Source organism: Accipiter gentilis, chromosome 21 (assembly GCF_929443795.1).
Source record: "Accipiter gentilis chromosome 21, bAccGen1.1, whole genome shotgun sequence".
Taxonomy (NCBI): domain Eukaryota; kingdom Metazoa; phylum Chordata; class Aves; order Accipitriformes; family Accipitridae; genus Astur; species Astur gentilis.
Window position 1 is genome coordinate 20,204,992 of NC_064900.1, and position 1,153,433 is coordinate 21,358,424.

The 1,153,433-nt window shown below is 38.1% G+C and overlaps 1 protein-coding gene across 4 annotated transcripts; it reads left to right on the forward strand.

Moving 5' to 3' along the window:
* The first annotated feature begins 167,403 nt into the window (after nucleotides 1-167,403).
* Nucleotides 167,404-916,357, forward strand: ROBO1 (roundabout guidance receptor 1). Of its 4 annotated transcripts, none has more exons than XM_049824860.1 (30): nucleotides 167,404-167,501; nucleotides 261,489-261,629; nucleotides 641,866-642,192; nucleotides 803,361-803,518; nucleotides 830,095-830,215; nucleotides 833,917-834,055; nucleotides 835,334-835,461; nucleotides 853,452-853,576; nucleotides 855,504-855,675; nucleotides 858,240-858,445; nucleotides 859,862-859,943; nucleotides 860,109-860,277; nucleotides 860,378-860,544; nucleotides 864,812-864,933; nucleotides 867,394-867,625; nucleotides 868,878-868,999; nucleotides 872,142-872,313; nucleotides 879,632-879,829; nucleotides 882,952-882,978; nucleotides 885,618-885,660; nucleotides 889,351-889,505; nucleotides 892,134-892,469; nucleotides 894,922-895,029; nucleotides 897,711-897,855; nucleotides 898,163-898,414; nucleotides 902,209-902,618; nucleotides 904,388-904,540; nucleotides 912,259-912,567; nucleotides 913,841-914,040; nucleotides 914,650-916,357. In XM_049824860.1, exons 2-30 carry the CDS (start codon nucleotides 261,542-261,544, stop codon nucleotides 914,662-914,664), a joined length of 4,881 nt encoding a protein of 1,626 aa, XP_049680817.1. In that variant the 5' UTR covers nucleotides 167,404-167,501; nucleotides 261,489-261,541; the 3' UTR covers nucleotides 914,665-916,357. The 4 variants fall into 4 exon arrangements, with proteins under 4 accessions (XP_049680817.1, XP_049680818.1, XP_049680819.1 ...); XM_049824861.1 differs by having other exon boundaries at nucleotides 879,632-879,817; XM_049824862.1 differs by lacking the exon at nucleotides 882,952-882,978.
* The last annotated feature ends 237,076 nt before the right edge of the window (nucleotides 916,358-1,153,433 follow it).

Genomic DNA, 1,153,433 nt, shown 5'->3' on the forward strand with positions numbered 1-1,153,433 from the left:
GCAATACTGGTGTTAATGATGAAAATATACTATAAGCACTACATAGTATTTCTTGTGACTTATATGCATCTATTTATCAATTCATCTTTAGAAACAAATAAAGTGTTACTCCTTCAGAAAATAGTATCTTGATTGAACATATTCTTTGCACTACATGGAAAATATCTGTCAAACATACCATTTTTAATTATTAAAATTAGAGTAAGTTTAGTGACTGTGGTTGTGTCACTATGTGGTTATCCATCTACTTTCTGACCTATCCAGTTGCTTCTAATATTATAATTTTAACCCTGAAAGTGTACCCTCAAGTCCCACTTTCTCATCAGACAGATGTGGATGTTTGTTTTGGCATGACTGTACGTAACCTAGCTAGTTGTGAGATAAAATGGGTTATCTAAATTACTTTTGTTAGGTTTAAATAATCACATTGACAATTGGGGCAGGTGTATCTAAAGCTACAGCTCAGCAACTTTTAAAGTGGCTGCCACTTGTGAAGTAGAGCATGGCAGAGTTATCAGGCTACCATAAGGACGTCTTCTCTTGTTAACCTAGTAAAATCTATGAAACTGATTTGAGAAATCAAACAAATATTACCATTTGAGGTAGAGTTCGTGTATATACTCTATTACAGTTCTATTTCACTGAAATCAAATAATTGAATTCCTAAAAAGTTTAACTCCAGTGGTATTTTATATATGATATTGCAATTAAAATTGACTTATGGGCAGTTCTTGGTGGAAAAGCTTGGCTATTACCAAAAATCAGAAGACACCCCCATGTCAGTTTCATTTCTCTAAGCAAATAGCCTGACGTCCTGAAAAACTCTATGGTCTTTCTCATCACCTAAACGTGCTATAATACATCTTGTAGGGGTACGTGAAACAGCTTGCATGTCACAGTCCACTTTTTTTTGATAAAAAGAGGCTTTAGCCTCTAAATCTACCCAAACCTGAATTCATGTGTATAATAATGCATACAAAAGATTATGCCAAATGAAATGTGCTTACTGGACTGCAAGCACTAGTCAGTAAATAGTGAGGATTGAATTCATTACCTTGCTACTATGACAGCTATGAGTTAAATATGAAAGTTAGAAATAAAAAGAAACAGAAAAAGAAAAAGAGATAGAAAATAGAAGATGGTAAATGAGAGTAGCTGTTTTAGTCTTTTCTAGTTTCTGTACATTATTGGATAAAATAGGCAGTTAAGCCAAATTCATCACAGTGAGATGTTGTCCCTGAAATAAAGCCCTTTTGCTATTAAGAAAAAACCTCACTGCTGTTGCTGTAACTAGAAAAGATGAGGAAGCTAGAACTGCCTCAGCCAATAGGGATTATTCCACATTATTTTGATTGCTCTAATCAACAATCTGGTAGCTTCTGATTGCACTTATCAGCTCTAAAGAAGCAGTGGATGAAGGAATGGCAGAAAGAAAACAAAAAGACCATCATCACAACGATAAGTTCTCAAGCACAATCATTTCTCCCTGTCAGAACAATCTCCAGTTGAATGTCTATTCCTAGCATTTTTCTCATGCAAAGGATGCAGAAATTACTTTTAAAATAATTTTTAAAACTCGGTAAAAAGGAAAACTCAGTAAGTTGAACATACCTTTTTCTTTAATGTTTTGGCTCACCCATGAACTTCTTAAAGTTAAAAAGGGGGTGCTTCTCTCAGAATTTTATACCAAGAAAGCTAGCTTGAGTTAGCTTGTGTTGTAGAACTCTTGGCTTGAGTTAGAGATACAGCCTAGTATAACATAAATACAATTTTAAAGTATTTTTCAAATATTTTTTGCATCATGGACTGAAAAGGCCAAAAGCCACCAAGGAAAGGTTCTGATGTTCTTTCAACTTCCATGAGACTTTTTTTTTTTTTTTTAAGGTGCTCTCAACAGTGGATATTACATGCAATTGAGAGGTTAAGCAGGATAGACAATACTCAGAACACTATTGTCAGAAATTTGATTTACCAAATCTTTATAATGTCCTAAATCTGTATCAAGCAAAATGAGATACCATCCTGAAGATATAAATGTAAACCTATATTTCTTCATACAAGTTGTTAAATAACTCTCTAAGACTCTAATCATAATGAAAAGAAAATATATTAACAGTGTGCCATTTTACCCACAGGCGAATCATAATGATACCCTCGCTAATTAAACCAAGACTTCATTAAAGTGTTTCTCATTATCATTTGCAATATTTTATGATAATTATCTGCCTTTCATATAACAAATTAAATTAATGTTTTTAATAACACCTTTAACCTTAGCTTAGGTAATTTTGAATGACAATGTAATGAGTACACTTAAATGCATACTTTAATTGCCCATCACATTGATTATTTTATAATGAAATAATTTGGGTAACTTATTCTCATTATTTGTTCTTTTTGCATTGCAATTAAACACTCGATATGCTTCATGAGCAATGTTAACACAGGCTTAAATTAGTTCAGCTGCATTAGTGTATTTATAAAACATCAACATTGAAGGATTTTGCAAGTGGCATTTAAAATTTCTATTCCTTTTATGCTGTTCTGATTGAATTAGATTGTGCTATTGAAGCAAAAGAAAGGTTGAGTCCCGATTTTCCATCAGATAATAAACTATGACATCATCTCAGCAAAACAGCATCACCACCAAAGATGAATAACAACACTGAAAAGCATAAGACCTGAGCAAAAGAGAATGAGCCTTCTATGACTAAGATCTAAACCATCTACTTTGCAGACACCTGGTACCACCTCTTTGGGTCACCTATAGCTGAATCATTTGAAATCCAAACCTCAAAAGCTCCTGTGGCAAACTGAGGTTTGCCCAGCCAGACCTGATTTTAAGATTAAGTCTCACATGCCAGAAACTGACAAAGTCAGATCACACAGTTTGCTTTCAGGCTCATTGGAGTAACTTCCCCAGTACCCCCTCATCCAAGCACAGCAGCTTATCGAAACTGATACAGTATGGAGCTTAACACCGTATTAATCAGCTGATAACATAAAGTTCCTTTATTTCACCTAATCAGAAATCCACTGGGTAGCAAACAAATAAATGAGAAATAATGCCTTTTATATAATCACGTTTACATCTTCATGTTTGAAAAAGAACAGTTTAGGAAGGTAAATGAAAGAGAGACTAAAAGTAATCTTTTTCTTCCTGACAGATAACACAATAGCTGTCACGTTGGCAGAACTCGAATAAGGCTAACAGGATGGCAGCTAGAAGCTAATTCAGGGAGGGTTGGGGAACGAGATAGCACAAGCAAGATCCAAGTAGTTTCCTTAGAATTTGCATGCAACATAATACTAATTTAAAAAAACCTACTTATCAGAGGTAAATTTCAGGTTTTATTTCATGACCCCAGCTGTGTTGCTTAGCACAGCAGAACTGACGTTAAACTAATATACACATTTTCAGAGTGCAATTCTACATATTCCTCACTTAAACTGGCATACAAATAAACCAAATTTTTACAAATTGCTTTCGGTTAGATATGCCACTCACTAATTTTAGAAGTCAAATGCAGTCATTTTCCATAGGTATAATATACATAGTAAATTTAAAAAGGATTTGGCAACCCAGATAACATTAATTCTCATCAGAGCTAGCTGTTTCACTTTACACTACACTGAAAGGCTTTCCCTTGTTGGGCCACACTTTTTTATCAAATGGCTATTTCACTAATATAGAAGCAGTGTAGATTAAGTTTGCCTTGACTTTACATCCTCAATATGGGTAGGTGACAAATGGTTTCTGCTTGACAGCATTCTTAATGTTACTGCTGCAGCAGGTGTCACCAAGCCATTTGCCATTTTCTTAGCAGTTCCAAATCCCAAAATATTTGCTGTAGAATTTTCTCAAAACCGATTTACGATACACACAATACATAACTTCACATAACAAGAAATTTCAGAGGAGAAGCAGGTGTGCTTGCAACTCTCTGTGAATATTACTCCTGTGATCAAAAGACTGTATTTGCTAGAGGTACAACTGCTTCTCAATCACTGTAAAATGCATTTTAGAGCATTTCCAGGAGTCTTACACCTCAGTCAAACATTTAACTGATCCTGGTATCTAAATATGTCTAGACATAAGCTATAAGTATCTGGGATACACTTGACCATAACATATACTGATCTCCATTTAACATAAAACTGTCAGTTTTATGGAAAAACATCCCCATTTTCATAACAAAGAACAGAGATATAAATAGGAGAGGTCTTTACAGAGAGCCTGGTTATATATATGATCAGTGTACAGAAAAGCAAAACACACACACCCCCCCCCCCCCCTCCCAATTAGACAGAATGATACATTGATTCAGCGTTTCTTGAGTGAAGGACTGTTTCACTGTATATCTAGACTGAAATAGGATCTTATTTTATAAATACCAAATGGAGTTGTGTATATACCCCAATTCAGGGATGTCCTGCCACCTGAAAGGGAATGCAGTAGAGGTAGCTAAAATAGACTTAAAAGCACTGAAGTAAGATTTCTGCCTGTAGTCAGAGACAATCCCACACTGGATGGACTAGGAAATTACTTGGACAGGAGCCTGTACAATTTGTTAATGCCTGATGAATGAGATTTATCCCGCCCATCTTCAGGCATCTTTGTAGAGACATCTCCATCTGGGCTGAGGAACTGGTTCCCTTTTAAAGCCAGTAGAGAAAAGCAGACACTTTCAAGACATGGTACTTTTGGTCTACTTAAGATATTTACTGTAGGATGTAAGCAGAAGTGGGTAGCAGTGCCAGCTCCTTTTCATTGACGAAAACCAGTAGGTGACTAGTCAGCTGTAGATCTAAGTGTTAGATGCACAAAGTTAGATAATTCCCACACATATCTGTTCTTGGATTTATGAAGATGTGCCTGAAACCTCTTCATGTCTCCTCACATGCGTCAGCACACAACCTCATACGTACAATCTTAACATACCAATTAGAAGGTTGGGTGTTTAAGCTCATGAAAGGTATCCCTGATGAACAGCAAGCAAAACTCTGAAGTGTGGGAGAAGGAAAGGAAGAAAATAGAGCATTGTTACAAAGAATTCAGTTACGGAACACAAAGTAAGCTTACAAAGGATCCTCCCTCCCCCTCACGTGACCATCCATAGAGGTCTTATCCTTCTCAGAATTATAAGAGTGTTAAAGATCAAGACTTCTATGATACCACCATTTCTTCTCACCTCTAATCTTACATTCCACTCTTTCTAGCATTAAAAACTGCCAGATTTGAGAGCTTTTGTATTCCTTATTCTTTGACATAGAAAACAGGATAAATTGCTCTCCAAAAATACAAGCAGCAGGTAAAACTATCACCATAATTTTTTTCCCCTCACTTTTTGTAAATGAACAGTGAAGCAAGGTTTTGAAAAGGACATATAAATACATTCAATGTTGTTTAAGCCCTTAAAAACAATCTGTAAAAAAATCAGTAAAAACAAATAAACTACTTGAAATCTTACTAGTCTTTTGAAAATCTTGGTCTTGACCTGTTTCTTGAAAGAAACAATGCTAAAATCAGCTTCAGAACTATATGTTTCCTTTAGGTTAGAGGTAACTATGGTTAGGTATTGTTATAAATCAGTGTGATATGAAGCATGTGGTTTATGATTCTAAGCATTGCCGTATTATACATAGTTGATTTCCACAAAGAATACACAAGCTTCTGTTTTAAATTGACATTTTCAGCATCAAAGCTAAGCAACCAGAAAAGGATAAGACACATAAGGACCCTTCAGAAACCTTCAATATGCTATCACCTGATGAAGACACTCATAACTCCATTTGAAATACAGTATTTTGCTCCACAGAGAAACAAAAGTGAGTGTAAGTATGTGCATCTATATATGTGTGTGTATATAGATATACACATATATGGATGTTTTCAGAACTCTCAACATTGTCATATTTCATTCAAATCAGTAATAAAATCCATTTACTTCACTGAGAGAAAATTAGAACATCATTTTGAAGCATGACTTAAAACATAACTTTCTGATGCTGGCTCTACATTGATCAGTAAATAAATCTAATAGCTAAATGTGTATACACACTTTCTATCAAATGTAAGCGAACCTTCCAAGAAAATACAGAAGAGAAAACTAAAAGCACTTTATATATGTTTGCATATGTGTGTGTGTATATATATGTGTGTGTGTATATATATTTAAAAAAGCATCTTGCAAAAGGGACCTTTCCAGTAACCTGAAAACTAATGTAATATTACATAGAACCTTTATCCTGGAATCACTTTTTATTGCTTGTGTTCAGATTGCAGCAGTTGTCAAATGACATGTCATAGATACCTATGCTGCAGATTGAATAACGTACAGAATATGTTACCTCTTGTTTTCAGGGTGCCTTTGATCCAAGATTGCATATTACCATCAGATGATAATGTATTCGTATGCAACATGTATTGCTCATAAGTACTAACTGTCTTGTAAACTATTCAGTGAAATCATTAAATACATACCTGTGCCAAAAGTGTTAATCCATGTGTCTAAATCCTGATTCTTATACTTCAGGAATTGTCCACCACTAGAGGCAAAATATTGGGCTTGAAGGACCTTTGATACAATCCGGAAGAGTTCACCTATTCTTAGGCACAGCCACCTCATAGGACCATTCACCATGCACTCCGAGGGGTGGTAAATATAGACAATTTAAAGGAATAAGCCTTTCATAAGCCACAGTTACAAAAAGAGCTGAAGAAACATTGACTACATTTTGTTCAGTTTCCTATCACCTTTTTTTACCCACTTAAGAAAATCCTTCCTTTGAGAGAATTCAAAGCTAGATTATTTATGAAAAATTATGAAAAAAAAATTAAAAAAAAAATAAAAGAAGCTGCAGCAAAAGCCATTTAAAGCTGACTGATGATACACTTCCACCAAAACCACAAGCATCATGGTGCCAAAAGGGCAGTGACAGTATGAAACCCTGATCAATTGGATCTGAGAATTCATGTGTTTTCCACAAGTCAATTTTAAATCCAATATCGATGTTTCCAGCACTCTACCACCAGGTGCCATCATAACCTGATATATGACAATCACTTACAGAATGGGCCAAATTTATAACAAATTGTAACACCTTGTAACATGTGCTGATAGTCAGCAACTGGTACTCACTCACATGCATTGAACAATTTATTTCTAAATTCTTTCCATATACTCTGTCAGCAGAACTTGAAAAAAACCCACAAAAAAACCAAAAAAACCCAAACAACAAAACCCCAAACTCTATTTTGAAAATCTAAGTAGATTTAGTTACTTCTGAGGCACAATTTTTATGCCGTTTTTGTAGTAGTATTTGTAATAGACTATTGCTAAACATGATGATTTAAAGAAAGGTCCTGTATAAAACAACTTTCAAACTACTTTACCTTTTATCTGAAATTCTTGGAAAATTATGGTGTCCTATAAGATTAACCTTTTGTCTCTATGTTCCATCCAAAGTTGTCACCAGAAGAACTGAGACAGTCTTGCTTGAAAAGAAGTTCCATTCTTTAGATGACAAAAACAAAAACACAAAACAAAACCACCAAAACAAAAACTCAATATAAAGACCAAGATCTCCTGTGAAAATATTTATCATTCTGAAAATATATTCTTAACTTACTAGCCTCTCTCTTGTTGCCACGATAATGACCAATTTTGTTGGTATTCATCAACACTGAGTAAACCCAGAAGTTTTTTCTTCCTCCAGGAGTTATATATATGCTTTAAGTGTTTTGCAAGAGGGTTATAAGACTACGAACAGAAAGTTGTGCTGCTTATGAGAATTAATGTAAAATATTATATATAGTATATAATTAGAGAAAGGTACCTTCCAAAGCAAATGAGCAAACATATAAAGACATAGTCAGGCACATAGTAGATGTAATACTTGTTTCATTTTAGGACTTTTTATTTATTTATTCAGCTTGTTTTCTATGTCTTGTACTTCAACCGAAATTGTCTCAAAACATTTTACCCAGAGGTTGCAAGAATTTCTACAATTAAATTATTGCTTTTTCCCCCCCCCCCTCTTAATCCCTCCAGTTGCTGCAGTTACATTTTACTCTAGCTATAATTTTACAGTATCTTCGTAAAATTACACAGGTGCATCAATGACCTACTATTTACCTTTGCAATAAGTCATACTTTTGTTAATATTTAGCCTGCCCTGCTGAATTACAGCAACTGGCAACTCGGTACCTTTTTAAAATTCACAGCTAAGTTGACTTTTCCAAATAGTTCTGCAAGTACTATAACAAACAAAACCTGATTTCATTGATTTGTGTCTTGTTTGACATGACCATCAGAAATGACACAGACTCTGATCGGAACTTTTCCTATTTTGGTTAAGTAATTGTTAAATAAAATCCCCAGTATATGGCATTACACTGGACTTCATGCAAGAATATTTACAAATCAGGACTTGTTCCATGTTTCAGTATGGAGCCTGGGTCCTTTTTCAGACATAGAAAGTAACTGATGTGGCCAGATTTAACAAAAAAAAAAAAAAAGTTGTAAAATTAATTTACTATGTGTATAAATATAACTTCAAAACTTTAGTCTGTAATGAGCTTTCAATTATTTGTCTTATTTTTATTGTTATTTGATTGTCTAATGGATATGTTCCTTTTAAATCTGAATATAAATATATGAGCATGCACACATTTGCATGCATGCACTGGCATATCTTCTTGTTGGGTTATTTTTTTCTTTTATCTTTTAAAATCCTACATGTACAGTAGGCCTTACTGTCTTTTCAATTGATCATCTCTAATCTGCTGTGACATCTAATAGAAAAGCCTAATGAAGATATGCAACTTGGTAGGTGTGTTCATATTCACAGTGTGGAAAAAGGGCAAAACCAATACTGGACTGCAGTGGTGGAAGGATAAAGAAGACTTTGACACAGAAACTAATCAAAGGAGGAAAAGCTTATTGGTGAAAATTATATATTATTAGCAAGAATCATAAGAAGACAGTAGTAATTTTCTATGCAATGCAATCCTTATCTACATAACAAACTTATTTTATGCTGCCCTGTGAGTCTCACTTTCTGAAAAGTCAGTGGCAAGTTTCCTATTTAACACAATTTGAAGTAAGGTATTAGAAATGTCCTAAAAGCTCTAAGTTGCACTGCTTCTTGAGTTCTGTTCCACAAAAACCTCCTCCACCTTGATTTTTTCCCCTCAGGTTATGACTTCAAAGAACATGAACCAGGTTTCTTTTTTTGCATATACAAGATCTCCCAGTGAAGTGGTGAAACTTCACTGTAAAATGAAACACTATGAAACCCTAACAAAACTTTTGTAGGGAAGCGGCATCTGGAGTGAAAGACCTCAAGGGTTGGTTTGTTTTTCTCCTTTTGTGAGAGTCATAACATCCACAATCATACTTATCACTCACATACAAGTTTAGGAATAAAAATATTTATACAACCTCAGTCAGTAACTTCTTAGATAATTTGCACAGTTGACCCAGATAGAATGTTCTTTTACATCAGTTTTAGAGGAAGATTGATTACACTCATGAACCACATCAGGATGAAAAGATTTAATCTAATTAACAATTTCCTTTAATTCTAAATTTCCTTTCTCATGGAGATTTTATCAAGAGCTATTTTTAACTACTTAGAATAGATTAATTGCTTTTACTCTAGTAACAACATTTTCTTTTCAACTTTGTATGTTTGAATCATAAACTAAAAAGCACAGAGGAACTTTTTCCCTGTCTTTCAAGAACTGGTATGCCATTTGAGAGGTTTCAGTATACAGAGCCCCATTTTCCTAGCCTAAGTTTTGCTCCAATATATGCAATACCTACTTCAGCTATAAGTATCCCAAGCTCAAATTGCATTGTTTTGTGGCACCTCTGTTAAAAAAAACCAAAACAACAAAAAAACAAAAAACCAAACAAACAAACAAAAAAAAAAAAAAAACAAAAAGAAAACCAAAAAAAACCCACAAAAAAACCAAATCATACACAGTCCTTTATGTATCATTACTTTAAAAACATGAACAAATCCTCATTTCCAAAAAATTCTGAATGTGGATAGTTTTTCATACTTTTGGAGCATGTTCTCTAATAAAATGGCAGCATTTTTAAACACTTTCACATTGCTTATGGGGCTTCTTTAGTGGGCCTGTTCTCCAGTGTCTAGCTCTCATTCTAGTCTGAATTGCTGCTCTGGTTTCAAACATTTTGTTGTTCAATCTTGTTCAAACTTAGACACACTCCCAGTAGCTATATTTGATTATCTGTATGCAAACAGGGTCCATAGAACTATGGCTGCTTAGTTCTATGTGTGGGAATAAGGCACAAGCTTTCTTTCTTGTGTTGCTTACTTAAGACAAATTTATTTCCTATAGGAAAAAAAGGATTTTACATCAAATACAGAAAAAAACCCACCTATTTAAATGTGAAAGCACCATCATTGGTTTGAAATCTCTTTACATTTAAGAGCTAGGTGCTCTTACTTTAAAGACAGTCATATTTTACTGTCACTTTTTATTGGCTACATATTTTCTTCTCTTGCCTTCCTGACCACGCCTCCATGCAAAAGTCCATCAATTACACAAACCGGGGGAACTGCAAAATGCATTATTGGCAGATTTTGGCCTCATGGATAGAGGACCCAACAGCCTCCTGGGCTTCATTAGAAGGAGTGTTGACAGCAGATCAATGGAGGTGACGCTTGTCCTCTCCTCAGCCCTGGTGAAACAAAACTGGAGTGCTGGGTCCAGTGCTGGGCTCCCCAGCACAAAAGAGACAGGGACATACTGGTGAGAGTCCAGGGAAGGGCCACAAAGATGATTAAGGGACTGGAGCATCTGTCTTACAAGGAGAAGCTGAGAGAGATGAGACTCCAGCCTGGAGCAGAGAAGGCTCAGGGGATCTGATCCATGTGTGCAAATACGTGATGGGGAGAATAAAAAAGAGGGAGCCGGGCTTATTTCAGTGGTGCCCAGCGACAGGATGACAAGGCAATGGGCACAAACTGAAATACAAGGAACCCAACTTAAACGTAAGAAAACATTTTTCTGTTGTGAGGGTTGTTGAACTCTGGAACAGGTTGCCCAGGAAGGTTGTGGGATCTATGGAGATCCCTGTGGAGGTATTCAAAACCCAACTGGACACAACCTGAGCAATCTGCCCTGGCTGACCCTGCTCGAGCAGAGGGTTGGACCAGATGATCTCCAGAGGTACCTTCCGAATTCAGCTATTCCGTGATTTTGTAATTACTGCAAAATGAGGGAGGAAAACCAAAAACATCTTCTCTATTTCATTTTACAGAAGAAAACAGGAGCAGTCACAGATAGGGTAACATTTACAAGTCTCTGATGAGCTAATATATATGCTTGAAACCACTGCATTTTGATCTCAAAATTGTCTACCATTACAATAGTTTCTGCAGGATATTTTCATTTACTTTTAAAGTGAGTTTTTACAGCAGATGCATATGTTGAAGTCAGCTAACATCAAAATAAATTCTACTTCATCTTTAAAAATGAAGAATATTCTCCGATGCTATTACCCCAGAGTTCACCATTGTGAACACGTTCTACTGAGATGCCCTGGTCAGGCTGAAAAGTATATTCTACTTCTATTTTATGTATTATTCACAGCTGTTCATTTCTTAAAATGTCCATGTAAGGCATGAAATGGTTATATGAGGAGGTTTCATTAGATGTTATGAATTTCCAAAACTCATTTCTGTACGCAATATCATTCTACATTCTATTCACAATAGGAAAAAATTCAAGTTGAGTAGGAAAAGCAGATGCACTATCACCTTTGCTAGTTTTATACTTTAAAAATTCCTTAGGCATACTACATTTTTCACAAAGCAAATAGTTTTATTAATAACAGTAATCTTCTATTACCAGTTCAAGAGACCCAATTTAACATACTTGTTATTTCTGACAGCAAGACTTTTGAGCAGCAACCCTATCCACTGCAAATGACTAGCCATGCCACACATAAGAAAGAACTGTCATTAGAAGTGTCCTTTGGAAAAAAAAATTAAAAATAAAAAAAATCCTGCCTTTCATTCCCAATAACTAAGTTAAATATAGCAATTAACTTGTTATCTGGCAGATCTGCAATCATCATCATCTTTTCCAATAGGTAAACTCATCACTGTGCATTTTAAGCTTCAAGATTAATGTATTCCAAGAACACACTGAAGAATAAAGGTACTTCATGGCTGTCTGATTTTAGGCATCCTCCCATCATCCTAAAGTGTTATCCCCTGGAGTGATTATGTGTGAATAATTTAGAAAAGTGCACAATGCCTGAGGTTTATAGGCATAATGTAATCCAATATTTGTTCTGTGGCATGTCCATAGCACTCCAGATAGACTGTAATGATCTTGCTGAGGGCACAGTAGATAGTTCACATGTATATGGACCAATTTTTCACCCAAGAGCCTTGTCTTCATAAAAAGGAGGACTACCCTGAAATGACTATCAAATTTCTTTCCTGGCATGCATTAAAAAAAAAAAAAAAAAAAAATCTCCAAAACATAGCATAATAAAAAAAAAAATCCTGAAATATAAAAGAGAAACTGAAAAAAAGCAAATAACAAAACAGATTAAATCCAATTTTCAACATCTGTGGCATGTCATTGACTTTTAGCAGTAAGTTTCAAGTGCTCAAGTCTTTTTTGAAAGTGATGTGACTTCCTATGTCACATAGGTGTCATATTATGTGTTATTGTTCATTCCAACCAAACTTTGCACAATGATGTTGTATTATCACTGTACCACTAGAAATAACTCATTTCTTTTCCTTTCTCGCCTAGATACCTCTCTTTGTGGAACAGTGTCTTTCTTTTATATAAAATATAATATTTCCTTCAGAAACATCACTGAGCATTTCCTCTCTGCAGATGCCTGAAATACTAAATTAAATCTCTGTTATTTATGGATCTGTGGGAAATTAACATAAGAGGGGGACAGCACAGTCAAAATGGAAATTTATAGTTGTGAGGAATATTTGTGAAGATTGATATTTTTCCAGCTCTAATGTCTACATCAAATTTTGTGTAAAATATTTTAGGTTTTGTTACAAGAAATCTGTTACCAAGACTTCTCTTAAGAGTAACAGCCTATACCAAAGAGCTTTACAGATATTTGGTTGGTTTGGGTTTGTTTCTCCCCTCCCCGTTGATTCACTCTGCTGGCTTCTTTTGCCAGACTTTCTTCTCCTTTAGGTGTGCTGGAATGGCTAATTTTGTCCATAATTATAAAGAAAAAGACTTCAAGTATAATTTTGGAATCTAGAGGTTAATGCTGAGGAAGGAGGGAAAAAATAAGTCTCTTAAATACAAGTATCTGCAAGAGTTAACTTCCAAATTCCAAGGTACAGAGATATTAAAATGTAAGAAATTAAGTTAGTTTCTTCCATAAAAGACTGGACATAAAATCTAGATTCAGGTTAAGATTTTAATATCTGCTCCAAATTTTGCACATGATGACCTAGCATTTGCCTGGAGAATCATTTTTAGCTTTTCATACCATTTAGCATTTCTGTTGGAAGTAGGACATGGGTTTCCCCCATCATCATCTTCTGAATTATGATAGGTGTTAATTATTTATCTTTGGTTTTCCTACTATAATTTTTTTTGAAAGAAGACAAGATATTAACAGGTTGGTTGGTGTTACCTTTTCATAATTATTTTGGATTTTGATTTATTACTGAAGCTCCATTATGACAATACGCTTAAATTGATTTGTTCGGTATTGCTGTACACTTTCTGCATTCATCTTTATAAAACTTTAGAAATGTTAATAAAGGCCAATACATTTATAGATGTTGCCAAGGTGCTACTTACATGTTAACAATGAGATATTGACTGTGCTGGTTTATTCCTACATATGGAGCACCTATTTGTCACAGTAAAATACTTACACTATATCAAAATAATTGTTTATATCAGAACAGAATCAACTGAAAGACATATCTGGTCTTCCTTTTTCACACTGTAGTGCCTTCTGAAGTTGCTTTTAACTCAGGACTTGGTAAAGAATCAGCCCCATGGAAAGGATATATACCATTTTTGATACCTTCTTAGGCTACCTGTTATCTAAATAGAATCTAAATAGAACAAAGATACCATCCGACTTAAAATACTTTACGTTAGCATGACTGTAGTGACTTGCTTTGCACTCTGCAATGGGACACATTGTCTACCGTTCTACTTGCCTTCTCTGAATTAGAAAGGGTTTACTTCTCATGATACTACAGAAGTAATTTATCAAGCCACTGTAACTATTATTGCATTTTCTGAATTTTCACCCAGTGAAAAAGGATAGCAGTATCACAAAAAGGGGGGGGGGGGGGGGGGGGGGGAAGGAAAACCATTACATTTATGGGAATACACCATCATATTTCAAGTACTTATTTCAAAAATAACATAGCTCTTAGGTGTAAAATTTTGTATTTTACTTATGTATTTGCATTGTTGCCATTTTTCTTATTTTTTATTTCTTCAATCTCTGTAAAAGACATGAGTGACTAAAAGAAATGGACAAAGAAGTTCCTTCTGGAAAACAAAAATTTAAACTCTAAGAAATGTATCTTTGAGTTTTCCAGTTCCGTATCCCTAATTTTCAAATGTATTATTTGTAGTATTTCAAACGTATTAGTAAAGTTTATTTCAAACAATTTTTTTTTTTTCCTTTTTTTGCCTTATCTCTTTATTCAAACAGATGACAACATATTCCCTTTTCTCCTTCACATCAATTTAGTTTTTTCTTCTCCCCTTGGATAGCCTTAAGCCATACTCTATTGCAAAAGATAATTTTTGAACTGTCATCAGCTCATTTCCCTTCTCTTCTATTAAGAGATTTTAATCAACACATGCAATTCCTTGTGTAACAATGGCACTTGCACTTATAAAGGGAATCTCATGCTGGATCATCTCTTTTTGCTTTAGAATCTGACTAGGGAGAAATAATTCCAGCCAACAATGTTTATTGCTGAACGCTTTATTAACTTCACTTACTATCACTCTGCTCAGTAAAGCCACAAAGTTCAATCCACCACACAGCTGAACCTTGTGCAGCACAAAGACAGAGAAACACCCTATTGCCCCACCTTGGAGCAACCTCCCAAGCCCCACTTTAGCTCCTAACAGCTTCCAAGAGCCCAGAGGGGCAGAGCCACAAGGCAGGGGGCTTTCATCTACATCTCCTCTATAGCAACTAGGGTGACGGAGTATGCTTAATGCTAGCCCTTCACCATGAAGGGACCCGCAGGTCAAAAGGGCAATTTTCCCTGGCTTTGACAGGCCAGATGAAAGACTGGTGGGTTTGGGGTGTGGGTTTTTTCAGCCAAGAACAAAGCACATGTGGAAGAGGACAGAGCTCCAGAGGTTCACCCCACCCCAGCCCAGCATTTGTCAGTGGCACTGAATTCAAAGTTCAGATCCAAAGTTGACATTCTTGTTACGGAGATTAGGGAGTTGCAGGTTAATGCCAATGTGCAGCATTGGTTGGATTTCTAGGGGCTCTTTTAGCATCCTGCTGTCTTCAAAAGGAAACTGTGACCCCCCAAATGAGACCCACTAAAATGTCACTACTTTATGAAGAAAGCAGATACAAAAATATAAAAAAATGTCTTAGAGAATACTTTCAACCCTTCTGATAAAGGCCACCCACGTACAGCTGTAGGTGGACTGAAGAGAATATAAAAAGACAGAAGCTGTGTATGCCAGTCCATTCAGGTACAGTTCCTTGAAATGTTCAACAATCACTCATGTTTCAAAGGTATGACTAATGCCAGTTTTGAGCACGGATTTATGAAAACATGGCTTGATCCTTCCCTTGAGGAATGTATGCCCATGAAAGCTTATTTAAAGATCATGTGGCAACACTTCAATCACCCTCTGATGCAAAATAAATTAGAGTTCAGAAAGCTAATTCCCCCATTGTTTGGGTTACTTTTCAAAGCATCTGTTATGTTCTAAACACAAAAACTTGGATCCAAACCAGTTTACACCTTTTTGGCCTTGAATTACAAAGCAGTCAAACTCTAGCTTGCCTCAAAGGTCAGCTTATAACTCTGATTTTCAAACAATGCAAAGGAGCACAGTACACTTCAGAAAGACATAATTTAAAAACAAACAAACAAAAAACCCCAAACTCACCACACAACCCTTTGATTGATATCAGGCAGAAACAACTTTTGAACGTTTTGCCATGCTACATAACATTTAGAGAACCAGCAATTTATTTTGAATTTGGACACATTTTTCTCTTGCCTCTTTTTTTAAAGCTTCCTTATTTATCTGTTACAGTAGCAGACAGATAGCTCTTACAAGTGTTATCCCATCACTCGTAGGGAAGAAAAACCCTGGGAAATATTTCTTGAAGTTTTGTTATCTCAAACATAGAAAATACAAATCCATTAACTATAACATGATTTGAGTAGCACACAGTAGGATAATACTTTGCACATTTCTGGTAAGAGCTACAGATGACTGCAACACATTACTATGGCAGCTTATATGTATACACGGACACACTACCTCGTAAATGTACAGAAATGTAATGGGAAAGCTATACATGACACCACTTTTTTTTTCCTAGAATGTTTTCAGCAATACCTCAAATCTGTTTATCCAAAGTAATTAATTAATGACATGTTTAAACTTCTAAGTAAGATTGAAATTTAAATTAATTTCAATAGACATGCAGTAATTATCATTACAACCACATGAGGAGTGCTAAAGTGAGCATTTATTATTCTGTGCACCTACACAACTTTTCTTTGTACAACACATTTTATTAAATCCTTGATTCAACCTTCTGATCTTCAGTGTTATAAATCTTTGAGCTAGCTACAGAAGAAACTCGACCAGAAATTTAATTAGCCAAGATGTTTAAACACAAAATACAGTAACATAGTTCAGAATTTGTAACAGCTTCAAATTTAAAACATGGAGTTCAGCAAAGATTGATTCTTTGTTTTCATTGCTTTTGACAGAAAACTAGCTGGGGTTTTGTTGTTTATTTTATTCAATAGTAACATAATATAATTGCAATATTAAAAAAAAAGGCATTTCAAAGTCAACAAAATACAAAGCTGTAACAAAGGAGAATTAAACATAGATCAGTCTGAAGAGTACCAGGGCCAATTTATAATTTATGTAAAGAGTAAATGAGCTGTAAACACACACACTAACTACTCCCAGGTCTAACGAATGAAGTCAGTGATTTCTTGCTGTACTGCCTCTTCTGAAACTTTCCATGTTTTCATTCTCACAGCATGGGTATCATTTCTCACAGTCCAACAAATTTACTAAAATCTGAGCTCAAGTCTTGACTGACATTGCAGCCCCTGACTCACGCAGGTGTTGTCCCCTGGTCCGTCCTGTGCAGGGACGGAGGGGTCTGTCCGTCCCATCCGGGGCTCAGCAGCCCCTGGAGCCCCACAAGGTCACGTGCAGGCAAACACCCTGCCTTCCCCGGGGACCCCAAAACCAGGCTGCGGCACAGCACTGGCTTGGCAAGGAAAAAGAGTTTGTGTCACCTAACAGAGCAACAGACACGGGATGGACTTTGTTACCTTTCCCGTCTGCTTCACATATTGTAAAAAGCAGCACCCCTTGCCCCATGTGCTCTTGCTGAAACCTGCCCTAAATCCCATAACACGGTTTTTATTTTTTGAAAAGATGAAGGAAATAGCTACTGGTGAGCATCATATTTACTATCCCTCCCCCACCAAGAAGAAACCAGACTTTATGGTATGCTGCCTTATCAAATGCTTGAGGGGAAGGGGGGGGGGGGGGGGGGGGGGAGGTGGAGAATAAAAGAAATAAAGGAGGGGGGGGGGGAAGGAAAGAAAAAAAAAAAGAGTTCATGACAATAGAAACAGAGGCAGATATAAAAACAGAATCTTTGACACACATATACTAGACCCCATGCAGCTCTGTAATAGCAATTGTCTCTATTTCTGATTATTCCCCTTTCCCTTGGTACTCAATCTGAAAGTCCAATTTGCCAGAATAACGTATCTGGTGTGAGAGACAATTTCTACGACTGAAGTAACTGTTTCTTAGCAACCAGAAATGCTCTAGGAACAGGTTTCATTTTCCCACGTACCTACCGAGATATAATTATCTTGACAATTATTCTGTAACACATTTGTGATGATTTACATGGTTTTTATATAATTATTTATAGAACTACTCAATAAAAAGAAAGGGTTAATTGATGACAGCAACCAAGATCCATGCTCGATTTATAGACAGCCACTAGAAATCAGAATGAATTATAGTTACTGTTGGCCAGGGTTACAGATTTCAATCCCAGTAAACACACTGCTATTTTTTATTTGTATCCCTGTAATAGAGAGAGATCCTTGACTTCTTCTTCTCCCCTCCTCCCCTGGGGTCGTGGTGCTGTTGTACCAGGCACTGCACACAGACGTGCAGAAGGACAGCACATCACCTGACAACCTGGCTATGGAAAAATAGAAGCCATACAAAGCCCAGGAAAAGGAGAGTGTTGTCCTCCCCAGCTCACAAAGGGGGAAGCCAAGCAAAGAGAGCTGAGGGACCAGGAATCGGGTGGTCTTGGACACAGATTTAACAGGTGGATTACGAAGCTTCGTAGCTCCAGTTCTCACTGTTAGAGGCAATCCATAATATGTTCCTGGGTCACGAGCTACAGCCAGGGTCATGCAGATCAGCAACCTCTCTACATCGGCTGTGGCTCCAGGACACTGGAAGATGGTTTTAGCCCAGGCTGCTCCCCCCTCCTTTGCTCTGGTGGAAGGCATGTTCCCTTCCCCACACCCATTGGAATCAGGTGGCTGTGTGGTAAGCTGCTTCAAGGAACTGATCTCGTAGGCAACTACAGCAAGAGAAGGCAAATACATTGTCAGGTTGGCAAGGTGATCTAATTCGCTGCATAATTAATACCGACACAGAGGTGAGGCGGGAATGCCTCATAGGAAGGGAAGGAGAAGGCAGGCAGGTCCACCCCTTTCCATACCAGCCCAGTTTCATAGCTTAAGCAGGTTATGAAGTTGTAGCTCTACAGAGGAGACCTTGTACCCCGAGTGCTGCCATGCCTAGCTCTTAGGTGCTTGCTATTACAGATCTGCCATATCAGCAGTTGGGACCCCTTTTAAATAAAATCATTTCAGGTGTCAGGGTGGCCAGCACTTCTACATTCCCTCTTGTTATACAGTTTTTCAACGCTAAAGCCAGTATAAAAGGAATGTGTTACCATTGAAACGTATTTCCCCAGTTCCTTCCAATAATAATAATAATAAAAAAACCCAAACAAAAAACCACAAAACAGAATAGAAAAGGAGACAAGATGCAAACATGGAAAATCTCATGAGCAAAGTCACAAAATTTACAAGACACACCAACAGCCATTAATAATAGCCACAGTGAAGCTGATGTTAACAGATGAGAAAAAAATACACTTCCTACTATCAAAACAATGAAGATATGTATTGCATTACTAACCCACAGTTGTGAAGAGTTGTTAAAATCCAGGACATTTATCTACACAAAGGTGTTTTATTATCAGAGCCCACAGAGCAGGACCTCCTTACTGTGACAGGAATTGTTCATGATGCCAATGTTTGCTTTTTTTCAGCCAGTGCAAACTAACATAAAGAATGCCCACCCTCGGTCTGCAAGATATTTGCATTTTTGGGTGGATATGGCAGTCCTCACACTGTCTGAGGAAGACAAAAACCTCCAACAGTGTCATTGCGTCAATATTATTTACTGAAAGAAAATTAGTCAACTTTCACTTTTCAACCATTTTTGCCACCTTCTGCCTTCCAAACTTGTCTATCATGATTGGATCCCAAAACAGCGTATTACTGCATTAGAGTTTCTCTCTGGTTCATGTGCCAAAACGGCCCTGGGCTCTGGTCTCCCAGGTAGCTGTAATATCCTTTTGTAAACCTTCCATGAATGATTATGGTAAATCTTGCTTGCAGCAGTTTCTGTTCCCTCTAGCATTTTTTCCACCCACCTGTCTGTGCTTTTCTTTGGTTTTGGGAGGGGGGTTTTTTTCTGATTTTCAATTCCCTATTTTACCCCTTACCCTACAGCCAAGGAGGCTGTCATAATACACTTCTTTTCCCCTGCTGTCTATTTCTCTGTGTCAGTGAAACAGTATGATTTTCAAACCTTGCAAGATAAGTAACTTTTGTGCTAAAGACATCAGTACTAAGCATCTACAAAAATCAAAGTTGCATAAGTAAAATAATTTTAGAAATGGCTTAGGTGCTGCTATTCATCTGAATTGCTCTTTAAGAATGTAACCGTTGTTCCTCCTTTCATTGAACTCCTATAACAAAAGCCAGCATCTCAAATGCTGAAGTAAAATTGGTCCCCAAATTAAGACCAGGCTTTAAAGACATTGTAAGTATAAGGTTAATAGTGTTTATCTTTTAATTGCTTATTTTAAAAAGAAAATTCTAAATTATTTAACTCAGCACAAATAGATACAAACCTAATACAACTGTGCCAGCTGAAAACTGGCATGCAATATCAGTGGTAAAAGCAAATATTCCAGGCTTTGTGGGAATATGGAGAAGAGAAAGTGGACTTGCATATCTTGACTAATTGTTAATGAAGTATAGGATCTTTCTGAGCTGAGTTGGGTTTGTAGTAACAGTAGACACAGTAGGGCCCCAGCTCTATACCATAGCTCAGGAGGGCTGATCTTAAGAGAACTGCTACTAAAATTGGCCCAAAATCCTGAAATAGCTCAAACATCTAATGTTCAGATTCAGTAAAGAAATAAAGGACACTGCCTGTTTGTTCCATCACTGCCTGAATATTGTCTTACGTACCTTCAAAGCATTTTACATAATTTTAAGTGATGCATGTACAGGAATCACTTCATGTGTGAAAGCAATCACTTCTAGAATGGAATACAGCAACCGCTTAACACCAGACATCATTGGTCCAAAACACTTTTAATTGCAAAAGTGAAAATTATCTTCCACACTCAAAAAATTACATGGATTATTTTGGTGGGTAGTGACTGGATTTTAGCTGGGAGTCCCAGATTAAATATTAAATCTTCTGAAACCAGACATGGGAAAACAAGAATGATGCTCAAACAGAAATTGAGAACTTCAGTAGGAAATAAATAAGGGATTTGCTTATTAGCTACATACCTCAGAAATCCGGCATAAAACTGACAGTGGATTTTTTGGTTTTAAAATTAGACTTAATCGAATTTTCCCTCCATTTCAAAAACTACCTCCATAATACATATATGAAATTGTAATTTAAGTAGCTAGAATAGTTGCTTTTCGGGCTTCTATGAGAGACCCATTTTAGTTAGCCAAATTGACTGCTGACTTCTCTTAATTTATTCTGTGCATGCAAGGGCACCAGCCTTGAAGATCTCATGTAAGCAAAACTCCCCTTAAGTTAATCGTATTTTTGCTTTCTAAAATAATCATTTTTTCCTATGGAACCAGTTCTGCCAACTTGTCAATTCTTCCAAAAATTGAATTGTTTAAGATTTTTAGTGGTCTTTTAAAATGTGAGTGATATAGTAAGCAGTTAAGGAAGTTTACTGCACTGGAAATCTCACTTACAGATAGACTCCAGAATTGGGTTTTGTTTTCCGCTATTGGGCAAATATCCATTTGTCTTTCAGAAAAAGCAGTCTGAATGCTGGATTGTCAGTAGAAAACTCCACATTTCTCTTTCATAGGCTTTCTAAGAAAGCAAGAAAAGGCCCATTTTAACTACTGTACCTTCAAGGAATAAGGTTTGTAAAACCTAATCTTGAACTCCTTGCACCTATGCAATTTGTATAATACATTTACTATCCTACCCACTGGATTAGGAGGAGACTGGTGAAATATCATCAGGTGAAAGTTTTTCCATCAAGTTTTTACTCCAGAGGCTCGATCACATGAATAAAAAGTGGTCTTCCTCTCCTGAATATTACTAGGAAAGTGGTTTGTTTGGTTTGGGGTTTTATGGGGGTTTGGGGTTTGTTTGTTTGTTTTCTTTCCCTAAAAAGAATAGCTTTTGTATGATTTCTCCCTAGCTGCTCTTTTGCTTTTTCATTCCTCTTTCTCAGGTTTTTAATCACAATCAATTCTAATTCTTTTTCTTCCTTAAAGGTGCTGTATCTTGCGGTTTTCTTTTTTGGTTGGTGTTAGAGGTTTTTCTCCCCACAGGAAAAAGCTTTTCTCCTGGTTAAAAGTCTATTCCTGCCTCTGCATCCCTATATCAACACAATTGCACTGAAAAGACTTGTTTGCTTGTTTCAGTGTTTATTAGCAGATCACTGAAAAGGTTCTATCATCTCATGAATCTAGATATTATTAAAACGTTAGACAGTAGTAGGTTCAGTGTAGTATGAAACATGTCATTCAGTGCTGCTAACTCACAGGCATTAACAAGACAGTATAAAACTATGGGCTTTAGTAAAAGAAGAAAAAAACAACCCACAAGCTTAAAAATATATAGTCAAATGCCTACAAAATTAGTTCATAAAAGTTCTTACAGTTCAGCTGGAGAATGTAAATCTTAACAACAGGTTACTTTCCCTTCTGCAGTCTTCTTTGTAAGCATCATGTTTTCTCTTAGCCTGTACTTCCTTGTATTTCACTAGACTTATGGTTAGAGCTGGAAGCAGATGGAAAGTAAATAGGGAAAGAGAACAGGTCCCAGCTGTTTCCCACTACATGATTAGGAACACTAGCTACAACAGGTATTCCTAATGAAGTGTTAGTGGGACTTGACTTGATGAGATGATGTTTGGTGGTGTTCTTGTCATATTTCAAGTGCACAGTTTCAAGAAATCGACATGAAATTAAAATAACAATATTCCTAAAGTTGTAGTAACATTTTCTTTATATACAGTTCATTTTCCCAGTCTTAATGAAAAGGTTCTTGATCTTCTAAGGTAGTCATTTTGCCTTACGATTTTACAGTTCTATATAAACTGCCATTTCCTTCTGTAAGTGGCTCATGGTGAAAAGGTTCATTACAGAGATCCAAATCTGTAAAGCTTAAACTGAGATAATCCTCTGTGTAGTTTAGTTCCTTGTGCATCTCCAAGAAAAAAATAAAGCTGCAAAATATCCACGGGTGTGAAAAAGATGAGCAGAGGACTGTTACAGAAAGCTGTCATAAGGCTCATCTTGACAAAAAATTAATCCTAGCATCGAGAAAAGACATATTTTTTCCCAACATAATTCCAAACAGATAATTCATCTTCCAGAACAATATGAACAGAAAAATGAGGTTATAAAAGGGTCAGATCTGGTTACTCCAAAGCAGCTGAAAACTTTTCCCTGCCCCTAAAGGTCAAATGCTACTTGTGAATATCAGTGACATGAAAAAGAATATGAACCCATGTTTCCAAATATATATTTTTTTTCCTAATAAAGACATTGTACTTTCCTACCTGCTGGAGCAGGTGGATGTGCCCTGAATGAACTGTGGTCTGTGGAGAGCCCACACAGGAGCAGGTTTATCCTGAAGGAGTGCAGCCCGTGGGAAGCCCAGCCCATGCTAGAGCACGGGAAAAGTGTGAGGAGGAAGGACCAGCAGAGAGATACACTTATGGACTGACCACTATCCCATTGCCTGTCCCCCTGCCCTGTGCCGCTTGGGTTGGGGCAGGAAGAAGAGGAATTTGGAATGAAGGAGTGAAGCTGACCTTGAGAAAAAAAGGGGAGCGGGGGAAGGTGTTGTTTTAATTTTCCTTTGTTTCTCACTATCCAGTTCTATTTTAATTGACAATAAATTAAATTCATTTTCCCAAGTTAAGTCTGTTTTGCCCATGATGATAATTGGTTAAGTGATCTCCTTGTCTTTATCTCAACTTGAGCTTTTTCTTCTTACTTTCTCCCCCTGCCCTGTTGAGTAAGAGTGAGAGAGCAGCTAGGCGGGCATCTGGCAGCCAGCCACGGTCACCATAGCTGTTTGGATAGTAGTATCATGGGCCAACTTTCATTGCATGACTATTTTCTAAAATAGGCTATTTCTGCAAGCTTTGAATATGTCTTTCACTAGGTTAAATCACTGCCCTGGCTGTATACAAGTTGGCGCTTTATAAGCCTGACTTTCTTCCTCATTTCCTCATTCTGGGACTCCGTATGCTTCTTAAAAGACATCTGGAAGATTGATATCTAAATGAGAATAGCAGTTCAACAGAATTATTGAATCATAAGCTAGATTTAATAAAATGACAATTTCATTTAGTTGCAGTATTCATTTCAAATTTTTCGTGTATAAGGGCAGAAGGAAAGCCACCAATTTATGTGATGAAGACTTAACACTTCTATAAAATGGCGTTTTGTAAAGTTAGCTACATAAATCATTAGTGCTGGAAATCTGCTGAAATATCACATTGAAAATTGTCAGTACCTTAAAAGGTCTGCGTCGTGTACTCCAATCCATGGTAATACCAAATTGGACGGGATATAAATTTTTCTTCTGTGCAGTCAGAATGAAGACTGACATCAACCATATATTCTACAGGTGCAGGCTGTTCACAACAGTGTGCATTAAGGAAGTAATTAAGGAAATGTCTCATTTTGCTGGGTTGCCAAAGCCAGGGAAGCAGGGTACAAAGCCAATAGCTCTTGAAATATGGTTGTTGTACTATTGAAACAGAACAAAGCCAAATCCCACAAAGTGCTCATACTTCTTCATCCCAAGCAATGGAAATCGGAGTGGAAGAAAGAAGGAAGAAAAAAGAAATCAGGAAATTCTCAGCAAATAGCAGAATAAAGCTTTAAGTTCTCAGATTCCTGAGGCTCCAGCTACAATGCGCAGCAGCAATACTTACACAGATATGTTGAGCTCCCAAGGAGGAGAATACATTACCAGATTCCTCCCAGGCAAAACTGCAGGTAGTTCTAAGCAGAATATGGAATATGTCCATTCAATTTCTTTTCTTGCTTCCTTTCAGCTGTGATATTCATTCCTTTCTTTTCTTTCTCCAAATATACTCTATTTAAGTGTTAATAGTATTCTGCAATGCAGGAAATATATGATGAAATGTACAAAATTAAGTCAAGAACAATCCCAAGGTTACACAATTTGACAGAGCAAATGTGTAGGAACTCCTACATTACCATAAAAGCAGTGAAATTTAACTCACCGAAAGTCTTCAAGAGATAATTTACGCAATGAAGACTTAGATAACTCAGTAAAGACAAAAAGTAACATCTTTGAGAATCTTTTCCAAGTGACCAAAGCTTGGCTACTCAGACTATTCCTCATCATTGGCACTTTGTAGCTATATGATATGTCTACATTAATTGGTCTGAGTACATTCTCCCCAGCCAAAGATAAGCCACTTTTTCACACAGCTTTGATTTTCCTCTTCAGCCACTCTGCCAACAGCTATGCATTCTCTATAAACACTGAGGTAGTCATGAGTAAGCTGTGGCAATTTTTAGTTTTCACTCAATAATTTCCAGTCACATAAATGTTCACTTGGGCTTTCTCTGATTCAGCTCAGTGTTTGTAATGAAGTTTCTATTTTTCTTTCAACCACTAATTAATCTAAAAAAAAAGAACTCACTTCTTATCCATGATAGAATATTTTTTTAAAATATAAAAGGCATAATTTAATTTCATTTTAATTTAATTAAATTCAGGGCACTGTGTTGACTACTGACATGCTATCCTAGCACTGGCTGACTCCTTCAAAGAACTCAAATTTGTGAGTCATGGCTTCCTTTTACAGAAGATATGTTAACTCTTAAGCAATATAAGTCACCCCTAGTGTCCTCTTCTCAAGGTCTCAGCTGGCACTGTTAAGAGCTCTGGCTCCTTTCGAACAAGCACCTCCACGGTGTCTCACTCTCAGACTGGCTACTTCCTTTTACTTTAGATGTTTCAGTTCACTGGTACACTCATTCTAAAAATGGGTTTCCTTCCTGTTTTTCTGGTGAGGCTGCTATAAGCAGAGTGCCCTCGGGGATCAGCTCTCAGATGTTTGTCTTCCCAACACCTACGAAAGGGGCCTTCCAGTTTTACTATTTGGTTCTGCAACATTCACCCTGGAGATGTTCTCTTCACCTTTATAATTTATCACAAAAGAATTCAAGAAGCCGTGTTTATATTTGAAGCAATAATAGCAGTAATATTTTATATCAAAAAATCTTGTTATCTTACTTTAGATAACACTTGCTACTGTTTTAGAGATGCTGCATGTGAGTGACATGATGAAGTCTTCTCATGTCCAAGAGCTGCAAGGACCTTCATGCAAGCTTAGAGCTAGAAGCATGGGAACCCCGTGGGCAGCTGTAGATATAAGGTGATACAGCGACGGCTGTTACCTGGCACCAGGACTTGATTGCCCTGTGAAACAGTTCTGACACGGGAGCTGTCCCTGTTACTACTTTGCATACGTACAAGATCTGGAGAGCTTGGACTGCAGGTTTGGTGGCCACCGCCTCCGACACGGACACCAGGGCAGCTATGGCTGGGTACCGCCTCCTCCCAGCAGGCTCCATGACTGCCACTCACCAGACCCATCCCACGGCGAGACCAACAGCAGGCTGCTCCACCAGCGCAGCAGCCTCCCCCTCGCCCCCCTGGAGGCAAGAGAGAGCGGTGGGCTGGTATTTCATCTCAGGAGAGGAGACAGAGCTGCAGATCCCAGAGCAAGAGCTGGAGAAAACACTGAAGGTAGGGGTCTTGTGCTCAGTATGCTTCCCGAGGCAGGAAAGGGCAGTGAGGAGGAGGAAGAAGGTAGACTCACAAAGTTAGGGGAGGAAAGGCAACGGAAAAGAAACCCCAATGAGCTGACAAAAAAGCAGCTATGGGAAGGAGGGAGAGGAAATAGAAGAAGGGGAAATGATTAGATATTTAAATTAAAATAACTGTTTCTAAGGGAATTTTCCAAGCGAAATTCGCCACCTTCGACATTCAGAAAATATTAATTATTTCTAAAATCTTTCAAATCATGTTTGGATATCATTGGATTTCTCCCTTTTATAAAGACCTGCCTGCTACATGAAACAAGGAGTTCATGCAATTGAAGATGTTGAAATAAATAATTTCATATTGTCTTTCTCTTTCATAATATTCAAAGTAAAATAAGACAATATGTGGTTTAGACCCATTAAAAGAAAGCATTTGCATTATTACAAAAATCCGTTCTCAAAATTGAGACCATTTTTTTTCACCTACAGCTTTCTGTGGTGTTCTTTTCTTGTTTCCTTTATAAACTAACTTCTCTTTTTCTTATGGCTTTAGCTAGGAAATGTCCTACTAAGAGCTGTGTTTCTTTTTATTCTGAGGTGGTCTGGCTATCTTGTATTCATAAATATGCGTAAGGATATGTGCAATTAGCAGAACTATTAGCATTGAATCTATTTTATGCCTCTCTGAAGATCAGTAGAAATTAACATTGATTTTGTTTCATTATAAGTACAGTTGCATATAATTATCTCTATATTCCTCTTAGAAAACTCATCAATACATATTGCATATTCTACAATTATACTAGTATATGCTTCTGACAACTGTAGCCTTTGAACTTATGTCAGAACAGAAGATATTAATTGATTTACACCACACCCTAGAAGCAATTTGGAACTGATGCTCACCAGATTTCTAAGGCACTACAGTTTCCAACTGTCATTAGTGTAAGGGGAGCACTCGTGTGATAAATGCTCACAGAAAATTCTACATGAAACATAAAGATAGAGTTCTATGTGCTGCATTCTGCAGCAAGCTTCTGCCTAACCATACAGCACATATTGCACTGAAGTTTTCAGATTATTCTTCTAATTTTCTTACTACTTGCACACCAGTTTTGCATCAGCCTAGCTGTAGCTAAATCAGTGGTGATACATCAAATTTGTTCTTAGTTCAGAAGCAAACTAAGCTTATTTTCTAATTTCAGTTCAAAATCATTGCCTTTGCAAAAAGCGATATAAAGACCCAAATTTAGTAATTTGCTCAATGGCTCTTATGAGTACACTGCAGTTCCCAAAACTCTGTTGGACAATATGGTAGAAAAAAGAATCAAATTCCCATGCCTGGATTTTTTTTTCATCTTTCTGATCAACACTTAGATCTATTCCAGGTAAGTTTGCTAAGTCAATTGTATCTAGAGTGAAAAAGGCTACAGTTGGACTGGACTGAGAGAGACTGACAAGGAGGTTCAGATATCCTCCAGTAATCCTTAGCCTTAAAAGAAATATATGGGCTTGTCAACTGCTACGTTAGTTTAGGGAAGACAACTAATTCCAGGTAGAAATAATTGAAAAAAAATAGGTTAGAAAATGGTTAAGGCTTTGGGGTTGGTTGGTTGGTTTGTTTGTCTTAATGTAGTTCAGAAGAGGGGAGGATTCCTTCCTTTCCCTGTGCATGTATTCTTAAGCACATTAACTCAGATAAACCAGGCTTTCGCATCTCTGAATGTTCCCAAGGCCTAGAATATTCATTATAATTTATTAACAGCTATGCAACTCCGGTATCAGTACTTTGGTGGATTAGTATTTTTCTTTCTCCATTATTAGAAGCAGTGTTGTTATTCCTCTTCGCTTTGTTGCATCTTTATGCAGATATTCACAGATCCCAAGGTCACAAGGTGTCATATAATATGTTGCAATTCAATTATTCTAAAGTTGCTATTGTTGTGTCGCTGGAGTGCATTGCCCTTTATTCTTTATATTTCAAATGATGTGTCACGCAGCAGATTTCTGACTAGACCCAAAACAGTAACAAGATTTGACAGTTTTTATGATTTTTTTTCTGCTCAGCAACTGCATTCACATTGGAAAACTGGGGCAACTTAAATAAATGACATAATAACAGTCCTTTCCCCCATCATAGCCAAAATTCCAACTATGCTGATTAAATTAAGCCCATTGTTAAAAATAGAACACTTTGTCTGTATTAAAAGAGATGGCAGACACTCGACACATTTCTGGAGTTAACCGTATAGAATTTAGATTAAGCCTGCTATGGAGCTGGAATGTCCCAGTACCATTATCTTGAGGTTTAAGATATCAACCATTTCCAATACTAGTATTTTCTGGTAATTGCTTGTAGGGAACAGCAACGTTCTGAAGTTGACCTTTGTCAGAACTGTGAAGGACAACATATCTGCTTAATAAATCCCAAAGGTGGGAACCATCATTTTATGAAGTCCATCTAGGATAAAATAAAGGCCTGAGGTTATAACAAAGACACCTTAATAGCTGTAGGTGTGAATCACACAGTCCACTTGCTATGGTCATAAAGGCATAATTGAAAGGTGGATCACTACCATCATCTTTCAGATCATAAAATGTTGCTAATTTATAATTATTTTAAATGAGGAGGTTTAAGTGTAGAAAAAGCCTAACAATCATTTAGCTGAAGAGCTTTTCAGTTTTGTTGTGCACCAGAGATCTGATGGTGACTGTAGACCTGTGTAGGAATCGGAATAGTTTGTTGCATTTAAGGTTTGTGAAATTGTGGCTAATTCAGTAATAAGTTTTTAAATCACATGGTAGTATATTGCTTCAATAAATGTAAGACTGGGTTTAATACTTCTGCTCATTTTTGTGAAGAAGTTGGAGTTAGCCAATAGCCTGTTGAAAAAGGACAGATTTTTATACTATTTAACACTGACATCATAACGCATCTGCAGTTATGATTTATATAAGTAATCGGGTGTGGGATCATGCTGACCCAAGAAAGACAAGATGCACTTCCTTCCACTGATGAAGTGACAGCAGAACTAACCTTTTGTGCCACAGGGTATTTTAAACTCTATCTGTTGACACTGGAGGTATTAGTCAGTCATGCATGAGTAACTCTGCTGCTACTGATGGGATTTTTATTATATAGTTGACCATAGCATAGTGTTATTAGTAGCAAATAAAAGAGATATTTAGGTGATACGAGACGGCGTGATGCTTCCCCAGGAACATTCTGCAATGTCTGCTCTTGTCCTCTGAGCTCCCGTGTCAGTGTCTGGAAGAACAGCTGCCATCAACCTTCATTTCCCTCCCCTCGTCTCTTTAAGGCAGTTACTGTATTTTTTCCCCTTTTTCATCTTTGGGAGCATACCAAGAATTCTGTGCTAGTGAAGATGCTAAAGAGTGAAGCATGAATGATAAATCTCACCTTTTGTGTTGCCATCAGCACATTCCCTTACATTTTATCAATATGTTCACAGAATGAAGAATGAGAAGGAAAATTTTGAATAGTAAATTAAACCTAAAGAAGGGTCCTCACGGAAAAAAGCTTATACCTGAAAAATTAGTTCTTTAATACAGGCAGGGTAGGCAAGGTAGTGGGAGAGTCAGGAGACAACCAACCTCATTCTGCTTCTGCCTTGTCTTGTGACTAAATTCCCAGCCAAACTCCAAAGCCTGAAGTTTCAGGAGAAGCAATGACAATTTAATGAGTAGCAGATCAGATACAGAAGATAAGTACAAATCAAACACTACCTAAATGGGGGGGGGGGGGGAGCTTGTATTTAAAAATCTTTTGGAAATTTCCAATTCACTGTTTAAGACATTTTCCATTAAGTTTTGGTCATTTCCCTCATACTTTCTGATAGCACAAGCAGTAGAGGAGAAAAAAAAAAAAAAAAAAAAAAAAAAGAGACGTGTTTCAACAAGTGCTCTGGTCACTATTTCACTTTTGTTTCTGCTACTTTCACATTCATTACGTGTCGACTATATTGCACAGACAATAGAAGATCTAGAAGTAGCTTGCTGCATTTGGGCCTTTGATATATTTGTTTTATTATTTTGGTTGGTTTCTTCTTTTGTACAGTGAAAATTTCAGGAGCTAGGATGGGATCCATCAAAACAAAGGGATTAGGATTCCCTAATGTAGCCATGTATACCTGAGTTAGTCACTTCAGTTTTCCTCACCAGATAAAAACTGCTACTTTAAGGTGTGATTCTTTGCACCTCTAAGTAGATAAAAATCTTAGGAAAAGAAGTATGCTCTAAAATTGTTTGTTTCTCCTTTGAATATGAGGAAAGTCTGACATGACTGGCTCAGGTGTAGGTGCTGCATTGTAAATATCTAAACTATCTTTTTAAAGGAAATAACAAATTTCTCTAGGATCAGGTCCTTCATCCTGAAAATTAGTTCATTTTGTTTCCAATAGGTCTTATTTTATATGAAATAGGCCAATATATTCCTCGTGATTCTCTTGGCTTCATTGGAGCTGCAATAATTTATGCGATCCATTAAGCACATTCTTTATCCATAAGTAGTCCTACAAGCTTTGGAAGAATTAGTCTAGAAATACATGACTTTACAGCACAAGCAAGAATAGCAAGACTGGGTCATAGTTAAGGAAATACCTTGTTTACATACTTAATTCAGGTGAACTAAGTACTACAGGTATGTATTACTTTTGCAACTGTTGCCATCAATATCCAACCTAATTAAAAATCAGATAAGGAAAGGTATAAAATTTTAAAAAGCTTATTGTTTCCTTCCCACCTCCACAGGGTTAAGCAACCGTTGTACACTGTGATCACCTTCTGACTTCTAAATAAAGACACTTAAGCTTCTTTTTAAATACTGGGGAGATATTTTTTGACATGGTGTTTTACCACTGTATAATTACTTCCATTAGGAAAAGAACATTTAGAACAGCAAAGAGCACAAAAACTGGAAGCCAGAATTTAACTACTAAATAATGAATGCCAACTCTTAATTTATAGTTAACAAACTAAACTCTCCCAATCCACATATTAATATTTCATATAAATTTTGAAGAAATTAAGGAAACATTAAGCATGCATAAAATGTACAGCTAGCTAGTAATATCAAAGCTGAGTATTTCATGTATACATAAATCAATCTAGAATTCTGTGTATGAGGCACAGGGAACATTTTTGGAATTTTGAACATATAATGTTTTTAGTTACTGCTCTGGGATTAATTTAATCTAAAATTATAAAGAGCTTTTCCACAGTGCCACAAAAGCAACAGAACAATTAATTTTTCCAGCCTTTCAGTATTACACATAAGGTTGGGAAGTAGAGAGTATGTTCTTCTGTTGAGGTACATGACTAATTTTGAAATGTCCTTTTCTAGCTAATCCACCAACATACTGCACACTTACACTTTCTAAAGACTTGGATAATAGATGTTTGCTTGCTCTAGCTGGATATTAGTGTATTCTTGGAATACAAACAGATTTCCAAAGTAGTGCAGTTCAAGGTGAATGACAGGAACAGAGATACGTTTCTGGATGGAGATGCAAGGAACAACAGAAAACCAGCATAAGACCTGGCTGTGTCCAAATACCATGTGTTGAGACAAACTGGGTGACAAAAAAAAGAAAAATGAGACTACGGTGATCAAGTCACATAGTAGACTTTCCTTCCCGGGGGCTGTGTAAGTGGATGGTAATTTGCTGTTACAATGGCTTATGTAGACCGGGGAACCACAGAGAACACCAAACTTTGTAGTTTTTTCTGTAGTATTGTTCCAACACTGGTTTTCCATGTTTAATTCTCCCCATTCAGGCAAGCTGGGTTCAACCTGGGGATCACTGGCTAATTACCAGTGGGCGTAACCTGCTGATGTAATGTCTAGTGACCAAACAGACATTGGAGTTTTTTTCTGCTTCTGTTCTAGAGCTGAGGGTGTGCAGTGTGGAAGGGATAGGAAGAAGGAAGACGTGGTGAAGAGACATGCATGCAGAAGGAGTCACAACCCATTACGTATTCTGGCAGCTGTCCTGGTGGCCTGAGTATGCAGCTATAATCAAGAATCCAGACGGTGTGAGTATCCAAAGCAAAAGCTAAATTTTCAAAACTCTTGCACTGCCCACACACAGCTTTGAATATTGACCTAGAATTAGGAGCAAAGGAAAAGATTACGCTGATTTTTCCACCCTTAACAACTGAACCCAAAGCCAAAGAGAAAACCAGCTTTGCTTATCCATCTGTCTCCTTAATAGCTTCCACATTTAATAGGTTGGATTTTCGCTTTTGTTTCTGCTCATTAAATCTTTCCAAATTGTTTGCTACCCTCCCTGAAAACATGAGCAACCTTTGCCCTACTCAAATAAACTAATACACCTTGAAACTGAGCAATCTTATTACCCTGCCAGGTTACATGGAAGATGTAATTTGGAGGGTTTTCTCAAAATTACCGTTGAAGTTATGTTACACTTCTGCATTTTGTTTTTACTGCATATCACTAACTATTCTGAAATGCAAAAACTGAATTTAGTGACTTTAAAAAGCATAAATGACAACAATAGGCCAATATCAGCTAGGCTGCCAAATCATCTACACAAAGGATGAATGGCTGATATTAGAAAAGGAAATAACTTTTGATTCCATTGGTGCATATGGAAGCAGAAAAACCTGAGCTTGGATTTTTAGGTGCCTTATAAAGAAAAGTATGAACATGAAATAATCAGACAGCAACTACAGTTATGTTATTGCAACAGGAAGATCAAACATGTAAACAGTGATATTAGCAAGTTAGAAGGAAAGAGTAGTCATTACCACATAGAAAATACAGGCAAGTGGTGAAGAGATCAGCTGTTCACCGCTTCTGACTGCAGATTTGTCTTTCCTGCAAACACAGAAGATAGATGCAAAACCAGCCAAGAATCCAATGAACTTTCAGACAGTTCTTAAACCCACTCTGAAGTTTCACTAGATAACGGGTATATCTCTCTGTCAAAGTGATCTATACTAGAGCCAGGCAAAGTCTCAGTTTTTCTAGTGCTATTTATAGGTGGACTATGTCGTGGCATGATCAACACAGTCTTCCTGTTGATGTTTCTGGCTTCCTCAAATGGGGAGGCCAATGGGGAGAGAACACAAGGACCAGGTCTCGATATTTCTACGCATGGAGCATTAATCAGATGCCTCTGTATTCCTGCATCCTATGGAAGTTTTTTCTTGTCCAAATTCAGAGTTACAAGAGTCTATCTTTCCCAAGCTCTTTACAGAATGCCCAATAACTACTGACGGGCTGGTTCTTTTTAGTAAGCATTCAAGGGGATTTCTGCCTGCTTAAGGTCATAAACATGCTAGAGCAAATGAGGGAAGGAGAGCTCAATGGCCTACAGGCTTTCAATGAGGAATGACCAAAGGCACTGAAAAAAACATCTGAAAAATCAAGGACAAGGTTTATTATAATTTCACTGAAACTTTTTTCTAGGGTAGCTTAACATCTTCAATGTCTTCAAAAAAATCATGTAAGTACAATACGCAGAAAGTAACCCAAGAGGCTGTGATCAATCCTAGTCATCAGAAACATTCCCTAGTAGTAGGAAAACACTACCCACCCCATAGACTAGTTAAAGTCAGCTATCTTTTGGCATAATGTCTTACTGACATAAATATATATGTGTGTTTATATTTTTTTAAAAAAATTGTTTAGCTTCTGCAAATCTCATAAAACCTCACATAAACACAAATCGCACTGGTGTTTTTATGTGGACTAGGGGCTCCAGCCATACTAAAAAAATGCTAGATACATACATCTGTTTGGGAAAACTTCACTTTTAAATACATCCTCAAGTCATGTGCCTTTCTTTTGAGCTCCAGCTTCCTTTTCATTCACTTAATTTTAATTGCTTTCACTTAACTTTTAATCCTTCACAACAGTAATAGTCTGCAAATCTGCTACAGTCTCAGTATTATAGCTCTCACATGCCCTTATACTTAGCCCTCCCTAGCTGAGTCACCAGGACAAAATGCATTTTACCCCAGTTGGTGCAATTATCTCTACCACTAGTTCTCAACATTGCAAAGAAACGCTTGGATCCAAATAGAAGCCATTTTAGCCAACCCCATCATCCACTTAAAACTCTCCCTCTCGGTTGAACTGGAGTTTCTATTTCCAGTGTAAGAATGCCATACATGCTGCAGATCCCTTTCTCCTGTAGTCATTCAGCCTTCACTTTTCCAGCCCTTTTCAGTCCCTTCTTTACTTATCACCAGCAGAAGTCATTTGGCTCTCCTAAAAGGCTCTGTAGTCTAATTTAAGTTCGGCGTCAAAAGTGTTTCTGTTCATTGCCCAAAATAATTTAGCAACGGTTGTTATTACCCACACACACCCCCAAATACATTACAGGTGACTAGGCTAATAACAGTCTTTGAAATATTTCACATTTAATCATTTAAGTACTTTGCTTAACAAGTAGCTCCATTAATTACCGTGCAGATAAAAGACCATTTCAAAAAAAGGTAGGAGGCAGAATACAACCCGCAAAATAATTGTGGTTGTTAATTTGAAATTCTGAATGTGACATTTCAAATGATAGTTATGGCTGCAGTGGCTGTGAATTGTGAGATACTTGTGTTAATGACATTATAAAGTTAAATTGTCTTGCATATATTTGTTTGTGTGCTCAAAATGAGAATTCTAGCAAATCGCTTCAGCTTATATACAAAAAGAAGTCTCTGTTTTGTGTTTCATAAAGGGCAGCACTTACACAAAAGAGAACTTTTCTATATTATTGCTCAAACAATCATAAATAAAAAGAATTCAGTAACAAATATGAATGTCATTATGTGTGAGCTTTTTCATCTTTATTTGTTCTCAAGCTTAAAGTAAGACAATGATTGATGGATGTGTGAAAACAATATTCCCACTACCAGTCTTGCCCTTTAGCAATCTCTCTGTACTTTTGTGCTATTTCAAATAATCATGGACTCTGGTGAGATACTAATGAAGATCTTTATGGTTGCCTTAAACCAAATGCAATATTTTAATTTAAAACCGATCCCGATTCTCATTGCAATGGATGCAACCACAATAATTTATAGACAATGCAGCTTTCAAGCCTCAGTTAATCCACAGACACCGTTATATTGGACTAGTGAACTTACTTCTAATGTCTCATGTGATCTTTTTTTCCCCCCTTTTGCACTAAGCAGAGACCTTGATGAGTTTGGAAAAACATGAAAGAAAAGGTGGACCTTTCTCTTTTCCAAGAAAAACAGTCTGGTGTGAATTATGGCTTTTTAGACTCTTCATGTGGCCATGTGCAAAATGTTTTTAAAAATTTCTCTTTATTCCCTCCATCTAGAAACGATGCTATACATGGGGAATTCTAATCCTAACAGTGAGACTACTTGTATCAGTGAGATGACTTGCCCTCATAAGACAGGATCAGGTTTTGATCACTGTAGTTGGATGGCTGTTACATTACAAGATATATTATCAGCATCTACTGCAAAGGAAAATGTCCTTTGCTGGAAATTTAATTTTTTTGGTATTACCTGAAGTGACATTTTGAAACCAAACCTTGTGTTTCTGATTCAGCTTTGCATCAAACTGACAGGAAAAAAAAAATAAAATAATTGTTAGTTCAAAGAAAATAACATTTTCAGCAGAAAAATTAAAATGTTTCAAAAATATACATTTTCTTGTTACTGACATCTTGAATTTTCATAGTGATTTGTGAAAAAATAGTCAACGTGGAAATCACCTTTGCCTGAAAAGTGTTTCTTTTTGGCCAACTTTACATTTAAATAATGTAACAAAAAAGATTGTCCAAAGGTGATATTCATGGCTTAATCCCTCAGCCCACAAACATTTTCAATGCTCAGAGATTAAAACGACCTCTGTGTTCACTTAGAGTCTGGATTCCCAGTCTGATCCAACACAGTAGATCTACAAAATCTTGTAGGACACTGTCTAAAATATCTATTGAAATAGTTCCAGATGGCAATTGTAATCTGTTTTCACGTACTGATTAGTTTTCAGTGTCTTGGAAGTGCATCTGTTTTTTAACAGTCTTTTGTCTACCATTTTACCAGTGGAAAATGGGGTTATGAGACATCATATTCTATTTTTTTTGATAGACCTTGCACAAGATTTGAACCAATGCAGAACTAGACATTATTTCACCTATTCCTCCTTCCGTTTTCAAGAAAAGTAGGGTTCAGTCTTCAGTTTTGTGTTCACATGTTTCAAATGATATATGTAAAAAAAACACCCACATTTTAGATTTCCATATATACCACTATGTAACACAATGCATCATATATTTTGTTTATACAAACACAAATATATGAAAGTAATCTGCAGTGTATGAAACATTCAGGAAAGACAATGTCTGAACAGCTGTGGATTACACAAATCTGCAGATCTATTAACTTTGAAATTACCTGTCCAATACTTATGAAATGCAGCCAAAAAGTAAGAAGGGCTGCATGTAAGTGCTGCTGATTTAAAGGCTATTTTTTCCCCATAATGTACTAGATGACAAAGGTCTTTCATGCCTTGTAAGTTTTTTCTGCCTGCAGCGCAGGCAGCAGTTAACGGCCCTTCCGTGTTACAAACCATGCTGGATTATAAAATATTCAATGGGACAAGAAAATAAACTAGATTAAGAACAGAAGAAAGAAAATTCAATATTAGCTGGTCAACATTCATTTACATTTCTTGGATAGCATCAAATAATTGCAGAGGCTAATCAGAGTCTGCTTGTAAGAAATATGTAAGAGTTTAAAGGGCAAAAGATTGAAGGATCCAATATGTGACGAAGACATGAAGAAATAGTAAAATGAACCTCCTGAAGTGATATTCTTGGTTCTTCAAACATTCTGCTTTTGTCATTTGTTCTACTTTCTGTGAGCTTTTTCTCACTTATTAGCAACTTACATTTATAGGGAAAGGACACACTGAAAAAAATACAAACAGAACTAATAAAAATAGCCTGAAGGGTGAAATACACAAACACATGGAAAGAGGCCAAGCAGATCTGCAATAATGAGTGCTTTATACATTGCACCTTGGTTAAGTTAATGGTTTCCAAGTAAATTGATCCAAAGTTGTCTGCCTTAATAGTATTAGGAAAAAAATGTAAAACACATGTAGTAAATAACAGTATTGGTCTAAAATAACTTGCACTATTGCAAACAAAGGATGCTATGCTGTATGTATTACACCTTTGTTATTTTAGATTCTCTTACTAAATATAGCACCCTATCTATTTATGAGAGGAACAGTTCACATTTTCAAGGACAGCACTGTGGAAATCTGAAGGGCCTTCTTTCTTTTCTGTTACTCTGCTGCCAGGCAATTAGTTGTAGGAGGAGAAAGAGAGAATGTATTTCTCCTTGAAGCATACCGAGATTCACACTCTGAAGAAGCAATTTTGCAATCCTGAATTATGAACCGATCACATGACCTTGAAGCTGCCTGAGTTAGGAGGCAGTTCCCATTAACAGGTTGACAAAATGTCATCTTTGTGTCTGAGCAGCAGTGGAAGGGCGAGATGTAAATGTTCCTCAGCAGCAACCAGCCAAGCCATCAGACCTGAGCAGGTCTGATTCTGCCCAGGACTGCAGAAGCTAGCAGATGCCTGCAGAGGTGCTGCTCACCCAAAAGGGCATCCCCTGCACCTGTGGGAAGGCTTGGGCACACCACCTTCTCCCAGCAAACGAGGCAAAGCCCGAGTTCCCAGTGTTATTGTCCCAGCATATCAAAATGTAGGGTTCCAGCTAATCACAACAAAATCAGTAACTTCAGAAGATCCAGTCCCAGTGGTGGACATGCTTGCATAGGTTTTCAAGATCAAGCTTTGTATTTGCAAATCAGATTTCAACAGAGAAAAGTACTCTGGTAATAATATGAGGTTTATTAAAAATAAAGGGCCTAATTCCTCAGTTCATCACGCCAGGATTACATTAATGAATTTCTATGGAGTTATAGCCAGTGAAAAACTCCAGATTTGCACCATCATAAACCTAGAGTAATGTACTGTGGAGTTTTTGCCCATTACGTGTAGGGAGCATGTGCATGGCAAAACACTTTCAGTGACGAAAGGCAAGGTTTGGGTGGGAGTAGGCCTTTCTTTCTTTCCTTTTCCACCTTCCTCTTTTTTGTATATTATGAACACCACCTTCGTCTTTTTTATATGTTATGAAAATTGTGTGAAATTAATTTGCTGATCAAGTGTCTGATGCAAATATCATTTTAGTTAGTCTATGGGTTAAGTTACTTGAATGAATCCTTTTTCACGAAATGAAAGGAAGCAGGAACAGATGGAGAGTGTATTAATATCTACACATCATTATCTCTGATAAGGTTGACATTCATTGAAATTTTAGACTTTATGACTCAACTGTTTTAACAAGCAAATGTTAATGCAAGGCAGTTGACGGTTTATTTTGAGGACTTAGAAGAAAAAAAAAAGGCTTGCAAATCAGTTGTTAATGTTTGGCTTTGTAACAGAATATAAATTCTTTAGCTACAACAGCTTCACTTACTGTACCAGAACACTTTGTTCATCATCTACTATATGGAAAGAAATACCATGTATTTAACATATTCAATGGCTTTATTCATAGCACTAAATTCAACACTCAGAAGAAGGGATTTATGAGATTGAGCTATAATATACAATCCTACCACAAAGTCAGAAACAGCAGGGGACAGAGAGGAAAGGTTGCTTTACCGCACCAAATCCCTAGAAGTAACCTCTCCGAGTGGTGGAATTAGTGTCCAAATGTACTTGTGAATAGCTTTACAGATACATTCCTTTTGTTTTTCATTATAGCACACACCAAATAAAATTAAACTACTCCTGGAGTTGGTCAGACCAGGAAATAAAAAACATTTCTACTAGATGCAAAAGAAGGCAAGATTAAGATGAAAAGTTTCTTCCATTTTTGGTAGATGAAAGTGTATAAGTGAAAGTATAACTTTTCGTTTGCCCTCATATATGGAGACTTCTAAGGGCTGAACCTGAAAGCTGTTATTGCATGTTGCCCACAAGACATATGAATGGCATGAGATTAAGGATAAAGGAAATCCTCAGAAATGCTAAAAGTGAACTCAGGGAATTTCTCAAAAGCATATAGTGCTTAGTGTAAATCTACCGCAGAAGTCTTTCTCTCACCTCTTTTCCATCTTTATGCAGCAAGACTATTGGAAACAGGAGCAGTTTAGGAACAGTTAATGCCAACATGTGTCTAGGCCAGCTGGTTCTCCTGGAAGCAGCCCATAAGATGCTGAGAATTGGTTTGGCTCCTAATTGTCCTAGAGTTAGCAAAATGGTGTTCAGTCACATTTTCTTCCACATGTACGATGATATGAACAAGTAATCCCGCACGTGGATACTAAGTAGACAAAGGATCTGGGAAAGGTAAGGAGGCTTCTGATCTCAGCACAATTTTGCAGTAGTGATATTTCTCTAACTGGCAGGGACCTGATCTTCATTTATCCTGCTGTAATCAGAAGTGGATACAAACCCAAAGAACTCATCACAGGTCTTATCACTTGGGTCACCAGTTCTAAAAGCCTAAAAAAATATTTTTTGAAGATTGCTTATGTACTTTAGGCACAAAAACTTGAAGCACCTGGTTTCTCTGACTCCATATGGATAAGAAGAGTGATAGAAATGACAGACAGACACAGACACATAGAAAAAAGATACATTTGAGAGGTTTTAATAGATTTTAGTATTGCCCAATTTAAATGATCTAACATAGCCAGATTACTTCCAGTGATATTTTGGCACAGCTCAACACTCAAATTTACTAGGAATTGTAGAATAAAGAAAAGTAATGTGAAGAAAAACTTATTTAAAAATAAAAATTCAATAAAGAAAGGAAAGGCATTCCAACCACAAAATGGCCATAGAAAAGCAATATATTTACCATGGTTTAACCTGGAAATTAATACTGCAGGGTACTATATATTTCTATCAAGTTCCAAATGCTCTGAACTTTTTAGGTTTACACCACTGACAGGATGGATATCAACACCTTGTAGAAGCAAACCATCAGGGAAAATGTACAGATGGATCATAAATAAAGATTTAGTGACTTGACAAAGAAAATTGGAACATGGTTTGATTGGTACAGATAACAAATATCACCAACAAAAAGTAGAGTCCAGATTCTCTAGTAGTTGTGGGCAGGAGTAGATGTTAAATGAGTAATCCATTGAAGGTTTAAAAAGCATTAAAAACAATTAGCACACATGACATCAAGCCTGAAACTTAGCAATGAGGAGCATAAATACTTCTTTCATATTAATAGAAAGAGCCAGAGGCTAAATTTACTATTAAAAGGAAAAAAAAAAAAAAAAGTTTCCAGTGAAATGGGGGAGGTGGCAGTTGTTGCTAAAAAAACCCAACACCACAAACAAACAAAAACCCAACCCTTTTTCTTTGTTAAAAACATAGGCAGTTAAAAAAAAGCCAACAAACCAGGACATGGATTAATTCTGCCTGTTGAAAAGGTAATTCCTAGTGTTTTCCTATTGAGGCAATAATGGCCCAGAGGAACTTCTTGCTGAAATACTGTAGGCAATAGAATAAAGGTCAGTAAACCATGGAAAAAAACTTCAGTAGAGTTACAATCACTTTAAAACAGTTGAGATTCTGGCTGTACCTGGAAATACACAGAGTACATTAGTCTATATATTCAAAGGAGCCCCGAGAACCATGTGCAGCAGCACATCTATAACATTCACAGAACGTTTTGTGGCATGCTTTGAAAAATAGGCTTCTTCAGGACTAATGGATGACAAAAGCAATCTAGTTCATATAAATGAAGAGTTCTGACGACTTTGATGAGCCTTTATCACAGGTCTTCACACATCATGCAATATGAGAAATGAGAAGGAAAAGAGCAAACTGAAGCAAGGGGGTGTGTGTGTGAGTCTCTCATCAACCAGCACGAGGCTGGAAACTTAAATCAGCAGTGGGTGATTCCTAACGGAAATATCTCAGCTTCGCAAGACAACTTTGACAAGTCTTTAACAGACAGGACTCAGCCAAAAGTAATATGTAGTGAATAAAAATGAATAAAATGATGTGAAAGCATCATAAACTGAGAAAACTAGAGCTTCCAGAATAAACAGAGAGGTGAACCATGGAGAACGCACAGAGTAAGATTATGACAAAGTAGAAAGCTAACATTACTCTAGAAGACACTAGCAAGGGGACAAATATCAGGCCAATGTGAATTCCAATGGAAGCATATAAACTGTACTTTGACTAAAGCTGAGGGACGCAGCCTTACTGTCTATAGCTTGGAGTAGCATTACCACCCTCATATGAATGAGATACAGAAACGTTTCCCATTAGAGGAGAAGCATTAAAGGGAAATATTTTATGTATTGTAGGTTACAAGACGAGAATTTACTCGTAACATAAAAATCTTTTACATTTACAGCACAACTTACCAACAGGTGCAGACAAACCTATTTCATGTTGTATCTCCAGACAGGCACCACCACCTCCCTCAAGGGACAATGAGGAAGTCTCAGCTCGGTTCTCCCTCCCTGTTCAGTGCCCTTCAAGTATCATGTGAATAAACCTATAAATGGGTGATTTTCTTTAGATTTTCTGTGGAATTTAGAACTCTCTTTGGTCAAAGTTCAAAAATCTAACACAAGTCCGGTTTAAGGTAATGACAATTAATTTGCTTATTTTTACAGTAAACTAAAAATATGATGTATGATCAAAGGCAGCAGTAAAGACAGTGCCTTTCAGATGTGAATGATTCACCTACTACGCCAGTAAAGAATGAGATGTAAAGGTTTCTTTTCCTGCTACTGTTATTACTAAATTATTGCTAAGGGTTTTTTACTATTTATGATTAAGTAAGTATCAAAATGATCACTTGAAAAATGATTCCTCTGCGATGCAAAGAACTCTGTGTTCCTACAGAATAATACAAATAACTGATGCCACAGCCTTCAGAGAAACCATTCCTAAAGTCCTATTCCACTGCAGTAGAAGTGTGCATGTCTGGCCTTCCTTAAAGACCATGAAGTAAAACTGTAACTGTTCCAATACAAAAAAATGTTTATTATCATGCTGATTTCATACCTCCATTAAATTAAGTTAAAAAAAAAACAAAACAAGGAAAGATGGAAACAGGTGTTAAATGTTGCAAGAACAGTGGAATTTTTGGAGATTTCTCTAGGGTGAAAAAAGAATAATCCAAGAATGAGTTTTCCTGTTCATCCATGTGTCAGCAAAACCAGAACATTTGAATGTCACAAGACAACAGTTTAATTAGGTATGGTACATAATTTTTAAGGAGTTGTTGCCAGTTAAGCTACGTGTGACTTTTTTTTTTTTCCAAAAAACCTAATTAAGAATAACCTTTTAAGTGCTTTTGTAATCTCTGATAACTGAAAAATTATTTATCTGAACATTATTATGCTATTGTTTAATGCGATTTTAGTACAGTCTCACAGCTTTTGATATTTCACCATTTTTTTAGATGGTTGTATATTAAATCAGTACCTTCTGTGAGCGCAATGTATGTTTATTCATAAACCCTGCATAAACAGCAAGACTACTAAAAAAAGATTCACCTGCTCTGAAGCAAGTAGAAGAAACAGCATCAACCAGCAGCTCCACTGGGGTCTACTTCTTTCATGGTTGTTAGATAAAATAAATAGTGAGGAATCAAAGATGTGAAAGACAACCAGTTTCTCTATTTCAAGCTTCCCATGCAATTGCTCTAATCTCTAGACAACGAGCAACTTTGTTTCAGTCTGGCCCAATAAGCATTCAAATAATCATTGGAAAGAGGACCCAAAGACTTGCCTCAAAGTGCCACAGCGTATTCTGTGGGCTGGGAAAACCATGGATTTAAATCTTTGCTCTCGTTAAGCATGAGGAGAACCTGAACCTCCGTTCCCCAAGTGACTGAGGACATTCTAGTCACTGTGGTTTTGCCATGAGAGTAAACTGATGCTATTTCCCCTCCCTACCCCGTGTTAGAGTGGTCCACAGAAGAAGGAAGGTGCACCAACTCCCTGGGGCACGATTCCAGCTCTGCCCCTGAGTGGACCACATGCCTTAGCAACTCGGCACTTTCAGGAGTCTGATGACTGAGTGAATTTGGGGGGTGTGTGTGAGTTGAAGCATCGTTAGCTCAGTGCCTCACCAACCAGCTCTTTTAAGAATCTGCACTTCGGACTTGATATCAAAAGTAAAAAACACTCAAATGGATTTGTGAATCCAGAATAATGTTTTAAAGACTATCTAGGTGTCTGCATTCTAGTGAAACACATGAGACTTCGCTGCCTCAGAGGCTTCAAAAATCCAACAACTATGAACTGATTAAGCAAAATGCCCAAGCCAACATAAAATTAAAGTGCACATGTTAGTCTTTGGATCAAGAGCAGGGCCTGGATACTATATTTAGAAGTACTGACAAGTCCTCCCCATTCTTTTCCTCCACTCTAGAACTCAGAGGATTTCATGACTATGAATAAATATTATCTGTCCAGTTTTAGTGTTGACATAACAGCATACAAATGTGTCTGTGACAAAGCCTGAAGATTTGTAGATGAGATGTGGATGCAAATTCAAAGTTTTTTCATCAGATTTCCTATGTAACCCCTGGAAAGGCACTTCAAGGCTCTCCTGTTCAGTCCGGAATACGAATCTGCACAACATTCTGCTGGGAGCAAGTAGAAATTTGTTTAAAAAAACCCCAAAACCAAAGTAAAACAAAACATGCAAAAGGAATAACTGTATTAAGAATTGCCCCAAATCCCCCTCCTTTATAAACAACCAACCAAAACAAAATAAAGAGGAAAAATAAGCAACAGAATTCCACTAGACCTTATCTTTAATATTCTTTTCTTTCCCCCCCCATACAAGGAGACAATAATGAGATAAAGCAGAAACACAGGACATTGAAAGATGAGGGAAACAAAAGCATATATGAAAAAAGCCCTTCAATATAAAATGAAATAAAATTGTTTGGTGTAAGAAGGGTTAAATAAGAAATGATACCAGAAGTACTCCTACAAGTATGTCTAAGTACAAAGAGACTATTTACCTCTTCTGCTAATATCCACAGAAGGAACAGTAAATTAAATTAAACCAAAAGGAAGAATTTAAAACAGTTAACAATTGTCCTTTTATACAATACATAATTAGCTTTCATTCATTATATCTGATTTTATCTTTTTCCACAAAAAATAATAAATAATGTCAAACCACACCATACAAAGAGGCTGAGGGATTACTATGTCTTTTATGAATGAACGTAAGTCTCCTCTATTAGAGAAAAAAAAAGATTACAGTGACTGAAAGGAGTTCCCATGGGGAAGAATCATCGTTGTCCACTATGAGTTTTTCTCTAGTAACCTTGGAAACCAGTGATGCTGTTCTCTACCCATGAACATATAGGCCTGAACTGGTGTGAATTGGCTGAAAAAAAATGTCTCCATCCTAAATGCAACATCGTGAAAAAAAATCTAAAATCTTCTAGTTCTTCCCTCCCAAAACCAATGGAAACATTACCATTGAGTTTGTTTAGAGCTGAATAGTTTAAATATGGATTTTCTTAATGACCATGACTGTTCACTCTTGAGCTACATGAGTTTCATAAGTAGTATGTTGTAAAGTTGAGTCAGTAGGTTTACTTGTTTTAAAGGCTTAAGTTATGATTATCTGGAAATACAACTTTGAAATAAGATTAATTTGAACATCAATTTTAGTGAAGCTAAAGGTCAATCTAACAAACGAACAATTTTTTAAAAATTAAGCTGTCTAGAGACTTAAAATAATATTTTTAATTATAATAAAAACTTAACTTCCTGACAAAATGTGGAGGAGGCAGGGTGCTTGTTATTTAAATCTTCTACAGAAAAGTTCAAAGTTATAAAATGCCTGCAAGGGTCCATATGCCTTAGGTTCTGGGGGAGCTGATCCCTGTGTACATTTTGTTGAAGCTGCCCTGTGCACTGCAGTCTAGTGCTTGCTTTTGATACCTGTTAAATACTGAAGTGGGGTTTTTTTAATACTTTACGAATTTTAAAATCCTGTGCAGCAGGGAGGAAAAAAAGAGAATGCCTTACCACAGCAAGGAGAAAATTCCTTCTTTATAGTAATTGAAAAGAGAATTTGAAGCACTGAGAAGAAGGGGGGGAAAATACCCTCATGTTTCTTACTTTTCACTGTTTATTACCAAGCAACTTACAAAGATGGGAAGACTTTATTTTAATTTTTTTTTTTTAAGACTTGATACCCTGAAATACAATTATTCTATGAGACAAGAGCATGGATCTAACTTAGCAGCTATCTTTTTAATACTAAGACATGTAAATTTGTGTCTACAGAACCACTTTACACTATGGTTATGAACTGAGTTAAAGCTCACTGCAGTAAATGGCTGTCTTCACCTTGCTTACACATACACATAGGACAAACACATACAGAATTTGACTTGCTGGACAGAGCACAGAATTAAAAAAACTTGAGTAGGGGTGTTGTAGTTCAAATTCCTGAACTGCTACTGGCACCAGACAGGAATCAGGTCAATCCTATTTTCAATGAGATACTGAAGTGCCATGTCATAATCTGATAGGCACATCCTCTCCAAATTCTACCCCTTAATTTCATAGTCCTTCCTTCTTTTTGTCTTGATTTGACCTATTCCTGGGTCCAAAATACACTCTCCACCACATTTTCCAGCTGTGATTTTACATTTTACTATTCTGCACTTCCTTTGGGGCTCTTTCTTTTCTAATTATCACACTAAGTAGATCTAGCTTTCTTGCTCACAGCTTGATCACTTTTTTCATGTGTGATACCATCTGCCTAATAGGCTTTCTTAGCTGGCTTAGGGGGTGTGTGTGTGTGTGTGTGTGTGTGTGCGCTATTGTAGATTCTGCTGTATATCCCGAGAGATTTTAATCTATGTTTTCTTATAATTAAAAAAATTCCTTCTCATTTTATAGCTGATTTCAGCAACAAGTTTTTTAGCCTGATGTAACAGAATATACCTTTTCTGAAGCATGTTCATACAAAGCTCATAGCAAGACTATAGCCAGTTATAATCTTTTCTATTCAAATGTGTACCTCCAGGTAGAAGTAGTCATCATATGAATGCCCTGAAAGAAAAGTATTTCCTTTATTCTGCCTACTGGCAGGGCAAAATTCTCACCTAACACAAATCAGTGTCGATCTGATTGATTTTGTAGATTTTAATAATGCAACGCTGATTATGAGAGCAGAGCTAATAATTCTATGATGATTGTTTCTGTTAGAAAAAAATTAATAATAGAAATGCTCCAAGAAATTAAATACTCAGCTGCCAGTGGGGAACATGAATGCCTGGGGCTGAACTGAGATGAGCTCATACAGTTCCATATACCTTCCGGAAGAAGGATCCTGCTATTTGTGTGCAACAATGCTTGTGGCGTGAAAGCCAGAATATTGCCATCTAATTTATTTACTGTATGATTCATTGATTAATCATTTCTTTGCATTCAGTGATACAGAATACTCTACAGAAATATTTGCTAATGCACTCAGAAACACCTCCTCTTCTGTATGACTGTTTTTGTATAGCAGGGGAACTGTGTGAAAACTAGGCAGACAATAATAGCAAAACAGATTTGTTCTGCAAATTTTACTTTCATAAGGGATTGTCTTAGTGTTTGGCCTTGTGAAGGAAGTTATAATTGATGCTTGGAGGTCAAACACAATATAATTCAGTCTGCAACAGAAAACAGGAAAATAAAGAAGGATCATCTGTATTTTCTGACGCTCACATCACAGGTTAACACTTAGAAACTGTTATTGTACTTTTCCTCACACTCATGAAATCCTGTCCCTCTCAGATTTCATGGCAAAGCCCCCTTGATTTCTAGAGGACCAAAATTTTATGCATATTAAGCCATTATTTGATAGGTTAAAACCTTTGTTATAAATGGCATTATGCTTGTATAAAAACTGGCCTAAAAGTATGGCTGCGACCATCTAGTTTCAAACTGATGAGCCCTCATCTTTTTCTCTTGAATCTTCTATTTGTTGTTATGCCATAAAACCTACTAGGCATAACAGCAGATTAACATGTAATTTAATGAAATGCCAGTGACTTCACTGAGTTTACCTCAGCAAGACACTAGGCCTGAATTTTTGGGGCATATCAAAACACACATGCAAGGAAACAGCACTTAGAAAAACGACAATTTATCACATTAATGGACAAGCAGCAAAAGATTTATGGAAGCCTTCCAAGCAGGTCTGATAGATGAGATAAGGCATCTATAATTGTTCAAATTTTGGTTGTGTGGCATATGTCTCACAGGCACTTGCTTTGATTAAGGTCATAACACAGGTTAAGATTAATTCCTTACCTTTGACTAGTAAGTATGCCTAGAAACATCATTTTCTGTTTCGATTGATGCCTTCATGTTGGAAGAAATCCACTTACCACAGAGTTTAAGCCAAGCTTATCTTGTCCTCATTGCTATTTTAACCCAAATCAGCCAACCTGAATAGACACATACCTAATGACAGGCCAGATGATATGTCAGTTCAGAACGCACAGGGCTGGTGTAGGTACTGCACAAGAATTTGATGAAGCTAACTATTTCTTCACCTTAAGTGGAAATGCAGTTGCATTCCAGTCACCTGAGTGCACTGCTGTTTCAGCTGAAATATGCTTCAGTGCACTACACAATTATTCTGCCATCTGCACAATGCCAGTACAACTAATACACAGGGAATTTGGATATAGCCACAAATACATTAATTGTGGTGGTAAACCTTTTTCACAATCAATACTGTTTCAGTAGTTCCTCTATACTAACCTGAATGCAATGCAACAGAAGCCAGTAAGTCTCAGTTATTCATTAATTCTGTCATCAAAGGTTCCACACATAGCTCCATTTTCATTACTGTTGCTTTATTTGATATCTCTGTGGATATTGAATAGACTCTCACGAGTATTCTGGTAGACTCTACTGAATTGTTTGACTTTTCACCCATGTTTCTTAAGAGACTACAGTCTGACACAATTCAATATCTATTACCTGTAGGTTAGCTTGAGTCCCTGTGAAAGACATTCTTTAATTTAGCTTTGACTTAGAAGAACCTGTTAATTTTAGAACTGCACTGTGAGTAGGACATCTAGAAGGATATAGCACAGGTGTTCAAAGACCGGCTACCCAGATGTATATTACATTACGTTTAGGTCCACACCATTCTTGAATTTATCCACCATCATGCAAAAATATTCCACTCTGAAAAAAAAAAACCAACCCAACACTTTTCTGCCTCATCAGGAAGATTGGCCTAAACTTCTAGATGGGGAGATTATAGTAGGCAGAGAAAAAATAAAGTTATAAAGGAAGCCTAAGAGAGAGAAAAGTCTCCAAAAAAAGAACAAGAGTACCTTAATAATTAAAAAAAGGAGTATGGGACAATGGAGAAAAGAAATACAAGAACCATGTTATCGGCATCTATAAAAATAGTATGGCTCAAATAACATTGACATTTTCAACAGAATAAAAAAAAAACAAACAGAGGGAGGGAAGGAAAGAGGGTAAAAAAAAAAAGACAGTACAGGGTGATTCTGCTCATTCTACTACCCTACATGGAAATTCTATGCTCTCTCAAACTATTTAGTATCAGTACTGCTTCGTAAGGTAGAAGGAATGCTTTTCTAGAAATGTCTTAATTTTAAAAGCTTTTATGTTTTCCAGAATGATAGTAGTAAGTATGGTAGTAGCAATAACCAGTAAAATGAAAAGTAAAAGATAACATTGGTTCTTTCTTCTACATTTTTCTGCCTGGTTCAGTTGCAAAATATTCTGTAGTAGTTCCTCTCCTCTTTTTGGGGGACACAAATAAATATTGAAAATAATGACAGGTACAAATCGTGTGTCTGGTTTTTTTAATGATTACTTTTTAAATACAGGATTTATTCCCCTGATTGCCTTCCTGAACTGCCTGATAGGTTTTACATATAGAAGCAACCAGCCCCTAGTCCAGACAGGGAGAAGGCCAGATAAAAATGTATCTTCTGAACTTGAAGAAAGCTATTTATTGCAAGAACCTGCAGGCATTTTACCCCCAATGCAGAGTGGTTACATCAGGTTCTGAGGTCTGGGAGGATTATCAGCTGAAAAGCTAAAATTAGTAGCCTTTGAACCTACATTTTAGAATATTTTTCTTAGGTTCTTTCTTAGCCCAGAGAAAGATGGTCAACTTCGATTTGGACTTAGGGAGGTGAAGTACCTGAGACAGTGTTATTAAACCCCCATCATCAGTTTAAATATTTCCAATGATCTTAATGAAGATGAATGTGAAAGGAAAAAATAGTAAAAGACATTATAACTTTATGACATCTATTCATAACATTCAAAACTAAACCAAATGTTTGCTTTTTAACACTATTGGTTTAGGTAGAAGAAATTAAGTGCTGACCTTTTTTTTTTATTTTATTTTATTGTGATTTTAACATTTATTCATGTAAGTTAATGAGCTGTCCAATCTAAGAGAGCCCTAGAATCAGATGTCAAACAGCACTAGCAACCAAAAAACATGTGGGACAGACTGCAGGCATCAAGTTAGTGACTTAGAGCCCAAAGTCAGTGTTTGGCAAGCATGGAAACTACCTGAAACTGAGCAGGCACTCACGGTGTGGGCTGACATTCCCTGGACCACCTCAACCTGAACAGTCCAGTGTCTGTTGTTCCCAACCCAGATCCAGAAGTGCGGCAGGTCCTCAGAAGCTGAGTCTTCTCAGAAAGCCACCTCTGAGTGAATCAGAGCACTTCACACACACACACACACACACTTAAAGTGTTAAGCAAGGATGTATGCATCTTTGGTATCAAAGATATCAATGTATCATAATAACCAAGCCTAACAATCCAGCCACTAGATGCAGAAGTTCAAGGAATAGGTGGGGTGGTTTGGTGGGGGGGGTTGTTTGTTTGGTGTCATGGTTTAACCCCATCTGGCAACTAAGCACCAAACAGCTGCTCGCTTACTCCTCCGCCCATCCCTGGTGGGATGGGGAGGAGAATCAGAAAGAAAAAGAAATAAACCCCAAGAAAAATAAGTGATGCACAATGCAATTGCTCACCCCCCGCTGACCGATGCCCAAGCAGTGATCTGTCCCCCCCAGCCAATTCCCCCCAGTTTCTATACTGATCATGACATTCTATGGTATGGAATATCCCTTTGGCTAGTTCGGGTCAGCTGTCCTGGCCATGCTCCCTCCCAGCTTCTTGTGGCCCTGCTTGCTGGCAGAGCATGGGAAACTGGAAAATCCTTAACTTAGGATAAGCGCTACTTAACAACTAAAACATCAGTGTGTCATCAACATTATTCTCACACTAAATCCAAAATACAGCACTGTACCAGATACTAGGAAGAAAATTAACTCTGTCCCAGCTGAAACCAGGACACCCAGGAAATGAAAAACCTGGACTTGCTACACTCCTCAGACCATAGGAACTCGTTAGTTCCCACAGGCAGCACCTCATCCCAAATTTAAAGGGCAGTCTAGAAAGTAGAAGTTTCCTTCTTTTCCATTAAAGCTCTTTTTTGAGATGAAGTGAGGGAGGCTAATTGGGCCAAATACAGGCGTTATGCTTTTGTGTGACCTAGGAGACACTGGTCCCCTGGGCTGCCCTATGCATTTAACATCAGAGTGTCTTTTGATACTACATAGCTTATCATTAAAAGAGAGCGAAGTGGGGGGAGAAAGGCAGGACTTCTCCCCCTGTGTAAGCCTCTTCAGCACTGCACTTGAGAGTCATATACCTACATTCTTCCTAAATCCCAAAAGGGATATCTAAATCTTACATCTAACTTGAGATTCCTCTATACCAAGACTAATTTGCTGTCTTAACATATGTTGGGAAAAAAAAGCACTTATAAAATGTAAGAGCCAAAATAAACATTGTTAGCCTAATGGATTTTGCTCCTGCAGAGTGAAATAGCACACATACAGCTATGTGGTACACACTCGAGCATTTTCCTAGTAAAATTATAATAATCATCATATCTGTACCAGGAAAAGCTTGTCACACAAACCTACTCGTATTCTATTCCTAATAATTTTTTAAAGGAAGACTAGTTTTCTAAGAGTCCTCAATTTTACTGTGTACCTTGGACAAAATTTTAGCATTGCTACTGGCCCAAGATCTTCCTAACACAGATGAGCTTTCACTCGTTAGCCAACCAGGTCATTCATGATCTTCTTTTGATAGTTTTTGCAGCAAGTTGCATTCAGCCACTACAGTTCCAAATAACTAATTTTTTTATGCTGTGCACCACTGAAAGAGTTTGCTACAATCCAAGAATTTTCCAGAGGAAAAAATTATTTAAAATAGAAAGAAAGAATATAAAATTTGTTTATTGTGTTGATCATATTCAAGCAGATTGTTTTTTTTTTTAAAAAAAGGGCAACCAAAAAAAAGGGGGGGGGGGGGCAACAAAAAAAGGCAACAAAAATGTTGTTTTAATTCCATTTAGTTTATGGACTAAATAGAGGACTTACTGCTGTTAAGTTTCTTCAAAACATTCTATATATTATAGGTACCTTGATCTGCTAAAAGGGCCCACTTCCCAGAATCTCCATCACACACAAATGGCAGATATGCAGTGTTACCATAGAAATGAGACAGCACCACAGAAAGAGACATATAATCATGTGTGTATCTTGAATGAGGACACACATAACTATGCATGGGAAACTGCCATGCTGGGATTACTTCCTAAAACAATGATGGGATTGCCTCTAACATTGCTGTTCATGATATCTGTAGTGTTCGCAGTGACTGACTCCAAAGCAGAGTACAAAGGGAAAACAAAAGAAACCCTTCACTGAGACTCCATACAGACAATATATATGGATAAAGTAGGAAAGCACAGTATATGTAAATGTAGCTCTCACATCCCCATTTCTCAGGATGATGACTCAGGTTTGCAGACTCCCAGGTCAGGATTAAGGTGAAACTACACCAGGGATCCTTTAACTCACAAAACTCAACTTTTGCTCGCTCGCGACAAGAATTGGCACGCTCACCACCAAAACTGGTACGCTCACAACAAAAATTGGCATGAAACTATGTCCAGTAAACTGTGTAACGTGTGCTAACCATGCATTACCAAACATATACTACAGGCCTTGCTTATCTGGGAATCAGTTCAGGGCAGACAATAAGGAGAGCCCTCCCGTTGGGTCAGGAGGTCCAGAGCAGACCCCCTTGCTTTCCAGACTCCTTCTCAGCAAGGAGCCCGGGGGCAGCCGGGCCCGCTCCTAGTCCCAGGCTTGGTCAACGGTTTATGTCTAAAGGGATGAGGTGTAGGGATTATGGAAGAGGAAAAGGGAAAGAGAGAGAGAGAGAAGAGAAAGATGTCGCGGGTCCTGGGTCCAGCGTTGGTCCAGTCAGCCGAGGGGTCCGGTTCCGGTGGGCTTGCGCACCCGGGGCTTCAGTTTGTGTCCTTTTATCATCCTTGCCCGTCCTTCGGGCGGTGTCACGAGCGGTTTGTGAGCCTTTGGGCTTGGGGGTCGCTTGGGGAGTAACTTCCCCTTCCCTGCACGGTGAGCTGCCCTGCTCAGCACATCAGAGCAGGGAGCTGTGCACCCTCCTGCACACCCTCCCCCTCCTGGTGCTGATGGGCTTCTCCTCACCTGGGGTTCCTTGCTAGGCAGGGTTCCTCGTTATGCAGAATTAGTCATTAAGCAGAACTTGCCCCACCACAATGTTCGAGGCATTAACTCTTTCAGTCTCTCGCAGTGGCAAATGACAAGAATAGAAGAAGAAAAAAGAGACTAATTTAAAGAATGAGAAAGTGAAGGCACTGTAAGAGTGAAGTGAAAGGGAATACAAGCAAGAACTGAAGGGAGAGTAGAGGATGAGAAACTTAACAGCAACAGAAAATGTAGAGAAAACAGCCTTGAACGGGAAACAGAAAAATGAGAGGCAGTGCAGGAAAGTGAACAGAAAGAGGAAAAGCAGAGATGAGAATAACAAGGAGAAAATCCCTAGGAGAAAATGATGGAAAAAGAGGTATTGAGAAGAAAAACAGAGGAGGAAATGCCAAGATTTAAGAGAAACTAGCTCCATCTGACTTGCTGAAGAAGCTACATATCCCATACTTTGAAGACATAAACCCCAGATATACTTACCTTTTTAAAAATATTAATAACAAAGAAATATTTTATCTCACAGTATAATTGTTTTCAAAGATCACTAATATTAAAAACACAAAAAGCCAAGTTTACAAAATTTAACCATACTTTTTATTTCTGGAAAATGATCATCCATGTTTTATATAATAATTACTCACATCCCTCAATTCTATTAAATCTGCCTATGGATGTCCCATCATTTGAAAAACAAACAAATGAAACAGAAGCCTGAGATTAAAACTCTAAACCCATATTCAGATCCTAGGTACTTGGCCAGCTTTTCAGACATTTGAAGGACCCTAATAGGAACTGACAGCAAGAACAGCATTTCTGAAATTCTGTTTGTATATTTGCATGTCTAAATAAAGGATACAGGCTGTCTGGGGTTTTCTGTTTCCTTTTTTCTTAAGTTCAGGTCTAAATCTTGCATGGCCAGTTCTTAGGATAAAAGAGCACAGACAATTTTTACATAAGTAAATAAATATCCTAGCTTAGCCTTTTGTTGTTATTAAAGTTTAACATCTTTAGAATTTTTATCTTAACATCATCTACTCTTACACTTTGGGAAATGATGTGATAATGGGAAGATTTTTTAGTTTTTCTTTTAGAAGTTGCCTATAGTTTTTTGGGGAAAAGAAAACATTACAGTTATAAATTGGGGCAATCCCGAGCACAAATACAGGCCACATCCAAAGAAGCATAACCAGCAGGTCGAGGGAGGGGATTCTCCCCCGCTACTCCCCTCTCGTGAGACCCCACCTGGAGCAATGTGTTCAGTTCTGGGGCCCCCAACATAAGAAGGACATGGAGCTGTTGGAGCAAGTCTGGGGAAGGGCCATGAAGATGATCAGGGGGGCTGGAGCTCCTCTCCTATGAAGACAGGCTGAGACAGTTGGGGTTGTTCAGCCTGGAGAAGAAAAGGCTCCAGGGAGACCTTATAGCAGCCTTCCAGTACCTAAAGGGGGCCTGCAAGAAAGCCAGAGAGGGAGTTTTTACACGGGCAGGTAGCGATAGGACAAAGTGTAACGGCTCTAAACTGAAAGAGGGCAGATGTAAGGAAGAAGTTCTTCATTGTGAGGGTGGTGAGGCACTGGAACAGGTTGTGGATGCCCCGTCCCTGGCAGTGTTCAAGGCCAGGTTGGACGGGGCTTTGTGCAACCTGGTCCAGTGGAAGGTGTCCCTGCCCATGGCAGGGGGGTTGGAACTAGGTGATCTTTAAGGCCTCTTCCAACCCAAACCATTCCATGATTCTATGATTATTTTACTTTTTAGTTTGACAAGACTCTCAGGGTTTTTTGCCAGATTGGAGATTTTTTCAGTCCTTTTCAGGACTTTTGTACCTTTTAAATGAGTGTTATGATGAAATACAGTGTCATAAGACAACTTTTTAAAAGAATTAAAATAATCTGAAATTGTAGGCTGCATAAATTTACAAACATTTTAAAAAACAGTAGCAAAAACATAATTAGCAATTGATTTATGTGGTTTTACTTAATCCAGTTTATTTACTTAGAAAACTGAAAAATGCCTGAAATTAAATAGCTGTAGCTGCCCGAATTAAAAAAACAACAACAAACAAACCCACACTCTCTTATGTTATTCCTACAAAAAGATATTTCTGTTCCCTTATAATGATTTATTCTTGTTTTGACATAACACAGTGTGGAAATTAACTCCAGAATATCAGACAATGAAAAATTCAGGATTAACATATACATACCTGAAGGCCTGACAAATGATAAATTAGAAAGGGAATCAGTCTGTTAACTTTTCCCATGTTACACTTGGAGACAAATCTCTGAAGGCACTTCCGCTGTTGTCAAAGTTTCATTAAGACACAGAATCCTTCCCAGGGTTCTTCAGGTGCCAGTTTGATGGATGTGCACTACACGATGTGTTCCTGGGTACTGAAGGGGGCTGCAATACCTACTGTACAGCTGTCAGGTGTTTGTTAACTTGAACACTTAAACAACATAGGCCATCTAAATACAGGCTAAAAATGCAGAGTAAACAGAGACATAAAGCTGTGCAAGAAAAACAACACCTGGAGAAGTCCGTAAGTCTGGAGCATTAAGGTTGCTGTAGGGAGAAATAGATTTTCTGTTTCCACTGTGCTCCTGAGACTTTCAAAAACAGAGTTGCAGCAATGACTAAAGTTTTTATACAGTTTTCAGAAAACTGAATTCATTTGCAGTCCAGTCTTAATACTCAAAAGCATGAATTGATTATTTTTCCATTTTTATCTTGTTATAGTCTCGTTATGAAAACAAAAATATATATAATAAAATTTTTTAAAAACATTAAACATAAGTGACAATTCATTTTCCATAGTGTCAGGTATGAAAATAAATTGTCAGAAGAAAAATTAGTCTAAAAATACATGCAGCTCTTTGTAATGTTAATTATCTTACTAGTAATATAGCCTTTCTCAAATTCCCAAAGAGAATATAGTGATAATGAAGGTCTGACCTTCTGCTTGTATAACCAAATATGCAATGGCAATATTGCTTTTCTCCCATACTTATCACTTTAATGTTTATAATTCAAAATACATTTGTTTATTTAAAGAATGTGGTTACACTGTTAAAGGTTGAATGAAATGCCTTATAGAAAGACAGTGCATCAGTAATATAGTTGTCACTGCGATTCCCTGTGAATGAAATTCATTGCAATTATAAATTAATTTGTAACCATTGTAATCAACAACATCCCAATGAAATCATAAATATACGAGGCAAAATTAACAACTTTGGAAGACATAGAAGTTATGTTAGTAGCCTTGTTATTCAATTAACATGTCAGTAGAAAGAAATGATATGAATATTGAAAAAACCCTTAATGACCTCAAGTTTTATTACTAGCAACCTATAAGAATAGGATTTACTCAAAGTTTACATTTGAATAACAGGTTATTTTAGAGAATGCAAATTCTACTGAAAATAGCTTTTAAAATTCTAAACACCCATTGAATGTTTCAAAAATCTGTTTATAGAACATGCTTGTAATCCATGCAAAGAAAATATGTTTATTAGTGTCACATAAACTATGTTTAGGCCACCGATCTATTTACATGAAAGTAGTTAAAGCCTACACACTTATAAATGTATACATTTCTGCTTTGGGGAAGGCAAACACAGACACTTTTACTGAGAGACGAAACACTGACTTCAGAGGTATTTAGCTGAAATATTCTGCCGCAAGTTCAGACTCTCAAGAAAATGGGAAACACGCTGAAAAGGACCTGCTCCTCTTTTAGGTGAGCACATCAAACAGTGCCTTCTGCAGTCCTGCAGCAGAATTAATATTGCAGCCAGGTAAATTCCCAGGACCTATTTTTTTCCTGTCTCATTGCTCTGAGGGTTTGAAAGCTGCTTTTAATTTTCTGCATGAATTCATATACGTTGAGGTTATCTCTGTTTGTCCTTTGACAAATGTTATCTTTTACCTAAGAAGAACTTCACCCTGCTCCGTGCTTGTCTTTTATACATTTAAACATCGCTTTTATTTTGCTAGGTCCTTTCATTGCCTCTATAAGCAAGGTTCCCACTTCCTTAATCATTGCATTACACTTTCACTTAATCTTTGCGAACACAGACAAGAACTGCACCCAGTGCTGCAAGGGATATCTCTCCTGTCTCCTGTATGAAAGAGCAAGAATGCTGTATTTATACTGGAAATAGCTCACTCAGTACAACTTCCATAATGTCAATCGTATCAGGGGAAAGAACGTCCCCTTACTGCAAGTGGCTTCAATTCAGAGATAGGGATCTCTGATTAAGATCTCAAAATGCTGGGCAAAACAATACCAGTAACCTCAGAAGGGTTTTGGGACAGACCTCTGGATCCTGTGCTGTTTTCTTCCTCTCTGGTTGTTTTCTGTCTTCTGAAACTATTGTGAGAAGCATTCATCTCATTCTCTTATGTACAGGGTTTTTTTCCTATCACCTAGTACTTTGCTGATGGTGCAGCTCCCCTGAGCCTGAAAAATGTCTATGCTTCATTCATTCTATAAGTCTCATATCAGGCTGATTCCTATGTTTATATGACTTCCTATCTATTCGGCTCTCGAGATTCAAATTAAAATTAGTTTTCCAGAAGTTCTCTAAATATTGTTTTTGCCTTATTTCTCATCTATTTCTGCACTCTGATGCCACTGAAAGTCTTCCTACTTTAGTACAAAAACAACAAATCTGATGGGACATTAGTGTGTATTTTATCATCTTCTAGTCTGGAGTAATTTTTGCAACATCTGTTCATCTTGCAAGCTTTCTATTTTTACATGAGGGAAGATGATGTTACCCACAAGAACTCTGTTTGTAAAGAATTACATTGAAGAACTGTTGTTTCTCCAAACACTTCTCCTGCCTTGTGGACGCAGACATTTAAGAACTCTGAGCTCAACACCTTGCACCACAAAATTCATATGAGGTAATATAAAATGTTATGAGCAAAAGAATCCATATTTTCCTCCATATATATACTTATGAGTACACATCTGTACTTATACATATAAATACTTGGAACATTTGACCCTTCAATTTTCATTCAGTGAAATAACAGTGGTCTCATTTTAAAGGGAAATGTGATACGTGTTTATAGCTGTGGATATCACATGGAGATGGCTAGGATCAGTCTTGACTCAGGTGCCCAGGAGAGAGGGTAAAGTATACTTCTTTTTTTTTTTTCTTTTTTTTTTTTTTCTGTCTTTTTCAGCTGATGGGGATGGCAGGGCTAGGCCACATGAGCAAAATAACAGCTCTGACCATGAACAGTGATTCTGGCCAAGGATTTACTTTCTCTAGGATCCTGCAAACAGCAGTGAGCAGCAGATGTTACTGAAGGTGCCATCTGACTGTGGTGCCCAAAACCTGCAGATAGCCCTACCCATCATGAATCTGTGCGGGCTACATGGCTTAGTTGCTTAATCCTCAACTTCAGGTACCATTAAGGCCAAGTACCTAAAACATAGATGTTGCAGTACTCAGCCAGCAGATGCCTGAATCTTTAATTGCTTAGCCTTGGGATATAAGTGTTGGGGGATATTTTACCTTTAAAAAGTATTCACATACAAAAATGATCTGTGCTTCATCAAATGGTCTCTTCCTCATGAAAGAAAAAAGCTGCAGGGCAAAAAATGTTCTACTTCTTTGAGAACTTACAAAATATGATTTTCTGCAGGTGGTAATTTTTGGCAGAGCTGTAGCCACTGCATACCCTGCAGAAATACCTCCCTAGCCAAAGTTCATGCTTTTTAAAGTGTGAATCAACCTCTGTTTTGCCTTCTTTATCCTTTACTGTAAATATATGCTTAAACGTACTTTATCCATACCTCTAATATTCCTCAACATTATGATCTTTGGAGAGCCTCATCAGGTGGTAGAAAAAAGAATGCCATACACCCCATCTTACTTTAAAGAAGACATACGTTTCCTTTGTCATTTTCCCTGAGAGAAGGATGGTTAACAGCACTGGTGTGAAAATTATGCCTATCTATTTTTTTTAAATGATTAGTCACCGCAAAAAATTGTTTACAGGCCGAATTGTAACTGGCCTTTCCGTTCTCTATTCCCATTTCAGCATAAGTGTAAGCATAATGGTTCTGATTCATAAAACATCTGTGGCTTTTGTCCATGCCTCTCCTGCTGTTTATTTTTGAGCCTTTATGCGTTTACTGTAAAATAATAAAATTAAATATACTAAACCCTGCTTTGAAACACCATTCTCACAGCATTCTGAATAAATAATCTGAATCACATGCAGCATTTTGCAATTCAGTAAGAGATGAAAAGCAATAAAACTGATAAGAAAGCTTGGAACTCTAGGAACATTTTGTTCTATTACAGTCCATCATGGTAGTATTTTGCACATTGATGTTACTGGGTTTTAAAGGAGTGACATTTTTATCTGGGCAGTAAGGTTCAGTCAATTTCTGCCAGACGATTTTTCTGCCTTCTTAAACAGTGGCGGAAGTTTGAATTTAAGGTCTGACTCAAGTGTGTCAAACATAACACACTGCAGACTGAGTCTGCTGTGGGGAATTTGATCTAAATTTTGATAAAATGCGATCAATTTCACCGGTTATAAAGACGAAAAGTTACTTTCTGAAACAAAAATGGGAAGGGGAAAAAAGGGAGAGAGAGTGAGAAGAAATCACCCTGAGAACTACTTTCTTTCCAAAATCATCGTTGGAGTCTTGGATAAAGGCTAGCAGCTCTATCCAAAGGATAGTCCATGACAGTTTTCAGTTTCACAGACACTTTTTCTTCATGTTCTACAATGCTATGTATGGAAATTAAAGAAAAGAAAAAGAATGAGATAAAAATATTGTATAGCTGCATATATCCTATTTAGTAAAACATGGTAAATTGCTCTGAAATTTTAGCATCACTTCTTTCTTCAGGATAAGGACAATTGCATTTTGGAGGACATTTTAATAAGACATTAGCTAGTAAGAATGGATTTGAGAGAGAATGGCAACATGACGCTCCTTACATTTTCCTGTAGGTGACCCCTTCCCCAAGACTGATTCTCAGCATCTGTAAACCACAGTCAATTTGCTTAAAATGTGTTACAAATGGTAACATAAGGAACCCTGTATAGGGGAACAAATAAGAAGTGAATGCAATTGAAATGTTATATTATTTTTACTTTTAGAATCTTTTTATGCAATACAAGGAGGTCAGGAAATTAGTGATAAAAAGCCTAATATTTTGCTTTGTTATTAGGTTTTGCCTCAATTTTTATCTGAGGCCAAATACCCCTTTAAATTTATATTTACTCAGTTACAGATTTAACTTTGCAAAGTATTAAATAAAACATTCACTGGAATAATATGTGTATTTTGGAAATAGCAATAGAAAGCTAAATGAACTTACTCTGTGTTAACACTGTTGCTGTTGATGACAACTGCACACAAAGATTAAAGGAAGAAGAGAATTTATTTTACATATAATACATAAATAAATTTGTAAATCCATAAATAAATAGGCAATAGATTTATAACCAAATATATGTGCAAATATATAGAAATTTCTTATTGTAAGTCTTAGGCCTATTCGCGCATGTCTGTAATATCATCATTACCATAAAGTTTGCTCACAAACTATTGAGCATTTGAGGGCAAACATACAGTAGCATTCACAGTGAAAATAGATAGACTTCTAGGTCCTTTTACATACATCTGTATATACACAAGCATATACAAATGTGTCTATCGGTAGACACACATATTCCTATGGCATTCAACATCCTGTTAACAAGGCTGGTTTAAGTATTATCTCTAGAATAGCTTCTTAACAGGCCTGATCCTACTGTCTCAGGTGTGCAACCTGACAACCTGCACTGAGACCAGAGAAAGCATCAGCCACTCTCTATACTGGAAGGCTAGTCCAAGTCTCGCTTTGCAAGGGCCTGCTGTAGCCCATAAAAACCTGTTCCTGATGTTTTCCCTTTATTATTAGTCATAAAGCTCTGGCATGTGTCAGAGCAAGATGGTAAATATTAACACTAAAATGCCTGATAATTATATAAACCTGTTCACAAACTAGTAATAATAAATAAAATATAAATAACTAAAATAAAATTGATAACAAAATAAAAATACTAATAGTATTCATAACTATTTTAAAAACCTGATCTGGAAAAGATTTTTTAAAACTGTGTTTTAGAGCTAGAAGACAAAATCTAATGACTGTATAATAAAAAAGCATAATCTAAGAAATTGTAAGCAAATTCTTGTTTACAGAGAAAGTATGATGACTTCTTGCAATTAAATAAAGCACAACATTAAAAAATGTTCTAAAAACATCTAAAATTAGAGCATAAATGTTCAACAGATAAGAGAAGCGACCATTAAAAGAATGCTAGTATATGAACCGCAGGAAGCTACAGTAGGTGTCTGAAGCAGTTGATGATTTTCAAAAGAACAAAGAGAATGTGAGGGGCTGTTAATAAGTCTTTCAAGAGAGCTGGACTTGAGCCACATAGTGCTTGGTCTGCAAATACTATGTTTAAAAATCAATCCTTTGCTTCACAGGAAGCCAATGTACTTTTGTCAAAATTAGAGCAACATGAACATCTGTCTTGGAGCCAGTTAACCATCTCACTGCTTGTACTTTTCTGGTTTTCCCTTTCCTCCCATAAGAGGAGAGTAAAATTATAAACATCCACAGAAACCCAAAGGTTAATACATTTGCAGTGGTATGTCTGGATGAGAACGCTTTAGGATCAGTGATAGAAAATTCAGGCAGTCATCAGTGCAAGATAGAATTTGAGGATACAGGGTCTCAAAGCAGAAACTGAAGCCTGAAAAAAGTTAGAAGCAATCAAAAATGCTTAGGATAAATGAGAAAAGAGCAACATATATCAAATTTATGTTTTAAAATATTTCAAATATTCTTTCAGGAAGTACTAACTACAAGATGTTGATGATAGAACTTAACCTGCAATCTCTGCCTTCAGTTAGGTTTTCTTCCAAATAGAGTTTTTGAGAGAAAACATTTTGTTGTTCTTTTTTTTTTCTAGACATAGAGACATTAATATTGTAGGAGAAAAAAAAGAAAAAAGAAAAAAAAAAGAAAAGGTCTTCTTACCAGGAATATTTTTTACTTACAATATATTTCTATACAGAGTCATTATTATCTAAAGGCTTAAATGCCCACTGCTACAACCATTGTTCAATGGATGACTCTCCTCTCTTTCTGGAGGAACCCATGTGTGGATGCAGGTGACTTGTATAAGGGAGCATGATCAGGTTCAGCTCTGCCTTCTGAATTCTGCCTTGGAGAGCACCTGCCCAAATACTTGCATTCAACTGTCATTCCCTCCAACAGCATTCAACAGCATTGCCACTTCCTTCCCTGGGGCAGGATTTTGCCCTAGCTATTTACAGAACCATTTTGATGCCATGTAAGAAAATCTGATTACAGTGTCATTTAAGAGAGAAAGAGACATGCAAGTGAAATATTCCTACAGCAAAGCTGTCACACTTGGGACTGAAGTAGGCTGAAAGGCTGCTCCCTGAACCTCACCCTGTTAACAGGTCTCAAAATGCTGCAGCAAGCTGTAGATTAAATACCTCAGCCTCAGTGGAGCAGACCCATGGTGAATATTGCATAACACACTGGACATCCAAAGGGAAGAGACGAGATGCTTCATCTCAGAAACACATCCAATTCTTATGCAGCACAGCTTGGCACAAACTAAAGTTTGCAATAGGCACTTCCATGTCTACCAAAGGCATGCTTAGTTCCCTTTTCCTCGGCCTTTGTAAACCACAACCACTTACACAGGTGGAACTGCATCTGCTAGGAACCTTTCAATGCAGTACTACGTGGCAGGTTTCATATTAGGTTAGAAAAAATAATATTTCAAGCTTTTAAGAGAAAAAACCCATACCTTAAGAATAAAATCCTTATGCGAAAAAAAAAAACCCAAACAACAACCTGGAAAAAAAAGAGCCCTAACACAGAAGAAATATAGCTACTGGCTCACTTGGCTGCCCCTTGAAGCTAAGAATAGCCAGATGGAAGAACTTCACGGACACGCAAGCTCCGGATTAATCTAATGATCATTTTCAATTTCATTTCCTGTTTACTGCTAATAAGCAGTTGGATTCTTGTTCTTTTTCAAGAATGTGAAGAGAATAGTGAAAGTGAAGGAGAATTTTGGTAGTTTGCATGACCCCTCCCCCTTACTGGAGGGACCGAATTGGAAACAGTGCACTAAAAACCATCAAGCTCCATTTCCTCCCATACGCACCTGGTAAAGAAACCTTTATGGTACACTGATCATAGGTCTTTCTCGTGTGGAAATCAGCTTCTGCTCTCTTTCCTACATACCAACTCTTCTCGAGTAATAAAGCAAGCCAATGAAACAAGGAAAGTGAAAATACAGATCCCTTGACTGCTTTAACACAATTATGCTGTCTTATGGTAAGGCACAGCATTTCCATTTCTTCCCTGGGTGGTAGCTCATTAATCATTTTAGAGTAATCTTTGTAAGTTAAAATTCATCGTTGTATCACACCTTGTGGGAGAGTCCCACAACTCTATAACTTGGTGTATTAAAGGTCAGTAATAAATGATATTAATTTTTCCCCTACACACAAATAAAAGGCACTTTAATAAGTAGAGAAGGCAATAAACAAGACTGAAAGGAATGTGATTATGACAACTTGTCATGACATATTAAATAATGTAGCTTTGATATAATTAAGGAAGGGAGACAGGGATACATCAAAATAACTTATGCTAATTATTTCATTTGAGAGTTAAGAAATATTGCATATGTATCTAGACCCATATTTGTGTCCTTATTTACATATTTATAGCATTTTAACTGTACTAGGACAACGGCTATTTCCATTTTGCTCCTTACAGAGCCTCCCTGCAGTGCCAATCAAATCCTGGCATCTGACTCTAACACTAAGAGTTTTAAGATAATTAAGCACTTTAACCTAATGAACTTGCATTTTAATCCACTGTATTTGTTTACGGAAAACCCAGGAGGCTAGTAATGAGATATGGAGTTTTACACACATTTATACTGAATGTTCATCTTAAGCCCAGGTCAGGAGCAAGACAGATCTGAAACTTCATCTTGCAGTCATAGCACAGCTAAGTGATGGCAGAGTACATTACACGAGATTAGATTTTTCTTACTCTAATAAAATGCATTAGTTGTTTCAATACATTTCTTGCATATAGCTCCCCAAGCTAAAAACTCCACTGCAATGGACTTCAGTTGATGCTCTCAGCAGGCCAAATACTGAATGGAAATAGAGCCTGCGTAAGAATTTTATGACTGTGGCTGTGCCAGAAAAAGGGTAAGGCATGCAGTTGAAACAGTAAAGGGAAGCTTGCAACTGCCATTGCTGTGTCTCTGGATATCAGTCGCAATGCCTGTTTCATCAGCACTGCAATTCCTTTACACAAAACGAAATTGCCAAGAGCTAGAGGCAGGCCTCTGGCGTGCTCAAATCCATGTTAGGGGGCAGAGTTATCAGGTAAAGAGCTCCACAGGGAAATGCGTTATCCGACTATTCGCAGCAAGCCTCACCAACGAAAGGGGATATAAGCTGGCTGTGTTTGCTCAGCCTCATAAAGCTTTACCTCTCCAAGAAGAAAAACAGTTCCAGGAAAGAGATTGCTTTGCCTTCCACGCCTAGTTCATTTTTTTATTTTTCCCTGCATCCCACAAAAAGTTTCAAGAATTCATATATTCTTTGTTCCACTGGAGCAAACCAAGACTATCGAAAAGGAAGATAAGAGGCTATCTGCTCTCCAAAACAATTACTGCTCTGTTTATGATCCAGAGAGACGAGTTAAACTTTAATCTTATACCTCATGGAGGCATCTCCTAGCCAACTGGGTTTGTTTATTCCAGCATGACCACTTTGGAGATTTCCTCTTTGAAGCTCTTTTTATTTTTTTTTCAACAATAAAACATTTTTCATCATCACGGCTCTGTAGCCCTGTAACACCACAATGCATAAGAGACTAAGGCTGAAGTCATCGCGGCTGCGAGGTGGGATTATTCCTGTGGGACAGGCTGAGACATCTACACTGCTGAACACCCAAGAGCCTGACAGCTGGAGCACTCCCCTGGGCTACAGGAGACTGGTTTAAGTTACTGTGCTCCTTCAGCATGTGCTTTTTGGCAGCTGATGTACACTGATAATATGGAAACACCACCAAGTTACGATGCATAGTAATACAGCTCCTAAGCATTCAAATATAACAAGCTGTTCCTCTCCCCCTAAGCATCTTAGCAGTTCTCACGTTACCTCTCCTGGTTTTCTGGTTTCTTCTTTTAAGGTTACATTTTCAAAACTTTCACCACGCCCACGAAGAGTGGAAGATTTGGGAATTTCTGCGTTCGTCAGCTAAACCTGTCAATTTCTTGACTTTCCTTGATAGATTTTTCAAAAAAATCCCAAATGTCATAGAGCCTGTAAAGGAAATAATGACACAAATGTGAACTGGCAACACTGAATGCAGAGTTTCTCCTCCAGTAGCACACTACATGGTCAGAGTTTGGAGGCAGCAGGAAGTAGAAACGATCTTACCAAGAGGCAGACATGCAATAAACACTAGGGAGCACCAAAATCATCAGGGATATGGCTCTGCTTGCATTCAAATCCAAGATGCCGATAATACAATACAATTTTCTTATTCATTCACTGCAATACATTTTTCTCTGTTAATTTTGGAGGAAAAAATTATGATACTAGAAATGGCTTCAGTTGAATAACAGCCAAAAGAATATTCTTCATTCTGTTTTGGTAGACCATAGAAAATAAATAAAATATAATGAGTCTTTAAGGTAGTTCATTGTATCAGTGTTAAGTTTTGTTACAGTTCTGAGATGAGACTCTCATATTTTACTCTTCATTTTCCAATGTTCTTTATTCTTCTAAAAGATTAATCTACACTATATCACTTTCATATATTCGTGCCCAATACTTTATATGAGAACAGTTTGGTTTGTTTCTTTAAGTCTTCCTTCCACAGCTAAGACTGGGTATAAGTCTCCTGTTAAACAGTCCCTTAGGTTTTGAAAATAACAAACAGAAGGATCCAGAAAACTATTCACAAAAGTAACCGTAACACTGGCAAACTGACCACAGAAAATTAAATATTTGTACATATAACTTAACAAGCCAATGTTAACTGGTTTTCTTATTGTTAATGTGATCACTGAGTTTTTGATAGATGAATTGGTAGCCTACTGAGATCACTACAAAGAGCTAAAGGCTTCTGATAAGAGCACTTATGTGGATTATCCATTTATACTGTAGCTCAAATAGGTTATCTAGTAGAAATATAATCAAAGAGCCCTGCAGCCTGAGCTTCTTGCAGATTTAGCTAAGCTGATTTTTCCCCCCCCACTTTTAACTCCTATTTTTTCTGATGTAATCTTAGCATTCTGGTCTTCCTCTGGATTGCCACCCACCATCACCACAGTCACTAGCTTGCAAGGCTAACCCAAGCATGCAATCTGATGTGCATGTGAAAAACTGATTTTAAGAATCACACACCAATACACACACCCATAAAGCATGCATTAATTAAAAAAAAAAAAAATTACAATAAAAAATTCCATCCAATCTAATTTATGAAAACAAATATAAATTATAAATGAAGTGGTTGTGTTACTGGCATCTGGTATTTATATATGTATGTTTGTGTACTCACATACATATATATACTTTTTTATTTAGGAGTTTTAAAATTGTAAAAATTTTAAGTTTTAAAATGCATTGCATTATGTCATCTCTAGTCAAAATACACAAATGAAAGGTTTTTTCATAAAATTTTGTAACACTTCCATTTTTGCAACAAATCATTTTACTAATGAAACTATGCTATTGTATATTGAATTTTACATTAAACATTGAATTAAGACAAGTCAGTAGTATACAAGATCAGAATAGTACTCGCTAACTTCTGACATACTGTAGAGAAGATAACATATTTAAAATGTAGAGGAAAGTATTTAATTAACTTCTTATAGATTAATGATGTGGCAAACAGTTGTTTCTATTTGATGGTGATCCCACAAAACCATTAGAGGTCCAGCTCCAGCTATTAGTCACAATTCAGTGGCAACAGAGCTCCAGAAAAGCCAAATGCAACACATCCTTGTGTCGTGCTGCACTGAAGAACTGATGAAATATTAATCACTCAGGCTCCACATGCAAAATGTAACAAAAAACAAAGTCAGAATAAGAAAAAAAAGCACAGCAGGGGTGCTGTATATTAACATCAACAAGCCACTTTGAAAGGCTAAAGCAAAATGCAGCAACCCTAGCCCCACATGTTTGTAATTTTAAAACTCTTGTCATAGCTAAGTAATAGCATGGCCACAGCAGGGTACACCAAAATTAAAGGTAAAAGCTCTCCTAAGGGGTGAAGAGAAGATGTAATAGTGCCCAAACAGTCACTGAAAAAGCCATTTAGCTTCTTTTTGAGAAGCAGAGCGCACGCTCAAAGCAGAAGAACTAGATTCACTACAAAGATACATTACTGTTATTATTTTTTCCTTTGTGACTCCCGAAAGCCTTTGACTGTTATATGTTGCAGAAATTTGCTATGGTGTAGACATTTGGTCACTCATACATATGCTGACTCTTACTGACACGGAAATGAGCAGTGTTCTACACGTGACACTGGTCTCCCTAGCTCAAGGGCTGTTTTGAATGAAATACCTCAGGAATGTATGATGACTCACTTTAAAACAAAACAAAACAAAACAACAACAACAACAAAAAAAAAAAACCAAAAAAAAAAAAAAAAAAAAGAAAAGAAAAGAAAAAAAGGAACACAGTTGTGAAAATGTTTGTATACAACAGAAATATTGCAAGTCTTTAAGTTTTGTAATGCTTCAAAAATTTTCACTTGTAGCAAACAAAACTGAGGGATAAAATAATAATTTACACCTCAGCTCTCTTCTCCAAATGTTCTTCTGACACGAAATATTTCAAGATCAAGTTAACACCAATCTCACTTTTATTTCACCGATTATGTAGTCCAGCGATTACACTGTCTTGGATTTTCTGGAGCCTTGAATGTCAGGAAAAGCTTTCAAAATGTCTTCAGAAGATACCCTTTGTTTCGTTAGCTTCATTAGAAGTTTTGTGAAATACTACACAATTATTGCATTACATAATGGGTTTATATCACATTATAATTTTTTCCAAATATCGGCTTTCCTGACTCCTCAGTAGTAAGTATACCGTAAGTATTGCCCCACTAAGGCCATCACCTTACTCCTTGTGACTGTCACAGTTTAGTCCATGGGCCTGTTTCTCATACTGTCTGAGTAGCATATTTAAATTAGATGCATGTCCTTGTTCTCAAACTGTACTTAGATCTTAAAATAACTTATGCACTTAAAAGATTTCAGCCTTTCAACATCATCAGGTTTTCCAGCAAGCAATATTACCCATTATCTGTGAATCTGCCCTCTAACAACAAGCTGCAGCTGATTTTTCTGGATGTGATCATCAGCTGGTGAATTAGATGAGCCAGTGTGTTTTTCCAGCTACAATGTTATACACGAGAATACTTGGACATTACTCCCTCCCTTAAATACTGATCTCAGTTATGCAAAACTCTTTTGAGAGTTTCATAACCACACATTGTTATAACAGGGTCACCAGTTCTCATCTTTATATCTTTACATAAAGAACCAATAAATAGAAACAATTTCAGTCTAGGATTATTGCTGGTGCCCATTGCTGCTCAGAAGATCTGCGCTTACTGTGAAATTCCAGCTACAGTAGTCAAACTATCAGCACCACAAACAGTGACACACAACCACCATTTCACACCAAACACAGACTTTGAATTCACTTTGCGGTATCTAAAAATTTTTACCAGGTTACAGATCAAACCTACTCACTGCTAATGAAATTTAAAGTGTACATAGGTTACCATTAATGTAAGGGAGGAAAAAAGCAAGCATGGTTAGCACCTGTGTCTGTTAAATTATGCATTGGTTTAACCAAAGTCTGGAAGGAAAAAAAAAGTCAGCCTGAGTTAAGTTTCAGTTTCACATAAGATTTATTCAAACAGACGGATGTTGACTTCACTAAGGTATAAACCAGGCACTTATGCCTACAACAAAATTCATTATAGGTAGAGGAAAGAGGATAGCTTCATTAAATTTTTAAATATTTTTTTACTATCAACCTAAACTGCAGAATTTCACCGATTTGTAGTATTTTCCTGCTTGTTATTGTGATTTTTTTTATCAAAAAGGACTTTCAAGTGTACAAAAAGCAGAGAGAAGCAAGACAGTTAAATAATGGAGGTTCATATTTTTTCCATCGCGTGCCTTCATATTGGCTGCTAGAGTGTAACACAGGAAGGGTGGTAGTAAAGGGGCATCACAGCCAGATGAGTAATATTTGAAGAGCATCTTGGAGTATCCAGTTAAAATGCAGACAACAATGAAATTCCACTTTTTCTCTGAAACCGGGCTCAATCTTCTTGTTTTGCAATAGCTCATTATGAAGCCTTGCTGCATCTCGTACTATATTGATTTTTGTGCCAAATACATGAATGAAACAGGAGCTTTCAATAGAAGGAAAGGATATCAGCTAGAGATCAGCAAAAAATCATTATAATCCCCTTTTTCTCTAAATTGAAACTCTTCTACAAACAGCACACCGAAGGCCCCTGCCATTTGACCTCCACCCTATCTGTCAATACTAAAACATTTAGATATTAAGCCAAAGTCTGGAGATTTTGCAGGCTTCCTGTAGCCCAGTAGATGCAAATTTTTGCACTTCCTAATGAAAGGTCCCAGACTTTTTACTCTCCTGACAGCACGGGGCCACAGGACTCGCGTGGGCTCACCTTGGTGTGCGTGAGGCACAGTGGCAGGCTGCCGTGGCATTTGCTCCTGGCAGTAAAGGACTCCGGAGGCTGGTGACTTGCTGAAACCCCTGGTCCCCCGTCCTGCCGAACCTTTGGGGCCAGGAGGGGAGTTCAAGGGTGATCATAGCACCAGAAGAAAAGGATCGGGTATTCGAAAGTTTTTGCATAAAGACTGAAATTGTCTTATCAAAGAGGTTTTTCTTCATTAATTAAATAATTTGACTGCAGGCATTAGTACCATTGTAACTGGCCTGAAAGTGACTGGATTTTTTTGATCAAGCTGTTAAGATTTTAATTACACTTATAATAAATTCTTACCTCTACTTATAAAGTGTGTTCTCTTGTGCCATAGCAAGGTTCTCAATATAACATCCTTTCCCACTTTTCAGTTTTACAGGGCAGGGCTATTCACCATCCTTTACTATCGTACCGCTCTGCCCCCGCTTTCCTTTTGCAAATGTCAATTGCCATTTCTGCTTAGAAGACTAAGAAAGCAATTCTCCTCTATCATCTCATACAAGACAAATGTCTTATTAGTGCTTATGAAAATAGGAGTGACTGGAGGTAAGTTTAAAAAAATCGTAAAAGGTAGCATTATTACATGCTTTTACAATGATGTAACTGTTTCCAAGGTCTTTGGTTTTGATTTTACATTTTTAAAAGGCAAAAAGTGGGCCCATACTGTGAACCCCATGTCATAGGGAAAGGAATAAAGATTTAAGAGAAATTTACTGAAAGATTCACTGTAGTGACACCTATTTTATAATCAAAGAAAAGGATATCAAATGTGCTAATCCTGAAAGCTAAAGGTTGCAGGAAGGAAAGAGCTGGTTTTCAACTTATTTGCAATGCTTAAGATGCTCACCAGCAAAAAAACCCACCGCCACAAATCAAAGATAAGTAACCCAGTTCTACAATCAAACCAGAATTTGACTCATTACTTTACATCTGATTGGTGGTAAAAATTAGCAGGCAGAATAATAAGCCACTTATAAATTTATCACAGCACAAGTCTAGGTGGTGAATGAGATTTTTGTGATGTTTTACTCCTACAGGTAGTGCGCTGAGCACTCTGAAATGAAACGGATTCAGTGAAATCAAAGATTGGCTGTTTTCCTTTGGCAAAGATTTTAGATTTTTTTTTTTTCCCAACTGTGTCATAAAATTACAAAAGCAGCTTACAAAGTAAAATACATGTTTATAACTAAATATTATCCATACTCTTTTTCTTAAAATACACTAAATTAATCCATTGTGCTCCTTATATTAAAATTACATACATATCTAAGAACACCTGCAAAGAAATTATCCATTTTATAAAGAACTCCATGAACTGAAAATAGTACATAAATTCTTACAGGTGCTTCTTTATGAACTGATTGACACCTGCATTTAAGAGTAAGTTTATTACGTTTGCTGTACATACAATATTGTATTTAATAATGGTTATGAACCTAATTAGTTGTTTACCAGTTTAATAACCACCATATATGACTGGTTTCTAAGTACCGATCTTCTGACAGAGACTGCAAAATAAAAAACGCAACGCCTAAAAATCTCTCAATTTTTAGGGCATGCAGCTCTCTCCATCAGGAATATGGGAAATTTCACAAACAATAGTTTTAGATTAATCAAGGTTATACAGCTGATAGTGCTGGGCAATGGTGCAATTAACCAGTAAGACAGATAAGAGATATGTTACTATGAGATAACAGATGCTTCACAGGTACTGGCAAATTCTGAAGCGTGGAATAGATAAAAGAACGTATCATCATTGCTACATTTCATAAATTCAAAGTTATGTTAAGAAAAACAGTAATGTAGCACAGAACTTCTTAATTAAGGCAAATACTTAGTGTTTTCCATTGGAGGAGTACTGCAGTAATACTTTTGTTGTAATGCAAGTAATATTTTTACTAACACAACCAAAATGAGAAATCGAATGAAAAGTACACAAGGTGTTTTCATCATTTTTAACTCATGAAAACTATCATACCTTTGAATTTGTTTAACAGCTATTTGTTAAAATATACATTTAAATAGTCGGCCTGGAGTAGGTCACTGTGCTTAAGAGTAACCAAGACATCATCTTTTAGTGGAGAATTGTCCCAATGGGGAATCATAATATTTTTGAAGTCAACAGAAGTTTGTTTTCATTTGATTTCTCCCCAAACCAAGAATGAAATATTTCCTCAGTTTCACTTACCATCTAGGATAGGACATTTTAGTAGATTAAGTTCATTTTATTGTATCACCAAATAGGCTCATCTTGAAAAATACTAATTATTTTGTAACATCTAAAAGTTTTTAGTACAGAAGACATATGTGGTAACTGCATCTCGAAACAAGCATACACAAGTTGCAGGTCAGGTTCTGTGGTCTTACCTGGGAGTCTCAGGAAACTTTCACGGCAGTACATAGGATTATATACCAATGGAAACACAGCAAAAATGATTACCCTATTGCCTGTTCACTCATCCCAACTCCACACACAGAGAATACCTTCACTAGTCAGTACTGTCTCTTTGCACAAGGACGAGTGAATAAATCTAAAGAAGGAACTAGTTAGGAAATGGTAGTCTGGACAGCCCCAGTTACTAATCACGTGAAAATCCATATACAGTTGACAGGTATCCCACTGATACAGCTTGCTTTCTTTAAACTGGGCCCCCACGTGCATTTTCCACCGCCTTACTTTGTTATTGTGGCACTTCACACACTAAAAGGACCATGCTTGATGCTGCCCTATATTGATTTTATGTACATATTTATTAAAATTTGTAAATGAAATTTAACTGCTAATAACTCATAATTTATGTAAGAAGTGCCTAGTGATGCCTGCTTTCTAGGTGCTGAGGTAGTGACCTACCTTCAAAAGGTTCCAGCAAGGGAGCTCCTTAGAAGACTTGGTATGATAAGCTACAGCTCATCTCACATTGTATTTGGGTTAACTGGAACCATAAATACAATCCCAAGATTACATTAAATGAAAAAAAAAGCTGCCTCTAAAATGAGTGCTTCAGTTTTTCCTTGTGTTCTCCTTTTCACCTCAGCTATGCATCCCCAACTTCTTTAATAGTCTTGGCACTTAAATGGGAGACTGGCCTGGATGAAAGCTTTTTTTAATTTATTTTAAGGAGTCATTAGTTCTTTGCCCCAGTTCATTATGCATAAACAAAACCAGAAGAAATGTGCATTCACCTTCAATTATACCACACACTTTGGCTACTAAACAGTAGGGATGGGATTGCAGTCTCAGGCACCCATGGGAACAAACATCTCAGTCAGGCTCCGTGCTGGAAGGAGCGATGGCAAAACAATCTATTAGCCACATCAAGGTTGCATGAGTAGAAAACAGATTAATTTGTCTCTTTGAACTCCTGTCTACACAACAAAGAGAGTGCTGGCTTGTTCTTTTTTTTTTTTTTTTTTACGTAATTTGCATTTTCTTCAGAATCAAAGCACCTTTTTCCTCTCATGTCACAATACAAAAAGGCTGATCATCTTGAGACAATATATGTGTGAGACAGAATATATAGTTCACAAAGTGTTATTTTAATAATTCATTCTTGGGTGCTCAAAGGGAAGCCATGCTTTAAAAATTCCTTTTCCTGCACTGTTGTCAGTATAAAACAGGTAACATTACAAAGGAAGAGCAACAACTGTTGGGTGGGCTCTCCTGAGTACCAAAACCAGGCCTTTTTCTTGTTTATATCAGAAATATACCTGGAGGCCAGCAAGGCAGAAGCAGATGAACAACAGCATACCTGCAAACGGACCTAAGCGGCTGGTGTGTCACATCACAGGTTGGAGATCGCACCCGTAGCCATGAACTGCTGGTATGGTCTGCACCATCAGATGCCCAACGAGAGCCATCACCCCTTTCTCTTTCTGGGGGCAATGCACCAGGGCAGCTTGGGGGCACCTCAGGACCTCTTGGCCCAACAGTGAGCGACTCCCTAATAAAAGTGGAAAAAGGGCAGACACCAGCCTACATGGATGCTGGGCCAGCTGGCGCTGCTGGCGCTGGAGTCTGGAGCCACTGCAGAGAGTTTCTGGTTAGAAGCGTTAATGGGAGATTACAACCCACAGTCTTTCAAGACTGCTGCTGCTCCCGATGTGCTTGCTGTAAGTGCTATAAAACCCACTCCTTTCAGGGCAGCAAAGGAGGAATGCAACAAAACAAGAGAGACTTTTGATGCTTGTTTCCTAGGTAGAGAGACCATTGTTTACCATATTTGGGGCATATTCAGCAGAAGGCAAAAGGAGAAAAAAAGGAGAAACAGCTGTAGCTTTTATTGCAGCAGTTCACAGTCCTGCTGAATGTGGTAAATAAGGAATTTTAAAAGAAAGACTAATAAGCAGAAAGGCTGGTGACATAAAAAAGAACAGTTTATCAGCACAGCTTCCTCTTTTTAACCATGGCTCTATCTTGACAATAACATGAAACTGTAAAATAAAACAAGAATTGTAGTCTAGAATGTGTGAGATCACACCCTAAAACATTTATAGATACATTTTAATTTTTAAACATATAGGTCTTAGGTTACTGAAAAAAAATATGGCAACATACAAAATTAACAGATAAGGTATAAAAACGACTTACAGTGAATGGCTCTCTAGAAAATAGCATAGTGGTGACTAAGAAGTAGCTTTCCATACCAGTACTTTACAGCTCATCAGAGAGCTTTATTATTATCAGTTATAAAAAAAAAACCAAAACCAACCCAACAAACCAAACCTGATTTTTTTATGTAATGATACATTCACATAAACTTACCAGTGAAATTTTTATTCTCTATAAAAGTCATGCCTTTTCGTATTAGTACCTCAGATTCCTGGGACCATTTAAAGGGCAATCAGAAATAGAAATGCTAGAGATGCAAGGAAATGAATCTAAATGGCAGTATATTAAAAAAAAATAAACAACCAACAAAACCAAACCACAACAAAAAACTGTGACATCAGATTAGTGTGTGCAAAAAGCAGAGAAACAAACAGCGGACAAAAAGTTAATCTGGGACAGAGGCTAAAGCACACTGCAGTCTGTAGAAAGACTTCCTTTGACTTCAATGGTCACTTACTCACATACCTAATATTGAGAAAAGTGGGAATCTTATTCTGGATGTATTATTCAAAACTATTTCACTAAATTGATATTGAGCAAAATCACAAGGCATTATCCAAAAGAAAATTCTATTGTATTTAAGATAGACAAAACTTTTCTTAAACTCACAAATACTTTAGCTATTAAAAAATATACACTGAAAAGTATTTAATAGTAGAGAGACCAGTTAAGCTGCCTGGCTTCTTATAGAAAACAGATTGTTTCCAAATTCTGCAAGTACAGTCTATTCCATGGATTTTTGCCAGTAGTGAATGAGAGGAAAAATTCCAACTTGGACCAAGTGAAGTCATTTAAGTCATCTACTTTTACTAGTTTTACATATTTGTTCCTGATTTATTACAAAACCTATGTCCACAGTTGGAGGGGGTTTTGCCTGTTTCAGGAGTTGCAAGCCACAAAAAAACACAGCTTTGAAGTGCCTACAGGTTAAATTTGAAACTTATCTGTTATCTTCAAAATCTGTATTAGCCAGACAAAGAGCTGGCCACACAAGTTTGACTTATTTACAAGTCACTGAGACTTGATAAATTTTCCTGCTGAACAGGGGGAGCAAAACCAGCATGAGCAATCATCAGGAGGCAAAATCTCCAACCAAGAGCAAGGATCCAAGGTCTGGCGTTCCTCAAGGAATGTTAATTTGGTCTGTCCAGTTCCAGTAACTGAAGTAGAAAAGTTGTCCTATTTAGTTGTAATGACACATCAAACTAGAAAAGATAGAAGTCTGTTGTTAATTTTTACTGTTGGAAATTTATTTATTTGCACACCTAAAAGATTCCTATTCTAAATTCACAGTTTGAATTCGGGTCTAAAGACCCACAAAACATAAGCTCCTGAAGAGCCAGCAAGCTGGGGAATAAGTGCTTTGAAAGTCACTGTGTTGCATCTGAGTTTCTAAGGATAGCATGATACAAGACTTCAGCTCTAAAGTAGATATAATACTTCAAAGAGTGCACCAAGTGAGATCAGATTTATGGCCCATACTTAGGGGCTCCTGCTTTAGGTAAAAATCAATTGTGCTTAAAACAAATGTCCTTATGTCTTGCATAAATTAAATAAATACATAAATAAGTACATTTATTTTTTGGTAATGAAAAGTACTCTAAAATTAATGATTCTGTTTTCCACTGAAATATGGGAACCAACAGGGAATTAAACACAAGAGTAGAGGGCAGAATTATGTCAGCGGAGTGTTTAAGTTATTTCCTCCTACTAGTACCAATTTGTAAGGCAATAATTTCATCATCAGTGCTCACGAGACCAAGAACTTCCAGGGGAAGCAGCTGAAACAGTATGAAATTATTTGGACTTCCATTCTCTGGGCATCTTACAAGTTTCTAATATTTAAAAGAATTACTAATCCATGCAAAATGTCATATTGTCAAATTCATCAGGCAACTGATACAGATCCCTGCCCTTGCTCTACTCCCCTCATAAGTGCCTGTAAAGTCTGTTCTTACTCCAACAGTGACATTTCTGGTAACAAGGCAGTGCCCCAAGTGCCTTTGATATTATGAAGTTTGTACTTTAAGGAGGCATAAGTAAACCGTCCCATGCATACTTCAATCTTTTAGAAGTGATGACCAGTCCAGGTAATATTTCAACATATAACCACCATAGCAATATTGTTGAAAAGACCTCAATACGTTCATTTTTAACACATTTTAATCTGTGTTCATTTTAACACAGATTAAAATAGTGAAACTGCAGCCTTCGTTCTGCAGTTTTCACTCAGAGCAGAGCTCCTCTACACTCAACATCCCCACCAACTGCTACAGGGGCTGCGGCAGGGACAGCAAGGCCAGACTCCTTCTCTCCAGGTTAAGATTTCTACCTCATGCAATGAGACTGTGTTGCCTGGAATTGCTAAACTCTATGTTGCAGAATGTGACTCACTGATTATAAAGTGTTAGAACACTCTGGTTTATCTAGGATATTTATTCTGGCCTTAAAATTGTGGTATGTTAAGAATTGGTATACACAGTCTTAGTGTCTTTTTTTTTTTTTTTAATGCAAAAAGCTTTTAAAAAATACATAGGCTCCAATCTTCAATAAGTAGGTAAAAAAAATTCATTCATAACAATTCCTAATTAACAATAATGGGATATTTAAAGATAGGTTTTCCAAGTTATGTGTTATGGCTTTGAGAAATACCTGATACACTTTTGTTGTGGTTTAACCCTGGCCAGCATCTCAGCCCCACCCAGCTGCTTGCTCACTCCTCCTTCGGTGGGATGGGGAGAGAATTGGGAGGGTAAAAGTGAGGAAACTCATGAGTTGCGATAAAGACAGTTTAAAATGTAAAGCAAAAGCTACACACTCAAGTGAAGCCAAACAAGGCATTCATTCACTGCTTCCCACCAGCAGGCAGGTATTCAGCCATTCCCAGGAAAGCAGGGCTCCATCATGTGTCATAGTAACTCGGGAAGACAAAAGCCAGCACTCCCATTGTCCCCTCTCCCAACTACTTCCCCAGCTTTCTATGCTGAGCACAATGTCGTATGGTCTGGAATATCCCTTTGGCCAGTTGGGGTCAGCTGTCCCAGCTGTGTCCCCTCCCAACTCCTTGTGCCCCCCCAGCCTGCTCGCTGGTGGGGTGGGGGGAGAAGCAGAAAAGGCCTTGGCTCTGTGTAAGCACCGCTCAGCAGTAACAAAAACATCCCTGTGTTATCAACACTGTTTTCAGCACAAATCCAGAACATAGCCCCATACAAGCTACTATGAAGAAATTTAACTCTATCCCAGCCAAAACCAGTACAACTTTAAAAAAAAAAATAAAATTCTATTAAATAACACGTACCTTCTTAACTGTAATGAAATTTATTTTCCTTGTAACAACAGCAGCAACAACAAGAATTTACAGGAACATAGACAAGGAAATTAAATCCAAGTTATGTTAAACATAATTAATGTTGTGACATAAACTGACAAAAGCCAGGAAATTGAAAGCTAAGGCTGACGCTCTATCTATAATGCGCTCTGTTTTTTCCATGACTTGACTTAAAGCCAGAGTTACAGCCTTAACTTTAAATTTCCTGTCTTTTGTCAGTTAGTGTCACAACCCTCATGTTATTTAAACACAGGTTTTGTGCATTTAATTGTATATTACCCTTTTTACTGCTGATTCACATTTCAATAAATCAGAACCTTTTAAAAATAGTTTTGAAAAAAACCCAAACCTGTATGAGTTTGAAGTTGTCCGAGTCTTGCATTTGACCGTCACTACATGTTTTCAAGTGAAAAGTGAATGTTAGCAGCAAATCTTAATTTTCCACTAAATTGTGAAAACAAACATTTTCTATTCTCAAAAACAGCTATTTCATTTAAAAACTACATGTGATCAAAATAAATCTCTAGGAGAAAATAGCAAAATCTATTTTCAGTGGAGAAACCATTTTTCTTTATCATAATTGTTATTTATTGCATCCGTAGATCCATCTCATATTAATAATTTTATTTTCTAGAGTATGGCAAAAAGGTGATAGTAACTGTCTCCACAGAGTTTGACATATGACTGTAAATGCTCTGCATGGGCCTCAGAATTCTTGTATAAATAAAATACTAACTTTCAAGCAAAAAATATTACCATTGCATCATTCCAAAGTTGCAAAAATAGAGGAAATGTGCTTCTAAATAATGTCAGCATTTTCAAAGGACTACAAAGACTCAAAAATATTTACAATATATTCTACTCTGTTTAAATAATAGAAAAAGCAAGACCAAATTAATTCCTAACGTATATCTTGCTGCTCATAACTTACCATTTTATTCCAAAAATTTACAGGTTTCCCATCTCTTTGTAGATATTAGGTTAACACACAGAGGTGATAATTTAAAAGATAAAGAATATAGCTTTTTTGAGCTACACTACAGACTGCATTTAAAATTGTTTGGTACGCATATATATATTTTCTAATAAAAACTCATAAAGATTTTAAGTCTACTGAGACAACCTAATCTTTATTTACTGGCAAAATATTTCACCCTTTTAAAAGTAAAGTAACAAAGTAATAATATTGGCTGCGTAAGAGAAGAAAACCAGCTGAAGGCATCTTATTAGTTTTAGTTCAGCCAGTGAGTAAATAGGAAACAGTGTATTAGGAATGTCCTCCTGCAAGCCAGTAACATCGCACATGAGGAAGCTAGATTATTTCATATGTGATTAAAGGGACACATTTATTCAGTGAATTCATTGGAATTACACCAAGAATCTTCCTTTGGGAATAATTTTACCTGGTGGTGCAGATCTTTCTCTGGTATAAATCCCCCAGGTTACTTTGACTTGATTTATGACCACTAAGAATGAGGCCCATTGTTCCTAAAGAGCAAATTTTTTTTTTTTTTCCTCAAGAACTGCCAAGATGAAAAGTAAAGGAATGCTAATTGTAGCACTTGATAAATAGAAATTTTCTCTAAATTTATTTATATAGTCAATCCTTTTTAAATAAACATTCTCTGAAGGCCTAAAGAATATTATACATATTTTAAAATACAGCTTACTAGATACAATATAGTGTAATAAATTAATATATTTCCCGAGCAAAAAAATCTCTGTGACCTTAAAGCAAACTCATTCACATCAAATCTCTTCATAGTCCAAGGGACCCATCCACACAAGGCGTGCCTAGTAAGCAAGCAAGTCTAATAAGATGGTCCAAGAGCATACCTAGACCCAAAGATGAGTGTCTCTGCATGTCATCCCATTCCTCAAATGAACATACATGCTCTTTGGCCTAGGCTTGACTCCTGTCTGCTGAACTCCAGGACAATTTACACTCTCTGAAGAGGATCATGTGTATAGTAAATGAAGAAATAAATTAAGAAAAAATCTAAGCTGCACTGTCTCTCAGCTCATTTGTGTTCACAGCACAAACTCAGCAGTGTGACGTACCAGTGGCCATAGGGGAAGGATTCACCTGACCAACATAAACACCAAAATCTGAGCTTCCCTCTCTAGGCTGCCTGTAGCATCAATGGAAAAATATAAACATTAACAGTCCTCCTCATGCACAACAATCATCAAAAACAAGTTAGCTGGCTTACTAAAAGTGGCAGCTCATCCCTTGACTTAAACGCAGGTCAAGGTGCTAAGCTCAGATGCAGGTGATGCAAATCCCACTGTAGGGAACCGAAACTATACTTTTTTTTCTAAATGTAAGTAATTTAAAATCAAATATGTGGACTTTTTTGACCATTTATCTCATTCCTGTGTTTTATCTTCCGAAGTCCTAGTCTTTGATACATACCATAGGAAGACTCTGACTCCTTACCTGTCGCTCCATGGCGGTTTAAGTACTACCATTGCAGAAACAGATATGGAATGGATTAAGCAAATGGTTCATTTCAAATAGAAGCTGCAGTGTATGTGAAACATGCTTTCTCCAGTCTGAAGCAGAATTACCTTTGAATTTACATTAAGGACATAACTGATTTATATGTAAAATCTATGCTTTTTCTCCCTATAGGCCACCCCTGGATAACCTGTTCTTTCATCATTTTTTCAAATTTTGCATGTGCAGTGAAGATTTTTTGGCAATAGTTTAGAGGCTTCCTCCCCCACAGATTCTTATGAACTCCATCTGGCCAGAACGAAAGAATCTAAGTCGAACAGTACATCAAATTCCCAAGTGATATACTCCTAAAACCATTGTTTCTCATAATGTTTTAAAGAATTATGTTTGAGTAAGGAAATTGAGGTTTTACTAATACATTGATAATTAACACAGCAGACGTTGTGTAAGTCTTGGCTGTAATAGCATTTCTTTCTGAAAAGAAAATAAGTATATTAAGCAACAATAAAGACATTTTAGTGGCATTATTTTAGGGTTCTTTTAAACAGTTTAGCCTTATAAATGGCTTATTTCATGCCTGAAATGAAAATATTCAGCAGTCCTCACAATCTGCTCTTTGGTGTGTTTTTTTTTAATTTTTGTCTTATTTCATTTAAGTTCAAAATGAATCCATATTTTCTGTGATTTATTGGGTAACATTGTAAGAAAGGCAAGACAGTAACCTCAGGCAAACCATATGTAGTGAACAGGTTCCAGAGACACTTTATTGCTTTCTACCAGTGGTAGGTTAGCACTGGCAGTCTTCCTTCTGAATAGGTTACAACTGCTATCAGATACATCTGTTCAGCATTTTACTGCAAAGAGAATGTAATGCCAAAACAATGCTAAACTTGGATTGCCCATTTCCTGAGATTACTGCTCTCAAAAAGTTCATATAAAGTTTTTCTCTCTGTAGTTTTAACAACTGACAAACAAAATCCGAAGCAGTATTTTAATTTCATACATTATCCATAAACTTCTGCAGAAAATATAACTATAATTAGTATAATCACTGTCATCTGCCAGCAGAGAAAATAGATTTCAGAAATAATTTATGCTGAGTGTTTTATTTTGGGTTTGTTGTTGTTGTTTTATTTTAATGTAGAAAGCCTGCATGGATACGGTCTTACCTTGCCTGTTAGACCGTTCTAGGCAACTGTTTATCCTTTTCTAATGGAGAAATAGTTTAGCTTTTATATCATACAGTTTAGCTATTTTCAATAACATTTTTAGAGGGATTTTATTTTACAACTGGCAATCTTAAGAGTCTTTCTACTCTCTGTTTCTGCAGCATAAACCCATACAGCGCAGACAGTCCTCAGGCGCTGAGACAAAAAAACCCCAAAACATTAACAATACAGACAATCATAACATTAAAGTCAATCTCATTACATTTATCTTCCCGAATGTCAATGTCTTCCCATCTATATAGATGATCATGACAAGAAGGGAATACTCTGAGGTGAGATGGGGGTGAAGCCGGTAACTTAGCAGCATGGTAAAGGTCAGCTCTGGAATATCTCCTCCCACTGACTTTTGTTCGCTGTCCTACAGATTCAGCGGTGCAACAGGAAAGTCCTGTGTCCTGTAGTTATGGCCCAAATAATCTATGTGCTAACACCTAGCGCCCCCGTTAATTTTGCCAAAATTAACTCTGTGAAGCACAGGCAAATGTTTTTTTAAATTATGTGAGTACTCATTGTTGTGGTACACCACCTCCAATCCAGATGGTCAGCTGCAGTTTATACTAAACATGTACGCAGCAATACACGCTCAGCCTCGCCACTGGCCACGGCCAGGGACATGGAGCTGTGGCAGCTTTGCATCCGTCAGGGCTGAGCTGCTGGTTAACACCCTGCAGAAGGCAAATCATGAAATCCTGTTTCAGCACCTGACTTCTCCAGTCTGCACAGTTCACTTGCAGGCAACAAGTCTCAGTGTTATTTTTAACCCATCTCTAGGCAGTGCTCCATCACTGTGCCCAAAATGAGAGATAATGAACAAAAAATAGCTGAAGAATTATCAGAGCAACAATTTTACTGTTATATTCCTGCTTTAATCCTATGTCCAAACACAAGTGAACTGGTGAATGAAGTAGATGGAAACTTACTTGAAGCGAAGTAAGGCTGAGTCATTTTTCAAGGCATGATGCACTAATTTTAGCAGTGTTTCCAATGTTAAATTTAACACTGGAGGACAAGTAGCTCCACTCATTTTTATAAAGATGACAGAAGATTTTTTTATTCCTATCTCCACCGGAGACTGAACATGGCACTTTCCATTTTTTTGTATGTCTTGTTATTCCTCTGTACCAGGTTTTCCTGGAAGGGTGGAAAATATATGACCTGGCATGAAATACCCGATTTATATGTTATTATACATACTTCTTATTACTACCACTTTTATTAGTCAAGAGTGTGACGTTTCATGAAGGCAGTCTTTGTGGGCTTTCAGAGATACAAGAAGAATGACTATAGCTATCGCTCTTGTAAGAGCAACATCTTTTCTTCTTATGAAAAATTCCTGCTCTGTTTTAGAGGAAATATTTTTTGGTGATCCAAAGATTCAACAGTTGCATAACATCTCCACTTAAAAACAAACTCTTCTCAAAAATATCCTGCCAGCCCAGATGTGTGTGTGATGGTGTATATGTGCTGGAGCAGCTGACAGAGTTTCCATAATGCTTAGGAATGAAGCTTGTAGTCTACAACCCCTCAGATTCAGAAAAGCCAGGGGACAAGCAATTTTATTTATAACCTGAAATGGAAAAAGAAATAGAGCAAAGCTTTCTCTTTTCCCATTTCATCTGTGTAATGTACATAGGAAGCCAAACCAGTTTAGTCTGAATTATATTGCCTTCTCAATGTCTAACTTGCCCACTTTCTTCTTCGTACTACACAAAATTTCTCCAAAGTATACCCAGAACACATGTAAAGAGAAGACTCATTTTTAAATACATTATTCTTTGTTCTTTTCAGAAATAGTGACATTTTTGTGCTAGATCATTTTGAAGTTTTAATTTCCATAACATCATTGAAAAGCAAAATAGAAAAATACTACATGGTGCATTTAGCATGATGTTCTAATAATAGCAGCCAGTCAACTAAGAAAAGGACAGTGGTCTAGAAAGTTACTAAGGTTACGTGACAGAAGCATCCAATTGTTTTCTTTATGGAAATAAATATGTTTAAAATCAGTATGTATTATCCTAGTTTGATAAAGTAGCTGAGATTAACATTTGCTTTAAGTCATTCTCTGTTACGTGTTTAAAATGTATTTTGCTTGACAATTAGAATTCTTAAAACTGACTTAATTCACACAGCATTCAGCAGTAGCACTGCATCTGACCCATGTGAAATAAGGGTACAGGACACATTTCTTAGAGCAGATTCCTAATGAATTACCATGCATTGACTAATACCTGAGCAAACTTTGAGAGTTACTTGCATTTCTTTATCACTGTGACTATATCTCACCTCTGACTCCACTACCCATCCAGTCAAAGCCGTAAATATCTTTTTTCATCAGATATATAAATACCAGTCTCTGAATCAGAGAAGTCAATAGCAATTTTACCACTGCCCCTGAAATGCTCAAATTCAGTCTATTACTATTGCAGCTGAATAAACATCCAGGAAGGATTTTTTTGCTTTTCTGACAAAAATCTCCATAAATTCTCCAACACTATAATTACTAAACCACTGGCAAAATCATACAAGGCAATTAACACCCTCAGCTTCTTTCTATCTCAGTGCAACTCAAAGCCAATACTGAGAGAGGCACATTAAGCATACTCTTAATTTAAATCATAAAGAAATCAGTTGCACTTAAGCATATGCTTTCAAGGCTTTTCTGAAGGCTTGATTTCTGAATATCTTAGCCTCAGATATTAGTTGGGTCAGGACCTGCAAGAATTTCATAGGCAGTTTTGCACTACTCAGCAAGGCTCCTAATTGGTGGCACTCACCTATATCCTAGTCCAGTGACTTACACTTGTAAAAGTGGGATAAAAAGCAGGCCATGCTCCACTCTGAGTTAACATAATTGATCATAAGTGAATGGACAGTGACACTGTCCTGCAGCCCCACATTAGACGGTAGCAGTAAAGCAGAGAGAGGGTATCCAGAATCCTAACCACTGAAGACCCAAACAGCCTTTCTGGTGCACCCCGCCTATGCAAAAATGTCTTGTTACCATTGATTTTTAAAGGGAATGCCACAAGTACTGACTAAAGCCTAAACCAAACCAGCCCAAACAGCTTCACAATGCAACACAAGATGGTACTACTGTGGTTGAAATTACATTAGTAACTCCTGTGTTACTGTACATTGATTCACACTGAAAAATAAATGGGTGACCTTCTTTGGTTGAAAAATCTGAAATATTTACCTTTTTATATTTTTGGTGGGAAATTCAGAAGAGGTTAATATTTTATAGTATGGACTGAAATACTTTCTACAGCAGCAAAAGACTCTTTGGCATTTGTTTTCCTATAAGAAAAATGCAGACAAATTACAGATTTATGTTAAAAAAACCCACATTGAGAAGCCTAGAACAAAAGCACACTCTAAATTTTAAGTTTAAATGCCAGAACTGTTGAAAGTTTATCCTGTGTGTTGATGTTACAAAGAAGGAAATAATAAATTCTATCTATGATCAAGCATGGACCTAGTATGCTATAGGTCAGTCTGATTGATTGTAGATACTTATGATTTTCTTTTTTTTTCATAAACAGTGGTTAACTTAATGTTAAGCAGAACACTTTGTGAGTGAAACATATCAAGTGACGTGAGACTACTCTAATCTCAGCCACTGGACAAGATGTTAATAGATATTCAGATCTCAGTACAGCTACATTTACTTTCCCCTGCTAAGTATAAATGTGTTTGGTATTCACTGCAGCTGGTGTTACTAGAATGATGCTAATGATAGTTTATCTGCTTCCCACTCTTGCATAGCTCAATCCCTATATTTAAATCAGTGATGCCAAAAAGAAAATTATACAATACATCCCAGATCTAAAGTTAATCTTCAGTTCTGGCATTACCCACCTGAATGTAGAAAAATATCCCACCCTTTGGCAGATGAAATTGCTGTCATAAACACTCATATAGGTGCCTTCGTTATCTCCTCAGTCATTAACTTTTACTCTTCAACAAAAAAATGCTTCTGTTTGTGCAAATAAGTGGTTGGTTTTGTTGCTTTTCTTTGCCCTCTTCTTTAATGGTAAAACTAGCTTGTTGCCTTACATAATATATTACTTACAGTAATGTGACTTTCATTAGTAATTCAAATAACTCTGAACCTTCTCATGAACTCTGGGACCACTAGCTATTTGTTGAAACTTGCCCCTCTGTTGCTTCCAGCTCAGTTTTCTTACTGTCAGTCTTCTCTCTCCTAAAAACTAGTTTCTTACCTATTTTAATGCCACATCACTGACAGGGATCTTCCTGCAATAGAATTCCTCTCCAGCACCTCAACCAGCTCTACACCGTTAAATGACAAATTCATCAAAAATTTTTGTTTGGCATCAAAACAGATTTTTCATGTTAATTTTGGTGATACACAGAACACTTTCAATAATGTGGTTGAAACTGATTATCTTCAGTGCCAAAGTAGCTGTTTACTAGCATATAGATAGCTATTACATCTAGCTGAAGAAAATGTAGATTTTTTTCTTTTACCTTTAAAATTGTCTTTTTTTTCTATATAGCTACAGTCTTGACAGAGCACAGTTTGACTTGGGAAAAGTTTTTCCAGATGCAAGGAAGGTTCAAATGGAACACTGGATCATGCTGAAACCTGTTTGGTTTTGTCAAAGCTAATACTACCATTACAGAATAAAGACAAAGAGGATATGAACAGAGACCTAATTTTCTAGGCTTCTGATTCTTTACAGTGTAAAAAAGAGTCTTGAAATTTTAGGACAACTTGGAATTTCTCAGTCTTTCCAGCCACGTGCCTCCCCAGGTCCAGGACACCACTGAGTTGAACCATCCAAGTGAACAGAAGTATATGATGGAGGACTGGGCTTCATAACCAGAAATTTGCTCCATTTCAAATTGTGCTAAACTCAGTATTGAAACCAAAACCTTCCAAAAACACCACTGCTTCTATACTCAGCTTGAATCATTAGGCCTATATCCAAATAAATAAAAAAATAGGTTAATGTTCTTAATTCAAATTAATTTTAGGGTTTTACAGTATCTTAAGAAATCTCTAGATGTGATTTGGTTCCAAAAATTCCAGCAAGGTTTTGGGATCATTTCCATTAAATATCAACATATATAGATTGTATGGAAGTTATGATGCAAGTCTGCAACAGAAACATAAGAATCCCAGAGATGAGTTGGATTTAGAGATACCTGGTCTGTTCCTGGGACCCAAAGTAATATGGGGAGCTATGGAGGTGCTTCAGCCTTCTCAGAGCCAGCTCACTATGGCTGCTGGAATATGATATGTTCGTTGTATTGCTCTATGCTCTGCACTCCAGGTATATTGTTAGACAACTGAAATCATCATCAGTCATCTTGTCTATGAAATCCATCCAGACCTATCTATTAGTCCCATACCTCCTGTGCAAGCATACATACAGAGAGATGTAGCAAATCATTAGCACTGCACCACTGATATAACATAACCTGCAGCTTAAATATGGTAATTCTGATTTATGAGAAAAATACTACAAATCTGTTATTAAAGCTCTAAAGATATTTCTTTATGATCTAAAACCTAGAAATCAGGCCTATTATGTAGCTAACATTACTATTATTCATGCCTGTAACATTCCTAAAATTAAAAAATAAACAAAAAGTGCGCAATTTACAATTGTCATTTTTATGTAATCCTCATGCCCTCTATTTCAGTTTCAGTGTTGATTATATCCCCAACACGTGAGCAAGCTACAGAGCTACAACATATTATTTATTTACAAAAGACAAGTATATAGAAATATGTATTTATAGTATAGCAGTTTGGCAAATTTTTGCTCATTCAACTTGCTGAAATGAATAATATTTTGCAATGCAGTGAATAAAAATTATTAATTCACCATGATGATTGATCACTGTGAAAAAAGGCAGACAAATAGACATTTGCATCTGCGCTGGTAAATTTTCATGACAATTTTGCAAGGCTGTATTATGCAGTAATATTAAAACAATTTGCAGTAAATCAATTTCCTACTCTTCCCATTAAATTAAAGTTGGTTGCAGCCAAATATTTTTTTGACTTGCACTTACTGAAATACTGGATCATAAGGATTTTCTATTTTTTTATACATCTGCCACCATGTATATTCACTATTTATCCACAGTATGTGTTTCACTATTGCCAAAGGAATTTGCCTTCAACTGTAAGCCATATTTTAAAAAACAGAGAATTAGACACTGACAATAAGCCACAAAGAGAAAAGAAAATTAAAATCTATGTGTTGGTTAGGTAGCTCTACTCAAGTAAACTTGAGCAAGACAGTTTTTCTAATACTAATTCCTAACAGTTCTTGCTGCCAGTCTCAAATATCCAACTCTCTTCTTGATTATAGTATGATACCAGTCTGTTTAGAATAAAATTCTTTGGTTTCATCTAACAATGGAGAAAGATTACTTTTGCTCTACTTTAAAGTTCTGCTTCTGCAAGTTCTGATATTTCTATGCTGAAAGACTTCTTTAAAATGCTATTTTAAATGTCCAAACTTTTATACCCCCAATGAAGTGGTTGAATATGAAAGAACACATGGGAAGCACCAATGCATAACAAACAAAATGCAAAAAATACAAACTTATACAGGAATGTAGAGTGTCAAACAGTGTATCATGAAAATGTGTCCTTTGAATGACATTTGGAGTCTGGGATTCCAGCCAAAAATGAAAAGCTTTTAGGTTGTTTCAAGATCAAAAGTTTTTTATAATCTATCTAGTAAGAGCCAACAGATTTACAGTATGTTTTCTCTTGTCCTTTCAGCCTTCAAGAAAATATTAGGTAGGAAGACAATAAGAACAGTCTGAAAAAAAATGTATAACATAGTAAGTATATTAGAGATAACCAAATATTTTCTAATGTTGATTTTACTGAATGATTTTGTAGCTTATTAGATAGATAAATAGGTAGAGCAAACACACAGTGATGCCTTGGTAAGTTATTATATTTCTATTCAGACAGACATCTTTTAAGAGCATTATTGCAGCTAAGTATAAGAGGGATAATTAATTTTATGTTGTACAACTTTGTTCCATCTTGAAAATAGCAACATGAAAGATAAAATAAGTACAGATGGGTAAAGCTCAGGTCTACTTCTGCAGCTTTACTGAGATTGACTTATGTATCTTTTGTACTTTAATACATTAGTTCCTGTGGTGACACCCAATGCAAACACAACCGAAATTTAAGACCCTTATTCTGTCTTATGCTTTCAAGTTAACTCAGCAATCCATGCTAGCATAAGTGAATGAGGACTTTATGATTTTTGTGGTCCTGTTTGCACACAGCATTTGTTCCTTAGTGGCCTGAGGAATACTCTGTTCAAGGTTATATTCCCTCACCCAACCTTGATATATATACATCTGGGCTAAGTTTAACCTACTCACTTCCAAGTCAGACTTTCTTGACATTGGAGGAATCATCAGCTAGCAAGCTCCAACTTCTTTTAAGACATAATAGCAAGGTCAAGAGAAGTTCTAGTCTTAAAACTTAAAAAATAGTATACTGTTAGTGGAGTAGTACCATTTTTAATAATTACAACAGTTTTCAAAACAATAATAATAAGGCTAGAAAGGGAAAACTGAAATCTGTAAAGCAAGTAACTTTTTTATATCAGCATACATGCTACTGTAGCATTAAATCTCATCTTTTGCTGGTTACTGTCATTTTACTCTCAGACACAGCTGAATTTGTCAGCCAAGAAATGTGCTGGTTGGTTATGTGCTTGATGACAAGGCTTAAGGCTGAAGCTGAGAATTAGCAATGGGAAGAGATACAAGGGCTGGACTTTGAATAAAGGGGAATCTGCTGTGGCCAGCTTACCATTGCTTGTCAGCCTGAGTAATCATTTATACACAGAGCAGGTATATACCATTTTCATTCCAGGATTTGAATGTTTCACATGGACTGCTCAGGAACAAGTGCGAGCTGATCCTTACTGTCTTGCAGTTTGTGCAAATTTTACAGTTGTGGTAAAGCAGCATGACACACAGCTTTTCTTGCTTAATAAGTCTTTAAGCTCTCGGGTTTGAAGTGTAAATGATAGTACATGGCAGCGGTCTAGGAGATGCTGACTCTTTCACAGACTACTCTGTTTTTACATCACTTCTCTCTCTTCCCTGCCCAAACTCCCCTAGGAGTTCAAGAGCAGGATGACGGCATCTTCTGTGCTTGGATGTGCATCGAGCACTAATGAGCCATAATAATACACATTTTGCATGCTTTAATTGGATTTCTTTCTTATGCATGCCTGTATATTTTAAAATAAGATGTTGATATGAAAAACAAGTTCACATTGAAAGTAATTATGAAAGGTTTTTAAACTTTAATCCTATACAGAGAGATTTGAAGAACATTTCTCTCCACAGTATTGTCTTTACCTAGACAGCAGGCCCTAAGTTGTCATGTGCTGTTGTCATTTATGTTAATGAAATCTATTCCTGCACTTTTCTGCCTTAAATATATACATGCTGAAGAAACCACCAACATACATGCAATTTTAATTTAGTGATACAGATTAGCTCATTTGTGCCACATGATGACATCAAGCCAGCCTACCAAAAGCACAAGCTTTATTTATCCTAAGTCTAGAATGCCAGAAAACATATCTTGGACTTTACGGTATATTCCTTAAAGTCCTAGCTCCTTCAGTCATTTTAAAATGGCATAGTCAGTATTAGGACTTCATAATGCCTTAAGCTGGCAAAACCAAGGTTTGCAAAACTCACCCCCATGTTAAAAGATGAGCTGGAATTATCAGACCTTTGGCCACGGTTCTCTTAATGCTGCTGGAGCAAAAGCAGTCTTTGCGAAAACAATATGGCATTGGTTGTACATTCCCAGGCTGGGAATCTGAGAGTGAAAGGAAATGAGCTGCAGTGCTGGAGAGCAACTCAGGAATATTAAAATGTTTGGATAATGCTCAAACCCCCTCTATATTCTTTTATACACTATATGCACATAGGAGACCCCATGTCATGCTAGAATTTAGTGAATAAACATCTGTTTGCAAACCATATTAATAGAATATCAGCCGATTTATTTAGCCAAGGAGGGGAAATCTGAATAAGAAAACTTCATTAAAAAAATCACATCCTGCCATTTCATATTTCATTTAAACTTTGTTATCTGACACTTCTATTCTCTACTTGGAAAAAAAAGAAACATAATTACTAAAGCCCTTTCAGATCTTGTTAGGATTTTTAAAATGTCATTCTAAAGGGTAAAAGGCTAGCAATGCTGTTGACTAGTGAATGTAGTGCTCTGTGTCTTTGTTGCATAGTCTGTAGCCTTTTAGTTACAGTTCCTCTGGTATCTGCATTCAGTATAAACTCATTGTATGTTATATATACACTCACTGTAGCTAAAAATAGCTACAGCCTGAATCACAGAACCATTCTGCTTACTTTTTTTGTGTATGAATGAATAAATCCAAACCTAGTAGTAAAATAGACTGGTAGCAGATATTTTCTTTGTTGCCTATTCTACCTGTAAATGTAGAAAATACCTGCTCACACTAAAAAAAAACAGTGGCCATTTTAAAGAATAGTTTAGTTTCATAATGCAAAAAATAAATCACTGTTCTTTCATGGGAAATTCTGTTTGTTATTTTTCAGATTTGTTTTCTAATACTGGAATGTGTATTTTTTAGTACTATAGACTAAAATTTTTAAAAAATAGGACCAGTAAGAATTCTTTGGAATTTCTTTTCCATCTACAAGACATTAACACACACACAAAATGCTTCATTGTTGGTCTGGGAATTCTGTGAAAGTAGTGACTAACTCAGTAAGTCTTCTCACTTTCTCTCTTATGAAGGTAACGTTCTGCTTTTTACTCCTTTGTTTTGTTTCTTTTTTTTCTCCAAGGTTCAATACATCGAAAGCACTGGTAGTGCCTCTGTGTATCTAAACTTTTCAGAAGTTATCAGAGATGCAAGACGCCTTCTTGGCCATATCTGTGATATGCTAATGTCTAGATCCAAAGCCCCATCAAATAAATTGTATTAGTCAGGTGTCTAAAATTCCAACATAACTATATATATGAAGCAGCTGTGCAGTGTTTGAAGTTAGCTGTAGACCAAATCTAATTAGAAATTTCTTTTTTTAGAGCAAAATTGATACAGACTAAACAATTGGGAAGGATCCTTCATGAAGTTAGAGTCTGGCTCCATTTCTCAGCTACTTATCTTTGTGGACAAAGCAAGAAAAGCATCCATAAAGGGGCTCTGAAAAATAGGATCTAGCCAAAGAACAGTAGCTGGAGAGCTGGAAATCACATCATGTATTACAGAGGAAGCACCTGAAGACTTTAAGTCTCAAAATATAGGACCAACTTTAGAAAGTGAAGGTCTGGACAAAAAGCACATGAAAGCTGGTTTTATTTGTACTGATTCTGGACTTAATTCTGCTGAGGTGCCAGTTTAATGTATGGCATCCTCCTTCCCAAAACAACTGCTAATTTTCTTTGCTCTTCCCCTTCCTGATGAACAAGATAAACTTCTTTCACAAAAATCATTATGGAGACTGATCTGGATTATCTCTGACAATTCAGCTAGGATTTTCTCAATTACAGGAATAAAGGTAGGTCCTTAACATTCTACCCTGATTTTCAAATCTATTGGACAACCTGTAGTTTCTTGTGTCAGTTAATATTACATTTCATTGGCTTCAACAACTGGGCAAGAGTTTTCCTATCTATGCATAAAGGTTCCTTTTTTGTTTGGTTGGTTTTGTTTTGTACAGTTGCTAAGGCCTTGCCCTAAAATAATTATCAAAGGTGACAAAGAGTGGAAAGAGAAAATCTTAAAATATACTTAAAATCAGAGAAGACACTTACCTTGGAACATGAACATATCAACTCAACCATTTACTAAGATTCTTTGGGTATTTTTAATTTCTGCAATCTAACAGAATTAAACTCTCCATTTCTGTTGGCACAAGACCCGGTGGTAAAAATAACACTACACATTGAAGTGACCTTCCTCTTTTTTACAGATTATAAAGGGGGAAGGGAGAGAACCCTACTTCTTTAAGGGAATATCAGAGTTTAAAAACCAAACCCAAACAAACCAGATCTCCAGAGCAGCAACTTCCTCTGGCTGTTTGTTAAAAAGCCTGAACAGCTACACAAGGTCAAAATAGTGTGGTAGGAGGGGATTTACTTTTTCTGTATATAGGATTGGATGTTTAAGTTCAAGGTCTAGACCTTTTCATTAACATCTGCAGTACCTCTGGCAAAGAAAACAACCTGTTATTTTTCACAGTTTATATGCCCATGTACATACTATTACATTTCAATAAACTAGTGTTTACAAGCAGGCAGTAAAATACTAAGAAAACAATGTTAATAACTGTCCAGATATCAGGTTCTGTATTAAATCTTCAGTTATTACAGCTTGCTGTGGAAACACAGCAGTTTAAGTGCTGAGTATTAAACAGTTCGTGGTGCGCTATAAATTTCAGATGCATTTATATTATATAGTACTGTGCAAATCATAATCTGGAAGTCAGTTTCATGTGTGCAATGTGTGCTTTAGTAGAAGAAAAACAGTTCAAGCGTGTGTGTCTTCCATTTTTATAAGGATTTTAAAGGATTATTTAAGTTGAAGGAAAAGCAGCTTCTAATGAAATTTGAGCTATAGCACGAAGAAAAGATCACAAGCAATAGCTGAGCTGGCTAAGCACTTAGTAAAACTCTAACTTTCTCAGTTTTATGACCAATTTAAATATTTTCTTTAACATTCCATTGGGGGGGACACAACCAAATTGCTTTATGAGGTTACTTAAAGCAATGCTATCACATAAATCACTTAACCTGCTTCTGTGTTAAGGGATTTGATTCTAGTCAGTTCTCAACTACTGATTGTTTCAATTCACAATTACTTTAGCAAGCAATATAGCCTTGTTTCCTTTGGCCACAGAAAAGGGGAGCCTTCCTTGGTTTTGCCTGCAAATAAAAAACAGTGGGTAATCTGGAAAGAGAAGAGAAGGTGCAAAGAGAGGAAAACATTTGCTTCACTGCTTGCCTTTTGCTTCTAAGAAATCCCTCAGTCAAGACAAAAGAGAGTGGATCCAGCAAAAAGCTAGTTTCCACAGGAAACACACAGAGGACCAAGCACTGTGCTGATATAGCTGGATGTTAAGGGAGCTCCAAAAAGCAATTCAGGAATTGCTCTGCCTGTTGCAGAGGCAGACAGTGTAAAAAAGTACTTTCCTCTGGCAAGTCTAGAGCATTCCATGTTTTGCTTTGACAAAATCTAACATCCTTCAAGTTCTAGAGCAGAAATAATAATAATAATAATAATAATTAATAATAATAATGAAAAAAATAATGAGAGGAAAAAAGGGGGAGGGGGAATGGGGGGGGGAAGAAAAAAAGACAAAAAAACAACCAACCTGAAACCCCAGAAGAACTGGGTGAAAAAAGGGGAAAAAAGAAAAAAAAAATACCCACACAATGTTTTTTTCTCCTCAGTGCATCAGAAGATCATGAACCAGTGGTAGGAGAAATGGAAATGTTGCACCAAGATAAGTTAGCAACCAAATTTCCAGCCCCACACAAACATATTTAACACTTCCTGTGCCAAGGCAGAAACTAAACAAATTGCTGACTGAAGTAATCAGGCAATAACCAAACAGTTGGCTTAGTTTAAACGTATTTAGCAAAACACTGATCTACCATTTATCAAGACATAAGGTAAATAGAACAACAGTGCTGGAGCTGGAGCTGTTCTGGAGCAAAATCCCCAAAGGCAACAAACAATCGGGCTGTGAGAAATGAGGGAGTACAGAAGACTCCCAATCATGCAGATCTGAGGGGACAAGAAGGTAACTCTGTGACTAAGAGGTGGGACCAGCCAGAGGTAAGCAGCGCTGGCGACCCCAGCAACTGAGAACTGATTTCTAGGCGGGTGCCCCCCCTTCTCCTCCAGGCTACCCCAACACCCCAGATGGGGCAGCCTGGGAGCCTCCCCAGTGGGATCGTGGGCTTGCAGGGCCAACAGAGGGGTCCTGCAAGACCTTAGCAAGCTGGGAGAATTTAGCAATTTGAGGGTGCCTGTCATCGTTTATGTTACTGTGATGCTAAAGTTTACCAGAGCTATATGCTGGCAAACATATCCATCGTACTGTATGTGACATTATTGCGCTTGAGCAATTACAGTTGTACCCCTGCAACGCTTATGCCATTAAAGGATCACTGCCATATGTACTTTACCTAATCATGGTCTCTTTCCTCCCTGGATAATGCCATTGTTGTGCACATTTTTGCCAACAGCCATCTGTACAATTTGAAGGAAAAAGAAATTGGTTTATATTTTGTATCTTCATTCACTATTTTGAAAAAGGATTTGTTTTCCCATGGAAAAAGATCCTGAATGTTGCCTCAGTTACAGGATCTGGCCAAAAGAAGAGGATTCTAAATAAACTATAGGTTGGCAAACTTTAGAGGGAAGCTGGTTTGCTTATTTTTAAATAGTATCCAGGGCTCTTAACAAGAAAGAATAACGCAGCACTCTTAATCGAGAGACCAGCCTGACTGTTAGATCTGAAACAGACCACAGAAATATTTCTTTTATCCTGTACAAGACTTCTGATGTTTTGGGATTAACAGATAAATTCTAGCAAACTGTGCTGTAGAAATTAACACCCTCCCACTCTTCTTTGCCAGAGCTTACCATTATCACAAGGGAGTCAGGAGAAACTATCAGTGACAGAGTATTTGAGCAAAGACAATATACACATTTTCTCCTGCTAACATTTCTGAGAGGCAGTAAACTCTTGGGACAGAATGCAAATCTGGGGTTAAAAACCCTAAACTACAATAGCAAGGTTTGCCAGTGCTTGTAAATAACAGCTGGTAAACACGTTGGTTCAAGAGTCATTTTGCAATAATGCAAAAGTATTATATATATTAAACATTAGTCCAAAGATACAGCATTAACTTAACAAAGGGCTAGTTCCCACGAGTAGAAAAGAATGCAACACCTTCAGATAACTACCCATCTAGCAACACTGGAGAGGCAACACAAGGGCTGACCCCTTGTTGAACTCACCCGACCAGGTTGTCAAAGAGGAAAGGCACAGAGAAAATGAGAAGGCAAAGGATTTCAAACTGGTTTGAAAAGTCGACCCTTCTTCAGCGAACAAAAGCAGTTACTCTCAAGAAACTGCCCCCAGATAAAGACCGCTCCTACAGTTCATAAAGAAAACCAAATTCCTAGGACCCAAGACAGGGTGGGGACAGACTCAAGTAAAATAATAAAGAATGTAGGTATTTTGGTGGTTGCAAACTACCCTTTGTTAGTATATTGTAGTCCCACCATTAAACAATACTTTGAGACACCTGTCCGGTCACCATTTTCATCACTGGTCATGAACTCCAAAAGCAGCAGTGGGAGTTTAAACTGATCCAGGGATTTCACATGCCAAATGGCCATAGGAATTACAAGTGGAATTGCATTGTCTGCCAGGATCACTGACAGCCCAGACCTGGTCCCCACTGAGGTACAAGCACATAAGGAACAAAATTAAAATAGACCTGTAGCCAGAAATGCAATGCGATAAATATTGTTTCGATAGTACCTTTCTTCCTGGAGGACCACCTTTAACGATACTACAGATCCTATTCTTAAATTAGCCCTGCTTAAAGCCTTGCTTTTTTACCTTATGCAATTTAATCTAGAAAAAATTACTTGTCAGAACAGCCTACCCTACTCACAGTAAAATTCCTTATCAACACCACTAACCTTCTTTTGTCATCCTAGTAAGACATGTTCTCAAGCAAGTCTGCTTTATCCTTAAAAGTAGGGCTGGTGATAGTCCTCATACTGGAATTATCATAATTTTGTAAACTTTGGGGGATACACAGAGTATCACGTATTTCCATTTTGCACTTGGCACATAACTTGATAGCATATGTCCATACATTCTGTATGGTATGTCTAAATATTTTGATGGTTTTAATATTTTGTACCAGCCATGGAAACTTGTTTGCTGCTAGATGACTGTAAAAGTGAGATTTGGTAAATTGTTAGAAATCTTATACTAACACTATGATTGAAACAATAGACAAAAGTATAGCCAAGGAATTAACTAGTAGAGGTAGTTACTCATAAGTTTTGCAGTTCTTTGCTCTTATGACTAGATGTTTCTGTACGCTAGATGAGAACAATGTTGAAACTGACCACATGTGATTGAAAGTGCGTTAAGCTTCAAGATCAAAGAACAAGGACAACAAGGACAGCCAGCAGAATCTCAAATGGGTCAGTGGTCATAAAAGCAGCGCTTCGACTCAAATGAATTCTTCATTGCACGTGATCGGATGTAGGCAGTACTATGATAATCAGTTACAATAATTTTTATGTATATTAATCTGATTAATATGTAATTGTTACTCCATATAACCTGTTTCTGTTGAAGCTGTGGTATGCACGCTAGGTGGAATTATCCCCCGTACACCCAGCACTGCAATAAAGAATGCCTGCTTTCTAAAACTCCAAAACGAGTCTTAGAGAGTTTCTTCAACTGGCTTTTCAGTATCAAACCCTTTGAAAAATCATCTAAAAAGTGTAAAATTATTCCTGTGTTCTCAAGCAGATTTATTCAGCAATGGTAGATAACACAAATAGTTGTTAAGGAGTCCAATTTTACTTAGATTCAACCTTCCAATCTGACTTGCTTTGTTTTCTTAACAGGCAGCTCCAGCAGAGGTAGTCAGGAACCCTCAAAACCTTTGTAGTAAATTCCACGGTTGCAGGCCTTCTGTGGTGGTTTCTAGTGTTCCTCTGCAGGGAAAAAAAAATAAAAAAATAAAAATACCATGACAGTCAAACTAAGGTATTGGATTCAGCAATATATTTGACAAAATCCCAAGCGCTATTGTCACTATTGACCAATAAGAAATCCTACTCTCATCTCCTTTAGAGTCTCAATTTAGCAGTTATCTATTTTAGCTTGTTTTGATATAGGGAACACAGATTGGAAAGCAGCCACTCCCTTGCAACATATTTGTTTCCAACTAAATCATGCTTTCCCTTGCCTGTAATAAAAGATCTACACACATTTATGGTGCCAAGCAAAGAGTGTCTAAGTTGAACATTTGATACAATAGATTTTCAGATCATGTAATTAAAAATATACTGGCTCCATTCTTGGAGAAATTTCTCTGCTACATGCTGCTTACTTTCTGGATCCCCAGTACCCAGATCCCCTACCTGCTGAGGCTGAGCAAAAGGACCAATGGCACTGAAGAAACTCCCCAGTGAAATTGAGATTGTGTTGCAAAGCAAGGAAGTAGAAAGGTTAGGTACATGTTGGCAACAGGGCACATGAAGTCCTATAGCACTTTTGCCATTCATTGTAACAGGATGTTGATCCAATCTTGAACTTATTAATAAAAGAGTGACTCACTTTTAATTAATAGCAGCTAATTGTAGATATTGACTCAGCACTATATTGATGGCTATACAGCTATTATCAAATAAGCAAACACTGAAACACTACAGATTCTGTAGGCTTAGGCTTGGACCTAAGCCATATTACTGAAGTCCCACCTATAGCAGAGCCGATTAGTGTATTTTTCCAGAAAATTTAAAAGATAAAATAGAGTTTCAGTCATAAATCAAATCTCATCCTTGGCAATGGACCTATAGGGTAAGTTTACAGTTCAAATTCTTAAAACCTCAAAAACTCTTAAAATCCCTTCTGTAAAATTATTATCAATTGTTAACTACTTCATAAATAAATCTCCTGTGTTCAGTACCTGGGTCATATTTTTGCTATCACTTGGGACTGAAGATGCCTGTGAAACAGTACAGAGCTCTGAATGAAAACAGCCCTACACCTGGGCAAGAGGACTGAACCTCCAGCTCACGACAGGCAATGTTCAAGTACTGCAGTGCTGATGTACATGTCGCTGATTCATCCCATTTAAAAATAATACCAAGGGTTCTGGCAGATCTTTTGTAGCAACTTCCAGTGGTTATTACAATATAAAAGCGAGCAACTGACTAAACACAGAACCCAATTGCTGACAGATGATAGGAATAATTTTTCAAGCAAATCTTTGAGTAGTAAGTCTTGGAATATAAACTGTCGAGCCTGATTTCGTTGACTGACAGTTTTTAGTATTTGAATAGGTAAAGAGCGTGAAAATTCTTCACTTCATAAGCATTTTGAAAGTGATTTCTGACATACAAACTTTTGGCAGCAATTTTCAAGGGGGTCATCTAAAATGACTGATATAGTAGTTAGTGTGATGCAGGCGTAGCACATTTAACAGTCACTGAGCTTCGAATATGACACAGTATGATCCTAATTGCAGCACTGCAAGCAAGGCATAAAGGAGTTGCTCATAGTGCTTGACATATATTTTATGACTATGAAAAAAGAAAGAGGCTTCAACTGGTAGCATCAGGACATGGTGCAATACCTCCATTATATTTTACAGATAAGAAAATGCCATTTACTAGCATGACCAAGACCATTAAAAAAGAAAAATAAGATAAATCCCAACTTAGTTTAGGTTTTTTTAGATCCTAGGTCACATATATTCTATTCTATTGTACTTTAGGTTTTCCCACACACTAAGAAATATGGAAGCTGAAGCAGTAAGATTTGGATTCCGTGGCCAGCTCCCATGCCAAAAACTCAGTGGTGTGAAGAATTGCTTCTGTTACATGTTGTTTTATTATAGCAATGCACATGATTTATACCAGGAGAGACCTTGGCTCTATGGTTTTAATTCAGTTACACTGATGGCTTTTCACTTGAACTGCTCAATGCACATGAACTCAGTGAGCTATTTTTATGAAGAGTTTTGAAGCAACAAAAAGGCTAATTGGATTGCACCACAAAATTCTTCTTGAAAATATTCTTTCTGAAAGGAATCTTGTGAGCCTTCCTATCATGTTCTGTATAGGTATGCAAAGTCTGAGATCCAGAAAAATTACCTTTAGCATTAAACCAATAGATGGAAAATATTTCAAATCTGACCTTTTTATCTTTGACAAAGGTATTGCCAATGAGGCTTCCACGCCATTTCTATAGTTTTGAAAACTGACTGTGTATTTTCTGATACATAATTTTAAAAAAAAAAAAAAAAATTAAAAAATCAAGTATTTGTCCTGAGCAGGTTTTCAGGTTTATTTTTTTCCTATCTGCCTCCTAATGAATTTATGGTTTAAGTGTCTGACTTCTATTCTGATTTCATTTTTTCTTAAGCTTTTAGAGAAAGCAGCACTTTAAATCCTAGATTCATTAATCCTTTTGAGGCCTGATGTTGGTTTAAAGTCAAGCTGGTAGACCTGGAGGAAGTCATGGTAAGAGACAAAGTACAGACTTTATATCTGCCTACTTTATGTTTTATCTTCATTCTTCATGATTATGTTTACATTTATTTGTTGGAGGCATAACAAGACTGTGAGCAATCATCTTTTCTCTTTGTCTTTTTATATTTTTTTTTAACTGTTCTTTCTTTCTGTGCTAAAATTCCTCTCCATTACTGGGTTGGCCCAATCATTTAATGCACACAGGATATGTGTTTATCTTTAAACCAGAAGTACTAATGCCAGACCCTGTGAAGCAGCAGTTCCAGTCCTTGTCCCTTCACATGGACACTTGTGTTTGCTCCGCTAGTAATCTCAAGGGTAGTGTCTAGAGCTTGCTATTCTCAATGAACTGTGTGTAGGCAGTACATGTACATCCATGTAGTACATCTTCACCGGCTGGCCTAAGGGTCAGGGGGCAAGACATGGTTCACATTGATGAGGTAGCAACAGATCACAGCAGCATTTGAGTGCTGATATGACTTCAGTTTGCTATTAGGGGATTAAAGTCTTGACCAGTAATCAACCAAACACAGCAACAGAGCAAGGTCAACAAACATGAGCTGCACCAAATGGCAAATGGCAGTAGAACAGGAAATTGAATTGGTTTTCACCCTACTGGAAACTAGTACCTCAATTAAGAAATACGTAGTGCTGGTGTTAATTTATAAAGAATCTTCAAGGCTTTTGGAAGGGTTCATTCATTTTGTGCTTGAAATGGACATTTAGCAGTGTCCTAATCCTCCACGATGGCATTTTTTCCTAGAATTGCAATGTAATATCTCTGATGTGGTGAAGAATTAGCAGAACACTTTCCTACCTCTGTCTTTCCAGTCAGCCCTCCTCAGATCGAGTCTCCCTTCCATTTAATTTAGCCTGTAAGAACTTAATTCACAAGTTTGGAGACCTACCCCTGCTGCATCCCAGTGTCCTGCCAGGGCAAGAGCCAGTCTGGTACCAGTCACCCCAACTCCTACAAAATAAAGAGATAAACCAATAAAACATGCACAGGCTGAATGGGAGACTAGGCCCTGGTCCAGATAGTGAGGAATCAGGACCCTAAAACATGCCCCTGTGAGCTCTGGCATCCAAGTTCAGACTCAGACATGCCCTTGGCAGCCAGGAGCGAGCCTTCCCCGCTGCACCACACAGGGAGGGAGCAGCCTGCCCTGCTGGGGTAAGGCAGGTAAACAGCAGCCCCTCTTTCCAGCAGAAATTAGGAAAGTGTGCATTGCCTTTGTTCTGGAAAAGAGATACCTACGTCCTCTCTGGCTGGCAGGGGAGCTCACCAGCCACACAAGCAAGCCGCTTTTAACAGAAAGCTTCCCACAAGGCACGGGAGGTGCTGGGCGGCTCTGGACCTGGGGCCAGTGTGATTCTGCAGTGCCCCTGGCCCAGAGAGATGCTTTAGCATTACAGTCTAGGCTCAAATGAATTACGAGATGATTTCATTTGTCAGACAGAGTAAATATAGTCAAATGTGCTTTACCAAAACCACAAATTTCTGTTTCATTCTTTAGTACATTTAGATCCATGACCAAAGTCTTAGCATATATAAACCTGATTAGACTGGAATACTGCATAATAAATAAATTCTTAATGATGTTTCTGATTACAAACCAAGCTTATTCATGCAACAATAGCAACAAGGGCCTGCAACCATGCATCAGGACACTGTGGAAACAAAATACAAAAAGATGGCCCCTCTGAAATGAAATCCCAAATGAAGAAGCAGACAGAGGAGTCAAAACTGTGAGCTTTAGGGAATAGTAAGTCAAACAGTGTTTCATACTGTTTTTCCACATACACTTTAATGATTATTCTCCAGTGCAGTGGAAGAAGTTGTGGAAGAAAACAGTTTTGTTTATTTTATTATGGAGAAGGATTTTTTTTTTCACTCCAGGGCGATCTACTAGGTGAAGCTGTATTTTAATGAACTGATTTACTCAGAGTATCTGAAACACCACGAAGACTTGCCATGCATCCTATTAAGCCCAGGATCCAACATGAGCATGCAGAAACACATGGATAAGCAAATCAAATGAAAGCTGTGAAGAAAGTCGCACAGAAGCTGCATAAATGAGATCTGTGTATCTGAAAGGCTCATGGGAAGGATAAATTATTTCAAGATCGATTTAATGCAAGACACAAGCTGAACAAGCTGAATGATTTTTCTCATTTTCGGTTCTCTAAAATGAGGGACAATGTTGATTCATGAATTTTCCTGGAGTGATAGACACATGGAGGAAAGTGAAAAAAATCAGCTAAGATTAATTAAAAAAACCCTAAAAAATCTATTAATTCAATATAGAGGAACTGTAGATGGATGATGTAACTCTTGCCAGTAGTAACTAAAGTTAACAGCTGAGTCATAATATTTAAACTTAAATAATAAGAGTGCTTTAGTCATTTGGGTTTATTTTCATTTTACAAAAAAGCAAGATATACATTTTATGGAAGGTGAGGGAGAGAAAATTAACTGAAGTAGTTCCAGTGCTGAAAACAATGAAAAAATGATACCATGGGACACATCCAACAAATATTTCTATCAGCAAGTTTATCTCACAGACCTAAGTGAGATTTGCAGTGTAGAGGGCCTGCAGGGTTTTTCAGAAGGCAGACTGAGAAACTGTCATCGACATAAGGGAAAGATGACAACTATGCTGTGGCAAACAATTAAAGCTTTGGGTTTACTCAGAAACAAAGCCTGAGCCTACATGAACGATTGTGTACCTGTTTCCACCTTCACATACATCACAGAAAAGCCTCAAGCCTCATATTTTGTAGCACAATTCAATAATAAAGCCATTAACATTTTCAACTATTTTTTAATATATCTTTTGGTTCATAACATAGGGCTGGAAAAACGAGAAAAATCAGCCTCTTGCAGATTCTGGGAGAAGCAACAGAACTTGGTGGAAAGAATAGGTGTAAATAAAATGAAAAACGTTTCCAATGCAGATTGACTTAGTTATGTTCAATCCTTACTTCAGATACTCATCGCTACACAGAGATGTCTAACTTTTTTAAATACTTGAGATCAAAAAGAATTTGAGCATTAGCATCTACTTCAAACATCTAGGAAATAATCCATAAATCTCAATATATGCATTTCATACGTATTTCTGTATGCTTTTACAATATAATTGCTGTTTATTTCTTCACGAGTTCTTCTATGTTCTCTTCTTGCCCTTTGTTTAAGACACAGTTTTCCCTGACCTTAATTTATCTCACTCTGGGAAAGCATTTGCAAACAACCACCAAGCAATTTCTTCTGTGAAAACACTTTTTTTCTGTCTGTATTTATGGTTGTTTCCACTGATAGACACATAATTTTACTAACCCAGAGCTATGCATTTACCCAACCGAAGATAAGTTATCGATACAAATTTACAGTGTTAATTTCCAGAATGCACTGGCATCAGCAAAGTATTTGAAAACAATGGTTTGCAATTTCTACCTAGTCTTTTTCTTAATGAAATATAGCCTGTTGGAATTTTACGCGTATCAAGCAAAGCAAATTCAATTTAAAAAATTACTACGTCTACCATTTTTAAGAAATGGAACGGTTTAAAATATTTTCCTTAAAAAGAAGCCCATTGTTTTCAGTAGCTGGAGAGATCGCCATAATTGCAAACCCCCTTTGGAAATGAGGATCAACAGAACCAAACCACCACACCAAGCCAAAACCTAGAGACGAACCTTTCCAAACCCGGTGGCAGAATTCGAGGCCCCCCCCCCAGGATTCCTCGTCCACCACCAGAGTTTTGAAAATGTTCGGGTGCCCGCCCCACCCCGAAAGCTTTCCGGATTAAGTTTAGCAACTTCGAGCAAGCTGCTTTCTGCTGCCGCCTTTGCCCCGAGGCGGAGAAGAGCCGGTCCCGCAGCGCACGGCTCTGCCGGGCCGGGCGCAAGGCCGCGTCGGTCCCGGGCTGCTGCTGCTGCTGCTGCCGCCAAGTGCCACCCAAGCTGCGGGCTGACCTGCCGCAGCCCCGGCCGGCCCGGCTGCCTCCCCCCCCCCCCCGCCCCGGTAGCCCCGTGCCCCTGCCGGCAGAGCTCCGCCGCACCGGGGCAGCCGCCACCAGCGGTAAGGGGCGGTCAGTCCCCTGCCAACAACGACGCCGCCGCCGCCCCCCCCCCCCTCTTGTCACGTCTCCCCCCCCCCCCCCCGCTGCTCTTGCTTGAGAATTTCAGGGGCCGGGCTTCCAAGTCGCCACAGGGCGTACTGGGCAAAAGATGAGCGCCTGAAGCCACCCCCCAAAGTACGTTCTAGTCTATTAATTATGGATTGATGGGAGACGCGGTCTTTGTAGCGAGAGCTCACTCAAAGGTCCTAACCTGGAACTATGGCCTGAGAGCCATAGCTCTTCATGCACCACCAAGTTCCAAAAAGGATTAAATCATATATAAAAATTAACACCTCCTCCCCCACCCCCAGCGCCTTTAGAAATAACAGCCTTGATTCTCGTTTTCAACAGAAGTACCTGACAAACTATTTAGCTTCATTGACCACCTAAACCCGATGCAGTAAAACCTTCCGGGAAACAGAAAAGAGAGAACTGTATGCAAAAGTTCCCTGGTAATGGAGGGAACTATTTACATTAACCAAATCACTTATTTCCAGTACTGAATATAAAGAGCTGGTCCTCAGCTAGGTAATGCATCAATAAAACAAAATCTATTTTCTCAGTAGCTTCATTATTTTCAATTAAAATAAAGTTAATGACAAAAAGCATAGCTTTAAGCTCACTTCAGTTGATACACAATGAGAAAGAGAATTTCATCAATGCAGTCATCCTTTTCTGCAGCCAGTCAGCCAGTTCCCTATTTGATTATTTTTCTCATTTACCTGGCAAAAGATCAGTCTAAGGACTGGCAGAACTAACTTTCTGTATTACTGACTAACCTGCCAAAAAGGAAACAATGTCATACCACATCAGTAGGTCAGTAACAATTTCTTTATGGAAAAGCAGATTTGCAATCCCACAATATTACCCCAGGAGAGTTCACCAATCAGATGTCGCTTTTCTTCAAGCATTGCCACAAACATCATGGTGAGTCCTTAATCCAAAGTATTTCATCAATTTCAAAATCACTATTGATTTATGAGATTTCTCTTTTCATAATAAAGAAATTTGTCACAAAAACTTTTATACTGCCTAGGTAACTAGCTTATTGGTATATTAGGATCCATATTTTTGGTGACCCCAGGAGTTTGTTTGTGAGGGTTTGCGGGGAGAGGGGTTTTGAGTTTTTTTGTTGTTGGTGGTGATTTTATTTTTTTTTTTGCATTGTGAATGCATGCAAGTAGATACAGGCACAGACATGCAATAATTATGTAGCATTTCATCCTGCTATTGATCTGTGTTCAAAACTCCCATTGATATGCAGGATCAGGCACATCTTTGCCAGATGGGAATTTTTGCAGACTAACCCCTTGAAATTTCACAGTGCTACGTAACGGCAACACTTACAACCTTAATTGAAAAAGTAACAGTGAAATTTCATTGTAAGCTCGGATTTGTTGATCAAATCTTCAACAGGACAGTCCAGAAGAGAACGATGTAAGATTCCTGTGTACTGTTATACACAATACCCTCTCCCCATCCTAACACAGCTAGAAGGATTACAGAGCAGCATCTATCCACATGACACTGGCCTGACTCACCAAAACAAAGGAATATTTTATTTTCATGCTTATTTACTTTGTCTGCCTGTCAGCCTGTCAAACAGCAACCATCTGTGACTATAAGGAAAACCAATCCCCTGATCAAAGCACTGAAATACAGTGAGCAGAGAAGTAGTAACATCAAACATGATGATTATGAAGGTCCCCATAATCTAACATGAACCACCTGTGAATTTTCTGGACTGAAATGAGAGTAGGAATAGTTCAGCGGGTGCCTTTAGGCTGAAAGACCAGCACAGCTGAAAAAAATAATTGGTCCCCTTGAGTTCACATGACTCCAATCTTCTTTTTAAGCAGTGCTGCCTTTTGTAGCAGGCTCCACTACAGGTACCAAGCTTAGCCTTTTTCTAGGTTGTTAAGGTATTGGTCTGTTGTGGTGACTATGCTCCTGTGTGCCCTCGACGCTATTTTTCTATGAGATTCCTAAAGCTGCCAGGAAATAAGAGATTTTTCACCTTCCCATATGTTTCTGTTGTGTCCAGAACACACTTTGTGCTGAAACAAAAGATATTGCTTCCGATACCAGTGTACCAAATTACTGCTCCTGGTGTATTGATACTTCTTGGTAGTAACACCAAGTATTCTGCAACTCAAATTATCGCAGTCCTGTTTACATTTCCTTCTGTAGCCTTCCTCCTGTCCTTTCAAAGTGATATCCCCTCCAGATTCCCTCTTAGAGTCCTTTGCTTCCTCACCACCCATGATAGCAATGAAAAACCCAATAACTTATTTCAGTACATTATAAGTAGTTCAAGTATAAACAATATACTGTCAATAACAAAGGAAAACATACATCCCACTGAAGTTCTCTAACCTCATAAAGAAAGAAAGAGGCACTCCAGGGTGAGTTTCCCTACCTTATGATCCCTTTCGACTGCAATGCAGTTGTTTACATCATCTGGGCAGTACCTGACACAACAACTGCAGACTCTGAACTCCTCCCACACAGTGTTCCACCCCAGGCCACGGGAAAACCAAACAAGTGACGACAGTCCCAAGGCCAGGATCACCTTCTGCTTAAGCAGGACTAATGACTTGCACTTCTAAGACTCTTGTCTCCAGCGACTTGAGTGAATCAATTCCTCCTTCCCATCACTTACTAAGGCCCCAGCATGACAACAGCTTTTGATCCACCAATGGCCTGTATAGCACCACTGCATTAATGCAATGTGTTTATCAGAGAGTGATTTCTGTGTCCATCTATTTAATAATAATTAAAATAAAATACCAACTATTTAATAATAATTCTTCAGCAGAGGACCCGAGACTTCCTCTGTTTGACTATATTCATACCCCTTTTGGCATGCCTAAAGGTATATAGGGACTGTGCAATGGGGGAGCACAAATAAAGCAGGTACTCAGATTGGAGGAGACACGAGTATATTAAAACCACACAGTTCACTGAAGACTCAGAAGCATGAATTTGGAAATAGCACATCATATGCTACCACAGAATTAGCTACGCAACTCCCAGACTCAACCTATCTCATACAGAAACAGTCCTGCACATTCAGTTTTGAGGATGGTTGAGGTTTTGTCTGCCATGACTGCTTGGACACAAAGTCCCCCTCTCCAGAGTAAAACAAATTTCAGTACCTGAGCCTTGGCAATTGTGGAACAGTGTTTCTAATACTATCATTTAGCATTTTTCTCAGCCATAACCAACGGCTCTCAAACTCACAGGACTAAACATGACATCATTGACACCAGCAGAATGAGATCCATTCACAGCCACTAATGATGCTTGGTTCAGCAAATAGTCTGGAATTGGCTGATAGATGCTATTATAACACTTTATACCTTACTTACTCCTTATTGTTCTATTTAATACTGCAAGCAATAAACAATTCTTAACTGATTTCTTTTTCTAATTGCATGTGTAAGCCCAACAATAACATTTCTTGTGTAAAGTACAAGCTGACTAATGCTTTTTTCCCCAGACAAAATAAACAAAGCAAACTCCTGCACACATTTGTGACTAACAGTAAATGTCACTCTGAAAAGCATAATATATAGAGAATAAACAAACAGTGAGGGATTTTTTTTCTGAGCCAAAGAGCCTGGAAAAGTAACATTGGCCTCTTTTTCTTGAATTCTCTAAACTGCAATCTTAGACTCTTCTGTTATCACCCTACCTCTTCTCTAATTTTCAGCTGCACACAGACAGAAGTGTTTTCCTGGTTTTTCCTCTTTCCTTCAGAACTGAAGGAAACTGCCTGTGTGACAGAAAGCCCTAGGATCACAATTTTTCAGAGACTGAATTGTCTTCGGTATTTTAAAAAGTGTTCATTTCAAAGCCAAGATTAAGGTCTCAGGCAGGATTCAGTGGCTGCGTATCACTGGGCTGGTTTTGTGCTGCTGCTAAGATTTTTGTTGCCATGAAGACAGCAGGTTTTTCTAGTCAGAACACACAACTGGAAAAAGAGAAAAGACAATGGGGGAAATTGAACTTCTTAAATGGGATTACTAGGTTAAAAAGAAAATTTACTTGGTTACACCCATATGATATTATGCATAGTGTATTTATAATGTAAATACATTTATTATTAATAATGCTCTCAAGGTTCATTTTTAGAAGTCTTAAAAGTCTTCAACGAGTTTTCTTTCAAAAAAAAGATAATCCTTGTATAAAGTCTTGAAGTCAAAAACGTACTCATGGATACAAGTAAGCAAGATACTATTTCACCCTTGTCTAAAAGCTATTTCCATTCATCTTCCTGAATACCTTTTTAACCAGCACAGATTATGTCTGTACTCAGCAGTGACATGGAAACAGAGGCTAAAAGCTCTGGAATAAGAAATAGCCTGGGTTAGCAAATGGCGCTGAAACTCATATGACTGGAGAGTGCTCCCAAACTCAAACTATGACATCAAAATTGTGTGCTGCACTATTAACAGCCCAGGTCGTTGCCAATTGTGGCTCTGCTCTGAGGTGTAAACCTCAGGTGGCAAGGCAAACAACACCCTGAAGACTTTGTAACACTAAGAGGTCAACTGGTCAGCACAGCGATAAAGGACATCCAGTAACTTAGAAATGCACTGCAGTATTTTAGAAACAGGATTGTGCATCTTTTCTTCAGTGCTGTATTTTACTGGTCCACTGCTGGTAATGGAAAGGCAACTGAAGGCCAAAATAATCAAGGGATCACCCTAATATTCTTGAGGTAATATTACTGTTTCCAGTTACTCTCCTCTGAACAAATATGGGGGCAGAGGGAGGGGGGGTTCTTGCCCAGGCTTTCTTTGCCACACTTGCTGTCCCGATAGGGGAGTAACTGCTTGCAAAGCACATGATGGCCCTCCTGGCCAAGTACAGTTGTGCCGGAGGAATAGATCAGCACATACAAAACTGCAGACAGAAAAAGGGCCAAGCTGACTTCCCTGATGAGCTGTCCTTTATGCTCCTCAGCCGCAAGTTGCAATTGCAGCCCTGTATTCTAAATTCCAGTATGTACCAACATTATCTTTGTTGTGAACCACTAACTTTCTATCTTTTTTTTATGCATACTTTTTGTCGTTCCACTTTCAAGTTACACTCAGCATATTTCACTTTACTGAGTTTCTGGATGGCTGTGAGACACAGGCCTATGTGACACCAAGCACTGGAAAAGTTTAGAGCAGCTACGGGAGAGCTCAGTCAAGGAGCAGTACCAGAATACAGCATCTGTCTACACAAGCCTCAAGGCCACTGCTCCCTCATTTTTGAACATCAAAAAGTCCTTGTTTCTGCCATCCCAGCATCTTTTTATAGAAGAGCGTTAACTGTAACGCCACCTAAATCCAAGCTGCTTCAGGAAAAAGTACCAACAGCAACAAAAGGCATAGGAAAGGACTTTGCACTGGAGGCAGAGGCAGGCTGATGAATGGCTTCTCAGAAAGCAGATAATTGAAGGTAATGTGCTATGGTTATCAATACACTTAAGGATAAGTATAGCAAACAGAAACAGAAGAAATAATTTTAAATCAACAGAATACAATAAAAAAGGGGGGAAAAAGGGGGAAAAAAAGAAAGAGGTCTAGTAAGGCATTTTTATATCTCAGTATCACTCTAATAAATTCTACTGCAACACAGAAAAAAATACTAAGATTGGAATGTAAACATATAGTTGTATGAAATATTAGTTGTACTAAAATTAATAGGAAACACCAAGAACTGCATTTCATACAGTAGGCACAAAATAGGTTTAACATTACACATGCAATGACCAAATGTGCTTGTGAATGTTGCAGCATTCATGGCAGATTCTTGCTTCATTATGGTATTAACCTTAAGTTTTTATCCTACATTTGTAAAACACCATACAGTTTGTCATTACCACTTCAAGTACTCTTACAAATTTGATTAAAATCTAGAAGAAGATGGTAAACACAAAAGAAATAAAAAGGAGTGAGCAGGTAGCACGTGAGGGATGCTGAAGGGGTATAGAAACCAGGCTACCAGTAAACTGGGCTTCACATTATTTCTCCTGCTTTATATGTTGATAAGGTGACTGACTGACCCAAAAGCTGGAAAACTGTAATTGGTTGACAAAGAGGCAATAATTAAGGAGTATCTACCTCCTCTTTCCTCAGGAAGGGAACAAAGAATGTGTTTGTTTCCTTGTCATATGCAAGAGGTTGCATCTTTCTGAATAATATTGATTACAACTTTTTCATCAGTATTTCTACCTTTTTTGTTGGCTCCAGCCTTTACTTCTCTAGGAACCTACCTTCTATTACTATCCCACTGCAGCTTCTAAAGTCTTACAAATCCTCATATGATCTGGTCCTTTAATATTATTATACTTCTGTTGCCACATTCCTTCTACCCAGTACATGCAGATGCGGTGTTGTTCATCCTCATGTATCATTGCAGCACATCTGAAAACCATTAATGAAATGTTAGGAAAAAAAAAATCAATTAAGAAATTTTCGGGGTTTCAGCCCAGCTAGTAACAAAGCACCATGCAGCCGCTCGCTCACTTGCTCCACCCCAGCCACGGTGGGATGAGGAGAAAATAGAAAGGCAGGCTTGTGGCATGTTGAATGTTATTCCAGTAAAATTCTGTGGGAAACTTTGGAAAGTCCCCAGAAACCCTCTAAGTGAGAGCTGGTAATTTTGCTACAAGCACATATGTCATGGTTTAAGCCCAGACTGCTCTCTCACTCCTCCCTGGCCCCGGTAGGATGAGGAGGAGAAAATATAAAGAAACGTTCATGGGTCGAGACAAGGACAGGGAGGGATCACTCACCACTTATGGTCACGGGCAAAGGACAGGCTTGACTTGAGGAAGAAACTAAATCGATTTAATTTACTACCAATCGAATCAAAACAAGGATATGGGGAAGTAAACCCAAACCTCAGAACACCTTCCCCCCAGCCCTCCCTCCTTCCCGCCTCAAGCCCACTCCCGGCTCTCTCGGCCTCCTCCCCCCGGCGGCGCAGGGGAACAGGGGATGGCGTTTGGGGTCAGCTCCCCACACCTTGTCTCTGCCGCTCCTTCCTCCTCGGGGGAGGAGGACTCCTCACCCGTCCCCTGCTCCAGTGTGGGGTGCCTCCCACGGGAGACAGTCCTTCACCAACTTCTCCAGCATGAGTCCTTTCCGTGGGCAGCAGTTCCTCACAGACTTCCCTGGCATGGGTCCTTTCCGCGGGCTTCAGCTCTTCCCAAACTTCCCTGGTGCGGGCCCTTTCCACGGGCTTAAGCTCTTCCTGAACTTCCCTGGCGCGGGTCCTTTCTGTGGACTCCAGTTCCTCACAAACTTCCCTGGCACGGGTCCTTTCTGCGGGCCGATCTCCAGTCACGCACTGCTCCAGCGGGGGCTTTCCCATGGAGTCGCGGCCATCTTGTGGGGCCTCCGCTCCCCCGCTCCCCTCCATGGGCTGGGGGGGGACAGCCTGCCGTCCCGTCCTGTCCCACCACGGGCTGCAGGGGCATCCCCTCCTCCCCTCCTTCCTCACTGACCTCGGTATCTGCAGAGGGCTTCCTCTCACATTCCAATCCCCCACTCGCTACTGGTTCCCCTTCTTAAATCTGTTCTCCCAGGGGCACAACCACCGTCGCCGATGGGCTCGGCCTGGGCCAGAGGTGGGAAGCCGGGGAAGCTTCTGGCAGCTTCTCATGGAAGCCAGTCCTGTGGCCCCTCCCCTGCAACCAAAAAAACCCGCACCACACAAATCCATAACGGAAATATAGAAAATTTGCTTTTTATCAAACATAGTTTAGCTAGTGGGTAATTAAAGTATGTAAGATACTATTAACTGCGTGAGAAAATGTTTATCATACTATCCAATATGTGTGTTCTCATCCTACTCTAATTTCCAAATTACAAAGCAGAAGACTTTTGCTGCTGGTTGCTAATGATTTACCTGTTATTAAATGAAACACCAATGCCCCATTCATTAGGTAACATAGGTGCAACTTCTGTGGCCAGTTTTTCTGTATAAAGGAATTATGTGTTTTGACAGTGTTGCATATTTAGCCTTCGTTCCCACAGCTGAATGAAAGGCAGGAAAGGGCCCCAATGTATCCCTGCTCTGGAGCGTAGAAACAGATTGAGAAGTGCATCATCTGCACATGTTACTGCAGCAGCCTTCCCTTTGTTGTCAAACCCGACTCGGATTCATTCCAAAATATCCAAGTCCAAACCTAATTTCTGGCAGGACCTGCAGGATCAAATATGTCTCCTTGGCATTCATTTGCTGCAAGAAAGCCTCAAAAGGACAATGAATGACAGCCAAACTGATTATCAGTTTCAGTGAGTGAAGGTCAGGAAGTGTAACATCTGCCTTGCTGGTGCTTGCCTACATATTCATGCACAACTATTCTGCTCACCCAGAGGTCACAAAAATTCACAGAATGAACAAGATCCCACTGGAACCCTCTACTTCCATAGACATGCAGACTTTTTTTTTTTTTTTTTTTTGACTGACTGACTGAAGGAGATACATGGGTCAAAATGACTCTGGATTTTGTTGTGTTTTTTTAATTTGATGATGCAAAGATAAGGAGGAGAAGGATGGCAAGCATGGCATAGGAATATTTCTTCTACCTTTTACAGCATATGGTGATTCACTGAGACAAGAAAAAATATCATGTTCATAGTGCCTTTCTTATGAAAAAAAATTAAAAAGCAAAAAAAAAAAGCTGCCTCAAGCATTTTAGATCATCACGTCATATAAATTAACACAGCTCTGTCACAGGCTAACATTGAATACCTGTCCCTCTGTGCTTATAAAAGACAAAATTTCAAAATGCCAGTTATAAGCCATACAATTGAGTAAGTAATTTCTACAACAAATTTCAAATGCTGTTGAAAGTGCACTGCTTCCTCTGCCATGATCTAGGCAAATGATCTAGTCCCACCATGAAGGACTTGAAAAAAAATATGCTTTTGGAATGCAATATTTAAAGTTTACCACATATTTTACTACTTGAATGAGTCCACACCCAAATTTTACAACTTGAAAAGATAATTTTGAGTTCAGAGAGAGCAAATACAAATGAGTTTCAGAACATATTTTACAGAGGTCAGACTCTTCATTCTGTAAATTTGGGAACAGGGGACACAGTAGGCATGAAATAATTTATAACAAAAAGAAACAGAAACAAAACTGGGTATTTCTCCATCTGACACCCATTAGATTTATGTTTTGATTATTTTGATTTTAAAAAATGCTTTTATAGTTTGGAACAATATTCCTGAAGTTTGCTAAAGAATATTGCCTTTAATAAACTATACAGAAGTTACTCAGTGTATCAGTACATTCAACACACCTCAAGTAAATTAGTTTTCATGATTCAACAGCCCAGACATGGATTCCCACATCATGGACAGTGGAGCCAAAGTGGCCAACTTAATACTGCTCTGTACTGGGTACATTTTCCACCACATTGCTGGAAAGTGGCTGTGTGTTTGCACAGCCACCTCAGCACCCCAAGAGTAACAAGCAGCCCTTCAGCACCATGATGGATAGTCATTGTTAAAAACAGGAAAGACTACAGGCTTCTTACTATATGCAGTTTTTTGAATAACCTTTCTATTTCTTGAGTTATCACCACATGCACACATTCCATTTTATGTTTTTCCAGTATTACTATTAAACAGCAAAATTAGGGGAAAAGTTTGCTCATCAACACAGGAAATAAAATACTTTAGGCTTTTGATGAAGACTCTAAAAGAGGCAAGACAAAATCATGTTTGTTAACCAAAACTGAGCACTTAACAGCTAGAAAATATACTCAAATTTGACAGAGTGAAAAACCAGGAGTACATCTAAGTATAGTTAAAATATTATAAAAATAGACTGTGAAAGGCATAAGCAAAAGAAGACAGTTGTGTAAGGTAACTCCAGTAGATAGGTTGGAAAAAATCAGTTTCATAGAGATGGGTGTAACTTAATTTGAGATGTGCCTGAGGCAACAACAAAAAAAGTTAAATTTCCTTTCTCAGTCAGATTTTATATTCTTGCAAGACATTGATATTTCCTACTTTTGTAATATATTATCCAAACACAACAGAACTAAGAAACATCAACATGAGACACCGGCATAAGGTCACATCTCCATTTGCTGTAGACAGAGCACAAAAAGGCATAGCAAGACATATTCTTTCATTTAGAGTGTGCAAAAAAGAATTACTTTTTCTTACTTACCTAATGTAATTTCACACATACACTATACAGCTTGTGAGTGCTCTGACTGAGAATTAAACGATGAACTTTATTCATTAAACAGGTGTAGCTTTCCACTCACAAGGTCCTTAATGCACTTCACAAAGTTTCATGAAAGTTTTAATTCCAAGGGAAGATATTTTCGTTCGTCATTTACTGTAAATTACATGAATGGCATGTTCCTTTAATCTTTATCCTTCAAATAAATTAATGAGCAGCTTCAATTAATTAGTAAATACTAAGTGTCTGTTATTAATGATCATTCTCTTGTCATTGCCCTGGATTATATCAAGTGTTTAGTATAGCAAAAAATAATGAAAGTCATGATTAATAGTTGTGTTTATTATGGTAAATTCTAATTAGTCTATAGATAGCGTGCTCCACTGTTGTAACTGCTTATATAAACACAGAATAAGAGAAAGATGTATAATGTAAATAAACTGAAGCATGTAATTGCAGGAGCCATCGCGGCTCCACAATATTTCAGGAATGCTCTGGTTAGCAAGGATTACCCAGCTGGAAAAGCAACAAAAGAAGAAAGGTTGACTGCCTCAGAGGAAGAGAGAGGAGGGAGGAGAGCAAAATGTTTTAAAGTAGAGCTGAAAAACAAAGTCAGGTGAAAGACAAGAAAGAGAAACAGTTGCAAGAAGCAGAAAAAAAAAAACCCAGAAGAAAGTGCCCCAAACCTGTTGATTACTCAATCTTCTAGCTGACACCTACATCGCTATAGCTGATTAACTACGCTTCTGTCTGATGAATTCTGCTTGTTCCTATCCAAAATATTGTGGGATGTGGGAGCTGGAAGTGAGTTTTCATAGCAAGTCCACATGAGACTTAAGCGTGCTGGAGGGAAGATCTTACACGTGGCCCGTTTCATTAGCCATTTCCGAGATAGGAAAAACACAGCTTTAGCTTGATTCCCCTCATCCACTTTGTTGTGGGCAAAAGCACATTCTAGTTTAGGTTGACAACTGTCCTGCTAGAGCCCAGAGACAGTCTTCAGCTTAATCACAGGTACAGATAACACGGCTGGTCAGACAGCTGGCTGAACATTTTTTACTGAAAAATTAATTGTACAGAAAATGGCTTCTCCACCAATTTTTACAGAGAGAAAATTGCTTTCAACAAGCCTCCTAAAAGATAATAGTTTTATATCAGTGATAATCCATTGGAAAAAAGGCATTTTATCTATTTTCATATAAATCTTCATTTTTCAATATTGCTGAAAAAGTGTAACTTCTGAGTAACATGAGTAAAGGCATGGAAGATGTGCTCTTGAGCAATGGTCCATTGAAAAATGAAAGAGTAGATGAGCTCACTACTCTGTTAAATAAGAAAGCACTCTCCCTCACTGCCTGAGAGAAACTGAACAGTCACAGTCATTTGTCAACTTTTAAAAAACAGTTCACTTCCATTATTTGAAATTAGATTAAGTGTTTCTTTCCAGAATCATAACTTCGGGTACCAATCTCTATATACATCAGCTTTAAGACTTTGTGTAACAGCTACTTTTCCTTTAAAACAAGCAAACTAAAAATATTTATTTGGTCACATGTTTCTAGGACTGGAAACTTTATCTCAAAATCCGTGTATAAAATTTTTTATATACTTCTTTTTATACTCCAGCCATTATTTTTTTCACTGAAATGCAGGGGGAGGGAACGTAGCCCCCTGCCTGGATTTTTGGGCCAGGTATGCCTGTCTGCATGATGCTTGCCAAGCAAAACATCGAGTTTTATTTGAGCACAGCTTTTATTCTTATCCACAAGACGCTCGCTCACATGCTTAACCTCAAACATTTCAGAGGAGCTGGGGAGGTTACTGGAAGTATATGCGTACCTACTAACTCATGACCAGCATAGGAGATGGTGTGGGAATGAGGCCACATATCAGATAACCAAACCCATTTCCTAAGAGTATACAGCATATGTTTTTCTGGTTCATTTCAGTGAGTAACATTTTCAGAAATACAGTCCGATTTTGCTCTTAAGTTAACGTGTGGCAAAAAATACACCTTTACTTTCAGCTAAATAATATATAAGGAAAAATCACTCTAAGCTAAGCATGCTATTAAAGCTAAAAATCTTTAGTTGACTCATTTATATGCAGTGCATGAGGTCAAACAATTTACTTTTTTTATGGTTAATTACAACTTTTGAAGGAAACTAAAAGGCCTTCATATTGTGTGTCTGCTAATAATTACCAGTAATGTGATTAAATTCATGTTTAATGCTTATCTAAATTAGCTCATTAGCTTGTATGGATGTTTGAAAACCTCCAAAGACTGAAAAATATTCAGCTTTCATTATAGTCCTGATACTGATCTCACAGACTGTGGCTACCATATTCATTACTCTCTGTATACATAGTACTGTATGGAATATCACTTGTTTCAAACCAATTATTATGCAAATGCCAAGATCTTCTTGCTTGCCACTCCCCAGTGACAATGAAATCTTGTTTGGCTTAAATAATCACTTGGGAGCCATTTACACTGTGAATGAATATTACAGGTTTTGTATAGTAAGGAACTGTATTTTCTTTCATTACAGAGTAACAGGAAATAGCAAACATCAATCAGAAGAATAATTTCCGTTTCCCTGCAACTAAATTCTGGTGCCTCGATACTTTTTTCTGGAGTATACGTTACTAGATGAAAATAACAGACTGGTCTAGCATAGTCTTGTTTATGCTGCCTATTTTTCTTATACTGAGAAGATTCTTATCATGGAGTGATTTCAGTGACATTAATCAGAGAGGTAAGTGCATCTGATAAGAACTACAAAACCTTGCTGCTATTCCTTCCCCCTAAAGAGAGTGTAAGAAAACAGTAAAAGAGAAATATTTGCTGAATAAATAGGTATAAAAAAAGAATTGATAAAACAACTTATGTCTTATAAAACCATATCAGATGCATAATTACATATCTATATAAACCCCTTTTTTACAAAGATGTGCAGTTATATACCTACATGCCTTTAAAATTATTAGAGATATACAAAATGTATTGATTTTCTTTATTTCTTTTAATGTACTATTTATTTTAATGTAACTTTTTTTTTTTTTTAATTCTGCATGACTCTCTGAAGAAAATCTGAATTTTATTCTCAACTTCCATGGGACCAAAATTTAATCTGTATAGGGAATCTAGTCTTTAGACCAAAAGCTCTTTAAAGTTTCTTAGAGCAGTTGTTTAAAGCATAGCTTTGGGATCCTACACCATTTGTCAATATAATAGTCTTTTGTAAAAAAATATAAATTTAATATCATGCATATTATAACTCCATTTCTTGGAATACTGAGTACTGTATTTAAAAAAAAAAAAAAAAAAAGGCAACTTCATGGCATTCATTAAAACCACAAATTAAGATATAATTAAGTAGATTCCTGCTGGCAAAGCACTGTGACAAATTAATAGAGGAGAGCTTTTTGCTCTAGCTTCTCCATAGTCAGGAGAACATTAACTGTATCAATAGTGCTATACTAAAATATCTAGCTGTAAAAAATTTTTCATCATTCAGAACTGCTGACATGAGTTTGCTACTAGATAAGACTCCAAACTTTTAGATGCATGTTGTATTTGCTCATTCTCCTCTCTAGCTCTGTCTAAGAAATAATCATTTCATGAACAAATTTAGTAACCAGTTGTCAAATTCTTACCGAAGTAAAAAAGAATAGTTAAATCTCTTCCTCTTTACTATCACTGGTTCTCACATTTCAATAATTTTTCTTCAGAATAGATGTTGCAGGTTGCATTTTATTTAATAGTCTGAATCATTTCAGAGCCAAAATACAAAACCAAAAAAATCCTACAGTTAAGCAAAACAGATTCTGCTATTAACCATTATCCTTCCAGCCATTATAATTCAAACATGATGCATATAACCATAAAAAAACCCCCACAACCAATATTACTCCTGCATCTGATGGAGGCAATTTGTCTTCAATATCTGTAAATTTCACAAGGCAGGATCATTCACCATCTACGATAAACCTCTTTCCCAAGTAGTCATCAAAACCAAGGCTTCCTATCCTTGCTGTGTAGGTCACTAGCACTTGAGGTAATTGAGAATGCTTCACCTCTGGCAATCAGGAGCAGTCTTTCAGGCTTCTTTGAAACACTTCAATTTAGATGCAGTGGTTATTTCAAGAATTAGTGGAATTCACATCAACATCTTCTTGTTCCCTCCCTTCAATATAGAATTTTATAAAATGGAAAGAATGGAATCTTGTGGTCTTCCCTGGAAAGGATAATTTCTGTTTTTCTCAGTAAAACATTGTCAAGCATTATAGTATTCATGGGACCCAAAGCTTTCCCTGAGGAGAAAAGTCTATCTGTATTTTATTTCCAGGTTCAATTTTCATTGCAAGCAGCTAGGTTATGCCCTCTTTTTGCTATCTGTACAGTGTAATCATTTATAAATTAGAAATAGTGTATATATGTTATCCTTCAAATAAAATATTCCAAGCCATTTTATTTGTATGGTTATGCAGCCAGGAAAATGCATAAATAGAAATAATGTATTCTGCACAGGATGTAAAGTATATTGCTCTGACTCAAGCCTGCATTTGTATTTGGATGGAAGCATAGAAAAGTCTGGGTTAGAAGGAACCTTTAAAGGTCACCTCATCCAACCCCCCTGCAATGAGCAGGGACATCTCCAACTATATCAGATTGCTCAGAGCCCCATCCAACCTGACCTTGAATGTTTCCAGGGATGGGGCCTCTATCACCTCTCCGGGCAATCTGTTCCAGTGTTTCACCATCCTCATAAAAAAATTTCTTCCTTATATCTAGTCTAAATCTACCCTCTGTTAGTTTAAAACCATTACCCCTTGTCCTATTGCAAAAGGCCCTGCCAAAAAGTTTGTCCTCTTCTTTCTTGTAAGCCCCTTTTAGTATTGAAAAGCCACAATAAGGTCTCCCTGGAGCCTCCTCTTCTCCAGGCTGAACAACCCCGAGTCTCTCAGCCTTTCTTCATAGGAGAGGTGCTCCATCCCTCTGATTATTTTAGTGGCCCTCCTCTGGACCCGCTCCAACAGGTCTATGTCTTTCCTGTGCTGAGGACTCCAGAGCTGGACACAGTGCTCCAGGTGGGGTCTTACCAGGGTAGAGGGGCAGAATCACCTCCTTCAAACTGCTGGCCACGGTTCTTTTGATGCAGCCCAGGATACAGTTGGAGACCGAGAGCTGTCTTTCACCCCTACATTAGTCAACTTGCATAATGGCAAACAACAGCATTACAATCCCACAAGCCCGTCTCCACCTGGGAGCTTCTCATCTGTCCTGGCCTCCTGCCATCAGGGATGCTTCCCCCAGAGAACCCTCACACTGCAGGGATCCGGCAGCTCCCCAGTGCTGTTACCTTCTCTGGCTCAGCAGGCAACAGACCGGAGGCTCCCGCTATCTCCCTCCTTCCACCCTGTCTTTGGGATAAGAAGCCCAGCTCGTGCCGCTGCTTGCCCAGGCCCTGCTTGTGCATGCACAGCTAAACACGCCATGAGAGTGAGGCTCTGCAGGGATCCAGATTACCAGTTTATCCATGCACCGCAGTTGAGATCTCTGGAAACCAGGCACTCGCCTCCCTCCTTGCCCTGCTTTCAACCCAGACCCAAATTGCATTTGTCAGCCTGAGTCATCCCATCAGCTTTTGGGGCCAGGGAATCGGGTAGCAAACTAAGCATGATCACACATGTAGCTTTTCTGTTAGAAAAGACTAACAAAATATTTTGTAGGTTGAAGAAAAATTTCAGCTACAGCCAGGTACCTAGTTTTTCATTAATCTACCATAGCACTTTTTAGAAAGTATTGTTTGGCTTCTCCTTGGCTGAAGTACATATATCATGGTGTCTGGGAGACTTTTCCTTGCTCTACATGAGGGGAGGAAGCTGACCATCACATATATTGGGAAGCCTACTTGGATTGAGCATGGCATACAGAGAGTGACATGCACAAGAGATGCTCAGTATGTGTTGTGAAATACCAGGGAAGACACAGGTTAACATTATAATAGAGAAAACCAAAATCTTTCAATTCATTTTAGAAAGTTGACACACACAAAAAAAAGGGCTTGTGTTTATTTGAAATTTTTTTTCTTAAGAACTATATAAATAAAATATTATGAACACTACTTTAATACATCTTTAGATTTTGTGAGAAATGTGAATCTTAATTTCTTGTCCCCTCTGAAAACAAAACACCATTTGAAAAACTAGTTTCTATATAGATTATAATTTTGCTATTCAAAAGCCTTAATGATTTTTACCATTAAACATAAACACTTCTTCCAAAAAGATCTTAATAATATTTTCTGAAAAAGTATTCATTTTATACACTAGTAATATAAAATTGGCTGGTTTGGCTTATTTCTTGATTTATAAAATCCTATACTTCAATTGCCAAAACAGAATTGTAAGGAGATATGTTTTAGAGGCTGACTCCTCTAGTTAGTTTTCAATTCTATCAGCATTCATGTAAGGAGCATTTGTACTGAACTGGCAAAGAACACATCAAAGAATGTTTCCTGCTGTTACCAGCAAGAATATCTATCTTACCACCGTACTGGAGCCCAGAGTTTACCTATTAAATGGAATATCTTGTTTCACATTTAAAGCTTAATCACCTACTATACACTTTCACTGCAAAATGAAACCTTAGGCTCTTCTTTCACTAATGAATATGCAGTGCTTCATAGAAAAATTTTTTTCTAACCATGTGCAGTAAGTACTTACTTGTTAGTAGCAGAGAAAGGTTTAAATAATTTTTAAATATGACCAAAAGTAACATTTTCACCTGGAGGGCTTTTTAAAAAATCTGTCAGAACACCAATATGTTAAACATTAAGTAGCTACTTATTTTATCCCAGGAGATACAATATATATTTTATGAAAATAAGCGGGGGAGGGGGGGGGGGGACATGAATTTTTTTATCTAAATCTCAGGCAAGTAAATGCTAAGTAAAGGGTTGAATCATATATGAAAGAATATATAGAACACATAAACATATAAGAAAAACTTAATTTTGGATCATTAAACAGGTGTAATGTATACATTTTTCTAAACATCAATTGAAAGTTAAGGAAAATATTTATGCCATTATGTAAAAAGGGTTTCTGTACACCTGACAAAATCATTAAGAAAAATGTTTGCTGTTTTCACTGCTTCTACTTCTGCAAATATTATTCTAGAAGAAAACAAGAGAATTCAGAAATGTCACACTATATCTGTGTAGCTAGTGGCTATTTGGCTCTGACCTGGCATGCATTAACAGATCTGAAAGATGTGCAGCTATTCATTTGCAATTCAAAATGTCTGCATAACAGTATCACACTATAAGAAATACAATATATTACAATAAACTATGATTCAGTATTGACTTTGATAGTTTAGGAGTGTTGATTAATGAAGGCTTCAGTCTAGAAAAAAAAATCAAAGTGTGATAATTAATCATTTATAGAAACTGGAAGAGAGACTGTGTGTGTGAGCACATCTTCTAGCCCTTCTTTAGCAGTAACAGGAATCAATGTTTCCATTTACTTATCATCAGGGGTAGGACATGTACCAGCAATCCAGGTACCTTAGTACAATTCATTCATGTATCTATATGAATAACATCCTGCACAACAAGCATATCAATGATAGATATGCTAAACAAAAAAAGAAGCCAGTCTGCTATAGTAACTTTAAGAGTAATCACTTAGTCTGCTTTGACTCTTAGGATCTCAATACTTTTCCAGCATGTGCACAGGTTTTCTTTCTGATTTTCAAAATAATGGGATCTTCAGCTAAGAAAGAGCACCTGCTTCACTGCACTGTATACTCCAGAATATTCAAAACACATATATATATAAAAGACTACAGGCAAGCTCTGTCTAGCTACATATCTGAAATGCAGACAGAAGTATTTCCTCCTACAGATGGAAAAGAAAAAGTGCCACAATCTTATAGTGCACTTTATATGTGATCCTGCCACAAAGAGACAACCTGCTGGGATTAATTGGAAATGCATAGGAAAGCTGCCTCAGCCTCCTAGCACTGCTAAGCCTGTAGTCCTAATGCCAGCAAATCTGGAGCTGCTACCATCAATCCTCCACACTTAGAAAGAAAAAAAGGATACACTTTGGGTGCTCACATACCACAATATGAAACAGAAATAGTAGAAACAAGCAATACACTTATACCAGTTGCTTCAAACTTGTGAAGTTGTTACTTTCTTCACATGTAATACCATGCATAAAATTATGTTCATGCATGAAGGACATTCAAATACTTGCTCAAGGACCTAGGCCAGGATAGAAGGAGGAAAAAAAGGGTCTATCAAGACAAGACGAGGTGCAAAAATCTTGAATAAAGGACTGAGATAATCTTAGAAGGAAGAGTGCAAGCTGAAGAGCACAAAAAGGGGTCTTTTGAATTGCAACTTGTGAACATTGGGCTGCAGAAGAATTTGTAGTGGAGGGGAGAGTTGGCTGTCCTGTGAAGCCAGCAGAAAAGTGGTGGAAACAGAAGGTGGCTGAAATAGGCAGAGACATAATAAGCCTCATTTAGCGAGGACAACAGAAACAGGTGATCACAACAGCATAGTCCATTCAAGTGCTTGGAATGAAATCCTGAACTTCCCACATACATCTTAACTGCTGTACCCAGGACCTGTTTCTAGTTTCTAGGTTCATGGGTGTAATCCAGATGCATCCCAGCCAGCCACTGGACAAAACTGGCATGCAGAAGAAAACTGGCGTGTATGGATATGGCGGAAGCCCTAGCAAGCACAACGCAGTCAGTAGCGGGCAGCACAGGGACCACTACCGTAGGGTGCACCAAGGAAAGTAGCAGTCCTACCTCAGCTCCTTGGCATGGAGAGCCTAAGTGAATACAGGATCCTGTGCAAAAATCAGTGTAGAGCATTCATGAAAGAAGAGTTACATAAAAGGGAAGAGGAGTGTAAAAATTATGACTGCACATAACCATGCAATTACCTATGCAATACATTTTAGCTTTATTACAAGATTTGAAATGTGCTACCACCAGAACATCTGCTTAAAGTGCTTCAGTGATGCTTACTGTAGCATTTGCCTAAAGCTATCAGCAAATACTTATGAAATGTACCAGCTGAGTATGTCCAAGTGTACCAGTAACAGTTTATACACAAAATGGTGAACTGCTACTGTTATTAGTTACTCTGTTAGGTCCGGTAGCAAACATCCGTATAATGGCGTTAGTATGTTCCAGCCATGCAGGTAACCTGTGAGATGTCATTTCTTGTTTTTCATTTGCTTTTTGAATAGACCCATGATATTGAAACCTCTCCATAAAGTTTAGTTTTTTATATATATATATATAAAAAAGAAGTAGGAAATCCTACATCCACAGCTAACCACATGCCTAATAAAAACACTATACCTCTAAGTGATATAAAGTCAATATAAAAATTTTTTGAAGTACCAGAGAAATCTGCATGAAGTTCTCCATTATTCTGCATTTAAAGGACTGAATGGTGTACACTAAATGCTAAATGTACTTAATGGTTAATATATTAAGTGGCCACTCATCATCATGATCCACCAATTAGGAACTGACAATGAATGAAAACAGAGGGTTTAAAGGGAGAGGAAAGTCATAACAAACTAAAGAAAAAAAATATTACAAAACATAGGGTGCTTAATCATGAAAGTGCTTAACTAATCAGAGCATGTTTTTACAAATACATTTAATGCAAATGCTATATATAGTTTAGATACAGTCTGTCATTATCTTTCTGTCTTGCTATCAAAAATGGGAATATTTGAACCAAGAGGTCTAGAGAAGCAGCAGCAAAAATAGAAGACTTGGAACAACTTTCTTAGGATTGGAACATTTATGGTTGGAGGGTGTATCTACATATGCACCCAAAGGGAAATGGAAGGATTTTTACCTCATCCAGATTGATGGGCTTTCATCTTGGAATTACAGGAAAATAATACCTCCTTTCTACTCACAAATTCTTGTTCACAAGAACAATTCTAGGCATGTAATTAATTTCAAGCATACTACTCCAGTGGGATAGGTCTCATGCAGAGAGTTACTTGTGTTCATATTTTCAGGATCAGACACTAAAAAAGCCTGTGATTCTGACTAAATTCTCGCTCTAATAACAGAAGAGTTAGAAGCTAGCAAACAGACCTGTTGCATGAGAAGTCTAACAAAGTCTCCCTGCAGCTTGGAGAGGACAACAGCATAGATGAGAACAGTACCATCCCTGTCAGCCACTCACTCCCAATCTGCTTTCATACATGTAACTGGTCAGAGACCAGATACCTCAGTTTCTGTACATGAAAAGTCCAGAAACCAGAATCTCTGACTTTTATGGTAAGTTTCTTTCACCATTACTTGTTCTTCAAGTCAAGACCATGTGTCTTTATCAAGGGATAAAGACTTGCCCCCTTGTTCTTTCTCTCACCAGCTTGTTTTATTTTATTCTTCAGCTGAGAAACTTCTACTTGAACGAACTTCCCTCCTCTTTCCTCACTATTTCTGATAACTGAACTGTTCCAGCCCTGATAATTTCCCCAATGCACCTTCCTTCTTCTGCAATTATTTATAATATCAATTGCCTCTTTTTTTTATTGTTGTCCAGTTTGGTTTTTTTGCTCAGAAGGTTATTCTGATTAGTTATGTTGTGTGATAGGCAGAGCACTTGCTATCATGTATGACTCGTTAAGAAACACACATGAACCCCACAGACTCTATCAGAATTATTCAGTTGTGGAGACCTATAGTCTGAATTATCACAAAGTCTAATTTAAGCACAGCAAAAACCCTCAGTATAAAGAAGCAATAACTATAATAACATAATATCAGAAAGGGTGATCTTCCGTACTGCTACCAGTAGTTATAGTCAGATATAAAAAATACCAAAATTAACATGGAATGAAAGACAGCTGGTTTGTTTTTTTTTTTCCTTTTTGATAATGCTGAAAGTATTACATTTTGATTGTTGGTTCATTTTGTTTAATTTTAAAACCAGGATTTAGATACGATTTACATTAGATTTGCCACAAAATTTTTATAGCATTAGTAATCCAAACAAACATTTTGTTTCTCATAATGATGTAGTATCAAACATTTTCACATTATTGACACATGGTATCTTTAAAAAAAAATAAAAAATATTTTTTCCACTTCTACCAAGTTCCTAATTTTTTCATCACATTTTACCTGCTTCTAATCAGAATTTGAACATTCTTCCCTTTCCTTGTTATTGCAAGTCAGGGACCTCCCAGGGGTAGAAACAAGTGCCCACACTTCTCTCTGATTTCAGTTATTATAAAAAATAGGATTTCACAGGGAAAAACTCAATTAGCTATTTTTGGTCAATTAAAATCTCCTTTCAGCATTCTAGCCACTGCAAATGGCATGCATCAAACCAAAGATTGTATTTAACGTAAGAATGGTGACAGTCATTATCCATGACATTAAAAGATGCGCAGAATTGAAAAGCCACTGCCTAAAAATTACTTTTATTTCAGTTTTATGGTTGAAAAAAAGAGTTAAAAGTTAAAGGTGTTTACAAAGAAAATGTATATAACATGTACTGCCCACTCTGAGTGAGACCAAGTGCAGTCACGACGCCAGGTTCCCCAACACAAGAATATGGTCAAAGTCAGCTCAGTAAGTGAGGTCAGATTTTTATACTCTTGTCCTGGTTTCAGCTGGGATAGAGTTAATTGTCTTCCTAGTAGCTGGTACAGTGCTATGTTTTGAGTTCAGTATGCGAAGAATGTTGATAACACACTGATGTTTTCAGTTGTTGCTCAGTAGCGTTTAGACTAAAGTCAAGGATTTTTCAGCTTCTCATGCCCAGCCAGCGAGAAAGCTGGAGGGGCACAAGAAGTTGGCACAGGACACAGCCAGGGCACCTGACCCAAACTGGCCAACGGTGTATTCCATACCATGGGATGACCCATCTAGTTTAGGAACAGGGAAGTGGGGGCGGGGAATCGCGGCTCAGGGACTAACTGGGTGTTGGCCGGCAGGTGGTGAGCAATTGTATTGTGCATCACTTGTATATTCTAATCCTTTTATTATTACTATTGTCATTTTATTAGTGTTATCATGATTAGTTTCTTCTTTTCTGTTCTATTAAACCGTTCTTATCTCAACCCATGAGTTTTGCTTCTTTTCCCGATTTTCTCCCCCATCCCACTGGGTGGCGGGGAGTGAGTGAGCAGCTGTGTGGTGCTTAGTTGCTGGCTGGGGTTAAACCAAGACAACTCTCCAGCCTTTACAAGCCACAGGAAACTTGGGCCTTCCACTTATATGACATAATATACCTATGCTTCAGAGCACTTGGACACAAGTCTTTTATTATGCTTTTCTGCCTAACTCTGAATACAATGCTGTACCAATCATGTCAAAATACTCCTTTAGACTATAACCTTTTAAAGTATTTTCCCTAGGTTTCTATCCAACCAGCTTCATGCAAAATGGTTTTGAAATTTTCAACCTCATCTTTCGATTTTCATGTGCTTAGTATTAATGTTTTTCAGAGTATAGATTTCAGGGAACTGAGATTCAAGAAAATGCTAGGTGAATTAATTTCTGTCCTAGGGTGTAGAATTAAAAACCAAACTGTTTTCCTTTACTAATCAATCCTCCTGCAAGTGAGAAAGTTTTGGAGGAGGAAAAACGAAACATTACCTATGTAATGAAACCATTTTCCACAGAGGTGCATTCCAATTCCTTTACTCCCTATACGATAATTTTAAATCCTTAGTAGTACAGTCATTCAGATCAGCAACAATTGTTTGTGTACACAGAAACTTTCATGACATAAAGGGAACTATGTTGTATAATATAATACTATTACAAGAAATAGGAAATATTTCACCATAATTATAATCAATAAGATTAACTATATTAGCCTACTATGTACACTTGTGATTGAAAGTATTCAAAACTGTTCATCTGAAAAAGAAAGGTTAATACATTTGAGGCAGAAATTGCCTAATACAAGACAGTATCAGAAGTCGATAGAAGCATCTCTGTCCCCAAAAATACAAGATTTTTTTTAAAAAAAACAACCAAAAAAACCCCAGTCTCTCTCAATAACGTGGCTTAATGATTCAGGTTATCTACCACACTTTTCTCTGGGTATTCACTATTTCAAAACAGTTCTTCTTCTGTTCAGTAAGTGTTGAAGCATGACATAACTTCTTGCCTTTCCCTATCATTTCATTTTGTTATAAGAAGTCGGAGTGGATACTTATTAAAGAGTCTCATCATCATTCTATTCGCAAAGATACTGACTTCATCAAGTTGTTAATGAAGAAAAGAATGAGCAATAAGATCTTAGATTTTGCTGATCACTGAATTTTGTTCTTACTTTACATTTTCTCCATCTATGTTTATGAAATGCATTTTTAAAATATATTTTTCATTAAAAACTTCTAATTAGTTAATTTGTTATTATTATGTTCATTTCTTTACAATTATTAATAAGATTTCCAAATTTACTTTGCTCCAGACACCATAAATATATATTAACTATTTTCAGGAGAATATAAAACATTTCATCAAGTGTCATCTTCAAGAAAGTTACTTGACCAGAATGAAAAAAAGAAAACAATCTAATTCTGACAGATTTTTTTTTTATACTACATTTGAAAAAAAATGCAATCAAAACCAGCCTTATTTTTTACCAGTGACTGACTTTGCTGCTGAATAGGCATCTGATTTCATTGCATCATTAAAGCACAATATTCACTGGTGTAGAAAGCATTTGTTTCTGTGAATAATCTTGTTTAATTCCTTATACAAGTTCTATCTTGTACATTAACAACAAGATAAACTTTAGTCCATGATGTTCATAGGTATCCAAATTAATGAATCAAAGACTTGACTTTATCATTGATCTGGAAAGAAGAAAGTCAATGCAGGTATAGGATTTGCACACAAAAAAAAGAAAATAGGTGATATGTTGGTGGTGATCACAGCTGGTAGAGAGCACTGTATTGGAAAGAAAATAGACATTTGAAAATTTCAAAAATTATGAGCACAAATTTCAGAGAGATGCAGAAGTATTATCAGAATACATTATTGATCAAGGAGAGAATATGGCAGATTCTGTTTTTTATGATACATAAGCTTTTTTAAAAAATCATTTTAATGACAGCTGCAGGTACATTGGAAGGCAACTATTTTCTTACAAAGATGTTCTGTAATAGTCATACTCATTGTACTGGTCATAAAGGTTGGTCAGTGTACTTACAAACAGGAAACCCTATCAGTGGTCCAAGACATTTGCTTCCCATGTGTTTACAACAATATCTTCGCTTTATTGTGAGCAAAATGTGCATGCATAAAGATTGAGATACCCAGCATAACAAGAAAGTACAACTCAGGAAATGACACACCACCAACCATTATTGCATTATGGCCTAAATACATTATCTTTAAAACAATATCCTTATGAACATGAGTAGAGTAATTTAAAAGCAGTTAGACAAACATTTCATTTCAAAATGCCTCTCAACAGCAAAGGTTTCATTCTCTATTATAATTCTCAGTCTGCTTTATTATCCCAAGACAGAGAGACCATATAATTAAATTAACTGTGACTTTGCAACTAATTTTCAGATTTTAAAAAACCATATGGTACCTTTCATGGGACATTTAATCCGTTAATTTATTAAAAACTTTGACCTTACAAGTATTTTCCTCAGTCCAATTAAAAATCTATTATAATATTACTCCATGCATCAGTGTCATGTAATCATCACTACTCAACACAAGCCAAACATAATGGATGAAAACTGAGTAAACCTTAGCTTTAATGTTAATAACACAGTATGAAGTCTTTGTAGTGAACACGCTTTCCTCTTTCTTTCATTTTTTCCAAGCAGATTTCAAATGTTTATCATTATTTTCATCTTTCTGAGCACATACCTGTTCCATACCCTCATTGGTGAGCACCAAAGCTTCACAAGCCTGTAACAAAAAACAGGTTAAATGTTTGGAGCTAGACATTATGTTGGCCTACAGAGGGAATGTGGGTGAATACTCCCATATGTGTTTACATCACCAATTTGATTTGGTCCCTGTTTTGGTCTAACCTGCCACTTTCAAACTGTCCAGAGGCTGACTATATCAAGTTTGATACTCTCTCTCTGTGCCTATCTTGCATGTCATGGCTCCATGCCACCACACAAGAACACTACATTTTCAGTGTCATATTATAAGGAAGTAATTGTGGGTTTGTGAAGCAGCCCTCTCCTTATTCAAGATATATGGCAGTATCAAAAACAAAACTACTGCAAAACGCTGTCCTGGGCAACTAAGACATCTCCATGAAGTCAGCCACAGCTCAAAGAATTTGTCTTGGATCAAGTTTTCAAATATTGTGGTAGCATGATACTGCATAGCCATTTCATTTTGAAAAGATTAAATCATCCTGTTCAGACACCAGGGATGTCAGCCCAACAAATGGTGTAAATTTTGCCAGTTAGGTGCATATTATGCCTCACGGTGCCAGACCTCTGCAAATGTGGGGCAAAGAAGGATGTGTACATGAAGAGAGGACAGAAAGGAGCTCCAGGTGAAGCCTCCAGACCAGGACAAATGCATAGCTCTGATAAAGGCTGCACTTCCCAATGTACTCGAAGAGGAGAGAAAAGAAGCCAAGGCTTATGGGACATGCACTGTGGGAGGGTAGGAAGCCTTGAACATCCCTGGCTCAGTTGCCAGACAATGCAGTGAGTGCTGAGCTTGTGGTGCATGTTCATGGGTCACAGTACAGAGGTCTTCATCTGAGTGAGCACAGATAAAGGTCAAGCTGATCAACTTACTCAGCAAGGATTTCTCATACTTGTTTCTTAAGAGGTTTAATGGCGAATCACATTGATTAGAGCTCACTGTTGGCAGTCCAAGCGCACTGCAAACATACTCCTGGGCAAAAGCTGTCAGATGTTTAAAGACAGGTAAAATTAATTCTGTGCAAAATTTGGAAATACCCACATTATTTGTCCAAATTCTCAGTTGTAGCCTGGGATTGGTTAGGTTTCCATTAATGAAGAAGTTGTCCCAGCCTTTTCTTTCTTTCCTCCTTCACCATCATACTTGGAATTGTTTTCTCTCTATTGTTGTTGCATGTCATTATCAATCTTCACTGCTCATTTATGATTAGCTTTGTAATAACCCTTCTTCTTCCTCACTTGTCATTACTGCTTTTTTATACTTCTTTATTCATGCAGAAAGCAAATTTGTAAGATCATTACCACCCTGCTTCCCTTCAAAAGAAATTCCATTGCCCTGCTGCACACAAGTTTCAGATTCAATATTCCATTTTTTGCCTCTATTTTATTCTCACTTCAGGGGTCAAAAAAGAGCTAACAGCCTTGTAGCTTCTCTGTATGTGCAACATCTCAAAATTCATCCAGAGAACCATGGATAAGTTTTTGTATGTATTATGACAGGCTCTAAAACTTGCAGCTTTAATGTCTCAGACTTAATCCTATGCAAGCAAAAAAACCTTTTAAATTTCTATTTTTAATGCAAAACTACTATGCAGATTTATATTTAGACAGTGAATGTTACTCAAGGTAAGCCACACCATACCTGATATCTTTAATAATAATTTAGATAACATTTGATGTGTGTAAAGGATTAGACCACATGGAAAGGGATTTGAATGCTCTGTGCACTCAGGACAAAACCCTGTTTAAAAAATAATAAACAGTGATCAGCTATGGCAATTTCCTGACCTACTACTGCATTGATTTTATGATTATTTCTATGGAATTAATATGTAACTGAAAACATTTTTTAGACTACAGTTTCCCTACTGCTACTTTCCATAAGACAGTTCTTTACAGGCATTTTCTGTTTGGTTTTCTGCAACAAATTTCAGTAGATTAATCTGAAATAAGGTATTTCTACTGATTTGAAAAGTAACAAGAAACATGATTCAAAGACAAGGTTTGGCACACCGCAGTATTTGCTAGTTCTTCATAATACCTATAGACAGTTGCCATTTTTAAAAGCACTATTATGCAAGAAAGCAGAGCAGGGAAAGGGCAGGTTCTAGATTCATTAATTTTATTTTTAAGAACTCCATGAAGGACAGTAGAAATATACCTATTTCAACATTGAATTGAATGTTAACAGAAAACCAATCAGAAATAACTCCTGACAATTTAATATCAGGTGTGCTGTAGAGTGGATACTTTCCTTGTGCTGCCCATGATGCAGTGCAGCTGCACCATTTTGTAGCCATGGGAAGAGGCACTATAGAAAATACGGTGAGATTTTTAATAAAAGCAGTTTTCTAATTTTCTGTTATTTTCAGCCAAATACATTTGAGAGTGCATAGGAAAAGTAAAGTCTAGCCAAGAAAAAAAAACCAAAACAAGCGGGTACAAGGAGTACCTGTTAGAATCCAGAACTCTATACAAAGCAAATAGATGATAACCATTTTTTAGATGCTCTTCATAAGGTTTTTTTGATTCCTACTGTATATAAACATTTACAAGTGACTGTTATGATAACTGGGCATCGGACTGAAAAGACAAATTTTAATAAATTAATAAAATTGTCATCAAGTGAAATAATATCCAACATATGGAAAAATTTCACTCAAATTTTCTTCAGTTAGCACACTGCAAAAACAAAAGCTGTAATTTACCTAAATAATTTGCATAAACACATAATTAAAAAAAATACATATGTATTAAGTACAACTGCAATTTTTTGCATTACATGGAATTTATATTTAGTACAGCAGTGATATTTAGTGTTTTTACATTAAAATAATGAGGAAAAAAACCCCAACACTTACAGTTATTCCAATGTCAGCATACATTGACTCTTACTTCCCTACAAAAGCTGTAAAATTGTAGTTTCTATCAGCAGCCAGACTCCTGGTTTTTTTTAAGGCAGGGGGGGTGTGTGGAATCTGGTTTTAATTGTCTACTAAACTCTTTCATGCTTCTTGCTCTAATTAATGCTAATGGCAATGTCCAGCATCCTGAAAGATACCACATTTTCTGTAAGTTATATACATATTATGCCCCAAAGCATTGGTAGTAAATAAATAATATATTCTAAACAATATTATTGAAATAAATAGGATATTATTTAGGGAAACAGTTGATAAACATTTCAATAGAAGCTTCTTCATGAAGTGTGCCTGAATTGAATATACACAAAGTGCAACATGAAGCATGAAATTTTGATTTTGTGTGTTCCAATCTAGCTGAAGAATACTTGTTTGGCCCCAATAATACATCTTAAAGGAAAGAGTGGGGTGACCTCACAGCTGCCTTACAAATGGTCACTCAATAAAGACATCATGTCTTTGAAAGGGTAACTCAAATGCAGATGCAGAAGAAATTCTCTAGTATGAAAATTCTTATCACCGGTCACTGGTAAATATTGAAAAGAAAAAAAAGTTAAGGGAAAATAATTTGAGGCCACAAGGTAGATGATTTTGAAATATAAGAAACAAAGAAAATATTAAAATAGATAGAGCAAAACTGGAAGGTAGGTAGAACAAAACTACATTTAGTTCCAGCAAGTATCTGCAGTCAGTAAGGAGACATTGCCAGCTGGCTATCAGCTGTAGATGGAAATATGTTCTACAACAGTTCTGGGTTGTTTCATAGTGAAACAGTTTCTTCTCTCTTATAAATACTTGCCTATCGTAGGAAGAACCATATGTACAAACCCATAAAAATCTATCCATTTTAGGGAAACTTACATTTTAGGAAGACTGCGTAAAATGGAAAAAGCATCATGAATTCAGGAAATTTCAGGCAGCCAGTGAAAACTATGTCATTTTGGGGTTGTGTGGTGGGGTTTTGGTAGCAGGGGAGGGTCCGCAGGGACGGCTTCCATGAGAAGCTGCCAGAAGCTTCTCTGGCTCCAAGCTGGACCCGCCTCTGGCCCAGGCCAAGCCCGTCAGTGATGATGGTCACGCCTCTGGGAGAACAGATTTAAGAAGGGGAACCGGTAGCGAGTGGGGGATTGGAATGTGAGAGGAACCCCTCTGCAGATACCGAGGTCAGTGAGGAAGGAGGGGAGGAGGGGATGCCCCTGCAGCCCGTGGTGGGACAGGACAGAACGGCAGGCTGTCCCCCCCCAGCCCATGGAGGGGGGCGGGGGAGCGGAGGCCCCACAAGATGGCCGCGACTCCATGGGAAAGCACCCGCTGGAGCAGTGCGTGACTGGAGATCGGCCCGCGGAAAGGGCCCGCGCCAGGGAAGTTCAGGAAGAGCTGAAGCCTGTGGAAAGGACCCGCACCAGGGAAATTTGTGAGGAACTGCTGCCCGAGGAAAGGACTCATGCTGGAGAAGTTGGTGAAGGACTGTCTCCCGTGGGAGGCACCCCACGCTAGAGCAGGGGACGGGTGAGGAGTCCTCCTCCCCTGAGGAGGAAGGAGCGGCAGAGACAAGGTGTGGGGAGCTGACCCCAAGCCCCATCCCCTGTTCCCCTGCGCCGCCGGGGGGAGGAGGCCGAGAGAGCCGGGAGTGGGCTTGAGGCGGGAAGGAGGGAGGGCTGGGGGGAAGGTGTTCTGAGGTTTGGGTTTACTTCCCCATATCCTTGTTTTGATTCGATTGGTAGTAAATTAAATCGATTTAGTTTCTTCCTCAAGTCGAGCCTGTCCTTTGCCCGTGACCATAAGTGGTGAGTGATCCCTCCCTGTCCTTGTCTCGACCCATGAACGTTTCTTTATATTTTCTCCTCCTCATCCTACCGGGGCCAGGGAGGAGTGAGAGAGCAGTCTGGGCTTAAACCATGACATATGTGCTTGTAGCAAAATTACCAGCTCTCAGAGGGTTTCTGGGGACTTTCCAAAGTTTCCCACAGAATTTTACTGGAATAATATTCAACATGACGAGCCAATTTTTAAACCTAAGCAAAGAGGAATGATTCCACATATGATATGAACAAGGATAACTATACTGTGTTCAATGTGGCTTCCAGCTAGGATTGTGTTCAAGAATAAAGAAGATTATGTACCATTTTCAAATATGGTACATTCCTGGAAAAGCATGGGAATAAAAGTTTGTAACTACTGAAGAGTACTCAATAAAAAGAAAGATATACAGCAATAATTATTTGATTATTTATAATTCTGTACCTAGATAACACTCAAGAACTGTTCATGGACTTTACATTAAAATTGCATGTGGTACACTGCATATAATTTATTTCTTTAGGTGTTTTATACATCACTAAACAGTGGTATTCAGGAACAGATTTTCAAAAGCATAGAAATACCTATAAACATCCCATTTTCTGGAGTCCATTGGACGGGTGTTATTTAAATCCTTTAGTGATTTTGAATATTTGTCCTTTACTGCAGAATTCAAATATCAAAAGTGTCTGACTCATTGATAAAGCGTCTTTGAACAATCATTATTTGAAGTTACTAATGAGTGTGTATTCATTCTTAGATCTAAGAGACTGCTAAAAATATATAATAACCCAAACTGAAGATTTTCAAAGCAATAATATAATTATTCCCACTTCTCAAATACTGTCAGACCTATTCATGAGCAAACAAAGGACTTAAATACCTTCCCATGTAGACCTAAGATTTCTAGCAACCTCCCTACTATTGTTCTCTATTTTCTTCAAGACACACTGGAAATCACCAGGCTGAAGACCACCAAGCTCCACTTGTTTGTAGGATTTGAAGTCATTGTGCTGCTAGTGCATATAAGCTAAAATTGTCTTTACTTTTTGAAAGCATCTGGGCTTGACTTTCAAGACAGCTCAGCTATTTTGGCTTCGGGAAAAGCAGCTACTTGTAAACAGACTTGGCACGTTGAATGCTGAGCACTTAGGAAATTCTGGCCAATTTGCAAACATTGAACACTTGCAGACCTGCATGTGCAGATTTAAAAGAAAATCTGATTTTCTGGTATAGATGAAAAAGTCCACCACAGCTCAAGTTAAGGAAACCAGTTTTTGTGTGACCATGAACTGATAACATGTTCCCTGGGTCACCACTCTCCAACCGTAGCCTCTGAAGAACTTCTATTTCTGTCTCCCCCTCAAATCTCCCTTCTTGTCATGTAGTTTCAGAAGCACCTTTGATATAAGCCACAGGACAATCTTAAGCAATTGTTGTTTCTTTTCCATAGCACCTGCTCAAGGCTGCCCCTGCTTACTAAACTGAAAGGGGAAAGCATAAAAAAAGGGAGAATATTGCCTGCTTCTTTGTCCACTTATGGGATTCCCAGAAGAGCAGAGTAAAGGTTCAGTGAAATCTCCCTCTGCATACAGAAGTGCGTACTGCCCCCCATAAAAAATGAGATTCTTCAACCAAAGAAAGGAAGGAGGAAGGGGGGGGGGTGGGGTGGGGGGGGTGGCGGTGGGGAAAGAGTTGCAAATGAATGACCCACTTACAACTTTCTGATCATTTGCCCCAGCCCTTGATTACCCAAAGGGCTGGAGTTGTGTGTTTTACTTTGCAACCATCCCTGGAAAGCACAAAGGGGAAACAAATGTTATATTGTATTTTTCTTCCATTTTTCAACATCAACTTTTTCCAGAAGTTACACAAAATGGAGGTATAAAGTCTTGGGTTTAACAGCTGACCAGTGTCATTGCAAGAAGCTGCAAGTGTTCTTTGTTCACTTTGTAACACCCAGCTTTCAGAAAAGGTGGGGAGCAGAATGTGATGAAGATAGATAGTAAAGTTTGATCTACTGTGAAACAATATAAAAGGCTTTTGATATTTGTAGGATAGCATGCTCCTCTCGCAGTGAGAGACTGAAGCAGTTTGGAGGCTGAGCTTCCATCACAGCACAGATTTCAGAGCTTTTGAAAGTAATAGAGACAAAGCTAGCAGAAATGTCTTTCTTCTGAATTTATACTTTTAATAAGTGTGTACATGCTTGCAAAGTCTACGAGACACACTCCATTGCTAGAAATGCCTCTTCAGGACTAATGCTTTCTGCATGACCTGTAGTTCTGACACACCTCTGCATTGGAATAGTCTTTCTTTTAATTTCATTTCCCCCCGCCCCCTGACTGCTGACTCAGGAAGACATCACTACTTCAATTACATGCTGGAGATGTTTTCAAGCCTCATCCCCTTCCTTCCACAGTGGTGAGAATAAGAAAAAAAACTATTAAAAGTAGAAGCTAAGGTTATCATTTTTTACTGTAAGTCCAGGATCTTGGCCCTGGATATATTTATGTTTTAAGCCTTAGTCCGGATGTGCCCTCCCCTACCCCCTCCCATGATATATGTATTAGTTTGTTATATGTTTCGCTTGTGAGCAGGAAAGAAAATACCAGTTCTGCTAATGTGATATTATTCAAGCCATGCAAGATATTTATTTTTTTATATAGCATTCATCCAACTTATCTCCACTTCCCAGCCAGTCCATGATGCTATCAGCAACCTTCATGTCTCCCATCTTAAAACAAAAATATCTTTTTCCTCCAGTTTGTCTGGTTTTTTTATACTTCTTTCTTGGACCTTTTCCCAGGCTCATGTATTCTCTCTACATTGCTTCAGTTAATTACTTATATTTGATGGCCACCTCTGCGAGCTTTATTACTTATTGCCACTTGTGAACTGCTATAATGTAAGGTGTTTGTCACGTACACCAAGGTCATAGCTAGCCCTGTTATCATTTGGTTGCATTCCCTATCTAGTAATATTGATGATGGTATAGTATGAAGCACTTTCAGCTCACACTGACCCCACATGAACAAGCACCATGTATTCACCTTACATTACTTCTGCTGAGTAAGCCTTTAGTTCTCAGCAGCACAGTGCTGCAAATGTTAACTGTAAGTCATCATGGTGAGCTGGGAAGCAACATAAAAATTCAGTTGCTGCAGCTTTTGTGGCTTGAAAGGTGACATTGGTCTTCCCCCCCAGCATTTGCTGTTTACTGCTAATCTCTTCTATCCACTGGGCCTTGCAAGTGGGAGTGAAAATAATGTGTGTCATTCTTTAATGACAAATATCACACAAAATCTTTTTTTTTTTTTTTTTTTTTTTTTAATTTAGAAGGACATTGCTCACTTTTACATTCTGGTGATTTATCTTCTCACATTTTCAGGATCCTGATTACCAGTATTCTACTTTGATTTATCAATAGTATTAACAGCTATCTTAACAGTTCATAGTTAACAGTTTTGGAGATTTGACTCCAGGTGAACGTAGTACTCCCACCTGCTTTCATCCTATCCTGCTGCTGTGTTTCAGCAAGCCCTTATTAACCCTTTACATGTATTTTTCCTACATCCATCCGAATTGCACACTGTCCCCAGTTCCCAAAGTTGGCATACTCCAGCTGTCTGCAAACCTTCTTGCTTTTACCACACATAGACTCTTTCTCAAGAAGGATGATGAGTGTATAAGGTTACATATTTTTACTGTTCATTGATATCAGCAAGACAGTAGGCTGGATAAGATCATTAAGAATTTGTGGGATTGAACAAAGAAAAAAAATGAGTCAGCCTTCATTCAAGCAGCAAACGTCATTCAGCTCAATGGCATTCTGGCCAAGCAGATACCTTGTCTGGCTCTCAAGTACAACACCTCTGTCAATGTTGTTATACCAGTGACTGACATGGCTGGTGGCAGTGGGCCAGTCACCAGGCTTCCTTATGCCTCAGTTTTCCCATCTGCAAATGGGAAAGATAATGACTCTGAATTCCTGCTTTGCATTTTTTCAGTCACTACTTAGAAAAAAAAACAGAACACCAAACTAACCCACCCCACCCCCACCCCCAACAGCTTCCATACAAAGTTCTGGCAGACGACCTGTGTCCTTAGACAACTTCCCTTTTCTTTAAGCTGTGAGATCTTTTAACCAGGAATCCATTTTAATTTATTTAGACAACAGTTAGTTAAATCAGTGCAGCTAGTCAAATAGAAATACATATAAATACAAAGTCCAAGAAGAAAAGTTTCAGCATATATAAGCAGAAAATTGGTACTTTATGTTTAAGCGAGGCTACAGAAAAAATGTCAAAACCAAAGACAAACATGAAGTCAGGATTTTCCAAACTTCAATCTTATGCACAGGCCAATAGGTTTTAAGTTTTATCTAAAAATTCATGGCTTCTGTTATCCATATTCCAGCAGAGATTATGGCACAAAAACTACAAAGTAAATGCAAATCAAGGGCACACAGTTTACTTAAGAAGCGATATTGAAGTTCACTGGTCTAAATAACCTAAAATGATATTTCATGTGTCTATGGTGATTCAGAAAATCCCAACATGCCTGAAGAACGTTAGACAGACTTTAGAAAGCACTATTAGAAATACATTATTAAAAGCCAGTTTAAAATTTAGCTGGTACAATGCTTCCCCCAAAATTCAATGATTGTTTAATTTAATTCTCTACTTAAAAATTCAAAAGCAGTTATCTGTATTAAAAATAACATTTGCTCATTATTTTGATCACTACAGCCAGGTATTATTGGATATTTTCATCTGTAGTGGTAAAAAGTATCCATTTAAGGGAGAAAAAAAAAGACTATGAAAGAGACATACTAGTGAGCAAAGTAGGTCCAGGAAGGAATAAATGCACCTGTTGTTTAGACTAGAGCAGTAGCAGGTAGAGAGGATTTGGGCTCCACCTCAGGAGGGCACTGCCTTGGGCAGTGTGCCCCCCTTTATCTATTCAGATAAAAAGATGAGTCATTGCAGCTGAAATATAAGTTAACTTTATAATTAGCAAACAGATACTTTGTGACAGATACACAGATCTGTACTTTGTGACAGATACAGAACATAGGCACATACGTGCTACAAGAAAAATGGTCTTCAAAATCTTAGCCATTTTATTAGGCCAAATCTCACACTCTTAAATGACAAGGAAATGTACAGAATTCTCTACTATGTTGTTTCCTGCACATATAATCAAGTAGACAAAAGGCAAAGTTTAGAATATTACAGGCTAATTTAGAGCAGACCTGTCAACCCAAACAAAGCGCCATCTATGGCAGCACAGTAAGCAGTGTACTGAAGAAATAGCATTGTATGTAATGTCATGTTGGCAAACTTTATAATGGGGAAGACATTATAATTTACACCTAACAAGGGAGAATACGAGCCATAAAATAGCTAGATTCTAAGAATTAATTTGTTTTTTTCCAATAACTACTTCTAATTAAAACTTTTTTCTTTTAAAGTAACAATAACATACTAAAATGTTTTCAGACATTAGGCAGAGAACAGAAATAGAACAATAAAACTCAATCAAAAAAATGAGGCCCAAGGATATAGAACTATATCTTTCCACAAAGTACAGGAAAAAATTGTATCAGTTATATATTTGTCTAGTTCTAGACAACAGTTCAGTAAAGTCTGATAATATACTTGATTTTAAACCCTCAACTAATCCTAGTCTTATCCACAAAAGCATTTAAATTTAGCATCTCAAACACCCAAAATAATCACAAGTACATGTTGGTGCCTCTTCCATAAAATATTACTTTCTCATCATCTGTGGTTAAAAAAAGGCACATTCTAGTAAAAAAGTTCCTTTTATCAGATATTAAGCAGTCTATCAATACGGAAATATTGAGTGCCAAGTGGAACCACATTAGCAAACATTTATAGAAGTTGTTGTACATGGTTATTTAAAGGTCCATTTGTCAATATGAGAACTTTTGTATTGGCTTAGTTATCTTAGTGTATTCTTCATTTCCTCAAACTATATTCATTTCTGAGATAAAAATTAAGGCATTCCCCCAAAACTCCCAACAGTGAGTTTGAATGAATTTTAACACATACTTGAGGTTATGCTGATCTTGCCCTTTTTGTAATTTGTTTTCCTATCTTGTCAATTATGCATGCATTCTATCTGTATCTTCAACCACAGCCAAGCTTGCGTAGTGATATAGAATTATTATTTAATGAACTTTTTTTGTTTGATGGTGTACTTAATGGACTTGAGGTTATGAATTTACTCCTTGTTATTTTCTTCTTACAAGATGCCATAAGTAGAATATAATTGACCAGACCCTTAACCAATATCAATTAGCTCCATTGAATCAAAACCAGTTTACATCAACTACCTCAAAAGTCTAACATGAAACAAATGTACCTAAAGCAAGATGACATATTTAATTAGACATAGTACAATTGTACGTGTATTATCACATACAATTAAGACTATTTCACTTGAGTAAAAGAAAAAAATTCTAGAAACAGTGTTTATCAAGAGTAGGATGAAACCTAATCCTGCAAAAGTAGGAACTCGTGTCAGCTAACATGATGTATGGACTGCTTCCCAAAGACATGCATGAGTCACTGTCTGGAACTCATCCTTTTGAAGAAAATCATTGACACTTGTAGAGAAAACCATCTCTATCAGTGTTTCCTTCCTGAAATTAAAGATAGCCAGCTTGGCAAATGCTGAGAGTTGGCTGTCAAAAGGTTTGACAGACTTAATAGAGCTACAAACTGAGTGCCAAAACAAAAATGGATTGGAAGTTTACAGCAATTCCACTAACAAGAGTGGGACCACATTAGTCATATATCCTAGAGATACATTACATAAACTAAAATTAATTTAAAACAGGTACTTAGAGGTAAAGCTAGAAACAATATCAATCCCATTTTTTTTAATTACTTTCTAGCTCTTAATCTATCATTCCAGAGAAAAAGGAACACATCTTACAGTTTTGAACTTAATCATCAAGAAGAAGAATCTAAAGTGTCACCCAAGGAGGTTCTGTTGTGAGTTCTCCTGCTTTGAGTGGGAAGGGAAGGTTGAAGGCAAATAAAACACCACACAAACAGAAGAGGTTATTGTAAGCGGCCTAAAGTTCCTGAAAAATAAGAGAACTCTTTCCTGGTAGGTACCTGTCCATAACTGCTGGCTCTGCACATTAATGCTTTTCTGACCACATGAAAGCAAAATGTTGTCAAACTCTTCTATTCTCACCTGTTTAGCAACCGTAGTAAATCAATTTTCTTTCATTTGTTTTTGTTGATACTGTTGGGTTTTTCCCCACTGCCAATAACAGAGAGGGACATGCTACTTCTGTTGCAAAATACTATGATCAGTAATAACTGTAACCATCTCCAGGAAAGCAAGTGTTGATATCTATCTTGGTTTTCTTCAAATGTTTGCTGTTCCTCCAGATGGTCTGAGGTGTTTTGTTTGCGTATTTGCACTTACTATGTAAAACTTGTTAATTTAGCACAGGAAAAGAAATTATTAAAACACAGAGCTATAGACTTTGTGGCCCTTACTCTCTTACTCTGTATCTCCTGGACTTCTGCTCCATTACAGTGATCATGCCCCAGTGGCAATGTAAAGCCCTGATCTTACTGTAGAGGAAACAGCCCATAACCATTTGTTTCCATTATTAGGATATTCATCTTATTGAGGGAGGAAGACTGTAATTGCAAACCTACTCCAAGGACTGGTGTCTTGGTTTAACCCCAGCCAGCAACTAAGCACCACGCAGCTGCTCACTCACTCCCACACACCCACCCAGTGGAATGGGGGAGAAAATCGGGAAAGGAAGTAAAACTCGTGGGTTGAGATAAGAACAGTTTAATAAAACAGAAAAGAAGAAACTAATCATGATAATTATAACACTAATAAAATGACAACAGTAATAATAAAAGGATTGGAATGTACAAATGATGCGCAGGGCAATTGCTCACCACCTGCCTACCAACACCCAGCTAGTCCCTGAGCGGCGATTCCCTGCCCCCCAGTCCCCCCAGTTCCTATACTAGATGGGACGTCCCATGGTATGGAATACCCCTTTGGCCAGTTTGGGTCAGGTGCCCTGGCTGTGTCCTGTGCCAACTTCTTGTGCCCCTCCAGCTTTCTCGCTGGCTGGGCATGAGAAGCTGAAGAATCCTTGACTTTAGTCTAAACACTACTGAGCAACAACTGAAAACATCAGTGTTATCAACGTTCTTCTCATACCCAACTCAAAAACATAGCACTGTACCAGCTCCTAGGAAGACAATTAATTCTTTCCCAGCTGAAACCAGGACAACTGGATTACATACTTTAGCTAATATGTAATCACACAGAAGGTATACCACCAGCAGCTCCATCTCCATCCAGCTGCTGCCCGAAAGGTGTATTTTGGGCTGAGCTGGGAGTTTTGCATAGAGGAAAAATGTGTCCTGGCCTCTAGCAGAAAGCTTCTCTGGGTTCAAGCATACTGGCCCTGGCCCGCAGCCTGCTCTCGCTGCTCCCAAGCCCTGGTTAGCCCCAGAGCCTTGGGATGTGCTGTAGGAACCCTGCAGCCACTGCAACCTTCACCCTCCTTGTCAGCAGGTCCACAGGAACAGCAGGCCAGCACAGTCCACACTCATGCTTTCCCCCTCAATTTTCCCTTCTTACACAGAGCTGTTCTGTCTCTTGCCCCTTATTCATAAAACAAAAAATAAATAAAAACCCCCAACAACTGAATATAACGTACACTGCTAAGAGCATTGCTCTGGTGCTACTCATGCAGCTAAGCTCAGCGCCCATGAAACATGCTGAACTATTCAGTTCTGCCAAAGCAGCATTGGTTTAAAGAAACACATAAAGAAAAATATTAGATTCTTAGGGATATTCACTTAATAAATTTTATGTTCTTCAAGATTTCAGGAGCTAGAGGACTGGGAATTCTAAAAATCACAATACCAAGATTAAGTCCTAAATTTTGCCTCTGTACAATTTCAGCCAACTGTGTCCTTCTTTAGGATTGTTTAGGAAATTTGAATTTCCTAAATGTGGATAGGCATTTTGGGTTTCACTGCCTTTATCTGACTAAGGTTACTAAATGATGATGATAAGATTTTAGCTACCTATGCACAGTTGCAAGTTTTAAGAAAATTTTATATTCTATAACATGCTAATAAAACAGTGTCCTAAATTAACTGTTTTTAAAGCAAAGCTGTCTTAGTTGTACTGAATTTTTGTTATCTTATTTTGAATGGGGTGGGCCTAAAGGTATGCCCAAAAATATAGGAGACTCATGATGATCAGCTGTACCTGGAATCTATTTCAGTCACACTTTAATATCTTATTTAGGATAATGATCCATGTTAAAAACAGATTCCCACCCAAGCTAAGACAAGATTTACAGAAAAAGACCCTTTAGCAGGAAAAGAAAACAGACTTTCAGGGACACAAGCTCTTCAGGTTTGAAACAGAGGAAATTTCAAAGCTGCATCCAAGTTGCAAACAATTAAGTTTAACTGCATATATTAGTCAGACCATCTGAAAGAAAGATGTTTTCTGACTACAGAGCAGAAAGCGTTGCAGAAAAGAAAAAGGTTGTTATCTTTCAGAGACAATCCATACTGTCCATAACCATCAAATAGTAATTAAAGTAGCAGACAATAGAAAGGAGATAGTAATCCTGAAATGGCAAGACTACATCAATGAGGCTGACAAGAAGCTCTGAGACTACGCTCTATAACAAACTTAAAAAAGATGTTATCTCTCTCTCTCTCCTATGGTACTAGTGGTCTATACTCAAACTGTCATTCTAAAGACGGAAAAAAAAACCAGTTCAGGCTGAGAAGCCCTGAACCTCCTATAGGACTCTCTTGTCTCTCTAAATGACAAGCTTTAGCAGAAAACATTCAAGAGTTTTCCCAGACTAATTTCTACCTCCAAAAACCCAGCAATCTTTCCAACCAGATGAAGAGTTCAATATATGTCTTATGAACCAAGAATTAATACTTATTGATACTATTACTATAAAAGTAGTAGTTATACTAATTAGTGATTATAAATTCATTTTTCTATACACAACAATATAAATGAGACATCCCTTTAAATACCACCATGTTTTCTAAGGACAACTGCTGTGATACCACTCAGCTACATAAAAAGGATTTTTACCTGACTAGAAGAGTGTTCTGGGAATATACCTCCTATGGACAAATTTTTTACAAAAACAAAACTCTTGAAAAGTTACAACCTGTGCTAGAAGTTTCAATCTTAAAAGATATTTCCCAGTAACTCCTACTTTTCAAACAGCCCGTTTATCATGAAACTCCCCAATACATGGCATATATCAAATGTGACCTGCCCACACCTAGGAAAAAAGCACAGATCTGGACAACCCCAGGAGACGCCTCCCACAGCAGAAAAAAAACATCCCATACCCAGTCCACACCCTTTCCAAAATGCAGGGTACGTCATCCAAAGCACCAAAGGGTGCTCCCCAAATTGCTTGGGTGAAACAACGGCCTCACAGTGACCTTGCAGAGACAGTCAACAATGGGCACAGGCATTTATCATGAGTCAGCTCTGACCCCCATCTCCTCCCCTCCCAGGGAGGCTCCCAAAAAGACTGTAAAAGATGAACTAATTCCCATATGAACTGGAAACTGGAATTCATAACACTAGAGGATACTCACAATTATGTACTCAATAGGGGCATTGCTTTTATGGAACATTGCGATTTCCCTCCATTAACCAACAACATCCCACAGATGATAAATTCACTCTCTCCCTTTCTTTTAAGTCAGGGAAAAAAGGTAAAGACATGGTTAACACCTCCATACAGACACAGATGCCAATTATCTATTATCCCATGGTCTAAGTAACACAGCTAATTAAGTTAGAATAATTGTTTTCAACTGGTAGTTAGTGTTAAAGATTGCTGTTTCTCTTTCAGACAGGAAGAGCATATATCCCTACAAGCTGCAGGTTTTCTTCCAGACTACATTGGTTGGTCTGAGATGCTACTTTCAGCCAAAAAATATTGTAGACTATAACAGCTACAGTAGTACTGCTACTGTAACAAAGTGCTACATAAATTTAAGAGATCTGATTGACCTGAAGACGTTAAACTTCAAAACACACAGCAGTAAGACAGACATCTGTGCAAGCAATTTTCAACCAAAGTAAATATAAAATGTGAGACTTGTAGTTACTATGCTAGTCTGCTAACACATGAGAAGGAAACAGGGAAGAAGGAAAAAGGGAGAGCAAAAAAATGTCTTAAACTAGAAAAGATACATCAGCTAAAAGTAAACTCTTCAAGTGAGGAGCTCTTACTATCAGAAGGAAGAAAAAAAAAATAAATCATAGGAAGAAATAAGAGTGAATTAAAAGATAAAACTAGAGAACACAAACAAACAAAAGCTTGTGCAACTAAGATTTTTTTCACTACGGTCCTATGTTATGTTACCTGTCTCTGGTAGGAAATGAAAGCTATGTGCCCTAACAGCTGGAAATAATTTATGAAATTTGTCTTTTGGACCACAGAGATTTAAAGTCTTGGGGTTTAATAAAATAAAATTCTAGCTGGTTCCTGAAAACATGCTGGTCCCCTCAAAACACTCATCAGCAATGCTCACATTTGCCAAGATTACGTTCTCTGTTGCTGTCATTGCCCTTTCCAAACCATTACATATACTGGTAATGTTGTCAGTGCCAGTTCTGCAGTATTAAAAGAAAAATTCTCAGGACAGTAAATTTCTAAGCAGGACAGATTTAGACTAAATGAAGACAGTTATACTCCCCTCACTCAGACCACTACTCCCATTAAGATCTCATTAGTCAGCCAATTGCCTCATCCTACTTAAGATATTAAAGAAATGAGTGGGTCATAAAATCCTCATAACCGTTCATTTGTGTATCTTTGCAGTAGTATACTTCATACCCTCTGATGAATAACAGCTCAAACTTCACTGTACACATGGAGAACTCCATTTAAAATGAGGTCATTTTGGTTTAAAATTGTAACTTTGGTGTCCATCAAATTGAATTATATAATATTTCAGGTCCTTTTGGGTAGCTATCTGTATCCAAGGAAACAGAAGCATTTAAAAGAAAGACAAGAGCAAAATGTCTCTTCAAACCCCAGCAACCTATCCTTATGCATAAATAAAGCATAGAGCAGGCTCAGTCCAGATCCCTCCATACCACTGACCATGACTAGTCTTAAAGAACTGACCTAAGCCCCCAAAACCTCACAAATCACAAACAAATCTAGCATGTTTTTTTACTTCTCCTTTCCTTCTTCCCTATTCTAAGTTTTATAGCAAAAAAGTTCAGCCTCAAGCAAAGACCACACTATATCTTACACCTTGAGTGCTGTTCTTTTTTTATAGGGTGTATATACCTAATGACTTGCACACTAGTAAAGCAATGACATGTTGAAAAGGGCTGAGTTTTATCTATTTCAAATAGAATCACTGATGAACATTAGTCCTCTGCCTGTAATTTTGGCAGAGCAAATTCACCCACTCTAACAGCCTGACCTTAGTGCTAATCTACTCCAGATGCTTCAGAGGAAGCAACAAGGGAGTCGTAACATATACGTACAGTGGATTAGTGGCTCAAGAGAAAAGGTAAAGTAGAGGTGGGATGAAAAAATAAACAGTAAGGTGAAACATGCTGAGAAAAATTTAAAGTGAAAAAACAAAAATGGAGAGGTGTTTTTTAAAAATGAAGATAAGTACACCGAAATCCCTACCCTTCCTAGAACTAAAAGGTCACTTCTGGGAGCTACTTCATACCTTTCTGCAAGTACTTCAGAAAGACAACCTAGCACAGAAATATATGCTACAACCAAAACAATGAAATTTTAAGATTCCTTTTTATACACGCTAGAACTAAAAGAGCATTATTATTGAAGTTTTAAAATTATTGAAAGGTATTCAGATCCTATCTAAATAAATCACATAGATTAAAATGAGAAAACCGTAGTTACCGTGAGGAAAACATTCTAGACATCAAAAAACAGGGGATGGGTTTTTTTGAATCAAAATTGATGCTAAGCAAACATCAGACCTTTCAGATCACTTCTAAAAGAGAGAGATTTTTTGTTTGTTTGTTAGCCTTGATTTTTTTACATGCAGCAAGGTCAACATCACAGTAAGTCTCCAGGATAAAAATATTTTAAGAACTACTCTTTAACCACCTGAAAGTGTCACTAACATGTCATGTCTCAGCAGCAAAGGACATTAACACCTTCCAAAGATGCTAGCAGTTGCTTCAGAGCATTCTGATCACCTGCTCTCCAGCAGGGCAAGAGACTCCAGAACAGAAATAAACCCAGCTATCCCACAGAATAGGGAGGAACATTCACCTTCCAGGAAGATCATGCATATCACAAAGTTCTTCAGGTTTTAGCCTTTGAAAAAAAAACAAAAAAACAAACCAACAAAATAAAACAAAAATGCAAACAAACAAACAAAAACCACAAGGAAAAAAAAATCCCTAATCCCAAAAAACCATCACAGAACAACCACCAAAAAGCCACCATCCAGCTGAATATTCCTAACTTTAGAAATAAGTATTTTGAAATTTAACTTTAAGGCCTTAGTTCTCTCTTCTGTGTTTTTAACTTTTAATTAAGTTGGATTCAAAATTATTCTTTAACAATAGACATCTAAAATGTTAGGAGCATTAGAGAGTTAACAAAACCTGATGACTTTCAGCAAAAATAGATTTTTCTGTTAAGAGTCTGTTATATATCTGAATCATTTGCAAAGCCTCAGCAAATAAGTTTGAGTTTATCCTTATTCTTTTGCTCAAACTGAACTTTTTTTTCTGATCAATAGCAATTTAAATGCCATCTTTCCAAGAATAAAAATGTCAAGCATGGTTGTCTATTTATTTCATGAGATAACCGCTTTTCAGTTTTAATCTGCAAAGCAATCACATTTGTTCTTTCAGATTTAAGAATCACACAAAGAGAGAGCAAAAATGTGCACGAGAGAAAGGAGAAAAAGCATCCCTGAATTTAAGCTGTGAATCGACTCAGAGCAAGTCAAGCCTGAAAGTTTGATGCTAACCTGTTTAAGACATTATTTATAACTTAAAGCCATTACAAAATTAAATCTTAAAAAAAGATTATACCAACAGATAGATAAATCTCACTGTGTTAAGCATTCCCTATAACAATTGTTTTAACTGATGGTAAAACTATTTTAAGACAAAAGAAGGACTAAAGCAGCTGTAGGACACATTTGTTCCAGAATACCATACAAACCTTACTAATATCCTTTTCCTAGCACACCTGTAAAGGAGAGAGTTCACAGGGGTGTTATAATTAACATTGTAATGGGAACTGTATTTCAGAATTTTATCATATTTCTGATAGTGCTGTGAGCTAGTGAGTAGAGGTCAGGGTCTCATAAACGCAAGCTTTATCCCTGGCTCTACCTTTGATGAATTCAGAAAAATCATTTAATCACCCTTCAATTCAGTTTCCCAGTGGAAGAAAATAACATCCTTTCTAAAGTTTTTTGAGACCTCTGATAAAAGCTAGTGTTATTAATTAGTGCTGCACTCACAGAAATTACAATAGTTGCATTAAATGAATTTGACAAATATAACTTTTCATGTTTTCACCTTCTTTACACTTGCAATTGCTTATTTCCAGCTCAACATACAGGGTGACTTCTATTCCTGAGCTCCTTGAAGTACCTAGGCCCTAGCCAGAAGCCAACGCAGACATGAGTCTCAGAAACGCTCTAAAACGCTGATGATCCCAAAGCAAGGAGATGACATCAAAGCTTCATCGAAGCATGGGCTCACCACTCCTTTATCCTGGACTCCCAGGCCCGAAGGTCACCCAGGCCCAGCCTCCATGTCCCCCGAGCTCCGGGTGCCGGCCTTGCCCCGAGCGCGCGGAGCGAGCGACCAGAGGTCACCCATCACGGCTGTCAGAGCACTCTGGTCGCTGTGCTGCTCGTTCAGGGAGACCTTGTTTGCCTCGTCAGCCACCAGCCATTTTTACACCTAATCCACGCCGTTTTCATATCACGGCCATGCATTTCTCCAGCCCTCTGCCTTGGCGCAACAAGAAGAGGCGATCTGGACCTCACTTTGCTCTTCTTCCTACCCACACCTTCACCTTTCACCTCTTTGCAGTGTCCGATTAAGAAAGACAGAGAAACCAAACACCAGCCACAGCACCCTCGCATGGGTGGGTGCTGGGACACACGCACACTCCTACCACAAAAATGACACTTGGCAGTTCTGCTTTGTATTTAGATAGCATCTTCCTCTCACACACTTCACAGTGTCACACAAATGTGAGAGAACCGTTACCACAGGCATGGATGGGGGTATTACAGGAGTAACGCAGATTCACATCGACAATTAAGCCAACGTAACGGGCAGGCAGAACGCTTTCTTAAAAGCATAATTTCCTCTATTTTACAAATAGGGAAGCAGAACCACCAAGAGATAATTATCCTTACCCAAATCTCACAGGGTAAAAAAATGCAATTTTTTTTTTTAGATCCAATCTCCTGGTTTTGCAGGTGTTTTACAGACAGTTTTGTCACACAGTGCTGTATCTCGTTCTGTTTCAATCTTACGGGCTACATTAAAATAATTTATACACATTAGTTAGAAAACCTTAAGTCATTAGTGCAGTCAACAAAAAGAAAATATACAGATACATTTGGCAGTCCATTAGATAATCCATTAAAAATTAAAAGTCCTAAATTCTAAAGCAGCCTAAGTACTTTTACATTGAAATCTTCTTTCCTCCTTCCTTCACAAATCCTTTCATGTTTGTATCTATCTCGCCTTAATAAATGCAAAAAAAGTCTTGCATGCTAGGCTTTAGGGCTTCCCCCCCCCCCCCCCGAGCATGGATTATCGTTTTTCTCTGTGTGCTTATCATAATTTAATAATAATTAAAAAATGCAAAATTAGTGTAAAATATATAATAATGATAGTCTAAGTACAAGGAAAAAATAATAATCAATACTCAGCTACAACAAAATGTATCTTGAAATTCTCACGTTACATATATTTTATATCAACATACTATTTTTACTAAAGTTTCCAAACAACTTTTGTTGCAAAAAGCAATTGTATCTGACTGAAATCTGCAATTTTCTTTTGTGTATTTACAACATATATATATAAAAAAGTATTACAGTAAAATAACACAGTGAAAGCATTTCAAATTAATAATTGCAAACAGTGCCTTATTGATTTGCCGGTTGTCCAAAGAAGGAAACCAAGTACTTAGGTACATTTTGGCTCCTACTGAACCTGCATGTTTTAATGTATATTGAAAACAACATTTCTGAAAAAACTTCTAACAGTTTTCACCAAGAATGGTAGAACTTACAAACTTGCAGAGAGAATCTAGATATCAAGAACTGATGTTATCAATAGGTTCTCAATTCAACCAGTTCCAAACTTATATGCAACAGAAAAAAATTTTTTATAAGAGCTGATAAAACATTTTTCTCCAGAAAAAAGTCACCATGTCCATGTTTAAATATCACCTTTAAAAGAAGAGTTTATATCAAACTCCAAAATAGTGCAGTGATTTATTGATCACTTTTAGATTGAAATTTTATTTTAAAAGTAGAGGAGTTTAAGCAATGTTAAAAATATTTGCACATAGGTCAAAAGCTTATGCAAAGACTCCTGATAATTTTCTAAAATAATTGAATGTTCTAATGTCCCTTTATAACAACTGCCTAATGTGTCATGCACATTCCAAACCCTGGCTCACAAAAGATTTAGTAAGAATGATTTCTGGTGGGAGTTCATGGAGATAACATGATTCAACTGCTGCCTGGGACAGAAGCTGACAGGGTGTCCACCACAGATTACCTGATGCTTTGGAGCCGCACTGGCCAGAAGCTCCATTCTCTGGGGCTAATTTGTCTGTCCCAAGGCAGTTTAGCTCAAGGAAAATTGCTTAGCTGAAAGATTTTGTACCATGGTTACGTGTTATTTGAGTGCAAGCCCAGGATGTTTTGTTTCTCCGTTTCATTGCTCATTTCTCCTAAGTCCCCCATGCTGGCAGTGACACTGGCGTTCCAGACCAAGGAAGGTGTATGGCTGAAAACTAACAGTTGTAAAAGCAGAAAAAGAAGAAATAACCTTCCTACTTTGCTTAATGCTAGAGAGAACTGGAGAGGTGGAGCCAAAAAATAAGCATTGCTGAGGAAGAATGTTAGTTCAATCCCCCTGAATTTAAACACTAGGACATGCAGTTGTATGGCTTTTTGCAATTTCTCCACAAATATAAGAGACAAAAGATACACCAAATTACCAACAAGGAGGGTCCCAAAACTCAATTTTAAACCTATCTTGTTCAGAAACTGAAAGCCTTTACTAGAATTGGTCAGAAGGTTATCACAAAATGAAAGCATGCAGCTTATTTTGGACCTACAAAATAGTATGGTCTCTACTAAGGCTTTTCTTTGAGAATATTTTTTTTCTTCATATGAAAAAAATCATGGCCAGGATGAGAGTAGACCAAATCCTGAGCACATTATTACTTTCATATATAACCTTACACATTATATCTGATGAAACACTGAAACAGATTGCCCAGAGAGGTGGTAGATGCCCCATTCCTGCAAAAAATCAAGGTCAGGTTAGACAGGGCTCTGAACAACCTCATCTAATTGGAGATGTCCCTGCTCATCGCGGGGGCAGTGGACCAGGTGACCTTTAAAGGTCCCTTCCAACCCAAATCATTCTGTGATTCTATGTTCAGTTTTCCTGACAGTACAATTTTAAGGGGGGGGGGGGGGGGGGGGAAAGGAGGTGATATGTAAAATGGAATTGATAGCAACTGTGAAGTTTCTAGAGTTAAGAAATAGGAGGTGCTAAAACTACCTTTCAATCACTTTTCAACTTTCTTCAGGCTAAACAGTACCTATTAATGAAGCAAGTCACAAGCAAACATTGATTTCCAGAATATATAGAAACAAAACAGAGATTTTCTTAAAAAGATAGAGAACCTAATGACAACAACCAACACACTCTGTACACTTCTACTTCCATTTACTTCTTCAGAATTAATACTCCTGGATGATTTGTTATCTCATTTGTTTTCCTCTCTCCAATGAACACAATTGATATTCCTAGTGCAAGCACTGAAGTTACAGATACACAGAAAAATGAGGGGTCCCTGTTGAGCGTGTTACACACTTCTCCAAAAACTTGGAGACACAGGATATGATATACTTAAAAATAAAGTTAGCACGAAAGACTTGTGATTTCTTCCAGCTCACTAAGCACAAGATTCACTTATCGATCCACTAGAATGATAATTTATTTTCTATGAGCTCATTGATACTACATCATCTGCTGCCACAACACCTGGAATTTGTTCTACTTTGCAAACAGAAAACTGATGCAGCACAGCCAATACCATGGCAGCTTTCAAAAGAATTAATGGTAGAATAAGACAGGAGCTCCATACATTTGACAGAAGTTACTAGTTCTTTCTAACCATGTGATTAGCGGCTAGTGAAAACATACTTCTGCACAAAAAAACTTTGATAATTGTAATGAAACACTGTACTCTGACAAACTGCTGCAAAATATTTTACTTTGATAAATTAAAAAGTCATCCATTATTTCTTGTGAATAGCTTGTTTTAGTCTTCCCACTCTCCAAGTTTTCATAGCCACATTATAATGAGTGAAAAATATTTCATAATGTTGGAATGGATGTAGCTTTATTTTTTTCTTATTTTTCTTTCTTTGTTATTTCTTTGAAACTGACATGGTTTTCCTTAACAATTTAACCTCTAAGATTGAAACAAACCCTCTCTAATATATCTAGTAGGGTTTTTGAAGTATTATTTTAATATTTGTCTCAAAGTAGACAGCATGCTATTCATTCCTTTAAATAAGCTTATGTTGGCAATAAAAATCAAGAAAGAGAAATGTAAATGGTGGTGTAATGCCTGAGGGAATATTGAGTTCAGTTGTGAAACAGTGAAATTTCTTTCCTTTGCAAGTCAGAGATTAAAGCCTTGTGGGTTTTGTACAATAGTCATGAGTAATGCATACAAGTGACATTTTTTTATTGCACGAGATTCTTTTCATGCACATCTCTTATTTCTTCAAGATAATTCAGGTGATCAGCAAGACAAACACAACAGATCACATTGTTCTTAGTTTTAAACAGATAATCAATAGTCCAAGGCAATAAAATTAAATGTTTTGAGCTTTATTAAACTTTGGAGACTGCTGGAGTAGCTGGAAAATAAAACATTAGAAGTCAATTAGCATAACAATTATAGCAAAATATTTGCTTTTCATTCCACTACAATACTGAATTATAAAACAAAATAAATCAGCCTGTAAGTTCATTGTTACAGCCACGTATTACGTATCTATTTAACACCAATAAGAACAAAAATTTGTAATGCAAATGCTGACTGAGGCAATTTACATGAAAACCCAATAGAAGTTTGGTCCTATCAATGAACTGAAGAAAACAAAGCCCAACTCGTTATGTTGCTTTGTTTCAGTTGTTCTTTCATGTTCCAGAAATTCCTAGGTGATTAGAGGTTAGTATGTGCTGTGGATTCATGACCCACACAAGTTACTAAGGTATGCAGGTAGTCCATTAACGTCTATTAATTAAAACTACTCAGTGTTCACAAGTAAACTATGCGATTAAGCATTTTAATGGATTTAACCAAAATGTTTAACACTGCAGGCTTGAGTCCCAAAGCCTGCAGATCGTGGATAACTACCAGATACCTCAGTTACATTTCTTTTTATAGTTGTTTATTGAAAATTGTTAAAATCGCTGAAGCGAGCAAGTCCTGCTATGTTTAAGATTGAAATTCAGTTTAAATTGAATCACGTGGTATAAACTTTTACCAAAAAAAACCACCACCACCACCCCCCCCCCAAACAACAAAAAACACAGCCAAAAAGGGTTCCACTCTATTTACTTAAAGGATACACAACTACCTATCAAAGCTTTCATAGCTTCCAGTCTTCACAAGTTTATTTCTAGTGTCTGTAAACTCAACAACTGAAGCTTGTGAGTGACAAAGATTAATCTGTTTGAAGCAAGATTAAATGTAAAGTCGTTGTACCGAATATGCTTCTGTATCTTGTGAATCTAGCTTTTCAAAATGTCGGGCTCTTCAAGAGATACTTTTATCCATACCCAGATATTGTGCAATGCTACGTAAATAATAATACCTACAATCCACATCAAAAATAGCTGTAGAGCTCTCCAGGGAGCTCTCATGAAATGGCGGGTATAGAGGATGATATACTTTAGCTGTGATTCAACTCACTTTACAGCAGCTCTGTTACAGCATGTTCAGCACGAAGACGCCACTTTCTCATTCTAGAGCAAATGCCATTGCTGAGAAGTGATGCACAATATTAACCCCCTCACTCAAAACTGAGGCCATTTTTTTTTCCTTAGATCCATTAAATATTTCCTTTTACAGAATAAAATAAAGTTTCAGATTGCCAATAGCATGAAGAAAATGTACCATCCGAGGATTTGAGAACTGACTTAAAGACAGCCAAATAGGTTTCAGTGCTGTTCCACCAAGGAATGGAAATATCAGCAGTGGTTAACAGTGGTCTCCAGTTATGCATCAAAAGGGGACACCTGCCCTTATGCAATTTGCTTAAAAACTGTGAACACTTGACTTTCCATAAGGGTTTTCACTCTTCTGCCTAAATTTCTATTCACATGGAGATTTCAAATCCTTTGAGATAGTTTCAACACATATTGAGACTCAAAGTTCTACTGAGGGTCTTCATTTAGCAGTTAATTCAGGGATTTCCCAATTGCTTTATTCATCAGTCATTTCATCACGTCCAGCAACACAGACAGATTAGGTAAAGTCAATCTGAAGCTTGTAAAATAGGCAGTTATGGTTTTCATAAAAAGACATTTACCTCAATGCTGAAAGCACTGTTAAAATTCAAATTTGAGAAGTTCTGAAAAACCTTAGGTATTCTTACTGTTCTTTTGTAATAGTGGATATGTCAATCGTTTAATGTCAGATTTCTTTCTTCTTAATTTTTTTTTAAAGTGTTTTAGTTTACCTGCCAATTCTTGCATACAGGTTTAACTTCAAGCATAAGTGCTACTGTATCAGGAGCAGTATCAGTTACATATACTTGTTTTAGCTGACCTGACTTCCCTGTTTCCATGCAGAAGAGCTCAAGTGAGCTAAAAGCAACTTTTTCCAGACTATTCAATGAGTAAATAGTAAAATCTTCTTTTGACATTTTTATATGGACAGAAGCTTTAAATTCAGCAAGTGTGCAGGACTATATTTGCATTACTTAAAAAAATATAAACCTTATTGATCAAAATATTGCTACCGACATTTTTTCTCTGAGGAGACTCCGCTAATTCAAGTCTTAAGTCATGGTCCTCCTATAGCACAACACAGTTCTTGAAAATAACCTACTCCTCAGGCATTGCAGTGCTGTGCTTATTCCCCATTTACAAACTTGAAGCTCTGTCTCAAGACACAGAAAATTATTACTTTTCCCCTCACATACATAATATTCACTGCAGAAGCCATCATTAGGATTAGCATTTTCATCATTTGTTGTGTCTGTGGTTTTAAAAAGGAACCTTATATGTATTTCAGATATTACCATGGGCTTCACATCACGCTCTATTTTCTTCCTTGGTCTGGACATTATCATTTCTTACAATCTCAGCCTCTGGGATTCAGCTTGTCAGTGTTCCTCACTGTTCAGTTTTTCCTGCTGAGGCCCAGAGAGATCATGTTTGACTCTCACTAGTCATTATTCATCTCTTCAGTCTGTGCTCTTTCTCTACTTTAGTTTGACCTCTGAGAGCAGTCAGTCCAACGGCCTGCCTGGCTGCCACAGCTCTCTAGCTCCCTTAGACTGACATTTGCCTTTTTTTCTTTTTTTAATCTCTCTCTCTTTTTTTTTAAACCTCTTCTCTATTACTCACTGCTTAGGACACCTCCAATTCTTTCCCAAAAACCATGCGCTGTGTTTAGTTACTTTTAAAAACGCTGTTAAAATCTCCTCATACGCAAGCTGGAGTTTCATTTCTTGACTGCCAAAGAGCTTCCTTCATCTTCCCAAGTTGTCAAGTCTCTCTCCTAACACAGAGTAGCTATCGTCAGTATTAGCTGCCAGTGGGAAAAGCAGGCATCAGTTTTCTATAGTCTTGAGGCTCAGATAGTTTTCTTGTAAGTCTTCACTGCAGAAAGAGTTGTGTATTTATGTGGCTCATGAACAGATGGGCCAGACTGCATCCTTACTACTGAAAGGTCTACATGGGTGATATGCACTTTACAGAAACAGAGAACGGAAGGTATTTTCACAGTTACAAAATCTGCGTGGCTGTCATTTTCATACAAGCTTAGCTTATACCGTCTTCCAGAAGCCTTCTAGGCAATACATCCCTCTGCCTCTGGATCTCCTTACTACACTAGGCGACTGGTTTTAAATTTCAAAAAGACTAAGAGTGGCAAGTAAATGAAAGAGAACAGAAAAATAATCACTGATTATTCACTCGGATTCAGTTGTATCTCATTTTCATGCTATTTGTCTTCTATTCCCACTAGAAGCAAAAAATGTCAGGTTCAAACTGAGCAAAATGCAGCAATGAGAAATTTTACTCATTTTCTAGAGACTACCACAAGACGAAGGAAGAAAAGACAGTGACTATCTAGTGGTATCATTTGGTGAAGTGCACTTCTTTTTTTTCTCTTTTATAAAATCACTAAGGCTTGTTATTCATGTTCTGCCCATCCTCAAAACCAACCAAACAACCAACTCTAATTATGAAGAATAATTAGCAAAACCAATCATCATTCTTCTAGCAAAAATTGACTGGTAGCAATAGCTTCAAATTTTAGCAAGCTGATAAAATACATCTCCTGAAGTCGACGGGCTAATATCTTCACATAACTGGAAAATGCGGAAGCTTAACAAGTAGCATTTAATTCAAGAAAGAAGAGAAAACAGTGGTAGGAGAACAAACAGAGTAATGTAGAATAATTGAACACTTCTTTCCTGAAAGCTGGCTCTATTTCAAAAATCAGTTGCCTCACTAAGGCACATGAAAAGAAAAAAGTGGCAAGCTGCTCCCCTCCTCCCACACTAACACAATCCTCAGAGCAGGCAACGGAAGACACTCTCCTGCCTTGGCGAGTCCATTCCCACCAAACCGCTGCTGACCTGTTGGGAGACCTGAGCTGCCTTTCATGCCACTCCAGGTGAAGTTCCTCTTCCCTTAGCCCTCTCTGCTTCACCCGCCTGCTACAATTGGATGCTCTTTTTACGCCGTTTGCTCTGGTTAATGGCTGCAGCTCTGCCAGAGCTTGTGTTCCCTGTCAAGAGCGCATATATGAGTCTCCTGACTCCAAAGATATCTCCGACAGTCTTTTTGGTACTCTTCCATGGCCTGTGCATGGCACAGATCTGCGTGCCACTGCCTCTGATTATTTACAACTAACTATACCACTTAGATACAGCTAGGTGGCCCAGGCATGATCATACTTACATGGTTTTCTCCATACAAAGAACTTTTTTTTAAAAGAATAATTTATTAGAGCACATATATGAAAAAGACATGAAATGGAAATTAAATATTTCAACCCTGCCATTCATACGTCTTTCTTTCCAGATGTCGAAGTAATGCTTCCCCCCCCCCCCGTAGTTTTCATCTTGTAAATACCTATTAGGAAATAATGATCAAATACACAACAAATACAGATTTTATTTTTTTCAAGTAATCTTAAATCATGTTTGCATGCATAAGTTTGGGGGTTTATTTCTGTTTGGTATATCACTGAAATAAATGCCTTTTGTTCCATGTTTCCAGCCCCAAAAATTTTGCAGAAAAGGTAAAATAAGAAGTCTTTCTTCTTCTTTTACATTTCTTCCTAAAACTGGAGGATCCTTTGGGAACACACTCTACAACCCCCGTACAAATATGTACTTCTCCTTGTAGCCCAAATGAAGTCTGGGCTGGCTTTCCAGAAGTATTCATCAATATCCAATACACCAAATACAACACCAAATAATAATATTTAATATTTCAGCAGCAGTTGTGCACCAAGCACAGTCCAAACATTCATTCACATTTGTAATTATCAGGATCAAAAGAGGAGTGAAACAGATGTGGAAATTCTTCTAATGCAATCAGCTGAAATAGATATAGAGCCTGTTTACTGATTTCAGGTTCTGATAACCTTAACTGAAAAAAAATGTATGTTCTTGAGACTCCTTTAATAAGAAGCTGATATGGAGTTAAGCTGCCAGATGAAATTTTAAAATCATTTGGCTAATGTAGAAAACATTGCAAAAACCACAATACTGAGCTTTGAATAAACATCATGTGAGTTTGTGATACTCCCTGGAGGACTTTGTAACCTCAGCACGGCAAATGTATTTGGGAGGGGCAGGGAGGGAAGAAAGGGGAAAAAAAAAAGGAAAAAAATGCATTTCAGTGTTTCAGTATAAGACTCTTTGGATTAAATTTAAGGTTATGGTTTAGGAATTGTTTGGTTGATGCCCAAACCATGCCAGTTTGCTTTAAAAGTGTTTCAGGGAGACATTTTGAGAGGGAGGTTTTTTCCCCCAGCACCACACTTCAGAACCTTCAGAAAAATTCCAACTCACAATTTTTTTTAGAAGTAAAACAATGTAATTCTTGGCTTTGATATTCCCTCATCAGTATAGTGTAAAGTGGATTTAATGCTTTCTAGAAAGCACCACCTTCTCCAAGGTTCTTCATGCGTACAAGTCAGGGATGAAAATCCAGGAAGCATTACAAAATAAATTGGGAGGTCCCCACCAATTTCTTCACAAAAAAAGTTAAATCTAAAAATCTAAGTGATCAGTGTAACAATCAGACAATGTTATAGAAAAAACACATATATCAAAAGCAAAGGGAAGAATTCTTAGATTCACATGTGGTATAACTTACAAGTAGTCATTTTATAAAAACACTGTACAAATGTAGAATTGCTCCCTGCAAAACATTTGTTAAAGGATTTTTGCAGAATAGTCATAAATACTTCAAATTAAGAAACCTCTTTCAGATCTTTTTTCAGTTCCTATTTTATCACCTAACAAGCCTAGCTCCTGGGAAATCCTTCCAGATATTATATTGTTCATGTTGATCCTTTAAAACATATTCATAGTCCAGCTGAACATTTTAATTTCTTTCCTCATTATTTTTGTTTCCAGTTTATATCCTTGTCTCCCACTATTTATGCAGGGCTGATATTCCTCAGAAACACCTTAGATAACGATACCCACTTACCAGCTTAATGGAACTCTTAACATAAACTAAATTGAACTAGTTTAGCTAAGTTAACTTTACCTTCTAACCAGAAAGAGCTTCTCCTTTCCTGCAGAAAGTAGCAAAGGATTGTCTTTTCAAGGTTTCCAGATTCAGCAAACTCTCTTGTACCAGAGTAACAGTAAAGAATAAAAGGCTTGTAAACAGCCTCTATTATTCATGTACTTACCTGTACATATTCTCAGCTACAGCAATCCTTCCACAAGAACTCCCCTACCTTCCTCAGTCCATCCTTCCTCTCTCTTCCCTCTCATGGGTCTCTCTCAAGCTTTCCCAAACAAAAAGGAAACACCTGCACACATGGGCAGTGACCAAATCAGCATTTTCTATCAGTGACTCAGGAGTTTGGCTAAGAAAGGCAGATGCTTTACTATCTTCTAGTTATGGTGTTATTCTTCTTATATACCACATTGTGCAGCTAAAAATAAATTCCAGATTTTGAAAGAAAGATAGTGTCCCTTAAAGCTAGCTCCCCACAAACAACCTCCCATCCACACCTGTCTTCCTATTGCCTATGATAATTTCCTCCTACCAGTTAAAGCATAAGGGAGTATTTTCCTCTTAAAAACCCCCACCTTTCTCCTCTCTGATGTGTACAGATCCTGGAGCTAATAAATTACTTTCCATTCAAAAAATGTTTTCTGTACATAAGAAACGTGCAAGCCATGATGAAGCACGGCTGAGAAATGAAGACCAAAATGATGCAGAAGCATTACAGCTGCGCTAGGGAGATACAAAGGTCTTATTTACAAATTTAAGTGTTCAGTTAAATCTTTTGCTTTTCTAGAGCTCAACTGCTCAATAAGAAGTCAGAATTTCCCTAAAAAAGATCTATTTTTTTTTTTTTTAGTTAAATACTCAATTCCCTCCCCAAAATATTGCCTTAACAAAACGTTATTGACCAACAGCTAAATACATACATTGATGGAAAAAGAACTGGCTTCTAAATTTATCGTTGTTTTAATGAAAAACTTCCTGTTCTTTTTCTACTTCTGAACAACAGAGGTACAAAATGAGATAGGACTTTATTTTATATCCTGCAGTAAACTTCCTGACATAATTACTTTGTATTCTAGCCCCTTGGTTCATCCACACAATACTGACTTCACCAACTTTTTGAAGCATTGTATTGAGTTCCTGACAAAATCTCTTCTGCCATACACACTTAGAGGCCTTTCAAATACGATCAAGTGTGGCTGAGATGAGTCATCCTTTACAAATCATTGATTAACAGGTGTACAAGTGCAAACAATGCAGCCTGCTCACTCTGTGTTAACCGTGTCTCACGTAGGCAACCACATCTTAGTAAGTATACAAATAAGAGAGAGAATAGCTAGAGTTGCAACCCTTTTTGTATCCCTTACTGCTCCAGCAAGAGCACAAGTTTTGCTGATGGACCACGTTCGCTTGATAGCAGTGGCAGCAGGAGATCCACATACTCCTGTAGAGGATTGAGTGACTAGAAATTAAGTATCAGCTGCTCCATGCCTAGCTGCAGTACGCACTCCCTGCCCTCAGCAGAACCTACTGCTGAGGTTCAGAGGTCTGCAGCAGTTCAAAATCTTATGTACACCTGAAGCCCCGTACCATTACAGTGAATATTGTATGTGCTTTCTGTGCTGTTGTTTCAGCTTATATTGAAACCAGCATTACCTATATCCCGTAAAAAAGAATTGCACCATTCGAGTCCATATTTCAACTTGCCTTAGTATATTTTAAATTGGAGAACAATTGTCAGGGTTTCCTCTAATATTGGAAGCTGGACTTGATGACCAAGGAAGCAGTTTTTCCAAGTTCACGTTTCTAACAAAAACGCAAGTTGTCAAGTTGGTGTAGCTGTTATGGTCCAAGGACGTGAGACAAACTGCCTTGAAGAGCTTGTATGGTCACCAGGCTCAGCTTCCCGCTCCCCAGCTGCATCAGTGGGTCTAGTTCAAGATACTGTTTCTTCCTATGTTGACTCACTTAAGACCAAATGTGATATAATCTAGAACTGATATCTTCCTTAGACTTAATTTTTTTACGCATGCTTTTTTACTTTTTGGTAGAAGCTCCATCAGAAATATTTTCAGAATGACCTTTTAGTTGTCTTTAACAGGAGGAAAAAGAATACAGAAAATTAAAGACTTCAGTGTCTGAATCAATTTTCTTCAATCTTCATTTTCTTCTTCATTTGCTAATAGGAAAAGTTTCTCTCTGGCACTTCACTTTCCCCGATAAACACTTCTGAAGTTCTTATTCTCTTCTACACTCTTTGGATAGCACTAACTCATTTAGCTTTTTCCTGACATTATCTTTTTCCTGCAGCCCTCACTAAGTGGATACACATTGCTTTCCCATTTTTCACGATTTCTTCAAGCTCACTTTAACCTTCAGTCTTTGTGCATGCATCACTATAGCACCTGGGTTAGTCTTTGGGTTTTATATATTTATTTTTATGTTTGCTTGTTTATTATTAAGCTCCGAAAAAACCCTAAGCATACAGCATATAGAATGACCGTTCAGTGGTCAGGTCTCTAATTGCACAATACATTTCACAAGATAATACTACAGAACTACAGTAGAAAACATCCAAATAGTGAATTTCTTCTCCACATTCAAAAAGCAGGAACAGAGAGCCCTCACTCTCCCAAAATGTAGGAATCCCATTTTCCTGTGCTTCAAGTCTGCATGTCTTCACATAAAACAAAATGACAGTGCACTCTTCGAGCCTCCTGCAATTTGTTAATCAAGGAGCAAAAAGTAGAACACAGATCCTGAAATTGTGGACTTTGGTCCAGGGCCATCTCAAAGCACGAACACACAAGTCCCACGGACAGATGCATCAGACCTGCGGCACAGGCACAGCGGGTTTGCAGTCACACTGCTAATGCATATACAAAGCGACTTCGTGTTACCTGTGCAGTGAGGCCAGGCATACATTCCACACAGGGGCCCAAATCTCCTTCAGCTACCACTGCTGTGGTTACAGAGGATGTTTACGGAGCTAAAGGTTCCCCTCCAGTTAACTGCATTTCCTCAGCCTTCTCACAACCGAGTTTCAGCCAAAATGCTTTCCTCTGTCTCTCATCTCAGATATTCTTAGCCATGACTGTGACTATATGGATGGGCAAAGCAACGTTAACAGCCTACTGAAAGTACCCCATCTCTGTACTAACTGCAAGCCCAGTAGCTGTATCTGAAAAAAATGGTAACAGCTGAGAGCCTGAGTTGTGATCTGCGTGCAACCGTTCCTACCTGTTGACAACAGCTGTCAATCAGACTGAATGTATCTTGGGCTTTGGAATAACACGATTGCATGGAGGACTAGGTACATGACTGCATAAGGGAATGGGTCCTGAATGACTGTTCCTCTTCAATTATACTCCTTCATGTAGTGCAACAAAGATAACTGCCAGCTTGAGTTGCATGAAATCAGTACTTAATCCTACCTTTGTCTTATACTTCTATTATAAGAAAGCTTGATATTCTTTACTATTGTCTACTCCTAGTTACAGAGCAGCGTTTCTGTTCAATATAGCATAACTTTTGTATGTATGTAGTTTTGCACTGTTTCTCTTCAAGTCCTTTTTGAAGTCTCATGTTAGTCTTTCTTAATTTTCCTTTGTCCATTCCCTTTATTTCCTTGCTGTATTTTCTGACAACTCATCACTAGGTGTACTAGATGTTGGGTAGTACAGGGTACTTGAGAAAGGTCCAGCCCATTATTCTGTCAGAACTTTAAAATCCAGTTTCACACTCAGATGTTGTTCTTCAGAGACCATACTGCTGTTTTCCTTCCAAAAGTTCCCTACATTGAATTTCTGCCTTCATCAGTACGTTCTTTCTGATAGTCAGCAGGCACCTCTTGCTTTTATAAATGGGAAAGGTGGAAAGGGAGGAGTCCCCATTTTTTAAATCTTTCCATCCAGAAGTGATGAAGTGGCAGTAGTGTCTCAGGCTTTTCTTCAAAAAGACTACCAAACACAGATAAGCAAGGATGAAAATTAACTGCAAGTACCTAAGTGAAGGGATTTAATCTGGATGCTACCTGCGTTTGGGGGAATACCAGCACACAAGAGACCTGGCGCGGCTTCATACTACTTTTGTGAGAGCACAAAATCTGCTGTTTCATCAGTACAATCCAGCAGCGCCCACATATTTACAACATATACATTGCTCACTTTAAATATGTTCAAACTTTTATATACATTTTCTAATTACTCTTGCCCTGGGAAAGGCAAAACAAGTTTGCCAAATGCATGTAATGTTTTTGCATAAGACGAGGCATTAAAATGTTAAAAAGAAATTCTAGACATACCTCTCTACAACTGGGTGAATGCACTACTTGCCCTTTATTTGCACTGTGGTACCTGAGAAGCTCACTGAAGCTCACCACGAGCCTGTTTCTTCTCAAAGGTTACTCAACTTTTAACAGAATCTGTGTTGCTCTTAGGGAACAAAAATACATGTAATTTTTTCCAGACTGATTAATCATTACAAAGTGTTTGTTCCCTACATATTCAAACTATCCTATGTGAATATTTCCATAGGTGAAATAAGTATTACATTTGACCAGGACTTTGGATCAAGGGGACAAGTCTGCTCATTGCCATTGACTTTGGATCAGGTTATCACAGGGTGCTCGTGCAATAGAGAACAAGTTATTTGCCATTATACACTAGATTTTCTTTCATACAAACATACATGTTACCACTCACCTTCCTTATATAGGAATGCACACTTTGCTGATTACTAGGTATACAAATGTAATGCTGATATACAACAGTCGCAGTTTGCTTTACTACTGCCCGAAAATGCCCCATGTCCACATGAACTCCAGTAAGTGGCCGTCGTTTTCCATGGGCAAGTTGGAAACAGACACGTGTCTTCACATGTACTGACCTTGGAAACTATTCCAAGGGGAAACAATTCCAGAACACCTTTGACTGCTAAGTATGTAAAACAAGGAGGTTCTCAGAGATCTAGAAAACATTGAAATGTATTATACCAGTAATCTAAACATGTGTTAGCCATTCACCCACTGCACGCGTTATCGTGATTATGTATCGATATTTGCTTGTATACTACAAATAAATAGCTAAACACATCATATACAGCCTTGCTTATGTTACGCAATGCATTATATATGTATTAGGCATAAATGCATACAAATAAGGAATATATATGTATACAGATATTATTATACTTCAAAGAACTTTGGTTAACGTAATGTTTTATTTATTTGCTTGTCCTCCATCAAGCTATTAGCTAGAGTGATAATTGATCAAGCAATTGCATTTTAATTGTGGTAATAGAGCAGCTTTGTGATTTATTCCTCTGTTTTGTTTCACTACAAAGTAATCATCTTCACTCAGATGTTTAACCACCCACCCAATTTATCTATTAAAACAGTTTCACAGCCATATTTCATTAATCTCTGTAGGCTCTACAATGGGCATGGCAATTTCACTCCTTCACAGGGTAATTTCTTAATTGCAATGGTGTTGGTTATTGCCTCCTTAATTTGGACTTATACTAATCTACTATTTTTGTTAAATTTGCAAATGATGCCAATGATTTTGCATTACTTTGTTCAATACAATAGGCCTGAGCCTGTTCTCTTTTAAACTGATGTTTGTCAGGAATCTCCTTAAGGTTATGATAACAAGTGTAAGGTCCATGGAAGTAACAAGCTATAAGAGGTGAGAGGTGTATCCTGAACTCTCAGGTAAGCATATATTGTCCTAAGTAGACCTAAAGAAAACCAAAAACAAAACAGTGAAACAAAATTTGGTCTAAAATGCGAACAACTACAGTACCTTCCTTTACAACTTGTATTTACTAGCGCAATAGTCACCTGTTTTGAAAGTAACGTAACCGAAACTTAAATTTCTTCTATTTAAAAAGAAAAAAAGTGTATGTGTAACTACAGTGATAGCTGAAGAGTGTGTTCATAGAAGAATTGTATTAGTTGTTCTAGTATACCTCCTCTGACAACAGAAATGCTACTGGTTTGGGATATACTTGTTGTTATCTAAGGGATAAGATACCCAAACCAAAGCAGCAGCAGAATTCAAGGAAGAAAGAGTTAGAATCTTCTTCCAACAAGATGCAAAGTCTTAAAGATGCAAGCTGTAAGGTAGGTCTGAAATGCAGCGCTGAGGACCCAATTTTGAACTCATACTGTAGGATGTCTCTCGTCAGGGGCTACTGATGCACAAAAATGCTGATTCCCTTCTCTCTGTTGCTCTCCTCCAAGGTGGGCAGAGTACTTCATTCAAAGACTGATTCAGCTGCTAGTTGGTTCTGAGAGTGCAAGAGTTGTTTAAACACTATTTTCCTTCATGTTTTGTTTTGAACTTACTTTCTCTCCTTCTACCTATATACCTGGTGAAATAATGGGGTAGTGGCAAATAACCTCATGCTGTACGCATGACTTTTCAACAATATTTGTAAAATTTGTAATAACGTTTGTATTTACGTTGGTAGCTCCCAACAAGAGTGGTAAGGACCTTGCCACGCTAACACAGGACCTTATGAACAACGTCCCCTCGCCACTGATTTCCATTCTCCTATGTAGTACAAGTGGGCACGTTTAGACCTTTAGCTGCATCATGCATCGCAGTATATTGCAGGCTTTATTTCTAGATAATCTTCATACACTATTTAAAAGACTTCATTAAATACTTACAGTTTCAAGCCTATTAATGTTTATTATCTAGATGTATGCTTAGTATGTAACATATATTATCTACAAGACAGTAATGGAAGTTTAGCTCCATGTGATATTCTTGCATAGAGATGCAAGCGCTTACGCTGTTTTCAGTTCTCAGTTACGCTGACCTATGTCGTCATTATCTCAGGCTTACTCTCCATTTAGCAGTCAATACATAAATGTTGCATCTGTGTTTTGCTCTTTTCACTGCCTGAATTTTCAAGTGGGATATTTTCTTTCAGCCCAATGATTTCTTAAATCCAATACCGACCATAATTTAAATATTGCAAACCGGCCGCCTTTGTAGTCCGTAATGGAGAAACCTTACCCTGATACTTGTCCTGTACTTTTCCTCTTTTAATTAGGAATAAGTTGCTTATTTTTTAAGCATGTTTGTTTACCCTCTTCGCACAGAGGAGCAGATGTGCCCTTGGAAAGCCATAAGTTGAGAAAGAAAAAGCATAGGTAAGTGAAATTCAATGAATAATTGATCACCGCAGCGACTACGTAATTGTTAGGGAACGTGACGGATAATTTTGACGGCGCAGGAAAAGAAGAAGAAGCCGAAGAGAAAGCTGCAGACAAATAAAGCCCTGTTTTTAAAAACCAGACACATTTCTCATACCAGACTGCACAATAGCCCTGCAAAGAGCAGCTATGAAGGGGGAGATTGCACCACATCCGTTCATAATGTGGCTTTCTCCCGCTTAAACGTTGCAACACGTATGACAATACCCGAGGTAACGAATCAATTAAGCGGGAGCGGGCCCCCGCAGCCGCCCTCGCCCCCCCCCCCCCCCCAGACCGTGCCCTCTCCGGAGCCGCTCGCCGCTGCTCGGCTTTGTAGTTTCCCGGCGCCGGAGCAGTAGGACCCAGGGGCCCTCCGCCGCCACCAATAGCCGCTGCTACTCGGATCTATTTGTATGCGATGCCTCCTGCGCTGCGCATTAACAGTAATACCGATAACGGCTCTGAAAGAATTCTCTTCTGAAGAAGGATTTGATTTTTCCAGGGTCCTGATACCGGGAAGACATCCCGTTTCATCCCCCTTCTATTCAAAACTCTCCGGAACGGCTTGTCGTCTTAAGCGCGCCCCCCCCCCCCCCCCCCCTCCAAATACGTCTAGATACCTTCTCGCTCCATGCACGGAAAGTTGCGAAGGACCGCCCGGAGGATGGAAGCGCTAGTTTGCTGAGAGCCTTCTGATCTCGGAGGGTAAGCGAGGCCCCCGGCTACCGAAGCAGCGGCCGGTGCGAGCGGCTGGCCGGCAGCCGCGGGGAGGGGGGGGGGGGGGGGCCGCTCCCCGCTCCGCCGCGCTCGGGCACCGGCGCCGGGCGAGGCAACAGTTTCCCGGCGGCGCCGGGAGAGGTCACGGCGGCAGAGGGGGACGCGAAAGCAGCTGGGGCGGAGGGCGGGCGGGGGGAGCGGGCCGACAAGTTTCTCGGCGGCTCCCGGCGGCGCGCTCATTGTCCCCGAAGTTGCCGGGGTTTCCGCGGGACGCCGTCCCCCCCGCTTCGTTGTCACCCCTCGGCTGGCTCGTTATTAACAAAGAAGTTTCACCGCCGCCTTTACCGGCCCGATCGCGGGGAGCCCGTCGGGCGGGCCTGCGACGGCGGCGGCGGGGGGCGGAATCCGCGCCGCAACTTCTGGCGGGCCGGTCCTCGCCGCCCGCCGGCCCCGGCCGGGGCGCGAAGCGCCGGCTTTGTTTTCGCCGCGCTTGCAATAACCTTGTCCCTTCTCGCGGGGGGCAAGGCGGGGAAGAAGGGGGGGGGGGGGCGGGATGCCGCCGCCGGGGAGCTGCTCTGCCGGGGGAAGAGCCCCCTCTCCCCCGCCGGCGCAGACCGAAATTCGGCGGCAGGGGGGCAGTGCGTGTATATATGTGTGCGTATATATGCCTATAGGTGTAGAAATAGCTTTAGAAATGGAAAGCGGCAGCACGGGCGGGGGGCTGTGATAGCGCACCCGCCAGCACTTGGCCGGGGGGGGGGGGGGAGGGGGAAGCGGCCCCTCAAGGCAGGGGCGCTGCGGCGCCGGGGGGGGGGGGGGGGGAACGACCGCAGTCCGCGGGTGTGCGGCCGCCTCCCCGCACAATGGAGGGACCGGTCCCCTGCGCGGCGGAGGAGGGAGGAGGAGGAGGAAGGGAGGAGGAGGAGGAAGGGAGGTCTCCGGCTGCGCTGCAGCAGCTGCTCCCGCTGCTGCAGTGCCGCAAACCCGCACCGCCGGGCAGCGCCCCCGCGGACGATGCTCGGCGCTGCGCGGCCGGCGCTGGCCGGGCCGGGCCGGACCGGCCCGGCCCGGCCAGCGCCGGCCGCGCAGCCCCGCGCTGTGGGCACGGCCCCGCCGCGGGGGGTCGCTGGGGGCGCTGGGAGACTCCGCTCGGCCCCCTCGCTAATTCCCCGCGCGTTTCGGCTGCGGCGGAGGGTCAGCCGCAAGCGGGTCTTTCTGTGTGTGTGCGGGGCCGGCAACAGAAGTGTTGCCGCACCTGTGCGTGAAGCTATTCAAGGCAGGGGAAGAAAAAAAAAAAAAACCAAAAAAAAACAAACAAAAAACCCCAAACCGGGGGGAGAAATGCAAAGCACTTATGCGAAAATGAGGCTGCAATGAAGTTTTACCTTTAACACGATCAGTACCCGTGTTTTTTGTGAAGTGGTGTAGGTCATTTTTTTTTTTTTCCCTCGTGTTCTCTGGGATGTGTTAAGGTTAATTAATGACTGATGACTCAAAAATGGATTTAAATGGGCTTAAGGTGGTTTTCAGTTTCATTTCCCTTGCTCGTATTTCACATTTTAGTTACAGAAAGGAAATCTTTAAAGTTGCTGATTATTCTGAGTACGCTGAAGAACCCTAGAGGCGTTTTTTTGCGGGGGGGAAACATGTTTTGTGACATACCTGTGTTTCTCAGATGTGCGGGTAGAAGGGACAGTTCTCTAATCCTAGACCATTGTGCCTAAGATACGCGTTGAGGTCCAACTGATAGGCAATAACTGGCATTCATTTGTGAAGGCTTCTTATTAAACTGAAGTTCGTACTCTTCTTCATTAAAGGAAAAAGAAGCCTTTATTGGATGCAGCTTGTAGACAAAACAGGTTAAGAATGTCCTGTTGTATTATGGAGTAATAAGGCTAGTCTCCAAACACGTCTGACTTTTTTTCTGTGTGCTTCTTCATTTGTTTTTCATTTGTCTGCATGCGTATTTTCTACTTACGTCTTACACTGCTGTAAATTCCAGGGGCATTATACTGGTGTAAACAGGCTATAAGAGTGTGGAAAGATATCTACCTTTTGGTGATTAGGGACGAGGAAGGAAGGCAGAAAGCTAATAAAATGATTCTAGTGCTTCTCAGAGTAGTTCGTTGCTTTTCAGTCTTTCAGCAAACACAGCCAAACTTCTGCAAATTGTGTAGCGGTTGTGTCCCACGCCCCTACAATAACAGGTTCCTGCAAGCAGTTTTGGTACCATGACAGACACTTGTCCAGAAGCTGCACTGATTTCCATAAGAATCCTCATAAAAACAAAGGATGCCGTTGTGCCAATGTGAAACAGCTTGGTGGTTGTTGACTGATTTCTTAGTGAGAGAAAATTTCAATCCTTACCTTTTGCTTTCCTTGGTAATATTGAACCCTCAATATTGAATATTGACCAGCTGAATGTTGGAGAAATGAGGCAGACTCTACCAATTCTGCTACAAGGTATCTGCAAGTGTCTTCACCAAGGTGTAAACAAAAGGCTTGTTAGACATAGTGTCCCGATAGGTTTTTAAAGAGAACTAAATTCTTAACAAGAGGGAAGGATATTTGACTTCTATAGCCTTCCTTTGTTAATGTTATTTCATCTGTTCCTGTGTTTTACCTTTTTTCTTTTTTCTTTTCACTTTATGGACTTTTTTCATATTGTCTTTTGCTGTAACTGGCTTTGGACCACAAAAAGCAACATAATGCACATGGACATTATATATACAAAGTATTTCCTTCAAGTAACTTTTCAAGGCCTGTGTGGGCATCTAAACTTCCGCCTAAGCAATAGAAGAAAGTGTATTAGCCACAGGAGACTCAGATTTTTTTTATTTATTTTTTTTTTAAGGACACCATAGGAAATGTCAATGTATACAGATGAGCAAATGCAATATACTTTCCTCATGTGCAAAGTAGAGTAGAGAGGTCCTTCTTCTTCCATCTGGATTTCACTGACTTGTTTGTTGTGGCATATGGCTAGGTATAAATTTAGCAAACTTGTGTAGTTCAACAAGGTAGGCTCACCTATAGGTAGGTGTGTTTAGAAAAATAAAAAAGGGGTGAGTGGGGGGTAGGGAGGAAGGTGGAGGGAAGGAAGGGATTTATAGACCTTTTATGTGAGAAGAATTCCATGGGCTGTGATCTTCCTGGGGTGGAATCACCTGTCAAGCAAAGGAGTCCTTAGGCCAAAACAGGAAAATGATTGGGAAACTGATTTTGTTTGCCCAGATTTTGCAGTTGCCCCTTTAAGTATGTTCTGTGCCCTCAGAAACATCTAGCAATGTTGCTTTGCTTAGAGCCAACCTGGACTCCCAGGTAACAGGTGACAGAAGTTATATGTGTAACGTGTTAATCCATCGGGGGTTACAAACATGCGTTTGTGAAAGAAAGAGATGAAGAATGAAATAAAGTGGGATTGAATTTTACTTTGTCCACATGTATATCTTCTCCAGGTAGCCTGTTCTGTGGCTTAAAATGCAAATTATCATGTTTTTTAACATATATAGTATATGGCCTTGTACTAATATGTTTCTGTATGTCCTTGTTACTTTCCTAGCTACATCTTTGTTAACATACAAGATCAGGAACTTTAAATATGTTGAACTCTTCTGTTGAGGAAAATACTAGAATAATTGCAGCTCAAGACTAAAGTTTCTTGGTAACATTATTTGTGAACACTTTATTTTTACATGTATTAGTCAAGCCCTATGGAATTACAGGTTCAGCACTTGGTTCTAGGTTCAGGAGGACTTCGGTCTCATGGTTTTTCCATCTCTTTCTGTGTTCCATAGTACTATAACTCAACCAATTTGACTGGATTTGCACACATATTTGCCTGTATTATAGGGAAAATGGCCTCTTCAAGAAAAGCTTAGACAATTTCAAATTTCTAGGCTCATCAAAGTGATACATCACATAATAGAAATATGAAGAGAAACCTTGTGTGTCTTCCTCTGCAATTATAATATGATTCTCTTTTAAAAAAAACCACAAAACAAACTCTAGAAATGACAGAGGAAATGAAAACCCCTATAACCCATGAAAGAATTGTAAGGCAAGTATACATACCTTCAGTGTGTAAGTTAAACATGCAGCAGCACCATAAGGTTTCAGAAGACTCGGGTAATCCTTACCCACCACACAGGGGGGCATAATGAAATATTTCCTCCAATGTACAAGAGATTTAACAGATATCCTGTGTTTCACCTGTAATATTGTCGTGGTTTAACCCCAGCCAGCAACTAAGCACCACGCAGCCACTCACTCACTCCCTCCCATCCAGTGGGATGGGGGAGAAAATCGGGGAAAAAAAGTAAAACTCCTGGGTTGAGATAAGAATGGTTTAATAGAACAGAAAAGAAGAAACTAATAATGATAATGATAACACTAATAAAATGACAACAGCAATAATGAAAGGATTGGAATGTACAAATGATGCGCAGGGCAATTGCTCACCACCCGCCGACCAACACCCCGCCAGTCCCCGAGTGGCAATTCCCCGCCCCCCACTTCCCAGTTCCTATCCTAGATGGGACGTCCCATGGTATGGAATACACCGTTGGCCAGTTTGGGTCAGGTGCCCTGGCTGTGTCCTGTGCCAACTTCTTGTGCCCCTCCAGCTTTCTCGCTGGCTGGGCATGAGAAGCTGAAAAATCCTTGACTTTAGTCTAAACACTACTGAGCAACAACTGAAAACATCAGTGTTATCAACATTCTTCTCATCCTGAACTCAAAACACAGCACTGTACCAGCTACTAGGAAGACAGTTAACTCTATCCCAGCTGAAACCAGGACAAATATTCTGTCTAAACTGCTCAGTCCATAAATCTTTCATTCCCTATCCATCTTCTCATCATCAGTCCCATCAGTTCTCTCTTACCGCCATCAATTTATAGTCTGCCAAACACATCAATCCTTTGCCTCAATTAACTCTCTCTGACCTCCAAACTTCTCCAGTCATTAATCTGTCCTTGTCCATCTTGAGGTCCAAGTGTGTACCGTCCTCCTGCCTTCCCTGGTCATCTCTGTGTAACTTCCATAAGGGCATTTTTGTTTGTTTGTTTGTTTCCAGTCCTGTATCATCCATCTTTCCTTAGCCATTTCTAGGCCCGTGCTCCAGGTCTGCCAAGTCATGAGAATTTCTCACGTTTTCATATGGTAAATTGATTTTGCCAAGTGTCCTTTATCTTTGTCCTCTGTCAGTAGCAAACACTTTGAGTGTATTTGTCCTCTTTCCATACTTAACTCTTCTCTTGCTGCTCAGAGTTCACATAAGTTGATCCTTATACCAACACAATGAGTGTGGCAGGAGAGAGAAAATGAGTTGGCAGGAAACAGCAGTGTGACTTGGTAGCCTACTGGTTGTCCCCAACCTAGGGGAGATACTGCTAATTCTGGTCTGACTTCTCTATAATACAACTGGCTTCAGACAAATACCATGTGGTTATAATATTCAAAGTTGGTCTAAGGAGTAGCATCCAGAGCCCAGAGGGTCTTATATTCAGCGAAGTGCTCGAGTTTCTGGGCCAGACTTTTCTTACATGCTGTTTTGGCTCCAAGTGTCATCCCTTTCTCCTTGCAGCCTGGCACAGTAAGGATGGAAGATGCCACTTGCCCATCTACCTTGAAGCTTCCTTGAACCACAACATAGAATTGTTTAACCTGGGGCTGAGGAGGTGTCTATTCTGGGAAGACAAGAGCAGTGAGACCTGAATTTCTGGCAAGAGTGTGGCTGGAATTGAGGTGTCTTACTGCTGCATGAAGCAGTTCCTGCACAGTATATCATACCTTCTCTTTCTCCTCAGTCTTTTGAAGTAAAGTAGCTGCCATGGTTTGCATTGCAGTTCATGCTGCCTGGATCTTCACCTTGCTCAAGGCACAGGGTTTCCTTCCAACCAAGGAGTGGCACTGACTTCAAAAGTCCTTTCATGTTGTTCTTGTATTGCTGTGGGGTTAATCTAAGTTCCCTAGTTGAGGAAGTTCTGCATCATCCCCATCTCTCCAGAGGAATTTTCAGGCTGAATAGAGAAACACCTTAAGTAGCTATTAGAATGTCGCTTTTTCTATGTCATTTTCTTCAACCTGGGGGAAACGGTTCTGCATAAATTCTGTTGCATGGTCTGGATCTCCCTCTCAGATTCCCTGCTTGGGAGAAGAAACAGTTGCATGGGAGGCACAAAGAATGAACTTCAGCGTGTATCTTTGTTACTTCCCATGACAATAAGTCTGTTCCACTCCTAAAAATAGCACAAGAAAGAATTTGACTCATCCAGCAAACTAGGATTCAGTTGCCAACAATGGTGACTTTTCACACTAACAATTTTTCTCTAGTGGTGAATATATATTCAAAACCGACTGTATTTGAATACGCAATCTAATATATCATGCTTTGATGCTTCTAGTATTTTATGTCCCTGTTTGTCCTCAGACACAATAATCAATTAAATTCTCAGTTTATTTTATTTTTTTTGTTCTTCTAGCTCTTTTCTTTCTAAAAGGAAACTGTAGAAAGGAAACAGAAAAAACTTTGTTAATGTAAGGCACTGGCTGTGAGCATACATGCGCTAAGTTGCTGTAATCACAGCAACTTTTTAGTGTCCTGCAGTACATTCTAGAAAACAAGACTTGAGGAACTTCATTACAGTCTTCATTAAGACTTCCACACTCAAAAGAATTTAGTGTTAGAAAGCACCACAAAACTAAACATGACAGGCAAAGTGATCCTCCAAAACAATACACATCTAAGAACAGCTCACCTAACTACAGGAGGAGATCCACTGCTTATGGTGCTGCCCTTGGCTAATATGGAAATCTAAATAAATGGCAGTAGTGTTTGTAACTTGACCTTTTTCCAAGAATACAAAGATTTTAGAGTAGCATTCTACTAAGAAAAGCTGGACAAAAGAGTTGTAAACTCATTTTGATTTCCTTATAAAACTTTCCAAATTTACTGAACTTTTTCTAACTGCAAGTCCTGCCACACCCAACTCAATATCTGAAAGTCAAATGCTTTTCTTTCACTCTCATTTATCACCAGTGGTAGTTGTAACTCAGATAAATTATTCTGCAAGTTTATGCCTCAAATCCACCCCAGTTGTGTCAAGAATTTTATTAGTGATAAATGTATTTAGGGATATGACTTGACTCTTTGAACCCATGTTTGAGTTTCCATAATTGACAACTGAAAAAAAATATCCTTTCTGTGTTAAAAGCTAAACAGGAAGATTAAGCAAATTGTCTACAGGCAGACAGGACTGCAGACAATTCTAACTGAAGTATTTGAATAAAATAAAGCCAACTTCAGTCCCCAGATAAGCCCCTGATGCAGCTAAGTATTTTTGGCTAATAGCATTTCTGAATGTTTTTAAAATTAAGAAAAAAAGCTGCTGTTGAAAATATTGCACACATAAGGTCTAAAGAAAGTTAAAATGTATCGCTGTTTCTTATATCGTGGTATTGTAATCAAGTCTGACTGCCTATGGTATTGAAATGAAGCACTGAAAAAACTGTTTCCAATAATTTCTTTTAGATTGGGTGTGCTGTATATGGATGAAAGCAAGGCACACTTTTGAACTATCTACACTCTGTTATGGAAAGATAGGAACACTTCCTCTGAGTGAAACAGGAGAGGAATGAGAGAATGGAAAGTATGGTAGAAGGAATTACAGGGTCCAAATATGCTTCATCTTGCATGTAGATTTGACACTGCAAGTTAATTTTATCTTTGTTTGTTGAAATATATTTTGGAGTAACCCACAGCTTACTGCCTCTGTGCATTAGTAAATCTCAGTACAGAAAACAATCGTAGTAAGGAGAGGATCAACAGATGAAAAATATATATTTAAATAATGATAATGACTAGATGGCAAGCAAAACCAAGAAGCATTCCTCTTCTGTTCTGAGGGGAAAAAAAGTACAATTTCCAAAATTTTATGGTCATGGTCTGTTGTGGTGGAATGAAGATTATTACATCATTTGAGTTGTCTTTGACACATTACCCAAACGAGGATTTTACTTTCCTAGCTCCTGAACAATGTGTGGAATAAGTGGTATTTCTATACCTTGAAGCATTCTCTCAGTTGAAAAAGTTAAAAAAAAAAAATACTTTAATCAAATGAACAAAGCTCTGTCCATAACATTTTAACTTGAGAAATACAAAACTTTCAATCCTGAAATGTGTGTGTAAGGTATAAGGTACAAGATTAGCTCCGAGTGTTTTGATATAGCAGTTTTTTTCATCTTAAAAGTTCTGGTAACAAATACGAAAATGTAGTAAGCATAAAAGGCTAAGAGAAGGACGGGCATTTTCATGCCTTGCCATACCTACACATCATCTACCTTCAGCCTTACTTTATTAGAGGGTAGTATTGTGTTTCTGTCAGTAACTTATGTAATTAAAATATTTTTGCTTGTGTTTGCATGTAAGTTGCCAATCTGTGATTTCTTTTTTTTATTATTATTATTTTTATTATTATTATCACCTTATGTCCGTAAGATGAGCAACCATCCTGATTGTGAGCTTTTCCCAGTAAGTAATTATTCTCTCAAAATCTTTGGTAGGAGAAGTTTGAAGTAGGTGGTCTGAATGACTTTCTCTGGGGCCCATAACTCCTTTCTCAATATCATTCCTGAATGTCATGTGTGAAAGAGACAATGTGCAACTGTGCAACTGTCCATTCACATTGACAACACAGTTGGCAATTAATGTATTTCTGTAAAAAAATTATTTTAAATATTGTTACTTTAAATACTGCAACCTGTTTTTCAAGAATGGTTATCCTAAATCTGCTAGACTAGATTTCTACTGTCATTACAGTAAATGCCTTGTTTATTACCTGAGGTCACAGACATATATTTGTATGGGAAAAGTGCCTAATTTGCCTGTGGGCTCAAAGCAGGTCCCTGATTTTTCCCTGATGGAAAACCTTAGCAGCCCCTCCTTTGTTATTTTAGGACAATAATGCGTATGTATTTGTTTCACTCAATAAATAGCTTTAAGTACAAATACAATAATTCTTTTGTACCTGTTCCCATTGATTTCATGGCAATGAAATGATTTCACTTTATGCAACTTGCTGCAGTAAGCAGTACTGTAAAGATGAAACCAGGTGAAACTGATCTTGATCTATGCCAAGGTATGCAGAATACTGTAAAGCAAAATACATCAGTTTCAGTGTGTGATACTTTTGGGAAGGCTACATAGTTCATAATCTACTGTTGCTAAAGTACCCTATATGCCTAGCATCACCCGGCTTTGACTAATGAGACCGCAAGTGCTGTGCTAATCAGCAGAGATCAAAAGAGGCAGTGGCCTTAACCTTGCATTGATCCAGAGACAGACCAGCCGTAGGTGGATGATATTATTCAGAATGGTTTTTTTCTGACAACAGGAACCAAGTGTGAATCCTACAGCTTTTCTGCTCATCTGCTTATCATCGCAGATCAAGACATTCCAAAGGGGAATTGGTATACTTTAGGAATAGCAGAATAATTCAGATTTCTTCTCACACACCTCTATATGAATGTATGGTGCATTTCTAATCTCAGACTACACGTGTCTTCTTATCCTGATGTCAGGAATAACCTGTAATGAAGGTGACCACTAAATATTTCTTGCAGTTTGTTACAAGATGGTACTGCCCTGTTCTGCTAAGATGATCATGGATGACAGTAAAACTCTTTCTGGTCTTATTCTGACTAAAATATAACGTGTTGCTTGGGAGAATGGTTCAAACCCTCACACACCTCTGGGAAGGCAGGAAAATTTCAGCTGACCGCAGGTACTCAGCTTTTCATTGATTCTTGGCTGAGCTACAGTAATGAGAAACATGAAAGCCTAAATATTTAGAAAACACTAGGCAATATAAAATCATGCAGCACATTTCCTGCTGGGGCTACAATAACCATATTGACCCTACTCCCTGCATCCCATCAAGTTCAAGGCTTCTCTCTTAATATCCAGGGAGCTTAATATCTTTGGCCCAGGACGGCCAGAAGTTTTTCAAGCTCTTTCTATAATGTCTCAGCCTTTCTGGCCTGATGGAATGTGCTACAGTAAAAATTAAAGAGCAGCCTCTGTAAAAAACAGGACTTTCTTGGGGTATATGCTAAAGCATTATGAAACCAATTGCTGAAGGAGTTAGGAACTACCATTTAACTGCACCTTCCTCTCCAAATACAGCACTCCACTTTGAGGGAGTCTAGACTGATTACAACACAGAGGGAGTTTGTTTGTTTTAAGACTGTCTCAGTCATCAGGGAGAAGATTCAAATGTGATAGCTGCTAGTCAAACCCAACCAGAAGGCAGTCATGTGCTACTGTGCTTAGCACGGTATAGGACTCACTTGCACGGACGCCATCACAGAGTGTCCTGAAGGGGAGATCGTACATCAATCTGCCCACTGTTTCAGAGGGTGAAGAGAAGAGGAATGCGTGCCAGGCTCCAGCTCTTCCATAAAAGTCCTCCTTTTCTGGTACAGCTTTTCTCTGGCAGGTGGGATGGATAGGCTAGACTAAAGCCATGTCTCCTTGTAGCCTTGCTTGTCTGCATAAGGTAACAGCTGTTCTAATGAGCCTGTTTCCTTTGCGCTGCACTAACTAATCATGGGACTTGTTCCAGCCAAGTCACTGAAAATAGTTTCAGCGGTGAATGGCCTTAATCTTTGCATTATAGAGAGTTGCCATATAGTTATATGCAGGTGCACATAGAGAAACTCTGACGTGGGGGCTTTGTAGTTCGTGAGTTTTCCTAGGGAAAAATTGAACCTTTGCAATCTCTAGGTCTGTTCTATCTCAAATATATTTCAGGGAAAAATACTGGAATTAGAAATACGAATATCTTCGTACTTTACAAGGTATTCATAATCTGTGAGTTCTTAAATATACCTGTTTTCAGATGAAGGTAGTATCATGTTACCAAATCTTGGCAATAAGAAGCATTAAGATAGAGTACATGAAAAAACACATCTATGTGAAGCCCTTTACAAGAGAGGAAATAAGCTACAAATTGCTGCTCTGTTCCAGGTAGTTTTATCCCAAAGTCAAAGGAATGCATGATCTAGGAATCTAAATATAATATGAAAGACATGATTTGTAACTAAAACCACATCCCATCTTCAGGAAAAACAGAAACAAACCCAGAAATTTAAAGGTGCCTCAGGTGAGATTCTTCCTTTTCTTTTTTGATTTTTTTGTTGTTGTTGTTATAAAATTTTTCTGCATAAGTGGACCTTCATGTTCCAGTTTTGCCCTTTCAGCTCTTTGTGACAACAGACCATCCATCCTTCATGTAGGAATAAGGCTGTTATTGCAGATGGCACTGGAACACTAGTTGTAAATTCAGTTCCTGAGTCTGCTCCTCCCTCTAGTGGAAAAGATACTCTTCTCATGAGTAATTCCCGACAAAAGTAATGGAAAAATGGAAGCTTGGCAATGTACGTTTCTTCTTCTCCATAACTTCTTAAAACGGCTCAGAAAACGGAATGGATAAAGACTGCTTCTACAGGCAGCTAAAACCACTTGAATGCTGCTCCATCTGGACCACCCACTGGCTGGAGCCGTTGCTGGAGCGCAGGACTAAGGTGCCTGTTTCGCCCCGCTTTGCTTTTGAGAGTCCTTGGTGCTAGGGAGTGTTCTGGGGGTGTGACAGCTAATTATGTGTCTGTAGCAGAGATGTGGCGCCCTTCTCCAAAACTTTGCTTCAAACAGTAGTAGTTTTTTAATTGGTTTGTACTAATCATCTAAGGTGCAATGACTGTAGTTCAGAAGTGAAATGCCCATACCAATCCTCTTCAGTGTGCTCTGTTCCAGACTAAAAAAAAAAAAAAAAAAAAGCAAATAAAAATTTCGTGCTTTTGAAGTGAAGCTAAAAACTTTGTGCTACTGAAATGTGAAATGAAGCTAGAGAAGAACTCTTAGGGAGAAAATGCTGTGTAATTAAAAAAACCCAAAACAACAAAAACAAGCCAAACCACAAATTAAAAAATAGTCCAGGAAATGCAATATCAAACATTACATAATCCATCTTTCTATTAATGTAATTTTTGTTCAAACATAGCATTTCTGTTTGTATAGCAATAGGCTACTGATGAAGAATAGAGGACGTTTGCTATGAGAATGGAGATTATACACCTGTCTTGGGTTCAGTTATAGAATGTGATATGCGTTTAAAGAAAAAAAACAAAGCTGGGTGTACGGTTGCATTATTACCCAGCAACAATTTTCAATGGTTTCCATGAAAAATGTTTGAATAATACATAAACAATTTGAAAAGGCAAAGCTGAAGGCCTATTACTTGCATGGCTCAGTGATGGCTGCCAAGTGCTCGTTTGTGACACTGAAGTCTACTCCCACCACCTTCATGGGAAACTAAAGGTTATCACAGCACTGAAGGCTCAAAAATGTCTGTTAATGCAGTTCAATGATACACTGTATTTTACTAATACCATATGGTTTTGAAGTGGTTTAGTGTCTTTTTCAGCTAGTTACATATCAAGTTACAATTTTATATTACCTTACACAGCAGTAACAGAGTAAATAAACACCATCATCATGGTTTCAACCTGTAGCTAAAGAACCTAATTTTGTTTTCTCTAGGTCAATAGGAATATATTCACTAGAAATAGATCATCAAAGAAGACCAAGGACCTAGATTCTCTAGATCAGCAGAAAAAGTACAAAGGGGAAGAAAAACTTTGAATTTTCATGAATTTTGCCCATGTCTTTTATTGTGAGCTTTTGAATTACAAAATGTTAAGGCATGAATACACTAAGGAAGTAAGGGTAATAAATGAAAAGATATTGCACAGTACTTTCTAAATGTTTTCTTAAGTATATTTTTCTTTAAGTGGTATGAGATTTATGGAGTATGCCTGTGTGAATTGTACCTCCCACCAGTAGCTTCTCCACATAAAGAAAGAACAGTTTATTGCAGCTGTCACCTAATGAAATGACTCCTGCAGTTCAAGCACTTGCAGCTTTGGGATGAAAACTGTGCTTCTGACATTTTTGGCAACATATACCAATGTCCTGTGGCAGAGGGGTTTGGTTTTGTCGTGATGTACAACAACTGCAGTGAGCAAAGACCATGAAGACTTGAATATCAGAAATCATTTTATCTTTAATCTGCTGTTAATTTTTTTGCTGAGAAGCAGAAAGTCTGCCAAATTTTGTGTAGAACATAATCTCAGAGGTCAATGCAGTTTCAGTATGTATGATTGCTTTCTTAAAATGTCAAGCTTAAAAAAAATAGTGAGAGGGAGCTGAGATTGCCTTTACAGAGGATAATCACATACTCACATTGGAGCCACACTCTGGCTGTCTGGGCACAGGAGGAAATATATTCCATGTGATATTAGCACTTTGATTTGTAAGGCCTTTGGGTCAAGAATTGTGTCATCTTGAAGGTATGCCGCACCTAGATTTTTTTTGAAAATTAGCAAATCCAAATATCATGCAAATGAATGGATAAAGTAGCTGGAAATAGTCTGATTCATTACTGCACTGTTTATGGCTGTGCATGTAACTGAAAAAAAGATGACTGCAATGCTAGCATTTATACCTTATTTCTCTGAGTGTAAATGCACCTACAGACCTTTTATTACAGTCTAACTGGAGGGCTGGTGAATAATCTCAGCATGGTTGAGCAGCAAATGTTGGAGGATAATTGGATCTGCAGGCTAAGATAGTATGAACATGGAAGGTCTGGTAGGGAAGATTGATAGGCAGTTATTTTATGTTGTGTTTGAAATCTACTTTTTGTTTGTAATTTTATGTGGAAGATAACTTACCTTTAAAAGTTAAAAATTGTAAGTTTTGATTCAAATGAAAGATTAAGGTTAGTATTCCCTAAATAATGTCTTTGTAGTCGTAAGCTGGTAAACAGAACATGCTGAAGAGTCCATTCAATAAAGCTTATAAGCCTTTAATTAAATTGTGAAGTCATTTATACAATGCTTTAAAAGTGAATCTTTGAATGTAAACTTCAAACATTAAGCTGAGGATATTCAAGTACTATTATGTCCTACAGAGACAGCATACTTTCTTATAGGTGGGGTTTTTTTCCTCCCAGGTGAGATTTCAATCAATATTGTGTATTAAAAGACAAATTAATAATACAGTTGAAGTACTCTGGATAAATTCTGGCCGCCTTAATTTCTTTACAAAGCTACTAGTGGATTTTTTTTTTTTAGCAGGGGTAGCTTGGACAAGTGCTGCTGCAATAAGCCTTTAATAATATTATTATTCCTTAGTCCCTTGCCTGTCCATTCTGTCTCTTATTTGATAAGAAATCTGTTCTTTCATTGTTGTTTATCTTAGGACACTTAACAGCTCAGGGGAAGATAGATTTTTTCTTGCTTCTTTGCAAAGTTATTTTATTGAATGCGTATTTCATAAAGCCATAGTCTTTAAGATAAAACTTGTTTGAGAGGCGGGCAACACAATACAGATGACTCTCAGTCACGCTGTTACTCATGCTAGATTTCACAGTGGTGTTGGCCAACGTACAGGGGGTCTAGTACCCGTAATTGGAATATTTTTACATTGTCCTCTTTTCACATGCTTCAAACAAGTAAAGAAGAAAAGCTTGATCAAGTACAATGACAGTCATTCTGTTTATAGATAATCTTGGAATCTGCTATCCAACTATTCAGTTAAATTTGCTAGAGAGATTGAGGTCTCAAAGATGTCCAAGTTCCTACAAGCAGAAGAGGAGGAGAGACCCAAATTAATGTCCACATTACTACAGTATTTATCTATTCTGTTAGTCTTGCCGAATGATTGATCAGTGTGTACTTGGCTGGCTAATGAGAAACGAGCTGCTCCAGATCAGTCCCAGATCCTTTCCCAGTTTGTCCCTCTGGGTGACTTTGGCATGTGCTTGGTGGGAAATTGGGAAATGTGGAGCTGATGTGATGATGTGCACTGTTTTCCACTGTGACTGGAAGGAAGAGGAATGAATTGTAACGGATTATTGAAATAGAACTGGAGAAGGGATAACACTTTCCAGAAGAAGCTGAGCTGTGTAATTTTCAAAGGAGAGGGAGAAAAAAAATAATAGGGTGTAGTCACTATCAATAGTAGTTCATGAAAATGTGAGAGCATTCCCTAGATTTACTGTCATGAAACAAATCCTTAAGTTGGCTCTTGCTCTGTTCCTGACAAATGCAACTACTAAAGCCCTCTATTCCAAGAAAAGAAATTATATGAAACAATTTTACTTTGGAAGTTGATCAGCTATGTGGGACTGAATAAAATGTGAAGTATTTAGCCTTTATCACTGCAAAAAAAGGAGAATTAGAATGTCTTTAGCTGTTATCACTCATTGTTAGTATCTTAAATGAGTAGTGCAAAATGCATAAAGGTGATTTTTCATTTTAATAGATGTATTTAATAGCTGGCTCTGAATTCTGCTTTGTAAATGCAAAATAACAGCAGAAAGTTGTAGCAGTCTGATATAGAATATTACATTTCTTTTGCCTGCCATAGAGCCTTTTCTTTTACCAGTGTTTAAAACAACAACAACAAAAAGATTGGTAAACTTTGTGTTGGAAGTATACACTTCCACTTCTATAATTATGGTCTGTATATTCATATATTTCAATTCTAACTATCTTATGACTGAAGATTTCAGTGTTGTTCCTTCCAGGCTTCAAACTGAAAGGCTCAAACTGCTTCAAACAATTGAAATTGTTAATTGTGAGTAAGATTTAGAGAATATGAGAGATGGTAAATGAGCTTCAACCTAACTCTTTGGTTTAATTCCTGTAGCAGCCACCTGGAATTCAGTCCTTGGATTCAGTCTCACACATTACATAGTAATTGGTACCCAGGACTTTCTCCTTTCTGGGAATTGCATTAATCTTTGGCTGGAGAACTCCTGTTGAAAAATGTATCATCCATAATACCATATTGTTGTACAGCATTGTCAAGAAAGAGGGCCTAAGCGAGTTTGATAGTGTTGCTCAGTGTTTCACAACTCTTCTCTGCCACATTAGCAATTGAGAGGTAATTCAAAAGGCCTAGCATTAAACTTACTTGAGTTCACAGAAAATTGGCTTTCCCGTTAGTTGTAAATTACTATTTCGCTTTCAGGCTTGCCAAGTAACAGCACCACCATTAGCAAACCCTCACTGTATACACTTCTACTACTCACCTATACTACCAATCTTTGGTAAAAGTAACATCTCCATGGTTATGGTAACTTAAACAAAAAGATAATAGTTGGTTTAATTTTTAATTTTTTTTCTCTAAGAATCAAAAGTAGTTAGACTGCAGTAGAAAATAATCCTCTAGAACTGATGTTTTAGAACCAGAGCCTGGAGAGGAGTATACGTACACTGAAATTGTAACTGGGTGGTTCAGTTTACTCACAAGCAAAACACATCATCAGTGTGGGAAAAATCTGCCAGGTGTGGACAACTTCCTAATGAGCATCCTGCCCAGTAATCAGTATCTGCAAGTTTGTCCTTTTTTTAAATATTGCATCTTTTGTCTCACCCCCACCTCCCCAAAACCAGGAAAACAATGTTACAGTCAGCTTGCCAGCATCACACCTGATACAACTCTGTGGAAGTACATAGTTTTAAGGAAGCTGCACCAAAGGACAGCGGTTGCAGATCCAGTTCTTTGTCGGGAGGTTGAATTTAGCACTATTACATGGAGTTTAACAGACCACGAAAAAATAAGACATACTAGTGGGAAAAAATATGCCTTTGAGCATGAAAGTAATACTGCTACACATGTAGAAGAAAGTGTTCCTTATTTGACAGAGGCTAAATTTTTAGATTTCATTCATTTCTGGATGAATTTTGAGAAAACTCAATGCCACGAAAGACATAATGATAGTGTGTATGGCACCCGGTTTACCCTGATGTAAATGCCCATTCCTTGTGCAAAGCAGTTATGAATAACAGTGCACTGATTTTGATTGATCTCTCTGGCAACAGAAGATCAATAAGGACGAACAGTTTTCATGAAATGGTGGTGATAATTGTGAGTGCATTTCTCCACATGTGAAGAAGTGGATCTTCCCCCCCCCCCCCCCCCCCAGTAGTGTGGTCTTGAGAACTGACTGGTGGAGCTCACAGAAACAGTTGTAATAAATAAGACAACAGCTAATGAAGATGCAAAAGCTCTCTGGTAGATGTTTTCAAAAAAGGCCAAAAAAAAAAGAGAAAAACCCCAACAACCTAGACTAAAAATTAAAAGCCGTACCAGTCAACACTGGACATACAGAATGAACGTATTAAGCAAATTTAATGCGAAAAAATTCAAAAGAACAGTATCAGCTCTTTATGTGCTTCTTAGACAATTACTTTGAAGTGTTTCCCTTCGAGAATGAAAAATTTTAAAAGCTACTATACCATAAATGGAAAAAAAAAATTGACCGCAAATTTATGATTATTAAAATATGTAATCGATTTCAGTGAGACAAAATGATTAGCACTATTTGTAGTAGCAAACCGCTATATTTTCTAACTTCTCAGTTGAAAGAAGTCACTCCCATTATATGCAAGTTAACAGCTGCTAATCAGAATACTGGGGTCTACAATGAGGGCTGTTGAAAGACATCATAGTTATTATAATTAGTGCTGAAAGAATAGAAAATAAGTAAATAATCCCATTATCTGTATTGACAGAAATGAAAAATCTTAGGCTAAATTATTCCTGTTTTCCAAGTTTAAAATGAGTAAGTGTGGCAATCGATTACTTCTTTTGCATTCCCTCTGTTGTACCACCAGCTTTATTGATTGGTTTCAATTAATGTATGCCAACAAGTAAATTAACGTAGCACCCGAGGCATAATTTTCTGGTGGTTCGCATACACCGACTTCTTACCATTCTTGCTGTTTTAACTCCTACTGAGCATATTGCTGGGAGCTACAATATTTTTCAGTCTGGACACGGACATTACCCATGGCTCTAATGACAGGTCATTTACAGCAAACCCATGTTTCACTGCAGAGATGTCTCTTTAAGTGACATCTTATCAATGGCAATTCAATTAGTCAACCTTAAGACTTTGAGATATATCTCACACGGTGTCACACAACACTAGCTGTTTTGCATTTTAAATGTTAGCTTTTGTCATTGTTATACTTCTTTGATATACATAAAAAATGCATTTTCAGTGCAATTCTTCATTCAGAACTCCATGGAAAACATTTTCCATGTTAAAACCAACTGCCTTCATTCCCAACAGTGCTGTCAGCTGAAAAGACTTGTGAACTTGTACTGTGGACAGGAGCTTTTTGAAGCTGGTGATTACCCTATCACCATATCCCACATGTCATTAATTACTGTAAACATCAGATGATTCTGAGCATCTGAAATATCAGAGCATCTAAGTGTCTAAAATATTCAGCTACTGCAATGTAAATGGGATACATATATAAGTACTACTGTGGTAGACACAATCTATACATACAGATAGAAAGAGGAGGGTTTTTTTAAAGTAGCAGTGTAGCAGAGAATTTAAAGCCAGGTCCTGATTTTTCTGGGATACTTACACAATGAAGACATCCTAACATGACATGATCTTACTCTGTAATGGCCAACTGAACTCCTTAGGGACAAACCACGTTGCTTTCTATAAAAAGTGGTTACATGCTGCAGGTTTTGGGAAGAAGGTATTTTCTGGAGTACCTACTGTGCAATTACATTATTCTTCAGTGTACAGTCCTGTATGTACTGAGCATACACTGTTCAGTGTGCATAAATGTAAAGCAAAGGAGATGTGTTCACAGGTTGTGCTATGTAAAACCCTAAGTGCACACTTACAAATATAATACTTTTTAGTTAGTAAGTGTTATAGGTGCATATTGAAACTGTCTTTTGGGAAATGAGCAACAAACCAGAGTTTAAAAAAAAGGATCCAAATATCTGCTGCTTGTAATTGAGCATAGGGTCTTCTAAACTAACATAGAAATCTTGAATACTGAGCATTAAATCTCTCTAAATTCTGTCTTTTAACTTTGCTGTAGTGAGCATGAGTGACTGAATAAACAAGGCCTTTCTTTTCCCCTTATCCTTGTACATGAAAAATTATGTTTCTCAGTCTTTTCAGTCATACTAAAATGTTTTGTGGGTCACTACTTTCTTGTTTCTAAACCAGTATTTTCACATGTTCATCTTTGAGTTTGTTCTTGTAGCATCAAATAATCATGAGTTAAAGTTAATTTTGCTGAGAAATAAAACACACTTGTTATTTACATGGAGAAAGTTTTGTCAAGGCAAATCAACTGGTGTATTTGGCAAGACTGTAAGCTAAATGTACAAAGTTTCCCTGATAAGCTATGTGGTATTACAGAACACCAACTTGTTTAATATGCAACATTCATTTTACAAGTATGTGCAACATCTAATTCAGTATTCAGAATTTCATGCTAATGAACAATTTTAACTAGTTTTAAATTATTGAATCACTATTCTGAGATCAAATTTCTATGGAGGAAAAAATTGTATGTTAAGGCTCATTAAAAGATTTTAAAATTTAATTAGACTGAAGTTTAAAAAAGAAATAGAGGGCAAATGAATCCTGATAGAGCTATCCTGGTTTGTAGTAAGCAAAGAAAATGAACTCATGAAGAAAACAGATAAATTATATCCACCAGGTTGTGCTAGAAACACTTTTTTATTTATGTTAGTAATACGTATATGTTATTTTATGTGCGTATACGTGTGGGCTGAGATATGTATGCGTATTTTCAGGGTGCATCTTTGTTAGGGTGTTAGTTTGAATCAAGACCATGCTTTTGAAGTGCATATTTTTCTTTCTTTCTTATTGTGCTTTGGTTCACACCATGTGGAGCTTTTGCAGTGCCTCAACTTGATTCTTTTCAGATGAAACTAAGATTCAGATTTGGAAGATTTAGCACACCCCAGGAGTGTAACTAATGTACTCCAGCTGCAAATGGGCATTCAGTCCATAGGGCCAGACTCTAGCTAATCTGAAATGAAAAGCCTTGAAAGGTGTATATTACAGACACGTGTTGTAAGCATCGACTGTTTCTCTCTACAGGGTTGCCACTATCCATCCATAAACCATCTGCTAACCTAGACATAGTCTTTGAATTCTTGTATGTTAATTCTTTTCTCTTTTCCCTTCCCTTCCCTTCCCTTCCCTTCCCTTCCCTTCCCTTCCCTTCCCTTCCCTTCCCTTCCTTTCCCTTTCCCTTTCCCTTTCCCTTTCCTTTTTCTCTATAAAGGAAGATACTATTCCTACACAACTGTCGCAGGCACTTCTATAGTACAGCACAAAATAAGTATATACATGTGGTCAGTGAGATAGCTGGTTATAACATCTTCATTACTGTATAATATTAATATATTGCAAAACCTTCAGGATCTGGATCCCTCAGCAGAAGCTTACATCTGTGGCTTGTGCCATCTCTTGCCACTGTCACTGACTTTTAAAAGCTTGTCCTGAAATTTGTATAGGTTATTAGTCTAGTTACTGTACAGTTCTGCTCAGATAGTTGGACACTGTTGGAGTATGTATGAGATAACAGCCCTAAATTTTACTCATACTGAACTGAATCCCTTTCTCCAAAGTATAAATTCCAATATGAAGAATATTTCCTATCATTACAACGAGAAATGTTACAGATTTGAAGTTAGTTATGAGTGTGAATTACTGTCTGCAGTAACTGCTTTGCAGAGCCTTTCTGAGGTGTGGCAGGGTTTTGACATTTGCGTGTGCACAAGTTTTAAAACCCAAACATACTTCTTTCATATCTCTCTAAAGCAGTTGTTTTTGTTACTGCGCTGCTCAACAATGCTTTGCTTTTATGCATTCGATTAAAACTGAATCACTGGGGAATATTAGCCCACATGACAAAATCATCACGTAATTTGGCAGAAGCATAGCACAGTTGACAGAGCCTGCCTAAGGAAAGCCCCAGGACAGAGCTAGCAGAGGGAATAAATTCACCTTTGACCAGGAGCAAAAGTAATGCTTTTTGGATTGAGAATTAAAGCCTTGACGTAAAATGTTCCATCTGCTCCAACACCAAACATTCAAATGCCTGCCACAAGAGCATTGAAATCTGAGCTTTTCAGAAATGTATAATAAATTATACTATTGCTTATATCCTTAAAATGGAATTATTCAGCTACTCCCATATTGTGAAAAACCCAATTGCATGCTTAACTTAATCTATGTAAAGGGTAACTTAGTGGGCCTCAGCAGTGGGAAAAAATGATTTCTTCTGACTTTGTCTGATTCTCTAGTTAAAATTGTAGGAGCACATACTTCTCTAGTCTTGGATGTCCAGTTCAGGATAAGGTAACCATTTAAAATGAAAATATCACTATGTTTTCAAAAAATAAGAATTTCCAAAAGGCACTGCTGTTGTACAACTTTGCTTTCCCAGGGATGATAAATATATTTAAGTTCAGTGACTACTGTTTGTCATGTTGTCTCATTTTGTAAGCAGTATTTTGGGGTTTTAATGTTATGACTTTCTATATGGGTTTTATTTTGTTTATTTTATTTTCTGAGCCAATTTATATGTATACTTCTTCAGGGTTTGGTTTTTGCTTGGTTTTGCTTCTTCTGTTCCTGCTAATAGGGAAGGTGAAAACCAGACAAGAAGGACGAAACTGCTGTTAAAAAAGAATATGGGATAAACCAGCAATGTATTGGCAGGCAGAATTGGTAGCCTGAGGCAGCCTAAGGAGAAAAAACTGCTCTGAAACAATAGGAGGAAAGAAATTTTTCCTGCTGTGTTTTTTTCCCTCTCTCTCTCTCTCTTGTCCAAATCATAGATCTCTGAATGATGTGAATTCACTTTCCTTCATTGCAGCTTTCTAGCTGTATTCTGCTTACAGACTTCATTTTGTGATTTTGAATTGTTTAAGTGGAGACATGATAAATTCTGGCTCTCAGCCTTTCATAAGACCACTTAGAAAGGAAAACTTTGGCTACAAAGCATGCCAGAATCATGAAGCTGAATATCTGGGAGTTTCTACTGAATGAATTAACCTCAGAAAAATCTCCAGTTAATCTCTATCTATTCATGACCTAAATGGATACATCTCAGGAGAAAGCTGGTTTATGAAATAGAGCCTCAGAACCAGACTATATATATTAAGGACACGTGTGTTGTATTTCATGTTTAATTTAATCAAGATGTTAAATAGTTGTAATATAAGACAAAAATACACTAGTTTTTGTCAGAGACATTTCTAGAATTGATAGTGCATATATGTCATTATATGCACTCCCAATAACTTGTCATTTAGTTGGTTGCTTAATGTTTATTGAGAAAAATAATAGTTTTCCTAAAAAAATAGTACATGAAATCTGATCATGATTTGTGAGACTCTTTTAACATCCATCCATCCATCCATCCATCCACCAAATCTTGGATGATTAAGTTGCTAGAACTACAGGATCACTATAAGATTAAGAAAACGCAACGACAAAACAAACAAAAAAAAACCGGGTGAGGTAGAAAAGATAATTTGGCAAAATGGTTATTTTTGAAGTCCACTTGATGGCCACATATATGACAGGAACTATTCCATAGTATACTCTGTTTTCTAAGTGTTTAGCATTTCTAACCTGCATCCATAACTTAAGTATATTTATGTGTCTTTTTGACATTCACAAGGATTAAAAAACCCTGTACTTTTATGAAAATAAACTAAACAAATAAGTAGCTGAGTAGCTGTAATAAGTATTCACTGCAGTTAGTGCAATACATATTCTCACTGAATTTTTGAAACAAACCAGGAAATATTTTTGGTTTAGAGAGTAACTTCTATCAGAAAATCAGTTAAACATTGGATAATACTCACTTTGGAAAAGAAAAAAATCACAAACTACAGCAAAATATATTAAGAACTGACCTATTTTTACTAGACCATGAAAATGAAGACCAGTGTTTGGATTCCTGACAAAGAGAATTTTTCATCTAGATAGGGAAACTTACTAGCAAGTATGCAACTAAGGTGAAGCTGGGGAAAAATTCCTTCAACTTTGACTATCTTGCAGGGGTTTTTAACTAAATAGAAAATGACTACCTTACCTATAGGATCTAGCCTTTTGTTTTGTTTTGTTTTGAAAAGTGATAACATATGAATTTTTTTTACTCTTTTTTCCTTATTTTTCTTATTCAGCTAAATTGCTAATTTGCCTAATAGATGATACCATTTGGGGCCATGTAGTATTCAGATTCTTCTGCTAACTTGCATATTTCATAAATCATCCTTACTAGGATGTTGTTCTATGAACCCCTGTGTCTAGACAAAAACTTACATAATGGAAAAAACATATCCCAGATAGGGAGGCTAATCTATTGAAGATAGAAGAGGCATGAGTCACAGAAACTAAAAAAATTATTGTTCTAAGTTGAATTCTTCTTTTATTATTAAAGAATAATAATAAAAGTTATGAAGAGGACTTGCATTTCTTGCACTTTCCCCTGAGTTTTGGCAGGGAGGATGTATTGCAATCATATCCTGTAACACCGCATTGCAGTGTTACACCTATACATCAAATAGTGCAGATACTGTTTCTGGCTTGCATAAGCCAGAAGTAATTTAAGAGTAAATCCATTCTCTCTTAATTTGAGCTTCAGCTGACTGCAAAAACCTAAACATTGTCAAAGACAATTTGATAGAAACACATTGACAGCTTCACAAATGTCTTAAAGAGGGAAGAAGGGGGAGAGAGGAAGCAATAAGGGAATGAGGGAAAGGGAGAAAATTAATTTTTTAATTAACGTCCTTCTGTATGTAGAACTTGTGTATTTGTATAACAGTTATACAAAATAATAATGTTTCTCCAGAAAGGAAAGCTTTGATCTTTAGTGGCTGTAATTTATAGAAAAATAACTAAACATTCTTTTTGTCTTTTTTTTAAACTGTTTTAAGATGAGCTTGATGCTTCCAGAGGAGTTATCTGTGTAAGAAGAAAAAGAAGCCTTAATTTTGAGAGTACACAAATATAAAATACTGTTGACTGAGACAATAAGCATTAGGAAACTTTCAAAGTAGATACGTAATTTGTCCATGAAATTGATTTCTTTTACATTCAGCATGTAACTGATCTGAAGAGTGAGTAGCAAGACTGTGATATTGCTCTTCCTGATCATGAATTAGCTATGAGCAAAGTAAAAGAGATCATTTTATAACTACATTAGGTGTTATATACTATTTGAAAACACAAGGCAGCACCTGACAGTGATCTCTGATCCTGATCTAAATGTTTGGTAGATAGACCTAATTTTTCTTGAGCATGTTCATGGAACTGAAAATTGCTGCAGGTTAAATGAGGACAGAAGAGGGTCCTACAAACATAGATGGTGATTAGAGTTCAGTTAAAATATTGTAATTTCTACTGGTTTCCATCATAAATCTGTAGAGTCAGTGTCTAATTCTTTACAGAAAAAAGTATATAACAAAAATGGTTAAGTCTTTTAAAAATTATTTTAACATTCAGAACTTGAAGTTATTTTCGTTTGCATTAGCAAGATGAAGTTTCAACCACCTTGTCTCATGGAGGTTGTAAGTCCTCAAGGGTTTTATAAGCAATATGCTTGTTGATGTCATCTTTTGCTCTTCACATTAAATAATATTTCTTATCCAACAACTAAAATCATAAGATTGCTGTGACAGACCATAACTTGTATGTGTGTCATGGGAATCATAGTGTCTTCATAACCTCAAACCATTTGAAAAAATATTCAATACCAAGAGTTCCCTTGGGATTCTTTATAGTAAGACCTGCGTTGCAGCAACTTTTCAGGTTTTTACTAAATGTAGGGGAAGACTTTGTTTACTACTATATTTGAAACATTGTTAGAGGCTATGGTCATAACAGGCACATGAAATATACTGGATTTCAACTTGTGTGAACAAATTGGATCGGTCTTGCCTTTATTCAGGTGCTGTCATGTCAGATGATAGAAATTTTTTTAAAACGTGGAGTCTCTTCAGGTTGCAAAGGTTCTGCAAAGACTTCAGTATGATATTTCATTTACCTTTCTCAATACCAACAAACAAAAAGCCCAAACAACTCCCCTACCCCCTACCAAAATCTGCTACTAGTGTGGATAATAGTATCCCTTAAATCAGTTGGGCCCATCTCTGAATCCTCACTGAAGTCAGTTGAAAGCCTTTCTCTTCTCAGCAGAGCATTTGTTGTTCTGTGACTCCCCCCAGGATGAAAGGTTACCATTATTATGGGGCTCTGATTAAGGAATAAACCTGCTGTGTCTTAGTTCAGCTGGTCAAAAATCCATCACAGAATATTTATGTGGAGATGTTATTTTATGTCCTCATTGTCATTCATTAAAAAAATAAGTAATGTGGAAAAGCTACTAGCCGAGATGTCCTTTTTGACTATGAAACTGTGGAATAGTTTTTGGGGAAGAGTCCTGAGATTTTTCCTCCAGTACAGAATATTTACAGCGCTAACAGAAATGTCTGAGGCACAGTTAAAGTCAGGAATAGTCCCTCCTGGGTGCCTAGACTAAACCAGCAGAACTTGTGGAGGTATGCCAAAGATTTGAACACCCTGTGGCAGTATTTTTTTCTTTGTGAGCCATATAGCACTTAGATCTGGAGAATATAAAATAAAGATACAGTGAAACCAGTTCGAATGGCAATTTACCAACTATAGCCATCCGAGCCAACTAGTGCTGAAATTTCTTTCCCTAAGAGAGTTTATTTATGTTAAGCATACAGTGTTACTGTAATTTTAAAGCAACCTTGTCAAATACATGCAACTCATATGCTTCTTAGACATTGCCAAAAGGTTGGTCTCCTGGCTTCCCATACTGCTGTGGCTGATGGGATGTCTCTGCCTTCAGGCATGCTGGAAGCAAGAAGTAGTGCGGTGGGTTGCTTAATTATGACTTGAAAGATGAAGGTAAAAAATGTAAGTCTATTTGTATTTCTAATTTAGCTTTCCTGCTGGAAGCATTCAACATGTATATTCAAAGTCAATGTATTGGCTGAATTCTGGACTGAGAGGATGGTTGTTGTTCACAATTGGAGCAAATGCTTCTACTTTTTTGTTTTGTTGTGGCTGTATTTGATAGCATAATAACTGGCATAACTGCTTTCAAAATAAGTTTGTGAAACAGTCTTTCTCAAGTTTGTGAAACAGTCTGTCTGCCGATGATACTAATGAAATGTTCCTTCTGTAAGGCTGATGTGAACTTTTATTTTTGTTCTGTCACTTATTTTAGGATGGAGTACTTACAGATTGTAGCATATTATATTCTACATGTTAGACACACCATAAGTTTCATAGCTTCCTAGAGATCTGTTGCTCTTTTAAACAAATTTATTTATATATTTTGCCTTTCTTTCCATCCAAACATTTGAACTCCAACAACTACACCAATGTAGGGGTAAACTCCTACATCTGTGCAGCTAGAAATTTCAGTGAAGCCTGGGTGTCAGGCTTGGAGAGAAAATGATGAAGGTATGTTGTTCTGTGCTGCAAAGTGACTGTCCGTAACTTCAGCTCTCTTAGTTTTATCTGGCACTTCCTACGGCAAAGGGCCATCTCCAGGTTGCTTTGAGATACTTCACAAAATCCACTGCAGCAACAGATGTGGTGTCAATACAAGATGCCTGGATGAATTTGTGGATGCTAACGATACTTCAGATTAGAGTCCTTTCTGCTTTGTTCTTGAATTTCCTTTATTCTCTACTGCCACTGATCTGCATGCTGGTGAGTTCCCATTATGACTAATCCATTTGTCTCCATAACAAATTAAGGTTTCTGGCCCATGCTAGATAAAAAAAAAATCACTTTGAATTTAAAATAAATCCCTGACCTTGTTAGGCTCATTGTGTTTGTGGATTTAGGCTTTGACTCAGAAGTAGTTAACAAGTGAAAAAATTAAAGCATGTATTGTGTCCAGTGAAGCCATCAAAGCCACAGCTATGTTGAGTCCTGGCCTTAACATGAAAATGGGGAACATCATCAACATAGGCCTTCTGCTGTTTATTTTGGTGGGAATTTGCTCACAAGATCACTTATTGATTTCAGTGAAATAAAATGCTAATTTTATGAGTAAAGGGCTCACATTCTTGCCAGAGTGATTTAGGAATGCATGTCTACTCATCTCTATACTTCAGACATCATGGGTTTGAAGTATGATATTTCTTTTTCTTGGCATCATAAATAACTTAGATTGACAAAATCCAGATGGTTTAGCACTCTCAGTAGCTACGAGTTCAAGAAATTATTTATCCTTTGAAAGGAAGACTCCATACCTTTTCAGTTCTTGCATTTTATTCAGAGCTTAACAGTTTAGGGTTTTTGTTTAGTTCTTAAAAAAGTCAGTTTTCTTTAAGACATCAGTGAGAGGACATACCTGGAAGTAAAGAGAATGTGCTTAATGGATGTCTGATAGAATTCACAATATGAAGATGCAATTTTCAGTCCTTTCAGGAAGGAAATTCATTACAAGATTTCCTGAAGAAGCTTAATTTTCTGAATATTAATTTCAGTACTTAAAAGTTATTTAAAGTATACATGTTATCCTTTGAACAAAAAAGGGACGATGTTTGAACTATAACATGGTGGGTTTATGTATAGATTTCTGTAAGGCACGTAGCAAACATTCTAGTTTTGCCCCAAAATTCAGGCAGTTATCTTTCATATTTTTTGCTGAAAAATAATCTTTAGTAAGAAGTTAAACATTCTTGTTGATTTCTGCAATATTATATATACAAAAAAGCATCACATTTTCTTGTGAGTTACTCCTCTCTGCTTAGTTGGTGGATGTTACATAATAGTGAAGGAACTGCTAGATGCATTTTTATCAAAATCTATGTGAAGAAGCCATTTTCTGTCTTTTCCACAAGCTATATTGTTCTTCTCAATTTTCTTAGTAAAAAAAAAAATAATTGTGGCTTTACCACTGGTAAGTATTCTGTTTTGTTAATTTTTTTTGTTACATTAAGTTTATTTTAGGATTCCTTCAATGCTACTATGATTAGTATTTTGCTTGGAAAAATATAATCTGCTTAAAGCTCAAACCCTTTGACAGATCAGGTGTACTAAGTTCTCATAAGTTTTCTCAAAGTGCCAGGAAGCAGTAGCAGGGTTAGATTAATGGAAGCTGATTGTAACATCTGGGTTTTAAATCAAAGCTGAAACTTGTTTTTTTGGCGTGGTTATTAATTATTCAGGCTTTTTTGCTAGTTCCTTCTAATGTGCTCAATGAATGTTCCTCTTATAGAATTTTAAAACTTACATGTGAAGCTATTAAAATATTCTTTCCATAAATTGCAAAAGTGTTTTGGTAGCCAATCAGTCAGAATTATATGTGTGGCCATCTCTGGACTGCTGTGGACAGTATCTTCTCTCTGTGGCTTTAGTTCTTAGGTCTCATTTTAGGCAGCAATCAGGATGGAGCAACACTGCTTGCCACGGTGACTGATGAATGATTGCATAGCTCTAATGGGACAAATAGAAAGAAGAAATGACAGGGTAGAAAGACATCCCATCATGCCTAGTTAGAACAGTACCCTGTACACTAATGTTATATTTTATGGTTATTTATCCCCTGGCACTATTTAACACCACCAATTTTGAAGATAAATGTAGTAAAAGCATTTTTATCCTGCTGCTATGAAAATGTGCTTTTAATAGATTTAGGTTTTCTCGGGTCATAAGAAAGAAATAGAAAGATTTTGTAGCTTTCTAAAGGACTGTGTTATATACAGAGTTTAAAATGTCATAAAGCAGCTTGAAACACTATAGGGAGTCTGTGCAGTAATTGGAAAAATGTTTCATACTAATGTTTGGATTGCATTAGTGTGAGCCGTTGGCATACATTTCGTGACAATAAACATGTCTTTGCTTAATTGTAATTATAGCTTACAAAAAAGCTTGAAGAAAGGAAGTGAGAAAGGTACTTTGGTGAGCATGGGTAATGATGTTTTAATACACTTAAAGCACGAGACAGCACTCCTGAAGAGCTTGCATGCACTATTGATAGACCAGCTTTCCGTTTTTATTTAATAATAGTTATCAAGGTTGGGGAGTTTGTTAGGATTCCTCTGTTCCACCCCATCTCCTTGCAGATTAACAACTGGCATGGTTGCCAGCCTGTCTCTCTTCCTCAGATTAAATTCCTGTTAACAACACACGAGCAGATTCTAATCATTATTCAGAACTGAGCTGTACCAGATTTTCACTGGTGCTGTTGTCTACCTGTCATCCCTCCTACAGTACCTTTTAATCAGCATAGCAAAAGATGGAAGAACCAGAAGTGCCTACCTTTGAAATGTCACTTGAGGAAAAAAAGGACAAGTTTAGAACTTGTAACGCCATCTCATACCTCCAAATAGCTCGTTGTGAATGCAAAGTTGGGCTTTTGTGTGCAGGTTTGGACATTGTGTATTGGGTCTTTGTGGCAAGGTTTTGGGGGAAGAGAGAGGGGCTTCAGGGGTGGCTTCTGTGAGAAGCTGCTGGAAGCTTCCCCTGCGTCTGACAGTGCCAATGCCAGCCGGCCCCAAGACAGCCCGCTGCTGGCCATGGCTGAGCCAGTCAGCGATGGTGGTAGCACCTCTGGGAGAACAGATTTAGGAAGGGAAAAAAAATTGCTGTGGCACAGAAACTTCAGGCAGAGGGAGTAGCGAGAACACGTAAGATAACCAACCCTGCAGAAAAAGGAGGGGGAGGAGGTGCTCCAGGCGCCGGAGCAGAGATTCCCCTGCAGCCCGTGGGGAAGACCACGGTGAGGCAGGTTGTCCCCCTGCAGCCCAGGGAGGTCCACGGTGGAGCAGGTGGGTGCTTGAAGGAGGCTGTGACCCCGTGGGAAGCCCACGCTGGAGCAGGCTCTTGGCAGGACCTGTGGCCCTGTGGAGAGAGGAGCCCACGCTGGAGCAGGTTTTCTGTCAGGACTTGTGACCCCGCAGGGGACCCACGCTGGAGCAGTGTGCTCCTGAAGGACTGCACACCGTGGAAGGGACCCACGCTGGAGCAGTTTGTGAAGAACTGCAGCCCGTGGGAAGGACCCATGTTGGAGAAGTTCGTGGAGGACTGTCTCCTGTGGGAGAGACCCCACGCCGGAGCAGGGGACAAGTGAGGAGTCCTGTCCCTGTGGAGGAAGGAGCAGCAGAGACGAGCTGTGATGAACTGACTTCAACCCCCATTCCCCGTCCCCCTGCACCGCTGGTGAGGAGGAGGTAGAGAATTCGGGAGCGGAGTTAAGTCTGGGAAGAAGGGAGGGGTGGGAGGACAGTGTTTTTAAGCTTTGGTTTTATTTCTCCTTACCCTACTCTGATTTGATCGGTAATAAATTAAATTGTTTTCCCCAAGCTGAGTCTGGTTTGCCCGTGAAGGTAATTGGAGAGTGATCTGTGCCTGTCCTTATCTCGACCCACGAGCCTTTTGTTATATTTTCTGTCCTCTGTCCACCTTAGGAGGGGAGTGAGAGCGGCTTTGGTGGACACCTGGCATCCAGCCACAGTCAACCCACCACACCCCAACATGTTCATATATTCAGAGTTTCAGTTTCAGGCAACTTTAGATCCACTGAAATCACTAAGCTTAAATTCTAAATCGTAAGCAAACGGGAAATCTTCTCAAATTTTGGGTATTTATTTTTCTGTTGTCACTTGCTTCCTGAAGGAGTAAAACAAATTTAGAACTGACATTGTTTCTTGCTTGGGTCAGAATAACTTGTAGCTGATTATTATGCAATCAAATGCATATATAGTTTATATTTTTCCTCAGAGTTGAAGCCCTTCAAGATTTTAGGAGTTCTTTAATTAATATGGTAGTATAATGTGGGATCATTAGGAAATAAAAAATATTATTTTCATCCTTTTTCTACATAATTTTATGTATGTAATTTTTATATCCATTGCTGATCCATCTGAATGCAGTATCAAGCCCTCAGACCTATCAGCTTTTGGTAATTTTAATCATAGCTGATACTCTTGATAAAAATTTATAGATGAGAATCTACAAATGTAGAAATATATTTTTAAGCTGTGTTGTACCACAAATGCCATAGCATAAGTAATTGAAAATGATTTAGTGGCTAATGTTAACGGATTACCAAATAGAATGATGTTGTAAAATGCATTATCAGTATGAGTAACAGGTAACTCAGTCAAGCAGAGAGCGCAGGCAGATTTGTTCATCACAAATATGATATGAATGTATATAACTCTATATGAAATATGGTGCATAGTTTTACAGATAAGGCGAGCTAACTCTGTCAAGCAGCTTTAGAAGAGCAGATTTGCTTTGAAGCATTAGAATTGTTAAAATCATGAAACTCTAGTGAAGACTTTTTGTGCTGTTTTCTCTTGAGCAATTCTGAGAAAATTGTTTTCATAAATTATTACTTTTCCAAAGCTAAAAATAAAAATGTAGGAAGTTTAACAAAGCACAGGCTACAACAGGTGAGAAAATTGACCAAGCTCCACTAGGTGAACAACTAAAAGCTTCTGCATTCTTGGTAAGAATTTATAGTAGTAATGTTAAGCTCTTTAAAATAGTCTGGTATTAATTCATCTTTTATGTACATGGCATAAATACAGTTTTTTTAAAAAAGATCTGGCCCTCAGTGAAATGTAATCGGTCTGACTGGATGTTTACGGATCTTTGGTTTACCTGCCCTCTGTCAAACCTCTGGAGGTGGTAATAGAGAAGAGTCTTTGCCAATGACGTTAAGGTATTTTCAGGGAAAAGCAGCAAAACTGGAGAAAGGAATTGTGTACCTCTCGATGAACAGTCTTCCGTCGGTTTCTTTGGTGTTCATGACACTGCATTTTCTTTTACTATATTAAGATATTTTGCTTGAAGAGGAACATTTTCATAATACGAAGTGCTTCTAGTTACAGCTTTCGGTGGTATAGCACTTACCATATTAAATCATTTTGGGAGCTACGTTCTTCAGAAGATAGCCTGTGGGGGACCAGGGAGTTGCAGGGAGTGGTCGAACGCACCATGAATCCTCATCTGCAACAGGAAGAGACTTGGAGAACAGATCAATAAAAGGTAGGGCTCTGGATGGGAAGTATGTCTAGCAGAGGGCAGGTGTGGATGCCAGGAGCCAATCCACTATGTCAGGACAGACTGAGGGACAAGCATTCTGGTAAGAAGCTGAGAAACTGGCATAGCTCCTTCTCATCCCGCTTGCTGCACCAGGAAGCTTTTTGACGTAGCTCCATGGTGGTATTGGTACCCCTGCACTAGTGGCAATCTCTTACTCCCCTTCCAGCAGCTCTTCAGCACCGTGCTGTCTGACCCCATCTGAAAGATCCCCCACTAAGAGACGAGGGGCTGAGCCCTTGGCTTTGGTAACCAATGCCATGTACCAAAGGTGGAAATAACACCCTACAGGCGTGGTTCTCCTGTACACACCCGAACCTCATTGTTAGTGACTTTACAGCATTCAAGACACTAGGAAATAAATGTGAGACAGAATACAGTTAAGTGGTGTGTTGTAAAACACATCAGGAACCGTTATACTGTGTCTTGTACTACACTCCTGTGTGTATTTTATGCCGATGTCCTGAAGCAGATTTTGACCAAAAAAAAAAGTCAGAGACTAGTTCTAGCTTCAGAATCAGCATTTAATCCATCTGTGTGGACTTTTACTCTGTAGAAGGTGTCACCTTGGAATTACCAATGCCACCTTCAGAGCTCTTGTGCAAGATGGTTGTTTATGGTTGGAGGGAATCGTTTACTACCCAGTAGTAAAAAATCTTCATTTTTTCTCATTGAACATGTTAGTCCTGCTCAAGATGAGTATGTTTTACTTTTTGTGTCTCTAATATTTTTATAGATTATATTAGTGCTTAGACACTGAATTTTCTAGTAAGAAGTCAGATAATTCCACTTTGTAAACTGTTCTTCCTCCAACTTCTTTCATGAACGTGCTGTCAGAAGCTTGAAAGAAAAGCTGAACTGCATTTATTTATCCTCTACAGGCCAAAGCATGTGGGCTCTACAGCAAATGATCACTGCCTGGCTGACTTTATTGAGCATCCATGTCAATTCATCCTACAAAATATGCTTTTCATGTACTACAAAGTCTTTTTAAGGCACCTGGGACCCAAGTATGGGTGTTCTAACACCAGTACTTGAGATAAACCATTAAGAGATCATCCTCCTGGCATCAGAAAACTGCTTGATGTATTCCATATAAAAGCCTCTTGAATCATTGGGAAGTGAGTTCCCAAAATGGAGAAAAGAATCAAGAAGTAAGATCCTACAGTGGAATCTAGAAAATACTGCCCCCCCGCCCCCACAATAAAATCCTTTGCAATAGTCACATTTATTTGAAAATTAATCACTTATATGTACCAACATAATAAACTCTAATAAACCCAACTCCCATATTTAAAGGGAAATGTTTTACATCTTACATGCCCACTTCGGTTATTATAAGGAAGTTTCTAGAAAACACTGCCTTGCTAGATTAATCATACAGGAGTCATAGCTTGGATCTTTTTGCTAATATTCGTTAGAATCAGACACCGTTGGGTTATACAGGTAACGCTTGAATACAAACTTGCTATCCTTCCATACCCCAGGACATCAGTTTGGTGTAATCTTTTCATGTACCATACTTCTGTTGCAGGGCAAAATGGCTAAATGTATTATGTGTATTAAAGGATGAATGCAACTCTTCCTTCCAGAAATATGCAGTAAGAACTCTGTACTGACATTTGCCAGTGCTTCCAGAACATGATTTCTATGGGTTTCAGCTACATGTTCTTTTCCTTACCCCTGCTTATGTGAAGCTGAACGGTGTGCACTTGAATACTTAGGCCTCACCTTTTCTGAGAACTTATTTCATAATGATTATATGTTCTGCTTGACTGACAGTTTGTGGTAGGGCAATTCATTAAGGTTAATTGAATTCTGAAAGGAGTCAAAAATATATCTTTGGACATGAGTGTGAATTATTGAGAAATAGCGTAATGTACATGCTTATAATTTTCAGAATGTATAATAACATAGTGATTTTTAAAGCAACAAAGGTAATTTCACGTTTGAAATAACAGTTAAAAGTCAGTGTGGAATTAAAAATAGCACGTTTTGCTTCCTCATTAGCAATCATGATTGTTTAATTGATAGCAGGCAGAAGAAGTGACACAAAAACCTGCATCGCTGCTGAAGCAGACATGATATTGACATTTAAACAAATGCTTTAAACATACTATGCTTACTCTTCTAGTTTTAATATTAAAAGCTGGTGGGGGAGCTTGTCTTATTTTATCATTCATATTACTCTTGCACACACAGCAAACTTAGGGTGGTTCTGTTTTGTTATTTTCTACATAAAAGAGAATCACAAACCTATCAAATCCTCCTTTTCTTTGACTGAAACCTTTGTAACATTTGGGGCTTGGGAGACATTTCCATTGATCTCAGTTGCTACGAGCATGGGTAATAGCCAGAATAACCCAAAACAAGTAACCTGCCAGCCGTTCTTCTTCCTAATGATTTGTTTCTGAAACTTTCCAGCATCACTGTGGATAGAATTTGTGTCTGCACTGATTTTGGGGGGAGGGGGAGAGTTAACATTGTACGAAAAGATGAAAATGTAGCTAGTTGAGATACGCTACCTAGCTTTCAGCTGCGTGGTTTGGGCTCTGTTATCGCTGCAGCTCTGGCAGCGTGGAGGTCACCATGGGCTAGTTGCCAGACACTACCTGGCTTTACTGGTGGCTTTCTGCTGTGGCTGGGAGCTCAGCTATAGCACCGTCCATGGAAGGTGTTCTGTTTAGCTGAGGAGGCTTCTCCAGCTGACGAGGAGCAGCAGGAGGTCGAGTTTCTCTCTAGTGGTTCAGGTATTTAGTGGTACGGGCAGCTGTGGGAAGCGGCCCTTACTTGTAGAGGTGTTTCACAGTCCTCTCTCTATTCCAGAATGAGCACCTGTATAGCAAGGTATAGGGGCCTGTCCCATCTCTCTCCTTCCCTTTCTGCTTGTCTTTCTGCTGCTCCTGTGGAAGCGTACACTGAATTCTTTCAACTGATTAGACTGTGAGTGTCCTTATGGCAAACCATCCTGTTGCAAACCAGGCTCATGAGAGGTGTGATAGCTCCTTCAAAAAGTGAAGAAGAAACTTTTGTCAGTGGTCCTATCTGTCCCCAACAAGGAGCTATTAGCTGCAAAACTAGGAGCACCACTGCCGCCACCTCTGCTAGAACCTCAACAGTAGACAGTGGCAACTTTTGTTTGTATGTGAACACCTGACCTGTAAACTTGCTTTCGGGTGAGCTCCCTGGGGCGAGCACCTTGGGCAACTTGTGTGCTGGAACATCTCCTCTGTGAGTCCTGGGTTACTGCAGGTGGGATAGGTAGTAAGCAGCCACGTTTCGGTGCTGCTGAGCGTTCTCACATACCAACCTTGAGTACCTAAAACTCAAAAAACTCAAGTGTCAATGGACAAGAGATGTCAAGATTTAGTTGTGCTGGTGTTTCAGCAATCTGCTTTTTGATGGAGTACCTAAAGTCTTTTCATGGATTAACCACGCTCAGTTTTATCACACACTGGTGTGATTTTTCTTTTGGCCCTAACTTCCTATTCCTGCTTTTTGACAAAGTTGTGCAAGACCCTGACTTGAAAGCACAGGAGTTATCCTGTTGATCTCAGTAGGGCTAATGAGAAATGAAAATTATATAATGTGTGGTTAAGAACATAAAATATTTGCAGGATAGTCAACTTTCAATGGGATTTGGGAACTACCACTTGTATTTTGTGATCATCTATGACTCAATGAAATACTAAGGATGTGTGTTTGTGGTGAGGTTAACATGTTAGTTCTTTGTCCTTTCTTATGATTCTTTGACTCATTTTTATGCCACGTTAGGATCCTTGAAAGTTCAGGTGGCCTCAGTGAAGGATGTACTGACAAAAAATTATGTTCTGGCTATATAATCTCTGCTAAAGGTATTTGAAGAGGTATCATTCATTATAGAGAGCTTTTTGGTTTTGGTGCTTTGGAACCGTACGATTCATTGAACATTTTCGCTATTTTGTGAAGATGTTGTGGGTATTTTGGTCTTTGCTTTTAACATCAATTGCACTAAATGAGACTTTAACCAACCTGACAGAGCCATCTGGAATTGGAAAAGCACTTCTTGTTAATTTATGTGAGTAAACAGAACAGAAATACTTTTGAATCCCTGCTTGTAAAATTGCCACATTCAACAGAACCCAGATTTTAGCTGAGCACTGGAAAAATAATCAAACAGAAGGAAAACAAAATGAAAGACTTCTAGAATCAGTTTTGGCTTTTTCTTTTAGCCATTTGCCTTTTAAAGTTTTACTACATTACCACTTTCATCACTCTTAATTCTTCAGCTGGCGTGAGGGCAAATTCCACACTCCATTCCCCGGGAGAAGAGCTGAGGGAGGGGGTCTGACTGGTATGTTTCGTGTGAACATGTACAGTTATTCGTGTTTGTCTCTGTATGTTTTTGTTGCAAAATTTGCAGAAAGGTATCAATCCTCAGACTATAATTCACTCATCCTTTTAGGTTATTGGCTATGAACAGGGCCAACGATAACAAGCTGAAGTCTAGAAAGAAGGAGTCTCTTGCGACACGGTTCCCTCCTTCACTGCTTACTTCCAAACTAGCTATAGAAGTATCTATCCAACATATTGGCGAGGGCAAAGTGGTCTCAGCCCGGGGATATTTTACTTAATTTGTTGCCAATTAACACAAACTTCTAATGACCGATTTGGGTATTGAGGGGTAAAAAGCGAGCATAAGCAATTAAGCGTGGAAGCGAGCGCCTCTCCCCTGCCTCACCCAGCCGCGGCTGAAGCCGGACCCCTCTCCCCTCTCTCCCCTCTCCCCCCTCTCCCCTCTCCCCCCTCTCCCCCCTCTCCCCTCTCTCCCCTCTCTCCCCTCTCGCTGGCTGGCGAGCGTGGGCAGCTTTCCTTCTCCACCTCTTCAGCTGCGAGTTGAGGTGAGCGTGGCCGAGTACGTGCAAACCGGTTTTGCCAGGGAGAAGCGTTCCTGGCAGGTGTTAGCGGCGCAGGGAGCGCCGTGCGAGCCCACCACCCCTCATCCGAGCAAGCAAGGAGGAGTTGCAGCTTCAGAGCACGCCCGAAGCCTTGCCGTCAGGGGCTGAGGGCACCCAGCCCGCCGAGCCCACCCAGCTTTCCAGCCTGCCAAGGCACCCAGGGCCAAGTAGGCACAGCGGGCAGTGGGTCACGGACACCTCTGTGCTTGCCGGCTAGTAAGTGTTTATAGGCAAGCGCTTCTGCCATCACTGCGTTTATTTTAAAGCAAAGAACTCTGCGTGAGACCGGAACTTAAATGTTTCGTCCAACTTGTTTGCAGTGCAGGGGGAAAAAAATGGGATTTTGACCTATTAAAGTGATGGATTGCATCTACTCAAAGCGTGACCATAATTAGTTGAATAAACATCTAGAAAGTAATGAGCTGTAAAGATACTACTAACCAACTTTCACATGCAGTAATGAAAGTAACGGAAATTATTGGTGTGCTGATTTACCAACCAAACTGATGGCTGTACAGGATATCCTTAGTGATGTAAAATGTGATAAAACACTTGTGGTTTGAAGATGCTTCTTTGCAAGTTTGTGATAAGTTAGGCCTGCCAATTATGAATTAAAAGGTTCTTTGTAAGTGTTGTCCATCTTTCACTATGAGTAGTTTGAATATGCTTTTCTGACTGCATCAATCATCAAAGTAATCAAATTGAAATTTTCAAAATTTCAAATTTTCTCACCACAGCATAATTGAGAAGCAATGCTTATCTTCAATAGAAATAACTTTAGTTTGTCTGCAAGAGTGCTGTTCTTGGATTTAAGGTCAACACTGAGAGATAAAGATTTAGACTTGTTTTCTGTAAGTCTGTGGGGTTTGTTTTTTGTGGCCTAGCTCTTGGTGCAGTACTCAGTTCTGCATCCCTCTACAAATGTATATACCATGATGACTATGACACTATATTAAATATAAATGTAAAAACTTATTTACACATGACTATGACTGAATAGGTGTATTTCTTATAAGATCTGGGTGTAGGTAAATAAGGCGAGTTTTATACTGTTACTTATTCCTCTAATTCTTACCTTGTGGAGAACTTTTTCTTGAGTGTTTGATAGATGGTTTGTTCAGTAGAGTTATTCAGACATTAGAAATGATACCGTTCAGAATTTACTATCCTTGTATCTCAAAAGAGTTTACAAGCTCACACATGGCATATATTATTGTTTATATTCCTTCGGGAGGAATACATAAAACAGTATTGTATAAAAAATGAAAAGATAGAAAGGGAATCAAGGACAGACAAAGGGGTTTCAAGAAAATATATGATTCTGGCATAAATATAGCAATTCCTTTTGTTTCAAATTAGGAATCTGGTTTGTCTAACACCATAACTTTCACCAATTGACCTAAAATGGATTGAAATACCAGTTTAGTTGAATGAATAAAGTGTCAGGTTTTGAACAGTTACAGTTTATGACTGTCAATTTACCAATACAAGGTAAATCGATATGACCTTCCTCTGAATGAAATTAAGGGTAACATCTAGAGGCTTGGATTGGTTTAACTATGTGATTGTAGATGAGCTGGTGACATTTGTATAGATTAGATCCTTTCTGGTTTGGATCTGTGCAGGACTAACAACGGGTGGTAAGGAAGAAAAGTATAGTCATTTATTTGGAGTTTACTTTTAAACTATCTGAAAGGCAACGCTTGTACTTGATTGTGTTAGTGTTTATGTGGTATCAGGAGTGACTACCCAAGCTGTGGTTGGATGAGAGGCAACTCTCAGTGGCAATACAAGCTAAAGAGTTCCCACCTACCTGCCCACTCTCTGTCCTGCCAACACAACCAATTCTCCAGTCACTGTGTTCCAGGCTATGAAGATAATTAAAACTTTTAGAAGTGCCTTTCCAAAGTCGTTTTGAAAAATGGAAAATTTTTCATTTTCTTAACCGCCTCTAGCTTTACAGGTAATCAATATGAGTAAGTGATCCCAACTTCGGCCATTCTTAAAACCTAATGTTTTTTGATCCTCTGCCTATCTATGCCTCTCTCTAGTAGTCCACTTCTTATCTCCTCTGGGCCAAGAGGCCATCCAGCTCTGGGATAAATCAGGGTCTTCCCTGAATCACATCTGTATGTCTCCAGAATGGCACAGGAAGGTCCATGGGCTGTACTCTAAAGGGGGAGTTGTCTAGCCCCTGGTTAACCCACTTCCCCTTCAGCATATGAGTGGACCCTGCCCTTGCAACGCGGCTTCCTTTTGAACTATCTGTTTAAATTTTAAACTGGTTTCTGTAGTGTTCCCCCGGGTGTTGTAGAGAAAACTTTAATCTCATGGCTGTGCTGAGAGGCATGAAGGAGGTCCCGTGGTAGTTCCTTCTGACAGGGAAATAGATGCTGCCTCACAAAACAAGTTTGAATTTTACTCCCAAAGTCTCCAGGCAGTTCCTTCGTAGCTTAGCTAACAGGCACAGACAAGACATTAAAAAAACAACTTAAAACAAACAAATATAAAAAGAACTTAGTAGGAACGGGATTTCTGTTGCTGGCAAAAAACTTTTCAGAATTTTAACTTTAAATCTGCCTAATGATTTCAGACACTGATTTTTGATTTCCAGCTTGAAATACAGCCACAAAGTGATTTAAAGTCTTCTCAATAAAAATTTACTGGGATGCCCAGGTTTTTGTGGCTGTCAATCAATAACCACTCCTTTAATAACATAGTAACCTGTTGACAGGAAACATAGTGGAAATGTCTTTCTCTGAATCACTCGAAGGGGATAAACCCAGAGAAGGAATGGAACCTAAATCCCCCAGGTCAATAGCTACTGTAGTGTATCCGTCACCTCCACTGTGTGGCAGGAAGTGTGGTTGAAACAGAAATAGTTATTGATACATTTTCAAATTTCACATGTTCATTTACTTGAACATACTTAATGAGAGTTTTCAGAGCACCAGATTAGTGGCTCTGGCTTTAATGATGCACTTTGAAAGTCACAATAGGTCTTGGATTTTGTTTTTTTCCCCCTGTGTGTATGTCCACGGACTGATGTCTCCAAAGGAACCAAATTGACCTACAAGAGGCAGCACAGGAAGGTCATGGGTGCGGTTGTTTCTAGAGCCGCAAGCAAGTGCCCTGAGCACCAGTTTACCCTTCCTCTCTTCCAAGGGAAGACCCCCATCCATATGAAGCAGCTGAGTGCAGGCAGTGTTGTGCTGACTCTGAAATATGACAGGGAAGGGGTAGAAACCAGGGGAGAGGATGAAAGAATCTCTCATTATTGAAGTTACTGTGGTTTAACTAAAGGGGCTGGATTCTTTTTTTAACCATATCTGTGATTTGTGCTGCTCTTGCACATCACTGTATGCCCATCTAACAGCTTTTGACTGGTAGAATACTTAAACCAATGAAAAGCCATTGTGGGAGAAAAGAAGGACAATAACAAGTAAAATTGGAAGGTCTGGAAAACTGTAGGTCTTTTCTGTAGAGTAAGAACTCATTTCTCATCTGAAGTAAACAGATACCATTCACTGCTTTTGTGGAGCTACATGATTAACATGAACTGAGGATGTCTGATATTCGCTGCCTCTTCCCTCTCAATGGGAGTCTTTGGAAGAGGAAGTTCAGTAGGAAAGGTAGGAGGCCAGTGAGAGTATATTGGTTACTTACAGGTGACCTGCAAATCCATTTGATGTTATTTGATGATACATGCTTAGTGCCCTCAGTAATAACCATACTTTCAGCACGCTACTATCCAGCCTTGCCTGGACCACTGCACTCTAGTCGCATATTGACATCACATCAACTCTGCTGGACCATGAGGCAAGCTAATAGGTAAATGTCTTTCATTGAACTGCATAGTTTGGTAAAGCATTCACTTTTAACTGTGTTAAATATTTCTAAAAAGCTTTTTGGACAGAATTGTGCTTCATGGGAAAGAAACTCATACTTCCCCCCCATCTTGAAAAGCTAAATACATACCTTCTCATGTTTATGGCCTGTGTGATAAGGAGAAGGTTAATAGAAACTTTAATACAGTTGTGCAGGTGGCAGCCAGAAAGTTATCTTCTCTGGGACTTGACTGGTATTCGATTGCCTTAGACGGGATAGGGGAGAGGGGTTTGTAGGAGGAGGTTAAGGCTTTTCAGCACATTAGGATGAAATTAAACTGTTCATAATGAGCCTGAGAATCTGCTGGGCCAGATGCATATGAAAATACATTTCCAAGGAAGAGGAATTGTGCAGAGGAAAGCAATAAGATGATCTCAGAAACAGGATTTTGAAGTAAAGAGGAAGGTAACTAGACTGTTAACTCCTGCGGTGAGAAAACTCAGTCATGCCATCAGTCTTTGCATATGCAGACAGATGCGAATGAACTCTTCTCCATGACAACATGGAAGCCTTCTGTACATGTCTGGCAAGTCTTTCCAATGATAGAGATGGCAAAGCAGTGAAATAGATTAGTTGGGGAAACTGTGGGATATCCAGGGTACGATAGCCTCAAGAATAGCTTGGGAGCACATCTGTCAGGAATGCCATGAGGTATATTTGATGCAGCCTTTGATCAGAGGGCTATACAGAATCATTTCCCAGTGTCTTATCCACTGCTTCTTTTGTGTGTGACTGTGAAGGCTAAAGGAAGGTCAGAGTGGAGGGGGTGCAGAAAAGATTTGGAAAGAAGTGCATCAGAGTCAAAAGATAGCATTTTAATTGAAAATACCAATTTAGATAAAGGTTCCATGGAAAACAGAAAGGATATGTTCACAAATATATCTGCAGTGACTGTAAAGTGTCTATACCTAACTGTAAGAACAGTCAATTCAAGGTGTAGATAAATCCATTCACATGAAAGAATAATTGACTCTATACGATAAAGTACATAATACATTAACTCATACTAGGATATACAGATTTAACTTTGAGAAACAAGAATTCTGAGGTGTGACTCATGATTTTTTTTTCTTAAATATGTAGAGTCTTCATGTTTATTTTTGCTGTTGCAAGATCAAAGTGTTGTATTGTTGTAGAGATTTCTACAACAGTATATCCAAAAAGCATAATTTTTTTTTTTGAAGGATGGAGTTCAAAAATTTTACTTACAATTTTGCTGTAATTTTTCCATAAGTAAAAATAGTGGTCTTATGGTTACATCATAGAGCTGTCATAGAAATGAAATTCAATATCAAAGCATGACCAAATGAGCCTGATCCTATTCCTCTTTCTCCGTGTCCATCTCAAATTCACACTCTATGAACTGCAAGCAGGTGCAATACAACAGAATCCATTTGATTATAAAATAGCAGTATTTGGAAGTCTAAAACAAAGAATTACTTAAATTTCCAACTTCCCATCTCAGGGATAGGTCCATTAAATCATTACAACTGAAAATATTTGACATACTGAAATATTAAATTTAGGTAACCCATGAGCTACCTATGGGTAGATCTGTATAAACAAGCAAATGGAGACATTCTGCTTAAGATTTCTGAGACAACCTAGTACAGGAATCCATATAGCCTTATTATTAATCCTTATCATATATCTGCTTATGTATTAATAGAGAAAGTGAACTGTATTGGAATTTGCTGTGCCTCAAGCAAAGATTACTTCCACCTTCTTTGAAGGTGAATTGTCTATCTCTCTAATCCATCAGAATAGGATGCTCTCTGCATCTGAATTATTAGCAAATGCACTGTCAAAATTGAAGTCTTTATTTGCAAAAGTAATGTTTACAATCCTAATGCTGGTAAGAACTATAATTTCATACTTGTATCAGGGTTTTTCATCTACACACACTCCCAGAAGAAATAGTAGTCACGCTTTTTAAAAATATACACTAGTCCAATAAACACTGATGAGGTGGGCACAGGCAATAGGATCAGGCCTTTATGGAGAAGCAATGCATTATTCGGTATAGAAAAATGTTAATATTAATTTGGGTTTTTCAATTTGGTTGTAAAGCTATTTTCAAACCCTCTGTATGGGTATCAAGGTCGAGAAATGCCCATGATGTGTCCTTAAATAGCAGATTGTTACATTTACATCTGCTGGGAATGATGCTTTTGTACAAATTCTGAGTTCCATACATAAAATGTGAAACTATTACGAAGATATAGTGGCCAGCTTTATGGAGTTGAATTGCCTTATAATTTTGAAATACAACAAAATGACCCAGGGCATGCTATAAAAATCTTAATTTAGGAAAATGTGTATGTGAAAGTGATTTGATAGCAAATGGTAATTATTTTCTTCTGTATTGCTATAGCCAAATTGGTAGGAGATGGATTTTGGTTTTATTCTTAGTAGAAAGTGGGGGGTTTTTTGTTGTTGTTGGTTGTTGGTTTTTTTTTTTTAAATCTCTTGTCAGCTGAAACCTTGTCTGCAGAGTCCCAGCCTAAAGCAAGATTTTTACAGTCAAGTTTTAAATCCCTTGATGTATCTGTGTTTGTAATGGAAATGCTAACATAACCTTAGCTGTTACAGGGCAAACAATATTGCAATAATAAATAATGAACAAAGTGGTTTAATAATTTGAAGCAAATCATGTCATGGGCCTGGCAAGATTTTATGACTAAATTATATGGGCAGGAACCTATCAACAGACATGCTGCATAAATACCATAAATAGATGGACTAAGAATGCGTGTTCATGAAGCTGAAACTACAGTTTTCATGATCTAGGGGATAAAATGCTGTAGGAGACTGTAAGAAATTGGGTGGAAGCCTCAGGCAAATCAAAAGCCAGAACAAATGATCAATGTGTCAGTTTTTAATCAATGGCTATTATCTCTAGTGCTAATGATCTGTACGGTGCCTCACTAAATCTGCTGGGCTTCTGAATATGGATGTTTTGGTTAATGATCCATTATGCGGCCTGTTGGTAAAACTTCTTTCCTTCTAATTGCAAAACATTATATGTATTCTCTTTCCCCCTTTTTTTTCTTTTCAGTACCATGCATAACCTGACTGAATGTTTTCCTTTTTATAGCCTAAGGAACAATAGGAATTTCCCTGGCACGGTTTGGATCTGGTTCAGTCAGGCTAGTGCCTTCTTTTTGACAGTTGCTCATACTCACTGTGTGCTTCTAAAATGATGCAACGACTCACAAAGTAGGAAACGGCTGATTAATTTACTCCTTCCTGATCTGTGATACCAAGAACAAGTTTCTGGAGTTACAGCTTGAAGGACTTCTGTTTTCCTTCAAAAGGTGAAGTGCTTGATCCTTAGTTAACTCTTTTCTTTGGCGTAGATCCGCAACAACGTAGGATGAGGTCACTGACCACAGGCATGCCTAGAGTCATTTGGTTTTTAGAGCCGTGAAGGAGCGTGTCTGTGGTTAGGAACTGAAGAGCGGGCAGGATGCTGGAAATAGCCCCAGCTGGGTGCACTGCTGGTGTGGCTCCTTCTGCCCAGAGCAGGGGAGGGAAGCCAAAGGACTGTGAACCCATTGCGCCAGCCCCGTCTTAGTCAGGAAGGGTCTCTGCTTAGGCAGTTTTCTCTAAGTGATGTCAAACGGGCAGAAAAAAGACTCTTTAGGTGGTAGTTCAATACTAGGGAGAGTTTATGTAAATAAAAGTCCTGTCTTCGTACTACAGTACTGGGCTGCGTAGCAGGGGCCACAAGCAGTGGTGAAAAGGCTGAGATTTTGGAAAGATTGTACTTCTTTTAGGTTTCTCTGAGCAAATGCCGTAGCTGGAGGTTTAAGCAGTCAAAAACTATGTTTATTTTTGTCTGTGCAGGACTTTGTTTTAAGGGCTTGCATCGCAGCTGGCATTCGGAAATGCCCTGGTAGTGCACAGCAGCTCCTTCCAAATTCCTAGTGATTTGCTTCTTTTTGTGACATACGGGCACAAGCAAGTCATTAGGCTAGTCTTAATGCATTAATTTTGTAGCTATCTGACACTTCTGCAGACCATTCCGATGGCGAGAGGATTGTCAAGCTCCTGTGCAGTCAGAAATGAGGATGGCAAGAGAATGATCCAGTGTAGTCTGTAAAGCTAGGGGTAAGGCTATGGGGTTAGACCACCTGAAGTCAATTTGTGAAACACCCTTCATCTAAGAGTCTTAACATCCAGAGAGATCATGAAATTTGTCTTACAATCCATGGATTTGTCTATTGCTTCAATAACATCTTTCTCTGATTGCAGACCTTCAAGGTAACAAGGTTCCATTTTAGTTCAAACACCAAGATAGGAAACTCTGGTTGGTGATCATCTCAGTACATGTAGTTTTCTGGCCAAATTAGTTTTTAGAGATCCTAGTTTACTCATTTGTGACAAAGAGAGGCTGTATTACCTTAATACATAAAAAGAATATTATTATTATTAACCAATATTATTATTATTAGTAATCTGTCTCCAAGCTTTAGGTGTTCTTTGAGAGATCACCCATTGTCTGTTTTCAAGGCAGCCAAATTAGGGCACTCTGATTTGATACAGTTTAATATTCCCCTCTTAACTCATCTACTTACAGAAAAGCATGGCAGATGTTCTTTAAACTCTAGGGAAGGCTCTGTGAGCCTTTACCAGGAAATTCACACTCACACCCTGTCACACAGCAGGAAAGGGGTCTTTTTGCTGGAGCTCTCCTGAAGACAGCATATACAATGCCAAGGGTTCTTGACATAAGAAAATAGACTTTCCCACAATTTCAGGTCTTGATTTTGGTGAGAAAAAAAAAGGAGGGGGGGGGGGGATTTATAAACATGGGAATGCTAAAATTTATGTATATTCTCCAAATTTGTTACTTGCATTTAGGCAAGGTGAAGACAGATACTTATCCGTTAATAAGATTCTGTACTCTTCACTGTGTATTAACACTGTGGATTCAACTAAAATTTTATTTCATTATAGTTCAACTAGCTTTAATGATTTAGGATCCTATTAAATTGGAACATAGTTTTCCTCCCGTCTCAGGTCATGGCAGTTTAGATCTATTAAGTCATGTCTGTTATATATTACAAGGAATGCAAGGATAGCCCCACCTGCAAGGTAATTTCAATAGTGGGCCGTTGGTTTTACAATTCACTGACAAATTTGAAGACGTACACTCTTCAGGCCAAGCTGAAGGACTGCATTGTATCTTTCTAGTTCTTTGTTACTAACTGGTTGCTGTTTCTGGTACCCATCATTGGTTTGTACTCCAGTGTTTGACACCTTCTCTTCTTGTTTCTCTTTTGTGAAGCTCTTGTGTGGTCTACAGCATGATTAATTTTATTATGTGCTCAAAATTACTTGGAATATTACCCTAGGTTCTGTATTGTTGTTAGAGAAATCTTGTTCTGTGCTTTTCAGTGATTAATTCAGCTAAAGTGACTTTACCAAGGTCTTTTGCAGGAATTGGCAGTCAGCTTGCAATTCTTCCACCCCTAAACCTTTCAGAAGCTCCTCTCCCTCAAACTATTTTCCATAAATGAGATTGTGTTATAGAAACACATAGAAAGTGTGCCACAGTAAACATTTTTCAGAGTGGGAAGGAGGATGATAAGGTTGTTCTAGGAGAGAAAGAAAATGGAAAACAAATGCAGAGTTACTGAATGGTCCTTTTTTTAGTTTTCTCCCCCCCCCCCCCCCCAATATGAAATTTATGCTTCAAGGCTTCTCTAAGAGAAGTTTTGAATAGAAAAAGCACCCTAATCCAAGCTTGCACCTACAGATACTACGTATTACAAGTACTTGATGCCAAGGTTTCTGGAAAAATCCATGTGTCTTTCTAATGCAGGGCAGAGGCTTACACTCACTTGTAAAGTTCAGTTCCTTGTACCACAGACACCAGCTGCATTTCCAGCATGAATTAATGAAAATTAGCGTTGAGTATTTTATCAAATGTGCTGTGACGACAGTGTATATATTATTTTTATTTTGATTGGGGTTTTTAAAATTTATTTTCTGCCTCTGAACAATAACAGCTCTATTTGAGCCTCCTTATTTAAAAAAAAAAAAAAAAAAAAGGAAAAGAAGAAAATATTCTGTTGTAGTGGCAGAAATCTGCCTGATAGCTGAATTTGACCCTTTGAAACACTGTAATTTCGAAAGAAGAGCCAAGACAGGCCTTGGAAATGAGGTGTTATTTCCCTATTCAGACACAGCTTTAAGTAAAGCTTGGGAAGGGGAAGGTTGGTTGTGTGGCATACCTCACAGGAACAAATGATAAGAACTATATTAATACCAAGATGTTCGACTCCCATACTGTAACAGTGTGCCTGTGCAACATATTTCCATTTAAAGTGGCAGGATCTGTTTATGTGCTGCATAAAACACAGTAGTATGTCTTGCAAAGTTTCAGAATAGCTTATCTGTACGTTTGGCAGCATTTGTAAACATCTGAGGATGACAGACATGGATCAGGTACACCGCGCATTATCTATGAAGTTGTAAGGGGGAGAAAAGAAAAAGTAAGACTGAGGAAGAGCTGGTTGCATTTGGAGGGGTTGTTGTGTCTCTGAAAGCCTGGTGTGATGTTGTCCACGTTCTCGGGAAGGAGAAACCCTGTTTGCATGCTCCATCTGCTTCTCTTCCACCTCTGGCTCTGCAGAGCTCCGAAACCTAGGCTGAAGGCGGGCCCTGTACAGCATGGCAGTCTGTAACTGACAATCTGTAATTCCTCTGGTTTTGACCTATCTGCCCCCTTGCCATCACCGTTCTTCCCACATTTGGCAGTTTCCAATAGTATTTAATTTGGATTTCACACCTATGAGGTGTGACCTCTGTGATATCAGCTGGTCCTCTGCTGCTGCCCGTCTTTCTCCTGCCTTTGCAGCTCTTCCCTTCTCACCTCTTGCAGTTCACAGAAATCATTGTGGTTTATGTTGTGCTGTTTTCCATCTTGCTTTATCTTGGGGAAATATGTTCTGTAAGAGGGAAAGTATTCTTGAAGGCTGGAGTAGCAGAGGTTGGAAGGCAGGTAGTGGAACGAAGGAGGGAAATGCGAAGGAAATTTGACAGTCCTTTTTGTCAATAAACAGCCTTAACAATTTTTTTTTTAAATTCCTTGAGCGCTATTCTCTGAAGAATAAATGCCAATTTCCAGATTTTGTTTACTTTGGTAGTACATTTATTTCAGAAATAATTTTGGAGGTAGCTGGAATGAATATTATTTAATTAACAACCTATTTGCCATGGGGGAGGAGGAAGACAGAGTTATGACTAGCCAAGCTTTTTTTGTGTGTGTTTTGTGTTGGGTTTTTTTGATGTTTTTTTTTTTTTTTTTTTTTCCTAAGGGTAAGCACTGTAGTCTTTTTTTACCTTGTCAATCACACGTAATTAGTACTTACTGTGCACAGAGAGTTTTCACTGTCATGTAGATTGATTGGAAAAAGGCATGTTCTCTAAGGCCTCAGTTCTGATGAATTAAATAGTCTTGCTATTCAAGTTAGTAAGACCAGGCTTTGACACATATTACATATGTATAGTTTCCACAGTGTTTGGAAGGCTACTTTGACTTTCATGGGATTTAGATCTGACTCATAATGCCTGCTATCATAAACATAAATGATCCCTTATAATAAAACATTTGGCAGTATTTACCATCAGAAATGCCTCTTTGCAGAATATATGCTATTTTCTGCCTTCTGCAGGCTATCACTCTAAATTTGTATTTAATTGGCACCTACGCCCTATTGAAACTGGCATTCCACCTTGTGCGTGGGCTAAGTGCCATGCTGACAGATGGACATCAGTGCTGGTATGCTAGAGAGCCAGTTTTTGCATTGCACCTAAGTCTACAGTGTGGCTACACTTTCTTTTGCAGATAGTGAGTATGAAAATCTTTACAGGGCTTTCATGTTTAAGGTGAAAAGGACGCACCAGTGCTTTCCAACTCCATAGCTGGAGAGTAGGAAAAAACACTGCGGTAGTATGAAACATGTTTAGCTATGGTTAGCCAGGGCTGCTGTTCAGAGGGAGGATTATCTTTATCTCCACCCTCGATTAGCTCTCCGCAGGGCACACACTGACTTTTTACTGACATTATTTCCGTGGCCAAGCCAAGTTTCTTGCAGAATACCTCTGCTGAATACAGAAATCTGATCTGTCCTGCGTCTCATGTAGGAGTCTGCCTATTACTTCTGCTCAACAGAAGCTTTATAAAGACAGCTTTGGCGAAAGAGTGTCATTCAAATGGCTATTTAACTCCTCAGTGAAGAAGCTAAGATGTTAAGAAAAAGAAAAGAAATCAGTAAATATGCTGTCTTATTGTTCTGCAGCATTTAATACACATTTCAATGCTTCCTGTTCAGCGTTTCTTTTCCTTTCTTCAGGCAATTAGCTGCTAAGATATAAACATAATAAAAGCTAAACTGTACAAGAGAGGGGTTTTCATCCTTTTGCTAATGCAAGTACAGACTTTAAATCTCAACCTGAATACTCTTTACAGATTGACAAGGGGTGCATTATTCCAAGTCACTCCGTATTATGTGTGAAGAGTGGCCCAGCTGTGTCACTGCTGAGGTTAAAAGGTGTTAGTGCTTGCATCTTTTAAATGAGCATAGTAAATGAAAGTGAACAATTAAGTAAGAAATTTGGCTTTCTATCTCTTCATGCTGTGTTTTATTGTGATGTTGCCAGCTTCTCTGAATGAAAATACAAGAGCAAATTAAACAGCTTTATGAACTCGCAGGAGGAGCAGTTGTTCTAGTGGCTTTCATACAAATGTCTAATTAATTCTTGAAGTAACCCAAATTGTTCTTTTGTGATCTGTGAATGGGAATTTGTGAGGAACCTGTGCAGATGAAACTAAGTGAAAGGAGAGCTGGGATTTAATGATTAGCTGGCAGTTTGCAGTTGCTGGGTCCAGAAAATTTTAGTTATCTTTCTCATTAATATTACATTACGAAGTTAATGAAACATTTGGATGAATATGTTATAAGTAATAAGGCATTAATGTTATTTTTCGAGCAGTCAGTTATGCTAATGGGCATCTGTCATTTTTTCGCCAGCATTTGAGTTATTTGGGAAAATCCTAAAATAAAGGTATGTTGCAATTAAAAAACAAAATTTAACAAAAACCTACGTTTGGCTAGTAGCAGTGGACTTAAACGATTTTGTAAGAGAAAGGCAATGTTACTTTAGGAGAAAACCTCACAACTGTATAACTTCTGCTTCCTTCCTCTAAATGTTTTTAAAAGTCTCAGTTTAAAATTCTCGAAAGATGTGTTCTTTTGGTTTTATGCCAAGCCCATATGAAATAAAAAGTTCCTTTAAAAATGGATATAAAATATTATTCATACCAGCTTCAAAGCGTATACTGAAATTACTGAATTATCAAAAATTGGTTTTATAGAAATAATATTCCTATTCACTACAGCAATGCTACTGTCTTACTCCGCTGGAGAAAACTGAATCAAAATCATAGTGTCAAACCAACACCACCTTCACAAATAGTATTAATCCAGACTCTCCTTTTTCGTAAGCAAATTTGATGTGTTTAGTATCAAACATTTGTATGACAGAAGTGCTGTTCCGTTACATGTTTGAACAGTCAAAGTTAACTGATTTTGGGTAACAGTTGACAAGGTCGCTCTCTACATTGTTTGGAACACAGCACTCCATGAATTATAGGCGTACAGTTTCATGAACAGGTCTTTTTTATAGAGGAGGATAGAGTCAAACAATGGACAAAATATAAATAGCAGAGGAAAGCTTGGCCAGGATGCATCGAAGTGTTTTTTAATGTGCTGGCAGCTGTAGATGTGAAATAATGCCTATACCTTTCCAGTAAGGACACTGAAAGGAACAGTGCATTTTCTTGGAGAAGGGCTTGCTTTCTTCATCCTCCATTAAATATGTAATACCTTATGATTTCTTCTCTCTTGTATTTTTATTTAAACTTGGGAATCCCTTTTTAACTAAATTTGACCACTCTCTTTGTTTGGACCAGGTGTTACTGGTTAAGCATAACTTATGTGTTTGAGTTTGTTTACTTAGCACTACTTTTTCTTTTAAAACTTCCACATACGCTTGTCCTTACAATAGCTTAGCTGAAGATCAAATTAAGCTCATCATAGCTTTAAATCAGTCTGATTTAACTTGCTGATTTCTTAGTGGAGATATAATTTAATGTTGTGTGAGTTGATAGCTGAGAAACATGGAACTGGGCTACGTTTCCATAGATCTGCAGAGTTGACCCATAAAATGGAAGTGATTCCTTGTAAAAGCAAACGTCCCCACTTTACTGAGGTTTAAAATAAGCCCCTCAATTCCTTGATTCTTGTGAAAAGCTGTAGCAAAGAATTGCATTGCATTTTCAAAAAATGCACTCTGGAATAATGACATAAAATAATATCCAGCCATAATGAAAGAAAACAAGAAGTCTTTTTTAAAAAAGCAAAGGTCTTGGGATCTTTGGGAGATAAAAACTCTTGCTTCCACTGCCTGTGTTGCAGTGGAAAAGGTCCCAATCCAGGAGAAACATCTAAATATTACCAGAATACAATAAAATCCTTAATGGGTAGGGTAATATTGTACTGTGTTGTGATCTACAGTAGTAATCATTAGTGGATTGATATGGACAGTGTTGCTTTCAGAAATGATAGGAGATGGGCAGTATCTTGCTTTGATCAGAAGCAGTGTACCCAAAGGTGTGTGTTTTCCACTGTAACAGATTATCGTTAGTCAGTTGAATTCATACCTGATAAAACTCTGGATCTAATATGTTAAGTAATGGTAACCTGTGCTACAGCTGTAACTGTAACTCAAAAATTGCTCATTGTCTGACCCTGAGGTATTTATAGTCAGTAAATTCACAGAATGTCATATGAAGATCAGGATTTCATGTGTATGATGCATATTAACTTGCATCCCAGTGGAGCATTTTATTTAGTGAGAGATTTGCAAACTTAGGTAGAAGGAATATGAGAGCTTAAGGGGAAGGAGTTACACAAACTCTGTAAATTATATTTTAATACCAGAGCAGACTTTACTTTTATACCAGGCAACAACTGATGGATATTGTATGGCCACCTTGTTGATATAATGTTCCTCTGAAAAATCTGGAGGAGAAAGAACAAAGTCTGTATTTCCTGACTCACGTAAATCTGCTGTTAAAAATATGTACGAATAAGCGTATTTTATAATGAGCGACTCTAAGAACTGAAGGTGCTGACAGCATCTGGGACACCTGATGGATTACAATGATGCCTAATTTATTGTATCTGACTTTATGGATATCTTTCCAAGTTGTAGAAGTGAGTGTCAGAAATACAAAATAATGAAGAGCACTACTTAGCCTACTTACATACGCTTACAAGGCATAAGCTGTGCTATTGGGATGTGCATTCATAACCTGTAAGGCAGTGAATGGGACTGGCATGTGTAAGTCTGAAAGGAGAGTTTGGCTCAACTCCCATATAGATAAATAAAGTTAATAGACATATATGCATATGTCTATCTTATAATGTCTAATATATGTATATATTTTTTTAATAGAGGTAAGAGCTCTTTGTCAGATTGTCACTCTAGCAATACCTTGAAGTTTCTGAAAGGCCGGAGCAGAGTCGTATGCTGTAATACAGTCAATATTAGTTCTGTCATCCTTTGCCAAGTACAACCATATGTGGTATAACTAATTCTGTGTAACCCCTTCAGCTTTCTGTCACAGTTATTGCTAATGCACTGTATTATTTTCCCGGACCCATGACTTGCCTCTGATCTCCCACAGGGCTGTAAGTGACAGCTCGGTAAAGACACTTAATGCCTTCCATAGCTGCATGTCAGCCGTAATGCACTGTTTTGCACCTTTATTCAGTAATGCTGGTGGTGCTCCATAGCAACGTCAGCTTTGCAGCTGTGTGGAGGTCTGCCGTGGGGAGGCCTACTGGGAGCTATTAGAGCCTATGGAAAATCTCCAGGAAAGATGCGAGGTGCAGCGCGCACAAAGCACGGGCGAGAGAAGCTCTGCTGCTGCGTGTGCCTGAGCACAGTAATCGCTGCTAAGCCCTCATGAATATGCTCAAGTGTTGCCAACAGCGCGCCTTTTGACAAAATACTCTTTCCTATTGATTGGAAGCCGAGGACAAATATTAATTTATAATGCAATCAAAGGTATAGCCCAGAGTCGCTACTATGCATGACAACTGTGAGATTTGAGGGAAATGCAATGAAAGAGTGATATGCAAATGAAAGAGTGATAATCTGCATACAAAAGGATTTTGGAGCGCATTTGGACCAACTGCTTCCGAAAATCCCTGTGAGAGGAGAGGAGTCCTACCCCCTTCCACTGCCTTTGAAATCTGCCCTATGTCCTGTACAAATACGGTACTTCTCAAACAAACAAAAGGTAAAATTCAGTGAAAATCTCAAACTGGAGTTCTGCCTGATTACTCTGACATCACAGGATGTATAGCGCTCTAATTAAAGAAACTAACTTCTATGAATCGAGTCTTAAGACACAGTCAGGCTTGTTGTTCATTACTTGCTGTTCATGAAGATAAATAAGGCTCGTTCACAAATCTGTGCTTACCGTTTCTGAAAAAAATTATATAGGAACTTAGAGTGTAATAGCATGCTTCATAGTATTTTAATACTTCAGTGTAAGTTACTCAATTTAAGTATTAACACTGAGAACAGCTTTTAGGCTTTTTTCTTTCCAAATTCAGGTCAGCCCTGATTATATGGAAAGAAACTTTTCACAAAGTTACGTGGCATTTTTTGGCTACAAAACTCTGCAACCTGTTGGTTTGTGCTATCTATGTGGTTGTGTTGGGGTTTTTTTACCTTAACTTTTTGTTTTGTATTAGCCAGCCCTGATGTTTGAAATCATATAAAAAACCAAGAAAGTGAAAGCTCTGCCACAGAAATACCCGGAAATATATCCACTGTAGAGCAGCCTATAGCTAGCTTTTTGGTGATTATTGGACTCTGCAGATGAAGACTTGGAAGTGGCTTCTTAATTTTAAATTTGTATTTGTGATTTTGGTTTTTTTCCTTTGCTGTACTTTTTTTTTCATTTCTTTATGCTAAACTTATTTAATACAGAGAAGTTTCGGGGTTCTTTCCTCTTCTCCAATTTTATGGTCATTTTAAGTTGTCTCTCTTACTGCAGCTAAACTGCAACTCACAAGGGATACTAAGAAGAAACAGATTGAAGGCAAAATTACTTTTTTTGTTTTTAATTTCTAGAATATTTCAGCTATCTGGAGGGCTGTAGCTTGTGATAACAAATGCAAACCAAGTATTTTTTGGAAGAAGTTGTTTCCCATGGGAAAATAAAAAATAATGTAATCAATAGCAATTCTTTCTTGCTTCCTAGTCTGCAGCTGTGGAGACAGAGTGGCGCAGGGACACCTGCTTTACTATCTCCGTTTATAGATCTGAGGCGATATCAGTGTAAAGTGCTTCAGCTTTCCCTTTACATTGAAAGCAGCAGGAGGGTGATTAACAAAAACTGACCATACTGTCCTTTAGATCCACCTGCTAAGGGAATAGACTTTAGATTTGTGTTAGAAGTGGATGAACGATGCATCTGAAAAGATCTAAAGTGTAGACGTTTCATGCTTTTCATACGAAGATTTACAAAATGCCAGGAACAGCATCGTAATGCCTCTGGTCGCACCGAGCAGCACCCCAGCCAGCCTGTGCTAGCACACCGGCTCCTCCCTGCACCGTCCATATCAGCCTTCAGGCATCAGGAGTCAGCAACTAAAGTTTTTTCTGTCTATAAGGAGCATCAAAATAACCAAATATGGTTTTGATTCATCTATTTGATATTTCTGTTTAAGCACTTCATTTGTGAAGTGCAAAGGAGTTGCTTCTTGTAGTACGCAGACCACACTGGTAAATGCAAATGCTGCAGTGGCCAAAATGGATTAAAACATCGACTGAATAAGTGCAGGAAAAGAAAAATCTATACCAAAAATGAAGAGTAAAGATGCAGGTTTGACCTCAGACTTAGGAACCTCCTCAGCTGGGAACGTCTAGGAGCTGGGCAGTTCCACTAGAGAAGCAGCTCTGTGTACCTGCACCATCCTTGTCCCTCGCTGTCCTCGTTGACTGATGTGCTCAGACAGGGTACTAAGCTAGAGAAACCACTGGCTTGACACATTCTAGCTGGTTTATGGTTTTTATGAACATTTTTTACTCTAGCTGTTTCTCCCCTTTTATTTTGAAATTATATAACTGTTGCTTGACTATGGGGGCCAATACAATTTCAAGTATTACCGTTAGTTTGTGTAGGCATTGAAACTATCCTCCTGAGCTCATCATTTCAATATCTGGTGGCTTTCTCCATTGCTGTCTATAACCTAGAGGATTTAAAGTTTTAATCTGAGGCAAAGGAGTTTGCCGAGTAGAAATAGTTCTAGAGCACAAGGTTAAATGCTTTGCTGAACTGGTGTTTTCCTGACTATATACACACACAATTCTTCCTAGATTATTAGAGCTATAACTAATGGTTTTTAATATGTAACCCAATTTCAGAATTCCAGAGCAACAGTGAATTTGCAGGATAATGCTCCCTGTTCATGCAAAAGACCGTGAACAAGGGCTTATCCTCACTTGTTTTCATATATTCTGAATATTCTCCATTGACTTTGTGTTGTCAAGGAAAAGTTTGCGGGATCAGGTCCTTAGTTCAGCATTTGGCCTGAAGTATTTAGTGACCTTCTGCACCAGTAGCTTTGTTTTGCAAGGGCTGACATGAATTTTACTTATCTTGACATGTGCAGATTAAGGTGTTCTTTGCTTCATCACCCATGAGAAGTAGCATCCTGAGCAAAGGATATTGACTCAGCAATTTTAAGGGCACTGGAGGTCTTAATATCAACATAAATTTTGCCACTATTTTGTTGGCTAATTTAGGATGCCTGGGTAAGTGAGGCAGTAACAAGAGACAGAGAGGGAAAACCCTTTTGTTGTGAAATAGTTTACTTAAGCCATTTTGCGGGTTTCTTTGTCTGTCTGGATTTAGCTACTATAAAGAATACCTTATAGCCTAATATTTCTTTGTATAGCAATATATAATAAAGAGAAAAGGTTCTTCATCAGATTTGATGAAAACACCTTAAAACAATCCAACATCTTGATGTTTGAGAACCAAGAGCTTGGAAACAAGCAGAATTTGTATGTAACACTGGTTTTATACTCATGTATTTTTAGAGTGGTTATGTTTATATTGGGGGGGGGGGTGTTAGGAGATGATTTTTTTTTTATACACTACTGTTAAATCTTAGCTCTTTTGCCTAAACTGCTACATAACAGTTGGTTTTTTTAATTTATGGGTAGGATTTTGATACGACCTTATCACTTGGCATACGGCAATACAGATGGAGGGTGAAGTCGCAGATGAGTAACAATGAGGAAAAGACTGGGAATGAGCAAAGCCTTCGATATGCAGAGAAGGGAGGAGAAAACAATCTGGTTTAACAGTTTTCTGATGGACTCCCTTGTAGGCTGCATATCAGAAATGCCTTTCTAGAAGTGTTGAGAAGAATGGTTTTATTTCCTTCCAGTTTTTAATTATACTAAGATGTTAACCAATTACCCATAGTGGGAAGGTTTCTGCCATCCTAAATTAGTCATCTTCAGGTTAGACTTGCACTATAAGTTCTAACAGCTTGACCAATAGTCAATGGGTAGCAATGACCATCTCCAGAAGGTGACTTCCTCCTAAAATAGGTATTTAAGGTGAGTCATGTACCTGAAGGTACCTGTATTTCTATATTGGTTATAGACAGTTACATTAAAGTTAGTTAAAAGCCACTCTTACCTGTGCTCAAAGAAATGCAGAAGATGGGGTTTCAAACTTTGTAGGCTTATCTGAAAATTTAATGCCTGTGGAATTATTTTTCCAGGATGCAGGCACTGATATGTATTTGAGTTGTTTTTCTTGTGTTTTCTGTTACTGTTTGTTTTTTGTAGAGAGAAAACAGTGTTTTCAAGAGTGGGTAAATACAGCTGTGACTCTAATTGATTAATGCTTTTAGGAAGAGGAATCTGCTTCAACAAAAATACTTGTACAATAAGCATGATGTTTTATAGAAACTAAAGTGTTTACTGAGGGTATGCATAGATTGAATTTGAGTGACAAGTTTATAATATCTCAGCAATCTGAAAAGTTGTGGCTGGAGCTCACAGACTGGGACTGGGATGTGGAAGATGCAAGAACTTGTACTTTATTTTCCTGTATCCCAAGAACATTTTTGCATGCTATTGAGGGCAAGAGGATAAACTTCATCAAAAAGTGGAGTTGATTTATTTCTAACAGATGTTGGAAGACCAAGAGCTATATAGCAAAAACTGAGATTGGTTTTATGCTCTGATCAGCTTTGCTTACTAGCCAAGACATGAGAATGTGTTCTCAGTAATGTCAGCTACTTTGTATTATTAGTTATTGCCTCCCAAAACTGCTTCCTTCACAGCTGCCAAAATGTTCTACTTCCCTCCCCCATGTTCTGCGATATTTTTGAAGTACAGTATTCTGCAGCTTTAAGTGCATCGGAAATGTAGATGCACTGTCAAATTAACTGCGTGTAGTAATCTCCAGTGGCATAATGCGAGGATTACCTGCTGGTTCTTCTACTCCAGTTTGTTAGTAAGGATGCTTTCAGTTTCAAAAATCTGTGTAAGACACCAGCTTCAACTTCCCAGTATGCAGTACTCTACTACTGCAAAGCCACGTGCTGCCCAATCATTTTAGGTTGAACTTTTTGTAGAATAAATGGGTACTGATTGTACCTGTTGCAGAAGGTGGCTGTTTCTCTTACTATGTTAATTCTTCTCTTCATCAGCCGTTCCCATTTAATTTTCTTGTTCTGTGTTCTTTTCCTTGTTACTTTCTTCTTTCCATGCTGCTGTATTCCACATATGAGATCTCTCTGCATATGAGATAGTCATGTCATTATTTACCCCAAAGAAAAGGCAGCTTTGCAATGCTCCTGGGTAGTAAAAGTGAAAACTAAATAAAGTTCATTTCCTGCTTGTCTTGCTTTTCCGAGAGAGTACAAACTCTATACCAGCCTGACTGCATGAGTAGGGATGCTGCAGGAAGGGGCTGAGCCTCCCACCATTCTCCTACCACCTGTGCAAAGGATGGACCTCAGCTGAGAACTGGCCTTGCAGCGTGTCTCACCCCCTCTGCTTTGATGTGTAGGGCAGGTCAGGCTTTTATTGCATGGTACGAGGTTACTGAACCAACCCATTACAAGTGGTTTCATTGCAATACAAATAAATTTCACTGCTTTAGATCATCTTCAATTTATCTTTAATAACTAACTTTCTTTCTGCACTCTCCACTTTAATTTTCAGATTGTTTTATTTACTGAAATAAGATAAGGTTGCCTGAATGATGCCAGGAAGAAGAATTACCAAGTTCTGAAAGAGAATCGTGAATCATACAGAAAGGAGGAAAAAAGGGAAAAAAGAGCGGAACTTTATCCTTTTTATTTTTAATGTCATCATGCTGACTCTCGAATACAGGAGCTAATAGATTCAATTCAATAGGTCAGATTCTCAGCTGGTGTAAAATGAAGCATCGTACATTTCCACCTGTTTAAGGTCAGGCCTAATATATTCAGAAATGGCCATCCTATATTGCTATTTTATACAGCCATATAACTTTCTAGTCTGCTTTTTATTCCTTTCAAATTCATTCTCAACTGATGCACATCTAAAAATCTATTAAAGATCAGCAGTAGAACAGTATAAAAGCTCAGCTTTTACATTATGACTTGAAATGAACTCTTCATATCAAGTTATTAATAATTAAAAAAAAAAGTCAAAAAAGTAATCCCTTCAGAGCAGTGATTCTACCTTAACTTCATTCATTCAGAAAAAGTTTGCACAGAACCTTTGTGTTACAGTTCTAGCTAGAAGGCCACAGGCATGCCATGTGATCCATAGCTTTTTGGGGATGGCTTCTTCCATGTTCATTTTAAACAAATTTATGGGCGAAGCTGTTAATACTGTAGAAATCAAAATTCTGCCCCCTCCCCACCACGTGACATTATAAGAATTGGAAAGTTGCAGATTTTCTACATTCAGATGTGCATGAAATACAAAACACAGAAAGCAGGTAATTGGCCACATTTAATTTAAAAAAAAAAAACAAAAGGAAACAAAAAAACCTGTGAACTGCAGGGCTCAATCCATCTCCAAGTGATTACATGTGGAAATAAGACTGCCCCTTATTTTGCTGAATAAACTAAAGTCTATTGTTTAAATGATCTTTAATGCCCTTTTAAATCTTTACTTTAGTAGCCTTCTGCTATGAATAACGGCTCTGACCTTCCTGACTTTTCTCATGGTATGAAGTGCTATCCAATATGCACAGGACCAGCAGGAGTCTATCCTTAAAGGAGCCCCAGCAAGATGCTGTATTTACCCCCACACGCCTTCTTTTCCTTCTGCAGTTTGAAGTGGTAACAAGCTCTTTTCTGAAGCATCGTTCCTCGTGTAGGATATCCAGGTGTGGGATATTCCCCAAGATCCTTATGTGGCAGAGTACCCCAAATTTCTTGAGGTTTTAGACTGAGTCTGTAGTATGTGGTACACTTCCATTAAAAATTATTGTTTGAATTTAGTTTGATAGTCTTACCAGATGCAGGTTGCTATTAAGTTTTTGGAAATGAGTTCTTTGAGTTGTATCCAGTAATGTAATACTCAATACTAAACTCTTATATTTTAGCATACATTTCGTTATTGTTAAGTTTTATGTCCTCTGAAGCTAAAACCCTCTCTCGTATTTCATTGCTTTTGAAATGGGATGATAAAATTTTAATCTAAATTTTATATCAGACATCTCAGCCATTGGTCCAGGGCTTGAGGCGCATGCAGGAGGAGTCTTCACAAGGGCCCTTTCAGAGAAATGTTCTTAAGAAACTATTTATCTGAGTGCTAAATTGTTAGGATTTCCTTGCTTTGTTTTTTTGTTTTGTTTTATAAAGGTGACACTACTTGCACTCCCATTAGCAAATTCTTTGTGTGGCACAGATCATTCTCTGAGACTTTCATTCAAAAGCCAACAGTAGATCTTCCTTTGTGTAATCTGTCTGTAGCAGGGCAGCTAAAGGCATATCCTAGGCTAAAAGGTTGTTCAATAATGTCAAATGAATCCCCGGAGCCCTGCTCTCTGTCATATTATTTTCTGCAAATGCTGACACAAATGAAGTGAAGCATTTATTTATATTCATATACCTGTTATTATGGTAATATAATTGCTATTGTAATATCAATATGAGAATTTAAATATATGGGGTGTAACTTTATGGTCCTTTTCTATGATTACTTCACCATTTTTTCCCAAAACTGAAATGGAAACTCAGATGGAGTTAAGAAATAGTGTAACTTAGTTTCTGCACGAGTAAGGAAGGTAACAGTTCAAGAGATTAAAATAGTTATACCTTAGGTAAGGGGCTATAGTTAACTGCTGCTTACATGTATATAAGTGAAATATATCCAGTAATATACGACAAGCTGTGTGACAACAAAGGATACCTTAGACTGCCAGTGTGTTGTGAGGCAGAAAGAAAATAGAAGTTTTCTTCATTCCCCAGAGAAAAAAGAGTATCCATTGTGGGCTCCATTCGTTGAAGTGCATTATTGCACTCATAAAATGCTTTTTGGTTATGGTTCAAACTGACGAGAGAGTAATTTAACCCCTAGCTTGCAGAAACATCCAAGCACTTTGAATTGCCGTTTAAATTAAACATTAAAACATAAGGTAGCACCTTCACTTGTAAGAGAAACCAGATTTAATTTTCATTGCCTAGTTGACTGAAAAAACATGACTGGTTTGTGTGCCTCAGGTCAGACCCTTTGCTGAGTCATGTAAGTATATATTTATATATGTAGTTGTTATATACTGGTTGTGAACTTCTTTTTAGTCCTCTTCGAAAAAAAATCTGATTATAAAAATAACAGAGGGCACTAACTGGTTCTTTATTTCAGTTGTTTTCATTAAAAAAATTTAGAAAAGTACATTTTAGAACTTCTAACTTACTATTGTGCTACTATTCTACTGCTAACTCCTATTTAGTCTTGCATATCCATGAAATTAGCTATGCCAAGTCTTTTAAATATAGCAAACTGCTGTGAATTTTCTTTCCCTTTACACCATTATGTTAGGAAGGATGGCATGAAAACATAGTTGTGATTTGGGGCTGCTAAATGTTTGATATCATTTGTATCCTTTCTTAATGATCGTTTATTTTCATGTTTCTTGCTTCTCAGTGCTGGATTGTCATCCACTCTTCATTGCATTGAAAATGCTATCTATTCCTCTTTTATGTTTTTTCTAGTTTTCTGCAGCTCTAGTGTATATAGTCACTTTGACAATTTTCTGCCTTTTATGGTGTGGGGGGTGTTTTTTTGGTTTTGGGTTTCTTTCACTCTCTAGTATATCCTTCTGTGATTTTTTTTTTTTTTTTATAGTTCTACAACATCCATTGCTTCAGGGTATGTTCAATAAAATCCTGCAGGAGGTTGTTGGGTCTTTAAGAGGTATCAGGTTGTTAATAACGTTACAGGACTTGGAAAGCAAGAAAAAAGTGGTTTGTAGGAGGAGGAGTTCATTCACTGTGACATTTTGGCAGATATATTGATATATAGTTTCTTTGAACTTAGTGCTTTTCTGTCAGGATGAACTCCCTACTTTTTCTTGTTCAGTCTCAGCGTTAGCAAAATCTAGGTGTATGTGGTGCAAGTGTGTGTGTGTATCTGTACACCTACAAAAATGTAGCATTATGCTTTACATTCTTGTCTTCGTTTATGATTATCTTTGAGCTATCTTACTGGATAATTAAGAAAACGTTCTTTTGACTTAAAAAAACCCCCAACAACAACAACAAAAAAACCCCAACCAGATCTATTTGGTGGGAAGCAAAAGGCTCAGGGGTTGTCTTAATGAGAGAATGAAAGATCATGAGAGGGAGAATATTTCATTCCTAGGTCACCAGTTCAAATGCAGACTAGCTTAATAGTTAGTGTAAGTTGTTACCATCTGACAGCTGTTCCATAATCCATGAGAAATGGGAAAATCATCACAATCTAGTTTCTCTGGCATCTAGATCTCTAAATGTCGACATCCTGCTGACAGTCATAATTTACATAGGGATATTAATAATTTGTTTTACCTTTGCAGACACTGAAGTGAATATTACAATGCTGAATGTAAATAACACTTGAATTTTCTCATTTTTAACATATCGCTCAGTGGGACAAAGTTGAAGGATACTTGAAAGCCACTGTGAGAAAGGGAGAGGTTCCACCTAGCCCTGCCATTTGCAGTGCTGAGTTCCTTGTATAATTGATTGAGAATAGCAAAGATGCTCAGCATCAAGCAAAAGAGACCCTTTCTTTAAATAAGCCTTACTGGAAGTTTTTAATGAGTAAATACAGATCAAGAATTCCAAACTGATTTTGAAAAACAAACAGATTTAAAAAATTTAAAATGAAAAAAAACCACCAGCATTAATATGTTTCCTTTGAATTCATAACCCTGAGATGATGGAAACTATTCCAAGCTGTAGCTTCTAGAATTCTTAGGTTACACTACTGTGTGTACTGATGAAAGTTAAGAACAACACACTTAAATAGGTGTAGTATTTATATAAATAGTGTGATCACAGTAACAGATTACTGCATTTTTACTTTGCAATGCTTCAAATGGTAAAATAAATGTGTCTGTATTATATATATATGTAAGAGTTGACCATAGAAGAACAATTACAGAAGGATTTATAGGCTTAGATTTTAATAGGCAGAAAATTTCAGTACTCATTTGAAGGCACCAAAATTCTTGGACTTGATTCTGGAATACTTAAAAAAAAACCACAAAACAAAATAGAAAGATAAGTCTGGGCTGTAAGTGAGAAAACACTAGTATGCTGCATAGATAATCTTCTCCCTCCCCTGCCCCCCTCATTTTTTCCATCCAACAAAGTTCTGCATAAATATCAAAGTCAAATATTACACCAAATGGGGAAAAGCAAACCAAGGAACTAATTACACGTGTGTCATCCATGTTGCAGTTCTGGTCCATTTTTTGATCTTTGATTTGAAATATAAAACTAAGACTTCCTTTTTAAAATACAAAGTGAAAAATACTGTCATCTGTTCACGTCGTCTTTGTAATCTGTCTTACTTGAAGGATTTGGGAACTTGAACGTCTCTATTCCATTCCTCAAACCACAGCAATCATAGCTATTAAATGGGTTAAGATTTATTTTAAGGCTTCAGATTTGTTTTAAATTAGTCTACTTTATCAGCTTCTTAATGACCCAAGGCCACAAGCACTGCCAAGCATCTGTACATCCTTTTGACTTCAACAGGCTTTGTAAGCATTCAGCGCTTGTCAGGTTCAGACTGGCATTCCAGGAGGAGTTTCATTTTCATCTGCATAGATTCCTTTTGCTCTTTGGTGCATCTTGTAAAGGCTCATCAGGTTAATGCAAACTGAACTCAGCTGCTAGGAGTAAGGAAACATAATTTCGAAGAGGTTTTTGGCTGTTATAAAACATGCTTAGTACTGATATGTTTGTAAGGGAAGAGAACATCTGAGCAGCTGCTTTTTATATGTAATTAGAAGCCAGACGTGGTAGAAAGCTGGTCATTTAACAGTAGTTAATAATAGACATTAAAAACTTACTTCACTAAAATAAAAAAATGCAGCCAATACATTAAGAGAACATGGAAATTAGTGAGCATAAATCAGATTTGATTTAGCTACACTGACCTTTGCTAACCACATTTCTAAATTAGCTACTACGTTTATATAAACAATTATAATCCATTTTGGCATTTTTTGAACTACCCATGAAATTTTCATTTCAAAGTAGTATGTTTTTCTGAATATAGTGAGAATTTTAGACTGTGTCTGCTCCTTAATCACCTCTTTCTCTGGATTTAACACTTTTGCTATTTAGTTAACTTTTTTTTTTAGGGACATATGCTTGGAAGGTTCTCCCTGCTATGTCTCTGGATCAAAAGACTAGAGAATTACTTATCTTAAAAATGATTGCAGCTTTCAAAGTAAATATACAAGCTAGATTTTCAGTGTAGGTATGCAAGAATTAGTTTCTTACAAATTTAGTGCTCCAAGGCTTAGTTGCAACAGGATCTAAAATGAAAACAATTGATGATCAGTAAATAGAAGAGAGTCTCCTTTCCACAGGCATTTCTACCTGAAGATGAGACAAAACTGACAAACAAAACCCAATATTAAAACTGCTCTCTGTTTTTACTGTTAATTAAATTTTTGAGATGCAAGCTCAGTTCTTTCTGATGTGATCACATAGTCTGTGATCTATAGCCAACTGATGGAATTAATGAATTGTTGTTTACTGTAACTCAAAACCAGCACAAGTTACTGCTATATAATTTTTAATTTATTCTCTTTTTTCCCATTTTTATTGCCAGTGCAACTTTTCTTTTTAGCTCAAACTTGTCAAAGAAAGAAAATAGCAAGAGTTAATTTCAACTCTTTACTTGCAAAGCGAAGCAGTTTACAGGTACATCAATTATTTCCAATAGCTACCAGGTGGGGGGGGGGGGGGAGGAAGCAGGGCGGGTCAGGCATGTGTTTCAGGTGTGCTACTGTCCAATTTGTTTTACAGAAGAGAAAAACTTTTGGCATGGGTCTGATGTTTCAATGTTTCAGAACTCACAGGTGATGTCCTGAAGATGATAATGTTTCCCTAAATTATTTCCTTCTTTATCAGTTTTAAGTCTGACTTAATTTTTTGCTTTGTTCTTATATTTTGCTTAAAAACATTAGTAAGGGATTATACTGTTCAGCATCATCTGATATATATACAGCCTTGTGTATACATGTATATACTCATATACAGGGTAAATTTTGGGAAGAGGCATTAGTTAAACATTCTGGAGTATTAATTATCTATCACTAACATAATCCAAAGTTGAAGCAAGTGATGACTTTAAAATACCTGTGAATTGAGGATACCAAGTAAACCTGACTTTTAAATAAACTTTAAATAACTTTCACTAGAATTATTCACTCTTTTTGTTACTGTTTTCTGAACAAATTTTTTTTCCTGATGGTAAAAAAACCCTAGAAACTAAGGGCAAGTCTCTTCTTCATTCTCTTTCTGAAAATGTGTATCCAAATGGCATGGATATAACCATAAATGAATGTAGCTTTTGTAGGAATATTTAGGGTCCTCTATTTTTAATAAGTAAGCAAGGCTTAAAATGTAACCTATGTTTCTCCACAGAATTTTTTTAATATGGACACTCATAAAATGAGTAGTACAATGTGGAAAGAGGAAAAAAATACTACCGCAGGCATAATGTAAGTCAGTGATTTGTAGGGCAAATAGACCAATGGGACACCAAAGTTTTTTGAAGATTAATAACAGCTTGAAAAGAATGTTGATTCAATGCTATTGTTGTGGTTTAAACCCAGCTGGCAGCTAAGCACCACACAGCTGCTCGGTCACTCCCTCCCCGGTGGGATGGGGGAGAGAATCAGAAGGGTAAAATTCAGAAAACTCGTGGGCTGAGATAAAGACAATTTAATAGGTAAAGCAAAAACCGTGCATGCAAGCAAAGCAAAACAAGGAATTTGTTCACCACTTCACATCAGCAGGCAGGTGTTCAGCCATCTCTAGGAAAGCAGGGCTCCATCATGTGTAACGGTTACTTGGAAGGACAAATGCTGTAACTCTGAATGTCCCCCCCTTCCTTCTTCTTCCCCCAGCTTTCTATGCTGAGCATGATGTCATATGATCTAGGACATCCCTTGGGTCAGTTGGGGTCAGCTGTCCCAGCTGTGTCCCCTCCCAACTCCTTGTGCCTCCCCACCCCACTCGCTGGTGGGGTGGTATGAGAAGCAGAAAAGGCCTTGGCTCTGTGTAAGCACTGCTTGGCAATAACGAAAACATCCCTGTATTGTCAACACTGTTTTCAGCACACATCTAACACATAGCCCCATACTAGCTACTATGAAGAATATTAACTCTACCCAGCCAAAACCAGCACAGCTATGCAGTGAATGTTTTTTTTTAAATAAACTATTTTAATAAAAGCAACATCTGGCATCCATTGCATATCTGAGATTTCTTGAAGTTTTTACTGTAAAAAACTTGATTACTGTAGTGATAGATGGTTACAGATTTTGATTTGTGTCCCATTGCAGCTTCTTTGCTGAATTGAGGATGGTGGGAAAGGTGAATTGGTGGCTGTCACTAGTATAATAATGTTCCTTTGAGAACATTATTTGCCTTTTTTCCTTGGCAAACATGTTCTTTGGGGTTTTTGTATGGAAATCAAGCATGTTCTTTCAGGTTTTTGTTTCTCCTGTCACACCTTAGTCGTGACAGCTCCACCTCTGAATGTAGCCTTATTCCTCTTCATATTTGAGAAGTCGTGTCAGTCTGGGGAAGTTGCCACTGACTGGAAAAGAGGAAACATAACCCCCATTTTTAAAAAGGGAAAAAGGGAAGACCCAGGGAACTACAGGCCAGTCAGTCTCACCCCTGTGCCTGGCAAGATCATGGAGCGAATCCTCCTGGAAACTATGCTAAGGCACCTGTGAAATAAGGAGGAGGTTGGTGACAGCCAACATGGCTTCACTAAGGGCAAATCGTGCCTGACAAATTTGGTGGCCTTCTACAATGGGGTTACAGCGTTGGTGGATAAGGGAAGAGCAAGTGATGTCATCTACCTGGAATTGTGCAAAGTATTTGACACTGTCCCGCACAACATCCTTGTCTCTAAATTGGAGAGGCACGGATTTGATGGATGGACCACTTGGTGGATAAGGAATTGGCTGGATGGTCGCACTGAAAGAGTTGCAGTCAACGGCTCAATGTCCAAGTGGAGAGCAGTGACGAGTGGCGTTCCTTAGAGGTTGGTATTGGGGCCAGTGCTGTTTAACATCTTTGTCGGCAACGTGGACAGTGGGATTGGGTGCACCCTCCGCAAGTTTGCTGACAACACCAAGCTGTGTGGTGCAGTTGACGCGCTGGAGGGAAGGGACGCCATCCAGAGGGACCTTGACAGTCTTGAGGGGTGGGCGTGTGCAAACCCCGTGTAGTTCAACAAGGCCAAGTGCAAGGTCCTGCACATGGGTCTGGGCAATCCCAAGCACAAACACAGGCTGGGCGATGAGTGGGTTGAGAGCAGCCCTGAGAAGAACTTGGGGGTGTCGGTTGACGAGAAGCTCAACATGACCCAGCAATGTGTACTCGCAGCCCAGAAGGCCAACCGTATCCTAGGCCGCATCCAAAGCAGCATGACCGGCAGGTCGAGGGAGGGGATTTTCCCCCTCTACTTGCCTCTCGTGAGACCCCACCTGGAGCAGTGTGTTGAGTTCTGGGCCCCGCAACATAAGAAGGACATGGAGCTGTTGGAGCGAGTCCAGAGGAGGGCCACAAAGATGACCAGGGGGCTGGAGAACTGCTCCTATGAAGACAGGCTGAGAGAGTTGGGGTGGTTCAGCCTGGAGCAGAGGAGGCTCTGGGGAGACCTTATAGCAGCCTTGCAGTACCTAAAGGGGGCCGACAAGAAAGCCAGAGAGGGACTTTTTACCAGGGCATGTAGTGACAGGACAAGGGGTGATGGCTTTAAACTGAAAGAGGGTAGATTTAGATTAGATGTAAGGAAGAAGTTTTTTACTGTGAGGGTGGTGAGGCATTGGAACAGGTTGCCCAGAGACTCTGTGGATGCCTGTCCTGGTTTCAGCTGGGATAGAGTTAACTGTCTTCCTAGTAGCTGGTACAGTGCTGTGTTTTGAGTTCAGTATGCGAAGAATGTTGATAACACACTGATGTTGTCAGTTGTTGCTCAGTAGTGTTTAGACTAAAGTCAAGGATTTTTCAGCTTCTCATGCCCAGCCAGCGAGAAAGCTGGAGGGGCACAAGAAGTTGGCACAGGACACAGCCAGGGCACCTGACCCAAACTGGTCGACAGTGTATTCCATACCATGGGATGTCACGTCTAGTTTAGGAACTGGGGAGTAGGGGTGGGGAATTGCCACTTGGGGACTAGCTTGGTGTCGATCAGCGGGTGGTGAGCATTATTTGTACATTCCAATCCTTTTATTATTGCTGTTGTCATTTTATTAGTGTTACCATTATCATTATTAGTTTCTTCTTTTCTGTTCTATTAAACCGTTCTTATCTCAACCCATGAGTTTTACTTCATTTTCCCGATTTTCTCCCCCATCCCACTGAGTGTTGGGGGGAGTGAGTGAGTGGCTGAGTGGTGCTTAGTTGCTGGCTGGGATTAAACCACGACAGTGCCCCATCTCTGGAAGTTTTCAAGGCCAGGTTGGATGGGGTTCTGAGCAACCTGGTCTAGTGGAAGGTGTCCCTGCCCATGGCAGGGGGGGGGGGGGGGGGGGGGGGTTGGAACTGTAAGATTTTTATGGTCCCTTCCAACCCAAAACTATTAAGGTTTATTTTTACTCCATGCCAGTTTAATGTTTGGTTTAAACAAAAGCAAAAACTGTGTTCAGAGGTATCTGCTTCCACTGGATTTCAGGAGAATTCTGGTTACGCATAGAAAGATGGGAGAGACACCAAGAAGTTAATCTGCACATACGTGCCAGGTGCAGATCCAGGATAAAGAGTTCTTTCGATAAATGCTGTGTGTCATTTCATAAATATGGAATCCTCTGTCTTTATTTGGCATATGAAGGTATCAGGATGCAGATATATGAAGGTAAGTTTAAGAAGACTGTGTGTCTAGTATTTTGCAACCAAAGTAAAATGAGCGAAGCAGGCACAGCAGGATGACCTGGAAATTCAGTATTGTGTTATGCCCTCTATATAAACCTATAAGCAAAGTGGACTCTGTACTTTTTAAAATGCACTCTGTAAGAAATTGCTTGAGACCAAACATTTCTGAGGTGCAGTATGCCACATAGTGTTGAACCGGTGTGTATATAGATGTGGGGTTGGAAGGGGTGCTCACCAGTTCAGCCTTGTGTAGTCTGGAACAGAAGCTCGCAAAGATGACATTATGCAAAGTATTAACACAGCCAATGGTTTATAAAGGGTTAGACAGCAAGAACAATGTGAACAGAGGAGTAAAACAGACAACTTTTGTGCAAAGAGGAAATGAAAGTGGTACTTCTAGTTATTAATGCCGTTTGGATTGCCAAAGCCCCTCTTAATAGTACAGAAAAGCCCATGTGCTGTGGAGATCGTTGGGATAACACAGCACACACGGTATTTAAAAAAAGTAATATGGTGAAAACTGAATAATGAGGCCATATTTGAGAAGAATGTGTATCTATTATGTTGCATTCAAAACTGAATGGGCAAAGGCAGAGATTGCAGTATACTGTTAAAACTACCGTCTAGGATATACTGGAAATTGAAAAGAATTTTGTACATTGAATAGTCAAAGGAAAGGTTTGTAAAAGAGCAGAAATTGCAGACTGACTGAAAAGAAAAGCTGGAGGCAGGCAAAAAAATTATATGGTTTTCACCTGCTCAATTAAAGCATACAATGAATACTGCCTTTTCTGATTGAAATTCAAGCTATTCTTTTTAATAGTTTGAGGCTTAATTTAGTGGAAGCATTGGATAGTGTAGATTGGATAGTGCTTCTCTCAATCTTTTCCTGCATTCAACTTTTCTTTTGTAATTTATGTACTTACAGATAAAACAAAGATGTGAGTTTATAGTTTGCTATTGATTAAACTCCTTTTCCAGTTTATTTAATTAGGTCCTTTGCTCCTTGAAAGTCTGATCTGAAGCTTAGATACGGATACATTGCTTCAGGCATTCAGGCTAAGGTGATGGAAAGAAGCAATGAGCCCATTGTGAACTGCTTGGAATGGGGAGCGGTGGGGGAAGCCAGACAACAATCAATCAGTGCTGCTTGCCTTTAATAGAAAACTCTCTAGTGCTGAAGTTACTGTTGGGAACAGAGAGATGCAAATGAAAGCATAGATGACTGCATTTATACAGCTTGATAAAGAGGGAGATTCAGCAAATTCTGTATATATTTGTATCATGTAGTCCATTTTGTGGTGTTTTTTTGTGGTGGTGGTTTTGGGGGTTGGGGTTTTTTCTCCCCAACATGGTTAAAAAGAGGAATAAGCAGGCTGGAAGACCTGCCTTTTACTAAGGCATGATTAAATGAGCTTTATGTACAGTTTTTCTAAATGGATGCAAGGACATTCCTAGATGTGTGTGACCTATTGACCATCTAGCAAGAGAGCAGTACTGTAACGCAAGATCCACTGATCTTAGAGTAAAAATAATTAATTTCTATCTGACAGTAGTTATTCTGAGAAACATGACAAGTGATGAGACTACAGTTAATCTGACTACTGTTTCCTAGCATTTCAGACCCTTTGTGGAGGCTCTTTTCTGTATTGAAGATACTAATTTTTCAACTCCTTATATTCTTATTATTTCAGGAGCAAATATGAAACAATCTTTATACTCCCTAGCTATTTTCCCATGAGGTAAGTAGCCACAACTTTACATATATACAGGCTATAATCCTAGCTCTAGAATAGGAATTCACTACTGCATATTTAAATGAAGTCAAAATAAGGAAGGCAAAAATAGGATTACCATATTTCCTAAAAGCATTTCAAGTAGTTTCTTAGTTCAGTAGGCTGTGTACTTTCAAATTAACTGCAAGTTATTTCAAATTGTGACTATTCCTATTAAAATGCTGGAATTTATATGGTAGGCTATAAATCCAAGCTCACTTAAGAATTGCATGTACAGTACCTGAACTTTAGGTAGACTCAGGCGAAGCATTATGAAGTGATATAAATGGTCTCAGCAGAATTATGTTTACTAATGTTATAGTGTAGAATGCCTATCAAGGAAAATGATCTTCCTTACTTTAAACAGGGTAAAGTATATGGATATTGTCTTTTTTTTCTCAGATACTAGAACTTGAAACATGAAAGCTAGCCAATGTCTTCTTTTCACCAGGTGACAAGCAGAGAATTGGGATTAATGAGCTGCAACTGTGGGGGAAAGGGAGACTGTTTACCCACGTCCTTGTGGCTGGAACATATGCCTATAAGATTAAGTATGTTCAAACTTGAGTATCTGGCAGCTACTTCAACCACCTGCTGAAGGCAGGGCTAACTTCAAAGTTCACATTCTTGATATTTTGTTCTATTTCATGGATGTTAAAATAAAGATCTTGACTTAATCCTGAGGCAAGTTTTCAGAATTCAGTAGACAGGAGAGAAAGGTTTGCTTATATCTGATGCCCAGTACTGTACTAGTAAGACTCTACCTGTTTTGCCAAAATATGCCGTACCCACATAATAAACTGGGGGAGGGCAGAGGAAGGGAGAGAGAAGGTCCATCTGTCTCAAACTCCTTCAAAAAAAATATGAGAGGGATGGGTCAAACAGCTGTGGATAGGGCAAGACTTTCTGGGGGGACGATGAGGTCCAGATCTTTATAACTATTTCTTTGAGTCTTATTTCCCTCCTGTGCTAAGCACAGCAATGCACATACTGACACAAAGCCCAGCAGAGGGGAGTGGGTGTTGCTCTGTGGAAGAGGAAATGCAACCGCCTGGACTGGAGTCCTTGGGCAGGGACAACTCCACCAGCCCTAAAGTACAGCATGGTTGTGGCTGCATGCATGAACTTTTGTCCCTTAACTGTCTCAGCTCTTAGCTACCTGGCAATCTTTTCCCTATGCACTGTAAACTCTGCACAAGTAAATAAAAGAGAGAGGGAACACTGTACAGGCATGGAACAACAGCAGTTTTTTCTACAACTGATCATAAACATGGGGACCAGTGGTGATGCGAGGTGTGCCTTGGAACCTTTCCCTTCAGATGTCCAAGAGGTGGCATTACAAAAAATTAAGTATTTAATAATTTCCAGTTATTTATGCTTATGATATTCTTTTATTTATTTATTTTTCATTGAATTGTGTAGAGTTGACATATAAATATACAAATAAATAAGAGAAATTCTTACCAAACTAGCTTTTGAGTTCCATCTTCAAAATGCTGCTTTGCTTACTCTGCAACTAGTCATAGACTCTTATAAAATATCTTGACATATTTTGTTAATTTTGTTTTCTTTTGCTACCCTTACCACTAGACAGTCTCATTAAGGATTAAACGTTTCACCAGGGGAAGAGAGATAAGTATATGAACATGTTGAAGTTAAAAAATGATTAATTCCTGATAGAATTTGCAAATAATTTAGTATTGTCAATGCCAACCATAATTGGAAAACAGGCTTACTTTTTCTAGGGAATTTTTAAAACTTTTTCCCAGAGTCAATTGCTGTAGCTCCTCCTTCCCCCCCCCCCCCCCCCCCCAAAAAAAAAAAACCAACAAACCAAAAACCAAACCAAACCCAACCAACCCACTAACAAAAGAACCCCCAAAACCCCCACAAACCCCAAAAACATCTTTTGTAGGGGCTGGATTTTGTGTTCCCAATTCTAGTCTTAATGCTTCAGGGACCATGCACCTTCGGTTAGCCTTACAGGTCACTGATGTTTCATTGCTGACCAGGAGTGTATCCTTGTGACTTGAATTTTGGCCCAAATCATGTGGAAAGCATTTAAAACCTTCTCAGAAGATAAATGTTGCATGTAGGTCTTCATTTTATTGCCAAAATACCTATATTAAAACAAAACTCAACACCATCTTTGTTTCCTTTTCAATTCAGGATGTCTAGAACAAGACTAATGTATTTTAGAGGTTGATTCAGCATTTGGCATATCTTTTGGAAAACAAGTAGATCTTGTAAGATGGGACAACATATGCCAATTGCATTGCACTGTAAATGTAGTTTGTATTACAGATCTGTATAGGTCTGATACATGGGTTCAGTACATGCCTAACTACTCTTACTGCCTTTGTGGTTCAGGTTGCATCATCTCCTGTTTTGTTTTGGGCACCTGTGCCCTGGATCATCTTCACTCCATGGTACCATATCGCTCCGCAGCCCCTATGTGATATGGGACAAGCATCCCTAGACAAAACCCAGAGGTTGTTGAGCAGTTATAGATGTGCTATATACAAATATGCTAAAGATGCCTATGGGTGAGTATGTGTGGTATAGGTACCAAACCACAGAATACTTTGAATGCCATGTGGTCTGAGTGTGACCAGGCAACTCTAAGCAGAAGTTGCAAAGAACAGCGTGGATGTGAGCCGCTCCGAGCCAACTGGTGTAGGAAATGGAGATTGACCTGAAGCAACTCAAAAAGACAGTACAGATGCATGTGGCTCATGAAAAATTTGGGAAGACTGATACTGTTGCAAATCTTCCTGTAGCATCAAACTAGGTATCACAGAAACTGAATACTGCCATGGGTTTCCCATAAGAAGATTCTCCTTAGAGGCAGTGTTCTGTAGTATGAGTTTGGGCTGTATTTTTCCATTTCTAACATGACTGGCTCTTTCCCAGCCCTTATCTCCAGGCAATCATACCCTTTTAGAGGCAGAGATTCTTTGTATGTCTCCAGGGGTTGAAGTTAGGTTGTTTCCCCCATCTTCTTTTAAATATGTAAGTAGTTAATTGGCCATTTTGCTCTACTCGGGAGTTTCTTGCATTTTCATAAATTTGTTAGCACGGTATCTCTTTGAAGGCGAGAGGATAAATGTATTGAATTATACTGGTTTGACATGTCTAGAGATATAGCCTAAATCATTTATTTTCCCTGGTTTTAACCCCTCTGTCTCTTCAGTAACACATTTTGAATGTGGAGGCATATGTGCATATCTCCATTTTAATTCTGACATCTAAAAGATAATTAAATTTAGCAGAAATGCACATCCAAGGAATGCCCAGAAAAGTCCATACTATTACTCCCACAGACTTGCAGCCAAAGTTTGGGATCCAGTGGAAATAAGCTAGCGTTGTTACTGGCAGTATTTACAGTGCTCTTTTTTATGATACAGCACAAAGTAACTAAGTCATATCCAGGGCTGGGTATACAGCAGCATTTGTGGGAACTATGGTCACTAAAACATAGAGGGAGGAATGTGAAGGAAGTCCTGTCCAAAATTCTGGCCAGATGTGAGAAAGTACGAAGTCTAGCATGAGGAACCATCTTTATAAGTGAGTTGTCAGTAGTGATAGTCCCGTGTGGAAAAGTGCATTGTGCTTGTGATTACTCCTGCCACGAGATGTAAAGAAAACGCATTTTGTTGGTCATGAATGCTCTTTCATGAGAAACTAGGATTTGCGTCTTAGAGTGTGGGTCATTTTAGTATCCTTTACTGTCTGAGTCTCTTGATTGCAACTTTTAGCAGAAGTGGAGCCTTGAGGGTCGTGGCCAAGATGTACTCAGCAGAAGACCTGGCAAAGCAGTTCTGATTGTATATTATTACAACCTTAATCCTCAAGTCTCTACTCAGCTTAAATGCCATTTCAGCTAGCAACAATTAAAGGGAGAGGAGCAAATGCCGTTATAAAAAAGATAATATCAGATGATTAATACATGTGCTGGCCATTTTCTTCCATCATTGAAAATGTGCTGAATTAACACTTCTGCCAGAAATTTCTTAGTGCTTCATCCCTAAACATATCTCATGTGAATCATTTTTGGCTTCAGTACTAGAGTTTTTGGTACAGGACGCTTAATAATACATACTGAAAAGGGCAATTCATATTTCTTTGATAACTAGAGCTTTAGATTCAGTGGTTTGTTTTTCTTTAACTGCAGGATATAGGTAATGCATGATTTAATAAAATTACTTGAGCATTCCCTTCTGAGCACTGATCTTGATAGAATAATACAAATGATTGATGTTCACTTCCTTTACGGTAAGCCAAAAAACCTGATCATGGTATCGTAAAAAAGAAATAGCATTTTATAGCAGCAATCAAAGTTGAATGAAAGCTAATGAATTAAAGGGGGAAGTTTTAGTACCTCTTTTAAGGAAAAATTCCAAGTATTTTATGGCATGCATTTATATAGGCTTTAATGTAAGGTTCTTTTTATAGAATAGATATGATAGTTTTTGCTGTCACAGTAATAGCAAAATAAATAGGCAACAGGGTTTACTAAATAACAGGCTCTGATATTTTGATTAGAATAATTAAATATTGCTTTATTTTATAGCTGTGAAAAGAATATGTAAATGAAAGAACATATGTATTTTCTGTTGTGGATAGAAAAGAGCTCTGTAATTTTTCTTAAGTAATTTCATTATATATAAAGCTTACCTGTGAAGACTGTTGAATACCTTCTCCCTGGGGTTTTGTTTTGTTGTGCTGTGCTCCTTCACATATGTATGCCTTAAAAATCCATCCAGAAGGCAGAGATTTATTATTAAGAATCTCTGACAAGTTAGAGTTGTGATTTGGTCATGGTCTAAAGCCATGGTCACTTAGTTTGGCACAAGAGTGATGGGTGGCTTGTGTTAATTTGGACTCCAAGGACAAAAATTCCTATTTAACAAAGCCACTAAACCACACTGTTTTTAGGGAGGCAATCCTCTCACCCTTCTACCTGCCGTGGGTTGGAAGTGGACAAACACTGGCTGAGGGCCATGGTCCACTGACCACTCTTCCCATCACCACTTGCCATTTCAGAATGACACAGGGCCAAGTGTTTTTCCCAGTCCATAAAAGACCCTCCGTGACAATAAGCACATTAATTTTACCTCAGATCAGGCTGATGGAGGATCAACAGGTAGTTCACTTTGTTCTTTGGGTCAGTTGTGAACCACTGTTGTTAATTTACTGCTGTCTTAGGGTACACCACGTGAACCATGTGCATTGTTTCTGGCTAACAATGTAAAAATATTTTTCTCTAGTTTAGCACTTTCTTTTTTGTTCATTTACCCTTGAAAACTTAGATTTCTAATAGTTAATTCAGCAAAATTATACTGTGATATATGAGAGGGGACTGCTAGGCAGAAACCATCAGGAAAGAATGAAACATTGTTTTTTACATTTATGTATATTATTTATATACATTTATGGTTGGCTTTAAAATTGTGGTGTTGACTGTTTGATAATTTTCTACATAGTCTCTGTGCATGAATTATTACAAGTTATTGTTTTAATATATATATATAGATAGATGATTTATTGTTCCCAGTGAAAACTCAATCTCATTGTAAGACACACAAATTACAGAGACTGGAATGTAAAGTCTTTGTAAGAAGAGTAACAATACACAATCACATATATATTATGTACACATACATATACACACTTTATACGACTAGTTACTTGCTTTGTTACTGTTGTAGTATTAAGCATTTTAAACTTAGCTGGCATTAGTGAGCTGCTGCTTAGAGTTAGGTGTACCATTAAGAAGGAAGTTCACAGAGGATATTTTATGCCAAAGGCATGAAATGAAATGGAATTCCAGACATTTATGGGAGAAAGTGGCAAAGCTGTATATAAAATAGATGGTAGCAAAAGAAGTAGAATTTAAAATGGCACGAGAGAAGAGGAGGCAAAAAAGGACAAAGTTAAGAAATTATATGAAAAAATTCATACATGAAACACAAGAAGGTGGCAGAAGGATTACAAGAGTGGATGAGTGTGTAAAATTGTCCAATTTCCAAGATACTTAGGGGCTGATGTACCATTGTCAGAGAGAGAAGCTTTTGTAGATGTTCATGTGTCTAATAATAATCTGCATCTTTAGCTGCATGAGTGCTTACAAAAATGACCCATATCCATTTAGAATCCTAAATGGATTCAAGGATCTTGGGTATTTAGGCTGTTTTATGCTTTTGGAATTTTTACCCTTTGTGATGAAACCTAAATGGAGATAAAACTAAAAACTGCATTTACAATGGGCTGAAAGGGAATGGTTGATACGATGTAATGGAGCTTGAGAATAAATGAATCAAAATGAGAACCAAAAGCTTAAGTGAGCATTTAGCTGTGCAGGCAAAAAGGAATAAAATTATCTTTAATGTGTATAAGCAGCAGCAGAAAGATTTATTTATGATCTGGATTAGGAAGGCTAGGGAAAGGTGAAACAAAAATGGCATTTTTATTACAGGCTTGAGTGACGGGGGATGCTGATGATGCAGTGCTTGGGTGAGAAGACAAAGAGATCAATTTTGGCCATGTTAAGCTGATGGCATGCCAGCTAGGTTGAGGTGTCAGTGAAACGGCTGAGGTAGGAGATGAGGTGGAAGAAGAAAGGTCAGGAGTGGAGAGGTTAATCTGTGATTTGTCAATAAACCTGCTTATATATTCTGTTTAGTAAATAGTTTTATTAAGCCTATATCAGAATCATAAAAAAAAAATCTAAAAGCTATTGACAGTGACTAGATATTTTTAATAAAGGGTGCGTTTATTGCAGGTTTCATGACTTGAAGATAAATCTGCTACCAGAAGAAGTTCTTCTCATATCTTCTATTATTATAACACTGGGTTTGATTTATGTTTGAATGGAGACAGTGATCCATTAAAATAAACTGCCTGAGTGTTTGCACAGCAGATCAGATTGACTTTCATATGTGATATTTAGTGGTTTAGACTTACAGTTAGACTGACAGGTTGCACTAAATGGAAGAGCAGTAAAACTGTATTGTGTCATTCCTGCACTGTTGTCTTACTTCCCTTCTTCCAATATATTCTGAATCTGCTCTGTCACACTGAGCATACAATTCAGTTTATTCCATTTCAGATGTTCAGAAAAGACTTATATTTTCTATATGATATATTCTATATTATGGAAAACTAAAACAGATGCTTTGCCATGTACAAAGTAAATAAACTGCTTGAAGAATGTGATGCCATAGTTGGCTTAATTTATATGTAAACGTGAGCAATGCTATTCTAGATTAGTGCAGCAAATTGCTAAAAGAAGAGTCTCATAAATATCAGCTTTTGAAGACTAGAGTCTGAATATTTAAACGAGAAAAGTTTTTTGCAGGGAAATTTGATTTTCTGAATGCCATCTGAAAAACAGGTATTTTTTTTCTTACCAAGGACTGTTACTTTTCAAACTGCTTCTCGGGAGCTTTGGATTTTCTTATTTTTTACTGTAATCAAACCTGCTGTAATTTCTATTCATGCACTATGGTTTTTTTATTTGTCTTAGTTGTCCTTGCCTGCAGTGGTTGAGCAGCATCTATTGCTTTGAAGAATGTCAACAACTTGTCAGTCATGAATTATCTTGTATTTGGTTATGTTTTATCTGTGAGAGTATTTTTAAGTGGATTTTACTGGGGGAGGGGAGCAGAGAGTTACTTTCTGTAGGCATTCGTAAGGGTAAAATTTTTCCCAGTGTACTGATGAAGGTGCTGTCTTCCAAAACATACATTAAAGTGTGCCCCAGTGTGTATCTGTGTTGGTCCACTGCCGAGAATAGTAGCAGATTATAGCATGCCCTTTCTCCCTGACTTCAATTTAACTTTGTTTCATCAAAGGCAATTTTAGACAAGAACTTTAAATGCTGGGAGAGACAGTGTTCATTTTATGAAAATGAGATTTTGATTTGTCATCTGCCAGCACTTCAGTTCATGGCTTTTGAGCTATTTGAGTGCTCTGCATAAACAGAGTCTTTGTGGAACTAGGAGACACCCTGAGGAACTAAGAAACAGTTTGCCGTGGCAGCATCACCTCAGCCGAGAGGGAAAACCATTATTGTAATCGTTACACATGTACTTGGAAGGAACTATTTATAAACAAACGGTATAAACTATTGTGCAAAGACCAGGATAGTTGTAGATTTCATGCTTATAAACAGATCATCCCATAGTAATGACTTTAGTAAAGACTCAGTCAGGAAAGTTTGACCAAGTGTTAGGATGCTGGTATCTGTGAGAGAGATACTAGTAAAAGTACACGTACAGGCTGACATAAAAGAAATGGGAAGAGTACCAGGGAATAATGAAAATATTTTGTTTCACATACCAAAATTCACATACCAAAATTCTTGAATTGCTTTGTGGTTATGCAAAAAAAGCTTTGTTGATATTAATTATTAATTTATTAATTATGATCATATATTGTCAGAGGTTTCAATTTTAGTGCTTGCTGTGCAAGGTACAGTCTTATTCTATAAGCACATACAAGTGTGCTAGTGCATACTCATTTCCCTGGGAAAATATTATTAGCTGTTACTTTTTTCCAGTTAAAAAGTTTAGGGATATTTTGTACTCTGTAGAGCATGCTTTTTGTGATACTCAACAAATTTACCTTTTGTCTGCCAATACATACTGGACATCTCCAAGGTAGATTGGAAACAAATTAAGTATTCATTTTTCAGGAAATGAATGGAAAGTGGGTTGTGATACAGGTTGATGCAGATGAGAGCAAGGATTTAAGATAAATTCATTTGCCTCTCAATAACAGGAAAAGACCTGGAGAAGAGTAACTCTGAATCAGTTTAATGTGTGCAAGGAACGTGACTTTAAGGCATGTTATGAACCTCTTCATTAATACTGATTAGTTCACCTGACTGTATGATAAATCATATGCTAAAAATGTGAGTAAATTTACATTGTAGCCATATGAATGTCTAATGCACTGCTGCCTTCTCACTTGTTTTAGCATTAGAGTGCTGCAAAGAACCCATCTACATGGATCCAGGTCTCCAGATTATCTGAAAGGAAAGGAGGGGAAAGGGGCGGGGGGGGGGGGGAGGGGTGGAAAGGCAATGTAATGGAAATATTGGAACAAAATTAGTATTTTAAAAAGGGGTAAATGGGGTAAAAGTGTCTTGAGTCAGTTTTCTACAGTGTCTTTCTTTCGCTAAGTTAAGTTAATGTTGTCTTTATTTGAGTCCTAGAAAAGCAATTTTGCCTTCCAAAAGTGCCAGTAACGCAAGCCAGCACATGCATAATTTTCTCTAACATCTAATTCACATTTTTCATTTCAGTTTCCAGCTCAGAAAGAAAGCATATGATATTGTTGTCTTGCTCCACTGATATCTTATTTTGAAAGCGTAGAGCTTGTTAGAAAATTAATGCCACTTTATTTCAGGTATTTCCAAAGAGAAAGCTTTTTCTTTCAGTGACAGAAAATAAAAACTTTTTCTAAACTGAAAGACAGAAATATTTCTCTTGAATCACCCTTAGCCTTTTTAAAATTATACTGTTCTAATGCCTGCATGGTAGTCACTCCTCAAGTAGTCCCAGATTGAGAGCTGTTTAAATGAAATATGCAGAAATACAGCTGATTATTAAGTCATGAATAAACAATACCTGTGGATTCAGCCTTTTTTACTACCCCTACCTAATTATTCATCCATTACAAGTTAGTTTGGTCATTATGGTTTACTGCTAGGAAATCAGTTGTCCGCCTCTGTAAATTTCCAATTACCTGTTTCTGTCCAGCTGAGGAATATTTAAGCTTTAGTCTCTGAAGGTTTAGGAGCTAGCAGTTTAGTTATTTGGTCCATGTTTTCAAATTCCTTCTGACGTGACTGAATTCAGTGATTCAAGATGTTTTATTTTCTTGCCCACCTGAGAGTGATTATACAGCAGTTCCTCTATTAAGAAAGGTCACACCATTTATGTCAGGCACATCCATAACTTTTAAAGTATGTTTCTACCTGGTGTTCGTTGTAGTTACAGGGAGCATGATAACATGTGTGAGTATCTGATTGTGTATCTGACAGATGCAAAATGCATGAGGATCCACACTAGAAACTGGGGACCTGTCAAAATACTAGCCAGTTAACCTGAACTTTTACTGTATTAGATATTCTGACAAAATGAAATCTCTTTTGTTTGAGCTGAATGTTTTCTCTCAGGACAGTTCATTGCATTGATAGGAGAAAATATGAATGAAAATTATTGCCAGGCTTTGGTTTACTGTGCTATCTGGTTAGCTGAAACTCCAGCATTTGTTATTGAGACACATGTGGGTTTTTTTATATTTGCTCTTGTATGTAAATGTTATTTCAAGTTTTGCATCAGAATTTCTAAGTTTGAGTAGCCTTTCTGAGACATAAAACCTTCATTCTCTTTTCCATACCTGTTATGCTTTCCTGGTCAGGACATTTTTAGGAGCTTTAGCCTTTTTATTTATTTTTCTACAATAATACTTAGAAACAAAACTTTAAAATGCACACTCCTGTTTGCCGTACTTCATATATTAATGGATGCTAACAGCTTCTCTGCTTCTAATAGATGGGAGTAATGGTCTGGGATCACTATCACAAGGGAAGTTTTCCAGGCTCAAAATATTCGATCTATCAATTTGAGTTCTCTTCTACTGTTAGCTGTAGAACAGATAACTTCAGACTTTAAATTATGTTCCAGAACTGATGAGATGATTAAAGATATGCTGTAAAGGATTTTCTTAAAAGGAGAAACCAAGGAAGAAGCTGGGGGGGTTGGGCGGGAGGGGGGGAATGATAGTCTTTTTAGGAGTGATCTGCATTTTCAAACTAATGTTTGGATTATGAGGGAAAATTTTTTTGCACATCCTGCTCTTGATAAAATTTAGTGCAGTTATAAAATATATTTTGTCTGAGACTTCAATTCCATAGAAATATTAAAAATGAGATTTCAGGTCTTGCCTCAGATTCTCTCTTCCCTCCTACTTGTAGGAGCAGGGAGCCCATCACTGTCTGGGAGGAGCTTGCTGGTGATACCTTAATTTTTCATAGGCTGTTGATACCACATAGACTAAATAAATTCCTTTCATAAAGCATGGTCAGGAGGGATTATCAGGGTTTGCAGAATAGCACTTTCTTGCATGTAGTCTGTGGTCCCCTCACCCCTGTTGGCTATTCTCCTCATAGGAGGCTGAAACAGAAATAGCAGGACCAGAAGGACTTGGGTTCTGAAAGTTTCACATCCTGCATCCACTAAACTTTCTCTCTGAAATAATGCCAGATCTCCTTTTTTGTTCCCTCCACATACTTTAAGGCCCACCACTGCGCAGCCCTGCATCTGACTCCCCTGGAGCTGGTGTGGAGTTCTGCATGGGCCCATTAGCCAGACAGAAGAGGTAAGGGTTACGTCCTCCCTGCATTCCTTTTGAGGCTGGGAGTGGTGACATTGTGATTTTTTTCCTTTAACCCAAAGATTTACAGTCTCAGGAGCTGTAGAAATGCTCTTACTTTAAATCTTTGTGTTTCTCTTCAGGTTGGACTCCTGGTTTAAAAGCTAGCGGGAGCAAAATCAACAGTGAGGCGTCAAAGTCTGCTTTAAGTATGAAACATGGCAAAAAGCTACTCGCTTTGGTCCCAGAAAGGCTATGAGGCAATAGTACTCCTCTCACTTGCAGGGAGAAGAAGCTCTTATGTCTGCTGGGATATGGAGAGGATGAGGCTTTCCAGAGGCGCAGCCAGTCTGTAACGTCCCCCTGCAAAGGCAGCTTGGCTGCTCGCTGCCCCAGACTGCAGCTAAATGCCACGGCCTCGTCCAAGGAAGCAGAGGAAAGAGTTGCTATTAACAACCATAACGACCTTATCAGATCAGTCTCAATTTCAAAGGGATTCTGCCACTCTTCCGGTATCTTCATGAAAGCTGGCGTCTTCTTCCTTTCCCCCAAGGAGTTAGCATTTCACACAAGTCTATTTAACCAAGAAGCAGACAAGGTTGAAAGTACTTATATTGTTCAAGCTTCACCTTTACTGGCGACCCCAGAAGGATGAATGTGCTCTAGGGGAGAGCTGAATGTTCTTTAAATCCTGATGTAAATTTCTGTCTCTGAGAAGACTCGTTGGTGGGGCAGGATCTGCAAATCCATTCCAATTGCTCCCATTCTTATTAAGGGCAAAAGCCAAGCTATTTTTCTTTCCCTCAAAGCTGAATCTCAAGAGGAAAAGAATTCTGGCCAGCCTTTTTACCTCCAGAGGCTGCAGTCTGTGGTCCCCGAATGCTTATTGTTTCATAGCTTTGCAGTAGAGAGCATCCCTGTTTTGCTTTGTGCACAGAGACTTTGTCTAGTATTTCCTTTTTATATTTCACAGAGTTTTAAATTTATGAGTGGGCATTTACTGCCTCAGTCTGTCATGGTAGATAGAAGCCCAAGAAGCTTGTAGGCTAGATGAACACAAAGCTTTCACCATGCACTAAAGTGGAGTTTGGGCTTTTCTTTGCATTGAGTGACTAGCACATAGGACTCTTTTTGGTAAATTGTAGCTGGGGAGTGAGTTGTCTGGGAATTTTACTTCCATCTTTGAACACACTTTCACAACACCAGTTATGCCAAAGCTGTGATCTCAGGTCAAATCTGAATTTTCAGATAAGTGAAACCCCAGGATTTTCCTGCCTGCCCCACTGAATTATGCATGCCTGACTTCCGGGACTTAAATGCTAGCAGAGTGTCAGCTCTTCTTGGCCAGCTTTAGTTTATTTTTATGTGCAAGGTGAATAGTGACGCATGCAGAAATGCCATCACTTAATAGCTGAGAGTCTGAAAGGAACAGGTTTTAAAACTGTCCCTCTGTTCTTGACTGTGTGATCACTACTGTTCCACTCCAAAGAAAAGGCAACCAGCTTAGTTTAAATCTTTGTCCCTGGACTGTGTACTCAACAGCCATTGACTCACCTCTCTCCTGCATATACGTAACATTTTTTTGTGTCCTTACTTTTAAATTATATGAGCAGAATTTACAAAAGTCCATAGATCCATCCTATTTCATTGCATTTGCAAGATTCCAATCAATTTGCTCCAATCTGGGAGCAGAGTTAGGTCAGAAATGTGTACTTTTGACATTACCATCCCAGATCTGTTGCATTTTTCACAAAGCAAACACGTATTTCATAAAGCCTGAGGAATATATAACTTGGTAATTTTAATATTGTTGGAGCATTATCAGTAATGTTCTACTTCCCATCTGTGATTCTGAACTCTGCATCATTATGTTGATATTTCATGCTCTTTACTCCATTAACACTTAGGTTGTGTACCAGGGGCCAACACTTCTCCAAGCACAAGGAATTCAGCAAGATTACAGGACTGGCTTTTACAATGTACATTGTAAAAAGATTCACTGAAATCTGAGATGCTACATATACCTGTGGGTTTTTTAAACTGGTGAAGATCATTTAAAAGTGAAGGTACTCTCTATTTTTAGAAAGGATTGCTGGATTACCAGGTTTTTTTCAAGAAGGATGAGGTAGTTCTTTAACACTGGTGACATTTTGTAAGTTCTTTCCCGTTTGACAGTTAAGACTATAATTCTTTAAGATCAGAATGCTTTTTAAGTCTGCAACAAGATTGCAGTATAAATTACTGTAAAGCCAATTTCTTATTACACAGCATTATATATCAACACAAGGCAAGGTTAGACTGAGTAGCGTACAAATGCTTTCTGGAAAAATGAGTGGTTTTAAGCACTCGAATATTTACCATCGTGGATTTTGGAATGTAATCGTTCTGTAGTACACAGTCCTGTCTTATTTGAAAATTAATATTTTACTTCTCTGGTTAAATATTGATTCTGTTTACTATTTCAACATTTTATGAATATTTTGTTTTCTCTGGGGACTTTCTATGCATTTTATCAGCTGAATAAATGAAGTAATTCACAAGCCAACTGCCTCTTGCTCTCGATGGCTTTTGGGGACCTTGTCATTCCCTGTAGCCTTTTCTCAGGCCCAGCTGTGTGGCTCTGAAATCACTTGGCTGGTAATTAGGTATTTATCAGATTGTTTCTGAAAAGGGATGAGACAGTTATCTGACACAATTATCTTTGAAAATTGAATCCCTCTTTTCTGGTCCTGCTGAGGACATTCAAAGGTACTGTGAATGTTTAAAGCTAAATGCCTTTGAAAAACCCTTGCTTTTTGAGATCAGGTATAACAGAAGTCAAAATGCAGTCAAAGGAATTTATTTTTTTTTTTTTAACCTTTCAGGCACTGGATTTTCTATCAAATGCTGTTTGTTTTCCATGTGACTGTTTGGAAGTACATTTGACAACAACCACTTTGCTTCTTCAGACATCCACTACTTAATGATGTTTGAACACTGACAGTATTTCTTATGAAATTAGTGATTGCATCAAGGCATTACTAATGATATTTTTTTGCTTGTTCAAAAAGCAATGAGTATGTAGTTCTAGAAGAGCAATTTGGCAACATGGTACTTTGTATTGGGAAATCTTTAACAGATACAGTAACCAGTTTTTTTCCAAACGTTACCTTGAAAGTCATGGTAGTTGAGACATGGGTTGCTGATTTCATATGCCAAAGGGCAAAAAGAAGTACTGCATTGGTAATATAAGATATGAAAAAGTTCTTGTTTTATTGAGATCATTCCTTGGTTGTATTTTCCAAAAGCACACTCTGAATTCAGTTAATTTTCCCATAGGGTTTTCCATAGTGCTGTTACTACAGGATTTGCTTCACATTCTCTTGCTTGCCCTTATTAAGAGATGGTGCCTTATTACGCAAAAAGGGGCGGCCCAGGTTGATTAAAGGGGATATAATTTTGAAAAATATGAAACTGCATTTAAAAAAGAAAGACACAAACCCAAACAGCTGTTGCAAATGTCTTGTGTCTTAGAGTTGCATGGAGTGAGTCAGTTGAAGCTCCTGGAGTCTGTAGTTCTGCTCCTTTGTCAGACTTCTTTAATTATAGAGAAATTTGGTGTTCTACAAGTGAGAATTATGCCAGGCAGCCTGGCTACAATTGGGAAGAACAACCCAAAGTGTCAGTTTCCTCTAGGTTTGAAGCACGGGTAAATTTTAGTAGATAGAAATGTCTCTAAAGCTACATTGCCTCTTCCTCACACAAGCGCCTGTGTGTGTGCACACGTTCAGAGAGTATCCTGCATTGTAAAGCTTTTAGCTAAGACCTTAAGGTCTTTCCCTCTCACTCTCGTATGGCTTCTTGAGAGTGATGATACAAATATCTTCACTTCTCTCCTCTCTTCCCACAGCTTTTAGCTATATCAGCAGTTTCAACAAAAAAGGCTAATTAACAGAACGAAATCATCTTCTGGATTTGAGGACAGTTTTGTCCAATGAATTCACTGGTGACTGTTACCAATTATCTTTGCCCTCTGATTGCTCCCCTGAGAGTGAATGAATATAAAATAGAGAACAAAACCTGCAATACTGTCCGTCTATGCAAAATAATAGTTTGCAAGTTAGAATTGATTTTTGCATTCCAGGGGAATAATCAGCCTGAACACAACAAGCCCTGCAATGACAGGCAATGACTTACGATGCCGCATAGCACATTTAAGCATTAGTCTGTCTGTATGTTCTGTTTACCTGTGAGATCATAAGGTCATTCACCCAAAAATGTCATCACAAACCTCCTCAACTGTCCATTTTTGACCATGCATCGAGGAACTTTCACAGGATAAGTGATTTTTCTAGTATTAATATGTTTTTTTATTAAAAAAATCTTTTTTCTTTTAAGCCCTAAAAGACATGTCCAGCATACCAGCTCCATCCAGTCAGCTTCTGCTCCAGGATCATTTGATGCTGCTAGCTTTTTGGTCGCTCTACACTACAGCTTCTGAGCATTTTGTGACTAGTTTTCTGGGAGAGGTAGCCTTCCCTCATTCTGTCCTAGACACTTCAGAATACTGCATTTCTTGAAGCGGTATATGGATTGCTGATTTTGGTACTGTGGTTCCCAAACAGTGAAGCAGGATAATCACAGCTGAGGCAGGGAGGAAGATCATTTAGTCCAATGCCCTGCTGAGAGTAGGATCAGCCAGGGCAAGCTGCCCAGGACTGTGTCTTACCAGGTTTTACATATAACATGGAGTCTCCACATTTTTCTGGGCTACCTATTCCACTGTCCAGTTACCCTCCCAGTAGAAAAGGTTTTTTCTTATGTTTAAGTGGAATTTCCTGTGTTTCAATTTGTGCCTTTTGTCCTATCACTGAGCGCCACTGGCAAGAGCCTGGCTACCTCTTTTTCATTCCCTCCCAGCAGGTATTCATCTATATGGATCAGATCCCCTTGAGCCTTCTCTTCTCCTGACTGAACAGTCCCAGCCTCTCCCCATATGACAGAAGTTCCCACTGCTTAATCACCTTTGTGCCCCTTTGCTGAATTTGCTCCACTGTCAGTTTTTTTACTGAGTAGCCCAACACTGGACCCAGCACTCCAGATGTGGCTTCACCAGTGCTGAGGAGAGGGGAAGGATTACCTCCCTCGACTTGCCATCAGCACTCTTCCCAGAGTGGCACAGGATACCTTTAGCCTTCTTTGCTGCAAGGACACATTGCTCACTCAACTTTTTTGTCCAGCAGGAGCCCTGGGTCCTTCTTGGAAGAGGTGCTTTCCAGGCCTCTAGTGTGTACTGGTGCCTTGGGTTATTCCTCACCAGGTGCAGGACTTCAGATTTTCCTTTGTTGAACTTCATGAGATCGTCCAGCCTGCAAAGGTCCCTCTGGATAGTGGCACACCATCTGGTGTATCAGTCGCTCCTCCCAGTTTTATGTTATCTGCAAACTTGCTGAGGGTGTACTCAGTCTCACTGTTCAGGTCACTAGTAAAGATGTTAAACAGTATTGGACCCAGTAGCAACCCCTGGGGTATACCACAAGGGACTGGTCTCCAGCTGGACTTTGTGACACTGATAACAATCCTTTAAGCCTGGCAGTTCAGCCAGTTTTCAGTCCACTTCACCCTCTGCTTATCTAGCTTGTACTTCATCAGCTTCTTTATGAGGATCTTAAGACAGTGTCAAAAGCGTTCTTAAAGTCAAGATAAACAACATCTGCTGGTCTCCCCTTATCTACCAAGCCAGTCATCTCATTGTAGAAAGCTTTCAGGTTGGTTAAACATGATTTCCACTTCGTAAAACTATGTTGACTACTCCCAATTGCCTTCTTGTCCTTCCGTGAGTATGAAGATGCTCTTCAGAATAGGTTCATCCATCACCTTTTCAGGGATTGAGATGAGGCTGACAGGCCTGCTTTTCCCTGGATCCTTCATCCTGAAGATAGGGATGACATTTGCTTTCTTCCAGTCCTCAGGAACCTCTCCTGATCATCACAACCTTTCAAAGCTAGTCAAGAGTGGCCTTGCAGTGACATTAGCTAGCTCCCTCAGCTCTCATGGGTGCATCCTGCCAAGTCCCAGGACTGGTGTGTGTGTCCAGGTAGTTCAAGTGCTCCCTAACCTGATCCTCCTCCACTGAGAGCAAGACTTCTTTAGTCCAGACTTCTTCTCTGGTTTCAGGGGCCTGGGACTCCTGAAGGCTGGTCTTTCTAACAGAAACTGAGATAAAAGAAGGCATAAAATACCTCAGCCTTTTCCATGTCCTTTGTCCCCAGGTCCCCCACCTTATTTTCACTGGTCTTCTTTTTGCTGCTTATGTACTTGTGGAAGTCCCTCTTGTTGCTCTTCACATAGCTTGCCAGACTGACCTCTGGGTAGGCTTTGGTTTTCCTAACCCCAGCCCTGCACGCTGAGACAGTGTCTCTATATTGCTCCTGGCACAGCAGGCAGAAAAGGCGGAGAGCAGTAAGCGGTCAGTAACCTAATTTGGCTCCTTGAGAGAGACCAACAGTCTGGTGTTCAGGCAGGGGCAGGAGCCTGCAGAGCAGAGCACTGTCAGTTTTCTCGAGTGGCCCCAATTCACAGAACAAGTGCAAATCATTGTTTTACAGTTTTACAGGATTGTTTGGGGGGGGGGGGGTTGCTTTCTCTTTACACTTCTTAACACTCCACTTCATGCTTCATTTGTTGCATTGCACATTTATTACATTATAAGTATATTGCTCCCTTACGCAGAAATCATGTTTTGTTGCTCACTGTCTCGTTTATGTACTCCTCCCTGAGGAAACCTTCCTGTTAAAGTTGTCCCTTATTCAAAATTAGTCTCCGCTTATATAGCCAGACACATGAAGGAGATATTAGAGATTAGCAGAGCTTCTGGTAGAGAGATTGTTTATGACACCGAGACTGGTGGGAGAAAGGTGTTTCTTTTGTTATAAGTTTGGCTTGTCACGCTGAGCTTTTGTGTATAGGCAGCTTAGTAGAGGGTATTTAGGGTTTAGGCTATAGGTTATGTCACATACCAGTTTGTCAGGCTGATACCGCTGTTTGGGTTTCTGCTGCAGTCTTTCAGTATGAGTGGATGAACATGGACACAGCTTGCTTTGTTTATTTGTTTGTTTGTTTTTCTTTGTTTTATACCAGCTGAACTATTCCTATGGTACTGCTTAGGCAGTAGATATATCATACAGAGAATCAAGTCAGTTAAAATCTACGTAAGACTGTTTCACATATAGGTTTGTCACCTGCCAGCTTAGAAATGTAAATTTGAGCACATTCAACCCATTATTATTGTTGTTGTTGTTATTATTAATTTTATTCTTGGTTTTCTCACTACATTTAAAAAAACCCAAAGCACAGCTTAAAATAAGTAAAATATAAATTTTGTGTCATAATTGTTAAAACTGACCAAACAATTGGTTCTAAAAAAGCAAATGTTTTCGAATACTAAAAGATTAAATAAGGTGAGCTACCTGAATGTCTGCTGAAACTGACACTGAAAGGATCACAGTCCAGATCCATAAATGCTCTGTACTGATAACTACTCTGGTTTAAATAGATTTATATTTTTTTAGCTGCTTTGATCTTAGTAGAGTTGATTTTCTTCAGAACAGAAAAGGAGCCGGCCAGACTTTTTCCCTCTAGTTCATCAACCCTCTGTCATTCTTGCTCCTAAATGGAAACAGTTGAGACAATGTATGGCTGTGCTTCCTTCTCATCCTCCTGGAACTCCAAATAAATTTAGTTTAACAAAGACAGGATGTTTGAAATAGTAGAGGGAAGTTCTTAATTTCAGTGATATATAACTTTACTGATGATAATGCACAGGAGGAGTAAGTTCAGAAGTAATGTCAGTCTAAGCAGAGGTGACCAGATAACTGGGTGTCCGACTAATAGACTTTAGGACTTTATAACAAAAGGATTGAAAATACAGGAAAGTCCATCCAATATCAGCAGGCCTAACAATGCATGACAAGCTTTAAAAATTTTCTGCATTCAAAATGAATTAATATTGCTTCAAAAGGAAGATTTTGTATTTTTTCTGCTTTCAGTGAAATTTTGCCAGTCCACTCCAAAATGTTTTTTCGGTACAGAGCAAATAAAAATTCTGTCTCATCCTGTACGTAAACAATCTCTTTAGCATAATATTTACCAGAAGATTTTATAAAGGGAAGTTACTTTTCCAAGTTATAATTTTAATTACCTGACCTTTGTGTCCTTTTTTTCTATTCAACATACTGTCAAAATCTAGTCTTACCAAGCTGGTTACCATTTCTGAGAAATGCAACAATAATAATCAAACTGGAAAAAAAAAAAAAAAAGGGGGGGGGGGAAATGAACAGAAAACCAGCATCGGTTTTGGTCTTGTCTCAGTGTCTTTCCTTCTGCTGCTGAATGCTGCACTGGCTATAGTGATAAATAGTACTATACTTGGGAAGTGGGAGAAAATAATTGATTACACCCTTTCCCTGCATTTACCATAGTGCCTCTTTCCCCTCTGGGTTTGTGCAGTTTAATTTGCCATTGATTCTTTAATGATTATAATGTCATAGAGGAGACAGTGTTTATCTTCATTGTGCTCTCTGGACAACGCATTGGACCTGAATCTTTTCTTGCACAGTCTGGTGTAGATCCGCAGTCATTTGATATGGAGTTAAGTGAGGTCTCACTTCACCCCTTCATTCCCCACTCCTTTACTTCTGCCCCCCCACCATCCTTTCCCTGGAGTGGTGCAGGGGGGTGGGGAATGGGGGGTTGCTGCTCAGTCCATAACAGCTCCTCTCTGCAGTTCCTTCTTCCTTATACTTTTCCCCTGCTCCAGCATGGGTCCTTCCCATGGGCTGCAGTCCTTCAGGATAAACCTGCTTCTGTGTGGGCTCTCCATAGGCTGCAGCTTCCTTCAGGACATGTCCATCTGCTCCAGTCTGGCATCCTCCATGGGCTGCACTGTGGACCACTGCTCCAGCATGGTCCTCTCCATGGGCTGCAGAGGAATCTGCTCTGGTGCCTGGAGCACCGCCTCCCTCTCCTCCTGCTCGCACCCTGGTGTTCCCTCTCCTGTTTATGACCCTTTTTTTCCCCTATTCCTCTGCCTATGTCATGGTTTAACCCCAGCCAGCAACTAAGCACCACGCAGCCACTCACTCACTTCTGCCCCACCCAGTGGATAGGGGAGAGAATCCGGAAAAAAAAAGTAAAACTCATGGGTTAAGATAAGAACGGTTTAATAGGACAGGTAAGAAGAAAATAATAATGATAATAATAATAACAATAATAAAATGACAAAAATAATAATAATAAAAGAATTGGAATATACGAAACAAGTGATGCACAATGCAATTGCTCACCACTCACCAACTGCTGCCCAGTTAGTTCCCGAGCAGCGATCCATCCCCGCCAGCCAACTCGCCCCAGTTTATGTACTGGACATGACGTCACATGGTATGGAATACCCCATTGGCCACTTTGGGTCAGCTGCCCTGGCTGTGTCCTGTGCCAACTTCTTGTGTCCCTCCAGCCTTCTTGCTTGCTGGGCGTGAGAAGCTGAAAAGTCCTTGACTTAGTCGGAACACTACTTAGCAACAACTGAAAACATCAGTGTGTTATCAACGTTATTCTCATATTGAACCCAAAACATAGCACTGTACCAGCTACTAGAAAAAAAATTAACTCTATCCCAGCCAAAACCAAGTCAGCCTATCTGGCATTTTTCCCTTTCTTACACAAGCTTTCCCAGAAGCACCATCAGCTTGGCTGACAGACTCAGCTGTGCCCTGCAGTGGGTCTGTTGGAGTGGGCTGTGGCTGGCACCAGGTAGCCCCTCACCTCTCCTCAGACAGGTCACCCTGCAGCACCCCCTCTACCAAGCACCTTCCCACAACAACCCAATACAATATGGTCCACAAAACAAATTTTGCCTCCAGAATGTGTGATCTTAACTCCTGTTGCGATCAGTAGGAGTTGTGTCCTGCCAGTGGATGGGAACACTTGGACTCTTATTAAATCTCTAAGTCCTTGAGTGATTTTGCAGCATGTATTAATGAAACGATTCTTTCACATTGTCGTACATTGTGTGAGCACCTCACATTATAATGACAAAGTAAATCCTTAACTGAAAGTGTTACTTTTTTTGTTTGGTGAACCAATTCACTAGGCTGCCTCATCAGTTTTGCATTAGAAACAATATTCAATCTTGTGCTTGCAGGCAGAAAGTACAGAAGAAGAAACTGTGGGAATCTGAAACCAATGTGCTAAGTAGTTTTATAAAGCAAGCCTGTATTACTGTACAGAGAGAGAGATTGACATTCTGAAGGCCTGAAGTTGCAGATCCTCATTTCAGTCTTGGAGTCATATCACGAATAGCATTTAGAGCAGCATGTAACACCTTGGCCATTAATTGCTGTTAACTTAGCCATTAAGAGCTGTCAAGCTGTTTGCAACAGAAGAGCAGTCATACAAGTGATAGGAGATATCAAAAGAATGGGAATGGAAGGAACTGGGTTTGGAAGGAACTGGGTTTTTGTGTGCAGTGCAGATGAAGTGATAAAAATGAAGAAAAAATACTTTGTAGGATTCAGGTATTAGCAGTTAGTAGGAAATGGAGCATTATTATTTCTGATTGCTAAGATAGTAGAAGTACAGGTATAACACAAGAAGAAAATGTAAAATCCAGCATTTGTAGGTGATTTAATCTATTAATATTTTACTTAGGCACTTTTGAACATCCAAAAGTATCAGATGACACTGAATACTCCCAGTAATGATGCAACTCTTCTGTTTGCTGTCATTAAATATGTATCAGGCTTACAGCTGAAAATTCTCAGTCCCAGCAGACTGAAGAAGTGACTGACGGCACCACAGGTTTTCTCACTGTTACGATTCTGTCTTTTGGCATTTAGGTGATAATGAGAGTCATAATCCAAACAGTTCATCTCTGAATATACGTTCTTAACTACAAGGGGAACAAGTATGAGGAGAGAGAAGTGAGAGGTGCAGTTGTAACGTTATCACGGTCTAACATAGTTATTTATTGTTGGATTAGAGCTCCATGCATCAGCCTGCTTCATGCTTACAGTTGTGTTTGGTGGCCTCTAATTGTTGGTTAGGGTCAGACAATTGCGTGCATCTAGTAACTGGACAAACACTTAAAATAGCATCTCTTCTGTTGTCAAGAACTTGACATGAACCCCAGATACTATGCAATATATGGGACATTGCAGTCACACACATTTCAGTTTGTATTTAAAGGCTCTTATTTTAAAACAAAACAAAACAAAACCAACAAAACCCAAACAAAAACCCCAAAACAAAACACTAAATCCAGTTATTTACAGATTGTGTGTATTTAATCAAAGAGATTGTCTAAAAAAATCTTACTGCTTTCAGAAATCTCTATGATCATCTGAAAAACACTGTATGTTCTTTAGGAACCTATAGAGGAAAGGCATTTTGAATAGGTTGGTATTGCTGTAAACAAGGCCTGAGGAGTTCTGGCAAAGTCAGTGTTAAGCACTAATGTAGCTGAAGCATAAGAAACGAGTAGGATGAGCAGAGATTATTTTTCAATAGTGGTGGAGTTGTGGATACTTTTCAACCTACAGTTGTGGTGGTCAGAAAAATGAGTCTGAGTCACATTTTCATTCAAAATATTTTCTTCCTTCATAAGATTCCATTTTCCTGCCAGTTGCATGAAAACTATCTGCCCTTAAGAACACAGAAACTCAGCAGAAAGTTACCTTAACTATTCAAGTTATTACTGGGTAAAATTATCCCTAATCCTCTTTCAACAAAACACTGTGCTATAGGAGGACTAGTGTAAAGTTTTAACCCTGCTTGTATAGAAAGCTGAATAGTGTTGAAACATTTTCAACTTAGGCAAGTGTTTAATTATTTCCTTGAACTGGGATGGATTAAACCTACACTGAATTATCCTGCTGAACTGAGCAATTTCTTTAATAACTTGGGTTACATGAACAAACAGGATGCAGCACTTTAAAATACACATGTGCACTATGGGGCTCCCTTTAAAACATCTGTTTTGGGGTTGTGTGCTCTGCAGGGATAGTTAATATTCTGGTTGTGGTTTACAACTTCCTGAGAAAATTTAGCATTATTTTAATAGCTAAAATAGCATACTTCATAGACTTACACTGGGCAAAAATATTTGTAAGTACCTTAAATTTATCATTAATTTGTTTGTTCTTATTTCCATTGTGTGTTGCAGGTAACATTTACATTAGCACTGCTGAGCTGGTGTAATGCAAGGAAGGACACATCATGAAATGGAAACATTATCCTTTTTTGGTCATAGTAGCTGTATTCAGCCTTTCCAGATGCCATCAGTTACTGGGTCAGCTCATTCCAGGTAGGTACATTTTATTTAAAAGTAAGCGTTCATGTTTTTATGGATCATTTTTATGCTGTCCATGTGAATATGTGCATGTATATATCTGAAGTTCTCTCTCCACGTTTCAGTGTGTGTGTGTGTAGTTAAGAAATTTATGAGCATATCTGCATATTTAAAACACGGAATTCAGTGAGTATTGTATTGTCTGTGCTGTAATGAGTTGCTTTTTTGAACTGCAAAAGAAAATATAGAAAAGGAGTGGCCTGAAAATATAAGTACGAGAAGGTTAAGGTGGCTATTGAAGCGTTCCTTTGATTAGCACTGTTGGTGGAGGGAAGAAATACAGAGTGCAGAAACAGACTTGAATATCAAAGAGAATAGGAAATCTATGGAGAACCTTCCTGAAGAAGAAGGAAAACAGCAGCAACTGTGAAATAGCTGAAATGCAGTGTTTTCAGTGAAGTCCTAGAGATCAGGGATCATCCTGGTGCTTGTATGGCAAGTCTTACTAGTGCAGAGAGGAGAAGTAAATGTGTAAAAATGGCAAGATACTATCCAACTTCAAAGGGAAGGCAGTGGTAAAATTGGTCACCTGTATCACTTCAGTGAACAGTGGATTTTATAGAAGTAACATACAGGAAACAAAATCTGTTTTATCGGGTTGTTTTGGATTTTTTTAACAGCTTCTGAGTCATTCTGAATCATCTTCAATATTTGTTAGGAAAAACCCAAACAAACTTTGATCAGTACTGCTAATAATGTGAAACTTCAGTAAAATGTAGGAAAACACAATAGACATATAAAAAAGAAGGTGACATGCTGATTTTTGGTGGTGGTTTTTTCTGCTTTGCATTTGAATAATAACATAGAAGACTACTGGCTGGATTTCTAAGTTGAATTGTGCATTGTGCCTGCAGAATTTTGTGGCTATACAATTCTCCATATATCTGTGGGCAACTAGTTCAAATATAGACTTCTGAATGAAAAGAGAAAGGAAAAGTTTTTTTCCTTCAAGGGTTTGTTGACCTATAAGGAATGGTCATTCATGGAAAGTAAATTAAGGAAATTAATTGACTTTTTTTTCCTGGTTTTGTTGGTTTTAAATGTGTTATGTAGGAGATGCAAAAAGACTCCAGAATAAAGGAAGATGTAAGTTGAAATTATAATATTAAAAGTTTCAAATATAATTTCAAAGCAATCTACCTGTCACAAAGACATCTACCGTTCTTTTTAAAAGGGACGCCTGGAGATCCAAATGTATTTGCATGATAGCTACCTCCATCCATTTGCATTGGTTTCAATTTTAGTCACAGTTTTGTAGACTCTACTAAAAAGTCTGTTTGCATTGTATTACTTTTTCCATCAAATTAGTTTCAGAATAAAATCACAGGTGGCATTTTGATTTTTGTCCCTGCTTTGTAATTTTCATCACAGACCTCAGACTTGAACCAAGAAATCACTGTACTTGGCCAGACATCAGCATGCTCAGCCTCACTGGCAGGGTGCCAGGAGTGTGATTATCACAAAAGATCAAATAAAGCAGGATTTATTTTTTTTCCTTTAAGCAGTTCATCCCATTCATTTTGCTCTTTTCATGTCTTTTCCTTACAAAGGCATGTCTCTCAATTTTTTTATTTTTTTTTTTAAGTGCACAGAAAGAGAGAGACCTGTGCAAAATGTCAAACTTTATCCTCCATTTAATGGGGAAAAAAAGAAATAATGGTTCTTTGGAATTCTGCTCTAGCCATAAAAAATAGCAATTGAGCTATAGGTAACAGCTTTTTCTGAGGATTGCTAAAAGCATTAAGCAGCTAAAATGTCTGTCATCATGGTACTACTAAATTAAGTGTGTTATTTTGTTTCAATAAAAACCATGCTTTCAAAATAACAGATTCAATGAAATTAGTTTTTGATCATATTATTAGAAACCTTTAAAAATGCAGTTTTGTGCTTTCAAACTCTCCAATCCTTTCTTATCTAAAAATTGATAATTGTTCCACCTTATTGATGACATAGCTTTAATTTCATATGACAAATTTTGAGAAATGTGTTAAAGCTTGCCCTCACAACTGGAATTCTCAACTTCAGTAAAATGTAATGAATTTTAATGGTGATCTTACAACTTTGAAACATTTACTGTAGTTTTTGCTGAATCTTTTCATATATTCTTGTTGAGTCTCACTCTTTTGCATATGGGGTCCACAGGGAAGTACTGTCTCCCCCCTTTATTAAAATCACGGCTGAGCCTTTCATCTCATGTCATTACATCTTACCTCTAATTCACATATAAAATACACTCGCAATTCCACTATGGCTGTCTCCTGAGGCATAAAGTATCTCTGCCTTGGCACATCTTTATTTAATCAGGGGTTGAACATTATCTGGGAAAGATGTGATTTTTCTTTCCAGTTGCTCTGCATATTTAAAAGCTGGAAAACTTGATAGTTGATTTTAAAGTGCACTGATCTAAGAAAAAATAGCATTAACTAATGCTATATTATGTTCAGATGCACATGTTTAGCTCTATGTTTTCAGTTAAGTCACTGAAGTGTTTTAAAGTTACCAGTTACTACATTGTCAAAAAAACCACAGAACTATAAATCTGACATGCAGCAGCAGATTTCAGTAATTTAAACTGGGAATTTTTTAATATATTTTTACATCAGTAGAGGTGAGTGCAAGCTTTCAGAGTTTTGGTCTGTTAATAAAAAGACTGTATGAGCATTCCTCATGGATTTGGTTCGGCTTGGGATCAGGTCCTTTAGCAGGGAGTACTGTGGAAGTGCCCTCCATCTGAACTGGAACAGATGCCAGATATGTGGGATCTAGTCAATCCTTGAGCTTTACAGAGACACCTGGACAAAAAAAAGAGCCTTGTAAAACCATGGAATGACAAGTTTTGAATGCTTCTGATAGATTATTAATAATTTTTTGTAACAGAGTTCTCTGTAGATCTTGGGGAGCGGAGGAGGAGGAGGAGAAAACCTCTTTTGAACCCAGATTTTTGAGAAATTTTGATAGAAGCTTGTAGACCTCTGTGGTCTACAAGTACTATCTCTCAGTACTTGAGTAAAGACTGATGTTGCACTAGAACGCCTGATATATTTCCATCATTTTCAAGTAAACAAGGATTGCTTTTCTGATACTTTTTTTGATGTTTAAATCTGTGAAGTGCATTATTTCTCCAGGAAATAGGTTTCCTTTAGGAGATGCAGATATATAACAAAGCATAATATATATAAAACATACATAATGAAATGTAAATTTGAGAAATATGTTTTGCTAGTGTAAGTTTAAAAAAAAAAAAACAAAACAAAAAAAACCACAAAACAACCTTCTCTGATAATCATAGAAGCTTACTGAAATCCTGAAGAGAACCTGCCCAGGATTTGACCTCCTCTGGGGTAGACAAGAATACTTTAAATTTCCTTTTCTCTAATACTTCTTGTCTTAACTAATGAAACATTACAGGAAAAACACTATCCTAGCTTGTTTGCCTCTTCCAACATGAGACAGTTATTATTTGTAATGAAACTTTCAGAAATTCAAATTGTCTTTTTTCACTGCATCTAATGCGCTAAGGTGTAAGCAGTCATTTTTGGAATCTGAAAACTCTTACATCAGAGCTTTTGTCAAGTTAATCATAATTCAATAACATAACTAACTAAATTTTTTGGTGTGATTTTTTTTTTTTTTAAATCACTGTTAACTTTTCAGTACTTAAGACTTTGTGATCTGCCTAGTGAAGACAAGACTTGTAGTCTTCCCATTATCTGCTTGTCAAACTACTGAATATTTTTTCTGAATGTGATACTTTGGGTTTATATGTATGATTGATACATTTTGACAAGAAATTCTATATTCCTCTGGTTTCCCTGCAACCTGTAAAGGTACCTTCCTAGTACTGAAAGATCTTCATTTGCTGCTTCATAAAGATGATCAGTGTCTTGTATAATGTAATGTGTACTCACTCATTCTTCTGTACTTTTTAAGTGCCTGAATGAATTTTCAATCAAATATCAAAAATAAATCTCTCAATTATCTGAATAAGGCATTGAATAGCTCAGGTGAAGAATTTAGCTAGTTTTATTGTTGTGCAGGTTTTTTCTGAGAATAATGTTTAAAAAAGAAATGTTCAGCCAAACCCAACCCATAGTTTAACTCTTGAATGTCTTGGCAGAGGCTCAGAGGCAAAGGGAATTGGATGCTTAAATTCCATGTAAGTGCCTGATTGTGAAGCTGTGAAGGAAGAGTGAAGGCTCATTCAGCTAAGGAAATTAAGTGATTGACTCCCTTGACACTTCTCAAAGAGTAGGGGATATGGATTTAAATTCCTTCAACTGGGAGGTACTTGAGGATAGTTTTCACCCTTTCTGAGCAAGTGATCCAACAGCTGAGCTCATATTTTACAAAGATGGCAGTTTTGTTGTTTATAATTTTGTATTGTTTTAAAGTAAAGTGATGTTCATAACTATTTTGTGATGAGCCAGTAAACATTTCAGAGCACCTGAACAGGAAAGCCTAGTTTGTAGGACACGGGGGAAATAAGGCAAAGGATAGAAGCCAGAAAATTCAAAACCTATGTAAAGCTACGCCTTCTCAGGAAAAGTTTTAAGTCCCAGAGGACTGTTAACTCTAAAGACTGAAGGACATGATTTAACAGGGTCAGATTTTTAAATATAAGACCCCAAATTCCATGCAGATTCCACTTATTCTTTCATTGAATCTGAGCCCAAATGAAGATAACCTTTAGCTATTTTTGATTAAAGACATACGTATAAATATAAGACTGGAAGTGTGTAGCTCTGATGTAGGAACACTCAGAATCATGGAAAAAAAATAGGTTAGAAGGCACATGGAGGTCATTTAGTCTGATTTGATATTTTTGGGGGTTTGTTTGTTTGGTTGGGTTTTTTTGCTCAAAACAGTGCTATCTTCAGAGTTGAACCAGGTTGCACAGGGCCGTGACCAGCTGTGCTCTGAGCACCTCCAGGGATGGAAATTTCATAACCTCTTTGGACCACTCTCAAGGTGAATTTTTACTCCATTTAGAGCCAGCTGGAACTTTCTGTATTGCAATTTGTGACCCTTGCATCTTGTCCTTTTGCTGTGCACTTCTGAGGAGAGTCTGGCTCTCACTTCTGCAACACTTTCTTTAAGGCAACTGAAGACTGTAATTAGACCACTACCTTAGACTTCTTTAGCCTCTCCCAGTATCATATGCTGCAGTGCCCTGACCATCTTAGAGGCTCTCCTCTAAGCTCTCTCCCATTTTTCTGTTTTTCTTTCGGAGTGAGTGGCCCAACACTAGATGCACTCTTCCATGTGCAGACTCATGAATGACAGCTAGAGGGGACTAATCAACCCTTGACCTGCTGCTTATGCTCTCACTAATGCATCCCAGTATGTTGGTGTCCCTCCCTGGGTCAAGAGCATACTGTCAGCTCAAATTCACCTTACCAGCCTGGACCACAGATTTATCTCTGTCATGGTCTTAACTTTCTATAACTTCTATTATAGAAAAGATCATCTTGGAGGAAGTGTTCTGTTGGCAAACTGTAGTGGCAAGAAATACCTTGTTTTGGTGCATGTTGTCCGGTAATTTTGTTTTCACAGGCTTTATGAAATGTCACTCTTGGCCATAAAGTACGTTTTTGTGATCCTAATTTAATATAACTGTGACAAATGCATCTGTAAGTGATGTGTAGCAAGAGATGATGATTTAATGTAATGTTTCCAGTTGTGAGTGCCATCAGGTTTGTAGATTGTGGTATTCAAGGTCAAATTCAGAGAGAGTAGACAGGCAGTTTAGGCCTTGCTAGGGTCAAGGAACATGTGGAAAGATGTGCTTTTGTCATCCACATACAATTAACTTGAAGCAGACAAATTATTATTCAATTAAGATCTAAAAAAAGAAAAAAGGAAAAAAAACCCCAAACACTGCTCACATTTTGGCTAGCCCCTACGAAGAAGGGGCTCTATTTAGACAGACTAAATAAAATAAAAATTAAAAAAGAGAAAAACTGGCATTTGTGCTCTGGTAAAGACCGTGTTTCTGTTCATGTCTGCCTTTTCCTTCTCTCCTATCCCTGCAATGTGTATAGGCGATACTGTAACCTCCTCTAGAGAAGAAGCAGTACCAACTGAGATCATCCAATCTGACCACTCTATATTTGTATGCATGTGTATATGCATTTGTAAGTATACATAACAACATACAATTACCAGTTACTAACTCTTAAGACTGAAAAGTCATCTTGCCTCATGGAGTATTCAGCTTGCTTTGAAGTGCAGGGTAATATGTGTTCCTTGCAAAATATTTTGAGAATATTTTTCACTAATTTAAATTCCTAGATCCTAATATTAATGAATTAATTCTACGTCACATTATGTTATGATACAATGTATGTGTTATCAAGGAAACATTATGAAGTTTCCATGGTATGGTAGTACAATGTAGAATTTCCATTATGACTGTACAAACCAGATTACTTAATAACACAAGAGATAATAATTTCTTGTTATTAGAAAATGGAAACTGTATACTAAATCTTGTATACTGTTTTCAGTTAATTTACTTACATAATGATCATGTAATTTATCTAGTCATCCATCCCTGCTGATAGAAGTAAAAATACATGGCTGTTTTTTTCTTCATTTGGAATATTGTGACTATATTTGTTCTGACTCTGTATTTTGACATCAACACATTTTCAAAGTATTCAGATTGTTTCACATTTATTGGCTTTATGGTGTAACCTTAGGTTTTCCCTGTTGTTCTTCTGGTTTGATTTTTTTGTGACGCCCCCCTCCGCCCCCCCAACTCCTCTCTCTGCCTGGGAGGATAACAAAGGTTTGCAATTCCTATTAGTAGAACTGCTGTGCCTGGAAAGAGGACATATATTAAAAGGGGAAAAAATTATCCCAGCATGTGCCTTGCCTTCCAAAGGCTGTCACTGTGTACACTGAGGTCTTAATAAATAAAAAGATTGCCAGCTGTACTTCAATTCATGGCTTCTTTATTAGCCTTTAAAAAGAAATAAATAAAGCATGATGCTTTATTTAATTGTCTGAATAGATGGAGACAAACCAAGAGGCACAGTCAGCTGCAAGACACTTAATGAAGAAATTCCTATTTTTAATCTAGCTGTAGAAGACACAACTCTTCTGCTTTGATGATGTGGCCTTTGTGATGAACCTAGCTGGAAAACCACATGTGCTGCACTGTCTTCCTAATTAAGTCATCAAAATGCACTGGAGCAAACTGAGTGACTTGCGTAGACCAGTATAAGTAATTTTAGTTCCTCTATTGCTTGGTTAATAGAAAGTGGCACTGTTCTAGATTATGACTGATAGAGGTTAGATGCTACAGCTGCTATTATTGTGCCTGCAGGTAGGTGTCTTTATAAGCCATTTTTGTGCATGTGTAAGAAGGCGCACTTTTCTTTGTTTCCCTTTCTTTTCTCTTACTTTTTGAGGATGTAATTCCAGAGGCATTTCCTCCATTTTTTTTTCCTCTAGAAGCACCTGCCAGTGATATTCCTCAAAACTACTTGTTTTGGATGCATTGACAAAGCATTCGCCAAAACTTATCTCAAAAGTAAGGTTTTGGGAAGGCTGCCCACTGAAATAAATAAAAAGATAAATAAGAAGAAAAAATTTCAACAATGACAGTCATGGTCATATAAAAAAGTTTGAGTATATATAATGAGGAGGAAATCAGTTTTTCTGATATGGGCTTGATTTGCCACAGCTAAAGATTTTGTAAATGTGTAGAACGGATTCTGAAGCTTTTATTGGTAAAATTGTTGGTAAATACTCATTTCTTGCTTTACAAATAGTCTTACTTGGAGCTTTAAGCTTCTTGGAGAAAAAAATATGCTGATTATGAGAACGGCATAATCAGTTCTTGAGTATCTATCATCGGCATTATAAGCTTATGTTGAAAAGTTTTCCTAGCTTGCATAGTTTGGTGACATTCCAAAGTTGATAACAAGGTTACTGTACAGGCATTTGCATACAATAATCTAAGAATCCATTTGCTTGAATTCTTCTATAAAGATCATGTTTCATATGGTTAATGGAGAAACTGGCGTAAATGCTATGTATATATTTGTAGAGAATATAAATAGAATTTTCACCAGAAGTTGTTCTACCTATATTAAAATTAACATGAATAAATGTTTCTTTATGTAATTAATCAATTATCCTGAGAACAATCTTGGGTTACAGAAGTAGAGCACAAAATGACATAAGGTCTCTATTGAATCTAATATTTATTTAGATGATGAATCTGTTAGAGCTTCAAAGCAATTTAATGTCTTTAACATCAATTATAAAACTAATTTCAGTCATATCAGTGAAAGAATGCAACTATTTGCAAAGGTGTTCTCACACTTATGACTACTCAAAGGGTTACTGTAGGCACATCTACATTTGCTAATTTATTTTTAATGCTGTAAAATAGAGTGTCTAGAGATGCTTTATTAAATATTTTAATAAGTGTCAAACATATTTGCACAATTTATGCCTTGACAAAGGGTGATTTATGTGCACCTGTATCTACATATGCAGAAAAAATATCCTTTTGTCAGAGACTGCCACCTTATTTTTGCACAAACTAAACAGAAAATTACTGCCTTTTGTTTAATTGGAATTTTAAATCAAAGTAGAACTGGTGAAAGCAAACAAGTCTTATATTTTAAGTTTTTTCTCAACATTAAGTGTTGTGTTAGATTGACAGTAACATTATTCTAAGTATTTACACTATATCCATGATGGCAGTATCAGTACACCAACATGTAACTGACTAGTTTCTGTGTCTTCTTTATTCTGACCTTTTTTTATAGCATTTGATAAATGTTCAGAAAAATACTTTACTTTTTTCTATGGTTTAAAAATCACCACCTATTATTTTGATTCAGAGAGAAACCTATATATGGCCCATATTCAGAGGAGTCATTATTTTGTATTTGATGAATTAAATAGTATAAGGCTGCAGCTACCATGGCTTTCAGTGAGTTTCTATTTTTGTTAATGCAGCTTAAATATTTTTCCTACATTAATTTAATTATTGTACAATAATTGTGAAAATAACATGTCAAATATTCTATGTATGCTACTACTAAACCAGTCAACTCTCATTCCTCTGTTGTATGAAAACAAAGAAACACCTATCCTTTACAAATGGTTTTTGCTCAAGGCGTTGTTACAGGCTACCATGAAGATAAAGGAACCCTCAAAAGTGCTGCGAAGCACATCTGGTTAGCCATTTACTGTTAAGTTTCCATGTTTAAATGTTTCTTTAATTACATTTTGGGTGTTTTTTTTCTTTGCCTTTTTTTTCCCTCCACATTACCCTAAGGGTAAAACTTAATGATATTATTTAGAACTTTTTTTTTTAAATCAGATCATAAACGACTGAGGTTTTAAGCCTACTTCATTTTGACACACAGCTGAGGCGACCTCCAAGGTCACACTTTTAATATATGAAAATAAAAAGGCAGTTAATGGTACGCAACAAAAGGATGCTTTTTTCTTCTTCCTTTCTCTCTCCTGTCCTTGCAAAATGGATCAGTTATGCCCTTCAGGATTATATTCACTTACAGTACTCCCTAATCACAGTAAGATTAAACACTTTTCAGTTTACTTTACATCCACCTGGCACTTAAAGTATAAGTGTAAAATTAAAGGTTCTGTTATGTACAGTGCCATTTCAGAAAACATGCTTTGTTACATTCACTAACACTCATCTAAAGACATGGCACCAAGCTAGCATAGAATTGATCACTTGGTTTTTTAAATATTATTTAGCGTCTAAGCATGTCTTCCTTTAAACATATGTTACTCTAAAATGTCTAGGATATCTTAATACTTGAAATTTGGTGCACACGTAGACTTATTTGCTGATTTTGCCTGTAACACATAAACAAGCATCACAATTTTCAAAGATGCGGTGCCCATGACCACTTCTATTCACTACTTTCCACCATCTCCTTTTGCCATGTCTCTTAAGTACATGTTTGCTTATGGCTGGTAGTTGATAAGCTGGATTTTGTCTGGCTATTAAGCTGGATTTTGTCTGGCTATTAAATCAGGACTAAGCACTGTGCTAATTCAGAATTGGAGTTAGTAGAGAGGTTAGAGTCTGTTAGTTCACAACTACATCTTCCAGTGAGGAAGACAGAAAAAGTTTAGAGCTGGTTAAGTAAGAGCTAGATCACCTCTTGGTTGCATATGTTCAGATGCATCTTTAACCTGGTTTCTCCTAATTTATACATGGATTAATTATTTTCCATTCCCATTGGTTTATTTCCTGTATTTTGTGATTTCATTTGCTTTTATCCATTTTTTATAGCATCTCAGAATTTTATCTTTAAGTTTTCAATTTGTTTACAGTCTGAAATACCTGTGATTAGTTTTACTACAAACTTGAGGTTTACTGCAGCCACCTTCGCACAAAGAAGCTACCACCTGTTTTTAAATTGCAGCACTTCAGTAGCCTGCTTCTGATATAGCACTCATGGAGGGTTTCTGGTTTTAAGTTGGAGCTGTTGAAGGAGAAAAAACTTCTTATGCATTAACTTTGTTTTAGCATTTCGGTTGAACAAGGTAGTTTGGATTGGTCTCATAAGTTAATCAGGGCAATCAGATACACAGATCACAACTGCTGTTTGAATTTGATGGTACTCTCTCCTAAATTTTCAAAATATGCAGAAAATTCTGAATTTGAACTAAAATGCATGAAAACTAGAACTGGGAAGAGGACAATGATTACTGCCTAATTAGTTTATTTTCTGTTCCTTTAAAACATACCTTTTTCAAAACTTTTCTGTCCTTGAAGGTGCTTGCTACATGGACTGGTCAAAATGTTAACTTAAGTTCGGCTTTTTCTAGTGTTCATACAGCTTACCCGAACTAAGCTCCCTGCTGTCATGGCTAGATTACTTCTGGGACCTGAGCTACCTTATTTAAGGCTAGCCTGGGACTTTGACTTTACATTGTGGTCTGCTGTTCTTTCGCTGTCTGCTGTCTTTACTTCATAGTGCTGCTTTTCTTGCAAGACTTCATGGTGTTTTATCCTATTGTAGACATTTTAAAAGCTATAATATAGCTTGCAAATGAAATTGGATTCTAATGTCTGTTTCTTCAGGAATATTCCATTGTTAAGGGTTTTTGTCTCCTGTGGTTTTTGAAAGGCTATGCAGAAGGTTTTTCAAACATTATAAGAAAAAGTTGTGCTTGCTTTAGCAGGAAAGTCTGAATCATCTAGTATTTCAAAGGAATTAAGTACAGTGAGAAAAAGGATGGTCTGAGGTCAGTTGTAGCTTATGAAGGTATTCAGTCAGTGTCAAATCTGGCTTTGAGCTCTAGTTCGAAATATTTAACCTTTCTATTACTGCAGAAATTCCAATCAATCTATGTTACAGTCACCTTGCAAGAAATAAGTGAAATTCCTTGGTCAGCATTTGCTGAACAATCCATTTTGCTAATTCAGAAAGACTGAAAGAATGTTGATACTAGAAATAAACCAACTAGTCTATCTGTTCAAAAAAAAGACTAAAAGCATGTATGATATATATGGCTACAGTAATAACATGTTTAAAATTCATAAAAGCACATTTTTTCACATTTTTTGAAACTGAAGGAAGATCTAGAGTAAAACTGCTCCATTCTAGGCCAATTGTATAAAATCCTTATTCTGATAGTTGATGACATAAGCATTCATGTAAATAAAGCATAAGCAATATTTTAATACTACAGTGCCAAAGTAACAAATTCCATTAAAGGGCCACAGGACAGTTACAGTTACCATTAAAATTTGTTAATGAATTGACTTCCATCAAAGTGAAAAGTTAAGTGATTTGAGTCTTCTATTGAAGCCTTTGTCTTACTTCCTATTTTAATCTTTAATATGTCTTCATTCAGTCTTATAGAGGTACATCACGTTTCATTCCCCAGCTGTAAAAGACTGGTTTGCAGCCTTTTCCCTGCAGAATTCTTCATTCCTACCTCCTGAATATTTCTGCATGTTTGCTTTATCTTACTTTTGTCTACAGATATATTTATTACTTTTTTTAGCGTGTTTATGTAAGCCAGTTAAATATGCAGGAGTAGCATGAAATTTTTATACTTCTGGAATTATGTTTTCATTTCTTTTTTTCCTGTTCAGTTCAGTTTCAACCATACAGCAAAGTTCTCCATCACTTGGAGAGTTTACTTCAATCTTCAGTAGTGATAAAGCAATGAACTTGACTATATGATTAATAGTTCCCATTATTAGGACCCACCTTTTGACTAGCTTAATCATTTGGATTGCAATTTTCCGTGTTTCCAGATGAACCAAATGCATATGTTTGTTTAATGTAAGATTAATGGATCAGGGTTGGCTTTTTCAAAGAAAAGGCCAGATAAAAGGACCTTCTTTCACCCTTCTTCGTACATGTTTAACATTTTGGAGCAAGAACTTGAAACTGGCAATGGGACTAGCCTGGCATCTTTTTGTGAGGTCTCTGAAAAGTTAATTCAAATGTGCTTCAGTTGTACAAGCCCATGAAATCTCATATTCAGTGGCTGAAGTCATATTTGACTTATTGATGGAATTTACAAAAAAACTTTCAATTTTCTTAGATTGGAAAGGATGAGCAAGGCTTTCCCTGTGATCATTGCTCCTGAAGAATAGGAGCTGGACTTTGGTAAAGCGATCAGGAAGATTACCCAATCCTTTGTTCCCTTAAGGTGATGCCAGATGAATTTCCAAGAGGGAGCTGCTGAACAAAAGAGCCACACTGGTGAAAACAATGTGGAAAAAGAATCAGAGGATGTTTGTATTAAGGAATTAGAAAAATAAAGAGATTCTGCTGTGGAATTTGATCTGATAGGGGAAAAAACCAGAGTGGGACAAGTACAGGAAGAAGAGGAAGGAGAACACAGAGGGATTGGTGCAGAATGACTGTTACTGTAGGCACAGCAGTCCTAAGAGCCTGAAAACAAATGTGGGACGTCTGGGTCTCATCCTTCACTACCTTGTGCTTTTCTCTGTTAGGTTATATGAAGAGATCTCTGCCTCCTTCCAACTAGAAGGTAAAGTAGAGAGAAACTCCTAAAAAAGAAGGAGTTGCTGTGTTGCCATTCATATTGGGATGACCCTGGGGACCTACCAGATGCTGTTCAGGAGTTAGGAAGGACTCCTGATCTGCATACTTTGATTCTGAGGCTATGTAGTTCCTCATGATGAAGGGCAGAAAGAGGGTTAGCCAAGGAAATGCTACACGATGAATAACAATAAAAGAGCATTAGAGTCACAAAATTAATTGTTTACATTATCAGGAATTCATCAACAGTATTTAAGTTAAGATAAATGAATGAACATTTTCTGTGTCAGTTGAGTACATCCACTCTCATAGCCTGTTTACTGCATATTATTATCCTGTTTAGTATAACACGAGATAGCACTTCGTGCTAGCAGCTCTATGTCCATACTGTCAAAACTCCTTTGGCAGACATGCTACTGTGTACTGTAATATTGTTTGTGTATACTAGAACTGGTTTTGCACATATCGTATTTTCATCTTTTTAACATGATTTAGCTTATCTGATAGTATTGTAAGTCTGCATGTTAATTAAGTCAGCACTCTGCTCTCTTTTTTTTTTTTTTAATCCTCCTTCCTTCTCTAGTCTTGGAACCCATTGCCCAATTTTTTTGGATGTAACAGGAGAGGAGAATTCAGAGAGATGTGAAATTCATATGAGAACTGGGCTATGTAGAGAAAGACCCAGATTAGTACCCCCAGACATCTATTGCCCATCAGCACATGTTGTAGCTCACAATGAATCCAGTAGATATTGGGGTTTGGGCATATACAGCTAGGGGGCATGGAGGGCAGAGAAAGAAGGAAGGAAGGAAAAGAAATGCAGAAGGGTGTAGAGGGACTGGAGGAGAAATGAGGGTGTTTCATAAAGATCTGGGATTATCACGGTGGGAGAATGTAAGACAAGAGAGGGCTGTGCTTTGTTAAGATTTATTGCTTATGGAACAATATATTTTTCTCTAATATCCTCCTGTCTTTGAGTGCATAGTGCTTCTGAACTGCAGTCAGGGTAATATCATAAAGAACTGCTGGTTTTATGTTGTCTGTCTTGTTTACTGTGCAGCCACAGAGAACCGGAGTCCATCCATGCATCTGACACAGGTTTCTTAAGTGCTGCTGCACAAGAGTCTTCAAACAAACTGCCAACATGTGGACATGAATAGTCAACACCTCATTTCATGAGTTGTCTGATTTGACTCCCAGGGCCACATTTGCCAGTAGGTCTGAGGAGTCATCATTAGGATTAAACATAATCACATTTTTCACCACAAAAGAAGATTATTAAGGTGTGAAATATTCTTAAAAAATGAGATTTACCATGTCTCAGGTTACCTGTACAGTATTGGTGGAAACTCTAGGTATTACGGATGGTAGTCCCCAATTCTTTCCATCTGTGTAAGGGAAGAAATACTACCTTACATGGGGAAAATTATATTTTCTAGTTATGTTCAGATACTTTGAGAGTATAGTGTGATGCGATGTTGTTAAGATAATACAATAGGAAATTCTCTTACACTGTTTTATATTCTAGCATATCTCCTGATTCATAGGCCTAATTTTTTTGTTTACAAGATTTTGGGGAAAAAAATCAATAGGAGTTTGCCAACAATTAAGTTTCTGTACAGCTGTATGCAGAACTCTGAATGTTACTGTTCAGAAACAGCAGCCTAACGGCACTGTAATTTTTATCAACAAACTTAAGAAATACCCAAATATTTCCAACAAAAGAACTAATATTTTTGAACAATATCTTGAAACAAGAAATCCTAGTTTTCTTTATACCGATTCATACTGTGTTTTCTAGCACAGTGCAAGGTTGCAACACATTGCCTGGACCTGTCAAATAGGCAGATTTTTCATCTCTGTGTGAACGCTTGGTGTTCTTCATCCATCCAACTAGCATCACAGATGCATATATCTAATTTTGTAGATACTTGCATCTGAGCGGATCACTTAGGCTCTGATTACTTTATACTCAATAAAGAGAGGCAATACAGAGTATAGTTGATGTGTCCTAGGTGCATTTTGGGGGTTGCCCTCTGTAGTTGCCTGTTCTCTTTCTTTACTAAAGAAAGAGTATGCATTTACATTTGGTCAGACAAATCCCGTCGTTGGTGTCTGTTAATTCTCTTCTGACAAATGGGCTGCCTCTAGACTGAACACTGGATACGCTGTTGTTTATTGTGCACCTGTTCATCCTGTAATTATCCAAATTGGGGATCAAGGCAAAGTGTACTGTGGCTGTCTGTAGTCCATGTGTTCCTGTTCTCTTTCCAGGAAACCCAAAGCTTAGGGTAAAGGCCCTGAAGTCCGGGTCAGACTGAGGATATACTGCTAGGCCCACAAATTTAGGTGTAGCATAGAAGTCTTCATCAGATTTTAAATGTGAGACCTTTTCCATTGTCAAGCTGCTGAGAGGCCTAAGCATGATACATTACAGAAAAAGCACTTTTCCGAACCTGTTCTGACAGCAGCTCCAAATTATGCAGAAGGCTTGTAGCTCTAGTGCACAGAGGGGAAGTATTTGGGGTTCATTGGTATTTTCAAAAGTAAGCAAGGCTATGGGAACACATGGTATATTTCATGGCATTGTTCAGACATTGTGCTGCCAGAAGTGAGGAATTTTGAAAGCCTTTGTGAAGTCTTCAGCATCCTCACACGCTCTTGGAAGGGACTCTGGAGTAAGCCTGCTGAAAACCTTGAAGCATGAGTCACAAGCTTCAGCAGCTGGGCCAGAGCATCTCAGGTCTCAGAAGGGGGAAAATTGTTATGCCTAGAGCCTTAACTCCAGGCACTGTGCCTGAAAGCTAACCAGTCTCAGGAAACATAAAAGCTCAACCATGTAAAGCCCAAGAAAATAAATTAGGGAGTAGTTATGAGGGTCTGAATTCATTCCAGCTTACATTAAGTGGAGACACCTGCAGTAGGGCCCGACTGCAGCCAAGGCTGAAGTGGACTGAATTATTCTTTGACTACCTATGTCTCACCATTGACTAAAGAAGGAACGAATAATGATACCTGGTGAGTGTCTGTTGTTGGATCAAATGTATTGAGTCCTTTTTTCTCGTCTAGATACTGATGAGCCTTCTTAGCAAATAATCCAGCTACGCTCTCCAGGCTAGTAACTGCATTCTCATTTTCTATTGAGACAGGAAATATGTATGCTATGCAAGAAATAGTACCAACGTTGTGAAGCAGCCTTGACATCACTTGCTCTAGTATGGATATAGCAGTTTTTTCCACACTCCTCAGATCCCTGAGCTTCTTCAGCTGTCGGGCTCTGAGGACAGTTCTGAACTGCCTTATTCTATTTTTGTCCCAGAATGTGTTTGTAGTGAAAGAGTGCTTGATTAAATTGTAAACTATTTCTTTTTGAGACTACTTTTCTTCTCTTCTTGGGATTTAAAAAAAAAAAAAAAAAAAAAAAGATGCTTAAGAATGTAGTTTAAGGGAACAGCGTAGGAACCACCAGAGGAAGTAATTTATTACCAGGCTTTGCCTAGAATAATAAATAAAACATTGGTTCACAGTTTTAAAGTTGATAACAAAATGAAAAATTGCAGCTAGGTATTGTGACCAATGTTCAGCCTATGTGCTGAAAAAGGTGTTCTACCATGTGAATAAACTTTACAGTATTATGTATGGAAAAGAAAGGAATAGGAAGAAATTAAGGTTTTACGTAGAATTATTTTACTGACATTTCCCAAATGTTGAGTTTCACTTCATAATCTGCTCTTTAAAAAAACAAAACCAAAACCAAACCACCACAAACCCATGCACAATATCCTAGTTTGCAGAAAGCCGACAAAATAATCAGTTTAGTTTTTAGGTTGAAATCAACATCTATTTTGAAAGTTGCTTGGCATTTTCTGTTACAAAATCCTATAATAATAAAATAGTAAAATAGTAGGTAAGCAGTAACAAAAATGTGTATGAAAGCTTAACTTTCTTCAGGTTAAGTTTGCATGCTTTGATTGCTTCTACCAAAACAGTTAAGCTCTTCCTGAGGGTATGGTTCCATATATCTTAACAAGTTTTTACCCCGCATACTTGTTTCTGCATGAACTTTAATTGTGCCAGCATAACTATTTGTGGTGTTACAGAGTAAACCAGATCAATAATATGATTAGTTTATATGGCAGCCCCACAACAGGTTGCATCTTTATGACTAAGGTAGTGGCTTCAGAAGGACAGATTGGAGAGCAGGATATGATAGCTTTTCTCAGAAGCAGTGTTGTTGTAAGAAACAGTTTTAACATAGTCTATGTAAGTTACACAGCTCCTTAGAGCTTCCTTGACAGAGGACGGGGGAGCAGGACACTGCAGAAGTAAGAACCAATCTTTGCTGTTAGATTATGTGCATTTGCAAATATAACAATTTGGTGGGATTTTTTTCTGTAGTTAGAAAAGATAATCAGAATCCTTAATTCTCAAATGGCATTATAAATTCTGTTTTGTGCTGCATTTTTTAAAATCACGCTGGTCTTTTAAGCTTGTAAAAAATATACAAAAAAATACATTTGGGTATGCCTGGTCATATCAGGACTGTTGCTTCAGGGAAGGACTTAAAAAAAAAAAGGCATTGAAAAAATGGGTTTTATAATAATTAGAAGTAACATAACTAATATAAAACTGTTTAATGGAACTAATTTATATTTAAATTGAGAAATAATACATAGGAAGTACTTAATTTTGCATGCTGCTTGAAATTCAAATGTCAATCTATTAATTTCATAAGCATGAAAGTAAACCTTCATAGTCCAACTTTACAAGCGTATCTCAATTCTCTAATTTATAGGGCATGCAGATAACATTTGCTTAATTTTACATATAGGTATTGTACTCCCACAACATTGTTTCATTTCTTGATGCCATGCTTTTTTGATCTTTCTTCTACACTCCCAACCAAACTTGAAAATATTTAGACCTTCTCAGGATTACTCATAATTTCTCACATGAATTATCAAAGACGTGATATTTATAAAATCCAGAGTGGCTCACTGAAGTGAAATGGAATTTAGAAAGCTGATATTTTCCCTACTTGTTCTTATAAATATTTGGTGTCCTTTGGAGTCTAAAATTATTCAGGGACTTACCCCTGGAATTATTGTGGGACCAACAGAGGTCACAATCCTTTACGATAAATTGCTACTCATAAATTGATCTTATCTTCTGATTAATGACTTAACATGTTGATGTTAGTGTTTTATTGCTCCTGCATTTTTACATACTTTGTAAATGATAGATTTAGTTACCACTCAATGTTGCAAGCATAGTAAAAATATACATATTATTATTGCTCTGCTTTTGAACTGTTTATTACACAGACTTTTGCATAAATGATTTTATTTCTTTATTATTAAAAGCCTCTTTAATTTGCACATGCAGGAATCATTGCCCCAGCATGGTTCAGTTGTAATCTCCATATTAGGGCTGTAATTCAGTGTAGTTGTTTGCTTTACAGTGAGCATCTGTACCTAAGGATAAGAAATGCCAAATTACTTACTGATCTCTGAAAATTGTATTGCACAATTGAGTCAGCAGATTTTAAACTCTCATTTCAGTAAGGGAGCAATGATCCTAGTTAACATGCTGATAATGAAAAGGAGATGCGTGGTTTTCACTACAGATATCCTGCCATTTTTTATCTTTCAATTGCTATTTTTCTGTAATGGTTTGGATGTTTGAGTTTTGGATTTGGGGTACTGAATGCTGCTTCTGCTGAACTGTTATTAATGGAGCTGTGCAAGACTGACATTTATACAGCTGCAGAAAGTCCATTGAATAATATCTAATTTTTATTACGGGCTGAGTGGATTTTGAAACAGAAGAGTTTCTGTTCTGTGAAATAGCTGTGTCCAAGTTTTTGATGTAGCTTGCATTGAAAGGAAGAGCAGGTTACTTGTATGGTGTAGCCCTACTCTCTGAAATTAGCAGGGACAAAGAGAGCAAAAAATACATGCATTTTGGGGATTACTAGTTAGGGGAGAGGAAAATTGCTAGATAAATAGCTGAGAGGTGTATACGGAACACATCTGTGAAAGTAATTAAAGAAATGAAATAACAGAGAGGAGAGAGAATAAGTGATGGAAGTCCTACAACTTGTATCTTTAAAGCAGCATTTGTGTCACATGCTCACTAGCTGTTAAAGAGGAAATGTAGAGGCCAGTGAGCAGCTCCAATATGAGAATTAGAGCTATAGCCCAAAGGTGAGAGAAAAGGAGAAAGGAGCCCCAGGTATAATACATTTACTTTCTAAGAGAAAAGTGAAGTAGAAAGAACATTAACTAAAGGATTCAGCACTGTGTGGTGACTTGCCTGCTGACATGAATTAACCTCCCACATACCACTCAGGGAGACTTTTTTAGTGCTCACAGTGCAATTCAAACATGTCAGACAGCCATTGAGTCTTTCTCAGAAGTCTCTAAAGTCACTGTATCTTTTTAATACTTCTATATCGCAATGCATCAGTAGCTCGGGCAACTACTGTACATTCGGATAAGTGTGCAAGAAAATGTAATTCTAAATGGATTCCTCAGGAAACAGTTTTATTAGTGATTTTATCTGAATTTATATGAATTCAGAATAATAAGTTGTGTACTGTCTCAATTATTGCAGTGATAAGGAGTAGAGAAGTTTAAAAAAAAATATTATAAAGAAATAGGGGTTAATATTTACTGTTGAAACTACACAGCTGTAACATAAGGCCAGCTTGAGGGGAACCAAGATGATTAATGGATATTACTGTACTTCATCCCTGTAAAAGAAGACCTATGAATTTTGCGCCAGGGTCTGGCATAAAGAAGTTATCCCATAATCAAAGGATTATTACTTAGGACAAATAGATAAACTGATTGGTTGCAAGAAGGTCAAAATACTTCCTTTTTTAAGTTACTTTATTTCTCAGATGACAGATGGTGATGACTGTATAGTACAGTTTCAAATAAATTCTAGAGAAAGATAGACAATGGTCTGGTAGGTACTAGCCTTGCAGAAGAATACAAGTTAGGGTGCTTCTAATGTAGAATGCTACAAGATAATGAATAAGTTTTGTGTTGCTTGGAAATGTGAATTTTAGGGGATTTCTTTTAATTTGAAAGCAAATTTTATAATATTGAACTACAATTACTTTTCTTCATGCAGTTCACAAGCAGTTTAAGAGGAGTCCTTGGCAGATTAAGAGGAAGAATAAGTGGTCTCTGCACATGAATGTATAACAGATAATATTGCCAGAGTACCTTGTCTATGTATTACCACACATTTGTATTGGTAATGAAACAATATATGCACACAGTTTTCCATTTGGAGAATAGATGTTGATTGGAGGAGAGTACCCAAATATACAAAATGTTCCATCCAGCATCGTTTAAAATGATACCTTTTATATTATCTTCTCAACCCCCTCCCCCATTTCTTTGCTTCTCCTTAATTTATGGATCTTTCTTTCACATGTAGTGATACTACCTTTATATTCAATTTTTCTGTTTTATACATTTTCTGTTCTTTGACGAGTTCCTTCCTTACATTAAATTGTATTTGAAAAATTTAACACAAGATGTAGGCATAACACAAAACTCATGTTGACTATATTAAAAATTGTCTTTTTTTAACCACATAAAAATAACTTCTGACAGAGAGGTCAGAGAAAAGTGTTCATAATTTCTTAATACAGGTCTCGGAAATAATACAAAATGAGTTGATCCAGTACACCGGTCAGAGATGTACAAGATCACAGTTCCGATTACTGTGTTCTGATCCACTCTTCTCAGATCATTGAAAGAATCACTAGTATACAGCACCATAGATGTCTTCTAGGATTTTCCACATCTAGGGGTTGAATTATGTTGGAATTAAAATAATTTCATGCTGAGTTAATCTTCTGAAAGTCAGCAATGTATTAGAGAAGTGTTGGAAGTTCATAAACAAACCAGCTTCTTCTAATCTATGCTACGTAACAATTCTCCTAGACCTCATATGGCTATATTTTTGAAGGAATCAGGTAAGCAATAAGGAAGACTTATGGGTCAGAAAATGAGTAAAATAAGAACTCAGCATAAGTACAACTCTTTGTGTACAAAGTCACGCATGTTGAAATCCACTGTCTACAATGAAGAGCCTCACTAAACATGAGATTCTATTTCCCCCAGCCAAGCATCTATCAGACTATACCAAGGTTTTTTGTTGTTTTTTTTTTGATCAGTCCTCCTGGTTAAACGGAGGGGGTTTGAAAGGGCCAGTTGAATCTGCACAAAGGAATGCCAGCCACCCCAGCCAGTAAGTCAGCTTCACTGGGGGACCAGCTTAAATACCTCTATGCAAACGCACGTAGCATGGGCAATAAACAAGAAGAGTTAGAGATGTGCGCACGCCCGCATGGCTACGATCTAATTGGCATTGCAGAGACATGGTGGGATGGCTCCTATGACTGGAGTGGAAGGATACCGGCTGTTTAGGAAGGAGGGGCAGGGGAGATGGGGAGGGGGTGTCACCCTCTTTGTCAGTGACCAGCTGGAGCACATGGAGCTGCCAGCTGGTGATGGATGAGGAGCCGACCAAGAGCTTATGGGTCAGGATTAAAGGGAGGGCAGGGATGGGTGACATTATAGTGGGGGTCTGCTACAGGCCACCCAGCCAGGAAGACCGAGCAGATGACTCCCTCTACAGACAGATAGGAGCAGCCTCACATTCACAAACCCTGGCTGTCATGGGAGAGTTCAACCACCCCGATATCTGCTGGAGGGACAACACAGCAGGCATAAGCAGTCCAGGAGGTTCCTGGAATGTGTTGATGATAACTTCCTCCTCCAAGTGATGGAGGAGCCAAAGAGGAGAGGTGCTACACTGGACCTTGTTCTCACCAACAAGGAGGGGCTGGTAGGGAATGTGAAGCTCAAGGGCAGCTTTGGCTGCAAGGACCATGAAATGGTGTAGTTCAAGAATCTTAGGGCAGCGAGGAGGGCGCACAGCAAGCTTGCTACCCTGGAGTTCAGGAGAGCAGACTTTGGCCTCCTCAGGGATCTGCTTGGTAGAGTACCATGGGATACAGTCCTGGAGGGAAGAGGGGCCCAAGAAAGCTGGTTAAGATTCAAGGATCACCTCGTCCAAGCTCAGGAGCGATGCATGCCAACAAAGAGGACGTCAGTCAAAAATGCCAGGAGGCCTGCATGGATGAACAAGGAGCTCCTGGACAAACTCCAACACAAAAAGAAAACCTACAGAGGGTGGAAGCAAGGACAGGTAGCCTGGGAGGAACACAGAGAAATTGTCCGAGCAGCCAGGGATCCGGTTAGGAAAGCTAAAGCCCTGATAAGATTAAATCTGGCCATGGATGTCAAGGGCAGCAAGAAAAGCGTCTATAGGTATGTCAGTGATAAAAGGAACAGTAGGGAAAATGTGGGCCCTCTCTGGAAGGAAACAGGAGACCTGCTTACCTGTGACATGGAGAAGGCTGAGCTACTCAATGACTTTTTTGCCTCCGTCTTCACTGGCAAGTGCTCCAGCCACACTGCCCAAGTCGCAGAAGGCAAAGGCAAGGGACTGGGAGAATGAAGAACTGCCCAGTGTAGGAGCAGATCAAGTTCGAGACCATCTAAGGAACCTGAAGGTGCACAAGTCCATGGGACCTGATGAGTTGCATCTGTGGGTCCTGAGGGAACTAAGTGGCTAAGCCTTTATCCGTCATATTTGAGAAGTCACGGCAGTCTGGGGAAGTTGCCACTGACTGGAAAAGAGGAAACATAACCCCCATTTTTAAAAAGGGAAAAAGGGAAGACCCAGGGAACTACAGGCCAGTCAGTCTCACCTCTGTGCCTGGCAAGATCATGGAGCGGATCCTCCTGGAAACTATGCTAAGGCACCTGTAAAATAAGGAGGAGGTTGGTGACAGCCAACATGGCTTCACTAAGGGCAAATCGTGCCTGACAAATTTGGTGGCCTTCTACAATGGGGTTACAGCGTTGGTGGATAAGGGAAGAGCAAGTGATGTCATCTACCTGGAATTGTGCAAAGTATTTGACACTGTCCCGCACAACATCCTTGTCTCTAAATTGGAGAGGCACGGATTTGATGGATGGACCACTTGGTGGATAAGGAATTGGCTGGATGGTCGCACTGAAAGAGTTGCAGTCAACGGCTCAATGTCCAAGTGGAGAGCAGTGACGAGTGGCGTTCCTTAGAGGTTGGTATTGGGGCCAGTGCTGTTTAACATCTTTGTCGGCAACGTGGACAGTGGGATTGAGTGCACCCTCCGCAAGTTTGCTGACAACACCAAGCTGTGTGTTGCAGTTGATGCGCTGGACACCATCCAGAGGGACCTTGACAGGCTTGAGGGGTGGGCGTGTGCAAACCCCGTGTAGTTCAACAAGGCCAAGTGCAAGGTCCTGCACATGGGTCTGAGCAATCCCAAGCACAAACACAGGCTGGGCGATGAGTGGGTTGAGATCAGCCCTGAGAAGAACTTGTTGGTTGATGAGAAGCTCAACATGACCCAGCAATGTGCACTCGCAGCCCAGAAGGCCAACCGTATCCTAGGCCGCATCCAAAGCAGCATGACCGGCAGGTCGAGGGAGGGGATTTTCCCCCTCTACTTGCCTCTCGTGAGACCCCACCTGGAGCAATGTGTTGAGTTCTGGGCCTCCCAACATAAGAAGGACATGGAGCTCTTGGAACGAGTCCAGAGGAGGGCCACAAAGATGACCAGGGGGCTGGAGAACTGCTCCTATGAAGACAGGCTGAGAGAGTTGGGGTGGTTCAGCCTGGAGCAGAGGAGGCTCTGAGGAGACCTTATAGCAGCCTTGCAGTACCTAAAGGGGGCCTACAAGAAAGCCAGAGAGGGACTTTTTACCAGGGCATGTAGTGACAGGACAAGGGGTGATGGCTTTAAACTGAAAGAGGGTAGATTTAGATTAGATGTAAGGAAGAAGTTTTTTACTGTGAGGGTGGTGAGGCATTGGAACAGGTTGCCCAGAGACGCTGTGGATGCCCCATTCCTGGAAGTGTTCAAGGCCAGGTTTGATGGGGCTTTGAGCAACCTGATCTAGTGAAGCATGTCCCTGCCCATGGCAGGGGCTTGGACTAGATGATCTTTAAGGTCCCTTCAAACCCAAACCATTCTATGATTTTATAATTTCCAAGATAGCTCAGGAGTTTACAGCATGAGTTAGCAGGACACCGTTGTGAGGTCGAGTTTGAGAAAACTGTTTCCTGAGCTTTTTACATAAATCATATAAGTCGAAATTTCATGATAGATGCTGAAACCAAGACTAACTTCAGATAAGAGCTCTCTGTAAAACTTACCGAACAATGGAGTGAGTGCTTTTTGGTTGTATAGAACACAGTAATGAAATGAAATGAGTTTGGATTCAGCCATTTCCAGATGGAATTGTATCTCTCAATGGGGAATTTGCTGTCTACCATTGCTTCCTCATAAATGCAGTGAGGGATAAAGAAGAGGCAGGAAAGAATAAAGACAGGTCTTTTATCTGGACACTTGCGAACTATGGAGGAAGTACAATACAGTGGAAATGTATAAAAAAAATGATTCAGAGGAGGTAGCAGTGAAGTGCTAGGTAGTAACACAGTAATATTGATCACTCCAGCTAAAAGCAGGAAAGACTTGGATATGGAAAGGAGATCTGTGAAAAAGGTGAGAACATACCATCAATTACTTTTATATATCTGTTCCTAAAAGTTTCACTGATATATAATCTATATAGTTGTTTTAATAATATATTTTATCACCAGTCTGAGGATTCAGAATGTGTGCTCCATTATGATTCCTGTTAATGCTATCCTGACATGCATTTCTCACAGTCAGAAAACTGATTCCAGTCTGTAGACTAAGCTACCTAATTATTTTGGTTAATGGTGGGGGGAAACTGGCATATTTGTAAGTTTTATCTGTCCTACAGCTTAAAAGTCTTATCCTTGTATTCTTTCAGTCCACTGAATCAGTGTGAAGTTACCATATGAAAGGAAATCTCTCTCCAAAATATACTAATACATTATTCATGTTATCTTAATATTCACATTTTGCCCCCAGAAGATATCAAAACACAGTACAATGACAAGACATTTATAGGCAGTCTTTCTGTTCAAGTTAAACCCTGTATACTTCAATACATGTGTAACATAAACCAGAACACAGTTCCCAGTATATGTTTTTGAGGAAATTATGGTGGCATCATATATCATTAGAGAGCATTCATTGTGTGTATGTATATGGACACACACAGACACACAGACACACAGACACACACACAGACACACACACGCCAGCACTCCTGGGCACCAAAGAGCTACGTTGTTTTTTGCAAGGAAACCAAGATTATGTTCTAGATGGAGCCTGATGATATAACCAGCTTGTAGACAGTGTGGACGGTCAGAGGACTCTAGGATAGTTCAGGCTTGAAGAGCCTCGGGAGGTCATTAGTGCAGCCTCATGTTCAAAACAGGGCCAGCCAGCAGGTCAGACTTGGTTGTTCATGTCTGTGTCCAGTCACTTCTTGGAAACCTCCAAAGACTGAGTTTGCAAAATCTGTCTGGGCAACCTTTCCAATGCTTGACTGTCCTCATGGGGAAAAAGCTTTTTCTTATATCCAGTCCGAACCTCTTTTCTTTCAATCTGTGTCTGGTCTCTCATTTTCCCACCACTGTAAAGGGCTCACCTCCTTCTTAATGGATCCTGACGTATTTTGTATACCAGCTTGATAGGTTCATCTGTAGCGTCAGAAAAAAACGTTCTGTAGCATTTACAATAGCAAGAATCAACTGAATATCTTTACTGATAATGTTTTCAGTGTTTAGACAGAAACTTACCTGGCTTATCGAAAAATAATTAGTGATCACACACAGTCTTTCCAAAGTGGGACTGTCATGTATCAGAAAGATAATGATGCTTTGTTAGTGATTAATCCATATTTTTAATACCAGAAGACATGTACCATATGTTTGGATTCTGGTTATATCGTGAAACACTGAACTATCTCAATCCATATTATTTTTTCACTAAAATAAATCAAGAGAATGCAGAATTACTAATCATGCTGTGAAATTAGTTTGGTGGAATACTACCTTTTTTAGTTTACCTACTGTGGCCACTCTAATGTACAGGGTGGGGAAAGGCTGATGGGATAGGCACTTTCATCTGTTCCTTTTAATTCTAGGACTTAAAAGGAGATTTCAAGTGAAAGATGAATGTACTCACTCACAGGATTGAGGCTGTGTCTGAATGGAAAAGGAAATTTCTTTTATGGTTTTTCTGCCATGATGTCAGGTGCTTGTACATCATGTTGCAAATTTTATTATAGTAATTTTAATGTCTTTTTTAAAGTTAATCTTTAAATAATTATTTCAGATGCCACGTAGATATGTTTAATACATATTATGTTGCTACTGGTTCTATTTTCTGTGAGAGTTTATGAACAGAGAGAGTCATATGAATATTTGTGCTACATATCTGCATTGTCTGTGCTCTTACTCAGTGCATGTAGGGATTCAGACTCTAGTTTTATGCCTGTTTAGTTAGGGAGCAAGGAAAGACTGCTAGTAAAATCTATTTAAGAGATTAGCAAGGAAACAGTGGAGACGTTTTTACATATTCTTTTGGAGATGCATTCAGGTGTTCAAAATTACTGGTGTGGATAAAGCACCTAGGAAAATTAATAAAATTGCTGGGATTAATAATTTGTGCTGCTCTCTACAAATATGAGATGTATATATAGGATGTCATATTAGATTATTTGAAATGAACTGTTAGTACTTCACAAATGACATCCAAAGCCCATTCATATATATATACACAGAAATACCTATGATAACTAAGAACCTCAAGTGCTCAATGGGGCGAGAAAACCCAATGGATTTATCGTATTTTGGAAATATATTTATTAAAAAATAAATTAAAAATTAGTATTCTCACATTCAGAGGGAAGTGGGATTTTTGTTTGTTTGGTTTTGTGTGGTGGTGTTTTTTTAAAGTTTTTTAAAGTCACCTCACTGAACAGGGAAGTTATGTGTCATCCTGGTCCAAGGCTTATTTATATCAGTGGACTGGTATACCATGTAGTATGCTAGTATTAGAGTTAACATATGGAGGCAGTAGGATAGATTGTACAGGTCTTGAGCTTTACTGATCTCAGGGTGAAAAAAGAGAATAACACTGCAGCTAAAAAGTACCCTTTCTCCTGATTCTTCTTGCAAGAGAAGGAGGGAAAGGAGAGCAAAAGAAAGGAGCAAAGATGGGAGTAGCGGTATAGAACTTTACACCTTCCCATGAAACAATTTAATACCTGCAGTACATCTAAGCCAATTAAATGGACTACTTTGTAAGGAAGCAGGTAGCAATTAATGGCTGGGAAGCCCCAGGTACCTTCATTCTAGTGTTAGAGTCAGTATCTGACTAGGGGAATAGGAAAAATAATCTCATTTTTTATCCCATAGCACCTACTGTAAATAGATATCAATAGAAAGTCTCATGGCTATCCAAGTAAAAGCCAAAGGGGCGAAATCAATTTTGTGGGAGATTAATATTGTCAATATATTATGATGAAAGGGTCAATCATATTATATATAAGTATTTACATACACTTGAATTCTGCTGTGGAATGATTCAAAATGGTTTTAATAACCATATGTTAAAGCTGGAGTTAGTCACATTCTAAAGGTGTACAGGTAGTATATTATTGACATTGAGTGTAGCTCTTTTTAAGGAATTGGCAAGGCATTAAGGGAGGGAAAAGAAGTGTGATCTGCATTGACACAACACATGGCTCTTCACAGAATAAGTATCCCAAATCTTTAATGTAGTGATGGACTGCAGCTTGTGCCAGTTATTTTTAGGCTCATTATTTCTGACATGGAGATTTCCTTTGTATATAACTGATGAATGTAAGATGTTTGGGGTTTTTATGTGAGGGTTTGTTGGTTTTTTCCCCCCATAATAGTTATGAGAAAATATATACAATAAAACCTGCTTATTTGCATTTGAAGATTATGTTTGTTATATATCGCTGTGTGAGCAGTACCAACCCTCCTTCTGTCCAGAAGTTATCTATTTCAGCTGTTGTTTTTGTTGTAGAAGGCATCTGGACAGCAGTGTAGAATTCTATATGATGATGTGGATGAGATTTGAGCAAAAGAATGAAAAAAGGGGAAGGGAAAGAGCTGAAAAATAAAGGCAGAATTCTAGCCTCCAAGTCAGTCACGAAACAGAAAGTAGGAACAAAAGGTTGCTCTTGAGAGAGGAGGGAGGTCACCAGCAGAGTCACATGTATCTGGGTTGTTCAACATTTTCATTAGTACTGAAAAAGGGGGTGTGTAGACAGAATTTACTAATGACACCAAGTTTTTCAAGGTAGTAAAAACAAAGGCTGACTACGATGAACCGAGGAAAGATATTACCATATTCCGTAAATGCAGTAAAACAGCAGATGAAATACAATCTAGATAAATTCGAAGTGATGCACATGGGAAATAAACAATTCCAACTTTACATATGTAATGATGGATTCCTAGCTGACTATTATCACATGGTAATGAGAAAATGAGATCTTGGAGTTACGATTGATAGTTCTGTGACCATGTCAGCTCAGTGCTCAATAACAGTCAAAACCAAAAAGGTAAATCAAATGTTTAGCCGTTACTAGGAAAGGCATACAGAATAAGGCAAATAACATTAATAAGCTTATATAAAAATCTCTAGTGTACTAATAGTTGAATACTGTCTGAAGTTAGTTCTAGTCCTACCATCTCTAAACCATGTAGTGGAGCTGGGAAAACTCTGGAGAAAAAACAGTGGGTGTGACTGAACAGAAAGACTGACTGATCAGATTAGGACTCTTCAGGCCTTGACAGAAGTGAGTAAAGGTAGATAGGATGGAGATTTAGAAAATACGATTGTAATGGAGTAACTGAGTTTGGAATGATGGCCCACTAGCTTTTCAGATTCAAGAACTGGAAACATTCAGTAATATCTACAGGAGAAAAATTTGTGGAAAAAAATAACCCAAACAAACAAACCAAGAAGTCAGCTTGTTCTTTTAAGAAACATTTAGTCAGCCTGGGGGACTCCTTGCCACAAGATGTAATGTCAAAAATTGACTGGAAAAATTAATGGAATCAAAACTGCTATTCCATACCAAATAACGCTTTTAGCACTGAAAGTCCATGGCCTGATAACTGCTGGATATAGGAAAAGTACATTAAGGAAGGAGCACTATACCTCTGCCCAATAGTGCACTCTCTGACTGGCACTGACCATTGGCTGCTGTTGGAGGCAGGAGCTAGACAGAATTTGGCAGAGCCATTCATATACTGTCGTGGTTTCAGCCCGGCCGGTAACAAAGGACCACGCAGCCGCTCGCTCACTCCTCCGCCCCCCTCCAGTGGGATGGGGAGGAGACGGAGGAGACAAAAGGAAAAAGAAGCTGGAACCTCGAGGACTGAGATAAAGGCAGTTTACTGGGACAAACACAAAGAGATTACAACAACAACAACAACGGCACTAATGAAAAAGTATACAAAAAGAGTGATGCACAGTGCAACTGCTCACCACCCGGGACCTGACGCTCCGCCACTTTCCCCACCGGAAACAGAGACCACCCCCCGGCCCGCTCCCCATTTATGTACTGAGCATGATGTCCCATGGTATGGAATAGCTCCTTGGCTAGTTCAGGTCAGCTGCCCCGGCTATGCCCCCACCTCCCAGGTTCCTGTAAAAATTAACTCTATCCCAGCTGAACCCAGGACATTATCCACCCCTTATTCTATACCATCTACATCATGCCCAGATCTTACTTTTTTTTATTTTTTTCCAATCAACCACTACAACTTTCCTTGTCTTATATATAAGTATATGGACCCCACCCCCTGACCTCGCACACACACACACGGTGTTCCTTTAGCCTATGGGCTATCCCTCTAACGTGTCCATCAATTTTGGGGCTCTATCTGTTGTAACAGTTCTTCAGGATAAGAGAGAGATGGTGTGAGATGTTGGGTTGTTGTACGCTGCCTCTGGAACTTGTGGCTAGTACATTTGGTGCAACTCATGCCCCTGGTCTGCAGGTCGAAGATGTTGATCTTGAGGAAATTGGTGGGTGCCAGTTCAAGTTCTATCGCTGTTGTACTTGGCTCAGTTTCAAAAGTCCATCCTGTAGTCATTTGGATAATTCTCACAACAATACCCTTGATATGGCATATAGACACTATAGATACAATGACATGCATTGGCAGGTTATTTAGCAGTTAAATATCATACAGCCCAATTCACTGGCTATTCTCTCCCAAAATCAAATCTCCCTGAGGTACACATCGAACCTCCCCATCCTTCTGCATCACCCACCAGGTGTACCCAGGTCCTTGAGCAAAAACAACCCCTTGAATGGGTTTGCTTCTGCTTGAGGGAGGACTAACCCAGACTGTCTTTCCTAACATACTCCTCATGCGCACTACAGGGACTTTATCCCCTTCTACAGTATGTGGAACTCTTGGTTGGGCGGGGCCAGCCCAATTGGCGGATCCTCTAGTGTTAACTAACCAGGTGGCTTTTGTTAAATGTGTATCTCAATGCTTGAAAGTTCCACCCCCCATCGCTCTCAATGTAGTTTTCAGCAGTCCATTGTATCGTTCAATTTTTCCGGAGGCCGGTGCGTGATAAGGGATGTGATACACCCACTCAATGCCATGTTCTTTGGCCCAGGTGTCTACGAGGTTGTTTCGGAAGTGAGTCCTGTTGTCCGACTCGATTTTTTCTGGGGTGCCGTGTTGCCATAAAATTTTCTCTTCAAGGCCCAGGATAGTGTTCTGGGCAGTGGCATGGGACACAGGGTATGTTTCCAGCCATCCAGTGGTTGCTTCCACCATTGTAAGCACATGGCACTTGTCTTGGCGTGTTCGTGGGAGTGTGATATAGTCAATCTGCCAGGCCTCCCACTGTTTATATTTCAGCCATCGTCCTCCATGCGACAGGGGTTTTTGCCGCTTGGCTTGCTTAATTGCAGCACATGTTTCACATTCATGGATGACCTGTGCCATAGTGTCCATGGTCAAGTCCACCCCTCGATCTCGAGCCCATCTATATGTTGCATCTCTTCCCTGATGGCCTGAGGTATCGTGGGCCCACTGAGCCATAAATAGCTCACCCCTACGTTGCCAGTCCAGGTCCACCTGAGACACTTCAATCTTGGCGGCCTGATCCGCCTGCTGGTTGTTTTGATGTTCTTCAGTGGCTCGACTCTTTGGTATGTGAGCATCTACATGACGTACTTTTAGCACTAGCTTCTCTATCTGAACAGCGATATCTTGCCACAGTGCGGCAGCCCAGATGGGTTTACCTCTGCGCTGCCAATTGCCCTTCTTCCATTGCTGTAGCCACCCCCATAGGGCATTTGCCACCATCCATGAGTCAGTATAGAGATAGAGCACTGGCCACTTTTCTCTTTCAGCAATGTCTAACGCTAGCTGGATGGCTTTCACCTCTGCAAACTGACTCGATTCACCTTCTCCTTCAGCAGTTTCTGCGACTAGACGTGTAGGACTCCATACAGCAGCCTTCCACCTTCGATGTTTTCCCACAATGCGACAGGACCCATCAGTGCACAGGACATATTGCCTCTCATTTTCTGGCAGTTTATTATACAGCGGGGCTTCTTCAGCCCGTGTCACCTCTTTCTCTGGCGACATTCCAAAATCTTTACCTTCTGGCCAGTCCGTGATCACTTCTAACATTCCTGGGCGACTGGGGTTTCCTATGCGAGCTCGCTGTGTGATCAGTGCGATCCACTTACTCCACGGTGCGTCAGTTGTGTGATGCGTAGAGGAAACTTTCCCTTTGAACATCCAGCCCAGCACTGGCAGTTGGGGTGCTAAGAAGAGCTGTGTTTCAGTACCAACCACTTCTGAGGCGGCTCGAACTTCTTCATATGCTGCCAAGATCTCTTTTTCAGTTGGAGTATAGCGAGCCTCGGATCCTCGATATCCCCGACTCCAAAACCCCAGAGGTCGGCCACGGGTCTCCCCAGGGGCTTTCTGCCAAAGGCTCCAGGTAGGGCCATTCTCCCCAGCTGCAGTGTAGAGCACATTTTTAATATCTTGTCCTGTCCGGACTGGCCCAAGAGCTACTGCGTGAACAATCTCCTGCTTAATCTGTTCAAAGGCTTGTCGTTGCTCAGACCCCCATTTAAAATTGTTCTTCTTCCGAGTAACTTGGTAGACAGGGCTTACAATTTGACTGTAATTTGGAATATGCATTCTCCAAAAACCCACAACACCTAAGAAAGCCTGTGTTTCCTTTTTATTAGTCGGTGAGGACATAGCTGCTATTTTGTTGATGGTGTCCACAGGGATCTGACGACGCCCATCTTGCCATTTTACTCCTAAGAACTGGATCTCCTGTGCAGGTCCCTTGACCTTACTTTCTTTTATGGCAAAACCAGCCTTCAAAAGCATTTGGATTATTTTCTTCCCTTTCTCAAAAACTTCTTCTGCCGTGTTGCCCCATGAGTATCCAGCTTTGGGGCAGATCTCTGAGTGGTACTCTTAAAGAGCCTTTTTGTAGCCCTAAAGAAGACCTGAAACATATTCAGGAGGCATAGCACTAACAGCACACTGGCTTGCGCATCCCAAGGATATTCAAAATTCTCAAAAGCTGTTGTAGTTAGTTGGAAGGAGAAAAGGGAGGTGAACGGACAGGGGGAGGTATCCCCCCCTAATTTCCCCATGGATTGGGTGTAATTACCAATAAAATCCGACAGAAGGTGCCCAAAGTATGGAAATGTTATCACTGCCTCATACAGATACCAGCTTAACCTCATGACCAGTGATGTAATCATTTCATAAGTCGACATTGCCCAGTACAGCAAAATGATAATCCCAATCACTCTCCCAGAGATGAGATACGCAACTACAGGCAATACATAGAGCATGTAAGAGCTTACAAAACGCCACCATGTAAACAAATGAAACAACATTGTGACTAACATCTATTTATCTAAGAAATGCATTTGGCAAATTTGTTTCAACACGTTCTGGCCAGATCTGTCGTTATCTCAACCCTTCGTGCCCCACGTTGGGCGCCAAAAAGGACTGTCGTGGTTTCAGCCCGGCCGGTAACAAAGGACCACGCAGCCGCTCGCTCACTCCTCCGGCCCCCTCCGGTGGGATGGGGAGGAGACAGAGGAGAGAAAAGGAAAAGAAACTGGAACCTCGAGGGTTGAGATAAAAGCAGTTTACTGGGACAAACACAAAGAGATTACAACAACAACAACAACGGCAATAATGAAAAAAAGTATACAAAAAGAGTGATGCACAGTGCAACTGCTCCCCACCCGGGACCCGACGCTCCGCCACTTCCCCCACCGAAAACAGAGACCACCCCCCAGCCCACTCCCCATTTATGTACTGAGCATGATGTCCCATGGTATGGAATAGCTCCTTGGCTAGTTCAGGTCAGCTGCCCCGGCTATGCCCCCACCTCCCAGGTTCCTGTAAAAATTAACTCTATCCCAGCTGAACACAGGACATATACAAGATAGGATTTTAGGCAAGACCTATATAAAACCACCTCCCTATTTATTTATGGTACAGCTATTTCTTTCACCAGCTGCACATCTAAATGCAAAGTTCTGGGCTTAGACTTTAAAAAGCACCAGTTTTATGATACTAATGATTTTTGGTTTTATGATGCTAGGAAGTAATATATATAAAGTTTGTCAGAGGCTCTGTATTTACAGTGATATCTGTAAAACACCAGTTCTCCAGATTTCCAAGTTTACCTTTGCTGGTGGTATCTAGCTAACTGATTACCTGAATTTTTCCCCTTTTTTCTATACCAAATTGAATGCTTAGAAAAACAAAATTAATTAAAACCAGTATTGGAAGCTACATGCTTAAATGTTAGCTCTTATCATAACCAAGGTACAAAAATAATTTCACTGCTCTTCAGAAGCACAACCTTCCTGAATATTTCAGAGAGCTCAAACTTGCTCATGAAGTTATAAAAGTTTAACGTTTGCAGGGCTCACTCTACAGATTCCTTTGAGTTTTCCCTTCACTGTGTTCATGTCACCCATTCCCATACTAATTCTGTTTTGCATTTATATTAACACATGCACTTGCACTTGATTCTGTTCAACTGAAGTCAATAGGTATTTCACTTGTCGCTATTTCATTCATTTAATGAACATATTAATGTACATCTTTTAATATTACTCTGTTCTTGGAAGATATTTGTGCATTGAATCCTCTCTGGGTGGGCTGAAGCCACGGTGGTGGCTCTGTAGGTAGTTCCTGCCCAGATGAGATGCTCAAGCCAGGGGCCACAGAGCTTGCAGGGAGGGTGCTCACACAGCTTGGAGGTACCAGTCTCTCTGTCCAGGAAATATTCTGTCATGAAACAAACCCAGGTCTTCTGGATCCTGACTGAGTAGTCTCAGGTTGTTGAACTGAACTGCATGGGCTTCTTGACCGGAGGCAGTTCTGGGCATTTTTGGAAGTGTGGTTCCAGACACCAGGGGAACTTCAAATACAGTAAAAGCCTCATTTCTTCCCCTCTTGGAAGAAAAGAAGAACAAATTTCAGTCACCTCCGTTCTACTTATCTTAGTATAGGTTCCTAAAATTTTTATTGGACAGATACCTTTGCCTGACTTTCATATCAGAAAGTAAGGCTGTACGGTACTTCCTGACAGGCATGTTGTGAAGATAAATACATAAAGCAGTAGTGAGATACCTTAGGTACTGTGCTTATCCTGGGCTATAGCTGCACTACATTACCCTGAGGTGGCTTCTTGGGGAAACTCTGGGTAGCATCTTCTTCAAGGCAAAGGACAAAAGATAAGCAAGTAGACACCGGCTTTATATATCTGTAAGAAAACACCTGCATCAAGGCAGAAATCTGTAAATCCAGTTGCAAAGGTACCATTTGCTCACTGGCTTGCTGAGGCAGCTTGAATTTATTTTTGTGGGGTTTTTTAAAGTGTTTCCTTGACAGACTTCTGTATTATTTGTCCTGGTTTCAGCTGGGATAGAGTTAACTGTCTTCCTGGTAGCTGGTACAGTGCTGTGTTTTGAGTTCACTATGCGAAGAATGTTGATAACACACTGATGTTGTCAGTTGTTGCTCAGTAGTGTTTAGACTAAAGTCAAGGATTTTTCTGCTTCTCATGCCCAGCTAGGGCACAAGAAGTTGGCACAGGACACAGCCGGGGCACCTGACCCAAACTGGCCAACGGTGTATTCCGTACCATGGGACGTCCCATCTAGTTTAGGAACTGGGAAGTGGGGGGCAGGGAATCACCGCTCAGGGACTGGCAGGGTGTCGATCAGCGGGTGATAAGCAATTGCCCTGCGCATCATTTGTACATTCCAATCCTTTTATTACTGCTGTTGTCATTTTATTAGTGTTATCATTATTAGTTTCTTCTTTTCTGTTCTATTAAACCGTTCTTATCTCAACCCAGCAGTTTCACTTCTTTTTTTTCCCGATTTTCTCCCCCATTCCACTGGGTGGGTGTGGGGGAGTGAGTGAGCGGCTGCATGGTGCTCAGTTGCTGGCTGGGGTTAAACCACGACAATATTGCATTTTACTTTTCAAAAATGTAGCCTAGAAGTCAAGTTAAAATTATTCCTTCTACAAAAGCAAACTAACAAAAAACCCTCAGAGCAACTGGTAGACAAGATAAAACTTATGTTTGTATTCAAAAGATATATTTTCTTTCTAATCATTAAATATCAATGCATCTCGGATATATTTCTCACCTTTCTGTCATAAAATCAATGGGAAAGGAACACAAATCAATTTCAGTCTCAGAAAATAAGTTGTCAGGACTTCAGGAATTAGTTTATCATTATCTGCAGTGTATTTTAGAAAGAAAAAGAGTGTTTGTGACCCACAGTTTTATGTTTTGTATCTTTTTAAAAAGGGATATAGTGTCACTCAGAATGTCACATATCATTCAGGAGCAAGTTTTCAGCTGGTATTTTGTGAAAGGCAATTTTAATACATCTGGGCATTGTAGGATTTTGTGTGGCTTGTGTTTGATTTAGTTCTTTCTTTTACTTTTTTCAGGTTTTGTATTATAGAAAAAGACTTACAAAATATCATATTACATAGTTATTAACTGCACTACTATCAGATGTTGATACTATCTAATAATTGCCTGGGGGTTGTAATCTAAAGTCTACTGAAGTTCTTGCAACCTGTTGAGTGCTTAGACCTTCTATAAAACTGAACATCTCTTTAAGTAGGAATTTAAGACCCTTATTGCATTTTAAAGAAACATTGAAGGCACTCCCCACAACTCTTATCATTTTATTAGCATAGACTAGCTGCATAACAGTTTCAAGAATGATATTCGGGTCTGACAGGAGAGTGCTACTCTGAGAAATCATTTAGTACATTATGTTTCATTGGGAGAATGCTCTGAGTTTCTGAAAGTCAAAGCTTAGTTCAGAGTTTTACAAACCAGATATCGTGAAATGGAGGTGCAAAACACTTGTCACATCTGAAAATTTTGGCTTAACGCTATTACTGGAAATTACACATGTAAGGTTGTGCCTATCCGGCTAAATTCAAGACTCTCATGAGAACATTCCTGGTCACTGAAATGTGGCAGTTTGTGCTGGTGAATACCTGGACTGGCCCCTAGCATGGGTGTTGGCCCAGGCCAGCAAGAGGCCCAGGCGGTCCCCAGGCATGGCTGCGCGGTTAACGTTGGCCAGAGAACAGTTCCTGCAGCTCTCCACCCTTTGGAGAGTAAAACGGTTTGTTAGCACAGACAGGGGTTGCACCATGTTGAAGGACCTCACTGGTGTGTTTAATTCACTATCGTAGCCACACAAGAATCATGAATCCTGGAAAGATTCTGTAAATGTTTTTATAATTACTTGATTCTTAAAAGAAGAAATCTGAACCTTACAAATATCTAAAGTTCATCAAGAAACTAGAGACCACCTTTTAGAGATCAACGTTAATGTTAGCTATATAATCGCTTGAAGCTGATACCAGGCATGAGCACCGGCTCTGTGCTCATGTGCATAGGTGCACCATAGTTTTCTGGCAGTGTTTTCTGATCGAAGCCATTTATTGTGGCAAGTGGTGAACCACTTAAATGTTTGCTAATCTCCATAGGTGCAAAATGCTAATTTATAACATCTTAGATTCTTAGTAAAGATGGGATTTAACAGAATTCTGTGTGTCTGTGTCAACTACCATGCTGTCAACAATGAGATAGGCAGGGAAAGACAACACTGCCCCAGAAAAAATTCCACTCCCTTATTAAGTAAATTAGTCCCATAATACCTAGAGGCAGCAAAAAACATCAGCCAATGTTTAATTATTAAACTATTGTTTCTTTTTCTTTTGGTGTTGCTAAAAAGAAAAAAACTCAACTGAGTAGTTTTCTGATTTTAAAAAGTTTCAAATAAACATTGTAGATTTCAAATGTATTTCATACAGTTTCAGTATGATTCATTCTAACATGCCAATAATGCTAATGACTTTACATTTTTGTTTCATTTGATTGTATTTTATATTTTATATTAAATTTAATAAAATAAAATTGATTTAATAAAAATGTTTTATTGATAATAAAATTAAACAATAAAATATTTTAGTGTTAGCATGTCAGTGCTATCAATATGATATGTCATGTTAACAGATGATGTTGCATCTGATAAAAGTTTTCCTAGAGGCCCTAAAGTAAAGACCACCATGTTTAAAGTTTCTGAACCCTTCTTTTGAAGTGGTATTTCTGAAGGAGATCTGGAAAGGGACCAAAGGATAGTTGGGATGTTCCCCTGCCCTTCGTAGCCAGAACTCCCTTTCTGCAAAATATTTGTGCAGCCCTACAGTCAGGAGAAATAGGTTTTCTTAGAATAGTTAAAACAAGGCTAAGAAATCAGATCTTTACTTCTGAATAGACTGAAAGCAGAAAAGATTGGGAAATTGTATCTAAGTTTATTAAGTCATTATTTTAATTTTTTCAGGGGTGAAATGATTAATTAAACAGCAATAAAAATATTTATTTGGAAACAAGTTTAAAAACTGTGTTGTACTGAAGAAATGTTTCCCCAATTACTGGCAAGTATAACTGAACACTTCCTTGATGCATAGATAATGTCTCCCAGAGGAAGTATTAGTAAATGCTCATGGGTAAAGCACTCGGTGATGAGATGAATATTCTTTTCTTGGCCTTTGTGTAGCCTGCTTGTGCAGCTTAATTCAGTTCATTTAATACTGCGATGTTATTTTCAGTTATTCTGTGAAGTTAGATAGTAATATGTCCTGAATTATAGGTATATGTGAGAATAAACTTAGTAATTGAAAAAGTCAGATACTAGAGTGATTATATATTTCTGCATACCTAGAAAAGATCTTAAATATGTAACATTAAGAATACGCTATATCAAGCTCAGCAAAATTCTCAGTGGAAAATAATTTTATATAAATGCAGCGACCAAATGACTATTTATTGATGTTCTTCCATATGCTTCCTGGTGGTGGCACTTAAATTTAATTTTCTTAGGGAAGAGAAATTGATCTGTGAATTAGACAAACTCTGATTGATAACTTTGACATACAGTGCAGTATAGAGAGTACAAGGATCAAAAGTTAGCCATATGCTGTAACTTCCAAGTCTATTACAAGTATTTATCTTTGGCCAGCGAAGAGTAAAAAAGAATTGATTTCACACTTACCAATTCACTGCTTATTTTTCAGCTCAACAGAAAGCTTTTTAATGAGTGAAAGGAAATCGATTGATAGCAGTTGCCTCACTAGTCTGTTTAGAGATTATCTAACCATGGAAGCTAATCCAAGAAAATATAGCTGGACCTTAAAAATTAGGGTGGTTTGACTTCATGAATTAGTCTGACATCATAAATGTATTTCATAATAGCTACACGTGATAGTAGACTAAATTAAGCATGTTCCAAGTTCAGGCTCAAAGCCTGCAAAATATGCAATTAAAGCAAACGAACAAACCTGTAGACTTCAGGAGCTGCATCAGGATACTAAAGAAATGAAATTAATGATTCCTGGCACTTGACCAAGCTCTGAAAGGAAGAATAGATATAATCACATAATGTTTAGAGTAAGGAATTGCACCAAGAAGTCTGTGGTGGCTTCCCAACACTTCTGGATCAATGTGTCATTTTGGACAAGTATTGTAATTTTTCTGTGCACAAATTTTTCCATCTATATAATGGAGGTAAAACATTACCATTCATATAGGCTGCCCATAGACCTGTGAAATTTTCTTATTTTGATACTAATCAAACAGAAACTAAATATACTGATTTTTTCCAAGAATATATTTTTTAGAAGTTCAAGACTTTACTTTCAAAACCAGTTATTGAGCAGAATTATTTTTCATTATAAGTAATGAATCAGTAAGATTTTCAGCACACTTCAATATTTGGGTGATTTTCATTCTCATTATAGTGTCTACTGTAACCATTATTCAAATTTCTATTACTCATGACACATAGCCTGTCTTTTCTATCTGGATATAGAGTCTAAATTCTCTCTTGTTATGTGAGTGTCTATATATGCATGTTTACATTTTTATGAATAGATATTATATATACCATGTGCATGTATGTGTAAATATATGCATACAAATAGGGGATTGTATTTTTAAACACAGACACACATATGGATGTATTTTAAAACGTCTTCTGTGTTTTCTAAGATGTTGAGGTGCATCATTGAATGAAACATTCAGGAATATGGTAAAGAAAAAGATGCTGTTTTAATCCAATGAGAGGTAATAATATGTATTGATGAAGCGATGTACAAGCAGATTGTGTAGTATCTGTGTCAGAATTATTCAGCTTGAAATCTGATCAAAGATGGGAATTATTGAAAGCTAGTGTTTTAGAAGTGGAAATTTTTCTTTGACAAGGCAAGACAAGACTGCAATAACCTTGACTTAGACATGGAATCAGAATGATTAGAGTCACTGCAAATTTCAGACCCACTCTCTGACAATAAATAAATGGAGGTGTCGAGTCTCATTTTGATCACCTTCAGTAATGACCTTGAATGCATGCAAATGTGAAATTTGCTCAATGGGGACTCTGTGGCAACTCTGCGATTCAACTGTGAAATTAGAGTAGCTTGTACTTAAACTGGAATTTCACACCTGCTAAACTAGCAGTCTCTTTCTGACTTACAACAGGAAGGAAAGAAACCTTTTACAAAGCCATGTTTCCATTTGTTTATTTGAAATAATTTCTTTTTCCACAGTTCTGACTAGATAGGCTAAAAATAATTTTAAAATCCAGCTGGGGGAACCTGAGACAAAGTGACTGTTGCGGATTTTATTTGAAAGCTATGCTCACTCTATTTTTAAAACATTTTTCACTATTGAAACAAATATTACAGTCTTTGTAAATGCTGTAGAAATAAGAACTTACTGAAACATCAGAAGTGTTCTGGTTCTTAAAAAGGATGTAACTTCCACACAGTGGATCTGATACTTTAAAATAATAGAATTGTTAGAATTGCTGAAGTTGAGAATAATAGATATATACTTGATTTCATAGGTGAGCCCGCTTATTTATTTGTTAACCTTGCTGTAGAGAGAATGTTTTTCAGAGTGGAATGGAATATGCATTAACTGAAGAGTGGTATAGTGCCAATCAAACCCTAACCCAAGCACTTTCCAAAGTAATCAATTGAATATTGTTGGTGTAGACAAACAGTGCTTTCACAGCAAGGAATCTCAAATAGAATTGCATATTACGAAGGGGTTTTTTGTGAGGCAGGATTGGCAGTTTCTGATTATATATATTCTCTGGAATTGCATCATGACAGTGTTATTTCCTGTCTTGGCCACCATCTGGAAAAAGAGAGCTCTTACATGCAAGTTCCGATGAACACATTGCCTAGGTCCTCCCCATCAAGTATTTTTATAAGTTAACTAAATTAATATGGACGCAAATTGTGAATTATCAAAAATTTATCTGAAAAGTGGAATAATTTGTAATAGGGTGCATATTCTTTTTAAAAAGATTTAACAGTTAGCTACTTAAACTGTGTCCAACAAATTAACCTAAGTCATGTGTACAGTTTTCTTCCATATGGAGAGTTGTTTCTGGTGAGTAATATTTTATGTATTTTCTGTGAACACATTTTATTGTTCACACACTTTTAATGAAATGAAAAGCAACAAAAACCCAAATGTTTCTATATATTTTCAACTTATGGCTATGTAAAAACTCTACATGATACCATGCAAAGAAGAATCTCCATTACATCCAGTAATGTCTCCCTGTATGCAATAGAGTGAAAATGTCTATCCTCTGGAGTTGAGGTAACAATACCTGTGTTTTAGAAGACCCTTTTTGTCTAATGTGGTGGTTAGGACATCTTTCCAATCTTTGGACTTTAGCTCTGCTCCTTTTTAGAAGTGTTGAATTGAGAACATGTCCAGTCCATATCTGTTCCTACCACCATAAGTGCTTCAAACATTTGTCACTTCCCTGAGATAAAATCTCATGTGTTGAAACTGCTCAGTGAAGGAACTGAAACATTTCTAGGGACTTTCCTACTCAAGATACTGGACTGTTATAAGAAGAGAAGACAACTACCACCACAGCCTTCTCCTCAATGAATCGATCAAACGCTGAGTCACCAAGCCATTCGGTGAAGTCAACTCTTACTTGTTTGTTTCTATTACAGTTGCCAAAAGGGGAAGAAAAATACTTCAAGTGAAATTTCAATGTAATATTACCTTGTATTATCAAATACTATTAGAAAACACAAAAATACATTTTAATGCATTCACAATTTCTCAGATTTTCTCAATTTTTATGCCCTAAAAAAAGGAATTATATGAACATATGCCTGCCATTGTTCAGCTAGTCCTGCCTGGGCTCATCCTTTGGTAGGGTTACCTCTTAGATGGAAAACAATTTCTGTTTTTATTTTTAATCTTTGTCTTCAACATTCCAGAGCAATAGCACAGTCTGGTCTTTGTTTTTTTCTATTGCACTTTTTTCCATAATGAGTTTGCTTTTCTTAAGCATTTGTTTACAGGTGTATTTTCAATTAGGTGCATATCTCTACAGTTAATCAACATATAATTGATCAAGGTTATTTTTGCAATACCTTCTTCTGTTTGTTTGTTCTTCTTAGTGAAGCCATGTCTAAAAAAGTGTCACCAGCTGCTGATTCAGTGGTAAAGAGATTGTCAGCTATCACATCCAGATATGCCTACTCCTAAAGGCAATATTTGTTCTCTAAGCTGCATCTTCAGTGTAAAACATAATTACTGATATGATTTACTCCCTAATTTTCAGCAGAGGTCTCTACTGGTATCCAGAGCCAATGCTAGTGGTCTTACTACTATCCCAAAAGACTTAATTTTGGTACTTGGTTTGGATATTTCTTCTGTTCCAAAAAGTTGAAGCAAAAATTAGATGCTGGCAGAGTGCCTATGTTTTAATTTGAGTCAACCATCATGGAAAGATTTTTCCAATAGTTATATATGCTCCTAAGAGGCACAAATTATGAAAAAAAAAGTTGCAGAATGCATCCTGTCTTTCTGTGATTAGAGATCAGAGATCTCTTATTTAGCTTCCTGGAAAATTTTCCAGATCACACTGCATGTAACAGTGATAGAAAGATAAGCATTTGCATTTCACCAAAGCCTTTTCGAGTACACTTTGTTTTAACAGATAGTATTTTAATTATTAGTTAAATATGTAATTATTGCAAGGCAAATGTGTTGTGTTTCAGTGTAGTTGCACAGAATCTATAGGCCCCAGTCTAGAAAGTGCCTTAGGCAGATGCTTATCTTTAGACTGATGAGGTCTGTTAACTTTGATAAAACTAAACTTAGGCTCTAAGTGGTTTGCTGGATTGGGGCCATAGACTGTAATTGAGTTGGATTTTTATCTTTAATCCTTCATCCATTTGTTAAAATTTTTGATGAATTTTGTTCTTTTACACAGAATTATCTTTGTTTAATGCTACTGATTCCTAATGTAATTATCTTCCAGGCTTTATTAATCATGTTTAAAGTACTTTCATATATTCATGCATAATTTCTGCATGTTAATTTAACTTCATTACTGGAATTTATTTAATGTCCTTAAATATCCTTAAATATATCAATGTGTGTCCTCGTTAATAGACTGATCTGATTCTCAAATTTTAAGTACACTTATATTTGTATAAGGCTTAGCTGTAATGACCAGAGAGCCACTTTTGGCAATGTTTTGCATTATAACTGCAGTGCGTACACTTTCTTCATAAGACAGGTCTACTGAAACCTGTACTTCTGAAAGTTTCCAAAGTAACAGCAGATAGAGGCTGTTCACTTTTTACTGTGAACATTGATTGCATCAGAATCTATTTCAGCAGTGATATTAGTGAGAAATCATTGAAGAGCAGATCAAATAGAAGCTGGCATTTGGAAACAAAAATAAATTAAAGGATAGAGAATACATTATTTATGCATATAGGTTTTTTCATAAGCAAAAGGATTTGTTTTTGAACTCTCTGACTGTCTTCATTTCCCCCTTGTTTGTTTTATAATCATTTTGTTGTTCTTTTCAGTTGGAATGTCAAGGTTTTCAGGCACAGATAGCATAGGATACACATACGCTTGTATAGTATCTATCATAACAGTTCTAATTAATGCCTGCGATGCCTGCCTTTAAACAAATAATTATAATCATACAAGGAAATGGATATACTTTACCAGTCTTAGGAAACAAGAGTATCCTGATAACTACTGCTGCTTCAAATACATGCTAATAGGCACTGATCCTTTCCCAATAAGCTAATTAATTATTAAACATTTTAATTATTAATTATTGCACAATATTAATTATTACAAATTCACGGTACCCATGGAATTGGTAACAACTGAAAATTTATTAACAAGTTTTGAGATAGTGTGCATTGAAATATATTTTCATTTTTCATACTTTTTGTATTGAACATTTTCAGAACTTATTTTGAGAATATTTAAGCAATTTAATTGTCAGATTTTACCTCTGTTGCTTTTTATCATATAATATAGTCCTGGTTTTTCTATCTAACATATTCCTTCTCAATTTTCCTTAGTCCCTTTTTCCTCTACCAATATACTTGGCCATGGTCCATATCCTTGCTGGTTCACACTATTACAGATTAATGTGATAACTGTAGTTAATGAGTGATTAAAAACATCTTTCTAGAAACTGCAAATACACTTCTAAATTGTTCTTTCAATGCCCTTTAAACATTCATTTGTTAGATCCTGCATGTTTCATGTGCTTCAGTTAGAGAGAGAGACAAGAGACAAGGAGAGAGGTGGGCAAATTCCATCCTTAGGCTACATGTTTCATACCCAGAAATATGCCAGGAGGGAAACCGTTGACAGCCCAGTGCTCCATAGGTAAGGAAACCTAAGGGTATTTTGAAATTAAGCATAGAGCTCTGCGGATAGGGTTCTGGTAGATTTGAATATTCCCCATTTCACTAGTTATCTTCAAAAAGGCTCCTTATTTGAATTATTTCTTTTCCTAAGATGATTTAATGGGGAAGCTGTGCAGCATTATGGCAGACAACTACTGCTACTCTGATGAGAATATAGTAATTTAATAATTTTTTTTTTGTATTCTGTTTTCAAGCATTTTAATTCTAAATGCAAAAGGGAGGATTTGACCCATATTATGTTTGTCCATTTATATATAAAATGCCAAAGTAGAAAAGACATTTTGTTGTTGCTTATAGTTCTCTTGAATTATGACTATGTCTGGGTGAATGGTTCATCCCATCAAATCTGAACCTAGCTAATAAAACCCAGATCGTTTTTGTTCAGCAAATGCTAGTGCCTTGGTATGTATTAGATTCAGACTCAACTCTGCTGAACTGTTCACCTCCTCTTAATCATTAATCAATTTAGTGACAGCTTAAACATATAAGCAACTTTTTTTATGACACTTGTATCATGACTTTAATAGCAGAGATGAAATGTTTTAGTGTGATGCTTTCTGGAAAATGTGCTGTTCTGTATCTTCTATCTTCCTTTTATTTTATGCATTTAAGGATATATGGTCAACCCCGAGTAATAGGATGTTTAACTGTCAGTCCTCATAAGTCAACATTAAAGATGCTATATGTCCAGTTTACTGCTAGATAATTTGCTGATGGAAGAAAGCTGTTGTTGTTGGCTACATGGCCAGAAACCACCAGCAAACTGTATATAGCGAATAAAACCTAAAAACTTCGTTTTGTGTCAGTTTCTACTGGTTTATGGTGAGGACGTAAATGGATGATCAACTTTGCAGTTAAAGATCCGCACTACTTTATTAATTGCTGGGAGGGGGGCAATATTGGGTATACGAAATTACATTTGGCTCCAATTGGTTGAAAAATATATGTAATTTTGCAGAGCTAAAATATGATGTTCCTTTTTAAAAAAGTTAGTCCTTTTGCTTGCTGCTAGAAATTTTCCACCGTTGAGTGTGCATGTGTGTATACCTGTGTGCATGAGAGGGAGAGTGAGTATGGTGGCAAGCACAGTCTTTAATTGTAAGAACTCTTTCAAAGAGCAATAGAGAAGTCAACCCCAAAGGAAAACATGCATGAGCAGGAACAATAGATACAGCTCTGGCTTTGTTAAGTTTGTATTGAACTTAATATTGCTTTTGTAACTGTAAGATAAAACCAAAGAAAGAGAAATAGGAAAAAATATGTTTTGTTACAGGGGAAGGAATAATTTATCATTATTTTTAATAAAGATTATGTGAACTGGATGATGTTTTGAATGTTAAAAAAAGGAGATCTCAATTTCCAACAGAGCATACAAAGCATTCACTGTAGTGGTAGCTGGGAAATGCTGCAGCCTGAAGGGTCTCCCCATAACACATTAATCGTGTTAAAGTAATAATATTATCACTTCTAAGTTTTAAATAGAGGAAAAACCCCTTATCATTTGGATCTTTTTCTTTCACCCAGTCTAAGTCAAGTACACTCAAGGAAGTATTGTGTGTATATTGCAGAACTAAATTACGTTGCATATAGCAAGATAAGTATAACAGTTAAAATTAAAAATTACTAAAACCTCCTAGGTGCTTGTCAGGTAGTTTTATTGGTCTGTTCATTATATATGAAACACATAACACTGCAACAGAAACACTTTGTTTTCATTTGTTCAGAATAATCTGTACAATTAATTTTTGACTTAGTGTCAAAGGGAGTGACAATCCCAAATGCCCATCCATAAAATCTGTGTGCCAAACCATGTCATCAACTACTCTTTCTGAAATACTCCTATAAAACCAATAGCTATTATTGAATAGCTATTACAATAGAAATGTGACAAATTGAAGGGCGATTAAAACAATCGGTAGTGCTCATTTAATGTTCTTGGTTGTATGGATATAGGCTGAATTTACTGCTTAGCTTTGAAGACAGCTATTAATTTTCTAATGGTCTTTTCCAGTTTGCTCATTCCAAAAGTATCTGAGTGATTTAGAAATACCTTTGAACTTATGTTCACATGACTCCAGCAAGGTAAAAGGGATGTTGTTATCCTCATTTATAAATGAAGACCTGAAATGCAGAGAGGATTAGATCGGAAGTACCTACTTCGTATCTTCCACTAGGGACACCCTGGACCTAGTTTTTGTAGCTTTTGAAGCATTCAGAGCACAGATCTCACTGTCTTCAGTTGCAGCCCCAAATGCTGGGCAGTTTTGGCAATCAGGTGTTACAGAGCTGTGCGTATACCTGCGTATGAGCAATGGACAGAGTTCACTAGCGAGAACTCAGCTTTAAATGACTTGGCTATCACCACGTAAGACAGAGTTCCAATCCATTTCTTTTGGCAAGTTTAACCTCAGAACTGCTCTTTCTGTACTCACCTGTGTACCTTATTCATGCTTTCTAACTCCTGTAACGAGGGAAACATACCTGACAGAAAACTTTTTCTTTGAGTTCATAATGGTTCAGACTTATCTGTAAAGTGGACTCTGCACAAAATGATTCAGGATGCTGGGAACAACTTACTGCCACGTGATGACTGTTGTATTAAAGTCCAGATCATGTGCTTGATTACAGGTGCAAAGACAAACTGTAAATTCCAGTATTTCCCTAGTTCTGAGGCTTAGCTGTGAGGCAGTATGAAGTGTGGTATTTGTTTCTTTGTATTTTCTAAGCTTTAAACCCAAGATTTTAGCAGACTTTTAAAAAAAGGGGTAGTGTTGAATTTAAATCTGATTCCTTGATTATGAAGAGGTCAATCAAGAACTTGGCTAAGGAGGAAGCAGAAAATGTTATCTTTATATGCTTTTTTGTATGCTTTATATGCTTTATAAACTACAGAAAAGTTTAATGAGGGTACCTACATATCTTAATATGCTTTCATTTTAGACCTGATGATAATCTCAGTCACTAAAAAAATATACATCACTGTTTTTATAGAACTTTTAAAAACACTTGTTAACTAATTTTTCTTTTACATATTCATATATATGTAAAACATACCATTGCCTTTTGTGATAAAAAGGCTCATTCTTCATAGTGCATTTTTTGGAGTTACCTTTACCAGTACGAAAGGAGCTTTAAGTATTACATTTTATACTCTGTGTTGGCAAGGAAACAAAAAGTCCCTTTGCAATCTTCATACCTTGAGGATGTGCTCATTAGCAAGTCATAGACTTGGCATTATGCTTATCACATGGATGCTAAAAAAAACCCAAACCACACAGTCATTTCAGGAAATGAGAAGATTTGCTGTGCATCCTTGGTACTTTTGAGGGATGGGAGTATGTTGTGCATGCTCATGTCCATTGCCATGCACATGCATGGTCCCAAAACTTCCTGTGTAAAAGTTATTGTTCGTAAAGTTGGAAGATTCACTTGTCTTGCCAGTGACTGATAAAATAACAACAAAAATGAGCCAGGCCAATTAGCATGTTACATGTTACTAAGGTTACATGTCAACCTTAGTTACTACTTAGGCACTATATTAAACTCTTGCCAACAGTACTTGCACTCATCTGTGGATCTTCTAAGGAAGGGAGGAGGTTTCTGTGTTTTGTTTTGGCTTGGGAAAACTATTGAGGGACAAACACTGATATAAAGTAGAGAAAAGGAACTGAGAATTCAGGAAACGTGTGCAGACCTCCTGCCCCGGTAATACTTTATGGAATCGTTGTTAGAATCAATATGGGCTGCCTGAGGGAACCCTGTCTGACCTGAAGCATGGTTGCATCAGAGTTGATCTTTGATTTGTTTTTTGCTCTTCACTTGGGAACTGTAATTAAAGTAATTAATTAAGTAATTAAAGCTGAAAATATCATATACAGGCAACACTGTCTATCCAAACTTTTAAAAAATTCATGAGATAGACTGAGAAAAATGCCATTTATTTTCCTTTTCAATGATTTGGGTTCTTTCTATTTAAGCTTCACATTTTTTTCAGTCTCGTCAGACAGGTTAGTAAATAAAGATTGAGAGCTTAAAAGAATCATGCAACTCCAGAACCTGAGGATTTAAAGCTAAAATGAAATGCTCCTTATCAACTAACTTCCTAGCTTCATACCAATAGGTCAGTTTTCTTCTTGCTGTTCACTGAGATAGTGCTTGACTAGACCTTGTTCCATCACAAGAGATCCAGGTATCAGTGTTGCACAAAGCACCTGAGGAGCAAGAGCGAGTAGTGGAATCGGTCTCAGAGTAAAGATTACAGTGATCTAGGCTAAATGCAGTCCTGACCAAGTCTCAGGAAAATGCTAACAAACGCATGCAAAATAACTGACTCTCATTTTTTGATCTAGTTTTATCAAATTAAAGGCCTGGAGAGCTATATGCATGAAGCTTTTTTAAACTCTCTTCACACAGATCAAACATTAACAAATGTTTTAGTGAAAGTTACAAACAATGTCAAAAAGGAGTTACTTTTTGAAGAATTCCTTCTCCAGATTGACTGAGTAATGTGTCTCCCATGACAGTAATTGATGTTTTGGAATAACATTTAAATACTGTAAAAAGGAGCAGAGTTTGAGGAAAGCAAATCTTATCTACCACAGTGTGTTTTACTTGCAGAGCTGTATTTCCTATCCAATGCTACAGAGTAGCTGTGAGAGCGTAACTTCAATTTTGTGTGTAGGTTATTTTGGGCAAGAGAATTTATCTAATGTTTGTTCTACAGAAGAAGGAAAAAGTCCAGACTAGCATTAGGTTAAGAACCATACTTGATAAGTAACAGTCATAATTGGTTTGGGATTCATTTTAGCATGAAGACTATTCAGTCGTCATTGCCTAGCATCTAGAACATTAGTTTCTAAACCCTTCAGTAGAAAGAAATCTGTGATGCTGGGAAAAAAGGGAACGTAAATGGAGAAAACAGAGTAAATGGATAAAAAGAATTATTCTGTTGCTTACAATCACATGTAGACTAATAACTATAAATTAAGCCACGGATTCTCTGCAAGTGGAGCCGTTTTATGAGTAGAATTCAGATTGGCATGGCTGGATGTGCTAAGAGAGGCAGAATCTTGATTATGAGAGACATCTTTCTAGATAACCATGTTGATATTATGCTTTGGATTTTGAACAAAAGCAATGCTGAAAACTATTTTGCAGTATGACCAAATGTGTGCATGTGCCTAATGTACTTCTATATGTGTACTTGTAGACATAGGGTTATATAGTTTCTCTGCATATATCCTATTCCAGCATCATTTATTCTAGAGGATGTTGTGCGCTTGCTTTGTTATAAGGCCCAATATTCTACCCCAGATGTTTTTTATCTTAGGAAATATTGTTTGCTGCTAGTGTTTTATGGTAGAGAATACTCAGTGTTGTTGGAGTGGGCAAAGTGTTCTTTGTTCATGCTTCCATATGGTTTGGCTTGTTTTGTAGAACAAGCTCGTTCATCCACGGCATTTTCTAGTGGCCATGTAGATATTTGGTATAAGCAATAATAGTTGCTCAAAAATTGAAAGTTGAATCTGATCAACATTGTAATAATATGCCAATATTAGCCTTTTCCTTTCTAGAAATATATATTTTCCTTATTTTAACTAGACTAGATAGAATTTAATTTAAAATAATTGCCATTTTCTGTTCTTAATTGCTATTTTCTAACTAGAACCACTTTGGCTATTCTTTGGAAAACTTTGCACAATCCTTTGAATTTTTAAAATTATCTTTGTCTCAAAACCTAAAAACTTTGTGCTGAACTGTTCCTAAAAAATCCCTTAAGTAAAAATTATTTAATTTACAAAAACTCATTCTTATAAGCTGAATGAGACAGCGCTGAATTAAATAAGCAGCGTCAAAATTGTCTGTCTCTCTTTCAAGTTCATGTTCAAATACATCTCTAAACACTTGTGATTTTTTTAGCTGGTTTATAAATTTTATATTTGTTAATTTGCAGAGGGATAGCAAGACAGCCACAGACAAGGATTTTTTTCTCAGCTGTCATGATCAGAAGCAGCCAAAGTAATACACATGAATTGCACATGTAGTCTGTTGCACTGTGAATTACCAAATGAGGGACTTGTTTTGTGTTGCATAGTTACTCATAGCCAATGCATTCCTTCTGTGTAGCATACAAAAGAAGATAGGAACTGGAAAATTCAGTGAGTGTGTCCAGTGTGCTTATATCTAGCAAGTATGCAGATCCCCAAGCCAGAAACTCCTTAAATACCTTTACCTAAGATATTCTCATTTTCTGGATACTCCCTACTCTCCCTCCCTGTCTGCCCTGGGTCTTCAGATTAGGATCTTTTGGGGTCACACCGTGTGTATTATACACTGACAACTTCTACAAAACCAGACTAATTTGTTAGATGTGTGAGCCTCACCTCCACGTGGGGCTTGAATAAGGCTGGGCAACACCGGGCGCACCAGTTTGGTGTCTTAAGAGTTGTGTTGTCCTGTGGCTCTTGGCTCTGGCGCTTGATGCTGCAAGCTGATGTGACACGGCTTTCTGGCCAGCTGCTTTCCATGTTCTCTCTTGAGTCAAGTGAAAGTCCTTGGCAGAGGGGACTGCAGTGGGGCATGTAGAGACTGTCCCTACAAGAGTCAGCATCACACCATTGCCCCATCCTCTGAGCAGCGAGAAAGTGCAGAAATGCTGTGGGCAGAGGACAACTGGGTGATTAAACCCTACTTCCACCCTTGGAAACTGAGGAGACAAAGAGAGCAACTACCCTACCTTAATGGCACGCCTTCCTGCCTTTTCTTTTTTCCTAGCTGGCACAAAGGGAATATGGATGCTTTGACCCAAATCAGAGTTGACTGCAATAGTCAAGGAGCTGCTTCTACTTCTCTTGAGATGAAATTACTTAAGGAAGCAGTTTTCTCTAATAATTTGTTTACCCATCTTTATCCTACACCAAAAAACTATGGTTTTTTGTTTAGCTTACTATTTATTGTACTCATCTGTTAGTATTAAAAAACAGAATACATTTTCATCTATCTTAATATTAATCTCTGGACAATATCACGTGAAAAGGAGAAAATTTGGGTTTTGTTTTACCAGATATAATAATACTGGCTATATGTGATATATATACATAAACCTCAGCAGTAATACTTTTTAATAGTTCTTTCACTAGCAATTAAAAAACGAAAAAAGCTCCCCACCAAATAAATAAATAAAAATAAAACAAGCACAGGTGGCAGTAAAGCTTATTTCCACACTGGAGTAATTGATAATTTGTGGGATTTTTTTTTTTTTTTTTTCCTTTATGAAGCCTGCAAGACAGGCAATTCCTTAGCGTATTGGAGTAGCATGCAGTACAGATGTAAGGGGAAGCTAGGTGTCACTCAGTAAGGGATCCTATTGGTATGATTGACACATAAAGCAAATTTTTTTGCCATTCTGTTGTGTGCTTTCTTGTGGAGGGATATCTCAGCGACAAACCATTGGAGTAAACCCTTTCTGTTGTCAGTTGGTGAGATTTTTATTTTAATGAAAGCGATCTGTCTTGTGTGCAAATACTAGCCTTTGCTGTTTGATATGCACTGAAATTCAATCAGATGCTTAATTACATCTTAACATGAGTTCCAAACAGCTGGCTAATTCCCTTGTTTCTGATTAAAGAGATTACAAAAAATAAAATTTAACATTGCATTTACATACAGCTCTAAAAGGAAACACTTGCCTATAAGTTTTAGTCATTTAGGAAATCATGTCTGCTCAACGCTAAGGATCAAAGCTTTTAGCATGATGAATTGCAGAGTGACAAGAGATTAAAAAAAGGGAAGAAATAGCAAATGGAATTTGTCAAATGTTCTGCTTGTTGATTATGGCAGAATTTAACTTGAAGGTGTGAGTCCATAGATGTATGAAGGAAGTATTTTGTTTCATACTCATTCTTTGTGAAAACACTGAAATTAAGTTTGTTTGCTAAACCATCACTTCCCATGAACTCAGAAGATTATTTTTCAGACAGGATTGTTCTGAGCATATGCACTAATTTGTTTAAAGTTGATTTATTAACTGTCACAAAATAAGGTAGAATTTAATTTTTCTGTCTAGTTTAATTGTGGAGTGGTTTTTTTTAAATAATTTTAAATTCAATTTTTAATCAAAAGTATAGTTATTCTAATGTTAGAGAGTGCTTGACATTTACATATGTCTTCAGCAATGATAGTATAAAAATTGTCTACCACAAAACCAGATAAACTCCTTTTAGCTGTAATTCTTGTATCAATGTATGCACCAGAGGTGAAGCCAATCTGGATAACTGCTAAAAGGTAGTAGAAAATAGATTCCTGATGTCGTCATTTAGGCCTCAGTGAGATTCATTTAAACACATTAAAAGAGCTATTGTTAGAGTATTCATATAAAAACCTTTCTTTAAGTAAGAAATGTGTTGATTATGTAGAAATAGGAAATCAAGGAAGTTATAGTGATAAGCAGCTAAATGAACTGTACGCTGACACTGAAGGTTGTGAAGTACCTCCCTCTTTTGGCAATAATGACTGAGCATTTGGAGAGTTTCTCAGAATATTCACACTTGTAAAAAGATTAAATAGGACAAATTCAAGTCTGCTAAGAGAACTGGAGTATAAAATGAATGAAAGGCTGTGAAAAATATGCAGTTTTTTCTTATTCAGGGGACTGGAGAGTGACGATACTGCATCCATATTTTACAGATGTCTGTGTTTGAACCAGGGGACTCCTGACCTCCAAACCGCATACTTCAGCCTAGTCCATTAGTGAAAGGGAAGACCTGGCAGACCATGACATGACAAGTCTAAGCAGAAAAGTCTGTGTGAAAAAGAAAAACTGTCCCTTCTTGATCTGTTGACATTTTACAAACACATTAATGAATGAGCATATTAAGAAGATCATAACTGACATTTTGTTTAGACTGCTGAGACTTTGAAGAGATCTCTTGCAACACTTACCAAATATATTGAATAGTCATGGGATGCAAGCTCTAAGTGTTGTATTGTATCCTGTTGTCCTGGTTTCAGCTGGGATAGAGTTAATTGTCTTCCTAGTAGCTGGTACAGTGCTATGTTTTTGAGTTGGGTATGAGAAGAATGTTGATAACACACTGATGTTTTCAGTTGTTGCTCAGTAGTGTTTAGACCATAGTCAAGGATTTTTCAGCTTCTCATGCCCAGCCAGCGAGAAAGCTGAAGGGGCACAAGAAGTTGGCACAGGACACAGCCAGGGCACCTGACCCAAACTGGCCAACGGGGTATTCCATACCATGGGACGTCACATCTAGTATAGGAACTGGGGGGAGTGGGGGCGGGGGATCACCACTCAGGGACTAGCTGGGTGTTGGTCGGCAGGTGGTGAGCAATCGCCCTGCGCATCATTTGTACATTCCAATCCTTTCATTATTGCTGTTGTCATTTTATTAGTGTTATCATTATCATTATTAGTTTCTTCTTTTCTGTTCTATTAAACCGTTCTTATCTCAACCCATGGGTTTTGCTTCTTTTCCCTATTTTCTCCCCCATCCAGTGGGATGGGGGGGAGTGAGTGAGCAGCTGTGTGGTGCTTAGTTGCTGGCTGGGGTTAAACCACGACACCTATCAAAAACTGACTTACACACAGAAGATGAAAATTGAGATCAAACAACCAGATTTCACTGTCAACCCCCCATGTCCCTGCACCCCCAATAAACAAACAAACAAACTGAACAGATGCCTACTTCAGAGCTTCTGAATTATCCCATGCAAGAACAATGAACCGCGTCAGGCTAAAGAGCCAGCTTGTTTTTTTACTGGCCGGCACCTTAGGGAAGAAGAACTGTTATAAGATGGTATTTCCCCTCACATGCAGGTTTGGGAATTTCAAATGAAAGATTATATTGAATAATGGAGTTTAATAGTCCTTAAAGGCTTTTTCTTACATTAAGTGATCTAACCACGTTGGACTGCATTAATGTCAAGAGTCCACTTCTCTCTGACCGGGTTATTTTTGATATTCCACACGTGAAGGCTTTGATGTTTAATATCAGATTTACTTACTTGACAATACCTGACGTGACATGGGATTTTGATTTCACATAGTGATGCAGCAGTGCATGAGATCAAAATATAAGTGCACTTAACAGCATGTAACAATTGCAACGCACAGCTGGATCCCAGTACAATGACTGCGTGTCCCTAGCTGCTGGGAAGGAGTACATGGGTTCAAACCAGCTCAAGCCCTTTGCTCTGTTCTAAGTTCTGTTTGTTAGTTGTTTACTTTTTGTAAACAAAAAGTGCTGGGCTGAGCCATGCATATTAACCTGCATCTCACCAGTCTGGCTAGCTAAGGATGACAGCTGATGTAGCCTAAAGGCTACTCTAGGACCCCTCCATGTTGAGGCAAGTTCAACTTTCATTGCATCAGGAGTGGACGGTCACTCCCCACATCCCATCATGAGCTTCATGAGCACAAAGCCTTTGCCTGTCTCCTCAGAGCCTTCTTCCACTGCAAGGCCTCATTGATCAGTCACAATTTCTACTTTAGATGTTCACAAGGTTTTCTGGCAATGAGGGCTTCAATTTAAGCATACATTGTATGAAAAAGAATTCATTTTGGTTCGTTGTTAGGAAATAAATGTTGAAAGGCATGAAAATAAAGAATGGCATGGAGAAGATTTTTTCAAAAGTAGTAGACAGAATCAAATAAAGTGGTCAAGCCTCAGATTCAAAACCACCTGAAGAGTCCTAGACTATCTTCTCTCTCCTCATACAAGCTCTGCTGCCTGTCTCCCATCAAGTTTGTTGCTCTTTCCTGTATTATTTCTATTTCTGCTATATACTACCTTTGATTGTACATAGTATCCCAAATGTGGGCTCACTGTGGTTTTCTACTGTGGCATAATAATGTTAAGCCCTGGACTCAGATGGAGCCCCAGCCACCTGCTGTATTTTGTTCCATTACCTGTGAGAACTGAGAGAGAAAAAACAAGAGGGCTCCCCAGCACACTGTTCTGTGCAAAATCCCTCCCTGGCTGATTCATGCAATGCTGTAAAAACAGTAAACTGTTACTGTATGCATCTCATGATACCTTGCTCTGTTTTATGACGCTTATGCGCATCACCTCATAGTCTAGCCAAGACCATAGGCTTTTGTCTTCATTTCGCTTTAACACAATCTTTTCTCTTGCAGCTCAGACCACGTAGTACCCTAAAGCTTTAGTGCGCTAGAAATACTGAAGGAAGGGGAAAGTGGAAGCTTTATTGCCTTTATTGGTACACAAACAAACAAGGTGGTACAGAAGCTTAATATACCCTGTCTGCCTAGTAATGAGAGAAACCTGCTCTGGGTAATAATGGATTTATATGTTTGTCATATCATCAATTAATTGTCTCCTTTCTAATCTAAAGAGATCATAGCTAGTTAATCTTTTCCTGGGCAAAACTTATTAAATACCTTCTCAGTGATCAATTGAAAGAGTGTGTAAGCTATTTAAAGATTTATGCAACAGAACAGAGGTTTAGAATTACCAGGGAGAGACCAGGCTGACTGTGAGCTCTCAGTTCCGGCTCTGAGCCATGAAATACTTCTTGAACTCTGCTGCTGGGCACCAAGGCATGTTCCTATGGGATTTCAAGATAGCGTGAACTCTCTAATTAAGTGAGACTGGGAGGGAGATAGAAAATACACTCCAGAGACAGATGCAGGGTGTGCAGGCAATGTAGTGTCTGAAAATGCTGAGAAAGTTAACAGATCTGTTGGACTCTGCTCATCACTTGCATTAGCTTCTCTACTGATTTTGTAAGGTCCTACTATTTATTTATTTCTTTCTGTCGTATCATATGCCTGCATTCATGCTACAGGAATGCAGTGATTCCTGGTTGAGCTCCAAATTTGCCTTGACTCATTCTGCTTGCTCTGCTCTTGTGACTCTGCTAAATTTTTCTCACTGCTTTTACCTCTTTAACTGATTTACCATTTCCCCTTTCTCCCCCGCTACACGTGCTATCTTAACTACTTTTTTGAAGGTGCAGCTTGTGCAAGATCTAAGAAAAGAAGAAAAGCCTTCTCTAGAAAGTATTTGGGAGGTTTAGTATCACACTCTTAAGCTTTGGTTCATTTTGGAATCTGTTGCAAGATGAAGACTGAGAAGTGTTATCTTTATAAAACAAGTGCAGCATTTTAGGCTAACTGTAAAAATTCAGTGAAAAGCATATCAGCTTAATGGAAGTGCAGTGTTTCAATAAAGTCATAGTGTTTTAATCTTGAATTGTTCTATTCCATATTAAAATGCTCATAAGCAGATTGTGAAACTTGAGGTCAAGTAGTGGTAGAGGTCAAGAATTAGTGGGATTCAGGTAGTAGCTGGACATCCGAATAGACCCAAGAACATTAGATGTTCAAACTCTGAAAACAAAAGCTTTTTTTATATTTATCTGACTTTTGGCGACTGTGATGAACCTTTAGTAGGAATGAAGAATAATTTTTGATCATATTTGTGGTACATTTCCTTGCAGTCTTCATTTAAAAATTTTATTTAACTGGTGCTCATTTGTAGTAAGAGTGTTAACTGCAGTAGGACTCCAAGGTCATTGTACAGAATTTGTCTTCATTGTTTGTTGTTTTTTTCCTAGAATGTTTTTTTCTAGGGTGAAGGTTTAATAATCAAAAAAACAGTGCTCCAGTAACTATATCCATTATGGAAGAAGCATTTCCAAATGTCTTTAAAACCACATTTCTTTCTCTCTTTCATTGCTGATTTAGAAAATGGAGCATTGTTGGTTTGTTCGGTAGTTTTATTCCATTACTAGGAATATCTTTTAGCATGTTGCTGTGTATACAAACTACCACAGTGGATGTTAATTGTTATTAGTATACAACAGCTAATAGTAACTATGTAGTTGTCATTTCTGTTGAAAACTATTTGGGGAAAAATAAAGCCACTAATTGTAGAGAGCCCTGAACACTTAATTAACACAGTCTTCAGCTACGTTCCTTATGATGAAGTATTTCTCTGCATATTGCTTATTTTAAAGCTGGACTTAAATATGACATCTAAAGTACCAGGTAAAAATCATTAGAGCGGTTTTTGTAAGGAAACACGTCAGAAAAGCCAGGTCATAGCTGATGCTGTAGTGTAATTATGGTTGCAATAGCACTTCCATTATGAGTCCATTTTTATGCACAATTCTTAAAATAAAAGTAAAAAAAGGCCCTGTTTTCATATTTATTCTACTGGAAGTAGGGCAACATTGTGCATATATAGGGCTCACTAGTTATTTTTTCAAGTTGCATTAAAACTGCATAGGTATATATTTTATATGCAAAGCCAAATACTCTCAGGATCAGGTTGATAAAAGAGCAGGATAATTTCTTGGCTGCATTGTCAACTAAGTTAATTGCTTATATGTCTGCTCTACTAGAGTTATCCTGTTCTAAAACACTTAGTTTTGAGTCTTGGAGTCTTTGTTTCTGTAAATGAAACCGCTTTCCAATTCTAAGGATTTCAGTGGTGTGTTCTGCAATGTAGTGTTTGCATGGCATTTAAAACTTCTTTGTTTAAAAAAAGAAAATGTTGTAATTTCCTGGATGTGTCTGAGAATTAGTTAATTGAACTTGTGAGTATTTCCTCCAAACCAAGAAAATGCCTCAAAAATCACCACAAAACCAAGTCTAAACAAAGAAATTAAATAAAAATATTTGAATTTAGCACATGAAATCCTAGCCCCCTTATAGTCAGCCCTGGAACTGGCTTCAAAAGAGCCATAATGTTACCTAGAGCTTCAGCTCAAACTGAATCTGAGTGTGAGCCTTCCCCAGAGGAAAATGAAGACAACATAACACTTTGAGCTGGGGGTACACACCTGTGTTCACCTGTGGAATGTCTCTCAGTCAATGTGAATATGTTTGTTTGCTTATGTTGAGATTACTAGCAATTGTGCTGCAATTATTATGGCCAAAAACTTCCACTGTAATGAGTAACTCTGCCTTGGCTTCTGCAGGAAAGATGTTTTCATCACATTAGCTTCAAAAGCGTTCATGCTTTGCAAGGGCGGGCACATTTAGGTAGTCTCACAGTCTTCAGTTAAATGAATCAATGGTTTATATAAAAAGCTTTTCAATAAAAAAATATCTTTCGATTTTTATTTATTTTTATAAAATGAAATTCATTTAGAAGCAAGCTTGCCGAGGCATACAGTCATTGAATGGGTGAATAAGAAAGAATGAAACCATAATTCTTAATATTATCATTGTAAACATATGAGAAGAAGTTGTATCTTCTTTTGTTTTCCTTGGGAAATTGTACTGGTTTTAGGGAGCACTGTTGTTGGTTCCTTTGTGATCTTTAATATTTTAGAGATCTGAAGTGGGACCTGAATATAGTAAAAAGTATGCATCAAAACTGTTCCACATACATATGGTAATTATCCTGTAATTCAGAAAACTTAGTTTAGAATAATTACATTGATTGTATTTTCATTTTAGAATTACTGCAGTATACCACAGATGCTGCATCATGGCAGTGACACATTCCATTATTTTAGAGGCCTACATATTTACTTAGTTTTCAAGAGTACACAAAATTGAAAGGATGAAAACATATGGCACATAATTATACTTAATTGTGGAATTTAGCTTGAAATGCAAACTGCCGCATTCATAATGTGTCTCCTCCGAAGGGCATTGTTTAGGCCCCTGTCAGATAAGGGTTACATATAGAAGATATGGAGGCAAGTCTCATGCAGCGTATCATCACATCAGAGAGTTGACAAGTAGCCAAGAAGGCTGCAATGCTGCCAGCCAGACTATATTTTATTTCCGTATCATTAATACTGCTTGCTATGATACATGGTACTATCTTTTAATCTTGTTTCCTATATTTAAAAGAGTTCATTGAGGGGGAAGAAATCACAGTATTGCTGCTTTAGAGAATGTGTTTTATTATTACTGTAGAGCATAAATTTTAAAATGCATTAATTTGTAAAGGACTCTTCCCTCCTCCTGTCCCCAAAACACACACAGCAAGCTTCCCAAAAGGCTTGGGGAGAATTGCAGTCTTAAGTCTGAATGAAGTCCTAACTGCAGTTTTAGCAATTTTTGCTATAGCCTTCACAGAGGCCTCAGGATGCACTCCCAGATTATCTTTATTCTCCCTCTCCTTTATTATGTTTGTCCTATTTTGTTTCTAGCTCTTCCCTCAGTTAACAGGTTGACTTACAGAATCTTTGGCATTGACCTACCCACTATTAAAGTCTTTATGCTTGCATAAGAATGTACATTTTCCTACAATCATTTCTGTAATAAAAAGTATTAGTGCTACTAATTTGGCAGTATGTGTTTTGTGTGATAGCAGAGACAGACATGAAATGGGAGTGGGTGAGTCTGTTTACCCAGCTAAACCTAATGTACCTTCTAGTGATGACCCTTCTGTCTAGGAGGTCATGTAAACTCTCCTAGGCGATGTGTATACCCATCCTTTGTGTGTATGTGAATTTCAATGACATTTTTACATTAAGGCTAGAATAAATACCAGCAGCATGTTTTGCTAAGGGCTTAGTCAGCAGTCTTCAAAACTACTGAAATTAAATTAGAAAGAACAAGTAAAATATCTTAATGTGCAAGAAGGAAAAATATGAAAGATTCAGAAGAGCTGAGAAGTGTTCATAATATCACTTGGAGTACAGGTTTTTCAAGAGTATAAATAAGGACTGAAAAGAAACACAATTTTGTACAAAACATCTATTTTTGAAACTTTCTGCCTAGAAGAAATATAAGGGAGATAAGCATATGTAGTTATATAAGAGAAGCACATTATATGTGTCAATATAAAACCAACAACATATTTGCAAACGATGGAATTGATGAAAAATTTATCAAACTAACAATTTTGTTTAGAAATATCTCAAAAATAACCAACCTTTTATATGGAGGTTAAGATGTAAAATAGCTACATTTAATACTCGGGAAAGTAATAAACATGTTAGAAATTAAATCACTGTATTCACTTTATCTATCTCCTGAAATAGGATATATACCAAGAAGTGTAATAGGATGGTTTCAGGTAGCAAAAAAAGCTAGGAAAAGTAACAGTACCGGATTTGGCACTTATTGCATTTGACTAATGAATCACTTACCTGGGTTGGGTTTCTAGTCTAGAAGGCAAAGAAAATAAACTCCTTTAAGTCTGCCTTATTAGCTGATGCTTGTGAAGTAGTTGATGAATGAGGAGTGTAAATGTTAAGTGCTATTACCACAATAAGTAATCTTGTGATATTTGAATTGCGAGAGAATTGAAGTCTTCAGACTTTTCTTCTTAATGAAATCTCGGTGAGGAATATGACACTTTTACTACTGAAATAATTAATACATGTTTAGGGCTTAAGGATCAGGAAGAGTATGGATGCATTGACCCCATAGACAGAGATATTTACCACCTGCTCTTCTTGCTCAAGACACACTCACACAACTCACTATCACAAAATCTGATATAGGTAGCAAGAGTTATCGAGCATTTGCACTTCTTAAACATTAATCTAGCCCAAAATCCAATCTGGTAAACTTTGTTCGATTTTATGATGATATTGTAATCTTTTTCAAATTCTTATAAATGGGCCACACCTCTCACACCTTTACAAAAGCATTCTCCAAAGACATCAGAAATTTTCAAAAACTGTAACTGAACACTTTGTATGGTGCAAAATAATGAAGGAGCAGGTCATCTGTGCATTTTGTCTTGTATTTTGCTTGGTAATCGTGTACAGGAAGGATGCAAGAAGGCTTGCAAATGTTTATCTCCTTTAATCATGAGAAAAATATCTTACATGAAGCTTTCCCATCATGTTCAGAATTCTCTCTAGTTTTACTTTCCTGTAGGGGCATTCATTGTCACAAGTAGTCGATATAGTCATCAGACAAAAATGGCTTTTTTTTTTTTTTCCCCCTTCTTTTTTGTCTTGGGGTCCACACTTTAAATATTCCAGAAGTCTGACTTGAATAGTTATTATTTCCAAATTGTTAAAAACATGGTTATACTGCTTCCTAGTGTTGGATGTAAGAATATCTTGTTCTCGTTTGGTGAAACTTTTTTTGTGATCATGCGTGTGTAGTTTTTTATTCTTTGGATTTGGTGCAATACCACACTATTTAGAGCTTTTCTCTTTTCTATTGCATGGTTTTATATCAGTGTAGATTGACTTCTGTAAATTTGTCCTAGTTGATAGCAGTTTGTGTAAGATAATATAAAAGCAGAATGCCTTGATGTTTTACAAGGAGTCTTAACTGAAGGCTACAGGATGCTGTTTACAATCCAAGACAATGATTTGACCAGGCTAGCGGCTGTAATCTCCCCTGGAGAAGCAAAATATTCTTTTCCCTTAGCTCAATTGTGACTCATCTATGTTGGATAGCAGCATGTGCTTCTAAAAGGAAGATATTTTCTAGGGAGGCAGAGAAAATATAAGTAACTCAGAATATGTGGAGATCGATTAAAAAACTGTTTGGCAGAGAGAAATGTCTGTCAATGAGAGACATGATTGCTTTTTGAAGCATTCATTGGGAAAGAAGTGACACTGTGCACTGACCTCCCCAGGAGAACAAAGCTGTGAGTACCTTCAACATGTTAGTGATATTAGCCTGGTAGTAGAGATGTTGGACTGAGACTCAAGAGATCTGCACACAGCTCTTGCTTCTGCCATCAATTTCTTGCAAACAGTTGGGGATGTACCACTCAGTACTAAGTTCAGCATTGGCAAAATAGCAGTGTTAGATTTCCATCTCCCTTTTGTCTGCTTAGGGACGGACTCAATGCAATTATTTATGTTCAACTATCACTTGAATATTTCCACTAATTTTTAGTGAAATTATGGGAGCAGTAAGATGCTACTGAGTGAGGAAGTGGTGGGTCTGCATTTCAGAGCAGAACAGGTGTGTGCACTCTGTTTAAACAACACCTGGAGCTGGACGTCCCAGTGCCTGGGTCTGGGAACGTGACTCTGAGTTTAATGGTAATAATTCTTTCTCATGTCCTTGCAAGGTGCATACTTCGTTTCTCTCTTTGAATCATTTTTTTTTTCTCCTAGAATCCCAAATCCACCCAAAATCTAAGTGAGAGAAATTTTAGCAGAATCCACATTTTCATGTGGGTTTTTTGAAGTAGTTCAGATTCTCTAAAATTGCTTTCCACTGTCAGCTGGTTTTCTTCCAAGACTCCATTGCTCATGAACCTACCTACCATTGTCATGTCTCAACTTAGAGGATAAGAAAAAGAACTGGTATCTCAGAATAGCTGTGACCCCTTCCTATATTTGTAAGAAGGGCTAAATTTGTGATTATCTGTCATTCACATTCATATTTTCTTCTTAGACATGCTTATTTGTTGATGCATTGTAGTATGACAACTGATACAATATGTCAAAAAAAATAGCATATGTTCTTAGCACACAGAATATTTTCCCTATAATATCTACTGCTGTTAATAGTCATTACGTATGACTCCCCTGTGCATTAAAATGAAACTATATCCCTTTGTATTTAGACAGAGATGTACTCAGAAGTAGTGTTACATAACATTTAGAATTTCATTACTGAAAATTAATTCAGCCTAGAGTGCATCAAATTTCAGACATTGGCTTATCAGGGTTCAAAATAACTGAGTGCACATGCATTCATGGGATTTTTATATATTTTGAATAGCCTGCAAAAATCTTGAAACTAGTCTGCACTGAGTGATTTTAGCCTATGACCCACATATTTTCTTCTCCCAAATTAAACTTTATTTATTTCACCAACTTTTACCAATGTTACATAGACAGAAAAATGCTGTACTCCTTACTTTAATGATAAAGCCATTCATAGCAATTTCTAATTCACATAAAAATTGTCAAACCTAAAGTGTGCAGATGGTTTTAAAAGGCATTCTCTTGCAAACCTTGCTGGGGTGGTTAAGATATAAAGTGAGTAAGTCTCCACTGTGTTCTTTAGATCTCTGCAAGAAATTTTGTCCCTCAAAGAAGGGATCGCAGAGAGGACCACATCCCTGTATCCCAGTGTACCCCAGGCACGTCAGCCTACCATGTTAGTGTCAGCTAACATTGCTCACATGTCTGCCTGAGCAAAACGCAGTGGATATTGCTGTCTGCACAGCTTTGGCTTTTGCCACCCGTTGTGTTTTGGTGCTGCGTGCCTGCCCAGCCCCAGAATTGCTCGTGGGTTTAAGCCATTTTTTATTGTGAGCACCACTGGAGAATCTGACCATTTGAATTCCCCTTTCAGAGACTAATATACAAGGTCTTCCAGGGGATTTGGATTTTTATTGCATTTATTTCTAGAGTCTGTTCTAGAAGTTTAATTGGGCCTGAAATTTTTTACAAAGCTGAAGGCTGTAGGCAATTCTGTAACAACCAGCAACAAGGTGTTTCCTTTCAAAATAAAACAGCAAAGCTCCTGTAAGTAACTAGCAACATCATTTCTTTAAGTCAGAAACGGCTATCAGCTTTCAATAGTAAATTACGGCTGACGTTATTCTTTCCGTGTTCAGAAAGGCAAAATAAAAATAAAATTAACTAATTCATATTCTGACTGATTCTGCTATGCTTAATCAGTTTAAATAATACTTTACTGTCTAAGAGGCCTTATTTAGTTTAATGAAACTAAAAGCTGTTTCCGTTTATGCTCACCGTTAGTGAGGATGACATGTTTTTACCCATGGTTAGAGTGTTAACTGTGCTCAGCAGTAACTCTGTTTAGTTAGGGACTTGCCCTGATCTGAATGAAAATACACAGAAAAGTGCAGGAAATGTAGGAAAAGCTAGTGATTTTGCTGGACTGTCTGATTAACCAGGGACAGCATTATGCACAGACTTTATTCATGAAATCCCTTTTTTAAAATCAGCAACTGTAAAGTTGCATTTCTTTAGCTAAATTCTGTAGCAATCATTGAGGTAATTGATGTAGGTTAACTTGTCACTCATCAAAATACACTGAAACTTAACGAGAGTGTAGAAAAGGCTATCACATGACCCATCAATGGTCTGTTTATCTTGATGCCTCAAAACCAAAATTGCCAACAGCAAATGCATAGGCAATATAAGAACAAGGAAAGCCACCTCTGTAAAACACCCTAAGGGATTTCCCAGCCCAAGGTAGTATCTTTCACTTTCATAGAATCATAGAATCATTTAGGTTGGAAAAGACCTTCAAGACCATCGAGTCCAACCATCAACCATGCCCACTAAACCATGTCCTGAAGTACCCCGTCCACTCGCTTTTTGAATACCTCCAGGGATGGTGACTCAACCGCTTCCCTGGGCAGCCTGTTCCAACGTTTGACACCCCTATCAGTAAAAAAATTTTTCCTAATATCTAACCTAAATCTCCCTTCCCTCAACTTGAGGCCATTTCCTCTTGTCCTATCTCCAGCCACCTGACAGAAGAGACCAGCACCCACCTCACTACAACCCCCCTTCAGGTAGTTGTAGAGAGCGATAAGGTCTCCCCTCAGCCTCCCCTTTTCTAGACTAAACAGCCCCAGCTCCCTCAGCCGCTCCTCATAAGACTTGTGCTCCAGGCCCCTCACCAACTTGGTTGCCCTTCTCTGGACATGCTCCAGCACCTCCATGTCTTTGCTGTAGTGAGGGGCCCAAAACTGAACACAGTACTCGAGGTGCGGCCTCACCAGTGCCGAGTACAGGGGAACAATCACCTCCCTGCTCCTGCTGGCCACACCATTTCTGATACAGGCCAGGATGCCGTTGGCCTTCTTGGCCATCTGGGCACACTGCTGGCTCATATTCAGCCGGCTGTCAACCAGCACCCCCAGGTCCTTTTCTGCCGGGCAGCTTTCCAGCCACTCTTCCCCAAGCCTGTAGCGCTGCATGGGGTTGCTGTGACCCAAGTGCAGGACCTGGCACTTGGCCTTCTTGAACTTCATACGATTGGCCTCAGCCCATCGATCCAGCCTGTCCAGATCTCTCTGTAGAGCCCTCCTACCCTCAAGCAGATCGACCCTGCCTCCCAACTTGGTGTCGTCTCCAAACTTGCTGAGGGTGTACTCAATCCCCTCGTCTAGATCATTGATAAAGATATTAAACAGAACCGGTCCCAAAACCGAGCCCTGGAGAACACCACTTGTGACCCGCTGCCGACTGGATTTAACTCCATTCACCACTACCCTCTGGGCTCGGCCATCCAGCCAGTTTTTCACCCAGTGAAGAATACACTTGACCAAGCCATGTGACGCCAGCTACTCAAGGAGTATGCCATGAGAGACAGCGTCAAAGGCCTTGCTGAAGTCCAGGTAGATAAGAACCACAGCCTTTCCCTCATCCACTAGGCAGGTCACCCGGTCATAGAAGGAGATCAGGTTGGTCAAGCAGGACCTGCCTTTTGTAAACCCATGCTGACTGGGCCTGATCCCCTGCCTGTCCTGGACTTGCCATGTGAGTGCTTCTCAAGAAAAACCGTTCCATAATCTTCCCCAGTACCGAGGTCAGGCTGACAGGCCTGTAGTTGCCCAGATCCTCCCTCCAACCCTTCTTGTAAATGGGCGCCACATTGGCAAGCCTCCAGTCCTCTGGGACTTCCCCTGTTGACCAGATTCGCTGATAGATGATAGAGAGTGGCTTGCCAAGGACCTCTGCCAGTTCCCTCAGTACTCTTGGATGGATCCCATCAGGTCCCATAGATTTGTGAGTGTCCAGATGGTGTAGTAGGACACTATTTCCTCCTGCATTAAGGGAGGTATGTTTCGCTCTTCATTCTTACCTTCCAGCTCCAAGGGATGGAGTACCCTGAGGATAACTGGACTCACTATTAAAGACTGAGGCAAAGAAGGCATTAAATAGTCTTTAGTAGTCCTTAGCAGGGGTGGGGGATGTCCATTAATTTGTTTAAATGTTTTTTGAAATCATGTAAACTTTTAACATCTTCTCTATTTTGTGTCAATACGTGCAATGGCTTCTTTGTTTTTTGAGAATAAGTATGTACTCCAGAGGATATAAATATGCCAGCTGCTGTTACCTACTTTTGCCTGTTTTAGCTGAAGAATAGTTCTTCCTATCCTTGAGTAACATCTTCTTAGGTTTTACTATTTTTAATCCAGTCAACATGCTGGAAAGCTGATATTTACGAATATGAAAGAGGTTGTTGTGCTCAGTCAAGTGTGAAGGCTCCTGAACTTAGCAGTTGTATATGTAAGTAAAAACTGTGGGCATCAAAGTGTTCCCAGCACTTTTTGCTCTGGTGATAAGTAGTCAGGGTCATATTTTGGTTCACCTGTGTAATACTCAGACTCCAACAGAAAACCTACTTGTAGCCTTGTTCCATCAAATATATATATTCATCATTTTAGGGGGTTTTTAATGCCAACTGAGCAATCGTGATGCAGTAGCAACTTGGCAACTGCTTGAAAGAGACTGGAGTCTGAGGTGAAAAATGAGTAGGTTTGTTCTCATCTGGTAAAAAAGAAGATAAGATTTCTGAAACAGCTGGGAGCAATGTGAGATGCTGTGAAATTACCTTCACCACAGTGTTTGTGCAATGCTCTATATTAGTAAAGAAAAGGTTGAAAGAGAGCAGTGAGATGGATTCCTGGGTGTATGCATAAAGATGTTTGTACATAAGATGAGGCATAGGAAAGCAGAAAAATAATAGAAAAATTGAGCTATCCAAAACCTACTTGGTTATGAGGATTTCGGTTCTCCACCCCTAGTAGTAATTCTACACTAGTTTGACTGATTGCAGTTGATATATAGCTAATTAATCCCAGAGAAAGATGAAGAAATTAATCCCTATTATATATTTGTAATTTGAGGGTTTGATATTTATGACTAGGGATGGGAAAACACCGTTTACCCCTTGTTCTGCTTTTAAAGTATGTGAGGAGTAAACTTGCACTGCCTAGTTAACCTGAGCAGTATCAAACCCTGGACATAATGGCTTGCACAGCTGAGGTGTGAACAACTTTGAAAGGAAATTCATATTAGCTTGCTATGGCATCCTTTTGTGCTGAAATTACCCTTGTATAGTGCCAAGGCATCTGTGAGGAAAAAAGAAAGCAACCATGAATCTTTTGGGGTACAGTCATCAGATTTTCCCTGTAATTCTTTCTCGATCATTTTGGAATTCATTCCCGTTTCTGGCCGTGGGGGCTGCAGAGGGGGGGCTGGGGAAGGAGGGACTGCAGGAACACCAGACCCCGCGGAATGTCCGCAGCATTGCTGCCGCAGTGCGAGGGTGACAGCAGCCCAAGGGCTAGGGCAGTTGGCGGGCGAGCCATATTCTCATTATTTCTACCCATTTAGGCTGAAATTGTTGCTTAATTCCAGTTAAATGTACCATTTTAAGAATGAGGCAAAACCAGAACAAAAGAACAGCCAGTGAGTGGCATATATGGAGTGGGACTTTTTCCTCTCTCCTCCTCTCCCTCTTCTCTCTCCCCTTCCCCCTCCCCCCATCTTTTATTAGTAGTTTACATGCTTGTATGTTGATTCTTAGGAGACAATTCAATTTCATCTTCCCAAAGCAGCAATCTCCATCCTATCATTCAGCATGAAGCCTGAAATATTATATAAACAATATCACAAGACTGAAATAATGCAACACGAATTACATATTTGATTACAAATGGTAGCTATGCTGTTGCCCAAGCCATTCCCATTGATTTCAAAATGCATATGAGCAAGTCCCGTTGCCGCCTGGACGTGCTTTCCTTCCCCAGCAGTGCCAGGAGCAGCTCTGTGTGAGGTGGGAGAGCTCCGAGCAGCTGCTCTGCCTTCCCCACAGCAGCAGCTCAGCAGCCCTCCCCGACCATTTGTTGCCTCAGTTTGTGACATTTCTGCCTTTTGTTTTCATGTAGTGTATGTTCAGAGACCTCCTAAGGGGCTGTGGCAGAGAGCTCTGCCAAAAGCTGAAAGACTGAAGCTTCTGAAGTATAACTCTAGGTGTATGAAGAAATATAATGTGGCTAGGACAAGGTTTAGGATAGGAGATAATGTCTGTACACATTGCTTTTTTTGTGATGCTACCTAACATGTCTAGGCTGTAATGGATGCATTGTTGCTCTTGTGGAAAGCCTTTGGCTACCACAGATGATGCTTACTCTGTGAGAATTAAAGGCAGAGCTGCAGCGCAGCCTCGGTGAAATTTGCTGTCCCATCTGAAACATATTGTTAGTGCTGTTAACAGCAAATCACACACAGCACTGCTCAAGTTCAGCTGTACGTAACTTCTCAGATTGCCAACACACGTTGTTTTCCACTTACCCAAAAAGCAAGCTGAGCCACTGAGACGTTGCAGTGGGATTCGCCAAAGACGTGGTGGGACGCGGGAGTCTATGAGCCTGATAGTGAGCAAAATGGTGTCTTAATTGCTTTCAGCGGCAATACAACCGCATCGTGCCTTGCTTTTATTAATGTGTTTAGGTGCATTTGTTCATTGTATTCTTTTATGTGTGAAGCTGGTCAGGTGAACCGGGGTACCTGTTAATCTCTTAGTTTCTATTAAGCTCTTAATTCATCTGATATTGTGTACGAAGAGCAACTTCAAATTTTAGAAGAGGTCTTTGCAATCTGTCTGTTTATTTCTGTATTGGAGTGTTTAGCGTCCTAGTACCCTTTCTGCGTGTCTTACCGTTACATTCCCTGACAAGTCTGAAAGATCAATCCCTTCCTTTGATCTGTACTTGGGCCTAAATCCTAAATTCTACCTTCAGTTCCCGGTCGTTCTCAGCTGAAACATGCAGTCCTTTTAAGTCAATGGGATTTGGCTTCAGGAGTGGACCTTATGGCTCTGCGGTTCTTAGCCACCCCCGGGGGCCCACCGAGCCCTTGTTCCCACGGAGCCCTGGGTCCCACGGAGCCCCCCTGGGTCCCACGGAGCCCTGGGTCCCACGGAGCCCCCCTGGGTCCCACCGAGCCCTTGTTCCCACCGAGCGCCCCTGGGTCCCACGGAGCCCTCGTTCCTACTGAACTCTGGGTCACACGGAGACCCCCTGGGTCCCACGGATCCCCCCGTGTCCCACCGAGCCCTGGGTACCATGGATCCCCCCGTGTCCCACCGAGCCCTGGGTCCCACGGAGCCCCCCTGGGTCCCACCGAGCCCTTGTTCCCACCGAGCCCCCCTGGGTCCCACGGAGCCCTCGTTCCTACTGAACTCTGGGTCCCACGGAGCCCCCCGGGTCCCACGGAGCCCCCCTGGGTCCCACGGATCCCCCCGTGTCCCACCGAGCCCTGGGTACCACGGGTCCCCCCGTGTCCCACCGAGCCCTGGGTCCCACGGATCCCCCCAGGTCCCACCGAGCCCTGGGTCCCACGGATCCCCCCGGGTCCCACCGAGCCTTGGGTCCCACGGAGCCCCCCGTGTCCCACCGAGCCCTGGGTCCCACGAAGCCCCCCGGGTCCCACCGAGCCCTGGGTCCCACGGAGCCCCCCGTGTCCCACCGAGCCCTGGGTCCCACGAAGCCCCCCGGGTCCCACCGAGCCCTGGGTCCCACGGAGCCCCCCGTGTCCCACCGAGCCCTGGGTCCCACGAAGCCCCCCGGGTCCCACCGAGCCCTGGGTCCCTCGGCCGAGGCGGCGCCGAGGGCAAGTGCCAGGAGGCTGCCGGGGTGACAGCTCTTGCTTGTCTTGTGCAGGGAAGGGAAACAGCGCGTGTATGCAAAGCTTGTAATGTATGGAGGTGATTTTTATGTAACTGCTGACAGCTTTCATAGGAAAATAACCAGGTAAAATAGCGCAGCTGGTACCTTCGAAATGCTCCGCGCAATATGCAGGCGAGCTTAGGTGCAGCCTTTTTCCAGATGCTCAGCTCCAGCCTTCTTCTGCCATCTAGTGTTTACCGTATCAAATGTCAACTTCGGCAAAGCGAATTTTGAGGTATATCTTTAGGACAAAAATGTTTAAAAATAAGAAGGAGATGGAGAAACAGCACTTGTTAGTGTGAAACGAATGGAACAAAAATGGGGGAAGACTCAAATACAAATGGCGCGTTTTGCATTCTAAGGAGAACTGCTCTTGTAGATGGTGAATTAAGTGGTTGTCATCAAGACTAACATTTTTCACTGGTAGAGCTGTAAAAAATTTTTATTACAGTCCCAGGATTTTGTTTAGTTAAGAGCAAATTTATTTTAAGAGTGAATCTAGGTGTTCTGTACAGTGTATCTGTTACCATAAATAGTCACCAAGGACTTTGGATAATTAGCTCTCAGATTATTTTTTTTTTTTCCCCCAGACTGTTTGCTTTTGACTGTTTCACACTTTTGTTTGTGCTGTGTTTGACTTCTGAATAATTAGTTGATTATATAGGCTTTTAAGACTAGAAAATAATTGGTTCTGTTTCAGATCTTACAGGATGGGGGTCTTCGTTATCAAACAGATTACTTCTGCCTTGGGATGGAGTGGAAACTTATTTAACTAGAAGTTATCGTACAGCAGAGTCTTCTGTATTGATAGGACCCCTGTTAAACTCTGGAACATAAACCTTATCACTTAAATACAATTTTTTATTGCACTTGGTTTACAACTAATTTCATCTTCTGGTTAGTAAAGCTTCCGGTTAGGAAAGTGATTCTTAATGATTTCTTCAAATCTTGCAGAGCCAATATTTTCCACCAATAAGTTCTACTTAATAGGCTGGTTGCTTTTCTGTGGGTTTTTTTTTGTTTGTTTGTTTGTTTTTTTTTCAGTTGGTTTTCGGCATTTGTTTGTTTGTTTACAAATTTGTGTTAAATTATGACCAGTAGTGGTATGACTGAGAAAACAACCCAAACCATTTTCAGAAATCTTAAGCATAACAGTGAGCTCTTGAGCAGCAAGTCTGTATCATTTTGATATTTGTCTAAGGAAAGGAAGGAGACGGGAAGAAGAAGGGTGCCTTCACTTTTACAGTGATAATAAATTTGGCTTTGGCACACTGAGGGAAAGGCATTGGCCATATTGGGAGCCAGAATGTGTTTTGTCTGGGAAAATAAGCTGCACCGTGCCTTTCTAAGACTTGAATGGAAGACCATTTGGGGACTGGTAAATCACATGCAAGAAGTCATGGTGGAACCACTGATGAACACTAGACCACAAGAATGAGGGGAATAGCTGGGAGTAGTATTATCCTGGCTATGCTGAGAGGCAGAGAAAATGGTGGGAGAATAAGGAGGTTTAAATCAAATATAGAGGAAAATTCCGGGGCGGGGGGGGGGGGGGGGGGGGGGGAATAAAAGTAGTACAAAGCTAATAAAAGAAAATAGATAATTTACAGCATTTTATGTTTAATAAGGATCAGATCCATAAACAGTGAAATCCATTCCATACCCTTTCACTTCGGTGGAGTTACACTAATTTGCAATTACTGGAAAACCTTTTCTTTAGACTTAAGTAGGCTCATTTCCTATTCTGAAATCCGAAATTCTCTCTTCATAGGTTGCAGTCCTTTCAGAATTTACAGATGAAGTGGGAATCATAAAAGAATTCCATAAAATGCCTAAGGACTGTGTTGTTTGATATGCACGATGGGTACCCCTAATCTTCCTTATCCGATTTTAATACTACCTCTGATCAATCACTGGGCGTTGTCCTCTAAAATCATCATTTCATAAAAAAAGCTGAAAGGTGATAAAGAAAACATTATTATTACTATAGATTGATAGCTCTGACAAATATATGGTATGTTTTTTCCTGTTCTTCTATTTATCGCTGCCCATATTTTCATGGTTTATCCAATTTTCCATGTTTTATTTTTACTTCTTTTTTTTTCAGGTAGCTAGCAAAAGGTTGATATTCTGTTAAATACTTCTCAGTCATTGCTGTATTCCACTGGAATATGAGACTGTTCAGGGTCCTTTGGGATAAATTACTTTGTTAATACAACATGTTTTTAGTGTTACTGTTTAACTGTGGGTGTGAATTCATCTAGTCATTGCAGTGTTTAACCAATTTTCTAATAAATTCTCTATTTCATTGGTTAGAAATTATGACTTGAGCATCTTGTGCTAAGAATTACAGCATTGATTTCATTTCTTAATTACTTATGCAAGATAGTAGTAATTTCATCTTTCGCACACTTTATTTGTACAAGTATACCACAAGTTTCCCTCCTTCCTCTCCTTGAGTAAATGGACTTCTTGTCCTCAAAGAGCTGCTTTTGCTACAACCTAAACAGCATTAGAGCATGCTGCAGCTCTGCAATAGTTCACCTTTGAACTGTAATCCACAGACTTTCATGGGGGTTTTTTTCTGCTTTCTGGAAAATACAATCCTGTCTGCTGCTATTTGTAGAGTTTGTATACTTACGAAACAAAAAACCACTGCTTTGTTTTGTTTTCTGTCAGATGTGCCTCATGATCTTAAAAGCTAACTTTATGTTTGTAAAATAGGATCTTTGCTCCTTTTTGCTCTATCAATCAAATGTGAAATTTATTTATGTTATAAAACATTGCATGTTCAACTTTTTTATTTTTATTTTCTGGTATGAAGCAACTTATGACTAAAGAAAAGATCTACTCCATAAAAATCAAGGACAGATTGTTAATTTTTGGTGTGTTTACAAGTTATCTAAGAAAATTGCCAACTGCTAGTGCAGGAGGTCCTTATCCTGTAAGCCAGGTCTTTGTGAATGTATTCTTGCAACCATTAAAGTAAATTGATTTTATCAGGGTTCAGACATCCAAAAATATCTTGTACAGTCTGAATTTTATAACACTCAGCACCCAGTCTTGTCTTTATTCCTTTCACAATAGCTTATCACCATTCAGTCATATCCGTATTCTTCACGGGTAAACAGGATTATTTGTTTTTAAGTCAAAATCAACATACCTATTCAGAACTGTCAAGTATGTATACATTATTTATGCAGTAGTAAAAACACTGATGGATAAGTATGTTCAACTGTGTATTGAGATGGCATAACATAGCTCTGTTATTTTTCTTGTCGGCTGCAGACAATTTTTACATTTCATATGGAAATTTGCATCTCAAAAAGAAGAGATTATGTGTTTGCCATGGGGTAATCTCAAATCCTTTGTGGTTGCATTTTTGCATACCCTATTGTTTTGTCATTTTGAATCAAAATCTTTAATGTATGTATCTTGATAATTGTCCACATTCACAAAAAAAAAGAAATAAAAAATGATTGCATAATTACCACTAATGGAGAGGAGGAAAAAGACACTGAAAAAAAAATAATTTCAATTTCCATTTTACAATAGGCTTAAAGGTGTTTAGATATCCATTTTAATAATGCTAAAATAATAGACTTTTGTGCTTTTGTCCAGACAAGGGAAACATTTTCACTGTGAAAGAGAGCGAGTGCCCCTCAGTAAGAGTACACTTCTAACCTTTATTCAGCATTGTGGTCTAGAGCAAAACACTCGTGTGTGTGTTTAAACAAATGTACGGTCTGTATTTTGCAGGAAACTTTAAGCAAACATGATATAACTCTAAAGGGGTACAAGAAAAAAGAAGGGAGAGAATATTTTGCCCTCAGTTCCGAACAACAGAGTGGTATATTGTGAAGCAGCAGACAAAAAAGGAGCCATACCAACAAGTAAAGCTAGTCTGGCCCAGATTTCTTTCTCCCTGCTCACCCAAAACGTAGGTCTTCCAGTGACTGCAGATGAAGAAGCAGGTAGACTTTTTTTTGCATATTTTCTCTGTCCCCATTGTCCCTTTAGTGCAGCCTGGAACAAACGACATTTGGAGGCATCCATTTATTTTCTGTGCTGTACCAGCCTTTCTCCCATAGTGCTAGAACATTTAAAGAACAATACTAAAAAGGGTCCTGCCGTCAACTTGTATTAGCTCATTCCCTCAAAATTAACAACTTACTGCTACAAACTGCTGGAGTTACCTCGTAGCTCTAGTAACGCATATATATATTGTTTCTTAAATGTTTGCCCCTCAAATTCTGCTGATAATCCTGTAGCAAGAGAAGAGCAGCAGCATAAACCGGAGGTTGTCCATGATTTTTGGCATAGGAGTGAACATGAAAGGGCTGGGGAGGGAGAGCTGCCCAAAGAGAAGCTGTGGACAAACACAACACTAAAGTGTGTGGTGGGAAGCGAAAATGAGAAGGAAAAAAAAAGCAAATAAGATATGATTAATTTTTTTTTCTAATTCTTGGGTAGAAATGGCTCTTTAAGAAGGTAGAAGATAGAGCACCAGGAAAGACTTCTAAGAAATTTGTATCAGTACCTTGACCTATTCTAGTCAGTAGTAATTGAAGAGCCTTGTTTTCCCTCACCATATTAATATTAAAAGACTGTAAGTTCAAAGTGTAAATTATTTTACACTTTTTCAATCCTTGCAATCATTTCATTATCATATTCCAAATGTAACTGAGGTGTACAATTTTAACTTGCATATGGTATGTACATATGTACATATGTACTACAACCCATTGGGCAGAAGCTGTGAAGGAGCTCTTGCTTACAGCTTCACAGGCTCAGGTGCCTCTTTGGCTGTTTCAAGCCACTTAAATATGCCATTAATGCCAAGTTAGTTACAAAACTCTATACTGTAAATAAACATAGCTATGATTTGATTGTTTGACTATTAGTAAAAATATGTTTTTGAAATAAATTTACCATCATAGAATCATAGAATGGTTTGGGTTGGAAGGGACCTTAAAGATCATCTAGTCCAAGCCCCTGCCATGGGCAGGGACATGCTTCACTAGATCAGGTTGCTCAAAGCCCCATCAAACCTGGCCTTGAACAGTTACCAGGAATGGGGCATCCACAGCGTCTCTGGGCAACCTGTTCCAATGCCTCACCACCCTCACAGTAAAAAACTTCTTCCTTACATCTAATCTAAATCTACCCTCTTTCAGTTTAAAGCCATCACCCCTTGTCCTGTCACTACATGCCCTGGTAAAAAGTCCCTCTCTGGCTTTCTTGTAGGCCCCCTTTAGGTACTGCAAGGCTGCTATAAGGTCTCCTCAGAGCCTCCTCTGCTCCAGGCTGAACCACCCCAACTCTCTCAGCCTGTCTTCATAGGAACAGTTCTCCAGCCCCCTGATCATCTTTGTGGCCCTCCTCTGGACGCGCTCCAACAGCTCCATGTCCTTCTTATGTTGGGGGGCCCAGAACTCAACACATTGCTCCAGGTGGGGTCTCACAAGAGGCAAGTAGAGGGGGAAAATCCCCTCCCTCGACCTGCCGGTCATGCTGCTTTGGATGCGGCCTAGGATACGGTTGGCCTTCTGGGCTGCGAGTACACATTGCTGGGTCATGTTGAGCTTCTCGTCAACCGACAAGTTCTTCTCAGGGCTGATCTCAACCCACTCATCGCCCAGCCTGTGTTTGTGCTTGGGATTGCCCAGACCCATGTGCAGGACCTTGCACTTGGCCTTGTTGAACTACACGGGGTTTGCACACGCCCACCCCTCAAGCCTGTCAAGGTCCCTCTGGATGGCGTCCCTTCCCTCCAGCACGTCAACTGCACCACACAGCTTGGTGTTGTCAGCAAACTTGCGGAGGGTGCACCCAATCCCACTGTCCACGTTGCCGACAAAGATGTTAAACAGCACTGGCCCCAATACCAACCTCTAAGGAACGCCACTCGTCACTGCTCTCCACTTGGGCATTGAGCCGTTGACTGCAACTCTTTCAGTGCGACCATCCAGCCAATTCCTTATCCACCAAGTGGTCCATCCATCAAATCCGTGCCTCTCCAATTTAGAGACAAGGATGTTGTGCGGGACAGTGTCAAATACTTTGCACAATTCCAGGTAGATGACATCACTTGCTCTTCCCTTATCCACCAACGCTGTAACCCCATTGTAGAAGGCCACCAAATTTGTCAGGCACGATTTGCCCTTAGTGAAGCCATGTTGGCTGTCACCAACCTCCTCCTTATTTTACAGGTGCCTTAGCATAGTTTCCAGGAGGATTCGCTCCATGATCTTGCCAGGCACAGAGGTGAGACTGACTGGCCTGTAGTTCCCTGGGTCTTCCCTTTTTCCCTTTTTAAAAATGGGGGTTATGTTTCCTCTTTTCCAGTCAGTGGCAACTTCCCCAGACTGCCGTGACTTCTCAAATATGACGGATAAAGGCTTAGCCACTTAGTTCCCTCAGGACCCACAGATGCAACTCATCAGGTCCCATGGACTTGTGCACCTTCAGGTTCCTTAGATGGTCTCGAACTTGATCTGCTCCTACACTGGGCAGTTCTTCATTCTCCCAGTCCCTTGCCTTTGCCTTCTGCGACTTGGGCAGTGTGGCTGGAGCACTTGCCAGTGAAGACGGAGGCAAAAAAGTCATTGAGTAGCTCAGCCTTCTCCATGTCACAGGTAAGCAGGTCTCCTGTTTCCTTCCAGAGAGGGCCCACATTTTCCCTACTGTTCCTTTTATCACTGACATACCTATAGACGCTTTTCTTGCTGCCCTTGACATCCATGGCCAGATTTAATCCTATCAGGGCTTTAGCTTTCCTAACCGGATCCCTGGCTGCTCGGACAATTTCTCTGTGTTCCTCCCAGGCTACCTGTCCTTGCTTCCACCCTCTGTAGGTTTTCTTTTTGTGTTGGAGTTTGTCCAGGTGCTCCTTGTTCATCCATGAAGGCCTCCTGGCATTTTTGACTGACGTCCTCTTTGTTGGCATGCATCGCTCCTGAGCTTGGATGAGGTGATCCTTGAATCTTAACCAGCTTTCTTGGGCCCCTCTTCCCTCCAGGACTGTATCCCATGGTACTCTACCAAGCAGATCCCTGAGGAGGCCAAAGTCTGCTCTCCTGAACTCCAGGGTAGCAAGCTTGCTGTGCGCCCTCCTCGCTGCCCTAAGATTCTTGAACTACACCATTTCATGGTCCTTGCAGCCAAAGCTGCCCTTGAGCTTCACATTCCCTACCAGCCCTTCCTTGTTGGTGAGGACAAGGTCCAGTGTAGCACCTCTCCTCTTTGGCTCCTCCATCACTTGGAGGAGGAAGTTATCATCAACACATTCCAGGAACCTCCTGGACTGCTTATGCCTGCTGTGTTGTCCCTCCAGCAGATATTGGGGTGGTTGAACTCTCCCATGACAGCCAGGGTTTGTGAATGTGAGGCTGCTCCTATCTGTCTGTAGAGGGAGTCATCTGCTCGGTCTTCCTGGCTGGGTGGCCTGTAGCAGACCCCCACTATAATGTCACGCATCCCTGCCCTCCCTTTAATCCTGACCCATAAGCTCTTGGTCGGCTCCTCATCCATCACCAGCTGGCAGCGCCATGTGCTCCAGCTGGTCACTGACATAGAGGGTGACACCCCCTCCCCATCTCCCCTGCCCCTCCTTCCTAAACAGCCGGTATCCTTCCACTCCAGTCATAGGAGCCATCCCACCATGTCTCTGCAATGCCAATTAGATCGTAGCCGTGCGGGCGTGTGCACATCTCTAACTCTTCTTGTTTATTGCCCATGCTACATGCGTTTGCATAGAGGTATTTAAGCTGGGCCCCCAGTGAAGCTGACTTACTGGCTGCGGTGGCTGGCATTCCTTTGTGCTGCCTTCAGCTGCTCTCCTGCTGACCTGTGATCCCTCTCCAGGCTTGAGGCACCTATTGCTGGCACTGACATCAAACTGGTAGGAGTGGGATGGATTGAGGTTCCCTCCCCCAGGAACTTTAAAGCCCTCTTCACCAGCTTGGCAAGCCTATGACCAAAGATACTTTTCCTTTTCTCTGACAGATGGACCCCATCAGCCCCCACTAGACCAGGTTTCTCAAAGCGATGTAATGCATTTCAAGATGCTTCTCTTGAAATACTTGGGCTTTCGTCAAATACATTAAAAATAAGAAGGTTCTTTAAACTTGTCTCTGCTCACAATGTTTTTGCGGGAGGGTCCTTGCATGCAGTATTTGTTCCAGTTACCTTGGTGGCTCTGACTGGGAGCCAGGTCCACACAGTTCCCTGAAAGCTGTTCCCTGCTGCCCAGAAGGTGTGCAGGCAACTCTCGGCTCTGCTACCTGCAGGTAACCACTTTTTTATGACTTACTTGGAATTTCTATCCTTGAACTGAAACTAGTTCTTCATTAAAGGTTATTGACGTATTTTTAGGAAGAAAGGAAAAAATGAATCAAAATTTGCTAAGTTTCTGCTAAGATAGGCAATCTGTTAATACCAGACACAGAAATTTGAAGTTTCACAAGAGACAGTTTTGGAATATGACATATTCTTTGGCAATCTGTTTTCCACTGACTTTTAGTATCTAGATGTACCTTAGGATAATCCAGATACTTTGACTACATCCTGACTATGGCTGGTGCAGTTTTAGAAAAAAGCAGAAACCTGAAGCATTGTTCCAACTTCTGCCAGCTGCTGTGCCACCCCAGTGGGCTGCCTGCCAGCTGGATCTAGGCAGGCACAGGCAGCAATCTGGCATCCTCTGGGCACAGATGCAGCATTCCACCATTCTGAAGGCAAGGAGAGGTGGAGTGTGAATAGCAGCTACCTCCTACAGATTTTGTGCTGCTCATAAACAAATAACATACATAAAAATGAGTAATAATCAGATGTAAAATGTGTTAGTATCTAGGTCAGTTTTTCTTCTCTTTTGCTTGTTGACGTGGCAGAAACACTCTCAGAGATCATAGACAAAGAATTTATTTATAACCCAGTACAAGGGAAAAGTACAGAGATCAAAATGAAATCCAGAGAAATCTCCAGGCAAACTGAAGAAAATGTTTGTATCTGTTTTTTTTATGAAGTTGTTTTTAAAATACTGTGCTGGAACAGACTATTTTAAGTGTTTCTTTAAGCTATGACTTTCTTCTGGGTCGGAAAATTTCCTTGTAAATTAAGTCCACAAAATTCTGGAGTAAACCCAGTGGTAGTTTTTCCCCTGACTTACTTAGGACTGTTTTAGTGTACCAGCAAGTAGGTTGGTTGGCTGACCCTTTCCTTCCCTTCCCCTCCTGTTGGAGCTCTTGTACAGATGGCACTGATGGAAACCTCTGTTCTCCTCTCCATGCTGCTGACTATCATCAGCTGTAATGGGCTGGAGCCCTGTAGTGGGTGGAGATAATGCTAATTTGCAGGCAGCTGGAAAGAGGGGTATTACTTGATTTACTTTCTTATTTCAGAATCAATTTCTGTGCTTTGCTGACTATTTTTAGTTGACTTTGCACATCCCAATATCTCTAGATGTTCACAGCACTTAACAGCTGATGGTGTTATCTTGTGTAACTCACTCCTTCCACGAATTCTGACTTTGCTCCTAGAAATTGCATAGGTGTCTCATCTAAGTGATTAAAGCAACTCTTAAGGAACGCTACTGTTTTAAAACATTTAGGGATTTGGCTCACCCTTTAAAAGCCATCCGTCTAAAAACAAAGGAAAGAGGTCTTGAAATAAAGGCGTGGTGCTAGATACATTTAGTTTGAAAATGATGACGGAGGATGTTAAACAAGAATTGGGGAGGTTGCCAAACCCAATTGGGAAGAACACTGTGGGGAAAAGGGAAGGATATTAAAAGGGAGTGAGGGAGGCAGAGTAAAAGCCATAAATTTTTCATCATGAGGGATCATTCTAGCAGACCTGACTCAGGGCTTCTCAACAGTGTAGGCAAAAATAAATTTTGCTCTCCCAGCTGCTGTGGAGACAGAGTGCTGGCCAAAGAGCAAAGAGCAATTTTTTAGCTTTATGCTGGCCATGCCAATAGCCACTGGGCAGGCAAAAGGCATAAGGGTAGCACCACCTCCTGTGGGTGGAAAATAGAAAATGAGAGATGTGTCCTGCCAGCAATGTCTGCTGCCACCACTGGCCCTAACCTTTCCCTTTCACTAGCACCTGGACTGGTTTTCCAGGACTGTGGCATAGGCTAACAACTCAGCAGACCTGTTGAGGAGAGGAAGGGACAGCCTAGACAAGCTTTTGCTATCCCTTTCAATGCTGTCTTGATATAAATGAATGAAATAAATGATACTTTATGTAAACAATTTTGTTGGTTTAGAATTTACATTCTGAGGCCTGTGTAAATAACTGTTGAATGATGTTGAATCCCATTGTGTTTTGCCCAGGACCTCTTCTTTATCATATTGTTCATGTACCTCATAAATGGTCTTGCATGGGTTCCCCAAGCTGTGCTCATGGCTTCTGCCACTCATCATGTTCAGTGGATGTGTAAGAGTTAATGGGACAACAGTGAAGAGCAGAAGATGTAGAAGCTGCAGATAGTCCTGAGAAATGACAGAGAAGCTATAAATCCTGTAATTAAAGAGATGTAACCTCCTTTTGTTACTGGGCTTTAACATTAGGCTCATTTTAATCCTTGACTGTTGCTGAAGGCTAATGCACCAATTCAGAACCCACTGATTTTAATGACTTTGTGGACATTTGGGGCCAAATGCTAATATTCATTATCCTTGTATTCAGAATCAGCTTTGCTTGAAAATCATTAGTCTTATGATTCAGTTTTAGAACAGAAATGGGATGAAATGCTTTCGTATGTTGTAGTAATGTCTTCTTCATATATGCCTTGTGTTAAGATAATTAAAATAGCATTCAATATAACAAAACATATTAGGTAGCTCTTTGCCAAGATGCTACTGCAAAGAAGAGTTTTGTGTTAATGGACTAACAAACAAAACAAAAGATCTGAAAGTTTTACGTTGATTTTAGTTGTAAAGTTGCTATACATGCACATTCACTATGAAGCAAAGTCAGCAGAAGACTGAAGTACCACATAAATCTTTTACTAGCTGGAAAGCACAAAGAATGTCAGTAGGGCTAGTGTTGTGGCCTCTCACCCCTTCCTACCTCCCATGAAGTGTGTTAAATAAAGATATTTTATTTAAGTTCTGGATACCAAAAAAAAAAAAAAAAGAATCCATGAGAAAAGACTGTATGTTCTGACCATTAAATGTTGGGTTGTAGTATCTTTGGTTATAATAACATTGTATATGGGGGAGCTAGATTAAAAAATATTTTGGGGAACAGTCCTGCATTTAATACATTCTTTTAAAAGTGCAATAGCTCTTGAAGGTAAAATGTTTTAAAGCATATTGATTTCTGGAGGGGAAAAAAAAGAAAAGCTACTTTAGAGGCTTTCTGAGACATCCAACCTTTGGAAGGTCTATTGAACATGGAGGTTTTTTCACCCACCTTTATAAAGGAGTACAGCTGCTAACCTAAAATTATCAGGATATGAAACATTGATCATGACCCATGAAATGTTTTACCCAACTGAAAGTACTTTGTATACACAGAATGGTTTTTATTTATTCCTCAAAGGGACTGTTTGCAGACTTTCTTAATAGTCCTTGGGCTGATCATTGTGTTAGTAAAAAGGACTTGCAAGTAACAGCTTGTGTTTTTGCGTTACTCAGTGACAAACAGAAACCAGCAAGCACTTTTGCTTGCTATGTTTGAAAAACTGATTTTCAGAATATGTAAGATGCTAAGGAAGTGTTGTAAGAGCAAATCAGGTAATGTTTTAATACATCTGACACAGTCATCACTTCATTGCTTAATCAATTACTAACACAGTTACCAGTGAAAATTTCACAGGCTGCACTAGACTTACTTCTGCACTAAGTTGCAGTGGTGAAATTCAGTTCTAGTATGACTGCCTTAATTCTTGATTACAACAGGCTTAATCCTGACCATTTACTTGCTAAGCATGAACTTAGAATCCCATCTTTTTTCTTTTCTTTTGCATTCAAGTGCAGACAAGCTTTCTAAGATTTATCCTTTTCTTCACATATAACTCATGAATTATGAAGCTTATGAGTGGACAGTCTTCAGTATTTTTCACCTAAAGCTGTGTGGAAGTGAAGGAGATGGCAGGAGTGCTGGAGGTTAGGATGTCTCCCCACACTGACTGCCATATTGAATATTGCCTACATTTTCTCCTGGAGCATTTCACACCAAACATCTTCACCCCTAATTTTCTGCAGATACAACTCTAATTGTCCTCTGCAGAAGTAACCCAAGGACAGGGTGGCCCTGCCAGGAAGTTCTAATAGCACTAAAAATCATACTGACTGAGCAAGCCATCAGGCTAACACTGATTTGCCAGTATCTGGCTTGCAGAGAACCCAAAAGCTATTTTAGACAGCTGCAGAGATTTCATTTAGTTTCTGTATACATGTCTGTATGTGCATCTGTGTATGTGCTGCATATGAAGGACTAGTTTTCACATTTTTTTCACATTTCTCCATTTTTTTTAATGAATAAAATGTTTTTGGTGCGCTGATGATTTTCTGCCCTGTATGAATCATTTGCCAGAATCGACAGAAATATTGAGTACTTTGGCTGCTCCTCCATGACTCTGGTAAACGGTACCTTTCCAAGATGGTTTACAGATAGATAAGATGAAAGTGTAAAGGGCTAAGTGAGAAATCAGAAGAAAATATGTTTTGTTATTTGAAATGAGAGCAATTTCCACCCGGATATTTCTAGAGTTACTGGTGCTATGTTTATGTCTGCTTTTGAGCAAGAATATACAAGTCACCTTAATATATGTTTTCATTTATCCTCAGTTTGGATGTTATGATAATTGCTTCTAAAGTTTCATGATCCATACCTTTCTGGTGTGGAGATCAGTTCTGCCACACGATGCTCCTTCATGAATAAAGTTACAGGAGCTAGTCAAAAGGGCAGGGGCTATGTCAGTACTGCTGTTCTTTGTGAACATGTGAGCCTAATGCTTTGTGATATATGTAGGCGGTTTGGGGTTTAAAGTCTGGGCATTATTGACCTCAAACCACTAAAGCCTCAATTCACCTAGGTCATCTAACTGTGGTATTGCCTCACATTTCAATCAAGTCAAAGTAAATTGACACTGTTGACAAAAGCGATGGTTGTGTTCTCCCCAGTGCTCTCTGCCAGGCATCCCTTCTACTTCCCTTGAGCCAGCATTCATGCTTGTGAAGCTACATGGTCAGTCAGCTCAAAGAATTGATCAGACTAGCCCTGATAAACACACCCCCCCCCCCCCAAAAAAAAAAAAGAAATCACTTTTCAGTCAGATCAGCTTATCTCATATTGGCATAAGCCCCATGAAATAGTTTTGTTTCTATATTAATAACATTGAGATTGTATTTTGTTATACGTTTGCTGATATAAAAGTCATAATGCATTAAAAATTGCAGGTGCTGTTTGCCTTTAACACATTTCTGTGAAGCAACGGTAACTCAAGTAATTTAGGTCCAATAAGCATGTATGAGTATATGTTAGAAGGCATATATATGTGTATACAAGCACACAGAAACACAAGCATACACATTCTAATACTATAAAAGCACAGAACCAGATTTAAGGGATGTTTTATATAAAATCCTTAGGTAAAAGTTCAAGAAATACAAGACTCTTCTTAAAAAATCGGGCTAGAAGAAACATGGAATAGTCATCTGAGAATGCTAGCAAGTTTTTTAGGGCCTTATCAGTCAACATAACTTCAGCTTATAGGATGCTTATTAATCATTGTTTTCCTAGAGCAGACAGAAGCCATTGCCAAAACCTGCAGATGGGAGAAAAGAGGGAGTTGCTAGAAGCAAAACAAAGCTTGAGGACTTCCCTTCATCCAAATATTTATCAATGACATTGTGGCCCCAAGTTGTTCACAGTCTCCATAAACAATCCCATATATTGAAAGAATTCAAATATCCTGTAAATTTACTTTTTTTGGTGAGACAATCCAGGGATACCAACCAGTTAAACTTTGAAGCCCCTGCCTCCTGGATTGATTTCATCCAAGCAAATCAAGTAAAATGTTTAGTTTGTGCCAGCACTAGGAAAAGGGTCACAGGACAGGGTGAGCTGAAATGTGTTAGCTAATCACAACCTCCCTTCAGCCCCTTTTTTCTAAACTAAATAAAACCTCAGTGGGTGAAGAATAAAGCAATCACACCAAATCCATCAGATCCTGCAGACATATCAGTGACACCTAGCTGTCAACAGTATCAGAGGCTGCTGATAACATTAACATGGATGCCTGACCTTTGTCCACAGTTGATGGAAATCTTTGATCAAGGGTACAAGTGTTGTACTAAACCGACTTATGTCTGAAATCAAACTGAAATGGTAAAAAACCCCCAAACAATAAAAGTAACCTCTTAGAGGTATCTGAAGTTACCCTAAATATAATGCTATGTAAATGTGTTCGATATAACTTACCTTCTGTTAGGAGACATTCTGAAGGAATTAAAATATTCATATTCTTATATGAGCAGACTTTCCAAGATAAAATTCAGGTACAGTTTAAGTTTTATCTCTTTTATAATATCCTGATAGTGTGTTAAACTGCCTTTGAAGTTCTTGATTCTTCTCTTTAGCTTCATTAAAATCTATTTTCTAGTTCTCTAATGTTTGATTAAATGTTTGATTCAGGCTTTCTTTTTAGTTCATAAGGAAAATATTTCTCTTTTAAATATGTATTGAAAAAAAATATGATTACATTTATTTAGTATTTTAATTACTCTGCATTTAATTACTCTGCAATGTGAGTGATTTGATAGTGAAATATGAAGCATCTGTGGGATTATGTTGTATCTGATACAGGTAGTAGCAGTCATAAGTGAGGTAAGCCTGGGTTTTTCAATAAAAAACAGCTAAAATTTCTAAAATACCATTTTGCATGGTTAGCATAAATTTTAACTTCTACAAGGATCTAAAATCATATATAATATTTATAGGGTTTTTTTTCCAAATTAACAAATTAAACATTGACTAATATTCTAAGGCTCTACAATTTGCAGCATGAGACTGATTTACTAGAGTTAATTATCTAGGTTTGCTTGCCAAAAGTAGCCATTTACAGAATATACTCAGTGTTTGTCATGATGAACACACACATCGTGAATTTAATAAATCATTACATTCCAGGCATTAAAATATCACTGCAAAATCATAAAAATAAATACAAAGGAAGGTGTACTTTATCCCGGATTCCACAAGAGGGCAACATGTACTAGGTATACAACGGTATTATTAAAATCCAGTCATTATTCAACAGACTTGGATGAAGTTCATTGATTTTGTATTTAGCGTTCTTCTGTATTAATTTGTACTGTTATCTAAACCTTGCACATTAATAGGTGTTAATAGAAACCAATCCTATTTTATATGGTACTGAATATGGGCGTTGTTATGTGTACTTGTAATTAATTACAATTAAGGCTTAATATGCATTTCATTTATCACCTGGACTCATGGCTAATGGAAGCGTACAGTATCTGTTAGAAGGTCACATGTTAGCAGAGCATATGCTAATATTCATGTTGGAGCAGGTTAATGGCAATGTTGGGAGGTTTCTTGAAGGAAAAAAACAACAACACTGTGTTACACAACTGAAGGATATAATCTTTTTAGGGTATGTAAAAAAACTAATTTGTAAAGGTGGAAGTGCAATTTTCATCTGAATAGTCCTCTTGTATTCACTCATTAGGGCAGGAGCCTGTATTTCTTATACACACTATATAGGACTTTTCTCTGCAAGTAATCACAGTGAAATCAATTACATTCTTAATAGAATAAGGGTGGTCCAAAACAATTAAATCAGTTCTGTGAGACACTGACATCCAATCAATGGCATTGGCATAAAACTCACCGTCTCATTGGTTTCTTGAGACTCAGAAAGCTCACGTCTAAGGGCTGGACATTTCTATTTCTCTCCTTCCAAAGAACGAGAAAGTTAAACTTCCAAATTTTTTGTGCCAACATTTTTATATAGTCTAACTTTTATTTTAGAGGAATCTATACATCAGTATTTCAGTGTCAAAATAGGAAGTATTGTTATACAGTACAGTCATAAAAACTGACCAATACAGTAGGATGCTCAAAATCTGGAAAATAATTTCTTTAATATATGTGAAATACTTCATTTTTCACACACATGTCTCTTCAGCCTGACTGTATGATGAACATTTTTCTGTAGCTTACAGAAAGTCTGACACTTTATATCAGTACTTAGGAATTGAGATAGCCATCGTTGCCTTCACAGAGCACTCAAACTGGCTTTTTCCTTCTTTATAGTAGTCTCACTGAAACAGGCAAAACTTTGCAGGAAAAATTAATGCTACCCATCCAAAGTCTCTGGAAACAGCACACAAAGAATACTGCTTTTTATGTTTTATGTTTGAGTAATGCTTCATGGAACAAAAATAATAAACTATGTGCCATTCATTATGCTAGGAACTCACTGCTTTAAGTAAGTCAACCATGTAATAAAACAGCAAATGTAAGTGGAGAGTGAATACCCTCACTTAGAAAACAGGAGACGCAATGCATACCCAAATAATCCCATATATGTTTAAACTACAGCCACAACAGTTATTTATATATGAATTAGCTTGTGGTGAGCTTGATCCTGTCACAACTGACTACTGAAACCCAAGCCAGATAAAGATTGGCTGGTTTAACTCTCAGCTACACAGCCCTGACTACAATGTAGATATGATTAACTCTAGCATACCTATTTGGCTGTATTTGTTGTCTAAAAGTCTTGATGTAATCTTTTTTTCTTTTTCTATTTAAGTGTTATTTTTCTTTTGCTTTCTCCTAAAGTAGTGTGAATCGGAGGCATTAGGTGTTGTCTCAAGTAGCTAATACCTGCTTTTGCAATCTGGTGGCCCACTCAGCAATTGCCTGGATGTTCAAACTGTGTTTCCAGCAAAAGTGGGAGTTCTTCTGTCCTTAGATCTTCCAGATGCACCTCAGCTGATAAAAGACTCCTCTGCTTGCACATCCTTTCCCACATGGACAAGTTCTTGATGCTATTGCTTGTCCCATCACTGCACATCAATAGTTACTTTAACAAAAAAAATCAAAAGTGTAGTTTGTCCTTCTAAGTTTACTAAGAATCAGAATACGGTGACCATAAGTCTAAATAGTCCTCTAGATCCAGCTCCCTTTCTTTGGTATTTTAGCCATTTTTTGCTTTTGTGTCTGTGATAATTATCCTTTGTGTAGTGATGGATTAAGTCAAAATGAGCTTCATTTGTGTTTTCTCACTGAGATGTTCTTCCAGATCCAAAAGTTGTCCTGTGCCTCTAACAAAATCAAGATTAGCTTTGTTTCCAAGCTCTTACCACTGTTACCCTTGACTGGCTCTAAAAAATTTATAACACCACATTTGAAGCTGGATAATATGGAAAAACTTCATTAGGTTTGTTTTATTCTTACTTAGGAAGTTTTTGAAGTCAGTACTAGTAAAATTTGAACCATGGCTAGAGAAAGTGTTTCTTGTAGTCCCTGTAAGACAAAGTTTCATCTCATTTTTACACACACAGTTCTTTATATTCCAAGTACCATCGTGAATAAGCGTACGCTGAAATTAAAAACCATCTCCCTTTGTTTGACCTTGCAAAACCTACATGTCCATGAAGCTGCTGGTCTTCCCAGGAAAAGAATGTGAGAGAAAATGTTCACTGATATCACTGATGCCGCTATTTATTCCTCATTGACAGACTGTCACAATATGTAGTTCATGAGGAAATATCTTGTAGTAAGTGCCTGGATGTATTTTATATCATGCTGTAGTCTTTATTTCATACTGGGAGGGTGGGGGTGGTGGTGGAAGAGGGTGGAGCACTGCTCCTGTGTCCTGCAGTATGCATGCAGTGATAACCCTTTCAAGGTTATGAATAGCCTGAAATATATGCTGCTGCACTAGGAAAGGATATGATCCTTTTATTTTTCTTATCTCAGAAACCTTTCCTGATGGCAGGTCAAGGGTGTCCCAAGAGTAATGCAATCTCCCCTGGAAATTTCAAAGAGCATGATGATTATCTGCATTTGACTGAGGACATCTGTGCTGGCATACTGACACCCTACCTAATTGATTATCCCAGATTTGCACAGCTACATTCAAAACTAGGGGCCCAGCTGAACAGATGCCATGGCTAACACCCCCTCACATTTCATTGAAAAGTTCCACAAGTGGTTTGTTGTCTTTCGGAGCAGGGAATGTGTACGTATACTGATTGAATTTTATCAGATTTTTCTTTGGTTGGGAAAACCCTTATACAACTTCAGGCAGGAGTTGCCTCAACCCGGAGGCATAACTAATTGGTTATTAACAATACCTGTGGCAAAACTGTCCCTACCCTTGGCTACGAGGTAGCAGTATTAAAATGCAACTTTGTCCTTTAACTCAGAGGGTGCTGAGGGTTCTGAGGGCAGTGCCTGGAAAGGTCCCTTAGCTCTTCCCCCAGGGACTTTGTTTCTTCAGTCCTCTGGAAGAACCAAAACGTTTGGTAAAACCTGATAGTGCGTGATCATATCTGTGTTTTTCAGTGGAATGGTCACTTTGACCTTGACCGCCTGCCATAGGAGTAATTCTCCCTTTTAGTCTCTGCAGTTGACCACATGCTCTGATTTTATATAAAGATAAACAGTTTAAACAAATTTTCATAGCCTCTAGGCAGTCTAGTCCCCCTCTGTTGCTGACAGATGTTTATCATCACTTCTTCCAGCAGTGAAAATGCCATCAGTCCTTAATATAACATATGGGATACTTTTCAGTGTATGTTCCACAGCAATCTATCTAGCGGATGAAAATTAAGTGTGAGCGTGTATTACAGTACATTTCTTAAAGTTTGCTAGTACATAAGTGGGGAGTCCATTGTAATAAATTTTCTAGCTTTTATTTCAGTAGCAGGTCATGCTTTTATAGAAAGGAAGAACACTTAATCAGCTGTAAGTTTATGATTCCTGCAGATACAGATCGCACAGTTACGAACATTACAGAAAGTGTCTGTTAAAAGCAAATGAAAAACATGAAGTGAAAAGTTTAAACTATTCTTTCCCCACTTATCTAACTTACCTTTAATTCTGGTGACTAAACAAAGGACTGATCTACTTTTAGCTTGACTAAATATCAGTTCTTCATATGAGTCTTGCCTATAACACCTTTCAAGGTAGTTTTTGTGAAAATGGTTGGGTGGACATCCACAGTATAGCAGGAGTCCTTCTTTTATACTTCACTGCAGGCTAAATTGAGTTTTACAGCTGATCTTTGCTTAATGTATTCTGACTTTCTGTCCTGGTTATCAGAAGTAGGATGTCTTTCAGGTGATACAAAGCCTACCATCTGGGTGAAGTCTCTAGTTAAAGTGGCATTTTGTGGATTATTTCTCTATTTGCAATCAGGTCACTGCAGTGCAGATGTGTCCGTACACTGATCACAGCTGCTGAGCTCTCTGTACCTGTTTCCACCTGTAGATTGACTGTATTAATACTTGCTAAAATCCATCCTGCTGTCTCCATTTTAGTAATGGGTAAGAGCTAAAATGAAAAGAACTTTCAGTTTCTTTCTTTCCCTCAGTGAAAATGTGCTGTGAAAAGAGGTCTGCCCACTTTGGATGTTTGATAGGTAATAACCTTAGGTTGATCTGCTTTAAAATTAGAAATTAGAGTACAGAAATGTCCACAATAGCCAGAGAAACAGAAGCCTCTTACAACTAGCTTAACATTTCACTGTAATGGAAAATATCTCTTCCATCTAATTTTTCTGCTTTGGAGCAGATTAAATTATAGGTTGGCAGACATGATCTCGGATTCTCTCCTTGCTAATATCTCAAGTTAATTTGTCTTGCAGCATATTTTCTAGAACACTTCCTATGCTGAGCAATGCTCAGTTAATGGTTTAGTTCCACCCATTTATTTCGGTTTAGGCTTTCTCATTGATTAGGAATTTTTTTATGTTCAGCAATTACATTTGACATTGCTGTGTGCTGATATAATGGAGCTCGGAGGAACAAGAATGGAAGTTGCCTTCAAAAGATGGCCACCCGGGAACTTGTGACCTTCTTCAGTTGCATTGCAAGAGAATAGGAAGGGAATTCCCACTTGTAAACAGAAAATAAAAAGTTAAAGCATGACTTTGTGCTAAGTTACTTTGGAAAAATGCAGTAAATACTCTCCTGAACATTTTACTGTACTGCTTCTGCTCCAAATTGTCATCCAACCATTCTCTTATGTAACTAAAATGTTGGGAGTTTTTTGCCCAGAAAACACACAAGGATTTTTCTATGCTGATAGAATTAGCTAGTTGCAGCATCTCAGTTTACAATAACTTTGGTTCAGCTTTGAGGTTTGGACTTGAGTATGGAGTCTAAAGGGTTTTGAATATGGTCCTCCTCTACTTGAAGCCTCTACTTGTTGACCTTAATGCTGTGGAAACACACAGTTTGATAGCAGCTAATGTCCCTATTCCAAAAGCAGGTTGGTGCTCTCTCTCAGGTGTTCTTGTGATTTGTTCTGGAAGAGGCAAACAGATACAACAGATAATTTTATTTCCTTTTCAGTTCTTAAATGCATTGATCTGTTTACAGAATTGGCTAAGGACAGGGGAATTCCCTATAAGCTGTGCATTTCCCTCCCTTTAGACTCCATACCCAAGTCCAGGTCAATGCAGGGAGAATAAAAATACTTCCTTTCTCACAGGTGTGCCATAAGTACATTGAAAAAAAGTGATATGGTGCTTAGATACTATAGTTAGGGGAGCAATAAAAGTCGGGAATATAAGTAAGTCAAATTGTAAGGAGAATTATAGAGGAAAAGGTAAAGGAATGATCCCAGGAATATCCTCCAGCCGCTTTGTGCTGCTCTTACACAGCAATGCAGGGGTAGATGTAGCTTACCATGCCTGGGTACTCAGTGCAGCCCAGGACAGAAAGGGGCTGCCAGAGGATTCTCATAAATAGGCATTGTCCCCAAGCACAGGGGGGAAAGCTGCAAGCACACATGCAAAATACACTGTATGTGAGGATGAAAAAGATGGGTTTATTTGGTCAAGGCATGCAGATGACTGAAAGGAGACAAAAGGGAGTAGGCTATTTCATCCATTTGCTTTAGCTGCCTCACGCAAGGGTTGGGAGACAGTGATCATTATTCAGCCTCCCAAAGGAATTCAGCTCAGCGTAAGAGGGACAAAATGGTACAAAATAACATTTTAAATAGTAGAAGATCTACCAGTAACATTTTTTGTTTTGCCTTTTGTCTACATTGCTATCACACAAAAAGGGAACAATCACAACATTCATATTAGCTGTTAAAAGTACAAATTACTCCCTACCTTTGCTGCCTGTTCTGAGAAAGGTGAAATAGTTAACTGAGTCTCTGTCAGTTTTGATGCACTGTTAAGCAACTGTGGTTCCCTTAACAGAGTTGGTCTGTAAAACCTGAAGCATCCTGCAGATGTTGGCCTTAAAGTACAATGTGGAGGAAAGGCACTTCAGCTACAGTCAAAATATGTGAGTCAACCTCTGCATTTTAGGGGAAGCTGCCTTCCCTCACGTACTGGCCAGGGAACAGGAAAAGCCATCAAAAGGGGGAGATGCTTTGTGAGAGAGGAGTGTGCTACAGAATTTGTCATTCGCATTATGAAGAAGTTTTTCATCTGATGACAAAGCTGGAAAATGTTTCCATTGATATCAAACAGAGATATCAGATATTGATACTGTCTTTGAAATTACCAAATACAGTGCTTGAGTGTACATAAAAGTGCATGCATATTTGACTGAATTTCCTTTGAATAAGATACAGGTATCTAACTAAATGGATAGTCTGGATAAAATGAAATATTTTAAGAAATTTTAAAATTTAATATTCACAGCATGAAAGATTTAAAACCATTTGTTCAGCTATATGTATTAAAATGAGTTTCGAAGTAAACAGTTTTAATTATCGATTGCTAACTGATAATGTTTTGAGCTTTCCTCAAAACCGCTGGTCAGTGAAAAAGCCAGTTCAGCAATATTGAACAAAGGATTATCCCAGTGTGGACTGTAAATTGCATTAAGATATCAGAAAGAGTTCACCCAAGCAGCAAAGGTTGCTGCATCCTTGACTGTAATCAGTAGAAAGGAAGCAGTAGCTAAGATTATATTTGCATTTAGTCAGTCTGTGGCAGGAAAAATCCCGTTAGTCATGCATTGATTTGGAATATTCAAGTGCAGCCTGTATTGGTTCGGTTGAGAAGTAATCCTGATTTAAATGTTAAGCTTCTGAGGGCTAGCTTAATTTAAAGAAGATAAACCTTGGGATTGTATTAGGTATTTACCACAAAGAACATGCTCTGTAGTTGAGATACTATTTAGCAGTTTAAAGAACCAGAGAATTTTGAAGTTCTGAATGCCATAGAAATGCTGGAGTTCTGTAACACTTTTTTACGTAGTCTGTTTGTATACATGTTAAAATTAAGAGTGCCTGTTCCATTAGACCAAATCACACCTTCAGCAGCAGCAATGAAGGTAAGCCTGTCTACCAGCAGTGACACCTTCTGGTCATGGATCTAGTTTATTTTGTGACATACCTGGAGGAGCAGTGATATAGCAGACATGTAGCTGCTGAATGCCACAGCTTGGGAGTCCCTGCTCCAGGCAGTACAGCACTGCTCCAGGATGCGGGTGTGCTCATTTCTATTCTAGCAAGCAAAGTTAGTTTTTCCCTTCACACTTCTGTTCCTTTTGTTCATCCTGCTTAACTGCGTATGGGCAATCTTGGCTAGGATGGCTAGCTATTTCTGTAATATAATCACAGAATAACAGACTGGTTGCCAACAGAGGTTGGCAGGGACCTCTGGAGGTCGTCTCAGCCAACCTCCCTGCTGAAGCAGGGCCACCTAAAGCAGGCTGCCCAGGAGCGTGTCCAGACAGCTTTGGGGTGTCTCCAAGGGTGGAGAGTCCATAACCTCTGTTGGAGGTGCTTGTGCCAGTGCTCAGTCAGCCTCCCAGTCAAGCAGGATTTCCTGATGTTCAGATAGCACCTCCAGTGTTTCGGTTTGTGCCCTTTGCCTCTCATCCTGTCAATGGGCACCACTGAAAAGAGCCTGGCTCCGTCCTCTTTGTACCCTCCCTTCAGATACTTGTATACATTGACAAGATCCCCCCTGAGCCTATGCTACTCTAGGCTGAACAGTCCCAGCTCTCTCAGCCTTGCCATGTAGGAGAGACACCCCAGTCCCTTAATCATGTTAGTGGCCCTTCGCTGGACTCTCTCCAGTAGCTCCATCTCTCTGTTGTACTGGTGAGCCCAGCACTGGACCCAGTACTCCAGGTGTGGCCTCACCAGTGCGGAGCAGAGGGGAAGGATCACCTCCCTCCACCTCCTGGAAGCACTCCTCCTAATGCAGCCCAGGATGCCACCGGCCGCCTTTGCAGCCAGGACACATTGCTCAGGGCTCATATTCAACTTGGTGTCCACCAGGACCACCAGGTCCTTTTCTGCAAAGCTGAAAAAAACCGTACAGAACTTTAAAATATTTGTAGAAATTTTGAGCAGATCATTAGCTGGTGTATATTAGTAGAGCTCCATTGAAGTTGGTGGTCATAAATACATCAATGCATAATAATGAAGTCTGTGGTTGTCTTGAAACCACTGTGTCCTTTGACCAGAAGTGAAAATCTTTTCTTTGAAAATTACTTATACAGTTGCAAAATTTAATGTACATTTCATTTATAAAAGAAAAAAGTCATGGTAATTTGGTTAAAAACAAGTTTTAAACCATTTTGATATTTTGGAAACCAAGTAAGCTGATTTTCCTTCTGTAAAAAGAACTTGCCTCACAATTTAATTCCATTATGCTTAAATAAAATCCTATAAAAATATCTCAAAACTCTGTAATATAAAAAGAATCTACTTGTTTTGAGTCACGTGACAAAGTTCACGCCATCTGATATTTTTCTGGCATTGCTGTCATTACCAGCAGAGTGGAAAAACGGTATTCCTACTGTTCTGCTTACAAGGACGTTATTCAGTGGACCATAAGAATCTGGAGACAAATTAAAAGAATATTGAGGAAGCTGACTGCTTTCAAAGGGCCATAAAAAGGGCTAAATTCTGTAACCAAAATAGAGATTTTACTTATGTCTATCAAGAACTTTCTGTTGTTATTGTGGTAGTATCATTATGTTTCTATATTATATCAGAGAGCAAATGGTTGAGTTTAGTGATTCTGACCTTTGTATTCCTATTTAATTTGAAATATATAGTACCTTTTCACAGTAAAAAAGACTAAAATTGGTAGTGACTTACGATCCTTCAGAATGAAACGTGCAAGGGAGCATCGTGCTTTAACTAGGGTGATGCTTTAAATTCCATAACCCTACGATTTCCTTACAGATTCTGGATGGAGAGAGCTGAATATTTTTCTTGGGAATCACCTTTTGTGATATACAAGTTGCCCTTGTAATGCAGTAAAACATACTTAATACATAAAAGTTGTAGAAGTTCTATATAAAAGCTTACTACTGAGGTGGCATTAATGTATTCTGTCTTTTTGAATTGAAAGAAATGGACAGAAAGAAGCCAAACCTTTTTTGTTGTTGTTTCATATTTCATAGTATATTCCAGTAGACTTAATGAAATTCAGAATGCCAAGCAGATAACATAGAAAAACCGTGCTGAGACATTAAAATGAACAATAGCAAACATAAACACAAAGTCTTCTTCAGATTTCAATTACAACACACCCATCACTCTCCATTTTTTTCTGTTCCCAAGAAACATAGGGAAAATACTGTTCAATAATGTAAGATATGAACTAGTAGCAAGCTATCTAATTCTAGCACACACTAAGAATACCTTTGTACAAAATAGTTTACTCATTCTACCTTGTCCACCTAGGTTATCCAAAAAAGGAATTAGTGAAAAAGATGTAGTATATTGTAAATCCATAATTTCATTTGATGTTTAGGATTTTTGCAGAGACTCAATATTTTTTTGAAGGTAGCAAACTGAGCAGGAAAACAAAACATCTACTATTAATCAAGGGAATATACAGACCATTCTAAGCCAGTCAAGGTAGCAGGATGAGTTTATTTTGAGAATAGTGGAAATCCCAACCATAAAGACAGTTTTGTGTCTTAAAATTTTTATGGAGCTCTTTTAAGACTCACTTCTGAAAAAAAGCAAAAAATAAATATTGAAATAATTACTCAAGCTGGTGCAAGAGCGTTGTAGCACAAAATTAGAGACAGTGCCTCGAAATGGGGAATGAATGTGGATTGTCAAATGTGAATGTCCGCAATTATGAAAGATGTTTAAAGATTTGAAACTCACAAATTGCACACTGAAAAAGTGTGATAGAAACATTGTAAACACTTCTGTGGTATCAAAGAATGACAAAGAGGAGGTCGAAGAAGTTCTTTGTTTGTACTTTCCATTCAGCTCTTCCCTTACTCATCCCACTCCTTACCTTGCTTTTGTTCCTGTCCTCTATTCTGCTGTTATTTATTAGCTCCTTTTTTAAAATGGCCTCAATCATCATCTTCTGTTGCCTTTCTCTTGCTTTTCGTGTTACCGTCGGGTCCATGGTTTGATTTACAGATTACATGCTGAATTTTGGAGGCAGCTTTCTGTTAGACGTATCATCTCTCAGATGGAAATTATGGTAGTTGCTCTGTGTAAAAGCCTAAAGACCTTTACCTGAGATTTTCTCTCTGCTCCCCACCCCAGAGGGGCAGCTGTAGCAGCTGATGGCTTGCCATCAGTGTCACGTTGGAGCTGTGACAAGGCAGCAGGGGAATCTGTTATGGGGGGGGACTGGTGCCAGGGACCACTTGGGTTTCATACCAACTTCTCCGTTTGAAATTCTTCCTCAAGTAGCCTAAGACCATTGACCTTCCCATACTGTTAAAAAGCTCTTGATTCAGTGTTCACAGAGGGTGGGGAAACCTGAGATACTGTTTTGTATATGTCTATGTAGGAGAAAGGGTTGCTTCCCTTTTTTCCTCCAAAATTCAAGGGCTGGGAAAATCTTTGGCCTGTGATACTTCCTTCCTGTCAGTCCTTTACTTTTAGAGATGTGCTTCTATTTATATTGTATTAAACTATTATTAAGAGAGCCTAGAATATGAAATAGAGGATAGTTTTATTATTTCAGATAAAGCTGTGGAAATGAGCATGTATTTGTTGCTTTACTCTGTATGCCAATGCTCATTAACGGTTGCTAATTTTGCTTGAGTCTGTTAATGAAACTGAGTTGTTGCTTCATAAAGAAGAAATTAACTCTTAGATAAGTACTGTTGTCATTAAATAGTCCAGCAAACTTCCTGACTGCCGTTTTGGGGAAACAAGGTCCATCCTGAAGATACAAAAAAAAACATTTAAGGAAAGGAGAACCAATACTTGCGGAAACTTATGTCTGACATGTTTATGGAGAAAATAAAACATAAGTAAGATGAAAATGGTATTCAGGTACAAAGTTTTCAAGCTAAGCCTTAGGTCATATAAATGTTAACTACATATTGGTCTTCCAAGAAAGGATTTTAAGACAGAGCAGACTACATAAGGGGAAGAACTCTATAGTTAACTACAGAGACCTTGCTAAGGGCATGCATACTTCCAGGTGGAAAGCAGGAAATACATGTTACAAAATATTAAGCTATAGTGACTTGTGCATTTCACTAACCTCCTGCTGAATTTGTGACATTTCAGCTTACTTCTTGGTTGTGAGATATTAATTGCTTAATAGTTTTTAACTTTCTTTTCTCATCTTTCTCAAACTGAAGACATCTGTATTGCCTGAGACAGCTAGGCTTGAACTGTTTCAGCTCTTGCTCCCCATAAAAGCAAAGCTCAGGTGTCAGCCACTCCCTACACTGTATCTGAATTTTCTTGCCAAGAAAGCCAGAATGTGATCCAACATGTGAAGAGTGAAGGTAATCTGGGGGTTGGGCTGCAGTACAGACTGTGAGTCCCAAGGCAACATGATGTTATAGGTACAGTTCTGCCTTGCTTCTCTCCATAAACGGCAGGAAGGAAACAGGACTCTTTCGCCAGGGAAATACGTAACACATTAAAAGCAAAGGTTCATTCTGAAAGCCTAACGCGAAGAATCAATTCTAATCCATAACTGCTTGTCACAAGTAGCACTTTCATGCATGAATAATAATATTGAACTCAATCAGTACTCAGGTGATTGGTTTCTCCAAGATAGCTAAGTGCTGGGTTTTTCTGCTTTGTGATTCCTGGTCAAGATAGTACACCACGTTGCTAAAGAACACAACTAAAATATTCTAAAAATAATGGATAATAATGGGCCAAACCTCTAAACAGAAAATAAATAATTGCTCCTATATTTAGAGTCTACTATGGCTCTTGAGTATCTGCCTAGATCCTGATATTATTACACCATATTTTCATGCCTATTCCAGCATAAAAAGAGTTAACTGCCCTGACCAGTAAATGTGTTCCTTCATATTTATAAGCTCCTTTGGCAATTCCACTACTTATTAGGGAGGACTGATTTTTATCTATGGCTTGGATTGCTTGCTTAAAAAGCACGTTCTCTTCCTAAGCCAAAAATAATAGGATTGAATAGCGATGCTTCTGATGTCCCAGCATTCTCTAGGACCTAAATCAGAGCGTGACACAAGTGTGACTGGCATAGCTACTGATACAGCAGTTATGAAAGTACATTTTTCAGAAATGTATGCTGGCCTGCAATGTGTATTGTCATACTTCTCTATATGAACATTGATTTTAAGTTACAGTCATTTATTTTATTGCAGTTTTCACAGGGAAATCACATACTAGCTGCTAATATGCTATCTGTCTCCAGGACGCTTGGGTAGCTGAACCTAATATTAGTATTTCACTGACCTTATAAATTTTGCCTTTGGGTTTATTTGTGTTTTGTAATGTTTGGGTTTTTTAATATTTAAGCCGTGAATCCTGTTTGATGTATTAGAGGACAAATAACCTCTAATGAAACTGATGGGACTGTCCCTTTCAATTACAAAGACAAAGGAATCAATGGGACTCATTTCACACATTAAATGAGGTTGGTATTATTTAACACTACAATGAGGGACAATAATTGATGATAAATTACAAATGAAGTCCTATTGGATTATGCATTACTTCACTCATAGTGGTATGAAGGATTAATTAAATTGTGCAGGAAGCTGCAATACATGAAGTTTTCTCAACTCTGCCTCAGCTATCAAACCCTGACAGGCATGTAAAGCATGCTTTTATTTTTACTTCTCTGAGGGGAGAAAAATCAAATAATGCATTTGATAGTTTTCTATACATGCATTTAGATGGACCATCATCGGTCTTTAATTGTTCATTTCAGTAGTGCAAGGAAAAGAAAATGTAAAATTAGGAGAGAGGTCATAAGATAAACCTCAGATCCCGAACAAAGAAACTACCATTTATGTAAGGCAAGGAGAATTCTGTTAAACTATGGATCTTAATTTTTACTATACACAAAGATATATGGAATTGGTTCATATTCCTCCTCAGTCACTGCAAGTAGTGCACTTTTCTGCACGAGCACTGTCAATTCTTTTTTAAGAAAGAATTGATAAAGATTCATTCACGTTACTACTGGAAAAAAATAACCTAAATGAAAGGTGTTTACAGCAACAATTTCTGTCATGAATTCACCTACCAGATACAAATGGATGCATCTCAGCAGTAAATGGGTTTAAATTTATTTATTTATTTATTTTATTTTATCTATTCTATTGGCTGAAGATATGAGGCTTGATAAACCATTTCTTAAGGATCCGTTTACCACTTTTCTGCTTTATTCCGACTGTTAGTCCCCTTATGCACTCAGTAGTTCCTGCTGGTACCCCTTGTCCTATCAGGTGAGCTCAGTTTCTTCAGCCAGCTGGTTGCAGAGGAGTTAAGAGACCTCTGTAGCCCACCCTGGTCTCTGGGAAGTGCTCGATCAGCCAGGACTGTTGTTCCACCTTGAGCCTGGAGTGATGCTTGTGGTAGCATTGCTGGGTCTTGAGCCAGATGCTAAACTGTTTTGCTCCAATATCCTGCTCAGTTCTTGTAGGAGGTTTGCCTGTTTCTGTCTCTGGACTGGCTGCTCTATTTCGCTGGAAGTTTTCTTTGAAAGTGTGAATGTCAGAGCCTGTAAAGGAGTCAGCGTTATTGCCGAGTGCCCCTGTGATGAGAATCTCCCTTACTCACAGTGGCAGCCTCTACAGCTATTTTGTGACTTCCTAGCTCCTTTACAGGTAGGTAATGCTAGGAATAGGATAGTGTATCACAGATAACATCTCTCCTGCAATGCAGCACCTTGTTTTCTGTTGAGTCTGAGGCAGGCTAACCAGCATAAAGGAAATGCTCTGACCAATGTAGGCCAAATTAAGGATTCATTTGGAGAAGTTACTAGATACGCTTTTATTCTATGAAATACAATCTTGTGAAAGGTAATATCGGTGGGATTACTCAAAATTTAAAAACAAGAACCCCAAACAAGACCACACGCCCTTTCACATGGATAAAGGTTTGCAAAGATATCTTCTGTTATGCTGGGAGGTACTCCATTATTCATTTCCTCTTCCCACTAGGACGAAAGATAGAAAGTTAAATATGCAACTGGAAGATGGTTCCTGAGAGATAAAATTATACCTTTGAGTGAGTTTGTGAGGTATTTATAATGTCGGGAAGTGATATTTCAAGGTTTTATGCAACCTGCTTTGTAGTCCGTAGTTCCTTTTTTCTTTTAATATTTCTTATGTAGTGATGACAGTGCTGCAAACCGTCAGTCAGGACTAGCTCATGCACGTCCTCCTGTCAGTATGTGTGTGGAGCACTGTGGAGATCTAATGGAGCAAGGCAATGAAATCAGAAGGCAAAGTCATCCCTGTATGACTTTGAAAAGTCACTTAGCCTTTTTAAACAGGAGCTGTCACAAGTGGACTCAGCTGTGCTCATTCCCCTTTGTTGTGTGCAGGAAAAGATCTGTGTATGTTAATCAACACCTCCACCTCTTGCACTCTTGCTTCAAGTCTTGAAATTCCCATCAGCTCCTAGCTCATACTAACAACATAATTTAAACATTTTCTTTTTCTTTTCTTTTTCATTTAAGTTTTCAACTCTCTTGTAGAGAGCAAGCACGCAGAGGAAAGCTTAAAAATTCAAGAGAATGCATTTTAGTCATAATCAGGAAACCAGAAAGCTAATTAGAACACAAGATCTGAATTGTATTTTTAAATCTTGTTATTTGAGAGGTCTTGGGTTTTAGTGTTATATTTTTATGTACTAATTATAATGAGAGTTATGTTTCTTTAGAATGACAAGCAAACGTTTAATACAAATATTGCACAATTGTTTCATAAGAAACATAGAAAGTGCTTAGCTTCTGCATACTGTAAAATAATTTTGAAAACTTGAAAGTCCCTGAAAAGAAAAATCAAATTCCATTATCCCACTTAAATGAGAATAAGGTTAAGAAAGGTTAATTGCACTGTTTTGACTCCAGGCCATCTATCATCATGTTGACAGAACATCTTCTTCCATGGTAGGAACAATGATAGGGTGTAGCAGTGATGATATAAATTTAATAGTCACTTTTTCATGTAGATGTATGCACTTGCAAAAATAATGCATTGGGATTCCCAAGTAGTGACAACGTAGAATGTTGTGATTAGAAAAAATGGTGAGAAAGGGCTTGAAATGTTCAAGTATATTTCATTGACATGGAATACAGAACAAATTGTATTTAATAACCTCCTTTTAAAATTATTTCTAATTAGTGAGACACTTTGGCAGGTGCGCTTTCCTTTTTATCTTTGAAATTTTACCTTAATTTTTTTGACAGACTAGTCTCATAATGATTACAAAAGAAAAGACAAAGCACCTAGGTCATCTAATCTACAATTAACTCTGTTAATTTCCTGGAAGAATAAAAAAGATTGATGTAAAATGTTACACATCACATGCCTTCAGCCTCTGAGAATTTAGTACAAGTGAGAGAGATTTATCCTGTAATTATATAACTAAATGTGATCCAAAAACAATAAAAGTGAATTTTCTACAGGGAAATGCTCTTGACTGCTGAAGAAATCTCTGATGATGTGCTTTAACTTCAGTCATCCTGTGTTTGAAGAATCATTTCAATGTTGTAATGGTGGAAGAAAGGGGAGAATGTTTATCCCAAATTCTGGACAACCAACATAACTTGGAGTCCACAATTAAAAGTGCAAAATTGCATAGAAGAAAACCATAATCACGCTAAAATTAAATAACAGCCCTGCTCTTTCTGAATGTCAGCTGCCTCTTCTCCTGTATCCTTGGAAAGCAAAGAGATATGGGCATGATCAAGGAGCTGCACCATGCGTATTTCGTTTCTGTTGTGCAGTTCTGCTCAGTGAATGCAAACCAACAGACCCCGTCTGTTCATGATGAAATAGCTGCAGGTATCTATCACGGAGAGGAAGGCACTTTCTCATTTGAGCATATTCTTAAACCATTTGGACGTTTTTAGATTAAAATCAACACGTTGAATTCTACCACTTTATTTTCTGGAACCATGTAGATCTGCCCAGAGCGCTGATGTAACATCCTCCAGGTGTGAAATCCCATGAAACCAGAAGGTCCCAGAATGATGCCGTGGTTTAAGTTTACCTTGAATTTGGTGTGACACCTTGCCTAACATGGGATTTATAGCAATCAAATCCTCAGGAACCAAACCCATGACTACTTGTGTGGCAAATTTTATATTGCAGAAAAGTTTTGCAGTTTCAGCCAGAGACAAATCATTAGTAGAATGATATATTTAAAAGGAAACCATGATGCAACTCCATTTTCTGTTGAAGGCAGCATTAAAAAATTCCTATTACTTTTGGCAAGATCAGTTAAATCTACACTGAGTGCCTCTCAAAATCCTAGTTTAGATGCTTTAGCCACACTGCCCAAAACTTACCAGATCTGTTCAACTCACCATGACCAGCAGCTAGTGTTCCCAAGGGTATTTGCAAGAGCATCAGTGTCAAACACTGTCCGTTAATTTTATGCATATGGCTTATTTACCTGTGGGATGCTGTATCCTTTTGTCTTTCTGATCTTCCTGCTCTCTGTCAGAGGACAGAGAAGGACTCCACTTTTTCACTACCATGTTCTCTTAAATTCTTTGTAAGAGTTGCATTACAGTGTAGCACTGAGGGCTTTATTAGCCTCTAAGATGCCTTTTAAGTTGTCATCCAGTGGATACGGAAGATTGGATCTTCTAATAGGAACAGCCAAAGCAGACAGTAAAACTTACTCTTTCCCATTATTTTCTTCATTAACCACAAACACTTTTGTCTCCATCGTAGAGTTCAAGCCCCGACTCCATTTCTGGTTTTCCTGAAGTATTACTTTTCTTAACTCGTTTACGTTACACTATTCATCAATCCATTCCCTATATTACTTTGCAAACGCAGTAAGAATCAAGCTCATCCAGAAGAAACGAGTGGCATCTGTTGCAAGGTATTACTTGTCACTCGGGAAAAAAAAAAAGCAAACAACAAACTCCTTATGCCATAAATTGTTGGCTTATAGTACAGGAAAGCACCTTTAGGAAACACTAGCTGTGGGCAGATATTTGGATGATAAACTAGGGAATGAAAGTAAGCTAACTAAACAAGTCGCTGTAGATTTTTAATTGTCTGTTACTAAATGACAAGCATGTAGCTATAGATAAGTAATAGGGTTTTTTTCAGTGCTGAATGCTTTCTAGAGCTCCTCTAGAAAATCTCCCCCCCCCCCCCCCAAAATGTTTCAAAAATGAAAATTCAAGGTATGTTTGTGCAAACATACATTGATTTGAAGATTTGTGCCAAAATGTGGATTTGTGTGGCACTTCTGGGTTTTTTTGTTCCCCTTCTGCCATTTACATGTTCATCCAAGGCACAGAAACAATACCAAGCAAAAATAGTAAATATTTGAAGACACAGTTAAAATTTGGACACTAAATACCTAAAAATATTTTGTGAACATAAGGAGTTCATAAAGCAGAGAAAAAGGGCATTTGTTTAATAATGCTCATAAACAGTACCAGTTTATACAAAATTACTGAACTTTAAATGGGTAAAATCGGTAGGCAAAACCTGATGCGCACCCTCACACACATGCAGACAGCCATAGATGAGAAGAGATGCAAGTGTTAAACAAAGGTGCATTTCCACCAGTTTCTCAAACTGTCCCAACAATAGTAACAAAACCCCAGCAGAAGGTCAGGCAAAAAGTTTTTACTGCTGCTTGTTCATTTTTTCATTTACTAGGCATTGCTGAATAGGGATTATAGATTCTGACCACAAATTTCAACACGCGCTTCTATTTTTCTTCCACCTCTGTGTGACGCTTTTTTTTTTATCAGCACTGGAACATATACCAGTGAGATTGAAGTACCGTGACAGCTAACAGGCAGGCTGAATAAATTGTTGCTGTGTGCCTGGGGGTCTACATTTCCCTGACTACTCCTTTTTTCTTTTTCGCCTGTCCCCATTCCTCTCCCTCCCCTTCCCCTCTCCTCCCCTCATTTCCCTGTCCTGTCAGCTGTTGCAGAATTCCATTTTTAATGTGTCGTCTGCAACGTGTACAAGACTCTGTGCATAACCAGGCTTGTCTTTGTAATCATACTTTGCCCTTCTAGTAGCACACATTGCAATAAAAACAAGAATATTTTAATATTTGTAGCAAGGTATTTTACATGCACAGGGTTCGGAGGTCTTGTGCTGCCTAATACTGTATTCTTTTAATATCAAATTCACTTCAGTGTATGTGACGTTAGTAAACCAGGCAGTTGTGCCTTGGCTTTGTTCTGGATTGTCCATTTGATCACATCATGCTTTAAGGACTCTATTTGCCAGCAAATAGGGGTTGCCCCTTTGACCTTAAAGAAGAATATTGTCCCTTCGCACTGCAGTAATGACTGCTTTTTCCCACATGCCCAGAAGGATGGAGCTTAAGAACTGTATTCCTAGTAGATTTTACTGACAGTCAGTAACACTCTGGTGCATATGTTATGGTATTGCTGGCTCACAATTGCATTTTTTTTTCTCTTTGAGTGAATAATGTTGAGTTTGGGTTTCTCTTTGCTGTGGAATGCTATATTCACAACTTATAAAGATGTGGATGTGGTCATTAAAAGAATTTTCAATTTGTTTCTATTTATCACATCAGGACCTTTCAGAATTTGCATGGTGTGTCATGTAGCTGGAACCGAATAACTCACTGACAAAGACCCAGATTCTCAATTACTAGAGTTTCTACCCTTTCTGTAGAGATGGACAGGGGGAAGAGTGAGAGGGAGGGTGTCCATGGCACTGAAATATTTTAAAGGTCAAGAGCTTTTTGTGCAGCATGACTAAGTGCAGACTCAGAAGCTGGGCATAAACTGTTGGTCGGTACTGTCGCTTGTTTGCTTTGGCCCAGAGCCTGTGCAGGCCACTTGTGAATGTTTTCAGTGTGGGATAGCTGGTGCTGATCTCTTCCCAGGCTCGAGGTACCCAGCCTGGGGGAAGGAGAATACCCTTGAAGGTGTAAAAGAAGTGTCATTCCTCCTCCAGAAGTTCCTGATCCATGGCCCAAGTGTGCATATGAGCACGGGGGTGGTGGGGACAGGCTGAGCTCAGACCTGAATTTGGCTGGTGGAAGTGACTGACTGAAGCTGACTAACCGAAGTGACCTGGAAGGTTTCCCCCTTGTTGACTTAGAAACAAAAGACACGACAACCGAACGGCAAAGTAGTTGCTGCCCTCAGCTTTCTGTCCTTGTGAAGCTGAATAAGCTGCATGTGAAGCAGCCACTGAACTGCTCACAGTACACTTTCTTATTGAAACACTGGACTGTAAATTGTGACATCTATGATCTGATTAATTTTTGGCTCAGGTGTCAGGCAGAAGAGATGGATGAAGGTCATGGGAAATAAACTGATAAGCTTCCCTGTAGTAACCCATCTTCCCTCATAAATACAATTCTTGGGCTCTTTCTTGTCCAGGACTGACTAATGACTCGAAAAAGGCACTTCTGCTTTCTATGGACAGATATTAACTAGTTCACTATATCCCTGAGCTATATGTTGTAATGTAATTTCTGGAGAGCACAAAGATTAATTTCAGTGCTAGTTACATTTCATAATGAACTCTTAGAAAGTACAGTTTTGACATTCCTGACTTCTGTGATGTATCAATTCAAAACCTCATTTGTCTTGACTGAATTTATGGTATGTGGTAATTTGAGAGAGATCATCTCTCTTTTATCAACTATGCTTTTATCACTTTACTGTCACCTTTACCATTTTATCTTCTGTACTCTATAACTTATATTGAAAACAGAAATTGTCTTCTGTAAGAGAACTATATAAGATATTTTCAAGACTTCTATTTCATTTTTTGGACATTAAGTCAGTTATACAGTTGGCACTCTGTGAGGTCTGAGTTTTTTTCAGGACTGACAGTATCAATCCACCTGAAGTCTCCATTTATAATCCACTGAGGACTATCTGTGGGCAGATGTATGTGCTTATCCTCCATCTTGTTTCTGGAGAAATATTTTTAATTATTTGCTACAGAACATACACTAAAAATATTGGTAAGGGGCATATTCATTTATGTATTTGCTAGCTTTGCTGCGAGAATTACTCCACTTAAGTCTCACATCTGAATAGCATCATTTATAAGGGTTAGATTTTAGAATTCTTAATGAAGCAGAACTTAAAATTCAAAGGCAATATTTAATACAATTGTAATAGGAACGTGTTTTGTTAGTATATTGTTCATTGTAAACCTCACTAAATTAGAATTAGCACCTGCTTTAGGAACAATGAGGACTGTAACACATTCTCCTGTATTAAATTAGTTGGAGGAGGAGGATATCAGTAACAAGGGCCATGGATAAGGTTTCTGCTGGAAAAATTAATTTAGAAAAAAATAGTAAATCAGATTGACGTTTGAGTAATCAATATTGCTTTTAAAACTTTCTTGATAAACAAAGACATTAGATGCATTATTGTAAATTACTTCAATATAACATTGTCTTTAATTGGAACATACAGAAAATTTCAGAAGGATCATATAGTGAAATATGCCTACAATTATATTCAAAAAACTGCATCTTGTTTCCTTAGCATGCACATTAATGAGACAAAAACATTATAGGACTGTCATATTTAAAGTAAGAGAAAACTACTTTAGCATGTTTAGTGATCTGCTGTAACCTTTCCATAATTTTGCAGCTGTCTGTGATTCTTACAGAATACAGAAAATTAACTAATCTAACAAGTGCCAAATTAATAAACATTATGTTATAAATTTCATCACACAAGTTTTAAGTGCTTGAGATTCCTATTGGATCTTGCTAAAATGAGTAGAGATTACATTAACCCCCAGCAGTCTTTATTAAAAGAAAACTGGAACAATCTAAAACTTTAAAATAAATTACATTCTCATTTTTATACATTGCTTAAGTTTGTCAAAGCAAGTTTATGTTTTTTTTCCTTTGAGGGGAGAAATACTATATTTTAGGATTTTGATAGCATTATATCATATTTTGATATTAACACTTCAACATTAGCTGGGATTTTTATTACATGCATATTTTCTGGAATTTATCATTCCTGAGTAGAGCAGTGCTTTGTTTCTTTCCCCAGTCATCTGATTTAAAAATCTTTTTGAGACACTGACTATTCTTTTCTCAGAGTCTTTGTCTAAATTCTATATGAGCCAATGGAAAAATTTCCATCAACCTCCACATGGCTAAATTACCTCTAAGGGTGTAGTATTCTGTAAGGATATTTTTGTGACTGTAAGATACATAATTTGTTTGGGGCTGGGGGAGCTTCACAGCTTTGCACTATCTTGATTGTAGATCCTTTGCTTTCAAAAATGTTTGTCTAGTGTTTTTTAAGCAAGAGAAGTTTAGTTGAAGCTAAACAGAATTTCATTCAACAGAAAAAGAACTTGAACCTGGTTCCATAGTGCTGGAGGTTTGACGTATTTTATTTTGGATCATTCTCTTTGAAGTTCAAGTTTTATTATGACTTTATAACTCTCCAATTTCCTTAATTTTAAGAGAATGAGGGAGAGAGAGTGAGGAAAAAAAACCCTTGGATTAGTATTAATTTTTAAGATGGTTGAATTGGTTTTGACACTGTATGAGTTAGAAACAACTTAAGATACTCAATGTGAGCATTTTGTGATATTTAAATCCTAATACCTCATCTAAAAATTTCATTGGAGTTTTATTATGTGCCTGAGAGCCATAAGATATCCTCAAATCTCCTCTGCAGATCTCTGACATCTGGTTTTATTTTTGTGTTTATGGGTCTAGGAGCAGCCCCCATGGCTAATTGAAGACTTGCTGCTGTGTTCCCTTGCTCCAGAAGGAGGTGGATGACCCAACCTCCACTGTGTGGCTGGAGCAAAGATTAACAGAATTAGTCCAAAGTGATATTATTCAGCATATATGGTATTCTAATAAAATTAAGACTGGAGAGATGCATTGTGGAGCATACACTGGTATTAGTGATAGCTGCAATAACATACCTCGTTCAATACATACCGAGTATAAGAACCTAATACTTTTACACTAGTAAAAAGAGGAAATGTTCAATCTTTGCAAATGTTATAATTCCTAACTGGTAATTATTCTATTTCTTAGTTAATCTGAGATTGCAAAATCAGGAATAAAAATAAATTTAGTGTATCCCATTCAATTTTTTTAAAAAACATTTGAGCAAGCAAACCATATACACATTTCTCAGAACAAAATGTGGAGTGAGGTCATAGTTTCAGTGATGAAAAACTTTACTAAACTTATGTTGAAACTATTGGACTGTCATTTTGTACAGTATACAATAGAGATATTTTAAAGGCTGTAATTTAATGTAGTCTCACTCCTGTCTAGTGAATAATGTATATATACCTATGTATTCTGCTTTATTTGTCAAGACCCATGACAAAGCAATTATGTTATAGTTTTGAGTAAATAATACTGCTTTTAAAAGTTTCTTGGTAAACAAAGCTACAAGCATTAGATAGACTATTGTAAATGATTTCATTTTTATATTGTGTTTAATTATAGACTATTATAATTATAGCCATGTAGACTATTTCAGAAACAAGTTCTGGTGTAGAATGTCTAACAGAATTTTATTTCAAAGAATTCCTATAAAAAGAGTACTAAACAACAAATTTCACCTTCTGGATTTCAGGCAAATTAAATTACAAAAATAAGCAGGTTTTGAGCAGATGAATCTTCAGTATTTCAATCATGAAGAGAAAAAAAAATCATGTGCTTTTAGCTTTAATTTTTTTGACCATTTTGTAAATTAAAAAGAAATGTTCAGACAGGAGTGGCAAGCACACTGCAACTGATCTCACTGGAGTAGAGATCACTTTTTTATGTGAGGAACTTGGTTTAGAAAGTCATTGTGATACTGTATTTTAAGTTTCTTGGCTCTCAGACCTCACGTTTCCTATCCTTTTTTGCCAAAGACTATTTGGAATAGTTTATCAGCTTCACAGCTTGAGCAAAGTGCCTGAGAAAAATCAGACCAAAAATAAATCTTTTTTTTTCCTACTGATTTTTTTCTTTTCCATTTGATTTTCATTTTAATTTATAATATTACAATGTTTCTTCATTCTTCATTAATCCTTCTTACCATTTTACTTTTCAAATTCTGCCTTATGATTTTCTTCTCTATAGTTCCCTTCTCTGTGCTTGAAGGAATAGCATGTTCTTGTGCTTTTTTTTTTCATGAGGAGTTGGAGAAATTAATAAGATTCAAAGAAGAATAAAAGAAAATCTGGGTGTTCTGCTGCCAGAACCAGAAATCTTGCATGGAGTACTATTTCAAGAGTGAAAACTGGAAGGGTGGTTTTGAAGGAACTGTCTGCTGGCACAGAAACACAGCATAAACGATTTGGCTCCTGAAACTATTCATATGCACTCTAGAAAATTTAAAAAGCATTACCTCTCCTTTTCAAGAATGGCGAAAAATTCTGAAATTACTGGAAAAAGTTGACTATTTCCAAGTGCATATGTTCCTGTTTGACAAATTGTACCATTCATCTATGTATAAATTAGACTTTTATTCTAATGAATTGTGGTTTGCCAATAAAAATGAAATATGTGCTACAATTATAAGATGCTGATGCAGAACTTCACAAGTTAGTTTAAGGCCAAATATTTATTCATCAACGCATGGTGGTTCACGTTCAAAAGCACATGCTTCTATGACAGAACAAATTTTATCCAGAGGTCTAAATCAATACTTTTGCAAATACTAATGATCAATTGTTGTGTGTTACACAAGAAAAAAATGTTGCTGTATATCAAAGGAATATTTACAGGTTTGGTGAATCCTTACCTTTGAAATTTAAACTAACAGAGTCAAGTCTGTATTTGACAGCAAAGGATTTAGAAGGCAAGCCTTAAGCCTTTCACGTCTCAGCATTGTAGTGTGAAAAAATGTTTCATTTTAAGTATGGCTAATGATCTTCATAATGTTTACACTCACTTGTTGTAGCCTTCATTTCAGCTGGCTACATGCTTTGTGTCCAAATGTACTTAGATTTGTTTGATTATTTAAATCCAATACCAATGAAAATTGTTTTTTCTTTGTGTTAGAATTCTGTTGGTTAAAATTAATCTGGCTATATTGGGGCCAGTTGTAATTACTAGTATTTGCTTTAATAGCAGTTGATACAGTGACATCTACAGTCTTAATTTTATTAAACAAAACATAAAAAGGTGTTTTAAAAAACAGTTTTCAAAAATGATTGCTTTCCAGACTTTCTTTGGGGTTAACTTTAAAAAGCCAATATGATGAGCTTGAGTTAGTCATGAAATAAAGTTCAGACATTTCCCTGTAGCTGCAAATTTAATAGACTGTTTTATTACTCTTTAAGTACTGAGTAAATTGTCCTTTGGTTATAACTCCTGTTGATTTTAAGAAAAATTTGAGTTCCTTCTTCCTACTTCTTCTTTCAGGTGTTTTGTTTGGTTGGTTGGTTGGTTGGTTTCTTTCCCCCCTCTTTTTCTTTTGTACTATTTTCTAAACTGTGCCATAGCAAGTTACAGTTCCTAATTCCTGGTCTACATTGCATTACATAATGAGCACAGTAAGCATGGTAATATATGAAGCTATTACATACATCTCAGAATCATGAAATTAAAATATATCTAATTCAAAACAAATCAAGCAGCAATGCGGATTACAAATATAAAGTTACTCTAGGGATTTCTGTGTATACACTGCACAGTTTTGCTGTGTGCTAACACTTGAGATTCAGTAAATGGACCTCACAGAGTGAAACTGCCAACATATGTTGTAAACAGAGAATTATGTCATGTAGTGTTAAGGCTAATAGGCTAAATTACAGATAAATGGTAATGGATCCACAGGTGGCCTTACAATGCCTGCTATGAAGTGTAGCAGCTAGTTAGAGGAGAAGCAATCACCTTATAAAGCAAGAGGTTAGGTATTTGCTTCATTTTATTCTCCATCTATTTCCTTGCTATAAACAAATAGTAAATACATATCCTAATATATATTGCATATATATATATGTATATATATATATGTAAGGATATAGAGAGAGTCATGAAAAAAGTCTAGAACCACTCCAAAGAGAGGAAAAGAACAAATTGTTAAAGAATCCCTAGAAAGTTAGAATGAAGGGAACGAGTTTGTTAATTCAATTGAGGACGACTCTTTCTGTAAAAAGATCCTCTAAATGTGTAGTCTGATAAACTGATCAACTTTATGTTAAATGAATAAATTATTTAAACAAACTGAACTGGCATAACTGAAGCTATGCCATGTGACTTGTCCAAGTTGTCCAGTTACATATGTGCTATGTGAAGAAGTGTAGAGGATGGAGAGGAGGAGGAGAAAATGAGAAGGAAGATAAGGGAATGAAAGCAAGGGTGAGCAAATGGAAGACCTCTGTGCTGTTCTTACAGGGTTCTCTCTCCCCTGTTTCCTTGTTTCCAGATGTCATAGTGATTTACGTGGGATCAAAATCTGCCCTGAGTTTTGTGAACCAAATGCTTTTGATTTCTGTGGCGTTTATTTACATCAGAGTTGACTGCGGCTTCTCTTTGACGGATTTTTTTTTTTTTTAATTTTTTTTTTTAACTTAAATTCATTAATAAAATCCCACTGCACAGCAGAAGCTAATGGTAGGTCTTGGAAGACGGTGGGAGAAAAAACACTTTTAGAGGCAGCGGTTCACTCCAAAACCAATGTGAATGTTGAAGGTGATCCTGTACAGCAGGCTGAGATTCATTTATACAATGTACGTTGAGTGTATCTAAAACCCCCCAAAATACTTTAGAGCCAGCCCTCTGGGTTCGTATTAGATATTTTGAGCTAAATTGCAGCAGCCCACAGTGGAGGGAAGGAAATGCGGAGTAGGAGTCAGCCAGGAATGCCCCACAAAAAAGCATATTCAGGCTGTTTTCAGTATGAGCTTCCATCAGACCATCCGCTGCCACCCTCTTGGCCCAGAGCCTGCATGGGTGCCTGCCCATCCCAAGGACTGCCACTCACATTTTGCACTTACTCACCTCTTCCGTGGCACTCTTGGTCTTTATTTTTGCTAACGTCAAGTCATCGGTTTGAGAAGACTGTAGTACTTTCTTTGCAAGGTGCAGGAGGCTGTCATACTGCATGCTTCTAAAGGCTTCTTTTTTACAGACTACAGTTACCCTATTAAGTCTGCAGTGCAAATGCACTATATGCAAACCCAGTAAATTTTAGAGGTTAATTTTTACTCTTTTCAAAAACCTTCCATGTTATACCATAACATATGCAAATATACTTTGGTTTTCTGATAATCCTTAATAATAATATCATTTTTATACTTGAAAAACTAGTCTTTTATCTGGAAAGCTAACAGTATTTCTATGACTGCTAATATTTTTAACATCTGATCAAAATACAATAAAGGGAGTGGTTTTGAAGTTTTTTAAAAAATTTTCTTACAGACTCTCATAAATTTGAAACTATCGTCTTAACTGGCCTGTCTGAGAAAGTCATGTTAACAGCTTTCATCCTTAAAATAGCCCTGACTGCACCTAGAATAGCTGTCAACAGAGCAGAAATCTGTGAAATATATCAGACAACAGGTCCGCATGTAAGTGAGAAGCAAATGTGTTAACTTAGCTAACATGGAGAATCAAACAATCAGGGAAAAAAAAAAAAAAGAGAAAAAGAAAAGAAGAGGAATAGACTAGACTTATTAATTAGAGAAAAAATAGGTTTTCTGTGGGAAGCAACACCTGCAGGCATCGAAAACATTTTACAGCATTCAGGTTGCATTCATTTTCATATACAGGGCTTTATACTGATAACTCTAGAAGGTGATACTCATCATTCCCATCTTATGAGAAAGTATGATAATCACTCTCTCATCTTCCCTTACTAAAGTTGAGTTTTTTTCATTTTATTTTGATGATTATTACTTATTTTTGTCTTATACATAATATATCTATCTTATCTGTAAAAAAAAGTCTGCTGGCAAATTACATTACTACAGAGCTCTGCCTCTCAAAAATTCGTCTTTTCCATAGCATAATTTAGCCCTGTTTCATCCTGGTATTAGTAAGGAGAATTTAATTATTATAGCCACACTGTTTTGTTAAAACCACATCTTTCACTTAAATGTACAATTTTTTATTCCCATAACAAACTCCTACCAATAATGAAAGGTGCATTTTCATTTTATGGGTGTTTCATTTTTTTTCAAAGGAAAATGGTTAGGATTAAATGTCTCCAAAATGTGATTTGATAATCTTTAAAACAGTCACTTGGATGTTTCCAGTTATTTCCTAGTTATTTCACATGCGTATTTTCAATGATTTCCCAAGTTAATGCTTCTCTTTATGACAGATAAAAAATGGTAACATGAACCCAAATCTTAAGCAAGCCTTACAGTGGCATATAAGAAATTTCATCTAACAGATGACAAAAGCTTCTGTGCATTAATTGAGTCAGAGCTTATATTGGAAGCAGTTACTAAATACTATGAGAAAAGTACTGATTTTATTAGTGAAGTTATTAATTTCAAGTAGCTCATATGCTTCAGAATGTTTATTATTGTGTGTCTTAGTTACTATGATATCATTCTAAACACAACTATATTATACTGGTGATTTTCTGGATTAGGAAGCACGGAACTCATTAAAAACAAATACTTTTGTCATTGGGCTGATTTCCATTAACGCATCTGTGTATGGTATCACAACATGAAACTTAAAGTGAAATGCTGCCCTGAATCAGCTATAAAAGTATTTTTAAGTTGGATATATATAAACAGAATCCAGGCACAGTGGCCTATGTTCTCAGTAGCTCTATATCCCAACCCATAGAGAAACGTATTGGTATTATATTTCACTTGAATGTAGAGCTGACATGAGATTTTAGATGGTAATTTTAGCCCCATGCTCTTTATGACATATCAGCTACTGGTCAGACTTTTTTATTTCCATACATCTATTAAGGATATGACATTTTTAATGCCATCAGCTCAGGGCTTAAATTAGAGTTTAAGGTAAATGTTTTCATTTAGCTTATTGATTCTGTTCCAATTTAGGAGATTACCCCATAGCTGTAATTCACTGAAAGAATCTCACTGGGGAGATTTTCAAAGGCACAGATAGAAGTCAGACCACTAACTTCCATTGACTGCTGAAAATGGTATTACTGTCTTCTCTCTGGATACACAGAAACCCAGTTCCCATTGTTCTCTTAATAGGAATGAGCATTCATCTTTCTCAAGTAGGCTTTGAAAATGTTGATCAAAGCAGAGGAGGCCAGATGCTCACAGTTTGTTACAGTTCTGCTATGGTCAGTGAATTATTTGCACCATTTGGGACACAATGATTATAAGTTACTTAGTCTCCTAATAACAAAAATCAGCATTGAAGAATGAAGTTTTTCCAAATAAAATGGAAAAACAAAAACCGTTTTTTTTTAAAAAACTGATTCATTAACACCAATGCAATTGCCTGTTAAAGATGTCTTTCAACTGGGATTTTTTTTATTAGGCTGTGAAACATTGACCTTCACTCTTGTTCTGAAGATCAGTATGGAGGCACGGCAGAGGAAATGCCCTCACCCGCTTGGATAAAGATAGTGTAATGCCTTCACTGCATTGCAATTTAGATTGGAATATTGTTGGCAGATGCAGAAGAAGTGCATCCAGACTCTTATACCTGCTTTTACACATTTTGTCACAATTCCTCTTCTCCGCTCATCTGCCAAAATAGTTCCCCATGCTTCTGGTGCCACCCACCCCAGGAAAAATTAGCTGATTTTGTATTCCAGCTTCATGCCTCATTCAGCGTGCGTGTGTAGAAAGCAATTTCTTTTCTTAAATTAACAGAATGAATACCAGGAATATATCTATCTTCTGGGATGAATTTCATTGGGTTTTATATACTTGGTATGCTGGCTCCAGTTTCTAGCTTTTTGAGTGGAAATGTAGAACAGGGCCAGTGTACAAGGTACACTGCATTTTCATCTCATATCACCTACTCAAAATCAACTGCTGAGATAATGCCACCCTCACCTTGGTTTCTCATCATCAGTTATTCATTTGTGTTGGCACAGTTCTCAGCCCAACTACCTTTCCTTTGCAGCTCTTCTATGTGGTCCCTTGTTGCTGAGTAGGGTTGGTTAACTGGAGATACAGGAGGAGGTGAGGAACGACAAGCGGAGGGTATACTGGAAAAAAAGATAGTACACTGAGGTGGAGAATGAACAAGTCAGAGCTAGGTGGAAAGCAAAATAAGATTTCAGTAAAGAGCAATTAGCAAAAAAGGAAGAAATCTTAAAAGCATAAATAATAAGAAAAAACGTGACAAGCTTTGTCTTTGATCTTGCAGTCATAAAATGTCCAGGTCTTCCCTGAATGCTTTCTTGAAACCCACTAACATTATATTTTAAATGTGTGAGAAAAAGTAAATATAGAAATGCAAATTAGCCCTGACAGATTAGCCTAACAATCATTTTTTTGAAAAACAGAAGGCCGACCACAGTTTAGCAGTTTATTTTGAGAGCTGTGTAGGATGGCATATTTTTACATTAAAAAATATTCAATTTAGTTTTCTTGTGTTTATTTTTGCCTAAGCATATCCTTATGATTCTTCACCACTCAGTAAACACTCCTACATTTGCCTGAATTAATAGGATAAAGATTATCAGTTTGTTAGAATAGATAATGATAAATGACTTGCATACATTAAATGAGTTTGGGACATGTTTAATCCATAAATTTGATGTTAAAAGCATCAACGTTCTTATAAAATTTTACTATCTACATGATCTGGGAAGCATTCTTGCGGTAGTCTCATATGGCTTCTCGTTTATGCTAACATAAAACGCTGGCTATGCTGAAATACCAGTTCACATAGAACTGTGTAGTCCTGTTACTTGTACAGTCACACATAAAAGTCCTAAATAATCATTATAAGAAGGCGTGTCATGGCTGCTGGTTTGGGGTCAAAACAGTAAGAGACAGAGTGCCTTTAAAAGGCTGAAGTGCCATGACGTAAGGGTCCCGAGAGCTCTTGAGATGGACTCGGGTTTTTTGCAAATTTAGTGCCAGAGCTAAGAAGGGATATTGAGATGTGAAAGTCATGCTTTCTGTACTAATGGTGTGTTGGGATTCAGAGTCTGCTGGTACTTTTTGCTTTTAAAGAAGAAGTAATTTTGTATTGTGTAGAAGCTATTTGTGGCTGTAGAAGGAGAAGGTACAGGAAGGAACTTGAGTTGGGCTGTAGAAAGAGAAGGTACAGGAAGGAACTTGAGTTGGTAGCCTATGGTAGCATCAGCATCACTCAGATACCCTGGCTCAGATGGGGTTGGGGTCCCCTGCTCTTCTGGTCCTTAGCTATTTGGTTGTAGGGTTTGTTGTTTGTTTCTTTGTTTGATTGGTGGTGGTGTGTTGTTTGTTTGTTTTTTTTTGGGGGGGGGGGGGGGGTGTTAATAGTGACTGTAAATGCATAAAGTCTCCTGAGACGCCATGGTATGAAGGGTAAATTAGCCACCTCCAGCTCAAATAGCAGCCATTTTCTCATGTAGACTTTAGCCAGTTACAATGTCTCAGATGTCTAGGTTGCTTAGGAAGGCTGATATTTTGCCTGAGTGCAAGTTTGGAGATCTCTCGTAGGAACTTACTTTGCATTCTTAACAATAAGAACAAAATCCCTTCTCTATTACATGTTTATGGATCAGTTTTTCTTTCCTTTACTTCCTGATGGACTTAAAGTGTCTTTTGCAAAGAAAAAGTTATGCATTGCTTGTCTCATACTAGTTAGACCAACAATGTGGAATTCCTCATAAAAGACACAGTAGTTGCTGACATAGCTTTACAGACTTTATCTAATGCCTACTCTTCTGCAGCCAGATGGAAAAAAAATAAGTCCGCTAATATTCTTTGATCTCTGTGTGTGTTTTGAAGTCTCTTTTATAGTTGATAGCCACAGACCCTTGCACTTAAAAAACCTAAATAATAAAAATCAATGTTACCTTGAGGGCATGAGTATAGTTGGCAAATTAATAAGGCACATGGGTAAGAAAAATTATGTTTGTTCCATCAAAAACCAGATCATCTCTTTTCAAATTTTCATTAGAAGGAACTTTATTCCATGTTAATTGTATATAATAAATGAGTATATATGTAAGGCTGGTTGACCCAAACCAAGATTGGTTTGCTCAAATGCAACTTTTTTCAAGATTAAGTAATATGTATCAAAACTTGTTTTTTAATTCTGCAACTCTTGTTCTGTTTATGTGTGTGTGAGTTTATTAGCAGGAGCATGTATACATAGATGCACGCACATGCACTTAAAGATTTGTATGTGTGTACAAATTTGCTTTCCTGTACCACCAAGAACATAAAAGGTGCTAGCAAAACGTATAATGTTATGGTTAAGAATTTAAAAGCTCAAAAATGAGGAAACTAAGAAACAAACAAACATGTGCCCTCATAGAAGTGATGACTTTTAAGACATAGTTGTGCTAGACCATGAAGTCTTTAGGGGAGATGTGATGTCAATTTATACAATTATACAGTGCCTAATGCACTGTTGCTATTCGATAAGTAAACAGAAAAAGTGAAGGGTATGTTAGTAGAATGGTAATTTTTGCTTTTTTTTTTAATTTCATGCATTTGGATGATAAAAAAAATGGTAAGGCATATTATGTACTCTCCATAAGCTACAAAAAGTCTCAGGATCCTTTGTTTGACTGTTGTATTTACTAGTTCTATATTATATTCAAAACAAAAAAACCCTACCAAGCTGATCTGGGAACTTTACCATTTCCCCAAGCTTGCAGGGGTAGAATGGTGGGTAGGTCTGGTCCCCACACACACTGCTCAATTATGTGTGTGCTCCTTTTGCTTCTCAGAATTGCAATGTTTTCATGGCAAACATTGCTCCGTCTGAGTTGATCTCCCCAGAGCTGTTAGTGTCATAAGGGCTGCAGAAGAAAACTTGGCTAATTCTTAGTTTTAATGAGTTCTGTAACTGGTGTCCTGTCACACCTTAAAGTCTCTGTATGACTGCCTCACAGAGGCTCTCTGATAGTCACCAGATTTAAAGTCTTTCTTCTAAAACGGGAGTCTGTTGCAGAAATGCATCAAAGGCAGTATGTGGCAGCAGTTTAAGTATGGCTTGTACTGCAGAAATAGAGACCTGCTTTGTTTTGCAAACTTGATAAAGATGCCTTAAAATCCAGGACCCTAAAGGGCAGCTCATTAACCTCTGCAATAAGACAGGGAGAGAGCCATAGATGCCCTTACGTATGAGCTGACCCAGTCCTAGCGTGACTGTCAGGAGAGGATGACTCATGAGCCCATCTTATGGTGGCCAGGCTCTTTCTTGTCAGTCTGTCCTCTTTACACGCTAAAGCAGTGTGTGACCTCTGTGAAAAAAACACTTTCCCAGATCATCAGTTTCCAACACAGTCAGTGGTGGGTTCTTCAGAGACGACGGAGAGGTCCTTCTGCAAGGAAGTGGCTTTGGCTTGGAGGAGAGTGGGGAAGGACTTCTGTGCACAAGAGGGCTGACTTCACGGCCTTGCAGGCCTCCAGTGAGAGAGGCTGTAGCTTTCATCGTGTCTTAGTGAATGAAGTATGTCTGTGCAGAAGAGAAGGAAGTTGTTTCAGACCCTTCCTGAAAGGCCGTGCCAAGATGCTGCAGAGAGTTCTGCTACCCTTTAGAAGAAGGTAAAGGTGAAGTCTCTAATGAAGGGAGAGAGAACTTTAGAAAAAGTTCTGCTCTTTATGGATAAAAAGCTCTGTGGAAGATACCTGATCCAAGGAAAGAACTGTGCAGTAAATTGCTAGTGACTTTTATCTATGACACACTAAAACAAAAATTAAAAGGCTGCAGCATGATGAAAGCTGAGGAGAAAAGAAATTAAATATGTCTGAAGATGTTAGAGAATGACATATATTAAAGCTAGATAGAACTAGCGTAACACAGACTATAAATTCATTTTGTAATTTTATCTTCAAGTCCTTAACTTCTGACTGAGCTGCAACATTTAAGTCAGAAAGGCATCCAGTCCTGGCATAACATCTTCAAGTGGTCCACTGCATCTCTGAAAAAGTTGTCCACATGGCTAATTCTAGAATTAATTGCATTGCTTTTGAGTAAGCTTTCAAATTGCTAAGGAACTCAAATGAGCAGAAATTATACAGCAGAAACTGAAACTAGTTAAATGAGCTATAAAACACTGAATCACATAGGAGCAGGGCACCTTTTATTGGGCTTCACACCTCTGAATGCATAATCAGTTCAGTTTTACTTGCTATTACTCCAGTGGAGAAGGCAGTGGACTGTCTGTATTGGTTTTGTGTGGCAAGGTTTTGGTAGCGGGGGGAGTTACAGGGGTGGCTTCTGTAAGAAGCTGCTGGAAGCTTCCCCTGTGTCCGACAGAGCCCAGACCAGCCGGCTCTAAGACGGACCCGCCGCCGGCCAAGGCCGAGCCCATCAGCGATAGTGGTAATGCCTCTGTGATAACATTTTTAAGAAGGGAAAAAAGTTGCTGGGACAGACAGAAATGGCAGCTGGAGAGAGGAGTGAGAACATGTAAGAGAAACAAGCCTGTGGACAGCAAGGTCAGGGAAGAAGGAGGGGGAGGAGATGCTCCAGGCGCCGGAGCGGAGATTCCCCTGCAGCCCGTGATGAAGACCCTGGTGAGGCAGGCTGTCCCCTGCAGTCCAGGGAGGTCCGCAGTGGAGCAGATCTCCACCTGCAGCCCGGGGAGGACCCCACGCCGGAGCAGGTGGGTTCCCGAAGGAGGCTGTGACCCCACGGGAAGCCCGCGCTGGAGCAGGCTCCTGGCAGGACCTGCGGATCTGTGGGGAGAGGAGCCCATGGAGCAGGTTTTCTGGCAGGACTTGTGACCCCGTGGGGGACCCGCACTGGAGCAGTGTGCTCCTGAAGGACTGCACACCATGGAATGGACCCATGCTGGAGCAGTTTGTGAAGAACTGCAGCCCGTGGGAATGGCCCACGTTGGAGGAGTTCGTGGAGGACTGTCTCCCGTGGGTGGGACCCCACGCTGGAGCAGGGGAAGAGTGTGATCAGCCCTCGTCCTGAGGAGGTGAAGCGGCAGAAAATAACGTGTGATGACCTTAAACCCCATCCCTGTCCGCCTTGTGCTGCTGCAGGGGGGGGCTTGGTGAAGAAATCGGGGAGTGAAGTTGTGCCCAGGAACAAGGGAGGGGTGGAGGGAAGGTGTTCTGAGATTTGGTTTTATTTCTCATTACCTTACTTTGGCTGATTTATAACAACTTGAGTTAATTTTCCCAAATTGAGTCTGTTTTGCCCGTGACGGTAATTAGTGAATGATCTCTCCTGTCCTTATCTTGACCCGCAAGCTTTTTGTTATATTTTTCTCTCCCCTGTCCAGCTGAGGATGGGGGAGTGATAGAACGGCTTTGGTGGGCACCTGGCGTCCAGCCAGGGTTAACCCATCACACTGGTATTGATAATATGGCAGTAATTTTCCACTATCTCGCTAACCAGCAACACTGTGCATGAGGTGCTCTGTAAGACAAGGTGATATAAAAGCTTTTTTGGTGATGAGTTTTCCCTATCTGACTGCATTTTTTGTGTAAAAGAAGAGAAAAATGGTCACTTACAAAATGCTGCGTTGGGCATCCCTTCACACCCATCAGGATACAGAGTAGCTTTTCTGAAGGCTCCTTCTCCTGTGACAGGATAAATGGATGTAAGCTGTGCAAAAATGTCCATGCAGGTTTTGTGTCCATGAAGGTACCCTTCCATTAATGTTGTAAGATAAATAGCCATGTGGCCCATGGTTCTGAAACTTTCCATTAACTCTGTGGAAGGTTTCCTACTAGACAAAGCAACTGTGTGGTTTGAGAGTTCAGCAGGCATCTGCTGAAATACCAATCTGATGCACCATTTTACTTTTGCACAGCACAAGGCTCAATGAAGTTTGGATCTGGGACCAAATAAAGGATAACAAGCATTAACTGCAAGTCAGGGGTTTCTTCTATAAGGCAGCTCAAGTTTTTGGCTTGGATTTGTTTTCTCTCATTCTGGAATTCCACACAATTGTTTTTTTTTTCTTGAAAATCTTTTATCTTCTGTCCTTCAAACAGTTCACTGCCAACTGCAAGATCAAAAAACCTTTTGGTTTTAGTGCTCAAAATTGCAGCTGTCATTTGAAAAGACAATTTTTCTGCATTCAGAGTAAGCTACACCATTCCGTATTACTGCTAATGTGCTCCTAAAGGAGAACCTTGTATTAACTCAAGTTTTTTCCTTTGCCATATTTTGACGCAGTGAACAATTTGGTACATTCAGGTGTCTTAGATAACCAGCACCACGATGACTCATCTTGAGAGTGAGTATTGACACACTTCCCTGGCATGAGTTAAGATGATGAAGGATGTGCTGTTAGAATATGCTTTAAAAAAAAAAGGCACATTAAATCCCTAACCATTTCTTTTAATGCTGTATGTTACCATAGGAGTTATTTTTGCTATAGGTCAAAGGCCCGATGGCAGGCATAGGAGTGATGCTCCATTGTTCTTCAGCCCATAAATGTGACTCCTGTAGAACAAAATGATCACAAAGAAACCAAACCTCTTAGTCGGGAATTTCCATTGAGTTGAGGACGTGGTGACTCTCTCCCTGCCCAGACACAGTGCTATGAGGAAACCACCCTCTCCTGGTCATCTGCATAGGGGGAACAGCAGCGCAGGGACGGCTGGGGTCAGAGCAAAACCAAAGACAGCTTGTAATGTGTAACATGCGGGAGATTTGGCAGATCACTGGTTCTTTCTGTTCTGTGCTGTAAATACTTCACTTTTTGTACTGAATGTAGTTAGCCCAGATTGAAATAAGAGCGCATCTCCCTTCCTATTTTCTCCAGCTGGCCCAAATGAAGAAACAGAGGGTTCCTTTTAAAAGGCTCATGCATAACTACTTTAATGGAAAACTTTCTGATACAATATCTCTGTGGTCATCTGAAGTTGGCCAGCTCTAGATGACAAAGTTGCTCCTGGCCTCTTTTGGAAAGTTATTGTCACTGACATGAGAATGTCTAGAAATGAATGGCTTCAGATGGTCATGCCTTAACTGGTCACTGTGGAGTATTTAAATAGCACTAATCATTTTGAGCTCAAATTTCATAAAGAGCAGTGCCTGTGAGCACTATAACATAATAGATGCATTATCGAGACTAAAATAGCTTGCTTTGTCTCTACTTTCTTGGTAATTGAAATTATATCTAGAAATTCATTCTGGTACTTTATTCAAAAAGCCCTTATTTCTACAGCCCAGTTGTAGCTGTAGTGTCTACACAACAGCCAATATGCAATGTGAGAGGCAGAAGATTAACTTGTAGAATGCTAACTCATTGCTGTTCTATTAAGAAAATAAGTTTTACTCTTGTATAAGTAAGTAACAATTGTGCATATTCCTGAGGCTGATATTTGTGATGCTAAAGAACTGGGTATTTTGCAGTTTCTTTTATTGACTCTAAATGTAGACTACATCCAGACTAAAGCCCTCCATCACCATGAGTGAAAAGCACTCTGGTCTTATTAGTGATTTTCAGCTCTCAGGATGAAGCTTTCCTGGGCCTCTACAGGTTGTGCAGGATGATTTCATAACTGCGGTGAAAAGGTTAGCAGATAATTTTTGTTACAGTTTTTCCTTGAGACTGTGCCCATCGCCACGGGGAAGTTAGTGATCTGGCTCCTGGGCACTGATAGACACAGGGTTAAATAGTTTCCAACAATACTGCTATTAGTGCTGCAAGCACTGGAGCCTGCTTGCACTGGGCACTGGCTGCTCAGAGGCTGTTGGGCTGCAGGATGAAGGTTTGTTAGGTAACACAGATTATATACATAAATTCTCGGAGCTTCTCTTACTGTCGGTGAACTGTTCCACTTATACAGCGTCTGCTGGCAGAAACCTGAGTGGGAGGTGGTATTGTTTGTGTTATATTCCCTAGAATTAGAAGATCTTTATGCCGAATAAGAGACAGTTATTGAACAGCTTAAAAAAAGAGAGAAAAAGAAAAAGAAAAAGTTTCTTTTTTAAGCCTTTCTTTCTCATCCTAGGTACGTTATTTTTCCTCTCTACCCTTGCCCCCCTTTGTGGGTAAGGGAGGAAGCTTTACAAACTGTGGGTTTGTGCCCATTGATAAATGTAATGAGTTTTGAGTGTCAACATTAAAACGTTCCTGTCATCAGCTCAGTGAAACTGCAGTGAAATATGCAAGTGAAGGAGAAAAAAATCCTCCAGTTTCAGCCTGGCTGTGTCCCCTGCTAGGGTGCTGTGGGGAATGTTGATAAACATTGGGAAGGGCTGAGAGGTGGCAGAGGCAGGTGAGGAGCTGGTGGCTTCTGAGGGACCACAGAAAGCTGCCAGTGCATCTCTTTCGGCTTCTGAGTGCCAGAGGCTCCTGGCTAGGGGAAGCCTTTACAACTCTTCTGTTTTTGCATTCCCTGGATAAAGGAAATAAGCAATGCAATGGAAATTTTTAATAAACATTTCTAGTAGGAATGATATTTTACATCTCCCTCTGCCTCTGCTAAGTGCTGTTAGCTCCAATTATTCATTCCTAAGGAAAGTCTTCTAATTCGTCTTTATCAGTACTCCAGGTAGAGGTGATTTATTTTTTTTGTTACCTGGCATGGCCGTGCTGTCACTGCTGCTGCTGCTTGGGCTAGTAGACATAACTGCTGCTGCGGACGTCGTGCCTAGAATAAAAGCGGGGTCAAGGTGGAGAGGTGAAAAGAATCGTGAGTAACCCGGGCTTTTCCTTCTCTTCTTCTCAGCTCTCTATTTGAAGAAAGATGTTAGGCCTCATTTCACTGTGGAATTCCTCATCTCTGGGAGGTTATTCTTTAATAATAACCCTAAGGCCATATGATTTTAGGTATTTAAACATGCATGCAGAAAGCACGGGCCACACCTTCTGTATGCTCCACACATCTGCAGTACAGTCCTGGATTTCACTGCAAGCTTTCTGAAATGCCTGGGCTGGTGATTAACTCCTCTGTTTCCGGAGAGCTGTAAGAGTTCCAGGCTGCAATCAGCTGCACCTTTTCTATTTAGAGTCTTACCATTTTGCACACTGTTTCAAATGTTAGCATTCATAAAGGTAGAGAATTTTACAGGTCTACTGTTTGTCTGAAGGAACCTTGCAACCACTGTGATTATACTGGGTAACTTTATGGATATAAATGGGTAACTGCAGTTTAAAATCTACAGATTTAGAAAGGGGGATTTAACGCAGCATTGCAGCTTGTGCAGGGTTTATCAACGCTGTACTTAAAAAGAGAAAAGAGCAGAAAATTTGAAAAGGAAAGTAGATGAGTCATGATAATATTTGGGAGTGAGACTTCCTATTGCATACACAGATGCTTGACTGAAATAGCCAGATGATTATTTTCATTTAAAGGGCAACTCAGTTCTTGCTGACATTATTCTTTATTCCTGTCCAGCTATTTATAAATAAGCATGCCCATGATGGGCAACACACTATTATCATTATGCCTGTGAATATTTGCTATGTTTTTTTTAGAAATACCTACTTTACAAAAAGGGGAAGGAGCATTGAAAATGGAATGAAGGTTTTCAGTTTAATTCAGCTAAATGTGATGTGGTTGCTTGGAAAATATATGTGATGGAAGTCCCTAAAATAACCAGGAGTTGGAGGGGTGGCTGTTGGTATCCTTGGGGTGGGTATTATCTTGACAGTCATGTTATCTGTAAGCTGATCTACAGCTTGAGTAGTATTTGTTTTTTCTAAAGTACGAACATACATATAAATAAATCTGCCACCTCACTTGGTCCCCCAAATCAGCAGCATTAAGGAAAGAGGCGCTGAACTGAGTGGATCCGAGAACTGCCTTGTCCACTCAGAAGTAACTTACATCTAAAGAATACACTGCCCAAACTAGCAGGCTGATAATGTGTGCATAAGTGATGCACAAAAATAACATCCTACGGCTTATAAATATTTAAGCATATTAATTAATTATGACTAAAATAGCCCTTTAATTTAATGGCTATGGAAACTGAGGCACAAATCTAATGAAACCTGAAATAAGTTAATTGAAATTTTTCCACAGCATGTTTCTTGTGCAGTAAAAAGGTCTTCTAAAATATGTATCTGTGTATCATCTCAAGTACTATCTTTTATGAAAAAAAAACCAACAAAACCAAACAAAAAAAAAAACCAAAAAACCGAAAAACAGTTCCCAGGGTAAAAATACTGATTCATTGATTTTCGGGTGTTTGAAAGTTTGTGATTCTGAGTATTTAGTCTGATTTTTTTTCTACAAAGAACTGAAATAGATGGAGATATAGATATTAATGTCTCACAAAAGCATTAAGGAAGTTAATTGGTTTGGGGTGGTATTTAGCCACGATGAGTAAATTACAAAAAGATGCAGGAGTTGAAGAGCACCACATCTTTTGAAAATTGTTTTGCAACTATAATAGATCACTGAATGTCATCTGTCGTCAGCTGTCAGACCTTGTGGGTTCAAATTGCTTGCTTTCTTCTCTCAGGACAGGGAGGCTCTCAATCCAGCACATTAGCAAATTGCTAATATTTAGTTAAAGGGAAAACAGGGATGTAAATTAGTTTTTATATCATATTGAAATTGTGATACTTAATTGTTTAGAGAGATCAGCTGTGGAATGTGTTAAAAGTTGTGGATCAGAATCAACTCTCCTTGAAATTAAGATAAGGTGTTTGCATCAGACTTTAATGTTCCTTTTATTTAAATATTAACAACTAAGAGCAACAGTAGAGATTTTACAGGAATGCCATTCACATTGTATACTATTTGGCTTTGCTATCCATGATGTCAAAATTTGTCTAGTAGCAGAATGCAGATATCATGCAGAGCTGGATTCTGTAAGAAGTAGATAGCTCCTTTCTGAGAAAGGAGAAAGCCAAAATGATGTGTAATTGTAGTTGATGGATACTTTGTTGGTTGCTATTAACATTGTATATTTGCCTGTCAGTTGACATAGTACTCGAAGATGTCCTTTTGCTGGTTTATTTTTGCACATCATAGATAAAATACTAATAAAGAAGACTCCAAAAAAGCTTGTGATTATGTAATATATATGTTCATTTAATTGGGTTACACTTAAATTGCATAACCAAAGCAAAAAAATATGACTTTAAATGAAAGGGGCCATAGCTGGTTTTTTGCATTTCTTAACAGGAATTTTCACTAAAGCATTCAGATGTAGCAGTTTAGCAATGCTTTAAGAGTATTTTGTATTTACGATATAGAGACATTTCAAAATACATTTGTTCCACGTGGTCTTTTAACAGATAGTATAACTGCATTTCTTTAGATTCTTTGTGATGCTTCTCCAAACATGATTGCTTATGGTATATTAAGAGGCACAATGAATTGCCCAGAAAAACTGTCATGATCCAAGTTCTAGCCATGCATCTCAAGCGCAGAACCGAAGTGGTCCAGCAAGGACCACAACAAAACTCTCATTTCTATGAGTGGTGTTTGCTTTATCTGAGCTTACACCTCCTTGGATGAAGCTTTGTTCTTTATTTTCCCATAGAAGAGTCTTGGAGCTGAGAAAGTTGTAGCTTAGTTCTGCTCCACCACAGCTCAAATGAGCAAAAATCAGATTTGGGGAGAGTGGGGAGAAATAATAATTTCTGACAATTACAACTACTGCAACAACAAAATAGTATGGAAGGAAAATAAGGGGATTTATTCCCATATGCATCTGTACTTTTCATTATAACAGTATCTGGGTGGGGTGGGGGAAGAACAGCACAGGCTTATCATCATGGGAAATAATACAGAAAAATCTCATTGTTATTTTAATAGTGAAGTGGCAATGTATTAAGAGTGTCTTACTATCCCTCAGAAAAACTGTATTATAGAGTAATACCATGGTTATTATTAATTGTTGTATACTGCATACAACGTTTACATTGAAGACTATATAAGCATATTTTCTGACATTTATAACTTTGTATATTTATTGCTGCATTATATGTAATTTTCTTTTTTAGGAAATTTTAATCAAAATTGTTTGCTTACTCTGTGAATAAAATATATTTTCTCATTTTATAGAGAATAAAATTGTAATTTCATGGGCAAGTTTTGGATGTCATATGTAAAGATCAGAATTTAAAATTGTCACAGAGTGAATCACTGGAGCAGACATGTGTCCTTCATATTTTCGGTAGAAATAGAATTATGAAGTATTGGGATTTTACAAGCTGTTAAAACTATTCTTTCTATTGTTCAATTAATTTTGCATTTCAGGCAAAAAGATTGAAATTAGCATCATTGTCTTATTTACTATAGTTGTCACTAGGAATATCAAATGCTGTAGTCTTCGTTTAACCATAGTTATTATTAGGAATGTCAATAATATATCACCAGTAGAGAAGAGTGATACCTGTTCTTGAGGATTCTTTCTATGTGAAATGTATGTATACACATATGCATACATACATACGTATATGTAATATACACACACATACACTTCCTAAAAGCTCTACAGTTTCCTCACTTGAGCACGAAGGGACAAAATACACTCTTGCTGAACCAGGATGATTGTAAAAATTTCCTATAGTTTAGTTGGTTTTTGTGAAGAACTGATTTTAATGGAGTTTTAGTATTTTTAACAGAAACTGTGTGCTAGGGAAACATCTGGAAGAGAAGGCCTTGCAGTAGGACTGACTCTTGAGAAAGGACTGACTTTCACTTCAAACTTTTACTTCTGAAGCTTAGAATATAAACGGCATGCATGCATCCTGGGGGCTACCAGTTTGCATGTGTGCAGGCCTCGCTCCTTTGGAGGAAATTTACGTAGGCAAAGGATGATCAAGAATGCAAACCACACAGTTTCAGGATTCAGACTGTCACTCTAGAGCAGAATGTGTTGTGTATTTGTGAACATTGACTTCAATGTTCAAAACATTTTACAACTCGAACTGATAGAAAAAGAGGGTAAAAGTAAAATGCTTATTCCACACTAAAGGTCTCTGAATAGAGCATAGAGCTAATATTAAGGTAGTAAATATTATAAATATTTTGCATAGTAATGATAGCTTCTTATAAAGAATTTTATCCTTATTATGGTCTTATTTCATAATTACTATATTCTTCATGTCTTGTTCAAAAGTACAGTTTCTGAGTTTTGAACTGTCCTGGTTTCAGCTGGGATAGAGTTAACTGTCTTCCTAGTAGCTGGTACGGTGCTGTGTTTTGAGTTCAGTATGCGAAGAACGTCGATAACACACTGATGTTTTCAGTTGTTGCTCAGTAGTGTTTAGACTATAGTCAAGGATTTTTCTGCTTCTCATGCCCAGCCAGCGAGAAAGCTGGAGGGGCACAAGAAGTTGGCACAGGACACAGCCAGGGCACCTGACCCAAACTGGCCAACGGTGTATTCCATACCATGGGACGTCCCATCCAGTATAGGAACTGGGGGGAGTGGGGCGGGGAATCGCCGCTCGGGGACCGGCTGGGTGTCGGTCGGCGGGTGGTGAGCAATTGCCCTGCGCATCATTTGTACATTCCAATCCTTTTATTACTGCTGTTGTCATTTTATTAGTGTTATCATTATCATTATTAGTTTCTTCTTTTCTGTTCTATTAAACCGTTCTTATCTCAACCCAGAAGTTTTACTTTTTTTTTCCCGATTTCCTCCCCCATCCCACTGGCTGCGTGGTGCTTAGTTGCTGGCTGGGGTTAAACCACGGCATTAACCTAAATTATACACAACCTGAATATATAATATGCGGGTTCAGGAGAAGAAAGATAATAAGGTCATCAAGATTTTCTTAGCAAAAAATCTAGCAACTAGAACTAGCAAACCCCCCAAAAAGTGAGCATATATGTGATATTCTTCTGGATTTCAGAACTATCAAGCTAATTATAGAATACAGTGAATTAGGAAAGGTAAGAAAAATTTCAGTGTATTTGTTAATCTAATCTAGCGATACATAAATTACTGTATAAAAATAATTTATTTATTATGTTCAAATTTTCACTTTAAAAAAGTAAATGTGTATATACATATATGAAATAGCAAAAAAATATTGGTAAATCATTTTCTACTGCTGTCCCCCTACAGAAAAAAAGCTTACCAAAATAAGGACCTTTTTTGTCTGGACAGTAAATGTATTTAATTTTTCAGATTTAGTTAGAAGATTTATTTAAATCTAAATTTAGATATATTTATTTACAACTTTCAATCCCTTGAGGGATTTATTGGGACAGAAAGCTTTAGGATTCCTGCAACATGTGTGGTAAAAAGTAATACAAATAATTTCCTCTAATTACTTTCAGTATTCACATAAGCTTCTAGTGGCTAAGGAATTTCCTTAAAATGATACTTATAATCATCATTTACTTTTTGCTTTCTTCAGGGTTCACAGTGGTACCTGCAGCCAGTTTGGTATTTCTGTATGAATGCTGAGCCATCAGTCTAACATTTAATGAGGGTACATACAGAGCTATTCTACTGTAAAAGCTTTAACAATCTGCTGTTATGGTGCTAAAAGCCCATCAGCAACCTAGTAGCCATTTCTCAGTTAGTCCTAGTCCAGTGTTTCCTAGGTAGAGTAAATATGCTGAAATTCTTTACTTATTTTCTGCTAAAAATGTTGTATTGCTGTTCATTCATCAGTTGATAGGTTGTGAATTTATTATGGCATTTGATGCTCGTAATTTTAACCTGTCTTCCATTGATAAAGAAACACTGTGCTAATCCCGTTAATGTGAAATCTAGCTGTTTCCTTCCAAGTTGCCTCAGACCCATAGTGATTTAGACAAGTTGAAGTGTGCATTGGGGTTAAATATTGGAAGTTATTCCATGGTTTATATTTGACCATCATCAGATACATACGTCCTTCACATAGTGTTTGTAAGAAGGAAAAGAAATCTGGTACGTGGCTTTAACTTTGCAAATCCATGAAAAAAAAATGGATTTAACAGTAACGTTGCTGCCTCAAATATAAATATGCTTGAAAAGAACGGGATCAAAGCCAATATTGAAAGAAGCTGGGAGGAGTATCTTCCGACTGAAATGCTTTTAAAAAAACCCCTTCGTTTACAGTGTTAAGAACACGTTACGTCTATCTGCTGTTTCCACGAAAAAGTCACCTCCGACTCCAAACCAGACCCAGGTCCGTAGGTTAGCGCCGCGAGCCCAGTATGTACCCGTCGCTCACGCCTGGGAGGAGGTGAAACGCCCGCCCTCCCTGAGACCCTCCGGAGCGGCCCATCCGTCGCATCCCCACGCCTCCTGCCCCACCGGGCAGAGAGGAGCATCCTCAGCCGGCACTGCAGGTCCGGCACCTGTAGGTCAGAAGCGCTGCCTTTGTGGTGGGTGCAGAGACCAAAGGTTTGGGTCCGGCCCAAGGCGTGCACGGCTCTCCCCCAGCCTGGAGGTGAGGGGGGCGGCGGGACAGAGGGCAGGAAAGGGCAGCGTGCTGCCGCCCCAGCAGTCACTGCGATCCGGTGGCGTCGTGGGCTGCAATGATCACGGACGTGCTTCTTCCAGGAGGATTTTTAGGACGGGGTGGGCCGTAAGGTTTTGGGCAGATGGATTGCTCTGCAGTCACCATCTTACCGGGGAGCCATTAGCCCTAAGGCGACACTGCCCAGGCATGTCACTGGCCGTGTGCCCACCTCTCGGTGACCGCTGGGCTCTCCAGACAAATAGCTGCTGCGAGCATGCCGTGGGCAAGAGATTAATTTCTCTGCCCAGACAAACTCTCCTGGCTTGATGTAAAAAAGCGTAAGGTTGAGTACACCTGCTTTAGATTGCTAAAAGTAAGTGTTCTTTTAAAGGAGCCAGCAAGTTCCTTGTCTTACAGAAAAGAAGAAAAAATTTGTTCTTCTTGAACTGCCACAGAGTAATCTTCGATGTTCAGGTTTGCTCTTTTGTTACAGTATTTAACCCTGACATCTATCAAATAATCAAAATGTGCAAGTCAGCCTATTAATGTTATTGTCTTGTACTACATGTTTCACTGGAAGCTTTAAACACAATCCCAACCCAAAACCATTTAGTGATCTTTGGTGTCAAAGTGTAACCAGAAAGGTTTAATATGGCCTTTCCCAACCTTGAGGTCACTTTCTAAGTAGGTTTTTTTCTGCTTTCAGGTAGTTGTATTTCTTGTAAGAAGTCTTGTTTCACACAATGCTGTCTTAGAGGATAGTGTTTTATCACAGACATTTTAACGTCAAGTAACTCGGTATCTGAAAAGAACTATGAACAGAATAGGTAGTTGCCTCTAGATGCTGGAGACATTTTTTTCCCCTTGAGTAGATTTGGCTGATAAGGAACACAGAAGAATGGTGGAAAGAGAGATTAAGAGGAGAAGGAGAGAGATTTTAAAAGGGAAAAAAAAGAGAGAATTAGAAGCAAACAAAAAAGTGAGTTAAATAGCTGAAGGCTGAAGGAAAGTAAAGAAAAAGAAAAAGATAAGAAGGAGAAGAGAAGAGGATCTAGAAGGGCATAAAACAAACTACTTCTGCTGTTACCATTTAACTAATTTGCCATTTCCCATTGTGCTGGTTTTGGCTCCCCTGGCGGGGAGCAAGCGAGTGAGCGAGCGGCTGCGTGGTGCTTAGTTGCCGGCTGGGGTTAAACCACAGCAGTCCTGCAAACTGCTTGGTCTGTACTATTAACTTCAGTGTCCCACTTTCATCACACTGTCTGTAGGACCTAGGAAATGACCTCTTATGTCGAGAAATAAATCTACTTAGAACTTTAATTTGTCTAAGTTATGAGGATAAAATGAACTGTTTTATTTTAAAATTGCCTCAGTAAGATTTTACGGCAGAAACTGAAGTGAGATGACATTGATTAATAAAAGCGTAAGGATTTCAGAGTAATTAAAATTTGGAACATTTGGTGCTGCAGGACTTTTGACCTTTAATAAATTTGAATGGAATTGAACTGAGTTTCAATATGCAGTGTACCATATGATAGTCAATGAAGCTGCTGTGAGATTACATTTCTGTAAGACACTCCACAATTTCAAGAGAGCCCTTAAATGGTTTTGAAGTACTTATATGAAGAGAAAAAAAGCATAATTTGTGTGCTTCTATTTGTTCTGGTTTTGTGCAAAATTCTTTAAGTATAAATTTTTAGAAACTTTATTTTTCATTTATTATTTCTGAATAACAACAACAACAACAAAAGTTCTTTTTGTAGCTTAGTTATGTTGAGTTATAAATACCCATTTCTCTTTGTGGGCCTTCCTGTACCATCTGTTAAAGCCAGCCTGTGTATATTCTCCTTTAAATGTATTTGATGATAATTTCTTTTTATTCACTCTGTAGTCAAGTCTTAAAACATTATATGTATTTCCTAACACCTAAAAGAGTAGCTTTTTTTTTTATTTTATTTGTAACTCCTTATTTTAGCCAGCGTCTAAGGATGATGGAAGAGTTAACACCATTCTCTAAATGAAGTCTACTAAAATCCTCTGCATTCCCTTCTTTTTTCTCCTTATCTTAGATAGTCAGGCTTCCCAATAATTCATCTCCCTCTGCCTCTTTGCTTGGTGATATATGGAATCATTAGGCACAAATATCCAAACAGGAGCATGAGGACCACCCAGGACCTAGATAAGAAGTTTATGGTGCTCCAAGTCTGCTTTCCTGCCAAGAGCACCATTACTAACTCCAAACATCTAAAACCAGGATTAAAAAATCTCAAGATGTAGAAAAGAACAGTGAAGAACCCTCTCGTTCCTCTGACGGTGATCTTAACAGCCTTGTACTTGCACTCAGCTCCTCCATTTTCAGGCTGTTGCCCAACACAAGGAAGATTCAAATAGTCATCGCTTATCTGCAGTGCCTGGAGCTGTAACTGGGACACTGTCTTGTGTCCCACTGCTAAGGAAACCGCGAGACGTGGGCAGCTAAATGAGACACAGATGCATTGCTTACTAATGGGGGAAAAACGTCTCTGAATCACGGCACTTAATATATTTCCTTTTTCTCTTCGAGGGATGCTTTCCTTTTGACGAGCTTTGTCCTCTTCTTGTGAATCTGAAGTCCCACCATCAGGCTACTTTCCCAGCAAAATGAAAGGAGACAAGGACCCTCAGTTCCTCCCTATCCCTCCAGGGAATAGCAGTTGGGACTACAGCAGTGCTGTGTTGCCTGGGCATGTATTTGGGAGTATCTTAATCCCTTCGTCTCCTGTGTTCATTTCACTTCTGCCTTATTCTCATGCTGCCTTCTTTATCACATACTTTTCTGGTGCCCCATTTGTGATTTTTTAAGCTTTTTCAAGCTTTTCCAATCTATTGCATCTTTTCCGGTACCTTGTGTGAGTGTTGCCAACCCATGTGGCCGGCAGTGAGACCTGGGCAACCAGCTTTCCCAAGGAAATGAGCAACCTGCTACTGCTGTTGCAGAATCTCAAATTCTTGAGATTTTATTGCTGACTTCTTGGAGAACTGGGGACTTGACTAGTATTTCCACCATCAGAGTTCCTTTATGTGTCTCTCTGAAGTACCTATTGAATTTTCAGCAAGATGAAGATTTTGCGTTGCAGGTTGAAGCATCAGAAAATCTGGCTACCACTGCGTAAGTTCAAGTTAGAACACGGCAGCGTTTCAGGGCTACTTGTATTGGCTGAGAGAGATGTTTTAGCCAAAATAAAAAGCTTTCCTTTTACTTTTGGTTTTTTTTTTTTTTTTTGTTTTTTTTTTTTTTTTTTTATGAAAGTCTTCATTTCTGTATCATGAGTTGCATATATGTGGTTCTACAGGGGGCTATTTTGTTTACACAGATAGTGTAGGTGATGATGCTTGTCCATACCTGTCTCAAAGCTTCAAGAGAGCGCCAGACATAGGAATCCATTGGCACCCTCAAGTGTTTCTTAAGTCAAAGTTCTTTGTCTTTGCTTATAAAGAAGGCTTTATGTTTTTTCTATACAACAGTTTTCCAGAAAAGAAGTATAAATTTAGTTATTAGTTCATTTTATTTTTATTTATTCTAACAAAGGTCATAAATATTTTTCTGATGTTCCATTTGTTTGATTTGTTATTTGTACATCCTTAAAAATGAATGGCTGCCTGATTCATCACTGTCGCGCTTCAGGTCTGCCCTTCAGTGAAATTATTGCTTTATAATGGTATGACGCTGGACTATTGATGTTATAAATCTGATCCTATTGTTACAGATGAAAAAAATTTTCAGGATTACTTCTTAGACAATGAAAGAATGCATGAGATCATTTCTTTGCCATAACTAGTTTTACTTGGTACTGTGATACAAAGTTTTGGTTTTTCTGTGATACAAAGACAACTAAGGCAAAATGCCATGAAATGTGATTTGTGCCCTGTAGAGTGCTTGGAATATCAGTGTGGTTTTACTCAAGATTGAATATGATATAAAACAAAAACAAAATAAAACAAAACATTAGGAAATTCACATACAGCAAGAGTAGTGAAGCCTGTTTCTCACATTGGATATTTTTAGTATCTTTAAAGACACATGCATATTTTTAATTCCTTCCTCTCCCTTTCTGTCTGTCTGTAGCGCAAACCTCTGTCCTTGGCACCAATTTTCCTGTAGAAAGGGTGCTTGTAGGGTCTCTCTCTCCTATCCAACCTCCTGTTTTCATGCAACATGTACGATCTTGGTGTCTCTGAGAAACTCCATGCTGCAGGGCTCAGTAGGAATTTGTGCAAAATAAACAAAAGCCTTTTTCATTTGTGAACCAAATACTTGAGTGGAGGAAGGCACTGACCACTCATAACATACTAAAAGTCTGTATTTGAGTAATTAATGTGAAAATGGCAGAAATTTAAAAAACCTACACAAATTTAAATCTGGAGTAATACTGTGCAGTAAATCTTTGTGTGAAAAATCTGTCTGTAATGAGCTGAAAAAAGTAGCTGCTGCAGAAAAATACATTTATTTACTATTCTTTTACATATGTTCAGAATCAATCAGTTCCCTACTCTCAATTACACTGCCTTTCATCAAGGTTTTTATATGTTACAGCCTACCCAATGGACTAAATTGTCAGGCTGGGAAACTACCCCTGTGGAATGTTTCTTCTGACATACTGCAGTCTGGAAAATGGACTTGCTTTTGCTCCCTGAATTTTTATTTGCATTTCCTCCTTAACAGGCTTTGCTGAAAGGAGCTAACTTTTCGAGGTCTTACTCTCTTTCGTCCCTTCATTCTTGCTCTCCTCAAACAATTCTTGGCTGTCACACAGTGTGCAGAGAAAGCCCCTTCATGTTTTGGGGCTACCTTGGGTATCTTTCACCAGTGCAGGTTGAGGAGGCACGTGGACACTCTAAGCAGAAAGAGTCAGTGAGGAAGAAATGTCCCCCAGATGCTGACCCTTCTATGTGCTGAATCAGAGCTGAGAAGGCTTCCAGAATTTACCTAAATCCTTAGTTATGAAACCCATTTTTCTCAGAGAGATTTCTGCGACAGAAACACAATGCACTACAGAAAAAGTAAGGTATTTAATAAGAAACAGATGGGGCCTGGGCATTGTTAATGGAGAAAGACTACTGTTTTGTGTAAAGAGAAGCCAACACGTAACATTAGGAATAAAACCAGAGTAGGTTACAGGACATTGTAACAAGATGTTAGTTTAAGGCTTGGTGGTTTAGATATTGCTTAAAAGAATGTCTTTTTAACTTACTCTGTCCACTATGCAGTCTATGTGTTTGTCTTCATTAAAAAGAAAAAAACCACAAAACAAAGCAACAAAACCACAGAAACTAATACTTATAAATTCCAATATTCTGATTTTTTTGTTGTTTCTAGTGCTTTCAATATAATTTTACAGAAATACTCTATTTCTTTCTTAACACCAGTTGTCCATTTACAACAATATCCAAAGATAATATTTTTATCACAATCAATTTCTGGTTGCTTTAACATCTGTTGATGTGATTTATTAATGTTCAGGTACCCATAAAGATACTTTTTTCTTTTTTTGTGTGTGTTCAGCAACATAAAAAGAATCTAACTGCATGTTAACTTGAAAACAAAGTCTCACTGACTTAGCTTTTCTTTTTTCTTTAACACCATTGGGAATATTACAGCTTTACATGTCAGCTACTAATGGTTTTATATCCAATATTTGATTTAAAAGTCACATGGCCCTGAATAGTAGTGTTTGGTTTTTTTAGCAACGCCTGCTTAGTTTCATATAACACTACGACATTAATGTCTTCTTTTTAATGACTGTAAATATTTTAGTTTGCATTTTATACGCAGTACCTTTAAGCTTTAATTTGACATCTGATAGTCTGTGTACATAAGCACCTCCCAGATAATGTGGAAATTGTAGACTGAGAAGCAATGATGCTATTGTGCTGGTGGATGCAGACCTTAGCGTGTTTTGTCAAATTGTCTCCCAGGAGCATCTGCTGTTTTTCAGAAACCCTTTTCATATGAACTGTTAGAGAAATATGAAAATGATGAGGCAGGTGCCAAAGCAAATCTTTGACAGGTATTTTATCCCACCCCGATTATAAAGTTCACACCTTTTTCTTTTTTTTTTTTTAATCTTAAATATTAAAATCTTAAACTGTGAGTCTGGTAAAGTTACATCTCTGGTCTTTGATATATGTTCAATCTATTATCATACTTTGTAAGTACTATCCATCATTCTGCTGCTGTAGATGCTTTGGCCTATACTATATCTTACTTTTGGGAGATTCATGCTGTAGCTGGAGAACAACAAACACTATTGATTTGTTTTCTGACAGATTCTTTGGTAAGTTCTCCCCCTTTCTTTCTGCAGCTGCAGCACCTTCTACTCTGTGAAAATGTGTATCATCAGAATGAACCAATTTTCCCTTTCTAACTCATTGTCACTATTTAATTTAACTACAGGAATCATCGAGGGTCACCTAACAGCGCTGCATCAAAAGGCAATTTGAAGAGTTAGTTCATCCTGGGATTCAACCTTTTAGGATGGTATTTTATCAAAAGCATTTGGTTTCTGAAGTAGCCCCAGCCCAAGAAATGTAATCTAGCAAGGTTGCAGCAATTGCAGTATCTAAAGACATTAATTGATCCATTTTCTTCACATCACTACCAGGTGCTGTAAATAGTAGTGTTTGCTGTCTTTATTTCATGGATGAAGTCAATGATAGACAAAGTGTGTATGAGAATTTGCAAAAGCCACACACAAAATTAGTAGTTTTGTAGATTCTTGTCTTGTAGTTCTAAGCTTATGAGAACATGGTGTTACTAAAAAAAAAATGATATATTGATATGTCAGTATATAGTGCAAAGTCTATATATGGGTATGCTCTTGTACATGTCTTTGGCTCTAGATATATTTTATGATGGTTACTGACAGTGTTGCCATATGTTATGAGCAGCTAGGGAAATAGGGTCAATCCAGAAATATCTGGGCGTATGTCGTCTTTTGGACATTGCAGCAGAAGTAGAAAGCAAATATGATTCTGGATTAGCTTAAGCATTTCTTTATTGATAAAACTGTTTTGACACAGGTTCTACGTAAAAGTTCTAAGTAATCTAGGGCATATATATATATATAGCAGCATGTTCTCTCCTGCGGTGCAAGAATGCTTTTCAGTACCTAGTTCTCACAGACAGCAGCTCATGACAATGAAGATAAGCAAGAGAATAAAATTTGAAGTTACAGTTTCAGGACTTAAGCAGCTCTGAAAAATCTACAGCAGCTTTTTCATGATGGAGGAAAATGTGGGCTGTAGCGAATCAAATGATTTGATGTTTTGTTTGGAGTCCAAGAGACCAGATGTATAAGTCAATTAAGGTAGTAACTAAATAAGGGTGGTATTTCTATACAAGCTGAATTTAGCCTAGATATCCCAAAGCTTCTCAGCAGAGTTTCCTTTGAAGGAGCCAGTAAAGAGGAGCCTAGGGAAATTAACCTCATTAGGCTAAAGTCTGCCTTTGGACCACTCAAAGTGCAACAACATTTTTGGACAACATCTCTGCGCTATGGTCTTGGGATCCTCAATAAAACAGAAAATATCTTAGGAGCCAAGAACTTATCTAGGGATACATAATTCCAAAGCAGCCAGGAAAAGGAGTCTCAGCAACAGAGAAAACATGTAATAAGGCATGTTTCTTAGGGAACTGAACGCTTACAATCAGATCAATCTCACTGATGTGAAGTTGAAGATTTCAATTACACAATAGTGTACCAAAACCACCCTAGAAAATCTGAGTCTCTGTGCTCTTACAAGAAGCCCTGCTTTACATTTAAGTAATAGTACTCACTAAGCAAGAATAAGGTACCAAAGAGTAAATCAGGTTTAAGACTACACACAGCTGCCTCCATCAATTACATAGAGAAGGAAGTATTTAAAAAAGTAGAATCTGGTGCTAAGTAGTCTGCCAAGTAGAACCTGCTCAATGGTTGAGTAATTACCAAAATGGATGAATTCTTTTGTGACAGATCTTGAAAACAAATTTATAGTGCTTGTAAAGCATGCACAGTAGCATATATGTCTCTCACATATACCAGAAGTGTTTACTTGGTACTTTGATAAGTGTTACGTTCTCTAGATAAAAGAAGTCATAAGCTATAAACTAGGTTCCCTTAGTATGGTGAAATGAGGCTCTGGAATAAAAAGCAGCAGAAAGAAACTTCTCATTAGTTGGTTACAGAAGACCTGAATACATATCTTTCAAAACATGCTATGTTTGTAGCCTGTGCAGCTATTTTTTTCTCAGCAGCTTCCATAGTATATGTGATTTGTTGATTTTTAACTATGAGATCAATCTAGTTGCATGTTATAGCAACTGACTTTTCCTACAAACAGGAAACAGGCATAACAGCTCAGTTTTCACCGTTACATCAGAGCAATAGAAAATTGTTTTGTTAGGAGTTGGCAAGGTCATTGTCGCTGTTACCAATGAAACATAGATTCCAGGCTCTTCTGTGACATGTTTCGTATCACTCACAGGATTAGCTGGCCTCAGTGGAAGGCAGGATAGAAACATCTCATTCAGCAGAGAAGCATTACAGCTGCTTTAAGCAGTACCTTGTTATAATACCTTTGATTCTGTTTAGCAAACACACCTCCTTAACCTCCCCAGTTTAGCCAGTCTGACCCCAAGTTTACCTGATACGACACTTAATTCTACTGTTTTCTTGGAGTCAAACTGTTATAAGTACTCACCTGAGTTTTGATCTTATATAGATAAAAGAAAATAGAGCTCAAAGGCCAAAGTGTCCTATATGTATAAACAGAGGTGGAGAACATAAACAACGCCAGCTGTGTTCAGCCTGACAGCGTGTTGCTGATTATTTGTAGAGCTCTTGGAAGATATGTTGTATTCATACAAGTATGATATTTTAAATAAAGATGTCATTGTCTTGCAGCTGAGTTATACCTATTTCAGAAAGCTAGCATTTGGGTTAAAATCAGAAATTACCAAAGAATACACCGAAGCAGCCAACTACACTGAATGTGATTTCACGCTCAAATAGTCAAAATGCTACTAATGCAATTGTTGATGAGCACTCTCAGAAAATGCTAGAATTCAGCTTAAAAATCTAGTATTTAGTTTGCATTTGCATTATCCAACTGCCTTTGATCACACAACACTTTTTCTGCTTTGTGCATATTCATAAAGATGTGTTAATGCTCTTTGCTTGCCACTGTGTTGTTACTACAGTACTTCAGTACAGCAGTTACAGACTCAGGCTGTAGTTCTGAAGTGGGGGAGCATTCACAGAAGAAGTCATCACTAAATCATTTCTTTTTTAAAATATACTCTTTTCTCAATCCCTTGTGTCAGTGTCAATGCCTGACAAAATTTCTGTGGCTTCTTCCATATCACTTCTGTGTTTTTAAAGCCTTTTGCAAACTTTTTGCACTTCTTCAGCTCTTTTACGCCTTGTGCTATGCCTATGGTAACTCAAGTGGTTTTACCCATTCAGAAAAATGCAAATATCTAACCTAACATTTAACTTGTGCAGTTTAGTTATCTGTGCAGCCTCACACAGCACATTCTTAGGATACAATTTCCAAGTTCAGGGAAAGAAGCATATTTTGTGAATTTAGTGCATAATTTCCACGTATTCATACAGTAAGAGAACCAGTACCTTCCCGAGGCAGGTGGGCACAACTACCTACTGAGACATATGCCTATAGTAGATTTTATCTTCCAGACTACACCTGCTCCAGTTATTCAAAGGAAACATACTTGTGTGCTTACTAACACAGAAAAATAGTTCTTTCACTCAAAATGGATAAAGGCATTTTTGCTTAATTAAAATGAAGCACTTTCATGCGGGATGGCAGCATGGAAAAATACCAGGATCTCAGTGGTGAAAGTTCAAAAAAGTTATTGGTTCTTGGAAAAAAGGCACTAAAAGGGAACAGTTGTTCGGTTTTGCCTCGTCTGCTACTTTTGTTCTTATCGATACTATTCATACATTTCTGACAACTAACAAATTCATTTGAGTTAGAAAGTACAGAGATGAGACTGAAAGGAATATTGTGAAGTATTTAAAGAGTATTTGTTAAGAACTTTAAGATTCTTGGAATAATTCACTGTAGAATGTAAGGCACATTAATTTCAGTAAGATACTTTCATTACTGTAAGAAAGTTTGTTTTTTCTTTTGCCCTCAGCCTTAGTGGTTTAGCTTTATAGTAAAATGCTTATATAAAAGTCCCCCAAAAGTTCTTAATTCTGAAACTGTAAGTGAGAAAACATTTCAACTTGGACCTGAGCCATTCAAGCTACATAACTGTCAACTATTGTTATTCTGGTGATTTGAAATCACTCTTAATGCTTCACAGGTGACAAGAAATTTTGCTTAATTTGCAAAACATGCATGCATAGGTTATGAGTTTGAATTTCAGAAGGATGATCAAAATGATGTAGAAAAGCTCCATTCATGCATTAATTCTTTTAATGTAGTTATTTGTGTGTAGTATAAAGTTACAGTAAAAATCTCACTTTGTACAGAATATTTATTTAGACAGTTGTGTTTTAACATCAGAGGCAAAGAGCCTTCCAGAATCCTGCTGCAGAAAATACCTCACTGTGTTCTAATCTCATGGGAAATGCAAGTAGTATATTTAGTGAGATGAGTATCAGTAGGTACCGATCTTAAAATAGTACTTGAACTTTTTAGATGAGTTTTGTATACAACAGGATTCATATGATCATCAAGTCCCAAAGCAACATGATTGGGAAAGGAACGGTTTGGGAAGTTTCATGCTTTGGGGTAGTCAGCTGCCTGTCTGTACAGATTCTGGGATTTAAATGAGTAGTGAGTTTGTGCATACCCTTTTATGAAGGAGAATGAAATAATGGTGTTAAATTGGCCAAGGGTTTTGATTCCCTGTTATGAATTATCTTGAGTCCATCTATGGAGAGAAATAAGTGTAAGAAAACCCTTAGACTGAAGTAATAAACCCCTACTTGTCATACTCAAAACTTGCATCTGATTTCAATAACTATTTAATATATTGTCACAGATCTTTAAATTGTTTTTATTGTCAAGAGTTCAACAGGCAAATGTGCAAAGTCAGGTGCCATTTAAAGTAAGGAGAGTAGCTGTCTATCAGAAACATAACTATTTCTGGGCTAGTTCTGCTGCATGTGAGATGAGAAATGATAGAATAAGTAGAGTGTACTCCAAACTACAGGGCAGGAAGAGGCCCCTTCCTCAGCTGGCAGAAATGAATTTAGTGATGAGATTGATTTGTACCAGCTGTGGATCTGGCCCAGGGTTAGAGAGGAGTGGGATCAAAGACAACAGCCCATCAGCAGTCTGTTCTTGCTGAAATTAAGACTTTGGAGTTATGTGGGAGCTGAAGGTATGTGTTACAGAATTGGTTTGTAGAATATGAGGATATTTTACTTATGAAAATGTTGTGTGTTGCTTTTTGGCTTGGTGGCTTTCACTATCAGCTTTCTAGTCTGAGCTTGGTTTGGTCTTCAGAAGGTTTTTTTGTTAAGTCCAGTAGTCCCAGTGGTGACATTTAGCTGGTAAGTACTTGTAATCCGGTCTGGACAGGTTACGGTTGAACTGCCCTGGGAAGTGGATGAAATAGTCTGAGGAGGAGCAAACCTTAATATGTGTCCCCTTGGTAGGGAGAGGAAAACACTGAGATGGGAACAGGTTGCCCAAGTAGTTTTTTCTTGAGGAAATAGTAGTATTATGGGCTTTGGCCTTGAGTTTGTAACGTAAATTGATATGCAAAGACAAAGCTTAAGTAACTTTTTTTTAATTTTTTTTGCTGTTCTTTAATCCTCTTTCTTTGTGTTTTTTGAGTTTCTATGGACAGTTTTTGGTTTTGTGTTTTGGCTGGTTTTTTTGTTGTTTTTTTTCTTTTTATTGCAGTCTTACATTGGTTGCATGGTTCTAGGCGTGGTGAGGCTGACAGTTTTAACACAGCACATGGCGTATCGCTAGTTCTGATCTTGGCAATCTAGAGGCAAAGCTTTTCTTGTTATCAAGTCCAGAATATCAAAGTGGGTAAACTTGTGTCTCTTCCAAAGCCTTCCCTACTGGGCTTTAGGGAAGTGGTTATCTAACAGAGTTTTGGGTCTTGTTGATCTTACTGAAGTGAGTAAGGTTGCTGAAAAGCAGAGGAACCCTTTTGATTACAAGGGACTGAAGGGTACTTGAGGTTTTTTCCTGTCTGAAACATAAAATTGTGGGCCTGTTGGCTGAATAAGCTACATACAGTTCAGTTCAGTCAAAGTCTCATTTTGCCATTAGCTGTAAAGTGGGTAAATCATAATTGCATTTAACTTAATAAGAACTGCTAATTATAACATATTCCAGATTTTTTTTAACATTCTGTAAAAATGCAATTAATAATTGTGCTAAAAGTTCTTAAATGATAATGCATGGTGTATTAAGTTGCTAATATTGTGAAGCTATGGGAACAGCAATCCTTACTGTACTGGAAAATCCTCCATGATCCTTCCTACAAAAACATTCTTCAAAGACGTTCAGGGAGGTAGCTTCAGAAAACTGCAGTTTCTTCAGGTTTGTTGTTTTCCAGCTAAACAAGACATGTTGGCAGATAATTGGTTTGGGCGTGAAGTTTCTACATAAAGATGACTAAGGATTTCTTTAGCAATTATCTCCTGTAACAGCAATTTGGGATTACCAGCTGGTATTTTGTATGTTGGGTTTTTATGTTTTGTTGTTAATGTCAACAACATTGCTGTCTCAAAAAGCATCCTAGCATCTCTCTAAATGGTCATTGGAGTCTTGTGAAGCATGAGGTTGCCCCGCATACTTCTGAGGGGTGCTTGCTCAGTAACCTAACCTTCACCCTGAGGAATCTGCTTTTTGCTTGTGATGATACTGAGGCCACTTCAGTCTTATGTTTGGAATCCCTGCTGTTCTATGGGGTGTGTGGCACCTGTGTGGGCATTACCACCTTGCTTGCTGGTTTTGGGGGGGGGGGGGGCTGTAGTGGTCTTTTTGCATACAATGTGATTTTTTGCAGTGCTTATGTTTAGCTAAAGGTTTGGGCATTGAAGTTCAAAATTACAGTTCTGAAATCACGTTTCTTACTAGCTTGCAAAGCAAACTGTGGTGTGCTTACAGGCTGCAGTGCCCTTTAATTCTGTCATGTCTTTAATGCTCTCAGAACCTTATTCCTGACTATCTATATGCCTGTAATAGCTTTAATGTATCAACATTTTCTGTTAAGTATTCACACATGTGAAAATTCTCTATTGGAACTAAGTATTTGGCCATCTTGCTCTATGGAATTAGCTCACCTGTGGGAGCATAGGTTCCTTGGCTTAAAGTAAATAAAAAAATCAGATTCATAACACTAGCAAATATCACTAGCCTATCTGCCAGTTTGCCGCAAGTAAAAGGGGCAATGAGGGCCGTTTACATGTTCTGCATCGTGGTGGTTACTTTGTCACTTTTGAATATTACTTTGTCTTTGATCCCATTAGCAATGTAATTAACTCTTGGAGAGCTTCGTTCGGTTGGGGGAGGGAATCTCCTTCCATTGATGACAACTGTCAGCAGCCTTTACCTTGTTTTACATCTGAAAGCGTACCTATTGAAAACAGTCTGAAAAACCTCTATGTGAATAATGCGTTTGAAGCTAAGGCAGACCTCTTGGCTCTGGCAAACAAACTCTAGGAAGCTGTAAATCAAATATCAAGGCCAAAATCTCTGCTGTAACATGAATAATACCAAGTTTTTATGTTAGTTTTGTGAAATCTTACACTAGGGAGACCATATCTTTCTAAAGCAGATAGCATCACTGAGCTAATTCAAAGGGGAAACTGAGACCTGTGCAGATATGGCTGTTGTGGAAGTAGATAAGGACAGAAAGACTTTGAGGGCATATCTGGGACTTGGCTTGATGCGGGAAATGCAGTAATAAAAGTTCCTAGGTGATTGTGGCTTTTAATGCACTTGCAGAAATAGGCTAGCCTATCCTGAGATGCCACCTGTTCTATGGCTGGGGTGAAAGTGTGTGAAATAGTACCTGATATCCTTGGAAATGCTTTAAGAAACACAAGGCAGTTCAACTATAACAATGCTGGTTTTAATTGTCATTTTACCTATGAGCAGGGTTCACAGTTAAATTCTGTCTATAGTTGCTGCAGAAGCAATTAAGAGAATATAGGCAGTACTTTTTAAGATAATATGATCTTCTGTCACTGCAGCATTCTTTCATAAGACTTAATTTTGCTTTCTTTAGTACTGAATGCTAAGTGAATTTGGGTTTTAAAGACCATTTCTGATGAACTGTGATGAAGGGCAAGATCCCTGGTCCTTAGTGCTCCCCTTGCACTGTCTGGTTGATATGAGGAGTGGAAATTAAGGATTAGGGTAGGAATGTAGGCACAGAGGATTGCTCTTCATCCAGTGCTTTCAGTTGTTCTAGCTAAGATTAATATGTACAAAACATAGGTCTGGGGCACACTGTCAAGGAGCTGGTACTTGCTGGGAACTCCTGCAAGTGGCCTGAGCAAGGAGTTGAATGTAAGCTATTGCATCCTGTCAGCATAAGTGGTGTGTTCTTGCAGCTGTAACAGAAGAGCTATTTTCAGTGAAATTAGAATAAGCAATACATGCAGTAGTCTTTGAAGAGTTAAGTTTTAGCTGTGATAAAGACAAATTACTTGTTTCCTTATGACTGGATTATAACAATAAGATTGTAACAGTGAGCTCAAAACAGCTTTAGCTAGCTATAGGTCGTCTTCTTCAACACATCCCCACTTTTGGCAGTTCACTATTTCCTCTGTGATTGAACTTGATTTTAAGTGAAACTGCAATGCTGGCAAATGCTGGAGAGCTGTGGAAGTTGGGCTCCCTGGTCCTTAGTGTTATTGCAGAAAGTCAGCTGCTCGAACATGAGCTCACCACACTACAAATTTTTCAGTTTTCCTTTTGTCTTTTCCAGATGGCTGAGTAATTGCCTGTTCTCTTAGGTATAGAGCCTTGTGAATGATTGTCTTGTTGCTTGCCTGACAGATGCTAAACCTGCTATAAATTAAGTTGTCTACTGGTTTTACCAGGCGAGTGGGGCTGCATTAGTCAATAGTTGAGCTAATGGAGAAATAGAAGGAGGAACGTGGAAGGTTCACTGGAACATGAACTAAAAACTTGGTCCTGGGAGCCTTCACAGATTGGGTTGGGTTTGGTTTTGTTTTGTTTGCCACTGATGATTTTTTTTTTTGGTGGAAGTTGATGCAGCTCAAGTGGAAGAGTCATCCCAGATTTCTTTCTATCGCTGCTTACTAGATGGAGGGCCAAAGAATCAGCATGAAGGAGTTGCCTTTTTTGCAGGTTCCAGCGCTACCCTTTGCTGATACAAGGCATATTATAGTGCAGAGCTGTTGGCTAAGCTTGGGGAAACTGGGTCAGTATACTGTTCTCTGTATGTATGGCCACCTCTGGCAGGTATTTTCTTGCGTGCATGAGCCCGTCTGCTTAGCTTTAAGATTATTGAATAGCCATGGTAGTTCCTAATGAGAGCAGAGGCTTGATGCATCTGAATTGATGGTCTTCAACTTGCTTTTGTACGTCTTCAAGTTGCAATACTAAAACCACTGACTAAATACTGTGAAACTTTTTCACATAAGTATTATCAAGTCAAGGACTTAATATTGAATGTTTAATCACGCTTATAATGTCCTGTTTGTCTACAAAACAGTTGCATTCTGCAGAAGGCATTGATTAAACTTCATTGTGAAACTATTTCTGTAGGTTTGCTGTTTCCTCAGCTATGCTTTTTACCAAGCGCGTCATTATCCCTTCCACAACAGAACCTTCTGGAAAGGAGCAAAAGCTTTAGGGGGGAAAGGCAGGGAGCTTTTGTCATTTTAAATTTCTCACAGATTGCTCAGGGTAGCAAAACAATGAATGTTTCATTATTACCACAATAGATTAAAACATCTGCAATAAATAATGCTGATGGCTATTTGTGATGGCACGAAGTATTGTTTTTGTTCTCTTTTATAAAATTACAGCTCATTAACTGTCATAAAGCAAAGATACCATAAATAAAACAACTAGTAGTGTTTCATTTCCCAGAAATGTGAAAGCCTGCTGGTTGGGAACTTTGAAAAGTTTGTTTTCACAGCTGGAACAGTCAAATATCTGAATATGTTGGGGTCTGTCACTTCTGTAGCCAGAGAAATTATGAGGATTCAAACAGTTTTGTTTGTCCTCTTCACAAGGCTAATATTGCTCTTCTAATCACAAAGTGCTTTTTATTTAGCCCATAAGACACCTGTATTGATCAGCAAGTATATACATATCTAATTACAGCAGTAATTATAGAAGGGTTGTTATTTGCAAAAAGTAATTGGAAAACTCTGCCTGAGTTCCACTATGCCACTAACCATGGAGTAGTTTCCCAGATATCTCCACATTGAACCCAATAACTTGTATTTATGCAGGTGTTTCAAGAAAAGGCCTAGCCTTCACTGCAACTTGTTTATAATAATCCAATTGGTCCTTCATGAGAGATCACCTCATCTCACCTGAAATTGCAGCAGTTTTATAACCTCTGTTTTCAAGCTCTGAGAATAGACTTACAGTGGCCCACTTACCTCGCAGATGTGCAATGATATAACTTCAGATTTGTTTCCAATTTATTTGCCATAGACAGCTTCTAGAGGAAAAAAGTTCATTTGAAAAGTAAAATAATTAGAAACATACCTTGTTGTCTCAAATTCTGAATGATAGTTCAAGTTTCCAGTCCCAGATTTTATCCTGTGAGGCTCGGTATTTGTGACAGATATAATCATGTGGTAGTTATGGGATAGCTAGGAATTTTTTCACCGGCCAGGACATGAGCTGGGTTCGTGCTGGAGCTGTGGACTGCACACATGTTGTGTCTCGTTGTGGGATGCTTGAGCCCACAGCTGTAGACTGCACAATATGAAATCCTCCTCTGGATTTAACATTTCTCAACAGAAAGGCTAAATTTGTACTTTGGCTATAGCCGTCTGTGTTTTGAAACAATAGAGTGGTGTATAGAACTCTTTGTTCCTGAGGCAATTTAGGATTAGATTAAAAAAACTTGTCTGGCAGTCTGAACTGAAGTACTCAGTTGCCTGCACAGTGTTATACTCCAGTTCAAGGTCCAGCAGATATCAGGTGATAGGTTTTCGGGGGTTGTGGGTGAGGTTTTTTCTTGTTGTTGTTTTTTCTGGGGGTGAGGAGGGGATTTTTTTTTTTTTTTTTTTTTTTTTTTTAATGCATGAAAGAAGATGCTTCTGTGACCACAAGCAGTTGTGCTGTAGAATTCTCTCGTGAAGGAGAGCATGGAGGCTGGAAATTACCAGGAACCAAAACAAGTTCTGAAAAAATATCTTTAAGACTGCACGGAAAGAGGAAGAAAAACTAAAAACCTAAGCACATTTAATAAAAACTATCTCTGGTGTAGTAAGTGCCTGTAGAGCACATCACCATGTACAGGATACTGATAATTCAGGGGAAGTATCAGTTCTGCACTGAAGTGCAAACACTTACTTGGACACCTGTCCGAAAGAGGATACTTGGCTCTTTGATTTACCATCTACTGATTAATCCTCTTGATAATATTTATTCCTCTTTTTGAAACTATACCAATATAGAATGATTTTCTAAATTAATTTGGAGTTAAGCCCATTTTACAGCTAAGATTCTGTATGTTTTACTAGTATGGCATATCCTTTCTATGCCATGTTTTTAAAAACACATTTCTAGATGAGGAGTTCAATACAGATTTCAGAAAGAAAAGATTATAATATGCTTTGAGTGATTTGACTAGATATTTCATGTTAAAATTGTGGAGAAGAAAGGGTGGGATAATAGTTGAGGTTCTATATTCTCAGCAGCATACAGCTATGTTTCAGAAAAACACAGTCCGTTATATGAAAAGGGATGATACATGTGGGTATCGTAAAGGAGGGTGGCGTTTGTTGGTTGTTTCTTTTTTCCTCTTTTCTCTCCTTGCTTCTTTGTTATAATTAACTTGACGTCTTTCAGACTTGGGCACAAATTCTGGCTGAGCTGACCACATACACTAGCTGTGCTTTTACTGTCTCTGTGTGTGTGTTTAAAATGTATAAAAAAATAAAATAAAATCTGCTTGTTGAAAATATCAGCCATTCCAAGTGAATGTGCATACGTCAATGCTGTGCATCACAGCTTTAGGCAGCGGTAGTAGCCAGAGCCCTGGAAGCAGCCTAGTCCTACTGCAACTGGTCCAAGCAGGGACTTCTCAGCTGCTTCTAAGTCTCCAGCTATTTGTTCAGAACTAGCTAAGATATTTCTGCACTCAGATCGATAAGATATGGTGCAGTGCAGATGTTTGCTGTATGAAACTTGGCAAGACGGTGTGAAGTAGATTTCAGTGGTCTGAAACTTCTTGAACAAAAAGAGCATCTCTGCCACTTCAGCAGTATCAAGGCTTGTTAAGAGTTCTCTGATTTCACAGATAGAAACCAGATACAGATTCATATCCATACTTACTTCAGCGTAGGAACTCTGGTCACTACAAATGCTTAATATCACTGAAGAGCAACTCTATATTGCGTGAACCTCTTCACTGATTTGTAAATCTAAAGGGACCTTTGCCTTTCATTCCAGAAAGGCTGTGAAATGTGAAAGGAAAGTGTCTCCAAGCAATTTATCCTTCAAGGGCTTGTCACCGCAATGCACAACATACAGACCTAAGGAGAATTTGTGTGTGTCTGTGCTGGTGTGATACACAACTATCCCAGTGGACCATAACTTAATTTACACCCTGAAACATGCTAGACAACCTGCCCAAATCTGGGAGATCCTGGCACTGAGCCCTCTATCTGTACCTCCTCTCACCTACTCTGGAGTTATTTTCTCTTCTGTCATAACAGATAGGAAGGGAGTAATCTCTAAAGGAACACTTGTTCCTACTGAGCAGTCTAAATGACATCTGTGAGCATGACATGCAGACACAGCAGTTCCTGTCTGCTGCAGAATCTGAGTGCTCACAACTAATTGCAGCTGAGGTTGACTGAGGACATTCAAAAGAGAGTATTTTGCATCTCAAGGCCATTGGATTGTTTTTATTCATGCAGCATCCCTGAAAAACATTGCTTGTGTGACACTTGGAAAAAATCTGCAGAGAAATCCCATGGGATGCAAGAATGTGTGTGTGTACACTCATGTTTTTATATTTGAATATACACAAGCACATATACATAATATAGTTACAATACAGCACGGCAGAGATAAGATGCCTAAAGACATAGGGCTGGGAAGCTGGTATTACCCAGCTATAAATGGCCATTGCTGAGGCTCCAGCTTACACCTTAATAATCCTGGGATGCCCTTAGAGCTGAGGCTAAAAGACCAACTGTGCGTTGTGGACTGTGGGGTTTCTTGGGTGGGGAAGTGTTGAGTCGCTAGTGATGATCCCATGTCTGGAATGATTTGCAAATCAGCTGTATATGATGCGTACAGGATACTACTGATGGTAATACTTCTAATTACTACCTACTCAAAAAAGCAGAGTAATGAAAAAAGCCATCTGAAATGCCAGGAATAAAGAATTTTCTCGGTGACCTACAGATGGCAGACCAATGTTACAGATGAGCTATATGCTTGAAGCATATTTTTCTGAATATTAGAAACGTAGTACATCCTATTTATGAAGGTTTTCATGGAGAAAGAGGTCTTAACAGGATCACTATAGAATGTAAGCACTTGAGCAGTTTCTTGCTCTGCTTCAGAATATGTTCAAGATCTTTTGCTTTGTGCTATAAATTGTGTTCAAAACAAAATCCAAAAGCTCTGAGTTGGAAATGTTTTAAGTATTGTTGGACTTGCCTAAAGATGTTGATAACTAAGCCAAAATTTTAGAGGATGGGCATGTACAGGAGCATGCATATATTTGCTTGTATGAAGTTTATGCCTTCAAATTACTCCGAGTATTTTCTTAAGAATGCTGCACTTGTTTCCACTGACACCCTACTTATGTGTTGTGTAAATCTAGGTGGTTTGGGTTTTTTTCCTATGGAAGACAGCACTAGATAAAACTCATGGTTGATGTTTTGGTCATTTAATAAAAACCTAAAATTCTTTAAGAAGCATTTGGTCTGGAGAAAGGAAGACTCATAGATACAATAAAGCTTTTGTTTTCACTTCCTCTTGGGTACTAAACTGTAGTGGATGATTTGATGCATTTCTGCATCTTTAGATCATAAAAGCTGTAATTGCAGAAGCACAAAAAAAGAGCAAGCCTTTTGCTTCACTTGGAGAAAAATAAATTATTGGGGGGGGAATATTAAGAAAATGTGCAGTTTATCAACCTTGTTGTTCAGTGAATATCTGACAGAAAAGACATCTTAAACTCTGTACTCTTTCAAGTGTTTTTTATTTATTATATAATACAATTTAAAAGGGGTTGGAAGAGAAAAGCTGTTGTAGGTCATACCCCTTCCATAATTTTATTTTTTTTAGATGGCTAGAAAGACAAACTCTCCTTAGTTGAGTGTTTTAGTTTGGGGTTTTTTTATGACTGTAGATTGAAATAGACATATTTAAAATATTGCAAAGGATGGAAGTGATTACAACCTGCCACGCAAGGCCCTACTCAGGAAATTGAAGAACAGGGGCTTAAAAGTAGTCCCCAAACAATGGGCTTAACAGACTCTCTCAAAAAATTATTTGACAACTTTTTTTTTTAACTAGAAAATACTCAGTTTCAACCAAGTAACTGGAAAATATTTTGCTATATTCTTGACCTTTTTTCTATTATAGAAATCAAACAAACTGTCATACTGGATTATCCTTCAGACAAGGAGAAAGAACGCTGGTTGAAGCTGCACGCAGGTCTGTCGTCTGTGCTCTGCTGTACTGTCATAGTTAAGCCTGACCTAACTGTCTCCTAACCCAAAAGTGTTGTTCTGGCTATTTAAAAAACTAGTGAAGCAAAAACCCCTAATTCTTCTGGGTGATATATATTGAACATGCAAAGTGGCAGGAGAGTTGTATATGGTCTCTCTAAGCTGCTCTTGTGCTGAGAAACCATGACAGAGGGGAGTCGTGGTCTGCTCTGGCCGGTCTGCATTATCTGTCACGCATGTGTTGGAGCAGGAAAAGAATGAATTTCCCAGTATATTAACTTCAAATGTGACAGGGACGTGTCTGGTTACATAAAATCTGCTACAAAGATGAAATGTGGAAGAGGCTGCAAAGGTGGCCCCTTAACTTTGCTATGTGTCAATGCAAGAGCCTTATCTCTCTCATAAGGTAGATGTTATTTGAGGAAAAGTGTCTTGAAGATCTGCCTGTATCACAAGTCCAAGTAAGAATGCTGAGGAAGAATGCTGGTGAGACTAATGATGCACCCACATATTAGGGATGGAGCGTCAACCTGGCACATACCTGGCTGATGGTTAGGTTGCTTTTTGATTTGTGGTGGTTTGGTTTTGGGTTTTTTTGTGTGTTTTTGTTTGTTTGTTTGTTTTTTTAACTCGGAATTATATGCAATCAGAACAAAACGGGGGAGATAATCCTGCTTTGAAAATGGCTTCTGTCATGACACTAAGCTTTGCTGTCTCCTGAAGTTTCTCAAACACCAAGAAGCAAATGACATAAAGTGATTAAATGTGAAAAATTATCAAGTAAGTTCTGCAAGTCTTTGCTGGCTCACAGGAAGTGGCTTTTGAATCAATGCTAGGGTGATGAACTGGCATCATACAAAATGAACAGCATACTGAAAAATTATGATTTAATGGGTCCACAGTCTGTGACTGCCAGCCTCAGAACTGGGATTTCAGGTGACTAAATTGTGATTTGTATTTTCTCCCACTGTTTCTTACACTTTTAGAAGAGATGGGGGTTCTGACCCATTTTCTTTCTTTCTTCACACCGCAGAAATACTGCTTTCTCTCCCATATGCCAGCATATAGCATTCTTCCAGCAACAACTGTATAGTCCAAGTTACTTTGAAAGGTAATACTTACAATGTGCTTTCCCTATAATATGACCTAGCAGTTATGAAACAGGAGGTTAGGGAAGATTATAGGAACAGCTGTCTGCTTTATGCCACTCCCACGCATTCCCTGAGCCAAACTTTGAGGACCTGACAAAACAAGGCATATTAGAGCCAAAAAATTTTCTTTTTAAGGATCCATGTGTACATAAAGAAGTCAAAATAAATTCAGCAGTAGTGAATCATACTTTTTTATAGTTTACTCTAACTAGATTACCATGACTCTGACATCCCTAGTTTGCAAGCAAAAATATGTGCTGCTGCTTTTCCCAAGCTACTCTGTGGGGACGTTTCCCCAGGCACCTATACAGGGAGAAAGAGAAACTGAACCAGGATCAGTTCTGTTATTTCTCTCCAAAACATTAATTTACTTAGAGTGCAGGGAAAGCATAAACCAGTTCTTTTTCTTCTTTGTATGTCTTTGATTTTTATTTTTTCATATAATAGTAAGTACAAGCTCTGAGCCTGCAGTTTACTTTGTGCATATGGACAGCTGCACCTGCATGGAGCCACGCTGACTTCAGTGAGGCATCACGTAGGCACAGCAATCTGCCCACCCGTAAGTTGTAAATCTCAGGATGAGAAATTTAACTTGTTTGTTTAGTGTTCTTGAAGGACTAAGGCATTGGAAAGTGCCTGTAGGGTGTCAGCAGGTGCCATATGTATTTTCCCACACAATCTTGCCAATGCACAGCATTCCTGACCTGTAACTACCCTCCATGTGCATATGGAGTTCACCTGATGACCATCCAGGACTGTGCTGCTTGCATTGAGGTAGGGGCAAAGCAAGTCTTGCTGTGCTAACTCCGGCTTGTAATTGGTATTATACTGCTCAAAGGCAAATGAATGGAATGCAACTTCCAAACTTCATTCTGTTTAAAATCAAATGCATTGCATTTGTTGGTATTTTCTTAGTTGTTTTTTTGTTGTTCTTGCTGCAGTTCAGTTTTTGCCTTGATGTGAGGTTCTGGGGACAAATTGTTCTTTACAGCAAGATAACAAGTAAAGATACTGAGCGGTAAGGGGAAAGCAGCATTGCCAATGCACCTTGCAAGAATCACAAGAAACCACATCCACCTGTTCTAACCTGGCTGTGCAAACTCACGTGTTTTATCCATCTTATCTAAGAGTCACAAGCCTGGCTTGCTTGGGTACCACCAGCAAAGGAGACTGTACCCAAACAGCAGCTGCTTCTGGCCCTGGGCCAGGCCTCTCACAGGCAGAAGAAGAGTCGTGCCTTCTGCCGCACCTCTCTCCTCTCAAATATCAAACTTGCATTGAAAAGTTTGTGATGCAGCTTACCCTCATTCTGCCTTCAGCTATCATCATTCTGTCTTGACTGATGCAATTAGTTCTACTTCCAAATAATTCATTTTTTAATGTAGAGGTATTAAAACAATGATGTGCAGCGTAACATGGGGCCAAGTTAATTGTTGGAAACTGTTTCCTGTAACTGAGTTTCATTATGTTTTCAGTTTTGTCTAGGGTTTGGCTCACATTTGTTTCAATATTTAATCAGGACTAAAAACTGCTCTCTTAGGGCTATATCAAGCTTTTGTGTTTTGAGAAGACTGCAAATAATTATCAGGAGGTGGGTAATTAAATACATAGTCGTTTGTGTCTTTTTCAACTGAAACTTCAGTGTTTATCTGAAGATACGAAGTAGGTAAAAGTATCAGTAGAGTACACTAAGTAGACTTTTGTTATGCAGAGGCATACTTCTTGTTATGAAAGAGTTAACATCTGTGGGGAAGGCTGTGTTGGGTTCTTTAGTCAAGCAGCCTGAGATAGACCAAAATGCTTTCAAACACTAATGGATCAAGTTTTTTTAGTACACAAACTAGGCCGTTTAACTGTCAAAATAACAGCAAACTCAAATGTTCTAGGTAAGACAGAATAAAACCACAAAGGGTTTAACCAGGACTGTATCCTTTCTCGCTGTGTCCATGCAGCATGTGTCTGGTCTTGGTCATGTTCTCTGCTCCAGTCCAGTGCGTGGCTGGGCACACTGCTGCCTGCTTCTCTCGGCAGTCGTTCAGCTGCTTTGTGCAGCAGCCAGCTGCAAGCTGTATTCTGTGGTTTTGTCTTTGATAGTCACTTTCTGTTATAACTTTTAGGCACTAAGTTCTACTGCATTCTCTTACAGAGAAATTAAAAGAAAGTCTTTGGTACTGTAATTTCGAAGAACAGGATGTGCATGACCATAGTCGAGCAACTCGTTTCATGCTTCTCAATTATCCGGTAATATGTTGGTGATTTAATTTCCATTAAGTGTTGGTAGCAGACGAATCTCTCTTAAAATGCGGAAGAGGCAAACAAATTACTGCCTTATTATCAAGCAATTTTAGCACAGGTTGAGCAGAACCTAAAGCAAGCTGATCTTGTTCTAAGTCAAGGGTGCAAGTTGGTAGGCAGGTTTATGTGGAAGGGACTCGAACTTAAATATTTGTCTGTTCTGCAACTGTGCATTGATCCTTGACTAAATAAATAATCATCCTGGTATATGATAGGAGAATAGAAGATCACACATCATGTGAAGGATTAGCATGGCATATGCAGTAAACGTTTCTTTTTTTAAACAGGCTTTTTGGGACACCCGTTTGATTTTTTTTTTTTTTGTTTTTCTCTAAAGCTGTTTTTGGATAAGCTCAATTACACCCAACTTGGATGGCTGCAAAGTTTCACCATTGATCCTGAATGTCTAAATCACTCTTGAATACCCTGGATATCTTCTTCTTTTTCTATTCGTTTGTGTGCAGTGATGTGTTTGGTTGTTTTTATTGTTGGGGCTTTTTTTTTTTTTGTAGTCAGTATACTGAAGACTTTGTTAGAACAGTTGCATCTAGGGAATATCATGATAAACTGTCTTGCTGTGTATTTTCCAAAGTGCAAGTGAACTCCATTAAAACTAATGGTGACATCTTGAAGGAGCGTTCCTGCTATATAACAACTGCCATAAAAGTTTTTGCAGTTGTTAAAATGTTTTTTTCATGGGCATCTGTACAACAAACTGAAATAATGTACAGTAATTTTCTTGTTTCTTTTTGTCTCTTGCTGGTTTCCATTGCTTGTGCATTGGTAGTGCTCTTACCTCAGTGATTCAATTCTACTTGAACTTTGTATGGTATTTTAAGGTAAATTAAACAGTTATGATCTTTGCCCAAGTAAAATTCCTTCCTATTTTTTTACCATACTGTAAACATTTAATGCTTCTTCAGTTCTTTCATTACTTGTTTCAGACAAACAAGACAAATATAATATAGCATATGTTCAGATAGTATTTGCTTGGGCATGTCTCTCTTCTCAGGAAAGAACTGAAAGCAGCTGCAAATACATAGAGTATCTTTCCTTTTATGCTCTGCAGTTGCCCAGACTAGCGATAGCTCTTCGGCTGTCTTTGAAGACAGAATTCATCTTGCCTAAGTGTGTATGTTTTTTGTGACTTTAAGTCACCTTAGAGTATCCTTCCTAGTTTCCAACTGCTTTTCTGAATTGTCATTGATGTTCCATAGGCCTTGCCTCCTATGTGCCAGCTATACATGGGATGTCTGGGATACCTTAGGACAAATGAAGTAGCCAGCTGGAGAGTAGGAGGAATATCATAAGCCATACAAATGTCACCAAGCACTGGGGTTTAGCCAACTGCAGTTTGAAGTTTGAAACTCAAATGAAGTAGTGTGGTGGTTGTAAGGCATGCTAAACTACAAAGGCCAAGCCTAGGATCCAGTATAACTTGGGTTTTTTTTTTGTTTGGTTGGTTTTTTTAGTGCCAGGAAGGTAGTGTTGGCAAGTTACAATCCCAACAGCATGTATGGTGAACAGATTTGCGTTTCAAATCCATTTATTTATTCCTGATGTATGCTGGCATTTCCCTTCTCTGTGTGTCAAGGAGGTAAATAGCTTCTTACCCTGTCAGCTCTGCCATGGAAGACAAACACGTTTCTGGGAGCTGTTGCCCAAAGGGAGCTCAGCCTGCATCAAGGTAATGGCCAGAGTGTGTCTGCGCTGCCCAAGACCTGCTTGTGGGGCCAGAAGGCACAGACCTCCAGGTAGCTCTACCTCTGAGGAGGCTAGGTGGTTGTTCTTAATGCAGCTTACTTTTTCTTTGAGAGGACTAAGTCCAAGTCAAGTTTTCATGATGCTTTAGTTTGAAGGGGGGGAAATGGGCTGGAACCTGGGAAGAATCTGTACCAGCAGAAGCTAAATGCCTGTAAGGAGGATTAGAAAAAGGTCAAATGGAAAGGCAAAAAGAAAACCTTGTGAAAAAGATTGTGCACTGTAATGCAAAATCCAAGTATCTTGCACAGCTTTGGGTTTGTTTGGCTTTTTTTTCATGCTCACTTGCTCACTAAGCTGTTGTAGTTGACTTGTCTTAATACTTAGTCTTGACTTGCAAGCCAGACTTGCTGCCTGCTTCTGATATGCCTGCAGCCCCCAGCACTTCTCTGCAGGTGCCAGGCAGCCAAGATCAGCCACCTTCCTGGGGCCCAAATCCCAGGCCCCTATGTCTCCCTTCCTTCTTCCTTCCTTCCTCATAGCTCCTTTTCACACACCAGCTCTAGCCATGGCTTTTCATATAGCCTGGATTGTCGTTAGTCCTATCTGACAAGGATTTGATTGCCATTTTTAGTAATGAAAACCTTAATTTCATTTCACTTTGGTGAAATGATTGCCTTGTCCGGTGTTGGCATTCCCACCCCACCATGCCCCGAAAAGAAAAAAAAAAAAAAAAAAAAAAAAACAAGTTGTAACTTTGATGTCATTGATAATGAAGCAATGAAAAGTAAGAACTGGTTATTCATACTGTGTAAAATAGAAACCCAAAAGTCATTGAGCATGTATTATTGATGACATCGCTGTATGCGATAGGAATGTATAAGTGAATTTTCTCAATGCTTCTTCATTTCTTTAAAGAAATGACGTAATCTGTGCTAGAAGTTGCCAAATTCATGTACAGTGTTTGCAATTGTACTCCCAGCAGTTAATCTGAGGACAAGTAGGGGTGAAAAGGTATATTATTACTTTATTATTTATGGAAATAAAAATAAAAAATAAATAAACCCCAGCTTTCCCACGTGAAACGTTTTTAATTTTGAAACGTCAGCCAATGTAATTCCAGTGCAACCAAATATCAGCAAATATCACCAAATACAACATTTGTCAATTTAAAATATTTTAACTATTTATGTCTCTTCATATGTGAGCATTTTTTATTGGTATTGTAATGGCTAACATATAAATAAGTAGTAATTACTCGTAATAAATGGAAAATGCACACTAGAACTATAGCAGGCGTGTAGTGTTGTTTAGAAGCTGACCTGAAATAGCATGTTGCTTTTTTGTTAAAATCTCTGGAAGTACAATTATGAAAACCAATTCACATAGTTGAATAGGAAGAATTTTTGAATTACTGCCTATTTCTATTGCAAGCTGTTGCTGGGGTACACAAGTAGAAGGATCACACAAAGGCAAATTACCTTTATTAGGAGATTCATGGAAAAGTGAGGATGTGAAGGTGTCAATATGTAAAGGTGAGATTTGAATATCTAACTTTCCTATGATTATTGAGAAATCAGGAGCACCCAAAGTAAAAAAAAAAAACTTGTTTTCAACAGCTCTGTTCTGCCTTGTGATTTTTGTATTCATATAGCTGAGAGTTGGGTTCCTGTTTTCTTTGTCTTGAGGGGGCCAAGGGAGAGAGAAATGTACCAGTACTCTGTGTTACGGGCAGATTGACCTGCTTGTGGTAAATGGCGTTTGCTTTTGGGACACTTCTGATGTGACTTTGTTGGTTTTTTTCTTGCAGAAATCAGTTACGTCCCTTAAAGATCAAGCATCTGTACTTAAGTGTGCCCACCTAAACGCACAAGCTCGGACATGATGTTTGCACATTAATGACATTGCATTGATATATGATAGGTCAGGAGTGAGGCTTGTGTCAGACCGAGTGCAGGCCTGCTGGTGCGGGTTTAATGGTGAAAATACCAGACTCTGTACTTGGAGCAAGCTGGGAGCTTGTGTATACTTAGTTATTATTGCTCAGCTAACAAACAGTAACTCATTAAGCCACGGTAGTTCTTTCTTGTGATCACCTGTTCGTACCTAAGTATAGTAGTTGCTGTTCACACACATAACTAAAATTCTCATCCAGCTTCCTATATGCATCTCACCTAGCACAGCACCTTTTTTTAAAAAAAAAAAAATTTCCCAAGCTTTTACATATGCTATCTTTTTCTGTTCAGGTGTGGTATGGTGACTAGTAAACATTTGGATACCCAGTGACAATATAAGCAGCAATACAAAGGAAAGATTGAAGTGATAACTTTGAAAATCATATTGTAGCTAATATGAGGGCATATAGGCAGTCTAGTTCACATGCTGTATCCTTAACCTCGCCATAGTTCAATGTTATCCCTCTGTAGTCAGATGACTGATAGAAATGATTTTGTAATGCACTGTGGGTTTGCGTTTGGTTTTTTTGTGATTCCCCACCCCCGTTCAGACTGTGGCTGAAAAAGTGCTAGTTAGTCACTTAAATATGTTCTAACAGTAGCATCAAAATAAACTGTCTTTGAGGTCTGTAAAGGAGGAAGCTGCTGTCAAGCCTGAAATGACATTATTTCTGTTTTTGCTACTCCACTCATCTAGTGTGCTAAGATGCTTTGCTACATCTTAAACTAATCCAGCTTCTCTGCATTTCAGTTAAAAACAAAACAGAACAAAAACCATGCAAAAATCCCCTCAAAACCAAATGAAACAAACAAACAAAAAAAAACAACTCAGAGTTTTAATATGTATCCAATATCATGCACTGGACTGTTTCTGTCACTTTTTTTTTCTTTTGTTTTTGTTTTTATTCCTCAGGGCAAGAAACCAGGAAGGGTATCCACGCCTTGTAAAAGTTCAAAACTTCATTTCTATTCACTACAGATCTGGTTTCTTATTGCCAAAATTTTACTAGCATATTCTTCCATTGAGTAAACATAAGGGCTATTAGCAATCCAAGAGATAAAACTGCTTTTATAGACTCGAATGAATTTAGAGACTTTTCTTGATATATGGAGAGGAATCCTGGAACTCCTAAATGTCGCTGCTGGTAACTGCACTGGGCTGAGGCGCTCAGTCCTCACACCATCTGACAGCACTACTGACCGACTCGCTGCCCGTTAAGAATTAATCAGCTGTCAGAGCTGCCAGTGGTGGGTCCTGTGAACTCCTACCCTGGTGGAAATCTGTGACACAGAGACTGATGACATATGGAACCTATGACAAAAGCTATTAGCTCTTACATAGAGTGGAGAGTGATGGACGTGGGGGTTTTGTATCTGCTCCTGAGGATGGCCTGTCTTCTTCCTAGGTGAGTAATCAGTCTTGCAGGCACAGCACTTCAGTGTCTGAAGTTTTGGGGTTTGTTTTTGTTTTCCAGTATGGATAATGAGGTTACATAAGACAAAGACTTGTTCATCTCCTATAGAAAGCCACAGAAACCAGTCATAGATAGGTTGTTGCTCTTTGGTTGTGGTTTGTTTTTTGGTTTTTTTTGAGGGGGGGTGGGGGTGGTGGTGTCTTTTTTTTAATGTGATGCCAGCTGGATATCTGTCTGGTGATCTACATATTAGGAAGAAGGAAAAAAAAGGGGGGGGGGGGGAGACTTTCACAATCAAAAGTAGGACTGCTGTGTACAACCATAAGAAAAATGTTTGTTCTACCCCCAAATACACACACATCCCCCTCCGCATAATAGGAGGGGAGTTAGACCTGTTTCCTGCATACCAAAGGAAGTGGTTCCCTCACCTCTGTTGCACTCACCACTTCCCGATTTACTTCTCTGAAATATGGAACATCTGTGGTTTTGTTTAGATATTGGGTAAACTCAATAATAAAAAAAACAGATGAACTTGTTAGTAAGCCATTAAAGCATTATACTTCCTTCTAATATTTGTGTTGAAAAATCTTTAAAATGGGACTATAAATTGTGATGTAAATAGTTATTTTTGGAAATGCATTATGTATGTGAAAACTTAGTTATACAAGGGGTATAATTCTGAGAAAATAGTAAAGTTTACATTTTTCCTGGTGGGACAACCATAGTGGCATAAAAATTGGTCACACGTTTGCAGCAGTCAGAGTGAGAAAGTGTAAGTAATTGAACATTTTCTCTTTTTGCTTTCTTGATCCCCTGTTTTGATGGACTATGTTGTTCAGGAGATGCAGTCTAGAAGTATTCCCATTTTCTGATGTTCTGCAGAGTTGGTGAGGCATGTAAAAGTCAAAGGTCTATGCAAAAGTGCTTGATATCAGAATTTCACTAACATTTGTCACCTCTCTTGAGCTTGGTACTGTACTGAGATTAATCTTAATGCATTATAGTATGCTAAATATGCTATAGGTCTGTCTTTTCTAATATAATACAAATATGTAGGAGAAGAAAACTTGCTAACTCCTCGTATTGTCCTTCAACTGATATGTGGATGCTGTTTACCCAGGCATTTTTATACAGGAGCCCAATAGTAAAACAAATAGAGACATTCTCACCATGAAAGAGGGCAAGAGATTCATCCCAATAGTCTGTTTCTGCAAATGCTATTAGATGGAATGTAACATCCAGATGTTGTCTCATGAGTTTAGCTCATATGCAAAACATTCCATTAGCAATATGATTCCACAGGAAACCATAAAACAAGAATAAAATAAAACTCATCAAGAGATGGTAAAAACTTATTTATTTTTAATTGCTGTGATAAGTCCTTCCCCTTCTATTGTCAATTCAAAATTCTTTCCTTTTGCGGTTCAGGTCAGAATATGTTCTTGCTGTAGAAACCCAACTAGTATGGTGGCCCTCTAATTAGCTGATCTTGAATAATGGGGAGTTGACTTGGGAGTCAGTTTAACAGTGTCTTCCAATTTGACAAATACATTATGCAATTTTTTACCTTCAGTTGTGTGACACTTTGTCTTTTGGACATGTGAATTTTAAAATATTAAATGCAAAACATATTTTAGTGCTGTAAGGTATCAGAGGGCAATGCATGGTAATTGTTTTGAAATCATGGTCTGATCAATGATCACCTGTGTCTCGTAACTAGCAGAGTCTCCATCTTTGATTTTGTGGGAATAGTTGATGGCTTAGTGTTAGTTGGGCTTGGAGGTTTGGCATGGGGGAACATTTCCCATTCTTCCCAAACCCCATCATAATTTAGATTCGGAATGCACCCGGTCCATAAGGTGTGTGCAAACATCTGTGAAATCTGAAAAAAATGTGACAATGTTGAAGACTGAAAGGAACAAATAGAGAAAATGGAATGTCAAAATACGTCTTTGAGGAAACTGGAAGTCAAGCATAGACATACTTGTACTTTTAAGACTTGTATTACAGCAGACTTTTATTCCTGGTTTGAAGTGGCATAGTATGAATTTTTGTCCTTGAAGGCACATTTAGAAAAAGAGAGCAACCTACAATAACAACAATGTAAGGATCATAACACAGTGATAAACATTTGAGTTAACCAAGCAGTATGGGGTAATTGTACCCCATATTAATTTTTGATGGTGATGCAGAAAAGTACTGTTTTGGACTATACTGGATTACAAGTGCTGCATTAGAGATTAACTACAATACATATACAACAAAAATCGGTTTCAGCTCACAGTTACTGAGTCAAACAGGCTGATTTTTCATGTGTACTGTGTCTCTTTTTTCTTTAAAGACTTCCTACTTACAGTTTGTGCATCATGTAAAAGGAAACCAGGTTAAAATGTAGGGCACTGTCTCCTAAAAGTTCCCTTAAATTTAAGAATTGTAGTTTTCTAGGCTCTTCCCCCCTCAGCCCTCCCCCCCCCATATCCCTTCCTCTCCTCCACTCCCATCATCCCCCAGAAAGGAGGAGGAGTCAAAGATAAGGCTATCCATCTCTCCTTTTGGAGGAGTCACAACCCTGCAAGATTAGGATTATGATTTTTGACATAATGAACAAAATGCCTGTCTTAGAGCCAGCTGCCAATCCCTGGCTTGACACATGGAAGCAAACATTCCCATGGTCGTCTGCTGTTTTTCACACAGCAGAAAATTGTTGTTTTTCTTTGTATGACCTGGTAGTACAAATGGTTATCTAAGCAAAGTGAATTTTCATTATATAAGGCGATGTACAAATACTTTAGTAAATGATGAGAAGAAAATTCTGAATGAGAAGGCGATTAAGCTTTTATGCAATCCCCGGAAAGGTTTACATAGCCTTAAACTACCTTCTCTGTGAACTCACTTGTGCATAAAGTTTTCAAGGAAGTCATGGCACTCCAGAAGCAAATTTGAAGTGAAGCCATATTGCCATGTAGTATGGAGCAGTCGTGGGCCTGTAGGGATGGGATTTGTCTGTCTACCTTGGGAAGGCGTAGTTAAGAATTTACTACTTTGTCCAACTAATTTCTGCTTCTGGAGTGGAGCAATATTAGTATTAATAGTTAGAAGTGTAGCAGTTGGTTAAATAGTAAATGACAGCTTGAGTAGTAAGATATGCAGAAAAATGCACTGTTTCAAGAAAAGAAGGGAAAAAAAAACCCTAGAAAAAGACTAAATCCTCAAATATTCCCTAGCTTACTGATGGAGGTCAGATTTATTCAAAGCAAGTACTTCCAGTCTGATGTAATACTGTCATGTTGATACAAGATATAATTAAACAAAACCTTTTGGTGGTGAATAGAAATAAACCTTTATGTAAGGATTAAATGCTGCAGTACTGCTGGGCACAATTGTATGTAGTATCATCAGTCAATCTTTTAGATGCATTTCTTTTCCCAAATATTAAGAAAGAGTGAAACAAATTATATTGTATGCAAAATAAAATTGTTGATCTAATGTTAATTTTCCCTGTGTATTTAATCTCCCATTAAATTTGGATTTACATTTTTATTGGTTTGGAGGTCATTATTTGTGTATGCTGTGGCATTGGTTTTCTAAATTACAACTTTGTGCTTTCAAGCATAGCCATTTTCATTTGAAAGGGGATATACTGAAAATGTGCTAGAGAGAGCCAACAATACAATGCTTCCCAAAGCTTTTTCCCAGGACTTAATGGCCAGCCCTCTCGTTTGACCTGGAGTGAAACAAGTACCTCTCATATCTAAGTACAGGTCTCCCAAGCAGGAAATCTTATACGGAAAAAGTAGTATTCTCTTTTCATTTTCTTAAGCTCATTGTGATTTAACTTGGACTAAAATCATTTAAAGTGTTTGGGTTTACTGGGGAGGGATTGTTGCACATTTTAAGTGAGCATCTGGTACGCATGCAACTGTGCCATATGCAACCCTGGTGTCTTTAGAAGGTGAAAGGCCAGTGTAGTGGTAATTTTGCCCTCTTTGCACCAGATGTTAAAGCTCTGCAATGTCCCTGAGTGACCATTAGATTGGAGGCAGCTGGGATTGGTGGTTTATGTTTAATTTATTATCACACTATTAATCTATCTGACTGTCAGAACTCTCTTCCTCATCATTTCCAGAAGTCCTTATATTTTAGGGACAATTTAATTTCCCTTATGATGGATCACTTTTATTTTGGCTATGTATTTACATAGATGAAGCTTGGCATCCATTTTGGGGGGATAATATTAAGAGTGGTGATATATAAATGTAACAACTCATTAAGCTTTAAAAGCCTGCCTGAATTTATTTCATGCATTATACTATGGATTAAAACACATCTCCTACAATCACCTTTGTATTTAAAAAACAAACAAACAAAAAAAAAAAAACCAACCCAAACCCACAAACCAAAAACCAATGCCCCCACTTCCTTCCACCCCCCTGCCACTGGAGGCATTTTTTGCATTTACAAGTATATTTATGTTTAGCTGGTATGTTTCTTGGACTCTTGGCTGGAGTTGGCTTGTTTACTTTTGCATTTGTGTTTCCATGTGGGCAGGGAAGAAAAGGTGAGGGAATGTTTTGGGAATGGAAGAGATAATGACAGTAATAAGGGAAAGAGGCTTGGAGTTTACTATTGGTAATTCTTGGAACATTTTAAGCTAACAGTAGGGAGAAATTGACAACACTGTTCTGATTTATTATACCATCAAGATGTTTTCTTGCTTCAGTAGTTCATAGGCAATTTTAATAGCTTATTGACTTAAACACTGTGGTCTTGATTTACCTTTAAGGGAGCAAAAGGGGAAAAACAATGAAGTATTTCCATATGTTTGATTCCTGTATTTCTTCCCCTGTGCCCCTGCCTACTGCCATGCCAAATATTTGTCACTTGCTGGGTTAAAATGCTTTTTATAATAAATATTTTGCTCCATCAAGTGAAGCCTTTATCCAAATGGGATGTTCATTACACTGCTAAAAGTGATGTTGGAGTCTGCAGGACTAAATTGTTCTTTGCTGCTGTCCTAGCTTCTGACACTGCCCACCCCCTAGCAGTGCCAAAGCTGCAGACCAGCTAGGAATAGGTGGTGAGTGACTTAGATGCTCATCGTTGGAAGCCACACAGCACTATAAATGGATTATGTCCTCAGCAAGTCTCACCTGCTCTTTTAGCCATAAGAAATTCATAGTTCCAAAATAACTTTTTGCTTTGGATTCAGCGTGCATGTGGCCAGGGTGCTGCCTTCAAAGATAGTTTTGAAAGTTTTTATTGGAAAACGTGGTGCTTTTGCCTCTGGCAGGCTTGTTCTTTATCAATGTAACTGTTTTCTGGTATTGCCAGCCCTTTTGGATTGAGAAGAGAGAAACCAGTATGTTTCTGTCGGTACCACAGAGCAGATATTTCCAAACTGCTGTTCTTGTCCTGATAGGTGTCACAAATGAGTGGTTTGGACCGCTTAAAGAATCACCATCAAAGGTATTAGCAAAAGTGATTTAATAGGAATTTATGAAAGTGCGACTTCACAAAATTTGATGGCAAGGTTCACTCTATTACTTAATACATGGATGAAGTGTACAAAGAAAAATCAAGTTAGAATTAAACTAGAATGATTTATACAGAGACCGAAGATGCAGAAGGGTAAGGGAGAAACATACAAAGGAAGACAGAGTTAGAATTGATTTTTCATGATTTGCACAGAGATCGGAGATGTAAAATGGTAGGGGAGACCTTCCTGTTGAGTCACGAGGCTCAGAGAAGACGCCCTTGCTTTCTAAACTGATGGAGCTTAGGTGTGGCTGGATCCACTCCTAGTCCCAGACTTCATCAACAGTTATGTCTAAAGGGATTATGTGTGTAGCAGCAGTCAGAGGTTCATGCACGGTTTGAGGTGAATCACAAGATTTAGCAGAACTTTATCATTAACACTTACAAAGTGATTCCATAGAACTTACTACAATTGCAACAGTAACTTAATTATAGATTTGAAAGGGCAATAGTTATACTATAGTTGCTAATGGATTACTGGGTCAATGCACATACGCGTGCACACAGACACCAAGATATATGTGTATAAACAAAGGCATACCTGTTAAATTCTCTTCAAGTTCAGTGAAATATTCATGTCATGCCAAATCACTTAGCATTTTCTTAAGGGTGAAGGGTTGAGCCTTAAGGAGCGAAGGGTATCAGCCCAGGTCCCACTTTCAGCTTTCGGCAATGGTCCTCTGATTTTCCCAAACTGGAGAGTTCACGAGCTCTGAGAGGCATCCCCCTCAGAGGGAGACGGTGGTCAGAGCCTGCTGTGGTCTAGGAGAGCTCAGAGGGCCTCTCTTAGGACTGCTGTTAATAGGTTTGCAAGATGATTGGCTTTAGTCATCAGCAAATTACTGGACCTATGATCCAGGTAGGGGATGTTCCAAGGCTGTCAGGGAATGAATATGTATTCCTACTTTCACTCCCTGCCTCAGCCAAGAGACAGGAATTCTTAGTATGGTCAGTGCCACTCCTTGCCTTAGCCATGCAAGAGTTCCTGGTACGGTCAAGGGACGCTCAACCGCCCCACTCATTACGCAAAGGCTGAGGCCTGACGGGAATTCCTGGGATCGTAGAGCAGCCCGGGGTGGGGAGTATACCACCATGATAGGCTTTTACACTTCTGATAGGATGTGGCACATCAAGAAGTTCTGGAATTGAGGGAGAACTTACTGGTTCCTTTCAGGAGCCCAAATAATTTAAAAGAAAAGCAAAATTAGGCAAGTTTGGCAAGTCCTCAGCAGTTAGGATTTCATTTTTCTATATGCTTCTGAAAAGGTGTTTATTCTAAATTAGCACATGCATGGATAACTGATAGCAATTATTAATATGTAGAAATCCACGTTCTGTATGTTGAATATATGGATTTTTTAATACTAATTGAAAACCAGAAATATGGTAACTTCTATGAGTTGATGTCCTTTAACTACTATTAGAGCATGAAGTGCTTAAGCATTGCACTGTCAGCTGATGCAGTGAAATTAGGAATGAATCTAAAACAGTACCCAAAGGAATGTAAATATATCAACTAACAAAATACAACATGAGTTCCATCTCTTATTACTTGAATATAAACTTGTACTGTATTTTGTTGATATAAATTCAATAAAATCATTCCCAGTTATTTGTAATGCTTGTTTTTATTTACACTGTTTATGATACAAAACACATTAATCTTTCCATGCAAATATTTTTTTTCTATGATTAATGGCAATAAGTATTGCGTAAAAACTTGGGAAAAGTTTGGGTGTTTGTTTCCGCCCCACACTTCATGAAGTTTCATGTAGTGAGCTCACAGTATCTTAAAATAGTGAGTTAACTTAAAACGTTTACAGCAATGTTTTGCAAAATTGGTGATTTCATTATTCAAAATATATTTGTGTTAATTTATAGTAAGTTTCATGCATAGAATTTTGTGATAAATGTTCTGTTTCTTATAACCCATTTTTAATAAAGAGCAGAAATCTGGCAGAAATCTGCACAGATGCACAATGATTCATATTTATTTTGTGTGAGCATTAAAGTTCTCCGGTCTTTAAAGAAAGATGCTTGTCAGTTACAGCTTATGAGCAAAGGAAATAAATTGAAACTGTAGTTTTAGGTGAGAGATGCCAAACCTCAAGTCTGTTGCAATAAGATAACCTGTTTTTCTTGCCTTTGGAGAGCGCAACCAGCAGAGGCAGCAGTTTACGTGGCTGGGGTCAGAAACAGCTGTGGACTGACTGCTCAGGGCTGGTGCTGAGGCTGTGGTGCCCAGTCACCTGCACTGGCTGGGGTAGCTGTGCCATCCCACCTGCCATCCGGACTCGGCAGAGCTCTGGGGGTGGCTGGCCGGGCTTGGCTCTCCAGGACTGGGATGGTAGCAGGGTCCTTGCCCATATGTGTAGGCCCGTGCTGCCAGCGGGCCTGCCCTGGCAACAGAGATGGTCAATGGTGTTCTCAGCTGTATTTAAAGGAGCGCAGCTGGCAGATTTAAGAAGTAGAGATGGAAGATTGAAAGGATATCCTTCCTCTATGCTACTGAGACTCCTAAAATCAGAAACCTTTTTTCAATGGACAGTAACAGTGCTTACACAAAAGAAGTTCTAAGATGAAATTTCAGAAGAGGAATATGCAATAGATGAATTTTTTTCATTATTATTAACTAATACTAAAAAAAGAGAGCTAATATCACATACTTGAGTATACTTGGAGTACCATCTTCTACGACACCTGAAACTTCTAAAAACATAGTTATTTCTTTTATTAGAAGCATTTTGCTTCCGATTTTCTGTACTTTAATCAAACCCAATTATTAACACTCAGGGGGTTTGGGGGCTTTCTATATAATGTAATTTTCAGATATCCTCTATTTAAACTTGAGAAGCAGGAAGGAACAATAGTAGGTTTGGAGTTATGGTTTGAACTAAGGTTGGTTGTTGTATTTCAATTCTTTTTGCTACACAGATACTATGGTGGCAGTTAAATATACCTCTTCGTTATCTCCTGCTTAAGATCTTCATAATACAAAAAAAAAAAAAAAATAGGCTTCTGTGAGTTACAGTAATGGAAGATTTGTAACTGGGTATTTTTGCATTTGCTGCAGCATTTATAGCGATGTGTAGACAAGAAATAAAAAAAAAAAAAAAAAAGAAACTTCGTATTTTCTTCATTTATTCACTTTTCTTCATAAAACTAAACTTTTAAATTCAGACACTTCAAAGTGTGGCATTGATAATAAAGCATGTGCTACTATTTGGTTTTTTTTCAAAACAGAGTAGTCTTATTCTGATATCGTCTCTTATGTTAACTTGGAGGTAAGTATTGATTAACTCTTGCTTCTGAAAAATGTCTTGCCAAAATGTTCAATCATTCTTAAACTTTGACTTGAACAGTAAGTTTTCTGATATATCGTGCTTTGACGAGTAATGTTGTTCAGATACTCCTAACTTTTATAGTCCTTGGGAATTCATACTAAATTAACTATATTTGGATATATGCAAGTTACTATTACTATGATACAGAATACATTTAAAAACAATCTGTTAGCACGCAGGACTTCTCTCTTCATTTGCTAAGAACCAAAGATGTGCAGAGAGTGAGGTTTAAAAACTATAGCTCTGTAAAGACAACCTTCTGTGAGTGGCCTGAGTTGTCCCATTATTTACATAAATTTCTGCATATTTGAGAATAGTAGAAGTTCTCAGAAATGCCTTTTCTAGCCAATGCATTTGTAGGCATACTGTATACAGTGACAGCTTTTAAGTCTGTATTTATGACACTGAGTATGTTTCAGCTTTTCACTGCAATTATAGCCAGTACATAAGAATCATTGGGGGATTTAAGAAAGGGGGGTTTGTAGTCAAAGTAGTGTAATTTGGATACAGAATAAATTCTAGCAGTACAATTGTAGCAGTATTTTTTGTAAACTAAGTTCTTGAGCTTTGTGGGGTTTCTTAAGTGGTACACATAGTTATGAAAGTTAACTATGGGAATCGGGCTTTTAGTGTAGAGTGCTAACTAATTATTAGGGAATGTCTGTTATAATTGTTATTTCAGTAAGAGGAAAAATGATATTGGTCTTTTACTATCACCCCAAAAGCATGATACAGAAGAAAAATCAATTATTGTAATTTAGAAGAGGGAAAGGGTATTAAAATGGATGTGGGTTGTTTTTTTTTTGGCGGGGGGGGGGGGGCTATCAATTATGTGTTGCAAAAACTGAAGATTAAATTAAATCATTACAGGTGAAAGGCTTTTATACATTCTAAGATTATTAAAATATGCTGAAAATACTGCAGTGGAGAAATACCGCCAGAACTGTAATGCTGAACTTCTACTATGTTAGATGTTAAAAAGAAAAAATGCCAAAAAATCCTCAACAGTACTCCCCAAACAACAACAACCATCAATCAAAACACCAAACCACTTATTTGTGCACCTTTCTGTCACTCGTAGATGATGTGATTTTGCATTGTCATGTGTCTTCAATCTTAACATACCTGTGAGGCTTTTTTACAAAAATCCTCTATTTTTCCCAAAATATGACTTGCTACTACAAATTTTAAGCCTTATTACGCTACAACTCACCAGTCTGATAAAGTGTGAAATTGTCCATAGAACAGTTAAGAATTCTCTTTTACCTCTTTCCTTTATTTTCCATAGTCTGCCTTATTCTGAGGGCCAAACAAAAACACTGCATTGAGTCCTAATGTCTTGGGAGACTCAGGAGGAGCAAAGCACACCCGTGCAGTATGATGAAAAGGCCTCAGCAATACCCACAGCTGCCAAAGAGATGAGCAGTTTTTAACAGATCTAAGATTCACAATGAAATCTGGGCCCAGAACTAATCAGATCTAATTAAGACAGACACCTTACGGCCCAGTACTGTTGACAGGGTCAGGGTTCCTGTAGTTCTAAATGAGACATGTTATAAATATGATCTAATTGAAAAGCTGGGAGTGATACAGAACCTGTGCATTGCTGGGTCTGAAAGAAAAGTTGCTCTTCAGGTCCTGTTGTGTACCTTATTAGATTGTTAATGCTCAATTAGACAGCTGTGCATTTAAAGAAAAAAAAAGTGCATGTGACAGTTGCACATGGTTCAAAGAAAACCTATATGAATTCTCTATCTCTTTGGATATGATTCATGGAGATCTACTAAATATACAGAAATAAGCTTTTTGTTTGTTCGTTTCATGTTTACTTTTTTCTTTGCAACTTATCTTGATATACAGCACATGAAGGGCTTTTGGACTATTTTGTCGTGAGGCAAAAATACAGTGGAGGTTTTTCAAAGTGCAGCATGTGCATGTATCAATCTGCAGTATGATATATGAAATTTAGAGGCCATATTTTCTACCTCTTATCTGTCACTATCAAGCAATCAAAGTGCTGTGGAGTGGCTTTTTCATTCTAGAGCCTGTGGTGCTTTCATTTCTGTTGTAAGTATGACTTGACACACGGTCTTATAAATTATCATGCCTTACCATGGATCATGTCATGCACAGTTCCAATTTCCCTTTTTTCTGGTCCAGAATTTATGGATTTGAATTCGTTCATTTCTTTTTATAAGACCATGTCTGCAATGAAAATCTTTATTAGAAAACAGGAGTCCTCACTCCACTTCAAAGTCATTGACACATTAAGTGCATAGAAAATTGCTGCCATTGTGAAGAGAGTTCTTCTTTGAGCTAGTGTGTTCCTGCATCTAGCATGCACGTATATCATGCATCTATGCATGAATAAGAGAGATACCGAGCCTAAATCTGTGCTGCTTAGCATGTGTTAGAGATGGAGATCACTGACTTTTTTTTTTTCAATCTACAGGGAATTCCAGTATCACAAAATATTTTTGTTCTAGATTTCAAAGACGTTTTTCAAAAACATTCCAAAAGAGTTGTCTTATTCTGCTTTTTACCCAAATCGAATTTGAAAAGCCTGCATAAGCTCTGTGAAGCCTTTTCATTCTGCAAAGCAATGTGGCCATAACATTTGTGTGGTAGATTGGTCTTGGCTAACAGTCAAATGCCCACCCAGCTGCTCACTCACTCCCCATCATGAGTGGGACAGGGAGAAAATACAATGAGAAAGGTTGTGTGTCTACACAGGAAGATGGCTTACTGGTTACTGTCACAGGCAAAATAGACTTGACTTGGGGAAAATAAATTAAATGTATTGCTAAGTAAAAATATGTTGAGAAACAAAAACAAAAGCTAAACCAGCTTTTCTCCACACTGCCCCTTTTTCCCAGGCTCAACATCACTCCATTGCTCCCAGCTTCTCTACCCCATGCCCTGAGCAGCAGGGAGTAGGTTGTGGGGAGGGCAGAGTCAGTGCATGGAAATTTCTCTCTGGCGCGTCTTCCCTCTCATGGTTTTCCCCTGCACCGGTGTGGGCTTTCCACAGCCCACAGTGAATCTCTGCTTGGGCACCATGGAGTATCTCCTTCTTCACTGACCTTGGTGTTTGTTGCCTCTCCTGTTTCTCACACTTTTCCCCCTCATTCCTCTCTGACTGTCCAGCGTTTTGCCCTTTCTTACAAAGGAGGCGTGGTGGCTGCGGGGCTGGGCCGTGCCCTGCGGTGGGTCGGTCGGAGCTGGCTGGAACCGGCTGTGTCCGGCTCGGGGCAGCCCCGGCCTCTCCTCACAGAGGCCGCCCCGCAGCCCAACCTGCCAGCGCCTGGGCACCTGCACCCGGTACACACTTTAAAAAGAAACACAAAATGCTGTGACTTGCTCTTCTAGTAGTAGCCAACTGAACAGAGAGTTGTATAAATTTCGTGTCAATTAATGGCTGGTTTGTGAAACCATCTCTATCTGGATGCTTTTTCTCAGGTTGACAGAAAGAATTTTACAGGTTCCTTTGCGCATACCCTACATCTTGTCTGCTGGCTTGTGCCTCCCTCAGGTAATCAGCATAGTCAACTAAATACTCAGTTAAGCAGCAGAACAAGAAAAGCATTCACTACTTTAATAAAAGCTCAGGCTGCTTCCGTCTTCTATGTATTTCAAGCTAGCAGGGTAACTCTTTGATCTGCTGCCAGAATGCTCTCTCTTCCCTATCTTCCTAGGGCTGCAAAGCAGGCTTGTCTCCTCACTCGGGGGTATTAGCCAGCCTGGGAGACAGCAAATAATTGTGTTGAACCACTCTTGTGCTGATTTAGCAACAGCCGTGGCTGCCTGAAAAAAAAACCCAACAAAAAACAACACCCCCCCCCCCCCCCCCCAAAACCAAAATAACAACAACAAAAAACCAATCCAGAGTTGTGCACAACTGTATTGTTCCCATCCATCTTTCTGGAGACTTTGGCTTGAATTTCATGATCTTGTATGCTCGAGGAGATTTGAGTGTGTGGCCAGAGAATGAGACTGTGGGTATTTATAGTTCTGGCTGACTATCAGTAGCATGGCCACCCCCACGGATTGCTGGACAACAGGAATTGGAGCGAGCTGAAAGCAGGAGGGAGTTGTGTTAGAAACAGCAACTGTTTGGGTTTAGTCAGTAAACCCTTTGCTCTGATTTGCCACGTTGCCTGCTCTGTGCAAGCAGCTTCTATCAGCTTCACGGTGGCTACAGGACACCAGCAAAGACAATCTGAGCAAGGCTAAGTTAGCCAGCAGCAGGCAGTTGCGTGTGGCTTTTCACGTAGCTCCTTCCAAGTAGAAGCTATGTGCAGACCTGCTGGATATGTGCTTGCTTCTGTCTGCTTAACGCTCTGCTAGGTCTTTGTGCCAGTCCTGTGCATGCCTTGTCTTTTTTTAATTCTTTGTTTGTTTGTTTGGGGTTTTTTATTCTCTTTCAAGCAATCACAGTAAAGGGACTGCAAGCTGAGTCTTCTTGACTAAAGTCTTTTTTATTTTCAGCAGGTATGAAAAGGATCCCTGATAGTTGTTATCCCTTTGGTAACCCTTTGTGCTGATGACTCACTTTACACTGTAAATATATTTAGAATGAAGGGTGCAGCCTTACTTCTCAGTTGTTGCCAAACAATAACTTTTGTAAGAATAAAAGATCTCCAAAAACTTATTCTTTCCCTCTCCTGTCCCAAAATTACAAGTGCCATACAGTGATCAGATGTATTTTGGTGATTTAACTGTACCAAGAGTATATGGAGAAGGGAACAGATAATAATGGAAGTCAGTGTTGTAAAGTAACTGATGGAAGAGAATGGCTTTTAACCAAGAACACTTATTTCTAGAAAAAAAAGGACTTTTCACAGACAGCTATTTGTAGAGTCAACATTCCTTTTAAAAGCACAGTGAAAAATACACTCAGGCAGATGTTTCCATGTTCTATTTAAACAATCTCTTATAGAGATTTGCATAACAGCTTAACTACTTATTTTACTTAGTATCATAAAGAACATCTAATTTTTTTTTATAATATGTATTTGTTTTGACAATATTCATCTTCAGAATTACAGAAATTTAGCTCTTGCCTCCTTTGCACCTCTCCAACTTCCAAAACATTCTAAATTTTATGCACAACAATTTCAAAAGTATACATTTAATGTGATTTAAAACTATATTTTCTCTAACTCTTATTTTCTGCAGAACTCAACATTCTAAAATTATTAGCTAGTCTATGAATTGCTACTATTTAATAACCCCTTCTATAAAGACAGGAGAGGTTAGAAATGAGGTTCGATAAAGATAGAAGAGGTTAAGAAGATACTCTTTGATTTCTCAGCTGAATTGATTTTTAAGAGATTTTGCCAGTCACATACAGTTTCTTAAAATTAATTCTCATTAATTTTGAGCTGCAGCCACTGGAAGCTTGATCTCTGTGTAAAGGCATTTGCAGTTTTGTAGGTCTTCCTGTTCTTTTTGGTATCTATCCTATGTGAATTGAGTTTCACTGCTCGCTTGGAGAAAAAAAGTGGATTTTCTTTTAAGTGGATTTTTTTGTGTGTGTGGATTTTTTTTTCTTTTTAATGATAAATTCACATTTATAACATATTTTTTGTGACTATGCCTGCACAGATTAAGGCTGCTATGAAACTGACCCTTCTTATTGACACAAAGGTCTGGTCTATCCATCACCTACAGTAATTCCTAATTATTTGGAATGTGTCATGTGTCAAGTGCTGATAAACTTCAACATTAAATTCTTTTCCACATGAGTTATCATCAATATTTCATGTAGGCTGGCAGGACATAACATTTGCTATTCTGTTTTCCTTCCACTGCACTTTGTTTTGCCTCAGCAAATTACAGTGAAAAAAATATTTAATGTGTGGATGACTTCAGCTGATATGGAAGACTTCTGAACTTTTTTACTGGTGTGTTTGTTACAGGGGGTTTGGGCTTTTGTGTGGGGGTGTGGTTTGGGTTTTGTTTTCTAAGTAGGACTGTGTTCAAGTATGGGCTCCATCCCTGGTTTGTCCTGAGTGTCTTCTGTCTATTGAGGACAACCATGCCAAAAAGTATCACTCTGAAAGCAAGACAGTGGGCGAAATATTTGATGTTAGCTCTGTGGCTGTAGAGTGGATACAAGATTAATGTCTGTTTGAAAGGGAAAAGCTCTAAGGAAAGGCTGAATAGCAGTGTACACTAAAACTAGAGATCAGGTTAAGGATATACTATATTTATTTCCCTCATAAGCCAGTACCTGGAACGTTAGATGTACAAGCAGTTAGTTGTTCAGTGTTCTTAATCCATGGGAGAAGCGAGTTGTTTTTGGTCAAAACTCAAGGCCTTGAGAAGATAAAAGAACAATAGATGTATCTGACATATTCCACCTTGAAGTTTCTTTCACCAGGGCTTGGTTTCTGTGAAAATTACATTATTGGTCTTTCAGACCCAAGTCATCTTCCCCTCTGCCTGTACTTTCTGGAGTACTTTCAATTGGATCCAAGTAGCTTTATTTATGGGGGTACAGTAGAAACAAAAGAAATTATTCTACTGGGAGCAACTGGATTACAGCCACATCATAAATATCATGAATTATAGTAGTCATACCGGGCTGATAGGTCAGAACAAAGTAGAAATATTGATGGGTTAGTTACATACATGCATCTTTCTGTTTCTTTTTGCTTCAGGAAATAGTCCTAAGATGTGAAAAACACAGGAAAAATTGTGGTTAATCAAATTTCCTTGGAAGTCTTATCAACTCTCAAGTGAAGATTAGTATAGATTTGCAAAATAAGAAACGCAAGGAAAAAAAAAAGAAAAGAAGCAGAGGGAGTTCCCATCTTTCTTGACAGAAAAGTGAGACATTAAACTTTGTTTACACTATTACATGCTAGTGTGGCTTCCTAGGGGCTTGGGGAAGGCATGTCTTGGGGAAACAACGGTTCTCCAAGCAGCGAGAAGAGAAGGGAAGATAGAGTGTCATAGAGACGTGTGCTTTGCCACTGTGGCAGTCTATCTCATCTTAACAAACAAAACATCCCTTACATAAAAGGGATGTGTAAAAGCTGTTATGTTACTTGTTAAAGCAAAGGAGTATACTGAAGACTTGAAGTGTCTTATCTAAGCTGAAGAAATTGAATTATTTGAAAATAAGTTGAAAAAATAATTCACCTTCTCAGTGCTAACCTTAGCCTTAACTATTTAAAAATAATCATAAGTCCCAAGATGTATTGGCAAACAAAAACAAAAAAAAAAGAAGAAAAAAATCAGTCATGTTCCTAGTAACTGACATTCCTTCTCACAGATGGAGAACTATGCACAGTTTGAAGGAGAAAACATTCAATGTTCAACTGCCTTAAGTAATAATCTCTGAAAGCAAGCACAATGGAAGCACACATACCTGTCAATTTATAATTAAAAAATGCTGGAGTAGTCTAATCGCTAATATTTGTGTTGATCTTAGAATTTGCCCTCAACACTTAATAAAAAAGCAAATATACACAATTAACTTACTTTTCAGGAGTGTTGTAGAAAGTATGTCCTGTAGAGCATAAATGGGGGAAAAGAGAGAGAAGGGAACACTTTGTACTGTCGCTGTGTAGTATTACCCCGATAATAAGGGTGTAACAACACCTGTTGTACAAGAAGGAATATTTAAGGTTATTTCTTTAATTTGGCCTGAATGTTTGGGAGGGGGCATGTGTTTTTTGTTTGGTGGGATTTTTTGGGGTGGGGGTTTTTTTTGCCTTTTCTGATTCCACGGTTGGTTCAGCATCTTGATTGTTGCAAAGGTACCTTCAACTCTGTTAGCTTACAGCCTTTAAACAGTTTCTTTAAATCTTTTAAACAGTTTCTGAGTATGAATGCCTTACAATGGCATTATCTCCTATGCATAAGGGTTGCTTTCTCTTGTTCTTTTCATTTCGCTAATCCCTTCTTCTGTTTAGCTAGTCCAGTAGTTCAAGTAAAACTAGAAAAACTACATGTTGATGGTCTGCTTGACTTTGCCCTACTGCATCCAGCAACAGGATTTGTCTGCATGAATATACTTGTAATGGATGCATTGGCTATGAAACAGTTGGAGTTTAATATTCCTGTTTCTGAACTGGGTTTGACAAGCATGTTATCAATTTATAGACTTAAAATTTTAATGCCTCATTGTCCTCTGCTCAAAAATAACCATTTCACTCATCCATCAGTTCTGGAAACAACAAGAATATGTACTGACAGAATTCCACAATGCGATTGTTTCTATTGCGCATCATGCAGGAGTTGATGAAGTGGTGGTATATTTTGTATAAAACTTGCTTTTTGAGCATTGCCTCTGTAGAAAACAAGGGGCTAGGACACAGAAAAACAAATCCAGTCTTTACTGCTTGGATTTGTAGCTATTGCATTGTTAATGAGCAAAAGCTTGGACTCCTGCTTCCTTAACAAAGAGCTCTAGCATAAGCCATAATTGCTACGCTTTCAGACTAGTTGCTGAAGGCAGAATTATTATACTACTTACCAAAAAAGTAGATAACTATTATCTTAACAGGTAGCATATGTATAAAGTATCTATCTTCCTTTGCTGCTGACTAGAATGCTTCATCAATGAAAGGATACCGCATGTGACAGCCAAGCACAAAATGCATTCCCTCCAAATCAGTGCTAACACAAAAGCTCAAAAAGAAGCTTCTGGAGAGTTCTATCTCATAGACTTCCTAAGGAATTCCTCCGTGGATAAAAGTAAGGGAGCCATCTCTGCCTGGTAACAGCATCGTGACAGCTATGAGGTACTTCGACATTTATGTAGCTTATATATAGATGGCAATTTTTCATTTTTTAATTAATGCAGGCAGGAAGAGAACAGCTGATATCCATGGCTTAAGGAATATTCCTTTAAGAGTTTTTAAAATGTTGAAGGCAAAACCCTTTCATACAAGATTTAGAGATTGGAAAGCTGACTTAATGGAGTTCAGAATGTAATTTCAGAGAGACTAGAAGAAATAGAATGTGGCTAATGAAACAGCTGACTTTGTATGGGTTTCCCCCCAACTCCCTTTCCTTTGCTGGAAATTCTGAAGGAAAGCATGTAAAAATTAAAGTAAGGCTACAGATTACTATTATGTATTTCAAAATTCAAAATAATGCTGTACTCCATCTGAATCCTCAAGGTTTTCATCCTGAGATAACCAAGTAGTTGTGTTATGTCTTGCCATTCCTGTTTTTGAGAAAAATTGGGGCACTAGGACATTAAGTGACAGTAGATTCTTCTTCCTTTTAGTTTAGCTTTCTTTCTAGCATGTACATCCTGTTCCTTATCCTCCTCAGTCAGTGCAGCTGTTTAAAAAAAAAAAAATAAAAAAATCTCCAAATTTCAGTTCTTACTAATAGCTTCTATTGATAGCAGTTTTCATCTGTTTTATATTTTACTTTAGTCCAAATCACAGTTCCAATAAGTTGTATTCCACATTAATTTACCTCTGAACCCTGAAGACTGTAGTAAAGTCTTTAATCTCCTTTAGCACATTGAGGAGGGACACAATTGGATTGGCAATCAATAATGAAACATCTGTATGAAGTGCTGTATCTTGCTCTCCTGCTCTTGCTTCAGTCCTTTGATATTTGTCAGTTTTTTTATTTCTTTGGCAAACGCCATCCTTTCCTCCTTCCCTTTTCGGAGCTATTTGCACTAATACCACTGCAGATTAGTCAACTAGGTTTTCAAATTATACCATTAAAGAACATATCAAAGTTTAAATTCAGGTCACCCTGTGCCTGAAACGAAGTCTCATCTGAAGAGCTGCAGAATGTGGCGGTATTCAAACAGTCAGTCAGTCAGTCTTACATGTATGTTTTCTTTTGGGGCTTTCTGAAGCATTACACTTTATCGATGCATTGTATGAAGATACCACTGTTGATGTCTGCTTTTTGGCTTCAGTGGCCATTTCCATATTGGCATTTACACACCACAATAAAGTTGTTGTCTGTCACTTCCAAATTTTAGACATAAAAATAACTTTGTGGAGTTCCTGCCTTAGGTAAGCAATCTGCAACTTTCTTAAATGTAGTAATGTAGACTTACCTGTGTATCTTATGCCTTTTCAAACAAGAAGCTGATAAATGAAATGAAATCTTAACAACAAAAACCTGGGGGAGGCATTTTTGCTTTGCTTTTTTTTTTTTTTTAACCCTAAGTTGAGCTTAGCATGTAAGATTCATAAGGAAATGATCTGTCCTTTGAAATGGCTCTAGCTGTTGATTCTCTGTAGTTGCAAACATGTTGACTGTGCCTCATTCCTCCCCTGACCTCCTATTACTGTGCCTTTCCAAGCTAGCCTAGCAAAAGACTCAACAACATAAAGAGATGTTCCTTAGGAAAATGTAACTTCTTGTTAACTAATCCTTCCTGTGCTCTTCTACCTCACGTAACTTAAGCAGCAGAATCTCCAGTCGATTATATGCTTAAAGGCTGTCTGTGCTTGTAAGGTAAAACTTAGACACTCTGCCAATTGATGAGATTTTTTGCTAGAGCTTCAGAAGTAAATAAAAGGTCATCAAATGTAAGACATAACTGTTGTTACATACACATACCTGAGAATTATATCAGCTATGCTAGTATATATGATCCAGTCGTATTCTGGTCTCAGAGACAACTAGTTATTCCTTTGCTTAATATCAATTTTTGTGACGACACTGTATTTCAGAAGCATTATTCTTCCCATCTACAGGAAAAACTATGAAATCCTTAAGGAGTCATTTCCAGCCACTTTGGATTTGGTCTCATGAATACCAGCCTTGATCAGTAGACAGTGTAAGGTTGTGTGGAGTCTCCCATGAGAGTCCAGTATGTTAAAAAAGCAGATTTCAAATGTTTGACCTGTCAGGCTAGGCAATCAGAACTAGATAAACTGTAATGGCTTCTAAATTTTGGGCAATATGAACTCCTTGACAATTGGATCACTCGGACATACTTCCTATACCTTGTCTCTTTCTATATAAACTTAATTTTTATTCATCTCCCTCATGCCCCACGACATAATAATACTACTTCTTCAACTAAAAACAACCCAGTAACTGTAGCAAACTAATTCTTCAAATCATGGCAAGACAGGGACAGATAACCTTTTCCTTTGAATAGCTGGATACTCAAGGCTCCATTTTCTACAATACCATTATGCCATATATGTTTCAGTATAGCAAGGTGGTAAATAGATCAGTGTATTCTGAAATAGACTAGTTTTTAATTTTTTTCACTGCTGAGAGAACTTTTACTTTATTGACAAGTGGTGTTCATTTTTCATGTCATTGTTCCCACGGGAATTAACATAAATCAGACAAGCTCAAATGTTCTAATTTCAGTGTGGGACCAGCAGCTGTTTCCCAGAAGTTCAGACATGCAGGACTCAGTAAGTCACCAGTCAGACAGGCAAAGTCAGCTATATCCGGTTTCATGCCATGATATATTCAGGCTACATATGCCCATTAGAGATTATGATAACAAAAGGATTGTGTAGGGCTTCCGAGAAATTACAACTTTAAGTAAACAGTTATGTAATTGTCCCCCTTGCACTCTGTAAATCATAGTGGCATAAAAATGCAATCTGTGAATGACCAGGTCTTTGGAGGCATGCAGTAGTGAACTTACATAAACATGAGTCCCTGAGTGGTAGCAAGTGCTAAACCCATTTTTTATTTTTTTTTTCAGTTAAGTGTGTTTATAGAAGCAGATAAACGAATGCAACATGGTTTCTAGGCTATACTATCTAAGAAACTAAATTATTAGAGCAGCTGTGAAGAGGTAAACAACTTCTGCTTTATTCTTCTGGTCTGCGATTTGGACTGCTCTCGTGGCATAATCCATGGAAAGGAGAAAAACCTGCCACAGGGGTGACTTGGGAGAGATGTATAGATTCTTCTTTGTCCCTTTCGGGGACAGATGTTCCCAGGCAGCCTTTCCTCTGCATAAGCTCTGATTTATTGTCCAGCATGTGGAAAGAAAGCAAAGGCAAAGGAAGGAACCTTTATTACCTGTTTTACTGATCAAAGGTATTGAGGTTATTTCTTTGATTATTTACTGTGTGTGTTGTGTGGGAGTGTGCTATGTTGTGCAAGATCATGGAGAAGAGCAAGTTAAGAAGGATCAGTTGTGTCTTGAGTTGAACCTCTCAGTTTAAGACTCGGTGCCCAGACCTGGGAATGAAGTCTCCATTCTTATGAAGCCTGTAAGATTGTGTCTCTGATACAGGTAAATCTAGGATTTCTGTCCGCCTTTGTGTATAAGAATGGAGAATGACTAGGTGGGAGACAGCGGTAAGCATCTCTGTCTTCCACCTTCACCATCACTTAGATACAGATGGGATCAGATCCTACGTTCAGATGTGGTGAAATGTATTCATAATAGTATTTGTCAAAAATCTACAGCATTTACCCACTGTAATGTAAGCATTATTTGGCCTTGAATTTTGACATTTGAAAATATCCTTAATTAAAAACGTTTAGGAAAATTCAGTATTAGCTTAATATAATGCATACCTTTGTTTTGCACAAAGTATTTCTGTAAAAATCTCTCAATCTCTGCTGAGATCGCTTTGGTTTACTCATATGCTGTTTCACAAAGCACTAGTACAATGTGGCTGTTAATTTCTGCTTCATTGTTTTGTTTTGTTGAAGACTTCCATTTACAATGATGAGATTTCTGCTCTCAGATACAGAATGTCTTATGGCAATTTGTCAATGGGAGGGACTGCCAGCTTGAAAGGGGCCATCAAATGGCACCACTCCATTGAAGGGCAACAGCATGGTTCTGATTTACTGATGTGTGGTTGTTTTTGTTGTTTGTTTTTTTTTTTAAAAAGACATGTATTTTGAAAACTATGTATCAATTAATTATATAGTATCTATAAATGATTAGTTTAGCTATCTAATGACCTGGTCCTTGATGGCCAAGTTATTAGCACTTTTTTTTTTTCAAGTGTATGCATTACTTATAGGGAGAAAAATAATTTCTGGACTTATTACTTCAAGACTAATTGGAATTTACTGGAGATTTACTACATTAGGCCTGAAGGGTTCTATTTGGCTATTTCATTAATATGACTGATCTTTTTTTCACAGAAAACAAGCATTATTTTACCTTATTTTATTGAATATTTTTCAACAGTCTAGCTACAGTGGATCTATCTGCTTGAAGCGTATGTTTGTGTAATCATCTCCCCCCTCTTATTTCTCTTATTTCCTATTCCAAAAGCAAAATGAAGCAGGATGAGATTGATTAATGTAGGAATAAGGAGGTTAGGCAGACTGCACTTCTGTTGACTTTTGACTTTGGCCTAATAGAGATATATTGGGATATTTTAAAGTGGCAGGTTGGGTTTAAAGATTAATTTCCTTATACTGTTGCTTAAATCTCCTCCTTCTCCTTGTCACAGACCACTAGTATAAAATATTTAGTAAACACATTTGAATTATGTATTTATGGAAAGTGGAAATTTAAGTAGTTCTTTTTTCCCAAATGAAAACATGCTTTAAAGCATATACTGGGATACGCAGGGATAATTATTATATTGCAAACAAAATTACAGTTAGTGTCATGCTCAGTATGGGAGAAAATATTTATAGGTCATAACCAGATTATGTTACCAATCAGTTTAAATAAACAGAACCATAGATAAATTTATGCAAGAATAGGAAGATTATTTACTCATGTCTTTCTCTTTAATAGATTTGAATAGTTACTAATGGTATTTAACCTGTACTTAGTAGTACTAGCATAAAGATGACTTTGTAATAGTAAAAAAGGGAGTCTCTCATTAGGTTGTGCTGTAAGCCTCTCCAGCTTTGTCAGGTAAAACAGTCTTGCACTACTGGAAAAAAAACCAAAAACCAACCTCATAATTGAAACACGATCAGATATGGAATGTGGTCAGATTTTGAAATCTGCCCAGACTGTTTGGGACGAGTAATTGCAAGACTCAGTGATCTGTCCCAAACTGTGTATCTGTGTCAACATGAAGCCCAATGAAGGAAGATAGAAATTATGCTATTGTTTTCTACACATTTGTTTTCCTTGTTGGGGGAGGGGGGAGTCAGCAGTCTGTTCTGGGTATCTTTTTATGAATTAAAATAAGAAATTAATAACTAGGTACCTCAAATTAGGAATAGGATCTATTTATTTCATTCTGAATTGCGTCTGCACATCTTGTTCTCAGTGGCCGATAGGAATGGGCTTCCTGTAATCACATAACAGGCTGTTCTCACTGCATTTAATCTGATCAGTGGTATAAAAAAAAAGTACCAACTATCAGTACTCCTTTTTGTGACATATGCGTGAATGGTGCAGCAATAATTGGTTTAATATTTTTAAATATCTTACGTCCCTGTAAGTTCAACAACTGTGTTCTTGCTTGAGAGAGAAAAGAGTAACTTCCAAAAAAACCAAAACCAATACCCAAACCCCAAGAACTGCTGATATGCACTAAAAGATATAATGTTAATAATCCTTGTAACACCAAGTCAGGCAGAAGGTTGAAGGTCAGGCTCGGGGGGGGGGGGGGGGGGGGGGGCAGCTGTGAACTTCTAAGGGAGCCGGTTCAATAAAGAAAACCACAGTGCTGGGGGGCAGGGGAGATTTATTACCAGACCAGTAGATTCTGCATCTGCTCTCTTTGATTTCACATGGATCCAAAATCAGAGTTTTGGATTGCTTATCAGTACATGACTTACACTACTGAGGAACAATTCCCTTCTGAGCTTGTTTCATTCTGTCTTTTGTAGGTAGATAACTTATCTTTTCATAAGGCACAGACACAAAGCACCGTGGGACTTGTGATTTCATCAGTCTGGATAGTGTATGTTTGCACCAGAAATGTTGATTTCTGTACCAAGTTGCTGATGGCATATTGGGGAATAACTCCCGATGTAGCTGTAGCTAGAGCTGGATTGAGGGAAGGAAGCTAATGCCACTAAGAAGCTTCCTGCATGTGTCATCCATCTGCCCTAGCAGCTAATGAGGAAAAAAGGAAGACCTGCTTCTCTCTTCTCTTACTAGGAATGGCCTGTAAATAGTATGCAACTGAGCCCCATTTATGTAATTTTGGGGTCCTTGGCATATTGAGGAGATTTCTCCTTGCTGATTGTAAACATAGGTACCTTTTAATTAAAAACTTCCCCAGAATAATAGATACATATAGTTTCTAAATATAATGCTAGTTAAAAGGTAAAATACTTTGAGAATTATAGTTGTAGAAATTGCCGTACGTTTTAAAAAGTAATTTTAAATAGGAAGAGAACTACATTCAGAGTGCATTACAGATAATCAGAATCCGTTAATGCTTATACACACATTTATTAGCAGGATTAGATCTGGTGTTTAAACACCCCCCACACACACCTATTTCTCTTGTAACCACTTAAAATAAAAAAAGAAACTTTTTTTTCCATTGTGATTTTTTTTTTTAATAGAACACATTTCAATGGCACTGCTCAACTGTAACTTTGTGATAGAAGCAGAAGTTACTATAGTTGAGCACATCTGATACTTGAAAATATGCTTTGAATTAACTTGCCTTGTATGTTGCTGGGGGTTTTTGCTTGCTTTTCTTTTCAAAGGCACAGTGCTTCTTGAAGATTTCTAAAATTTCTGGGGAATATGCTCTAAGGATTTTTATTTATTTATTTATTTATTTTAAGCATTCCCAAAAGATTGTTTTAAAGATATTTCCCTCCAGGGTTAGCAGGTGTGAGGATGAAATATCCATGCCTTTCTGCAATATCAGGTTTAGAATTTCTTAAGAGAATGAGACTGCAACCAGGATGGTTAATAGTTTGCTAAACCCTTTAAAGCCTGGAAGTTAACTGGGAAAACAGAGGAACATCAGTATAAGATGAAGCCCATTTGGACTTCAACTTCTCTTTTTCTAATTGTGAACTTTAGAAAAGCTTGGATCATGGCATGTTGGGCAGACTCGGTATTTGGGAAAGGCTGTTCACTGAAGTAGTCCAATGTTTGGTCTTCAGCCACTGTTCCTTCATTGAAATATGTTTTTATAAAGCCAGTTGAGATCCGTCCTATCTGCCCTGCTATCATTGTGATGGCATTTGATCGCTTGGTTGCAAGGACAGCGGCATGCAGTAGGGTTCCACCCGCCCCCAGAGGCTGACTTTCTGCCTTATGGGGTGTTGCAAGTGTTATTGCGTTATACCCTTTTAGTGCATATCAGCAGTTTTGTACAGTTAGATGGACTGTCACTCCAACAGGCAGCTGGAAATAGTATTGTTGATTTGCATTCCCAGTTTAATTACTGGGATTAAAAACATGACAATATGTTTGACCTAATGTTACCTTGTAAATTAAACTTCTGTCTTCTTTTGACTCTTTTCACTTACTGTCAGAAAAATGACTACAACATCCCAAAGTACACGACAATCCAAATTCAGATATGTAGGAATGACATGATCTATTGTGTACTATACTGAATTTTTACAATGATGGGATTACCTGACTTGAACACAGCCGTGTTATGGAAAGCTCACTAAATTAAATGAAAACTCTGCAAATGATATTTCATCTTTTTGACCAAATATTTCAAGCAATTACTAGTTTTTTCCATACAAAACCAACATCCTGCTTACAATTTTAGAAAGAGTATTTTTCTGAAATACTTCAAAATACACTGTTTCAAATTCGGCTTGGTTTTCAAACCAGAGAGCTATCTAATGATTGTATTAATCATTCCAGTAAACAAACTCCCTCTTTTTCCACTTCTGGTATCTCGGAGATGACAGTGTGGCCAGCTGCCACTACATGTGGGGATCGTTTCTGTGCTTTGGACACCTGTCAGCAAGAAACTGAAAACCACACGGAACACAAAACAGCTGCCATGTGTAATGATTTAATATTAACATACAATAAGGAGCTGGGGCATGTTTCTCTTTTTGTAGTGCACTACAAAATAAATTATGTAGGTAAATCACTTGTGATATCCTCCAGCATTTGATATGCACTGTCAAGTGTTTAATAAATAAAATGAAGACTACTTTATGAACTCCTTGTTATTAGATTTTAAACCTCTTTTCCCGTCTGGCATACTACAGAAGGTAGTTTTTCTCTAGTCCTAAATACTCAGAACCAACTGCATATTTTCCAGGACATGTTGTAATGCATGCCCATGTGTGTTAGATTGGAACTGAGCCAGCATCTTATCCATCAGCATTAACAGCATGACAGGGAGCTGTTCTGTGTGTGCATGTATCCATAGACCAGAATGTTATTGTATGGTATTTCTGATCTACTTGTTTTTATACAATTCTGTTGCAAATGTTCTTAGAGTAATTAAAAACAGTATTTCTAGTTTGATAGTAAATCTTTACTAACCCTCCTTGCTTGCATTGATTTCATACACAACTGTCACGTGTTTTCCAAGTCTTAGGGCTGTATCCTACGAGAAGCTGTTCTCACCTGTTTTCTTTACTGGTTTATAAATTTTTATGTATAGGATTTTCATATGTCATTGGAAGATGGAAGTTGAAAATACTGAATGATGCTCAGAAATGCAATGTAATGTGATAATCATTAAAATATAATTTTTCAATTACAAATAAGAAACAGTAATATTATTATCTCACAACAGATTATTCTAGGGTTTGTAGAGCACTTCATGTTCCACAGTTCTTACATTTTCTATACAGAGGACAGGGCTTTGCAAAATTACAGGAAAAAAATGGTGGGAATTGTTCTCAGTGACACTGGGCTTGCTTCCCTGTCTCCTTGTCTAGCAAATTTTTGACCATATCCTTGAGGGTTAAGTCAACTGTGGAGCATGGCAAGCTAATTCGCATCTTGTTTTAAAGCTAGCTTCAACAGTTTGACTTTGGGAACATTCCACAATACATCCATTTGTACAGATTGCCACAGATGATTTAGTGGTTAGGGAGGGTCATGCTTTATTTTACTTTCTGTTTAATTTAATTTCTAGTTTTATAATTTATAGTGAAGAAATCTAAGAGGTCTGGTTAAAGCCCTTTTATTTTCTTCTGTGCAAATATTGACTAAAATAATTTTAACAATAAATCTAGTATCTAGACTTGATGGAAAAAGATGTGTATTTCTAATCCCTTCAATAAGGGAAGGTCTAGCACTCAAGTGAGGGAGTGGGAAGAGAGGAAAGCAAGAATGTCATACAAACTTGGAAGTACACCAGTTCTGACCTCACAGGAATGTGAAGTCCAGTGAACTTGATTGTATCTTTCACTGATGCCTGTGCCATTTTATGAAAATTTGGTAAATAATGTATGTTCCAGTAGTCCACACTTTTTTGTTCAGTTTCTTTGGACTGTGTGAGATGGACCTATAAAATACGTTTCACTGCTTTACTTCATCAAGCACACCATCTAAAAAGCAATTGTTTATGGATTGTTAGTCCTCCTTCCTCTGTTCACTAGCTGGAAACAAAGCATAGGAACTATTCAACAGTGAATTTATTTATTTTTAGTAAACTGCTTCAATTCAAAAAGCTATGCTGGTAAGCTGGCTTTTAAAAGCCCTTGAGATGTTAATTTCTTTACTGCTGGGATTGGCTCAAAAAAATAGAGCATGGGCTACGTGTTTTGCTAAAAAAATGTGGGCAATTTAAGTGATTGTGTTGTGATAATCTGTGCATGATTATTCATAAAGAGTTTCTATTTTTCTGGTTTTAGGATTTTTGCTTGTATACCCAGGCATGGCTCCTTAGGGAAGGGAAAGTGTTGACTCCTCAGTGATGCTGTTTTTCATGTTGAAGGGTTACACATTTTGAGGAGGATAATAAAATGCCCAAAGTGACAGAGCTGACATCTAGAAACCTGGAAGTGTTTTGTAAAAACCTGTTCACAGGGTACAGCTAGGTTTTTGTTTGAATCTATAATATGTTAGTTTTAGACTGAGTCAGTTCTAATTCATTTTTATACAGATTATACCTTCCTAAGCTTAATTGCTATTCTTTTCCTAATATGTCCCTGAAGAGCAGCTATTTTACTGCAATTACTAAAAATGGAAAGGAGAATAAAACTCAGTGATAGTAAACTAGGCTCCTCAACCATACATATTCATTTTGCAGATCTGGTTTTTTTGCTGGTTTTTTTCCTCTGCCGAATGAAAGGCAGCTCTCATGTCATTTGACTTTAACAATCAAGCTCTTAAAAGCTGTAGAACCAAATTTTTTCCTGTTAATATCTTCCTGACATAATTAGAGATGGATACTGTTGAATTCAACTCATTTATTTTTTTGTTACTGTAGGCTTAGGATAATTTTCAAATACCAAACATTAAACAGTGTTTTTGATGTAAATGCAATCATTGGTTGTATCTCCTGAGGTTTTTTTTTTTGGAAACAATCTGGAGTAGAATTATTAGATTAAATTCTTAATGGTGCATTCATTAAAGCAATTATTTTAAATATCTTCAATTAGTGGTAAATATCTGAAAGGAATGTACATCTAGAATGTAATTAGTAAATTAAATTGGGGCTATACTGTATGACTACAGATTTTAATCCAAATATTTATGTGATACTATCCAAGCTTCCAAGGCAAAATCAAAGTGGTAAGATTTGAGCTCCTGGCCATAGGTAATAAGAAAGCTGATGGGCTTCTAGCTAAAAAGGTCTTAACCTTAAAGTTGGGTCAGAGTTGAGCTATCAGTAGAACATAGGTGGTCCTTTAGGCTGCAAAAAAAAAATAGAAAACATTATTTTTTATATATATATGCATATATAATTTGAAATAGCTGTAGCAGGGAAGTGATGCTGTAGTCAGGCTCTAGCCTTGTTCTTTTTCCATCCATGATTGACTGAAAGCAAGGTTTTCTGAATAAGCTGCACGTCTTCTGCAAGGTAGGGGCTGGGGTGGGGAAGAGAGGTACAAAAGAAATCAAACACAACTGTGCAAAATGTCCCCTTCCCTTCCAGTTCTGCAACTTTTTTATTCTGACACCAAACTTGAAAACAGTCAGTTTTGAATTTTTATTTCATGGTATCAAATAACAGTTTTGTATAGTGCCTCTCTAAATTAGCCTTGTAGGTGGAAAGGAGCCATAGCTGTTTCAGTCTTTGCCTATCAGGCTTTCTGAGGAGCAGGTTTTTGCCTTCCCTATGTTTTCATTCTCTTGGTGTAGTATCCTCAAAGGTACTTGACGGCGGTGGTTAGGAGAACTGCTAGAATATCCTCTTGTGAAGGTTTCACTTGTAATAGGAAAATTCTCAGATAGGAGAAACCATCTGGTAGAATTTACTGTACAAAACAGTTTTACAAGAAGGATATTCTGGAGTATGAGATGCCCAAGTTTAATTTCCTGCAAAATTATTAACTAAACTGCATTAGTCTAGGTGATTTTGTAATTGCTTAAATGATAGAAATAGCTGACAAAATACATCTAGTCAGCAACTTGGCATTTTTAAAAGTCTATACTTTTTTTTCTTGTGAGATTTTATTATTAGCCTAGAAACACTGGATAATTCATTTAGAGTAAAATTAGGAGTCTCATGCCACAAAATTTAGATTGGTAGGCACCCTGGGACACAACTCTTAGTGATCAGTGGAGTCTTGAATAGTTGAGTCTTGATGGAAGCTAAAAGGCCAGAGTGTGGTGAGCCTGAGCGAGGGGATAGCACTCGCTTCCCTTGTCCAGAGACAAGGTTTGTCTTCTGGCATATAAAGGAGTGGGACCCAAGGCTGGCTTTTTAAGGGGTGTGGAAATGGCCGAGTGTGTGTGCTGGATGAAAGGAAGAGGGAAGACCTGCTCACTCGGACCAGTAAGACATGATCTTCCCCTCATGGTTTTCAGTTTGGTGCAGGTTTCAGAGGGGAGAGAGAAAACAATCACAAATCATATTCTGTGTTCACCCCAAATCAGATCAGATTTGAGACACTTAGGGTAATTTTACAGTCTTGTTTCCTCAATATTACCACATAGCAGGCAATGAAACAGAGCATTTTATTTAGGTTTTAGATGATTCCGTTCCCTCATTCATGAATGTTTATCTAGGTTCTCATGTCTAATTTTTTAAGACACGTATATTGCTTATGCTGAGGTTCAAAGCTGTAACCATTGCAATTGAGAAGGCCCAGCTGATTTCAGGTTGTGGGGAGGAGATACTGCAAAGCACATTGGATGAGAATTGGTCATTCACTGATACATCCTCCTTGTTGCTGTCTCATGTGCTACCTTACAGGCCCATTTACTTCTGAAAATCATCTTTCTGAACAGCTCTCTGGTAATACTCTCAAGGTGGAATTAGTATCAGAATAGTATGCGCTTTGTAATATCCCATCCCATCTCACTTTCAATTTCTGTCTTTTAAAGACAACCCTATAGCATTACATATTTTAGGTGTTCAAGAGCTTAGCATCCAATAATGTGATGTGATTTAAATGCCAAAGTTATTTGTCTTTTCAAAAATGTTGCCCTATCTTATGCTCACCACAACATAGTTGTGGTGTTAACAGCAGAATTTGGGTCATCGTGTCTTGGTGTCTGTAGAGAGCAGGACTTGAGTTTTGCGTTGTGAGGTGCAGCATTTCACTATGGCTACAGTATGCTTGATACAGTTGTGGTAGTGTAGAAGGACACCTAGGGTAGGCTGCGGCTCCCCAGATTTTAGGATAGTCTAGAGTTGTATTTGTGCACAATGCATATTGTGCAAAGAGCAGCTGCCCAGACCATAAAGGAGCCTTTTTTATTAGATAACCATGGAGGTCACCGAGGGAAACCTTGAGAGAAATTACCCTTTCAATCAAACAAGTTGACTTTATTTGTGGATCCTGTTCCTATCAAGCTACGGTTTTTAAAATACTTGGTGTTCATATGTGTCTAGCTTCACCATTATATTTTAAAGTAGCTCAATGGAATATTTAAGCAGTAAAAAAGAATGCAGTTTGAAACTATTTACGTTTATATAAAGGCACTTATAATTTGTTTAACTTACGTTGTTGTTTCATATAACCTGAATGTTGTATGAAAACGCTGTTTTCATACATTAGAAGCTAAGTATAATTTATTGAATTAGATTGCCTTCAGGTAAGACAGATGAATTCATGTGACATAAGTACCTTGAAAAGGAAAATAAAAAAGATGAAAACAATTGTATAGTTAATAGGAATAAAATCAATATATAATAAAGGAAGAGGTATGTAGTCTAAAAAGCACAATGTCAGCACAAATGAAGAAAGATGCTGAAAACCTATGGATAGCTTTAGTATGTGGAATCAGCAATTCTGTGACAGCCAAGTAGCTCAGACTGTGGTCATACAGCTCTTACAAGGCATTAAAAAGACCCATGTTTGCAAGGACTATGTAAATCTATAGTATTTTATTAATAAGTTCTCATATTGGACAAAATGAATGAGTCAGCAGAAATTTCTCCTTATTATATCCGTGAATTTAAGCTTAGTTTTCTTTTTAGGAAAACTAACACTATGTTAGCAGTGAATAAGGTTACTGTTATCTGTGATCACAGATGAAGCTCCTGACTTGCATGCGCTGATGAGACCTAGACGCATGACAGAAACATTACTAGCTGTATTTTCTACGGAAGCTAAGCAGGTATGACCCTCCAGAGGTATTGTGACATGAGATTTGACATGAAATCAAAGCATTGAATCCAAAGGGATACAACGCCTTATCCGTTAGCTCAGCGTGATGTGGCCGCCAGGCACCACACATGAAGACTGAGATAGGAAACAGCAGAATTGCTACTCCTTTGGTTAAGCCTCCCAGTTGAATTTTGACTTTTAATAAGTTCCCTTGAAGTAAGCACTTGATTTTTTTAGGCACTGGGATTATGAGTGCTGTGTGTACAGGTCATTTCAGTGTTTAGACTGGATCTGGTGCTTGGTTTAATGTTTTCGCAGGAAGGGAGGGAGCTAGAGGTGAAGCTGAATGTGTGAGCTTAACTGGAAAGCTCCCCCTTCCTGCAGAAAAATGCACGTTTTAAGTAACAGACTAAGGAACTAAGTGGAAAATCAACGAAAGCCAAAGGCAGGATGAAGCACTCTGAAGGGCAATGAGCACTTCCCAGTCTTTAACTCCTCAGTATTTGATGACTCCTCAGCTGTTTTCAACTGTGTAGCTCAGGTTTGGTTTTTTCTCTGCAGTACTAAGGGCTTTCAATCCCAATTGACCTGTCAACCCCCAGATGCTTCTTTAGTTCCCTGCCAAAATAGCTATCGCACCAAAATCATACTGATTTAGAAAAGCACACCTAAAAAAGAATAAATAATAAATTAGGGAGGAAAATCCTGAAAAACTGTTCTAGTTCATACAATTAACTGATGACAGTATTGTGCAGATAGTCTTTGTGAAACGATGTCCCCGGATGAATAGACCTAGGGTTTCTGGAGATGAAGAAATACCATATAGTATTCCCAATAAATGAAGGACAGTATATGAACCTTCCAAAAGTGAAACCATCTTGCATTTAAGGTACTAATAAGCTTAGCCTGTCAATAACATTTTTGTCTATTGATCAATCGTCATCTAAGTTGTGAGAAATTCCTGAAGGGGGTTTTCTCATGCCTAAGATGAAAAAGAAGAAACACTTTCCATCTCTTTACAATGCAGTCTCTCAACTCTGTCATGGAAGTCTCCATTTGACTAATATTGAGTGTGGTTCTCTTATATTAATAAAAATCTGTAAATAAGTATCCACTATCCAAAAGTATAGGGGAAACGTGCAATAGCGTCTTCTCTGTTTAACTAGAGAAATAAAAGCTCTTTTAAAAAAGTCTACTTTGATCAACTTCTAAACTTGGATTAATAATGCCTGCCTTTAAAAACAAAGGGAGAAAAATCATAATTACTTTATTTTAAACATTTCTCAAAAACAAGGCCCATTAAAAAGATCCATCTGAAATTAACGACCAGGGATTACTTCTGGAATTTGGAAAAAAAGAAATCTGCATTTTTGTATAATCTGTTTGCATTTATCATTATACTTTCCTTTTGGAGCACTTGCATGATTTGCTTTTCAGTAGGAACGAGTTCCATTTGTGCCTTTACAGACTAAGGGCCATAAGGGAAAGGAATGCACATCAGGTGTTTGTACCAAGGTGTTGGGTTTTTTGGTTTGATTTTTTTTTTCCATGTCTGTGCTCAGCAAATAACAGGCAAGCATTTAAGTAGTTATGAAGCATAGCAGTTTCAGGAGCAAGCACAACTTTAAAAAGGAAGGAGCTGTGGCAAGTCAGCTAGAGAGAGATCCTAAAGGCAATCATGAATAGAGGTCCATAAAGAAAGACTTCTAAATTATGGAAATAAATATTGCACTTAAATTACTTTTTGTACTTATTTTGCAGGCATGAAATAAAATCTTCCTCCACAAACGGTGGATTTGTTTTAAGTACAACATGTACAAACCTAGTAGCATTTTAGTGTATTAAGGCAGATTAATACACATATCTGAAAGTATGCTGGGGTTTTGCTGGTTGGTTGGTTTGTTTTCTTAATGGCCAAAAATACTTTGTACAGGTTTTTTCTTACTATGGTAAAAGCTCTGCAACTGTTATAAATTTTTTTATCAAAAGCATTTAAATAGAAATTTCAACAAATCTTTGACTAGTGTAAAAATACTATTTTTTACTGGATTATTGAAATATAAAGGAAGATTGCTATTGCAGTAATTATAAAAATAATACACAAGCAGTAGAACTTGCTCTAACATCAGGTGAAAAGAGTCTGCTCTGTCCTGGAATTCTGAATATCATTAAGAAATGCTGAGAATGGAATTTCCAAAGTGCATTTGAAGCAATACAATATTTATGATGATAAAGAATGTACCATTGGCTTCCCACATAATCCCTTAAGGCTTGTTGGCTGCATAATTAACATAGGTATAAATTAGATTTCAGTAAAATCAGATGATAATTCCAATTTTTAGCAAAAAGACAGAGACTCTATCAAAAGACAGGTGTCAGAAAACTTAGTAACATATGATTGCCTCCGTTTTAGCTATATATATAAATGGCACACCACCTTGTGCCAAAGAGGCAAAAATGGCAGGGGACTAAAGCCGCTTTTGTGTGGCTGATGGCTAAAAGCAGGAGATTGCTGTGTGATAAAGAGCAATTGCTGCAGTCATTGATGAAGAGGTTTGAATATTGCACTGATTGATTGTTTGGCCCCATGAACGTGTGGCATTGCATTAGAAAGCATAATCATCAAAGTCAAAAGTCACTAACTTATGGAATCTAACTTAAAAAGTGGACTCATCAGTTAAAGTTAATTGTGTTGTAAGCTTTGTGTACAGCCTACACATGGGCTTAAAAATTCCTTTTAGGACTGGAATTAGAGGAACCAAAGCATCAATATGACAAGTCATTATGTATTGCCTTCCCATCTGCATGACCTGTTATCATGACACCACCATTCCATTAAACATGTTCGTTCACTGGTGCCGGCCAGAAGTGACACTGGTAGAGCAGGCACAGTTTTTAGGGGCAAAACTAGGATACTTTGAAATTACATACAGTTATTAACGATTTGCTATTTTAACCTTTTGGCTGTTTCCCCAGTATTACTGATAGTCATCTTCATTTCCCTAAGGAGAGACATTGTCTCATTTGAAATCAATGGGAATTTTGGCATTGCCTTAAGTATAGTCAGGAGCTGCCTTTCGATGCCTGACACCTAAGTGAACATAAGGGAATTAAATGTTTAGCTGAAAAATTTAAGAATGTTCAGTTGTGAGAACTGAGTCTACTAGATAGTTTCTCCATGAGAAGCTGTTTGGTATATGTGTCTATCAGTTGTCCATATGGAATAATCTCCTTGCAACATAACAGGTATTAAACGAGGCCACTCATTAATACTCACTTTGTGGCTCATTGAGAAAAACTTCGAATTTTCTGTAGTGTTCAAATCAACCGTGTCTGCCTAGAAAATTTTAAGTTGTTTTTACCTGGTGGAGCCTGAGGCAGATGCTTTTATAAACTTTAATGCTGGCTGATAATTGCTGTGTGTGAAATGAATAAAAATGCAAGATTATATTTTCATTTCTAACTATAATAAGCAATTATTGACTCCCCTGTCCTTGGCATAGTGTAAAGATTTATTAGCATCAGAAATTAATATTGATCAAAACTAAGATGGTGGGTCAATGAATATTAAACTAAGGTATTTTTGTCTTCCCAAGGTTAAACGAAGCTTTCGCTCTGTGAATTCTGTCATCAAGATTTTGCTTCTGGTTTCAGATATGCTGAAAATGTAATTGCAGATGCAGGATTCTAACTAATTCTAGATGTGCTTTCATATGCAACATTATGTTTTGAGACAGATGGAAATGATTATAAAAATCATGCAAGCTGTTTAAAAAAAAAAAATAAGGGGGGAGGGGGAAGACTGAAGTCTTACTGTACATAAAAGGTTTGCCTACACTACTATATCATTTCCTAGCCCTGACTGACATGATGGCAGATGCCCTGATGGTGTATTATCTAATCACAATACATGCATACAGATTGCTTTTATGTACCATAGCTGTACAGCCCCTACTGAGTCTGCATCACCTTCAGGAGACAGGGAAGTCTTCTGCTGAGCTGGGAAGCTGTAAGTTGCTATTGCCTCCACAGATCATAGTTTCTCCTATTTGTCTCTTCTTAAGGCTGTTTTTGGTTTTGTTCTTACCTTTCTGTGTCTTTCTCTTGTGTTTCTTTGTCTTAACTGCCTAGGTTTAGAGATGGGATCATCTCTTGCAGAGTCATCAGTACTGAGAAATATATAATATTCCAAGCAAAGGAAAATTATGTCTTTATTTAGATGGTTATATATTCATTAGAGCAAATAGCTTCAGACTGAGGCCGAAGAGCTGAGAGTTAAAGATGATCTCCAAAGGCCAGTGAATTAGACTGATGCCCTACATACCACTTTGTGGAGGGCGCTGGATACACATAAAGGATAAGGACGAGAAGTCATTGTGAATGTTTCATGGTGGGAGTAGGAAACAAAGTATTAGGAGTGGGCATATAACATAGAGAGCTACAGAGTATTTTATAATATCAGTAGCGCCAGATCCCGTTCTAGTTTCCTTGGATCTGTTGTAGCTCATTTGAGGCCTGGGCTGCTAAGAGTGGGGTGAGAGGAAAGGAGCTTGAAGAGGAGCCTGTCCTTGCCCCACCGCTCCTACGGCCCTTCTCCAGACCACCAGTACCTGCAATAAGACCAGCCCAGTAAGAAGTAAGGTTAGAAGATGATGTCCAATGACCAGGAAGTTTATTCCATCTCCTTCTGGTTACATTACATCTTCTTATTCACAGTTCTCTCCTGATCTATCCCTAGGCTGTCTCCTCTGAGCAAACAGGAAAGTCACTGACTCCACAAAGGTGCCTTTCTGAAGTCCATATTTTAGCATTCCCTGAAGTTAGGAGAGAGAGTAGGCTTTCCCTGGCTGGCATTTCTCACTTATTTTTCCTGGTGCTCAGGAAACTAGTGAAGAAAACTGGGGACAATAAGCAATGCATTTATTCGGCTCCTTTGCAGGCTAATGCTGTCTGATTTTTGTTTGTGTGTGTGTTCCTACAAAACAAAATGCACTGATAAAAATTCTTTTGTTTAAATAGCCAATGGTAGTACCTTGCCCTGCGTGCCAACTAGAAAACAGGAAGGGCTTATATGGCTGAGCCACCCTCGTGTTCTGGGACTGATTTTTTTTTTTTTTTGAAGCAGTGCAATTACATGCTGTCACATGTATTAGGTTAATTTAAAACACAATTTTGCCCTTGTAACATGATGACTTAAGAGATGTATTTTGCTCAAAGTTACTAATTCAATGAGAATTCTCTATTACAATGTCATGTCTTAATATTGAAGTTCCAAAACTGAGTGCAAACACATGGGTTTGAGATGAGAGATTTGCCTTTAATGCTCAACTTTGTTCTGTTAAGAAAGTCCCTGATTTTTATTAATTTCCTGTTTCCTTTCTTCATTCTGCATTTGAGTAAAAGCTTGAAAAGTCCCTTATTCTCACTGACTTTCTTATCTTAATTTCTCTTTGATCTTTTTTTAGTTCCTTTTTTTCCTTTTTAACCTTTCTGTAGCTGTACATGTTGTCTAAAGCTGTTATTCTCTCCAAAAATCCTTTCCCTTTCCTCAAGATAATTTGTCCTTGAATAAAACTTTCAAAGTAGCTCAAGTCCCATATTCAGAAGATATAATTACTTAGAAGCCTTTTCTCTTTGAGAATCACTGAACTAAACATTAAGCTAATCACTTCAAGTGATATATGTTCTAAACTCACTTTTTTAATCTTTAAAATTTTGCCTTCTTTTAATTTTCCCCAGTTGTATCTAGTTCTTTCCCTCTTTCCCTTCCCATTTTTTTTTCTTTACTACATAATCTTCTGTTTTTTTCATGTCCATTTTCTTCATTTGTGTCTTATGGGTTTTTTTGTACCAATATCCTCTATTTTTTTTTATCTACTGGCATATTAATCTTTTGGCATTTTTGTTTGTTTTCTTTCATAGTTCCATCACATTCCATCGCTTTTTCTTAACTTTCATCTGGTCTTTTCTTTCAAGTCTGTGCAAGAGCAAGGGTGGTATCTTCAACAAAGGGAAGAGAACAATTCTGTGTAACAGCCAAATCTAGTGTTATATTCAGCTCCTCGTATTCTGTTCATAAGACACCCTCTTCACATCCATCTTTCAGCTCATTTTTTTTAAATGCATGCTATACAAATTTCTCTTAAGGGAGAATTTGTGAACTTCAGCAAGGTAAGTTGACAGCCTTAGAAGAGAAAAATTTAATACCTTAATTATGCATGGCTACAAGGCAAAGTTACTCTTCCACTTCTAGTAAATTCCCCAAACACTTTCTTTCCTAAGTTATTCTTTCTACAAAATGGTATGAAGTTATGAGTCTTTTTTGAATTCACAGTAGCCTACTACACCATAAATTACAGTCTGAGATTTTTAACCTTGGTTCCTTCTACAGATTCTTTCTTTAACAACTTTTAGAATTGAAAAACTTACTAAGAATTATGCAATGAAATCTGACACTCCCTAAAATTGCACCAATCTACAATATTCATTATATGGATATTTCCTGTGGAAAGCAAATATTGTATCTGTCTAAACCACAACATTACAGGGAAGTAGTATAAATACAAATTTGGTTAAGAGATTGTTCACCCTAAATTAACTAATGCCTTTAACTCCCAAAAGTATTGAAAATGAGGCCTATGCATATTTCTTCATATGACTATACAGTATTTTATATTAATATAAGTTAGTATGAGATACTGATTGCCATTAAAAAAGAGGTTACACCTTTTTTAATATTTTACAGATTTATTGGTTCCACCTTGCCATTTCCAGTGGGCACCAATATTTCTTAAAGTAGGCTAGGACAGTTAGTAGTTTTGTTAGAAAAGTGATAAAATTGACCTGATTAAGTTATGAATTGTGAAATCCATGTGTGAAAGGTCTGCATCTGAGAAGCATCCTGGGGAGACTTTGAAAATAAAAGGTTACGTGTATCCTAGCAAGGATATGCTCCAATGGAAAATGTTCTTCGGATAAAGGTTGGGTAGGCCTGGATCCCAGCTGTGAGTCTTTGATCTTCTGTTATAGTAGATGGTTAGTTGGATAAAGCAAGAATGAAGCTTCTTGGAAATTAACTAAAGTACAGGTAGCTATAAGGATTGTTTTCTTATATGCATATACCATTTCGTAGACCTGCTCATACTTGTTGTTTTAAGTATAATGAATAAATTCCTTCATTACTTCTACCTTAACGCATCATGGGTGTCAAGGCTGGTTTCAGGTTAACTGACAAGTTAGAGGTATGATATAAGTCATGTCACAATCAGGGACCTGGACAATTCTTGTATTCTGGTTTCAGCAGCATAAGATGGGAGCCTACCCTGGGAGCAGGGCTCCTTCTTGTGGTTTTAACAGAGTTTTTAGGTGGTAAGGCAAAACACTGGTGTGGAAGAGGACCTTATTTAGCTCATCAGATTGCTCTTTGGCACACGAGTGCAAAAGCAGGGACAGCCTCCAGATCTTCTTTCAAGGATGTAGCTACTAAATTGGTACGCATTACTCCTTGGTTATTGGTACTTGTTGATGAGTTAGTTATTTATCATTTAAGATCTCATCAATTACTGACTTGATAAGAGGCATTGTTATATGTGAAAGTTTTATTTCTAAAGCAGCACAGTCAGATAGGATTTTGGTAAGCCTCTTAATATACAACTTTATATGCATAAACTTAAAAGTTGACTTCATAACACCTAATGCAGTTGCAGCTGTTTAGAAGTCCTATGTTTGTCACTATTTTAATTTCCCCTCAGAATTAAAGGAGATGCTTATATTTTCCATAAAAATGAAATTATGAAAAGAGAGTTAAAAGATGTTACTGAAATAAATTTTTTAGGTTTTTGAAATACCATTTTGCATGTGACATTTTTATTTCTTTATGTAACACTACATGATAGTAGTAGTAATAGCACACTTTTATTGCTATCATGTCATAATATCACAAAATGTTATCTTCTAATTTTTTAGTACATTATTGAAATCATTGTGGACAGCTGCTGCTAAGTAAAATATCCCTTCTTTCTCCCAAATGTCTCTTGGCCTGAAAACAATTTCACAGAACTTTCTTATGTAGATATGTATATACGTTTCAAGTGTAAACATCAAAAGTGTAAACATCAAGTGTAACAATCAGAAATAAATGTAAGGTAATACATTTTTAACTGTAAAAAAAAGGTAAAATGCAGTACAAAATTGTGAAATCCTTAATTTTCTAAGGCAAAATCTTAAAATTAAGAAAAATTTTCCCAAGGGAATTTTCTTCAAAAGTAAGCTGTCTTCTCACAAGTCTTGCTTTAAGCAAGATAAATTCCATCCCTCTTTCTCCCTTCCTCTATCTTTCCCCCTTCACGTCCCACAAAAGTGAAGAACTTTGTAGTAGCTCAGCACATAAAGGTACCTCTAAATCAAAGATCCGTGATGGTAACTAGAAACCCATCTCCTAATGAAAAAAAGAAGAAAAGACACTGTGCAACTGCATCAACATGCTGCTACAGTGATATGCCATATGGAATAATAGGTATGTGGCTATTCTTAACTAGAGAAGAACATTGAACATAGTTTGTCTGTGACACAGCTTTATTTCGAGTTCTACTTAAAATTCAGAGCTACTTCTCAGATGTTACGTATCACAGCAACTGCTCCATGAACTGTTGCATTTCTGTACAAGTTACAGCCATGGTCCCAGGTTCTCCGAGTGCTGCAGCTGTTCAGTCTACAAAGCACTACAATTACAGTCAGTTTTATTTCTCTTGTATGTATGTTCTAGAAAAAAGTCATCATATACTGCCCTCCCTAGCTTCCTCAGAGAACATACACACTTTGAAGCAGTGGTTCTTTTAATACCACAGTTTTCTTATTTCTTCTGTGCTGTGTTCATGGCTGTTGGGCATTTACCTTTTTTCTACTTTCCAGGCTCTTCAGGCTAATTATAGATTATATCCTAGAATCCTTATTCATATGAGCAGAATATTATTCATTTCATTTCATTCCTATTTTCAAAAATTTATTTTGGAATAAAAGTTAGGAATAAACATTTCTAGACATATTCAGTATACAGCTTTTAATTTTTGTGAAAATTAAGCTGACAGAAGTTTCCTTCACCCTATTCTAGCTCTTTCTTAGAGCATAAAATGCCATTGGTAATCAGTGATTCGTTTAAGTGTTATGAGTGATTTGAGGGAAAGTTGTGGTGGTGTTTTCTTTTTGTTAAGATTCGGCTTTTAAGGAAAGGAACTGAAAACTAAATCCGGAAATCTTAAATTCCAGGGTGTAGAATCACATTGACACTCTTTGAGGTCATTATGAACCTGCAAAGCTTTCATTCTGCAGCCAAATCCAGTGTGAAAATCTTTTGCCTGATTAATGAAAGGTATAAGTAATTGCAAGCTGGGCCTCAGGAAAAAAATCAGCTGCAGCATCACACATTAGCAATGTACATGATCATCTTCACCAACTACTAGAAAAAAATAGAAAAATTTATCTCTGAGGCTCCTAGGTGCACTCTGTTGTGCCTTTTGGCAGTGATTTCCATGGTCTCTTTGCATAGTGAATAAGTTCTTCTCTTGCAACTGTTCTCGGCTTCCTACTTCTTAAGCACTTTGACTGTTCTCTTGTTCCTGTATTGTGAGATACAATGAATTGAAAAACTCTGGGCTTTTTTGCCTTTACTGTTTTTCATTGTGGTGTTGTATGACTCCTTTTATTCATGTCTTTTGAAGATGAGCACACTCTTCATCCTCGGCCCTTCTTCTTCAATTTCTTTGCCAGACAGTTTTTAAAGGAAAGCTGTTACCTACATTTTCTACATACTTATCTGACATCTTGCTGGTCTTAAAAGCTTAAACTACAGTTGAAGAACAAAATATGCTGCAGAAGTACATGTCTTCTAGTATGAAACTTTTGTTCCATATCACAGAACCAGATGCTATTGAGATTGTTATTCAATTATAGCACTAAGAGAACAAACTCATGTATACCAAATTGTTATAACTCAGTTGGGTACTCCAACTGATTCTGTTGACTCTGGTGTGTGATGCCTCCAAAGAGAACTCAACAGATGACGAAAGTGGTTTTTGTACAGCACACACTTAGGGATGGAAATATGATTTAATCTAATTTTCTAGGAGGAGTTGTGTTTGAAGCCTCGTTATCTTAATAAAGCAATTTGCAAAAGATACCTTTGTTTAAAACTGGCATTTTGGAGTTCTGTATTTCTGGTGACTTAGTAAAATGTCAGATTATTTTAATCTCTTCTAAAAAGAAAGGCTGCTGAAAGAGAAAAAGAGTCTGTTTTCTTTTTTTCTTTTATTTATATTTTTTTTTAATTATTATTCCAAAAACAATTTATGCATTATTTGTGTCTGGCTCTAGTAGCAGCTTAAGATCAAAATAACATCATCAAAACTGTTTACTATCAGAAGAAAATCCGGGGTTTCATTTTGTAAGTCCCACTGGGGTAAAAGCATCTGATCGTATAAAGGTTTCAAGCAGGGCATTCCCAAATTCAATGTGTACTCTTGAGTCTACGTATGTGTTGTTAAGAGAAGCTTATTTATTCAGCAAACATAGCTTTCCAGTTAAAATACAGTCTTTATGCCCCATTACTGTTTTTACTTGCATCTGGTGTACAAATTGTGTTCTTTTTTTATCGATTTTGTGCTTTTACCTTTTACTTGAGGAGCATGTCATAAGGCTTACAGACAATCCAGGGTGGCTTGTGAGCATTGTAGTACAAAGGACTAAAAGTTTTTTCTTTCCTTCCTTATGGAAATTGGCATTGAAACTGAGGCATTTGAGTACAGTTGTTGAAAAGCATCTGTTCTGAGCAGAACTTGAAAAGAAAACAATACCATAGCGAGTCACTTGTTCTTTTATTGCTTCTCCCTGTGCAACCTGCTTTTAGCTGTTTATTTTATGCTGATTAAACAGACTCCTTTCATTAACTGCACTTCCTTAGATACTGTTTCTTCTGCAAACATGGTAAGTGCCAAAAATAAAGTCATCTTTAGAGCTTTGTTCAACCTGAACTTTTGCTAAGCCATTCCCATGTACTCTGTAAATAATAAATATAATGTGATTCCATTAGCGTAATCATCCTAGCACAGAAGGAGGATATTTGACCAATTGAAAAGTACATTTGATAATGCATCCTGGAGAAGTATAAGAAGCTGGTTAGTGCAAGAAAGAAAAATAAAATATACTAACTTAAAAAAAAAAAAAAAAAAAAAAGCTGTATAGTATTCAGACACCTTTTTTCTATTCATCTTTTGCATTACCTTCAACCCTTTCCTAAAGTTTAGAAAATATTTCTAGGGTTTTTTTCAGGAGATGTTTTTCTGTCATTCAAGGTAATGTTATTTGTGTGTTCCATTATTCAGAATAATAGAATACCATGGTATGTGCTATGTAGTGCTGGGCAGAAGCCTATTAAGAGTTATTTCAGGTCTGACAGGGAAACTTAATTAGCTAGTCATGAGCTGTCTTGCAAAGCCACTTGGGTACTTCTGCATTATGCTTCTCCTTGTGTCAGGTTTACTCACAGTTGCACGAATCCTTCCTGGCCCTGTACTGATGCAGTACAGGACCACAGTGCTGGGTGTCCCCTTGCCCCCCCCCCCAGTGCAAACTAGCCCTTCCTGCCAAGTTTGGCCAAGCCAGGCTATGTCCACCCAGTGCCAGGGGCCGAGATGGCTCCTGAAACAACTCAGAGTGCTTGGTGCTGGCGCTGCCCTGCAGCTGCCTGCTGCCACAAGGTTGTCCTGCAAGCTCGGCTTAGTGTACCAGGTGAGGGTGATTGTCACACATAGCTAGGCTCAGGATGTATAAGGATGACACAAGGCAGGCATGACTGTCAGAAACCATAGTATAGTTGTCTAAAAACCATGTAAATCACCCCAGGGTCAGAATCAACTGCCACTCTAATCAGTAATAAGTGTTAAATGGCCAAGCCATTGTATATTCATTCTTGTTCAGTATTACCTTGCCTTGTGTACTCCCACCACTGTGACTGTAGATTTCAGGAGAATATAATTTAGGAAGGAAAATAGTGTTATTTAGTATCTGAATTCCTTTCGGTCCTGGCAAACACTGAGCATGCTGACCTTGATCCAGCCAACTGTTTAAATACATGCTGGTCTGGTGGTTCTCCTTTCCTGCTCATTAGAGACATTCCCAAGCTCAAAATTAAAGAAAACAATACAGTTCGTTATTTTATTGTTGCCTGCCTCACCCTAACTGTTTAATTCTTATCACTGGCAGAAAAAAACACACTCCAAGACCCTTTACTCTAGTACGTTCTCACTACTGAAGACCTGACTTCACATATTTTTGCAATGAATCAAAGCATGGAAAGTTTTGTGCCATCCTGACTCTTGAATGCTTATGCAAAAATAAGGTTTTGATCACCTCTTTATTAGACTAGATATGGATCAATTCATACTCACCTTTTCAATTCACATCTAACTAATCATTCTGGGATTTTTACACGAGAAGTAGAGGTTTATATAAGGACAAATCTAGAGGTTGAGTAAGCATTCTTTATTCTTCAGATCCAAGTTAGTTGTATGTCTTGTTTTTAGTAACTAGGCCTGCCGGAAGTCAAGTATTATGTGGTCCAGAAAAACAGCTTAAGGATAGCTCACCAACCTTAAGCATTTTAAACAAGTATTTCACACCTTACTTTCCTATTTTATACATTTGTAAAATAGAAACTCTTAAACTGTGTCTGGATATAAATCAGTGTGCACTTCCTGCCATGCTTCTGTTGTTATTGTAACTTAATCTCACACTTCATTACTTGCTATACCTATTCTAGATAACGCCATGTATTCTAATATATATATTTTCAAATCTAGCAATAGTAGTGTACCTCTATTTTCCCATTTATGCAAAAAGAAACAAAAAAAAGCATTTTTTAACTAGTCTTTTTTGATAAAAGAGCTCTGTACTGTGACATCTGCATTTTACCTGATTTGTTTCAAAGTGAATGAGATTTATTTTGGGCTTTTCAGGTCTAAATTTTCCAAAAATTCCTATATTTCAGTTTCTTCAGCGCTTAAAATAAAACAAAACTGAGTCAACACATGATTAAATCAAAGTGAAACTGTCCCCTATAATAAATTTTTCATGTAAGAAAACTTTGGGGCTTGTGTTCGTTGAACAAACCCAAAATTAGCATCTATAGGTCAATGTATTCTTGAAGTCATACTGAAATGCATCCAACAGAAACTCAAACGTGTCCAAGAAGCATTGAACCATTGTTTTATTTATTGTCCTGGCTCCATACTACAGTAAACAAGAGCTGCTCAATTGTTTTGTATTTCTAGTAGTTTTTAGAGCAAGAAATACTAGATTCTTGAAACTGTAGGCAAGAAAATTCACAAGTAACAGGTCTGTCTGGTAAGCTGGCTGAAATCAATAGGTAGACTGCATAGCTTTACTTTGGATTTAGCTGTTCAAACACAGAGATATTGTTGAGAAGAAATAATATGAAAATTTGAAAAACAAATAAAATGCTCAGTTGGCTTAAAAATCCTGTCAAGATCAGTAAGAGATTTACTTTAGCTTTCACAGAAACAATGTTTAGGATAATCTGAAATTATTTAAAACTAGCAGTACATTTTATTGTCAAGCTATCTGGGGGAGAATAAATATTACTACAAGTCATTAATGGTAATGAATAAAACAGTTAATAAAATCTTACTGCATATGTTTTTCTACAGCCCCTTTCTTTATATTTTTTAAAAAATGTCCTTAGTAGCACAAGTCCTGGCTGAGGGTAAATTTCATTTTAGAAATACCACTTATTTGTGTGAATAAGAAAGTTGGCATGTAACTTGTAATCAGTGCCTCATCACCAGTACTTAAAAACAAACTGTAAGGCTTCTGCCCTCCTTTTTTAACTTTCTTCCCACTCTCTCTTTTCTTCCTCAGAACAGTTTTTCTTTGCCTGCCTCTGGCTTGTTGGAGAAGCTCAAGGCTGTGTGTATGGAACAAAGGTGGTCAGTGCTGAAGTGTCAGTCCAAGTGGTTATCTAGTACTAACATTATCAAAAGGCATAAAAAAATCTATCCGTAGAGTGGTCTGTGGGAACAGCAACAGTAGTAATAATATGAGGGCGATCCTGTGAAGGCCAGGATTCTTTGGTAATGGAGAAGGGGCTGAGAAGAAGATGTGGTGCCCAGGACTGGGATGTGGTGCATCTTAGGTGTGAGGAGTGGCAGAGCTCAGCAGAAAGGAGAGGGGGTTTGTGGCTCCCTTGCTCAGGTTATTTTGGTTCATCAGTTCAGTCTAACTGTTGCATTGCTGTGGGACCTGGGTAAATCACTTCTGTTCCTCATCTGCAAGGTGAGGAATGACAGCATTTCTGTGATGAGTGAATATATCCCAGATATAAAACATTGTAAAAGAGGCAAGCAATATTATTTTGTCTGGGGGTTTAAGATGGAAAGAAGGAACTTCTGGAACAGATCTGAGGAAGGTTAGCCACAAAGACCAAAATTAGGAGGGGCCTCGCTCATTCACCAGCCTCTTAACCCTGTGATACTCAAAAGTGTCCCGTAGTTCTGTACAAAATACTTTCCTGCTGTTGAAGAAGTATGCTTGATGATTGAAATGAAATTCATTAAGAATTATGCTGATATTCTAGATCAAGATGAGCATGCCCTGCTGACATTTTCAAGAAAGCTGGTTGAGAGATGTAGTTTGTTTCAATTTTTGATATTTTAACAAAACCTTAGAGGACACTTAATACTGTTCAGTATTTTTCTGTAAATTCTGGAGATCACTTGTTTAATCTGTTCTTAGTGTAAAGCAAAATGTAGTATTTCTATTCTAATTACTGTATTTTTCTAGCACTGTACAAAAGTATATAAACAGACATGATCTTATTTTAAAAAGCTCTGAACAGACTGTTGAAGGTTCCCCTCCCATTTTACTTGTCTGATTTATAGCTAGCGTTGGCAGCAATGTCTATAGCTAAAGTTTCTTAACACTTTCTGTTACCACGTCTGTTTTCAATTGCTTATAATTTTGCCAGCTTCAGCTGCTTCCCAGTGTTTTTAGACCTTTTGGCTTGGCCAGTGGTTTTGAGCTTTTATGATACTGGTGAGTTACTTCAGAAGTTTTATGGACCTCATCCTGAGCTGAACTAAAGTTGTGTAACTCGAACACTGGGCTTAGCTATACTTTCCTGGATATAATGCTACAGAAAGAAGCCCAGCTGGTTTTATTTATTTTTTAGAGTTGTGATGTGAATGAGAATGAGACAGACAGTAAGGAAAATGGGAGGAAGTTGGGCTGGAAACTCTACAGTCATGACATGTAGTAACTTCTATTATTCTGCCTTTTCATGTTGCACAAGCATGTGGATTCCATTTGACTGTAGCCAGCTCTGCCCTTCATCAGGCTCAAATTTCTTGCTATTGCAAAAGCAAGCTTGAGGAGGTTATCCTAAAGGAGGAAAACTTCAATAAGTAACCTAGTGCATTTTTCACTGAATTCCTACATGGAAGAAGTGGTAGAAAGGGTTGCCTCTTTTATTCAAGGAGTCCTGCATTTGTGAACCCCAAGATTGAGCTCCCCTGTTTGCTGTAGGAGTGGATCCTCTGGGATACTTGAATTTCTGCCTTTTATGTGCCCTAACACAGTGTCTGTAGTAGGAGGCTCCCCTTCAGCACGGGTGCTGGAGAATGGCAGCACACTTAGTGATAGATGCTACAATCTGAACAGGTCTGATCCAGCAAAGTGGGTTGTTCCACTTCCAGTGGCTGCAGTAAAACTGCACACATAAAGAGGTTCACCTGCTTAGTGTCTTAATGGCTGTCGTGGGGGTTTTCTTAATTTTATGAATAGAGAATGATAATTTAACCAGAAGAATTTTGAGTCTTTCAGTGATGTTTTAGCTTACAAAGGGTACTTAATCCGCATACATATTGCTAGTTCCTCTTGGATACAGCACTTTATTTCTGCTGAGGTGACCCTTATTTTGAGTACCTGACCCAATTTATAGCTAAACTGGCCGTGGTTAAAAAAAAAAAAAAGTCAGGTGTATTGCACAAAGATGAAGTCTAGCTTGTTCAAGGGCATGAGACTCTTCAAAGCCAACATCTTCCTTTTAACACTGGTTTCCATATTGTCTGTGCCTTTATTAGAATTTTTCATCAAGAAATCAAAAGTTCTGAAAAAATAAGCGATTTTCACTAGAAGTTGTATGTTTGCCTTCAACATATTTGGGTTTTTTTTCCTAGTAAGTTTAATTCTTTTTTGGGGGAGTAAGCCATTTAAATACATGATAGAAAGTAGATGAGTGGTGTCAGGAAAAAACTTTTTTTTTTTTTTTTTTTTTCAGTGAAAAACTACTGAAGAGGAATATCTTACTGTATTTTTGCAAATTGATCAATCTTTACCTCCTCAAGCTCACAGTGACTATGATATGTGTTTTGGTGTCTGTGTCTTAGTTTCACTATCTAGACATTTGCTTGATAATTAAGCATGCACCTTAATATAGGCATGCCTTTACTTATTCAGTTTTTTAACTCTTTATTGCAAATAGGTGTTTGCACTGAATATTACTCTGAATTCTATTTAATATGGCATTCAAAAACATTATGCATTTTTTGAACAATTTTAATGCCCAACACCTATCTCCATTCATCTTCTCTTGTGATTTCAGCTTTTGGACTTTATCCTGTTTTCTTTTAGTTATCTTAAAACAGTAGTCTTTGTTATTCTGAATCTGTGCTTACTCTATTTCAGGCATATAGGGGTTAAAGCAGAGAAAGTCTCTGTGTAGTATACTGTATTTATTTAATTTCCAGAACTTCACTGAAGGTGTCAGTATTTTCAAGGAGACTCCAGGGTTGCTGAAAATATGTCAATCTTATGTTGTCAGTACTATGGCTAAAATACGCATACAACAAGTTAAAGGGGATACTTAATTAAATCCTTAATTAAGGTTCAGCTTACTTATCTGAGGTCTTAGTAGGGCCCATATAGTTAGTAATGCAGTAATGAAACCTAATTGTTGCATTTTTCTTTTAAAAAGGGCTGGGGGTAGGGGTTGGGAGGGGGACTGAACCAGCAGGGTTTTTTTCATGTCAAAAAATTCTGGTTTAATTTGGCCATATTAGAGACATTACATTCTATTGGATTAAGTAACTTATTAAGAAAATTGATCTGAAGAAAGAAAAAAGACATGCACAAAACCCCCAAGCAGAATATTTTGAGCCTGAGTCCATTCTCAGCTATGGTTCTCTTTGTGGTGTCAGCACCGCTGTCCTGGCTGGACCAAGGGCATGCAGCGCTGGGAGGAGAGGTGCTGTTTCAGTCAGCACTGCTGCTGTGTGGCAAACTGAGGTTTGAACGTAGCCATCAGGCAGAATTCCTGGTCATGAAACTGTTGCACAAAAGATATTGCTGGATATTGAGTTTGTTTAGATTGGCAAATCAATACTTTGACATTACCAGTGCATTCAGCTGTTCCCACTCTGCTCCCCAGGAGAGCCAGTACCAGAGTAATCTTCACAAGTCATGTGATATTGTAGAGGAAAAATGTTCAAATTACCTGGGAGAGTAGCAGAGTTACTTCTCAGGAGGCTCACTTCTTACTCAGTTTATAATAAATGTGACACCTACATCTAAGACCTCCTTGGATGTCTTTGAGTTTTTACCTAGCTGGATTTTTTAACAGACCCCATCTTCAGTTCGGCCTTTCAAAGACTGTTGTAATTTTTCCAAACGCTCATCCTGCTTCTCTCGCCCTTCACCACTAAGGATTATGATTCTTTTCTTTCCCCTTCCCTTGCCCTGATAAATTCCTGGTACTGGTTAATGAATGTGTCTTTCAGTAATATAATCAATGCATCTTGCTATGGGTGGGATGCAGAGCTCCACACTTGTGGGTGCTAGGCTAGTAGGATGCAGGATGGAGCAGCTTTATCATCCCTTGATGTCTAGGTGTTGAGGCCTACTCTCAGACTCAATTTCAAAGTTTGGAATGCTATTCTAAATTGGTTTTTTTTTTTTCTGAGAATTAGTTTAAAAGGAACTTCAGAGCACAGTAATGTTCTGACTGCACCCAGCAATGTGCTCTAGAGAGCTGAGTGGTACACAGGCTCCTGTTACCAGTATATTCCATTTGGTGGTTCTCAGCTATTGAAGTTAGGTAAACTGGGATATAACTGGAAAACAAGGACATAGCTGGTTGCAGGGTTCACTGTCACTGAAAGGGATGGTCCCATGTTCTCCTCCCTCTGTTCCTTATTCTGTCCTGATCCTTAGTTGACCCCTTGGGTAAACCAAAGCAGTTCAGAGGGGAACAGAAAAGTAACAAAGCAGGGAGGGGGGAGGAACTAGACTTTCTGCTACCTTGGTGAGCCACATCAGCTTGCTGTTAAATCAGATTAGTACTGCAGTCAGTGTGAGAGAGGCACAAGAGCATGCGTCTGGGAGCAAAAGAGAGAAGGGGTAGAATCAGGAGACAGTGAAGGAGTAGGTAAACTGCCGCTTACAGTAGCCTTTTAGGTTAGCTGAGATGTCTTGCCTGCCATCACTCTAAATTTTATAGCCTTTTTATGCCAACACAGACATGCAACATGGATAGAGCGTGACCCACAATCTGGCCTTTCTTCCAGAAAGAATAGTATTTGAAGGAGAACACAAGACGACTCTCTTAATGGACCATGAAGTGCTGACAGGCTGCTTTTAAAACAAACGAAAGCCCAAACCATCCAAAATCCACACTTGTTTTCGTGTTTCAACTCACCCAACATGTGTAGATGTCATACATTAATATTACACTTCGAGAATGTTTTTGGTCAGCAGTCTTTTACTTGCAGGATTAAAAATTTGTCTTAAAAGATACTATGATCTGTCTGGAAGGCCAGTGAAAATGTACCCTTCTCATAGCTGTTAATCTCTACATCTGCCCCTCCAGAACGCTTTCATGTGATCTGCCCCTGTTGTTTTTTAAGCTTATGTGACTGATGCTAGATAAAGATTATATAGATCAAATGAGAAAGGAGTATGATTATTTTACATAAGATATAAAATTCAAAAAGCATGCTTTCATCTACCCACTCTTTAAAAAAAAAAGGGGGGGGGGGGGGGCGGGGGGAGAAAGGTGTCAGACCTTACTCAGGGGATAATTCCCTTCTCCTGCACAGTGAGTTATATAAGAAACATTGAACTCATCAATATGAGAATATCCCCCCAAGTTATAAAATCAAAAAAGTAGAGGGTTGAAACTAAGAACAAAGGCTTGTCAGACTAAAATGGATACAGCTGTGCGTACAATTTTAACACTGTTCCTAAGGAATTACACTAAGACTTCCACAAAAGGAATCGTGTCATCACCAAAGTGGATGTTTCTGGAATTTAGAAATACAGCAATAGCGGTGGGTTTTTTGTTCAGTGAATTTGAATGCGTCATCCTTGTTTAGGTACATTATACTGCTACTTCTTGCATTTTGAACACTGACATTTAGCTGGCCAGGGCTTTCTGTGAGCCTAATGTCTGAGAGCTGCAGCAGGTCTTGGGATGTTAGAAGGTACACGGTCACTGCAAGCAGCCCTGCCCTAAAACCTTAAAGGAATGTGGTAGCTATTATTTGATGCAACCAAGGTTTTGAAAGAAGAACTTCTTCATCTCCTGCTGTTTTTCCTGTTTTGGTAATATTAAGTGATTGATTTCCTGAGCTACTTCTATGGCAAGAATACTTAGTGATTCAACACATACAAAGCATAGGAGGGATTCTGTTTGAGAAAACCACTTGCAAATTCCTGTTAATTTTGCACACAATTAACATGGTGTTGGCCTTTCTTAGTACTAGTCAATATGATTGATGGCTTGCTTTCAGGGCAGTCGATTTAGTTTATTGAGGACTTTTAAACAGTGACTGATAGCTCTGTAAGTCAAAGAGTAGTTTAAAGGACTGCCAGAAAAACTACTGAATATAAAATAACGTTTTTTTGAGATTAGAAGTTATACTAAAAAGTTTCATGAAAACAGTAAATCACTGCACCTTTCTGAGAAAGAATGTGTAACCAGAAAGTTTTAACTCTTACTGATAATACACTGAGATTTTTTTGTTTGTTTGACATCTGTTAGGATATAAATAGCTTTGGTTTTTTATTCTTAGTCTATCAGTTAATGTATCATACCAGTATTCAAAATAAAGTAAAAATGTTACTACTTGAAATATTGTGATACATATACCTGTCAGAAAACAAAATATATAATTCCTGAGAACTCTAAAAGCATTTACTTTATGTGGGGCAGAAGGTATTTTTAAAAGTGAAAGTGATAGGAAAACCCAAACTTCTATGGCTGTGGGATGTGGATTTCCAACCCCGTACAGTCTCCTAAAGGTGTCTTAGTGGCGTGAATTTCACTGACAGTCACAGACTAATCAAGGCACGAAGGTACCTTTGGAGATTGCCTGGCCCAACCCCCTGCTCAGAGCCGGGTCTGCCAGAGCAAGTTTTTCAGGGCTGTGTCCAGTTGGGTTTTGATTATCTCCAGGGATGGAGATGACTTCTTCAGGATTTCCTATTACTTAAAATAAATTCTGTTCTTGCTGCTGGTTGTTGTAAATGTTATTGTGAGGAGCTTACTGTCCCCAGGTATTGTAGATTGAATTCAGGTGACAAACTTGAAGATGAACAGTTCTGCCTGGGAGCTGCACATACAGATTCACAAGATTTATGTTCCTTTGTACCTTGTCAAAAATTGTACCCAGTATCTTTTTGTGGGGATGTGACTTCACAGGCAGCTGGGATCTCTTTAAAGGGAGAAAGGACCACTAGAGGAAATGATCCAACTCTTTTTTTCTTTCCCCTTTGGTCCACAAACTTGGTTCTTGCCAATTACACCGTACCAGACTTAGTACTGTGTGGGCACATCGTCAGCCACATAGGGTATCTGATCTAGCTAGACCCAAACCTCTGGATTTCTTTTTGTTTGTTTCATGGGGGGTTATGGTTTTCTGGGGGTTTTTTGGTTTTGTTTTTTTTAAAGGACTGAGATTAGTTTTCAGCTGGATCTGTTGAAAGATTGAAGAGAAGCAGCCTAGCTGCCTTTGGTGGGCTGAAGCCTCTCAAGAAAATTTAGCCTAGAGACAAAGGCTAGTAGACCTTTCATTCCTATGTCCTGAGCTTTTTTTTTATCATATAATTTTGCCTTTTTTACTTGCCAGTCTTGGTGTCCTTACAGTAATCTCCCCTGTGATATAAATATGCAGCTGGATGAACCTATGTCCTTATATTTTAGATCCCTTAGGTTTTCATTTCATTTTGTTTTACATCCTAGGGTTAGTGTTTGTTCATAGTGGTAGTTCTTTGTACTGGAAACTGAGATGCACATTCTTCCACAGATAAATTCTACTTTAGCACAGACTGTGGTTGGGAGACCATTGAAATAATAGAGATCAGCAGTAGTTTGGTTGGTCTTGGCAAAGTCATCTGCTATAATCCCCTGATACAGCTGGTGTCTCTATGGCAAATGTACTCATACTTCAGTCATGGTCTGCATGTAATGAAAATGGTTTGGTACTATTACTGTTCAACTTAAGGGTTTATTTAGCTGACATTACTAAGAATAAGGGGTACTTCATAGTGTTTGTAAAATTATTTTCTATCTTCAGTGAAATTTTTTCATCAACATTGGTAATATGCTGTTATCATGCAGTAGTAGAAGTAGATGTTTTAAAGATGTCAACAGTAGCTGCTATTTCCCTTGGGAAGTTACAAAACATTGTAAGGCATTGTATCATTTCAATTTGACTTCTTGCAGCCCAGGATTCAGACTTGGTATATGTAGTTTCAAGTTCTGCTGCAATGGAAATAATCTGTGATGTTAGGGCAGTCAAGCAATCTGTAAGCATCAATTCTCTGTAAATGAATTAATTAGGAATGACAAGATGGTTCTTACCTCCTGGGAGAAAAATATTTTCCTAAATATGTAGTTGAAATGCTGTAGTGTTGAGGTTCATACAAGATCTTGGGTCTGGACAGACATGCTGTTCATGGAAGTATCATCTAGAGTAAAAGTGTGGTGGGTTAACCTTGGCTAAAGGCCAGATGCCCACCCAGCTGCTGACTCATTCCCTCTCCTTAACAGGTCAGTGAGGAGTAAATAGGATCAAGATAAAGACAATGACATTATTTACTGATAACTATCACACAGTTACTGATAACAGACTTAACATGCAGAAAACTAAATTCATTCCAATTAATATAGTGAGAAACTTTAGTAGAAGGTAGTCAGGCTAGTAAGAAACAACAAAAAAAAAAACCCAGAATTAAAACACCACCTCCCCCCCGCCCCCGACTTTCCCAGGCTCAACTTCACTCCTGACTCCTCTGCCTCATTCCTCCCAAGCAGCACAGGGGAATGGGGGTTGTGGTCAGTCCATAACAGCTCCCCTCTGCAGTTCCTTCCTTACGCTTTTCCCCTGCTCCAGCATGGGTCCTTCTGTGGGCTGCAGTCCTTCAGGATAAACCTGCTCCTGAGTGGGCTCTCCATGGGCTGCAGCTTCTTTCAGGACATGTCCATCTGCTCCAGCATGGGGTCCTCCACAGGCTGCAGTGTGGCTACCTGCTCCAGCATGCTCTCTCCAGCGGCTGCAGGGGAATCTCTGCTCCAGCACTTGGAAGGAGAAGAGGAAGGTGGTGCTCCCTCCCCTCGGTGCCTGCAAGGCTCTTTCTCACACTTTTTCCCTCACCCCTCACAGCCGGGCAGCGTTTTGCCCTTTCTCACACAGGCTTTCCCCGCGGCTCCGCCGTGGTGGCTGCGGGGCTGGGCCGTGCCCTGCGGTGGGTCGGTCGGAGCCGGCTGGAACCGGCTGTGTCCGGCTCGGGGCAGCCCCGGCCTCTCCTCACAGAGGCCGCCCCGCAGCCCAACCTGCCAGCGCCTGGGCACCTGCACCGAGCACAAAATGTCAGTAGTTCTGCTGAAAATTTTAAAGCATAAAAGATTGTATAAAAAGATGATGTTTACCTTTCCCCAGATTTTTTTTTGGGGGGGTGGGGGGGGGGTGAAAGTACAGAGGTCTACTACTATTTTGATGAAAATGTAGTGAGTGTCGCATAGCAGACAGATAAGTTTGTGCTATTTAGCAAATTTTCTTACCTTAACTGACTAAATGTACCAATCAATTTTCTTTCTAAAAGTAATGTTATGATGTTATTTTTTATATCAAAAGACAGCTAGTATGCATGCAGCAAATTAAAATATTTTGCTTTATTTCCTTAGTAAGAAACAAATAGTTTTCTGCTTTGATCAGGATGGGCCATGCCATTCCCTGTGGCCTTTCATGGCTTGTGTTTTTGTGACTTGGGATGGGGACAGTGATGGACTTCGCAGAAATTTTGCAGCAGGCATTTTGGTGATCTGCCTTAGGGCAGGTAAAAACCCTACAGGAATAGTCATATAGTATTTCAGATGCACATAGGATTTCCAAATAGTAAATGTCATTTTTCATCTTATTTGTACCTATTTGAAATAAATGTACAAATCTGATAATAAACCAAATATATGTCAATTACATTGGCATTTGTACCTGCCAGCAATTATTTCAAAGACAGGGAGAAGCAGCTGCTTGGATAGGTAGGCATTAGGAAATGTTATTATTCCTTTTTCTACAATTTTGGCTCATTTGTGAGAGTTCCCACTTGTCCTTTGTGTGACATTGCATTGCTAAAACAGTTGATCAGTGACCTGTACAAATCAATGGACTATCTTTTCAATATTTGACCGATAGGTATGGATGAGTTGCATGCCGTTAGTCAGTTTGTCTGTATTACTAATGAATATTCTTGACCACAAGACATCAAAGATCAGAGAACAGGAGGCAGCCCAGGGCTGCTTTTCTGTCTTAGACCTTCTTTGTGGTTCCCTCAGCTCCGTCAGGCTTGCATGCTAAAAGGAGTGGGAGTGGCAGTCTGATAATTTCTAATCTGCTCTGACATCAGTAGATCCTGTGGTTAAGTGTATGTGAACAAAGAGAGGTGGAGGAGGAAAAAGAAAACTGGACTTCTGAGAAAAAGGCTTTGTGTTCAGAGGTGTTGCTTCTCTTAGTTCCTTCAAATATACTTACTTATACTGAAAACTGCTTTATTATACAGGAACCTTCCTGCCTTTTGCTGCCCTGTGTTGTTTACATGTTCCTGGCGTAAGTTGCTGGGATCTTGATGTGTCTATGTTTCCATGAAAATTTAACTGGAGAAGGGCTGCTTTTCCAGGTAATTAATGTGCTAGTTTCAAAGCATCAGAATGTGTTAAGGGCTCCACTTTCAGAAATAAAGTATATTTATAAATCAGTTTGGTGAGAGTTTTGGCTCAGGGGACAAGGCTTGTTGGGGATTTTTACATTACTTTATTAGACTAGGTGACACAGTTGGAAAATACATATTCCTTGGCTCTCGGGCACCAAAGTCAGAAACAGCAAACTTCAAGATAATCACAGAAGAGTTGCTTCAAGCTTAACTTAATTATATTAGGGAATTAAAGAGAAAACTCTTGTTGGTACTATTGAGAGCAGAGGTGAATGTGAGCAAGTGGAGACTTGATAAAGTCATAGAAAATCTTTAACACTTTGTAAATGAAAGTACTGAGAAGAGTGAAATGCTTTTAATAGCAAATCTTTTGCTGTCAGGAAGAGTAGCTCTGAGACCGAAAGAGGTACAAAGGCTGGCTTCCTCCATCTCTAAAGACTTGTACACTCCCATTCATCCCTGCAGCTTAGCTCCCTGCACAATTTCTACTATATTATCTATTTAAAGTAATAGTGTTACTTGCCCTAATCTCATATATTCCTTAGTAAACTCTTAAGCCATCCTGAAAATTTGTTATGCTTTCAAAAACTGTTAACAGCAACAGGTTTTGCAACACATTGATGCTGTTTGATCAAAGAGAAATCATTTAGACTAAAAAGTTTCTGTTAGAAGAAATTACTAGAGGCTTCTTGTGAGTGTTTTATTATATATGCAGTTCTGTAAATAGACACATTTTCTACAAAGAAAAGAAAAAACTATTTCATCATTTACCATCTAAATTATACAAAGATGTGGTTATTTTAAAAATGGGGAGAAAAGTGTAGCCTGTTCTAAATGACTAAATCAAACAAAATACAGATGAGTCTCTGCTTTGCCTTTTGGGAGAATTAGGAGAGGGAACATCAAGCGACCATAATTTTTTATTTTCTTAGCTTGGTCATGTAAAAACATTAGTTTTCTTAGTTGTTTAAATACTATTCCACTTTATAATGGGCTTCATGTAGGTGGTATGGACTAATAATTTTATATATTTATTGATTGGGGGTGAGGAGAAAGAACAGCAATATAACAGTATAGTCCAGGAAGAATTATAAGAAACACTGGAAATGAAAAAGCAGTTGTTGGTGACTCTACTCCTTCTTTTAAATGAATTTGACCGAAAAACAACATACAATTAATATGAGGGAAAGAGTTAATATGTATACTATAGGGACGCCTAGAACTTCTGACATAACTATAGAGAATCCAAGGCAAAATTCTGATTAAGAAAAACTTTAGCTTCATAATAGCACAGAACCATTTCCCTAGATCTTCCCAGCTATGTGAATAAACCAGATTTTCAAGATTATTTTCCTTAAGTCATAGAACGGTTTGGGCTGGAAAGGACCTTTAAAGGTCATTGTCCTGGTTTCAGCTGGTATAGAATTAATTTTCTTCATAGTAGCTGGTACAGTGCTATGTTTTGGATATGGTATGAGAAGGATGTTGATAACACACTGATATTTTCAGTTGTTGCTAACTAGCGTTTAGACTAAGTCAAGGATTTTTCAGCTTCTCATGCCCAGCCAACAGGAAGGCTGGAGGGGCACAAGAAGTTGGGAGGGGACACAGCCAGGACATCTGACCCAAACTGGCCAACAGGGTATTCCATACCACATGATATCATGCCCAGTACATAAACTGTGGGGAGTTGGCCTGGGAGGTGGATTGGTAACTGGGCATTGGTCGGCAGGTGGTGAGCAATTGCATTGTGCATCACTTGTTTTGTATTTTCTTATTCTATTGTTGTTATTTTTTTTTCTCCTTCCTTTGTGTTCTATTAAACAGTCCTTATCTCAACCCCTGAGTTTTACTTTTTTTCCCCAATTCTCTCCCCCATGCACTGGGGGGGAGGACGGGGGGGGAAGGGGGACAGTGAATGAGATGCTATGTGGTGCTTAGTTGCTGGCTGGGGTTAAACCACAACAGTCATCTAGTCCAACCCCCCCCTGCAATGAGCAGGGCCATCTCCAACTAGATCAGGTTGCTCAGAGCCCCATCCAGCCTGAACTTGAGTGTTTCTAGGGATGAGGTATCTACCACCTCTCTGAGCAACCTGTTCCAGTGTTTCACCACCTTCATCATAAAAAAATTTCTGCCTTGTATCTAGTCTGAATATCTCCTCTTTTAGTTTAAAACCATTACCCCTTTTCCTATCGCTACAGGCCCTACTAAAAAGTCTGTCCCCGTCTTTCTTAAAAGCCCCTGGAAGGCTGCAATAAGGTCTCCTCAGAGCCTTCTTTTCTTCAGGCTGAACAACCCCCACTCTCTCAGCCTTTCCTCATAGGAGAGGTGCTCCATCCCTCTGATTATTTTAGTGGCCCTCCTCTGCACCCTCTCGAACAGGTCTATGTCTTTCTTGTACTGAGGACTCCAGACCTGGACGCAGTGCTCCAGGTGGGGTCTCACAGGAGTGGAGTAGAGGGGCAAAGCCCTCTAAGAATTCTCCAATACACTGATAAAACATACACCGGCTTGGTTGCTGAAATGAAAATCATAAGACCTCAGTAAAGCAGGTCTTCTGTTTGTGAACACACTGCATGAAGGAACAGTTATACACAAGAAACTGTCGTTATCCATAAGCAGAAGGTTTTTCTTATGTGCCATGGCCATAATTTTAAAAGTTACTATTTAAAATTATTAAAGTGTATCTGCTTCCTTGTGCATACTGCAAGTTAAAGAATAAATTTTCAAATGCATTTTCTGCCACTAATCCAAAGAAAGCATGTTTTTACTTCTAAGCAGATACCAACTTAAAGGAGTAGACACTTCTGTGTATCTATAGAAAGAAAAGATAAAAATCCATCCAATTTACTTATGCGGGGAGAAAGAGAAGTGGTTTTTGTTCTGACTTGCAGGCAGGCTCTAGACTACACAGATGTTAGCATAGGGTGTATTTGATGTAGTCCAAAAGCAACAGAAAGTATTTTTACAACATAATTAATTGGGCATTTTGTGCCTTGCTTAATAAAGGATTTTAAAATCTATTTTTTAGTTTATTTTTCTACTTATCAAGGAGACAAAAACAAAAGGACCCTCTGTAAGAACCAGAACTACTTCTAGAAGTATTAGTGTTGCTTCATCTTTACAGCAATATTAAGTTGCATAAATATATATCACATTAGCAGAGTTGATGGGGGAGATTAAGGGCAATGTGAAATGCAGTCCTGATTCATCACTAGGTGATTCAATGTATAATTTCTTTGATCATCTCCATAGAAACTGGTAGCAATATATTATCATACACTTATGAGAAAAATGAGCAGCACAGCTCAAAAAACCTGGGCAATTAATTAAATTATATGCTTGTTCATCTTGCAGGTCAAGCAGTTAATTGTGCCAAGAATTGCTTTGAAATCATGCATGCCTCAACTTAGACCTTTTGCCTCCCAAGAGAATTCCTCAGGTTTTACTGTGTATCACGCTTCCTGTGGATGCCAGTCTAATGCTAGCTAATCCTGTTAGCATGTGTAATAGATACAGTGATATCTGGAAACCTGAATCTGTATTTGGTGGTCCTACACACCAGTGTAGGAGAAAATTGAAATCTTTGTGGTTTCTTGAACATGAGAGTAAAGTGTGATTCATTGTTAAAATTAGTGTCATGTGCTTCAATAATTCATAATTCACAAGGAAGAGGAATAACTGCAAGCTAGGATTAAAGATTTTTCAGCTATTTTTTGTATATTTTGACTGTACAGTGAAATTGTGTTTGAATGAGTTCTGCGCTTCTCCACTTCCCATGCTCCCATATGTGTAGAAGTCTACATTTCTAGTGCAGTTTTCCTTTGGGATTTGATGTTTTCATATAAATCTCTGTCAGAATGGTGTGACTGATAAGGATTGGTTTAAATTTCTAATTTGTTCTGTAAGGTTGAAAAAGATTCTGTCAGTTTAAGAATGCTGAATCTTGAACCTTCAGAAAAAGTCCAGTCAGTGCAAAAGCAATCTGTAGTCAGTGGTATCTGATCCTTTGTAGGCTTTGGTCCTTCCCTGAAATATAGAAGGTCTAACCATAACCCCAGCCAGTGAAAATAGCAGTCATCATTAGTGTGGCAGTAAAGTAATGCAAAGATCAGGTCCAGTTCAGTTGTAGGGTTCATTTTGGAGAAGTTCATAGAGTAGTGATTATTCAGAAAGATTCAAATTGAATTGTAATATAACTACTCTGTTGCAAATGTATTAATATTGCTTATTACTTGTAGTCCAGCGTATTGTACTCCAAGCATATATTTTATTAATGACTATATGTTTTTTTTCCTGAAGAACCTCAAGTTGGTTGACATAAGTCACTTCAAGAAGTTTGAAAATACTATTAAACAATGACAAGGTTGGGGTTTTTTTCCAAAATCTGTGTTTTTTTGTAGAAGTACTCTTATCAGAAGATGAGGCTGATTAAAAATTTATATATGTCTATATATATTTCCTGAAATGATTGTGCAAAATCAGGGTTTACAGTTTTGTAAATATTTGTAAGTGATGTCAGAGTTTCCTCAGCTGCGAGTAAGCCAATTGGTAAGTATGTGAACCATTAAGAGTCCCCAAAACAATGGCAAATGGACTTGTGCCTGTAACAACAAAACAACTATGTATTAGGTGAAGAATGTACAGGGTAAAGTACATTCTTGACTACATCCCAGCTGTTGCAAAGATTTTTCCTTTCTGTCTTCAAAGCAAGAAAAAGATGTTTTTCAATTTCCTGTTAGCATTCCTTCTAGAAACTGAGAGTTTTCCTCCTTTATGGGATCAACATCTTTTTGGAGATGAAAATGATGATCATACACAAAGATCCAGCGGAATCAGGAGATCTGCTACAATGACTTCAAATAATACAATAAAATATATTAATATAATGTATACATCTAATTTATAGGAGCATAGAAGGCTTTCTTCCCTTTAAGCCTGCTGTGAGTGAAAAAAATTCACATGCTTTAAAAAAAAATCCAAACCAAAAAAAACCCTCATTCAAATGGAATCAACTTTGTTCTTCAATCTGGTAGGAGGGCTAGGTCACATTGTTAAAGGAGTGGTCTTTAAATAGTGTGAAGGTTTACAGATAATAAATATAGATACAGAAATGTCAGTCCCTAAAGTGAGTGTTACATAGTGTTTATTTTACCATCTCTGTAAAAGTGAAAAGTATTTCCTCTGCCTTTGTAATGCTTTTCAACGTCCGCATTCAAGAGATAGGGAAAGAGGACTGGTTTTCCAAGGATGTTCTGTAGAAAGTCATTCTTTCTTGGCATCATGTCTCACTAATTATTAGTACTATACCACAAACATCTCCAAGGCTTTGTAAGCCCTGTGGTACAGGCCATACATGTAGTAACCATTTCTGTACAAAGCCTTCGCATTATAAAGGCATAAAACCGTGGAAGGAGTAGAAAAGGAATCAACTTACGAAGAGGCCAAAAAATTATACTTGTAAATCACTGATATTTACTGACAATGTTATTTGTTTAAGGTCTTTCACGATAATGTTTTAATGACAAAGTTTGTTTATTTCAAATCTAGCCTTGTTTAATGTGTCAGTGAGAACTTCCACTATGCCTTTGTATCTTCAAGAAGAAAACCTGAAATTTACAGTTTCACTTTTGTCATGACCAGATGATTTTGTATAAGACAGCACAGCCCTAATAAGGATCCTCATTTCATATAAGAGGAAGCTAATGAAGATCAATGGGTATTTACTTCAGGTGATTGTCAGAAAAGACCCCATACCCAACTATTTTTAGACTTGATATTCACTGACTTGCCAGTCTTCAGGACTTCTCTAGCCACTGAGCCATTCTTCATAGCTTCTGTAAACGGACATGAATTCAGTCAAAAGTTCTTTGTTTTTGTACAGTTTCTGGCCTTTAGCAATTCTCTTCTCAACTTTTTGTTCTATTTGTCCCATTAGGTTGGAGAATGTCTGTAGGTACATTGAAGTATGTGAATCTGAGATCACCTGACATTAGCGATGCTTATGTTGGAAACACTGATGTACCCTTCATGACAAAACAGAATAGTGTCCTCGCACTGATATTGCTTGTTCTTTGTGTTCAATATTTTCAGTAGGGTTGATTGCTGAAAAGATAGAAAGATGAACTGTTCATTAAAACCCGATCTTCTCATTCAGATCTCAAGGTACTACAGACTATCCTTCTACAGCGTATCCTGGGAATACAAAGTTCCCACTTTTGACTTGCTCATTTATTGTTGATACAATGAATTCAACTTGCCTGTCCGCAAGCTTCCTCCCTTTCTGACCTGTGTGCTTCTAGCTATTTGGTAAAAGCAATTGTAAGTCTCAACCATGAAAAGGATGTGCCTGATAGCTGCAATGGTGCCTGATACTGTAGTGGCTCTTTTTGTTCTCTAATAAAGTCTATCCTATGCGTAATCAAGGAGTTTGTTAGAGAGGAATCCCAGGCTCCAAGTCAAGAAATTATTTTAAAGCATTTTTAAAGTTGTGTTGAATATATTGTTGTTTAGAATGAAAAGAAGTATGTGCTTAAAAAGTTAGCTTTACAGGGGTGCTTTCCTGGATTGGGACCTCTATTGAATCACAGTCCTATTTAGTCTACATTTTTAAATTCTTGCTCATTTCTCTTGTGAATACTTTGCTGTCTTAGTTGTTATGAATAGAGCTCTTTGTTTTCTGTATCTGGAATTTAGTCTAAATAATGACCTCCAATGAAGTACTTCTGTAAGGTCACAAATGCCTCTCAGAGCCAAGCTAAAGTAAACATCCTAAATAATGATATTTTATTTTTTATGGACCTAATATATCACTGACAAATATTGAAAGTTCTCCAGTAAGGGAATGGCAACTCACCACCTAAATTTCATTTACCTGCAGGCTGCTTTTTCTTCTGAAGAATTTGTTTGATTGCAAAGGAGTGAACTCTTGAGTACTCATATAGAGGACATATGGCGAATTTAAAGGCAGTAAGTTTGTTTCAGAAGAAGATGGTTAAAATAGGCTGATTCTGTATTGGTGGAAGTCCCTCAGCCAGGCAGTGTAGAGACGTTTAATTCTGAAGCACCCACTTCTGAGCCAGAACATGATGGTCCTTACGTAGTCTTGCACCAAGATGCCTGAACAGACGACCTGCTTTTTCCTTTAAGGAAAAATGATAAACCAAAATCTTGAACAGTGTGTTATCTGATCCTGTTATTAGGGAAGCCTGCAGCTGTTCATATTTTCTCTCTGCAGCACGTGTCACTGTGGCAAATGGAAAATATTTTCATCCTCTAGGATTACAGAGCTGCTGAAAAGCCATAAACAAAACATAACTAGAATTGTGCATTTAAGTGACAGTTAATGTGATCTCTCAGAAGAAGGTAAGGTAGAGAGGAAAAAAATATACAGGAGGGAATTCATACTTTCATTTGCAACAATACACTTCAGAGAGAGTTTCAGAAGCAATTATTATACTTATCAGTGGAAATGTTTTGCTTCCATTGTACACAAACTAAACACAAACACATAAACCTGAGGAAAGTACTTTTTATAGAGTTGTGTGTACATACGTATGTATTTAAAAGTAAAGCACCGGTGTGTAAAGTGGGGATCCATTTAAAGTCATCCATATCAGAAAACAATCGCACCAATGTTAATGCACTTTAATGGTTTCTGTTCCCAGGGTATCTGACAGGCTTGCAGGCCTTATTGATAATGAAAGAGAATGTGTCAATAGTCCCACTTTAAGATCTGATTCAGAAGAAAGGTGAGGTTTTTCAAGGTCAGGCAGAAAGTCTGTGTCTTAATTCTTGATTTCATCAGGCTAAGGCCCTAATCCTGGCAGTCTTACTCTTTTCTTGTAAGGAGAAGGTGGCCTTAGCATTTTTCTCAGTGTTGCTGATCCTTTCAACATTCTTTCCCTAATTTATCCCAGCAGTATAGATGTGGTCAATGAAAACACAATTACTAACAAAATAATTTGGAAACTTGCAGTTTGTGTGTTGTGGCTGGTTAAGGTGTCTTGAAACAGGATTGGTGGTTCACGCCACAGCAAAAGGAGAAGAGCAGGGTGGTGCTCTTTCTTCAGACTCAGAGGAGAAGACACAGCACGTCCTCTGCTTTTCATACTAAAGATGCTGTCAGTGATTACTGAATTTTATCCAAACCACCTCCCACATATCTAAAGGTCTCCCATCTCCCTCCTTTCCCCACAGTCTTGGCTCTTACTGGAGTGACATGGCATGTTACCAGTGTTTCCCAAACCTCACCTTCCTGCCATCCTGCCTTCTGTTGCACACCTGCTGAGCAGGGCTGCTGCCTAATCCCAGTATTACAGCCTTCCTTTCACGGAGTGTCATTTTGACACTCCTGCACAACAGTGACACAGGTATTCCCGATTGAACTGCATCACACATCACTTGAGCGGGTGCTGTTCCTGCTGGAAAAAAAATTTTCATAACTTAAATAGAAAAGTGGTAGTTGCAGCATGCATGTGGGAGGATCAATTCACTGGGGTGACGTCTTAAATGTTAGAAAAGCGGTAGTTGCAGCATGTATGTAGGAGGATCAATTCACTGGGGTGATGTCCTAAATGTTAAAAATATATAGCAGTGCTGGAAACTACCATGTAGCTAATTAGGGGTGACCTGATAATCCTTTTCCTTCATTTGCACAGTGTTCGAACAGAGAAAAACAGGGGCATTTAAAAAAAGGGGGAGGGGGGTGAGCTTTGGAAACCCCTTTTTAGTCTTGACATCTATAGGTGCTCAGCTCCAGTGGGCAGCTGCCTGCAGGCCAGCCTGGCAGGGTTCTGCTGCCCACCAGCCCTTCCCAAGGCAGAAGGAGCTGTACTGAAGCTCCCAGTTATGCCACTGTACATGAGAGTGCATGTGATGTTTGTTACAAGTGAACCAAACCCCAAAGTGACGCAATCTTATGTCTTTTTACAGTAGTGATAAGGCTATTGACTATGAGTAGGCTCAAAATAGAAAGATCTTTATAGAAGGCATTACTTGGTGGCTAAATATGGTCTGCTAATTCACCTCTGTTGCTTTTTCAAGTATTCAGGCTAGTGTCTAGAAATAAACATAGACATCTAGGCACTGAAACAAGAACAATATTTTAGGGTTTAAAAAAGTTAATTCTTAAGATATAAACTGTCTACTGTCTAATAAAAAAAAAGTGGCATTGTTATTACTTTAAAAATAATCAGATGATGTGATTTGGTAACCAGTTGGAACTGAGTGTTCACCTCATTACCTAGAGCACACAATAAAAATAACAAAAGTGGGAAAAGGTTCTAAAATGGTCTATTCTTGTTTAGGTGACAAGAAGGCCGCAGTCAGAAGAGTTGCAAATGCATATTTCATATCATGGACATGAAAAACATATGACATGTGGCATCAAATCTATCCATTGCATTAGATAACGTTTTCAAAGATGTACTATTGAATTCATAGCTTTGATTTACTAGGTGTGTTTTGGTGAACAAAAGCTATGAAACTGATTTTTCTTTTCCACCGTTTTTAATTCTGCCACTTAGAAAGCAATGTCATATGAGTACAAAATACCTGTGCTTCCTTCATTAAGAGATCTTTATTCTCTTGCCGTCCCCTTTGTTTGGGATCAGCTCCTGGGAACATACTGCAAGGTCAACAGTGATTTTTACAATGTTAATTCTAGGGCATCAGAGGAGTATAAATGTTCAGAAACCAGACAAAAAGGGGCATTCATATCTTTGAGAGTCTGGATGAAGTGAGGGAACAGTTTTGTATTTACAGTTGGGCCTTGGTTAAGATTCTGTTTTATTGGGTTTGGCTATCATGTAATTACATTTGACTGGTGACACAAAGTCATGATCTTTTTTCACATGCTGGCACTGAAGTGCTGTTGGCACAGCCACAGCACAAAGAGGAAGTGCCAGGACTTGGCACTCTCAGGCCCAGCAATGTTTCCAGCTCCTGTGGTGCATTTGGGACTGGTTGGGAGAGCCAGATTTCACTTTTGGCCCACAACCCCAAAAGGATCCCACAGCAAACAAGGATTGCCATTGTAGATATGGACTACACCTTATCCTGCTAGTTTGTTCTTCATACTTTCCCCTACCATAATGTAGATGCGTACTACATGCTAACTGTAGTAAGTAGTCAGAAAATTCCCAGCTTATTTCTGACATCTATTATGTATCCAGATGGGGGCAAAACTCAGGGTATAACTTATGCAATTAATGTGTTTCAAGTGTGTTTTTCCTCTCCACTTTGGAATACACCTTTGGCACTATGAGAAAAGCCATGCGGTTCAGCATGGAGACAGCTGAAGTCCAGATCCAAAGTGACCTCACAATGTCTGATGGAAACAACTGTTTGTGTCTCAAAGCAGTTTGGTGATGTCATTCTCTAGGGGAAAAAAATGCCAAGCTTTTTCTTTAGCGTTGTTGATCCATCTGGAATAGATAGCATGAAAGCATGAAACTTCATGACTGTCATGGCTGCTGGATATTCTTATGGCTTCAAAAGCCATGAGATGACCATGTAGCTTCAATACAATGTGTAGTTCAAAACAATGTGAACAATTACAAAATCTGTCTTTATAATAAATACCCTTTTGTCTTGCATACTTCTGTCTTGCAGTTTGAGTGTTTTGATTGTGCCATCTAAGAGGGATGACATCTGAATGACATGTTATCGCTTATTATTTTGAAATATAGGAACATACATAATTTTCGGAAGGGAATGGCTGCATGAATGGTTGGCCAACTTAGCGAATTTCTCATTCAGAAGTTATTATGGAGCTAACATCCATTTTACAAATGGAACAAATGGCTTGTAGGAGCAGGTGGCTGTTCACAGGAATTACTCCAGCAGGTCTGAGTTTATAAGGGAAGAATATCTTGTGCTCCATTTTAGTTATGCCTATACAGTTTCACTACAGATGGCAGTAGCAGTTTCCCCAGCAAGGCCTTCTAAAGACTTCACTGATTGACCATAAAGCAATTGTTTTATGTCTTCCCCAAGGCACAAAAATCAGAACTGTGCCTAAGGAATTCTGGAATTCCTTTATAGTTGCACAAACACTGAGGCTGCACCATAGCGTGTCTAAAATACTGCTTTCCTGTAACTCAAGCTTAATTGGAAATTATCATCTGACAGTATATACAGTACATAGTGTTTTGGTGCCAAATCTACTAAAATATGATCTTTAAACTTATTTAATTTCAGTTGTAATCTTCGTGATTTATTATGACAATTATTTCTGTGGTTCAGTTTGGAAAGCTATTGTAGTCTTTGTCTAGAGACAAGAATTAAAAAAAAAAAATAATTCTGTTATTGTAGTTTGTAAGGAAAGATTTTAAAAAGAGCATCTTACAAAGGAGCTGCCAATTAAAATGTTGCTTTCTTAATAAGTTTTTGAAAGACATGTTTGTTGCTTGACTTTTTTAATATGCAAGTCACATATTTTTAGAGGTTATTTCAGAATTTTAAATTTTGCCATTTAGTTTTAAAACCAATGGCCATATGCTTTTGTAAATCTTGAATGCCTTGGTATTACCATGGACAAAATAAGGAGAAACTGAGCAAGGAAGAGATTTAAAAATCACTCTAGAGTGAGAAATAAATGCCAGTTAAGATTTTTTTTTTTATATTTTTTTTCTTTTCAGTACTTGGTAGGACCTCATTGCCTCTGTGAGATTTCTGTCTGTTCCCTCATCTCAGACTGCCCAGCAAGACGGCTGTTGTTGGTATAATTTGTATAGGGGGGACTCTGACTATTTAATGGAAATACATGTACATATAATTCTTCAGATAATTAATCACATCTATTCTGTGTCATATCTGGCACACTTACAAAGCCATGGCAGATTTGGCCAGATTTTGGCTCTCCCTTTGGGAAAATACAACTACTGTATGTCAAATCTTGCCAAATCGCTGCATGTAAAATCCCTACTCTCGCTACAGTGGTAATAAGTCATATTCAAATACTTTTTTGCTACTATTTTAATATTAACATTTAGTTAATAAACTAGTTACTTTGTTATTTTAAATTGGATAGTGCCTGCAATTATTGATGGAAAAATACTAATTTACACATGATAATACTATAGACCTGTATTTCTAATGAGTAAAAATACGTTATTTAGAGGGAATAGCAGCATAGTTTACAATTATCTGAAATCAGGTGTTTTCTTTTGTATGAACATTGTGGACAAGTGTTACCTGTGACTGTATATGTCCCAAGTGATGACGTGATGTCAGTTAATTTCTTTAGTCTGTGGAGTAACAAGTCACCATCAAGATCTAAAGATTAAGTTAGTGAAAGAAAAAAAAACAACAAACTGATTATTTTCTTTAAAATTCAATTTTAACTTACTTATGTGACATGCAAAGAAAAAACTGCTTTGTATTTCAGTGACATCTTGATTGTTTGTGAACTATAGCCCATCATCGGTAATGGCTCCAGCTTTGGAAGACAAATCCCTGTACATGGGAAGGGATATATTGCTTTGCATCCCACTGATACTTTCCAGAACTGAAAACTGTAGCCGACATTAAAGGCATTCTGTGGTGATTTTCTTGTAAATTTGACACCAGTGATAAAAAGCAGCCCTGCAGCACCCACAGTTAACCACTAAACTTCAGGCGCCAGTGGCATGATGTCGTTCTGTGTCCATGAAATTACCTGTGGCATGTATTTCTCCCTTCAAAAATCCTTGTGTTCAGGGTACCTGTAGGAAAGTGGCTGCCCCCTGTCAGTATCTCAGAAAAATGAAATTAATTGAAGGTGGATGCAACGGTTAAGAACAAAATACCATCTAGGAGTACTGTAGCATCCAGAAAATTGATATGCTTATTGCAAAGTGAGAAAGAGAAGCCAGTCTAACCACCATTAGAGAAGAGAACTGATGGGTTTAAACTGAAGCATGTGGGGGACATTTTAGTCCAAGTTCTTCTTGGAATCTTTACTCTGAAATAACATATGTAGGCAGTATGTCATTTCCTTCTGTATCTACCACCTCATTAATACAGGCTGGCAGGAAGAAAAGAAGAAGAAAGTGCAAGGCTTGCTACATATAGTAGAAGGGCTTTTTGCATACTGTAAAAATAGGTTTCCTTTGGGTGTCTATTCTGTGCTATCACTACTGATTCAGTGAAAATAGTGTTTTCCTAAATACGTCACATTAGATTGTGACAGCTATCTGAGCTGCTACAAAACCTACCAACCAACCTGTGAAAGCCTGGACTTCATGTAAATACCAATTCTAGTTTCAAAATGCTAGTGCAGTCAAAACCAAAGGGCTTTGTCTCTGTTTTAGGGGGGAAGTGCATAGTGTATGTACATACCCTTGCATTTTGTGTACAAACACAGAATTTGGATAGAGGGTATAACAACAGATGGTTATTGGGGGGGAAGATTTAATAATACTGTGCTTGCACCTCATATTTCCACACCAACAGCTGTGGAGCAAAGTTATGCTACTTTCGGCTTCATCCCCATGAGATGCATGGAGATCTTCTTTCTGAGGACTGGGCATTGTCAAATGCGGACTAGGGGGAACTCATTTGCACAGGCTCCATGACTTGTAGCTGGAGACCTGGGGATTTTGGTCTGTGTCAGGACATCTGCAGCAGGTTTACTTTTCATCTGCAAAGTAGCTGGCTTGCTTCACAGCTAGGGTCAGCAATCTCTCAGAGGCTGCAAGGCTCACAAGGCCACGAAGGTTGCAAAGATTTGTCTTTTACTTTGCCATTGTCATTGTTTTGGACCTGTTGAGCTTCAGCATGGTCATTTTTCCTCTTCTCTCACCTATACCTCCACGGATGAAACACATGAATTCTCCTGAACTCAGAGCAGGACTGAATTTGGTGTCAACCAACTTCTTGGGTACTGACCCCGTGTTTTATCCAGTATGAAGCTAAATAGGAACTGTCAAGAAGTGGGTAAATGATGGCAGATTTCATGCTGAGTGGTGGTAAGATGGCTCAAGAAGGTTACAGGAATACTAGTGTCATATAGGAAGGGGAATGGCTCTCATATACCTTCACATTAATTATTTTTACATTACAGTTGCAACTGACTTCTCCACTTGATTTGTGAGGTGTGTGCCAATGGAATGTAGCATTTTAGGTTTTAATTAGTCTCTCTTGTGTATGGAAATACCCATAATACTCCCTATTTGATCAAAGACTTTGAAATTATCTTGCATCATCCATTTGTATAAAGTATGTTCTCTGTATTTTTAGCACATTAGAGTGACTGTAACTCCTTGTAAGTTAATTTCAGGAATTCAGAGAGAAGGAAAAGTGTTACAGTTTCTATTTCTTTTAGGTCTTTTATGACTTAAACTGTTTTTCATCATGGAACCTATTGCTAAAACAGTTTTCTAAAAAGAAAATAGTGTTTAGAAAGTAAACATTTTTTCTGGCTGCAAGATTGTTTGCTGTCCAGGAAGCAAACACATTCTAGTTCATTACATATATTTTGAGTGTATGAAAGGAAAATAAGTTTATACATTTTAAACGTGCAGCTCACAGACTTTCCGGCTGGAACCCACTTGGGAGTCATAACACATTTCCAGGACCTCCCCTAGCGAGACTCCTCAGATATCAGAGTAGTAGTGACTCATCGACCGCAGGAGAGGCAATTGAATTAAAACTTAAATATTTATGTGTCTGACTCACTCAAATTGCAAAACAAATACAGCCCGTTTGCTGGGTGAGATATCTGTATTTCTCAAGAAAAGTTGGAGCTGGTATTTCAAGAGCTGCAATGGCCTGAATTTGGCTGTCGGTCCTTGTTTTCACACCACTTTTTTTTTTTTTTTTTTTTAAAGTGGTTTTCACAGCTTTAGAACTATAGAAGTAGAGCTATTATAGCTTATTTATTAAATATGTCTGAAGTACTTGATAGTAGTGACAGCAATGGAATTTCTATCAGATGGTTCAGCATGCTCTTTTGCACTCTTAACTATTGCTTTTGGATGTACTGAGGGTCCGAGGTAAAGGTGGCTGTAAATGTCATTGCATTAGAACGCTGTCATCCTCCCATCACTTCCCAGATACATAAATGACTATCCAAAATGAAGTACAATGAAAAACTGAGCAAAGGAAGAGATGCTGTAACTACTGCTGCCAAGCTGTTTTTTTGCCATGTCCTGAGATTGACGGTAACAGCCACCAGGTCAAATGTCTTGTTCTCCCCAGCAGAGCATCAAGATCTTTGCAAAAAAGTTGAGTTTGATCCTCTGAATTTGTTTCTGAAGCTGGTCTTGCTAACAAAATACAGCACAGATGTCGCTACCCACATTCCACCACCCCTTCCCTCAGCTGGCTCTGAGGCCGTTTCATTCCTCCAGGTCAGTCTGTTTGGAGAAGGCTATAATATACACCTAATTACTTTACAGCTAAGAAAGCCTTAGCAGATCCTACATATTGAAAACTGAGCATGTGCTTGCTACAGTCATAATTTGAACCTAACTATTTTATTACACATTGTCTGGTCCAAAATCCTGATTTCCAGCTTGCCTTTGAACAAGAAATACAGGCACTTGTCTGTCATCAGCAAGATATGAGGTATTTCATGAGATCACAAATAAAGCTGTTGTTCTGCAAACCCAAGTACAGCAAGTGTTTGCTTATCTTAAGACAGCTTTCTGAACAACACAAAAGTGTGATCTGAAAATATAACCAAATGTTCTATTCAACGTTCTTTATTTAAAGAATGTCTGATATACTACTGCCAATAATTATCAGCTCTTCATGGCCCATGGAAAAATGATATGACTTGTTGCAGTTGTCTTTTTTTTTTTTTTTTTTTTTTAATGTTCTTATTTAGCCTCAGATCAGAAATAACTTCTGCCACTCCTATTTCCAGGTCTTAAACAAATTTCTAATTTTGGCTTGAAAGATGGCATCAATATGTTCAAGTTTAAAATCTACATGTATAGATGAATTACCTAGATGTAAGTCATAATACTGTCTCATTAGGCTCTTTTTCTGATGCTGAATTGCTCTGCTATGCGATGTGTGTTGTTTAATCCTTTTTCTTCTGATTGCAGTAGGGATGATTCCACATATTGAATAAAATCAAATTAAACTGGATATCTGGCAAATCTTGTATTCTTTGATCAACTTCAGCTTCACAAATGCTTTGAATTAAATTTGGATGATTGGTCCCATCCCTAGTTGTAGTGGTAACTGGAGCTTGATATGGCACAGTTACTTACCATAAAATAAAATTCATATTTCAATATGACTTTGTGATTACAGGTGCGTGTGTTTTATAATTTAAAAGAAATTTTAGGATAGCATGATATTAGATTTTTTTCATCTCACAGAAGTATTTGGCTAACTTTGAGACAGCTATTTTTTAATACATAGGGTACTTTTTTTCTTAAATTCTGTTGTGCTTGTTGCAGGGAGCTAAGCCTTTGGCTATCACAAAATCTAGGAAGAGTTCATCCAGTGTAAAACAAAACAAATATACCTTGCTGCTGCCATCTCTGAAGGTCATAAAAATATTACGGATTTGCAGGAGCTTGATCAGTTTACATAAGGGATTACAAAATGTGGTTGCCTGTAATACCAAGGGACTGCACTTGATGACCTAAGAATTTTCTTCCAGTTTTTCATTATTAAAATCTAGTCATAAGAGAGAAAACAAAACCATAATCACTGATGTATTATATTAGATGCTTGGTATATAGTCTACTGCTTAGCCAATAAATGCTGTGTTGCTGAAGTCCACCAGCTGAACTGCATGAAGCCGAGTGAATGACAAGGCTGAGCATCAGATGCTGCCCAAGCTGAGAATCGTACAGACCAATGTTTCATGGATTTCTACTTGCATATTTGCACATTGTAAACAGTACATAACAGGTTACGCTGGGAGGACCTAAATTCTAATCCATGTAAGAAGGTGAATAAATGCCAAATTTTCCTTTGGGGCCTCTGACATCAATAACTTGAAAGAGCATTCTGTCCGGTTTGGTAAAATTCACAGGCAAATCAACAGCATGTTTTAGTCATAGTATCAGGAGCTGCTCATAATGCTAATAAAAAAAAATCACTTGAGGGCAGCCTTTCCTGGGCTGTTATGTCAGTACAGTTTCAGTTCCATTTCCACATCATTTCAGCCTGTTAAGAATAAATAGCAAATATTATGGCATCCAGTTATTCCTGGAGCTGCCTCATTACCACTTCCTTAATAACTCTTTACAGTCTGGGAGCTATTTCACTATTTCGGTTAACAATACTGGCAAATTTTACTGGTTTTAGCAAAAAAAATCTACCCAAATTTTGTTGTAACTGTCCTCTCAAAGGAAAATATTAACAAGTATTGCCAACTGCCTGATATTTCTATGTCAGCTTTATATTTGTATCAGATCCATGTATATCTGATGAAAGCTACATTTGCTGAAAGCAAAATAAACAGCAGAAATTGGGGGGGAGGTTTACAGGTTTTCTTTAAAGGTCAAAAAATTAAAAGAATATATTTTTAGTATGCTTTTCAGGATTGTATTCATGGCTTGAGTGCTTTCACAGTGCTTCAGTGAAGCTTCTACAGATTGCCTAAAAGGTTTAATTATATTGTTTTACAGCCATTTTAATAACATCGTTATTATTCCTTAGGAGAACTGAAAAACCTAAGGTATGTGCTGTGAATTACTATATTCAGAATTAATCTGAAGAAATCTCTGAATAAGAAAGAATACATGTAATGGACCATGTTTTAAAAGTCGTATGATTTATACACAGTGAAGAGAAAGGTAAACTATAAGCCTTTATCTTCTGAGATGACCTGTGACTATAATAACTTTTATCCTTTGGCACTTTGAAAATATAAGAACTTCTTTGCTGAATATAGGCAGACAAATTGAGCCAAATATTTTGAAATGCCCTTCTGAGTTTTGTTGGTGAGAAACCAAAAACCCTGGCTTCATCTGTGTAAAGCTCTAGCACAGTCACCTAGTTTTAGACTTCTAAATGCAGTGGGATTCTTGTCTTCTGTAAAACTGTTTCAATACGTTATAATACAAAATAAAATATTGTGTGCCCCTAGTGTTATCCATACAAGTATGTGTTATGCATAATCCACTCCTGGCAAAAATTATGCTTCTAGAGTCTCACTTAGCATGATCATTTAACTGTCTTTCATTCTTTAGTTGATCTTATTTTTTCAGTAGATTTTTAACACGCCTCATGTGAAACTTCTATGATTTGAAATGATACAAGTGTTTTCACAGAGAATATTTCTTGTCTCAGGAATACAGATATGATGACCAAAAATTACTTGCTTTTGTTGACAGATTGTTATTCTCTTAAAGAAGTTTTACAAATGCATGTGAATGGCAGGAAAAGGAAAAGCAGCAAAGATGCAACTGGGAGCTCATGTAAAAAAAAATTAAAAGCTCGGTTACAGCCAACGGTGGGGATAGAAATAACTCCCAGGGATCACCGCAGACTGGTCAGAGTTGCTCTAATGAAAAAGTCTCTCAGTAAGTGAAACCAAGGGCTCACGCAAATATGCCAAGGCAAAGAGAACAGTGGGAATTGTCTGTGACTTTTTACATTACTTTTTTCTTTTCTGTATGTGAAGTTTTCTTTCTTTTAGAAGTTAAGTACTGAAGGTTTTATTTGAATAAAACTGGTTTTTTTGGTCCTCTGGTCCACTTCAGGTACTTGGAGTAAGAGATGGGTGTAAGCATATTCACCTAAAGATCTGGCCCATTCAACATCCCATCTCACCATGCAAGAAGTGGAAAAAAGCCCGAGTGATGGAACACCACAGCTTCAAGTGTATTGATTTTTCATCTTTCCACAAAATGAAACTGGTTTAGTTTCTGTAAAACAGCTTGGAATGTCTACTCAGCAGGGATGTTAAAGTAGTTGTCCAGTATTATTGGTTTCATGTACAGAAGTGAGTTAATTTTTGTTTGTTTATTTATGTTGCGATATGGTTCAGGTTGTTAGGGAATTGCAATGAATTATGAGAGTGTTCAATTACCTTAGAATGTCGCAGTTAACACAGCACTGAATGATATTTTGGAGAATAAATATTTTTTGCTTTGCTCCTTTTCTTTTTCTCTTGGTTGATACAGATGTTAGTATTGTTTCAAGAGAGATGAAGGAGCCAGAGAGCAGCTGTGAGCAGTGGGAGCCTCTTCCCTAATAAAGGCTCTGAATTTGACACTGCGTTTCAATATTACTTCAGTTCCCAACTCATGTAGCATGCTGTGGCAAACAGGCTAATGCTTAGGTGCTCAGGTGAAAGGACTGCAGAGTCTGTGAATAGGAAAGAGCTTATTTAGTGTGCAAGGATCCAGCAGATCATCAGCCTTCCCCCAGGCACAGCAGGGGCAGATCCACAGCCAGCACTGAACAACTCCTAAACCAGCCAGCTGCCACAAGACTGTGCACAACACAGGCTGTCATTTACTGTCAGCAGTCACTGCTGCTTTATGTACTTCAGCTTTTTTTTTTATTTTATTTTATTTTTTTATTTTTTTATTAAGTAAGCCTGATCCAAGATGAATATGGGGTTCCAAAACCCAGCTGGAATCAGCTAGGTTCCAAACTGACTGATTTTTGCAACCTCCATCCACTCTCTGAAGAAGCCCAGAGGAAAATCACTGCTAGAGCTTTCCACCAGAGGTGTAACCAACCACATTAGCAAGAAGGCTAGGCAACAGGAAAAGGGACACGCTGAAGCATTTTAGAGGAATGTTGTAGTTAACGTGCACAGGGTGCCTTTGTATGAATGCTAGAGTTCAGCAATCACACATCACTTCTTAAAAAGGCTTCATAGACATCTCATTACACATGTGAGACAGAAGTTCCCTGCAGAGAAAAATATTCTAGGTGTACCCCTCTCATCCTCAGTTTATTGCATTATTTAATATTAGGTTAAAATCTTGCTTTCAAGATTTCTTCACAGTGAAAGCATGGACAGTTGCAGGTGCCGGTGCAGGGAGGAATGGGCGTGCTGTGGCTGGCTCTCGCTGTGCTGAACTCCCTGCGTCTCAGCACAGTTTGCTATGCTAAGCTAGGCCCTTCAGGAGGTGAAAGCTGGACACATGATACTGTGCACGTATAAATATTTTTGGTATAAATAATGGATACTGGGGCATTTAGTGGTCCCTCCAGAAATACGAACCTCCACTATTGTGATCCTAATCATTGTGTAACTCTCACCTGTGAACAGGCTATTGTGTTTGACATCTGTGAAAGTCTGCTTCCTACTTGGGCATACTGCCCTCTCAGTTAAGTGTACTAAATCTTCTCAGGAGGGAAAGTAACCTTAACTGATAGAGATAACACAGCCTTGAATCCACAGAGATTTATTATCATCAGTGCAACTAAACAGTGAAGTCCTTGTATCGTGAATTAGCTCCGGCATGCACGTTGTTCTGCTGATTCTGGCAGTCTGTGACCAGAACCTATAGAAGTTCAAAAGTAGGAAACACATGCATGTAAACATAAGGGGAATTAAACAGTATACAGAAATGAATAATAAAATGTCAGCTGTGTTCTGAACACTGAGTAATATAAGAGTAACAGTTTGAGAATGTACTTAGATTGGCACAGCTGCAGAGTAACACCCAGTCCCCAACTGCAATTCCTACTGCTTGCAGAGGAGCCACTGAGGAGGTATGGCAGTCAGTAAGCCAGGGCTGCTGATCCGTGAGTCACAGGCTGGGATAGCTTTCCTTGATTGCTATAATTGAGCATCCTCTAGAGCAATCTCTGTCGAAGTTGGAGATAGAAATCCTACACTTATACTCTGGACGCAAAAAGTTTGCTTGTTTCTCTGCAATGTAACTGCTACAGGTTTTTTGGGTTTTGAGTTAGCTCATCTGAATTCAAAACCAAGAATTTTTGTATAGTCAGGGAAGATGCTCAATCTATCTTCCTTTTTTTTTTTCTTTTTTCTTTTTAAAGATAATCTTCCTTTAGTGACTCCTGCTCCGTTTTGCAGCAGCACAGTCCTAAGAGATGGAAAGATCTGAGAATCAGTTAATCTGAGAAAATAGTCCTTGAAGGAAATTAGTAAATAGATTGTACCCCATGCCAGGGAATTACTTCAGCTGTGAAGTGCCATGTAAATGTTTTATTTTGGAAATCAATATTTTATAGACTTGCTTCTCACTGTCAAGATTCACTTAGTTAATGACATACGAACCTATTCTCATAAATGAAAAATTCATCTAAATATTACAGGAAATGTCCTTGTAAAGGACTTTAAACTGTCTCACAAGGTACTGTAATGTTTTCCCCTATGAGCTGCTCCTATGTATAATACCTAATCTTGCTATCAAAGCAGTCCTGTAACAGAAAGAGTAAACCAAGCGTAATTACCTCCTGATTAATCAGCTCATTTGCATGTTTGCCCCTCTGGTGCCTGTGGCGATATGCTAAACACAGATGGGTTCTCTGATTCTCCTCATATTTAGGTTTTGGTGCAGCTGCACATGAAACTGGTGGTGGGAATAGCAACACAGATGAAGCTACAGCTAGTCTGGAGAAACCTGAGCAGAGCAGTTTCACCTTTATTGTGTGGAACTGGAATTCCTTAGGGGTTATCTCCTTCCCTGCACATATTTGGAATTTTTGTACTAATCTTGCCCTTCTGCATCACATCCTAAATACCTTTAACATGTGGCAGTGATTTCCACTCCAAGTGTGTTGTTTGGGACTCCTATTGGCAACAGTTGCCGAAATTTTCAGTGCGTGTCTCTGATGTGCAGTATATGTTGTTTCTATATAACTTCTTTCTTTTTTAGTCTTTTCTCTTTAAAAAAAAAGTTAACTCATTCTTCTAACCATAAATTGATTGTGAGTTGTCTTCCTCCATCTCTAACGCTGTTTAATAGGTTAGATATATTTTAGTTCTCTAAACATCCTGCATGGACAGAAATCTGGGCTTGATAGAACCAGTTATCAGATTTAGTATGGCTGGTCCTGTATTTCATCAGTCTCCGACCACATTATAAAAATATGCCAGGAAATAACGTTGTGCTCCATGATTTATCACTTGCTTACACATGAACAGACGTTTGTATCCTTTTCAACATTCTCCATCTCTTCTATCCCTCCCTAGATTAACTTGTTTTGTAATTTGATGGTTTAGTTCCAGTACTTGTCTGTCAAAAGCAGCCATATTCATCCAGTAGGCTGTAAAAGCAGGTGTTTAATATTATTGTCCAATATTGGAGAATACTAGCCAGCCTTGATACAGATGTCCGCTATTTTGCATGGCTTGAAAAGAGGTTTTGCTAAGTATGTGCACTGTGAATTCACAGGGTATTACAAATTAGGTTGTCCTTTTCCACAAAGCAAAGTGTTCATGGAGGGGGAGTGGTATTCAATTTTTTGGGAGGGTTTTCTTAAATATTTCAAGTATTTTGCATTATTATTTTAAATGTGTTGCAAATACTCCTCAGCTCCTTGAAAGCATTCTTCCTGTACTATAACCAGGATAAAGCTACTTAGCCTCTCTTTGTAATACAGAAAGTTGTATGGGTAAAACTGCAGCTCAGCCACAGTGGAAGAAGTTACGTGTGACAAAAGTATAGCAGAGATTTATTTCCAGATTTGTCTTCAAACTAATGAAAAAATAAAGATTGCAGAAGAGGTACGTACTTTAGTTAGAAGCAGCTAGATTACTGAAAATGAGTTGAGTAACTTAAAGTAAAAATCCAAGGATTTTCACTCTGTAGATATCAGATATTCTTTTAAAAATGCACGGAATGAAAGTTGTTGCCTTACATAAAATTAGTGGAAAGTTGTGTTATATTAGCCATATGACTGAGGTTCTGAAATAGACAGCATTTTATAAAAATCTGAGAGAAATTGAAAATATGGAATGAAGAGGACAATGATGTGTGCAGTATGAATAAAAGCATTAATGATATCACTCCAGTATTTTCTAGATTGTTTTTTATTCTGTAACCTATTAATTCTAATTTTATTTAATTTAGGAGCCACTTAAATCTGTTCCAAAAACATGTCATTTAAATTCTAATGACTTAAATTATTTAACTTTTTAACTATGCTGCCAGATGGCATTAGCAGAATCCTTTGCATTATCTACAATGTAGGTGGTAAAGAGCTGGCTTTTCTATTTTCTGAAAAAATCTGGCCAGTGTGGGAAATTAAATTTAGAAAGCAGCTTGATTTACTACAGCAGTAAATTTGCTTCCTGGACATATTCCCTGCGGCTCTGGCTACACTAGCACCAAAAAGTTCTACTTTGGGGTTCCTGGGAGTTAAACTAACTTGTAACTTATCAGTCATTGAAATACACTAGAAATGAACTTCTGGAATGAAAAATCTTAAATTAAAACCAGAAAATTGCTGCTACTAATCAACTCTTCTTTAAAAAATAGCTAGAATGTCAACTAGCATCTTCTTGCCTTTTCTTCACTCCCTTTTTCTAAACTTCTTTTAACAAAAATCTTAAAAACTTAACTTTTTTAAAACCCTATTAGTACCATCTAATAAAAAACTCTAATAGTATTATCTTTACATTATATTTATGTTAAGTAATATAATAATACTGAGTCATCTAACACCAATATAGCCTCTTTGAAATTATAATTTTCATTTATTGCTTTGCAAGAAAGAACATTGGTGAATACAATTTATTGAAGTGCATATTTTTACAAAGTGAATGCATTTCCCTGGGCAACAAAAGCAATCTCTGCAGAGATGTTTCTGCAGAGTTCTGGAATATGGTGCCCAGTGATATTGATTTTGTGTATGTGTTCATGCCACATTAACAACATTTGAAGGCAAATGGATTTTTTGAATCAACAGTGCAAATGATGTGCAGCCTGTGCTTTCAAATGCATACTTTCATAATAGAAGTCTTTATTAGACAGGAGTTCAGTTTAGCTATTTTGCTACAACTATCAGCTGTTCCTTATCAGGAACTATCCTGTACCAGGATCTGCTCTTGGACTACTTACCTGATTCACGTGTAGTTCATGAAACAGCCATTGCCTTGTATTGACTTTCTGTCACTATTCATCTGACAGAATTTGAACCAGTAACCTACAGGTGATAGGCAATATTTTCCTTAATTCTCTGAGTATTTGTATCTTGCCACTATTTTGTTCATATTCCAAGACTCAGAATAAATGAAATTTCAGCCTGGTTATAGCCCATAGTTCAGTATCAAGAAATGTTCTTTTCCAAACTCTACAGGTCAGCCTTGGGGGTATTTACCAAATTTTTCCTTCTGAAGATCATTACAGATACTTTTTAGGTCATGTCTACACATTTTCATACTAAAGGCTGAAGGTGACTTGAGTGATTTTTTTTTTTCCTATTCTATATCTGGAAATACTTTAAAAATAAGAAAGATTTTTAAAACCTGTAAGTCTGTGCTCTACTATGCTGACAGATTAACAGCCAAGGGTGCAATTCTATAGTATGCTTGTCAGAAGACTTCCAGGGCCTCATCAGCATCAGCTGATAAAATTACCATGTTCCTTCTCGGCCAGCACAAGAATGAGAGTTTTTAAGGAAGGCACCTTTTGAGTTCTTTTAGCCCTCTGAAGGGTCAAGGTTTGATTCTTCAGCATCTCTATTCCTAACACCAGAACAAGGCTTGAAGATTATAGCCCACTGTCATAGAACAGGAATATATGTGAAGAAAACTTAAGGAAATCCTAACTGATTTTAGAAAAAACCAGACATATTATAAACTGTAATAGAAACTATTCTTGAGCAATAATATACCAGTTTCTAAAGTTCCTTAATGTTTTGTTAAGCTGGTGAAACGTCAATGGTTTAGGACTCCACCTCGTTTGTATTTTTTTACTTTGCAGTCTCTAAAAAACATTTACATACAGCTTTATTTTCTATCTAGAAATGCAAAGTATAGAACAATTATTTGGATGAAATTATTTTAATAATGTAGTTTCAATAATATACAATGCTTATATTTCTTACTAATTTTGAATATTTTGAAGACATTTGTTTTCTGCACATAATAAATGACAGACCTGTAGCTTTTCTTTCCTGTGCTGCTTCCTCAAGATTTTAAGTTGGATTGAGGTATTTTAAGTGGTTTTGTTAGTTTGTTTAAGCAAGAAACTAAAAACAAACAGGCAAATGAAAGGAAACAAACTATCTGCAATCTTGAATCATTATCTGAACATTCAATCACTCAAAACTCAAATCTCAAATATTTAGAATTTATCTTTCCTGTTCTTAACTGAGCAATAAACAATAGGAAGTACCAACAGTACGGCATCTTTCATAGCATGGCACCTTACACAATTGTGCTTGACCTGCTTTAGGTTATAGGTATTCTTGTTGGAAAGGTTGTAAATATCAAGTAATACATGTTTTAAGAGCTTGTTTACAAACCTATGAATAAAAAGATTTTTCCATGTCCTTAAAATGAGGATAAGGAAAAATTCTCTGAAAAAGCACAGAGATTGTTTTATGAAGTAGCATGTTACCTGTATGAAGTTCATTCTAGCCATAAGTAGTCAAGTAATGGTCCACCAAGCAAAAGATCAGGTGAAGCATGCACATCTTAAGTGCTGGCATTTTTCGCTCCGGTGTTGAACTGTGAATGGTGATTTTGAGTTCGGTCAGCAAGTGTCTTACTGTAGGAATACTGAAATAATATATTTTTGTTTGTCTTTAGATGCTACTTACCTCTTTATTCCACTGTGGAGAAAACTCTCATGCCAGCTGAACACTTAAATGCAGGGCTTGGACATTTCAGTGGTTTGTCTGCTGCAAGCTGCCTGTGCTGTTTCTGGCCACAGAGCTTTCCATTGGGTACAGGACTGTTGCGAAAAAAGAGAAAATGGAGTCTCTGATAACAGATTGATATAAAAAGAATCTGACATTATCACATTAGGATGGTTTATAGTGCAGCTTATTCTATTGCTATTTCATCCAGTAACAGCTGTGTGTGTTTCCAGAATAGCTCTGTACAAGAACAAGAAAAGATTCTTAAAACAAGGTAAAAAGAAAAAGGATAATCTTCCTTATGATATTTGTTAATAACAAATGTGTGTGTTTGCCTTTTTTAATGATGAGCATAAGAGAGTGACAGTGTTAATCTGGGATTGTCTCCTTCCTTTACTACTTGCATCTCTACTATGCCTGATGGACGTATTTCCAGCTTACATGAGGAGACTGATACATTTCCATACACAGAATTAGTAACAGGCAAAATTGCTCACATAGATACATCTTCAGCATAATCACTTACATATCCCAATCCTAGAAACTCCTCATGACAAGAGGGTCTCCACAACTTGTATTTCTTTCTTCTGCCACCACACAAAGTAACACAAGCTAATTTTGAGCATGTGAAGTGAATGCCTTCTGATGTTTCTGCCAGGGTGATTAGTTTGCGTAGCAGGGAATTTCAGCTGATGGCTATCTTGGAGTTGGTTGTATTAGCAGCCATATAAAAGAGGGAAAGGCATGGCTTGCATAGATGGAAGGTTTTTGTAAAAGTACCCATGATCTGGTGGTTTAATATACTTTCTGTTGATTCCTCAAGGAGTAAATGCAGTACTACTTTCTGTGTCTTAGTTGTTACATGAGATTAGACTTTCATCAAAGCAGGTTTGTATGGTTTGTATAAATGAGATGAGTAATATCACGTTAAAAATTTGAATCAGTCTTGATGGATGCAAATACTGGACTAGAATTAGCTAGTAGTTTCTTCTCTGTTACGTGCTTATATATGAATATGTTCTTTTAGAATGTTAGTGAATCTTTAATAAATATATGCTCCAGAAAATTCAGGTGGTTCCTAAAAGCATCCATGCTGATAGATTAAATATCACTACATTCTTCTTCATCTTCTTTTGTGTCACATATCTCACTTGTAGTCGCCCACATTTTGAAATTGTTCCTGATTTTTCTTTGCAGAGTTCTGTTCTGATGGCCCCAAGATTCTTCTAAAGTAGCTGTATAAAATCTTGTTTAAACATGAAGATATTTTTATTTTTGCCTGTTTTTCTTTCATATGCTTACCTAGGCTTTTAATTCACAGTTATTTTTACAAGTATTTACAGCATGCCCATAACGGTAGGTCTATTGTAACTGTCCTGAGTTCTACAGGGAATGAAATGCAAGTCTGTTTAATTTACTTTGGGATTTTTTTATGCATTTAGGGTTTTTTTTAGTAAAAATTAACCTGTACATACATTTTTTTCAGGACCATTTTGTTCAAGGCATTCTGTAAAGAGACCTGAAAATGTATAGACATCATCATAGAAGCAAAAGTTAGATAAATGCAAACAAAACTGAAGTAACTGATGGGCAAAAAGTCAGAGTCACGTTGTATGTGGGAGGATTAATACTTCCCCAGTATCTCAGTGTTCTCCTTTGCATCATGTCTCTATGTACGTATGGTCTCATACATATGTGATTTAAAAGTTTAAGGAAGACCTTCACATTATGTTTTCTTTCTAAATTGGGATAGGAAAGGAAACACAGTAAGACATTATGTATCCCATAATAAAGTTTTCACAGCTGTGCTTTTATTGTTTGCAGACTAAGCATTCCCTAAGGAAAAGATACAAATCCCATTTGAGATTAGTGGAAGTCTTTGGATCCAGCTCAAAGACATAGAATAATATGTAATCTTTGTCTTAAAATGTGATAGCTGTTTTCTCATCCTTCAAAATAACTTCTCTGCATCAGCATGAGAGGGCAAACAGCAGACATGTATAGCAGCAGGAGAGTCCAACAGATAAAACACTACCCAGTGTCCTCTCCAGAAAACTGACGAAGCATAGTTACAGGAACAATGTGTGGCTTCAGGTTATAAAAGACACGTGGCTTTGCATTACCCTGTGATTTGGACTTTATATTTGAAAAATAGAACATATTTTACTGTATCAGTTTGTAGGGGAGGGTTTACAACAAATTCTAAAATCAGATCCCTAAACTATGCATTTTTTCTGGTCTTCAAGCAAAAGTTTTTCTATGCTATCACTCCACTTATTTTTTTCACAACTGCTTTTGAAACACCACTTAGGGGCAAAAAAAAAAAAAGGGGGGAGGACAGGACACACCAAACCATCTGATGTACTTTGTTGCCTTTGTTGAAGTTCCACTGAGTCATTCTGAGATAAATGGAATTTTCTTCTTCAATCCAAAGCTTAATTATGGTAATTAGCCTGTGCAATTTGTAAAGTTTGGCAGTCAATTCAGCTCCTAATATGCATAAGCCTCTTTCTGTTACAAATTGAGTAGGTTTAATCAGTTTTAAAAAGACAGTGTCTCACTATGTCTGCATGGCACACTCTTAGATTTTCAGTCTGGTTCTTAGTCCAAACTCTGCTACATCATTAGCAGTTTTGATATTTTTAATATTCATGAAGCTTTCATTTTAGCATTAATCCCCAGCATCTGTGATTATGAAGGGTACTTTTGGGATCTGTCCATTGTGTGTCTACTGAGAATGAAAAGCCCAGCAGTTCCTGGCAGTAAATTAACCCTCACAGTGCCAGTTGGTGCTGAACTCCTTTTGAAATGTTGCCTTCTGCTATGTTCCTTTCTATTCAGATTTCACACTAAGGTCTGATTCCCTCAGCAGACACAAGCTTCATCTCATCCTGACAGCCATCTGTGACACTAAGAATTTTTCCTTTTTTTCATTCAAAGAATATATCTTTCACTGTGTGCTTTTCCCCCCATATTCAGTATGGTAATCAAATGGGAGAAAAATAGAGTTCAGAATGCAGATTTATATCTTAAGTGAGAAGATGAAGGCATTAAAGAATTTTATTTTTCTTGGATTCAAGGAAGGGAGAAGGATGGGGGGGGTTGTGTGTTTGTTTTTAATATTCATGGTAGAATTTTCTTTAGCAGGAGATTTTTTGCTTAACTTCTAAACGTGGTCATACAAAGGTCTTTGGCTGTGCAAATGAAAACTAGTGAATGGAGAACAGACCTTGCATACTGTTTCCCTCTCTGCTGCTAACTTGTGGCATATAGCAAATTAAGCCTTTGTCCGTTTTCCTTCTTTTCCTATTTAGAACTGTAAGCATTTGGGGCCAGAAACCCTCTAGCATTATTTACAGTGCAGTATCATATCACCTATTTTAGGCATGCAATTTTAGCTGCCTATGTCTGGTTGACAAGTACTTAATGAATGACAACAGACTCTTCTAGCCGTAGTTGTAGTTCAGGTGCTTTAAATCACTGTAGAGGGGCTTCCCACCATGGAGGGATCCTCAGGGGTGTAGATGGCATCCAAATTAGGATGGCAAGAATAGATAGTAAAATATGTACACTCTTCCTTTTCCTGCTCCACAAAGCACAAAGATGTCAGCATCAGCAGGACATAAAAGTCCAATACAAAAAAATGACACTGTATAAATAATGTTTTTATGTACTGCCACGATTATAGTAAGAGTCTTCACACCTTGTCATACTTTGTGCCAGACATGGGGCTCAGTTCATATCCTGAAGAAGTTCTGAGCAGTTAGGGCAGCTTTGGATTCCTTTGTAGGTTCTGTCGGTGCCCCTCCAACATGGATTGCCTGAAGATTGAAGTCTCTCTTGGCAAGCATCACCTGCTCCTAATTGCCTTACCAGGCTCCCCTCCTGGGTTCTGCTACCTGATAATAAGTACAGGGTTGTCAGGGTTTGCTGTTTCATCCATTGTTCCAAACCTTTTTTGTCTCAGGCTGCTTAAGGGCTCTGCCTGCCTGCTCACATTGAAATGAAATTTCTGTCTTTAAAAAGGTATACAAATAGGTGGCTTTTAGCACATTGTAAATAAAGGTGGAGGATTCTTTTTGTCTTTATTCATCAAGCTTTTTCTCCAAGACTGCTTTGCTATTTACTGAAGACATAGGGGTTTAACTATATAGTTTTGGAGAAACACAATTGTGGGTAAGTTGCTACCCTCAAAGATAATTGGCCTGTCATTAGGAGCCATGGATTGCCCGAGCTACTAAAGCAAGTGTACTAACTGTAATGGGACTTGCCAGCACATACTTCCAGCAATAAGGGGAGCACAGAAAGAGCCGCATCAGCAGTAAATGCAGTGAGCAAACTAGGCATGTAGTGTATAATTAATATCACAGGCCAGAAATGAGCTGCAGAGAAAGAAGAATGAGTCTGTGGAGTCTTGATGATGACAAGCGTTTCTGATGTTCTAATGGGACAGTGCTGAATGCTGTTTGTAATGCCCGGAGCGGTAATGGGGACCAAGGCAGGGCACACACCGGTATGGTTAGTGCCAGATTGTGTGGCGCTGCTTCAAAGCCAGTCCAGGCATCCTGATAGCTTAAAAAAATATACTGTCACTGACTTCTCCATACTAACTCTTTCAATGTTTCTAGCAATTTCAAAAGCAGGACCATGCTGGTATTTGGGTGGAAGAGCGTCAGCAAGCATACAGTAGGTGGTATGTCCACAGTCATGTTCTTGTGTTACAGATCTTAGATTCCATCTTCTTCTTCCTTGTTGCATCACAGAAGTGAACAGGGCAGACCTTCTCTTGGTACTGCTTGTTATTATATTCCTCCCAGCTGTACAGCCTTTTCAGAACAAAGATCTGAACTCAGATCATCTTATTTTTTTAAGCTTGACATGTTTACCTAGGTTTCTTAGTTGTTGTGCTGTTTGTAATATCCTGGGAACAGTTTATAGGTAGATGCGAGTGCAAGAAAGCCCCAAACCTTGTCTTTTTTTCTTCAGCTTACTAGTCGAGTTGTGTTGTGCATATACAGTTTCTCCAGTGCTTTCTGGGAAATACTGGATATTCTGCTCATGTTTATGGGCATGCCCAGGCTCCCTAGTGTCTGGGAATACAGGGCACGTATACAAAATCTTTGCTCACTGTCTGGAAAACATTTTTAGAAAGAAAATGCAAACATGCTGGGAAAGCTGCGGCGGTATTTCTTAAGCCCTACACCCAACTCCATGCCTTAACCAGGAGGCATTCTGCATGTTAGCATTATCTGCCCTGATGGTGAGAGCTGAACTGGCCACCTTCATGGAGTACCCACCTCCCAGCTTGGGTACTCCCTTCTGCCATGCTGGCAGCCGCTCTGTGCTTCCACTGCTGCGGTCTGCATGGGACATGACTTGTAGCTGGTCTCTTGAAAGTAAGAATACTCCACGACCCCCTGCCTCTTCACAAATTAAGTGGCACCTTTTCACTCCTTTGGTAGGATACCTGTCATGAACTGTATTCGCCCAGTGTAGCCTCAGATTCTGTAGTTACCTGATCCTAAGCACAGCAATCGTGAATAAAATCAAGTACTAGGGATGGAATTTAACAGAGGTTCAGTTTTTATTACGAAAGGAACAAGAGCTTTGCAGTCTAATAAATGAAAGAAAGGTGACAGGGCTGGAATTTGATTTAAGGAAGCAGGACTCTAAAACATAATTCTTTCTGTGTAATTTAATAGCCATTGAGGAAGTACTGGAATCTACAGTATGTGGTCTGTTAATCTAATTAATCTACCCTAAAGGTTAAGTCACACAACCGACAAGTATAAGTGGATTTTGATCAAGTTTTACTGGGCCTATAAAGTATTGAATATATGAGGATGTCCAGATTTACTTGTGTTTGCATTGGAAATAGCTCAACTTTGTAAAGTCGCGTACTGATATACATGCACATACAGAGAAGCATTTTTATTTAACTTTCCAAACATAACATGCTGTGGGTTTAAGAACTGTTTTTTATGATGCTGAATGTCATTGAAAAAGTAGGCAAAAAAGAAAACTGCTGTTCTTTGCCAGTAAAGGTGGGGTTAAAATGAGCATTGAATTCTAAAGCCTGTTATTTTTAAAAATGGGGGCCTGTAAAAGAGGCCCCCATTTAGTTCTGTGTTACACTTGGTGCTCCACAGATTGGTGTCCTTCATTTGCATGCACCCTGTCATCCTGAGAAGCGCTGAAAGTAAAGACCAATCCTTCTGTTCTTGATTTCTCTTCAGCTACAACCAGATTCCTGTGACAATGACTATGCTTGAGGAAGATTGGGCAAAATTAACCTTTCTCCCAGGATTTCAGATGAGACTAGCTCACTGTATCCTGCAGTAATCTAAATCCTGGTCTGACCTAAGAGAAAACTAGTCAGGATCTTAACAATACCATCTCCAGCTAGTCAGGTGAACCTGAATCTATGCAAATCTGTAGAGGAGTTTGGCCCGTTTGTTTACTTTCAATCCATAATCTGTTCTATCAAAACCCAAATTCTGCTCCTCTCTCCATGGTTTTCAGTAGGTCTTCCGCCTTCCTGCAGACAGCATAAATATACAACATAAATGTATATATCAATGCACTTCTCATTGAAGGTTCTCATTCATTTGACAGTACGTCTGCTACTGTTACCATTGTCATGGTGGCAACCCTGAAAGAAACCTACACATGAAAGAGAAGTTCAGAAGGGGCAGACTGCTACATGCTTTTGTGGATCTCCAAGAGTTTTTGTTGCCTTTTCCTTCCCCCACAGGTTTTTGTTATCTGTATTTAATTCAGAAAGGCTTTTTTCAAATTGAATTTGAGTTCTGCCACATCAGCACACCTTGTCACAGGTGTGCCAGGCCAGGTCTCTTAAGTGTGGCAGATCATAGCAGTGGGGAAGCAGGAGGAGCTACTGGTGCTCAGGTTTGTTGCAGGGGTCAGTTGCGAGTGCGGGTATATTGGCAGATACACTCTCCAGGAACCTCTCATATGTGTCATCATAGTTCTTTTCATTTAAAAATGCAAATTAATTGCTTACCATAGGAGAAAATTATGTAATAAGGCTCTAGAGAACATAAATATTTAAACAAGTTTTTAAATACATTCAAATATGTGTGTATGGCGAGGGGAGGGGTTAGTGGAGATAATATATTCAAATAAACATGTTCGATATTCTATTGTATAATATATCAACCCTGCAAATTCACACTAATTAGTATTTTGAGCTCTCATGGTGTTACTAAATCACTGGCACCAGATGAATAAAATGTTAGGAAACTTTTTTATGATCTTAATGGTGCATTCACCCGTATCAATGACCAAAATTTATCTTGCTTTAGCAAATCAACAGATTTCTTTCTTCTGCTAAATGTTTGTGGCAACACAGATGGAGAACACAGCAGTCAGGGCCCTGCTCAAAGGCGCCAGATAACTGAATGGGTTACTTCCTACATTAAAACCAGCTTGTTGACTTGGCAAAGAGCCCTGGTCAAGTAATACAACCAGTGCTGCTGCCATTTGTTAATTCTGCATAATTAAACACTAATTATACATAGTATTGTTTTCTAACAGGCTCCTCAGCTGGCTTTTCTTTATTATGATCCTGTGCCACTTTCCTTCCTTATTACTAAAGAGGACTTTTTATTTGTTATTGTAATGAGGAGGTTTAAAAGATATAAAATTTTTCTAAAGAGAGGATAGCAAATGATGATGCAACCTGGCATATTATTTTACAGGAAAGACATTGCATATAATAGGTATTTTGATTTTTTGGTATAATCTGAGGAATGTGCACTGTACTATTATAGGACTCCCCAGCACAAGTCTATTGGTGAATATGCAATAATAAATAAACATATTTACAAACACCTTCAGAGTCTGTCTTAAAAGGGCACTGTGAAATTCAAATGTAGAACTGATATTCATTTCATAGCACATTCATCCTCATTCAGCAAGGCATATAACTGCTGCGAACCACATGCTTAAGTCCTATTGAAATTAATGTATCTTAAACACGCTTAAATGAAGTATATGCTTAACTGCTGTTTAAGGGATAAACCTAAATATCTGTGCAATGTTCTGCTGAAGTTGGAACATTTTATGCATCCTATGATACTACTAAGTATTTGGAGACTGTGTAACAGAGGAGGGCATTGACTGTCTTGGTGCTTTAAACTGTTGTTGTCAGTGATGCAGATCTATTAGTAATGATGATGGAGAAATTTCAAGAAAGGTTTTGCCTGTGTTGCTGTCTTAAATGGAAACTGGAATGAGAGGAGCAGGAAGTTGGAGGCAGGTTTTATGCTTGTTTCGGCTTTATATCTTTCCCTCAGTACTGATGAAGGTATTTGTTATGTAGACTCAATATTTATTTTTCAGCTACTTAATTTTACAGAAATAATCTGGAAAATGTTTTTTCCCCTTTCTTTATGATTGATTATGTAGTAATATCACCAAAGGGTACTATACAGCCAAACAAGTATGGGAACTCTATAGAGACTTTAAGTGTGTGTTATATAACCCATAAACTTTACTGGAGAGGAAAAAAAAAAAAAAAAGAGAAACTTTCAGGCTTGATAGTCATTAGAATTTAAAAGCTCAGGAGGGATGTCAACTCTGTCTATGGCTCTTAACACATGGACTATTCAGCAGTCACACACACATACTGAATCCGTATGCAACATCCTCATGAACTTTTATCGAGAAATGTTTCTATGAGTCGGCAGCTGGAGCTCATTTCTCACCCAAAATTTTTTCTTCCATCCTTGTGACTCTGCTATTGTTATCTATTATTCCCTTCCTTTGAGTCCACATAATTATTGCCCCCCCCCCACATAAAAGTGCTTAGTTTTAAGCTTGGCAGTTCTTAGTTCTCCATTTGCTAGACCACAAGCCAACTAAACTGTAAAGAGGAGAAGACATAGTTGCATGCTTAACCTTCAAAGCCATGAGGTCAGTGGGACTTCCCACAGCACATAATAGGAAGCATGAAAGTCTTTGCAAGATGAGGCTTTTGGTTCATGTTACAGTTATGTCAATGGAGCCATTTTAAGTTGTAATTGTCAGTAAAGTAATTTCTTAACTCTTTGTAAGGAAAGGTCAGCTGTTTTGAATCATGTTGTGTTATGTGTGAAACATATCTATTTCAAATTCTGTAAACTCAGTAAAACAATACTGCTGTGTCTTACTTGCTTTAAGGAACACATTATTTTGGCATCTTCTTTCGACCTTCTATTGTCGTAGTCCTTATTCTTCCTGTCTTAGGCATACACTTTCATTTTAATGATGATTTAAATTAAAAAAAAAAAAAACAAGAAAAAAAGAATGATTTAAGGATCGCTTTCAAATACTGTATCTAGATACAACATTGCTGCTTCATTTTATAACTACATCAAACACAGCAGAATTTAACTAGTGATACATTTTCACCATAGAAAGCTTCCTTTTAGCCTTTTATACTGAAAGAAATCTTTTAGAGGACACCAATGAGGAATGCAACAGAGAATCTTGAAGAGAAGAACCCATTGGCATTACAGTGAAAAAGAGGGATATAAATGTTTTTATTCCTTACTGTCAATTCCTCTAAACCACTCCAAGCTCTGGGTTGTTATTTATTATTGATATTACAATAATGCCCCAAACATGGCAGGTGTTGAACTGTTTACCTGACATGTAGTCAAACCCGTCTCACGTTTTGAAATGTTCATTTGTAGTCTAAAGAGCTGGGATTAGACCCCAATTCAACAAAAGCTGCTGAAACATATAGATAATTTCTTTAGTAGTTTTTGTCATTGATTTTCATAGCTTTGTTTAAAGAACACTCGCCAGTCATGACACTATGATTTTGCTTGAAGCAAAGTACCTGCATAAGTCTTATTTTGGATCAGGATAAGTGGGGAATACATGCATAAAAGTGTGTCACAGCAGCATAATGGATGCAGCTTGACTTATCTCCGCTAAATGCCAATTTTTTTTTATATGCATGTCTTTATATTTATATATACACATTCTGAGTATATTGTGATATCCCATTGATTAATTGTAGAATGATGTGATAAGTTGCATTTATAATGCACCTGGGAATGCTCCCCTACAGCCATGCTATTGAGGCAAATCTCCTGGAGCCACCGCTAATAGTCTTTCCAGGATCAAAGGTTGAAGGTCACCTGCCTAACAAACCATGAAGGTTAGAAACAGGAGCATCAAACCATGAGAAAAGATGGATCCTCAGCTTCGCTTGGGGAGAGCATTAGCCTCGAGCCATGGAAAGAAAGTCCCACAACACTAGGCCTTAATAATGTGCAGTTTCTATGCCTGCAAAAGCCATTTCAGACTATAGCTGGAGTTTTTTAAGCTAATTATTTTTCTCTGCTTCTGGACTCAAAAATAATTTAACTCTCTTCCTCCCAGATTTGGAAGAAAAAGAACTGGCAAAAATGTCAATATATTATTAATAACTTGGGGAAAAAAACCGTTTGGGAGATAATTTTGTCATACAACAATGACACACAGAAACTCCATATGGCATTTGTAGAGGCTAAGATTTTTTTTCTGTCTGGGCCTCTTTGTCTTGAGAATAACCTGGGCATGCTGCAGCTAGCCTAGCTTCATGAAGCAAAAATATTTAGACCACATCATTATTTACTCTTTCCAAATTAGACTTTTTGATATGTTTAAAATGTCACTAATTCCTTAAACCACAAAAGAGCAAGCTGTTGTGGCTTCTTCACCTAGACATGACCCCAGAAATCAGTTTGGTGACAAGAGTCGCTTCTACATAACAGAGAATAAAAAAACCACTCATTTTGCAGTTCATTTCATAATACAAATTAGCAGAAACTGAGTAAACAGTCTTAGAAGCTGCTAATTACGTTTTTGCAAATGTGGGGTTTGCATTCAGCGAGGCACTGGGAAGAAGGAAAGTATTTCCAGCTTGTACCATTTCAGGATTGCTAAATGTCATGTTTAATGCTACTAGGGGCTTCTGTACTATCACAGAAATAAAAGACACAATTTTCACACTAGTTTATAGTAATGACAAAAACTTCTGTTAAGATGGTGGTGCTCATATTTGGTAGGCATAGTTAGATTTTGTAGCTTAGGAGTCTCATACTAAGAAAGTTGAGTTTGTAAGACTAAATTGTCACTTGAGCATTTAAGAGACTTGCAGAAAAAAAAATTTTTAATACTTAACACATTAGCATTTCTCTTTGTGTTGAAGAAAATCCCTGTTGTTGCCTCTAAAACATGAATGGTGTTATGTGAGATAAATTATTATTTTACAGGATACTGAATACCTTCACATGCTCAGCAAAGTGTTAGCTTTCAGGAGTAGTGGCGAATTTAGGCTCAATAAAACTATTTCTTTTACAGGGTGCAGCAGTTGACGTTTCTGAAGATGTAATTACAATGCAAATACAACGTTCTCTTCAAAGTATAGGATTAGTAAGATAAAAGTTGTACTTACACAATTCTTAAACTTTCAGTGGTTAAGAAGGTTAAGTGGTTAAGAAATGTCTTAGATAAATTTATGCCTCATAACTTGTCAAACCTGAGATTATTACTGAAACATTTTTGATAGTGTAACTTATAGTAATAACAAAGACATTAAGACACATTTCAATTTGATATGGACATGCATATTTTATAATTCAGGAATCTTTTATTCCCATTTTATAAACTGGATAAAGAGAGACTCGAGAATAGATCCCCAGACGCGTCTGGCATCTTAGTACCTGTCTGGATTTGAGTACTATTGATCTGATTATGGTATCCCAGCAAGAAAGTGACAGATTAAGATACTTGGTTTCAAAAGTTAGGACCTGAGATGGTATCTAGGCTAGCAGTCTTTCTTTCAAAATGTCTGTCTTTCCTTAAGATTTCTTTTTCTTTAAGCTGTCTTGATTCCAAGACCCAAAACATTCTCTAAAATAACCTTTCCTTTGTTTTCTTCCCAATCAGCCACAAACTGTTTCCTTTAAATAAAGTGAACCTTTGTCAGCATGACATTATTTTCTGCAGCATATACAGAACTTTGCCTCAGCAATCAATTTTCTTGCATCTGCATACTTACAAATGGCAATAGGGCTTACATTTTTGCTTCGTTGGGAGAGGGACTGGGAAGAAGAGAGAGAAAAATAGAAGAGAGCGATCAGAGTCTGTATTTTATATTTGATTTCATATTAGCCATGAAAACATAAACCCAGCTTTTTAAAGATTGAATATAACATTTAAATGTATTTTGCAAAAGTAGGCGTTAAATATGAGTCTTATTCAGAATATCACAGATTAACAATTAAATCATTTAAACAGAGTGGAAGTGAAAAATGTATTTCATGCTTACTAATCCTTTCCTAAGAATTGAAAATGCTCCTTTGTAGGTTAATCAACTAATTATTTATTAGTCTAGGAATGTTCATGAAGGCAGAGGATGTCCCCACTTGTGCTTTATAACATTTTTGGCTTGCTTGGTCCCTCAGGCTAGCTAGGCTAAAACTTTGAAACTAGTCAACCTCGTACTATCAGACAGCAGACTAAAAGCTCCAAAACGCAGAGATCATCAAGGTATTGAGACATCATTGGTGTCCTTTTCTCCCTGTACTAGCTCCAGCATTACAGGCTTCTAAACATGGAGCTGGAAGCCTTAGTGGTAGAATTCTGAAGCGAGTAACTTTCTTCAGAGAACTTGACTCTAACCACAATGGCATCTCAGATCTCTAGCTTTAAAATGGAGATAACAGTACCTCGTCCAGCTTGCAGGCTCTTGCAGAAAATGTGGTTTCACATTTGCAGAACATCCAGCAGTGGTGTCTGTGAAGAAGTCAGATTCCTAATCAGTGTTCAATGTCTACATACCTCAAACACTTTGGACTTCAATCACTATGGCGTGAAGTCACTTAGCAAAATGAAACGATCATTAGAGTAATGTTTGGAGCATGTATTAACAAGAAGGAGAAATCAAACATTGCATAGTCGCTTGTTGACTGAACATCATCTGTTCTCTGCACCGGGAGAGTACTTTGATATGGTTGTGGAGTTCATGACCAAAACGTACCTTGGACAAGCTGTAGTAAGATCAGTCATGCAGGTTCACTTCTACAGTTTCCTAAGTTTCAAGTTTGTGTCCTTGTGACCATAAGACTGTACAAGTCTTTTTTCTTGCAAGGATTTTTGGGGGTGGTTGGGGGCGGTGTCATGTTATAACTGCCTATTATTTGATGCTATTGACTAAAATAACTCTTCACAATGTTTGTTGAAAGAACTTGTATCTGGCTGCACTCATTTCATTGGGATTCAGGCAACAGTTTGTACTGTTTTCAGTGCTTGTTCATGATCACTTTATTTCTACTCTGTGTAGATGCCTGTAGAGCATAAAGACAGAGGAATCAGACTTTCAAGGGATGGCTTTCATGCCCCTAAAGTGATTCCTGAGAATGTTAGAGGGATGAAAGTGAAACTGTGGTGTTTTCATCCCTTCAGACATGCTTTGCTGCCCACCCTGCCTCCCCCCTCCATGCTATAATTTCATCTCCTCCCCTTCCAACAGCAGCAGCTGTAACAGCTCAGTCGGGCCCCTCGGAAGCTCTCCCCGGAGGCACCGCCGCACCTCTCTGACCTCCGCCAGGCTCCAGCCCCAGCTGCAGCAGTCGGGGGGCTCTTCTCTAGTCCAGGTTTTCCCTGTGGTTGAGCACTGCATAAGACACCAGCCGGATTTTACTGAGCATCCTTGCAATGGGAGATCTGGTTCCGTTTTCCTCAGATATCTGTTTTCAGTTTTTCTAGAAATAAAAATACAAAAGAAATCAATTGTTTCTTTAAAGGAACCACAGACTGGACCAAATGTGTGTTCTCTCTCCTCTCCTTTTCTCCAAAGAGCTTAAATAAAATCGTAAGATAAACTTACCTACGACCTTGCAGCTTCCCTTAGCACAGTGACCTTTCAACAGCTAATGGAAGCCTGTGCCAATCCAAGTTTTCACAAAGATGCATCTTCAACTTTGTTTTGTTTTCTGCTAACTAAATCTGAAACACTGAACAACGGGAAGCGTTCTAAAAAATGCCAGGAGACTTTAGGCTTGATTGGGAAAAACTTTCATGTTGAGAAAAAGGTTTTTAAATGAAGAAAATGCCTAAAAGATCATTGCAAAGATTAAACTTTCTAAACATGCAAATACTAAAACAATAACTGATTGAATTGGTCAAGGAATCAAGGATTGATCATTAGTTGAGCTGTTTTTGGAAAACGAAAACTAGTTTTACAAGACAGAACAATAGTTGCATTTTGTGAAAGGGAGGTCAAAGAAAAAACTGACACTGCTTCCAGTATTTTTAAAAGATATATTGTGTTGATAGGATAGCATTAGATATGTTGTGCTGTATTTTAGACACATACTAGTTCAGTCTGCTCTACGCCTTTCTTCACAGATTGAAGCCAATTGCACAAAGTGCAGAGCATCCTTTCTCCCTGTGGAAGAAAGATCTTTTCCATTTCTCCTATTGATCAACTTTTCTTCAAAACAGACAAACGTTAGGGTGGGAGCCATGTGCTCTGCTCTTTACATTTCAGTGAGAGCAAAAGATCAAACTCTGTAAGACACCTATGAAATCAGATGTGTGTAGAAATGGAATATTTTTCCCCCTTCTCATCTTCAGATACTGGTAGGCTAGAGAAACCGTGGTCTAGGGTACCTATTTCACATTATTCTCTGAATGTTCAAAGGTTCCCAAGCAATCCAGTACTCCTGAGCTTAGTGTAAAAGTGGCACTTAACATGTATCAGATCCTCAGCTGATATAATTCTGTTGAAGTCCATTTTAGTTACCCGCAATACACTACTTCCAGGGTTCACCTAGTGTGTATTATGTGATATTTCCCATTGTGATTATATGAATATGTCCTATAATTTCAGTACAGCAAATCTATTCTTAACTGCAACTTCAAACATTTGTCATTGAAATATTTTTCCCTAAAGTTAATACCTTATGGTTACTTTCACCTTGGTTGGATGATGTATATGACAATGAACATAAAAGAGAATCAATATAGTCATTAGCTGACTCACCCACAGGATATGATAAAGGAGGGGTCAGCTTAAATTCAACTAAATTTTCTTTAATAGTATATCATCAGAAAAATCTTCATGTGCCTATAGCATTTTTCATCAAATTAATTATTTTCTTCTTATGGATGGCCTTTATTTTCCATTGTAAGAATATTTATAATTGCTCAAATTGTGGAATTGGAGTCAGTCATTCAGATTTATGAAATATGTCATTTGCATTCACATTACTAATTCAGATTATGAAATACATATTGATAAATTCAGCTGAGTGGGATGGGGAAGGTCTTGGAAGTGGTTTACTTTATTATTTTAATATTTTAATTTAATATTTAAATTTTTAATTTAAATATTATGTAGCGTTCGCTACATATCTAGGTGCCACGATCAGATCACTGGTCAGCCCGGACCAGGGGAAGAGACAGATAACACACACGGTGTGAGCGCCAACTTCCGCCTTTTATGGCGCAGTTAATTCCTTTTATATTAACAAGGGTAGGCGGGGTTACGGGTACGTCATAGGGCTGCGACTAACCCTCCGTCTTTCCATGACATCGAGAGATCTTCCGGGCGCCGAACCCTACCATATTATTTACTTATTTCTACAGAACAAATGTTCTGTTATAGCATAGTCTGCAACTGCTGGGTATCCTCCTCTAGTGTCTTCTGGATTCACTTGCTAATCTTAACCAAAACCTTAAATAAAGATGGAAGGAGTCTCAAAGCTATGTCTGAACCAGTGGATGTGAGATGTAGTTATAATTTGTCTATATATTAGGACAAGATTCCTCTATACAACAACTTCTTTCTTGTGGTTGTCCTGAGGAAGATACATGTAGTGGGAGGCTGCAAGGAAACCAGGGAAGGTTTTGTCTAGGACTCTGATTGGGATGACTTGGGGGGCAGGACCCTGAGACACACTCAGCCTGAATCTAGTCAAACATAATTATGTTCAAGTTTCAAGCTGATGACAAAAGCTTAAATAGGAGTTTACCTAGGGAGCCGCCTTAGGCATGAGTGAGTGCTAATCAGTGTAAAACTAGTTAACATTCAGTCAGTGCTTATGGGACATTTTATTTCTTTACTTATTTCTATTTTTTTTTACCCAGTTTACCTTTCATCACTGAACGTAGCTTTCTTTATGTTGTCTGTGTCAGTGCATTCTTTTCTGAGACTAAATGCATTTTCAAAAATACAGCCATTTAGAAAAATAAAAACCATAGGGAAAACATCTTAGATTTTTTTAAATTATATTATTTCTAGCAACAATTATTTCTGTTCTCATTGTTCAGTCTTTTGTAGCTAAGAAAGAGTTCTAAAATGTTTAACAATTTTAGAAGCCTTTGCTGAAGTGCGATTGAAACAGTCTTCATCTCGGATGTAAGCTCTTTTTCACTGACTTGCTTAATGCTTCAGTTGTATTCAGTTTTGAGCACTTACATAAGCTTACAGCTTATTTACCTCTTACTTTCAAGATCATATCACATCTCCTTGGTCACTCTCCAGTTGTAGGACAGCAACAACACAAGTTTCAGTTGAGATACATAAACTGTAAAACTTGAGTAATGGGAATGATGTGGTAAACTCAGTACTTTTTCTTTTGTTTTAAAGTTTAAATTTCCTTACTATCTTTTGAGGTAATTTTTTTCTATTTAAAATATTAAATTGGTGTAATAAAACAATACAATTCGGCTTTGTACTGTTCTATTTTTTAACTAGTGTTTGACGTCAGATCAGTCTCTAGCTGGATATGTTATTTGATCCAATGTGTTAGTCTCCTTTTCTCCTATCTAGCACCTTCTGAAATTACAGTGTTTTTCCAGGAATTTTCTGTAGAATGGCCTCCTAAAATGAGATGATTAATTGCTTTTAATATGCTAAATATGCTTTTCTCTAGATTCTTGTATTTTTTTTGTTTTGTTCTCTTGTCTCCCTTTTCATGATCTTGCATACCTATATTCCCACCAAAATCAATAAAATAAATTTGAAGTCTGTTAAAATATTAAATGTTTTTCCATTTTGGTCTATTGTGTGGTAGAAGTTTAGTATACTAGTTGAAATTATCTTGGCCATACCTAGAAACATTTAATATCATAGTATGATGAAGCTCCAAACTCACAAACCTTTAGACACAGCATACAGTCTTTTAAATTCAGTAGTAGTAAAGATGTCTCACTGACTTGTGAGCCACCGGTTGTTTGCAATTGATAGGTTATGTGTACAGATCTGGTTCAGCAGCATTGTCTTTATCAGTGGCTTGATCTTCGGACACACTTTGTTGTGGGGTAGGCTTATATTCTGCTCTGTGCATTTAGTTTTAAAGGTTCATTGCGGTGAGCTAAAGTTTTCAGCTTGAGGCCTAACCTGATTCTAAGCTTCCCCATTGACTAGGTAGTAAAAATGTTGCTGAAGGACATTTGATGAGTCTGTTTGACACATCTGCTGCGGTCCGATAGCCTGTTGCCCACCTGCGGCACCCAGCAAGGGCTTGGGGGCTGCTGGCCCCACTGCCACTGAGCTGAGGTCTCAGCCGTGAGCAGCCGGAGAGGAACCCTGAGGGCACCAGGGCGTGCAGTAGTTTGGAGGGGGATGCTGGCGGCCACCTCAGGGCTCCGGCCGCTTGCTGTTATCAGCAGCCCACAGGAGCACGCAGTGCTCAGATTGAAGCCAGGGTATCATCTTCCCTATTGGAGTTTCTGTGCTGGATAGCAGTCGTCCTAGCCCGTAGGAATAAAGCATCTACTTCTGACTTTTATCCAGTTTGACATGTTAAAATTTGCTGAGGAACTCTGCTAGAGGCGCTTGAGGGCCCCAACAATATGGAACCAATCACGCTAGAAACATATGATATGTATAATGTTGCTTCAGAAGTATTTTTTATTTCCTGCCCAAAGCAGCTGCACCAACACTTTTAATGAAGTTAGGACAAACAAACAATTGGGCTTTGCTAAAGAAATTTTTCTTTTTTCGAGCTGTCACTCTTACAGTGGTGTGCTTTAGTTCAGAGATATTAAAACTGTGACCTAGTCACTGGGAAACTTTCTACGAGTGAATCTGACACAGTGCATTCTCAGTTATCTGTGCTTCCATTTTCAATTTGTTGCTGTGATGATAAATGAGTCCCTTACTGCAAGAAGCCTAATTTCCTGATCTCTATCACTATGGGGTTTCTGGTTTTGCTTTTATAGGGTGGCATAACTGTTTCCTTCCATTTGCTATTTAGATGTTGTTCTGTATCTACCAACGACACAAGCTGAAGTTTCTGATGAGGTTATGCCTTATTGAGCAGTTTATCACAAAGTTCTGGTTGGTTTTTGAACATAGATATGTGATTTGGTCCATCTTTGCCATCTCGATAGTCTTATCCATCAAAATTGTGATATGGCTGCTTTTGTTATTTACACTGGCATTGTTCTCATCATATTTGTGTAGTTTAAAACATAATTTTTCAGTGTTCGTACTTTATTTCTTTGGGCTCTGTGCTTCCAGTTAGAGCTCTAATTATTTCAGGGGTTCTCATGGATCTATTGAAGGTCCTATTTTGTTTCAGAATTACTTGCTCTACCCAAGAATTCCCATGCTCAATGTATACAATATTACAAATTGACAATAACTAGAGAAATCTGTAGATCCTTGTAAACCCAAGTACCCCTTGCTGTGTTGTATGATTTCTTATGTAGTATTAATTTTGCAGAGCTGAATTCTGACAAGATAGAAGAGTTACTGATTGCTCTCCTCCTTGGCTATTTCATTTCATCATCATTCTATTTTGTCTGGAGTTTGAGTTCATAAACTTGGGAGTAATTTTTGACCCTGTGCTTTCTTTTGAGGCTGACATTAATCACACCGAGAAATGAGATTCCCAGCTGGAAGATGCTAAAGAACCACTAGGAACTATTAAATTAACTTACCACTATTTTATTAATCTTTCCCAGTTTAGACTGAGAATTATTAAGTTGATTGGGATGTATGTGTAGGTTTCATTATGAGCTAGATAGTAATTGCTAATTCTTTATTTGTGGGTCTTTCTCCCATTTCCCTGAAGTATTCACAGCTGTGCTAACAGAACCCTGCACACAGTCAATGGGAGCATTTTGCTGCTTTAACAAGAAAGGACTTCAGCCTAATATCAAATTTTCCAGGCAAATGCTTACATGCTCCATCATTTGTTTTCTTAAGGATATGATTTTAAGCAGTGAGCAGTCACCTCAGGTAAACAAAGAAAGGAGGAACACCTGTTGTATGGCTTCTCTCCAAGGGACAAACTTAAAAACTTCCTTTGTAGAATGCATTTAATTACGCTGCACAAAAGCTGTAGCTCTTAGGAAGAGCTTTACAGAAAGAACCCGTGTGATCTAATAACAAAAGAAAAAAACTTTCCTGAAGTACTTACCTCTACTTAGTATGGATAAAAGAAAACATTCTTTGGTTTTTAAAAAAAAAAAAAAGTTATGTTGCAAGTGAGTATCATTTGAGATTTGCGGATAATTCACTGTCTTGGGAGGTAAATAAAGGGAATTCTGGACAGACTCAATTTACTACTACTTTATATGGATATGTATTTGTGATTTGATGATGCTTGTAGCTTGCTGTAAAGTTATTCTTGTAGAGCTGTACTGATTGACATGGTATGTCTTTCAACTCTATGCCTTTTTACAAGTCAGTGTGAATATTTGTTTACATTGCAGTTCACCTTCAAAACCATCTCTGTACATTACTTACTAGATTACTTTCCTGTTAGGCCAGAAAGATGTTAATTATAAATGACAATAGGGTTAAACCCTCATTTTTTCAATCCTTGAATCACCCCATAGCATACAGCATCATCTGCTTTTTGCTTTGTGCAAAAGACAGGTTAAATAGAATGTGAATGGCTTTAGGTATGAAAGGAAGAGGACCTTCATAGCCTGTCCTGTCTGCTGGCTTCTCTCTCATAACCAAAGGGCTGGTATTGTGGAAGGCAAAAAGGAAGGGAAAACACAGAAGAGCAAAAACCGGACACTTTTCCTCTGAGAAATGTATATGCTAACGGTATCAGTAATCACAATGTGGCTGAAGTCGCTGTTGGGAGGTAGAGAACATGTGTTGGCAACAGCAAAATGGTTCAAAATGCTGTTCTAAAAGGAGTCGGGGGAAAGCCAAACCAGGACAGCTAGAAATGTACCTAGGAGTGTCTCCTGAAAAAAAAAAAAAAAAAAAGAAAAAAAAAAAAGGAAAAAAAGACCTGGGATTCTTGTGATATCAGAGACACTTTCTTATATAGCGCTTTTAATAGGCTTATTTAGTATGCCAGTGTATTCCCTTGCTGGACAAAGTATTGGTCCAAACATGTCCATTCTTTCTATAAACAAGCATTGACATACATTGATCTAATATTAGTCTTCATGCTGAGCTCTGCAGATAGACTAGTAAAATGTAAATGACACAGCTGTGTTGCTGATGTATCTTTGACAACTCAGAAGATGACTTTGCATATACAGAAAAGCAAGGGAATAGGAAAAGGCTTTCTCAGCTCTTGAATTGTGTACTTCCCCTTCAATGTTCATTTTTATGGTAGTTCTAATTTCAAATCATGTGACTGCAAGGGTGTTGGGGTTGGTGTGTTGAATTAGTTCCTGCATTTTCATTGTTTGTCTGTAATAGTCACTAATGAGGGAAATTCATCACCTTTCCTAAGTTCACCACTCAGCTGAATAAAATAAGGGGTAATTAAGCATGATGGGTTTCTTGCTGTTCTACAGTGAAGAGAAAATGAACCCAGTTCTTCGCTACTATTTTGGGGGCAGCTACTTGTAAAGCAGCTGATAGAAGCAGCAGCTCCAGGGGTTAATGCCTGGAGGACTGGGTGTAGTTTCATAAAGTTGATTAAAATGGTTAGGGGATTAATGCAAGAAGTCTAGTCGAGTTGGAGGATTGTTTGGGAAGCTTGCATAACCAGTTCTTCAACTGTACATGGTACTAGTTGCTGTTATTTAAATGTCTTGATAGTAGTTTCCACAGTAATCAGAACTCTCTTGAGAAACATGTAAGTTTACTTGGAAGAAAACAAAATTACAGAGCCTATAAGGGAGAGGAAATTTCCTAAAGTAAGGTCAAATTCAGAGCTTGCAGTAAAAAGAAAATACAAAATATTGATATGAAGAAACTTATGTCAAATAGGTCTTATGCATATGCCACATTGAACATAGTCAGGGTGACTGGTGAGCACTTCAGAATAAGTCATTTTTTTCTGTATCTTTTGGAGAAAGTTTGCTTGTTGCCTTAGAGAAGAAAATTCTGTTATAAATCTGGTTGTCCCTCCTTAGAAAATGGCTTCTTGTCCTAATTAATCATAGTGACTTATACAGGCTAGTGATGGGTCTCGTTATCTACCCCTGCAACTAAAGCAGCTGGGGCCACCACCTGTTAACTCACTTCCAGCACCATTTAATTAGCCTGAATGGCTGTTACCTTCGGGTTTATCTGGCAGGGAAAGAAATGGGAGTGGATACAGAACAGGAGAGAGCTACAAGGGATGGCCCATGAAGTGCAAGGAAGAGCTAGGAGGTCCAGGTGTGGGGGTGGAAAGAGGACAATAGACTGGTTTGGGAGCATCGAAGTCTTAACAGTGCACGTTTAAGTCCTCTCTGCTATATACCAAGTTTTGAGAATTTAAGTGTTCAGTCAGAAATGTCACTATGTAATTATATTCATATGGTTTCTTGTATGACTGATTCCACGTAAGACTTCAGCTTTAGAATTCAAAAGCAAGTGATGCAGATCTAAAAAAACCCAAACCAACAAATGCAACAATCATAGTTACGCTACTCTGTAAATTATATTTGCTGGATCTGTGTTGAAGTTGCTAACACCTATGTTTGCTACCTGCTTCCAAAATAAATAAATAAGATGCAAAGAGGCTGTTTACCAGAAGCATAAAAATGCCAAGAGCTTGTTTAACTGCTTTTGCATAACCAGAAGTCCGTATTTACTTTTTACTGAGTTAAAGGCTGTTATTGAAGAATCATGAAAATGAAGGGAGGGAAATGTGTTTAAATAGCATCCACTGCTGAGGTTTTGTCAGGATATCAGTCACATGCACTGTTCTTTGAAGACAACCAAAAAAAGATACTCAAACCATTAAATAAAAGCTGTATTCTTCCTTGTTTTAGAACAGTCTGTTTCTAAGGGGTTTTTTACACCACAAAGTATTCTCTTCTACTCAGAAAATTCTCTTGTGCATAATGAATAACATTTCTCTACCTGTGCATAAGTGTACACTTTATTTTTAGAACCACATATTGAGTTGCTAGAACATACTTGTACAGGCTATTAATAAAAAGCATCCTTATGGATTTATTTGTAATTTACTTGAGCCAGATCCTCAGGTTAAAGCCATTATGTGAGAGCAACTTCTTGCCTTTCCCCCCTAGCTTAAACCTTTCTTAACTTTTAAGATAAGGCAGGTGAGTAGTGTAAACTTTTAATAAAGAACTTCGTAATTACTCGTGGAGACTCTTAGCTGATGAAAATGGTCATAACTCCCTAAAGTTACCCACTTTAAACAAGTAGGCTGGCTGAATGTGAATGTTTCTAGAAAGTTGCACTATTAAGTCTTATGAAAAATAATAGAATATTTCCCTTCAACTAATCTGGAAACATCCAGATTAATCAGCCACATGCTACATAGGCTTCTGATATAGACCTGTAAGTGTTTACCAAACCGTGATAGTCTAAGGGTGGCCTAATTATTCCCAATTCTGCACATAGCTTGAAGTTTTTCCTTTTTGTTCCAGATCTGAAGAATAGGTCTACATTCTTGAAAGTTTTTCTGTATTTTTAAAAATAAATATATAATTGTAGATAGTACTTCCCTCTAGAAAAGTTAGTTCTCACAGATATATTAACAGTAGTTCTCCCTTAGGTACTATCCTTACTTACCTATACTCGGATAGCATAAAATGTTTTGTCATTATGAATAATAAAATGAAGGAACAGAACTACATCAAATATCCCTTAAGACATATTATAGTGTATTTCCACTGTAACTCCAATGAAAACCTAGAATAAATCAAAATACTGAAAAAACCAGGCTACTAATTTAGTTGCTCATCTTAGGCTGTGGTTTGATGCGGTCACAGTTGTTGGTTTTTTTTCTGATGTCTCTTCCTGAATTCCTCAAGATCACTGGAAAGGAATCAATGGGAATTGATCCAATTTGTAGAACACAATTCTACTATTGATAGTAGTTTGTATTCATTTGCTTCACCCTAATCTTTTATTAATGTTAATTTGCAAAATGCTGTTCATGCTGTTTCCTCCCAATTTTGTACCCCCAAGCTGCTGATGATAATGAAGTTTAGAGAAACGTAACAACAAATAATGAAGTTAGATATTTTGGAATTAAATATGGCAACAGTTAACTGTTTTTGTAGTTGGACATTTTTCAGCAGATGGCTTTAATTTCAGATAAACAATGACCAGTGTAGAAACTCAGATACATGAGATTCCTACACTAGTAAGAAGTTGTGTCTGTTTAGGTCTTTTCAATTTTTCTTTATGTCCTCCAGGAGTATGGGACAGGGCATCAATACCGAATCATTTGGGGACTTTTAAGGAGGCACCATCAATAAAATGTGTCATACAGACATATCTCCATGGTACAAAAGAAGCAATAACTGATGGCATCACTTTCTGTTACTGGTAGGGGAAAAAAAAATAAAATCCCTGGTGACATTTCTATGAATAGCAGAGCCATGGTCAAAAGCGTGTTTAATAATAATTTTTTAGATTAGGATTGCACAAAGCACTTCAATGTAAGTAGCTGCAAAAATAAATGTGTCTTTCTGGTTTGAGATGTTGTAGGACCTAAGAAAATGAATAATAATAGCGAATATTTAGTATTTGGATGTTCTGATCATTTTGAAGAGTTAAAGACATGTAAATTAAAGCATGACTGGTGTTTAGTAGCTCCTGCTCCACTCCAACAAAAAGAAGTAATTTACAGATTTTGGTGGAAATTTCATTGGAATGTTTCCCCACGTTCACATAAATCTTTGGTGCCATCCGACTGCCTTTGGACCACTTAAACTTGTTCTGAACTTGTATGAGTAAGCCAAATCCTCCTGCTGCTTGGAAGGTGTCGTCTGTACTTGGGCTGCACTGACTAAATCTGAAACCGTTCCACTGAAAAGCTAGACCACTCAGTGCTGGTAAATGTAGCACTCTCCTATTAAGTCAAAATAGATGTTGTTGTGTTTTTTTAATGCCTTAAGGTACTTGCCCGACTGAATGAATGGTGGCTCTGGAAATGGCCGTGGAATAGAGGGAACAAGATATTTTTCATGATGATGAGGGGGTTCCCCCTGTCAAATAAGGCCTCTCTCAAATGCTCCTGTGAAAGAAAAGTGTAGTAGCAATTGATAAGGGGTCGCTTGCTCCTCTTTTTTCTCTTTGGTCATCAAGGCTTCACTTTTCATTTTCCTCCTCCAAAATAAATCTGTTTGGGACTATAATTAAAAAAGGGGGTGGGGTGGGATGGTGGTAAACTCCTTTTACCTTCTTCCTGAAGTTTTGCATACTTACAGGTAACAGTAATTTTCTGTTACATTAAATGTTTGGGGTTTTTTTTTCTTTGTTTGTTTTACTTAATGAATCAACCAATTACTGCTTAGGCATTTTTTAAAGTGAAGGTTTATTTCACTGAAAATAGGCTTTTCTGAGCAGCTAGGATATCAGCGACCTTGGTTTAAATTCCTCCTGTCTGATGCAAAAATTCAACCAAGATGTTCAACCTTACTGAAGAGTTGTTCTGAAGGACATCTCTCTTTGTCATTTCTATGAAACCTGTTATAGAGTGATTATGGCATTTCTCTGAGGGATGAGGCACTGAGTTCAGCCTCTGCTTTGATTCAGACCGAGTTGTAAATTTTTCATACCTCAGGTGAATTGTTCCAGGTTATACAATTCATTCCCTTCACTTTTTTTGTCATGGTGACTAGTTCCAAAAGTGTAATGATGTAAAACCGTTCATTACATTTAGCAAAGCTAAGTGGAAAATTGCCTGATCCTACAACACGGTAGTCATAAGAAATACATTACATCTTAACATTCAGGCCCTCTACCACCCATTCAACAGAGTGCCTTCACAGCACTCTTATGGTGAAATGTGCCATTTAAGTCAATAGTACTAATTTTTGTTAAGTTTTAACAGGGACTCCCAGGCAAAGGCAAAGCTGGATCTTGTGACAGAGCTGAAATTCAGTTCAGCCCAGTGCAGGGGGCCACAGCCCGAAATGTAGGACTTGGGCACAGACTTATCATTCAGTGAAATGGGTAGAATTCACCCACAGCAAGAACTGAACTTCAGCAATTATCATAAGTGAAAGTCATTTCCAGCCAGAGACCATAATTTAATATTAGTTGAATACCACGTTCGGTATCAGGTGGAAAAGTAGCATTTCTGAAAGAATGAAAGAGTGAATAAAGTCTGTGTGGTTTGGGATTATAAATAACAAGTGCATTGTCACCAACAGATATCATGTAAATATCGTTAGTGTTAAAAAGAGACTAATCCCCTTATTTCTGTCAGTGGAGGGACTGAAGCCAAGGTTTTAATACCTAAATGGCTGCAAGTAGTTGTAGCCTAGTTTTTGAAGCTGCTGCTCGTGTGTCCTGTTGGCTGTATTGAATGCACAGCATTTCTGAGACGGAGACTGCTCCTATTTAAACTCCTAAGTGAGCCTTGCTAAAGGGCATTAGCATCGGTTGTTTTGTGAGGTGTTATGAGAAGTGTGGCCCATTGCTGGGAATGCCATGTCTGAGGGAATATTTTGGGTAAAAAAAGATAATTTCATTTTGCAATTACGTTTTGCTCATGACGCCAGACGTTACACTGTGACACATAGAATGCTCCAGTAGCTTTCAGTGCATCTTCTTCCTCCTTCATCATTTTCAGTAGTGTGTGGTTAAATCTCCTAGAAGGCAATCTTTCAAAATGATGATCAGCAGGTTTGTTGCTTGAAATCTGTCTGAGCTTTCTGTAGTCAATTATAAACATTTTCCCTAAAAAAAGTAGGCACAGCCTCTGCCACTTAATTTAATAAAAAGTCCTGTCCTTCTGTCCTTTACCGCTGTAATTTAAAACTCTGACCCAATCAACCCTTGAATGCAAATAAGTGAGCAATCTGGAGAAGCAGAATGTTGATCCAGTCACTCTGCAGCCATTTTCAGAGCAGATTTTAAAGATGTACGTGACATTGGCCATTAGTGAGCCAGCAAAGATGAATGGACCAATAAATGAACATATTTCACTTTTTTCATCTGCCAAGATGAAACACAGTCTTGGTGTTTGGTTGTTTTTTTGTTGTTTGGTCTTTTATTTTTGTAATTTGCTCAACAGCATTTTAAAAGTCATGCTATCAATTCTTTAATTGACTTTTTAAAAGAAATATTCTTTCCAGTAAGTCCCCCTAAGTGGACTGGTCTTGAGAATTTGGGTTTTCTTTTTGTTTTTCTTTTGTAATTCATTAAAAAGATTTTGATTTGTAAGGATGATGTCTCTATAAGATTTTTTAAAAAACGAATGGAGAATATGAATCTTTGATATCACATTTTAAAAATTAGGCTGAGCTAGTAAAACTAAGCATCCAGAAAAATAGCCACTTATGTTTTTTTCTAGTTTAATTTCAAACATAGTTGCTTTAGGTGTTTTGTGAAACTTCATAACCATTTTTGGCAGCATGTGCGTTTTACTGAAAAGGAACAGTTATTACTTTCAGTCATTATAGAGGTCCAGAATACGTCCGTGTTTGAGAGAGCAAAACACATTTTTCCTACTCAGGGTCTTTACAATAATTAATAAATTACCTGACACCTGTCAACAGGAAAAAGAAATAAGCAGCCTATTGTTGTGGTAGTGATATTCTTGCAAAGAGATTTGGTTCTTGCACTTTTTTTTTTTTTTTTTTTTAAACAAAATGCGAATGTTTCTTTTTACTTGTTCTTTGTTGGACAGTGAACACGTACTTTAAGTAAATTAAAAATAGAATTTAAGTTTAATAAACAGTTTTACATTAAGCTGTGTAGATGAGAGTTAAAAGATCTGGTGATATTGACAACAAATTCCTTCGGGTTGTGCTGTTTTGTTTCCAGAGCCACTGGCGTTTTTATTTTATTTTTTGCTTTGAATTATTTAGTTCATTATTATGAGTTATCTTCACGGTGCTTTGTGGTGTTTTGATCAGCAATTTATCTCGGGGTCTTAAAACACGTGTTCATTTATGTGTTTAGCTGACCAGCTGCCTGCCTTTTTTTTTTTTTAACGTGACACTAAAATTGAGTGTTTCCTCGCAAGCGTCTTTCAACTCGGAAAACGCATCTTCCTCCTTATGCCGCTAAACTGTTGCCTTTTCACAGAGGGGCTCTACCCCTTTCCCCTGCCCCATCTTCCAGAAGAGGTAGAGCAGCTCCCCCCTCCCCGTGCTTGCCAAGACACAGTCGTCCCCCGCCTCCTCCCCACAAAGAGGTGAAGTCCCTCGAGTCTGTAATTGCCAGGAGATGAAGCGATGATGGGGAGTGATCACAGTCAATAGCTTTGATTAACAATAAGGTGGAAAATTAGCAATGCTAGCATTCAGCTCCCCTGCCTTCCCGTCCCCATATGCTCACCACAGCCTGCGCTGGCTGGTTGGCAGGGTGGCCACTGCGCCCGGCGGGCTGCAGAGCGAGACTTGGAGCGGGCAGAGACGGGCAGCGGGCAGCATTTTGGGGACCCCGGGCAATGCTCCCGCACACCTTTCGCTGGGCACCACCACGCAGGCGGGGGAAGGACAAAGCGCGCCGTGCGCTGGCACTGTGGCTCTTGCTGTCGTGTGTGGATTTAATTGTGTCTGGACGTGTTGTGATCGAAATGGCAACTGCTGTTACTCCTGTGACCCCATCAGCAGCTCTGGTGTTGTTTCCGACAGACTCCGCCGACCTAGAGAGGGGGAACGACAGCGGGACACCACTCCCCACCTCTGATAATGGCGACAATTCGCTGGGCTACACAGGTAGAGTGCCTCTTTCCAAAATATTCCTGACTGCCTACTTCTGACACTTTCCGCCTACATCTGCCATTACCACCTGTACACGGTTTCTTAATCATCTTTGCTAGCTGGCTGTCTTTCACCATCACCCTAGAAGTTCAACATTGTTAGTACCGTTGGGAAATACTGTTGTGCCTTTTAACTAACCAACATGACTGTCTTTTTGTGTGTGTTAGTACATTTCAATTATTTAAATGTTCAAAGTAATTTTCTATTGTTGAAACAATGCACCCATTATTTTCCTTCGAACTGTGTATATTAGTGCATGAGGCAATATATCATCTCAGAGAAATTTTTCCAAAGGCAGGGATTTTTCCATATGTTTATATTGGGTTTGGGTGGTTTTGTTTTGTTTTGGGGTTTGTTTTTTTTTTTTTTTGCTTTGTTTCTGTTATAAACAAAAGTAAAATACATTGCAGCAAGGAAAAAAATCCAAGTGAAACTAAAACGTGATTGGAGAAGAATCTGTTTCGTTGACTTCTGCTTTGCATAAACTAGAGAAATGTGTCTCTAGGCCAAATAAAAAAAGCCACTGATAAGCAGCACCATACGGTGTGTTGCAGCAGTGATCTCTGAGGGGCCTAATTCTGTAACTCCTCTGCACACTGAACTGATGTCCAGCTCCAGGCATCATGCTACTGACCACAGCCCAGGCTCAGCTACAGAGTCCCTGTTTCTGGGGTTTTCATGAACTACTAGTGGTCCAGTATAGTGGCAGACTCTAGATCTAAATAACTTTTAGGTTGTGAAGGTATGTATTCGTTCTTCTGGTGGTAGCAACTTTTGGAAAGGGAAGGAGGGAGAATGAGTTGGGCATTTAACTGGAAGATGATCTTTAAATACTTTATTGGTGGGTTACTAGTGCTACTACTGCTCACACCGTGTAAAATTGCATATAGTCAAGTTATTAACAAAAGTGTGCGAATCAGATATTCATAACTAAGTCTTACAGGATACAAGAAGAGAATAGGTAGGTATAAGAGAAAGGGAGTAATTTCTTGTCCATTCGTAAAACTTCAGGTCTGTTATACACCACTTACAATGATTACAGCTTTCATCACCTACCCCTTGCAATCATCTCTGCATGTGGTTTAAAACCTTGATACATAATTTTATTCCATTTTAAAAGACTGTTTTTCTAAAAAGGTAAAAAAGCAAAGCAATACAAGTTTCCTTTCAGTCAAGAAGACAGATGCCTTCTTAGAAAAAAAATAGCATGAACCCTGCTGCCTGTGGATTATTTAGACTTTTTGACCTTCTGAATATTCCTATTATTTTTTTTCCGAATTTCCCCCCACACTCTCCGAGTTTGGCACATCTACGCTCCCTGATGCATATGGGGTCATCATATTGACAAAATGGAATTTAATATAGCTTAAAGAATGCTTTTTTTATCTTACTGCAAGTTAGATTTTCGCTTTTAGAAAACGGGGCTGGAAATGGTGATCCCTGGGTCTTGTGTTTAAAGAGCCACTGATTTACCTGGGACCACGGGTCAGACTCTACTGTTAATGAGGTTGCTTAGTTTTACCTAGAGAGGAGCACTCGGTTCCCCTCCAGCCCCCTCGCCCTCCCTGGCCTGGGGCTGGTGCCTGACAGGCAGATTCCCGTGCCCGACAGCCTCACATCTGCCCACAGAGGTGGGAGCGGGGGCCCTGCATGGGCCCTCAAGCCCCCTTAGCCGCAAGAGTAAGCATTCAGGGGGAGATGCCATCACCTTTTCCCACTGGCGTGTTGCAGAGAGGGGATGAGGGCTTGGCACGGGACCCCCTGTGGCAAGCGAGCCAGGTGGGTGATGGCTGGCAGAGGGTGCAAGGGCTGCGGGCGGTGCTGCTCCGCAGCCCAGGCTGTGTCCCCGCCTTGCAGGGCAGTATTTTAAGGCCTACAAGGCAGTGTTTAAGACAGCAGCTCCCCGCTGAGCGTGGGGACGTGGGACGACTTACTTCCCGAGCAGAGCACGGACACGTCTGTGTCCGTCCACCCACGAGGATCCTTCACTTGTATCAAGGTGCGGACGTGCATCTTTGCGCCTCGTCCGAGGACGGGCCTCCGTGGGGAATTGCAGCTGTTTAACCTGCCTCTCGGAGACTAACGGGGTCATTTGGGAGGACTGACAAAATCAAGCCCTGGTCTAGTAGTTCCCCAGAGGCTCCGGATCTTGACTCTTGGCCATATATTAACAGGCGTTTTCCAAGCAAGCACAGAAGTCAGGATCAAGTTAGAAGCAAACACAAGCTGAACAAAAATGTGAAACCAAGAGGATGGCTGGTTTTGTTTAATTGGCGGTTTTGGGTCTCTTGTTTGAATGAGCACTGAATGAAGTAAAGACCAAGTTTTTAATGTTTAAAGATTTAATGATCCAGTGGTTTTTTTCTCCGCTATGTAATAGTAATCAGTAGCACTATGTGTATATACCTTGGTTTATATGGAAAAGCCCTGAGGTATTTATTAAAATCAGTCCAACAGGATTCTATAGTAATCAGTAAGGATTTTTAAAAATAACATTAACTGTTATACAATCTCATAGGTAAAGTTACCTTTTTTTCTAATTTATGGGACCATTTATGTGGGCCTAATATGGAGTTCCTGGATTTTACAGAAGTATTCTTAGATAATTTTTTTGTTCTCCCTTACCTATAGAATTCCATTCTCCAAAAGGAGAACTATTCCAGAAGCTTGTTTGTACTGAAAATTCTCTGACTCGTTCCTAAAATCACTCAGATAAAGTCCAGGATATCTGGATCTATGGTCAAAAAAAGCAGCAGCTTATTTTTTAATCCTGTATTTATCTTCAGGTGGTGTCCGAATGGGCAAAAACCAAACAAGCTAATAACTGCTGTCATACAGTAGGATCATAAATTTTACTCCTACTAAGAGCAGTGATACATCTGTAGGGCACATCTTCCTTCCACTTCCATATAAGTTTAGCTGTGAGGTAAATAAGCAAAGCATTCACTAGTATGAGAAGTTTCAGGGCTAAAGATTATAATTTTGTCCTACATATTTCTCTTTCCAGATATGTTTTTCAGGATGAATATATGCAGCTGTTTCATACTGTTATTAAGCGGATGTACATGACTCCTAGACAGTGTTTCAGTGTGTTCTCCTAAAGTCCACTTTAAATGAGGAGATTTTTGGTTATCCCATTAGGTTCTGTTGTCTTCACTGTGGATGTGAGCACTTGCTTTGAGAAGTAACCTCGTACCAAACAGGAAACACATCGGTTTCAGTGAGGAGAGAGGAGTTGCTAACCCAAGCTACTTCAGATAAAGATTGAAGTTGTTGATAAATTTCAAGACTGTTATTATGGGAAAATGATGAACTTGTATTTGACTTTTCATGATTCTTAGGATGTTACAGGACCAAACTCTGGATTTTTTATCTCCTTAATCAATACAGTAATGTGGTATCCAATAGATTGTTGCACTTTTTATAATCATCAGGTTTTTATTATCAAAATAATTATTATTCGTTATTAACTGTAAACCCAAATGGAGAGGCTTTATACACATTAAAGACAATCACTTTTGGAAAGTATTTGTAATGTAAATAAATAGGGGCTGAAGAAATAACAAATCAAGAAAGGAAATTCAGTCACTGAGGACTGTTCTGTATGTGTGATACTGATGTTAGACTGAAGGAGCTGAGAGGAAGGTTTTATCTTGAATATTTGATATGAGACAAATGCTAGGAATAAAAAAACATCTAAAAGCTGATGTGACCACATAGGTAGTACGTTAAAGATGCTAGGCATATCTGGATTGATTCAGCAAAAGATTTAGAGTTAAAAAATACCAAAACCGTTTAACTGTAACTCTGTCAGTTTAAAGAAATGACCCAGGAAGATTACCTTGTCTATATCTTCACGAAAGACCAATTCTACTCTGTCAAGGCCAGACTGGAAAATAATTACATACTTACGATGTGAAATAGTAAAAATCTAAATTACTATTTTAACTATGTGCATAAAGAACAGGCCAGATCACAGTGACATTCAACAGGATAAAAGCATATGATTTAGATACTTTGTGCTGTATTTAATTTGCCCTAAGGAAGACATCCGAAGTAGTTTCCTGAAATGCTCTGTAACTATGCCTGTTTCTTTTTCTACAGACTTGAAGGGAACTTCAGGTGACTAGGAGTGATGTAGATACCTAAAAATGACTGCAAGTAATCCCAACTCTCCATCAGTTTGGATCTAGGTTCTGAAAGGAGAACCAGGTGATAGGAGTGTGCACCAGGGAATGTAATGAAATGTTTTCTGATCACCAAAGGAAGGCAGAGGAATGGAAGTTGAAAGCAGGAATTCAGTTCTTTGTCAAATTTAGGCTGCAGAGATGTCAGACAAAGACTATTGTTTGGACAGTTATTTTGGAGTGGAAAGAAATCCTTAAGTTACCCATTGTTATTTTTTTTCATTAAAGTCCTGGAGATAAGTACAGGGACAAACAGAAAAGGAAGGGAAGCAAAGAAGAAGATCTAGCAGAGTTACCAGTGTATATTGGAGGAGAAAACAGGAAAATTATCCAAATAAGACACTAGAGGAAGTCAGGAGATGGAGAATTTGGAAAAAAGCTCATAGATGGAAGGGCTTTAAATAACAACAGGATTTCCAAGAGAAGAGCTTGTTGGTTAGTGGTCAAATGGAGCAGGTGATGTGCTGAATGATGTCCCCTAGTGCCCAAGGAGTTCTGAGAGCCACAACTGTGCTGCAGGGAGCAGGGAGTGAGGAAGCCTGAACAAGGGCATAGGATAAAACTGTCTTGACTAAAACTACTAAACATATTCTGTTTAATATTTACCTGTTAGAGCAGATTTTCAAAAGCATGAAGTAATTTATATTTCCACATCAGATTTCACCTGTGGTTTGCCAGCCTGATTAGTAAAGTAATTGTTCACTCTTAGCTTGAGGGCTTCTTTCTTCCTCCCTAAAATAGTGCAAGGGCATTAAGCGTCAAATATGAGCTTCAGTTATTTTCCACATATTCAGTGGCTGCAGAGTAATCTCTAAGATTGCATTGTGCTGTGCTATTGAAGTGTGCACATGCATTATATTCCAGGAAGTAGCACATTTCCTGTTAAATCAACTGTGACATAAATATCGGGGATCATTTAACAGATCACAGAGTATTGCTTCTGTTACAGAGACCAGAACGATGGCTTGTTAAATTAACACTATATAGTCAAATATTTGCAGACAAGGATCACCACTCCTCATTAAGTAGATTCATGGCTTTTTAAAGGAATCTTTCCTAAAGAACTTTTTTATTCAATGTTTTTTCAAAAGACTCTTCCAGTATGCAAAAGAATCCTATGGTTCCCACTTGTGACCCAAAGTTAGCCTTCAATTCCCCCCCCCTGATTTTAATCATGAAATCATTGTGGTGGTGGTGTTTTGTACGACAAGGGATCCCATCCCTTTTTCTCGCATTACCTTTCTTTTTTACTACTATGTTGTTGTGATCAGGAGGATTGTTCGTATTGGATCACCACTTGTCCCGTGTCAAATAAGACAGATTAGCCTTGGTGAGCATTTCAAGAAATGAAGGGGAAATACCTCTTCATTGCATGGCCATTTCTGAGACATTTCTTCTTCTATTCCAATAATTTTTACATAGTTTATCCTATGTGTTACAGAGTGCTTGTTTTGAAAAGTGGTAGTTCTAAAAACACATTCAAGAAAAGACTTCATTGACATCAAAGGTGGAAATCTACAGTAATACTTATCCTGTGAGAAATGGAGTATTTTTCAGCCATTTCTTTTCTAACAGATTAGTAGAGGTAGTCCATGCATATACAGATTTTGTGGCTGAGAGGACGAGGCGAGAGGAGAAAAAGCTATGATATGCAACAGGATGACAAATAAGAATGTTGTAAAGAAATAGTTGCTATTTGATTTGACATTCCTTCTAAAAAACCATCTTTAGTTTAAGGATTAGTTGGAAAGAATGAGCGATATTGAGAAAAAACACATGAAACAAAAGCAGAGTTTGGCTAATGGGATGCAAAAGTGGTGAATGAAGATGTAGGTTGTAGAGTTTGGATATTTTGGGTTGGGAGGAAGATGTAATTTCAGATGTGAAGCAGGTTGGTAGCGATGTCTAAACAAAACAAAGATCTTAACTCCATACAATTATTCCAAGTAAGCTATCGGCATGTCTCATATTGCACTGAGTTCATCATGTCCAACAACCTGAAGAGAAAAACAAACACTTGTTTGCACTGCAGAACCAACAGACATCTGACAGAGTTGAATGAATCACTAGGTTAGATAGCAGCAACATTAGTTTAATTGCAGTTACGGAATCCTTATTGCTAGTGGTAATACACAGTAGACTTCTGCTTGACTTTTACTTCTTGGGATACATGCAAAGCTAGCAGTTAAGACCTTTTTCATAGTCTTTCTCTTTTTTAAAATTTGCCAACTGAGCAAGTGTGCTCTTGAGTCACTGGGAGAATGAACACAGAGCCCCATGATACTAATTTTACAAAGTTACTTCTTAGAGTACATCTGCACTCTAAATCCAGGAACAGATGGATACTGTTATGCTTATTTAAAAAAGAAAGAAAGAAAGAAAAAAAAAAAATCTGCTCTTGTCTATCAGCAACCTAACCTCTCTGTTCCCCACATCAATCTAAATGCTAGAAGGGTCCTTTCAGTTTTGTGCTTCTCTTTGCAAGCATTCTTCTGACACAGACACTGAGGATTTTTTTTTTTAATATGTATTAAAATATAGATGTAAATATAACATCAATTGATATAATTGCCTTTCAATGATAACGATGTTCAGACAATAATAATTTAAAACATATAGTAGCAATATTGGAGCACAGATACTCCCACTTACATAAATTTTAGACAGCCAGTTTTTATGAAAAAGTTTATAGAAAATCTCCTCCGGTTATTGTTATGCTTCAAGGCAGAGCTTTGATTAAACCAGGAAGCAATAGTGACGTCCCATGTTTCTTACCCAGTTAGTGAGTTTTCTGGTAGCCATTAGACCAATTTAAAATGACACCCCCCAAAAAAAACCCAAAACAAACCAAAAAAAAAGGCAAAACATTGTGTGAAGAATTTTTCTAATAATGACGTTATTAGCAGCATATGCCCCTATATATCTAAGATACTAGGGATTATTCTAAACAACCATACTTCAGGAAGATGAATTAGAGCTAGAGAAGGTGCAGGAAAGGGCTATTAAAATAATCAGGCAATAGAAAGCTTATTTTGACTGAGGCCTTAAGGAAAGGGGGATGTGATTGGCATTTGTTGACAGCCTTATGTTCTTAGAGAACATACTGAACAACAAAAAAAAAAAAGCTACAGAGCATGCTGACTATGAAATCCAGTTATTGGTAAATAGCCTATCTTCAAACAGTGCTCAAAATGTGGGCTTTTATAATGGGTGGTTCTAAGCTTTTACTCGTATGTTACTACTTGACAAAAGAATAAGCAGGCATAAAATGAGCCCTAGTTAATTTAGGATAGAAATTTAGGATGTTTTACAGCAGCAGATTCTAGAGCAGTTTTCAGACAAAGAGTTTGAAATCTCCTTTCCAAAGACTTAAATTTGTGATAGGCTATGATAGGCTATGCATACTAGATTTGACTCCCCAGGATGAGTATTTTAATCTTGAGTTCCTGTGTTCCTGATTAATCATGAGACAAGTAAAATCAAAACAAAAGGCATTCACAGCATATTATACTTTTTCTTTTCCATTTGGACTGTCACAGATAAGAACCCCTGGAGTTCATGAGAGGCTTTCTGTTGAGGGCCTCCTAGCAAGAGTAAAGACAGACCAAATTACCTTCAGACACTACTGTCAGTTCAGTGAATTAAGTATGCAAAGCAATTTGTGAAGATGTTCATAAGTGCAAATTTCTGCCAGTAGGTCAAAAGAGTATGAATTATTACAGGATGAGAAAGGAAAAGAGTACATCACTCTTCATCCTCATCAGGGTGTGTTATACAAGTCAGTCTTTTGTTTTAGCCAGGCAATTTTTTTTATTTAAAGAAGTAGAAAGTTAGTAACACACATGGTCTCATTAAATGCATAGCAGTGAAATGCACTGTATAGATGACAATATTCATTTATTGTGTCTAAAATAATGCACTTTCTTGAGTATTATAGGAAAAGATAAATGTTGAAAGGTAATTTCTTATAATGCGGATATTGGCATTGTTGTTAATTTTTCATAATAATTACTACATAGGATCGTGGATTTACAAGATAATTTAGGTTGGAAGCAACCATTGGAGGTCTTTAGTCCAACCTCCTGTGCAAACAGGGTCAGCTATGAGGTCAGACCAGGCTGCTCAGGGCTTGATCCAGTCAGGTCTTGAGAACTTCCAAGGATGGAGCTGGCACAGCCTCTCTGGGCAACCTGCTCCACTGCCTGCCTGTCCTCATAGGGAAAACAGTTCTTATATTCAGCCTGAACCTCTAGTGCTTTGACTTATGCCTGTTGTTTCTTACGCTGCCACAGGCCACTGTGAAGAGCATGTCTCCATCTCCTCAGTGACCTCCATTGGTATGGGCAGGTGGCTGTTTGGTCCCCCTTATAGCTGCCTCTTCCCTAGGCTGAACAAGCCCTGGTCCCTCAGACTCCCAGGCAAGTGCTCCAGACCTGGTCGTCCTGGTGACACTCTGTTGAACTCCACCCGGTTTACCAATTTCCTTCTTGTTCTGGGAGGCCCAAAACTGGATGCAGTACTCCAGGTGAGTGCTGAGAAGAGCGGGATAACCCCTTTTCTTGATTACCACCTGTGCACTCGTACAGCCCAGGATGCTGCTGGCCATCTCTGCTGCCAGGGCAGGCTGCCGGCTCCTGCTCAGCTTGCTGCCAGCCCAGAGTCCCAGGGCCTTCCCAGCTGAGCTGCTCCCCAGACTGGCAGTCCCCAGCCTGTATGGATGCAGGGGGTTCTTCCTTCGTCGCACAGTAGCACTTTGCATTTGTCCTTGTTAAATTACATTAGGTTCCTCCTGTTGGCCCATTCCTCCAGCCAGTCTGGCTCCCTCCAGGTGGCAGCCCTGCTGTTGGGTGTGTGGACTGGTTCTTCCAGTTTGGTTTTGCCTACAAACATGAGGAGCGTGCCCTCCCTCACCTCCTGCAGGTCACTGATAAAAATGTTAAGCAGGCCAGGTCCAAGGACAGATCTGGTGGTCCCTCTTCTTGTTACTGTCCTCCAGGTAAGCTGCAGCCCATTAAACATTACCTTCTGAGATGATGCATTATCAAGTTTTTACTCATCTGGTGGTTCACCCATCCAGACCACAATGTCCCTCCTTGGATACAGGAATATTGTTGGAGCCGGTGTTGAACCTAATACATGGGAGTCTAAAAAACCAAAGAATCTATCAAATTAGGATTTCCCATCAAAACTGATCTCTCCTTTTAGCACTGTTTATAATTGCAACTCTTGTCCCAGCATCACAGCTTCATACGTCAACACTGAGTAAGAAAATAAAAATCAACATCTATCCAGATCCAGAGTTATTTTTATCAGGTCCTTCTGGTAGTACTACCAGACATTTATTCTAGTGCTTTGTGTGTGTGAGATTCTTGTAGGTTATTTATCCATAAACCGTAACAAGCTGAACCATCACCTACAAGCGTTAAAACATTGTAGAGTGCTTTTTAGAAGGAACTGTATTGATTTTCAGTGACCCTTGTATAAGAAAGGAGATGTTTTTCTGTGGTACAATTTACAATTTACTGGGCAATATATTATTTATAGGGTTTCTGTCTGATAATTCCTAAAAGGCAGTGATAAAATACTACTAAAACTCACTGCTGCTTTCTTTATTGCAGAAAATCCTGAATTATTTTGCACTTCTAACCATAGGCAGAACCCTAATTTTATTTTTTTTCAAATTATGAATATTATGAAATAATCTCTTCCAAATCTGCATTAGCTTTTTTACTAGATTCTCTGCCCCTTCTTCAACTCTTCCTTTTATTCTCATCAGATGGTTCTTGTGAGTTAATAAACTCTAGTTGCTTCATTTTCCTGTTTTGGTGTTGTGTGTCCTGTGTGCCCCTGTGTCGTGTCCCTTCCCCCTCTCCTCCCCCCCCCCCCCCAGTTTCATGGTTAATTCCTGAATATCCAACAGGAAAAGAAGGGTTGCAGTTTGGCTAAACATGCAACAGAGTAACTGGCCCACTCAAACACACATAACTTAACCTACTCAAAAACCACTGAAAAACTATTTACTGTTATTTGTTTCTGGCTAACCTTTAGCAGAATAAAATTCTCTGTCTTGTTTCTGGATTAGTGCAAAGCCAAATATAAGATTTTGCTCTTTCTGTTAGGAGTAAGTATTGTCCAAGGGAAACCGAATTGCTTTTCAGTAGATTTAAACTTTGGGATAGCAAAGTATCATTTGCTTCATTTTCAGTAAGATTGTTTACTTGTACTCTGATGTGTAATGACGCCTTTCATCATTTCATATGTAAAATATTTTTCTTTAATTTTTTGCTTAAAAACAAATAGATAATATTCCAGTCTTCACATCAATGGAAATGGTAAACTGACAGGAAGCACAAGAGAAAGGAAAAGGAAGGTAAAAGGATCATGAACTTAGTGATCAAGTGATTAAAAAGTTCTGGATTTCTTACAAGGTCTCAGATGGCACATTTAGCATAAAAGTCTGGTGGGGGAGGAATATGCCCATTTCTCTGGAAAAAACAACTGTGCAATGTTCAGGTATTACATAGAGTTTAGAGACCATTTTAAATGAACAGTAAGTACATCACAGGAGGCTGAAAATGGCCTGGGGGGTTATTTTTTCCTCCAAAATTGTAGCTGTTTAATTATACCTTCCAGACCATTATCAAATGGATAAAGTAGAAAGAAAGCTTATTTGGAAAAGATACTGTAGGAATTTGTGGGAATAGTGTGAATATGCACACAAATTATTGTCAACATGTTTTTCAGTTCTTGAGCCTACAATATCACCCATCCGATAATTGGATTTTTACGCAAAATTTATATGCATAAATATAAATAATTCTACTTCTGGGTTTATTAAGAATTAATTAATACAATTCTATTCATAACATAATCAAAATAATCAGATAGTATGCACTGAGAAATTAAATAAACCCTCTCAAAAAAAATAATAGAGCTGCTATAGATATCACAGTCAACATTTGATTGCCCCCCTCCCATTTGGGAGCTTTGCAAAACTGTATTGAAGATTTGGAGGAAAAAATTAAAATTCTACATAATCACAATGTTTTGATTCCAGACAGCCCCTGATGGAAATTCTTCAAAATTCAAGGTCTTGTAAAGGTATACAAGTCAGATAAACAGCATAAGCATCCCACAGGGAAGGTTTTATGATGAAGCGAAGAACTTTCAGAGGAAATGTTTGTTTAGGTAAAGGAGGTGTGCATTTTTCTTAACAAGCAAGACTATTTGTAACGTATAGCTAACAGCTGGGCAGTCATAATCGAGGCTTCTCTTCAGCACATCAGCATAGTGAGCCATTTTTTAGCTTATTAAGAATAGATAATACTGAGCTAGGAGTTCACTAAAGTTTGTAATAACAGGTGGGGATCTCATCAATGTATATAAATACCTAAACAGAGGGTGCAAAGAGGATGGAGGCAGGCTCTTTTCAGTGGTGCCCAGCGACAGGACAAGAGGCAACTGAAACATAGGAGGCTCCCTCTGAACATCAGGAAACCCTTTTTCACTGTGAGGCTGACTAAGCACTGGCACAGAGAGGTTGTGGAGTATCCATCCTTGGAGATAGTCAAAAGCCATCTGGACATGGTCCTGGGCAACCAGCGATAGGTGGCCCTGCTTGAGCAGGGGGACTGGACAAGGTGACCTCCAGAAGTCCCTGCCAACCTCAACCAGTCTGTGATTCTGTAATGTAAGAAGTTTAACAACAACAACAACAAAAGCTTTGTTCCTCTTAACCTACCTGAAGCTAACTATTTTCTTGGCCAAAAATGTTACTTGAAAAACTAATATGATGTGAGGAACCACAAGGTTATTTGGTTGCCTTTAAACTCCAGAATGCAGAGGCTTTCTCTTTCCAGAAAATGACAGAGGATTAGCAGCTGTTTGCTCTTTCTTCTAGGAGCACAACCTAGAGTTGTAGAGCTCTATTGTTATTGATAGGAATGTGCTTTTTCCATCCAAATGTGTTAGAATATACTTCTATTGTTTAAGTGCTTTATAAAAAAAATAATTTATATATAAATTCACTAATTTAATTGTAAGCTTATTTACATGTATACACACAAGTTTGTCAGGCTAGCTTGTCTCTGTGTTTCTGTGCTTGCCAACATGCTGAATATCGATCCAAACCAAGACAACTACAAACATTATCAAGAGTGTATGGACTCAGGGGAGAACAGAATAGAGAAGAGAAGTGATTTTATTTTTTTTTAAACCCACGTGACTGTAAATATAATACTTAGAAAGAATATACTTCGTGAGATCTCTTTCTTAATAGGTCTATAAAAGTTCTCTGAAGAGTGGATGCAGCTAGTTTTAAAATCTGAATAATGAATTCTTTTGTAATATCCAGATGGCATCTTTATGAGTTTTCTACTTATTTGGTTGGAAAATGTCCTTGTATTAGGGTGAAGGTCTTTTTGTAGCTGCAGATGCTCTTAAAATCTGCTGTCCAGAAGCTGAACTGAGATAAAGAAAAAGCATCATGACACATTTATTTTGGCAGCCTGATCAAAGCAGAATGGCTGTATTTAGGCAGACAAGTGTATCAAAGTGATGCAGTTTGAAATGGCCGAGTTAGCATTCCTAAAACTGTGTCCCTGTGATAGGCTCTGCAGTGGTGCTGGCAGGGTAGCGCAGTGTTAGAAAGTGTTGTACATCCACCAGGACACAGCTTGAACTGAATATAGTGAGACATGATTTGCTACAATCTTATGCTGCCCATATTAATTTCCCTCTAGCCATAACACATCTGTTCACGATAAGAGTGATCCAGCGCCCATCCCACTACAGTCCATTTACTTCAGCAAGCAATGGATCCAATAAATACTATCCATGGGAAGATTTCAAAAAACGACTAAAAACTAAGTTAAGGCCATGAGTCCAACTAGAACAACATAGTATACTAAGTCCTCTAGCAGCTTTTGAAATTTAGTTTCCTCCTTTTTTGTGCAAAGATAGTGGAGAGTCCAGTCCTGTGAGGTATGGAACACTTCTTAATTATATTTTTTTACTTGCTTATTTGTTTCTCTTTTCCAGCAGGTGTAAAGAACATACTTTCAGGACTATGTTAGAACAGCCAAATTATAGAAAGATTGGATTTTAAATCTGTCATTTATCAGTATGGTTAAAGTTAAAGTCTTTCTCTTGTAAGAAGTTTTTAAAATAAATAGATAAAAGCCTCTTCTGAATTTGCTTTTCCATATCTCAGAATCAGTGGGCATTGTTTATCCTTTTACTAGATGAGATCAATGGAATAATAATTTATTCTGGATTCTTCTGAAACCACCTGATTGCAACATGTGCACACAGAGTACATAGTCAGGTCTGGCACTTGGATTATAATGAGCCTCTCTTGTGAAATAACCTGTAGTTTGGAAAAAAGTGGAATATTCCATGTAAGTGGAATATTTTAAAATAAGTGTTACGTAAAAGTCAGTGGATGAAGCACTGCAAATACCCACCGGCCACTTGTCTCTTCTACTGTAATGGAGCAACAGTGGAGAGTTACGAGAGCCTAAGTGATCAGCCTGACTTTTCGCTGTAAAAGGGCTCTTTATAAACGATTTAGTCAGTATTTTCTGCTGAGTCAGTGAGCTTGGCTTCTTAGTGCCACTACAAGCAGGCAAGGAAGAAAATCCTATGGACAGAAGGAAAATGAGAGTCTAGGGATGAAAATGAGGAGGACTGGAACAGTCTGAATGTTTCCTGTACTTTTCTGTATTCAAGCAGAAGTCCAATTAGAGAGTTGGTTATAAGCTACTGAGAGTCATGACATGACACATATTGTATGCAGTCTTCTGATTTACAGGTATTGAAATGTGTTTCTTTAAAAATAACACTGCAGATTTCTTGGTTAAAGAATTTCTCAACCCATAGGCTAGATTACTGCCTATCCTCAACATCCTGAGACATAAAGGGACATAATAAATTTTCATATTCTTCTATGCCCCCTTACCATGTGTACCACTCTGGTAGTAGGAAAGGTCTTTTCTACATGTCCCCATGTACACAGAGCAGAGTAAGTGGGAAGGAGTGATGAGCTGATAAGGCACTGGGGTTGCTTCCTTCTCCTCCTCAAGCACCCGCTAACACACATGCATTGCTCTAAGCTGAGGGATTCTGTATTTTGGGGTAGAGCCCCAGAAATGCTGCCGATAAGTGCATAAGTCCTGGGCCTGTACTCTTGCTCTCAGTCAAAGGTCTTTGTCCACTGTAAGGTAATGGGGGAAGGCTGGCACACCACAGAGCTACCATCTTGCTTTTCCTGCTGTTGGGCTGTATGGTCCCTGCCAGCCCTCATCCCTCATTCCTCTCTTTTCCCTTCTGTACTCTTCCCAGCTGTACTCATCAAACCCAGATTCAGAAGCAGCTCTGTTGGTAGCAGATACAACAGAGAGGAGAAGAGCACATGCAGAAAATATACTGCAGCAGATGAAGGGGGTAGCTGGTCTCAGCTGAAGCGAGAGCTCCCAGACACTAGCTGCCACTGAGTCACTACCTGTTTCCTGGGCTCTTAGGTCAGTACTCAGAACGCAGTGCTCTATAACAAACAGGTTGCCCAGAGAAGTTGTGGATGCCCCATCCCTGGAAGTGTTCCAAGGCCAGGTTGGATGGGGCTTTGAGCAACCTCGTCTAGTGGGAGGTGTTCCTGCCCATGGCAGGGAGGGTTGGAACTACATGATCTTGAAGGTCTTTTCCAACCCTAACCATTCCATGATGCTGTAAATCAGACTGATGGACAAGCCACAGCTTGACCTGCATGATTTGTAAGGTTCAGTGCACACTGCTCAAACCTAAGTGCAGAGGAACTTTCTTTTTTAGTCAGAGATGACTACTTCTTTACAGTATACATAAAACCTACCAAAACTCAAATATTTTAATAGCATGTGAGTATCTTCTATTCCTGACAGAGTTAAATAACAACAACCTTTGAAAAAGTACTTAAAATTACAACTTCTCGTGTCCTTCCTTTGCACCATTATTAATAACATCCAACTCCGCTCCATTCTTGTCTTCACAATTTCTTTTATTGATAAACTGAAATATTTTTTTAAGCAAACCTGCAAGAGAGTTAAATAGGAAGGTAGTCTTATAAGGTCTATTAAAGGCTCCCAGGGTTGCACTGATGATTGTTGATTCCGTCTGAAGAGACATCAAGCGTGTGAGTTTCCATATGAATGGTTTCTTGCCTTTTCAAGCTCTAAATAGCTTAAGGCTCACTAATTATACTGGTTCTGGGACTACCTTAACAACAGTATGCATCAGAACATATTTGAGATGGTCAGCACAGAAGAACTAGGTCAGACACCTCTGGGGATTTAATCAAAAGGTTAGCAAACCTGGCAGCACACCTTGAGCACCAGGCACTGAGGCTAATGAGACCTCATTTAAATAGTTTTTCAGAGAAGTAGAAAAGATTACCTTCTTTTGGGAAATCAAATCTTACTCTGATGTGTTTATCATACATCTAGCAGTAGACCCTTTCCTCTATTTTCTTTACAGATTTTCTTCTTTATTCTGGTAAGGATATTAGATTAATAGACTTGCCTAAAATATGCTGCCAATAGCACAGCAAATATTACTTTCCTGGGACATTAATGAAAAAAATTTCTCCACAGCTGATACTTTTTATTTAAAATGGAGTCTATAAATTTCTCATATTAACATTAGCTACTAAATGAAAACAATAACATACCTTATTTTCTTTTCCAAATCAATGAATTCCTTGATTAAGAGCATTAAGAGGATAATCTGAGTAAACACTGAGTAAAGTATACTATCTGTGATGTTAAGATAACATTTTATACATTTCATTATCAAGGTTGTTATGCGAAATGACTAAATACTATTTATCAAAATATAAAAATGTACATGGAACAACATTAAATGTATTAAATTAATATAATTAAGTAAATAACAAAATAGCATATTAAGTATTTATAGGTCTTCATTTTAAATACCATAAACAGACATACCACATAAACGTTCTTTAAAATAGTCCCACTGCAGCTGATACTTCAGTGCTTTAGCACTGAAAGGTCTTTCAGCAAAACCTAAGGATGCAAAAAAATTAGGCCAGCGTGCCTTCAATACTTACATAATTTGAGAATAATTGCCTATATGTATTCTTTCTAATTTAAAGTACTTATGTTTGATACAAGTACTAATTTTAAATGGACTTTAATTCAGCCTCCTCTGGCATAAGAAAGAAATGGCACAGGAACTAAATGGTTAAATACACAATATTTGAATAAGAAGCCAAAAAAGTGTCACAGAATAAAACCAGTAAGCAGTAGCTTCCTGCACAGACTTTGTGTCATTCTGAAATTGTTTTTATTTGCAATGCGTCCTTTCATGTACAGGCAAGAATCAGAAGGGATTTGAAACAATTAAATTTCCTTTAAAGAATGATCATCTAGTGAAAGCCTGGGAATATAATACTAAAATAGTAGAAATTAACTGTACCACTATGCTCTAACTACATTTCACAGGTTTATGTTCCCCAAAGGTACCTGGTTTATGTATTGAATTCAGTCAATTTCTGATTTATAGATAGAAATTCCTCTTGAGTACAAAATCAAGTATAATACTTTTTTTGTTCCACATTGTATGGCTCTTGGTGTGATATGATGGAAAATTCTAATTCACTAAAGATATTTTACTGTAACACCTGATATATATCAAAAAGGTCTTTCAAAAAACCCATTCAGGATATTCTGATTTTTACGTGGTAGCTCTATATGATTTATTTTCTTAAATGATCTCCCTACAGATTTTCACTGTATTCAAATGAGTGGAGTATTGAAGGGATTGTATTATTACCTACTACTTAAAAATAAGAATGCAAGGATTTCTCAAAATTCTTGGGGCTTTCTTTACTTTTTCATGCAGTTGAAAAACTAGAACACTGAATACAGGGATATAATTTTTTACATCTTTGGGAAATCATTATGATTTGTATGAAATGCCAGTAAATGAAGCATTATTTTGGCAAAAGTTAATTACACAGGATCCAAATCTCATTAAAGACCCTCTTTGGCATGGGTAAATTTAGTTAGATCTAGCCTGTTGATCTTTGAGTGCGGTCTTGAATTATTCCATACTAAAATGTTGCATGCATGTTACTAAATGCTGTGGTCCTGTTTATATTGATTATTCTAACCTATAGAGTTACAAATTAATTCACAGTTGTTTATGAAGATGTGGTTCAGTTCACAGTGGCCAGCAATTCAGGGGGTATTGCTTTTGATTACCAGTCCTTTACTCAGTACTGCTTAAAGCAAGGATTAAGCCTTATAAAGATTTATATGGATCCATGCCTAGAATTCCATCTAGCTGTGGATCTGACCTCTGCCGAACTCCACCCCTCTTCTTCAAATATATTCTATAGGGAAACTAGTGGAAATAGGTCTAGTTGGATTTAAATCAGTAGGAAATCTACCGAGGTAGGTGTACAAATATAAGACTAACTAGTTACCTGATTCAAGCAGTGAACATCTCATTTACTCTGCAGCTACCAGTTCTCTACACCTCTAACAACCTCTAAAAGTAGAGAGGAATGAATATCCAGCAATCTGTTTAACTGGTATAGTAAACTGTAACATTTTTGTCTTAGATTAAATAAGGTTTCTCCCTCCTAAAATACAGGCTTTTGTTAGGAAAAAGTATAAAAATATGGAACACAAATTATAAATACCTAAATAAATAACCTTTATGTAAGATGAATAAGGTTTTAGAGTAGCTAGTTTTCACACTTCCTCTTCATTACAAGACAGGTACACAAGTTATTGGTCCAAAACACTAAACAAATGAAGCTGTGGATTAAACCATGTTGAATTTCACAGATGACGGCATTACAGAAATACATTTCCATTGATAAACTGTAAACATAAACAGAAATCAATGATGAAACAAGTATTGTTTCTTCATATGTCAGAATGGATGGATTTACATTTTGTTTCAGCAATGAAACTGTTACAGTGGATGCAGAATGCCTGGCTATTTATATTAAAAATATGAGATACGCTTTTCATAGATAATCACATAAAATGGTAAGACAAGTATATGACATTTCCCAAATAACCTTTGTTTGGAACTCAGAGACTAGAACATTTCATGATATTGCTACTATATATCAGAATGAATCAATACAAAGCAAGAATAAGTTTCTCAAGTGAAACAAACATCAGAAAACATCTTCTGTCCTTACTGACTTCAACAAGCTGGTAGCAGCCTAATGATGTTTTAAGTTTTATACAGTATCACATTCCACAGCAAGGTATACAGTAAGAAGCTTTTAATTCTATCTCTAGAATACTATCTCTTGGGTTGTAGTTAAATAACACTGAGCTCTGCAAGCAATAAACTATAAGGGTTCATAAGAAGGTTGTGTTTCACAATCGATCACAGTTGTTTGTTTTTTCTTGAATTTATAATCTGTATAATTCCAACTGAATAGGAAAGACACTCTCATATTCATACTACTGAAGGAAACTCTGATTTTAAATGATGGTTGCAAATACTACGCATTGGACTAAATATAATCAAAATTATAGTATTTATTAAGGGTACATTATATTTTGATAAATGACAGACATTTTAGAAAGCACAGTTAAGTAATGAAAAGAGAATAAATGCTCAGAAGCATGATATACTGGAAATCATGAGGCCTCCCTAACATTGTTACGCACTTCAGCCTTTACTAGTAAATCTCTGTTGAAAAGCGAAGGAAGAGGGTCATGGAGTGCTTCTGTACAGAACATAAACCATAATAATCAGACATTTTGGAGTCAATAAAATGTTAACATGAAATGTTAAGTAGCAAAAAAAAGTGGATGCAGTACTTGCTTCAAAGGTAGGATAATACATCAGAATAGTATCAATATTTTAGATATAAGGGCAAAAGCAGTCTTTATTTGTCTGCGCTTCTATGTGAACACAATGTCTGTGACTGCAACCCTGCTTTTAGCGTTTGAATGTCAACTAAATTTGACAGAGGAGAAAGATCCTATTGTTTTCTCCAAATGGCAAGTCCCATTCTGTTTAGACGGCTTGACAAATTAACAGATATGTAGCTGTGGAATGCCTACAAGCATGGACTGACTCCTGGCCAGTCAGCATTTCCAAAATGGTAAATAGAAGACACAGGAGAGAGCTGAGATATTACGGTGTGCAAGGAAGACTGTGGGAGAACTGGTCACAGTGTATTACAGTGCGGACAACGTAGAGATCATGAGAAGAGTGAGCAAGAAATTGTGGCAGTGTGAACGCTGGGAGAGGAGGCAATGAACCAGGCTTCATTGATCCGGTTGTTCAGGAAACCATTTGTTCTCATGCCACGTGCTGTACTAGTCATGTATTATTCATCACCAATGACACTGCGCGATTACTGTGTAATTTGAAAGAAAGCTAAAATTGTCATTGTTCTAAGGATAATAATTTTCCCATTCTCAATTTCAGGGACTTATTTTTTATTTTTTTTCCAGGAGCATTATGTTACTCTCTGCTGTGAAGCAGGTAAATAGACAAAATGTCAAGAATCGACCTCATGACAAAACAGCTGGTTTGCTGTCATTTGAGAAACGCTTTCAGTAAAGTACTGTTTCTTACTGGGAAGTAAGTACATGTAGCTAAAATACCTCCAGTATATAAAACTACATTGCCAATGTACAGCAGTAGTTAGAAAGCTCTCACTTGAAAGCACTAGAGATTCAATTGTCCACACATGTGCTTTTCATTCAAGCACAGGGACTATCGCAGAGTTTCCTCTCCTTGTTGACATATTTACAAACCTTGGCAGGCCTACCAAAAAATTTTTGGCTTATACCACTGGATTTTTCTAGCTGAAGGATTAAAGGTGGTGATGGGATTGTCATTACTGTTACCCTTCCTACCTCTCAAGCTCTGTGCAAAGTCCAATACTGAAAACCTCTCTATGAGCAGGTTTTTAAAAACAACTTTTTAAAAGCTCTGACTTCAGAGCTGAATCAGTAGTGGCAGTGTGGAAAATCAAGGTAAAGGCAGACACTTCACTTTTCCTAAGTGGGCATCATTGCCCTAACATACTGCATACAACACACATGCTCTACCTACAACAGAAGCCATCTGTCAGGATGGCTCAGTGTCTGCATACAGCCGATAAGATCTTTGTCCCTACAGTATGGGTGCCAACAACAATAGACTTGCTTCGGGAACCAGTGCAACCCTATGAATAACCTCTCGTCACGTAGGAAGCCCTTCTCTCTGTTGGCATTGAAGCATTGGTACCACATGCATCTTTTCAGTTGTTAACAGCTGCTCATTAGCAGTAGTCATATTCTGAACCTCATCCATCAGACTGCATCTTGGCTAAGTGCTCAGCACACTCAGAAATAGAACTGTTAGAAATAATATAAAACTGTAAGGACTCTGAAGCAGAACTTGTCTTTTTAAGAGCATCACTGCAGTTGGCTCAAACTAAGCTTTTGGGTGTTACTGTAATATAAACTAAACGTGATTTTCTTTTCCTGTGAGAAGGAACCTTTGAATATAAAGTTCAAAAACTATGAAAAATATATTAGTAATGAAAAATTGCCAGTTTCAATTTTTATATTGCCGTAGTCTGAGATGGAGCAAGAGCCAATAAAGGAAATAAGCCCTGACAGCAGGACCCTAGACTTCAAAGCTTCAGTTCCAGATAAAAGTCCAATGCAAAAAAAAAAAAAAAAAAAGTCAGTCATACAGTGAAGAAGCTGCATCCCTTATATAAAGACAGAAAATCCTAGTATTGAGCACCCTTCTTCAAATGGATGTGGAGAATTGTCAGTTAACTACCTCTACCAAGCGATACACAATCTACTTGGTTGTCTTGAGTGCATGCCTGTCTTGATGAGTAGCCGTAATGCTGGATTTCTGTAGTAGATCTGCTTTTAGAGCCTCTTTGAAGGTCCTAGCATCACATGCACATACGTGATCCTCATTTATAGTCCTATTTGCATTTCAGCACCTTGCTTCTCACTTCATATATCAGAGATGAGGACTAGAGGAGCAAGGTCAAAGAAGAGGTAGACAGTCTGCAACTTGACTTAAGTCAAAGAGCTTGATTTACACAAAGTACATGAAGAAAATTTTCTGTTTTCTTTCAGTAGAAGTACGGAGCTCAGTCATGCTTCTTATTCCTCAGTGTTTGTGGGTTTTTTCCATTTCTTTTTTAATGTTCATGCTTGGGTCCTACTCTGCTCTCTATTGGGGCAAAGCTTATATTCTGACGGTCTAAAATTCTTAAAATTATTCCCAAACTCTCTCATGGGTATGTGTTTCTCTTTTTTGTGTTATTTATCAGTATAGTACTGATGGCTTCTAAACTGTATTCTGTGGCATTTTAAAAACTGGTTTTAATCACTAAGATTTCACAGTGAAACATATTTTGCTTGCCATTACTTGTTGTTATTAATTTAGATTAAAAAAAAAATCCACTCTAACTGCCCAATCAGTCCACATAATACTAGAGACCAAACCTGAAGAATGCATTTGAACAATATAAGAAGTTCTAGGCTATGACTATAGCTCTGCCTTGCTTGTATAACATTAGAAGCAGTAATGAAATCAGATTTTAGCTGGTGAATCAACCTTGTTCCCAAATGCAGCAGCAGGAAGAAATTAACTATTGCTTCTTGAAACAGTTCTATATATTCTTCATAGAAACTGATATGACAGTGTCTTTCTCACTGTTTATGTGATTTTTCCACTTTGCACAAGAGACCAAAGGAAAGAGAGTGAAAAGTAACAGATCCTAGAAAGACAGTGAGCAAGATTGTGCTAGAATGAAGATCCTGAACCAGCCCTTTCCTATCCTGACATCTGGCATCTCTGCTCCTAGCTGAGACAGCCAGCATGCTTTTGGGTCAGGAAAATTTTAGAGTTTATAATGAAACAGATAACCATGAGGAGAAGTATGTTACACCATGATCACTTTAGAGCAGTGTGGAGTTTCATTATGTGACAAAGTAGCTGTTCAAGCCTGACTCCTATAGGATAAAGGAACTGGAAGTCTGGCTTTAACACAAAATGCATTAGATAACATTATCACTAATGAGTGGGGAAAACAGAGCTTATATAGGTGTTTAGTAAACTCAGGAATGTATATCAAAATCTGTTTTTCCATACACATGAATTAATTTTAGCAAAGTGGCTAATCATCCCTTGCCAACTTAATTTCCCTTCTATTCAATATTGTAGATAATATGAATCAAATAGAAACTTCCTAGTTCATGTCTGGCACATGGAGATACTTTCATTCTTACAATTAAATCAGCTGTATATTCATCATACCCTTTTATTGCAAAATAGATACAGACTTGAAGAACGGAACTAGAATCCTAGCATATTTGAGAAGCTTGGGCTTTCAGATGTGCAGTACAGGGTTTAGAGTTCAAGTGAAATACTCCACTCACTACATATAAGGTAAAAGAGCTGCATAATAAATACATTTAGGGCCATTTGAAAGGAATGAAATCAGATTCCTATTTAACAGTAGACTCTCCCAAGAGCTCTGAGCAGTACTCCATTACTCATTTACAAAAGCAATGAAAACATTAATTGACCTCTTGATTAGTATTTAAATAATAAATACCACAGTGGATTAATGCACTGGCCTTTTACCTCAAAGACATAGTTTAAAACTGACTTGACAAAAAAATCAATATAATTACATGATACTAAAACTGTAAGTGCTAATAGGTGAGAGTTTCCATGCACACAAGGCCACACGTCACATAATCATGCCAAATTGGAATTTATTCAGTGCTTTCTCTTTTTTTTCTTTTTTCTTTTTTTTCTTTTTAAATGAATGCATGCATGGTGTGTGTTGAAAGAAAGCAGGCTGCCACCTGCCGCAGAAATATCCGACGGAGCAGCTCCCATCCTTGTGAACAAAAATATTTGGTTTAAATGCTAGAAACCTGAAAACTGACACAGTTCCATTATCACACTCAGCTAATAAAACCAGATGTATTCTGGAAAGAAATGTGAAAAGTTTTCTGTAAAGCCTATATTTTGTAAAATCATTGCACTCATAGATCTGTAGAAAATAAACTCAGATTTTGTTCCTTTGGAAGATCTTAAATGCAAACTTGATGTTGGCCAAGTCAATGGAGTCTGGAGGTACTTGTTTATATTATATTAAATTAGTTAATGCAAGGCTTTCCTTAGGACTTTGACAGCTGGGAAATATCATAAACTGCTCTTAGTAGGCTTCTACCCTGAGGAGTGGAAATCTCATGAGGTCATCTATTCCACTGAGTTTTCTTTTATCTTAGTCTGAAACTCTGTGAAAACAGCTGGCCAAAACAGATCAGGAGAAGAGTCTCCATCCACAGTTGGGTAGGTCCCAGAAGAAAAATCCTTAGGGTAGGCTCTGACATTCAATATTTCTGATGAATACATCTAGATGCATACTATGTTTTAGGGAAATTAGATTTGAACCCTGATACTGTGACTGTGATCCTATTTTTGGCTTATAACAGTTAATAAAAAGTAGTTTCTCCAAAACCATTCATTACATGTATGGGATTAAATAGTTCTGCTTGTACTGATCTGAGTGTTTCTGTATAAGTGAGCTTGCTGTAGAAATTAATAGATGACCCTAAATTTCTGAAAAAACATTTGTTAAACTTTGGTTGTTAGATTTGTCCAAAACCAGATTATTTTCTGAGTGGAACGCTCTGCTTGCATTTGTGCATAACTATTTTTGATGAGTACAATTATGCTGTTGTATGGCTGAAATTTTCTTGCAACATTGTTTTAAACAAAATTGTGTTTTCAGCCATTTTTGATAGAAACTATCTGTCTCTTGAACAAATCTTTGACTTTTCAATAAAAACATGAAGATTTTAGTCAAAAAAAGTATTTTAACTGCATTTAAGCTAATCTTCAATGATACTCTAGTATATGTAGTTTTAGTTGGTTTTATGTTGGAATGATAGGAGCAAATCAGGTCTAAATGTGCAGTTTAACTATGTACACAAATGGAACTTTGTTTTCATTAATGTATTTACAGAAAACATGAATTTTAGAATTATACTAGTACAATAGAGAGATAAAAGAGCCTACTAAATAATCTGCATATCCAATGAAAATACTCTGAATAAAATTCTGAGTGGCTTAAGTTTGTCATTAATTTTAGTGAGCACAGTATTTCACCACCCCAATCTTTTATTTTAATTCAGTGATTTGTTGCAAGTCTATAATGCTAAATGAAGAATGATTCTGAGAACTGTACCTATTGCCCAAGAAACTTCATAAAAAGGAATATTTTAACAAATTATTTGGGGTGACTAAAACTGTTTGCATAAGCAATGGATAGTAACTAAGATCTACAGAAGAACTGTAGACTAATCAAAGTAATTAGAAGAACATGAAGTTGAATTTGTAACATACTTCTTAGAAATGGCTATAGTCCATTATTACTTTCTATTTTGGGTATCTTTAGGATTAGGGATCCTGAGGCATCAGTTGGAATTGAAGTATAATGGCAGGCTGCAGGAGGACAGAGATACATACAAAAGGCATATGTAAAAACTTGTTTTCTTTCTATTATTATATTTTCCCATTTTTCAACAACTGGAGGTTCAATGCTGCCTACTACAGGTCATTGCCATTGATGAAATCTATGTAGAAGAACAAACATTTTATGGAAAAAAACCCAATTCAAATGGCCAATTTGTTTCTATTTCAAAACTGCGCAAAGTTTGAATTTACAGGAATTGCACTAGCACACGTTTTGGTGTGGGTTTTGTTTGTCTCTGCATATGTTCTGAACTTTTTATCACATAAAAATGGCAGTGAGATTATGTTAAAATTCAAAAGCCACCTAACTGTAGTAGGAAAAAATTAGATTACTTCAATTTGATCAATCTCTGCTAAGTTGTTTTGCTTTACCAGCTTTATGTGATGAATGTACAAATTTTGGCTCTTATTCAAAACCCTGTTGAAAAATAAAAGTATTATAGATTTTCACATATTACAACAATGTAGTTCAGGCAGCTGTAAACATACTGTGGCAAAGACACCACATGGTAATTCTCTTTGTAATCTTTGTTTTCTCTTCCCCCATTGCTATTCATACTTGGTTGTCTCAAAGACTAGAAACTCTGTACGGCAAGAATCATAACTTTGTTAATTTTGTAAACCACCTAAGACAGCTTTTTATGCCACCATTTCACTACACTTATGGCACCATTTCATAAAGTCTTCCTCGCACTTTGAAAGTCTTCCTAAGAATCTTGGACAAGCTTGGACTGAGAAACTACATGGTTTCTCTATCCTGTTTCATACTACAAAATGTGCATTCAGGAAAAGCTTTCATAAGTCCATGGAAGCAATGCATTTTTCTAAGTTATTTTTTTAATTTAAAAGAAAACAATAGAAGGTCTGTTCTGAAAAGACATATCTCATTGTTTCACAATGTTGCCTGTTTTGCATAAAGTGCTTTTATGTGGAAAACCTCAGTTACTGAATTGTTTATTAAATTTTGTAACTAACCTATTTTATGCTTCATCACAAATCCTTTCTGGTGCTCTGTATGTCATAGCAGTTTGTTCACTGACGTATTCTTTGTTTTGACCCAAATGACATAATCTAGCCATGAAAGCTATACCTGCTTTATAATAAGATTCACTTAAGTCTACTCATGGAAATGACTTACAGCTACAATGTATAAATTAGTCTTGAAATGCTGTATTTTAATTTTATTCAATTGATACTTCTTAACTTTAAGCCTTTAGTCAAGAGGCAGATGCCCTGTACTTTGGGAGTGTGATGGCCAGATTCCACCCTAATGAGTCCAAAAATTCATCGTTATACTGTAATAACATCGGCAAGTTATGCAGGTGCATAGCTATGAATGTCTGAATAATCTTAATTTATGTATAGGAAAATGGATTTTGCGCTAAAGTTCTGAAAATGTGACTAGTCAGAAAATTTGACAGCTGAAGGCTCGGTTCACCAAATGACCAATTCCCACGTACAACTTCAGTCATACAAATAAAATGGATCTATTCACACACATAAGAATCCTGCTCATTTGGAAAGACTTTTCTGGGCTTGACTGAAAATGCACTGATAAGTTATATGCTGATGTCAGTCATAGTTGTGTCAGACCCACAGTCTGTTAGAAAACTAGAAAATTACATCATCAGCGCCTGCCTAGGTGCTATTTAGGTTAAACTTACTAGATCTTACTATAGCAACAAAAACTACCACTTAAATAATATTAGTTGTATTTTTGACAAACTTTGTAAACCCCTTTACGTATTTTAGAACCCATGAGAGAGAGTATTAACAATGCAAGTGTTCATTTTTGACAGAGGCGATAAAGCAGAGCTCATCACCTGTAGAAATGCAATCTTTGGAAGTGGTAATTAGCGCGACACTTTTTAAAAGCAGTATAATGTGTTTTGGCAGCACATAAATGAATAGCAAATGAAAACAATGCTGTTCTGTTTGATCTCTTGCCAACTGATTCAGTGTTGTGGCTCTGAAGTCATACAGGTGTTCTTTTTTCTTGTTAGGGGAACAAAAGACACATCATATTATTAGTGGTCTAGAATTTTCACACCTTCATATGAAATGTGTGTAGTTAAGAGATTAAAACAGGACTACACCTTTATTAAAGGAAGAGAAAATACTTGGGTCAATTGGCTTATGGGATAAAAATTGACTTATTGGAAAAAATTCTGATGTATTTCTGGAGCTTGGTTCAGAATCGAATGGCAACAACTTAATTATGATCAGCCTATATGGCTCAGCTAATTCATTTTGAAAATTAGTACATATTATTAAATCACCTTATATAGGATAATCTGGTAGGAATGACAGTCTCCATTTTAAAGAGCTAAGAAGAGAAATGCTATGCTGAATTAATTTTGCCATAAATAAAAGCAGAGGTCCTAACAGGAAAAATTACACAAAATTCCCAGTGCTGCAGCCTGCATAGCACCTTTGTGGCAAAAACAGTTTTCTATATTAGTAATGCCTATAATTTCAAATTGTCTACAAAGGGTCTGCAGGTAAAATGGTAGGGTTTTGTATGTGTATGGTGAATTTCCTTCATCCGTATTCAATGTCTATCTTTTTTGACAAATCTGTGAACATTCTTACACTCTTATGTAGCACAATAAGGACAAAAAAAACCTGAAAAAAAAAATAAATTGTTTTGCTGTTAATACTTCTCTGGGAAATTAGAAATGCTAAATATGCAGTCCACTGAATTCAATGGGATTTTTTTCCATTGATTTCAACGAGCCTACGATCCCAGTCTTCATTCTAAATGGCACTTCTGTGTTCCAACTGCAGAATGATCCACCCCATGTGCTTGATTTTTATAATTTTATATTAAACAATATAATTATACATCCATAAAATGCTTATCACTATAGCTTATATATGACCCAGTCTCCCAGTCATAGCTTTAGAAAGTAGATGAGTGGAAAAAAGGTCTGCAGTTTAAAAGTTTATTTCAGAATCTGAAACAGACAGAAAGCCTGATAAACCATCATTCTGTGGCCATTCACTCTGCTTGTGATATATTTTCTGTACTTTGGGATTTTAGATGCAAACCTACAGGATGGGAGGAGTCCTATATTTTGCATTTTTAATATTTGTTGTATCAGAAGATATTGAAAAAATGGATGCAGGAGAGCATCAAACAGGCTGTGTTTCTCACTGGAAGACTACTAATAAGCTTAGTTTGTTTAGCTTAATTAATAAAAATAAGATCAAGGAGAAATTTGATCACAGTGTGTTACCATCCTCACTAAATGGCTCTTGATGTGGACGGTGACAGCATATAGAAGAAGAGTGAATGGCAGTTAAAACCAGACATTTGACTGAGAAAGAAAGAACACATTTAGCATAATGGCCACATAAGCACTGAACTCTTCATTGTTCTTTTTCTTAAAATGTTTGAAACGCAAGGCCGTGACAGTGCAGTTTATTCAGTGATGCAGGTTATTAACCACAGGTTGCAGAAAAAGGCATAAAATTATATGGCTGTTTTATTTTAAGTAACTTAGATGATTTCATGGTCTTCAGGCTTAAAATCCAGCCAGTGTTCCTGTTCTCATGTTAAGTTTTAGTGACCCCCAGACTGTGCCAGGATGTTCCACAGCCAGCCTACACCTGGCTTGTACTTTCCGCAGAATGTCATGCAGACATACTGCTGAAGAGGCAGGGATATTCATTGGGGTACCTGTCATGGTTTAATCCTAGCTGGCAACTAAGCACCATGCAGCCACTCACTCACTTCCCTCACAGTGGGATGGGGGTTAGAAATCGGAAGGGTAAAAGTGAGAAAACTCGTGGGCCTGACAATACGACAAAATGACATAGCCCCATACTAGCTACTATAAAGAAAAGTAACTCTATCCCAACCAAAACCATCACAGTACCTATTTTTAATCCTTTACGTTAGTCTCATAGTCTGCTGGTGGTGACAACTGATTCTACCTGAACTGGTGGGACTTGCTCATACATTTTCTTCAGCTAGCATCTTTGGTCTTCCGTCTCTTTTCTTTTCTTCACCTTGCTGGAGGGTATGGAGGGTATGGCCCCTGGTGAGCTGCTGGCTCATCTGCAAATGTTCCCGAATCAATGAGCAACAGAGACGCGCAAGTCACTGCTTCAGCTCACATCAGTCATTTTCGCTGAACATGTTAGAGAGCACCTGTATAGGAACCTGACTTCCAGCAGGGAGGTGTTAGGCAGTGACTCGTGGATAGATCTTCTTCAGTTGACACAGCTTCAGCTGAAAGAAGATTTGTGAATAAGCACCTAGTGCAAGCTGGATGAAAACTACTATGTAAGTTAAACTAACTTACTACCCCTCCTAAAGCAAATTATTGAAGTTCTTACTTTATCCTGTTGTAGATACTTTGTGTGCTCTGAAGTGTATAAGCTACAGTATAGTACCATATGCAGTAATCCAAAATGAGACACCTCTGTGAGTGTACAGTAATGTCAATATAACATATTAATGAATAAATACATTCAGGAATCAACTGAGTGGAGAACATGTGCATTGCATGATTCTAAAGACAGCAGTTCCCAAGGGACAGAAAAAAACCCCACCTGTGTACCATCATAGCCAGGTAGCACAAAAACTATACCTTTTTTTAGCTGTACTTTGGTTATTTTCATGTCAACTTTCCCAGCATACTTGGCAGAAGGAAAATGCTTGATGAATCATCTATCTGAATGTAAATGTAAATGCATGTGAATGTAAATAGATGTAAAAATGAATTTGCATTGTATATATGCATGCTAATTTTTCCAGGCTACAATTGCCACCTTTTAGATGAATAAATGATTTAATTTATCTCCTTGGCATTCTCTTTAAAGCTTGCCTTTTGTACCCTGGAAAACAATATTTCATATGATATACGGAATTGTGTTTATTTTTTGTTTAAACTTACAGCCAGCCTAGTATTTTTGAATTTTAAGGAAAGTCTAAGAAGTTTCTGATTCTGAACCCATAAAATAAAATTTACAACTGAAAATACAAAAAATGTTAAAATAGATTTTTTTAATAAGCGCTATTAAGAAACAAGAGCTTATACTTTTAGAAATCAACATTTAGGTTACCACTTGAATATCAGATTTCTCAGATCTAAGTAGCGTAAACATTAGCAAAATCTACTGCTAGCCAAATATATGTTATTGCTTGATTGAGACAAGGATAGACAGCCAGAGATGTCAACTTTTGAAAAATACATCTGTTTACCAGTAAGTGAACCCAATTGATATCACATCGCTTTGTTTAACAAAAGCCATTTGCTTTCCAGAATACATTGCCCCCGGTGATAAAACTCCAGTACACTTCAATACAAATCGTGAATTTTCTCTAGTTAACTCAGTTGCTGTACTCTTCTGAAGAATTTACAATAAAGTGTGTCGCCCTTCACGCAGCTATAGCTGCTCTGAGGCCCAGGAGGAGGGGCGAACCCTCTGCTTGTGGCATCATTAGTGCCCTAATGTTATTAGCGGCACTAATGTTTGACACCTAGGACAGGCTGGAGTCACTGCCTTGCACAGGAGCAAGTCAGACTCTTGCACCTCTGAGGGAGAAGGGCAGCCATTGGGTTCCAGAGTTGTTTTGAGGGGGAAGCTGATAGTGCCACAGACACGAGGTGCCATTAATCACCCGATTAACAGTACTTTGAAGCAGTGTGCCTGCCAAGTTTAGAATTTTACACCCTCACATAACGAACTCTTTTTTTCCCCTCAGTACTGTATTAGGTATTAGAGAAAGAATAGTGCCTCTGCTAAGCATCTTGGAAGGAGGGGAAGAAGGGTTTGGGGATGTTTGGAGGTGTAGTCCACAGTGCAGGGAAGTGAGTCCCTAATCTCTACTGGAACTCGTAGAAATGTATGGAACAAAACAGTTTGCTGATGATACCAAACTGGGAGGTGCTGTTGACTCCCTTGAGGGACAAGAAGCCTTGCAGAGGGATCTAGATAGACTGGAGCATTGGGCAGTGATTAATGGGATGAAATTTAACAAGTCCAAATGCTGGATTCTTCATCTAGGATGGAGTAATGCCATGCACAAGTATAAATTGGGAGAGGAATCTTCTGCTGGAGAGCAGCCCTGCAGAAAGGGGTCTGGGGGTGCTGGTTGGCAGCAGGCTCAATATCAGTCAGCAGGGTGCCCTGGCAGCCAAGAGGCCAAACTGCATCCTGGGGTGCATCAAACACAGTATAACCAGCTGGTCAAAAGAGGTGATTATCCAACTGGATTCAGCGTTGGTGCACCCTCACCTCAAGTACCGTGTGCATTTCTGGGCCCCACAATTTAAGAAGGATGTTAAGGTCCTTGAATGTGTCCAGAGGAGGGCAACAAAGCTGGTGAAAGGGCTGGAAAGGAATGTCCTGTGAGGAGCGGCTGTGGACTTTGGGCTTTGGACAAAAGGAGTCTGAGGGGTGACCTCATTGCTCTCTACAGCTTCCTGAGGAGGGGAAGTGGAGAGGGAAGTCCTGAGCTCTTTTCCCTGGGTCCCAGTGGCGGGACACATGGGAACGGTTGAAAGCTGCACCAGGGAAGGTTCAGACTGGACATTAGGAAACGTTTCTTTACTGAAAGGGTGGTCAAACACTGGAAAAGGCTTCCTAGAGAGGTGGCCAATGCCTGAAGCCCGTCAGTGTTTAAGAGGTATTTGGACAATGCCCTTAATAACATGCTTTAGCTTTTGGTCAGCCTTGAATTGGTCAGGCAGTCGGACTAGATAATCATTGTAGGTCCCTTCTAACTGAAGTAGTCTATTCTGTTTTATTCTTACAGGAACTCAAGTAACAATAGATAAATCTGCTAGATTGCTGTATTACTTCTATTTGTGTAATAACACACATATTTCAAATAAAACAGATGCTAGCATTAAGACATTAGAATTTAAAGATGAAAAACATTATATCATTTCAGTTCTGCGAAAACAACTCAGGTTGAATGAAATAAAGATTAAACATGCATGACAGTATATAAAAATTGCTTATTTTAAGATGGAATGTAAAAATAGACAAATACCTTTAGATAATAGATTTAGAAGAAACAGTTGCTTGAAAATATTAGACCATGGTTCCCAAGCTGGACTAATTGCCCATATTTTCTTCTGTAGCATTGAATAAAAGGCAGCAGTGGTTTGGTTTTGGTTTTTTTTTTTTTAAGTTTTTTTCTAATACAAAATTACTGTTTTATTTTTTGATCTCTGTTGCTGATGAAGCCCAGAAGCCAGATCCTAGAGTAGATTGCTGTGTTTGATAAGAATACAGAAACTCTTACATTTTTGAAACGTCAGAAATTATTTCCTGTTGGCGGGCAAAGCCTGAAAACGCCCAAGAAAGAATTCTTCCTTTTTCCAGTTACAGAATTTTATCTTACAAACTATAGCTGCTCTGGGTGTAAGCTGGGCAAGATTCAGACTATTACCTAAAGTATTCAGATGTAACAGGCAAATGATTATAGAAAAGTAAACTTTTTAAACTCCTGCAGTAACATGTGTAAAATCTGTTAAGTAGAAAGAACTTAAGAGTCTTTTACAAACAGTCACTGAGTAAACTGCTTTTGTGATGACCCATTTGAGGCACTTGCAAAAGAAGCATCTGCACAGTGGTAGAAAATCTTTTATACTACATGCACATTATCATGAAATCCATTTGATTCATATGTATGAAGAGAAATCTGTGTGTTTTTATATAGATATGCATTGTGTGATACATATATATACTGTGTTCTTGCCCATTTTGTTTAGGTTGGCTAAATATCCTAGTTCTATATTGCGTTTCACTCTCAGTTTCCAGTTCCTAGGCATAGAATAACCAGACTTATTGTAACATCATGAACGAACGAGTCATTATAGTGAGGCCTGTACCACTGCTTTTAAGGGTGAAGGTTATTCTTGCATGGACAGTAGAAAAACATGTAAATACACACAGAGTCCAGGGAGACATTCTGCTCCTAAAAGACAGCATACCAACAACATGATTATAACTGAATGGTAACAAGGAGCAAAAGTTGTAAATTCTAGGACATGACATTGTACAGCATTCTCTGGTTTCTTACACTGTGTCTACATTGTGTTGGTTTCCTTTTATCAACTATAAAATATTACGTTATTAAAACAAATTCAAATTCTTTTTGCTGTTTTTATGTTCTAATGCTAAAATGATTGAACTGCTTTCTTCTCCTTCAGAGAATTATCTTCCTCTTTTCATGAGGGAGATAATCTAAAATCCATAAATACAGAGTATTTTACATGCTTAAGTATTTCTGGAGATATCAAATTACAGTACATGCAATAAAATGTAGGGAAGTCAGACAAAAGCAAAACATCAGTGTGATCCCGTAGGTGTATTTCTTAAATATTTATGTATATTCTTCAATGATAAGACACATATAAACCAAAATTGCAAAATAAAAAGCTAAACATGAGGTCTTAATAAGATCACCAACTCCAATGTAGAAACATCATGTTTCATACGTAAGACATTTTGAAGTAACTGTAATCCATAAATTCTAGCATAAATTTGCAAACCCCTTGAAGAGCATATAGGTGGATTCTGGTTACTTAAGAATGCCTAAACAGCAACATACCTAAACCCACCAGTTTAGGGAAGAAGAGGATCATGCTGCTATCACCCTTCCTGAATACAGGGTGTTTTTTCTGCTTTCTACTGATCTCCCTCTAGTGGAGACCTGTAAGTGTGCAGGCGATGAAACAACAGATTTTCACGCAACATAGCTATAACACATGATGCATATGCTACAAACATCTGTTTTTAGTAATCAAGACAAATTCTGTCAGCTCCTTTAGGGAAAAGCAGTGTATGTATTATACACAGAGACTGGAATTACAAAGCCTTGAAACTCAAAGGCCCATTAGAGAATGGCTAGGAATGTAATTTGCTTTCTTGCTAAACCCATTCCTTACAGATTGGCATTTTAATTTTTGAAAGAAATTGGATTAATCTACAGGCTAGATTCTTCCTAGATATGACAACAGTGCAGAAGGAGAAAGGAAAAATAGAGAAACAGGTGTTTACAGACACTTCTTTATCTCTCATCCTTATGGGGTGAGCAGGCTCTCAAGGGGATAGGAAATAAACTATGGCCTCACCTCCCCTAATCTCCACACCAGCCTGCACTCTATGTTTGGTATGCAGGAGGAGTACATTGCACCCCATAAATCAGTGTCATGCCAAATATGCTCTTTGCCTTACGCCCATGTTTTGTGCCTTCAGCCAAGTGGAGTTCTCTAACGCAGAATGTCTTCCAGTTCCTACTGCAAAGTGCTGTTACTCAGCTGCCCCAGGCTTTCCCTGGGTGGCAGTGAATGATATGATGAGCTGCTCTAAAAGCATGCACTGGTCATTCACATATGTAGTGAACAAAATTACTTATGCACATACTACATGTGGCAGCCTTACACGTAGAGAAGCAAATCTGTATTACGGATACTGTGGATAAATACATAAAAGCCAGGAGTAAATACACATGTGCATTCATTCACTCATGTATACCCTCAAATGCAAATTGCCAATCATTTTAAAGAAGACAAAGTAGTTGCAAAATAACAGAAGGTTGTTCTGATATCAATAGCATTAATCATATATTTCACTGTGAATATACCATTAAAACATAACTTTGATTAATGATAGTGTCAGCATATTTAATCAAGTGCAAGCAACACACCACTGGCTGGTTGTGATTATTTCTCCCCTTGACCTCATCTGGCTGAGGAGGAATGTGAGTGAAATCAGGGTTGTTCCACTGATGTGAACCTGGCATGCAAGGAGACTCTAGGGCCCATCTTTGCCCAGATGACTTCTCAAAACTCAAGAGAAGGAAGAAGAACAAGTCTGAATGTCTGAACCCACATCAAACATTACAATGATTAATTATAGGCAATGAAATAATATCTATGGATGAGAACTAAAAGCAGTCTTCAGGTCCTAAACCTTGCACTCGCATATACTGTGAAACCATTCCAAAGAGTTTCCAGTTATTGCGGACAAAGGTTAGGGAATGCTAACAGGTGCAAAATAGTTACCAATCGATCTGGACATAGACTTCTGATAGACAGCCCTCTGGTACGCAGTCCTGTGCTAGATCTGTATAGTTGGACTGTAGCTCTCGCTTTGGCAAGGGTTTGAGCTCCCTGTCACAGTTGCCTTTTTTGTCAATACAATGGAGCCTCACAGTTCTCGGAGGGTGTGTTACTATTAGCTGCATGTAACCCCTAGTGAACTGACACTATCAGTATAATAAAAACAAATGGAATGGCTTTGCAAGTGAAAAAGACTAAACTCCAAGTAGCAAATCTCACAAAGGGGTAGAGGAAAAGGGAGAAGAAAGATCAGAAAGAAATGATGGGAAGAGGAAAAAGAGATGAAGAAGGACAGGTCAACTGCAGCACTCATTGCTGCAAATAAAGGAAATGGAGATGAAAATCATGCACAGTTTTATCTGAAAGAAGGGGGAGAGGTCTTTACTTAAAGAGCTTGCAAACCATTGCAGTAGCCCCAAAACCACCTTTCCTTCCACTGTGCTCTCTTTGATCTTGCTGCTGTATTGACTTTAGTGTGCTTTTACTAGTTACTTTTTGGCAATTGCAACGGGAAATGTTCTAGGGAGTTGTGAGCATGGCATTATGTCAGTGAGCAGAAAGGAATTGGAAGGATTTTACCTGCCTGTGGCAAAGATAACTAAAATGCCTTCTAGGGCGCTTTGCCAGTACCCTTCAAAAGCACCACTTCAACTGCACCTTTAAACTGGGCAGCTTGTGCTGTTCACTGTGCCAAATAAAAATTCTCCTGGTTTCTTTTTAGACAGCTTTTGAATCATGGTGAAGCCAAAAAAAAAGGTCTGTAAGAAGTACTATTTTTTCCATGCACGACTAACACAAAAATGCTGAACAGATTGAAGGCAGGGGGATGGGAAGGGAAGAGGGATGAGTGAGGAGGAGTTCTATTGTGCTGAGACCAATTATAGAGGTCTCAGCCCGAAAAAAGACTCTTTCAGAAAGTCACAAACAAATGAAAACAGAAGACTGTGATAAATCGTGGCACAGCTTTAACAGCCATGCATCTCTTGTTCCCCCAAAAACTATAATAATAAGCAAATTGTAATGGGTCATATCCCTCTGAGGACTGTAAATTCAATCAATATTTGAATACTTTGCATCTTCACTGTGCAGATTGTTTTACTAGAATGAATAATATTTTTTTTTATTTAAAAAAACCCTGCAAAAACATACCACTTTTCAAAATGTATTTGTCTTTCTGATACCCAAATATAGTATTGACAAAACATGCTTACAGCTTGGTGTTGGAAACAAAACAAAGTATCAGCTGGAAATAGGGCTTGTTCTGTTGAATATGAATTCATCCACCTCCTTCAATTTTGAAATCTTAACAGCCTCATGCTACATTCAAGTTGTTCCCTTGTCTTTCTCTGCATATTCATGCATCTTTATGCTCACAGAGCATTACATCTCTTTTGGCCCCTTGAACATGTTTGTTCAATATGTTTTTCACATGGCATATCCTTCCCGAGTGTGTTTTCAGAAACCGCCACATGGGAAATGCTATAGAACCTCCACTTTTTCAAGCACAAGTGGGAAAATAACCAGCTGATAATCATTAGGATGTGGGAGATGGAGGCATATATGACATAAGTATGTAAGCAGAGCTTTCATTAAAAAATGTTTAAATGGATAACTGGAGTGGATAAATCTGTCCTGAAGATTATTTGGTGATACCTATCAGAGGCGATCACAACATACAAGTTACAATGTAGTGTTTTCTTGACTATATCTCAAGGCAGTTTGGAAGACAGATTATGTCACCACTCTGTTTCTGCTTGCCATTATTCATGCTTCTATTGAATTCCATCTATTTCTGTTCTCATCATTGTTAAAGAATACTGGATTGTGCCACCACAGTTGGGAATCAGTAAGGAGAAGCATGCCAGTTCTAAAAAAGGAAAGCTTTTTTGCTTTCACAAAAAGGCTTTGTTAATTAGTGCTACACAAGGAGGGAAATGACAAAACTCCATATTTTTCCATTTAAATGTTTGTAAAAGTGATTTTGTTTAAATTTCACTGAGTGTAGCAGGAAATGTTAAAGCTGAAAGAGACCAGACAGAACATACTAATGTCCTTTGGGGTGGGAGTGAGAGGCAAAGGGCCTGAGGATTGTATTTTCTTTATTTATACTCTTTCCTTCCACTAGAAAACTGTGAACTTTTAAAGCTTGTAAATAAAGTATTGATTTGACAGCCCTGAAGACAGAACTCTTCTTTTTATATAGAGAGCCAGTACAACATAAGCAGTCACAGTACCAAACCCCTGTTCACTGCTGATCTGTGGACAAAGGGAACAATTAGGAAGCCAGGCTAACACCTATACAAGATGCCCCCTTGCATACATTTGGTTCACTATTTCAGAGCACCCTTACACCAGGATACATCTCACCTAACTTTTGGTATTTAATTTGAGGCAACCTATTAACTTACTCTATGCAGGGAATAGCTAAAGAGAGATTCTTCCAGAGCATAAGTGAAATCTTAAATGGATTCTTCACTGGCAATAGAAAAACTGCAGGACGCTTACACTCCTAACTTGGATTCTTCAGTTATATGCCCCAAATTAGGTGAATGAATCTAGATCTTAGCATATCCATACAAGGAATTGGTGTTGAGTAGCAAGTATACTTTTAATTCACATGCTAGTTCACAGTGCATTCATTTCCTCATATAGACAACATATAACTCACAAATGGGACTGTTATTTATTAGGATGAATTTGTAAGATTCTGCTGCAGCTATACAAGATAATTTCTGGAAACTGTACTACTCCACAATCAAATAACTCGTGCTCTGTACACGAAAATAACTAGCCTAAAGGACAAGACCTCAGCTTTCTTCTATAGAAGCAGGGCTGTCTGTGGCAGTAAAATTAAGTTTGCATTTGACTATTCCTAAGAATACTATTTATTTATTAGTGGAAATGATAATACTTATTTTGGCAACCAATATTGACCTAATAAAACACAGATGTGTGAATGTAGCTATATCTGCATTCATACAGGGATCTGCAATTTATAGTCACCTAGGGGCTCCCTGTATCCACAGTGAGCCACAGGCATTGGCTCCACACCCAGCAAAGCCACGGAAGCTTTTCTGTTTGGACTTCAGCTTCAGAGGGAAATGTGGATGTCGCTTTCATATAATTAATTTCCCTTTCTCTGCCTCTTCACTTTTTTGCTTGATTCATGAGAATCCAAAACCAATCTCTGGTGGCCAACTAACTTTTCTTTTTAGGTCAGAAATTAAACTGCTAATATAAAGATTAATTTTCTCTGCTGAAGCCAGGAAAATAGATTTTTCCCTTAGCCTTTCCTATCCAAAGTGGTCTCTCCTCCACAAGGTAACCAAACATTATGTCATATATCAATCCACCAACTTTCTTTTCTGGCAGCCAATGAACATGACCTTGCTCCAGCCACATTCATCCTCCTTTCACCAAATATTTACTTCTGCTCCACTACACCAGGGCCTGCAAGTACAAGTGACATAAAATCTGCCTTTAGAAACATCGTGCCACTTGATGATTTCTACACCTATCACATCTTTTGGTGTTTGTTTGCTCCAGACAGATAGAAGCCAACCTAGTATCATAAGAGCACTTCAAACCAAACTCGACTGGGTTTGTAGTTCTTTGGGACTTTTTATCCCACATGGTGGCTAAACAAGAGGTGTTTCCATCTGTTCTGCAGGTTCATCCTACAGCTTTTGCATGCATTGTATAACCTACACTTGCCTGCAAAATTTTAGAATGAATGTCATGTTTTTCATTAGTAGTTTATTGCATTAGATCATGTTTGCGTGTTTCCTCTTGTCTTCAAAACCCAGCATACTCCAAATCTCTGTTTTGTTTTGTTTTGTTCTCCTTTGTTTTCTGTTTTGTTTGAGGTTGTGGCTAATTAAATGCTGGCATCACTAATGCCATTGTTATCTTAGCTATGTGTTTTGGAATCATCCTTGAAATTCAGTTACATTCCATAAGAACAGGTTTGGTTCAAAATACCATTGGGAAAAAGTAAATGAAAGCAATTGGCTTAGGCTTGAATTGAGGCCAAAATTTCTAGGGAAAACCTAATCTATTAGCCTAGCTGTAAAGAAATCTTTGAATATTGACCATGTAGAACTTGGTTTAATTCCCTAGAAATTCTTGAGCAAAATTGTTTACCTGATTTTCTAGAGGAGGACTGAGTTACTGGTTTTGTATGAACTTTTGTTTCTCAGCAAATGTTTGTTGCCAAGCAAAACTCCATTGTCTGTAAAATGACATGCATAGTTTATTAGTTTATCTTTCTGCTAAATACCTAAATCTGTATCCCATGATTCCAATATAACTTAGAATGAAACTTATTACAGCTGTTTATTCCTGATATTTCTTTTCTCCTTAAACCATGTTATTTAATTGACTTCATTAACCATCTTGTGCCACCACGTCAAAGTGTGCAACAATTTACTAAAATAGGTCATGCATTTGGCTCATGACATACAGGTGTAAAGCTAGAGTCTCAGCATGAGTTCTCACCTTGCTGGCTAATCGCAGAAGGCATCAGTATTCGTTAAAGCAGGTTTGCTTCACAGCAGAGCTTTCCACATAAAAAGTTAGTGGTGCACAAATGATTCTAGGTAAAGAAAGCCCCAAAGTACTAGAAGTGACTTTAATTTAATGCTTCCAGATTAACTACTATGTGCATTTCTCATGGATTCAATCTGATCAGCCTGGATTTGATTTGGTTATATGAGTAAATAGCTGTGATTTCTCATGAGAGCATAAAGTACATTCATTCACAAAGAGACAACAGCATGCTAGTGTGCTTCGAAACATGCAGCTGCATTGTGGGCTTGCATATGCAAGAGTCCATTACTTATGGTCCATTTATTATTTGATAGGAAGTACTAACATACATACAAAGAACAACTGTGCTGCTTTGTCCTATGCTACTGTTGCAAAAAACAACTAACTACTGCTTTTGAACATGCCCCTTGCCCTGAGTATCTCATTAACACTTCAGCCTTAGTTGTGCTGTATCTTTTTAATATTTAATGAAAAAATTCAGAGTGAGGTAGAAAGGAAAAGGAAAGTGAAGAAGGATAAAAAGGAAACAAAAGGATATTCAGATACCAATATGGATGCATGCACATGCAGATTTTATACGGTATCTAGATACCTAGAGGGAAGGAGATAACAGTCAAATACAAATGTTCATATAGCCTGTTGTGAGTGCACTGACAAATGCAGTCATTAGATTGATGCAGAGACAAACATTCACAAAGCCTAAGCTGAAAATGATTTATACTTCTTATGTCCACATATAGGTACTGTGGTATGTAGCTAATAAAGAAAACATTTTTGGCTGGAAAATGGAAAGCTCTTGAGTTCATATGTTTATACATAGGACTCCTTTAATTACTTCATTCAATTACTTTAATTACTAAGTCATTCATTCCTCTAAAAGGTATCTCTGATATTCTTCTATTGTTTTAAGGTTTACGTCTTTTGTGTTTGCACCATGCATCCATTTTAATATATACTATCATTTTTACCATCTTGTTTTTCCAGTTACAGCACAGTTTTATTCATAATATATAATAAACGGGCAAAGGCCCAAATTACATAAAATAAAACATTAACTTTTTCTAAAAATACAAACCCTAGAACATTCCTGAAGTAAAGATTATCAGTTTATTCTTGCTCTCACTTCAGAAATTTCACTGACTTCGGGAGTTTATCCCTGAATGTTAAAATATATGTCAATGATTGTGATTTGCATTTGCTACTCAGCCTTAGGCAAATCAATAATAATTTTAGTATTTTTTTGTATCAGTCAGTACATATGCACTGTGTATCTACACCATATAGTAAGAAGGGGGAAAAAAGTCCTGAAAGCCCCACAGTTCATTAAAAATGCATCAGGCTTTATTATTATTCAAAAAAGAGGAGGGGGAAAAAAAAAAGAAAAATGGGTGAAGAGGCCATCCTCTGCAGCATGATAGAAGCTAGACTCATATAAAACAAGGGAAAGAATTAGTTCCTTCACCAAGGAATGACATGAAACCCTAGCCATGGTAGCTGTAAAAACAGTTAAAGGTCTTCTTTGTGCTCATTAGCACCACTGTGCTGGTATTCTGTGTTGGCAGCTTTTGGTTCTGCTGAGGCACTCCTAAAGAAAGTTGTTACCAGCCTATATTCTACAGTTCACAGGCTCTCAAAAAGGACACATTAAAACAGCTAGAATCCCCAGGGCAAGTGGGGAGATTAAGTAGCCCTCTCCCTCGACAGAAGCCCCAGCAGACAAAGCTTGGCATTGTGCATTCAGTACACTATCTCTTTCCAGTACTGAACTTTACTATTGTCCTTCCTGATCCTAGTTTACAAAGTGTTTGGGGGACTTTGCGTAACGGTTCACTGGCACCACCATTGACAGCCATCTGAGTGTGGGAACTTTTTTAAAGGATGTGATGCCCCCAAAATCATTGGCCTATTCTATTGGTCCTTAAGCAGACGCCAGTGGCAGTGTTTTAGTGTATGTGTGTGTGGGGTTACTCTGGAGCTTTCCTGGAGTCTCATCTTTCACAAGAATACAAATTCAAGCAGGCAAAGCAAACATGGATTATTTGTTTCCCAAAGGATCAGGCTTTTTCAGAAGTTTTAACTGTTGCACTGTGCTACTGAAGTTACCAGCGCAAAGACCACAAGGTGTCTTGGAATACTTCTAGAGTTTGGGGGAAATATTAAAAACAAACTGTTGGGGGAAAAAAAATTGGTGCAGTACCAAAGTACTGCTGTTCCAGTTACAGCAGCCATGAGAAGGATTCATTAGCTACCCTGTTTATTTCCATTTGCTTCTGTGCTGAAATTTTTCAAAATAATTTTTAGTTAATTTGAATAAAGAATAATAAAAGCATCTACTCCGATGCTAAGGCCCATTCCTTTAAGACTTAAAGAGGACCTGGTATGAGAGAAGCAGCCTTCCAGGAAATAGCAAATTTGGAAAGAATACTTCAGCTGAATCTTATATTTCATTTTCAGGTTGTTCTATATCCCAAACAGACTCACCAGATATTTTTTCCAGACTCCATAAATGTTAGCATTGATGCCTGGAAAATGGAAGAGGCTCATTCTGGGCAAAAGCACGTTTAGAAGCAGAGTAAGTTCTGGCAAGGGGCACGAGCTTCCCCCTTCCCACAACTGCTTTCCTGTTTGCCCCTCAGCCAATCTGAGGAGCTACACCAGTAGCTGAGGGTACAGAAAGAAGAGCCAAGGTAGCAAAATGCAAAAGATGTGGGGCATGGTTCCTGTGAGGAGAGGTGCATGGTAGAAGTGCTGATGGAGCAGGAAGGAATGGGCATTGGCTTGGGGTTCTCTGAGGCAGGTAGAAAGTACAGTAGAAAGGAGATGGTGATAGGAGACCAGGGACAGCATGGAAGGGTTTGGGAGGAAGCTGGAAGTCAATGTTAAAAAGTCAAGGTGTGAGATGTCCTGTTCTTCAGTTACTCACACTTGCCTGACACATTCACAGCTGTGCGCTGGTAGTATTCACATTTATGACTGAGAAAAGGAGGGCAAAAGAGGAAATTGGAATGAGATTTTCTGTATTTGATGACTATGAAGACAAATTATGAGATCCCATATTTTTCCTTGATAACTGATTCCTTGAGATGAGAGAAAAGCAAATATTCAATACACCTGGACTTGGTTATGTATTTTTTCTATTCTATGTAAGCAAAAATTAAAGTACGCTGCAGAAGATTAGTACACTGCAGATAGTGTAAGAACAGTAAATTTAGTAAGCAACTGAAAGGGTGATGCTGAAGGGGGAACTATAGAAATACTGAAGCTGAAGTAAAGTTAGAATAGAGTGTCTCAAATATTCATCTTTGCTCTGTCTTAGATTACTAGTTTTCCTAACCATCTGTGTATGAGAACATGATATATGGCAAGATTTGGAGGTATCATAAATACAGAAGAATATCAGAACATCGTTTAGGGAAAGCTGTATTGACCATAAGGACTAGCAAAATTGAAGTGGAACTGAGTGCAGTATGTGAAGAACAAGGTCCTAAACTAGGGGACTTAGATTCACAAATTCGAGAATTCATGATTGTGAAATGATAAAGGAAAAACACCTGAGTGCACACATCAGTCACAAAATGACAACTGGTAAACAGTGGTGCAGAAACAAAGCTGAGGGAGAAGGTTTGCTCCCAAAAGCAGTCATGAGGAGATATTCATCAGAGAAAGAGAAGGTAATGATCAAACATAAAGATGATGTTGGCACAATGCTAAAAAGAGATGAAGTGGCTATAAATAAACTTATAAATTAGAAAAAGGCATCTGTGCATCAGAGGAGTAAAATTATGGTACAGCCTTCCAATAGGGATAGCTGGTGCAAAATCAACTTAAAATGTAATTCCTTTGCAGGAAAGTTAATGTATAAAATGGGAGTTAATGTTTAGCAAAACAATTTTTTCCTCTGAAATGGCGATTTATCAAAATCAAAACATTTCCGTTGATTGAAAAAATCAGCTAAAAGAGACAATAAAAAATAAAGTGTTTAAATAAGATAAGGATTGAGTGAGACCCTTAAATTTTTCCTTTTAAAAGCTTCTCATAGAACTTACTACGTACTTTAGTACCAAAGAAAAAATTAGAGAATGTTCTCTTCAGCAACCAGATACTTCAGGCTTTGTATATTCTTTTTATTTGGTTCCTGAATAGGAAAAAAATAGAGTTGCAAAGTTCCTTGTGAAGCCATGAGTACAATTTCCACGCACCTCTAGTAAATTCTGCCACAAGCAGCAGGTTTGCGGATGGCAATTCTGCCAGAAGCAGTAAGAGCAAGGGGACTACTCTTTGGCCTCAGTCCAGCTTGCTACAGATTCCCAAATGAATAGATGTTGTGGTATTTGGGAAAAAAATAGTACATTGCTATTAAGAGCATGCAATGCACTGGAGAGCACTAGCCGACTGTCTGCACTGGGGGAGAGCTGACTCAAAGCAGCCGTTTTAAGGCAGGTGGTGTTATTGTGGACACAAGGAAAACCACCAAATGAATGCTTGCTCTAGTATATTCTGAATTAAAGGGTCTGTTATAAACTCCCCAGGCATCTAGCCATTATGTCTATGGTCTTAGCAAATTTTTAGTTTGTAAATCCTGTGTAAACTCATGACTACAGGACAATAATAGGAATTCTGGAATTTATAAACTGTTCTTCAGAGGTTATTGTTTATTAATATATTAGTGATATGGAAAATTAACCTGGTCCTCTTCTGTAGATACTCTATCTTCTTTCATACATGTTCCTGTGAGGGTATATTTATTTATAGGCTCATAAATAAAAGCTTAAACTGGTATTAGTTAGACAATATGTCACCTCTGATCTTGAAACTAATTGGTTTGTATGGACCCTGTTTAATTTGCATAATTTCCTCAGCATGATGTCTCTGCTTTCATTTTAAAGGGAAAAAAGTCTTTATTGAATGGAGAGTTTTTAAAAAAATAAGCCTTCCAGTGATTATAGGTTAGGTGTAATGTTTCATCTTGTAGCAAATGGATGTATTTGTTACGTATTTTGAGACTTGGAATTCAGTCAGAGGCTGAAAATGTTATTCATAGGCATGGATCCTCGTTAAATAAGCGTTACCTTTGCTTTACCCCTTCCGCACTGGGGATGTACAGCAAAATGTACGTTCTAGTGAGTCCTTACTTCCCTGTAGCAATTACTGGAGAAAACCTGACTAGAGAGCCTGTTTCGCACCACACTAACGCCCTGGCTTGATTCCCCCACACCAGATGAGAGGTAGTCTTAGCTCCCTCCTTACAGCTGCCTAAATCTTTCATATGCAGCATTTAAGAAAATAACTCCAACCAAAGTCCAACAAAATAAGCCATTTGTTGCATTTGCACTGTTTCTCAGTAGCCTGCAGCTGGTGCCAAAGCAGTTCTTTTAAATAATCGATAATTTCAGACATCCTATTTTCGGCTAGCAGTAGGATGCAGCAGTGGCACTTTTCATTTAAAGTAGCTTTAGGAGAACTAATGATCTAAAACCTGAGGTTTAGGAAGCAAAATGCTTTTTATCTCTTCACTTTAAAGTGTATTGACATGTTCTAACACTAATTAAAGGGGGAGAAGTTATGCAATAGCGCACACAGTGACAAGAGTGGCATTGCTTTTTAGCTAACTGAAACTTTGGGTTTATCTCTGTTCTTCATGTTAGCTACTATTAAGTCCGTGATGACCACAGTGCATATAAGAAGCAAAGAGTTGTTGAACAGCTCTCCTGTGTCTTGTTACTTCAAATGTGAAATACTGCTCTCATTCATTGTTGGAATCTAAGCCATACAACCTGTTGTCATGTGGTCCTAATATGAATGTGCCTTGGTTTACCTGAAGGAATAAAACATGTATTAAACATGTAGTTTTGTAAGTGGACTATTAGGCTTGTATGCAAATTGCAATTCAACTTTATATATGTAGGTGATGAGGTAAAATTTGACTGGAGTTTGAGAAGGTAAACAGTGATCTCTTAGGTCTCATCCCAGACCTGAAACTATCCTTTTTTTTACTGTCTGACACAATGTATTAAGCCACTTTGCAAAAATCTTTCTATTTATGCAACCTAGCTGCTTCACTGAGATTGTCAGAAAAGCAGATTAGGAAACTGCAGAAAAGAATGAAGTAAATGAGAAGTATTTCCACTGTAATTTTGGAATATGAATAGAAAGTATAAAAGATCAGTGTACCAGAAGAGACAAAAATGACTGATTCCTCTTTTAGTATCACCCCTTGTTACGTGGAGAGAAAAACTGAAACTTATGCTATAGGCTGTGCAAAGAAAGTGCTAACTCCCATGCCTCTGCTCGAAGGGAAAATCTTTGAAAGGGCTAGGTTAAAAACAGCCAATATGCCATGAATTTGGGAATAAATTACATTGATATCAATTTAAATTAACACACTTAAAGTGAAAAGATTATGCAGGAATACAGCCAAACAGAAATTGGATGGACATATATGAAAGTACACATGCTTTGAATGTCTGGTGTCAGCTAATGGATGAATAGTATTGCTCACAATGTAGGGATCTATGGCCAGTCCTGCCTTCACGACAGTTTTTAGTAATCTGCTTTGCAATTTGGTATAAAGACAGTTCAGTTTGCCAAGTTTCATGTAATCTGACCAGCATGTTGAAATTCAACAAAGCAGCAGCAAATCTCAGCATAAAGACACTGAGAGTGAACAAATTAAATACTCATTTTACTCATGCATCTAGTGTTGTTGCAGTCCAACTGGAAGTTAGGTTTGGCACTAATTTCTGGGGTTTTGTCCTAGAAAAGTGACAATGAAATCCAAATTCCTTTTTTTTTTTTTTTTAAATACTGCAAAATACAAATCACATATATTAATCCTGAAGTAGTATTGCATAAGCTAACATACAATAGCTGAAAAGTAGCTCTGTGACACATTTGTCACTGTGCTAGAACACGTGGGTGATGCTGTGATAAATACTCTACCAAGCACTTGATAAAACAGCCCTTAACCCTAAGGAATTTACAGCCTGGGAGACAGAGAGAGATAAGATAAGATGCACCTGGTAACCAAGATGCGATGCTATTTACATTTTTCTTTTGTGTTTGCTTTCTTTTCCCAGTGTTTCACCCCCTGTTTTATAATGAGGTGCTGGATTGGTTGAGGTGACACTTCTGAGTCTCTAGGAAGAATTTGACTGAAGAAGAGTGGTGGCTGACACTGGGTTTGGGAAATCATGTTTTACGAGATAGGCAGCAAAGAGGAAAATACAATGAGAGTGATGATAGGAGGTGATTCTTAAGGCCCAGTCCCTGTCAAAGACTGAACATTTTGACACCTGTCAAAGAAAATAAGGAGGGGAGTGTTCTTCAGAAAGGGATAGGAACTCCAGTATGCTCAGAGGATGATTTTTTTTTTTCTATTCAGATATTTAATGCATAACCCAGTCCTCCTCTCAACAGTGCAGTCTTACGATGAACAGCAAGTAACTGTCACAACATGAACAAAAACTCAAGTGGTGCTGTTCCTGAAGATTTTCATTTACCTTGATAGCATCCAGACTAGATATGAGGGATTGTTTAAGTTCCCAAATGTCATTAGGTTTCTCAGGGATATTGCTATGCTACTAGACTTGCTGAAGCTATTCCAATTCCTTCCACTTCTCAGAGCATTGCTGTCACTTTTTCTCAGCTTCTGCATCTGCCTGTTCCCTGGTTTCCTTCAATATATTCCATGCGATCTCTCTTCAGTATTACCCATTTCCCCTCCCTCACTTTTCCCCTTATCTCCTTTTGGTAGCATAATATCATCATATGAAATTCATGGCCAGGTTTTCTGATTCCTTTTGCCCACTCCTACTCCCTTCTCTCAGTGAGCGCTTTGTATAGCTATACCTTGCAACATCAGCCAAGTCACACCTTGTCTTTGCCAGTGTATTCTTTGCCACTTGCAAAGATTTTTAGTAGTCTCAACTTGATCATCTTTCTATTCTACAATTAATTTTGTTGGTGATACTGAAAAATAACAGGCTTACAACTTACTGGAAGTATATCTCACTTGAATCTCTATGTCTTGAGTCACGAAGGGTTTGATTTCGTAATCTGAATCAATTTGGTTCCTGTTGTCCTCCCCCAGTTTAAAACTTAGAAATGTTTTAGTTTAAAAGTTAGAAATGAAAATAGTATCTTTGGTTCTTCTGCCTCTCCTGCTAATAGCCTACTCCTGTAAGAAATTGGAATAGATTTGAATATATATGGCATGGGCTACAATCTTGCAGTAAATCCGTAACAATTGTAAAATGCTACTATACGGTGATAGTCAAGCAGAGAAGGCTGGGATACCCACCTCAGAAATATTTACTGTATAGGTTGAGTGTAGTCTGCACAGATTAATAACAATATGCTTTTATGCTTGGTTACTGTAGCGCAGTAGGTGGCAATGATTATGAATCAGGTTGAATGTTATCCAGATGTGCTAAACCTGTTAGAATATAATATTTATGATAGTTTTGAAATGGTATAATACCTATAACCAGTCTAAAAACTGCTAAACATGCCCTCAAACATGATTAGCAGTAATTTATCTGAACAGAACATGAACAGATAAGCACCTTAACTGACATAGTTATACTCAAAGCAAAAAAGAATTTGATTAATATAAAGCACCTGTACTCTTTAAATCACTCTAAAGATGGCATCTGTTTTCTTACGAGATTAAATCTGTGTAATATCAGTATTTTACCTCTAGCCTGTGTGTCTAATAATCTCAAAAGTAGTAGAAAAGAAGCATACAAAGGAATTTATTTGAAAGAAGAAACAGAAAGACAGCTACACATATGTTTTCATAACAGTGTTTTCATCATTTATCTAAGAGCTTTGGAAGAATTAATCCATGGATTTGAAAACAAGCAGTAAGGTTTAAACAGTTGCTTGTGTGTTAAAACTCAAGAGAGATGTGAAAACAGAGTAAAGCAACAGGCATTTTTTGTCATCATCATCATCACACTTCATACTTAGGGTACAGCACATGGCAGAATATGGGGAACTCTACTGACTTCCATTGAGAATAGCCAGATTTCTTTTCACCTGCTTAGTGTCTATGTGTAGCATGTTTGAAGAACAAAAGTTTATTTCGATGCTGATTTTACACAGATTCACTGCTATTTCTCTGTCAACCTCACAAATTTCAAAGGAAAATGCATCTTCCAAAATGGGGGAACACAAAGAAGCAACATTGCCCCTGAAAAAGGATCTCCTGCAGTTCTAGGGTCATGGAAATAAAAAGTCATCCTAGAAATTTTTACTGGAAGAATGAGTAGTACCATCATGTGCCCTGTTTGCTTTATTAGAGTGTTGATGCAACTTTTGCATATTGACAATATAATTTCTCTAAGCCAAGAAGTGATGCAGGTTTATAGAAAAACATGAAAAGATTTTCTCTGTTGATAGACTATTATGATAGTCAACATCAAGGAGCCAGCTACCTTAAAGCAAGTTTAATTAAGCATTTCGTTCAAAGGGAAATTAAGAGGGAGTTGAGATCTCAAATCCAGACATTAGGACAAGATCTTAATTGCACAGAGAGTTCGTTATGGTTCTTCCAGAAATACAAGAGTGGGTAAATGGCAAAGGGGACAAAGAGAGAAGCACATGTTGTGTACATGTAGGACTCAATAGAAGTCCTTTACTATGGCTTGAGCAATTTCCTCTTGTACTGCAAAACTGCTGGCCAGGGAAATATGGTTGTGTTTCTCTGTTTGCCCTTGCATAATATTAGGAGAAAGGTAATGGTGTTAAAGGAAACTGCAGAATAATGAGTCTATTTCTTTCTTATAGCTACTTCAGTTTTTAATTAATTTATGCATGCAAACAGTTGATTTAGAATTTTCTGCAAAAATAATCAAGGAAGCTGCTTGATTCAGATGATTTGATCAGATGGCTGATGATTCAGCCAAACCACTCAGATTCAGAGCTCTTAGAAGTTTCACTGCTTCTTCACAGACTTTGTCTACAGCAGAGACTCCTAACTCAAAAGCCTGTGTTAAATATATCTAAAGCTAGATATTGAAGCTGCCTTTGTGTGAACATCTTTTCCAGGCAGAACAAGGTCCTTCACTCAAGCGGACCTCTGGTATTACATGTAAAGATTGGATTTAGCTTGCCTAACCTCAGGTGTATGAAAAGTCATTAGGCCAAGTCTAAGCCAATCATGTAGTAAGAGTGCAGAAACAGGCACTTCCAGAAGATGATTAATCAGTTCTTCCAGAAGACGACTCATTGGTTCTAAGATAGTTGTTAAGATCCATCCATTAAAAAGCCTCTGGAGTTGCCTATTTCTCTGTGCTGGTTGTAGATGAAATAGGGACAGAACTTGCTTTTAGACAGCTGACCTTCTGGGAATCACTATTCCAAATCAGGTACATGGAGCCATTAGAAAAGAAAATGCTCTACAAATTTCCACTTTGGCTTTAAGAAAACTTTTGAAAAACATATGAGTAAAACAAATTATCTTAGAATTTTCTGATGGAGTTAATGACTGATATTTATGTTTATGGAAAGGAAATCTGGGTTCAACAGAATAGGCTCTCTTTTGAGCCCTGGGCTCCACAGAGCTGTACCTTATGTGATGTTGTAAATACATCAATAAACTCTGGTTGAGACCCAGTGCTGTACTTTCACCCACTGGATAAGGTTTTGAGTTGGAAGAGTATACACAATACTCTCGGTACACTTTTTTTTGCTTAATTCAGTTTCCTCCGCTAGACTGTACTATCTGCAGAGTCACTAATACAGCATTTCCACCTCCCTGTTTCCCATGCATGGAATAGGAAAAAAAAAAAAAAAAGTAAAAAAAAAAGTGGGGGGAATCACCTCACTGAGAACAGCTCTTATTCTCTATATATTCTGCTAATTCTTGGGAATGGTGATGGCATTTGAAGAATCATGGCAGTTTCTCTATTATTCTTCTATTTTAGGAAGCAAAAATAGATTCTAATTTTGAGAATATAATTCACTTAAAGGGAGTTCTCCCTTGATTTTAGTAGGAGCTGTATTGTAAATCTAACACCACTGAAATTTTTGGTAATGTTAAATTTAGGTATTATGGTATAGTTTCATTTCAGACAAACATTTTCCTACTAAGTGTGTTGATTCCACAAGAACATATTCTGTCCTGGTTTTACTCTTTCCCCCTGCCACCAAGTCCCACATCAAAGCATTCCAACTTTACTGCAAATTAGCGATTTGAAATAAACGGAATCTCTCATTCTAAAATGGGAGAAGATGACAAACATTCTCTGGCATATGCCTATTGCCTTGATTTAACTTATATATTCATAGCCTACTGACAAACGCTTCTTTGTCTGATGGTGTGGCTATAAGTTCTTTAGTAAGTTAGAGAGTATACGCTTTTTTACATATAAAGTTTGTTATCAACACTACTTGACAGTATAGGATAATAACAGATACACTAGGATAAACTAGGATAATGACATAGAAATATAAACCTTTGTCCATGTTATACCTTCAAAGAAAACGATTCTTTGTATCCCAGTCTTAAAAATGCTGCAGCAGAAAGATCATACAATCTGACCATCATCAAACATTATCCGATGTCACTTCATACTTCAAATAGTTCAACTTGACACCCTGTTTGGTTTACCCTGTGCTAAGATGGAGGTTTTACCCTGAAATGACCTCTTTGGCTTTGCAATGAATTGTTTTAGTAAACAGATGGATCATTTGACTTAAAGAAAAAAACCTAAAATATTCATTTAGGTCTGCAAATCATTTCTCTGAATGAGAACAGTAAATTCTAAGTGCCTGAGGCTTCAAACCTTTCAGGAGTTGGAATTCTGCATGAAATTGGGTTGTTAGTGTCTTGCCTTTATTTTATGTGATTTATTCTTTGTTCTCCATGAAGCTGCATACTAGAGAACCTTTAATTACTTATTTCATGGAAACACTTGGAGTTGTATTTGTTTCACTTTATTGGAAGCTTTGCTAAGCAATGTGTGATTTTATTTAGTACTACTCTGTCACATATTTCATTAAAGTATTTGTTTTCCAATCTTACTTGTAATCAACTGAAGACATTTCTTCATTGAAAGATATGAAAATTCCCTTACCTTTTATAATTAGGAACATAAGTGTAATCAACTTGTGTTGTAGTCTATAAACCACAAACTGAAGAGGTGTCAAAGGAGTAACTAATTCCCATTTCGTGGGTATGGACTATCGTGTTTTGGATCTATGTTCATTTTTGTCAACAGAACAGAAAAGAATCTTTTGCAAGCTGTGGCATGGTAATAGTTGTGGACACAAAACCTTTAAAATTAGTTGTAGTATATAAATTCTTTAAAATTTAGATGTTAATCTCCTAGATAATATATTGTTTAGTATCAGTTGCATGATCTATAGCATTTAAGATAGAAAAGACCACTTGATTAACAAGTATAATCTTATAAAAGCCATTTAAAATTCACCCATTTAACCCCCCCCTACTGGGCTCTATAAGACATGCTTGCATTTGCTTAAAGCTTCCAGAAAAGCACCTTATCTGAATTTGCAGGGATCAAGAAACCAAGATTCCACTTCTTCCCTTGACTCTTCAGTACCATGTTATTATAGGTTGTTTGTAATAATAATAATAATAATAATAATAATTTGTTTATAAATACAGGTTCCAAAAGCTGGTATCTGATTTCAAAAGTAGAGATCCATTTCACATGTCTTACTAAACTTGTTATCAGTTTGGCATAAATGCAATCAAAAAGCTGTTTATCTATTGTTATTTTTTTCTGTGGGTACAAATACAACGCTCCTAGTTTTTCCAGGATCGGACAGAAATAACACTTTCACATTACTCCACAAGTCATGACCTCAAGCCTCATGAGGTAGAACTGTTGTGCTCTTATTTGGACATGGCAGTGTTTCAGATGGCAAATGTTTGAAGAATGAGTGGACATAATATAAGTATTTTGTTGTTATTTTGTATATGGACCTGAACCCAACTTTATGGCTATGGAATCTCAGTCAGACTTACAGGATTGTCACCTGCGCAGCAATAGAGCATTGAAGAGAAGGCCTTTCAGTTTTCCTTTCTGTCTGTTGCTGATAGCATGTGCTTGATTGTGAGATCCAGGGAAGATTGCCGTGCCACAGAAATAGATGCCACCCCTGGAACAGCCCAAGTTTACTCTTTACCAAGACAGCTTTTTTTTTTTTCAGAACTGAGACCTATGCTTTATGTAAAGTGTCAGGGAGCATTTGAGCAAGGATATTACATGATTGCTATACTTTAATTACATTGTTAAAGTGCTGCAACAATCTATGTAGGTTTGTGTACCAAGATTCTAGAAATAAGTCTTCTCCGCTCTGTAAGATGGGGTTTTTACTGTGTGCTTACTTCAGTATCTCCACTATTCAAGTGAGAAATTAGTGTCAAATCAATAGGTTATCCTGAATCCAATGGGTAGTAACAGAATATGCTATTTCTTCAAGATGTCTTGTTTTAGCCACTGGACACAACACTAACCAATTTTGTAAGAAATGGTTACATGTAATTGGGACTAACATTACGTGCAATACATTTTTTAACAGACAATAGTAGAAAAAAGAGCCAATTCAAGAATGTTACTTTGGTAGACTACATGGGGCAATGTCTTCCAGAAAAGCAATAAAGCAAATTTCACAAAGGCTAGGCATCACATTATTTCAGTGATAGGAACTCTGATCACTCATCAAACTATTTCCTGTAGTTAATATGTTAAGTTTAAAACTTAAACCAAAACAAAAAAAAATAAAAACAACTACAATCCTCATCAGAGCAAAGCAGATTTCAAAGAGAACTACATTATGCTATTTAAAATTTGTCTTCACTGTTGTCTTTACTGTGGCTTAAATGACATGGATAATCAGAGATAGGACAAATCATTAAAATGTTGAGGAAGAAAACAGATGGACTCCAGCTTTTCATACATATCTGAAAAGTGGCAGGCATGCCTCCCACACCTGCTCTCAGGGAGTGGGTTGTCACCTCAAGCTACTGCCAGCTTAGGATGCGGCAGATCCAAGAACCTAAAAGCCCCTAAGGATTAGCCTAAATCTACACAATACTCTTGAGTGCTAATGTTTGCCTTTAACGTGTTTATTACCACATCTACATGCACTCATCATTTGGATTCAATGCCACTGGATCACACAGAAGCAGAATGTTTTTGCCATCCGAAACAATGTTGTGTCAAAACAATAATATGTCACATATTGTATAACAGTTTTCCTCAGGAAAACATCTTAAGACTATTCAAACCCGTATTTCTGTTGCACTAAAATTGTCTGGTTTTTGATTGTGAAACATACTGTGTGTTCAAACATGAAGGAGACAGGCTGGTTTTGAACAAAAGCAGCTCTCCAGAGAAATGCATGTCCAAACTGTAATCAAGAAAATCCTTCATGTCTCCTGTTAATTGGTGATTTGCCCTGCATATCTGATGGGAAGATTTATGGCTTCAAGCAAAAATCTCTTTCAAGGGATTCTTAATAAAGGTTTAAGGGTGGGATTTTCAAGAATACCAAGGGGAGTTCTTTCAATGGCAGTTGAACACCCCCTCTGCAAAGCACTTTTGAAACTCTCACTCATGTTTCCAAGATGCCAAATTTGGGCCAGGTTTGTAATTTTTACTCTGTGCTCAGAGAGAACTGAAAGACAAAAACAAGAACATCCTAGACCTTATTTTTATCAGTACCCTATCTAATTAAGGCAACTTTAACCAAGCCACTATGAAATACATACTTCAAATGATATGGCACTTTAAAAAACATTACTTGATTAATCTTGCTGCACAGAAGATGTCTGTGTGTTTGATATTTATTCACGAGAAGTATTAATTAACTCCTTGGGAATGGGTAGCATTTCACTAAGCTTTCTTTAAGACAATAGCAAGTTGGGAAGGAAAAAACTTTAAGCTGATTTTCAGTATTCCCTTCTTTCCATATATTCATGCCATAAAAGTATTGAAGCAGGATTCTTCAGTACGTGTATATTTAACTGTCTAAATTGTCATTCCCATTTTCTTAAAAGCTATTCAAAATAATGACCAAGAGTATTACGTAAGTCCTAGTGCATATATTCCGTTCCTTGCTTTAACAGTGGCTTCGGTCTGTGGTTATTGTCATGTGTTGGGTGGTTAAAATGTAAGGCAGGAGGTTTGAAATTCCATTCAAAATACTAAAATATAACATGACCATTCTGATAAGATTTTCAAAGTCTTGATTTGCTAATGCAGAATTAACTTCTTGAAGTTAAATGGATGTCAGTTCATGCTCTTAATAGTTTCTTCCTTTAGCTCTGAAATATTTCATAGAATTTTGAGAATTTAGCAAATATTCTTTCTTGAGAAACCTTGAAAGGTCTTGAAAACTTTGTAAAAAGTTTTTATCAAATTTGGTATTGTTTAAGCTCAGTTTGGCTGGTTTTACTTAAAAGCCTCTTACAGGGTCTCACTAACCTAGGGTACTGGTAGAAGTTCATAGTGGTTCGAGCCCTCAGTCTTTAAACCATTTTTATCCCTCTAAATCACCTAAAATGGAAATCTAAAGTGCTTTTACAAGCTTCAAACCAGCAGAGGGCATTACAGCATAGTTCACTAAAAAGTAAAAACAGTGTTATGTCTTGGAAACAATCCAGATAAGAGCAGACAAAGTACATTGGAGGTTTGATAAGTAGTTTACTGAAAGACATGTAGACTCTTTAATGATCACATTGAACTGACTGAGAGGATTTCCCCATTATAATCATAAAAATCAGGTTTTCAAAACCTCATTTGCTTCTTTAAATCAAAATGCAAATGTTGCCACACAAGTACTATTGCATACCAAAATATGTTGCAAAAATTAAGCATGTATATTTTTCTTAAAAGTTGGGAAGCACATTTGAAATTTTACAATTAAAAATAAAGTTGTTTGTAATGAGAACCAACTGAATATGTTTGAACAAAATCTTTCCAACTTCTACTCAGGTGAATAGTTTCCCCTACCAATTAAGAAAAGGTCCCGTGGTAGTGCCACATTTTCATGGCAATATGCCAAGTTGCAATTTTGCAAACCCTGTCGATGCCAAGGCAATCTCTCCTGGCCTGAGGTTGTTATGTCTATGTGAAACTATCAATTTTGAATACACAAAAGGGACAGTTTCCCAGCTCCATCATTAGGAAGCAACATTTAAAAATGGCAGTTAAAGCTAAAACCAAAAATAATTTATTAATTCAATAACGCAAAATGATTGGGAACACTTTTCTGTATGTGTGTGTGTAGGTGTAGGTTTAGAATTAGGTTTTTGGCACATAATGTTTGTGTCTTGCTGCTGCTGTTCTACTTACCCACCTAAGAATTAGAGCTACAGGGATCCTATGTGGAAGGCATAGATCCCATGTAATATCCTCCCCTATTGTGGTCTATAAGAAATTTGCCTGAGACATTCTTTGGACTGAGTATTTATTTAGTCTGATATTACCATCTGAACTATCATTCTGGTGCTGTCCCCTTCCAGCATTAAGATTTAAAGAGCAATTTTACCGTTCTTGTTGCATCCTTTGAGGTTAGCTATAAGTCCATGCAGCTCAGACTGTGCCCTCCACCTAAAAGTAGGATGTTTATCCAACAGTATAGTTGAGGGTAAGTGCAGATAAATTGTGTCTACTCATTAACAACTCGGGAAATACAAAACTTGTCCGTGTATATAAAAGAGAAGGCTAAGTTTTTCACTTTTTATTTGAAAGCAGATTCCTGCATTTTTTAGGCCTCCTCCAGTGCGTAATTTACTCTTGAATCTTTTCTGTTAAGATGTGAGAGGAGGAAACTGGAAGTTGTATACCCATGTGATCCTCACTTAAGGTCATGCTTTCTACTGGGGTAAATTCCATCATGGTATAACAGGAGTGATCCTCTGACCTGCTAGAGGCAGTCAGCACTCCACAACCTTTCACAAACATACTATTTTTCAAATGGTCATTTTTTATGCCAGTACAGTTTTTTGAGAGGAGCAGCTGCTGGCTTTAAATTAAATGACAAAATCTCCGGGAAGAAGAGGAGGAACACACTGACGACATGTCTACACAGTCAGGAGCAGATACTTAAGTGCCTGTTCCTCGCACACAGCAAGCAAGGCACACAGAGCCAGCTGCAGTGCAGCAGCCATACAGCCATGTTATTATAGTAATGAGCCTGAGCTAATAAGGCCTGTTGAGACACAACCTGTGTTAGCTCAGGCTTGGCACTATGATAGCATATTTACTCAGCTTCTGGATTGGAGCTGGCTTGTGTCAGGCCGCCTCAGAGAGTGGGAGGAATAGTTGTGTTACTGGATGCTCCTAACTACGTAGGCATACCCTGACAGATTTGTCCTTTGGGAGGTTTTAAGGAGAACACATGCAAGACCAGTTTTCTTTTTAATGAAATATTTAGCTGGGGCCCAAGGCCTTCCCTCTAGTTTGTTTTTTTTTGTGTTGGTTTTTTTTTTTTGTTTGTTTTGGTTTTGGGGGTTTTTTTTTAATTATTATTCTGAAGGCAGCCTGACCTTCTGTGAGAAAGGAGATGTATGCAGTATGAGAGCCTGGTACTGCTGTTTTCTGCACAAAGCTGGAAAGAACTATTTTAAAATACAATAGCCTGCTGTATGAATGGGTATACCAGACTTATCGACAGCATCCTCTCCCTCAGCAGCAATCCTTACTTGCCCTGACGATTTTGTACTTTATCAGCGTCTACTACTGAACTTCACAATATACATCACCTGGGCACTTCTCACCAGAATCCATTAGGACCTAGACCAACAGTTTTGAGAAAAAAGAAAAAAAAAAAAAAAAAGAAACCCCCAAAATAACTCCATGTCCCAAAGAAGACAGGAATGCTTCCAAGGAGCAGAAAACATTTAATATTTAGCAGAATAAGATGCTTCTGATCAACAGAACTCTGTTCTCTGTTTTGAGGGTAAAGGATTTAACTAATATTTTTCCTTTTTTCCTTCATTTCCTACCTCAAAAAGTAGTAGTTTGGCTTTACTCCAACACTCAAAATACATTTATACAAATTTTTGGTTTGGTAATTAAACTAAGTAATAAACATTTTCACAGTTCTCTTGAAGTGTGGTTTTGAGAGCTTTTAATATGGGTAAGGATTGCTGGGGTCTTTTCACCTTTTCACCTAGGCTACTTTGCAAGGAAATTCAGATTGTCTGTATGTATTTTTTCTATGCAGAAAAGGCTAAGGCTAGGCTAGCCCTTATACACAGAGGAAGTCAGTTCCAGTTGTTCATTAAAACAGACATATTACCACTTCAAGCAGGGTACCAACAACAAGGCCAGCAAAGCGTACTGCTAATGTAAGATTTTTGCTGCTGCTTCCAGTAGCATACTGTGTTTGCTGACATGTAGTATGTACTTCTGACACCAGAAAATAAGCATACCATCATGGAGCAAGACTTTCTCCTCTTTCCATGCTGGTCACACAGCACACACGGAAAAATTTCAGGGGGTGTAATAACATGTATGCTGTAGGCACTAAAACAGGATGTCTCTATCATTTGTAGTTCCATCCTTACTTTTTTCCCTTCCTCCACTCAAGGGCAGAATGTAATATTAAAACTATAGTAAGCATTTTTTTTTAATTAAAAGAGGTTAAATATATGGGATCAGATAGACTTTCATCATGCAATTATAAATTGTATGCTGGTTATTTTAAATTTCAACATGCAATTGAAATTGTACTGGGTGAGCTGGCTTGGGTATCTGCTTTGCATTTGACTGAGTTAATTCACTGCAGGTATTCAGTTCTTAAGTGGCGTCTGCTTTAAATATGTGCAGTAATTCAATCAAAGAATAAGATGGAGAGTTTATGTAATCCTTTTCATCTCCAGATTGCTAACATTAACCTTAACTATTTATGAATTATAAATGCATACAGCAATCTCAAACTAATACATGTAAAAAAACTTTTTTTGATGGCCTGTTGAAAACCATGGAATAGTTCCTTCTTTTAAAATATAATTGATGGAACCTACAGGCACTGTATATCATTTCTTCCACTTATTTGTAATCTTAAAAAAAAGTTTTGTGCAACTCATTTAAAATGGTCATCTGTGGTAATATTAAACCTTTCCTCTGAGCCAGGAACACAGGTAATTTTCTCTTCAAAATTGTGGATGCATCATTCTTACAGCCCTTTTCAGTGCCAATAGATTCTGTGACATGAATGGGAACCCAAAGGCAGATATTCCAGAACAATAACGCTCTGTTGAAGCCTTCACAATTCCTGGAGTAATTAAATAAAGAAAAAAGAAACCTTTCTCTTTCATTTTGTTAGTTTTTTCAATGCCATTTGGATGTTTTTGCTTGTTAGCTCTCTTATAGGCAGTCCAAACAATCCACTAGGTGACACCCTCATACACTTCCTATACTCTGTATAGAAACAAGGAGACAACAAGTACTGAATGGCTCATTTGTTGAACATTTAAAGCAAATACTGAGATTTCAGGGACAGTTCTCTCTTCATTTAGTATTATCAGAGGTAACAGTGGTCTTGTAATAAATACTGTGTTGTTTGTGTATAAATTACATATTCAGCAGATTAGCATTTTGTCATTAACAAGAATAAAACCACAGAGCAGAAGTTGTATGCAGTATTTCCTATAATTATAATAATTTTTTAAAAAGCATTTCAGTTAGTCTGCTGAGTAGACTGAATAGAAAAAATGCCCTTAGCATTTTTTACTGGGGGAACAGAAGGAATATAGCTTCGGTTATTATTTTTTTTTCCAGTGGGGATGCGCTATAGCATCTTTGAAACAGAAATGAAAAGCCACATTCACCCCTTATATAAAGGAGTATTAAAGGATAAACTTCAATGGAATTTTGCATGTTTATGTCAGTGGTGATTTTTTCTTGTAGTTCTTTAGTTGATAACAATGCTTTATAAGTCCTTTTGTCATGTTGTTTTTATATACCTAGTATAATGGGGCTTGAGCTTGTTTAGGGTCTCTATCTATGAATTCAACATAGCAAATAAAATCTTGTATTTTATTGCTAGTATTCCTTACTCTGCAATGACTATAAGTACTATTCTAAATGTTGTACGTAGTGAAAGAGACTGGAAGTCTGAATTCACTAGTAGTGTAATTAAGAGTAACATGAAAGAAATAAGAGTTACATCCCCAAATCAATGTAAATAAAAGCAAAATCAAGTTAAGGTTCTAACAATCAAACACAAGAAAATTATTTCTTTTAATAGCATGTTTAAACAGTAACCAGCCAGGTCAAGAAACAGACAGAAATTGACTTATATGGCCACGGAAATCATAACATTTTTTGTTTACTCATAATAATTATCCCAATTAATTATAAGGCAACTGCAGGTTTTCAGGCTTTTGCTATCCATGCACTTTTTATATTCAGTTACATTTTACAGTGCTCCTTCTTCTAACTTCACTGCCTGTTTAGCTCTAATGCAGAAAAAGCCATTTTTTTACTACTGAAACGTGCAAAAACCTGTATAATACTGAAATTAACCTGTATAATACTGAAATTATACACTGTTCTGCTGTCATGTATGTTTATTGACTTCAATTAGGATTCCTACCATGGGTTAGGCCCTTAATACACTTAAGAGAGAAATATACAGAGAGATGTATAATTCCTTGTATTTTTCCATTTCATTTCAGCTTATTAACGGTTACACTTAGAAAAAAGATTTTTAATAGTTTTTTAAGACAGTTTACTAAATAATCCAACAGATCACTTCTGTGGTGTCCTAAACAGTCTGGGAAGGAACAGTTTTTGAAATTTAGTTATATCTGATAGAACAATGGCAGGAACATGGTGGACTACTTAAGAGGCTGCCTTTTAAAATTAGTATTACATTCTGAGGGTAACATAATCTGATACAGTAATTTAAACATATATTAGACTATTGTAGGTAAATAACTAACATTGAAGTGATTAAAAGATTAACTGGGGGAAAAAAAACCCCAAACACAAAAGACAGGACACATGGAATTGCATGAGTTACTATGGGTGAATGTGCAAGTGCATTGGCTGTTTTTGTGGGATTCTTGAATCTGTATGGTTGATCATATGAAAGCAGACCCAAGCCTGGGAGGGATGGCATGCCCATCTTCACAAAAATCTGTGAAAGTAATTCTAGTTTGAATAAATTGTACAGACACCTTCATAATAGCCTAATTCGTAACAATAACGGTGCACTCTTATCTGAACTAGTTCTCTGAGATGTCAATAGAAGCTTAATTGTAGCATACAGAATAACATTACTGATTTAGTCATCCTCGCTGCCAGCCTCAGAATGATAAACTCCGTGCGCATAGACAGGCACGTGCATATGTGATCATATAATATACACACGCACGCACACAGTATTTCTGGCAGCCAGCTCCCGGAGATAACTGGAAGGCCACACAGTAGTTTTAAGACCAGGAAGGTAAGAATCATTTGAAGTTCAAAAAGGTTTGTGGAGACAGAGTGCAGTTGTCCCCATAACACATCCAAGACATTATGTGCGTATCTCTGCCTTTAGAGAGAAGTACCCTGGGATCCTTAGTACTTACAAAAATTCAGGTTCTTCTGGGTAACGTGAAATACATAATCTCTAAAAGCACATTGTCCCTTGTATCAGAGGCAGCACTGATTTCAGTCACTTCGAGGGAAGAGTGCCATCTGCTGAATCACAACTATCAGTTGTGTAGAACCTTTTATTTTTCTTGGAGGTTTCCCAACCAGAGTCCTGTGCCTCAAACACAGGCAGCATGTGTAATTTTGAACATAGGAGTAGTCCTAGTCTGTCAGAAATTACATGTTTGTGTAAGTCTTAAAAATGGCGGGGGGGAGATTTAGAAGAAGATAAATACCAGATTAAAAATTCAGTCCTTCAAGTGTTGTGCATTCAGTACTGTATGAAAACTAAAAAGATAAACGCTGGGAATTAGAGATAGTATTTCACTTTGATGAATGCAGTAGATGTATGTTATTGTACAATCAAATGCATACATTACTGTATTTTCTGTAGTTTTAAATTCACTTAAAAACATGACTTTATATCACTGGAAGTAGGCTATTTTTTTCCATACTTTTCGGAGTCAAAATTATCCACTGATATAATTTAGAGTGGAATATAATTTTACAACATTTTTGCCTTCTCCTTGTCAGATGCCACCAAATTTACCTTATCTTACCTGATTGTTTTTGAGGCATTCACACTTCACATATTACAGAATTAACACAGCAAGTACATCTGCGTTTTAATACACATAGAAGAATACGTAGAAGTTCTGATCCCATATAAGATCTGGTTTTAATACACCAGATCTGAAGAGGTTAAAACTATATTTCTTTTCCTAAAAACGTTATCTGACAGATATATATATGTGTGTGTGTGCGTCTCGTATATATGTATATATGTATCAGTATCAAGGACAATAAGGATGCTTGAATAGCACACATTTTGTAAGAACATCTGCAGAATTAAAGATGATGTCAATTACTTATAAGATATTCTGATGAATTTCTATAGGCTTACAATTTGAAGAGATTCACTTAGCTGTGCAGCTGCTATATATTATTATAATCTAAATGAATTTTAAAAAAGATAATTAAAGCAGTATATATCCACTCCTAGTAATTTTTCTGAAGTAAGAAAACACTGACAGCTAAACATTATGTTATGAAGTATCTAAGCCAGTACAAATTGAACAAGTCTTTGAAGCTCTAGTGTACTTTCACTATAGGTACCTAAAGTAGAATGAATCTGTACTTCTTAAAGGATAAAGATTTCTTTATAGTGATAGAAACAGTCTTAGATGCTTGTTAAAGATGGGGTAACTGTGGCACAAAAGCTTTAAACTGTTTTACTTATTGCTCACCTCATGATCATATGGTAAGGTCATTCAAGCTTCAGAGCTGTAATCCACTGCTGTAATTGCGATATCTCTATCTGAAATGTGAAATTAGAAAATTAACATCCAGCATACATAAGACTTCAACACAGCATAAAATTTTACTGGCCCTTTTTTTGAATAACCTAAGCAAAAGAGTCCATGAATCTAGAAACCTACTATTTCACTAATGTACAGGAAACAGATTTACCTTGAGTAGAAAAAACACTCTGGGAATTAGCTAAATGCTTTATTTACCTTCTCTCCACATCATATATACTTGTTGCCAGTTAAAAAGTAAATGCGTTAATTTATGTTGCTAGATAATACATGTCATTGAAATGCATTAAAAATAATGTTTTTACAATTGAAGATTATAGGGAGTATTGACAGCTTCATATAAAACCAGGGATACATAAAAATGACACTTTACAAATAAATCAATGCATCTATGTATAAAATATATGTATGTACATATGTTCACAGAATATGTAAACCCATTTATTCTCTATAGAGTGACATACTTGTAGATTTGTGGGTTTGCTTATTTAACAGAAGCAATCAATTAAAATATGTAATTTGGTACAACGTGAGTCTCTCAAGTATTGGTACTATAGAAGGATAAAAAACACACCTTCAAAATTTTATCGGTAGTGGTGGTATGTTTTGTTTTCTTCCTGGAGACTATTTAGCCTAGGCTTAAAAAAAAAAAAAAAAAAAAAAAAAAAAAATCTGACTACATAGTAACTCAAACAGGTTACCTAAAGAGAATATGAAATTCCAGTCATTAAGAAACGTATGGTAACCAGGTTAAAAAACACTTGCTGGTGGGAGTCTACTTATATTTGACCCTATCTCAGAACAGGGAGGTGAAATAAATGAACTCTTGAGGCTCATTTTCAGCCCTGCATGTGACTCCTATTTATATAATTAAAAAAGAACCACCTCAAACCTAATTTATTGAAATCTCAAACTTCTCACTAGGGTTCAAGGATTAGCTAGGACCTCTTCACTGGTTTTGCGGTGTGTTTTAATTCTGGAGGTGCTAATACATTTTTCTTTCATGAAGTGCGGAACAATGGCATGAGGTCACTGAATAGAAAGAGAACAACTTGAAGAAATCTGGTCATTTCCAAAATATTCCCTGTCACTGAGTTCACAGTTATGATTATTTTCTAAATGTGTTTGAAGTAGGACACCGATTCCTTTTTCTGTCTGAAAATTAATGTCCAATTGGTGTTAAAATAGTACATTATTTTTCTGAGTGTTCTAATGTTTGGTCTATTCTGATCAGTTTTAGTGGAAAATCTTGCCAGTTTAGTTGCTGCTTATATATATATATATATATATACTGGATATATATAACCAGGAACTTTTTTTTCCAATGTAAACCAATTTTGCTTTACGTTATTGGAAATTTGTCTTTACAGATCTCATATAAAAGTGGACTAAAATAGCTTCAGTGCAACGCACAGGACCTTTCTGTTGCTGGATTTTTAGACAGAGTTTGCCCTACGCAACTCTGAGGGAGGTAAAACGGGGCAAGCGTAGTGGCATGCCAGCATGACTGGAGTTCGACTGATGGTTGATGAGAGCATCCAAACCTCTTTGGCTGATAACAATGTGGGGTGCGTATAAATCCTGTGACAGCAAGTAACGGAAGGTTGTTTCTCTGGCGTTTTATTATCCCTCTGCAAGAAAAGGCTCACTTGTCAATGGGGTTAATGTATTCAACATGCTTCTTGGAAATTAAATTTACATCTCATTCAATCCGTGTAATTTAATGAATCGAACCTAGGAATAGCTGGAGCTTTGCTGTGAGGTGGTAGCACTACTCTATGTCTGACTTACCAGGCAGCAGTCTTTCTTCCAAGTCCACCTTCCCTTTTCACCTACAGTGCTAAGCCTTCTTGCCCCACCACCACCTCTCGTGGCATGAGCTAAAGCTAACGCGACCATGAAGAGTTGCTCAGGTAGTTCTGCGTAGTATTTGTCCGGGCGCACAGCCGCAGGAGCGAGGGTTTGAGGACGCTTGTCCGAGGTTTGGTCCACGGCCGGGAGCACGGCCAGGCCGCAGGCACTAGGGACCATCCTGCAAGTCGCAGCCTCCTGGCTCCACCAGGAATGCCAGACAGTGCTGTACCTGCCCACGATGCCGCCTGCGGCTGCCGCTGACCATCACAGCGGAGGAAAGCAGAGGAAAACGGCCAGGTAAACCGCGAGGGGAAAGGCGTCCTGCGGCCCTACCTGCTGCGGGCCCGTGCTGGCCGCGCCGTGGTGGCGGTGAGCGGGCGCCTCACGGTGCGGAATCGCCCGGCAGGACCGAACCCAAACGTCTGTAACCTCCACGCGCCTCACGCCCCTCTCCATCTGGGGCCTGGGGTTCCGGAGACCCGAGTTGGTTTGTGGTTTTAGTTTTTGTCTGTTCGCCTGTTCTCAGGGGGGAATCTGAACTTCTTCTGTGACTGATGCTACCCCCGGCTCGGACCGGCCTCTCTTGCCCCCCCCCCCCCCCCCCCCCGCGCCGGGCTCCGACCGGTGGCGGCAGGGGGTCCGCCGTGCCCCGGGGCGGCGGCCGGCGGGGGGAGGGGGCCGGAGGCGGTTCCGGCTCCGCGCGGGGCGGGGCGGGGCGGGTCTGCCGGGCCGGGCCGGGCCGGGCCGCGCCGGGCGTGGGGGGGCCGTGTAGGTGCGGCTCCTTTAAGGTGTCCTGAGGCGGCAGCAGCCCTGCCGCGGCGGCGGCGGCAGCAGCAGCGCGGGGAGGAGGCGGCGGCGGCGGCGGCGGCCGGGAGGGGGAAGGGAAACCCACGGCGGCCGCGAGCGGCTCGACGTGACACCAGAAAGTTCAGGCGCGGCGGGCTCGGCCCCGCCTGACTCGTGCACTCCTGCCCCGGCGGCGGGGGAAGGCGAGGAGCCACTCCTCCTCCTCCTCCTCCTCCTCCTCCTCCTCCCGCTGCCGCCGCACCGAGGGCGGGTGGGTGGCTGGGGGCGTTGGCCCGGGGAAGTTTTGCTCGCCCTCCCTCTCTCTCCTTTCTTTCTTTCTTTCTTTCTTTCTTCCTTCGTCCCTCTTGTGCCCTCCTCCGGCGCTGGGGAGTGGGCGAGTTTGGGATTCCCGCGTGCAGGGGGCGGCGGCGATGCTGGGCAGGGCGAGGGGCTGCCGCCGGGGCTCCCCTGCCCGCCGCCCCGCCTGACCGCGGCCGGGCTCTGCCGCGGCCCTCCGACGCGCACGCCTCCTTCCCCCGTCATGGGAGCGGGGGCTGCCGCCGCTCCGCCGCCGCGCTCTGCCCGCAGCTCGCCCCGCGACGCCGCCCGCTCTTCGCCGGCTGCCCAGTGACTTGGCGGGGCGCTTCGCGGAGAGCGCTTCCCTGCCCGCCTCTCGCCTTCGCGGAGGGCGGCGGTGGCCGGTCCGTGCCCGTCCCGGCTGCGTCCCGTTACTGGCTCGTCCCGGGCACCCGGAGCAAAGTCTCGGGTCGGAGCGGCAACTTGCGATCGGGAGGCGGCGGACGTCGGCTGCGGGAACTCGAGGATCTTTTGTTTTCTCCTGTCGCTTTGGATGGTCCTGGGAAGTGTCAAGGCGCCGCTTAGAAAAGCCCGGGCCGGGAGCGGGGAGGCCGGCCGGAGTCGGCGTGCTGCTGGAGCCCCGCGCCTCTGACAGCGCCCTCCCCGGAGGGTGCTCGCCCTGGGAGTCCGGCGGGATTAGGAAACCTCGCTTACGTTAAGCTTCTGTGGAATTACAACTGGGGGCTCTTCGTTTCTCCCCCCCGCTCTTCTGGCATGAGACTGCTTGCAGGCGCCACCCGAGGACAATGATCGCGGAGTTTGCTCACTTTTACCTCTTTGGATTCGTATGTCTCACCTCAGGTAACCACCGCTTGTAGGCGACTCAGATAGGAGGCCGCGGCGGTGGCCGCGCTCCCGCCGCCCGCCCCGGTTTGGCGGTGGGGGGGGATGCGCTAGCCGGGCTCTCCGCGCCTCCCGCCCCCTTTCTTTCCTCGGAAACGAAGCCTCATTTCCACCCGGCGGGCTCCCAGGCTACGTTTGTCCCGGGCCCGGTGTCAGGAGCTGCCGCCGGCCGTGGCCCTTCCGCGGGCGGGGGCTGCCCGGGGCTGGGCGCGCAGACCGGCGGGGTGGGGGGGTGGGGTGCTGCGAGGCGCCGGGTGCGGCCCCAGGGCTGCGGCGGCCGCGGTGCCCCCTCCCGCGCCGGCGGCTCCTGAGGGTCGTTTGATGTAAGCAGGGCTGGGGGGAAGCCCCGGCGGCGAGGGGGCGGCGGGAAGTGACCCCGTCCTCCCGCGGGAGGCGGGCTGCGCCTTCCGCTCGGCTGGGGCCCCGCACGGATAACGCGCCAGGGGAGAGGCCGCAGGTACGGCTCACTCCCCCCCCCGGGCGGCCCGTTAACGGCCGTTCCCCCTTCCCAACCGCCGGGGCAGCCCGGGCGGCGGGCCCACGCGTGACGGGGTTGACCCACAGCGCACTCGCCCCGGGTGGGGAGCACGGGGGTGGGAGTGCTTGGGGACAGGTTTTGCTTCACCTCGGCGGTTAAAGTTTACCCACGTGTGTGAAGTGAAGCGCCAGCGTGATAAATGGGAGCCGGCGAGATGGCCGGGGAGATAGGGGGGATTAACGGTCATTAGTCACTGTTTGCGCGGGGTTTATGCGTGTTGGGGCAGCTTATCGTGCCTGCGGATTAAAGATAGGGCCCTACTAATAGGGTGTTGTTGATAGCAGGTTTTGCTCGGGGTGAGCGCCCTGCGAAGCCGTGGTGTCGAGGAACGTGATGGAGGGCTGCCTGCGGTGACTTCAGAGCGGGCGGGCGCCCCCCCGGCTTCGCGGCGGCGTGCCCGTGGCAGTGCTCAGCCGCGGCACCGCGGCGGTCTTAACGTGGACCGGAGCAGTCGTGAAGGTGCTTGGGGTTTTGCGTTTTGTTTCTGCATAAGCTTCCTGTTGCTCTTAAGAGCCCGGATTCGTCTGCCTGCAGTATTCCCGTTCTCAGCAGCGCCTTTTGTCATACGTTAAGCTACGGGTAAATGCAGTAAAGCCTTGCGTTATAGTTAAGGTTAGTTTGGGTGCTAACTTTTCTACCTTAATTGATTTTTATAAGTTTGCTGAGGACCCCTTTGAGTCGTTAAAGTTATGGTAGCGTGAGACACCTGGTCAGTAAATGAATGAATGACGTTTTTGAAAGACTTAAGTACACTGCCTGAAGCTTTAAGTCTTAATTATGTCACCAAATGCAATAACTTATGTCTGTTTCTAGATTATATCATAAACTTAACTATTAAATTTTTGCTGTTAGGTATTAAGTTTGCTTCTTGTGGCTTTGAATATGGAAAGCTTTGCATCTCTCTTTTAAAAGAAGAGAGTAACTCTAACCCTGTTAACTTTTGACCGTGTCAGTCATGCGATCTTTAATTTGCTTTTCTCTGCATTGCCTTCTTTATCTAATGGAAGAAACAACTGGAATGGGAAGGAGCCTTTTCGCCAATTTGCTTTGTGAATCTTTCATGCCGATCGCCCCCACCAAGGAAAAGTTCACTTCATAGACAATGTACCCTGTAACTCAGTTCTGTACTGGGGTATCTTAAACTCCGAGTTAAGAGATAGTTAGGTGTTTGGGGTTTTGGGTTTTTTTTATTTATTTTTTATTTTATCGATCTATTTCTCACATAAGTGCTCAATACAGTAAGATGAATATAATGCTTTTGGGGGGGGTTTGGTTTTTTTATTTTATCTTTTCTTTTCCCTTCAGGATGGGGATGGTCTCTTAATAATGTTGATTCCAGCTGAGTTGTTGGACAGGAAAAAAAAAAGAGAAAAAAACCCATGAATTTTTATGGAGGTTTTTAATTTTGCTGTGTAAGCAAAGTCAATAACAAAGATGGAGACAAATGCCAGAGAATAACTTTGTTCCAACTCCCTCACCAGAGGGGTTTCTTTTTCCCCTCAGCTAGAGTGTGATCAAATAGTCAGTCTTGTGTCTAGAACAATGGAGATGCCAGAAACCTTTGGCAGGATGAAGTTTGAGGGCAGATGGCTGCAGTGCAGAAGGAAGGACAGGAGTCATCTACAGCAGTTTCCACACTGAAATCCTTTGAGTTCTACTGACAGCTGATCTGCTTGCAAGTTGATTGATCCTTTCCTCCCTTTTCCACTGAAGGTTTTCACTTCCCTGACTTACACCCAGTACTGAATCAACGGTTTGTGTGGCCACACTCTAAATGGGATGTTAGAAACTTCTACTGAGAGGTGGGAAGTAATTGGGGGATGGGGAGGAGGAAAATCTTAATAATAGAAAGATAAGTGGGTTAGTGTTGTTTGAAACAGTAATTGGTAAACCACTTAGAATTTAAGAACCCTAATTTTTACCATGGTGTTGCCTCTGTGCAATCCTGTGAAGTACCTTCTTTCATCTAAGCCTGTGGTTAACAAATGTTGAATAAATTTAAATTTGAATAATTTTCAACATTGGAATATAGCAGCTTTCCTCCCTTATTCTCCCAATGTAATTTCAATCCTGCTTTGCATAGAGATAAGAATAAAAATTGCTTTAAAGGGGTACTTCTCTGGTATCCTTGTTTTCTTGTGTATTTATCTGCGTTCTGCCCTTTCTCCTCCATTTTGAGGCAGTCTTTCCTTCATAATCCATAGAGTTTTCATCTCTCCACCCCTGAAGAAACAGAAGCATCAAATTAATATGTTTGAAAAATAAAAGCTTTCAGTTATCCGGAGAGTAACATGCAGAATGCTTTTGCTGGGAATAAGAGTGACAAGGTTCTGGTTTTCCACATGTGTGTTCACTGCTCTAGCAATTCTCGAGGCTAAGTATGTTAGTTTGATTTTTCTGATCCCTCCACAGAAATCTTTATATTTCTACAAGGTGATTCATTGCATTGCTGATTCCCACCTGCTCAACATGTTTTCCGCCTTTCCTGTCCATGATATCCAGTACTAATTACTGTACTTCAAATTGGATTGGTACATTTGCTGAAGAGGGCTTTTCATGCTGTATGAAGTAGGCAGTTCTGACAGCAGTGAGGCAGTCATGGTTTCCAGTGATAGTTCTAGCCAGTGGAGAGCAAAATTGTCTCTTGTGTTCCTTCATGGGAGAGTTATCTTCTGACAGTTAGTAGTTTAAAGGTGTCCATGAAGTGTCCCCAAAGTCCTTTCCAGTTGGCCAGCCTAGCTATTGGAGTAAATAAATCAGCCATTTCTTTGACGCATTTTGTTTGTTTGTCTCGTAAGTTTGTACTTAAAAGAGGGAAGCTTCCCTTCATGAAGTAGTAGAGTATTTCAGGAAATGTTTCTGTTCTTTTTTGAAATGATCTATCTAATAGTAATAAAATGAGATGTAAAAAAAAAAAAAAAAAATACACAGTAATTCAAAGGATTATGAATATGGAAGTGCATAATCTGTAAAGCAAATAAGTCACCCAAGAAAACATAAACCCCAGGTGTTTTTCACTTACCCCTAATGCATGGTGTGCAGTTGTAAGTAATTTTACTGTAGGAATATTTAAGAAAGATTGAGTCAGCTGCTTACAGTTGAAGAAGCTGGCCACGCTTGCATTGTGTTTGAGGACTTCAAACTAGAAAAAAAATAACCACGTATTATGAAATTGGTAATTCCTTACTTGTGATGGAATATTCTCCAAGTATCCAGGTGTCTGACTGATTCAAACCCACTTATCCTTGTGAGTACTGATAGTATCTGTGGAGATCAAATTTGTTTGTTTTCTGTTTGCATTAGTGTGGTTTTTTTGTTACCTTTAAACTAGAAAGAGACACTTTTTCATACAGCTTAGCAACTGATTTGGATACCTGTTTAAAACAGAAGAACACCCAAGATGACTTTTGCTTACCATTGTCGGTGTTGATTGTCAAATGTTTTCTTGCTTCTACGTCATGTAGTCCCATACCATTGTCCAGAAGCAACACAGTATTTTCATTAGCAGGGATCATCTGTAATGTTCAGGGTACTGAATTTTGGAGGATTACTGTGTACTGCCCAGTTTTTATTAGAAACCATGAATTTATGTGAAGGATACTCCTGAATCTCCTGCCCAAAAGTCTACAGGCTAATGGTTCTGATTAGATCTACAAAGATGGGTGGACCATTACAAATACCATCAGAAACTACTGACAGTTAGGTAACAACATTGTTCAATGTAAAATATTAACATGCGATATCCATGCCAAATGATGTTTTAACATAAAATGCTTTGGAAGTGATGGCCAAAGAGGCCCAATGGGGGATCAAAGCCAATCTTGTTTTTGTAAGAGGTAGAAAGATAAAATACTTAGACATTCAAGATGGAGAAATCTACTGCTGTACTTAAAAATCTGAGAACCTTTTTCCTTTCTCTCAAATAATATTGTTTTTGGTTTGGCACATAATTTTCTGAAGTAACTGGAAGAATTTTGTTCCACAATCCTAAACAAGTGTAATATTATGTCTCATTAGGGAATAGCTTTAATTAATTTAATAATACGCTGGGGCTAGCAAGTCCAGTCACTTGCTCAGCTTCTACAGTTTATTATTTTTGTCATTGTTAAAGGTGTTGTATGAGTAACGGTCGCTTGGCTTGGTTTCATGGCAGCTCTTTTAGATTCTTCTTCAGAATATTTCTCTTTCATAGTGAAGATCAGTGGTATCAAAGTATAAGTTATTGTTGCGAGTTTGTTGGCTTTTTTGTGTACTTGAATGGTTAAGAATGAGGCTTTTTGTTGTCAATAGTTGCTAATTTTTTGAAGTTATTTTGAGGTTGGGAAGTTAGTAGGAACCTTGCTCTTTCCAAGCAAACTAAAGGGCACTTAAAAATTTTATATGCTGAGGTCCTGACACGTTTTATTTGTGTATTCTGCTGTATAATCTCATTTGGTGGCGATAACCTTCCTTAACTTTTCACCTGAGTGCCTCTTCATAAAATTGTAAATTAAATAGTGGGAAAGTAGTGACTGAGGTGTATTTGAGGTCCAATAAATTGTGTTAACAGGGGAAATAAGAGTGTTTTCCTGTTAGTGACTAGAAGCTTGACCAAGAGGTGAGAGTAGAGCTACTTCTTAAGTATCTTCAAAGTTTGAGGTGCTTTTAAGGGCAGATAATTTACTAGTTTATACCTTCTCTTCATACCTTCTTTAGGATTACCTACATAGGTCCTAATACCATTTCATACAGACACTGATGCCTCTTGGCCCATTACTGCATCAGCCTTAAATCAGTGCTAAATTGGTGTGGGTAGAAAGGCATTTTATGTGAAGAAAGAAAATGTCTTACAAGAACAGATATTTTTGTCTACAGACGTGGGCCGTAGATGGCAGCAGCTATGTTGAACTCGCACACTTGAGACTTGGTACTATGGAAAACCTCAACAGGTGAAAAAGAGGAGCAGCTGGGAAGCTGACAATGACTTCAGTTTTCAGTCAGATGTGCAGAGTTCTGTTATTCTGTTGTTGTATTACATTTTGCGGTTTTCTTTTTTTAAAGAGCTAAGTTAATAATCAGGATGCTTAAAGACTTAGGCCAGGTACTGGAAGTTACCTTTCACTGAAGATGACAGTAAGCTTCTTTTGAAATAAAGTGGTGGTGAATTTAATTCTGGATGCCAGTATTTCTCTGTTAGTTGACACAATGATTTCATTAGAACAATTCTGCATTTACCCAGATTTACCCACAAAAATGATAAGATAAGGTTCTGGAACGTTTTTTTAAGAGGTACAAGGGTAGGCTGCTCAGACCAGGAATGTATGTTTTAATTGATGTTAAAACAACTGCACGAAGTCAGCTAGAGGGAGAGGTAGGCAAGTACTTATTCTCATTTAACTTTCCTGGAGTGTGCATTTCACATGTAAGTAGTAGGGAAAATGTCCTGCACTTCAATAAAACAGTGAATAGAGGCTTAAGGAAAGCCTCTATATTCTATTTCTTTGCATGTCTTTTGAAAATAAAGTGAGGAAACTATTTTTAGTGTTAAAGGAGTATATGAACAACTACTGAAGTTAAATATTGTGAAATATTGAGAATTATTTTAGGGTTTTCTGAGATTTGTAGATATTTTCCATGCCTCTCTTGTTCTGAAGCTTAAGATCAGACCAAGACTGATGTGTGTATGTGTGTGTCTGTTTATGACTGATTAAAACAAAATAGATAAATTGACAATAATGTAATTTGTGAATGGTGGCAGGCTAGTCTTTTAATTTAGAGCCTACTTGTCATCTGAGCAGCTGCAGTTGAGGGAAATAAGCAGAATGCTCTGTTCACACCTGTGGACAAAGAAGTTGTTTTTCCTTTGCTGAGGACAGAATGGTTTATTGAGTGGTACATCCTTAAGGTGGCCTTACCAGAAGGAGGAGAATTCCATGCTGAGAAGGGGAAGAGAAAACCTTTTGCCTTCATTTTTTTTTTTAGTGCGAACTAATGTTAATTGTGTTTTCCAGAAACAGAAACTTGGAAAATTAGGAAGGAGAATCTACTGTTAATCAGCAGAGTATGCACTTGTAGATCTAAATAAAGTTTCAGCTTGTTTTAAAAGTTTAAAAAGCAGCTTTACATCTTTGAAAACTACTTTTCAGGTCCTCAAGCATACTCGTAGTTGCTTTCAGTGCCACTATCTAAAGAACTGCATAGAACTTGAGCACTTTTCCATCTAGCTTTTAGTGAAATGATGTCAATGTGTTGCTGCAGCAGTGAAGGCCCTGATGGTGTGACTTGGGCGTGGACTTCACCTCCTGATGTAGATGTTCAATACATGGATTTTGATAACAGCAATAGCATTTTTTTATGTCATCTTCAACTTAATTTTTAACACATTTGGTTTTTATCTTCAGGGATTTTTTTTCAATATAAACTCTATACATCTAGTGCGTAAAAACATCAGGGTTTCTTTATAAAGATGTATTAGGTATTCATTTTAGTCAGAATGCTGACTTATAGAATGCTTGTATTAGCGTATATACTTTCACAAAATAATATGTATGTTGCTGAAGATTTCTTTCTTACTTGGTTTTCAAAGAAATTCCATAACAAAGAACTGGATTCCATATCTAAATGAGGAGAGTACCTCTATGGGTTTGCTGACTGGTGGTAGAGGTAAAGTCTACAATGTCCTCCCCTTCATCTCTTGTTTTCTGCCACCAACCTTTACACCTTTAGAGGGGCACAGGGCTTTCTGTACTATGTTAAATGTTTATATTTATTTACATTTAAGTAAATCACTGTAAGTTAAATAAATAGAGCATTTCATTTAAATATAACTTACTACAAATTCAGCTTAGACCAAAATGGCTAGTTAAATATAATATTATTGAAACGGTATGAATATTTTTTTAAGAAAACAAGCATGTTTTCTGGACTGCTGCAATCCTGAAATACGTATACTTTCTTTGAAGAAATGCATAGTCATATATGCAAAATTATTCAAGCTGCCCTTTTCTGTTGACAAGTATTTGCTCAATATGGTGTTGCATTACCTTAAGTCTAATGCTAATATAGTGAATGATTAAAATAACATCAGGACCCCTTACCGTGCATTAAAGATCTGTAAAGCTGACAGGCCTATGCTGAGCTCTGGATCTAACAACTTAATATTTTATTTTCTTTATCTTGCATAGTGAATTAGCAGTTGGATAAGCACAGTTTTGGAACAACCTATCCTCTCAGACATGCAGTGCAGAGTATAGCGAGGGTTGGTTTCCAACCAATGAAATCCAAAGTCATCTGTGACAGCCATGTGAGAGAACTATATAGTCTATATTTTTGTTGTTACTCGGTTTTGTAGTCTTTGTCTTCTGCTCCTTTAACTGTCTTGTACATAAATCAGAATTGTGATTTCTTTAGTACTGTTAAACTGTTTCATGCTAGTATTGCATTAAAACTTGCCTGGCTAGCATTTTTGTGCGTTCTGAAATTTGCATGTCCCCAGGCAAGATATTTATTTTACATTCTGGGTTAGTTATATTGCCTCTTATGTAATTGCTTAACTGCCTTTACATTGAAGATTAGACATATAAAGCAGTTAATGGTTTTAAGTCCATATATAGAAGACTTTATTTTTTATAATTTGCTTCTACAGTAGTATAATGTACATTAACAGTTTCTCATTTTAGAAATTAGGATATAATACATGGCCAAGGATATCATGTAGGCCTAAAGATGTTCATGGGATGAACTTTCCTTTCTTTTGGAAGTAGGTAAAGGGTGAAAGAAATGGGATTTTGGTAGTGACCAGATGGATGTGCTTTAAAGAGTGGCTTGGTTTTCAGTAAACATTAAAACTCAGATTGTTGTAATTCAGGACATTATGAGTTGTTGAATTTGGGAACTTACAGCCTCAATTTGGAGCCATGTAAAATCAGTAGTGCCTTTTGAAACTCTTGATTCTTGTGTTTAAATTAAATTGCATAAAATGTTTGACTTTATCTTCAGTTGCGAATGTTTATGGTTCATTGTGGGTACTTAGCTCATCTGAAAACTGAGATTGTGGTGCACGTTCCCTCAAGAGCCAATTAACTGAAAAAAGCTGCATACCTTTGAATTTTCATGTGCATCTATAGCTCTGTGTAGGGTGAGAAGCCAATAAAAAAATATGTTTGAGTATGTGTTCTTTCAGAAGTTTCTCGGTTTGTCACTTCTGTAGTGCATTTTACTAACACCAGTCAAAAGCAGACTTTTCAACTTAGACATCCCCTGTTGGCCAAAGAAGGCCAAGCATGTAAACCCAAGATAAGTGTAGCAGCCACCAAATCCAAAAATAGGTTGTGCCTGTATTTAATTGGTGAATGTGTAATACAGGGTCATAAAATACAGATTTCGGATCAAATGTTCAGCAATGTCACTATTCTTTTTCTTCTACCAAAACGTCTTGGCACCTGGTATTGAACTCAACGCTTGCTCTAGCTTTGTGCTGGGAGATCTCTTGGATGCCAGGCACGTTAAGAACTGGGATTTGCGAATTCTGAATGTTTCCCCCCTCACCTCCCACTGGCAGGACAACTTGTCAGTGCAACTTTTTGGTTTTGGAATATAGCTGATGCCCTAGGTACAGCAGTTGACAGATAATTTGCAATTTAATGGTAGGAGGTGAAAAAGGGGGAAAAAAAATTAAAAGAAAGTAGTGTGAGGAAACAAGGAGAAAAGAAAACAAGATAAAGGTGGCAACAAGTTATTTTACTTTTTGCTACTCAAACCAGGAGTTGTCACTGGAGAGGGTAGAGTTTGGGACTATAATGCTGTAGCAGCAGAATGTAAGAGAGAGGGTGTATACAATGAACAAATTTAACGAAAAGGTGTCTGATGTAACCGTGGAATGGAACTTGCAGTGTGCCACTGCTCAGGCATAAAAGTGATTGGCAGGAGGCCCTGTGTAAGGAGTAAAATCCTGTCTCCACCAACGTGGAAAATTATGGTTTCAACTGCAAAAGGAGGTTAAAGCTTGGGAGGAATTAGCATATCTCTAGCACTGAGTGGCATCTGGAACTGAATGGCTGGGTTAAATCATGCAGTAGTGATTAATGAGACTTATTGCTTAGGTTATAGAGCCCTTAAAAATTAAAAGCAAGTAATTTAAAACTAAAACTCTTCCAAAGAAGGAACCATTGCTACTATTTATCTCTCAAATGCAGAAGGTGGAAGAAAGTCTAACCTATCTTTTGATACAAGCAGAAATCTGTTAAGTGTTGCTGTTAAGTGTAGAAACTAAGAAATTAATTTTTGAACAATCGTTCTGAGGAACATTTTGTGACTTCTAAAATGTGTATGCAGCAGTCAGAGCCCTGAAATGGGAAGGAGTGTGCAGGGTGGAATTTTACTGCTGATGAGTACTTTGCTTCTTAGAAAACTTCAGAAAAGAATTATTTCTATCTTCTTTTTCACTCTTGAGTGTTAATCTGTGTTATCTGTAGGGAAAGCAAAATATTGAAACCTGTAAAGTAAAACAAGATTAGAGATGTACAGAGTACTTATTTTAACTTTTCTTGAGCATGATTCTGGCAGTTACTGAGCTGAATGATAATATAGGTTGGTATCATATCAGGAGTAATGTTCAAAGGCTGTTATTCCATAGGAGGATTATAGTACTTATATCAAGTACAATTCTGTTTACTTCTGGGTTTTTAGTGGAGGGAATAGAGAAACCAGTGAAGTATGCGTTCAAGTGTTAATTTTTTTAGAACTGTAAAAAGAAACAAAGGATAGCATCATTTATGATGCTGTTGCTTAAAATGGTTGACCTTTCTTCAGCAATTTCATAGGGGTAGAAAATAAAAGGGAGCTAGGCCCTTCTAGAACAAGATATTATCCCTCTGGGGCTTACCGCTGCAAATACTAAAATAGAATTCAGCTTTAATCTCTACCAGCTAGGGGCTGAGGTTCTGTAAACTGAATTGCTGAAAAATCTCTGCTCACAACAGTTTTGACTTCTGGATTGCTGGTTTTCCCACTGTTTTAATGACTGTCTTGTTGTTTTTTTTTAAAGGTGTTTTTTTGTTGTTGGCTTTTTTTTTTGTTTGTTTGTTTTTGAGTTTTTTTGGGGGTGGTTTTTTTTTGGGGGGGGGGGGGGAGGTGTCCAGCAGAAAGCAAGGAGGTAAGACTTTTTAAAGCTAAATGATTGCTTCTTTCCATCCATACGTTTATGTGGTAGCCATTACCATAATGTGAAATGAGACCACTTAATTCCCTCCCACTCACCCCCCCAATACTCCATATCAGGTGGGGATTTTTTTTCCCTGCCTTTACTGGGAGAGCCAAGCTAGGAAGTTTGGCAGATTTAGGTTGACCCAGTGCTTTAACGTTGTGACCAGGAGTGAATGTTATTTGTACAGGCAGCTTTTTTTTTTTTTTTTCCTTTGACTATTAGGATTATTGATACGGTGGAGATTTGATTTTGACTGATAACTTTCTTTTTTTACAGAAATTACTATTTAAATGTCAATGAAGTCAATTGTTATTATTCCAAAAAGATTGGCTTAGTGTCTGCACTAAGATTATTGTGTCTTCAGGATTGATGTTTCTGTCTTTGACAGGAATTTACACTTTATTTTACGTCAATTTACAGAAAGACATTGACATTTTGTTTGCCTGTTACCTTATTGTAGGAAGGAAAGCAACAACCTCACAGCTAAAAATTCATGGTGACCTACAGTCCAGTAATAACTAGAATTAAACAGAGTTAGTCATTTAACTTGGTCACTTCATCACAATTCCTGTAGGCTTACAGCTGATCATTTTGAATCTCATAAAATGAAATTTTATTTTACTCACCTTATGCAGGTCAAATAAAAAGCCACGCCAAGTTAATGAATCTGTTTCTTTGCAATGAACTGAACGTGGAATTTGTTTTTGTTCTAGCAGTCATGAAATCACAGGGTGTTGGCGACAAGTCCATTATTGGCTCTGTACGCAGTTTCTGAGGGCTTTTACTCCACCCAACGCATTATGTGTGCAGACTGTAACATACTTGTTAAAACTTGTTTTAAAATGAGGATTCTTTTATTTTTTTAAAGCAGTAATAAAGAGAAAATAAAAATAGCTCCCTGTTCTTTATTAGCATAAATGAAAGAGAAACAGCAACTCATTCCTTTTGTGGCCTGAGGAAGAAAAACAAAACTGGGATGAATCCTCAGACCCTTAAAGTCAAAGGAAGTTTAAGTACTGATTTCAATTTTTACTTTGTCTTGAAAAAGATCAAGTTGTCTGACACTTTTCCATTATGTGATATTACATAGAAAACCTTAATAGTGGGGAAAAAGGAGTTGATTAATAATGTCACTTCTAAACTTAAAAAGTGAGGAAAGTTTCAAGACTAACCAAATTTTGCAATTTAGGATCCATTTTTATAATTGATTGCAAGGTTGGATTTATTGCATGTTGTGTTGGTGCTGTTGGTATCTTTCCTATGGTAGTGAGTCATTCCCCTGCTTCCTCAATAACCTAACTGGTTTTGGTTTAGCTTCTCATTTTTATCTGCTTTGTTTAGTTTTGTTTGCGTGTCTAATAGCTTTTTCAAAGCATTTTTGGCTTTGAATTTCTTGTGCTGTATAATACCCTTTTTTCTGTGGCGTTTAGCCAGGATTGTGAGAGAAGTATAATACATAAATCCGAGTTTGTTTTACATAGTTCTAATTTTTTTTTTAGATAGCAAAAATACTCAACTATTGCTGTTGCTCAACTTTGAAAATGAATACAGTCTGGTTCCTATTAGGACAATGTGTGAAGGGAACCATAATATATTACAAACAAAGTCTTAAGCACAGATCACTTCTTTAAAGAAAGAATGGTGCCAGCCATTTAAAATGATAACAGGCTCATCAGCTTTTAGAACATGCTATTTTCAAACCTCTACTTAATTTCATTCTTTTTTTCCCTCCCAAAGTTTTAAATTAGAGAAAAAATAAAGCCAGACTTTTCCTCTGTGACTAGTTTTTTTTCCTAAAAGTACCAGGTGTTTGATCAATAGCATGTGCTGGGAAGCATGAATTTCATCTCTGAGGAGACTTTAAATGCACTTATTTTCAACTTTCATGAGCTACCAGTTGTATGTCTTGTTTTGTTTTCCTTTTCAACTGGGTGATGCTAGGTAGAGTTCGTTATTTTGCTATTGATTTAAGACACAGATTCATATGTATTTTTCTTCAGGCTTTTAAGGGCTCAAGTTTAAGTGGTAGATCATTATTCTATGCATCAAAAGTGAAGGGTGATTAACTCCGTCTGGGTGCATGCACTGTAATTTTAGAGGCTACAAATGTTGTTACAAGTCAGGTTAAGGTTTAAAGGTGAAAGTTTGGCTGAATGAGTTTTACAGCTTTAAGTTAATGTACGCAAACAAAGAAACTCTTGTTTTCTACCCATTTATGTCTAGTGAGCAAATAGCTCATGTGGTACAGAAAAGAAAATGTGAAGTTTGTGCAGTTTGCCTTAAAGTTCAAACTACATACTTTTTATTTCAATTTAGAAGTGCCATTAAATAAACTGAATCTAATACAACTTTTATTTAGGCTGTTCATCTTCTAAATCTAAAGTGAAAGGATAATGGCTTTAAACTAACTGATAATGATAAACTAGATGATAATGGCTTTATTATAGCTTAACTTCTAAAATTAATGTATTTTTGTAGATTTGATCGTATGCCATTAAACAATTTGAAGAACCTGTTGAGATAAAACCCTAATAAAATTCCCCTAGTGTGTTTAAGATTTCCTTCTAGATAGTTCTAAAATTGCATTGGTGACTTGGCTTTTCACTCAATTCTCTGACTTAGTTTATTCCAGAAAATTTAAGTTCAACAGTATGTGGAAAGAGAATGGGTGTCTTCTGAGTGACAGGGAAGTTAAACAGAAAGGCTGGAATTTCTTTTAAAGGTACCAGCCTGGTTCATGATGTTGAAATTGTAAGTAATGAGACAGATAGAACCTGTCCTTGTTCTCTGTCCGCGCACCAGCCCCTGCCCCCTATCCCCCCCCCCCCCCCCCCCGATTCAAAGATTTCTTAAAGAACCAAGCAATTTTGAAGTTTTTTTTTTAATTTCTATGATTGGTTCCATTTACAACAGATAAAAGCTAAATAGTGTGGATTTTTATAGGGCTGTATACTAGCGTAAGAAGATGTTCAGCTGTGTCTGAAGAAGTGATCCAGTCTGATAGCAATTCTGATTGCAAAAGCTAGGACATATAAATGGAATAAACCAAAATGGAAGTGATTAACAGGAATAAAAATAAACAGCTTTTGGTCTCGGTAAATGATACCTTTAAAGCACAGCAGTCTTGTTGAACATAATTAAAGTTGCAAGAACTGGGGTTGGGTGAGTGGGCTCTATTCTCTGAGGTCATGATGGAAATACAGAGGTCAGGGTTTTGCACTTAGTCTTGTGTAAACAATGTCATGCCCCAGTAAGTATAAGAATTGATTTAACAAGGTTAAGCTAATTTAAAAAAACAAACAACAAAAAAAACCCGAAACCCATGAAAAAACAATGGCGCTCATTTGATACTAAAATTTGAGTGCAGCCTCTATATCCTCATTTAACCAGTTAATGCAGAAAAGCGAAGAGAGAAAAGTGAGAGGTACAGGCTTCCATTTATGCTTGGTTGGGGGTGCCTGTTGCTGCTGAGGGATTCCGGGGTGTCAGACTTTGTACAATTACATCTCTGTAGCTTTCCCAGAGCCTCTTCCTTAAAATCTGCAGGTAGGCGGTTGTTCATTTTTGCCTCAAGTTCAAAATGAGACTTATGCTTAGAACTTTTATTTCTTGTTACATCTATTGAATATTATTTTCTCTTGCTCCAGGGCTGATGCGTTTATCCTTCTTGCACTCTTGAATGGTGCTGTATATCTCCCCAAGTATATTAAATTTTTATTTAGTTCCAGTGGTTGTGGGGTTTGGTTGTTTTTTTCCCTTCATTAATGGTTTGGATTACGTATTTAGACCTACACTTATGCATGGTAGAAAAGAAATTCAAGGGCGTGGAGGTATCCTAACAGTTCTCCTTTCTGAATTACACAAACTTTCTTTCTCCCTGCTTCATCTGATTGTTTCTGTGTCGAGCCTCCTTTCATTATGGTACATTGCCAGTCAGAAGGAACCACCAGCTCCAGACAGAACATGTCTCTGTTAAAAGAAGGATGGTTGGCAAAACCTGTAAGAATTCCATTGAAAATGGAGTTCTGTAACTTAGTCTGGCAAGCACAGGCACCACTCCTACCCAGAAGTTTCAAGGGCAATTTCTCAGGCTTTCACATAATCTTGTCTAGTCATCCAGCAGCTGTGAGGTGGCCGGGGCTGGCTGGTTAGAAACTGCTCGTTGTATAAACTGTCGCTTTGTTATCACTGCAGCATAAGGAGGGCCGCAGGCCCTCGGAGATGGGCATTCAGCGTAGGGACTAAGTATGCGATAGAAACACACTGCAGTTCCTCGCTCCGCAACTGTCTTTAGGCAGCTCTTCCTTGGTGTGAAATGCTGCTTTAACATAGGTCAGCTTTAACTGTTGTAAATGAGTGTAGTTCTAGTGAAGTCAATGAGCCGGTGTTAATTTACTTCACTTGAGAATCAGCCCAAGTAGATGAGCAACTGGCAAACTCAAAGGCAAGTGCATATCCCACAAGAGAAGTTCAAATCACTTAGGTGTTTTGTATTTGTTTTCTTCTCCCTCTCTTCTGAGGAGGAAGTTGACATTCCTACATCTTGATTGTGTTTATTGCAAGTAGCGTTTTATTCACAAATGAAAGTTTATAAACTGTTGCTGTTTTGGAAATAAAGGGATAATAAGTACTTCAGCTTCTCATTCCAGATCCTCTCTTTACTAATAAAATGAGTGGGTGATCTGAGCTCAGTTGAAGAATAGGTGAGATCACAAAACTGTCAGTCATCATTCAGCATGACTGACATAATTAGCAGCTTGTAGGTGGAGGAGGCTGGAGATGGCTTTTAGTGGAGACTGCTAATGCTTGCCCTGGCCTATTCACAGCATAGAGGCATCACATATCCCAGGGTTTTTGATATGTCTAGTGAAAGTGAAATAAACACTGTGTTGCAGTTGGTGTTTACCTGACACTCCTACATAGCAGAAGGAATAGTATATACACTAGTTACATGTTTGAGACTCATAAGGATGCATACTCTGTCCATTTAAAAGCACTTCATCAAAGACAGACTTGGGTCAGCCTGGTCCCTATAGATGCAAATATACGTTACAGAGATCTGCAAGCCTGGTAGTACTTAAAAACTTCTGTTCAAAAAATAATAGCCTTACAGGTCAAATGGAAATTGTGGCCCTTTTAGCAAGCTGGGTGACAAAGCTGGTGACTTCAAAAACCATGTCAGAGTAACGAAGCCATTAGAGTTTCTTCATCTGATGTTACCAAGTAATGCTGTCTGCACGTCTCGGAGGAGTCTGATGCTTTTAGTACTGGACTGGGCACTACTTAAAAAAGAGGTGCAAATAAGATAAAAAAGCCTTACTTCTATAGCATACTACATACGTATCCATTGGAAGAGTGTGCAGTAAATGAGGAAGGAAGATGCCAGCCGACTCTTTAGATTTTGTTGTTGTTGTCCTTAACAATTCAGTGCTACCCAGAGGCTCTCTAGACCCTTCCAACTAATGGGATGATTTGGTTACCTAGGTTTAATGTTGTTCTAAGTGTTTGCAGGACTGGAGAAATTTATTTTGTTCTGTTTGATTGCAGCTCTTTACTGACCAGTACTTTGGTTCTTCCTGTAAGCAGATGTATTGAAGTTTCTTAGACGAGGTGCTTTGCATACCAATTGCTCTTCATTTACAGTAGGTGCAACCATGCAAAATGTTTACTTCTTAATGTGTATTTCCTATTTTTGTGATCAAATAGCTCCAGGAATAAGGCAATCTTTTACTTTTTAAACATTCATAAACACATAATCAGGGAAGATTTGCAACAAGTGAAAGAATTACTGTATGCAGAATGCCACCTCTTGTATCAGACCAAGAATATGTGGAGCTTTGTTCCTTTCCCCTGTCCACAGGCACTTCAAATGATATGTTTTAGCCTGGAATGTGTTCTGGATATTTCCAAATGGTATCAAGTATCATCACATTGTTTTGTTTTGGGTTTTTTTTGTGAATGGCTGATAGTCCCAGGCAGAAGGCATGGTTTCATCCTGGTTGACTGTGTAAGACTAGTTGCCATTTGTAGCTGGGACTCATAAGAGGATCTTTGAATCATCAGATGTTTCATCTGCCAGCTGTATGACTTCAGGTGATGTAAAGAAAGACATAGCCAAATACAAAGAAAGATTTCTCAATATTTCTTTTTACCGGATCTGTGATGTGCTTCGTATATGTAAGAAAACTGAGGATAATATGTGGTTTTGTGTTTAGGGTAACGTAAGCATGGTTTCTCCTCTTAAATTCTCAAGGGTTGCAAACAGAGCTAAGTCAGGTCTCTATTACATTTGTCTGTGATGAGCATGCATACTCTAGCAGAGGTACCTATTTTGTTTGGCATTGCCTTCACAGCGTGGGAATTCTCTTGCCTTCCGGACATCAGCTGGACATCAGCAGTGGTGGTCCAAAGTTCTGCCCTGAGCTGCGTGCCTGCTTATTAGGAAGCCATTTTCTAGGTCCAGGTCAGTGGGGATTTGAAGGCACTTGTATGTCAGCAGTTTGAGAAGCAGTGTTTAACACAGCAAGCATGGTAGTAAGGGTGATGGAGATGTAGGGTTAGGGACCTATAGGTCCTCAGTGACATGGGATCTCTGCTAATTATTCAGAAACAACCTTTGTATGCAGGACTTCCTCAGTAGTTCGTTCCTTCCTGATTTGAGATTCCTTAGTACGGCTAGTGTTGTGGGAGATTGCAATAGAAAATTTTTTGGTTTGACTTGGTTGGTTGTGTGATTGCTCTGTCATTTAATACTTCGCTTAGTTTTTTCTTTTTTTTAAACAGTCTATCCAGACGTCTTGCTTGCCCTGCCCTGCTTATGGGGATTTATTTTAATTACAGCTTGAGTTAACTTTTCTTTGAACATGTTAAGGTATGTCTCTAAAATACGTTATATAATATCTGACTTAAAAAATACATATGTATCTGGTATGTTTTGGAACGTGCATAGTTCCCTGGCAACTGTTACACAAAATTATGCCTTTACGTACATTGTAGTATAGGAAATTATTATTTTGCTCTTAAGTTACATACTGAGTTAATTTTTTAAATATGAAGTAATACCCTTGGGGATAAAGTAGGATCAAAAGCAATTTCTATTTAAGTTGGGTTAAATATTGTCAGTGTTAATACTGCGATTTTGCTAATATTTGTACCCAGTGAAATGACTTGGCAGTCTTGAGGGCTAATACGCAGTTTTGGGGGAAGGTGTCAGACAGGACTCTTTCCTCTTAAACTTTTTCTGTGTCCTTACAGACCAAGTCAGAAAAGTAGAGGCTTATTTGTATTTGGGGGTGAATTAAACTAAAAGAAACAATGTTTCCTGAATTTGGTTCTGAAAAGTGTCAGAAGGTGTGCTAGTGTGCACACACACCTGCAAGATTGCACGTAAAGCTTCTCAGTTTTCATGGATATGGCTCAGTTCCAGAGATTAATGTATCTGGCTTGTAAGCATATAGACTTAAAAATATCAAGTAAGTGAGCAAAAATTCTGGGAAAAATGAGAAGTAAATTAGAGTTTCTTTCTGAATTGGAACCTGACTAGGAGATCAAAATCTTTAAGTAGTTTCTTTTGGAAACTGTACATTTCCACAGCCATTCAGTTCATGTATTCACCACTTCCTCCTAGTGTGTTAGTGTGCAGGATATCGGCAGATCTGTAATGTAAGGACTTTGTAGGTTTTAATTAGCTGGAATCTAGAAAGATTAATCAAGAAACATTTTTCTTCACTTTGTTTCACATTAACTGAGTAAAGATGTTTTTATGGGCTGTTTTGGTTTGACCTAGTGTAAATGGCCACCTGTTTATGCAACGGCAAAGTCTAACTTAAGGTTTGGCTTGGTTTTGTGTCGTTTTTTGTGGTTGTGGTGTTGTGGGGTTTTTTGTTTGGTGGGTTTTTTTTTTTTTTTCCCCCTTAAATGGCATTAAGAAATCACTAATTAGGACGCCATGAAAGCCATGGAAGAGGATCACAGCACCCAATCATCAGAAGCAATAGAAGTTTGGGAATTATTCAGCAGTTGAGCTAATTAATGCCTCTCTGCATTAGGCTGTTGATACACTGGCCAGCTTTAATTATGTGCATTCAATAAAAAGTAGATGCTACTCAAGCTGTATTTGTTTTTTAAGGAAATATTTCTAGCATGAAGAAAATTGATAGTCTGAAGAACAAGATTTATTAAAATAGCTACATATTGGCTTCTGAAATCGTGTTTTACCTTTTTGGGTGTAGCCGTGGAACAAGACTGCATTCAACAACATGAAGGGAAAATTACAGTGTATCCAGTATTATCTTGCCATCATAAGGAAGTGGTTTTAGTCTCACAGTTGAAGGAATGTTGTGTTAGGGATAAATATTTTATATATCCTTTAATAATGAACCACTAGTTCCGTTTGTTTTTGTGTGTATGTATGTACATTTGAATCTGTGACACATTGTAAAAAAAAAAAAAAAAAAAAAAAAAAAAGATGGAATTCTTTATCTATCCTTGCTGCATTTATCTCCTATCATAGATTATTGAGAAGTATTGTATATTTACTTCACTCAATCTTCCCTTCTGATGTGTATTATATGGAACTCTATTGACGGTTGACTTAAAATGTTACAAGTACTCCTCCCATGATAAGGTTTAGTTACTTCAAGGTATAGTTGGGAACATGAGTCAGATTTGTTTGTCTGTGACAGGAGTGCTAGCATGATGTTAGGTTACAATAGGCAGAAATATTACCAACAACAAATTACTGCTTTTTTTTATGTATCAGTTTTTGTTACTACCTTATTATTTTGGAATTGTACAGGAAGTGTCACAACCTGCTTGAAATGTGTTAGTATCAATCATATAACTTCTAGTATAGTATTTGTGATTGAAGTCTACAACATTATACATTTTTTCAACACAATTTTAAAAAAAAGTTTTTCTCAATTTCGGGAGCAGCAGGAAGAGAAGAATTCCCTAGATTATATTTAGTAATATTTTTCCTCTCACTGGATTAAGATATCCTCACCGCAGTGATAAGATCTTAACTATTCTGTTTATATTTTTTCATCTTACTTTTTTCACTTTGAACAGTCTTAAAAAGTAAACCTCGTAGGCAGAGATTGTATTAGTTTCTAAAGATAAGCTCTTTCTTACCTTCCTTGCTTTCTAAGAAATGAAAACAATTTGTCATGGGAATAGACTTCAAAGTTAAGTCTGTAAATTTGTTAAATAAAATCATGCAAAAATCATTAAGTACTTCTTAGAACAGTCAAGTCAGAGGCTCCATGTGGCATATGGGTTTGGTGCACTCATATTTCAGTGCCAGAACTGAGAGAACTGAATTTGGGACTAGGTAACATGACTAATCTAGTACAATATGAGTCTTCAGTTCCAACAAAATTCCGGGTAGGTAGCTGAAGTTTTATAGTATTTTTTGAACAGGTACATAAATAGCCAGTTATTGGTTGATTGTCAGTTTCAAGTACTTAATAAGTTTTAGCTTTCTTTTTTTAGTGCTCTTTTTTTTTAATTGTATTGCTTTTTTATCATTGATTTTTTTTTGATAGTTGAATACACATGCTCATGACTGTTTTTGACAGCTTTCGTCACTTACATCGTCTTTTCTTTTTTCCAAAGGATTTTTGTACAAACGAAATAAATACTACTGAATTACTTTGGTGTATCCTGAACATAAACGTATATTGCTCTTAATACATTTAAGAAGCAGAGTTTACTAGATAATAAAGAATGTTTCTTAATATGTAATTATGTTGCTTACTACTTTGGTGTAATTCTGTTCTAGCTATGGAGCATTGAATTATTATTTATTGGATCATTAAATCCCAAACTCAAAGACAATTCATTGTGCTAAATAAGGTAAAAGTGTCTCTTCCTTCCTTCCAAAAATCTTTGTCTTGCTTCACGTTCCTTCTCTGAGATAGGTGAAAGGATTAACTTGTTCTTCCAGATGGCAAACTGCCATGTTTTACATTCAGGATACCTGGTTATTTAGTTTGAAATAGATTTGTCCTTGTATAACATACAAATATTAGTCTGTTGTGATCTTTTTTTTTTCCCCCTTAACACATTCATCCTTCCTATGAATAGCCAATAGGTTTGACAATTTTCAGAAACTCCTTTTAGACAGGCCTTTAATCCTCTACTACTGCCTGTCTTCATCATTACAAATACAAGTTTAGGCATGCTAGAGAAAGGGGGAACATTTTCTGTGAGAAAATACTCATCCTTAAACAAAAAATGAAGTGTCTTAGAGTGTTATTAAAATAATGAAGCTTATATATAATTAGAAAAAAAAGGTATGATCTTTCATGTGTGTATTTAAACAGCTTGTTATAATTTGGGAAGCTTCAGAGAGGAAAAAGTTGTTTATAAAATGTATTTTTCTGTTCCACTAGAATAGAAAATGCCACTTTAAAAATATATAATGACTAGCAATCCATCCACATTTCTAAGAATTTTTGTTTGATTCCGTCTACATCTGTTTTTTGAGACACTAATTAGAACATTGCTATGGTAATGCTACAGTTTCCTTAGGAAATGCCACTATTCCCCCTACATCCACACCCTCTTATCTCTCTACCTTGCTTGGGTCTGCTGTGGGAACACAAAGCCACACTGCTCCTATTCCTTGTCTTTCCTGAAAGGAAATGCTGGTCTACAGCATGAAACTCTGAGTGAATTTAAATTTTACATCACATACTGGTTATAGAGTAGTATTGTTTTAGCCTTTTATATAAACAGCATGAAAAGCCAGGAGCTGCCTTCTGGTTTTTTTTGTGTGTCTCTGCCAGGTTGTGGTGCTGCAGTAGTAAAGACAGTTGACTCAACAAACAAACAAACAAACAAAAACAACAACCACCCCCCCCCCCAAAAAAAAAAAAAAAAAAAAAAAAACAAAAACCTCTAAGAACCCCAAAACCCAAAAAACCCAAATCCCCAAAACAAAACCCCCCAAAACCAACCAACCCCCCCCCTCCACCCTCCCGGAATTAAGTTTTATAAGATAAATTATGAAAGTCACAGTGTAGTATTTTACAAATTGTTTATAGCAGTAGTCTTAAATACAGTATGACAAGTGGTTTCCACCTTTTTTGGCTTAAGATGCTATGTAAATGCAAAAAAATTCTTGTACATTACTATATATACACACCATTAAAATGAAATTTAATGCACAATACTGTAAAAGTGATGATGGTTCTACTTTACCTGTATTGTTCATCATATCAAGCTATGAACCTCTTAAAACAGCCTCGTGTGGGGCTATAGTGGCTTGCAGCTTACAGTTTAGGATCTGTCTTCAAGGAAAGACTGAAGGTGGCCTGCTTTTCTAATGACAAGTAGTAGCGGAAAGGAGTTTTGGAGCTTTGTGTCATTGATATTTTACATATTGTATTTTATCCATATATATGTATTGTCTTGTTAGATTTAGATTCTATAACCAGGCTTACGGTCTTGCAGACTTCCTTAATCTGAACATGGCTGCATACTCAACATCCAGGAGCTATTGCCTGTCTTCAAGTGCGTCCTATGGATTCTTTCAGAAATGCTTTCCCTTCTAGCACAGTAATAAAGAGAGGGGAAAAGTTCTTGAAGATATATTTGCTGTGCCAGTGGAGGCACAGTTATAACCAATGAATCTTTTATAATTAAAACAGCAACTGTATGACTCAGATTTTGTGCTAGGCAGGTGGAATGCTTTGTTGTGGGTAATTAAATTACAAATCTTCTCTTCTTGGTTCTTGACCATTTTCCAAGGCGTTTTCCTACTGTATGCATTACCTGTGATAAGACCAACCTTGTCTTTGGCTTATGCATTCCTTTTTACGTGGGTAACAACTAAGATTATTGGAACTACATCTCTGTTCTCTCTGAGGATAGATGTTGTATCTCTGTTAAGCATCTGCCTCCACCTTAAAAGAACAGGATTCAACTATTGTTTCTTTCACTTAAATTTCTTATTGGAGAAATAAAGTAGGGCAGTGGGACAGACTCTGACTTTTTGAATGTTCTAAGTACAACTGAGAATTAAAGGTGAATCTTTGAGCTCCTTCCCACCAAAAGTGCTGTTTAATGTTATTGCTACAGTTTATTTGAATCGGTGAATCAGCAATGATAAAGAGAATGATCCTAGGGATATGTATTTGTAAAATATATTCTATTTCTAATAGAGTGATATTATTTTACATATACTTGTGAACTTAGCCAGATGGATGCCATTTAATAGCTAATACATAATTCTGCATAAATACAAAGTTGACTTTGTTCCTAATGCATTTAGCTATTCTATCAAATTCTAGATATCTTTAACCTATCAGGTCCTATGAAAAGACATTTTGTTACAATGGTAATATTTTATTTCCAAAATCTGGTTTTTATTTTTGGTGTTGTTTTTTTTTATCCTGCAAGAATTCCTCTCAGTAGAAGCTAACCAAGTTGGTTTCAGGGTTTGTGAAGGATTCTAAATTCACGTGTTTTCATTTAAGAATGCCTCATTTATATCTGTTGGCATCAAACATTTCTGGAATGCAAATTCAGAGAATTAAACCAGATACGTTTAAAACTAAAGCGTTACTTAAAATGTTAGATCACGTTAGTAGGAAGTAGGCACCCTGCAATAGGGGAGGGAGGAGTGTGAGCAGTCATGACTTCCAACAATACTACACGTTGCCAGTTCCTACAAGAAAGCAAAAGCAAAGATGCAGAAAGACTTTGACAGGAAAGCCGTTAGGTCTGAGCTTTTCACCTGTTAAGGCCAGCTGTCCCATGTGGGACTTTGCTTTTGATTTAAGTTCTAGTCTACTAGTCTGTAAAACTGCAGCAGAAACTGCACACTCTCAGAAGTTAACAGTAGCTCATTTCACGTGGTACATGGCAAAAAGTGTCATGTATTGGAAAGTTGAATTAACTTCTTAATGTACTTCTCTTGTGTTTATATTGAGTTTTTAAGCGACATTTTACAAACCCCGTCACCATACTGCTGCTGCCAAAGTGACTAATAGACAGATCTATTGACACCATCTGTCTAAGGAATCCACAGCCGCTCTTTCGAAGTCTGGTTTAGTTTTCAGTAGAAAAGCATTCTCTATAGGAGGAATTATTTCTGTGTTCTTCTTTCTCTTCTGCTCCCTCTCCCCTCCCAAGGATCCTCAGTGGTGATTCATACTGGAATTTCCCACAACTTCCCCCCACTGACTTCCTTTTGCACATCCAGTAAATTTCTCTGTTGATTCTCCAGAATTATATGATATGTTGGCATGTTTTATCACAGTATAGAGGCTGTAGGGCAATCTGGACAGAAATAAAACAAGAGTAGCTCATTTTGCAGATAATTCCCTTAAATTGTTTTGTTCTTTTGGAAACTATTTGATGTATGTAGATAATGTTTTTAGAATTGAACTGATGGTGCATTAGCCAGATTTAATAGTGTGTCTCCTGAAATACTTCTCTTTGGTGGCAACAATACCTCTTTCTACGAGGGGGAGTTAAATTGTACTTAATACTTAGAATATCCATTTCTTTAAAAATTATTCTAGTTGAATAGTATGAGGGTGTTTGGGAGGAGGAAAGCATGCATAGGTTGATACGCAATATTCCAGTAGTAACTAACGCTGCTCAGTCCTGCCATTTGTGGTTGGCAGAAGCAGCATGATGCTCTAGGCAAGTTATGTTGCTAATGGTGATGATTTAGAGGGACAATTATATACCTTTATATTAAAATGTAGTCTTCTGTAAAGAAGATGTTCTGAAGCATGGTGGAGCTTTGGCTTGTGCCTCAGTGAGCCATTCACCAATATGCATGAAATGAAAATAATGTCAGTCTCCAGAGCAATAGTGATTGCTTGTGCTTGCTGAAAGTTCTAGCAAGTCAAAGCAAAATTTGTAGTTTGTAAATGAGGACCTAGTCAAGATTGGAGAATAGCTTTATCATGAGTTGATCTGAGGACTTTTATTTAAAAAAAAGGGGGGGGCGGGACAAAAAAGCAAAAAAGAAAAAGCTAGGGAAAGATCCAAGTTGGGCCAACTGTGAGCAGTGGCAGTGAGCTGATGGTGCCATTGCAAGTGCTAGAGATTCTGGGAAGGGGAGCTAACTTTTCTCCAGTAATGACTGAAGGTTTAATTGTTCATAGTGAACAAGTTTCTTCTGTTTGGCTGCAGCGTGTTTCTTTTGTAATGTATAACTTCAGTTAATATTAAACAATTTGAATCTTTAAGTTATGAAGTCAATACTAATGTTATAGGTACGTTCTTGATTGAACTGAGCCACGTGACCCATGTAATTTAATGGTATTTAGAAATCTAAGATCATCTGCTTACAAGTTCTGCAAGAGTATACTTCTGTGTTAACAAAAAAATTCAAGGGTAACAAGAATTTAATAGTACTGTGCTCAGGTCTATTCAGCAAGTATGTTCTAAACACATGAATGTCATTTACAGTAAATTGTTTAAAAATATCTGCTGTTTGCATCCATTGAGTTTCTTCAGGGATCACAGAGAAAGAACCAAGCTATAAATCCTTTCTCGGTTTCCTGCACTGGTCTTCCTTATGATGACGCTGTAATATCCCGAGATTCTCGTTCTGCTGTCCTGGAGAATTGGTTGACCTATTTCTGCAGGGGCACATGGGATTTCTTCTTGTTACATTTGAAGGACAGGGGAAAGTAACTGTAGTCTGCTAAATTTGCTCATTTATGGTACTAAAATTAGCTATTGGTCACAATAATGGGAGCAATAAGAAGGCATAATAGATGTCTTTGTAATTTAATCTTTCATCTTTTCTACTTGTTTGTGTAAGCAGACATTTTATTTTGGACATCTGTGAAAAATGTATGGGTCACACCTCTAAGGCACTGTATTTGGGTCTGCAGAAAAGTTATGTTGGGAGCATTTTGGGGAGGAAGAGAAAAACTGGATTTTTTTTTTTAAAGCATAGCGATTTGGTATAATGATTAAAAATCTATTTCTCAGATAACTTAAAAATCTGTAGCATAAAGGAGCTGATGCTTTGTGGGGAAAAAAGTCTGATTTTGGTTTATAGAATGGTGGTGTTCTTACTGTTAGCCTCGAATTTGGTTGTTTAATAGCAGTTTCAAGAATATTCCTACTATTTGAAAATGGCTTTGTGGTATTCAGTCATCAGGTTTCAGCAAAAGTGACCACAAGCAAAAGTTATCCAACATTGACTGCATCAAAGACACTGAAAAGCCTACAACCTCAAACCCATATTAAGAAAGGAAAGGAATGTTTGACAATTTAATAAATTAAAAGTGTAGTAATAACTAACGTGATCTTCAACATCACACCATATTACTTTGGATGCAGTATAACTTTGAACTTTATATTTAAAATATAACTTAAACAGACTTCTGTCACTATTACATAGATTTTTATAAAGTATGCATAGTAATTTGTCAAGTTGAATCGCATTATCTTTCAAACTTTTTATCTTCATTTCTCCTTCATGAAATGGTGCCTTGAACACATCTTCATATGCAAGACGAAAACTGCCATCTCTGTGCAGCAATTTATTGACCTTAAAAATAGATGAGGAGGATGTACAAACAACATGTTAGTGTTTTTTGGTTTTTTTTAAAGATTCCCTGTTGTGAATATGTATCTGTTCTTTTTTAGCTGTGTGAAGAAATCTTTCGCCTTGAGAATAGAACCTCATTTAGTAAAATTATAATGCCATCCTATCATATTTTGATTGAAAGCTCAACTTAAAAACATATTTACTTGGAGTCAGTGGGCAAGCCAGCTTTATTGTTTTAACTAAGTTATGTTTTATTTTAGTAGTGTTTACCTGTAATGATTTATAGAATTTTTAAGTTGTATGAGTTAATACTTGATTCAGAGTAGTTTCTGATGAATTTGTATGGTCATATTGTCTGTGGAATTTCTTAAAGAAGTTTTTTTTTTTACTAATCGCTCAGTTCAGAAGGGATACCAATTACTTCAAATGTTTAACAATTCCTGCTTTCAGTTGCTGGAATCTGCGCCCCCCCCCACCCCACCCCACCCCACCCCCCCTCCCCGCCGCCTTGGTGAAATAATCTTTACGAGTAGATTCTTTTTTCCAGGATTGAAACTTCAGTGCCTCTGGGTTACTGTCTCTAGTAGTGTACTGTCTTAGAAGCAATGCACTATTTACAACTACAATTTTGTCTACTCCTGCAGATTTTTTTCACCAGTAGATATTAATAGATTTTCTCAGTGGAGAGCCAGTGTGCTGTAGGGGGGGTGATACATATTCATAAGGAAGACAGTCTTCTTAATGGGAGAGGGGGGGAAAGAAGATTGTACATTAGTGAAAGAGAGCAGGTAAATTGTTGGGGGGAGAGAGAATGGAGACTACAATGAGCAACACTAATAAGCATGCAAGGCTTTAGGTACTTGCATTCACAGCAGTGTTTTGTGGAGATGGCCTCTTTAGCATTATTTGTCTTTTTACTTCCTGTCCCCTGCTAATTCATTCTTGTCATTGTGAGAGCTTTTAACATAAAAGTAATGATTTTTAGCAATTCATTCTGGGCTTAATGACAGCATTAACAGGAAAATGGGGATTTTTCCGCCTGAAGTATACCAAGAAAAGGCTTTTTGTCAAGGTCAGAGATGGTCTCTACTATGGCTTGATTCTGTATGTTTATATGAGTATTCCTTTTGCAGTTAATCATTAAGGATGTTTACTTAAACTAGGATGGAAGATATCTGTTTAGATCTGTTGTTTTGCTTTGGAACAATGGTTAAGTTTGTGTTTTGTTTTAGAGTTGGATTTTTGGGGATACGAGAGAGAGAGACTATAGTCTGTGTTGGCCCACCAAACTCGTATGACTTCTCATGGAAGAAAGTAATCTAGTTAAGAAGTGTAATTAAGTGAGGCTGAAGAACTGCAATGCTGTATTTCTTTTTTTTTTTTTTTTACAGGTGGAATTTCAAAGAATTATAAGCTGATATTTTATCAAGGTCAAGGGAAGAGAGATCTTTTATATTTAGTAAATGGGGAATAGAAAACTGTATGTCATATCTCAGATTCGTTTAGCCAGTCTTATTTAAAGATGGGCATTATTAAGTTATAAGAAGGATCGGATGAGATACTTGAGATACAGTGTTTACATAATATGCATACAGCACACTAAGCTTCCTGTTTAATCATCTACTTTATTGCTTCTAGTCATCATCACACAATATTACGTTCTTAGAACTTGACCAGTGAACCTGTATGAATGTTGGTAAATGCTTGCTGAGGTAACCCATTTGATTTGGCATGTATGTAGGCATACTCTACTAGGGTTAGAGTTCTATGGTCAAGGGATCTAAAAAACAAACAAATAAAACCCCTCTATACTCTTCTTAGCAGTATATTAAGTTTTCCCACTTTCAAATCACCTTTAAGGATTTAGGCACTTGAATCCCATTGAAATGCACTGGGACTTAGTACTTTGTAGAACCTTTTTATTGCCTAAATTTGTAAATTGATGATTTCAGAATAGGTCTGTGAGCACCTTCATTTGTATTTCTTTAGAAAATAGTACTTTTAATGTGATCACAAAGGCCCAGACAATGATAACAATTACTTTAATTAGTAAGAACAGACATGTTGAGGGTCTGTTGCATTTGTAATATGAAGTGCATTTCGAGACCTTTAGAGAAGGCTGTGTACTACATGAAACACTCTGCAGTGTATATAAAGTGTATAGAATGACAGCTTAAATGTATATGATTATGTCATTAGAAAAAAAGACTGTTAAATAAATGCTGTGTGGCTTTTTTCTAGTTTGAGTGTTGTAGTCTTACATGTGAAAAAAGTATTTGATTTTTTTTTTAAATTTCTAATTACTGTTTTGTACCCGATTGAAACCCAGTCTTCTTTTTGACATTTTTCAAAGTAACTTAGGAACTCTTGTTTGATTTAACATTTTATCCTATGCTATCAATTTATCTCGAAGAAAGGTCTTCTTCCATTTACAGATTTTTAGTAGCTAAACATTTGTACAAAAGTTGGTGTCTGTTCATGTAAATAATACAAGGTCAAAGCTGCAGTAGCTGGGATTTAACCCAATCCCCTGTGCCTTTCTTCATCAGTTAACAGATTACTTTCTGGAGAATTACAAGTACAAACATTGAACTTTTTGTCTCATTGATAATGCTGCATAGTCAGTTAAGGACTAATACAGCAACTAGATGAAAAATGGTCCTCTTTAAACGAGAGAAAGGCAGAGGTTTTATTTTCATTCTTAAAGCTATGTATCCTGACTTATATTTAAGAAGTTTTCAGCTTTGGCTCAGACTTTTCTGTCTATTTAAATAGAAATCTGTCCTGAATAGACTTCTGCAACATTGTTGCTAATTCATCAGCTTTTCTTTTTTAATCAAAATACATCTTATTCTTGTTCTTAAAAGTGGTATGGTGTCTTGATATTTTGGGAAAGCCTGTTTAACATGCCAAATATCTTTGCACAGGGAATAAAGCTACGTATCAAAGCAGTTATGAAATTGTAATGTTAACTTGTATGAACAGTTGCTTGATTGCACAATTTACAACTGTGTTGTTTGATTATCACTGATAATTAAATGGCAATATTAAAAGAAAAAAAAAAACACACAAAAATGAACACGTTTACTGTTCAGCAGTTAAGCTCTGTGAATCTGTGTTGTCAGCTCAACTGTTTCCCATGCTGGGACTTGTGATTTCTGGATATTCTGAAAAGTGCTTCTCAATCCTTTTAGTGTCATAACATTGACTAAATGGCACTAAAACCAGCATGGAACCACCTACTATGTGAGATAAGGGAAGATGAAAAATAAGTTTTGATAATTTTGATTAGATTCAGCACCTAATGTATTGTTTTCAGGTTTCTAGTTTAGTTCTCTATTATTTATAGTAGTATTTCAGTAGCACTACCCAGATGTTAGTGGATTGCGCTGCTAGCAGTTTCCATGAATGGGTAGATAAATGCCCGCCTCTCTTCTGGAGTTGAAATAAGCACCCTGGTTAGAGTTAGGATCCAAAAAGGACTTCAATACCTGAAGTGGAACTGTGTCTGAAACTGCCATTCTGAAACCTCCATCATCTGTTTCCCAATCACAGGGAAGCCTAAATTCTGCCAGACAAATTCGCCCTTCCCCTCCCCAATTTTCTGTGCCCTCTTTGTGCTTGCTAATCTTCCTGTGGTCCTTAGGGCATTCAGTCCACTAATATGTTATGGAACTGTCTCAGACCTACCAGTTTGGGTTTTATAAACAAGTCACAATTGCTTTCTTCTAAAGTCAGTGTTTTAGCTGCTTTATGTAAAATTCATGATTAGCCCTTGGAGCGGAGACTTCTCTATTTGCTGGACCTCGCTAATTGCTGATACAGATGGGCCCCCTCATCACCTTCCTCGGATTCTTCTCAGAAAAAATATTCTCGTGTGATTTTGAAAGAAAGGGTGTAAACACTCTGAAGACACCTGAAGTCTATGGACTGCTTGTTCCAGGTGGAAAGAAGTGACTAATTTACCATTACTAAAGTGTCAAGGCATGAAGAAACAAGAGATTTGACTTTGGCTTGGTTATGCAGTTTCACACCAAGTAGGCTAATTCTACTCCATTTTCTGCTTAGAATGTTAAAAAAAATATTATTTTATATTGAGTCATTTTGTCTTTCCTCTGCACTCTCTAGGGGTTATATGTACCTAATAGAAAATCTTTTTGTTTGTTTGTTTGTTTTTCTGCAAAGGCCAAGCATTTGGTGTTTACATATAGTGGTTTCGCTTATGGGTATATCCAGAGAGGACGTTGAGTGGCTTCTCACCACATCACTCTTAAGCAGAAAGAAGAACATATGGTTGAGTGACACACAATCTTTGCTGAGAGCTTTCAGCTCTCCTTGAAACCCAATTCATTTTTCCCTGATGATAAAGCATGCAATTTGGGCTGAAATATTTTAGAGGCCTTTTTCTTCCCTCCTTCTAAGTCTTATACACCAATTTCTTCATTTATTTTTCATTAGATTATCATTTTCAAAATTAATGAATTAACTCAATTGCTCTTTTGATGACAGTGTTTCCCAATGATGATGGTGTTCTCTGTTGAAAGATTTAAGCAGTTGATGCAAATAGAATTCCTAGTCTTTCCCCAATGTTTCCTTCCTAACAGTCATGAAAGTGAGCTGTTTACCACTGTCCTTACGAAGAATTAAACAGTGTTGTATCTGTCCTATGTAGCTTGACTACTTATATTTCACTTCTGTTTATAAAGTCCCATAGCTGTTCCAGTGTGGTGTTCCTAATGCAGATATGCCAGCTTATAAACACTAGCAGCAACCATGAAATTATAGAAAAAAATAAGAGTGGAATTCCCACATAACGTATAGAGGACTGACAATTTGTGGTACAATTTCTCAAGAAAAGACCCATTCATTTTTAATAGACCTTTTTTTAGCACTGCTTAGCTTTTACTTTTGAACAGAACACTGAGGGAGAATTTCCTATTTATTTAAATTGAGATTTCTAAATAAGGGCAGATTGTCATTAAAAAATCCTTTAAACTGATACATGTGCCATAATGCCTACTAATTAGTCATATAATGGTAAATTAGAAAATAAAAAGATTGAGATTAGGGCTCTACCTGTAGAGAAGGGACAACTGATACCTGTTAATTTAAACCCCTAACCATGCATTTAATTCTCAACCTTTGCAGAGGGTGCCAGCGAGCAGCTGTGAGCCTCAAGGCCTCGTGGTTCTGTCTAATTAGTCCTACTGAAGGCTTTCAGCCTATTCAGGAAGCCTTAATTTAGGTTGAGGGGGTTTGTTTCAAATAGCTGTTTACATAAAGCGGAAAAGTCCGTATATTGGTTGCCTTTTAGTGTTCAGTGTTATATTTATGATACTAAAAGGTAGTATAGCCTTGAAAACCCTATTGCAAAAAAAGTCTGCTTAAAACCTTGGATAGTCCTTTGCAAGGATGAAAATGAACAAAGCCTCTAGTTCCTTGTATCCGCCTCTCAAGTCATGTTTGCTCGCCTACCTGTGCTGTAACAGAGATGGATGTAGCTACTTGAACAGCATGAGTTTCTAGTGAGATTAATGTTAGGTGTTGGCAGTACATGTCCCAGCCTACTTTCATCTCTTGGGAGGGGTTGAGTAAGTTCTGTGTGGAGTAACTGTGGGAGGGGGGAGGGAGGGAGGCAGGGGTGGAGGTGGTAATTAAAACTATTCCACTTTGTTAGAAATGAGAGGAACATGCAAATTTAGCGAACAGGTGGCTTCCATGCATAATAGGAAGTATTACCATAATCCTGAGTAGTAGAAAGTGATACTGGTACTTGAGATTAAATTTGTTTCTTTATATGAATACAAGTAGCTTTTTTCCTCAGCATTTCTACATCCTTGTAAAATGCAGTTTAATTTGTTAGAAGGAAAACTCTAGTAATCATACCTTAGAGTTTTGCAGACTGGAGAAAAATAGCTTTCCTTTGCTGAAGGAGCATATCTAATTGAATTCTTGCAATCTAGCTGCCCATTTTTTATAGGTTGTTGCTGTTGTTTTTCCACTTGCCTCTTTGTACTTGCGAAAAGTACTCTTAACTTGTGAAACAAGCCTTGTGCAGAGAAGTAATCTCTTTTATTAGATCTACTGATAAAGTTGCAAAAAAAGTTGGGATAGTATTTCTGGGCGGACAAAACTCCTCTAAGGCTTATTAATTTCTGGCAAAACCTATTTTTCTTTGCTGTTTGAACCCCGTCCCCTGTCACATACAGATTGCTGCTAGAAGTAATAATGATGATGATGATGATGATGATGATTTCTTTCTCTTGTTTTCAAAGAGCTATTCTCCTTGATAATTTTGAGACTTTGTCATCATTTGCATTTCTATGTGTAAACCACACAAACCTCTGCCTGCTTGCCTGTGGTGGTGTTGTATTATGCATTATAATCTCAGATCATACAGCTCCAGTCCCCTCATTTTCACTTACTGTTTTTCTTATATTTCTTCTGCAGCTCTACAGAACTCTTGAGATCTCTTTCTCTTCCCTTGCTGGTTTCTCATATTCATCTCTGCTACTTTTGACTCAGCCTCATGGTTATGTAGCACTGTGTCTTTCTCTTACCTCTGCTCTCTCATTTATTTTACCATTTTTGACCTCTGAATATTGATCTCTGTATATGTATCAGCACTCTAATCCCTTCACCAGAACCCCTTATAATAGTAATTCAAAAGCTAGTTTAAACTAGCTATTAAAAAATAATTATAAATTAATTATTTAAAAAACTATCCATTATAAAAACACACTCCTGACTTTTTTCTTTTGATCAAATAATTATATTTCTCTAACTTTATCCTCATACTGTTAATCTTCAGTCCCTTAAATCTTATCCTCAACAACCATAAGGTACTGCCCATCTTGAACCTTTTTTACATTCCATTATGAGCTTCAGTAAGCAGAGTCAACAGCATTTTTGTTTATCTGTAAAATTCTCACATTTAGCATGCTATGTAAGGTATAAACATTGTCTTCATTAATGTTCTGGATATGTCAGAATTTGCTTTTAAGGTTGAAAATTGACTAAGGTGGGCTGCATTCTTCTAGGGATTTGTTACTAATCCTTTAAAAGGCCATTTCAAATATTTGGGTTTTGTAAAGTATAAATTACTCAGACAGTTATCCTTAAAATTGTGGTTCAGTACTTTTTCTTGAAGAAGTTGTTAACTTGCCCCAAACCAGTGCTATTAAATATCTTCCTTGAGTGAGCTTATCATATAGGATATCTCAAAAGCTTTGTTTTAAATGTTTAAACACATTTCAGGCTCCTGAACATTTAGGCTATTAGCTACAGGTTTTCTGAAGAATTCACTATGAATATTCAGGAAAATAGTCTGTTAACATCTGTCTTTACCATTTCTTTTATTAGTAAAAACCTGACTTGATAAAGTATGCTTTTTCGTTTTCTCCTTTTAATTTTATATAGAGAGATGTTAAATATAGTTTTCGTGCTTGAAGAGTGAAGTTAGTGTCTACAGAGTGCTTTGAAACTTAGATTTTTCTGTAACTATTTCCTTTCAGTGTTTTTTTGCTCACACATTGTGTTTTAGTATAAAATGAGATAGAAACACTAAAAGCCGCATTGCTAACTGCATTTTTATATATATACGTAGCTGTGTCTATACTGTAGAATCTTCTTTTATCAAGAAGGCATGCCGTTACGTTGAGAAAATTGAGAGGATAGTTCAGCAATCTTCTAGAGATTGTAAAGTAAAAATGAAGGTCCTTTGTACTTTTCTCAGTTCCATTTATACCCATATGCTTTGTTTGGCAGAGTGTCAAACTGCTAGCTGGGGAAGTGCCGCTCATAGCAGGTACCATGGTCTGCCTTTTCCCTTCGCTCTTCCTACGGGTAACATTCAGCCTGTTGGCTGAAACATCTCCCCATGCTCAGCTATGAGATCATGGAGAAATTTCACTGAGCTGCTTGTTTGTACTTCTCCAGTGTGTAAAAGGGTGATGTTTTCTACCACAATCACTTTAACATAGCTCTTACAGTGAACCGATTTTTCTTCTGTACAGATCTTTAGTATTTGGATAACTGAGAAATTTTACAGTGTGCATTGGTAGAGGAGTAGTATATGGAACCGAGCAATTCCCTGCGTGGCTTTGTTTCTTGGCATCTTCCAGAGAGCTGTCCTCATAACATGTCTCAGAGCTCAGAGTGTGAGAACTCTGGGTGTAGGTGATCAAGATTACTTAAGGTTTATGTAAGAGTAAATACACAAGCCTGATTAATGGCATTTCTCTAGGCCCTGTTTTTAGGAAACTTTGTGGTAGCCACTGAACGATACCAAAGTCTTCACTGTGGTTGTATTCAAGTTGTGGTACCATTTTCACTACAGCCAGAACTAAAATCCAGTTGGGAAGGTATAGGAGCGGCAGAGATGGTGGTTGAAATTTTTTATGATTTTTCACTCGATGTTCAGCATTTGTGCTCTGGGATGGGAGATCAGACCACAGATGATAATGGCAGCATTAATTCTTCATCCCTCAGAGAAAAACTCACTGCGTGATGTTCTCCTGGGCCTATACTATTCTACATTTAAGGAAGTCCTGGGACGTGGCTTTTTATGTGTAATGCCATTTATCTGCAGTGGGATTCAATGTTAGCGTTGTAAAGTTATGCTTTATGCAGAGGAGTAAGTAGAAACAATTGTAAAAGAAAAGAACATGTGAAAGATCTCTGATTTTCAGTTTGAATTTGGAACCAAAGAAACCTTTGAAGAAACAAGAAACAAACCCAGTGGACTTTCTGGCCTGTTGAGGGACAAGAAATTCAAATACAGTCAAAGGGAAAACATTGCACGGTTGATCAGAAAAAGATGATTTTGATGGCATTGATAGGTGGAAGTTTCTTTTAGGTGAAAGTTTGTTTGCTGTTTTGACATGTCTTTATACTGGTGAAAAATAGCAATAGAAAGATGTCTTCAGTCATCATGTAGTGAATGTCATGTTGATTGCTATGCCAAGTAACTCATGGCTTTTTAGTACAAAAATGAGCTGAAATATATTTTGAGGAGTATGCGATTAATCTGCATTTACAGGGGAAGGTACAATATTTCACAGGTTCTCTGAAAAGACTTTATTGGTTCTAGCTTATTGCTGCAAAGAGAATAAACTCTCACTGAGTCATTGACATACCAGTGTCCAGCGCTAGCAGTGTTCTTGTAAGTTCAACAGATGTTTAATTTCTAAACCAGTGGGATCATAGTTCCTTTTTCTCCTCCTCTCGGGAGGAGGTATTTATTGCTTTCCCCTGAGAGCATGTTATCTTTTCGTATTTGAATAAAAGTGTGTTTTGGAAAGAGGGTAGGAATAGACTGCTTTTAAATAAGTCGTTATTAGATTTTATTTTTTTAAAAAACTATTAATTATAAAATATTTTAATTTATACTGGTCCATACATTTTATGTAATTGTAAACAACTCCTTGAAAATAGTTTTTAATTTGGATTTAAGTTTCCATTCTTCCTTATGCAGCTGAAATATGAGTATTGTGTTAGTGCAGTAATAAATTGTAACTGAAATTACCTGGCACTTTTGTAATTGTCCAAACTTAATGTTGTACAAAAAGTCAAATTGATTTAAATGGAGTGAAAGAAAGCTGTTTTAATACAAATTTTTAACACATTAAAATAATGACAATAGAAATAAGGAAACTGAACTACTTAATAGTAATTCCTTTTAATTCCATTGTTAATCTTTTCTAAGTTATGAGCTCTCAGTAATTAGATTCAAACTTATTCCTGAGCTGACATAACCCTCCTATTAATACCTAACATTTGGATTCTTGAGGGCAGTTTTGATATTTCATTCACCCTTGCATCTGAAACAAATTTATAATTGTCTTAAAAAGTAGGAATTTGGATAGGTGTTTCGGATCCTCATATTTCTCTTCAAATCTATTTTGGAAACAAGAATAAATGGCAATATCACGTGTGTGAGATGCACCAAAATTGGCACAGGCATAAGGCTAGAATGCTGTTGACTGTGGCGGTGTAATACTGGGCTTCTGTTGCAGAGTTGAGGAGTGTTGCCTGATACAGCTGAGAAGAGAAAACCCTTGGCCCTATTGAGAATTGCTGTTTCTCTAGCTTCCCAATAGCCCAGTGGAAATGAGGATCCTTTTTCCTTCTCTCAGCATCTCTCAGACATTTGGACATGCAGTTGATCAGTATCAGATTCAGTCTCACACTGAATCTGGAATTGGAAATTAATTAGAAGTTGGTATTCCTTAGCACAGTAGGAGGTGGCTTTGAAAAGTCTGGAAGAACGTGGGGGCAAACCATGTGACATAATACGAAGAGAATAAATTACATTTGTTTTCATGACTAAATGATTTTGAAAAAGAACAACCCAAAAAGCAGGCATGACTTTAGGTATTTTTTTATGAATGAGTATGATCATCCAGATGGATACTTTGTTTTATTTGTTTGTCCAGGTAGATAAAACTGTGGAGTAAAATAGCCTACTGTGCTGTAATCATTTCACAAATAGGTGAAATCTTTGACACTGATGACAGACAAACCTCAAGGTGAAATACATTTTTTCTGCATCACTGTGTCAGACATCTGAATTATCAATGTAGAATGTATATTAAAATAAATTATGTAACATATTATAGATTATGTCAGTATATTAATAGAATAATACTTTATATGATGTATCTATATAATTTTGAGTCCTAGGCATTTTCACTAAATTGGCAGTTCCTTTGGTTCCCTCAGTGCAGCTCTGAGTCCTACTTTGGTTTTGGTGCACTATCATTGTTTTTCTCCAAGTTCTGTTTTCCTGTCCCAAATGGCAAACCAGTGGTTTACAGCAAATGAGATACTCTTCCTGTCTGGTGTAAAACATGATTTAGGACAAGGTTTGAAGATGGAGAGGAGAGCCTGTCTCTTCTCTGTTTCCTGATCCTCTCTCCCTCACTCACTGCTCAATAGAAAAGCAAGCCCTGGAAATGGCAATTCTCATGTGACTCACACCAACTCTGTCCCCACACCTTCCCATTTACTGTGTCTGGTTTTTTTTCTTCTCAGGTGTGCCAGTGAAGCTGCTAACAACAGATCAGAGCTCTCAGGCCTTCCTTTGTAGGGAACACGATCTGTCAGGGAAGAAAAAGGCAGCAGTGATTGCTCTGAGCTGTCCCAGATCTTCCTACCGTGTCCCAACTCCTCTGTTTAACCAGCGATCATTCCTAGTATCTTTTCAGCTCTGTTATCCACAAAATTATCCAGTTATCATCAAATCCTATCACTTTAGTATAGTTCAAGTATCTGTTTCCCTAGTGGTCTTCCAGTCACTCTTTACTTGGGCTCTACCTAATACATACAGCCTTTTTCATAATCCTTTGCCACCTCTTTTTTCCCCAGCCATGGTTTTTACACTCTTGACTGCCATTCCAGGGTCTGTGCAGAGTTCATAATGTCACAGTCTTCTCTGTGGTCCTCCTGTACGTGCTTGACCCCATTGCTTCACTCATCCTGCAATTTAGCATGATCATCTCCAGGCAGTTTGTCATTGCCAGGTTGTCACATCCAAATCGCCAAAGATGAGAGTGCCTTCAGATGCATCTCAGCCGTTCTCTGTCTTCTTGTTGTGCACTTCTCAATATCATCCCAGTGTAGAAAATATCTCCCAGCATTACTCCAGCCATTGCAAAGACAAAATGAGTAATGAAGTAGGCTTTATTACCATTGCGTTGTGGTTTTTTTTTTTTTTTTTTTTTTTTTTTTCTTGAATATAGTGTGATTGCTCACTGGGTCATAGTTGGTTTTGCATTATTCATGAAAATACTCTAATTTCATTAATGTTTTCTTTAAGGAAAAAAGCTATTCCCAACTTAGCAATTTGGTGTGGGATATTGTAATTTTTATTGAGTGAGGTTTGGTTTCTAAAGTCATTTGAAAAGTGGGTACTGCTATCTCAGGCTATTCCGGTATCCACCTAAGTCAGGTGAGATAAATACCTTACCAGAAAGCAGAACTGAGGGAAAGAAAAAATAAAACTCAACACTTTCTTACACTGGGAACATTACCTACTGCCTGAGGTCTTATGTGAATGTCAGCATCTCGCATAGCTCAATATAAATATTATTATTTTAAATTTATATTCTAGCTAATTTAATGAATAACCAGGTCAGGTCTTATTTATGCTAACTGCTGAACAAACCAGTAGCATGTGTGCTTGTAACAAAGATTGACTGTAAAGCTATGTCTCTTGAAAATAAACAGTTTGTTCAAGAGCACTTTTGAAGAGTTGTATTTAATTTCGGGTTAAGAAACTAAAGCATGACTCTTAACTGTTGCCGCTTTCAGCTTCTTTGTTAAAAGTGATTATTTCAGAGAGCTAGTCTCTCAGCATCTCCTGGGAAATATATCTTTAGGTATTAAAACAAAGACTCAGTGTTAATATCTGTGCAGTACAGTACCTGCCTATATTTTTTTTTTCATTCCCACCAGGCAGAGTATTTAAATAACTGTAAGATGCTGTACATCTTTCCAGAAGTCTTTTTGCCTAAAAATTTATGGCTTTTTCTGACCTTATCATGTATGTCCAGAATTACTGCAGAATAAGGAACAGAAACAAACTGTTTAAGCCAATGTGATGTATTAATGGTTTTTTTATTTTTCTCCCTTGTTTATTTAGCTTATTGCTGTAACACTTCTAACTCCTTTTCAGTTGTCCAGGACACAAGTATTGTGTAAATTGAATGTCTATAGCTTCCAATGTTTGGGTTACATCTTCTCCCACTATAAGAGCCAGGCACAAGATCAGTCTGGATTTAAGGCATTTTTTAGTCCAGGTCCCATTTAATCTCTTGTTTCAGAGAAGCAGACAGATGTGTCTTAAAACTCCAGGCTCTCTGTGGTTATTCTAGGTTTTTTCTAATCATGAGTGTACAGTAAATTATTGGTTTCTCACATCTCCTGGTAGTGTGGTAGCCATGACAGAAACGTAATTCCAATTCATGGTGTCTTAGCAACATAAAATACTTCAAGGTTATCTTTTGAAGTGGGGAAAATGTTTTGTGGGTGCCTACAACTTAAGTTTAAAAGCCATGGCCCACAAAATTTCTTTTTATAATCAGACTTTGTATTTAACGTACAACTTGCTTTACCCAAAAATACCCCTTAGTAACAGAAATAATGAAAAAGAATGTTTATTAATAATTTCATCTCTCATTAGCAGCAGGGGCTCAAACAGCAATTAAAGGAGGGAAACAAAATATTCCTTGACATAATGGTGTAAACTGAAAAAAGAACACCTTCTTTTTCAGGGAATATTGCAGTGGTTTCATAGTAGGAATGATCAGTTAGTGTTTAGTGCTTTTCTTTTTAGTTACATTCTTGCTCACCTGTTTTCCATTGTGTGCTTAGAAAAAGAAATGGAGATGTTGCTCTTCTTTGGAAACACACAGGGGAATTGCAGGTCCTATTGATATGAAGTGAGAGCCCTGCTTGTCACATTTTATGGTATCTAAGTTATTGGAAAGAACTGGACCTATTCCCAGATCAGTATTTGGAACCATTAAACACATCTTAAATGCATTTCAATAAACCTGTAGTCCTGGGTGGGCATTAATCAACTGATGTAACAGTGCTGTATGTTCCAAATATTCATTTTTCTCCTTAGTGTACAAATACTGGCTTACTTACAGGACTGTAACAGCTCCATCATCTGACATTTTTGTTCATAAAGGTGGCATCCTTTTAAAGTAGTTACGGAAATGTTCACAGTTATGACTGTGCAAAGTAATGGCAGGAATTAGGTAAAAAGTATAACTATTTTTTTTCTAGACTATATGTTCAACACTTAGAGGTGAACAGCTGTTGTAAGTAAAACTCTCTATGCAAAGACCTACTTTCTGAGTCCAAAGTGATACAATGACCAATGCTATTCTCAAAACAGTGTTTCAGAATTATCAGTTAACTTTAGTTTTGGCTCTTGTGCTTTATGCCAAAGTAGAATTAAAAAAAAATAAAACTTCTGTTTGTACGCAGTTTACTGTTTTAGGAAAATCCAAATAGGCACAGCATTACTAGCTTCATTAATTACTTCATGTCTTTGGTTATGGAGGGAAGACTGCAACACCTGTAAAGAAATTTTCAAAATAGTTGCTTCTTAATATGCAGTATTCTTGCAGGCTACAAGGCTCAGGCTTGACAAGGCTAGTATACGAAGAATAGGAATATTCAAAAATTGGAGAAGTTGAGAGAAAGTAAGTGAATGGGATAAGATCTCTGCGGGTCTTCCTTGTTCTGCTCTCCTTGAAAACTATTTGTTGTCTGTGAGAACAGGTAAACCCAATACACTAGGTTAGCTGCATGTCTTGGGGCAGAAAAGCCACTTTCAGAAAAATACTTAGATTTTTTTTTTCCTTTTAGTTATTTTTCCCCCTGTAACATGATGTGACATTACTTTGCAGTGTGTGTTTGAAATAGCATTCAAGTCTTCTTGCCTCTTAAGTGTGTATGGTTTGGGTTTTCCATGTTCAAAAAGGATGAACTCAAACTAGATTTAAGACAAAGGAAAGGTTGAGCGTGTGTTACGGGGGGAAAACCCAGATGAGATTAGTTTGTTGACTAATCAGCAACAAGAACACAAAATCCAAGAGGATAGTAAAAAAGGAAGAGGTTGCAATCTGCGTGTCAAAGGGATAAAATCCTAAGAAGTGTATGGAGAGGTCTGAATTAAAGGGCAACTCAAGCACAGGAAGAATGAGGCATTTACTATTCAGGGATATGTTTAACCTGAGGATTAAAGAAAGATTTCTAACCACTAGAGCAAGAGAGTTACAGAACATCTTTCCAGTCAGCATAAAAAAAAAACCACAAAAAAATATCCCCCACTTTCTCTAAAGTTTCTGAAAGGGTTTAAGTTGTATGTAGTAGAGACACAGGGGAATTGGGAATGCTTTTATGTTCTGATGAAATATAATTGTTTGCAAGAATCACCCAACGCTGATTTTAAACCTGTGGTTTGGTTTCGTTAGCATTTTACTAATAACTTTGATAGCAATTAGGCCTGTTACTCAGCTCTTATGTTACAGTGTAAAGCATTTTAGTAAAAGAAAAGAGAGGCAATCTTGTGCTTTGAAAATCAGTGTTAAATGCTGTACTTGTGAAATGGAAAAGAAATGGAGCCAAGAGTACGCTGGCTTTCTGGCACTTGGCTAAAGACTCACTCTGTCATGCAGCATTTTTATAGGACATGGGATAAAATACTACTTAGATATATAGACCTTGGGAAATCAGGTTTTCCATATCCATCTGAGCTGAAGTTTAGTTTGACGGTAGATATGGTCTTGATTTTTAACTGTCTTAAGCTGCGTGGCTTAAGTTTAAGGCACTTGGTTCCAGTAGCACGGAACTTTTTTGTTTTCTCCCTAAAGGAGAACAGCCCGTTGTTTGTACCCCTGATACCAGCGACTTTCTAATTTAAAGACATTCTCTGCTATTTTTCAGTACGTTATTTTTGTATATGCTACCAACAGGAAGTTTTAAGGTGGGAATAAAGGCAAATCTTGCCCCTATGAGTTTAATATTCATCTAATGCTAGCTTTCTTTGAATCTTCACATCTGTTTATTTCAGTGTTTGAATTCTTGTAAAAATAGTTGTGGCATAGTCCAAGAAACTGGAAACATGATTTCACATAATTGTTCTTTTAAGTAGCAGCATGAAACAATTAGTATGGCATAGTTTAATTGGTAGCATCCTGTTGACTTTTTATGAAAGACTTGAATTATAATAAAAGCAGAGAACACAAGTTTGTTAATTCCTATAACCCAGTGCTGTCATCTTTGGGGGAAAGAAAAAGCAGCTCTGTTGTATATTTAATGGCAGATCCAGTGTGGAATAGGTGTTCTGCTTCTATTTTTTTACCAAACATCCCCTTGGGAAGGATTTTTGACAGGAAAATTACAGGATTGGTGCCCACTGTAAGATTTATGTTGATAATTGAGGCTGCTGCTTCTCAGTAAAACATAAATGCAGCTTAAATAACTAGGCTAAAAGGAAAGAAAGATTTTAAATAAAAGTAAAAATGCGTAGATACGTAGAAAGATTGTAACTTGGTTGTCAAGGCCATCATACTCCTCAGGCAGTTGTCACTAAATCTGTGGTTAATTCTTACTATGTGCCAGTCAACTACTCATGCAACTTTTATCCCTTTCTGGTTTAAGCAGTTTGAAGAAATTTTCTAGAGAAATGTTACTTTATAAAATATTAGGATAAAAAAAAAATATTAATGGACATTTCTGTTATTCTAACTCCTCTAATGTTACCCTGCTAAGAAATTCAAATAGTATATGAGCATTCCTGGAGTTTCCTGAGGACTTTTTTTCCCCTTAAGAGTTTTGAGTGTCAGTTTTCAAGAAAGTTTAGAGGTCAGTCTTTAAGATTTCATTCTGTACAGTACCTGAAGTTAGTGTACAGTCACGTGAATGTCAGTATGGAAAGTGTGCGTTACAGTATGTCCAAACCTGGTATTTCATTTATTTGTGGTCTGGGCCAGGCTGAGAGAAACAATAGGAGGCTTGTACTATATTGTGTGCTGGTTGGCAAGGATTATCTGTGAAAATACAAATGTGATGCATACTAGCATGTGCGCAAACTTTGTTTTCTAAAACAGTTCTTAGCTCTGTTTAAACATTTTACATTGAACTTGGCTTTTTATATTTCTGGAGTGACTTATAACAATTGATTTTAGCTCTCTAATCCTTTGTTTCTGTGCCTTTCCTAGTGAGTTATACAAGTGAGTAAAAGTATAAACAAAATAAGGTTTTTATCCTTGTTTAGGCATTTTTGCCTTGGAAAGAGAGATCTAAAATTGGTCACCCCAATTGTGAGGGCAGCATTATTGCATGAGGGGCTTTTCACAAAAGCTGTGTAAAATTTCAGGATAAGTAGACACAAATATAGTTTGCAATGACTGAGATGTGTTCTCAGGGCAAACAGAAGTGAATTAGAGGGTATTTTAGCTACTGCAAAAGAGAAGTGCTGGGTGGCACAATTTTCTTTTCTTGTACTTTTAGCTCTCCTCTCACTGGATTTGGCCTGTGCCCTGCCTCTAGGAGGTGCAGCTCAAAATCTCGCTTAGAGTGATTCACAGGGCTGGGCTGCGCAGTGGTGTGTAGCCAGCAAAAGGATTCAGGAATTTCCTGGCTTCTGTTCTGTCTGCCCATACTTTAGTTTTCACGTTTCAGGTTGTTCTTGAAGGTAAAAGTAATTGTCAAATATAATTACTTGTTTGCTTTAGGTACTACAAAGTCTTGCAAAATGACGAATATCCAAACCGAAATCCGCAAATTGGATAAAAGATAAAATATTTCTTATAATTTAGGAATATAGTCCTAAGTACAATACTACTTACATTATCTTTCCTCAAAGTGCTAAAGAGTAGGTTTATTGCTGTTTGAGTTACTTTGTATTTAATGATCAGTAATGTTCATATAAAACTCTTTTCTTTTACTGCATACAGAATAAAAACCTCTTTCAATGTAGTCAAGCCGTATTGCCAGAGATTTGGGAATGTGTGGTTAGTGCTAGCTGATTACTGTAACATTTAATTTGCATTGATTATCTTGAGGTGAAAGAAATGTGAAATAAAATTCAGATGAAAATCCTACATTTTAGAATATTTTAATTTATATTTTATATATGTATATCAAACATATATTATACACACACATATAGTATGTATTGAAAACAGAGCTGTCTCTGGGACTCTCTATTCCTTGTCTCCTTCTGTTTTTCCATATCATTTATGGTCTATTAACCTGCAGTGAATAGATCTTATACTTCTTTCTGGTGCTTCATAGATGTTCAAAACCCATGTTATCAATGTTAATAGAGAATCCTGGCATCTAAAATTTTAACAATCAGGAATTAATGACTCGAGACTAATTTTATCCATGACAAAGTTGTGTATCAAGAAAGAGAGAAATAAGGAAAATGGTAATTTGAAATTGAGTCAACAATTTAAAAGTTTTGGTAGCTGCTTATTCCTAATTTGGAATTCTTGGTCACCCAGTTGGTTGCCATGTTCTTCTGTGGTATACATTTGTCCAGACTATTATAGGTTTTTTCATGCAAATTGTCAGCTTGCTGTTTGGATTGGTTTGAAATTGAATACTTTTCTAGAAGAGTATCTTGTTTGCTTGTAACTTTTATCCCTGATACTGTTGTCTCATGTTGTATCAGAGTTCTAAACTGGAAGCAGTAAAAATTTTTATGATGTAAACCACTCTTCTTTTCCCTGACACAAGAGGTGTAAGAAGTACTCAGGCACTCCATGCATTTGTGCCTCTGTAGTACTGCTTAACAAGTAACTAGGAAGAGCTGATAGTGCAAGTAAAACAAAGCAGCTTTGTGGGTGCTGGAGATGTTAGACTTACTCTGCAGTCATTGCATGAATTAATGGGCTTTCCAAAAGGCTGAATGATGTTGACTATGACTTTGTGTTATGAATTACAGCAGTACCAGTTTTACTGGTAGAGGTGGTCTGATGTCTGTAGAGTATCTGTAGGACTAGGTTTTCATAACTACGTATACAAATGCAGGTATGTATAAATTTATATACATCAACAGATCAATATAAAAATGGATGTGATTTAGGAGCATGGCAGTTTAGTTCACTAATACACGTGGCCTGTTAAAAAAAATGGTTTTGAATGTATTCACTTGGGAGAACCTTGCACACAATGAAGTGCGTTAAGGGTTTTTTTTTTTCACTTTAAGATGATGTTAATAGGTGTTCATATTAAATCCTGTTCTATGGGGTAATGGTTAAGTAGTTTTATTGCAAAACACAGTGACTGTACCTGGCAACAATCTCCTAAGATAACTTTGCTGTTTTATCTTGCAGGCTCCCGTCTTCGGCAAGAAGATTTCCCACCTCGAATTGTTGAACACCCTTCTGATCTAATTGTTTCCAAAGGAGAACCGGCAACTTTAAACTGTAAAGCAGAGGGAAGGCCGACCCCCACCATTGAGTGGTACAAGGGAGGGGAAAGAGTAGAAACGGACAAGGATGATCCGCGCTCCCACCGCATGCTGCTGCCTAGCGGATCTTTATTTTTCTTACGCATAGTCCATGGGCGCAAGAGTAGGCCAGATGAAGGGGTCTACGTCTGTGTGGCAAGGAATTACCTTGGGGAAGCTGTAAGTCATAATGCATCGCTGGAGGTGGCAAGTAAGTGTATCTTTTTTTTTCCACTCTTCGGTAACAGCTGCTTGCTTGATGTTATCTGAAGATTAAAAAAAGAAAAAGTGTGAGCTGCCTGTGAGGCGTCTACTTAGAAGCAATGAAGGAATTATATGCTTAATTATTATTATTGTTACAGAGATGGGAAAACAGAAAAATAGTCAGAAGAGGTATCATATCACTTTAGAAATTTAGACATTTCTGTGTGTTCTCACTACTTTTATGCTTCCGTGCAATTATGATTACTTACTGTTTGTTAGATTTTGTATACTTAATTTGAATTTATAGATTTTTAATTTTTTTTTCCTCCAGATAACCATGCAAAATGCAATATGTAACAGGAGGCAGGATAGCCAGGATTTGATCTAATAGGGTACATTTGAAATTGTTGTTGCACAAACACTAGAAAAAAAAATGGCAGATTTAGAAACACCTTTTTTTTTTTCCTGTAAAAGAAGTTGCCCACAAATTATATCTCTGTTTCGAAGTATTTGGCCAACGGAAGGAGCAGTCAAGTATGTTCACATCACTTTGTAATGCTTATCTCTTCCTGTATACCCTTTAAACTGTACTTATTTTAGAGAAAGAGAGCATACATGAAAGCATTTTAAGCATTCATATGGAGGGCCAAGTGTAGGTCAAAAAATATCAGGTTTTGGGTACTGAAGTATGAGAGGAAACCTTGCAATTCAAAAGTTAGGTATCTATTTTAAGTTGCTTTTACAGGCTTCCTTTGTAATCTATAGCAAATCATCTGGTGTTTTGTTAAAGAGCTAGCATAGAACTGCGTGAGTTGCTCTCTGAAAACACTGATTTCTCTGTTGACTAAACAATTCATGTGGTTAACTAGCTCTGATGAGGCTTCTAACTTTTAGATTGATAAGTTAAATGCCACTGTAGGTATATAACTGTAGAAGAAGGGCAAGATTTTCACAACTCTCACAGAAGGGAAAGGAAGTAAGCTATAAATTTGTGCATTTACTTGACCCCTTTGCCTAGTCTCGCTCACATTCACAGACAATCCCAAAGACTTTCATAATTCTTACGCCAGAAGGATCTTGAGCATCACATATAATACAGTAAATACACATGATTAAGAACTATGACTATACTGTTTCTTTGTTATTGATTTTTAGTGATAAAAATAATCAGTGTATGGCTAGCTGGAAGTGTGCTTATCCAGTAAATGTATAACCTGTTAAAATAATCTGTTGATTGGTTATTCCCAAATGTTATATCCAGTATCTTGTAGGTATAATTTTGAGTGGGTGTTAATGTTTAAGAGACATTGATATTTATCTAATTTCTGCTGTTTATAACACTGCTCATTGATTCTTAAAATGTGTTTTAATGTTCTGACCATGCAGCAAAGCAGCATGGACAGTTGTGCTTATTTCATGTTCTTGTGGTTTGTGATGTATCTTGAAGTGACATTCGACATGCATGTAGTGTTTGTGTGTCTTCTATAATTTTTCATCAAAATCCAGAAACATGAGGTAGGCTTCAGTGGTTAGTACACTATGGCAGACATCAATTCAACTGGTATATAGTTGCTCAACATGTGAGTCACCCCTGCCTCAAGTCATCTTCATGTGATTCTAGTAGAGTCTAGCTCACAGAGTCTGAATGCAAAACATTGGTATTGCCACAAATGTTTTTTTAAGAGCCTCTGCCAACACTTAGATAAAAAAATGAAGGTTTAGTATCTTCTTAAAGGGGTTCAAATGTACACCACCTAACAATAATATAGCATTAAACTGTTAATCCAGCTCAAAATTGCCCTCATACTGAGGGCTAGTGTCAGAAAAGAAACACCAACAATGCTATAAGGGGGAAAAAAAAAAAATCACGATCTGTATTTGGAAATAAGATTTGTAGGTGTAATGGTATACAGTTTTAATTGTATACCAGGAGAATATAGACAAAGAATTTTAACAGAAAAGGTTATGATTTTAATAGAAAAGGTAGTGATGTGACAGTGCAAAAGCACCAAAACACTTAAAATAGCACAGAAGAGGTGAGGAACAAGGGAAGAGTTGAAGGCTGGTGGAATAAATTTGCATTAAACTAAAAATCTGTGCATTATAGCTGTAACACTATTGTCATTACGAACTGTAGCTACATTCACAGTAGATTGCTGCAAATCAGCAAACTGTTTTGATTAGCTTCTCAGTACACCTGTTTTGAGAACCACAACATTTACATTTGTATACATGTAGTCATATACAACTGCTGTTTTAGAAATCCTTGTGTTACAGTTTAATTTTTGTATGTTTACAGAGTAAAATTGCCTTTATTTGGTTTCTATTTACATAGTACAGAAGATCATTTAGAGTACTCTTCTGGTTATATGCTTTGATGCTGCAATTTTAACCAAAAAACTTTTGTGAAACATAGGAACCAGGAGTGTGATTTGCACTGTAATGTCTAGCTCTTACTGGAAGAAGCAGCTCCTGTCTGCACCAGTTTGTTTCATAATGTGATAGAGAATTTATCACAACATTTTCTTCCATTCACAACCTCTTACAGTAAACTTCAATTAGGTCATGTTCCTTCACTGTTCAATGGATGTGTAGACTTGACTTAAGATTCAGGTTAATACTAAAAATGAATTTTCGTGTCTGTTATTGCTTCATGCAGATCAATTTTATTTTTTTTTAAAGCAGTTCCAATGCTCGTCTCTGAGATAGTCCACAAAGAGAACTTGTTGCCTATGTAATAAGGTGGGCATCTTCTTTAAGTATGCTGTGCACAGGTTCTTCAGTTGGAAAGAAGGAAATGTAGAGGAATTTCAAATCTACAAAAATTTCAGAAGTGCACTATATTAAAAGGTGTTTTATCTTCTTAAATACCTGTGTATTTTAAGAACTTTAAAAATAGCTTTAGATGTGATTGCCACAATGGGGGAGAGTAAAATCCTAAACCATAAAATTGCAGAGAGAATTTTCTCTCTGCTTTGTCCCTTTCTGTTCCTCAGCATTTCTTTGGTGACTTGACTGAGGTGTACATGCCATTTTATCCAAAGGATGCTGCATTTTCTTCCACTGATATGTATCTTAGTCATGAGAGTGTTAGTCCTCAATACCATTGAACATGATCTAAATGCAATTTAGTATCAGCAGATTGAATTAAGTTGCTTATTCAATCTCTGCCTCTTGTGGCCCTTCCAAAATGTTTTAAGATCCCATGTGTCTACTGATAGCGTTGACAATTTGTTATATCGTCTCCTGGTTTTGTATATATATATATATATATATATAAAAATATTTTTTGCAGCTATATTTCCTACAGTTTCTGTGGTTATTTCTTTGAAACCATCTCCATCCCCAGAAAAAGCCTTAAAAACAATATGATCCTTCTGGCTGGTGGAGAGTGGTATCTTTCTTAAATCTATGAAACGAGTACTTGAACGCCCACTGACTAGATTCTGTTTGATTATGTTTCAGGGACTGTAACTTCCCTAGTCAAATAGCTAGCCACTTGATATTTCAAGAATTAAAATCTCTCAGACACTTTAGAGACCAGTAAAACTATTCTAAGCTACACAGCCATGTGCAAAGTAGCTTTGTAATTTAATATTACATGACATTTTCTGTGTAATTTAGATCTGTAAGATCTTCATAAATGGGAAGGATATAAATTTGCCTAAATAGGAACTCACTAGAAAGCTGAATTGCGAGTCAATTAAATAAAAGATGTAACTCCTGTTTAATTGGGGGATTTTGACTGGTTTCATCTGTGTTTGAAACGTTATTCCCACAAAATTTCTGAAATGGAGACTTGCTGTATGTGTTCAAACTTAATTTGCAGCAGAATGAGGTTTCAGTAGGGTAGCCCAGAAAGGGGGTGTGATTGGATAATCAGATAACAGTCTGTAGTCATCCTTCAGACTTATGCTGCTACGAGTCCATTTGCCTCCCTCTTCTTGACTTCCTGAACTCACCCTTTTGATCACTGGGGTCCCACTTAAATTAGCTCCATGTTTTGTTTTTGAGGAATGTAACTGGTTTTGGATTACTGCCTACCAGTGACACATTCTCCAGTGGTGAAAGGTCCTAAAGAACGTGAAAAAGGGCATGTGCCTGTCAGAATGAGACTGGGTAATTCTCTCTAAATGTCAGTTTTTACAGCTGGGAGCACAAAATGAAACCATGCTTGAACCTCAGAGTAAGGGCTGGATACTCTTTGGGTATCACATAAACAGTTGGGAAACAGAAGTCATTTTTCACAGTAGAGAAATAGAAGCAGTTTTGGAAAAGTGCAAAGTTATCATTAGCAGACTGGAAGGTGGTTGCAGCTACTTCATATGCTTCAATCTCTCAGGATTGTGTGCTGAACGGATGCACCTGATCAAGACCAAATTCAGTTATTGGTGTGTGATAGTTTGATTCAGTGTTTAATTTTTTTCTCTGGTTTTCTGTCAGCTACTTCTTTTTGAGGAAAATTGTATCTCTGAATCTCAAGGGTCTCTGTTATATAGCATTATGTAGAAACCTACCTGTGTCAATAGTGGCAACAATAGCTGCAGCAGTATGTTAATCTGTCTTTCTCTACTCTAAAGTTTTTGAGAATGTTGAGAAAAATCAAATGCAAATGAAGTTAGTTACGTCTGCTGGTCAGTGGCTTTGTGAATCTTTATTTCAAATCATGTTTCTCTGAGAGAAACTTACCTTGGTTTTGCCATGAAAGTTCTAGGGTAACTTTTATCACAATGTTTCTATTTTCCAATGATAGATGGATTTGCTTCTCAAAAGCAATGCTTTTGCGAAAGGATTTCTAAAGTACATACACGTGTATGTTACCTCTAACCTCAGTAACAGGATATTTTACACTAAGTAAGCTGCTGTGTATAAAAGTTTGAACACATTTGTTTTCCATTTATAATGTATAATACTCCAAATACTTTCTACATCAGATCCCAGGAACATCCCAGTTATAGACTTGCTATGCTGTCACTTTAAAAACAAACAAACAGAAAACTTGACATAGCACAGGATTGATACGAAAGATGAGTTAACAGCTCTGTCTGCTCTGTGGTTCTAAAACAGTGATACCCTTCTCACAATGAAAAGTCGTGTTTATGTATTGTTTTCATTGTATGTTCAGTCTGTGTGGTGTTAGGCTACATTAGCAAACTTGTCCTTCCGACTGCTATCGTACAGCATCAAAGTTTTAAGCCAAGCTGAAATCAATGAACAAATTTGCAGATTCTGTTACTTGAGCTGTTAATGTCTTGCTGATAAACAAGTGACTTAATTCAAATACTTATATGCATATATAACAAAGACAAATCACAGTTTTACAAGAATCTCACAAATGTCCTACATACATATTAAAAAAAAAAAAAAAAGTGAAGCTATACCATTGCTTACCACAGCCAATGGCATTACCAAAAGTTGCTTGAGGCGTAGAAGATTTTAACGTTGCTAATGCATCTTTAAACTTACCATTTGTCAATGGTAGGTTTACCTTGAACCTGACACTTTCAACGCTTGTTGCAGCTGCGTAGTAAGCCTGGATTATTACAGGCTCCTTCTGAAGCATATTTTACCAAAAATGTAACATCATTTAGGAGAAAGTTTTGCAATGAGATTGAAGTTGCATGCAAATGTGCTACTTTTTATAATGTAGTTATTGCTGCTTGAGGAAAGCAAGAACAATTATTTTAGCTACTTTTACAAGTTTGTGTATTTTACTTTCCTCTGCCGTTACAGTCAGTTGAAGAACGCTGAAGGTTTGAATGTCAATGTAGTACTTTAAGTCCCCTGCCTAATTTTGAAGATGCATAGAGCCTTATTTTTACTCTTTGTAGATACTAATTTTCTTTTACTACCAACGCCCTGGTAACTGTGGAACTGAAGTCATTTATTAGTACTACTAGGAAATCCCACTAAATGCCACTGCTAAGAAAACTTGTCCTAATGAGACTTAAAAATGAACAAGAAAATGTGGAGAAACTAAAAAATAATTTCTTTGAAACTTACTGTCATATTTCTAGGTGCTAACGTGTGTGTTTGTATGCACATGCACTCTTCTTAAGCATAGCAGTATTGCATCTCTGAAAGTTTGAGAAGTGAACCTTGTACTTTTTTCTTTCTATTTTTTTCATTAGGTGAAAATGTTGTCACATACTGAGTTAGACCTAATGAGAACAGCAGATGCTTTACAAACCTCCCATATTGTAAAGGCAGCTTACCCAGTTGTGTTTACTTTCACCTATAAAAAGGGTGAAAGTAGGGTGAAAGATAAGGAATTTCTTTGTCCTATTAAACCTCTATAACAAAATAGAGAAGTTTTATGTTCATATTTTATATAAACATTCCTGCTCTCTTCCTTAACTTCTAATATGAATCGGCCAAACCCAGAAGGACATAAGGAAGTGAGGCTGCACAGAAATCCAGCAGGGCAACAAATGGAAACACTTAAATATTATGGATCCTACAGTACTCAGGTTTAATCATATTATTATTATATTCCTAGTTCAGGCTTAGAAAAAATGGTCTTTCATGGCTGTCCTGACAGCCCTCCATGACTGTCCTATTAGTGACTGAAATAGAATTTCAGTCTGAACTCATAGCATGGTACAAACAGAAAAAAATATTTCAGGAGATTCCAAATGAGAGCAAAAATTGCTAGGGTGATCTCCTCTACTGGGTGCAAATAAGCCATAATTTCAGATTGTCTTCAAATTGGGCTGTCCTGACACGTGAAGGCAATGTGTTCAGTCTATGTGTTCATGTTCGTTATGAACAGAACTTAACTCCATGCAAGCAATCTGCAAGTGGCCCATGTCAAGTTTCAGAGAAGGTGTCTGAATTACTTTAAAATGGTTTTATTCAAAGCAATCAAGATCTGAAATCTGGTGTTTCCCACCAAATTAGACTATTTCCTTTTCTTTCCCCTCACCCCTTGCCATGTTGTAATGAGTTTTTAGAGAAGAGGTGTATATATATGACTGGGGAATTTGGCATGATTCTTTCATGCTGACCTTTGTCATCACTGTAACATAATCTTCAGTACATACTAGATGACCGTTCTAGTTCTAAAAATGCTTTTTTGTGGTTTTAAAATGAATTAAAAGGAATAAAAATGGCATACAGTCAGTGTAGGCATCTTGTGGTTGAAAACACTTCATGTTCCTTTGAATCACAAGAAAAATAGTTAACCATCCTGTGGAGAGGATGGTTTCATCATCAATCTCATTAGTTATCATTGGTAAAATGAAATAGCCCCTGATGTTCCGAAATGCCTTTGGCAGATGAAGAAAAGGTTGCTACAGGATCTAAAGATCAGTGATGACTTTCCTGTACTTCATTTTCCTCTGTTAGGCAGAATGTGAGCTGTTCAATTAGCTGCAAAATTCTTTCTCACTTTCCCTTAATTTTAGGCAAGATAAGGTCTCTCTGAGTTATTGTTTGCATTATTAGCTGCAAGTTACACAGTACTGTCAAAATTCAAACCACTTTATTTTTATATATGTTCTGTGTTTTAAATTATAACTTATGTGCAATCACTGGTGTGTTAAAAGAATCAGGCAAACAGGTTACTCCCTTCGTCAGTTGCATGCCAATGAATAAAACAGTTCTGATATGTATCAGAATTTCCATAATTTGAGGCATCCATGGCCTCAGACTGAAATGTGCCCTTTTTAACCAAACCGTGCGTTCTTCATTGAAGAGAGGAACTAAATATAGTGTTGGCAGTGTATCGTCATAGGAGGCCATATCATTTTAGCATTGAGTGAACCTCAGAACAGTTCTGTTTATTTGCTGTCGTGATCCACAGATCTATGTAAGTGACTGTGCTCAACAGTGGTACATATGGGATAATGCTGTTACATTTTCTGTGCTTCCAACAGCTGCCTCCTTTACTGTATTTTCACATTTCTTAGTAAAAAAACTTCAAGAATTTTGTTGTTTAAAGCTGTGCTATTTACCAATTCATACGTCATCAGATCAGGGAAAAAATGCCCTCAAGGTTTGTTGACTACATTTCAGTGTTTCTTATGGTATCGTTAGTTCTAGTATGATCTTTTTGACTTGGGGAGGGCAGCCCACGACACTTGTTGGTGGAGTGTTGCTACTAGAGCCATGAGCCGTACTGCCACTTTATTAAAAGGTTTATTAACTCAGTTTTAACTCACAATTATTTTGTTTGCTCTGCATCCTCTTTGCAGTGGGCTACTAGACACGTGCTACGGTGCATGCTGCAGCTTCCATTTAGTGCTTGATAAACGTGAGAAGAAATCGTATTTAGTTATCAATACTTTGATGACATACAGTAACTCAAACTACATTTCTTCTGGAAGTATTAATGTATTTAAAATTGTTTCCATTCTAGTGATGACAGAAATAATTTCTATGTACAAAGTGCACATAAAATAAGACTCGTTTGGCTTTAAAGGCATTGCCTCCATGCCAATTGTTTGAGATCAAATCTGTTATAGGGGATCTGAAACAAACACTCCTGTAGTGAAGATAGCTAAGATTTAGTTGGTCAGCTGGGGACTCACTTAGCAGAATATGTATTCATGCCAACTCAAAAGCAGGTCTTATTTGTTTATCTATTTTATTTAATACTTCTATTGCTTTTTATTTCCACTGTGGGTTCTGGAGCTTCTTTCTGAACTTTTGTCAGCAGCAGTGAAGATGTCACAGTAAGCTCTTGGGGAGGGGGTCTTCCCTCCATTTGTAGGCTGCTGAGGATGGATGATAGGTTTCAGAGTATGCTGGTACAGAGGTTCCTATTAGAAAGAACTGACTTGCTGCACTCACACGCTGTATATAGTACTTTGCAGCAAGATACAATGAAAGGCTGTGTATGGCAAACGTGCTGTTTAGGTTGGTTACAATTTTATTTGGCAAAGTCTCATAAAAGTTATGGATAGTTTCTGTTTCAAGTATGCAGTTAGCTTTAAGGTATCACAAAAGGGCTTTCTTTTTGGAGTTTTTCATTTATTGTTTTGATCAAAGACTAGGTTTCTTCAAGCAAATGTCCACTCTTGCAGGGACGGTGGGAGAGACAAAAAGAAGAGTTACTTTTTTTAGTATGGCTTGGTGAAGTTCTGATGATACAGTTTTGCCCGCATTCCTGAAATAAATGAATTAAAATAAGGAGTGTGTCTTATCAGAGTTACTGAATGTTCATGCTGTAGAGAGCGTTACAAGGTTAATTTATGCATTGAGGAATAAAATGATGTACAGATTTAAAACACAAAAAAACAAAACACCAAAGCTTGACTAGACATGCCATAACTTAAATATGTTTCCTAATTGACAGTTTGGTATGGTAGAACTTCATTTTGTAGTTTTGTCTAAGTCTATTCTTAAAGGAAAATTGTATGTGTATTATCTAAATGTATTTGGGAACATGTAAGAGTAATTTTTAATGTATCTGAAAGTTGTGTAGTCCACAGTTGTAAGATTAGTGTTTTAGGATTTTGGCTCTTCCATGGAGATGTTTGGGAGCCTGTTTATATCTTTCATACTAGATCTGAAGTGCTAAGGTTCAACGTATTTTGGAAGCAGACTGAGGACTTACATTGTGGATGTGTGTCAACATATTGGAGCATTATAGCTAATTCTGTACTCAAAGCAGTTCACAGGTCAGTGTTATTGTTAGTGGATAACAATGATACTGACACAACAAATGAAAGCTTTTTCTAGATGCTGATACATGACAGACTTACATACAACTACTGTAAAAACAGAGCATGTAAATAAAAAAATTCCTATTCAATACAATTTTCAACTCCTTCCAGGGTCAGGGCAAAATAATAGGGTACACGAGCACTTTGTCTGACCCAAGAAAGCTGTTCTTACATGTTTATGTCTTCCCAGAAACTATGCAGAACAGAAGAATTTAGGTTGCCTTTAGCCAACAGAGTTCTTGATCAGGTATGATATTGTGACTATACATATTATTCTTAAACTGATGAGTAATTTAGGATGTTATGGTGGCCAGCTGGGATGGACGATCAAGCAAATTATGCGTTTTGTAGTCTTGCCAGAAATTGCTGTGCAGCTCAGCAAATTCATAAATCAAAGAATGTGGTGACAGTCTTTCTGTGGAATGGTAGCTCTGTTGGGTAGAAGATTATCTGAAACCTTGAACCAAAACTGGAGAAGTTGGTTGTTAGAACAAGGTGGAAGCTGTGCCTTGCAGATTTAGACTCATTGGTCATTAGTTTGAGGGGGAAAAAAAAAAAAAAATTGTTCAGGTTTAACATGAGATAACATGCTCTCTAAGCATGAGATAGATGTGCAAGTCATTTTCCTGAGTCCAACCAATACAGTGAATTGATACCAAAGCTCTCCTTAGTTTTGCTGTTGCTATTCAGAAGTCTGTGGAAGACAATTCAGACTGTTAACATAAAGTATAAATACCAATAAAGGCAGGCATCCTAGTTATATGAAGAAGGAAATGGAGGTTTTGATACCACAGTCTGTTTTCAGTCTCTGCTGCGTACTCTCCTTCCCTTCCCATGGTGTTGGGCAACATGCTGTTTGATACATCTCAAGCCCTTATGCCCTGTGTGCTGTGAAAGATGAAGCCTCAAACAGAATTCAGAGGGAACTCCATGGTGGAAATTATCAAATTAATTAGGACCATTGGCTGTCTCCTCTTTTTTCTGGTTGGTGAGTTTCCTCTGGTCCAAGGGAGTTTTTATATGCCGTTTTCCCAGTTTCTGCTTTAAACTCTTTGTCTTTCTTCCTCTACCCACCCTCCACCCCCCAGACATCTTGGTAGAACTAGATGAAGTGAAGGAGATCATTCCTGTTTTTCTAAGTGTTTACATTTCCTAGATGACGATATAAAACATGTAAGCAAAAGGATATAGGCAAAAGAATGAAGTCAGACAAATAAAATGCTGCCTAGTAATCCTTATATATTGGTGGTTCTGATGCTTTTTTCCCCAATACCACATTTTAAAACATGTTCTCCTGAAGTACTGAAAGACTTGCTCCTGAGCTAAATTTAGAGATAAATTTGCATTGTGCCAATACCATTTTGTGTACGAATTAAGAACCTTTGGCAAATACTTCATATTGATGAGATATTTAATAATATTATTTTTGTTGTTATTGTTATCGTTGTTATTATTTTGAATAATCATTCCCCAGAAAACAAGTATCAGCTGTGTTTAAAATTGTGAAGAAATTTGGTTTTTTTACTGTCACCACATTAAAAACTTTCCTAAAAATCTACTGCTGACAAAGACAGATTTGCATCATTGTGTCTGTGAGCTGTTTTGATGAGAACTGTCTGACCTAACTTGCATCCTGTATGTAAATTGATTTCAGCTGATTGCTTTGAATTTGAAAGAAATTTAATTTGAAAACTGCCCTGTTCCACTCCCTGCGGTAGTAGATGCTTCTCTACGTCATCTGTTAAGCAGTGCATAGTCAGCATATGGCTGTTCCTCTCCTATTTAAACTGTTTTCTCCAGAGTAAGAGAAATTCCCTTTAGACCAGACAGACATCTGCTGACTCTCTCCTACTAGCAAAGCAACTGAAAAGATATCTTTCCCGTGATTAAAAGAAATATGTCTGGAGGCTCTTAGTTTTTGTTCAATTAATCAAAGATTAAGCACATGTGGACTCTCTAAACTGGGCTTCTTTGTGCTTCTATTCTATCAAAAGTGATTGGAGGCGAGCTGTGCACTAGAGCTGGCTTGACTGAAATTTAATATTTTACCTATATGCATGCTATAATTCAGTTCCAAAAGTTCATAATAAAGTGGGAAAAAAACCCCACTAAAATGAGCTTTTTTTAATTAAAAATATTCCAATTTAAGTAAAAAAAAAAGATGCAAAGTGTCAAATACTTTTCTAACCCTTATTTAATAAAAAAAAAAAAGTCTCAGGGTTACCTGACTGTACCATTTTTGTTTCTGTAACCATTCCCAGACGAAAAGGCATTCTTGGTTGCTTTTGTTCCTCAGTTCCTATTAGTAAATGCTTTACCGGCAGAAACTATTAGTATTAAAAGTCTGGTATTCAGCTCAATGCCTTATCCTTACTCACCAGTTATACTACGGATAGACTATTTAGTAAAAACCTGCAGGTTCTTCTCTGATGGCAAAAAAAAAAAAAAAAAAAAAAAAAAATCACCCTGAAGTATACAGAATATGTAGACTAAAAATGCCACAAGAGTAAGATGGCAATAATTAAGCAGATTCCTTGAATACCATGCTGCTCTTAAATTTTTCATCAGGCACTAGCAAGTCTCTCTCGTAGACATCTTTATCTGAAGAATAATTTGTATGGCTCCAGTTTTATGAGTGGAATTAGTTCTTTGGTGTAGTCTGTGGTGAGGTTTTAAACAGGAAAGGCTCCACTGATAGTGTGACTTTACTAAGATGTATTATAAAACTGTGTCTTCTTCTGGACTGCTCTTTCTAAAAACTATGGGTTTGGTTTATTAGCTGATCAAATTTTCTTCAAAATATATGAAAACTTACCTATGTACCACTTTCTGGATAAACATAAGTTAAAATATAGTGGAAAGGTCTGTCCTTTCATAAATAGGCATCAAGGAGCATTTTTGGCAAGGTTACTTGATATGATAGCAAAGTTTCCTTATAAAGTGAGAGGTACTGGACTTATATTAATAATTAATTGAAGAAGCAGACAATGAAATATTCAAAACTGCCATCATAGAATTAGCTAGTAAAATAAAAATAATAGTAATCTCCTCAATATGTAGCTTTTTCACTATTCATGGGCTGAATCAGTCCTTTGATGTTAATAAAAGGTATAATGGTTGGCATTGCAAATTACTTCATTTTAAAATGCTGACTGAAGTAATTAGGTTTTGAAACCAAAAATAGTCAGCATATTTTCCAAAAATGAAAAAAAAAAATCATAAAGGCCAGCTAATTTTAGTAAATACTGTCGGTGTACAGAGGAGAGAGAATTGATGCATATACTTGGATTCGGGTATCTTAGCATTGCTTTGTGACATTGCTTTTTGCAAGAGTACCCTGAAAAGTCTGCACTCCTCTGTTTATGTGTAGGTATTTCAAATCCAGTTTTTAAATGCATTTTATAAATGTTCAAATGTGCCTGTACTTGGCAAGGAAGGTGGTCTTACTATTGCTGTTCTCTAGACAGAAAAACTGAGGCAGGAAGAAATTAAATCTTGGTCTCAGAGGGTCACAAGGATGTCTGTCAGCTGTGGAGAGATTGGGAACTCCCTTACTGTTACATTTGTTCCTCACAAGACTGCTTTTCATCACTCTGCTTTAAGGACTATTTGAAATGTTTTGCAGCTATTTTTAGCACTAATTGCAAGTAACTTTGGAAGTCCTTTGAAATGTTCCCAAAATTATCCCTTTTGGGTGGTGCTGGCATATAAATTGAGTTCTCTAACTTGTAATTTTCGATTCTTCTTCTATGGATTTATTCCTCTAGAGCCTGGATTGCTGATTCCCTATAGTTATGGGCCACCTTTTTTTTTTTTTTTTTTTTTTAATTTTTTTTTTTCCTCCCTGCCAGCTGCTCATGCATCAGATGAATATATCAAGATGATTGTATATTTAACCCTCCATTGTCCAGAGAGAGAAGGCTACAAAAGAGAAATCCTAATAATATATAGGTGCTATAGAAGGTGCTGGAAAGCCTGATACAGGGACACTTGTTTTTCTGACTTCAGTTTAGTGTGTTCCTGCTGGACTCAGGACTGCTCCTGCAGAAACAGATGAGCGTCATTGATTTTACTTTCGCCCATGGTCAGTGAAAGCCTGTAAAGTCAAATTCAGCTCCTTTGCTGTAATACGTAGTGGATGCAAAGAAGAGGACTTCGTGCCCAGACCAGGAACATCCAGACTATCTCTCTGCTCCAGCACGTGACCTCCGTTTGGAGACACTGTAGGTCCCATCCAGGAACGGTGCTGCCTTCCTCCCCTCTATTTGTACAGGTTTCTTGGGGCACTGATTCACCGCCAGTCTACCCTAATTATCTAGTAGATCTAGCAAAGTTACCTCTTAAAAGCCCGTTACAGAAGGCACCTGGGCTGAAGAGCCCGGTGTGGTTGTCCAAGTCGCTGCAGCAGGGAGGGAGCGATCCCTCCTCTGGCTTAGCCCAGTTTGGGGCAGATCCTGTGAAGGTCTGCTCCAGCTCGGCTTCATGCTAGCTGCTCTCCATATAGGCAACTTGGGAAGGAGGGAAGTTGCTGGAACGGTTGCGCTTCCATTTTTAGCCCATCAGCCAGCACCCACGGTCTTTTGTTCCTCCCACCTCCTACTTCTCCTCACTCCCTTTTCTTTCTTTCCTGCTCTCTTGTGGGCTAAGCACATTGTTTAGCACAGTACATGCTGTGCAGTCTTGCTCTAGGCCATCATGGGAGCCAAGTGAAACCATCTTGCGGAGCTCCGTTCAGCCTTCAGGCTGTCAATTAGTTTTCCCTGTTCTAGAGGGAGAATCGTAACTCATGCATATTTCTGCTCTATATCACGGAGTAGATGCAGAGCTTAAAAGTTAAGAGGGTAGAAAATGGGAGCAGTAATTAGGAGTCACAGTCCCTGGTTTTGCTCCTTTGCTCCTTCAGTATGCTGTCATCATTTAAATATTTTGTTACTGGAAAGAAGACAGCAAGTTTAATCTTTTTCTGACTTCAATTACGACAAAAAAGAAACCTGATTTAAACCAGTCTTCATAGAGGATTAGATGAGTATGAGGAGAGCTTATCCATAGAAGAGCAATGTAAACTAATGGTGAGAAACTCATTTACTTCAACTTATCTGACAAATTTATAGAAAGAATCGAGCAGTGACCATTTCCTCTAAAACCACACACAAAACTCGTAAGTTAATAGATAAATGTACAAAGGCACTGAAGTAGAAGTACATAGCTCAGAATGGATTTACCCAGTAATCATTAGTCACAACTTGCAGGATTTGCACATGGGACAAATGTTACCAGATAAACATTTAGTGGTAAAGCTAAGCCCACTCTCCATATTTGAACTGAATGGCTTGGCAAGTATATATGCTTGCATTCAAATGCCACATCATACGTCCAAACATATGAAAGGTGTATGTTGAGAAGTTTAGCATTATGGGACCATAGTCTGTAAGGGAGTGATGCTGAAAAGGACCTGGGATCACATTAGATAGTCTAACAAGATTTTTTTCAAGTGATGCTGTGAACTACGAGTAGAGAGGTAAAGTACAGGTGAATCATTCTTGAGATCATTATTGGAATGCTTAGTCCACACAGACATATGAAAAAAGTCATTGGAAATTTGGAACGGGCTCAGAAGACAGTTACACAAATTATTCCAAATTTGAAGAACTTCATACATGGCAGTCTTCTGCTCAACCTAGTAATAGTTTTATTAAAGCACATGTTAAGAGGTAACTTGAGGCTACAAGTCAAGTCATACTATATAGAAGTTCCAATTAGTACTATATTTATATGAAAGTAGATGCAGGGATTCTGTCCCTAAGACGCTATGTATATGCATCCTACCCTGACCACAGTTATGGCATTGAAGAAAGTCTTAAACAGTTTTTTGCCTATGAAGTAAATCAGTAGGTAAAACATTGCTAATTCTGCTGCACTTTGGCTTTCATACTGTTTTGGGAACTCAAATCAGCACTGGAGTTTATTTCATTACTGTAATTTATTCAATTAAGAACACAGTAAGGGAAGTTAAAGGATAAGAAAGTAAGTGTGTGATTTGCTGTTCGGACCGTTTTGGCTTCCTAAATAACATTTGTGTCTTGAAGAAGTACCTAGTTATTCATATAGTACACAAATTAGTGAATCCAAGAGAAGTAGGAGGAGGGGCGGAAGAGAATTGCAGTTGAAAATTCAGAAGCACACTTGTCACAAAACAGTAGTAGCTTTTAATATGCTTTCCTTCTGTGGGAAGTGTAGACTTCCTGGGTCATATTTTACTGAAATGAGGAGATGTGTGTTTTTAGGGTTTTGGTTTGGTTTTGTTTTGTTCAACATTTCCTTGAAATATTCCTATATTGAAGTGAGCTGATGATATGCAAGACTGGACGAGGCTCTGTGCAGTATCTTCATACTTAAAGAGGAGAGTAGAAAGTTTGAATTGATCTGTGGTCTACATCTGAAGCCATTAACTATTCACTAGACTTTGGGTACTGTCTCTGCCTGTAATTCATCTCGATGGCATCTTGTAAATCTGTAGACCACGGAAAGAGCAGGAAACACTCGAAAGTAGCTGGTTATGCGCTAGTCTTGCTCAGCAGATTTCATTTAAAAGTGTCTTGATGCACGCACAGTACACAGCAAAGAAATTTTTTATTCCTTGGCCACCTCTGCCTGTGGGCACTCAACTGCATCAGCTCTGCCAGCTGGACTTGTGCAAGAAAATGAAGCGCACTGCCCAGTGGCAGAAGGTGCCAGGCTCTCGGGGCTCCATGCCTCCCCCCTTTCCTCCCCTCCCCTCATCCCCTGTTTCTGGGGGGTCTTAAAAGTGTATCTGTCTTCTGATAATGCTGTTTGTACCTGCGGTTTTAGTACTTAAGGAGCTGTCCTTTGTCTTCTCTTCTGGATCTCAGGCTTTTGATACTCTTGAGAGCGTGGAAATGGGACTTTGGCAGCGCTGCAGCCGCAGGGGCTTAACCTTGGACACGGGCTCCTGGGGCAGGTGCTGCCATGAGGGGATTTGGGGAGGCAAGGGCTCTCACAGGGCTGGCTTGGAAAGGCAGCTGTGGCGCTGGCCTGGAAATAAGTATCGTTACCCACAACAAACCAAGAAAGCTGTTGAAACCTGTCCAAGCTAGCTAAAATTTTGTCCACCTATTATTTCCAAAGATTTATATATTTTTTAAACGGTGTTGACGACCTCTCTGGAATTTGGTAACTTCTTCCTCTATGAAAGCGAACAGGGGATTATTCCTGCTGGTATGTGATGTTGGCCCAAAGTTCAGCATTGTATTGTGGCTGAGAACTGAAACACAGGAAGGTAAATTAAGAGTAACAAGATCCCTCTGTTCGTGACCTTAATCATTTGAGTTTTTGGCTTTCTCTTTAAATGATTTGGAGAAATAAAAAGTTACTTCCCTTGAAGGGTGTTACTTTGGCTATGATGATTTGTTGAGACGTATGGCTTAGTGTGTCTAATGCCTGATGATTATTTGTCTGATTGTTCCTACTATAGATGTACTGGAGACCTTCCTGGTTGATGAGTAGAAATCGAATTGGAAATATGTATGCATAGGGGGAATAAATAATCACAGGTAGGCTTTTCTACAAGTGTAGTAGAGTGTCAAACTTTGGAACAAGTGACACTGCAGTTTTTTAATTGCAAGGGAAACGGATCAATTGAATGGAACGTTAAGGCACGTTAGTGTTCATATAGATTCAATTGTTTTACATAATAATCATTTTGATTTTAGATAAAGTAACCTACATTTCTTGTGCTGATCTTCTAAATAAAATGTATACTAGCATTTTGTTTCAAAAATGTTTGTTAAATTAACCATACATGTGTATATTATATAGGTTTCATATCTATCTCACTTGAAACAAAAATTCTGCACAAATTTATTCAGGCATGTTGTTCAAAGCTCTATTAATGTAATATACAGAGAAACTCTACCTTAAAAAATAAAATCCAAAATATATTTCCAATTATCGCATGCAATAAAGATCTTTTATGAGCCTGTGCATTTTATTTTTGTATCTTAGATTTACTGTATCATGTATAAAGGAAGTAGTATGGCCACTATAAAAAGTTACAGCAGGCTTTGCATCTATATTTTTTTTTTAAGGCACTGATTGGGAAATGGTACAGATTTCACCTTCTTGAGGAAGTTCAAGGTGTGCTTGGAAATGAGAGAGCTTCTACAACAAGAATCAGGAAGGAATAGTTCTACGCTAGGGCTAATTAAAGGGAAAGTAGTACTCTTTATGAAAGAGGATTTTATCCAAAATACATTGGAAAATACTGTCTGAATGCCCTCACCATTTTTATGGATAGAAATAAAATTAATGCTGGCAGATGTTGGTTTTTGTTACAGTGAGGAGAAGTAAGCTTTATGGTGATGGGAAGGTAATTGTATCTTTGTGACATCACTAAAATATAAGGTAGTATCATTTCTTTTGGTAAAGCAGTAAACTTTTTTCTAAATATTAAGTGTGCTATTTCAGTGATGATTGTTAAGATGATCAAAATACACAAAAGCCTTCTGAGCATGCTTTGCCATTTTGTTTAGAAAAATAGTAGTCACAATAATTTTGAACTAATTCAGAGTATGAGGTTCCTAGTAGAGCATTATTGTTTCTCTTGCAGCTTTATTCTATGGTAAGGATAACTGGTGATGTGAAATAAGACTTCTTAGCCAATAAAAGTCTTTGCAATACAGCTTATAATTAAAACTGGTGATAAATATGATGGTAGTGTGTGGAGATTGTAAGGGCCTTTCATTCCAGTGAAAGTTAAAAAGCTTTTGTTTACAAGGGATTTTTTTCATTAGAATCTTTTTTCATCATTATTTGATGTCTTGTGACTGGGACATCTTTTTCAGGCTTCTGTTCTCTTCTTGGATTTACACTTATTTTGGAAATACTCCATTTTCTATTTATCAGTGAAACATTAAATTATCTCTCTAGCCATTTATGTACCAGTACCAGTATGCGTACGTCCCAGCGAAAGTTGGCTTTTTGGTGTGATTGTAGGTACCTGAACTTGTTCATTAATGGAGCATAGGCCAAATACCTGCAGTTCTGCATAGATTGTTTGTAATGCATAGGAAGAATTTTGAGGGAATGTAATATGAAGAGTCACCTTTAGCTGTCACTTAACCATTTCAGTTTATGAAAATTTTAAGGAGGCAAGGAATCTTACTGTTCAACATATCTGGATTCTATTTCAAGTTGGAGTGCAAAAAGTCTGTAGTTGAGGTCAAAACTGATTTGTGTGCAGTCTTTTGGTGATACAGACATGCTCTTCTGTTAGCGAGTGTAGAGAAAGTTCTTTTTTAAATGCAATAACTTTTCAATTATTTGCTTACTTTCTGGTAGGGAGGAACCAGAAACACACTGATTTTTTTTCCTCTTTAGTTAAGAATAGGAAACCCTAATGTGAAAGATTTTCATTTATTTTAATGAGGAGGAGAATATTTGCCTTTTATCAATGAAATACTGTACCCAGCTTTTACTTCAGCCTTGGGCATGCTTCCAGTAAAAGAGTTGTAAATCTCTATTACTACTACTATTTTTCATTTGTCTTCTGAAGGCCTAGTTATCTCAAGAAACTCGTCTGTCCTTAAAGTCACTTTCATTTGCTATTCTTCTTTCTTTACAGATCCCCCTCCCTCCCCCCCCCCCAAACTGGGGTTTAGCTCTACATGAAGCGATCTATATTAAATTAGTCTGTATAAATAGATAGGTATAAAGGCTACAAATGAGGCCTTCGTGTTTGATCTGGAATATTTGCAAAAGAAATAAAAATAAATGAACTAAGAATGAAGGCTGTGTCTACACCAAAGTTCAAACTGCTGCATGTTTGTTCATAGCGTACATCATTAGGTTAATACTAATTACAGAGGTAGTATTGTATCAGATCTGCGGGCTGTTTGTTACTCTGGGTGGCCCATAACCATCTCTATTATGTGGCATGTTGACAGTTTCCTTAAGCAGCAGATATACCTGCTGGGAGTGCATTGCTCGGTTACGGAGCTTGCTTACTTGACTATGTCAAGTTCAATGTAATTTTTGATAGCATCGGTTAGCATTTAACAAGCTAAGTAATGGAGATATTTTTCATTTTAGATGGTTAGCAAAAACTTCCAACTTACTTTCTGTTCTGTTTTCAGAGTGGTCAGTACTAGCCTGTTCTTTGATTTGTGAACCACTGTTACAAATGTGAATTCGTATAAATAAACTCATACCCCCAATATTTACACTACCTATCACACATCTTTTGAAGTATCGTCTTTCCATCTTTGAAGAAGAATAGTATGTGTACATACAACCTTAACATTCAGTATGCCAAACATATGCACTAATGCAGGTACAGCAGAAGTTATGGTATTTAAAACCTTCTTTTTTCTTTCAAGATTTTTTAATAAAGCAAATAATACCATAAAATAATTTCCATTTGTCTTTGCTGTCTTAACCTGACAAATTAACTAGTGTTTAAAAATGATACAAAATATACATTGGAGTGTATTATTACCTATTTAAAAAGTAACACAACTTGCTTTTAGTTTTTGGGACTGTCTGTATTATGTCTTCAGGTTTTATCATAGTACTGCAAGGGTGAAACTAGCCTGAAATAAAAAAAAAAAAAAAACAACCAGGTTTTTAAAGGAGTTATGTCAGAGTACTGAGGCCAGGAAGCCACACTGTATTCCAGACTTGAATTAATGTGCTTTGTGGCACTGAACTAGTATAGCTTTTCTACCCTGGCCTCAGTAGAATATGTACCTAAAGAGACCTATGGCCATATGGAAATACCCTTGTATAGGAGTTCTATACAACAAAGGCAGCACTTTATAGACTACTTTGAGGAAAAAGTGCCAGCTGAGTCTTTATTGACAAGTATTGGAGGCACGTTAGCCATTCTGCTAGGGCAGCTTTACTGAGATTTGCAGATTAACAACATAATGTTGTTGTAGGATTTAAGGAGAACTTGAGTAAAATATTTTCAGTGACTTTTCAGGTTTCATTCCAAGTAAAATCTTGCAAAAAATTGGTAGAAACAAGAACTAAGTTTTAGAATTAAAGAATAATAGCTGTTTATGTGATTTATATGTGTAGTGCATGGTTTTTTTAAAGAGAACTGCCAAGTTTTCCACACTGGAATTGGTAACAACTGTAGAAGATAGAAGAATGTTTTAGTTTACAGAGTAAAGTGGTTCCTGTTTTAGATGAGCTGTGCTGAAACCCAGGTAACTGGATAAGTTCAACAAAGCCTATGATATTCTTGTTGCCGGTACAGTTAGGATTTGCCTTTTGAGTGTTTCCCTCTGTCATTTATTGTTTAATGTTGCCTGTTAGATCAAACGTTGTAGTTCTAATAACTATGAAGTAGCAGCACAAAAATGAACCTGAAGTAGGAAATGGATTTAATCTGGAAATATTTGGGTGGGGACATTGTAAAAATCAATGCAAACAATTTGTTCTTTATCTGCAAAAGTGCAGCATGTCTGATCGATGTGCAAAACCACAGTAGCTGGTTAAAAATGAAGAAATGCATTATTTTCCTGTAGATAATTTTCAAGCTTCTTTTTGATATTTTCTTTAGAAAAAATACCAAAACTTTATTTGGTTGTATACACTCATGATAAAAAAGGAAAAATACCCCTACTTGTGAATTTTAATACTGTCCTTTAAATTAAAGCCCTGCAAAACTTAGGCTTGAATTGTAACCCAATAGAGTGTTGATATAGCAAATTTCTAGAAATGGTACATTTTACTAATGTTTTACTTTCTTTTAATCTGGATGCTTGCAATTTGGAAGGTAAATGAAAAAGTCTCTTGGACTACAAAGATAAGCATTGTGTTGGTTCTTCCTCACCATAAAGACACTGAATCATATTAAAATAGAAAAAAATTCTTGTAAGTGAATGGATGTTAGGGTCCTAAACTTGAAAGATCCAGTAAAGTTTTACACTGTTTTCTTCAAGCTGTTGTGATATTAGGACTTACGAGTTTGAGCAGGGGTTTCAAGTTAAGAAACAGGAGAAATGTTGAGGTTTTTTTTTTTCATACAGCCAGCAATGTGTTAGTCTCCTTTAAAAAACACAAAAACTACAATAAAAATGAAATTAATCATAAATTTAAAGAGTATTTGAGTTTTGTTTTGTATTTGAAATAAGTGAAGGCTCTCACTGAGGCTTTTACAGAGGTTGGTTGTACAACTAGCTACAGAAGATGATTTGTTAGAGTCTGCGTGAAGTGGCCTTGCATGTTTATCACCTTTGTGAGCACAGTTGAATATTCTGTTGTCTAGTGTGCATGTAGGTCTTCTGCTGCAAGGCTCATTTAATAAGAATAGTTGTTGAATTATTAAAGTTTTAATAAAAAATAAACCTAGAAATATTTTTACTAATACGAGTATTTAAAGATGTACATTTAGCAGAGAGTTGTTTCTAAAACAGCCTCAGAACCACTGTGGTTGGAAGGTTGCTCTGGAGAACATCTATCTAGTCCAATGCCCCTACTCAAAGTGTGTAAGCTTTTAATTATATGGAAAGAGTTCAAAATCATGTCAATGCCAAACTATGTCTGAGTTTATAAGGGAAAGTAATAGATTTCAGGCTGTCATAAATCTAATGCAATAAAGCATCTCTCTTAGCTGTTGCTGGTAGCTTATTTCACTACTTTCTTACTTGGGAGGGAAAGCAAGCGATGTACTGAGGAAAGTCAGTATCGATCCAGCATAGGTCTTTTTAAAGTTGTACTCTCTCAGACTTTTCTTAGTGGATTTTTTTTGGGGCACACAGTTGCGTGGGAGAAAATGAAAATTCCGGTAAATGCAATGTGAGATTACTTTGCCTCTTCTGTCAATTAAATAAAAGTCTTTATAAATCTATCCATTTTCAATCAAGAACTTATAATGAATATTTCAAAAAAATAAAATAGAGGAAAGTATAGACCCCTTACAAATATATTTTTGTTCTGCCTGTGTGATTCTAAGCAACAGGGAAAAATACTTAATTTCCTGTATGAAATTTTGCAAAAAAAATGATTTATAATCTTTCCCAGAGTTCAAAAAAACACGTATTACAAGGAGAGAAATAATCTACTTTATCCTGGTTATAACATTTTTGCATGTTTTTTTTTTTTTTAATTCACTTTATTGTTTTCATATAATGATACCTGACATAACTCTGTTATTTCTCTTCTTATCTGTAAGGAAATTCTTCAGCATGAAAATATAAATAATTGTGTGGCTAACTTCTAATGTATTATATATATTTTTTTTTTTCCTAGAATAGTATTTTATTGACATGTCCTTTTGTAAAATCAGAATTTATAGGCATAGATACAGCAAGTCAGGAAGGCATTAAGAAAACTTGCTTGGTTTTCACCCGTTTTTCTACCGACCATAGAATGAAATCCACGATCAGAAGAGCTTACAGCCTAGCCTAGGAGTAAACATATAGAAAGAGGGTAGGAAGAGATGAATAAGCTGCAGGGAGCAGATGTGTTGGACTTTTAAAATGTGCTGTGGTAGACACAGGCAGAGGTAGCAAGTGCCAGTAGCTGAGTCTGTTTGGATATTGAACTTGGGCTTCATGCAGTATTTGTGCCTATAATTGTATTTTCTTGTTGACTTTAACCTAATGATCGACTGAACTTTTAAAATTCCACCTATTGATGTTCTTATTTTCACTTGATATATTAGCCTTAAGTAATGACAGCTGGTAGGAACTGCTCTTTTTCACCTGGATTACGCAACTGTGTTTCGTTACTTGAAACAAGGTCTAATCAGACTGAAGCAATAAAATTTTGACTGCATACAAGATTTATTCTTTCAAAGTGCCTAAACTAAAAATAATTTGTTTATTTATAAGGCCATGTTCTAGAAAGAGAGTTTGTTTGAACTGACTTTAAAAAAAACCTATGCTTTTAATCTTGTAGCTAACAATAAATTTGTGTTTACAGTATTTACTGCTTGGTATAATATAGTCACATCCTACTGCAGGGTTTTAGGTAGAATATTAGACTATAGGGAATAAACTCTTATGTATGAAACCTGTGAAATAACATAAAATTTTTCACAGTCAACTTAATTTTTCTGCTCTTGAAAGAAATTCCTATGTGTAAAAGAGCTTGAGACATTCCTTAATTTCTGTGAAAATCGCTGTAAAAAGGAATTTATTTTTTATCTGTGGGGGTTTTTGTCCATTTATAACAAACCAAAAACTGATTGCTGAGTGCAATTAAGTATTGCAATAACCATTGTTTAATAGGCCACTGTGGTTACACTTAGTTGGAGGTGCAAAAGCTGCCATTTTGAAGTTGAAGCAGAGCTGTATCTTTTGACGCTCGGGTATTAATTCTGGCACAGTTGGTGGGAGCACAGGCAGGGTGACACACTACCGGGGCTAAGAAGTTAACTTAGCAGTTGGTCAAACTTAAGAGTATTGATAGCTATATGATTAATGTGTATGCAGCCTTTACTACATACAGTTGAATATGCTGAGAGCAAACATATGGTAATTAAGTTACATAATTCTGTATATACCTGGCGACAGAGTATGAGTGAACAATGTATCTGAAGTACAGTTATAACAACTGTTTTGTATTTCAGTAGACTTTCAAGTTTTATTTTAAAATCTAATTTAAGGAATGTGTTTTTCCTTTACAAAACAGGGAAACAATTTTAAGAAAGTAAATTCATTTATACTGAAAGACTCTTACTGTCAGAGTATTTGAGTCTTTATTAAAAGTAACATACGAATCTCAGACGCTATGTAGATCAGCACAAGAAAAGTCTTGACTTGCTTCAGCTGAGAATAAAATTTTATCAGCTTCAATGAAGTGGAAGCTAATTAAACAGCTAGCTATTTTAAGGCAATTTGTCAATAAATTATGCATTTCTTGCATGTTGAACTACATTATAAAATTTTATAAAAACAGAAGTTTCCTTGATTTAATTTTATGACAGTGTTATGTTTTCTAGCCTGGAATTTCTGCTAAGAAATCATATGTCAGTTGAACTTCATGTTGTTCTGTGGATTTGTTTTTTTTGGGGGTGGGAACTTATTTATTTATTTAGCTAACTCAGCAACTTAATACCAAGTAAGTACAGACAAGGAGGAATTAAAATACATATTATGAGTAAACATGTGGTGACATTTTAATGTTTGAAAAAGTGAGAATTTCTAAACACTGAAAAAGCTAGATGGCGGATTTGTGATTTGTGTTGTTATTTTAATGAAAGACTTAGGGATGGATATGGTGTTAAGTTTCTGCTTGTCTGTCACAAATTTCGCACCTGACCTAATAGAGTGAGTTGTATGAGTAAGCGAGCAGAGCTTCCACAGGGAATCTGTGATCCTTCCTTTCAGTGTGAATCTTTCAAGGCTCTGGGTCTTTAATTTTTTTCTAAAACTGAAAGCAGTGTACATGAATACTTGTTTCTGGGTCAAAACCACAGTAAATTGTCTCAGAGCCCTGCAATAACTAGCAGTTTAGACCACGATGCAACAGCTTCATACAAAATAATTATTTCAACTTTTTTTTTCACAAACTTTTGTTCAAACAAACATCTGAACAGCTGCTAGGGCAAACTATTTGCAGGGATTGAGCAAGGCTAAAGAGCACCCCAAATCTCTGGCCTTTCAGAGATGCTCAGAATCTGAGATCCTTCGTCCCACTCCTCATTGATGTATTCCTGCCTCCTATTCGGACATCCTTGCTATTCCTTGCAAATGATGCGGCTTTTAGCCACTAACACCTGGCTGACAGAGAGCAGGCAGCTGTATTCCATGCCAGTGACTCTCATGGGCCTTTCCCCCACCCTGTATTCAACACAGAGAAAAGAATAAGGGCAGAAAAAGAATAATGTGAAGAGCCAGAATATTCTAATAAAGTTTGCAGCTCCTATGGGATCTGAGGATTCAGGTTGAGTCTGCTTTTTTGGCAGAGCTATGGTTGTGAAGGTGGCAGAGTTACACTGTAGATGATTCTCCTGCTTATTTCTTTATAAAACTCAGATTATGTTATAAAACTAGTTATTTAGAGCCACATTTCAAAAATAAAAAGACTCAGTTAACTTGCAAGAATCGGTGTCTAAAACAACAGAAAGTTGTTGCTGGGTTTCTAGTTATTTGCTCTTTAAAAAAAAAAAAAAGTGCCGATCGTATATTTATATCATAAATGTTATGTTCTGCTAATGTTGTAAAATTTACTGGAACAGATTTTTTTATTTATTTTTTTTTTCCTCCTAGCTGTATACAATGTGAGAAGATTTTTTTTTTTTTCTGGTTAGTTTTAAAGCTACAACAGTATTTATGATCTTGTAACACCAGTATTTGGTGTGTTGCTTAAACTGTAAGAAGGACTTCTCACAGTATATAGAACAAAGCTTGTTAAGTGTTCTTTTGCCAGACTGTGACTTAAAACAGTTCTTCCCTAAAATCTTTTGTAAATTTTAATTGTTTTTTAAAATTCTTTTCCTCCCTATGTGTGTGTGCGTGCGCATGTGCCTGCATATGTATTTGCTTTCTGTTGTTTGCCTAAAGTAGTGATGCTAACATAGCACACTGTAGAATAAAGGCTTCAGGGAGCTAAAGTAAGCGTGAAGTTCAGCCACCAGCTAAACATCACCACTGGGCTAATCTATGATTTACAATGATCCATCACGAATATTTACAAGTAGGCAGAGTGCAGTGCAAAATTAAACAGCATATGGGTACAGTTATCCCTGTTAAAATGACCAACGTGCCTTGTATTGTGTATGGAAGATAACCGGACAGGTGGTAATCTGTCTTCTCTGAGCAGAGACAGCTGGTATTTTCCTTGGGCTTCAGTGGTGTTTTCTGTATGGTCTCACCTACCAGCTGATATCTTGCTTTTTAGAACAATACCAAGTATATATTAACCCTTTTATCTATTCTATGTGATGTCCAAAGGGGAAGTATCAGACTGCCTGTACGTAAGCAAGGTGATTTAATGTTTCTAGTAATGTAAGGTGCATGCAGCTTGTCTTACTGACCTCTTTACATGCATTACTGTGATGACGTTTATCAGATGATAGTAGATAAAATCTTAGAGTTTATAATTTACATAGTTGGTTGCGTGGGTTTTTTTTTAAAAGTGTGATGAAGTTCCACACTGAAGAAACATTTGAGAATCAACCCCCTTTCATTTAATTTAGGGGAATTTGAAAGGTCATACAGAAAAAAAATAAAATTGTTTTGTAACTTCACTTGTATTTACTTCCAGCCATATTGGTTAATATTCATGTGTGTGTAACTTTTCCTTTCTGAACACTAATTTGGTTCCCAGCATGAGTACGATGTGTTGGCCTCCCTGGTTGTTTTTTTTTTTGCCCCTCTAAGGAGAAATTAGGAACAGATACTGCATTACAGTTGATATTTCTCTTAAATATTTACTAATTGTCCAGATTGTGGGGGAACTGGGTACTGAGATTGCACGAAAGGCAGTGGGCACCACTTCTGCAGGACAGGCACGGCTTCTGTGGGTGTGTGCCTTCTCCTTCTGTGCCCTGGCAAGTGGGAGCCAAACTTGCCCATCTCTACATGTGTCTCTGTTCAGTTAATTGATAAAATTAATCAGTAGTTAGGTTACTCTGTCACACCTGATGTGGTTAGAGCCCCAGACAAGCTCTGGTAATGTTGAGCTACTGCAAGGGACAGCAGTGCTACAGAACCCAACATGGATGGGTCAGGAGTGGGGAGGAAGCTCTAGGAATTGTCATCACAGAAGTGGTCTTTAAAGCTGTATCAGTGAGATCAGCTAACACCAGTCCTGGAGGAGGGACGGGAAAGAGGAGCGTCTACTGAAGGATGAGACAGGATGGGGTGAGAGGGATGCAGGGACTGCAAAGCCCATGGGAGGCTGATGTTCAGACACTTTCTTTTTAGTCAGGGATAGCACAGAATTACATATCTTTATCTGAATAGACCGGCTAGTGGTGGTGGTTGTTGTTTTAGAAACCATGTTTATGCTTGGACTTTTTTTTTTTTTTTTTTGCTTAGTAATAAAAATGAGTGTAATAAACTTGGAGAGAAAAAAACCTAACCTAGGTCTGAAGCTAAGGTAGAAGGGCTCTGTCCAGAAGAGGAGCATGAGCTCTGTGAAATTGTAGCCTGGTGAGTCCGAGCAGAGTGCTTGTTGAGACTTAAAGTTCTAATAAAGATTAGACGGGTAAAAGCAGAAATTCTTCAGAAATTCTGATGAATTAAATTTAAAACTAGAAACTTTCCTATTAATGAAGAAACTTCTCTCAACTTTGAAGTCCTCGCTAACAGCCGAATGTATTATCTTACAAAAGAGTTGAAAAAGATGTTTTAATGGCCTTACTAGAATGAAAGGATTACCTAGAGAATCTACAATAGAGGAGATAAAACTAAATTGCTTAGGAAAAACAACAGTTTTGCCAGCATTTTGCCCTGGCTAGTTGCCATTTGGTAAAGTTTTTTTTTCTTTTAAATTAGAAGAAACATCAGCTAAAAGAACTACTGGAACAAACCTTCATTGTAGAAGACCATTGTAGATAGAGTTTTCTCCTAAGCAAGTTAAGTTAGAAAATATCAACCTTGTTTCCAAGTTTAGGAATGGATCACAGATTTTCCAAGTTAACTTTCTGATGATATTCCTAAAGAAAGATTTTTTTTTTATATATATATATATTTAACATGAATCAGCCTGGAAATTAAAAAGTATATCAACAAATTTTATTTTATTGAATAAGTAAAAATATAGGGTTTTTTTTTTTCATATCACAAAAGAGAGATTTTTAGGTTTTGAACATGCTCAAATTATAGTGTTCCTACATAAACAGAGTATGACTTGGGGTTGTTTTGTAGTATTACTTTTCAGGTGACCAGTTTTTTTCAAACCTAAATAGATGGCCAAAGAAATATTTTTGTCTTGACTAGTAAATACACTTTAGTGATATGCTACATGAAGTGGTGTACTAAAGTTTTTGGAAATAATATTACATAATCTCTTCTCCAACATGAACGGTGCAAATGTAACTTTTTACTCCTGGTTTTCTTGTCCTGTGTTGTACATGCATATTTAGGCAGCATGTAGCCACCCAGGGGGGCATGAGCAGAACTTTGACGATCTTCTGTTCTAATGGATTTCACTTGACTTTAATTGGTTCCAGCTTGTTAATCATATGTGTCCTTGGAGAACAGCTTCCCCCCCCCCCCCCCCCCCCCCCGATTACTGTTCACAGATCCACATTTAGCAAGTATTTCATAAGCATAAAAATGTCTGGTTTTTTCTGTCCACGTATTTTTTCAGCCATGATCAGCTACAATGATGAAAAATCTCCTTTTTTATTTCTAAAAGCTATATTAGAAGCATCTCATTATGTGTCTAGGCTTCCAGGATAAACTCTGATTGATTTTAATGTCCAATATTTCATGAGCCAATGCACTTAGACGCTAATAATGTTCAGTGCTGCTTGAAAGCTGGGTTTTGGCCTTAAAAGGGAGAGTACAATGAAAGCAGTGGTTCATGGATTTAGTCCTTTATGCTTTATTAGTTGCAAAAATCAAGTTTGGAATTTATCTAATGATTCACAGCAAACTAGTAAATAATAAAAAAAATTTACAATTTTAAGGCCTCCACACCTACCAGCTGTAGTGTGAGGAGTATAATAAGACATTAGAAATAGAAAATTTCTGAAGTTGGCTTGGTGTATTGCTTTGTTTTCTACCTCTGATTTAAAATGTGTCTAATTTTAACGATGTCTTGCTTTCATTTGTCATTTAAAGTAGCATCCTTCCCAAAAAGCCTTAGCCTTGGATCAGTGTAGCTTTATTTTCATTGTACAAAATTCACTGCACCTCAGAATTCAATTGGCACAAAAACTTATAATTGGAAGAAAATATTGAAATATGCAGCCTGACGTTCTGGGCTTTTCTCAACAGATTTTTTTGTTACAGAATTGATTGGCATGCAGTGGTGGAAATACTAGTATAAGAAGATGTAAGGTCACTTCTACTTTCATTTGAATGCATATACTTTAGTTGGTCAGTATGCACAAATATCTATCCACCTAAAGCACAGTCAGTGAAAATTTACTTTGTTGTTAGTCACAAAGGAACATAGCTGTAACTAGAACAACAGTCACATTGGTTCAGGGAGTCACAGAAATATTGGTGTTTGGTTTCATAAACAAAATATATACAATTTAATGCTAGAAATTAGTCAGAAAGCTGGGGGAGAGTTCAAAGTTGGCAAAAGCAAGTTCGCTAAAAGGGAGCAAAGCAAATGTGAAATTTATTTTGAGCTAGTCATGAATTAAGAGTTAACTGTTTTTTTTAATACCAACAACAACAACAATTATTATTATTTATTTATTTATGTTTTCATAAATGCACAAACTTATCACTGAACCCACTTCAAAACAGTCCAGATGGTTAGGAAGATGGCCCATGAGGATGTGATGATACATGGGTGAGAACTTTGACCAGTGAAGTACTGAATGTAAAGAAGATATATTTCCAAATGTTGTTACATTTGAAAAGAATAAGCCCCCTTTTAAAAGAAGAATCTTATAATCTAAATCTAGGAGATTGTGGTTTATGAATTCAGTGATGACACATATGCCTAAGTCTCTAAATGGATGAGATTTCATGTGCTTCCTGTTCAGCATTTACTAGTTTCAGCAAAATTATTATGCCCTGGAAGTTTTAGTGAATAGGTAGTCTAGATTCACAAAAGGGCATCAATGTTTAAAGGAAGTCATAAGCAGAATTTGTATACTGAGTCCAAGAGTGCAACTATCAAACTCCTGTGTGAATTCGCTTCTGAGCCATCCCTTCCTTTTCTACAGTGAAATGGGAACTAAGGCACAGGGCAGTAAAATCCAATGTGGAATTAAGGTTCTTGAAAAATAAGCAGTCCTTTGGTGAGTGAAATCTTTAATTTTGTATGAGTGAAATGAGTGTACAGTATTCCTTTTCTTCTGAATCATTTAGCCTTTCTGCTGTCTGGGCATCCGGACAAAAAATGTTTATATTCCAAAGTAAATAAAATTTGTGATTTGCCTGTAGTAGAGAAAAGCTATAGACTATTCCAAATAAGTTTTACACATGGACTCATCATCTATGATACCTGACAAATCATTAAGGGTTTCATGAAGTGTCACGTCAGGGAAATGAAGCCACAGTCAGTGACAAGCTTTACGCTTCTCCTATCCATAACGAGTTACTTAATGTATTCCATTTTAATTGTTATCTCAGAGTCAATCGTGATCTCGCACAACAGCTACTGACAGGAATCATCAGTTATGTGCATGGTGTTTTGCAAAATTGCAAATTCACAATACATCTCTCTTCAATGGCAGCAATGTTTAGCAGCTCATTAGCTTTTGGGCTGTGCCTTCTGGTCAGTACATACTGGGAGAGACAGCCAGCCTAGTTGATTTGCAGACATATATTAGTCAAGATGAGCACTGCAGTATAACTGAAAGGAAACACAATAGAATAAAATAGCATTTGGAGTAGAATCCCATTAGCTGGGAGATTAAAAAGTTAATTAGAATGGGATTAAAAAAGAAATAAAGTTGATTTTTTTGCTTAGTAATCTCTCTACAAAATATACTTTACTGTCAGGTTTGGTGGTTTTGATTATGAATTTTAAAATGGTCCATTTCATCAGTTTATATTTATGGAAAAGTAAACATACAGCTACAAACTATGCTGCATACTTCCATCTAAATGGTGGAGTTCTTGAAGTAAAATACAATATCAGAAATAGATCCCATATGTAATATACTGGAGATACCATGTAATATGTTGTCCGTGGTTACAGTATCAGAGTTTTTGTTCAGATTTGATGACTTAATATTACTTTGGTGAAGAAGGTGGACTGGAACAGGATTGTATAGTGGTGGATAGGTACTGTAGACATTTTTCAGTATTTACCAGCTGAATGAGTGAGAAGAAGTGTCAGTAATTCAGACAAATAGTAAGATCAGTAGGAATTACTACTGAGGAACAATAGGTTAGTGTAATTAGAAACTGTAGATCAGGTTGGAATGTTATCACTAAAAATGTGTGAAAGCTGTTTTAGTTCAGAAAAGACTGGGACTGGAGGTATTTCTTACCAAGTGTATGTTGATAACATAGAGGATGAATGGGAAAGGAGTTCCTGTCAAGAGAACCTTTTTTTTTTTTTTTTTTTTTTTTTTTCCCTTTTTTAACTGCCTTTTCCTTTACCACACCTTTTATGCTAACTTACTGAACGTGAAAGGGCCATGCTGGATGAGGCCAAAAGTCCTACTAGCCTGTATTAAATGTTAAGGGGGAAAGAGGTTTAATAAACATCAGGTGTTCTTGGAGCACTTTCCCAGCTTCTGGTGGTGAACAGAAGCTTGTAGCTAGAATTTGTCTGTCTTTTGAATGCACATACATTTTGGCCTTCCGTATTACTTTGAGGCAATCGAACTAGGCAAAGAAAAACCTTATAAAGTTAAATATCCTGCACCTAGGGAAGAATAACCTCATTATACCAGTTAAAGGCTGGGGGCTCACGAGCTGGGAGGCAGCTCTGCAGAGAAGGACCTGGCGTCTTTGTGGACAACAACTTGACTATAACCCAGCAGTGCACCCGTTTGGCTAAGAAGGCCACAAGCCTCCTGGGCTGTGTTAGGAAGAGTGTTGCCAGCAGGTCAAGTGAGGTGATCCTTACCCTCTGCTCAGCCCTGGTGAGAAACATCTGGAGTGCTGGGTCGAGTGCTGGGCTCCACAGTACAAGAAAGATATAAACTTACTGGAGTGGGCCCAGCGCAGAGCCACAAAGGCGGGTAAGTGACTTGGGCATCAGTCCTGTGAGGAAAGGCTGAGAGAGCTGGACTGACTGTTCATGTTCAGCCTGGAGAAGAGAAGGCTCCGGGATATCTTAGCCATCTCTGTAAGTACCTGGTAGAAAGGAATGAATAAGAGAGAGCCAAATTCCTCTCAGTAGTGCCCAGTGACAGGAGAAGAGACAATGGGCACAAATTAAACCACACAAAATTCCATATGAACGCAAGAAAAAGCTTTTTTACTGTGAAGGTGGAACAGGTTGCCTGGAGAGGTCAAGCTGACCATGCTTGAGCAGGGAGGTTGGACTAGAAGATTTCAAGAGGTCCCTTCCACCCTCAATATTAATTAGCATTCTGGAGCTATTTGGAGAATGTACAGTGTTTAGAAACAGAACCACAAAACTTGCCTTGGTAAAGGCACGAGCAACTAAGCTGCCTGGTATTTTTGTTGGTGTACCCAGTTAAAAGTGACAAAATATGAATGTCCCGTGGGATCTTTGAATAGTTCTATGTCAGCTACAAGCATATTATCTTTTTAAGATCCCTTCTGATGTTCTTTTAACAAAAATTTGCTTCTGATTTCTGTAGTTCCCCTTTTTATTCTGGTTCATTATTTCCCCTTTTGGATGTTAATTGTAGTGTGTTATGTTCACTGTATTAAGTAGTTCTTCATTAGTGATGGTCTTGTGCTTGAGACCAAGTCAACAGCAATTTCTTTACAATTTTTAGAAGAATACCACTTTTTAAATTATTCTGAGCCTAATTATCAACTGAGCTTGACTCTTTGTAAAAAGATCTCTCTTAATTTGGCTAACCAGTTGTTAGCTTGTTGCAATGTATCATATATCTGACTTAGAATGGATGAACTTAAAATGTCTTCTTGTTTTCTGTGCTTCTGTAAAACCCAGAAGCCATCCACTCCTAACTCACTGCCTCACAGCCTGTCCAGTCATACTTGCATCATTACTGACAGATGGTCGCCTGACCTGTTCTTGGAGACCTCCAATGAGAAGTCTGTAAACTCCCCAGGCAGTCCACAATGCTTCGCAGTCTTCAGCGTTACAAATGTTTTCATAGGCTTTGACTAGCTGTGTCATTATTATTGAAATAGCAAGAATTTATTTTGTCCAGTATTTCGTGGACATGGAGAGCCCAGGTGTCTTTTTCACAAGAACTTTTTTGCCTACTTGAAGGCCATTATTACTTGTTGCACCTAAGTTTTGCTTCCTTTGCTTAAGAAATCCTAACTCTCTTGATCTTTCCTCTTATGTTGAGTTTTTCATACCTTCTAGTCATTCATGTTACAGTCCCATGGACTATTTCTGATGTCTGACTCCATTTTTTTTTTATTTTTTTTCTTGAAGAGTGATACACAAAATTGGACACAGTATGGTAGCAGAAGCCTGACTGATGCAAAGAATGTGTGTAGTCTCACAACAGCACTGTATTAATTGGCTCATCCTCTTATCCTCTACAGGTCCAGACTCTTTTTAAGATTCCAGATTATACAAAGAGTTTAGGACACTGTGGGGAAGAAAAGAGCGGCTCTCGTAGATCTGTAGTTGTATAGAAAAGATCGCTTTTAGTCTGTGACTTCAAAACTTGCTTATTGATGTGTGTCCCTAGATGAGGACCATAGAAGAAGTTTTGATCGACAGCATTTGAATGAATTTACATTGAATATAGCTGTTCAGTCTGTTCAGTGAAAAAGCTGAGTTCACTTCTGTAGTGTGATCATTATAGTAGAACAGTTTTCTGAGGTGAGCCTTATTTTTTCCTCTGCATTCACTGGGGATTGCCTGGCATGAGTTTGTACCTGTAGCTTCCATCACTGCTGCTGTTGGTAGCTAAGGGTTAGGTTTGGCACTTCATCAGTAGAGCGTCTATATACCTAATAATAAATGAGCCTGCATTAATTCATTCTTCCTGAAATGTGATATAATTTATAATTTATTTATTTATTATTTTTAGTGTTTGCATTGGGAAGCAGGGTAGTAGTGTTAGCCTAGTTACTGAAAACACAGTCCCACAAATGGTATCTGATTCATTACTTTTGCCAGAGCAGCATATGAAGCTCTAGTCAAAGGGACCACAGGGATATATATAACATTTAAAATAAATTCCTGATAATGTTTTTTTGCGTGTGATATTTGGGTTTGTATATGATAAAAAATGTGTTTTATAGGTAATTGGCTATTCAGTTATTTAATTGAGAAAAATAAGGGGGTAGTCTCCCATTAACATCTTTGTGACTTTCTGTGATGTTACATCATTCCTTTTAGCTGGATGTTCATTGTGTATTACCAATAGAGACTAATAAAGCTTCTAAAGCTGCATTTATTTATAGGCAAGTTAAATATTCTTTTGTTCTATTCAATTTGCCCGTTTTGGGTAAGAAGTTGCATTCTAGCCATTAGGCCTGATTTATTGCTCAGTGGCCTATGTGAAATGAATAAGTGAATATTCAGTAATTTCTGGTGCCCAGGTGTTGAAGTTGTATATTAAGTGCTGTAGTAATTTGCATTAATTGGCAAGCTGTCATCAAAGAAATGCCAAATATTTAAGCAATATTTTTACAAAATGTTGAAGCTCATTCTTATTTCACTTTGAAATCAAAAAGTTTCAAGTATGTGAAACTTACTGCTAAGTATGTATCCACGTCTTTTGCTTAACAGGATCAAATTGCTAAATTAGAGCATGAAAACTAGCACTGAACCATTTTGCTGAGAAATCCCTCCTTTACAATTATGGTTTAGATGGATTTCATTTTAATTACACAGAAAAAGAAATCTTCTTCTTTGCTGGCATTGTTCTGCCTCTGTTATGGATAAATAGAACATAAGATACATAAGATTTCATTCTTAAGTCTCATCTCTTCATATTTATTTGAAAGTAATTTTCAGTGATTTTTATTCACCTAGTAAAGTCAGTGATAGTCATCAGCAAGTCTGACATGCTTTCAAAAATAGGTTGTTGCTATTGATGATAGTATCAATGACATTGTATGAAATGCAATAAAATCTTGAAACCCTTGTTTTACAAATGTTATTAGAAAATTATCTCAATGACAGTCACAGTGTATGAAAGAACATTTTTTTTCCCAGAAGAGCTACCTCTAGCTAACCAATTAAATATTTTTTATTGTTGTGTTTTTTTAAGGGATAATGAAATAGCATTTGCAATATACAAAGTGATGGATAGATGTAGTGACTTAACACTGGTATTAATCAAGAACTAAACTAAGAAGTAAGCCATAATAAAACCTGGTATCAGTCTACAGATTTCAGACATAATTAAGGCCACTGTTCACCTTCTTATTTTTTGCTGCCTTAAATCTCTGCTAAGTTAATTCTTAATATTGTTTATATACTAGAAATGTCTTCCCATCCTTTGTCTTCTGAATATTTGTAATTATTATTTTTCACAGATGAGTGAAATAGTAAAACTGTTTTTCTGAAAATTCAGCTTTTTATAACCGGAATTTTAAGACGGTATGAGAAAATACATGCAGATAGATCTCCCTTTAAAATATGGTTTTGATTCAGTACAAACCTAATAATAATTCTGTAGATCTCTTAGAAAAACAGTAATGTAAAATCTTAGTAAAAATATTTTGCTCCAGACTGGGTCGAGGTTTTAAGGTTATCCAATGTGTACTGAAGCCAACAGAGGATGAGGAAAAGGAAACCAATTATTTGTACTAGTTTTATAAATCTCTCTTTATTGCCTAACCTTTTCAAACAAGAAATGGATTTATCCTCTGTGGAGACAGTAGTATAAATAATGCCAATCTCTGGCTAGAAATGACTCTCAAATCCTTTGATCTGAAATAGGGTTTCTTAATTCTAAGTACATCCTGTTCTAGTATGTACACTCTAAGTAGATTTAAAAAAATGCAGCTCTAAAAATTCTTGTCAATAAATATGTTTTCTTTAAACCAATTTAATAGTTACAACATGGTACAGTTATTGGTGTATTTAATTTCTAATGATTCCTTTTGATGTTTTGGACTTTTTCTGAAAACTAGGTTTGCTTTTTCTTCTTGAACTTGGTAAAAATATTACAGAACTTTAAGTGAAAGCTTAGTTAATAGAAAAAGTGTTCATTCCATAAAGGTTGGACTATAGTGACTCTAGAAAAAAAGTAAATTTTTTCTGTGGTCTGTTTTAAATTGTGGATAAAGAAATCAAACAGCATCTTCACCTTCCCTTGGACATGGCCATCAACTATTGTATTTTTTTGTTTTGTTTTACTATACCAGTACTGGGGGATGAGGGTGCAGACAAGGGAAAAACTGACATAAGGAGGGAAAGAAAAGCATGAAAATGACCATCAGAGGGAAAATTGGGCCATCACAGAAGTTATTAGAGGAGACACTTGATGTGGTCTAATTTACCAAAGCTATGGGTGTGAAGAAATGATAGCTAATGTGAATTCTACATATCAGAAGGCAGGAGCCAGTTCATGCCTGTCAGGCTAACATTTACAGATTTAAATCATTTCTGTGTAAGATTGTTTTCTCCCACCTTAACAAGAATTTTTTGTCCACTGCCAATTTTATAGTGTTTTGTCCACCAACCACTTAAAAAAGTGTTGATGGGAGCTGGCAGATTTTTTTGCAATAAATGTTACTATGTTAAAATCACCAATATTGTGCTACCCTGCTGAATTTTGATTGGTTCCTAGATGATGCTGTTTCATAGTTTTGAAAAACTCCTTTCAAGTTTCAGTCCTTCAACTAAAGAGTTTTCATCTTTACTGTGATCTCAAAATTTCTTCTTTTTCAAAATACTGTATTTAACATGAGTCACAAGTTCTTTTATGTTCTTATAATGTATACCACTGCAAGGTTATACTTTAATGAAGAGGAGCTGGTTGATCAACTCTCCATGACTTTCAGAGGTGACTGTCACTTCTCATGGCCATCAAGTCATCATGAAACTCTGGATACAAGCTCTTACCAGAGGGAACTTCTTAGTTTCCATGCTGACTTCTACAGAGATGATGGCCTCTGGGTCCTGGAGATCTTTCTGCAATATGTATGCTGTATATTAGGTTTTTCTAGCAGGAATAAACCTAAGATACATCTATGGAATTACAATTTATTAAATATTGATTTTTATGTTAAGCAATTTCCACTCTAATTATATAACAATAATCAGAGGGGAGAATATTGCCAGAGAAAGAGAAAAACATAAGACAATAAAGCAGATAGTTATGAAGGTCCCTACTTTTATTTATTTCTGTCTTCTTTTTTGTTATATTACATAGAAAATACAAACATTTGTTCTGAGTTTTCAGATAATAGATTTGTGCTTTTGTTTTAATTTAATATAAATCATTTTTCATAGACTTTCATAATTTAAAAGTATCCTCTGTACTTGTGAAAACTGAATGATAATGAAATAGTTTTTGTCTTCATTACATTAGGTGAATAGAATTCTCCTTTGGCCAGTCAGTCCTATGTTTTGGGTTTGGTTGGTATTGCAAGTCACATCTTCAAACTCAGGAATCGTATGTATAAAGCAAGAAAATTTGAGTAATTGGGGTTGTCTTCTCTCAGTGTGTTTTTTTGTTTGTTTTGTTTTTTATATTATCTTGTTTTTAAAAAAGCTAGCTGATAGGAGGAAGCATTGTGCATCTTCCCAGTTCAAAAAAAAAAAGAAAGATGATTATAAGTAAAGTCAGGAGAAATAATGAGTAGTGTTTACAAATAACATGCATGATTGAGGAAAATATTCATTAAAGTAGAGCAGTGTTCAGGAGGTGCAGGAGCCTGTTAATAACGTGTTCCATAATTGTTTTTTGTGTATTTTAAGAGTGATATATTGCCAAAGGTTTGTTAGAGCAATGGTTTTGAAGATAAACTTGATACATGCAAAAATATTTGATATTATTTTTGTAGTCTCCCAACAGCAAATTAGAGAAACACGGAAGCCACATACCTGTGTTTTGTCTTTCCGTTTAAATTCATTCGTAGCACACTCAAACAAAACCAGAATACCTTTCTCACTTCTGTAGAAGGTGCACCCTAGCTGGACTTTTGGCACACTTTGGACTTAGACTCATGGGGGGTTTATAAGTGTTATGCATTCATGCATATGTGCTTGCTATGCTTTGTTTACTTTTCCAAGTAGGTTTTGAAGCTGACTTATCTGAGTAAATGTAGTGTCCCCACTGAATATTTGTACTGGTTTCAAACTGCTTATGTCAGCTTGGCTTATTTCTGTGTATTTACTGACGTGTTAAAATACACAAGTCAGTGGTAGAGCCATTAAAGTGTGTCAACATGTGAAGTTGAACTGATATATTAAAACAGTCCAACTTTGTATGTGGACCAGACTTCAGTTTTCTTAAGGATATTTTTTGGGCAACTGGCCCTGTGCCACTTGTCTCCCTCCCCACCCCTCAAATCTGTGCTGGTAGTACCAGAACTGAGAATGAAATAATGAATTCAAATATGTACCTATCAAAATATTTTTATCCTAAAGTTGTGAGGAAAATGAGAAAGTTATCCATTCATTAACCAGCAAATGGATTTTTTTTTTTTTTTTTTTTTTTTTCCTCAGGATACATACCTGAATTAATTTTGTGCATTTTGGGGAACAGGTTGCCTTGTCAAAAGGACCTTACCTGGAATAAAATTAAGTATTAATTTAATTGTTTCATGAAGGCATATGTGGTAATACTGTTATAATTTCAAGAGCCACAGCTATGCATAACTGCACTTTCAAAGTTCTTGTGGTTAAAATTGAAATTGCCATGTCTTTTGGTTTCTGCATTTTCCTGGAGCTACGATCACATTTCTGTCTATGAAAGCCTAGAAATAATAGCCTTACACTTTTCAAATTCCCACAGGCCTCTCTGCTTGCTTTCAACATGGACTGTTTTTCTTGCGAGCAGGAATTCTTTGCACTGGCAGGATATGAGGCAAGGCCAGTAGCTACTTTTCTGGTTTTGAAAGATTATTTTTTATGACTTAATTTATTTCTGTGTTTCTTACACATGGAAATGTTATGGTAGTCTTGATTTACAGGCAGGGTTAGCAGTCTTCCTATAACTCTTACTCCTCTGAGTAGTATCAGTAAAATCATCTGAATTGTTTTGTGACCGAAGTGTATGCCTGTGGTGAGTACTTTTGTAATGCTTCTCCCATGACAGCCCAGGTAATAAAGACTAAGTTGCAGCTTTTATGAATTACTGACATTGATTCAAGAACTAATAACAGTTCTGAAATTGAGAATCACCGTTCTTTAAAGTTTGAGCATGGTAAACAGACTCCTATTTAAAAAAAAAGGGGGGGGGGGGGGGCTTAGATTTCTTCATCCATCAGTGAGCTAAAGTCATGCCTATGTATGTAAAGTACATGCACTGTGACTAGCTGTGCTTCTCACAGAGATCAGTTTTGTGACGAACAGTTGTGGCACGGGAAAAAAGAATTTCATGCCCATCTGAATGTCTCATTTGCTTTTTTTCTTGCTGAAGTGTTTCATCAGGTCTTATTTAAAGATTCTGTAATTCTGAACACTTTCAAGAAAGTGACAGATCAATGTGTTTTCCTTTCAAATGATGCATTTCTTCCACAAAAATTGCATCAGTCCAAATACAAAATAGGCAAGCCAAAGAGACAAGATCAGTTTCTCATTTAAAGTGTGCCCCATCTCCCCCATCTCCACCCCCCCCCCCCCCCCCCCCCCCCCATTTCTGAGTAAGGCTTAATAACACTGGAAAAAACAGCACATACATTGAGTCGTGTCAGAGTTACTTTGGGGAAGGTTATGCTGGTCGCTTGTCTTTGTGGCCCCTTTAACTTCTGCATCAGTAAAAGTAACATTAGGAATGATGGCCAATAATGAACCATCCAGATTTCATGAGGACCAATGGGCACACTGATCACTTAAGTTTTTAATTAAAACCATTGTTAGAGAGACCGTGGGCCAGCTGCAGACCTGGAGTGGATGGGCTGCACAGCCTGGGAACTGCCTCGCTGCCCTGTTTCTCATTTGGGTCTATGCAGTGGGAATGGTCTGCTTGATCTGAAACTGAACCAGACCAGGCTGCAAGGCACCAAAGGGATCCCTTAAAACAAGATGAAAAAAATCATTTGTATCTGAGTAAAATCAATTAATTGGCTAAAAACAGTTCAGTGCAAAGTACTGCAGCAGAAGCAATTTGAATATAAAGATTTTATTGCATACATGTGCGATAACACCTGAAGTAACAGTCTGAAGTGTCCTGTTTATCATCACTTATATGCTGGAGTCCTGAGTCCTCCAGTGTTTATCCTTGATATACAATCTTTAAAAATTTAAGTACTGAAATGGAGGCTAGTGTGTAAATGCTTTGTGCAGGTTTCTTCCTCTGTCCCCAAAAGTTAATTGTGTTTGATTTTATTTGTGTAAATTTTTTCTCCTGAGTTCCCATTAGCTTGAATAGAATTGTTCTGGATATGGGTTCTTGTAGATTAAATAAAATTTAGATGATTAAGAGATAACTGTTGATTTAATTTTAGCACAGTATTGTGATTAAGACAAATGCCTTCAATTAAAATGTGTTGTGAGAATATTAGTTGACCCATGAAACTTCTTATCAAGCATGTTCTAAGTGTATGGATGGTTCAATTTCATTTTTAAAGAACAGCTTACTTGGAGATTTATAAGGTTTGGAAGAGATCTTTTGTATCGTTCAGTAACAATAGGTCGCATGTCTTCAAAGATTCTTCTAGGGCATCAACTCTGTTAACCAGACAACTCCACAAATGCGTGGGATTTATAGCATCAAAAGGCAGGATTAAATTAAAGGAGTTTAAATTGAAATACATACTTAATCCATTTAGGAATTATAACTAATTTATATTGAGAATTTTCTTTGAAACTAGCTTTTGTAATGAATATATTTTTGTATCTCAAACATTAAGGTAAAAAGTTCACTGTCAGGGTTGTTGGTGGGTTTTTTAGCAGTTCTTTGGAAAATGTCATCGGAGAAGGTTCTTTTTGCATTTCAATAAGATTATTCAAGAAAAATATTCTTGGGAGACATAATTGTGTAACTGATACTTTGGGGATTAAAACAAAATTTTTGTTTCATAGCATATTGAGATTCTAATTTTTAAATATAAACTGCTTCTTCAACAGCTCTCCAATGAAGGGTATTTTAGAGTTTTATGAACATTGTTTTGTCACCTTCCAAGTGTCTCTAAAACACTGATGTGCGTCTAGCTGTAAATAAGAAAAAAATAGCAAACATTGCAATACTTCACCTCTCTGGATGACAGATTATATCTTAACTATTTTTTTCTGAAAAAAATTCTGAGTCTACATGGTTTGGTACTGTTTTTCCTTCTCATGCTGGCATGATACAGCTATTCTAGTGTGTGACAATCATGAATTTTACTTCTCAAATTTAGAGGAGGTCTTTTGAGAACTTCAGCTTGGAGGCTCTTGGGCCTTCAACCCCTAGGTTTTCATTTTAAATTTGAGTCATAGTGATAGTACTCAAACTTAGTGTTTTCACAGAAATCCTGTTGCTTGAGTGACAAGAGTTCTTTGATTTGGACACCTTCCTCATCTGCATTACAAAAAAATGGTCATTATAACAAATGCTTTTCTCAGTAGACTCAATGGAGGCCAAGGTGCACCTCAGCGTATACTACTCTTGCAATTGTAATTGTGGACCCTTAAGTTTAGGATTTACTTCAGTGGGCAAACACAGGGCATATTTGTGTGGGTACACAGTGTTTACCTGTTGCATTCTAGGTTGTGGCCTAGTAGTTAGAAAAATTAATTTATCTGAATTTATTAATCACCTTCAAAACCTGTGATGTAACTGTGAGACAAAACGCTAGCCTCTGTAGAGTTAGTAGGAGCTATGTATCATCTGTGGCCAACTGAATGATACCTAGTGAATACTACTTTTCTAGACATTTCCTATAGTAAATCGGTAAACAGCGTGTGCATCCAAAGTTTTAGCCTTGAGTTCCCTGTCCTGCTCCCTTAATTTCAACAGGGAGTGATGCAAGCAGCTAAGGCTAGAAGACTAACTTAGCTAGTTAAGTGAGGTAAACATCTTTTTATTTGAAGAACTTAGATTGAATTAGCTTGATTTCCTGTGGCTGGAGCTTTGATTTCTAAGCATTACGAGAGATTTAATAAATTTTATCCTCTGTTGTCCCATTTCATCCTGTAATCTGGTTTTGAAAATGATACATGTTTTTAAATTGTTCCATAGCTAGCTCAATATTGGATTCTTGGCTCTTTATAATACTTCTCATTCTTGCTTTCCCCTCCCTCGCCCACCAGCTGTTGTCACTGGAGTAACTAATAAATGTTTTATGGCTGATTTCAAAGTCTATGTATTTTATACATGATAGGCCTCAGACTTGCTCTGGTTTTCTTCCCTTTTAATTTGTGTTGCTATCATTCAACAAAGTAGAGTATTTAAATAAATACCACAGCAAATAACACTATCCAGATTTGCATCAGCTGCAAATCGACCCAAATAATACTATCTGCATTTTGTCTCATTATAATTCTGATTTGTATATTCAGTTATATTAGAGAATCTGAGATGTGTCCTTTTCAGTTTCTGTTTGAACCAAGTAAATACTATTGTAGTTAATGAATCCTCATATACAGTACATTATAATTTTACTAATAAACCTGTAATCCTCCTGGAATCACCAGTCTTCCTTTTTTCATGTGAGTTTTTCTTGTGAATGTGTTGAATGTTTTCCAGGCTTGTTCCAGTGTTCCCCCTATAGTTCATAGTTAAAGTGAATACATTTTTTTTAACCTCAGTACAGAATATATTCCACCCACGTGCCTGATTTTGTTCATATATTTCTTTAAACATGATGCCTCTCTCTGCTTCCTTTCTTCAATGCTTTTACTCTCCTTGATTCCACATCATTTGCAAATATAATGATTACAGTCCTGCTTTTTTCCAGGGCTTTATAAGACCTAAATTTGCTGTTCCTCAGGGAGGTAAATTTTTCTAGTTTCTATAACTTATGTTTATTATTATTTTTTATTTCCTATACCTTGTTTTATGCTTCCCCTGTCAAGTAGGTTAAGGTATTTAAAATCATATATCTATTTGTGTGTATAAAGATTTACTAATAAATGTGTAATGTGACTATTTGTAACCAAATTTTAAGAGTACTTTTTCACTTTCTTATATTGAGTTTGGGAATGCCTTAAACTTTAAATTGCTTTGTCTTTGTAATTCTGAGCAACGTCTCTTCTTTGGGGAATATTTTAAACCCTCAGGTCAATTGAAGTACAATATTACACTGAAACCTAGTGTTCAGATTAATGTTGTAATTGTAGCAGTCCCATTTAATAGGCTTGCAGTGCAATGAAAAAAAAAAATCTATGTATTGCGTTTTATGTGTACTTGCATATTTTTGCAAGTGAAACTTAGAAATGAAAACCATAGAGAAGTATGTTCTTTTTTTTTTTTTTTAAATATTTTAAAGAGAATTTTTAGATGAGAATGCATGGATTAGAAATGTTTCTTAAGGCTTTGAAATTTGAAGCTGTTGCTTTAGGAATTTTTCAGATTTTTCTAAGGCATATTTGTTTAGATTATATAATAAAGTGTTCCCATAAAGCTTTGTGAAAATAAAGGTATTGTGAGGATCAAGCCCAGAAACTCAGAGCACTTTACTTGGCTGAAAATATTGGCTCAGATGATGATGTATTTGGGAAGAAGAGTACTTTTTGAGTTTTAATTTCATTCTAAGGACACCCAGTAGACACTGAGACAAGTCCAGTCAGTGTAATATTAATAGGTTTAATGCTGTACAGCCAAATGCCACATCTGGTTTTGCAGTGTTCTTTCAACAGCTAACAAAGGCACTGAAGACTCTATGTGTGTGTTGTATTTAAAGCAGAATTATCAGAGGGGTTTTATTCTTTTAAGCAAAATAACAGGTTACTCAGGCAAACATGAAGACTGACTCCTTGAATGGAGATAACAAATCTAAATTTCCTAGAAATAGCAGAGAAAGTGTAATTGTCCACAGGCTGTGGTTATATTTCCTTCAAGTTTTCAGACAGATCACAAAAAACATTTACATTTACATACGTTGCACAGATGGCACTGCAACATATGTATTTTGGGCTGGTGTCAGGGCTTATTGGGTACTCTTTTAAACTTGTGACCTCTGGCTGTTATCATGGTCTCTGTATTTTGAGTTGCAGTGATTTCCTTTTTCTTCCTGAAACAATTTCTTACTGTTTCTTCTTTGTGCAATGCATGTGTGTTAAGGATTCTACCATGTAATTTCTGTTCTTTTTATTCACATTACAGTAATTTGTATCATATGCAAAAAAAGCCCCTAAATGTAAGGTAGTATTAGTAGTAATAGTAGTATTTTTTAATTTAAAAATAATCTGTACATCTCAAGATAAATTTTAAATATTAACTGCCCTATAATAATGGAGAAGTGCAATTGTGGTTTTTTTTCTAGCATGTGTCATGAGGAAAAATAAGAAATATTTTACATACGTGTATTTTTTTAGTCAGAGAGCTTTTTGTCTTTCCTCTCTTCTTGAGTAACATTTAAGAGGACTCGACTTGTTGAGAAGATACTGCATTGTCTTATGTACTCTGTGACATAAGCATGTAAACAAAGAAGAGGTGATGTCAGAGATAATTTTGGTTAAAGTTTTAAATGGAAATTCCCTAGTAATCAAAAATAAAAGAATCTTTTTAAACTTCCATCTCTGGGTTAAGTTAAAAGGACTTACTCAAGAATTCTACAGCTATAGGAACGTGGAAAATCGCTTTTATTTTTCTCTGTTTAAGGACACACAGCTTTAAAACTTCCATAGCCTTCTGAGGGATGTGTAGATATCTTAATTTATAACCTCAGTTCCAGGCACTTCTAAATGACATTTAGGACATTATGTATATATAATGGCAGTATTCATGACTGTGTGAGCTTTAATTTTCTGGAGTCTCAGCGATTATACAATTCTCCTAATCAAAATGAGGCATTCAGTCCCTTGGGGCGCTTTGTGGACGTTTGCTGAGGTGATTGCCAACATCGCATTTCCCTCGTGTGGCAGTTAAATGGAGTTGGTTTGACTGTGCCTCTGTACACCCACTGCCACATCCCCCTTCTTCTGTCTGTTGGTGGCAGCTTCCAAAGCACCAACTTGTTTCATGTTGACCGCGTGTTGTGCCCAGTAATAAATCACCAATGAATAGTCAGCTCTGTACTTCTGTATTTAAAGCCGTCCTGAACATTGATTAATGTGGCTCTTCAGTGGCAGAACAATGCTCAAGGCACATGCACATGAAAAGCTCCTCTAGTGCAAGAGATAGCTTTTTCCTACGTGCTCCCCACCCTTCCCTTTAAATGATTCCCTTCCTGGGCTGGTCTGGACCTCAGCTAATTGATTACCAGAACTTCAGACAAGCCGAGTTTGGCCTCAGGCCGCGGGGGTAATGAGAGCCTTTGGAAAATCTGGCTCTCTGCTCTGGAGAGGCCAGTGGCATATGTCCCCACCATGGTCCTCACAGCCACGAAGCCACTTACTGCTCGGGACCCCTGCCTGTATTTAATATATAATCCAAGGACTTTTTTTTTGTCAAAACGGGTCGTGAGCTTCAGTTGGCAGATGACTAAAAGGCTAAGACTAGCTTTAGAGCGAGATGTTCGGGTTTGGTTTGGGTTCTTTTCTTTTGCCAGTTTTTATTTTAGGCTTGGAAAAGGGTGTAGAGGTGAGGAATAGGGATACATGAGTTCAGTAGTTCTCTCACTTTGTGACAATTTACTGTTCCTAACTTGTGGTTGTTCGTATACTGCAGCTTCTTTGAAACAAACCCCTGTGACAAGCCTTGGAGAGTAAGGCCTTTCCTGCCCTTGGGAGGACCTCAGTTCATTAGCCTCAATTAATCATCTGAGCAATCCTGCATAATTCAGCCAATTAATGGAGCAAAGCCAACACAGAATGGCAGAGTATTGTTTCTCTTTTTAAAATTCTTCCATGCTTTCCACTACCTCATTTTTGTCTTTCTGTAGAATTTAAATATATGTAAAAATAGCTTTAAAATGGCAGTCCTTTAATCAATGTGAAATGGTTGCTGCAAACTAGTGACTATCTGGTAAAATCAACTACCCTCTAACTTTTTAGTTGACAGTATAGTTGGGATACAGAAAACTGTTCCTCAGAGTGCTGAGATTTTAATACAAAAACTTTTCACCTTAGCAGTTAACAGCTTAAATCTTTCCTTTTGCTAGTCCACTGTGAAACAATCGTGTGATATGATAGGAGAATAAATAATGGAAAAGCTATCTTTAAGAAAAACACATATGCTGATTAGAAATGGCTGCAGCCTGAAATGTAATTTTTCTATGATCAATAAAGTTCATGCTTGTTTGTACTATAGATGTACTTATAAAGTACTTCTTGCTGTATTTGTGTGGAACTCAAATTGTGTTTATTTTTGCATTCCCATCAGATTTATAGGCAAAAATATTGCTGCTGGAATTGGTAACTATAATTATAGATGTAAGTATTGTGTATTTCCTTACTATTTATTGACTTGAGTATTTTTTTAATTGTCTTGAGTATACTTGAATATTTTTTTAATCTCTACCTCCAGAAAAATTGTCAATATCAAGATGTTTTCTTTTCACTAGAACCCAAAGTTTCACTGGATCCCAAAGTTCTCATCATTTCAGGGATGTCCTTTTGCTCTTTAATGAATTTTTGCATCTTCCAAGTTCTCCTAATGTTAATTTGAATACAGAAAAATGCAGCATCTTCCTCTCTCTGTTCATCTTGTCCCCAAATCCAGGAGTCTTTCATGATCTCTTGTTTGAATGTTCAGTACAAGAAAGAATTCTTTGTATTTCTTTGCAAAAGTTTCTCAGAGATAAGTACTTTTTTGTCCCTAAAAGACACAGTAAAAAAAATAATGAATTTTTAACACAGCTTGTAACTCTAAACTCTGATTCCTTTTGCCTTCTCTAGTCTTCAGTGTTCATCTGCTGTATTGGTGACCTTTTTTATCTTTTTGAAAACCTCCATGTTTTATAGAACTGCTTGAATTTGCACTTGCGGGTGGTGTTTGGGTTTTTTTTGCTTATGATATCTTGACTGTGTCTTTAAATCTTCTTCAAAGTAGAGAAAATGAAAAGCTAAGATCAGACATTAATATTTGATCGATGTGCTCATAATAAAAATCCATCTTTTGTATTTATCTATCAAAATGTTAATGTTCTGATTAAGTTTTAATGTGAATTTGACATGATGGAATGCTATAATTATGAAGTTTTGAAATACCTGGTGGTTCTGTCTAAACTTGCATCTAGTTTCAAAATGTATGTCCTGTTTTGTACTTTTAAGTGCACTGGTTGTGTTTGATGCTAGAGCTGGCAACATGCTGAATAGATTTTGCTTTGGGAGATTGGGACTGCAGCTCACATCTCCTGAATTCTGGTATTTTGCACGCTGTGTCATTTGGAATCAATGTTCCAAAGACTGTGGATGCTCTTCTGGAGAATTGTTTTCAGGGGGAAAACGATCAGAAAAAGGTTTACCTAATGAAACGGGAGGGCGGGGGGGTCGGTTGTTTTTTTTTGGTAATGTGTTAAGCTCATGACACTTCCTAAAGAAGTACTTTGAATAGAAACTTAAGTCGGTGTCAGAAGAGACAATAGCAGTTTCCAAAAAAGACCCATTATATTTCTTCACTTCGACTTAAGAAGAAAAAGAAGGGGCTGACTTGGAGTATCCCAAGCCTCCTCCTGTCATTAGCATCTGAACCACTGTTACTCCGTCCTCCCATCTGTCCTCTTGCACCTAGCTGATGTTGTTTCCTTGATGCCTGACAACTTCACAGGATATGGGATTGAACTGTCTTTGGTTAAACTCTGCCAACATAAGCCAAAGGACACTTAGCAAGACTGTGATTATATCGATGTTGACAAATACTATAGTGCAATACAAGTACAGTGAAAAGGTTTATGGTAAGGCTGCAACATCAGCTGTTTAGGGGCTTTAGAGCTTTTAAAGTAGTTATGGTCAAGATGCTTGGCCTGAATGACTTTAGCTCCTTTCCAGGACCCTGTCTTCTGTCTTAACTTCATCTGAAGGGAATCCAGGTCACACACTGCAGGACTGCTACGTGATGCAAACTAAAATAGAGTAAACAGGGATGTTTGGGAGTAATTTCAAAAGCAGACATATTGACACTGAAAAACTAACATATGCACATGGTTTGAGGCATAGCAGGGGTAACAAATACCTTCTTATGTAGCTAAGCAGTCCTTTTACTGTGGAAAGTCACTGAGTTTACTGCGGAAAGTTGCCAGGGCAACTGAAGCTCTGCCAGCTCAACCAGGGAGCAATGGTATCCCCCTGGTAGAAAGCCGTGGCCTCTTTAACTTCTGCACCCACCACGACTGACACAGCTTCCCAGACAGAGCTCTGGTGGGGACATGCTGCCACCCAGGTGCCAGGCTGCAGGCTGTGCCCTACTCTATGCCAGTAGCGGATGGCAGGGGTGACCACAGCTGTGGGAGGTGCCCCCAGTTAGAGGAACTCCTCCGCTTAGTGACAGAGCTCTGGGAGGAGGTGAGTAGATTGTGGAGTGTTAGGGAGTACACGAGAGAGAGAGACTACTGGAATCACACCCTACCTTCCCTGAGATAGGCCCAACAGTCAGGCAGTATGCATGATATGGAGGATTCCCTGTCCCCTCTCTGCCTGGCCGAACACAGTGACTTAAGGAATAGGGGGTAGTGGCAACAAGTTCCTGTCTGATGCGGCAGGTGCGTCTCCTCTGTGGCTACCCCACCTTCCCAGGTGCCCTTGTGTAATAGGTATGAGGGTCTGCAGGTGGAACCAAACAGCAATGAGGACATTTGTTCATCTAGCTTGGAGGTGTCACTGAGGTTAAGTTGGCCTATGCCTTGCATCAGAACTGCTTCCATGAAGAAAAAAGACAGGCCGCTGTCATAGGAGACTCCCTTCTAAAGGGAACAGAAGGCCCGATAGGCAGACTGGACCCACTTGTTAGGGAAATCTGCTGCCTCCCTGGGGCCCAGGTTAAAGATGTGAAGAGAAAGCTTCCTACAGTGGAAGGGCCCTCAGATTATTATCTGTTATAGATTTTTCAGATAGGCAATGATGAAGTTGCAACATGAAGTCCAGGGGCAATCAAGAGAGACTTCAGGGCCTTGGGATGACTGGTTAAGGGATCAGGAGCACAAGTAGAGTTCTCTTCTATCCTTCCAGTTTCAGGGAATGATGAGGGAAGAAATGGGAAGAGCCAGCAGATCGATATCTGGCTCCAAGCCTAGTGTCACCAGCAGAATTTTGTTTTTTTTTCATCATGGGTCAGTTTACATGACACCAGGCCTGCTGTCAGCAGATGGGGTACACCTGTTTCAAAGCGGGAAAAGGATCTTTGCGCGGGAGTTAGCAGGGTGTGTTGAAATAGTTTTAAACTAGATTTGAAGGGGAAAAGGGATAAAACCAGGCTTGCTAGAGATAAGCCTGGGAGTGACAAGCCAATGTTTGAGGGACCATGTGCTAGCGAGGTCCTTTGGTCTGCCATCTCAGTGGAGGTGGGGGATGGAGATGCACGTGGCAGCAAAGATGCAAGGGTTATTGATGTGTTAGAGACCACGGAAGCACCTGAGAACAGTCACATAGGAATCAGGGCTTCTCCCCCAAAAAAGATGGCCCAACTGAAGTACATCTACACCAATGCACACAACATGGGCAAAAAACAGGAGGAGTTGGAAGCTATTGTGCAGCAGGAAAACTGTGATATAATTGCCATCAAAGAAACATGGTGGGATGACTTACACAACTGGAGTGCTGCTATGGATGGCTATAAACTCTTCAGAAGGGATAGGCAAGGAAGGAGAGGATGTGTGGTAGTCCTGCATGTTAGGGAGTGTTTTGATTGTCTAGAGCTTGATGATGATGATGATGATAGGGTTGAGTGTTTATGGGTGAGAATTGGGGGGAAGGCCCCAACAAGTCAGATATCATGGTGGGAGTCTGTTATAGACAACCCAACCAGGATGAAGAGGCAGAAGAAATATTCTGTGAGCAGCTGGGAAAAGTCTCACAATTGCTAGCCTTTGTTCTCATGGGGGACTTCAACTTAACAGATGTCTGCTGGAAATACAGTATAGCAGAGAGGAAACAGTCTACAAGGTTCTTGGAGTGTGTGGAACATAATGTCCCAACAGAGCTGGTGAGTGAGCCAACTGGGGATGGCACCCCACTGGATCTGTTGTTTGTGAACAGAGAAGCACTTGTGGGTGGATGGTTGGAGGCTGTCTTGGACGTAGGTATCATCAAATTAGAGAGTTTTCAATTCTTGGAGAAGGAGGGGGGTCAGCAGAACTGCTACCTTGGACTTCTGCAGGACAGACTTTGGCCTGTTCAGGAGACTGTTTGACTCTGCCCTTGGGAGGCAGTCCTGAAGGGTAAAAGAGTCCAGGAAGGCTGGACGTTCTTCAGGAAGGAAGTCTTCAAGGTGCAGGAGCAGGCCATCTGCATGTGCTGAAAGATGAGCTGGTGGGGAAGAAGACCAGCCTGGCTGAACAGAGAGCTTTGGCTGAAACTCAGAAGGAAAAAAAAGAGTTTATGACTTTTGGAAGAAGGGGCAGGCAACTCAGGAGGACTACAAGGATGTCATGAGGTTATGCAGGGAGAAAATGAGAAGAGCCAAAGCCTAACTAGAACTTAAACTGGCTACTGCTGTAAAAGACAATAAAAAAAATATTTCTATAAAAACATTAGCAACAAAAGGAGGGCTAAGGAGAAACTCCATCCTTTATTGGATGCAGGGGGACGCATAGTGACAAAGGCTGAGGTACTTAATGCCTTCTTTGCCTCAGTTTTTAAAGTAAGACCATTAGTTCTTGGGGTATCCAGCCCTCTGAGCTGGAAGACAGGGATGAAAAACAGAATCAAGCCACCATAATCTGAGGGGAAATGGTTAGTGACCTGCTACACCACTTAGACACACAGAAGTCTATGAGCTGGGTGGGATCCATCCATGGGTACTGAGGGAGCTGGTGGAAGTGCTCACCAAGCCACTTTCCATCATTTGTCAGCAGTCCTGGCTAAATGGGGAGGTCCCAGTTGACTGGAAGTTAGCAAATGTGACAGCCATCTACAAAAAGGGCCAGGAGGAGGATCCAGGGAACTACAGGCCTGTCAGTCTGACCTCTGTGCTGGGGAAGGTTATGGAGCAGATCATCTTGAGTGCTATCACACAGCACATAGAAGACAACCAGGTGATTGGGCCCAGTCAGCATGGGTTTATGAAAGGCAGGTCTGGCTTGACTAACTTGATCTCCTATGACAAGACGACCCACTTACTGGATGAGGGAAAGGCTCAGGATGTTGTCTATGTAGACTTTAGTAAAGCTTGTGACACTGTTTCCTACCGCATTCTCCAGGAGAAACTATCTGCTCGTGTCTTGGACGGGCGTACTCTTTTCTGGGTAAAAATAGCTGGATGGCTGGGCCCAAAAAGTTGTGGTGAATGGAGTTAAATCCATTCTAGGACATGATGATCTTATAGGTCTTTTCCAATCTAAATGATTCTAAAATATATTGTTATGATTATGAAGAATTTAATGGCACCCACAAACACTCTATCTGTGAATCTGGTCATTTAAATAGCAATTCATTTATTTTTAATATATGCTAATTCACCCATTAGTTCTCAGGCAGTGAGATGATGCAGGTTGTATTTTCTTTTTGCTATTATTTCAGTTTTACACAGAGTTTAAAAAGTTTACAACATCACTGGATTACACACTCCCATGAGGTCCCTTCCCAGCCTTCAGCTTTGTGCTATTTTTAGCACAGTATTTAAACTTTTCAGCGGAAAAAAAAAAAAAAAAAAAGACCGGTGTCCGCATCCCTTTTTTCCTGTTCCCTACACCATTACTGTTCTTTCTGCCTCACTGTTATGTGAGATAATACTCATCTTTCTTACCTAGAACAGGAAATCTTTTACTGTTACTCTTTTCTCCACCAGGATCATTAGTCTGATGTTCACCTAGAATCTCCACTCCCTACTGTTAAAAAAATACTAGAACTTACATAATTCTCTCAAATTCTGTTAGCACTGGATACACAGCATTTTGTTATCGCCATTGTTTCTTGACTTTTCTTTACCTATCCTAATCTTCTGGTTCTGCACTCTGGATGTTACTTCCAAGTCCTTTTTTTCTTTCATTTGTTACTTTGAAGTTCTTATGAGAATCTTCTCAACACTTCAAATATGTTCAGTAACAGTAACAAAACACAGTAAATCAGTGTTTTATCAAAACAACGTGGAAAAATCCCATTTCACTTACTGAAAGTCCACCTTGGACAATTTAAAAGCTGCAGTTTGATCCAATTGCACCACATAAATGTCAGACAGATTGAGAAACTGTCACCGTAATTGGCAAGTTCAATATTAGATTTAAACACAGCAAAACTCAGCTTTTATGATGGCTCATTTATGTGTTATTTGTTGGTTCCTTGGGTGATGCAAAAGAAAATGAAAAACACTGTCATCATTGGAGTAATTTTTAAAGCAAGTATGCATTTTTTCTCATATATAATACTGGGGATATTTATGTGATAGATTAAAAAAAAATTGTCTGCAAATGGCTTCGCAATACAAGTGTTTTACAATAATGCATCTCCTGCTGACATCTACATTATATAATCCCTTTGTCCAAAATCATTCTATAGAAGATTAACCTACTATATATTTTAAACTTGAAAATTCAGTATGTCTTTGTCAGCATTTGTTATTCAAAAACAAAAGTATAAAGCATAGCTCCTTTATAATTTACTATTGCATATAACATTGGAATGAGTGCAATAATGCAAACTTTACTGAAATTTACTTTTGGGGGTCAACGACCAAGATAATGAAAAAATTGTTGCCTTGTCACAAATACCACTAGTGTGGTGCAATGCATTTACTTATTTATTGCATGCTGTAAAGTGATTTGGTAAGAATGTCATTGTATTTAGGTTCAATTTCACATTTGTTTCCACCCAGTGGTCTGGCCCAAATACAGGGTTAAGAAATATGCAAGCAAAACCTACATAGCACGTTTGATCTTATAAAAATTCATGAATATTGTTACCACATGCTTTCTTAACACACAAAGTGGAATCTAAATACCATCTGTGCAAGATAGTCTAATTAGGGGATTAGGACCACAGAAGTTCTGCTGGCTCAAGTGTTCAAGCGCCTGCTCCCTTGGCCATGTAAGAAAAAAACATACATGAAGAAGAGGAGAAAAGGGACAGCAGCACCCTCCTGGATCCAGTGTAGGCAGGAGTTAACTACCCTCACAGAATTTAGTTGTCCAACTCTACCCACGGGAGTTGCATTTTTTTCCCTTGATGTATAATGCCTGGCCCAGCACAAGGCTTGCGAATAAACTTGGCACCAGATGAATCACATTTTAATAAGTTCAAATGATATTCTGCAACCGACTGGTATGTAATGGCTGCAGCATACTACAGGGACCAATTTTTCAGGATTTGGCACCAACAATAGAAAACTAAATGATAAAAGCACCTAAGTAGTTCTTAAACAAAATAAATGAGGTATAAACATAAGTGAAGGCTGCAGTAAATATATAAAAAGAGTCTGACTACACACAAAACCAAAGATCCATTTGGAACCACCTAATTTTAGAAATAGAAGTGATAAATCTACAAAGCAATCTTCTATTAAAACAGAGTCACTAACATGCTCCACCATCAATTTAAAACTGTTTCTGTTTCCCACATCATTTTTCTTAATCACGGGATAATTTATGAATGCTAGTAACAGCACGCAACCAAAACCCTTAAAGGAAAATCAGATCTTTGTATTTTGAACATGAATTCTGACAAGTTTCAACAGCTTATATTGTATTCAACAATTTGACAGAAATTTGTAGAGCTAAGCAATTAACTCGCTCAGAAATACGTATTCTAAACATTTTTTTCTTTTTGTCTCATGAACAGATGGGTTCTACGTTTAATATATTTAATAATTTTTTTTTTAAAATTTTTTTTTACCATTTCTGTAGTGGGTGCTGATAGTTCACTTTGACTATAGAAAAATCAAAATGTGAGAGTGGTCATGAATCACAATTATGCAACTAGCCTGTTTCTTGACTGAATACATGTGTACATCTTACCTGTCACTGACTAAAATTTGTATTCTGAAAACATTTTCCAGTTTGAAGCTAAGCCAGAATAGCTTTGTGGGAGTAGTATATTGTTCTAGACTATGGAAATATTAAATGTAACGGGCATTGCTATCCTGATCTTACAGCTAGGAGAATGCCATACAAAAAGTCAAGTGATATACCAACGTTGTGCAACGGTAGAACTGAGCAAGGAGGGAACGCCAGGTCTCCAGGACCATGCAGTAGCATTACCAAAACAGGATCAGGTCTTTACTAGTGCCCAGATAAAGCACAAGTACCTTTAAAAGCACTGTTTAATAATAAAGAAGATCAATGTTGTGCAATAATTAAGCTGAAGAAGGAAATGACTCAAGTCAATAAGTGTTGAGGTATTCAACATGATTACGTCACTGAACCTAATTTTGATTTTCAGTGTTACCCCTTGTTTAGTCTAGCACTGCTGTGGAGGACCAAAGACTGATTACAAGGAATAATGTTTTAAAGTGATTTGGTAAGATACAGCTGGCTGTCCAGAAGAAAAGCAAATGACCAAACATAATTTATTTAATTACTTAAGCTAGATTTTAAAGTAGCTCTGAAAAATCAGGACTCTACTAACTTTATTGAAAAGATTTGCTTTGATTAAAATTTCAGTAAATTCGCTAGAATAAAAAATATTATTTCAATCAAGTAAATATTCAGTAACTGGCCAAGCCAGAACAGACAGTCTTCTCCCAGCATAATGATCTTTGGTTTTCCAGCTGAGCTACATAAATACTGGAGAAACAGAAGACAACAAATACCATATCCATATTCCATCATGTGAGTAGTTGACACAAAATGTTCCAATTCAGAGCTGTCACTCGTTAGTGACTAATATTCCCTCTCCCATTCCGGACACTCTAATGCCTTCTCAGATACTGGCTTCCGCAATGAACTCACATTGTCAACAGATGTGAGGGTGCTGCTTACTCAGCTTATGAATGGTTGCCAGAAGAGATTTGCTGCTTCAGGCTGCAGTGAATTAATCCCAGTAAAGGCAAGGTTTATTTGCTTCTCCAATAGTCTGAAATAAATATCGATGGCACAATTCTGAGCAAGGCTAAGGACAGCTGAGAACTGGAGATAGCCTTGGATAAGCCAAAGCTTTGCAGGAATGCTGTTTCAAGTCCACACTACCTATAGGGTATTCACCTCAAATTCCACTTACCCTTTACAAGATACTGCTGTTTGCTCTTCAAATGTTTACACAGAGGAATTGCTAGTAACAGTGTATATATATATTTAAAGTCAAGGACACAAAACTAGTCAGTGAGGGGTAATAAAATCAAATAAAGTGCAAGCTATGGAACCTTTCTCCCAAAGCTCTAAACTAGAAGGAAGACAATTTTTTTCAGCAGAAATTCTTTCAAGATGACTGCTATTGTTAGAAATTCAACTTCTGCATGGTTGATTTTTTTTTTTAAATTTTTATGATCATAAAATAAGATCTAAAATAACATAGGCAGACCTACTTTGCTTCCATTTTCAGTAACTAACTTAGAAGAAATGTTTTGCTCTTTATTGGGAAAGTGAAGTTTTCCTTGCTGTTCTGAAAGCCAACTTAATACTACAGATCAAGGTGGTACTAAACTAGATTTTTTTTCCCTTTACCTGCCTGGTGAGTCAAAGAACTGCTACAAACTGGGCACTTGCTACACTGCTTCCCTCTCTATCTTTTGCCTACCATATTACATATCTTAAAATACCTTACTTATCTACACCACAACAAAATTCTAACAGCTTTTTGAAAAAGCCAGCGCAGCAATACTTTTTTTTTTTGAACCTAATATGACTTAATTATTTTAAATATGATTTTAGTTGGACAGCCAGACTCGGCAACACAGGAAAGAAGTATCAAGAACTTATTACAAACTCTATGTATCTAATTACAAATGCTCAAAAATAACACATGTATTAAGGAAGCTGCAAACTGATTTTTCAGATCTTAAGTAGTGCAAACGAGAAGGAAATTCTCTCCAGCAACATTATGCCTCTTATGCTGATAAAAGCATTACTGCCAGTGGGTGCATTCAAGTGCTAAATTGTAAGGTAGGCAACATAAATTTGTCTGCTTTGGGTTCAGCAGAGAAATAAATAAATGTGGGAATTTCTACGCTCAACTTTTATTTTGTTTATGAAGCATAGATTTTCTACACCCATGTGACACAGTTTCTACACAAAGTATGTATTTGTATAATATTTAACAGCGCAATATACAATTTGTACAATATTATGAGTTCCAGAAAATTTTCAGCCTCCTCAGTATTTTATTTTTTTTTGTCCAGCATTGACCTGCATTTTTAGCTTTTCCATGGACATTTATAAAAATGAAAATCAATGAGCAAAAACCTCTGAAGGACACTCTGAGAGCTTACATGTGGGAAGAAATGGAAATCTGAGTTCTGTCTGCAACATAATTGAAAGGCAAATAATAATCTTCAGTGGTGCAGATACAAAAATAATATAATGTTTACTGGTATAACAAAGCTTAAGCCAGTAGTTTCTGGATTTTATGTTAAAAAAAAGAATCTTAACTGGTGTTGAAATATCCACTAACTGAAACCAGCAGATGATTCAGAAACCTCCTGGAAGTCATTATTTTTAACTGCTAAAGTTTCTACAGAACAAATACTCCAAAGGTGAGCTGGAACCTAATTGTTTCTGTTTTCTGATTCTGCCAAGCATGCTCTTCAGCTGACACTTTTGCCCTTACACTCATCCTCACTGAACTGCTGATTACAATCTCTGCCAGTTTGGGTTTCCCCATATTTACAACTTCGTGTTATTATTTTCTCAGAAATACAGTATCAAAAAAGCTCTCAGGCTAGATAAATTAACTATTTACAGCTGGAAAGAATCTGCTAGATTCTACTTCCTCCACCAACACTGTTTGTTAAAAGAGTCCCACATGCATGACTTTGTCACAGTGGGCTTTGGCAGGGTCTAACGGCAATGTCATATATTGGTACTCAAGCCCTGTAGCAGGAGCAGCAAGAGAGAGCAAGGTTTGCCTCATTCTGTTACTGGTACAAGCACACACAGGAGATACAGACACAAGAAGATGGCTGCAAAATGGCAAGCACCAGAGCTGGGTTATTTCCCACAGCCACAGATTTGAGTGAAGGACACAGGAGCAAAACACTGCCCCCTTCTTTTCCGTTCTCCCAAAGGCAAATTTTTATGAGAAATAAGAGTTAGGATAAATTTATCAAGTATTCACTAGAAAAAGCCAGAGGAAAATAAATTCATGAGCAACAACAGAATCATGGGAGAATTTCACCACTTCTCCCTGTAGATGGTCTCTACTAAGTCATCAGCTCCTTAGTTTTAATAACATACCCCATCTCTTTTTAATCATGTTTCTAAAATACCCCTTTTAAGCTTTCTTTCAAAAGAAGCTACTACATTTACTACAGTAGCTGACAATTTTTTATTGAGGTTCCTGAGATTCTGCACCCTTGGGAAAACTGGTGCGTGCAGTGGAGCCAGCAGCAGGCTATCTAAGTAATGAAACAGAGCCCAAGGCAACAGAGGGTCTAAAAGGCTCAAAGGCTGTGTAAAGCCACTTTAGTTTGACTCCAGGCTATATTCTTCATGTCCTTTTTTGAACTCACTTGAATATTTTTTAAAAAGCCACATACTGTAATTTTCTTTGCTGTTTCTCCATTAGCCTCTGCAGCAAAAATATCTCTACCTATAAAACACAAGAACACAAAATATTTCCTTGCAGGACTAGGTACAAGGTCTGTTTTGCCCAGTACTATATGCCCATTAGTGGTGAGCTGCAGATTCTTAAGTAACAGGTTTAATGGAGTTATTGTTTTCCTTATACAGAGTTCAGCTTCTAGCAGGCAGAAACTGTGTTTGAAAGCATTTGCACCTTAACTTAAATATTTAGTAGCCACTGACAGAGCTATTCTTCCTAGTTATTTATTTTCTTTAGGAAATAGCTTGTACTACTGTATTGCACCAATGAAGACATTTCATCATGCCAGAAAGAAAAAAAACAGGCTGAGATTTTCCAATTCAGTAAGTTGGCAGTTTTCTTCAGAGTTCCTCCAGAACAATACCTCAATTAAGCAAAATGATGCATCGTTCTCCATTTAATGGGAGTGAGAAAATAGACACAAAAATAATTTTTCTGACAGTTGTCTCAGAAACCATGTAAATCTTTAAAAATTACATTCTAGTTAGGATAACTAAAAAGGAGTAATGGAATTTTTCTGGATTGTCACATACAGGTAGTCAAAACACAAGAAAAGCTTAGAAAATGTATCTTCCATGCCCCTATTGGATCCTTAGGCCTTTTGCTCCTGATAAGAACTGCTTAATCTGGCCAGATGAAAAAAATCTTACTTTCCAAAGCATTTCCAGTAGGAAAAATGCGCAAGCTCCTCCTTGAATAGAGCTTTTAAAAATTGCTATCATGGTTGCTATTACAATGAAAAAGAATCTTCTCAATTTACCTGGAAGTAGTCAGTTAATAAATCATTCATTGCAGGGCTTTGCAACAACCATTTCATATACTAAAATTTTAGGGTTTATGAGGCAATCACTACCATAGGGGAGAATGGGCAAACAGTGAAGAAAAGAGAAAGGTTCTTCATCATAGTTCTATGGCTGTCCTCTCCCACTTTATTTAAAAACAAACATACAAAGAAACGGAAGAACACCCAGAGAGGAACAAAACCGATAAATAACCAAATGAAACTAGCTGAGCTAACAAGGGCAATGGTCTAATATTTCACACAGCAGAATCATTCAAGATACTCCTAGTGGTCTTCCAAAAAAGAGAAAGGAACCAAATTTTATCAAAAGTTACTGTCCAGCACAGAAAAGTGGAAATCGACTAACTGATAGAAATGTGAATCTTAATTGAAGAAGTGTCATCCAAATTTCATACACTTACTGGCTGTTTTAACTGCCAGAATGACTGGAAGGGCTGAGGGCTACCAAGAAACCTTTAACATCTCATGGTAGCCTAGAATTTTGACTACTAGAGGTGATAGAATTACTACAGCTAAAACCGCTCCATATTAATTTCCTCAGCTCGAGCTGGTTCTGGATACTAATTGGGCCTATTCTATCAATGACAGGTCTTTTTTTCCTGCTTTCTTGTAGTTAAGTTATATTCATTTTCCTATTACTTTTCCACCAACAATACAACTGTTTCTACCCTCAGCTCCTTTCTGATGTAGATGAATAGCAGTCTAAAAAACAACTGAATGTGCTTTGCAGATATTCCCTTAGAACAGGTATAATTAATATTAAAACATCACTTTGACAATTTGGACAAATCCTGAAGTGCATTCTTTAGGAAGCACTAGATAATCTGAAAGAAAGAAACAAAACCCTTCCCAGACTTTCTCAGGATTTAACCTTCCTAGAACCTTGCTTTTGCTTTTCAAATTTATTGCGAGCAACAGAGAAAGGAGGACAGTTCGTCGGCTGCCTTCCTGGACACATGAAGAGTTATTTAAGTGCTTTATCAAGATTTTGGGAAAGACCTCTCTTTCAAAACTAAGTTCCCACCACTTCCTTTGTGGTTCCACTCAAAACAGTGGGCAATGGCATTAATTAAAACCAGCCGGGTAGATTTAGAGTATGCACTCTGTTTGTTGTTTTAAATTGTTGAATATCAATTACCTTATTATTTCGTGATTAGCATGAAACATATGCATCTATGTCTTGTGGCTTTTGGCAGTGATTTTAAAAAAAATCCAGTAACTTTGCATACGGCTGTAAACCAGCATGTTTCCAGGCATTTTTAGCGCTGACTAGAGCCATTCTCAATCTGCTCACCAGCATGAAGTTAATTAGCAGAGGCATAAAGCTTATGGCTGGGTGCAGAAATCAGCAATGGAGCAAAATTACCCTTTTTTTGGCTTCAGCCAGTAACTGCCACTGTGTCTACATGATTTTTTTTTTTTTTTTAAATGCTTTCACTGTTAAGTATCAGTTTAAGCTTTAACTTTGCATCTTATCCAATTTTCTAAATCCTTCAATGAATGCAAATTGATGAACATATGAAAACAGAAAAGACTAATTATGTAGAGCTTGGGGAGATACTATAACACACTAATTTACAGAAAATCCAGTTTCAGACACAGCCTTGGGATTGTTTTATCAACAGTCTGGTTTTGACCAGAGTGAAACTGGCCATTTTATTCCCAGAATGCCAAACCAATCTTGTGCTGCAATGCATAAAGACTTTAAAGGAATATCCACGTAAGAGGGAATCTCCCTGAACAATTCACAAGACTCTTGCGTCATTACAGTCCACACACAGGAGAAAAAAATAATAATATTAAAAAAATTCTACCTTGGACATGTGGATTTCCTCAAGGCCTTGTCTCTTTTTCTTATGTAACAAGATCACAGTGAAAGCAGAGAAATATGATGAAAGAGAAGTAGATAGAAAAACCTCCCTACCCATCTCCCTAGAAGTAGATTTCATTCCTTATATATTAGATCAGGGTTTTATTAGGTAAGAGGACACATTAAAATAATCAAACAAAAAAGCAATCTAGGAATAGATGAAATTCAAACTCCTTTACTTTTCTTCACTTTGCAAACTAAGGATTAATTTCCTTATCTAGATCATCTTAGAATAAAAACATAGAATCATTTAGATTGGAAAAGACCTATAAGATCATCATGTCCAACTGTTAGCCTAGCACTGCCAAATCCACCACTAAACCACGTCCCTAAGTGCCACATCTACACGACTTCTAAATACCTCCAGGGATGGTGAGTCAACCACATCCCTGGACAGCCTGGTCCAATGCTTGGTAACCCCTTCAGTGAAGAAATATTTCCTAATATCCAATCTAAACCTTCCCTGGTACAACTTGAGGCTGTGTCTCATCCTATCACTTGTTATCTGGGAAAAGAGACCAGCACCCACCTCACTACAACCCCCCTTCCGGCAGTTGTAGAGAGCGATAAGGTCTCCCCTCAGCCTCCTTTTCTCCAGACTAAACAACCCCAGTTCCCTCAGCCACTCTTCATCAGATTTGTGCTCCAGACCCTTCACCACCTTCGTTGCCCTTCTCTGGACACATTCCAGCACCTCAATGTCTTTCCTCTAGTGAGGGGCCCAAAACCGAACACAGTACTCAAGGTGCGGCCTCACCAGTGCCGAGTACAGGGGAACAATCACCTCCCTGCTCCTGCTGGCCACACTGTTTCTGATACAGGCCAGGATGCCGTTGGTCTTCTTGGCCACCTGGGCACACTGCTGGCTCATGTTCAGCCGGCTGTCAACCAGCACCCCCAGGTCCTTTTCAGCCGGGCAGCTTTCCAGCCGCTCTTCCCCAAGCCTGTAGCGCTGCATGGGGTTGCTGTGACCCAAGTGCAGGACCCGGCCCTTGGCCTTGTTGAACTTCATACGATTGGTCTCAGCTCATCAATCCAGCCTGTCCAGATCTCTCTGTAGAGCCCTCCTACCCTCAAGCAGATCTAACACTCTTGTTCAGCCTGGTGTTGTCTGCAGACTTACTGAGGGTGTGCTCAATCCCCTCATGCAGATCATTGATAAAGATGTTAAACAGAACTGGACCCGATACTGAGCCCTGGGGAACACCACTTGTGACTGGCCACCAACTGGATTTAACTCCATTCACCACAACTTTTTCTGTGTCCTCTTGAGGTCATAGGCTCTCTGTGTGTTTGCTAGAAATAGGTAGCTGATTGTTTCCATCTGAAGGATGGTAAGGTACACATAATGAAGTTAAAATTTTGAGTCTTTATATGTGTGTTATCCCACATTTGAGAATATTTGGTTTTGTTTCCAAGTTACTGGCTCTCCAGTAGGAGAAGAAAAAGGCCAACATTTGTTTTGTCTTGAGAAGTATCAATTCTATGAAGTGACTCTATACTCTACTTACATGAAATTTTGTTATGACATTTTTTATTTACTTTGATTTGTTTAGCATCACTTTTCTTCCAGCTAAAGGTGTGAATTTTGAGATATTAATATCATTTGCATAAATCTTATTTTCTTAAGTGTTATGCAGTGATTACAATAGCAAAGCAAGAACACTAAAATAAGTAAGCTTTTGAAAGAACAACTCTGGTTTGTAATTGTGATAATCTGGCAAGATGTGATAAACAATTAAATTTTGGTGAGGTACAATGGCCCTGCAGGTCTAATTGGCAGCAGGGCATTCCTGTTTGCCCTTCCCATTAGTTCAGCTTTGTTACTTAGTTCTCTACATTAAGAAAACAGAGTGATTATTTCATGGTGCCCTTTCACAGTCGATGTTGCATAAAAAGCATGCCCACAGTGGTAGAGCTACTGTATTTATGCCACAGCAGGGGCATTCTGGAGTGGGAGACAGGACACGTCCTGCTCCCTGTTCATCCCAGCTGCCAAGAAGAGAGGCGAAAAAATAAGAAGATGAGTCAGGTACTAGGTGGAGTTACAAAGAGAAATTTGGGGCAGCATTTGTTAACAACACAGATGCAAGTGTTTTCCTTGCACTGATGTTGAATGGCAACGTGTGCTGATATTAAGTACCACTGAACCAGGTATGTAACATAGCACACTCTTTCATAGTAGGACCATTCAATATCCCTCCAGAATATTCTTGTTGTATAATATATCGGTACTAAAAGTACTCCAGAGGAAACTATTTTGTTAAAAAAGAAGTTCTTGGTATAGTGGATTGATCAGTGGAAGTGCTAAGATTTTCTTAACTCACTTCCAGGAGACAGACAATTGTTTTCAAACAGTGTAAGTGAAAAAGTAGGAAAACCTCTGCCACAGGAAAAACCATGGGACCATGCCACAGTCATAGAATCACTCACTGAGGGAACAGATACTTGTTTTGTGTATCAGGTGCATTGCGCAAAAGTGAGTTAACTCATTTGAATGTGGTCACACTGGGAAGAGGAAGATCTCTTCACTGTATCAGAGATCAGATTTTGCTGATTCAGAAGCTTGTTGGCAAGGCTTCTGCTATTTAGGTGTCTGATTTTTAATCTAAATAAAGAACTGTCAGGGCTGGATGTAAGCATGAAAGGAACCTTGAAACTGATGAACTCTTCAAGCAATTGTGTAGTGATCCCAGTGGTATTGAAATGCTTATACAGTAGCCTGGGAAAAGAAGGAGACCTGGTGCAGGCATACTACTGCAGACAGAACGTCAGCTGGTGGACAAAGGAATATGGACAACCCAGAAATAAGATCTAACAGTTTAGCTAGTCCATCTATTTCTCTTTTGGCAGAAGAGAGACAGCAAAATCTGATCTCTCCCGAGGAGGATAATAGTGCAAACAAAACAATAAATCCTTCTGAAAGTCACAGTTACCTCAGTTCTCTTGAAAAGGTGAATGAAATAAATCAGACATGTAAGAATAACACTCTTTGTCATGTGGTTTCTCTTTTGTAAAGGAAGGAGAACATTCAGATTGAAGAAAATGAGAATAGGGAAGATATTTTTAATTGAGTCTGATAGTTTAATGCAATGATTTTTATGAGTAATTCAATGTTTAAAGAATTTCAAAGACAGATGAAGTGAGAAGAGGACCATGACTAAATACTTTTCTTTAGTTCTATATCCTTTTTCCTCCAATACTGAAAGATATCGCAGGAAAGTTGAAAGTTCAAAGTAAAATCAGATGGCTAAATTATAAAATCATCTACACAATAAGGAAACCATATTGGCTGTTGCTTATTACTGTGTGAAGTAGCAAGAGGTGAAAAGTATTTTCAATCCTATGAAATAGCAAGGAAAGCTACTAAGAAGCTGGTTTTAAAAAGCAGAGTTTGAAAAGTGTACAGCATCAGCAGAAATATTGCTTGGTTTCTGGTGGGAAAACTTTAAAATTGACTTTATATGTGAGAATAAATAGTTATCCTGCACACAATTTCTAATTCTTTTAATAATCTTGATATTGAAAATGTCTGAGTTGCAACAGCAGGAGTTGGAACGTAATTCAACAATTGGAAAGGCCAAGTTTGAAACCACTAAGCAGGTCAGAATTTTATGTAAAGTACCACATGTCTCGGGATTGTATCTTGTAAAGAAGTGATGTACGGCTCTACAGTAGTGATAGCATGAAAAATGTAAGTTTTATGTTCTTGAGAGTGAAGCAAACCCCAAAAGACCAGTCTGTCTTTAAATTAGTCTGTGGTTTATGGTAATGATCCATTATTATGAATTGTGTCTGTGTAAGCTGCTGGCTAGGATCTCCCTTACAAAAGAAGCCAAGGTGCCTGCTTTAGTGGTGGGGTTTAAGATTGTTTTCTTCGGCATTTCTGCTACCTAATGACAGGGAACTTTCTGCTGAACATGCTGACTTAAAATTTTTTATTCAGCATGATGGCTTTTTGGCATCTTACTCTGAATATGTTTTTACCCTATCCATAGTGTCTGATGAAAACTGCTGCACTTTGGTGTTAGGGAAAAGAGATTAACCCAGCATTGCTAATGTCTGACTCCCCATAATCCTTGCCTTTGGGATTTTGTTTCAATAATGAATATGGTAGTGGGACTATCAAATAGTATAGAAGGAGAGTGCGAGGGAAAGTGGATGTGTAAGGTCATTTGGTTTAAGTTTTGGAAATCATTCAAGATGGTGAGGTTTTTTTAATTTAACAGGTGAGTATTTGATCATGTTTCATTCCTTCACCCTTTTAATGATAGTTTATTTTAAGGAAAAGACATGTTAGTCTGTCATTATATTAGTTTTTTCCCCTAATTTTAACTTTATAACATTGTCACCTTTGGTGTTGTGTGATAGCATGAAGTCTACAGATACTAGTATTAGGACTTCATCCAGCAAAGAGGATAAAATAATTTTAAATTCAGTATTGGCTGAAGCTTGTAGCCCTGTACTAGTATGATGAACACAAAGTCCTGCATTTAAGGTGAATAACAGAAATATCAAATATAAGCAATGATCTTATGAAACAGGTGTGACTGAAATGAGAAGGTTTATGAGGGTATCAGAAGATGACTGATCATCTGGTGAGATTCAGCTTAAAACATGTCATTTTTAAGTAGATAAGGAAGCATCTGTGCTATTGTAGAAAGACTAGATGAGGCCTCATCTGAAATACTATATACAACTAATATCTCACGTGTTCCAGAGACATGAATTGAGGCTGGAAGTGATGCTAAGGAGAGGTACAAGAACAACTGGAAGAATGATGAATCAGGATTGTAAGAAGAAACTGTAAGACCAGTTATGCTTGGCTTAGTGAAATTGAGAGCCAAAAAAATCTATACTGTATGAATGATATGGAAGAGGAAGGTATTTCCTTACTGTTAGACCAGATTTTACCCAAGAACAAATGAATAGAAAATTATCTTAAATAAAACCTGACTAGAAATTTTAAAAGGGTATTTAATTGTAAGAGATGTGAGGTTTTGAAGCAGCTTTTCGGTTGTAGTACTGGGGGCAAACGTGTCACTTTGTAGGACAGATCTCAATAAATGTATTAGAAAGTTTATATTTGTATTGGAACTGAAGACTAGCGTCATTAATTCAGAACATCTGAACTAATCATTTGTTGTTAAGAAGTGTGTGATTGTAAGGATACATCTGAATAAAATATAACAAGAGACATATTTAAAAAATAATAGATTTTTTTAAAAAATTACCAGATTTAACTTGTATGTAATTAGAACATGCACAATGTAAAGCAAAACCTTGTATCCTGTGAGTAGGATGCTTGGTGGTTTTCACTGCAAGTGGACATAATGTACTGGAAAGAGTACTACATTGTTGCCTTGTAACAAGCATCTAACTACTGTTCCTTGTGTATCTTGTGTTCCTAGCATGGTCTGAACAGGGATAATTACAGGTAATGAAAGACAGCTGTGATGTACTGAACATACCTTTTTTCCCCTTTTATCTTTTGTGTGAGTGGGTAACGTCTATGACTGTCCCTGTCCCTGACTGTGAAAGCTATAGTTGCAAGTAAATCTCTGGGGTTTTTTTCATTTATGGATTTCTTTCTTGAAGCTTAAGCCTGATTTTTTTTTTTTCCATATTTTTGTTCTGCTGCTTCTGACAAGGTTGCTATTTTTTACTTCGTCTTTTAATAGCATACTCTTAAAATTTTGGAGTAGTGTGCATCAAGGACCCCAAATACCCAAGGTATTTTACAGATTTTTTTAAAATAGAGACATTTCGTTATGAAAAAAGATGAATTTCTGTGGCACTGTCACAGTCCTTATGTGCCTGTTTTGTTGAGTAACTCTCCAGTGTTTATGATGCTTGTTGTCAACTAAATAAATCCAACATTTATTTTTTTTTTATCTACTTGAGATAGTAGTTGAATCATTTGTTTCTGCTTTCTGTGTACTAATCTACTATGTATGTCCAGTCAATCTTTGGTGTCCATCCTTTTAAAAAAACAAGAGATTTCAGGGGCCAGGCATTTCTTTTGTATCATGCTAATGGAAGTCTGGATAACTGTTTAAGTAACCTGGTCACCTCAACCAGAAAGTTTAGTCACCTCTGTCAAATAAAGTGCAAGATAAATTCTTTTTGCATTGGTGGAACTTGTACTAAGAATGCCTTATGTACAGAGCCATCCTGCAGATTCCAGGTGCTTTTAATTTTCTGCATGTTTGTAAAAAGAAAATAATCCATTAATCAAAATAGTAAGTTCTTCTTTCTTACCGGACTTTAAATTTACCGTGGATGTTTCACAGTTACATACTACTGTATTGCAGATGCACCTGAGTCTTAGTTGATCGATTAATTAAGTTAATAGGTAAAGTTAATAGGTTCTCTGGTGGGAGAGGATTTACTAAAATGGATAGAATCCAACATATACATATTCTAGACATTAAAAGCTCAAAAAAATTGTTATGTACACGTAAAATTTGAGCTGATTGTTCCTACTCATCTCTGAATATTAAGAATAATTAATTTAGTATGGTTGCCTAGTTTCTTTTTAATCACTATTTTATAAAGTTTAGTTTAAAAGGCTCCTTCTCTATGAGTCACTTTTTCTTCTTTTTTGAGAGGAGTTTTAGTGGTTTTGTCTGTGAGTGTACATATGTGCCCCCTGCATAATATTTTATATTTTGAAAAGCATCTGCAGTTAGTTGTATTCTGATTGCTTTCCCACATGCAGCATTTTCTAGCTGAGAGGATGTTACTCTTAAAGAAGGCTTTCTGAGTCTTCTGAAGCTTTCAGTTTGTGCACAAGAAGCAAAATGGAAAAAGTACACGAGTATTCCTAACCTGTTTCCTCTGTAATGAGGGAAGTCCCCTGCTAAATTCACGTTTGCCCTTAGCTGTTCATGCCATAAAAGCTAGTTCAGTTGCAAGGATTACCTTACTGTCTTTAGAATGAAAAGGTAATCATTTTTTACAATAAAGAGAAAAATAAAGAGAACGTTTTAGAGAGGAATAGGTTTGGTACTTGGGTTTTGTTTGGCTGTTTTCAATGGAAAAACTTTCCTTCTCAGACTTATCTGCATCAGGTTGGTTTTTGTTTGTTTTCTGGTGGGATTTTTTGTTTGTTTGTTTTTTTAAGGGCTCCCTTTCACAAATTCAGCTGAAGCGTTGGGTTAAATACAGGGAAGCTATTTATCTGAGTATCAGGATAGTCTAGTTTAAAACAGCAGTAATGATAAATAGCTTCACTTGGTGCCGAAACTGTCCAACTCAAAGAAGAAAAGCACTACCTAATTGCAGTATTCTTTACTGGCTTCCCCTTGTGTTTGTATTTGCGCTTTTCATCTCACAGGTGCCATTGACTCAGATTTTGTATTTACTGTGGGTCTTTGCTTGGTTAATTATATGTCAAAATTGAAACTTGAGAAGCAGAGATGAGTGGCAGGGGACACTTATCAGCACAGAGCTTTCTTCAAAAATCTGTCCTTTTATTATCAGTCCTGTTCCACTGAGGTTTTTTCCACGCTATAATAGGGATTTTTTTAATGCAATTGTTCAATTAAAATTAAACTATGAAATCTCTTTCCTTATCTCTGATTCAACTCCTTTGGCTTCGCCTAGAGTTATTACGTGTTGATGTGGTGATTTCTCTGAGATGACCCGAGTTTCTCCTGCCTATATCCTAATGCTTTCTCTCTTTAGGTTGTAGACTATCTTGCACAAAACCAGCCAGCCAATGTAATAACTGTTCCTTTCTAAAGAGGAACAGCATATATTGTTGATTATTTAATGAGATGTTCTCAGTGCTTGGTGGTGTGCCTGGCTGACACCCAGCTACCAGGATATCTTTGACCTGTACAGATGAAAGTTTTAAAAAGACAAATTTTATAGGGAGACTTATAGAAAAGAATTAACTTAGGTTGAATTCTTAAATGAAATAAGTTTTCAGGTAGTTGCTTTTTTTCTCTACTGCAAGGGTAGAGTGTATGTCTAGGAATTAACCTTACTGAATGTCATGAAAAAGATTATTTTAGTAAGGTGTTAAATGAACAAAGACATTTGACCTAATGCGCTGAAGCCTTGTGAGCTCATTTCTTGAGAGCAACAGAGAAAGAAGCATGCAGAGGTGGAGAGGACAGCTGATGGATGAAACCAGGGAGAACTGAACTGTTACTGAAATTGTATAAAGGAATATAACAAAACATCATCTCGGAGCTCATGGCTTTTGTAGTAGCACAGTGATGTGTTCAACCCAAGCTGAAAAAGCAGCTTACTTGGATTTTGTCTTGGACATGTGAAGAAAGCAAAGCCAGAGCTGAAGCTAGTCCTGTAAGCTGACTTTGTCAGCTGTCTTAAAAAACAGAACAGAGTTTAAGGACAAAAAAAATGAAGAGCTCTATTCTCTTCACGTTAACTGGTGCTTTTGGAAAGTTCTTGAAAGAGCAAACCTTGTACGCTGAATTACAGAGGAAACTTATCTGCAGGATACTTCCCATCTGATTGATAAATAATGTTTAGACTTACGCATAAACGAATCTGTTTTTCAGTTGGCAGTTTGCTATAATCTCACAGCTTAATAGGGTCATTCTCAGAATAGTCCCATTGTCTGCCGGCGCAGCGTGGACTCGGGTGAAATGACAGGAAAATCTTGGTTCTGTGCACCACAGCAAGACTAAGTCAGATGTTTCCATTCCTGTCTGCTGGAACCAATTTTTTGCAGACTTGGCTTTTAGCATTTTAGTAGCGACTTCCAAAGGACTGGTGTCTAATGTGGTGGCTAGGAGGGTGGTCTGGTTTAGTAGCTGCCTGATGTAATATCTAACTTCCTGACTGGTATCTTTTTAAAGGGAGAGAAAATTGTTTTGTTGAATGGCTCGTTGCCAGGAGGATTACACTGTGAGAATTAAGATAAGAAGGGAAGTCTTCATGAGATTCAGGCCTTTTGTTAGGGCTAGTGATATGTCTGCTAAAATCAGTGGGAAATATTTGTGAGGGATAACTGTAATAGAAGACACCTGGAGATGTTAAAGGTGTACCTAGGCAGCTAGGTGTATGCTTGTTGATACATAAAACATCGACTATGTAGAGGCACATGTAGTTATTTTCTTTGTAGCTCAGTCATTCATAATAGGAGGGGAAGGGGAAAAAGCAAAGCCAAAACTTTCCTTCTTCTTTCCATCTAGGTGAAAAGGCTACAGACTCTGGAATTTTTGCTTAGCTGTTGTTTTCTTGCTCACTCCTTCCCTCCCTCTTTGTTTTGTTCCCCCCCCCCACGCCCCCACACTTGAGGGATAGGAATAATATAGGTATTCAGCCTAAAAATGATGAAGGCTTTAAGACAGAAAACATACAAAGTAAAGAAGTAGCTTTCAAAACTTGTTTCTTAAAATATTTGTAATTTTAAAAAAAAATCTTATTTCAACTACTGAATTCCAGGCTTTCTGTACAAAGTGGATTGTAAAAGGATTTCTGTGTTCTTTTTGGAACACATGATTGTTTATTAACAGAACTAAGAACTTGCACAATAAGATAATTAAAAATACAGTTAGAACTTGTGTTATCATCATGGTAATTACTTACATATTTTAATGCATACAGTTTACATTTATAGATTATACTTTTATATCTTCCAAGTAATTAATAACTACTTTCAGACTTTTAATCATTTTAATATACGTAATACTCCCATAGATAGTAAGGTACCATTGATCTATTGGATAAACCTATTCATGTTTTGAAGTCTTCCTAAATTCCTAAATTTTAATGTTATACCCCTGTGGTTTTGGTTTTTTTTTGTTGTTTTTTTTTTTTTTAATAAATAGCTTTTCCTATATACTGCTTTTATGAACTTCTCAGAGTTTTGAGTCTGAGTACATCACAGAGCTTGTGTAGATCCTTACTCCCAGAAAAATGGACTTGTTTTTTTCAAATCTACTTTATAGACTGTGGATCTGTTATGTCAGACTTATGTTGGTTTTGACCAGGAAGATTACCATGAATTTTAATCAGTTAACTTCACTGGTAGCAAGGTTGCTCTTCCCAGCATCACAAGGGCAAGCTTTTGTGTACAGTAGTTACACAGTTATCACTGAAGGGAAAAAACCCCAAAGATTTGTGAAACTTTGATTAGTGTATGCAAGGTGGAGAATCTAGAGCTTGGTTGTTAGATTCTAGTTTGAATTTGTAGCTCCAGTAATTAGGTTGGTTGGTTGGTTTGTATTTATCCCTGTAAATGGACCATTTTTGATAAGTACATTTCTGAAACATGGAATTTCACAAATACTTTACAAACAAAGGGGAACTTTAAGGTGGAAGGTTGGGGTATTTACAGACACTTGGGGCCTCCTGCTCTACATGGATAGATGCCTTGTGTGAATTCAGAAATGCTTTAGCGAGCATTTAGATGAGTGGGTAATTATCTAAGTTGGACAAAAATACTTCTGAAAGTGTGTTGCCAACTAATCGCCATTCATGCCTATATGAATATTTAGGTTCTTGTAGCTTGTTCGTAGGGCTCTCAGCACCTGACTGGCACTCATCTTGGGCCATATAGATAGGCTGTTTCTCATCATTGAACTGTAAAAACTTGCCTAAAAAGGAATTGGATAAAGTTTGGAAGATGCTGTGGTATGAAATAATCCCATGAGAATCTGATGTGTCCTTTTCCTGGCTAATGCTTTGCATTCAAATAGTGGCTTCTAGTTTATAAGAGCAAATGCATGTTTTTGTCCATCTCTCTGTCTCCCATGCCTCTCTCAACTTAATGACTTTTTTATCAAAAAAAACACAAATAAGCACTGTCAAAACTCAAATCCAATCTATATGTAAAATAATGCAGAGAAGATACAGCTGAATGTGCTCATTTTCCAGCATGTTCAGTACTTTTTGTCTGCTCACTGAGCATGAGATAGAATTTTCAACTAGCAATTTCAGACAGACTTTCATCTTGCAGAAACCATTTTCTGGCAATTCAGAGTGTGTGCAATATTTGGTTGGGCAAGCTAGAGACATTGTATCTTGATGTGACAGCCTGTCACTCTGTTAGTTAGAGAGATGCTCTGTTTGAGGCTGGAGAATAAAGCATGAACCTAATAAAGAAAAGATCTTTTGTGTGTGTATGTGTGTGCTCATGCACCTGTGCGTACACTCTCAAATGAAGAATAAGCGTTCTTCACCTCTGTTAAATTTATGTCCTTCAGGCTTCCTTGCCAGTTTTTCATTTGGCTCAGCTTGTTCTTTCTGGATTTGTTGGTCTCATCCAAAAGAGAAATGTCTTTGTCTTTTGAAGAATAAAGAAGTTACCTCAAGATTTTATTATGTTGTTGCTGCTTAGGTTTGTCATGAAGATATACAGGTTACTGCAAAGCATTACTGTATAGGTTGAGTAGCATTCATGTCTGAAGAACCTCAATGTTGTGTTATGAATTTTGATAATGATATTATAATACCAAAAAAATGATGGTATGGTGTAAACGCTGCGGGCCCTGAAGTGCAATAAAACTGAGCTTGGTTGCAATTCTAGGATGCGTGCAACTTGCTGCAATTGGTTTCTGTCTGACTTGTCATCACCTAATGAAATGAAGAGGAAAATCTCAACAGTACCAATTCATATCTGAAGGGTTTCACTTGCACTTAATGTCAGATGAAGGCATTTCATGTTTATTTTACAGTGGGGGGAGAAAATTACAGTATTATTTTTAAAATTATAGGTTGGGTTTTTGTTTGTTTGTTTTTTGCCAAGAAAGGTTGGGCCAGAAGATTCTTGAGGTCCCTCCAACCTGGTATTCTATTCTATGATTCTACAAAAATTTAAAAAATTATATGAAAGACAAAGCACATAATAGTTTGGATCACTTTTCCAGACTCTGTTCATTATCCTGAAATATATATGATTTTTATTTCTTACTAAAATAACAGAGAATAATTCTATTGTTTGCTGCAAAATTGGGATGAGTAAGAGGACACTAAAGCTATCCAAATCTGTACCATAGGCCTTTCATGGAAGATATGTCTAAAATTTTGAATTAGAAGTTTGTTATTTCTTTTAATACAGTTAAATAATTTTCATTTACTAAAGATAAATCTTGTTTAGTGTAATAGATGATTTTTTGCTTTTTTTTCTAATTGTTTTCTATGTTCTATGGTATTTAAATGATTTTAAAGCCTATTTCAAAAGTATTTTGACTTGGAGGCCAATACAAGTAGTATTTACCTTCTATTCTTCTTACTTGTTTCAGAGTCATAGTTCATGCAAATTTGGTTATCAGTGAATTAATAACCATTGACTATGCATAAATATCCATGTTTGTTACCTAAAGGTTAAATGCTTGTGTTAATGATATCTAAATGTATTTTTAGAAGAAACTGATACTAACACATAAGCACTGAGAATGCATGCTTTATTTCCACATCATGGGGAATAATCAACAATGCAAAAGAAATGTGACTACTGTGTAGTTACCGCTGATGATATTTTACACTTTTGCACAAAAGGCATTGCTTCACATACAGTGTCAATAGTCTTTTTGTGTGATGCATTGTATTTCAATATCATTCTTCATAGTAAGGTAGCACGGTCAAAAGTCTTTACTGAGTAGAGGTGGTATCAATGATAGGTATTCTTTGTTTTGTCTGCTTTTAAATGGGATATAAAACCAGTCTGGATATTGGATGAGATTTAATACATAGAAAAAACTGAAGGTTTTTGTATTGTGCTCTGGAATTCTGTCATACCACTTTCTGGGACTCGCTATAAGATGTTTGGCTAAGATCACAGGTTCAACCACTTGCCTGTGATGCTAGCACTCACCAGACTGCCTTTTAAACCCTAGCAATTCTTTAGAAAACATCTGCTTGTTAGACAGAAAAGCCAAATATTTCAAGTCTATTACTCTGTTCAAAGCTTTGCCTCTTTCATCTAGAGGAAAAGCCATTTTTTCCAGGATTTGGAAAGTACAATCTTTTGAGTCCAAAAAAATGTTTTCTGAATTAAAATATTTGAAGACACATCAGTTTAGTCTCCTGCCAGCTGCCCATCTTCGATGAGCCAGAACAAAACAGCTTCCTTTTAGCCAGAACTTTACAAGTTTGCCTTGTTTTTGAACTGAGCAGTGTCTTTTTTTTTTTTTGCGGTAAACAGTCTCGTTCCTGCATGTGAACATTGCCAAGATGTAATCACTACTTAATATGGCAAGAGAGAGTTTTTGCACAAACGTATTTTAGTTTTTATCTTGCTTGACACCCTACCCTTTGTCCTTGGCTTGCTGAAATTCTCTTGTTTTCTCTTCCACTGGTATGCTTTTACTTTGTCTATTCATAGTTCTTGATGTACATACCTCCTGAGACGGCAGTCTAGAAGGGAATTTTTTACTGCCTCCAGTCCAGTAAATCTAAAATTTATTCAGTACCTGTAATAACTAGAATAATGCCATATGTGATGTATTGCTGGTTTCAAGTCTTTCTTTATGTCTAGCTAAGGAGATAGTTGATGAAATGACAGCCTAGGAAATTTGCTGTTTAATAAGACCTCCTTGTGTGCCGTTTTCCTCCCTTTGGCTTTTATTCCTCCACTTCTACCTGTACAAATCCAAAATATCTTGGAAGTCTGCAGACAGTGATGGCAACTCTTGTGAGTGAGAGGTGTGTCAGCCTGCAGCAATCTCTCCTTGCCATTCACCGCTCTTCCAAGCCAGTCCTGCAGCCCTGGAGGAGAACTATTAGAGCGCCTGGACTTAGCCGTCATTATACTTTTCCTATGACATGTCTACTCCAGCAGACTTCCTGTAGGTTAGTATGAGAATTGTTGCATTTGCAGTGGTGAGCAACGATGTTCAGAAGTATTTCATGTTTATTTTTATCAGGGCTTTATTGGCGTTATACTTTCAAGTGCACAAGTGGAGGCTGCACTTACCTGCCTGCTGGTTTCAATAAAAGTTCCCCTTTTGCCTTAGAAAATCTCCCCATGCAGCTCTCTATGTTTAGTTGGAAAATCTCTGTTTTAATTAAGCACTAACAATTAAAAATAAGTTTGTATATTGAACATAGACAACATGAAGTGTTAAGTAGATAGCTGTGGAAATCACTATTGTCTTTACAGGCTACTTTTCACATCCCTGGTTTGCTTACACTAACTGTGACTATTACCAGTTAATTACTGCGAATGTATAACTGTTGTTCAGATACAGATCTCAAAGGACTTACTTATTTGTGCTTCCTGCAATTTTCTCACTCCATATAAATCCCATAAATGCAGCAAATGCTACCTTTACAGAAAGTAGAGAGTGCTACTTTCTCTAATACAAGATGGGACAACCTTCTTGGTTTGAAAATAGTTATAAATCCAGGTTTCAGAGAGAGGAGATTCTTCAGCAAAAGATCAAAACTCAAGTTTCCCTTCTGGCTTCCAAGCAGTTCTTATTCTGTACATTAGAAAGAGAGGATATGGCTACTGCTATCTGTTTCTCTTTGTCTGGGACCCTATTTCTACACTAAGGATGAAGGCGGTTCAGTGGAGCCTGCAAGCCTGTTCAATGCAAGTCACAGTGTGAGGTATGTAGTGGCAAATCATGTGTTGAAGGCTTTCTTCTTTAACAGCTTTCCTTTTAGACAGCTATTGTGAGTGAATGTGGGCAGTTTCATTGCAGAAGATGAGATAATAAGGATAAGTCAGGTTGTGAATTTTTCACAATCTTCCCAGTGTGTGTGGAGGGGAAAAAAAAACCCAAAGTTCAAGCTCATTTTTCAATTTTAAATTGTATTATTAAAATTTGCTTGGACAACAGTAATTTAATAAAATGTTGTTCAAAAGGCAATGTGTTTTCCATAATGAAAAAGAGAGAGCAGTAATGCATCTTTTAAAGAGGATTGATTATTTATTGTTAACTCAGCTTAGTGACATTGTATAATTTTCATTCAAATATGCACTTGCATGTTCTTCAAGTTGTTGCCCTTCATATGATACTAGAGTTTGTTTTCCCTCTGGTAAACTGCTAAAGTACAAGCAATCTTTGGCTTGAAAAACCAATGAAACAATCATCAAATCTGACTTCATGAGAAGGTAAGCTACTTACTGGCACACACTGCAAATTACGTTTGCCTTCTCAATCCCTATTTTGAATACTGTGGATTTATTAACTATGCATGTTTGGAAGGATTTTACTTAGCGTGGTATTTTTGCATTCAAGTAGTAGATTAACTGGAAAATGAGTCATTAAGCATTATTAACATTTAATTTCTGCCAGGTAGAGACAACCTTGAAATATCTTTGTACTTCCCATGACAGTAAAAGTGAACCAAAGGAAGGATGATCTGCTGGCTTATGTTTAGAATAGTTTTCTGCAGTGAATGGCAGCCTTCCTCTTTAGTACAGATTTTATTGGCTTCTAATGAACCTTTGTCTTTATCTTTTCTTTATTCTTCCTTACGAAGCCCTATAAACCCATGGTCATCATATAAAGGAAACCTGCAAAACTGCATATTGATGTGAATAAGTATTTTACAAAACTTAAAATTATTATTATCCTCAGTTAGACTGATGCTGGGCGTTTTTTGCTTTGGTAATTGAAGGCAACAACCTAAGAAAATAATATCTTTTACAGTCATTAGGTTTTTTTATTGGATAATCTTTACCTTTCATTTTCCCTCTGCTTTGTTTGATTGCACTACTACATTTATTTTTTTATTTTTTATTTTTTTATTTTAATACAGTAGGGTAGGTCAATTTATAATTAAATGTCTTTATTTTTGTAAAATGATGCCACATCTGGAGCTGTGTTAAGAGTTTATTTCCTTGCCAGTATAAACGTATGGACATGGAATTTCAGTGAAAAATGTTCAACATTTTCACTTCATACTTCCTGTCAGTATAAACTTCTAAATGTAATATATCAAGTGTACCTTTCAGGTATAAAGAAATATTGCTTACGAAATAAGTGTATGTAATGCTATAGACTAAAAATTTCCATATATTTTTCATAGTGATTTATTATTTAAGTATTTTTACCATGCCTGGTCTTATTCCCTCCAATCACTTGATATTGCCAAATCATAAGAATTTGGGAAACAAAACTATTATAATTGTATGCAGAGAATATACGGCATATAATCCACAGGAGTTGATACTTTCTGACTCTAACAGTATTTGGCTAAATATTATGAAATATTTATTGCTGGAGAACTTGAGAGTCAGCATCTGATTAGAAGGACTCAAATCTGAAAACATATTAAAAGCTGTTGAGTGTTTGATCTGTTAGCACTTAGTAGGTCAAAGATGTTTAGGGGTCACTGCACTTCCACAGATAAAGACATCAGAGTAACCATGGGGGTTGCATAAATTATTATTTCTACAGTAGTCCTACTGGAGGATTAATAGGTTAGCTTTATTGGTTTTGTTTAACAGCTTTTAGGGCAGTCAGATGACTGAACTTCTTCCACTGTTTACTTATTTTGGGGGCTGGTTTTTTTTTTGTTTGTTGGGGTGTTTTTTTCCTTTTGGTATAAGTGTTCTCCCAAATTACAGCAAGGGAAAAGGATGTTTTGTTCTTTAAATCCTATTATGAACCTTGCCCTTTCCACTTTGTCCATTTGGAAACATTTTCTGACATTTCATGAACTTGAGCACTGGACAGAAGAAGGTGTAGACTGCTTGTATATGTGCTGCTGGGTTTGCAACAGCAAAACAGACAAAAATGAAAGTATATTGTAAAGAAGTAGATGGCTTGCCACAGGTCTTGCCCAGACTTCCTAGCGGCCTATGGAGAGCATGTGCCTGTTCAAGTTTTCTGCCTGGAAGTAGCAGCAAAAAGTCCAGCATCTGTTTTATCCTAGTTGCACTCAATTACTCAGTTACATGTGTAGAGCTATTGCACAGGAGTTGAATTCTGCATATATTCAGTGGTTTTACAAAAAGCAAGTTGTGCATCTTTCTCTTTTTGAATTGTGTCTTTCCACCCCCGCCCCCTCTTTTTTCAAAAATGTCTTTCTGTCTGTCTTTCCCTAAAGCAAATACTCTCTATTCAGAACAGCAGAAATGGCCTGATGTTGTTTGTACAAAATGCCAAATTAAAGAGAGACAAGCTATTAGCAGGCTGGAACTGTTTACTGATATTTATGAGTTCTCAGATACCATTTGTTATACCAGAGCAATCACAGCTGAAAGATATGTGCAGGATGTACAGTGTGTAGCATGATGTTATGCTAGTTCAGCTTCTACACATCTGGCAGAAAAACTGCAATGATCTGTTGCCAAAATGCTAACAAGGCCCTATGTGTGTATCTTTTCCACTGAAATACTTTCTGAATCACCAGTGATTCTTGTGGCAGGAGCTGATTTCAGAATGCTTTGTTCATGCAAAATCCACTAAATCACAGACTAAATTCCAAAGTCATATACTCCATCATCCTTCACTGCTCTTTCATCATCTCAGCAAATGTAAATATTGCAATGTTTCTTTCAGCCAGTTCCTTGACGGAGGAGGAGTCCTCCAGGCAATCAGGGAGTTAGTCTTGAAATTTCTGTTCACGTCTGTGATGGCATGTGATTTGACTTCCGATATTTTTGTGTAAAATCACTGATCTGTAAATGAGCAGAACCTTTTAGTAGTGGGATAAATGGCCTCTAGCCATTTTGAACCTTAAAGGACTGCAGGTCTTGCTGGGAGAGAGAGGCCCACTGCATGCTGGTAGGCCAGTTTGCTTTTGTAGCAATTCCATTGTACTTTTATGCAACAGAAAAGTACCTTCAGGTTCAAATATTTACACCATCATAAAAGATTCTTGTGCAGTGTTACAATCTTATGAAATATGTTTTTACAGAAAATAATTACTAGTAATTCAAGATACAGCCTAATACTTTGTAGGCATGAGAGGTGCTTTGCATACAAAATTGTTAAATATTACAGCAAAGTCCACCTTGATGTGTCCTGCAGTGGAAATCTTGCTGAAGACTGGCTGGAGGAGCAGGGGTTTTGACCACTTTTCAGTTTTTGATTTCTTTTTAACCCAAAAAGAATAGTATCCCAGTGGGTGAAAGTTTTGCCTCATTAGTGCTTGGCAAAACTCCACAAATCAGGTGTATGACTGAGACTGCCTTCTAGGAAAAATTACCATGAATGTTAACCAAAATATACACACTCCCCTTCTTTTTCTTAGGATGTTAACTCTCTTGTTGTCTCTTTCCATCTCTCCTGCGCTTTCTCATATATGCATATAAAAGAAAAGTATGTTGTCAACTGTCACTTGTTTCCTGAAGTATTTTTGCCTGCTTTATTTTTTGCAAGTATGCTCACTATATGCTGCTCCTGGACAACATATTAACTCTGAGATGAACTGCAGGATGGCTCTTTGGCAATTGTTGCTGTTCTGAATTCTAATGTGTTTTCTAGTTGTGGTATCCTTTGATGCTTCAGAAGTCATATCCTTTCTAAATTAACAGATACAGAGAGTCAAATGTTACATTTTAATTACAGGTAAGAGCAGTGCTCAAGTCCTTTTGGACAGTAGCCATAACACGCTTTAATGAAAGTGCTATAACTTTCACTTAGCGCTCTTTTCAAATCAGTGCAAGCGCTTTCTCTCCTACATACAATAAATGTAAGCTGTAGAGCTCACTTGCTATTACTCTGAGCTGTAAATTCTAAAAAATTAAAATTTTTTGCTGTCATGTAGGAGAGTGTCCTGGTTTTGGCTGGGATAGAGTTATTTTTCTTCTTAGTAGCTGGTACAATGCTGTATTTTGGATTTAGTGTGAGAATAATGTTGACAGCACACTGATGTTTTAGTTGTTAAGTAGCGCTTATCCCAAGTTAAAGATTTTTCGGTTTCCCATGCTTTGCCAGCAAGCAGGTGTACAAGAAGCTGGGAAGGAGCATGGTCACGACAGCTGACCCAAACTAGCTGAAGGGATATTCCATACCATAAAATGTCATTCTCAGTATATATTAACTGGGGGAGGAGTTGGCCAGGAGGAGCAGATCACTTCTCGGGCATCAGTCAGTGGGTGGTGAGCAGTTGCACTGTGCATCACTTGTATTTTCTTGGGTTTGGTGGTTTGGTTTGGTTTTGTTGTTTGGTTTTTTTTTTGTTGTTATATTCCTTTTCATTACTATATTATTATTATTATTAGTAGTAGTGTTAGTATTGTTAGTGTTGTATTTTATTTTATTTCCATTATGAAATCGTTCTTATCTTAACCCACAAGTTTTACTTTTTTTTTTTGATTCTCTTCTCCATCCCAGTGGGAGCGGGGAGAAATGAGCAAGCAGCTGTGTGGTGCTTACTTGCTGGCTGGGGTTAAACCACAACAGAGAGTACTCAAATATCTGCATTATTCTCAACTATGTTTGGTCTGAATTGGATTGGTTTTAAAATTTTACTGATTAATCACATTAGTGTGCTTTTTAGGAGGGAAGGGGCGTTACTTGTAATTTATGTGTGATTGTCTCACAGCCAAAAAGAAAATTAGCATTCAGTCTTTTATCAAGAAGAGAGAGCTCTTACACTTTCTTCTGCCCATCTTCTGTCCTCTGTACACTGTGACAGAACAGGTGACATTGTAGTCCCATGGTTTCTTTCCATGCCTACTACCTAATTTCTAAACACATGTCCTGTCATTTTTTCTACGTCTGTTTAGTAGCCCTCCCATTTTCTTGGCAAGATTTACTTTCCCTCTCACCACCTTCTTGTGTTCCATTGAACCACTCTCCATTTTGCCATGTATTCCTTCCTTTCCCCATTTTTACCCTTTAAATCTGCACCCCTTTGCACCACATTCTACAAACCCTTCTTTAAAAAAAAAAAAAATAAATCAAAAAAAATATAAATCTGTGTTGCCTTCTCTTTTCCTTGTGTTCACTGTACCGTATGGACTTTGGTCTTTACTTCTTTTGAATGTAATTACTGCTATATGCTTATTTATGAATGGTCTATAATTAAAAATTACATAATTTTTGGATTTTAATTTTTTACAAAATAATCTTTAAGATATAAAATCCCTTAAATACCTTAGGCTAACACTACATACATATTTTTGTGAAATTAAAATAGATGGCTTGGGCTATTTTACAAGTCTGAAGCAAAGAGTGTAACAACCTTTGCTAAACAATGCAGGTTCTATCTTTTTATCTGGTTGAGTTGTACAGATAATTATGAGAGATGGTCAGACTCATTTTACTGAAATATTCATGTAATGTTTCTCTTGCTTTTCCATGTTTACTTTAAGTGGTTATTGCAGTATGGTTACGTTCACCTGTCTACACCATAGTGCTTCACAGGGCTGAATTTCAGCTGAGGTATAAAATAGTTTAGAAGAAACACCATGTCCAGATTCAGTTTTGTTTCTGCTCTTTAATTATTAGCAGAACAGTACTTAGGTACTTCAAAGGAGTGCAGTCAGACTTTAACTATCATATTTTTAAATATCTACAATAGTTCTGTATGAATGCTAATCTTTTGTCAATTTAAATGGAACATTTATTTTGATAATGCAAAATCACTCTTGTCTTATGAGAGTTTTAATCGATTGTACACAGGTCCCAATGGTTTATATTAGTTCTGCATAATAATTTACCATGTTTGCCTGTTAAGGGCAATGTAGTCACTTAACTTGTGGATCCATGAGATCCAGGGTCCTTGGCTATCGCCAGAGACCACCTGGATGGAAAAAGAGCCTGCCTTTAAATAAAAAAGCGGTAAACTTTGTTTTTCCAGTCCCGGCTGTGAGCTGATTTCCTCCACGGGTAGGAAGAGGCGGCTGCCTTAGCCTTGTGGGGCAGCTGCTGACACTGGTATATTTGTACCAGCAACTAGTTTTTTCAGGCTGAGAGATGGCAACACATCTCTGATTCTTTAACTGGTTTTCTTGTTTGAACTTAAAAGATGTGTGCCCATTCTGTAAATTTCAAAGTCCGCATTAAACCATTGATCATCATTTCTGTAGGTAGCCAAAAGCAGCCATGGTCTCCATGTCTATGTTCTTACCACCTGAAACAATGAAAGAAGAGATAGACCTTCTAAATATTTTAAATCAAGGAAACACTAAAAATAGTTTTCTGAATTTGCTTTAACTTACTTTAAAAGACTGGAATACATTCCATAATATTTTAATTCTCTTTCAGAGTTTTAAGTACATATTACAAACTTAAAATACAAATTGTGGCTTTTTTCTCAGGGAATTAAAAAGCAACACTGCACATGTTTCTAGTGCATAAATTTTTACAGGACTGATGTCTAAAAATATATACAAATGACAACAGTGATAAATGCTTTTGAAATGGCAGGCGCGTTATGAAATTAGTATAGGTCTATGTGATTAAAATTCATTTTTGATTGAAATTAACAATAGTTTTTTTATCTTTAGTGAAAGCATGCAGTTTATTTATTTAGATGGTGATAAACCTTTGGTTGTAAATTAGTGAGTAGAAAATGTTCATTTGCAGGCTTTCATTGAATAGCTTCAATCATTGTCAGAAGATCGTTCAAAGGAAGTCAAATAAAATGAGATATAAGACTTAGAATATTTGTATTTTCCAAGGTTGAAGTCAGGGACCTGAGACATAGTATTGCCGTTCATTTTGGTGACTTTTGGATCTTTATATTCTCCTCTCAGAATTAATTTCCTTTGAAAACATACATAGGTTGTTTTGTTGTTAGTGTGCTGAAAAATATTTACTGTATCATTTAGAGCCGTAACGATATTTTAAAAATATTCTTCATACAGCAAAGTGAAAAAAAAAAAAAAACGAGTTAAAAAGGAAAGGGAACATTCAGAGTGGTAATGAATGTGATTTAATTGGAAATGACTGAGTCAGCCAAAGATTTTGAGTGGAAAACAGCGTTTTGATAAATGATCTTTTCAACCTTCCTTAAAACATACTAAAACACATATCTTAAATATAAATATGGTGTAGTTCTACATAAGACCCTGAAATGGCTTCAGGGGTGGCTGCAAATTGGTAGAAAGCATTAAAATTTTGACTGCCTACCAGAAGTGGTGTTTCATTTGCCAGCTTCTTGCAGCAAATTAAAATCCTTCACTGATTTGCGGCAATGCCGATTGAACCATAGGAATAGTCTTTAGACTCATGTTATATATAATGCAGAACATTTGTGAGTTAATTGTAATATTTATAAGAAATGCTTAGTTATGAAAGAAATATAACTGTTCAATGTTGTAGGTTTTGGTGTAGAACTGACTTGGAAAAAAAAAGTAATTACAGATACCAGATGTTAACCAGTAAGATTATCTTGTGTTTAGTTCTTCATGCAACTTTCTTCTGGAGGTCACATTTTTAAATGTCTGGTATTTCAGATGGATTCTGTGAGGCCTGGAAATGGAGCTGGGACTCCACATACTTAGGATATCTCAATATTGTAGGCTTTTTGCGGGGGGGGGCGTTAAGGAGTATTTAATGAAAAAGTCAGCCTGACATGTAATTACTGTAATTCTACCTTTATCCTAACATCTGATTTGAAGCTTTTTATTTTTTCTGCTCTTAATGCACTTATTTGGAGTCCAGTGGTAAGGTCTATGACAAATTGGCTTATTCCATTCACTTGCTTTTGTAATCTGTTTAGGGTTAGCAGATTTTGTATGAACACAAGAAAAATACAATAAAGTCAATACCTGTACCACCTTTAGTATTGACTTTAATTCAAGTACTTCTCCATTAGTTTGTTGAACTTCAGTCTACATCATTTTACAGAGACTGTTACTTTAATGAATTCTCTTAGAAAAGAAACATTGAGATCATCCACTTGGAGAACAGTATGCTTGGTCTGTATAAAAAGTGTAATTTTATAGGGAGATCTTCAAAATATGGTAGACAAGAGTCTGGAGGCCTTAAGCTCATGCAAGGCCCAATATCCTTGTGATACCAATTGTTAGGTTTGGCACCTAGCATTGATCAGATCCTTGTTCAGCACTTCATAGATTTGGTTTTAGCCGATATTTATCTTTTGATACTGAGGGTGAGATGAGAAGGAGCTTTCAACTACTTTCCCATGGCAAAGCCTCTTGAGAAATAAAGAAGGAAGACAAAGTTTAGCGTCTGCTCTTCATCTCCATCTCCCAGTCCATGACTTTTTTCCCCCAGTTTCAAGTTTTTGGTCATGGTTGCCCACAATAACACCAGATTTTAGGTCATATTTCTCCACAAATAATGGTATTTCCTGACTTTCTTAATGCTTGGATGTATTTTCAGGCATTTGACTCAGCAGTAGTGTGGCATTGGCATAATTATTTACAGTTTCACTGCTGCCCACAAGACTCTGTAAAAGCAATAGCAAAGCTTGAAGGTTTTTCTTAACTTCCTAGAAAGAATGCTCACAAATTATGTGCTGTAGCTGATGGTGATGGCACTTTAATTAATATCCTGCTTACATTTACCAAAAAAGAAAGAAGTACAAGTACTTTAAAACAATGACTTAAATTGTGCAGGTGATGTCTAGGAGCCAGATCTACAAAATTTCAGCAGAATTTTTGTTCTTAACTCATATAAAGATTTCAAAAAACTCTGTCAAGTTGCTGGTAGCCTGTGCTTTTATCAACTGTCCACTTTTTTATTATTGTGGGGACTTGCAATTTGCACTGTCCCAGCTAAGGTGAGCATCTCGTTCTGAATTCCTGTCTACAACTGCTTGGGACATGCAAACTAAATGCTGCTATGCTGTCTGAAAACTTTGGTTCCGAGGGTTATCTCCTTTATGTGGGATGGGTTTTAAAGCATGGCAGCTTTATCAGTAGCGACCCTCATTTTAGAAAGATAATGGCTGTAAAAGCCAATTTTCATTGAGCTGCTTTGTTTTACATGGTACTCCATTAGACCACTTGCTCAGGGAAGCAACAGGGCAAGAGTAGGAGAGGTGACTTTGAATCTCTTGTGAATCCCAAAGGAATACTGAAAGTTAGTCTTAACACTTCTTGAACAAGTGCTCAAATTGCGAAGGGCTTCTATAATAAAGTTAGAAATAGCTGTGTATTTTAACTGGAAACGTATAAAACCATTCAAAAAAATGCTGAGTGTTCTCACAAACTCCTAAGTAGAGCTGTGCTTTTGTTCTTAATATAAATAGTATGAGCTCTTGTCTTTTTGCTAATAGTGCCTCATGGATATGTAATTCTGACCTAAAATGCCAATAATTAATAGGATCTTTTTATTTAAATTGGCCGATACTAATTTCAGAGTTCTAACTGATAGTTGAGTAAATTAAATAGCATCATTTTAGACTAGTTCTTTCCATTATTTCATCTAAAGTTTCACAGGTAGTTTTACCAAATTTTCTGAAGTTGTAATTTTTCTAGCATGTTTGACACTCAAAAACATGAATTTCACTGTCATATACACTAACCTCATTGTTTTCAGTTATTTTAAGCTTAGGAAGATTAGGTGCTTTATTTTGAAAACTTAAACTTCTGTTGAAAATAAATAACCTAATAATAATATAATACATTAATACAAAGAGATCTAAGTAAGGATTGAGAAAATAAAAGAGTATTTCTTACTATTTTATTTTATCTACCAATGCTTCCATTGAAGTCATGGAGATTTTGTTATGGTTCTAAATGCTAAGTATTCTTACTACAGTTGCAGCAGTCAACTGTTGGATGTATCCCAAATGTTAGTTCTGAAGAAGGAGGTAATGCAATAGTCTTGAATCATTCCTAAGTGAAAATATCACACTTAATGTTCAGTAGCCAAATGGAATTGCCTGCTGCTGCTACCCTTGATTTGTAGAAAGAATGTAAAACCCAAGTAACAGTTATTTCTGGTAAGGCAGAAAAATTTCAATGGTAATTTTTTCAAACCTGCTTCAATGCTGGACATTTAAGGGATAGTATTTTAATGCCAGATGTTCAAAGGAATTATTAAGGTTACAATATGTTAATATTCTAGCCTTCTGAATGAAAAGACTTTTTTTGATATTTATTCCTCTTCTGAGATTCAAGCTTTGTCTGGATGTACAATGCAGTGTATGAGACTGAAAAATGATGGGTTTTTTTCAATTTTCATGAATATCCATCACCAGACTAATGTTCTATACTGAGATCCCTGGCTGGCCAGGAATACGAGTGGTGAGAAGCAAGAGTGGCTGCTACTGAAAACTTAGGTTTTAACTAAATACAAAACCAGAGTAAAGTAGCAGTCTTCTGTAGGAAGGCTAAATAGCTGTTGGGTGTGAGATCTGTGCTTTGTGTGATAGTCTTTTGCCAGTTTTTTTCCTGAAGTCTAGTCTACCTCCAGGGGATTTATAACATGAGCAGCGTGAACTGTTCATGGATCCTATGGGAAATCAAGCTTTCATGGACTTCCCCAGCTTTTTCCCTGTCAGGGCCAGATGTTCTGTGGTCTGTAGGACCTGCTCTGCTCTGGCTTCTGTGACACTCTATCTTGCTTCTGGCTGTAGCCAATGCTTCATGATCTCTGCTTAGATATTTGCACCATTTGCTGTATGTAACAACTGAAATAAATAATGTACTTTTTTACAAACTGCTGGATATGATGAATTCACTTCAGTGGATGCTTTTTGCACTGAAATACCAGCAGTACTGCTCATATTGATACAGGAAGCTTCCAAAGCCTGAGGTGAGAGTCCAAAATATGGGGGCCAGTTGCTTTAGAAAGAAATACACTTTTGAAGTTTAGAAAGAGATTGTGGCCCCACAATAACCAATTGTTGACTTAATTATGTCAAGTATCCTACTGTAAACAAATGAATATTGACCTCCTATGTCCGCATTTCTCAGGAAGGTTGTGCTTTGTTTTTTTCCTGACTACCTCTTAAAATTGGAGGATGTCTCTGAAAGCCATTTGTCTGAAATCCATTTTCCAAACATAGGCTAATTAAAACCAGCAACATTAAAATTAATCACTTCCCACACTGCAGAAACAAAAGCTTCAAGCATTTGCACCTGCATTTGAAAGTATATAATAATTATTATCACCAATGTCTCTGTGAAGCTAACTTCTTGAGCATCTGCTATAAAATGTACAAAATCCTTTTGTAGACACAAAGATTCTGCCTTTTTTTTTAAAAAAAAAAGCACATAATTCAGTAACTGAAAAGGAAAAAAAGGTTAATTTCTGTTTATTTTAAAGCCTGCTTTATGGAGAAAAAAATGTGATCGGATTCATTTCAGACAAGACAGATTTCTTCAGGATATTCCATCAAAACATAACTTATGGCTTATACATATGGTACATAAATAAACATACGATGTTCCTTTGTGTTGTAACAGTAGTTTATGCTATATCTGTTGCTTGGTGGTTCTTAAAGAGCTTTACTCTGGAGAAGGACTTTTCATTTGTTTACTGTTTTAATTAATTATCATGAACCAAGAATGATAATTTTGTAAAATTCCATTATCCATCCTGTGACATAAACCAACACTGATCATATTACAGTTAACAAGCAACTTGTCAGTAAATAGTTTTGGATTTTTGACTGTCTAAATGTGTGGTTTTGTGCAGACCAACTTGCAGGTTTTAGTTCATGCTGATTTCCAACTGCCTCTGTGGTTTAGCTAACATAATAGAACCATGACTACTTTGATACAAGTGGTCTTTGATACAAGTGGTCATTTGCTTTCAGCTTTTTCACTATTGGGGAAAAAAGGGAGAATTTATGAAAATGTCTTGAAGGATACTTTCTATCATAGCCAGTGATGAGTTTATTAAAAAAAAAAAAAAAAAAAAGGGCATTTAAAACTAATCAGGTGTAATTTAAGATACAAGAAAATGTTGTTAGTTTGGCTGATGGCAGAGGAATCATCAGCTTTATAAGTTAACTTTTAGATGACCGAAGAAAGAAAAATCAGTTTTCTCATAGGTCTGATGCAATATCAAGTACAGCTGTTGAATTTCAGTCCTCAAGTTTTTCTATAATTTTGGCTAGATAGTTTTTCTTCCGGAAAAATTTCCATATCAAAATAATTTCCAATCCCCTGTAAAGAAGATTATTTTTTTTTTATTAAAAATAAAGCCACATTTGAAATACATTCTCCTTCATAAAATTTTCTACAACACAGTACAAAATAATTCTACCAGTGACTGCAGGTGTTTTTTGAAGAAGACATTTCTGTTACTTTTTTGAAGAGGGTGTTTATTTTTTGAGAAAAGCTTCCTGACTGTTACAAGTTCACCCTAGCACCCAGCTGCTTGCTTACTCCTCTCTGGGGGATGGGGGAGAGAATTGGAAGGGTAAAAGTGAGAAAACTTGTGGGTTTAGGTAAAGACATTTTAAGAGGTAAAGCAGCTTCATATGCTGAGCACGACATCATATGGTCTGGAATATCCCTTTGGTCAGTTGGGGTCAGCTGTCCCAGCTGTGTCCCCTCCCAGCTTCTTGTGCCCCCCCAGCCTCCTCGCTGGTGGGGTGGGGTGAGAAGCAGAAGAGGCCTTGGCTCTGTGTAAGCACTGCTCAGCAGTAAGGAAAACACCCCAACAACAAAAACACACCAGTGTTACCAACACTGTTTTCAGCAGAGATCCAAAACATAGCCCCATACTGGCTACTACGAAGAAAATGAACTCTGTACCAGCCAAAACCAGAACAGTGATGAAGAACACAACACTGTGGAAGGCAAATTCGGGAAGTTGCTCTGTTCATGTTTAAACACCTAAACTGAGCTAGTGTCATCATCATTATTATTTTTTTATGTTCAGCAGTTTGCTTTGTTCTCAGCTGGGAATTGAGACCTTTCTGTAAACCAAGACTGAAAATTTGCATTTGAGTTTCTGGTTTGGTACTTTCCTTTATACTTTAACAAAGTTACTTTCTGTTCCAGGATCTGGATAAATTCAGTTAAAATAATTTTCATGTTGGTTAAATAGACTTGAATACTTTAACAACAACTGTAACCATGCTACCATTTTGTTTTAAAATCAGTACTTGTTTGTAGATAAGTTCTGAAATTAGCAGTGTTGTTGAAATTACATGCGATAAGATGCTTATCTTCTCCAAAATCCATTTTTATGTGTTTTCTCTCCCACCCCCCAGCTTTGTCATGATGTTCCCAGAGGGGAATGGCGAGTATCACACAATTATTTGTTGAACAGTCACTGTTCACACAATCACTGTTGAACAGTGATCTTAAAGATCTCCAGTCCTTTCCACTTAGGTTATTACTGCTGTTTGTCTTTGAAAATGTGCTTCGTATCACAGTCTCCCGTTATATCTGCCTTGGTCCATGTTTAATGGTATTAATATTATATTTTTTCCCCTTGCATTATACAAGAAACTTCTATAATTATTTCATATATATGCTGGTCTATATCAATTAAAATCATTTGTGGGGTTAACATACACAAATGTCTGTTGTTCAAAAAAAAAAGTTACTACTGACTCACACCAACGGCAGTTTCAGGCAGAGATGGTAATTCAGTATGTAACAGAACCCAGTTTCCCTAAAATCAGCCCACTTCAATTTCCAGAGCTAAAAGCTTAGTGTTTGATTAATTATTTTGGATTTTTTTCATTCTATTTAAGGACTGTTTTTATTAATGCTTTCTTCAAACTGAGGCATAAAACATTATCGCTTTCTTGATCGCTATAGTAAGTGTTGAGATCTGAGGGGACCAGCTGTAGCAGCTGTGTTCCCCCTTGAATCTGGAAGCTAAAAAACTTTAATCTCTGTTGCTGTCTCAGCTGCCAGTCTCAGGCTGTGGCCTTCCCATAACTCAAACCAATTTCAAAGCAATGTAAGTAACCTCACTGGAATGCTTTTGGAAAACTTCAGGAAGATTTTTTTCTTCTTCTTTTTTAGATAGTGCCTGTCCATTTTAAATGAATGTTTCTATTTTAAGGTAATATATGCATGATGTCTGTCATGAACTGACAGACCCATCCTACAGCCAGGTTAGGAATTTTGTTGCTGTTTTTTAAATGAGGGAGAAAATGCAGTGATTCCACCAGGGTACACGGCACATAAAGACTGAGCTTAAGAAGTTTGTTTAAATCTTTTTGATAGTTTTATATAAGGGTATGACCTTTGAATCAGGTTGCATGCAGAATTGTATTTCAGACACAGTTTTGCTATAAAGAGGGGTAACATTCCTGAAAGACATACAATCATTTTTAAGTTATATTGACAGGATGGGCAGAAATGCATTAAACCATAGCAAAGCAGTGGGAGGAGAGCTTTTGAGACCTCATGGTAAGACCATGCGCTTACATGGGGTTACTTGCTTCTTGATGTTTCTGACCCCAGAGAGAACCTCAGACTTTTTAACCTTTCTTGACTGACTCCACTGAAGTGTAAAATAGTAATAGTACGGGACTTGCCAGGAAGGGACAAATTCCTGCTGCTGATCTTCATCAAAACTGAGTGAAAAGCATTTGTCTTTGCTTCTGAATCCTAAATCTGTGATTACCAAGCTGATGAAATACAGGAGAGAGCCTCTCTCCCCTGCAGTGTAGTGACAAAGTGGCTTACAGTCTTGCTAATAGGAATCTGTCAATAGGGAAGAAACTGAGTGGTAACTAATCAGAATGCTAAGTCAGTAGCAAAAAATTGTTGATACTAATAAAACTTTAATAGATCAAAAGAAATGATCAGACAAGGCACTACCTTTGTGAAAGCATTCGCAAAGTAAACACTGGAAACCCCAGTTACAGAATTTCTGCCAATAGAAGAACCAGTGATGACTCTCTGAAGGTTACATAATTAAATGTTTTATGGTTTAATTTTGTCTAATTATTTACAGCAATTGATCTCAAGATAAGATCTGTCTGTTCCAAAAGATCTGCATGAATTAGCTCTGTCTTTTCAGTATAGACAATGAACATGTTTCTGTGTTACAAAGGACAGTTCTGTTTTCAAAATAAATGCTGTCCTCTAGCCTAGCCCTGAACTTTCTCCTGTTTGACCTGGCTCAGAGCACTGCTTTGTGGTGGGATGATCAGGGAGGCAGTGCTATAGAAAACATTAGCTGGGTACTAGAAGGGTTTGCAGTGTAAAGTCCCCACATCCTTCCACACAGGTTCAGCTAGTATTGCTCCGGTCATTGCTTCTCCTTGCGTAACTGCAGCTGCATCCCACTGCTAGCGGCTTCTTTCAGATGCATAAAATTTCTCTAAGCGGATAGCAAAAGCATGCTTGAGTGGCAGACTGTCACTGCTGACTTTCACTTTCTGGCTATTGACCCAATTAGGAGTCTCATGGTGAATTCCAAATTAAGTGGTATTTTACAGCACTAGTAATCACTCTCTTTGCCCAGCAGGGAAAGGCATCATCCTCTTAATTTCTGGTGTCAGGGGAACTTTTGGAGTTTATGGATGATGATTTCTGTCACTCTCCCATATATGAGTGGTAACCTGGTGATTTATAGTTTATCATTTCATCTTTCTGTTCAGTAAAGGACTAATACAGGAGAAGTGTATTTTGGGAATGTAGAAAAACGGAAGAATTTAAGCACGAGGTTTCATTACAATTCTTTGAACCTTCTGAATGATTTGACCTTTATCCGTACAGCGATTGCTGTGGTCAACAAAGGCTAGTATTGATTTACAGCACAGCTAACCTGTCAATTCTAAGCTCAGCCTTTGACCTTTTGTTTTGTTGCTGGAAAAATTATGGTACATGCCTGAGTCATACTCTTTAATAGGTTTTTTCCTATATTCAAAATGCCAAAAGGCTCATTCTAACTCATCAGCCAGTTTAATAATCTAGGTGGCAGGAGAAAGCAAATTGTCCATAATTAAGAAGTTTGGAAAGCCTGACTGCCAAAAATATTTCTCAGAATTAAACAATGAGTTTTTTCACGAGACAGTAAATGTGCATGTTTCACAACGGGTAGCTGCCTTCTGTTATCACATACATTTTTCTTCCTTCTTGCTTGTCTTTTAACTCACATTGTACCAAGTTGGGGGGGAGTGGTAGACAAGATCCTGATTACTGCATTTTTCATGTTTTAAGCTTCCTCCTTTTTAATCTTGCTCACAAATAGAACACCACTGAGATGGTCTGTTTCCTTCCCACTTCTTCTTCATAGATAAGGTATATGTTTGCCCCCTTCTCTAGAGCAAGGTATACCACTTCACAGAAACTTCAAACTCAAACACATGAAAGATGTGGGGGTTTTTTTGCCAGGATGTCAGCTTGGGAAGATAAGTGTTTACACTGTTCAGTAATATGGCTTATGTAATTTAAATGTGCTGACTGACCATATAATTGTGCAGATGGCTTCTTTTCTTTTGTTTATCTTTATTTGGTTTGTTTGAAACCATTTGTAAAAAGCAGTTAATGGAAGTAATCTGAATGAATTAGAATCCTTGCCCATGTGCCTCCCCACCCCTGCCAAAAAAAAAAAAAAAAAAAAAAAAAGAAGTAGTGGTTTTATACATTGAATACTAGTTGTTTATTTCTGCAAAGTAGGTTATGGTATTATCATTGGGGGCGTATGGATATCTAGCATTATGCATATAATAATCATCACAGTCTCAAAGCTTACTATCTTTTAGTTTATCATTTTAGTCTAACATTACACGTTTAGTAATGGAAAGTATTTCCATTAAAATTTGAATAAAATTTCTAGGAAATGCAAAATGTTGCTAAACATATTTAGAGCAAAATTTAACTTTTATATTTTGAGGGGAAGATTGTAATTGGGTTTTAGAGAAGCCAAAAGCTTTAGGTGTTGGAGTTCTGAACTAGGTCATCATTTCTCCTTCTGAAACAATAGAAAACAGAACTGTCCCATGTCCCTGCCAGACACCACTTAGAGTTTACATATGCTTGAAAAAATCAAATGGATTGACTATGAGGGAAAGCTCAGCAAGTTCCCTTTGTTACCCTGGATGTTTTACATCGTTTACATAAACAAAATACGCTTTTGTTTCTTGTAAGCTGGATGGCAAACTCTTGTTACATGTCACAGGTACCTTCAGGAATATTCTTTTTATTGAGCAATTACTCTGTCATTAATTCAGCATTCTGAATATCTGAGCCACCCCTCTTGCCCCCACCCCAGATTGCCCATGCATAGACGCAGATATCCTTGCAGCTTCATTTTTATCTAGGACTCAGTCTAGGTCTGTGTGACAGGGGATTAGATATGCTTGCAGGAACACACAGCTGTATCAAAGAGTTTGTCAATACTACCCTTCTCCTAATGATCATTCTTTTTGAATTCCAAATTCTAATTGATGCTTGGATCTTGTTTCCATTACTACAATTGCAGTTCTCTGGGTTTGCTAATATTTGATGCCTATTTATGTCAGCAATTTATGTACTAGAAATATGTAGATAGGTGTAAATTAATACCGGTTTAGATTTTCCTTTATGTAAAGACTGGAACAGAATATCATGACAACCTAATATATAACTATCAGGCATGATGCTAGAAGACAATGTGATGATATGTAGTTCTGTACAGTATTAATGTACTGAAAGGAGTCATAACTAGACTTGTCTGATTTGGTTAGGCAGGCAAACGCCCTCGTTCTACTTACCCCAGGGAAAACAGATGCCAATGCAGAGGAAGAGCTTTAATAATAGCAGTAGATTTGCCATCTGTCACCTTGCTGGACAAATAATCAAGGATTAAAGATTTAACGCCTGAGAGGGTTTGGTTGTGTTTTTTTTTTTTTTTAATTTCTCTTCTGGATTTTGTATGTAAATCCCTATGAACACTGTAGTGGAGTTTATTGTACTTACATTTTCCTATGGAGAGCAACCTTCAACAATCTTCTCCTGAAATCCCACCTTTTGTAAGCAGCTTTGGAACACATGTAGTTATCAAGGGGTGCATCATGGAAGAGGTCTTATTTGATTCCTTTGCAACTAGATTTGTCCCTCTTCGCTGTTTCCCTGGAATGAAAAGAAGAAAGAAATTGAGTGATCATTACTATGTGTTGCTACAGAACATGAGATCTGAAAGCACAATTTCAAGGAGTCTGTTACTTGCTGGAATTAAATGCAAAGGTACACTTACAAATGAACACCAAACACCTCTCCCTGCTCTAGTTTTGTATGACCTCTTTGTGTGATAAGTTTCAGAAATTTTAACTTGCTGGAAGGTTAGACAATGCCTTTTGAATATGGGTGTTAAAGATGGTTCTTGCTTTTGGGAGGGGTGCTTGCATCTATCATTTATTAACACTGCAATAAACAGTTGCTGTAGTTTAGTCATTTCAATTGCTAAATAGAGAAGGAAAACAGGAGGAGAAGAAAATGTACACAGTGCGTGCTGTTTATGATACCACGCACAGTGCAGGTAGGTCTATGATGTGAGATAGTAGATGGGTAAAGAAAAAAGAGCCAGAGGGAATATAAGCTAATGAAGAAGTAAATGGTGATGATGACAGCCGATCCGCAGGCTAGCATTTTTAGAGTTCTGTGTAAATATTGCAACAGGACAACTTTGATAAAACTGCTTTGTGACTTCGAGAGTTTTGTGGGAAGTGTTACTGTTAAAGGGATGCTATTTAGAAATCATAGGGTTAGGTGTCTGCAGGGAAAAATGGAGTAAAGGAAATACTGATTAAACAGAAGACAGATGGAGGAGTAAGATGATAAGGTCCCTCAAAAGTTAAGGTTATCATAAAGAATAGCACTTGGAACAATTGTTGTCGTAATAAAACTGTAAAAATGGTCTATGCATGCACCCTTCAGTTGTGTGACTAAACTCACAAGGGGCTAAAGAGGGCAGAGTCTTTCTAAATATCTGATTCCAGTTGTGAAACAGGTTGAGGGACAGGTTCCAGTCTCAAAAATAATGAAATTGAAATTGTTATTTCATGTTTTCAGTTAAGAAGTGCTTTGTTTTTCTGTGCCAAAGACATGATAATACGCCATTGACTCTTTTTGACAGTATTTAACTGAATGAATGTAAAAATATCAGAAACAATTTTCCTATCATGTTCTTTGTCTTTATAACATGGAAACCTCCAATGCATGCGCATAACTTTTCCACTTTGTTTAGAGACATTTGGCATGGAGAAAATGTCACAGAAGTGTAAGAAAGGTGTGCAGAACAGGAACAGTGTGCTTTTAACTGCAGGAAAACATATTGGCTTGCAATGCTTACAATTTTGATAGTATGCTTTTCCCAAGAGAGCGAGCTCTGGGAGTTCCTCACAATTCCTTCATGGGCCCTGGGGAGAGCAGAGTTGCTTGTGTTGCCTTTAGCCTTCTCATAACCCAGACCCTTCAGTCAATGACTGTTCTGTCTGTTCACCTGCATAGTCAGCCAGGAGGTTTGACTTTTCACTGATACCCAGCTGATCAAATGCATTTTATTTTCTTTCTTTCTTTTCCTCTTTGGCTCTGTAACATCAGAATATCTTCAGAGAGAGCCACTGAGCACAAAATGAGATGGTACAAACCCCACACTTACTTCAAATCTAGTTGGTGGACTCTAGTCTAATACTTAAGCTGAAAATTATTGCCACATATAGAGTGCGGGGTTTGCAAACAAGGTGGGAAGTGACTGCAAAAAGGGGGGTTGCTTTTCCAGACAGTGTGAAATACAAACTACCCGATAGAGACCTCTGATCACGTTACCTGATCAGTTCTTTGACGTTCTGGTGCTTCAGCAGTTCAGTCTCTCCAGTTCGTTGTCTGTGGTACAAAACTGTTTCTAACAAATGGAAATGTTTTGGCATAGCTGAAGCTAGTGGATTTGTTATTACAGTATAGAAGTGAAAATTAACAGTACACATGCAATGTTCACTTAACCTTATACACTATGGATTCTATACCCCTAAAAGTTGATACCCATGCAGACTATATCATCCATCTTGCTGTTACGGCAAAAAGTCCTTTTTTTGCTTTCAATGTATTATTTACAGAGGGATTTACAACTTAAGATTGACGGCAAGCTAACTGAACCAATATTTTTGGTTGTACACTTGCTTCATCAGATGAATACATTATAATTAAAGTCTTAATTTGATTCAGATGAAGATAATATAAAAATTAGCTACTGTAACTGTTGTTGGCCTCCCCTGATTTTATCAAAGAGCTCTGAGAATATTTAGTTCACAAGTGAGTAGCTGCTTGTGAATTAGTCAGCATATTACTACTTCCCTTAGAAAGAGCCAGGATTCTTTTTAATAATATGTACAGGTTGTGTGTCTTTGAAAACTGGGATTACAGGCCTCAGCTGGGATGTTCACTGAGAGGACAAGTGGACTCCTCTGGAGCTAGTAGCCTCATTTTACCTAGAATTTTTTCTCCTTTCTTTGTTTTTTTTTTTTTTTTTTTTTTTTTTTTTTTAATTACAGGGCTTTACATTTACTGTGTGCAGAAGAATTAAGAAGTGGGATTTTCAAAAGACTCGGCAATGGCCTAATCTGTACTCGGTGAAGTTAGTGATAAAACACTCAAAGCTGGATTTGATAGGATTAAGCCGATTTACACCATCTGTGAATCTGGCCCCCATTAACTTCAGTGGTAGCAGATTTAACCAATATTGAGAGCTTTTGAAAACCCCATCCTAATTTGGTAGTAAATACTCTGACTTTATAAACAGTAGATGTCAAAGAGGAGTTAAAAATAAATCGGGTATTTCCAAAGCGTCAGTCTAGGTGTCCTATTGTCCTTTATAGTTATATTTTCTTTTCTGTCTTATAGTTCTAATATATCGTATACCTGATGATGTGTAGATTTTTTGTTTGCTTGTTTTGTTTTCTTACTACTGCTGTTTTACTATATCCAGTCACAGGCGATCTCAAATCACAGGTCTGCAAACAGGTTTTGTCTGTAGAGCCAAATATGCAAAAAATAGATGTTTAGTTTTTGTGGTGTATGTTTGTGCACTTGTTCTTTTGGAAGAGTGAGGGAGGGGAAAAGCAGCAAAATTTCTCTCTAACAAAACAAGTATAATGTTTGGTTACTTTATTATTATTTCAGCAGTCGGTAGTAGCACACAACCACATAAAGCTAACTTGCTTTCTTTGTATATGCATATGTCTGCATATTTCTCTGTGTGTGAATATGTGTATATATTTTTATGTATCTGTTAGACACAGCTTAGCTGTTTTTAGCTATTGTCCATGGCCATTTATCTTTATCACTCTACAAAGTCTGAGTAAGAGGATGCAATTTATAGCAGTACTTAAACGATCAGTGGCATATTATAAGAAATTGTGTGAAAGTAATTTTGGTTTTTGGAATCATCCTAATTTGTTCATCTGAGGAGTAAGATAAAATGCCAAATACTTAATTTCATTGCACTGCTGTAGAAATATTTGCTAAATTGATAAGTAGTCAAGTACTGTAGTTACTGCCTATTTTACCCTTTTGTGTTTGGGGTGGTGTAAAGTACATATTTTGAGTTATTTTTTAACTCACAAATACTCTGTATTAAATTCAGCAGGGAGGTTTTCTCACATGTTTGGAGTTGACCACTGCCACTGTGAAAGCTTCCCATTAAAGATGGACCAGGAGCAAAAACGATGTTCCAAGTTAATAATTTGGGAGCCTTTTCATCAAGTCAGTCTGACTTTTACATTTCTGTATCCTGGATTAGAATTTATCTTGAGATATTTAGCATTGACTAGAGTAGTTAAAAAGCTATCACCAACAGGTTTATGAAAAAAAAAAAGATCATTGTTCTGCTGTCATTTGGATCCAAGTTACTTGCTCCATAAAGAAAGTATCTGGCTATAGACAGCCTCCAGAAGACACATGGCATAAACAAAGCTTCCATCAACACTTCAGTTCTCAAAGTGGTGATTGAGATTTTAGCAACAAGACTCTGCTTGACTGTAACCAGAGTCAAATGACTAAAACTACATTCAGCTCCTTACTCATTAAGGGACTCTGTGTTTGCCTAAATGAGAAACATAGATCTTTTTGCACCTTGAGCAAAATCACGTGGCTACTCACTGTATTCTGCTTTAATCTTGATTTCTTCAGAAGTGTATCGGCATGATAAAATTGCAAGTTCTTGAAACAGGTTTTTTTCAGATGCTGTAGCACTAAGTGGGAAAGTAATTTTACTGCTTCAATCTAAGTTCACTGTATTTTTTAACAATATAAATTTCCAAGTCATTGCCACGGTAGAAATTCTGCATATTTAAAAGTAATTTAAAAAGTTCATTAAATATAACATGAGGTCCAGATACAATTTTTTCTCATGTAGCTAAAAAAAAAAAAAAAAAAAAAAAAAAAAAAGCAGTGCTACTCCAGAGATATTTTTAAGCTGGTAGTTTTTCATGGGCTATATAGCAGTGTTTTAGTTCAACAGTTGAATCAAACTGTATCTGTAATCTTAAGACAATATTAGTATCACAAGTATTAAACTTGACTGAAATTGCTTTCTCCTATTCTTATTTTCTGTTATTAATGTGAATTGCTTAATTATGGTTAAAATGAAATATGGATTAAGAAAATGTGGTGGGTTGGCCCTGGCTGGACGCCAGGTGCCCACCAAAGCTGTTCTATCACTCCCCCTCCTCAGCTGGACAGGGGATAGAAGAATACAACAAAGGGCTCTTGGGTCGAGATAAGGACAGGAGAGATCATTCACCAATTACTGTCACAGGCAAAACAGACTCGACTTGGGGAAAATTAACTCAATTTATTACCAATCAACCAGAGTAGGGTAATGAGAAATAAAACCAAATCTCAAAACACCTTTCCTCCACCCCTCCCTTCTTCCTGGGCACAACTTCACTCACGGATTTTCTACCTACCCCCCCAGCAGTACAGGAGGAAAGGGAATGGGATTTACGGTCGGTTCATCACACATTGTCTCTGCCGCTTCATCCTCCTCAGGGGCAGGACTCATCACACTCTTCCCCTGCTCCAGCATGGGGTCCCTCCCACAGGAGACAGTCCTCCATGAACTTCTCCAACATGGATCCTTCCCATGGGCTGCAGTTCTTCACGAACTGCTCCAGCATGGGTCCCTTCCATGGGCTGCAGTCCTTCAGGCACAGACTGCTCCAGTGTGTGTCCCCTGTGGGGTCACAAGTCCTGCCAGAAAACCTGCTCCAGCGTGGGCTCCTCTCTCCACAGATCCGCAGGTCCTGCCAGGAGCCTGCTCCAGCGTGGGCTTCCCACGGGGTCACAGCCTCCTTCGGGAACCCACCTGCTCCAGCGTGGGGTCCTCCACGGGCTGCAGGTGGAGATCTGCTCCACCGTGGACCTCCCTGGACTGCAGGGGGACAGCCTGCCTCACCAGGGTCTTCATCACGGGCTGCAGGGGAATCTCTGCTCTGGTGCCTGGAGCATCTCCTCCCCCTCCTTCTTCACTGACCTTGGTGTCCGCAGGGTTGGTTCTCTCACATATTCTCACTCCTCTCTCTGGCTGCAGTTTCTGTGTCTCCCACAACTTTTTTTCCTTCTTAAATGTTATTACAGAGGTGTTACCACTATCACTGATGGGCTCAGCCTTGGCCAGTGGCACGTCCATCTTAGAGCCGGCTGGCATTGGCTCTGTTGGACTCAGGGGAAGCTTCTAGCAGCTTCTTATAGAAGCCACCCCTGTAACCACCCCCTCCCCCCCAAACCTTGCCACACAAACCCAATACAGAAAAAAACCCTTGAATAGCATTTTGTATGTCTGTGTCATGGGGCACAGTACAGCCAGCAATTATTGTATTGTATGGCCTTAAAATAATCTGTGTTCTCATGGAGATGATGGAATTATTCTTGTGGGCACAGTACTGCAGTGATGAGGCATACTCTTGCTTTCAAGACCCAAACTGGCATCTCAATAATGGTGTGTTATGCTGAGGGCTTGGCAGGACCATTTGATTCAGGGCTAGTTTAGGGGTATCTCTTACATAGTCTTTTGGAAAGACAGAGCCTAACATGCAAAAAAAGCAAATGATGCTTTTACTCAAATCTGATATTTCACTATTATTCATTCCTTTCATAATAAAATGTAACCATCTCTATTCTGTGACCTCTAGCAGTCCTGTTGCTATACATTGTGAATGTAAGCAAGGTTTCAATCCACAGGCTTTTTGTTACGGGCTTTGGAACAGATCTGAAATCAAACTTTGTAGCAGATGCTCTTTTGAGGTCCAGTTGTTAATTGACGGTGAAGATAAGTCAAAACATTCTTCTTTAGAAAAAAAACCCACAGCAAAAGACGGCAATAAACTGTCCTGACTTACTGCTTTTAACTAGGAGAAATGGAAAACCAGGCTAGGTAGATATGGACTTTTGTATGTATAATTATGCAAATTTTCCTTGTTGTCCAGTCCTTTCTCATTTCATTTGCTCATTGAAACTCGGTATCATTTACAGCACATGAATAACACAAAGCAGTTAGACCATTAAACCCAAAAGGTTTTGACTGTTGTACTGGTTTGCTGATGTTTTTGAAATGTCAAGAATATCTTATATTTGTATAATGGTACCTTCCGTTTTCCATAGACTGTCACTATGCCTGGAGCTGAGCTTCTTACAGCAACAGAGGAAGGGGTTGGGAGGAGAAGTGGGTCAGAGATATTTTCTACCTTTCTTTGGTGGCTGTAGAGGAGCATCATGGAAAGCTTTCCTAACATTAGGGTTGCACACTGGAATGCTCTGTCCTGATATCTGGAGTTCTTCTTTTAAAACCCCAAATCTACAGGCAGTCAAAGGTGAAAATACTGTTCAAAGGACAAAACCAGTTCTGATGGTTGTTTCCTGATTCTTTCTCGAAGTATGGATAGGTACACATGTAACCCCACTTAATTTCTGTGTAGTCTGTGATGCTCAGGTAAACCTTGGGGCTACTGTGGTTAATGTGCGTTTATGCTGATTGGTGAGCCAATTCCTGCCTAGAAGCTTTGATTGCCTTTTTCTTGCTGGAGACACTGATTTAGACTCTTCCGGCTCTAGCTGCTCATTTTCACAGAATTTGTAGGAGTGTAATTATCTCGGAGACCATAGCCTGATGTTACATTTGGTTGAAAGTGACTGTATTCCACAAAGTTATTAGAAGGAGACAGGTAAGCAGACAGATGGGCAATCTATGCATATAAACCTTGCTTGTTTAGGAACGCTACTTCTATTTAAAAGCATCACTCACACAGCACTGAATCTTTCAGATCTCATTATGTCCTGCAGGTATAATAGGTAGGAACTGTGTAGGAACTTGTTCTTACAGACAGCATCCTGTAGGGTGGAAATATCCCCTGCAGCAATGGCAATATTTTAAGACTCCGATATTGAATAGTTCTGCCCTGTATATGTTTTTGTAGTGCCTTTACCATTGAAGTGTCTTTGTGTTATGCATTAGGCAAAATGACAGAGAGTGTTTCTCTTATCTCTCTTACTGAAATGATGGTGCAGCAAATACCGTATTTGACCTGGTTATTCTTATGAACTCCTTTTTATCAAATACTAGCAATAAAGAAGAAAATGCCCAATGAAAACATGTTGTGTTTGGGTGCAGAAGGGCCTCACTGGAATAGCCCTCTGAATCCAAGTAGGGAGCTATGTTTGTCAAGAGCTAGCTGCTTCAGGTAATTTTGACTCTACCATTCACATAAATATTGTTCATTTAGGCATATTTGTCCAGTCCCGTGTTTTTTCCATCATCATACTACTGATGTTGTGGAACTTTATAATCACACGCACGCACACGCATGCGCCCGCAAATCCAAAATGGAAAGATTTATTCCTTGTGATAATGTCTAGTAATATGAAGAAAGTCTTTGGAATTCTCATCCCTGCCAGTCTGCTGCGTTACATATCTCTCTACATAAAACTTGTTAAACCTTTCAATATAGTGATTTTGCAAACTGTTGTGAAACCTCTGAAATTAGCATTTAACATGTTGACTTGCTGACATATCTTCCATGTTCATCCAGAATAAATTAAAAAAAAGAGTGAAAAGAAAAAAAAAAAAAAAAATCAGTCTCCTGTCTCCAGATACTATCGTGACAGACAAAACTAAGTTTACTTGGAGTCATTGCAAAGAATTGTGGGATGCAGTTCATGGAAGTTGGGACTGCCTCTATCAATGACTTGTTTGTTAAAAAAATAATTTGAGATATTTTTTTTTTCAGTTTGTGATTCAAAGTAAAGATATGAAGACCACTTAAAAATGGCACAGAAATCACAGTTTCTGCATTACACATTACCAAGGTTTAATTCATTCTGTGGCAGCATTTTTTGGTTCAAGATTTGTTATATCATTCTTCTAATCCCTACCTCCAGAAAGAACAAGCCTCAAGGGATCATCCTGTCTTCCTGACAGAAAGTTCAAACTTGAAGGATTAAAATTAGGCAAATCAAAAGCATAGGTTTTGATACTTGAGGATGTTATCCAACATAATTTTGGCTGTACAATAATTTTGCTCTTCATATTTTGCATGCGAGTCAGAGGAGACATGCTTTGTAATAAGATGCAGGAGTTGTAAGATAACCTTTCTTCAACCATTCACATCAAGTCTGCTCCCAAATCTCACAACAGATAACTATGTCCAAGTCAAACTTCTCAACAGGGTTTAAGAAACTGAAATGTGTCTGATACATCACTAAGAAAGTAAAGGAATTTTTACATAAACAAGGACTGTTATCACATCTCCCTTTCAGTCTTGCCCATTCTTTAGAGCACTGTTGCTCCATTTCCTCTGAGGACACATCTAGACTTTCTGGTTATCCTTTTCTGGTCTCTTTTTAACACTACAGAGTTAGCTGACATCTTTTCTGAACTGTGATGGCAAAGTTCAATCTCCAGCTAAAGCCCTGCCAGACTTATTGATTAAAGTATTTAAGAAATTTCAGGAGACAACTAAGGTTTTTGAATTTATGACAAAGTTGGATTAAATGTGGATATATTTAATGAATTATTTAGTTGAGAGAGCAGTATGGGCAGGGATTTGGGGAAGAGAGATCAAAGGGTCTATTGTTTTTATAAAGCTGATGGAAATTTCCTGTTTATGTTGGTCTTCTTTCTGCTATTCTTTTATGAAATATTACTCTTCAAATATGTTTTGTTGATTAGTAGGTTCCTAAACACACATGAGCATATCTAAATAATATGAATAATATCATAGCTGGTAAATATTGCCACCTGCTCAAGTCAGAATTTGTGGAGAATTTATGATTAGTGGACTATTTACACCTGGGTCCATGAACATGTAGGAAAATCCCTTTAGAAATGGAGATTCCTAAACATGTCCATTTTTCTTTTTCATTTCCTCCATTGTCTACTTCTAACGTTGCTCACTTAGTGATACAGATTCTGCAGTGCTATCCTGTAGGGTCTTCTACATGTGTCATTGTTAGAGAAGGATGCCTGCTGATATCCAAGCCCATTTTACCCAGTGAGACGATAAAGAGAAGTTTTGTTCCTAAAGCTACAGAAACACAAATGACTTCATTATGCCCAGGTTGATGTAAGTTTTAAGACCAGAAGAATGGTAGGAGTGAGGCAGAATTGCTGGGGAGCTGCGTTTGCTCAGCAGAATGTGTCATTTAAACAAGGTGGCAAACCAACTGTAAGTTAGCTCATCCCATTGCCTCCTAAGGCTTTCTTTACCGGCATTCAAAAAGTAGTAAAACCAAATATCTTTTGTCTTTTAATTAATCAGTCCTTTCTGTTGCACTTGAATTCCTAATGAATACTTAAGCTGTCATAGCGAGGAATGTCTTTAATACAAATTTAAGATATATCACTGAGCTGTTCCAAAATGTTTAATTTGACTGTCTGAATAATTGAAATACTGGAGATTAATACAGCATTAAAAATACAATTAAATGTGCCTTTCCCAGTCAGTTGAATACAGGCAACTTGGAATTCTTAAGTTGGTATAATTAATCAGTTAGACATGCTGCTTCTGTAATGCTTGGGATGTATCATTTCCCAGTAGGATTTTTGTGTAAAAAATTATTGCTTTATAATTTAACACTAAGTGCTCCCTGTAGAAAAATTAGAATGCAGTCTTGTAATGTAAACAATGTAGATTACTATTGTGTAGGCTTAGTTCAGTCTTCTTTGAACTTCTGCCATATTCATAAAATTGATTGTGAAGTATATGACACCGAATCACTTTTTTTAAAGTTGGTGGACAAAATTTTCTGAACAGTAGTAATGTTTTCTCAGGGAACTTTTATTTCTGTTCACTAGAACCTGTCCACACAAAGTCGTTGCTTTGTGACTGCCTTTCTGGAGATTTAATGAACAGAGTTTTTCCTTGATCTCTCCAGAAAGGCAAAATGCTAAAATGTTTTCCAAACTGTCAAACTAAAGTACATAGATTTTAGTGAGAGAGACATATTTCCATTACCTGACTGTAGTTAAAAATAAGGGCAAAGTAGCCTTTCATAAAGAAATAAAACTTTACACAACCTATTTAGCTGTTTTGTATTTAGCTACAGCAACAAAAGCTGTAACCCGAACTGTTGACATTCTCCTTGTTACTGATTTTATTGTATTCTTTTCCACTCCCATTAATCTGTTTGTGTACACAATTTAGTAAATAGTCGATGTAGACACACTGTAAATAGAACTGCAAAGCGGATGAATGACCTGGGTTTTAATCCTCATTAAAGTTTAATTTGTTTTATTGGAGATGATTTCTGACCTTGGGTTGTGTTTTTTTTAACCACATATTTAAAACCTTCTTCTTTGGGAAACATTTAAAATATATAGTTTGCTTTATTAATTTATCATAGTGACAAGAAAAAGATGTGTGTACCTTGAACCGTTGGGTCAGTATAAAACTATGTTCCTGGAAATGAAACACTGTAATTAGAATTCCTTGGAGGCAGTGTTTTCTTTTTAACTCGATGTTACAAGAGAATGACTTCAAAGACTTCTGCTACTTCAGCTGATAGCAGAGAAACTCCCTAAGGCGCTCTCAGTTAGACAGCTCAGGGATGGTCATTCAGTAGTAGATAAGGAAGTCTGTGAAGTTAATGGGTAATTCTGCCATTTAAAAATGTATTTTGTTTTTATTCATTGATGAAAATTACAGCTTTGACATCGTAGTTAAAAGTTGAGTAGGAATAGGGAAATGGTGCTAGTATTGTAAGAACGATCAGAGGTGATAATGTCATAGCACTGGCAAGTAAGCATTTTAAAATTAAGTGCTTTTCCTTCCAAAGGCTGACAGAGAAGGTGCAACTTGTCAGATCATCCCATCACCAATGCGGTTACTTCCCAAAGGAGAGTAATTAAGTTAACATTTAAATTACTTAAACATCAGTGCATCCTTCACATCACTGAAAAGCTTTCCACAAGCTAATCGCACATTATTTGATAGTTTCAGTCTTCCTCCCTGCCCCCTTCTCCCCCCTCCCCCCCACCTTTTTTTTTTTTTAAATTTGCTGTGGTTTATTTGATTCTCTTGCTCTTACGTAAAAGACCCTATTTGGAGAATGACCATACTCCAACGTACCATCCTTGAGCTGCAAAAAGAGTTATCTGTGTCAGCAGCAGCAAGATGTTCCCCGTGCAGGGCCTACCGCTCCTGGCAGGCTGGTTCGTGCGGGTCGAAAGCCTTGTTCGGTACAGGCTGCCAACGCTGAAGACAGTGCCGGGACGTGAGGTGTTGGTGATCCACCGAGTGCAGCCAGGCTTTTACCGATGGCACGTCCGCACGGGCTGGACCAGGCCTGAGGACTCGTACGCACAGTCAACCCTAAACCTTATTCTTTCTTTCTCCGATTCCTTTGTTCGGACAGAAGGTTCCCTTTCTCTGTGCTCCAGTGTATATCAAAAAGTTGATACGCTAAGCGTCAGTTAGAGACTGGAGCTGGGAAGCAGTAGGATAAAACCCTGGATGGATAGGATGGAAAGGAGGGCTTTTGGGCTGCAGCGTCTCGGGCGAGCACCTGTCACTGCTGCGGAGGCTGGCAAGCAGCGTGGGAAGTTAACCTGGGAGAACAGGTTATCCTGAGCTGTTCGTTGTTTACATGGGCAAGGTCTCCTCTGAAGCAGGCCCACCTTTCCCTGCAAGGCTGGTGTTGCTCATCCTGGCTCCGCAGCCTTCTGACAGGTGAATAGGGCTGAGCTGCCCGCAGCTCCAGCCTGGTGCCAGCCCGCTGGGAAGAGGAAGAGGAGTGGAGGCGGGGGGGGGGTGTTTTGTAACCCCGTGAACTTCAGGGCATCTGTTAGCACAGCACATAGCGCTGAGTCAGCCCAGCCCGTCTCATTTCTGGCCTTGCAGAGTCTGGGGGGCTCCGTGCTCCACAGTCTCCGTTGAATAACGTCCGCAAGTTCTGATCTCAGTTTAAAGTTCAAAGCTCAGCGTGAGTATTGGTGTAAATACGGCTACTAGACTTGTGCAGTCTAAGCAGACCCTCTCTTTTCTGCCCTTGATAGCCAGAGACAGTTTCCATGATAGTTCCGTTTCATCTTGTCTTAGCAAAGGGAAAAGTTAGTATGTCTGCATACTTCTGCACAAACTGTCCCTCCAAGTCTTTAAGTATGTTTTTTATTGCTGCCCTTACATTCGCCTCGGTTTGTTGAGGTACTTTTGAGTTATTGTGTGGAATGTTCTCTCTGGAACACACCCAGTGCTATATATGAAGAGATTATAAAAACTTTGTATCATGTCACAAAACCTGGTTTGCATGCATTTATTAAAAATCAGGTTTAATTCCATTTTGTATTAATAGGAAGGAAAATGCATACCTACTAGTAGGTATTTAAAGTGGTAAAAATCCCTTGATCTTTAATGGTAGCAATACTACTCTAAGCTGTTCCACAGCACAGTAGAATAGTAAGCTGAGATGGTGTCTGAGTGAGAAGATGACAAATCAGTTAAGTAAGTAACATTTATCCCTATTTTAAAAATAATGTAAATAATTGAGTTTTTCTAATGTACTGGCATATTTTCTAGAGCATAGGTACTACTACTACAGTTAGAAAAGTGTTGTCATGTAAGAAAGGCAAATTAGCCTCTTCATTTAGAAGAAAGAGACTCCAGTCTGTGTGCCTGCATTCTTTCTTTCTTTCTGACCCCCAAGAGCACGCATTGACTTAAAATTTCACAGAAATCAAATTAAGTGCTACTTAGTTTTAGAGGGCCTTTCATCTCAGTATAAATGTAGACCAGGAATGGACATCCTGCATAACACAGGCCTTAATTTCAGTCAGTAATTTTGACATCCAACCTGCAATTTGTGGTTGAGCTAGAGCATATCTTTCAGACAGACATCCAGTCTTAATTAAAAGATTTAAAATGAGGGAGAATCTATTACATTCCTAGACTGTTGAGTGTTCTCTATATTTTCTGGACTGAATTTGTCCAATTACAACTTTCAGCAAATGAACTTTATCTTTCTTTGCCAGATTAAAGTATACTTTTTTTTTTTACTAGAACTATCTAGATACTTAACTAGGCAATAGTGTTTTAGGTTTCACATGCTGCAAACATAATCAGGATGATGTTAAAAAAAAATCATAAAGTGGAGTAATTAACTGTATTTACATTGTTAATAGCTTGTGGTGCAAAATCAGTGTATTTCCTTATATTTTCCATGCATCGTCAGTATATAAAAAAGAATCCAACTCTATGGATTCCTATATATATGTCTGTTCACCAGAAAAAAACGATAAACATACAGTGTAAACTCAATTTCAGAGTTTTAAATAATAAGATTAATCTTAGAACAGAAAAGCTTTTATTTTATGGGGTGTGTTGTGTGCTATTTCTTAATCTTTTTTCTCCCTGCACTTTCATATGGTCTTGCAAATCTATTGTGACAATATCTTCCTACTGTGTAAAGGGCAGGTGATACAAATGTAGAAAACACAGTTTAGTTCAACAGAAGATATTATAATTAATATATAACAACTTTGACGTATAGGATGACAGGAATCCTTCAAGATGCAAAGCCTATGCAAATTTCATTAACCAATCATTTCAGTATCTGAAAATTATTGTTTATCAAGTATTATGTTCCTTCCACTTATCTTAGAACTACTGATCAGATTTTAAAACTGATCAAGTTTGTCATCCATTTTAAAATCTGATCAAAGATTGCAGGGATTTTCATGTCTGTAGCAGTTATTTTAGAAAGGAAAAACATCTATTCTTTCAATTAAGATAAACTCACAATAAAATCTTGTTAATGGCATTGCTGTGACAAATACATCCACAGGCTGTCTTGGCAACAAGAGATGGAGATGGAGTAATGTATGTCCTGACACAAATTTCTTAAAGTAATCTTTTTTTCTTTTTTCTTTTTCTCTTTCTTTTTTTTTCTTTTTTTTTCTTTTTTTTTTCCTTTTTTTTTCTTTTTTTTTCTTTTTTTTTTTTTTCCCCAAATAAGTTTTAGCTTTGCTCCATATTGTCATAGGAAAAGTGTTGTATTTTAAAATATGCAATTAAAAAAACCCTGGAAATTATTTCAAAATCTCCATTATCATTACTCTCACTATAGCATAATCTCTAAGGATTGCAATTTTAATGCTGATTCCAGAAGCAACTGGAACCAGCTGACGTGCAGTATCAAGAGAAGAAGGTCAGCGTAGCAGCTAGACACAGAGGAAACAGCAGGAGACTGCATTATTACTCATTACATACATTACACTAGACCTTAGGGATTCCTGCTATGACCAGGACATTGTTATGCTTGATACTGTACAAATGCAGCAAGAGCAGTCTATGGCCTGAGTCATATCAAAACAGGAGCAAGCAAAATGTCTATGTAAATTGTCTTTGTTTGTTTGTTTGTTTGTATTTTCTTTATTTGCACATGTTGAACCAAAGCAAACTGGCATATATTCAGAAAAATGCAAGAAGTTGTTTGCTGTCCCCTATGCCTCTGGCTGTGACTCAGATCTTTGATGAGTGTCATTAGAGTAAGTATGGGACAAATCAGTGGTTTATGAATTCCACCTGATGGTATACATATCTGCATATACTCATGTAAACATATATGCAGTAAAGATCTTCTCTAACTCTCTGATGCATCTGGCTGCATGCTCAGTCAAATGAAATTAGTTAAAAGTGGAAATTACATTGCATTGATTGTTTGGGTTTTTTTCAGCCCCCCTCCCCCCCCCCCCCAGTTGTCATTAGCCACAATTGTTGTTTTCACCTGGGGATTCATCATAATTCAGATCTGTCTGCTATGAACACAAGGTCTGGCTTTCATAATGTTTAAGACTGGGAACGATCAATAAACCATTTAGGCTCATTGGGACTGTGCATGTCACATCTGTTAAATTTCACCCAGTTAATCTGCCTCTTAAGACTGGCAACTTTATATAAATAAAATTATTTTTTAGAACAGCTGAAAAGAGAAGAGACTAGAGCATTATCAATTTTTGAGGTCTATGCAGAATGATTAGTTTGCTAAGATGATCTCAGCAGGTGTGTCATCATGCATGCTGAAAAGGGAGATGATTTGTTTCCTTCCTCCCTTCCTGTCAGTCAGACCTACAGTATACATCTCATCTGATTATATGTGGGGAGATCACCATGAGTCTCTCTGGGCAAGCAACGCACACGGGCTGTTATCTAGGAATAGTAATTCTTCGGTAGTTGGTGACCAATATGTAAAATTTTAAAGGAATTAAGTTTTCCTTTTATTCCTGCTTTCCATTTCCCAGAAATGGAAAAAGAAGACTAAAATGTGAAAACTGAAAGCAGTCAGACCAGAATGAGTATGATCCCTTTTACATAGTGATCTAGACTTGCTGGGAATCAAATGAAGAGTGGTATTTCCTTCCAGTCTAAGTTTAGCCTGGAAGACTAGATTCTCTCTGAAGACTTGAAAGTGACGGCTGCCTCTGTGGTTTGAGCTTTGGGAGCCAAAACTGGTAGGTTGCCTTCTACCATTGTATAAAGGTGTAGCCAGTTCTTCACTTGTACTTGAAGTTTCTCTTTGTATACAACAGTGATTGTTGTATTGCTGCTGCCTTTTTTTTTTTTTTTTTTTTTTTTTGTCACAGTTTTTAGAAACACATGTTATGGCAATTGTCTGCACGCATTGCTATATGGCATGTTTTTCTTGATGTGGTTCTGGAAGCAGTGTAGCTATTTATTGGCTGGTCAAAGCCTGCACTGCTGCTGAAGGGAACGGGCTGTTCTTACTTCAGCCACAGCCACACGTTCCCATTCCTCCCCCTGCGTTGGCTCTTGTACCCGAGTTGTAGCATGGTGAATCAACTTTGCTCATCTGACTAAATCTACCACAGAAAAAAACCCAACTTATTCTCGTCTCCATTTGAATCATCAAGCTGATCCAAGTCCCCATGAAGAGCACTGCAGCTGCCTTCTGGCCAGAAGTAGAGAAATTTGTAACCCTTTTTCAGTGGTAGTGTAATTTTAGATTAGTTTCACTTGCCTGTGACCAGCTTGTCTCTCAGAGCAGTATTGTGCCAAGGTTAGTTGGGCTCTGGCATGGTGCCATACTGCTGTGGCTATACTTCTTCCCCATCTAACAGTAGCTTATTTGTGGGCTTGCAATCTATAGTGTTTCAGTTGTGCTGTATGAAGACCTTCCAAACTTTAGTTTTTATTCTTTTATTACACCAAGCCATATTTTAATCTCAAAGGTGTTATTTTCCATTTGTCAGTATAAAATATTTTTTGTTGATTTGCAGTTGTTTAACCTGGTGGATTGTTCTGTTGCAGTAGCCAAGTTGCTTTAGTTCTTTAATTATTTATGTACTTACTAATCTCTCTGTCATCTGCATGCTTGCAGTAGAGATTTTATGTTTAGATCATTGTTTCCACCCCCACCCCCCACCCCCCGCAACAAACCAAACCCACAACCCAAAACAGTTGGAAATAGCAGTGTACTAACAGGGCCCTGGGGACCTTAAAGCACTTCTGCTGGTTCTTTGTGAGCCAAAAAGTCATAAAAGAGAAAACATATAATGCAGGTATTTAATAAAATCAAGTTCAACTATTAAATTGGAAATGAAAATCCAGGACATCAACACAACACAGACCACTAACACCATCACAAAAAAATAACAGGTTGGTTTGCTAGTCCTGCTGGTTGACATTACCGGTATTTGTAGGCTCCAACTATTTATTGTTAGAACAATGAATTTACTTTACTTGTTTATAGTTTCCAAGGTTTGAGTATTTGGGGTTTTATTGTCTACCAGTATTTCCTTGGCTTGCTTACTTTTCTTTTTCCTGCTTTTCTTTTACTAGTATACCTCTTCAAATAATTTATTCTTAGATATAAATGTACATAGAAAAGCTAGAAATTAAGCTAGAAAATTTGAAAATCTTTGTGCAGTAGCAAATGTCTAAAAAGACTTGCAAAGCATCACTACATTTTGTCTCAGCGGTTCCATCTTTTTCTTGGGGAGTCTCATTCATTTCACAGAAAATCAAATCTTCTATTAAATATATTGCATTCCACATTTTTCCTAATTCCAATGTATATCATTATTAAAACTCAGCATCTGTAAATATGAGTCAAACATTGAAAAATACAACTGCTGTTGCTGTAAACAGAGCAATTTTGACAAGTATACTAGCACATGCTGCTTATTAGAGATAATTTAAAATTGAGTGGAATTTTACTTCCAGCCACAGAAGAGCATAAGCTTGATCTTGAGCTGTAGAGCATCAAGCAGAGTTGATGTTGTTTCATGTGTCATCATTTTGGACATACAAGCTGAAACAAACAGGTCTTCAAATAAACCCATTATAATTGAGAAGTTGTGTTACTTCTATATCAGGTGATGCACTTACTAGAAAATTTAATTTTGCTCCAGCAAATTCTTTAATATATTCCAGCTGACTGACTTTATCAGTGTAAATAGAAAATATGTTCCAGTTTTGTCTGTTTCCTGCAAAATAATCTTATTGCCTTAAAGCCCAGTCAAAACACTCAGAATAGTCTTCTTGACATGCATCGAGTTTTATAGAGTGGCTCTGGGGTTCCTGGTACCAGAAACATGAGGAAGAGATGGTGGGAGAAAGTTTTGTTTGCCAAGCAGCAAAATCCAAGAAAAGCAAGGAAACAGAATGAGATAATCTGTATAGACAAAGTCAAATACTTTAAAAAAGGAATCAATGATCAGTGTATCCAGTAAAAGTGTTTTTGCGCACTTGAGATGAGGTATTTAGAGGCTTATTGTGTTATAAATCTTGGGCCATATTCTTAGCCTAAGCAAACAGAGGCAGGTTCACTGATTTCAGTTAAGCTGTCCATATGCAAATCAGGTGAGATTTTAGCTTTCTAGATCAAGTTAAATAGGAAGTCACTGTGTCTGTCCATACCTGTTAGTATACATTTTCAAGTCTCTTAGTCATACACAGATTACAATGCACAAAGGTGTATTGTACATACATAGGATGCCAGGTAACTAGAAGAGACAAAATGGGTTCTATTAAACAAATCTGCCTTGAATCTTGTCACAGCTGAATACGCTAAAAAATAGATGAAATTGTAATTGCTTTTGGATTTGTAGGATCAACAAAACATGGAATTTTTCCCTGTGAAGAACTCTGTTCAGTCTTCCTCCAAATACAGGGCTTAATTTAATCTTTAATAGACTAACAGATCATTTTTGCGGTCATCAGTTTTATATGTAGTTTAGCTCCAGTTTAGGATAGTACCAGTTTATAGTAAAAGGGATTAAAATAGCACAGTGAGTACACTACTGGCTTGCTTCCCTGTGAGTGCTGAGGTCTTCTTCCATGGTCTCCAAAGCAGAGGAGTTAGAAGGCTCATCTGATGCTTGGTTGTCCTGATTTCCCTATTCATTGACAATGTGTATGACTGTGGACATGTTGGCTCTTCTGTGCTTCGGTTCTCTGTCTGTAGAACCGCATATAAAAGTGTTTTTCTAGCCATAGTATTATTTCAAAGCCTTCAAGTACCATGACAAGCAAGATCAGAACAATACAATTACTTGGTTAAACATGGTGAGTTATGGATCCCCTGGATGTATATTGTGAAAATCCTATTTGGGTATAACTACATACTCAGGCATCAGTCTTCTGGGAAACTCCTTCTCTAAGGACTGAATAACAGTCCTAGAATATTATTTCCCTTCCTTTTGTTCACCGTGAGATTAATTCAATTGCATAGCCTTACTAAGTTTTACCTGGAAATTTGGTGCTTCAGTTTCTGCCAGGGGATTAGAAATGTGAGAATCTGTTTCAACACCCCAACAAAAGGTGCTCGGTCTTTTCAAAATATCCCCTTACTCTTTTAATAGGAAATAAAGAATCATGGTATATTCCCTTACAACCTTCTTAGAGAGTTTTGCACAAATTCTGTACCTTTTAAGAACTGTCTTCAAAGTTATTGATGTTAGCATTTTGAAAGTTTCTGTCGTCCTCGTTCTTAGGATCAGATCTAAGGCCAATAACCTGGTTGCAGTACCTCTCTTTCATTGCCTTAATTCTTTGACTCATTAGAGTCATCTTTCTTATATATAGCTTATATAGCTGACCTTAGGAGTACTTCTCAGTCCAAGACAGCTCCCACAGTTCCATATTTAAATTCTTTCTTTCTTTTTAAACATATGAAAATGTCTTCAGAAAAAAACTACATTCCATAATGCCAGTCTTCAATATGAAGTTCAACACTGGAAAACCGTTCTCTCTTTGGTGGCTCCCTTCTGTTATTAAATTAACATTCAGCGTTCCTACAGCTCTCTCTTAATGTCAGCCTTTCGCTACCACTGGCTCAAAGGAAAATGGAACCGTTAATTTTTGCTGTTCCAAAAGTGCAACAATATGAAAAAGTTAAATGGACAAATAATTATCAATACATAAAAAGGAGCTATGGTTATGCATTAGGATCCACATAACTGGTTTTAAAACTCAATGATAAAGCAACTAATTACCATCATAGGGCAAGAATTTTCAGCCACTGAAAATCCAGTCTATACGCACACTAATGATTAAGAGGTGTAATTTGTGTATCCCATTAGGAATCTGTGATATGTAGTTCTCCATGATGAGTTATCTTAAAGTATTTTCAGCTGTGTTCAGTTTTGCTTAGCTTCCCCTTGGGACAGGATGAGCATGGCTGAATATTTTTGTTACCTAATCTGCTGGAATTTTAAAACCACTTTTAGCATTACCTTACTTGTATCCCATGTGAAAGAATACTTTGAATGGATTTGCAGGTCACTTTGTTAGGTAAAACCTGTAACAGTTTAGGTAGTTTCCAATCAGTATGTAGTCTTACTCATTTAAGAGACAAACTGTGGTTTTGTTTGCTACTGGCTCCGTGAGGTGCTACATCTTTTCAAGGCTGAAGACCCATATTTTTCAATATTTTCCCAATCTGTGACTTGCTTACATCTTCCATTGCTATTGATGCTGTTGAAGCAAATTCGTGCCTACCATCTGTGTCCTTAGAAAGGAGTGGTATTGCAGAAGGAGGGATGTGTGAGCTAAACCCCCGATTTCAAAGAATTAACTATATTTCCCATAGGTAAACCTTTTTTCCCATATAATTTCTGTGGTTGCTGTTACTGTAAATTGTCCTTAGTTTTGAAAGTTTGCCTTTCAGGGATTAATCAAAGCATAACACTTGAGGCCAGTTTACATACAGATAGTCATATACAAATACACATAGCATTTTTAAATGCCTGTATATCTTTCAGCATAACCTCTATGTTTATAAACACATCTGAATCAGAACTGCTGTTCATTTCAGTAACCAGTTTTGAGCTTAATGTATATATTTTAAAACCAAACATCTGGTTCTTTTGGAGCAGAGTCATAAAATAATTTACACAATCCAGTGGAACAGACAATGTTCCTGGTTTATTATGTTGAGTTATCCTGAGATCCACTTCTTGTGCTATTTTCAGTTTGTAGTGCAGGCTGTCTCTAGAATATATTTCCTCATGATATATTCCCCACCTACAGTGGGACATAGATCTAAAGAACCTAAAGTTTATATTATTGACTGAACAGAACATGCAGCTGGTCTCTGTCCATATACATGAAGTCCACACAAGTGGGCTACAAGCATCCACATAAGTGTTTGTCCTTCTTCAGCTCTCAGTGGAAAGGGGGACCTGAATCTTTCCTATGAGTACAGAATTCAGAATGCTATCCCCCATGTCTCACAGCTTATATGGCTCAGTTGGGTTGTTGTATATACTGTTGTTCAATAACAAAGATCATAAAAGATCTTCAGAACATTAGTCCTCATAGCATCAGCTGGACAGATCCAAAGGTGTTTTATTTTTCTTACATCTCTTACATACTGGTTGCTACGATATTCTATTTACATGAGTATGCCACTCCTTTGGATTCAAGAGACATGGCTGATCAAGGGGGAGGTTGTTCTTCACAATCAAGGATGTTCTTAGATGAGTTTAAACAGACAATGTGTAAGGCTTGGCTATTCAGTCTATATCGAACTATATTGCAGGCTGGGAGTTTGCCTTTCTGCAGTGTGTGAAAGACAGCTATTTCTTCTAATCAAATTATTTTCCGTTCTTTACTTTTATAGGGATTAGCCTGTATACCGGTGACTCATTTTGTCACATTGAAGTTAGAGATTGCAGGATGTTGTCCACAGGACAAACCATTCAAAAACTGCAGCTAGTGAAAAAAGAAAATCCACTTACTAATGATGTTTTTCTCCTCAGTGCATTAGTAAATGTTGTCCCCTTATTTGTACAGTCTGTCACAACCTGTATTTGTGAGCTCTGCAGGATAGAAAATATCAGGATCATGTCAGTTTTGTGATCTTAGTTTGAACCCAGCTTCTTTGGACCTTCATTTATTTAGCTGTCAGAAGTCTGACAGAGACTTGCAGTTGTAGATGGTTTTAACCAACTAAGGAATATCTCTTTAATTTGGAAAAGAAAGAGACAAAGATATTCCCTCTAATTATTTAAACATCACCTTTTTTTTCTTTTCCAAGTAATATGGGTTACCTCTGCATAAACTGTAATTCTCATGGCCCATATCCCAGTACAAAGTCACCTGAGTCTTTCAGAAGTGCCCGAGTATTTGATTATTACAACTTGTAAAAGATGTTCTTTATTAAAATCCATTACTGGGGTGTTTTTTTTTTTCCTTCTGTGTGCGAGTGCTCTGTGTTTTTCAGAATCTTGTCAAGTCTTGCTGGTTCTTATAAGAATAGATGCTTAATGTAGAATCATAGCTGTAACTTATGACCTGGAATGAAGTAGTTCTAACAAAGGGTTGAATCTTCAGTATTGAAGACATTGAAGTGAAAAGTAGCCTGATTAAAGACAGCAGTATTGAGTTTTTGCCATTAGACTAGAAAGGCCGAATTGTTACTAAAAGCCGTGGAGAGGGGAACTCTGGAATTTGTGGTGAAAGGAAATTGAAAAGAAACAGAACATTTGGATTCATGTTTCATGAAATAATGTGTGTGTGACAGAATAGGAAGGCAGTCTGAGGGAAAATTGACATAATTTTTTCCTACAACTGGGAAAGGCCAGATAAATATGTCAGTGTTAACAAGTGAGCTATTGTATATTTAGAGAAAAAGATTCAGAACAATTTGTAAATATTAATTTGCATTGGCCTTAGAAGAATGTTTTATAACGTACAAAAATGTGCATTTGCTCTGTAGAATCTTTATGAGCCCGTACTAATTACAAGTCTTTCTTTGGTGTTCTTTAGTTTTGTAGGAGCAGTTCTTTATTTGGCTTCACTTATCTTAATTAAGAAGCTATAAAATTAAAGATTTCCCACTGTATTTTGTTACAACCACATGAGAAAAAGAGAAATGCTATAGTATTAAGTTTTTCAGATAGGAAAGAACATTGGGGGGGGGGGGGGGGGGAAGAGATTATTAGATCCTGAGTGTTAACTAAAAAGAAAAAAAACAAAACCAAGAAAGAAAGAATTGTGGAATTTTGTATTTTATTTTTTTTTTAACAACAAAAGAACAAAGCACATTCCTTAATGGTGATGTTCACAGAGTGAGGGAGCCCTATGGGTTACAAAAGTGAGCAGGAACAAGATCATGCTTTAGTAATTGGAATAAGCTCTCCAAGTAAATCAAATCACTGCAGTATAAAATTATTGTGAATAAATGGGCACAGGATAACCTATATTTAAAAAAAAAAAAAAAAGTCAATTCAGTTTTAGCAGAAGACCAAAAATTGGGAAGTGGTCACCCAGCAGAAGTCCTGATACTTACTTTACGGAGAGTGGCTGGATCCCGGAACCCAAGTGTTTACAGAAGCGGCATCAGGATCTTGAATTCTGTATTTCAGCAATACGAGTGTGAATTAGTCATTGTTTCAGCCACTCTGTCATTCCTACATGGTAACACCATTATTTCATATTTATTTTGGTGGTAATTATCTGAATTATTTCTGTCCTTTTTTGTGATTATTGAACTGCTTAGTTTTGTGCCATATCAAACTGAGCTAATTACACTCTCAAAGTGAGAGAAAAGTAAGCATTTTCTTGGTATACTTCAGTTCATGGCTTTTACTAACAGTGTGTTTCAGAGAATTTCTCAAGCATGATGGTGACTGTAGGCACATTGACATCAGTGGGAGATCTCATATACTGAAGTTGCACACATTCTAGATGTCTGGAAATTGGATTTGTGTAAGAAGAGGAAGAATGGAAAAGATAATATATTTGTATACTTGACTTTTTGCATAGCCATTCTTTAACTTAGTCCTTTCACCCAGGTGATGCTCAAGTCTTTTGACTTTCCTCTAGACCATAGGACATTCTTTTCTTCTTTTCAGCTACTTATTTTCATCTCTGATTAGAGAAAATGCCTGTAATTCAGATAAGATGAGAAGCATAATGTTATTTCCTTAAAAAAAGCCATGTGCAGATAGGTAGGCAGATATTGGAGCAAGATTTCTTGTTTGCATGTTTTTCCTGGCAGGCAATAGAGACTCCTATGGACAGAAGAGAGCCTGGTTTTCTTCCCTGAAGTTAGACCCTGCAAAGCTTCTTGCTCTAAAGTTATCTTCTCTGTCATCTGCTGCTGTTTGCTGCAAGAAATCCTATAGATAAGCACTGTAAATATCTAATCCACCAGCCTCGTGGGTGGCATGGTGCATTTGTACAGCTTGCATGACATTATTTATGTAGTTAGTTTTATATTGTTGGCCTTGGTGGCTGTAAAGCACAAGTATAAGCCCCTTGCCCATACACTTATATTCAGATCTGAAGTCCATTCCTGTGTGACACTTTACTACTACTGTTGAGGAGAATGGAGATTTGAATGTTGCTACAGAGAGAAAGAGTGACAGAGAGGAGAAACAAACAGGCACAGAAAACAAAAGTAACAGCAGAGATGTATTGCAGAAGTTTTTTAATTGTATCATTTGTCAAGCAAATTCCATTGGTCAAGCAATGTGCAACCTCAGTCTGAGGGCACGATGGAGGAAATGCTGCTGTTCTTGATGAAAGTGTGGATACCAAAATCCCTGTCCAGTACGTCCTTGTAATTATGTACAGAGGCAATATGCCTTTTCTCAAGAAGGGAGCCGAAAGGCTTATATAATTTTTAATGAACTTTGGGAGCCCTTTATAGAACATTAACAAATGTCTGATGGCTGCCGTGTTCCTATAAACAGAACTTTTTTTCTTGTCCTTCTGTGCTTTAGTCCATAAACTGTTGATATTTCCAACCTCCCCAGCCAAATTAATGCTCAAGAGGATACATGTGTCTGCAGTCTCCAAAGAACTAGGTATCACCCAGTTACATCCAGGAATTTCTTTTTAAAAGGGTGTTAAAGTTACTAGGAATGTTTCCTGAACAACCTGAAAGAAGTCTATGTTGAGCACTGGGTTAATGTACACCAAAGCATTTTAATTTGATTACTTCTACTTGCACTTTCAAATCAACTGAAAATACATAGTTGACAATGTAGTTATTGACAACACACACAACACACAGAGTTTTTTTCTCAGATTGAAGATGTCATCATAGATAGGATTCATAATTATAAGTCACTGAATAATAGAAGAATTGTACGTATGTTATGAATGGCAATGGAAGAACTAGAAGTGTTAACATGAAAAATACCTGAAAACCTTGGGATTTTTGTCTTTTTTTTTTTTTTGTCTTCCTTTTTATGCTAAGGCTTAAGAGAACAGAGTGCAAACTTGCTTAAGAAGGACAGCAAAACCCCGTTCTTTAAATATAGTACTCCCATTGATTTGGCTTGCTAAATGGCACAACTTGTCAAATAAATTTTGGACTATCTGTTCAAATAAAATAGTCTCTGAATTCAGTATTCAAACGGAGAAACTCCTCTTTTTTAATTTGTTACTGGGATGAGTTCTTTACCAAAGATTTTTGTCACAGAAAAATTATCATTGAACTAAAGGGTCTGTTCAGCATAGTCAGGTGTTCTCGTTTGAAAAGCTCTCTCTCACCAAATCAAGGATCTACATGGTGGTATGTCGTGTCGTGATAAGAATATGCACAAAAGGAAAGCCTCACTGCTTTTCAGAGCATTTCATATCCTCGTGTTCGCTTGGAACTTAATGGTAAATGTTCTTTCCTTAAATGCAAGATACCTGAATTACATTAAGTAGTCTATAAATTAAAATGGACCTCTCTTAAACATTTTCATGGGGTTGCATATTAAGGCAGCATTTGCAGTATCTTATTTTCTATTTGGTTTTCTTTTGTTTGGGCTTTTTTTTTTGTCTTGGTTATAAATGGAACGTTGTTTTGAAAGCCCAAATGCTGGACGGATTTAATATTATGTCAGAAAAATAGATATAAAGGACATGAAAGATGTATCATCTTTGCCCCAAGTGTGTAACAGTCAAAGAATGCAAGCACTTGGAAACAAAACCATGGATAAATGCAGCTTTATAGAGCATTTTTCCTTCGGTCCGTATTTCAGCAATCACATTCATAATTTTATTGAAAATACAAGTGAGGATTTGTTCAGGAGGGAGTTCATTCAGATACCATTTCCTAATGGTTGCTTGCAACCCCAAGATGTGTTAGCATTTTAACTGAATTTTTGTGCTTTAGTTGTGTATCCTGTAGCTATCCCAGATGGTAACAACCCAGATCTTCTGTGAATCATAAGGACTAAACAAAATATTTATATGTATAGATTGACAAAAAATTTTGACCTAATAATAACTATCTTCTATAAAACTAGTTGTCAGTGCTTTGTAAAATTTCATTTAGCTAAGCTGGTTTCTTTAGTATTTTTATTTTTATTTCATTCTGGTGTGCTTGGTTTATTTATTTATTTGCTTACTTACTCAGACCTAAAAAACCTAGCTTACACTCAGAATATTACGTGATGTTATTTTACTTTTTTTGCTGCTCTGCTAATTTCTTCATTATCTCTCACATCATCTTCCTTCTTCCTTAAATTTTAAAATGGTTCTTCCTGTATCCTCTGCTAACCTTTATGTTGGTCCCAACATTTAGCTTTGCATAGTCTATCTTCTCTGCTTTCCACCCAAAGAAGAATGGTTCCCTTGCAGAATTAAACACATTCACAGGTAGTTGAAGAGTAGCATATGTAACAGCAGGTACTCCTCAGTTATGGGAATTCTTAGTTTAATTTGTTTAAGAAAAAAGTAACATTTATTCTGAGGGCTTTAAAATTGTATTTTGTCATTGCATACGATCTCTGTAAGTGAAGGTTTACTGTGCCTAATGCCCCCAGTTACTGTAGCCAAGACTAAGGAATCGAATTAGGAAAACATTGGTTATATTTTACAGAAGTTCAACGTTGAGTTCTTTTGCTCTGGATAGTGTTAGAACAGACAGCTTCATTGCTGTTCAGTAGCTTGATACCTTTTTTCATTACCTCATTTAAAAATGATACTCCATATCAAATCTATGATTTCAGGAATAAAAGGAAAAAATCAGGCATACATTATTTTTTAAAAAGAGAACTGGAGAAAAAGGAAGGTGTTGGACATTGCTGTATGTACAGCTGATTCTTTGTGGGAAGAGATGTTGTGAGGGAGGTCTGTCTTGACTGTGCTAAGTGAAAACAGTGTTGATTAGGAAGAAGTAGATGGCAGTTGATTGGAAGTGGACAGACTGGAAAAACTGTCCCAAGCAAGTTAATAGGCTCAGCCACATCTGTTGCTGCTTTTTTATTGGAAATTTTCACATGAAAACCTGGTTTGCAAGCTGGAGTTTGGAATAACTTTTCTTTACATTGGACCCTGACTTCCCTGCAAAAACCAATTAAAACCATATGCATCACTTTTTTGGATGCAAACTTCCCTTTGTCCCACACAGACCTGGGAGCATTACGAGTAACATAAGAGCTGAATTATGAAAGAAGTTACAGAATAAAGTTACTTTTCCAATGCATTTTACAGAATAATTTTTTCACCAGATGCATTTGCTTATGTAGGTCCGTCCCCCCCCCCCCCCCCCCTTTTTTTTTTTTAATAAAAAAAAAAACAGTGTAGAAATCTTGGTACTATGCTTCCCCTTTGACATTCCTAGAAGCAGTTATTGACCTTAAATGGTTTTAATGTTTTTTAAATGTCAATTCTAAAACACACATTCAGTTCTATGACACCTACTGAGCGATGAGGCAAATGTTTGCTGATTCGTGTGGCTATGAAAACCACACGAGTGGAAGCCAATCATATTGATCACTTCAGCCAATTACACTTGTACAACACATGGTTATCCCATTTTATTCACTAATGTACAGTAAAGAAAGCTGGCAGCTAAGAGTTGTTATATGATGAAAGCCTCTTTACTTACTAGTTTGATATCACTGCTGTGAAGGACAAGTCTTGTAACGTATTTAACAATCTTTTCAAGAATACAACTCGAAGTTACTGAGACAAGAAAAAAATGTTGGCACAATTAGCATTTGGTTGAGAAGTAGCAGTTCCCGGCCAAATAAAATGTTTTAGATTAAAGTTTGGACTCAACAATATATTTTGAAAGGAAAACTGTTGACAAGGCTACAAATATTGTGAAGGGCTGTGGTGCAACAGGCTTGATCTGGAGTGGAAGTTCTGTTTGTCTCCGAGATTTCTGTTAGCTTTGAAACCCGTACATCTTAATACATCAGAAACAAAACCTGCCTATAGTACTAGCTTTAGCCAGATGAAGTGTCAGGGACTCACTTAACAATATAGAGGTTTTATTTCATTCTGGTGGAGACACAAAGCTAGGCTTTTGCTAAACAGAATTGCAATGGAATTAAATCAGTATGCAGATGCATTTGGTTTGAGATTTAGCTAAAAGTGAAACACTGCCTGCAGTCATGGGGTTTAATTGCTTTGTCCATTGTCTGTTAGGCTCTGTCTTTTCTTCTGCTGTAGGATTCACCATTTTATATGTCATTCTTTGGGGCTAAGATCTCTTTTTCAGCTCATTTGAGCTACAGTATTTGGAAAGAGTACCCTCCTCCAAAAGGTCAAGCTTGTTGTTTATTGTCAGTGAAAAGGTTTTTCTTTTTTTTTTTTTTTTTCTTCTCTGTTAACTTCTAATTCCATCCTTCTTTTCCATGCCACCAACTAGCTTTGCTTCTTTCTGAAATGACCAGCCAGAGTACTGTTAAAGTTTATGTGGCTTAACCTCTTCTCTGTGAAAATGGCCAGCAAAGTTAATATCCTGAGGCCCTTTCTGAGCCTGCATGCTCTATCCTGGTTAAAATAATGTGTTTTAGTAATGCTTGCCAAAACATGGGTGGGAGACAGGGAGGGAATCGCATGATCTTAATTTAGAAATAGCAACTCTGGAAAAGTTGATTTGAGAGTTGTTTAAAATTGTTAAATCTGGTTTTTATGCAGGGCTGCAAATACCTGGAAAAAAAAGAAAACCATCAACGAAAAAAAAACCAGCTTAAGATTCTCTTTTTAACATCTTTTCTTAATGCTTTGTGTATGTGGAATGTATTAGGTCTACTTTACCCATAATTTCTCCATTATGAAATCTCAGTTTATTAAGTCTTATCTGCAGCCTTTGAATAGAATGCAGTCTTTCTTCCTTTTTTTTAGTAGCAGGGCAGGTTACTTGTTATCAGCTGTTAGACCTTGCAGATGTTTCCCTTGTAGCCATATATAAAATGGCTGGTACAGCCTGAATCTCCATATGACAAATAACCTTCAGATGCCGGAATCCTATTTTAGATTACACTTCAACTCCTAATCTCGTACACATCTTTCTGTGATATGACAATTCAGGGTTACAGAAATGATTGACTAATTTAAAAGATATTTTATTCAGGTCTAGTTACATCATTTTAATAAGGAGTGCGTGAAAGTAAGATTGATAGGATATGAACTGTTGCATTGTAATGCACAAAAAAGGTGAAAGCTGTGTAAGGAACTGTAAAGACTTGTTTAGATCTTCATGGTGGTACCAATATCTTCAATATTTAAAAGCATATAAAATAGCAAGTTGAACTGATGCATGTGCCAGTGCAACCTGTGCTCCACGTTAAGAAGAACGGCCTGCTTACATTCCTGAAGTTAGGTGCATGCCGAGTTCCTTGTCATCTCAGGGCTTCAGTAGTGGCTTTGTGAGTGTCGCTAAATCCCAAAGCTAATGGATATTTGGTGGAAGAGGAAAATGATAGTATGAATGCTTCTTGTTCTAAATTATATGGAAGAACTGTCTTTACAAATCTGGTCCTGCTTTAGAGGTCTTTCTGTAAGAGCAGCAATCAAAATCAGTGTATACAGATAGTGCTGGATTTATGTGTCAGATGTCTTGTCTTTAGAACAAATCAATTTCTTTTCCTGACTCCCTTAAAGGTATTTTTCCTCTACGTTGCGTATCCTCATTAGCAGCATAGGTCTCATAGAAGAGTTCCTGGCTTCCTTACATTTCACTATGGTTGAGTAGATGCAAATCAGAAGAATGAGACAAGGATTAGGCTATGGTATTGTGCCCATTAGGATCCATAGTTGGATTCATTTCAGTGTTCCATAGCTGCATTGATTTGGGAGGTTAAAAAAAAGAGAGAGAGAATGCTTGCACGTGCAAGTGAGTGATTTCTTCAGGAGATGAAATCTAAAGCAAGGTCCCACCTTTCAAGCATGTCATGCCATATTTTCTTATCAAACTGCAACCATTTTCTCAGTGGGCAGGTTTGCCATCTAAGTAGGCACCTACATCTGAAAACTTGCTGGAAAGGTGAAGAGAATCTATCCGTGTTGGAGCACTACTTGAGAGAAGGAATGAGCCTCGGAGGAATCCTGAATTCCAGACAAAAGGGAACAAAGCTGCTGCTGACCTCTACAACTGGTTTTAAAGCTTGGCCTTGTGTAAGATGCTAAGCAGAGTGCTGCTAGTTAAAATAAGAGGAACATGAAGGCAGCTGCTGTGCTGAGACTTGCACCACAGATTGACTCATTGCTGGAAAGGAACTATGAAAAACCTGGTGCCAGAATCAGCTCGGAAACCAGAAGAGCATGTGAAAGGCGGGAGTTATGAGAATGCTTATGAGTGTAAGGTTTTGGGAACTTGATCCAAGAAGCACAGCAAAGAAATCTAGAGGACTGCAGAAGGCAAGCTAGCCCAGAGATGGCTGAGCTGTCCATAGAGAAAGGCATCAGGGACCACAACTATTGGGAAGGCTTCCAGAAGGGAAAAGGACTTTGCCAGAAGCCAGAAAGATTTTTATTTTTTTTTTCCTTTTTGTTGTTGTTGTTGTGATGGTGTTGTTGTTTGTTTGTTTGTTTGTTTCTATTGAACTAAGCAGCCAAGCACTGGCAAGCTGACGCAGGTCGTGCCAGATCCTGAGACAGATGCAAAACAAAAATCAGTTGTATCTGCTTTACTTTAAGGATTCACTGAGAAAACAGAACTTTTGCTTCATTTTAGGTTTTCTTTTAGGTTTGCTTTTTTAAAGTGGAAAAAAGTGCAGGTGTGTTTCTTTAGAGAGCGGCTGAAATAACATTTTGATGCATAAAAGCATTTGTGTGTGAGTTTTACTGCAGAGAAATGCATAGTATGAAAATTCCAAATACTTCCTGTATGTATAGGTATACAATAATGAAACCAACCAAAACAATTCGAGGCAATTTGTTTTTACTGCTCTTTCAAAAAAAATTGTAGCAAGTATTGCTAAACTTTTCAGAGGGATAGATAACTGTCTTGCAAGGTTAATGGGGTGCTCCTGGTGTTGTAACCTGGCTTTGTGTTCTCTGTTACATGCAATTGTGTACCAGTTTGTATGCTGCATGGAGATTGCATTTCATTGATCTGTCTGATCTCAAACTAAAAACCACACCCTGATTCTGAAGAGTCTGAAACACATCTGGGAGGACAAAAGCCACTAGATAGTATTTACGTATTTTAAGGGAGGGAGATATCTTTCTGAGAAATAATGTGCTTGATGATTGTTAGATCACATTAAGCTCATTCTTATTTTACAATAAGATTATGGACACGAAGAAGTATATTCTAGCAAAGTAAAAGAATAGGCATGTGCTTACAAAATTAGAATTGATATTGGAGAAAAAAATGAACAGGATGTAATTAGAGCACAATTCTAATCTCAAACACTAAACAAGATTGGGTACTAGTAATCTTTCTCAACAAGGAGCGCTGATAACATTGCTCAAGCATGCACACTGGAGACCAGCTTCTCAGATGAACCTCCTTCCATGATCACTGACTTCTAATTATATACCAGATATATCAGATAAGCACTGGCAGCAAATAAGCCTTCAAAAACCAATCTGGGCACTCCACTTCTGTCTCTGCAAATTTGGTGACATCATTAATTACAACTTCTGTGTGTTGTTGAAATGCAATTGAAATGTTAGTAGAGTCATCCTAGACAAAGTTAATTTTGATGTTTACATTTCATATCTTCATTTTCTGGCTTCTTTTGAACTTGCCTCTCCCTCCCCTTGCTAAGTAAACGGAACACTGAGTGCTGAACCTCAGAGGTGGCATGTATTTTACCGCACAAAGCACTTACTGCATTGTCATCTCTGTTGAAGTAGTTTAAATCTCCTGTGTTGTAAGAAACATTTACTATGCAAATTCTTAATAAGAATCCAATCATCATTGTGCCCCCAGCATTTGAGAAAGATCAAACGTGACAGAGTAGGAAAATGTGGTAAAACTGAGAATGGTGTTTCAAACAGGGATGCACACAGGCATTTACAGAGTTGCACTCAGTTTAGGAGGCCTTGTCCCAACAACTGCTTTATTCATTCATTCAAATGCAGAAAAATACTGACTGTTCTACAAAATAGAAATTATGCCAGCAAAAGCACATGGCCTGTTTTTCTTTTGAAAAGAATGAAGCAGTACTTAGAAACTTCAGAGTGAGCTGAAAACATTTCAGTTTAGATAACTAATCCCAGTTGTAGCATCTAGGCTGGTAATCACCAAGTTTGTACTAGATTTACGCACTTTGTTTTCTGAACCTTAAGAAGCTGTGATATTGTGGGGTATCTGTGCTTCGCTGTACGTCCTAATAGTCTTTATTTTCAGTTCATAGCCTGAGGATATATGAATGACAGTGCAGTCAATATTGGAAGCATATAGCTCTTCATCTCTTTTAATTTTCACCCAGATCTCCCTTGCAGAGGTGACTGAGTTTTACTTGAGTCTTACTCCAAAAAGGAGACTACCTGCTAGATTTGGGAAAGCAGCCTGTAAGTGAGGTAGCTGTTAAAATTTTGATTGATGTTTTCTAAAAGATTGTTATTATTTCTAAATCCAGTATTTCCATTGGGGGTTTTTATTTTAGTCAACAAGGGGTCAGCCACACAGCTAAAAAATAACAGCCTAAACTCTCTCACCTCCTATGACACTGTCTGCGTTTCAAAGGAGAAGTTACATTAAACCCACTAAAAACCCCAGTGAAATTAGAGTTTAGGAAAAAAAAACCCTCTCCTATAAAAAGGGGTTGGACTAGATGATCTTTAAAGTCCCCTTCCAACACAAACCATTCGATGATTGTATGGAGGTTTCATGAATGTCTAATAATATTGTCTAACATCGGAAGGGAGAGCCACCCTGCACGAAGACCTGGATAGGCTGGAAGAGTGGGCTTACAAGAACCTTATGAAGTTCAACAAAGACAAATGTAAGGTCTTACATCTGGGAAAACGTAATCCAGGAGTGCAGCACAGGCTGCGATCTAACCAGCTGGGGAGCAGCTCTGTGGAAAGGGACTTGGGGGTCCTGGTGGACAAGAAGCTCACTATGAGCAAACAGCGTGCTGCTGCGGCAAGGAAATCCGACAGGATGTGGGGTTGCATCAACAAGGGCATCACCAGCAGAGATAAAGAAGTCATTATCCCACTCCACTCAGCACTTCTCAGGCCACACCTGGAATACTGTGTTCAGTTTTGGTCGCCGCTATACAAAAAAGTTGTGAACAGGCTGGAGAGGGTCCAGAAACGGGCAGAAAAGATGATCAAAGGACTGGGAAACCTGCCATATGGGGAAAGGCTGAGAGAACTGGGTTTGTTCAGCCTTGAGGAAAGAAGACCTAGGGGAGACCTTATCACCATGTTGCAGTATTTAAAGGGTGGCTACAAAGAAAACAGAGACTCCCTTTTTACAAGGAGTCACATGGAAAAGACAAGGGGTAATGGGTAAAAGTTAGTCCTGGGGACATTCTGAATGGACACAAGAGGATAATTTTTCACAATGAGACCAATCCTAGTGTTCTGTGGTTCTATGAATATGATCGGTACACTGCAAAACTGAGCCCTTGTTAGAGTATTTCAAAATGTAGTTGCATTTTTTCATCTTTTACTGCCTTCCACATACAAGCTGTTAAGATAACCCTTTTTACCTCTGAAAGTGGTATAAAACCAGCAACTAATACTGTCTTTCGCTGAAACATTCGAAATATGCAAAATCTGTACAGGAAGCTTTCCTTGAGGAATACTTGAAGAGGAAATGTAGCTCCTGTGATGTACTGGAAACTAAGAATGTCAAGACACGTACAAACTAATATTTGGAATAGTTTCTTGAACATGAGATGTCTTGGGGGGGGGGGGGTTAATTAGAGCGCTAGCTTTGGTTTCTTCTTGAGCTTTCTGAAGCAGATGAGGGAAGAAATGTGGGGTATAAAAGGTAGGTGCGCTGTGGACTTCTGGATTAAATGTCTCTTGCTTAGTGGAAAAGAGGATAACGGGACTGTATTCTGTTGCCCCTCAAGATCCCTCACAGTCCTATGTTTTTATGACACATGCCACAGTATAATTTCCAGATGGCTTTTGAAATTGCATGTAACAAAGTGTTTGCTAAATGGATCTTACAGTGGGCTAAGAGAGCCCAAACTGCTTTCCATTGTCAGAAGCAGTGAAAAGCTCATCTGTCTAGTTAGGACTACAGGGCTGTTCTGTGGTGATACTTGTTTCCAAATGTCTCTTGGTTCTAATTCATTTCGTTACGAAGATTTTCATGCATATCTTGTCAGTGGCAGATTTTGGGATTACTCAAATATATTCATGTATGGTGTGGAGAAGATACAAAAATGTTTTTATTTATATAAGTGCAGCCAGAGGTAGGGGAGGTATGAGCACGCCCAGATAAATTATATCAACATACTCAGAGAAAGAAATCCTGACTGTAGATTAAAAAGTCAGAGATAAGGCTTCTATTGACTTCAGTGGGTAAGAATTTGACCCAGAGAAAATAAGAAACATGCCTTACATGAACTGATGTCAAGATGTACGTCCTCTGCCCCACAGGAAAAGGATATTTAAAATATTTATGTAAATATTTCAAAGGCTTGCCAGTTGAGCTTTGTTAAAGGAAACCTGTATGCATGTTGACCTTATGTTTGTTTGTTTCATGGAAAACTCATGCAGCTGCTTTTCATAACTGTGTTCACATCTGCTGTTGCTATGTCATTTTTAGCCTGGTTTCCGAAGGAAATGAGGTTTATGTGATTACACTATGTGTGCCTGGGTGTGTGTACACACGTGCATCCACATGCATGTGTTTCCCACAATGACAGATTTTTTAACTCACTGGCCAATTCCAACCAAATCTGAAGGGGTGAGAGAGGGCCCAGTTTCTCAGGTGTTCTGTTCCTACAAATTTCCTGAAATATAGGCACCTAGGTAAGAAAGCCAGAGAGCGAGAGACCTTGGAGGAAGTACTGAGCATGAGTTCAGCCCTTACAATACACCAGAGAACAGAGCTGTTGTAAATGACCTAACTAGTGAAAAACTACAGTTTTAAGTTGCCACCTTGTTAGATACTGGAGTAACTGGTTATGAGATACAAATCTGCAAGAAATCAGACTTCACTAATTTCACTGCTCACAAAGTTGTGTCTTCTAATAAATCATCTTTTTATTTAAAAAAAAAAAAGGTCATTCATCAGTAGTAATAACTATAGACTATGTTATAGAATAGGAAATGTTAGATCTAAGTGAGGAAGAAAGCTTGAAGGGTTGGTAGTAATTTTTTATTGGCAAGAGCTTTTGATCGTATTGCGTGTGAAAGCCATAAGTTACTTCTGCAGTTCATCCTAAGGAAAGACTAATAAAGGTTTTATGTTATACCAAAACACCATGAATTCTGTATGTACCCCATAACTTGCATGGAAGAAAAATCTAGGTTCATAAAACTCTCTTGAATTATTTCTCAGTTGCATTGATGTTATTTCTCATCTCTTCCTTTGCTTGACTGAATTCCTCTCATATAACAAATCCACCTGTGTGGAAATAGAAAAGAAAGGAAAATTATAGGCAATAAAGTTTAGAAACCTTTAAAAATTGCCTAATACATTTTTTCCATAAATATGCTGTTGAAAAAATGTGATTGATGTGTATAAAGAGTTATGTATTAAGCTGGGTCTATACCTGTGTGTTTATATATATGTACGTGCATGTAGAGAGCAAGCAAGTGAATAACCCAGAGTAGGAGCAGTATCTCTCTTATTGGAAAGGGAATTTGTAGCTCACGAAATGCTAAATAGCCGTTCTTTCCAGCCCTAATGGGCTGTGAAATATTATACTTTAAACCTGTCACTGTTCCAGGACTGAATATTGTTTGTCCTGTGCCTTAGGGAAGTATAATTTGGAGTATGTGCATGGGGGTGTTCTGGGGATAAAGAGGTAAATGGAAATTGCATAATGGAGAGAAAGAAAGGAAATATTTCCTGGGGGAGGGTTTTGGGGTTTTTTATTTTAAGAAGTGACTGGAGATGTTTAAAAGTTAGAAAAATTAGAAATGGCCTTAGGGAAAATGGATTAGTGGGCACAGAAGTACAGAACAGGTGAACGGTCAACAGGACATGATGAATTAAACTTGCCATACAGTTACAGGCTTCATTACAAGATGTTTAGATTTATTACATAAATTTGCAATATATTTGTCTTTAAAGCAATTAAAAAAAAAAAAAAGCAGACTCTTTGGGGCAGAAGTGATGCCTTATTTAGGCATACCTTATCTAGGATATCATTGGTATGTTTTTCTCTCCATAGTATGTATAATGCTGAGAGAAAGAGAGACAGTTTCTATGTGTTCACACAAAAATTTCTCAGAGGAGGATTTCATGCATGTACTGTGATGTAGAAATATCCTTTTGAAGGCCAAGGGGAAAAGCCACTTTAAAACATGTCATAGTTTAGCTGGAATGCCTCATGATGTAAGCTCAAAATAACTGCAGAGCATCGTTAGAACGTAGTTCAAGTAATTGGAAAGAAAGAATATTAGCAGTCCTGCATGTCTCATTTATCTGAACATCGGCAAATGGACACTTCATTTGATATCTTGACATTGCTTTGTTTTTATATATTTGGCTGGTATATATTCAGGAAGACACAATGCAGTTTCTTTGAACTCTATTGCTGAACATCTGTAAAAGTTTATTTGGCACATGGTAGCAATTTTAAACTATGTGTATGGCAAAGATATGTATATGTCACTGTACAGAAGTTAGACTGGTGAATCTACCACATTTGTCTAAAACATTTCATTTATCCAGCTTTTTTAAAAATGATATATCAAGTTAAAAATGTTATATTGAACAGATTATTTTTTTATGCTTAACTGTACCTTTGAACATAACACTGAAAGAAGACCCTACATTAGCTCTAGTATTTTGGATGAAGGCATATATATATGCACGTGTATAATTCACATATGCATATATTTCATTCACCATAGACACTGAGAATCAATTTACTTTTACTTATAAGTGTGATCTGCAACCAAACTGTTTGGATTGCTAGCACAGCATGCTAGAACAACGTAATTCCCAATTTTCCTCCAAAATTAAACTTTGTGACTGTTTTTTTTTAATATAGCCCAATCATGATCCAGGTTGAAGCTTCGGTTTCAAATTTTGTGCCATAAAAACCTTTTGACTTGTTGATTAAACCATTAGCAAATCAATCCACCCTCTTTAAAATTGTCTTTAAAGCCAACGTTTATTGCCACTGATCAGGCATTTCTTTAGAAATGAAGTTTTGGTCTTTGATATGTTTTAGAAATTTACCACCCATTTTGATTGCAACTGGTACTAATTTGTAACTGCATAGCTAATGGTGAAACAGCACAAAAATGCTTGGTGCTTGCAGAAAGTTACTTAAATCTTAATGACAGGTCCATGGATTAATGCTGGGCATACTGTGTTACATTTTTGTCAATGTTTACAGAAATAGCTGTATTTTGCAATAATCCATTAAGCAGATTCATGTTTCATGTTAGAAAATCTGCAAGGACTTTACTAAAAACTTAGAGATTTGCCTTTTTAATTCCATAGCAGAATCATCAGAAAATACTGTGCTTAAACTGAGTGTAAAATGCAACACTTTTTACACTTTTTCCCTGTGGGGGAAAATACAGTGCAGGTCCTTGATGTTAGTGTTCTGAGGGTCCAGTATTTGCATTAGGAAATACTTCATATCTCCTAGTGGGAATAATTAAACTGGATTCCTGTGGTGTGAATAGATGCCGTAGCTTTTATTGTGCTCCATTTTTCCATATCTAATTGAACAGCTTTGTAGTGAGAGAACAAAGGTTAGATATGTGCAAGTTTATCTGGATACTAGGTTTCAATTAGAGGAAACCCCAATTCCTTCTACTTTTTCCAGGTTGTCTAAAGCTTGTATGCAAGGGACATGCTAATTTCCTCTTCCTACATTGAGTTCTTTTTTTTATTTTTAACCAGCATTTTCTGATTATCAGATCCTAGATATCTGGGAAACATACAGGTAACAAAAAGGATAGTTAAAAAGAACTTGAGGACCATCTCACAATGTACTTACAAAAAAATTCATGGCAGGTAATGTTTGCTTTTTTATGATCATTCAAGCTAACATACAGCGCAGCTGAAAATCTCCAGGGAGCAAATGAGCCATGTCCTTTGCACAAAGAGGTTTAGCAGATGCACTGTTACTTTTAAGGAGATGTTGTTATTATTATTTTAGGCTGCAAATGTTTCTGATGTCTCTAAAATAACCTTTGAAGAGCTCCAGCTTCCTATGCGGTGATACGGTCAGTAGCATGATGTCATCCAAGCATTGTCATGTTCCAAATCATCTGCCTCATTATAATACCCATCCTTGCCAAAAAAAAGGGGGTTGGTTTTGAGATTTGGGTTTGGGTTTTTTTTGAAACCTAATGTCATTGGAGCTAGCGATTTCTGCAAATGAAAAATAAGACTGAACATTTGTATATTGGTTTGGAAGAGTTTATGTTGCTTTCATTCTGATTTGACACCTAAAAAGTTTTACAGAAGGCCTGATTTATCTGGCTGTAACAACACATCTCTGGAACACAGCACATGAATTTTCGCTCTTTAAAACACAACTAAACTATGGATGAAAATATGGGTGGCCAATGGCTGTAAAATTTACCAAAACCAGGTTAAAGGCAGCACAAGTGTAAGCACCCATGAAAGAGTAAATCAAGTAACGACTAGGTACAGTAACTGAACTTCAGCGATGCAGTTTTGTATTTACTGGTGTGGAGAGGTTGAATATGCGTCTCCTAAGCCGTGCTGGCGCGAGTAAGTGCAGGCACCCTCCATTGCTGTCTGAGAGCACTGGCCCTCTGCATTTCTGTGCCGGGCTGTGGGGCGGTTGGGGCAGGCGGTCCTCCACCCCTGGGCTTGGCCCTGGCCGTAGCCTCCCCGCCGCGCTTGTCGGGGACCCTCTCCCCAGGGCCCTGGCGGGGACAGGGTCGCTTCGGCCCCACCAAGGCTGGGTCGGCCCCACCAAGGCTGGGCCGGCCCCGAGCCCCCACAGCCCCGGGCCTCTTACTGCGCTCGCGTGCTCCAAACCCAGCAGCCAGAACATCTGGGAAAAAAAAGATGTCCGGGGAGCTGTAAGTTCCTAATTCTGCCAAGTTACTTTTGTGATGAAAGGTACATCCAGAGAGGTTGACTCTTCCCTTCTTCCAGCCGTGCTCCGGTCAAGAGATCAGCATCGATGCAAGAGGACACGCGTTAGGTTTGGTTCCTGATCTGAGCCACGAGTGACTTTCCATGAAACCGGGAAAGTGAAAGTGCTTTTTCATGGTCTCGCTTCAACTGAGTGAAAGCAGCAAAACTTTTAAATGCAAGATATTCTATGTCTGTGTTTTCGTTCGGTCGAGACTATTTTTCCTGTTTTCATTTCACGAGGGTGACAGCGCTGGTGGCATTACAGCATTGTTTTTGGTAGAAGCAATTAGATGCGATAATACCCTGAACCCTTCAGTGGTATTTTGCGCATTTTTCATAGAGAATACTCATAGAGACAAGGACTTTTATTCAGGCTTTCTAGGAGTAGCATTTGAGAGAGAGCGCTCTTTCCATTCTGATTGGAGTCCAAGGCAGAGAGATGTGACGTGAGTTGTTCAGGGTGTCAGGAGAAGCTGAGTCCAACCAGCCGGGTCCTCAGACCCCCTTGGAGTGGAGCCCCTTGCCACCCCCGAGCTGCTATGCTGGAAACCGGCAATGAAACCCGTTGTTTGACGTGGAGCACTCCAGGCCCTGGGGGATTTGCACACTAATCCTTTGTGTGACAGCACTCAAATCGGAGGCTTACAAACACAGAGGTGATGAGTGTGTTATAAGTGTTTGGATAGATAAAATCAACTGTTAAAATGCCTCCATTTTTTAACTTGCAAAAAAAGTCTCGACAAGACAAGATACTACCGGTGCTAAGAACAGCTCTGAAAGGATGTCAAGATACTGCTGCTATCAATATGAGCGTTTGCGGTGATCCTTTAAAAAAAATAAGCGGAGAAACAATTTTTATTCACTCTGTCCCCTGTGGACACACTGACTAGTGATGACTTGTCTGGCTCAGCTATGTGTGGTCTAATTCACTTTATTTGCCAAGATCAGTCAACACTCATTAGGAGTAAACTTAAGCACTTAGTTCAGATTCAGTAAATAGGTTTATTAGTTTAGGTGAAATACTCTTAAGTCCTAAGCCTCACCTAGATGACACAGTAATCTTTGTGTAACAAGGAGACAAACTACTCATAAATCCTTCTGTTATTTTAGTGTCACTGAAATGGAGTTCAGTTTTATAAATTACCGGTTTGGCTCTCCTTCCATGGAGATTCTGCTGTTACAGACCCAAGATTCACTCATTTTATCTAGGTGTAAGTTTAATTTTAGTTCAGAAAATATTCAATCACATGATTAGAACTGTCTAATGCAAACCTACATGTAGACTAGAGTCTGAGTTTCTAAAAATCCTTCCATACTAGAATCAATAAAATTAATTAATTTGTAGATTATAGATGATCTGTTGGTGATGGCAGAGTACTTCAACATGAAGGTTTATTGATTGTTTTAAAAACACGCTGCACTTATTACACATATGAATGCATTTGTACTTGACTGACAAGTTTGTTTCAGGAAGCAGTTTTTAACCACTTCAAAATCATAATAGGCTAACACCAAAGAAAACAAAAAAGAGAATAGTTGTCTCTTCTGTGGAGGGCATTTTATATAATGCTTGGAAATTTGGTACCATCCACCAGCGTACCCAAATATGAAACCATAAATAGTTATTCAGTGCAATAAATAAGGAATTATATTTCATCTTAAATTTTGAATTTGCCTTACTGGTATAAGTTTGGTGGTTGGCATTACTTTAACATTCGTTCTTCTCTTCTCCATGCTTGTCTTTAAAAAAATGATCCAACAATGTCTTGCGATGAGTGAGCTTGTAGCAGTGTTACAGAATCGCAGCCACAACCACAGGAGGAGTGACGGTAGTTAGCTGAAAAATGTTCTCAGGTAAATTACATAGGAGCTGGCCTGTGCATGAGCCTTTTAAAATTATTTCTAGAAAATCAACAACAAACCACCCCCAAAAATCCCATGGTATGCTTGAGAGGAGGTTTGCTTGGAAACAGCTTGTTGTGTTGGTGCTAGTGTAGCTGTTATGACCCAAAGGCCTCCTCTGAAATCAGGACACAAAGCCACTGTCGGGATCTTAGGAGGTACCAGGACTTCCAGCCGATCACCTGCTTTTTCTGAACTGCTGGCAAACAAACAGTGAACATGTGCGTATTTGTTTGCATGTGTATATATAAATGTGTGCTGTGAGTTTTAAGCATGTGGAACTGTTGGTTCTTAGTTTGGGGATTTTATACGTGAAAAAGGGATGGAAGGCAATAAGAAAGATTTCTTCAGTTCATGATCTGAATTTAATCATATCTATCCAGGTATGGATTCTGATAAAATTATGATTTTTTGTCTTGTCACTGAAAATCATCATTACTTAGGCAATTCGAAAACCTGGAAGCCTGTGGGAATATAGTGTGTGTGTGTAGTCCAGCTCCATGAATACATTGAACTGCTGGCCTCTTTCTTCCTGTCATTTCTTGTAGCTATTCCTGCACTTTAACAATCTGGTTTGAATCCAGGTTAATGTAATTACTTTTAACTTTACAATACAGCAATAATTAGAGTCCACATAATATCAACAGAGATTCAAGGAGCTTGTTAAAGAATGTAAATTTAATCTGAGCATACATAAAATGGTAGCCTAGACCCAGGTATGGCAGCAGCCTCATTAACCAATAAAAATCAGTGCTGTAAAGTCCTCATATATTTTGCCACAGGAATCTGACAGCCGTTTACTCTGCAGGATTTGATAGTGTGAAAGCAAATGAAAAGACGAGATTCCAATTATTGTACCTTTCATTTAAATCGGCATCTTTTATTAACCTCATGCTCCTATTGGAATAAGTGAATGGAAATTATCAGATCCATATCACATAAATTATTACTGCGCTTTTTATGTTACAAACAGACAATAGAAAATCTTACTTGTACAGTTTCAGTATGGTTTAAATCTATTTAATGATGGGTTTGCAGGCTTTCATTTCAGAATTTAATGTAGGTATAACAAATACAGTGAAGCATCGCGTTAGTACCTTCTTCAGGTTAACATACTGATAGTGTGGTCAAGCAAAATGTGTCTATCTTCGTGGCAAAGATAGGACCTTAAGCACAGAAAGCTATGAATAAGTTGAATTTTGTAACCTATGTGCATGGACTTTTGGCAATATGGAGAGGATGGAAGGATTTTCATTAACATAAAGCCATTTTAGTTTCTGAAGGGCTCAGTGATCTAAATCCTCTCAGTATTTATCTATGTTTCAGTATTTATGTCTAGATCTAGGTCATATTCTACATCTATCTGAGGTTTTCATATGGCCTTCATGTTTCTAATGTTTTATGACCTTTGGCTGTGTGGTAAGCTATGCGTTTTTGCAGACGGGAAGCTGCGACTAGAGAAAGTAAAAGGACATTCACACTACAGAGGCAAGCAGCATGGTTCTGTTCCCAGTTTGGTAAATGCTGATGAGTAGGTTTGTTACCTCAGGTGCTGGGTTACGTGGCTTCACTGATTTCAGACCAGTGGTGGAATCCCCACATCACTGGTACCACACCATGGGGATGTACTAACTTGATTGTAGCTACTCTGCAATCTGCCTGCAGGAGGCAGTTACACCCTGAGTGGCCCATGCAAGGTGTATAGGATATTTATAGTGGAACAGGAATGGCATTTAGACAACACCCTAGCAGACTGGTGTACTCAGTGGACAATAATCCTGCGTGATCCATTTCTGACAATGCGGATTTTTTGCAAGCTTTTAGACAAAGTCATGAAACAACAGTAAATTAACCTGACTGAGTCCTGGTACTCTCATTTTGGTACTGATAAGTATACACTTACTGATTAAAACTGTTTAGAAGAACTTCCCATTTCTTGGAAGCACCAACAGATTAGTACGTCTTTGTGTCACTGAAGCACTGTGTGAATACTGGTAAATTCTACAGCACGAACATCCATCTGTTTCTGTGAACACGGCATCAAAAATACAGGCCATGTCATAGTATATTTTATTATGACCTAAAAGTGCTACTTAATAAATTAAATGCTGACATGTTTGCTAAAGGGAATAATTTTGACAGTATCACTGTAAAAAAAGGTAATTTTCAACACCAAATACTTAAAACAGCTTGAAGCCTAAAACTGCTGCATGCTAAATTACTCTGGTAATATGCCTAACTCTTTGTGGAGAACAGAGCTCACAAATAAGAACAGGATGGAGCTGCCAATACTAGTTTTTTATTGTTTAGATAAACCAAAAGCTTACTGTTTGAGACATTGTTCAGAAAGACAACATTAAAAGTTTCTCCATGAATTAAACCAAGGAGATGTTATTAATTAACATCTTAATTGCTGCCCTCTCAGGTGTGAGAGGTAGCCTGTTTGCGCCACCAGCTTATATACTATGGGTGTCAGTGCTAATACCCTTTCCTTCTCGTTTTTTGGGGGGAGGTAGTTTAAGACATTTGTTAAATTTAAAAAATTTGTTAAATTTTATTTGTTGAAGCTATTCAGTGATTCAAGTCAAATCAGGAAACAGTTCCCAAAATTTCTGAAGTTGATACTTTTTGCAGAAAAAGCTGTTTTCAACTATTCTCAGAGAGGTGCAGATCGATCAGCTGGAGCTGTTGCCAAGGCAAGGCAAAGAAAAACACGCTATTCAGTGCTTAGCTTAACCAGACATAAGTAGCTAAAATCCTGCACCACAACCTGGTTTTTGGATTGGGGGAGGGCTAAAGATTATGCCTCACACTTACATCCATAACAAGGCAGTGAATAAGTTGTTCTCTACTTTGCCCTTCTCCCCTCCATTCTCTCAGTGTAAATATTTGAAAGTGTAAGGATGACAGATCTTTCAGTCATCAGCTAAGCCTGTGGGGTTTAGGCCATTACATAGAAATGAAATGGTTCTTTTGACTCATTGTCACTTGCATATCCGAGAGATGGTCAGCATCTCGGGAACCGGCCTTGTATGATCCTTGACAGACTGGTTTAGAGAGAAACGTAGCCCAAAGTTTGCATTATTTTTGTCTTAGTTGCCCATAAAGCTGAACTGCAAAGCGTGAGCGAGCATAGCCTGTATTTACATGTACGTACTCTGCAGAGGAAACAAATGGGAACTGACTCTCCTCCACACAGGTAACACTAGGAAGTGCTGAAAAACAGTGGATTTACTTTTTCCATCTGTAACTTGTAATTATGTATTTGTTACTGTTGAACACTTGTCAGATATTTTTGATTACTTTATTCTAGATGAGGATAAATAAAAAACATACTTGAGCTTGATAGGAAGAACAGTTTCATCCCTGTTCATGGTTAGAGATCATACAGGAATATGCATACATAACAGTGCATATATTATTGTAAAATAATTGCATATTCTGTCCTCTATCAATATTCAGAAACCTTAGGGAAAAGCAGTTGCTCTAGTGCTTCTTCTGTCTTACAGCCTAAAACTGAGCAGATGGCTTGTATCATGATTTTTAAAAAGACATCTGAAAAAATATGGTTGGTTTTCAGATGCAGTTTATACCATACATGGATGTTTATTCCTCTTCTCACATGTGATATTTACAGTGAATAGCAAAGCAGTGCAGAGAGGCAGTAGTTATGGAATCATCTGAAAGAAATGATCACTAATGCTGCTAGGAAGCAGTAATGAGAGGAGTTGTAAAGAGTGTCAACAAATCTGAATTTTGTGAGAAATGAGGCTGAGGGTAGCTAATCCATACCTAGTCTCCAGTCTCAGGTTGACTTTGAGTCTTTCTTCCTTCCCTAATAATAGTCGTAGATGTAATGGAGCCCTCGAGATAGGTGATAGCAGCATGCTGTCTGGGTGTGACGTGGATGTCTCTTGGTCTTTTTTGTATCCACATTGAACAGGAAAGAGTATTATTTCTGTCCAAGCAACTCAAACTAGGACAAAAGTCTGCTTTAACAGTAAAGCAGGTGGGCAATGCTTGTCTCTAGCCTGTGCCTACCTCACCAGAATTAGTTATGCAGCTATTCTTGAGATGCTGTTTCTTGCACCCCGCACAGAAGCAAAATTTATGCATATAAGACACCCATTAACTTTTGCCGTCCTCCTTCTCAAATACAAATACTTTTTCTGATGAGGGACTGAAAGATAGGAAACATAACACGGTGCAGAACTCAGTTTCTCCCGGCTCCTGGGTACACTGGTGGAATATCTTCAGCCCAGGTATTTTTCAGTGTTGGTAAAGGAAGGCAATTTGGTTTTCACTACTGCTCATAGTATATTCTCTCGGGTCAGCATGAGTTGTGTTCCAACCCCTCCTTTTCCAATATATGTTACGCTACTCATTTTGATAGAAACAACTGCTGTCACTTATACAAAGGGATTCTGTGGCATTCTGGCTTCAAACAGGTGCTCTTCTAAGCTTTCCACCACTTTTGCCTGGTTCTGTGTCTCCTTGTCTTGTTGTGGCTCCCTGTAACATAGAAAAATCTTGATCACTCTGTATTGCTGTAACTAAAGACTGGTGCCAGTGTATGTCGATGCAAAATAAATGCTAGGGCTTGTTTGTTTGTTTGTTTTGCTGTGTATTTGAGAATAAGCAGGGCACTTCTGGAAATAACCTAAATGTTAAAAAACCTCAACTAACAGCAATGATGCTTAGGTAAAATGTAAAATAATTAATTGTAAGAAACAACAAAAAAATCCCACAACTAGGTAGGATCTCCCTGAACAAACATATAATGGAGAACTGCTCCCAAAGGTATACTGGAGCAAGGAGTGCCTGCTGGGAGAGAAGAACAAGGTGGGTGGAGGGCAGGGGGTTATGAGAGTTGGAAAACGGATTTCATGAGATGTCCCTTCTGTGGGCATGGTTCTGCAACAGTCGCTGGTGAATACATAGGACATTACTCATGATGACCTACCTTCATCCCCTTAAATTGCAATTTCTGGTTTCAGTGATGGGCACCAGTAAATGTAGCAGTAATAACGATTGCAGGCAAATCTTTTTTTATCCTGGCAGTGCTGAGATTGCTTGTCTTTCATCTTTGTGTACAAGTAAAAAATATTTTCTCCAATGTATCTGTTGTGCTTTGGAAACCTCTTCGACAACTTTAACTTAGTAAGTATCATAGTGTACATTCTTACAGTTCGCAAACACTGAACATTTGTTTTTCACATATTGAAGCTTTATTAATACTTTCTCTCTCTTAAAACCTAATCTTTTCCTGTACTGTCAACAGCAGAATGGAATCTTCCGTTAGAAAAATCTGTTGAAAATTCCCATTATATTTGTTTGTATGTGTGCAAGTGTCTATAAAACAGTACATTTTAAATAGAAGTCATTATGAAACAGGAATTCTTTCTTTTCTTTCATTTTGTTTGGTCAACTGAAAAAGAACATCTGTACTATCATCCTCACTGCAATTTTCCACCCTGGCAATTACCCACATGAGCAAAGATCATGTGCTATTTTAAGAGAGCAGGTTCTAATTGTGCAGGGTTTCTGTTGATCTGGGTAATTTAGTGGAAAAACTCTGATTAGACTAAGCTTGCCAAAAGGTAGTAAGGGACACATTAGTTGGCTTACCTGTAATTTAGATTTCTTTTAAGCTAGGCACAAATAGATGTTTTTGTGTACACAAAAAGACATTAGAAAAAGATGTATTATTCATAGGTACTACTGCCTAATGGAAGCTAAAATTTTTTTAATGCATGATGTATTCTCACTAAGGCAAATATGTCCAATATTTCTAAAATGTCATATGCATTTAAATATTAAAAAATTAGTTGACTTTTTGCTTCATTTAGCGATATATTTTAAAAATACATTCAGCATTGTGAGTTGTTTTGAAAATGCGTTATCCAGTTAGCAATTGAATAAAATATTTATCTGACATGCTGACATAAAGATGCAAAATCATTGTAGTATAATTCTTTTTATAGAGGTCATAAAGTGAGGTCAAACTCAAATTTCCATTCATTCGTAGCCACAGAACAAGGCTACTGGAAGGTCACATCTTCTGAAAAAAGAGCAGTAGTTACAGTAGAAGGCAATGCAAGCTTCTCAGCTGAATCTTTAAGTGTTTATTCTTTGTGCAACTGCAGAGAACTACAGCAATTGTTGAGTCATACTATTTTGTGCATTGCAAACTGGAGTAACGAATCTAATCTAAGTATCATTACAATCATTGTGAGGATTAGTGCTTGGTAGGGCTTGATCCGTCCTGTTAGGTGCTCTGCCTTTTTATTTCTCAAGACCATTGAGACAAATATATCTGAACCATCAGCTGCAAAACTGTTTGTGAAGCTAGAGATGCTTCCGCCATCAAAAGGTCTGAATCCACTTTCAAAAATCTCGTAGTTTGCTGAGATGTATGTGACATTCAGCCATTATCGACTGATTGGGGGAATGGGCCTGTCCTGACTTTGGTGAAACTTTTAAGTGCAAGGATATAAAGCCTCTGAAGAGGGTTGGAAAATTAGCCAATAGAAGAAATCAAGCACAGGTGCAATCAGGAATAATAACTGGAGAGCAAAAGAAGTACAAAAGAAGAACACGGCACACAGACCTCTCCTTCCTCATCGCTGGTGCTCTTCTGCAGGGGATTAAGGCAGATCTTTCAGGGGCTGTTCCATTCATCCATTGGAATTTGCTTTTCCCCCCAGATCCTCTTTTCAGATGAGTCGAGCAAAAATGCTTCTCCCGGAAGGTAAAGATAAAGGGCAGAAAGGGCCTGAAGTGGATGCCGTCGGTTGTTCGCTCACCCTCAGTGTGCACCGGGTCATGTTTTCAGCAGTGCCAAGTTACTCTGTCCATCTGTCTTTCCTTCCCTCAGCCTCCCTCTGTGCGGAATGCTACCTGTGCTTAAAAGGCTTTTTGATTTATTTTTCTTGGTAATGGTATTTTGAATAACAAGTTTTCTCATTTTGGACCATGTACTGCCTTTCTCAGTAAATTATGTAGTCAGTCATGTTGTACGACTATATGACCTTTGACTACCTCAACATTTTAGTATTTTACCATTCCTGCTGCAGTCACTCTATACTGCAGTAAAAGACTACAAGTCACAAGGCAGTTGAGTAGTGTGCCATCATTACTTAGTTAAATTCATATCTGAAAATCCTGCTGACATTACCCAATTCATAATTCAATTTAGGAAGCATGTCAGTTGTGAACCCTGGCTTTTGGGGTTCTTTTTGTTTCCTTTCTTCTCCAATACCACTGTCTGTTATTAAAATGCTTAGGGACCTAATTTTCAGTGATGCTGCTCAGCCAGAGCTTCAATAGTGATGAATGGGTCTGAAAATCAGGCTCCTTGTGTGCCTTCTGTTGAACACTGGCTTTCCACGAAAGACGTGAAGATGTCTTCCCCAGCCAATCTTGCAGAAGTGCCTAAGAAACAGATTTTATTGAATTAGTGAACTGTTCAAAACCCAATGTGATTTCTATAATCTAAAAATACATAGGGATGCATATTCATCTTGCTGGGTCACTTTATTCCTGCTACTGTAGAAAACAGTGGTAAACCTTTTGTTTTCCCATTTTCAAGGAAAGCTTTCATTTTATAGTTGCTGAGTGTGGGACGAGTGTTTCTATTGCACTCTTCCTAATGACATTTAGGTCTTTCTGCTGACTACCATCATTTAATTTATTACTAGTATGTATACATGCATGAATAGTTCAGATTTCATTTCCTAGATAATAATTTGCATTTCAGGCATTTAATTTCATTTGCTGTTATATTGTGTGTTTTGTAGTTTCTGACTGGCTTTTCCCTCAACAAAACGCTGCCAGCATGAAATAATTGGTATGGGAAAAGGCTGCACACATGGATTATGTATAAAGGGACTTAATTGATTAGCTTTGCAAAAGATCCAAGCTTTGCGTGGTGTACGTTTGCCCCAATTCAGTCAATGATACCAAATTTTTATGGATGGCTCAGCACATCACAAAAATGCCTTCTCTTTTCTCATTAGAGTGGATGCTCAGCTTTCCTAGGTACAGACCTGCTAGACTGCACTTTGTTAATTCTTGAAATATATGGCAAAATCTCAAAATTTTGTGAGTTTTGCTTCTAGGTGGTGTTGGGTGGGGTTTTTTATACCAAAGGTTCTGTTTTTTCCATTCATCTCTGTGCATTACTACAAGGCAGTTGAATGCCAAATTGAATTAGAACTGCTGTGGGGTTGCATAAGAACGCTTCTTTAACTTTTCCATATAGCCTTTTCTGTATGTATTTTATTATATAATATTCAACATTCACTTTGCATTGTATGAAGAATTTAGATTACAAACCTAATATAAGATACTGGTAATTTGTCAGTAACAGAGTAAAGAAAAATAAAAACTGGCTTCTGTGGTTAATAAAAATTATCAAGACACTTCTAAAGTAACTGTTTCATAGAACTACCCAAAGGGGAAGTTCTGCATAACATTTCTGCAGAAGCATTTTAAATCAAAAGAAGTATTTTTTCAGTTTAGACTTGTGAAATGATTCACACAGCACTTTTTTTTTTCCTTTGTGCTTCAGCCTTATGCTTGAGAACGGAGTTATGAATGTAAATAAATACAAATCAATAGGAACGCTGTTTTATTATTTCAGTGGGAATTTCTGTACAATTTGAGAGCAACTTGTTCAGCAGACAATTAAGTTTAACCTTAATTTTAAGCCAGCTAGCTTGGCTTACATTCTATCAGCAAGGGATTTAAATTTACTCAGACACATTTTAATTGGCATTTATGCAACATGGACTCACAGATGCTGAATTCATTGAGAAATCCTGAGTGCCATCTGTTTAACTCTGTTTCCTCTCTATTAAAGTATAATAAAATAAGGCCAGATCCTTCTGCCTTGCTGACATATTTATCTTTCAGAATACAATATTTTAATTACAACATCAATAATGTGTTATTTTGTGCTAGGTATTAATTTATGTGTTTAATTAAAAGTAACCTTATTTTCTTCACTCTTTTTCATAGCTGTTTCCACAAAAACATTTAAATCAAAGTTTTCAGGCCAAATTTTTACGTCTGACATAAAATGTCTTTAAAAATACTGGATGATTGTTTCACTGTTTGCTGAATGTGGGTGCTACTAATATTGCAAAAATAGTTAAAGTTATTAAGTAACATCCAGCCCATTTCTGAAGGATTTGGCTAAGTTTAAAAATGTGATTGATAGTTATTGATTGATCATGTTGCCTAAAGTAAACATGTATAAATTCTAAACATGTTCTATTTTACAATAAACAATGCATGCACACGCTAGTACATTACATTTATTTGGAAACATGAGAAACAAAAGCTATTTTGATGGAGTATCTGGATGTATGGGAATATATATATACATAAATGTACAAAAGCATTCATTTTAATAATTTCCAAGCTCCTTATATGCTAAATGTAAAAACAAATAAATAAATCCATGAACGTATTTCATAAATGGACAAAGCTATTTTGAATCCCTGGTACCTCATGTGGAGCTGATCTTCTTACTGAATACCAGGTCTTTGAGACTTTGGGTTCAACTGTTGCATTCTGAATAAGATTATACATGGTCCCTGGTGTATCATCTCAGGCAGCATAAAGCAGTGCTGAATGTAACTCATGTAATTGTACCTCCTCACTCTTCTGTAAGGAAGTAATAGAGAAGGCAGCTCCCACTCTGTAAAAAATGACGATTGACAGTGTTATTTGGGGGTTTGGGGGGTTTTTGTTGTGTTTTGGGGGTTTTGAGGGGTTTGTTTTGTTTCGGTTTTTGGTCTTTTTTTACCTGAACACCATACCTTTACTTTAACAAGATCGAAGACCTTTTCCCTGCTTTTGACACTTATAGGGAGAAGCGACAGGTCTCTCACTGACTGAAGAAAACTTTTAAGCACATCTTAAACTCATTGTTGCTCTGGAAACATTGGGACATTCTTAAGCACTTTTCTAACTTGGATTCCAATAGTTCTCTTTTACTTTTGCATTGATGGAAATCTTGGAACTGATGGAAGGTACAGATTTTCATGGTGAGGAGTAGAAGGTTCCTCTTTCCTACTTTCAAACTAACAGTTCTTTCCAAATTAGTCACCTTTTGTTTACGTTCTTACGGTAGAAGCTGTTTAATGTAGTAAGAGTTTTCCAAATTGCTGTTTAGGTCATACTTCTATTTGTACACATGCCACTCTCTTCATAATTTTTTTTTTAGCACTATTGCTTGCTGCATGAGAAATATTTTCTTTTTAATGATTAAATTTTCTTATTAGTTTCTCTGTTGCATTTCCATATTTTTTCCGACTTTACCTTAAATCAACTTGTACAGTAATTTGGACCCGTGTTATAGGCAAATGTAAAACTTGCAGAGGATAAGGAGATTTGAATGTAAAATAAAGGGTAAGTACAGTGAGTTAATACGGTGAAAGATAGATGGTAACATCTAACCATGAAATCACATACCTTCTTCATATCTGCATTCTCTTTTCCTCTCTCCTTTTTTCTTTTTTTTTTTTTTTTCTTCTGTTCTCTCAAGGTTTTGTTTGCAGGGTAGGCTGGTTGATATTTGCATGTAATTGTTAAGGTTATAAAGATAATTTGTGAAATTTTCCCATTTTTACCTGTGCAAGATATTTGCCTTTGATAGTGTGTTTGCAGTGCTGCCTTTATGTAAAGCTTATCACAACAGTGCCTCAGCTTTCATCATTTCTCTGTGGTGGGTTATATTGAAATAATAGTAATTCCCTTGCATACTATGCAATTAGCCTTGCTAGATGATATTGGATCTACAGATTCAGTTTCAAAGGAAAGGTTAAGACACTATGACTATCTTTTTCCTTTGAAGTATGCTGTTGAGACTTCATCTGGGGATGAAAGGGTATGGGCTTCTAGGGCAGTGAGGGCTAAAAGAAGAATGCCCATCTCAAATATGGGCAAATCAGATTGTTTCCATCTCTCTGCAAAGAATGCCCTATAAAACACTGATGCTTCAAAGAGCTGAACAGTTAATCAGATAGATGTTGATGGATATAGCAGTGTCCAATCACACCAGAGGAAAAAACCTGCAATTCCTTCTGGGGGGAAAAAAAAAATAATCATATAAAATATACATGCATGTAATAGGATTTCCTTGATATTTATTTCTTTACTTGTTACCAGCAGTGCTAACCTAAGTGTATTCCCACTTGGAAAGTATCCTTTTAATTATCCATCTGTTTCTCCCTTACCTTTTATTATTCTGTCTGAATTGGTGGTTCTGTGTGCTTCAAATGGTATGTAGATTAATTTCAGTTCTGGAAGTCTTAAATTATTTATACTGTTAGGGAATAATGTGCATTTCCTTTGTTTACAGCTCTGGTGTTTCTGATTATGTAGCATCAGTCTTGTTTTGCTGAGAGTGTCCTCTGTTGATTAACTCTCTAGATAGTTTGATAATGGCATATGTCCCAATGATGTATATACAAATCCCAATTGTTTCCATGAACCTTGACAGAATTTAGTGAGGTATTTGTTACTAGTTTTTTAGGTGAATGTGTATAGAGTTACCACTTTGTTCTTTAAAAAATTTTCCTCTGAGAGATTGGATAGTTTTGTCTGTTGTACAGTCTTACATGTTAAAATAAGAAAGGCTACCTAGGCATTTTTCATACAGACTTTTAGTGAAAACTGAAGTTTGACACAATAATGGGAATAAATGCTAGTGGCACTGCTGAATTCTGTTTACTAGTAGAAGCACTCACCTATTTTTTTCCTGCTTATTATTACACTCTTAAGGTTCCCATTTTAGACCAGGTTCATTGAGTCAATGGATTTGTGGATATATAGTACTACAATTTCTTTGGCTTTTCTAAGGACACAACAGATATACTCCTTCCCCCCCAACAAATCCAAATAATACAAATGTATTTTAACATCTAGCCGTAGTGCATGTGTACTGCATTTTTGGTACTATGTAATACACTCTATGTATTTCAGTTCTGAGACTAGTATCTCATTGCTGTAAAACAAACAAGAAACATAGCAAAGAAAACTGAGTATTTATGTGCACCTTACAGTTTGTATAAACATTAGGAGTATCTACTATTTAAAAGTATTCTTCACATGAAGTAACTGCCGTGCCTCGGTCTGAAGGTTCAGGAAAGCTTCTGAGTAGTCATGGTAAGCTACTGAAAGATGCCAATCAATTTCATTCAAGCACGCAAGCAACAACAAAGCATTTTCTTTAGCAAAGAGGATTTCTCTTTTTGCTTTAGATTCTCATATATAAATGAACATGGTGACATTGAAGATTCTTATTTGCTGTTTTGTGTTTTCTTGTTTCCTGACAAGATGCAGCTTGTATCATCTTTCTTTTAGCCCTCTTGCTCCTGTTTCGTTTTGTAATCACTAGCCAAAATGGAATAAATGGATAGATGCACTGAAAGAAAACCTGTAATGTGAACTTAAAACTTTTTTTTTCCTTTATACGATTGTTATAGTGGATATTAATACGGAATTTTTATGATATCAGATGTTTGTAGTTCCACTATATGTGCATAATGTCTACAGCAAGTAGTTGCAAGTAGTACAACCTGATAGAAGTGTATTTATAGAGGGAACCAGTTGGCCTGAGAAATGGTGTCTCCACTCTGCATGTTTCATGAGGAGCCGAGTTTGTTTGGTTACCTGAACATCCATTGGAATCTGGTGTTCATCTTCTGCTCTAGTTCCATCCATCCCCCTCCAAATAATCAGTTTTTGCATTCCAAGCCCCATCCCAAGATATGCATCAAAGCCAGGCTGGTGGAGAAGATTTGGGGATTTCCTTCATAGTGCAGTCCTGATCCAAACTCAAGTACTGACATAAACATATCCACAGAGGAGCTTCCATTTGGCTTTTGAGTTTGGTTTTTGCTCTGTTTGGAAGCAAACTGAAGAGAAGTAAGAGAAGCCAAAATTAATTTTTCATTTCTGTTATTATACCTTGTGTATTTACTAGAGGCCCATATAAATATGCAGGCCAGAAACCTAACAAATTAATTGAAAATCTGACATGCCTGGTACAGCTTCTCTGCACTAACGAACTAGGTAGGGTGGGAAAACAGAAGCTGGAATTCTTCCTGATTGTAGACTGCCAACACCAATGTTGTTTTGCACTAAAGACACTAACAGTAATGAGTAACAATAAATAACCTCCACAGTGCTATTCACCAGTGAGTTTTAAAGTGTCTAACCATGAAAGTAAGCAGCACCAAACCAGCTGGAGATTTTGTGTACTAGGAAGTCCTGTAACAGCAAAAATGTATTCTCACAGTATATCAAAAAAACAAGTCTAAGGATTTTGGCAATCCGGATAGTGGTTTTGGGTTGTTTTCTTCCCCTTAACTCAGTTGTTTCTGAGTGAATTATTAGAAGATACCAGTAGCTTTTATCTTGCAAATTCACTGGCTTCTCAGTATCCTGTTTACCAAAATTAGTCACAATTCATTTGCTTTTTAAAACTGTCCTGAAAACATAAGACTTTCATTGGTATGCAACCACTGATAACCTAGATCAAGTCTTACAATGTTTTCAAGCTTACTTTTTGTGCGTAAACATACAGAAAAGAACCAGTCCGCTGAACTGACTTGACAATTTAATTATAGCCAGAGTTCATAGAGAAATAAAAGAATCCTGGTCTCGCACAGTACCACATTTGCTTTTTCTCTCTATAATAATTCTTAATGGAAATCTAAAACTGTTGTGGTTTACCCTGTATGGGCTGCTTAGGACTGATAGGAATTGAATTAACAGAGTTGGTAGCTCTTTGTAGAGTATTGTGGCACCCCACAGTTCATGTTTGTAATGGCAAGGGAAATGGAGCATAGATACTTTTGCTAATGGTACCCCAGCTCATATGGAATCAAGAAAAAGTGTGGTCTCTTGAATTTTGTCCAAACTTAAATTTCAACGTTAGGAGTTAGGAATAGCAAAAACAAGGCGATAAAAGCCAACAGTCAAATTACTAAAATTACATATTACAATTCCTTTACTGCTCTTGTTTCCTGGGAAGATTTTAAGGAGTTGCACTGTTGCAGTTTCTCACAGGGTGTAAAACAAAGGTAAAAGCAACATTTCCACCAAATGCATTTGCCACCTTGATCCATTTAGAGTTTCACAGCCATTTCTGTTAGGTTGGTTTGTTTTGTCTTGAATGCCTTCATGAATTCCTATTTCAAACAGGCTAAGTTAATGTTACAGTCATCCACTTTCCTTTTCCTTGGTGGTGAGTGCAGACGTGTTCTCTTGCATGCTGCGAAGTCTCTACCAGCTCATGGTGCCTCGCAGTGTTACAGAGAGATGGATGCCAGCATCTCTTTTGTAGCTGTTATTAAAGATGCTATCTTTAGCCACAACACTGAAGTTACGCAACGTAATGTTCTGTGTGTATTAAAATATTAATGAAAACACAGTATTGAAAACAACGAATGTGACCCAATATAAAAGGAAGCATTTAATCAAAATTAAAATCTTCAGTAATGAAATCTGGCTGGCTTTATGCGCATTTGTGTTCATGCTGAGCATTGCCCTCTCTTTCCTTTTGTTAATTCTGAATCAGACTTCTGGCTGCTGTTTTACCACATGAGGTGATCCAAAACTTCTTGCACTCCTTCCTGCCAGCAGTAAGGCAGACTATGCTAACAGGCAGTGTTTGTCTGATTTTTACTCAGTAGCACTTACTGCACATTAAATACTAACATATTGATCAATTGGCATGTTGCCTTTGAATATCTCATAGGGATTGAAGCCAGAATAAGAGTCCAAATGCAGAAGTACTTTTCTGCATGATTTTATTGTCTTTTGCCATTTACAATAGCGTATAAATCTCCAAGAGATGCAATTCAGAGTTCCAGCTTGGTGAACTTGATAATGTCCATTTGTTTACAGAACCATTTTTCATTTTTGTAGCTATTAACTTTGCTACTTTTTATAATGCTCTACATAGAATTTTACAATATTTGAAGCCTTTGGATGGTTGTCTAAATGAAGAGCTATCATTGCAATTCGTGAAGAAGTCTGTCTTAAAATTTTTCAAATTCTGAACAATAAAAAAATTGAGTTTATGATATTGCACCATGCTTCTTTAGACTGAGAAAGCAAAATGATTCATACCTTAGAATATGCCTGAAATAGAACAAACAATTGCCTGTACCACTTGGGATCTAACTCAAAGCAGTTAATTGAAGTAGATGAAGACTGTATTTCTCTATGACCTCTGTGTAAGGCTGTCTGCCATTTTTCCCTGAGGTGATTTGCTGGAATGTTTTCTAAAACCAGCAAAAGTAATTTGAAAAGTATATGATATTTGGCATAAGTGTAATTTTCACCTTTGGTTGCCTCTTTCTACTGTGGCAATCTGTTGTCGTTTTATATCTTGAATGATTTAGGAAGAAACAAGATAACTTTACCATAAGAATGATATTTTTATGCATTTGGACATGCAGAATATAATTAACGAAACATACACCATCTAACTCAGGTATATCCTGCTGTATGGCATTCTGGAGAGGTGAGAAGAGATGGCGGAGCTCTGTGGTCTGTAGTTCCTTTCAAGAGAATAAAATTGTATATAATAACAACAGAACAATAGAACAGAATAAATGTGTGTAATAGTTCAGCAACATTTTTGAGCAGTGTGGCTTTGCTACAGTGTCTGGTGCCAACAACTGCTGTTCTTAGCTCTGCGGTTACTTAGAATTAGCCGCTCAGCCATATGAAGTGCCTGCGTCTTGCACCTTCTGACTGATGTTTCAGGCTTGACCTCAGATGTAATGGGGGAAATACCATTTTCCAGAATATTAAAGAAGTCACTTAGCTGTTTGAGTATGATGTTACTGTATATTCTCTGATATTACAATGTCATATTTTTCAATCACTTTAACAGCATAATGGTTTTTTTTTCAATGGGAAACAGAGTGCCTTCAAAAAATGTTGATGGTAGTGGTGCAGTTGTAACACGCTAAAATTTGAATGCTAAGCAGAAGGGCACAGCTAAAATTGTTGCCTTGAGGCAGGACCTTAGCAAAACAGTAGCATAGTGCATATGCAGATTTAGGGCTATGCATACTGCAGAAATATTGTTATCGCAGGCATGTGAATATTTCTTTGAAAATGTCTCCTCTGATAAGTTTTTGGCTTCTTCAGAGTGAAAGATTATAAGCAATTGTATAAGCATCAGCCATTTAAGTCTTGCCTGTACTACAGAAACAGTGCTGCCACAGTTTCATTGGCAAGTCTGTGGAATAGTTCTATCTCCTCTTTTAACAACACGAGTTAGGACAAATAAGGTTCTTTCAAGTTTGGCCTAGTGAGGGATTTTCCAGCTTAGAAACTATGAGAAGAGAGTCAGTTTTTCACATCTCAAGCCAGCGTAGCTTGCTATTTGGCAGCAACACCTTTTCAATCAATTGCAATCTGCCTCTGTTTGCCAGTGCCATATATCCTAGCCTTAAGGTCTCATTGAAAACTGGCTAAATGTTTTCCTCTGTCCTTGCTACTTGTATTCCTTCCTTTATTTTTCTCCCTGGAATCCTGAGTTATACGACACTGGCATTTCTGGATTGGTTCGTGTCTTCTTTCTTAAAAGGGAAAACCGTTCTGCTCATGAAATAAGGTTTGATAAGTAGTTAAGGAAAACACTGGCATTTTGGTGAAGTGTCTTCTCACCTTTTCTTTTTCATTGTTTAGTCCTTACATCTCTTCTGTCACTTCTGGTACCTCTTTATGCTTTACTTTGGAGTGCCAACTCAAGGTCTTGCTGCAACCTCTTAATCTGATTCTTTTTTCTGTTATAATCTGCTTTGAAGGAGGGCTAGTGCAGTTAAGAGTTCATTGTAAACTGGACATCAGAACCTTGATTTCAAGTGTACAGAAAAAACTTTATTAACAGAGCACACCCAAATCCTTGGATTTAAAGGTGCAAATGCTTCTTTGCCTAGGGGAAACTAATTTGTGATGTCCCAAAGACACAGTTCTTTTGTGACCTGTGTCTAAAACGCCTTGGTTTGTGTCCGTAAGTTTGGAAATCTGCTGCATTAGCCACACTAAAAATATAGTCTGGAATGAAGCATGATTCAAGTAACCCTAAAACTCTAAAATGAAATTTATGATAAAATAATAATAATAATAGTAATTAAAAAAAAAAAAAGTAAATATTTAGGACAAGTGAAGGGAAACTGTCTCTGTAGTCTGTACAAATGACTCTACTCTTCCAGGAGGTAAATTCTGACTTACAGGTAGTAAACGCCTTGTCCCAGACCATAGTATGTGGAAAATGCTGAGAGGGATCACATTTTGTACACAGACAATCAAATTAATAATTAGGTCCCTTTTCCTTATCTATTTTCAGTTTTCACTCAACCTAAGGGATACTCTCAGAGTCACACGCCTGAGGCATCACAGATCCTTCGGGGTTTAATTAGGTTTCCCAGTGCTGCAGCATGCTCTCTTAAGCCTGTCAGTTACCCTTCTCACAGGAGTTAAAATTACTCTTTATATGACTTATCAGATTTCGCCATTTAATTGATTCCCAATTCATCATCTAATTCATTTACACTTTCCTTTCCACACATGGAAATGCTGTTATGGGCTGACAGCTATGTTACCCAGTAAGATTCCTGGCAACACTTAAAGCCCAAATCTTCAACTAGTGAAATAAAATCAGAGAGATTGTGGGTGGTTTCCATAAATTTTTGTAATTATCAACAGTATGTTTCAGCCAATGGTTTCTACAGAAGTCTTTTTTTGGAACCTGCTCTTTAAGCATGCATTTCTTTCTATTGACAGTTGTAAGTTTCTTAATGACAGTAACGAATGACAGTAAATATATTTATTTTAACATCTTTATATGCATTCATTATGTTTATTGCCAAATGCCTCAACATCTAATTGCTTTTACAGTGTAGCATTCTGCTTGATTCAAGCATATCACTTGTATTTGTCATCAGCACCTTTTAAAAGATGTGATCCAGTAGGTGCGTCACTCCTTCATTTCGTTCTGCGTTAATGGATTAGAAGCATACAGGAGTTGTATTTGCTAACGTGTATTGCTGAATATAATAGGGAATCATGCTTTTTTTTTCCAGAGAAAGTAACTATTGCCCTTTGGTAGATATTAAGATCCCAGTTTAGTGGTGCCATATAAAAAGCAATCAATCAAAACCATTACTATTTGGAGAGAATACATTTTAAAACAACTTAAAGATTACAGTAATTGAGGCAGTACATTTTGTTAACATTTTAAAAGTGTGATCTAATTTCACTACTGGTACTTAATTTGTCTAACTGCTGCTATTTCATATATCTAACACCTGTATTTAACTCTGTTGCAGCTAGTTGTGGATCGTGTCTTGGTTCTGTTCATTGGCACTAAAATAAAGCTATTTTGACCACCAGTGCTCTTTAATGGTGTCATCAGCTACTCAGTACTAATAATGTTAATACTAAATTATGTAGATTCATAACAGGAACTCAATACCCCTCCCTGACACCTTTAATCTGTTAGCATTCTTATAGCAGAATGTGGTACTAGATTCAGTAAAATATTTATCAGATCTGCATGTTTGATGAGAAATAGGCAATTTCCCATTGCTGGAAATTCTGCGTTACTGTGGTGGGTAGTGGAAATGCAAGTTTTCTGACTGTCTCCTCCCAGAATTGTTTACAATGTTTGATGTATACCATCCACTCTTTAATTCATCCATTAATTTATTTTCATTCATTCAAGTTAAATAATGCTATTCTTTAACACTCTTAATTACTCCAAATTTAAATTACTGGCAAAATTTCTGTATACTTCTTAAAATGTCTTTTAAGACCAAAGTCTTAAAAATGTTGTAATTTCAAATAGAAAGGTAAATTGTTGACAATATGAAAGGTTAGGAAGACAAAGAGCATAAAGACAGATCTTAAATTGTTTCAATATCAAAGTAAAAAGAAAAGGCCTTTTAAAATGTCTTCTTGCATTCATTAACTCTACAATTTCTTCCATGGTGACATCATGGAGGAAGTGTTTATGAACCAGCTGTTTAAAGTAAAATAGTTGATCTCAGTGGTAGTAGAGTAGAAAAAATACAGGGATGGTGGTTTTTTGTGTTTGTTTCCTTTAACTTTGCTTTTTTGAGCTTGCAAAGGAGATCTTGAAATACAAATGTATATGATGCTGTGATCTCAGTTACAAAGATTCAGGTCAAGGATATCAACACTCAACTCATACAAATACATATGAATACTAAGCAAAAAATACCACTTGATTTAAAGTACTTTCGTTTCTTCAGGCTTTGGGGTAGCGAGGTTTGCTAAAGGGCAGACTTTAAAGCAGAGCACTGTATGAGTACATTATCTTGAATGTGCTGTCATAAATGTATAGTGGAAGATTCAAAATTGATCTCTACTGTGACGATGTTAAGTGATGGTCATCACTTTATGATCAGACTCTTTACAGTGAGCAGTCTCTTATATCTGGAAACCTCTTCAATGTGCATTCTTAGACTGTGTAATTAGGGAAGTCCTGTGTCATTAGAGGGCTGGCTCAGAGAGAGAGTTAAACTGTTAGGCCACATGTCCGGTGTTTATATAGTTTTGAAGCGCAGAGAAGGCTGAAAGAAGGTCAGAGATCTCGATACTGAACTGATTAGCATCTGCTTGCCTGTAGAAGGCTTTTGTCTGACTGAGAAAGGTGTAGTGAGATCCAATAGCTGAGGTCAAAGTGCTTCAAGGTAGGAATCAGATGAGAACTGAAAATGATGAAAGTGAGGAGCCCTAGGCCGGCTGGCTGGCTGCTAAATGAAGTGACTCCCTGCCTGCTGGAGGCCTTGTGAAAGTGTGGACATCTTCTGAAACATTCAATACCGTATTGCTGGACCCGGTCACTGCATAAAATTATTGCCTCTGTTACATGAGTGATTTTGTTAGATGACCAAAGTAGTATTTTCTGACTGTTTATAGCCCTACTCCTTCTGTTCCATTTTAATGACTACGTACTGTGGTTAACACCAGTGTTAACCTGCTTTTAACATCTTCAGAAAGGAAAAGAATTTTTTTATTTTTTTTCATGGAACCAGTTTTTCTTTTAACTTTACATGACTGCATGGAAACTTTTAGGGGGTTGTCTTCAGAAAAGAATATCTCTCATTTGTAAATGATCAAGTTTTTGGTCAAACCAGGTAACATTCTTAAAGAGTTTAATAAGGTCTAAAATACATTTTGGTAACACATATGTTGACTTAAGTCAGATCACGCATGCATTTTTTGTTCTTTTTTAACTTAATTAGGTGCTATTACACTTTCCTGTTAGTGGCATGTGTGTATTAAAAATGATACTCTGACATCTGTATAAATTTCATGCCAGCAAAGTCTTTAAACAAGGTACTATAATTTTGGCTGATGCTTAAGTTAGTTGTAATTAAAATTAAGCACCTGGTTTGAAGCACTGTTCCAACTGACAAGCATCTTTTAATATATTTGAATGCCAAAAATGTCTGCTGTGTCTCAGTAAATTTGAATTACAAGTTCTGTAAGTAGTGGGGAAAAGGGAACATTGCTAGTCCTAAATTACAGGAACTGTTCTGCTTTAGAGTAACAGCTCAGTCTTGACTAAGAAATAATTAGTTTCTCTTTGATTATGGCTTCATGGGTTTGCAACATCTATATAACCTCCTGAATACCATTTTTCATTTTCCTAATCTTGCAGCATTTTAAAGCAAGTGCTCATATTTTATTAGTCAGATTAAGTATTAGGTGGAAACGTTTTTTGTAATACTGTTGTTTTGTTGAGGAAGAAAGGGAAGCACTAAAATGCTTCTTACTTATCTACAGGAATTAAAATCATATTGGTGGGTATTAAAAAAAATTAAAATATATTATATGGGGCTTTTAACAAAATTATCCAAAAGGCAGGGCCGTGAGCCATTAAGGTTGCATTGCTCAATGTTAGCTTGTAGTTTGATGTTAGCATGTTTTTATTTGCTGAGTGATAATGTGTTCATTAGCTGAGGTCTGTTTTTTTTCTAAAGCAGTGTGAGGAATGAGCATTTCTTCTATTTATTCCACTTTATTTTTTCCCTATTTTTGAAGCATGTGGTACAATACAAAGAAACATTAAAATTATCTTCATGCTGAAAGAGTGGAAATTGTTGGGATCTCTTCTGTTATCAAATTCTGCGATACTTTGGCTCGCTGATCTCTCTCTAACAAGTAGACTTGCAAAACACTGTGCTTTGTCTGGGACAATGCAAGACAGTCAGCTGGAAGCAAGTCTGGATGATGTCTTTTATAAGAATTGAAATGGATTAAGATTGCCTTGCTCTGATTATGAAACTGCACCCCAAACATCTTCATTTCCCTCTCTTCCTCTGTTCACTGGGTGACCATGGCTGTAGTATCTTGATTGATTAGGGATCCTAGATATATTTTGGTGCACTGCTTTGAACTGATCTAGCATGAAGTGTCCAGACTACAATAGACCTGCAATCAAAATTTTCAGGAGTTTTTCTTACTTCCAATTCTTAAATGATACCACCTGTTAAGGCATGATATCTGCAATGTATGATATTAATTAGTGTTTTCCCTACAAATTAATTCTTTTCACTTATTGACTAGAGCTTTCTGGTTGGTTTCTTTTTTCTTTTGTTTTCTTGTCTTTGAACTAGATCACAGTCATTTAATGATAAACTTTAACAATAATCTTTCTTAAATATCTACAGTGTGTATATGAAAAAAACTGCCTACCTACCTCCCAATTTCACCCAGTAGTGACACTGTACTGTTTTTCATATAGCCAACAAAGAACTTAAGAAAAGAACACTGGGTGCTGCGTTTTGAAAACCCTGTTTAGGGTTTACACAAAAAATGCTGTCTCTACTTGTGTCTCTTGTCAATAAAAATCTATCCTCAAGTGATTGCTAGTTCCTTTCTGCCCTGGAAAAGATTCTCTGGGGAAAGTGCAATTGTTTTATTGATTGAATAGTACATTATATTAAATAGTTTTATGAGTAGTTGACTTTTAGTGGAGTTTAAAAAGTTGCTCTTGAACCTGATTAGTTCAGCAAGCATAGCATAAAAGTGTTTTCAGCACAAACACAGGAGTTCAGAGTTCACACAGCAAGATCATGGAGTTGTCCTAGCTGTGCACTGACAATAATTGTGATCATTATTCATTGTATTTTAGAAAATATTAGAGTAAAATGTTAGCAAACCCTATCTACAGTATGTCAGAAATGCAGGTGGGTTATATCTATGAAGATTCTACACTGAATTTGTTAAAAAAAAAAAAACAAAACAAAAAGGCAATCATCCTCTTCATTTATCTGTTTTCATTCCATCCGCATACATGTAGAAGGAGGTGCATGTGGTGAAATTTGACCCTTTGATGACTGAAAGCACATGCTGTACTGATTACAAAGTATACTTCTAATACAACTTCAAAAGGAAATGTATTCTCAGTTTACAGTGAGTTTACACTATGAAGGACAAAAAAGAAAAAATGGTGGGTTTTCTTTAGTAAGAGAAGAAAATTTTAAATTTATAACTTCATGCAAGATTGCTAGGGCCTGAGGCAAAAAACCAGAGCATGTATCTACTTTACAGCTGCAAAAATAATTACATGATGACTATCTGTGGAGTAATCTCTAATGGATTACATTTTGTTAGCATTTCATTATGTAATGTTAGAGCCAAAATAATTCATAGTAAATGGAAAAAAAAAATATAATTGTTTTGATGTATCTATGGCCTGGACCTTTGATGTCCTCCTAAGGCATTCTGTTAAGCATTAGTTAATTTGTGAAAGGTCTTGGTTTATAGACAAGGTACTATGCTTGTAAAGCTGATATAAGACTTAGGAGTGTATTTGTTTTTATTAGGCAAGTACTGGACTTCTTTGTTGCTTCAAAGGTGCTAAAAGCCATCTGAGGTGCTATCTGGTAGGCTTTCCTCATAGATTTACAATGTCCTTCAGACTTGAAAAGCACTTACAGTTTATTAAGATCACTGCACTTGATTTTTTTTCTTTTTTAAACTTAAGGGCACTTCTTTTTATCTATCTCTTAGCTTTATCCAAGTGATACAATCTTCAGCAGTAATAAGAGGCTTCTTACTCATGGTGAAAACACCCCTTTTATTGTGTTGCAATAGAACTGTGGTGTAGCAAATAGACTCTTCTGCACTTTCATGTCCTGTTGGCACTGGGAACTGGATGGATATAAGGGGGTTTTTTAGTAACTTGGTACAACTTTTGTTTCCTCTTCTTCTATGTTCTTTAGTTTGGAGCAGTGAAAAAAAGAAGTAATAATATGACCAGTGGATCTAAGCCAGATCAAGTGTCTATTAAATAGAAAATATTCTTTGACTTCAGCAGAAGCAGTGTCAGCCTAGCCACCTACGCTACATGATTTATTGTGTCTGGATGGCTTGGGGGCTACTTGGGAACACAAGAAGTTGCATCTGGTTATTAATACTGTATTCAATATAAACAGAATAAGTATATATAAGGTTTTCAGTGTGTGTGAGTAGTATTTTAACACTCCCATAACCAAAATAATTTCACGTATCCAATTTCGATGCATCAGTATTTAGGGGGATGTAGTAAGCTGTAAGAGAATGCAGGTTAAACTTAATAAAGTTTTGCTGAAAGCAGAAGAGAAGCTAAAGGATTGGTCTTTTGACTTACCTTTCTGAATAACTAAAAATGACATAATTCCCTTTTCTGAAAACATATTATTTCCTTTAGATGTAACCTGGATTAATTTTATAGCTGAAAACATTTTCAATTTTCCCTAGTCCATAGAAGGAAAATATCCATGTGTTTTGCTTTTTAGAGAGAGAAATTCTTTGCTAGGTGGAATATGCTTTCTCAGGTTTTTGTACACCAAGCAACAGGTGCATGGTTTGTTGTTTTTTTTTAAAATAATCTATCGAGACTGGGTCTGTTTGAGAGACTTAGTTCATCCAAGAGAACATGTTCATCCAGTAGCATCTCATTGTTGTAGACTAAATGACCTCCACAGGTCCCTTGCAACCTGTAATTTCTTCATTAAGTCCTATCATTCTGTTGTGTTAGCTTGTATTGTTAAAGTGATAGAGACATTTTATCCTTGATTATCCTCTTTCGGTGCATCAGTATCTCCTGGTTCCAGGGCATCCAGAAACATCAATAATTAAACTGAAATATTTGAAATGTGAGTGCGTCAGTATGGAAGGGGATTGGTAACTTGAGATGATGTCTGGTGAGTTCTGCAGTATACTTCAGTCTTGTTGGTACACAGATGTTCTTCCGTACTTCCAGAAATTATATCCTGTTTCTAGAACCATGGTAAAATATTCTGTATTTATTGCTTTTGATTCACATCTACACTTCTATATCAATCTGGAACTTTCCCTGTTACGTATTATGTTATAATGAGCCAAGCTGGACACATAGGCCTGTGACTGTAGCTACTGAATGGTAGGGTATTAGAATGTAAGGTAGATGTACTTGAGAAGAAAAAACAGAAGATAGTCCTACTGATTATTGACAGGACTATTTGCCAATAATCCTCCAAAATAAAGAACTACAAGTAATTTTTGCTCCCTCCCTTTGTTTTAGATTATATAGCATTGCAGAAGGTAGGTGTGAGAAAGGTAATACTTCTGTCCCAAAGTATTCCAATGTTAAGACCATTTTAAAAGGTCTTAACAGCAGGAAGGACTTTACAGAGAGGAATGGTTTGGTGGCAGTGCTGTACCTGCCAATCTGTAAGCACACCCACATTCCTTAACATCTAACAATAAATCACACATGGTTTTGAAGCAGCATTAACAACCAAACCACTACTCAATAGTGAATGTCCATATATCTGTGGTCTGCGCATGGCTTGGGGGATATATTATTTGCTGCAGATTCTTGGCACTATTTACTGTTGACACAAGATTGTTGCAGGTAGCAAGAGTGACAGATAGCTTTGTCAAAATCTTTAGAGTCCTTGGGTTGTAATGTACTTTTCCATTACTGTATCCTTTGTTCAGTGTGGAAGGAGTAACAGCAGCGGAGAGGACTAGAACGTTATATTTGTTACCATTTGAGTTATTTATTTTTAGATTAAACCTAACACCACTTACTTGGCAAGACCTAGGAATGCCATTATTCTGTTAAAGTGTGTCCCTGTGTAGTGGTCTGCTGAGCACAGTGTGATGTCTCTCCTCTCCCAAAAAGAGAAAATAATCACACAGCTATTGATAAAATTCATACTGCGTGATTGGCGGGAACTAGAGTTTCCTAGTCCTGGGCTTGCCCAAATGATGAGAAAGAACAAATTCTAGTAATGAAGCCGCAATAAAAATGTTTCTTTCTGTGAAAAGGTAGTAAAATTTACTTCTTCCAAATGAAGGATGTGGTCCTGGCTCAGGCTAAGGGATGACTCCCAGAGATCAGGAAAGATTATTTTTTTTAATTGGTTTTTTTTTTTTACTTGAAAAAGACACAAGCCAAATTGCAAAGATGAGTTTGGCTAAGGCTGCACAAATGTTTGGCATCTGATAATGTCATCAAAGAACTGGGAAGTTTAGTTAGTTTGTTAATTTTTGCCATAAATTTAGGGATGGGTACAATTTGTATGGCCAGTGGCCAATCTTTAACTGTAAAGCTTTGAGATACTGGCAGGCTGAACTTGTGTTGCAGAGAAAGAGGGGCAGAAAGCAATCTCTGCTGTGCTTCTCCCCAGGTGACGTTCTGCCTGAGCAGAAGACTTTGTGCCTTCTTGAGCTGTGAATAGGAATATTGTGCTCACACGCTAGGCAGACACTAATGCCAAGTGCTACCATTGAGGCAGCTCTTCTGTGCAGACAGTCCTATGTCTGTGTCAGCCTTACACCGCTGTCAGTCACTTGGCTTGTTCACTGGGAGTTAAATATGAGTAGTACACGGGTTTTCTCTGTTACTGTATGGAAGCACCAGAGACCATCTGCAGATGCCAGATAAGATTCGTTAACAGAATTGTTCATTAATATAAAGTACAGTGACAACAGGGACCATTAAAGGCCAAATCAAAACACTTTGCTGTGCTATTGGTGTATTGTTAGGTAATTTTTGACTACATTTTCATTATTCTTTCAGTTCTACGGGATGACTTCAGACAAAATCCATCAGATGTAATGGTAGCCGTTGGTGAACCTGCAGTGATGGAATGTCAGCCTCCAAGAGGTCACCCAGAACCCACTATATCATGGAAAAAAGATGGGACCCCTCTAGATGACAAAGATGAGAGAATTACAGTAAGTATAAAAAGTTTTTCAAACAACACAAAAATCAACTAATCTAAAATCACTAGTCTCTTGAGCATGTGGGCATCCAGCCATGCTGTACTTTCTAGGATCTGTCCTTTCCTTGCCTCAGAGGCACGGCTAGTTTGCATTTAGCTTGGAATGTGTCCTCTGGTCTCATACTACTTCCTCGCAGGGTAGGCATTTGTTTGTTAAAGAGGACCATGCAAAACCTGTGTTCTCTTCCTCAGAGGAATTAAAAGCGTGGAAATGAAATTCATTCTATTTGTCACTGTCCTATAATTTTCTTGCCTTTTATCCACCTACAAATTTCTGCAACCTATAATATCTGCCTTCTTTGGTTGGAAAGAGGAACTACTAGTAGTCTAGCTGAGACCTTTTGTAATTCTGATTAAAAGAATCCATGCAGAAAGGTTGTGTGTTGTATTAGGAAGGATAAGAAGGCTTTTGGGATATAGTCACATTTCTTTAGAGAGATGATGGCTTATCATGCCCTCTCAAATTAAGCTGTTTTCTCGTTAGAGGTGTTGTCATACTCATTTGTATCTGTAGCTTGCTGAATAAAGCGTGCGATTATTCAAAAGTATGGATAGAACAGCTTCTCAAATCAGAAAACTATCCTTCTTTTATTTTTTGATGTGTGAAACAATAAGGTAGTAAGCCTAAATGGCTTGAAGAAATGGCAATGAAAAATGGAGTTAAAAAATCATTTATATGCTGCCAATATGGTGATAGAAAACATCTTTCCATATGGTGAGAAACTGTATCATCTGAAAGTACATAGCATGCAGGTTCCTGTTGGTACTGGGAGGATTACTAGTGTAAAACAAGGTCAGAGGCACATACAATTTATATACCTCAATCATATGCTGAAATGAGGGAAGTTTTTATTGGAGGAACACTTAAACCCCAGCAACCTAAGTAAAAAATTACCAATTTTGTTTGAGATTTAAGTTGCCTCTTGTTCTGTTTGTTTTTTACAAACAAGACAAAGCTCAGGCATTCTGTACTTGTGGCATATGCATAGATTTAAATTTTTAAGTATGCTACCTATCTGATTGCTGGTTATTAACTCAATTCCTCCAATCATACTTGCTAAGAATTTGCAATTTCCTTTTCAAATCTCCTTCCCACTGTGACAAGTCAATTGACCTGAGATGAAGAGAAGATTCCAGTGCCACTGTTTTTTTTTTCAGGAAATGCTTTCCAAACTTGCATTTTCTATTGCTACAGTTTATTGTCTTGAAGGATTTTCAGGTGTTGCCTATTAAGTACATTTCTTTCATTATACATCAAAACTGCTCTTCTCCCAGCTGCTGGAACAAAGACATATCCAGAACAAAAGCAGCTATCGCTGACTGGCGGTGCCACCTGTATTTATTAAAACTGTGCTTACGATGGAATAAAGCTTCACAGTTTGGTTTTCTTTTCTGGTGATTATGTCAAATGCTCACCTACATAGTGTTCTTTCACCATGACATCTGGTGGAGTTATCTGGCATTATCAGTTTCTGCTTCCAAAAACAAACAAATGAAAATGAGTTTTGATGTAGGTATAGATACACATTTGTTTCACATGCCCAAATGTGTGTTTGTTTTCAGAGGTGTAAATTAACAGTGCTGTGATAGCTAGCACAACTGCAGTCATTTATGTCCTGTTTGCCCGGCATTGTCTTAAGCAGCACTATTACTATCATGGGAGCTTTCTCGCACAGGCAAGAGACTGAAGCTATATTGTAATGCAGATTTGCATCGACTTACAGCTGAGCAGGATCTTGCCAAGTGGATAAATATGCTTTCAGATGTACATCTTAACAGTTTTGCAGTAACCATCTGTATTATCTTGCTAGTGGCTGGGAGGCGAGGGGAGATGGAGACCTGGAATGGATGACATGCTAAAGGGCAGATGTGCAAAAAATGCTAATTTTGAAACCTGACTTAGAATTATTCCATTTCTGTTAACTTATCTCCTTTAGGTGATTTCCATGTCAGTTTACCAACAGGAACATAAAGAATTAAGAGTACAACAGCTGAAATAAGGATGAAGTCGTTGGGGTTTAAGTGATAGATTTCATTTTTACATTAAATCAACCTTTTTGATAAAAAAAAGTTTTTCGTTTAAGTGCCTGTATTTAAAATGAACACCTACGTTCATTTGATGGCAAAGTTATCATTCACTCAGTGAGGCTAAATTTCAGGTAATATAGTTTACAGGTGTTACCTTCCTCTTTTTAAGCCACAAAATTACCAGATCAGGAAATGTCAAACTGTATGTGTTTGTGTTCAATATATATGTAATACCAGTGGGCATTTAATCAATGAAAGTGCTTTAGTGGCTCCACTTCTAAAGCATTTCCAGTTGTTTTCTTTCTTAAAGGCTTGTTGATCTTTGACTTATTGCCATTTTAAGAGTTCCGTAAGTGTCAAAGGCTGTTTAAAGCATTTCATATTAATGGTTTCCTTTCTGACAAGAGTTGTAAAATAAACATAATGATTGTACTTTTTTTGGAATAAGGGATGAATCTTGACACCTCTTTTTTGATTCGTATCTATACTTTCTTCAAAAAGATGACATGTCTATGAAGCAACCTTATTTTTAATATATGGAAGCTTTTTTTTTTTCTCATCTGCAGTGACAGGGTTAATTTTTGAGTCAGCAGAACTGGGCTTTGCAGACTGAGTATTAAGGGTGCCAGAGAAACAGAGGTGGTAGCTTGGTTCCTGACAGAGTGTTTGAAACAAGAGATGCAGATAAATAGCAGTTAAATAAGTTCCAAGTTAAGGCACAACTTCTCCTGGAATGCAATAAAAAGAAAATATTATTTTGTCCTTGTAGAGTTAGGGAAACAGATATATTTATGTAGGTGAGATAATAAAAATCAAAGTAGTCTTTGCATATTTTTGGTCCATTTGTAGGGCAAATAAATGCGCTTTGAAGAGAAATAAATTTATATGTCTTTCAGGTTATAAACAGTAGTGAATGGAACAAATAAGAAATGAAAGTAAGGGTATGGGCACAGCTATCTGTGATGGGGATTATAGAAACAGACCTTTGCTTTCAGCACAGCTCTTCCAGTACTGCTCAGTTTTAGTACAAGTCAGACTCGGTGTGGGCTCTTCAGTGTACACAAGTCCACTGGGTGGATCTGATGAAGAATCATCATCAAAACATTTTTTCTCTCTGCTTTTGAATATGTTGTCTATAAGCAGTTTTCTCAGTGCATTGGAGCTGAACATGGTTTTTCTCATGTGTATTCTTTATACCACAGTATGAAAGCATATGCTTGATGTGGCTAATCCCTCTCCATATATTACAAATGAAGCGGGAATGACAGCCTTGCATGTGAAGCAAATGCTTACCTTTAACTTAATTTGTTGAATTGAAAAACAATTATGATGAGGCCAGAGCAGAACTAGTGTGATTTTGTGCTCATCTAGTTAATTTTTCTCCTGGTATTACTGCGAAATCAAGAATTCCTCCTATAATATATACATATAGTATACATTACACATAGCTTTGGTGCAGTCGGGTGAATAGCTCTAATTTTTCACTGCAAACAGTGTAAAAATAAAATGCCTTTTCCAATTTCTGAAATGTTCTGTCTGTACTAGGAGAGACTGTGAGACTCTCCTCTTGGAGTTGAGACATGTTGGAGAAAGAAGATGCAAGGTCTTGTCTGTGAGTGAGAGAGAAGGGAGCTCACTAGGGTGGGGAAGTTCCTCGTTCTGTTTCCACCTTTGGAATCGCTGTCTTGCCAGGTGAAGTTCAGAGACCCACAGATTGCTTGGAGCAAGGATCTAGGCCTGGACTCTGGGCTTCTAGGTATCCTCACCAGGAACAGTCCTGGCTCCCAGCCCCACCAGTCTAGCCATCTTCTTTGCATGGCAGCCCAGTGTCATTAGGACGTAGCCATGGGTTTCAGGTGACAAAAGCTACGAGTTTGCATTCCCTCGGGCTGAGGAGGAGCTGCAGTCAGTCTAGTTTCTGCTGACTGCTGTAATCACTAGACTTGGTCTTTCCAAATGTATTTTGTCTAGATGCAGAAGCATCAGTGGCTGCGAGTACCATTAGCAATGACTTGCTTGGGCACTCAGAGCAATTGCAGTGAGCGCTGGTTGCTTCTAAACCTGTGAATACCTTCAGTGTGCCTCCATTCACTTCTCAGCCATCTTCCTGTTGTACCCCAAAACCTCCCACTACCCTTCAAATGGTGTCCTCGCTGCTTTCCTACCACAGACTACTGCAATGAAATTTTCACCTCATTCCCCACCCATTTCCTCCATCTCACAACCTGCCCTTGCATCCACCCAGCCTTTTTCTCCCACCTGTCTAGCCCCTCTCTATCATCTGATTAGTGCTGACTGCTTGTGTGGAGGTAACAATTTGGAAGCTCAGATAAGCAAACCCTCCTGCTGTGTGCTGTAATGTAAAGGCACTCTTCCTTTGGCTTTGCTGCTAGTGTAAATGGCTGGTGCGCTGTGATTTGTAATGAATGCGGTGTTGTCTGTCTGCGTTAGGTTTGCTCAGAGCCTCCCCTAAGGAACTGTGTTGCTGCTCTGTCTTCTTTGTGAATCCCAAATGCAATTGCCTGTGTATGATGCTGACATAAGTAATCTAACCAAGATGGTGAGGCCTTTGAGCATATCTTTAGGCAAAAACTGGCAATGATTACAGACTCTCCGGAGCGCAAAGCGTTCAAAGAGGATTTTGTGGATCTCCCATCTAGACAGGGCAACCTCCATGTGCTTTTGGATCTCTCTCTCAATTTGTCTCATATTTTAGGGGCTATGCCTGCATAATTTACTAAGCCTCAGTAAAATCAGGATGCAGTCAGAGTGCCTGTAATTATCAGTACTTTGCTAGGGGGAGAATGTATACATAACTTGCATAAGCTCTGGAGCAAGTTGATGTTTGAACCAGGTTTTCACAGCTGCTTCTGTTCCTGCCCCATGACCAGTAGTAGCCCATGCTTCAGAAAGTTTCCTAATTGTTCACATGAAGTCGTGGTGTAGGTGGTAGAAGAAAAAAGCTATGGGTACTGAACATGAAATTTTAATAGGTAAAATCTTTTACATATACATGAAAAAGGATGCTGGTACCTAAAAAAGAAATCCTTTTTAATTGAATACAAAAAGCAAAGCCTTTGCATTGAAACTTTGGTGCAGAACCGTGATTGCAATTTCCCCCTCTTTCGTATTAAGTCTTATCTATCATTTATCCTGAATCATCCTCATTTGATTTTTAAAAGAAAAAGCTTGAGAAGCCATTTATCTTTCCTTGTTCAAGTTTCTTAGCTTTTAAGATCAAAGTTACAGGATGAATAATGCATACAGGTTTTCATTCCTTTTTTGTGTGGCTGTCTTGTGACATCGACAGTTTTGAATGACTTACACTCTTATTTTAGATGAGTTGTAACTTGAATACTTGATTCCTGTTTCATTTCCTGGTCCTTAAATAGTGCATCACAAATACGAAGCATTTATTGTGTCTTGCACAATGCTATTTTTACACGAGTGAACGATGAAAATGTTTTCTACAAAATGTGAAAACAAAGCCTCTGATCTTCTGCTGTCACAAGAAAACCTCCGTAAAGGTACCATCCACAGGAAGATGCTTTATTTATTTGCCCCAAATTTTTTGTTAGTGAAAGAACTTGGTTTATTCGTTATTTCTTGGTGGAAACCATTCACAGCTCATTGCGCTTTGGCAAGTTTAAAACTACATAGGTGATCCCAACGTGATCTTGGTCATAACAAGAAAGAAAAAAGAAATGGAAGAAATTACTATGCCTATCAGTTAAAAAGGAAAAGTGAAAGAGTTGTTTGTATTGGAGGGAACAGTGGAAAAAGCAGAAATTAATTCCCTATTTAGAAAAGGCACTTTTCCTTCCAAAGTTAAATCGCAGTGGGAAAAATTGCAGAGGGGAGGTGAATCAAGAAAAAGGAAACAAAAGCTGATGGAATTTGTTGCTGTGTGCTGTGCAAGAGTAACAGTCCTAACCCTTTAAAACAGCGATGCTCCTGACACAAACCATACTGTTACAATGCCACTCCAAATTAATTCAAGATGTTTATCCTTATTTCTTTCTTCGCCATTTTTTTTTTCCTGGCCTCCTCTCTTTTTTCATTAATTTATTAATTGTTAATCTCTTAACATCTTAATCTCCCCAAGTTACGTATTTTAGATATACAGCAAAAGAATGCATGTTCCTGTAGAAGATGTAATGCTAATGGTAGCATAGTCTGTCCTATGGAGAGCTGCATGAAAGATCATGGCCTGGGTACACAGCACACAAAGCAGTGGGGGTGAGGGGAAGGGGGGGAGCAAGCACCTACAGTCATGGGTTTTATTTCATTTTAATTGTTTTTCTTTTTGGGGGGCAGATTAAAGGGCAAGCAGCAATTTCCTATATGCCCCAGGAGGGTTAGAAAGAGAAGTGTATTTTTTCTTCTGATTCCCAATATGTATTTGTTGGCCCCCAGCAACTTCCTTTCTTCCCAGTCCTTTTTCTTCCTTCTGTCTCTCTTTCTCACTCCCTGAGAGGGTTGGCTTCCCACTCTACCTCTCTTTTTTTTCCTTTGTCTGCTGATCCTTGCAATGGTGGCTTCCTCAAGGATCAAGAGTAGTTTTTGTTAATGATTTATATTTCTTCTGCTATTAATATTGCTCCTCTGGCGACAGAACTGGAGCTGCTGTGAGTTAACTTGGCACCCCAAGGGGAAAAAAATGTAAAAGATTGTGAAAAATAATTTGGAACCACACAACTGTCCCAGAAGATAGTGAGATTGGCTCTAAATCCTGCTGTTTCTTGCTCTTAGTTTTTCCAAAATGTGACCTTGTTTCTCTGTGTTCACACTTAAAGCTCTGTTTCAGGGTCCCTGTTGCTCCTGCTGGAGTCTCTTTGCTCTCCATATTCCACAAATCATTCAAAATGTGTCTTCTGGATTATGTCCCTTGTTTTCTGTTCTGACCATGACATGTGCTTCTATTGTCTCCTGCATTATCATCAGGGCACCTTTCCCATCTTCCTCTTAAATTCTCTAATTCTCTCAGTGTGCCTGTGCTTTCCCCTGCCATGTCTAAACCACTCGAGTTTCCACATTTGCACAACCACTCTGTCTGTGTTTAAGACTTTTTAGGGTATCTTCTGCTACGCTGTTACTTCCCATGTCATTTTATTATTATCACAGGCATATCTGAGCTCTTTTCAGTGGTATGTTAGTCTTTGATTAGCATTTGTTGCATCGTTTTATACAGTTTGTGGGTTTTTTTGGCTGATCCCTAAAAAACATTGCTGCCTTCTACAGAGGACCCTGCTCATCTTGGAAGGCTGTAAAAAATCTAATAGCCTGGGCTACCAGAAAGAAGAGAAAATATCAGACATACTTTCATTTTTGTATTCACCTTCCTCTTTCTCTTCTTCATCCTATTTGGAGTCTTACCATATCCGCATCATTTTTTGGACTCAGCTCTTTGGGACAAAACTTTTCACATCTAACCCATCCACGAGTAGTTTCCAACCCAGACCACAGCTGTTAATAGTGACAGCTTGTATTTCTACACGCACTGAAGTAAATGTGGATTGAAAATCCTAACCTGTTACAAGATTCTCTCCTCACAGCTTTTTGCAGGTTTGCCATTTTAAAGAGCATAGCTATGCAGACTTTGTCAGGCAGATGTGAGCTCATTCAGTTCGCTCTTTGAATCGACCAGAAGCCATATGGCAGCGGTTAATGTGGCGCCGAGCCTGAGCTAATAAGCCCTGCTGAGAGACAGGCTAGATCACTCCGGCACGGTATTGTACTAATATGGCCACACAGCTCCTGTTGCGCTGACGGTAAGGGCAAAATGAGCTTGCGTTGTCTTGCAGTCTCCACGCACCAAGCCAAAGGAAATGGCCTGAAAACGCCCATGTGGACATTCCCTTCCTTCTCTATAGCTCGTACAGTCAACTGTCACAAATACTTCTTTGGGGGACAAGATGCTTTCTCCATTAGTGTGATGTTTGCTGCAAGAAAATGGTGAGGAAAAAGCCCGTTAGACTAAAGTGTTTGAGTCGTGCTCAATGCCCGACATTGTTCTAATTGGTTTAAATGGCTCATTATTTAACCCTGAATCTTCTGCGCAAGGTTGCTGGATAAAGCGTAGGACAGAGTAACCCATGCGTTGATTCGTACGTGATGTGATGTGTCTTTTCAGTAGACATCTCTGAAGAATAATATTGGCCTGTGGAATTAGTGGAAAGGGAGAGAGCATCGTGACGCAGGGCAAAAGGGTGGGCCAACGTCAAACATCGGCAGACTGGGGAGGACACCGGGTTCTGTAGGCTTGTGCTGGCTATCACAGAGGGAAGAGTTTGCCTTTAGGACCAAACTGACCTCCCGAGGTCAGTTCCCGAGGGCATGCTTGGTAATAGTGTAACCTACCATGTGAGGTTATGAGATTTATAGGCTATATTCACACTAACCAAAACTACTGGAATTAAAACTCTTCATAATTCAGTGTTAGATTAAAAGGCTTGTTATGGTCATTTAATTGCTGGCTTTTTAAACCAAGTTATTGCTGATCATATTTTTCCTATAGCTAAGAGTATTTGTTCCTTCTCTTTTTTCTCACAACTTTCAAAAATGTTCCTTTGCATCAGTGATGTGCATTGCATCAGCTATTTTGTCTTCTTGCCACTTAAAATAGGCATTAGACATGCATAACTATGGTTTCTCAGTATTGTTTCACCCAGCAGTAGTGAAAAGTACTCCTTTAATGTGAACTAAGTATATATTTTTCTATGCCTAACTTTATTTTATACTGATTTCTACTTTTAAGTATAAAAGTAAAGTGAAGAAGAATGGAGTGCTTTTGCAGATACTCTGCAGGCTTAGAGGAATTTGAAAGCTCCTCATTGAGTCAAAATTCTCCGCAGATTTTTTTTGTCCCTGGCTGTGAACTGATGACCTAGATAGTAGAAGAAAATAAATGCCTGCAGCAAATAGAATATGTGTTAGATATCTGAGTTTTGAGACTTTCACAGACCTAGACATTAGGCTATCAGGATTTTCTTGTTAAAATAGCTTATTGAGAGTTTTGAACTTCTGGGACCATCTGAAATTATAGAAATGGAGTCTGGGAAGCTTCTCCTTAAAAAATAATAGAAAAACAGGTGGTTGTTATCTCAGACTAGGTTAATTGAGCAATCCAAAGCGTGTAGGACTTTATGATTTGAATGGTTAGGAGCAAAGGTGATTTATTATGCTGAGAAAGTAAATTCTTTGTTTTGTTTGGCTGACAGTCTGGTTGTTGGGGTTTTTGGGGATGGGTAAGGGAGATGAAGAAAGGATGTGTGGGGGGGAAATTATTTCATCATTCATTTTATTCTTTCAATGAAAAAGAAACATTTTTGTTTGGTTATTTTTTTAAGCAGTCAGGAAAGGAGCATTTGCCTATCTTACTCGCAATAAAGATGAAGATTGGGTTTAGAAAGTTAATTCTTCTCTTCCCCTCTGTTCAACATCTGTATGGAAATCCTACATGTAGAGTGTGGACATCCTCCTTTAAGATAAAACTCCATTTTTGGAATCACCAGGGACTGCTGTGCTGTGTGCCTTCTCCGATTCCTTATGAGCAAAACCAATGAGAAGCAAAACAATATTTGAAGAATCAGACTTTTAAAGCCTTTTATGGATCTGACACACCCAACATTAGGACTTACACTGGGAAGCATGCACACTGTGTGCATTCAGAGTAGAGTTCAGTCCATTGGATGTGGGACTTAGGATCCCTACAGATCAAATGTGCAAAAAAGCACTAGAAATTTTCTGTGTTCCAAGGTTCTTTCATGCAGACTCCTGGACCTGTGAGCCTTTTACTTTATTTTTTACTGTATTTGCATTTGCATTATACTCGTATACAGAGCTATTTCCATTAATAAAGCATGCGAGACCTTTTAAGACACAAATATCCTACAGAAATCAATGTATTATTTGTGGCAAGTCTGTATCAGTGAAGTGAAGCAACCCAGCTTCTCACTGTGTTCACTATTTTCGAAACATTGAAACCCTCTCAATTTGGAAGGGGGGGGGTGTGTCTGTGTATGTGTGTACATTTTTGTTCCTGAAACTCTCTAGTGGACCTTATAAATTTGATTGTTCTTGGCATTTTTGGTATTCCTAGTCGCTCACACACCGCAGCAGCCACATGTTGTCACTTAAAATCTAAATATCGGGTAACTGCTAACTGAGACTTTATTGTGTATCATGCTTTTTTTCAGAATTAGTTTTGTAAAGTAAAAATGACACTAACTCTAAAAGCATGTTTAATAAAACCTCAACAATCTATGTGCTGAGTTTGCACATACTATGTTCTCAAAATCAAAAGAAAAATGTAAAATAAAAATAGTAGAGAAGAACAGTGCCCATTTTTGGAGTCTTGAACAGATGTAAGTGATTACAGCTTCGTGTTTGGTTTGCTTTGATTTTTTGGTCTACTTTTTGAAAGTTCTGTCAACTTCATTTTTGCTTTTTTCACTTTGTTTGGATAGTTTTGCCTTACTGAGTTTCCTGTGATGCTTCTGGTTATGTGAAAAGTCTAGTGCAAATCACAGCACTTCAAAAATAATAATTTTTCAGTTCTTGGGTTTCCTCAACTCAACAGAGTACTTCTCTCTCTCCAGGTAATAATATACTCACAATTACTTACTGCCAAGTTCAGATATTCACCACATGCAGTAGTGTGGGCCTAACATACACATTGCAGAGTGTTATTCCAGACTCCTGTGTAATCTTATGCAGGACCAAGTCTGCCTTCTTATGGGTGCCCTCCTTAAAAGGGAAAGAAAAAAAAGCTACTTTATTTCCTTATCTAGCTGTAGGACAATTCTTGTTAGTATTCATGCTGCATTGAGCAATTAATTGATCTTTTTTTTCCTCCTGAAAAATCATTATCTAACAAGAATCTATTTGGCACATGGTCACATAAAGACTGTTCTTTTATTTAACATGGAAGTGTGGGTGGTTAGTTATACTTGGATCTAATTATACTCATTTTCTTCTAACTCAACAGCTTTGCTTCTGCCTCTCTTTGCTGGTGGTGTTAGTTGCCTCCTTGCCTTTGCTAGGCCTCCTGGTTCTGGCTGCACAGGGGAGAATAAATTACACAGAGATAAGAGGGGGGAAAGTGAGTAAAGTTCTTCCCCCTATATGTTTAAGAGAGAATAAAACCCACAAACCTTCCAGGGAAAATAATGCTGTTAAAAAAGTGAAACTTGAAAAAGTGAAATGCTTTCCTGGTATATATCTTGAAATATTTTTAGTGCTACATGGAATATATTTAATTTTGAAACTAACTATGGGCATGTATGCTTAAGTAACTTTGCCTTCCCTCACAGAAAGTGAAATTTGGCTCCTTGAACAAAATGATTATGACTCAAGTTCTCATTAACTGTAAGTTTGTATATTTTGCATCATTGCTTTTCCAAGTGGCTGTGCCATTCTGAATGCCAGGTTTTTGAAAGCAAAAGATGTTGACATAATGGCTCGGGCTTGCTTCCACCATGGCCCAGATTTCAGACTCTGCAGATCTTGCTCTTCCCATTCATCTGAAATCATTAGTCTCTTAGGACTAGTTTGAACTTTGGTGATCAGTTTGAGCATTTCTCTTGGAGGAAGACCTGACACAAATCAAGTAGGAAAAAAATTGCTTGTTCAGGGTTAAGTAGTACCATAGAAGTTGCAGGTAGCTGATTGAAGCTATTTTATCATTCATGGTAGGCATTCCAGGAATGAGTGGTTCTGCTCTCTGGCAGATCTGTACATTGAATAGAATTAAAGATGAGCTGTTTTTACCATGAGACTATACAGTCATTGCAACACGATTTTTAGAAGTGAGCTGCAAAATGTTTTCCTACAGAGAAAATTATTGTACAGTAAAGGAAAGATTGCCTTGAGGTAGAAAGTCTGCAAGCTAAGCAAAGCAGATTGCTGGGCTGCTGCAATCTTCCTGTGTGACTTTGGGCAAGCCTTGAAGTTGTTCAGTACTTAAGTCAGCATTTCACGAGTCGTGGGACTGAATTCGTTCATACATGTAAAGCAGCCTGACACTATTGCAACAAAGCTGTGTTGTGCCACTGCCGAAGTGCAAAGTGTTATTACATCCTAAATAATGAATAGGCTCTTTTTTTGTAGACAAAATACTAGAGTAATATTCTCACTTACGTACTCAGGCCATGCTCTGTTCTAGGTGTTTGTGATTATATAATACTTGCAGGATCTAGCCCAGCTACAAATATTTTGAGATTTTCTTTTATTTTAAAGAAAATATACATTTACCATTCAAATTATATGCTGAAGTGTCAAAGTGGTTTTGAAATTATTGTCCCTAGTATTCAACGATATCAGAAGTTTATTAATAAACTAGGAAACTTTATAGTAGGTACTTTGCATGATTATAACTCCTGGGAAATTTGCATTCACAATGACTATCATTAGTATGTTTCATGAAAATACTTGAACACACCCTGAACTCTCAGTGTGAAATTCAGGCATTACTGAAATCAGTGTGAATATTAGCATTGTCTTCACTGAGACTAATATTTCACCCTTTCCAAGAAAGTATATAGTATAATCTACAGCAACGGAGAAGCCCCTTTCTGAAGTGCCAAATGAGTTGACGTTCTTAATCTTTTTGTTGCTATTGTTACTGCTTCACTTTTTGTTGTTACTGACTTGTTTGTCATTAAGTTACTTTACTTTTGGCAGCTGGAGTTTTATGGACATACTCCATATTCATTCTCATTTTTGTCCTAATGAGACTTTCTGCTAAGAAAATTTCTGTGTTACGTGTCTTGCCAGTGTCTTTTGTGTTTGTCATTCTTAAATATTAAGAAGCACCAAACTGGAGGTGACAGCTGTTACTGTACTTTTGTCACCCAAAATCAAAGGCTGTGGTGGTATAAGAAGTCATCTATTGTATCTGTTATTCTTGAAGCTAACAAATGTAGGTAGTTGTAACAGGTTTTTCAGTAGGAGAAGAAACCTTTATTTTAGTAATCTGGACATTTTAAGTAGGACATGGGGAAATAACTTTCAAAATTTGCAAAATTAAGACTAGATGGAGCAACCAGAGTAAATAAACCTGCAGGCCTGCTTTGCTAATTATTTTTGATTCAAAATTAGAAGGTAACCTTTGAAAATGTTTGCTTTTAGGATTTCACCTGGTGGCGAACTGTGTTCTCCCTATGTTAACCATCTTAACGAAGGCCATTTCTTCTACTGCTATGCATATAAAGTTCAAGAAAAAGGCAGTTCTTCATCTTTGTAACATACACATTTCTTAGACTGCAGTGTCAGTTTTACTGCGCTGCCCTGTCAATGAGTCTCAAATTCACCTTGAAGGATCACCCCCAGGGATGCCAGCTGAACCTTTGACCCTTCTGTTCTGACTGTCACCAAGGTTAACACATCATTACAGCTTGTGATGTTCGGGATACCTGTTCATTTGGAACCTTTATCAACCTACAGTGTTTCAGTCAACTTAAACAGAAGCCTCAGTCTCTCATTGCTTTTTCATAGGAGTATGTTTTGATGATTTTTGAGAATGAATTCTATTTCTTCCTAATGTGTTAAAATAGAAGTGAAATTTTAAAACTTACAGTTTTATCTGTTTTTCCTAAATTATTAAAATAACAACTATATGGCTATAAGAAAAAATAAAAAGATGAGGAAGCATTTTCTTTTTAAATTTGAAAGTGGGCAGATTCATGCCCGAACTGTTGCTTACAGTACTACATAGCTGCATAGTATAAAAAACTGTGTGGTGATAGACAAAAGGACATCATTAAGCATTGCCTTTGTGGGATAAGTTCTAGCTACTGATAGGTTAAGGACACTTTTTTTATTTGGAATTGTCTCACCAAAGAACCATGTTGGATAATTAGCTGCTTAAAATTAAAATAGGTTTTGGTTTGCTAACCCAGAAAATTACATTCGCAAATACTGCTCTTGTCTGTGGGACTGATACTTATTTTATAGGAGAAGTCTATTGACACAGTTTTTCCAAGTACATATAAAAATATTGTTTTAATTCATTGTACCTTGTAAATGTGATCTTAGCAGAGTTCTTTTTTTCCCAGGATTGTCCTCTGATAAAACACATGGGCCGTTTGATTGGCCAGATCTACTTCCGGATACTGTTAATGGCCATCAGTTTTTTGTTCACAAAATAGTAAAAGGAATAGATACCAAAATCGGTTTTGTTCTCTCTCCTACATTGTTTCAAACGACTTCCTATTTATTCAGGTGCAGCGGAGGATGACAATGAAATTTTTGTTTCTGCTAATGGAGGAGATTACTTTTAATCCCAAGCAGCACACAGTCTTCTAGATTTTACTTTTGTATTCTTTTCTCCTTACTTTCTACAAAATGCAGTCTTTAAAATAGGTCTACAGGCATTACACCTAGGTACCTATGTGCAGCATTCAGACTATATGTGAAGTTATTCTGTGACCGCTTTACAGATTTGAGATATTGGGACAGTGGTGTATCCTTTTCTGTCCTCTATATAAACACTTTAAACACAATCTTTTAGGTAACAAGCCTTAAATCACTTACTCCTTTCACTTAGATTTATGTTATTTTCCTTCTCTTAGACTTGTCTGGAAACTTAAAATAGTCAGTTAACAGCTACACTAACTCCAGTTAGTTGTGATCCAATGTTTTTTCCCTTTGGAAGCATTTAGACAGTAGTTGACAATGCCACAAAAGAACTTTCTGAAAAGGAAAAGTATTGTTTATTTAAACACATGATCACACAAAAAAGAAACAACACTTCAAACCACTCTAATATCTACATGCCTAGCTGACTAATTTAGCATCAATCCGATGGAATCCCATGTGTATACCTTCTTCCAAATCTCCCCTTAATGAGTTTTTGCTCTTCTACTCCTCAAGGAAGATGTGCATCTCATTAAATCCCTCTTCCTGCTTTGGTTTTTGCCTCCTCTTACATCTCAGGAACAGAGTTGCTGCTTTGGGCTACAAGTATGTCAGGCTCAGCAGAGGCCCAGTCCTCTGCTTCAAGGTGAATTTCTCCTAAGCACATTTTGAAAAGCTACCATTAGGATCATAAGCTCATACCTTTGTGGTATATTTCAACACAATCCCACTATGAAAGTAGCTTGCTGTGTGAGCAGAATGAGCCTAGATCAAAATCTAACAAGTTACTAAAGGCAGCATTTTAATATTCTATGTGTAGAATGGCCTGCATATCAGATGTTCTTTGCAGGCATGTTTGAAAGTGTCAGTAATAATATCTATAGTGCAGCATTTATGCTTTAGTTCTTACAGGTCTTGAACAAAAGTTTGTATCTAATAGGATTTTCCAGAATTTCTGTATTCAGAAATTTAAGGATATTTAAGCATTTTTCTGAAATACAGTAGAAATATTCATATTATATTCTACCAAACATTTCTTGCCCAACTTTAGGTCCAGGGAAAACATGCAGCATTTCATTGCAATCCACTGAAAGAGGATCTCATCAAAGGACAAAACTTTTCAAGATTTTACAGCACTATTGTCAAATGTGTAGTAACACATGGAACTATTTGAAAGGTGAAGAGAATCATCTGAATACTTTTTCTCCACTCTATATCAAACATTCTCTAATATCATGACTTTTCTGGTCATTACTGACTTCCATTTTCAGTAAAATTTGGCTTTCTTTTTTCTTCAAAAAAAAAGTCAACAATATGGCTGTCTAAGAAAAAGTCTGTATGAAGTATACAAAGTATAATCCCTAATAGTGTAATGCCAAGTATAATGCATAGCTGATGAAGTCTTAGTTCAGCTGACTATTCTGGTTTTATGCTTACCATACTTGAGGGTTTTTAGAACTTTCCCCCATAATTTCTGAATGTTTATTCAGGGTTTGAAAACCATGTTACTAGTATTCCATTAAAAATGAATTTGCAATGGTAGCAAGTATCATTTCTTTACCTTTTCTGGACATCAGTAAGCAAAACCAGTGGATCTATGTTGGAACAAACATGTCCTCTAAGATAAATGAGGGTGAACTACTGTTAACAACATTTTCTGTAAGGTTTTACCTTGGTGCAGACATCAGAGTACTGATGTGACCTACTGAAATTTGTTTATGTGTTGCAGTAGTAGTTGATACTGTTAATGTTTGTTTGTGTTGGAAAAGGAGGCAAGAAGACTAAGGAAGCTTATTGATAAGGGTTGGGGTTTTTTTTGCATAGGTACTATCAAGACAGTCCTTTGCCGCCTTCCATGCCTGTTCACATACATCAGCTTCCCCAGCATTCTTTGGTGTGTGTTTTTGCATCATTTTCATTGCCTTTCCTTGAGGGAAAGCATGGGAAGGAAGTCAGGAAAGAAAAAATTTGAAGTAACGGAAATATCACAGAGAAATGCCAGTCATAAATATTTCTGCTAGAAATATTTTTATGTATTTGGGATCCTGACTGAAGTCATAGAGTGTCTCAGGAGTGGCGAGTTCAAACCTTGGTGTGGGGCTCCAGCTGACGGCAGCTCTTATTTGTCCCATTTGTAAATGGTCCCCAGTCGGTCAGGGTGGCATTCAGTGGATGGCATGCTGTGGGCTACAGGCATGCAGCACCTTTGGTGACCTGCATTCAGGACCAGATTTTGAAAGTGGAATTGCAAACTAAACTACCTGGACATGTCAATATGTCCATCTCATAGTCAGAAGTGTTGACTACCCCTTAGCTTACCCAGTACCCAAGGCCTCCTAACTTTTGCCATCTGCTTTTGAAAAATTTGGCCAGAATGTTAGGTAGATGAGTCTTTTAAATGCAAAAGTATATATCTTCTTTTCTGTTTGTCATGCTAGGTAGCTGGCAAAGAAACAGTAATGTCTTTAGAAGTTAAGTGTTTACTTCAGACTGAACATTTGGGTTTGTATCTGTTTTGGAAGCATAGCGTGGCTGTTTCTGTGTTTTTAGGGAGAAGAGTTTACTATGGGAATGCAATTGCAGTGTTTAACGTCCTGTTGCTGTCATAAAAAAAGTAATTCATACCAAAGGAACTGAAATCTGATCAGATAACACTCCTCGTTTTCTGCAATGATCACTTCCTATTCATTACGTGTTTTTACACTGCTCACACAGAAGACATCAAAGCTTCTTATTTATGTTAGGATAGTACTAGTTTAAAAAAAGGCATGCAGACAGCCACAAGAAAAACTGGGAAAATGAAAGTGCTGAGTAATTTCAGTTTCTCTGCCATTTTTACAAGCCCATTCCACCAATAGCAAACTGCCACAAACAAGAGACCCTGATTTCCATGCAGAACTTGGCCAGCTCGATCGTAGTTTGCTTTGTAAATACAAATGGAAAAATTGGAGCAGTGATATTTCCAGTGTCCAGAACAGTTTCTCTCCCCTTCCAGCCACTTTTTTTCTTCTCCACTTTTTCCATTGGTGCAGTTTACAATACCCTTTTAACAACAACAAAAATTGCGCCAGGAGTTTAAAGCCACCATGGCAGCTGAGAGGAATAGCAAGAAACTACAGCAAAGGAAGCAATTATCCCAGCAGGGCTCCAGAGTTGTCCTGAATAGCTTGGGCAGCGCCCAACCGCGAGCAGGCGAGGCAAGGGAAGAGGCACCATTCTTCAGGCTTCAGACTCTTCATTCTCCTTGGCCATTCACACTGTAACCACTTCCAGTTACACACTGAGCCATAAGCGGTTCGCTGCTCCAAAGGCAAGGGCTGAGTGGGAAGAGCAGAACTGGTAGGCAACCTGTTCTTGCTGATGCTGGAGCCGGATTTCTCAGTGGCAAGCCTAGCAGTGGCCCACAAACAACAGCTCTCAGAGGGTATCGTAGTTAGAGGATGGTGACGGGAAATGTGAGAGCTTCAGGGAGCAATGATCCCAACGCACATAGAGAATGGGAACAGTGTATGCTTTGTTCTGCTTGACTGCAACCTGTGCTGGCTTATTTTAAGAGTAACAGAAACTCCGAGTAGCTCCCGGCTTCACTGTCCATTGCTAAAGATCAGCTTATATTGCATAGTCCCCTGTGGCAACAGAGGGCTGAAAATTTGTGAATGGACCGAGATCTGCAGGTCACTCACTGCCTGTTGAGTCTCTCTGGAGGATCTAAAGTTGAGCACGAAAACAAAAATAGTGGTGCTGGGCTGCCGTGTGAGCTGGGGAAACTGGGGTATTTGATCTTTACCTCTCTGTGCATACATTCTCCTCCTTATACCTTGTATGTTTAAATTTTAGCATCTTCCAAGCAGGGACCTTATCTGTAGCTGTAATGCCTCACCCAGTGGCTTTTCAGTGTTCCTTCAATAAAAATGAAGGTTACAGTCAGATTTGCTTGTGGTTACCTGTGACTGCAGGTTTTTACCTCAGCTTGTGTGCAGACCACAAAAAATACAAGATTTGTGATTTATGATTTGCATGTGCTGCAGTCACAAGAGCTGCAGTGATCAGTGATGGAAGAGAGAAATGTGGCAGATGAATATATGCCTTTTGTGTTTAATTATTCATGAAAAATGAACAAAGTGGTCCAGGTGTTCCTTTTTTTGGCATTGTGACACAAATGATGTGAAAGGTTTAATGTTTTCACAACTTTGTATGTCCAGCATAGCCTTAATATAAAAGTTACAGTTCTGCTAAGCTTAGGCTCAGTCAGAGATAAATGCAGTAGAAACTTAACCCAGGTTTATATGGTTTTTTTGAAGCACGGTCTCATTTCCATGACATGTCATCTTGGTCAAAAGCCAGAGAATCAGTAATTTTTTCCTTAAGTTAGAAAACATTTTATATTTTTTCAAGGTTACATTTTGCAAAATATTTGTGTATTTGCCATGTTTCATTGGTAGGGCCAACACTTCTTGGGCAGTAAACTTGATTATAGAGTTTTGAAGGAAAATGTTTTGAATGAGAAGTCAAATCTGTGTCAAAATTTAAAACTGTCAAAATACCAGCTTGGAAATGTATTAAAGAATCCGCTGCATTTTTTCCACCTGTGACATTTTATTTGCTTAGTTTGGTTCTCGGTTTGTATTCCACGCCATAATGGGCTCAGGTTTACCCCCAGAGGAAGACAGAAATTCCTTCTTCCCTCAGGAAGCTACTGTGCCAGCTCCAGGGAGGAAAGCTTTCACAGGCAATCGAGTGCAGGAAGTACGATGGTCACGGAAGGGATCCGGGAGCCTGTAATTCGTATTCCCTTCAGTGAGAAGCCAGCAGTGGGCAGCCAGTCTTAGAGGGGATGTGCCCTCTTCTCAAGGCAAGGGGGAGTCTGAGCCAAATCTGCTGCATCTCAGGTCACTGAATGACTGAAGCCAAAGCTGAAAATAATGACCTGCTGCACAGACCCATGCCGAGAAAAATTTTGAGTAATTCTTTTTTACTTCTATTCTCTCTTCTCAGACCGTGATGATTTTGTTGTTGTTGTTGTTTCACAATTGTGCTTTTGAGTCTAGGAGAACCTTGGTTTTGCACGTTAAAGGTCTGTCTTTCTCTTGTGGGAGCTTATTGTAAAAGGCAACCTATGAACGTCTGTTTCAAGGCTCTTGATAACTTGAGTCCTGTCAGAACAGTTCCCTTTATAAGACCCTATATCAAGACCTTGCAAAATCCCATATTTTGGCACAATGGCTGTGAGAGATCTGCACTCTGAGAAACATCTTTCATCAGATTACAAGTCTTAGTGAAGTTTTATCTACCCATGCTTCTAAGCTTTGAAGTTGAAAGTTAGGACTCCGCTGTTGGAGACTTGTGCTCTGCACAGCTCCTCTTTCCTTAGGGGAAAGTAGGAAATTTCCTACTGATGAACTACACACCGTGATACCGCGTTGTCTTGAATCCATGTCATTGTTCTTCCAACATTAACTCCAGGCTTAAAATGTAAGACAATGTCCGTCAATACCTGCAATGGCAGTTAGGAACTGAAATCCCCTTGAAATCAGCAGCAGAGTCCATACCACTCTGAAATGGCATGGTGGTGGTTCCTCCCCCCCCCCCCCCCCAGTGCTGCCTGTGGGGTTTAGGTGTACTCTGCAGGATGCAGAGTCACTGCAGGGTCTGGTCTGGTCTGGTCTGGTCGGTAAATGGGCCCTTGTGGTCCCTGGAAAGCCAGTCTGAAGCCACCCCGGCCCTGCAGAGTGGCCTTGTGTCCGTCTTTTGCAGTGTAGGCACTCTCAGTGGGAAACAGGCTGCTAAATTCCTCTGTAGATTTGGGCTGTGTTGTTTCTTTTATGGCTACCAGGTAGGAATGTTTAATATGTTTTAAAATTTGAGGTTTGTTAGGATTATTTTTCTATATTACATTTGTGGTACTTTAGGTAACATAATTAAAAACTGAGATTTTGTGTGGCAAATTAACCCCAGCTGGTCTGGGATTTTATCCTTGGAGGTGTGTAAATAACACAGTGGTGGTGATGCTTAAAAGAAAATTCCTGTGTAACAGATACTTCAAATCATCTGACTTGCTTAAGGGGAGAGAAGTGAAGACATACCAGACACCGAGTTCAGTTCAAGTTCATTTTTATTTCTGATTTCAGTCACTGATTACAGTGAAAACTACATAGGCACCAGTGCATCCAGGGGAGATTCATGCATGAGGTTAAATATACAGTTATACAGAAATATCGTAGTTGTCATTACAAACACATCATTCCCATGTTGGGCTCAGTTGGGCTGTCTTGGGGTCTTGCAGAAGGATTGGTTGGTTCCATATATTTTTCACTGACCCATAGGATGTGCTTATGGGTTGCCCATTAGTTAAGTTTAGTGTGTTTCCAGTACTCAGTAAATACCATTGTGAAAAACAGTTTCTGAGGCAAGTGTTTGCTACTTTGGGGGGGGGGGGGAGGGAGAGGGGAGGTTCTTGGTAGCGCAGATTTAAGGCCGTGAAGGTAGCTGTAACATGCTTTTGTTGTAGGAGGATTTTAATCTTAGTTTATAATAAGAAAGGAAGTGTTACATAGTAAATGTTTTGTACTATAGCTGTGAAAACGTTTCAGGAAAGTATTATACTGGTCAAATATTTTCATATAAACATAGCTGTCTGTTCAGAAATTAGTTCTGATTAATGTGAGCCAATACGGCCTATTTTGAATTAAATCTTCCTTTGTGATTAACAAAAGCCAAATGTTTGTAGAAAGTAAGTTTGGGATTGTTACGATTTTAAACTTCTGAAAATTGTATATGCTGAGGTATGGATTTTTCTTTTCTGAAGTTGATTTATGAGATTCTGCGTATATCTTGGCTGTTTCCATGATCTTGTTAGTTGGGTGAAGTATCAAACGCATATGGTAATTCTGATATTTGGTGTCTTGTAATAATGCCAAGGGCCGAATAACCCTCAGCTGCCTCTGAAGTCACTAAACAATTCAGGACACAGATAACCCTTAAGCCTTTGTAGATATCCATCTTCTTGTAGATACAGCCGTTAATAATGAGGCCATAAAAGAGGGGAAGGCAGTCTCATGAGCAGATTTGAATCCGATTCTGGCTCTGATGTATCCTGGCTGGATTGGCAGGGGTGCCAGAAACAGCAGCTTGAATCTATTATCATTTTAACTACCTTAAATGCTATTTCTTTTTAAGTAAAGCTGTCTTCCTATGCATTTTGCGCCATCCTTTATAGATTCTACCTTCAGGCCTGTCATCAATGCAAGACTGTTTTGTTGGTCTGTATGGTAGGGGGGAACAATTGCCTTGCACTTTGTCATGACAGATTTATGGCACAGGAAGACCACTTGAAAGTATGTTTTAAACTTCTTTCAAATAGAATTTTTTGGGTGTTTGATCTGGAGGAGGCAGCACGTACCTTCCTGGGGTCCCACAGAATGGAACCGAAAGCAGGACAGACTCCTCTGTCTGAACTTTGAAGTTGAACAAGAACAAACTTTAATCACTGTTGAAGACCTATTCCAAATATGTTTTGATGTCTAGTGTCTGATATGTAAGCATGCTATAATAGGTAGGGAAGAATACGTGGGATTCACAAAGCTTGGAACAAGATACACATTTTTAAATACAAATTTAAGATAGCTATTAATTTATACTCTTTTTTAACTCAACTTCGTTAAAACTACAATGTTGTCTTCTATTGCTGACATTCCATGCCTTACAGTCTATGCTGCAATGATAAGTCATAATATGGATATACTAGTCTGTTTTGGGATGGTAGACTGCATAGGGGGAAATGGGCAAACTCTGTATTTCCTAAGAAATAAAAGCTCTGTTTTACTTGTATCTACCATTGGTGACAATATTAATTAAAATTGCCTGTACTCACCTTGTTCTTTAATTGTTCTGTTGTCATTTATAATTAGATGGTACATTTTTAAAGTAAAGACCATGTCTGACAGGTTAATATCACATGCCCGTCACATTTAATTTAAATAAAATGTGATATTATGTATGCTGTACTGTAGAAGACTGAAATATGTGAAATTTCTGATACTACATATGCAGAAACCGTGGCTATACAAACAGAGGTCAGTATTTCACTCTTCAGTCTATATTTCATTTTCTAATGGGTTTAAGTTTACTTTAGAATTATTTGAATTTACTAATGAAATTTATTTTTTAAATTCATTTTTTTATTTTTTTTTTAATTATTATTTTTTTTTTTGTAGAATTTCATTTATTAAATAGAATGAAGCTAGGAGCTAAAAGAAAGGTGAAAAAAATGCCAGTCACCTTTATATATGGACTTCCCAAGCATTTCACTCATGGCTTCATTCTTTCTCAGATTTCATAGCACATTTCTGTGAAAAGTAAATGAATCACCCACATATAAAAAAATACTTCTTAACACAGACAGATGGGTATGGATTTATACATAAGGAAATTTACACATGCATGCACAACACGCATAGGTTTATAAAATATGGTCTTAGACTAAGTGTATATATGTGCACAGCTATACTGAATACTTGGTGGTATGTTGTAGAACCCTTGGGTAAGTTTTTATGGATTTGATTTATTGGCTGACCAAGTTGATTCATTATTTGTATATGATTTTTTGCTGCTGGGTGGCCATAATTTGCAATTCTGGACATAGTTAACTCTGTGGGTGCCTAGAGTTTTCTGTATGAACATCTCCAACTATTGTTTAAAGAAATAAATTAAGTGGACTTGCTTGAATGAACAATTTACTCATGAGGAGGAAAATATGGTCAGGCAGGTAGGTCATAGGAAATAGCTGTCAATAAGTCTTTGTAAGTCACCATGCTATCATATATTCTCTTAACCTACATACAACAATCCATACGTGTTACAGGCAACTGAAGATCATCTATGAACCGCTGATCACAATCTTTTTCTGTCATCAGTATTCAGTTCTATTCTTGTATTCTCTACTTGCACAGCCCCGATAAATTTGCTGGTAGGTACAGAACAGAACAAAATCCTGAAAAGGCGTGAAGCATCAAAATGTGCCTTGGCATGATTTCTGTATAAATGAAACATGATACTTACTTCCATCTTTTCAAAATTGGACTTAAAGCTGTGGCAGTTAGCAAAGCAATTCTTTTCCCATGATATGCAGTACCTACCAGGGTAATGGAATCAAACTGTTTGCTGTATCTTATTTACTAGGAAGAAAGGACTTCTCTTTGTATTAAATACAGGAGGTAACAACTCTTCTGAAGTTTGGGGATGAAATATTACACCGCCTGTCACTTTTTCAAGCCATTATATCATTTGCCTCTATAAAGTCCAGCTGGTGTATTCTGAGGCAGAGGCACAAATATGAGAAGAGCCAAAGCACTCAGATTAAAACTCCTTGATTAACTGCTAAGTATCCACAGACTATGAGTAGTTCTAATTTGCAGGATTTCAGGTATTGCCCCCAAAGGTGATTTGGCTCTTTACTTCTCTAAATACTAAATAGGGATTTACAGTATTGGACTTACTGGATATAACATAGTAACACAAAGAAATGTAGCAGTGATTCTTTCTGTGTTCCTACAAAAATTCACATGCATGTACTTCATTGTGTACTTTGTTTCTAAAAGCCATTGGTCTACAGTCCATAGGTATTTCTAGGATTTCCTATTGAGTCTAGAACAAGTGGCAAACGCTGAACGTAGAGAACATAAATTTGTCATAGCTAGAGATTTGAATTGCAATGTCTTGTTAATGAATATGAGGGCTTGATCAATATTACTGAGATGGTGGGTAGCAATTTGTTCAGATTTAATGGAAAGCTTGGGTGGTGACCAATAGTGGAAGTATGCTTTCTTCTAGCCATCTGTGAATGCTCTAGTTACAGATGTGTAATTCCACAGACACTTGTGGTGCTTTTTATTGTAACTGTGTAATTCATCACAATTTAATGTAGCATAGCCATGATTGTAGCTAAAGTTCTCAACCGTTCTGTTTTAAGGAAAACAAACAAACAACAAAGATCAACAAAGGAAAACCCCTGGGAAAAATAAATCAAATGTGTTCAGAATTCCATCTTGGAAGCACAGCTTCCTTCAGTAGGCATGTCACATCTTTGGAAATCTGCCTCAACATCCATGAGGGAATGTTTTCTCTTATGTAAATCTCAAATAACTTGGAAGAAAAGCAGCTTTCAGTGGTTTTTTAGTTGTTAAAATGTTTCTGCTTTAATGCTTCCCTCCATCTATGCTTTTAAGAGAGCCTTGTGGTGATTCCTAGAAGAAATTCCTAGGATAGTTCTTGCTAGGGGTTACAGTTAGTACAAAACACATAGCTGTGTCATATTGTAATGGGCTTGATCGGGATTTTCTGGAGAGCTAAAATCACAGAGGAGCACAAATGCTGCTGAACATCAGTAGGACTTAAGCTCTTAAGATGTGTGAAAATCACTGCTTTTAGTTTTCATGGGTTTGAAATCATTAGCTGAGTTGGTAAATTCTTGTGATATGTAAATGTATTTCTTTGTTAAATCCAGTGCATTCAAGATTGATATACATGAAAAGTATGTATTTCTACATATGTATCTGGATATATAAATACCCAAAATGCATGTGGAAATCTTTCTAAAATTGTTCTTTTAAAATCGTGTGCATAGATTAATTGGAAAGAAATAGCTTTCTGTGATTTAGGGAGATGTAAAACAGGAATAAATAGATAGACTTCTAGTTATATTTTACATTTTCTTCTCATGCTTACCAGTTCAGCCAGTCAACAATGTAAAAACGCACAGATTCTTGAAAAATGTGTATTTGCAGGTCACCTTTATTTTTTCATTCTTCATGCCACAAATCCCCATTGAAATTTCAGCATTACTAGATTTCTGGGTGATAAAGGACATATCTTTTCTGTTCTCAAACAACAAGTGCCAAAGGCAACAGAGTGAAATTTGTATGCAACACTATCTATGTTACATGTGCATGTTCATTTATCTCAATAACTGACTGTCATCTTTGTGTGCGTACATCTTATAATGATAATAGGAGCCCAACACTGCTCAAGATGTCAAATTTTCAGGGATAGATTTCTAGCTGCAGGCAACTTGAGCAAAATACCTCATATTGAGAACACTCTTCTCCTTGTCACTGACCACATTAGACCCTTTCATGTAGCTTCATATGTGGCTTTTATTTATTGTGTACTTCCAGCCATGACTTGAACTGCAGTGGTTTTCATATGTGATTGGACTCCTAAGCATATGTTCACTTAAAAATGTAATTAATCTAATGAAGTAGTGGTTTTGTATATTAAAGTAAACACGGTACATATTCAGTTGCCTACACAAATTCTGCTGCATTTTTGTGAACTTTGAAAATTGTTCAACCATTTTGTCAATCAAATGGGAGAATAAATACTTTTAAAGGGAGATCAGATATTTTCATATGCATTGAATGTATATTTTTATATAAAATAATAAGATTTGGAATCACAAAGGGGAAGTATGTTTTCTAATTTGGGGGTTATTGGAATTCCATTATCTTCCAAAAACTGAATTCAGAATTAAGAGTAGAATGTTGTTCATTTCCCAGTAAGGGTTTAATTGCTTCTGCCGTGCTGCTTATCGGCCTTTAAAATTACTTATTTAAAGGTGAAGAACTAAAGGATAAAACATTTCCTTCACAAACATAAAATTCATGAGTAATAACAAGCATGACCAATGATAGGATAACGTACACATATTTCTTCTCAAGAAAAAAATAATTGCAGCACTTGATGTGAAAATGGGATTTATGTCTAGTGCTAATTTTTACTCTCCAACTGATTATATCAAACTGCAGCAGTACATGGGAAGCAGTTGTAGTCTTTCTGGCCAACAAGCGTTAAACATGCTGTTGAACAGCCAGTAGTACATTATGCAGAATGAAGAAGAGAGTAATAGCGGTCCAAATCTGAGAGATTTTAAAATACTGATGTAAAACTAGGAGACAAGCTTTTTGCTTACGAGAAGGAAATTAGGTTATTAGCAAATTATTTTTTTTTCACTTTTTTGTATGATTTGGAAATTCACTGATAGCTTGTTTTGTTTCATTATCTGTAACAAAACCTTTTTCAAGTTAATTAATATTATTAAATTGCTAGTTCATATTAAAAGTATTTTTTATTATCCTTGATTTGTCCTAGATCAGAGGAGGAAAGCTTATGATTACATACACAAGAAAGAATGATGCTGGCAAATACGTTTGTGTTGGAACAAATATGGTTGGTGAACGTGAAAGTGAAGTTGCGGAGCTCACTGTTTTAGGTAAGAACTCCTCATTTAAGACTGTGTTAATGAAAATGTCCAACTTCTGTTTTTCCTAGTAAGCATTTCAGTAAGGATCATTCTCATATATTTCCTTTTCAGTGTTTATGTTGAAAAAGTTTTTTGTCATGGTTGTGTTCTAGCAAACGTGTGGCAGTTAATGGCTTTGCAAATCCACCTTGGACTGTTTTTGCTATCAGAAGACACTTTCTTACTTAGTTCTCAAACTGAAAATAATTCCAGTGTCCATTGACTGATCAGTATTGCAAAATAATAGCAAAACAAAAATTAACATCACTAAGAAACAGAGGCGTATTTTTTCCCTCTTGCTGAAGAAAATCAGAATTATTTTAGATTTCTATTCTAAATAATTATCCTTTCGTTTATAGTGATGTATACTGAGTGTTGTAAAGATACAACAGGTCTTCTTGTTCAAGTGATCCTAATGATAGTTCCTCTGAGCATCAGAAAATACATTTTCATTTAAGATAACTGAGCTTAGCTGAAATTTGCATTTTTGTTACTATTGCAGAAAAGAAGCTGTAACTCCAAGTGCAATCTCAGAATTCCTTCAGCATGGGAGAATTGCCTCATGATCACTGTAGATGCAGCAGTAGTTTTCATTCAAAATGTGTCCTGTGTTACTTTAAAGTAGGGGAGGCTTGAGGTAACACCTTCATTGTTTCTGCAGAAGGAATAGATATTTTATCATCACAGGATGAGAATATCCAAGCCACGGTTCATAACACACTGGTTTCCATCACAGCTTGGGTGGGTTTTTTTTTATTTTAAATTCAGATTTAAGATCTGTCTTGTCAGTCTTCAGTGCTTTTTAGAGTTAGGACTCAGGCAGCTTGAAGTCCTCTTCAGAGTTTTGCTTGAAGCAGGCTTTTCCATAATAAAATGAGGTTGTCTGCCATCTTAAAGTTGTTGAAACTGAATATGCAGCAAGATAGTGTGTAACTTTTTAGAAGCTAAGGAAGACTTCCTGTGATCCACTATACTGTTTTGGGGTTGTTTTTTTTTTAATTTATAGACACCTCTGAAGCACTTTGGGGGCAAGTTTATTGTCAAATAGACTTTTAGAACTTCCAGTCAAAATCTACAATTGAAAGAAAGTTGTAGTGACGTGAGTAAAGTCCTGGCACTGGGCTCCTAGTTAACTGTACCGGTTAATTACTCATCACTAGACTACTACTCACCAGGCAATCATGGTATGGACTGTTACGTAGTCCACGCTGGAAAATATTACTCTTGCTGAACACCTGTAAGAGGGATACATTGCAGAGAGAGGTCTGTCTTTGCCTGTTTCTTCCTCTCATTTTCCCTTCAAACATATTTCTGATTTTCAGCCTGGGAAAACTAGTGAGGTTTTCTTTTCAAACAGGACAGTAAAGCTTTGAATGTCTTATCAGTCTGTGTCTAGAAATCTCTAATACACCTTATTCTTTCAACTCAGGCCTTAGATATGTGTGAAAAAGCATGAGAAACATGCTGACATCATATATTAAAATCTTTCAAAATAAATCTTCTGTTTATGGAGTTTGGTTATTTAGAAGTTGAACTTTTGCTTTTAGGTCTCTGCTTTAGATCAGAGGGAGGATTGCATGCCAGAAACTCTAATATTAGAAAGTTTCAAAGTGATCCTTGCTAAGCTTTCCTTGTATTTACCAAATAATCGTGTGACAAAGATACTTAACTCAGTGCTGGTTTCCCTTATCCGTTTATGTGGTTGAATAAGGGTGTTATGAATGGGCAGACAAAAGCTGTCAGACTATTACTCTTCCTTTAGGAAACTGATCTAAATAACAATGTGCCTCTTTTGGGTTTTGCTGTTGTGCAGCAGTCCTGGCCTTACCAGATCAGTCCTTTTTCTCTTCCATAGTTAAGTGGAATATTCTTCCCCAAACTATTCTTACTCTGAAGTTTAATTGAGAATGTTCTTTTCTTGCATTCAGATTGCATTTTTACTGCACCTACAAGAAAGGGGCCAGGGCTGGGGGGTAATGTCTATATTTGAATTTTTTTAATTCACAGCTAGATTCATGTCTGTAGGTCTCTGTTTTATTTCTGACTTCTTGTATATGAACCCAAGCTAGAACTGACAGCTTAAAGATCAACTTGCTGTTTCATGTAACATTATTTGCCTAGCATTGCAAGCAAGCAAAGGTAAGTTTTCTACAACACAAGTGTCCAGGTGGTCTGGACATCCTCGAGAATAAAGGAAGCTCTTTTATAGGGTTTTGTTCAGTTCACATTTCCACTTCAGTCCTTTTTGAACCATTGCCTAAGGTTTTATAACACTGAATCTCTCTCTCTTTATCTGCAAAGTCAAAGTAGTATTTGGAACCACCTTTTTTAAACACAAATGTGAGACACTAAGAATGTAGGATTGTCTCTTTATCCTTCTGTCCGGTGCTTTTGTACTCCTATGAGAAATTGGTGGCATATTTTTGGATATTCACATTTCCTGATTGTGCCAATGGCTTCAGACTCCTCCGGTTCCAGGGAGATGCTATTTCTATCTTTAATACATACAAGTCAAAACATGCAACTGCCTTCTCAACTCCCTCAGAGCTTTCACAGGTTTATAGGCAAAAAAGTCATCTGCCTTAGGCAAAGGAACCTGCCAAGCACTCTCCTGTTAAACCTTCCCTGTTCTTTTATGGATACCCTGTTGTCATCCGATGCTCCCTTTCTAGATGGGTAATCCTTCCTGGGGTATCCCACAAATTCTTAAAAACACTTTTCTTCCTTGTGCGTGTGCAAACCTCACTGCACTCCAGCCTGCTGCAAAACTACGAAGCTATGAATAGCCCAGCACCTTAAAGCTTTGAACTCAGGTACAGGTAGAAAAGTGTGTCGATCCCTTTCCTGAAATATCTGGCCGGTAGCTGGGTTGCCAGAATAGTACAGCCTGTACTGAGATCCTGTTTTGTTTCAGAAAGCCTGAGAAAAAGTATGTGGCAATTAATTTGACTCTAGTGAGCCATCTCATGGATGACTCTTGAGTCATGTCCTACAATGTAAGTCAGGGATAACAGCAATATTTATCAACAAAAATTACAGAGAGGACATTGTGGGGGGTTTTGGCCCGTGTTATTTTATGGGTGCTAATGAAAGAAAATGTTATCTTTCTAATGTAGTATTGGAAATAATTGCATTGAACACTAGCTGCTGCTGACACCTGCAAGCAACCTCATAGAGATACTGTTCTGGGCCTTACTTAGCCTTCAAATTTAGAGGCACCATTGAGTCAAAACCTCCAGTGAGACACTGTTTGGTTTGTGCCTTCCGTCTTTTTGAAGCAGTGCAGCAGATGAGCGGTCATTTGTCTGGGTCCTTGCAGCAAGCCTGCTTCTATCTGAGGATTGAGGTGTATTTAGATTTTCTGTGTAGGTTGCATTTTCCTTTAGCTATTAACTGTGACAATGATACCTAAGAACTAAGGAAGTCTCTGCCTGGATCCTGAGCCGCTGTTGGGAGCATCTGCCTCCTGTGCTGAGGTTCGTGGTGCTGGGCATCTGCAGGGTTGCGGATCTTCTGCCTGGGGCTGGGAGCGAGAGGAGCAGTGGCAGAGGCACCTCCATCAGATTTGTCACCCTGCTGCCCTTGCTCTAACAGCCACAATTCAGGGAAAATCACAATTCTGGCACAGAACTGCTGCACTAATCCCTTTTTTTTCTTTTCTTTCCTTTTAGAGAGACCGTCTTTTGTAAAGAGACCAAGTAATTTGGCTGTAACTGTGGATGATAGTGCGGAGTTTAAGTGTGAGGCAAGAGGTGACCCAGTCCCTACAGTAAGATGGAGGAAAGATGATGGAGAATTACCAAAAGCAAGGTGCAGTACATACAGTTGCCTTTTTTATGACATCTAGCTTGGCATGTGACGTAGCCATTCAACATTTGACAGCTAGCATTTCTTTTTATTGAATGGAGGTGGCCTAGCTTGGTCTAATAAGACATTTCTAATTACCACTGAGCTCTGTTTGAAGTTATAATTTATATTGAAACTTAAGAACAGCTTGTTCTCAAGCTCTTGTTGTGACAACACATGGCAAATACAATAAAAAAGAACTAAGTTCAGTCAGTAATATCTGATACAGATTAATTCTTCACCTGAAGAGTCTTTTGTAATTACTAAAAGTTTTTGGGGAATGTATAAAAAATAGTAAATTAGATTACAACAGCAAGAAGTATATATTGGAATTGCAATTGATAGGAAATGTAGGCTGGTAATGTAGAAAGCTGCCTTGGTTATACATGTGTTTGTTACTAAGTTTCCAATTAATATTTTTTTTCTGTCATTGCTCTAATTCAGGCCAAGAAGTAAAGCACCTTATTAAAAAGAAATAAATTCTGTAATAGATAGATAATTTATTTATTTATTTAATTTGAATTCTCAATTATGAGTTAAAAACCTACTAGGGGAGGGGATTGAAAGAAGAAACCCTGTAACAGTTGGCCCTGGCCATCCAAATGCAGCTTCCTATTAATTGAGTCTGTAGCTTTAATAAAAAGTATAGCATTTTTAAGAGAAAAATCGACTTCCCATAAAGAGAAGCACATTGACTGCATTATACAAAGAAGAGAAAAAAGGTGATGAAAGGAGAGGAAATGGTAAAAGGCCACATTGTTCTTCAAAAAAAATTATTGGATTAATTGTGATTTGTCTTGACTTTCAAGCAATTCTGATCTTCTTGAGAACAATATTTTCTTTTCAACCATATTTAAAAAAATCCTTCATTCAGGTGGAAAAATTATAGGAAAAATAATAACTATTAGTAGATTTACTTGTTAAAAGAGTTCTAACAATTAAAACGTTCTGCGTTAGAGCTTTACGACTGTATTACACCAGTGAAATTCTACTGACGTCGGTAAAACCGACTGATGTTGCAAATGAAATCAGCATAAGGTTTTCAAATGTTTAGGTATATTTTGCTTTTAAATCTTTATTTTTACCTTATCAATTTATAACAATTTATCTGTATTTTTATTTCTGTGGGAAATGTAGAAATAAAAATATTTGAGAGCAAACCCACTGTATTTTTACCCTTTACAGAAATTGTACAAAGTTCTATTATTCCTATTCATTTTTTATTACTATGTATATTTAAAGATACGAAATCCGTGATGATCATACCTTGAAAATCCGGAAGGTTATGGCAGGAGATATGGGCTCGTATACTTGTGTTGCAGAAAATATGGTTGGAAAAGCTGAAGCATCAGCAACTTTAACAGTTCAAGGTAAGAATGTTTCTTTGCATAATACTCCAGTCTACAATAAAGTTGATTTTTTTGCATGGCAGCTTTATAAAGTTGCTATACACAGACTAGTTGAGTCTAAACACAGCTATTAGAGTGGTGCCTTATGCAGGAGCTCTATGCTGTATTGTGAAAAGAAAATGCAAAAACATAATTTTGGTTTGAGTTGTATACTTAAGAAATTGAAGCACTTTACATGTAAGTTTTTTTTTGTAATCATTCATTATAGTACTGGAATGAGGAACTGAATATGTTTTGAACTTCGGTGTGATCAGAATCATGTCACTTACCGTCTTTGTATCTGAAGCCCTAACAGAAAGAAGAAAACCAGTGTTAGCAAAAATTGTTTTAACTCAAAAAGAAAGAGTTATAAGTTCAAGTACCTGCCACATTTTTTCAATTAAATGTGGTAAAAAAGTAGTGAATGATAAATCTGTTTGTGTATCTTTTAATACACTAACCCAGACCACTGGAATTCCTGTTGCTTTTTCATTGTAAAAGCGTATTGTAGCACTACTGTTTCTGTGTAAGATAAAAATTCAGTGGAACTCAGTGAACTGATATGTATAAAAATCCTTACTTGCCTTTATATACACAATCCAGATGTTCACTATTCAGATAATCCCTCTCTTCCTTTCCTGGCTAGCAGACAGGCAATGATGTCATCCTGATGCTTTTTTCTAAGCACTGATGGTCCTTCTGTCCTTTTCTCTGTTCAGTGGGAATTAGTCATTATGGAGTTCTGGGGAAGTATAGGCTTAAAGTATTTTATTTGGTAACAGTAAATGACACATTTACTGTAACAGGAAAGGTCTTGTCCTTAATGTGCTCTCCTTTTTCCACCAGAAACATTTGGTGTCCCTAACATCTGTAGCTGTTAGGAAAATAGGAATTCTTTTGTTGAAGCTCTTATAAAATGAAGAATTTTGAGATGTTCTGTTTTGTTAGCCACCATGATGTTTATATATCAAAACTGATACCTTATGTTTGCAAAATAACCAGCTCTTATGCTCAGTGTTTTAGAATAAAAGATTAACACGTGAGCAGTAGTAAGCACAGTTTATTCAAAATAAAAAGACTGAATTATTTTTTAAATGGTGATTTGTTCTGAAGATCACATCTTACATCAACTGTTAATCTTATAAAATGTTAGTATTAAGAATATTTGCTTTATGACTGGTTGAGCAGTTACATATCTAGCAAAAAACTATAGGTAGCCCTAATCCTTCGTAGTCCTATTCAAAATAATACGCAAACACATTCTTGTAATCCCATTTAGGTTAACAGTGCTGCTTAGGTATAAAATGACATAAGTATGTAGATGTTAGAGATCTGGAGTGAGATCTTTTGAATTTTGATAATGAAAAGGTACTTTAAGAAACCTAATCATAACCTAAGTCTTGGTTCAGCAAGATTTATTTTTTTTTTAATTACTTGTATTACACAGTAGATATTTACATTGTAGCAGCTTTAGTCTGCAAATATTGTTATGGGATAATTTGTTTCCCAGGGTGAATGGATTACCTCCTGAGCCATTTGTCTGTACTGATGTCTTCACAGAAGGGATTGATGTGAGAAACTGTAATGTGTAAGGCCAATTTGTAGTTGGTAATGTAGTAAGTTTTGATCAAAATCCATTTATTAGAGTATCCAGGAGACCTAGTTTTAAAGGGGGGGGGGAAGGGGGAGGTGAAGACTCCTCTAGAAAACATGCATTTTCCATTCAGATTTTTTCACATTTTTCCTTCTTTTTCCTCTTTCTCCTCTTCTTCCCTTCTCTGCCTTCCTTCCTTTTCCCTTGTTTAAAAGACTTTGTTTTCCCCAAAGGGTCAGGTTTTTGACTGTGCTCCATCTAGAGAGGTCAATTTGGTCTTCTTGTTTCAGTGCTAAGATGACATTCATGGACACACAGCTCTTTGAGGAGAATTTTTTTTCATAAATAGTATTTTTTGTATGTGATTTAAGGAATGGAAATGAAAAGTCTTTCCTGCACTTTTGGTAATTGTCATGTGATCTGTTGACTGGAGGGTTTAATAAATGTGTGTTCTGCTATGCCAAATAGAGTTGTTTTGGTTAATTATTTGTAAACAGAGGGCTATGTTGCAAATCATGGCCTCAGAAGTTACAGCTGCCACTGTGCAGACTTGTTAAATTCAGCAAAAGACAAAGAGAGGTTTTTGCTTGGGTTTGAGTGTGTCTGGGTTTGGGTTTTTTCTGGGGGTTTTGCTGGGGGGCTTTCCCCCCCTCAGTATCTCAGCAGTAGGCTGTGGTGTTTTCATGCCAGACGATACACGAAAGAAAGAAAATGAGAGTTTTTAATGGTAACCCCACAAGATGCATGTCCATGTTAGGAAAGAGGCAGTCACATCTGTCAAGTGTCTGTACAGTGGAACTGTGGCACTGAATGAAACATGGCACAACAGCAGCAAGGGCTGTAAGCAGTGCTCTTCAGGACACTTTTCGGGCCCTAGGGTTGGTAGCACTGCTAAGAAGAGGACATATCCTCTTCTGTACTCATCATTTTTCAGCCCTCAAGCACTGTGATTGACCCGTGTTATGTTCTGCGCTATACAGGGTTATCTAGGGTATTAAAAGACAGAATGTGCAACGCTGGGGCTAATTCAGATACCTAGGTGTCAAGGATGTGTTGATGAAACACGGCAAATAGCTAACCTGGTGTCTCAGCAGAGAGCTACCGTGGATCTGGCAGTATTATTACCTCCAGGTCAGCTCTGAGCCTACGTGACCTAGCAGACACTGGAGTACATAGCGTATGCCCTGCAGTGCTCCCTGTCTCAGGAGAACTGCACAGCACCGCCTCTGAGCTAGGGGAATGGGCCCAGTCTGTGTCCGTGGACTAGGAACTGTCAACTCAGAGAGTTCAGCTATGTATAATAGGATGTTAGCTGTAGAAAACACAAAAGAGGGGAGGATATATCGATTCCATTTTAATGTTCTTCCTGCTCATGGCACCAGCATCACAGATTCTGATTATTGGAATCACTGTTTTCCTTTATACAGACTTCTAACTTTCGGGATTATAAGTGTGCCCTACGTGAAGTACAGATGCTGTATTTTTATTGCAATTTCAGTCATGTTCTTAAACTGTATTTGGAGTTCTGTATTGATACAGAAGTTTGAACCCTTCGCTTAATCTTTTACTATTGCAGCTTAAAAGCATTTCCATCCGTGAAACTGTTTTATCAAGTTATCTTATTTTCTCCTTCGAAAATTAAATAGTTTAAAAAATGTAATCCTGATGTTGTTTGCATTTTCCTAAAATTAGGGTGTCTCAGTCCACTGTTTTCATTTTGCAGCAATGTGTAGGGCATATGTAATGCATCCAGAGACATTACTAAATACACGTGGACACATTTCTTTCAGGAGATAATTAATTATTAAATAAATACCTCAGTCAATACAGTCAAGCAGCCCAGAGTACAATACATTATATCTTATCAAGTAGCTGATGTGCTCCAAAAAGGGGAAACAATGGCCAAAAGTGCATCTCTGGAGCCAGTGGATTTCCCTCTTGCTCTAGCACTAAGCAAGTTGGGTATATTTATTGTGCATCTACATAATATATATGTAAGATGCTTTTCATGTTTTCGTGGAGATTTCTATTATGTAATTTGCTTAGTTTTATGCCTTGAAGCAGGACTGTAGAAATTATTATCTTATGTATCTAATTATTTTATATATATATAATTGAAGCCCATGTTCCTAAGACACACAAAATTACCAAAAATGCATGCCTTAGAACTTCAGTTCTAAAAAAGAATTAGTCTTACCATTAATGCAAATAGAAGTAGGGCTTCTTCAAGAATCTGTAGATTTCACATTTAATCATAACAATACTTTTAAGTAAATCTAACAACCAAAGGCTTTACGTATTTTTCCCTACTTCCGTTTACTTCACTCCCACTTGCAGTACGTAACTCGGCTTTTTTAACATATAATTTTATAATAAGTTTATAATTTATGCTGATACAAGCTTTACTCTCTGATACAAGCAGAAATTACGGCTCCAGTGGAAGTCCTACTATGCAGTTGGGCAACAGCTATTACAGCAGTGACAATGCAGTTGCTACTCATCAGGAGTTAAAAGAGAAACAGGTCAAGTAGGTCACTTGACTTGAGGACTTCACAAGAATAATACCAACACTGCGGGTGTTGGTGACTGTTGGTCGGTCACCAGCAGGTTGGTAGTGAACAACTTTGAGTTCTTCTTAACTCTTCCTCCTCAAGCAGTAGCTCTGGAGGAACTCGCAGTACTTGTTACAGTGCCCTGCCTAATATGCACCTAAACATGCAGCAGCAGTGACTGAACTGTAAAATGTGAATTTTGCTATTCAAAGGCACTAATCACATTCAGTATTATCAGTTTGGCAGGAAAAAAAAGAATTCCTATGGAAGTTATGCTGGCCAATTAATATTTTACAGTGGTGACCTTTGATATCAATGGTTTTTAGTGTATGATGTCATTAATTTTAGGGTTAACAGAGCTTGTCTGCAAGGTGGATAGTGAGCAGAACTTTTGATAAGTGACTGTAGCTGTGATTTTGCTGTACTAGTCAACTGACAAGGAACTGTAATCTGAAAAGGTGGCACATGCTTCAGGTCTAGCATTGCTTCCTCCTTCCACCCCCTCTTTGTACAAAGTAGCTTCAAGCCACCATGTAAAAGATATCTATTTGATAAGACTTCTGGGTAGGGCTGAGAATACCACCCAAAAAGAAAAGGAATAGAATTTTCTCTTTTATCTGTCAGATACCATATAAATGTTTCCACTGTGTCAGGCTGCTGGTACACATTATAAGTTGGCTGTAAATGTAATTGCTTTAAAGGCATCTGAGCTACATCCATTAAAATAACAGAGACAAAATTCAGATTTTTATGGGATTACAAAAACACTGTTGATGTATATGGTGGTTAGTATGTGTTGCAGTGAACACCTCACAGTATCATGGGTAAATTTGACCACTTGAATTTTAAAACTAGGATTTGGATTTAAATCTGAACTTGTCTACATGGTCTTTCTTTAAGTCAGTATTTCTCCTTTTGAAAGAACTAATTTTTGGCCATATTCTGTCTTCAGTCCCCATGAAAGAGGAAGGAAGAATAGTGATTGTCATATGAACTTCAGGATTTTTTTAACTAATAAACTTTTTGCAGGGTGAATGAGGGAAACTATCTCTTATGATTTGTATAGCTTAAAGAGACAGCCTTTTCCCTCTTAATGACTGCTGTAAACTATGACAGCGATTCAGATTTCTGTCAAGGATCTGAGGAGTTTGACTGCCGCCTATTTCTGGTGAAAGAATATAAATCTTAAAAGTTAATCGGAGGGAACTGAGGAAACTATCTGAAGAAGAGATCAGTGCCCTGAAGGTGCTTGTTCTAGTGAAGCAAGTGATGAGCACTAAGATTTCTGGAGCACTTCTAGAATACAGGTAAAAGAAGGAATCAGTAAATATTTTAGTGAAATTTAGAGGGAAAAAAAAAGATATACAGTTGCTTCAAATCCATGTAACTTATTTGAATAAGTAACTGATTCCATGATTTTTAAGTTTTTAAATGTTTTCTTTTTTTACACAGAGTCTTATAACAGTGAGAGCAATTGCTTACAGGGAAATAACACTTAAAAACTTTTGAGATTCCTTCCTGCAATTTAGTACTTTGAAAGAAGGACTTGAGACAGATGTTTCTGAGCAAGTAGAACAGAAGGAGCCCAAATAATTTGGAGAAACATTACTACAAAAATAAGTGGAAGCTAGAGGCTTTCCTCCTGCTGAAAGGGTTTTATTTACTGTAAGGTTCTTAAAAATTCTAACTTTAGTCACTCGCTGCAGAGAACTGAAGAAAGTAGATTTATGTAGCGTACTTCAGCACTCAATTAAAAAGTAGCAAAGAAAATCCGAAGACTCTTTTCTAGTGCCTACGATTTCCTAAATCCCATGGCTAGGGAAAAATCAATTGATTTTGTATCAGGCTTCACTGTTGCAGACGTTATTTTGTGACTGCTGTTCTAAAGATAACATTTCAATAGTTCTGTATAATTTTACTACAAGTTGCTGCGTGCAAGGAATAAAAATTGTCCTTGGTTGTTCATTAAACAGTACTTCTGCTATATGTTAATTCTGAAATAAACTTAGGCTTTATTAAATTATGCTAAACATCCATAAAAAGGCAATACACACTTTATTTTTGCCTTGTTAGTGATTTTCATAAGGACTATACAGTGATGATAGTGCACTCTCTTATTTTTGTTAGTTTACATGCATCATAAAAATCAGTCATCTCTGAATTGGTTCTTCACAAAAAAAATGCTGACTTATAATATGGTGTTCAAACATTATTTTGATAAGCTGTTTTGAGTACCATTTGTTACTACAAATTATTTTTTGTTTGAGCACTAAAATATTTTATTGTTAGGTCTGAATAACACTCAAGAACTGGTAATAAAGTATCTTGCAGTCTTTATACACAAACTAGATCACCTAGGAGGCTCACTAGCAGAATCTTCCAGTGCAAGAAAACAACGGCTTCTTCAGGTTAAACTGCTAAATATCACGTATGCTCACGTTATTTTCTGCAGGAGGTATCTGCATGCTCCTCTTGTTCCTATGACCACACATTAATTCCCAAAGTTTGGGGCGAATATTTTTTTTCCACTGAAGTATGGAATAGGATGAGAGGATTGATAAACAAAAAAACCAAAGCTGTCTGGATGGACATCAGATTGCTCATCTTGTTCTCATAAATGTCCAGTGCTCTCTAAACACAGCATTGAAGGGGATTCTGTTCTCCTTGCATCTTTCAGTGGCATAATGGGAGCCCACTTAGGACTTGCATCTCCCCAAATTAAACAGCAGCTCTCTCTTTTGACGTAGTTAAAGTAGCACATTGATACTTTGGTCTCAGTACAAAGGAAGAAGTCACCTGAGAGTTCTGCTGTGGTCCAGTCTTGCACCGTCTGATGGCCTTTTCTGTACCTCTTCCTTCAGAGTTCTTGGGTGCTCAGATCTTGTCAGATTTTTTTCCTCAAAGAGTGTAACTAACCTGACTAAAAACTAAACCTTAAAACATGTTTGCTAATATCCTTAGACCATCATAGCTGCAGCAACACTTTTTTTTTCAGACTACCATCAATTTTTGACAGCTTTGTCTTTTGGCAGAGGTGAACCAGTACTTCACTGTATGAAAATCAGGCTGAGTGTCCCTGAATTTTTTTTATTTTGTTTTTGCACATTGTGTTTATTTCCTTAAGCTACTTGTTCCCTTTTCTACCACCATCACTGTAAAAATTCCCAGTACCTGATGGATAGTTCCGTCTTGTACAGAATTCTTACATGTTGTATTTTTGCTACCTATAATTAAAATTTGTTGACATGTCATGGTAACCTTCTAACATTATTAAAAAGTAAGTTCAGGTATTGGTGTCCTGTACGTAGACTTGGGTTGTCTGTATGTGGGGGCTGTGGTGCCACCATAAAAAGAAGTCCAGATTTCTTTTGAAATAGTATCTGTTTCAGTTGACAGTATCCATTACTGAGTATTGCATGCCCAAAATAACATTTTTTTAATGATCAGAAGTTACTGCACTGTAGAGATTTAATGTCCTTCCATTTTTAGTGTGTGGTGTCCATTGATCATGGGACTTTGGCCACTTTTCACAAATAGCTTTAACTTATTATGAAGGTTGCTATGGGTTTCAAGTACTTCTTTCCAAGAAGAAAACTGTGCTACCATAAACAGCTGGGAAAAAAATCCCACTCTGTTTCCTTTTCAGCTCTACTGTCTTTTACTGTAAGTCAAAGAATGCAGTAGGAAGCTCCTAAGAATTCTTCAAATAGTATCCAGCTATCATAATTTTTTTGTACTTTTGCACAGCTTATTTAAAATTTGTCTACCTTTTTTCACTCTCTTTTAAAAGGCTTTAGTATAAATATTTGTAGCCACAACTACTTAGATTGCAGCACCGCCCAAAATTACCTTCATTCTTTTTAAACACAGGGGAAGACAACTCTTCTCTGAAAAGAGAAGCCTGGGAAACAGGACTCCACAGTTTACTGCATTACTGTCGTTTTTAAACAGATGGAATTAGACTTGTCCTGAGTGTGTTTTCTAAGTTGTATTTGGTTTATAGGATGGCTTAGGAGGACCCAGAGCAAGGAGGGGGGAGGGGAGACTGGGAGAGGAGCTTCTGGAAGACCTTAAATCCCTATCTTCCCCTCTCTCTCTTCTAACCCCCATATTTCAGATTTCTGTTGTCACCTCAAGGCAACAACTACAGGATTTATAAACATTTTAAACGGCATACTACGTGTATTAGCCTGAGGAGTGCTACCTTTTACAACCACACTGCAAAGTCTATTTCCACAATTTTAATTTTATTATAGAAATCTTCATTGACTCCTGCAGAAGGAGAGATTATGAACTTTCTTATTTGTAGCTAGTATCAGCAAAATCAGTTGCAAATCAAAACAATCTCCTGTGAATACATTTTACGCACTGTTCTCTTCCCACAGATTTTTGCAGTAGGTTCCTCCTACACACACACACATAGAAACACACACACGCTTGTGTAGCCCTTTTCATCTTGACTTTTTAAACGTTTTAAAGGGAAGATTCATTAGCCTGCTTTGAAGCAGACATTAAGATAATATAGTTCCATGACTAAGAGACGGCTGAGAGAGCGCCAGATTTTACTGCCCAGCCCTGTCAATTAGAGTTAAGGAGGGAAACACTTCTCAGCCTAAATTAAATCTCAAAATGGCCAGAAATCTGTAAGGAGTCAATGCCCTTTGATAGCTCTTGAAAACAGAATCGCACCCAAGCAAGAGGTTTGATAATGTAAAGACCTTGTGCTGTTTGTCAGCAGAGGGTGGAGATTAAGCCACCAAAGAGAGTAGAGAAGCTTAGTGACATTTTAACGCCGATAATGAAACCAACAAACTGTTGAAACAAATTGCTTGTTGCTCCCGCTGCAGCGCTGAGACAGATGCCTTCCTGCTTGCTGCAGGAGGGAGAATCATTGATTCTGAATCCATGGCACTTTAAGTTGAACTCTAAAATTGGTTCTGGAGTTGATGATGTTGAACTGCCACACTGTGTGTGTTGTGACATACGCGTTTAGGTACGTGTTCTAAAGTCATATCCTCACCTGTGTCTCTCTCTGGTATGTGTGCCAGCTCTAAATGCACTTACATTTTCAAGGCTTTATTTGTACTGTCAGCACCAAGGAGCAAATACTTGCCTTTTTTCATCATCACACCACTTTCTCACAGAGCACATCAGCTCTCCTGAGTACACACAGGCACCTGCCCTTTTCCTCTGGGTACCAAGTCAAGAGGTGTAAGCTAAATCCAGCCGGCCAGGCATGTGCCCTGTGCTGAAAATGAGAGAATTTATTCTGCCCTTCATGGTGATGTGCCTACCGGGTTCCCAGACGGCAGCTGTCTCGTGGCTGCTGGCTTGGAGTGCAGCCGGGTGGGTGCAGAGTGAGAAGGGCAGCTGGCAGCCCACCGGTACCCAAGAGTGGCACTTCCATGTAGGGCACAGACTCTAGCCAGCATGTTTCAAAGTTACTACCCAACATGTGACAAGTCTTCACTATTCAGACAGAAGAGGGAATGTGGGTCAATTGCAAACAAAAAATAAATAAATAAAAAATAAAAACTCACTGGGGAGTACGTTGAGGAACGCAGCAGCAAATCAATACTGAGATTTTCCACTTACTAACTTTTCTGTGCATGAACCTGAAACATTGTTATGGGTTTCTAGGTTTCCACTACTCCTAAAGGTAATCTTACTATCAGAATTATTTTTAATACTCAGTCAACTGCTTGCTTTCCAATCAGTTAGATTTCTGTCTTCTTGCCTTTGGTAACTTTGAAGTTACCATAGTTGCTTGTTCCTTTAAACTTAAGAAGTGCTTATCTGACACATCAGCAGCAATCCAAACCAGAATTTTTCCGGTCGTCATAAATGTAATAAACCACGATCACTCCCTTGCGGGGGGTTTGGAATTACAAGTCATCACTTTTGATTTGAAACATCAAAAATCTCATGTAAACATTTTACCTCAACTATATGGCTGTGGCATGCTTGGCGCCAGACTGTTAGACTTTTCCTCAGAAGTTTGGACTGCACTGTGTCACACTTTGTGCTCTGGGAGTACGTACTGTGAAAGCATTCACAGCGAGTAAGGGTGTGCCAGCCTGGTCTTACATGAATGTGAACTTTAGCAGAAATTCTGGGAAAATACAAATTATTTATATATGTATCTAGACCTCCAAGAAATGACAGCTGAAAATAGAGAGACCAATGAGGGTGAAAAGCGATATACCCCAATTCTTTTGTAATATACCTGGTGGTGTTTTCCCATATTTTTCACAGGTTGAAGGCAGGAGACAGCTGAATGGCAGCATTTATGTTTTTTCAGAACAAGAGATTTTGGCCTTTGTTTATTTCTCTGTAGAAGGTGATACTTTCCACAAATGACTGCACAGAGATGTGCATATCAAGGATATTGGGTGTTTCAGATTGCTTTGATAAGAACAAGTAGCCTACAAATCACTAGATCGGAAATGAAACATGGCACATTGTCTTAAACTATGTCCCTTAATAATAGTTTTTGCAAAACACCAACATAAATATCTGGTAGTCACGTTGCAGAAAGGCATTCAATGGTCCTTGTTCAGATACTTGAAGGTAAAAAGTAGTTAATTAGATTTCAGAGTTTAGCAGGCTTCGCAATGAAACAAATTTATGAACAAAGGAGGTTGGCAGCTTTTTTGAGTTTTTGTTTGGAATTAGGGAAGGAACTGGAAAATAAAATTGTTCAGAATTTCTTTCCTTTTATTAAAGAGTGAGCAGTCAGAGTTCGACCAGTTTGCTAAATGAACTCAAACTCTCACACTTCCTTTACATGTAACTCTAGTACCCAAATTTTCTGTATGCATTCATTTCAGACAGAGGTTATAAACAGTGGGTTTCTCACCCACTCATTTCATACCAAGATTATAAACAGCTGAGTTTCAGCCATTCTGTAGAACTGCAATGCTCCACGACAGATAATGCAGCTATCGCTATTCTATCTCTGTTGCTAGTTCTGGAGTTTCTCCTCTTGCACTGTCTGCCTGGCCAGCCACATCAGAAATCCCTGCTCTCGAGCTCTGCTGTCTCTTCCAGCGCTTAGGCTTGTACTCACATCCTATCTCCTACCAGCTTTTTTCTACAGGCACATTCAACCTCTGATATTTTTCACTTGAACTGGGATTGATGTATCACAAAATTAATTGAAGGCAATCTAAATTTCTTTGTGACTGCCATTTCCTAGATTAGTCATATGGCCAAAGATGTATGCAGAAGCTAAAGACTGTGTATGAGCTTGATTGTTGTATGTAATTATTGGCCTGAAGACTGGGATTGTTTCATTTCTGTGGTGTAGAATTATACTTTCTTGCTTGCTTTATACTAGCCTCTGTGGGTGTCAAGGAGTCCTTGAAGATGGGAAGATTTTTGTTTAAATAATAAAAAATGAAACACGTTGAGCTTAAATCAAAAGTATTCAGCTTGTGTCAGCTGAATAACAAAATATATTCTGAGCACCTGGAAGGTATTCATAAATAGTAATAGTCAGAACAATAATTAATGAGTATTTAATATGCAGAACAAAATACTGTTTAGTAATTAAGTACCACCTTGAATCTCAGGATCTGAAAAGCACCTTATTAGTATAAATGAATGAAAATTTCTATAATTTTACTCTTTTTGAGACAGATAATTACTACCACAGCTTTCAAGAACGGAGTACTTGAAATTTATAGCTTGTCCAATATCAGACTAAGAATTAGACGCAACCTCGTAATATTTAATTCTGAATATGAGGAAACCAGTGAGTTATAGCGAAACAGTAGATCAACATTTGCATTCACCTTTGTGAGAAGAATTACAAAATGTGTTATTTAGAGATGGAGGCATTACACACAGGTGTTGAGGTCTCATATGTACCTGTGAGGAAGGGCTGAGAGAATGGTGCTTGCACAGCTTGGAGCAGAGGTGGCTTCAGGGCGGGGGGGCCTAACAGCAGCCCCCAATACCTACAGGGAGGTTGTCAGTAAGACAGAGCCAGGCTCGTCACAGTGGTGCGTGGTGGGAGGACAGAGACAATGGGTTTAAGTAGAAACAAGGGAGAGCAAGGCTGGATATGAGGAGCAATCTCTTCGCTGGGTGGACAGTGGAGAGTGAGTGCTTAGGGGAGCAGGTTGCCCAGAGAGGCAGTGCACTCTCAGTCCTTGGGAGTTTTCAAGACCCAACTGCATCAAGCCCTATGCAACCTGCTCTGACCCCACAGCTGACCCTGCTTGAGCTGGAGGTTGGACTAGAGACCTCCAAGGTTGCTTCCAACCTGATTATCCTATGACCCTACAATACTACATCTGTCAAATACAATAGTTGCTCCATTAATACCTGGCAACTATACTAGTGTGTAGTTTAAGTCCTAAAACTGCAAATTCCTACTCCTGCGAGTGGATTTAGTGATACCAATAGTCCCAGTGAGGTTGATAGGATTGCTGGCAAGAATAAGGCCTTGAAAGATCACATCACTAGTCTGGAAGCCACTTTTCTTTTGCTTTTTGTTCAGAGACTGGACATGTCTTCCCTGAAAAACCTCTACCATCAAACAAATTATTTAAAAGGCAAAAACATTATTCCTTTGGTATTTGTGGTTTGACATGCTAACTTCCAGTCTTTACAAACAGGTTATTCCCCCTAATTGCCATATGAAAAGCCGCGATTAACACAGGGGAAATTGATTTACTTCATAGTTGAAACTGCTGTCAAATAAAATGTGCCATAATAGAGGAAAAACTAATTACTTCTCAGTTCTAGTAACCTTAGATATCAATAGGATGTAAATCAAACTAAGAAAGTGGTCTTTGTTGTAGTTGTTGCTATTATTGTTGTTCTTTTAAACCACATGAGGTCCCTCTGACAGAACTATTTAAATTTTTCTATGAAATTTCACCCTTTGCTCTTGCCACAGATTTGCAACCAATGTGATGCCCTGTTTCTACAGGGATTTATTTTCATGTACCAGTATCCCCTCTGTTTTTACAGGTGGACAAAAAAATACATTTGCTCGACAGAGTTATTTTCAACCTACAATAACAAAACTGTCTGGTAAAAAGAAAAGTGAAAATTCAGCACTTATAATTTAATTTAATTTGTAGAAATGTAATTGAGCAACCAAGACAGATTTCTATCTGCTAGAAATTTTCAAGGGAGCTTTTGGTGGTAGAGGGCTTAGGCAGCTTTGCATTGCTAACAAGAAGGCTGAACTTTTCTCTTTGTGTCACTACTTGATAATTTAGAGTTACTTCCTCTGTGCAAGCGTTGCATCCTATTAAGTCTCTTATCAGGCTATTTCATGTAGAATATGAGTTGTGTTTTATGGAGAAGCATTTCTGATTCCAGAGCAGGTCAGACCATAACTGCAAGTTTAGCAGAGAGCTTTTAATTTAAAAAGGAGTGGTTACTGGGTAATGCACTCACACACAATCAAGAGTAGCTGGGAACTGAGTTTTGGGGATGAGCATATTTCTCTCAGGAATTCTTGTGTATCATTTCTTGGCCATTTCTCTTACAAATCATAGACTTGCAGATAATCGTAGCAGAATAATGCATGCTGATTTTCTCTTTGAGAAATACTGAAACCCACACACTTAAAGAAGGCTAATTTACATCCAGAATACTTGCTTAAAATTGAAACTCAAATCTTTGAAAACAGGTAATTTCAACTTCCTCTATCTGGAATTATTTCCTAAAAAAATGTCTCTAATAACATAAACCCCGAATTCTCTATATGATCTGGTTTTGGCACATTCAGTTGCAGCTTCTTGGCTTCAACATGATCCTAATTCCAATATTATATCTGATTCTCTTTCTGCTTCTTTTTTCATAATACACCTGGAGTCCTCTGTATTTATTTGAACAGTAAGCCAGTATTCCTCATGCCTAATGAATGTTTTCGGACTCAATATTATTAGTTTCCTCCATGTGTTTTATCAGAGGATGGTCTATTGCACGTGCTTACCTACTTGATATGAAAGTCTACCCTGCTGAACAGTAGCTGGTTTACTCTCAACTTAAAGCAGTAAGACCGAAGTGTTGAAGGACTTGGTATTTGTAATGTTAAAAAAATTACATATTTTTGGACCTCTACTGTAAATACCTTATATGAACTACCTTTTTTTGATGGACTTTTTTGTCAGTATCTGTGTATATTTTCGAAATGCATGATTTTTACATTTTTATTTTCAATCTGTTCTTTCAATTAGTGATATGTGGTTGGAATGCTTTCTAACATGCCCTTCCTTTATGGCGAAGTTAGCCTGCCAGGATCTGTGCCATTTCAAAGTTTATGAAAATTTTCAACTATGGTTGGAAGATAATTTAATATTAGATAATTTATCACTGACAATTTCTGTTGAAAAAACTAATATTTTGCAACAAATCTCTGGGTTTGAATATTTTAGTGAAATTGAGAAGGGGGCAAGAAAAGGGTTAAGAATATTTTCAAATCAATTTTAATTGTAGTTTATTTTACATTTGCAGTTCAATAGTGAGCATTATGACCTTGATACAGCAATCTTATACTAAAGAGATTGGTGTGTGGGCTAAATGCCTCAGTGTATTACTAATTTTTTAATAAACCTCCTTTGTAATAGCTGTTAGTCTCAGAAAAGTATTTTCCATTTGTAGATGTTTGGATGCTTTAGAAAGGGTGTAAATGTTACTGTTCCATTTCAGCAATGTTGCAGATTGACACTTATTGAAGATTTCAAGTTAATTTTACCATGGAAAGCTCTTGGTGCAGAGAAATAATGATAACATGAAAAAAAATTTACTCAAGGTTACACAACAGTTCATTGGAAAGGCTTGGAGTAGAAGCCAGGTTGCCTGACTATTATTGCAGGCTGTTACCCATTTTCCTCTATAGTCTGCTTTCAGCATTTGATAGAGAATTCTGCTTAAAAATCAAATAAAAAATATGTTTCGACATTTTAAACCTATTTTTCATATATCAGAATATATGTGTGCTTCCTAGGGTCCTTACCAAGGATCCTTTTAATTTGTTTCTTTATTTTATTTTGCTTTATTCTTTGCTTTGTTTCATGTCTATTCAGTTTTATTTATTCCATGTTTTCTTTTTGTTTTGTTTTTGTTTTTAGTTGTGTCTGGTAAGTTGAACTTTTATTGGCCATCTTCTAGTCATCGTATCACTGTGACGGGAACTTCTCCTCCCCTTCCCATCCATCCCCTTCCATGTCCTTCAACCAGTCAGCTCCCACCTTTTACTTGTTATTGACAAGACACATCGCACAGAATAAATTCTGCATGAAGTATGGGTAACTTAATGGCAAAGAGAAAGGTAATGGGTTGCTAACTTTCTGTCTGTTTTTACATGATGTAATGAGTCAAAACCTAATGTCTTCTTCCTTCAGTGACTGCATTAGTTGAACTTCAAAGCGTTCTATAAAAATTATTTTTGTTTTAAAGATCTCGGGGATAGAAGTTGTTCTTTCCTTGAGTGGATTATTATTTCAGCATCTTTTACAGTATATTCATCACCTACCACACGTATGTGACCTAAGGTGTGAAAGCAAACTGAAGTTAAAAAAAAGACAGTGAAAATGCTTCCAGTACAGAGAACATTGAATGGAATTTAATAATGAAGTTTCACTTTGCCCTGTTTTAATTCTTCTGACATTGAAGCTAACAGGATTTTTATTATTTACCGTAATGGCATTTAGAATAATATGCATAGGCATATTATGCATATATATTTAGAATACTATACATACAAAATACATATTTAGAATAATATCTAGAGAAACATATACCTATTTACATTTTATAAATTCTACCATGGTTACGTGGAAGACTGAATTTCCCTTCATTTTTTGTGTTCAGTCATCCATGAACAGTTCTCTTCAGGTACTAGAATCACAAGCATTCATCTCTTCCCCCAGTGGTTAGAACCATTTTAATCTCTTTATAGCTGTACCCATTCTCAGTTTCAATGAAATCTGAAACCTTATAAATGCTATGCACTAACACAGGATTTAGAAACCCTCGGTTCCATTTTGTGTGGCATTATGTCACAGATTAGTACAGAACCAGCCAAGCCCTAAATTTAACTATATGCTAAATTTATTCTTGTTATTAGAATCCAACAGCATAACAAAGGTGCTTCACCCTCATCTCCATTTTCCCCATCGTACCTTATAACGCTGTGGCAAACCCGCAACAGTTTTACCTTCTATTCTGAAATAAACATGCTGTCATGTTAAAGTCTTCCCACATCTTCTTCCAAGGTATTGACGGAATGTTTCAGAGCTAAATATTTTGAAGTCTGCTAATTCCTGGAGGTCAATCTTACCTTCAGTTTGGGTGGTTTCTTATCTAAGCTAATTCTAGGAAAGGTAGCATTTGCATCCAAATATAAGTAATAATACGTTGTGCTTTAAAAAATTCCTCCCAAAGCAGGAGGGTCATAGGAAGAGTATATTCTAATATGAATTCAATCGGGACCACAGACACAAGGCATGAGGAACAGGTAACTGAAAGTATTGGCCCACAGGAACACTGAAAGCAATTTTTTTAGAAAGGACTTTGAGTGTTACTGAATTCACTCTAGCCACAATTACTTGACGTTTATAAAACACATTGAGTGATATCTTTAAATTATATAATTCACACTCTTTTTAAAGGAAAATCTTGTAAATACAGAAATGTTTGAAAGGGGAAAAAAAAAAAAAAAACCACCCCAAACCCATATTTGAGCTATTACAGTAAGATTCAAAACATCCCCTTTATTCTCAACCCAAAGAAGAGGGAGAGGATAATTAATTTGGGACAGATGATCAGAAGGAATTGGAAATGAATAAGTAAATGGACTTGCATTTAATGCACATTTTTCAAGAAGTGAGAGTTAACAGCCTATAAAACAAGATAGATTTTTTTTTCTGTGCTAGCTCCATCAAGATATCTAGTGCTATTGTCTATGCTGATTTTTTTTTAATGTGACTGACATTATTTTTTGACTTTCTATTTACTACTGGATGAAGGGGTTGTTGAAGTCTGTATAAATCAAACACTTTGGACAATGCTGGCAGTATTTATAATGTTAGGCTGAGCAGATGTTTCAAATTTGCCTTCATTTGCATATATATTTTGTTTGAACATGCCCTTGCCTATGTAAATGAGGAAGACATTTAGCTCTGCTGTTCCTTTAAATTCATTCCTTTTCAGTAATTGGACTGAAGATTTTAAGTGGTTATAATTTATTCAATAGTATTTCTGGGGCTTTTGACTTTCAGGTTTTTTGAGACCCTGACTGCACCAAAAGTCTCTTATATAAGCAATTAAGGGCTTTTTCTCTCTTTAGTTTTCCTAAATCAGAGATGATGATTTTTGTGCATGTAAGCCTGAATTCATAGTGACTCAACAGTGTTTATTGCAGCCCTTGACAAAGTGTGGCCTGTGGGCCTGTTGTTCCTCAAAGATTTCTCCATTCTGACTTGCAGCTGTACTCCTCCTTTAAAAATCAAATTGTAACAAATTTGTTTGTCTTGGTGACTTGCTCTGCAAGTTGTCTTATTAAGTCGGTGGGGACTTACTCCCTTGTATAAGTGGTCAGTAGTAAAAGTACATGATGCGCACTCAGAGTTTTAATTGGGAGGCCCAGCAACAGAAAAGATGATCTGAGTGATGCTGAAGCTGTGGCTGTTAGACTGATGGTTTTTTGTGCTACCTCTCCTTATTAAAGGAACTTAACTATTATGTTTTACACCACTTAAAGTCAGCTGGCAAACTGTGCTTTCAAATAGGCTAACTTTGGTCTTCTGATAGTAGTATGATTTTTTTTTTTTTTTTTTTTTTTGGTATTTTCCTTTCAGAGCCTCCACAGTTTGTTGTAAAGCCTCGAGATCAGGTAGCTGCACTGGGGAGAACGGTGACTTTCCAGTGTGAAGCAACTGGAAACCCTCAGCCAGCCATCTTTTGGCGGAGAGAGGGAAGTCAGGTAAAACAGCCTTTCTGTCCCTTCTTCCTGGCAGTTTCTTGAAGAGATGATGTCACATGAGAGAAAAATGCTTTAATTGTTGTTTTAAAGATGTGGAAAATAAGTCTAGAGTTTGGACATACTGGATATTTCTTGACTTCTAAATCACATACATGCTAGGTGATGTCAGCCTTACAAGAAAGGATATCTGTGTTTTGCTCAATCTCGCATTTTTCTCCTATGAATGTAAAAATAAATCTATGAAACAATGAGAAACATACCATAAATGTTTCCATTCCATTTTCACTACTGTAAAAATCTTTTTTCACCTGACAGGGAGAACTTTTAAGAGATGTAGAGATGACTAATGCTGAAGTTTGTTTGAACTCCCAAACACTCCCAAATTTTCAGAAAGTTTGGCTCTGGGTGTATTGGTGCAGCTCTTAGTTTGCCATGTGTTTGTCGGTGGCTGGCAAACTAAACGATTTGCTGTATTGATCTGCATCGCTGCATGGATAGGACTCTTGTTTGGGGCTAAGGAGATCTACTTTCCCACTCAGTCATTTGGCTGACAGGTCATACCTGAATAGGTCATTTTTTCTCCCAGCTTCCTTATTTGAATGGGAGGAAAAAATATTTTCAGCTTCTTTGTAAAGGATCTTGAATGCCAGTGGGTGAAACACAATATAGCATAGCAAGAGAATCACAGTTTTCTTTCAGAGTCATCTTTTGAAGGAGGGATGTGACACAAAGTATTCTTTATTGGAAGGAAAGAAGGAATATGGGATTCTGGTTTTCCTGTGAATGAAGGAATGAATGGTGCAATAGCATATGACAGGGTTCTTTGTGTTACAAAACAATAAGCCAGAGAAATTGAGAACGCTTAGAGACTGGCTTCTTTAACATTTCTGTGTACATATCTAAGTACAACTAGACTGCTAACCAAATTTAGATGATAATCGTCAATGGTATACCAGTATATTATGTTTGTATTTTTGTATGACCTGGATTTTGGGGTTTTTTTCTTCGCCAAGTGTTTTGTAGTCATAAATTTTCTGGCTCATTTTTGACTCTGAGTGGTGACCACCTGTGATGATCAAGGGAAGTGGAAGAAGAGGTCAATGAATAGGGTTTGCCAATACTGAAGTAGAGGATGTTGCGTCTCATTCCTTTGGATGATTTTTGGAAATGCAAAAGGTAGTTAGGCAAGAAAGAGAGATAAAAAATAGCCTCTGTGACCTTAAAGTATTCTCATTCAGAAATCGCTCGGCCAGAGGTAGAAATTCGGAATCACTATTTAGTGTAAAGTACTTATATTGTTTTGATTGCAGTTCTGATTCTTGAACACTGTTGGTAAATACTGGGTACTTCATGACAAAACACTCTAGAAACTGGCATAGGACTTAATTCTATATCATAAGACTTGTTATAGAACACAAACACCATGATCAGAGAAACCTAAACAGTATCTCTTTTTAAAAAACTGCTCCATTCTTAGGAAGGCGAAAGTTAAACTACAAATAAGTGAACCAACATCTGCATTTGAATGAAATAAATAGAATGCCCTGGAGTAAGTTCTAAAAAAGGATGTTAAAGCCAATTACTTGGGTTCACCACAGTTGCTTGCACCGTTATGGTATCTGTACATATGACATCTTTGCTAGTATCTGTTAAACTGTGTAAAGCCCAGCATTGACCATAGAGGGTGTTAGAGCAATCCTAAAAGACTAGCACAATTATATATGCATATCTGCACCTATTTTATCACAAAAACTCCTATAAAAGCTATTCACATTGAGATATAGACATGCTTAAGATATGTAGAGCAGAATGTTTTATATATAATGTGAAAAGATGAATTTGTTTAGATACATTAAAGTTAAAATTATTGATGTCTGAATTTATTTAACCCTTTTTTTCCCCACTTTCTTTCCTATACATCTTTTAGAATCTGCTTTTCTCATACCAGCCCCCTCAGTCATCCAGCCGATTTTCAGTTTCCCAGACAGGAGACCTCACTATCACCAATGTCCAGAGATCTGATGTTGGGTACTATATCTGCCAGACTTTAAATGTTGCAGGAAGTATCATAACAAAAGCCTACTTGGAGGTTACTGATGGTAATGATACCTTTACTTTATCATTTACAAGCTTTTATTTTTATTTACAAGCTTTTATTTTTATTGCAAGACAGCAGTGGGAAGATATGACACTACTTTGAAATCTGCTTTGCATAAATAGAGATTGCATGTGTCTTTGAACATAAAAATCCTGGTTTGGCCATCTCTGTCAGGGGTTTAAAATTTTGGATATTGTGTAACACTATGTTTCCATTTTTTATTTAGTAAGTATACTTCAGTTTATGGATTTTTTGTCAGATCTGTTAATTTGTCTGGCTCTTTTTTAGTTTCCTCCACTAGATTTAGTTTACTTTCATTGCTTGCTGCCTAGCTCTTTATTGCTAATATTGTGTGTCCCTTTGCTTAGCATCTCCATTTACCTGGTTTTTCCCTGTTTTTTTAATATTGTAGTATAGCAAGGAAAAAAGCTCAACCTGTATGCAAGTCAGTACAAATGGATATTATTATACATTCCCTTTTAGGAGCAGTTGGGAAAAAATTAAGATGAAAAAGCTTCAGGGAGCATGACTGCAAGCAGTAATATATGCTGATGTAAGGCCAATTTGCCAGTTATCAGAAATACTTCATAACAGCAGAAATACTTAATTTAATAGCAAAGTACACAGGAAAAATAATCTTAAAAAGAGGTTAAGTGCAGTCTGTGGAGAGACTTGAGGGAGGGAAGCTGTTGTCTGAGAAGAGTTTCCATAAACTAGGCCTTTGCCCTATAGAAAACATAGAAATAATGCAGTACTAGAAACATGCAGTAAACCTGCAGAATAAAATTGTTTATTTACACCCACTGGATTGAGATTGTTTGGAGGAGTAGGACTGCTTCCTTTCTGGTTTCTCACAAGTGGTAAGCCACATTTCCTAATCCACTTTTATCCATTTTTTGCTGGGGAGAAGGCCATGGCAAGGTGAGAAATAAATTTTTAAAAAAGAAAATTAAGAGTTTTTTAGTTACTGACCTGTGCCATCTGAACTTGGAAAAAATCAAATCAATTTAAATATATTTCCTTTACTATGACTATATGCTCTGGATTGGTCTGATGGGTAGTTGTTTTGCATAATGTCTTGGGACAATATTGTTTTGGTATTTCTATAAAAGTGAAGGCAGGATATGCAGAATGATACCCTGGTATTACTAACGGTAATAGGATTTGCCATCAACTTCAGTGGCACTTAAATTAGCCATGGATTTCAGTGGCATTAGATTTCTCCTATAGAGCACAGATAGGTCGGCACTTTACCACTGACAATTACAAAGCTCTTTACAGATTTGTCAAATACAAACTGTAAGTGAGCTTATTTTGACTGTCTCTGCAGAGAAAGATACTAATGGCCTCGCAGTGCATTGCAGTGCATTGCAACAGGTTGGGACAAGAAGTAAAGGATAAATTATGCAGTTGAAAACACAAAGTATCATTTGAACATGCAAATGAAATTACGGGAGTTGGAATTTAGCCAAAAAAAGCAGTACTAACACCCCGTCTGTTGTTATGAAAAGTAATTTAGAAATACCTGATGTTCACAAATTACCAGAATTTCAGGTTTATATTTCAGCTACCAAACCAGTTTTTAAGTTACGTGAGCCCCCATGATACTGCTGAACAGATTTATGTCATTTAAAGTTGCAGCTATTTTCAGATCATCAGTCCATGTCTTGTTGGATGGTACAGGTAGAAGAGGTCACTGAAACACAATAGGATAGCTTTTACCTCTTTTTTGATTATTCATTTGAAAATGGAAAGAAAACCTCATGTAGACCATCATTGTTTTTTCTATGAATACTAAGACTGCTTTATAGCTTTCTGTGCACAGTTATTAAATAACCCATCAATAACATTTAATTTTCATTGTGTGAAAGATGCATCAAAATTGATGCAAACACACTGTGGGGATTCTCTTTGTGACTTTGAAGTCATGTTGACAGATTAAGTCATCATAGAACTAAAAGTCAGAAACTACTGGAAAAATATTTCTTAATTGAAAACTTTTGATATGGTCCTATTCATTAGCTTTGTGTTTACTTTACCCTACTGCTAGGCATCTCCCAATTAGGAAACAATACCAAGATGAGTTGATGGTACACAACAAAATTTTTTTAAGAAGTACGTATTTGCCAGTTTATCCCCTGCCTGCCTACCTCCTTTTTCTCTGTCTTTGAGTGCTGAAAGTATGAATTCTGTTATACAGGCCTGCTACATGGTAGAAGATGAACAAGGTGAAATCTGTGCCTTGACAAAAAATTTGGGAAGTCCTTTCTCATTCCATTATCACTTTATAAAGACACTGGAATTAGAGAATGCCTAGCAGATACCACTATGTGATATGTAATGCTTCTTTACTTTCTGAAAATACTGTGTTGTGTATCATTTTAAAATTCTGTAGTTGTGCATCATTATAATGCACCCTGCCCTGAATAATGCATGCCTCCAACTTTAATTACTTGTTTAATTGTCTTTAGTTTGTTTCAAAGCCTCAAGCAACTGCTGGTGCTTAGATGATTAGAAAATTGCTTCCAGTTGCAGAAATTTCTTTCCTGTTGTTTCTTCTGGCAGTGATTGCAGATCGGCCTCCCCCTGTCATTCGACAGGGTCCTGTGAATCAGACTGTAGCTGTAGATGGTACTTTAGTACTGAACTGCGTGGCCACGGGCACTTTAGTGCCCACTATCCTCTGGAAAAAAGATGGGATGCTCATTTCTACCCAGGACTCTCGCATCAAGCAGTTGGAGACAGGAGCACTACAAATCCGATATGCCAAGGTAGCTTGAACGGGCAAATGGGTTTTCTTGGGTTTTTTCACTTTGTTTTTTCACCTCTGGGCACTTTTGATGTAGTAAATCCTACATTCATAATTAATGAAATGTTAAAGAAATGTATTAAAATATTGGATACTTCATGCTTTCAGGTAGTTCATTCTTTTTGTTTAACACTTTGGCTTATTCTGCCTAGGGCACATTATTTCAGATTTCATAAGTAAAAATGCTTTTAAGAGGTATTAATTAAGGGAATTATTTGGTACTTAAAACATGAAGGGGAAAGCAAAATTTGTATTTCAGTAAGATGAATCCTTAAATTGGGCTTTAGCACTAATTAAAATGACCTAATTATTTCAAATATTTATAAAGAAAACCTTTGTTTAGCATATTGCAGTAATAGATGATGCACACATCTCTTTCAAAACAATTTTTGAAGTTTGAACATATTCACTCAACAGTGTAAACATAGCTTAAAATAGTTAACCACCTATCAAATACCTGGCTTCCTTAGGGAATTATAGCAAGTACCTGGGCAGTATTGCTGGTCATGCCTCACACACTGTAAAATGTTCTAAAATGTTGTTAAATTTTAGCATACTGGCTAATCCCTGCTATCTTTTCTGTGGTATGAAATGCAGTAATTTTTTAAAATTAGGCTGAATATATCACTTTACTATGTTCCCTAGAGTTGTCCTGTTACCAATTACAAGCTACACTGACTTAGAGTTTGAACCCCTGATGTTTGAGCGCTTCCATTCAGCTCATCTGCTGAGGCTGGGACCTTAAGAGGATAGCATTTCTTTTGGGGCAAAAAAAAGAAACTCTTGAAATGTGATTAAGTCGCATATGGACAAATAATCCAACATTCAGAGCTGGATTAGAATAGCATATGGAGACTCCTTTTTTGGGTCTGCTGTAGAGTGAAATTTATACTAACACAGGGAACCCCATATGTACAAGGCCCTGTGCAATATTTAAGCTTTGTTTTAAGAATGACATGCTCTCCAGTGCTGCAGTCCAGACAAATCCCCAGGCATTACTTAGGCAGAAGGTTGACAGTTGCACGGGGTCTTGTCATCTGAGTTCCTTCTCAATTTATTTGTTAGGACCTCTGCAGACTAAGGAACAAATGCTACAAGAATTGGCTTTCAGTTTGTTCATTACAGAATAGGTAACGTTAAATGAGAATCTGCAGCTTTTCCAATTATTTAATGAATGATCAGAAATAAGTATCCATTTTCATTTTGCAGCCCATGAAATCATACATAACTCCTAATGGAAGAAGTTTCTGGTTCAAAGTTTTTGCAGCCTAATACGTTTATCCGTATTCATGGGGGAATGTAGAGAGCTGTAATTACTTTTCTAGCCCACTGAGTGCCTGATTGTTTAAAATACTTATTCTTCTCTTTTCCCACTCAGCTGGGTGACACTGGTCGGTACACCTGCATTGCTTCAACCCCAAGTGGCGAAGCTACATGGAGTGCATACATAGAGGTCCAAGGTAAATCAATTAGGGTTTCTCTGCACAGAGAAAAGACATAAAGGAAAATCAGAAATTGAGATGCAGAAGTTATCTGACTGTCATAAGTTGCCAATGCAGATGTGAACAGCGTTTAGCTTACAGCTGCTTCCTGTCTATACTCACCATTGCTCTCTCCTTTGTTAGAGTTTGGAGTCCCAGTGCAGCCACCAAGACCCACTGACCCAAACTTGATTCCTAGTGCTCCATCAAAACCTGAGGTTACAGATGTCAGCAGAAATACTGTAACATTATCATGGCAACCAAATTTGAATTCAGGTGCAACGCCAACCTCTTACATAATTGAGGCCTTCAGGTATATGAGTCTCAGGTGATCTTGCTGTACTTATGCTTATATATAGTATGTCATTGAAGAAGCACATGCTAACCTGCAGCTGTGTGTGTTTTATCCTTAGCCATGCATCTGGTAGCAGCTGGCAAACTGTAGCTGAAAATGTGAAAACAGAGAGTTTTGCAGTTAAAGGGCTAAAGCCTAATGCAATTTATCTGTTCCTTGTGAGGGCAGCTAATGCATATGGACTAAGTGACCCAAGCCAAATATCTGATCCAGTGAAAACTCAAGGTAAGCTTTTGATACTGAGTATTTTAGGTGTCCACAGTGGCTGTCACAAGTTGACTGAGCAATACCAGATGCAAGGAATTCTGATAGCTTTCAACTGTCTGCCTGTCCTGGCTGTAATATATACTAGATAGTAAAATAGAGTGTTTAAACTTGCATTTCTCTGTGACATAGACTCTGAAAGCTGCTTAGACAGCATATTGCATTGCCTAAGGGAACCCTAGTATCTCTTATCCAAAGATAGTTACATCTTGCGGAATAGCTCTTGTTAGCAACAAAAGTAATCTCAGATTTTTTAAGTTATCATGCAAATCCTCAAATTCCATGGAAATGTTATTATTATGTCCGGAGAATCAAATAAGGCCTAAGACTGAGACAGAGAGAGAAACAGCACATAATCTAAGTTCTTTCTGCTGCATTAGGAAAGAGAAAAGTATAAAATTTGAAGGAATTGGACATCATAAGCCAGTAAAGAAGAGGTTTTGGCAATATATTAAAAGTATTTCAGTAGTACAGTGTTGTGGTTTAACCCCAGTCAGCAATGAAGCACCACGCAGCCGCTCACTCACTCCCCCCACCCACCCAGTGGGATGGGGGAGAAAATCGGGAAAAAGAAGCAAAACCCATGGATTGAAATAAGAATGGTTTAATAGAACAGAAAAGAAGAAACTAATAATGATAATAACACTAATAAAATGACAACAGCAGTAATGAAAGGATTGGAATGTACAAATGATGTGCAGGGCAATTGCTCACCACCCGCTGACCGACACCCCGCCAGTCCCCGAGCAGCGATTCCCCGCCCCCACTTCCCAGTTCCTATACTAGATGGGACGTCCCATGGTACGGAATACCCTGTTGGCCAGTTTGGGTCAGGTGCCCTGGCTGTGTCCTGTGCCAACTTCTTGTGCTCCTCCAGCTTTCTCGCTGGCTGGGCATGAGAAGCTGAAAAATCCTTGACTTTAGTCTAAACACCACCTGAGCAACAACTGAAAACATCAGCGTTACCAACATTCTTCTCATACTGAACTCAAAACACAGCACTGTACCAGCTACCAGGAAGACAGTTAACTCTATCCCAGCTGAAACCAGGACATACAGCTATTGAAAGTAAAATAGTAGGGAAGAGAGACAATGCTTACAGATAGCCAAGTGGAAGAAAAGGCTGGGTAGTAGTGGATGACAAGTCATCTGCTGACTCCAGCTATGACTGAAGTCCAGCGATGAATGGCATCTGGCTATGTAAAATTTAAAATGACATTGTGTTCACTGTAGAAAGTAAATGACACTTATGATGGTGTACAGGCAATAATGCATTGCGACTTTCCAGCCTGCATTTTTCCAGTACAAATACTTAGATTCTTCAGAAAGGAAAAACTGGACATACTCTTTTTCTACGGAAAAGTGATAGAGATCATCTCTCTTTTTCTCTGCTTTTCCTACTTACTGGAGAAATTGACCCATTGGCTTATTAAGAGTGCCTGTGTTGCATGTTTGTTTCTTTGTTTGCATAAGTAAGTACATGTTTGTGATTGAAAGGAAGTTCCTTAAAGGAAACAAAGCATTTTTCTTTGGTGACTTTTCATTTTCTCTGAAATTGGTCTGAAAGCAAGTCTTTCTTCTCTCCCCTGGGGAGTGAACAATTTCACATAGCTGTCCTGTGTTATTATGCATTTCTCCTGGTGGGTGACAATTTCAGTGGATATATATGGACAGCAGACTCAGGGCCACATGGAAAATAGGGATTGCACAGGTTCCTAAACCTGTTACCAAGGAGAGATTTAGTAACTTTTTAGTGGTTTCTGTATTCCTGGGAATAGGGCAACACATGTTATTAGGCGGGCAGGCTGCAGTGTTCTGCACAAGTCCATTTTTCATGCAGTGTAGTTTCATTCCTGGAGATGAGATGAGGTATTGTGTCTGAATGTCCCAAATGAACTGGTTACCGTCCTTACTCTGATAAACTGCGAATGAGGCAGTGTTTTGCTCACTCAACAGAACTGAATGTTTTATAATGGCATGGGAAAGCTTTGCTGTCCTGGGCATTCAGTAGAGCTGAAGACCTGAGAACCACACAAAGCCTGAATGAAAATAGATAAAATTTTCATCAGTAGTAAGAAATGTAATCAAGTGTCAAGTTCTTTAAAGCAGTTCCATTCTTCTTCCAGTACTGTTTCAGTTTTGTGTAAGTTGTGGTCTTGCTAAGTAAGTTCAAAAATTTCCCAGTTCGCTTTTGTCTAGAGGGTGGTATAGTCTTGTCCTAAATGCCTGCCCAGACCAGGAACCTAACCTACCTTCATCTGTACACTTTACCAACATTAACAACAACATGCTTGGGTGTTCTTACTGACAATCCCTGTCTTGGAGGCTTGGAGCCGAAACGAAAAAACACACATACTGTTGTATAGCACAGATGTGCAAACGGCTGAGCCTATTAATAGCTTGATTCATATTGTTGATGACTTATCTTTTATGACTAGCAGAGATAGAACCAATAATTCCACTGACTTTCCTGTTACTTTCTAAGAGGGTGATATTTAGGCAACTCACCAAACCGAAGCTTCTATCTTGAATGCTTTCAAACTTGGGGGGGAGGGAAATACTCTGACAAATGAACTGTTTGGAGGAACATACTACATGGAGATACAGCAGTGACTCAGTGGAGGGTTTTTTTGTTTTTGTTGTTTTGTTGTTATCAGTGTTCCTTGCTAAAAATCCAGATTTGTTACCCACTGACTGCGTGCTAACCTCAGTTTGCATCTTTAACTTTGAATAAATCCCATCTTCTTGTAAATATTTTGAGGAAACTGTATGATAAAAGTTCAAAGTGACATTGATTTTGTATTCCCAAATGGGAACTATATTTCTGGAACGAAACTTGTCCTCATGCCTTGTCCTACAGCAGTCTTACAATGGTTTTTTTTCATTATTATTTAGACAAGACCAAAAGGTGGCTAACTGAGAATATGACCACCATGCAAAAACACATGCTTCACAATTGTTGCACTTGCATTTAATAAGTGTCTTCTATATCACCATCAACTGTGCTATCCAAATCTCGGCTTTCAAGATAGTCTACACACCTACAGTGACTTATCACAGGAGTTGTAGTTGCACATAAATATATACACAATTTCTGTGTACTCTTTCTTTGGCACTTCTTGTAAGCAGACAGATACGGAAATTTCCAAGGTCTTCAGAGAACTGAAACCTTGAAGATTTCCTGATCTTGCTTTGTCACTAGAGGAGGTCTTTGTCACTAGAGGCAGGGAAGTAGTAGGCTGGAGCAAAGTTTATGTAATGCATTACTCTGTATCTTGAATTAGGTTAATTAAAAAAAAAAAAAAAAAAAAAAAAAAAAACCCAAGAAAGAAAGAAATCACTGTAAGTACTTTTCATTAATTTCCAAGTCTGTGATTTTTAGCCATAGTCAGTATGGTATTTGTTTAAAATGAAGGGATTAAAGAGAGATACATGAAATCAATACAGAAATTACATTACTCTGCGTCCACAGTACATGTGTATTTTAGACACCCTATTAGTGAATGCCCTATAAATTTTATACTTGTCTGAGAGTCATTCCAGTTCAGTTAAATATGCTTTTTTAAGGGCTCTGCATGCAGAAAATATGTGTTTCCATTCTACCATTGTGTATTTTGAGATTAATTTGTCCCTTCATGCATTTGAACAATTCTTTTGGCTATAGAATAGACCAAATGTTAGAAAACCCAGACAGCACTCAGCTGTGCTCTGCCTCCTGTTACTGAAGTCACTTGTCATCAGCCACATGACTCATTTTCCTCTTTTTCAGTTGTTACATTTATTTTGTAATTAAATACAGCAAGTTTGTCCATTAATATATCTGAAGATACAGCTTCTGCTTTAGCCGTTCTTCATAGGTTTCCTGGTCTCTTCGAATTTGCAATGGGTAATAGAACCTTTTATCCTCCCGGCAGGAAAGAATAAAGAGATGCTGCTGTAGTCATTTACCAAAGACATCCCTGAGTGTGTTTTTAATTTTTATGCAGTATTTCCCTCCCGTTTCTCTCTGTCGAAGGAAGTACCATGCATTGATTTGGTACTACCTAAGCATTGGTGATTTGTTCAGGAAAATACTTCATGTAGTTTTTTCTTATGTAGTTGGGAAGTACTTAGGATAAAGTCTATTGGTGATAACATCATATGCTTTATGATCTATTCATCTGTATTTACGTATACTTATTTTAAAATTCATATATACTTGTAAGAATTGAATCTTAAATTATTACAGATGTTCCACCAACAAGTCAAGGTGTGGATCACAAGCAGGTCCAGAGAGAACTAGGTGATGTGGTACTACATCTGCACAACCCTACTATCCTTTCTTCCTCCTCAATTGAAGTTCATTGGACTGTAAGTATAAGTCTGTGTCATGGAGGTGGTTATATATATTGCTGAATTGTACTGTTTGACTGCAGTGGAGTCATACTTTAAGAAGCTGTGTAGTTTGTATGCTTGCAAATGTTTTTCTCTGGAATGGGTGATATTTTGGCTTTGCTTTCCTACTTCATTAAATTTTGTCCCATTTTCACCATTTTATGTCTCTGTAGAGAGTGCTGTTTACAATGCAGTGAGAGTTTCAGAGTTCTCCTCTGGAAGACTGATCAAAGCCTTCTTAAAGTCATATCATTTGAAGCTTTTGCACTGCTTTCAGTAGGAAGTATAACAGTCCCCTAATGAGATAACATGGGGACTTCCCTGTCTGTCAGTCACCAGTAGGGAGAAATACTGCATAATTCTCTTTGAAAGTGTTATATCCATCCTCCATACATACTGAGCCATGCACCGAAACCCATATAGCCTCATATGAACCTATCCTTTCCCACGGTGCTATGAGTACGCACAGTACAGGGAGAACAGACGAAAAGGGCAAACAGTTTTCAGATGTGGCGTTGATGTTGTTCTGGTGGGAGGAAGCAGGAAGTTGGCCGTGTGGGGGTTATAACAGAGGAAATGAAAGAGTGAGGAAACAATATCGTAGGAGTCCTGAAGCAAGGGGAATTGGAACATACATGAAAAAGATTCAAGTAGGTTTACAGGGTGGAGGCCTCAGTGGAAGAAAGGATTAGAAATGGCTTACTGTGGGAGTCATTTGGCAATCAAGAGGTAGAAACGAAGAGAAAGAACAACACGGGAAAATGCAAGTACCAAGCAATGAGGTAAGAAAATGTAATTCAAAGAAGAGCAGTTTTAAAATAGAATGCAGAATGAAGAAGAAATGGGGGATAATTATACCAGCTGCAGGAATAAATCCAAAGGGAGTGAGCTTTGAGGTCTTTTTAGGACTTCCATCTGAACATGTCAATATATTGGCAGGGACAGTGCAGGAGGGCACAGGGTGTAGCCCCTGCCATGCCATGGCAGAACATTTTGAACAGGAACAAAAGGCGTTTTGACTTTGTAGAAGAGCCCTAGCCCAGTGGAGTCCTGGTCCATGACCACGGCTCCTCAGTGCTGCAAGAACACAAATAATACCTGCTGTGTTGCATGGTAATTACACTGTCACCTACAGTATGGCCACCTGCAGCAGGCAATCCCCTGTTTTAACCAATAACATTAAAACATCTTTGAAGTTCCTAGCACAATTTTGTTTGACCTTTACTTACAGAACAACCTTTTCCAGACAGGCATTTTTTGTCAGTCTCTTGGGTGGCCTGTGGCTTCTCTGCAATTTCAAAAATAAGCATTACCTCAGTTTCAGCTAACACATGCATTCTTTATGTGATTATTAAAAATGAAATGTGTTGCTTTTTGGAGTAAAATAGCAAGCAAACAGTTTTATTAGATCACGGTATGAGGTGTTTGAGAATAGGGAGAATCTGATGCACTTCAAAAATTTTTGTTATTGTTGTTGTTACTTGACTTTCTTATTCATCAGAAATTGAAACTGGTATTTGAAAGGTAGTGAATGCTCTGTGAGAGATCGCTTCTGTAAGATAGCTTTCTGTTTCTGCTATAGCCAAACACATTGAGTCCCACCCTCGTTTACATTAAGATCCCTTTCTCCATATGTGTGATACAAAATGGCCTTGGTCTAAAAAGCAGTCAGGACCACTGGGTATCATTTTGATCTGCTTTTCCAAATCTCATCTGTGTTACCGTACTGATTTTTTATGAGCCCGCTTCAGAGCCCTCTCAAAACAGCTCTTTCGCTCCAGCAGAGGAACCTTCTGCTGAGTGGGTGGACATGGAGGTAGTGCTTGGACAAATCTGCTTTCTGACAGAGCCCAGCCTAATCACAGTGATGGAGATAGTGCCAGCTGGCTGCCCTTTCAATTCGCTTTCTCCAGAAGGAAGCAGGCAGGAAGCAGTGCTCATTTCATGGATTTTGGGAGGCTTCCACACCTCGGGAGAGTTGGCAGGCTCTCTCTTTGATCTCTGTATTCATTACCCTGAGTTGTGGAGCTATAGATCCGCTGCCCTCGCCCCCCTCCTTCCCCCATATGCCCCCTGCCTTGACAGGCAGGTTTGGGTGGGCAGAAGTCTGGCCTGCTCTGAGCTCCCCTCGCTCCGCAGATGCAAAGGCTGCCTGTTTTACGGAGCTGGGGCATATTATACAACTCCATTATCCCCCTTTAATGCCTTCATAAATCCACGGAAACCAGCACAGTTCTACCAGCTTCAAACAGATTAATGCACTTGTGAATCAGGCCTGTAATTTGCTGTAATGCAAGCAGCCTTCATCTGCTTCGGCAGTGTTGTTTACTTTGAGTAAAATGAATGGATAGTCCAAGGACTGCACATAGTGTCACAGACATCATTCCTGGTTCATATTTGTCAAAGGATGTGTTGTGTGTTCTGCTGTCTTGCCAGGTGGACCAGCAATCCCAGTACATTCAAGGATATAAAATTCTGTACCGACCTACGCCAGCATCCTACGGAGAGTCAGAGTGGTTGATCTTTGAAGTGAGGACTCCAACCAAAAACAGCGTTATCATTCCTGAGCTGAAGAAAGGTGTAAACTACGAAATCAAGGCCCGCCCTTTTTTTAATGAGTTTCAGGGAGCAGATAGCGAAGTGAAATTTGCAAAGACCCTGGAAGAAGGCAAGTAGGAGCCAGACTGTCTTCATCTTTTCTTTTTGAAGTAGTAGTCTGGCCTGCTTTCCTCTGATATGTTCATTATTTGATTTTGTTTGAAGTGCGTGCTGTTAGAGACAGCAGAGGAGGCTGTGTTGGACTGATGATTATGTGACACAGAAGTAAATATTCAGAACCATGCAGGAGAGACAGAGAGAGGGATGTGCAAAACCCCCCTCCAACACACAATGGGAAATGCGCTTTTTATCTTCACTGCAGTATGCACTCCTCCCTGCTGAGTTCATGGTCTGGTCACAAGTGACTTCTGTCAGATTCAAGCACTTGCTAATCACTATCTTGAGTAGATAGCAGACACCACAGACATCATCAAAGCACTGTAGCTGAGGGAATGGAGACCACATTTTTAGAAGGCTTTTATATCTGGATCAATCAGTAAGACAAAATGAAAAGATGAATGAGGGCAACAGATATAGTGGACTAAATTATGTATTTCCATCTCTCTCATATGTGTGCTAAAAAGAGAAGGTTCATGAAGCTCTTCCTTTTATTGCTGCTCAGGCATAATGAGTATGCAAGATGGCCAGTGCCTCTGAATAGGGATTTCAGTGCCTCTGTTGGGATGTCTCACCTTTCCCTTTCTTTCTTCCCTCCCCAGTACAAATGCTGTGTAGGTCTGGTTTATTGCTGCGAGTGGTTCAAGAGGTGTGCTTAACTGCATTCATCCTAAGCATCAGCTAAGCATCCAGTTTTAGAAAGACTATTTAAAATGCAAAACATAAATTATTATTATAAATGTGTTAATATTAACACATTCTGTCCTGATTTTAGTAAGTTTTGTATTACTCATTATTATTTACACACTAGAGGAGGAACTGCATTTTAGCATTCTGTTGAGGTCAATTTATAGACCTTATCGTTCAAAACTGTTGATCCTGGGCGAGACAATTTGAGACCACTGAGGAACGCGTGCTTGGGACTGTGACATTCAGGTAATGGATATCTGAGTTTGGAGAGTCCGGTGATGAGTGTGACTTCTCCTGTCCTGCCCAGCAAGACTGCAGCAGAATTTATGAGCCTGGTTGCAGGTTCACACACTTTCCTTCTGTATCATTTTATCTTGTGGGCAAGAACTGCCCTCACTGAAGGGTGGGGCATAAAAGAGTGCATTTGTGTAGCCCAGAAACGATCTTCCTCTTAAAAAAGCTCACTGCTGCGTGCGGCGAACTTAACCGTTCAATCCTTCTTTCCAACCAAACAGCTCCTAGTGCTCCACCTCAGAGTGTTTCAGTAACTAAGAACGATGGGAACGGGACGGCAATTGTGGTCACCTGGCAGCCGCCCCCCGAGGACAACCAGAACGGGATGGTTCAAGAATACAAGGTACTGCTGGCGTGCCTTGGTCCCCTGGCAGAGGGGGTATTGGCCGGGTAGTGACAGATGAGGTGGTTCGTGGATGCTTGGCTCCATCTACTGGTTAGTCAGAGCAAATGGGATAGAAAATCACTTCTTTGGCTCAAACTCCGTATTTAGGAATTCTGTCTGGATGGTAGAAGGCAATTAAAACAGCCTCCATAAATCAAAGCAAAGGGTCAACACTCTTAATTAAAACAACTGCCTACTTGCCTTCATTATAACTTGAGAAATGCACACACAAGTAGAGAGGGAGCCATACCTGTTTGAGAACCATTTTGTGACTCAAAAGACGTTGGCCAAGGTAATAAATATAAGCAGCCTTAATGAGTTGAAAAGCTCAGGGATAATAATTAACAGTGTTAAGATCAGGGTAAGTTATGCGTAACTGGGTGGTTAGAACAAATGGAAAACTTTCAAGTAAAGAACGTGCTTGTATAATAATAAATTCATTTAGTGTGTAGAATTTTTTTTTCTTTCACACAAACACAGTTCACATTATGATATTTAATTTTTGTCAAATTGTAAATACATTATGAAATATTATTTGCTGTTCTTTTAGCAACACACACTGTATTTATTTTCAGTTCAAATTTTTTTGTGATAACTTACATAGCAAAGTAAATTAAGTTTATTCTTCCTAAGCGAGCTACAGACATTGTAAATGTCTAGTTGTGGGTATCAGGTAAGCTTTATAGCCACAGAGAGGCAGGATTTTTGGTTTCAGTCTCCTGCAAATGCACATTATTGAGACAATTTTTCAAACGAGAATGCCTTGGCTGTTTTTCAGGTTAAAACACTGTGCTATAGACATATATTCCTAGCCACCAAAACTCATTCTGCCTTTTTTTTTTTCCTTCAGTAGAAATGGGAAAGGGAAGAGATCACTAAGCTTCATGGTCAATTTAGAACAATAAAACACCTTTCAGAACCTGGTCAATTGGTAAAAGAATCAGTTTATGGCTTAGTTTCAAATATGTAATGTAATTGGAAAAAAAATACTTGCAAAGTTATTTTATTTAAAGACAGACCTTGAGCTGAAGAGGTGGAATTATTTCCATCAAGAAGCTGCATCAAAGGAATGTTAAACTTGTAAGGACAAAACAATAAAAGTCAGGAAATTCACATTTCCAAGTGGATATAATACCTAACATACCTCCTAGCATTCAGAGGTAATAGGCTATCAAGTATAGGAGCAAGCATCTTGTAGTGCTTGTGTAGCAGTAGGTGACACACTGGCATGTTTCACATCTACATTTATTGTGTGGATGCCATTATTTTCCTTTGTGCTTTTCACCATGGACAGAAAACACACAATGAATATATATGTAATTGCTATTTAAGTTGCTATATGTAATTAATATTTCTGTCTAAAAATAAATAAATGCAAAAGCAGTGATTTAAGATGAAGAACTAATAACGAGAAAAAAACAAATAGAAGTCTTGTAAATTTTTCTCTTTTTTCTTTCCTCTTTGTTTTTCTATCTCCTATGTTTTCTCCCAGAAAAAAAGGTACACATGCGTGAGGGAAGTCTTTGTTTTCTCAGCAACTCAGATCTAAGGCAAGAGTGTACCTACTTTAATTAAAGGATAAAATAAATAGGAAGGAGGATACCATCTTAATTGAAGAAGTGTCAGTAGCACACACAAAAAGGCAGAAATTCAAATCACAGCAGAAGTCATTCCCTCCTTCCCTAGCATGAACTTAGAAATTCTATTGTTATACTAATTCTTTCTTCACTTATGTGTCTATTCTAATGTGAATTCCTTCTTCCTTCATAACATTCTAAAAGTTCATTTTCACTTGCCTGTTTAGGTGTCAATACAATATACTATAGATACGTACATACATATACAATAGTATGGCAAGTACTGAACAACCTGGTGTTTAACCTAACAATCTTGTTTTGTGAATTTTTCCATGTATTTGAGTGCCTAAGAACAAAACATCTTTATGAATTTGTAGTGCATAGTTGTAACTACGTAACAGTTTTTTACTGTATGAATGTACACCATTGTACAAGGTGGCAGTAAGAATTCTGTAAGAATGACATAAGTCAAAATGTAGATTTAAATCTTTTGTTCCTCACTTTATTGAGTTCTTATTTACATAAGAGCATTTTCTTGGACTATCCTTTAGGATTTAAGAGCAGTACTAGTAATAATTATACTACTACTACTGACTGAAACACTCTCTACTTAGTATCAGAACACAAAAAGGAGATTCTTTTCTCTTTGTGTGCTCTGATCTGCTCTGCAGCAGCAGTTACGTATATGCTGTGGTGGAATTCTATTTCAAAGGAGCTTAAAACACATTTCAGATCCACACAGTGTTCCACTAGCCTTGTTTCAATCTTTGGCATCCAGAGAAGGAAAAAGGGTCTTACAGTCGTGCAGGCCTAAATAGATAAAAATATCTCATCATATTGTTTCTCCCAATTATTTAATATCACTGATATAATTCATAAAGTAGTGAATTGAAGTCATTAGACCTGCGTCCTGACCTTAACCAAAAACTGAGATCTGAAATTGTGCTTCTGTCTCTCAATAGAAGATGGCATATTACTCAATCCTTGCCTCTTGCTGCCATTTAAAAAAAAAAAAAAAAAAAAAAAAAAGATAACTCTTGGATTCCAGCATGACATCGGTTCTCTTGTGATGTCATGTGGTGAAAGACTTGCCCTTGAACTTGAGGGAAGAAAGCCTTGCTTGACAAATGATTCCTGAAGAAGAGAATTGCAAATTCATTTAACTGAATGCTCTTACTTTGTTGTTTATATGAACGATTCTTGGCTACAGGGCTTCCCTTATTTGTTCCACGGTACTAATGCTTTTAGTTTTATTAGCACTGATGTCACTGGTTGAACTGTAAATGAATTATGATAAACCCATCAAAGAGTTCTAGTAGTTGGAGCTGCTCTTTGGAACAAGAAGTATCTTTTCAGTATTCGTACAGTGCCTAGGACAGCAATCCATGACTGTAGATGTTAGAGTAGTGCCAAATTCTAAATTTCTTTATCCAGCAGAAACGAATGTGTCATCCTTCCTTCTACTTATCCTTTGGTGTTGAATTTTGAACATTTATATGTACCATACACTTACTTCCCTGCAGGTTTGGTGTCTTGGCAATGAAAGTCGGTACCATATAAACAAGACGGTAGATGGTTCCACCTTTTCTGTAGTCATCCCCTCCCTAGTTCCTGGCATTCGATATAGCGTGGAAGTGGCAGCAAGTACTGGGGCAGGACCTGGAGTGAAAAGCGATCCCCAGTTTATCCAATTAGGTAAGCCTGCTGGTAATCCTGCCTCTTGGTTTTAATGATTTTTGTTTGTTTACTTTTGTCTTTTATGGCACCAGAAATACTTTCAAGACAAGTGAAACAGATAGCGTTACTTGATCTCTGGAATAGCAGGATTTGGCACTTCTGGTTTTAAACTTGCCTTAGAACTGCATTCTAAAGATGGGTTTATAACCACACAGGTCTTTTTTAATCTCCCAATTCAACAGTGCTTTTTGGTTATTGATTTTTCAAAGTGAATTTTCACACTTTAAGACTAGTGTAATAAAACATGTAGGGGAGTATGAATCACTAAGTGTTGGCTCACTGTAGTTTAGGGATGTCATTTGTCTTGATCAGATTTTATCTTTCTTAATTGAAGAAAAAAACAAGAGCATGCTAAAATTAAGCACAATAAATATCAACTGTGTGTGAAAGCTAGTAAATAACCTGAGTACAGGAAAAACAGGTACGTAGATGATTTGCAATAATCTTGACCTCCTAACCATTTACACCAAACATTTCTCTGCCATAAATGCAGATCAGCGGCACTGATCCTGGATGTATCTGGGAGAAATGCATCTTTGCTAGTGGTTAGCTGAAGATTATTTAAAGTAGCTTTAGGTATAGTCACATGCTGGTCTACCAGTATGCCTGTATCAAAATACCTTATCATTACAGTATATAATTGTGAAAGCAAACTCAGCGTGTTGCTTTGTACTTATGTCTGTCTAGCTCTGTATCATTAGTAGATCTTCCCCATTATTTCACTTTTTATATTTAAAAATCTATAACTACTGCATGTGAAAACAAGACCGAACGACTAATATTTTCTCCGGAAAATTACATGTACATTTCCTTGGCTATTAAAATGAAGGTCATCTTTAATTTCACTCATACAGGCATATGATTCCCAGTTACATTAATAGAGATTTTATGACAAAATTACACACAGTTTATATGATAGTCCATTAATATGTGCGAAACCCCATAGTCATTTGGATTGTTCTTTCCTACAGCCAGCTTCCATTCACAGCTTCCTACAGCCAGCTTTCCAGTCAAAGTCAAGTTTGTTCTATATGGCTTAGATTTTGAAAATTTTAAATTAGGAGTATAAAATAATGGGGTAACCTCAATGTTCAAAGCCAAAGATTTCATGACCACTTTATTTTTTTTTTTTTCTTTTCTCTGATGATAAGCGAATGCTAAATGAAGGTGAATTTTATAAGGGAATTAATCACTTTGGGGTTTTGGTAAGTGGAAAAAAAAAAGAACGAGACTGTTGGGGTAAGATTTTTGCCACCTTCTGGGTTTGTGGCCATTACTGGCACTATGTGAGAAAGCATGAAGCGATCACACAGCTCAGAGGGTGCTCAAATGTGCAAGTCTGGTAGAAACTGTATATTTCTTTATGGTTGGGGTTTGCTTTCATAGTCTGTACTGCTTGCTTCTAATAAAGTGGCAGGACCAAATCTACATATACTGTAGTAAAAATCCCATAATTTGGTTGTTACATGGCAAAGATTTGGAAACGGGAGTCTTGTGGAGATCCATGCCACTAGAAGCAGCACAAAAAAATACATAGTGCTGCAGTCATTTCAGCAACTGTAGGAGGCTGCTGAAAATTAGTACTTAAATTCAAGAGGAGTACCATTTAGTAGCACAGATCACCCTAAAATCATCAAGGCAGAAGAATGGCTGCAGTTTACCTAGCTCTGCCCTGTGATACAAGTTCTCCTACAGCCCCCGCAAGGAAGCGCATTCTTAATTCTTGGATGTGGTCCCAGCATGGGGGTGGAGCAGACACTGCAGTTTTCTGGTAGCTTTTCTGAAGAAAGAAAATTAATTTGTTGATGTCATCAGTTGGTACTTTTTACCAGCAATAAATTACATGGCTACAGAGAGAGGGAAGGGAGGTCAGGGAGCAGGAGGAAAGACGATTAAGGATGCTACTTTTAGAAGATTTGAAAGAGTCCTGACTCCCTGTAACTACATGCACTAGGAACTGCATGTTTGCCACTGACAACTTCAGGTTTCTGCATTTCTGTCACGGATCCTAACTATTCCTCCAGGAAGTCTTTTCCTGGTATCTGAATTAGTACAGTCCTTACTTTTTTTTTTTTTAACTAATTAAGAATTCCGTGTGTAGAAACAGGATATACTATGTGATCCAGATATTCACTTACTACCTTTTTGAAGAACCTTTCATTAAAATCAAACAGCTATCTCCTTATAACGCGTTTTTCTTATAAAACTGGGAGGCAAGGTTGTGGCTGGCTCTGGAGCATTCAAAGAAGAGGTTTTCTTCCCTGGTGCAGCCAATGCTCTTGCAGAGCGACCTCATATTTGAGTCTGCGTGCTGTGCAGGCTGCTCCAGGGTTTGTGACTGTGAGAAATGCCTGGGCAGAGTTTCGGCTGGGTGTGTGACAGGAGGAAGCTTCACCTTTCCGAGGCGCCTTCCAGAACGAGGTGGGAGGACAGGAGGCATCGGATTCTCTGAGAGCTGAGGCGTGCAATCGCAGTCCCATGCATCAGCTGAGCTGTGATAACTGACCTTGTGCACGCACTTAACCTGATACAAAGACAGGTACAAATTGTAAGCTCAGAGCTCTTTCATTTTCTATGTCTCAGCTGACATGAAGCAGCTCACTGAGCTGCAGTACCCCAGACTTCCTGTGCCACCAGGGACAAACCAACAATATACTTGCTTGTTATTCAAAAGTCACCTTTCAGCGTTTAAAATCATAAGATCAACTGAAAAATCATGTGTCTTCTTAAAACACTCCCCTTGGGACTTATGAATTTTCCTCTTGGCTTTTGAATGACCTTTTAAAGCTTTCCGTGGAATTCCAAGGTCCGGAAAACCAGTTGTTTGTTTGTTTGTTTTAAAAGAAGTTGATAATTTACAGAAAGAAAGACTGCAAGAGCTTTGATGTTAAGGAAAAAAATTCGTATTTCATGAGAGCTAGGCACAGCTCACTATATTGTGCTTATAATACTGTGCTGTGGAGAAAAAAAATCATAGACTTTTGACAGAGTTTTTTTTCTTGTCACGACTGGTATCTTCAGGACATTGTGTACAAAAATGCTTTGTCCAGAAAGGTAAGAATTATCACAACAAATTACTTTTTGCTGATCTCTCACCTAACTTTTGTACAGTGATGGGTTACTACCTATGATAGCGCTATTACCTGTGCTTGTTGGCAAATAAGCAGTGAAACTGGAACATATTGCAACATATTTTGCTCAGGGTACCGGCTCTGAGAAGCCCCACAACTGCAGTTAATGTTACTCTTCAACACATAATTTGTATGAATATCTGGTATGCAGTTATTTATTAAGAGATGTCTGCACAATTATTGTAAATACTGAGTGCGTTATTCAGCCAGTGGATGTCTGGTGTACAAAACACAAGAAAGTCTCATTGAATCGCTAATACTCTAATTGCTTCATTTAGGACATGCGATTTGTGAACTAGCTAGCATGCCTTCAGGGATATTATTCTGTCAGCCCTTCAAGTACTTCTAGTGTGATAGTTGTAAGGGGGTTTTGTTGCTATTTTTGTCTTATGGCCTGCAAACAACTCAAAAGAAGTAATCTTTTTTTTCTTCCCTCACAGCAAACCCTTCCAAACCAGTTCAGTGTTGTCTCCTCAAACTGTATGTTACAAGATTGAAGTGCAAAACTGATATTTTTCCAGTTTTGGAAATGTATTTAACTAGGAAGGAGACAAAACTGCATATTCTTAACCTGGTAATATTTTACCAAATAATGTTCATATTGCATCATGCACGTATATTTGTGGAAACACTCAGACATTACATTGCAGATTCCAGGTGTTTCGGAAATTTTGAATTGCCAGAATTAGCAATGTCAACAAAACGTAGAACTTCCTGCTTACTGTTTGTACATTTTGTATCCTGAATGAGACAGTCATATGGAAGAGTACCATTCCATAGGTTGTACATTTACAGGGCAAAGTTAAGGTTGCTTTCACACCTGTGAACCTGGGATTTCCTGTCTTTTTTGAATCTTTGGCATTCCAATCTTAATTGTATATTAATCTTTTATTTAACATTTAACATCTTAAATGTTAGATTTTACATTATTTATATGAATATTTAACATTAGAGAATTAGAAGTCCCAGTTCTTCTTGATGCAAATCCTAATTAGTTTTCATTGACGTTTGAAACTTAGACCTTCAAGACAGTCAAATCAGGTAGCTTGTAAGCAATAGCCATAGCAACATTATCTGTGATTAAAAAGAAGGCTCTTATCATGGGGTAGAAGAAGAAGAAGGGATGAGTCACTGTGATAATATGCTGGTTTCAGGGAGTTGTGGGATCAGCCTGCTCCAACAACTCTAAGGCATTTTCAAGTACATAAAATGCTGCGGCTGCTGCTCTGGCAGTAAGATGCACTTTGCCGTAGAATGTTTATGTTCACTTATTATTTTGGCACGTCTCCCCGAGGAGTGCAAGCAGGAACAAGAATGTTGATTATGAACCATTTATATATCAGTCAAAGCTTCCAGAAATTTCCTGGGATGAAGAAAAAGTACTTTTTTTAGTTCAAGGTCTCTTTTCCTGACTGATCATTCAGTATCTCTCAGGACTATTACGGAGAGGGAAGATACCCTTCTCAAAGAAAGGCTTCTAAGATAATGTTCCTGGAAATTTTTGGTAATGAGGGGTTCGCTAGGTTTCATTCCCTTTGCTTTATATTTGGTTTACTTTCTATTTTTGAATTATAAGAGGAGCAGGACATGGGTCAAATGTGGTCTCTTGAAAGACCTTCCATCTTCTTTTCTGTAATGCTGTTTATATGACTGTACATGAACACATCCGTATTTTTCTCGTCACCATGTGTGTAAATGTATACCAGCTCATTTAATGTAATGGCTCTAACAGTCCACCCATGTACAACATGCCATAAGCTTAGTTTCTTAAAAGCAAATACGTTATTATGCAGTTCTTATGCTTGCAATGGCTAGCAAAATAATACCATGAAATTAATCTTAATTCAAAATTAGAACAATAAATGTTCAAAGAGATTCTTCAGTATTTTGTAGTCTTCAGACATGCATTGACTGAGCAATGCAAAATGTTTGTATATATAAAAGTACTGTCTTTATGTAAGGCTGAATTGTTGACATGTTTAAAAAACATTCTTATTTGGCTTTTGAGTTTGTGATTATTTTTCCCCCTAGATTTATTGTTTTAAATATACATATTTAAGAGATTAGAGAAAAAATATTTATCAGTCTTCTAAACTTATTCAGGACCATAGGTTCTCCAGAAATCTTTTGTTCTATTCCATTAACATGTACAAGGTAGTGTAGCTGTTTAAAAATATAGAAATAGTAGGCTTACTCATTTTGAAAAGAGGCTGATGATGCAAGTTTTCATATCTTAATACGGCCTCAGCTGCAAAGAGACAAAAGATGAGATAGAGAGTGACAGATTTAATTCATTGGTCACGGTATACTTTATATGTTTAAGCCCATCTGGGCACTTGTGTGGAACTTCACTTGGCTGTCTCCATAAAATCCAAAGCAACCCATCTTAACCTTGCACAAATAGGCATGAAATCTATAAACCCAGCAGACACAAAGGGTTTATTAGTAAGAAAAGAATGAGTCTGCCTGGTGAACTTTCAGACTAGGCAGTGCACTTAGGATCACAGAAGATAAAGGGACCTGAAATATGAAATAAAATTTCCAATAAGGTAGCAGTCAAAGGCAGTGGTGATTCCTCAGCAAAATAGGTATTTGACCTCGATGTTGCAAAAACTGAAATCTGGAATTCATCACTGGAAGAAGCTGATACTACTTTAACCATTTCCCATTCAAAAAGGTATCCTTTTCCAGAGGAGGTTTGTTATTTGTATGTTTTGTTGTCATTCTATCTCCTGTTTGTGTTGCAGTTTCTTATATTTTGTTTCGGCTTCTTTTGGAATAATGCAAGACAGGTCATCATAAGACAAAATAAAAACCTATTCACTGCTTAGTTCATAGGGAAAAGGTATTGGTTTTTAAGTAAATAAGTTTTCATTTCTTACATAGTTTATATTAATAGAATTAATAACAGGACCTTTCTCCTTAAAACACTAACCTCTCATTCTGAATCTGATGTCACTACGTGTAGCAAAAAGCAACTAATTGTTACATTTACACAAGAGTAAAAATAGGTATTTCAAAGACTAAGCTGTGGAATGTGTAAAGCAATATCTGCTCTGAGTAACGGTTTCAAATTCTTGCCCTTACCCTGTGAAGTAATGAAATTTCCAGTAAGCGCTCACTGTAGTGGTAAAAAGTCAGGAAGGCAGTATTTTGTCTTTGAGTTGCTTCATTTCAGTTAGAAAGCGTTTGTCACTAAGTGAATATTCTTACTGCTGTTCCTAGAAGGTTCTTGCAAAAGTTCAGTACAGAAAGAGCAGGAAAGACTGATTCTTACAGGTGCTTTCCCTATTAAAAAAAAAAACAACAAACCAGTGTGTAGAAAAATACATGTTCTTTATTTTCATGTGTGATATTTAAGGATGAACTGTTTTTGAAAAGGGATGCTTGTTCAGTAATAGTGAGACTGCTTGACTATTTTTACCAATTCATCTCATTTTTTAGTTATCCTTTAGCTTTTTCATCCACATCAAGAGGGCAGGATTGGTTATTTTGTACTTTTACTTCTTTACATCCTTTTAAATATTCAGTCTTTTTTAATTGAGGTCAAAGTGAGACTGCAAATAGTATATTAGACTGTGTAATACAAGATTTAAGTCATCTGTGAGGAACTGCTAAATTAAAATGTATCCCTCAATACCAACCACATGTGCAGGTACTTTGAATTTGTAATTCTTCTGTGATTTTCAGTTATGAGAGTGGATGTTTGGGTAGCTGACTTCTACCCATTCACAGAGCTCAAAGAACACACTACGTAGGTTTCATACTTGAGCTTTCTTTTACTTGGTGTATTCTTTGCTGACTTTCTGAATAATTTTCTGAAGGTGGTGTTGCTTTGCTAAAATAAAAATTTAAAAAAAAACAGTCCCCAAGTTTGAAATTTATGAACCTAACTTTCTATTTGTATGCCTAGTGGCTTGATTTTAGCTGGTTTTGTAAACAAACAAAAGTCAGTGAAGTAGGAGGTACCTGTCTTGTATGAAAAACAAACCATTTCTATCTAGACCTGTTAAAAAAGCTTTTGAAGAGCAGTCTTAAGGATTTTACCTTGAAAAACTGGAGTATGGTTATGTCAGTTCTTTTCATGCTGCCTTTTACAGTTGCTCATTCAAATTAATTGGCTATTTTGGGTATCTTTGTTTCAGATTCTCATGGAAATCCTGTGTCTTCAGAAGATCAACTCAGTTTAGCCCAGCAGATTTCTGATGTAGTAAAGCAGCCTGCCTTTATTGCTGGAATTGGTGCAGCCTGTTGGATTATCCTTATGGTCTTCAGCATCTGGTTATATCGCCACAGGAAGAAGCGAAATGGACTCACTAGTACATACGCTGGTATCAGAAAAGGTGCCATATTATATATTTCAGTCTGCTGGCTGCTGAATGTCTGTTCAGTGGCTATTATCTTTAGTCTCTTGTTCTTCTAAGACTTGATGCAGGAATTATCAAATTACCACAATTCTTTCAGGAAATTTGGATCAGGAGCCAATGCAGAAAGCGGCAATATTTACAGAATGCGTTAAACCTGGCTTTAAAGCATAAGCCTTTAGCTAAATACCTAGACTAGCTTTTCATAAAGATACTCCTACAAGTGAGAAATGTAAAGATGGATTTTTAAGGCTGGGAGCTTCCAGTATGCCCTTGCTGCCTGACACTGTACCATCTGAAAAGGAGCCAAGTGGATGGTAGTTCATTGTCCCGCCTGTTCAGTACTTTGCTTGCTGCTAAGAATACTAACAGTGGTGTACATTACAGTAACGCTTTTGGTGCGTGTACTTGAATTTCCTTGTGTTCCGGGGGAATGTGGTGAAGTGGCTGTTTGCAAAAGCACAACAGTCAATAATACTTTCCAAGACTCTTTCATAAACGCTGTTGTGAAACCCTTTGTTGCGACTGAATTCTGGGGCTATCACATCTTGCATTCGGTTAGAATGGCAGCGGTGGGACTAACTTAAAGCACTTTTTGTTTTCATGTTATTGATGCCTTTTATATCAGATTGTTGGTGGGCAAGCAGTGCTTTAGAGTACACTCTGCGATAAACAAAGCTAGAATCTCTACCTAGAAGATCTTCCGGAATAAATCTTGATGTCTCCTGATTCAGGAATCTTATGGTTAAGCCCTGAAGTTAAAGCTGAATTCAATATGCTGCAGTTCATTACATCTCAAAGCAGTACCTCATAGGCACTCATAGAGTGAGAATCGTGAATTCTGGAATGAATCAGATTATGGGAGATCCTGCTTTTGAAGGAATAGAGGGAGAATGTTTGGTATTTAACAATCAAAATATGGACCTAGGCTTAAAAGGTGTACACATCTTAACGTATGAAAGGTGTGGATGAATTTCACCTTTGATTTTGTTCTGCTACGATTTCTTAGATGTGACAGATCCCAACACACTGCTGCATTGGCCTGCGCTGTTTTGTTTTACTAATAGCATGCTGCCATACTGCCTTTCTACAGTTCTATCAAACTAACATCACTATGCTTTCAGCAGTACCTATGATTAAGCAAAAAGCCATACAATTTGTCCTTAAAAGTGGTTACTTTAATGACATCAGCTATTGTTCAAAACAGCTGTGTTTTTCAGTATCTGTAAAAATATCTTTTGTGTACATTGGTGAGGATTTTAATGAAAATATACAGAAAAGTAGAGTCTGCATCTCCATTATCAAGTATTCTTCAAGACAAAAGCCATCTTTAGTGAAATACAAATTGCAGAGTAGTTTGCCACTATGCAGTGCATCAAGTCATCACTGCAAGCCCAAACTTTCTTCAGTCTTGCATTTATTTATTTATTTTCATATTTAGCTTAAGGGCTGACATCTGTTAAAATACTTCACTACTCCCACACATACATATTGTAGTAGCACTCTTACACACTCAGAAGGGTTTATTAATAGAAGCTCTGAGAATTAAGTTGTTCTTTCGTGTGGTAGTGATAAAGATTTCATTTAGTTGAACCTCTCTTCATCTGTTCCTCAGTTCCATAACAAACTAAAGTAGGTGTAATACTTAGCTCACAGAAGAGTTAATGAGACAGTAGTTTAAGATTTTTTTTCATGTCCTTGTGATTTCAAATTAATTTTGAGACACTTGATTCTCTTTTGAATAGCTCTGGTTTAAATGCACCTTCTATTTTAATGAAAGCTTGTTACTATGGTTCTACAGTTTTGAATGTAGCTAAATTAAACTTGACTGTGTGAAAAGGCCTAGCTCAAAGAAAATACAATGGAATTCCCAAGATAAAGAGCTGTGCTACAGATGAAGCCTGAAGTGGGCAAATGCTCAGAGGTTTTTCCTTTTTTGCTTAGTATCATATCCCTGCATATAAATCAGCTTGGTAAAAGGGGGGAAAATCTACAGCATATCCTAAATTACAACAACAAGACACTCTGGACTCCCCCCAAACATCAGAGTTACTGTAAAAAATTAGATTAAGCAGTTGCTCTCTTAGCCAGAACCTTTTCTTTCTGTGCCAGGTTTGCTGATCAAATTCTGTCTCAAGGCTACTTTTAGTGAATATTGTTTCTCATACATTTCTCTTTGCTGTCATTAGATCGAAAAGGGCAGTGTTAGTCTTTTTCTGCCCATCAGTGGTAGGAAAACTATACTGTCTTGTCAACAGGAGGGGGAGCATGTGCTAATAGGAGGAGCAGATGCTAGTGCTCTGTATTTGGATTAGAGACCCTATTGATCCAGAGAGGATTTATAGTAGCTGTGAGAGTGAAGATTGTCAAGCAATGTCATTGTTCCATTGTTAACCTTTCCCTCTTAAAGCCAAGGGTTGAAAGGTAGAAAGATGTTAGATCTAGGGAGATCTTTTGCTTTTTTTTGTGATTATTTAAGAAAGAAAGATAATAATTCCGTTTAAGTCTCGTCTGTGAAAACAAAAATTAATTGCTGCAGCAGATTTTAGTGCCTTTATTGCAGTGAGAGTTGGTGCCATTCTTGATTCAGAGACAGTAAAACAGCAGTCCTCTTTGTTCCTTTATATGATTATTATTTCCTTACTGAATACGTAAGTGTGCCTATTAGTTCAGCGTAATGAGCATTTACTTAGTGAACTGCAGATAAGATTCAATAGGACCTTGATAAGGCTTTGTTAAGGAATTTGTCATTCTGCATTCTAAAATGATTAACAGTGTGGGGGTTTTGTTTGTGCTAGGATTTTCAGAAAAACTTAAAATACCAAACTGAGAGATATTTGAAAGGCTAAACCACAGTCCAGTCCCCTTAGGAGCACAAGAGTATCAAGGGGGGGGGGGGGTTCAGAATAGTACCTGCAGAGACAAGCTTCTTTCTAAATAGCAAATTTAATTTTATTTCTATATCAATGCGACTGAACGACTGGGTTAGTTATATACATTTGTTTTATGTTCAGCTGTCTGCTAGGTTTATACTAATGTGGTATGTTTCCCTTTCTCTCTTCAGCTTAATAACCAGTTTGTATTTTGTTTTGATTTTTCAGTCCCGTCTTTTACCTTCACACCAACAGGTATATATTTGCACTTTTCCCCCCTTCTTTGTTACTTTAGCATGTGTTTGTGGTACTGTTTCTCTTTTTCTGACATAACCAGCCCAGCTGTTCTAAAGGGTTTTAAAACAATTTCATTAATGACAGGTTTCATTATTTTGTTCTCTAAGTAGTGTATATTTGCTTTGTAGCTGACACTTTTCCATTTGTGTGTACCATTTTGTAGCATACCATTTGATGCAAGCATGCCATTTTGTAGCATGATCCTGTCAGTTTGTACAACCTGGGCTCTCTTCTTGCATATTGCGAAGGAGTACTGTGGCCTCTTGCATCTAGCGATGCAAAAGGTGCTTCTGACAGAGGAATGACTTAGCAGACCCCAAATGCTGACTTGAAGGGGTTTCAGTGGGATTATAGTTGGTGAAACATTTGCTTCTTTTCTTTCCTCTGAATCTGCATTAATCCAGTGACCTAGGAGTTGTCTGCTTTGGAAGATACAGTAAATCAAAGTGTTATTGCAGTTAGACTTCTTTGCTTGCTGCCTTAAACTGTATTTGTGCTATGAAATTTTAAAATAATCATCCTGTTCTACATAAACAGAGGTATATTTCAAATTCAGGGCGGGTTTAAAATAATCTTCTATTTCTTTTCACTTGGAAATGTACAAAATCTGGCATAACCTGAGCCATAGCCCACCAAACTCCATGAGAGCCTTTCTGTTCTGTAGAGCTGACCTCCAGTTGGTCCCACAGTCTGGCAGCTCAGCAGCTCTTCCTCTACAGTAAGATAGAATTCAACACATTCAGTACCCACCAGTATACTGCATGCATTACCTTTGGCTACAGCCTGAGTGAACAGACAGGTTATTTCTTCCTCCTTTGTTCTAAATCCCTTATTTTCACAAGAGGTCTATGAGACTTGCAGGACATGTATATGCAGGCAGGGTAAAAACCACCTATCCCCTCCTCTGCACACGCACGTTAGCGAGGCGTGTTAGCTCAAAATCAGCACTGTACTAATTTGGCCTCTGGGCAGCAGCTGGGTTACATCCTTCCAAGTTGGACTGCAGATGAAGCCATCTCATGTCTGTCTGCATTCATCCACACAAACCTAATCGTAATGGGTTAGGTTCTTATCCACATGCTTTTAATCACATTGAATAGTGTCTTGTTTCAAAAGTCATCCTATTATGTTTAGTGGAGTTGCTTACTGTTCAGCATGAGTCAGAGTGGCCCTTAATGTTTCTGAAGTCCTTTAAGATCCACAGTAGAGACTAATTCAAACTATTATTATTTTGCTGTTACTTCAATTGGCTTAACAGAGGTTTTCTATTGCAATCACAATTGTAGCACGCTACTGAAATTCTGCAGAGGTAGGTAGGTTAGCTAACGTATATTTTCTCAGTTGGATTCTTAACATTAAAAGAAAATATCAGGGCTCCATAAGATAGGTCAGAGCTGCAAAATAAATAACACTGAGATTGTTAAAGAAGAAATTGGAAAAAAACACAAAGTACGTAAAACATTTAAAGGGGGGAAAAAATCCTTTTTCAATCCAGGATCCCAGTCATTAGTTCCATTGACTTAAATGGAAACAGACCCTCTTCTTTAGCATTACCTATAGTAAAAGACTTACCTGTAGCAATGCATCCTACATTTTAATCCTGTTATTGTAATCACTGCCAGCATTTATCTCTCTCTTGCAGACTCCCAGTTTGGAGTTCTTCTAAAGAGCAGAATTTGGCTGCTTTTTTTCAACACATTTCTGTTCGGAAAATGTAGAATCCATCAGCATTTGCAGGGAGGCAGTCTCCTTAACCCTTTGCCAAACCCAGTGCAAGCCTGCAGAATTTATAGCACTGTTTCTCTTGGATGTTTGCATCCTAAAAATTAACTTCTCAATCATAATGCTTTCTGTGAAGGATATGCAATCCATGCCAAGAAATAAATGCATGTGGACATCCACTTTGTTAACATGTAATGCTTCTGAAATGCTAGCAAAACTGTTCCTTCTAATTTAGGAAGTATTCTTTCTGCCAGATTTTTTTTACTAGGATTTATACAAAAAAAAAAAAAAAAATCATGTAGCTTCAGTGGACTTTTGAGTGTGCCTGTTCCATGAGTATCTTGCAGTAACATTCAGAAAGAGCATGTGTTTTTGCAGTAGGTTCAGCTGTAATGAGCCATTGTTTACACTGGAAGTAAGGTCTGTGATAGAATCATGATACCTCTTTAATCTTAGCAAAATAATAAGGTAGAGCAAAGCTTTAACATCTAGCCGTTCATGAAATAAATATGTGACCTTAATTCTTCCACAGAGTAACTCCACTGAAGTCAGCAAAGTTATGTTATGCATAAGTTCAACCTGATGTATGGCTTCCTGCTTTCTTAAGTGATACATGTGTGTGTTTGTGTTTTTCAGAACAGAACTGAATTATAAAATGTTGCTGGACCTAAGACTAGCAGTTACCGAGCAACACAAGTATTATGTATAAAATGCATTTGAAGGAATAGATTGTAAAATGAGACTCAGAATTAATGTATAAACAATGCACATTTATTGTCTTGGCTAAAATGAAACAAAGGCAAATTTAATACTGCTCTTCAAGGAGTCTTTTACAATTTTAAAATTATTTCTTTTTTTATCTTTAACTATTTCAGTAACGTATCAGAGAGGAGGAGAGGCCGTAAGCAGTGGAGGCAGGTAATTATGTGCTTTGTTTTTAAAGCTATAAATTGCATGCCACTAAATTTAAGGATGCTCGAGTACAATTGTCTGTGTAAGTGATGGCAGAATAATCACTTGCAAAGATATGTTTTAAATTTATTTTATGAATTTATACATTTTTGCCATATATTTTTCTGTTTAGAAGGAGAATATATGGTTTGAATTTTTAGGTTGATTTGCAAAGAATGAGTCGTAATACTATCAGCTTTGTTAACCTGTAAAAACTGCATCTCAAAAAAATGAGCAGCAGAGGGAGCGCTTTAACTTCAAAATAAAGACTTGGCTTACCAGCTGATTAAGGGAGTAAAAGTAATTAAGTAGTGGCATTTATGAAAATTAAGAAATATAGTTGGTTCACAAATACTACAAAGAAAGAAAACATTTATTTGAAAAAGAAGACATAAGCGGCTTTTAAGGTGACTTTTCAAGAAAAAATCTTTCTGTGAATGTAAAACAGTTAAAGCATTGCTTACAAGAGACAGGGCACTGAAAGAGAGGGAAACAGAGAGGTTTTAAATTTAAAGCCCCCCACTTTGAGAACTTAGCCCATTCCAGATTGAGGAATAAACTAAAACATATTTACTGGGTTTACATTATTAGTTAATGAATGGCAATGGACAAAACAGTAATTTACGTTTCCTGTGCAGAGGTAGTATTTTCTTCTGCAGGCAAAATACTGGTTTTAGCAAAAAAGGCAGGTCAGAGCAGTGTCACACTAGTGGCACACCTTTTTTTTTTGTCCTAGGTCACATTCAGGCATGTCTTTTTGTAAGCATCTCAAGTTAAAGGTTTGGCATGATGCTGAAATAAACTCTAGAATCTCAGAGAGCAGCTGGGCAATAAATTCCTATATCAATTCCTGTTTCACAGGTGGCATCTTGTGATTCCTAATTTGCAAGACCATACAAAAATCCAGTAATGGTAAAGATTAGGCATAAAATTACACATTCCTGGTCTACTTGAATGCTGTGCAGAGGCGAGGCTACTGTGCTGCTGCTGCTGCTGAACCTGGCATGTTAAGAGCAATTGTAGATATCTCTGTCCAGCACTGTATGCTGCAGCCTTATCAAAGCCATAAAACCATGGAGGAAAACCTCTATACCAGTTACCATGAGATTTTTGAATGGACAAATCTGTTAATCACTGGGTTGCTGCCTTCACCCCAGGACAGTGAGAAAGTAAGAGAGAACAGAGATGAAATCTCTTTTTCCCTGACAAGGTTGTTCAAAAAGATATGCAGTTAACATCTTTTGTGTTCTTTGTGCTGTTGTGTTTTCTCGCTCTTCCCACAGCACAAGCAAGGCAAAGCACACTCACATAGACTCAGAGGACAGAAATGAACCCAGAAGTGTCTACATTGTATACAGTCATTTTGATACTGCTAGAGAAGCAGCATTGTTTTTTACTGTCCTAGGTTTAAGGATCAGTGCCACAATCAAGCAATGTAATTGATTCAAAGTGCTAACATCAATGCTTCTTTTGTTCATTTGCGTATATAGCATTTACAGGATGTATGTTGTATCATATTTTGTAGAATCTGAAACATACTTCTGCAATATAAAAAAACAAAAATGTTATCTTTACATATGAAACCTTTCTCCGATTTCTATACCTAAGGTTTTCACTTCCTTACATTATATTTGCAATGTTTTGGAGAGGTTTAGCATTTTTGCCAAGTGCAGTAAGTTGAGCATGTTAAAGCATTATTCAGAATTCAAAATGTCACAGTGATATATTTCAATATCATCCCCACTTCTGCAATGCTGAAAAAATACCCATTTCTGTGGCGATCCCTTTTCTAGACAGGATTCAGGTAATGATAACTGTGGTAGATTGACTCCAGCCAGCAGCTAGGCACCCACACAGCCACTTACTTAGTCCACTCCTACCCCAGACCCAGTACAGCAATTCAAGGATTCAAGGAATTTGCTGCAAAGCTTAAAGATCTTTGGAAACGATGATCTCCAGTCATCACCAGGCTATGGAGCTGTAATGCAAACATCTCTTGCCTACACTTATATACCTTACATACAGTTATATACCTCACACCACATTTTTTGCATGACAGCAGGTGAGAATGCAAAGTAAATTTTAGAAGTGAAGGACCTGTCTTTATCCAAAAATCTGGTACACAGGTCTTGAAAGTGCTGAAACATTCTGGAAGGCTTTGTCTCCTCCAAATGCCTTGAGATGTAGTAAGAGCAGAGTGGTAGGGAAAAAAGGAAAGTATTTCAAATCAGCTGGCCTGCTTACAGGACTACATAGCTGTACCTTTATTTCAGATTTACAAAAAAATACTTGTTTAGTGCATGCGTATTGGCTTGTTTGTTAGCCTGACGGTTAAGTCAAGCCTCATCACCTCCCATGTTAAATTGTCAGATGACATATACAGTACAGAAATATATATACCCATATACGTATAGATCTTTTAAATGTCATTCTAAGACTATGACTTAAGCCTGTGGCACTGACAGACTATATACCCCACGACTAACTGCATGCAGTTTGTATTCTCAACTTGCAGTTTAAGAGGATTAGCATATTTTATTTTTGAAAAGCATCACATTTAATATTATGGAGACTAGTTTCTGCACTATTTCAAATGGAAAGTTGCCTGTTAAATCCTGTGATGAAAGAAACTGTGTTCCTTTTTTTTTTAAATGTATGACAGTGGCTAATATTATCTATTTTTAAAAGCACCTTAAATATCAAAGGCAATTTTAAGTTGTTAGGGGATGCTACTTATTGGGACTTTATAACATGCCATTGCATTGTTAGTGAGAAAATTGAAAAGGCACCAAAGATTCTACAGAACATTCATCAGAGCATCTTTCACACTCACTAGAAAAATTCAGCAACTTGGAAACTAAGGAATGCTATTTCTGCTGATGGCAGGAATACACTTTATTCCAAATGCAGGCAGTATGCAGGATTGATATCTGGATATTTTCAAAGGTGTTGAGTATTCCCATTTACTTTAAACTTGCTCAGGAGCTGCTTCTGTTCCACCCCCATAAAGATTAAGCAAGTAGCTTACTCGTTAACAAAGATGTGTATCATGCACTAGGTGTGCTTAGTGAGATCCAAATGCTCCCAAGCGGCAAAGGTTTCTGTAATCTGCTGTTCCCTTTGATCCACTACAGTAGTACTATCTGATGGTGAGGAGAACTTGGCTTCATAAATCACAAAGAATTTGGGAGTATTCACATCCAAACTCGGCTCTTATTTCCACATAACCATCTCGCTTCCATGTGTGAATTTTTTGTTTGTTTGACTTGCCAATGTCCCCTTTTTTACCTTGCTTTCTTTAAGAAAGGGAGAAGGGGCAGAAAAGTAAAAATACAACCTTCCCAGAAACATCTCCCCCCCTCAAAAAGAAAGTGACAGGTAAAGGTTACACACCAATGTATATGTGTAGTTCAGCAAACTGAACTGATGCTGTCCTTGGCTGTTCACTTCGGAGTGTCTTAGCAAGGAACAGGTTATATAGAGATATATAGAAGACTAGAAACCATTAAATAATTGAATCAAGCTGTATTTTCCAATGTTCAGGCCTTTAAATATGTGGTACTATTTTGTAGTATCTAACCTTTTGAGAAGAATGTAATTGCAATGTGAAAATGCTTTTGTTTAATCTTTGAAATGACCAAACTTTGGTTTTTAAAGGCCAGGACTCCTAAACATCAGTGAACCAGCCACTCAGCCATGGCTAGCAGATACTTGGCCTAACACAGGGAACAATCACAATGACTGCTCCATCAACTGCTGCACCTCTGGCAACGGAAACAGTGATAGCAACCTTACAACGTATAGTCGACCAGGTTAGATATGTTTCTGCTTTGCTAAGGAATCTTCTTTACAGAGTATATGTTTCTAATACCTGAAAGAGTGTACAGGTTGGTTTGGGTTTTTTATTTCCAATGCATTTAGACTTAATACAGTTTCTCCTCTATGTCATGATTATGCTTTTGGTCCCTTTTTGGATCCATTTTTTCAGTCCCCTTTGGATAGCTGTAGCAAGCTGTAGGCTGAAGGAGCCGCTGCAAAGTTCAATGTTACCAAAAGTCACACTGAACTGAATTGTGTCAGCATCTGAAAAAGAGCAGAAAAGATCATTTTTAGGTTGTTCTGTACATCCTTGTTGCTTGGATGGAGAAGGAGAAGTACCAAAATGACACTGGTGAGATTTTCCTTCTGGTTTGGGTGTGATGGGAAGCAAGAAGTAGAACATTGCTACAGTACTTGCAAGACAGTCAGTCTACTCTGGCACATTCAAAATCTCCCTTGGGGTACCATTCTGTACAAAATTAGATAGCTGGTTTTCTGTTTAGGGCATGTGGATAACAAAGTTAACTTCACCCTCTAAAAGCAATTATGAAATGTTAGTTTAAATGGTGGTTCCCAGGAGCTTGGGCAGGACTCAGAGTGCTCTTGAAGAAAACCTTGTGAGTTCCATGGGAACACAGTTGGGGAAATATATCCGGAAGTGCTGATTGCTGCACATTTTGTTTTAAACGGACCTTACGTTCCTTTTATTTTAACCCAGTTTGTGTTACTGGTGAGGAATGAAGATTAGTCTTTTCCACTACCAGCATCTCTAGCTGATTTGTGCTGGTAGCATTTCTCAGCATTTCAGTAAGGGAGTATGACTACCTATAGTGAAGTTGCATAAGTGCAAAACAGCATTACCTCCTGTAATTAATGTGGAACCAGCAATAATGTGATGGTGGTAATTCATCTCCTGCAATATCCTGTCTGACAGTGACCAGTGCCAGGTGCTTCAGAGGACGGTGAGAGATTTTAACATTAGAGACTTGTATCTTACCCTGCCCAAGGATATCATGTTCACGAATACCTCTGTAAAAAAAAAGACTTCTGTTACAGAGATACTTTATTGTGGCAAGTACACACATACCAAGTTCTACTAATGGAAACTTAGCAAGTTCAGAAAAGGAAGAGAATGCATGTTTTTGAGGGTTGTAAAGTATTATATCATCTTGTAATGAGGTGCAGTGGATTCCCTATCAATTTAGCTTTTATACTAAGCTTGGTTGTGTTGCAGAGTGATTCCTTCCTTTCAAGTAGAGCTTATGAGCTTGAGGGTCAGACAAGATGCTCATAGTGGTCTCTTCTGTCCTGGAAAATCTGGCAAATGTTCTTAATTGTGTCAGCTTGGGCTTGGCTTATGCTCTGAAGCAGCAGAGTTGGATATCCCCTCTATAGCTGTGAACGTGCTAAATAACTGTGCATTTTTAATTTCTTTTAAGTATAGTACTGTCTTCCAAGTCTACAGAACGGGAATGGGTTGTTCTAAAAGTAGATGCTATAAAAGAAACCTAACAGAATAAATCTTCTGTTATATAGGTAAACCAGTTTTGTTTAAGTACTTTGTATGAGGACTTCTAATGTGTCTGTGTAAAAAAAATGTGCCTACTGCATATACTGTGTTGATTATATTGCCCTACATACAAATCGGATGTAGCTGAAAATGGAAGGAGGTAAAAATTGTTATAAGTGACTCTGCAAAGATATTATAGCAAAGCATGAGGTATTAGGAATGAAGAACATGCTGGATATATAATTGCTTAATATAATACAATAGACACTGGTTCATACGTTAGTGGCCAGAGCATCAGTACATGTCTAATTTACTCTATGCATAAGTGGTGATCTCACAATGCAATAACTATTAGACGAATGAATTCATGTTCTCTATATGAGATATATATCTGTCATACAGGACAATGGTATTACTATGGTATTACTTATTTTGCAATATCCAAAGCAACTAAAAATTAGCAAAAATTCCAGATTGCTTCCCTGTCTTTTTGTTTCAAACCAAAATATAAGATTGTACAAGGAAACAATGACCAAATAAAGACTTGCTACTGGGTACTGAGTTACCTTTCATATTGTACTGTTTCTCTTTAATTCTGTCATGTGTAATCATTTTTCAGTCTGTTCTATAAAAATATGTTGTATCTCTGTTTCTTATCACAAGTACAAGAAAGTCTAAATGCTGTTGAGGTGACATGAGATGACTGTCATGTTTAGTTATTCCTGCTGTTAAGTTTTGGTTGTTTTTTCCTTTCAATGCAAATTATTTTAATTACAGTTACTGATTGGATATCTATACTGCTTTGAGAATAATGTCTAAAAATGTGAATGTTTATATGGCCACTGTAGAAAAAGCCCAGTAAGGTAAGTCATTGTAGATACAATTCAGAAGGTCTGAATTTACAGTGAATCAAAACAGTGAACACTACTTTTGAAGCAGTAGTTTATAAAGTAAATAATATTCTATAAGTAAGTTAGTTAATTACAGTATCTCTGCTTCATGGATGCAAGCCATATAGTTATGCACTAAAAAATTTTTAAAGGGAATTTCATTGAAAGTATAGTGTAAGCGAACAGAATGACCTTTTCTTTTTTCTTTCCTCTGTGGTTAGCCGATTGTATAGCAAATTACAACAATCAGCTGGACAACAAGCAAACAAACCTGATGTTGCCTGAGTCAACTGTATATGGTGACGTGGACCTCAGCAACAAAATCAATGAGATGAAAACCTTCAATAGTCCAAATCTAAAGGACGGAAGATTTGTCAGCCAGCCTGGGCAGCCCACTCCTTATGCCACCACTCAACTCATCCAGTCAAATATCAGCAATAATGTTAACAATGGCAGCGGGGATACGAATGAGAAACACTGGAAACCCTCTGTTCAGCAAAAGCAAGAGGTTGCACCCATACAGTACAACATTATGGAGCAAAACAAATTAAACAAAGGTGAAGAGCTTTTAGCTTGTTTCTCCTCTTTAGGCATCAGAGGCGTTTTGACCTTCTGGTGCTGGGAGTCTAAAGCTTTCAGGTTCAGCAATTACAGACTTCTGTGGTGCTTTTAGAATTCTCCCTCTTTAGACTTAGAAATTCACAGTTAGCAGTGTCAGAAAGTTAATTAGCACCACAATAACCTTGAGATATTGAATTTATTGTAAAAAATAACAAGCTGTATCTTTAGAAAAGAGTTAAATAAAATACATTTCCTGTGGATTTGAGATTAATTTAAATTTAATAGTAGTTAAGGGATTGGTTAGGACAGAGGCCAGATATTTTATTAATAAGCCAGATGCATGGTAGTCACATTATACTCTACCTTAAATTTTAAATAGGTCAACCTACTCTTCCCAGTCGTGGATGGAGACTAATTAAATCTACATGTTCATGTAAACGAATGAAATTTTGCATATCAAACTCTGTAAAATTGTATTGTGTTTTACACTGGGGACACAAATGGAGTGATCCAATTCATTTTAGACTTGTTCCTAGCAAGCCTTCAATTCACATATTGAGAGGCAATGCTACCGCACACAGTTTTGGAAACTAAATTCCTTTGTTACCCTGACTGAAGTCTGTGCATCCAGAAGCTAAAAATAAAATGATTTCAGTGTTAACGGGAAACATCAGAATGTACTTCTGTGGCCTTGAGGGCATGTTTCTTTAATATAATGTGTGGGAGTTGAAAGAAATAGGTATGTGATTTCTTGCTAGTCCTCTAGGCTACCATGCAACCTCTTTTAATAACCTGATTTGCAAAACAGTATCCCTAGGAACTGGACCCATTCTAACTTGAAACTCTTTGCTTGGATTGTTGTAACTCAAGTGATCACATAGTGATAAGTTATCCGGTAAAAAGATACATTTCATTACAGGAATGTTGATTTCTCTACCGGAACCATCTACTCACAGAGGAGTTCAAAGGGCAATATAAAATGTGACAACTTCCCTTGACATAAACTTGTCAAATGAAAATTCAATTTTTGTGGCTCTTTACTAGAGGGTGAAAGCTGTATTTTTTTGTAATTATGTTTTCTTTCATGAACTGTGTATTACATATCTGGTTTGGAATTAAAACATGTTTGGTTTTTATGCCCTGGAAGATACTGCATCTTTCAAACTGTGTATATTACAGCTGCATATCCTGTAGCATATTGTAGTGTGGAAAGGCCCCCTTAAAGCATTGTCTGCTGACAGTCATATATACATATTTCAGTGTGTTGATTTACTGTTTATCCTCTGTGTAAACATATGTGGTATGTAGGGCTTCAGCGTGGTCTCTGGAATGCAACTAGGCCGAGAAACTATTGCAGAATACACTCTGGTGTGGAATTTATCATTATGCTCTTTCTCCCATGCTTACATTATCACAAACATTTCTGCAGCAGATGGGGACTGGATTCTTAGTTTTGTTTATTTTGGTTTTGATTTGCTATTTTATGAGTCAATATTCTGATCTTGGTTTTCTCATTTACTAAGTCAAAACCGTCTTGCTGGTGATTATACATAGAGCTTTTGTGATCGGAAATAACCATTTTGATGAGTTACATGCTGTGCTTCATTGTCACTACTTTATGTCCAGTGGTTCTGTTTATGACGCAGTTTTATTTGCTGTATGAAGAGTAACTCAGCTCCTTTCTGTTCTCTGTAAATTGTAGTTCCTTTTTGGCATGAGAGTACTGTTTTGTCAGATGAGTATTTTACTTCTGATACAGTTTTACAGATCTGGTTGCCAAATCTAGATTTAAAAGTAATGCATGTATATTAAGTGTTTTGGAACTGGAGAAGGAAGTTATGGTAACAGCCATTAGCAAAAAAAGGCCCCACCTGTAGCTAGAACCCACAATGTAAATAGAAATATTCTTGGAGCCAGCAGGCGTTAAACAAAGATCTGTTGTAAACCAAATTCAGTGGAGCTGCATTGTTGCTCCAGCAGATGATTCAGCCCTTGTAATACAGGGCTGACTCCTATGTGGGTTTGTCACCTTTGAAATACAGAAAGTAGCTACCACAGTCCATTGGCTGCCCTGCATGCGTAAATTAAGCAGAGACCATGGAAAATTAATCACGGTGACAGTCTATTTGTATGCAAAACGCTCACACGGGTCGTACATACATCCATTGAGATTTAATCACTGCAGAGGCACTGCAACAACCCTGTGCATAGGATTTCGTTTTACTTCATTTTTGCTATGGAGCTACTGAGTTCCCATGACTTTCCTTAAACTTGCAGTTAAAGACAAAATAAAAATAAAACATGATTATAGGATGACTTTCCTTTCAAAAAATGAATTGATTTTTTTCCTCACTATTTTCAGGAGATCTTACTTTGTGTTATAAAGCAGGTATATAAAAGTAGATGTGTTTCGGAAGGGTAGCATTAACTATACTATTGAACTTGCAGATTACCGAGTAAATGACAACATTGCTCCAACTATTCCGTACAACCAGTCATACGACCAGAATACAGGTGGATCCTACAACAGCTCGGACAGAGGCAGTAGTACATCTGGTGAGTATCTACAGAGTTTTCCAAACCTTAGGCTTTTTTGGTGTTTGGATGCTCTAGCTGTAGTTAGCATCAGCTACTGGACTTGCAGAAGGGATGATGGGGAGGAACCCACTGACAGTAATACAGCTCAGGAATGTTAAACAGCATAAAAACTGGCCCAATAGGTGTCTGTATTTCTGTTGCATCCTCATGATTGCTTAGTGCCATCTGAATGTCAATTGAATAATTGATTGTCCAAAATTGTTAAAAGTCATGAAATCAAATAGAAGCTGGATTTCCTAATGTTAATGCCCTAGTGGTTAGTATTATGGTCTCCAGATGGGCCAGTCATAGAAATTCCTTTTCAGCTGTCACAAAAAAGAGGATTTTATTACCTTCCTGGTACTTTACTGACCTCTTTTCCATTTCTTGGGTCTACTCACCCAAGACAACCTTATTCTTGAAGAGTCTGAAGGTACCAGAACATTTGAGTGCTACCTAACAGAACTGCATTAAGAAATTTTTCATTTTTTTAAATTAAACCCACGCATTTTATTGAGTAAAAAAGCATGCATGCATACATGAAACTTTTATAATTTCAGTGGCTATATGTCAAAACTATTCTTGTACATCATTCAAATGTAGACAGTAGATAATTAAAGTTAAGTTTTGTTTCTCATCAGCATCTCCTTTGCAAAATATCTAAAAGTCCTTCGTAAAAATCTTGAAACAAGACGGTTTTGTGCTGGAGAATGCTGACCAGGGCACTGAAATTGCACTCTGTGCTTTGGAACCAGAGACTATGGTTTAATTCAAAAGTTACTGTTTCTCATCATGGTATATAACCTGTTCACTTTTGGCTTCAGTTGCTGGTAGAGGTGTGTGAAATGTTCAGAGCTAAACAAGAAACTACACATAGGCTTGGTTTGGGGCTTTACTGTAAGTCTGATACTTAGCCTATGTTTATTTACATCAAGCCAATTATAGGGTGAGTTATGGTCACAATCAGCAGCGCCCTGGACTTTACATTTACTAGTCAAGATGAGGATTTTTCACCTTTTGTTTTGCTGTTGCCTTTGATAGTCCAGTTGCCTTAATCCTAACCTGCTCCATCTTGACCGATTGTGACTGAGGCACAGCAGAGGCATAAACATGTAGATGAGCCTGCTGTGCCTTTTGGTGACCTGCATTCTCAGTGGCTGGGGTGAGATAAGCACAGGTCCCAATTCTCCCAGCTGCTCAGGGGTGTTCTGGGAGCCAGCCTTTTGCCTGTTCCCAGGTCTACAACATCAGGATGCGGTGCTGAGCCTGTGCTCAGTGACGTTCAGGCCTGAAATTTGGCACGAAACATCCTGGATATGAACCCATGCAAATTAAAAATGAGAAGGTGGTATTCTCCAGGCTGACACCTATTATGGTTATTCATAACACTAACGATTTATAGTCCTATACCAAGGACTCCAGCAGGAACGAAGCAAGGTGACCAGAGTAATAAATTAATTGTGCTGAACCTAGTATATATCATGGTGCCTAGGGCAGAGAATGCAGATGATGGTTGCCTTGGGATAGTTAGAGTCTTGCTTGACATACTGAGATATCAGAAGAGTGATTGTACATAGCTAAACATCTTTGTATCTGGCAGCTAATGAGGGACAATAATAAGCGGAAATACTGTCCATAAGAATGGAAAATCTGAGACAGCAAAAGTGAGGGAAAACAAGCTTCCTAAATGTCACTGCAACGTATTTAATCACATGTATAAGGCTTAACTATGGTAATATAAAACCATGCCTCAGTTGAAGAGAGAAATGTGAAGGATTCTAAAACAAAAAATACGGTGACTTTATCTACAAATAAAGATGTAGCAATAAACAAGAAGGACAAAATCATATACCAAGGAACAATGCAAGAGTCAGCTCTCATCATAGCCATGTCCAAAGTTAAATTTCAAGACCACCTGAATAATTGGTCTTATTCAAAGTTATTGGAACTGTTAAAGCTACATTGTTGTATTATGAGCTATAATTTCCCAGCAATAGTAGTTGAAAACATTTGTGCCATACTTCATCGATCTTTCTTCTTTTTTCTGTTATTTTAGTTCTTCCAGCAATTATTTTCAACTGCACCTGCCATTTAGACTAAACCCAGTAATTTCATTGTGCCTAAAATGTTTCAGTGGACAAGTACAAATTACATATATTCAGTGACTTAATGCAACAGTGGAACTTTAATAGATCATATCTGTGTCATATTGTATTTTAGGTTCCAGCAATTAAATAGTATAAAGGCACTTTAGAAAATATGTCTACAGCTCATTTGTTTTAGATGATAATCTATAATGTAATTAATAGAAGTAGGAAGCTCACTCTTAATGACATTGCTTGTAAAATTCATTTATGGTTTTATCACATTTTGACTATTTATTAACAATTTCAGTTTTGTATCCCATGTGCTTTTTTCCTTGCTATGTAAATTTTCTGGTTAAATTCAGCTGCTTAAAATGTAGAGTGATTCTACAAAGAAACTACAATCACAAATTGGTATAAAAAGGATGAATGCCAGTTTATTCCAACTCAGCACAACAATAAATTCCCAGAGAATTCAAGAGGATCTGGGAGGGATTACGGTTATTTTGTTTTTCAAAGCTAGTGGTGAGGAGATACTTAGAAGCATTACAAATATGTACTGGTTTTTATTCACAGGGAGTCAAGGGCACAAGAAGGGTGCTCGGACTCCAAAGGCTCCCAAGCAAGCTGGCATGAACTGGGCAGATCTTCTTCCACCACCTCCAGCACATCCACCTCCCCATAGCAATAGTGAAGATTACAGTCTTTCAGTGGATGAAAGGTAAGAAAAATGAATACATCATCCATTTCTCACTTCAACCGCTAGTTAATTGAAAAGTAATTTGCCCTATAAGCTGGCAGTGAGACCTTCCTTCAGTACCGTTCTGGTGCTTCTCATCTATCTGTAGTGTGGCTACTTAGAGATCACTCATTGGCAGTGGTGTACATCCACTCAGTACATCCTCACTAAGCTGTTTTCAAGAGCACATATAACAATGATTTTTTTCTGGGCTGTTTATATGTGTATCAGATATGCTAATTACACAGTAAAAAATTAAGTCCTTATTTTCTTAAAAAATTAATTTTAGCTATGACCAAGAAATTCCTTGTCCTGTCCCACCTGCAAGGATGTATCTACAGCAGGATGAGTTAGAGGAAGAGGAAGAAGATGAGCGAGGTCCTACTCCACCTGTCCGAGGAGCAGCTTCCTCTCCAGCCGCTGTCTCCTATAGCCATCAGTCAACTGCCACTCTCACCCCCTCTCCCCAGGAAGAACTCCAGCCCATGTTACAGGACTGTCAGGAGGATCTGGGACACATACAACACCAACCTGACCGGAGGTGTGTCAATGCAAATGTAGCAAGAGAGATGTGGTGACAAAAGTCATCCTAGCCCCGCTGAAAATTCCTGTTGAATTCAGTGAGGCCAAGATTTTCCCCATGATACTTATTCTGCTAATATTTAACTATTTGTAACCTAAGAAATACGTAATTAAGTTGCTTTATTATAACACCATGGAAAGAAATGCAGTATATCACTTTACGGTACATACGATGCTGACATAAGTTAAATTCACAGTCATCAGGATATTAAAGTGGTATCGTTAACACAGCTTACCATATAATTACAGTTCCATTGTTTCCAATAGATTTACTGCATTATTACCATAAAATAGCATGCATTATTTCACAGTAACTGTGCAATTAACTTGTCACCAATATGTATGAATATATATAAATATATAATTTATATAACCTATAGATTTGCCTCCTCTCATAAATCCTACTACAGGAAATTATTGATTGCAAAATTTTCTTAACATTTCCACCTACCCTTATTTAAAGGAATGACCAACATTAATAAAGATAGATATTTGTTACAGGGAAATTTTGTTTCTTCTCCACGTTGCTTTTAGTACAAACTATTTTGCATATAGACTCTCACAGCTTCTCTTCCATAGAACAGTGAATTCTGAATGAGGCTTTTTATGCATGATGCTTACTTGTCTTGCTTTTTGTTAAGAAAGCACAGCTTTTCTATCCCAAATTATATTTCTTTTATTATTCTTCTTCCTCCAGCAGTTTGCACATATTGTTTGTTACCACAAATATACAAACTTACCTGCGATATTCTAGTCATACTTTCTATTTTTAGTGAAATGCAGGCCTATTATGATGAAATTAATTTGTTCTTGCCAAGTAGACTGTAGAACTTTGCTTTTGTTGATATAGCTTACTGGACATTTATGGATGTATTTTCCAGAATGTTTTTTGAAAAGTTAGTTCATTTTTATGTTTCCCTTTTTTAAGTAAGCATTAGTTATTAATTGTTTTTTAAAAGGGCCTATATCTGCTTTTACTTTTGCTCCCCACTTCTACTTGGTCTGGTTTGTTTTGTTTTCTTTATGGTAACACTTCTTGTACTGTGTATCTTTCTCTCTTCTTCTATCATCCTGACTCTTTAAAATCACTCTTTTTATTAGTGGGCGGCTAATAATATTATCCTGTAATTTCCATTGGCCCTGTTATGTCAGGGCACAGAAGTGTTCATTTTAATCACTTAAGTTTTCTGAGTTATTTAGAGGTTAAACTAGCTGGACACTAATGGAAAAGGGAAATGCTAAGTGAGCAATGTGTTGTGAGTGACTTTCCAGAACTTCAGCTACCATGTTCTGAAGAATGGGAGATGCATACTGACATAAAGAATGGAGTAGGCATTGGAGCATATGTATGCAAACATGCATAACCAGCCAGCAACTGCCTGGAAAGTAGGTGGTTTGTTCAACACAAAGACTCCTGGCTAGTCACCATAAATGACGTAAGAAGTAGTGGCAGAAGTGTGTGGAAGAATGTCCAATTTAAGCTCCTAGGGCATACAGCTTACTCATTGAGTAGACTGAAAAAATAAAATGTGTATTTATTTTGTTCTTCCTACAATGGTTAAGTCTAGCTTTGCTGAAAGTCTCAGAATTGCTAGTGACTAAATCTGGGGTTTTTATCATACTTTTTCAAACATTGTTTCTTTTCTTTTTGCTACATACATCTCATCAGTTAAAAAAGATTCACATAATTCTATTTACTTGATTTGTAAGGCTTGGCTGACTACCTTTTCCATCTAGCAGCATTGATATGACCCATGGCATTGCTGTTTAGGAGTTGGATGTACTGTGCTCAACAGCTGTAGCCCATTCTGGAAGCGAGGGTTCTGCTTTGAACATGGTGTGACAAAACTTTCTAATTAAGAATACATTCTGAGCAGTGCCTCTCGTTATTGTTTTGCGGTTTTTTGTAAATGCTGGGTTTGTAGTGAAAATAATGACTAAAATACTGTTTGTCATACCTTTTATTAGCTTTACTTGTAGTTCTGCTGAGTATTATCTCAGTTTCTGATCAGAACCAGGCATCTAGAATATGATTCTGGTGGTGATGGTGTACTGTAATATTTCTCTGTCCAGTCAGCTTGCTAGAAGTATAGCAAACTGAAATAGAAATCTGTGCTCTGGAAGAGTGGACAAGCAGAGAAAAAACTAAAGATTTAGTGAGATAGCAGATGATGTCAATGTTAAAGCGAGAGCTGAGATAGGAGAAGATGTCACTGTTAAAGTGAGAACCACTGCATCAGATAAAGTGAACGAAGTATTGTTAATTCTCTATGCCCGTGAACCAGCTGCTCTCAATTAGCCTATCCTTAAAGGTTGGCAGGCAAGCTGTATTTTCCAGGACAAATCCTAATATATTTTGTAACCAGTTGCCTGTCTTCTAATACCAAAACCTAGAGAATAGGAAGACTGGCAAATACATTACAAGGATAGTTGTCACAAGAGCTTTAAATTAAGGCAGTAAAACTTTATTGGGCAAGGTTTCTAGTCAAAGGCAGGTAGAGATTCCCATGCAGCAAATGGCTTCTGGGATTGGGGAGGAGTGGTATTAAACAATTATTGGGTATATTTACCTAACTGACCTTTTCTTCATTCCATTCAGTACTTTACTACAGCAAGTGGAAAACAGTGGCTAGATGATGTAGTCCAGGGAGGTTCCAGCTTGCTCCTGCCATAGAGTATTAGGCTTTTCCTTGCTAAATTTTCCTTTCAAAATTAGTCAGTATTCCCATTTATTAAAATAAAAAAATCACATCCCCAAAAAATGATTTAATTATGAGAGTCACCATTTGTCAATGAGATAATAAAAGGGAAAGATTGACAAAGGAAAATTACTTCAGAAATTTTTGCAAAGCAGACTGCAGTAGAAATTCCTGGTAAGCAAAGCCAACAGTACAGCCACTGCTGCAGAAAGGATTCCTTCCTATCAGACAAATGGCAATTAAAGAACATGCCTGTGGCCCTGTGAAGAAAAACTGTTGACAATGTTACTACCTGGGACTTCTGAGTGAAGTATTAACTAAACTGAATGTTGATCTAATGATAGCTGATACTTTACCTCTTTAAGCTGGAGACACCATTACTGATTATTTAAGCTCAAAATAAATTAACCCGTATATCTATATGCATTTTGGTATTCTTAAGACCTAGAACTAACGTTACACTGGATAATTCTTTCTTTATATTATCACCTAGACCAATTTAAAAGATAATGAAATAACAATATCTCTTTTTATATCTTTCTGAATCACTGGGGTGGGTGGAGGAAAGAGAAAGTTTCTGGAGCAATCTGTTCAGATAGATGCATCTGTTGACATTGATAGTTTCAAGCTTCTAAAGTAATATACAGACACTTCTTTTGCTCATACTCTCAAGGGTGCACAAATAATTTATTTAAATAGTCACATGAACTGTAACCACCTCTTCACCTAGCTGTACATGTGCTACTTTAGGAAAAATGAACAGCTTTATGAAAAATAAGACAATTTTCACTAAAATCACTGTTAAAGGAACCGTATTTAAAAATCCGATTTCTTTGTGGTAGATTTCAAACTACATAGCTGCCAGTTCTTATTTACAGCAGTAATAAAAAACTAAAAAAACAACCAACCCTGAACCTTTCAGATATAAATTCTGTTGATTTAAAAAGGCAAGTCAAGCTTGTTGGGAAATAAAGGAAATATTTTCATCAATCTACCATTTCCCCTGATTATGTTACGTGACTTCAATTCTTCTTACCTTTGTATTCTTATGCAGGCGTCAACCTGTGAGTCCTCCACCCCCTCCAAGGCCTATCTCCCCACCACATACCTACGGATATATCTCAGGGCCCTTGGTCTCTGATATGGATACTGACGCACCAGAAGAGGAAGAGGATGAGGCAGATATAGAGGTTGCCAAGATGCAGAACAGAAGGCTCCTTTTGCGTGGCCTTGAGCAGACACCTGCCTCCAGCGTTGGGGATTTGGAGAGCTCTGTAACAGGGTCCATGATCAATGGCTGGGGTTCAGCCTCTGAAGAAGATAACATCTCAAGTGGGCGGTCTAGTGTTAGCTCTTCCGATGGATCATTTTTTACCGATGCAGATTTTGCACAGGCTGTTGCAGCAGCTGCTGAATACGCTGGCCTGAAAGTAGCCAGACGTCAAATGCAGGATGCAGCAGGAGGTGAGTTTGTCCTCTATTCGAAGGGAGAAGAAAAAAAATGGCCACTGTGAAATGTATTTATCCACAACCGCTTTCTGGATTCCTGTTGTTCTTACAACATTTAGAAATTCGGGGCAGGGGGGTGTCAGAAAGAAGAGTCAGAAAAGGAGTTTTGGTGTAACAGTTCAAATACATTGCTGCTCTACATTGTTTTTCATAAGTAGTTCTTAATTTTTTGGTCTTGCTGATTATTGCCAAACCTCAACCCTGCTGGTGGATTTGCACTCATATCCTTTTCCTGATGCAAGGCTCCCAGTGTTTTCAGTCACTCTTCGTGACAGATTTAATCCCTCTGTATTGAAATGTCCAAAAAAATAGTAAACCTTTAGAACCATATTCCCCCTGCATTTGAAAGAAAATAAATGGTAATATAATTGTTTTCCTTTTTATATTTTCTTGTTCTTTTGGAAAATACTGTTAAAGCTCTTACTGCTGTATTACTGAGATGAACTGGATTTGTGTTGGTTTTGTAATTTGACAGCTGTTATTAGTTGCAGTTTAGATTATAGATTATGCATATGCAGCAAGGCCTTATGCGTATGTTTCTTCTTTTTTTTTTTTTTTTCTCCTGAATCACCCCTGGACATATGAATATGATATTTGAAATATTTAAGGTTTTACAACATACTGGTTACTAGTAACACTGGATATGTACAGGTAATCATCAACCTGACTAGGCCCAATGGGTATCGTTATAGTTCAGCTAAGAAATAAGAATACGGCAGGGTGGGATGCAGGTTTCAAGCAGATCCATGTATGTTTTGCCAATCAATCCTATTAAACTGCCAGACCTGGAGAAGAGGTGCTGTGTCACAATTGTGTCCACCCTGACTCCAAAGATTTGCAACCTTCCTCCCATTTCTGATATCCCCTCCCAGTTAATATTCCTTTGTTTCATTTCAACACAGCTGTTCATCATGAAGAGTGAGAGGGGAAGTAATTTAGTAATTCTGGATGAAATCCTGGCCGATTGAAGTAGGTGGCAAAACTCCCATTCATACCCATGGGGCCAGGATTGTATCCATTTTACACATATAAGTTCATATAAATATGTGTGTCTAAATTTATATATTTAGGAAAGGTCTTTTTACGTCTCATTACTATTACAGGTAAATAATTTTACAGCAGTCAAGTTCATGTTATGCAGTGATTTTTATGTATTGATATTACTCGTACCTGACTACACGTCCTAAAAACGTGACACTTGTTATCTGAAAATAAGCTGTGATAAAATGTGAGGCGTACATCCCAGATGCATTCCTAGTAATTCATGCAAAGTGGTGGAGGAGGCATCTGTATCTGAGACCTGCTGGTGACTTCCTCTGCTTATGGCATGGGTGACCTCACGCTGCCTGAGCTAGGAGAGGTGAAACCCATCTTGAAAGTGAAACGTTTTGTTGTTTACAGAAGGTTGCTGGGCGGGAAGCCTGCTTGTGCTTGCCTGCTGATGGAGGTCATGCTCCTGGGGCAGGAGCTACCAGCTACCAAGCAGTTGAGTAATTTCTGTGCGACTAAGCTAGCCTGCCTGCTGATAGGATAGCAAACGCTTCGGTTTAGCTACAGCTTACTCTAAAACTGATTACAGGAAGGATAAGCGTTTTATTATTGTTCCAACAGTGTATTTTCAGGTTTCGTATAGCTAGGTTATTCTGATATGAAAAAAGAGAAAGTATGAAATACCTTATTTTAGGTAAGAAAAATAATAGCTATTGTTCTGTAACAATTTCCAGGCCGTAGACATTTTCATGCATCACACTGTCCTAGACCAACCAGCCCTGTATCTACCGACAGCAACATGAGTGCTGTTGTAATACAGAAGGTCCGACCTGCCAAAAAGCAAAAACACCAGCCAGGACATCTGCGCAGAGAAGTCTACACAGATGGTGAGTCCACTGAAACGGGTGAAAACGTCAGTGAACCTTTCTAAATATGCATTCAGTGTGTGTGTGTGAAATTTTTCCACAGAGATAGCATTATGTTTCAGAATTCAGTGATTTGTGTTTCCTGTTGCTAAACACACTGAACAGATTAATCATTTTAAATGCCAGAGTTCCTTAATACTATACATCAATGCTTCCACTCCAGAGCCTTGCACCTGTTTTCTATAGTGTCCTAATCGGCTAATTACCATCATTATTTAAGAGCCCAAATAGCATAAATAGTACAGTCATTGAGAATAATGTGTGGTTAGGATTAAAATCTTCGTTCACATGACTGACTATTAAAACCTTCAGAATGTATCTTTTCCTGAAAAAAACAACTTACCATTCAAATGGTGGACATCACAAATCAATGAATTTTAATCCTGACCACAACATTGTTGCAAGCGGTTACTTTGTGAGTAAAAGCAAAATCTAATCATCTCCTCTTGCGCCTTCACACACAATATCAACTCTTGCTGAAAAGGTAGTGCTTGTATTCTCTTGGGAGTGTAGAAGGATAATGCAAACATTGTGATGTTGTCTAGAGAGAGCCTTTAATGAAAATGCCTCAGGTGGTGGAGCTTTTATTAAAGCAGTACCTTCCAGTTTTATAAAACAACCCACGGGCTTTGTTGGAAATTCATCTAAGATAAATTCTCCAAGACTTAACCCATCTTGTCAAGTTTGCTGAATTTGCTAACGGGGGAGGGGGAAGAAAGGCATCATTCCCCACCTCCTGGTTCTCTGCAACAACAATCTGATTAGGACTTTCATTACCAGTCTGAAATTTTTCAAAGAGGGGCATCATTTGCCATTACCATATGAAAGCCTAATATTATAGATCCTTATCCAGGGTTACAAGAAGGGAGTTTTGAGCCACTTCTCCCTATGATTCCTGCCACTTGACGAAAAAATTTAATACAAAGCTCACAGCACGATGAGCAGAAGTAATTTAGCAATGAGTGGTTGTCCGTGCTATTATCTGTACTTTATTCTGAGTATTTTCTCTCACTAGCATCTATCTGATATTAGGCTGCATTAAATACTGGCATGACACAGTGCACCTGGGCCTCTTGGCTTATGCCCAGGCCCCTTCTGTCAGTGAAACTGAGCTGTTGGAATATTATCTGATTTCAAGAGGTTATTACAGTGGTTTTGTGCATGTTTGCTTCCATGAAAGGACAACACAAGGTGTAAATCCCAAAACTGTACCAGAAATGTTACGTTTACGAGACCCTTGTAATGGCGTTTTGCAAGATTTTATGGACATTTTATCAGCTTTTATTCTCTTGAAGAGAATGCTCTTAACTGCATAATTGGCTGAGCATCAAACCTCGATACAAACACAGCAGCTAGGACATCAGAAATAAAATCCGGACAGGAGTTTTATGTGGCCATTTTCTTCTAACACAGGAATAAATAAGAGGTGGGCCTGTATTTGATGACAGCTTTTTGTGAAAGTAATTATACAAAGTTACATCATAGAGCATTGTGGTTAGATATTGCAATAGATTTGACAATCATGATCAATATTTGTTTTGTGTTATATAGCACCTGCTTACTTCAGCATATTTTCTAATTAGGTAAGAATTTCCGCTAACCTGTTTAGTGTGCAATACAATGTGGTCATTCAGGGAACAGCAAATTATGGCTTTAATTTCTGCAGATCTAATAAAACCCAGTTCAAAGGTTGAAGGGCTTGTTTGGGTTTGATTTTTTTTATTTCCCCCTGCCCCCCTCAATCATTTACATAAGCATATTTGGAACTTTACTGAAGATTCTAACATTCATTTTAGTAGCCACATCTAGTATATTGTCCCTTTAGAATTAGCTACAAAATAACATCTGCTAATTGTTTTTCTTAAGCAGAGAAAAATGATACAGAGACATGAATGAATCATTTTAGGACAATTAACCTTTCTCACATATACTTAGGTTTTTCTGTTGGCTTGATGTCACACTGTTACTTATCTTTTTTATAAAGGAGTGCCTGATAAAAAGATTTTTTTTTCCCCTCATAGTGGGTGAACATACGTGTTTTTGTAGGAGAGCAAAGCAGATATTCTGAATTTAAGCATTTATTGGTGGCTAGAAGCGTTGAATAAATACTAAAAAGAGAAAAATACATTGCTTCATTACTTGCTCAGTCTTTAAAATGGAATTTACTTTCACATATAAAGAATATTCAACTGTTCCCAAATTACCTGAATTAGTATTTGCTAGCAGTTTCATGAAATACTGGTGTCATGAAGAATTTACATGAAGGGATATATAAATAAATGAAGTCTTTGCATGAATGGTTGAAAATGCCAAGAGTATTATCAGCAGCAATATATGTAAGTCTTAAAAAATTCTGTATTTTTTTTTCTTTGTACAGCAAGATTTGTGAAAGACATTGGTATTTCTGGAAGTGTGTTTGTTACTAATGTAACATTACTCCTCCTCAAATAAAGGAGAGTGCTCTCTGGTCTACTCTGCATTGTACAAGTAGTAACAATTTTGGTTTTTCTGCTAGCATTAGTTCAAATCAGTTTCTACTTTATGTAGAACAGGATTTCAGCTCAGTTGTTTTGTTCCTTGACAGTCATCCAGGCAGTGAAATGTTCTCCATATTTGTTGCTAAAAATCTTTGCTCAGTAGATGGTAAGGATTAAAATGTATGAATTTTTAATTGTTCTTCATCTAGCTTTCTAGAGAGTTTACTAATAAGAGTGCATTACAAGAACCAACTAACAGATGTATCCTCCTTCTCAACCTTGCCTGACCTACTTACATATATAATTTAAGAAACCAAATTTTAAAAGAATATTTTTGTCTAAAATTATATATATGAAAGTGTCTTCTAAACTGTCTTGAATTGACTTAATAGTAGTTACAAGCCCTCAGAATTGTAAACACTTAGATAAAAAGGATAAAAGTACTTTGCCAATGCTTCGATTCAGTAGGTCTTTCAATAGAAATTATGCCATTGACAGTTCACATGAGATTTTAAAGCCTGATTCTATTTTAAATCTCTGAACGACACAGGAAAAAATACTAACATTTTCACAACTAACTGGTTGAGACTGTAACTGAGTTACTTAGCTGAGTTATCAATGGCATGACGTTAGGGCAGGTGAATTTCTCACAAAAGGCAATTGAGTATCTGCCAAATATTTCCTTGAATTTTCACTTTGAAATGTTAAGCCATTACACATGCTGGCATCATTTGTACTTTTGTCTCCCTCTGTCTGTGCAGTGCAAAAAAATGTATTCTGCACACATTTCAGCAAGGTAAAACATAAGTAGGAATGCATTTCTCAACCTCTGCCAAAAATCAGCTTGATATTGAATGATAATAATTTTCAGATACCTGCCCTCTTTGCAGTCCTTAATTCTGATTCCATTATGAGATATTTTGTTGGTTTTGTGGAGTGAAAATTGTTTTGATAAAAGCATTATGTAAAAGTACATACAGACAAAAAAACCCTACAACCCAACAACCCACTGCTTTTATACATCAAATTGGGGTTTGCTGTATCTATTTATTCATCCAATTATTGTGTACAGTTTGAGCCATGTTTCTTGCAAGATAAAGCATGAAAATAATGAATAATAGTAGCTGACGTTATTATGTATCTAGGAATCTTAAATGACCTTAAAGCTTTACTAAGTCAGGAACAATCTTGGGTTTTACATGCCTGCGTAAATATGCAATAGAAAAAAAATTCACTTTGTATCTTCTCCAGTATTGCATCAAATCTATAACTCTGCTGTTTTCTTCAGGGTATGACTGTAAATATCTACAGCCTGATAGAGCTTAAAAGAGAGACTTGCCTAATAAGGCCTACTTCCCTCATTTGTCACTACTTACAATTCATCTTTTTGTGCTTATTTGTGGTTTCTCCAATTCAGTGCCGAACTAATTTAGCAGATTATTTTTCCCCACTGGTGTTTTGCCTATCCCATGATTCCTGTATATGTTCTCATTTAGAAAATTATCATTGCTCCTTTCAAAAGACGTATATGGAAGGTTTCCCCTGTAGACCGTGCTATGAAATGGCATGCATTAATTGTTTGAGTTACGCGCAAAGCAATACAGCAGTAGTACATAGACATGAATGAAACGTGAGCGCAGCTGACCTTTAACAAATACTTCTGAGTTCTTTATATTGGTTTGATGTTGCTTTGTGATTTGTTTTTTATCCCTTACAGTGGAAGTTTCCATTTTGCTTTTAATAAGAAGTGTGCCAGTTTGTACTCGAGGAGGCAGATTGAATCTGGATTTTCTCTGTGATCTGAGCTGTTAAAATAAATACCACAGGGGTGTAATAGTGTTGACCTCCGAAAAGTTTTTTTGCCTCTGTAAAGGATTCTTCTCAGTGAGGAGTACTGTGTTATAATGAAGATTTTTATAGTTTCCCTGCAGGTTGCAAAAATGTTCTCGAAAGAGAGTATCACTTTTCTTTAGTTATTACTGTACCATAGAGCTACTGCCATTTTATGAAAGTTTTTATATCAATGCATCTTTCCTTTCCATAGTCAAGATTTAACACCACTTTGTTCACTGTCCTGTGTAGCTGGATAGGATTCTTGAACAAAGCACTTTGTTCCAAGTTATTTTTATAGGCTACAGGAAAGATGCTGTTCCTTCCCTTTGGCATTCAGCCAGGGCATTGCCGTGCCACAACTGTTGGAGACTGGCTCCAAGGGTGACCGAAAAGTCTGATGTTAAGTACCTACACTCCCTTTACATCAGCAGGCTCAACAGAAAGGCTATTCAGTGCTCTGATAGCTTAACAGAGACAGTGAGTGGGGAATGTGAGACACCAGATACTGCATGAACAGCTGTCGTTCCAGAAGCCTACACTTCTGAATTTCAGTATCTTCATCCACTGCTGATTCAGTATGTCAATTTCTGAGAGAAGACATGTTGTGAGAAGGATGCTTTCCTCAGAAAGGAAAATTCTGTTTGAATCTCTGCAGGCTAATGCAGAATTTATCTTATTTTTTAAATCTTGACCAAGTTCTATAATCACTAAAAGTATTCTGCAAAAGGTGGGAACCATCACCATCTCCAGCCTTGCTTCTGAAGAACAGTTTTTGTGCTTGATAAGCTTTGGTCTGGATCTGACATGGTCTGATGCACTGGGATTTCAGGAACATATCACATACAACTCTGAGGTCTTGGGCAGTCTTCACACGATTTTTCACCTAGTTGTTGAATTGTGAGAGGTTATATACTTCTTCAGACCAACATTTTTTGGAGCAGGTATTGACGCTTAAGATCACATGGCTATGGAGCCTTGTGATCCAAATATCCTAACTTGCAGGTGCATATTGATTTAAGCATCTATAGGGCTGGGCAGCAGAGTGAAAGTTGTTTGGTTCACTCGTCGGTGGCTGGAGCTCACAGGGCATTTTTAGAGGAGGTTGTCTGAATGCTGCTCTGATGTCTGGAGTTACAGACTTTCATTGCTAAGGTTGTATATTGGACAGAGGTAACCTCTGTAAACCACGTTTAAACAGTTATGGATAACAAAGGAATGCAGCATAACTGCTTTCTTGCCAAAATCTGTTCTATTTCATATCTTACTGAATCAGAAGTTGCCTCTCCATTTTACAGTTTTAGTTCCCTCAGATAAACAAGTCCAGTCCATTGCCCACAGATCTGCCTTTTTTCTTACTTTATAGTCCAGTACTTCTGACTCCATAAATAAAACTAGTTTGATTCAGCCACTTTGTATATCCAAGCTTCCAGCTAATTCACATTATGCCTTCTCAAGTTTTGGAAATAAGAGTGCTTTTTCTTAAAAGGTATCTGCAAATGGTGAGTGTTAACTAGATAATTAAAATTAAGTCTCAGTATTCAATTGTTTACCTTTAGCTACTCTCTAAAACTAAAGTTCCCCAAACTGCCAGAATTTGAAAAATGAAATACCCTACAAAAATTGCAAGGAATATAAGGCCAGTTGTCCAACTTGTTCTTAACTAAGAGGAACAGAAGGAAAGAAATTTCTGCATTTCTTGTTAAATGGGTTTGGTCCCTTATTCAAGCCCTCAATTAGAACAAGGAGTTTTCTTGGTTGCTTGGTTGTTTTTTTGTGTTGTTTGGGGTTTTTTTCCTCTTTTTTGTCTGTGTTTTTTACCAAGACAGTGAAGTTAATGTAGCAAGAATGATGTTACAGATCTCATTTACCTGAAATACGTCCAACCTTAGGAAAGGTACTTCATGACATCTTTCTTCCTCATTATCCCAGTCCAGACAACTGATAAAATTTCCAGTCTTATTTAAAACAGGTCGAGGGCAATTCCAAGTTTTGTCACCAGTCTAACGTGGAGGATGGTGCCCAGTAAGCTTGCATAGAGCACTGAACTCTGCATTGCTACACCTTTCCACAGGGCTAGATAAGTCACTTCTGCTTTGTGTCACTGGAAAACCTCTCAAAAATGTCTGGCATTTGCCATGTCTGAATTCATACATGTATGTTAGGTGCCTATTTTTTTCTTATTCAGGAGCACTGCCTTTATTCTTGGCCCAATTTAGTTAATTTTCAGTTGAAATGTTCTCTTGAATAGACTGTGAATTAGCTGTATATATAGTGATGGTGTTTGAAAAACACAGCTACTCCAGGATTTTTGTGGAAGTAGAAAGAATGAATGCGAATGCACACTATTATAAAATGCTAAAGTTACAATTTTTAATAGTGCTTGGAGGGGTAGCAATCTTTCTTCAGAATATTATCCTCAGAAACATCTTTCACATCTTTTTTTAATCTGTTTTCCTCTTCTATGCATATGTTTTCTTCCTACAGGTTTGTGGTGAACTGCTTTTGTATTGTCGCTTCCTTGTTTAACTTTTATATTTTTTTCCTTCACATTTTATATTCCACAGAGCACTATTGTATACTGATGAATAGTTTACACATTCTAGTTTTAACTCGTAATGCAGGAATAGAAAAATTTAACTAAGTAAAATATATGTGTGCCTTATAAATACTATGTAAAAATATACAGAATTTTAGAACCCCTTAAGCTGTGCTAATTTAAGGACACAAATTCAAAAGTCTTGTGTGTCTTTTTTTCTTTTTTTGTTCTTCCTGAGCACTTATTACTTAATTGATTGAGTGTGGATTTTTTTTTATATCTCATCCCACAGACATCAGGGATATATGTGTTAGATTAACCTATTATTTTGAAAGAAGAATGCAATAATTAATATAGTTTATCCTTACACATATCAGCAGTGCACGTGACATACATTCTTACACAGCAGCCAATTTGCTTTAATGCTCAGTACACTGAAGAGCTTGAGCCACTATAGCACAAGCTGCTGTGTTGTTGAATGGATGTAGCAAAACCAATAAATATCAGCAAAGATACATTAATATCTTTATGTTGATACCCATAACTGTTATATTAATATCTAAGTGCCTGAAGTTTATTATGGCTTTTTGTAATGATTTTTAATAAAATACTGTGATTTGAAAAGGCAGTGAGAGGTCTTTACTTAGCATTTTTAAAGCTCAAGCTTTGGAATAATACCCATCAGCAGTTGTAACAGTAACATACTTTTTGGGGTGGAAAGAGAAGGGCAGAGTAAATAGGGCATCTGTTTCTTCAGTTTGAGTTAAATATTGTTTCTTAATTTCACTAGTGTATGATGTCGTCATAATTATTATTCTTTTTCAACTTTGTAGACTTGCCACCCCCTCCTGTGCCACCTCCAGCTATAAAATCACCAACCACCCAGTCCAAATCACAGCTGGAGGTGCGGCCAGTCATGTTGCCAAAACTTGCTTCTATAGAAGCAAGGACAGACAGATCTGCGGAAAGGAAAGGAGCGAGCTACAAGGGGAGGGACGGGGTGGATGGGAGACAGCACTCAGATGTGCGGACAAATTCAGGAGAGCGGAAAGAATCACAGGAACAGCAAAATGATGGGAAACTGCGAGGAAATAAAGCACCGAAACGAGAAGGCACACCAGCAAAACCTCATCTTCTTCAAGGTTATTTTGCATGCGTTTACTGAAGTACTGGGTGTTGATCATAGGGAACAGGCCAGCTCTTTTCAGGTCTCTCACACCACTGGTGTGAGTGAAGTTAGATCTGCTGAATTGTCACCATTTATTGTAATTATAGAGTGCTAATATAGGTCACGTTGCAGGTTCTTACTAGGGTAAAACAGAAATAAAAGCTTATGAAAACCACAGATTTTCTATCATGCTGTCCATATACACATCATGTATTATAGCTAACGCTGAGAAAGCCCAAACAGAAATATTCCTCGAGAGTTGTAAGGATCAGTGTCCTTGCCCCTACCATACATTCATAGTCTAGTTATATTTAATCTATCTAATTATAATCTAATTTTTAAGGGAAGTGAGTGAAGTCAGACAGTAGATCTGTAAGTCAGATATTTAACTTTTCTACCTAAGAATTGGCACTTGGCCTATTTGTAAAGGTGGAAAGGGCCAGAATGATACCTGGTCCTGTTTAAAAAATAAGAAAGCTGTAGTAGTAATGCATTAGTTATAAATACTGACATGGCATTATATGAATCAGACCTGATCAATGTAATCTCTTGTATATGGAAGTTGGTAAAACTACTAATTAATGGAACATGATTAATGGAATTTGCCAAGTGTTTGCTAAGACTTTCAACACAGATTCATACAAATGCCTGGTCCTTTCTTCCTACAGGTATCCAGGGTCAATATCAGGGATGATTGGGTAGTAAGTTGGTTAAATGGGCAGATTAGTAAGAGGTTGGTTACAGTGGATTGCTATAGAGAAAAGTTATTAGAAGGTTGCCTTAGAGGATGGTGCTGAAATTTTAAAATATGCCCACTAATTTTGTTTTAAACTCAGTCTGAGAAGTACAGGGTCTAATATTTAGATGGAACGAGCTCCTTGTGACTATCATGCACATATTGTCATTTCCTCCTACCTAGTCATATCAAAAATGTACTACAAGGGGTGGGGGTTTTTTCTTAATTTTCCTGTAGAACATAGAGCAGGGATCATAAATTGAAATGAAGTCGACAGTAATCGTGAATTAGTTTTTCTGTGGTGAATGTTACCATGTGAATACTATAAATTTCCTCAAGAAATCTTCTGTAATGCTATTAGGGAAACAGCGCATTTCATATTCCTGTCAGGCATCACTTTAAACCTACTGAGGATCATTAAAAGTATAATAAATCAACTGCATGCAGAAATTTTAGGATCATAGTATCTCTGGGCTTGTAAACATATCAATGTGTATATTTAATTATACAGAGGACATCCTGCCATATTCTAGACCAACGTTTCCGACATCAAATAATCCTAGAGATCCCAGCTCCTCCAGCTCTATGTCATCACGAGGATCGGGAGGCAGGCAGAGGGCAGAGCAAGCAAATATAGCCCGAAGGAATGTTGCAGAATTGCAAGTACTGGGAGCATATGAACAAGGAGAAGAGGAGGAAGAAGAGATGGAGGTAACTGCAGTTGTACTACAGAAGATGACTAGAATAAGGCTATTTTCTGTGCTTAGGCAGATGCCAAGAAAAAAACATTTTTGAACCAGAAATACATCTCTTCAGAAAAATTAGTGCATTTATCAGTCTATTAACATTATGCCCAATCCAAGAAAAGAAACATTAAGAATGTGTCAAAAACATAAAAAACAGGTAATATGTAGCATAGTATAACTGTCACCGTACTAACACCTATGGAATAGAACCTGCAGAAATACAATATTTAAATGTGCACTTTACGTTATACAGATTCTTTCAGAATTGAAAATACAGAACAAGAGCATCTAAGAACACCTTGACGTTGCTTTTCACATTTTTTGATAGTTTATCATTCTAGATTTTATTAGATGCTAAAGCATGAACTTTTTTCTTCTTTTTTTTCTGCCTAATGATATTAATTCAATTTAAATCCTGACTGTAGAAAGGATGTCCAACATGCAGTCACGTTGCTGCACATAATTAAAAGTAGTAGTTATTACTTAAAGGTAACAAATCTCTAAGAAGTATATGAAACAAATTTTAAATAATAAAATCTAACATGTAGTCATTTATGTCTTTTTTTTAATACAGGAAACAGAAAGCTGAAGACAACGACATGTACTGTAACAGGCTTTTAAAATCTAATCAGAAAAAAAAAAAAAAATCACTTAAGATGCCTCAAGTCTGATGATGTTTGACGCCAGAAATAATGTTCAGTGCAATCAGAGTGTACAATTTTTCATTTCTCTTCATGCCATCAGAATGCTAGTTTTTATTTTACTTTTTCTTTGTAAACCCTCCTTATTAGGAACGGCCCTTGCCTATTCCATAAAGCTAAGTGCATCACCTTCGCTGCCCAAGAAGGCAGGTAAGCTGCTCTTGGTGGTACTTGGGCCAGCTGCTGCTTCAGAATTAGAACAGAAAGGGATTTCAGAGCCTGGGATCCTGAGGTTTCTCCCCAGCGAGGCGGTGCTTAGTACACTGCTAGTACACCAGTGAGCCAATTGATAACATTGCAAGTAATACAGCATTGATTAAAAAGATCCCCATGGTGAACATCATGCAGAACATTCTTTTATTCTAGGGGTTTCACTGTAGTCTGCAGTTAGTGCAAATGGTATCTTGCAATTTCAATACAGACTGTGTGTCTTTTTTTCTGCCAGTCTCTTACTAACCTTTTGCAGATGATACAGTTTTACAAATGCAAGTAAAATTAATTTGGGATGAGGTGGCTCTTATTGTAAATATGTACTCATTTTAAATCCCCTGTGGTACTTTGATTTGTCTTTCCATTTTCGTCATTAACTACATTCTTATTAAAAATGTCCTTTGGGATAGGCAGGAGGTAAGTCAATATGATTGCTATTTGCCTAATCATGGCATGAGCAAGTTTATCTGAAAGTTTTTCTAATTTTCAGCTTCAACAATGCTCATGAAAATAAGCAGAAAAATCAATGGACATTTTTAATAATGATTGGGTAATATCATTAACTGTTACTGGCCCAAATCTCAGACCTCTACTTGTGTCAATTCACCTTAAAGAAGAAGTGCCACTTAAAGAAGTTTTGTTTGATCTTGGCGAGTAATTTTTTTGTAATGCACTGCTTATCTTTTTTTTTTTTTTTTTTGGTTTTAAAAGCACAATCACTAAACTTTGTTTGTAAACCATTGTAACTATTAACCTTTTTTTGTCTTATTGAAAATGTTAAGCATTTGTTTGGGATGTTTTTCATCTTTTTGTTAATGCTCTATGTTTGTATTTGGAATATTTGAATGATGACAGACGGTAAAGTAACAAACCTAAATGTGGGCCATAATCAAAACACTTCTCACTTTTCCTGGACTTACAGAAAATTACCGATTTTGCTGTGGCCTCTCTCAACATTGGATTATCATTAAAGCTGAAATAGAGGCATTAGTTGCATTGAATTTGCCAAATGATGTCCTCTGTCTGTAGATTTTATGACCTTTTTTGTAATTATAAAATTTCTTTGTCATTGGTGCTAATGGAAAAATGTGTGTTTGTTTATTGACAGCTATCAGGACTAGCCCCAATGAAAAAAAAAAAAAAAAAAAAAGAAAAAAAAAGTGTTTTGGTGTTTACCGAGGACTGAAATTTTTCATTTAGCTAATTTTTAAAGAAAGGTTCCATAGAAAGGGTGTGCAGTACTAAAGGAACAATCCATGTGATTAATGTTTTCATTATGTTCATGTAAGAAACCTCATATTTTAGCCATAATTTTGCATACTGAGGATCCAATAATCAGAAAAGTAATTTTTGTCACATTATTTATTAAAAATGTTCTCAAATACATTATCTTTCTTGCGTAGTTTCTTGTGTTGCCTGAAACGTAATTTTAGGGCCAACTCTTATTTCTGTTGGTAAGAGTCAGAATCTGTTCTGTTGAAATCATGCAGTTACAGTAACATGAGCAAAGTGGGAGAGCTGGATGCAGCCTAAGATTTTACATAATTACAATTGATTGCCTTCAAGATCTGATTTCTGGGTGCTTCATGAACTGTGATAACAAAAACATCTCTTAGCCTGCCAATTTCCAGAGAGAGCTGATGAAGAAAATCTGTACCAACAAAAGCATTCACCTCAGGGGTGAGATGCATTTGTTACAAAGGAAAAAAGATCCAAATATGTGAAGGGAATGATTATTATGAGTCATGTTTGCTGGGCCCTGCACAAATGCAAGTTGTCTTATCTGCCTGCTGTCTTCCTGCACCGTAGCCATTCTGCTGTGGATCATGATCAAGTAGGTGATGGTCCCTTTTCCTCTCTTGCATTTTTTTTAACCCTGTACTCTTACTGATCACTCCATTTTTGCCCTTCCTTACCCTACCCCCGTCATCCCATTTAAAAAAAAAAGAAAAAAGAAAAAAGATAGCCAGCACATTCCATAAAAAAACCCACTGTGTCTTTTATTTAACAAAACCTTTTTGCTTCTTGTATTTTGACTGCCATACTTCTCCTTTCCCAAGAGCCTCAAACAGTCCAGAGCCAGATCCTGAGGTGCTGCAGTGTCCTACAGCACCAAGTATCTTGCCACAGAAGAGTGCTAGAGCCTTGACAACTTATCGGGTATAAGCCTCAAGTATAATTTTTTTTCATAATGGTAGCTTTGAAGCAGGTATTAAGATTGTAGAATAAGTTAAGTATGTTACTTTTCTATGTTGCTTGGCGGGGGGGCTTTGGATGTCTTCGGTCTTCATGCCCGAGTTCAGACTGCCATGTGTTGGAGCTGCCGGCGTCGTCCAGACAGGAGCCCGTAGACTAGGCTGTGCCACAGGAGACATCCACCTGGCCTGCACCTTTCCTTTGGAGGAGGCAGGAGAGGTTGCTTTGATGGGCACAGACCGCTTCAGCAGCCGGTTGTCTTTTCTGGCGCTGGGAACGACCTCACGGTTTGGGACCGAGCCATCGCCATAGCAGGAATGAGGTGGGGAACGAGGTGGAGGTCGAGGCAGGGTCCCTGAGCTTCTCAGCCGCTCGGCACAAAAGCTTAAGCCGCTGCCAGAGGTGTAGTGGTGCGTCACAAAACTGAGATCTAGTTGCAGCTGTAGTGTGTAGCCCCCTGTTAGGTCTATCTGTCCGGAAACACTGGTGCTGCATGCCTGCAATAACAGGTACTTGCTTCATTCTTTACTGGCACGGTGACGTACTGGAAGCCATACATCGGATCCCCAGCTGATGTCCATGTCCATCCGCGTGGCTTCACTAGAAGTCAGACTCCAGCTAAAGTTCTGACCTCAGACAGTGGTAAGTGGGAAATCTTGCCCAATGAGTTTTTTTTTTTTATTAAGACTTACTATAAATTTGTTTGATGCTTGATGGTGTTCCCTGAGAAGTTACTTGGATTGCTTTGTGATTGCATTCAGTTGTGACTAGCCATATCTTGCGACAGTGCATCGCAGAGTTGTCACAGGGTTCTCGCACCCACGCTGGGTCCTCACTGCATTGTGGTTTCACCAAAAACACTGTAATGAAGGTAAAATATACAGCAGCGTGGTCTTAAAATTATAACTTCTGTTAATTAGTATTCATACACACTTGACTTGGTCTTCGGCATTCAGGTACAGTAAAACTAGGTCATTTATGCATTGCTACTTTACCTAAAGGATTATTCAGTGATTGGAAAGCCAACACAACAGAAGAACTAGAGTTCAGAGGTTTTGATTACATTGTATACCTGAAGAAAACAAGCATTGTACTAGAAAATCCATAGCATTTGCGTGCTGAATTAATGTAGGGGATGTAGAACTCTGATTTTTCTTGTAGTGTGTTCTGTGAAATCCTGTAAGAGTTAGTGTTAAATTTTACTTTACTCAAAGTAAAATAATATTTGTTGGGATACTATGAAACATGTCTAAAAAATGAGAATTACAAAATTTTAGAAAATGCCTTGCACATGTTTAAGCATTATATATCAGTTTATTTTCCAAAGAGTACTTACTTTGAAGCATAAATGACAAAGTGGTTTTATTTTAGGGTAATGCAAATATACCTTAGATCTGTATTTGCAATAATTTTATCGGAGTAGGTTAGCTGTTACCTAACGTGAAACCTAAACAATGTAATGTGCTTCAACTCCTGCAAATATATTTGACCACCTGTCTACTACCTTACTTCCCATCTTCCAGAACCAGCTATTTGTTAAAATAGCAACCTACTTAATTTATTGCTTTAGTTAGCGTGTAAATTTTACACAATGTGTTGCTTTTAACCCTTTCTACTTTAGTTTTCCATAATCTATTATTTTCCTTGAATAAACTTAAGGAAGAAAAAACTTCCATGGGAAAAACAGAGGATCTATCTAACGTAACATCTATTCTGCAATGTGCTTTCTCAAAAGTTAGTCTCCATCCTCTGTGTTCACAGCTCCTAAAAGATTTTTTTACTGTCAACAACAGAACCATCTATTAAAAATTAACAATACTATATTCCTTAAATGAAGCTTTCAAATTAATTAAAGGATCTACTTACAAGTGGAGAAATTGGTTTTATATATTGTTTCTGCTTATGTTACAGATGAAAATTCTTTGCAAATGGAAGTCCTGCTGCTTATCTATAAGAGAAGCATTAAAATATGTTTAGTGTGTACACAGGAAGATACTGGTATCTGCAAATGCAGATTTACATGTGTATACACTTTTGTGTTTGCTGAGATTAAGGTTGGGAACTGAGAGTCAGTACCACACAGCTGAAAGGCGAACATGTTTACAGATGTTTGAGGTTTACCCGCACGTGAGTAACTCCCAGTATTGCCAGGGACGTCATCCTCACTGGACGTATCTTTCAACATCTTCATTTTGTATTGAACTAACTGAAAAAATCAGAATTCAAATCACAAGAGGGATCTTTAAAATTGACAACAGCTGTGGATCCCAGTGTGAACTGTTTACCTGAGTTTAATTTTCTTTACTTTTTTTTCATCGTATATGATGATTTTTCTATTGCCTATAAATACATTCTTCACAAAAGTCAGTACACTATTGTGCTGTCTATGACAATGAACCATTTGAAGATTAGGGACATTATTTCTTAAACTATTCCTTTCTTTTTATAAAGCCACTAAATTGTGGATCACAGAAACACTCAAAGATTTGAGATGACACCATGGAAATGAGGATCCCTTTACATTTTATGACCATATTGAGGATGGGAAAAAATTCCTTCCTATTCAGAAAGAGGAAAAGGAATTAGTGAAACTGGAATCCAGTCTGTATGAAAGCCTTAAAGCAGGAAGGCAGACTGGAGGAGGGGAATCAAGGGATATAAAGAGAAGAAAAACACACAGAGCTGAGGAACCCAGGTCTCATTAAAGCTAATGGCAAAAATCCTGTTGAAATGAACTGTGCTGGAAGTGAATTGCCTCCTTACGGACTGGCAAACAATAGCCATCAGAGTGCAATGAACACTGGAAGAAGAGTGAAATCCTTGCTGTGTGCTTGTTTTGTTCTGTGTCCTTGCTAAATATACATGAAATGGGCTCATTTTAAGCTGCCAGAAGAGGAAGGTGGGTTTTTAATTCACCATGGCATTCAGCTTTCTTGTCTCGTGAGATGATGAAGATGGGACCTACTCGGGTCTAGTCTCTGTATCTGTCATAAAGCAGAGCCAATTGCTTTGCAGATTTTTTTGGAGCATGACAATCAAAGCCATGATAAAAATTGTGTTTATTGAATTTTTTTTCAGGCCTAAGATATTTTTAGCCAGAGCGATATCAGGAAATGTAGAATAAAACTACTGAGTATCGACTTTTATTCTGTGGCTTCCCACCAGTCTTCAAGCACAGGTGTGGTTCAAAGCCGGCAGCAAGGGATAACAGTAAAGGAGCCCTTATGGGCTTTGATGCATAGAAGGACAAAAGCAAAACAAAGCCAAAAAACCACCAAACGCCAACCCCTCCTCTTTCAGCAAATGATAACTAATAGGCTATTCCTGAAGCATTTGGATAGCATGAAAATAATGGCCAAGAACCTTTATTTCTGCAATGTTAATTGTCACAGGATCAAAGATTTCATTACATTCCTGAACAAGATGTTTGCAAAAGAAATTGCACTCTACTGAGCCGAGTACAGAGCAATGCAGTTTCTCATAGCTAGTAAAAGCCCGAAAAAAGCGAAGCTGAGAACTAGGTCCTGCCACAATCATCTCAGCAGCATGCCAAGTCTGTACCCCACTGGTGACTCACCTTACTAATACAAATTAAAATGGAAATGAAACACTAGTTTCGATAGCCATCATTAACAGATATTACAAAGGTGGCAGCATTTGATGGCTTAGTCAGCTGAAAATTCAAAAGCCATCATAATCCTGAAGTCTTTATTTCTTAGATACTTGATGGTGAAGTAATTGTACAGATAGTATAAAAATGCAAGGCGCAATGGAGTCTGGTCTTACAGGAAACAGAACCTATTTAGGTAGATGTTATATATATCTTCTCTTCCTTGAGTTAATCCCATTCTTATGTGATCCATTTAGGAGTGACACGGGTTTTATTATGCTTCTGCTACTGTAGGTCATAGAGTGTACAGGATGAAGGCTGACTCTAGTCTGCTAAACCCCTTTCTGTTCGTTGAGCACATCTGTGCCTTTGGTGAGTATTTTGCAAATGCTTCTCTTCAGGGAGAATTTTTAATCCGTCCATTAAAACACTGCACAGTACTATGAAACCAAAACCGTAACTTCATTGGGAACCTAATCCTTGAGAGCTCACTTTGGCTGGCTATAATAGAGACAGGCAGTAAATGCAGAGTGCATGCTACTAACACTCCGTCCTGCCTATGTAGCTGTGCGTGCTATTACAACCTCTCATGTAGGCACCCTCATTGCATTCCTGTGAGACAGGCAGTGGTTTTTTCCCCAGCTGTACAAAATACAATATACTCTCACAGCACTTCTGAGAATTTATCAGAATCACAAAGAAAGACTAGCACAGTGCTGATGTGCAGTTTCTGAAGTCTTGCGATGTCTTCCTTCGTTCCACATTAATAAATGCCACAAATACAAGCTCAGCCTACTGATGCCCTGGGAGTGCAGCACCTCATACAGTTCTTGCTTACATCCGTATGTACTCACGTACTTCTCCTTCACCTTTCATGGGGCTTTGTCTGCTGTGCTCCAAGGAGGAAGTTAGGTGGGACAGCAATATAAAGCTAGATGTAAGGTGACAGGGACTGAAGAAGCTGTTCTTTCCGGAATAGTAGTCTCAGACCATGAAGAAATGGGGATGGCAAACCCCAAAACATTTGGTCTTCCTGGCACTCTGATCTGCAATGAGCTGATTGAGTGCACAAGGGCTGGGAAAGGAGTTGGTCAGAAATTTTACATGTCCTGGAACAAAAATGCGAAGTTAAAAAAGGGAGGTGAAGAGGGCATTTGAGAATGTGCTTTAATGTTTTTGTTTGTTTGTTTGTTTTGGGTCTTTTTGGCCTGAAAGAAGAACAAGTAAATGCTGTTATAGTCTTTTCCCACTTTTCCCACACACTTCATTGTGTATGAAGCTTAGGAAAAGAAATAGCAGTGATATTTCCTATGGAGATTGCCATTTTTGGCTATCAAGAGTAATCATCATAAAACTTTCAAATGAGAAATTTCAGCTACATCCATTTTTCACATGGCTGAGAGATTGATAAGGCTGTGCCAACAGGATACCAGCCAGGATGTCTGAGCCCCATTTTAAAATGCAGGAAAACAACCTTGAAAGAATATTCTCACTAAAATAACAAACGGGAGCTTATCTGTATTTCCTGTACTAGGAAGGTGCTACAGACACTTAACTTTTGCAGCAGATATGCCTCAGAACAGTCTGAATCCCTCTGGCAATTAGAATTAAGATACAGTGGGATTAATTTAATGTCTGTCAAGCACTCTGAATAAGAACGTTTCTGTACAAGCCATAAGTAGTAGCAGCACTTCTGTCAGTTTTGCTTTGTGATCAGTCAGGATGGTTTCTCAATAGCTTTTGGAGAGCTTTTATTTAGTTAGTTAACCAGTCCACTGAAGTGCAATAAATCTATACTACAAAAAAAAGGAAAACAAAAAATAGGTTTTATTTGGATTCTTTTTTTTGTTCAGTGCTCACTGCTTGTAGGCTTGCTTTCTTGGATGCATGCACACTGTCACTATGTTTTGACATCATGCCCCACACTGGGGAAACACAGATGCCAAGTGCCAGGAGAACACATATGTACTAATTTCAGTTGCTTTATACTTCTTGTTGAGGACAAACAATGGAGGATGTTAGTCCAACTAACAATAGGAACAGTTTGTTACGATCAGTTGTCAGTGATATACTGACAGAGTTCCTAATGAAGTGAATGATTTAATAAGTTAATCAAGTCTTGAAGAAATTAATTCAAATATTACCATTAATTTATAGAAAGGATCAAAGGAAAACTGAGAGGAAAAATAGAAATGGTACTTTCCTTAAGTATTTCTGGTTGCAGTACTTCAACAATCAGAAGTAAACAGTTCTTCATTGATTCTGATTGTTGCCATCAAACCAATTGTGTGTTGGGTAAAGATGGTATGTCTTTAATAAATTTTCCCAGAAATACTGAAACTAGTGTTGAAAAAGATTTCTGTGAAGTGGTTAGGAATCTCATTCAACACATCCAGAGAAGCCTTGTGTGCCAGCATGCTGATTTATGAAGAACATCAGAGAAAAATTCTGAATATTTCTTCAGGCATTATAATAGGCAGCAAAGTATGTTTATCACTATCCATTTCAATTTTCTAACCTTAGATCATCATTCTCGTAGTTGAGTAAGATATAGCGGGATTTCTTTTTTTTTTCCCCTCTCTTCATCTGCAAATAGCAGAAATCTAAATTTGAAACAATGTTGAATTATCAGATAATCTTCATTACAGCTGCCATAACATCATCTAGATTATGGCCTCTCAAAACATTAGAGTGCTACTTCCAGCCTGTCTCCGTTTGTCTTGTCAGTTCTCATGGTTGGCTTCGCAGGACAAGGGCTCGCTCTTACTGTGTACATATGTGTGTAGTGCTGCAGAACGGTTGAGTCTAGCGTTGCTGCTGTAATGTAAATAATACAATGTAATTAGTATTAAAATGTAAGGCTTAATGATATTCTGTGGCTATCAGTGGGGCCCCTTGAGGATCAATTTTGGGACAATCTTATTTAATATTTTCATTAAAGTACTTGGCACAAAAGCAGGAGTCCGATAATGAAATGTGCTGATCGTGAAAGTTGTGAGCAATTGTCGGCATGGAGGAGGAGTGGGTCACCTTGAGGACTGGAGTAACAGAAACAGGATGAAATTACGTAGTTCACTATGCAAGGTCATACACTTAGGAATTAATACGAATGCCTCTTATATGCTGGAAATTCATCAGTTGTAAACAAATGTGAGGAAGAAAAAGGCCTGAATGTATTTGTTGATCCCAGGGAGTTTTATAAGCTCCCAGTGAGATGATGCCGATAAAAACAAAGCAAAATAAATGCAAACCTGAGATACCTCATAAAAAGTATTTCCAGTAGAAAGAGAGGGAAATGCAGATGCCATTGTCTCAGCACTTATGAAAACACAAGTGGGATGCTTTGTCCAATTCTAGTTGTTCGTGGAGCTGATACTGTTGTGAAATGTGTAGAATATTGGAAGTATCTATGCTCTACAATAAGATATGTTCCTTGTAAACTGAAGAATTGTGGTACACCGATTTTCATTCATGTCATAGTGCAACATTTTGATAGGAACTATTATAGATGTGGAGAAACAGCTGTTTGCAGTGTTTGTGAAAAATCCAGAATATTTTCTATTTGGTCTCAGTGTAATTGGTCTAAAATTCCAGTGAAATCTCACTTTTCAGTAGCAACCTTTTGACAGCTGGACTCATCAGGAAAGTCATGAAAGTACAAGATGCAACTTTTCCCCTGACAGTGGCTTCTGAAACAGGCTGAAATTATTGAGTATCACATTCACTTTCAGAGCGGGGCATTAAGGTTAATACTTAAGTCAGGCTTTTCCATCTAAACTTCAATCTAAAGATAGAAAGCTGAACAGTTATCTTAGTGGTTTTGGAGAAATGGCAGAGTACCAATAGCTTGAGATAACCTTTGGTGATCAACTTGGTTTCACTATCCAGACAATTAAATGTATAGACAGAAAATAATGAACTTCATTCCTATAACAACTTATCTTTTGGAGATGGATCCAGAGTTAAATGTTTCACCCTAACTTGAATCTGAACTAGAGGTATTTTAATCTGTTTGCAAAGATGACAGCTGAGACCATCTGAATCTCGTAAGACAGCTCAGAGAAAAAATATAAGGAAGTGAAAAAGAGAATTGAGAGGAGAAGGGAGAACATAAGCCCTCCAAAAGTAAAGCTGAAAAGCCCCCATTTAATTGCATGGTCCAGAAGATAAAGAGGACAACTCTATGACATTATGGAAGCCACCAGGAAGCCAGGGACAATAAATGCCTTGTAACCAGAAGGTAGATTTTGTGAGGTGCAAAAGAACAGTGCCAGCATGGCATCAGGGAAGAAGTTTGAGTTACCAGAAACCAGGATGCTCACAAGGTTGCGCAGATCGTCTCTGGGCCCAAGGACGACTGCTGAGCCTGGGGATAATTCTCTAATACCGCATTAATGATGAGCAGGAGCTCTCCCTCTGTCTTACAGGCACCAACTGCCATACATGAATTTGAGAGTAGAAAACAAGTTCCCTCACATGTTAGTGTAATGCAGTTAATCAAGGCAACTCAGCTCCTCCTGCAATTTTGTTAGCCTAGTGCTTTTTTTACAGGGTGTTACATATTGCTTTGATTCTTTCCTGTGTGACTGCAGGAGTGATTGTGATCACTCAGTGATCCTGAGAGCACATCTTTTTCACCCAGGGTGCTAAGCGTGTAAATGAAAGAAATAATTTTCAAATATGCTTAAATTATTTAGGAGCCTAGGATTTAGCCCCTGAGCACATTTTACTACATTCAGGTATTTTAAGCCCCTTCAGATGATGGTTGTGTAATTTTTAATATATCAGTGTAATTGGAGATAACCTCCTCCCCAAAAATTTCACTGTAATAATGTTGCTACCTGCATAGCTGCATCTCACACAGAAAGGTGAAGGAGATTTACAATAGTTCATAATGTTTTTATTGATAGTGAAGTATCTTACAGTGACATGATACTTAAATGTCAATACAATTCTAATCACAGTAGTTTGCAGAGCAGTAAATCAACCACTTTAAACTGAATATGCGTTCTGTGGCAAAAAATAGGTGTAGTTTGCATTTAAGTGTTTTTGAAAATTGTATCCACTACCAAAATATCTTTATGTAATATTTTCTTGACTGTCATGATCTCTTGTATGGCTTTTGCCAGTGATGTTATACACCAGAGCACGAAAGCTGTAGCGTGATTTTTCAAATGGAGTCTGCCTATGAATACATTCAGGCGCCCCCCAGTAGACATTACTTCTCGGCATCCACCTCCTGAAATTGCCTTTCGTATCCAGCTTGTCTCATTGAAAGGGAATTACACCCCAAAGGCTCTGGAGCAGATCTTTGGAAAAAGTACTTCTAGCAAGTCTTGGAGTAATTGTCTCTCAGCAGCCTGAGCACAGTGCCTGGTTTGGCAGTCTGACCTTAAACTCTAACTTCTAGTTTTTTATTATCATTATTGTCATATCTGCTCCTCTGTCATTAAGAGTCTTTCCAGTTTCACTTTTTTCAGCTGGGAGCTTTAAACCCTCTGGCCCATAATTTCCTTTTCTTTTTTTGGCATTTCTTTTTCTCAGTCCTTTCATGAAACTTGTCCGCTGAGTGACATGCCCTCTGTAAAACATAAACCATAATTACTCTAGGATTGCTCATACTTGGCATAAATACTATACTTGGAAGTATGTAGCTTATAGCAACATGTGTCACATTTAATTAAATTGCAAAGCTACAACTTATGTTGTCCTTCAGGAGAAAGAAAAAAGCAAAAGCGAAGGCAAACTTGCCTAAAAGAATTTTTCATTCCAACTGCCATGTGTAGGCAACAACCTTGCATAAACCGGGCATGTCCATGCATGGACAACACACACCCACCTCCTTTCTTAATTGCCAGGATTAAATCCACGCTTTACAGGTAGGACAGTCATACCTTCCTCTTTTTTGTTGTTGTGACCTATAGAGTCTTCTGACCTGACCGTCGCGGTCTACACCTGAGCTGGGACTGTGTTCTGGCTCCTTATGTGGGAGAGAAGAGGGCACCTTCCTGGTGTGACTCATTTAATCCTAAAATATGTATCTAAAATAGGTCAGATAAATCATGCACTGACACTGCGTCTTTCTCTTGACTGACGGTCTATGCCAGAGGCCCAGGAGGACCAGCTCAGATTTAGGTATCTGCACTACTGATGCCTAAACCTGGGTGAGATTAATTCCATCCCCGTCATCTTTACTTAAAAAAGTTACAGTGTTAAGACACAAACTTTATTTTTACCACTAAGGTAACCATTCACATTGTACTGCAAAACACTTACATTTGAGCATCTCAAGTAGTTCCTTAAAAAGGACTCCTGATTTTTTTTATTTTTTTTTTTATTATTATTTCTAGAACTGCTTATATTGCCTTCATTCTTTTTAGGTTAATAACAATTGCTCTTCTAAAAAAAGGGCAACAGAAGCGTTAGTGTACTGAAAGGTGGAAATTTTATTTTATGTGCTGCTTCTAAGGCAATTTTCTCTTGGAAAATGTTGAAATCAGTTATTTTGAATTTCTCAGTTTTATCAATTCTGTTTTGTCACTACATGTTAACATAGCAAAAATGAAACATTATTGAGTTGAAAGATTTCAACATTCCCTGGATTATTAGGGCTTTTTTAAAAATCCTGTCAGTGGAAAATTTTTGAAAAACTAACCTTTGATTCTGACAGGGAATAAAAACAAGCTCAGAAAGAATTCTGTTTTCTGTCTAGCTGTGGATTTCTTTGGACACTGAAGCCTAAAAATGCTGGCTTAGGAAAGTCTACAATTTCAACAAAACCCTTCTGGCTTTATACAAATGCAAATATGATTGAAATCTTGATCTTGGTTAGAGGCCTCTAAGCAGAGTTTTCATTCAAAATGTAGGTCTGCTTAGCTTCCAGACTGTAATGATGTGAAGGCTGCTTGGATCCGTATCGCTGTGTTTCAGACTATCCTTCAAACTGAACCGAACCATAGTCTGTAGTAATGCATCAAGGACAACAGGGAGATGGAGAGTTTTAACAGCAAATCTGTAGAAGTTTGGTAGTTTTATTTCCGAAAAGAAGTACTAAGGCAGGTAGCTTTTACAGTCTCTTTCAAGTTCAAATTTTAGCATAACTTTTATTTTCTTCTGAAAATTCTACAGTATGACTTTGTTAAAAGTTAATGTGAAATTGGCAATTATCAGATATACATTTATCAGTAATACATAGCACTTTGTGATATAGACCATAACTTTTAAAATATTTTCTAATGCTTAGTGTATGTTTTCATTAACAGCTGGAAAATGACATCCTAGTGTTACTAAATTTGAATCACGTTCATACATAATTTTGGCGCAGTTCTTACTGTTGCATCAAACTGGTTATGTGAGAGTAGCTCATAAAGAGGTCATCAAAGATACGTAAAAATAAGAGCAGACTCTTTACTTACTTATAGGACAATGCAAATCCTATGGTATTTTAAGCACAAATTTCTCCCAATTCTCCACTGAATGTGACCAAACCGTTCATAATACTTTAGTCTTCTGTTCTAAAAAGCGTTGACTGAAATTCTATAAATCCTGTAAATACATATAAATCTGGTATATAAATGTATAAAATGCTATCCATAACAGTTTAGCGCTTGCTATTTTTAAGCAATCCCAGCCTTTGATATAATTCAGACTTTTCAAGTGTTTGGTGCTTGGTGCTGGTTTTTTGTCTGAGTCCTGTAATTCACATCTCACTAATTCCTTATCATCCCTGACAGTTGAAGGATTAGTGGGTGCTTTTTTTCGTACAATTTTAATATAGCTAATTTAAAGAGGCATTTGACACAGAGTACGGAAAGAACTATTTCATTATTCAGCAGAACACGTTTTCATTACAGCTGCATCTGGCTATGGTAGTTGACCTTTACTTGAATGTAAAAATTAATGCTTTGTCTAAACTAAAACATAGATGATTTCCCTGCAAATTACCAGTAGAGGTCTTTGATAAATAGTCACAGCACTTTAACACAAAATGACATTGAACATCATGATGATAGGAAAGCACAATATTTGTTAATATATTTCAATACTGCATGGGCATTCCATTTTAGTTCTTCTTGGCTGTGGTGTATGGATTCTCTAAAAAATAGTAATTTGGTAGTATTTACAGATCTACTGATAGTCATTAAGAACTTTTACAGATTTTTTATTTATCTATTTATAATACATCTGTCATGAGCATATCTGCAAAATGCTTTGACATAAGATCTGTAGCTGGAAGCTGCACTAGCAAGAAAGCAGTCAACTTGAAAAAACCCTCTTCCCTGAATCTTTCTTGACACATATATATAAAATAACTAGTGTTCAGCACTTAAGAGGTTTTCTTTGCTACCTGGATACTCATTATACCTTTATTTCACAAATATTCTGCTTTTTGGTTTTTTTAATTATTTTGGTTTTTTTTCTGCTTAAATTTCTTTCTAGTTTGGTTATTTTATTATTGATATTGTCACTACTCATCATTGTGATTAATTTATTACTTACATATCATCTAAAGGGCACAGAGATTATGGTTTTTTATAGCGTGCAGTGAATATTGCTTTGGTGTTTTCTGCTCTGGGTAGAAAGCTCACATTCTCTCTCTCTCTCTCTTACTCTGCCCTGTGATCCTTGTACCATCGGTCCAAGTTCAATAACTGGATACCAGTACCCTAGTTGTGTACATCTTATCTCAATAATTTCCTATGTTCAGACAATAAAAAATAGCGGAAAATCTGGGGTAACATTTACCAGTAGAATAATTCTGACTCAACAGATCTCACTTTGGATCCAAGTAACAGAAGTAACACACAGAAGTACACCTCTTCTCCCCTCATGCCTTCATAATAGTGCCTCACATTGCAATCACAGCAAGGATTTACAACGATGATTTCTGTTTGACAGAAACAAGCCATGGAACTGGCATTAGGAGAGTAAGGTACACTCTGTAGTTCCCAATTCCAGTCACAGCATGGGAAACACTCAGCCTGTGCAAACCAAGTAATATTGACATCAGTATTAAAATAATCCTTTTGAGTCAGATATGTAACTAAATGACAAGTAATCTCTTGCTGCTAAGCTTACTCAGAGTCACTCAGATTTATACCTAGTGACTAATAAATATTGTGCATTAACCTCAAGTTATGCAAGCAGAACAAGCTTGTAGCTTCTCTAGTACTCTTTGATCCTTGATTTTTTTGGTCTTGTCTAGGTCTGTCTTTGTCTGCAAACCTCTTGGGGTCAGAGACTGCTGCTCAGACGTTGTCTGACTGCTGCAGTATGGGATCACCCCGAGGCTTGAGGTACTGGCGCTAATAGCATTATCACATAGTTCAGGAAAGATATTCCCCTTCCCAAATGATTTTAAACAATTAGACCTGTTATCCTGTGCACTTTCTCACTTGTATTAGTCACCTAGCATAGATACCAAAGCAGTCTTAAAAGACAATCCTCTACTTAGTTTCAGCAGAACTTGAGCTCCTCTGGATTATCGTTGATTACTGGTGGTGGTGATTACTGTTACATTTTGACATTTTGGTATTTTGACTTCTTTTTTTTTTTTAACTTAGTGATTAAGGAAACAAAGTTATTTCATCCTTAATAAATGCTTGAAGAATGTCTATGTTGCTTTTACTTTCTAGGCTTATGGCACTTCTGTATTAACATAGGCAGGTTTTTATAGCCTCTTCGTTGTTACGAAGCTAAAATAGAACCGAATAACATTAATAAAACTTGTTTAAAAGAAATGGATTGGGGCATTTTAACGTACAGGATTATTTCTAGCTGTTCTGTGAAAGTGTGATACCCTCAATAAATCACAGAAGATAACACAGAAGTAAAATTGAAGTTAAATGTATCTTTTTAAGTCTGTGGAATTTGAGCCAAATTCATCCCTGGTAATATTGAATAGGAGATTCCAGGTGGAAATGTTGGTGGAGGGTTAGCTACATAAAATAAAGAAAACAGGGACATTATAGGATTTTTGACGAAAATTCTATTTACTGCTCTGTTACATAATTATAAAATGGGCATGAGCTACTGTGTAATCTGATTGTCTGGAAGCCCTACAACCCATGAGTAATCAACGCCATTCACGACATTGAACTCGCTTGCAGTGAATAGGGCTGATTACAGCTAGAGCCCAGAACGTCACTGCTTAGTTAGCTATATCAAATTTTTCTAGCTAACATTTTCTAATAGCAGTAGGGTGCAGTAGTACAAGACTTGCGTGTTGTTGACCTAAGTCTGGTTGTACTGATGGTAGTTGGCTTCTTTTCTGCGGTTAACAGGGTAGGTATGAATGAATGCAACAGAGCACGCATTCCCTATTGCTTAATTATCACATCCGAAATATGGGGGTAGCTGTATGGGGGGCTTTAGCTGTGTGGGGTCCCATTAATGTCACTGAGCATCATGTGGCTGAATCCCCTTTATGCGATTTCAAATATTTACCCCACAGTGAGCAATTGAGTCTGATGATATGGTTGTACCGACCTGAGTTTGCTCAACCTTTTTGTCTGCTAGGGCAGTTCTATGTTTTCTGTGCCACGGTATTATTTTAAGTAAGTGGTTGAAATGACTATATTATTAGCAGAACAATGGCACTGTCACCATTTTCCTTATGGATTCTGCCTTTCAAGTTTCATGACTCAGCTGTAAAAATTTGCTCCAGGTGCAGGTTTGGTGTATTGTGCAAATACACAAGAAATAATTTTATTTATTTTTATTTGTTCTGCAGAAAAGCTGAGCTGGGCATTTTCCTTAGGTGGATAAGCATTCGTCTCATGGTTGGTGATCAAGAAAGAGGGGTTTTGGATATCTTCTCACTTTTCCACCTTACCTGCAACTTAGGCACAAGTGTGAGATAAGCCACTGTAAGCCAATTTCCAGAAAACGGAACGAACTAGAGGGATCTCCACAACATTTTGTACTCCAGTTCTTTTTTTGAACTTCTCCGAGGGAAAGATCTGTTACAGACTTCAGCATGCAAAATGTTGCTGTGCCCTTGAACATCTTAGCAGCACCATCAAAGAATCTTTTTGCAGACGCAGCGGCAATTTCTTCTCTGGTGAAAGGGGAGCATGTGAATGTATCCCACACCGAGCTAAAAAAAGAAGAGAAAGGAAGAAAAAGAGGTTGAGAAAGAGAAAGGGGGGGGGGGGGGGGAGAAGGGACGGTAGGCAGGAAAGGGGGGAAGAGCGAGCAAAAGACAGCAAAAGAGCAAGAGCAAGGGAAAGGGAGAAACTTCTCTATCCATAAAGTTTGAAGGCATCACTGCAACGTAATGGAGGAGGCAAACTGATCCAGTTAGCAGAGACCCTGTCGCTTCAGGATTGTTCATTTAGGAGGCAATTACAGAAAAGCTCCCAATGGGACAGTCGGCCTTAAGCACCTCCATGGCCTCGTTGCCCTCCAGCCTTGCTCCCACCAGCCCAGCTCCCTGGCCCTCCTGCGAGGGAAGAGTGGAGCAACCCTGGTACTATGGCAGCAAATGTCAGGGGCAGACTGGAATGTAGCGTCTGCTTTCCACTGCTTCCTCTTCTTCTGAGCTAAGAGAGAAGCTATGCTTGCTACTTACAAATAAAAGGGTTTCTGTCCCTTTTCTTGTACGGAAGAGTTTTCTTTAGCAGCTTCTATGCAGACTAATGCAGTGGTAACTAACTGATAATCACTGCAGGCTGAGATGTACAGGTGTGCATTTAACACAGGAGCAAGAAAATAGGGCTGAAGATCTGCTTGTGACTGTGTTTAAGTTAAAGATCCAATCCTTTATCCCGGTAATTTCATTTTAAGATGTATATGATGGAGCAAATGAGGACCGGACAGTCTGCATGCTGTGAAACAAGGCTTTCAGAAGGGCTCAGGTTTTTTACTTTAAAGCATCAGCGTGTACTGCTGAATCTTTAAAGGCAGACCAGTTTTTCCTGTATTTCTGGAAGTCACACATTACTCAGTCTATTAAGCCACTGTAAGTATATGTACGAGCATATTTTTGTCACAGCTTTAAACTTGTTTGCTCTTATTTGTCAGAACTTTTCACTGTCTTAATGCCATTTCTGGTAGCATATTAACACTAACTGCCTTGTAGCTGAATTTTTCAGCTGCCATGCTGGGCAGAATCAGTTCTGCTTTCAGGCAAAGCTTTTCCACAGTGATTGACGGGAATGGATGGCAAGGGAAGTTCCAATTCAGTGCTGTAGGAGACATTAAAAATGGTCATGCTGATTATTATTTTGGATTAATAATAACGCAAAGGTTTGTGCTTCAGTGCCGCACTGATGAGTGAGCTTTGGGGAGCCATCTCCACACTGAAATCCCTTAGCAGTACTGCCCTGCATCTAAAGCTGAAAGATGTTTCCTTCCTCTGAGGGACAGACAAGATAAGGGAGTTGAAAATGTTTATGTGACTCATTATCTAAAAGAGCAATTAATGTTTTGTAATAGCTAAAGAAGTCCCTGTAAGAACTGGAAGCTTAATGCAAATATGCGTGGCAGGGAAAATGTAAGGAGTTTTCCCTGTTTGTTTTTTAAAGACAGAACAGCTAGATACTTTAAATCCCAAACATTGAGCTCTAGCTGGGTTTTTTCCCCATATTTGCAGTAAGTAATGAAGTCTAAAGTATCATGAGGGTACAAACCCCAACAAAGCAGAATACTATTGCATGAGATCTACACTGTGGTTCTGAAGTGATACAGTCACCAAAAGAGATCTCTGTCTCTTCCCAAGTGCTTTAGGTCAAAATTTTAATCCTCCAAGTCATGCATTTGACTGTGTAGTACTTAGAAGTGAGATCATGATGGACAAGGCTCTATCACATTTAGACATACCTTTAAAAAAAAAAAAAAAAAAAAAAAAGGAAAGAAATCTGTTTTACCCTGAAAGATTGTTACCTCTAGAAGTTCCCAAGTCAAGGAAAAGCCATGACCATCTATATTTTTTGTGTAGCTCAAGGAACAACTTTGTTGGCAGAGGTAGTACTTGAACAAAAGATGCAGTCACTAATACCTTGTTAGCCTGCAGGAAGAGGGCCAGCTCTTGTTGTCTCATTCTTTCTCAGATTAACCCAAGAAAAGCATACATACACAATACCATTTGGCCATGAAGAAAACGTATGAGCCCTACTTTAGCTATTGAGGCAGGAATATTCTATACGTTTTTTTCATACGGAAAACAAACAAACAATAGATCTGGCAAATACGAAATTTAACCTTCCTGTGACCATGGGCATTCTCAGAAATTACAGTCAAATATTACTGCCCCCGTCAGATAGAGAACAGAGATACTGTGTACTTAATGACCCATAACTGTATACTTATTTCACAGATATGTAGTTTCTAGCACTCTTTGGCTGGAGAGATCTCATCTGAATAATGACTGCACAGTCGTTTCTGCCAAACCGCAGTGCTTCTGCATCTCCCCTTGCTCTGGCTCTTCCACGCGAGCATGCTCCCACTGGTACTGGCTCCTTGCTGATGTGCCCACCCCACTGCTACTCCTCTGTGCTCTATCACATCCATCATCAAGCCTGCCCGCTTCTTTTGCAGATATTTAATTATGGAAGCGTAGTAAGTAGTATGATATAGCTGTATAATGGAATAGGAGGGCACTTAACCTGTCTCCACAAAAAAAGGGTAAAAAGCGCTGTATTGAATAAACAGGCACCAGGAAATTGTCACAGCAGAAATGAGGTTAAAAATCCTGAATCAGAGGTTTGTTGCCAGGATATGCCTGGGGAATTTTGATGGAGGTAGAAAGTCAGAGCCACATTAATATTCAATAAGCAATGCAGAGATGAAAGAAAGAAGTAGCTACTTATAAGTTTAGCTCTTAGCAAGTTTTCAGTCCAAAATGCAGCACTTGCAGGCAGAGGAGGATGCTGAATAGCTACTCAGATGCAGTTTGGGGAATATAAAAAATAAGGAGTGCTGGAGGTTGCCATCCCTTTTACCCACCCCAGAGCTCCAGGATCATTCTCCCAGTATTGTTTTTGGGTCATGGAAGCACATTGTTTGTCTCCTAAAGAAACAGACCTCCCTTGTAACACGGAGCTTACAAAGATGTCCCCGTTATGGAAGGGAGAAGTTATTTTACATTCTGCTGGGGAAAAAATGGCTTACCTGGCCTCTGACATTGTGACAGCTAGCTGTCTTGGAGCTGTTTTTTTAGCTTTATTTCTTCCATTAATCGAGCAACAGCTACCCACAGACTCATTTCACCTCTGGGTTGCACTTGTTTGTAAGATATTTATTTCACTGACTTTTTTTCCTCTCCCTGCTTTCTCTCCCCTTTGCACTGCAGTTTGCTACTGTTGGCTTCTGGGCCAGAGAAAATATCTGTATCAAAAGAGTAAATTGGTAGTCTCAGCTATTACTCTGAGTCCCACTTAAGATGATGTAGGATTCCTTGGTCCATGAACTGAAAAGAACCTAAAGTAGAGGAGCTGTGTTGCCAAAGAAAAATAAAGAAATGCACATAACTGAGCAGAGTAACAATGAAAGATGAAATAACAGCTGTAAGGCTGGAAACCTAATCAGTCTCCAGAAAATGTTGACTTTTCGGTCACCACTACATTGCTAACAGCAACTTTCAACAGGGGTTGCTAAGAGAGTATGTTGTAACCGGCATAAGGAAGCCCTGCTAGAAGAGGTTTTGAAAGGAAACTAGCTTTGGTTTTTTCCCCTCTGCTCTCCTCAGTCTTTTATGTATTTCTCTTTTTCCGTTTTCTTTTCCATTGTGTTGCGCTCTCCCTCTTTACTTTTCTTGCCAATCGTCATTATAGTCCACCGTTTTGTCTTTATTATGAGCCTGGTAAATCCTTTTTACACGTAAAATCATACGCAATACAAATTGTTCTGAATTAGAGAAGCAGCTACTGAGCTTTATAAATCATTTAGATCCCAGACCCACCAGGTGCCAACCACCCTTTTCTCTTAGTTATCTCAGTGGAGATGGGGGTGCTTAACAGCTCACAGACTTAATAATAGCTGAGATTATAGCCCAGAGAGCATGCAAGGAGGCATTTTCACTCAAGAGCTAAATGTTTTCTTGCCTTTATCTGCATCATCAACACAATAAGCTATGCATCCATATACATATATATGCATGTATAAAGAAACAGAAAAAAAGCAGCACAACCGCAAGGTAAGCTTTCAGACCAGGATGGTATCCTCGTACTGTTGTTGATCAGGAATATTCTCCTGCCTGTGAGTGAAGGGAGTGATTTGTGACTTGGACCCTATCCCAGTGGATCAGCACATGCATGGCAAATCCTGGTATGTCCTTTGGGGCATTTACAGGATCATAGATTTTCCCACAGTGCCAAGCTGGCCACTGTTGCATGACAAATCATGAAACTCCAACTGTGAAAATTATGGACTCAGTCAAACTGTCAATCCAGTCCTGAAAAACAACTGCTGGTAGAAGTAACCTTGACAAAAATTTGTTCTAAACGTGGTAATATTTGTAATCTGCAATAGATGGATTTCAGTGGCAGGATATTCACTAAGCTTCTCCTAGTGACACAATATACTACTCCTATCAGTGTTTGGAAAACACCTGTACTCAGTAGACACTGTGTGTGTGATGTGATGCTCACATTTCTTTACAATTCTTGACTTTTGAGTTCAAGAAAACCTTCAGTTTGTTGTAGAACAAACACTATTATTATGCTGAACTGAATGTACCATTTTCATAACTGAAGCTCTGCAAGAGTCCATGTTCTGTTTGAAATTCAACTTCAATTAATATATCATAGTTATTTTTCATGTTGTGTGAAGTTCTTCTTAGTATTTTTCCTTTCTTACAGCTAAATTTATTTTAAATATATTCCAGATTTACCAAGACTTCAGTTTTAATAAATACATTTATTTTTAAGAATGTGGAAGCTCAATTGTATGCATATGCTTTTCTACCAATAGGAATATAGATGAAGAATCATCTTTTAAACAAAGAAAAGGAAATGGAATAGCTATAGCATAACAATGTATAACCTAAAGGAATTCTCTTTTGGAGCTTCTAATGCCTGGAGTCTCCTTTTAATATATCAGTGAGAAACACCAGGTTCAGGATTTTACATTCCCTACACTTAGCTAGCCAACATTTTTTTTGAACAAAAAGTAACTTTTTTTTTTTTTCCAAGAAAATACAACAAAGCTTTTAATCTTTTTTAATTTGATGGATTTCCTGTAAGGCTGAACTTAAAAAATACAATTTAATCTTCTGCTTTATGCTTCATTTCTCTTTTTTAATCTTTTTTTCTATTTTTTCTTATTCATAGCACTAAAAGGAAGTAAGTAACTGAAAGACAAAGCAATCAAACATATATGTTTCAGTGATATAATGGAAATTTTATACCTATTGAAAGCATTTTCAGAACTGCAATGATTTTTTATGCTTACTTATGTTCTTGACTCATCCTTCTTCCAGGATCTACTTTGATGGTACTTTTTTGTCATTTCAGACATGTTTTACAGTGTTCATTGGATGCTCAGATTTTTATTTTTGCCCTTTTTTTTTTTTTTTTTGCTAATTCTAAGAGATGTTGACATATTATCGTGATTCCAGCAAATATATGGAAGTTATTAACAGCAGTCTGAAGGAATGAAAACTTCATTTGTTCTCAACAGTAAAATGGTCAGTGAAACAGATGTCATGACTGTAAGATTATGATGTGACATTGTTTAAGAAAGAATATAACACAGAGGTCTCTCTAGCTACACCACCCTACTCTGTTGAGGTATGTCAGGGCTGGATGGAGACAGTGAAGAGAGAAGTCAGCTTTAAAAGACATATCTTTTAAGGCAGACAAACTTCAGCCTTCACTCATAAATTCTTTCAGAACAAAGAAAAAGAGAGTATTAAATTGTATTATCATATGAAATTATTGCATTATCATATTATTACAGTATAACATAAAATGTTACATTAGAGAAACTGCTGGTGGATGATTAGCAAATATCAATTGACTTCAGATTGTTCAAGGGCTCAGAGCTGGGTGGCAAGAAAAAGAATAAGGTTTGTCACAGGTGAATAGTATGTGGGAATGGATGAAGGTTAGTACCATAGCCTTGTCTGGATGCAAGGTGAAAATTATACAGACCTATGGAGAGCTCATAGTAGGTAGCCTTACTGCTAAGCCATTCTACAGATTTTTGTGTTTGCGCACTATGGTTTTACTGATAAAGCCATGTCAAAATATTATGGCTGTGAAAAACCTTTTTAACAGCCTTGAAGCAATATTTGTGTAGGACCCTCTCCTACATTTTGTCAGGCCCTTCATAGGTGGAATTGGACAACTGGGACCATGCCTAGTCCATGTTTAATCTGTAATTATTACCTCCAATCTTTAGTCCATCTGGCAGGTTTTATTTGTTATATAGTGGAAGGTGGTTTGAATTATGAATGCATATGTAGAAAAAGGCCAAAGGCTGACAAAATATTTGCGACTAAGCTGTATTTTCTACTGAAGATAGTTTGGTGAGATTTTTTTTTTCTCTTTTAACTACTTAAAATGTTATGATTATGGAAACGTCCCTTAGTCTTGCAATGTTTTAATTTTATAATGGCTTTTATAACCTTTTCATTCTCAAAATGTAACTGCCTACAGTAATGTAAAACCAGGTACTAGTCTGCTAGAACTGAAACTGCCACAATATTTGTCATACCGGAAAGCATTCTTCATTAGCACTTGGGGCTGTGATGAAAAAGGGAAGAAAACAAAGAGCTGACTACAAGCATAGAAGGTCGTAACGTCCTCTTAGTTATTATTCTGCACAGAGTTTGTTCATTTTAACGTTGATGTTGACCAGCATTCATTAGAGAATGATTTTAAAGCAACACAGTAACAGAAAATGAAAAGAGAATAGTCCCCAAATTGTGACAAAGGTTTTACTCTTGTGAGAAGTCACCTGATAGTAATTGGGGTCTGGAGTCCGGTGGAAGCTGGTGCAGGTTTGATGCTGGATCCAGGCACAGGCTTGATGCTAGGAGTGTTTCTCTAGTACTGCAGCGATGACAGCTGTGGAGGTGAATGTTTTAAACAAGTTCGAGTCACTGGGATCTTTAATTCTTCTCTCACAACCTTGTGAAGCGTTTTCTGGCCTTGATTATTTTAACTTATTGGTCTCTGACAAGGAAATAGTGGAGACCATCCCCTTCAGATACACCTGTGGTTGTTTAACAGCAGGGGACACTGTTTGGATACACACGTAAGTCCAGTTTTGGGGTTTATGTCATACTTGACTCTGGGACCAGTTTCAAGCTCTCTCATAAAGCCAAGCATCTCCTCCTGTAATTTCTCCAACAACAGGCCAGTGCTGGTGGCAGCAGGCAGTGAGCAGTAGTACTAAATAACACAGATGGCAGTACATCTGACAGTGTGGATTATTCTACAATAAAAAATGGTTGTCATTTTTATGCTTGCCATTATGAGGCCACCTGTATTCAGTCTGCTCTTGGACAATAGGAAGCAATGGGAAATATGAGTATGTTGTGCTGAGTGTTGCGTATCTATGCACTCTGTGTGCGTGTGTACACAGACATATATACAAAGAGGTATGTACCTAGACACATGTAAACATGTATGTGTACATAGACGTGTACAGAGGCATATGATGGAAAACTATAGGGTTTTTTTCCCATGGACAGCAGAAAATTTTGAATTCTGAAATTTGCAGAAACATTTGATCATATTTATTGGTTCTTAAGACAGCTTCATTTTTAAAATACAGTGTCATTTTCTGAGAAAAAGACTCTCTGTGCTGGGGGGGTGGCACTTATTTAATAATTGTGGTAAAAAAAGCAATTGTTTGGAATCCCACAGGACAAGAGAGATACAAAGCAGCTTGCAGCCACCAGCACGTTTGAATCCAGTTTCCAGGCTAAATTATTCTGGTAGCCACAACTTGCCTAAGAAGCAACAGTGCTATTTTTGGTACCATCAATCCTGTCACTGATACTGGTCCCCACCCTCACCCAGGTCTCTTCTCTATGAGGGATTCATGGGAACAGCATGCTGCTTTCTCTGATATTTTGGGTGAAGAAAGATTTTGCCCCTGTGGATTTAGATATTTTTGCATCACATTAGTCTGTCAAAAAGGTCTGGAGTCTGATGATGTATGTGATGTGATACTATGAGAAAAGTCTTGATTCCAAAGAAAAGGTTCCTGTTTGGTCATAAAATGATATTAAGTAGATATTATTTTCTTAATGAAAGGGAAAACATCAGATGAATGAGCAACAATCTAGAAAGAAGAAACACCACAAACAAAATCCCAATCATATGGGGTCAGATGCTCAGCTGCTGCTGTGTATGGACTACAAGTAAAAGGCAAATGCAAGGTAGGTCTGCCAATCCCTCTTCAAGAAAAAAATATGTACAAATAATGGGAATTTTGACCCTCAAAACCAAAGCTTTTCTGGAGGACAACCTAGAACGTTTGCATTTTACACAGGATCTGCAGGATAAGACTGACCTCCTGCCCATTGTGCCCTTGTGAAGAGGGTTGTCTTTGCTCTCAGTGCAGAAATGTTCTCTAGATTTCTTAAGTACAGAAAACCTCCACACATTAACATCTGGGTCCCTGGGGGTAGATTCTTCTCTGTCTTTTCAAGGTCTGGATGTGTACCTGCTGTTGCTTCTTCTTGAATATTTCTCAGTTTCCATCCCACAGCAACGTCCCTGCAGGTGATGTTCCTCCTTTCTGCTCCCTGCCAGCCCCATTTGAGGAGACAGAAATCCTCGCAGCGGCACAGATGCCACGTGCACGCACAGGTAAGGATCCATCCAGGAGCCAGAATACCACAAACCACAGCCTGCCTTTTGGCCAAACACGAGGTACCCTCCCAGGGAGCTACCAGCAGCAAATAAAGCTGATGCTTCTCCTGCTAGAGCTGTAACACAGGAGAGTGATGACCCCAGTGCAACATTTTGATTTTAGAGCTGGAGACACTGATTTGTGCTTTTTGTACTGGTAAAAAGTTTTCACATCCTAAGCAGGGTAACAAGACTGTAGAGCTTTGTTTTCCAGCCCTTGATCTGTTTTCCTGAAAAGAACTTCTCTGACCAAAGTAGTACAAATATAACCTAAAAATCAAATGAGGGCCAAAACCATTTTAAGATTATGAGGATTTTACTGTGTCATGGTTTGGTCTTTAATCATTTATCTGACTGAGTATAAAATGACAGCTACAGGCTTCTCTAATTCATGTGTTTCTGAAAATTCAATAGCAGGAAATCAATAGAGAGAAACAAGTACATGAATTAAGATTCAGCATACAAGCCTTTACTTGTGTATTGAACTCAGGAAGGGTGATAGTCACCTGTAGGAATTAACAGATCTGTAGGACAACATAACTGCTTCTTTCACCTTGCACTTCACGGGAATTGCATGTTGTCCTCTTCACCCCAGTCCCTAGAAGCCCCCAAAAGGAAATGCCTTTCAGACCTTAAAAAAATCTACCCTTAATATTTCAGGAAAAAAAAAAGAAAATTAGAGAAAAGGCATTGACAACTACAACAATCGGAGCAAGATCTGTTTTCATAAGAAAGTCAAAAGTAAGTGAAAGTCTGGAATGGGATCATGTCTAGGATGTTCTTAAGGTAAAGAATTCAAGAAGAGTGGTCTGAGTTGGACTAATTTCTCTGAAGTGAGTATTATTTTGTTTTATTGACATTATTTGTCTTACATTTATACTGATACACATCGGGACTACAATGGGATATAGCCTTACGTGTGCAGACTGCGTTGTGGTGGAAAATGTGAGTTTAGCTTACCTGGATATAAATGTGTGTCTAGCCTTTGAACCAGCCTGAACTAGTTTGACTGTCAGTTTGTTAGGTATAGTAGACCAGAGAGCAGTATGGGCTACCCTTCCTTTAGTTTACCTGGTCTGTGCACTTAACTCCACACTTTGTCTCTACCCGTACCCATACCCAAGCTCGTTAGCTTCAGATTAACTTGGAGACTGCCAAAGAAATTCCTACCACATCTTTAATTGTTATGTAGTATTTCTCTTTTTAAATATAAACCCACTAAAAGTCATCTGTCCAAGACAGGGCTAAGTGATCATTGTGTCTTCAGATATGGGCCAGCGTCTCTTTCCTCACATCAAAGAGACTCAAACCTGTTGGGCTAATGCAGTCAAAACTCAACTGGGTTAATAATAATTTTGAAAATTATTAATGCTGCAGAGCTATTTGAAAGTACACGGCTGGGTGGAGAAGAGAAACTCTGTAATATCCTTGACTGAAAAAAAATACAACAGCATGAGCTCATACAGTACTAGACAGCAGAGAATCCACACAGGAGATGTTCATTTAAGCCGTTCCACTCACAAAGAAAAGCTTGCATTGGAGTTTACATCATCCTAGACGTGAAAGTCGATAAAACTTAATCCAAGGAAACTAAGCCTCATTAGTTCTACTTTTTTTTTCCAGAACAGCAATCTTGGGTCAGGTTTTCTGGCTACATTATTTTGTGAAAATAGTGGTTAATAATATATGAGATGGTAAAATAATAATTGAAGTAGCATTAGTACTGCAATTACAATAAATTAAAAACAGTATGGTGTTTTTTTCTAAATGTTTTTTAGGATATGTTTGATATAACCCTGTGTTGTAAGGCCATATCTAGCTTATGTTTAAATGTAAAGCTTTAATCCTGTCTGTGTTTAGCTTTAAAACATCATGGACTAAATCTCCAAATCTTCTTATCTTCAAAATTATGTCAGCAGCTATGACAAAATGACATCTGTTCTGAAGCTGTAACAAGAATACCGCATTACTTGACACTCAGTTCATTCCCGTTACAGTACAATGTCTGCCTCCCGCATAACAGATGCAGCGATTCATCTGCTGAATGTATATGATTCAGCTGATAACCATACTTAGTAGCTGGTTAATAATTACTATTTGCTGCTTCTATTCCAGTGAAAAATGTCAATATTTTGTAGATATGCACTGGTCAGAGGAACGTGAGACCTTTTTCCAAAAGTAGGGTGCAGCAACACATTTATTTTTTTCCAATATCCAGAACCTGAAGGTTGGAGAATGGCACAGCAAAACCGCTTGCCATCTCTCCTCGCTATTCATTGTGTGCATTTAGTCTGTCAGAAATGCTCTGCTGTGGCAGTTAACGCTGAGCAGAGATTGATTGCAGGCTGTTGTTCCACAAGACGTGGCTGAGGCAAATTAATAGTTCGTCGGTACTGAAAGGGGGTGGGGGTCCCGTTCCCACCTTTCCCATTCCCCCCGGTAATCCTGGCCCTGGGATCCTGCTCCTTACCTTGTATGGGGCATTAACCCCATGGTTTCCTCAGATGCCCCGTGTGTCTTTCTTAAGGGGCTAAGGGATGGTGAGCAAACCCTGCAAAAACCTGGGTGGGTCTCTGGCGAAGGAGAAGAGTGAGAGTGGGATGGGCCCTTCCCCTCATGGGAGCGACACGCTTTGGATGAGCTAAGCTGGCTCTGGAGCTGCCTCCCCTTTTGCTAACGGCACATCTGGCCAATAGTCCCTCCGAATCAGGGGCTTGGATGGTTTTTTTGCTTTATGCAGAGTCTGGCTGTTTGCTGCTGTGTAATGTAACACTCCCAACAGCTCAACAGCTCCAGCGATTCAGCTCTCCGGCAGCAACGTTCTATAGCTACAGCTTCCCACACCTGCTTTCTGCAGCCAAACATAGTGATATGAACTAGTAACAACAAAAAGGATGGTGAGTTTTCACAGACGAGTTCCCCGCTATAAACCAATAACGTTCTTGTAGCCTCTGAAGCGCCATGTGTTGCTTCAGAGGCGTACATACTTCTCCGTGGACTCCAGCAGTGCTATTTTTCTGGTCTCTTCAAGCCCCGAGGCTGAGCAGTGTCAGTCTGTTGTGTCTGACAGAATGGCAGGAACATCACCTCTGGTCTTACCCACTATCTGCCACTGTGGAAAGGGATATTTGCTTTTCCCAAGTGTGCTTGTGAGACTGGAACAGCAATCTGTGGGCCTCTGGCACTAATTCCTGGGTGCTGCTGCTGTCTGTGACCTTAGGACTACCCACTGTCTTTTTTGAGAGTTAATGGAAGTTTCCTCACCTCCAAATCACAGCGAGAGTTTTGTCCTGTACATCTGGAAGCCTCTCACATAAGTGCAAACACTCTTATTTTCTGATTTCTGTCAAACCAGATGTTATCAGCTCGCAACCTATATTTCACCAGTCCCAAACTGTAATCTACGACTGCTAAATATGGAGAAAGGTCTGGCTTTAGAGTGTTTTTCCATGTTTCCTATTTAGATTTTCAGCAGATTATGTCAAAACATGTAATTTGCCGAAAATTATATAGTCATACCCTCTATTTTAGGGATAGTGCGTAGCAAAAGTAACTGTTGAACTGAAGTATTATCTATTAAGGCTATCTGAAGGAAGTGAGTCTAAGTAGTCTAGGACAAGGACATACTTCATTACAACCAAAAATAAAAATATCAATGACTACCTGCTATTTTTTTCTAACAGAAGAGCTCCATTCACAGTTCAGTTTTTGCTGTAAGATATCTTTTGTATAGTTGAGATTAATATAGAACCCTGTAGTCTTCTTTTTATTGTTTTCTCTTGTTTCAGTCCCTAATAGAATTTAGATTTTCTTTTAGACTTCTCTATTTCCAATGCCTTACAATCATCCAACTTACCCTCTTCAGGAGAATTCATTACATACTTCATGGTCTCACCCTTTGTGCTACCTTGGACATTCCTGACACCTGAGGTGTCAGGAGAAAAATCCATATCAGTTATCTGTCCTTAGCTATTTATCATTGTATGTAGTGAATAAGTTTTATATTTATGTATATATTTTATTTTATTTAAAAAAAGATTTAGTGATCACGGAGGGTACTGAGTCTCTTGATCCTTGTCTTTTCTTTCTGTTTCTTGAAGCTTCATTGACTTTAGCACTTGTAGTTCTTCACATCCCTTTAAACATTTGTTGAGATGTTTTCTATGCCTTTTCAATGACTTCTCCAATGGCTTTATTGCACCTTGCAAATTCTAGTGGACCAAGGACTGCCATGTTCTTAACTCACAGAAGTATGTGGGTTAAGCCCTCATAGCTTAATGGTCATAAACTCTGTCCTTGGTACATTTAACAATTTCTTGCTCTGTTATAAAAATTAATGCAGCTCCTTCTTCTCACTAAGGGTGGGATATTGCCGTGGCACGTTGCTTTTGCAGCAGCATGTGCAATCTTCTGCAGACTCCAGCTTTGCACAGCGTATGAGATTTTTTTTAATGAGATGTCTCTTCTTGTAGCATTTTGGATAATGACTTATTTGATTTTTGAGCATTTTCTATCAACTGTTCCTGGTTGATTCAGTCAGAACAACTTCCTTCTTTGTCAAGTTGGGCCTCTCCTTTGGACAAAATTCCAGTTTTGTTCCAGATTCAGTCTGGTTTCTTGTTCCCCTTTACTTTTTCCCGGTTGTGAAATGGTTTTTCAGATATTCAGACATTCATGTGCTTTTAAACAGAGCACAACACAGTAGGGAAAAAAAACAAAACACAACTCACTTTTCTTTATACTGAGTAAGTCTCATTTATTTGTAATTGATCTTCATACTTAGTCTCTTTTGCCTGCATTAACTAGAAAACTTTTAAAACTTTTAAGGAAATTCAAGTATGTCAGGAAAGTCATAGCTGTTACCAGAAATAATATCACTCATACCTGAGGTAAGAGCCAGTGCAACTTGAACAAAATCCTGTCAGCAGTGAGGCTGTACAGACTGTTATGGGTTGAGCAGTTTTTCAGGAAGATAAAGAATAAGACACTGGGGGGAAAAAACATAACAAATCGTTAGAAAAGATATTTTTGTAGCCAGTTGCTCAGGAGTCTTTGGAGTGGGCAGTGTCAATCATTATATCATTGAGAGGAGCTGGGGAGAGATTTTTTTCAGGAAAATGTCACCACACAGAGTGAATCTTTGCTACCCTGCAACAAAGTGTGACTCACTCAATCTTCTAAAATGGCATAATTTTACAAAGTTTATAATTCCTCTGTATTACAAAGGAAAAAGAAATGCATTAAAATGACTTTTATATGTACATACAAATTTTAATATTATAGTTTACAAATACCTGAACACTTTCTTCATGTATAACATACACCCACTGTTGCTACCAGTGGCTTCCAAAATAAATCAGTCAGTAATTTCCAAATCTTGTGATAATCTAGGTATTGTTATGCAACTAATCAAATTGCATCATGCAGTTGTAATAGCTGAGTTTTGGTGTCCTGTAACTGCAGTGATATTTCTTACTCATTTTTTATATGTCAGTATGTACAACAGATAGTTTCTCTTTCCTTCTGGATGAGGACTGAAGCACATAAATACATGCAAAACAGCAGCTCAGGAGGAAAAGCTCTGCCAAAATTAAACGTATAAAGGGAGAATTTCACACAAATAGTTGTTTTTATTGACGGTATTCTTTTTCCTTCAATAGCCTATTAATTCTGAAGGCCATTTTGGTTAGAAATCTTAAGCTGAATTATGTTTTTATTCATGCCCTCATTTTGTGTCTTTTCATCATCTTCTTTGTCTGATGGCTATTTTAAATAAGGCTTTTAAGAACAGGATGGATGGCAACAAAAGAATTTGTTTACTTTATCCATTGTTATGGCCTGATTCCACTACACTTACCCTCAGGCATGCATTAGATTTCAAGTGTCCCATTCATCCCAGCGAAACTAATTGCAGAGCAAAGTAGACCAAATGTGAATGAAGATTCAAAGAATCCAGTTTTCAGTAATTATTGAAGCAAACATTTTGTTTTGGTGACTTCTCCTTTGGTGCATAATGGCTAGGTGTGAGTCTTATTGGGGGGGGGTCACTATGCAGTTGTATATAAAGGGTGACCACTATATACCAGAAAAGAAGTGGTTTGGCAAAAAAGCTGAGTTGATCAGAGAGGATGATATCTTATGGTACTGGAGTTGAGATTCCTTCATGTACTAAATACAGCCTAAAGTATTGTCTCCGTTCAGTAATGGGAAATATTTACATAATGGAAATATTTGAAATAGTATTTATTTTGCTTTTCATGAAGGTATAAATGGAAAAAACTGGTAAATTTTAAGTTTCCCACTAGAAATTCCTCAGGAGCTCAGTTTTCTGTCCAATAAATTTGTAGGCAAAGATAGATAACATCTTTTAGTAAAAATTCTAGTACAGTTAGCAGAGGAGATAAACTTCTTTGCACACCTTTCAGGTTTGTAATAGAAACAGCAAGCTTCAAATATAAGCTGAGTTTTATTAGCTGAATCTGTTAGACCATGAGACAAAAAGTACTAAGTCTGTTGGAAATAGAGGGGATGTTACTGAGGGATGATAAGGTGGAGGAAAACAAAAGGATAGCTCATACCTTCCAGAACTTGAAGATATTAGTAGGAGTACAAGTGAGCATGAGACAAAGAAAGTTTTTAAATTAATAACTGTATGGGCTATGAAATTTTTGGTATTCAATAGGTTTACAAGCTCTAGTTCCTAAGCTCAGTCCGGAAATGTTTTGCACATTTCTCTTGAGATCAGGGCTAAGAGATCACTGATAGAGTGGTTGCTTTGTGGGGAAATAATCTCATGTGAGTCACTGGGGCTTTCTGTCCTTTAGTCATCATCCAGGAGTTCATTTTATCGTGTTACCATCTTGGTGAAGACTTTAGGTGCATTGGGAAATGCAGCTGTTGGACCTCAGGATTCTGATGGCTCTGTTTTGGGGATATTTATTATGATGATTTTAAAGGTGTGTCAGCAAGTTTGCCAAAATTTATGGTGTGGAATTATTCAGCACACGTCAGATTGTGACATCCTCCTCCTATACATAAACATGGTTAGACCCATGAAGAGCTTGCAGTCTAAATAGCTGAAGTGGGCAAAAGATTGCACTAGTACAAGCCAGTTTTCTTCTTCTGTCTAAGTAAAATATAGCCCATGCAATGTAAGACCAGGCACAGAAATAAAAGCTGGCTCTGAACAACACAGCAGGTCGGCGTGGCGTGGTTTCTGTGTTCTGCAGACACAGAACAGCCACTTTGTAATGTAATAATTACTCAAGGGTGGCACTACATGATGTGGCTATGCTGCATCCGGAACCTCAGCTAAACTGTCTTTAGTCACAGGGTGTCCCTGAACGGTTCTCCCTGCTCTTAATTTACAGTTGTTGCACTCACTCACCTCCTGCAAGGGAGCTCTTTGTCTTGGTAGGGCTGATGGCCACTCTTCCCTTAAATCCTTGAGCAAAGCACTCTTCTAACTAGAAGTAATCAGCCCAAGAGAAAGTCACATCCACATCTGATGTAAAATGGATTATCTCCATCTGGTTTGGACTCTCCCCTGGTATTTTGCATCTGACTTCTATTATCTGTGTCTGATTTAGAGGATAAACACCCTAGGGCAGTGTTTGCACAGTACCACATGCCATGACAGCAGTCAATAAATTATAGGAGGAGGTGATCACATGGGATTGTTCCCAGCTTCACATCCCTGATCCCACTATCCACAGATCCCAAGCAATGCAGAGGAGCTGTGTTTTGTGAAGGGGACACTGTTCTACACTTGAACATATTTCTCTTTGAACTAGTATTTTCCTGCTAAGGGGTGTTAAAACATATCCATTCATAATCTAATGAGGGGGGCTTTGCTAGCTCTTCACTCCTTAATAACTCGAATCTCTTCCAGATATTAAGACATCTAGGACAGTTGTACAGTCAAACAATAAAAAAAACCCCAAACCCTAAGCAATTCCCTCACCCTATCTCAAACCCAAATGACTTCAAAACTATTTTTTCTCTCCCTCTTGATCTCTTTTTTTACCTCCACTCACTACCCACCTTTGCTTTCATTACACTCCCTCTTCTGTGCTCCTTCCCCCCAAACCCACGCTTCTTGTGCACTTCTTCCTTTTCTTGGAAGGCACAGTATAGCCACAAATATCCATAATCATCTCCTTCAATATTTGAAAATACTTAGGCATGACTGTAACACAAAAGAAAGCCTTAACTGGGTAGGATATCCTCTTAATTTTAGCTTATTCAAGGTATCTTGCAAAGGCCTGGTTTTTACTCCTTCTGAATTTTTATTGTTCTTCCACAGGCACTAATGAAATACAAAAACTGTTGGTTTCAAAGGCAGCATTTACATTTAAAGGACAGAATGCACAAGGTCAGCGGAGACTCTGTCCCATACAGTTATTTTAACCTTTTTTCCAACTCCTAACTTTTTTCACCCCTTGGGTTGTATGATATCTTGTGTTGTTTTCTTCCATTTCCCGTAAACAGTAAGAAAAGCTGATTTTCCTTACCACCACCACTACCCCCCACCCAAATAGCAAACAACAAAAAAAGTCGTCTATCTGTGTGGATATGTTAAACATTTGCAAATTATTAGGCATGTCTAATGGGCTATACTTCTTATCTGAAATGCATAGATTCCCTTCAATCACAAGTTAAAATCTCAGCATTACTGAAATACACATTCTCTGGTTTTCAGAGACAGTCAGATGGAATGCCTTTCTACTTACTCTGCAGTTCCCATTAAGGCTAACAAACAGGCATATTTCTTTTTGCTTCCATTGGACTCGACTTGATACATATGTGGGATCCTTTGATAATCTCTTAAAAAGACACCCTTCTTCTTTACATGCACTTTAGAGCTTTAATGATCTCACGATGCTTCTTTGTGTCTCTGTGGCCAAAATGTTATCTAATACTTCTTGTAAATAATACAAGATAGCTTGTTACTCTGTGAGTGACCTCTATAGCATGTGCTAACTATCTATTTGAATATACTTTGCCCACAGGGTGTTTTGCTGGAGTCAGAGGAAATCATTAGGAAGCAAAGCAGAACTGCCATTCCCTTGCTTTTCCAGAGCTCAGAAACAACTATGTATGTTCAGCTACTGGGCAAGACAAAACCTGGGTGAGGGAAAGGTGAAAGAGGGAAGAGTTGGTATCGCTATCTTTGCTTTCCAGTTCATCAGTCCAAAGATCTATAGGAGCAAGTAATTTCTCCTGGGGAGCCTCTGAGCAACCCCTCTTGCGATGGAGATTTTTTCATATCTGCTTCAAAGGCCACCGTAAACATACCACAGTGAATTGTAATGTGTCTGTGTGTATATTTGTTCCTACTTACATTTATAGATACAGTATTTAAATCTTTGAGCCCTTAGCTCACATCATATGCTAACTAGTTTCTTTGGGCAAATTTTCCATAAAAAGCATGAAATCAGAGTTTTGGATTCCTTTTTATAGCTACGTTTTAGGTCCATAGGAAGTGTTAAACAACTGTTGGAATACAGCCTTGTGTGCCGAGCTGTCTGATCTAAAGGTATTCAAAGGAGTGGGCTGCAAGGCTTTAAAGTCCCAGCATGCCCATGCACATCACACGCTTCAGCATGGCTTTCCCCTTTGAACATTAGGATTTCTGCTGTCAATCACTTGAGCAGGATGGTTTTAGCAGTGGGACATGGGGTGGGCTCAGCCGTTCTCCCTCTGGCTTTGGCCCCCACCCCTGTGGCCCCTTGGCAGCACTTGGAGAGCAGCCCTACGCCCTCCACTTTGGCCATCAGGCAGCAGCTTTGCAAGCAGCACAAAATGCAAGAGAGATGAGGCAAGGAAGAAAATGCCTCCCTTCCCTCCCTGCAGGCCTATGGGCATGTCCCTGCGGCAGGATCCAGGTGGGAGAGGGCACTCGCCCTCCCTCTGCATTCTTGAGCCTCCTCCTGCTCCCACCCCATCCTTGGCTGACGGCAACGGTGGTTAAGCCACATCTTTGGGATCTGCTGAGTAAATACGGGTGACTCTGCTCCGTAACATGGAGCTGGTGGCTGTTTTATGACTGTCGGCAGTGGAACAGATTGCTTTTGTAAATTACATAAACTAGGAGGGTGATCAGCGTATTCAGATCCAGGGTCTAATGGAGGAGACTAGAAAGGTGTCCTGGGTTCAGCTGGGATAGAGTTAATTTTTACAGGAACCTGGGAGGTGGGGGCATAGCCGGGGCAGCTGACCTGAACTAGCCAAGGAGCTATTCCATACCATGGGACATCCTGCCCAGTATATAAATGGGGAGCGGGCCGGGGGGTGGTCTCGGTTTTTTCGGTGGGGGAAGTGGCGGAGCGTCGGGTCCCGGGTGGTGAGCAGTTGCACTGTGCATCACTCTTTTTGTATACCTTTTTTTTTCATTAGTGCCGTTGTTGTTGTTGTAATCTCTTTTGTGTTTGTCCCAGTAAACTGCCTTTATCTCAACCCTCGAGGTTCCAGTTTCTTTTCCTTTTCTCTCCTCCGTCTCCTCCCCATCCCACCGGAGGGGGGCGGAGGAGTGAGCGAGCGGCTGCGTGGTCCTTTGTTACCGGCCGGGCTGAAACCACGACAGTCCTTTTTGGCGCCCAACGTGGGGCACGAAGGGTTGGGATAACGACAGATCTGGCCAGAGCGTGTTGAAACAAATTTGCCAAACGCATTTCTTAGATAAATAGATGTTAGTCACAATGTTGTTTCATTTGTTTACATGGTGGCGTTTTGTAAGCTCTTATATGCTCTATGTATTGCCTGTAGTTGCGTATCTCATCTCTGGGACAGTGATTGGGATTATCATTTTGCTGTACTGGGCAATGTCGACTTATGAAATGATTACATCACTGGTCATGAGGTTAAACTGGTATCTGTATGAGGCAGTGATATCATTTCCATACTTTGGGCGCCTTCTGTCGGATTTTATTGGTAATTACACCCAATCCATGGGGAAATTAGGGGGGGATACCTCCCCCCGTCCGTTCACCTCCCTCTTCTCCTTCCGACTAATTACAACAGCTTTTGAGAATTTTGAATATCCTTGGGATGCGCAAGCCAGTGTGCTGTTAGTGCTATGCCTCCTGAATATGTTTCAGGTCTTCTTTAGGGCTACAAAAACGCTCTTTAAGAGTACCACTCAGAGATCTCCCCCAAAGCTGGAGACTCATGGGTGGCACGGCATGTGGGAGCATATGGGCAAGTATCTAGAGAACTTCTCACCGCCAGTGACTTGGAAGTTCACTCCCGAACAACTACAGAACCCTTATGAAGTGACAGAATATTTGAAAGAAAAATGCTGTGGCTATTCCAAAGACATACAACTCGCTGCACTGTGCTGGGCTCTGGCCAATATCTACCAAACACTGCTTGATATTATGCAGCACCCTCGGGGGGAAAAGGGGGAAAAGATGGAAAACAGGACAACATGTACCGTGGCTACCCAAACCCTGACAACAGACACCGTGGCTGCCCCTACCCCAACAACAAGCACCGTGGCTGCCCCTACCACGACAACAGGTACCATGACTACCCCTACCCCGGTGACAGACACTGCAGCTGAACCAGAGAACCAGCCTGTGCCAGTATCAGTCGCCCCTGTACAGAAAAAGAAACACACAAAGAAATCAGTTCGCTTAGCGAGAGATGAAGATGAACCAGGGTCATCGCGAGAACAGGAGGTAGAGGCAGAACCTGAAATAATTACCCGATCTCTATCCATGAGTGAGTTGCGTGACATGCGAAAAGATTTTAGCCGCCACCCAGGTGAGCACATTGTTACCTGGCTGCTCCGATGCTGGGATAGCGGGGCTAGTAGTGTGGAATTAGAGGGTAAGGAAGCCAAGCAGCTGGGATCTCTGTCTAGGGAAGGGGGCATCGACAAGGCGATTGGGAGAAAAACACAAGTCCTCAGCCTCTGGAGGCGACTTTTGTTAGGTGTAAAGGAAAGATACCCCTTCAGGGATGAAGTTACATGTCACCAAGGCAAGTGGACCACCATGGAGAGAGGTATTCAGTACCTGAGAGAATTAGCCGTGCTGGAGGTGATTTACAATGATCCAGAAAATGCGCAGTCACCCACAGATCCAGATGAAGTCCAATGCACACAACCCATGTGGCGGAAGTTTCTACGAAGTGCACCACCAACCTATGCCAACTCATTGGCAGTAATGTCCTGGAGAGAAGGCTACGGACAAACGGTGGATGAATTGGCTGTCCAACTCCGGCAATACGAAGGGAGTCTCTCTTCCTCCCTACGGGCCTGTGTCTCAGCTGTGGAGGAGTTGTCCCGAGAGTTCCAGCAATTCAAAGTGGATCTGTCCTCCTCCTCACCTGTACAGGCCCGCATCGCAGTTATTGGGAGTAAGCGTTCCTCTGCCCAAGAGAGAGGAGAGAGAAAGTACACTCGACGGGCTAACCTGTGGTTTTACCTGCGTGACCATGGAGAGGACATGAGGAAGTGGGATGGAAAACCCACTTCAGTCTTGGATGCACGGGTACAGGAGTTGCGAGAAAAAGCAACCAGAAAAGAGAATTCTTGGAAAACTGCTGCTCCAGTTTCCCGTGAGCAGTCCCCCAGACGCAGTAGATGGGCTGATCTCATTTCTGATCCCCTTGAAGGGACTTCCGATTTACGTGTGCAGAAAGTGAGTAACGGATGTTCTAACCAGGATTAGAGGGGCCCTGCCTCCAGCCAGGTGGAGGAGAGGGACAACCGAGTCTACTGGACAGTGTGGATTCGATGGCCTGGCACATCAGACCCACAGGAATATAAGGCTCTAGTGGACACTGGTGCACAATGTACCCTAATGCCATCTAGTTATAAAGGGGCAGAACCCATCTGTATCTCTGGTGTGACAGGGGGATCCCAAGAGCTAACCGTATTGGAAGCTGAAATGAGTCTAACCGGGAATGAGTGGCATAAACACCCCATTGCGACTGGCCCAGAGGCCCCGTGCATCCTTGGTATAGATTATCTCAGGAGGGGGTATTTCAAGGACCCAAAAGGGTACCGTTGGGCCTTTGGTATAGCTGCATTGGAGACGGAGGAGATTGAACAGCTGTCTACCCTGCCGGGTCTCTCCCAAGACCCTTCGGTTGTGGGGTTGCTGAAGGTTGAAGAACAACAGGTGCCAATTGCTACCACGACGGTGCACCGGCGACAATATCGCACCAACCGAGACTCCCTGATCCCAATCCATAAGCTGATTTGCCAACTGGAGAGCCAAGGAGTGATCAGCAAGACTCACTCACCCTTTAATAGTCCCATATGGCCCGTGCAGAAATCCAATGGGGAATGGCGACTAACAGTAGATTATCGTGGGCTGAATGAAGTCACGCCACCGCTAAGCGCTGCTGTGCCAGATATGTTAGAGCTTCAATATGAACTGGAATCAAAGGCAGCTAAGTGGTATGCCACAATTGACATTGCTAATGCATTTTTCTCCATTCCCTTGGCAGCGGAGTGCAGGCCTCAGTTTGCTTTCACTTGGAGGGGCGTCCAGTACACCTGGAATCGACTGCCCCAGGGGTGGAAACACAGCCCCACCATTTGTCATGGACTGATCCAGGCTGCACTAGAAAAAGGTGAAGCTCCAGAGCACCTGCAATATATTGATGACATCATCGTATGGGGCAACACGGCACCCCAGAAAGAATCGAGTCGGACAACGGGACTCACTTCCGAAACAACCTCGTAGACACCTGGGCCAAAGAACATGGCATTGAGTGGGTGTATCACATCCCTTATCACGCACCAGCCTCCGGAAAAATTGAACGGTACAATGGACTGCTGAAAACTACATTGAGAGCGATGGGGGGTGGAACTTTCAAGCATTGGGATACACATTTAACAAAAGCCACCTGGTTAGTTAATACTAGAGGATCCGCCAATCGGGCTGGCCCCGCCCAACCAAGAGATCCACATACTGTAGAAGGGGATAAAGTCCCTGTAGTGCGCATGAGGAGTATGTTAGGAAAGACAGTCTGGGTTAGTCCTCCCTCAAGCAGAAGCAAACCCATTCAAGGGGTTGTTTTTGCTCAAGGACCTGGGTACACCTGGTGGGTGATGCAGAAGGATGGGGAGGTTCGATGTGTACCTCAGGGAGATTTGATTTTGGGAGAGAATAGCCAGTGAATTGGGCTGTATGATATTTAACTGCTAAATAACCTGCCAATGCATGTCATTGTATTTATAGTGTCTATATGCCATATCAAGGGTATTATTGTGAGAATTATCCAAATGACTACAGGATGGACTTTTGAAACTGAGCCAAGTACAACAGCGATAGAACTTGAACTGGCACCCACCAATTTCCTCAAGATCAACATCTTCGACCTGCAGACCAGGGGCATGAGTTGCACCAAATGTACTAGCCACAAGTTCCAGAGGCAGCGTACAACAACCCAACATCTCACACCATCTCTCTCTTATCCTGAAGAACTGTTACAACAGATAGAGCCCCAAAATTGATGGACACATTAGAGGGATAGCCCATAGGCTAAAGGAACACCATGTGTGTGTGTGCGAGGTCAGGGGGTGGAGTCCATATACTTATATATAAGACAAGGAAAGTTGTAGTGGTTGATTGGAAAAAAAAAATAAAAAAAAGTAAGATCTGGGCATGATGTAGATGGTATAGAATAAGGGGTGGATAATGTCCTGGGTTCAGCTGGGATAGAGTTAATTTTTACAGGAACCTGGGAGGTGGGGGCATAGCCGGGGCAGCTGACCTGAACTAGCCAAGGAGCTATTCCATACCATGGGACATCCTGCCCAGTATATAAATGGGGAGCGGGCCGGGGGGTGGTCTCGGTTTTTTCGGTGGGGGAAGTGGCGGAGCGTCGGGTCCCGGGTGGTGAGCAGTTGCACTGTGCATCACTCTTTTTGTATACCTTTTTTTTTTCATTAGTGCCGTTGTTGTTGTTGTAATCTCTTTTGTGTTTGTCCCAGTAAACTGCCTTTATCTCAACCCTCGAGGTTCCAGTTTCTTTTCCTTTTCTCTCCTCCGTCTCCTCCCCATCCCACCGGAGGGGGGCGGAGGAGTGAGCGAGCGGCTGCGTGGTCCTTTGTTACCGGCCGGGCTGAAACCACGACAAAAGGTTAGCACCTACTGTGCAACCCTCTGCATGCGTGTCATGCAAGGGACACTAAACGCATGCCTGTGGCTTCACATTACTGCAGTTCTTGAGCTTTGTTTGATGTCAGTGGGAAGTGTGAAAATCTAAAGTAACTGATCATCTGCATGCGTAACATCAGAAAGCAGAGAAGTGAGCTTCCCTTCATTTCTCCAAAGATAGATTCTGTTCTGTTCCTTCTTGCTACAGCTGGCCAGATAATTTACATCTATCTTTTTCCCATTTTCTGTGTTTCTAGCAGTATCTGAAAGAATTGAACGAACTGAATACTGAGGGTGCTAGCTCACGGTGTCACTCAAATCTTCCCCTCTCTCCAATGTGTACAAAGCTAGTGTGACTATTATTGCATTTAAGACAAATAAGGTTATTTAAAATGTGCTCACCATTTCTGATACATACAGCAATCCCAGTAAAAACTATGTTTTAAAAGTCGGCAAATTCTGGTTGTTGGGGTTTTTTGGTAGATACTTGCATACTTAGGCACTACATTACAATGAATATTCATTTTGGTTGCATTGCACTTCCCCATCAATGACAAAGAGAGATTAACTAAAACAATATTTTATTTCCTACTTTAATGGTGAGTACATAGCATTAATTATATTATTAATCCAACGAGAAACTCTTGTACAAAGCTATTTCAAGCCATTACTTGCCCTGTTGTAATTGATGGATTACTGCATTACCATTTAATTTAGTATTGTTTTCAAGACATTACATTCAGTTTCATTCAAGTTAATTGTATAGCCAAATAAGGAAAGAACTTGCTTCATGAGCGTGAATGATGCAAGCATGGATTCCTCCTGATTTCAGATGTATAATGGGATGTGATCCACATAGCAATTCTGTACAAGGCCCTCCAGTTAGCATTACCTTGCAATTTATGGCAACAAGAAATGAGGGAATGGACCAGAAGATTGCATGGCATTTGGATTCAGCATTGTGATAGTCTTCTCTGCAAATGGAAATTAACATCAATTATTCAAATCTAGTTATGCTTTCAACCCTCCTAATTGCAAAGTGTTTTCCATTCAGTGATCAAGCCCAATTCCCTAAACATAATAGCAATTATAACTGTGCATCCAGAGGAAAATATACTCTCTTTGGCCCAATTTTCAGCTCTGGTATGACCTCTTTATGCTGCTTTTTACACAGAGGGGCTGTTAAGCTGGAGCAACTGTTCTTTTTGCATAGAACATATCCCAGGGCTGTCAAGAAACATGGACTATAATCTTTTTTACTGCCCCAGCATAAAAACAGCAAAAACATAATAGGTGGGATTCAGCTGCCTAGACACAAATATGTAGACCATTTTAGATAGAAGCCCTTAGGTACCCGAGACACCTTCACAAGGGTAGTGAATGTGGGGTAGGGCTGGGGAGGATCTGTGGCAGCTGGAGGCAAGGCTGGAGCCAATACTCTAGGGTATCAAAAATAGCACAGTGGTTACTTGCCTGAATTATCCTGGTTTTGCCTGGCAACTGGGACAGCTCTTCTGGGCTATGTAAGGCTAAATGTACATGATGTTATTCCTGAAGCTGAAAATTGCTTCATGCACTGGATTGCATAAGGGCATAATGAAGCTTCTTTCTCCTTAGTGCAATTCCTATTTTTTATTAGAGTAACTTCAGGCAACTACTGTCTATCTTCTAGCTTTTCTGTGTCAGAATTGATGATTCTGTTGCATTCTTTGAGTGTTTAGTCCGTAAGGGTTTCAGAATTTGAAAGTACTGCACCCTTTACTGCAAATAAACAATAATGCACAGTGTGTGTCTCGAACTACAGTCAGATCTTTACTGAGCGGACACCAAGGCTCAATATGAAGTCCCAGTCCTCTGGTTAACCACAGTAAGAACTTGGTCCAAATGTGCCATGTCTCCTTCCCAGGCACCTTCCCTGATTATGTTTCTGTAACATGAGAGTGGAAAGACCAGGGAGATGCTGGTGATATGTTTGTCATAGAGAAGGTGTCTTGTCTGATACTCAGGGACAATTCCAAGTCTCTCATTCCTTTGCCTTTAGTAAACAGTTGCATGAGACATCAAAAATCAATGACATGTCTACTGACAGAGAAGAAAACATTAACTTTTTTGAACCAAGTGGTTAGCTGAAGTCGGTGTCCTGTGGATTATATTTATTAGAGATAGAAAGAGTTGATGGAGTCAGGTAATTCCTTGCTGCATTCTCCTTTGATAAGAAAAAAAAAAGAGACAAAGTCTTAGTCTTCTGAGCTCTTTAGGAATCAAATCTAGGATTCATTATCCTTGGTTACAGTTCACTATTTCATACTGGCATCTAATCTAGAGCTCTCCTTCTCCAGGTTTTACCACTTGTGCTTTTGAGAAACAAATTATTTTCTCACTGCCTTTTCTATTCCCTGATGTGATGTTTTGGATTCATCCTAAAACAAACACACAACCAAACAAACAAACTCAGTCATAACTCTTTGTTTAGATTTCAGCCAGTACTGATTGGCCTGCATTTGGGTAGTGACTCTTGGTTTAGCTCTCTCTTGGAAAGAAATGTGGTTTATATATTTGTTCTGAACAAAGGAGGGTTGCTTTTTCAACCATCTTCAACTAAATTTTAACTTCCTAGTAAAACAGTGCAGAGGTATGAATAGTCAAGGACAGGGATGGGCTTCGACCTGAAAAGGTGGGATCCTCCTTTTGGAAACTCCTGGGTTGTGTGTATTTAGATAGGAGAGATTGTTGGCTACAGCAGTTTACCCTTCTAAAACAGAAAGGCTGCTTCCTAAATGTATCAGAGGTTGGAACAAGGATCAGTCTTATCTCCAATAACAATCTGTAGAGATTGGGGAAGTTGTGATGGTTGATGCCACTTTTTCCTTGTTTTCAAAGTTAGTCCTTCACTTCCAGAGGATTAGCCCAAGATCTATGCAACACCTCCTGCAATGTAAGCTTCATTTTCAGGGATTAGGGAGGTTTCACTTGTGCCCAGAGGATTTCTGTTTTGTTTCTCTACAGAGGCATGATTTTCAAGCTTTGAAAGAAGTGGAAATGCTGCTTGACAGAAGGAAGCTTGAATCCCTTGCTAACGCTTTTAGGCACAGTCCATTCCTTTTATGAAAGGCTGCTGTTCATGTATACTGAAAGCTTTGTTTTGTATTACTCTACAGGTGCCTATGGTAGGTTACTCTATTTATTATAACTGGAGTCTAGATGTAATGATAGACATAGTGAGGTTATAGTTTATCTCATTTTATAACTTACCATGGGGTATATATATATATGTGTATATTTCTGGTGGAGCATATCACTGGTATCTGGACACTGATCCACAAGAAATGAGATGCATTAACTGCAATAATCACACTGTTGTCCTGAAACCCATTCAATGCAGTCTGCTCATTCTAATAGATACCTTTTAATGCATTATTACTTTAGAATGAATCTCTCATTCAAGGAAAAAAGAAAAGAAGGGAAAACCTGCAACACAGAGAAATTACTCTAGTGGTGGAAACACATGGAAACATTTGCCATGGGCATTGTTTGGAGTAGTTGTAATATATTTATGTCATGATATAATGGCATACTGTAGGCTATTCTTGTATGCATTCTCATTCTGAGCTCATTTGTCACTTGTCTGTGTAAATTCAACATCTTCCTCATCTGGGGGAGTTTATATATCTCCTTGCAGTTGACTGTAAACAAATTGCAAGTGCTGCTTGGCAGGTGACAGATAGATCCAGTTGGTTAGGTAAGGCTGTTGCAGTCTCAGTGCAATATGAAAAATTTACACATTTGAGAAATTCCAGGCTGCTGCTTCCTAGTGTAAAATTTGGGACATGACAGCAGATGTCAGATTTTAAAAGGAGAAGAATGAGATTCTGTGGGGGATTGAACTAGCTCGTTTTCTTCTTAGGAAAAAAAGTCCAGACACTTAGCTGGCTTGCTGCTGTAATTGGTTGCTTTATGCACACTGTGTGAAATGAGCCCATATGTGGGGACTGCGTTGCTACACTCTGCTAAGGTAGAGTTTGTTTTCTGATTTTCAGCATATGACAGCCTTTGAGCCTTACGTGGCAGTCAAGCAAAGGCCTCCATTGTGTACGACTGGATTGAGGTGCTTGGATCCTCCCCTGCTTCAGAGTGGCTGTGCACACACTCTGCTGTAGAGCTCACTGCAGCCCTGGGGCCTCAGCATCTCTCTGCCTTGGATGATGGAAAACTTTAATAACACATACGAAATTAATTTGGACCTTCTCCTAACGCAAGTCTTTGAAGTCAGTGGGAAGCACTGAGGATTTTTGGCATGCCAGCTCTTTATTTCTCTGTATTCAGCTACTATACCTATTGATTTCAGTTGATGTGAGTCACTGTTTCCACAAGCACCTCTTTTAATATGTAAAAGCTAGATGCATTTGTTACTTCTCGGTGAGCAGCGTCTCACCTCTCAGTTGTGGTGAAAGGTGCTATGCAAAAAGAATAAATTGGTACCGTCGCTCTTTGTGCCTTGCTAAGATAAGATGCTAACCATATGGCTCCAGTGCTGGGCTCTGAGAAAGCAGCTGAGAACTGGGAGGTTCGGGGGGGTTGGTTTGTTTGTTTGGTTTGGTTTTAGTAGGCACTTCTTTTAATTATTCCTTTTTCCCTCTGCTCACTTAGAGCCGAGACCTTGTGGTTCTGTATGTAATTGTGCTAGTCTTTATTCAGGAGAAATCATGTGGTAGTCTATAAGAGCATAGGAAATGTTCCTGGGGTTGTCAAGGGCAGCCACAGCCTGCCTTGTGTTATCTAATGACATTCACAGATTCACTGAATTCCCTTTTCAGTTAGGCTCCTTGTGCTGCCTATTACTTCTACTAGGAATTTGCTTAAAAACCTCACTCCTCTGGAAATCTCCTCATTTTCTGTGCAAGATTATTCCTGGCCATGTTTTCCTCCTCTTTGTTTGTGTGCAAAAGACTACACTGTCTTTCAGCGTAAATAGCTTTTCTTTTGAATGTTTATCCCTCTCTTCCCATAACACACACGGAGGCACATTTGCAAAATATACATATCGACTTACATGAACAGTAGTTTTTTCTCTAAAGTGAACAAATGAAGCCCTTTTAGTCCTCATATTAACCTAGGCACCCTTCTTTCTTTCTATACCAGTTTAAATCTGTCTTCCTTGACTGTACATGATTGGAACTACACAAAGTATCCCTATAGTATTCTACATAAGTTGTCATCAGGATCTTACACAATAATGTTAATATTGCATCTCCCTATGGAAATATTTGGTTTGCGTTGTTGTACAGTCATGTTAGCTTTTTTATAATAAAAAATGCACCGATGGTTCATGCTCATCCTGCTTATACATTTCATCAAGTCATCTAGTTTATGCAGCTAATATACCTGTGTTTTCTTCTCAGTCATTTAGAAATGCTGATTGTGCATAGTAAATTAAAAAACAAGGTGGATAGAATAATAAAAAAATATGTAATCCAGCGCATAGCATATAGCGTTGGAGGCTCCAGCACCTGGCCCCAGCAATTTTTTTCCCCAAAGACAAAGCATATAGAAAAGGTCCCTTCCAGCTGCTTTTTGAAAATGCAAATTGGAACTCAAGTTAACAGGTTAACTATTTTGAATACTATTGTATAGGTGACATGAACCAACCCAATTCTTATTTCACTAGTTGAAAAAAGGTTTAGTAACTGCATTGTATATAACTTTGAAATATCATGCAGGTCAAAACAAAGGGCATTTTCATTGGTGATCACTCTGCATGAGCATTTCAGTGCAAATATTCAGGAATATTTGTGTTAGAGTGTGAAAAGATATTAGAGATTTCCTTATTATAAATGATGCTATTGTATCGGAATCCATCTATTCTTTGTACTTACATCCGTTCAGTCCAATAAATTGTGTAATTGTGATTTTTATAAGACTAACTTACATCCTGAATTTATTTTCCATTTTAACCTTTACAAATATTATCCATAAACAGAAGTGTGCAGCTCATTGGCTCAATAGTTATACCAATCTCTGTATTAATTTTGTCCCCTTTGTATATATTAAATCTGTTAAAAGAGGTTTTCATTATTATTTTGAATTACCGTAAATATGATTTGAACAGTTCCATTATAACCTTCTATATTTGCATATTATTCTAGTAACGCATTCTTAGCATGAAAAAAAATACATAGCCAAAAAAATTTGTGATATCCTCAATCCCGTTTTTTCATTCTCTGCCTGTAAGTTTGAAACCTTTGCAAATCAGCATTGTTTAATGTGTTGACCATTACTTTTGGTGAGAAAGTGCGTATTTGTGTACATATATCTAGATAAATAAGGGTAGCTACCCAAAGGACTGGCTATGGATACATTATTTATTATGAGTTACTGATGATCTTATAGCTCATGAGTGACAGAGCAAAACAGAATGATGAGGTGGTATGAAAGCTCATCAGTAACTTGAAGCAATAAATAATGTATTTGTCATCTGCCAATTGAATAGGGGTTTTAAGAATTAGTAATTTTTTTCATGTGTTTAATAATTATTTTGGAATGGGATAGGGAATTGCATCATCTAGATTCAAGGAAGTATTTTAAAAAATCTCATTTTATTCAGTGGCACACCTTTGTTTTTGTTTAAATTATACAGGGAGATACTAGAGATGAGCAACTAGTCTCAATGAATAATTTATTTGAATTTAACCTCCTTTTCTACTATTGGAATATTCAAACAATAAGCCACAACTTACTCTGATTCATATGTTATTAAAATTTTATTTGACAGATGTCTTTCTGAGTTTTTATTTGAAGTCTTGACAGTGATTATTTAGAAATGGAGCTATGTACTCTAACTCTGCTAAAATAAATGGGATGCTTTTTATCTGATCCCTGATTAGCTGCAGTTGGCCTCGTGAATCCCATGGTACTTTGTGCCCTGGCTGCATGAAAACACAAGCAATGTGTACATGAGCATTTTATGTACAGATGTAGATGGTGGTTTCTGCCAATTCTCAGGCATATAACATTGAAGTTGCTTTCAAAGAACATATGGGTCAACTGTGAAAAGCTACTGCAGATATGGAATGAAATAGCTTCCTCTAAAATTTCAAACATTTTTCTCTTGCAGGTTTTTAACTAAGTTCACCATTGAGGCTTCGGGTTTTGCATCCTTTAGTCTGTATGTTGTGATCTGCCTTTTCCTGAGGCTCACCTGCCCAGTCCTGAGACGATGATCTTCCAGTAGCTGCTTCTTTCACCGTGGAGTGAAGGTGAAACTAAATGTTATAGGTGAGTCACAGAAAAATTTAGGTGCTATAGTACTCCATCTACTCTTATTCCTCTTGTATTTTCTATAAAGACAAACCATTACATTAACATATATATAATCCACAAATCCCTGTCAAACAGAAGTTTATAATCCCAGATGCCTTCTACCTAATTCCAGACATGTAACTGGGGATCTTACGTGAGGTGAGCCTCACTCTCAAAGTGTTTATTTCATAATAGCTACCAGTTTTGGCTCCCTTTCCATCACTACAGAGAGAGACAGGAAACACCCAAGGACAATTCCAATCACAAATGCTCTGGATTGCTCTCTAGATCATCTTGCTTGCTCTCATTGCTGATCCCAGTGGAAGACCAGGAGGCCAATACCAGGTTTTATCTAACTGAAATGTAGAGGACACCAGTGAAATAGGCATTTCGAGACACTGATAAACTTCATCCTAAAGCAGCGAGATGCTACGGTAGTTAGCTCAAGGGGAAATTTCTACATTGCAGATATCTGAATTTAGGTTAAATGAATCTTGGTTTATGTTATGTGCCTAAATTATATTTAGGTAATCTACATGACAGAGTTTGCTGTAGAGTATGTGAATTTGGATAGTAACAATAAGGACTCAATTCTGCCTGGAAAAGCAAAATTCCTGTTGCCTTGCTGGGAGCAGCTCTGCTACTCACCTCACTTCTGCTCATTAAGGTTTTCATTATGTGTTGTAGGTTAGATATATTCCTTGTCTGAAGTCCAGGCCAAATTTCTGGTTTGATTTTTACTCAAAACCTCAGAACAAGGCTTTGAAGGTGTCCTGGGTTCAGCTGGGATAGAGTTAATTTTTACAGGAACCTGGGAGGTGGGGGCATAGCCGGGGCAGCTGACCCGAACTAGCCAAGGAGCTATTCCATACCATGGGACATCATGCTCAGTACATAGATGGGGAGCGGGCCGGGGGGTGGTCTCTGTTTTCGGTGGGGGAAGTGGCGGAGCGTCGGGTCCCGGGTGGGGAGCAGTTGCTCTGCGCATCACTTTTTGTATACTCTTTCATTAGTACCGTTGTTGTTGTTGTAGTTTCTTTGAGTTTGTCCCAGTAATCTGCCTTTATCTCAGCCCTCGAGGTTCCAGGTTTTTTTCCTTTTCTCTCCTCCGTCTCCTCCCCATCCCACCGGAGGGGGCCGGAGGAGTGAGCGAGCGGCTGCGTGGCCCTTCGTTACCGGCCGGGCTGAAACCACGACAGAAGGGAAGAAAAATGGCCCCATGCTGACTCCCTGGTCCGGGGTGTTTCTTCTTGGTATGTGACTGTTCCCAGGCTCTCTTGATAAGCCCCTGCTTCACTGGGGCATTTCTTCACAATTAATATGAAGTAATACAAATAATCTCATAAAAATTAACTCGGGCTTATGCCCCTTTTTCACAGTTTTCCACAAATGGTTTGAGAAGATATTTTTGGGGGAATGTTGGTGACAGGCAGCTTAATAATGTCATTTTATTTTCTGACAGAACAACATTTGTGGAATCTCAGAGGCAGACATCCAGCTAGTGTAATTTGCCATCTCTCCCTTGGATTACTACTGTTTTATTGCAGCTCAGGAATCTGGCCTCTGACTCTTGTTCCACTCCAACTGTTGCGATTCTTATGTGCCCCATATATCCCTATTTTATTAAACCAAACAGAGAAGGAGGGGTGGGTTTCCTTTGTGCCACTCCAGAAATACAAAACAACTTAATTGGCTAGAGCAGGCAGGTTTACAGCTGCTTTATGTTGACAAAAAGGCACAAAGGAGCCAGAAGGTACTACTGAAACAAGGTCTGTACCTGATAATGGCAAAACGTATAAAGGAGTGTATGAATCATAAATACATTTAGATTTGACAATAAGTCTTTTCATGGCCCTTTCCTAGAGCTGGATTCTATTTCAGTGCTCTTATTCAATTGAAGAAAAAAATATTTCTTTGGGGAAAAGTTCTGTTCTGAATTGACATTAGGGCTCTGCTCTCTGCTATGTGATGCAGACTGTTTGCCCTCCGTCGCCAAAAGAGCTGGGAAGTCAGAGAGTCTGCAGTAAAAGCCTGGTCAGTGTATGTTTGAGTTGTAGTAACATAATGGTCAATCCTGACCGTAGTTTGATGCAGCCGAAAGATGCTGCTCTGAAGAGACTAAAGCACTTGTGGACACTAAGAGCTCCTACCAGAAGCCCTGCTGTCTTTAAGGACCTTTTCCTTGGAGGGAGTCCTTTTAATTAGGCTTTGCTCCAGTTCTCAGACATTACATTTCAGAATACTGAAAATAAGTATTCTGAGAATCAGAAGTGCATATGCTACTTCAATATTTTCTTTATTCATAGCACTGCTGCACACCGCTCCCCCCACAAAAAAAAAACAAAACAAAACAACCCCAAACAGCAAATATAACTAATTGCATTAGGGGAAGAACTTTCTGATCAGTCATAATTTATTTTTCATTACACTATTTATCTAATATTCCCTCCCTCCACTCCCCTCGCCTAACCCTCAAAAGAAAAAGGGTGAAGGAGGGAGGATGGGAGGGAGTTCACAAGCAAATGAACCTCTGCATCTTGAAAAGAGTGCAGTTACTGACGTTACAAATCACTTTAGTCCCCAAACAACAAGGAGGATGCATCTGCCACCAGCAGCAGTGAGGTTAATAAAAATATGTTCTTCTGTATCTAGCTTATTTTATAGATCTCTTCTGCTTTTTCAAAATTTCTGTAATGAGCATGTTGTGCCTGTCAGGGGTTGGTTTCCTCAGTGAAACCTTCACAGTCACTTTCATCCCCAAAGTCTCAAACTTCTTGTCAAAACCTATAATTACCTCCCAGAGTCAAATCTGCCATTAATCATCTCAGAAAGACTTTTGCTAAGCCTTATCACTCAGAGTACTGAAAATGAATAGGGACCTCCTGTATCTGTGCCACCTCTCTGGACTGTGTTGTCCTGTTTTGGGAAAACTGAGAATTAACTAAAATAACTTTGCTGAAATGACAAGGCTTTCAAATGATAATACTGTATAATGTGAAGGTAATCCAGATGTCTTTCTTCCTCTTTCACTCCTTCCTTTTCTTTCATCAAAGGTAGACAAGCACCTTCCATCCTTTGCAACAAGACAGCTATAACAATTAGAGGGGGCATAATTTGTAAAATACTTTTCCCAGTGTCTGTATTTTACAGAAGAGACCCATCCAAAAGGCTAAAAAGAGGATTTTTTTTTCCTGTTTGGCTATAAAAAATCAAGGCAATAGCTGTTATCAATATTAAATATTCCAGGGAGGGGAAAGGAACTTATTTAGGAAAAAAAAAGACAATGCATCTTTAATCAGAGGTGATTCTTCTTTTCCTTTTATTTTTCTTCCCTGTTCTTTTTCATCTCCATATTTCACTTTTTTTCACTTAGGAAAAAAAAAAATCTGTGGGAAAAAGAGAAAGGAGAAATACTGATTGTTTAAAATAAAGTTCACAAAGCCTCCAGAAAATGACAAAAAATAAATATTCTTCTTTTTTTTTTTTTTTAAGAAAAAAAGCTTGTATTTGAAAAGAGAAATATGTATTTGTTCTAAAATGTCAGGTAGCCTGAATATTAACATCAAAATAAATACACAGCTATTTTAATGAATATAAAAGCAGAGGAACACCTCCTTCTCTGTATCCTTAACCCCAATGTACACATTGAATTAAAATGACTAAGACACTGAGAGTTTCAAGGTCAGTAACATTTTGGTATTATAAGTATTCATCTACTTGATATGGATAATTTTCCAGCATAGGTAAAAAACACAATGTGGACAATTAATGTCATTTTCAGGTCATCTGCAGACTGAGAGCTCCGTGGTCTTGTCTACACCATGATCATCATGTAAACAAAGGCCAGTGATAAAAAGAAGGAGACCTGATGATTCTTCCTTACCAGCTAGCATTTTTCTCAGCACCTGGCAAATTATTTGATTTAACTAGGGTAGATTAAAGGCAAAGTTCAATTATTTTTTTTCAATCTGCTTTTTTTTTTTCCCTTCATTTTTTTCTGGAAGAAGTGAACTAAGCTCCATGGAAGATATTTATACTTGAGACATTTTTTTTTTTTTTTTCCCCCACTATACTTGAGACTACTATCAGCATTCTGGTTGGTTAAACCAAAATAAAGTGAAAAGGTGTGATGGAAGAGCATGGATGGTAGACCATGGATGATCAAGCTCTGGAACAGGGAAAAAAAGGCTGCCTATCCACCTAGCCTCTGGTGCTCCTCTCCAGGCACTGCTGTTCACCCACGTGCCATCAAAAGAAGAGCTGATTTCAATGTAAAGATACCAAACTGGTTTTGATGGATCATTGTGAAGAAGATTGGGTTCAAAGAAGCAAGTGGACACATTTCTGGGTCTGCTTCGTTTGTACCGATGCTGGTCTGGCATCCTCATAGTTGAGGGCAGCTACACAACTCAGTTGTGCCCTGTGTGGCTGGATACTGGGCTCAGCAGAATATGCTTTGGGCAAGAGCTAGTTCCTCAAGGGCCACAATGTTAAATCTTTCCATAGGTTTTCTGTACTCCAATTTAAGCCATTACAGAGGAATGCAATAGTAACCCATATATTCATCCTGCCCCACACGGGATATCCCAAGTAGGGGGTCCCCAGTGCTGAAATTCCCTGAGTGTATTTCTAAGCTGTTCTTCTCCCATAGAACACATGGGGATTCTAAAGCTTTAAAATCTAAGGTGGTGCCATCAGTTTGGGACATGTGGGTCCTAATGTGAATGATCTGATAGTTCCCTGAAATTCAGAACTCATCTGAAGCTTTATTTCCAAATCCATCGCTATCACTGGATTCTAAGAAGACACCAGTTAGAAACATGATATAAATACTTCACTGTCCAAGTGGCTAAAGGTTTTGTAGCCATTTGTATGTAACTCAGAAGAAGCGGATGCACGCAGTGAAGGAGGAAAAGAAGGGGAGTATGTCATAAACCAAGATGGACACTATGGAAGTTCTGCTAGAATAGAGCTAAATGATTTGCGTTTGGATAACCATTTAAGTCAGAAGCGTAAGGCTAATTGGAAAATGATTATTCAGCACAGGCCAAATGATAGTGAAGATAATGAGAAGGTTGATTATTGAGTTGAGAGAAATTAGAAGGATGGACCTGCTGCAGTTTGTTGTGATTCCTGAAATGAATATCACATGGGAAATATGCAACTGAAATATTTTAGAAAGTCATGTATAGAATTGTATCTGTAAAAATGAAAGGGAGTATAAAATAATTTTCTCATATTTGCTGATGGTAGGTGAAGTGAAAAAAAGAAAAAAGCTTTAATTTAGGGAAGAATCAGGGTCTCACAGAGTACATAATTCCAACCATTTTTATCAGCCTCTGAAATTTGTCTCATTCTGTGCTGAATCCTGCACAAAGACCCTTGATTTTGTGCAGGCTTTTCATCCTACCTATCCAGGTAACTTCCTTGCAATTCCAGCTGTTTTTGCACTCTTCCACTGCCTGAGACAGCTTTCAGTTACTGCCTTACTTCAGTGACTGGGATATTTTTCTTATTGCTGGTATTCCTCTCTCCATACCCCATCAACCTCACTGGTGCCTTGCACCGAGAGCTGCACCCCCATTTTTCAATGGCTCTGAGATCTAAAAATCTAATCAAACTGTTTTCTAATCTCTGCTTCTCAGTTTGTCTGATCTATCAAGACCCATTTTCCACTTGAAAGGGTAAACAGATAACCATCTCTACCAACAGCATTTGTACTGACAGCAAGGGAGAATCATGAGCCTGTGACCACAAAAATCTGTAACTCAACTAAGGAAGTTAGGCAGACCTTCGCATGGCTATCAAATTCAATTCTGAAGCAGTTACTCAAATTCTTTTCTATTATTTGTATGCATCTTGCTAATATGTTTCCGTGCACTTATATTATGCTTTTATATTTTGCATGCTTTTTATGTATTTATACTTTTGTAAGTAGGATACATTTTTAAATAATTTTACAAAGACATATCTTATAATATGAAAAATACAGAATCTGCCAAGGGGTTAAGTAAATTAAAGCAGTAGGTAAGTGAACTGGTTAGGCAGAACATTGATTTGTGAAAAGAAATATTATGGATGATACAGAAATCTGTACAGGAATTAGAGCCATAAAATGCTAGGATGCTACAGACTGAGTTTACATCTCTAGGGCAGTTAAAATAAAATAACACAGAATCAGCAAATGTTTATATACATTGGAGAATCCTATAACAAGGCAGGATATTTGATCCTGGCAGAGTTTTAATTACTCAGATGTTGATTTGGATGCCACTCAATACAAAAATGAAGAGGAGGAACACATTTTGAGAGGTATTTCAGGATTGCTTTCTTCCACAGCTTATTGAAGCATTCAGATGGTTAAAGGCTGTTTTGGACCAAGTCCTAGAAAATATACCAAGTATGGTTAATAGGACTGAAGCAAAGAAACACCCAGGACATTACAATATCATTAGTTCAAAATATTCTTGGGGGTTGGTGGAAGCAAAGTGAGCATTCTGGACCACAGGAAAGCTGAGTTTGAGAAAACATGAAATGCCCTAACAGGTTTTGGTCAGTACTTTATTGGTCAAGATTTTATTATGCAGAGGGAATCTAGTGGAGACTCTAGGAAGTGTTTTAGAAACAGTTGGTGATGCAATTAAAATCCATCCTGGTTCAGTCTAGAGGGAAAAAAGGCAACAGATGCAAGTTTGTTTAAGTGGCAATGTAAAAATAATTATAAACAGAAGGCTTCTTTAAAAATATATACAAAAAGTAGTGAGGGGTGGATTGGGAAATCTCTAAAAATAAGCGAAAGCAAGTCAAGAACATAATTAGCAGTACTGAATGTTGAATTGTAAAGGGTATTTCAACTAACAAAGGATTCTGCTGCTGTTTCTACAGTAAATGAAAAACAAAATGGGAAAGCGATCTACTTAAAAGGGAGATTGAGGAACCAAAAAAAGTCTAATAAAATAACAGATTTTGAGAAGAGACAGGAGATGGCAAGCTGCTCAGAGCAAGGATTACATTTCCTAATTAAGCCAATTATCAACACTTAGCATTGCATTTAACACATTCAGAGCTCTGCACTACCTGCTAACAGATGCAGGGGAGTAATCGTAACTCCATTTTACAGACAGGGAAGCAGAGGCAGAGATGAGCTAAGGCTGGTGCAGAGCCAATTGGTGGCACTGGTGAAATTAAAAGTCTTGCTGATTGACAGTTCTCTATGTCTCTGTTCCCATTCTTATTGGATTGCCTAATTGTGATTATAGGCAGGGGGACATAACAAAATGGCACAGCAAAGTAAGAGAACAGGAAGGAAATTAATCCTCCAGTTTTACAAACCCTTCCACACTGGCAGGCATTTTTCCCAGCTACAGTGAAGCCAGCTGTGGCACAGGTTTCCACCTAACTGGAATAGTTTGCAGGACGGGGTCTAGGGTTCCTGTAGGAACCAGGAACATGTGGAATAATTTGGGATATCTGAGGAGGCGAGGACCTGGTCACACTCACTAGGGGAGAGACCACATTCATGTTCATGTCATACAGAACTCAACCTGTATGCCTAGGCTACAAATGGGCTTCCTTCTATCCTGCCTTCTTTCTGTCCTTCCATCCTTCTTTCTGTGCTCCTGCCGCTGGCTGACTTGTACACTCCAAGAGAAAAAATCTGGACGCCAGCTTGTAAAACACATGTATGACTTAAAATTATAAATGTTTCCAGCAGTTTCAAAAGACCGCTCATCTACTTGAAGCTGACAACAAGTTTATGTTCTTAAATGATTCAGGGCCATGGTCTTCATGATGTAGACTTGATCATAAAGGAAAATTTCTAGTTTCTTGAGGAAAGAGAAATACTAGAATGCAAATAATTCATAGCTATGAAAGTTCAAGAAAATGAAGACAGAAACAGATGAAGTCTTCGGTAAATTACTTTCCAGGTTCCTTGATGAGAGCACTAGAAACCTGCAAACATAATGTCATTAGTCTGAGATAGGTCTGAGACATCAGTTATGGAAAAATATTAGCAAAAATGTGTAGGGTCATTGATGGAGCATGCTGTGGTACTTAATTTCTTTAGAGACAAGTAACATAAATTTATGAGAGTCTGGTATTGCTTAATTCAATTGTCAATTTTCCCCCAGTTTTTATTATGTAGTATTGTCTGCATTCAGTATAGAAAGAATTGACATAATTTTATTTTTTTAATGTATACCATTTTCACCCTTGACAGTGATTAATTTCATGAAGAGTACTTATCTTGGTGAAGAAGGCAAAGATATTCTTATCCTTTTCCTTTGAAGACTGAGCCTGTTCCCACCATTTCATGAGGTGATGCTTCTAGATATATGGTTTGCACTTGCCCCTTCCTCTGTTCTGGCTGTGGCAGAGGGGTAAGATGAGCTGCCCCTTCTGTGGGGCTCAGCTCCTCATGTAAGATGCTGCTGAAACACATTGCTTCTGGCTTTGGCACATCACTTTTGAAAGCGGGACTGAAGCTTTCGGGTCAATTATTCTTCATTAGAGGTAGTGCTACTTTTTTGTGTGATGATTTTGTGGTTTTCAAATTGCTCAAATAGTTTCTGGAAAATATCAGCGAAAAGTTTACTACCAAAGGAATACGATCCTGGATTAAGACCAGCCAAACAGAAGCGTCCAAACAAATATGTCAAAGTAATTTAGATTTTGAGACAGATTTTGCTTGTAATAATCTTTATGATGTATTTCTTTTTTTCAATTCTTTTCTTTCCTTCTCTTCAGTAAATTTTCTAAAAGCCTGATGATATGGTGTCACAGGTGGAGTGACGCTCTTCACTCGTAAGAGAGAAGTAACAATATGTTTATTGATATAAAACAGCAATTAACAAAGTTTGATAGTAAATGAAATAGTGGTTTAACAAGATTTGATGGCAAGATTCACTTGATATTTGCTGCAGAGAGGACAGGGCCAGACAAAACTGTCAGGGACACCCTCCCATTGAGTCACAAGGTTCAGAAAGGACCCCCTTGCATTCTAAACTCCTTCTCAGAGAGGAGTCTAGGTTTGTCTGGATGCACTCCCAGTCCCTGACTTGGTCAATGGTTTATGTCTAAAGGATTATATATGCATAATCGATCCTTTATATCACTTAGCTAAGATTTCAAAGTTTAGCATGCTATGAATCACTTATCAAGACTCTGTTGCGGCAAGGAATCTCTCAGCCTTGAGGAGTAACCTTGAGAGGTGTCCCTACTCAAGGGGATATCCTGGTGTGCAGCCCACTGCTGTGCAGGAGAACTCAGTGGGCCCTGGGCTGTCCACTGTTTATGGAGTAAAATGATTGACTCATAGTCATATTTACATACTGACTACAGTTGTTAGTTTCTTCCAGATCTGGCTTGAGTCAGACTTTGACCAGCACTGCGGTTAGGTGGGCACATTGTTCAATTTAGCCCTTGGCTATTGTGTTGTTATCTGTCTCCCCCAAATCCACTTTGAGCCAGATGGAGCCATCATGACCAGACCACCACTGGTGGTTATCACTTTAGCAGGGCTATGGGAAATACAGGTCAGGTTGGGGGAGGTGGGGTAGGGGAGCACACCATCACATATGCTTTACACGGGTCTTGAGGAAGGGTTTTTTTCTCTGTCTGTCAAACAGCAGAATGGTACTGAGGTTTCAGAAGACTTTGGCCTTCACCAGCACTCTCACAAGGTTGTAGAGTACTGAACATATAGCTGTTCAACAAGTGCAGGGTCTTCTTGGTCAAGGACTGCTACCTGTGCAATAGTAATCCTGGAGTTAAGTGACTGTTGCAGGATTACTGTTTCAGTTAGAAGCCAGATTCATCTATAAATATTCACTGTAGTGTCTGGAAAATCAGACTTACAGACTATTAGCAAGTTATTTGTTATTCATATAAATATCTTACTCGTTATTCATTCTACCTGATAATGTATTCCCTTTCTCTTAAACCGGGGCTCTTTCTCATGCAGCGTCGGGGTTTCTGCCTGAGGAAGCAGTATGTTTCAGGAGCACACAAACAAAATATCAAGGTAATTCTGGAAATACAGCATGATGACTCAGCCGAGTGATTTCACTTGAGAAAGTGATTCCTAAGTGTTGGAGCCTGGCTTTGCTGCTGAGGACTGCACTGAGCAGGAGCTTACACATGGAGCTTGTCATTCCTCTTGCTTTGCCAGTTCCACATCCTGAGCTTTCTCCAGCTGCTTGCACACATTGACTTCTACTTTCTATAGTATATGGCTCACTGAGGATACAAAAATCCTTTAATGATGATAAATAGCTACCCTACAAAGGCTTCATGACCCAGTTACACACTGCACCTCACCCTGTCAAATTACATCTAGTGTCAGTCGAGTCTCTTACTAAAATCCTTGAGTAGCTGTGGTTTAGTCATGAGTATGAATTATTGACTGACACACACTGAACTAAAAGGATTTTTGAATCTAATCAAAAAGAAAGTACAGAATATGTCTGAGAGATGTGAAAATGCTTATAATACTCAAACAGTTGTATTCCCCTGTAGCGTCTCCGGCCTGAACCCCACCTAGTAGCATCTTCAGGTTTGGTAAGTATGGGCTACTTCTTCTTCCATGTGACTGATGAACACTGGCTAGTTGTAATACTGGTCATTCTAGCACAGTTTACTATTGGTAACATATCTGTAAGCAAAGCAAATTTTACGGAATTGTTTGCAATAGGATCAGAAGCTGTCATGTTACTGGACCAGATGAAAATGTCAGTTGACTTATTTAGTTAGAACACCAAAATTACTATTTTTTTATTAGCATCCAGGAAGTTTGCAACATTTTTGTCTTCAGAAAACTTTGTAATAGTGAATACGGCCTTGATAGCCCCTCAGTTTCTGAAGCTGCCACAAGTAGGCTAAAGTGCATGCTTGTGTGAGTAAGAGGAAATGGATGACAAATAATAACAGCTATAGGAAATTGAAGACAAAAGTGACAAAAAGGGGGTTTATTGTTTAACGGTCCTTGAATTCCTGACTGCATGTAATGGCACCAGAAAAGACAAGCAAGCTATAGAGGCATCTCCATAGGGAAATTGGAATTGAAATGCTATTGTTTGCAATACAAGCTACTGGCCAGACTTTAGCTCGTTCATCGTATTTGGTTTCAGTGACCTTTTCAAACAAAAGAGTAGTGCCCTGCTGAAGGTACATAGCATGACATCAAGGATAATTCAAAGTGATGGGAAGAAGATGTTCTTTATGGTATATAATAAATAACAGGACTATCCCTGGGTGGCTATATTATGGATAGTTATATTTATGATCCAGTACAAGTCCCCGACATGTATGTTTATGGGGCACTTTTTAGGAGGAAGCCATTTGCTAACTAAATGGAAATTACTCTTACTGGAAAAGACTGAAGGAAAAATACAAATGAAGCTTCCTTTTTTATTCTTCATTAGATAAAGCATCTCATAGCTGAACATTGCTAAGCTCCAAAAAGAGATTCATAGGTTTTAAGCTCCTGACCCAGGAAAGTCATTAAACACATTGTTTAACTTGAAGCACGTGAGTTGCGTTTTGAGTTCAGTAGGTTTACTTGAAGCTGTATATTTATTTAAGTGCACGGCTGGACTGGGACCAAAGCTCTGGGGGGAAGGATTTGTAACTTTTTGTTGTTGATATTACTGCAATGCAAATAGTAAGTAGTAGTAATTATTGTGCTGTTTCACAGTCGTTATTAAAATAAAACTTTATGTAGCTTCTTGGCTCCATTGGTTAAAAAGCATCTTTTCAGTAATTTGGATTATACAGATTTGCCTCATTCCTTCAAGTTTCTGCAACAATGTTAATAAAACATTTCCTTGCAGTTTCTTTTCTTTTGTTCTTAAGGAGCATCTTATGTGTAGCAATTAGTGGGACAACTAAAGGAGGAGACAGCTAGCAGTAAAAATTAGCAATGGTAAAGATAAACTAAGACATTTAAAAATAACTGGTAGCTGCTACCTCAAAAGTTAAGGTTTGACAGGATTGTCTTTTTTCTCCCCTGTAAATGGCATTACTCACATAACATACCTCATGTATGTAGAGCTGCGTGTCGGCATGAGACATCCAACTAAAATTTGCTATCTGATACTAGAAATTAAAAAAAGAAAAAAAGAATTTCTATTAGGTAAAAGGCTCTCTGACTTCTGTGTCAGATTGCAAACACAGAAGAAGGTGGTCATGTAACATGACATATTAATAGTGTTTCACATGTCTGGGACTGATTAGCCATGCAGCGCTTGCTCCATACAGTTGATCTGACTTAGACAGACTAACCTACAAGAAGTGCACTCCAGGACCCCATAGTCACATTTATTGCTCATATGCATGCAGTCTGCATCAATTCTGAGCTGCACTTGCAGTGAGACTTCTGCATCTCAGGGGCAGTTCACACTTGATGACTACTTGCCTAGGATTTTGTGTGAGCTACCTTCTTTCAATGAAATTAATAAAAAAGTCACTAGCCAAAGGGGTATATTGAAAGGCAAAATCTGCATGTTAACTCACAGTGTTTTCATAGTAAACCCGTTAAAGCTATGTCCTGCAATTACTTGCCAACAGTTCATTGCTTCAGTTCATTCCCTGAGGAATGGCTTAGTGTAAAAAGCAGCAATATATTTGACAATAACCAATTATTGTCAATTAATAAAACAATTGTCAATTAAATCAAACATGGTAACAATTTTGCACGGCAGATCCTTCACAGGCAAGCATGGTGAAAGCAGGCATTGCATTTTATGTGCCCCCATGTTTGAGATATAGTGAATTACAGCAGCAGACATTTTTTGGAAAGGGAAATTTTATTTGTTTGGGTGAAAATTTGGAATATGTACTTAGCTAAATATAAAACAAAGGAAGGCTGTCCAAGTAGCTTGCAAATGGAAGGGAAGCAAATTTTTGTCAGGATTGTGCACCTGGAAAAAATATTGAGGTGAGAACCATGAGATAAAATTGTGAGCTGCTGACAGCCTTAAAAATTGCCCTAATTGAGAATGAGACTGAGAGGCACATCTAACTGTTGCTAGGACCTTGAAAGGACTGGCACTCAATCTTCTAATTCCTTATTATGGAGCGAACCTGCAATGTTTGTGACCTTGCAAAATCAGTTCGAGCCCAGCTGACTTTTAAAGCCTTAAATCAAGATCCCGCCGGAATGAGATGATTCTTATAAGAATGATAACCCACAGATAAGGTAAAATGAAATCTAGTTGGCTCTTGAAATGACTTGGACAAACTCTGGCAGTGGAAATGTCAATCACCTGGCCTTCTGCCAAGGTTAAATCTCAACTTCCCTGTGATTCAACAGTCTGGACACCTTGGCAATTGTTTCCAACACAAATACTATAGAAAAGCAAGAAATTTCTGTTAACAGCTGGTGTGAGGTGACTTGAAATAGGCTTTTTAGCTTTACTTGGGAAGTAAGTGTTAGAAAAAGAGAAGAAAGTGATTGTTTTGGACAGTAACTGGTCTCCAGACATATGGACCCCAAATACTTCTCTGCTTGCTCATATACTTGAAATGTAGAGCCAAGTCAGAGGGCTGTATTTCCCAGCTAAAACTGGGAGATTGACAAATGCTGTAAACTGAACCTGTTCATTCAGGGTTCCAGGTAAACTGTCTTTTTCAAATCCTTACCATAAATGCCAAACATCACATTTCCCCACTGACATTTTGTTCCATATTTCCGCACTGCTCCTAAATTAGATGTGCCAATTTTAAAAATGTGAAAACATGAGAACTTCTGCTAATTTACAAGGAGACTATATTAATAGACTACCATTGCTGTTCAACCCGAGACTATACAGTATCCTAGTAGTTCTAGAACAATGACATCTATTGCTTGTTTCTAAGTGTGAGACAATGACATATTTTCTTCTCCATGTTCCTGGCCATATCTGCAATGCTATAACTAAAAGCACCTTTCTCTTAAATGAAATTAAATTACAGCACAGAAGAAGTTTCTGGCTGGACTCCAAACTTAATTTCATTGAAGCATGGCATTGTCTTTCATTACAAGTAAAAGCAGAGAGGAACCTAGGACTCATTCCGATGCCACGGCACCTAGTTTCAAATCATGTATTTATCTTTACAAGGTAAGAAGGGTAGGTAATAGAGGTAAGCAATATGTTTATTGGCAACTTTTAAATTCCTATTCCAGAGGTGGATTTGATATTAGATATGTTTTCACACTTAGTGGGGAATAAAGTTCCCATGGCAAGGAAAACTGTAAACATAGGTGGTCCAGGTTTATGTTATCTTCCCTTGCAGCTCTTTACAGAACTGGTTACACATACCACAATATCCTGTAATTCCTAAACTTGTAGAGGTTTGTTAGTTTCTAACAAGGGTTTTTGCTTTTACCAGCCAGGCTCCTCTCAGCACTACAGATCCAGGTTCCCCACCTTACCCCACTATTCTGTCTCTTCTCTGCCACTTCTACCACTTCTCTACCATACACCTTTTAATCTTTACAATACTCGCACAAACGGAGTGCTTAAATTATTTGAGCCTTTCTTGGGTAACAGCTGGCGAGCATGGATCTTTATTGTTCGCTCCCCTACCTCAGCCAGGCATGTCACAGATGCAACACCTTCCGAGAAATATGCTTCTCTCCCATTTCCTTCCTCCCCTGTAATTTCATGCTGATGCCCCGTAGAGTATATTCCCTGGGGAATGCTTTTAAACCTTTTGCTGCTCTGCTTCCACTTCTTTGGTAAATCTGTTCTAAGCAGATCAAATCTGATAGGTAACTGATGTTATAGAAGGAACTCTGCTGGAGTTTTCTGAGAGGCAGACAGTAGTGCAGATCTGTACAAAAATAGAAAATCTGCAAGGCAGTTTTGCTGGGTTCAAAATAATTTTGTCTGTAATGTCTTTTTAAGTATCTGTACAAATAATTCTGTTGGGTCATTTAATCTGGGATAAGAAGTGACAGAGACAGTACGTATCAGTGAATTTGGTCTCTTTAGGGATACTTGATTGAGAACTCTCCACAAAACACTTTATGTTTTGTTTTTCCAAGTACCTATACTGTCGTGTTTGATGTTTCCCTGTCATTCACAGCAGAAGGTTTGTCATTTGTTTTCCAGGATTTGGAATATGTGCTATGCCTTCTGGAATAAAAAACAACTGCAAAAGATTATTGATATGCCTCAAAACGAGCCTTTCTGTTTTGAGAATAATACTTCCACCACTGCATAGAATCAGAGTGAAATCTACTTTTGAAGGTTAATTCTTTGTTTCGTAGCATTCGTGCAAACCCTTGTTCCAGTTGGGATGTATTTGAAAAAGCCACCAAATGCATAAAAAATGAAGGAAAAAAAAAAAAAGAATTCAGGAGTACATCACAGACAGGAAAAAACACCTAATTTGCTCAAAAGGTGGGTGAATCCTAGAAAAAAAAGTGTGAGCTAAGTTTTATGAAAATAAACCAGCATTTCCCACACCCTTCTCATCCTTGGAAGAACTATATGCTTATATCTGTGCTAGTAAACTGAATGTGACCAGGAGGGTTCCTGGGCATGGATGCCAGCTTTCAGAGAATGATCCAAGTCTTTGCTTGTAAAATACCTTATCCTCACACCAAGGTTGGCTGCATGCAAGCTGCCTACCAATACCAGCTCTGGAAGGACATAGTTCCTCAGCTGTACCTGAGATTTGCTTGGAGAAGAATAAGGGGAGCGTTGGCAAAAGGTGAGCTGGCTCTTCTAACAGTATTAAACACCATATTTCAGTTCCCAAGCAGTGCTTTGTTTTGCTATATATATATGTGTGTGTATATATATGTGTATATATATATCTCCCCTCTGGTTCTAAATGGCAAAGAAAGCCACAGTTTTTCTTCACCTGCCACTAAAACACCAGAACTTCTCTCTTTACAGGGGAGAGCATTCTCCTCACTAAACCTTTTGACAAAACATCTTGCCAGAATTCTTCATAGAATTTATACAAGGTTGGAATTAATGTCCCACAGGCTTTATGAAGAAAAATCAAGTTTAAAAGCTGTATTTTCAGTGTGTGCTTCCTTCTCTTTTATCAGATATTGTATGCAATACCTGTGCTGAATTATACTCGTAATTTTATTTCCTGCTTTAGATGCTGGCAGTGAGTTAGATCAGGATGGCCAACTTGCAACTCTTCAGTTGCATGCAGCTTATGAACTGCTCAAGTGTAATTTCTTCAACGGCTGTGCTTCAGTTAACCCCTCTCAGAGATCATCTCTTTGGTCTGTGAAGTATGTGGGATGTGTGAAATGGCCCTCAATCTTATGATGGTTTTGGTAAGAATTTCACATGGCTAGAAGGGTTGGCTGTCTCTGGTTGGGTTATAAGATGTCTTGGCAAGGAGAAGAGGTACACAAAAAAACTTTCCATCTTTCCCCTGCACAACAATATGAGACACTGGCATGGTGACTGACATTGTACATTGTCTCTGCCTCTCCCTTCAGGGAATAAAATATTGAGAACTGGATAGGAAGTGCGAAGAGCAGGAATGATCTCCAAAGCGTTGCTTAATTTCGTTCTAAATATAGGTGATCTATGTTTTCATATGGGGTGGGTTTTCTGGTTGAAAAAATATACTTTTAAAAAACATAGAATTAAATTCTTAATATTATATTTTGACTGACTGTTTTGTGCTCTTTCTGGTTCTGATCTGCTTAGTGAAAATATGATTGCAACAGTTATTGAAATCTATCATTTTTCAAACACTATTTCAGTAAATTAAAAATATTGTTCATATGTCAGTTTCAAAAAAGAACAAAAAATAGAAATGAGCATGACTTCAATTTCAAATGCCTTGAACTAAAAAAGAAAAGATATTTATTCTTTAGCCCTAGTTCTAAATACCCAAAGCAATGAAACACTTACTAACACCCCTGGGAATATTCTGTGTAGCTGATTTAATCTCATTCTCTAGTGTTTTCCTGAAATTCAGTGTAAATTATCCTTTTCTTAAAATCACTCTATAATTCCTACATGTCTTCAGTCTGCTTTTGAGGTATTTGTCATGAAGCTTCAGATACACCTATTACTAGGTCTCTTTTTCAATGATAAAAAGCATGCTCTGTGCAAATCAAATTTTCCATTAAAGCCTGGTTAATGTTGGTTCTGTTGGCTTTGGATTAGACCCTAAAAGACAAACTGTGGATTGAGTGAGTAAGTGGAGAGAAGGAGTGAAATTCTGTACAAAAATATAATTTCTAATTTTTTGTTCCTGAAAATTTGGAGAGAAATTATTTGTAATCTCCTGGGCCAGTGTTCTCAGATAAAGCACTAACTTATCCTCAAGCAGAGATGACAGTAAAGTACTGTGAACATCTATTACACTGAAACTGTTTTATTAAAAAACCAGGTAAATCTGTGTCCTGTTGGGTCTTAAATCTGACTAATGTTTAAAGTTTCATGCTATAAGATTCAAGTATCTTAAAGATTGCCATCTATACATTTTGTTCCAAGCTCAAAATATTTTGCATGCAGCATAGAAGTAATCCAATATTAGCTCTCATCCTGACAAAGACTCTTTTATCTTGAAGTGTTGAGAACATCATAAAAAAAGTCTTACAGAGTTACGAATTCAGGAAGCTGAGTCACAGTGGTTATCCCATTGAAAATGAACTCCCACTAGAAATTATGGCCAAAAAATGCCAAATGGGATTGTTTAAAGCAGAAACCTGGGAAGCTGATGAGTAGTATAGATTTTTCTATCACTGAGAATAAACATTTCTGGAATGCTCAAGTTTAGAGTCAACTCCTAAAGAAAATAGTTAAATACTGGAGAAGGTTCAAATAAGAATAAAGAAAATGGTTAAAGAAAATGGATTGTTTTGAGGGATTCCACATGATCTATTTAGTTTAGCAAACAGACATTAAACCTCATGTCCATTTTTCAGTGAGGAACAAAAATTTGGTAAAGAACTTTTCAGTCTAATTGAAAAGAGCTGAACAAGATCCCTTGATTGGAATCTATAAAAAAACAATTGGAGATTCCATTTAAATATGGAATATGACAATTTGTCAGTTGGAACACCACGTTTTTGTTTGGTATTCCCTAACAATTTCTATCAGGAATTTAAGGGACATAACTTTGTTCACATTTAGCTATTCAACTGAAAGCAGAATTTGATACAGTCCACTGGATTGTTTCACAGATAGATGTGATCCCAGAACATTAATTAGAAAGCTCTAAACTTCTAATACTGAACACAGTTTGTGTGGTCGCCATATTTTAAAATAACAGCAAAATAGAATGGAAAATGGCACCTCAATGTGCTTCCCTATCCAGCTTTTTTTAACATGACTTTTATCCTGGCAGGGCAATTTTTTACCTTTCAACTCTTCATAGGAGTGGGCTGTGGTATTTTTAAAACTTTATGTTTCTCCCTCTCTCCTCATCCCCCTCCCCCACTTTTTTATTTTCTTTTTTAAACCACGAAAATGATTAACTACTTATTTGCACTCAGCAGTCTCAGCAGAAAAGTGTGCCTTTAGTATTTTGCTGAATGATTGCAACAAAAGTGTTCAAGGGAATGTGAGTAAATAATGACAGTCTGCAGGCACAAGTGATGCTATGTTTAAGCTTCAAATCCTCGAGTATATCACTGATAATGAAGACATATAGAAATATTGATATATAGAGATACACTGTGATGCACTTACAGTTTGTTTTCAAATGTACCTCAGAAAATCAAAATGTAATGGTTGCTCAAGAGTGAAAAGTCTCCATGCCATTCATATTGCATATGAAGCAAATGCCATTATGAAATCTTCATTAATATGTAAATTGCAACATTTTGATTAGCACTTGCAGACCCCTTTTGTTAAGAAAAGAGTCGGAAGGAGGTAACCAGATTGCAAAAATTTACATAATAACTCAGTGGTGGCAATGCCACCAAGAAGAGAACCTAAGAAAGGCTATAATGTCTTTTTTTAACAGCTTAACACAGTATTAAAACACATTGTACAAAAGGAAGGAAAATATTTTTCTTTAAATACAAACTCTTTTGGGGAGTAGTGGGATATACTAAAGGCATGCTGGGGCTTATTTTAAAATAATATGATATACATTTTCTCAACAAAGAAATACAAATATTTTTGGTCATTATATGGTGGTCTGAAGCCAAATGAAGGGTAGCTTTTGTTACTTGGTATTATGTGTTTCTGTACAGTGGTTTTGCAATGTGCCTGGTCCTGTCCTTTTAGAAAGTAATGAAAATTTGTCCATTGACTTCAATAGCCTCAATATTTATTTTTGTGCTCTTAGTTTTCAAACTGGAGTATGTCAGTAGGACATGTAAATCTCTCACTCAGATGATCAAATCACAATGTCATAACTGTTCAAGATGGCATTTGAATTTCTAAATTCTGATATATGCATCCAGATATTCTCTTTTCTGGTGAGATCTGTCAGTGGGATTTATAGGTATACTAGATTTTGAGTTGCTTGAGCAATATAAGAAAGCTAGTATGTTATGGTTTTACATATTACTTATACTTCAGATATTCAGAGCAACAAGTTAATGAAGTCTCTTTTTAAGTATCAGCATTTTACTTCTTCTATTACCGGTCATTTGAAAGAAGTTTCGATATTTGGACACCCTAAAGGGAGCTCAATAGCAGTCGTGTTTGCTCAGGTCTTTGGGCCACTGATTGTCAAGAGACAGTGAAGCACCTACAGCTGGCTTACAACAGTATGGCTTGCTTAGTGGTAACCCAGAAGATGGCTAGTAATAGAAGAAAGAGAAAGAAAATAGTGGGGATTCTGAGGACTTTCATATACTTGCCAAAGTTCAGAGACCTCGGGGCAAAACAGGAGAAAGAAAAGAAAAGAATATACTTGAAAAGCAAAGTTCAACAGCTCTGCTTGGTGCTACTTGAAAGTATATTACAGGCATCACACTAGATTTATCAGAAAAATAACTGTGATCTTTTAAAATTAGTGAGCCAGGTGGCATAACTGTTTGTTACAGTTCCATAGGGATTTTTTTTCCCCAGCTGATTTCATAAAAGGGGCTTCATTATGATGTAACTAAAGCAAATATTGGTCTAAGAGTTAAGAATAGCAATACAGCTTTTTGCCATTAAAAGGATATTCTGTTACCCTGGGAAAAGAGTTTCTATGAAGCAGTGTGCCCACAGGGAACTTCAGAATATGAATGGATGAACCTGCAGAGATTTTTTTTTTTTTTTATTTGGCTTTGTTAAATCTTTAAAACATTTATAGAGATTTTTAATGTTTTAGAGCCCATTGTAAAAAGCACGAAACTTTTGTTAAACTTTTTAAAGGTATTCGGGATACAGTTAAAGAAAATACCCAAAGTAACTGGTCATGCTTATAGGAAGGACAGAGCTTTCAGCTGGTGATAATCAGCTTTGCTCCATTGAATTCAGTAACCTTACACTGACCGTTTGGCATTGCAGGCATCTGCAGGAAGGAGTCTATCACAAAAGCATCAGCCTAGCTCCAGCTAATGAAATATTTTTTGCGTTGATGGGATAAGGCTGATTTGCAACAGGTAAGTAAGTATCTGGCATATAGGATGCATGTGAGTCAGTACGCAAGCAGGAATTACCTAAAAAAATTCCTAAATGGAATTACTAGGTATTATTGACCTTTTAAGACCAGTAAATTTTGACTTGCCTGTGTATCATTAGTGTTTGTGTTACGAACTCTTAAGCAGATTAGTAGATTCTTTTAAACGGATAACCCTATCACCTTGTGGGTTTTAAATACATTAACAAGCATGTAGTATTTTTAGCCCCCTTAACAGTTATGAGCTGTTATGTTATAAACAAGTCTTGATAATTGGCACTTGATCAATGTGTTTACAGGAAAACCAGCACCAAGTCCTCTATTGTACCTCCTTGAAAGCAACAGTTCCTAAAAAGTTGAACAGCTGAGGCCGAGCAGCAGTTGGTGATGCAGAGCGCCTGGTACCCTCCCCTCCTAGGCAGGAGGTGACCAGACCTTTTAGCTGTCTGGCCCAGAGTGAGAGAGAGTCTCTGGTTTGCCTGAACCATGCTTCATGCAGGCTCAGAAGGGAAAATGTGACATTTCAGTTATCTTTCTGCTCCTTCTTTCAGGACCTGCCAGGTGCCGGTTAAATCTTTGCCATAAAACATTTATCCTCAGGCTTGTCTGTTTTATGACCGGCAACCCATAGCTGCTGGGGCCATTCCAGTATCAAGAGACTAGGAACTCCAACATGCAGGAGACCAAACAATGTCTTCTTTTCAGCTGCATTCATGTTGGCAAAGTGGTTAGGAGCTATTGTGTTGCTGTATATGCAAAGGGATAAGACTCTAATGAGGGACCAGGATGAATCAGACTTGCTAATCAGGTCTGCTGTCCACATTGCCAGAGCTGCTGCTTCATGATAGCATAAACAGTTCTGCTAGCCATTATGTGTATGTAACAGGGGTGGCGGGGATTGTGTTAGCATTTTCTTTGTAATAGGGCTAGAACTGTTTTGAAGCAAACTGCAGATCATCCTACCTTACCAGGCATCAGTTTGGTTCACAGGGTTAGTCTGGTGCGTGCAAACCTGAATCCTTTCAAGGGAAACTAAGCTGGAAGTTCTCCTCCTGGTATGCACCAAATGTGTTCCAACCCTCGTGGAGGACACAGGCGTGCAACACAATGACTGGTTCACAACAGCACAAGGGCATCCTGTGCATGCCAAGCATGCACGTGCCACTTGAAGATTTACAAGCCAACGAGAGCTCCTGCAATGTTCAGAACAGCTCCTTTATGGAATTATAAGATCCATAAGACATCCTTCACATTTGCATTCAGTTGTACAGTCTTCTCTTTCTTCAAGATCCTCTCCCTTCTTTAACTGCTTTATCTTCAGCTGCTGAACTCTTTTTGTATTCTAGCACCATTCTAAAGGATTATAGCTTCTTTCTTCCTGCTCACTGTGGAAATGGCAGCATATCTCCCTTTATTCTCACAGAAGTTCCAGAAATGTGCTCCAGTGACACTGACATCAGCCTGTGCGCTAAAGGGCCAAAACCCTTCTGATGGCAGGATGACATGTTTCATTATCAACAATCCAAGCAATCCACTAACCTCATGACTGCAATCACATACACAATGACCAGCAAAATGATACATTACATTCAAGAAGATGAAGCCCCTTTTATTGAAGGCTTGGGACAACAATCTCCCTTTGGAAGTGGCAATGTAACTGTGTCTCTACTACAGAGACTTCGTGCAGATGGTCAGGTGAGAAAACCCAGCTTGGACATTGAACTAACTCAGAGTAAGAAAGGAGGCTGGGAAGAAGGCACCAGAAATTAGCAGGAAGAGACATAAGGATTGTGGCTGCATGTGAGACTTTACAGGCAATCATGGGGAGAGCAGTGACATGCTTCAATCTTCTACATGAAGCAGGCAAGAAGACCATAGAAGGCTTCCTAGACTTGCCTGTATAGGGACCTGCATCCAAGAAAGGCAAGATTTTGGGATTGCTTTACTGTGAGCACTCTGTGTGTGTGTATTTTTGGCCTATTGAAACAACCTAATCTGGTCTGAGGTACACTCCAAAAAATAGATGCTGCAAACGTAAGGGTGTCATCACCTACCAGTTTATTAATCTGCTCCTATTCCACCGAACTGCTTGAACTTGGTTTTAAGTGACTTGTTTTCAGGTCCTTCTCTTTAGTGATCTTTTAGGGAGATCTGGCTAGTCCCAGAGGGTGGCACAGAGTGATCCCAGACTCATGCCTATCGAACAGCTTGCTGTATCTTACCCATAGGCCCCTCTGGCCCATTGTATATTCAGTGCACAAAATTTGCCTGTTCCATACTTTTCACATATCCATACTACTTTTCATGATGGGCCTTCATTTCACATATCCATACTACTTTTCATGATGGGCCTTCAAGAGGGGTGCTTTTAGTTTTTCGGGTTTGAGTGGTGCTGCTCTCAAACTCCCAGCAGCAAGCTGAGCTGGTACATTGTGCTGTAAGTGGCCACGAAGGCTCTTGCAGTTATGAACGCCTCTTCCTTCCACCTACACACTCCCAGTTCTGGGGTGGTTTGAGACACGAGCCTCCTGGCCCTGCCTAGCATTCTCTGATCCTGAGATGTTTTTTGCTATTTTAAGGTATTTTAATAATTGATACTTCTTTGCAGTGTGCCAGAGATGACAGCCTTTTGCATTTGTGTTCTGATAACATGACACTTCAGGTTATGCCTGCGGCAGGGCATGCCAGGAGGATGTGCAGGGATGCAAGACCTGTTAGCATCATAGGACAGGTCTCTACAGCAGGAGAAAAACCCAGTGCAGACCTATCTGTAGTGCCCATCTGTGCAGTGCCTGGGCTGATCTAGCCATGGCGCCATGCCTGAGTTTTAGCTGGTGAGAGGAACTTAACTGTTTTTCTCCAGAAGGGACCCCACAGGCGCGCAGCGAGGCTGGTCACAGCAACAAGGCGCTGAAATGAAACAAAGAGTAATCTGAATTGACAGTGTAAGTTCAACCAATGTGTCTACTAGCTGTGATCCAGGGGGACTTGTCCAAGACGCACAGATGGTGCAAATGCAGTGAGGATAAGTTAAATGTGCTTAGTCGGCTCTTAATTTCTAATTTCATGGACCTCTATGTAATTATTTTCTCTAAGAAAATTCATTGTCATCTCAGCAATGAATGTCCTGAATTTCAGCCAATGTTATTTTCTGTTATTGAAACATTCCATTAATTCTCTTTCCCCTCCTCGTCCCACAATACTGATATGTTTACAGCAAGCCAGGTATAATGAGAGGGTCTTAATTGTTTCTCTTTCAGTGTAGGAAATTATCCTTGGTCCTCTATTTTTATTGTGAAACTTGAAAAAGCCTATCTATATTAATTGTAGCATTGCTCCATATATAAATATAATGCTGATTATACTGATGAAATATTATTTTCAACATCTCGAACAGCCATTGTATAATTCAGTCTTTTCAAATGAGGAGCAGTGCTCATGTGAAAGCAAATTGTGGTGAACAACACTCAAAAAGACGTTAATGTGTGTGAAGCAACTTAAAGCAATAACTGTGGCCTTGGACACACAGGCAATCATTCACTTGGACTACAAAGCAATCATTTTGTCCAAGAAGAGAGAAAAATAGGTTGGAGCAACAATTTGTTCCTAAAAAAATTGGAATCAGTTAATCAATTTGCAGTAACTATCTGATTTATTTGTGTAATAACATGACTGACAATTTACAGCCTTTTCCAATAAAGCTCAAAGCCATGATTTGCTGCAGCCATAAGCCATTTATTTTATAAAGATGACCTTTAATCTCTCTGACGATTGATTAATCAGTATATCATAAATAGAGTCGTGAGAGATGAAGAAAGATTTGCTTGATGATGACCAATCTTCTGTTTCTAAAGAGCTCTGCAGGTACGTCCAGCACACAGAGAACCTCATTAAAGACAATAGAGGAGTGAAAGTGGTATGTGGTGTGGTACTGAGAGAAGATGAAAACAATAGGATTGCTTAATATTTGTTCATTAAAAAAACCATGATGAACAAAATAATCCTCCAGTCATAAAGAGCTAGCTTGTTGCTCTACAACACATCCTACACAAGAGGGAGATGGGTGTTTAGCCCCTGGACAGAAAAAAGAATGAGCTTTGGCTGTGATTTCAGCATCCTCTTAACCTTCGCAACTCTGGGATGCTAAGTAGGTACCTTAGGCCATTTAGTAAACAGTTTTCAGCTGTTCTACCTAATGACGAGAGACAGAGGGAGGGAGGGGGAGAGAGATATTACCAGAGATTTTCCCACTTGTCTTTTTTTCCACTTCTGCTCCCTAGCCATGCACTTGGAAGAGTGAATAGCAGGTAAGTGTCGCTTATCCTCCTGACTGTTCAGCTAAGTCTGTAGGATCATCCCCCACTTTCTGGAGGTGTGTGTTTGTGACATGGCTTCAGCTGAGGCAATTGCTTGTCATCTCTGAAAAGGGGTTTCCCCCTCCCTCACATCCAGCTGTCCCCTGTCAGGCTCACACTCCTGTTGTTTTACTTCAGCATGGTGTGGCACTCAGGTGAGCTTGCAGTAACTGTCCCTAAAAGAAAGGGAGGGGAAAAAAGTGAGTTTGTTTTTTTCGTTCAGTTAGCAATAACTCACATACCTAGCAATTGGGTGAATGTCAGAGCCGGTACAAGGGAGGCGGTGGGGAGAGTGGGGGGGGGTAAGAGTCCTTTCCGTGGAGGTGACCATTCAGCTGGTTCAGTTGCAGGTCTGAAACTGTAATCACAGAGCCTCTGAAATGCTGTTCCTTTGGATCCTTTGCTCCTCAGTTGCATCCCCTTTGCCTCCTTTGTGCCTGTAGTCACACGGGCAGCTGTGTCAGCATGCTGACATGGGTGCCCATGGCCTACCCCAACACGGAGGAGAAGACAGGAAGGAGCAAAAGGCTCTGGAGAGGTGTGTGATTGATTGATGGAATTAAGCTTGAACAAAAGGTGCAAGTGGCTCATCCAAAGTCTTTGGCCCTTTTAAATGTTTTGGGGGTTTTTTTGGTCAAAAGTCGGTTGCTCACTTCCAAACTTTATGTCTTTATGTTACAGATTTGTTCATAAAGCACTAGTAAAATTAAATAAAAATACCTGCCACCTGGTTTTCACTTGATTTGTAGAACTGCAAATGACTCTACCAGAAGTCATATAGTGAGGAACCAGGACCATAGTGTATTAAAACGCTACTCGTGAGTGATAGCTGAGGAAAGCCTGGTGACAGCTGGGAAGATGATCTGTGATGTTATTCCAGGGCACTCTCCCATTCCTGGATTGCAATTTCTTTATCTGTATGAGTCATGCAAGTGGCAGATGCGATATTCTTCTATGCCTTAGGCACTGTCTGTATGTGGATAGTCTCTAGAAACAGTATCGTAGTAAGTCTTCCAAAAGAAAGGAGAAAGATTGCAAGCTTCTGAGCTGGGAAAGGAGACAGAGTAAGGGTGCATGCCCCGAGAAAAAGCAGGGCGGGGAGTAAAACCCAAGCCATGACCTGGCCCATGCTTTCCTCTCTTTCAAAAAGTCCAGCAAGCCATTTAGACCTCTGCAACTTTAGTGGTGAGTCTGTGGGGTGTCTAATAATTTTTCTTCCCAAGCTTACAATATTTCCGCTGCTCAGCTTTCAAATGGGGCAGATTGATTCTGATGGCACAATCTTCCCAGGTTCCGCCAGCTTTACAGAGACTTATTTAGTAGCATTTGAGTCTTTGGTGAATGGCTCTCTGCAGCTTTATTCATGCATGTCCTAAGCAATCACTTAGCGATTCACTGGATTGCGTGCTCTGCTAGAGGCTAGATGAAGTGACAGTATCCATTTTTTGCCATGATTTCCACAGGCATTTCAAATCTGGTTATTTCACTTATATATATATATATATACACCAGGAGAATCATAAATATCTCTCACAGGATTTTGGATTAAAAAGGCATGCAGAACTTTGGTTAAAAGTCACAGATGGTTTGATTGTTATGAATGGTGATGTTGTTATATTTATTTTCCAGAAACATCCTCTACAATAGCTGTGTACCATTTTGTGATTTGCTTGTGCTAGAAGACTGAATTTGATCTTAAAAAAAAAAAAGAATCTCAAGCTTTGGGTTGACAAAGTCCGATATCTGAAACTCAGGAACACAAGCAGGGCTGGCCTGAAATTCAGTGATTTTTGCAACTCCACCTCCTCTCCAGCAGAGTGTATGTTTCCACCATATAATTAACTTCTCCTCATTTAGCCTGTATTTTCAGTGAAAAGAAATAATATTATTGTCAGTCCCATCAAACAGACACTGCCATAGGCTCAACAATGCAATGGAGCAAAGCATTAAGAGATGACAGAATTGCTTTATTTTGAGGCTGAGGAGGAGGAGGGAATCATCAAGTCATTGGGATTTTTTAACGCATATATTAAGTTGGCTGGCAGAACATTTCAACAGGGACGCCAAGCCAGCCAAAAGGCCTAGCCCATAACCTCTAATCTTACGGAGCTGAACTGTTATTTGCCATTAAAATTAGATGTTACTGAGTTGTAGCAGATGTCTTCAGCAGACACATTTTTATTATTGAAGAAGTTTAGGTAAATGGAAACTGAGCCCCAAATTTTATTTTGTAGATTATGGGACTGCTGTGCTTTGTGGTTGAAGCTGGCATTTTAAACATGAATTATAAAAGCTTTTAGAAACCACATACTAATTGATATCTCAGCAGTTCTGCTGAATCGCAATAAGAACACAGGCTGCCATGAAAAAAATGGTTGCAATAACAAGTTACCCAACACACTGGCTTATTTTTTGCACGATGACTGACACTAGTTAGTGGGTCCATGTTGTGCATCTCTGTGGAAGTATTTTAATCAACTGTTCTAAAGAAGCAAGGAAGGGGGTAAGAGGAAAATCTTCCCAAAGACCTTTAATAAAAACTGTATGGAAGATGCACGATGGGATATGAAACATCTTTATGAATATGCGCCAGCACAGGTGTTTGAATAAAAACAAGAGGGGTTAAGACAGTCTCTGTATTTGTAACATTTCAACAAAAAAAGGTCAGAAACCACAGCAAAACTTGTTTTGAAAAAGCCATTTAGGCTAGGATATTCCATTAGTGTGAAACTGCCCTCTTCAACCTGAAATGTCTAATATAAATCTGAATATATTAATCTTCTGCAGCATGTGGGTATGGTTCCATGTGCCTCTAGCACTGGATTAGAGACCCTGGCTTCAAGAGTGCAGTGATATTCTTTTTCCAATTTAACAATACTATTCAAGGGCACTAGACAGTAAAATGAACTTAATAATTTCAATAATATTCCTCTCTCCCTGAAGGTACAAGGGGAATAGACACTTAGATATATGGATCATGTTTGCTTTATGAACTTTTCAGGAAAGAGTTTGCTGTTTCTCCCAATTTTGCCTTAGGGCACGCTATTTCAATGATGGTAGAGGTAAAGGCATAATTAAAGAAAAGAGGGTCTTTTTGGTGTTCTGCTTTCCAAGTGTGCTTCAGTGTGATAGCAATGGTAGTGAGAAACCTGGACTTTGTGAACCCTGAATGATGATACTATGTTGTTGAAAATAAACTTTTTCATTCTTTTAGAATTATTTGTGTTACCTTCATAATCAATTTTAAGTTACAAGACAGACTGTAAAATATGATGCTGGATATGGTATGTACTTCTGTAGTATTTAAAGGTAGAGTGAAATAATAAAACTTCCATAAAAGGGAAAAATATCTTGGTTTTATTTTCAAAAACCTGCTACCATGGAGGTCAATCAAATAAGTTAGTGAGGTTGTTTGTGAAGTAAATCAACTTGAATGAGGTGGGGAACATTGCCCTAGGGAAGGATTTCTATCTTCTCTTCTGTGGTATCCTGGACCAATCAAGGATGCAGTTACTGCATGTGAACCTCTTACGTTACTCTGGCAGTGTAATCAAAACCATTGTTTTACACCTTGACACAATTAATTGTTGTTTTTAATTGCCATGGTGGATAGAACAGAAAAATAATGTATTTTCCATCCTCAATTATCTTTGCTAAGCAAGCACTTTATGCAGAAGGATATACTACTTCTGTACTGCTTTAGAGAAATACTATCTGCTGGTTTTAAACTCAAAGCCATTTGTGACTTGGAGGAGGTTGTAAAGGATGTGTTTGTCAGGGAGCATATTTCAGTGTACTTAAAATGGCCTTAGGAAACATTTATTCTCTGAACGGTTTATGAGCGATGGCTTTGTAAATACATATTAGAAGTAATCTGCCTTATTTCTCCATGTCTTGTACATGGTACTACACACTCACTGCCAGTGTTTTTAAATACACTTGACCCATAAATCCATGACTTGAGGAAATCATGGTTTGAAGAATGTATTCCCAAAAGCTTCCATGTTTTTTTCCAGCTTTATTAGTTAGCCTCATAAAAGATTTTGTCTCTCCTTATGAAATGGCCCATTCATTAAAGACTGAGGTTTGATTTATGGTAACATTGTATTATTTTCTCCAGTAGCAGGAAATAACTTTGCAAAACTTAGGAGTGTCTTGTGCAATACATGCGTTTTCTGGCTGGGTAGAAAGTGGGACAAGGCAAATGCATTGCCTTAATTTTTGGATGCAAGGGAGATACAGACTGAGTCCTTCCTTTCCCATCTGGAGCAGGAGGACAGAAGGGAACTAGGAGCCACACTGCTCTTGTGGAAGGCATCAGCATTTGAAAACTTGCACTCTCTCAGCTATAAGATCTTTAATTACACTGGGAGCTGTACGTTGAAGAGTGTCTGGCATGAAGAAGTTGAAGTTGGCTCGCAGTGAATGAAGGAGATCACTGTTAAAGCTCTTGGCTATAAGCAATTGATGTCTTCTGAAAAATTAGTAGCTGGGTAGGCAAGAGACAGCTTCAGTATGTGTCTCCCCATTGGCAGCCAAAGTCCTTGCCTTGCTTCTTGGTGTCCAAGAGTGAAAATGGAGCAGAAACCTGTCAGCTCAGCTCTGCCAAGAGGGAGCACTCCCCTTCCACTGCTGCTGCATTCCCCTGTTTTATCCAAGAGGGAGTGATGGAGAAAGAGCAATACAGAGAATAAAAAGTAACATAGAGATGTAGAGGTGCTGCTGACCAATGGAGTTGGAGCATCTTGGGGTCCAAAGAGCTGAGTTGTGATTGGAGATGGCAGTGAAAGAGTGCAGGTAGGTGACTAAGGGAAGGAGTTTGGGGGTGGCAGAGGTTTGTTGGGGCTTTGGGGAGGATACACAAGGAGGTGGTGTCTTTCAATTCCTAAAATTGAAAAGAAAACAACTATCTCCTGTTTCCATGCAGTCCCAATCCTTTCCCTTCTTAAACAAGCCTTTATAGATTTCTGCTTTCTCCTGTCGTAAAGAAATGAGCATGTTGCTGCAGCACTTCATTGAATGTGGAGGTCTTGGGGAATGAGAAAGGTCTTTGGCTTTTGGCAAAGTTGTCTCTGCTGTGGCCTGAGTGGGCCCAAGAAATACCAGACCTGTTGTTCTTCCCATGTTGCCACAGTGCAACATGCAGCTTGGCTGAATCTTCATCTCTACAGAGACCGAGCTGCCGTTGTCCAGGTGCTTCTTTCGCAATGGGCCTGGGTATCGAGATGCTCCTTTCCTTCTCAGATGAATTCTACATCTGATCGTGATTTGCTTTCACTGGATTTAGGTTAAGGCCTTCTTAATGCTTAAGTCCAGATTCATTCAGTAGCCTAAATTTACATAATATTAATTGTGGAAAAAATTGGCCATTATGGTAGACGCTAGATATCTTTCGGGGTGGGGGAGGAGGAACCCAGAGGGCTATTGTCATTGTGCAGAAGATCGTATTTGCACTTAACTAGCCTAATTCCTTTAGAATATTTGTAGATATCTGTTGTATTTTTAATTGTTTTAATTTCAGTATTAAAAAGAGTAGTTTTAATTGTCAGGTTAATCATAAATAACTTAGAAACACTGATGGACAGGCACTGTATTCACCAAGATATTTAAAACCCCTGTTTTGATTAATCATTTAAAATTAAATAACAGTACTCCTTTTTGCCATCAGCTGAAGTACGGTCTTTACATACAATTATTCTGCAGTCATATAATTAGTAGTTCAACAGTGCGGGTATACAAAGAGGGGGAGTTAAGGTTGAACATACAGCCCTAAATTTGTCATTTTCTGATTTTCCAGTCCTTGACTCAGTAACCTGAATGCTCATCTTTTAAGGTAAGTTTCGTGGGGAATATGCTTAAATTTTCTGTTTCATGACCTAGTTCCTTTGTTCTGAAGATTCAGTGCCGAGGTAAACTGTCAGAGCCCTGACAGCTGGCACCACAATAGAAATACTGGCATTTTTTAAGCTTATCTCATAGATTAACTCCTCAAAGACCTTGCACGCTTGAATGGCAGGCCCTTCCAGGTTCCACTTCATCACAGTCAATGCTTTGACTTTTGCAGAGCAGAGATTGCTTAGAATTCATTTGTTCTCTGCCATGTTTTTCAATACATAAAGCTGAATTTCTAGCCAATTCTTTCTGGAAATGTGTTTTTCCTGGCTAGAAATTGTAAGAATTGTAGCCCTGGCTAGTGTGGCACCCTGGGCAGGAACTGTAGTGGGGCACCTGAAGATTTCCATAGCTCTGAAGCCTGCTTCTGTAGGTTTAACATGAATTGCTTTAAGATAATTGATGAATTGTTTTTCCAGACCAGGGCTAAAGGGAAGAAAGCAAAATCTTAGCTGTGCAATATTTGTATATATGTAATAATGAAATGCATACCACATCCTCAACTGCTGTATGTTGTCAGAGAATGGTAAGGTAACGTTTCTACCTGCCTCCAAAACTGAGCAATTTGGGTGTGATTAGGTGCAAATATGCAAGGTGAACAATGTACTCCTAAAAACTGAAACACAGGAGTTCCTACCTCGGCAAAGGTTGGGTACCATGGTAAGTGTGCATTTCGGTGTAATACACTGCTCATGATTTCTTTATTTGAACTGTATGTTACCCTATTACTGAACTAGAGAAATAGCTCTTTAATCTTTATACTTTTTAATTTTCCTTTTGTCCACCAGCTTTTTTCTCACCCTTTCAACCCAACTAATGCTTTAACCAGGAATGAATACATTACTCTGCTGAAACTTGAACAGAAGGCTAATTCCTAATCAGAATAGGCACTAATTTCTTTCAGTGCAAATTATCATCATTCATTGCAAATTTGCTCTCCTTGAGCTATGCCAACATGTTGTACGAATTTCAGCACTTGAAGCCAGCTTCTTATATACATCAAATCAAATAACATACTATTGGCTTTTTATTATTTCTGCTGCCTATTTTCATGAAAAAAATAGCCTCAAAGACATTAAATAAATATTGTACTGCTACTGTTATGATGAAAAGAAATGTTTAAACTTTGGGGGGGGTTCTTACACTAATAACAGATTGTTCCATAAAAAAAAAAAAAAAAGGAAAAAAAAAAAAAAAGAAAATTCACCTGAAAATGCAGAGAAACTAAATAACATGACACATTGTTTATCTCTTCCTTGCCGAAACAGATCATCCATAGGGAATAGAGAGCTTTCAGGAAAAAGATACTGCTGAGGTACCAGTGGAGATCTTTATTCCTATATCCAATGGGTATTATTTTACAAGCATTGCAAAGATGGCATCTGATATTACAAAAAAGACATACCTATCAGCCATCCTGGGAAACTGGGCCTCCCAGTTGGTGTGCTTATCTATTTTACATAGCTTCTGTGGTCTTCTAGGTGTCATCACATGTGTGCATACACATATACTATGTCTTCAAACACCTCTTCCCAGATACAATTGTGTTTTATAGCACCATCTGTTCAAAGGATGGATTTCATAGATTTATAATAATGCCATCAGGCAAATAGCTTTGTAAATTGCAAATATGGTTAAAATATACACAAAAGATACAAACATTAAACACAGCAATTATGTATATTTTTTTTCAGTCTTGGAATGTGTATGTCTCTGGATACAATTAATTTTTGCTGTTGCTGAGGTGTAGTGCATATCTGTATGCAAACAGGATTTGGAAGATTTTTGATAATCATAGTTTTTATTCTTTTGTTTGCTGGTTTCTCTTGCAAGATAGAAATCTCTAGTCCAATATAGTGTTCCTTACATGTGAAAAACATTGATTATAGTATAAATGAAATAATTGAAAATATAAAATATGTGAAATCTAAGTACCTGCAGCCAAAATGTCTCCTCCAAGTAGTCTAGTGCTGGAGCTATTTTAGTCACGGGACTTACTTTTTAGAAGGAAGAAACTGCAAAAAGGGGGGAACCATATATGCCAGCAGTTAAAACCATCTTGGAGTGAGATACTTAAAACTGAACTTCTGCCCTTCTTCAATTACATTATATCAAAATAATAACATCTTTTCCACTAGGATATTCATGCAATGCCTTTGATTTTTTTGCTTTTAAGTCTGGGTTTTGGAAAGCCCCCAAACAAAGTACATAACATCTATACAGCTACCTGAAAATGTGGGAAATGATCTTCACTGTAAAAGGATAGAGTGGTGAGTTATTTCCTAAATCCAACCATGGATACCAAATCACAAAACAGCAAGGCTGTATTCCACTTGACAATAAGATGATCTTAAATGCTATAATTAAAAACAAGAGTTACTTTCATTAAATACTGAACCCCCATTGTGCCGATTATCCTCATAATGCTTTGCATAATGCTTGTGAATATATAATGCTTAAAGATACAAGATGAAACACACTGTAAAGACAGTGAGGGACAAAACTCCACCAACCATTAAAACATTAATTGAGGTTTTCTTTTTGTTGCGTTCTTTGGTTTCCATCAAGTGAGGCTGAAGAACTGAACACTTAATGTTACATGTGAATATATGACCATGTGATCAATTGTGATCACTAGTGAAACTTGGATATCAAACAAGTGAATTCAATTGCCATGTGTAAGAATTAAGTTGCTATATATAAGGGCTATAATCAGCTATTAAATCTAACACTGTATCCTGGGCCAGAAACCGAGAGAAGGACTTGGAGTCAGTGTGCTACCCTTTTTGATGTGGGCATCACTTACAATCGATATCACAACATGGTCTCTGGAGCTGGTCGTAGTCATTCAGGCCACAAGCTGCAGCTGTCTCCTGCTGTTTCTTCTGAATGGGAACCATCTTGTGCCAGGTGGTGTGCAAGGACAGAGTAAAAATGCACTTGCCTTGCACTATCAGACAAGTGATAAAAAGGATGCCAGAAAATCTCTTTGACAGCCTATTCTGTTGTGTCAGAATAGCAGCAGCTGAGGTATAGCCAAGGTGTTCATTGGCATCAAGACACATGTGAGTTCTTGGGGGGGATCTAGAGAACCATGAGATGGCTTTGTGGTGTTCTACAGATAGCTCCTCTGAGGAATAAGGATCCACGTGGCAGAAAGCATAAACAAGTTTGGTGAACTAAAAGCTACTGTCCCGACTAGAAATGAGAAAAATTTTCATTACTCACAAATAAATGCTTGGCAAGGTAGGAATAGACTTGGAAAAAACTCAGGTTTTGGCACAATACAAGAGAATCAGTGATGCAATGGATAGGCATGGTTATGAGCTTTCTAGATAACCGATAGGAAACTCCTAGCTACCTGTTCACCTATAATAAAGGTGAATATTTACTATCTAAGAAGAACAAAAGCTTTTCACAAAACAATTTCCCCATGTTAGAGCCACAGAGAAATTTTGCAGGAAGGAGAAATCAGAGATTTATTGTATTTTTCTGTTTTGGTGATGCTTTTTTGGGGGGGTGGTTCTGCCTATATTTAAGAATTCTTTCTGCACCTTTGGGTGGAGAGACTACAGCACCTTTTTTTTTTTTGAGCTGAATCAAAATACTGTGTTAGATTCATATCTATGCAGTAGTCGCATATCGAAGAGATCGGGCTTCCTTTGTTGAGGAATTGCTTAATTCATGGTCTCATCATAACAGCTATAATTCCTTCTTCTTGCGTGATGCAAGAATATGGCCAGGCATAAGGATTTGAGCCCAGGACAAAGCACACAGGTGGTCCTTGGATGATGGGAAAATTCCTCTGGAATATTAGTGGCTTGACTAAGAGAAGCCTTTGGATGCAGGCTGAATTTACAGCGGGTTTAAGCTGCTCTGCTTTGTGCTGTCAGCAGTGCTCGTGCCAGTAAGTCCCTGCACTGGGATGTCACCAACCATTTCTCTGCTTACCTTTGAGCTCATGCCAGCCAAGCTGCCATAAGAGACCTGAAGTATCATGTTTATAATTGTGGTGGGTTGACCCTGGCTGGATTGCAGGTGCCCACCAAATCTGCTCTATCACTCCCCTCCCAGGCTCAACTCCACTCCCGGTTGTCTCTACCTCCTCCCTGCTAGTGGCACAGGAGGATGGGCAATGGGGGTTGGGGTCAGTTTGTCACACCTTGTCTCTGCTGCTCCCTCTTCCTTAGGGGGAGGACTCTTCACACACTTCCCCTGCTCCAGCATGGGGTCCCTCCCACGGGAGACAGTCCTTCATGAACTTCTCCAGCACAAGTTCTTTCCATGGGTTGCAGTTCTCCACGAACTGCTCCAGAGTGGGTCCCTTCCATGGGCTGCAGTCCTTCAGGCACAGACTGCTCCAGTGTGTGTCCCCTGTGGGGTCACAAGTCCTGCCAGAAAACCTGCTCCAGCGTGGGCTCCTCTCTCCATGGGTCCACCAGTCCTGCCAGGAGCCTGCTCCAGCGTGGGCTTCCCACGGGCTCACAGCCTCCTTTGGGAACCCACCTGCTCTGGTGTGGGGTCCTCCACAGGCTGGAGGTGGAGATCTGCTCCACCGTGGGCCTCCATGGGCTGCAGGGGACAGCCTGCCTCACCAGGGTCTTCGCCATGGGCTGCAGGGGAATCTCTGCTCCGGCTCCTGGAGCATCTTCTCCCCCTCCTTCTTCACTGACCTTGGGGTCTGCAGGGTTGGTTCTCTCACATGTTCTCACTTCTCTCTCTGACTGCAGTTGCTGAGTTTTCTCCCCCCTTCTTAAATATGTTATCCCAGAGGTGTTATCACCACCGTTGCTCATGGGCTCAACCTTGGCCAGCGCTGGGTTTGTCTTGGAGCCGGCTGGCATTGGTTCTATTAAGACATGGGGGAAGTTTCTAGAAGCTTCTCACAGAGGCCACCCCTGTAGCCCTCCTGCTACCAAAACTTTGCCACTCAAACCCAAGACAATGAGTGATTAGGAAGGTACCAGCAGATGGAGAGCTCTTTAGGAAAGAACAATGCATAGAGACTATCTTGTTCAGTGTTTCATGCTCCATCTCACACAGCCCCAAACAGCAAAGGGATAGAGATGACCATAGCTAGAACTTGTTCAGAAAACAGTAAACAAGAAAGGGAGTCTTAGGACCATGCAAGAGGAGCAATATTGTCAAACTGAGCAAAAATAATACCTAGGTGGTAAAGACATTTCCAGTGGTGAGCTGGAAGTGACCACTGTAACAAATGCTACAGTAGCATCCATCGCCGTGGCACCCAGTAAGCTGCAGATTTTGTTCCTATCACAAATGAGAGGGGGAGCTGAGCCCCTGGAGTGGAAGAGGGAAAGCTGTAACCTGACTCACAGCTGTCATGTCTGTGAGCATGGCTGCCAACATGCTGTCGGCTCTCATGTCATATAAGACAAGCTCCCTTCCCTTGGCTTGGTCTTCACTTTCTGCTACTAATAGGCCCATGGCCAGCTTGTATTCCAGTAACTTGCAGGATGAATCTTCCCATCATCCCTACCATTGCCTTGCACTCTCCAGTCATTTCTTATTTTTAAGCATATGTGCTTTTGGCTATTCTGCACTGCCTAAGTCACGAGCCCTTTGTGTTCTTTTTTTACTGCAATCAAAAGGAGGCTGAACCCAGAAGATGCCAAAAGACATCAGTTTCCCTTGTAGGTGGTGTAAACTGAGTGAGCTCATTACCTCCAAAGATGTTAACACACTTCTAAGATGGGGCCCTGGGTACCTGTTTATCCAAGTCCAGTGCTCACAGGGCAAAGAGTTGCATTTCATTTTTATTGACGATTAATACTATATTTCAAAATGAATTTTCTCCAGAAACAGTGAATGTTGAGACCATAAGGAATGCACTTTGTCCTAGAATCAAGCTCTCTATGTTGACTAGTTCAGATGAAGTCCACAGAATTGCAGGCAGCCTAAACTAGCCTTGTCAACAGAATCCATTAAAGCCTGAGGAAATGGTTATAGGTGCCTTTTTCTTTAAAATGACTCCCTGATTTTTTTTTATTTTTTTCTAATAGCATCTTCCACACATCCTGTCCCTCCTTTTTGTTTGTTTTTTTTTTTCGCTAGACAGCATTAGCAATGTTAACCCTGTGTTGTCAATGTTTTGTGGTGTACCAATGTTTAATTTCATTTACAGGAAAAGAAGATAATTTAATAATCTACATACAGTAGCATACAGGTTGGTACATGTTGACAGTGGCTACAGTCTGTATACACAGCTATGGCAGCAGAGGTGTTTGTATGTATGTATGCGTATATGTGTAATGAAGAAGTCCATAAATACTAGTATGCTTACTTCATGTACAGAATATTTTGCCTGCGTGAGTGTGTTTGTACAAATGCTTGTATGTATTTCTCATTGTGATATGATAATGATAGCTTTAGAATAGCAGCACTGCAACTGCCTGGTACTAGAATATGATCCCGTGTTGGACCATCTATGTTGCAAGTACAGAAATGCAGTGTTGCGGCATGCCAAAATATCTTCAACAAGGAACCTCATTTTACTTCCCTGGGTATCTAAATAAATTATGAAAAATATAAAATACAATTCATGGAGTACATAAGAGAAGTGCCTACAAAGCGTGGCAGCTCTCAAGGAAATGTTGATGTTTTTAGTACTGTCATCCATCACCATAATGAGTGCCAAAACTCCTTTGAAAATTAGCTGTCTGTGATTAGGCAGGTTTCAGAATGCAGGTTGTTTCTGTATCTGATTCTGAAATATATTAATATGAATGTTATGCTAATTTGTCTACTTTTGACCTAGAGCTTATCTCAAAGATTCAAGAGGATATTGCCTCATTAACTAACTCACTTGCAAAGTAAAACTACCTTCACCTTCTCACTTCATTAGACGGAATTTTTACTTTTCTTCTTTTGGAGAAGAGTGAATAAACAAGAGTCCTTCAAGATGTGTTGCGTATTTCAATCTCAAGTATAGTTGTCTTGTGCATACATAATAAAGGTATTAAAATTAGTATTCAGCTCTAATTCTCTTCAGTCTAACTGATAGTGTTTTGATGAGTTTTGGAGTTTCTGTTCTGTCTGGGAATTTCAGTGATGAGGTAAGGCAGACAGACAGCAGCTTGGTTTTCATAAGCTTAGTTGACCTTGCAGGACACAGAAGCATAAAATGTTTATTGTGAAACTGAATAAATGCTCCTAATAGGCAAAGAGTATGCATAAATGAAGAGAAAAACACAGACACCTTTATAAATATCCCAGACCGACCAGGAATTTGTACTATTACATTTCTGCAGGACAAAATCACCCCTCTCAAAATGTACCATAAGTCACATTTATTTTTAATATTGTAATTTTGATCTCTGCATTTTCCTGACATTGCAGAGAGGACATTTCTCCCCCACAACCAGTGGGAGAATTTAGCTGGATTGTATTAAATTCCTCCCTCCTACCTGCCCCCAACTGCAGTTTGGGCCATGTTTACTGGAGAGGGCTGAAAAGTGGAATTTATACTCATACTCTGATCTAAATTTGCCTAAAATTATCATGTGTTGAATTCAGTGATTCTAGTTTGAACCTTTCAAATTTTTATTCAAAACCTGAAATAAATACTAGAGGAATATAAAATCTTTTACACATCCTCATTGTCCCTTTTTAACTCTTCTCTGAGTTTTATCTTTGGATGCAAATTTAATTTAAAAAAATGACACAAAAGGCTCTTTCAGCATTTTACCACTACCATTAAAAATAAGGTGTGCAAGCAACCCCTCTAAAAACTTTCTTATCTTTTCAGCCCCATTGTAGGTCTGTTCAACTATTGCACAACCAGACCAGTTTTGACTTCTGGCCTGTCCAATATCCTCAGTCATCCCTTAGTCTTTTTGAAGGCAATTCTCTAGGGCTGGGGATGCACCCTAATTTTGATTTAATTCTGGCAACAGCCATAGAAACCCAGGGACTCTACGTGCACCCATGGTCCATAAACTCTGTAATGATTGCTTATGTCATTGGATTTAGCCCAGTGAATAGCCCAAAGAAGATTAAAATTATTCCTTCTGCCTATCTGAGAAGTACTGCTTTGCTGAAATACGTCCCTGACCTCTTCTGCTGATCTGTAATGTGGAAGCTAATAGCCCTTATAACTGTTATCCTACCTAGTGTAACTGCAAAGGCTGTACTTCTTCATATGTTTCAAGTGGTTTGGTGTGCCTTATTTTTTTCCTTTTAAGCTGAGTAAAACACCTTCATGCAATCTCCTGAAGGTAACATTGCACCTCTCTGCTCCAATCCAATCAAATAGGGCTTTATTTTTTCCTTCTTACAGCTGTGCAGCTAACACAAATAGTTTGGGTAGAAATGACTCATAGGCCTCTATGCCTGCCTTCAGCCTGGGGATGCTCTCAAGTTACAGAAATGTCCTACTGCTACCCAGAGAGAGGTGGGACCCTCCTGCTAGCCAACTAATCCTTCCCTAGAGGGGTGGTTCAGGAATGGTTCAGGAGCAAACGTCTCTGGAAGAGTTTAAATGCATTTGGATATGTCCATGCATTCATTTGAACCAGTGGATCGAATACTTGCTGTTTCCAGTCTTGTAGTACTCAAACATCCTAGGGATGTTTTGGATCAGAAATGTGCCTCATCCCAGTACTAACACAAATCTCCAGTCAATACTTTAAAGATTGTATTTTGTCCTGAGATTACTTATGAATAATTCAGTCACTGAGAGATCTGTGTAGGTGCACCTGAGCGAAAGTCTGTTGCCCTGATTTACCCTGAGGGCAAATGTAGACCTATGTAAAGCTACCGTATAGAAAGACTAATATTTTCTCATTCTGTAAAACTTGGCCTTTATTCTGTGAAGGGGTCTTGGTAGTGTAGCAAAGTAAATGGTTGAAGGTCATTGTATGAATGATAAATATCACACCATATAGATAGCAGCAGAAACCCCTGATGGAACTGTAGCATTGCTTATCTATGCACACTACAGTGTTGTTTATATTTGGAATAAAACCTAAATTACTTGTATATCCTCTTGGCTATCCTTCCTTCATGTGCTCACATCTTTCTTATGGCTTTTATGGCACAGAACAACAATGTTAAGAGTTAGGAGTATACAAATCTTAGTTGGGCCACTGGAGAGAGTATTTGCATACTTCTTTTTTTTTTTTTGTTACTGTGTGTTAAGATAATGCAAAGGAGAAATGCAAATACTTTCACAAATTAATAATTTCTTAAGAAATACCACCAACCAACAAACAAAATCAAAACAAAACACAGTAAGTAGGCAATATAAAAGCCAAGGCTATGTCCTGGCTTGGCAGCAGTCAGTTAGTGTTTCAGTCTCAGATATTATGGTAGAATCTGCCAGTGCAGCCAGGGGTAATATTTGCTAAGAAGTCAGTTGGATGTCAGCTTCAGCTTCTTAAAATTGCTGTATGTGCTGCTGAGAATGATGGCACAAATCCGATCCTCTCTTTCATTATTTACAGTTCACAAAAATTTGTGCTCTTTTAATGATCTGTCCGCTGTATAACATTTGTGTTGCCATATTCTGGAATCCAAATTTTTGAATGATACATCAATTAATTAGATGTTATTTTCAGGACATAGGGGTGGGGGGCAGAGGTGGTGATTGATGGAGGGAGTCACTAGTGTTTCTCTTAGCAAAGTAACAATGCCTGGTACTTGTTACCCTCCTATTTCTTCTTGGTGCTTTGCAATATGTTCTAAGGAGCAGACGTTATTTACTATAGAAACTTAAATGTCTTTATTGACAAATAGCAGGAGACAGACCCTCAGGAAGAGTGGCTTCATTAGCATGCAGCTTATACTATTTTTCAAGAATATGTTTGAGTCTTTACACTTTTTTTTGAACACTAAAATGTTGATAGTAAATGACAGTGGGAATAAGTGCAGCTGGCAGGATAAAACTGATGGTTTAAAAAGCCTCAATCTGTTTTCTTGATCTGTTTTCACCATGTGTGATACAGTCTTAAAAACTATACATTTTAAAAGACGGATGCAGTATTTATAGTAGTGATTTTTATATTTCCTTTTGCCAAGGAAGGGCAAAGAACTTAATTTTATATCACACGGTTTACAAGCAAGGTATCACAAAGTCCTTTTCCGAAGAACTGCTACTGGGCGAGGACAGAAGCTGGGTGAACGTGACTGCAGTGTTAACTGCTTCATTTTAATCCTCAGCTTCATTTTAAGAGCCCCATTTTGTGTAGACTTTTTATAGGTGCAAAATGTCAGAGGAAAAAGAGGATGGGAAGAGTGCCAGAAGGGGTTTTCCCCTGCTTGCGTGGGCAGTTACACCCCTGTGGTCAGTGAGGAGTAGGAATTACTTCCACATTTTTCCCTGGGGCAAGTCCCACGGGCCGAGGACAGCAGCGGCACTCCGAGGGGTGTGCTGCGCAGCATTCCATGGCACGGTCTGCTTTCCTCAGGCAGATTTTGTGTCCCCCCAGCAGAGTGCTGAAGGGGTTATAGTAGAGGTGCTGGGCCCACAAGCCATGGCTAACTCGGTAATGCTGCATTCATGCATCTAAGGCACCATTTATTTCCCCCCTCGCTTTGTATCGTTGAGGACCCCCTGGGCCCGCTTTTCCCTATGAAGGAGAGCTGATGAAGCATAAGTTACTGTTATGGCCCTTTCTGGCTGAGCAAAATCACACTGAGAAGTGATAAAATCTGTTTTGCACTAGGAGCTAATAATCCCCCATTAATGGGACCTGAGGGCTACTTGAGCAGGTACTTGAATATCTTCCAGATCAGTTCCTCTCTCTCTCTTTGACAGCCAAGTAAAAGCAAAGTCCTCCTTACAGTCGCTTCCGATGGATTTGCATTAAATGAGAGAAGATATCACCCCAGCGCATGAAAACTACTCACCTTGTCTCTCCTTATTAGTTCCCAACCTAGTTTACTTCTTCCTGGGGGCTGCTTAGTACCCTATCACTCCTTCTTTTCCTCATGTCCTTAGATCTGCTTGCCTTCCTCTCTTCAGTCAGTTTATTGCAACTCCCTGAATCTACAAATCTCTTAAATGCACTACAATAATAGCCATTTATGTCAAAATAGGCATCTAATCCCTGCATTAATCTAAGATCTAAGCAATGCAAAAAGATTAACAAGGAGTAAAACTGATGTCATTTTGGAACACTGTTACATATTTATTCCTAGAAGAAGTATATGATACGTGTTTTGTGCCTTTCTACGCATAGGGGAAAAGGTTTTCAGAATACGTCATCATCTAGTGACTTTGTCCAATACCTGTTTGTGAAAATGATCACAAAGCAGAAAAGTACTTACAAGACTGCTGATTCAAAACCAAATTTTATCGGTATTAAGAAAAATCAGAAGTAATTGAAATGAAACAGAGGTGAAGCTAGGTAGTGCAGTAAAAATTAGGCTACTGCATTTAGAGAAAAAGAGTATTTGCTACTAGTTTCTGTTTTCTGAACTGGAGCAAATAACATTGAGGACAATTTGGAAGGAAGACTGTGAGTACTTTCAAGGATGATCTTTTCACACTGGAGACAAACTGAACTAGTAACCAAAGGACACTTGCCTTCTCACAGAATTTTTTAACTGATTAACTTAAGGTTTAGGAGTAAATGCTGAACAATTGCAAAAATAAATTAAAACTGTCTCATACAGATCTTTGAAAGTGCCTGCTGAAAAGAATTGCTTAGTTTTGTACAAAATAAGGAGAATGCGTTTGCTTGCAGCTGTGCATTCAGGCTACTCAAAGCTATGATGATAAAGCTAAGCTTGAAATCCCCTCTGTGCATTAAACAATATTCCCATTTTGCTTACAGACGAATAGAAAATATGACACACAGCTTCAATTGCATAAAATGGTAAATTAATTTACATTATTAAGACAGGAAAACATAACAGAATTTTCTTTTTGTATAGGGAGGATGATAGTCAAAAAGATAGGATCCTATTTGCTTCCTTTGTAGGTTGTAGGTTATGAGATAAAATGTTACTATATACAAAGTTTACATCATCAGAGGTCTGACACACTGCTTGTGAAAGTTAATAAAAGACTAGCCACTGAGCTTTGGATTATCCATTAAATCTGTGAGAACCATACCATTACTGCTAATACTGAATCTGGCAATTTTGAAAAGCAAGTAACTTGTTATTTTAGCATTATTGATTAAAATTAGATACATCTACAGTCAAAACAATGAAGGCTGCTTGGCATGCAGCCTTAGTATGGCATTTAATGGATGGTATTAAAATCTGTAACATTTCTTTGATTATCTTTATTTATCTTTTCCATTTTATCTCTTATTTTTTTAATTCTGGGAGCAGTCAATGAGTTGTGAGAACACGTCAGCTCAAGTATGTTTACAGTTGCAAGGGTAGGAATGGTTACAGTTATAGTTTTCTCCCTGATATTTTATCAGTCTAATATATTGAAGTTGGGACACAGTCAGGCTTATTGATATTGTAACCGTAAGATGTATCAGCTATATTAATATATTTAGCTTAAGACACATTTACTCTTATTGATGTTATGTCAGTATAATATAATCACAGACAAAGAGATTGTGTCTTAATTTTGAGTTTTCCAGAGGACAGTGATTCTGTTTGACACTGAAACTTCCCGAGCTTTGAAATGTTTTTATAATTTTGTACAGAATTTAACATATTGACCATTTGGGAGAAATAAAAAATTGCGCTGAGATGTCCCTATTTTTATGTGAAGAAAACCAAGTTCCTCAGTTTTGGATGATGTTTTTGGTACATAGTTTGTCCGCTTCCATGTGAACGTACTTGACCTTTCTTTGATAAAGACAAAAAATTCATTACCCAAACCAGTGCTTCCTCAAAAAACCAACAACAATGAATAATAATTTTTGGAAAAAAGATAATGTAACTCTGTGACTGGTTTCAAACCAATGTTTTTCCTATTTATCTGATAATGGCTAAATATGTTCCTCTACTTGCTGTTCTGCTTTAATTCAACCTACTAATCGCCCAGCAATTTAGACTTCTTGGATTCTTGCTTGATAGTCTCTGATTTAAGAAACAAAATAAAAACAAGTAATCAAGCCCTTTCTGTATGTGTGTCAGTTAGGCACAAATGGTATTTTTAAAATTTTTAGCTTCTCACAGGGCAGGTAGGTAAATGAGAGCATTTTGCTTGACAGCACAGAACAAACTGATATAATATAAATGTGTGTATTTAGATGTTACCATCCTCTTCTGTTACTGATTTGTGATGTTCCATCTGCTAATAATGTATTTGTTTACAGCAAGTTTTTCCATTCATCTTTAACATATTAGTGGGCTTTGAGAATTTTTGGCATGTGGGCAGTTAATCCAGAGGTCTCATAGCAACAGCTGGAACACTGGAGTGTCTCTGCAGCCTAGAGACAATTTCCAGACGTTTCATTTCTTTCTCATATATTGAAGTGGAAAAATTCTTTCTTTGTGGCTAGTCATGAGAGTATCTTTGACATCAACTACTTTCTGAGTACGCAAGGACACAATAATATGGGTAATGATGAATATCAAGTGTTTTTCAAGGGCTGGCACCCTGCCTCATCAACATATCTACCAAGATCAGACTTCTTAATATTAAGAGAAACAGTCTATTTATAGAGTACAGAGATTTGCTTTCTGCAAGCAAATCTTGCCATTCTGAGATGAATGAACACAAATGAATAGAAAGCATTGCAAACACAAAAAAGCATTGTGCTTCTTGTTGTGCATATGTTACATCTTAGATGTTCATGGGGAATGGCATTTGATGTAGCTACTTAAATCAGTGCAAATGGGAGAAGTCCCTTTGAGTATGGATACAACTTTTTACCCTGTCCTTACGGCATGAATTCCACATTTCTTTCACTTTTTGACTAAAAGGAATTCCAAGTCTCCTTCACATTCATTCATCAGTGCAGTCCAGATGACTCCACAATCTCAAAGCCTGTAATTTTGAAATGGAAATCCATAGTTTATTAATCTTATTTTAAATTGAATTCACTCATGATCACCCCATTCAAGGTTATTTTCTGCAATCAGCTCTTCTTTTCTGTCCTTGCCATTTACCAAAACCTCATCTAAAAATAGCATAAAATCATCTCTTGCTGACTCAGTAGGTATTTGGTGAATAAATCTGTTTACTATCATATCCTGAAATAGCTGCACTTTAAAATTGTACTTAGCATTAATTATTCAGTCTATATCAGTTATCTGTTTCTTTTACTTTTACATTTTACTTTCTCATGCATATAACCTTTGATATTTGTGTTATAATTAAGCTTCTTAGGATTGGATTTTGCATTTTTCTTGAAAATTATGTGTTAAAACCAAGGTTTGATTGCTGATACTTATTGGTGATTGTAATTTCTGGGCAGTTTTATCCTTTCTTCCCTGCAAGAACTTTGGAGACCCAGAACTTCCCCTCCAGGAGTCCATAGTCATTGCTGTATTGTCCAGAAACTATAACCATGAAATAGGTATTGTAAAAACTCAGAGACAGACAAGCATAGCACAAAACCAGTATTTACTGACCTTAACCAATTAAAACTAAATCCTACAAAGCTTGATTATAGTTCTGTTTCTTTAATATCTGCTCTTCCATCTTATACCAGTATTTCATTTTGCTGCTTCATTTACACCATACTTTAGTTCACAAACAGCTCAGATGTTTCTCACTGTCCCTACCAATTTCTGGTTTTCAGCTCATTGATACTTCTTTATTCATTGCTGAATCTCTAGCTGTTATTTTTCTTTTGTATACTAAAGCCAGATGGAGAGTTGCCTGAATTTTTTCTAACCTTCCACTACTACTTTGTTTCTTTTTGTCATTTAAACCTCATTAAATGCTATTTAGTTGGATAATTTATTTTTTATTTGTTACTTGGCATTTGTGCAAAGGTGCATTTGTTGGCATTTCAGATGGAGACCTGGACTATTGGGACATGCATTTTTTAATGAGCAGCCTGTATGAATATATCATAAGCACATACCAAAAATAAATCACTTGAATGCATTTAGAACTCAATCTTCTTATGAGCATTTTTTTTTTTCCTCCAGGCACCTTCTCTTTTTCTTCAGTCAGACTAACTTTGCAATCACTCTGTCGCTCAGAGTACCTAGTGTTAAATTATTGCATTTTCTTTCTAAACAGTTAAGGGTAGAGCTCCGTTCAGTGTTTGGAACCAATGCTGTTTGGAATTAAGAATATTTTCATGAGGATCTTTCCTTTATATTGAATCCTGGCCAGGGCAAAGGCAAACTAAGTGGCACATAGCTTCTGCAATGTAGACCTCAGAGAAGAATGTACAGCTAATTAGTACAGAGAAAAAAATTAAGTTCAAATTATCATGCTTTAATGTACCAGTTCTCCACAAATCCAATCCCTTTTCTCTTATCTCTTTTCTCTTTTTTTCTTGCTTTTTGTATTTATATCAAAGACAAACCTCAATTGCAACATTGATGGCTGCTTAGGTCTGTTAGCTCAGCTCATGCTGGCATATTCTGTTGTGCACAGAACAAGAGAAATAAATAATCTGGGAATTCTTGTTTCTTTGCTGTTTTTCTTTTCTTTTTATGAAGGAGTAAAACTATGAAAGAACTAATGGATGCTCTATTTTTAAGACTACATTGAAAAGTATGGGGCACAAGGTATTTTTTGCTTATGGCCTCAAATAATGAAAAAAGAGGGATCACCTATAAAATACACATTATTTTTAAAAAAAAATGCATTTGGGATTCTTTTTATATGACTGCTACCTACTACGTTTTTCTGTTCCAATGTGAGGACTACAAAGACTTTTTTAAAAGAATATGAATGTAAATGTAAGATATTTATTCATATTTATTTTATTGTGGCCTAAGTTATAATTACTGAATATTTAATGTTTTCAGTCCTGGAGGTAGTTAGAGGTATAAATGTATTTATATTGTTGTAGATTTCAGAAAATGGACTATGGAAGTATGAGGAAAAATAAGCCAAAACATTGTGGAGTGCATGCAGACCACAAGCTATAGTTCTTAAGAGAACAGAGTCCACAGGATTCTATTTTCTGATTTTTACCTTTTCCATTAGGTTAGATAGTTTTCTAGACTGAGCATTGTTAGAGCAGTAGTAGCCCAAAGCAGTTGGTTCAAGATGAGACATCATAAAATCTGCAAGATATAAAGAGAAAAATGACTGAGGAATTTAAATCACAAAGGTTTTGTTGGTAGCTCTAGCTGAACTTGTTCAAAGTAATGTAGTCAGATGTAATATGTGAGCAGTGTGTCCAAACAGAACATTCAAACAACAAGGCTGAATATTTACTTTGTGCTCTGTGTTAAGGATAAATGAGTTCTCTGCTGTCAGCTTTTCTCGTGTTGTTGTGAAATCAAATCAGTGCCCAGTATTCCCAACATGCCTAAATACAGAAGAATTTTCAAACACACACATATTATTCTTTACTTTTCTGTTTCTATTTATAAGCTTATTAATCTGGGACAGGAGATAATTTACAAGAGAGACAAGGCAACATCATGGCACAAAGTTCCCAGATATTCAAACACAAAAGAGATTTATACCTGCATAAACCCATTCTTCTCTTCATATTAAATGTAAAAATCTATCAATCTGACCATCCAACTACACATACGCACACTTAAAGCCCCATAAATCCATTATAGTCATTTGTATAAGACAAATACAGTACCTATAGATTATTATTGTACAGTATCTATAGATTATTAATATTAATTAATACATATGTTGGTGTTATGAATACTTACACATGCACATTTGAATCCATAATCTATGTATAGCCATTTTATGGGTAATAATCCATAAAATTGTTTTGCAGTGTTCCAAGGCTAATTTTGAAAAATCCTCCATTAATGTAGTACATGTAGTACAAATGTAATGTAGTACAAAACCCACAGAAATTAGGAACTGAAAATTACAGAACAGTAATGGGACATATAGCCTAATAAAAATGGCCTTCATCCATAAACAGGCCTTTGTCCCAGCGCTCCTGGTTCAATGTTATGTATGTGTATGTATTTGTACTGTAGTAAGCAAGGCTCATGTGACTTCATTCTACAATGTTCATATGTCTGTAAACACAAATATATTAAAAATATATAACTATGTAGAATCTCTTCTCCTCTGATCTCCTTCCACAACAAGGTGACCCACTTAGTGGATGAGGGAAAGGCCGTGGATGTTGTTTACCTAGATTTTAGCAAAGCCTTTGACAACATTTCCCACAGCATTCTCCTGGAGAAACTGTCTGCTCATGGCTTGGACAGGCGTACCCTTAGCTGGGTAAAAACTCAGCTGGACGGCCGAGCCCAAAGAGTGGTGGTGAATGGAGTTAAATCCAGTTGGCAGCCAGTCACAAGTGGTGTTGCCCAGGGCTCAGTATTGGGTCCAGTTCTGGTTAATATCTTTATCAATTATCTGGACGAGGCGATCGAGTGCACCCTCAGTAAGTTTCCAGATGACACTAAGGTGGGCAGAAGTGTTGATCTGCTTAAGGGTAGGAAGGCTCTACAGAGGGATCTGGACAGGCTGGATCGATGGGACAAGGCCAGTTGTATGAGGTTCAACAAGGCCAAGTGCCAGGTCCTGCACTTGGGTCACAGAAACCCCATGTAATGCTACAGTCTTGGGGAAGAGTGGATGGAAAGCTGCCTGGAGGAAAAGGACCTGGGGGTGCTGGTTGACAGCCGGCTGAATATGAGCCAGCAGTGTGTTCCGGTGGCCGATGGCATCCTGGCCTGTATCAGAAACAGTGTGGCCAGCAGGAGCAGGGAGGTGATTGTTCCCCTGTACTCGGCACTGGTGAGGCCGCACCTCGAGTCCTGTGTTCAGTTTTGGGCCCCTCACTACAGGAAAGACACTGAGGTGCTGGAGCGTGCCCAGAGAAGGGCAACCAAGTTGGTGAGGGGCCTGGAGCACAAGTCTGATGAGGAGCAGCTGAGGGAACTGGTGTTGTTTAGTCTGGAGAAAAGGAGGCTGAGGGGAGACCTTATCGCTCTCTACAACTGCCTGAAAGGAGGTTGTAGCAAGGTGGGTGTCGGACTCTTTTCCCAGGTAACAAGTGATAGGATGAGAGGAAACAGCCTCAAGTTGTACCAAGGGAAGTTTAGATTGGATATTAGGAAAAAATTCTTCACTGAAAGGGTTATCAAGCACTGGAGCAGGGTGCCCAGGGAAGTGATGGAGTCACCATGCCTGGAGGTATTTAAAAGAGGTGCAGGTGTGGTGGTTAGGGACATGGTTTAGTGGTGGACTTTTTACTGTTAGGTTAATGGTTGGACTCGATGATCTTAGAGGTCTTTTCCAATCTAAATTATTCTATGATTTTCACTGTTCACTGACATATGCCCAACTTCATTGCAGCTTTTAGTTTGGAGAGATGATACCATGCTTCTAATCCTGGGGAAGTAGACCTAGGATCTTCCATCAGCTAACATGGATGAAAAAAAAACCCCAAAACCCCACATAGATGTAGACTGAATTTCAGAATTGTTACTGTATAAACCTGTTGGCTTCCCTCACCTTAAATTCTGGAGTATCTTTCCAAAACAGTTTCATGAACCCATACATCCTGATAAAGACTGTCATGCCAGCTCAAGTACCTTATCAGACACCAGAAAATCTACACTAGACGTGTGAATGCCCCACTGAAAAGAAAAACCTGGCAGATTGGGAAAATTCAGAAATAAAACATAAAGACACGGGAAGCTGAGTTTCTTAAGTTTTACGTCTCACAAAATTACTTGTTTTTCTTGTTTGTAGATTTAAAGACACATGACTGAGCTGTCAGAGTAACATGGTGGACGCATAATGCACCATCAATTGTGCTGTCTGATTTACTCTACTATCTGAGCTCTCCAGTGCTTCCAAGCAACCAAAACCTCCAAACAAAACAAGCTGCTGTTCTTTTGGTTTTGACTTAACTAAGAAAATGTGACTTCACTTTCAGTTGTACCAAACAGAAGAAAATAAGGGACAGTGCAGCTTTCTGTTTTAAAGCTTCAAAATATGATTATGAAATGACACTTGTTATCAGTATTAATCTAAACACATGAACATTTAAGGTCATATTATACTGGATGAGGAGCTATGTCTTCTACACTCTTCTTGAAACAGGTTGTTTTGGTCCGCATTTCTTAAAATGTAACTAGTGTGGGTAGATGTGGTTGTGTGTAGAATAAGAAGAAAATATGTGACGGTGTGGCTGTATTAGGACAGCCAATGTATAGATTGCTGTGTTTAAATCTCTTTAGCTAGCCTTTTAGAAAAAAAGCAATGCTAGACCCAAACCCTTGAATAATTCTGTACAGGCTGTCTCAGTGGTTTACTTTACATTGTTTTGAAAATTAGGCTAAATTATGAGTGTTTATATATGTGTTTTATTTCTACCTTATTTATTGCCCTACTTGCTTGGAATTGCAGGATGATGCATGTATAGTTGTCATGTGTGGCCTTTACATGTCACTGTTGGTCCACAGACCATAGGCAGAAGAACACCACTTGGGATTATGCAGTGAAGTTTTACACAGTGGTGAATGATAATAAATAGAAGTCATAAACTGAAGTCAGAAGCCTGATAACAGCAACATATATTAATATGTTTGCATTTCCTTTGGTGTGATACTCACATACAGAAAGCCACCAGAATTTTCATTTAATGATACTTCCTCAAAGTATTTTCCCAGTTTGTGGTTAAAAGACTTCCAAAAACAATGATATTTTTTTTTCCTGTAGTTAATAGCCCAAAGCAGATCTCTTCTATTAATTTACTCAGTTGTTCTTTGAATTCAAGTAAAATTTAAACATCTATAGCATCTGTCACCTCCTAAGTTCATTTGATGTCCCCCTGTAAGATGGTAAGCAATCACTCTTCATTAATCCAGTCCGAGGAACCACTGTGGAAATGCTCTTACTTGTTCTTACTGGTGTTAAAACAAATTTTCCTTCTATTTTGTAATTTGTAACTCTGTTCATGCTATTATATTGTATTTTCTTCTCTCTCAACCTCCACAGTCCTGCTCTGAGCAAGGTTATATGATACAAAAAAACAGGCTGGCTTCTAAACTCTTTTGTTGCTATATTTTGATCAGCACCTCACTTGTTCTATGTTAAAAGTAAAGCAATACTTTATTGTGCACTGGTATTACGTACATACTTATGCACATATATACATGTGTAAAAACACACATTTCTGTAGGGGATCTGTCTACAACAGGCTAAATAGGCTGTGTCTACATTAGCTTTTTTGCGTTGGAACAGCAGTGTGGTTTTGAAGCAAATGTCCTAATTGTCTCCTTATACCACGTGTCGGTTCAGTTTTCAGAAGGGTTTCACATACCATTTTATGAGTGTTTATTGAAGTTCCTTGGTAATTATATAATTTTAAGCAATATCCATTTTGTTACTGCTCATTTGAAATTATATTGTGTTCTTACATGCCATCTCATATAGCTGGTTACACTTACAGTAAGCTTGCAGTAAGAGTTTTCCATTGTCTGTTTTGTTTCAAATATTATTTTCTCAGTTGTAGGACCTTGTAAATTCACTGCTTTGATGACTAGCAGGTATGTGTGTAGAAAATTTTTCTTTTTTTTAGAAAAAAATTATTACAGAAATCTAAATTAATGGAATATAATGTTATCAGTGAAAAAGTATTCAACAAGGTCTAACTGGAATACATTGAAATCTCATGGGGATAAATGATACACCTTTTATTGATTCCCTTTACTGTATCTTTTTTATTAGTTCTGGAAGTGTAAGTGATTACTCATGTCAAAAAGTAAAGTAGAAGTCTGAGATAGCTGCACTGAAGGAAAGGACATATAGATGCAACTTAGTCCTTAGCTATAAAAGTAAAAATCTCCATCAAACTCATCATTTTGCCAGTCATACTTTCTTAAAAAACAATTTTGGCAATGGATAGTGTCATAGGTCACTGATTTATTTCTACTAGTGATCTTCACCATGATAATGCACAAGTGCCTAACCTATTTACTGCTGAAACTATAGGCCTGAAATGTTCCAAGGCTGTCAGTGAAATGTCTGTAGAAGGCAGTTTGTAATTAGTGACCACTTTAAAGTGGCCATGTTCATTCCAGCTGAACTTTGTGTGGCTTTTGGTTATAATGCTTGTTTGTTTGGCAAAAGACATTTATCTGCCACTTTGGAGGTTGTTTAAATGTGTGCCACTGCTTTGTGAATTGTCCTCATTTGCAAGTGTGCTCAAGACACAGTGTAGCTTCAAGGACTGTTCATTCATTAACCTCTGTTTAGAGATCGAGATAAATTCATATGGATTCTTCTAGTACTGATTGCAAATTTCTGCTGATGCTTTTGTATACAATAATCCTGAGGCTAAATACAGAAAAGGAAAATGTTTACTATATTGTAATGTAAAAAAAACCCAACACACAAACAAAAACCAAAACCGCCCAACTTTTGAGTTTTTTGTAACAGAATTCAATTTCCTGTAGTTTTCCAGGGTGGGCATTCAGCTTCTCCATATGTTCTTTTAATATATAATACACAGTTCCCACAACAGGGAAGAAGCAGAAAAATATTACTGCTTTGTCTTTTTAAACCTTCTCTTTTCAATAGCATTTTGCAATTTTGACACTTGCACAATATAATTTTTTCTTCAGTGCTTAACACTTAATCCTTCTATGTGTTCAGCTATGCCTGATTTTGTATAAGCAAAACAAATCTATTGTAAATCAGTGTATTTATACAGAAAATAAATAATAATACATTATTCTTCATGAAAGGTAAAAACAACACAAAGAAACAATAGTTGAAGATGTATGTTCTTTCAACACATACTTTGTTGGGACTTGGTTAAATGCAGCCGAGTATTAAAAGGAAAATAGCAGGAACTTTTTATCAAGAGTTTTAGCAAAATCCTCAGAAGACATGAAACAACAAATGATGAAATCGAAATCCAGTAAGTGAACATTTGTCTTGTGAATTAGCTATTGTAAGATGAAAGGCTGAATACATTAAGTAAGAGCTACTCTGGTCAGGAACATAAAATACCAGAAAGAGGCTTAGATATCCGACAGTTTAAAGTATAAGCCATAAATTTTTAAGTCTTTATGTCCACATCACATGATGGACAAACTGTAGGGCCAGAATCTGTTCCCATTCTCTGTGTGTGTTCTTGGGGAATAAGGTCACTAGTATTTTTGTTGAAATTCACAGTGATTTCTTAAGTACCTTTTTCCCCACTGAAACGGCCATTCCACTCCCAGTATGCACACCTGTGCACCCCTCCATGGAGTCTCCCAGGCTCCCATGTCTGCCCTGCTGCTTTTGGGCCAGCACCTTGCCCATTTGTAGAGAAGGCTGGTGGAGCACGTCAGGAAACAGTGGAAGCCAAACCTTTGCTTTTTTTTTTTTTTCTTCAATTTTAAGGGGCAAGTTTCAGCTGCTACCATCACCGTTACTTTACCGGCACTTCTTTGTGATCACCTGTTAAACAGTTCAAAACTGAACCTTAAATGGTTCTACAAACATGGCTCTCATTCACATTCTGGGACCAGTCAAGAACAGGGATGTGGGAGAAGCCTGTGAGTGTGGAAGGAGGGAGGAGGGGGACAGAGAAAGTGGGAAGCAGAGGTTTGTATAGGAGAGGGGATACGTTCCTCTTACATTCCTCAAACAGTCATGGCGCAAAACTCGAATGTAGTTTACTGGTGGTTTTGTAGCAAAATTACTATGAATTAGAAATCAGTCGACAGAATGGAGGAAACCTTCAGCTTGAGGAGCTGCTACCTGGCAGTGGTACACTGGTCCTCCAGGGGAGGCTGGCACACACCTGCAAAGTGGCCTTGCGATGTGATAGCAGACCTGTCACCTTGAATTTCAGATAGTGTTCACTGACAAATGGCAGCAAACCCACATGATGCCATGTTTGCGAGTACTGTGCTGTGGATGCTATTGAGGTGCCACATATTTGTGAGGCCACCAAGTGAGGAGGTCATGACACAAAAATGTACCCATTGCTGATTTTGCTGGGTCTGTAGAGTAGTGAAGTGCCTTCTGGCCTCCCACCACCAAACCCACCCGTTGTCTTGGGGAAGCTGTGGCTGTTGGGACAGCGTGGTCTGTTGTCAAAAGTTTGCATGACAGAGAGCTCAGCTTTCCCCCATGAAGACAACAGTAGGGACACATGGCTGTACAGATGCGGTGGTGAAGGGGCAAGTGGCTGCTCCAGGCTGCTGTCAGGAGAGCGCTGGTGAGGTCTGGCCATGACGGGGATGCAAGGAAGGTGTGAGTTTTGAAAGGGCAGGTCTTCAGGACAGGTCTGGTGTCATGGAGCCGTCTGCTGCTCTGCATGGCTGCGGGCCACCCTGTGCTGCCTGGCCCAGGAACTGAAGGCTGCTTCCCAGGGGCCTGCCAAGAAATAGATGGATGTAACCTAACGCTTCAGTAAAAACTCTGGTTCTGCCCTGGGGTTGGAGTGGAGAATTAGGCTTAATGTTTAGGATCTCTTAAAGCCTTTTGAAGCAAATGAATGAGAGAGATCAAATTTATAATTTATCCTTTCTGCCACAATAAGTTTCTGCATTTTGTTTTCTTGCATCTGAAGAAGGAAGCCCTGAGGGTAAAAATTTAGAATTCAGAAATATGCGGCATTTAATAGTTGCAATAATAGTGCTTTTTCCTGAAGGATCTGAAATAGATGCATTAAACTTCCTAGAAAATAATTGTAGATTTCAATTATATAATAAATGCCCCGTTTATTTAGCTTATGCAGTATTTTTCCTTGATTTTTTAAATATAAACAGATACACAGAGGAAAGGACTTGTAGGAAATGCAGTTTGGTTCTGAAAACTTGAGGAATAGAAAATGACCTATTATTGGAGCAAATTCTCCATGTTGAAAAATAGAAATCCATTAAAACTATTTAGTAGCAAAAGAAAGTGTTGGCTTTTTTTGCAGAACTTTTAACTTTATCTTAGAAGAGCAGGCTTTGGCTGTATTTAATAATTTGACTTTCTTTGAAAAAAAAGTGGAACATTTTATTAAAAGTCTTTCTGTCTCTTGCTCTTCTGTTTGCAATAAAGTTTTGAAAACGAGCAACAGCGTTTTCCATCCAGATCTGTTAATGAGTCTTTCCTGGAATTCTTTGATGTGAACTCATGTAGTGACTGAAAATAAGTCCTTCAGAAACATCTCATAAAGTGTTACTTATATCAAGACTATCCCAAAAGGGAAAGTATATAAGCATCTTTGTTTTATCTTAAACCGAGCAATGTAGCAGTATCTGATTACTGCACGTGGTAAAATTGAGACTTACTAAGACTAAGTGAATGGCTGATGTCAATATTAAAAAAAAAATGTGGTTTCATGCATAAAGATATTGCTCAGAAGCCACTGAGATTTCTGTAGCATAGTAGATTAGCTTGCAAAAAAATAGGAAAGAAGGATAGTTGGGATTACATTCTTTAGTCTCTACCCCTGGACTAGTTTAATTTTCTAACACTCTTATTTTCAGTGAAGAGTATCTATTCCTAATTTTTAAAAGTAATATCACCTTTTCATTGTCTCCTACCAAAAATCTTTGAGTTTGAGTAGAGCCTAGGTAATTTAAACAAACAGAAGACCTAGCTATTTTCATTTTCATTTTCATTTATGGCCCTATAAGCTGTGAATGCATTGAATGAGTCAAAAGCTCTGCAAATAAACTACAAATTTTAATGAAGTGATATTTAATTTACTGTCTTTTAAAAAAATGTCCTGGTACTCAAGTGCATGGTGCAGTATGTCCTGTGGTTCTTAAAAAAAGATTAATCAGATTGTTTCCTGTGTTGAATATGTTCTCAACTGGTTGCTATGACAATCCTCTTCCATTTTCTTCCTCCCATGTAGGCTTATCTCTTTTTGATTCTATAGAGGAATTTTGCCAAGGTAAGAAGTAAGATGTTTCTCCTTTTTTTTTTTTTCTACTTCAAGGATTTTATGTTTTGAAAAAGAGTTACAGCCAAAGACTTAGATTTCCAGTGTGTCTGTTCTTATTCTGCTTTTTAAGATTTACAGATGAAATATGCAGAATTTTAGTCTTTACAAAAGACACAAGCAATAATTTTTCACTTAAGAGAAACTAAATGCTCTTGTTGTCATGAACCAAACCTCTGATGATGATGAAAATTATTTCTTTAAGAACTTACCATAGAAAATACCACATGTACAGAACTCACCGTGCCTATGCAGGGTAGTTTAAGTGACTGTTTTACACAGCTGCCCAGCAGGAGTTTCAGTGGTGTGATTATGCAGAGAATCTCACAGAAATGTATTTTTAAAAACTACTGGACGAAAAGAACAATATAGCTGGAAGGAAGAATAAAGCCTGGCTTTACACTTTGCTAAGCCAGATTTACTTGTTTCTCGTTCTGAAATGTTGAAAGTGTGGATACTCTAAAATTCAAAGTGAAGTTTAAATTTGGTTTCCCTGAAACTTCTTGAAACAATTTACCTAAATCATTTAATTAGCAAAGTGCCTTTAACAAGTTTAGGGATCCTCTTCTTAAGTGTTGGAAGGATGTGGTTCTGTGGAGAGATTGCTTGAGGCTTTTAAGAGAAGGGGTAAAAGCAAGAAGAGGTTTAGCCTGTCCTTTCTTGTGTAAGTAGGGAAGGTGTGCTGTCAGATTCACAGTTCTGAAGAAAGAAAAAAAAAACATTTTTAACACTTCCTTCATCCTTTCTGTTTATAGATCTCAACAGTGCATTTGTATCATTTTTCTCTTCTGCTCTTCTTACATTTCATGTGGTCTTTTAAAGTCAGAATAGGCTACCAGTTCTTTGTTCTGAAATACTTCTTTACTGTTTTTCTTTGTGATCTTTACCTGATCTTCCTTAGCATCTTCACCTTCAGATCCAACTTCTTCCTGCAGAGAGTTGAGAAATATTGAAAAAGGAAGTAAAATAAATATCATTAAGCATCTAATACAAATGGATTGGAAAGTATGTCTAGTAAACTAAAATATTCTTACACTTACATTTATCTTAAATGCTTCCCTTGAGCTCTGTAGGCCCTGATTTCTAATTTTTCACAAAAATGGTTCTTTTCTTCTACTCATTTTTGTAATGTGCCTGGGAAAATTTTAGGATAAGAGCATATCATACTGGATAATACTTAAATTAAATGAGGTAGGATCTGACAGTGGCCATTAGTAGATGTGGATCGAAGGGTATCATAAGACTCTACGTACAAAATCTCCTTTCACACTCCAAAAGTTTGTGGCTCAAGGACTACCTGTGCCAGAGGTTATTTCTTTTCATCTAGGGTGTGATGAATTTTCCCTCCCAAGAACTTAACCCATAGGAGGCATCTGAATTTTGAACATTCACATCATCCTGCTTCGGGAAGTTCCACAGCTTAACGGTGAGAGGATCCTTTGTTTTGTGTTTTGCACTCAACACCTGCTAACTTTCCTAGTTCTTATGTGGGAAGATATAATTCTTCATCATTCTATTTATGCCACTCTTGATTTTAGTAATCTCTATTGCATCTCCTATTATTTTTAACTTTTCAAGCTCAGGAGTCCTAGTTGATTAAGTCCCCTTATAGAAACAATTTCATACCTTTCACATCCTTGTTGTCCCTGCCTGAATCTTTATCACTTCCATCTTATTCTTTCCAAGTTGCAGGAGATCAGACCTGTACACAATTTTAAGTTGTGGGTGTACTACAGATTTATACAGGGTGTGGCAGTACATTCTGCCTCCCCCCCCCCGCCCATCCTGCCAGCAGGAAACAAAACTTCTCCAGGAAAGGAGAAGGGAAAGGAAACCCTGGAGGCTGTGGGTTGAAATTTGAACTGGCCAGTTGAGATGCGCCAGGTACACCGAGGTGACCCTCCTGGCTGATAGGATTAAATGACCACAGGTCAGATCCAACAGGGGTATAAACGCGGTCCTGCTGGAGGACATGTAGGAATTGGTCCTCCTGGGAGCAGCGGGTCTGCAGTCGGGGACTCCCCTTTGGGTTGGGGCACCACCCCAGGTAACTCCTCGAGGGAGAGAGCCCTCAGCTTTTAGGGGAGCGATATGCGCATTTTGAGCCATCACTTTAAATCTTGGGGATTCTTAAGTCAGCCATGTAGTATTAACTCTCTTTACATCATTGAGCCTGTGATTTTATAAAATGTTACCGGACTTCTAACTTTTGCTGAAGAATAAATCTGAGTTTTAACACCTGTTGGATTTGGTTAGTCGTGCATCCGTAACACAGGGTTATAAATCATGACAGTTTTGCTCTCTTTTCTGTTTGGTTTTTTTTCACCCACCACCAAGCATTCAGTTTAGAACTGCTATCCCTCCAAGATCTCATTCCAAAATAGCAATAGTTATGTTAGAGTTGATAATTCCGTATATCAAGCTAGGATTATTTTTGTGCAACGCATTACATCTACCTTTCTTGACTTTCAACTGCCTTTATCATTAGCTACTGTCTCCTTTGCTAGGGCCTTTGGCAGTGGTTCACTCAACCATAATCTATACCGTCCTCCTTGATAACTTCGTAGCATCAGCTAATTTTGCCATGCCCTTTTCCAGATCACTTATGAATATGCTGAAAAGAAAAAGCATAGACCCCCGTGGACTTTTCCTTTGCTATGAAAACTTCCCATTCACTAATAGCTTTTTTCCCTTTCTTTTAACCAATTATTTGTCTATGGAAGATCCTTTTCTCTTATTTCATGATTGTATGTTTTCCTTATGAGCCTATGGTGAGAACTTTTCTGAAATTCATGGAGATTAGCATTAAAAAGGCCTCTTTTATCCATATTCCTTCAACTCCTTTAAAAAAATCTATCAAACTGTGTGTCCGGACTTACCCTTCAACGGATGTGTTGATTTTTCTTTTCCTGTTTGTGCAGCAGTCCCTCAGTTCCTTGATAATGTTTCTACTCATTTTTCTGGTAGGTTTCTCAATTTGCAGTTCCATGGATGTCAGATCCTCAAAATCTTTAAAATATTGATTAGATATTTGGCCACCTCTCAGTCATCACATGTGAGTGCAGAGAAGTTATACACCACAATCAGTAGGCAAGGTATTTTATTCTTGAATTATGCTAAAATGCTGGGTAAATATCATATGAGCCTGAAAAATTGTTGCCATTAATTTAATCTATTCAGTCCACAACCTATTCTGTCTGTACTGCGATTTGATTCAGATCCTCTGCTGAGAAAGACTAGAGTGAGATCCAAATTCCAAAATAAAATAATAAAAAAATTTAATCTTTCTGCTCTCATGTTATATTTTGCTAGTTCTGGCCCCCAGATGTTCCTCACAGATTTTTGCTCTGATATGTTTCAGAAAAGGATCTATTGTTTTTGTGAAGTTATGGAGGAACCAATGATCTAGTTGCTCTTAAAGCTGCACATGTTTAATATCTTTATCTCAATTCTTTATTATAAGAGGTCTTTTAATAACTATTCTGTTTGTCTGACAAAAAAAGAAGATGTGGCTTGCAGGTATTTGGGAGTTAATACACTTTAATGCAAAGCCAAAAAGGGATGTTTCTGTATGTTCCTATAGCACTACTAGTTAATCTATGTGTGGATGGATTTGGAGTGTGAGCAATGCTGTAGGTCTTTCTTAGATATGTTAGAAAAAGTTGCATCGCAGATATTACACGTTGTGTTCAAATTGTTCTTCGCATTGAGTTTTTCAGACTGGGCATTTTTTTCCAGACATTTGGTAAATCCAAAAGAACCTTGGATTCCCTCCTCTCAGCTGGCAGAAGAGTAAACTATGTTTATTTTCAGTGTAGTTTGGAACATCTTTTGAGTTACGAATCCTACAAGTCCTAAAACAGTGTCTTACCAATTTACCTAGGTAATCATAACCTGCAGACCCCCCCGGTAGTACAATTTGCTCTTCTGTTAAGTGGTTACTCTCTTACCTTCCCAGGCTGGGTAAGACCTGTGAGGTAGCTACTATATGGCACTAGAGCAAGACAACACCAATGAACCAATGAGCTGTACATGTTTCTGTGAACACAGGTCATTTTGCCATGCTGAAGACCATATAATAGAATCACAGAATCATGAAATGTCTTGAGTTGGAAAGGACCTGTAAAGATCATCTAGTCCAACCATGCTGCACAACTCTGTTGACACTTCAGGCACGGGAACAGTAGATTTGAGGTTTTTATTGACACTGTGCTATATAGATAAGTAAAGCACATTATATTTTATGAATACAGTTCCTTGCCTGTATCATACAACTGTCCTGCTCTGCTGCTTCAAAGAGAGGCTAGATTTCTCACAGCTGTTTTCTGTAATTCAAAGGCTCAGATTTTAGAGAACTGTTTTATTTTTCCTTTGCTGTAGTTAAATTACTTAAATTGACACCTTTCAGAATCTATTTCTCCTATTTAAGAGTCCTCTGTGGTAGTTCTTTGTTTTTTGCGTGTGAGCATTATCCCAGATTTACTGTAGACACTGTAACAAAGAATAGGCAGCTGTAGCTGTGCTTTTCTAATGTCAAACAATCTCTGTCAGCGTGGCTGTTCCTCCTCCTGTATAGATTATTTTTGTTTGTGTTTGGTTTTCTGTTTGTAGTGGAGCCACAAGGGATATGACACTAACCCACCTGCAATGTCTAAACACTTATGTAGTTGAGTTTCTCAGTGTGCCTGTAGAAAACCAAAACATGCAAATCCCATGTTGGATGGCTAGCACAAATAAGGTTGGTTTCCACAGTGCAGCTTTGAACAATTCTAAGTATTCCTGTCATGTTGCATTTTACATAACATTGCCATTATACATGGAATACATTTAGACATCTCAGAGGTGAACATAAAGGATGTCAGGATGAGAATTTAGAAAACGTTAGGAATGCTTGGTGACCCCAGTGAGATCAGAAATACAAAGGATCAATTAATAGCTCTGCCAGTCAATCTATTATGCAGATCTCAGTAATGGACATAAAACATTTTTGTCAAGGTAACAATCACATCTTCTCCAGGATGACCTGATAAAAATGCTGTTTACATGTTTCTTCTTAAATGAACTGTGTATCTTCCATGCTTGCTTTCTCATCCCTTTCCTAACTGAATTTAAAATATCGAATTACCTTCTAAAGCAAAGTTTCCCCAATCTGCACCTGGCTCCTGGCAAGTTGGTGGGTTTATGCCTTTGCTCAGGTTTCTCCTGAGATCTGAGACCAAGTGGGGAGAAGGGGCAGGACTCCTGCTTTTCTAAAATTTGTTTTGCTAAATTTGGAGTTCTCATGATTTGTGAATCACAGCTCTTTAAATAGATGGAAATTATGCTTGCAGGAGAGCTAGCAGCTCCCACTCCTTCTGTGCTCGTAGGCAAGTGGGATCCCAGAGCTGGGAGCTAAATTCCCGCAGAGCTGAATCAGCAGCCAGAAGGCAGCAGGACCCCATTTTTCTGGGGGAAGTGGGATCCTTGCCCCTGCAAAAGGCAGCACATTTAGCTGAGTGCTGGGTTCAGCAGGAGCTGAGAAACAGAAGCAGCCGCCACTCTTTACAGAGACGGCAGACTGCTGTGCAGCAGGGTGGTGACAGCTGCCTCCCAGGAGAGACCCTTCCAAAGCACCTGTATGAGTGCAAGTACCCCAGTATTCCCCAAATGAGTGGTGGCACTGTGATGTCAAAAAAACCCAATTCCAAACCCTAGAAAAGGTATCGCATTTCCTGCTCATTACTGAGCCTCCCCACAGAACAGCTTCCTAGACACACATTGTGCTCTACACCCAGCTTCACATGTTGTTTTTTTGCTTAAGAACCATGGCAAGTTAAACTGTGCAATGAAGTTGAGTGATGTGAGAGATTTACATTTCCAAAGTAACTTGTGCCTTTTTTATACACATAGGAACCTCTTCAAAGCATTCAAGACAGATTTTGAAAGAAGTTAGGTCTGTATGTAGATATTCAAGTGACTGAGCTATCCTTCCTCTCTTCCTTTGGCTATGTTTCCACAGCTGAAAAGCATCTGGAAGTGATATCTAGAAGCCTGCTGACACCTGTGTGACTACCTCTCTCTGCTCTGATTTAGGTAAAGAGTGCTTCCAAATTGTGGTTTCTCAGTAGGGCAAGATAGGTCTGCAAGTCTTTCCGTGCTATTGAAAGCTGTGAGTACTAAAAATGAAACTGTAAAGCAGAGACTGTTCACAGGATGGATGGTTAATGTTTTTTGTGTAGTCTGGTAAACTGAATTGAATGGAACCTGAAATGGTGCCCTTATGAATCATACCAAGATACTGGTTCCTCCAGCTACTGGCAGTTGTGATGTTATGATGATGTGGCGGCTGGCTGGCTTTGCCAGGTGCTGCAGGAGTACCGTGCAGTGATTTTCACCTCATAGGTGAGTAAAATTTGTGGAGTAACATATAGTTTTGGAATTAAGCAGGAAGGTAAATTTAGCTTTAGGCTGGAAAAAAAACCCCAAACTTATTGGCTTGAGTATATGGGGTTTTTTGAGTGCAATAAAAAAAAGTAGGTCAGTATGCTTTGTATGTAATGGTGCAGTTCCTCTATAGAACCTTTCATAGTTGTTTTTAGGTACTTTATCAACTTTTCTATGTTGTATGTAAATTATCATCATTATCACTTAAAAGAATTCATAAATGCTCATGATAATCAATAGGAAAATTCATTTTAATCCCCATTCTTTGGCAAATGCTCACTTTCTAATGTAGGAAAGGAAAACATTTATTTTAATCTTGTTTGTTGGCTTTCAAATAATCACCCTGGTAACATTTGAAGGTGACTTGCAAATCTTTATATGACATTAGGTGTGGGTTTTGTATGTGCTTTTCGTGGCTACGCTCATGGATCTATATAAAAGCATCAATAGCTATTCTTCAGCCTTTCACTGAAAACTTTTTCCCTGCTCTTTACTGTAGGTAAGAAGGATTGACCTAAATAATTCCTTCATAGGAGACTGTAGAATGTGGGACGTGCAGCGCCCATTGCAGCATTTCTTGGGTATTCTGAATTGATTCGAATAAGCCATTAAGCCCTCAAACAGCAAAATAATTGGAGATGGTCTCAGTCCAAATAACTAAAATGAAAATCAACTCTAATGACATGATCAAATGTGTTGCCAAAACCATCATAATAATAAATACTTTTGCTTTGAATGACATGTTTTACTGTAAAATACTTTCACTTAGAATATTCCAGTGATGCATCACCTAGATTCCACCTTAAAGCTTTCATTTTATCTTTCTCTATGTAGGTTATACAGTGAACAGCATTTGGAGCAGAAGTCTCTTTGTGCATATTAATCTGAGGGGGATTTTTTTCACCATTCATACGTGGGTTTTAAGACAATGATTTTAAAAGGCTGATGGGATTTTTGGTATGTCCTCTATGAATAGTTAGTATAATTGCCATGAATTTGGCCAGGTGTAGCTAAATAATGTTTCAGGCAAAGAACTAAGAGCAAAGCTTTTTACACAATAATTTCCTGGGTAAGGTTCAACAAAATGAAAACTCATCAGAAACCCTGCTGGGATTCCATCAGCAAGCATTTATTTGCAGTTGCTGGTACACCTGCTTACACAGTAATAATACACCAGTGAGTTAAGTCACTATGCCAATGCAAATTAGCTTTATTTTGAATCAAACACTAGATTTTAAAACATACGATGAGTAAAAAAAACCTGTAATGCCACTAGATGCATGCAGGAAACTGATGGGACTGAAAAACAACCCAACCCAACTGCACATTTATTCTGGCCTTTTCTATTGCTGCTTTTCTGTATGCTGATATATCCCATAAGAGTACCTAGTCTATTTATAGTATATATCTGGAACATATGCTTTTCTCCTCTGCTATAACTAGATTTTCTTTAGCTGGAGCCTTGCCATCTGCAATATTATTTTTTTCAAACATGATCCTGTATTTCAGTCTGGGGAGAAATTTCACAAAGTAGCCTTTTCTGTCTGTCTGATATGATCTTCCCTTACCCCCAGATGGACTCTGGTTTTCATAAGATCAGTTTGTCCTGTATGTGCTTGGTTGTGGTGATACAATCACTAATCTTAGAAAGGGATCTAACATTTTTCAATGAATTTCTAAGTACTATGGACTGATTTCTGGCATTTGAACCCTAGCTACTTTCTGTTTCATTTCCTTTATTTTTTTATTTTTTTTTTAAACAATCTTCAGGCAAAAAAAACTTATTTTGTGCACTGGGATTATCATGGGAGAATCAGGTGCCCAAATCTCACTGAAATTCAACCTCCCTTACAGTCCTTTGAAAATCTCAGCCATCGTCAGCAGGCAGTCGGTGATCACAATGATGAGGTGTGGGATTTTGAACCTGAGCAGAATAGTAAGAATTCAGATGTTGAGCCACGTAACAACAATAGAGTTCTAAATTTTATCCTGTCTTTCAATCTTCAGCATATTACAAATTTATTCAAACATTCTCTTCCCTTAAGTGCTTTTCCTTTGTTTCCAGAAACTAAGCATTGATCTACCCTGGATTCTGCTAGCACAGCTATTTCAGTCAGGAGTGTGAAGGCAAAGCAGTGGTGACAGAAGAGCAAGCAAGATGCTTGTTCTGGCACTGAGGCCCCTGGCATCTTGCGTGAGCACATACAGAGGGTAAAAAATGCTCAGAAAGGAGCAAGCTCACACATAGCTCAGTCGGCCCAAGAGAAACCCTTTTTGCAGAGAGAGATGGTTGCTGGTGCATTAACAGGACCCCTTCATGCATCCACATGAATCTGTGTGGTAAAATCACGTAGCTCCCAGCATTGCTTCTGGATCCTGGAGCCCCTGTTGTCTGCCCCACAGATAGTATTTTGTTCCAGGACTTCTCTCAAAGGAAACGTGAACGTTGCCTCCTAGACAAAATCCAGGGTTGTTCTGGTGGTGGGTTAAATCACTCTTTGTGAGTACTCCTTTACTAGATAATACAGATAAGACTATGTCAGGTTTGGCCCTCTCTTCTCTTCACAGTCCTCCAATACTATCCTAGCATTATGAGTGGTAGGGTGTCTGGGATAGTAGTTCATGTTTACTCATGAAAGTATACTGCATTACTTACTAACTACTGCGTGCCCCCCCCCCCCCCCCCCCAAAAAAAAAAAAAAACAAAAACAAACCCACAAAACCAAAAAAACCAAAAAAACCCACCAACAAAAAATCCCAGGCTTACCCTGCTTGAGCAGGGGTTTGGACTAGATGACCTCAAGAGGTCCCTTCTAACCTCAACCATTCTTTAATTCTATGGCATGCTCTCTCTACCTACATATAGAGATGTGCATATCAGGACAGTAAAACTGCTGTTCTATCCTCTCTGGAATATTTTTGCTATTGATGGCAGGACTAGCATAGGGTTAGGCACAGGACTGATTCAAAGGCAATGTAAGCATTGGATGCGGAGTGACACCAGCTCTCTTTGACTTCAGATGTGCAGAGACATTCACCTCCCATTTTCCTTTGTGGTGCTCCTCAAGCTAAGACAGCTTGTCACTACTCATTTCTGCTTTTTAAAGGTAAAGCTTTCAGATGCCAAGGATGTTCGTTAACTTGTGTACTGCCCTTTCAGTCCTACTAGGAATCCACTATTGGTGTTAGTGCTGATTATTCACATCAAAGGATGCCAGATCTGGCCTTTAGAATATATTCAAGATTTGCCCACAGATAAATAATTTGCCCATGGCTAAATAAATAGAAGGGTTTACAGTGTATGTGCAGGCAGACTTCAATGTGCCACAGGGCTGCCTGTTTCATCAGGAAGCCAAGTGAACCACGGGACAATTTGTGTCTTGAAACAGTTTCATTTTATGCTGCTCTAGGAGAGTTCTTGATTCCATGGGAAAATCAGTATCATCGCCTCGTGACAACTATGTGCTGCAGCACTTCTGTCTTGCAGAAGTGGAGCTATAAGCTTCCCTTATTTGGCAGACTAATGTAATGCCTTCCACTGTACACCAAGCTACTGAATACCAAGTAACTGATTCACTGTAGTTTCACCTGGAGTCAGCAAGTTGGATCCTATGTTAAATTTGGCAAACCAACAGAATCGTATTTAAGAAGCTGGGAATCCTATTGCTGGGTCAAATTCTTCAAAAGATGCTGCAAGCTTGGCTTTCATCTAGCCATTCCCCCAAGCGCATTATTCAAGCAACAGGACTATTTTTAGCTTAGAAGATACATGATCATAAACATTTTGATACTAAGAAGCAAACGTTATGCAAAAAATGTCTTTGGCTGTACTGGTGGTCTCCAAATTAATTTTCCCAGGCTACTTTGTTTCTTGTGGAAGGTATGCATGCACCATAAAACATGTGTCCGTAAAAAGTGTGCTCCTGAGGGTCTCTCTGGTTGTGTCTCCTTTGTGCTGTTGCGAGATACCTGTTCAGTAAAGCCACTGTATGATTTCTTTCCTCATTCTTGCATGTTGTACACATTTTCAACATTCACTAAAACCCTATTGTCATAACTGGTAAACAACAATCCTCTTTTTGAGTAAAACATTTATATTCAGCTTATTAAAATAGATTATTTGACAAATTTCTATAGTAAATTCATCTGCTTTCATTGTATTTGGGAATGCGTGCCATAGAAATTCACCAGCAGTTACATGCTGCTTTTCAAGTAATGAGTAGCCCTAAGGACAAGATAGCCAGTGAGATTGACAGCTGGATCTGAGCTTTTTGGAGGATGTCACCAGCTGTTATAAAATAGACAGCTTGGTGAAAAGCAAAGAAATTATCTTCTTCATGTTTATTGATCAAATATGAGTGGAGCAGTTCATCCCAGCATTGTTCTCAGAGAGTAGGAGTGACAAGAAAACTACTGCTACAGCTGAAAAGCCAAAGACAGAATGGATAAAGGTTGAGTGACTCCCTCCCAAGTAAGAAACAAAGAAAATGGGCAAATGTGGTGAAGAACATACATATTTCTGGTGTAACCATCTGAAAAGGGGTATGCCTCAACTATGATAACATTGAACGTTTTAATTAGTACATGAGCTAGCTAATGCTAATAGTTCATTTTTAGAATCTCATAGGCAATGAAATAGTCAAAAGAGCAAACTAGCATACAGTTTTACTGCACATATTCTGCTGATAAATGTCCTTTGCATATGATACTTCCAAATGATTTACTGACAATATAGTTCCTGTTACATTTTACCCTTCTGAAATAGTTGTACTTCCTCCACAAAAGATTATTTAGCTTCCCTCAATTTAAAAGCCACTGCTAAGGTTTCTTTGTGGTTTTTTTTTCTCTAGGCAAAGAAGAAATAGAAATTTGCTTTGCTGAAATAATTCCTTTGTGTGTGCATGTGCAAGTGCAACAGTGAAAGTAGCAAAAATGTCAGCAGAATGACAGAAAAGAGCTGACATTCAAAGTTTTTTTTTTTGCTTTTCTCTGAGATGTTATATGTCTATTCAAACCATGAATATTGGAAACATATTTTTACAGTGACTAAATTTAACAGCACAATCCAGAGAAAAACAACCCCTAGGTGATCTGCTTTTTATAAAATACATAAATAGTTTTTGAGAATTAGTTGTAGAAACAATATGTCTTTTTCCTTTGTCTCCTTTATGTAATAACATTGTGGTCCTGAGGGATGACAAGAAAAAATAGTTTCATTTACTAGGGCTTGAATTTTAGTGGTTTTAAATCTATAATTTTGTGACAGAATGGCACAGCACTATTTTCTATTTGCAATTTATGTCCAAGACAACAAGAAAAAGTCCAGCAGCACTGTTGATACTATAGATCCTTCCATGGTTATTTGTGTTTTGCTGTTCATTCTCAATATTTTCATCCCATAACTAATTGATACTGTAACATTTACATATTGCAATCTGTAGTAATGTTTTCCTGAGTGACTGATCAAGTCTCTGCTCTGGAATAAAAACCTCTGGATCTATATTTTGGTAGTGGCTGCAGATACAAATCTCATCACCCCATACAAACACTACAAAACAACTAATCCTGTATAAAGGCCTTACAAGACCAGCACTTTCTGCAACAAATAGTAATTTAATTCTTGTTTACTTAAAAAAAAATGCAAGCTCAGGTTCTGTAAAGTAATAATTTGAACTAGCATTTCTACATACACCTATTGTACATCCAAATGCAGTATTTAGGTATTGCAGAACATCTTTAATGTATTATGGTTGCTAATTTTATTTCATAAGCCACAAAATTATTTAGACTGGGAGGAGGGGGAAGGTGGTGTAAAGCTATTTATTCATTATACCATGCCTGATGGAAGTTAGCTTGTACTTACCCAGAAAACTGCAGCTACAAAGGCAAGTGATGCCATGCTTCAGAACTTTAAAAGGGCAATGAGAACAGAGGAGCAAGATCTTTGTAAACCAGGAATAAAAATTTCAATGAGCTGTTCTGCAACAGCTTAATTTGCAATTTTTAAATTTTTCATCGTATTTTAGTGTTTGGGAATCCTTTTGTGCCACACACTATTCAGACACTGAAAAATAGGCAGGTAATGCTTCAAAGAAGTTGTAATATGTAGTTAATATTCCATTACTGTTGTGTGTGTGTGTGTGTGTCACATCACCAGATAGTAGTTTTTAGTGCTTTAGTAAGCATCCAATGTACCCCTGTTTACAGGACAGTGTATTGTTTATAGCTATAATGCTATTAGATTTTAGTGAAATATTAGCTACAAGTAATTGGTGGAGGGAACCTCATTTGAGATATATCTATATATCCAACCCAGGAATTGCTTTTTATGGTTTTATATATAAAGAATCTAAGAGAACCTCAGCATAACCTCCACAAAGAAAACTCTTAATGTTATGTTTCATCATTGAGAAATGTTTATGGGTCCCATAAGATTTCACTCAGATGTTTAAATAATTTGTGTAACCTTTTGGTCATGTAATTTATTTGATTTATCGGAAATGACTGTAGACAAGAAATTTCACCAGCTCTGCTTTGTTTGAGAGTTTTCTCATAAAGCGATGGAAAGAAAATAGTTCTCAAGTTATGTTAGACTTAAAATTATTGTAAGCAGTCCCCACAAAAGCTAGACAAATATGGGTTTTCTCCAAATTTCATCTATACTGTGTGCTTGTCCTAGATGCTTGGTATAATTTGATCAGAAAAGACAGAATAAGGACTTGCCTGCAAAAAAATCACGTCTTCATTTTAAAGTAGAGCAAACTTGCCACAGTACCTGCATGGATGCACAGGGAGATTCCTTTGGGAGCTCCCATGTCACGGACAGGCACAGATGCATCCATGTGCTCTCTCAAGTATGAGGATTGCAGTCTGTGTTTCAACATATCTTTTTGCATAAAAAGTTCACAGGTAAACCTTTTTGCTTTGTGTTAAAATTAAATGCAGCAGCATTAATATCCAGCTCTGTTACAGTTTAAGTTGTATCAATAGTACCAGATGTTATGTACTAATCAAGCATGACTTTAGCAAGTTTTGCATGCAGCCCTGTAAAAAACATCCTGAAATGGTTCCTGTCTCCTGTGCTTGCACTGAACAGTGTGGTTTATATTTTGGATACAGCCCCTGTACCTCCTATGGGTGTATGTACTCTGTTGGTGCATATGTAGAAAGCATTAAGCGGTGAAACTACGCAGGCATATAACTATGGAGGCTGGCAAAAGTTAATCTTCTCTGTCCTCAACCAGCTCCTCAGTTGAGTTTTTTAGGATGTATTGACTACTATAGGACAACAGAAGGCACTGATTAAAGGACTGCTTAGTACTAATGAAAGGGCTTAAATGAGTTAGAGGGGCATCTTGCAAACAGCAGACCTAAACTGTGCCCCTTCTTGTCAAGCCATCAAGGGAGTTTGCACAGCACACAGCTTAGCTTTTCAGTTCAAAGGAGCACATGCAAATCGAGGGTGGTCCCATTTACAGTTTCTTCAGAATTTCAAAAAATGTCTAAGAAAAATGAGGACATTGTTGAAATAAAAGAATTTGGATATGATTATTTTCAAAACCCAGTACAAAGCAGAAGCAGTCCCAGTGAAGTCAGAGGAGTTATTTTGATATAAAGTAAGTGTGAAGGAGACTGAAGGCAGAACTGTCAAATTAGTTCTCTTTATTCTCATAGTGATAAAAGCTCATGACTGCTCATTATGCTTTGAAGAAAGACATTCCTAGTGAATTTATTAGTGAAAAGCAGGTGCTTTAATTTGTGATCTTTCCTATGCAAACATTTTTTCCTTAAATTCCTGGAGAACTCACAACTGAAAGTATTCATTCAGGTAATAACATGCTAATGTGCCCGGCAATAACAATTGTTCTGAACTGTTAAGAGGTTATGAGGATTAACAGGACAAATTCTTCAAAAGATGCAAGCACAGTTTAGTTATGGTAAATCAAACTTTTTTGCCTGTTTTAAAATTAATCATTACGAATAGGAGGAGAATGTTAGCTGGTGGTACTAAACTTGGATATTGCTATTGGGTTTGTTTCAACCCATAAGCATATTTTTTGCCTCAGAAACCTCTCCAGTCAGGTGCTTTTGCACTGTTTCCATTTCCTCCTCATCCTGCTGAAAGACAATCTTTTAGCACAGTCTTCCTTTGGTGGGTCCACATAAAATAAAGAGTTCCTATTGTGATGTAGGGCACAGAAGCAGTGAAAACTATCCTACAGGGAGGGCACTTCAATTCTGCAGTGATGGTGTAGGAAGGAATAACACCTGGGGCCATGAACAGCTTGTAAAAACAGAGTAAATCTTGATAGCCTCTCCTTTTGATTGGCCAGTGGAAAATACCATATAGTTTCAGCATTTAGGAGAGAAAAGTAAACTGATTACTTCACTTAAGCTGTTCTTAAGGGAGGACAGCGGGTTGCTGTCCCTTGGACAGCTCAGCTTTGTCTTCTTGTTATCTGAATTGCCTATACAGATCTCTTGGAAGTGAAGCTCTGATAGCTAAAGTATGAGTTCAAACTTGATTCATCTTTGGTGCATCTGTTTCGTGGTAACCATTTTGATGACTGGAAACAGAGAAATGTTAACACCTTGTAAGATTATTTGCTACATGAGAAAACTGCACTTCACAGCAAGATAAACAGCAACCCATCCAACTTCACAACTGCCAAAGAAGTCTCCCAATAGTCTGGGGAGCAGAGGGAGTTGAACTCCAGCCTCCCTAAAAAGAATGCAGAAAAGCTGACAATTTGTCACAATGCCTATGGATGACCAAAAGTTTCATTCATGGCCAAAAAGCCTTTGAGACTGAAGTGGTAATAGTCACCTCTTAGAAGCACCTGTCAAAGACATTGAAGACCATTTATCCCTTACTACATTTTAGGAACATCTTGAATTGTCATTTTCCACCTGTTCTCACAACCACAATGCTTTTCACTAATCAAAAACCATCAGATTTGTAGCCTCAAGGCACAATCAAGGTGTCAAACAGAATTTGATTTTTATCTCTTTGTAGTCCTCTGAAGTGCAGATGACTCTGACTTGGCAGCAGTGTTCCATACAGAAGCAAAGTCTCAGGGCTTCCAGGTACAATAAATGATCCTCAGCAGAGAGTTTGTGTAATACATCTGGACGTAACATCAATGAAGTAAGCCAGAAAAATTTCACTTTGCAATCACAATGTGTGTTTTATTTGAGAAGGCAAGGAGATACAAAATGCATTTAATATAACAAAGAACAGATACATTTGGAATAGAATAACATTTATTAATGTTATTGAGTTTTGATACTGAACTATATCCTTTAAAGTAGTACAGTTCAAGCTCTTGTTCGGTTGTCTGTACATTTTTCTTTTGAAAAGACAGTGAAGCCTCAGCCTCAATGAAGTCAATAAACCACTTGACTAAGCCAAGAGTTATCATCAAATCAGACTGGGGATCTCTTCTGACAGTCTGTAGAAAGTACCTAGGCTACAATCCAAGACACAGTCTTTAACTTCTAGAAGCCTAGAAGAAGTCAAAGGCAAGGTGTTACCTTCATGTTCGTTCACTGCAGCTATTTCAATGGTATTAGATGTGCACAAAATTTTCTGCATTTAAGGTTTTTGACAACATTCATTATTGAAGACAATTTTGATGAAAATGAGCGTTGTTGAATCTTTTATACTTTCTACCTGTCGTGTCCCAAGGTTGGAGTGACTTGGGTTCGTGGATTTCCTTTGTCAGACTTAAGGTGAAATGACACCATGGGAGTTCAAACAACAATCAACATTTATTCAGCCAAGCTAACCTTGCCCAAGCACAAATGAACTTAACAATACGGACCTTGCATCATGTCATTAAGCTGCCATTTGAAAAGAGAAGAGAATTATGGAGAAAGAAATTTTTTAAAAAGGAAAAGAAGAAAAGAGAAAGAGAAGACATCACCACCCTTGGATCCAGCGATGGTCTCTACTTGTAGATGTTGTCCTCTGGTGGTGAGGCACGCACCGAGAGCTCGTTCTTCCTTCTTTCATTCCTGAAGTGTCCACCCTTATAGGTGGGATTTGTCATCATTAAGTCAGCACAGTGTGTGCTCAGGAATGTTCCAGAAAGGAGTTGGTGGACTTGACATGTGCAGTTCATGTGTCTGGAATTCACTGGAAATGGGTCCGTGGGTTTGGGGGTCATCAAGGAGTTGCTTCTCCCTCCCTGTCGGCATGACTGTTGTCTGACCCTTCTTCTTGGCGCATGCGTCGTGCCTCTTCTCATGGTTGCTTAAGGTAGGGAAGTGTGACTTTGGAGAAGCATGGTCCCCACCCCCTTAAGGCCCTCTCCTCCAGCCACGTCTTCCTGTTGATGCAACTTTGGTGCTTTGAGAGGCTGTTTTCTCCACCAAAGTTTTTTTAACAAATGTTTGAGACATTGGCTAGAAGTTGTCAGACTGTAACACTACCTACTTCACAGCTCTCATGAAACCTGTATTTTGAAATCTTGAAAATCCCCTGCAGTTCCCTATCCATCACTGGTATGTTTGTTAAAAATTCATTTCTGATAATAATGTATATATGTTACAGTTGATCTTACTGCCGCATGTATTCCAATTCATTAATTATACCTTTTCCTTGGCATCTAATTTCTGGAGCCTAAAATTTCATAGGAAGCTTTATTATCAGCATGTTGCTTTTGTTCTCTTTGTTAGATATTTATTGTTGCCATTTTCTGCCTCCTTTACAAGAAATACCAGAGGAGGTATTTTGCTTGTTACTTGTTCATTTTTGAGCCACCTAAATGTTTAGTCTTTAGAGAAGAAAAAGAAATTTCTTCAAATGGCTTAATTGATAGTATAAATGCAGCTCAGTGACCCTTATGCCTGTCACTAGCATTTTGTCTAAGTATGTATTTTTGGCTATGTGAAGCAATTGAATTTCTACTTTCCTCAGAGTTTTCCAGTATGAAGTGTCTAGATGTTAATGATAGAGCACTACAGGAATCTTTCTTCCAGAAAGTGTATCTCTCAAACAGCTTTGAATCATACATTTTAATCTTTCTGGGTTCAGGTGGTCAGCAGGCTATCTATTTCAGCCCCCACGCTTCATTATCTGAACACTAGAGTAGTGTTGGAAAAAGATAGACCCCCAATGAATCTTATGAAAATATTGCAGTGTTCAAATACATTGTATTATTGGTATTAATAAGATGAAAAATTAGACAGTACAAAGCATGCTATGACATTTTTCAGTTCAGAAAAAGAAGCTTTCTTCAGAATATATCTAAGGGAAAATATGACAGCAGGGAAATAGATCTAAAGAGGGTTTTTTTTAAGCTTGTGAACCAAAGAATGGTGGTAAAGAATGTAGAGTCTGGGTTAAAATACATTAGTGAAATAGCTACATATTTCACACAAACAGAAGAAAAGTCTGCATCAAGGTTGCCAAACAATACGTTTTCGTATGGAGATGGTCTGATAAATGAAAGTCCAGCATGTTACAGAAGTGCAGAAGTATCAAAGAATAATTGCAGCATTTCTGTTTGTGACAGCAACTAGCATTTCGCTCTTTAAAAAAGGCTGAAGCCCTCTTTACCAGGAGGGATCATATTGCAACGAAGAAAAAAATTGACAGAGAATTGAAGTCAGAAAATTGGACTATAGACTATAAAAGGAAATTACTTCAGTTTAGCACAGTGCATATAATACAAAGATGAGGAAAATGTGTATGGTACTTAACAAATTTAATATGGTTAGTAATGAGCTTCTGGATATTTGTGTTAGATAGGAGTACAGTGGAAAACAGTGCTCAATCTCTTTCTGCCAGTGAAGGTAGAGTGGCTCTGCCCCGCTGTATTGGCAATGCGGCCACTGCTGATGCTATGACACATTTCCCATCTTAGCTCCAGAAGAGTTGCAAGGGGAACAAGGCCAGTTCTTTAGCACGTGATTTGTCTTTGTAGACAGTCATTAAAACCTGCTGTTAAAGGCAACTGCTGGAACAAGAAGGCAAAATCTTAGCATATTAACAAAGCAGCCACTGTTTCAAAGGCAATAAGCAATAGCACTTAGTCCTGGGTCGCCAGCTTTCTTGCATTATTCTAACGTAGTCACCTATATGACAAAAGATGATGAAAATATTTTCTTTTGGATTGTTCTACGATGAAAACTTTTTCTAGTTTGGCTAGTTACAGATGTGATTCTTCACAATGCTTCACTTCCAGTGAAAGCCTTCCTGTTGAAGGTGCTGTGGCATACTTTGAGAAACATGTGTAAGTAATACTAATGGAAGTTTGTTATTGTCAACAGGACTTGTGACTGCAGCATAATGTTTTATTAGTATAACAGTAAATTGTACCTAACTTCAAACAATGAGGAGACTTCAACTAACCAGCATTCATTCTTATACCAAATATCTTCTGAGAGTTTTTCAAAATCCTTAAAGAGTTTGGGAGACAAAACTGTACCTTTTACAGTTTCCAAGCAGTTTAGTCATATTTGTAAATGCTGTCTTTCCAGCTATATGTCTTGGTTTTAAAAATTCTACTGCTCTTATCTGAAAAGATACCAGCATTGTAGAATAGCCAATAGTTCTCCACTTATACATGGGGAGAATTGTTTACTTCCTGCAATCCATTCTTCATTTCAATCTCTTGACTGTATCTTCTGTCACTGCTGCATATATTAGGCGAAAAAGAAAAGGCAAATATAAACAGCACAGGAGTTACCATAAAGAAGCCTTACACAAAGCTCAGGCCTCTAATTTCACTGTTCATATATAGGTACTCTTTTCTTGAATGATACAATGAAGAAAATCATGCTTATCAATAATGCAGAAGTAACAGCACTTGATAAAGCAGGGGAATATTTTATAATATACTAATAAGACTGATTCAGCCAATGAATTGTACCAAACTGCACAGTTGCTCATATCCTTGGGGAAAATTTTACCAAAATAACTTTATTGAGCCCACAGAGTTACTACAAGATTAGATTAGCACAGTGGTCCTGTGCAGATAAGATATCAGAAGTCCTTTGCACTTTACAGTGTACTAGCAAGCACACACACTCATACATCCCAACAGCTGACTGGGAGAAAGACTGGACAAAAAGAATCACTATTAACATTAGAAACTGTCTACTTGCTATTGAGTGGCAATGTGACAATCCCAGCTATTCATGTGTACTAACTGAACAACTACTAACCCCACTGCTATGCTGAATTGGGACTAAAATGGGAATTGCTTTGATCAATATAAGTAATATTTTGCCATATATTTTTCCATACTTCATACAATCATAATATTTATCCTGACTGTAGCCTTCACTGGTGACAAACCTAAGCAAAACCATATACACTAAGCATCTTTTAATAAGGACAAAGATGTACTTTTATTATAAGCACAGCAGTACATGTTCCTGTGTATCGGTAACTACATTAAAGCCTCTGTCCCAGAACTTGGGTCATAACAAAAGGTGGCATCAAAGCTAAAGGTACCATAGACAACCTATTTCAGACCCAGTTGGAGTGGTGGAAGACCGTACTGCCCTTTTGCTAGAGGGCGAGCTCTATGCAGGTCAGCCCACGGACTGCAGCTTGTAAGCACTCCTTAGTCCGACAGCACATAAAAGTAAGGAGCTGAGTGTCCCTGGTAATGGTAGGGTAAAGCATCTGGGTTTGCATGGCAGAAGTGGTACCAGTGTGTCCTCTCCCAGCCCCATTTGCCATGCACTCGCTGCAAACAGAGGAGGTGGGCAGGGACTAACAGTCCAAATCATGTATTTTAGAAGTAGAGGGTCAGAAGACAGGGATGTAAATCTGCCCTGTTCCTGAGATGGAGAAAAGAAAATTTTATTGTAAAAGAGGCTGTTGTTGTTGGAGAAAGAAGCCTGTTTCTCTAACACAGAAGCTGTTAGAGAGACAGGCTTGGAAATTATGAGGAAGGAAACTGACTGTTTTCATTCTTACCTTCTGGTTCTGCGGAAATAATTCTTTGTGTGCGTTCTTTTTTTAGGAAATGGCTAAACTAAAGGCATTGCACCTCAGAAATAACCAACTGTTACTATATGTAATTCTTCTCAGTAGTTAAGCTATAGTGTCACGAATGGGTGATTTAGATTGCTTAAAGAGCCACTATCAAAGGTATTAGCAAAAGTGGTTTTATTGAAATATGATGTTGTAAAAGTGCGACTTAAAGTTTGATGGCAAGGTTCACTCTATTACTCTACTGCACCGTCATTTGAACAATGATTCAAAGTTGCCAAGGCAAAATCTTAGTACATGATAATACAAGGTTTTGCACAATACTGGTCACTTAGCAAAGACCTGCAGTTGGTGAAAGGTCTCTCTGCCTCGAGGAGCAACCTTGAGAGGTGTCTCATCTCAAGGGGAGATCATCACCATGCAGCAGGAAGAGCTCAAAGAAGGCTCACTTAAGCTGTCATACTTATGGAAAAAAGTGGTTGGCTTGTAGTCAAATTACATGCGATGGAAAATGTATGCATGAGACTCCTTGTATGCACAACTTTCTTTGTTCCTTGATAAATGAGTCTTTGAAAAGCCACCCACCATTCATGTGTTAATAGCATGAACGGTGTTCCAAGTTCATATGCATCGATGCTTGCTGTGTCACTCTGCTGCTTTGTGGGTTTGTAGAGAATGGATTTAAACTAGAGAAGTTCTTGGCCCAGTTATGACCTAGGCCTTTACCTCCTTCAGAGCCTGTACCAATCTATTGCTAGTTTGGTTAAGGAGTCGAGTGCATCCATTACAGAAGATTATACTTTAATTGGTTGAGCCAAAGGACAGAAGTATCAGTAGGATGGGATGTTATTTTCCTTCTGGATACTATAGCCAGACCCCAAACGTACGGCATGAAATACTATAAACACAAAGGAAGCTGATCGAAAGTTAGAACACGCTGGGCTTTGTTACCCCTTCTCAAACATTGTAACAGAAGGAAGGGATAAAAGAGTTTGAACGCTGATACTATATAAAATAAATGCTTTATGTGTCAAGTATAAAGTTGTAACAAAAAATGTTTAGGTTTATGTGACTTGGTCAAAAACCTTTATTTTGATTTATTGCCAGACACTTTCCAACCCTTCTGTGAACAATGAACCTATAGTATTAATAGGACACTACCCAATGTGTCTTTCTCTTTATAACACTGGAAAAAATACTAAAGTACTTGGGGGGGGGGGGGGGGGGGGGGGGAAATAACTTAAGCTTTGAGTTTTTTTATCTGGCTCTGCTCCAAAACAAACGGAGCACAGGGAGGGCAGTTACTCTAGGGTGCTGAGAATAACTGTCAGGCTTAGAGTACTGAATGGTCTTTGTTCACCTCTTATAATCTCTCTCCATGGTTTCTTTTATAGGATATATTTATATGTTACGTATGTATATACATTGCCAGTTGTTTCAGGAGGACAATAAAAAGAGAGAAAAGCACAAGGTGATATTATCTGATTTTCCACTGAATGTTTTCTAAGTTTAGTCAGTATTTTATTTTGAGATGCTGTGATACAAATTGGTGGTCACACACTGTTGAAGTTCCCACCTGTTCCAATTATTTCTGTACAGAGTTGATTGTGAAACTGTTGCATACAGAAACATGAAGTAACATCTGTGGCTTCTGTGATGGAAGGAGAAGAATTTCTGTCTTAGAAGGATGCTGATGCTTACCGTATTGCTGAAGTTAAAATTTCTATGTTAACATTGTTATAGATTTTGAGGCAGAAACAGGTTAACAGGCTTTAAATGAAGGTTATCTACAAGGAGACCGGGATGCTGTTCATGACAGCTTTATGGCCCTTATTGCTTTCCATGATTTTTCTAGTTAACCGCAGAGATCCCATGATGAAATCCATTGCTGTTCTTCTGAAGTGGACTCTAGTCTTATGCACTGATTTTTATTTATTTATTTATTTATTTTGTCATTTACCTTAGTGTTGTTAAGCAAGGTGTAATAGACTGCAGTCAGTAAAATGGAGTTGTAGTAGTGTAGCAATCTGTGTGTAACACATTGCTGTTTCTGCTCAATAAAATGTATGTGTTTTGCCCTCTTTTTTTAATGGCTTGTCCATTAAGAAGGCCTTAATATTCTTCACAGGTCTGATTTGAGATAATTTTAAAAACCTAAATACTAGAAAGCGTATTCCCTCCTTGATCTGCTTTAATGGAAGTTGTGCCTAGGGATGAGAGGACAATAGATCTTCCTATGTCTGAGTGAGATTACTTCTTTGGAGTTTCAGAAAGGCAATTTGTCTTTAAAAAAGATGTTGTTTAAAACTGCTTTGTTTGTTTCTTAAATGCAATAAAATGGAGCTGCTGGCTGCATAGAAGTAATCAGAATCTTAGAAAGATACTCGGGTACTTGGAAATTATTTCAGGGCATCTTGGAATATGGGATTTACAGGCTTATGGTACGTGCAAAAAAGAAAGTCTTAGAGCTGTAAAGTAAGCCAGGCACACGCAGCTTCTGTCTACTTTCAAGTGTTTATTTGCTATGTCCTTCTAATATCTAGCAACGAAATAAATTCTTAAGATTGAAATGCAGTACCAGGGCTTAATTTTTCAGTGTGAATGTAGTTTAAATGACTTGCTGTAAATGCATCGCAATGAACAGCAAGAAAACATAAAAATTAAGTAACTAGTTACGAGGATGGATCTGCTCCCATGCTCTCTCTGCAATAAAGTGTCAAGATTAGAAGCCATCTTTTAGTGTGGCAGCTTCTCTCTCCCTTGGAGGAATTAATGTGGGGTTTTTTGGATGTCTTAGAGGTATTCAGAGGCCTGCCTTTTTGTTACTTACTTTTTTATTTGCTTGTATTTAACAAACATTCATATTTCACAGGATTGCCTGCTTGCATCCCTGAATGTGGAATTTTGTATCCCAGCAGGAGTACAGCTTCTGACCAGTAGCTGTCCTGAATAAGATGTGGTACAGATGCATCAAAGAGTAAGCGGACCAATTTTTACTGTTAAATAGGTAAAATATGTCCTGTGGTGGAACAATTAGTCCCATGTCAATAAAACATTGGTGTATATCAGTTTTGGTGGCCTTTGTTATAAGATATTCTGTGGTAAATGAGTGTTTTTTCATCAAGCGTGTTCCATGATAATCTACAAACCAAAATGGAAAGCTCTTTACTTCACCCATCATCTCCTTCCAAGAAATATATTCAGCGTAACTGTTTAGTATAGTTCCCTCACAATACAAGATTATTGTATATGTTTTTTCTACCTATGGTGTTAAGTTCCAGTTTCAGTTATGTTGGTCTCTCCAATTTTCAGTACTTTTTATATTATTGTTATTCTATAATCTGTAGGGTGCAGTTAGTTTTATTCTCCAGGTACACTACCTCAAGTCATTCCCCAGCCTAACCACGCTACATAAACCTTTTTTTTTCAGGTCACTTCCCCTGAGATGTAAAAATATTGTTTATAATAACAGCAGGGGCAGACCATAAAGTCTATCATTGTATAAATCATTTCAGCCGTGACATGGGAAATATTTTCCAAAGGAAGAGATAACAATAACTGAATATATTTTGAAAAAAAAATAATGTTTCTTATAAGAAGCTTTTAAAGACTTAAGACTGAAGTTGAGGGGGCAATGTTCCTGGGTTCCCATTTACCAGCTTGTATAGAATAGGTCTTATTTCACATGCACAAATCCCACTGTTCATTCACCATACAGTCACTTTGTTTGGATGGAAAAATCAAGAGGCAGATTCCAGCCTCACTGAAGTAAGTGTCAGAGCCCTCTCTGTGTGTGTGCATCTTGCCTCCATAAGCCCAGCCACCGCTTATGCATGTACGTCTTTTGTAACTACAAAACTGAGACATCAGACAGAAGCTGACATTTTCCTTTTACAGAAGTCTGCAAATGCTAAGGCCCATGGTACAGTACTTCCAAAGCAGGTGGTACAAGGATGCCAGTAGGAGCACATCCCAAAGGCATTTCTGCAGCAAGGAATAACTCACTCAAGCTGCTGGAGGTTTCTAAATGAAAGATGGAGATATTTTGTTTTGGACAGCTGTTGCCATGGATTCCTATTTTTTGGGTTTGTTCCATTCTATTTTAACCATTTATTAATATGGTCTGTATCACTTACATAGTTGATGGGTCTGGAAAAAAACCGAACTACTTTCTTCCAGTCACCTTAGCACCACTTTTCTACTAAAAATGCTCATAGACTGATGAATTACACCTCTTTTGTTCTACCCTACCTCTCTGCTAATTTCTTAGTCTCCTTTAAGAACAGCAAGAGATTACTGTATCACTGACTTCTGGGTTTAAATTTACAGTTTCAAAGTGATTCTGCGAAGTCTCATGTTTTTCTCCAGCTATAGTTATTTTGAGATTTGTGGGTAGCTCTGTTTACTAAATGCAATGCAATCCGGTGCAACTTACATTATGCTGTATAAAATAAACTTTTCTTGTCAGAAGCCTATTTATTAATAACGCTTCATTAAGTACTGCATTTACAGCTAAGTGTTGCAGCCATTTCCCATGCAATAACAAAAATTTACTACCACTTTTTTCATTTGGTAACATTTTATCATCTACAGTAGAAGAATTACGAATCTAGCCAGTTAAATCCTAAACCATATTTCTTCCAACTTAATACTGGTATCCTTTTGCCTGGAGGATACATAATAGCTTTAATTATGCCCGTTGTTTACTAAGGAAACAGCAGAATGACACTTAAAAAACCCCTTTGCTTTATAGTTAAAGGACAAAGTTCATGGAGTTGATGAAGGAGTCTCTGCATGCAGGTGTGAAACTTCAGTGCAGCTATTGCTGTGTTTTTACAGCTGTTGATCTTCTGCACCTCTCAAGCAGACCATGCTGTGTAGGAATTAGTATATAGAAAATAACTGGGCACAGTGATCAGGTATCACTAGCCTCATAATTCTTCTGCAGTATTTCAGGATAGTGTTTTCATTTTCTTTCTATTTGTTGTAAATTAGATACAAAAGGAAAGAATTTGGTTTGATTATTTCAGTTGAAAATGAATCTTAATGCCTGCTTTATATACAGTTGTGTGGGATTATTTTTTTCTTTTAATTTTGCTTATTATTTTTCTGGTTGCGTGATTTTTATTTCTAAGAAGATGAAATTTGGGCAATGATCTGAGAATATTTTACTGAAAACTTGATGAGGACACTTGAAAATTTCAGAAAAGACACATATCTGAAATAACTAATTCCCAATCTTTACATAGCCCTGATGAATATTGTGACAGTGCTAAGAATGAGATATTAACAGCTCAGCTGCCTGTTTGGTAGAGACTTTTCGCATTAAAATAGTTCATTTAGTGGTGGTATTAAGGCCATATATAGAGTCTTCAAGATACCAAAGGACGTTTTCAGCAGAAATCATGACGTTTGATAAGTTAAAAGGGACTAGACAGAAAGTCAAGTGTGGAACTAGATAATTTTTAGATATGACATTACGTAGAAGCAAGCAAAAGTTGGGAGCAGGGTTTCAAACTAGACTGAAAGTGCAACTGAAGGAAAGGGAGGATGGCCCAAAAGTTCTCATGAAGGTTACAGCTACTGTCATGTACAGTCTTTTGGGAAGAGCAGATCTGCAGCTGGCCCAGGCCCTGTGAGACAGCTTCCATCACGCAGGGTAGGAGCTGAGCTGAATCATAACGTCCAGAAGCTGAGAATCCTTTCTACTGGCTCTAGTCATACAAAAGTCATTGCAGAAATGAGGGAGGGTTTTTTCTGGAATATATTACCAATAATAAGCTGCAGTTCATAAGAAAGCGTAGTTCCATGTCTGGTGTAAAAGATTATCAGGCAACTGGGTGCATTCTAAAATTAGTCCCTAATGCCGCCAGATCTGATCTCTTTCTCCAGTTTTGGGGTGTTATAAATATAATTCATAGATGTTGTAATTTTCACAGAGGGAAATAGTATATAGATGTACATTATCACTCTGAACTATCCAGAAAATTTAAGCATATAAATCCCTTTAAAAATAGTTTTCAGGGAATCACAAGGAAAATGTTCCCTGAATCTATCATTCTCATATAAAATTGAATAAAATGAATAATTTATGTACTTCAATTCTTATGTTATTCCTTGTCTGTTTTATTTTAAAGCAATAATTAATTTTTGTTAGGATATCCTTAAAGAAAAAAACCTACCATAAAAAGGATGGAATTTACCTACATTTCCAACAAACAAAAGACTGGGTTTGATGCTTTTACTGTTATTCATGTCATACTAATTTATGTGACTTTCTAAACTATGCAGTCTTGCATATGGAAGCATCTCTACCCTAGGGGTGGTGGGCTGGTAGCTGAGGTTGAAATAAAATTAAAATCTTTTTCTCGTTCCATAATGCACACTATTCATGCTTCATAAAACTGTGCTGTTCGACACTTTTCCAGATAGATGCAGCCTCCTGATGATGTGTCATGCTTCATTATGTTAGCAAGTTCTGTTCCTTAGAGTTAATCAAATGGCCAGTGGAATTTTCTCACATCTTTTTCATGTGTGCCTTATGCAAGCTGCTTTGCTGAAGGAAAGTATTTTTATGTTCCTCTGAAATTGCTTTTAAGAGTAATTCTATAAATGATGAAGAGCATGCTAAAGTCAAAAGTGTGGGATGCACCAAGAAGGTGGCCTAGTCCTCCAGTTGTTTACACAGGTGCTCTGCTAGTGCAATCCTGTTGTCCTTGGGGAACTTGTATCTGCCTTGGGACTAGGCTGATTTTCAGTTATACCATCAAATGAGAACTCCGCGACCGATCTCTGCAACTCTGGCCCACGTAGAAGGAATTGTACGAATGCAGTTGCAGAGCAGAGGTAGTAACATGGTAGAAAAAAGGACAGAGAATTAGTAGGATTATGCATGTGCTGGTAGAAGAATAATATTTCATAGCTCTAGGGCCATAGCAATGTATTAAAAAACTAACATGCATGCTATTTTGGTGCTTTAGAACATCAGAAGTTCCCAACGCAAAAGTTGTGGTTATAGGTGTCTGATGTTTGTGCATGTACTTTCCTTATTCCACTCCTTATTTACAACACATGTTTTTCCCTGAGTTAATGCTGGAACCAAAGTCCAGCTTTCATCAGACCTAAAATACCTACCAATATATTTTTATGTGCAGAAGTTCAACTTCAGTTCTTCTGAAGGCTAAAAGGTTCTTCATTCAGTATGAGTCAAATTTTTTCAGGAGTAATGATGTCACCCTGTACTCTGGCATCAATCTTTCCACCTTCCTCTTCCTGCAGGAACTGCTAGCAGAAGTACCGTTGCTGGGTGAGAGGAGCCATCCCCCTACGGAGCACCTGTGGATGCTGTGTAGGAAAGGAAAAACTTCCTTTGCACCAAAGCATGCCAGGATATCAGCTTATCTCAAAATCATTTGCATTTTCTTGTAAACCCAATGAGTACAAATTTCCTTTCATGAACACACCATTTTATTTATGTTAAATCTCACCTCTTTCAATTTTTTTTATTTTAATAGGAGGTCTTTTGTATTTACATTCTCTGACCATATGAATTAAATCCTCAGTTCTACTGGGCTAATAAGTGTAGCTGAGGCCTGACCAACTATTAGCTTAGACTGAGACTGAAAATCTTAATAGCAACAAGTATTTGGAGAGAGTGCCAATATCTGTACTGTTGCGAGCCACTCAGTCTCACAGCCTTGCACCAAGCACTGGCCAGGAGGTGATTGTTGTAAGGTGCCTTGAAGTTCAGCAAACATTAGAAATTATTTTTCTGTCATTCCCAAAAAGAGAAATGTACTTTTCTTCTAAAAGGGAGTTAAAATACGTTTTGCCTTTTTTCTTTTTGTTCACTTGTTCAATAACAACAAAAGCAGCTACATAGAAAAACATACTGAAAGTCAAAGCTTCTTGTTTCTGCTTTATCATCACTGAATTATGGCAAACAGCAGAGCTCTGGGTCTAGCATTTGTCAGCTACCTGCTGCTCCAGAACCAGCAGAGGGAGCACAAAATACTGTTTGTTTGTTTTCTTTTAGTTTCTCGGTGATGGTGTGATTGACTTAAAAATGACAATCACAGATCTCAGAGGTTGTTAGAACCTATAGGGCATCATCATGTTATATATTTTTCTAGCTGTCTGCTTAGAACTGTTACTGATGGTATCTCTCATGTCCTCCAAAATCACAGAGCTCCCTGGTATTGCTTGTTTTCTTCAGAAAATCTGTCTAATCTGTTTGTGATGGGTTTTACTTTAAATTAATTTTTCAGCTGAACTTTAGATGCCACATCTTTTGATCAGCACCTAAGGGCCCAAATAAGTGGTAAAATAGTTAGGAATATGTAAAATAGTTAGGAATATGTAAAATAGGAATATGTAAAATTTTCTACTTCAAAATAGGCTACCTCGGCTGATGTAATTCTGGAGCAAGTTAGCATCATGACCTTGTCAATTCACTTTTTATATATTTTCTGTGTTATACAGCTCTGTGTGTGTTCTGCAGTTCTTGAAATATCTTCTTCCAGCTTCACTGCCTGAGGCCACAGTGTGCAGCGCAGTTCTGTCTCCCAAAGAATGTCAAACATAATGAAAAAATGAACTTGCAAAAGAGCTGATTTTTTAATGCCTTCCCGCTTGATTCTACTGCCTGCTCTTTTTGCTTTCCCCAGTTCTCCTAGGTTTTATTTTCTGCTTTTGGAACTGTATCCAAAGCTTCCTCAGAATGAATTGCTTTTAAAAAGCTTCCTCATAATGAGGCTTGTCACACAAATGAATGGAGCATTGCTGAACTCTCACAATGTGGCACAGGCTGACTCAACCTTTCGATGCTCACTCTCAGAATTAGCATTCTTGTCTAACAATGATTTTTGCCTCTTCTCTTTCTGCTACTGAAGCTCGTGACCTGATACATTCAAGAAATCACACTCGCAAAAATGAATGAAAAGTATAAGGATTAAAGTGAAGGTTAACCTCACAGAATAGGAGAACTTTAGATTCGGGTTGTCTTCCTTATTCATTGCACCCAAGTATTGTAGTAGAACCAGAAGAGTGAGTGATATTGCATTCAGTGCCAAAGGTGAAGGCAGCTTTCTTCACAAGGGGCAAAGCCTGCATGCTTTAAGAGTAACTTCAATGAAACTACTCTCACAGATGAAGCAAACAGGGTTAGGCCACAGCTGCATACTCTTCTGCTTTACCAAGGAGGACAGAAAAAGTGCTCAACAGCAGTTGCACATCTTGTGCCCCTTTAGACCTCAGAACAGCCTAACTGTGAAGGAGAAAAGATGCAAGATACCTTTCTGCCAATTTGTTGAAGACAGTAGCAGTAAATAGAAGAAAAGAGGGCAGCTCTGCTGCCTGGAGTCCTGAGAACTGAACAGTTATCACCAGAGCTCACACCTGAATTACTGATGCTGAGCAGCCCTGGGGGTTGTGTCTGCTTGTGTCTGTCCCAGACTGCAGCTAATCTTACAAGTTCTTGAGAGTTTTTGAGGACAGCCTTCTGTGATGGGTTGACCCTGGCTGGACACCAGGTGCCCACCAAAGCCGTTCTATCACTCCCCCATCCTCAGCTGGACACAGGAGAGAAAAATATAACAAAAAGCTTGTGGGTCGAGATAAGGATAGGAGAGATCACTCACTAATCACCATCATGGGCAAAACAGACTCAGCTTGGGGAAAATTAGTTCAATTTAATACAAATCAGCCAGAGGAAGGTAATGAGAAATAAAACCAAATCTCAGAACACCTTTCCTCCACCCCTCACTTCTTCCCAGGCACAACTTCACTCCCGGATTTCTTCACCAAGCCCCCCCCTGCGGCACAAGGGGGACGGGGGTGGGGTTTACGGTCATCACACGTTATTTTCTGCCGCTTCACCTCCTCAGGGGGAGGGCTCATCATACTCTTCCCCTGCTCCAGCGTGGGGTCCCACCCATGGGAGACAGTCCTCCACGAACTTCTCCAACATGGGCCATTCCCACGGGCTGCAGTTCTTCACGAACTGCTCCAGCATGGGTCCATTCCACGGTGTGCAGTCCTTCAGGAGCACACTGCTCCAGTGTGGGTCCCCCACGGGGTCACAAGTCCTGCCAGAAAACCTGGTCTGTGTGCTCCTCTCTCACAGATCTGCAGGTCCTGCCAGGAGCCTGCTCCAGCGCGGGCTTCCCGTGGGGTCACAGCCTCCTTCGGGAACCCACCTGCTCCGGCGTGGGGTCCTCCCCGGGCTGCAGGTGGAGATCTGCTCCACCGTGGACCTCCATGGGCTGCAGGGGGACAGCCTGCCTCACCATGGTCTTCATCACGGGCTGCAGGGGAATCTTTGCTCTGGCACCTGGAGCATCTCCTCCCCCTCCTTCTGCACTGACCTTGGTGTCCGCAGGCTTGTTTCTCTTACATGTTCTCACTCCTCACTCCGGCAGCTGTTTCTCCCCATCTCAACTTTTTTTCCTTCTTAAAAATGTTATCACAGAGGCGTTACCACTATCACTGATGGGCTCGGCCTTGGCTGGTGGTGGGTCCGTCTTAGAGCCGGCTGGTGTGGGCTCTGTCGGACACAGGGGAAGCTTCCAGCAGCTTCTTACAGAAGCCACACCTGTAACCCCCCCCTGCTACCAAAACCTTGCCACACAAAACCAATACACCTTCTTCCCAAAGGGGACACGGTGCAGAGGAAAAAAGAGTGAGAATTTATCTGAAATCCTGAATTTCCACTCTGCGTGTAATTTTAGCCTTGTGATGGAAGGAAAGAGAGACAAAGAGAAGAGGGAAGAGGGAAGGGAACACCAAGACTGCAGCTCAGCATTCACTACTGAAACATCCAGTGGAATAAAAACTCAAATAACTTTTTTTTCTTTTTTTTTAAATAATCACAATAACTTTTTATTTTAACCTTTAGAAATGATGTATGAATCCCCATGCGGATCTGGCAAACTTGCATTTAGACTTTCAGCCAGGTATCGTGAGTGCTGGAAAAGCTTAGTAGTCCCAGCTCAACTGAGAGTGTCTCTGATGTGTTGTTATATGGTATGCATGGTATCCTCTACAATCAGAGTGTAAAAATCTGATGACTGCAGAAGTTCTTTTCATGTATTGGCTGCTTCTGCTTAATATTTTTGCAAAAGCAAGCAGTCTAGAAGCATTGTGTATGGTGGACAACTTCACATTTCTTCCATGAAGTTTTAATCCCAGTTTGCACTGGTGACTTTGCACAATCTTTGAAAACCTCCATTGCTTCACTGATTAAGCTGGTGGACTGACAGTTTTCTGTTTTCTATGCAAAAGTTGCATAACACCTTGCTTGATTACAGATACAATTACACAGAATTATTAGCATTATGCAGTAGAAATGATGAAAGTGCAATTTATGATCATCTGGCTCCCAGCCTACTGTACTTTATTAAAGCAACAGAATATTTTGGGGAAGAAAAATAGGAAGCAGGAGCAGGGTAGCTGATGATCCCATATTCAATTCCACTTGACGCAGAAATGAAGCATGCAAAATGTAGCCCAGAATTATTAACATTCCTGGGGTTATAAACTATACTGAAATCTGAAAGCTATAAAGGAAATTGTTGGACAACCTTAATTAAAAACATCACTACCAGCTATCCACATAATAAACACACTAGATCTGAGTAAAAGAAAAGGAAGGTAATGGTGAATAAACATTTTAAATAAAAGGAAGATTTTACAACTTGGTGCTGGGGAGGCCATGTGGGAAGGGTCTGCCCCCCCCCGCCCCGGTCCCTGCAGCCCCATTTCAGACAGTATTGGTAGATAATCATGAAGTCACTGAATTTGGGGAGGATGTACATACCCACCCTGTCACACAGAGGAAAGACAAAAGCAGACCACCCATTACCCCCAAGTTAGGGCTAGAGGAGGAAAGAGCAGGACAAGTGGCAGAGAGCCTGGACTCCCTGCCCGAGGAGGCAGATGAGAGGCCAAGCTGGAGGGGAGCTGAGCGGAACCCCTGTTTGGGAGGGAGCCAAGCCTGGCTGCAGAGGTGAGCAGGACCCCAAAGGGGAGCAGCCGACAGGTACAGCCTTAGACAGGTCCAGGCTAGCTAAAGCTGAGGTCAGGCTGAACAAATCTGATTAACTTCTCTTAGGAAGTGACAATGACAGCTGACAGGAGCACTGCAGTAGACATAATCTCCTTGGACTTCAAGAAGTGGTATGGCTTCAAAGGCTGTTTTTTAAAACTGGTGTTTCTGCAGGATTTTACTGGCTAAATCAGCATCAGAGTGAAGGAGGCTGACTTCTGTCAGAAAGATGAGCTTGATAACTTTCTTTAATTAATTTTTAATAAAAGAAAAATAAAGCAGATGAAAGAAGCCAGGTCAAGAACTTAGAAGAAGTAAGCCAAGAATTTCTTACTTATGGTCTGGGTCTTGTAAAGACAAGCATCAGAGTAAATTTATTTCCATGTGTGAAAATCAATGGTCTTTGTCATTGTAATTAAATCTGTACTTAAAAGTATAACTATTTTCATTAGGAGATATTTTGCCTACTTGTTTCAGTGAGAGTTATACCACTACTGGCAGACAGGGAAAGTCTCAGGATGCACATGTTATAAAGACACAACAGCATTACTTCTTGTCAGGGTGCAAGCTGCGCAAGAACACCCTGCCATCATGACACCATCTTGCAGCTGTTTTCATAAAATCATCAAATCACTGAAACGTCATTGGGAAGGGACGGCAGAAGGTCTTTTAGTTGAAACCCCAGGTCAAAGTAGGACTGTCACTACTGCTAGATCAGCTCTGGCTGGGTTTAACTGGGTTGTGAAAATCTGATTTGCAGATTTAACAGTCTCTGTGAGCAACCCACTCCAGTGCAATGCTACTCGCCCAACTTTGCTGTTGTTGCTTTGGTTTTGGTTTGGTTTGGTTTTGGTTTTTTTTTACTGCTTTACCTATAGTGCTTGAAGAACAGGGATCCCTGAACACCAACTCAAAGAGGGGAAACCTTTATAAATAAACACAGCTGTCCTTTTCTATTGTTTCCTACATCAGGAGTGTTTTAAGGCTGGATTGTCAACACTGAGTACAATGTGTTGCCTTTTGTTGATTTCATCCAGTCTATTAATGTTGTTTAATTTATTTTTTTTTACTTAATTATTGCAGTGGATTGCCTTGGGGCTATTTGAGATTGAAAACCAAGACCTTAATGATAAAATACAGAAACAAAGACAGGCTACTCTTGTCAGCATCAGCAAATAAATAGCATTAATCTGTCTTCATTACTGCTGTGCATGGTGTAACACAAGAGTCCACTAGGTGGGAAGAGGTATAATATCTTTAAACCACTCTACAAGTGCTAAGAATTAAGCTAAAACTTAAACTGAAAAAAAGTCTTTGGTCAGCAAAGCATAGTGACAGTCATTTTTTCTTCAGAAGCTTTTTGACATCTTTCTGTTAGGATACTGAGAGAGTGCAGGTCTGACTTGACCTGTCGTCACCAGTTCTCGATGGGAGGTGCCTCACTGCCATTTGTGCCTCTGGAAACTCTGCCTTGTCTGTACGTTGTGGTGGGATGCTTATTCCAGCTGGAGTTGTAACTCTTTCTTGCTTTATTATTTAGAAGTATGAATTTTTAATTAGCACGTAGTTATGTTTTAGAGTGGGTTAGAATATGTCGTATCCTTAAAGGCTTTCAACAAATGGATGTTTGGTTCCCCCTCCCCACCTCGAAAAGGAGTTATCCAAGCAATCTGTGCTAAATGTTTTTGAGAATGAGGGTTGGACACACACAACTAGATTATGTGGCAGTGTAAATCAGAACTGTACAATTCACTTCAGTGATTTACATTATCTGAAGATCTGGACTATTAATTATTGGAAGCCTACCTTCTTAAAAGCAATTTTTTAGTCACTTTGACATCTAACCATCTGGCTTGAGTTTCCCTTGGTATGCACTTTCAGACATGAATACTAGGAGGCTTTGTTTAAATATGCAGATTACCTAGGCAGCATGCAGGAGATGGTGAAAGATACAGCTTTGATTGCATGGTTTATTTCTTTGCAAAGTGGTCTTGGTTAAACTTCACATACCAGTCAGTCATAGATTTGATTTGCTGATCTCTTTCCTATGGCTTTGTACTACTGTTCAAGAATTTAACTGATGGGATACGAAAAAAACATGCCCTGGCTGGTGTGAGCATTTGACACAGTAGCTGGTCCCCCTGTGGTGGCAACAGGAGATGTTGTTTAGGGAGTGCCTGTGAGCCTGGTTGCTATTGGAAGTCTATTCCTCTGCCACATCTCTCTAAAAGATAGGTGTGATATGTTTTGGGAAGAATACTGGGTATTGCAGCACTATCCACACAAAACATATATCATGGCCTATTTGCAACTCTTTTGTTGGGGAAGTTTTTGTACCCGTTTTTCACAGGTTTCTATGCCTTCCTACATGTGCATGCGTTGAGGTTGCCTCTCTCCCTGAGTGTGCTCACGCATTGCAGCTCTGGCACTGCTGGGTCTCTCATTTCCAGCCTGGAGGCTTAGCCCTCTTTGACTGCCACTGCTCCATCTGACAAGGAGGCTGAATCAGCACCCTCACCCTTTCAGAGCTGATAGTCCAAAGTGTTATCACCAAGTCAAAAAGGGCAGTTGTTTTAGACTGGGCTGTGAACCCACAGAGATCTAGACTACCTCTAACAGGCTGCTCTCCAGGAACACCAGAGCTCCTCAGTCCCAGCCTAAGATTCATAGTATGTTCCTTCATATAGCTCCTACACATGGACTGTAATTTTCCTTACCATCAGAAACAGTCTCATCTATAAAGTAAGATCAAGTGTTTGAGCACAGAGTTCTGTTTCCCCGAGAGATGTGATTTTACCTGGCACAATATTTCCTGAGGCAGCAGTGTTATTGACTGCAGTACTTTATGTTGCTGCAGAATGGAAGCCTCTGTAAAATAACCTTTAATTGTCACCCTGTTTTGTCTTTATTGTATGTTCAGGTGTGGGTTTAGAAGGGGGAATAGAATACTGAAAAACCTTGAAGAGCTTCAGACCAGTCCACTATTTTTTCCTTCAGTCCTTCTGCTGAGATTTCCCCATTCATCTGATGTGGAGAGAACCTGTGGTCCTGGGCAGAGGTATGTGCTCCTGCACCTTTACAGTCTCAAGGCACTACCTCCCCCTGCCTCCCTCCACCCCCAAAGCAGAAGTGTACTCTTGTCATCTGATGTCCCCTGTAGGAGAAAATGCAGTTTCTCTGCTACCCCAGTTGTGAGGCTGTCACCACTCTTGTTGATAAAGCCTGAAGGCTTGGTTTTATCTTGATTAGGAGTTGAGGGATGGTTTGCATATGCTGCTAATAAAAAAAGAAAAAACTTACCTGGAAAGGTTTTTTTATAATCTCAATTTTGTAACTTTTGTGATATCTCAGACATAACTATTTCATCAGAGGTAATGGTATGCAAATGGTTAATTCTAAGTTCCTTAAGACCTTTCTTGGAAAATTCATTTCCTATCGTCACTAATTTTTTACTCTCCCCAGTTTAAAACAGCTGTTGAGTTTCAGCAGCTTAGAGTCTTGTATTTGTGCTATTAATTCAGCAAGAGAGATGTATGTCTGTATGAAGAAAAACAGCTTAGATCCTATTAAGACCCTTGTGGCCCCCAAACCTCTGGCAGTGTTGAGAATTCTCTGGTCCTGGTGTGCGGCTGAATTTCCCAGCTCAGTGCGTGCATCTAACAAAACCCATCATCAGCCAATTGGAAGTCTGATTTTCAAGGACCATTGAACACTGAACATTCCCAGTGAGCTGCAATTACAGAAACAATTGTGCTAAATAACTTTGGACTGATGGTGTGTGAACATCAGCCCTCCCAACTTCCCCTTTCATATTTCGGCTGGACAGTGGTTACAGTAGGAATATTTTAGGGAGTGTCAACGTGTTTCAGAAATTCTGGCGTTTCTTCATCTGACTGTGAATTATGCCTCTGTTTTATGGTTCCGTAGGCTGAATAGCATCATTTTTGCAGTTGTATTTGGTGTTGAGAAGAAAACGGGCAGGGTATGTTTTACTGAAGGTGAAGCATCTGCAACTCCCCTCAAATGATTCCAGTTCTGCTTTCAGTCATAGCAGCCTAAGTCAGGAGGCGGCAGCACGTTTCATACATTTCCCTAGTGCTGGACATATGTCAAATGTATGAGGCAGTTTACCTAAGACATAATAGACTGTATGAGAAAATCTACCTTTGTTTATTAACCTTGTGAATTGTTCATTTTGCATTTTTACTTGGCACAGTGGAAAGTGTTAATATATATATTACGGGGAGACTGAAGGGTTCAACCCTCCTTAGGAGTCCTACAAAGCATGGAAACAACATTAACTTTTTGGTCTGAGACTGGTAAATTGATACCTGATGCCAACGCATGTGTCATGTACTCACGCTCACGCTGACCACCAGTGTCAGCAGAGTGCTCGAGGCCACCGCACCCCGTTATTAGGAGTCAACAGTCTGCCTCTATATATTTTACACAGGTCTTGTTCTTGTCTCTGCTAGCTCTCTGGATTAAATGCCACACACTGACCATGACGTGAGTTTTTCACATATGATGGCTCTTTTCAAATGCATGTGAAATGATTCAGTGGTCTCACTTAAATTCATGGATGAGCCTATACACGGTACAGTGTGTCTGTCCTTGCTGGCTATACCTGAGTGAGATCAAAGAGCTGCATAGCTGGGCTAGTTGCTTGGTTGTCTTGCCACACGTGCAGCTAACCCATCTCAGGTTGGCTACCCAAGTGAAAATACAACGCCTAAACTCTGCAGGCAGCCACATGATCTCTGTTAGAACTGCAGACTTGTTACCTGCAGTGAGCACGGAAGAGACTTAAAATATTTGCTATGTAATATGAATATTAAATGTAATAATTAAAACCAGCTCTATAAACATAAGGTAATCTGGTAGCTTTAGAGGTACTTGTCCAATCCTACTCAAGCACAGGTGGAAATGCAGACCAAATTGTGTAAACCAAATCTCCACAAAGTAATACATAAATGGACAAGGTAGTTAACAAAGTGGAAGGATGAACATCTGTCTCCTGCATATGAGTTGGCAGGTACAGTAAAGCCTTGAAGTACATGAAGGCTTATAGAGAAACTTGCAGCATACTGCCTGTGCAAAACCTCTCCCTAGTCCTATTTCTAAAACCGGACTTTTCCATTCTTATTCTAAAAGGATGAACTGACCGAGGAGGAAAAGGTAGTTTCTTATATGCCTGTCTGGCAGTACAGGTTATTTATATTCTGATCACAGAATGGAAATAAGTATGATTTAAAGTTAAGATGTCTAGAACTAAGGATTGGAAGACCCATAGGGAAAAGAGTGAAGAAATGTAAAAAGGGAAGCTATCATTCTAATAAGAAATATTTAGTTAATAAATAAATGTATTAGATTTGGATGTGTTGTATAGTCAATTATTAGAAGACCTAAACCAAATATGTGATAAAGAGGTTTTCTATGTCACTTGTTTTGTTCTATTTTTCCACCTCTGATATTACAGAAACAAATGCTTATTACAAAAAAAAAAAAGAAAGAAAGAGAGAGATTTTAAGAAGTTGCTCTCAAGTTTTCCTGGAACGTTAACCAGAAATTTCAGCAGAAAGTAAAAAAGAACTTCTTCCTGCCTTTTTATCATTACTGTTAATATTAATTCTGCCTTTTGTATGTGCATACAGTAGAAGCAAGCTCCTGGTGAGTCAAGGAATTTTACATTTAAAATTAAGAGTAACACTTGTGAGGCCTCTGAGGGAAGAGATGGTAAACTTAATAGAATGGTAATTTATTTTGTTGGGCTGAATTTTTATTCTCATGCTTGAATGTTATTGCATCCTTTGAAAAACTCACGAGAGATTTGCAGTTAGAGATCTTCTAAACTCGGAACAAATAATTTAAGTAGTGTCCACAAGTGCTATATGTTTATACAATAGATAATAACTTTGTACCCTTTGTCACACTTCTGCTGTCCCTTTCTTTTAAGTTCTCAGGCACAACATGAGACAGGTGAGGAGATTTTCTTAGCAATGTGAACACAGGAAAATTCTTTCTGGCAATAAGCTATTCAGCACTTCTGCTTTAGTTCATGCTAGAACGACAGTAAGGTGAGCCCTAGGAAAAACTTTCAACTTCTACTCACTATAAAAAAGGTTTCAAAATTTTATTGTTCTTAAAGGGATGAGAAGAGAGTAGTTGAGTGATTGTGGTAAAAAAAATCTAAAACTTTTCTAAATATAAGTAGCTTAGGCTATAAAATGCAACAGCCATTTAAAATCTTCCTTTCCTCTCACCATATATAGAATTAGAGCCACGTATGGCCAAATAGAGCCGCATATGACTGTGCACAGGATTTCCACTGCTATGCTATAGGTCAAGCCATGGATGATGCATATTGCTGTTCGGTAGAACTACTGGAATATTTCCAGAGTAGGATTATCCCAGTAGCCTGATTCTGAGTGGTAATAGATGCCTACAAAGAACAATGGGAGCTTGAGCAGTACAAACCTATTTGTTTTCAAGTGGGTCATAGACAGATATTTTTTTTTCAATGGCAGAAGAGCACAGGAATATGGACCATCTAGGTGCTAGTTGCTACGGTAACCATAAAATCACATCCTCCAAACCCTTTCTATTTAATTATATACATCACTGACTATCGAGTGGAGTAAATTTCATTTTTTTCTTTAAAACTCCAGAGTGCAAAGGAAAAAAGGCATGTTCATTGCAGTTTTAACCTTTCCTTTGTCACTGATATTCTTGGGAAGAGAATTTTTCCCTTTTTACAGGCATTTTTTGCTGATGTTCCATCCAGTTTTATTGACATAGTAAATTAATGTATTGGGCTGTAGTGGTACACAGTTAAAGGTTAGAGGTTTTTCATTGTTTCTGTGTATTTATAGCCTAATTCTCCAGACTTCTCCTTGATATACATGATTTGTTCCCAACCTGCATGCTATTGGGGTTGTATTTCACCTTTGGAAATACCTGCATCATGCTGAAATCCATGTCTACTTGGAGACAATGGCTCAGATGTACTTCCTGAACTGCTTTTGTGCAGCAGGGTGGTTTAGGTGAATGGGCATAAATAGCCAGAGCAGTCTGTACCCAGATAATTCAGGTAACTCTTCTGCTCCTAAGGTACCTTCTTTGTAAAATGGCAATAATTATCGCTAACTTTGTCATGTAGGGAAAAAAGTGAAAAATATTATTATAACTTATTTTGTTTCCCTACTTTCATAGCTTTTATGACACATCTTTTTTTGTGTGTTAGTAGAAGAGATATGTATGTGGCTGGCTTGGGTACAAAAAAAAATAATTTTCTTGCTCTTTTACAATATATGTAATATGCAAATTTCTTCTTTGTTTTCTTTTCCCTCTTTAAATATTTTTCTTTAAAATGTGTTGATTAAAAAAATAATGAGAAGTGGTCTCCCTATAGGTATTATACATTCATCTTCAATTCATGTAATTCTTTCTTCATTATTCTGATACTGCAAATGAATTCTTATAACAAAATTAATATCTTCATATAAAAATGAATCTTTTTATAGTAAAAAAAAATATAAATCCAGTCCCACACAAGTTTATTTTATGAAGTTAAACTGCACATACTGTTGGAGGTTTTCCAGGCAAGAGGTCACATGCTAATAATTATGTTTATTAGCCACCAAGAGTATTACTATTGCAATCAAAATTGCACATTGCAACTCATTATTGCTGTTTTGGAAAGTAAGTAATAGAATTGAGAGAAGTGTTAAGACAGTTCATAAAGGCAATCTCTCTGAAATCAATAAACAGAATCCCAAAACAGCAGGCACCTTTAGCCAGGTACTAAATAAACACAGTGTCTGAGCTTTACAGAGTGACTTACAGCTAACCTGAATAATATTTTTTAATCCTAATTCATAATATTCTTTGTATGGGACAAAATAATTCAGTATAAATATAATGAAAAAAAAATCAGGTCAGGAAATTTAAAGCTATAGTGTTAGTATTGTAACAAGACAACTTTATCAAAATTAGTGCCAATGTGTTTATTTTGGCAGAAATTAGCCTATTGCTGTGATTAACTGCTTTGCTTTCTAATGAAGAAGTAAATTATATTGAAAAATAGTAAGTGCTCTGAAATGTATGCTTATACTATTTGGTAAGCATTTTAAATCTTAATAGTACTGAAAAACTAAAATTACTGTCATCGCTTTGGGTGTTAAGCACCAATGTTTTTCATGTTAAAAAAGGAATTCCTCAAAGAGGGGAAAAACCCAGAAAAGCCCTACCGTCTGCCTGAGCAAAGAGCCTAGCTGTCCTGAAGAAAACCAAAGTCCTAGCATACTGCCTGGAAGGGAGAATCCCAATCTGTGGTTTGGGTTTATGAATTCATGACAGAGAGAGACAGGCAGTTCTAAGCAGTCCTCAGTCCAGCATCATGCTTTGAGCTGCAGATGCCCGTGATAGCAATTTCACATCTATTATGAAAGTGGGATGATCCTCAATTTTCATTTTCTTTATTACCCTACTTCCAGACCAGGGAATTCTTGACTAATTTCGGAAGATGCTTTCGTTGTATGTATAGACTTTATATTATTATTATTTCCTAGAACAGCTCAACAGCTCGGTGGAGATATATCTTCTTACCTTTTTGAAACACCAGAGAAATGCACTGGGGTATTGTGCATCCCACTAGCGTTGCCAGTTTTGCATCCATGTTACAGATTAAGTTGCATTTATTCCCACCTATTTGCTACACTCAAAATCTTGTTACAGGGAAAATAGATGCATATCATACACAAACAGGGATTCTATTGTTATTCTAATTTAAGTCCTAACAGATTGATCAAAGAATAAACATTAGTCTGCTTACAATTGTATGAATACTTATGATTCAAAAGTTATAGTTAAGATTATCATACACAATCTAGTATCTCCATGTTTCTCTGGTATTACTGTCATCCCTCCACGGTGTTTCTGGGTCCTAAGATTCAGGCTTTGGTTCAGGGTGGGGGAGAAGGCTACAGCCAGTTGTCAGCATCCTAGTCCTTTTTTGGGAGAACTGCAATGTCGATGTACGTGTTTCTTCGCTCCTCACTTTTGGGTCTGCATGGAGTGATTTTATACATTTTATAATATGCTCTATGCCTTGCTGCTTCTTCATTGGTTCACATTTCCACATTACTGTGTATAGCACATTTAGCTTACATTAGATATGTGTTCATTGTCCTCTTTGTTATCCTTAAAACTACCTTTACCCGGCTTACAAGGTTGCATTCCTTTAATGACCCTTAACTGACTATTGGTGACATGTTTATAGCCCTGGGGCTCCTGCTGTCATCCTGTGCCTGTAGTTTCAACACCCCTGGTGTCACCCCATGCTAGTACTCCTCTACTCTTCATTTTATTCTAGAGTCATAAACAGTTCATTCTGCACTGAATAACTGCTTGCTATTACCCCATAAAGTCATTCAGAAGCTAAAACAAAATAGGTAATATTCACTAGATTATTAGATAATTGTTGTCACAGCTAAACAAGACTAAATATGGCTCCAGCTAGGCCAAAACAAGTCCTGACAGACCCTGATAGGTATTGAGTTCTGTGCTATTAGCTTAGTGCAAAACTTGTTACAAACAGCACTGTGCTTACTGGGCAACAAGGCTATGAACAAGCGTAAACCCAAAGCCCTAACTTTAAGCATCCACGCAACTATGAATGAAGTACTGACTTGTTGGGTAGCAGTGAAACATCTGTAATATAGGACATAGAACCAAATATCCTGTTTACTTACAGTTTTGCAATGGTGGAATAGAGTTATAAAGAAATAGAATAAAAGACATTGCTATGACCGGACTTAACAAGAATCATCTTAAATGCTCCAGTTTTTCAGGCTACGTGGTTAGTTTCTGTGAGATACCCCCGGGCTGGCAAAGTAGAGAGAGCTTTCAGTTCTGAATGTTTTCTACTTGAACTCTTAATGTTGGTTAGAGAAGCCATTTGGAACAGTTTCTTCTTTGGCCCACAATCAAAGGACCTGGGGTTTTTTTCTCTCTTACTTGTTTACCTACTCATCATTTTCCTGTGTAAGAGCACTGAGACATTATATGGTGCCAAGAGGATTACATAATCACTTTCCCCCATCCTCCCTAAGTTTACTTGATTAACATTTTTATTACATATCTTAATTAGTAGATTTCTAGCTTTGGGCTTCAGGCTGCTTTCTCCTCCTTACAGCCTTCCTTGAATGCACTGATTTAATTTTTAAAATTCTGTAACATGGGAAATGTTAATGGTTTTAAATATTTGGTTTGTTACAACCTTCTAAATAGAGTACCATAAGAACACATTAAAAGGGACTTGAGAATTTGCTCCTGAGAAGGAACAACTTCCTCCTTTACACTCCATTAGATTTCAGAAAACTCATTTATATGACAAAAATGAAAAGTAAAAATTGGATGTCCTTAATGTGAAGGATTTAGAAACAGCTTTTTGTCATTGGAAGAATATGGTGACATATTCTTGCAAATATAAAGGAAAGCAGAGGGTAGTATTGATCCCTCTCTAGCTCAAGAGTTGGAAATGTAGGCATTTCTTTGTGTAAGCCACTTGAGGAATAGATCCAGAAAGCAGTGTCAAACCAGTTCCAAATCTACAGAAAGCACAGCTGGGGAGAGTGTGATCTCTTCTTTTTATCCAATAGTTCAGTGATTATAGAACTTATCTTTAAAATGATTTTGCAGGTACTTGAGCATGTTTTCTACTCTGGATGGAGTTTGCTGATCATCATATTGAGCATATTCTGATTCAGGGCTCTTGTGATCTGTCCTGCTGAATCTCTTGTGCTTTTTATAAAAATCTTATTTATCTTTGATGGAGCAGAGACTTGAATCCTACCCTGACAACAATGCCATCAGTATGCTAGTTGTCATTCTTGCATTGTCTGTTTCTTCTTCCCCCCAAATATTTCATGATTTGAAGGACAGGGGAACAGATTTGAAATGATACTTCAGGATATTTGAGGTGACTGGATTAGGTTGGTCCCGGCACCTGGTGACTCCTGCACACTTTGTCTTTGGTGAGATTCTTCATGCCAGGGAGAGACATGTCATGCCTAATATGTGCAAATTCTGACAGGTAGTAGGTTGATTACAAACTATCCAGTGCAATGCAGTTTTTGTGGATCGAGCCTAATGCTACCTGCAGCTTGTTAATGCAATGAACAGCTGTATTTCCTATTCCTTTTTTTTTGTGTGTGTGTGCTTTTTTTTCAGTGTACAGAAAATACACAGCATAGTTTGCACCTGTACCGTTTGGTGCACTGAAACGGTCTTTTTCATGTGTTTTCCCTTTCTAGTTATACATTAAGAAGCACCATTTGCCTGCTATAGATGTATGCAGCAAAATTACGTGCTGGGATCTGTAGATGCATGTGAGAGAAGCCCCTTGTGTCTCTTGTTTCCTTCTGCACTACAAATCAGGCAGCAACAAATATAATTTATCCCCAAATCACATTAAGAGTAACTTCTCATATCATTATGCCTTTAAAGGAACCCTGGGCTTGGCACATAACTGGGACTCTGCATATCTGTTATCCTAGGAACGATTTCTCCTTTGCTAAACTTTCTGGCTTGTTTTACATGAAAATGATCCCACAGGATGGAATGAGCCCAAATGTTGCATTGGCCAAAATACGAGGTGATGAGTATAATTGGGTTTTTATTTATTATGTGACTTGGCATTATGATATCTGAATTATCTACACAAGCCTACACAAGCCATATAAGAAAATGAGCCTGCTAGCCGGATTTTGTGCCTGGAATTAATCATCCATATGTTGCTTCCTTTCTTCCCCCTCACCCTGTCCTCTCCCTTCCTCTCCCCTCCTCTCTTTCCCACAGGATCCCATCTTGTGTGCTCTGTGCCAGGCCAGTTTAAGTAGCCAGGTATATACGGATGCTTGTAGTTGACTGGAGGGTGAAACACATGGGGCTGGAAGCATTACCCAGTCCATCTATCCTTTACCCTCTGTGCAAGGAAGCTTGTAACATCAGGGTCTCTTTCCAGAGCCTAATTCCTGTGTTATGCAGCAGAATTGTGTGGATATCTTTCCCAAAAGAACACCTCCATTTTGAAGGAAAGGAATAGGTTTGCAATTCACTGAAAGTTTCAATTTTTAATTGAATTTCTGCATCTATTTTAGCTAAATGTTAGCAGTCTTATTTTCCCCTTTGGGATATGCTAGTGGTGAGCCCAGTTGCCAATCAGATGAGTTGGTCTGTGTTTTTATTGTCCTAGGATGTCAGCAATTGGGATTGTACTGTTTCCATTCCTTTGAATTTATCCCTGCTGGCCTGTCTAGACACCTTCAATATGTGGCATGGGAAGTACCTTTCCATGCAAAACCAGAGGGAAAAACATAATTATTATGAATCATTACAAAAGAAGTATTTCCATAAGTTACAATTTACTTTGTCAGCTAATTCCACAGAACATGATGGTTTCAGGAGAGGAAATATTTGAAGTCTTTTGTCCATGGAAGCCTGGAAATCAAACACATTGCATGTAATATTAATTTTGGATCATGAAAAGTGCAAAATTCCTTTGTGTATGTATTTTCTTGCATGAACTCAGAAACATACATTCAATAAATTCTGCAGAAGTGTTATGTTGGGAAATAATATATGCACAGGATTAACAATACCAAAAAATTAGTTCTGTATAAAAAACCTGTGCTATTTAATTATTCAATTAAATCTCTTTTCTTCGCATGTAGTTTGTAAGACTTGCACTGTGACTTGCAAAAATAAATTAGCAATTCAGAGTAAATCTGGCTCCTCAGACTGCTTAAATATTCAGTATTGACAATGTATCTACTACTTTTTCGGAATTCCTTGATTTAACAAACATCATTTGTGAACCTGATTTGTAAATAATAATATTGTACATGCTACAACCAATATAATTATACTGGTAAAAGTAGTGATACAGCTACTGTCCTATGACAGTGTATCATACTAACAGCATTAATCCCTTTCTCCTCAGAGGAATAGTATTACTGATAAAACTAAGTATCAACCCAGTTATAAGTGTAAAACATTTCTCTGTCTGCAAGACCTTTCTGTCAGAATTCTGATGTGAATATTTGGGTTTCTAAAATGGTTCCAAATTCAAGAAATATAATTGTTCAATACTGTATGTAGCTGTTCTGAACTAGGAAATGGGAAAAGTGTTTCAACGAGTATCCTTGCTCATGGTTTCCAGAGATGTTATTCCCAGAAAATTTCTTCACTAGATCTTCCTTATAAAGTAAGTACAAATGAATGCAACCAAAAGAAATCAGTTCAGAATGTATTTCTTTTTATCTATGCTGATTTTTTTACTGCTTTTAGCTGAGTCTTCTCAGCCTCATTGGAAATACATGGCATTACTTAGAAGCCTGTGTATTTCCTTTTCTTTTGTTTTGTTAACAATTTGTTTGGTGATTTAATATAATTTACAGAAATGTGCAATGAATAACCAGCAACTTTATGACTTTATCCTAATAAGTAATGAAAATAGCCATCAAACAAGGAAAGAAAATTAAACTATTTATCAAAGATGTTGCTAAGGCTGTAGAAGAGCCACTGACTATGCAGTAAAGCAGTACTTTCCTTGAAAATTTCCCATCTCTCTAAAAGAAAATTTCTATTCTCACACAAACAGAGAAAATAACAGGTTTTTTATTTATCAAAATGTCTGCCACTGAATATCAGTCATCACTAGATAATTGCTTTCCACTTAATAATGGCATTGCCTTGAGTCTTTTGGCCTCACATGATTGTATTCAACAGTTTTGGAAGCGGAAGAAATAAATATGGAATTTGACACTTCAACTAACTAACAGTGAGAACACACATATACAGATATTTTTCTATGTATTTGTTGATACATATACAAGTACATACATTTTTATAGTTTGTTTTCATGTAACTCCATTACATGAGAAGCTCCATTAAATGACCATTGGCTATATGATATTTAGGCGGTCTAAGTATAAAATAACCAACTCCAATGAAAACAAAAAATTCGGTACCATTCTCCTTCTTCTGTAGCATTTCATACCAGGGCGGCGGGGAGACGAGGTTCTGCTGCAATTTGCACACTGAGAAACTCTTCTTTTCATGGAGTCCCAGGGTTTCATTATCATTATTCACAGGGCCATACTTATTGGGAGCAAGTGTGGCAGAATTTGCCCTGAGTTAAACCAAAAATAGAGGTCCAGTTTTTCAGTACAGGTAAAATCATAGAATCATAGAATGGTTTGGGTTGGAAGGGACTTAAAAGATCATCTAGTTCCAACCCCCCTGCCATGGGCAGGGACACCTTCCACTAGACCAAGTTGCTCAAAGGCCCATCCAACCTGGGCTCGAACATTTCCAGGGATGGGGCATCCACAGCCTCTCTGCACAACATGTTCCAGTGCCTCACCACCCTCACAGTGAAGAACTTTCTTACATCTAATCTACATCTACCCTCTTTCAGTTTAAAACCATTACCCTTTGTCCTATCACTACATGCCCTTGTAAAAAATCCCCCTCCAGCTTTCTTGCAGGCCCCCTTTAGGTACTGGAAGGCTGCTATAAGGTCTCCCTAGAACTTTCTCTTCTCCAGGCTGAACAGCCCCAACTCTCTCATATAATTGTCTCATATATCACACTCTCTCATTGACTTCAATGGAGAACTGTTTAAAAAAAATGGCACCCTATGGTCCTATGCTCTTTCTCTCATACAGCACAACTTGCGAAACCTATAGAGCTCTGTTTTTTTGTAAATATCCATTCACCTGAAATAATTAAAGTCCAGTGTGGAAGTGTGTACCTTATTACTAACTTGAGCCAGCTTTTTCTATTAACTCATGAACTGCATATTAAAATGTAATGGATCTCTAGGTTTATCAAATTAGAAAGGTAGCCACTGGGAATCTGGCCCGTAACAACTTAAACACAGATTATATAGCAGCCTCTGCAGACACCCACAGCACTTGAGGCTGAAAGAAGTTTTCTAATGCATTGCACAATTTTAGTCCCAACAGACAGCCTAAAAATAAAACTGTCGAAATATCTTACTACCTCCCACGAAGTGTTGGAGACATTTCAGTAGTAGGGCTTAGGGTAAAGGCATTCAGGCCTAACCCAGTGAGGACAATGAGATTTTACTTTGATTACACTTTATGCTTGAAAGTATGTGGAAATACCAGCACTATTTGTTAGTATTTTTAGTGGAAAAGGACAAGGAAGACAAAGAAGGAAGGGAGATAGGGAGGGAGAAGTATGATTATTGACTTTGAACAAAGGATTCTGCAACTGTCTACAAAAATCATTACTGGAAGACTGAGTAAAATTATGATTTTTAAAAGCAGAGAACAATGACTGAACATCTTTTACCTTCTCTTATTTCAGAAAAATATAATGTAAAGCAAACAAGTCCATTTCAAGTCATGTGAAATTGAACCAACCGTGCTATTTCACATTTTTCATTATTAAAAACATATGGAAATATCCACGGGTCAACAGTATTATGAATTCCAAGAAATCTGGATAAAGGATTTTTCGGCACAGATCAGAGAGAAGATGGAGTGACTGAGAATTTATTTTTCCTACAACAATGTACAATGCAATTACTTAGTGAAAGAACTCAGGTTGTCTCAAACTTTGGTGGAAAAAAAAGGAAGTGAAAGAGAAAAAGCTAAATTTGACAGATTTTCCAGACTAATAAGAAAAGTATTTAGTGCACAAATTCATGAGGTGTACTGAGATTGAGGTCTGATCAGCTCATTGTTATTTGGTGAGAACTAGGTCCAAGAAAGAGTATATGTACCTAAAAGTTAGTTTCTTCAGGAAGGGAGGAAGAACACTTCCTCATCTTTATTTTAAATTTGTTCTTGCATAAGTGAAAAATTCTTTGATTAAGAGAAAGAAGAGAAAATAGGTTTACTAGAGCAAGAAAAGACACAAGAGGAACCTTGTCTGTTTAACTTAACAGCATTCATCAGGAAGAAGGGCGACATCTTTTCTGTTTGTCCTTTTGCCCAGCAGGCTTGTCCATTGGCAGTCTTTGATCCCCAGTACCACCACAGCTCTATCTGAGAACACTTTGGTGAACACACTCAGGCAGGTCTGGAAAATAAAATAAATAACCAACAGGATTACAAATGCTGATGATTCTTGGCATTTTGAGTAGTATGTTTAAAATCAAATTGTCTTAACTATTGTTTGATAATAACAGTAGGTTATTAGATGCTACTACATCTGATCAAAAGCATCACGATATGTCTCCAGTCTTTAGTGAGATATATTTGAAAAATAGGCATGGTAATAATCTCAGAAATTAGGACATGTCTGTCCTTGCAAACATAATTTTCCCTAGGGTGGACTGGCAAACTTCTCTGAATTCACTGAATTTACCAGTTAAAAAATAATAGCAATAGGCTGAATGTCTGAATCCCATTTTTTAAACTTGCTATTTAACTAAACTTTTTCCAAGCATTTTTCTCAGTTAATCTACTACTTTTTCCACTTTCAAACTTTAAATGAAAGAGACAGGTCTCTGCATAAATTACATCATCTGGAAGCTGTCTTTGAATATTCAGCCTTTACTGTGGTATTCCCTGAAAAGGGTTGTCACCTGCACTGTAAATCCTTTTTACTCTAAATCGCTAAGTTCACTAAATGCACATAACTCCAATTAACTGCAGCCTGTTGGCTCAAAAGCTATTTTGTCTTTCATTAATTACTCAGGTAAACACAGGAAAAGCTCTTTTAGTTTGCCTGAATTCACAGAACAAACAAACTCCACCCCCTCCCACCCCCCACCCCCGTCCTTGATGATCCAAGACAATCTTGTCTTTTGATGCTTATCACTTAGTTGTTCAATAAAATGTAATTAAAAACAAAACCAACATCCCCCTATCACCAACCCTGAGTTACAGTTAATTGTCAAGCTTTCAAACTTACTCTTACAGTGCAAAGCTTATTGCACTTTAGGTCACAGGACTATCTGTTTAATCTCTTTCCTTGTGGATTGACTCTCCTGAGTCTCACAGTGGGATTTCTGGAGGTGAAATTCAGTTACAGCTGCTTGGAGGTTTTTCTCACTTGGTTTTGTATTGAATGTATGCAAAATGGAAAAGATTATGCATGTTTTTACTCAAAGGCATAAATCAGCTCTTCTAGAAATCCCGAACTATTTATGATACTTAGCAAGCCATTTGATCAATTCATTCTGCCTTTCAAGATGGAAAAAAAAAAAGGTAAACTGTTACTATTTATCTTAATTTAAGGTTAATTCAAATTTCGCATAGAATAAGAAGAGGGGTGGAGGCCATTAGAAAGCATATAAATACATAAATCCAAGTAAGTCCAGTCTAGTAAATACAAAACCAGTGGAAGGTAACTGAAATATCCAGTATGATCATGCCAAGGAGCCAATCTGAACCTTAAAAAGGGCTTCAGAAACAAAATTGGGCAGTGAAATGGGCATGAAAGAGGTAATTATAAAAATTAATGGACTGTTATTCACCTAGTTTTTTTAATGTTAATGAACAAATTAGTCTTGCATGTAAGTGTACCACATCTGTTTGTGCTTACATACACAGAGAAACACATCCACATGTCACAGAAGCTGGCTTGATTGCACTTTGCAGGACATATTTGTGTACATTTTATCACTATTTCTGTAAACAGCAGTTTCTTTCAGTATGTTCCATGCTCTCTGCCTGGGTCTTAATGGAAGTGTTAATTAGAAGCGCAATAGGAAAACAATTTATGCTTTTAAACATGTCTTGTGTATGGAGTTTGAGTAATGAGAAAAAACAGGCCAGAACATTTGTATGAACAGATACTAATTACTGTTTCTGTGTCTAACACGCTCACTACTATTGCCAAGAGTACAGGACGGAACTATGAAAAAGACAGATGATGAGAGATTTTAAATAATTTTTAAAAAAGGGCCAAAGTCCCCATGTTCCATAACAGTAATTTTACATGTTCAGCTGAAGGTAGACCAATGGTTTGTTTTCATAAAACCTCATTCTGCAGTGTCTTTAATTTGCTTCATGTTCAGTATCTACTCAAGTCCCTGTACACTTACCTTGATGAAATTCTTGGAAATCTGTGGCAGGATTTTACCTGATCATAACTATTCTGCCTCAAATGTAGTTTGCATGTATTCAAGTGTATCCTTCTACTGTCAAAAATCAGGTTCATAAGTGCTCAGGAAAAATTTCTGCCCTGTCCTATATTCCTGGAATTAACTGAGATTTTATCAGGAAAGAAAGGGTGATAAACAGGATAGACTTTTGTATGATTAGCTAGAGAAGTTAGATTGATGTATTTGTATTGATGGACAATTAACTTTATAAACCAAAGAGTGTTTAAACCTGATAGTAAATTTGGTGAATAACAATTTCAGAATCCCAGAACAGAGAGGGAAAAGGAACAATAAGGAAAATGTAAAAGGGAAATATTGATAATATAAATGGCAAAAAAATAAAGGACAGTAGGAAATAATAGGTACTAAGACCACATGTGGCTTCTTATTGCTTGCAAAATGGTAGAATAAATACCAAAGCTAATGAAGAGTATAGTTTGATTATTTACTACCTGGTTTCATTTCTTATTTTACTGGAGTTCATTGTACTTCATATAAAACACAGTTGGAGTGGAACAGTAAGTATATAATTTTCTGCTGCTTAAGTACACTATCCACTGTAAATTGAAAACTTTCAGCTTGCTTTAATTTTGTGTACAGCCAGATGAAGTGATCAGCAGTTCAGTCATCCGGGAGTATGGTGGGTTTCTTTGGAAATATATTTTCCATTTAGTTGTTTGGTGCCAGTAAACTCCTTTTATGGACTGGGGTGATACAGACATTGCTCTCTTGCCTCAGAGGTGTAGTCAAATACATGGTTTTTTACAGCTAGAAGTAATGCAGACTGCCCTTGATTTTTGTTGTGAGCTTTACTGTATTTTTGTAGGATATAGTAGGTATCATCAGAAAGTTCTAGCCAAAAATGAAATGAAATTTAAGAGACAGATGCAGTGTTTGTGTGTATATATATATGTACAGATATATCTATGCATATATAATGAAGAATGCACACTAAAGTATTGTTAATAACTCTACACACAATTCTTTGCTTAGGTATAGGGGTTATGTTTTTCAAAATTTGTGACTGTCCAGTTAACATGATGTCAGCAGTGAAACCATTGGCCGGATTTGGACCAACTGAAAAATATTCCAAGGCCCCACTAAGAGCTTTTGTCTTGCTTGCAAGGAAACTAGATGAATGTAAAACTTGGAATATTGCATATGAAATTTACAGTAGGTCCTTGAAGGGCGAGACAAAAAAAATGGGGTTAGGGTTCCTGGAATACTTGATTTCATAACAAAAATTCAAAGGGAGGTCTGAGCCCACACAATACATTGAAAAATGGAGGGTAATGAAGGTAGTATTTCAGGGCTAAAGTCTGAAAAAACAGAGCAATCCTTGCTTGGAGTCACATCTAATGTAATTTCCTGCTGACAACACTACAGTTTGCCAGTTTGGGAGAATTCCTATACCCTACTATGGATAAGTGCTCATGGTTTTTAAAGTGTCCTCCTTCATTTTCCAATGGTGGTGAAATAGCAAGCAGATGACAGAAGCAGGTGGACACTGTCAATGGTAGCTTCTAAAAAACAGCTATCAAGCCGTGTGCTTTGAAGAAAGAAAGACAGAAAATGGGTAATAACAAAGGAATATGGGAGGGATAAATGGAAGAAAAGGTGAGAAAAGAGGGTAAACACAGGAGAATAAGTAGAACATGAAATGTTGAATGCCAGAGTCACTACCGAGAATTGATGTCCTTTCCATTGACCAGTTGTTCCAGTTTCTGGCCCCATGTTATGGGCCTTTCAGATAAGAATTTTAATTTTTTTTGTGAATTATTAAAATGCAGAAATTCACCTCACCCTACCGTCAGCATTGATGCTACACCAGCACTAGTCACCTGTGTTTCCCCTCTAGACAGTGAAGAAAAATGGGCCTTTTTAAGGCATGATTCATCTGACCTATTCTAGGCATTTACATTAGCATGAGACAAATTGTGGAATGGAAGTGCTTGCTTTACTCCATTGCCTGGATGTTTCTCACATTACTACTTCACGTACAAGCAGCTACAATAGATCAGATTACTTAGCTCTTCTGTACCTTTGCATTTAAACTGTCTGGTGGCTTGTAATAGTTGACTGTGAGTAGCTGAGGGTTTTGGCTCACTGTCAACATTTCTTAAAATTGGTAGAGTCCCAAGTTATTTTCTGTTCTTCCATTTTTCTGGGCAAAATGAAGCACTAAAAATAAAGATATGTTTCAAGTACACTAAAATGTTTTACACATTCTAAAGCAAATCTTTTGGGTTTAATTTTTATCAACTCTTAAAAGTATTTTTATGGCACCTCTAAAATATATTAAAAATCAAATCTTTTTTAAAATTGAAGAGACATTCCATTGCCTTTTGAAATGTTATCTTTGTTCTTTAAAACTGTTTGGCAAATTTGACTTAATTTTGGCTGGGCTTAAAAAGCATTTCTGGCTAGTAAAAGATTTGGCGGGGGCAGGGGGGAGTTTGACCAGCTCTAATGACCAGATTAATTGTGCTTTTTTTTTTCCAGGCTTGTTCCTTTTTTGAAAAACTCTCAGTTGTATGTCTGTGAAATGATTGCTTGCCCTTGCTATGAGTCATGGCCAAGTACTATAGACCAATTTGCCTGTGCAATAGCTGGCAGCCAGGCAGCCGGCTGCAGAATGTGTCTGTCTTCTGTATGGGGTCCAGAGGCCTGCTAGGCGAGTTGCTAATTGCACATTGGCAGCCATGGTAGAGGACAGGAGAACTGTGAAGAGGACTGGGGTGTTCAGTGTTTGGAAGAAGCTGTAAGATTCAGTGAGTTAATTTGAAGTAGCAATGAACCTCTCCACCCAACTGTCTTCTATACATGAAGTATGGTTTGGATTGTTGCTGGGGTATGTAACACCTGTAGCTGATGCTAAGAAAGAGAGACAGCCTATAAATCCTTCCCTTAGACAAGAGCAAATGCCGCGTTAGCAGAAGCACAAGTAGCGGGGCAATGGCAGTGGGCTGGGGAACAGGCGGGAGCCGTGGGACCGCAGTGGGAATCCCCAATTACAGTGCGAATACACAGCAAGGAGAAAACACATTCGATGTTAAACCAGGCAGAAAGAGGCACTAGTAAATAGCCATATGATGTAGTTTAGACAAAGATAAATACATATAAGTGGCTTGTCCCCACTAACAGCTGCCTGCTCTGAAAAACTAAGCATCTCTATTTCCCACATGCCAGTGTGCCAACATGGGGTATTTCTTTTTATTCTTTCTAATCCTTATGGGCTTTGAGGAATCACCTCTGTTTCTACTTGTATCTTTGCAAACAGGACTAGGAAGTTGTATTTTTGCCTATAACTGTATCTGCCAGGTAAATACCATAATGTCTCATTCTTTGTGTTAAGACCTGGGCTTTCCCAGTGTTGCTGGCACTCAAGTGTTATTAGCATAATGTATTTTTAGTGAACTCTGTCAGCAGAGCACTGTATGGCTAATCAAGCACTCATTGGGGATAAATGGTAGACTTAATATTCTTATCAGGCTACTGGAGCTTAGAAGTTACCGACCCTTGTTCCACTTATATCAAAGCCACTTACAATGCTACTAGCTTGTAGCAAATTCATTTTCTGTTCATGTCTGATTGCCTATGATGGTGCCTAGAAACAGAAAACAGAAAATGGGAAATGGGAGAGAACAAGGGCCCCTGTTGCCTGAGGCCTTAATGTGATTGCAAGATATTGATCATGTTGGATACTTCAACCTAATCCTCACAGTTTCACAGGCTTTGCAAAAAATGTTTCTTATAAGCACATTTTCAATTATATTTGAATCTTAGTGACTCAGAAGCACTATTCTTTAAGAGGATCTATTTAATATAGGTTGTAGCTGCCAATTAAACTAGGGATTTTATTAATTTTCTCTAGTATTTAATCTTGTCTGCTGCCACCATGAAATCTGGACAGTCTAGGTCAAAGTAATGCCATGGGCCAAACCCAGGAGCTGCTTCCATCCAGCATTCTGCCTTTTCCCTAGGAAAGATCAGGACTGTTTGCAGGGGCAGTGACGTCTGCCCAAGCACTGAAACGCCTCCTGTGGTGCCTGCTGTGTCCTGCCACATTTTCCCATTTCTGCCACAGTTTCCTCACCCCCGCCACAGCTTCCCCATTTCTGCCATTTTTGCTGTACCTCTGGGCTCATGGGCCCAGCAGCATGGCAGAAGGGCTCCTTCAGCCCCGCCATATCAGTGCCACTGGCAGCATCACTTTGCATTTATTGATCTATGTGTTGGACAGTAGGTTTGGCATGAAATTCAATTTTCCACTGAGAAGAGAAACCATAGCCAAAGGCAAAGGAAGTAATTATTTTTTTGGATATTAAAAGTAAGAATACTAAAGGAAGGAACTGTGCAGCCTGATGCATACACAGAGATCCTTAAAAAAAAAAATCCCTTGGGATAGCCATTAGAAAGAGTATAGAAATGGGAAGAACAAATGTCTCACTTATTCTGTAATTTTATTTTTTTTATTTCTTGGGACAAAAGGAACCATAGTTTTCTGCTGTTCTGAGATTTTAGGCCAACTGGATGTTTTTCAGGATTCCTCTGTGGTAGGTCCAGAAAGTCTGCTGCCTTCCTGGACTGGATCTGTGTGTGCGCATGCGTGCGCGTCAGTCTCTGTGCATTTTTGGTCATGCACATGTGGGCACATGTGGGCACATGCGGGCACATGCGTGTGTGCCTGTATACATGTCTATGTGCATCTACGTGTGTGTCTACGCATGTGTGAGCACATACCCGCGTGTGTTTTCCAAAAGCTGGGCTCTGTCCCTGCAGCTACCTGTGCTGGATAACACCAGATTACATTGAAATACTGATAATCTCTGCTAAAGTCTTGTCAGCTACTCTCCACAATATGATTTAGCTGTGTTTCAAAGTAATTATTTAAGTTTTTCTATGCTTCAGGGAGATTTAAACCTATACATTTTGCAGAGAAAAATGTTCTAGCAGCAAATAGTTTCAAAATGTACCATGAAGAGGATTTTCCATAAGACATTTCTATCATCAGTAATTGGCCACCAGGTGACTTAAGGTAGTTAACAAGCTTCTTAAAGGCTAGAGGACACTACACACGTTTCCACTGCAGACTTTGGATGTTTCTGCTTTGCCCTAAGCAAATTTAATATCAAAAGACTGGGAAATTTTCAAATATTGATTGTGTTGCTGGTGAATGTAAGTTTGACTCTTCCACCGTACAGTCATTCCTTTGAAAGATGGAAGAGGCATAGGGGTTATTGTCCTGCTAGCTTTTATCCAGCATTGTTGGCTGCCACTAGTTATTCAGTAATCAAATAAATGTCCTAGTGCAGTGTAGGTTAACCTACTTCAGGAGAAGCCCAAAAGGTTTCTGAGATTTAATAAGAATTAAAAGGTAAGTCTTGGAGACAAAATGATCTAGTTGTAAAGTGTTTGTCTCAGAGTTGCTACTTCATCTGTTATTTGTCTCACTTTAAGTAAGTGAACAATTTCTATACAGTGTTAAATTTCATCTTATCTTGGAAATGAATTAAACTAAATGAAGCTCAGTTTAAGTTTAAATGAAAATTTTATGTTCTGAGTGAATACTTCAAGTTTAATGTGATTTAACAAAGCCACAATAAATGTACTCTATTTCTTTAGATCAATCTTTTTGAGTGACCTCAACCATACAAACTAGCAAATCTGTTCCAAATACAATGTGTTACAGGTGTTGCTACATGAACAATGCACCAGAGGGTAAGCAAGTTACAGATTCAGTTACTTTGAAATAACTGTGTGCATGCTACTATCCAGAGCAAATAAGTAAAATAACTTACTACTCACATTTGCTGCAGGGTAAGCATTTGCAAACTGAAAACTTGGGATATTTCGATGGAGTAGCTAACACACCATGAATCCCTAGTCCCATGTCCCTTACTGCACAGTAACTAGTATCACTAGTATCTATAGCTTTACACTGAGTCTGACACGTTAAGCACCACTCAGGAGTTGATGAAGATCATATACCTCTCACTTCTCAGAAAATTTCTTTTTTTTTTATTTTAACAGTAGTTGGTTTTCCAAGTGCTTAAGTCAGTGTAAAATGGTATGTTTTGATACAAGGAATAAATCAATCCTCCCTTCCCCTCCTCTCCTCTCCTCTCCTCTCCTCTCCTCTCCTCTCCTCTCCTCTCCTCTCCTCTCCTCTCCTCTCCTCTCCTCTCCTCTCCTCTCCTCTCCTCTCCTCTCCTCTCCTCTCCTCTCCTCCCTTTCCCTCCTCTTTGAGTCTGTACAGCTGAGATGCCTAAGAAAAATGTATTCATAGTATAGGTTCAAAAATCACTGTCTCAGGAAGTTAAAAAATGTTTAGAATAGGTAGGGTGTTGCTTAGCTATTCTCTTACATCAGCATTAATCTTTCAGAAGTGGTAATATTTCTCAGAGAAACAATTTTTCCTCTCATTGATTATGTGACATTTGGGGAACAAAGATAGTAATTTCTTACAATTGTATCATGCTTTCCATTGAAATGATTCCTCAGCTTTTCACCAGTTATATACTGCATGGTGTTACAAATATCTACAAAAACAGATGCCTAAGGTAAAGGACAGAAATAAACTCAGAGATTTATACCTCCTTTTCAAAAGACTACAGCTTTGTATGTGTTGTCTAAGCATCTGTGGCTCTTGTTGACTGGGATGGGAAGAGCTGCCATCCTTGGGAAAGGAGTGGTTTTACATACATGTAAAAAAATTGCTCTTCAGTCCTGACTGAAATCCTGTAGCTGCTTAAGAGAGTCACAAAAGACTCATTAAATATATTGAAAAAAGACTCTTAGAATGCTGGATTCTGTAGCACATTTGCCTAGAAGTGGGTGTTGGCTGTCAGTTGCCCTTGCAGGAGGGGTACCGGTCTGTGCCTGTGGAGGGAAATTCCTCCCCAGAGCCTGGCACCAGCAGGACCAGCTCCCACCATCTCCACACACTTTGGCAGGAGACACTATTCTCCCTCCACATCTTGGGCTGCAAGTCCCCCCCCAGGGATAAACTGTACCTGCAGCTATGTTAGGATTTCTTATCTTCAAAGCACTGCAACTTCCTAAATTTATTTCCAGATACAAACCCTTTCGCTTAGTCACATCTTCCCAGGCATATTTGCCAGAGGTTTATTGTTTCCTTTTATGGCAGCTGAAGCATTCAGAACTTAGGTAGAAGCAATTATCTTTCAACTTTAAAGCATTCATTATAAGTCTGTTTCCAAATCTTTCTTACCTTTCCTCCTAGAAGTGTGTGGCAGTACATTTTTTACCCACTCTTTCCTTTCCAGATGGCATTAAAAACAATTAAAAATATTTCTTGATATTTCAAATGTAAAATATATAAAATGTAAAGCAACTGGGTTTAGTTTATCATTTCTGGTATATCACAGCTTTTCTATAAAGACTGCATAAGATGATTTATTCAACAATACAGTTGGCAGGTTTGGTAACTAGCCGCTTGGGCTAAGGAGCTTTTCTTCATTTTCAAGGACGTCCATTTGTTTCTCGTTGTCATGTATCACTTGGGAAAGAGATCATGCAATTCCCATACAAGGAGAAATTTGTTATTTCATCATAAGTATATGAAGACAGGACAACAAAGCCACCTGAACAGATACATTAAGTCTTTCCCTGTTATCCTCTAACTAGTAGTTTTCTCTTGAGGAAAATATTGTCATTTTACGGATTGTATACAGAGAAATATCTTTAAAAATGGTTGTTATCTTCCATTGTCAATAATACAACTGAAGTTACCAACTTGGTTTCAGGAGGTTATTTTAGAAGGACGTCCATTTCTGCTATCTTCCTTAGATATTCGTGATTTGTTCTTGAAAAAGAGGTTATGCAGCAGCTTCTGCTGATTGGTGAACCACTAGCTATTAAAAATGATGGCAAAAATAATTTCAATAAGGGCCATGCTTCAGGAAGATAAGTGAATTTAGGCTGAAATAGTTTTAGGTGAGGTAATGTGGCCACAGAAAGCAGAGGGAAGTTGTTATTTGGGCATATGTACGCTCATACATGCATATTCGTGCATAGTGGAACATGGACAAAGCAACAGGAAGGTGTATAACAAGAGACTAAAGGTCAAGATATGGGAATGTAGTTCATGCCGTCCATTGAAAAGGGATTTTTTGTTGTTGTTTTTAATAGGACCCCTTTAAGAAATTTAGCATTTTATATTTTAAATGCAAAATTTTGTGAATAATAAAGCAACACAAGCATTGCAAGCTTGCTATGGAATTTGACCTATGCTGAATCTTTGGTGTAGAGTAAGTGACAGACAATTTTGGTTTAAAGACTAGATTTTAATGAACATGTTTACCTATAAATCCTCAGAAAATTCATTCTTTGTTCAAAATGAGTGGAAATTTGGTAGGAGAGATTCTGTCTGTCTCATGTGTGATAAAGGGATTGAATTCCAACTTTAGCTTACATATAAAGCTTCAACTGGCAATGTGTGCCCTGAATTCTGTTTGATGTGTATATCAATGTCCTTCAAATACCACAAGCTAAGAAAAACATTGTTAACTGCCAGTTTTTGAAATTGTCTAATGCTAGCTGACTGATTAAAGCAAACTTGTCTATATGCTGCTATCATTTATGCTATTTAAAACTTAGCCCCATTTTCAATCCCTGTTTTCAATACTATTATCCACCTACTCTGTTTGACTGGGAAAGGATCAACATAAGAAATTCCTTTCATGGCAGATGGGTGGGGGCTTTTTTCAAATATTGCTATGAATATCGAGAAGATCTGGCAGTAGATTTTATCTGTGCTCCTAAGGATGATGGATAAGGCTGTTTTTATATATTCAGTATATGTTAATTCTTGGTGTTGTTTGTCAGACTTTATGTTCTGTAAATGGAAAATTTAAATAGCAACAAAACATTTAAACAGAAAGCAAAGAGTTATAAAGAACTGAGTTATAATCAAATGGAGTATTAGGTAGAATTTAAGGCCACCATGACTACAACTGAATTTTTGCTCTGTGTCTCACCAAAAAAGACAAAACTTCCACCAGTGTGCCCTGAAACACCAGTATGATGCATTTTTTTAGGGTGTGAGTTAATGAAATAATTCCACCTTCTGAATCTCCACAGTAGGGCTGGTCTAAGATGGGAAGGTTTGGTATGAGGTGAAAAATGTTCTTTTATATATGGAAAGAAAAGATTGTAAATAACCATTTAAATGTATATTTTAAGTAGAAAATAGGGTGATATTGCATATTGACCTTTCCATTTAATAGGAAATTAGAGGTTTTGGCACTTTTCAGGATGTGGGATGTTGAAATGTGCTTTTGTTGCAAATATTGCCCCCTTCTCAAACATCAGACTACGCTTCAACTGCTGCCATGTCTTGCACTTTCTAGGAGCCATCTCTCCAAGTACAATCTTGCTGACTGGGTAAAACATGACAAAAAGGTAACCTGGTTAATATATTTGAAATATTATCACAGTGCACATGAAACATCACAGAGAGAATCACAGAATCACATGGGCAAAAGATCAGTGGCAGTCTATGGTCGTGGTCTTTAAGGGCGAATTTCAGCAGACCAAGGGAGTTTTTCGTGTTAAGTTTTAGCACCTGGTAGTTCTTGTTAAAATATGAAATGCTCTCACTTTTCAAGTAACCAAAGAGAAAATATTCTTACATAAAATATCTGTTAGGGGTAAAGGGCAGGAGGGCCCAATAACTTAACATCTGTTTAATAATGCTGAAATCATATTCTGGAATATTTTGGTGAGCTCAGGTAACTGAACTGCTTAAAATTCAAGATTCACATCTGGTATTTTACTGGTATTTTTAGACAAGAAAGAATTTAGCCCAGCATGTATTTACAGCTCCAATGTCTTGTAACATTCATCGCAAACAACGAGGTTGTACATACTTCCTCTTACCACAGATTTTTTTATTGTTTCCTGAAGTCACAATCAATAATATGTCAGCCATACACCCCACATATTTGGCTTTTAGAATAAATATGTCTTTTCTACCTCAATGACATAAAAAGTACTTGGAGAAAGCTATAGATCAAAACAAATTATGAAGATCATTATGAAATAACAGTGGGTCTCCAAAGACTCATTGCTGTATGAAATTAATTACAACCTCCACAACAGCCCTTCACTGAAGAAAGTTAATTTTAGTCTTACCTTCTGTGAACATTTCATGTACTCAAACAGATGAACTTCTGAAAGAAAAGGCGTGAGACGAGGTTAACAAGAAAGGGAGTGAAAGTGGTCCATGAATAGGTCTGTATGTTAGAAGGTTAGTCACAATACAGAAGATGTTAAAAAGCTGCCTAACATCCAAAGAAATGTTTCTTTTGCTCTGTGCAACTGATGAAAACCACACTAAAGCTGCAAACTTGATATGCAGCAACAGTAGAATGCATCTCTAAACATATGAAAGGCACCGGGCTGAAACTGGACAAAGCCTTTCACAAGTCTCACCTTTCAGTTCATTCTCAAGGGGGTTGCTGTTTCAGAAACTGAAAGATACGTTTCCATATTAAAAAGGCCTTTTTTAACTAGTGCCTTGGTTTATTGTTGACTCATTCAAGTGGCACCCAATAGAGCAACTGAATTTTATTTGGAAACCCACTTAGGGCTGAACAGTTTTGGCAGTATAACTTCCCTCTGGCTTTGGGAGATTTTTCTACAGCTTTTTACCATGTAAATGTGCCCACTGAGTGATTCAGTTAGAAATTTCCATGAGAATACTTCCTGACAACAAGAACCATAGCTATGCCCCAGCATACACTTTCACACAGGATGGGCTGAAAAGCTTTCTGGGAATCACTAAGCATGCAAACTGATTACTTAAATCTTTTCCTTTCGGCATTACATTTTCAAGGTGAGCATATGTTTCTAAGTATACCTTCCTATTTTAGCCGCTGGTGGTTTGAAGCCATTTTCCCACTGATATTATCTTGATTGATACACACTTAGAGCTTTTCCCATATAGAACTTTAATGACATTTTCTCTGCTGCTCATGCTTGTCATACTTTGTTCTTAAACAGTAGGAAGTTTGTGGCCTTTCTATCATATCTGTGTAGGTCTGAAGAGTTTCTTTTACACTGTCTGGTATTTTAATAGAGACCCATTTTTTCTAGTTGATTAATTTTGCCATGCTTTCAAGATGCTAAATGCCATTTAGATCCTATGTAGTTTGACAGTATATATATTTTTAAAGGTGGTTGCAGTTCCACTTACTTCCTGACATCCGGTATCCTAGTTTTATCTTCCTGCATAGAACTACTTATATAAGTAAAGTTTTCATAGGTGAGAATTTTGGAGACTAACTCCTTTGGGAACTGGCAGCTGTGGATACAATTGTGTGATGAGGGATGAGGAGCTGGAAGACCTGACAGACTGAACTGGCCGAGCACTGCTGAATACAGGGTACAAAAATGAACATTTTAGTTGAGATCAGAATGGATTCTCAGGAAAGGGATAGAGAAATTTGTTTTGAAAACAACTGATTAAGAGAAGGAGAAGCGGTTTTGTTAAGGATCCTTTGATTAGTAAATTTGGGGTTTGGGCTAGCAGAATTTCTTAGGGGGAGAATGACAGCTTTATTTAGCATTTCAGAATTAGGAGGAAATAAGTGACATTGACTGCAGCAATTTATTGGCTATGGTATATAAACTTACAAAGAAACAAATTTTTTTTTGGTTTTGCAAGGGCATGCTATGCCAACTGAAAAGAATCGACATAAACTTGAGAGCCTGGTATTTCAGGTAGTCTTCAGGTTAATCTAAATAAGGCAAGCAAACATATCTGTTTTGCTGACTGCAGATTAGTTCATTTACTATTTGTTCTTCTGGAAAGCTATACTCTGTCTGCCACTTCTGATAGTTTTCCTGCTGTTTTATTTCCTGCCAGCACTACTTAGCTGAATCTGTATCAAGGTGTGACCAGTATTGTACATAACTTGGCTACTTATGTAATTCTATGCATGTATATATCCTTAAAAGTACATCAAAAGCTGCTGCCTAACTTACTTGAAGCTGAGAGGTTAATGGTAACAGTCTAGGATGCCAAAGAATGTTCTGCAATATCAGAAGAAGGGGATCTGCTACCGTATATTCCTTTCAATATCATTCAGGTATAACCCAAAGGTGTCTGACTATTCTCAGATCAGCATCTAAATAAGTTTGGGGTTTTTACCTCTCAACCATTGTTGCACATCATTAATGTAGATCTTAAAACATTTTCAGCCATGCATGAATGTTCTCTTTGTTACTGTTGCTGAAATCACTGCAGCAATGTTCAACAAAGCAATGCTTTCCTGAAAGTAACTTGAAGCATTTTAATTTAACCTTGTAGGACCTACATTTTAAATCCTGTATGTGTAAATTTCAAATTTTAACTCCAAGGTCTGAGTATATTCAGTCTGAATGCTTCTTCAGTCCTTTGCAGAAGTGATATTAGTGTTTGGATCCAAGTAAAGAAATTAAACTCCATCTGCAGTTCAGATATGGGTGGTTGGGATTTTTTTGGTTAATGTCCACTTCTTACCACACCGACTTCCAATTCTCATTTGCTACCTAACTTGCCTTTGATAAATTGTTTCCATAGAAATACGTAATTAGTAGATGAGTGACACATTTATACTGATCAAGGTATCTGTTAAAATGTGTTGTCATGGTGACAATAAGGCCAGAGAACTTTGTGAGACAAGATTAGATATTTTATAGAGTTTTTGAGAGTGGCCACAGATGCATCCCATGCCGTTGTATATTTGTTTTGCTTTATTATTTTTTTATGAGTGGAAAACCCCCTTGTGCTTCCAGGCATAAACCATAGAACATGGATTTGAGGAAGCTTTGTCTAAGGCAAGTCATTCTGTTGCTGAGCCCTTAGCCTCAGGAACTGGCTAATGCTAGAGAGGGGGTTCCTGGGACCCAGTCCAAGAGGGACCATTGATATGCTGGTTAATTTGTTATTTTGAATATTAGTTGTACAGCTAAGGAGAAAGACTCTCATTTATGTTTTCTTTCAATACTAAAAAAATAAGAAAATATGTGTTACTTTCTTCTGGTGAATTATTTTACAATAGTTGCTGCCAAACCACACAACTTATAAATAAGTAAAGAAAAAAAAAATCCTGCTAATGAAAATCTATTCTACAAACTGTCACCAAAATGATACATCAGCAATGATGAATTTTGTAGTAACACGTCCAAAGACATAAATTGTGCTTTCAACATCTACAGATTATTAGGAAATTCTTATTTCCATTGTGGGTTTAGTATTCTGACTGCTGTCACTTCCATTCGATTGTTGTTGTTTGGGAAAAAAAAAAAAGTCTTTAAAATGGGCTTTACTACTAAGTCATTAAGAAAAGCATCAGCTAACCTGTAAGTTGTTTTGGGTTTGTGTGGCGGGGGTTTTTGGTAGCTTGGGAGAGTCCACAGGGGTGGCTCCTGTGAGAAGCTGCCAGAAGCTTCCCTGGCTCCAAGCTGGACCCGCCTCTGGCCCAGGCCGAGCCCAGGCCCACGGTGGTCGCAACTCTGGGAGAACAGATTTAAGAAGGGGAACCGGTAGCGAGTGGGGGATTGGAATGTGAGAGGAAGCCCTCTGCAGATACCGAGGTCAGTGAGGAAGGGAGGGGAGGAGGGGATGCCCCTGCAGCCCGTGGTGGGATGGGACGGGACGGCAGGCTGTCCCCCCCCAGCCCATGGAGGGGAGCAGGGGAGCGGAGGCCCCACAAGATGGCCGCGACTCCATGGGAAAGCCCGCGCTGGAGCAGTGCATGACTGAAGATCGGCCCACGCCAGGGAAGTTCGGGAAGAGCTGAAGCCCACGGAAAGGACCCGCGCCAGGGAAGTTCGGGGTGAGCTGAAGCCCGTGGAAGGGACCCACACCAGGGAAGTTTGTGAGGAACTGCTGCCCGCGGAAAGGACTCAGGCTGGAGAAGTTGGTGAAGGACTGTCTCCCGTGGGAGGCACCCCACGCTAGAGCAGGGGACGGGTGAGGAGTCCTCCTCCCCCGAGGAGGAAGGAGCGGCAGAGACAAGGTGTGGGGAGCTGACCCCAACCCCCATCCCCTGTTCCCCTGCGCCGCCGGGGGAGGAGGCCGAGAGAGCCGGGAGTGGGCTTGAGGCGGGAAGGAGGGAGGGCTGGGGGGAAGGTGTTCTGAGGTTTGGGTTTACTTCCCCATATCCTTGTTTTGATTCGATTGGTAGTAAATTAAATTGATTTAGTTTCTTCCTCAAGTCGAGCCTGTCCTTTGCCCGTGACCATAAGTGGTGAGTGATCCCTCCCTGTCCTTGTCTCGACCCACGAGCCTGCCTTTATATTACCTCCTCCTCATCCCACCGGGGCCAGGGCGGAGGAGTCAGCAAGTGGCTTCGTGGTGCTTTGTTACCGGCTGGGCTTAAACCATGACATAAGTGAAACATTTTTCTCTAATGAGCATACTGACAATGAATCATTTGGGGGTTTGGGTTTTTTTAATAACAGAAGCTAGATTTCTGTGCTTTGACTCCAGTAGGATGTTGACAGTATTGCTATGACAGTATAGATTCAAAAGATATTAAAGAAATCCTAAATGGAAAAGAATTTTACCAGTTTGGTTTTCAAGTTTGGTGGTCCTACCCTTAATGGATTTTGCAATTATTCTTTTTGCAACATTTTTTTTGTTTAATACTGTCCATAGGTGGTCAAACTGTTCTCCTTCCTGCCCTCTACTTTCTCTTCCAGTGAACATTTGCCTTCAAACCAAGCCTCATCTCCAATAATAAATAACACAATTCTGTGTAATTGCCCAGGGGTGCCCTGCTTTTTCCCTTCTTTCTTTTCCATCCAAAATATCCCGAAGAAAAAAATTCAGTTCATCCTCTCACTGATGCTTGTGGCAGCACATTCCTACCCCTATGATCTTCAGTCCAGGAAAAGAAATCTGGTTTGATGCCCTTCTTCAGAGCACCAAACTGTTTTGTAGCAACTAGTATTTCTGATTTTCTGTTGGTCCAAGCAGAATTATTTTGCATAATCACAATTTACTTTGGGCAGATCTTATGTTAGAAGAACAAATTCAAAATGTCTTTTTCTGAATTTCTAGGAGACAGTAATTTTTTAATATCACAGGTAAAGTTTAAAAGGAATAATGTTGTACATTTGAAGAGATAATTTTGCTAATTACAATTAAATTCATAGTTACTCAACAGTTTGTGAAAAAGTATAGAACCATGGTAAATTCATTAAGTAGGCCTACTAGGTTAATAAGTCATAAGAGTAACTGTAATTCTTAGCTATATATTTTAGTGTGTTGTTACAGTGATTCTCTATGAAAAATAAGATACTACAATTAAATAAACCTCTATTAAGTGTATTTTGTAAAACCTTAGCATGCTAAAGAGTATTGTTTGGTCTTTATTTTACAGTTTGAGTACTGTTTCCTGAGTATGGTGGACCTCTCATGGGAAACTCACTGTACAGGAGCGTGGATGAGGAAGAAGGTATGGGTAGCTTGATATGTGCATTAAAGGAGTTGGTTGCAGCCAAGGATCATATTCACAAAAGAGCTCAAAGAAAGGTTTATAATGGGGAAGAAAGCAAAGAGAACATTTGGAAGAGAACAAAGTTATATTCAGATCCTTCAGACCATATCGCTCTTTGGGGAAGTAGCAGGTGGACCTGCTTTTTGTATGCCCTTTCCAACCTACATGCTGTTTCTACTTCAGTAGTAGCTGGAGACCTTCAGATAAAATTGCAGCCTCATTCTGCTAGCTCCAGGTGAGCTGCTGAACAGCTTTCCCTTGTAAATTCTGACCCTGCAAAGCAGAGTGTTTACCCAGGCTGTTTGGAAATACAAACCCTCGTGATTTTAATGGAACCGCTAGCCTAGTGAAACAGGTCTCAGACACTGTACATGGGATCTAAAAGAGGGAGAGAAAGGACTGGAGATGAAGAACAGCAAAAGGGAGGTAAGGCAGCTTGCCCATATCATGCAGGATATGTCTTTACTGTTATTTAAAAATAAGAGCACAGGTAAATACAAAAGTAACAGCAACTTATATAGACATACCTGAACTATCTTCAAGGTAGTGAGCTTGAACAGTGATAACTTTGCCCCTGTTTCCCTCATATTTCTTTAAAATAAGAAAAAGGCAAATCTTCTTGGCTTTTTATAATAAGAATTCCAGTACAATCTAATGGGTATTATATAATTCAAATAATATTTATTTGTATGGGGCAGCAATTATAAGAGATCATCATATCTTTGAGTATAACTTTATCTGACCTCCAGCAGCTTTCAGCAAAAGCAGCAGAATCTGTAAAGACAGATTCCACACCAGAAAGAGAGTGAACAAACAGAACAGTACCAGTACACAGCGTTTTGTATAACTATGGCATCTTATCATATTGCCATCAAAACTACAAGAGCTAAAATGTAAAAAGGCCAAGGAGAGACAACTCATGAAAAATAAGAGGAACAATAAAAAAGCAGGCTGATAAAATGAAGCATTCTTTAAAATGAACTACAACACACATATATACAGAGGGCAGAGGAGATGTGACACACAGGCTCTTAAAAAACAGACAAGGAATTACAAATGTGCAGTGTTTAGTAGCCCTGGACAAATTAATTTGTCAGGAACTTGAAGAGTTCTTGGGTTTGGTGGTTGGTTTGGGGGTTTAGGGTTGGGGTTTCTTTGGAAAGAAGGGTTTTTTTGCAGAATACTCTATGTGTGCATAACAAGTCACCTAAATCAATGTTGTACATTGTCTTTAGGCAATTATTTTCTCCACTATTTGTCAAAGGTAAGAAGTAAATTCCAAGCAGTTTTGAACTGTTATTTTGTTGTAATTATCCTTCCCTTTTAAAAAGATACTGTGATTTATGTTGCAAAATGAGTGCTTCAGGTTTACTTTCTGGCATTCATTATGTCAAAGAGAGAAAGAATTAAACCTCAGGTACGTAAGAGAGTGGTAGATGCAAGAGTGTGCAGCACAGCCTGAAATTAATTTGAACACCAAAGATTTATAAATGTACTTTGTGTAATTGATGGTAGGGTTAGATCTATTGACTGCCATCTGAGTACAATGTATGCCTATACTAAAACTTAAAATTAACCTTTGCCAACATTGTAAGAACAGACTTGTAGCAGAGTGTGTGTGTGTGTGTCTGTGTGTACATGTATATGTGTGTGTGCTCTGCACTCTGCCAGAGAGCAAGGTATCAAATTTATAGGATGCAACAAGGTTAACGGTGCACTACAAAGTGTGGCTCAGGGGGAACAACATTAATATCATTGTCCAGAGATGTGGAGGAAAGGCACAGCAATAAAAGATAGCTTAAAAGTAGTAATTTAATTGTTTTGGGGTTGTGTTTTCTGACTTTCTCCATTCGGAAGGAACTAGCTGTGTGATTTCCATTAGTATCTCTCAAGAATTTTTACAGCTTCTGGATTACAGCCACCGTAAATCCCTCTGGAAATTCTGTAACCGTACCTGTCATCAACATCCTAGCCCATAATATCCATACCAGTTTGCTTTTCCCACTTCACCCACCTTTCCTGTCATTCCTGGTGCATGGCACCACTGTCCAGATGCAGTCTTAAAAAAACTAAGGGAGGCCGTAGACTTTCTTTCATTGCCTTTACTTGTATGTTAGAATATTCTCCAATTTGGGCATGAAATTAGGCACATGACAATAATCTTTATTAACCTCCCCCATGCTTTATTTCAGAAAGAGAAACCCAACTTTTTTTGTACACAAGTAAGAGCAACGAATAGTTTGGAAACTATTTTTTTCTGAAATACTTGACAGATTATGAATGTGAGAGCATGTTCACGAAGATTAGTTTTATTCATTAAGAAGCTAAACTCTGATTTGCAAAAGACCTTCCAGGGACAGGTCAGAATAAATAAAAGCAAGCCCAATTTGACTCAAAGGAGGATCCTCTCTCTCTCTTGCATGCTCACTCTCTCTTTCTTGCCATTGAATACCGAGCTATCTTAGGGAGCTCTTGTCACCGAAACTGTAATAAATTAGTTGTTGAAGATGACCTTGCTTCAAGTGGTGGAGTAGGACCTAGTGACTTCTGAATCTGAACCTTGCAACCTGAATTATTCTGTTACTCTATTTGGATCTAACTTCACTGAGAGTAGGGATTGTGATGTTCTTATTGATGATACTCTCCCTTCTGTTAAGAAGTACATTTTTGCATAATACCTTAGCCTTAGATATTTAAGTAATTTAGGAGAGAAAATTATTGTTTAAATATGCCAGTCAGAAATAACACAACAGTTTTCCTCTGGCAAGTGTACTGAAGATGTTTTGGATAAGTGAGAGAGCAGTCAAAAGAAACTGCATGAGCATTTTAAACATCATGATTCCCTTCTCTGTACATGTCATCACTAAAATAATTTTGCATACTTCTGTACATCATATTATTAATTTTTTATTGGTACAGTTGGTAGCCTGCACATTTCTAGACACTTGAATCCATTTCTAATCAGTATATATTCACTGACTATACTACTTTTTATAAGCTCCAGGGCAGCTTTGAGAGCTGTTGATCCTGTAGTCCCTAAATGTTTTCGTTCATTTTGATGTCACCTGTCCTGCCATAGCTTGTTGGATCAGAGTGCTCCACGCTTGTCTAACCTGGGCTGCTTTCTGCCCAAGTTTTAGTATTCTATGATTTTCCTTATTTAGAAAAGTATCAACAATACAGTGATCCCAGAAGTCATACTGGTCCATAAGGAACTCCATACCTTAAGCTCAAAGGCAGCTATTATTTTACTAGTATAATAAATTTTGGACAGATTTTTGTCTCAGCTTTCTAGCATGTTGGATACAAAGAAAGGATGCTGAATCCAATTATATCAGTCTTGCACAATGATCATATGTGATTTGCGTCTGCTGCATAAAGCACTGAGGGCAGGCAAAATAACTCACATCCTTCTTCTCATTTAATATTTGATTGATTGATTTCCTTATTCTGATTATTCTAATCTTTGGTTAAGAGATCATTTGATTAATATAGATGGACTTGCACAGTAAAGAGATTACTTGTTTTATAATTCAGGTCTGTAATGTGTTGGATTTTTTTCTGCATTATGTGACCAAGGATTTGATGAGACTAGACTGCCATTCATAAGGTAGCACAGCTTTTCTTTCTATTGTTGGAACTTGTCACATACAATTTATGTGTTTGGAATTAATGTTTATGCTAGATCTCAACCAGAAGGTATAAGGCAATATACCAATAAAAGGCAGTGACTTTTGACATTACATCAATACTAAAATTTTCTCTCTTCTTATGCTACTTAAGCATAAATTCTTCATTCAAGAGACAATGTCTTGGTGTCTGTTTTCTTTTCTGCACCACTTCATCCTTGTGCATGTCTGTTTACAACTCAGCCAACACTTCAGAAATCCTTTATCTTTCCATATTTTTTTTCTGACTGAAGATAGGTTTTGTTTTATCTTGCTCCACCTTGCTCTTTTCATAGCCTATTTCAATTAGACTTCAGCTTGAGGCTTTGTCTTTCTCCTGAGATCCTGCCTTGTGCCATGGATCATAAACATCAGTCTTCATATGGACACTAGCTCCTGATTGAGAATGGCTTCCTACAGATTTGAATCTCTTTATTTAATGTATGGCTCAAGAAAATAAATGATAAAGAATTCTAACAAGTACCATTAATTCTGTTTTCTTTGGTAAGAAATGCATCTCTTCTTTCATGCAGATAATTTAATGCTAAACGGTACCATCTTACACCACTAAAAAATTTCAGAGGAAGATAGTCCCTGGAGTCCCCTCCTAATAACAATTTCTTTCAACTAAAGACTCATTAATCAAAGCTCAGAGAGTATGAAACTATGGAAGCCCCTAGCACTGAAAGGCAGAGGTTGGATTTAATTATTTGGAAATAATTTTAGTTTTTTCATGGGTGGAGATACAGATGATAATTCAAGTAGAAATGAAAGTTGGAATTCAGTCATGTTTATGCAACAATGAAAATTGAGCTTGGGTGCTATTTTCCAAACCAAGTATATACATACACGCCTGTCTACACAAATGAGATTTCTCTCCCAGTTTGTGTGTGCATGAGTCCTATATGCACATCTTTCCCTCACTTTTCTTGGCAGACAAGCAGTTCCAGTTCAGGCTGGTAATGTTTTATTGCATATCACAAATGGGAGAAGAAAAAAAAAAAAAAGTGAACGTGCCATTTACTGAAATAATATTTACTTTGTCAGTTTGAATAACATCTGAACTTGCTGCTTCAATCTTTCTACCAGTGTTTGACCTCCATTTTCTCTCCTATCTCTACTGATGATGAGTTATTATTTAAGCTCTAAACACAAAAGTCTATTATGATTTTTGACCTTGGTCATTCATGTATCTTCTATATCAAGGTCTCACACTTACCTGTCCTCTCATAAATTAAACTGGATTTCATATTTATCAGGTAGTCAGAAATACAGCTACAGCGCAACTGGTGCTTGACTTCTGGCAGACATTAAATAATCCATAATGAAAAAAGCAAACTATTTACACAAAAGACACTATAAAATATGTTTAAATTATAGAAGGTTTCTGTTCTTTCCACCTTTACCTTTTGGATACCTTCTTCCGAATTTGATGCAAGTTCTCTTGTACCAAGATAATGTGGTACTTCTAGAGAAGAAAAATTCTAGTAAAAATACACAACAGCCAGGTAATCCTCAAAATTCAGGATCCAGGTCTATGTTACAGGAAGTAAGTTTTCCTGCTGTTATTATTTCTGGACTTGGAAGTACATCTCCAAAGAGTAGACATCAGCCTTAGAATTATGTCAAAAACCATACTATTGTCCCAACTGAAATAGTCTATATTCTCATGGAGCTATATGGCAGGATGGCAAATGGAAAGAGAGGATAGGTCAGGGAAGTTTTCTAAACTTGTCTTTGAGGATGAAGTGTATGGATGTCTTCTTGAGATATATAGGATATATAAGGATAAAGTCATCTTGAGAAAGACTTGGGGAGATGGCTGCTGTTGTGAGAGAGGCATCAGAAGAAAGACCAGGTCTACAGAGGAAACTTCAGGAATATAAACCCAAATGTTTTTAGACAGGCCTGTACTCAATGTGTCTGCACTCTCCACTCCAGGTATCTAGTGGTTTGGATGTTAGGATACCAGCCTGGTCACCAGTTTGAGCTCACCCAGGCAGAGGAAGCTAGGAGTCCAAGTCCTCTCCCATTCTGTCACAGAGTATGTGAGGGGCCCCATGAAAAAAACTCCTTCACCTCCCTCTGCTTCTTGCCTCCCAGCCCCTGAAGTGGGAAAGAAACATCTAATTAATATTAAGTAATGAGATCTGGAAATTTACATTAGTCCCAAACAAAATTTTTGTATCAGATTTATATATGTAGTTTCACTCCTTGGTATATGAAGGAAGTTTGTATAGTTGATGATTTCTCAGGACAGCAGATAGCCGTTCTCCTCTGCTTGTAACGTGCAAGTAATCTACTCAAAAAGGTTTATCTCTGAAAAATAACCTGTCCTCTTTTTGAAGTTCCATAGAACAGGTTTGTAACTGACATGTGAATGATTGAAAGCCATCTTTTGAGCATGCTAATGTGATTTCATACATTAAATTGTCTCTTAATAGCAGTAAAATTGTGTTTTCTGTCATCCAGGGTTTATACATTTGCTTTAATAATTATAAGAGCAGGCCATTTTCTAGATAATTGCAAACACTGGCAATTCACATTTAAGTTTATGCATAAGGATATTATAGGTACTGTAAATTTTATACTTCATGAAAGATGCAGGATTAGTCTGATACGTATCTTTTATACACAGCCATTGATTGATGTGCCAGAGACTAATAAATTTTGTCTGAAGAGTTTCACTGCAATCTGATTCCCATTCATTTGCATATGACTTCATTTTCTGAGCAGTGTAAGAGTGTAACTATTTCTCAGTAGCTTTAAACTGATCTAAATCTGACATGGAGATATTAGTTCTGGGAGGTAACAAAGCAGAGGTATATAAGCACCACTGATGGTACTGAGGAGACTCAGGCATATCTGCAAATGGTGCAACTGATTTTGTAGATAATACAACAACTTCCAAAGAACAAGGCATAATTTGGGGATTCTAAAATTAGGGAATACTTCTAATATTAATCTCTGAATGCTGATGTTCTTTCCAGGTGTAAAGAGGTGTTATGGTATAGTTTGTGAGATACTCAGATGCTATAGTAATGATCAAATCAGAAAAATCCACAGGGCAATTAATATTTCTGATTTCAGGGAAGGATTGGACAGAATGCGGTAAATAAATCCTAGAGACATGTGTTAGGCAATAATGATAAAAGAGATTTGAATAGTTGCTCATTATGTGAACATTATAGCAAACAGAACTCATAGGGAAAAAAGAAAAATGTGATCATGCAATTTAGACTGTCATATGATTTATGCCAAAATACCTGAAATTTTCAACAGAAGTTTTAATGTTATTATATTCTAATTTTTAAGTGTTTTATCCTACAACCTTAATAATGGTTTTAAATGGTTTTTATTGCAACTTTTCCATTGTTTAAGGGCGGAAAACCCCAAGACACTTACCAAAACCTCTTTCAGACATCTAGTTTTAGGTCAGTTTGACTAGCCTGCCTCCTGTAGTCAAAAGAGGGATAGAGATAACAAATGAGGGAATCCTCCAGAAGAAAATTCAGAGCATTTATACTAGGTCTACAGTATTTAAACAGCTAAAATCTCATGCATCTCTACTGAGTGTGTTCAATATCCACATTTAGAAGGATTATTCATTTTAGCAGATTTTCTCTTCACTGGAAACAGCTCAGCAATGTCTGCCATGGTCCAAACTATTTATTAATACAGAGAACCTCTAGAGAGGATAGCAATAATAATATAATAACACATTATGTATTAATACAATAATATGTAGATTATTATCTGAGTTATGAGAAAGTTAAAAGTTGGTATAAAAAGCAATGGAGACTAAATCACTTTAATAACAAGAAGGTCCTTATAACTTGCAGCTCATGCTGCAAATACTGCCTTTAATAAATCTAAGAAGAGTGACAAATGATTAAATTGTCATTTGAATACCATTACCCCTTAGGATAGGTCCATATCATTGCAGTGAAGCTACTAGAACTAAAATCTGCTTTCTGAGAAGCCTTTGTAATGCTGTGTCTGGAGTGTCAGTGATTAACAGGCACAAGGACCATGGCCATGAAGTCCACTTCTAAAGCCATGCTATACAGACTGTACATAGAAGAGTGTTCATTTAACTGAGTGAAGTGGCTGTATATCCTAAACCTCCAAATCTGGATCTCCCCTATTTTCTGGATGTTTCTGTATGTCCCACACAAGGAAGGCAGGCTGGAATGGCTCTCTGACAGGGGTCTGCTCTTGTTACAGCTCCTGTCCCCCAGGCTGTCTGCGTTGATTGACCGCACTTCACCTTACTGTTGAAACAGGAGGATACCCTGGTCCTTGTTATTCTCCTTTAAGAGGGAGCAAATGAATTGCTGATTTGGTTAATTTCACTCCCTCCTCCCTGTTTGTGAGTTATTTATGATTCTCATAAATACACTTGCTGAATAATTCCTATTAACAATTCTGGTCTGCATCTCATTTCAGAGCACTTCACTGCAAATCTTTAGTGTGTGACATTTGAGCTGTGTTGTCTAGTTTAAAGTAAGGATTTCTGGTATACTTTTCCATCACACAACTGAATTCCTGGGATTCACTTTTCTTAACAGCTTAGGATAGTTTATCAAAGAAAAGCAAGACTCCTTCTTCTGTCACACAACACTGTGTGATCTCTGACAACTATCATCACCTTTCTCTGCCCTAGGTGTAAATTGAAGACAACACTTTCCTACTCACCTTTCAAGTGTGTATTTCTGTAATAAAGTAATGTCCTGTTTATAAGCAGTATGTTAGATGGAGCTTGTTCCGGTCTGGAAAATGATATCAGGGGTTTTTTTTTTGTTTGGTTGGGTTTTTGGTTTTGTTTGTGTGGGTTTTTTTTCTTTCTGAGTTCATCCATATGCCTGATGTTTCCTTGCATCTTCCTGTTCTTTTTCACCTGGCACTAGAGGAGGTGCTACCTCCTTGCCCATTCCGTCACTGTAGCCATGATTGCTTTCCATTGCAGGGAAACTACTTGAGCAAAAAGCAGGGACAGATCCTAAACAAATTACATGAAATCTTGCCAGTAACATATTCCTCCAACAAGAAAAAAAATAGCTGAGTGGTTTCTGAACTTTGGGCCAGATTTTACTATGTGAGGGGCTCTGTGTAGTGCATTCATAGTGGCCACTGTGTCACTAATCATGTGGCACTGATACTCAGGGCAACTGTGAGCCTAAGAAACTTGAGTTGTAATAGCTCCTCTCAGGAAGCTGATAGGCAACCACCATATTTCTTTGCTGTTCTTCAGCCTGCAAGGAAAATATAGGCCTGGAAAAAAAGCACAGCAAGACGATTTATTCTCATAGGTTTGTCTTTCAAATTCATTACAGTAATCATATGGACCATTCTTGCCGTAATTTATGCTTTGTAAGTACAAGTTGTACTTGTTGGTTTCTCTCTTACAGTTCTTGCTTTTATTCTTAAATATCACCTACTAACAATGCCAGCAGGAGTGAAGACAAATATGTGTCAGACTCAAGGTGATACATATGATTTGTATAGAGGTGGAAAAGAACAAGAAAATTAATTACTTATTCATTGGTGCTAAACATCTAGGTAATAAGCATGAAGAACTGGAAATTCTCCTCTTAGAGAGGTAATCTGGTCTAATTTGCTATGCTGTAAGCCAGTGAGAAGTGTTGTATGTTTGGAATGTGGAAAAAAAAAATTACAAAAAAAATCACTGGCCGCAATGTTTTTAGGAAGGACAAGGTAGGGAGAGAGGTATTTGCTAATAAACACTGTTATCACTCATTCAGAACTGGAGAGTCATGAACATACGTAAGTCAGTGCAGTCTAGCAAGATGAGGGGTAGCTGTTTGTTACAAACAAAATTAAACTAACAAAGAGGATGAGCTACACATTCAGCAGTTGTCTGAACAGAAGCAAATGATGTAACAAATGAAACTGCAGTGGGGTGAACATGAATAGTTATTTCAGATAATTTAAGATAGTTTCCTTACATAAAACTGCTGCATTAAGATTAACTGATTTCCTGGTCATTATGAGAATGGACAAAGGTGAATTGATCCTTAAACTGAAATTACAATAGTTGCCCAAACCCTGCCCAGTTATAGCCTGATTACAATCAGTAAGCATGAACAGAGGCCTTATTTTTAGACTTTCATACTTAAATTTGACAACTGAATTATTCAAGTCTTAAGAATGTTATATGTAAGGATTGGCAGGAAAAAGAAAGAAAAGAAGAAAACCTCAACAAATGAAAGTAGGGAATACAGTAGTTAGAAAGTCAGCTCTGGCTCAAAGCACCTTGTGTTTAAGTGAGATGCCTTGAAAGCAGCAGTTAAATAAGGAGATGGGAGAGTAGTACAGTGGCAAACTTGCTGTCTGACACAACTGAGTATACAGTTGCTCAGATTAGCATGTAGTCCCTTTTGCAATAACGACCATTAGAAACATGTGACAGGATATTCACCTTTGAAAATGTGATCCAAATTTGGAGGTTTACGATATACAGCCACTTCATTCAGTTAAATGAACACTCTTCTATGTACAGTCTGTATAGCATGGCTTTAGAAGTGGACTTCATGACCATGGTCCTTGTGCCTGTTAATCACTGACACTCCAGACACAGCATTACAAAGGCTTCTCAGAAAGCAGATTTTAGTTCTAGTAGCTTCTCTGCAATGATATGGACCTAGCCTAAGGAAATTGATGGGGACCATATTTTTTTTTCTCATTTTCCCCTTACGTTAACATAATTAAAAATATTTTCTTCATTTACAGCCAACTTCTGAAGGGCACTCCAGTCTTGATCTAAAGTCAGCAAGAGGTGGAGAGTCCACCATTTCCCCTACTAATTTTCATCAATTTTTACCTTTCCAGCTAAAAATATGTACCGTACTTTTAATTTTCAGTTTCAGCTCTTAGTCATCAATTCTTTCTATACTTTCCCCCCCCCCCAGTAGATTAAAGAATCTTTTGTTCCCTGGATTTCTTTCCCTATGCATGTGGTTATAAACCATTATCAAATCACCTTTCAATCTTCCTTTTTATAAGCTTAACAAAATGAGTGCTTTAAATTTCTCACTGTAAGCCATTAAGTCTCCAGCCATTAAATAGTTTTTATGGCTCTTTTTAGCATCCTCGCCAACATCCTTTAAAAATATGGAGACCAGAACAGCACAGAGTACTGCAATAACAATCACACAGATGTAAGCACACCTCCTTCTACTCCTGTGTTTATATACCCATGGAGGGCATTAACCGTTTTCCCACAGCACCACATAAAGCCTTTTGGAGTCATATCTACTGTGACCCCTAAATTTCTTTCAGAGTCACTGCTTTCCAAGACAAGCTACTCCATTCTTTAGGCTTAACTTGTATTTCTCAGTCTGTTATCTGGCATTTGGTGAGACAGAATGAAACACATTTTGATTGAAGGGTACCTGTTTGCCAAGTAGAGTAGCTCCTGCAGATACCTTTATTTTTTTCCATGCCATCAGTCCTCACGTCTTCTTCAAGCTTATCAGAAGTGATTTTATATTCACTTCCATGTAGTTGATGGAAAAGTTTTCCAAGTTTGCTGCTAAGAGCTTCCTCAGATCCCAGGCAATACAAGCAGGCAGAGATTGGCACTACAGGCTGGGAGAGGGCTTTGTTTCAGCCATATGCAAGGTATCTCCTTACGAATGCCTCCAAACACACCCACCAAATGTGTTTCTGCTTTCCACACAGCTAAATGAAGAAAGGCAGAACCATACTGCTGGAATAAAAGAGACACAGAGAAAGCAATGCACTTGCTCACTGTTATGCTCAAAAGTGAGGAATGGGATTCCCATTTCTATGTCTTATTATTTGTACTCCTTGCCTAACCGCCATAGCCTCTCTAGAATTTTTGCCTATTTCTCCATGTATTTTCCCTTCTCCCCAGACAAAAAAAAAAAAAAAAAAACAAAAAAAAACCAAAAAAAAACCACAAGAAAAAAATATTGCCATTGGTTTGTTCATCTGGCTGTCTTTCTAAAGGGGATATGCTACCTGAGTCAGAACTTAACAATCAGTAGGAGTTAGATGCTGAAATTCTGGAAGCTGTTTTAAGTAGACTGTCTAACTAAGCAACTATAGTGGCTCCTTCTGCCTTTAAAAGAACTTTTTTTTTTGGTGTTGCCTTTAAGAAGGATTTGGGTGCATTTTGGATGCTAGTGGTCTCTTTCTGATAGCTGTGGAGTTTTTTGTGCACTTGAGTTCTCTGGTCAACAGCAAAATAGACAGGTTTGAACATAAGGCTCTCAGAAAGTGAGTGGATGTTCAAGAGTTGCCTGTGCCAGTGTTAGCAGTGTCTTCACAGATAAAGAGAATGAGTGTAAAGGTTGTGAGATTAAAGAAACATCTGACTTGGAGGAAGGTCTGCCTGGGAGATTTATGGACAAAAGGGAGAAAAATTCCTGGGGAGGATGAATCATTGAAGGCCAGGAAAGAGGTAGGTTGAGCTCTGAGTGGAGGTCCTAGGGAATGAAAGGCAGAGCTTTCTAAATGATGGGGCAGATATCCTAATGGGATTAGAGTGCCAGACTCAGAAACAAAGAGGCTAATCTTAGAGTTGGTGCTTATGGCTTCCCCCTCCAGTGTAGACTTTATTAAAACTGCAGGAGCTGATTCAGTGCATGGAAGCTACATGACCTCAAGGTAACACAATAAGCTTGTTTCCTAAGACAAACACTGTTTTCGTCTGTGCTTCCTCATTCAGTTTCCCTCTTGCTCTCCCTTTCCACACACACTTTGTAGCCTCCAGTCCTAGACTTTTCCTACAAGATGTTTATCACATCTCACTGTCCTCATCACTCATACTTCTTGTCCCATCATCACTAACCTTACAGGCCCACACTCTTCTCCCATTACACTCTAAGAACCACGGTCCTTTCTACCCTTGACTGCCATTCCTGTCTCTGTCTCTCCATGCTTTACCCTGGGATCCTTCCTCTCGCACTACTGCTAGACTTTATCTCCTGTGTATTTGAATCTGACAGGTTTCTTACTGCATCCCCCTTGAGAACTTTGTAGGATGTCACTGAAAGCATTAGAGCAACAGACACTTAGGTTTTGGTGCAGTTACTGGACCAGGCATGGCCTGAAGCATCTTAGAAGACAGTTGGAGAGAAAGTCATTCTCAGCCCTGGCTGGAGCATTGCTAGCGCAGATGGTGTCCTGTGGGAATATATAACTGTTAAAAAATTTAACAAATCACTACCAAGCATGCACAAACAGTGATTCCCCAAAGATGTAACAAGTTTAAGTAGTCTTTTACAGGGATGGCAAGAAGCAGATCTCTGACAAAGGCTACCCTATGTATCTAACTTCAGATTCTAGTTCCAAATCATGAGAATGCTAATGGTTTCCAAATAATACTACTTTCTTTTTTTTTTTTTTTTTTTTTTTAAATATGGCTTTAGAAAATCTTTGCTTTGCCTTATACGGAAAAAGTAAGAAAAAGTTTCTTAACACAATGATAAAATCAGTTTGCCTAACTTGATCTGACTTTGCAGTAACAATTTTGAAACAAGGCAGAAAGAAGCTATAATATCAGGATAAAATGAGTTACATCATTTGTTCTGTATAGCCTTCAGCTATTTGAAATTATCCAGGGAACCAGAATTAACACAGCTGGCTGCTGAGGAAAAAAACCACCAACACACAAATCAATGATATTTTCAGTAATGTCTTTGAATGCTGACAAATAACGGCTCCATGGCATCCTCCCTAATCCAGTGGTGCAACATTGTTCCAGTGCTAACTCAGAGTGTCACTGATTCAAACAACTTCCTGCAGCAAATAGGCTTTTCTTAGAGCTCTTCTACTCAAGCATTGACAATTCTAAGGCCTTTTTAGTTTAGTTTTTGATACATGATTTTAACTTCCAAATCTTCATCTATATCATGTAGCACTTCCCCGTTTAAGGGGAAAGCAGTAAATCCAGAATAAGTATATTCATTTCAAAGGGTGTATTCTGAGCTGGCAGACTTACATGAGAAAACAGTGTTGGGCCTATTGATTTCTACTAACTGTTTGTATTTGCCTCTGTGATCATTACACCATGCTTGTAGTCTGAAATAAAGTTTCTCAAGGTTGAGTCTACAGCAAGTTATAAATCATTAGAGTTTAGGAAGTCCCCCAAGTACTAAGCGTACATTAAAATCACCATTTAAGAAATGCTAGACAGGGAAATGGGAGAAATCAGATGCATTTTCTAATTTAAAGTCCACTTAGATAAGCAAACAGCCTGAGAGCAAATGGAAAAATCAAAGGTGTAGCTTGGTCTATCGTATGATCTATCAAAGATCTATGGTAGACTACTAATCTGAATTTTTAAAAAATACATTGTGCCCATGGATGTGGAGAAAGAGATTGCTGGGGTGAAGAATGTTCCCCAAATCGCTACCTTGGAGAAAGCAGTTTGTAAGCTGATTCACTTACTGTGTTGTTTGCCGAAAGAAAATTTAAGTCAAATATAGCTTTATCCATGGCAAAATGTATAGATCTTCCCCTATAACTAACAAGTAGTTAAACAGATATATTTTCTGTAACTAAATGTTAATTCTACACAGACAGCAGAATATATGCAGGCTACATAGAGGTCTTTTTTCAAAATTCTGTGACAACTTTTTTCTGAGGGTCCAAATTCTCAGTATTCAGTTACAATTTTGATTTTCCTTGAACTGCAACATAAATCCCTATCATTTTATTTTGATGGACACAAACCCAGTGGCAATTTGTATAATCAGAAACATGCTTTCTGAATCAAAGTTTGGAAGGTAATAGAAAAGGACATTAAAAAAAGAATAACAATGACTATATCTTCTAATCAAACTTCCATGCCTCAGAATTTCAGAGGCTTATTCCAGTAAAGCTGGTGCTTGCATCAGGAGCTTCTAAAGTTTGTTTCTCTTGAGATTTAGCTGCATCGCTTTTCCTCTATGGCTAGAGAAGGCTAGTCTCTGAGTGTCTGAAGGCCAGCTGATTTTTCGCCACTACTGCAGTTCCCAGAAACTGAGGCCATCAAAGGTTGTGATTCAACACCTTCTATCAGTATTTCCCAACATGTTCTAAGATGAACCTGGCTGCCTTTGGCCCATGGGACCATTCTAGCTTTTAGGGATCGTTAGAACAACACAGTTCCTTGGACTCATACAGTTTTGCTGGGGTTTTTCTTTTAAATATTAAGGGCCAGGACTCTCACCATCTCTATGGCAATTTAGGATCGCCTATAGACAAAATTAATTTCCAGGTTTCCTTTCAAGTTTGACTCTCCAGCAATGCTGTGCAGCTGGGGTGGTGAGAAATTGCCAGATTGCAGGAAATAATTATAGCAAAATTTCACAAAAATGCAAATATGCAAACCAAAGCTAATTAAAATAGAAAAATGATTGGAGTAATTGACCTTTACAGAACTCATACAGTTATGGACTTCAAATAGGAAAATAAATACAACCAGGTGAAGGTGATGAGACGGTATGTATAATTCCATGGCAATCCTCCCTTTTTCTGAATCTCATTTTAATTCTGCTCAAACACAGGACAGTCTATGTGCCTCAGGAGTCCTTACACAGAGTTAAAGTCCAGGAACGGCATTATAAATGTCCTAGGTTTTTTGTCATCTTGGGGTTTTTTTGAGCAGATTAAAGAGAAAAATAGGACCCTGATTCTTTCTCAAACAGTTGCGAAAGATCCTGAGCCAATCTGAGCTTGCTTCAACTCCAGTATTTCTTTCACCTATCAAATAAGGCCATTAAATAATCTCTGCCCTTGCCCAGGTCATTGCACTTCCTTCGTTGTTGGACCTCACTAATCCAGCAGAAAACAATCCGCATCCCACTCCAGTTGTTTAGTAAGTTCAAGTGGCTTACACAGAGGTCCATAAGTGGCAAAACTTACTGGCAGAACTCTACAGCCTCAGAGGGGAGGTGGAAAAGGACTTCTACCTTTTGGTGGCAGCAAACTATGAGATCACATCTGTTCAATCATGTGGGTTTGCCCAAAGAACGCAGAGCCTTTTTGACAAACTGACTGTAGAAAGAGCTCCACAGCCAGCACCTTTGCTTTTCAGCTAAAAAATTGTGTGGTCTTAGCAAGAATGTAGTAGTGCCTCAAAAACATCTTAGGCCTAGAAAATAAACTATCCAGTTTTTGACCTCTTGAGATACCTATCTTTTGTCCTTAAAATTAACTGGTTTAGCTAAGAATTTGTGAGACCTAATATCATCAGAAGTGATCCTGCTCATCCTATAGCGAGGATAGAAACTCAGTGTAACTAGTTAATAGCTAAACATAAGTTACAGGATGTGACGCTTCAACATGAGATGATTGATTCCTTACATGTCTACCTCAACACATGAGGGTAGTACAAACAGTATCCTGTGAAGAACTTCTTCAGTAAAGAAGTGAAAGGTTTCAATGAGATAAAACACTGTCCTGAAAGAGGAATGCTTTAAATACCATACTAATGAGTGATACAATCACAGAATTATGTGATACAGACTGTAGCTAGCAGCGTTATTTAGTAGGGATCAGAAAAAAAAAAAAGAAAAAGAAAAGAAAAGAAAAGAAGGAAAAGCAAAAGCAAAGAAGAGAAATGTTTTCACTTGACTGAAAAGAACATACTGAATGAACTTTTTTTACTAGTTCATCCATCTTTGCAGGTGGTATTTGGGAGTTAAGTGAATGGTGAAAGAGCCAAGGTCTACAAGAAAAGAGTTAAAAAATAAGGAGAGGGGGAACAAAGCTGCTAAAGCTCCACTTAGCTGTTTACAGATAAAGATTTGTTTGTAGCAGCAGTGGCATGCCTTGAGCAAAGATTCCAAAATATGGCCACAAAGTATAAAACCTTAAATAAGCTAGCAGGCAAGGAACCAGTATATCTTTCATTATTACATTACTGTGTGGGAAATAAGTACATATATTTATGTACATATATACATATACACATAAACATATATATATGAAGAGGCTCAGGGGAGACCTAATCACTCTCTACAACTACCTGAAAGGAGGTTTTAGTGAGGTGGGTGTTGGTCTCTTCTCCCATGTAACAAGTGATAGGATGAGAGGAAACAGCCTCAGGTTGCATCAGGGGAGGTTTAGATTGGATATTGGAAAAAAATTCTGCACCGAAAGGGTTGTCAAGCATTGGAACAGTCTGCCCAGCGGAAGTGGCTGAGTCACCATCCCTGGAGGTATTTAGAAGTCGTGTAGATGTGGTGCTTAGGGACATGGTTTAGTGGTGGACTTGGCAGTACTAGGTTAACAGTTGAACTCGATGATCTTAAAGGTCCTTTCCAATCTGAATGATTCTATGATTCTATGATTTAAATGTTAGCATTGCATAGCTAAGTCTGTGCCTGAGATTTTGGAGTGACATGTATTGTAAAGATCTTGTGGACTAACACAGTTTGGTAAACTTAAGGATCCTTTCTGAGGTCCTGGCTGGATTTGCAGGTCTTTATTTAAAGTCATAATCTGGTGAGTTTCTTCTGAACCATCTGTTTTCACACACAGTGTACAGTCTCCTGGCTTTTGTAGAAAAAAACCACCATAATTCAAAAGACATCATCTCTGACATACTTTTCTGAACTATTTTTTTCTGAATAGTCAGGAAGGCACTGCAATAAATTTCTGCAACCTGATTTGTGACATGCAAATATTGGGAATTCATGTTTATTTAATTGAAGAGAAAAGAATGTTTTGGCATTTTTCTCTAGGAAAGCAAGCACAAACACAGAAATGCGACAGGCTTTTAATTTGATAAGAGGTCTCATACTGCAACTTTTTTATTTATTCTCATGGGAGTCCTTGAGCTTTCCCAGATCTACCTTGTACCACAGAATTGCTTGATGTTCTTCATCAGCTTTTGAAAACAAAATTGTTACAAATGAGAGCTTACAGTGGCCATCCTTGTTTATTTTCTGCAATGCCGCCACATAATAATTGTATTACAAAAGTTTGGCAGCATTTCACAGCTGCACTAAGTCATGTTAATAGGTGGTATCCAGTTGCTAATGTTGAAAACTGCTTCTACACACAAGCTGATTGAATAGGTTTGCTCACTAGCAAAGGTTTACTCATTTCTTTCATTTTTTATAGAGAGGCCTCACATTATCCAATTTGTGTGTCTGATGAAAAGTTTCAATAACAGGTTGCTAAAGTGGTATGGAATGAAATCTGAGTGCTCACAAAAAAAAAAAAAAGAAAAAAAAAAGAAATTTTCCGTATTCATCTATTTTTTCTAACCAAGAGACCAGAAAGAAGAGCCTTCTTAAGTTACAAATTTCAAGTAGTTCCAGGTTTATTTGACACCTCTAAGACTCTACCAAATTTTCTTAATCTTACAAGCCTGTCTTCCATGCAATTACATAAAGCTCAGCTGAGACCAGCGTAGTTAAGGTGAGATTTAATGAAGAGCTCAGGCATTTCAGGACATGGAGATGATACAGTACAGTAACCAATAGGTTATAGGGTCCAGGGTGATCCAGCTTACAGCTAGTGCCAAGTGTGCTTGTGGAAGTCCTTTCTCCTGCTGACTCCAGAGCAGCCCCTGCCTCACCTCCATGCAAGTGCCTCTTTTCCCCTCCACTCCTACAAGGATGCCTCATCCTTCCCCCATGCACAGAAACACAGACACTCACTTACCTGCCTATGTGGTGTAAACAGCTGCTTCTCTTGGCTACCTGCACACCTTCAAACATCTGTCCAAGCAGGTGATCTACCTCCCTGCATAGTGGTAGCAACCTGCTTCACTTCTCTTTATCACCATCTACCTGTTTTGCTTGTCCTTGTGCCAACAGATGCTCATGCTTCCCAGATGTACCCAACATGGGGCCTATCTGCATGTGCTGGGGTGAGCAGAGGGGGAGGTCTGCACCTATTCTCTTAGAGAAACCAGTGGCCAGGTAGAGCATCTTATGGACCACTTTTGAACTACGGGTGTCCTTCCTTCACTAACAGGTAGGTGGGTGACACCACCACCATTTCAAACCCTAAGTGTGTCTTAGTCGTAGCGTGCTGAGCAGGCTCCAAGTGTGAACCTGACATTGACTCCTCAGGAAACACAAATGGTACTGCTAGATTCTGTCTCTGAAGGGAGATCTGGGCTCACCAAGTAGCTCAAATTGGTCTGCATCTGTGCATGAAGATGATGAAATCTCAGACAATGAGAGAAACCACCATCTATGCATTTGGATAGCTCTGGAAGAAAGTGGCAGTGGCTAAACATAACGTGTGCAAGTCTCATTGTAATGATTCGGTGTGTTTTATGGGACCAGATTACCTGTTATTAATACAAGAAAAAATAACAGACCTGAGCAAACCTGAAGTATTTTAAAATAATAATAAAAAATCACATCCAAGGGTATTAATCTATGATAAACCTAATAATGTAAGTACTTGCTTTCTGATTTCATTTTTCCAGAGCTGTCCCTTTCTAAACTCAGAGAGTCAGGAAGCCTCTGTTGCAGTTCTAGGTTTGGAATCCACATTGCCAATACTTTTAAGAGCATCCTTCATGGTAGGCTATAGGCAAGTCTGAGAAGGCCTAACTTGTCACACAGAAGCCTTGCTACCTTCCATGGTTTTGTGTCAAACACAGCTTATTTAATGTGGGACAGGCGGGAGGAGAAAGTGAGCATAATATTGCTTCTTGAAAGAGCTTCCTAAAGAGCTTCTCATTGCTTCTTAGGGAGCACAAGTCTTCAGTGAAGGGATCAGGTCACTGAAAGATGAAATATAGGGTACAGTCTTAGTCTCAAGCAGTAACTATGATTATTATTGGATAAAATAAGTCCTTGGAATAGGAATGGAAATCCAAGTCCTCTCTCTTTCCGTGAGAATATTTAAACCTTCAGGATGGATAGGAATTAAAAAACATCCTCAATCTCAGTGACCAGTTCCTGGCATATCCTGCTTTAGCACACCCTATTTTGTAGCTCCTATTTTGAGAAGAAAAGTCATTTGCCTGAGAATTACATTTGAAATACTCAGCTTTATGTTGCCATAGCCTCTTTGTAAAACTACCCGTAGCATTAACAAGCCTATACAAGGTCCCATGCATCACTCAGTCTTACAGCATTTTATTGACAGTGTAGGAGAGACACAAGAGTCATTTTCAAAGGTATTTGCTGTTTTAATAAAACAAAATGTCCAAGTACAATAAGTGCTATATGAAGCAGACAACACCTTACAGCTACACAGTAAAATGTAAAGGAAATCTATATGACTCCAATCAAAGTGAAATAATTATTCACTTGTAATTATAAAGTAAAAAGAGTAAAAAGTACTTCTTAGGCTATTGTCTACAGATAAGAATGATGCTGAGAAAATAAAGCTCATATGTCTAAGACTTTTAGCTAAGAAATAATAAAGACTACACAAAACCAGAAACTTTTAAAACAACAGAATATTCTCAAGGTTGAATTTAAATATAGATCACCTTTCAGCATTGTACAAAAGACACTGTTAAAATAAATGGTGCTAATTTAGTATGAGGGTAAAATGGCCTGATTGACAGCTGTGTGAAATTTTATTCAGAAAACAGTGCTAGAGAGGCAAATTTCCCTACATTGTCATCACCAATTTGCCTTACCTAGGAAGAGCTATCATAGGGATAATTACTGCATCAAACCTACTTGTATTTTTTATCTTTTTTCGGTCACATGGCTTCTGTATCACTAGGTTTTATATTGATACTGTCGAGCTCATTGCATGTAGTCCAGTAAGCAGATATCATATCACACTGGTCACAATACTTTGAGGAGTGTGTGTATTGGATTTGCGTGGCAAGGCTTTGGTAGTGGGGGGGCAACAGGGGTGGCTTCTGTGAGAAACTGCTAGAAGCTTCTGCTGTGTCCAATAGAGCCAATGCCAAGGCTGAGCCCATCAGTGACAGTGGTGATAACGCGTCTGTGGTAACATATTTAAGAAGGGAAAAAGTTGCTGTGCAACAGCAAACTGCAGCCAGAGAGAGGAGTGAGAACATGTGAGAGAACCAACCCTGCAGACCCCAAGGTCAGTGAAGAAGGAGGGGGAGGAGATGCTCCAGGTGCTGGAGCAGAGATTCCCCTGCAGACCATGGGGAAGGCCATGGTGAGGCAGGCTGTCCCCTGCAGCCCATGGAGGTCCACGGTGGAGCAGATATCCACCTCCAGCCTGTGGAGGACCCCACACCAGAGCAGGTGGGTTCCCAAAGGAGGCTGTGACCCTGTGGGAAGCCCACGCTGGAGCAGGGTCCTGGCAGGACCGGTGGACCCATGGAGAGAGGAGCCCACTCTGGAGCAGGTTTTATGGCAGGACTTGTGACCCGACGGGGGACCCACACTGGAGCAGTCTGTGCCTGAAGGACTGCAGCCATGGAAGGGACCCACACTGGAGCAGTTTGTGGAGAACTGCAGCCCATGGGAAGGACTCATGTCGGAGAAGTTCATAAAGGACTGTCTCCCGTGGGAGGGACCCCATGCTGGAGCAGGGGAAGAGTGAGGAGTCCTGTCCCTGAGGAGGAAGGAGCGGCAGAGACAACGTGTGATGAACTGATTGTAACCCCCATTGCCCATCCCCCTGTGCTGTTGGGGGGATAGGTAGAAAATTCAGGAGTGAAGTTGTGCCCAGGAAGAAGGGAGGGGTGGGAGGAAGGTGTTTTAAGATTTGGTTCTATTTCTCATTACCCTACTCTGCCTTGACTGGCAATAAATTAAGTTAATTTTCCCCAAGTCAAGTCTGTTTTGCCCGTGAAGGTAATTGGTGAGGGATCTCTCCCTGTCCTTATCTCGACCCAAGAGCCTTTTATTATATTTTCTCTTCCCTGTCCAGCTGTGGAGGGGAATGATAGAGCAGCTTTGGTGGTCACCTGGCATCCAGCCAGGGTCAACCCGCCACAGTGTGACAGACCCTGGCCCAAATACCAGAGTGTTTGTCGCTTTGCGAGTGCATCTGTGCACTAGTGAGATGTGTAGCACAGCAGGCAGCATAGCAGTTGGTACTGATAGACATGCCTTTGCCCAAACCCATGCCCTGTGCATGCATGCTTGCTGCTCAGCCCAGCTCCAGAGCTGTACCTGGGGTCAGCATGGGCTAGGGGTACCCTGGGGCCTCCCTTTGTGGGTGAGGCGCAGCCGCAAGGAATGTGGTTTGTGTAATCTGAGGCTGCGCCGTAGTGTGAACCATGGCACAGTAAATTGGGGTGATCACTAAATTTGCTTCCAAAAAAGCACACTCCTGTTTCAAGCTAGAAGGCTGTCTGTAATGGCTACTCCATACTGCTTCAGCTACAGATTTTATTGGCTAAAATTAACTGCGGGTACAAAAAAAAATAGAGGCCAAATTTTGAAGAACTGGCCCAGAGGTAAACTTTGACTTAAATATTTTGTTTGAATTTGTATTGGGTGCAAGTGTCAAGGGGTGGCCTCTGTGAGGAGAGTCCAGGGCTGCCCCGAGCCGGACACAGCCGGTTCCAGCCGGCTCCGACCGACCCACCGCAGGGCACGGCCCAGCCCTGCAGCCACCACGGTGGAGCCTCGGAGTAAACGTATATAAGAAGGGGGAGAAGGTGCCAGACAGAGACAGGACAAGAGAACAAGAAGTGAGAAACAGGAGAGTCAAGGTCAAAGGAGGAGGAGGAGGAGGAGCAGAAGGTACTACCTGGCATCAGACCAGACATCCACTGCAGCCCATGGAGGACCCCATGCCATAGCACATGGAGAAGGAGGGAGCAGCAGAAACTGCTGCATGCTACTATGCCCTGCAATGCTCAGTTGGTGGAGTCTGGAGAGCAGGTGTGAAATTGCTCCTGGGGAAAGGAGGAGGAGAAGGGTTGTTTTAGTGTTTGTCTTTTTTGTTTACCAGTACCCAAATCAGTAATTAAATATTTGTTTTAATTGATAATAAATTAATGTAATTCTCCCCAGTTTGAGTCTGTTTGCCCACAAAGGCAATTGATAAGTTATCTCCCTTCCCTTACTTCAATATGGGAGCTTTCTCGTTCTTGTTTTTCCTGTTTTTGCCATCCATCCCACTGAGAGAGGGGAGTAAGCAAGCAGCTGGGTGGGATTTTGGCTGTTAGCCAAGGCTAACCCACCTCAGGATTGTTTTTTTATTGAAAATTACTTTTAAATACCCATTTTTCTTTTTTGTTGTTGTTTTTGCTTTTCGGCATCTGCAAAAGTTCAAGTAATTCCAGCTGCAAGAAGACTACTCTTATTTGGGGATATTTTGCATTTGAATAAAAGCATTCCCAAAAAACTGAACCTGAGGGATAAAAGAGAAGGTTCTTCAAAGACATCAAGTGAAATTAAGTCACTGAGAATATTTCGTTAAGATTTGGATGAGCCCCTTGGGGAAATTTCTAAGCAGAGCTTGTGATCCCTCCATGTTCTCTACAGGTTAAAAGAAAATTTGGATTTGAATTTAATACTCTTTGAACCTAAAATCAATACAAACTAGGAATAACAGAGCAGTGAAAAAGTGATTTTAATTCAAAACAGAAGGCAGAATGCATCCCTGTTCATTTTAGATTTAGAAAAATTAATTAACTTTGACACAACTACAAGTGAGCTGGTTCATTGCCCGTCTTTCGAAGTCCAAGACAATCATCTTAACAATCATGCTTAGTGTAATTGGAGTAAATGGAGAAATACATTTGAAAATTTCAGAATCACAATTGGTATAATTGACCAGAAATGGGAGGAACAGCTTTGTTACTCCCTTATGCAGCCAATGAAACAGTCTATTTTCATTATACTATCCCAGAGAGGTTTAGATTTAAAATTACAAAGAATATGTTCAGCAGCCTGCAGAAAATGAGATGGAATCCCATTCATTTCATAGAATTCTCACTGCAGGTAGAAGTTTCAATGATAGAGTTTGAAAAAAATTAGGTTCTTGTCCAGTGAGACATTAACTGATCTCAATTACCTTAAAGCTAATCAGTGTTAAGGATGCTGAAAGTTAATAGTTTCTGATGGAGTACCATGGCTTACCTATATTTCCTTGCTACTTGAAAAATGTGCTTTTGCAAGTTCTTTATACTGAAGATTAATCCTGTAAAAGTTCATGCTAGGCTGAGGAAACAAATATCATTTTACAAAAATGTACTAAAAAAACCCCAGTCTTTCTTGAACACATCAGAAAGCCCACAAGAGCTGACTTGTTTTTTTGGTTTTGTTTTGTTGTTTTGGTTTGTTTGTTTGTTTGTTTGTTTTTATAGGGGTAGGTTTTCACCAGCACAATATCCAGAAAGGTCTTTTTTCTTGGGTTTATTCTGCAAGTGATTCTTTGACTGTTTGTAGCTGTCTACATCTGTCATGCTTCTGCTGTGTCTGTGCACACATAAGATACACATTGAAAGAGAATTACTTCCTATGTTTATCGTGACTGAAGGACAGTCTGTATGTCTACAAGCTCAATAAGATTTTATCCAACTGTCAGACTAACAGAACACAGAGAATTGAAACAGTATAAAAATATGCTGGTGTGTCTGGACAGTGAACTCAGGCACATAGTTACCTTGTGGGTGAAGGGAGAAACCTGGAATTCTGTAACATTGCTTTCCAGTGCATCCCAAGGAAAAGGGTGGGAAAGCCATTACTTGGCTCATTGATTTTAATGCCTATTTTGTGTGTGTGTAGAATATGAATAGGCAAAAGTGTAATTTACCAAAAAGGCTAGTTATTAATGAAATTAGGACAAAGTTTATGACCACAGCCATTGAAATAGATACATAGATCTGTAATGACTATGGGGACAAATTCTGAAGGCTTTATTCAGTGCTTAGCTGAACCAATAAAAGCCATCAACTGCTTGTCCAGAAAGGAAGCAAATCAAAAACCTCTATACAAGGATGTCACCTCCTGCCAGTTTGCACAGCTGGTAACCTACAGGTGTTCAGGTGTGCACAGAAGCAAAAAGATGGGTTAGGTAGAGAACAACTTTGTGGAGAGCTTTACATCTTGCACTGACATTTCTTAGAACTGAAAATCAAAAAACCTTAATTTGCTTTCCCCCCATCCCCCTATCCCCTCTCATTAGGCTTCCACAGTTTTCTTCATACTAAAAGATAACAGTGGGGGCCCCTCTTTCCCCTTTCCTTCCCTTCCCTTTTTCCTTCCCTTCCCTTTTTCCTTCCCTTCCCTTTTTCCTTCCCTTCCTTTCCCTTCCCTTCCTTCCCCTTCCCTTCATAAACCTATCCAGAATTGTGAAGCACTTTTAATTTCAATGTCATCTAAAAAACCCCCCAACTTCTTTGATCCCACAAGATTACTTGATCAGTGTTACTGTTTAATCCTTCTTCCCAAGTATGCAGCAGTATCATAGACTTTCTTGAACTTTGTACAAATTCAGAAAGCTCCTTGAAGACTAGGAAAAACTACAAAGGTATGGATACAAGGAACAAAAGCTTAAAATAGAATATCTGAAGTGGAGGTCTGCTAAGTTAGAGGTCTTTCTTGAGTTATTCACCTGAGTCCAGAAAGCAAATTCATAAAGATTTGAAATACTGAGTACAAGAGATGAATGCCTGAAATATACACAGCTGTTGAAACTTTTCAAAGTATAATCCATAGAGTAATTCAGTACATACCCAATGTTCCTAATGGTAGTGATGACATTTTAATCTTTGGCAAAATTCAGGAAGTGCACAGGCAAACTCTTGTGATATTTCACTGCCTGACAGCTATTAATCTAACATTTCACAATGCCAACTGAAACTGAATGAAGTAATGCTATAATTTTTTTCCTCCAGAAAATATTATAGAGACAGACCTAAAAAATAGCAGCAAACAAAACCACAAAGAAACTTAACATTTATATTGCAAAATTTCTTTATATACAGCCCAACATTCTGTGGAAAAGGTACCTTAACACCACTTCTCATCTGATGAGCTTAGGTGGACCCTCACTGTAAGCCAGGAAAATCACCAAGGTGTGATTTCCTTTCTTAAATCTGTCTCTTCACTGACCACAGCTGAACCTGCTAGAGACTTCCATTCATGATCACTTACATATTTTACCAGACTTTTTCCCAGTGACTACAGGATATAAATGACTGTCTGCCTCCTGGTTCAGTCTAAGTAAAATATCATGTGTGAACAGCAATGCTTAATGATGACCAGATGTCTGGATCTCAAACTATGACATCTTTCTTAAGACAATGTTTGAATACCGACTGTGTCTAACATAATTTCCCTCTGTAACTTCAGGCAAGTTGGCTGTGGGGAAAAAAAATCCAAACAACAACAACAACAACAAAAACCCCAATCTAAACCAAAAAAACCCCCCAACCCCTGCGCATTAATTTTGTCTGTCCAGCTTAGGCTATCTACAGTTTGAATTTCCAAAACTTCTTAAGCTCTTGCAGAAGCTAGAGGGGAAAATAAATCTTTATCATCAGGCCATAAATACTTGAAGCTCGTGGTAGACCATCAAAGGTGTAAAAATCAATCATTGAAGAGCAACACATGAAGAAAGCCAGGATATACACAAAGAACCTTCTGCTCAGGTGCTCAAACAGTCCAGCTACACATTTATACTGATTCTGTCCCCTTCTTACAGAAAATAAACAGAAGGGAACTGGGCATATGAGTAAAGAGTAGCTCTTCAAAGATTGTGCAGATGTGTAGACATGAGACCCTACAAAATTGTTCACTTTATCAGGCAAACATGGAGTTTCTCACCTGAAGGAATCTGGCAGTCTCAAGACTTAATGGTTTTCTATAACCTGTTTGAAGTGATTCTCTGTGGAAATAGTTCCCAGGAAAAGAAAAGAGTTCATAGATATAGAGAAAAACATAGCTTTGGCCCCAAAGAAGGGACAAACCTTCTGTTTTCAAGTAAATGGTGTGTTTGTGCTGCACAGAGACCACTACATAAGCCAGTCTCACCACTGTTCCTTCTTCCAGCTTCAAGATAGACATTTCACAGTAGAAAGCTGGCCAGCCTAGGATCTGAGTCAAAGGTCGTCCTATATATAGAGGTAACTAAGTAAGTGTAGTAAGATGTGCAGCTGTATGCTAGCTGTTTGTGACAGATAATGTGTGCTGCTAAAATCAATATGATACTTCCATGGCTTTTTTCCCCTTTCCTTTTCACCCCCACCTTTTTAAATGAATACAAACATCCCTGAATTCATAGGTGAACTTAAAAATTGCTTGCCATAAACCAAAAAATCTATGAAAACCCCTGAGACTGCAACTCTGCTTCGATTCCAAGAAATAAGTGGCATCATTATGCATTCCATTTTATTGAGAAAGAGTAACCAAATCTGATACTGTCATAATAACCTGTGAGAATGACATTAGCTGGAAATAGTAGCTTGCCATCTGTGTATAGCAAAGTACCACCAGTATTTCCTGCCTGTTTTGTTTTGATTTACACATATAAAATGTTTCTATACTCCTTAATAAAAGTAATTATATCTTTTTCAGATATTTCTAATCATGGAACTGTAATGTTATCAGTTCAATTCCTGCTTAATGTTTGCACTACATGCTATTTCATAACCGGTCTGAGGTTTTTATTTTGGTGTAAAATTCTAATTTGATCCTTCTCAATATATGTGTTGACAATATTATTTATAGTTAAATTAAAATTCTTAGTGGTAGAAAGCCAGTGAGCATAGCAAAGCTTGCTGGTAATAGTTGCACAGCCTGCTAGAATGATGGTCTATTATGTATGTTCATCATGCAATGGAAAAATGCTATCACTGGGAAGCTCTTTCCCAGATAATTAATTAATTAAGTACTATCAGATTGTTACTGAACACCTTTTATAGTGTCATGTGTAACAGAAACAAGCTATTATTAATATAATTTAATTAAAAAGTAACTCTCACACTGAAACTAATCGTTTAAGAGGCCTTAGTAAATAAAAGATTATCCAGGAAGAATAAAAGTCCATTGAGAGTTATTCAGGTTTGGCTATTTTCCCCAAAGACTGAGTCTCATTGGGAAGGACTTACATATTTCTCTCCAGCTAGTGAAATCTATAATAAACAAAAAAAGAAGAATGACAAATCAACAAGACATGAATGTAAACGCTTACAAATAAATCATCCCATTTCCAGTCACAGCAAGTTTCAGAAAGCTGAGCTGTTGTCCTCTCAGGTGTCTGCAACATGGTGAGTAATTTTTGCAAGGTGTTAAATGTCCCCTGTATTGAAAGCCAAGATTTATAAAGGATGTTCAAAACTGCAAGGAAGGGTACTCAGACTACCCTTATGAAAACAGTATAAGTTTGAAGGACTGGTTAATTCCAGAATAACATCCATGGCCTCCTCTGCTAAAAGAAGCAATTTCTGTTTGAAGAAAATCATAACTTTATCTATCATTCAGTTAAAGCAGTATAGAAAGTACCAAAATATATGATAAAACACCTAAGAAGGGAGGCGATAATCAGAATACAATTGACTCTGCCAACCTCCAGTGTTGCACTTTTGTACTGCTTTTGATCCCACAAATTTTACATATGCATTGCGAATGACCATATCCTAACAGAAAGGGCATGACCTGCAGTTTATCATGGTCTTGAGGCCAAATTGGTGGACAGGTTGTGCAACCAGCACTGGTGTGTAGGCTAACAGCCAGCTCCTTGACTGGGATGTTCTGGTCAATAACAGTCTAGTCAACAACCTGTTTAATACTGCTGTAGATTAATAAAGTTAAATTAATTAGATTTTTTGTCTTTCAGATTTTTATTCCAATCCCCTCTTCCTATAGAAAACATGAATAGATTGAGAGAAATGTTAACACAACTGCACTCATGCCAGAGGACATGATAGACACCAAGTGATTCCTTTGAGTTAAGACTTCAAAGTAGTTCCTGAAAGAAATCTAGTCCAATTGAGTCTATATACAGAATTGTAGTTGTGACTTTTAGATGTGAATTTCTGAGCTTTTACTGTAGACTTAAGGTTCTTTTAAGGGTAGAATATGCTGGAAATGTTTCAGTAGTCAAAAATAAGCAAAAAGTTGGTAGCTGGCAATCAAAAAGAGAAGCCAATAAACCCAACAAAAAGTTAAAAATAAATAACAGTGACCAGAAAACAGACAGGATTATAGCTAAAGTATTTGTATCCCTCTGGCATGAGGTGATCAGGGAACTGTACATAGCCCGGGATAATAGGTTTCTGTCCTGCCAGCAAGTTACTTTCAGATTTTATGAAATTTCCATATGATTCTGATGTAATTTTTGTTCTACATGATTTATGAGATTCTCCTGGATGAGACAAAGGTAAAACTATGCTCTATGGAGAAGGAATAAAGAACCGATAATCATTGCTCATTATGACTTTTACTATGCCGGTGTTTTTTATTGAGCAGGAAGAACAGTAAGGTTATTCATACTGAGGTCATATGCCTCCCATTTGAAATCTGTCTTGATGCAGGCCTTATAATAATAACTTATGGACAACAAATCCCAATTTCATGGGAAATTGTACAATTGTAATTACTTAGGTTTTTTAAAGAGCTTTTACTAATCAGCTGAATAACAAGCATTGCAACAAATATTTGTACAATATTTGCCAGTGCATTTTCTGTTACAGAATAGACAATTAATTTTTAGCCTGACTATCAGTTACATAGGAACTCTACATAAAGCCACTATTTTGTAAATGGCTCTATGCACAGAAATGCACATGCAGCTGATCACTTACCACACATACAAATTAATTTATTTGAACTACAGAAATGAGGAAAAAAAGCTCTTACTTCTCATATCCTCACAGGTGCCTCTTCTCTCATCCTTTATAAAGAGAAGTTGATATAGTCATGTCCATGAAGCCAAATAAAAAGCTGCTCAGGAGTTCATCCATTGTGGAGACTTTATGAACCCAAACACAGTTAGTTATGTTGCCCTTGTCTGTTAAGTGCAAACAAATACCCAGATCTGTTCGTCTCCTGTGATTTCAGTTGTGTTCTTTGAAATGACGTGCCAACACTGTGAGTGGCATATCCACCCCCTGGTAATTTGTCATTGATAGATTATTCTTTAATTAAAGTTTCATGATGGATTTTCTTGTACTCGGGAAAAGCTAGCTTTACACTTTTTATCTAGAGGCATAATGTAACAGTGCAGATCTATAAGGAGAAGTCATTTAACAGAAAGATAAATAAATATATGTTTTTATATATTGAATTTATATAATTATTTGTAATATATTTATCTGTTATACGCAGAGAGACATTTTAACCCCCAAATTCAAACACCTTTCTAAAATAAATGCAACACCTTTCTAAAATAAATACTAATGAAAATCAATATACATTTCAGTAGACTTGTGTTGATGTATGTCTGTTCAACATACTGCTATCTGATGCTATGACTTGTAATGTTAATAACAATATCAATCAAGTGCCACAAAAGTGAATGGAAACTGCTGTAACGAAATTTGAAAATAGAATTAAGAACCACAAAACTGATTAACACTGCATAACCTTGAGACCACTTGAACTCCACAATGGCTGCAGTTTTTTATTTAGAGAGAGAGTCATGAAAGTATTTTTAGAGTATGACAGGGTCAAGCTCATCACAAAATGAGATGGCAGACACACTTGTTTAAAAGACAGATGCAGCAGGAGATGGAAGACCATGATTTACATCTGTCTAGCATACAGGAATTCAAACTCATCTTTCTCAAAATACTGCACTTACCACCAGGTTATCAGCTATTTATCTTTTCATTCATGTCTTTTGCAATTATGTCACTGTGCAGGAAAGAATTCAAGACAAAGCCATTCAGAAAGCAAAGTCTGTAGCTGCCAGTTTACCTCATAGAAATGTCGCACTGGAAACATATGCAGGGCTCTATGCACAAGCCATCATGTCTTTGAGTGCCTCTCATAAACTTAGCAAGGTTTGCGTTAAAGGTCATTAGGACCAATGGGAGCAAAAATCCTGTAATTTTGATGGGATCAAGAAGCCTTTTGCTAGTCCCAGTGACTTCTGATTGTTCATAGAATACTGAGATGCCAGTGCCCTTTACTGAATCTAGCACTTCTTAATTCCAGCAGTGAGTGGGTTTGTCTCAAAATAACGTATTGGCTGGGGCATGTTCTGTTGTTGCTGACATCTCTTGGAATGAAGTCTTAGATACCCAACGTAAGATACCCAACCTGTATATACAATATCTTGATACTGGATACATAATGTGAATATATCACACTACTGATCTGATATACTTCTCTTTTCTTCCATAAAACGAATCTTCAATGGATGATTTACAAAAGCAAGCAAACAAACAAACAAACCAACCAACCCCCATGACCAAACAACTCCCCTAAACAAAAAAACCCAACCAACCAAAAACAAAACAAAAAGAAGTGATACAGATTTTTTCCAAACCAGGGGCTAGGTGACCTAAAAACCAAGAACATGTTGACCCTTTTGATTTCTGTATTTGCCTAGCCATCCCAGCCAAGCACATCTTAACAAAGAAACATTTTTCCAGTGATTTAATTTCTGAGTAACAGCCAGCTTTCTTTCAGGATTTTTTTTTTTTTTTCCCTTGCCTGACGCAAGGTGAAGAGTTAGGAGTGAAAGAGGTGACAGATATTCTCTTCACAGACAGGTGTGATTTAGGGGGATTATTTCTGTTTTCAGTATATTGTGAATCACACAGGTTTGAGTGCAAGGGTTCCACAAAATGTTAATGAGTCAAATCCTTAATAAATATTTACATCACTCGTGCAAAACTAAATAAACTATAGGTCCAGAGCACTGTAACCTTTCATAAAAAAATGTAAACTAGCTGCCACAGGACATGTCAGCTTCTCATACATCATATGAAATCCAAGACAAATATTCAGGAGCAGTAGTATGCTTTGCAGCATTTATTAAGCTTGCTGCTTTATCCTACCTCCTTATGATTCTTCTAATAATGTATTATGTGGCAAAAGATTATTGGCTTTGTGTTGGCTTTTTTAATGAAAAAGTCACAAAATATGTGCCGTGGAGACATGAGAAAATTACAGTTATTAGGAGGGAGTATAGAACCTATAATGCAACACAGCGTAATTGCTGTGCAAGTTACCTTCCCTTACTGATTCCTTGTTTCTTTCCAGCTTCCTTCTGCATAGAAAAGGTTCCATTTGTCATTGGTTAATAAATAACTAGAGTTCAATAAATAACTATAGCATGCTTTTAGTTATCAATAAGTGATTATTAACAGCTTATTCATGTTTGGATTCCATAATAATGAACTATTTATTAAAACATATATTCATCTTTCCTTGACCTTTTAATTAAAGTCTGATTTATAAATAATCCCCAAGAAATTACCTATTCCCATTTATGAGGTAGTCTTAACTCTCTAAGGTGTTTATGATTTCCAGAATGCTGCAACCATGCTTACTCTCTTTTGGATATCAGAAATATGTTAACCCCATATTCTTTTGTATTTGCTGCCTGCCTTCCTCTGTCTGCTCACACTTCTGTTTTTCACCATCCTTTTCTCAACATTCATTGTGCTTCACTTCAGCCAAGGGCTGTGCTTAATTTATACTGGCCATCTCATCCAGAAGTCATTCCATTCTGATGACACAATATCTCTTTGCTGGAGACTGGGGGAAAAAAAAAAAAAAAAAAAATTAAAAATGTGGTTTAGATTATTGGACTGTTGCCAGCAGCACAAAATAGCTTTTAACCTGGTCTGGTAGCAGTCTGAGAACAGTAGGCTTCAAACATATTTTTAACATAAGAAATCTGCATAAGCACAAATTTATATTTGTAAAACATTGTGCTCAATGTTCTAAATCTTTTGCTTTAACCAGGGAACAGCAATGCTGAAGTTATCCTTTTCTTCACGAAATGTATAATGGTGCTCTTTTAAGACATGCTGCATTGTAATTACTTCTTTGCTATTGCAGTGTACTTCAGGGAATTGTAACTTGCAGAACAAAGGTATCTTGCTTTTAGTTGCTGAACAGGCAATTAGCTTGCCCCAAAATGGCATGTTCACATCCCAGCAGCCCCATGAAACAAGAAAAAAAGCCTATACATCATATCCTGAGTTCTCTCCTATTTCATAGAGTCTGAGATTCCTTTCACACATACTGCTGATCTGCATTTGTTAGTGAAAAATCAGAATAACAAAGCCACATTCCACTCCAGCTTGTCGCTTGTCACTTGTCATATCTTTTCCACCAAAGGAAATTTGCACTGATCAGCTGTAGCAGTTTGGGAATACTCAGCATATAGGCTGCCTACTTTTTCCTACCTTTTGCAAGAAAGGTGCTGGGTAGTGCATGCAGAGATTTATCCTGAGTCCTAGCATTTATTTGATCTTGTAGGTCCTGAAACTTTCACAGGTTAGGGAGGAAGCTTCCTCTATGAGCAGTGCTCTTGCAAGGATTTCCTGTAAACCATCACTTTAGTTGAATGTTACCCCCAAGAAAAAAGAACATTACAGATTTGTCACCCATGAATAAAGTTGAAACTTAGAAATTAAAGAAACATCTTTATTCTGGCAAAGGAAATGGTTAAATTTGGGGAAAAAAAATGTTACAAAAATAAAAATAGTACACACCAAAAAAAAAAAAAAAAATCCAGGCATCAATCACCTTTTCTTGCTGTCTCCTAAGATTTCTTGACAGTGTGTCTTGGCAGGGAAAGAATTCCTCCACACCCAACTCCTACCTTTTAGAACTGACCTCTGCAATTAACGTGGGAAGCTGGTAGCATAGCCCTCTTCACCCCATCTGCATTGCCTCAGGGAATATGTGCATATTCTTTTTCCTTTTGCCTATGGTAAAACTTCCCCTCCTATCTTTCCTTTCATCTCATGTTTTTCTTCACATTTTCATGAGATGTAGGTTTTGGATTTATACTAAATATGTCAGTTACTAATGATCCTTCCATATTCTTCAGCACTGGTATCCAAGACACATAATGCAGCTGCCGTGAACAGAATCCTTCCTCTTTGTTTAGGGTTTACAGGCCCATGACATTCCTCAGTTTCACATTCTTCATAGTTTAAATGACCTTCCTACTTAGTTCAGTGTTTTCAGAACTCTTACTGTGGAAGGAGTAGGATAGCCCTCTATATAAGTGGCCTCAGGATTGCCCTGAGTTGCCTACACTGTGGACAAGGATTCCTGTAAATGAGGTCAACTTTGGTTCACTGACCTTAAGCAGAGCCTAAACCACAGCTGTATCCATGCAGCCTTTTGCTACAAAAAAAGAAAAGCTCTCTACTGTGGAAGACTTCAGAGGTCTTAAATAAGTACTCATCTTGACATAAGAAAGAAAATTTTTACAGTGAGAATGATCAATCACTGGAACAAACTCACCAGGGATGTGGTACAGTTCCCATCACTGGACGTTTTCAAGATGCAATTGGACAGGGTGCTAGATAATCTCATCTAGGCTCCCTTTACCATGAAAGGTTGGACCAGAGGATCTTTCGAGGTCCCTTCGAGGCTGGGCTGTTCTACGGTCCAACGAATAGCAGGTCTCTGTGAGGTTGCAAAGGGTGAGGAGTTAATGGTTTTGCTTTCCACTTTGGTACATGTACAGCTGTGCACTAGAAGTTGAAATATATAATAGCTATTATATTACACACATTGGCAAAAGAGAATATCGAAGTGTTTGTTCTCACAGAATAGAATCTTGACCGTGTCTATATTTAAAAAGAATTGTTGCATCCCACAGCCAACCTTTTTTTGGTTCAACAAGTTAGTAGTAATTCCCCTTTTATTATACTAATGCCATTTAACTACTTCATTTTAATTTTTTTCCTCCTTTTGGTTGTTAATATTCTCTCTGGGAAATCCTGCACACATGTCAGTATTTTAAGGCCAGTTTTATCCATTGTGCCTCATATTTATTCAATTAGGTTACAACACATTACATCAGAATACCTGTTTTTCTCACTCTGTACAAAGCCAGGTGTGTATCATAAATCATTCCCCATCAGTGGCACAGGCCTAAATGAAGCAATTCCTGGAATTTCCCCACATATTCAAAATGGCATAATTACTCAACGCAAACGAAGAAACAGTTTTTGAAATCAGCTTCCTGAATTAACAGAAAAGATTTATTTTACATCAGTTATTCAAGGGAATTTTTCAGGGGATAATTATGATTCTTTCTAACAAATATAGTTGCGCCACACTGACAGAAATTGACTATGTATGGCTATTTCAGTGTGTTGCCACAGATTTCCAGGATGCTCAGATAACAGCAGGCAATTGCAATTGCCATTCAAGAAAGCAGCAACTCCTTTTAGACTCTTTGCAAAGTGCTGATGTGTCCACAGATTCAGAGAACAAACAACTTGCTTTCTGTATAGCTGACGCAAGCTGTGTCAACAAGACAGAATTTGAATTATTACATGCTGCTGTTACATCTATAGAAGCAGAAGAAGGGAGTACATGATTATGGCCTAGAGCTTGTGGTTAGGGAGGGAGTAATAGTAGCTCTTCAACATTAGTTGTTGATGGAAAACATCTGCTTCCTTTCCCATTCCCATGAAACAGGCAGTTAGGAAATGTCCCCTGATGGTATCTCTCTGAACTGGGTCATTCCTCTCCTTGGAATTCTTATGGAACATTTGGATCCAATGGGAAATCATTAAAAAATTGGAATGGAAAGCAGATAAGAAATCCGGGAAGCCTGCATTTCTACATCACCTCTGAAATGTGGCACATAGCCTCTAACTGTAAGGAAAGTGATGCCAGCCCCTGTTGCTACAGAGGAGTGGGGGAAATCCAGATTCCTGCACTGGTTATATCAGAGCCCACCACAGCCCAAGTTGATACTGTTCATCTTCAATTGCAGCACATCAAGCTCAGAGGTTAACTAGCCCCACATAATGAGTGGGAGGAATGCTACACATGTTGGGGGGGGAATTTATTTCCTACTGATTATAAATATCCCTTTTTTTCCCTAGGCACATGCTTTCTTTTCAGGCCTAAAGTTTATCCACGCTCTTCAAGGTAAACCACACAATGTATCACTATGCAAAAAACGTACGGAATGTGATGCAAAGGAGTGATGGTTTTGTTTAGCCACCATGTTTTCAAACTTTGTTACAAGCATATTTAATCTACCTTACAAAAAAATGATCCAGGTCATGAAATAATGATTGAAAGAGAATAAGGATATTAGAGGAGAGGCAATTTTTCATTTTGAATCTGAATTTAGCCAAAAGGATGGCAGGATTGATTTCATGGTCTCATAAAGCAGTGCTCATGAAGGAAGAAATGTGGGTCTTCCATTTAAGAACGTCTGATTTCAGAAAGCATGAAAACAGGAAGGGTTCCCCAGCCTGTGTTTTAATACTTCAGTCTGAAGGGAGATATATTTATATCTGTAAATTATATATGAACATACACGTATAGAGAGAGTATATATTCTTACAGATAGGCACATTACTAAATCTTACAGATAAGCATGGAAAAAGATAACAAGCCTTTCTTTTATGTTCCTTAATGATATACATACAGAATTTTTTTTTTTTTTTGTATTGTGTAAGTTTATATGTAATTAGTAGATAAGTGAGGTAAGAGAGATAAGAATTTTATTTCAAGGTGCCTTTATTTTATGTGTGTAGAATGTATCAGTGTTAAAATGCCTGTATATAATAGAGCATTTTATTCACATTGTCAGATTGGTTACTATAATTGTGTTCAAGTCTCAGAGCAACTTGGTTTAAAATCTTTAAGGACTGTAGTAAAATAAAGCAGGCAAGCAAGTCTTAAACTTTCTCCACATAATGGTGGACAATATGATAAAGCATCTCTTCACAGCTAAAGCATCCAGCCATTATGCTTCATAAATCCAAATCTGTATTACTCACATTTATTTACAATATTTTGGGAGAAATCTGGCACCCGACCAGAAATACAGTTTAAAAAGCAATAAATGTCAGAGAAAAAAATCCCTTCTGTCATCAAGTGATAAAAGAAGGAGTTTGCTAAATACATGGTGATGAATTAAAATATTATGACTAAGACAGAGCCTATACATAATCTTGGAAGAGAAATTCTGGAGATGAAAAGATACTGTAGTACAAGCTAGCTATTCTGTAAATAACAAAATAACACACTACAATGAGCCATCTGCTTGCTCTTAACATAGACAATTGGAAATTCTCATACTGCATATATTCATTTACTTAAAAAATACATTATTTCTTTCATTTATCTTTAAGTGTTTAGGAATATTAACTAAAATGTCTAAGGAAGGTACAAAAGGGGAATGGGTTTGAAGTAGCAGATTCAGACTCTTATTCTGTTCGTTGCTCTGTGACAAATCAATTTAAAGATACTGATTTGGCTTCCCTGATATGCTGAATGTGATAGCAAAGCCAAGAAATTATTCCCCTAAATACAGACTCATCTCTCTTGATTCAGTGGGACTATTGTTCACTAAAGTCTAAATCCACAACAGTGTTTTGGGGGCAAAACCCCAGGAAAATTGACAATGCTCAAAGTTGGGACTCCGAAAATTCCTAATGTTTATTCCTGAAGTATTGCTAGTCCAAAAGTGACTAAGAGCAAAACTGCATAGACTGCTTGCATCCCAGCATAATAAGGTTTGGTGATGTATGGCTGTGAATGCTGGAACTGCCTTTTAAACTCTCTCTCTCTTTCAAATGGGTTGCAACAGACTGTCGTCTCCTCTTAAGGTATTCTGCATACCCATAAATTTTGGCTTAATTGATCACAAAATTTTAAAGCATTGATCACTGAAGGTCTTCCAGGATCTGTACATATGGAGTTTCTGTGCCTGTATTGCCCACAAAGACCAATTCAGTAAAACAATTCACACCTTCAGGATCAGATGCCATAAAAAAATCTAGTGTCTTCATCCACACACTTTTGCCCAACAGCATAGCAATAGAACATTTTTTCATATCTAGGACATTTGGATTAAGTTTTATCCATCCAGCTATTGGTGGAACTTCCAGTTGGACTGAAAAAAATCAATTTGCCTTCTGTTCCTCATTGCCACAGATCCTACTTAAGGTTGGGGAGGTTCTGTGGCACAAAAGTGCCAGTGTGCCACTACTACAGTTATTCCAACCATGGCACACCAAACTATCCTTGCCATGGAACTGCTGGGACTAGTGTCTCTCCTGCCAGGATTGCAAGAGGAGGTGAGAATCCAAGCAATCGCTGCTTCTCTTCAGTTCTGTTCTTGGTAACCTACATACTACCACCCCACTCAAGTACTTACCCCTCTCTGTTTGGAGTTTGGGAGTAATATTCCTTACCATAATTACCTTGACTGAATCCATAGCAACAGATGGTCTCTCATCCTTGGACAGCTGAAGTTGAGGCAACATGACTAAAGATAGCAGAGCTTCCCTGGTTTGCCACAAGCATAGTATATTCACCCACCATTTTTGCCTACATAAAACCCAGACCCTGTGCCTTGTCTTTGAAAGCTAAGGGGGAAAAACAGAAAAAATGTGGATAATATACACTCAGCAGCTAGTCACGGGACATCCTCTTGAACATGCTGGGTAACCTCAAGCAACATGGCTGACAGATTTTACAAGCTCTGTTTTCTGACGTGGACTGGTTCAGGAGATTGCATGTGAGGCAGGTCCCCTGCCGAAATTGTTTCAGTGTGGATGAAATAAATGGACACAATAAGAGATCATTAGACAAGTGTAGTGTAATGGGGAAGAAGTAGCCAAGACTGATATTCCAATGTGTACTTATATTGGGGATATGTGGCAAGGTTTTGGTAGCTGGGGGGGGGGAGCTACAGGGATGGCTTCTGTGAGAAGCTGCTAGAAGCTTCCCCCATGTCTAATAGAGCCAATGCCAGCCGGCTCCAAGACAGACCTGCTGCTGGCCAAGGCTGAGCCCATCAGTGATGGTGGTAGTGCCTCTGGGATAACGTATTTAAGAAGGGGGGAAAAAACCCTGTGCAATTGCAGCTGGAGAGAGGAGTGAGAATATACGAGAGAAACAACTCTGCAAACCCCAAGGTCATGAAGAAGGAGGGGGAGGAGGTGCTCCAGGCACCGGAGCAGAGATTCCCCTGCAGCCTGTGATGAAGACCATGGTGAGGCAGGCCGTCCCCCTGCAGCCCATGGAGGTCCACGGTGGAGCAGAGGCCCACAGTGGAGCATATATCCACCTACAGCCCGTGGAGTACCCCACACCAGGGCAGGTGTGTTCCCGAAGGAGGCTGTGACCCCATGGGAAGCCCGTGCTGGAGCAGGCTCCTGGTGGGACTTGTGACCCCGTGGGGGACCCACGCTGAAGCAGTTTGTGCCTGAAGGACTGCAGCCTGTGGAAGGGACCCACGCTGGAGCAGTTTGTGGAGAACTGCAACCTGTGGGAAGGACCCACCCACATTGGAGAAGTTCATGGAGGACTGTGTCTTGTGGGAGGGACCCCACACTGAGCAGGGGAAGAGTGTGATGAGTCCTCCCCCTGAGGACGAAGGAGCGGCAGAGACAACGTGTGATGAATCGACCCCAACCCCATTGCCCATCCCCCTGTGCCACTGCAGGGGGAGGAAGTAGAGAAAATTGGGACTGAAGCTATTCCCGGGAAGAAGGGAGGGGTGGGAGGAAGGTGTTTTAAGATTTGGTTTTATTTTTTATTACCCTACTCTGGACGATTGGTAACAAATTAATTTTCCCCAAGTCAAGTCTGTTTTGTCCCTGACTGTAATTAGTGAGTGATCTCTCCCTGTCTTTATCTCCACCCGAGTCTTTTGTTATATTTTCTCTCCCCTGTCCACCTGAGGAGGGGGAATGATAAGAGCGGCTTTGGTGGGCACCTGGCATCCAGCCAGAGTCAACCCACCACAGTACTAAAACAGAGTAGCAAACACTTGAAGAAATGCTTTATGGCCCAATAGGTTAGACACATATTTGATGGTGGTAAAACAGGTTTTCCTGTTATTTCCTGCATTCAGAATGAATGCTTTTATCGTTAGACTGACTGGGAAAACCATACTCTTCCCTCTGTGTTTTATATAGGCAGGGCTGGATTTAGACACCTACTGCCAGCAGATGGAACACAAAGCAGAGTCCCGATCCTGCAATGAAACTCCAAAACCCCAGAGGAAGAGCAAGTACAGAACATAACCTTTTCTGCTGCATTTCTTGTTTGCAAACTTATTAGGATTTCTGATGTGAGTCACATCCTCTGACGCCGGATTTGCCACATGCATGTTTCAGGACTGCATAGGGGGCCTGGGAACAGAAGTCAGAACTGTGAATTCCCCTATATTAACAAAACTACTCAACACTGAGGCCGTATTGCTGAACATTTCAGTGCCTAAGCTTTTGTATGGCTTCAGGCCTGTGCCACATACAAGGCAAATGATAGAATTATGTAGGACACAAAAGTCATTAGATTGCTAGCCTGCTATAAGATGGCAGGAGTCTAAATACTTAGAGCTGCATGCCTAATATTATTGCATCCTATGAGTAAGAGGACTTACTTACTGCCCTAAGTACCTATAAAATCATGAATATTTTCCAATTATTTTCTTATGTAAACAGTTTCTGCTGCTGTCACAAGGATATTATCAGTGAGCAAAGGGAAAAAAAGCCTGTGCAGTAATGAATGGAGAGCTGGCATTCATAAGCTATCACACTCTATTAAGATGAAGACTACACTGAAAAAATATACACCCCCAGAAGATAATACAAATGCCCATAGCCAACAGGATCAAAAATCTGACAGCTTTTACACTGCCATTTCTGATACCATAGACAATACTGCTTTGACAGGCATTCTCAAAGCCCTGTCCCATGGTAAGGGCAACAGGACAAGGAACTGGTACTTTGAATGCTTGGACATGAAAAAGCCATTTCATTTCCCTGGAGGTATTGCAGAAAGTCATTAAAGAACGTTGGTTACTTTAGCACAATGGAGCCCTGAAGGATAATCCAAAAAGCAGGCATGGGTTTGGAAAATTTCCTACATCCCATAATTTCTTCAAGGTACCAGTCAGAGGGTTACTTGAAAAGTCAAAATGGAAAATTATGGCTTTTACCATACGGAGTGATTTAACACCTTCAGCGTTGATGAGAATAGTTAGGTGGACATAGGAAAGTCAAGCCTTAAATATATATGGAAATCTTTAAGAGAAGATTATGTAAAAATGTGCATGTAAAAATATTACTGTTATAGACTTTTTGCCAGCACCTAAATGCAAAAAGAATGTAGCCTTCTTTAAATAAGGAAGTAACAGTCAAATAGTAGAAAAAAACTTTGGATTTATGAGTGTTGATGTTTATTCTTTTTTCCTTTTAACAGATGATTAACTTATAATACAACACATTTCTGAGTCTGCCTTGGTCCCCACAGATATGAAGCCCATGGGAATATGTGAAAAAAGCTTTTTCAAACTGTGGTTTGCAATTGTCTTTTCTTTATTTATTTCCTTAAATCCACCAAAACACTGTGGCAGATGCCATTATTCCCTCTCATTTCCAGCAGTGTAAGAGAAAGTCCAATCATGAGTGAACATGAGGGAAATGGCTAGAGAGTTGCCACACCGAATGAAAGCATCACACAGTTGGGTATCAGAGCATGCTAAATATTAAATTAGCACCACTGAAGGACAATTATGCATTGCTAGGGAAGTCTTTAAAGAGAAAAAGTCTTTTCTGATCCTTACTTATTCACCAGTATAGCAAAAGTTTCTTCCATTAGGAAAAATTTTGTCATTCTATCAAACTTTACTATGCAATATTCAAATATAAAAAGTTGTGATAGGGTTATCAAGAATATTCAGGCTATATTCCAAATAAAAAAAAAAAAAACAAAACAAACAGCTGTCTTTAAAAGCACATAAATATCTAATCATATAGATGCTTGTGTAAACTGAAGTCTTTCCAGTCACAGAAGTGTAGCTGAGATGATTATTTTTTTAACTCCATTTACTTGGTATCAGTTATGTATACTTTCAATGCTGTCTTCACAGAGGAAGATTTGGTTTTGTTTGCTTCTACAGAACTGAAAAATCCATTTCTATTTTCCTCCTGGGAAAGATGGCTGGAGAGCATTAATCTTTGAGCAGAGAGAAATTATAGGAGAAGTAATAAAACCAAACAAAATAGTAAGTGGTATAGAATATACATCAAGCACTTCTTTTCACCTTTTCTTCTTAGACATAAAGAAGGGGCAGCTAGTGAAAATGAAATTCAGTTGAAAGTGAAATTATTGGTATGGTTAGAAAAGATAACTAGACTTTTTCCTATAGTGTTTCTTATTGCAGGTTTTCTTGTCCCATTCTCTGAAGCAATTGGTTCTAGACACTTTTGCATACAGGATATCAGGCTCAAGAAACCACTTGATTTGCACCAACTTTTGCTTTTTTGTTGGTGTGCTCTAAACCAGTTAATGCAAGGTTTGTTTCTATGAAATTACGTATACAAACTTTTCTCCTAAATATACCTCACTATTTCCTCTGCTCCCCTGAGTAGACCTACATTCTTTTAGGCAACTGCTATGGGACAGTTAATGTAATACATTAAGATCATTTAAAGTGTTTGGATAAAGTCACACTTAGCTATTATCAGACTCTCAATATATTTTGTCAGCTCTCTGGCAGAACTTGAAAAAATATTAAATTACTATTAGAAAGCTTTTGCTTTATGTGGTCTGAAGATCAATAGCAAATAAAAAAAGACACAGAATATGCCTGTGCTGGAGTTGTAATTTAATGTATTGCTAACATCTGCTTTCTTTGTATGACAAGGCACACTCACACTTTTGTTTGATCTTTATTACCAAAATTTTCAGTCCTTTATATGAACTATGTGTTACTGTCACATTTAATAAAGAAATCCTGCATAAACCAGCTCTCACACATGTAAGTTTAATGCTCTCAGCTTCAATTCCCTTCTTTAAAGGGCTATGAACCCACTTCTCTCACCTTCCATGTGAAGGTTTGAATCAGTATGCCACAGGCTTATGTGAGAGGACATGTTCTCATGCCCTCCTATTGTGATTGTTCTACTTTAATATTAAATATAATATAATTTCATATTCAGTAGGCCAGAAAGAGAGGGTGAACAAACAGAAACATGACTGTATAGGTTAGCTCTTAGGGTACTTACCTAGAAAAAAACGATTTTTCATTACTCTCCCTGCTACAATGTGTACTTAAATTTAAAATGCTTAAGCTTTTACTTCTTTCAGGAAGAACGTAGACTTCTCAGGCAAACACTCCTATAACAAGGCATGGAAAGTATGCTTACAGGCCTTCCTCCCTGGTCCACACCATATGGAACTCTTTCAATAGGAAGGATGAAGACTGAAGAGTATCCCAAAGACCAGGGGTTAAAGTACAGAGGAATTAATTTTAAAAGTGCACAAGACCATGAAGAAGGGAGATATTCAAACCTCTAAACCTCTTAATAGTGGAAGTCTATGCTAAAGGCCAACGCACAGAGGAAGTGATGGTAAGAATGGGAAGATATTTCTTTTTTCTTGTTTTGCACAAACACAATCTAGAAGCATCTTCTAAGGATGAGTCTCCACATGTGAGAAAAGTGAGGACTGCTCAGTGTCTCAAATTCAGCAAGCTTTAAATTTAGATAAGCACAGTCCTACAGTAGTCAGATAGTTACATATCTCAGGGTCCTTATTAGCAGGAACCTAAGAGACTTAGTGACCTTTTGAGTTTAAGGATGCAGATGAGTTGGGGGCATTTGACTACCTAAAATTTACATTAGGGATAGCTAATGATAGGTCTGAGCATTTAAGATGAACAAGGGCATACTGACAAAGGCATACAATGCCATGCCTTTGTTGCCATGTTTCAAGCTGGGCCAGCATGATGCTCTGGACTCCCAGGTGCAGCACTGCCCCAGGGTCCCAGCCCCAGTGCCCAGAGGGTGCATTAATGCTAGCTGTGTTCCAGTGGCACAGTTACACAGCTCCCAGCTTGGTGTCAGCTCAAGCTCCATCACAGCAGACATCAAAAGGCCTGGAGAGGTTTTACAAACCTAGCCCAAGTGACAAGAACATAGATATTTGTCATGATATTTCATTCTGAAACTGTAGGTGGGAGAAGCAGCAGCTCTGATTACCTCTGCCATCCCCAAAGCTTAAAAGCAGTTGAAAATCTGAATAGAAACATTAATTATGAATTCAGATCAGAAAAAATAATTGCATAAAATGCAAAAAAAAAAAAAAAAAAAGATTCTTCTGTTCCTTTCCAGTTGGTCTGTTTACTTCTCCACAAAGCGCCTTGTATTATGTCAGTCAACTTGTGACTAAGCAATCCCAACCAAATGCAGGCTGTTTCCTTGATTTGAGTCAGTTGACATGGAGATGAAGATGAAGTCAACCATCGGCCTTTCAAAGGCTTCTTCACTAGCCTCCTTTTAACTTGTGTACAGCCTTAACTTGTGTACAAAACAAGTGATCGGCACAGCAACAAATTCCTGAAGTACTAGAAAAGTAGCACCATATATTTAATATACATCTAGACAATAGCGATAGTGTTTCTGAATTACAGCATAACAAACAGGAACATATAAGGTTAATTAGTAATAAAGTTCAACTATTAAAGTAGATCTCAGTTAATTCATAGGTTTTCAAAGTATTTCAGGCTAGATGGATTCTAGCCAAGGCTCCAAGCTTATGAAACAGTGATTCATGGCTAATAAGGGCAAATGCCCTAGAGATAGGAATATTTGTTACCCCAATATGCTGACCTTTTCCCAAAGAGGCAGAAATTTAATTATCTCCTTTGAAAAGCACAATTATAGAAAAAGTCAAAACCTGATTTATATTCATTTTCTGCATTTTTCACAGATAAATAAGTAGGGAGAAAGAGAAACTGAAGGAACATTTCCAATAACAAGAACCAAAATAAGTGTATGTGTGCGTGCATATTTTGGGGGCTGGAGAAGATTTATTCTCCTGCCATTCATGTAAATTTTGCCAGCTTTTTTGATTTTGGCTCACTGTAGTTCGTAAGCCATATAACACGAACTTTCTTTACAGCAAAGTCAAAAGTCAGTAAGCTGCCTTGTCTCTCTCTCTCTCTCACTCTCTCTCTCTCAGCTCTGGTTGGCATTGTTCTCCTCACAGGCAAGGTAAGTAACTGGACAGTGGGGGTCAGTGACATATCCCAAGTGACAGAGCCAAGCATGTAGCTGCCAGTCCCAGATTCACCACCAGCAGATAGCACCACATTGCTACACTGGCAGGTCTTGCAGTGGCTGTTGCTTAACTCTGAGTGCAAATGCTAAATAATAATTGGTTGTGATCAGGGATCAAAAACTTAAATTATGTGAAACTTTATTCAAAGATATATTTTTCATCTGTTTATCTATATGTGGAATAATCTGCATTAATTTTGTTTCTTGTACTCTTCCAATGGCTAAAATCATGACACTGTGTAAATGTGCTGATTAAATCAGTAATTGTCCATGGTTAAGGCATCTACATTAAAAAATAATAAAAAAGTCTTCTTAATTATAAATGGAAAACAAGCTGAATGCAGATTACACAGAGTGCAGATGACACTTTCATCAAGTACGCTTCTTTAAGAGTGATCTGAGCTCTGATCTGCTCTACTCCCACAGGATCTCTTGGGAATGTATCTCCTGTAAGATCATATCTTAATTTGCTCGGGTAGTATTTTTAGCAATTTGATGTCTTCCTCCCCCCTTACCCACCAATGAAATAAATCATATTGTGGTCATTAAGTAAACCCATTCATCCAGTTCCATTTGCTATAATTCTGCCTGCTACTGTGTAGCCTAAGGCTATTGATCAAGCACAGCATTCCCATCCAAGAGTATGTATGTGAGCATGTGTTTAATTAGAAACTTAATTTATCGCAATGACAGCATGGAAACTTTTAAACACAGGAATTTTTAGCCCTGTTTCCAGCTCTAAAAACATAGATGTCTTCTTTGATTGCAGACAGCTTATTTCATTTATACAAAAAATATTTTCATAATTAAAATTAATTATGAAAAATTAATTTTATATTAAAAGTTTTCATTCAGCTATTTTTCATACATTTCTTCTAAGAGCTTATAAGCCTCACAAAGGTAGGAACAAAAGTTATTTGAACCAGTGTATGTCTCTGCAATGTTACAGAATCACAGACTCATAGGGACTGGAAGGCACCTCCAAGCCCCTGCTCAGAGCAGGGTCACCTACAGGAGGTTGCTTAGGACTGTGTCCAGCTGGGTTCTTAATACCTCCAAGGGTGAAGAGTCCACAGCCTCTGTGGGCAACCTGTGACAGACCTCAACCACCCTTTCCTATGGTTAAATGGGATTTCCTGTATTTCAGTTTGTGCCCATTGCCTCTTGACCTGTCACTAAGCACCACTGAGAAGAGTCTGACTGGTTTCTTTACTTCCCTAATCAGGTATTTATATACATTGGTAAGTGTCAAAAGCCTTGCTGAAGTCAAGATAAACAACATCCTCCACTCCTCCTTGTTCACTGAGCCCATCATTTCATCATAAAAGGCTCACAGGTCAGTCACCTCCATAAATCCATGCTGACCACTCCCAATCACCTTCCTCTACTTCATGTTTGGAAATGGTTTCCCAGAGACCGAAGTGAGGCTGAGTGTTTCGTAGTTCCCTGGACCCTCCTTCTTGAAGATAGACGTGACATTTGCTTTCTCCCAGTCCTCAGAAGCCTCCTTTGATCACTACAACCTTTCACAAATAATGGAACGAGGCCTTGCAGTGACATGGGCCAGCTCCCTCAGCACCTCGTGGCTGCATACCAGCAGGTCCCAGGAACTTGTGTATGTCCAGGTTGTTTAAATGTTCCCTCACCAGGTCCTTCTCCACTGAGGGTAAACCTACCTTGCTCCAGACTTCGCCTTGAGTCTCAGGGGCCTGGGATTCCTGAGGGCAAATCATACCAGTAAAGACTGAGGTGAAGAAGGCACCGAGCAACTCAGCATTTTCTGTGACCCCTGTCAGCAGGTACCCTGCTCCATATTAGCAGCAGGTCCATCTTTCTTTTCCTGTTGAAATATCCATAGACGCTCTTTTTGTTACCCTTCACATCCTTCATCAGGTCCAACTCCTGGCTGGCTTTGGCTTTCCTAACACCATCTCTGCACATCTGGACAGTGTCTTTATATTCGTCACAGGTCACCTGCCCCTGCTTCCATGCCTTGTACACTTTTCATGTTTGAGTTTAGTCAGGAGTTCCTTGTTCACCCGTCCAGGACTCCTGCCACCTTTGCAAGGCATGAAAGGGACAGTGTGCCTAGCTGGCACCACAATTGCAGAGGAGGAGCCTGTTGTCATTTTCTGCCTGAAACACTGAAGGATGTCACAATCATTTATTTTGGGCACTCCAAGCCATGTAACTATTATTTTTCCCCACAGGAAACAACCTCGTTGGGACAGTAAAGCCCAACAGTCAGCGCTGCTGTTGCAGGGACCTCTTCTCTGAGGACACACAGTGGCAGGCTACCAGATTTCTGATGGAGGTTGCCGTCCCTCCCTTGTGGCCACGGCCTTGCTGGTTGCAGGCTGAGCTGCAGGGAAGAGCTGTGCTAGCGAGGTGTCCCCACCTCGCCTGCCTGCGTGGGAGGGAGATGGATCCAGGGCACAGTCTCAGGTCACTGCCTGCTGATCAGGTGCAGTGCAGATACGAGCTGAATCACATAGCGAGCAAAAGCGTAAGTGAAGCAAACAAATGTGATGATAAAAGATGCTGTAAGGGTGGCTTGAATAATTCTCTAAAGAGTACTGGTTTGTCACCAGGGTACTAAAACCTTAGAAAATTCACATTCAAGGAATGTGGAATTTTCCTCATTTCTTGGTCGTATCATGGCAATCCCAAGATCTATTGCACAGCTAAAACTTAGATTACAAAAAGCAAATTGAGTTTCCATAATTTTCATCTGGATTATCAGCATTAAACTGCATGATAAACCACCTCCCTTGCTCTCCTACAAATGACACCTTTCTCTGACTCTTCCCTCATTCATTTCAAATTGTGCACTTTACTCGTTAGCTATATTTCCTAGTTATTTCCTCTGAAAAATATAATTTTTTCACAATAATTGTGCACAGAATATGACTGTGCTTACTGACAGAACAGAAACCGCTCACTCATCTCTCACAAGGCTTCAGCCGATGTGCTTCTCCTAAGATTGAAAGAAAAGCCGTGGTAGGTATGCTTTGATTTGAGCATTACCAAGACATTGTCTGCCAAGATGCTAGCACAATTATCCAATATAGTATACACTCTTCTAATTTATTACTGATTATGGATGAGGCGGATAGTACTTAGTAATAGCATTTTCTTGACCTTTCCAATTGTTCCTTTTTAAGTGTAAAGACCTTTCACAACCTTTTTATGTTCACTAAAAGATTCCTTCTTCTAAAGCTATTGTTAATAAGCTGATTATTAGGCTTATGATACTATTCTAGCTAATCTCACAAATGCTGAAGGTTTTCATTGCCCTGAAAATGAATAGGCTTGAGGGTGGGTTGGGTTTTGGGTTGGTTTTTTTTTCTTTAGCTATGTAACAAAATTTTCAAGGCACTTCCTTTACCTATTGCCTGTAATGAACCTTGCAGTTTACCATCAACTCACTGAAACACTTTATCGTATACTATTTCTTTCCAGCATGGACAGCATTGCATTAGCTAATACTTAATTTCCAGTAACCATAAGTTGCTGTCCAAGAAGATGGCAAAGAAAAAAGCACAGATAGCCTCAAGATTTGTCTTCTTCCCAAGCAATATAGCCCTGGCCACAGCAGCTAGAGAAGAGGGAGGAAAAGCTTGTGCTCCTGTCAGGAATACCCTTCAACTTAATGGTTTACCCTACTTTGGAAATAATTAGGAATTTTCACCCACATCCTCAGTTGTGTGCAGCTTCAAACAAGGAGAAAAAAAAAAAAAAAGGAAAGGTGTCTGAGTGTGCCACTTTATGTCCAGCACTAATAAAGCAACTTAGATGTGGCAAAGAAATGAGAAGTACCTGTGTTCTCTGCAATAATTTAACAACACTATTTTTCCTCTCAGAACCATGGAAAGTCCATGTTTTATGGATGTTTAAACATCTTTTTTTTTTTTTGTCATCAAACGGCAAAAAAACCACTCATGCAAAACTTTGCCACCCACTGAAATGTGAAGGTATCCTTCTTTAGACACAGAAAGACAGTTTTCTACTAGTAAACAGATTATGTCTGATATCCCTCCAGTAGTTTGATGTTCAACATTTCCCTAAATGCATTGCAACTGTTGAGTTGGTTGTTCTTTTTAAGAACGTATTGGAAAATACATATACTTCTAATGTTTTCTCTCTTGTGTTTGTTACCACCAATAATTGGATCAACTTTTTGTCCCCTTTTGGGGGAGAAAGCTGTCTTTATGACATGAATCATTGTTTTGTGGTTTTCATCTCCAGCTAAGAACCTCTATGCAAAGAGGTGCATAGAGGTGCATATCCCCTCACTGGGATAGACACGGTAGAGTGGTGCTCCATGAGTACTGTGACATTTTAAAAATCAGTCCTTCCCTATGGTAGTTTGTAGTATTATAAGGAAAACTGTAAGTCAAAAGCAATATTGTAACAAAGGGGTTACCAGGAACAGGACTCTAAGCTCTAGAAAAGGTGAAATTTCTCTTGCATTTGCTATTTTCTTACTCATTTTACTTATTTTTTTATGCCTGTGGGGGTGGCTCCATCACAGGGCCATTTCCCCCCCCCCCCTAGTCATACCTCCAGGGCAGACAACAAGGACTCATTTTTTCTATTTTATTCTTCAAATGCTCTTTGCTACATTTCCTCTGTTTCTTCCAATGACATCTGTGCCAAAGTTTTTGACTCCATGTGATTTTAGACTTCTCTGTTGTTACTTTCAATTAACTCAACAACTTATCACTCATCCACAGAGGCTTTAAATAATTTATATTTCAGGTTTTACTTTGCAGTATATCCTCCCAATCTTTTTGCAAATTATTCTTTTTTTTTTTGTCCTCAGAGTTCTTTGCTCATAAACACTGCCAATCTATTTTACTTAATACATTTCTGATTGTATTAAATTGGACCATTTACATGTATAATACACCTGTATTTGTATCCAAAATCCATCCCTAATGATCATGGTACTTACCATATCCATTTTGCTTAATAAAATTCAGTCTGAAGTTTTTCCTTGCTGAGTTGCCTGTAACACATACTGATATAAAAATGAGTTCTACATAAAACTCTAGTCCTCCTTATTAATGACTGAATAAATTATACAAATTAAAATTCCCTAGATATCACTGCAGTCACTAATGTAATGCTCTCAGCTATTTCTGAGTGCACTTCCCTACCCTGAACCACAGGTGGTGAACACTTTCTACTTCCCCCTCAATACTTCAATTTGAACTGACTCCATATTTCCACATTCCCCTTCATTTTTAATAATCCTCATCACAAGCTGAAAAGAGTTATTAACTCACAGTGCCACCTTCCTCTAGTTCCCCTACCAAATATTCTGATGCAGAGAGTGCCCTGCAGATTCCTAAACAAGGACACCACAGACTACACAAATAAGAATTGACCCAGGTTTACCCCAAGTTTCGTAAATAGTATTAATAAAAGAAAAAGAAAGTCTTATAACTACTGTCAATAGAAAGACTATCGAGACATTGTACAGACTTTATGTGCCAGTATGTTATTATTAGTAGAGCCTAGGAACCTCAATAATCAACCTGCAGCCAATAGTGTTAAGCACTTCAGAAAATGCTTAACTTGCTCACCCAGCAACTCTGCAAAGCTGTTGCAACAGCATTAATGCTGTGTTTCAATATCTACTTTTTGTTTCCTGTGAAAAGCCATATATCTGCCTCACACTATTCAGTTGCAAGCCTAGATAAATGTTTAAATGAGAAATTTCATGAAAAAATAATGAAATTTTTTTCATGAAAAAAAAAATAGTTTTACTCTGAATTCTATATAAACGGAAAAGTACACCCTCCCTCAGTACCCTTCTATGAACTGATTTAAGATCAACATTTAAAAGTTGTTTTAATAAAGAACAGGATGACCAGCCTTTTCTTTCTCCCAGAATAACATAAAACAGCCTTTCCAGAACAAACAGGGCAAAGATTTTGGGTTTCAGAAGGGGAGCTTTTCTTTCTTCTAAGACTCTATTTAAAACCCCCAATCTCTGTAGTGGATGCATTGCTATATGCACAATAAAGGGAACATAAAACTGAATAAAAACATTAGCGAGATGAAGCAGTATTGGAGACTGATTTCCTTTAGATTTGCACTCTGTCATCAAAATTGCTTTTGCTGCTTCCCCTCTCTCTGCCATGTAGCTGCATTGCCCCACTGCTTTTCCTCATATGCATGGCAGGATGGACTGGGTGAATGTGGTGCAACCCACTGCTGATTACTTGTTCATACATAGTTATGGACAAGCAAGTTATTCAGACTTTTCCTCAGCTAGATGCACTAATTTGAGTATCTCTCCTCCAACAGTTTTCAGTTGTCACGAAACTTGTAGAATTGAAATAATCCTGGAAAATCTCTGGTTTTCCATCACATTTAGTTAAAACAGATCCATGGGTCCAAATGTTAACAGAAAACAGAAAGAGATCAGACACAGGGGACAGCATACAAACACAAACTTCCTTTTTTTAGGAGGCCAGGCTAAAAAGTAGGAAAGTGAATTATCTCTGTCCAATCTACACTTCATTGCATGCCTCGGAGGGAACATCATGCCCATGAAGTCAATTTCTCACATTCCTTCTCTAAATTTAGCAGTGTCAAAGAAAAACATGGGTATGTTCTGATTACTTGCCTGCCAGTGAGAGTACTTCCTTACTGCTTCCCTCGTATGCGATAGGCCAGAAATCTATTTCTTAGTACTAAAGACTTAACTATATGACCAATACTCACGCACCTGACCAATACTAATGCACCTTAAACTATGGATAATGAAAAATAAGTATAAAAATCAGGCATTTCTTATTCTCATTCATAGAAAATGTATTTCTTTTTTTTTCTGACAAATACCAGAACAGTATTCTGGACTGTGAACTTTAAAAAGAAGCTAGATTTCTGCTTGTCTGAGGATGACTTGAATCTACAAGATGCACAAATGAAAAATTAGTATCTGGAGAAGAGCACTTCTCAGGCTTATGCCTGCACATGGTCTAGTATAAAGTAACACAGCCTGCCCAGCTGCACTACAGGACTAAACTAGAAATATAGGTGGCTGTCCTAAAAATAATTATACAGATAAGAATATGTATAGAATAGCCCATAGTCTGTTACAGAGGTTGCTCCCACCCCTGAGATCTGATATAATATACTGTAATATGCTATTGTAAACCTATACATCAATTAAATTTATCTACAAGGTATATGTGCTCAGCTATGCAACTCAGCAGCAGGCAATGAATCAAGAACACCAGAAAAATTAATGTGAGAAAATACTTTTTCTCATCTATTTTGCCAATGCTGTAGTATTCACCAGTTCAGATGTTTGTACAGCTATAAAACTGTGTTTATCTGAAAGTCAGCACTCCCTCTTCACACAGGTTTCTCAAACTCACCTCAACAGCTGTCCTTCTGCACTATCCACTGAGCCACATGAATGGTTTGCAGAGCAACTGGTCTCATAGCATAGCTTGTTTGCCTTGATTTATCAGTGGGAGGCAGAAGAGCTGTGCATCTTGCATTAGGTGTATATATACAAGTTTACATTTCATATCTGTAAGAGAGGCATTTGAAAGCCTGTAAAAAAAAAGAGAGGTTTGCCTCAGTCTAATATTGAACAGACTGGCATAAGAATGTGATTCTTCTTCTCAGCCTATCCTCTCTTAAACTATTAAAGGGGAAAATGCGCAGAATAAAGATACCTTGCATTTCTTCCAGAACAATTTTAAACCTTTTTTTCTTCTTTTTTTCTGTGGCATACTACATACTTGACAAAAAGCCTCTCACTTCTTCCTTTCCCTCATACTACTTCACCATTTATTTCAAGGCTTTATTTGGGAAGCTAGTAAATCTTTATTTTTATTTTATTTTAAGGATGGTGAAGTCTAGAATTTTGATCAGAGTAATAGACTGAGACAAGAATACAAAACCACTTTCGGTATCCTATTTTCATTATCAGTCTCTGGCTGTCATTCATTTTTTCCATGTCCTCACCTCTTCTTTACCACCTTTTCTGATTTTTTTTTCTCCTGGCTCTTCTTCTCCTCTTTTTACAGATTTAAAATACACCAGTGTTTTAAAATGATAAATCAAATCTCCCTTTATTCTCTTTTTCCCTCTAAAATTCATCCAACTGATGTACACTCACGACTTTATAATAATTTCTGAACTACATTTTCTTTACTCTGATTCATTTTAAAGACAGAAGGATCTTATTATGAAGTGCTTTCTGCAGCCACAAGACTTAGAAACTTTTTTTTTTTTCCCTAAAATAAATGCTGAAATATAATCTTAGTCTTCCACTCATTAGAACTTTAAGAGAAACAAAACTGTTGCAAAACTCATGGTGAAATAGTGAGCAGCACAACTGTTCCTCCTACCCATCTTCAAAGGGAGACAAGAAAAAAAGGAAAACAACCACAACAGAAAAGCACAGCTTGAAGAAATGGGCCAAATAAGTCCCATTCTCTCATACTGATATGTTAGAATCATCCCTCCTGTGAAACAACTGTCTAGCATGCACATGGTCCTTGGCTGACAGCACATTTTCCTTCTAGAAGATAATTTATTTGGATTAATATACTCATTGTATATTTTGTGTCTGTGCTCAGAACAAATGTACACCCACATATTTATGTACTATCATTGTTTCATTGTGTGAAAAACATATTGTTTGAACTTACTCAAATTACCATTATTAATAAAACATATCATGAAATACATTTGATACATCACTTCTGTCAGTAAGCCATAGGGGAAAAGGAAAAAAAAATAAATTGCTTCATGCATATGTTTTAGGGACATTTTGTTCTCGCTCCTCGTTGCCTCACTTTTCCTGACTCCAGTCAGAAACTCAGCAAATGAGGGCTGACTTGTTTAGCACCCTCCAAATGTGCTGAAATGAGTTTAGTCACAGCCCACACAGAATGCTATTTTCATTTACTGCAGTCCAAATCTGCTCTACAAGTGAGGATCATGGATCAAAGATCAGCCAGCAGGCAGCAGATATTTTATTTCCAAATCTTGCTTGCAGAAGAAGACAAAAAATTTGTCACCTAACAGGCTCTATGTTAAATACATGTAAGCATCATGTAAGTGGGTTTTACGTGAAATACATATAAGGATCATAAAATGTGTTCAATCAAACAGCAGGATATATTAATCATAAAAGTGTGACAACAAATTTTGACAGCAATGTGATTATCCAGCTGTTATAAGGCTTATTTTGTAGTATATTGTTTCAATTCAAGCCCACATTAACTGTTTGCTTTTAGATTATACTATTAAAAATACTATTTCCCTTAAATAGGCTATCTAAAATGCTTTTAAGACATGTTTATGGCATATCTGATGATATAATGAAGTTCTGTTAGTTCCAATAAATATTCTTAAAGGGATGTTTTCTGCAGGTTTTTCTTTTTCCACACCAGGTCACATACTGATATATGATATCATTAGTAGGCCATGTTTAGCCCAGTTTCTCCACCAGATGCATATATTTCTAATGATTCTTTCCTTGTCAGAATGAGTGAGGTTTTACTGGTTGCTATACTGAAAGTGGCAGGTGGTTGATAAAGTGCTCCACGGTTTTGTCCTTCCATTCATCAATTTCTTGCAGGTATACAGTTTTGTTTTTAAACACTATAATTCTATGTCACATGAGATGTAGATAGGCTTAGGGGGTCTATTCAATAAGCCATAAATTCTGTAGGTGGCTCTTGATATTACTATAAAGTTGGGATGCCTTTGCTCTTTTCAGCTCAACATACGGCTTTATGTTTTTCACATTCATCTAGAAGCTCATGGTCATAATTAGGAAAAAAACACCCAAACAAACCAGAAGCAGAAGGGCAGGCTCTTTTTTCTCTGCAATAAAATCTATATTCTTCTCTCCCATCCTACACATGCACTGTGTGCAACCCCTACTTAAGGCCACAGCCTTTGTGCCCCACTTGCTTTCTGTCTCTTTACCCTAATTGGGTCAGAGTAAATCTTATATTCTCCTGTGACTGCCAGAGAGGAAAGCATTTTTTAGGAAAGAAAAAAGGAGATGGAAAGGGGGAATGAAGAAAGAGTAGAGACAAGATGGAGTTTTCCTGGATCCTAGGGGACTTGCCCAATTTGAGAACAGCCAGTTTAGAAACAACCTTAAAATTCTTCTGAAAGAAGGTGCAAGCTCAGCATCAAGTACTAGTTAAGATCTTTCGGCAACAGCTCTATATGTATACTTATTTTTCTATGCATCTGATATTACAAGAACTTGATTAGCTGAAAAGTGATATGGGTTATTATTTTGGAACAGCAAAAATTTACACACCCATTTAAACTTCAGCTCCCTATCTTCACAGATGGCTTTATACACTTGCTCGTCTCTTCCATCTTCAGGCTGGATTCTTTCTCAAACATATGACTACAGCTCACAACTAATTGCATTAATGTGTTGGATCCATTTCTATATGGTCCAATGCACTTGTGAAACAAGCTGCCACAGAAGCAGTATGGCTATGCTAATGCAGAGCTTTGCTAAGGTGAATGTCTTTAAGCCAAGTAGTTATTTTATTAGAGACTAACATAAAGACATCAGAAATGGAAAATCTATCACTTATGCACGTGGTTTATTATACTTGTTAATCACCTTTGCATCAAAACTCTGTTATTTCTCATGTGAATTCATGGAGCTATAGTTTGCACATCCTGGCTCTGTTTTTATTCCATTGTATTACAGAGCAGTTAGTACCTAGACATTCTTCCACTGGGAGAGATTATCAACATAATCAAAGTAAACTCTCAAACTGCTTTTCCACAGATTAAACAGGTTGCGTTCTATATGTCTTTCTTAAAATACATGGCAATTTTTACTCCCTGCTCAGCTTTATTTTCTCTCCTTTCTCTATATATTCTGTAGCTTTTTAATATCTTGCTCTTGTTGGACCAAACCTCTTGTAGATAGAGTCAAGCTAATATTCTTCAGCTGAGTCCTTTCCCATGCTCGTAGTTCCTTGTGCAGTTCATAACACCTTTACTGCTTCTTGCCACTGCATAGCTTTGGAAGCTCATGCTGAGCTCCATTGCAAATCCTGCCCCTTCTGAATTGCTGGCCACTAAGAAGCAGTTCTGAAATGAAGAGTGTATACTTCAAGCCAATATTTTAGCACTATCAAACACATCTCAAAAAACTTTTAGGTGAAATAAAAATCTCTGTTTGTTTGATGTAATCCACTGTTTTATCTTATGTAAGCATCCTGTGTCAGTAAAACATGTTAATACAATCAATGGGCATTTAAATGGCAAGACAAATTAAAGAAAGAGAATGAACTAGAGGCTGTGTACAGAAGGAGCGATTTATAGGCCCAGATATTTTTCAGTAATGTCACTGCTGAAATGTTTTTAGGTTAAAATTGAAATATAATGGATAAAATATTAATTTAATGAAAATGTAGTGTAGGAGCTGGATTTTACACTAGCTCAGATTCAGGAAATGTATATTCTAGTACCAAACTAAAGTGCCTAAACTTGCCGTTGGAGTGCCGTTGTTCTGCTCATGGAGAAACAGATTGCTCAGAAATTCAGCCCATCTAAAATGTCAGTTTGTATCTGGCACCTCTTATGGTTAAATTTATATCATTGAAAGCATCTACTCCACTGCAAAATTCTTGGTCCCCATGTGCAGTGGTAGAAAGAGAACCATACCTGCCCCACGATGGACCATGCCTATCTCAGGTAAAAGGTCCATGTCCACACTGAAAAGAATTATTATTCCTTGTAGAGTTTAATTAAAATGCTTTGGGTGCAGCATGAGGATACAAAGGAGTAGGTAAGGATGCAAAGACTGCAGGAATTGTGTTGGAGGTGTGCAGAGAACTGAGGGAGTCCAACCTGCTGCAGTTGCATCCATATGGTACAGGGGTGGTTCTAGGACCATTTCCCAGAGTTGCATCACATTTTCCCCTCAAAAAGAATTAGCTGATTTGCTGTGAACGGCAGCTCAGGACTGAACTGCCTTACATTATGCATGATAAGGTGACAAGGAGCCAGGACTGAATCAGGGTCTCAGTTATCTGATGGTGTACATTTAAAGGATTAATCTTCTAGGCATCCTAGAGAATATCTACTGTGCTTTAAAAAAAAAAAAAAAAAAAAAAAGAGAGAGAGAGAGAGAGAGAAAGAAAGAAAAAGGATTAAAGAGCAAATCTGTACAGTGGTCCCCTGATCTCTACATGCTTAATCATTATGTCATTCCCTTAGTTTGCAACAGCCCTCACCAACAAACTGCCCAGATCAAGCCTGCCATGTTCTTGAGGACTTTAGACTTTCAGTGCCTCTTGCTTTCAGATACAGGGATTGGTCTCTGATCCTTTTTTAAATTTAGCAGGATAGGTGTATCTCATTTAGTCTGGGTGAATTCAAGCCTATGGATTTTATAGTGATAATAAAATTACTTCCGTTCTTACAGTGATATTTACTACGGACCATAGGTACATGAAAAACATTCTGTTTTGTTGTACAGATTTTTACAGTGAAGCAGCAATTAATGAAAAACTAATAAACTTGTTCTCTTAAATTATTTGATAAAGGCAATTATTGCATTTACACAGTATATTACTGTATTCTTTGTAAACTTTCTCAGTGGATGTCATGCCTCAGAAGAAACATGAAACTTACGTTATAAGCCCATCACTAGCTCATCACATGGGTAAATGTAGAAATACGTTTTCTTTGGCATAATGAGTCAAAAAGGTCATCTTGCTGCCAGAAAAGACCAGTTTATTGCAATATGTGGGTAAACATATTTTAATCAAATTTTTATCCGTGAAGATCCTGCCTTCTCTCAGCTAAGTCCTGATATGTCAGATGTCATACTGGGAGAGACAGGCAAAATATAAGCTATGCATATTTTAACTCAGCTAAAATATCTCTGCTTGCTTTTTCCCTTGGAAAAAGTGGATAACCACAACTGGGTATGGCAGAGACATGAAATCTGTGTAGATTATCTTTCAAAAATCAATTAAATTAGAACAGTGTGTAGTTAAACATAACTAAAAGTTTTTTCAGACAGACAACTAAGTTTCAGTGAAAACCACTGAGGTTCAGGCTTCTAAGAGCCTAACTCACTTTTGAAAAATTACCTTAAGTTCTTAAAAATCACCTAGGTACTATTGGAAATTACAGCTGAAAGAAACTCTCTCATGTTCTAGAATGACTCTTCATAAACTGCAGCAGGAGAAACAGTATACTTTTTTCTGATACATTACAAAATAAGAAGAATTAGCAAAATAAAGAAACAAGCCATAGACATATCTGCTGCAATGCATATAAAGTATAAAACATCTATACATTACAGTGAGATGCTTGGATCATCTGTTTAATCGTTTAACACAGAGATACACTGCACCCATTAAATACAGAAATTGTGTAATAATAATCCAGTAGGGAGAGCTAGAGCATAATACTTTTGCCAAACACTTAATGGCAAAGACTCAGACTGCGTAATCAATTAGAGAAGACATTGCTATTATGATATGCATTTCTGAAGGACCTCTCCAAAATGCCTAAGCTCTCTTATTTCCATTTTGGCTTGCATTGGTTGCCTCAAGGAAAGAAACTAAACTTTCCTCCCTTCAATATGAATCTGCTGACTTGCAAGGCACTTACTTTGCAGCTGCCTCCAGAGACACACAACCACGCCCTTCCACAGCTGGTTGTCTACCCTGTGCTGAAATCATCTTGCACCACAGCCCAAAGACTATGACACTTTGGATCTAATACGATCTCCAGAACAGTGACAACAAGTTGTCAACTAAGTCAGTACCTTTCAATATGTAGTACTGGTCCTATTTTTTGGTCCAAACACTGTGCATCCATTGCTTGGATATATCTGTAAATCAGTCTTAATCATTATATTCTTACATGGTTTCATGTCAGCAGAGTGTATAGATTTGCAACCTCCAATAAATAGAATGCTATTTGCAATTTGATGAAGCCAAGATATATTGTATAAAAATATTCCAGTTCATTATTTGCCCTTATTTGGGTGGATTTTCTGTCCCACTGCATTTTATATAGCTATAATGATTGCAACTCTATGTGAGATAGATAGATAGATGGAAAGAAGATACCTGTAGAAGGGATAAGACTGTACAGGCCAGGATTCTGAAACCCAGGGCAGTGCCTGCAGGTGCTTGATGCTGGTATTCCCCTTCCTGTTCTCCTCCCTCCCCACATGACTGAAAATCACGTCTACAATGTGTTAACAGATCTTCCAAATCTTTTCAGCTCTTTTTGCACAGCCATCTAAGAAATATGGTCCAGTTACAGCTATAAGACCTGTTTCATGAAGAAATATATTTTCCCTGAGTTCTTGCAAGTGCCAGTTGGAACCAGTTTCAGTGTAGAGCAGAAATTCATGTGCAGAACTGTGTTACAGAGCACTGAGAGGCAGAACACAAACACTACACAAAGGAAATCTCTGATAAATGCCCTGGCTCCGAGTGATTGCTGAGCAGCCCACACTAATAACAGCAGGAAAATTACTGAGTAGAGAATGAAGCAATTAAAAGCTGTACTGGGTTTGGCACATTCCTGAGACACAGAGGGCAACTGAAGAAATTTAATAATGCTGCACTCTACATTTGTCAACACTAAAAATATCCACTCACAAAATTTATTTCTGTCTAATAATAGCCAGTTCTAAGGCACCTAGATATTATCAGATTTTTGTGCATAAAATTGTAGCATAGACATTTGGGCAGTAATGAACATCACATAATAGTTATCCAGAAGGTAGAGTGATGTTTATCCAGAAAGTGTATTTATCTAGGGAATTATCCAGAAGGTAAAGAGAGAATACAGTGGTCTGCTAACACTTGGAAAAAATGATCAGTGGTCAGAGATCCAATCTCACAATGCTGCGTTGTGTTTGACGTGTTGTAATGTGATAGAGGGAAAATATTAAAGGGAAATTTGAGAAATGAGGATCTAATCAAATATGCCCTCTACCTGAAATATTTTGACAGTAATAAAAACTACACTGTGCATGGGTACCATCAGTCTTTCTACCACTCTATTGTCCTTCTACAAAAAATATAACCAAATCCTCTGTTATAAAAAAAACAAAAAAAGAACGTTGTACATGCCAAATAAAAAACACAATTTCAAAATTGCATTTGTATTAAAGATGCATTTTTTACAGGCAGAAATATATGCAACGTACAGTGATGTACAGATGCATCTGAGCACTATTACTCTTGACGTAAGGGTGGAAATGCTGTTCAAGTAACAAAGCACTTGCCAAAAAGGAACATGAAAGTGGACACTGATTCATATTTTTCACTATAAAATAACAAAATAGAACCAGTGTAACAGGCCCTGCTAACCTGTCGTTCAGGAAAATAAACAAAAAAAGCACGTCTGTGCCTTTAGAAACTGATGTCAGAGTCATTTGGGGCTAAATAACAACACAAGAGATGAAACACTTGCTGCAATTTGTGATTCTGAGAGCTGCTATTACTTTGGGAAGGCTGTGCTATCGTGTGCGATGGGGAGAGATGGCAACTGCAGCTGTGCTGTCATAACAAGGTTAACCCCGCAGTCACGGGAAGTTGTCAATCTAAATGGAGACATACTGTGGAGGACCAGGCTCGACTTCCCCTGCCTCCTCGGGAAGGGAAACCGGGGGAGCTGAGTCACTCGTCTTGCCCAAGGAGGTCTTGGTGAGACAATTGCTGCCACAGGCTGAGCCAGGCTGTGGAGCCCACGTCCATTTGGGTTGATAAAATTGCCACTAATGGATTTATCGTTTTGCAGAAACAGTGCCACCCAAATTTTAGAGGATAGTGACAGATTAACACAAGAGGATTATGCTCGTTAATTGGTATTTACCAGTATGTTTGACTGGAAAATGAAGGTGTCAGGATCTGGATGCTGAGCTGGCTCTGTAAGGAGACGGTTGGAAGTGGGGCTTGTGCTATGGCACAGCAGCTCATGGGTGAGAAGTTGCTCAGCACTATGTAAAACAGTCTGCTTGGGACTGAAGAATACCTAAGCAGCCGAGGCTTCTTCACCCCTGGAGGACTGTGGCTGTGACGGAGCTTGGCAGACCCCCACCTGCCTCGTGCCCCTTCCTCCACACCTCCGTTCCTGTTGGTAACACCCAAGTGCAAGTGAAGGTGATGAACATTCCTCTCTCTCGCTCCGTCTCTGATATTTGTCTTAGCACCTTTCATCCAAAATGAAAAATATACCTTTGCTGATGTTTCTTTGGAAATTATGCAACTTCAGGAGATCACATAGGAAATCAGACCGGCTTTAACTTGTAATGAAAACTGGTTAAAATTTATGCTGTTCTTCATTTTTATTATTTATAACAGTCCTTGCCCAAGTATATTGATTTTGTGCCAACCTCTGTTCTTGTCACAGTTTTTGTCACACAAATGAGGTTCCAGAAACGTAATGCCTATATTTTATGAAATACAGTCCTATGCCATTTCAGGATGACCTTTTCAGTATTCTGCATTCTGGTGGGTTGGCCATTCCTGAGACAGGGGCCTATTTCCATCTATGCTTTATCCCCTCAACACTTATGTTTTAAAAGTAATTTAAACAGAAGTTGATGTATCAATTTATTTTGTTTGTATTGGCATGCAGAGTTTATAATCTCCTTTCTGGAAAATCAGTGAACTGTGGACAGCTTACTTTTCACTGTACATGCCGCCATGAAGCCTCTATGTAGGAATGAAGTTTTAATTACAGTATTAATTTTAGTATTAGAATATGTTAAACTGATGGGACTGTTTTGCTTTAGTTTCCAAGCAATTCCAAATGTAGATTTGAAGCAGCGCTATGAAGCACACTGGTGAAACAACAGTTTACCAAAATCAGTAGCCCTCAGCTATGAGTGTCTGAACAAGAAGGAGCAGAGGCCACAAAACCAGACATGCAGACTTACAGAGTCATCATAGTGTCACCTTAGGGTGGCTGAACATACACAAGTTACAGAGAAAAACCTAGCTAACTAGGTCCTACAGTGGCAGGGTGAGTCCTTAGAGTGTCTGCATGTCAGGCATCTTCTGTAGGCAGTATCACAATTGCAGAATATGAATACCATAAGGAGCAATTTCTGGTAATTAATAATTAACTTTTCCAGCAGTAGCATAAGAAAAAGGTGCAGTAAAACTTTCTTTAAAAAGAATACCTGATTCTCAGGTTTTTCCCCTTCATGCTCAGCATGGTAAGAGTCCCTTGCAGTCTTTGGGAAGGCATCTGTTCCAGTTAATCACCCCCTATCACACAGATCACAGGAGCTGCTGACTCTTGATTTCTCTTATGACAACTTTAGTATGTGGCATTTTCCCCAGTACACGCTAATTCTCTTTCGAACTGAATAGTTTAGAGTACACAACAAAAGACTGTGAAATCATGTACCCTGACAAAATAATCCAACGGGTAGGATATTTAATGAGAATTCAGGAAGCTGAGTATTTTTGTTGGTCCCTACTTTGGCTCTGGTAATCCTCTGAGGCCACGCTCAGAGCCTCTGCTCCCTTGGCGGCACTTTGCATCCATCTATTTAGACCAGTGGTTCCCAGAAGCACGAGCTCAGAGGGAGCTGACAGCTAGCCAGATCTCAACTCTGCAGTGCATGTGTAGTGACTATGACTCATCTGTGACAGATTATCCAGTTTTTGCATGCACTGTGGAGACAATTTGTGTATGCACAGTAAATCCAGTACATCCACAATGTATACGACTTGTTACACACGCTTTTGTCACCTGTGTAGCTTGTGCAGAAATTCTGACACATCCTGAACACATCAGATTCATAGTGCATGCGCGCTTTTTGTGTGCATTTATTTCTGCCTGGAAAATATATGAGCTGTGAGAGTCTTAAGAATGTGCAATAGAAAAGCAATCCTGACAGATTTTTCCCAGCTGAAGTCCAGGAAGTCTCTGCTACGTGTATACAGGATAGGTAGCTTGGACATAGTAGAGTATGTATTGCTGCAAAACATAGGGACCCCATAACATTTCAAAAGAAACATTTTATCTGGAGGAAGGGGCAGAGGGGAGTAAAGCACTGATTTTTTTTTCTAGTCTCGTTCAGAAGGAGAGCTGAGCAGCTAGGGGGGCTGTATCATCCACCAGCAAGTACAAATCAGCATAGTGCTCTTCACTGCTCAGGTGGGTGCCCTTTGTGCAGCAGCATGCCATGCCACCACTGCTTTGTTTCGAACATCAGCATCCTGCTGCTTCTTCCGGGGAGCCTCTGCATCACCCTCAGGTAGCATCAAGGCAAGAAGGGACACCCCCAGAAATCTTCCAGACACTGCAAAGCAGGCCAGCTTGAACTGATCTGCAGTATCTTGCTGGAACTGGAAGTTTCTGCTGAGCCTGAAGTCATCCCACTGTACCTTCCTTTTACAGCACAGGATGTTACAGAAGAGCCTAGTCATTGTTTACAGAAAAATTACTTTGGATAACATATTTTGGGGATAAAATAGCAGACAAAACAGGCAAACCAAGGGGGCATTTACGTCTCGTGCATTCTCATGCTGAAATTACTAGACACCCTAAATTGCAGTTCAGCCAGCGAAAATGCCTTCCTGCCCTGCCTGCACTGCTTCTTGGAAGAATTAATGAAGTCAGTGGGAAAAAAGCACTCTTCTCCAGCATACAAGCAAACTTTTAAATAACATGTACTTTAGCCCCTGAGTATGTAGTTAGACCTCTGAGCAGTGTTATCTTCACACATTTCAAAGCTACTACTGTCAAAAATGCAAGAAAACATGAGCAAAAAATGAAAGTGCAAATATGTGTGAGGCAAAACCTTTCCTGCAGAGAACAGAAACCCAGAAAAGCTTCTAGATCAAACAGTTTAAGGAAATACATTACCATTTTGGATTCACAAGGGTTTCCTTAGGAGGATTAAACACCTTCTTTTTTGAAAAAGTTCATCTTAGAAGCTGTCACTTGTCATCCACAATGCCCTGGAGATTTAGCAGAGGTCTAGACAGCGTTACAAGTCAGAATTTTATTCAACATTTCCAAGTCAGTCTCATAAAATTCAGGCAAACCTAAATGAACGTTTGGGAAAGACAGATTTGTTGAAAAACATTACTGAGCTGTATAAATAATGACAGCCAAATAGCAGGAGCAGGGTGTGGGTAGTGGAAAGGCTGTAATAAATGCAAGCAAGAAACTGAGTAACAATGCACGGTTACCCTGTTATCACCAGCATGGGTACTGACAATAGCAAACATTTTCAGAAAGGGCTATGTTGTAGCTATGTTAAAACAGTAACACTTCACTGACCTAAACACATCAATGCTGATGTGTCCCAGCTGAGTATGGGGCTCTCGAGCCCTCTTCAGGTCTGCCATTGTAGGGAAAATAACAGCCAGACAGTGCTGGACATCATACCAGTCAAAACCAAACAGAAATTACTATCTGTAAATTGCACAACATGCTTTAACTGCATGAGCCAATATGAATACTTACACTTTCCCTGTGAGGACATCAAGGAATCTAGAAACGCGTGGCCTGAGTTCCACTGCAACAGTGTAGGGCCCCAGGGGCACCAGCCAACACACCCGAGTCCTGTTGGGCTCTTCAGCTCGGGAAGTAGAGGCTGTGGTACCAGCCAGAGGCTGAGAGGGGCCAGACCAGGCAGAGCTCACCAAAGCTAAGAGGTGGGTGTGTGAAACAAAAGGTGCCACACTGCCAGTATTTCCAAACCCTGGCATGCAGTGAATCGACTGATGGTACATTGTCTGATTTGTGGTTCTTATGCCCAGCTACCAAATCACATTAAAAAGAGCTATTAAACATCTCCTAATATGAAGTTGCCTTGAAACAATGGCTGGAGTTGTCCCAGGGATGCAATGTGAATATGGGAATTGTTCCATGTGATCCTGATGCATCCACCAAACAATTTCCCTTTTAAACTGCTCAAGCCAGCTGTGGGAAAGGCAAAATAGGCAGATGCTCTAGACCAGTAAAACTACTCTCAAGAAGCGTAACAGGTACTGCCCTATCACCTAGAGCCGGGTGGGTAGCGGCAGCTGAAGGACAGAGGATCCATGCTTGCAGGGAGGCAACCCATTGAAGCAACTGCATCACTGCCTCCAGGGTTCCTCCTTAGTCCCACAGCAGCGATGGCAGCAGCAAGACTCAGTCTCTGAGCCCCTCTCTTTCCTACATGTTCCTCCCACCATCTCAGATCAGCTTTTTCTGTACTCTTCTCCAGCAGACCAGTGCCTATCTTTGACCTATAAGAAAAATCAGTTTCTGCTCACTCTTGACAATTTTGGGGAGCTTTAAACTAGTGCTATAGATTGAAGACACTTGCTGGATGGAAAGAGGCAAAGCAAAGACCTGTCCCCAGAACCATGTTGTTCATTTGTTCTGTTTGTGTTTAAGCTAAAATAATCTAACCTGGGATTCTTTCCTCTAGGCTGTTCTTTTTAGTTCTTGGGAATCAAGAGTACTAAAACCTAACCTCATCTCCCCATATTTAAAATGGAAAAATAAGTGCCTACCTTGCTGGGGGAAGGAGAAGTGAAATGGAGCCATTTGAAGATGGAAGCATTAAAGATTATGAGGCACCGAGAGCTATATCAGTGGGGTTCCTGTAAGTAGTAGAGATCAAAAGAAAGATTTGCATGCTCTAAACACACTTATATGTTTTTGGAGAAAAGATGGCATAAAAAATTCTACTGTTATATTCTCCCTGTCTAGACATCAAATACAACAGAGAAGCACAATGTGTTCATTTACCTAAACACTTCCTCATAAAAACAGTCCCACTCACTTACTTCTTCTAGCTGAACATTATCAGAGGGTGCCTTCCTACTTCATGTGGCTTAAAATGTTGATTTTATAGCCTGGATTCTTCAGAAAAGGGATGCAAACAAAAAGTTTCAGTCAATACCTATACACTTCTGTCACAATGGAGTCTTGTCAGAATTTCATGTAAGTAAAATATGCAATTTTGAATCAGTGGCAGATCTAAAATAGAAAAACAGAATATTTTACATTGTTTAAAAGATTTGGAGATATAAAGTGGTCCTCTGTCATGGTTTAGCACCAGCCAGCAACTAAGCACTGCGGCAGCCACGCACTCACTGCCCCCCCACCCAGTGGGATGGGGGAGAGAATCAGGAAAAGAACTAAAACTCATGGGTTGAGATAAGAACAGTTTAATAGAACATAAAGGAAGAAAATAATAACGATAATAACAATAATAAAATTACAATAATAATAATAAAAGGATTGGAATATACAAAACAAGTGATGCACAATGCAATTGCTCACCACTTGCCGACCGATGCCCTGTTAGTTTCCGAGCAGCGATCCCTCCCAGGTCAACTGCCCCCAGTTTATATACTGGGCATGATATCACATGGTATGCAATACCCCTTTGGCCACTTTGGGTCAGGTGCCCCGGCTGTGTCCTGTGCCAACTTCTTGTGCCCCTCCAGCCTTCTTGCTGGATGGGCATGAGTAGCTGAAAAATCCTTGACTTAGTATAAACACTACTTTTAGCAACAACTGGAAACATCAGTGTGTTATCAACATTCTTCTCATAATAAATCCAAAACTAACACTATACCAGCTACTAGAAAGAAAATTAACTCTATCCCAGCCGAAACCAGGACATCCTTTTTTTCTTTTTCCACACATTGGCAAGATTGTGCCTTTACCTGGCATCCCGTTGGCTCAGATTTCAGACAGGAGATGTGAAGACAGCTTAGCATTACTCACCCCATAAAAATATCTTTTTAGATGTAAATAAAAAATGTATTTTCCTGAATGCTTTCAGGAACTTCCAGCTGAGACAACAGAAATTCACACAAAAGGGTCCCTCGAGTTCCCCAGTTCTCCTCTGTGCTTATGGCCACACCTGTTATCAGAAGTGGCATAATAACCCCTTTGCTTTTGGTACTGGTGATAATGGTGACAGCTTCTACGGTGCAACCATTCATGGTGGAAAGAGACATGCAGTAGAGATGCCAGGTTTTAAAAATTTTAAGATATTCATAGCATCACATAGAAAGATAATAAATATCAAACAGGTTTTAAGGGTTATCGAGTCAGAAATCAGCCCCTTAAATTATAATTTGGATTTCAAATCATATCTTAAAAAATGAAAATGTTGAGTCCTAGTCCTGGGAGCATAAAACTTCACAAATTTAAAGCTTTTTAGAGCAATCTTGGAGAGCTGCAAAGTTGCTTCAAAAGGGGGGGGGGGGGGGGGGGGGGGGGAGAAAAAAGGGGGTAATGTGACTCCAGCAGCTGAGATTTTAAGGGAAAAATGAGCATCACAGGACAACTTATGATACAGAATATAAAATCGTAGAGAACATAAATCCAATCCAGAAGGAGCAGTAATTGAGTACTGAGTATGGAACTGGAATGCTGAGATAACAATGATTGAAAATAAGTGTGAAAACAAAGAAGTAAAGCTAAATATCTCTTCTTTCTTCCAATCCTTTTGTTCTCCCAAGCAAAGTGATTTCCAGAATAAAAAGACTGACTATGATGATGTTCCCTCTGTTTTGAAAGTGATTATCCTATGGGGATCAGTATTTTACTCTTCCTTATATTTTTAAAACTTTTTCCTTCTGCATGTGGGTTTCAGATGAAGCACATTAGAATTGCTAATAACATGCCTTACTTAGCTAAGAATATATCAGGTCAACTCAGCAACAGAATGAGTCCAAGAACAGCAGAGCTGGAAAAGAAATAGATGTAATTATTCTGTTTTCAGTACAAAGTATATTTGCAAGATGCTGCAAAGAAATGAATATTCAAAACAAACACATTGTCAGGAAAAAACCCACCCTTATTAAGTAAAGAAAGGAAATAAAGTAGTGTCTGTAAAATAACAAATTTTGTTTCTGACACCAAGGAATGGGGTGAGGAAATGGAAATATCTACCTTTGAAAATTGAAGGGGAAATGTGATGACTAGTGAATCTGATGAATTACATCAACTGTGTTTCATGGTAGCTGACACCGCTCAAGTCCAGTCCAGAATGGCAGTAAACCAGTCTGATGGCTGTTCAGTGGAGTGTGTGAAATGGCTTTAGGGGTTTCTGTCTGGAACTTATACCCATGAATTCATGTTACCAAAAATAAGTTCTAAATAGTTCAGTTTAGAGTAAATATTTGGGGGTCAAAGTGATCTGATATAAATGAATTGATGGCATATAGTTTGGTCTACCATATGCAGATATATGATAAACACACACTGACGGCCACTGTGTGAAATTCTTGGTCATTTTACATTACAGCCCCTCATGTACTTGCCACCTCTCTGATTGTAGACACCACACTGCCTCTAGCCTAGCACTTAACATAGAGGGTGCCTCTCCTATCTCATTTTACCAGCTTTTCTTTCATTAATCAGCAACAGACATAATATTCATCACAAGATTAGATGTACTTAGTTTTATTAAATAGGGCGATACTCTATCCTTATACACAGTCCTGGAACTGTAAGCATTAGAGAGGCACTAGGTTTTACTCTATGGGTCTGACTATATCTATAGCATTCCTTGGCTGGAGCAAATATGGCTTATCATGGTCTGTCAGCCAGGATGAATTTGAGAAAAGGTGTAATATATACCACAGGTGGTAAAAAAAAAGATTTACCCGCCTAAACATCCTAGTCACAGAGTGGAATTTAAAAAAAAAATTACATTATACAGGTAATTTTTACTCATACTCTAGCAAAAAAGAAATTAACGTCAGTGTCGTGGTACTGTTGATTTGATAAGCTGTACAGAGCCCCAGAGAAGAGCGCTTCCTTTGACAAAGAAGAAAGTAAATTTTCTGGTAAAC

Bases quoted from the DNA above. Each gene is read 5' to 3' on its own strand.
- ROBO1 (XM_049824860.1), top strand. From the start codon at position 261,542: ATGAAATGGAAACATTATCCTTTTTTGGTCATAGTAGCTGTATTCAGC. The intron at 864,934-867,393 runs GTAAGTATAAGT...CTGTCTTGCCAG, and splicing joins CAATTGAAGTTCATTGGACT to GTGGACCAGCAATCCCAGTA. The intron at 872,314-879,631 runs GTAAGCCTGCTG...TCTTTGTTTCAG, and splicing joins TCCCCAGTTTATCCAATTAG to ATTCTCATGGAAATCCTGTG.